The sequence below is a fragment of the Odocoileus virginianus genome, unplaced genomic scaffold, assembly GCF_023699985.2.
Source record: "Odocoileus virginianus isolate 20LAN1187 ecotype Illinois unplaced genomic scaffold, Ovbor_1.2 Unplaced_Contig_16, whole genome shotgun sequence".
In the NCBI taxonomy this organism is placed as follows: domain Eukaryota; kingdom Metazoa; phylum Chordata; class Mammalia; order Artiodactyla; family Cervidae; genus Odocoileus; species Odocoileus virginianus.
The window spans coordinates 40495-1193927 of record NW_027224333.1 but is presented as its reverse complement, the minus strand read 5'-3'; the positions used below and the strand labels follow the sequence as shown (position 1 = coordinate 1193927).

At 40.4% G+C, this 1153433-nt stretch overlaps 4 protein-coding genes, 4 non-coding genes and 1 pseudogene across 15 annotated transcripts in view; 4 read left to right on the top strand and 5 right to left on the bottom strand.

Annotated features, from left to right (window-relative positions):
• Positions 1-330037, bottom strand: part of MID1 (midline 1) — a 395950-nt gene extending 65913 nt beyond the window's left edge. The window contains exons 1-3 of one of the 4 annotated variants that reach the window (XM_020911572.2): positions 329897-330037; positions 64297-65012; positions 14230-14325 (exon numbers count right to left, since the gene is read on the bottom strand). In XM_020911572.2, the coding sequence (XP_020767231.1) occupies positions 14230-14325; positions 64297-64956 (756 nt within the window). In that variant the 5' untranslated portion in view covers positions 64957-65012; positions 329897-330037. Of the gene's footprint in view, positions 1-14229; positions 14326-64296; positions 65013-75596; positions 75768-116862; positions 117197-329896 lie in introns of those variants that run through there. The other 3 variants (XM_070464124.1, XM_020911570.2, XM_020911571.2) reach the window with 3 other exon arrangements.
• Positions 170313-170384, bottom strand: TRNAG-CCC (transfer RNA glycine (anticodon CCC)). The gene has a single exon. It is a non-coding gene; the product is annotated as a tRNA-Gly (tRNA).
• Positions 264851-264922, bottom strand: TRNAC-ACA (transfer RNA cysteine (anticodon ACA)). The gene has a single exon. It is a non-coding gene; the product is annotated as a tRNA-Cys (tRNA).
• Positions 330038-399112: 69075 nt separating the features above from the next.
• On the top strand, positions 399113-399185 carry TRNAG-CCC (transfer RNA glycine (anticodon CCC)). Its single transcript has one exon. It is a non-coding gene; the product is annotated as a tRNA-Gly (tRNA).
• A 208062-nt stretch (positions 399186-607247) lies between these two features.
• Positions 607248-616512, top strand: HCCS (holocytochrome c synthase). Its single transcript, XM_020911574.2, has 7 exons — positions 607248-607402; positions 607976-608125; positions 610466-610617; positions 611394-611542; positions 612310-612429; positions 614171-614257; positions 615048-616512. Exons 2-7 carry the CDS (start codon positions 608008-608010, stop codon positions 615244-615246), a joined length of 825 nt encoding a protein of 274 aa, XP_020767233.1. The 5' UTR covers positions 607248-607402; positions 607976-608007; the 3' UTR covers positions 615247-616512.
• A 10312-nt stretch (positions 616513-626824) lies between these two features.
• Positions 626825-1138701, bottom strand: ARHGAP6 (Rho GTPase activating protein 6). Of its 5 annotated transcripts, none has more exons than XM_070464131.1 (13): positions 1137058-1138701; positions 713433-713592; positions 686672-686743; positions 678821-679077; positions 676153-676348; positions 669584-669639; positions 666565-666715; positions 665472-665620; positions 658734-658913; positions 644558-644655; positions 634234-634502; positions 632108-632188; positions 626825-628829 (listed from the first exon to the last, which is right to left on the bottom strand). In XM_070464131.1, exons 1-13 carry the CDS (start codon positions 1137634-1137636, stop codon positions 628129-628131), a joined length of 2949 nt encoding a protein of 982 aa, XP_070320232.1. In that variant the 5' UTR covers positions 1137637-1138701; the 3' UTR covers positions 626825-628128. The 5 variants fall into 5 exon arrangements, with proteins under 5 accessions (XP_070320232.1, XP_070320231.1, XP_020767235.2 ...); XM_070464130.1 differs by having other exon boundaries at positions 634234-634505; positions 1137058-1138700; XM_020911576.2 differs by lacking the exon at positions 1137058-1138701 and adding an exon at positions 902812-903172 and having other exon boundaries at positions 634234-634505.
• Positions 762207-767094, top strand: AMELX (amelogenin X-linked). The gene is given in 5 exon segments (XM_070464126.1): positions 762207-762260; positions 764727-764774; positions 766034-766075; positions 766139-766183; positions 766459-767094. Coding segments are annotated over 5 exon segments (825 nt in total).
• On the top strand, positions 1098748-1098819 carry TRNAC-GCA (transfer RNA cysteine (anticodon GCA)). Its single transcript has one exon. It is a non-coding gene; the product is annotated as a tRNA-Cys (tRNA).
• Positions 1116072-1136923, bottom strand: LOC110149192 (glycogen synthase kinase-3 alpha-like; annotated as a pseudogene).
• Positions 1138702-1153433: the final 14732 nt, after the last annotated feature.

Here is a 1153433-nt window from a genome sequence, read left to right as displayed (position 1 = left end):
TGCAATTATCCTTCAATTAAAACTAAAAAAAATAGCATTCAGATGTCTGTCAGTTGCTGACTTTGAGGTTGCAGAGTATGTGTGTGTGTTTGGGAATCAACAGAATCTGATATCAAAAATGTCACCCTATAAGCCATCTTCAGAACTAGGTTGATCAGCTATCTTACATCAAAAAGTGTTTAAAACTAACCAGCCCAGGTTGGGTACATGAGACAAGTGCTCGGGCCTGGTGCACTGGGAAGACCCAGAGGGATCGGGTGGAGAGGGAGGTGGGAGGGGGGACTGGGATGGGGAATACATGTAAACCCATGGCTAATTCATTTCAATGTATAACAAAAACTACTGTAATGATGTAAGGTAATTAGCCTCCAACTAATAAAAAAATAAAAATAAAAAAAAAAGAACTTCCCTCCACTGAATTCCAAGTGGCTATCTGGTCATTTTCTAAAGAAAAGAAAGACACCCTTCTGCTTCCTAAGGAGTCCAAGCAAGAGGGAATAGACAGGCACTTAAAGACCTTGAGGATTTTTGCCCAAGGACTGTATCTATAACAAATCACTATGCAGTTTTCTTTAAGCTTTCAAGTTGAAATTATGGATCTCATTATTCTATTCATAAATTTGAAAAATTTATAAAAACAAGAATAATCACTCTCAGGGCTCCCTGAATCAATGTTTGATTAACTCAAGTTGAACAAACTCAACTCCATTAATCAGTCAATTCCATCTATAAATTAGTTGATTAAGTTCCTATACACATTTTAAGAACTGAGGCAAAACTTACATATACAGGGGCTTCCCTTGTGGCTCAGCTGATAAAGAATCCGCCTGCAATGTGGGAGACCTGGGTTCAATCCCTGGGTTGGGAAGATTCCCTGGAGAAGGGAAAGGCTACCCACTCCAGTATTCTGGCCTGGAGAATAGTCCATAGGATCGCAAAGAGTCAGCACGACTGAGCGACTTTCACTTTCCATATAGGAAAATGCATAAAACTAAAGAACCTCTTGATGAAAGTGAAAGAGGAGAGTGAAAAAATTGGCTTAAAGCTCAACTTTCAGAAAACTAAGATCATGCCATCTGGTCCCATCACTTCATGGCAAATAGATGGGGAAATAATGGCTGACTTTAATTTTTGGGCTCCAAAATCACCACAGATAGTGATTGCAGCCATGAAATTAAAAGACACTTACTCCTTAGAAGGAAAGTTATGACCAACCTAGACAGCATATTAAAAAGCAGAGACATTACTTTGTCAACAAAGGTCCATCTAGTCAAGGCTATGGTTTTTCCAGTAGTCATGTATGGATGTGAGAGTTAGACTATAAAGAAAGCTGAGCACAAAAGAATTGATGCTTTTGAACTGTGGTGTTGGAGAAGACTCTTGAGAGTCCTGTGGACTGCAAGGAGATCCAACCAGTCCATCCTAAAGGAGATCAGTCCTGGGTGTTCATTGGAAGGACTGATGTTGAAGCTGAAACTCCAATACTTTGGCCACCTGATGCAAAGAGCTGACTCATTTGAAAAGACCCTGATGCTGGGAAAGATTGAGGGCAGGAGGAGAAGGGGACGACAGAGGATGAGATGGTTGGATGGCATCACCGACTCAGTGGACATGAGTTTGGGTAGACTCTGGGAGTTGGTGATGGACAGGGAGGCCTGGTGTGCTGCGGTTCATGGGGTCGCAAAGAGTCGGACACAACTGAGCGACTGAACTGAACTGAACTAAGGGACAATTCAATAGATTTTGATAACCAACCTGACCAATAGCTTAATCAAGATATAAAATATTCTCATCACCCCAGAAAGTATCTTCAAGACCCTCTTCTAGTCAATTTTCACCCCCATGATTAATCATTGTTCAGATTTTTATCACCGAATTCCTGTATCATTTTAAATTTTGTTTATAAATGTAACATATGCAATTTACTTTATAACCACTTTAAATGCCTAATGGGACAAAAATAAAACCCTAAGTAGGTAAATCTTCCCAAGTCTTTTCGTAGCTCTTAGAAATCTAATAAACTTACAAATGTGGAACTCAAGTTCGAGTGAACATTCTAACATTGGTTTGAAACAAAAGATTTTATGCTTTCAATTTAAAATCAGATGTCTAAAATAAATTATATTTCAGATTAGAATCTCAAAGTTAACCTGTCAAATTTCTGTAGTATGTCACTCTCTTAAATGCTACAAACCCTTAAAATACAAACATATATTTTAGTCCTACACTGTAACACAAAATGTTGACTCTGGCTGTTATTTAGGTTTTCATTTTTTTACATCATTCACAAACTTCTAGGGGAGGAGGGAAAAAGAACTTTATTTACTTAAGGAAGTAAACTAGTCATCTCAAAGAAGTTGAAGTTACCAGGTCAAGGATTTCTGATCAAATATTTGAGAATTCACAAAACCCAAAGGCCTACTGGTTCTACTGATATCACTGATTAATACCCATTGTGTCCTCATTATCCTGCATTGGACAGGGTTTCCAATTCCCCTGCAGATGGGAATATTTCTGGTTCATGAAAATTCCCCCTTGGAATTAAAAAAAATATATTGATTTATTTGGTTGTATGGGGTCTTAGTTGCAGCACGCAGGATCTTTGTTGGATCATGTGGGAATCTTGTTGTGGTGCACAGGGTCCAGTTGTGGCGCGTGGGCTTGGTTGCTCCCTGGCATGTGGGATCTTTGTTCCCTGACCAGGGCTCAAACCCGAGTCTGCTAAATTGCACGGTAGATTCTTAACCACTGATTTGCCTGGGAAATCCCCCCGCCCCCTCAACACACTAGAAATTTTTAATCATGTCTTTCAATTCTGTCATCTGGATTGGGTAGCTGAGATTGAATAACCACTCCAGTTGCCTTACTACTCAATTGGATTTAATCCATTTCTTTGCTGGCTGGTTCTTGTTCTGTCTGGCTTCAAGTCACATTTCTGTGGTCATCTGACATTTACCTCAAAGGATCATAAGGGATAATTAAGTCAGGAATTGATAGTAGGAGTTTGTCAAGTGGCCATACTATTTTTCATATATATTTGCATAGTTAGTGAAGTTGCTCAGTCGTGTCCAACTCTTTGCGACCCCCATGGACTATAGCCCACCAGGCTCCTCTGTCCATGGGATTCTCCAGGCAAGAATACTGGAGTGGGTTGCCATTTCCTTCTCTAGGGAATCTTCCCAACTCAGGGATTGAACCCAGGTCTCCCGCATTGCAGGCAGGCGCTTTAACCTCTGAGTCACCAGGGAAGCCTATATTTGCATAAGTACACCCTAAACAACAGGCTATTTCTTGCTGTGGCATTGCACCCATTTGATACAGTAATCATCTCTTTCTAATACCTGCAAGAATGGACAAGGCATCATCTTCCCAACCTGTGTAAAATAGATGGAAAGTGTCCTTGAACTCATCATAGCCTAATGTGAACTCAGAGAATTAGGCTATGATGATAATTTTCATCACTTCATATATATATATAAGTCTGATGTTATATATAGTGAAAATGCTTTTAAAAGCATAGTAAAAGCTCTATCATAAATTCCTAGGGTGGGAAGTTACCTCACTTGATTGCTAAAATCTCTATTTGTGCTGCTTTTCACTGAAAGCCCTTGTATATTCAGGGGTAGCCTCCAGCTTTTTAAATAGCTGAATTTAAAATTTCATATTTCTGTTTGAAACAAAAATAACCAGCACTACAATCGTACCCTTGTTAACAAACATTTGATATGCATGACTCAATGATTTTGCTAGGGAATTTCAAAATTAGAACAAAGCTCTTCAGTTTTCCCTATAACATTTAGCAATTAAAAATAGAAGTCAATTGAATGAAGGTAAAAGATGATGTGTCCTGTTTTTTCTCATCATCTTATATTCAGAGATAATTGCAGCTTGATTATCACAAATAGCAATTTTATATTGAGAAAAATAATTTAAACTAGATAGTTAAAATTTTTGAAGTATAGTTGATTTATAATGTTGTGTTAGTTTTTGGTATATAGCAAAGTAATTCAGTTATCTATATACACATATATTCTTTTTCATTATGGTTTATTACAAGATATTAAATATAGTTCCCTGTGCTACACCATAGGACCTTGTTGTGTAGGACCTTGTTGTGTTTTTTCTTCTCTTTTAAAAAATTTTCTTGGAACTAATTTATAAACTAGATATGAAGACCAAGAAACAAAAGGGGTTGGTTCAGTAACAAAATGATGGCTTGATGGGTCAGGTCATATATCTCTGAATGGTAGGCACAGAAGCAATAGTGGGACCCAAACTTCTACCTGACAGTCATCTCATCTAGGATCATTTGTCTCAGCTCTGACTCTCTCACCTGAATCTATTCAACTACCACCATCTTAAGTGAAAACTGAGTTAGAACTATGATGACTATTTAAAAAATCTGTCACAACCTGTTCTTACTATTCTTTATATTATGCCAGAAACATCCCTGCTGCTCTAATAAAGCATCTAAATATTTCAAGACAAGAAGGTTATGTGTGGGATAGAGTAGGGGAGATGTGATAAAGAATTCCTGTATTATGGGGAGAAACTATGTTAAGATACATTAGTAAAACTATTGTCTTCACTCCTCATTCCTACTGCTCATCCATTCAGCCTTCCCAATTAAGGCTGATTATCTCATATTTAAGTATTAGCCTTGGAAATCTGCATGACTAAATTCAAACATGTAAGAAGGACTGTCTTCAGAGGCATGTATGTGAGCATGTGCCAATCCAAGCCACCTGGTAGGGTTCTTAATCTGACACAATAGTTCATTCTATCCAAACTGGAAAGATTATAGATGATAAAAGGTTTTGATCATGTTTTTTAAAAAGTTTCAAAGCTGAAATTCGGGAATGTTATTCTGAAAGTAATACCAAATTAACTCTAATATTCATTCATTCATTAGTAAGATTCATCTCTTATTTCTAAATACTGGAAACCATTCTACTGATGTCTTCTCATTATTCCTCATGAATGTACCTAAGAAGGAAACAGGATCCAATGCCCTTTATGAATCAGTTTTTTAAAGACAAGAGCACTGAATCTAAGAGGAGACGTTCAAGTATGTGTTGTACACCACCTTAATAAACAGTTAAATTTAATCTCCACCAAGAAAAGCTAAATTTGCTTCATGAGTTGTCAATTTTAGCAAATTTGGTGGAGTAAACTGGATACACAGCCATTAAACACATACAGTAGTCAAAAAATGAATCTTCTCATGATGAAAAGATAGTCCATGTTCTTGGATTTGAAGAATAAATATTATTAAAATGGCCATACAACCTAAAACAATCTATAGATGTAATGTGATCCCTATCAAATTAGCTATGACATTTTTCACAGGCCTGGAAAAAATAATCCTAAAATTCATATGGAACCATAAAAGACCCAGAATTGCCAAAGCAATCCTGAAGAAAAAGAACAAAGCAGGAGGCATAACTCTCCCAGACTTCAGACAATACTACAAAGCTACAGTAATCAAAACAGCATGGTACTGGCACAAAAACAGACATATGGATCAATGGAACAGAATAGAGAGCCCAGAAATAAACCCACATACTTACAGTCAATCTTCTGCAAAGGAGGCAAGAATATACAATGGAAAAAGACAGTCTCTTTAGCAAGTGGTGTTGGGAAAGTTGGACAGCCACATGTAAATCAATGAAGTTAGAACACATCCCTCACACCATACACAAAAATAAACTCAAAATGGCTTAAAGACTTAAATATAAGACATGACACCATAAAACTCTTAGAAGAGAACATAGGCAAAACATTCTCTGACATAAATTGTACCAATGTTTCCTTAGGTCAGTTTCCTAAGGCATTATAAATTTAAAAAAATATAATCAAACTGACAAGCTTTTGCACAGCAAAGGAAACTATTAAAAAAAAAAAAGATATCCAACAGAATGAAGGAAAAAATTTGCAAATGATATAACTGTTAATGGCTTACTTTCCAAAATATACAAACTGTTTGTATAACTCTGCAACAAAAAACAAACAACCCAATCTAAAAATGGGCAGAAGACCTAAATAGACATTTTTCCAAAGAAGACATACAGATGGCCAATAGGCACATGAAAAGATGCTCAACACTGCTAATTATTAGAGAAATGCAAATCAAAACAACAACAAAGAACCACCTCACAGGTCAGAATCAGTCAGTTCAGTTCAGTTCAGTTGCTCAGTCGTGTCCGACTCTTTGCAACCCCATGAATCGCAGCACGCCAGGCCTCCCTGTCCATCACCAACTCCCAGAGTTTACTCAAACTCATGTCCATTGAGTCGGTGATGCCATCCAGCCACAGGTCAGAACAGTCATCATTAAAAAGTCTTCAATAGCCAATTATGGAGAGGATGTGGAGAAAAGGGAACCCTCCTGTGCTATTGGTAGGAATATAAATTGGTGTAAGTATGGAGGTTCCTCAGAAACCTAAAAGTAGAATTACCATATGATCCAGAAATCCAACTCCTTGGCATATACTTGGACAAAACTGTAATTCAAAAAGATACATGCACCCCTATGTTCATAGCAGCACTATTCACAATAGCCAAGACACGGAAACAACCTAAATGTCCTTCGACAGATGAGTGAATAAACAAGCTGTGATCCATAGATACAATGGAATACCTCTCAGCCATAAAAAGAATGAAATGCCATTTGAAGCAGCATAAATGCAACTAGAGCTATTGTACTAAGGGAAGTAAGCCAGACAGAGAATGACAAATACCCTATGATGTCACTTATCTAAAATATGACACAAATGAACCTACCTATGAAACAGAAACAGAATCAGGACACAGAGAACAGACTGGTGGTTGCCAAGGGGGAGGGGGTTGGGGGGAAGGGTGGAGTGGGAGGTTGGGGTTAGCAGATGTGAGCTTTTATATATAGGATGAATAAACAAGGTCCTACTATATAGCACAGAGAACTATATTCAATATCCTATGATAAACCATAATGGAAAAGAATGTGTGTGTGTGTGTGTGTGTGTGTGTGTGTGTGTGTGTGTAACTGAATCACTTTGCTGTACAGCCGTGATTAACACAATATTGTAAATCAACAATACTTTAAAAAACAAAAGAATCTTCTCCAGAGAAGATGAAGTTCTGTGCAGTCCAAGAGTTCCTTTTCTCCTTTGTTCTGAGAATACTAAGACTTGAACTTAAGAGATTAATCTTTAGCTTAGTTGGAGAAGGAAATGGCAACCCACTCCAGTACTCTTGCCTGGAAAATGCCATGGACGGAGGAGCCTGGTAGGCTGCAGTCCACGGGGTCGTGAAGAGTCGGACACAACTGAGCGACTTCACTTTCACTTTTCACTTTCATGCATTGGAGAAGGAAATGGCAACCCACACCAGTGCTCTTGCCTGGAGAATCCCAGGGACGGGGGAGCCTGGTGGGCTGCCGTCTTCAGGGTCGCATAGAGTTGGACACGACTGAAGTGACTTAGCAGCAGCAGCAGCTTTAGCTTAGTGGCTTGTCACAATCCAGTTTCTAAATGCCACCATAGCTGCTGTGGACTGCCTGATGTGGTTCCAGAGTCTGATTCTAAATATATCTTGAGAACATTCTCACAAGGGCTCATGTGAGTGGGAATCAAACCCTTATCTGCAAGTGACAATGGATTACAACTTTGGACATTTAAGTTGGCCCCTCGCAGGACACAAGTCATCCAAAATCAGACACCTGTCCACAAGATACAAACACCATGTTTGGTGTCCAGATGCTGGTCTTCATTCAGGGACTCCAGGCGAAGAAACCACCAAGGCTTCCATAGAGAGCTAATGCTTTGACATAAAACTACACAGTAAAATTAATTTAAACATAAAGGTTCATCTTTCTTTTTAACCTAGCTATTTTTTCCTTTTTGCCAGTGTAACATTTAAATGCTTTTAGGGCTTGGTGACTAGCTGGAAAGTTCTTTTACAGAACCCCATCTGTTTTCCCAAATCATTTTATTACCATTCCTTAAGCTATCCTCTTCCCTTTCAATTTCCAGAGCTCAACATCTAAGCAAAAGTCACATAATACATGGCACTTAACTTATGCACAAGAAATCTGTCACTCCACATGTCACCTAGCATTGGAAAAATCTTTACTCAAAAGCCAGTAAGACAGCAAACTTTCCATTGAGAGCAAAGAAAAAAAAATAGTTTAAAGACTTAGGGTGAAAATCAATGGCAAAAGGACACAAAAAGTGATTATAAACAAGGCAACATAAGCCAAAGGAGCTAAAGCTAGGCCTTTGATGTGATGCTGGCTTAGAGAATGGCCTGCTAGGATGAACTTGGGCAAGGACGGTGGAGTCAGCTGAACCTGTATCTTCTCCAAACTACTATGGCAACTAGTCAACATTTTGTAGCTTTTCTCTACCACCTTATTGTGGATTTAGTCATTGGTTACCTAGAATTCCCCAAAGTACATATGCACTGCATGTCCAGGTATTATATTTCCTGTGAAAGAACTTGATTCTCAGAATGTGTGGATAATATGATATCCATCAGTGATTCTAAGTATTTGCCTAGCTAATAAACTATGCCCTCTGATTTTTAAAAGAAAATGGGGAAGCAGATGAGTTGATGAAGAACAAAAGTCCCTGTTTGACCTAGAACTATGAATTTCTGTAGCTGACCCAAATTTTGACCACTTTTCATGAACTTATTCTACATCCCATAACTAATTCCAAACTCATCCCAAGGCAATTTTTGACTGCATTCTTCTCCTGCAGAAAACAAAACTGAGTAGATAAAACCCACTAATTTTTGGAATTTGACCCAATTACACAAACATTTCTTGGGAGTCTACCTGATGTTGCCTTTTAAATGCCTCCTTCTCTTGAGTCCTAAGCTGCCTTGGCCTCATATCTCTAGTTTTCAAAAGATTTGGTGTTTACTGTCAAAAAGCCATTTCATTTGCTTGCCCTCATTAAAAAAAAAAGTTGTGAAAACAATGAGGATGGGGGTGGGAGACCTTCAAACTCTTTTCATGCTAAAGAACAGCAGAAGTGAATCCCAGGAAGGAGGTGTGGACTTATAAGGATGTGGCATTTCCTCAGGATTTGGTGTGAATTCATTGATTTAATTTACAACAATTGGGATTTGCCTTTGTGCTTTTGAGTGTTTTTAGCTCCAGCTGGTAGGGGGATTATTTTCCCGTGGAATGCTCAGACCCAAACACAAGGATACCTTCAGAAAGAGGAAAAGGAAGAAATACAGTCTAGGAACCTAGGTTGTGAACTAGGAAATTCTTTTCCACTAAACTGATTTAAAAAAGACTGTCATGCTGGCTGGCGCCTAACCAATCCCACCACCTTTTTTGGAGTTTACTAGTACTGGGACATTTCCCCTTGGATGTGTGGTCATTTTGCATCAAGATATCCATCGTAGTTCCCCAATAACCCAAAAACATCATTTCCTGAAAAGAGCTAGGGATGCTGATGTTAACTGTGGAATTGACACAGTGTTCCTCGAGCCCTCACTAAACCTTCAAAACCAGATCAAGTTCAAACTCAGATGCAATATTAAAGCTCACTGACCCCTCATCTCTCCAAAATCAGTTCCTGCTTATCCAGCCTCACACACTTGCATTCCTATAGAATGAACTACTGACTGTGTGTACATACACTCTTCATTTTTCCAACCCCATGCCTTAGTTTGCCCTGAAAGTAGAGCCTCTTCCATCTCTCCATATGTCTGAATGTTACATACCCTTGAAAGCAGGCTAAGAAACTGTACTAACTGATCCAGTTCCCAGATAGAAGAAATTTCTTCTCTGCAATTCCAAAGTATATCATATAACTCTCTTATGGGCTTTCCTCATGGCTCAGGCAGTAAAGAATCTGCCTGCAATGCAGGAGACCCTGGTTCCATTCCTGGGTCGGGAAGATCCCCTGGAGAAGGGAATGAAAACCCACTCCAGTATTCTTGCCTGGAAATCCATGGACAGAGGAGCCTAATGGGCTACAGTCCATGGGGTCGCAAACAGTCAGACACAGCTGAGCGACTAAGCACACACACACATAATCCTCTTACGGGAACTCATTTTCCCATTGTGTATTATTGCTCTTTCATCTTAGTTGAGATAGTGAGCTCTGTGTAGGCAGGGTCGTTCCCACCCAGCACAGGGAAACACACACACAGAGGAGGATCCACAAGCACTCATGGAATGAAGCAGTGTGACCATTTAACAAGCCTAAGTAACTGAGGACAGGCAAAACTCGACAGACACACTTACCCAGAAATACATGTTTAGCGAATACCACCAACAGATCAACAGAGTCCAGAACCCAAAGAGCAGAAAGTCAGGTTAAGCTGAATTATCTACATCTTAGAAATAAGGCAAAAAGAAGACTGATTCCTTTGGATGACATACTAGATTTCACTCCATTGAGCCAGCTGAAGGAAGAGTTATCTGACTTTCTTGGTTGGGATGTAAAAGAGCTTGATTTTCTATTGACTATTGAGGAGGGCTTCGTCTCTGCTAAGTTTAATGTTAACTTAGAGGAAACTGATGGGATGCAAGGTATTTAGCTCAAATATAATGATTTTATTGCCCCTTAGGTCACAAGAAGATCCCCTGGAGGAGGAAATGACAACCCACTCCAGTATTCTTGTCTGGAGAATCCCATGGACAAAGGAGCCTGGTGGGCTACAGTCCACGGGGTTGCAAAGAGTCAGGACATGACTGAGCAACTTCACTTTCACTTTCAGTCACTAACCAGTTCTGCATTGAATTTAGCTGTCTTATTCTAGCACTCTTTTCCCCAACTACCCCCAACCTCCAAATTTGTATGAGTTTCTGATAAAGCCAGCTTTATCATTTCTCTTGTTCCTTTATCAAAGATTAAATAAATTTCAAGGCAGATTCATTTGATTAAAGAATGCTCAAACTACTGCACAATTGCACTCATCTCACATGCTAGTAAAGTAACACTCAAAATTCTCCAAGCCAGGCTTCAGCAATATGTGAACCATGAACTTCCAGATGTTCAAGCTGGTTTTAGAAAAGGCAGAGGAACCAGAGATCAAATTGCCAACATCTGCTGGATCATCGAAAAAGCAAGAGAGTTCCAGAAAAACATCTATTTCTGCTTTATTGACTATGCCAAAGCCTTTGACTGTGTGGATCACAATAAACTATGGAAAATTCTGAAAGAGATGGAAATACCAGGACCACCTGACCTGCCTCTTGAGAAACCTGTATGCAGGTCAGGAAGCAACAGTCAGAACTGGACATGGAACAACAGACTGGTTCCAAATAGGAAAAGGAGTACGTCAAGGCTGTATATTGTCACCCTGCTTATTTAACTTATATGCAGAGTACATCATGAGAAACTCTGGGCTGGAGGAAGCACAAGCTGGAATCAAGATTGCCGGGAGAAATATCAATAACCTCAGATATGCAGATGACACCACCCTTATGGCAGAAAGTGAAGAAGAACTAAAGAGCCTCTTGATGAAAGTGAAAGAGGGGAGTGAAAAAGTTGGCTTAAAGCTCAACATTCAGAAAGCTAAGATCATGGCATCCGGTCCCATCACTTCATGGCAAATAGATGGGGAAACAGTGGAAACAGTGGCTGACTTTGTTTGTTTGGGCCAAAATCACTGCAGATGGTGATTTGCAGCCATGAAATTAAAAGACGCTTACTCCTTGGAAGGAAAGTTATGACCCAACCTAGATAGCATATTAAAAAGCAGAGACATTACTTTGTCAACAAAGGTCCATCTAGTCAAAGCTATGGTTTTTCCAGTAGTCATGTATGGATGTGAGAGTTGGACTATAAAGAAAGCTGAGTGCCGAAGAACTGATGCTTTTGAACTGTGGTGTTGGAGAAGACTCTTGAGAGTCCCTTGGACTGCAAGGAGATCCAACCAGTCCATCCTAAAGGAAATCAGTCCTGGGTGTTCATTGGAAGGACTGATGTTGAAGCTGAAACTCCAATACTTTGGCCACCTGATGCAAAGAGCTGACTCATTTGAAAAGACCCTGATGCTGGGAAAGACTGAGGGCAGGAGGAGAGGGGATGACAGAGGATGAGATGGTTGGATGGCATCACCGACTCAATGGACATGGGTTTGGGTAGACTCTGGGAGTTGGTGATGGACAGGGAGGCCTGGTGTGCTGCGGTTCATGGGGTTGCAAAGAGTTGGACACGACTGAGCGACTGAACTGAACTGATGTGAGACTTTGATGCTCCATTTTTAAAACATTTGCCTTGAAAATGTGAATAACTGAATAAAGAAACACATAAAAATAGGTACTGTTGGCATTATTATTTATCTATTTATAATTAATTTCCCCTGATTTTTATCTAGAAATTTCCTAAATACCAAATTTATTCACCCACACACATTTCATTCCATTCCACATGGTTGATAAAGAAATAACAACAGCAAATGGAATATATTCTTTACTCTTTGTCTAGAATAATTTCTCATGGCATCTATCTGTCTATTTGAAAGTCTGCTACAAGCAATTCAGTAATAGTTTCATTTTAAAAGCCTGTATGTCAACTAAATACCTAATCTTTTGAATTAAAAATAGACTTTGCTTGTAAATTTCTTGAATGACACATCTATCTATCGGTTGAAATTACCGAACATTACAGAATATAATTTTTCATGTTAGGACAAACAGTGTTTTGTTAAGTTCAAGCCACACTAATGTTGCATTAGGAGCAACAGTTCTTCTGAAATTGCTAAAGGCCATAATAGAAACCAGACACTAATGCTTTAAGAAGTATCTAGCTGAAATGGAATGAAATAATCACTCAATCCATAAAGCATTTGTAAGATTTCACCATAAAAGACAGGTAATTTTTTTCCATTTTTTTTTTCTTAAACTGACAAGAAATAATTCCTTCTTCTGGTCCTTCCTAAACATCAAATGCTGTCACATCATAAAAAGAAAATACAGCACACGGATCATTTTTTGTTCATCCATCTAATTCTATAATACATATTCACTTCACCCTATAATAATGAGAACATCATGCTTGTTCATCATTATTTACAGTGCTATTTAATCAACAAGGCTCCGCATGCTCCCTGGAATGATTCCTGCCAGAAGCAGTCAAAGACCTGTGTTCTGCAACTTGCCCTTGCTTTTAGTGCTGCCTGCATGCTCTTGACTAAATTCCAACATGCTGCAGTTATGGTGAACTTCATGGAAACATATTTGTCAACTAAGATGTATTTATTATACCTGTAGTGAGTTGAACTGTATTGTATCCCACCCCACCCCCCAAAAAAAGAGTGTGTCCAAGACCTAATCCCTGGTACCTGTAAATATGACCTTATTTGGAAATGGGGTCTTTGCAGATGGAATCAAGTTACAGTGAGTTCATACCGAAGTGGGCTTCCCAGTTGGTGCAGTGGCAAAGAATCTACCTGCCAGTGCAGGAGACTTAAGAGACACTGGTTCGATCCCTGGATAGGGAAGATCCCCTGGAGGAGGAAATGGCAACCCACTCCAGTATTCTTGCCTGGGAAATCCTATGGACAGAGGAGCCTGGTGGGCTACAGTCCATGGGGTTGCAAAGAATCTGATGTGACTGAGCACACACACATATTCGAGTAGGGTGGAGCCTAATCCAATGACAGGCATCCTTTTAAGAAGGAGAATTGGATACAGACACAGAGACACACAGGAACAAGGCCATGTGATGACAGAGGCCAAGATTAGAGTGATGGATCTAGCAGCCAATGGACACCAAGGACTGGGCTGCAAACACTAGGAGGTGGGAAGAGGCATAAAAGAGGCTCCCCAAGAGCCTTCAGAATGAGCAAGGGCTTGCCAACAGCTTGATGTTGGACTTCTGACCTCTAGGAATAGCAAGAAAATCAGTGTCTGTTTTATGCCACCCAAGTGTGCAGTAATTTGTTACAGCTGACATCAGAAACTAATACAACACCTTTTCAATAGTGCTTTTGGCGGGGTGGGGGTGTTGTTTGGAGGGGTGATTCAAATTTACAAGTTTAGGAATGCTAAAGTAAGCTGGATTAGGGAGAGCTGTGATAGGAGTGGGGGCAGAGCAAAGCAGTGGATGGGGAGATTCTCAAGGGTTCTAGTTCCTTCTTATTTTATCCATCTTAGACATCTGGCTTCTGCAAAAACTAATCTTAAGAAGATTCCCATCAGAAAAATATAAAGGGTGAGGGTATAAAAACCATGATCAAGCAGTTTTCATATGAAAAATAGCACATAGAGAAACTCACCTCAACATGTTGACATGTTTGGATGAGTTTAGCCAAAAGCGTCTCCAGTTCCGTGTTCCTCTTAATAAGGTTGGTGAGGTTACTCTCCAAGTTTTGCTGTTCAGAAAAAAGAGAGAGAGGAAAATATTATTCTGCATACTTTTAATACTTTAGTATACATAAAATTACTTATACTCAGGAAAATGGATGTATTTTAAAAGAAATCTCAATGAAATCTTTACAGTTTCAAGTTCTTGTAGATTTATACTAGATTTTGAAAAATCACATGTAAAAGATTGTTTTAAAAATGTTCACTTCTTACTCTCTTTGTGCCTGCTTTGTGCACGAACTCTGGCATATTTCACTGACTAATTAGTCACAGGTTATATCCTGGTTGTGCACCAGGGAGAGAAGAGGTAATTGGATTTCTAATTCCTTATCTGAATCAGAAATGGCAGTAACAGAAGGAATACACTCCCATATCAAATCAACCACTGTTGGATTTTTAGAATTTACCATCTTATGGGCAGGCTGATGTCAATCCCCTGAAGAAAGGTCTGAGCAGTCCAGCTATTGCTGACATTATGGTCATTTATAGGCATTTAGAAGAAGTGCTCATGATACATGTTTATTCACTCACAGTACGTTTCACTGTACATGCTTCTATTCTATGCCTATCAGCCTATCAATGCCAAATCAAATTTCCTTGAATGTTACATTTTTCATATCACTATCCTCCTTATGGACTTCCCAGGTGGCACTAGTGGTAAACAACCTGCCTGACAATGCAGGAGACTTAAGAGATGTGGGTTCGATCTCTGGGTCGGGAAGATCCCCTGGAGGAGGGCATGGCAACCTACTCCAGTATTCTTGCCTGGAGAATTCCATGGACAGAGGAGTCTGGAGGGCTACAGTCCATAGGGTTGCAAAGAGTCAGACACAACTGAAGTGACCTAGCACATATCCTCCTTAAGAATCTAGAATTATGCCCTATTCCTTTAGAATATCCATATTTTTTACAATTTATTTTATTGAAGTATAATTGATTTAGAATGTTGTGTTAATTTCTACTGTATAGGAGGTTCAGTTATATATATATATACACACACATTCTTTTTCATATTCTTTTCCATTATGGTTTATCACAGGATATTGAATATAGTTCCCTGTGCTATACAGTAGGACCTTGTTGTTTATTCATCCTATATATAATAGTTTGCATCTGCTAATCCCAAACTTCATGGCAAATAGATGGGGAAACAATGGAAACAGTGACAGACTTTATTTTCTTGGGCTCCAAACTCACTGCAGATGGTGACTGCAGTCATGAAATTAAAAGACACTTGCTCCTTGGAAGAAAAGCTATGATAAACCTAGACAGCATGTTAAAAAGCAGAGACATTACTTTGCCAACAAAGGTCCATCTAGTCAAAGCTATGGTTTTCCAGTAGTCATGTATGGATGTGAGAGTTGGACCTATAAAGAAAACTGAGTGCCAAAGAATTGATGCTTTTGAACTGTGGTGTTGGAGAAGACTCTTGAGAGTCCCTTGGACTGCAAGGAGATCAAACCAGTCAGTCTTAAAGGAAATCAGCCCTGAATATTCATTGGAAGGACTGATGCTGAAGCTCCAATACTTTGGCCACCTGATGGGAAGAACTGATTCATTGGAAAAGACCCTGATGCTGGGAAAGATTGAAGGCAGGAGGAGAAGGGGATGACAGAGGATGAGATGGTTGGATGGCATCACCAACTTGATGGACATGAGTTTGAGCAAGCTCTGGGAGTTGGTGATGGACAGGGAAGCCTGGCATGCTGCAGTCCATGGGGTCACAAAGAGTTGGACATGACTGAGTGACTGAACTGAAACCACAGTAACACTCTGTTCTGGGTAAGATTCCTTAAGAGTTCTCCATGGCTTCTGATTCTTTATACTCTTTATTTGTACCATTTTGCCCATCGACATGCATATTAATGAAGCTTCTACCACATGCCAGATCATGAGAGGGAAAACTTAAAAGATCTACTCCCTATGTGCAAAGAAACGAGCAGAGCACTGGGACAGAGATGCTGTAAACAAGAGAAGGGGAAGAGTTGGGCTGCCTCAGAAGGTTTCCAAGACGACACCTTTTTCTCGGAGGCTGGGAGGATGGTGAACATGAGTGGGAGTTTCTTGGGAAGAGAGAATGCAGGTGGAGGTGAGCACACAGAAGTTCCCATTGGTGGGGAACAGCATAGTCTCATACAACAAGCTCAGGGAGGCATGAGAGGGCAAAGGATTAGGGAAAGTGTGTTTTTAACATATAACCAATTCCATAGACATGGTGAAGGTACAGAAAGGCAATCTGATGGTAGATCTAAGTTTTGTAATGCCGTTTGAGTAAAAGGATCTGGAAAGAGTATGAGGGAGATTTTGAAAATCAACAGTTTCATAAAGGTGATAACAGTTCATTATACTGGGAAATTTATTTCTGAGGATGTTTACTCTTTTTATTTTCCTACATTTGAGATTTAGAAAGGTATAGTCAGGAAAAGAATCACTTTTATTGAATGCTCAAAATGGATAATCTCAAAGCAGAAATCTCTCTGGTCATTCTTAAACAAGTTATGCCTATTCATCAGTGTTTATCCTATTGTCTAACTTTTTTTCAATTTCACTGGCCACATTTTTCATTTCCAGTATGTTCTTTATAACATCTCCCTTTTCTTGTTGTATTACTTTCTGTTCCTGTTCCTGGATGCAACCGTCTCCTCTACAACTTCCAGAGAACTGAATATACTTATACTTAAGCTCTTCTGAGAAAAGGCAATTTCACATTTTCCTGTATTTGCATAACATTTCAAGAGAAATGGGTTTCATCTTAGGTCTTGTAATTTTTGCCTGACAGCTCATCTGACGTGAACTTCGTCCCCTGTGCTGTGATCTGAGGATTGGCACCACACAGGCAGCTGAGGTGCCTACTCAGTCATTAGGGCTTGAGGCTGCTTTCCCAGAGAAGGCGTTCCCACAAGACACCCATGTGCCACAGAGGCATAAGTCCTGGTTTGACACAGTGCCTCTGCTTCCTTCCATGAGAATCCTGCCTGGCTCCAATCCCAGAGAAGGTGCGAGGTACCATTTGAGCCTGGTGTGTACATGGGGAGTCCTGCCCTCCAGGTGCATGGGGCATCTAAGCCTTCTGCCACGTGTGGGACACACCCCACCAGGTTTACCCTCAGGTCCCCACTGGCCCCTCACCACCCACCTCTCATTTCTGCATGTCCTTTCATTTCTGGTCCTTGGAGACTTCCCACTTATGTTTAAGCTTGGTTATTATTCTTTAAAATGCATTAAAAATATTTTGTCTGTAATTCTCACGTGTTCAGAGTTCAGGGGGAGGTTTTGGGAATTATTTCATCTGGACGGGAAGACCAACAGGAAATCTTCCATGTCGGCTTCGAGACACTCAAAGTGCCTCAAGTATACATATTTTAAGGGAGAAGAAGAACTGTTTCTCCCCTGAAGGGTGGGATACCACAAGAAGTCAGAGAATGCACCAGACAGAGTGATTTATGTGCAACTTAATGATCTCATGTTTGTATAAAAAAAAAAAAACAACTTGCTTTCAAAGCTCTTTACCACCAGCACCACAAAAGCCAACTGTTTTTCTACTGTTTGAATTAAAACAAACTGCAACTACTTTATGGTCTGAGACTAGAGAATCATTTCGAGGCCTTCCATTATTCAGTGTCTTTCACGTGGACATGATGACTTTATGGTACATCTGTCCATTTATTTTTGTACGTTCATCTTAGGGAATCCTTTTGCTTTTCTTTTTGGCTGACCCTTCAGAGCAGGAAATTTCTCAGGAAATGCATCATGAAACTTTTTAAAGTTCAATTGTCATAGGTAAGACTTTGAAAGCTAGTCAGCAAGAGCTCCAAATAAATGCAATCTAACACATTTAGACTTTACAAACATCTGCTTGCTTTCCCCTCCCTTTATTAAGGATCCATCATGTATAAAATCTGTTTTTAATCAACTAATACGCAGACTAAAGCCTGTGGTTTAAACCCATTGACCTAGCTAGATCCTTTGGGGTTATTCAAATTTAAATAGTACAAGTGTTATTGAAGCCCACAAAGAATTACCAAGTCACTTAGAAATATAATAAAGGGAAATGAAGCTGAGAGAGAGACTTGATTCCAACAGGTACCACAGGGACTGACAACACTTTTCAAGAGAGTTCGGGGAATGTGAAGGGAACCGAATCCAGTCCTCAGTGAACTATGTATCCATAACTTCCATTACAGGGACTGATATGGAGTTTACTCAAATTTAACTGTATCACTAACATCCTCACGGCAGTCAGCAGGGCCTATAACCTCTTGATTTTGACTGTGCTTTGTGCAAAAGAGAGATAATGCTTTTTGGCATCAGAGTCTTGCGTCTGAAGTGGATATAAGTATCTACTTCCCTATGGATATCTAAGGAATTCTACAGAATAACCCTCTCAAAAGTTTTAGTTTCCTGTTCTCACCTAAAAAACATCAATATGTTTCCATTTCCTTATGGAGCTGAACCATGTAGAAGTACAAGTCAGGCATGAGTGACCACATAGGTAGAGCAAAGAACCTGGGGCTACGACCCCAGCTCAATTCTCCTGGGCACATGATGCTCAGGCTGTTTTCTCATCCATAATGTGTAGAAACAACAAATAAACCCATTTGTTCTACTGGGGCTTCCCAGGTGGTTCAGAGGTAAGAACCCTCCTGCCAATGTAGGAGACACAGATTTGATCCTTGGGTCAGAAAGATCCCCTGGAGGAGGAAATGACAACCCACTCCAGTATTCTTGCCTGGGAAATCCCACAGACAGAGGAGCCTGGCTGGGCTGCAGTCCATGGGGTCACAAAGAGTCAGACATGACTTAGTGACTGAACAACAACAACATGCTATTGTTAAGTTCAGAGCAGACGTTGAGCACACACACCAGGAACCATAATAAAAAGGTTTGTTGAAATCATGACTTAGAGGATGAAACATTATTTGGGGTCAGCACCAGATACTACAGGAGCCCAACCTCATGTCTCAAGCACCCACCCTTCTCAAGCCTGCTGATGGCTTTTTGCTCAAAGTACCTGTTCCTTTTGGCTCCAGGGCTTTTTCTGGCTCCAGGCAGGCAGGGCAGGCTGGGGTGCTGGGGAGAAGGCAGGTTGATGCCCCAAGGAGCAGTCCTCAACCAGCAAGTACTGGTAGTTGGTAAACAGCCCAACTTCCTCACCTCCAGGTGGGACAACTCTGAGCTGGGTTTCAGAAAATCTCAGAGTGCCCCACTGGGAGGAGCCCAGTGTCCACAGCAACTGCCTGCTCGTGACCATGCCCTCTTTCTGTCCTGCCATCCTGCTCCCTTCCAGATGCTTCCTGGATCACCTCCCAATTTGAATTCTGCCTTGGGATCTTCTGGAAGAACTCAACTAAAACTTTTTTTTCCATAGACATCCTAATCTTTTAGTTTTCAGTATTTCTTCTTATGAGGAATAGCCAAATAAACAGAAGATTGGGGACCTCCCTGAAAGTCCAGTGGCTAAAACTCTGAGCTCCCAATGCAATGAGGTTTGATCCCTCATCAGGGAACTAGATCCCACATGCTACAGCTAAGACTTTGCATGCCACAACTAAAAGATGCCACACACATCAACTAAGACCCAGCATAACCAGAAAATAAACCAAACAAATAGAAGACTATTGTTTCAGAAAGATATTTACAACTACAAAAGTTTGTTTTCTGTCCCTTGCATCTTCCCTCTTTCCAACCTTTTCAAGAGACAATAGCCTCCAAATCCCAGGCTCCAAACCAGCACTGTCACTAGAAATATGATTTGAGCCACAAATGGGAGTCACATTGAAAATTTTCTAATAGTTGTTATTTTTTTTAAAAGTGTAAAATAAATAAGTAAAATTTATTTTAATATATCTGGCTGAACTCAATTTTCAAAATACTCTCATTTCAACACATAATTAATATTATAAAACTGATGAGATCTTTTATATTCTTTTTCTTTATTTTTACCAAGTCTTTGGTATGTTTTGCATGTATAACATATCTCAATTCACAAAGCCACACTGCAAACACTCAGCTGCTACATCAGTTTGTGGCTCCATTACTGGACAGCATAGCATCAGAGTCTAGAACAAGGGTCAGCCAAGTTTTCCTGCAAAGGGCCAGGGAGTAAATAGTTTAGGCTTTGTTGGCCATATGGTCTCTGTTGCAGATACTCAATTCTGCTGCTGTTTTAGTTAGAAAGTGGCCACATGTATACAGGTGGGACTGTGTGCCAATAAAATTTTAGAAGCATTCTGAAGGGATGCTCTACAACTCCATTAGATCACAAGATTTCTGGGAAAGCAAATACTACATTGTTGAATAAACACAGTTTTACCTGAGTCTAGGAATTATCACTGATACATCATTTCACATTTTGTCTAAAACCAAAGTCAGGTTGTGCCTAGCCTTAACTCATCACCTCTTTCCCAGGTGTTTTTTCATAGTCCTCCTCTTCCTCTATGAAGGGAAAGGAAGAGTCTTTGCTGAGAAAGATGAGGCTTTTGTAAGTGTGCGACTCTTTGTTATAACTCAACACGTACCCTCCCACCATGTCAACACCCCACCAAAGAGGAATATAAACCATTCAAGATGGTCCATCCAAAAGGAGACATGCAACAAGTCAGATTTCATTTTCTTCATATGGAGCAAAAGGCTGGGTACCAGTCAAATTTGTGAAAGACACCATGGTCAAACATGTGTTGCTTCAAGAAGGATGCTCCCCTGCATACTTTTTACGGAAAGGAGGACTAACTTTTCCAGCAATTTTTGTTTTAACGCATACATTTCTAATGCATTTGCATGGAGCCAGGCTCAACCTCCTTCAAGTTACATAGTTTTCAGTAAGGTTTATTTGAGTTGATCACTGAACAATTTGTGGCAGGATAGCTGATTTTACAACCCATCTCAATATGAGCCTTTAGGCATGGATATGGACACCGGCTGAGAATAGTAAATCCAATTCAACAGATGAGCTTTGTGCTTCTACATATACTGAGACCCAATCATATAGCAAGGTAAGCAGACAAAAAGACCCCTCATTTTAGCCTTTGGAGACCTGTACCTAAGAGTCAGATTGCAAGGAATGAGGCACTTGTCATTGAGCACTACTATGAAAATGTATGCCTGAAACAGGAGATTTCAGTAACTCCTTTAGGGTTTGTCCAGGCCTTAAAGAATGTTTGCTCTCATTCCGAAGTCAATGTTTCAGAATGTCTTTAAAGTAGTATTAAGTCTGGATACCTTTCAAGGCAAACACAGATCTGGCTTGTTCCATTCTATAATTTTCAGAGTGACAACTCAGGAACTCTGTTCATAGCCTTGACACCCAACACCAGCCCTCTAGCACCATCAGGATATGAACACGTCGAGTGCCACCATCTGTATATTTTCTTCTAACAAACTTTAATCACAACCCTTAATATAAAAACACACACGTATTAACACATGCCACCTGCACAAAAGCATAAATGCTTAACATGTCACTAAACTCTTAAGATGTTTTAATTATGTTGCAGGAATATGAGGCTATCTTCAGGTTGAGCTCATGACAGACCGCAAATCCGGGTGATTTATGCTGGTTTGAGTTTTCAATACCTTTTTTCATTGGTTATGATAGTTAACATTTCCAAATGCCCTGGCAAGACAGGTCGCCCAGGGAACTTCAAAAACATAATAAAACCCAATCTGCATACAAATTTAAGTCTAGTGTTCCATGGACAACAATTTAAGCCATTTTGATATGTGATACTGTATTTACCTTGTCAGGTTTTATTTGATATTTCTATATTAACACCACAGAATCTGTACCATATATATTTATAAATTCCACAGTCAGTTCAGTGTTTATTACTGTAATCTAGTAGTCAATAATATACAGAAAATAATTTTTAAATATCATTTACAGCCTAGAAGAGCCTTTCAAATGTTAATGGATATAAATAAATCTCAGTATAATTATATTCATTTAGCTGTAATGTTAGCAGATCCCATGGCAACTACTTATTTGCAGGTATTAGAGATGTGAGTGGCCTTTCCTGTTCATTCCTCATCCCTAGGCCCTATTTCTGCCTGTAGTAAGAAAGATGAGCAATGGACCAGTAACACATTTGTCAATTTTGAGAATCAATATTGAGTGAAGGAAGCTGAATGACTAGGAAAATTTAAAAGTCTCTAACTTAAAAATAATGATGTCCTACAAACTAGTGGTTACCAGAGGGGAGAAGGGAAAGGGGAGGGGCAATATAGGGGTGAGGGGTGAAAGGGTTACTAAGGGGCTCTATGAAATTGTGTGTGTGAAAGTTTTGAAAACTGTAAAACACTATAGAATCTCAAGAATCTTTCATTCAATAAGAAAGGAAAATCTCAATTATTAAAAGAAAAAGTGATTGCCTAAGAGAAATGTTTTAGAGAACAAAACTAGGACTTCTGTCAATGGAGAATACAGGAAGAATTTCATAAGATGACAGCGTAGGGGCCAGAGCCATGAAGGTCCAATATGGTGGTCATCCTGCTGCTTTCTCTGCTCATTGCTTCCAGTCAGGTTCTCAAATCCTCCTCAACTCAGCACTCTGGGCTACCATAGCAGATCCATGTGGTTAACTCCAGAGAGGTGACCAATTTGTTACTCAAGAATTAGATGGTGAAAAGATTATGGGAATACTCGAAAACAGACTAATTTTTCCTTGAGTGAAAGCTTTCAAGTTGGGGACACATTTAATCTCCTAAACCAGGGGTTGGGAAGCTACAGCCCAAGGGCAAATCCTGCCTGCTGTTTGTTTTTGTATGGCTTGCTAGGTAAGAATGGTTTTTACATAATTTTTTTTAACCAGAAGGATAAAATTTTGTGACACGTGAGAAATATATGACATTCAAATTTCTATATCCATGAAATTTTCTAGGAACACAGATAATCCCATTCATTGATGGTTTGTCTCTGCTTTTATGCTACAATGATAAAAGTTGAGTACTGGTCCTTTACAGAAAATTGCTGTCTCCTTGAAAAAAAAGTTAAAAAATTAATCCACAGCTTTTTTAAAAAAATTAATTAATACAGAGTATTTTCTCTATTGGCTCAAATCATTTAAAAATTTAAATGTAACTCAATCTGCTTAACAAGAGAGTGTAAGAGCATAGCTAAACCTTCAATCATTCAGGTACTCAAAATTCTAAATGAGATCTTTTTGTTGGCTACCAAAATAAATTTTAACTCACAGAAGAAAAAAAATAGCTTTAAATCACCAGTAAAATATATTGTCTGAATAAATTCCTCTGCAACTTTTGTTCAGATAAGTAGAAGATTCAGACCAGGAAAAAGTAAGAAAGGATCTTAAGGTCGATCAAGGCTGCCATAGGAAGAACATGGTAAAGAGTGAGTAAAGAAGGCACTGGCCATATATTGGGAGAAAACTCTAATTTGAAAAGATCCATGTACCTCAGTGTTCATTGCAAGACTATTTGCAAGAGTCAACACATGGAACCAACCTAAATGTCCATTCATAGAACCATGGGATAAAGATGTGGTGTCCACATGCGCGCACGTGCGCGCGCACACACACACACACACACACACACACACGGAATACTACTCAGCCACAAAAAAGAATGAAATGCCATTTGCAGTAACATGGATGGACCTAGAGATTATCATACTAAGTAAGTCAGACAGAGAAAGACAAATATTATATGATATCACTTATATGTGGAATCTAAAATATAATACAAATTAACTTATTACAAAACAGAAACAGGCTCACAGACATAGTAAACAAACTTATGGTTACCAAAGGGGAAAGGGGGGGGAGGGGAGGGATAAATTAGGAGTTTGGGATTGGCAGATGCAAACTACTGTCTATAAAACAGATAAACAATGAAGACCTACTGTATAACACGGGGAGCTATAATCAGTATCATGTAGTAACCCGTGAGTCTGATCAAGCTCTGGGAGTTGGTGATGGACAGGGAAGTCTGGCGTGCTGCAGTCCATGGGGTCTCAAAGAGTCGGACACAGCTGAGTGACTGAACTGAACTGAATAATCCATAATGGAAAAGAATATGAAAAAGAATATTCATATAGCAACAATGAAACTAACACAACATTATAAACTGACTATACTTCAATTTTTTAAAAAAAGGCACAGCACAAGAATTAGTCAGTTCTTTCCATTCTGCAGTTCTTTCCATTGGGCTTCCCTGATAGCTCAGCTAGTAAAGAATCCACCTGCAATGCAGGAGACCCCAGTTTGATTCCTGGGTCAGGAAGATCCACTGGAGAAGGGATAGGTTACCCACTCCAGTATTCTTGGGCTTCCCTTGTGGCACAGCTGGTAAAGAATCTGCCTGCAATGCGGGAGACCTGGGTTCAAACCCTGGGTTGGAAAGATTGCCTGGAGAATGGAATGGCTAACCACTCCAGTTTTCTGGCCTAGAGAATTTCATGGACTATACACTCCATGGGGATCACAAAGTGTTGGACAGGACTGAGTGACTTTCACTTTCCATTCTGCAAAGAAGTGTAAAGCATTGGGTTTTTGCAAACAAGAGTAAAGTACTGGGTTGTGAGTACACCTCCAATGTGGAAGTACTCGTTTCCATCAGTTTTCTTTTTCTCAGTATCTTTTCTCTTAATCATAAAATACACCTCAAAGGAGAGCTTAGAGCACTGGATAATTAATGTCTATAAAACTGATATTGATGGATGTCAAACATTGTTTGTATATGTCACTTCAAGCTTTACTTCCTTCATCACTCAGAGACTGAATAATTTTGATCTTATCCCCTCTCTTCCGTCTTAAGTAGATGATGACATTGCCAGATACTCATTAACAAACATGTTCTGGCCTTTCTACTTAAATAGGGTTTTAACTGATACCATCAAACATTTTTTACCAGACCTGAATGTCCCATGATGGATGCTTAGCCTTCGATGAACGGAAATACTTTTTTTTACATTTTTATTTTTAACATACTGTGGGAAGACCAAATCTTTTTCTAAGCCAGTGCCTTACACTCCAAAGATATTTCATGTTGCCTGAAGCAAATATAGCAAATGCATTTCAAGCTAAAAGAGTTGAGTCTTTGATCTAATAATTTCGCACAAGTAACTATGATTTGCATTGTTTCTATAGCATCTTCTATCTCCTCAAGTTTTTAGGTTTTAGAGGAATATGCCTTTTCTGGATCGCCTGCTAAAAACAAATTAACATTCAATACATGATTCAGGTTTGCTCTTGATTTTGTGGCATTCCCAGGAAGGGTTCATGTTGTTCACAAAATTCATATCCCCATCAAAATAGTACAAAAAATATTAAAAGTAAGGGAGGTTACACTCTTTGATTAAAAAAAAATAAGACTAAAATTCTATTCAACCCAAAGTGGGTCTTGTCTGTTAAGAATTTATAGAATCAATGTTATGTAAGAGAATTCCCCATTTGGGACAGCCTAGAGAAGGAAGAAAGACTATGAAAGCATGCAATCATTTCTTAGCCCCAATAGAACCTTCCTTGGGTTTCAGACCTAAAGACTCTCAAATTCCTTAAATTCATTGCATCATTCATCCCTGACTTCACCTTTTACTCAGCCAGCCATTTCCTCTGCTTTTAGTAGCATAAGGCTGTCTTTGTCCAATCAAAGTGATTTGATTGAAGCCAAATTAAAGCAACATGAAAGTTATGGAAGGAAGCAAGATGACAACAATCTACTGGGTGAGTGGTTCCCACCGTGGTCTGCACTCTGCAAATCAACTAGGGGGCTGTACAAACACCAGGTTTGGTCTCTACCCCCTTCCCAAACAAAAGAGTATGAATTACTTAGACTGGGGTGAGGTTCAGGGATTGCAATCTTTCAAAGTCCTCAGGAGATCCTAGCATGCAACCAAGTGTGAAAACTGTTGTTCAAAATCAGGTTGCCAAGTTGTTGGATTGACACAATGTACAAAAATTAATCATGTAGTCAGTTTACTAGTTTGACATTTCAAGATTTGTTCAGAATGAAAGGGATATTTTTGTAATGCAGCGTATGTATGTAAGTATGGGAATAAAACTAGATATAACTGTATGAAAACTGTAAATTTAGGTGAATGTATTGTAGGAAATCCCAGGAAGTTTACTGAAATAGTGCTCTGCAGGGGACACTGATTATCACTGGTCACAAAGTGAGAAGGCTGTTTTGACTTGAAAATACAGCAGAATACTTTGTTGAATCATTCGAGTATTCCCAATGTCAAAGAATAATCCCTGATGGTCATCTCAGTTTATCATCTGAAACAGTGTTAATATCATAAAAATTTGCTTTATTGATTTTAACAGTTGTTCTTTCCACAGAAATATAAGAAAAGCAGCTTATATGTTTATGATTCAACAAGATTTTTTATATGGTACATTAAAGATCTAGGGAAAAGATCAAAGGACTCTGATGACAAAAGAATAGATTCATTTGCCTACCCAGATTTTTTTTTTTTAAGATCAACTCATGTAACACAATTGTCTTGAAGACCAGGAATTCCACTGTGGTTTAAAAGGTAAAATGCAATATTTGCAATGATGGAAACCACAGTTGTTGTTGTTTAGTCGCTCAGTTGTGTCTGACTCTTTTGTGACCTATAGACTGTAGCCCACCAGGCTCCTCCATCCATGGGATTTCCTAGGCAAGAATACTGGAGTGGGTTGCCATTTCCTTCTTCAGGGGATCTTCCCAACCCAGGGATTGAACTCAAGTCTCCTGAATTAAAAGGTGGATTTTTACCACTGAGTCACCAGGGAATCCTGGAAACCACAATGATAACTTTTAATTCCTTCATCTTTGCTTTGCTTTAGTTGATGGCTTTTCTTTAATTGATGGCCACTGGTCTGCTAGTAAAAACAAAAATCTGGAGAGTGAATTATTTAATTTGCAGTGCTTTACAACAAATTATTATTTTCCCAGAGTTGGTTTATATATACATGACTAAAGACAATTCAAGAGTCACTGTATTTCGAAAATGAACTAACTTTCATTTCTTTGGCATATACTTTATTTTTTTTCCTTTTTTTTCTTTTTTTTTCTGTCTTTTTTTTTCATTTATTTTTATTAGTCAGAAGCTAATTACTTTACAATATTGTAGTGGTTTTTGTCATACATCGACATGAATCAGCCATGGATTTACATGTATTCCCCATCCCGATCCCCCCTCCCACCTCCCTCTCCACCCGATTCCTCTAGGTCTTCCCAGTGCACCCTGGCATATACTTTAACTTATGTATGTGCGTGTGTGTGTGTGTGTGTGTGTGTGTGTGTGTGTGTGTGTGTGCGCACATAGTGTTCTTGCTACAAGGGGGCTTCCCTGGTGGCTCTGATGGTAAAAAAAAAAAAATCTGCCTTTAATGCAGCAGACCTGGGTTTGATCCCTGGGTCAGGAAGTTCCCTGGAGAAGGAAATGGCAATCCACTCCAGTATCCTTGCCTGGAGAATCCCATGGACAGAAGAGCCTGGTGGGCTACAGTCCATGGGGTCACAGAGTCGGACATGACCGAGCACTTTCACTTTTTTCCTTGCTAAAAGAGAAGGCAAGTAATAAATGTCACATAAAAGTACTTCTGAAGTCAGTTGCTTTTAACCTAGGGAGAGAAACAGGTCCAATATTCAGAGAACTGGAGGAGACGTGCCAGTTATAACAATCATGGAATGACAAAGTCTCATCTTGTAGATGAGACTTCAAGATGACTCTAGTTTGTAGAGTCTAAAAAGGAGACCAGGAATTCATGGATCAACAGGCTCCCTAGGGAGCTGGCTGGAAAGACAAATTCTTGGACGAGCTGAATCAGAAACTCTAGAACTGGGGCCCAGTAACCTGTGGTTTAATAAACCCTTCAGGGGATTTGGTGAATGCTCAAATTTGAGAACCACTTATACAAATGTTGTAACATCCTTGCGGGGGGCAGGGGGTGTTGCTTAAAATTTTTAAAGCCAAGAAAAGCTAAGGGTAAGTTATCTGCATGCTGCACTTTCCATCTTCCCTTTCTCATGGATACCTCTGGATCCTGTTGCGCAGTCTCTGTCATCAGTCCCTATCCTTGGGCTTTCCCTGGCTCCTTCAGTCTCCACAGGGGAACAGGAAGCATAATGGAAGAGGGTGCTAGCCGAGGCAGAGGGACAAAGGAGGCTGGAGAATTTGGGAAGTAGGGGAAGAGGACCCAATGTCATGGAAGAAGAAAGGTTTGGGAATGGATGGGCATCTCACCCATCCATGCTTTTTACCCCTTCACCCTTGGCCATTCTAAATTGCTTTCTCTAATAAAAACATACCCAGAACTCACATGTTCAGAATATGCCAGAAAAAAAAGTCTTGGTGAAGTTGCCCTAGTGTATTCTCAATTATGTATAAATGCTGTTAAAAAAATTTTTTTAAAGTGGTGTTGAAAGGGGGAAGAGGGCAGTCGGCCAGCAGAGTACCCAAACTCATCTGTTTATGATGAAAATATTGAATAAAATTCCCCCCATCCCCACTGGCTGGAGTAAGCGTACCTCTTGAAGATGTGGCTTGACACGAAATGTATAAAGCTGAAAGCCAACATGTTAAACTTTGCTCTCAAGATTTTTTCTTTTATATTTTATTTCATGTTAATCTCGCTTACAGGATTTTTTACTGTGATTTTTGCATTTGATTTTCAAGTATCTGTGGCTTGGTCATAAGACATTAGGTTTTCTTTCTTCTCTTTTTTTTTCCATTTATTTTTATTTGTTGGAGGCTAATTACTTTACAATATTGTAGTGGTTTTTGCCATACACTGACATGAATCAGCCATGGATTTACATGTGCTCCCCATCCTGATCCCCCCTCCCGCCTCCCTCCCCATCCCATCCCTCTGGGTCTTCCCAGTGCACCAGCCCTGAGCACCCGTCTCATGCATCCAACCTGGGCTGGTGATCTGTTTCACCCTTGATAGTATACTTGTTTCAGTGCTGTTCTCTCTGAACATCCCACCCTCACCTTCTCCCATAGGGGACATTAGGTTTTCATTCTTCTAATTTTTGCCAGCCAGTCAGGTCCACACATGGCCACCAAAGTCATCATCCTAGTAAACCTGTATTACTAAACCATTACATTCTCAGAAGTCCAAAGAAAACTGTCCATTCTTAAAGGATTAAGCTCAAACTCCTGAGTTGGGATGCAAAGCCCTCAAAACTATAGTAGGTTTAATAAGTCTGAAAGATACATGTACCCCAATGTTCACTGCAGCACTATTTACAATAGCCAGGACATGGAAGCAGCCTAAATGTCCATCAACAGAGGAATGGATAAAGAAGATGTGGTGTATATATATATATACATATACATATACATACACACACACACACACACACACACACACATATATGGGGGTGAGGAATACTACTCAGCCATAAAAAAGACTGAAATAATGTTATTTGCAGCAACATGGATAGACCTTGAGATGATCCTACTAAGTAAAGTCAGTCAGACAAAGATAAATATCATATGATTATCACTTACATGTGGAATCTAAAAGAAAAACAAAGATACAAATGAATTTATATACAAAACAGAAACAGACCCACAGACTTCCAAAACTCACTTATGATTACTAAAGGGGAAATGTGGTAGGGAGGGATAAATTGGGAGCTTGCGGCGAACAGATACACACTATTGCATATAAAACAGATAACCAAATCGCGGTATACCAGAGGGAACCTTACTCAATATTCTGTAATAACCTATATGGGGAAAGAATCTGAAGAAGAATGAATATATTTACCTATATGACTGAGTCACTGTGCTGTACACCTGAAACCAGCACAACACTGCAAATCAACTATATGCTAACAAATTGCTTTAAAAAATAAAAAATTTTAAGTACATATATCGATAATATTTTAGTAGGTATTGCCAAATTATGCTATGAAGTTCGATACCAATTTATAGAGTGTTTATTTTTCTGCCAACTTGCTAACTTTGAGAACTGCTCATTTTTGTCTTAGCCACTTTTGTTGGTAAAAAAAAAAATATGAACCCATTAGATTGACATATACACACTACTATATAAAAAAAGATGACTATTCTATACATCTGAGTCTCTTTTTCTGTTTTGCATATAGGGTTATCGTTACCATCAGATAGAACAGACTTGTGGACTCTGGGAGAAGGCGAGGGTGGGATGTTTCAAGAGAACAGCATTGAAACATGTATATTATCTAGGGTGAAACAAATCACCAGCCCAGGTTGGGTGCATGAGACAAGTGCTCGGGCCTGGTGCACTGGGAAGACCCAGAGGGATCGGGTGGAGAGGGAGGTGGGAGGGGGGACCGGGATGGGGAATACATGTAAATCCATGGCTAATTCATTTCAATGTATGACAAAAACTACTGTAATGATGTAAAGTAATTAGCCTCCAACTAATAAAAATAAATGGAATAAAAAAAAAAAGAAAAAAAAAGATGACTAGTAAAAACCTACTATATAGCACAAGGAAATCTATTCAGTGCTCTGTCATGACCTATATGGGGAAAGAATCTATAAAAGAGTGGATATATACACATCTGTATAACTGAATCACTTTACTGCACACCTGAAACTAACTCAATGCTGTAAATAAACTAGACTCCAAAATAAAATACAAAATTAAATATATATATATGGTTTAGAATTTCCCCAATAGAAGCCAGCTATAACTATCACCACCCCACACAATGAACATTCAACTTCAGTTACAATGGATTCCTTACTCATCAAGAAATGCCATATCAGTTGATCCTTCTGAGCCCTTGTCTGCATCTTTGCACCAATCCAGAATTTTTTCATTCCCTCCATGGCATCTCAGAATCTAGCAGAGGGCTAGAGGCACTAATAAACACTCACTTGATAAAGGAGGATATGAATAATATTCATGCAACTAAAGATTTTCTATCTATAACAGAAATCACATCAAGCCAAATCTTAATTTTATTTCAAAATTGGATAGGATTAAATCATACCTTTCCAAAGACATCAATACATATTTGCAACATCAAGCCAGAGTTCACTAAATCATAAAAACACTTTGATTAAATTAGTTTCAGAAATTGCTCTCCAGCCAAGGAGCTATGTACTATGCAATGCATCGGGCAATAAATCTTAAAGTCTACATGCTGACAGGTATAGGATGATTTATTGAATTGTAAGACAAGGACTTGTGAAGCATTACTAAGAAAATACACACTCGTCCAATGCAACAGGATTTTATTTAACAAGAGCAATTTAGGAGGAAACTGTACTTTAAAATAATAGCAAACGGTTCCCATATACCTCTAATTCTATGTATTAAAAATAATCCAAGAATGAAATCATTAGATTGAGCTGCTGGCTGGAGATCAGACAGATGACTTAATAATGCTCCATCTCTGTCAGATAAAGCTCATCTCTATCTGGTAATAATCGGAGAATTTATACTACCTGTGACCGCCAAGATTTCTTCGACCACATGTTAGCACTGCGAATTTTCCTCTTTTAGTTAATTTTCCTTTGCAATATTATTCTACTTCACAAAATGATAACCAAAGAAACTTAGCCACATGGTTAACTTTCTCTTCCTGATTAAACCCAGATTACAGCAGCTTCCTGAACTTTAACATTTAATCAGTTTTCCTGAAAATTAACACTGTTTACAACTAAACTTTCCCCAACAACCAAATAATCAGACATTTTAAATGTTTAAAAAAATGAAGGGCGGGGGAGGGATAATTAGGAGTTTGGGGTGAATAGATATACACTATTATATGTAGAATGGACCGACAACAAGGTCCTACTGCACAGCACAGGGAACTATATACTCAATATTTTGTAATGATCTATAAGGGAACAGAATCTGAAATAACAAAAGATATATATGTTGGAGAACCCAATCACTTTGCTGTATACCTCAAACTGTGATCACACCTCTGTTCACCACCATTGTACAACATTGCAGATTAACTATACTTCAATAAAAATAATTTTCAAAAAATAAAAGTAAGCTGGTACACAGGGTCTTGGTAGCCCTGGACAGCCTGTTTCAAAAATCAGGCATTTTCTTACACTTTGTAACATTATTAGTACCCTAGAGCACCCGTGACCCCAAGGCCTCACCCCAGCCAATCCTAAGCCCAAGGAGTATGTTTAGTCTGTTTGACTGAAATTTAAATAAATAAATGTAAACTCTCCCTCTCAAAAAAGTAAGCTGGTACAAAACTTGAAAAAAAAATTTTTTTTAATTATCTAAGGAGAACTTAGATAAGAGTCCCTTATATAAGAACTTAAATGAGAATCCCTTGGGCTGCAAGGAGATCAAACCAGCCAATCCTAAAGGAAATCAGTCCTGAATATTCATTGGAAGGACTGATACTGAAGCTGAAGCTCCAGTACTTTGGCCACCTGATGTGAAGAGCTGACTCATTGGAAAAGACCCTGATGCTGGGAAAGATTGAAGGCAGGAGGAGAAGGGGACGACAGAGGATGAGATGGTTGGATGGCATCACTGACTCGATGGACATGAGTTTGAGCAAGCTCTGGGAGTTGGTGATGAACAGGGAAGCCTGGCGTGCTGCAGTCCATGGGGTCACAAAGAGTAGGACATGACTGAGTGACTGAACTGAACTGAAGGGGAACTTTATGTAGGTTTAATGAAACATTGCATCTTTGGGGCTCAGGATACAGAGGTAAAACAGAGTGTCATGGGAGGGATTGGAACAATTATGCCACAACATGTGCGTAGAACAGCTTGAAGGTAGACCAATGAGAAAGGCTCATTTTGTGTTGTCAGGATGGAAAGATACTGCTGGAGAATTTGATACTCTGCTACTGTTACTAGTATCTAGTCCCCAAGTGTATTCTAGAATCACACAAAAATCCTAGGTCTAGAAAAACAGGGCCCCTTAGGAGCCGACTCTAAGATGGTGTGCCAGAGAGACTGGATTCTGACTACAGCCAGCCCTTGGAGTCAGAGGGAGGCTGAAAGACAGCAGGTAGGTAGGCTGCTGGCTCCTAGTGGAATCACGGTTTGTTTGCATGACAAGAGTCCTTGTCCAGGATTGTCAGCAGTGTTCTGCTATTTGAAACCTGGGCTTGGCCTTTGTTTTTTGACTCAGTGGGTTCGATCCCTGGTTTGGGAAGATCCTCTGGAGAAGGGAATGGCAATCCACTCCAGTATTCTTGCCTGGAGAATCCCATGGACAGAGAAGCCTGGTGGGCTACAGTCCATGGGGTTGCAAAGAGTCAGACATGACTGAGCAACTAACACATAATGGCCATTTAGTTCCTGAGACTTTACAGAGGAAAACAGGGCCACTGGTTACTGGACACACAACACCAGAAGTGGGTATATTACACTTGTGATATACAGACAACAGAGTGATCACGCCTCTGTTCACCACCACTATACAAGTGGTTGATGAGATGGGAACAGAAGCTCAGCTAGAGGCAGACCCCACATGTTGCCTGCAGGACTTGAGGAAGTAGACCCCTTTAGAGGGCCTGTGTAAGCCTCCAAAATCTGGGAAATTCCTAGATCCCTCATAGCACCAAGTACTTCTGAAATCCATTGAGAGTTTTGCCTGTGACCTTGGTCTGTTTCTTGGGCTGTCAGTGTTCCACAATGATGGTTGTAACTGTGGTCTGTAGAAGACTCTGTGGTTTCACAGAAAGAGGCTCAGAATGAAATGAGTTCAGTTATACAGTCTGATGCATTGCTTCAAAGTGTGTACGTTTGTTCTTGATCACCTGAGACAGTCTGTCATCTTTGGAGTCACAGACCATGACATTGAATATATGGAGGGGGTCATGAGGATTCCACCCAAGAATCAATATGGTGACCATTAAGTCTACCAGTGCCAACGCCCTCTAGTAACACATACTGAGCTTCTCTCTGCCTCTTCTAGTGGGAGGACTTCCAATGGAAAAGACATACACTCTCTTGAAGGAAAGCACCATTAGGACAGGACTCCTTTCTTTTCCTCCCATTGGATTCAAAGCACCTAACGCCATGCTCACTGCATAGCAGATTCTCCACAGATATTTGCTTAAGAAATGGGCAGATGGGTGGGTGACTGGGCAGATGGATGGCAGGGTAGGTGGAGAAGGGTTCCTACAGAGTTGGGGAAAAGAATTCCTCACATTAGTCCCAAATCCTGAGAATGAATTCAGGGGGTTAGAAAGTTTTCCTTCTACAGAGCTAAGCTGGTGAGGCCTGGGAGTTGGAAACTTTCCCAATTCTCTCAAACGGGCACTTCTGATTCTATTGAAAGCTTTCTGGAAGGATCCACTCTGACATTCTATGGAAGATAGGAAAGGCCTTTGTCTCCTTCTCTGTCAAAAACCCTAATTAATTCTTTCCTGCACTTGTGCTGAAAAGAAAGGCCTCACTCCCAGGGCTCCATCTCCTCCTGTTTGCCTACAAAGTGACTGATGCAAGTGAGCAAATGAAAACCAGCAGACACTAGTTTTCAGATTGCAGACAAACAGAAAAATTTTTAGGTGCTAGTAACAGGTTTTTCCCACAAGTCATTTGGAGCTGGTTATTCCAACTTCTCAATATCTAAAATCACCAACTTTAAAACCTGAATCTGAAGAAAACAGTCTTCAACTCTTCAATGTACTCTAAAGCACGCTATGTGCTTGTCAACCCTTTTGATAACCAATGACATGCGTGAAATGGGAAAAACAGGAAGGAGTTGTCACAAAAGTCATTTTACATGATTTCCATTTTGTACTACAGCCAAGTGTCTCCTTAACACATAGGCTTGAAATGGTAGGTTGATGTCCCTTTCGAGAAGCATTCAAGAAACTTAAGAGGAAATGGCAGAAATGAGTTCAAATCACAATATAAAAACCACAAGAGTGAATTCAGAGTAAATGGAGGGATGGAGAGAGGAATTGGGGGGATCCTTTAAGGGGGAAAAATTTTACTTCAAAGACTTCTGGAAACTTCCAGAGCTAGGTATTTCCACTGGGTTTTCCAGGCCTAATCAGACTCCCTAGGACTCTGGTTCAATTATTTCTAGGAAGCCATTTTACCATCAAGAGTCAAATCTAACAGGGGAGTTTTTTCACCACTAATGAAACCTAGCATGGGTAATGGTCTTACAGCATATGATGGAATTTGGCAAAATCAATGGCCATTTGACATGGTTAACACACTTCTGGATCAAATCAATTAAATCCTTAATAGAATTTTCACCTAAATTAAACACTACAAATGTACAGCTGGAAGGCAGGTTCAAAAGAAAATCTCAGCTATATACATTACAACCATTAATGTGTTTTGCAGTTTTTTTTTTTTAAGTTGGGATGAATCCAAATTGACCATGTGTATGCTGTCTTTGGCAATCCTATGGTTTTTCAAAACAACTATAAAAATAAAAGAAACATTTGCTCCTTGCTACTAGTATATACAATGTCTCCATAGGGTACTTTGTGCTCTTAGAATAAATTCTCAAGACTTTACAAAATGTTGTAGCTCATTATTTACCAATGTCTGCCAGTTTTAAGAAATGAAAGGGTGCACTTGAGAAAAAGGTGAAGTTGATTGTTTTGGGGTGAAATGTCCTATAGATATCAATTAGGTCTAGCTGGTCCATTGTGTCATTTAAGGTTTGTGTTTCCTTGTTAATTTTCTGTTTAGTTGATCTATCCATAGTTGTGAGTGGGGTATTAAAGTCTCCCACTATTATTGTGTTACTATTAATTTCCTTTTTCATACTCGTTAGCGTTTGCCGTACATATTGCAGTGCTCCTATGTTGGGTGCATATATATTTATAATTGTTATATCTTCTTCTTGGATTGATCCTTTGATCATTATGTAGTGTCCTTCTTTGTCTCTTTTCACATCCTTTATTTGAAAGTCTATTTTATCTGATATGAGTATTGCGACTCCTGCTTTCTTTTGGTCTCCATTTGAATGAAACCCTCTTACACTGTTGGTGAGAATGCAAACTAGTACAGCCAGTATGGAGAACAGTGTGGAGATTTCTTAAAAAACTGGAAATAGAACTGCCATATGACCCAGCAATACCACTTCTGGGCATACACACCAAGGAAACCAGATCTGAAAGAGACACGTGTACCCCAATGTTCATCGCAGCACTGTTTATGATAGCCAGGACATGGAAGCAACCTAGATGCCCATCAGCAGACGAATGGATAAGGAAGCTGTGGTACATATACACCATGGAATATTACTCAGCCATTAAAAAGAATTCATTTGAATCAGTTCTAATAAGATGGATGAAACTGGAGCCCATTATACAGAGTGAAGTAAGCCAGAAAGATAAAGAACATTACAGCATACTAACACATATATATGGAATTTAGAAAGATGGTAATGATAACCCTATATGCAAAACAGAAAAAGAGACACAGATGTACAGAACAGACTTTTGGACTCTGTGGGAGAAGGCGAGGGTGGGATGTTTTGAGAGAACAGCATCGAAACATGTATATTATCTAGGGTGAAACAGATCACCAGCCCAGGCTGGATGCATGAGACAAGTGCTCAGGCCTGGTGCACTGGGAAGACCCAGAGGAATCGGGTGGAGAGGGAGGGGGGATCGGGATGGGGAATACATGTAACTCCATGGCTGATTCATGTCAATGTATGACAAAACCCACTGCAATGTTGTGAAGTAATTAGCCTCCAACTAGTAGAAATGAATGAAAAAAAAAAGAGAGAGAGAAATGAAAGGGCTATGATGAGGGCTTCTGGGGTGGGAACTTCAAGATTTAACATCATGATTAACATCAGAAAATAGTATCTAAACAAAATGCTGAAGAAAAAAGGGTTGAACTGGTGGCTCAGATGGTAAAGAATCCGCCTGCAATGCAGGAGACCTGGGTTTGATCCCTGGGTGGGAAGATCCTCTGGAGAAGGGAATGGCTACCCACTCCAGTATTCTTGCCTGGAGAATTCCATGGACAGAGGAGCCTGGCAGACTACAGTCCATGGGGTTGCAAAGAGTCGAATGACTGAGCAACTAACACTTTGACACTTAACATCAGAAATAGTATTTAGATAGAACACTGAAGAATAAAAGGGTTGAATTGAACCCTTGCTGCTTTAAATACATTCTTTCCTTCAACTATTATAAGTGTATAATGAAAAGAAAAAAGTTTAAATAATCAGAGATTAAACATAGCAGCCCGGTTTACTAGATAGCAACATCCTTAATGACAAAATCCCTTTGTGCCAATCTTACTGTCTTCCCATCTGAACACTGAGTAGGATCAGTAAATACCTGAATTGCAATGGAACATAAATGGACATTGGTGCTGGTAGTGACTGAAGTACTCTACTCCAAACTCAAAAGATTTCAAAGATTCTCTAATCATATCAAATTGAGAGGCATCATCATCATTAGATTTGACTTTACTTCTTTTTTTAAAAAAAGAGTTTTTAGGGCAACTCAGTTCTAGTTCATTAAGTCAAAGTCTTAGTTCAACTACCATGGACCAAATCTTCCCCATATGACCCACTTGGTCTATTAAGTGCTCATGAGAATATCCACACAACAATGGCTACAAACTCCCAACACAATCTGAAGTATGTTATGTATTGATGAGCTTTGAAAGATCACATAGGGACATGAGAAAAATCTCAACATCTCTGACAATTTCCTGACTTTTGTTAGCTTTACTATGTGTATGTAAGAGAAGGTCTTTATTCTTGGGAAATAAATACACAAGTAATTGAAAAAAAAGGAGAACAATTTCACAGAGTCCACAGAGAGAAAGAAAGAATGGTAAAGCAATTGGAGTAAAATATAAACCTTTGAGATTTATGGGTATAGGGCACACAAGAATTTCTGTCTCTTTTATTATCTTTTATGTTTGAAACTATGTGAAAGTTTAAATTTTACTTTAATACCCTAGAAAAGAATTTATTTGTAATGCATGTAATTATCAGAGTAGTATATATTATGTATAAAATTTCATGTAAAGTAGTAAGAAAAATATAACACAAAGGAACAAATGACAAAAATTAGGAATAAGCAAACTTAAAAGGGTTAAATGAAGAATTAAAATATTTTCAAATGCTTAATTACTACTAATCATGGAAATATACAAATGAAAACTACTTCATACCCATTAGACTGGCAGAAAGCAAGTGATAATACTAAGTATAGGGGAGAATATGGGACAACAAAAACCCTCTGGTACTGCTGGTGGAAATGAAGTTGAGTATGGTCAATGTAGAGAGCAATTTAAGAATATCTAGTCAAGCTCAAGAAACATCTGTGAACCAATGACATTAAGGTAGTTAATTTCTCTTTGTGGGAGGTAGTTGCGGTAGTGGGGAGGGGAATACAAACACGATGGGCCAATATCTTAATTTTTAAATTGGTCAGTAGATACATTGTTCGTCATGGTATTACCTCTATTTTTGTATTTCATGATAAAACCAATAAAATACAACTTAATGATCTCTTAAAAAATCTCAACACCTCTGACAATATTCAATTTCAGAAAAAAACAACTTTCACAGCCACACAAAGAGCCTTAAAAATGTATTCAAGTTTTCATAGCTTCTATTGTTCTATCATTCTGCAGAAGTTACTCTTGAGTTTTCATTCCAGAGCACTTGGTCATTCTCCTATCCTGGTAGAAAAATGGGCTAGGAAGAGGTAATGACTCATCTGTTTAGAACCAAAGGAGGTAATACCTCTTTCCACACAGCCCTCCTCATGCAACAGTAACAATAACAACGGTCGTAGATTAGTAGTAGTAGCAGCCATAACAGCAGCAATAAGAAAGTAGTAGTAACAGTAGTAGTCATGATAATAGCAGCTGCCATTTACTAAACATATACTATGTGCCAAGTATTTTGGATGTTTGATTTCTAGTCCCCTTAATAATACTGTAACTCTGATCGTTATTGATGGAGATATGCTTACTTTCCCAAATTCACACAGCTAGATCCATTTGATTCCAAAGCCTGTTCTCCTTCTCTACCATCCAACTTCTGAAGTAGGTTCATGTCTTGATTCTTAAGGCAACATTGTCTAAGAAGTCAATGTATTTCATTCTTTTTTTTTCTTCCTTGTAACATCTTGTAACATTTGTCTCCTGTAACAGCAAGGAGATCAAACTAGTCAGTCCTAAAAGAAATCATTCCTGAATATTCACTGGAAGGACTGATGCTGAAGCTGAAGCTCTAATACTTTGGCCACCTGATACAAAGAGCTGACTCATTGGAAAAGACCCTGATGCTGGGAAAGATTGAGGGCAGGAGGAGAAGAGGGCAACAGAGGATGAGCTGGTTGGATGGCATCACTGTCAAATCAATGGACACGAGTTTGAGCAAACTCCAAGAGGTAGGTGAGGGACAGGGAAGCCTGGCGTGCTGCAGTCCACGAGGTCACAAAGAGTTGGACACGACTGAGTAATTGAACAACAACAGGAAAATGCATGTCAAGACTACAACATGTTGCACTGGTTTTACCAATTGAGACACCAAAGGAACAGCCAGTGCCCCAAAGGGAAGGTAGGGGTTTCCAAGGCTACACTTAGTGGGGAAGAGCCAATAGCAAGATTCTTCATCTAAGTGACATGGTTTGAACCAAGAGGATTTGAAATCTCAGCAACATTGATTACACCATGTAGAAGGCCCCTCTTTTGGGAAAAGGCCTCTTTAGAATTGCTGACCAGGACTTCATGAAAAGACCTTAATTTGGGACATGTTTTTCTACCATCAACTGAAATCTTTCTCAGAAGACTTTTCAGAAGAAGGGAAATAGTTTCTTTTTCATATCCAATTCATTCTAAATAAAACCACCTCTGGGTCACTGACCCACTTTCAGCTCAGTTCAGTTCAGTCGCTCAGTTGTGTCCAACTCTTTGCAACTCCATGAATTGTAGCACTCCAGGCCTCCCTGTCCATCACCAACTCCTGGAGTTTACTCAAACTCATGTCCATAGAGTCGGTGATGCCATCCAGCCATCTCATCCTCTGTCGTCCCCTTCTCCTCCTGCCCCCAATCCCTCCCAGCATCAGAGTCTTTTCCAATGAGTCAACTCTTCGCATGAGGTGGCCAAAGTATTGGAGTTTCAGCTTCAGCATCAGTCCTTCCAATGAACACCCAGGACTGATCTCCTTTAGGATGGACTGGTTGCAGTCCAAGGGACTCTCGAGAGTCTTCTCCAACACCACAGTTCAGAAACATCAAATTTTCAGCACTCAGCTTTCTTTATAGTCCAACTCTCACATCCACACATGACCACTGGAAAAACCATAGCCTTGACTAGACGGACCTTTGTTGGCAAAGTAATGTCTCTGCTTTTTAATATGCCATCTAGGTTGGTCATAACTTTCCTTCCAAGGAGTAAGCATCTTTTAATTTCTTTAGAGTATCATAAACAATAACAGGACTGAGTCCAACTGAAGAGTAGAAATATATATAGGATTCCCTGCCATCATCCTTTTAACCTCATAGGTTTCTCCTAAACTTTTATTATGGGTTCATTCTTTTTTTTTTTATGGGTTCATTCTTATTTAGATCTCTATCAATTATAGGGAGCTCTATTTAACCTGATGAAAGTTTGGGTTCAATTTTGTAAGGAAAGCCTAATAGATGCATTCAGACAAGGTGGAAAATGGTGCTGTCAAATACAGTACAAATGCAACATAACTATAAACTCGAATTTGTGAAAATATAGACTATCTCCTTTCAAAGCTAAATTTTACATCATTGCATATGTACACCATGACTTACTTCAGGATTTTAACAAAAAATTATATATATATATATATATATATATCTGGGTATAAGTGTGTCTACATGACTTCTGGGTGAAAGTGTGAAATTCCCACTTTCCCTTTCAAGTGTGTTTGTGAAACCCAAGGGAGAGAACATTATGGAATGTTTCAGTTCTTCTTTCTTAAGAAATGTGGAATCTCGAGCCCAAGACACATAGTAGGCTATCATGATACCAGTTGACAAACTCTGAGGGTAATTTGGGGAGCTTCTATCTGTTGTCATATATGACTGAAATAAGGAAATATTCTTCTTCACCCTTTGCTCAATCTATAATCATAGGAAGGCTTTGTCTCCCTTCAGCACATCTAGTATTTGCTTTGCCTGCCAAAATGATGAAAGGAAAGTGTTAGTCACTCAGTCATGTCTAACTCTTTTGTGACCCCATAGACTGTAGTCAACCAGGCTTCCCTGTCCATGGAATTCTCCAAGCAAAAATACTGGAGTGGGTTGCCATTCTCTTCCCCAGGGGGTCTTCCCAACCCAGGGATTGGACCTGGGTCTCCTGCATTGCAGGCAGATTCTTTAAATCTGAGCCACCAGGGAAGCCCAAAGGATGAAAATCACACCAATATTCAGGCCACAATATTAAAGTGGAGGAAAAGACCCCATGTATACACTTTCAAAGTGGGATGTGTCCCTGCAGTGACAAGATGACTATTTCTGAATGACGGAGGAGGGGGGAGGGCTGGGAACTGGGAGAAAAGAAACCCATTCTAAATAATGCTACTTGAAAGCCCCTCAAACAAGGCTAGGCTCATTTTGTTCTGTTGCTCTTTAAAAACTTTTATCAGTTTAGAAGAGTCATGATTCTCATATTTCTGTTATCTTTCTTTTTTTCTTTTTTAGTTCTGCTTGCCAGCACTGGCTGTTGGAAGAAACAAATAATACATCTGAATAAACTTACAGTTCAGATTTCCAGAACTTTAAAAAAAATATTGAATATTGCCAATGCATTTTAAATGGGATGCCCAAACAACAGCATGTCCTAGAGGGACTTCTATGGTAGTTTGAGACTTTACAAGATAAATGGCCAGACGCCATGAGGCCACTTCCTGGATCCATCCTGCTGGGGAGTTTCGGGCATGCCTGAAATGTTCTGGCATGACACTCTCTGCTTATTGTCTTTTATTGTGTGGAATTTATGACTTAGGAAAAGTTTCTTAATACTTTAAGGTAATAATTATTCTTTAGGCAGTAACAGCAAAAAAAAAAAAAGGCGAAAGTCGCTCAGTCGTGTCCAACTCTTTTGCGACCCCATGGATTGTAGCCCACCAGGCTCCTCTGTCCATGGGATTTCCCAGACAAGAATACTGGAGTGGGTTGCCATTTCCTTCTCCAGGGGATCTTCCTGACCCAGGGATTGAACCTGGGTCTCCTGCACTGGCAGGTAGGTTCTTTTCCATTGAGACACCATGGTAACAGCAGAACGCCCAAACAAATGAATACTTAGAAAGAGTGAAAGGAAGAACAATTTTGTCTCAATTTGGGGGAAAAAATTCTGAAATGTTTTCATTTTGTTTCATGAAAATTATTTGAATTTCACAAATTTATAAATTATCAATTAAGGGTTTAGTAGCAATTGATGACTTTCTGCTATTTATTTATTTAATGACCTTCTGCTATTATTTATTTTTTTCATTTAATGACCTTCTGCTATTTATTTATTTAAAGACCTTCTAGTCTGCTTTATTGACTATGTCAAAGCCTTTGACTGTGTGGATCACAACAAACTGTGGAAAATTCTTAAACAGATGGGAATACCAGACCACCTGACCTGCCTCTTGAGAAATCTGTATGCAGGTCAAGAAGCAACAGTTAGAACCGGACATGGAACAACAGACTGGTTCCAAATCAGGAAAGGAGTACATCAAGGCTGTATATTGTCACCCTGCTTATTTAACTTATATGCAGAATACATCATGTGAAATGCCAGGCTGGATGAAGCACAAGCTGGAATCAAGATTGCTGAGAGAAATATCAATAACCTCAGATATGCAGATGACACCACCCTTATGGCAGAAAGCAAAGAACTAAAGAGCCTCTTGATGAAAGTGAAAGAGGAGAGTGAAAATGTTGGCTTAAAACTCAACATTCAGAAAACTAAGATCATGGCATCTGGTCCCATCACTTCATGGCAAATAGATGGGGAAACAGTGGAAACAGTGGCTGACTTTATTTTTCTGGGCTCCAAAATCACTGCAGATGGTGACTGCAGCCATGAAATTAAAAGATGCTTGCTCCTTGGAAGAAAAGCTATGACCAACCTAAACAGCATACTAAAAGCAGAGACATTACTTTGCCAACAAAGGTCCATATAGTCAAAGCTATGATTTTTTCCAGTAGTCATGTATGGATGTGAAAGTTGGACTATAAAGCAAACTTAGCACCAAAGAACTGATGCTTCTGAACTTTGGTGATGGAGAAGACTCTTGAGGGTCCCTTGGACTGCAAGGAGATCCAACCAGTCCATCCTAAAGGAAATCAGTCCTGAATATTCATTGGAAGGACTGATGCTGAAGCTGAAACTCCAATACTTTCGGCCACCTGATGCAAAGAACTGACTCACTGGAAAAGACCCTGATGCTGGGAAAGATTGAAGGCAGGAGGAGAAGGGGACAACAGAGGATGAGATGGTTGGATGGCATCACTGACTCGATGGACATGAGTTTGAGTAAGCTCCAGGAGTTGGTGATAGACAGGGAAGCCTGGCGTGCTGCAGTCCATGGGGTTGCAAAGAGTCGGACATGATGGAGTGACCAAACTGAACTGAATGACTGTCTTGAGAATTCTTTTCGCAATTACAGTGTAAACAAACACAACTTATTTTTTTGAAACAATTTCCATGCCTCTTGTCGATCCAACAAAGACAACCTTGAGTGCAAAGCTTATCTGGGTAAGGATTAGAGCAATCTTTGGCAACTGTCTTAGCACCTAACACTTCCTTGTCTGAAGACATGCTTTGTATTAACACCTACCACTCACCTTCTAGAACAGTCCTTTGGAACACTCTTTCATAAAAATCACACAGGGCTATATAACTAAACTGCAGGGGGAAAATGACTCTCCTTGAGCCCCCAGAATCAAAGATTTAGGCAGCAGTAAAGTTTCACTATGATGGAGTGAGCACAGTGAAGAAAGCAAACCTAGACAGAGCCAGCCTCACATGTGTGGAGGGTCAAAGGCTGGCATCAAAAAGAGGGGGACCATAGAGATGGATGAGGGATTCTTCCTGTGGAAGACCAATTTGATTTTATTTCACCATCTCTGGTGTTTATCCATTCAGAGAAATCATTGTCAGAAAGTCATTTTATCTTTGTAAGCATCATGGTGATATTTTTTCAGGACAGGAGCACTTTTACTGAATATATTGTTTAGACACAAAATGGAAGAGATTGAGTCACTTTCTCTGAAAAATATAGATATGGAGGTAACTATCAAATATAGCTAAATAAATTTCTAAGGAAAATGAGCAGATTCAATGGCTTTTGAACATTCCACGAAGCCTGTTTTATGACTGCATTTTGGATGAAGGGCTGCACAAACAGTGAAAAAGACCAAAATTGTCATTTAGAGCCAAACACATAACTCTACAGATTGTGATGGTTTCATCCCCATCCCCATGGTCACTCACAAGGATTCCTGGGAGGTGTCTCTAGCTCTCAGAGGAAATATTCAAATTTGCTCATATTTATTCAAAAGAAATCAGAATAAAATATCCCTTCACAGATCATCAGAATAATGATAAAGAATTAGAGATTTACAACTGATTTCTTTACTGGTTGAAATGAAAAATCACATCTCATTGTCAGCAATGTTTTTTTTCCTTCTTGCACTGATGATCATATTGCCCCTGATCATATTATCTTATTTTCTGACTTTCCGGTTGAAAAAAAAAATCCTCTGGACAGAAATATTATTGCCTGGCTATTAGGAGAACAGAGACACTGTGATTATTCTTATCTTAAATATGATAGGTATCTTCAAAATGAAGACCTCTCATAAGAACACAGCTATTCATTGAAACATGTATATTACCATGTGTAAAATAGATGACCAGTGCAAGTTCGATGCATGAAGCAGGGCACTCAAAGTTGGTGCTCTGGGACAACCCAGAGGGATGGGGTGGGGAGGTGGGAAGGGGGTTCAGGATGGAGGGGACACATGTGCACCCGTGGCTGATTCATGTTGATGTATGGCAAAACCCACCACAATATTGTAATTATCCTCCAATTTAAATATACAAAGTAATTTTTTAAAAAAGAACACAGCTACTGAAAATTTCTATGCTCTCAACTAAAAGCATCTACACTAAGATACTTGTTTCAACTTAAATAAAGGTATTTGGGCTTCCCAGGTGTCTCAGTGGTAGAGTCTGCCTGCCAATGCAGGAGACAAAGGACACGAGAATTTGAACCCTGGGTTGGGAAGATCCCCTGGAGTAGGAGAAGGTAATGTGATCCAGCATTTTTGTCTGGGAAATCCCATGGACAGAGGAACCTGGTGGGCTACAGTCCATGGGGTCGCAAAAGAGTTGGACACGACTGAGCATATTAAAAAGCAGGGACATTACTTAGCCAACAAAGGTCCATCTAGTCAAAGCTATGGTTTTTCCAGTGGTCATGTATAGATGTGAGAGTTGGACTATAAAGAAAGCTGAGCACCAAAGAATTGATGCTTTTGAACTGTGGTGTTGAAGAAGACTCTTGAGAGTCCCTTGGACTGCAAGGAGATCCAACCAGTCCATCCTAAAGGAGATCAGTCCTGGGTGTTCATTGGAAGGACTGATGCTGAAGCTGAAACTCCAATACTTTGGCCACCTCATGTGAAGAGTTGACTCATTGGAAAAGACCCTGATGCTGGGAAAGATGGAAGGCGGGAGGAGAAGGGGACGACAGAGGATGAGATGGTTGAATGGCATCACCAGCTTGATGGACATGAGTTTGAGTAAGCTCCAGGAGTTGGTGATGGACAGGAAAGCCTGGCATGCTGCAGTTCATGGGGCTGCAAAGAGTCAGACACGACTGAATGACTTTCACAAGCTACACCCCAGAGGATCTTGTTCCATCTGGCTGGGCCCCTGTTCAAGGCGACCTCTGTGCACCAGGGTGAGAACCACTGGACTAGACAATGACAAAGGCATTTCCAGCTCGGGGTTTTCATGATGTGCACCTCCTGTGAAACAAACAGTCTTTGCCTGCAGGAACAAACCAAACAATGCCTACATAACCTCTGCCTCGGCACTGAACACTCACATTTGATTCATGCCATTCCAAGTCTCAGCTTGAGGAGCTGAGAGTCTATAGTTTTGCACACATACACACACATGCAGAGGTATATACATATAAACAGCTTCTTTGGAAGACAGGTTTAAAATTGACTAACAGATTTAATGAGTCACTTTTGATCTCTGGAAATTATTCACTTTGACTATAATACAATGAAAACTATTATCCATCATATAAAAGCTATTTGGGTGAAACTCTCAGCTGCTGGCCTATTCTCTGCTGACTTCCTACTTGGTAGAAAGCCCCAGGCTGTGTCTGATACAGACAGCTACCCCAGGAAGGTAGTGTAGTCCTGAACATGAACCGCCACAACTAGTACATCTGGGGGATAGTAGATAATATCAGTTGCACCTAAATCATGTTTGGAGAAAGGATTAAAAAATATTCAATATGCTTCTGGAGGTTGAAACATTGCTGAAACAGCCCCAAGGGTGGCCTGGGCAGGCCCAGACATCTCAAGCCAGGCTGGGGGCCTGGGGTGGAGGGAGCCTGCCATGCACAGCCTCAGGGCGGTCGCCAGCCTGCCACTCAGGATGTCTACAGATGGAGGGAGGAGATTCTGCAAGGACTGGGCTTCCTAATCTCAAAATAGATTTGGTTTTGAAGGTCACGGCTTCCCTGCCGGCTCAGACGGCAAAGTATCTGTCTGCAATGTGGGAGACCTGGGTTCGATTCTTGGGTCAGGAAGATTCCCTGGAGAAGGGAATGGCAACCCACTCCAGTATTCTTGCCTGGAGAATCCCCATGGACCAGAAGAGCCTGGTGGGCTACAGTCCATGGGGTCACAAAGAGTCGGACACAACTGAGTGACTAACACTTGGAGATTACATAAAGAAGTCAATGCCTTGTGAAGAGTGAAGCTGAGCTTTCCTCTCTGCATGCTGGCAAAGATGCTTTGGTTATTTACAGATGTCCCAGCACAGACATTTACCACTTGATGATTCCCTGCCGTGGGCTGTCCTGTGTGTTTAAGATGCTGAGCAGCATCCCTGGCCTTGATCTGCTAGATGCCCCTAGCCCTTCAAGTTGTCATGATAAGGCAAATGTGTGCCACTAAGTTTACCCGCTAAGGTCTTCATGATTTCTTACCATCCTACCTCAAAGGGGAATTAAAGAGAACTCTGTTTTGCAGCAGTAGGAAAAAAAATACGTACATAAAAAGTATGCACACAAGAAAATACATATGTATATAGTATTATTTTATCCTTCCCTTGTGAATGACAAATATTTCATCACCTGTGTCTGAACTAAAGTCTTTAAAAATCAAACAGTCTCTTCTCATAAGAAAAGACTTTCTCATAAGACATCATTGGTGAGCAATTTGTTGATTCAGAAGTGAATGCAGAGGCCTACAAGGCAACATTTTGCTGGCTTATATATTAAAATTTCAAAAGAATGTCGGGTGGGCTATGATTTTTCTTGTTTACCTGATGGGTAAATTGCACCGTATCATCTCATTAAATTATTAACGGCTGTTCCATTTGTTTCAATAAGTATTTACTACTGATAAAATACCTTGTAGCTTATAAAAAAAAAAAAGCCACCTGACGCAAACAGCTGACTCACTGGAAGAGACCCTGATGCTGGGAAAGACTGAAGGCAGGAGAAGGGGATGACAGAGGATGAGATGGTCGGATGGCATCACCGACTCAATAGACATGAGTTTGTACAAATTCTGGGAGATAATGAAGGACAGGGAAGCCTGGCTTGCTTTAGTCCATGGGGTCACAGAGTCAGACACCACTTAGTGACTGAAAAACAGCTAGTCACTGGAAAAGGAATAAGGAGATAGAAAACAACTATGAGACACAGTGACTAAGCTTGAGAAATGGACAACCAGTTGAGGCAGGAAGGCTTTTAGCCCAAACAGAAAGTGAAAGTCACTCAGTCATGTCCAACTCTTTGTGACCCCATGGACTGTAGTCTGCCAGGCTCCTCTGTCCATGGGATTCTCCAGGTCAGAATACTGGAGTGGGTAGCTGTTCCCTTCTCCAGGGGATCTTCCCAACCCAGGGATCGAACCCAGGTCTCCTGCCTTGCAGGATTCTTTACTGTCTCTGCCACCGGGGAAGCCCTTTAGCCCAAAAGTGTTTATATAATAATATGGAAGGCAGTGTAATGATGAAGGGGTAGTAGAGACAACATGGAATGTCTGACAGCCCTCAGATTGGGAGAAAATAATAGCAAATGAAGCAACAGACAAAGGATTAATCTCGAAAATATACAAGCAACTCCTCCAGCTCAATTCCAGAAAAATAAATGACCCAATCAAAAAATGGGCCAAAGAACTAAACATACATTTCTCCAAGGAAGACATACGGATGGCAAAAAAACACATGAAAAGATGCTCAACATCACTCGCTATCAGAGAAATGCAAATCAAAACCACAATGAGGTACCATTATACGCCAGTCAGGATGGCTGCTATCCAAAAGTCTACAAGCAATAAATGCTGGAGAGGGTGTGGAGAAAAGGGAACCCTCTTACACTGTTGGTGGGAATGCAAATTAGTACAGCCACTATGGAAAACAGTGTGGCGATTCCTTAAAAAGCTGGAAATAGAACTGCCACATGACCCAGCAATCCCACTTCTGGGCATACACACTGAGGAAACCAGATCTGAAAGAGACACGTGTACCCCAATGTTCATCGCAGCACTGTTTATAATAGCCAGGACATGGAAGCAACCTAGATGCCCATCAGCAGACGAATGGATGAGGAAGCTGTGGTACATATACATCATGGAATATAATGGAATATTACTCAGCCATTAAAAAGAATTCATTTGAATCAGTTCTAATGAGATGGGTGAAACTGGAGCCCATTATACAGAGTGAAATAAGCTGGAAAGATAAAGACCATTATAGTATACTAACACATATATATGGAATTTAGAAAGATGGTAATGATAACCCTATATGCAAAACAGAAAAAGAGACTCAGATGTATAGAACAGACTTGTGGACTCTGTGGGAGAAGGCGAGGGTGGGATGTTTCAAGAGAACAGCATTGAAACATGTATATCTAGGGTGAAACAGATCACCAGCCCAGGTTGGGTGCATGAGACAAGTGCTCCGGCCTGGTGCACTGGGAAGACCCAGAGGGATCGGGTGGAGTGGGAGGTGGGAGGGGGGACCGGGATGGGGAATACATGTAAATCCATGGCTAATTCATTTCAATGTATGACAAAAACCACTGCAATGTTGTAAAGTAATTAGCCTCAACTAATAAAAATAAATGGAAAAAAAAAATAAAATCTACGAAAAAAAAAAAAAAACATGGAATGTCTGAGAGAATTTTATGAAAAGCTAACTTAAAGTAGTCCTTGGTGAGCCTACAATTAGTCCTTTAAGAATCAATCAGAGTTAGTAGAGGAAGAAATAGAAAGCTTGAAGAGGAAGACTATTCACTTTGATTTACATCAACTTTACATTAACTTCTTAAAAGAAACTATATTGTCTTTATAGCTACAGGGAAGGGTTAAAACTTGGAATAAGGGGAGAAAGATCAGCCTTCAGGGTATAACAGTAATGGAAAGAGGAACTTTGGGCTTCCCCAGGGCCAAGCATTACAGGGTTTAACCTTCAATTATACCTCTGTTGCACTGATGAACAAATAAGGCTTAGAGAACTTAGTTGTGGTTTGTTTTCCTTAACCTAAGTTCACACAAATTGAAAATGACAAGGCTAAGGCATAAGTTAAAATCAGACTTCAAACTCATTTCAAACCTGCTGAATGAGAACCTGCATTTTTGTTGTTGTTGTTTTACTTACTTATTTTAATTGGAAGATAATTTTAATAAGATCCCTGAGTATTTCCTGTGTACATTTATATTTGAGCCGTTCTGGTCTAGGAAACTAATGTAAACCTAAAATTCTGATAAGCAACCCTGGAAAAAGGAATGGATAATAGACCCCAAACCTTTGTTATTGACTAACATGTGGCGACCATTTTCACATGTATATAGGCTTTGCCAAAAATAACTAAATATGAGTAAGAACTCATTTAGGTCTCTTAAGAGATTTGAAATGTCAAACTCATAGACCAAGATGCTAAATTTACATTTTTAACCACAGCAAATGAATTATCACATTTCAAGTGATGGGATGAATTTAGAGACCACGAGAGACTCATTCATTCCTTCATTTAACACTAATGTATTGAGTAGCTGGTGAATACTGAATAATTCAACATGACTGTAATAAATAAAAATTATTCCATAAGGATTTCCATATTTCATTTTTGTATTTTTACTCCTTTATTTACATCAGAATGGAAAAATAGATCAACCTCAATTTAGTTACTACTTTAAAGGAAATTTCTTGTGTCCAGGCAACCCTTGTGTCAGAAGTTAAGGCAAAAGCACTTTGTCTCTCCATCACTTAAGCTCTTTTTCCTTCTCATTAATTTTCTGAAGTGGGGCATGTTTGGGCCATAGTTCTTTCTGCCTTAATCATAGGTGATGATTAGTTAAGGCCAAGATAGGGTCCCTGGGTCGGAACACCAAACTTCAATTTCTCTAACCACAGTTAATGCTATTTAATTTTCGTGTCCTCACATTCCAAGTGGTTAAGGAGGTTCCTATTTATGCAGCTTCTCCCACCCACTAGATGCTGAGCTAGATACCTGGACCTATATTATCTCATTTAATCCTGCCAAGATCCCTAATGAGCAGGTATTAACATTCTCATATTTTTGCAGGGGATACACGGTTGTTTCAAGAATCAAATAATACTTGAAAGTGCTTTGCAAACTGTCAATCTGGAGATTTGCAAATGCTCATTATTCCTCTTGGTAATAGCTGGTTCTCAGTGTTGAATAAACAAATATGCTTGAACCACACCGCAAAACAACTTTAAGCAGCATCTTGAAAGAGTTACCCTTACCTTACCACCCTCCCTTACCACTCCAAGCACTGACCTACAGGACTTTAGTCTAGAGGTACAAAGGCAGCATGGTGGCCTTGTCCAGTGTGTTTCCAGATGAGTTTCTAGAATAAAAGAGAAACTGGAACCACTTCATTTGATGAGCTGAACCATTATAATTGGGTAAGATCCTCATTGGCTGGGACCCTCCAGAGCCTTATTCAGCAGGCCAGGGGCAAGAAAATCACCTCCCTCCTGGGTGAAGCTTGTATGGGGACCATGGCATGGCATGCAGTGTCCAACTCTGCAACCCACGGACTGCAGCCCACCAGGCTCCTCTGTCCATGGGGATTCTCCAGGCAAGAATACTGGAGTGGGTTGCCATGCCCTCCTCCAGGCGGATCTTCCTGACCCAGGGATTGAACCCACGTCTCTTATGTCTCCTGCACTGGCAGGTGGGTTCTTTACCAGTGAGCCACCTGGGAAGCAGGGACCTTGGGTCTCCTTGATCTTCCAGAAGCAACAGGCCATACTGAGCATGAGTTGGAAAACCTGCCCATTTCACTCCTCTCAGCCTTAAATCTGATGCCACCAACCAAGAGCAGCTGAGCTCTGGACAGCTATGTGAAAGGGTCAAAGGATCGAGAAATAAATCTTTCTACCAAGCCAGGATATTCATCCTAACACCTAAGTTTGCAAAAACTCCCTCACAGATAAAGCTAGCCACGCCCCCAGCTGGCTGGGCCACACAATGGCATTTCCTCTGGTGACCTCTCACACCGTCTTCCTAGAGATGGGTCCTTTCACAGTGGAAATGACATAAATGGTTCCCGAGCCTGGATATGGACTCGACCTGTGAGCCCTGTTCAGGAAGGAAACAGAGACCTCTGAGGAAATGTGAGAAGAGCTACAACTCTACCCGTGATCAGCGGACCTTTCATAAGAAAGGGTCTGGCCCAGATTTTTTCATGGACTGGAGTCCTCCTATGTTTCCCTGACAGCCACTCCAAAGGGACACACAATGCAAATGTCCCTGCTGTCTTCTCTGAACACTGCTTCTCCTTGAAATGTATTTTCCCTCCAGCTTTTGGAACTAAGCAATTTCCAGAGTAGGCTTTCCTGGTGGCACAGTGGTAAAGAACCTGCCTGTCAATGCAGGAGACACAGGAGATGCAGGTTTGATCCTTGGGTTGGGAAGATCCCCTGGAGGAGGAAATGGCAACCCACTCCAGTATTCTTGCCTGGAAAATTCCATGGGCAGAGGAACCTGGCGGGCTATAGTCCATAGGGTCGCAAAAGAGTCATGCATGACTGAGCAACGGAGCACAAACACAGCACAATTTCCACAGAGCAACACCTAAGTCAGCAAGCTGGGACTATGAGTCATTTTAAAAACTATCTCATGGACTGAGTTTCATGGACTTCTTTTCCTAGCCCTTTTCTATGCTCTTATCTCATGTTATAATTATGTCTAGACCATGGAAGCAACGACGTGTCTCTGTGACTCATTTCTGCATTGCCAGAGTTTACCCAGGGCTTATCTCCTTAGCCAAACACAAATATCCCTTGGGTGAATAAATAAGGGTTCTTTCCTTTTTCTTTTTTTTTTAAAGGCAGAATTTGATAAAGCAGATGGGGGGAAAAGATCATCTATAAAGACATGAAAAAGGTAGAAGCTCTTCAGAATTTTCATATTGTTTCAGGAATAAGAACCCGGTCTATCTCCACGTGAATAAAACCCATTATTTTCCTGACTGTTTTCCCCAATAGGCAGCAAAGTAGATACAAGATGCTGACCTCGCTGCCCTATGCATTTTGTCCCAATGGCACAGAACGTCTGGGGCTACTACAGGAGAGGCTGGAGGCCCTCATGTCCTTATGCAAGCTCTTCCCTTCAGGGTTCTCCTCTGCGCCCAGCCCTAACCAAGACTGAAACCCCTCCTTCTTCCTATTCTAAGGGCAATGGCTGCTGACACGGAGCCCAGGGCTGCCCAGCTCCATCCTTCACTCACAAACCCAAGGCGATGTACAACAAAACAGAAAGCTGGCCAATGGAGCTTGTGATTGGCCCAGGCCGCCCTGAACTTCAAAATGGTGCTTGTTTTTAAAAGCCATTTCTTTGAGTCCACCGCTCACTACTTCTTAAGAGTCCATTTTACTACTCGGCTTGGTTTAAAAAGGACAAATCAAAGTTCCCACCCAATTATAATTCCCCTGAGGGTTGTTCAAAATTTCCCATGTCAGCCAGAAGCACAAATCGACCCTATAACCACTGAGTAATTTATGATACTGTCAGGAAACCCACGATTGGGTTACACCAATGAAGCCTTTATTGTAACAGTAAATGCCCAGATATAATAATACCTCATGTTCATGGAACGCTTACTATGTGCCAATCACTAGGCTAGGCACTTTACAAGCATTTTCCTTTTTGATGAGAAATGCAAAATGTATTCTCCTCTGTCAGCTTAAAAGCTATCCTCATGGGTAGGTGAAGTCCTTAAGTAGTGTGCCCCAAAATCTAAAACATAAAGTGAATTAAGTTTTAAGTGGACTTTGTAAATAGTTTTATCAGATTTTTCCAGAATGCCTATGTCACATACAGAGAATCTATCCAGTCTTTAGCTTCATCCACTTTCTCAGGCTACTCTGTGTCCTCTTTATTATTTACCTATTCATTGTCAAAAATTTACCAGTCTTTCTAAGAATAACCTAGTTTATGATTTGCCAGTGTCAGAGAATGAAAGAATTCTGAATATCACAGCCTTCAAAAAAATACTCAGTAAAAGTAATTTCAGAAAATCCTACTAGCTTTAACTTTGTACCTTATCAAGATGAGCTGTATTCTTTGAAAACTTTTCAACTTAAATTCAAATGCTATGCACAAACAGTTACTCCTCACTTATATGGACTCACTTTATATACTTAAATAAAATTGAGAAGGGACTTCCTTAGTGGTACAATGGATGAATATTCACTCGCCAATGCAGGGGACACAGGTTTGATCCCTAGTCTGGGAAGATTCCACATGTTGCAGAGCAACTAAGCCTGTGCCCCACAACTACTGAGCCTGCACTCTAGAGCCAAGCTCCACAAGAGAAGCCACTGCAATGAGAAGCCTGCACACTGCAACAAAGAGTAGCCCCTGCTCGCTGCAACTAGAGAAAGCCTGCGAGCAGCAGCAAAGACCCAGTGCACCAGTTTCATCCATCTCATTAGAACTGATTCAAATGAATTCTTTTTAATGGCAGAGCGAAGTAAGCCAGAAAGATAAAGACCATTACAGTACACTAACACATATATATGGAATTTAGAAAGATGGTAACGATAACCCTATATGCAAAACAGAAAAAGAGACTCAGATGTATAGAACAGACTTGTGGACTCTGGGAGAAGGCAAGGGTGGGATGTTTCAAGAGAACAGCATTGAAACATGTATATTATCTAGGGTGAAACAGATCACCAGCCCAGGCTGGATGCATGAGACGAGGGCTCAGGCCTGGTGCACTGGGAAGACCCAGAGGGATCGGGAGGAGAGGGAGGTGGGAGGGGGGACTGGGATGGGGAACACATGTAAATCCATGGCTGATTCATGTCAATCTATAACAAAAACTACTGTAATGATGTAAAGTAATTAGCCTTCAACTAATAAAAATAAATGGAAAAAAAAAAAAAGACCCAGTGCAACCAAAATCAATTAAAAATAAATTATTTTTTAAAATAAAATAAATGAGTTATCTATATATTAGGACATTCAGGAAAAAAAAATTACTCTAAGGGGTAAATCAGTGAGCCCATGGAAGCTGCCATGACAATCCACTAGTTTCCACATGAGCATATCTTTTCTTCTGAGGTTTCCCTGAGGTCATCTCAGATACATCTGTGTGAATTCACGTCTGGCCCTTCAAGGCAACCCAGTCTAAGTCTATACTGGCTCAGCTGGAGAAAATACTGGCATGGAGATATCTTAAGGCAGCTTTCTAGGTGGCCCTAGAGGCACCTGACTCATTGGAAAAGACCCCAATGCTGGGAAAGATTGAAGGCAAAAAGAGAAGAGGGCGGCAGAGGATGAGATGGTTGGATGGCATCACCGCCTTAAATGAACTTGAACAAACTCTGCGGGATAGTGGAGGACTGATGTGCTGCAATCCATGGGGTCACAGAGTTGGACACGACTTAGTGACTGAACAACGATGACATGAGGCATCAGCCACCGTCTATGATGGTGGCCTACAGCCTGGCCAGGTTTCTGTGTAAAACCACCACCTTGATTAGTCCTGAATATTAATACAGGACTGATGCTGAAGCTGAAGCTCCAATACTTTGGCCACCTGATGCAAAGAACTGATTCATTGAAAAAAAGACCCTGATGCTGGGAAGGATTGAAGGCAGGAGGAGAAGGGGATGACAGAGGATGAGATGGTTGGATGGCATCACTAATGTGATGGACATGAGTTTGAGCAAGCTCCTGGAGTTGGTGATGGACAGGAAGCCTGGTGTGCTGCAGTCCATGGGGTTTCAAACAGTCAGATATGACTGAGTGACTAATTGAACTGAGTCTCCAAAACCCAAAGGAAACCTCAGAAGTAATGGAATCACTCGAAAAGCTGGAGCCAAAGAGACCCAAAATAAGACTACAGCAGGGGGAACTGTGCTCTAGCCCTAGGTCCAAGCCCTCTGCCCAGGTGATGTGGAGCCACCCCTTTTACCACTTTCAGCCCCTATTTCCTCATCTGCAGAATGGGGGTGAAACAGCATAAACTTCAAGGTCATATCTGACCCTAAAATATTCCTGAGGTTTGAGGTCAGCATTTAGAGATATGTGTTTGTGTGCTTAGTCACTCAGTCGTGTCCGACTCTTTGCGACCCCATGGACTGTAGCCTGCCAGGCTCCTCTGTGCCATGGGGATTCTCCAGGCAAGAATACTGGAGTGGGTTGCCATGCCTTCTTCCAGGGGATCTTCCCAACCCAGGGATCAAACCCAGGTCTCCTGCATTGTAGGCAGATCCTTTACCATCTGAGCCACCAGGGAAGGAAAGGCAGAAAAGAGTTGCATTTATGTCTGGAGTCAAGAGCCTATCATCAATGATCACTCCTATTCTTGGTCTTCAAGGACAAGACATTGACTCTCACTGGTTTCCATGTTTCTGTTGAGTATATGTGTGTGTGTGTTGGGGGGGGCAGTTTGACCTATGATACTACTTCACTTTGCCTATTAAAAATGAGACCACAAAAATCTAAAGTCATGTGAACAACTTTTCCCCCTTCTATTTCTTCTGTGGGTACAATGACCCTAAATGTTTCTGATACCCTGACTGGACCTTGCCTTCAGAAAATATACATGACATCAGCCTCTCGCTCTCTCAAAAACAAAATTCCTTCAGTGTTATTCTGTAGAGAAGAAGAAAACTGCCCCAAACTTTAACCTGGCATTCAAAGACTCAAACTCTTCACCCTGCCCCCAGTAGGACTCTTCCGACAGACTCCCTCCTGGGCCCCTCCATTGGCACCCTGGGCTCTAGCCAGCATTGTCTAGAATCCCTAAGCTGTCTTGCCAATTCCTGCCAACAGGTTTCTGCTGGCCCCACTCCTGAGGAACGCCTCACTCTTCTTTGATGCATAATCCACTGATCTGTCAAGGCGGCTTAAAGCCCACCACCCTGAAGCAAGGTTTCTTGTCTACTCAAAAACCAGAGTCAGTTCTTCCTCCTTCACAAACCAAAGCACTTCTTTAACCCATCAATCACGCACCTGTCCATCAACAAGTGTTTATTCACTCTCATGCCTCTGCCCTTCGCCAGGAGCTTGAGACCCAAGAACTACAAAACCCATGAAAGCAATAATGTGGACCCTTATCTCACATGCAAATAAGACAAGCAGTGGTTAAAAAATAACTGTCAGGCAGTGTGCCCCAAAGGTCCACATTGTAACCATCATGCCATTCTAACCTCCTGGATTATTACACTGTTTTTATGTTCTAATACATTGCCAGACACAATGCTGATTGTTTGTGTGAAACATTTTATTTTGCTCCCCCATGTTTCTATGCAAGTAAGTACATTATTTCTAACTCATCGGGAAAGACCCTGATGCTGGGAAAGATTGAAGGCAGAAGGAGAAGAGAGTGGCAGAGGATGAGATGGTTGGATGGCATCACTGACTCAATGGACATGAGTTTGAGCAAACTCTGGGAGATGGTGAAGGACAGGGAAGCCTGGTGTGCTGTAGTCCATGGGGTCACAAAGAGTTGGACATGACTTAGTGACTGAACAACAACAAATACATCATTAGCCCTGTTTTACAACTGTGGTGTTGGAGAAGACTCCTGAGAGTCCCTTGGACTGCAAGGAGATCAAACCAGTCAATCCTAAAGGAAATCAATCCTGAATATTCATTGGATTCAGGACTGATGCTGAAGCTGAAGCTCCAATACTTTGGTCACCTGATGCAAAGAGCCAACTCATTGGAAAAGACCCTGATGCTGGGAAAGATTGAAGGCAAGAGGAGAAGGGGATGACAGAGGACGAGATGGTTGGATGGCATCACTGACTCAATGGACATGAATTTGAGACAAGTCTGGGAGATGGAAAAGGACAGGGAAGCCTGGTATACTGCAATCCATAGGGTTGCAAAGAGTTGAACACAACTGAACAAAGCAACAACAACAACAAATGAACTAAAGCTAAGAAACATGCTCAAGAATTACATTTCTTTATACAGTCAAATGACTAGAAGGTATCTTGTGTACCTGTTTATTTCCCAGAATTCTCTGAATTCCTCAGAAATGATCCCAATAATAAATCATCAGTCAGTAAGACAGTCCTCTCTGCAGGTAAGGGAGGGAGAGGGGATTCATCACGGGGAAGAGATGAAAAGGAGAGAGGAGAAAGATGGAGCCTTAAGTTTACTGTTAAGAACATATCCCTCAAAATGTCTTCTTTTACTCTATATATCATAAAAAGTTTTTGTACCCAACTAATAAAATTAAAATACAACTTTAACATTTCACAAGTATTTGGAAACTGTATTTTGTCACATGGGAAGTTTCTAAAAAAAAATTATATATATATATATATATATATACATACACACACATATATATATATATTCAGTTTTCTAATAAAAAGCTTGGCAATGGTAGATGTAATGGCCTTTATTTCAGGAAGCCTTTCTCTAGAGTCTCTCAGGTCTGGCATTGGTATCCCTCCTTTGGACACAGTGTACCCAGAGTTTCCTCCCACCAACAGAGGAAATATTTACTTACTGGAACTCTCTGCTAAACTATAAGCTCTACCTATTTACCTACTGGAACTCTCTGCTAAACTATAAGCTCCAGGGAGGAAGGGGACTGTTCCTGTTCATATTGCCTTTATGAGGCATACATTAACTTACTTATGCATGACTTCTCCAAAAAATCTACATATCAGATACGGGAGGATAAAGGAAACGGTAGGTATAATGGGTCTGTCAAGTGTACATCATATAGGAACATAAAACAAAGGTGAACAAGATCAAAATTCACACCATTAAATTTAAACCAATGAAAAGCAATACAGACCAGAATAATGAGTCATGTACAATTGGATAAAATATAATGTATATCTGGCTCTGCCCTTATTTATAAATTATCTTCAAGTCAAAAGCATTAGTTGTTCAGTCCTGTCCGACTGTTTGTGATCATGCACCGTAGCCTGCCATGCTCCTCTGTCCGTGGGATTCTCCAGGCAAGAATACTGGAGTGGGCTGCCATTCCCTTCTCCAGGGGATCTTCCTGACTCAGGGATTGAACTCAGGTCTCCTGCATTGCAGGCAGATTCTTTACCATCTGAGCCACCAAGGAAGCCCAGAAATTATCTTAAGAAATTGTCTTACAGAATTATTTATCATATATCAGAATGAGTATCTGTAATATTATTATGAATGTAATTTAAGTTTTCAAGCAGGGTTAACAGTTGATCATCAGTGAAACAGCTGACAAATATTTATTGGGAATTCATTATATTCAAGATCCTGTAGTCAGTCTTAGATGGGTGATGGAGCAGTGGGAGCCAAAGGTCTCTACCTAACTTAGGGTGATTAAATCATCGAGGGGGATATATTGTGTGCTCAACTGACTAGATAACCAGGTATACACTGGAGTAAGTGATTGCTATGAGTTGGACTGTGGCCCCTAAAATTTCGTATGTTGAAGTCTTAACCCAAAATATTTCAGAATGTGACCTTAAAGGTCACTGCAGCTATAATTGGCTATGATGAAGTCATACTGGAGCAGGGTGGGCCCTTAATCCAATATGACTGGTGTCCTTTTAAGAAGGGGCAATTTGGGACTTCCTGGGCCATCCAGTGGTTAAGACTCAGGGTTCCCAATGTCAGCGGCATGGGTTCAATCCCTAATGGGGGAACTAAGATCCTGCATGCCATGTGGGGCAGCCAAAAAAAAATTATGCCAAGAAGGGGAAATTTGAACATGAAGATAAACACACAGAAAAAATGCCATGTGAAGAGATATAGGGAGAAAACAGCCACCAACAACCCAAGGAGAAAGGCCTGGAACACATCCTTCCCTCACAGCCCTCAAAAGGAATCAACTCTGCTGACACCTTGATTGAGGACTTCCAGCCTCAGCAGTAATGAATTTGCCTGCCAATACAGGAGACACGGGTTCGATCCCTGGGTAGGGAAGGTCCCCTGGAGGAGGGCATGGCAACCCACTCCAGTATTCTTGCCTGGAGAATCCCACGGACAGAGGAGCCTGGCGGGCTGCAGTCCATGGGGTCGCAGAGTCAGACACAACTGAGCAACTAAACAACAACAGTCTCCAGCAATGTACAACAATACATTCCTTTCCTGTAGGTCACCTAGTTTGTGAGCCCTTGCTGCAGCAACCCTGGCAAATCAATGCAGTGATAAATGCTAAATTCTGCTCACAGATGAAGGTTTCTTAAGCTGGGCACTGCTGAGATTTGGGACCAGACAACTCTATGTGGTAGGAGCCCATCCTGCACCTTGTAGGATATAGCAGCATCCCCAGCCTCTATCAACATATGCATGTCTCACACACACACACACACACACACACACACTCTCCTCTTCCCCTGGAACCTGCACTCTACCAGCGACTATTTTCAAAGAAGAAACAAGTCACAAAAATTCTAAGGAAAAGGTAAAAAGTCTAGCTCAGAGTCCAGTCACAACTTCCCCAATGGCAAATAAAGTAGAAGACTTTCACAAATATAGACCTTCACGATCTGTAAATGAAGCCCCAAAGTGAAATCCCATCTTTCCACCTCCAGAAGAGAAGGGCTACATAGGAAGGCTGAGGATTTAACTGGAACCTTTATCAAACTATTATAAAACTACAATGAGATGACCCATTGAAAGGGATTATTTCGCAAAGTAACTCCCGCGGCCAAAAAAAGGCCAATTAGAGTCAGAAGAGCAAAATAGTGATTTGGAACTTCAGTTTCAGCTCACTTGAAGTCAGAGTATGCTGAAATTGAAGGGCAAGGAAAGGTCAATTTTTCTGGGTGTGTATATTTTTATGGGTGGAACCAGAGGAAAGAAACAAGAGCTCCAACATTATATGGTGGAAGAGAGGAGAAGAAATTACTGTATTGTAATTTCTTGAAAACTCTGGAATGCATTCTCTCATATGTTACTTGGTTCACTAATCAAACTTTTGAATCAAGTTTGGAGGACTGAGCGGCTTCTTAAAATTCAATTAAAATTATGTGAAAAGATCCACATCATGATAGGCTCCATTTAGAGATGCACTTGCCAGGAAGACTTTTTTCTCTTTTCATCTTAAAACAGAGTTCAGGAAATACTAGTTTAATTTTCTCTTTGTTTCAATATTTTATGATTATCTCCCAATGCATAGTCTCTGAAAGCATCATTAGATTCTTGACTTGATGCAATTTCAAATGATGTGAAAGATTTTATTTGCATGAACTCTACATGCTGAAAGTTTCCCTTTTTTTTCCTTTTGTGTCTAGAAAAATAGTTGTAAGGTACAAAAGTATATTCCAATCCTCTATATCAACACATGTATACTGAGAACTAATGAAAAAATGTCCCTCTAAGTTATTGAGTGTTATTGAAAGAATTATTCTTCATGATCACTGCAGAATTCCCTTTCTTCAAATAATGGAATTATACTAACAGAAGTAAAAAGAAAAATTCAAACAGCAGACACTTGAGTCCTTAAATATTCAAGTAAGTAAAGCAAATCTATCACATTATGAATGAAAGCATCCTCAAATTTCTCCATGCTTTTGTTTCCATATCATCAGAAATCCATTTTTGTAAGTGATGCTAAAGCCTCAGGAAAATATACTAACAGAACTCATTTACTTTCTCAGGTCAAAGTAATTAACAAAAATACAGTTTTTGTTTGTTCGTTTTGGTCCTTTCAGTATGCTATTCCTTTCTTCAAAAACCCGATGTTTATACTGTAGTTAGGTTTTGAAATACCATGGACACCCAAATGTCATCTATTCTATGATTTTTTTGTTCTAACATAAGTGGCATATTTTAGAACAAACAGGCTATGCTAGCATGCTATTTGTTTAAATGCTGATAAGCATATTTTGTGAAATGGCTGTAAATAAATACTTATAAGCATACTTTGTTGAGTAGCTATAAATGTGTTTCAGCCTACTGGGTGCTGTTTATATGATTATATTTCTGTAATTATAAGATAAAATCTACCAGGATCATTAGTTGTCAGGCCCTCCTGGTAACAGTATAAATGACCACTAGCCTACTGGCTTCATTAGACCAGTGTTCAAGGCTCATAATTGAAGAATTTCATTTTCATCACAAAATGGGCTAGAACACGTAAGTGCTTCCTCTTAAATTTGGAGATGTAAATAACTAAGGACTCCTCTTTGATGGGACAAAAGTAATGAGAAGAACTCAAATACCAGGTTTAAATATCAAGTCTTGGAGTTGCTGATATCAAACCTCAAGTGTGGTGTTTTCACACGTGGTCATTAAGCAGTATTAATCCAATTAAAGGAACAGTTTTTGATAAAGAAAAAAATCCAATCTGGCAGCTTCACATTTTGGAAAGCAAAAACACTTACCTTCTTGAAAACAAACTTCTGCTTACCAAAGGTGAAAGGTTGGGGGAGGAATAAATTAGGAATTTGGAAGTAACATATACACACTGCTGCTGCTGCTAAGTCGCTTCAGTCGTGTCTGACTCTGTGCAACCCCATAGACGGCAGCCCACCAGGCTCCCCTGTCCCTGGGATTCTCCAGGCAAGAACACTGGAGTGGGTTGCCATTTCCTTCTCCAATGCATGAAAGTGAAAAGTGAAAGTGAAGTCACTCAGTTGTGTCTGACTCTTAGCGACCCCATGGACTGCAGCCTACCAGGCTCCTCCATCCATGGGATTTTCCAGGCAAGAGTACTGGAGTGGGGTGCCATTGCCTTCTCCGAACATATACACACTACTATATATAAAATAGATAACCAACAAGGACCTACTATATAGCACAGGGAACTCTACTCAATATTTTGTAATAACCTATAAGGGAAAAGAATTTGAAAAAGAATATATATATATACACACACACACATATATATAAATATATAAAACTGAATCACTTAGCTGTACATCTGAAACTAAGACAACATTGTAAATAACTATACTTCAGTTTTTTAAAAAGGGAGGGGGAAAAAAAGCACCAATGTTCAATCATCCTACACATTCTGTCCCCCACCAAAAAAGGGCAAAAGGATCACCATAGTTTCTAAAATCTGATAGCCACAGCAATTTCTGAAGAATTTTAGCAGCACAATTCACACACACATTGCTTTGCTATTAAGAACTTGGGAGGTGTGCTTTTGGTCACCTTTGTGCATGATGCTAGAAATCTAGTCAGCATCTGTCTTCCCTTGTCTGCATTGCCCCCATCCATTGCTTAACTTCCTAGATTGATTTGTATCAGTCGTCAATGAATACTTTGAGTGAGGCATACTGCTCAGGTGATAGGTTTGTTCCCCAAATGACGTTTGAAAGCAAGGATTACGACTTGGTCCCCATAAACACAAGCCCACATCAGCGGCGAGAAGAAGTGACAGGAACTATTAGTGAGAGGTGACGATCTGCTCTGAGCGGTAATGCTTTCGATCATGTGATTCATTGTGTTTGCTCAACAACACGGTGTTGTGTGTCCTGAGAGGAAGGACTTCAATATATATTTACTCAAAGCTCTTAATTCATACTTCCTTTCCTTTTAATTGGCATCTTATGATCTAAAATTAGCTGGTGAACAGAATCGACAGAAGTGTCTCATGATCAGAGCAAACTCGCTCAGCTGAGTTTGCAATAATTAGACCCACCGCCGCCCGCAGATGAACAGACACCTGGAGACCCAGCTTATTTCTCCCCTGGAGCCTTCTCTCCGTGTTTAGAGAGTGATTTTTAAAATGTGATGGATAGTCATATTAATTATCATTCCCCGAGCCAGAGTTCGGTTCGGAGTTCCAGGTTAAAAATGAAGTTAAATATACTTGCCTCTACCCTTACTGCATTAAAAAGCTTCCACGAAAAGAAATTCTTTTGTAAATCCGAGACAATTGGAACACTCCAGTCCACCAGTAAGCTGGATATCATTTACGCCAGGAATAAAAGGTCACATGTCCTCTAAAATCCCACATTTGCTCTAGGCATTCCTCCTCCCTCTCTCCTTTGTTTGGGCAGTAACTAGATACTAGTACGATGCCAGTGAAATGAGTGAGGAAAATAAATGCCCCCACAAATGCCTAAACCCAGATTTTATCTGCTATTCCTTCTGACTCTCTCTCTCTCTCTTGCTCTCTCTCAACTACAAGGACTGAAAATAACCCAGATTTTTCCGAATTTGCTCTCGCCTTGACAACGCTAACATTACAAGCAGCAGTCAACTTTGACAAGATACTCTTATTGTGTAACATGGCCAGGCTGCCAAAAAAACATGCTACAACGAATCAGATAACAAAAGGCGAAGAGACAAGTTTCACCTGCCACGTAGCTAGCAGTGAATACACTTTTTCTTTCCATGACATTTGCTGGCACAAAGGGGTTTGGCTTAAGGCGGATCGGACTAACCTTCAATTTGTCATAGCGCTCACTCAAAGCTGCCACCTGATGATCTCGGTGCCGCCCGACCAGTTTACACAAGGCACAGATTAACTGGTCATCGGTCACGCAGTACATATTCACCTTCTCATCCTCGTGTTCCAGGCACATCAGCCCCCGGATGTGCGAGTCCGGGATGGGCTCAATGAGACGGTGGCCTGTGAAGGGCTTCTTGTTCGGGTGAGTGGCTTTTAGGCACTCGTCACAGTAGGACACTTCGCAAGTGACACAGGTCTTCACGGCGTCCTGGGCAGGATCCTGGTCACAGAACTGGCAGAGGACTTTCTCGGCAGAGGTCATGCTGTTGGCGTCGAATGCCCGCTCCCGGCGGGTCTCGCTGGGGGAATTGGGCCCGCTCACTGAGGCTTTCTGGAACCTGTCGATGATGTTCTGGAGGGTGACGTTGCGCTTGAGCCCGTCTAGACCTCGCTGGCTGAGCGTGATGACATGCCGGCAGGTGGGGCACTGGAAGGCGGTGATGGACTCCACGGACTCGTTGGTGGCGCAGTGTGACACCAGGATGCGGTGGGCGCAGTTGAAGCAGAGGCTGTGTGCACAGGGGAGCAGGAGAGGGTCCTCGAAGAGCTCCAGACAAATAGGGCAGGTCAGCTCCGACTCCAGTGTTTCCATCTTCAGGCAAAGCTCTCCTGGGTCATCAGCAAAATCCAAGGAAGCTGATCAGCTATCTGGAAACAGAACGTAAGATGTGATTAGGCGTGAGGGGGTCAGCCATGGGGGGCTGTCAGCTTTGAGTGCATCTCAGAATAATTCCACACACAGGTCACGGGAGGGTAAATGTGTGTACATTCCAAATAATTCTCTATTCACTGGGGAAATAAGGGGGGGCGGAGAGCACCCAAAGCCAGCATATCAGCTAACATCTCCTCAAGGTTCCTGTCGCCCAAAGCAGCATTTTTTTAAATTTAATGTATTTTTCTTTTTTTGCAGTTTTGTCCTTTAAAGGGTCTCCCTCCAAACCGGCAAGTTCTTGAAACTGTAATTTCCATATCTAATCACAATAATCTTATTGTGTTATGGCCAAGTTTTCCTTGTGTTTTAAAACAAAAAATGTAGAAACAGTAATTAATGAACTACAGAGTCTTTCACGACTTTGCATTTATGAGTTGACATGTTAAGTATATGTGCTTTAAGGGCTGCTACTCTGTGATACCGAACCAGGCTTCAGAGGAGAAAGGCAGTTATTGTAGAAGCGGGCATGAAATGTGTATGAAATCAATTGTGTGGTTTCAGTGGCAATCATAACGTTGCAACCGGGGATGTCAGTTTCCCAAATACACCCCCAAGAAAAAAAACAAGTGACTTTCACAAAGATGATTGTGATAGAGGCAACGTTTCTGGCATGTATTTGTTACTCTTCTGAATAATTCTATTGTTTAATCCAGCAGTGGGACGTGGGTGGGCAGAGAGAAGTGGAGAAAAATATCTGGGGGCCTTTTTAGCGGCTGCGGTGAGCTGAGGACCAGTGAGTGCTAACAATGTGGTTCATGAGAACAAGGATCATAGTGGCTACAACATTCATTTGCTAAGTTATAACAATGGTGACGATTACAGTTTAGAAAGCACTTGAAGGTAGTCGCGCTCCACCGAGGAAATTTAAAGGGCTGCCGACGGACCATAAGCAACCCTCCCAGCCTAAAATCTCCCATCAAGGGCTTGTCACTGTCACCAGCGACAGGCCGGGCTAGCAGGAGGTCCAGCCTCACACTCAGAGCCACGTTGGCCTGGGCGCGACCTCTGGCAGCTTTGTTGCTCCCCTCCAGGCTGTCTTCGGGTGGCCCAGCTGCAAGCTCCCCTTGACGGCAAGACTTGCTGCTTTTGTGAACTCTCGCCTGCCTTCCCTTCAAAAAGGGGAGGGCAAAGAATTCCACATAAACCCTGGCTCATTAAAAGGGAAGAGGCCTCATGCTCATTAGCAGGCCTGGGAACCAAGCCTCTTTGAACCTTCTCCCTTTCAAGGCCATTAGCAGAGGTCTGCGCAACAGTGACGGGCACATTAGATGCAGCCCGCTGCGGACTGTGGGAGAATCGTGCAGTTCACCCAGTAGTGCACTTCACCCAGTAGAGGCGATGTTCAAATCACCCTCCAGGGGGTTTTCTCAGCCAGATTCATGGGAAGGCTTCACATCTGAAGCTCTGTTTAGTGATTCTGACAATCAGCCTTTTTGTATTCACACCTCCATTTATTTACAAAATTCACCGTTTCTAAAATGCCCTCACCCTCTCTGAAATAGCATCCCTCAGAAATACCATGGTGTGCTTTGGTTAAACCAATGCTCACCTCGTTATCAACTGAATGGTAGCTGATCATTAAAAGCATAAAGGATGCGCCGGCCTCGTGAAAAATTAAAGAGCTGCCGGCTTCATAGAAGCCTGGCATCTTAAAGACCTCTCCAGCCATCTTCTGATATTAACTATATAAGAAAGGATAAACGGGCAGCTGAGATTTGAAATATTAAAGATTGCTTATCTTTCCACGACCTACAAATGGAAAGCCCAGGGCTGCTGTTTTGAGAAACTTATGATCCACACTCAGTCCTGGCCAACTCTTTCCTACAGATGGCTTACAATAAATTGAAAGGTTTTACCCATTAATCATCATTTTGGTTAATCATGGGAAAACAGAATAATCTCTCAATCAAATATCTTCTCACTTACCATCAGCAGAAGCATGTCAAGTAAAGGAAAAAGGTAGATCCTTTGGTCTACTATGTTGGCAGGTGAAACAAGAACACCTAATGATAGATCTCACTAGAGGATTGAGCTTGTCTGGAGAGTTTTCATGATTGCATTTTTAGGCAGGTGCCAGAATTTCATCCCAGAGTAGCACAGTCAGAATTTCTAGAGGGGATTCCACCGTGGACCCCCAGGGAAACACTGACATTTTATTCAAGAGACATTTACCGAATGCCAGGCAGTGAGCTGGCTCAAGAAATTGGAATCAGCCCTCCTCTTCATCCCCTTCCCTCTATGATCATGGGCCAAGCCAACATCCTCCCCTACCTGGATGATCACAGTATTTTTCTAAATGGTCTCCTGGCTTCTTCTCACTGTTGCCCCCCCAACCCCCCATAGTCTATCCTCCACTCAGAAGAGCCTGTTAACACATGACAGAGCCTGCCTCGCCTCTGCTCATGCCTCCAGGGGTTTCCCATCTCACTCCGGGAGAAGTTCACAGAATAAAACCAGCCCCAGAAAACACAGACTCAGATAGTGACCTCATTTCCTCCCACGCCAGCCCTTCTTTTGCTCTGGGCACATAGCCTCCTTGCAATCTCTCAAACACACCACGCACGTCCTGTCTCCCTTTGGCAAAGTCATTGGAATGACTCTCTGCTCGTCACCTTCTTTGTGAACCCACATGAAATGAATTCCCCTATTCCCACTGTGACCACCCATTTACCCATGCGGCAACCCGTCTTCCCCATCTCCATTTGTTTCCTTTCATAACATTCACTGACATAGTCTATTAGTTTGTTCACTGCTCCATCTCTCCCCATGGCCCCACCACTAGAGTATCAAGTTCTAGGAGGGCACAGACTTTGCTTTGCTCTTTGAGGGATGCACCACCAGCACCTAGAACAGTGCCTCACACACATTAAGACTCAAACATTCACTGATTGAGTTAATATAAGTACCAACATTGGGGCTGAACCCAGAACAATAAAACATAACCCTTGCTTTCAATAATCTCTCAATATGTCAGAATAGAGGTCAGCAAACTTTCCCTATCAAGGCCAAGGCAGTACACGTTTCTGGTACTGCAGGCCAGACAGTCTCTATTGCAATGACTCAATTTTGCCACTGTAGCAGGCAAAAGCAGTCATATGCAATACAGAGATGAATGATCATGGCTGTCCAATGGGATTATATTTACAAAAGCAGGTAGCAAGCTGGATTTGGCATACATATCTTATTCTGCTGACCCGTATTTTAGAAGACAGAGACATGTACAGTCAACAAAATAGAAATGAAGAGCACTTTCAGAGAGGTATGAATAAAATGCTGCACTGGCAACAATAGCCATGCCGGCAGGATAAGACCTCAACAAGCACATACAAGTTTCGAGTGCTAATGGGAAATGCTAGACGACAGGATTCCACCCTGCCATCCATGGACACAATGTGAGTCAAGTCCTCAGGGGCAATTCACCTAAGAATGATTTAATAGCAGCTGCTCAGAAATGGATCATTTTTCTTTTATTGCCCTGGTGCTTGGCGTGGCACTTTATACAAGTGTCTATGCTATAAATGCTGTTGGTTAATTGTATTAAGTGATGACAAAATATCGAGATGCAAAGTGAGATTTGGCCATTTTTCTGAACCTCTGGCCTGTAGGCTGCCAGAAAGGAAGGGATTTTGACTTGCTGTCTACAGCAGATCTCATTTTTATTGCTTTTATCCAGATTTTCCCATGGTAGCGATACTCTTATGAAACCATTCAACAATATATTACCACTAAGCACAGATGCCATTCCCTTCTCTTTAAAAAAAAAATGGCATGGCTTATTTTCTAGCTTTCTTTAAAATGATGGTGTTTTTGTTTTATTTTGTTTTGAGACATGAAAATGCCATTCATTCTTTCACCAAATAGTGAACTCCCTCTAGGTAAAGGGTCCTGGGACAACTAATGGTAACACCTGCCTGCCCCCCTCCACCTTCAGTGATCTTATGGTCTATTATGGGAGAGAGAAAACAAATTGTCATCCAACGTAACAAAAGACTGGGAGAGAAGAGGATGTAGAAGCTTCCTGAAGCAGGCAACATGCAATGTGGGTTTTAAAGACTAAGAGGGGTCACCAAGCACACAGAGATGTGGGAGTGGGAGTAGATTTTGTGCAAAATGTGATCTTTTTCTTTTTTGAACTCTTGCAATTTAATTTCCAGGCCTCCAATTAAGAGAGAGAGAGACATTGACTCTTAGCCTTCACTACAATGGAAGGAAATCAGACGTGCATATCACCGTCAGGAAATGCTATAGCTCAAGATTTTTCTGAATGGGCTGATTGGTTCTCATTCAGAGGAGGATGTCGGTCATCGTGGGAACCTTTGCAACAAACCAGGGATGAAAAACAATTCACAGTTCACATCTCTGCTCGTCCACCGTTTATGGTCCATAACAGGGCACAGAAGAGTGAGGGGAAAGAGTTGGGCGGGTGGCCAGACAATGGAGTCTGATCCACAGCTCTGCTCTTTCTTAGCTGTGTGTCCCTGGGGTAGCACCCACAGATGTTCTCTCCAATTCTCTCCAATCACAGCCCTCAGCGGTGGTCTTTGGTCACAGGATGCAGCTAAGCACTGATGCTGGGAAGCACTGGCCGCCAGACATCTTTTCAAAAAACTTTCTTACAGACTCAAGACTTCGGAGGAAAGCACTTCTTTAAAATGAAAAATGAATAAATGGATATTTATTTTCCACATCTCTCCCTGTCTCCTTTACCTCCCCTTCCCCATTTTGTGTAGCACTGAGATGGGGGCTTTTCTGGTTTTCTTCTCTAACCACATCTGACTTCTCCTCCAGCTAAGCAAAGACTGTATGTGTGTGCATGTACAGTCAGTCACCTCCAACTCTGCAACCCCATGGGCTGTAGCCCACCAGGCTCCTCTGTCCATGGAATTTTCCAGGCAAGAATACTGGAACAGGTTGCCATTTCCTACTCCAGGGGATCTTCCTGACCCAGGGATCAAACCAGCGTCTCTTGAGTCTTCTGCATTGGCAGGCAGATTCTTTACCAGCTGAGCCACAAAGCCTATGTTTTGAAAAGGGCCAGCCTACCTTCCATCAAAAAGCTGTCCAGGTTGTTTGTTCATCCATGTACTGCCTCTCTGACTCCTAGGCTTGCGAGACTCTCACAGCACCATCTCATAGCATGGACAATTTGCTTCATTTACTATAAGCGCCTCAACTCACAGTGTGCATCTCATGGGACTCAGTAGCTTCTGTCCCAAACCCATCTGCCCTCCAAGCCTCCTGGTATCTCCTCATGATGCTTCCATTCTCCTGATTAGCACAAGTCAGAGGCTTGCCTCATTTTCTACTCCTTCCTCTAGGGGGAGGCAGAATCATGCCCCCAGCCCACCAAAGCTATCTTACGAAGCAAACGGGAATTCAGGTTGCAGATGGAAGTTAAGGCTGCTAAGCAGCTGACCTTGAAACAAAGGGATGAGCCTACATCATCCAATGGGACTCAATATAATCATGAGAGTCCTTAAAAGTGGAAATGGGAAGTAAGAGAGAAGTGTCAGATGACACTACTTGAAAAAGACCTGATAAGACACTGCTTTGAAGATGGGAGGAGGCCATAAGCCAAAGAATATGGGCAGCCTCCAGAAGATACACAAAATAAAGAAACAGATTATCCTCTAGATCAGGGGTCCCCAACCTCTGGATCTAATGCTTGATGATCTGAGATGGAGCTGATGTCATACTAAGAGAAAGTGCACCATAAATGTAATGCACTTGAATCATCCTGAAAACATCCCCCAACCCTGGCCCACAGAAAAATTATCTTCCATAAAACTGGTTCCTGGTGCCAAAAAAGATGGGGACCACAGCTAGAACTTCCAGAAGGAATACAGCCTTGTAGATATACCTTAATTATAGCCAAGTGGGAACAGTGTCAGACTTAATGACTCCCAGTGTTTTTTAATGCCATGAAGCTTCTGGTACTTTGTCACAGAATCAATAGGAAACCATATACTCACCTTTCCCCAAATCCAAATCATTAGCCAAGACATGTAAATACCAAATCTTAGTAGTTCTTTGACTTCTCTGTTCTTACTGCCCCTGTGTTGATCCTGATCTATACTGAATTCCCACATTATTGCCCAAAACAAACGAACAAAAACAAACCCCACACAAGAACAAAAATATCTACTAATTTGACTTATTACCTCCCAATTTCTGTCTTTCAGTTTCATCTTTGCAACATGCTTTGGCATCATCATTTCTTCTGGTGAGTTCTCTTAAAGGCACAAAACATTGAGCAGCTCCCTGCTGCCCAAGTCTCAGTCCTGACATCTTATCTTTTAAAAAACCTCGCCCAATTTTCTCCCAAGCTGCTTCTTTAATCTTAGTCCCAATCACTAACCTCCTGTACCAGAGACCCAGGAAATGGGACCATTTTCTGCTCTTAGCAGTTGTCTTTGCTTTTCTTCCTAGCACAAATCATTTTTTTCTCTTGTCACTTTTTTTTGTTTCATGTTCCATTTTCTTTTGTTTTCTGCTTTTTTAAAAAAATAAGAGACAAATTTCCAAGAGGTCAGAAGAGCCCTGGCTACTATGGTACTGAGGGATTTCACATTCCACAAAGAAGAACATTTTAAAAGATGGCTTTAAATAGCATGATATGTCTTACATGTTTACCATTAGCCAAGTAAAGCTTTAGCTGAAAGACACAAAACAAAATAACTATCCTCTTCACAAAATAACTAAAATATTTATTTAAAAGGAGTATTTCCTAGTACCCAACAGGGTGATCAGTAATGAGTCGCAGATTTAAATGAGTCATCTTCTTTCATCATTCATTCAATAGAATCAGATTAGCCCTGGGACTGATATAGGCAGGCATGTGTGAGCACAAACATGAATCTCACATGGAGGTAACATTCATAGTCGAAATTTGAGGCCAATTGTGAATGGATAGCCTGAGCCAAAAGACTACCTCCCCCTTCAAAACTGCATGATACAAGTTGGATATAAGACACTCACACCTTTGGGAGTTAAGGAAAAATTATCTATAGATCAACAGAAAATTCATCACCAGTCAGCCTGGTGGCTCAACTGGTAAAGAATCTGCATACAATGCAGGAGACCTGGGTTTGATTCCTGGGTCAGGAAGATCATCTGGAGAAGGGAATGGCAATGTACCCCAGTATTCTTGCTTAGAGAATTCCATAGACCGAGGAGCCTGGTGGGCTACAGTCTATGGGGTCGCAGAGTCTGACACGATTAAGTGAGTTTCACTTTCACTTTCATCAATAGAAAGCCTGCAGGAGAGCTAGCAGTTGAGCACTGTAGAGAGACTGCACCTGGACACCCAGGTGATGGTTATGGTGAGCTGGCTGACCCAGGTGCCTTGGAAGAAGCCACCTTGCTCCCTCTGGGCTCCAGGTATCATCATCTTTAACCTGTGCTCATTCCAGGAGGATGACTTTCCCGGAGGGAGAAAGGCCTTCTTTTGTCCAAGGTACAGGATGCGGAAGCAAAGAGACGGGAGGAGAAAGTTCCCAGTAGAAGACAAGGTCATTGGGACTGAAAGAATTTAGATATGGTATTAGGCTCGAGACGGGAGATGGCTGGACTCAGCAGGAGTGCCCTTAGGGATCAACGTGCTAAAGCAGGGAGACAGAAGTTAAGAGCGTTCATATCTGTTGGTTTCATCTTTTTTGCCTTCTGCTTTGAAGTAAGAGCAAAACTATTCATCTGACAAGTCAATGCAGAGAAGACATTTCACTCCCTGCTGTCACAAGCCTTCCCACCGTCCTGCTCGGTAGCTCATTTTAGGGTTTCACAGCTTTAGTCCATTGTACTCTCTCCTGACTTCTGCTATGACAAAGATAACCTGCACCTTGAAGAAATACCTAGGACCCCTGTGAAGATGGCATGCATTGCAAAGTTTAATCCCTAGTCAAAGTCGATGAGCAGCCTTTCCAGTTCAAAATCCCATGGTAATGTCACACATCCACACACACACACACACACACACACATATAAATCAAGAAGTGACCAAGGAATCTCCAGACCAAGTGCATTCTATGAATTCAATCACCTGCTAGAATAAGGAGACATTACTGTGAGACAATACTGTGAACTTCTCAAGTGACTCCAGTGGTAAAGAACCTGCCTTTAAGAGACTCTATCCCTGGGTCAGGAAGATCCCCTGGAGAAGGATATGGCGACCCACTCCAACACTCTCTTGGAGAATCCCACGGACAGAGGATCCTGGTGGGCTACAGTCCATGGGGTTACAAAGAGTCAGACTTGACTGAGGTAACTTTGCATGCAGGCAATTGTCAGCACATCATCCCTGACTTCTTTATTCCCAATTTCTCTTAATAGAGACATCGGTGTCTTAATCATAAGGTAAATCCACTCTCAATGCTTCCCTACAGGTATTCTATGTCATGTCTGCATACTCCATCAAAAGTAATTACTTTTCTCATTTGGAGACTGTGAAAAAGAACATGCATTTTAGCCACCTATAATTTTACTTTTAGGGCCTCACTTTGTACAGTTCTGAAAGCCATCACCATGAGGGAAATTAATGAGTCACCAGACCAAGGAAGAAACTTGGATACCAACACTGGGTGACCTGTGGTCAGTTGTTAATATCAGGTCACTCTCAGCCACTGCCCAGATGATTCGCAAGGCACTTCCTCCATCTCTCCCCATAAATAGACTCTGGAAACCAAGGTTGGTGTTTTAACAAAATGCAACTGAGAGGACAAACACCATCAAAACTGCACAACATTACACCAAGTCACCTAAAACTGGTTTGGAAAAGGAAATTCCTAAAAGTATCAGAAAAAAGAGACAGCTTCGAAAATGCTATGCATACATTTATTTCTTCAAGAGTCATAAATTTCAGAAACAGGATCAAGTCAATTTCCTGTTCATTCTCTTCACATAAGTAATTAAGACTGAGCCGACTTACTGCCATCTGAATTTTTGCTACGGGATTCTCTCTTTTCCAGAGCCATAGGTGGAGTATTTTTTTAAGGACTGTGGAATAATGTTTTCATCTTGGATCAGCAGAAATACAGACTTTCAGAGGACTAAAAACTTGGGAATTGGAAAATACTGAAACTGAACCTCAGTTGGTGAGTCAGGGTTTGCAAAAGAGACTAAACTCAGAAAGGACTTGGCCTCACGTCAGATAAACTGCATCTCCAAACCCCAAACATGATCTAACAGAAACTCAGTAAAAACTGAGAGCTCCACCAAGATGAATTCACCACAAACTGAGTATTTTTAAAATATAATACAAGCACTCAATATCTGCATATTCAGTCCTGGTTTAGTTTTTCATTTTTGAGTTATAAATACCACACAGTAAAAACACTACCCAAATACTATTTTACTCATTAGAATCCTGTCTGATTTGAGAAGCAGGTGAGTCAGTAAATGCACAATAAAAGAGAACCATAGGATGGAAAGAGGGATTAAGGGAGCTCCAATTGAATGTAAAGGCAACCTGAATGCCTAGAAACTGATACCACAGTTTATCCCACCCCAAATTATGGCACAGAACAGTCAAAATGCAAAAGGGCTCTTAAAGCAACAGTAGAAATAATACATCGAGTAGGAACGGGTGAAAATAAGTGATCCCATAACCTTCTAAAGGTAATCCCTCTGAAGTATCACTGTGGTTAACTTCTGACCATCAGCACACTCAAATTCATTCACTTCATCACGGCAGACAAGTGAAAATTTCTGCCAACCAAATTGTAGGGGACCAGAGGAACTGATGGAAAAAAAAAAGTGACAAGCAGATAAGCACTGAGGCACTAGCCCCAAGTTTTAAAATAACTAATGAGGACAAGAGATATTTTTAATCAGTTGTCATTTCACCTGTATTCTAAGGAGTACTAGAGTTAAAAATGTTTTACCTGATATCTGAACTGAGAACCAGGAAAGATTTTTAATTTCAGTCAACACCCACCTGGTGGAATTTATGCAAATTGAATTAATCTGTTCACAAACCCTTTTCTGTCCATCCACGTCTGTCTAGAACTCACTCATTTTTTAGTAATTGGATCTCCAGGACATTCTTTAAAATAATCACATACTCTCTTGCCCACGCAACCTGATTAATAATGAATGAACATTCCTGAAAAGAATCACTTGGAAGCCTGGCAGATGTCTTTAGGGATATGCAGGCTTTAATGATAAAAATTAAGGAGAAATTGGAGCTAGGTCACACTGTCTGGTTATTTTAATTGAAACCCAGTCTTCCAAATTTACTTAACAGAATGCTTAAATACACCTTCTGGAGTTCATTTATACAAGCAGATAAGCAAAAAAGACACAAATGACAAGGCAAAAAAAAGCCATCCTGATTTCTCCAGGAACAACTGCTTGATTCTGCCCTGTCTTAAGAGTGAAGAAAACCCCTCGACAGTCTCAGAAATGCCATTCATCCTACTGAAAGACGGATAAACAGGTTAAAAACAGGAAACAGCACAGTTGTCCGAAAGAGTTCTTTTAGCATCTCCACAGATTCTTACGAAAAGATTGCCTTGAATACCCACCAACGGACTGCACCCTAGTTCTTTTTGAAGAAACATCGCTGTAGACAGAGGAGGGGGACTCACGAAATGACACACAGGCCACCGAGACCAGATGGTGGGTGGCAGGCGGTGCTGGAGCGGTCCTGTATGTCTGTGAGAGCGTCAACAGTGAAACACAACAGGAAAATCGACGCGACAATTCCAGGAAGGCCAGCTCCACCTCATCCACCCCGCCAGGCTCGCTGAGCTGAAGAATCAAAACTCTCTGGCTTTTCAAACTGCCCTTTCCTCGGACCCTTTCGTGGCTCCCCTGGGCCCTGGCCGACTCGGGGCTCATCTAAACCAAATGAAAAGGCAGCTCGGGTCGGGTCAATACCCGCTGCCTAGTCCCCTCACCCCCAAAGCATGATTTGCCACTAGGATCTGTACCCTCACTGCTCACAGGGATCAAGAGCGGGTCAGTGTCCGACGGCTGAGCGCCGGATGCCAGCTTTGTATGCTGCCAGTGGAAGTCGTGCCTGACCATTGCCTGGGGTTACCAACGGGCACAGGACTCCCTTGCATTTTGATCCTCTCGGCCTCCTTCTGAGTACGTGATCACATTATGCTCGGGACACTGCTTTGTTATTTTTTAAAATAATATATGTATTACCTTGCATCTATCTTCTGAATTAAAATACAATATCGAGAAGAAGGTTTTTTTTTTTAGATGCTATATCAGGAGTCATGATCTCTTGTATAGACGTAATAAAGCAGCCATTGTTTCTTTGAGAAAGAGAGATCTAAATCATAATCTGTCATCCTGAGAAACAACTGAAACTATACCTATAAAATATACACATATGTGCATTCACCCACAAGCAAGCTTTACATATATACATACATATGTATAGATATTATGTATACATATATTGTACATGCATATCATATAGGCGTATCATATGTGTATATGTACATACAAAAGTGAAAGCTGCTCAGTTGTGTCTGACTCTTTGTGACCCCATAGACTGTGGCCCGCCAGGCTCCTCTGTCCATGGGATTCTCCAAGCAGGAATACTGGAGTGGGTTGCCATTCCCTTTTCCAGGGGATCTTCCTGAGCCAGAGATTGAGCCTGGGTCTGCTGCATTGCAGGCATATGTACATATAATACAAACATAAACACACACACACACAGCAAATCTGCTATGAGTGTCCCAAATTTCACTCTCCAGAATGGCAAAAAAAGAGTGAATCAAGAATGGAGAGTAATCTTTTAAAAACTGATTGTCTGAAGGAAGAAAGGGAAGTCGTCTTCCCAAAAGCCAAAAAAGCAAAACTTGCCCTGCACTGCAGTTCTTTCAAGGATGTTGCTTATCACACTGCACAAGGCAAGAAATTGCAACGAAAGTAAATCATCAGGAAAGTGTAAAAAAAAAAAAAAAAAAGAAAACTAAAAACCTACATTGGTTGCAAACCTGCACAATTCAATTCATCACCCAGATATTTGGACTCAACCCAAGAAGGTTAAAGAACATTTTTTTAATGTCAAAGTCCATCAAACATTTTTTAAAATTATTTTTTGATGTCAACCATTTTTAAAACCTTAATGGAATTCATTACAATATTGCTTCTGTTTTATGTTTTCAGGGATTTTGGCCATGAGGCATGTGGGGTATTAGCTCCCTGACCAAGGATCAAACCCACAACCCCTGCATTGGAAGGTGAAGTCTTCACTATTAGACCACCAGGGAGGTCCCTGGAGAACAATCTTGATAAAGGGCAAGCAGCAGGCAAGAACGACTTCCCTGTGTCACCTGGGCTGCATATTGTGACACCTACTTTCATGCCACTGCACCCCTCATGGTAAACCAAAGCATGCCTCGCATGTTTGGACATAAAAACCAAACATACGTTCTCTAGACTTACATCTCTGCAAACCATAATTTTGTTTGTCTTTTAACAATAAACAAAAGGGTTACTCAATTTCACCTACAAATGACTTCCCAAAGGAGTCCTCACTGTCCATGGAAGGGGCACATGTACATCATCCAATAGATTTGGAAAGACCTGTTCATCAAGAGATTTGAAAGCACTGCTTTTGTTAAAACAACATTAAAATTGTCAAGATTTCTCTGAGACATTTTGGCGCTGTTGTGGAAAAATTAGCCTGAGACATCAGGAAACATTTACTCTGTCCCACAAAAGCCAAGGAAAATGATAAACAACAACAAATTCTATCATCTTCTAGAGTGCACAATCCGACCACCTTGACAGGAAATTTCCCAATGTCAGGGGGGACTCCGACATTTCAGAGTTTTTCCAGTTTATGTTAAGAAAGAAAGCATCCGGTTTTAAAGACAAATGGAACCTATTTTACACTAAATTGAAAATGACTGATGTTTTCCAGGTCTATGCTGTACTGGGTGTCAGGCAAGAATTTGGTTCTGAAGGCCGTGAGAGCAGACTTGAAAGAGAAAGAAGGGAGTGAGAATGTGTCACATTTAGTCTCTTGACAGAAATCTAAATCTAAATCGAACCTTCTGGAAGAGCAGGCCCATCAGTGTGGTTGTGGCAGAAATGGAGGCCACTGAGTCCTGTGAAATCAATCAGATAAAAGGGTCTCCAATACTGCCTTTCCTAAATGCTTTTCCAAGTGTATTCAGAATACAGTAGGCACTTCCACATACATTCAGAGAACTACTTCTATGTCTATATAAAATCCTATGTATACCTACAATGCAATTAGCTTTTGGAACCATATATACATATGCATGTGGATATATATGTACACACCCACACACATATGGGTATAAAAGCACCTTTGCAAAATTCCTTGGGACTTGCTAGTACTCTTCACATACCTCTTGGTCACAGCATCTGTCCTGCATGAGAAAAAACTTTCCTTCCTGCATGCAAAAACAGAAACCTGTCAATAATTTCTACATGAAAAATCAAAACACACCAACTTTTAAAAGTGACCCCCAAAATCTGTCACTCACATCTGAAAGAGGTGACCCAGAAATGAGCAAAACCATCTAAGAGGTCTAGTCTCTGAAGGACAAGACCATTGGAGGTGGATTTTTGCAAGAAAATTCTACCTAGAAAAACCCTTGCTCCATGTACACTCTCCCCTTCCTGCGTCTTATCACCAGGAGGAAAATGTATCAGTAGATAGGTGTGGATGATGGCCAGTATGACAGCGCCCAACTTTTCTCTTAGGTTCGAGGACATGACATGCACAACTGTGTCCTCAGGTAATGACAATGTTACACAGTAACTAATTCTTATTCTAAGAATAGAGAGGGGAATTATCTCCAATATCATAGCTTCTCTTTCTCAAAGGAAACTGCTTTTACTCTCCACTTCAAAGTCAGCCATACACAAAATCCTTGTGTTCACAAGACCCTGAAGCCACTTTGTGATCTTAAAAAATAAAGAAAAGTAACCCTCCTTTACAACTCCTGGTTAACTCTTATGAAGAACATGCTTTCAACACTTCCCGTGATCACTCAAGCCCTACAGTCAGGGAATGAAGTCTTTTTTTTTTTTTTAAAGGCAACAGAAAGAGGAGGGACTCTTTTGTTCTGAATTGTTATTGTAAAGCACCACACGAGAGACAGACAGGGAACATGGGAACAGGGCATTGAAAAGGACAAGAGTGCTGACAAAGGAAAACAGGATATTAAGAACAGTGGCGGAACTGGGTGTCCCTACAGAACAAAGGCGGGAGGCTTCTTGGGAGAAATTTGAGCACAAATACCTTGAATCAATTTCAGTACTAATGGATGAACTAGTTTTCCAGACAGCAAGAAATCTTTAAGTCTGGGGCAGTAAAATTAGGTTATCATTAATACACACACACACACACAGTCTTAAAGTATAAAATTAAAACTGCTTTTAAATCACACTAATCACTCCCCTTTCAAACCATGATCCACTTAAAATTTTTAGATCTATGTTTTGCCCAATCTGAAACAAAATACTCTTTTTTGTTGTTGTTGTTAGATATCTGAGCTAACAGCATGTATTCCTAAGAAAAACAATTTTTTCTTGCCAAAAAAGTAGAAAAAAGTCTCCATTCAGAGCATGCTTTCACATTTTAAAGATCACCTTTACATAGAGCTTTTCAGAACTCCCAGAGAAGCTAAGGTTCTACTTTGAGAAACAATCACTGCAGCTAACTCGCTAGCAATAACATAACAGCCAGGTTTTGTCAAGTCATGCTTTTATCATCTTGTACTTTTCTTCCAATGCAAGTTCTGCTAAAGATGCTAGTAGAATGATACACTTAATAAGATCATCGGTATTTAGTTTAATGGACTTACATAATAAGAATGATTATTGTTATTATTGCAGTTTCTAAGCTGAAGGGGTTCAGAAGAGTAAATAATATATCCTATCTGACATTGTAGCTAAAATTGCAGGCTTTTTTCCTCTTCTCTACATTTGCCTTGTATTCTTTTTCTCTTTCCCCATTTTTTCCTTCTATCGTGAGATGAGTTGTCGTTCAGTCGTGTTCACCTCCTTGCAAACCCATGAGAGAGGAACCTAATAGGCTTTCCTCATTTAGACCATGCATTTCATCCACCTTTCTCTTTGATGAGCTGTCAGCAAGCCCCAGTTTGGGATGAGGCCATTGGTGTGATGTTGTGCAGAGAAAGGGGTCCCTCCAAATCCGATAAACTTGAGTAAAACCCTGCATCCACCATTTCCTAGCAGAGGTGGACAGGAGCCAGCTACCCAATGGACCTTACATTCACAGAGCTGTTTCATATCTTTCTAGAGCTTCCTTATTGAAGGGTCCTTTGAGAATGAAGTGAAACAGTGCCTGGCAAAACTGTACCTTTCATACCCTCCTCCCCTTCTTGTCCTGAATCACCTATTCCCACTCTTCTTTCAATACACAGATAATCTGTTTTTTTTTTCCCCCACTGGAAATCTCTTCAAACCACCTTTGGAAGCAGGAAGGCTACTGATCCATTTATTCACTGAATAACGTTCACGGAGTATCTTACATGAAGGAAGAGTCTATGAGTAATAAATTAGCATTCCTATTGTTACAGTAACCACTCTGTAATCATCATCTTCATATAGACAATGTTGATTTCCTAGACTTGGACGTACCTCTATTCATAACCACTGGATTGGCTACCATGGTCTTGAGGCTGCAGTTCTCTGCTCCTCGGGGAAGAGCTGCCCCACATGGATCCTTTGCCAGAATTTTTGATTTTGCAGGAAATAAAGGACCTTGGCACAGGGTGAGGCATGGGAGACCATCAAGAACAGTGAAGGGTTTCAAGCTACCTGCAAGCTAATCAGTTAGCCTCCTGAAAAGTGCTGGCAAAAGACACGAGACTCCCGAATTAGAGACAAACAAGGGCCCAGGGAGCAGCGTGTATTTCCTGTTTACAAGTCCCCAAGTCCCATGGAACAGGCAGCCTAGGCACAAGTGACACACATAAGGGTTTACATTCCAGCTGAGCAACCCCAAGCTTTGGAAACCTGCATCTTTGATAACAGACTGCAAGCAAACAAGCCCAGCATATTCCCTGGAGAGCATCATGTTCTTTATTACAATGGACGACAATCTTGCTTTCTACCCTGGAGGGAGATGTTTTCTTTTGACCTTTGAAGGCTATTCACTGTACAAAAATCCTTAGAAAGATAGCCTGGAACAAAGGCAGTCGGCACCTCAGCTAATGAGGGGTACAGAACTGTAAGAAATCCATGAAGAATTATTCCCCAAGAAAAGCTTCCATCTCCTCCTGGAGATGTGGTCAGTAGTGGTCCCACGAATTGAGATCACCCCTGGGCCTTCTAGCAGTGATGACAGAGGCAGCGATTGCTGCTTTTCAGTTACCAAGTCGTGTCCGACTCTTTGCGACGCCATGGACTGCAGCACGCCAGGCTTCCCTGTTCCTCACCATATCCCAGAGTTTGCCCATGTTTAGGTCCATTGAATCAGAGATGTCATCCAACCATCTCATCCTCTCTAGCCAGCTAACTTGACACGAATGACTCCTGTACCATGGAAGACCAGAAGTAAGAGCAGTTCATAAGACAGTGTTCATGTCTCTTATCCCCACCATCCTCTAAGGTCAGCTGACACCAGGAAAACTGGCAGAGAGCAGGTAAGCCTCACCTATAGGTTTTGCCCAGTGCGTGTGAGCATGCTCAGTTGTGTCTGACTCTTTGCGACCCATGGACTGTAGCCTGCCAGGCTCCTCTGTCCATGGAGTTTTCCAGGCCAAGAATACTGGAGTGGGTTGCCATTTCCTCCTCCAAGGGATCTTCCCAACCCAAGGATTGAACCCACATCTCTTGTGTCTCCTGCATTGGCAGGTGGATTCTTTACCACTGCGGGACCTGGGCAACCCGAACAGACTTCTTCATTAATCCTTAATAACTTACCCATTCATCCCAAATCAGCCTTTATCTGGTCTAGAACTTTAACTCTTCACTACTCTAAACCTGAACTCATTTTAAGAGATTGGAAGAGTAAGCTAGTTTTGTACTTTTATGACATTAGGAATCCTTTGTATACATTCATTTGGCTTTCTTTAAGCATTAAAAAAAAATTCTTTTAGAATGATTTTGGAGCACACCCAGAGAGAAAGTCATTTCTCGGATTATTTTTTCTTCCAATGGGTATTTCTGAGGTTTTGCTGTGTGCTAGGCACTGATGGGGCCCTGGGAATGCACTAGTGAATGTGGCAGCAAAGGTATGCCCTGGGAGAAGCTGCATTTTAATGAGGTAGACATAAAATAAACTGGGAAACTGGTGAGAAAACCTGGTAATTTCAAGGAACCATACATAAAACGAAGGAAAAAGAAAGGATGACTTGCTAGAAGGCAGAGGGGTGAGTGCAGGTCAGCTTTAGCTAAGGAGTTATTTCTGCTCAGATCTGTGGAGGCTTTTGGCTGATATTTTGTCTTTCTCCTCTGCCAGTAAACAAGCAAAGAACATCTTGATTTAAGGATAAAACTTTCCAGCATTTGAGCAGAGACTTGTGATTCAATCTCTCAGGCTGTTAAGTATTTAGTTTCAGATTTCCTTAAGGAATGATCTCTTTCTCAAGGACATTAAAATTCAACTTTGACTATTTCTAACATAAAAAGACAAAATGATGAATTATGGGAATCAGTGACCTCTTTGTTTACTTGGGCAAGGCCATTTGAGAGAGGAAAGTCGCCATCACACAGTGGACCAAAAAAAAAAAACCAATAACAGGAACTACGGTACTTAGAATTCCCTGAATGTCTGAGTGTTTAGTGGCAGGATATTAACTCAAAGTTGAAAGGAACCATGGACACGCAGTTAGGGTTACACGGAAGAGTGTGAAGGAAATTGAGACATTTCAAGACTCATTGGTTTTCTCCGGTCTTACCTGTTTTTGGCTCTCTAGGAGAAGAAATTTCAGAAAGGAAAGGAAAGAAGTAGGCAAACAGCACAGGGGAAATGAACAGCCAGGGCTTCATGACTGAAGGATCAAAGATGAATTAATACTAAATGGTCCCAGTGCCTGAGAGCTCTGTTGGGGTCTTGCTGACAATAATGGCATTAACAAAAGGTATCTCAACAGAAAGAAATTCACTGGCTAGCGAGAACTGGAATGGCCGTCAGATCATGATCATCAGAGCTCATCTCTTCAAGAAGAGGCCAGAAGGGAGATGACCACAGAGGGAACTCTCCTGGGATAAAAAAAGAGCTGATGCTGTAGCTGCAGCAGAAACCAAGGCAAGGGCTTGGGGAGTCTGGGTGGTGGGTGCCAACCACTCTGCCCGGAAACACACAAGGTTTAGGAGAAGACAGAGTGGTGGGCAGAGAGGGGGTTATGTAGCCAGCAATTCTCAGACAGTGTGTTATCCCCACCCCAAAGACTTTTTGGCCTAAAAGCCAAGATTTAAACTCTCTGCAGCTTGATAGTTGTCTACAAAATTATGTAAGATATATACATATTTGTGATCCATATGAAAACAAATCCCATAAATGCTATCAGTCTTCTAACAACTCTTCCAAAATTCTCTCAAGGCAGGGGAAACTCTGAGATGTTTCTTGTATTAACAAAATAGGTTTCCTTGTCCTATTTCAGAGAGAGATGATAAATGTAATTTATAAAATGGGAAGTCACTATATTACCCTGGAAATAATGTCCAACACTGTGATCTTAGGGTCTTGTTTGTTTGTGTTTTAGGATTATGTGACTATTAAAGAAAAAAAAAGGTCCATTTTAAGTTAATAAGTGTGCATTTCATCTTGCACATTTTATCTTTTCATTGGATCAAATTTTCTAAGAAGCTGGCTTTTTGAATATAAGATAAGGTGATATTTAAAGGGCTCAGTACTTGAGGTGCAACCTAGGGCTTAAAAATTCACATATGAAAAAATGTCTAGTTTTGCTAACAGTGACCTTTCCAGGTGGCTAAGCTATCTTCAAGTGGTGATATATTTATTTTGAAAATAAATACAAAATAATTTTTGGTGTCTGATTTATCAGCTTTATGGTAAGGAGTACTGGCTTATCATCCCTTGTTACGTAGTTTCCTTATTTAAAGCAACAGACACCCGATTCAGGGCACAGCTCCAAACAGTTCTGCCTGTTGTCTACATCTATTCACTCCATTACAAATTCCACCAAGTGTCTCTCCCCTGTAAGTGGATGCAAGTATTCCATTTTGCGACTCTATTCATTTTCTTCCTTAGACTACAGATTGGGAAATCGCTCACTCCTGGGGTGCTGAGCAATAGGTGTAAGATGCGGGCGGGGTGACTTTCCAGAAGGGTGCTTTGTTGTGCCCGAGTCACTGCCAGGCAATCTCCCCTCAATATCAACGGCTAAAATATCACAGTCCAAAGCGAGGTGCCCTGCATCCCGTGCCCGCCCCAGCCTAGCAGCATCCAGAGGCAATTCTTTGCATGGGTGCTTCTTCATCATGATCCTGACTGGCAGCTCTGAGGATTAAACTCAGGTCCTTTATGCACATTAGCCCCCTGGAGTGTTGAACTCCAAAACCTCTATTTTCCTCCCCTGAGTCTACCCTGTATCTCACAAAACCCTACTTAGCCACTGTGGTATGCAGCTTTTCTCATTCTGGGTTATCAAAAGAAAACACAACAAAACACCAGACCCTACAACAATTTGCTGGAGATGGTAATGATGGCGTGTTTGGGGTAGAGTGGGTCAATCCCAAGTTCTTTCAGAGCTGAGACCTGGGAACCCATTTCCTTCTTTATCATTAAGACTTCGAATTCTCATCAGCAGAGTCCCGCTAACAATGACACCAACAATCAACTGGCTGAATAAAATCTGTGGGTTTTGTGTGTATACACATATACCCAATAAAAAAAAAGGGACCTCAAAATCAGTGAATGAAAATCAAGACCAGCGTCTTCTTAATCAAGCAGAATTTCCTGCTTAGTGACTGCATTAAAAAAAAAAAAAAAAAGACCATCTGGCCTCTCTGCTACTTGAGGGCTTTCACTCCTTACTTCCTGGTTATCTTTAGCAAAACATTCCAATTTCACTTATAAATTCTTTTTACCATGATGCCATTTCCTTCTTGTACTACTTCAAGAAACAGAGATGAAATCATTGTTCTGTCTCGAAGAAAATACTCCTTGGTGCTAAATGGCAGGTTTAAAAGGGGAAAAGTAGACTTGGGAGAGAAAGATGGAAGTCAAGTCATAGTGAAAGCATTATCTAGTGATATTTCTAAACATAAACAGTGCTGCCAGGGAACTCTGCTTCTATATCTCTATATACAGATTATAGACACATATCAATGTAGATGGATATATATTACTAGTAGTAATTAAAATCCCAAACCAAAAAGCCACCACTACCCTGCTCATTTGAGGTGTTCACTGTCCTTAAGCACTCTGCAAGAAATAAGTCAGGAAATGGAAGGTGCAAGCCATCATATATAGAACAGATAAACAACCAGGTCCTACTGTATAGCACAGGCAACTATATCCAGTATTCTGTGATAAATTATAATGAAAAAGGATATGAAAAAGAAAGTATAAATAAACATATAACAATCACTTTGTTTTACAGCAGAAATTAACACAACATTGGAAATCAACTATATTTCAATAAAATACATTTTTAAAAAAGAACATGGAATTCACATCTGCATGGGAAGGAAGGCTACAATAAAAGTACAGTCAAACTCCAAGTAATTGAAATTCTCTGGAAATAGAAGAGTTCTGGTTAATTTAATTTTCTGGTTAACTGAACTCCAAACAGAAACCTTTTTTAGAAAAAAATCCTTGTTGAAACATTCCTAAAATGCTTGAGTCCACTTTACTTGCATAACTTACAAACCGTATCCTGAATCTAATTGGAAGATTCTTAGGTAATCCCAAATTTCATTGTTCCTTATGATCATTATTATAAAGAGATCTTTTTTTCCCCTTTAATAGTAAATAGAGAAGATTTAAGAGATTGAAGTTGAATGTATATTTGCATCCAAGACAATCAATTTTCATATTAATCCAAAATGTTGCTTTTGTTTTCTTTGGATCGCTTGGAAAAGTATAATATAGAAAATTGTGGTTAATAGGTTGAATTCTTTTGACAAAATTAGGGTAAGTTGAGGTTTTTGCATGTTTTTGTGCCAAAGGAAACTGACAAAAATTCTTCCTTCTCTCCCTGATGTTCAATAAGCATAAAAAATAATTTTAATATAGTACTTTCTATTTTATTAACATATATTAAAAGACCACATAAATTGAGAAACTGAGAAAGCACTAGGATTTAGGTTCCACAATGGAACAAAATGGCAGCTCAAAACTGGTCCCAAACGGCCCTCCACAATGTGGTCACCACCAGTCCAGGCCTCACCCCAATTTCCCACACAACTCTACACCACACCACTGCAACCTACAAATAACACCACCATACTGAACCAAACAGAAAGAGACCTCTCGTCTTATATCAGGCTTCCTGCCCTTTGTTGAAACTATCTTAGCAGGAATTTTCCTGCATTGGGTGAGACTGGAAAATGTCAGCTAAGATCATTTCCAATTCCAGATGCTCTACACTGAGTGGGAAGATAAGTCTGGGCTCATGCTCCTCCCTCCCTCTCCCATTCCCTCTCCTCTCTCCCTGACCTCATACCTCTTTTTTGGGGAGAAGGAAGAGGCGTTACCATGCACTCACTGTCAAAGCAGCACTAGGCAAAACCTAAAGCATACTGACATCCTGTTATTTGTCAGAAACTCTGTTAATTACTGGGCTCATAGGGTGTGTTTTTTATTAATTTTTACTGGAGTAGAGTAGCTTTACAAAGTGTATCAGTTTTTGCTGTATACAGCAAAGTGAATCAGTTATACATACACATATATCCTCTCTTTTTTAGATTTCCTGCCCATTTACGTCACCAAGTAGCGTTCACAGGAGGCTATTATTATTTATCTATTTTATACATAGTACCATATACATGCCAATCACAGAGTGATTTTTGTAAAGATTTCCATAAAGGACTGAATGAAGCTGAAGAGATCAGCCACACCTCACTCATGGAGCTACAAAACATATCCTTATAGGTAGATCAATGATGCCAAAATTTAGTGGCAGTGTTTTGAAAATGGTATAGTCATCAAACCCTAAAAGAGTTTACTGTAAGGCATAAATATAGCCATTTACATGTTACTTTTACCAACTAATATGTCTTTGGCACAAATATATTGAGTATATACTGAGGACATGTACACCGAGTAAATGTATTTTAGATCCCAATCTGCAACTCAGTGGAGACTTTGCCCATGATCAGTGGGATTTTCTTCTTGCTCATTCTGCCTTTCTATCTATATTGTCTTCTCTCAGTATCTTTTTACCAAGGCTTGCATTGAAGAAGGCTAATAACATCCAAAACATAAGAACATTCCCCGCTCCCCCTCCAAGGGCACCTCAAGGAATACTACAGATCAAAAAACTTGGAGAGTTCTGCAGAAACTTTCTAAACTGGGATGTTTGTACAGCAATTATACTCCAAAAAGAAAAAGTAAACTGGGATACTCAAAAGCAGTGTTAAGGAACCCGAGGGCAAGTGGCTCATTGCATTTAAAACCGACACTCTTCCAGCTCATTTGTGGAAGCAGCATCAGGAAGTCCTGTAGATTGTTACCATGTATCTACAAGCGAAGTTATTCTTTTTTTTTTTCATTTATTTTTATTAGTTGGAGGCTAATTACTTTACAATATTGTAGTGGTTGCCATACATTGACACGAATCAGTTCTTTCATTAAATACTCAAATGGCTTCCTTAGAACAGGGCAGAAAGGTCTCATGATGCCTTACTTAGCTATTATACCCTGATACTTCCGGCACCTAATGAAGGAGTCGATCCACTGGAGAAGACCCTGATGCTAGGAAAGATTGAAGGCAGGAGGAGAAGGGGGGCAGCAGAGGATGAGATAGCGGGATGGCATCACCAACTCAATGGACATGAGTCTGAGCAAACTTGATAAAATGGACATGAGTTTGAGCAAACTCTGGGATGGTGAAGGACAGAGAAGCCTGGCATGCTGCAGTCCATGGGATTGTAAAGAGCAGGACATGACTGAGCAACTGAACAACAGCAAACCCTGATAGACAGGGTCCTTGTATTGATTCCTCACTGCACAAGGAATATCTGTAAAAGGGAATAACTTAATGAAATAATATTTATGTGGGGGGGGGGGCTGGAGACTTCCAGACAATAATAAAGAATGCATTAATACACCTAACACCCAAATGTCTGACAGGTAATGCAATTTACAGAGGGTTTCCTTTGAGCTTCCTTTTTTCACCCATTCCCTCACATACACATTGCTGGCATGTTTTATGGTTCAGACAGTAAAGAATCTGTCTGTAATGCAGGAGACTCAGGTTCAATCCCTGGGTTGGAAAGATCCCTTGGAGAAGGGAATGGCAACCCACTCCAGTATTCTTGCCTGGAGAATCCCATGGACAGAGGAGCCTGGCAGGCTACAGTTCATGGGGTCACAAAGAATTGGACATGACTGAATGACTAACACTTTATATAAATTGTCTCTAATCCCTAAATAGTCTGTATCATTTCCCCCACATTACAGATGGGGAAACTGAGGCTCGGAATTATGGCATCTTGCCCCAGGCCACCCCTGGAGGAGGACAACCCACTCCAGCATTCTTGCCTAGAGAATCTCCATGGACAGAGGTGCCTGGTGGGCTACAGACTACAGGGTCGCAAAGAGCCAGACATGCCTGAGTGACTAAGCACACAGCACACAGCCCTGGGCCACACAGCTGGCAGAGGGCAGAGTCCAGTTTAGAATCTGGATTTTTCTGACTCAAAAGACTTCTTTCCTCAGGAACATACTGCTGCTATATCCACCAGGAGTTGGAAGTTTCTGATGTATAAATGTAAAGAAAATTTGGATGCTGTAAATTCGGGTAGTGCTTCAACTACTTCTGAACTTAAATAAAAGATGACTAATACTTATGCCGTGGTCATGTGTCTTCACCAATCTCACAAGCTAAGCACTCCCTAGTCTCCCTGAGAAGGACTGACATCTGTATCACATTGGCAAGTGGATGCTTTAAACAGGAGAGAAAATTAGGACAAAAACCTAACACTGAATTACTTCCACCAGCTCGCTCACCAGTATCTCCCCAACTATTCTTTCCTAATGTATAACCAGCTTGTCATACATCCTTTCTAAGCAGTGAACAATGGCTTTGACCTCCCAGTTAGCAAGTTCACAGGAGAAATATATCAGTTATAATTAATGTTTACTAGAATAAATGTAAATATTTAAGAACACACAACTGTTCTAAGCACAGGTGATTTCCATTTTATTTTATGAAACACGAAAAATCCACTTGTCCATCCCATTAATTATAAGCTGCTCTCAGCCCTGACCTGTACATAATTCCCTCTGACGTAAATTGGAACAAGGTGCTCACAATGGAAGCGGCCTATAACTCCAAGTGGGCTACAAAATGTCAAGTGCCCAAACCTGTCAAAAGTTTAACCTGACGTTTTGCTAAGATTAGAGGCAGTTGATGAGTTTAAAAACAGGGCTTAGAAACTCACCACAGTTAAATCCTACAGTAAGTCCTGAAATATCCAAAATAAACAGGACTAAGGGGACTCTGGGGATACCAAAACCTGGTGAGAAGAGAAGAAATACTCTCTTGTAGGTGGCATTTCTCTGCAGAAAATAATGTACATGCCTTCAAGCAGAATTAGGAAGAATACAACAATCAACTTGGAGGCACAAGGTCCTCTTGAGAGCTAAATGAGTCATGAGTGGACCATGGAAAAAATTTCTCTTTCTGCTAACACGTGGATGATCCTGCCCACTCACTTTAAATGTTGAAGGCAAAAAAAAAGAAGAAGAAGAAGAAGGGTTAACCCTTCTCTAATAATACTTTTCTTGATGCAACTGTGAGATGAATTCATTTATAAAATTCCCCCAAAGCAAAACGCCTAGAGGAGAATGTAACCACTAAGAAATGGCATTTGGTAGACCAATCTCCCCAGCCAGTTTTCTATACATCTTATCCACAAAAATGGAATCATACTTCACATTTGATTTTGCAAGTTGTTACATTAAATATAAAATATTGGGTGACTTTTCATGTTTAGAGACTCTTCTGATTCCTTGGGATTAATCTTAAGTATGTTTTAGTACAACTGAAGTATTACTGCCAAATGCCAACTCAAATAGACCATGCATACTGAAGATTTAATAAATATTAAAATCTGAGCAATTTCCTTCTTCCCATTACAACACACACTGTCAGCGAGAGAGATACTGCCTCCAGGGAAAGAAAATTAGTTCTCAGCAGCAAAAAATCTTCTACTTTTTATGGACAAATCACAGATATGTAAATAGACACACAATATAGTTGTAGTGTTAAAATTTCACGGAGGGGGAAATTAAGAAAACATGCTTGAAAAGGCTCCATGGTGGATTAGTAAAGAAGAGGTTGTGAAACACTGTACCACACCATCAGGCTTGTAAACGGGGACCTTTACATAACTGGAATTCAAAAGATGAATTTTTCCATTTTAAAGGTCTCACCCTTGAATGAATTCTAGCCCATTTCTAAGTTGGAGAAAATGAGGTTCCAAGAAGCAGATCTTTCGAGAGCTGAGTTTTGGGGGTACACTTATGGTCCACTCATGTTATATGTGCCAGGTTGGGAAAGAAGATGCTTTGAAGACAGATGGACGTATCATATCTGAAAGGCCTAGGATCAGAGGAGTCTGCATTCCAACATTTATGAGTTCTTGCTCTGTGCTGCCCTCTTGTGCTGTCTAGGCCTCCAATATGTCTCTTCCCAACAACCCTGAGATACACCAAACTGATGGGCCCTCTGGGTGTTTCATGGCACCCACACCCAGGAGGCAGTCATACAGAGAATGCCCAAAGACACAGATTTCCATGCAGGAAGAAGCAAGTGTCGGGGCGGAAGGAAAAGTTACAATGCTTCTCACCTGCCCTTTAACCCTGGAGGAGAGTGGACTGACTTTTATCAGAGGCAACACAGCTTACAAAGGAGTAACGTAGGAGATGAAAACCTTAGTCATTTTCTGTGGGAGGCAGAGAGCTGGAAATGGTGGCCAAAGATGTCTGCCTTAATCCCCAGAACCTAGGGCCATGAGATATTGCTCCCCTGATTGTGTTGTGTTATAAGCACAGTTGACATCAGGGGAAGGAGATGATCCAGATGGGCTTGACCTGACCACATGGGCCCTTAAAAGCTGAGAGATTTTTCCACTCAAGAGTGGAAGAGGGATTTAGAGAGATCCTAAGTACGTGAAAGATTAACAGTGCCATTGCTGCTTTGAGAATGAATGGCCATGTGAGAAGGAACATAGGTGCCCCCTAGGAAGACAGAGTGGACCCCACCTGACAGCTGTCAAGGAAATGGAGAGTTCAGTTCTCCAGCTGCAAGAAAATGAATTCTACCAACAATTGGAGTGACCTTGGTAGGAGATTCTTCCCCAGGGCCTCCAGATGAGAGCCTACCATGGCCAACACCTTGATTTCAGCTTCATGAGACCCTGAGCAGAGAACACAGCAGGCCATCCAGACCTGTGACCTACAGAACCAACAGCTAACAAATAGGTGTGGTTTTAACCCTTAAATTTGTGGTAATTTGTTACACAGCCATAGTAAGCTAATACACTTTTTTCTACAATCATACCAACAAATGGCATCCTTGCAACATTTGTCTCCTAGGTCACAGACCCTGGTCAATAAAAGCCACTTCAAATACAGCTTCCAATCTTGGGTCTCATGCTGACCGTCCCAACTGTCTGAGAATCAATCCTGCATGCCAAGTCCTAGCTCTTGATCCCTGCTCTGATTAATTGTACTTTAGGAAGTTTTCATTACCTTCCACATAATGATCAAGTATCAAGTTCTCAATGCTTACCTGTCTTCCTACCTTTTACTACCTGGTTTACTGAATGCTCAGCATCTTCACCAGCTCATGCATCCATCTGAAGTATTGCACTCCAATTGTCTTTTAGTTGCTTAGAACTTTTTTCCTACATCTAGAATGTTTCATCTATCTCGCTAAGTCCCCAATGACTTCCTTCTACTACGTAAATGTTATGTAAACAGTTGCCTGCCTGGAAAATTCAAGTTTTGCTTTTTTGGAACTTTCTGGAATTTTCTTTTTCCAGCATATTTTCAATCTGCAATTGGCTGAACCCATGGAAGCCAGATAAGTGAATGCCGACAGTACTTTATCACCTTTGTACTTGTTGCATGTTTTAATCTCCTGAAGCTTCATTTTACCCATTTGTAAAAGTAATAGGTGGCGCTAGTGGTAAAGAACCCGTCTACCAATGCAGGAGACCTAAGAGACACGAGTTTGATCCCTAGGTCGGGAAGATACCCTGGAGAAGGGCATGGCAATCCACTCCAATATTCTTGCCTGGAGAATCTCATGGACAGAGGAGCCTGGCGGGCTACAGTCCATGGGGTCACAAAAAGTCAGACATGGCTGAGGTGACTTAGAACACAATAGTAAAATTTAATTCATGAAGCTGCAAGAAAGAAAAAAAATAAAAAACAATGACAGCTCAAATAACAGAAACTGGATTGTGCAAACAGCTAAAAATCACTGTGAGATGAACCCAGGCAATGGCTGGTATGAAATACTTTCAATTTTTCAGGAGGTAGCTTTGTAAACGATCTCTTTATCTCTTCTACTACCACAAGAACAAAGCCATAGTTAACCTTCTTTAAGACAGACTTTAGCCTTGACAATGGGCTTCCCTGGTGGCTCAGAATCTGCTTGCAATACGGGAAACTGTGGTTCAATCCCTGGGTTGGGAAGATCCCCTGGAGGAGGAAATGGCAACCCACTCCAGCATTCTTGCCTGGAGAATCCTATGGACAGAGGAGCCTGGTGGGCTACAGTCCATGGGGTCATAAAGAGTCAGACACGACTGAGTGACTAACACTTAGCCTTGACAACAGAGCATCCAACAGAGCATGGTAGGATGTGGCAATCATTACATTTGGCCTCAGGATGCCACATTCATTACTCCAATCAATAACAGCAAAAGAGTTTTAGGATTAGGAAGAAAGTTCTGCAGTAGGTATATCTGTTAGGATATTTCTGTTGGTTCAGTGAACCACAAGCCCTCTGAGGACAGAGCCCATGTCACTTTATCTTAGATATCTATAAGGTCTGCTTAGAACTCTGGCCTCAGTGGGGACTTATTTATGCACCAAAAAATTCAGTTAAAGAGTGAAATTTCTGCAGAAAACTGTGGTAAGCTCAAAAACTGATTATTTTTCTGAATTTTCTATTTGCAATCCTAGTGAATATGGGTTTCAAATTAATAGATCTAAAAACTTCTATGACAGAACTGAGGAGGGTTATATGGGGTTGCAGGAAATGGGCCAGACCTCCCCCAAATCTCCATGTTCTGCAACTTGTGACTTGTGCTCACATCAGAAAATAAACTCAAAAATTATGATATACAATGGCCAACATATTTCAAACTGTTTTCTTCTTTTTGCATTTCCGGTTCATTACTCAGGAAGTATTTCCAGTGGCCACATCCTGCAGGAGCTGTCTAACACCAACTGCTCCTTCATGGACTGGAAAACTGGGGACTTTTACTTCCAGATTTAAGGATACTTGCAGAAGAGCTATTTTTTCTGTAAATTACTTGTCATTAAAATAACAATGGATGCACTCATTAGTCAAATTAAAGATCATCTTTCTGGAAGTGTATCAAATGCAGATAAAGTATAAAGAAGCACTGTTGACTTTTTTTTTAATGTGAACTTAATGAATAACTTTGCTGTTACAATTCAGCAGCCAGGGGCAATGAAAAATTCCTAGGACTTTAAATTCATGGCCTTGGCAGACTTCTTAATGGCCTGCATTCAAGATATCCATACCTTCTCTGACTTTAAAATAAAAATCTGAAAACCACACAACATAGCATTAGTATAGTCTTAAAACACTTTAGTAAAGATCCTATTTGCTGATTTTTCTTCCTTTGTTAACAAGCCGACTGTGACAATTAAGTCTCTCAATAGTTCAACCTGCAATCACATGGCATTATTTGTTGCTCTAAGATGTACACTGGCTTAAGGAATTTAACACGCTTCACAACAAACTGCTTCCTAACCCATTAACCTAGAGTCTGCATACCATGACCAGAGGACCACCAGAGGCCAAGTCTAGCCCTCAGCTTGTTCTCTGTATCCTAGAAGCTACAGCTGGTCTTTACATTTTGAGGCATTAAAAAAAATTAAAAACACTAATATTTTGTGATCCAGGAAAATGATATGAAAGTCAAATGTCAGAGTCAACAACATTAAGCTTTTCTGGAGCACAATCACCTAAGATTGCTTACCGACTGTTTATGGGTGAGTTGAGTAGTTTTGACAGAGACTGCATGGCCTGCAAAGCCCAGAATATTTACTATCCAGCCTTTATGAACAAGTTTGCTGATCCCTGGCCTAGATTTAGGTGGTATGAAGATGGTGCAAACACTTCAAAACTGCTCCCCTAGGAATCCGGGGCTGTCCATAGATCTTGGAAGTCTCATGACTTGGCTCTGAGCACTGCTGCCCTTGTTAACTTTTACACACTCACACATTTCCTGATCTGGAGAGAATAAGGAAGGAAGAAAGTACCTAATAATAGAGTCCACCTCCGTTCTCTACAGTTGTGGGAATATTCTCTTTATACCCTTTAGATGCATCAATGGACATGAGTGTGAGCAAACTCCAGGGAGATAGTGAAGGACAGGGAAGCCTGGCGTGCTGCAGTCCATGGGTCGCAAAGAGTTGGACACGACTGAACAACAACAGCAATATATACATAGGGGCTTCCCAGGTGGCGCTAGTTGTAAAGAACCTGCCTGCCAATGCAGGAGACTTAGGAGACTCTGGTTCAATCCCTGGGTCAGGAAGACCCCCTGGAGGAGGCATGGCAACCCACTCCAGTATTCTTGCCTGGAGAAGCCCATGGACAGAGGAGTCTGGTGGGCTACAGTCCATAGGATTGCAGAGAGTCAGACCCGACTTAGTGACTGAACAACAACCCTCTAGAGAGACAGTATAAAAGGAATAGGAGTATTTTTAAAAATCTGGGAGAAATTCTACCAAACAATCAGCAAGTGGTTCCTGATCTTTTAACCACTACCCTCCCCTCCTCTTTTTTTTAATACTGAGTGCTGCGCTTATCAGTATTATATACTTATCAGTATTATACTGTTAAAAACAGCTTCGCTGAAATATAATTCACAGATCACAAACTCAACCATTTAACCTGTACAATTCAGGGGTTTTTGGTGTCTTCACAGAGATGTGCAGCCATCACCATTAATTCCAGAACACTGGCATCACCCCTAAAAGAAACACCCACCCAACGTCAGTCACACCATCCAATATCAGTCCCACTTCTCCCCTCCTCCCATCTCCTGACACAGGACTAATCTACCTTCTGTAAAAAAAAAAATGTTGGCCATGCCCCACAGTATGTGAGACCTTAGTTCAGTGGAAGCATGGAGTCTCAACCACTGGACCACAAGGGAAATCCTACCTAGTTTAAATTTCTATAAAATTTGCTTATTCTGAACATTTCATATAAACACATCAGTCAGTATGTGGCTCTTTATGACTGGCTTCTCCCACTTAGCAGAATATTTTTTAAAATCTCTTCACTTTTAACTTTGCAAATCCCCCTAGTCCAGAAGTATCTGATGAAAATAATCACTTCAAAGTAATAACTGTCCAATTGCTTTTTGAAATGCTGGAAATAGACCACAGACTTTTCTTACAGCCAAAGGGACACCCGAGGCTGAGCAATGCCATTCAAGGCATTAGCCAGCCTCCATGTGCTCACCCTATCATTTACCCAATAAATATCTGTAGAGCAGCTGGTGTATGCCAAACACTGTGCTAGATGAGGAAGAACACACTAGATTTTCAGATTCAGATCTTCACAACTCTACTTTTCATTAGATACTGGCTTGATCTGTCAAACCCCTACACATTGTATTGGCAACATACTGTATTTCTCAGATACTTTTATTTTTAAAAAGTATGTAATTTCTTAAGATGCTCAAAATAAAATTTGGCCTTCAACTTGCTAAATATCTGAAGAAAGCTGCTATTAGCTCACACTCTTCCTACATATCTGCCCCCTATTTTCTTCCCTTCCATCTTAGCACTCCTTTATTTGATTAACATATTTGAGTTCTGCAACACACATCCACATGATATTGTGAATATCCACGGAGTACCAGACAAGCTGAGGGAAAAATTCAAACCTTGCCCATTAATGATTTTTTCTTGTACCTAAATGTCTGCCATCATGTTATTGCTCGCTTACTAGTACAGACTCAGAATTCCCATTCCAGAAGTAAGCCAGGCAAAGTCCCGATAATCTGGACAGTGAGAATTTAAAATAGCAGCCTTCAGGTCATTGGATATTGGAGGCCAAATGCTACCTCTTTCCTCCAATCAGGTGAGTCTTTCCCATGGACAGTCTTTCCCTGTTGGACATGTGTACTTATGAACACTGCTTGATCCTGAAGGATACAGTCTAAATCAAACACGTATGGTCTTGTTAGCTTTATCGTTGAAGTGTTGTCAGAGAACAGAGTAACTGCAGGTGTTCCGTGCTGTGTAGAGGGACCAATTGTGGGTAAAAACCATCAGGAGACAGAAACAGGTTTCAGCTGAAGAGAAAAACTGTGTACCCACAAATGATGTCCCAAATTGGAAGGGGTCTCCTTGGCAGAACACCCCTGCCATGGAAGCATCCCTGGGGCCCTTAGGTGCTGGTGGCATTACAGGAATTCCAGTAGCATAAGGTTCGAAGAGATAGACCAGACCTTTAACTCTTAAGGATGTCGACTCTTTGGCAAGGATGGCGAATGGGAGCCCATTCGGACAGATACAGTTTAAAGCGGCTATGACGGCTCAACCCCAAGGAGCGGTATGGTTTTGAAAGTGATAACGAAGAGGTCTCAATGTCAATGGTAACATAATCTTCCCACGATTTATGTCACAAGTTAGCAAATGAAAAGGAAAGTGTTAGTCAACATTTAGGGGTAAGTGTCGGAGATTTTCACCAGCTAGTTAGTATTACACTCTTTTTTAAACAAATATCATATGATATCACTTACATGTGGAATCTAAAAAAAATGATACAAATGAACTTATTCACAAAACAGAAACAGACTCACAGACTTAGAAAACAAACTTATGGTTATCAGAGGGAAAAGGTGGGATGGTTGGATGGCATCACTGACTCGATGGACATGAGTTTGAGCAAGTCTGGGAGTTGGTGATGGACAGGGAAGCTTGGCAGGCTATAGTCCATGGGGTCGCAAAGAGTCAGACATGACTGAACGACTGAACTGAACTGAACTGAAGAGTATTTGAAAACTCCCACAACTTCAGTGATGATGTTCCATTACATGGAAGTGAGATTTCTATTCCAAATAACCGATTTGTTACATTTAAACAATTTACTTTCTGTTAATTAATTCAGTAACCCATCTATTCAACAGGTAGGTAAATAAGCTTCGGGCTAACATTGGGGAAAATTCCACTGTACAGATTTCAAGGACTCAATTCAAAGAGCTGTTTAAAAGAATTGCCAAAAATTGAAGGTTTCTTTTCTTTACTGACATTTTAAGGATCTGAGTGAATGTTCAGCTGCTGTGATTACCTCTGCAAATTAATCACAATCTGTAAGATCATGTAACCCTAAAAGGTCACCTTATACACTTCATGTATAAAAAAGAAGTGAAAGTAAAATCACTCAGTCATGTCCGACTCTCTGCGACCCTCCTCTGTCCATGGGATCTCCAGGCAAGAATACTGGAGTGGGTTGCCATTTCCTTCTCCAGGAGATCTTTCTGACCCAGGGATTGAACCCTGGTCTCCTGCATTGCAGGCAGACTCTTTACCATCTGAGCTACCAGGGAGTCATATAAAAGAAGGGAAGGCAAACATGAGAATGCTGGGGACCAAGGTCACATGATTAGGTTTATCCCATGGCATCATATGTTTAAAATAGAGCTTGCCAGAAAATATTAGAAATTAGAGGGATGTTATTTTGGATTCAGCAACTCTGTGCTATGTAACTCTCAAAATAAATGAATCTCTTGCTCTGTTCATAAAGACTGTATAGGAAATGGAAGTGTGCATGAAGTTATCATAATATAGATCTTAAATAAAGTTAAATGAAGGATGCCTGAAGTTATAATGTTGTAACTTTAAAGACACTCTCTGAAAGAATAACACATAAAGAACACAGGTATGACTTTCTACAAGGTGGGCGATTTTGGCCTATGTGGAATTTGTATTCTCGCTTTAGATGTAAAAATTCCTCTCTATAATCCTATAAACAAAGGAGGTTCACTTTCTTGGCTCATGCAGATATATTTCTTCTTTCAAAGCCTTTTCTCAGCATAATCTGCAAAGCCCTTTGAGCAGTTTTTAAATAGAGTAAAGCATCTTCAAGTATTTTTGCATATAATTTGTCATACTATGAAACAAATACATTTGCAAATGTATTCTATTATTTGGGGAGTCAATGGTCAATGTGCTTTTTACTTGTATATTTTCTTGGTAAATTTTCTTATTAAAACTCATATACCGAGGGAGGGGACATATGTATACCTATGGCTGATTCATGTTGATATATGGCAGAAACCAACACAATATTGTAAAGCAATTATCTTCCAATTAAAAATAAATAATTAAAAACTACTCATACACTCCCAAGAGCCTCTGCAGTATTTAAGTGTTACTTGAGTTTAGTCTGCGGGGAACACAAGAGCACAGAAAAGTACAAGAACACATCAGGCCATGCCTTCACTACAAATAGCAATATCCCCAGGCAGTTTATAATCTCTATTCCTGAGAAAGGAGGACTGCAGTATTTCTGAGGGATTTGTATTACCATACAGCTCAGTGGCATCATTTACAGGTACAGCCACAGTAGCTGTGAATTAATGGTAACTGTGGTCCAAATTCTTAAGCACACAAGTTATATGCTATTACTAATAAAATGAAAGTGAAAGTCACTCAGTCATGTCCGACTCTTTGTGACCCCATGGACTGCAGCCCACCAGGCTCCTCTGTCCATGGGATTTTCCAGGCAAGAGTACTGGAGTGGGGTGCCATTGCCTTCTCCGGTCTGAGCCACTAGAGAAGCCCAATAAAATGAAGGAAGGGTGAAGAATGAAGTTGAATTGAAATGGTATAACTGATAGAGGAACATTTAATTTTCACAGGCGGTTATAGTTTATCCTATTCTCAGTACCCTGTAATTTATGTATATATAAAATATGCATTTTAATTCTAACACTAAGAATCTACCACTAATAGTATTTCATACAATAATCATTTTTACTATCCTTTAATTCTAAAATTAAAATTCTAAAAAGGGCTTCCCTGGTAGCTCAGACAATAAAGTGTCTGCCTGCAATGCGGGAGACCTGGGTTCGATCCCTGGGTTGGGAAGATCCCCTGGAAAAGGAAATGGCAACCCACTCCAGTACTCTTGCCTGGAAAATCCCATGGACAGAGGAGCCTGGTAGGCTACAGTCCATGGGGTCGCAAAGAGTCGGACATGACTGAGCAACTTCACTTCAATTCTAAAATAGAAAAATATGTTTATGTAATATATTAAGATATAATAAGCATAAAGCATACTTGTACCTTATAAATATAACTTAAAGGGGAAAAAGTGGAGTATGGGCTTCCCTGGAGATTAACCTTGCAATGCAGGACACATGGGTTCAACCTCTGGTCTGGGAAGATTCCACATGATGCCAAGCAACTAAGCCCAGCGTGCCACAACTACTGGAGCCTGTGAGCCCTAGAGCCTGTGCTCCATAGAAAGAGAAGTCACCAGAATGAGAAGCCCGTGGACCGCAACTAGAGAGTACACCCAGTTCTCCACAACTAGGGAAAGCGACGCACAGCAGCAAAGACCCAGCACAGCCAAAAGTGAGTAAAATAAAAACGAGTAAATATTTTTAATGGAGTATGATAAATAATAAATTGTTTTTACCATATAAGTATGATTCAAATTTTAAAAACCAACTTCATTTTCTCTTGCCTGCTTTAAAGTTCTTTAAATGCCTTAAAACCTCTACTATTAGAGAATTAAGAGAAACAAGTCAGAACAGAAAGTCAATTTCTCAGTAAAATTTTCTATGCACGTACAGATGTAACTCATTTTATAAAGATATTTTAATATCTGTTCGATTGTATATCTGTTAAAATAATCATGATAATCAGCATAAGTGATAAAAAATCAATACAAAGTAAAACAAAAATCATGCAGATGAAGTCTGATCTCATTTTGTGTGTTCAATTCATATTTTAAAGCACTGAGTATAAGCTACTTAAGAAACAAGGGCTGTTATATTTCTCCATGAAGCACTAATCTTCTACCATAATGTGGAAAAAATACATTTGAAGAGATTAGTAGTTAGCAGCAGTGCCCAGATGGGCAGCCAAACCTGGGAAATAGGCCCATTTGGGTGTAAGAATTTTACGTGGGAGACATGAACACATCTACACTAGATTATGACATATTTCTTCACCTTTAAAAAAAAAATACAAATGAGATACTACTATACACCTACTAGAATGGCTAAAATAAAAATAAGGTCGGAACTTGGACCCAGTTTGATTCCTGGTCAGGGAACTAGATCCAGATCTTGCACCACAACTAAAACCTGGCACAGCAATATAAATAAGTAAGTAAATATGGCTTCTCTGGTGCCTCAAAGGGTAAAGAATCTGCCTGCAATGCAAGAGATGTCCCCTCTTAGTTACCTTTCCATCCACTGATCCCTCTGCTCTGTTCATTGGCTATGAATTCCCAGTTGTCTCTGCTGTATTCAGAGTTGAATTCCGATTTCCCTCCCCTACAGCTATTGCAATAGTCCTGAATAAAATCTTCCTTACTGTTTTACCAAATATCAGAGTAATTTTCTTTAATCTATGAAAACTAATGATGATTGATCACCTTCATCAATGCGATTTGGTATTATTTCAGCATATTAGGAGAGTTTGTCCTACAATGGAATATTTTTCAGCAATAAATGAGTTTTCTCACACTTAACAGGGATATTTTTATATATGTATGCACACACAGAGGTAGATACTTGCCTGAAGAGATGCCTTGAGAGCATTATTACATCCATATAACCCACTACCCTACTGCATGTACATGCATCTACATATGCATATCTCTGTGTGGCTAGGTATGTATTCATTCCATGGCTAAACCAGTGGAAATGTCCATAAAACTAATACTCCTCTGAAACCCTCAGTTTGTTTCCACCAAAAGAGAAAGTAACCAAATGTTTCTTAAATGCCCAATATACGACAAATAGAGACTGTAAGTGCTTTATACTTCATTTTTTATATATCATTTTTCATTTAGTTATTACATAAACCCCAGGAGATGGTAATAGCATCGCCATTTTATATGTAAGGAAACTTGGGAGGCTTAAGCCATCAGCCCAAGGTCACAGAGCTAGGAAGTGGCTCATCAGGGGCCTCCCCAAAGGATCTTCGATACTGTGCTTCCCAATCTGCTGCCTGGAGTGATTCTCTCAACGACTTTATCGCTGTCAAAATGTCAAACACCACTGTACTGGACCTGGCATTTTCTTTATCTTTTTTTCTCTGTAAAGAAAGATCCCTTTGTTCCAAGGAAGTCTTAACCAGAAGCCCAACATTCTGGGAGAGGAGAAAAGCAGAACACATCCAAGCTCTTCTTACTGGAAAAGCAGGGAACTAGAGGATGGTTCTTGCTCTTGTATCTCTTCCCTCTTCCAGCTCTGGATAGTTCTGCAGAACACTTAGGGCTCTGAGAAGCAAAGATCCAGATACTTCACTGGACCATCATTGGGAAAAAAATTTCCAGGCCTCCCTTGAGTTTTGCACATCTTAGGAGCAAAGGCGCTGCTGCTGGCTTTTGTTCCAGATGATCTTTTCAACATCTTTTATCTAATGATCCTGGGACATAGAGATCATGTCTGCTCCCAGAGCAATGGGCAGGCATGTGCTTCCTATCAATCACAAGAAATCCAGAGTTCCTCAGCTCATGAGCCCCATCTGGGAGGCAATTCTTCTGTGCACAGGACATCCCTCTGGGGTCCTCTGTCCTGTTCTGGGAAACTTGGGGGGCAAGGAGAAAGGATGAGAACATGATGCTCATGCCACTTGCTGTGCTGTGAGTAGTAAGTCCTCTGTCTCTGACCCAGGAGTCTCATGTTTTCTGCTAACAACCAAGAAACAGTGGCAGGCTAAGTTGCTGGTGGGCAAGTGTGATAAAATCTCAGACTCTTCACGATTCTTGACAACCAACATTCTTTAACTTTAGTTAACACACATTTGGGACTTTCCTGGTAGTCCAGTGACTAAGACACCACACTACCGATGCAGGGGGCCCAGGTTTGATCCCTGGTCATGGAACTAGATCCCACAAGCCACAACTAAGAGTCCGCACCTGCAACTAAAGATCCCACATGCCACAATGAAGACCCAGCATAGCCATATAAATAAATAATAAATATTTTTTTCAAAACTACACACACACATATAGTACTTACTGACTCTGTATCAGGTGCTATTCTAAGTGGTAAATGAATAGTAACTCAATCTTTACAACAAACTTATAGGTATTATGATTATTGCTTGTATTTTATTTCTATTTTACAGGGCAGTAACTACAATCACACATGATTGAATAGTAGGACCATTTCCATAAAGTGATAAAGACTTTTTCTCCATATTTCTAAGCACTAAATAATCTTCCGTACTAAATGAGAAAACATACACTGAAACCTCAGACCAGCACAAAAACTCTCTCATTGGTCTTCACCCAGTTTTCAAAACGGGTGATACAGAACAACACTGTGCAGAAATATTAAAATCATTCTTATCAGTGATGCATCTTGACATTTAGCAATCTGACAGGAAAAGTGGAGACTATTTCCTTAAAGACTTTCCAGGATCTTAAGTATTGCAAGTGGAAGCTCTCATTTCCTTGGAAAATGGTCACAATTCCAACAAACTGAGTACTAATGACAGACGCATCCTCCCCAAAGTAGACCCTCAGTAGCAAGCTTTCCACATGTTGGAGGTTATCTCTGCTTTACAAAGTTCAGCCTCTTGACAGTCACTGGCTAGAGTGGAAGAGGAAGTGACCAACTGGCCTAGAAATCCAGACTCTCGCATGAATGTTTGCTGTGAACCAGCCCCACTTCCATTCATAGAAAATCATTAGAATTAGCTACATGACTACAGGATCCCCTTTTGGTTTATTTCGAACATACTTGGGGAAAGTCAACAAGCTAGATCTCCTTGGTGAATGATGATAAAGGTACGTAGCCTGAAAAATGAACATCAGAAGCAATCTGAAGTGGAAGACGTGAACAGACATTGCACAAGAAATGCAAATAGTGCTGAAGTATATGCAAAGATGCTCAACATCACTCAGAAGAGAAATGTACACAGCATGACCTCTTTTCTGGTAGCAAATAGACAAAGATGCCCAAGGTGGACGATGCACTGTCCTGAGGAGGCCCTGAGGAAGCACTCGCATACCCCGAGTAGGCAACTTCACTGACTGATCAAAATTAGAAACTGCAATGTAGCCTTTGACCCAGAAATTCCATTTCTAGGGATTTACAATACACGTACATCTGTCCCACACGAACTGACCAATGCGTGAGCTTTTTCTGAATACACTGTTTTTATGGCAAAAGACCGGACATACAAAGACTGGCAAAAGGCTGGAATCTAGAAAAATGGTACTGATGAACCTATCTGCAGGGCAGGAATAGAGATGCAGATGTAGAGAACGGACTTGTGGACACAGCAGGGAAGGAGAAGGTGGGACCAACTGAGACAGTAGCACCGACACATATATACTACCATGTGTAAAATAGCTAGCTAGTGGGAAGTTGCTGTGTAACACAGGAAACTCAGTTTGCTGCTCTGCGACAACCTAGATGGGTAGGATGGCAGTGGGGGGGGGCGGGGTAGGAAGGAGGCTCAAGAGGGAGGGGTCATATACATTCTTATGGCTGATTCACACTGTTGTACAGTGGAAACCAACACAACACTGTAGAACAATTTTTGTGTGTGTGTGTGTGTGTGTGTGTGAGCTGATCGAACCCACGTCTCCTGCATCTCCTGCATTGGCAGACGGGATCTTTACCGCTAGTGCCACTTGGGAATTGTACTCCGATCAAAAATAAATTAAAAAAAAAAAGATTGGACACAACCAATGTGACCAGTAGGGAAGAATGAAATAAATTATGGTATGCTGTCACTGCAGAATGCTATGCGGTTGTTGAAGCTCTTTGTCCACTGTTATGAAAACATCTCCAGGATAAATTACAAAGCAGAAAAAAATAGGGTGCACATAGGCTATACAGAAGGCACTGTTTCTGTAAGATGAGGGTAATATTTGTATCTGCCTGTGATAATAACAAAAAAATTCTGGGAATGTGCCCTCCACACCTAGAAATGAGTATCACCATAGGAGCTGCAGAGTCTATTTCACATTTTAGGTAGCTTAGAAGAGACAGTGTTTGTATACCAATTAGGGGTTCCAGAAATCTTCTGAAGAAGTTTTTCTTCAAGATGCTTGTATTCAAATTAGCTTAAGGACCAGCTGAGGAAAAGAATCCTCTGCGTTGACTGTTTCAATCAACTTCTAAAGCGCCCTGGGATCACAGTTAGGGCTTGTGCCTGTCCCAATTACTTTCATACTGTTTCTTTAAATGATCCATAGCTAATCAGCAATTTACCTGGTTAAAATTCAGTGGGTTTGGGAATGCTTTGAAGGGGACGCTCCCTTCTTAGGTTTTCTGCTTTCAGACACCGGATTTGCAAAGGAGCTAACAACAAAGGGATTTCATTAGAAAACAAGAGCAAATGGTCGATTTTTCAAGAGGAACCACGAATACATACTCTTGCGGGCTTTTGCCTGATTACATTTGTTAATAAGGAATGCCAAAACGTGCGCACCAAAAACCGTTCAAGGTCTTTTGGTAGCAAATTATACTTGTAAATTCGACGTCAATGGATCAGTGGAAGAACTCACACTCTTTGAAGATTTGAATTCATAAATGTATGAAAGAATTAAACGGTTCTTTCCCCTCGTGATACAAAGTATTAAGTGGCAAGGGGGAAATGTGTTTGAAATCAACTGAGGAAATAATTCATTTCGAAAATTATTCAATAAAAATGTTAAATAGGAAAAATATGTCAGGCCAGTTTTGACTGGATGAAGAAAGCAGAAATATGCAATGGACAAACTTAAAGATGATGGGCTGAGAAGTACCCCATCAACCTCCCTGTCTTATTTAATTTTTTTGTTATTCAACTCTGGCACAGTAATCTGAACCATCCCCATAAGACAAAGAAAGGAACCCTACTTGGCCTCTTAGAGCCTTCAAGAGGGCAGTTGTGGCTCCGATCAAGGAGAAATTCATGTCTTTGAAGACTGCATCCTAGATTGTTTTGTTAATACATAAAATCCTCTCTCTTAAACGTGCAGGAGACTCATTTTCAAAAGGAAAAGGCAAGTCAATGAGGATTAGTTTGGCTTCTTGGAGGTCAGAACTAAATACACAAGCGAATAAAATGATGCTGAAATAAACAAGAACGTGCAATTGCTCATCCACAGGGATGATGTAACGAATTCTGACATAATTTCCAAGCAGAAAAGCAAAACTAGGTCAAAGCACGTTGGCCTAACATAATAAGCATTTTTGCTCCCAGAATCTTACCATGTAGGCTGTGTCTGCAGGCATTAATGTCTTCTGTTATCAATGTTCGGGCTGTCACAAACTATTCACGTCTTATCACTCTTTGTTAGTTAAACCAAAACAATGTAGTTTACATGTGAACTACTCAATTCTGACAGCTGAAATGTTAGAAAGGGGAACTGTTCAAAATATTCAGAAAGTGTCTCCTCCAGGCTAAGAAGCATTAAGCAATAAATATTCATTATTGAATAGTCTACTATCATGCTTTTCTCTACTCAGAAAGTCATACTCCTCTCCATCAATTATTATAAGTTGGTTTCCTTCTTTAGCTCACAGCCATACGCAAAGGGCTGCCTCATCACTATTTCTTTAGAAATCTGCTTGAAACACTGACCAATGAAAAAAACCGAGTCACTTACTGAATAGACAATTTTTCTATTCCACTTTCCCCATAGGTTGATTGAAACAACGCACACTTTCTTCTCCCTTCTAATTGTTCCCATTTCACTTTCCTAAACTATTTCCACAAAGCTCAGCTGACTCATTTGTTAAAAAAAAAAAAGAAGAAGAAAAAAAAAAAGAACAAGGACTCATCTCACTCCTTAAACTTTCTTCTTTGGAAACATAATCCACCCAGTTGATCCTCTCTGACATTTTCATACGTATCGAAAATCAGAGCCAAGATTATATAGACAAAATAGCACAAAACTAAATATAAGACTACTGGGGGACTCTGGTGGTCCAGTGGTTAAGACTCTGCACTTCCAGTGTAGGGGACACAGTTCTATCCCTGGTCTAGGAACAAAGACCCTGCATGCCCTGTAGCATGGTCAAAAAAAGAAAAACACAGAACAAGACTACTTGGATTTTTTGGATAGTATTTTCTCCTAAAAGTGATACAATCTTTGCTGATTCTTGACTCATTATAAACCATCAACCTATTAGCCAATTTGTTGGAACTTACTAGCACATTAAATTAGCACATGATCCCAAAACATCCAAATTAGAAGGCATGTGGTACAGTCAATAGAGAATAAGATGGGAAATCTAGGAGACATCCAATCTAAATGTAAACTTTGCTCCCTCATAGAACGTAATGCATTCCTCTGTGCTAACACTTTACCCCACAAATGTTAAACTTTTAATCAGCACTTTTTGTCTGAATTCCTAACACAGCTCCCATAGGAGACTTGATCCTGTGTAGACTTCTAATATTGGGTGATGTCTTTCATTTACATTTTGCCTTATCTGGCCATTCATCTAACTACTGGGAACTCAGCAGGGTACTCAACGAATTCCATTTGTCAAACAGCTCCTTTCCTCCTAATTGTTTAGGGAAGATCACTTCGAAATACATACAACTGAAGGCACACCTCAAAACTGGATAGATAACAGATAACACAGTCTACCATATGGACCCTTTGAAAATGTATTAGTCCTGTTGTCTCCATAAACCACTCAACCTCTCAGAAATTTCTATTTCATCATTTTAACCATAACTCTCATATAGTCTGTCACACCAGAAACAGTGAAAATGCTGTGTCCAGCATATGACTTGAGTTTCACTGCAGAAAATGTGGCCGCCATATGCATGGGATAAAGTGGAAGGCTTCAGAGTCCTTCCAGAAATAGGCTCTCAATTGCTGAGTGACCTTGGACATGCCACTCACCTAGAAAAATAAACCCACTGCACATGGACCAAACGCTAAAATTTCAGCAGGTTTGGCTCAATGAGAGCAAGCAGCAGATTCCATCTTTGTTTTTAGGCTTTGAGCTGTTGGAGGACATGTCCCCTTTCTTAATCACTTCTGTCCCCCCATCATGGAGTACATAAGACAAGCTACCTGCCACACTCTGAGGTGTGGCCTCACCCAGAACACAACTGAGAGGACTAGATGGTTAAGCAATGGCAAACTATTTTCATTTTTCTCTGACGGCAGTCTATTCAGTTCATGCTGTTCCCCCAACCTTTCTAATGCCCTTTCTTTCTCATACTCTGTTGATCTTAAAGAGCATTTTTCACTTTCTTTCCTGTCAAAATTCATCCAGGATGCACCTGAAAAATATTTATTGATTATTTTTAAAATTTTATTTTTTATTGAAGTATAGTTGATTTACAATGTTGTCTTAGTATCAGCTGTACAGCCAAATGAATCAGACACACACACACGTATCACTATTTTTTTTGAGGTAATGCTCAAAATCCTTCAAGCTAGGCTTCAGCAGTACATGAACCAAGAACTTCCAGATGTACAAGCTGGATTTAGAAAAGGCAGAGGAACCAGAAATCAAATTGCCAACATCCGTTGGATCATAGAAAAAGCAAGGGAATTCCAGAAAAACATCTACTTCTGCTTCACTGAATAAAGCCTTTGACTGTGTAGATCACAGCAAACTGTGGAAAATTCTTCAAGAGATGGGAATACCAGACCACCTTACTGGCCTCCTGAGAAATCTGTATGCAGGTCAAGAAGCAACAGTTAGAACAGGACATGGAACAACAGACTGGGACTGGAACAAAACTGGGAAAGGAGTATGTCAAGGCTGTATACTGTCACCCTGCTTATTTAACTTATATGCAGAGTATATCATGTGAAATGCCAGGCTGGATGAAGCACAAGCTGGAATCAAGATTGCTGGGAGAAATATCAATAACCTCAGATATGCAGATGACACCATTCTAATGGCAGAAAGCAAAGAGGAACTAAAAAGCTTCTTGATGCAAGTGAGAGAGGACAGTAAAAAAGCTGGCTTAACACTCAACATTTTTTTTTCCATTTATTTTTATTAGTTGGAGGCTAATTACTTTACATCATTACAGTAGTTTTTTGTCATACATTGAAATGAATTAGCCATGGATTTACATGTATTCCCCATCCCGGTCCCCCCTCCCACCTCCCTCTCCACCCGATCCCTCTGGGTCTTCCCAGTGCACCAGGCCCGAGCACTTGTCTCATGCACCCCAACCTGGGCTGGTGATCTGCTTCACCCTAGATAATATACATGTTTCAATGCTATTCTCTTGAAACATCCCACCCTCACCTTCTCCCAGAGTCCACAAGTCTGTTCTATACATCTGAGTCTCTTTTTCTGTTTTGCATATAGGATTATCGTTACCATCTTTCTAAATTCCATATATATAACACTCAACATTCAAAAAATTAAGATCATGGCATCTGGTCCCATCATTTCATGGCAAATAGAAGGGGAAAAGTGGAAGCAGTGACAGATTTTATTTTCTTGAGCTCCAAAATCACTGCAGATGGTGACTGCAGCTATGAAATTAAAAGACACTTGCTCCTTGGAAGAAAAGCTATAATAAACCTAGAAAGCGTATTAAAAAGCAGAGACATCACTTTGCCAACAAAGGTACATATAGTTCAAGCAATGGTTTTCCCAGTAGTCATGTATGGATGTAACAGTTGGCCCATAGAAGGTTGAGTTCCAGAAAATTGATACTTTCGAATTGTGGTGCTGGAGAAGATTCTTGAATATCCCTTGGACTTCAAGGAGATCAAACCAGTCAATCCTAAAGGAAACCAACCCTGAATGTTCATTGAAGGGACTCAGCTGAAACTGAAGCTCCAATACTTTGGCCACCTGATGCAAAGAGCTGACTCACTGGAAAAGATTCTGATGCTGGGAAAGATTGAAGGCAGGAGGAGAAGGGGACGACAGAGGATGAGATGGTTGGGTGGCATCACCGACTCAATGGACATGAGTTTGAGCAAGCTCCAGGAGATGGTGAAAGACAGGGAAGCCTGGTGTGCTGCAGTCTATGGGGTCGCAAAGAATCAGACATGCCTCAGTGACTAAACAACTATTTTTTTCAGATTCTTTTCCCTTATAGGTTATTACAAAATATTGAGTATAGTTCCCTGTGCTATACAGTAGGTCCTTGTTGATTATCTATTTTATATATAGTAGTGTGTATATGTTAATTCCAAACTCCTAATTCATCCCCTCCTTTTCTCTTTTGTAACTAACTGTAAGTTTGTCTTCTGTCTGTGGGCCTATTTTGGCTTTGTATATAATTTTAAGATTCCACAATATAAGCAATATCATGATGTTTCTTTCTCTATCTGGCTGACTTCACTTAATAGGACAATCCCTAGGTTCATCCGTGTTGCTGCAAATGGCAAAAAATATTTATGGATTCTTATTGTGTGTCAGGCACTGTGCTTGGATTTGAGCTTTCAAGGTAATGAACAACTTACTGACCAGAGATGTATGAATACATCTATTATTACCCAAACGTTATTGACTTGAGAGGTTTCAACATTCACTTACAAAACAAATCACTAGCCACAGGCATTAGCTTCTGCAAAAAATCTCCTGGTCAATAATGTGTTAAGAGGTATTTTAACTCATGCTCTTGACTAACTCAGTCCCAAGATAGGCAGACAAAGGAATAACTGGAAACAAATATACCGTTTCCAATACTTGTGTGGATAAGAGGAAGTTGCAGCTATATCCTTTCCATTTACTCTGATCCAAGTAGACAGTGCTCAGCGTACAAAGCTGTACTTACAAACGACAAACCCACAAATGACATCACTCCCCTCACTTGGCCCCCTAGGTGTTACTCACAAAGACCCCAGGGAGTCCAGAAACTCAGGCAGGATGCTGAGAAAAGACCTAGGCAAGAGGTCTGACCCCTGGGCACACACACCAGCAAGTCCTGTCTGCCCAAGGTATGACCCTGCCCACAAACATTGTCCCTGAAAGGGCATTTGTGATTTCTGCAGCTCCAGGCTTTAGTGCCTGCTATGTCCCCAATTAAAGATTCATCCAGAAAAAAAAAAAAAAAAAGATTCATCCTGGGGGTTAAAAGGCAAAGAGTCATGAGCTTTAGCACATTCACATCGCTTTTTTCCCAACATCTGGTCAAGACCATTGTTTACAGGAAATAAGAATGTGGTTTGGAGGTGGGGGAGGGGAGGAAGGGAAGATGAAGCAATGATGGAAGCTCGGTTGATTGGGTATTAGGATACGTCTGGGAGAGATATCCCAGTGCAACCCAGAGGATACCATAAACATGAAAAAAGGTGAAAACTAGTGCAAACTTTTCCTACCTCAGGTATTTTAAGATTGGCCTATTACTGAAAGTATACAACCCCTTCTCTATGTTCCATCCTATACAACGTGGAGTTGTGCCCTCAAAATGCAGAACTTCATCTGCCATTAATCAGACTGGTTATTTTTTAAAATAGTGTTTTAGTCCCAATTAGGCACTATTTCTCACTGGAAAGTGTTCTGGGTTTCAAACAACAAACTCTGAGAATATCACACATTCCTAGATTTGGAGGACCACCACCTATGAGTTATTTTTCCCTATTGAGAAAAATGAATTAAATGACTGTTTACTAATTAGCATACATTTACTTAAACTAGGAATTCATACATTCCCACAAATGAATACGTGGGTAAAAATTAAATCTCACAATTACAAATCCTTTCTCAAGCTTTCTCAGTTCAGTAAAGTTTTGGCTACCATCAATTTATTAAGTGGACTCTTAATCATATAAATATAGTTATTAATGAACAGGCATTTTACCCACGCATAACTTACACTGTGCTATCAGTATAATAAAGTAGACATAAAATTAAAAGTTCTTTGAGTGCAGGGCCTGTATCAAAATCATGTTTGCAACCCCAAAGTGGCCTGGCATATAATAATCATTTATTGTTGTTGTCATTGTTGTTAGTCACTAAGTTGTGTCTGACTGTTTCTTGACCCCATGGACTACAGCCCACTGGGCTCCTCTGTCCATGGATTTTCTGGGCAAGAATACTGGAGTGGTTTGCCATGCCCTCCTCCAGGGGATCTTTCCGACCCAGGGATGGAACCCAAGTCTCCTGCATTGGCAGGTGGATTCTTTACCGCTGAGTCACCAGGGAATTATTTAGGGTAGTTTTACTGAATGAACTAATGAATATACTAATTCTGTAAGTACTCAGTAAATGTCCTTGAATAATATAAGAAATGAAGGAGAATCTGTATATTATTTCTCCTTTTTGTACTATTTTGTCATAGATAGTGGAGAAGGAAATGGCAACCCACTCCAGTATTCTTGTCTGGGAAATCTCATGGACAGAGAAGCCTGGTGGGCTACAGTCCATGGGGTTGCAAAAGAGTCGGACACAACTTAGCGACTAAACAACAACATCATAAATATTTGACTATATATAAAAATCTACTGCTAATGACCAGCACCTCTTCCTTTTTGTTGTTTTTGTTGCTCTTTTTCCCGAGAACTTCTCTTTTACAGCACAAAGCACATAAGTTATTAAGGTTTTGTGGTTTTTCTTTGTTTTACAGCCAAGTCCTCCCTTAGCATTATTTTTTTCCAGTGCCTCAAATTTTCTGACCCCTTTAACATCACATGACCTTCTGTAGGCATTAACTTTCCTGCCCATGTCAATGAAATATCTTTCCCTGGAGGGAAAAAAAGTTCATGTGGATCTGGAAGAGTCCCTAATTCCATTTAAAGGAATTTCTATGCCACTTCATAAAACGAGGCAAACAATCTTCTACAACAAAACCTCGGAGATGGGTTTCACGTGAAATAAAAGGAGTTGATAATGAGCCAAAGAGCATCGTGTTGATAAACTGTCCCATATCTTAATGGAGATTAGCTTCCTATTTGACCTGGCTTTTGGAGCCCTTTCTTTAATCATGGTGTATTTGATATTCTCTTCCTTGAATGAACTCAGTTTCATCTATGGCTTTGGTCACAAGATTAAAGAATCACTAACTAACTGTTCCAAAAAAGCTGAGCAATTCTCTCTGACTGATCCCAGTTCCCAGCAGCGGCATCCAGCACTCGGCCTTCCACCATAGACACTTCAAGCCTGACATCTGCAGGTGGATAACTGAAATGCACACCGCCCAATCAGCTTTGGGTATTTCTTTTTAAAATTCCACCAAGCTCTGAAAATTCATACTATGTACAACAGGAAAACTGATATAATACTTTGGCCTTCCCTTTCATTTGATTAGTAGCTTTTTGAAAATAGAAACCACTTGATTAAAAAAGTATTTAAATTACATCGGCAACATACACTGGTTGCAGTTAGCCAGTCATTCTTTTTGCCTATTGAGAAAAATCTAAATGGTTTGGATGAACTGTGATCCCTAAATCACGAAGGTTTAAAAAAAATGCCCTGATCGGTCCCACCTTTTTCTAATCAAACAAATTACTCTTTGTCCAGTGACCAAATCCCCCTCTTTCACCAATGCATAGCCCATGTTGCCATGGCTACCTTGGATGTCTATTTACCACACAAGGGATCAAAGCCAGGAGACATCCACATACACACTTAGCCTTAAAACTTGCTGGAATGTCTGAGGATAACATGCAAGTACCAATTAAAGGATTTGCTCACAGCCTATGCAGTCCCTAGTCAAGCTAACTACAAGCACAGGTCCTAACGAATGGCAAGGAAAAGCCAACTCGAAAAAACTATTTCAACACGACCAATAAAGATCTTTAATCTGACAAAAAGCCACAATTATAAAGTTCCCTGCCAAGGAGAGATAGTAGGGAATAAATGAAGATTCTAAGGTGTGTTGAAGATACTGGACCTCCAAATCATGTGCAAAAACTTAAAAACACTACGGTATCTGGTGAAAGGACCATGTCTCAGATACAGACTTTAAATTCTGGTTAGTTTCAGTACCTGTCTAGGTGATGTCATAAAAACTGCCTGATCTCAATGTTGGGACAAATGAGAACAGAAATGCCTTTTACACTTTTGTTGACTTGACTTTCAAATGAAGGAAACCATGAAACACACTTGGGACAATATATGCTGGTTATAGAATAAGAAAAGGGAAGATGTAAGAGAGTTGCCTTTAATCCCTCCACTCACTGGCCATTCTGAGCTGAGCCTGTGCAAGCTGTCTGTCTTTCCAGCTGGGTAGCATTCATTTCAGGCTTGTACCTACTTTGCCCTGTATCTCTCTACTTCACCTTTCTCTGCCTTCACCTCACCATTTTTTTTCAATGAGGATCAAATTGCCATCTCATTCTCTCCTGGGGATATGGCAGAGAATAAATAGATCGTGTTTATAAAGGACTCTCTAATCCTCAAAGGAAGGACTAATACAAAGACATTCATTATTAAACCAGATGTCCTTGGGCATTTTAATTCGAATCTGAAGAATGCAAAACTGATCAAACTGAGTCACAACTTCCTTGTAATAGCACTATCCCAGCCATGCAAGAATTTAGCAGCTGCTTAAAGCACTGGTTAATACCTCATTCTTTCCCTTCATGCTACAGGCAACTGCAATGATTTCAGTCCATGAGAAATAGAGTGAGCACTCACTTTCCTTGGAGTGTTTCCTAAAATCATCACGTATTAAAAACCCAAAATACATCTGGTAGGCAATGTTGTCTGAAGAACCTGATTTCTTCCCCCTAGCTTGAGAGACAATTATTTGGTCTTCTCATCAGCAGGGACAATGGGTGGTGTGCCATTTGAGGAGGGCATCTGCAGTTGTGGGAATGCCACAGGCAAACCTGTTGTTTTTGGCTGGGCTGCTTGAACAGGTGGCCGTGCCTTTCTTTTTGCCTGGGAACACAGCAAATTCCTGCTCAAGGAAGTTTCAGAAGTTTCCCATTTATGATCAGTGGGCAGAGAAAGGTTGGCACACGCTTTAAAAATGACTTCCTGATAGAGGCAAATCAGGTTCACCCTTTTCTTTTGGCCCAACTCAGCGTGACCTTAGGAATCCTTAAAGAACACTATCCCTCTGCACCGGTTCTTTTTCCTCCCACCTGGCAGAAGGCAAAAGCCCTCTGAATCTCATGGCCAGTCAGGCAGCTTTCTAATTCTGCTGGCCATTTCTGGCTACCTGCTGTGGCTAGTCAGGGGCGGGGGTCCCTTGGCTGCCACGCCATTGTTCAGAGTCTGTGCAGCCCTGGGGATGGATCACTCCTTGGGGAAGAGATTGGATTTCATTGCTGAGCTGGTGACACATGGATCTCTTTGATAGTTAACCCTGCAAGCCCAACTGGAGCTGTTGGGCTGAGATGAAAAATTCACGGGTGGGTGCGAGTTACCCCACCTGGACAAAAGTTTCCCCTGAAGAGAAACTCAAATCAAGTTGGGCTTAATCCAAGCCAGTAACTCCACCATCTCACTCCCCTCCACATTCCTGTTGCAGAACAACGTGTCACATTTCCAAGTCGCTGGAACTGCCTAGATTCTTCCGAAGAGCCCTGACTCCATCCCCCACTTCTCTCCCTGTCTGTCATCCCACCCCTAGTCCACCCTCTTTTCAAGTACCAAACAGGCCAAAAAATTACTGAACATACAGTTATGGGATGAAAGGCTGCCCATTCATTAAATGACTGAGTTACTCCATGTGTACCCTTAAAACTTCACGACTGGGCTGAAGTCCAATTTATGCGAATGCCACAAGGAGCAAGGCATGGGAAATCCTGTGCCAAGCTTCGGACAGCATGCCTCTGGCATCCACAGGGAGTGCCTCCATTCCAGAGGAATTGTGTGGGAACAGGGATTCTGAAAAGTAAGCTCAGATACCAAGAGGACAGGTGGCTCTGCAACGGATCAAATGACTTCTTTGTTCCAGCCCAGGACCTTTGTCAAAAATGTTTTGCGTTCCTTTTTCCTTTGGTTAAATCCTTTCTATTTAGGCTTCTTGCTTCTTTCCCTCATCCCATTGGGACTGCTCAACAGAAAAAGAAGGGGGGTCAAGCCGTGAGTTTGCAGAACTTGAAACTGATCAACGGCCCCAGTCTCCAGCAAGAGGAAGAGCAATTCACTGGAAACACACAAGTGCTTGCTGGTGTAAGCCTGCTTTTCTGCACTCACTGCCACTTGCCAAGCAAGCACACTTGCTTAGTGAGCAGGCAAACAGGCAAGAAGGCTGAGGGTCTTTTCAAAACCTGACCCTCTGCTTCACTGTCCCAGACTACAGGAAATGGAAAATTCTAACCCCCTCGCTCCAGCCCCGAAACAGAAAGTTTGCTCCTTATGCAACTCAACTTACCCCAAAGCGTGCAGGGTGGTGCGTGCCCAACCCACTTAGAAGAAAAAAGTGCAGTTTTCCTGGTGGTAACATGGATGCTAACTTTTCCCACCCACATTTACTTAGAGCTGGCAAAGTCAATATCACCCCTCTTGGAGTTCTCTGCCCTTGCCAGCCTACTAGCATGTTTTTCCAGTTTCTCTGCCCCTTAAATGAGTACAGATCTTGATATTGAAATACTGACATAAGACTCTTCTATAACTTTGGTTGAGTTATAAATCACACCCTTTTCTTGGCTTTGTACACTCACTTTTTGCTTTTCTTACAAGCAGAGCTATAAACCTCGACTTAGGCTGATAAGAAATTTTATCATCATGCCCCGCAGCCACGGAAGAAGCTGCTGGTTTAGAATTCTTTTCAAATACTCATGGAAGTAATCTCCAAGCCCTTTCTCAGCTCACTACTCTCAGGGCTGTCCTCTCCTGTCCAGAAGCAATAATAGTTTCACAACTGCTAGAACAGAAAAACACAATTTTCCTGGAAGGACTGTCTGTGCTCATTTCGGGCTGGTGCCACCTTCTCAGCCATAAACACAGTAAGTGCTCAGGATGGGGAGACAAAACGAGATAAGAGGCCCCCTTCAATTCTTTTACAGGATATTCCGTTGTCTTTATTCTCACCCAAAGCACAGGAAAGAGGCTCAGAGCTTCAGATAGATCCCGAACAATACCTTCCAGCCACCGCAAACTGGAAGTGATCTACATGTTCTACGAACCGCGTTTAAGCCTTTTACAATGACTGCCTGACGTCGCCAATCCCCATTAGAGGCAGAAGTGGGGGGAACCTCAGGAGATCTGCTTCATGGGTTACTTTAGGAAAAGGCAGTCCCGTTCTTCCGCCAAATGGATCCATTCGGCCAGGCATCTGCTCATCCGGCCAGCCCTCCGGAGTCACATCCCAGGGGTCCCACGTTGCGCCCTCCCTCTCCACCCGCCCCTGCAGCCCCCGGAGCTCACCTGCCTCATGTTTAGAGTTCCATCACCCATCCAGCAGGGAGCGAGCCGCCTGGAAGCCCACGCCGCGGTCTTCCGAGGGGAAACACCAAAGCCAGCAGAAGCCCGCAAGACAAAAGCAACTCAGCGAGTTCCCCAGGCAGCTGAGAACACGTTTTCTTCCCCTTTTTTCTTTGATCTGTTGCTACACGCACTCTGCCCAAGACAACGTCAAGTTTCTCAAGCTTCGCTTCCCAGCCTATGAAAAGTCGGGCGCAGGGAAGCGGGGACCGCCTGGCTCTTATTTCAAATCGGGTCTCAGAGACGTAGTAGGTGGCTGGAGGGGGCCCCGGAGGAGCCTCGCCAATCAGGAGAAGGGGGTGGGCCCTGGGAGCCGGAGGGGCTGCCTCCGCGAGGATTAGAGAGCTTTCAGGATTTCAATGACTGGAAGCAGCTGGAAACAGCCTCCCCAGCTCCCGGAGTAAAAGATGCGTTCTATTCTTATCTCACAGCTCCGGCTCGCCTCAAAGCTTAACTAGCTTAAGGCCTGGCCTTTTAAGAGCTCCCTAAAAGCACGCTAGCATTTGAGAGGGACAAAACGACTGCAAGCAGAAAAGTGCCACACGCAGGACCCAGGCGGATTTCGAAAAGGGTATCTCGCACCGAACACTGGGGAGGGAACCTAATTGTTACTCACACACCTGAACCGAAACCAGCACTCGGGGTGGGGGGGAGGATGTCATCCGCCTCGCTTCCATATAGATGAACTGTGCATCTGTCTAAGAGACAGGTCTTAATGGGAAGGAGTACGCGAGTCTGCTGAAACATGGCAAATGAACGAGAATCTTTACCCAATAAGGGCCCAAGGCACAATTTTAAATAAAACTGTTATTAGAAAAATAGGCACTGAGGTTTGGTTAAGAAGAAAAAAAAAATTAAAGACGTGTGTCTACCTTTCCCTCAAGTTCACCTTCCCTACAAGGTTGATCTGGTGAACTTATTCGGAGACAAGCTGGACAGAATCTCAGTAAGAGAGCTGCCTTCTTACACACTTAAACCCTGAAGTTTTAAGTTTGTAATTTAAACTTAAATTCTTTGAAAAAGAATGTCCAAAGTTTGCTTTTCTGTATAAATAGGAACACATTTCAATTCTTAAGCAATATGGTCTCAAGGTCACTCTGTCTTTTGGATGGCCAAAAAAAAAAAAAAAAAAAAACAGCACAAGCTGAGCAAAGCTTTTTCCCAAAGAAGTGGCAAAAATTTTGTGAGAATGATTCAATAAAGAAAAAAACTGGTATCAGAGGGGAGAAAAAAAAAAAACGTAGCAAATCAATGAATGAGCAGCTTCCAGTGTATCATCTGTATGGATTCAGTAGTTGTCATCTCTGTCCAGTTCCAAGAAAACTTGGTGGCCCCATATCTGGACATGGAGGTCCATAACCCCATTCCAGCCCCCCCGCCTTAGCAAGGTAAGGAACCACCCAGTGATACAACTAGACTTCAGTCCTCTTCATGTATTTACTATAGAGCCCTTGATTATGACTTAGACCAGGGTTTCTGAGCCTCAACCCTATTGACATTTGGGGTCAGATCATTCTCCTTTGGGGGGCACTGTGCTGTGCCCTGGGGGATGTTGAGCAGTGTCTCCGGCCTCAGGCTACCAGATACAAGGAACCCTTCCACAGTCATGACAATCAGTAATGTCTCCAGGCAACACCAAGGGAGAAATCATGCCCAGTGGAGAATCACGGATGGACTGGCTTTGAAATACTCGTTTTCAAAAATAAAACAAAACAAAAATACTGGTTCTCCAACTTAACTGTCCAAGGAAACTTCTAGGGACATTGTGAAAAATGCCAGTCCCTGGGCCTGTGGCTCCAAGGGAATCTAATCAATAGGTTTGAGGAGGAGCCTGGGAATCTGCATTTTATCCCAGTGCAGAGGGCTCTGATTCACTTCAAAAAGCTACTGTACCTGTTCCTGCCCTAGGTGTACCCTGAGCCCCAGGACACAGGAAATTACCCAGGGCTGCTGCCGTTAAATATCACCAGAGTGAAGTCCCAAGGCGTATCTATTTATCACCTTCAACAGAAGCTTCTCATGACTGCATTTGCCTTCTGCTGTCATCACCTCTGAGGAAAATATGAGTTGGGATTTCCTCTCACAGGCTCTGTGCCCTGTCAGTTTCATCCATCTTTCCTCTCCTTTGGCCCATTCCTACTGCATCCTACAAGGTCAGAATGTCACCACTATTTTGTGGCTTCCCCAAATGTCCCAACACAAAGTAATCCCTTCTCTTTACTCTGTAGTTTATAGACACTCAGTGGTGTGCCGGTAAATGTTTAACACCCAGCTCTTTTAAAAAAAAAACAAAAAGCAGCCAAGATTTGTCGTCGTTGTTTACTCGCTGAGTTGTGTGCTCTTTGCGACACCATGGACTGTAGCCCACCAGGCTCCTCTGTCCATGGGATACTCCAGGCAAGAATATTGGAGTGGGTTGCCATTTCCTTCTCTAGGGATCTTCCCGACCCAGGGATCGAACCCACGTCTCCTGCCTCGTAGGCATATTCTTTACCATCTGAGCCACCAGGGAACAGGCTTACACCCAGATTTTTTTTTTCTTTAAAATCCTAAAGTAAGTCATGGTGCACATATGTCTGATCTAAAATTTAGCTTTGAAAGGAGATAGCCTATATGTTCACAAATTAGAGTTTATAATTATGTTGCATTTTTACTCTGTGGGACAGCACCATTTTTCACCTTGTCTGAATCCTTTGCCAATTTTCATAGTGTAAATGTTCCCTCCTTTTCCAAAGTAAGGACCCTAAACACAGAGGTTGGAGATGATACACTGAGCCAGGAGACGGTAAGCACCAGCTTGAGCAAACCATGCTACATCTCTGCTGTTTCACTTCCATGTGGCACTGTAATCATATCTTCGTCTGTCTGTCTCTTCTACCAAACTAGAAAACTCTCAAGAGCAAGAATGATGTCCTATTCATCTTTGTAACCCCAGAAACTTTCACTGTACCCACACACCAACAGCACAGGAGGAAGTCAACCAATGTGTGTGGAAAGGGAATGAAATGCTTTCCTGAGCTATGGACATCAACGGGACTGCAGCCCTGCCACTTTACTAAAGGGAAAAGAATCTCTTGGCAAATTAAACTATTACAGTTACTTTTTTTTTTTTACCGTAATTCAAAATCTGTCCTGCACTTATGAAAACAATAAGCATAATACCATCTTTTTTATTTATTTTTTGGTCATACCATGTGGCTTGCAGGACCTTGTTCCCTCTCCAGGGATTGCACTTGCAGCCATGACCATGAAAGCACTGAGTCCTAACCACTGGACCACGGGAAGTCCCCATAATGCCATCTTTATTCTAATACTCCCATGTCCAACCAAAGTCAGAGTGCAAGAGAAGAGATGAGCCTCCTAAAACAGAAGCTTAGCTTCATGGACATATTTGTGAGACAGCCTATTTTCTATATTGTTATATGAAGCCATCACACACTTCTGCATCTACATAAAAAACATCAGCTCTAGATGACAAGGTCTCTGGGAGAAATGTGTACAATAATCTCTGGGAGAGCTCTAGATGACAAGGTCTCTGGGAGAAATGTGTACAATAATCTCTGGGAGGTATATGAAAGGGCAGTTCCAACAGAGACTCAAACTCAGAGAACTGACTTAATGGACACTGCAGCGGGGGGTGAGGGGGGGAGGAATTGCAAGAATAGCACTGAAATATATACATGAACATATGTGAAACAGCTAGCTAGTGGGAAGTTGCTGTATAACACAGGAAGCTCAACCCAGTGCTCTGTGACAACCTAGAGGGGTGGGATGGGGTGGGAGGGGGAGGAGGTTCAAGAGGGAGGGGACATATGTATACCTATGGCTGATTCATGGTGATGTATGGCAGAAACCAACACCACACTGTAAAGCAATTAAAAACAAAAACCAAAAAAAGGGCACTTCCACCAGTAAGAGATACCATGATGGGTTGCTAGTTCTCTCTCCCATCTTCTCATTATGCAGAAGGACAGGAATGCCTACAGGGGAGTTATTAACAAACACTTCTTGTGAGTATCTACTATGAGCCAAGCATTTTGCCAGGCACTTTACAAATATGCACCATTTCGGTGAAAAATTGAAAGCATTTCCCCTAAAATCAGGAACAAGACAAGGGTGCCCACTCTCACCACTACTATTCAACATAGTTTTGGAAGTGCTGGCCACAGCAATCAGGGCAGAAAAAGAAGTAAAAGGAATCCAGATAGGAAAAGAAGAAGTGAAACTCTCTGTTTGCAGATGACATGATCCTCTACATAGAAAACCCTAAAGACTCTACCAGAAAATTACTAGAGCTAATCAACGAATATAGTAAAGTTGCAGGATATAAAATTAACACACAGAAATCTCTTGCATTCCTATATACTAACAATGAGAAAACAGAAAGAGAAATTAAGGAAACAATATCATTCACCATTGCAACAAAAAGAATAAAATACTTAGGAGTATATCTACCTAAAGAAACAAAAGACCTATACATAGAAAACTATAAATCACTGATGAAATCAAAGAGGACACAAACAGATGGAGAAATATACCGTGTTCATGGATTGGAAGAATCAATATTGTTAAAATGGCTATACTACCCAAAGCAATCTATAGATTCAATACAATCCCTATCAAGCTACCAACGGTATTTTTCACAGAACTAGAACAAATAATTTCACAATTTGTATGGAAATACAAAAAACCTCGAATAGCCAAAGTAATCTTGAGAAAGAAGAATGGAACTGGAGGAATCAACCTGCCTGACTTCAGACTATACTACAAAGCCACAGTCATCAAGACAGTATGGTACTGGCACAAAGACAGAAATATAGATCAATGGAACAGAATAGAAAGCCCAGAGATAAATCCACGAACCTATGGTCACCTTATCTTCAACTAAAGGAGGCAAGGATATACAATGGAAAAAAGACAACCTCTTTAACAAGTGGTGCTGGGAAAACTGGTCAACCACCTGTAAAAGAATGAAACTAGAACACTTTCTAACACCATACACAAAAATAAACTCAAAATGGATTAAAGATCGAAATGTAAGACCAGAAACTATAAAACTCCTAGAGGAGAACATAGGCAAAACACTCTCTGACATAAATCACAGCAGGATCCTCTATGACCCACATCCCAGAATATTAGAAACAAAAGCAAAAATAAACAAATGGGACCTAATGAAACTTAAAAGATTTTGCACAAGAAAGGAAACTATAAGCAAGGTGAAAAGACAGCCCTCAGATTGGGAGAAAATAATAGCAAATGAAGCAACAGACAAAGGATTAATCTCAAAAATATACAAGCAACTCCTCCAGCTCAATTCCAGAAAAATAAATGACCCAATCAAAAAATGGGCCAAAGAACTAAACAGACATTTCTCCAAGGAAGACATACAGATGGCTAAAAAACACATGAAAAGATGCTCAACATCACTCATTATCAGAGAAATGCAAATCAAAACCACAATGAGGTACCATTACATGCCAGTCAGGATGGCTGCTCTCCAAAAGTCTACAAGCAATAAATGCTGGAGAGGGTGTGGAGAAAAGGGAACCCTCTTACACTGTTGGTGGGAATGCAAACTAGTACAGCCACTATGGAAAACAGTGTGGAGATTTCTTAAAAAACTGGAAATAGAATTGCCATATGACCCAGCAATCCCACTTCTGGGCATACACACCGAGGAAACCAGATCTGAAAGAGACACGTGCACCCCAGTGTTCATCGCAGCACTGTTTATAATAGCCAGGACATGGAAGCAACCTAGATGCCCATCAGCAGACAAATGGATAAGGAAGCTGTGGTACATATACACCATGGAATATTACTCAGCCATTAAAAAGAATTCATTTGAATCAGTCCTAATGAGATGGATGAAACTGGAGCCCATTATACAGAGTGAAGTAAGCCAGAAAGATAAAGACCATTACAGTATACTAATGCATATATATGGAATTTAGAAAGATGGTAACGATAACCCTATATGCAAAACAGAAAAAGAGACACAGATGTATAGAACAGACTTTTGGACTCTGTGGGAGAAGGCGAGGGTGGGATGTTTCAATAGAACAGCATCGAAACATGTATATTATCTAGGGTGAAACAGATCACCAGCCCAGGTTGGATGCATGAGACAAGTGCTCGGACCTGGTGCACTGGGAAGACCCAGAGGGATCGGGTGGAGAGGGAGGTGGGAGGGGGGATCGGGATGGGGAATACATGTAAATCCATGGCTAATTCATGTCAATGTATGACAAAAACCACTACACTATTGTAAAGTAATTAGCCTCCAACTATTATAAATAAATAAAAACAAAACAAAACAAATATGCACCATTTCATTTGCACCAAAATATAAGAACAGACAGGATCGTTGAGGCAAAGTTTTTAACCAAAGTTTTTAACCAAAGATCTGATCATGACCAATTGCTACAGCAATTAAACTTAAGTGTTTGAAGGGAGAATTACTCTGCTTTTTAAAAAAAGATTTTATTTAAAAAAAATTTCTTTTTTATGTTTTGCCCACATGACACAGCATGAGAGATCTTAGTTCCCCAACCAGGGATCAAACCTGCACCCCCTGCATTGGAAGCGCAGAGTCTTAACCACTGGACCACCAGGGAAGTCCCTACTCCGCTTTGTGTTATAAAATATGCTATCTCCAGAAATCATCCCTAAAACTCTTAAGAAAAGGGAATCATGTAAATAAATGAAGTCTACTTTTTCATTTACTAATAAACAGACTTCTTCAACATTTCAAATCCAATAAACGGCACTTTAGGGGTTGTCCATTAAGTGAGCTTTAGATCCACTTATTGGAAACAGCATAAGCAAGTAAATTGAAGCAAAGAAAGAAACGTGCTTCACTAAAGGTTTGGATGTTCTGTTCTTGGTCTGTGATTAACAGCATTTGCAAACATCAGCTGAAGGGATGAGGTAGTCTTAGCAGATCTTTCTTAAGACAGCAGCCGAGGTGGTAATCCTGTGTAGTTTAGTGCAGGTTTGGTCATATAAACAGACCTCTACAGCAAAAGTAACATGGATTTCTGGGCCAGTGATCCTGGACAGGCCCTACTAGACATGGATCGACATTGGGGTGACACCCGAGAGGACAGTTAGCAGTAATGGTGCCGCCTCTTTCAGTGTTCTGTTAGGTCAAAGGATATGGGAATATGTGTATGTAAAAAATGATTGACTATTAGTAACTTCGTCTAGTTTATTGAAATATGTATCAGGACACATCAAAAGTGACTGAAAACCAAGCTGAAGTTGCCTAATTCAGCCACCTGGTGCAAGGGCACAGTCTTGAGGGCCTATGGAAAGACTTTATTCTCCCTCAGAAGTTCCAGAAATCCAGTTGTATACTTATGCGGCCATGGAAAAGTTGAGGTGATTAGTGAAGGTGATTTACATGGACAGTGACACAAGTCCCTACTTAGAAAAATAAATTTAAAAAAAAGAAAAGAAAACCCCACCTATAGTTCTTCTAGGATGTCATAAAAAAGAAACAAGTTGCTACTCACTGAGTACAAGTACTCACTAAGTTAGTTTCTGTCACTTGATTAACAAGAGCAACGTGACACACCACAAGCATGGGTTACAAATACAATTTGGAATCCATTCTTGGAGTTGACCTCCCTGGTGTCTCAGACGGTAAATACTCTGCTTGCAAAGCAGGAGACTTGGGTTCGATTCCTGGGTTGGGAAGATCCCCTGGAGAAGGAAATGGCAACCCACTCCAGTATTCTTGCCTGGAGAATCCCATGGGCAGAGGAGCCTGGTGGGGTACAGTCCATGGGGTTGCAAAGAGTTGGACACGACTGAACGACAAAGCATGTGGCCACAGAACTGGCTGATAGGTGTCAGGTAAACCAAATGACATCTTTGAGTCCAGGGTTTTTCAGGACAGTTGGGCAAATTATGGACTGAATATTCGTGTCCCTCTACAAATTCACACGTTGACATCCTAACCTTAGAGGAGTCCTCATGCATGGGATTTGTGCCCTTATTAAAAAGATCCCAGAGAGCTCTCTTGCCCCTTCCACTATGTGAGGACACAGAAGACGGCCATCTGGAGCAGGAAGTAGGCTTCTTTGACACCAGAATCTGTCAGAATGTTGAACTTGGAACCCGTCGCCTCTAGAACTGTGAGAAATATATTTCTTTTGTTTACAAACTACCAACTCTATGGTACTTTCTTACAGCAGTTCAAATGGACTAAGACAAATGAAAACATATATGGGAAAGTTTTTTGCAACTATTGCTTACAGCATGAATTTGGATGACAGGCTGAAAAGAACGGGAGAAATCTGTGGATGCTGAACAGAATAAGACACCACGAGGAAATTTTTAGGAGAATGTATCCTAAAGGGCAGACTTTCAGACAGGACAGGGGTGACTAGTCACCAGCCAAGGTTTTTAAATAAATTGAGCTTTTGATATTTCTTTTCTTTTTTTTCATTTATTTTTATTAGTTGGAGGCTAATTACTTTACAATATTGTAGTGGTTTTTTGCCATACACTGACATGAATCAGCCATGGATTTACATGTGTTCCCCATCCCGATCCCCCCTCCCACCTCCCTCCCCATCCCATCCCTTTGGGTCTTCCCAGTGCACCAGCCCTGAGCACTTGTCTCATGCATCCAACCTGGGCTGGCGATCTGTTTCACACTTGATAATATACATGTTTCAATGCTATTTTCTCAGATCATCCCACCCTCACCTTCTCCCACAGAGTCACAAAGTCTGTTCTATACATCTGTGTCTCTTTTTCTATCCTGCACATAGGGTTATTGTTACCATTTTTCTAAATTCCATATATATGCATTAGTATACTGTATTGGTCTTTATCTTTCTGGCTTACTTCACTCTGTATAATGGGCTCCAGTTTCATCCATCTCATTAGAACTGATTCAAATGAATTCTTTTTAATGGCTGAGTAATATTCCATGGTGTATATGTACCACAGCTTCCTTATCCATTTGTCTGCTGATGGGCATCTAGGTTGCTTCCATGTCCTGGCTATTATAAACAGTGCTGCGATGAACATTGGGGTGCACGTGTCTCTTTCAGATCTGGTTTCCTCAGTGTGTATGCCCAGAAGTGGTATTGCTGGGTCATATGGCATTTCTATTTCCAATTTTTTAAGGAATCTCCACACTGTTCTCCATAGTGGCTGTACTAGTTTGCATTCCCACCTGATATTTCATCACTTGAAAATTAATGAGTTAAAGCAATCCATGTTATCTTAAAATTTTAAGTATAACTTACTATTTAATAATTCTGTGCTTTTAGAGGTGAACTATTTTGACACTGTTTAGTTTTTGTTGATTAAATATGACTGATCCTTCATTATCTTCCTCTTAGTGATCTGATAAAGATTTATGTATGAATTTAGCAATGGTTTTTGTTTAATCCTCCCACTGTCAAAAATTCTCTACACTCCCAACTGAACTTTCTGCCTCATGTCAACATCATAATATCCTCTCAAGAGTAATTCTTCAATTTCTCAATCATTTACTTTTTTTTAAACTATAATCTTACATTTAAATTTGTAAGAGAAAAATGATTTGTAATAGCGTATTTTTGACTTGTCTTATTAAGCCCTTTTCTAGTTACTGAGGTCATTGAGGCCTTAATCAGTCTGAGTTCTCCAGCGAATCAGAACCAATGGGACATTTAACATATATATTAAAATGTATTACAAGGACTGGCCTTACATGATTGTGAGTACTGGTAAGTCTGACATTCATAGGGCATGTGGACAGGAGATCAATTTACAGTTTTCAGGCAAAATTTCTTCTTCCTCGGGGAAACCTCAGTTTTGCTCTTATGGCCTTCAACTGATTGGATGAAGGCCAGCAACACTATCAAAGATAATCTCCTTCACTTAAAGTCAACCAATTATACATGTTACCTAAGTCTACAAAATACCTTCATAGCAACACCTAGATCTGTTTCATTGAATAACTGTACTATAGCCTAGCCAAGGGACTGTTGTATATCCCTTCTAACAATTAGCACAGAGGATAGGATTAATTAGTCAATAAAAAATGTTCTCAGAATTGCTGCTAATAATAGTAATAATAATAATAATTTTAAAGTCCAGGTTTGATGCATGAGACAGGGTGCTCAGGGCTGGTGCACTGGGATGACCCTGAGGGATGGGATGGGGAGGGAGGTGGGAGGGGGTTTCAGGATGGGGAACACATGTACACCCATGGCTGATTCATGTCAATGTATGGCAAAAACCACTACAATATTGTAAAGTAATTAGCCTCCAACTAATAAAAATAAATGAAAAAAAATAAAGCTCTGATTATAAAAATGTCAAAAAAAACCCACTATAATATTGTAAAGTAATTAGCTTACAATTAAAATAAATAAATTAATTAAAAAATAAATAAAATAAAACCACTAATATAGAAGGCCCTCTTCTTTCTAAATAATTAAATTAAATTTTGCTAATACATTTATTATACATGTATCAACTGCAACACTAGAAAGTAGGAGATATAAAATTCTGCGATAAAATGATTTGCAACTGATGATTGTATACCAAGTTATACTATTCATCAAATGTCAGGATAGAATGAAATTATTTTCATACAAAGACTCAACATTTTTGCATCCCATGTATTCTTTCATTGGAATCTACTCAAAGATACGTTTTCGCAAGACAATGGGACTCAGAAGACAGAGAAACCAACACAAAGACAATGAGGTCTAGGAGGATAGATGCAGCAATTTTAGAAAAGCCCAACTCTAAACTGTACCAGGAGGGGACTTCCCTGGTGGTCGGTGGCCCCGTGGCTAAGACTCAGCACTCCCAATGCAGGGGGCCCAGGTTTGATTTCTAGTCAAGGAACTAGATCTTGCATGTTGCAACTAAGAGTTCACTTGCTACAAGTAAAGATCCTGCATGCCACAATGAAGATGAAGATCCTGAGTGCTGCAACTAAGACTGGAGTGTGTGTGTGTGTGGTTAGTTGCTAAGTTGTGTCCTACTCTTTATGACCCCATGGACTGTAGCTCACCAAGCTCCTCTGTTTATGGGATTCTCCAGGCAAGAATACTGGAGTGGGTAGCCATTTCTTCCTCCAGGGAATCTTCCCAACCCAGGGATCAAACCTGGAAGGCGGATTCTTTACCACTGAACCACCTGGGAAGACCTGGTGGAGCCAAAGAAAACATTTAAAAATAGATAAGTAAATAAACTGTACTAGGAGGATGGAGGATTATTGGAGGTAGGTTGCTGCTGCTGCTAAGTCATGTCAGTCGTGTCCGACTCTGTGCGACCCCATAGACAGTAGGTTACCAGGGAATAAAATGACACTGATAGATCACGTTGAAGATCAACAGGTATCTATAAATCTAAGCCAAAAGTGAAGTCATTATTAACTCTAAGATAAGCAAAAAAATGCACAAAAAACAAAGCACAGCATTACAGGTGGCAGGGACTACTGGTAATCCAATATTCATCTTCTCCTTGTTTCTTTCCAACAGAATTTCAATGTATTTGGGGCCAGAAATGTGTTCAGCTGAAGAACATTTCCCAGCCTTACTTGCAAGTATGAGTGGTCATGTGAAACTTTTAGGGCCTATAGAATTTTAATAGAAGTGGCTGTGTAAGACATCTGGGAAAATTCCTTAAAGGAAACATACACTGTATGCTCTTTGCCCTTCCAAGACTTCCTCACCAGGAATAGGACTGCAATGTTTGACATAGGGGGACCATTCTGTAAACATGAGGATGCAATAGATGGGAAACCTGGAAAACAGGAAAGATAGAAGGATCTTGGATTGCTGATTCCATCTTGGAGTCTCCTAATGAGCCCTGAACTTCATATTCTGTGAGAAAAATAAACTGTGAATTTGTTTGAGCCAATGTTTTGGAATTTGTGTTACTAAATGAATACAAATTCCTAACCGAAATGATTATATTAGGAGGTATTGGGGTGGGGATATATAAGAGAGGTAATTCATTTTTGATGTATGTAGGATGTTAATGTCTAAAATTCATAAACCAAGAAATAGTAAAAGCACACAATGGAAAATATGAAAGTACATACCGAGGAACTTTACAAATTGAAAGTGATTACTTCTAGAAAGGAGTGGGATGGGGTAGGAATTGCTGTTTTTCATTTAAAGTCTTTAATATATTTATACTTTGAACATGTCTTACTTTAATAAAAATTAAAACTATTTAAAAATAAACAAAAAGATACTCACTGGTTATTAACTCAATTTCTTGTCCTCAAATTCACTTCCTGTAAACTAGCAATATTTTATGATTATCTAGCCCATAGTTGACCAGAGGCAGAGTAAAGCTTTAGAGAAGTTATACACCCTCTGGCCAATTCTGAACCTCAAGTGCAATGTCATCATATAATGTGCATAAGATCTGATTGCCATTTCCTCTTTCTCCCACCACAGATTTAATGTGCTCAGAGTTTATGACTGATTTGCCATGTGTAGCAAGAATCATATATATTAGCCCTAATCCAAACTGTTTTCAACTAACATTCCTCTTGAGCTTCAGGAATGAAGATTCTACAACTCAGATGCCTAAATAATTCATTAGGCTAATTAAAACCCCCATTTTTTTCTAACTCCTAATTGGCATCACTCTTGATTTAAATCCTTTTTTTTTGTGGGCTTAAGTATGGCTAGGAATATCTGGTTACTGTTCTTCCTATTATTACCATTTTATTCCTTATTCTTTTATCTGCTACTTTTCTTATACATGAAAATGATTTCTTACTTGTCTCATATATGAAAAGGATTAGTCTCTCAAACCTTTAACATACTAATGCCAGAGGCTGATTTTTAAATTAACCTTAGAGATTTAAAAAAAATTAAGTTTGTGAATCACAGCTCAGTTTGCATATGTTAGAAGCAGACAAATAAGGCTGGTTCATCGATAATCACATGGGGAGAAGGCGAATAGAAATTTTAATCAAAAGAAGCTTTGAGTAGGATTTGCGCTCCTTGCTTGTACAAAGACAATGCATTATCCTTTAGATTGGCACTTCTCAGACGCACAGAATGATGGCTAAAATTGCTGTATTGTTTTCTGATTGATGAAAGTCCTCTCCCACTTCACATATAATATCAATACTGTCTTTAAGATGGCTTTAAGATGATGGTAAAGATGAAAACTACTTAAGAATCATGGTTTACATATCTCTTTCCTTTGCTAGACACAGATGGGGGTATCTTTTTACTCTATTTTAATAGCCAAGGAAATAATATTTGCCCTTATTTCTTTATAACTAGACAGCTTATCATGAGGTTTTCCTCTGCTGGAAACTATTTATGAAAAGTCACACATACTGAGATAGCCTTCCCTATACTCGTCTCCTGATGCAAGATAAACATTGAGTTGTAGCAAGAAAAAAAAATTGACTATCAGTGCCTTAGCTTTCTCCATATTTATTAAAGAGCTCTAAATGTTCAAGAAACTGCATTCAAATGGGGCTTCATTATATTTCTCCTTTATTGCCTATTTTGTAGTTATAGTGTTGTTATTTGAAATCATTTTAATGGGAGTGACTTAAATAATATCATACAATGAACAAGATAACTATACTCCTGTTTGTAGTATTATCTATGTTGTATCAAAAAGACTTACTGATGTTTCTACTAAACTGTCTCTATGAGGGGAAAAGATCATTTTGTTATGGGTGTCTTTTAGAAACCAACCAACTGGTGACACTTCTCTTCAACTTGGCAAATTAATCTAACCCGATTAAAGGAATTTAAAACCAGCTGATAGACCACACACTAAGAGGTCTTACAGCCTCCCCAGGTGGCACTAGTGGCCAATGCAGAAGACATAAGAGACACAGGTTCAATCCCTGGGTCAGGATGATCCCCTGGAGGAGGGCATGGCAACCCACTCCAGCATTCTTGCCTGGAGAATCCCATGGACAGAGGAGCCTGGTGGGCTATGGTCTATGGGGTCGCAAAGAGTTGGACATGACTGAAGTGACTTAGCACTCAAGAGGTCTTTAAATCTTAAATTAAAAAGTGGATACAAGCTATGTCGTGAGTATTTATGCTGAGGGAAAAGGGAGGAAATGAAAGTATCCCCCATCTGTCATGGACCAGTGATGCATCAGACCCTCTTGAAGATGAAGCCAGTTTGCGGTTTGTATATGGGAATTTGGAACACACCTCTCTGATGCCAAAACCTGTGCTCTTCCTGGCACAATGCTGCCACCCTGGTCCAGATCCACCTGTCATACTGCCTTCAAGATAAGCTAGGAGTTTACCATCACATTTGAAAACAAATGGAGGAAGTACTTCCCTGATTCGTATTTACCTTCAATAGTTCTCTAAATTTAGACAGTATTCATCTGAACATTTGAAGTTGGGGGAAAACCCACATATATGTCTACTGGTGGGAGATATCTCATGGAAAAAGATGTTGCTGTTGTGCTATGATGGGCAGGATGTAGATCGATTTTATGGCTATTTATTTAGAACTGTGAATGAGGTTTTCTTTCTCTATTCAGAATTCCCCAATGGCTTTCTCAATGGAATACATTCCTGTGATTCATTTCCATAGTTAGGCATGCAGTCCATGAAGCATTTTTTTTCTTATTCAAAGTTAATCTGTATGTTAATGCTATAACCTTTGATTTCATTAGCAACATACAGTATCTGTAGCACTCTATGAATTGATTTTTATTACTCTCAGGGCATCCAGAATTGTCAAGTATAAAGACAAGGACATCCCATAAGAAAAAGCTGAGGTTGGCACATGTCCTTATGGTAACAAACATGCACTGGTACACCTTTCTTATGCTCTAACGGCCAAACACCCACTCAAGTATTTATTGAGTGCCTACTGCGTGTCAGACATTGTTCCAGGTGGTGGACGGGCAGGCAGAAAGGTGCAGACAGGCTGAAGGCTGCCCTCATGAGCATACCTTCTAGTGGAGGGATACAGAGATCAATCAACAAATAAATGTAAAATGGCTCTGATGGTGATGGGGAAAGGCAGATAGGGAGTGCTGGTTGGGTGGTGTAGGAAAGTTGATATATTACAGGGTGATATTTGAGAAGTGTTCTAAGGAAGTAAGAGGAAGAAGTACTTTCAGCTATGACTGTGGATGGGGCAGAGTTATCCAGGCAGAGGGAACAGTAATTGCAGAAGCTCTGAGGCCAGGGCAAAGTGAAGCCAAGGAGCCTGTGGTGGCTGGAGTGAGTAAGGTTGACAGCAGTAGTGTCATGGAAAACATGGACTGAAACTGTCCACCCTGGCCAGGCACCATAGTAACCATTTGTGTGAGTTATTTTACAACAGGAGGTCCTGGTAAGGAACACAGAACTAATAAGCCACCACCAACTGAAGAGTTCAGGAAAGGTCAAAAGGAGACGCCATGTGTCCTACCACCTCCCAGAATCCTCTTTGCTGGCATCCATCTTGACTGAGCAATGTGCGCACCACCAGGAAGAAACCTGAGTCAGAATGATTGTCCAGAGACAGCCAGAAACTGACCCCATCACCATAAAATCTGAGACTTTGAGCCACGTGACAGAGCAGTCCTCCTGGTTTCCCTTATCCTGCTGCTCTCCACCTGGGCTCCCCTTCCCAGTAACGTCTCTTTCTTTGCCAGCACATGTGTCTCCTCAGACAATTCTTTTCTGAGTGTTAGACAAGAGCCCACTCTTGGGCCCTGGAAGGGGTCCCCCTTCCCACTACAGTAGGAAATAGGGCTTTAGGAATGTGTCTGAGTGAGTATGTGTATGTGTGTTGGGGGACAGTGTTTGTGGGTCATTTTTGGGTCTAGTAGATCATGGGAAGAGCTGTGGGTTTCTTTTGGAGAAAAAAATGGGGAGGCTTGGATGGTTTGGAGCCAAGAAGTGACAATACCCCACTGACTTTGTAGCATTCAGTGTGACTGATTGGTGGACAGTAGCCTGTCGGCAGAAGCAAAGTCCTTGAGCATGCTCTTGTGGTCAATCAGGTGAGCGATGGTGGTGAACTTGATAGGTGTGGCAGTGGAGGTGGGATCACCTGGCTAGATTCTTGATGGTGATTGTGAAGGTCGAGCCAATGTGATTTGCAGAGTGAATGTGTCAGATAAACAGAGGAGACTAGCATGACTTCCAACTTCTTTGCTGACACAACTAGAAAAATGAAGTCACCATTGACTGAGATGACAGAAGGCTGTCACGGGGAGCTGTGGGGAGAAGGGGCCACCCCACTGCCTCAGTTTCCTATGGGAAGGGGAAGTCTGGAGGCAGTGTAAGATTCATTGTCCAGAAACAAAGAAGGTCCAGGGGTATGTGAACGAAGCCAAAAAGCTTATGCTACACATGGAAAAAAAACCACTGCCCATAAATACTTGGCTTATTAATCCCATTCAACACAGTATAGCACACTGGCTAGGAGCACTGATGCTAGAAACAGCCTCAGTCCAAATATCAACTCTGACACTTAATAACTGTGAATATGGCCCATCTGCTTATTCTCCCTCAAAGTTGTTGCGTTTGAATGAAGTGATTTGTTTACGGTTAATGTTATTTAACTTTTACTAAATACTCACTAGATGCCAAGTACTTGTGAGCCTGCCGAATTCTCCTTTGCTCCTAGGAGAATAGGCACTCTGTTACTATCCCCACTTTCAGAGAGAGAACTGAGGCACAGAGAGGTGAAGTGTCTTGCCAAGGTCACAAAGCTAAGAAGGCACAGATCCTTGTTGATGCACTCAGGCTGACTAGCCCCTGAGAACATGCTCTTAATCATAGAACTATGAGATGCAGCACGTAACAAACACCAACAAATCATGTCTTGTATTATGATGACATGACTACTGAAACAATGAAAACACTGAATGGTCATTTGTGCAACTCCACTTGTAAACATCACATGACGGTTTCTACCATGCCTCACTTTCTCCATCCCTAATTTGGGTACACAGCTTGTGTTCTTCCTTCTGTGGAATGTGCAGGTATGCTGAAGCCTTTGCTGAGAAAATCAGAACAAAGGATGCATCAGTTGAAAATTCCCTTTAGAACACTCTGACACTGTTGGTGGGAATATAAATTAGTGTGGCCACTATGGAAAACAGAATAGAGGTTTCTTTAAAAAATAAATAAATAAAAATAGAGCTACAATATGATCCAGCAATCCCACCCCTGGGCATATATCCAGAAAAGATGAAAACTCTAATTGGAAAGATAACATGTACCCCAATGTTCATAGTGGCACTATTTACCATAGCTAAGACATGGAAGCAATATAATTCCCTCCAACATAGATAAAGAAGATGTGGTACCTGTATACAATGGAATGTTACTCAGCCATAAAAAATAATGAAATAATGCCATTTGCAGCAACATGGATAGACCAAGAAATTATTATTTTTTTTAGTAGATAAACTGGTGGTGGTTTAGTCGCTAAGTTGTGTCCAACTCTTGAGACCCCATGGACTGTAGCCTGCCAGGCTCCTCTATCCATGTGATTTCCCAGGCAAGAATACTGGAATGGGTTGTCATTTCCTTCTCCAGAGATTATTATATTAAGCCAGACAGAGACAAATACTATACCATCTGACTTATATGTGGAATCTAAAAAATGATACAGATGAGTTTACTACAAAACAGGAGACTCACAGACATAGAAAACAAACTTATGGTTACCAAAGGGGAAAGGGGGGAGGGATAAATTAGGAGTATGGGATTAACAGATACACACTACTACATATAAAATAGATAAGCAACAAGGATTTACTATATAATACAGGGAACTATATTCAGTATCTTGTAATGACCTACAATGGAAAATAATATGAAAAAAATAAATCTGAATTACTTTGCTGTATACCTAAACTTAACAGAGCATTGTAAATCAACCATACTTCAATTTAATAAAAAGTTGCCTTTCAGATCTGGTTTCCTTGGTGTGTATGCCCAGAAGTGGGATTGCTGGGTCATATGGCAGTTCTATTTCCAGCTTTTTAAGAAATCTCCACACTGTTTTCCATAGTGGCTGTACTAGTTTGCATTTCCACCAACAGTGTAAGAGGGTTCCCTTTTCTCCACACCCTCTTCAGCATTTATTGCTTGTAGACTTTTGGATAGCAGCCATCCTGACTGGCGTATAATGGTACCTCATTGTGGTTTTGATTTGCATTTCTCTGATAATGAGTGATGTTGAGCATCTTTTCATGTGTTTGTTAGCCATCTGTATGTCTTCCTTGGAGAAATGTCTGTTGAGTTCTTTGGCCCATTTTTTGATTGGGTCATTTATTTTTCTGGAGTTGAGCTGGAGGAGTTGCTTGTATATTTTTGAGATTAATCCTTTGTCTGTTGCTTCATTTGCTATTATAATGTTCATCGCAGCACTGTTTATAATAGCCAGGACATGGAAGCAACCCAGATGCCCATCAGCAGACGAATGGATGAGGAAGCTGTGGTACATATACACCATGGAATATTACTCAGCCATTAAAAAGAATTCATTTGAATCAGTTCTAATGAGATGGATGAAACTGGAGCCCATTATACAGAGTGAAGTAAGCCAGAAAGGTAAAGACCATTACAGTATACTAATACATATATATGGACTTTAGAAATATGGTAATGATAACCCTATATGCAAAACAGAAAAAGAGACTGACATGTATAGAACAGACTTGTGGACTCTGGGAGAAGGCGAGGGTGAGATGTTTCAAGAGAACAGCATTGAAACATGTATATTATCCAGGGTGAAACAGATAACCAGCCCAGGTTGGGTACATGAGACAAGTGCTAGGGCCTGGTGCACTGGGAAGACCCAGAGGGATCTGGTGGAGAGGGAGGTGGGAGGGGGGACTGGGATGGGGAATACATGTAAATCCATGGCTAATTCATTTCAATGTATAACAAAAACTACTGTAATGATGTAAAGTAATTAGCCTCCAACTAATAAAAATAAATGAAAAAAAATAAAAAAATAAAAAAAACATACTATTTTAATGCTCATGTATCTAAAAAAGTGTAAGTGGACTACACCATGCCTGTTTCTTGTGTATCTCGGGCAAGTCAAACTCTCTGAACTTCAGTGTCCTTAATTCAACAGTGAAAGCATGAATCACTTTGTCTGCCCATGGAAATCACACTGTGATTCTGTTTTGTGAATAAATTCATTTGTGCCTTATTTTAGATTTTGCATATAAGTGATATATGGTATTTGTCTTTCTCTTTCTGACTTACTTCACTTAGTATGATAATCTCTAGTTGCATCCATGTTGCTGCAAATGGCATTATTTCATTCCTTTTTATGGCTGAGTAATATTCCACTGTATATATGTACCACATCTTCTTTATCCATTCATCTGTTGATGGACATTTAGGTTGCTTCCATGTCTTGGCTATTGTGAATAGTGCTGCTATGAACATACAAATACCATATGATATCACTTATATGTGAATCTAAAATATGACACAAAAGAACTTATCTATGGAACAGAAACAGAATTATAGGCATAGAAAACAGACTGGTGTTTTGCCAAGTTGGAGGGGGTTGGGAGAGGGATGGGCTGGGAGGTTGGGGTTAGCAGATGTTTTATATATTGGATGGATAAACACCAAGGACCTACTCTACTCTATAGCACAAGGAACTATATTCAATATCCTATGATAAACCATAATGAAGGCTGAGTGCCAAAGAATTGATGCTTTCTAATTGTGGTGCTGAAGAAGACTCTCGAGAGTCCCTTGGACAGCAAGGAGATCAAACCAGTCAATCCTAAAGGAAATCAACCCTGAATATTTATTGGAAGGACTGATGCTGAAGCTGAAGCTCCAATACTTTGGCCACCTGATGCAAAGAGCCAACTCATTGGAAAAGACCCTGATGCTAGGAAAGACTGAGGGCAGGAGGAGAAGGGGACAGCAGAGGATGAGATGGTTGGATGGCATCACTGACTCAATGAACATGAGTTTGAGCAAACTCCAGGAGATGGTGAAGGAAGGAGACGCCTGGTATGGACCTATAGTCCATGGGGTCACAAAGAGTCAAACATGACTTAGTGACTGAACAACAGCAACAATGATAAACCATAATGGAAAATATAAACAAAGAATGCATATGGGTCTTCCCAGTGCACCAGGTCCGAGCACTTGTCTCATGCATCCAACCTGGGCTGGTGATCTGTTTCACCCTAGATAATATACATGTTTCGATGCTGTTCTCTTGAAACATCCCACCCTCGCCTTCTCCCACAGAGTCCAAAAGTCTGTTCTATACATCTGTGTCTCTTTTTCTGTTTTGCATATAGGGTCATCGTTACCATCTTTCGGGTGGAGAGGGAGGTGGGAGGGGGGATCGGGATGGGGAATACATGTATATCCATGGCTGATTCATGTCAATGTATGACAAAAACCACTACAATATTGTAAAGTAATTAGCCTTCAACTAATAAAAAAAAAAAGAATGCATATGTATATGCATACATACATATATATATATATATGTATATATATAATTGAATCACTTTGCCATACAGCAGTAATTAACACAAAATTGTAAATCAACTATACTTCACTAAAAAAATAAAAGATATTGGTGACTAGGTCTCACTTGCAGAGACTCTGATTTAATTGATCTGGGCTGGGCTTGGGCAGGGAGATGGTTCAAAAGCTCCCTGAGGGAATTAGACTGAGCAGTGGGGAACCAGAGGTCTAGATCAGAGGTTCTCAAATTCAAATAGGCATCAGAATCCCTTTGAGGGGTTGTTATTAATAAAGCACAATTACCCAGCCCCACCTCAGAGTTTCAGCAAGTCTGAGGTGGGGCCTGGAAATTTGCATTTCTGACTAGTTACCATGTGCTGCTGATGCTGCTGGTTTGGGAACCACTTTTCTAGGTCAAGGGCTTCCCTCATAGCTCAGTGGTAAAGAATCTGCCTGCAATGCAGGAGACCCCAGTTTGATTCCTGGGTTGGGAAGATCCACTGGAGAAGGGATAGGCTACCCACTCCAGTATTCTTGGACTTTCCTTGTGGCTCAGCTGGTAAAGAATCTACCTGCAATGCAGGAGACCTGGGTTTGATCCCTGAGTTGGGAAGATCCTCTGGAGAAGGGAAAGGCTACCCACTCCAGTATTCTGGCCTGGAGAATTCCATGGACTATATAGTCCATGGGGTCGCAGAGAGTCGGACACAACTGAGTGACTTTCACTTTCTCTAGGTCAGCATCCTCTCCAAACTCCTGCCCTCGGGCCATAGTCTACCTATTCTTGGATGGTCCAATGGTGGAGTATGGCTTTCTACATTTTCAAATGGTTGAAACGAAAATCAAAAGAATTCTATTTCCTGTCAGCTGAAAAGTATAGGAAACCCATATTCAGTGTCCATAAATAAAGTTTTCCTGGAAGGCAGCCACAGATCATTAAACCAAGCTTGGGCCTTTCATAATTGTCTTGCTGCTTATGAAGCCAGCCCTGAATGACACTGGCTATTGCAGGCTCCAAGCTTGATGTGTTCACCTCCTGAAGCAGATCAAAATAGGCCACCAGCAAATATACCACTTTACTATCAGAATTATTTTGAGCTAAAGGCAATTGAGAACCAACAGATGTAGGCAGAGTTCTCTGCCCTCCTCTTATCTGTCTAACATCAGGGCATAAAGTTCCCTTTGAGTAAGGTCTCTACCCACCCCCTCTCCAGTCCTGACTTGTACCATGGAAAACAGGGTGTAAACACCAAGATGAGTTTGCATAAAATAGACCTCACTAAAACAGCCCTTATCTTCTATGAGTTCCTCTATATATATCTCTCAGCCACTTCCTTATATTTTACTGTTCCTTGAAGTCCATATCCTCTTTTCCTTGTGATAAGAGTACATAAGCCCTCAAGTCTGCTCTGTCTTTGAGTTTCACTCCTTTGCGATGAACTCCAGTGCACATAAATACTGTTAACACTGGGTGTCATTTATCCTGTTAATCTGGCTTTCGTTAGTTTAATTCACAGGCCCCAATGAATTAACCTAAGAGAACACAGAAACTTTTTCCTTCCTGACCCTCTTTCCCCAAGGAGACAGGAGAAGGTGAAATTCTCAGGCTCTCTTTTCTACAGCACCCCTTTTCCTTATCTCACTTTGTCATCGGAGATGATTAAAAGGCCCATTGGCTTCTCCGTGCAACCAATGTCATACAACGTGACCCGATAAAAGGCTACTTCATGAGAGAAAGCCTTTTGGAAACAGGATGGCTTAAGTCAGGTCACCTCACAACAGAAAGATTGTGGACTTTTACATGATCTTGTGTCCTCTCCACAAATACCCGTGAAATGACCACCAAAGATCCAGATACAGCAGAAACTTCAGGCAAATATCCACTGTGAATGCTCAATGAAAGGTCTTTCTAAAAATGGTAGGCATGCTATGGCCAGGAAGAAGAGTAGCACTGCCATTTCTTCTTAAATATCTGAAACCTAAAGTTATTTCATGGCATTTTAATTAAATAATCCCATATGTAAGAATGCTTTGGTGATAAAGAAGGCATGAAAACACATTCTACTAGAAATAAGCACCTACTTTGTATAACTTTCTTAAAAGCCCCTTCTCCTGAATCATGCCCCTAATTAAATTTAGATCCATATAATATCATCCACAGTTAACGAATATGGTTTTATTTCTCCCTGTTTCTCTGAAAAGATGTGTATCCTTTCAGGTAACTATTCCCTTGACAAAGAGGTTGCTATGGATACATTTTTTTTTTTTTTTCTAATTGAGTGCTGGTATTTTAAAGCCTGTGCAATTTAGTGAAGTCTACCTGGCCTTAGGGTTATACTAATTTAAGTACCTGTCTTTAATGCTCACAATTTTATCTTAGTACAGCTAGCTGCTCTGTGCCTTTGACATGTGGTGTTCAAGAGGGATTGAAAGATGGCATGGGAGTTCATAAAGGAAAAGCCAAGAAGACAAATATCACACGACCCACCTAACTGCCGCTGAATCAGTGGATGTTTCACTTGCCTGGAATTTGTCTGTTCTCTGCATGTTTAGTAATGAGTCATGCAATACATTTGCAAGGCGCCCAAGGCCCAGGGCCACGTGATGGTTTTCTGTGGCTAAGTCCCTCGTCTTTGTTCAGACAGGCTGCTAATGCAACCCACAAAGCTGACCTAATGCTACTTCACTGGGTCTCTTTTTCTTCTGCGGCTCAGCCTGAATGTGACATTTAGGAAGTCGACTGTCAGGCACGCAAATTGAGAGTAAAACATGCCACATTAAATCATAATGGTTTAATAAGGCTCTACTCATGGGCAAAAGACTTTTGGTTCTCTCCAGAGTTGAGACAAGATGACAAATATTTAGTGAAATTGGCCCCAGTTTACATATGGTGGCTGTCATTATTCTACCTGAAAATATAAGTAACTATGTATCCTTTGTTAGTCATGAATTTACTAACTAAGGATCTCTACCATTATGATTACACTAGAAGGGAAATAGCAAACATTTCTATGAATATTCAATGGCACCAAACATTCAGGAATGTCACCTGGTACTGCAAAATTTCTTTTCAGAGCAAAAGAAATCTTGAAAATTTCATATGTTACTAAAAATAGAAATTGATAAAATATATATTCATTTTCCTTCAATGTAATAAGTTCTCTGTAATCTATAGAAAGTGAAGCACATACTTAAATGTGAGAAGACACATACTTAAATGACACCATTTTCAATCAGACATAGAATTTTGTGGCCACCCCCAAGAGAGTCTAGTATTAAAGAACTGTGGTGTTGAAATTGTCCAGATCATCTATGTACTGATGACTTTGCCTGCCACAGAACTATTAATTTGATATTTGTCATGGCTGTAAAACCTTACATCTTTAAGTAGTAACTTATTCTCATGGGAGTATACTAATTAGGGTGACAAGTAAAGATAACATAAAACCAGTTGCTTTCCATGGGCTGATGGTTGTCTACCACAATTGGGCCTTTCCTCAAGAAGACTTCTTTTTTTCTTTTTTTTTCATTCATTTTCATTAGTTGGAGGCTAATTACTTTACAATATTGTAGTGGTTTTTGTCAAACATTGACATGAATCAGCCATGGATCCACATGTGTTCCCCATCCCGATCCCCCCTCCCGCCTCCCTCCCCATCCCATCCCTCGGGGTCTTCCCAGTGCACCAGGCCCGAGCACCTGTCTCATGCATCCAACCTGGGCTGGTGATCTGTTTCACCCTTGATAGTATACTTGTTTCAGTGCTATTCTCTCAGAACATCCCACCCTCGCCTTCTCCCACAGAGTCCAAAAGTCTGTTCTGTACATGTGTGTCTCTTTTTCTGTTTTGCATATAGGGTTATCGTTACCATCTTTCTAAATTCCATATATATGCATTAGTATACTGTATTGGTCTTTATCTTTCTGGCTTACTTCACTCTGTATAATGGGCTCCAGTTTCATCCATCTCATTAGAACTGATTCAAATGAATTCTTTTTAATGGCTGAATAATATTATATTCCATGGTGTATATGTACCACAGCTTCCTTATCCATTCGTCTGCTGATGGGCATCTAGGTTGCTTCCATGTCCTGGCAATTATAAACAGTGCTGCGATGAACACTGGGGTGCACGTCTCTCTTTCAGATCTAGTTTCCTCAGTGTGTATGCCCAGCAGTGGGATTGCTGGGTCATATGGCAGTTCTATTTCCAGTTTTTTTTAAGGAATCTCCACACTGTTCTCCATAGTGGCTGTACTAGTTTGCATTCCCACCAACAGTGTAAGAGGGTTCCCTTTTCTCCACACCTCTCCAGCATTCATTGCTTGTAGACTTTTGGAGAGCAGCCATCCTGACTGGCGTGTAATGGTACCTCATTGTGGTTTTGATTTGCATTTCTCTGATAATGAGTGATGTTGAGCATATTTTCATGTGTTTGTTAGCCATCTGTATGTCTTCTTTGGAGAAATGTCTGTTTAGTTCTTTGGCTCATTTTTTGATTGGGTCATTTATTTTTCTGGGAATTGAGCTTCAGGAGTTGCTTGTATATTTTTGAGATTAATCCTTTGTTGCTTCATTTGCTATTATTTTCTCCCATTCTGAGGGCTGTCTTTTCACCTTGCTTATAGTTTCCTTTGTTGTGCAAAAGCTTTTAAATTTAATTAGGTCCCATTTGTTTATTTTTGCTTTTATTTCCAATATTCTGGGAGGTGGGTCATAGAGGATCCTGCTGTGATTTATGTCAGAGTGTTTTGCCTATGTTTCCTCTAGGAGTTTTATAGTTTCTGGTCTTACGTTTAGATCTTTAATCCATTTTGAGTTTATTTTTGTGTATGGTGTTAGAAAGTGTTCTAGTTTCATTCTTTTACAAGTGATTGACCAGTTTTCCCAGCATAACTTGTTAAAGAGGTTGTCTTTTTTCCATTGTATATTCTTGCCTCCTTTGTCGAAGATAAGGTGTCTGTAGGTACGTGGATTTATCTCTGGACTTCCTATTTTGTTCCATTGATCTATATTTCTGTCTTTGTGCCAGTACCATACTGTCTTGATGACTGTGGCTTTGTAGTAGGGCCTGAAGTCAGGCAGGTTGATTCCTCCAGTTCCATTCTTCTTTCTTAAGATTGCTTTGGCTATTCGAGGTTTTTTGTATTTCCATACAAACTGTGAAATTATTTGTTCTAGTTCTGTGAAAAATACCGTTGGTAGCTTGATAGGGATTGCATTGAATCTATAGATTGCTTTGGGTAGTATACTCATTTTCACAATATTGATTCTTCCAATCCATGAACACAGTATATTTCTCCATCTATTTGTGTCCTCTTTGATTTCTTTCATCAGTGTTTTATAGTTTTCTATGTATAGGTCTTTTGTTTCTTTAGGTAGATATACTCCTAAGTATTTTATTCTTTTTGTTGCAATGGTGAATGGAATTGTTTCCTTAATTTCTCTTTGTTTTCTCATTGTTAGCATATAGGAATGCAAGGGATTTCTGTGTGTTAATTTTATATCCTGCAACATTATTGTATTCATTGATTAGCTGTAGTAATTTTCTGGTAGAGTCTTTAGGGTTTTCTATGTAGAGGATCATGCCATCTGCAAACAGTGAGAGTTTTACTTCTTCTTTTCCTATCTGGATTCCTTTTATTTCTTTTTCTGCTCTGATTGCTGTGGCCAACACTTCCAAAGCTATGTTGAATAGTAGTGGTGAGAGTGGACACCCTTAAGAAGACCCAAAGCAATTTTACATGAAGAAACTAGTGTCATTCTTCAATTAACAGTTGAAATCAGTGTTCAGTTGTCTGAGATTACAGACAAAATGCATTACAGGCACCAAAACCATTTTTAATTGTCTTACTAAATGACAGATACACCTATGTTTAATTTTTGGTTTGTTCTGTTAAAGAAAATGACTTAAAGGAGAAAGACAAAGATTTAAAAAATAAAACAGATGGAACAGCATGAAAGCCACTATTAAATGCTGGTAAAATGTAGAAGAATTTAAAACACATGGAAGTAAGTATTGTGGAATAAAGTTTTTAAAAAAATCTTCAGAAACCTACTTTGAAAAGATGGTAACAGGGGAAAATGATGAAAAATTAGCAGAAGTCAGTAGGAAAGCCTTCTCCAGTTCTCTTTCACTTGAAAAAGAACAAGATTTTCTGAATATATAAAAAAGAGTTTAAAAATAGAAAGGTGAACAGTAATGCAAAGTTTTTGTCTTCCTTAGTGTCTCTTCTTTACTGTCAGTAATCACCTACACCAAGAGCTGACCACCAGGAAATTATGCTGAGTGAGGACAATTCAGAACAATGGAAGCCAAACCTGTATTTACAAGTCTCCCCATTGGGATTGGACCAAGAGAGCAAGGAGGATAATGATCTCAGAGCAGCCTCTGGTGGCTAAATGTCGAAAGCTCCAGAAGTTAGAGGCTACCTTACTGGTATTCTTAAGATATTGTGCAAACAGAAGCTACAATCTAAACAACTTCAAGGATGATGTTGACCAGTTGTGTGCAAGCTCAATCATGTCTGACTCTTTGTGACCCCATGGAATGTAGCCCACCAGGTTCCTCTATCCATGGAATTTTCCAGGCAAGAATACTGGAGTGGGTTGCCATGCCCTCTTCCACTGTATCTTCCCAACCTGAGGATGGAGCCCATGTCTTCTGCATGGGCAGGTGAATTCTTTACCATTGAGTCATCTGGCAAACCCACTGACTTGGTTGCAACTGAAATTAATTCGTTAGTCTCAAAGACTCTCACAGATGATGGGGGATTTGATGCTGACAAGAAGTAGAATTTTCCTTATGTCTGCTTATCAACTAAATTAGGAGCTTGGAATTAACATACATGCACACCCATATATAAAATACATAATCAACAAGGATCTATGGTAAGTATAGCACAGGGAACTCTATTCAGTATTCTGTAATAACCTATATGGGTAAAGAATCTGAAAAAGAATGAATATATATAACTGAATCACTCTGCTGTATACCTGAAACTAACAACATTGTAAAACAATTATACTCCAATAAAATTTTAAAAATAAATAAACAGCATTAAATACAAAATTATCTCCAACTTTCCTAGTATTTCAAATAAAAGATGAACCAGTGGTGACTGATGATGGAAATTTTAATTTTAAGCAATGGATGTTTTTAAGCAATCCAAATATTTTCAATTCTTCAAAAGCTCTGTGTCTGTAGGAGTGAGTAAGTGAGTGTGTGTGTGCAGATATCTGTCCATTAGGAGCATTTGGGTGCATTTCCTTGTCACAGCTTTTCCAGCTGGAAAACATCTGTGTAGGACAGAGGCTCATAAATTCCATATGGTAGGTTCCCAGTGAGCTATCTCATCTGGGAGATTTCCAAAGGCCCCCTTTCAAAATCTTGACTCTTACAATGTCACCTGTGTCAACCATCATGTTCCAAAGAGTGCTGCCATCTGGAGCATCCTATTTCTGAGCACATCACATTGACACAACAGATTAGAAGGTTTTCTTCAAAAAGAGATATTGTATGTTCTTAAAAAAGGTCTGAAAACACAGCTAAGGTGAATTTTCAAACACATATTTTAAGATTGGTTCCAATAGGGGTCAGCTGGGCTTTCCTGGTGGCTCAGATGGTAAAAGAAATCTGCCTGCAATGCAGGAGACGCAGGTTCAATCCCTGGGTTGGGAAGATCCCCTGGAGAAGGAAATAGCTACCCACTCCAGTATTCTTGCCTGGAGAATCCCACAGACAGTGGCGCCTGGCGGGATACAGTCCATGGGGTGGCAAAAGAGTCTGATGCAAGTGAACAACTTAGTGAGTTACTTACTTTTAGCAATAAACCAGCAGTTTCCCAGGTGCTGCAACAGTCTTCCCAGGTAGCACTAGTGGTAAATAATCCACCTGCCAATGCAGGAGACGCAAGAGACGCAGGTGCAGTTTCGATCACTGGGTTGGGAAGATCTCTAGAGAAGGAAAATGGCAAACCATTCCAATATCTTTGCCTGAAAAATTCCATGGGCAAGAGGAGCCTGGTAGGCTATAGTCCATGGACTGTCAAAGAGTTGGATGTGACTGAACACACACACACAACAGTTTCCCAGGGATGTTAGAAGCCATGGAATTCTCATATGACTACTGCAACACGATCAAAGGCTCGTGGTAATTTCTGCGCATACTAGGGTTGAAATTCTGAAGCCCACTCATTGCTCATTCCCAAAGAAATATCCTATTTCAATTAAAAATCACTAGTAGGATGATCTGGGCTTTCCAAAACCAGGTAAGATGGTTCTTTGGACACAAGTCCATGATCTTCTTTTTGTGCTGGCATTCCAAAGAAAGGCTCTATTCCCTGTCTCCCACCCCTTGAAAAGGAATGATCTGGGCTCCTAATTAGTGGCCCCAGATTGGAGAGCATCTGTTTAAAAGTACCACTGGAGAAGAGAATGGCAAACCACCTTCAGTATTCTTGCCTTGAGAACCCCATGAACAGTATGAAAAGGCAAAAAGATATGACACTGAAAGATGAACTCCCCAGGTTGGTAGGTGCCCAATATGCTACTGGAGAAGAGTGGAGAAATAACTCCAGAAAGAATGAAGAGATGGAGCCAAAGTGAAAACAATGCCCAGTTGTGGATGTGACTGGTGATGGAAGTAAAGTCTGATGCTGTAAAGAACAATATTGCATAGGAACCTGGAATGTTAGGTCCATGAATCAAGGTAAATTGGAAGTGGTCAAACAGGAGATGGCAAGAGTGAACATCGACATTTTAGGAATCAGTGAACTAAAATGGACTGGAATGGGTGAATTTAATTCAGATGACCATTATATCTACTACTGTGGGCAAGAATCCTTTAGAAGAAATGGAGTAGCCCTCATAGTCAACAAAAGAGTCTGAAATGCAGTACTTGGGTGCAATCTCAAAAATGACAGAATGATCTCTGTTCGTTTCCAAGGCAAATCACTCAATATCACAGTAATCCAAGTCTATGCCCCAAACACTAATGCTGAAGAAGCGGAAGTTCAACAGTTCTATGACAACCTACAAGAACTTCTAGAACTAACTCCAAAAAAGATGTCCTTTTTATCATAGGGGACTGGAATGCAAAAGTAGGAAGTCAAGAGATACCTGGAGTAACAGGCAAATTTGGCCTTGGAGTACAAAATGAAGCAGGGCAAAGGCTAACAGAGTTTTGCCAAGAGAATGCACTGGTCATAGCAAACACCCTCTTCCAACAACACAAGAGAAGACTCTACACATGGACATCACCAGATGGTCAATACTGAAAACCCTATGGACAGAGGTTCATGACATTGTACAGGAGGCAGTGATCAAGACCATCCCCAAGAAAAAGAAATGCAAAAAGGCAAATGGTTGTCTGAGGAGGCCTTACAAATAGCTGAGAAAAGAAGAGAAATGAAAGACAAAGGAGAAAAGGAAAGATATACCCATCTGAATGCAGAGTTCCAAAGAAGAGCAAGGAGAGATAAGAAAGCTTCCTAAGTGATCAATGCAAAGAAACAGAGGAAAACAATAGAATGGGAAAGACTAGAGGTCTCTTCAAGAAAATTAGAGATACCAAGGGAACATTTCATGCAAAGATGGGCACAATAAAGGACAGAAACTGTATGGATCTAATAGAAGCAGAAGATATTAAGAAGAGGTGGCAAGAATACACAGAAGAACTACACAAAAAGATTTTAATGACCCAGATAACCATGATGCTGTGATCACTCACCTAGAGCCAGACATCCTGGAATGTGAAGTCAAGTGGGCCTTAGGAAGCATCAACTATGAATAAAGCTAGTGGAGGTGATGGAATTCCAGTTGAGCTATTTCAAATCCTAAAAGATGATGCTGTGAAAGTGCTGCACTCAATATGCCAGCAAATCTGGAAAACTCAGCAGTGGCCACAGGACTGGAAAAGGTCAGTTTTCATTCCAATCCCAAAGAAAGGCAATGCCAAAGAATGTTCAAACTACCACACAATTGCACTCATCTCACACGCTAGCAAAGTAATGCTCAAAATTCTCCAAGCTAGGCTTCAACAGTATGTGAACTGAGAACTTCCAGATGTTCAAGCTGGATTTAGAAAAGGCAGAGGAACCAGAGATCAAATTGCCAACATCTGTTGGATCATAGAAAAAGCAAGAAAATTCCAGAAAAAATATCTACTTCTGCTTCATTGATTACACTAAAGCCTTTGACTGTGTGAATCACAACAAACTGTGGAAAATTCTTAAAGAGATGGGAATACCAGACCACCTTACCTGCCTCCTGAGAAATCTGTATGCAGGTCAAGAAGCAACAGTTAGAACCAGACATGGAACAATGGACTGGTTCCAAATTGGGAAAGGAGTACATCAAGGTTGTATATTGTCACCCTGCTTATTTAACTTATATGCAGAGTACATCATGTGAAATGCCAGGCTGGATGAAGCACAAGCTGGAATCAAGATTGCTAGGAGAAATATCAGTAACCTCAGATATGCAGATGACACCACCCTTATGGCAGAAAGCAAAGAGGAACTAAAGAGCCTCTTGATGAAAGTGAAAGAGGAGAGTGAAAAATCTGGCTTAAAACTCAACATTCAGAAAATTAAGATCATGGCATCTGGTCCCATCACTTCATGGCAAATAGATGGGAAAACAATGGAAACAGTGACAGACTTCATTTTCTTGGGCTCCAAAATCACCGCAGATGGTCACTGCAGCCATGAAATTAAAAGCTTTCTCCTTGGAAGAAAAGTTATGACCAACCTAGACAGCATATTAAAAAGCAGAGACATTACTTTGCTGGCAAAGAACTGTCTAGTCAAAGCTATGGTTTTTCCAGTAGTCATATATGGATGTGAGAGTTGGACCATGAAGAAGGCTGAGCACTGAAGAATTGATGCTTTTGAACTGTGGTGTTGGAGAAGACTCTTGAGAGTCTCTTGGACTGCAAGGAGATCCAACCAGTCAATCCTAAAGAAATCAGTCCTGAATATTCATTGGAAGGACTGATGCTGAAGCTCCAATACTTTGGCCATCTGATGTGAAGAACTGACTCACTGGAAAAGACCCTGATGATGGGAAACACTGAAGGCAAGAGGAAAAGGGGACGACAGAGAATGAGATGGTTGGATAGCATCATCCGCTTGATGGACATGAGTCTAAGCAAGCTCTGGGAGTTGGTGATGGACAGGGAAGCCTGGCGTGCTGCAGTCCATGAGGTCGCAAAGAGTCAGACATGACTTAGTGACTGAACTGAACTGTTTAAAAGTACAAGGAATTAATAGTAATATATCAGTGATAACTTCTCTTTTAAAAATATTTATTTTATTTTTTAATTTTAATTTAATTTATTTTATATTATTTTATTTTTGTCCTTCCTAGTTGTTGTTGCTTCACGGGCTTTTCTCTAGTTGTGGCAAGCGGGGGCTACTCTCTAGTTGCAGTGCATGGACTTCTCATTGCAGTGGCTTCTCTTGTTGTGGAGCACAGGCTCTAGGCAGACAGGCCTCAGTATTTGTGGCTTGTGGGCTTTAATTGCCCTGTTGCATGTGGAATCTTCCCAGACCAGGGATGAAACCCATGCCCCCTGCATTGGCAGGTGGGCTCTTAAGCTCTGGATCACCAGCAAAGCCCCAATGCTAAGTTCTTAGTCCTGATGAGTATATCATGGTAACGTAAGACATACCGTAAGGGGTAGCTGGGTGAAGGGTATGTGGAAACTCTCTTTGCTGTCTCTGCAGCTTTTCTGTAAACCTAAAAATGTTCTAAAATCAAAGCTTATTTTTTAGAAAGTACAAAAATTAATGTGGGTGAATACATTGAGGGGAAGTGGGAAAGGATGGATAAAATTATCATACAGAAAAAAGGATTACTAGTAGGTAATCATTTGTTCTTTGTTTTGTACCAAGCAGTAAACTATATACCTTATGTCTTTAAGATGGTGCCCTTTTAGTGCACTGATAAAGGAATACTGTTCCCTACTCTACTCTGATTAACAATAGAACCAATTCTTAAGGAAAAAAAATCCCAGACATGTGGTCCTTACATTTCAGATGGAGAACCTTCTTTTCCCCTTCCTCTCTGTTATCTCCCTATTTTCTCCTTCCCTGGAGTTTTAGACCCCCTCCAAACACTATCTTTATTCCTTCCCTTCATGACATTTCTTTGTTATGACTCATATGTTTCAGTATCAGAATAATCAAATGCACAATTATTTCGAGAGGCAAATATTTGAATTTAGAGATGATAAAAACCAACAATCATATTTCAACTTGGAGATCTCTAATACATGACATTATTTTCCATATGTTTTGCAAGGACATGGTCGATGTGTTAACCCTAGCTAGAGTCAAACTCAGTCTGGCCTTGAGGCCCCACTGTGAATTCTCTGGACTTGATGAGTTCCTCTTCAGCATTTGTCAAGTAACCTAATTATTATCTCAGCTATTCTTAGCTCCAGAACAGGGTCCAAATTTCCCCTGATAGTCACACAGCACAATTTCCAAGGCTGACACAAAAACGTTACTTCCTTCTACCCTCAAAAGCTTAAAGATGCACAGATTACAAGCGTCAAAGTAGGTCTCCAAAGGCCAGTTTCCTTCTAGACCTCTCCGCCCTCCTTAGAATTCTATTGAGACTCACTGTCTACATCATTCATTTAACTAGTGATCCTATTATAGCTTGCATTAGCTTCTCTAGTTATTAACGTTACTGAGAGTGGATATCTGTTTTGAACTTCCTCCCAGACTTTGTGGGTACGACTCTTTGCTCTCAGGCTTTTTAACCACAGCAAGTATGAAGGTGAAGCAGTGCCATGTGGCTGAAAGTCCCAGGGAACAGGCAGTCAGGAGCATGGTTTCCAATTCTTTCTGCCACCAACAAGCTTTGTGTGTCCCAGGGTAAGCAGGTTCACTTCTCAGGGTCTCACAGTCCTCAGAGGGGGCAGCGAGGGGTTGGACGTGACCCAGTGAAACCACTAGGGTTCACTGTGCACTGCCATATGGACGCCTCTTGGATTCCATGTCATTCCTTTCAATGCCACCTATTCCACCAGCCAATGTCATGGTGACCATTTCTGCATGGGCTTCAACCAGTTTGCCTTGGGTGTACCTAGGGGCCCTCGAGGCCAGGCTTAGGGCTTTCCTGACATCTCAGCTCTCCTGGATGTAAAACCACAAGTACAGAAAGCCATCTCTCACGGGGACACCCAAGATTGCTGGGGTATGTGAGCCTCTTGTCCCAAAGATGAATTCTAAGACCCACTTGATAAGCTCTTCCAAACACCCCTTGGGATAAACCTTCTCATTGCCCATGTAAGAAGGGAACTTGATGATACCCTTGGCCCAGCCTTCGCACTATCTCGGCGCTGCACCCTGAGACTCCTTCCCATAGAGACTTCCTACAAGGAGACTGTGATTCATGATCTGCCCAGGGTGGGATCCAGGCTAAGACAACAGTCTACTCTACATCAGACACTGTCATCCTTTTCTACTCTAAATTTGGATGGTTCTGCAATTATTTGCTGGAAGACTTCAGTTCTGTCCAGTGGTTCCTGTAATAACAGGCTGGTGAGGCTGAGTGGCCAGGGTAACTGCAAATTACTTCCAGTTTTTTGCCTGACTTTGACAGGCCACCGGGCATAAGTTTCTGGTATACTCCCCGGGTACATTTGGCTGTATCACATGGTGACCTTATATAAGTGGAAAGGAAATATAAGAGGGAGCAATTTAAACATAAATAGGCTAATGAGAAGACCCAGAAACGGCTCTTCTTTCTTTCCAGTCCTTGATGTTAAGCAAAATGTTAAAGGAAGGTCCTTTTCACCTGCATTTCTGCATAAAGTGGAAGTTTTAAAGTTCAGAAGATTTTTTGAAAAAGCACATTTTTGCAAGTTGCCAAAAATGAGGGAAGTGTGTCATCTCTCTCTTTAGAATAGAGCGAAAGGACATGAATCATTGTTGCAAGAGGAGGGAGAGTATTTTTGGTAAATCAAGTTTGGACAATAAATTAAGCACTCTCTCATTTATAAATGGCAAGTTCTCTTTGAACCTTGGAAATATTAATATGTATTGTGGTTCTTTGAGAGGGAGACTCAGAAAGCAGCATTTTCCTAATTTTCCCACAGATCATTTTCCTAAGCAAGAAGGTATGAAATAGACTTAAAGAAGTGAAAAGAAAGTTGTCTTCTTTTGCATGATTTGAATGTCTTAATTGAAGGATGTAACAGGTAAATATTTGAGGCTTCTCTTCCTATGATCTGGATATACTTATACTGGATGCGTGTGTGTGTTCAGTTGTGTCCGACTCTTTGTGACCTCATGGACTGTAGCCTGCCAGACTCCTCTGTCCATGAATTTCCCAGGCAAGAATATTGGAATGGGTTACCATTTCCTTCTCCAGGGGATCTTCCCAACCCAGGCATTGAACCCAGGTCTCCTGCCTTGCAGGTGGATCCTACACTGTCCAAGCCACCAGCGAAGCCCATATGAGGTTGGCAAGGGTTAAAAATCACCTCTAGAAAACTGTTAAGAGTATTGTGTGCCTCAATTCACTTCAAATGGAGAATTAGACTAAAGAAGTGTTGATGTAAAAAAGTGCTATTTTGGGGACTTCCCTGGTGCTCCAGTGGTTGGGAAACTAGCTTCCAGTGCATGGGACGTGGGTTTGATCGCTGGTCCAGGAACTAAGGTCCCACATGTTTCAAGGCTACTGATCCCAGGTTAAGACATGACATGGCAACATAAGTAAATATATGAATAAATATTTTTAAAGTAACATTTTTTTAAAAAGACAAAGCTGAAAGGTAAGATGATCAATTGGAAATGGAAGGATCAAAGGTATTTACTACCCATGTTACCAAAAAGAAACAGTTTCTAATTTGGAGGGTAGTTGGGGGCTTAAGGCTACATCTGATTCCACATGTCCAAAGCACATAGTGAGCCTCATCAGAGCAACCCTGTCCCTCTGTGTAGGTAACTATGGAAAATACAGTCTGTGCCATTCAAGTGTGGTCCTGTGTGAAACCACTGAGCATCGGGATGGTCTCATGTGCAGGTAAGAGAAGCAAAATGATCACAAATGACTCAGCTTCATTCCTCATTCCTTATTTTAGGGAGTCCCTTCAGTTGTCAAAATTTTACCTGTCTTCTCATCCTGCACACATCACTGTGTTTCTCTCATCTTTATGAAAAAGGATTGAACGAAATTCCCCAACAATCTCCAGCCACAGGTTCTAACTATTCTAGTTATGATTTTATTTTTACCTTGGACCTCTGGCAGAAAAATATGAGATTACACTGCCATGAGCATTTCAGATTTCATACATGTACTTGTGAGCAGCAGAAAAAAAGATTTCTCTGAGGTTTTCCCTCTATTGTATATTTGAGCATATGTTTTTGTAGCTATGCCTTACAATGCCTCAGTGACTTTGTAACTCCTGGTAAACCTCTGCTTCAGTTTCTTCTGCCTCTAAAGGTTAAGGAAAGAATTAAATATAACCAATCATTAAGTAGGGTACAAATATGAAGTATACTATTCTTTTTTAATTGAAGTATACTTGATTTACAATACTGTGTTAGTTTCACATGTATAGCAAAGTAATTCTGATCTATTTATCGATATAGATAGATATAGATAGCACTGAAGAACTGATGCTTTCGAATTGTGGTGCTGGAAAGACTCTTGAGAGTCCCTTGGACTGCAAGGAGATCAAACCAGTCAATTCTAAAGGAAATCAGCCCTGAATATTCATTGGAAGGACTGATGCTGAAGCTGAAGCTCCAACACTTTGGCCACCTGATGCGAAGAGCCAACTCATTGGAAAAGACCCTGATGCTGGGAAAGATTGAAGGCAAAAGGAGAAGAGGGGCAGAGGATGAGATGGTTAGATAGTATCACTGACTCAATGGACATGAGTTTGAGCAAACTCCGGGAGATAGTGAAGGACAGGGAAGCCTGGTGTGCTGCAGTCCATGGGGTCGCAGAGAATCAGACACAACTTAGCAACTGAACAACAGCAACAAATAGATGTCTATCTATACCTATATTCTTTTTCAGATTCTTTTCTTATATAGGTTATATAGGATATTTATTATAGTTCCCTGTGCTGTACAGTAGGTCTTTGTTGTTTATCTATTTTATATAGTGTATATATGTTACTCCCAAGCTATCCCTGCCCTCCTACTATTTTTGAATATAGGATGTTGTGTTACCCATTGCAGATTCAAAGCTCAGTAAGAGGCTCTTTTCCCTTGACAAGTTCATACCTCATTGGGTGAAAATCTAAAATCAAGTGAGCAAGTGCAATGTATCATAATATTGCGATCAATAGTCTATTTACTATTAAGCAATGATATTTACATACATATAGTAACCTGGCCATCCAAAAATTCCCTTTTAGTCCTACCTGTAGCATTATCTAGCTGTATAAGCTGGAAAAACAAATTAACCTGTTTGAGACTTAGGTTATCTATCCATACATAAAATGAGGGTTGAATTACATGATTTCCAAAGTCCTTTGATTCAAACCCATGCCCTAGCATTTCTCATTTTAGCTCTCATTTCTAGTACTTTTTAGAGATGAGATTATATCTGGAAGACACTGTTGGTTGACTACCCTGTAGCCACTGGCCCTTTATCTTTGCTAAAAGCAACCTCCCCGAAGTTTGGCCAGGTCTAGAGCAGCAATATATCCAGGGAGTTGTGCTCTCCTTAACTCCAAGGGATGAAAAGGGAATGTTGAAGCCACAAAAGGGGGAGATGTGTGAAGAATAACTCCATTTCCTGCCTTTGGATACAGGGACTGAGGAGGTGATGCCTGAGCTAGGGCAACCATCTTCCCACCGCTTGCTGATATAAACTCACTCACTGAGGATGGCAGAATGGAAAACTGGGACACATCAGTTTCCCTGAGTTTCCCTGGTGGTTCAGGGGGTAAAGAATCCACCTGCAATGCAGGAGACCTGGGTTTGATCCCTGTGTCAGGAAGATCCCCTGGAGAAGGGAATGGCAACCTACTCCAGTATTCTTGCCTGGAGAATCCCATGGACAGAGAGGAGCCTGGTGGGCTGCAGTCCAAAGGGTCACAAAGAGTCGGACATGACTGAGCGATCAACACTTACTTACACTTACATACATATGTGGGATCTTAGTTCCCCAACCAGGGATGGAACCTGTGTCCCCTGCAGTGAAAGTGGGGAGTCTTAACCATTAGACCGTCAGGGCCCCCACATGAGGATTCTTGATATCATCATGCCAAGAAATTAATCAGTCCTGGAACTGTGGTTGAATTTGCGTGTGTGAGATTAAAAGAAAAAAGAAAATCTGTGTTGTTCAAGCCATTGAAAGTGCCCAACTAAAAACATACAATCTGAAAAGCTGAATTATGGTACTTTGAAATGTTTACTAAACTCAAGCCAAATTTAATACTGTAAGAAAGAGAATTCATTTCAGACCAGTAAAGGGATAAGATGAGAGATTCAGAGAAAAAAAAGCCCCTTAACAAATCTGATCTTCAATTTCCTCATCTGTAAAATAGAATCCAAAGTATATCTACATCACTGAGATGGTAAAGGAATAGTAAGAATTCACTATTTATTGACTGTTGAATTCTACATGAGAAAGCTGGTATGGCAGAGATTGTTATACGACTACCAAATCCTGTAATACTTCTGAGTTTCTTCTTGGACACACGGGAAGACCATTTTCCCCCAGCTTCCCATGTGAATAGGTTTTGATCATGTGACTCAATTCTGGGTTGTGGGAAAAAGTGATGCAATCAGCTTGTAGTCTGGCTCTCATTAATATCTCACGTGATCCTCCTGGTCGCTCTCCTAGTGTCACATTACTGTCAAATTTCAAAGCATGAGACCAAGTTTTCATACTGGCCACTAGATGGACATTGAGTAGTTTTATTTTATTAAAATATCTACCAAGATTTACAATGATCTCCTTTCACTCATGTTTTTTCTTCTCATTTAAAAATGAAAGGTAATTTAATAATGAAGAAAGCTTGCTCAAAATCTATATCAAAATAAATATGGAAAAATATCAGATAAAGTTTGCAAAATCATGGATAAATTCTTCCCAGAGAAGCCAAGCAGCTACTCCTCTAAGTAGGTACATATAAGCAGGTATTATTTATACCTAAACATTGACTAGAAAGAATGTCTGTAAAGAAAATGAAGTCCTTAGGCACATACATTTTTTTTCCTTTTCTCAAACACAGCCTAGACATCTTATCTTCTCCTATAGCTTTTAACACACATTCTGCATTTCTACTCCATCTGGCAGGGCTGGTTTAAAGGAAGATGTGGTATTGTGGGAAAATGCTGAAGGAGAAATCCACCTCTCCTTGTAGTTGAATCACATTTACCACCAGACATGAGCAAGTAAATGTGTGTGCCTGCTAATGGCAGCATAGTTTCCCTTTTATGAGTTGTATCATGTTTACAGCAACTTCTTGTTGTAAGCAGGCACAATAAGAGTTATAATTTGCATCCATCTAATAAAGCTGAGCACTGAAAAATTGATGCTTTTGAACTGTGGTGTTGGAAAAGACTCTTGAGAGCCCCTTGGACTGCAAGGTGATCCAACCAGTCCATCCTGAAGGAGATAAGTCCTGGGTGTTCATTGGAAGGACTGATGTTGAAGCTGAAACTCCAATACTTTGGCCACCTCATGCGAAGAGTTGACTCATTGGAAAAGATCCTGATGCTGGGAGGGATTGGGGGCAGGAGGAGAAGGGGATGACAGAGGATGAGATGGCTGGATGGCATCACCGACTCGATGGGCATGAGTTTGAGTAAGCTCCGGGAGTTGGTGATGGACAGGGAGGCCTGGCGTGCTGCAATTCATGGGATCGCAAAGAGTCGGACACGACTGAGCGACTGAACTGAACTGACTGAAGTAAAAAAAGAAAAAGCCATGAAAATAATTTCTATATGTTACCTAGAAGATAAAGAAATCTCCAGCATTTTCAAAAGAACCCTAGTTGGCATTATAATTTTTTAATGTGAACCATGAGATGTGGAATACTATTAACATAGGAAATTAATTAAAATTTTTGACTTGATGAAAAGTAATGTACATTCTCATTCTAATCTGCTTATCTAGTTTTATATTTCACTTGAAACGACTTAAATATGAATTTACTTATTTCCATATAGCTTGATTTTGCATATAGTAATTTTTGAACATTTACTTCTAATGGGTCCACTTCACTGGAAGATTGAAAAGAAACAGTCCTCTTCAGTAATGACATGCGTCTCATAACTTTTAAAAATATAAAATAAACAGGTACATTAAAATAAGGATACAATAAAAGAAACTGAGAATACAGAAACTGCATTCATGTTTAAGATAAGATTATGGAAACAAAAGACATCGAAGAAAGGTCACTGGAAACTAACCCCCCAAACACTTGGGAGTAAAAGGTCATACTTTAACTATTGATAGGGCTACTTGAGTAGAAAATTTTCAAAAGCACTGTACTAGTTACTTAGTCAAGTCACTTATCTCCAGCTTGATATTTGCCTCAAAAGTTTCACATCTAAATGAGTATACCTGAACAAACCCAGGGACAGGAAAATCATCTCCTTCCTTGCAATTACTTCCACAGTTGGGAAGCTCTGTAAGTTAGAAGGCATATTGTCAGGGTAAGTAAATCCCCCTGTGACAACAAAAGATCCCTAACTCTTCATGGTTGGACACAATAAGAGTTAATTTCATATTCATACCACAGAGCAACATGGAGTTCCTGTCTCATTTCAGATTTATTTCATGTTCATATTACAGTCCAACATGGAGTTCCTGTCCTGTTTCAGGTTTATTTCATGTTCATATCACAGTCCAACATGTTCCTGTTCCGTTTCCTCTCATACACCCAGGCCCCTTCCACCCACCATCTTCCAGGGCCTCGGGGTTTTTCCCTGGGTCTCTTGCACCTGACAGGCAGGCCAGGGAACAGAGAGCATGTCAAAGATCTCAAAGGAGGCTTTAGAGGACAGGCCTAGAAGTAGTGTACATCAATCCCACCCCTTGGCCTGACATAGGCACATGGCCCCACATGACTAGCAAGGGGCACTAGGACAATAAATATTGTAAATTTACTACTGCAATTGACATTATATTAGGTGCTGTTAACGTGTTGAATTTACTCTCTAAACTGCTGTTACCCATGCTGCCAAACTACATCTCTTCCTTTTTGCACTTAGTTTACTGATGGAAGGATAGATATTCTATTCACTTCATGTTGTTGGATGTGAAACCCGTGACTACCTTAATCAGAAAGTTTTAGATCTTGTCTGTTCCATCTCTGGCCCTTTAAATATATGACCATCTCTAAAAGCAAGTGAGACTTTTAGAGCCAGCCATAAACACAACCAGATGCTCAGACCAAAATATTTGTAGTTATCCATGGTATGTTTCTTTCTCTCAAATCTGACATAAAATTCATTGGGAAATTCTGTCAGTCTCACCTTCAAAACTAACCCAAAATCTGATGATCTCTTACTACATCCCACTGCTCTGGTCCAAGCCACCACCATTTTTAGATTGCATTCCTGCTGTAGCCCCTAAAGTGTGCCTACTTCTACCCTGAGCTTGCCCTGCACCTCCCTGCCCCCCTGCCCCCAGCCTATTGAAAGCTGTCATTCTTTTTAACTCCTCTGCTTGGAACTCTTCTAGGGCTCCCATTCTCACACCAAGTAAAAGTCAAAGTTCACACAATGCCTACAATCCTCTGAAAGGCCATCACTACTGTGATCTCATCTTCCCTCAACTTAAGTAATGTACATTTGTGGGGTGACACCAGCATGTAGTGGAAAGTCTTGACTTTAGAGTCCAGTTGGCTTGGATCAAAATCTGTTCCATGTTACTTAACAATTTGGGCCTGAATTTCCTCCTCAACAAAATGGGAACAATAACACTTTCATCATAAATGTTTGGGAAGATTGAAACAATATTTGCCAAACCTCTTTTTAAAAATATACACCTGATATACAATAAGTACTCAATTACTTTATAACCTGGACTACCTTGCACTATTGGCCATGAGGCAGAAAGCTCTGTATGGCTTCCATCTGTGGAAAGAGCTACTCATATTCATCCGCCAACATTCAGGCCAGGACAATCATCTTTATTCTCAGAATTTTTTTAACTGGGCCTAAAAAAAAAAGAATACTTTTCTCTCAGGTTATGATGTAGTGAGGATGTGAGCCCAGGAGCTACAAGTGACCAGAGAACTCCTGTCATGTCAAGACAGCTGGCCCAAGAGACTGAAGTGGGTGGAGAATGAATAGAAAAAATAATTAGCAGATGCTGTTTTCTTTCATTGTTTTATTCATAATTCTGTGGGTCTCCAGCTACCCTTCTCTAGTATATTGCAAAATTTGGCTACTAATTCCATCCAAAAGTATTAGGTTGCCCAAAACGTTTATTTGGGGTTTTCCACAAGATAGTACAAAAAACCCAAATGAACTTTTATGCCAGCACAATAGAATCTAGGGATTCCCTGGTAGCTCAGTGGTAAAGAACCCTTCTGCCAATGCAGGAGACCTGGGTTTGATCCCTGGGTTGGGAAGATCCCCTGAAAAAGGAAATGGCAACCCACTTCAGTATTCTTGCCTGGGAAATCCCATGGACAGAGGACTCTGGTGGGCTATAGTTCATGGGGTCAGAAAGAGTCAGACATGACTTAGCAAATAGACAACAAGACACAACAACAATAGAACCTATCTACTCCTTGACTCTAGACGTGGTTATACACCTCTTGTAGGTCAACAGGACACTAGTGAACATGAAGCAAATAGAGGCTTATAAAGTGTTTGTGCTTTGGGAATTGCCCCCCTGTGCTGCTGGGAATTTTCCATTAATGTATGAAATGGTGCAGGCTAACCATCTGAAAGATGAGAGACATGGGCAGTATAGATCATATAGACCATGCAGAAACATTTTAGCTGATGCTTCCTAGACCAACCAGTTTCCAGATGACCTCCCAGCTGACTGCAGACACATAAGTGACCCCAGATGAGATCAGCAGAAGAATCACCCAGCTGGCCCACAGAATCATGAACTAATAATTGCTGTCATAAGTCAGTAAGTTTACAGTTAGCTTGTTACACAGCACTGGATAACTGATACACTCCTCACATACACACACATCCAACACAAACAAACTTTCCTTTTTTCCCCCTAAAATGAACTTTTTTTTTTTTTGCCATATACCATCAAAAGAAATCTTGCTAAAATGAAAGGGCTTCCGGTGCCCCTGTCAGTGAATTGGTGCTCTGTCCATTCATTTAACTTATTCTATAACTCAAACTCTGCCCTTAAATCCCAACTTCTCCTCCCAACCCCTATGTTGCTATTACCCACCTATGTTGTGTCCTCAAAAGCTGCCAAAAAAAACCATCTCTGCCCTCTGCAGGTTGGACCCCCTCCCATGGCCTTTGCCAAGGGTCTGTACCTGCCACTTCCTGTTGGCTCTTCTTTGTGCCAACTGCTTGATGATGTGACTCTCCATCTAATACTGACCACTGGACCTACTGCTGCCACTCTTCACTTGTCTGCACAGACTTCCTCCTGCAAAGAGGAGAGCTATCCACCTGCCAAAAACTGACAGTCAGCTTCCTCCCTGGATGTTCTGTTCCATTAGGCCCAGATTCCCATGCTCTTATTCTTCCGGTTTATCCTCTTTCTGAGACACAGCTGGGCCTGGGAAGTTAGGCAAATATCCATGAGCTTGAATATCCAGATGACAAATTGTAAACAGCAGAAGGAGATGGTGATTTTTAAAAATAAATTATAAGGAAATGACCTGTCTTCCTTGTGGAAGGATATTGGCCAGGCTGTTGCGGGGGCCTGTGGAGTGTGAATGCTGCCTTTGGGGTAGGGAGACAGTGAAGTTGGTTCCCAACAGTATGAACCAGATAGGTTAATGCTCAACTCATATTCCCCTATACCTTCCCATTTCCCATTCTGTGCCTGGTAGCCTGACAACTGCCAGCCCCTACATCTCCTTCCTACAGTTGTCTCTGGAGGTTTTGCTTGCTCTGGCAAGACCCAAGGAACTGGAGAATTAGAGTCTCCCAGGACCGACGCTGAAGCTCCAGTATTTTGGCCACCTGCTGCAAACAGTTGACAAATTAGAAAAGATTCTGATGCTGGGAAAGACCGAGGGCAGGAGGAGAAGAGGACAACAGAGGATGAGATGGTTGGATGGCATCACTGACTCAATGGGCATGAGTTTGAGCAAACTCCAGGATATGGTGAAGGACAGGGAAGCCTGGCAACTGCAGTTCATGGAGTCTTGGAGAGTTGGACATAACTGGGAAACTGAACAACCACCACCACCACCACCTCTGGCCCTGTGCAGTTCTTACTGAGTCAGTGACCAGAGTTGGTATATAAATAGCTCAACTCTCTCTTCACCTGGATGAGATACCTCTGAGGAGTGTGTTTGATACTATATTGTCACCCTGCTTATTTAACTTAAATGCAGAGTACATCATGCAAAATGCCGGGCTGGATGAAGCTCAAGCTGGAATCAAGATTGCTTGGAAAAAATATCAATAACTTCAGATATGCAGATGACACTACACTTATGGGGTCGCAAGAATCAGACATGACTTAGTGATTAAACCACCACCACCCTTATGGCAGAAAGCACAGAGGAACTAAAGAGACTCTTGATAACAGTGAGGAAGAGAATGCAAAAGCCGTATTAAAACTCAACATTCAAAAAACAAAGATCATGGCATCCAGTTCCATTACTTCATGGCAAATAGATGGGGTAAACAATGGAAACAGTGACAGACTTTATTTTCTTGGGCTTCAAAATCACCACAGATGGTGACTGCAACCATGAAGTTAAAAGATGCTTGCTCCTTGGAAGAAAAGCTATGACCAACCTAGATAGCATGTTAAAAGCAGAGACATTACTTTGCCAACAAAGGTCCGTCTAGTCAAAGCTATGGTTTTTCCAGTAGTCATGTATGGATGTGAGAGTTGGACCATAAAGAAGGCTGAGCACTGAAGAATTGATGCTTTTGAACTGTGGTGTTAGAGAAGACTCTTGAGAGTCCCTTGGACTGCAAGGAGATCCAACCAGTCCATCCTAAAGGAAATCAGTCCTGAATATTCATTGGAAGGACTGATGCTGAAACTGAAGCTCCAATATTTTGGCCACCTGATGCAAAGAGCTGACTCATTAGAAAAGACCCTGATGCTGGGAAAGATTGAAGGCAGGAGGAGAAGGGGATGACAGAGGATGAGATGGTTGGATGGCATCACTGACTCAATGGACATGAGTTTGAGTAAACTTGGGGAGATAGCAAAGGACAGGGAGGCCTGGTGTGCTGCAGTCCATGGGGTCACAAAGAGTCAGATAGGACTGAGACACTGAAAAACAACCTAGAGTTCCCCAGTATGATTAAGCTCTAGGTGTTCAGAGTGGTAACTGACTTGGTAACACATTATTGGTTTCCTTTCCTCCTCTGTCTCTCTCCTCCAAATAAATTACTTGCACTTGAAATTTTGTTTCAAGATCTACATCCAGGAGAACCCAAACAAAGACAGTAAACTACCTACTGGATGTCTTGAAGGACAGGAGTTGGATCTATGCAGATGATGGCAACGATTTAGGGGGAAAAGAAGCTAACAATGTGATGATGAACAGAATGAGCTACTTGGATGGTAAACAGGATAAAATCTTCCACAGGTCCCATCTACCCTATGTCCAAGAGTCTGGGAGATTTACCTGATAAGCAAGTAATTGAAACAAGACTGAATATAAGGGAAATGTTGGGTCATAACCCACTTCATCTATAACATGGGCATCAGTCACTCTGCCCAATATCCACAGGGCAATAAACTGGTGGAATTTAATTTCTTTTCATGTGGAGCTATTCAAGCATTACTTCGCAGATTTTTATGGGAGAATGATCCTCTAATATGTTTCTTTGTCTAAGAGCTAAGTACAACTTAAAACAGATAACCAGGAGTGTTCCAATAACTATGTTCAAATATTTATGCAACATTGACTTTCTGAGCATAGAGTTAAATTGGTTAGTTCTTTTGCCAAATGCCTTCAGACTTCATTGACTTTTTTTTTGGAATTAGTACAAAAGCAGAGATTATATCCAAAACTTGTTCAAGGATTCTGTGTGGTCCAGAAAATGATGAGTCTTTACTGGTACACAGGAATTAAATATTGAACATGTTAACTCTTCATCTTTTGGGACAGTGAGCAACCAAGGTGTCTGGACTGACTCAGGAAAGACCTATATATAAATCTCTGACCTATTCTTCTAAAAGAGCAGAAAAATTCTTGATAGTTCAGAATGATGCTAAGAAAAAGAGTAATTTCAGCCATTTAGGAGACAATGCTGAGCATCTGAACAGGTTCCCTTTGCCCACAGCCAGTATTATTGTCACTGCTTTGTCAAGAATTCTGAGATCCTTTGAGCATGAAAGGGAGGATAGGGAATCAAATCTCTCTACTTCATAGAGAACGTATTAGAACCGCTTCAAAATTAGCCTCGGCTCAGCTTAATGAAATTTCCCCATTGTTTAGCAGCAGCCCACCAAATTCATAGCATTCAAACTTTAGCCCTTTGACTGTAAAAAGACTGGGAAATCAGACAACCTACAAAATGAAGATGATTATTCCTCTTCCCCAGGTTCACAAAAGGACTCAAACCTGCTCAGCCTCCAGAGGAGGCTAAATATTAGAGGCATCCTGACTGAAGACATGCTTTATTCTCAAGTGCACAGTTAAACGCATAAAATGCCTATGTTATTGAGCTAGAAGTTTCTGCTATTAAAGTCGCCAGCCCTGCTGTGTTCGAGAAATCATTCTCAAGAATGGCAGAGTAACCAAGAGATGTGAACTGGGATCACTCCCCTCTGTGTCCCTGAAGGGTCTCCAGTGGGATTTTCCTTGGAAGGCCCTCTCCATGGAGACTTCTCCCCAACTCTGGTTAAATTAATTTGCCTTCACTGGCCTGAGATAAGAAAAGTATAATTGCTTTTCCACCCCTCATCCCTTCCACTCTGCACCCACACAAAATCTTTGCATTTCCAATACTCCTGAAAGTATCACTGCGATAGCCACATGACTCTGTTTGACATCAATACGTGCATAAAGTCTGACCCTCATAGCTCACTGTTATCACTTGCTGTTTGTGTATTCATCTCCCTTTGGCCTGAACAACAAGGCACCTAAACTTACAGTCTTCAGAGCACCAGTCAGTGATGCAATGTAGCAAACAAAGGATCTCTTGATTTAAATTATACCACTGTCAAATGCTGATGTGTGTAAATAATTAATTGTATTTTCACTGGTGAGTCCAGTTTGATCTTTCAATCTCTGGTGACCCCTGGGGTCTGCAGCTCCCCAAGAAGCAGAGACATTTAGGATTTTTTATTACCAGCTCATAACTAATTTATAGATCACTATGGAGTCAGGTGCACAGATTCAGGGCCTCATTTTTCATTCTAAGTAGCTCCAGTGTTAAGGGCTGGCTACTTCCCAGAAATCAATGAAAGGGAATAGAGATGTGGACAAGACCCCGATGCCATGGCACGGGTATCTTTCAGAAGAAGCATAAATATCTCCAGGTAAAGAATTTCCTATTTACAAACAACCAAGCTGTCTGTCGGCTAAAAACCCATGTATGTTGCATACTGAAAAAAAAAGATCATTAAAATTATGTTCTTCATCTCTGATTTGCCTTCTTTAGTGAAGTTTTTATAAAAACAATTCCATTAGACTCAAACTTGGAGGAAGTACTAAGGCTTTTTAAAAAAGAGAAGGGACATTCTTAACAGGAAAATTTTATCATGGCAGGAAATGAGCTTGAAAGAAAGGGAAAACACTTGAAGCCTAACTACAGCTTTGATATAGCACATGTGCTATGTGTTTTAGACAACAGCATTGAGTATGGAGTTTATTTCCCTATGATTTTTCAAAGTTTATTTTTAAATTAAAAAAAAAAATTTTTGGCTGTGCCACATGGTATGTGGGATCTTAGTTCCTCGACCAGGGATTGAACCCCCACCCCGTGGATTGGAAGTATGGACTCTTAACCACTGGACCCCCAGGGAAGTTCTCCCTTATGATTTTCTAAAGTGTATAGTATCATATGCACATGTTGATATGTGATAGAAAGAAGAGAAACGTGCAAAGGCTGAAAGGGCCATTTATTACAGACCTTCAAAGAAACCAACAATGACTTAGGGATGTGTATTACATTCCTGACTTTTCTGTGGTTTCTTCGATAGCATCAAGAGTTTTCTGCGAAGATACTCAAGAATTCCATCTCCATCATAGCAAAGTAAGTACTCCCGCCCTCTGACCCCTCAGTCGTGTCCACAACTTCGACACACAAAGCTCGTTCTCCCAGAGCTGAGGAAAGATGGGCGGCGTAAAGAAAACCTACACCCAGTGGCATCTGAAACAAGTACTGGTGGAATAAAGAAATCTCTGAACATATTCATAAGGAGTGTTTCTTTAGGGTACTTTTCTCTGTCTTGGGGACAGCACCGAAGCTGTGTCACATTCTGAAACTGTTGCTATGGCAAAGCGTCCTGTTTTATTGACTATGGAGCACATTGTTGTGTTTAAGTCATGTAAATGATCAGGATACAAAGGAAAGGGCCCCCTGGCAGCCCCAGTGCAGGGGTCTCTCCCCCTTGACACACACATTTTCACAGCCTGGGAAGGCATTTCTTTCAAAAAGCCCCACTCCCTGGGTGCTGCGAACTGGTCTTTGGAGACATTTATGAGATCTCCATATCTTTGAGAATTGATTCTGCAAGGGCAAAAGAATTCACAATCATGAAGCCCTTGCTTTTATTTTAAGGCCAGGATCTTTCTATAGAGATTTTGCATTCTCTACCTATTAACACATTTTACTTTCCAGGCTGCTGATCTTGTCTAATATTTCAACTTTCTATCAATTTCTGTCACTTGGAAGCAAAGTAGGAGAGTTTCTCTTTTGTTCCCCCTGTATCTCTCGAATATGTGTTTTTAATTAAGTATTTTACTACAGCATCAATTCACACTGATTAGACATAATTACAGAAACAAAATATGCAGAATACATTTTAATAATGCCTGCCACCTCTGAGGAAACAATGAAGATCTAATTTAATGATCTAAGTGTTTTTTGAAAGCAAGATGGAGTTTAAAAATAGTCATATGTTTTGAAAAGGAGCTTATTAGTATTTTTGATATAAATATAAGCTAAAATGCACCATTATCAGGGTTTCAAAACACGTAATTAAAAAAAACACTGAGGGCAACATTTTTTTACATGAAGAATCAAATCACACTCTAATAATAAAAGCTTGATCCAATGAAAACAGTTTCAACTGTGACACTTGAGACAAGCTGTGATAATTTGTAGTCCAATTTCTCAGGGAAATTTTACCACTATGAAAATTGATTTTTGATGGTATTCTGTCCAATGTCTATTTTCAGGGTTTAACGCTACTTATGCTTATGAAGAATGTTATCAGTGGGGGAAACTGCATGAAGGGTGCACATGAATTCGCTGTACTAGTTTTACAACCTCTTGTGTTTTAAACTATTTCAAAAAACAAAACAGAAAAAAAACTAGAGCAAAAAATCTATTTCTGATGCTGAATAAAAATATATTTTTCTGACTTGTAAAAAAACGTGCTGTCTCAGTAGACTTTAGATAATTACAGCTACAGAGCCATCTGACACATTATTTCCAGCACTTGTGTAGGTGTCTGGAGTCAAGGGGTTTTGGACAATAAGTTAACTTTCTCAAGAAAAATTCTATTTATTCCACATTTTCAATTCACTCAGAAAAGAATTCTGTAAACAATATAAATGAGAGATCTATTTACTTTTACTGCTTCAGATGCCCTTCCAATAGTTATTAAAATAGTATTTACAATTCCCATAAACCTAGTTGTGTCACTGAATCTCTCACTTTGTTTAGATTTTTTGTTCTCTTTTGAAAAACTTGGTAGTTAAAATCCTAGTTTTGCATTCCTCCACTTCATGAGGGAAGTTCAGAGATTAATAAAAGGAATAGGAAACAGCACACACCAAGATTATACATAACGTAAATATCTGTTCATATTTTGCTTGGGTGTAACTGGGTGTGTGTGTGTATGTGTAGGTTTGGGAAAGTGTGTAATCTTGCAATGTCAGGATCAAGAAGATCATAGGAATTGCCTAATTCAACCTAAATATTAATACGTTAAGTATAAATATATTTGATATGTACATAATGCATACTGCTGGTTATATAATAATTTTTTGCATTTCCATGGCATTCTTTAGGGCTTCCCTCATGGCTCAGTGGTAAAGACTCTACCTGCTAATGCAGGAGACACAGGTTCGATCCACAGTCAGGGAGATCCCCTAGAGAAGGAAATGGCAACCCACTTCAGTATTCTGGCCTGGAAAATTCCATGGACAGAGGAGTCTGGTGGGCTACAGCCATGGGGTCAGAAAGAGTCAGACACAACTGAACGACTAAGCACACATGCACGGCATTCTTTAAGGGACCATGGCGGCACCACACCTCATTTTATCCTAATATAATTCCGTGAAGTTACAAGAGGTTGTTACCATTATTCTTATGGAGAAAGTGGGCAGCTAACTTCAAAGGATATCCAGCCTCTGGCTTACTCTTACTAGGCATGCTAAAGTGAGATTAGAAATTAAAACCCAGATTCCATACTACTCAGCCATGAAGAAGAATGAAAGAATGCCAACATGGATGGACCTAGGGATTATCATACTAAGTGAAAGTAAGTCAGACAGAGAAAGACAAATATCATATGATGTCACTTTATATGTGGAATCTAAAATGACACAAATGAAACTATCTATGAAGCAGAAACAGACTCACAGACATAGAGAACAGACTTGTGGTTGCCAAGGGGAGAGAGGAGGGGAGGGATGGAGTGGGAGTTTGGGGTTAGCAGATGTAAGCTTTTATATATAGAATGATAAACAACAAGGTCCTACTGTATAGCACAGGGAACTATATTCAATATTCTATGACAAAACATAAAGGGAAAGAAAATGAAAAATGTGAAAGTGAAAGTTGCTCAGTCATGTCTGACTCTTTGCAACCCCATGGACTATACAGTCCATGGAATTCTCCAGGCCAGAATACTGGAGTGGGTAGCCTTTCCCTTCTCCAGGAGATCTTCCCAACCCAGGGATTGAATCCAGGCCTCCTGTATCACAGGCGGATTCTTTACCAGCTGAAACACCAAGGAAGCCCAATATGAAGAAGGACATATATATAAAACTGAATTACTTTGCTAAAATTGAACACCACATTGCAAATAAACTATACTTTAATAAAAATAAATTTAAAAAAACCCAGAATCCACATCCTTGCTCAAGGTACTTCACTCTGAGGCACAGTCTCTAAAGCTACAGCCATGGTTAGATTGTCTTGTTTGACATCTCCAATAGTGCCACTTGGAGAAAATATTTAATAGGCTGATTCATGTCAATGTATGGCAAAAACCACTACAATATTGTAAAGTAATTAGCCTCCAATTAAAATAAATTAATTAATTTAAAAAATAACAGGAGTTAGGTATCTCTTTTTATCAATAAATTATAACAAGTAAAAGCATTTTGTGCTTCACCTGGGAACACTGGATTCCTTTTCTTTTCCTAACAGCTTCACTGACATATAATTCAACTACCATATAGTTCATTTAATGTGCACCTGCCAAGGTTTTATTTTGAATATCCACAGAGATGTAGAACTATCAGAACAACTTAATTACAGAACAGACTCACTCCCCTTGAAAGAAACCTTGTAGCCATTAGCCATCACTCCCTACTCCTCCCACCCTCCACTCCCAGCCCCTGACAACCACTAGCCTACCTCTTGTTTACATGGAGATTTACCTAATCTTGACATTTCAAAAAAAGAAACATACAATATGTGATCCTGTGTAACTTAGCATAGGATAGCATGTATCAGTACTCCATTCCTTTTTATTGTTGAGTAATATTCCATTCCATGGATATGCTCAGTTCAGTTCAGTTCAGTTCAGTCGCTTAGTCATGTCCAACTCTTTGCGACCCCATGAACTGCAGCATGCCAGGCCTCCTTGTCCATCACCAACTCCTGGAGTTTACCCAAACTCATGTCCATTGAGTCGGTGATGCCATCCAACCATCTCATCCTCTGTCGTCCCCTTCTCCTCCTGCCCTCAATCTTTCCCAGCATCAGGGTCTTTTTGAATGAGTCAGCTCTTCGCATCAGGTGGCCAAAGTATTGGAGTTTCAACTTCAGCATCAGTCCTTCCAGTGAACACCCAGGACTGATCTCCTTTAGGATGGACTGGTTGGATCTCCTTGCAGTCCAAGGGACTCTCAAGAGTCTTTTCCAACACCACAGTTCAAAAGCATCAATTCTTCAGCACTCAGCTTTCTTTATAGTCCAACTCTCACATCCATACATGACCACTGGAAAAACCATAGACTTGACTAGACAGACCTTTGTTGGCAAAGTAATGTCTCTGCTTTTTAATATGCTGTCTAGGTTGGTCATAACTTTCCTTCCAAGGAGTAAGTGTCTTTTAATTTCATTGCTGCAATCACCATCTGTGGTGATTTTGGAGCCCAGAAAAGTATGGATATGCTACATAAAGTATTTATACCTTCATTGGTTGATGGACATTTGGTTCTTTCCATCCTTTGCCTATTGTGAATGATGCTGTTATAAGCATTTATGTACAAGGTTTTTTTTTTTAATTGAAGGAAAATTCTTTTATAACGTTATGTTGGTTTCTGCCATACAACAATGCAAATCAGCCATAATTATACATTTATCACCTCCCTCCTGAGTCTCCCTCCCTTCATGTTCAAGTTTTTGTGTGGACATATGTTTTCATTCCTATTGGGTCTATATCTTGAAGTGAAATGTTGTGTCATATGTTAACTTTATGTTTAACTTTTTGAGGAACTGCCAGAATATTTCCAAAATGGCTGCGTCATTTTGCACACCGCCAATAATTCCTTTCTTTAACGTGAGCTGATCCAACCACTCTGAGGGCTCCTGTCTTTACTACAATTAGTAAACTCCAGTGTTTCTTGTTTCACACACTACTGAGTCTGGACCGGTGAAAGGTGCCAGAGTGTCTTTGCCTCACTGTGATTTCAGCAAAGTGATTAGGTATTAGAATGGGAAGCAAGGAAATGAAGGATGTGTTTATCAATTCTACCTCTAGAGTGTGAATTACATTTTGGCAGGGACAATTAAAATTTGAGACTACAACACACACACACACACACACACACACACAATTCAATCAGCTCTATAAAAATAAAAACAAACTAGATCAACCAACCAGTCAAATAGAAACTCCCCATGTGGAGGCATGTGCTCCTTCACATCCTGAAGGATTAGGAGATATCTGAATGGTTTTTATGGTTTTGTAGTTTTCAGTAGCAAGAGATATTTTTGGCTATAAAGACATCCATGCAAAAGCCCTCACACCTGCTTCCTGCACAGAGACACACAACGATGAAAAAAGTCTCCAAAGATTCATGAATAAACCTTTTATAATCTCAAGGATTCTTAAGTTTCTAGACAGGGATCAATACAGACCTTGGTTTTTAAGGCAAGCTGGGACACCTTCTGGAATTTAAAACACATGCTTGGCCCCTGACAAATCAAGTAAGAGTCTGGAGGTGAAGGAGACTGTTTCTTTTGTGCACAAACCTGGCAATGCTCTGACTGGCTCTTTCTGTGTGGCCACAAAGGTGTGTGCCCCAGAAGATGCAGATGTCCCCTGGCTGGCACTGCTGGGCAGATGGGTCTGAAGTGGGCCATTTTTTTCTCCTTTAGATTCATTCTCTTTTTTTAAAAAAAAAAAAAACATTTATTTATTATTTTTATTTGGCTTCACCAGGTCTTAGTCGGAGCATGTGGGATCTAGTTCCCTGACCAGGGATCGAACCCGGGCCCCTGCACTGGGAGTACAGAGTCTTAGCCACTGGACCACCAGGGAAGTCCCTAGCTTGATTCTTATAAGATCCATCAGTTGATGCTTTTGACTTGTTTCTATCTGTGAGCCTTGTGGCTCGATTTCAGCAAAGCCAGTACAAAGCTGGAAGAGAAACTTGTGTGGGATGTTTCTCTCATTCCATTGCTGTTCCCCACCTCCCACGTGACACTCACAACATGATAGGCAATTAAACCAACATTCTGGCTGGGGAATCATCTCCAGCAGGGAGAACTGGAAAGTTCTGAGTGAAAATGGAAGAGAAGAGGAAGAAGGGATGACTAAAAAGAAAGAGCAAGAAAAGGGAGTGTGAAATAGGGAAAGAGTACATCCTGGGACAAAGGTCAGAAAGGAGGGACAGAGAGCAGAGAGCAAAAAATCAAGGAGGCATCCTTGGGCCGAAGGTATTAGCAAGCACTCTTCTCCTGGGACTATCCTGGTTCCCGCTGAGGTCTTCATTGCCCTTGGGTGGTACAATTATTCATTGGTAATGCCCAACTTGGCTTCCCCCATAGCTCAGTCATAAAGAATCTACCTGCCAACAGATTTTGATCCCTGGGTTGAGAAGATTCCCCTGGAGGAGAAAATGGCAACCCACTCCAATATTCTTGCCTGGAGAATCCCATGGACAAAGGAGCCTGGCGGGCTATAGTCCATGGGATTGCAAAGAGTTGGACATGGCTAAGCATGCATGCACAATGCCCAACTTGAGTTTGCCAATGAGTTCAAACCACCACAGGAGTTACCAGTGATTTATAGCTTTGCAAACTGAAATTCAAACTCAAAGTGCTTTTGATAAACTGCAATAAAATATTACAAAGCACAGAGAAGAAATCCCCTCTAGGTTATAGATAACACACAAAGAAGGAAAACAAAACAAAAAAAATGTTTAACAAGAGAGGAATCAACAAAGCTAGACAGCTAACTAATGGCAAGCACTGATTATCAAAGTAAGGCGAATATGGAGATACACTGAAGTATTAGTTACTCATCCTGAGAAAATGCAGCCATTCAAACTATTTCAAAGGTACTCTGTCTAGTTCTGAGTGCCACCGTTAAAGAGGGGTGTGGTGAACTTGGCAAGAGTTCAGAGGAAAGCCACAAAGAAGATCAAAGAGGTGAAGAAAAGGGACCTGAGAGCAAAGAGTCAGGGAGCTGAAAAAATTCATCCTGGAGAAGAGAAGGTTAAGGAGATAACTGACTTCTGGTCCTCAGCTACAGGAGGAACTTTACACAGGCGGTGGCCACCTGCCCTCCATCTCCACTATGGATGGACGGACAGAGGCAAGAGGCTTAAACAGGCAGCATGGGAGAATCTCAGTTAAGTATAAGGAATTCCACGACATGAGAAATGGCAAATAATGAAATGGGCTCCTGATTATGGATGGGAATAATGAATATCCTCGGGTGTCTTAGAAAAGAGGTAAGACCCTCCTGTGTGTGGGATGCCTTGCTACCTGGAGTTGGGGGTGGGATGATGAAGGGTTGCTATTCTCACATTCTAGAATACAATTGTGTATTCATCGCTTGTCTGACCAAATTTCTCACATTTCTCAGCCTTGAAGCAAAATCCTTTGCCCTTCATACCAGTTTGAGATACAACCATTTCATCTGTGAAAAAGAGGACTGGAAAAAAAAATCTTTGAAGGGTGGGAATTTGTTGAAGGAAACAAGTGAGCCAAACAAGACTCACAAGGGTGGGGGTGGGGTAAGGCACCTCGGAGTGCATGCTGGGATTAGGGCTAATTAAGATGTTGACTGAATCTATGCTAGTCATGTCCCACCAGACTCTGCTGGATTAGTATGTAAATTGGCAAACTCTGTTCTGAAATTGCCCTACCAGCTGAGGTCTAATTACTGACTAGACATAACAAATAATAATGGGATTTGTATTTTAGGATGTTTAATTATGGAAATACATGTCTGGAAAAAAATACCAGTTGTATTACACAGACAGAGAACTCATAATGTTTTCCCCAAAGTTTATGAAATTTTACACCTTTAATAAGAACACCACGAATGAGGATGGGTGGGGAACTCCTTACAGAGATCTAGCATTTGTGAAGGGAAACCAGAATCACAATGATTAATTCGCCGCTTGAGTCATTTCCCCAAAGCTTCTCAAAGACTAATTGTTTCATTGCTGATACACAGCATCTTGTGAGCTTTTAGTTCTATCACCAAAAGAACTGGAACTCATCCATGAAGAATAACCAAGATGCTATGGATTTCACTCAGCTACTCCGCAGCATGCATTCAGATGGAATTAAAAGCAACAGGCCAACAATGAAACAAAATGAAACCCCTAACATCGTTTTTCTTCCCAGGAATTATTCTACGATATTGAAATCATTAAATTTATAAATCAGAAAATGGTGAGTCCAATTCTGAGGCAAAAGAGTGTATTTCATGGCTTTACAGAAAAACAGCTTAGGTCTAGAATTCACTGGATGGGTATCTGGGGATAGAAACTTCTTTGCAACTATTTATTACATCAGTCTGTGGCCCATCCTTTCCAAAAAGTAACTCACAGAGGAACGGTTATAAACTGAATTTTACACAGAGTTGGAAGAGTTCTGTGTGCCCACTGTATCGCTCTTTCTCCCATAATTTTAAAGGCATATGGGTGATCATTAAATCTTTATTAGGCTTTACATCATAAAATAAATTATTCATGTTCTTCTAATACATTCTGATATCTTTACAGCCCTTCTGCCCACACTTAGCTAAACAAACCTCATTTGCATAACATTTTGATTTTAATTTAGGACAGTTTTGTTATGAAAATATAAGGCTTAAATGCCCATTATGTCCCAATTATGTGTCTATTTCCCACACTTTTCTTGGGTCCATACAGTGCAAGACTAATGAGGAAAAGTTCACATAATTAACAAAGACGATGATTTTCTTTCACTTATAAGAAGTTTTCGAATGTTCGCTCTTGCTGTTCCGTGGAAAGAAGATGGGTATTATCAAATAAAATTCAATAAAGAACCTCATGTTTACAGTAGCTTCAAGTATATGTATATATACATTTAAATTTTTATTGGAATATAGTTGCTTTAAAATGTTGTATTAGTTTCTACTGTACAGCCAAGTAAATCAGCTATATGTACACATGTATTCCCTCTTTTTTTGGTTATTTCGTTCCCATTCAGGTCCCCAAAGATCATCGAGTAGTGTTCCCTGTGCTATATAGTAGGTTCTCTTTAGTTATCTATTTTATATTGAATACATGTATATATATATCAATCCCAATCTCCCTTCTCTCTTGGTGTCCATATGTTTGTTCTCTACATCTGTCTCTATTTCTGCTTTGCAAATAGGTTCATCTGTACCATTTTTCTAGATTCCACAAATAAACAACATTATATGATATTTGTTTTTCTCTTACTTCACTCCGTATGACAGTCTCTAGGTCCATCTATGTCTCTGCAAATGGCACAATTTTGTTCCTTTTTTAAGCCTCTATATACTTGAAGTTACATGAATATATGGAAATTACATTTGTGGATCACCTTGAATTAGTGAAAATAAAGTGTTAACTTATCTTTGAGGTGCAGAACGACAGGGAAGAAGTCGCCCAGTCGTGTCTGACTCTTTGCAACCCCGTGGACTGTAGCCTTCCAGGCTCCTCCATCCATGGGATTTTCTAGGCAAGAATACTGGAGTGGGTTGCCACTTCCTTCTCCAGGGAATCTTCCTGAGCCAAGGATCGAACCCAGGTCTCCCACATTGCAGGTTACCACCTGAGCCTCTAGGGAATCCCTCTGACCTGAGGATCTCTGAATTAGTGTAACCTGAGGATCTCTGAACTCTAAATGGAAATTCATCAAACACAATAATTTTTCAATGAGAATTCAGGCTTTGCAGATCTTATTGGCATACTGATAACTGTATTTATTTAGGTTGCAACTGTGGATTTTTAGCTTCTTTTTTCATTAGTCTCAAAAATATAAGACACACCAGGAGATGTTTGATTCCCTAAAGGTGGATGAAAAAAATCTGAACAAAATTTCCCTTTCGATATGATACTGAGTTCTCACCGTTAAGCAGTGCTATTAACTTTGCATGATGACATCTTCCTGTAGGCAATATATCACTGAAACATTATTTTCAGTGCTATATCCCAAAGCCCAAAGGCACCTGTCAGCAATTATGTATTATTTACTATTAAAACTAATCGTGACCTACTCTAAGCATTGAACGCAGGGTCAGGTACTCTGGGATGATCATTCTAACTCGGTCCCCTTCTTGTCAGGAGTGCTGGGAGAAGTCAACGTGGGGTTAGAGCATTTGGAAGGTTCACAGAGAGTGTTTTGCCAACACGTATGTAAGCAGAGTATAAGCCTGAACAGATGTCACATTGAATGTAAATCTCTCAGTGACTGGCTAGCAAACTATTGGGTAAATCTCCTATTCTTTAGAATTCTCACTTTGAAGCCAATTATACAATTGCAGTGCATTACCCTTTCAACAAATGGGCTTCAAAATCCTCTTTCATTAAAGCAAGCTACAGATTATTTTGAAAAATAGGAATATTGATCCCAAAATGTGCCTAATATTCATTGGAAAGACTGATGCTGAGGCTGAAGCTCCAGTACTTCGGCCACTTGATGCAAAGAACTGACTCATTGGAAAAGACCCTGATGCTGGGAAAGATCGAGGGCAAGAGGAGAAGGGGGCGACAAAGGATGAGATGGTTGGATAGCATCACCAACTCAATGGACATGAATTTGAGCAAACTCCGGGAAATAGTGAAAGACAGGGAGAAGCCTGGCATGCTGCAGTTCATGGGGTTGCAAAGAGTCAGACATGACTTAGTAACTAGCAGCATCGAAACATGTATATTATCTAGGGTGAAACAGATCACCAGCCCAGGTTGGGTGCATGAGACAAGTGCTCGGGCCTGGTGCACTGGGAAGACCCAGAGGGATCAGGTGGAGAGGGGGGTGGGAGGGGGGACCGGGATGGGGAATACCTGTAAATCCATGGCTAATTCATTTCAATGTATGACAAAAACCACTGCAATGTTGTAAAGTAATTAGCCTCCAACTAATAAAAATAAATGTGAAAAAAAAAAGAATACTGAACCCATAGGCTTTAAATACACACTAGCAGAGAGAGAAATGAGACTGTGTAGTTCAAATGTTACTCCACTGATCATCACTTTGTGACCTCAAGGAAGATCCTTAATTTAACTGCTCTCTGCCTCAATTTCCCCATCCATAAGACAGATGATTTTATAACACTGTGCATGTGTGCTAAGTTGCTTCAGTTGTGTCTGACTCTGTGTGACCCCATGGACTGTAGCCCGACAGGCTCCTCTGTCCATAGGATTTCCCAGGCAAGAATACTGGAGTGGGTTGCCATTCTTTCCTCCAGGGGACCTTCCAGACCCAGGGATTGAACCCATGTATCTTAGGTCCCTGCACTGGCAGGCAGACTGTAGTAAGAATTAAATGGAAGAATGGACAGAAAGTGCACAGTACATGGAGTCATCAACTCACCTCTGCTTAGAACACCCCTACATTGGACCATATTGACCTTCTCATCACCTTGTTCTTTCCCATTTCCTTTTAGAAAAAGATTATATCCTCATGTCAGATTTATCTAGAGGGCTTTGGAAACACTTTGTCTGTGATATGTATTTTTTTTTATGATTGCAATATGGTTTTCTCCACATGGATGTCAATTCATAGAGAGCAAGGAAACAAGATTTTTCTCTAATTTTGCCCTTATGCCCAGTTTAGTGCTCCAGACCAACATTTTATTGTATCACATATCACATCCTCCTGATGGCCAGGCATCTACAGGAAATTGCCTCAAAAAATTCAGAGTTCTCCTCCATAGCAGTCACTGCTATTCCTATGGCCCTGCCATGGAAATCTGCAGAGACTCCTCATACTAAATAGCCTAGAAAATCATCATTAGTTGTTAAGTGAGGCCATGGAGTGTTCTAATTAAAGCCATGGGCCCTGAAGCCAGACTACTTGGCTTCAAGTCCCTTCTTTCCTCTTACGAATTGCTCACACTTGGGCAGATCATATAATCTCTCTAGGAGTCAGTTTCTTCATATGAAAAATGGGATGATAATGATATCAATATCTACCAAAGACAGTTGGTATGAAGAGTAAATGTAAGATGCTTGGGATGAGATAAAGCATTCAGGAAACATGAGTTCTTGTTATGACTACCACTGCTATCTTCCTAATGGGGCTTTGAGCTACATGAGCAAAGAGGTGTTTCTAGCCATCATTGTACTCCCAGCGCCCAGCCCAGTGTACACACATCTGCTCAGCAACACCCATCCTCTGGGGCTTCCCATCACCCACCCAAGTCATCCAAGTCACAGACTCTTTCCTCTCAGATGTCCCGCCAACGCTCTTTTTCTCTCTCAAACTCTTCCCCCTCCCCTCTGCTACAGACTCTACCACAATTCATGTTCTCAACTCCTCTGTTCCTGCATTCTAGGTGGCATCTTAGTTGTGCCTCCATTTCCATAGGACTCTCTCCGTAAGCTTCCTAACAGGGACACCTGATTATCTCACCTCTCCTCAAGAAAGTCTTCCATGGCTCCCCCTGACCTACAAGATCACAAAATAGGGACTTCCCTGGTGGTCCAGTGGCTAAGACTCCATGCTCCCAATGCAGGGGGCCTGGGTTTGATCCTTGGTCAGGGAACTAGATCCCACATGCTGCAACTAAGAGTTCACATGCCACAACTAAAGATCCCACATGCTGCAACTAAGACTCAGCACAGCCAAATAAATAAATAAAATAAATATTAAAGAAAGAACACAAGTAAATGTCATGTAGCTATAAAGAAATATTCAAAAGGGTAGGGAAATCAGAAGAGTGACTCCCCAGTGCTGTCTATGTTCTGATTCCCCAAACCCGGGACTATATTATGTTACATGGTCAAGGAAGCTCTGCAGATGTGATTGAAGCTGTTGGGATGGGAAATATCCTTGGATGAGCCAGGTGGGTCCAAGTAATCACAAAGGTCTTTTTAAAGGGAAACCAGGAGGCAAGAGAATCGAAGTCAGAGAAGGAGATGTGATGATAAACATACAGGTCAGAGGGGTGTGAGGCCACAAGCCAAGGACTGCCGGTGACCTCAAGAAGTGAGGAAAAGCAAGACTCAGATTCTCCCTTAGAAGAATCATTTAAGAAGGAATGAAGCCCCGTTGGAGCCTTGGCTTTAGATCACGGCAGGCTTCAGATCTCCAGGACTGTAAGAATATTAATTTGTGTTGTTTTAAGACACTAGATTTATGGTCATTTGTTACAGCAGTGATAGGAAACCAATACACAAAGCAGTGGGACAGATAGTGCTGACTAAATAAATGTACTGAGGTGAACGAATGACTATACTATGAATGCACCAGACTAATGCACCATTATATCTAGAAGTTTCATTTTTTCATAACACGCCACTATTTCCTGCCTCTCATCTTATTGCTTCCAAAGGGAGCAGGGAATGCATTTCCTAGGTTTCTATAACTCTGTCCTTTCCTTGGCTTCTCTTCAGGAGGCTGAAAGTGAGGCCCAGTGGGGATGGAAACCTATGTGCTCATACAAACAGAGAAGACACACTTACCAGCTTGCTTGCAAACTGGGGCCCTACTAGATAGATGGTGAAAACCAAGGTAGGCATGGCCAAAACCCAAACCAAATTGACTTCTCATTTCTCCTATCCAAGCAAATCTAATATGCTGCCTTCTACAGTTTCATATGTTGTTTCTACTTTGACGTTTCAAAAGCAGTTTTTACAGATAAGTACATATAGCATGTGTTGAATCTGTACTTACATAGGTTGGTTGTCAGCTCATAAAGGAAGTCAGGAAACAGAGTGTAACTGTCAAGGGAGATTCTCTGGAAGTATTAAGTTAAGCTATAGGGAATGATCAGTTGATCCAGGATTCGGGGAGAAAAGGCTTCCCTGGTGGCTCAGATGGTAAAGAGTCTGCCTGCAGTGTGGGAGACCCGGGTTCAATCCCTGGGTCGGGAAGATCCCCTGGAGAAGGAAATGGCAACCCACTCCAGTATTCTTGCCTGGAGAATCCCATGGATGGAGGAGCCTGGAAGGCTACAGTTCATGGGGTCGCAAAGAGTTGGACATGACTGAGTGACTTCACTCACTCACTTTGGGAGAAAGACATGGGTGTTAACAAAGCAACATGAGGACTTTCCTGGTAGTGGCTACGACTCCTTGCTCCCAATGCTGGGGGCCCGAGTTTGATCCCTGGTCAAGAAATTAGATTTTGTATGCCACAACTAAGAGTTCACATGCCACAACTAAAGATCCTGCATGCTTCAACTAAGACCTGGCACAGCCAAATAAATAAATATATTTTTACAACACAGAAAAAGAAAACGACGTAGATGTGGCTAAAATGTGCCTTGTGAACCAGGAAACAGATCTGGGTTTGCTATGTTAGTAGTCACACAAGATGATTTCATTCTTAAATTCTTGGACCTCAGCATTTTCATATTTAAAATGGGCATACTAACACCTATTTTGCAGCACTGTTGAGAAGACTAAATGATACTATGCTTGTGAAGTTGCAAGGGCAGTGTCTGCTACAGGATAGATTCAAGAAAGGTTCCTTTCTTTCCCATGGTGCCCTTTTCCTATTGATATTATTGTAAACTATGTACATTATTTTGAGGCATCATTGAACAAAAACATTTAACAAAAGCCATGTAAAACGGAAAAAAGCGAGTAAGTCAAGATGAAAAATGAGAACAGTCATTTATAAACTGCAAAGAGTAAGCTGGCAAAAATATTCTGGTCCATATTTTCCCAACCTGCACCATGCCAGATTAATTCATGAGAAATTTGACTTCTGAATTCTTCAAATACCCAGCGATGAGAAGGACACACAGTGGATCTTGCGCAATGTGAAAGAACTATTGGTTAATTCAACTCCCAGATTCTAAGTAGCCAGTCATATATTTTAAGGTATCAATAATTCAGAAGAAGGAGCATTTTCTATGGTTGCTGAAACCACATTTGCAACTGAACCATGTGAACAAGCAAACAATTGTTAGAGTGGTGAAAGTTGGTCTCTTCCTCTGTTAGCCGTGGTCACCTCTGCAGGGAGCCCCAGCAAAACACAGTTTTTATCTCTCACAGCAAATGTGGGTCACACTAGTGACACCCAGACACTCAATAAATATAGGCCAGATGAATGAAAAATGCATAAGGTGGTAGTGAAAAATGACCAGCAAAAGTATTTTAAAAGATCAACCTGGAAAGAAAATCAATTCTAATATACTTGATGCTCTTGGGCTCAAATATCATGAAGCTAAATAGTCTTTGAAACTGCAATGAACATGCAGCAGAGAATAGTAAATAACATTGATCAAACCTAAAACCCTCCCAGGCATCCTCACAGCTCACAGATAAATTGATTAACTGTTATCTCACACCCAGGACCCCCAAATTAACTGCCTTCATTCCGTAAATAATTCCTAGGCAAAGACAAAACTGTTTGGTTGAATTAGCATTTTCAGTTGAAAAGGAATGAAAACTGAAATGGAAAGGGAATTGACTTTCATGTTTTTGGTTTGTTTGGTTTTATTTTTTTGCAAAGTATATTTCAATCACATAATTAGCTCCTTTTAAAGAAAGAGCCTATATTTTTTCAGGCACTCATATTAATATGCATGTGAAGAAACTTTATTTAAATAGTTACAGACTTTAAAAAACTGATTGCTGTTAATGAAATAAATGTCACACATTTTCAATTTTGGAATATTCTGATAACCAGGTCATCTTAAGACTGCAGAATTAAGGGGAAAAAACTCCAGGGGCCCAATCTCAATTGAGGTTAAAGTTGCAGGACTGGGTAGTTAGCTGCTGTTGAATCATTTTACTTGAGTATCATTTTCATGATGTACAGATTCAACTGGAAGGATACTAGATTTGGTATATGTGAAGTTTAGAAACCAAACATCTATTTTGCAGAATTTTGCCTAGTTTGCACATTTTTAGTTTTATTTTAATGAGAAGGGGAAAAACTGCCGTGAGGCAGCACCCAAACTTTCTCAGGCAAAAAAACCACAACAAAGATGACTGTCCCCTCCTGAATGGTGGGGGAAGGGCAGCAGGGTTTGGAGGAATTTGGTTCTCAGCTATGGGGGGTGGGGAACAGGTTTCTGGACTTGTCTGTCACAGAAACCTGTCTGTCACTTATATCTTCTTCAAGCTTATACCAACTTGAAGGACTGTAGTAGTTTGCTTGAGGGAAAAATTGCCTCCAGTTGAAGTAATCTACTTCTAAACTACTCAGGCTTAAGTTTACCAAGATATACTAAAAGGCTATAAAAATATATTTATCAATTCTAAAAATAACAGAATGGAATGAGGGAGTAAGAAATAATGTTTGCCAAATAAGGCTGCATAAGCCAGCTGATCCCTTGAAAATGCTGACGAAGCCTTGGTACCTATTCTTTCTGATTCTGAGGCAGTTTCCTCACTGTCTGATTAGAACACTGGCCGAAGAACAATTGGAAATGGAAATTCTTCACAACGGACTCAAAATTCCCTTCTCATTTTAGTGGGACCACTGTCCCTTTATCTCACACTGCCTAGAACTGACTGTGTCAGTGATCAGCATTGCTGTAGGTCTGCCCGGTCCTCGTTACAGAAAAACAGGTGAAAGAGGCATCCTCATAGGAAACCGACAATTTCGGAATTTTCCAAGGCCTAGTTTTCTCCCACCGCCATGCAGTTGTATCCTCAAACGAATCAAATTTTGAAATCAATGCTTTAAAATATGATTACCCTACAAATAGGTACATTCAGATACGGAGTCCAGGGTCTGTGTGTGTTTTGTTTAAATCAGTTGCTCAAAACTGATGCTAATCAAATTTGGGAAAACTGGCATTATGCTCTGGCTACCAGCCCTTTGTGCAGGAAACAGCGTCTTTCTCACACACTAGCCATACACAATGCAGCGAGATATCCCCCAGCATCGCTAACCAATTTCCCTTTCTTCCAACACAGCGACTTTAATAAAGCAGTTAGACTAGCATCCTAGGAGCAGTAGGAGAGAAAAAAAAAAAAAGAGAGAGAGAGAGCGCCTTACCAGTTTCTCCTGCGGTAGATGGTAGACGAAAGAAAACCATCCCCAGCTTCTTTAGGCCAGGCAACTGGGTTTCTCAGAGTCACTTTACTGAGGGGACCAAGACGGCTGAAGTCTTTCTTGCTTCTGTTTGGTTTCTCCCCAGCCCTCCCAGGATCTTTCTCACAAAGCACTCTGCTAGTTTCTAATCCCCTCACAAGGAAAACCGGCACACACACCAAATGACTTCTGCAGAAGCGCCTCTCCTGGGGAGTTGGAGGGGAGGGGGTGAAAGAGGGTGTTTGCTGCCGGGATTCCTGCAAGGCGGATCCTCAGAGAGGCCAGGGACCTGGACATCAAGTACTGACTGAACCCTGACCAGGTTGGAGATGTGCGTTTGCACTTTTGGTACCCTCCCCAGGCTCAGGGATGGGCGAAGCAGCTCAGTGCCAAACTTTTCATCTGACTTCTCAACTCCCTCCCAGATCAGAAGAATTTCAGGCAAGGTGTGTAACAATCAGCTAGAAGCCATCCAAATCTAGCTAGCACTTTCAAGTGCAAATGTCAGTCGCTCAGTCGCCTCCGACTCTTTTCAACCCTGTGGCTCCTCTGTCGATGGGATTTCCCAGGCAAGAATACAGGAGTGGGCAGCCATTCCCTTCTCCAGGGGATCTTCCCTGGGGATCGAACCTGCATGTCCAGCATTGCAGGCTGATTCTTCACTGTCTGAGCCACCAGGGAAGCCCCGAGCACTTTCAAAGCCCTGGACGATGTTCAGCAGCTGTTTGCTTTTTGTGTACCCCCAAACTGAAAATCAACTGAACACATTGAGAAAAGGCAGAATAGCAAATAGGAAAACATGGATTGCCATGTGCCAGCCAAAATCCAAAAAATAACTGTGTTGACCCAAAGTCATGTTTCAAAAATATTAATGAAAAGCCAGGTGCTAAGTAGTAAGGCATGATCTTTTGTAAGCTCTTAAGTTTGCCTCGTCTTCCCAAGGACTGGGTTCACCCTTGTACTTCACAACAATATTTACACTTTACAAACACAAATCTCCTTCCAAACGACGAATATCTTACAGACATTTCAGAGATGCTATAATCAAACTGGAATTCCTCCCTTTCCCCTCGAGTTTTGAGAAAGACGACTTACCTTTCGACTGTATCATTTAAAAGCCCGAAACGAATAAATCAAAGACGAGACAAGCAGATGGCACAGTTCTACATTTCGCAATGAGGGCTGTTTGCCTAGGAGTCATTATTTCTAAGGAGACGCTGTGCGGGTGCCTCTGCTCGGCAGCATGCCATTTGGGCCTTTGAAACAAAATGAATCAGCTTCACACTACCAGCTTTACTACAGACTAACACTCCAGAATGCCCCAACTGGGGCAAGCCGCCTCTTTCCGTAGTGACCCTGCACAGAATCAGAGGTGACGGTTTGATGGATGAGTTTCCCAGGAGACAATGCAATCTGTGACATCACGGGTCTGTCTGCAACCCCTGCCCCAGGCCCCCGTCCAGCTTCTCCTCTCCCCTCTCCTTTCTTGATAGAAAACTGCCTCTGCTTGGTGACAATGCCATCTCAATAGCAAAAATGAACCCGGGTTCCAAAGCAATGCTGTAACTTTCTCTGTCCTTCACTTCAATTTTCTGATTCCCCTTTGTTGGGGTAATGAAACGAGGACTGAGAGCTGAAGGGACTTGGGAGAGAATTCAGACAAAACCAAACAGAAGTGCAGAATTCAATATTCTAAAAGTTTATCACCTGACAGTAAAATAGTAACCCTTCACAAGTAACGCCTTATGTTTCCTATCAGTATTAAACACTTCCACAATGACACTGATATCTTTCTGTTACATGTGCTTTAAGAGATTTACAATGAAATTATATGTAAACAACTGCGAAGATATTTAAAGTGTCTATATGAAGACTCAACTGCATTATACTTAATATCACATTTTTCTTGATTGTAAAAGATTTTCCTGACTATCACATGATATATATGCTCTTGAATTAACCTTGGCCATTCACTCTATTCTATGTTTCAGTTGCTCCCTGAACCAGTACACATCCCTAGTTTTAACATTTAAAGTAATATTCAGTAAATTCATTTGACCTAATACAAACTTACTTGTGAAGAAAAGTTCTAATATCTTTGCAACTCTCATTACCTCCATCCTTTTCACCCAATTAAGTTTCAGATGTATGACTCAAGGACAATAAAAAAAACCCAGAAGATGTCTATATTATATCTTTATCTATTCATTTATATCTTTATCTGTATCATCTTTACATATACTCACTTTCTAGCTTATCTCTCTATCTATGAACAATCAGTAGATCATTCTGTGTAAAGATAAAAAACTTGGGCTTCTCTGATAGCTCAGTGGTAAAGAGAATCCACCCTGCCAGTGCAGGAGACACAGGTTTGATCCCTGATCCAGGAAGATCCCACAAGCCACACAGCAACTAAGCCCCTGCGCCACACCTACTGAGCCTGTGACCTTGAGCTGGGAGCCTCAACCACTGAGCCTGTGGGGTGCAGATACTGAAGCATGCGCTCCCAGAGCCCATGCTCTGCAGTAAGAGATGCCAGTGCAATGAGAAACCTGCACACCGCACTAGAGGGTAGCCCTCACTCACCACAACTAGGGAAAAAGCCCACACAAAGTGATGAAGACCCAGCACTGCCAAAGATACATGAATAAAATCATTTTTAAAAAATTAAAAACTTCTGCATGACAAAATAAAGCATAAGACAAGTCAAAAGACAGGAAGAACTGGGACAGAGGGCCTCTGTCCTTTATGCTGAACAAATGTCTAAACTTTGAAAAGAGAAAAACTTGCCTCCCAAAAGGTTATGAGACAGAGGTGACATATAATTGGATTTAACATGTAATGGAGAGATGTTCTTTCTCACTTGCAGTAAAAGAAATGCAAATTAAAACTACATCAAGATCATCACTTCTTGCCTACAGACTGGACTAAATCCAAATGTTTGACCTCATGTATACCACTGGGGTGGGGAGCACTTTCCAGGCGGCACTACTGGTAAAGAAACCGCCTGCCAACTCAGGAGATGTAAGAGAGGCAGGTTCGATCCCCAGGTCAGGAAGATCCCCTGGAGGAGGGCATGGTAACCCACTCCAGTATTCTTGCCTGGAGAATCCCATGAGCAGAGGAGCCTGGCAGGCTACAGTCCATGGGTTCACAAAGAGCTGGACACAACTGAAGCGACTTAACACGCACACATGCATCCCACTGGGGAGGCCGGGGGGAAACGGGTAATCTCCTAGGTTGCTGGTAGGAGTACAAAATACTACCACAAACATGGAGGGGATTGGGCAATAAGTAATAAGTTTATGGACACATGAACCCTTCCATCTGGCCATACCACTTCCAGGCATCTATTCCACAGAATCACCAGTACAACGTTCAGGCAAAATAATGGAAAGCACACAGATGTCCAGCAATAGATTGATTATCCCAGAGCACATACATAGCAAAGCTCTGAACAACTGCCAAAAGGAAGTCAGATCTCTAAGTACTACTGCAACGAATGCCCAGATCATGAAAACAAAGTGTTAGAGAGGTCTGAGTCTGCAAGAAGTAAGGAAGGGGCAGTGGGAGGACTAAAAGTCTACAACTGTGCCTGTATTTGCCAAAAAAGGAACTCTGGAAGGATAAGTCAGAATCCAATTAAAATAGATTTTCATAGGGAAAGGAACTGAGTGGGGTGGAAAGGGCAGAAATGGACATGAGATTCCTGTGTGTTTATGTGTTTACTTATCCTTTTCATTTTTTAAAAAAATAATTTATTTATTTTACTTTACAACATTGTATTGGTTTTGCCATACATTGACTTGAATCTGCCATGGGTGTACATGTGTTCCCCATCCTGAACCCCCCCTCCCTACTTATCCTATTCTGTCTGGGGTTGGCAAACTACAGATTCTCCTCGGCTTGTGATGGGCTCAGGTCAGTTCAGTTCAGTTCAGTCACTCAGTCATGTCCGACTCTTTGTGACCCCATGAACTGCAGCACGCCAGGCCTCCCTGTCCATCACCAACTCCTGGAGTCCACCCAAACCCATGTCCATTGAGTTGGTGATGCCATCCAACCATCTCATCCTCTGTCGTCCCCTTCTCCTCCTGCCCTCAATCTTCCCCAGCATCAGGGTCTTTTCAAATGAGTCAGATCTACATCCTGATAAATCCAATACAAGTTGAAAATATCACTAGTAGAAAATGCATTTAATATACCTAACCTACAAAACATCACAGCTTAGCCTAGGCTCCATTAAATGTGCTCAGGACTCTTATTAAGCCTACAGTTGGGCAAAATCATCTAATACCAAGTCTGAACATGAAAGTGAAATGAAAGTTGCTCAGTTGTGTCTGACTATTTGTGACCCCATGGACTATACAGTCCATGGAATTCTCCAAGCCAGAATACTGGAGTGGGTAGCCTTTCCCTTCCTAGGGATCAAACCCAGGTCTCTGGCATTACAGGTGGATTCTTTACCAGCTGAGCCACTAAGGAAGACCAAGAATACTGAGTGGGTAGCCTATCCCTTCTCCAGCGGATCTTCCTGACCCAGGAATTGAACCAGGGTCTCCTGCATTGCAGGCAGATTCTTTGCCAACTGAGCTATGAGGGAAGCCCAACCCTATATTTGTAATATAGTATCAAATATCTCATGTAATTTATTGAATAATGTCCTGAAAGTGGGGCTTCCCAGGTGGCTCAGCAGTAAAGAATCCACCTGCCAATGGAGGAGATGTCGGAAACCCAGGATCGATCCCTTGTTTGGGAAGATCCCCTGGAGAAGGAAATGGCAACCCACTCCAGTATTCTTGCCTGGAGAATCCCATGGACAGAAGAGCCTGGCAGGCCACAGTCCATGGGGTCACAAAGAGTTGGACATGACTGAGCAACTGAGCATGCACGCATGTCCTGAAAGTGAAAAGCAGGATGGTTGTCTGGGTCCAGAATGGTTGTAAGGTAAGAGTCATTCCCCCTTGTGATCATGGGGCTGACTGGGTGCTGTCCCACCCAGCATTACTATAGGGTATCAGACTGCATGTTGCTTGCTGGGGAAAAGATCAAAGTTCAAAATTCAAAGTACGGTTTTTACTGAATCTGTATCACTTCTGCACTATCATAAAGTCGAAAAATTGTTAAGTTGGGGACCGTCTGTATGGCCTACGGACTCCAAAGGCCCTCTTCCTCTTTTTGTAAATAAAGAATGCAGCCATGTCCATTCATTGCACATTGTCCCTAGCTGCTTTCCTACATCGCTATGTCGGCAGACCTGAGTGTTTGCAGTAGTGGACAGAATTGCTCACAAAACCAAAAATGTTTACTATGTGGTCCTTTACAGAAAAAAAAATTGCTGACCCCCCACTCTGTGTGATGAAATGACTTTTAGAATAATGCAAGTGACAGTCATAGGAAGATGGAGTTGATGTCCTGGGTTTCTACTTTAAAAGATGTTGAACTGAGATCAGAATACTTGGGTTCAAGTCCTAGATGTCTCTGGTTACTTAACTTCCTTGGAGTTATTTTCATCATCTACAAAGTGATGACCCCTGACTTTGTTGTGAAGATTAAATAAAACAATGAAACAAATATGGAAACACCTTGTAAACTCTAAACTGCTATATTGACATAAGATTTATTTTTAATGTAAATTGTAATAGAAAGTGATAGGTAATACACAGATACATACACAGATAATCAGTAAAGACAAGTGATATCAGAATAGCCAGGACATTTAAAAATTTTCAGCACTCAACAAGACAACACTGCCTTTAAACTTTTCTCTGGTTAATACTTCTATCAGCCACGGCCACAGGGTAACTCTTAAGCTCCTGTATATTCTCTACAACCAGTCAAATCATTGCATCTGATCATCTGACAATACTGACTCAGAGGTAAAATCCTACTCAGGACAAGGTTTTCAGGCTAGAATTAGTTGGTCTTCAGAGAGCTCTAGAAACTTCTAAACTTTGAGATATCTTTAAGTTCTAGTAGTTAAAATTCATCTAACATAGTTTATCTTACTATGAAGTATGGCATACTACGTCTATTTGGGGTCCATCTGAGGATAGTACATGACAAATACTTAGATTGAGGAAGAGACTCTCACCCTCAAATTCATGTTTGCAAAGTCACTTTTCTTCTTATTTTAAATATTTGAATGTATTATTTTAATATAAAAGCCAGAACTTCTTTCTGTTAGAACTATCAGGGGCTTTTCTATACTCAATGATCTTTCCTTTTCAGTTATCAAATTTCTAGTAACTGATTTTGTCAAATTATTTTAACTGTTTCTAAACCATACATATCTGTGAGCCTGTAAAAAGTGAACTTCCCCAAAATTATATCAAAAGCCCTTAAAATATGCACATCATTTGACCTGCACCTCTGCTTTTGGGAAATAATATTGAGCAAATAATGCTATACATACCATTATGTTCAGAGATATACAGACAAGCGATACTTATATTAAGCTCTTTGTGGTGGCACAGTGGTAAGGAATACACCTGCCAATGCAGGAGATAAAAGAGATGTGGGTTTGATCCCTGGGTCAGGAAGACCCCCTGGAAAAGGAAATGGCAACCCATTCCATATTCTTGGCTGGGAAATCCCATGGACAGAGGAGCCTGGTGGGCTGAATTCCAAGGGTGAGTTTCCCAATGGAGAGCTTGGCAGAAATCATACCTCCTCTTATGATCTCTCTTGGAAATCATATGGTGTCACATCTGGTGGATTGAGGCAGTTATAGAACCTCACCCAAGTTCAGAATAGAGGATGGTGATTCTACCTCTTGGTGGGGCATGACAAGGTTCAGAAAGTGAAGGGAGTGATGGAAAGGTTGCTGTCATCATTTTGGAAAGTATAATCTGTCATAATTATGCAGCGATTAAGATGATACAGCAGATCCAACTTTATTGACATGGAAACATATTCAAATGAGAGTGACTGTTGAGTTGCTAGGATAGCCAATATGGTGCTATCCTGTAGAGGTAACAGTGGCACATAACTGAAACTCAATAAACATAGGTTGAATAAATTGTTGTATAGAAATGAATTATGTTTTATGTTTGTATCTATATTAAAACATTCTAAGATAAGCTACATCAAAATGTGAACACTGGTTATATTTCTGTGATGGGATTAACAACTTCACTTTTTTAAGACAGTGAGTTTATAATATTCTTTGAATGAATGTTCATAAAAAATTAAAAGGTATTTCAAAATGAACCTCAGAGGACAATAACTTGAGTTGATTGTCAGAAAGGTTGACCTATTTTTTTTTCAAGATAATTGAAAGCTAATTAGAAATGTTCCCTGCCAAGCACATTTTCCTTTTTCTGCTTGTTGAAAGAACTGATTGTTTGGGTATCTGTAAGCATTTAATTGATGTAATGTATTTAAGGGACATAAAAATAGTAACTTTCTTTTGTGATAAGAAAAAAGCAAAAGGAACATAAAATACAATTATTTTTAAAAAATAAGATATCTAATTACAGTAATTTGTCTCCAAGTTAGTTATTGGTGAGAATAGCAATAGGCTTCCCTGGTGGCTCAGATGGTAAAGCATCTGCCTGCAATGTGGGAGACCTGGGTTCAATCCCTGGGTTGGGAAGATCCCCTGGAAGGAAATGGCAACCCACTCCAGTACTTCTTGCCTGGAAAATTCCATGGATGGAGGAGCCTGGTAGGCTACAGTCCATGGGATCACAAAGAGTCGGACATGACTGAGCAACTTCACTGGAGAATAGTAATAATAAATTCACACTTTAAACACTGAAATAGTAGGCTACTGTTCAATGGGGACCAGGATATCAAAAAGAAAACCTGTGGTGTGCATGAAAGGCACCATGATAATCAGGACCTTTTTTGTGAACACTAATGTTTTTAAAATATATGAAAAGAGAACTTAGTTTTAGAATCAAAATTGCTAACTTTCCATATAACAAATAGCTTGAAAGCTCTGTTTAACTAAAATGTTACACACAACACAAGAACAAATGTAAAAGCAATGAGTGCATGTGTGCTAAGTCACTTTGATCATGTCCCTGCCTCTTTGCAACGCTATGGACTGTAGCCCACCAGGCTCCTCTGCCCATGATCAGCTCAGTTCAGTTCAGTCACTCAGTCGTGTGTGACCCTTTATGACTTCATAGACTGTAGCACGCCAGGCTTCTCTGTCCATCACCATCTCCCAGAGCTTGCTCAAACTCATGTCCATTGAGTTGGTGATGCCATCCAACCATCTCATCCTCTATCACCCCCTTCTCCTCCCTGCCTTCAATCTTTCCCAGCATCAGGGTCTTTTCCAATGAGTCAGTTCTTCGCATCAGATGGCCAAAATACTGGAGTTTCCACTTCAGTCCTTTCAATGAATATTCAGGACTGATTTCCTTTAGAATGGACTGGTTGGATCTCCTTGCAGTCCAAGGGACTCTCAAGAGTCTTCTCCAACACCACAGTTCAAAAGCATCAATTCTTCAGCGCTCAGCTTTCCTTATAGTCCAACTCTCACATCCATACATGACTACTGGAAAAACCATAACTTTGACTAGATGGACTTTTGTTGGCAAAGTAATGTCTCTGCTTTTTAATATGCTTTCTAGGTTGGTCATAACTTTTCTTCCATGATAGTCAGTGTCAAATTTGGGGCGTTGGATAAAGCTGGATTACCAACAGTCCTGATAGAATGGAGAGTCATTTGTGTGACACTAGAAGGAGAATATAGTTTGAATTGAACACATGAACTGGTTTAACAATCATTAGCTTTTAGTAAGACTTGTCATATTTGCATTCAGTTGTGGTCATTTCCCTTTACTTGACTCCAACTGCAATCTCAAATACTTCCAAGCTGCAGCTCTTACTTCATCCCTTGATAGGTCACTCCTCTAAAAGAATGCATTGATGAACTCATCCCTAGTTCTCTAGAAGCTAAAAGAGTTCGACTGTCAACACTTAATGACAAAATCATTAACATCCTGAATAAACACAGTTCATCTTGTCTCTGGAAGCTAGAGTCTCTGATCCTCCTTTTTGGAAGTAGATCATTAATCACTTGAATTGCAGGCATGCACATACCACACTCACATCTACCCCCTCCCACTCTTATCCCCATTTGCAAGACGTTATTCATTCAAAGAGTCAATCATTCACTATCTAAAGAGTTTCTGGTTTTCAATTTGTAAGTGAATTGCTTCAAGAGGTAAATGCTCAAATGTGGAATTTTGGATATTTAAAAAAAAGTCTAATAAAAATCACCTATAATTTAAAAGATGAAGTGATAACCACCATTAATAATTTGCCACACATATTTATAGCTGAATGATAGATAGCAAGAGATAACATTCAACAAATTGAGTTCATACTAGATATATATACACTTATACATTGTGTCTTTCAAAAAATGTTATTATTTTTACATCTTTAACAGCTTTACTAAAGCATAGTTTAAGCACAGCACAGTTTAATAAAATTCATCCATTTTAAATGGTCTAAAGTAAATTTATCAAGTTCTGTAGCTATCACCAAAAGTCAGTTTTAGAATATTTCCATCACCCTAGTTCTTATTTATAGTTTATCCCCATAGCCCCTGGCAACTCCTTCCTGTTACTAGGGATTTGTCTTTTCTGGATACTTCCTATAAGTCAAGTCATACAATATGTGGTCGTCTGTGTGTGGCTTATTTTACTACAACAATTGTTTTTGAGCATCAACTATGTGGTAACATATACCGTTACTCCAATGATTTTCATCACAAAATAGCATTTGCAGCTCTTCATTAAACCTAGCATAAAAATACTCAGGTTTAACTACTCTTTGGGTCTTAATTTCTTTATGAAGCCTTGTCATGTCAAACTTTTATTAAATAAATATGTATGCTTTTCACTTGTCAATAAGTCTTCTGTTTCAGAGGCCCCAGTGGAAAACTTAGAAGCATAGAAGAAAATGATATTTTCCTTTCCTCCAAGAATATTTATACTTGGTTGATTTATTCAACAAATATTGATTGTGTCTACTATATGCCAGTCCACTGTCCTAGATGATGAGTCAGTTCACATGAATATATAGGAAATGCAGAGTTGATTCTGCTTTTTTGGAGATTAGGGTTTATTTGGGAAGAAAAACACTCAACTTGAGGACATAATACAGTGAATGAGAACTATGGAATGAGAGGTACAGGTATCATTAGAGCATGGAGTAACAAAACCCAACTTCTTCTATGGTTCTGTGAGCACCCACTTGGAACTCCAAAGTTGGTCTAAAGATTATTTTAAAATGATGACATTTGAGATTCAACAGATACAGAAAGAAGTCTTCTTGGAGCTTCCCTTATTTGACTAAAAGCAGAAACTTAGCAGAATTGAAGACTTCCATAAATTCTTTCTTCAGGGTGGCTTCTACTCCCAGGAGACAGACCAAGAGTAAACCTACCATAAATCGCCTCTCTGGGGGAGTTTCCCAACCTTGCAGAAGCAAACATTATCATAAACCTTGAAAATCTCCCATTTGTTTCCCTAAAAACCCATTTGACTTTCGAAAAGAGACCTATTTGTTCTTGCCACAGATGTCTTTACTCCCTACTCCATTTCCCCTACTAAGTTAGGTCTATAACGCCAAGTTTAAGCACTCCTCTGAATGACTCATCACCAAGATCTCCCGTGTCTGTGCCCTACACATGTACATACACTCCATTTGTTCTCCTTTTAACCTGTCTTTGGTTGGTTTAAATTTTCAGTCCTCCCAATCACAAACCTAAGAGGGTAGGGCTCAGTTGTGTCTGACTGTTTTGCAATCTCATGGACTGTAGCCCACCAGGCTCCTCATCCATGGAATTTTCCAGGCAAGAATACTGGAGTGAGTTGCCATTTCCTACTCCAGGAGATCTTCCTGACCCAGGGATCGAATCTGCATCTCTTGCATCTCCTGCTTTGGCAGGTGGGTTCTTTACCACTAGAGCCACCTGGGAAGCCCGTAGGAGTAGAAGAAGAGTTTTTCCTCCCCAATAGTTTTTTTCCCCCAGAAGAATCAACTTTGGTGAAAAATAAGTAGGAATTTGCAGGTAGGAATTTACAGGTAGTGTAGGAGGGATGATGAAGAGTGTTTCAGGGAGAGACTTGCTACTAAAACCAAGAAATAAGAGAGAACAACCCTTGGACTACCAAGGCTGGAATGTGGGAAAGTGGGAAAAATAGATGGAGTCTGAGAGGTAGGCAGGGGCTAGACTATGCTGTCCAATATGATAGTCATCAGCTCTATGTGGCTAACTGGACAGTTGAAATGTACTGAGTCTGACTAAGATGTGCTGAGGATGTAAAAATACACACCAGCATTCAAAAACTTAGCATGAAAAAGAATACAAAACATCTCATTAATAACTTTAAAAACACTGATCACATGTTGAAATGATAATAACTTGGCTTTATTGTATTCAATAAAATATAGTTCTATATTGAATTTCAACTGTTTTTTCTTTTATTTTTAACTTTGCTTTAGGAAACGTAATTACACAGGCAACTTGCATGTTATTTCTACAGGACAGTGTTGTTCTAGACCAGGGAGGGCCTAGAAAGCCAGATTAGGATTTGTTAGTAGAACAATTCAATTGATGTACTAAAAAATAACATCAGCTCTAAAAGGTCTCCAGCAATTATCTTACCCAACTACACCCTGGCTGGGCTACAATCCATGGGGTCACAAAGAGTCAGATATGACTTAGTTACTAAACCACCACCATCCATAGCTTGGCTAATAATTGCATGGCCTGGAATAAACAGGAGACTGACCTTTGCCCATAATGGATTCAAGTGTTTTTTTTTTTTAAAGACCTTTTTTTGGGGGCGGGAAGTCATTACTAGAACAATTCTCATTGACCTTTACATTTGTTACTAACTCCTTCTGTTTCAAGAAGCATAGGGCTGGGGACACCCCCCACGCCCCTTTCCCCAATACCATTTATCCCATTTTCAAAAGAATTGGGATATTGGAGGCTCCATTCACTTCAGAAATCTACCAGGTGGTTTTGCTTTTCAGTTACAAAAATCTGCTACTTCCTCCAAGAAATAGAAACAATGGATTAACGGGCTACTCTCAGCGGGTGAAATGCTGACTTTATTCTACAAAGGGACACCTCAGCCAGCTTTTAATGGCTCTTTAATGATCCAACCGAGGATCAACAGTCAAAGGACTGGATCCCAGAATGCCTCAGGGGACGTTCCCTAAACCCAAATTACAAGTCCAAACAAAACCCACAGAAACACTGAAAGAAACCTACAGAAGCATGGAGCTGGGGAATTGGGGGATGACGGCCGTCTCACAGTTGACAGGAGCTTTCAAAATAAGGTGAGAGAGATGACTTATATAGGACTGCCCCAGATCACCCATCACTGATGAGATTTTTTTTTCCCCATGAAAAATTCCCTTTGAAATTTGAGTCTAGTAAAAAAGAAAAAGTGCAAATATCTTTACTGATGATTCAGTGTGTTTGTTTAAAATCATATAAGACTCTTATGAATTGATTGAAGGCTTTGGTCTCTTTCTAAATATCTGATGTGGTGTCCCCGGGGGTCCTGTGGTGGTGGTTTGTTTTTGGAACCGTGGCTGGGAGGTGGGGGTGGGGTTGACTGTGTTCTGACCTGTGCTGTAGGGTGATGGAAAGCAGTTTTACTCCATCATGGCATTACCGACATTTGGAACTGGATTATTCTCTGTTGTGGGGTGTCCTGTGCATTATAGGCTATTGAGTGGCATCCTTCGCCTCTGCTTACCAGATGCCAGTAGAATCCCCCACATTCCAGTTGTAAAAACCAAAAATGTCTCCAAACTTTGCCAGATGTCCCCTGGAGGTCAGAACCACCTTCCTCCTCCTACTCCTTTTGAGAAGCACTGCTGTAATCCCTTAAAATGCAGTGTTTATAGGGAAACAGACTTCAAAGTATTAATGTGCATTTTCCCTGTTGTTTTTTTACCCCTAAGTGCTGTGATGCAGACCTAGATGTGTGGGTTTCTAAAATCTTTCTAACAAGTTGGACGGTGTTGGAGAGAACATGTTTTCCACTGAATCCTGACCCTGTGGGGCAAATTGAAATTCTAGTCTCAGTCTGGAGGGATCATTTACTGGGAAGACGCTGGTCACATCCTGCCTCCATCCCAAGGAAACAGACACACAAGGTAGTCTCATAACACTGATCTATGTTCACTCTTGAATGAAATAAAATGGTTCATCATAATTTCTCAAAAATGGATCTCAATTAATTGCACAACCTACATGTTGACAAGTGCACAATTCTGGCAGAGAGTATGCACACGTTTAATAGTGAGGTACAAAAAGTGACTTAGAAAGGGTAAGGGGTACCATTTATAGTGAGGGTATTAACATCCACAATGTTCCTGCTATTCACCTGTACAATCATATAACCATTGAAGAGGATCTGAATATGTTATCCCCAAATATACCACTTTGGCATAATGATTATTTTCAGTCAATGGTAATTGAGAAATAGCAGATAGAGGAAAAGCTCTCTAACCTTCCCTATTTGCCTAAAAGGCAGGGCTTACATTTCCCTCTGGGAAGATGTACCCCTTCCACTTTCTGGTAGCAAGAAAAGGAGATAACATATCACAGGTGATCATCATGAAATCTGCATAAACAAATCTTACTGAAATAATCCTCATCTCCTTTAGTTTCCTCCATGTGTTCCTCACAATTGTTAGGGGAAGCACTGGTAAGGAACAGGGAACTAATAAGCCTCCACCAACCAGAAGAGTTCGGGAAAGGTCAAAAGGAGACACCACATGTCCGACCACCTCCCAGAATCCTTCTCTCTGGCATCCATCTTGGCTGAACAAGGCGTGCACCACCAGGAAGGACTCTGAGTCAGAATGATTGGCTAAAGACAACCCGGAAACTAATCCCATCACCATAAAACCCGAGACTGCAAGCCATGTGACAGAGCAGTTCTCCTGGGTTCCCTTACCCTCCTGCTCTCCACCCGGGTGCCCTTTCCCAATAAAATCTCTTGCTTTGTCAGCACATGTGTCTCCTCAGACAATTCATTTCCGAGTGTTAGACAAGAGCCCAGTTTCGGGCCCTGGAAGGGGTCCCCCTTCCTGCAACACAATGACTGTCCATAGAATCCTGAAATCCTTTTCCATTGTCTTGGCACATCTCCACCAAATTATAGCACTTTGTTAAAGTAGCATACAAGTCCTCTAGGTCTGATAGACTCTTTGGGGTTTTCACCTTGCTTCTGTGAGCCCCTTATATGCATATTTAATAAACTTTTTTTTCCTCCTGTTAATCTGTTCATTGTTAGTTTATTTTGCAGGGTGCCAGTCAATGGACCTAAGAGGGTTGAAGAATAAGTTTTTTCCCTCCCTGACTCCATGTTGGCACTTAGAAGAGGCCTTCTGCATGGATGTAGAGCAGATTAAAATGACAGGTCATACTGCGATTGCGCAAATATGGGGGACTGATACTCCTATCTAGAACACGTTTTACTAACACCTTTATTCTACCATCTGGGCTTGCCAATTTTAATTGTCACTAAATAACTAAATCCTTAGACAATCCACAAAGAGTTGCCCTTTTAAAAAGGAATGAAACAGAGCCATTTGCAGAGATGTGGATGGACCTAGAGTCTGTTATACAGAGTGAAGTAAGTCAGAAAGAGAAAAACAAATATTGTATATTAACACATATATATGGAATCTAGAAAAATGGTACTGATGAACCTATTTGCAGGGCAGGAATAGAGATGCAGACGTAGAGAATAGATTTGTGGACACAGTGGGGGAAGGAGAGGGTGGAACAAATTGAGAGCGTAGCACTGACATATATACACTACCCTGTGTAGAATAGATAGCTAGTGGGAAGCTGCTGGGTAACACAGGGAACTCAGCTCATTGCTCTGTCATAACCTAGAGGGGCAAGATGGGAGTGGGGTGGGAAGGAGGCTTAAGAGGGAGGGGACAATGCATACATAGAGCTTATTCACATTGTTGTACAGCAGAAAACACAATGTTATAAAGCAATTATATGCTAAAAAAATTTAAAAAAATGTTGTCCTTTTGAGAAGCAGCTGCATTGCAAACTGGAGTCTGTAGCATGGAGCTCTACCCCTACGACTCAGCCACAGAGGCTCCCATTTGACCCATCAATTGTCTGTAGTCCTGCTTTGATAGGTGTGGCTGGTCTTTGCCCAGAGCTGTATCTTGCATCTGTCTGTACACTCTGAGGAACTGTACTTTCTAGTGCTGCCACACCCTGCTTCTGTGAGGCAAAATAAATTTCTGGACATCACAGAATCTCTAATTGAAGTCAGATTACTTAGGTGGCGCAGAGGTAAAGAATCTGCCTGAAAATGCAGGAGATGCGGGCAGGAGACGTAGGTTCAATCCCTGAGTTGGGAAGATCCCCTGGAGAAGGAAATGGCAACCCACTCCAGTATTCTTGCCTGGGAAATCCCATGGACAGAGGAGCCTGGCGGGCTACAGTCCATGGGGTCACAAAAAGAGTCAGACACAACTTAGCAACTAAACAACAACAATGACAATGACAAATCTACTCTTTTGAGTATGTTAAAGGACTGCCTAGATCTTTTCACTTAACAGCATGCAGTTTTTAGATAGACTCTTGGATGCAGGTTAGGTAAAGTGACCAGCTTGATATTTCAATCAAGTTGTATTGTAAAGTAGTTGAAAGGTGAATTTATCCTATGATGTATTGAAACACCACATGTTATAATTTTCTTCCTTTTAAATATATTTTATATCTCATGGACTGTGGGAAATATAAGTATAGAAATTGGAATCAAAAGAAAATTTTTTAAAAGTTCTTTACCTTAAAAAAAAAAGTTCTTTAACTTTAGGAAAGTGGGATTTCAAATAATGGATTAAGGGGAAAAATCTTACATAATAGAGCAAAGAATGAAGGAGGCAGCTTTGAGATATCTTAGGAAAAGTGCTTCTCAGGTGGCACTAATGGTGAAGAACTCCCCTGCCAACATAGGAGATGTGAAGAGATGCAGGTTTGATCCCTGGGTCAGGAAGATTCACTGGAAAGAAGTAGATCTGCCTTGGATAGACAGAACTGAAGGAGAATCAATATTTTTCACTAAATAATTAAAAAAAAAACCCAGGTCACTGTTGTTCTATGAAGATGTGAAGTCTATATATGAATTGGAAATGTTCTTTTCCACATCAGTGGGGAAGCTAAATTTGTAGACTTTAGCAGTTTTTAAATTCTGTCTACAAAAAACTTTTTTGAAACTATGAAGACAAAGAAAAACCATCATTCTTTAGACAACTAAAGAGTGGCTTGCAAGCCTGAACACAAACCATTAAGAATGCAGTGCTGGAAACTGTTTTTTTTTTTTTCTTTTAAATGTAAAACCCAGAACAGGCAGACCATCAAGCTGGAAAAAGAAATTAATATAACCTCACAGGCAAGAAGAAAAGCAAATACTCACTCTAAAGCAGCTGCTGTTGATGCAAGCAAAGGTTAGAGCAACAGGGCTATTTTCTAACAAAGTGTGAATCCCATTAGTGCCGAAGTGTGATCCCCATCTTAGTCCTTACATCTTAGCCAGAAAAGATTTCAGATTTTACTTCCATCTGCATCTGAAGACTGGTAAATAGGACCCACAGAGACGTGCAAAAATGGTGAGACCATTCAAAAGGCATCTTAGTCTTAGTGTAAGACTTTGACATATACACAAAGGCAGTGGCCAAAGTCTGCCCAAATACCCCTTTTGCATGCATAGGTGGACAGAATAGGGAGCTGGCCTCCCCCAGTTTCCCAGCTTCCCTTGTGGCCCCCATTGTCTCTTCCCAAATACACAATGATGCCATCTCATGATTGGTACATTGGACGTGGGGGCATTTGGAAAAGTTTCTCTGGGGAGCTCAGAATTTAAACTTGTTTCATTTAAAGACGAAGAACCAGGGGAAAGTAGAGGAGATATGGCAGCAGCTTAAAAAAGTAAAACATCTGGAAATTATCAATGACTTACTTTTTTGTGTGTCCAATACCAAGGTGATACACTAACTTTAATATTGTACTCCAATGGATATTGATTGTTTATTGCAAGGATCTGTATCAAAATCCTTGTATATGTGTTTTTTTTCCCATATCAAGATCTGTCAAGTATGTCTCTGAAGCCAGATTGTGTCACTGAGCATAACCAAATAAAATCACAAAATGAAGCTACCTATTCTCCTAAAGAAAAATCCAATGTAAGAAAAGCTTGTACCTTGGCAAAGATTTTCAACATGGTTGCAATCAAGTCATTTTCCAATTGTATAAATAAATAACACTGCCTACATGAAATATTCTGCCAGAAGTATATACAGTTGCTATGACTTTTCTTTATTAAAAGTGTAAAGCTAAGTGCTCAAATTTAAAATTATTGGACTTGGGTTTCAGCAGTTGAAGGTATGTGGTGAATGTGTGGGATAATTATACCACGATGTGTTTAACACAAAGAACATTTCTATCTTGAGGAAAAACTTTCTGATTCCTAACTGCATAAAGCTGTATCAACTTGCCAAGAATGAAGAAATTAAAAAAAAAACTACTGGAAATAACATTTGGTTGTTCATATTAGCACTGAAGACAACTGTGGTTTAGAAATTTCCCCTTTTTAATTATAACAAGTAAACTATTTTGCCAACTCTCTTTGGGCAGCTCAGTTTTCATCCTAGCTGACTAGCCTGAAAATGAAGCTGTCAAGAATCCTAGGTTGAAATTGTTTTTCTGAAAAGAATGTTTATTATAGCTTGTCTCTCAAAATTGTGGAAGATTTGTTCAGAAAGACACGTCTTCTTCAAACTGAGTTTGATGCATAGTTTTATTACTTAAAATCCAGATGAAAAGTTTTTTTAAACAATTTAACTCACATGTACAGCAGGACTTATTTTAGGTATCTTACTTATTTGCCTTTAAGTACACATCATGTTCAGAATCCATGACTAAGCTGAATAAACACCACTGTGTTTTTTGAAAGCAAACTCAGGTTTGCACCAATACAAATTCTTTCCTGACATTCACTTAATCACCAGGAATGTTCTTTGATAGTTATCAAAAATTCTATTGGACACTTTACTCTTTTCTACAATTAGTGAATGTTATGAACTGAATGTCTGTGCTCTCCTAATTCATATATTTGAGCCTTAATGCTTACCATGACTATTTGGAGATAGGCTCTTTATGGAAGTTGTTAAGGTTTAATGAGCTCATAAGGATGGGGCCCTGATCCAACAGGATTAGTGTCCTTATAAGAAGAGACACTAGAAACCCTGCTCTGTTTCCATGTGCATGCACTGAGGACACAATAAATAGGTGGCAGTTTGAAAGCCAGGAAGACAGCCTTTATCAGAAACCTCATCATCTAGCACCATTATCTTGGACCTCTCAACTTCCAGAACTGTGAGAAATAAATTTCTGCCATTTCTGTCTTCCAGTCGGTAGTATTCTGTTATGGCAGTCTGAACTGACTAATACAATGGGCAGCATAATTTAATAGAATAAATACATTTTAGTTAGAATGTCATCACTATAGTAGGATTCCTGGAGCACAAAGTATGCTGGGATTTAAGAAGGAAAATTAACCCAAAATCATACCATAAGTATTTTTAACCCTTTAGTATTTCTACTATTTCACACTAAAATGGTTCAGTTCGCAAAATCCACCAATTAAAAGTGATATTTAGCTATCAGCATATATGATCTCACTAAGTAACAGAAAAACATAAGGAGATAGTCATAAGTTCACTATATAGAGAGTCAAGACTTATAGCCACTCAAGGCAATGTTTAACACCTTCTTTCAACACAAAATAAAGGTGATGGATAATTCACAAAATAAAATAAGACATGGCCTAAGAATTTTAGAGGTGCTTTGAATCCTCTCTTCCAATACAATTTTCTCATTTAAAAAAATGAGAAAGACTGAAAAGTAGACACAACCTACTAACCTGTGAATGGATAAATAAAATGTGGTCTATCTATGCAATGGAATATAATTCAGTAATAACAAGGAATAAACTATGAGATATATAAAACAATATGGATGAACACTGAAACACTATGGTAAGTGAAAGAAGTCAGAAACAAAGAAATACACTGCATGATTCCACTGACTGTAAATGCCCACACAAGGCAAATCTATATAAACAGAAAGTAGGTTATTGGTTGCCAGGGGCTGGAAACAAGGAGTCACTGGCAGTGGGCAAACAGAATCTACATGAGTGATGAAATGTTCTAAAAGCTGGATTGTGATGAAGGTTGCACAACTTTGTCAATTTCCTAAACTTATTGAAATGTACACCTAAAATAAGCCAATTTTATGGTATTGGCTTTTATGGTATATGCAAATGATATTTCAATAAGCTATTTTATAAAAAATGAAGAGAGAGGGGCTATGAAATGTTGAGAAACATACCCTTGGTCCCTCATCGAAATGAAAACCCAGGCCAAAACCTCAGAAGACTCAGAACTTCATTCAGATCCATCAAAACTTCAGATACATTTGGACCCAGTCTATTAACCTACATACTTTTTCTTTACAGTATTTAATTGCTTTACAGTATTGTGTTGGTTTCTGCCAAACATCAACATGAATCAGCCATAGGTATACATATGTCCCCTCCCTCTTGAACCTCCTCTCCCACCTCCCTCCCCATCCCACCCCTCTAGGTTGTTACAGAGCCCTGGTTTGAGTTCCCTGAGTCACACAGCAAATTCCCACTGGCTATCTATTAACCTACATTCTTGATCTAGCCACTCTTCAACCCAAAACTGAGTGAAGGGAAAACTGAGACAGTGGGTGGTTTTTCTGACTTTGAGTTTTCATTCAGTAACTAGCATATATAACATCTTTTCTGAATTAGAGTAAATATTATTTTACATGGCAAAATCTTGATCAGAGTGTTCTATTAAGAGATTACTAATATAGGTATGTTACCAATTTTTGAACAAATAACAAAGCATATATTCTTTTAAGATTCCAAGACTGAATAATTTGCAGAGACTTTTCAAATATCCATTAGTAATAGCATGAAAACACATGCTATGTCTCTTTCTTTGTATTGAGATAACACCAAGTTGCTTATACAGAACTCTTACCCACTTTCAGTGCATACACACCTAGACACCTACACAGACACACACACACACAGACACACACATACCAGGCTGTGTTTTACCTTTGAACCTTGGCTGGCCCTTCTTCCTTGAAAGCTATAATCATCCCCTCCCAACCTCATTTTGCTCCTCATTTCTAGGGAAACCTGCTTTTCAGACTCAGGTTTGATACAGCCCTCTCTGGAACTTCGGCTCCTCTTTCCCACCCATGACCTCATTTTCCTTCCTTGGGACAATTGAAACATTTCTCCTCTGGGTACCACTCACATTTGACTGTGCTTACATATGGGGTTGTGGAAAGTGCTGGGATAATATGGTCTTATTCATCTATGCATGCTTAGAGTTGAGGATAGAGCTTAACACACCATGGGTAGTCAATAAATGTCACAAAAGGGTGGGAAGGGGAAGGAAGGGAAGGAGGGGAGGAAGGAAGGAAAGGACTGTGAGGGAATAAATCGTGAATGGCAATCACTGCCTCCAGTATTCTCTCCATCCAAGTATTTATTTGTCTGGCAAGCTATACCTCAAGCCTTTCTCCTACCCCAGTTGTGATGAGCAAATCACTCTCCATCCTGCACCTCAGGACCACTACTCATGCCACTGAAGGGGAGACACTGATGACCCTGAGGGAGAGAGGGCCGTCTTGGGGATTCCCACCAAATCAGTGGGGATCTAGGATACCGAGGACTTGGAAAAATACTCTAGAAGCTTCTCAACTTAGGCAGGTGGCAGTTTGTAACTGGGAGACAGAGGTCTGGATATGTGAGAGTATGCGGGCAGCAGGGAAAGTGAACTTTGGACGCTATAGGCATATCCTGAGTTTGGCCCAATTTTCCTAGATCCTAGGGCCGTGGAACTCCAGTACTTTGGCCACCTCATTCGAAGAACTGACTCATTGGAAAAGATCCTGATGCTGGGAAGGATTGAGGGCGGGAGGAGAAGGGGACGACAGAGGATGAGATGGCTGGATGGCATCACTGACTTGATGGGCATGGGTTTGGGTAGACTCCGGGAGTTGGTGATGGACAGGGAGGCCTGGCATGCTACGATTCATGGGGTTGCAAAGAGTTGGACACAACTGAGCGACTGAACTGAACTGAAGGCCGTGGACTCCAACTTTTTTGGCACCTGGGACCGGTTTTGTGGAAGACAATTTTTCCACTAATGCGAGGACCAGGGGATGGTTTCGGGATAACTCCCTGATAGCTCAGTTGATAAAGAATCTGCTTGCAATGCAGGAGACCCCAGTTTGATTCCTGGGTCCAGAAGATTCCTGGAGAAGGGATAGGCTACCCACTCCAGTATTCTTGGGCTTCCCTTGTGGTTCAGCTGGTAAAGAATCCACCTGCAATGTGGGAGACCTGGATTTGATCCCTGGGTTGGGAAGATCCCCTGGAGAAGGGAAAGGCTACCCACTCCAGTATTCTGGCCTGGAGAATTCCATGGACTATCCATGGGGTCGCAAAGAGTTGGACACAACTGAGCGACTTTCACTTTCAAGCACATTACATTTATTGTATACTTTATTTCTATTATTATTACATCAGCTCCACCTCAGATCGTCAGGCATTAGATCCCAGGGGTTGGGGACCCCTGTCCTAAGGAACAACCTCAGTAGAGTGGGGGTCCTGATAACTATCATAATGATGACAGTGACAGGAATGTATAGTATGGGCTATAGGTTATGTAAAGGTTTTACATTGCTTATTTCATCAGACCACTCAGTTCAGTTCAGTTCAGCTGCTCAGTTGTGTCTGACTCCTGTGACCCCATGGACTGCAGCATACCAGGCTTCCCTGTTCATCACCAACTCCCAGAGCTTGCTCAAACTCATGTCCATTGAGTCGGTAATGCCATCCAACCATCTCATCCTCTGTCGCCCCCTTTCCTCTCCCCTTCAATCTTTCCCAGCATCAGGGTCTTCCCCAGTGAGTCAGTTCTTTGCATCAGGTGGCCAAAGTACTGGAGGTTCGGCTTCGTCATCAATCCTTCCAATGAATATTCAGGACTGATTTCCTGATTAGGATTGACTGCTTTGATCTCCTTGCAGTCCAAGGGACTCTCAAGAGTCTTCTCCAACATCACAGTTCAAAAGCATCAATTCTTCAGTGTTCAACTTTCTTTATGGTCCAACTCTCACATGCATACATGACTACTGGAAAAACCATAGCTCTGATTAGAGGGACCTGTGTTGGCAAAGTAATGTCTATGCTGTCTAGGTTGGCCATAGCTTTTCTTCCAAGGAGCAAGCATCTTTTAATTTTATGGCTGCAGTCACCATCTGCAATGATTTTGGAGCCCAAGAAAATAAAGTCTGTCACTGTTTCCATTGTTTTCCCATCTATTTGCCATGAAGTGATGGGACCAGATGCCATGATCTTAGTTTTTTGAATGTTGAGTTTTAAGTCAGCTTTTTCATTCTTCTCTTTCACTTTCATCAAGAGGCTTTTCAGTTCCTCTTTGCTTTCTGTCGTAAGGGTGGTGTCATCTGCATATCTGAGGTTATTGATATTTCTCCTGGCAATCTTGATTCCAGCTTGTGTTTCATCCAGCCCGGCATTTCACATGATGTACTCTGCATGTAAGTTAAATAAGCAGGGTGACAATATACAGCCTTGACGTACTCCTTTCCCAATTTGGAACCAGTCCTTGTTTCATGTCTGGTTCTAATTGTTGCTTCTTGACCTGCATACAGGTTTCTGAGGAGGCAGGTCAGGTGGTCTGGTATTCCCATTTCTTGAAGAATTTTCCACATTTTAGACCACTCAAAATAAATACAATTTTGAGTACAATTTGTTCCCATTTTAAAAATGAAGACAGATTCAGGTAGGAGATATAACCTGCCTAAACTAATAAACTCAGCAAGCCACACTTGGAGTGCTCCGCCCCCATATGCCTACTCCCTCTCCCAGGTTTCTTTCCCTCTGCTCCACTGTCCCCTTTCTACAAGCACCCCCCACCCCCGCCATGATCTTCTTATTTAAAGCTGCAGCCTCCCCCACATCCCACCCTTGTGTCATTTTCTTCATTGCACTGACCATGTTCTAATCCTTAGGGGGCTTACATATATATTTTCATATTGTCTAGCCACCAGTGATACTGTTCCTCTCCTTGAGATACAAATTCTTCAAAGAAAGTCATCTTATTCTTTCTGTGTGTTGAGGACTCTACCCCTGGCATGTAGACTGGTGGCCAGCATACAGAACATTCTCATCAATATCTGCTGAGTAAACACATAGCATTTTGATTTTGACACCCGGTCCATACTCTCTCAATGATTTTTCCCAAAGATAATACACCATTTCACATTCAGCTTGTTAATTATATTCTGCTGGCTTTCACCAGTACCAACGGTTAAATTTATGGTAAAAGACAATATTGCTGCCTTCAGAAGAGGGAGAAGAAAAGAGGATAGCTTAAAGTTAAATATTTTGTTCACAATGATTTTTTTCTTTCCCTTGGGTGGGTCCAAAATCATTCATTTTTCTTTTAAGATCAATATATAAAGACTCAATGCCAGTTTTATTCCATCTCCAAGTTCTGTCAAATGGGAAATGAGATTGATTGTAATATAAATCACTAAAACAAATCTATTGCCAAAACATCTCTTAAATATATTTTGGAGAGCTTTTGTAATACAATTTGTGTTGTGAGACTAGTTATTGCCTGTTGTAGCAAAACCATATGGTATTAGTTTCACAGGAAAAGATGTAAATGAATGCTTTCAAATCAGTGCCTAGTCAAATACTCATTCCATTCCCTTTCTTCTCCAGGGCCTGTCCAACAGACATAGTAAGCTTTCTATCAGGCATCTTGCTTTTTAAAGCAGTTACAAAGTCTTCCCCGTTTACACTTAGTTCTTCTATGTAATTATGACATTTAAAAGGTGCATTTAGCTCTAAACTTCACTTATTATATTTGGAGAAGGAAATGGCAACCCATTCCAGTACTCTTGCCTGGGAAATCCCATGGACAGAGGAGCCTGGTGGGCTATAATCCATGGGGTTGCAAAGAGTTGGATATGACTTAGTGACTAAACAACAAACATTATATCTTTAACAGGTCAAAGCTTTTCTAGGAATTTTTTTCTAAAGAAAAACAGTTCAATGAGAGCCCAGGGATGACTGCAGTGCTGTAGAGTTTGGTGGCTGTTGATGAGGCATCCAAGGGAACGGCCATATTCAAAATGGCCTCCTACCCATCCCATTACCAGTAGCTTTGCCTCCCTGATCTTTATGAGCCTCCAGACATTTCTACAGGTTGCTGTGATTCACTTCTGTGAGGGCAGCAAAGCTCCATCAAGCTGATATGGCATGTGAATATAAGTAAAAGTAAGAAGAGAATCCAAATGTTATTGTACTGACACACGTTACTGAATAAGAAGATGAGTTGATAAATAAACTCAAAGAATGAGAGAAAGAAAGAAAGCTAAAAAATAAAGATTATAATCACTTAGTCTCCTTTCCTTTATGATTTAATTTTGCTTCTCAAAACATTGTTAAAGTTAATTTGCTAAATCTTGTTAAGTATTAGATGAATACTAGATAAGCCTTAATAAGAAATTTAAGGCATTATTAAATCCCTTTGTTAGCATGAAACCATTGTAAGTTTTATAGCACTCTGGGGTGACTTTTTTGCATCTTAAAAATTGAGACAACTATGAAAACTGTATCTAGGTGAGTAAATGTTATTCCTCCATGGAAGCATGGCAGTAGGTTTGTTCTGAGAAATCTGTAGTCAGTCCATGCTAGGAGCACTGGATGACGTATTACCACAGAAGATGTAGAATTCAGTGCATGATTTTAAGAAGCTTAGAACCCAGGAGATAAAACAGGAAAGGCACAAAGTTACAGTAAATCTAGTATATGCAACTTTGATTTTCAAGGAATGGTACAATATAGGATCAATGATTTTATAACGTGCTAAATGCATTGGCTAGAGTTCATTATATGTGAGATGAAAGCTCTAGAAGGTGGGATATTGTCAGTGAGCTCAATAAACATTGTCAATACCATATGAGAGGAACTTTGTAAAGCCAAAGTGGATCACTTTCACACCTTTCGATTTTACAGAAGTTAGTTAGAGTCAGGAGTTTCTCAAAGAGGCCAGTGTATTGTGACATAATGAACCTGGACTTTGGGGTCTTCTGATTCCTACATTCTTAATAGCTCTGTCATCTTGGGCAGGCTGCTTGATATCCCTAAAACCCAGTTTGCTCTTCAGTGAAATAGTGGAGTTACTACTCCATAGATACTGTTGACAAGATTAAATGGGGTGGTGCGTGCATGCTCAGTCACTTCAGTTGTGTCCAACTCTTTGAACCCTATGGACTGCAGCCCACCAGACTCTTCTGTCCATGGGATTCTCCAGGCAAGAATACTACAGTGGGTTGCCATGCCCTCCTCCAGGGGATCTTTCTGACCCAAGGATTGAACCTGCATCTCCTGCTTTGCAGGTGGGTTCTTTACTGCTTAGCCATTGAGGAAGTCCCTAAATGAGGTGGTGGACATCCTTAAGTCTGTATTAGGCACATGACAGAAACACAGAAAATACTGGTTTCTTTCTCTTAATAAAATTTAATATTTATCAATGGCATCTCAGCTGCTGTGCTGAGCATTGTACATGCCTCATTTCATTTAAACTTTACAACAGCTCCATGAGCTTGGTACTATTATGATCCTTAGCTTACAGATGAGGAAACTGAGACCTAAAAAGGTAGAAAAAGTTGCTCAAGAACACATACTTACTGAGCAGGAGGACTAAGTTTCCAACTCTACATTCTACTTTACCCACTACCACTTTGCTAATCAGGAGGGGCTCAGTCCATTAAGTCACTGAACAACTAATACTAAGTACTTTGTTTCAAGCACTTTATGAATGGCTGAAGATGAAGTGATGAATAAAATAGACATGGCCCTTGCCTTCATGAAGCTCACAACCTAGCCTAGGGTTTCTTTACTTCAGCACTGTTGACATTTTGGGCTGGACAATCCTTTGCTATGGAGACTGTCCTGTGCACTAACGGATGTTGAGCAGCATCCCTGGCCTCCGCCAATTAGACAGCAGGTTGTGACAGTCAAAAAAGTCTCCATACATTCCTATAGCTCTTTGGAGGGAGGAAATTGCCCTGAATAAGAACCACTGCTCCTGTGAAGTCAATATTAAGAGTCTTGTACTTAAGGAACTAGGAAACTCCTACTGAGCCAGAGGCTCTTCTAAGACACAATTTCTCTTTAAAAAACAAACAACTCTCCCCACCACCCCCCAGTCAGAGAGGAGGTGGAGAAAAGGGAATCCTCCTACACTGGTGTTTGGAATGTAAATGAGAGCAGCTACTATGGAGAACAGTATGGCGGTGCCTTAAAAAAAACCTAAGAATACAGCTAACATATGATCTAGTAATCCTAACTCCTGGGCATATACCTGGAGAAAACCATAATTTGAAAAGATACATGCATCCCAATGTTCACTGCAGCACTATTTACAATGGCCAAGACATGGAAGCAACCCAAGTGCCCACCAACAGATGAATCGGTAAAGAAGATGTGGTACAATTACACAATGGAATATTACTCAGCCATAAAAAAGAGTGAACTATTGACATTTGTAGCCATATGGATGGACCTGGAGATAATCAAATCAAGTGAAATAAGCCAGACAGAGAAAGACAACTGTCATAAGACACCACTTATATGCAGAATCTAAAAAAAAAAAAACTTATTTACAAAACAGAAATAGACCCACACATATAGAAAACAGATGGTGATCAAAGGAGAAAGGGAGGGAGTGATAAATTATGAGTTTGGGATTAACATATACACATTGCTAGATATAAAATAAACAAACAATTAGGACCTACTACATAAAACAGGGACGTATACTCAATATTTTGTAATGACCTATAAGGGAAAAGAACTGGAAAACAAATAGGTATGTAGGACTTCCCTGGTAAACTAGTGGTTAAGAATCCACCTGCCAATGCAGGGGATACAGGTTCAATCCCTGGTCTGGGAAGATTCCACATGCCACAGAGCAACTAAGCCTGGGTGCCATAACTACTGAGCCTGTGCTCCACAACAAGAGAAGCCACCACAATGAGAAACATGCACTGCAACCAGAAAGTAGACATCCCTCTCCAAAACTAGAGAAAAGCCTACATGCAACAATGAAGACCCAGTACAGTCAAAAATAAATAAATAGAAATTTAAAAACTAATAGTTATATATATATTTGAATCACTGTGCTGTATACCTGAAACTAACACAACAGTGTAAATCAACCCTACTTCAATAAAAAGAAAAAAGAAATAGCCATCTGCCATAATGTAGAGTCTGCCATGTAACCACCTCACAAAACAGTTTCACATTCCGTTATTGAAGGCTTTCTTGGTGGAACTAGTTCTAGCTGGGAAAAAGAAGTCGATATGATTTGCTCTATAAGGAGTTCCCTGGTGGTCCAACGGTCAGGACTCTGCACTTTCACTATTGGGGGCCTAGGTTCAATCCTTGTTTGGGGAACTAAAACCTACAAGCCACAAGGTGCAACCCAAAAATAAAAAAATATTTGCTCTATAGAATATGTTTCATAGAGAGCTTACCTGAAACAGAGTATACCATAAATAAATCATCACATTTCCCCACAAAAATGGGAAGGCATATGCAGACACATGACTCATACTAGAGTTGGAGCTAACTGTGGCTTTATAATTGGGCAGGTAAGGAAAGAATTGAACTGTGGGGGCAGCTAGAATCAAGGGTTGCCAGGTTTAACACTTTCAAGTTTATCACAGAATTTTCAGGTTACTGGTGGGATTAGCCCTGGTAGGTGAACTGCTGCAATTCAACAACAACACAGTGAAAACTTAGTTCTCTACACTGAGACACAGGGACCCATTCTTCCATTGTGTGTGGAGGGTGACAGAGGTTTTTATAGACTGTGACTAGAATATTCCATTCATAAGAACTCAAGTACATAACTACCGCAAGATACCAATACAAGAGAGGCTAGGATATGGAGTCCCACTATGTGTCCAGGACAGAAAGGAGAACTGTTTGGTGAACATCTACCCAGACTGTCAATATAGTCAAAATCATTTTCATGGTTCAAGAGTATATGTGGTCTCATTTTCAGATTTATAAAAATCAGAATGTTATATACTTTATAAAGATTCTGTGAGGACTAATAAAAGATGTGTAAGCTACATTCTTCCCAAAGATTTTGTGCTTTGTATGCATCTGATATCTGGAGAATAATACACTGTGCTAATTTATAGTTCCATTATGAATAGACACATTCTTAATCCCTGGCAGACATCCTGATGTGGTCAATCTGTTATCATTCATTAAAGAAAGGAGAATGTGCTATATAGTACAAGTTCAAGTCCCTGAGCGGTGCTGTAATATTTTCTTTTGCACTCAACGTGTGAATTATTTAAAAAAAAAGCTAGCTACAATGTCATCATTTTTGATTATATCAAAAATGAAGGCAGAGACAGGACTGCTTCCAATCTGTGAAGTTATTTAGCATTTAATATTCCCTTTGGGAAATCAATATGGTTTGGGGGAGATTATTTATATACCACTAGTCAAGTGTGGTTTAAATAAATGCAGTGTGTTGCTAGCGCTCTGTGAATGAATCTTTCAATGTCAAGAGCTTACTATTGCATAAAGAGATGTAATCATAAATAAGCTAATGGGAAAATGGTTAGTAGAAATTATCTGGTCATTTTACTGATACAGATGAATATCTTAGGTTCTCTTTTTCCTTGGATTTAGTCAAACCATAAAAACGAACATCTGGGCATTGTACACCAAGCTATTAACATTTATTCATTATTTAAAATGTTTATGGAACTAATCTTATTGTAGGGGAGTGAAATGTAGGCTGGTGGTTCACACATGAATAAATAATTCATGTCTTTTTTTTTAATCCCGCAAGGTAAAAAGAAGAATTAATCAAATGACAACAAAATAATTCCTACTTTTTAAGTAGTCAGGGTGCACTCTGAATGATTGAGGATACAAATCAGTTCCTTCCAGGCTTCATGGAAGTTTAGAGCAGAGGGGGATGGTTAGCAGGGCAGAGAGAAGAAGGGCAATGAAGAGAGAAGTCTCAGGTCTCTGAGCTAAAGCACACATTGGTCAATTTCTCCTCATGCGTGCTGTTGCTTCAGTAGTCACTTCAGTAGTGTCTGACTCTATGCAACCCTATGGACTGTAGCCGCCAGGCTCCTCTGTCCATGGTATTCTCCAGGCAAGAATACTGGAGTGGTTTGCCATTTCCTCCTCCAGGGGATCTTCCTGACCCAGGGAACGAACCCGAGTCTCTTACATCTTCTGCATTGGCAAACCAGTTATTTAGCACTAGTGGCATCTGGGAAGCCCTTAGGCTGCTTAATTCCTATCAGAAAACAGAAATTCCTGGCAGAAACAAGAAGAAAGGACAACTAAAGAGATCAACGTATCCTAAGCAATCCTGGTGGTATTTTGGAGTGAGAACCCACAAGTTTCACTGTGAACACAGAGCCAACACTGGCTTTTCCTTTCCTCATTTACCTGTCCACTAGATAACAGGTATGCCCTGCTTTAAGCAGGGAGAACGTGGAACCAGAGGGATAAATTCACTTGGCATCATTCAATTTACAAAGTAAAACTAAGATCATAGCATCAAGTCCCATCACTTCATGGCAAATATGGAAACAGTGACAGATTTTATTTTGTTGAGCTCCAAAATCACTGCAGACAGTGACAGCAGCCATGAAATTAAAAGATGCTTGCTCCTTGGAAGAAAAACTATGACAAACCTAGACAGCATATTAAAAAGCAGAGACATTACTTTGTTGACAAAGGTCTGCAGAGTCAAAGCTATTTTTTCCCATTAGTCATGTACAGATGTGAGAATTGGACTATAAAGAAAGCTGAGTGCCAGAGAATTGATACTTTTGAACTGTGGTGTTGGAGAAGACTCTTGAGAGTCCCTTGGACAGAAAGGAGATCAAACCAGTCCATCCTAAAGGAAATGAATCCATGATATTCATTGGAAGGACTGATGCTGAAGTTGAAGCTCCAATGCTTTGATTACTAGATTCGAAGAACCGACTCATTGGAAAAGACCCTGATGCTGGGAAAGATTGAGGGCAGGAGGAGAAGAGGGCAACAGAGGATGAGATGGTTGGATGGCATCATTGACTCAATGGACATGAGTTTGAGCAAACTCTGGAGATAGTGAAGGACAGGGAAGCCTGGCATGCTGCAGTCCATGGGGTCACAAAGAGTCAGACATGACTGAGTGACTGAACAACAGCAACACCCTTTACCCCAACAGTCACTGTAAAATCTATTTAACTAGTGACTTCCCCCTGGGGCCCCTGAAAAACATTTTGGTTAACAAAAATGATTTTCACATATTTACAGTGAGCAATATGACACGGTCACTATCTGACCATTCTGACTGGCAAAACGGCAGTTTCTTAAGGTCCAACAATGTTAAGATTTTGGTTTCTGGGAACAAATCTTTTATAAAAAGTAAGCTGTGTCCCACCAGGAAAAACTACAAACAAATTGGATGGGAAAAGATTTAATGGAATAAAATAATTCAGAGGGTATTACTTTGAGGTAACTAAAAATGTCCAGTATTCTGACCTCCAACACTCTTTAATGTGAGTGCTCAAAAAGTTTTTTACTTAAAAACTGACATTGTCAAAAAAATTGACCTTGTCTAACAACTGAGAGATTGCATCAAGTTGTGATAGCAATAACCAAAAAGACAGATCAGTCATTGGTGTCGTAGAAGACACCAAGAAGCTGTTGGCTGATGGTATCTTTCCTTTTCCACTGTTAGAAGTACTGTGTGTGCAATGCACTGCATGGCTGATGTCACAGATCTGAGTCTTTTAATATCTGGGAGAGATGGAACAGCAGGCTGCAGGCGGGTTAGGCGAGTTCTGCCCTTTCTGGCTCATTTGTCTAAGAAAGAATTTGGTGAGTTGACAAGTTTCTGAAAGTAGAGGAAAATGATTTGAGTAAAGGCGGCCAGAGGCAGTTAGCAAATTCTGACCACCATCATAGTTGTCACCCACCGAAATTTAAACTCGAGTCCAAATTTATACAAGTGGATTCACTTACATGGTACAGAATTCACGTGCTATTTATTAACTATCACTGGGGCCTTTCTTCTGAACTCTGTATATTTTTGGATGGCAGGCCATTTTTGGAAGCTGTAATCCTCTTGTGACAGGTTATAAGAGCCAGGTAAAACTTTCTGATTTTGTTCTGACTTAGGAGACTCATCTTTAACTGCAGTGATGATTGTGATTCCAAAGGCAAACCTCAGGAAAGGAAGTGAAAAAGTCAGCAAGTCTGGAGAAGGTTGGAGGAGCAAGTGTGTGTGGGTTGTGAGCAGAGAGGTAGAGGGCAGATTCTTCCCTTTTTCTTTTTTCTAAAGTGATTTTTCACTTCTAAATGAGACAGCTCAATTTAACTACCCCAAATTTATGGGTCTAACGATGGGGAAAGATTATGTGTCTGGAGTCCTCTGGGGAAAGAAGCTACCTGGCGGTCCAACATTCATGGTCAATTGTTATTACAGGTGTGGGGACGCATTGCTGGCAAAGGGAGAATTCCTAGGGCAGGAAATTTAGGTAGGATGCCTTAATGGGGTGGTCAAGAGACAGCCAAAGCTGTATGCCAATAAAAGGTAGAGGTTACTACTGCAGCTAGTATTTTCTGCTCTGCACTTTAGAATTTGGGGGCAAGCCATAATTTCTCTATAGAAATGCACAACCAGGGACCTCCCAACTAAGAGCCCGCCTGCTGAAAGCAAAAGATCCTACTTGCCACAACTAAGACCTGGCACAGCCAAATAAATTTTTAAAAAATGCACAACTAATTTTTTGTGCTTACTGTCTTAATTTTGCCCAGAAGTTACACTAAAATAAGAAACAACCAAGTTCTTCTCTTTTTAGAGTGACAAGATTATCTTTTATAGTTTTAACTAATAAGTGACATAAATTATTAAGCACACTATTGGGCAACAATCAACACCTGTGTATAATGAAATGACCTGACAAATGCATGAGTCCCTTAGAACAACTCTTGAGAAAATGCTGTCAGTATATTAACCAGTCAACCACTGAATGATCAGTATAAACGGATGAGGTGGACACATGCTGAATTATCTTTAGAATCCTTTTTTTTCTTTTAAAATTTAAAAATATAATATAAATACTTTTAGGTGGGATTATTCTATATATGGGTGTGTGGATCTGTGCATGTTCAGTTGTGTCTGACTCTTTGCAACCCCATGGACTGTAGCCCACCAGGCTCTTCTGTCCATGGGATTTTCCAGGCAAGAATACTGGAGTGGGTTGCCATTTCCTTCTCCATATTCTATATATACTGCTCTGTAATCTGCCCTTTAAATACTATGTTATCATTTATAACTGCTATGTAATATTCCACAAATGGATATGTATATACCATATATTATTTCAACCAATTCACCAAGTATTGGTCCTTTAGACTGTATAATCTTTCAAGTCTAATATGGATTATTGTTATCAACATCAAATTTTATATTCATGTTAGCAACTTATCTTTCCTTAGGATAAATTCCTACAATTAGGATTGACTGGTAATAAGATATTTTTTGGTGGACATTTTAATACAGATGATGAAGCACTTTCCTTAAAACTTGTATTTATCTGCAATCTCACCAACCATATGAGAGTTATTAGTCTGTTTTAAGAGTTTTCAGCCAGGTCATTCCCTCCTTTGGAGGAGAACAGGGCCTGTTTCCTAATTGCCTTCTCTCTTTCCTTCTGTTCCTCCCTCTGACAAACACTGATCCATCATCTATCACTTTCAGGCACTGGACATCAAACCTCTGATCACATTAGATAACATGTGTGGACAGGTGATGGTTTCCTAGGATCTCTCCTTTTGGAGCCCTCTTATGGAATCTACATAAATATCATGGTGATTCCACCATGTCGACTTCCAATCTCCCTTTCTCGGATACTTTTCATATCTGGAAGTAGTGCAAATTCTTGTGTCAAACCACGTGCCTTGATTTTACTCTGGAAATACTGTCACTGTAACTGTGGCAGACAGAAACCAGTCATGTCCCATCTCTGGGCTCACTGTGCCACACTTCAAGTAGCTCCTCCTCTTCTCCTGCTCAGGGATAGTTCTGTGGTGTCTCTTTCCCACATCCCCACTCCCCATGCCTGGTCCCAGGCAGTAGAGAGACAAGAGTGCGTGGGTTATGCTTTGACATCTCTCAGGGCCCTTCCTCCCTTATGCCAGACTCTCTGTTATATTAAGGAGTTATTTTCCATGATGCTCCAAGAAGCCAGGATGAACAGCAGTCTTTTCGTCAAGGAAAGTGACAGTCAATTAATGAGAGTTTTCTATATCACTGTAACTAAAAAGTCCCTCTTTGCGGCCCCACAGACTGCAGTTCACCAGGCTCCTCTGTCCATGGGATTCTCCAGGCAAGAATACTGGAGTGGGTTGTCATTTCCTACTCCAGGGGATCTTCCTGACCCAGGGATTGAACCCACATCTCTTGTGTCTCCTGCACTGCAGGCGGATTCTTTAGCACTGAGCCACTGGGGAAGCTCCAAAAAGCCCCTAATTCACTTTTAAATTAGTGAGAGGGCCTTCAGAGCTACCTCTATGCCCAGAATGGTCTGACAAGTTTCCCGTATTCATGGACCTCTTTCAACCCCCTGTGATGTTTGGGCTTTTACAGTGATTTCTAAAGGTCAAGAAACCACTCCAATAATCATAAATGAATAAAACACATCGAGCTGTACATGATGTGAGATGTGGTTAAAACACTCCCACCCATACTGAGCCCATATACAATATTAGGAGTTTAGGAATCCTGACCATGCCTCATTCAAGTGGTCTAAGGTAAAATTACACTGTTTTTTAAACTATGGTTTTCTTGTCTTTTCATCTATTTCCCTTCTTAGAGAGACAAAGAAAGAACAAATGTTAGGATCATTGAACTGATGAGGCAAACAGTCCAGATGCAAAAGGCAGTGTACAAAGGTTTGCACTGGCCAAATGTTGAAAGGGAAGTTCAAGCGAGTTATGGTAGCATGCTCTTAGAAGGGAGCTTCCCAGACAGAGCTAGTGGTAAAGAAACCCTCTGCCAATGCAGGAGAACTAAGAGACGCCAGTTCAGTCCCTGGGTTGGGAAGATCCCCTAAAGGAGAAAACGGCAACGCACTCCAGTATTCTTGTCTGGAAAATCCCATGGACAGAGGAGCCTGGCAGGCTACAGTCCATGGGGTCACAAAGAGTCAGGCACAACTAAAGTGACTTAGCACAAGTTCTTAGAAGAGTACCTTCTAATTTTTTGTTCTACACTTCAGTGACTTTGTTAATGATTTAATTTAGTGGTTCTCCACAAGGGGTGATTTTACTGTGAAGGGGACAGTTGCAAATGTTTGGAACATTTTGGGGAGTCACAGCTGGAATGGAGGTCTATTGGCATGTAAAGGGTAGACAACAGGGATGTCGCTAAACAATCCTGCAAAGTTGAGGGAAACCTCTCACACCAGAGAATTATCAGCCCTAAATGTTAATAGTGTGAAGGTTGAGAAATTCTGATTTAATGGACTTCACATTCAGTTTGTTTGACTCAAGGATCTGAATAATTATTTCAAGCATCGTCAGCTGTCACAACATGCAATTTTAACAAAATTCAAGTCTAGCCAAGATTATAGGTAGAAACCTGCATTTTCCTATCAGGAAAGTTCTACAAAGGGGTAGTTAGTGCCTCAGTAATGTTTGAGTTCTTCTGAAAGACTGCTTATGAAACAAAACTATGAAGGGGAACAATGAGGAATGTGTCTTTTCTCTTTAAGAAGTGAATGAACACATTTTTAGTTTCTAGAAAAAATCATGTAAGATTTGGCTGCTCTCCTTTGTAAACTCATTCTAATTGTAAGGTGAAGGTTAAGGAGGATTCCTATGGAACGCAATTCCTTCAGATCACCTGAAATTTTCTGTAAGGCCTGAAAGAACAAGAGACTAGGCTGAGACTATAGCTCGGTGGTTCTTAAAGTGTGTTCCCTGGAACAGCAACAACACCTGGGAACTTGTTACAGATGCAAAATTCTGAGGCCCTAGCCAGACTTACAGAATCTGAAACTGATGGTGTCTCCCTGTGACTAACCACATCTTCCAAGAGATGCTGATAACATGACCAAGTTCAAAACAACTTTAGTGAGGAAAAAATGGTAGCAAGACAGAGAAAACAAAGAGAAACAGAATTTTTAAGGACGATCTCAGTTTGTGCTACTCAAGAACAAATCAAGATATTCTCTTAACCTCAACAACGTAATTTAAAAATGCAAAATCTGAATTGGAATTTTCACTTAGAATCTCGTTTCCAAGGCAGCCTGTGATCTCATGGGTATGTAGACTTAAAGCTCACAAGCTGAGATAGGGCAAAGATCTTTAGAGGTAAAGTCATGCCATTTAGTAAGTTTCAGGCCAGAGGGCAATGGGGGACCAAACTCTTGGTGATGTTCCTGGACATATTCAGTCTTTTTATGATTAAAGAGGGGAAGAGCTAATACTTCCTATCACACCTGCACTCATCTCAATTTCAAGTTTTGAAAAAACTCATCATTCATTTTGGTATTTTTTTGTGCCCGGTGACAATGAGATTCAGAACACAAACAGGGGGAAATGTCCAGTTTCCAGTTACTATTCTAGCACTGCCCTGGTTTAATCCTTCTTTCTTCCCAGGTGCACCACTGTACTTAGAACACCTGGAACTTTATGCTCTGACAAAAGTTCCTTCTTACAGACTCCATATCAAGATGCTTTCAGCTCACATTTTTCAAAAGATTACCTTTAAAAGAAAACAAAAATACAATGAAAGGATGAATGGAAAGCCTTCTTTTGTGCCAGTCTTTGGGCACCCAAACAATCAGAAACACTCATTATCATGCCAGCAGCCCAGCCTAGTGAAGAATCATGCCTTTCTGGATACAGTTCAAAGTGGAGCCCAGGTAAAAATTGAGAAGGAGCAGGCATGGAAGACCCTCAATTTCAAGGGAGGTCTAAGTGAGCGGGATGCCTGTGAAACCTGAAATCTATACAGATCATGGGGCCTTCATGCCCAAACGAAGAATTCCTTTCTAAAAGAAGTAGCACCGATTCATCTTTGATAGTTGCTGATCTTGTGGAAAACTGGCACCAGTCTCTTTACAATTCACGAGCAACCTACCTTTGCTAATCAAATCAGGAACAGTCTAACATGGTCTGTGTTTCAATTGCCTTAGTGGCATCGCTGACTAAACTGTAGCTCATGCTTCTAGACAGTCATAGATAAAAGTCAGGCACAGGTTAACACACCCAACAGCCTCATTTATGATACTCCAAACATTATGAAAAGAGAATGAAAGTGAAGCGATGTCTGGTAGGGCTTGAAAAGATTTTACATCTAAGGAGCCAGCCAAGTTGTGAAAATAACAGAGCGACATCAGACCTAATGGGAAAAAAGCTACTAAACTGATCAGTGATAATATGTAAAATGCCAAGCTTTCATGAAATAAAATTCTATCATGAAAATATGACAATTTCCAACCATGTTTCTTGTTCTAATTTTACCTAATCAAGATATAATATTCTCTTTTGTATACTGTACATATTGGAATTTTTAAAGAAATAATTTAAATGGCATGCATTAGAAAGTCAGCTTTTTACTCAAAAATGAAGTTTGATGTTGAGATTTTCTTATGTTAAATAGGATTTTCCCTCCCTCCCTCTCTCTCTCTACATATATATCCCCCCATACATACACCCACATGTGAACAGACTTCTCTATAATCAGAACTAAAGGACAGTTTTCTACAGTGTGAATTAAAGAGTAATTAATCCAATGCCATATGCACAGACCTGAGTAATAACAGATATAAAAGGTCTGTATGTTTCAAACTCGGAGACGAATTCATATAAACTATAGTTTTTGAGTTTCTGGCTTATCAGATCTAAATATACAGCCCTCTTTGCTAATGTTTCAGTGACATCAATCAATCAACAAATATTTTCCATGGTCATTCTGTGCCCAAAACACAGGATCAAATTTTCCATCATCCAAAGTTCAACTTAGAATATAACGATTGTGGGGGCAAAATCTTCTTTAGCAAATGATGCTAGCAAAAATCAAGAATCGCTTTCTTGGACAGATGAGATTAAATCTAAACACATATCTTTCTGAAAATTAAGGTGAAATCAATAGATCAGCATTCAAACTGGAATACTTCCTTTCATAAGATACAGACTTGCTATTTTGGGGATTATGCATAGAAATATTTCCAAATTGCCATGCACACAGTTCTTTGGCCATATATTTACACCTCTGAGTAAATGTACAGTTAGGAAAAACATTTTATCATATGCCAGGTACAATTTTAAAACTAAGCATGTATGTGCTAATTTGCCCAACTCTTTGCGACCCTATGGACTGTAGCCCGCCAGGCTCCTCTATCCATGGGATTCTCCAGGCAAGAAACAGTGGAGTGGGTTGCTATGCCCTCCTCCAGGGGATCTTCCCCACCCAGGGATCGAACCCGTGTCTCTTATGTCTCCCTGCATTGGCAGGAGGTTGCTTTACCACTAGCACCACCTGGCTGCATAAAAATCACATCATAGATGATGATTGTTGTCCAGAGTTGGGAGCAAAGGGATGCAAATTTCTCAAAAGCCCTTTGTAGTTCTTGTATTTTCTTTTGTCATGTAAAAGGATACACTCCACTGGCTTATCCCATGAAGGATAGACTGCTATTATAAATAGATAGCAAATTATAAAAGCAAATGTGAATTTGGAGTCTCAAAATTTCCTTTAGGAATATATGATATGATCTAGATATTTGGTAATGCTGGTCACCGATTTATTATTAATCAACTGGAGATGATAAATCTTTGAACAGTTCCTGAGGACATAAACGAGCATTCCAACAGGGGGAAAAAATCTGAGACAAACAGAATCAGCCAACTGTTCTCTCCCACCGAAGCAACCACAAAAGCAGCAAAAACACCTTCCCTGGTTGAGAAACATCCTGTAATTTAAGTTACAGGGTTAATGAATATCAGCCCTCCAGGGGAAAACGGAAATTTATCTTATCATACTAGTTTTTATTACTTATTTACTTAGGTTGGGAAGATCCCCTGGGGGAGGGCACAGCAGCCCACTCCAGTATCCTTGCCTGGAGAATCCCATGGACAGAGGAGCCTGGCGGGCTACAGTCCATGGGGTTGCAAAGAGTGGGACAAGACTGAAGCGACTGAGCGTGCATGCACTAGTTTTTATTACTTATTTACTTATTTAAGCAAAAAAAGAACACCTTAGATGACTGGAGATCCAACTCAGAAAATGCAGAGGAACAAAGGGAGGCTAGGCAGTCAGAAACAGCCTAAATCACGTCCTAAAATTGAGTTTTTTTTCTGAGGAGAAATCCCTGCAGCAATCTCTGACACTGAGGGCCTCCATTAGAAATGCAGAAACTGCTGTTTCTGGAGAATATAACTGTCCTTTTCTTGTTGGCCACCCCTTCCCCCAACCTTATCAGAAAGGCTGTGTGTCCAAATTGAGGATCTAAAGAACCTCTGTTTGGGGGTTGCTGAAGTTGAGGACATCAAGAATGGATGGAGGTGTAATGGTGCCCTCTGCTGGAGAAACTCAGTAATGCCGCCCAGTAAGTTTCCTACGGAGCTCAAGTGATTTGGGGGGGTTAGGGGGTGGGGGAGGGCTCAGGGTGTTTCTGGAACAAAAAGTCCTGAGAAGTACTCTGCAGAAAAGTAGTTGCAAAACCCCAAACCACATGAAATTAGCTTGATTCTGAGTTGACAGTGGAATTTGAAACCAGCTGTATTTCATCCTAAAATGTTAGCGCTATAAACCCTTCATCAAACCTGGAGACAATTATTTTCTCACTATCTGGACAAGACCACATTTCTAGCGGCTGAATTTTTCCAGGGCAGACTTTGCTTTCCCATTTTCCTTTTGTAGAGCTCCCCTCTTGCAGACTTGCATAAACAAGCCCACTAGAGAAGGAAGGGATGGTCTGAGGCTCAGCCTTATTCGACCGTCTATGATTCGCCTACTAAAAACCATCAGAAGAACTTGTTACATAAAGCACACATCACAATGGCATTCCCAGGCTTCTGAGAAATACAGAGGAAGGCCAAAAAACTGATTTTAAAAAGCCATTTGAGAAAGTTAAGGAAAATAGTGTTATTTCATTCAAAGAGTAGATTCTTTACCTCATTTATCAGTTATGGATACACAGTTAAAATACTGAAACTACCCATACCCCAAAATAGCCAAAAGTAAATACGGGACAGTAAAAGGAGACTGTTGAAACGAACCTCATGCCTATTGAACTTTTGGTAAAGAGAATACTGCTGCTTGGTGATCTTTAATAATGTCTGCTAACCTCTGAGATATTACAGAAACATTGGCTTAAATGAGTTTCCCAGGTGGTGCAGTGGTAAGAGAATCTGCCTGCCAATGCAGGAGACACAAGAGACATGGGTTCGATCCCTGGGTCGGGAAGATCCCCTGGAGTAGGAAATGGCAACCCACTCCAGTATTCTTGCCTGGAAAATTCCATGGACAGAGGAGCCTGGTGGGCTACAGTCCATGGGGTTGCAAAGAGTTGGACACGACTGAGAGACTGAGTGTGCAGCATGCACAAGCACACACATACACGGGCTTAAACAGAAGTAAGGAGTAACAGAGACAAGACATACTTGCGTCCAGGAATCAAAACACGTGATCTCCTGGTTAGTCTGGCTGTTTTCTTCTTCTTGTTGCTGTTTGCTTTAAAACTTAAGCCACGACTAGACAACTGAAAACCATGGCCTTGGTTGAGTGAGACGGATGGATTCACTCATTGAGTTACACACCTGTGAGGCTGGCCTCATGAGTGTGCAACCTGGGCAGTTGCATAGGGCTCCATGCTATGAAGGCTCCCCAGTTTGGATGAATGCCTTACTGTCACCACCTTGAAATTCTTAATACTTTTTAAACAAAGGGCTCCATGTCCTCACTTTGCACTGGGCTTTGTAAGTTGGGTAGTGTGTCCCATACATAAGCTTATTTGGCGTGTAGTTTTGAGCACTGTCAGAGTAAGATGCTGGCCTTCCTGGGGAACACAGTGATGTCCAAAGTATGATGTGTTTGTTGAATGAGCTTACCATCTAAGAAAGGAGATGAGACATGTCCAAGGACCATGAGAAAATGCAGCCGAATATAATAATTCAATAAAAGAGGCCTGTAGTTCAGAGGATGATGGCAAGATCATTTCCAGCTGGGAAAACCTGAAATGTCTCATGAATGGGGTGTCATTTGAGTTGGGCTTTTCAAACAGATTCTTTAGTGCTTATTTCTCTGAAGGAAAATAGGAAAACAAAGAAAATAAATAGAGGCGCCTTTCCTTTTTTACCATCTGGGCCACTTTGTGGTTTTATTGGTTCCGTTTTCTCAGTCACCTTAGTTGACTTTGGAGTTTTAAGCATAGGATTTCGGTGTTTTTGTACTCATAAAGTGTGGCCTTCAGTAGAGAAAAAGAGTTTGAATTTTTAAATATTGGAGGATGGGGTCAATGTGTGTGCCTCTTGCAAACCTCATTGGAGATGGCAGATGAATTCAAAATCTGTAGTATCATGTAAGCGATTCAGATATCCACAAGGTGGGTAAGTCTTATCATCTCACTACTATCTAGAAAGCCAACTGTATTCACGTCAGGGCACCAAAGAAGCTCAACAAAAAAAAAAGAGGCACCAAAGCTAGAATGTGTTATACCCAGAGGTCCAGATCGTATCTCTCTCAACTGCCACAAGAGCATTCCCAGCAAACCCTCTGCTTAAAAGATATTTGGTTATCAGGAAAGCCAAGGGCTTCTCTGGTGGCTCAGCAGTAAAGAATCTGCCTGTCAATGCAGGAGATGTGGGTTCGATCCCTGAGTTGGGAAGGCCTCAATTGGAGGAGGAGGGCATGACAACCCACTCCAGTATTCTTCCCTGGAGAATCCCATGGACAGAGGTGTCTGGCAGGGGCTACAGTCCATGGGGTCACAAAAAGTTGGACATGACTAAAGCAACTCAGCACAAGAGAATACATGAGTATTCTCTAAGATCGGAGATAAAAATTATACATGATGGGATAAAGCTGCTTGTAACCAATTAAAAAAAAATTTTTAGGATATCTTGGCCATCAGTTTAATTCAGTTCAGTTGCTCAGTCGTGTCTGACTCTTTGTGACCCCATGGACCACAGCATGCCAGGCCTCCCTGTCCATCACCAACTCCTGGAGTTTACTCAAACTCATGTCCATTGAGTCAGTGATGCCATCCAACCATCTCATCCTCTGTTGTCCCCTTCTCCTCCTGCCCTCAATCTTTCCCAGCATCAGGGTCTTTTCAAATGAGTTAGCTCTTCACATCAGGTGGCCAAAGTATTAGAGTTTCAGCTTCAACATCAGTCCTTCCAATGGAACACTCAGGACTGATCTCCTTTAGGATGGACTGGTTGGATCTCCTTGCAGTCCAAGGGACTCTCAAGAGTCTTCTCCAACACCACAGTTCAAAAGCATCAATTCTTCAGCACTCAGCTTTCTTTATAGTCCAACTCTCACATCCATACATGACCACTGGAAAAACCATAGCCTTGACTAGACGGAACTTTGTTGGCAAAGTAATGTCTCTGCTTTTTAATATGCTATCTAGGTTGGTCATAACTTTCCTTCCAAGGAGCAAGCGTCTTTTAATTTCATGGCTGCAATCACCATCTGCAGTGATTTTGGAGCCCCCCCCCCAAAAATAAAGTCTGACACTGTTTCCACTGTCTCCCCATCTATTTCCCATGAAGTGATGGGACCAGATGCCATGATCTTAGTTTTCTGAATGTTGAGCTTTAAACCAACTTTTTCACTCTCCTCTTTCACTTTCATCAAGAGGTTTTTTAGTTCATCTTCACTTTCTGCCATAAGGGTCGGTGTCATCTGCATATCTGAGGTTATTGATATTTCTCCCAGCAATCTTGATTCCAGCTTGTGTTTCCTCCAGCCCAGCATTTCTCATGATGTACTCTGCATATAAGTTAAATAAGCAGGGTGACAATATACAGCCTTGACGTACTCCTTTTCCTATTTGGAACCAGTCTGTTGTTCCATGTCCAGTTCTAACTGTTGCTTCTTGACCTGCATACAGATTTCTCAGGAGGCAGGTCAGGTGGTCTGGTATTCCCATCTCTTTCAGAATTTTACTGTGCGGATCACAATAAACTGTGGAAAATTCTGAAAGAGATGGGAATACCAGACCACCTGACCTGCCTCTGGAGAAATCTTGGCCACATTCAATATTAAAAGTGAATTTTAAAAATCTTCATACATTAATGGATATAACCACATACCATGTTTTGGGTCAATGTCCTTAGAAAAAGAAGGTACTACACAAAAGAAATAATATAGTCAGTGAACTTCACAAAGCCTGCAAACATTTTTTTCTTTCCTGCTGTTTCATAGTTACCCTTAATATGTTCTATATATCTAGAATTTAGTCTCTTTAATTCCTAGTGGGACAAAGTAGAAGTTTTAAAAATCCCACTATGTCTTTTTAAGCCTCTGATCGTGGATAAAGCGATGCAAACAAGGGTACAATACAATACATTATATGTTCTGAGATTTTTTTCCAGTCTTGCCTTATCTAAGCTTGATTTCTCACTAGATATTTAAACCAGAACCAGAAACAGAGATTCTCTGGCTATCAACAAAACAGCATTTGTCATTTCTTACAAAATTGATCATTTTGGCTTGCCCCATAGAATACAATTAAGAGAGAGCTCCTATTATTTTAAGAAGCTAACAATCTAATTCCCCAGGAGGGAGGATCAATAAACATTGAAATCAAATTATTTACCTGTCCTTTGTGAGAAAATTGAGACGGAAAAGTAGGCATTTTTAACATGGTAGGTTTTATGACTCAGGTTAAGATGGAATGTCAGGGATATCAAGTATTCAATTTACAACATCAAATTTAGTTGAGTGTTTCTTTGAGAAAAGAGAGGAATACTAAAGCTACATTTGACTCCAATTCAACAGTCAAGCCTGCTTGAATGAAACCACCGTCTGGCGGAATTTATGAGAGAAAAAGAAAACCATGTAAGCAGCAGTTAGCTTTTAGCAATGGGTGGCAGAAGAAATGCATATCCAAGAATATCAAGGTTTACCTTTGCCCTCGTTCCCCATTTTTAAGAACTGTGTCACATGTTTCCAACTGGAGCATTCTGGTCCTCATAACAACCATGCTTTGGCATTCTGGCAACTCCTGACCCACATTTTTGGTGGCCAAACTGTGGTTAGCGTGGGCCAGGGAGCCAGGAACTGCTGACTCAACTCTTTCTGCAGCTTGTGGCTATGTGGGAACAGTGGGCAATGCTTGGATTCCTCTCCTGTTCTCAGAGCACATGCCATGGTGGGACTGGGAAGGGGTACAATCAGCCCATGTCACAGAACTGCTTTCTGGATTCCCGTGGAGTGCTCAGAAGAGCTGAAGCAAAGAACTAGGCCGGCAATCAAACCTCCATGCGTGTAACATCTCTGTTAACGTGGCACAATGAAGATTCACTGGGTGTATTTCAGGGCTAGTCTTCTTCAACACTGTCTTTTGAATTACGAAGAGTGAGCTCATCAGAGCCACAGATTCACCCAAATGAAATGAAAATCGGTCTTCATTCTATTTGAGGAGAGGGGGATTTTGCAACTTTGTTAAAAAAGGACTGAAGAACATCATCGCTCTGACTGAAGCAGGGGTTCTCAAAGCGTGGTCCCTGCAGTGGCTGCAGCCTGGGGAGGGGTTAGATGCGGAGAAATGCAGACTTCCTGGCCCCATCTCAGTTCTATGCACGCACAGCTTGAGAACCACTGAGCTAAGGAATCAGTGCAGAGGTGACTTCTGTGACAGTAAACAGTGTCACCTGCCCTGAGAAATGGGCTGCCTGTGAATGTGTTACCAGGGGCACTTCCACTCTGTACTGTGGCCACGGCAGCAGACCATTCTACTTTAGCTGAAGAAAAGAAGCTGTCTGCTCCCTCAGCTTGTATCATTTGACTTGTTCAAATTCAAATTGCCCAAGATTTTCCTAAAAGCCCCAAAGCACAAAATAGAATTTGTATGAAAGTGAAAGTGTTAGTTGTTCAGTCGTGTCTGACTCTTCACGACCCCGTGGACTGTAGCCCACCAGGCTCCTCTGTCCATGGGATTCTCCAGGCAAGAATACTGGAGTGGGCTGCCATTCCCTTTGTCCCATCATTTGTATGATTGAATAGTAATTTTTGGAACCATACTTCATATACTGTTGTTGGTTTCTGTGCAATTAAAATACTTATTTTGTCTCCAAAATAAATTTTCACAATTCATAGGCTCAAAGAATTTTAGAGTTGGATCTTTACAATTAGTCACCATTTTCTTTTGTTTAAACCCAGGGAGGGAGCAACTCAGGGCACAAGATGCAGACAGTGAGAGGTGACACAGAGAAATCTTCCTGGGGGTAATGAGAGAAGGTGACCAGTGGTAAAGATAGAAGTTCCTCGACTGGGATCAGAAATCAAGGACCACATGGTATTCATCTCTTATCTCCCTTTCACATCACAGTTCTGGGAACAGTGTTGGCACAGTTCAAGTGACGCTTTTTTTTTTTTTTGAAAAAGGATATGAAATAAAAGATGTGTTCCTTTTTTCCCTGCTCCTACAGGAGGGAAAAAGGCATTTTCTCACAGTCTGCCAAAAGGGACGAGAGAAGATGAAAAATTACTTCGGTTTCTATTAAATAATAGGTTACTTCTTTGAAGTTGCCAACCCGGTAGCCTGTGATTGTATAAAAATGGATTCTATTAACAAGAGACCTAGGACAACGAGCCACAAAGATCCGGACTGAGATGTGTCAGAAAGACTATTTGGAGATGTTTGTGCTGGGCTGGCTTGTTCCTATGTCTGGCTCAAGTCCATTTTATTTAGCACCATAAAAACAGACTTAGCTTATGATATTTTAAGCCTCTTAAACAAAGCGCGATTTATGCCATGGGCTGCAACTTTGGATCTTCCACTGTCCCAGGTTTTCCCCAGGTCAGGAAAGGTGAGAAACTGTTTCTACATCGAGAAGCGCCAAGTGGAAAGCCCCCTCCCTCTCCCTTCTAATATCACCAGGAATGAATAGGCAGCGTGTTTCCCATAATTCAGCAATAACTGGGCTATTATTCTTTAATGCTTCAGTTTATTAATGTAGCCACTGTGTCATTCCGACCATGCCCATGTAATTAAATTACCCGACAGACATTTGATATGAAGCTCTCAATCCCCACAAAAGCCCAGAATTTCTATGCCCCTTTGTGAGTCCCTAATGAATGAGTGGCACACACACTTCTGTCATCCACGTTCACTCACTGTCCTCTCTGACTGCTCTCCTGTGTCGCAGGGGCTGGCTCCTGCAGACATACTGGGAACCGTTCAAAGGCAGCGGGGTCACGTTTCCTCTGACAACAACAAGCACCAGGCAGGCTATCACCTTTCTTTCTGTTTGTCCGGCTAGACTAGAGGCTGACCAAATTAAATTCCAAACCCACTGCCTGGGTGGATCAGTGGTACACTCTTCAACCTTGGCTTCCCAATGTTTGTTCTTCTTTGGGTCGTAAGTATGAAGGGAAAATAAACTGAAAAAAATTAATTAAAGCCATTGCTATGTACATCCAAAGATGTCACTGCGTGACTTTGTGAAAAGGAAAACAGATGATTTTACTTAATCATTAAGTGTTTGACTTTAAAATGTTGCAAAGGGAGCTATAATAATGAAGTCCCCTCCAGATGCCATCGTAATCCAGCTTGTGAAAAGTTATCTGGGATTATTGATAAAATAGTGGATTTTTTTCCTATATCAACAGTTCAAGATATCAATTACAAAACACAAAGCATGCTAAATGTTGTAGAACTTGGACATGAATTCTTTAAAATAATCACAATAGATTGTACAGTGGGAATTCCTTTATTTCTAGAAATGGCACTTAGAGGCTCTGTCTGTGTACGTGCTATGTTGCTCCAGTCCTGTCCGACTCTGCGATCCCATGGACTGTAGCCCACCCCCCCAGGCTCCTCTGTCCGTGGGATTCTCCAGGCAAGAATACTGGAGTGGGTTGCCATTCCCTTCTCCAGGGGATCTTCCCGACCCAGGGATCAAACCTGCATCTCTTATGTCTCCTGCATTGGCAGGTGGATTCTTTACTATTAGTGCCACCTGGGAAGCCCAGAGGATCTACGTTTCTAAAGATTTTTTTTTTAAACTTGCATTTTGCATTTAACAAAATGCAACATGAAGGTGAAACAGGAGAGTGAAAAAGTTGGCTTAAAGCTCAACATTCAGAAAACTAAGATCATGGCATCAGTCCCATCACTTTATGGCAAATAGATGGGGAAACAGTGGACAGTGGCTGACTTTATTTTTTTGGGCTCCAAAATCACTGCAGATGGTGATTGCAGCCATGAAATTAAAAGACGCTTACTCCTTGGAAGGAAAGTTATGACCAACCTAGACAGCATATTAAAAAGCAGAGACATTACTTTGTCAACAAAGGTCCATCTAGTCAAGGCTATGGTTTTTCCAGTAGTCGTGTATGGATGTGAGAGTTGGACTATAAAGAAAGCTGAGTGCAAAGAATTGATGCTTTTGAACTATGGTGTTGGAGAAGACTTTTGAGAGTTCCTTGAACTGCAAAGAGATCAAACCAGTCCATCCTAAAGGAAATCAGTCCTGGGTGTTCATTGGAAGGACTGATGTTGAAGCTGAAACTCCAATACTTTGGCCACCTGATGAGAAGAACTGACTCATTTGAAAAGACCCTGATGCTGGGAAAGATTGAGGGCAAGAGGAGAAGGGGATGACAGAGGATGAGATGGTTGGATGGCATCACTGACTCAATGGACATGAGTTTGGGTGAACTCTCCCGGGAGTTGGTGATGGACAGGGAGGCCTGGTGTGCTGCGGTTCATGGGGTCGCAAAGAGTCAGACACGACTGAGTGACTGAACTGAACTGAACATGATTACCTTAGTATATATTTGTTAGGATAGAGTCAGATTTGACTGCAAACCATGACATGTGATTTTTTAATATTTAATTACATGCTTTATGTATGGCAGGAAGAATATAAGCAAACGTAAGTGCATAGAAATATAAATTGAGATCTAATCTGAAAAAAAATTACATTGCTTTTGAAACATGAAAGAAGCATGAAATCAAAGTATATGATGCCCATATAAGTAGATTAGAAATGTTTCCAAACAACCAAACTTTGAGATTGGATATTTGAGAGAAAAAAATCATATCTTATGGGAATCTTGAAAATTTAAATGTGGCTAAAATCTGAGTAACAATTCCCTTATTACTTTCACTGCCCTTTAATGTTAAAATTTGTTTATATATGATTAACATAATCTTAATTTATGTGATGTCTCAGCTGCACAGATACACAGAAAAAATATTAAATTTAAATTCTAAAATATTTGAGATGAAAAGAATACTTAAAGTTATTAGTAACTATTCTATTAGTCCCACACTCATGATTTAAAGCAAAATATTACTTCTGGTTAAAATATTTTGAGGGAGATGATCTGAACCAACAATATATGCTAAGAATTGTTCATTTGTGCATGCATGCTTAGTCATGTCTGACTCTTTTGTGACCCATGAACTGTAGCCTACCAGGTTCCTCTGTCCATGGAATTTTCTAGGCAAGAATACTGAGTGGGTTGCCATTTCCTCCTCCAGGGGATCTCCCTGACCCAGGGATAGAATTCACAACCCCTGCATTTCCTGTATTGTAGGTGGATTCCTTACTGCTGAACCAACAGGGATGCCCTGATAGGATAGTCAATGGATATTTGTGAGAGACAAATAGGAACATTTCATAATGACAGAAGGACAAATCATCAGGATGACATAACAATAATAAATGTGTATGTATATATTGAATTCAAAATAAAAACTGCCAGAACTAGAGAAGAGAAAGATAAATTCATGTTACTGGTTGGCGATTTTATACCTCTATTTATTTTAAAAATTTTAACCATTTTTTTTTCCATTTATTTTTATTAGTTGGAGGCTAATTACTTTACATCATTACAGTAGTTTTTGTCATACATTGAAATGAATTAGCCATGGATTTACATGTATTCCCCATCCCAGTCCCCCCTCCCACCTCCCTCTCCACCCAATCCCTCTGGGTCTTCCCAGTGCACCAGGCCCGAGCACTTGTCTCATGTATCCAACCTGGGCTGGTGATCTGTTTCACCCTAGATAATATACATGTTTCAATGCTGAATTTTAACCATTTTTAATTGAAGCATAGTTAAACACAACATTGTGTTAGTTTTAGGTATATAGCAAAGTGATTCAGTTACACATCTATCTACCTATCTATTTATCTGAGGGCTTCCAGGTGGCTCAGTGGTAAAGAATCTGCCTGACAATGCAGGAGGCATGGGTTTGATCCTTGGGTCAAGAAGATCCCCTGGAGAAGGGAATGACAACCCACTCTAGTATTCTTGCTTGGAGAATCCCATGGACAGAGGAGTCTGGCAGGCTACTTTCCATACCAAAGAGTAGGACACAACTGAACAACTCAATATGCATGCATCTATTTATCTAAGTACCATCTATCTAAATACCTATTTATCAATTTATATATCTATATCTTTATATATCTATTTTTATATCTTTATCCATTCATCTGTCAATAGATATTTAGGTTGCTTCTATGTCTTGGCTATTGTAAATAGTGTTACATTGAATATTGGGGTGCATGTGCCTTTTGGAGACAAATTTTTCTCCAGATAATATGCCCACGAGTGGGACTGCAGGATCCTATGTAACTCTATTTTTAGCTTTTTAAGGAATCTCCATAGTATTCTCTTTAGTGGCTGCTCCAATTTACTCTCCCACTAACAGTGTAGAAGGGCGCCTTTCTCTCTACACCCTCTCCAGCATTTACTATTTCTACAGTTTTTTTTTAATTGGAATATAGTTGTATTTTTAGAGTTTTTAATGATGGCCATTCTGACCAGTGTGAGGAAATTCTAGTTTTGATTTGTATTTCTCTAATAATTAGCAACACTGAGTAACTTGTCATATGTCTGTTGGTCATCTGTATATCTTCTTTGGAGTAATGTCTATATAGGTCTCCTACCCATTTTTTGACTGGGCTGCTTCTTTGATATTAAGCTGTATGACTGTTTGTATATTTTGGAAATTAATCCCTTGTTGGTAGCATTGTTTGCAAATATTTTCTCCCAGTCCATAGGTTGTCTTTTCATTTTGTTTATGGTTTTCTTTGCTGTGCAAAAGCTTTTAAGTTTAATTAGGTCCCATTTGTTTATTTTTGTTTTATTTCCATTACTCTAGGAGACAGATCCAAAAAAATATTGCTGCAACTTATGGCAAAGAATGTTCTGCTTATGTTTTCTTCTAGGAGTTTTATAGTTCTACAGTATATATACTTCTATTTAAGTAATGGATAAAACAACTAAGACAAAAAAGGCCAGATCTTAAAAAAAAAAAGCCCCAAATATTTAAAAAGTAAATATCACACTGCTAAATAATCTATGAAAGTAAAAGAAAAAAACTCACAGGGAAAATTTGGAAGTAATGTGAACTGAATGAAAAAGAAATATCAATATATCAAAATTTGTGAGATGAAGCTAAAACATGGCTTAGAGGGCAATTTGTACAGTTAAATGTCTATAAAAGAAGAAACATTTAAAATCAGTGATGGGGGTGGAAAGGAGGCTCAAGAGGGATGGATATGTGTATGCTTATGGCTGATTCACATTGTTGCTTGGCAGAAACCAACACAACGTTGCAAAGCAATTATCCTCCAATTGAAAATAAACTTAAAAGAATAAATCTGAATTGAAACCCTAAAAAATAAAGTCAGTGATCTAAGTTTACACCTTAGGTAGTTAACAAAAGAGCAACAACTTAAATACAAAGTAACAGAAGGAAGGAAAAGTAAACATAAAAAAAATAAATGATAAAATAGCTAATAAATAATAGTTATTTAACAAAGCCAAACTTTGTTGTTGTTGTTGTTTTTTACCTTAGTAATAAAATTCACAAACTCTTGGCAATACTGATCAAGGAAAAAGAGAGAAAATAGGAATCATCTGTATCATTCTGCAGGCATCAAAGAAATAAGGTAATGTTATAAACAATTTTGTCTTCCCTGGTGGCTCAGCTGGTAAAGAATCTGCCTGCAATGTGGGAGACCTGGGTTTGATCCCTGGGTTGGGAAGATGCCCTGGAGAAAGGAAAGGCTACCCACTCCAGTGTTCTGGCCTGGAGAATTCCATGGACCATACAGTCTATGGGGTGGCAAAGAGTTGGACATGCCTGAGTGACTTTCACTTTCATCCTTCCTCAAGAGATACATGACTGTCTTTAACTGAATGTTAGGAATTCAGGCCCAGCAACATGTAAAAAGCATAACACATGACAAGCAGGAACATAAGGTTAATTTAACATTTGAAATCAATCAACCAGTATAATTCACCACATTAAGAGGAGAAAGGAGAAAAAACATGATCATTTCAATAATGGCAGACAAGGAGCTTTATAAAATTCAACATCCACTCAATGATAGAAAACTCTGTAAACTAGGAACTAAAGTCAATTTTGTCAACCTGATGAAGAGCATCTATGGAAAAACCTATGGTTCACATAATACTTTGTTGTAAAAGATTGAACACTTTCTCTCAAGATCTGGAAAAAGGTAAAAATGTCTACTTTAAGCACTCATATTCAACAGTGTACTGGATCCTATGGTAGTGCTTTAGTCTCTAAGTCATGTATGACTCTTGTGACCCCACCAGGCTCCTCTCTCCATGGAATTTCCTAGGCAAGAATACTGGAGTTGCCATTTCCTTCTCCAGGAGATCTTCCTGACCTAGGGATTGAACCCGCATCTTCTGCTTAGTAGGCAGATTCTTTACCATTAAGTCACTTGGGAAGCCACTGGCTTACTATAGCCAGGGAAATAAAATGAGAATAGTAAATAAAAGACATAAAGCTTTAAAAGGAAGTAAATCTGTCATTTTTCAAAACTTGCATGATTGCTTACATAATAAAATTGAGGCACCAACAAAAAATTGTTCAAGCTAATAAGTAGATTGAACAATGTCATAAAAAGTAAAATTAATATAGAATCAATCATATTTTGTATAATTGTAGCAGGATAAAATGGAGGGGGTTGAAAACTATACATTATAGCTGAGATAAAGTTTAAAAGATAGAAACAAATGAAGATATATATCATGATTATTGCTTGGAAGATTCAATATTGCTAAGATGTCAGTTTTCCTCTAATTGACCTATAGATTCAATATAATTCCTATTAAAAGCCTCAAGCCTGTTTTGTAGAAACAGACAAAACTGATTCCAACATTTATATGAAAATGCAAAGGAACAAGAATGGCCAATCTTTTTGTTTGTTTGATTTTAAGGATGGCCAATCTTTAAAAAAAGTACCAAAGTTGGAAAACTCACCCTACTTTATTTAAAAACTATCTATAGAGCTACAGTGATCAACAGTTTGTTTCTGCCTTAAGGACAGTCTGAGATCAATGAAACAAAACAAAATCCAGAAATATGTCCACATGTATATGGTCAGTAGATTTTCAACAAAGGGTCCAACATAATCAAATAATGGAAAAGACCAGTTTTTTCATCAAACAGTGATGGAATAACTGGAAAAAGCACATGATAAAAAAATGAACTTTGACCTCTACCTCATATTACACACTGTCAGTAAATCAAGATGTATCATAAACCTAAACCTGAAAGTTAAAATTAAAGGTTCTAGGGAAAAAAATCATAAGCAAATATCTCACAACTATAAAGTAGGAAAATGTTTTTTATAGAGGAAACAAAAATAATGAATAGAAAAAAAGGAAACTGTGTTTCATCTAAATTTAAAAGCTCTGCTCATCAAAGACACTGTTAAGAAAATAAAAAGCCAAGATACTGACCAAGAAAAATATTTTATCTATCTATCTACCTACCTACATCTGACACAGTAATTGTATCCAGAATATATATAATAACTCTACAACTCAAAAATAAAAAGATAACCCAATAAAAATGCATCAAAAGTATAAAGAGAAATTTTATAGTGGAAAGTACATGAGCCACCAATAAGTACAGAAAATAAGTTTTTCCACATCACTGTTTGTCATCAGGGAAATTTAAAATAAAAACTCAACAAGATGTCATTTCATACTCCACGGAATGGTAAAGATGAAAAAAATAAAACACCAAATGTTGGTGAGGACATGAAGCAATCCAAAGAGACTTCATACATTACTGGTGAGAGTGCAAAAGGTTACAAGCACTTTGGAAAACTGGTTTGCGGTTTCTAGTACATCTAAACATACATTTATGCTGTTCCTAGTAATTCTGCTCTCAGGTACTTACCTAAGGGAAATGAAAACACATGTCCTCACAAAGAATTATATGCAAATATTTGTAGTTGGTAAGTCGCTTCAGTTGTGCCTGGCTCTGTGCAACTCCATGAACTGTAGCCCGCCAAGCTCCTCTGTCCATGGGATTCTCCAGGCAAGAATACGGAGTGGATTGCCATGCTCTCCTCCAGGGGAATCTTCCCAATCAGTGGCCAGCCATTATATCCTACTTTACCTCTGTCCTTAATGCTCTTGTTATTTATACCGTATGCCCTTTTTTTTTTGTCTACACTAAAAGCTAATCTATGATTTGTTCTCTCACAGGTTAGGGAATTTTGTAAAATTTTATGTATAGGTGAGTCTCAGGCTGAAGTTTTGTTTAAATTTCTTATTCTTCATACTTCAAAGTATTCTGCATTTAAAGGCAAGGAATTCCTGCAGATAATTTTATACACTTAGTTGTGATTCTTGAGGTACATTGTCAGGGTGTTATCTTGTAATATTTTTCTAACCTCTACCATGGAATACATATTAATACCATAAATTAATTAAAATCAGTTCTCAAGAGTTAGTTATGATATCCTTCATCTAAAACTGTTGATTTTACCTTAGATATGATGCTCACATGCATGCAAGCTCAGTTGCTGTTGTATCTGACTCTTTCATGACCCCATGGACTGTAGCCCACCAGGCTCCTCTGTCCATGGGATTCTCCAGGCAAGCATACTGGAGTGGGTTGCCATTTCCTCTTCTAGGGGATCTTCCTGACCCAGGGATGGAATCCATGTCTCCTGTGTCTCCTGCATGGTAGGCAGATTCCTTACTACTGAGCCACCTGGGAAGCCCAGTGATGCATGCTCACACTGAGTCTGAATTCAGAGGGTTTTTCTGAGGTGGGCGGGAGTGGTTGTTTCTTAAAGTAACACTTCCCAATGGCTCTACTGTTGAGTTTTTCATTGAAAAGAGGCGAGAAACATTTTGTCTATGATATTCATAAGCCACATTTGCTGTTGTTGCTGTTATTTAAGACTCCAACTCCCCACCCCTCCTTCCCCAAAGAGAGCCCAAGATCGGGCCATTCACAAGCATCAGGGTTTGATGGTAGAGGTGGAGTGTTGTTGTCAACGTCACCAGGCTCCTCTGAACATGTGGCAGAAAGCAGAATATATGTCGACATGTAAACTTCACCCATTCATGACCAGGACATCAGACTTCTAAAACCTGAGGTGTCCAGGCTTTGCCCAGGGCTGTCTCTTTCAGGTCAGTCAGTTCAGTTCAGTTCAATCCTTTAGTCATGTCCGACTCTTTGCAACCCCATGGACTGCAGCACACTAGGCCTGCAGTCACCAAGAGTTTACTCAAACTCACGTCCATTGAATCAGTGATGCCATCCAACCACCTCATCCTCTGTCGTCCCCTTCTCCTCCTGCCCTCACTCTTTCCCAGCATCAGGGTCTTTTCAAATGAGTCAGTTCTTCTCATCAGGTGGCCAAAGTATTGGAGTTTCAGCTTCAGCATCAGTCCTTCCAATGAATATTCAGAACTGATCTCCTTTAGGATGGACTGGTTGGATCTCCTTGCAGTCCAAGGGACTCTCAAAAGTCTTCTCCAACACCACAGTTCAAAAGCATCAATTCTTCAGTGCTCAGCTTTCTTTATAGTCCAACTCTCACATTCATACATGACTACTGGAAAAACCATAGCCTTGACTAGACGGACCTTTGTTGGCAATGTAATGTCTCTGCTTTTTAATATGCTGTCTAGGTTGGTCATAACTTTCCTTCCAAGGAGTAAGCATCTTTTAATTTCATGGCTGCAGTCATCATCTGCAGTGATTTTGGAGCCCCCCCCCCCCCAAAATAAAGTCTGTCACTGTTTCCATTGTTTCCCCATCTATTTGCCATGAAGTGATGGGACCAGATGCCATGATCTTAGTTTTCTGAATGTTGAGTTTTAAGCCAACTTTTCACTCTCCTCTTTCACTTTCATCAAGAGGCTCTTTAGTTCTTCTTTGCTTTCTTCCATAAGGGTGGTGTCATCTGCATATCTGAGGTTATTGATATTTCTTCTGGCAATCTTGATTCCAGCTTGTGCTTCCTCCAGCCCAATATTTCTCATGATGTACTCTGCATGTAAGTTAAATGAGCAGGGTGACAATATACAGCCTTGACGTACTCCTTGTGCTATTTGGAACCAGTCTGTTGTTCCATGCCCAGTTCTAACTGTTGCTTCCTTACCTTCAGGAGGCAGGTAAGGTGGTCTGGTATTCCCGTCTCTTGAAGAACTTTCCACAGTTTGCTGTGATCCACACAGTCAAAGGCTTTGGCATAGTCAATAAAGCAGAAATAGATGTTTTTCTGGAACTCTCTTGCTTTTATGATGATCCAGGGGATGTTGACAATTTGATCTCTGGTTCCTCTGCCTTTTATAAATCCAGTTTGAACATCTGGAAGTTCACAGTTCACGTATTGCTGAAGCCTGGCTTGGAGAACTTTTGAGCATTACTTTACCAGCGTGTGAGATGAGTGCAATTGTGAGGTAGTTTGAGCATTCTTTGGCATTGCCTTTCTTTGTGTCTCTCTTCCCCTGCTACCAAAGAATTCTTTAAGCTAAGGCTCAGTCAGTTCCTCTTTCACTTATTTGTGAGACCTACTTAAGATACCTTTTTTTTTTAACAAAAGTACTTAAACCTAATTTAAACCTAAACCAAGAAGTGGCATAATATCTTTAAATAAAATCAGAAGCCCCCCAAATTCCTCATTTTTCATTCCTAACCATGCTTCCTGATAACAACCTAAACAGTCTTTTTGTATAATCAGGCATTTATATATAACCACAGGCTTTAAAGAAGGCTGAGCACCAAAGAATTGATGCTTTCAAATTGTGGTGTTGGAGAAGACTCTTGAGAGTCCCTTGGACAGCAAGGAGATCAAACCAGTCAATCCTAAAGGAAACCAACCCTGAATATTCACTGGAAGGACTGATGCTGAAGCCTGAAGCTCCAATACTTTGGCCACCTGATGCAGAGTCAACTCATTGAAAAGACCCTGATGCTGGGAAAGATTGAAGGCAGGAGGAGAAGGGGATGACAGAGGATGAGATGGTTGGATGGCATCACTGACTCAATGGACATGAATTTGAGCAAACTCTGGGAGATAGTGAAGGACTGGGAAGCCTGGAGTGCTGCAGTCCATGGGGTCGCAAAGAGTTGACATGACTTAGCAACTGAATAACAACAATGTATATGTGTACAGTACAGATTTTTGTTCAGATATAGCTTATACATGTAAAATATGTTTTGAAGAAGTACATGTATAGTTATTATATTTACATGGGATATATATGTATGTATATATAGCCTCTTACACACATATGCAAGCACATTCTTATTTCAAAATAGTCTCTGGATTTCCCTTCCAGATTTGGGGCATAAAGAGCCTAAGAATATTGATTTTCCTTCTCAACAAAGAAGTGGGAGACAGCTTACAAAAACCTGATTCTCATCCCATCAAAAATATGCTTAGGAACAAACATTAGCCCCAAGGATAAGAGCAACTTGACAGATTTTCTCAGAATTCTCAAAAAACTGGTTTCTCCCAAACCAAGCAAACCCATCAAATGCACACCCTGGGCCAGGGTACATGAGGCCCTTGCTAGAGATGTTCAGTGGATGCTAGAAACTGCCCTGTCCCTAGGTTCCGTACACATGCTCTCTGCATGGACCGTGCAGCCAGCCCCAAATGAAGTCAGTTTGGTGTGTACATTGGGCCAGCCCCTCATAGAAGATGTTGCTGTTCCCAACAGCAACAGCACAGAAGGTCCCAGCCCACAGTCTTAGGAATGACCCCTCTGTAGCGTGACCCTGATGGTGATGCAGTGCGTGAGCCAGACAGTGGGAAAGAAACAGAGACAGGAAGAAAGGGGGAAGAGATGGGAGAGAGGGACAAAGGCAGTAAAAGGGCAGGATGGGCAAGAAAAGAGGAAGAGCCAGGAATGATGGAATGCGGGGGAGGGCGGAGGAGAGGGAGGCCAGAGAGTGCTTGAGGAGACAACGGAGGGGAGGGATGTAGGAGAGGCAGGGTGGAAAGCGGGCCAAGGGAGACTACAGAGAGACTAAACTAGAACAAAGAGAGGGACGGACAGATAAAGACACTCTTAAAGGAGAAGGAGATAGAAAGATAGAAGGGAGAAGACGTGCAGGTTTACAGAGACACAAGGAGGGAGAGAAAAGGGTCAGAGAGAGGCTGTGCAAGTGGGGATGCTGGTCCGCACCCACACCCCGAGGGTCTGCAAGCCCTGTACCCGCCCAGCTTCGAGACCAAAGAAAGAGCCTAGAATCAGCAACAGAGGCGTCGATGGTCTACTGGACAGGGACCTTCAATAGGTGAAGCAGGATCCTGGAGTCTGTGTGTAGCAGACAGGCAGGACACGGCAGCAGTCTTCACTACTGAGGGGGCAGGGGGGAGAAGGAGGCTGCCATTTGTAGGGGAACTGACGTCAGGGTGGCTCATCGGTTACAAAGGAAACCACTGGCTGGGGTAGGGGGCAAGCACATGAGCACTTACTAATTAGGCGCCAGTGGTAAAGAACCTGCTTGCTAAGGCAGAAGACATGGGTTCAATCCCTGAGTTGGGAAGATTCCCCTGGAGGAGGAAATGGCAACCCACTCTGGTGTTCTTGCCTGGAGAATCCCATGGACAGAGGAGCCTGATGGGATACAGTCTATGGGGTCGCAGAGTCTGACATAATGGAAGTGATTTAGCACACATAATTAAGAAGACTGGATAGTGATATGAGTGAATCAGGGACTGGTGGAGCAGGGGATGTACAGAGAGCAAGACAACAGCCATGTGGAATGACCTCACCATGCAGGGGAACCATGCAGGGGAACCATGCAGGCAGCTGAGCCACCAAACAAGGCTGCGGCTGGGAGCAGTATGGGGTGGCCCAGCTGCATGGTTGGACAACCCTGTGATCCACCCCTTGGGCTGGTTCTCTTGTGAAATGCAAAATCTCAGCGGGCTGAGTCCAGGGAACTTGCGATCAGGTCTCCCCTGTCATCAGTAGGCGGTCCTAATCTCAGTGCAAATGTAGAGAGAGCACTGCTCAGCTTTCTCATTGTCCTGATGAGTTACACAAGCAGTATCTTTTCCCTCCCTGGTTACAGCTCAGAAGAGCTCACACAGGACAGAAAATGACAGAGTAAAGGCAGGAGAGCTGCGGGGGGAAGCAGAACCTGTCTTCGTAAGTAGAATCACCCAGAGCAGTCCTTACTGCCTTTCACAAGGTCATGGGCAGATTGTACGAGTCACACCATCTCCAGCTGGTAAACAGAAGGAAGCCCAGCCCAGGAAGACCCAGATCTGAAAAGCAAACAACAAAGGCGCTGGTGTCAGGACACTCTTTCTGAAATCTTCTTCCTCTGGAAAGTCAGTGGGCATTTAGCTGGAATTACCATGTTTAGCAGAGACACAGACAGATGCCCAGTTCAACCTGAATGCATAAATAACACTTTGAAAGTGAAGGTGGCTCAGATGGTAAAGAATCTGAGAGAGACCAGGGTCTGAGCCCTTGGTCAGGAAGGTCTCCTGGAGAAGGAAATGGCATCCCACTCCAGTATTCTTGCCTGGAAAATCCCGTGGACAGAGGAGCCTGGAGGGCTACAGTCCATGGGGTAGCAAAGAGTCGGACACAACTGAGCAACTGAGCACGAATGCATGCATTAGGATTCACTCTCACAGTATAGAAGTTTTCTGCTAAATGCAAAAAAGTTTCCTAAATGTTTGTCCCGTGTGTCAGGGTTTTATTGTGTTTTGTCCTGCTTTTAATTCTAGTATCTCTTTTGGTTCAAGCAATATTTTGTCAGGAGGAAAGGCACTATGTTAGCTTTTTCCAATATCTGAACACCTGGTCTGTGACGGGAAGGGATACATTGTCGAGTGAAGATCAAGTGAATAGAAATACGATTGAGGAGGGGCCACTGAGCAGATGGAATTGCACAAGCAGACATCCTGTTCCTGTGTGTGGGTAGCATGGATTCCCTGTCCAGGAGCTGTATTACTGCCTTCCTGGAGGAGTGGTGGGTGGAAAGTGAGAATAAATGACCTCTAAGATTCCATCTAACTAGCACTTTTCTGGCATTGATTAGAAAAATGGGCCCCTGTGTACTCTTAAGGTCTTCTCTTCAATCCAATGAAAAACTCTACCATCGAGGCTTGTGGAACCGTGAAACACCTCCTATTTGACTTTAGATGAAATGAACATAGCTAATTTGGGAAGCAAAAAAAAAAAAAAATGACAGAGCTACAATTTTAGACTCCCCATCACACATTTGCAGAGAATATCAGGGTACGTTATGGACTCTGGAATGGTGCCAGCGTGCCTTGGTGAAGTGCCAGTGGGTGCAGTGGAATGTTGAGGTTGTAAGCAGAAGGATAAGCATATGACAGTGTAGCAGCTGAAGAGTGAGAATGGAGAATGAAGATGAGAAAGAATAGCTGGGGCAAAGAGGACTCTGACCATGGGGAAAGAGAAGCCTGATTCAACTTATCTCAACGTGGAGTTCAGTATATACTGCAGCAATATTCGCCCTGCCCCAGTTCAGTTCAGTTCAGTTCAGTCGCTCAGTTGTGTCTGACTCTTTGCGACCCCATGAATCGCAGCACGCCAGGCCTCCCTGTCCATCACCAACTCCTGGAGTTTACTCAAACCCATGTCCATCAAGTTGGTGATGCCATCCAGCCATCTCATCCTCTGTCATCCCCTTCTCCTCCTGCCCCCAATCCCTCCCAGCATCAGGGTCTTTTCCAATGAGTCAACTCTTCGCATGAGGTGGCCAAAGTATTGGAGTTTCAGCTTCAGCATCAATCCTTCAAATGAACACCCAGGACTGATTTCCTTTAGGGTTGATTGGTTGGATCTCCTTGCAGTCCAAGGGACTCTCAAGAGTCTTCTCCAGCACCACAGTTCTAAAGCATCAATTCTTTGGTGTTCAGCTTTCTTCACAGTCCAACTCTCACATCCATACATGACCACTGGAAAAACCATAGCTTTGACTAGACGGACCTTTGTTGGCAATGTAATGTCTCTGCTTTTTAATATGCTATCTAGGTTGGTCATAACTTTCCTTCCAAGGAGTAAGCGTCTTTTAATTTCATGGCTGCAATCACCATCTGCAGTGATTTTGGAGCCCCCCCCCCCAAAAAAAGTCTGACACTGTTTCCACTGTCTCCCCATCTATTTGCCATGAAGTGATGGGACCGGATGCCATGATCTTAGTTTTCTGAATGTTGAGCTCTAAGCCAACTTTTTCACTCTGCTCTTTCACTTTCATCAAGAGGCTTTTTACTTCCTCTTCACTTTCTGCCATAAGGGTGGTGTCATCTGCATATCTGAAGTTATTGATATTTCTCCCAGCAATCTTGATTCCAGCTTGTGCTTCATCCAGCCCAGCATTTTTCATGATGTACTCTGCATATAAGTTAAATAAGCAGGGTGACAATATACAGCCTTGACGTACTCCTTTTCCTATTTGGAACCAGTCTGTTGTTCCATGTCCAGTTCTAACTGTTGCTTCCTGACCTGCATATAGATTTCTCAAGAGGCAGGTCAGGTGGTCTGGTATTCCCATCTCTTTAAGAATTTTCCACAGTTTATTGTGATCCACACAGTCAAAGGCTTTGGCATAGTCAATAAAGCAGAAATAGATGTTTTCTGGAACTCTCTTGCTTTTTCAATGATCCAGTGGATGTTGGCAATTTGATCTCTGGTTCCTCTGTCTTTTCTAAAACCAGCTTGAACATCTGGAAGTTCATGGTTCACGTATTGCTGAAGCCTGGCTTGGAGAATTTTGAGCATTACTTTACTAGCGTGTGAGATGAGTGCAATTGTGCAGTAGTTTGAGCATTTTTTGGCATTGCCTTTCTTTGGGATTGGAATGAAAACTGACCTTTTCCAGTCCTGTGGCCACTGCTGAGTTTTCCAAATTTGCTGGCATATTGAGTGCAGCACTTTCATAGCATCATCTTTCAGGATTTGAAATAGCTCAACTGGAATTCCATCACCTCCACTAGCTTTGTTCATAGTGATGCTTCCTAAGACCCACTTGACTTCACATTCCAGGATGTCTGGCTCTAGGTGAGTGATCACACCATTGTGATTATCTGGGTTGTGAAGATCTTTTTTGTACAGTTCTTCTGTGTATTCTTGCCACCTCTTCTTAATATCTTCTGCTTCTGTTAGGTCCATACCATTTCTGTCCTTTATTGAGCCCATCTTTGCATGAAATGTTCCCTTGGTAGCTCTAATTTTCTTGAAGAGATCTCTAGTCTTTCCCATTCTGTTGTTTTCCTCTATTTCTTTGCATTGATTGCTGAGGAAGGCTTTCTTATTTCTCCTTGCTATTCTTTGGAACTCTGCATTCAAATGGGAATATCTTTCCTTTTCTCCTTTGCTTTTTGCTTCTCTTCTTTTCACAGCTATTTGTAAGGCCTCCTCAGACAGCCATTTTGCTTTTTTGCATTTCTTTTCCATGGGGATGGTCTTGATCCCTGTCTCCTGTACAATGTCACAAACCTCCGTCCATAGTTCATCAGGCACTCTGTCTATCAGATCTAGTCTCCTTAAATCTATTTCTCACTTCTACTGTATAATCATAAGGGATTTGATTTAGGTCATACCTGAATGGTCTAGTGGTTTTCCCTACTTTCTTCAATTTAAGTCTGAATTTGGCAATAAGGAGTTCATGATCTGAGCCACAGTCAGCTCTTGGTCTTGTTTTTGCTGACTGTATAGAGCTTCTCCATCTTTGGCTGCAAAGAATATAATCAATCTGATTTCAGTGTTGACCATCTGGTGATGTCCATGTGTAGAGTCTTCTCTTGTGTTGTTGAAAGAGGGTGTTTGCTATGACCAGTGTGTTCTCTTGGCAAAACTCTATTAGCCTTTGTCCTGCTTCATTCCATACTCCAAGGCCAAATTTGCCTGTTACTCCAGGTGTTTCTTGACTTCCTACTTTTGCATCCCAGTCCCCCATAATGAAAAGGACGTCTTTTTTGGATGTTAGTTCTAAAATGTCTTATAGGTCTGCATAGAACCTTTCAACTTCAGCTTCTTCAGCGTTACTGGTTGGGGTATAGGCTTGGATTACTGTGATATTGAATGGTTTGCCTTGGAAACGAACAGAGATCATTCTGTTGTTTTTGAGATTGCATCCAAGTACTGCATTTCAGACTCTTTTGTTGACTATGATGGCTACTCCATTTCTTCTAAGGGATTCTTGCCCACAGTAGTAGATATAATGGTCATCTGAGTTAAATTCACCCATTCCAGTCCATTTTAGTTTGCTGATTCCTAAAATGTCGATGTTCACTCTTGCCATCTCCTGTTGACCACTTCCAATTTGCCTTGATTCATGGACCTAACATTCCAGGTTCCTATGCAATATTGCTCTTTACAGCATTGGACCTTGCTTCTATCACCAGTCATATCCACAACTGGGTATTGTTTTTGCTTTGGCTCTATCCCATGGACTGTAGCCCACCTGGCTCTCTGTTCCTGGGATTTTCCAGGCAAGAATACTGGAGTGGGTTGCCTTTCCTCTTCTCCAGGGGATCTTCCCGACCCAGAGATTGAACCCAGGTCTCCTGCATTGCAGGCGGATTCTTTACCAACTGAGCTATGAGGGAAGCCCTGCCCTGCCCTACCCCATCCTAAATGTAGATTCTCTTTTCTGAGCATATACAGCCACAGCACTAGAGAAGTCAGGAAAGAATTAGCCAGAGGCTAGGCCTTGAAGAATAGGTTGCATCTGTTTTGAATATGTTCATGGCCCACACGTGGCACTGACCTCCTGTCAGAGAGGCCTCTGAACTGCAACACAAGAAGATGTGTTGATGTAGAAAATGCTTACACAAGCACTTATACACTTGAAAAGAAACCTTCTGTGTCTTTGGCATACCAGTTAAAGACATTCTAGAACTGCACCACCCATCACCTTTTTTTTTTTTCTTTCTTATTTTTAGAACTGGGATGCCATAAGGCATGAGGGGTCAAGATAAATGAGGACAGGTGAGCCGCAAAGAAGGAATGCTGTTAGCTCTTCCTTAGGTGAGCTTGTGCCTGCATATGGTCCATGCTCTTACGGCCCACAGTAGCATAGAGCAGAGGATTCAGTTATTATCATTGCATTCTGCCCTTTTTAAAAATATAGAATCTAAACATTAGTAGAACCATGATAGAGCAGTTGCTGTAATATCTTAGGATGTTGCTCTATTTGGAGCCTTTGAAAACAATCTAACTTACTTTTGAAAATTGTGATTGTCCTATGTATATTCTGGAAATTTTCTTATGAATGGGGAAAGCAGGGAAGCAACAATGTATATTACCCATGAAGAAGAAATTTCTAATAATGTATAGGCAGTAAAAGGCAAAGGTCTTCAGTGCACAGTTCAGGGAGTTTTTACAGAGGAATACATCCATGTATTCCTTCCCAGGTGGTGAAGTGGTAAAGAACCCGCCTGCCAATGCAGGAGATGCAAGAGACATGTGAATCAGACTTTACACAGGACATGGGGCCCTCCCTACTTTGTGATGAGGGAGAAATTATTCATGGAATTTTCAAGATAAGGGAAAGGTAATTCAGGAAGTAATGGCCCAGCCAGGGACCAATAGCAGGGCTTTTAATGTTCAAGTTCCATGCTCTTCTCACCAAACCAAAGGTGCCTTTCACAATGCCACATGGCTGATATGAAGCAAATTGACCTTTATGGTCTTTATTTATACTCAGGCAACTTACAGAGGTTAATGAAACGAGAAAGAAGGGTAGCACAGGGACTTCCCTGGTGGCCCGGTGGCTAAGACTCTGTGCTCCCAATGCAGGGGGCCTGGGTTCGATCCCTGGATCGAAATTCAATCTCACATGCCGCAACTAAGAGTACACATGATGCAAGTAAAGATCTTGTATGCCACAACAAAGTCCCAGCACAGACAGATCAATAAGGTGAGTAAGTATGAGAAGAACTATAGTGCAGTGATTCATTCCCAAGTCCTGGCATCAAATCCCTGTTCCATCATTACTGGCTGTATGTCCAAGACCAAGTTTCTTTCCTCTCCCAGCCTTAGTTTCTCTAATGGCAGAATAGGTTTAAAAATAATCTTTTCACTGAGCTGTTGTGAGGATTAAATAAATTCATGTATGTAAAGCCTTAGTGTAGAAAACTTCTCCACCTGTACTTATGATTTTTAGTATTATTATTATCTCAAGAAGTGGATTACACTCTTTCCTTCAATGTGGACTTGCCCATCAATCTAGGATGCTGCTTGTGGGCTTGCCCTGAGAGCACTAGGCATTTTGAAAGAAGGGATTAAAAGCTTCGCCAAGAAGTAACTCATCTTAAAGTTCAGTCAAAGCAATCCATAGAGATGCTTTCTAATCATTGGTGAGAAATGTGCACAATGATCAGAAATCAAATGCGAGATGTGGAACAAACCAAGCCTATTAGCAACTGAAGCTTGACTTAGAGGAAATGTGCAAAAAAAAAAAAAAGCAGAAAACAGTTCATTGTGTTCCTGCCAAGGGTATCTATGTCTTGTCAACATCATTTTTGCTTAAATGCCTCCAAATTTCTGAAGCCCGGAAGATAACCTTGGACTTTTACAGCTAGGAGTTTGCTGATAGGGTATTAGAAGATGAAGAATTGCATGACACTGCAATTTAATTTGGAGAGAAAAGATAAACTTAGGAAATAAATGAAGACTACCGATTTCAACACTAAGAGGCTTAAAATATGGAGTTATTCTGGAAATGTTTTGAGATGGCCAGAGACCTACAGTCTAGGAATCTGTGTGCAGACAGAATATGCAGATCAAGACAGTAGCTTTGGGCTCTCAGCTGCGCCCTGAATCAATGTAAGTGATTAACAAGGTAGGAAAGACAAAGACAGGCTTTGTTTTCTCTTCTTACTTCTTTCCAATACTCTGTTTTCATCTACTTGTTGCTTAGTCTCTCAGTCATGTCCAACTCTTTGCAACCCTGAGGACTACAGCCCACCAGGCTCCTCTGTCCATGGGATTTTCCAGGCAAGAATACTAGAGTGAGTTGACATTTCCTTCTCCAGGGGATCTTCCCTCCTCAGGGGTTGAACTCAGGTCTCCTGCATTGCAGGCAGATTACCACTGAGCCACCAGGGAAGACTTTTTGTCTTAGTTTATTAAAAAAAAAGATTTCAGTCTTTGAAAATAATTTTTGTTCTTTTTACAGCTGTTAAAAATCTAGAGAAAGGTAGTCCCAAGCCTGTCCATGGGGGAAGGAGACAATTGTTAATCTGCTGAGCTTGCAGTAGGAACACCACAGAATAAAGCCAAATGGAAGATTGATTCCTCTGTTGGGGGCAGGGAGACATTCTACTAAATGAGCAACTTGTGAAATGAATTTTGTAAAATGAAGTTTCAAGAAGAAAGTGGATTTAAAAAGAAAAATAGTGACTAACATTTAATTTAGATGCTTTGTCTTTCTAGGGAAATTAGTTTATGAATAAATGATACTCGAGGTTATAATTGAGTAGAATGTCTGAAGGAAGAAGTGGCTAAAACTAGCTATATTCAAGGTAAAGAAAGAAGTGTGTTACAAGTCTATAAAACTCTTGGTTAAAAAAAAAAAAAAACAGGAGGAATAAGCAAACCTAGGCAACATTTTAAAATAAGATGAATTTGATATTGACACCTCAGTCTTACAACTTAGTTCCCTTTTCCCCTTTCTGGTTCTTGTTGCTCCTAAGAGACCTCATCCCTACCTCTCTCTGTGGCCCAGTGCCTTTGTCTCTCCACACCTCCAGTATTTGTCACCAATTACTGATCTCAGATAAGAGTCTTAAACTCTGGCATTAAACGTTATAAAAACTGATATAAGCTGACCATATTTTACCTCCCCTTTTCCAGAAATGCATTTTAATAGGGATCAGAGATTAATGCCAAAGTAATGATTTTATGTATCACTCAAGGCTGCAGCCAGAAAGTGGGAAGAGGGAATAAGGAGGAAGGAAACAAAAGGACCAACAGAAAGGTCTTCGTGAAAGCACACTACGTTAAAAATAAGAACCCCTTCTACACATGTGGAGCACAGACCTGCCAAAGGCACTATGGGCTTACTGCGGAAGGGCAAATTTAGCCCTTCCACCAACCAACCAAACTAAATCTACTTTTCTCAAAAAGCAAAGAAAGGGAATGTTCTACAATACCTTATTATGACTTTTCTTTGGAAGTACCTTAAAAACACATTCAATGGTAAAGACAAATTGCTTGTGGTTTAAACATCCAGAGGGCAAGATACTTTATCCCTGACTTCTTGATTTCTTCAAATAATTACAAATTATTCTCAGTAGAAAAATTAGACTCATTTTCTTCACAAGTCTATGAGAGTTTCAAGTCCCCATCCTAACATAAGTGGCCCTGTGGCATTGCAAATCTCCAGTCAGTGGAACAATTGGTTGACTTTGGCAGTCTCTATGACTAATGCGCTAACTCCAGCCGATCGAATGAACCAAAACTGAGCCTGTTTGAATATTTGGTCTACAGATAAGCCTACTGGGGGCATTCAAACAAATGAGGTGAACTTGACTTTTCTGGTCCTTTCAAGATTATGTTCAGAGGAAAGGTTACCCAACAATTCAGCAGAGCCAAGCCAAAAACATCCACTCCCAAAGCCTTCCTTTCAACAACAAACTGTCTTTGCATTTTGCTAAAATTTTGTTACTTGGAATTAAAAGCTTATTAGGAGCAAGTCTCCCCTGCAAGCTGACATATTCAATTACAGTCATCTGTTCTAGAGAACAGACTGTGTCTAGACAAAAGAATACCACTGTGGCTTAGAAGGAACACGATGCATTTCAGAGGCTGATTTGAGGGCTGGGTGACCGTTTTTACGATCTGTGCTGGGAACACCGTCTGATAAACTGTTTTGCAGTTTCCCAAATGCACGTAGGGACAAAATGACCTGAATGACTATAGCTGAGAACAAAAAAACGAGAGTAAAGAATGGAAGAAGAAGGCATAAGCCAAAGAGAAATAGGAACCAGAGCATTAAAAGTGCAAAATAAAGGCAAGCAAACAAAACCAGATTAATAGAAATTAAAGCCAAGATTCAAGCTTTGTGAGAGAAAAAATTCTAGTCTTTGTTGCATGTTCCAGGATCTTTGCAACAGTATTTAGGGCCAGGGTGGTGGTGGTGGTGGGGGCAGGGGTAAGTTATTTATTCCCACGATTGTGGAATAAGAACAAGCAGTTGGCTGGCTATAAGAAATTAAGGATCTGTCCTGGGAACTTCCTCCCCAAACAGAACCATATTGAGAGCACACCACAGGAAAGGGAATAGGCTAGGCGAACTGGCTGGTCCTGATAGAAACTTGTAAGAAAGCAGTCTTCACGGTTTGAAACATTTAGGCTTAAATGCATGTCTAGCACTTTAGCGACTAACAACGCAGTAGACGTGTTCGATCTTGGGAAGAATCTCAGTTTAAATCAATTTTCCTAAGACGAGTTTACATGTGCTATAAATCACGTGGGATCTGCGAGGCCATTGCCAATATGGAAGAATAGGACTCTGCTCCCCCATGTATCCCCACCTCCCTCACATCCCCATGTCCCCCGCCCGGCCCAGGAAATTGGTCATCATTCTGAGAGACTGAAAATGCAATCATTGTCAATTTTCTGGTTTCCATGGCTTAGAAATCTGAGAAGGCAGGGGTTCATTTCTTACTACATTTGCCCCCTAGGTTGGAGAAGGAAGACGCAAATAAAAGGAAGGACATGATGTTGGGCGGTTGCTAAGAAACATGCAACTGAACACAGATGGCCACTTAATAATGGCCAGAGGGGGTATGCGCTGTGATAACATCAGCCATGATAGCGCTGCTTGTCAGCCCAGCAGGGGCCAGTGCGGTGGGGAAAATGAAAAGGAAGGCAGTCTTGTTAGGGAAAATGTAAGAAGATCTGGAAAGGGAAATGAAAGCCTGAGGCTACTCTCCTACTGAGATGGTGCCTTGTGGGAAAAGGTAAGCTTTGTGCTATTTTCTACTAGTAATGCGGGTGGGTGAGACTGCTTTCCACTCTGCCACTTGCTCACCTGGTAGCCCAGAGGTCTTTGAAAGAACTAGGCCCCCTGAGTTCATTGCTCAGGACTCCAGGAGCCAACCCATGTGCCTGACTTGACCAGCCTCATCAAGAGGAAAAAGGAGGCTTCCCTGATGGCTCAGTGGTAAAGAATCCACCTGCCAATGCAGGAGACACGGGTTCGATCCCTGGTCCGGGAAGATCCCACATGCCACAGAGCAACTAAGCCCATGCGCCACAACTACTAAGCCCACAGGCCGCAATGACTGAAGCCCGCATGCCCCAGAGCCTGTTCTCTGCAGCAAGAGAAGCCACCACAATAAGAAGCCCACACACTGCAACTAGAGAGTAGCCCTTGCTTGCTGCAGCAAACACTCAGCACAGCCAAATATAAATGATAAAATAAACACATTTTAAAAAATTGAAAAAGGAAAAAGGGACTTTAGCCCTGAGCTAACTAGTCAACTAGCTCCAAAGAGTCTTAAAATGGATATTCTGTATCATGCAACTGCTGTGATCAGCCCAGCCCAGTGGTCCAGAGTATAGCCTCTGGGGTCTGGCTAACCTGGGTTCAGATTCTGATCCTTCTACCCAACGACCTGGGGCAAGTAACACAAACTTGTCAAGTCTCTGAGTCCTCACTGTGTTTGTGGTGGTGGTATTTTAGTTGCTAAGTTGTGTTCGACTCTTTCGACCCCATGGACTGTAGCCCACCAGGCTCCTCTGTCCATGGGGATTCACCAGGCAAGAATGCTGGAGTGGGTTGCCATTTCCTTCCCCAGCACTGTGTTTAAAGGGGCATAACAATATACCCTCTGTACAAGCCCTTTTTCAGTCTAGCACCATGTGCCCCTTTTCTTCCAGTAACAGTCCTCCCTGCTCTTATTTCAGAGAAATCCCCAGCCAGTGTAGGCTCTAGTGGGGGGTTACAAGTAGAATACCAACACCTCTCGAACTCACCTCTACCTCAGTGGCAGTCACTGGTCCAAGGATTTGGGCAATGACTCAACCCGGTTGACCAGAATCCTGCCATTGGGATTGGAACTAGATTGGGGGACAGGGTCCACATATGTCCAGGGGAAGACCCTTTCTTACCAGTGGTGAAGCTGGCAGGGCTACTGGCAACCACTATTCCCATCACATGGATAAAGTTGGTCTATGGAGGAAGAACATGACACTAACAAGCAAAGACACAGATGGGAGAAAGAAGTTCCTCAGATCATGCAAATACCTGGCTCTAGTTCCTGAGTTCCCTGAGACCACCTTGGTTCTCACCTTTCATGAGCTACGTGACAGTTAGATGAGAAAATGCCTGTCAAACCTTCAGCACAGTGCCTGACATGGAGTATTTCATAAATGTTTAGATCAATACTCTCTCCCACTCCAGTGAAGAAATCCATTGGAGTGGTTGCTTCTCACCCCATTTATTAACTGAGTCCTATGGAAAGTGGCCAGTCCAGGATGGAGGAAAGAGGACATGGTGGGGTGACAGAGATCACCCCAACTGTACCACCTGACTCACTGTGACTGCCCAGATGTCCCAGCCTCCAGATGGACTTAATCCTAGTGGCCAAGAGTTCCTGGTTTTCACTAAGTTAAATCCAAACAGCTCAATGAAAAGGGCTGGACAAAACCATGACAGAGACTAGATCGTGGCCCTGATTCTACCACAGGTAAGGTTAAGACTAAGTATTGCTTTGGCAAGTGGTAGAAACTGAGTTTGCCCTTTGTGTTTACAGCACTATCAAGAAGTTTCCATTCTTGCCAAGTACAGACTCTAGAGAGTTTGAGAATGTGTGGAAGAGTTATTAATATTCTCCTAGAGGTGAAAGGAGGGCTTCCCTGGTGGCTCAGTGGTAAAGAATCCACCTGCCATGCAGGAGATGCAGGAGATGTGGGTTCAATCCCTGGGTTGGGAAGATCCCCTGGAGAAAGAAATGGCAACTCACTCCAGTATTCTTGCCTGGAGAATTCCATGGACAGAGGAGCCTGGTGAGCTACAGCCTGGGGCTGCAAAGAGTCTAAATAACAAAAGGGCAAGAGAACTGGTATTGTGACCAAGCCATTTCTACACAGGCAGAAAAGAGAGAGAAGCAGCAGAGATTCAGATCGTCAGTTAATGTACAGAGCGTCTTCTACATGTCTGCATTGAGCTTAGGGAAGGGAAGTGAAGTGAAGTCGTTCAGTCATGTTTGACTCTTTGCGACCCTGTGGACTGTAGCCTACCAGGCTCCTCTGTCCATGGGATTCTCCAGACAAGAATAAGAATACTGGAGTGGGTTGCCATTTCCTTCTCCAGGGGATCTTCCCAACCCAGGGATCGAACCCGGGTCTCCTGCATTGCAGGCAGACGCTTTACCCTCTGAACTACCAGGGAAATTAACCACAATTGCTACTCTTACGGTGTTTGCAGTCCATCCACTGAAACAGACCCAGAGACAACGACTAAGAGAGCAGTCAATTCCCAGAGGAAGACATGATGATTTACATCTGGGAGGAGGCCAGGGAAGGAGACACAACGAGATAATGTTTGATCTGAGCTTTGACTTTCAGCAGGCAGAGAAGAGCTGGGAGGGCTTCCTGAGCAACATACTCATGGAGTCAGGTGGCTCGACAGTGCACAAAGCATGTTTGGGAAGAGCCAGAGAGGCAACAAGGACTGTAGCTAGAACATGAGATACACTGGGCTCGACATCCAGCTATGCAGACAAGGGAGCCGTTGAAGATGTTGGGGCTTGGTGGTGAGGGGCTTAATCTGTTAGTGGGCACAGCAAGGAATGGAGAAGGCTGGAAGGGAGAGGGGAGACCAGAGGAAACAAGAACCATCATTATCTTTGAGGACAGAGCTGACGAGGACTACCATGATCATGAGAGTTAATGCAGTGGCAGCTGGGAGATGATGGTTTGTTTTTCTGTTTTGATTTTAGCAATCTGAGTCAGAGGATTCCAAAACATTCACAGTCCATTTTAAAACCCAAATATTTGTGAATTTCAAGTGAAAGCAGCTTTTCAAAAATTGCTACTTCAGGACTTCATAGACCTGCTATATGTTCATGTTCTTAGACGAGTCCGACTCTTTGTGACCCCCTGGACTGTAACCTGCCAGGTTTCTCTGTCCACCAGGTTTTCCAGGCAAGAATACTGGAGTGGGTTGCCATTCCCTTCTCCAGAGGATCTTCCCAAACCCAGGGATCGAACCCACATCTCTTGTGTCTCCTGCATTGGCAGGCAGATTCTTTACCACTACTGCCACCTGGGGAAGCCTGACCTGTTATACAAATTTTCCTAATAAGGCAAGGGCTATGCATGATAAGACAATAAAGAGATCATTTGTGTGTGTGTGTATTAAAAAATTTCTCTAGGCTTTCAACTCATTTCTTCATGGAAGACTTCCTCATATTCCCTTCCTTCTTGTTTGCACTTCAAAGCAATCCATTATGTAGTCTCTCTTTTGAGCCCCAAATTTGTGAGACTTCTTTTATGAGGAGACATGTTTATGCATGTAAGATCTGCACACATCTTTGGAAAAAAATCCGCCCATCATACCTTTGAAAACCCAAAGCTTCAGACATTAGGCCTGAATTTTCAGGAAAAAAAGAGGAAATATATTTTTTTTAGGTATATCAGTTCTTCAAGCTTTTGGGATCCATTTAATGAGCTGGAGACGACAGTGTTCATGAGATGTTAGTGGCCCAAATCATGAGGAACTTCCAGTCTTGCTGCCCCCAGGAATCATATATTTCTGTTGACAAATGGCTCCAGCTTTTCCCACTGGGCAGGCCTCTCCCCTACATGCTGTCCACAAGGCCCTCCTTCAAGCAGTCACATTGTTCTTCAGCCCCCACCCATCGAGTCAGCTGTCATGATGCTAAGACACAGAGCCAGCAAAGGCAGAGCTGCATGGTCCCAGGCCCAGGTTCAATTTATAGCCCTCTCTCATGGGACAGAAAACAACTAAATGTGAAAACACACCTTTGATTTATGCAGTGCACTCTGTGAAGTCTAAAATTAAACAACAAGCAAGTTGAGATCATGCTGGTCGATGTGGCTAGTCTCAAAGATTTATACACTAGCCTGAACAACTCAGAAGGAGAGCTGAGTTATAGACGAGTGCAAATTTATAGGTTATTGATGCCTTTACAGTAAGACAACTCTTTATTTATATGAAGTGACTCTAATGGTGGTTTGTTCTCACTTGAGTCATTTATTGTTATGAATTAATCCATCCTCCAAAGCTAGTGAAAACTTATCATCACTATAATGAAATCAATGAACGGAAAACAAAGCCGGGTTTAGGGAGATGCAAAGCCAATTTCAAGGTTATCAATACACACCATGGTGGTCGCGTTGCACATATGCGATGTTGCTTTATCCACAGTGTGCAGTAGATGGTGGGTTATTGGACAAACAGGGGTATGACCACTGGTACATTCACCTTCATTAATTAAATGTGCCAGAGAAACCTGTGATAGGACATGTGGGTCCCATGGAGGGCGGGAGGAACACTCTGGTACTGTCATAAGGGCCGGAGGGTGTTTGCTGCCACGAATACAGGTGTCCCTTCTTTCTACTGCTCCTCTGCAGTCATCTCTGGGCTCATGTATATTTTTCATTTCTGCAGAGCAGACTACTTCTGGAAGGTTCTGACTCTATCCTCATGCACAATCACACTATGGGATGGGGAATGTTTCATATATCTTCACTGCCAGAAAGGCCTCTACTAAGAGTTCACTATTTCCCCATCCTCTTTTTCAACTTTGTCTGAAATTCCCATCAGAGGGGATCTTCCTCAATGTTTGATTAGACCTGGAAGAGCCCTGTCTCCACAGGACACTGGTAAATTGCAGACAGTCTGTGGAGAGGAAGGCCTAAAGCATCTGAGCAGATATCATCATTAGAAAAGGTTAAGTGTGGTCCCTGGACCCACAGCGCTAGCACCTCCTGGGAACTTGGTAGAAATAGGGAATCATGGGCCTCACCTCAGACCCACTGAGTCAGAGCCTACACTTGGACCAGAGGATCTGAGGGAACGTGGATCTGAAGTCACTTTACACTGACCTTGAAGAAAGAAGAGCAGTGCTGTTTGGAACAAGGATGCTCAAACCAAGATGACTGAAGAGATGGTTGGAAATAAACTGGCTATTGTGTCAAGGACTCTTCTAGAAAAATATTCTACCCCTTGGTTCCCAAAGCAGGTTGAGTATCTGACTATTCACAAGTACATATTTCCAGATCACATATCAGAGATTCAGGTTCTACTGATCTGAGGAGGTGCCTAGGAATTTCCATTTTTAGCAAGCATCTTTGTGATTCTCCTGGTTGTTGTTCTTTTTAGTCATTCAGTTGTGTCCAACTCTTTGTGACACCATGGACTGTAGCCCGCTGGGCTCCTCTGTCCATGGGATTTCCCAGGCAAGAATACTGGAGTGGGTTTCCAGGGGATCTTCCCCACCCAGGGATCAAATCTGCATCTCTTGCGTCTCCTGCACTGGCAGGCAGGTTCTTTACCACTGAGCCACCAGGGAAGCCCAGATACTACCAACCACTGCTTCTAAGCCACCATCCTAACTTCATGGCCATCAGCGTCAGATCTGGTTGCTGGGTAACCCAGGACCATTCTCAAATCCATGGCCATCTTCAGATTTACTGCCCATGAACACTTGAAATTACGGACCTGCATTTGCTGTTGGCTTGACTAGAGTTATGCAAGATAGCTGATGAAGTGGGAGTTTGTATTTAGAAGCCCACTTGTGAGTACACATGTGTTGAGGGGAAATGCCAGTGATTCCAAATGGGCAGTGGGCACAGGGTTATGTCACTAATGTAACAGTGACGTCTGCTGGTGATGCTGTTGCTTCAGCTGAAAGAGATCCAATGCAGGATCTCGCTCAGAAAACTTTCTCATTTCAAACAAGGGTCTTTACTGCCTGAAATAAGAGAATTTCAGGTCTGACGTTGACTGACAATTGGCCTTTGTCCTCTCTCTCCTGTCTCCAGGCTTTGGAAGAAACACCCAGCTTTCCACACGGGGGCTTCTCTCACAAAGGATTTTGCCTCATAGAGCAGTGGTTTGGAAAGAGTCTTCCCTAAAAATGCCAAAGTAAGGAGTACTTTCCTGGTAGCTTCCCTGGTGGCTCAGTGGTAAAGAATCCGTCTACCAATGCAGGAGACGTGGGTTTGATCCCTGGGTCAGGAAGATCCCCTGGGGAAGGAAATGGCAACCCACTCCAGTATTCTTGCCTGGAGAATCCTGATGGACAGAGAAGCCTGCTGAGCTATAGTTCATGGGGCTGGAAACAGTCAGACACAACTGAAGCGACTTAGCATGCATGCACGTGTCACAGAGCCACCGAGAGGATTAAATGGTAAAATACAAGGCGATGTATCTAGTAGAAAGCATTGTCAGTCTGCTCCCCAAACAGTCCCTCCACCCAGAAACTTGCAAGAGCAGATGGAGGCCAACTGCCTAGACCTCTTCTTCTACAGCCTCTTGCATATTCAGATTTCACTATCCCCTTCAGCAAAACTGGCATCCAAGTGGGGACACTGTTTTGTTGAGGACCTGTTTTTTTCTGCCTTTCTCTTGCTTGCCTCACCTCTCAGAGTCTAGAGTCTATTACCGAGTTCTTCATTTTGTTTTCTTCAAAAGGAAGTTCTGCAAGGACTTCACTATAACCTGCCCAATCAAAACTCATCTGAGGGCTTCCCTGGTGGCTCAGTGGCAAAGAATCTGCCTGCCAATGCAGGAGACACGGGTTCAATCCCTGGTCCAGGAAGATCCCACATGCCATGGAGTGACTAAGCCCGTGTGCCACAACTACTGAGCCTGTGCTCTAGAGCCTGGGAACCGCAACTACTGAAGCCCGTGGGCCCTAGAGCCTGTGCTCTGTAACAAGAGAAGCCACTGCAGCGAGAAGCCTGTGCACTACAATGAAGAGCAGTCGCTTGCCGCAACTAGAGAAAGCCCACGTGTAGCATCGAAGACCCACTACAACCAAAAATAAATAAAGAAATACATAAAAAAAATACATACTTTAAAAAATGCATGCATTTTAACTTCCAAAGGCCAGGCTCCTGTCTGCCCAGCAAGGGCCCTTTCATCTGGCAGTTTCTAATCTAGAAACAGTTAGAATGGCCCCTTTGCCTCTCTAAGTCCTGCCCTTTTTTGCAGATGCCTGTTGAATCTGGCCCATGTTGCCTCTGTTTGCTCCAACGGCTTTTGTGGTATGAACGGGAAATGGGAATAGGATCTGTGGTGGGAAGGGGCGGGTGGAAACAGAAATCTTAAAGACAGAACAAATGAGCGCTGAGCCCCCAGCTTCCTTGTGTAACATCAGTGGGAGTCACAAGGTTGCAGAACGGTGGCAGTCATCTGCTAACTAGGAGGGTGAACGGTATGCTCTGTGTTCACTTGGCTGAAAAGGCTCTCTTCCCTAGTAAGCAAATTATTGATTATAAACTGTTATGATTCAATCGGAGCCACTGTGGCCAACTGTATTATTCCATCTGCCTTAAATGTCTGCTGTGTTCCCATGCCAAAACCCTTATGAAATTTCCACTGGAAAAAAAATGAGTAGCAAATTTGGGTCTCAGTGCTCATATATAATTTCAGATTTCATTAATGGTTATTAAATATATGCCCTGAGGAAGGATAAAGTTCCTCATATGAATGGAAAGAGAATTGAATTTATAAATAAGGTGACTCTGTTTTCAAGGACTATTCATTAGACATATCCAGGACATACTTAAATAAAAAAAAAAACCTTCAAATGAAAGGCATTTAAAATCTCACAGGATAAAGTGTTGGGAAAATATAGTCTTGTTTGAAAAATTCCAAAAAAAATCCCATGTCTGAAACATATTTCTCTGCTTGGAATTTGGAAATGAATTTGGGGGAAATTTTTTTTAAAGTTGTAAAATATTTTTATATTGTAACCAAAAGATATGCATATTTAGGAAATATGGGTATATCTACTGGTAGGTAGAAACCTGGATGCTAAAAAGAATGTTGTAATTTTTAAGACATCTCCTTTTAAGAACCACAGTTTTAAGGAGATGAACAGAGGCTATTTATGTAATTTTGCCTAAGTGAAGCCCTTTGAAGCTTTAGGCTACTGAAGCCCCATAACCTGGACAATATATTCTTAGGAGCTGTCAAACATCCAAGTAAGAAATTCAAATCTTTTTCAGAACTGTTGCAAATCTCAAATCTGTGAAAAATCTTAGCTTACAGTGAGTAAGTAGATGGCGGATGTTTGAAAGAGACAGTGAAGCTGTCAAAAGTTTGGAAGAACGAAGCAGAGCAGTTTGGTATTTTTGTTTTATTATCTTAAGAGGGCAAGTGAAGTATTTGCCTGAGTGCTAAATTCCTAAGGGGAGATATTATTAAACTCAAGACGTTTTTTCTGGGTCACGTGACTTTTCTGACATCTATTTACACTGAATCGTCTGATTAGCACAGAAGAGACAAGATCATTTTGTTGTCGTTGCTAGCCTGAGGCTGCTACACAAGGTATCACGCGAGATATGATATACAGAAGGTCTTCCAGAGTAGTGAGTTCAAATTTCAGCTTTTCTCAGTGAGAAACAAAGGTGGGGATATTTTTTAGACACCCCCCCAAAAAATGACAGCTTTTGTAAATTACCTTAATGCAAATAAACTGTTGACGCAATGAGGACAATTTTTCTATTTGAATTTTATCTTATAAGATTCCCTGAAGTGGAATTTTATCTTTGAAAACAAATAACTTCAGAGAGCAGCTGAGAAGAATAAAACCTCCTTTCCTGTGCTATTTTGTACTGATTTCTCACGTGAGATGCACTCTGTGAAGGAGCAGATGAGATTAGCCTGACCTGTGGGACCAAAAGGCCATTTTTGGGTGACCCTGTAATCTCCACAGTGAGTCTCAGATCTAGGGAACATTTCCCTTGGAAAGTTCACATCATCGCAAATGAAAAGTCTCATTATTCAAAAACCGGAATTATTCAGTTGTAGAATACATCAAACATAATCCTTATTTTGACGGTATTCCATGTATCCAGATTCAACAAGTTAGCCCCAAACATATGAAAATGTTGAGCTTTACATTATCCTAATTTTTTTTCTTTTAAGTCTGAATCTAAGATGAATGATTTATTTTTAACCAGGCTGCTTCTCATACCCAAAATGCAATGCCAGAGAACTTGTAGGAAAAGTTTGAAAAAACCATACTAAAGTGACATTTACATAAGGGGATAAGCCTGAAAATGCTCGTGTAAATCCTATCCATCTGGTTAGAAGGTGGACTGTGGTTGACGTTTGTTTGTAGACTAAAGATTTACACAGAAATGCTTTGGAAAAATAAGCAAAAAGCAACATGAATCCAAATATGTCTGATATTAGGCTACAGAGACGTATAAGGGATTCCTAGAGAATATTGGACAGGGAGGCCTGGTGTGCTGCCGTTCATGGTGTCACAGAGTCAGACATGACTGAGCGACTGAACTGAACTGAGAGAATATTGCAGAAAACAAAAATCTCCTTCCTTCCCTGAAATAGTAACGGAAAGTAGAAAAAAATAAAGAATATGGAATCATTTCCATTGTCCAGTATACAGATTTCCCCCCCCCGGAGTTGCTGATAGGAGATAGTATCTAATCTGGCAACAAGCATGGAAAAAAAAAAAAAACTTTTAAAATCAACAAACTAAATGTCAAATGATGCTTTCATGGAGCAAGGGGAATTACTTGTCATTTCATAGGGAGCAGGAGAAAAAGAACAGATTTATCTGTTTCTTAGCAAAGACATTTGGTACAAGGCAGACTAGAGAGACCCTGGCTAAATCAGAATCTCACCAACCCCCAAGCCAGGGGTCCTTATTGCCTGTATAAAAGCTCAGGTGGCAGTTGTGGAATCTCAGATGAACTAATAAATATGGAGTGAGCAAGCGTTCAGCGAGAAAGAATGTCAGCAATTTACCAGTGGATGCCTCAGAGCATGTTTTGAGTACATCTCGTCACGGTTTTCAGAGAAACCAAGTTCCAGAAACTTCAGAATGGCAGAGATAACCCAGTGAAGTCGAGAAATTCAAGGACAAAAATCAGGCTGGGACAGATGGTGAAAAGGGGACATGGCTTATTTTTATTCTGTTGCTAAATTCTTTCCCATGCCAGCACACCCAAACTTACTATGAAGAAGCAGACAAAGAAGGTGTATTTTGTCCAAAGTTTGTAATAAGTCGAATTCCACTCTATGATGTGAATCTGTCACTAATTTTCTTGGTGACCTGACACCACCTTAAGAAATGAGTAAGATACCCAGGAGATAATCCTCTTTCGATATTTATGCACACATGGACACATACGGTCTCATATGGAGAAGCAAAATTAAAAACATACAGCAAATAGCCATTTACAACACAGAAGGTTTCTGTAGTCTGTATAAATTAATCTCCTTTGGAAGGAAAAAAATCCATGCTATTTATTTATGCAGGTGTTTTCAAACAAGTTTCTCAGATTATCTGATGATAAGTATAATGTTATCATCTACGGACGAGTAGTGAAATTTAAAATCAAGACGTGGCATGTGTGAAGCAAAGCGGAGAAATTTCATGAGGAGCTTTTAGTTTTGGGAGAAACACTGTGAACAGAGTATTAAGATTGACTGTCCCTAATTACAATGCTAAATCATATAGCGAACAAAGACAGACATAGGGAAATACCGGGGTCTGCGGCCTTGCAGTGAAGGCCTTTGGGAGCCCCCAACTCCCTCCCTTCACAGACGAGGAGCCTGAGATCCCGGACATTCCTACCATGTGAAATCACACACACAAGCTCAGGTCAAGGCTACGTGTCCAGTCGTTTACGCATGGATCAGAAGGGGGAGATGTACACACACTCAAATGCATAGAGCAAGAAAGGATGCAAACACAAGGCCACATGCAGGGGTGGGAATGGAGCATCCCCCAGGGAGAAAAGACAAGCACTACAGAGAAAAAGAAGTCGTCAAACCATTTTGAGCCTTCCTGTCATGCACTGAAAGGCTGGATGGCAGAGTGGGACTCTCAGATGAAGTGAAAATGACAAGAGTCCCAGTCACTTGTAAAGGATGCCTGCAACTTCCCAGGGGACCCCCATGGCATGGTCAGCCTACCTCTGTGTTGTCCTATGAAACCGGAAGCCTCTCACCTCATTAAAAAACCACTTCCTCTCTGAAGCTCTCTGGCTGAAAAATCTCCTCTTTGCCTGGAGTGCCTGGACTTTTCAGTCTCCTTTACAACATTTTGACTGCCTCTGGTGTGCACCCAGACACCTTGGCATGGTGGGCTTGTCAAAGCAGTTTCTGGGGTTCCACCTCCCGCATTTCTGACTCAGTTATTTGGGGCGGGGGTCCTGAGAACCTGTATGTCTAACAAGTGTCGCAGTGTGCTGAAACTGGTGATGCACAGGTCACAGTTGGATTCATGACCCTCACTACCGCAGTTGAGGTTGGTTGGAACTGGATTACTGACTTGATGGATGAAAATGATGTCCTTTTATGGGACCACATAAAATATGGTATGTGCCTCTGGCACTAGCAGTGCCATCAGGAAAATGTTGACAAGCAACCCTTAAAAAAATTTTCCAAAGATGGGTTTAAATGATCTCCATATGCAATATCGATGGGATGGAACTTAAAAAAAGTTGTCTCCATAATAAAAGTGAAATGAGTAATTACTATGATTGTTGAGGTGGATGCATGCAGTTCCAAGGAGTGTGGGAAATATTTATGTCATTTTGGGGGTAAATTAAGTATTTCTGAAACTATCTCACTAGAAAAGAACTTTTTAATTATTGAAACTTTACATCTGAACTCTTCCTTTTTAAAAATATATCAGAGTTTAAGCTGGACAGGCTTATTATTGGATTTTACTTTTCAGCAGAGAATGGAACTCTATCCAAATAAAGAAATGAATGTTCTGCTCAAGCCTGCTATTTAGAACCATGTAGTTATCTATAAATCAGGTTTTCCATTTTGACTAACTTATTATGTACAAGAAAGAAAAATAATAGTCATTCAAATATAGATTTGGGGACAACTCAAAAATTTATTAATCCTGGTAATGGTGTTAAGCCATATTAATATGCATCAACCGCTCTCACAAGTCACTTTATATTTTGCATTGAAGATCAGTTTATCTATCAAGACAAGATACAAGGCTTCTTTGTTCTAAACTGATTTATTTATTCTCTTGATTAACCCTCATCTGATTCTGCAGGCCACAGACAAGGAGCTTTGTTAGGTCTCCGAATGGCCATATGTCTTCTTGAAAACAATCTTTACTGGTACTTTTTACCATGCCAGACTCCTCCACATGTAATTAAAATAGAGTGAACGTTTTCTCAAGCTTTAAGAAAAGCTGCTAAAATTTAAAGAATGCAAATCACAAATTCTATCTGCATAACAAGCAGATGAAATGAACTATTGAAAATCTGTACACAGTTAATTGATTTTGCACTGGCCAGCAGATGGTTACAGATGTTCCCCACACGTAACCTTTCCAAGTTTGCATCTTTCATCCTGTAAAATGCTTGTTTTATTCGCAGAAGCTCCCAGACAGTAAATACTCTGTTTTCAAGGGATGTGGATAACATATGTGTACATCATTCTAGTTGAATACTGGAGGGAGAGTGAGGTGGTAGGTTCAACTTGCTTGTGCTGCCTTTAGGCTGTGAGGCAACTGGAATTGATGATTTTTTCAGAACTTTCCCCTGCAGTGTGAGGTGACTGGAAACACATCAATATGATTTCCAATGTGATGTGAGGTAAGGAAGGCTTGTGGTGAATGATGCCCATGGGCAAGGTCACCTTAGTCACTTTCTGCCCATCTGTGCAGCCGCCTTACTTTACCTACCACCCTGGGAGCGCACCTGTGTAGTCTCCCTGCTCCAGAGAGCACCTTCACTTCGCCTTCCACTCCCCTCTCCCGCTGCCATCCCCGGTTTCTCCTAGTCACTTCTGTCACTGACATCACTGTGCTGCCTGCTACATACATGATTCTCTGCCCCCATTTCATGTGCACAACTTTGAACTCCTCTCTTCCAGGTCACCTCTGCACTCGGTTCTCTAGCAAAAGAAGTGTCTCTGTGGCTGGTAAAAGTGAAAGTGTTAGCTGCTCAGTCATGTCTGACTCTTTGCAACCCCATGAACTATAGCCCACCAGGCTCCTCTGTCCATGGAATTCTCCACTGGAGTGGGTAAACCATTCCCTTTTCCAGGGTGGCTGGTAAAGCATGACTTAAAAATAGTCATACTAAGTATTCCAGGCAAGTGAATTCACCTGCTATATATATTAGGCAAGAGGCAGCCCAATGGCAATGCTGGTGGGAATGTAAGTTGGTGCAGCCACCATGGAGGAGAGTATAGAGGTTTCTCAAAAAACTAAACTTAGAACTACCATATGATCCAGGAATTCCACTCCTGGGCATACATCTGGAGAAGACAAGAAGTCTAATTTGAAAAGATACACACATCCCCATATTCGTAGCAGCACTATTCACAACAGCCAAGACACGGAAACAACATAAGTGTCCATCAACAGATGAATGGATAAAGAATATGTGGTATGTATATACAATGAAATATTACTCAGCCATTAAAAGGGATGAAACAATGCCATTTAGTAACATGGATGGACCCAGATATTATCGCAGTAAATGAAGTCAGACAAATATCATATGATATTGTTTATATGTGAATCTTAAAAAAATGATACAAATGAACTTATTTTTAAAAGAGACACAGACTCATAGACATAGAAAGCAAACTTATGGTTACTAAAGGGGAAAAGGGGTGGGAAGGAACAAATTAGGACTTTGGGATTAACATTTACATACTGTTATATCTTCAATATTAACAGATAACCAAAAAGGTCATACTTATAGCAAGGGGAACTACTCAATATTTTATAATAACCTATAATGAAAAAGAATATTAAAAAGAATATATGCTTATGTAGAAGTGAATCACTTTGCTGTATATCTGAAATACTGTAAATCAATTATATTTCCATTTGAAAAAAGAGGAGGATTAAGGGAACTCTTGGTTGGACCCTCAGCTGACCCCCGAGGACTCCTGTCCTCTTCAATGTAATCTCACAGCTTCACTGTGCCCACTTAGCACAGGTCTCCCCTTCCAGAATGCCCAGCCTCAAGGGCACAGTCTACATGCCATCCTGGGAAATGCTTTTACAAACCAATCCATTTTTGAGTTGAACACTTTGCATCAAGTCAACCACCAAGCACATTCCTGACAGATGAAGGCTCAGGCATGAATGTGATGTGAGCCCTGGATAGTCAAGGGTAGGTGAAGGGTTCCACTCAGGAGAAATAAAAGTACACATAGTTTCTTTCATTAATCTATGACTGCACCATCTTTATGTAGTCATGGTAAATACTGCCCTCTGCTCTTCTCCTACCTTTAGGGAGAGGAGGACTAGTTAGGTCTTTGTTACCTAGTTAAGATCTCCTCTCCCTAAAGATACAAGAAGAATGTAATATAACCTACATGCATGCTTATTCACTCAGTTGTGTCCAACTCTTAGCAACTCCCTGGACTTTAGCCCACCAGGATCCTCTGTACATGGGATTCTCCAGGCAAGAATACTGGAGCAGGTTGCCATGCCCTCCTCTAGGGGATCTTCCCAACCCAGGGATCAAACTTGAGTCTCCTGTGTCTCCTGCATTGCAGGTGGATTCTTTACCCTCTGAGCCATCAGAGAAGCCGACTATAAACTACATACTTCATTCCAAAACTGTGAAATGACATATTTTCCTGGACACTTATTTTCTTCAGAAAACAAAGAAAATGTTAAAATTTACATTTCCTTTTTATTCTGTACCCGTAAACATCTCATGTGCATTTTTTTTTCCACTAGATTATTTGGGTGTGTGTGTGTTGGGGGAAGAATGTTAATATGAAGTTGTCTTTGTCTTGTCAAAAAATAAAATGAAATAAAAAAGGGAAAGTGCATTCATCTTGAAAAAACCAGGTTGCTCTAAACTTTGGGTAATCATTGGGAAAAGTCCAGAATTGTCTGCTCTTCCGGCAGGAGAAGAATCTATAGAATATTCCCACCAATCAATACTTCCTGCCTGGAAAATTATTTTCTAAGCTTCATGATCAGTTTTATTTTCTATTAGTGACTGCGTAAGTACCTGAGAATGGCAGGAAGTTATCTTATCACAAGGCTGGCATCAAACCATTCTCTATTACTCAGAGCAACTAACAGTAAGGAAGTCATTCCTTTTACCAAAATGCAGCCTAGGACTTTCAAGCAAATTGTTACAACAGTCTAATTATGTGGAAGTTGCATTCCATTCTTTCACTCCCTGCTCCCTTTTTGCCCTCTCATGTGCACATGTACACATCCATAACATGCACACTGCACTTGTAAATCTTCTATAGGTGGAGAATTTGCTACTTTCCTTAACTGGTAAAAGTGAAGTCGTTCAGTCGTGTCTGACTCTTTGTGACCCCATGGACTGTAGCCTACCAGGCTCCTCTGTCCATGGGATTTTCCAGGCAAGAATACTGCAGTGGGTTGCCATTTCCTTCTCCAGGAGATCTTCCCAACCCAGGGATTGAACCTGGGTCTTCCACATTGTAGGCAGACGCTTTACCATCTGAGCCACCAGGGAAGTCCAATGTGCTCCAACAAGCACTGTTGTGTTCTCTGACCAAGTACAATGAAGAGCTGGCTACTCTCAGGGAAGAGTTTAGTATGAAATAGGACTCAGGTGTTTGAAAAGGGTCCAAGGAACTCTGTGAAGCTGTGTTTCCAGAATTCTCCATGTGCACCTCAGATGTTCCTGTCATGAGGTCTTGGTAGAGAACATTACCTCTTTGGTTACAGGGTAATTACAATGGAAAATAAGCATAATTCTGGACCTGGATTTCAGATAATTCAAATGTATAACATTTGGAATAGTCCTTTTAATTTTAATCAATATATGAGTGGAAGATTGGCCCTGATCCTTCATTTTTCCCGCATCCCAGCCCTCTGCCATGGTACACTGGTGGCAGGCTATACTTCTCTGTCTCTTGACCTAGCCATATGATTTGTTTCAGCCTATGGAAGGAGGCAGAAGTGATACAGTGTCAGTCCTAAGCCAAGGACTCAAGAGGCCTTGTGTGTTTCCATCCACTTTCTTGCAACTCTGCCTTTGCCAGGAAAATGAGATGCCTGGGCTTGCCTGCTGGTCCCAAGAGAAGAATGTAGCAGAGTCTTCCCCAAGCCAAGACCAGTAAGCCAAGACTGATCAGCAGACTTGCTGCTGCTGCTGCTGCTAAGTTGCTTCAGTCATGTCCGACTCTGTGCAACCCCATAGATGGCAGCCTACCAGGCTCCTCTGTCCCTGGGATTCTCCAGGCAAGAACACTGGAGTGGACTTGAGAAACATCATAAATCATACCTGTTCTAACGCACTACATGTGGGGATGGTCTGTAATGCGGTATTAACTGACTGATATATCATTAAATCACTATCAGATAGGTTTGGTTTACGGTATTAAGCAGGAGTGGTCTATTAGATTATTTTTAAATGTGATATAACAATACAATGTTACACAACATAATCTTAAGAGAATCCTAATAGAAACAGATTGACTTTTGAGTCAGATGGCTCAATATTTATTCAGGGGGAAAGTTCCCTTGTCTTTCAGAGCTTCACTATGTGCATCTGTAAAGCCAGAATTATCACACTTGGTAAAGAATCCTCCTGTCAATGCAGGAGATGCAAGAGATGCAGGTTCAATAGCTAGGTCAGGAATATTCCATGGAGTAGAGAAATGGCAACCCACTCCAGTATTCTTGCCTGAGAAATCCCATGGGCAGAGAAACCTGGTGGGCACGGAGTCCCATGGCAGTCCACGGGGTCACAAAAAGTTGGACATGACTGAGCAATTGAGCACAGCACACCTTGAAGAGTAGGAGTTAATGGGTAAAGTATGTAATTTACCTATCATATGGTAGAACAATAAATGTTAGCTGTTACTTTTATTCAGTACAATGTTCAAGAAAACATCTATTTATACTTGAGTCATTATTTGTATTCCACGATTTTTTTTCTTTTAATTTTTTGCTCATTTTCTTCTGGTTTCACTTACATAAACTCCTCTCTTTACCTTGCCTTAGGTTTTCTGAAAAATTCAAGTATAGAATCTAACATTCTTTTTGTTCAGAGCCCAAAAATGATGATTTATCAGAAGTTCTAAGTCCCACTGAGCTACTTATATGGCTCTGGACACAAGTTTCATGTTATAGACAAATTTTCAAACATTAAGTTCTTTTGAAAGAAAATCAAATATGGCAGATCATTAAATGTCCTCCTTAAAAAGTGAACATTTTTTCTTTCCCTTCTTTTCCATAAACTCCTTCAAGTAAGTATTGGATATAACTGATATGTTTTCTAACTAAACCCATGACCCACTCTGTGTAAAGCAATGACAACAAGAAAATGCTCTCCTTCCTTTCTGTCGTAGATACAGAAGTTATCTCAGTTTGCAATGGATCATCAAACGATTTGCTGAGGAGCAAGCAACCTTTTTTAGAAAGGGCCAAAGAGTACATATTTTCAGCTTTGTGAGCCATATGGTCTCTGTTGAAACTACTAAACTCTGCCCGTTGTAGCACAAAATCAACCACAGACAATATGTAAAAAAATATGTATGGATGTGTTCTAATAAAACCCTGTATTCAAAGGCACTTGGGCCATAGTTTGCAGACACTTACTATAAACAATAAATTATAAGACAAAAGTCATGCTGATATTAATGCAAAATAAGGCACAATAAAGTTCAAATATATTCTTTAATATAATATCCACACTATGTAAATATCACTTGGGCTTGCTTTTAAATATTAGAATTTTTTAAACTTTCTGTGTAGGACAATAATAAGATTGGGATTTATTTATTTTGGGCTTCCCTGATAGCTCAGTTGGTAAAGAATCTGCCTGCAATGCAGGAGACCCTGGTTCGATTCCTGGGTGGGGAAGATCCACTGGAGAAGGGATAGGCTACCCACTCCAGTATTCTTGGGCTTCCCTTGTGGCTCAGCTGGTAAAGAATCTGCCTGCAATGAGGGAGACCTGGGTTCAATCCCTGGGTTGGGAAGATCCCCTGGAGAAGGGAAAGGCTACCCACTCCAGTATTTTGGCCTGGAGAATTCCATGGACTATATAGTCCATGGGGTCATGAAAAGAGTCAGACACGACTGAGTGACTTTCAGTTTCACTTTATTTATTTTATGTATCTGCATGGTCCAAAGTTCCCTAGCATTTGCAGGACAGACATTTGAGTTTAAATTCTGCCAGAAATCTAATTCATTTTCATTCTAATTATTCTGCTTAGGACATTCATTCTGCTATTTTCATATATATTGACACTGGGTCTCTGTAGCACCAATATAACAGTATTTCCATCTATTTGCATGTCACTCACTCCTGTTTTAATGGTGACCATATTAGACAATACATTTTTTGTTTCCCAAATAAGAGCCAACAGGAACATACAAACATACAACAGGAACATTCAAAGGAAATACATATCCCCTGCCCAACTGCCCATTTCATGTGGAATCTCCCCCTGGCTTCTGAAAACTCATCATTAAGGTGTACTCCAACACCATGTTTATTTAGCTCCTCCTCATGTTAATAGCAACACACACCAATCCAATAATTGTTCTGGTTCACCCTTGCGAAAACCAACTAACATGCTCAGCCCATAAGAAACATGTTACAGAAAGGCATGCAAGTCCACAGAGTTCACACGAACACAGCTGTCCTGACATGCTAAGGAAGTATTCACGTGCAAGCTGAGTTTGGCATGCAGATGTTGGTGAATGGTTCATGAAGACCTCCATGAGAACATCAAGCTTGCCACCCAGCAAACTAGCTCAAGGTGAATTTCTTCCAGGTTTCCATCATTAAAAACATTTCATTTACTAAGATGGGTTTCAGCAATCTCCCAGTGTGACATTTATTCTATCGGGTAATTTAACCTGCCTTTAATTTCAAAGGGGGGGTATTCTGAGATAAAGCTAGACTCTGGTGTATCTCTTTTGTGAGGCAAGATGCAGGTTCCTCTGGTCTTGGAAAAGAAATGATTTATCATGTATCATGTGATAGATGAAGCCGAAAGATTCCCTTTCATCTCTGAGTCTGTGTGTATCCTCAGTTTTTAAGACTTTGGATTTTCTTTGACTGTCCTGATTTTGATTATTTTGAGTTTCAAACCATCCTAACCAAAAGTGTGGCCAAGGTGGGCTTTGGAAAAAAAAATCCAGTTCATCACTGTTAATGTGAAGAAAGACAGAGTCAAGAAATTCACATGAAACTGGAGTCCTGATTTGGACAATGAGTATGTGTAGAAACCTCAGCATTTCTAAAAGCTCACTTCCTGATACTACATGAAAATAAATGGATGTTTTCAACAGCAGATTTTGAGTAACAATTGTTAATACAAAGTTAAAAGCTGACACGGAACCCTTTCATCTAGGAAGCATGCTATCTACTGTCATGAAGGCTGAAAGACAAAGACACACACACACACACTCACACACACAATAAATGGTGCTCAATTCCCCAAAGCAGACCTTCCTACCTTAGAGTCTAAGCAGGGTGCAGATAGATACTCAGACACCCAAGGGGAGGCAGGCAGAGAGCCCATCTGAGGGCACTGATAGGTTATAAGAAAAGAACAGCAGAGTCATGGCATAAATGGTCCTATCTCTCTGCTACTGTGTTTGGTAGATAGTCCACCGCCCTGAGCTAGTGGTTCTCAATGTGTGTGTGTGTGTGTGTGTGTGTAGGAGAAGTGGTTTTGCTTACCAGAGGGCATCTTGTAATATCTAGAGACATTTTCGGTGGTCACAATGAGAAGGGGGATGGTACTGGCATTTAGTGGACAGAGGATATTTAGGAAGCTTCCTAGGTAGCACTACTTGGTAAAGAATCTGCCCGCCAATGCAAGAGATGCAAGAGATGCAGGTTCGATCTCTGGGTTGGGAAGATCCTCTGGAGGAGGAAATGGCAACCCACTTCAGTATTCTTGTTTGGAAAATCCCATGGGCATGAGAAGCCTTGGTGGGTGACAGTCCATGGGGTTGCAAAGAGTCAAACATGACTGAACACACACTATTGTATTGTATTGTACATACACTACAGGACACAGGGAAGTTCCCACAAGAAAGAATGATCTGGTGCTTAATGTCAGCAGTGCTGAGACTGAGAAATCCTATCTGGTCTTTGAAAGTGTTTTGGGGGCCTGTGGTCAACTGCAGATTCTCAGCTGTCTCTAGGGGCAGCAACTCGAAGGTTCCAGCTGATGTGGACATGTGGGAACCTTCCATACAGGAAAAGAACCAAAGAATTAAGACTAACTCAGATGAACATAGATGTAAAAATCCTTAACAAAATTCTAGCAAACAGAATCCAACAACATATTAAAAAGATCATACATCATGACTAAGTGGGCTTTATCCCAGGAATGCAAGGATTCTTTAATATCTGCAAATCAATCAATGTAATACACCACATTAACAAATTGAAAGATAAAAAACATATGATTATCTCAATAGATGCAGAAAAAGCCTTTGACAAAATTCAACATCCATTTATGATAAAAACTCTCCAGAAAGCAGGAATAGAAGGAACATACCTCAACATAATAAAAGCTATATATGACAAACCCACAGCAAACATTATCCTCAATGGTGAAAAACTGAAAGCATTTCCCCTAAAGTCAGGAACAAGACAAGGGTGCCCACTCTCACCACTACTATTCAACATAGTTTTGGAAGTCTTGGCTACAGCAATCAGAGCAGAAAAAGAAATAAAAGGAATCCAGATGGGAAAGAAGAATTAAAACTCTCACTGTTTGCAGATGACATGATCCTCTACATAGAAAACCCTAAAGACTCTACCAGAAAATTACTAGAGCTAATCAATGAATATAGTAAAGTTGCAGGATATAAAATTAACACACAGAAATCCCTTGCATTCTTATACACTAACAATGAGAAAACAGAAAGAGAAATTAAGGAAACAATTCCATTCACCATTGCAACAAAAAGAATAAAATACTTAGGAGCATATCTACCTAAAGAAACAAAAGACCTATACATAGAAAACTATAAAACACTGATGAAAGAAATCAAAGAGGACACAAATAGATGGAGAAATATACTGTGTTCATGGATTGGAAGAATCAATATTGTGAAAATGAGTATACTACCCAAAGCAATCTATAGATTCAATGCAATCCCTATCAAGCTACCAACGGTATTTTTCACAGAACTAGAACAAATAATTTCACAGTTTGTATGGAAATACAAAAAACCTCGAATAGCCAAAGCAATCTTGAGAAAGAAGAATGGAACTGGAGGAATCAACCTGCCTGACTTCAGGCTCTACTACAAAGCCACAGTCATCAAGATAGTATGGTACTGGCACAAAGACAGAAATATAGATCAATGGAACAAAATAGAAAGTCCAGAGATAAATCCACATACCTACGGACACCTTATCTTTGACAAAGGAGGCAAGACTATACAATGGAAAAAAGACAACCTCTTTAACAAGTGGTGCTGGGAAAACTGGTCAATCACTTGTAAAAGAATGAAATTAGAACACTTTCTAACACCATACACAAAAATAAACTCAAAATGGATTAAAGATATAAGCATCAGACCAGAAACTATAAAACTCCTAGAGGAGAACATAGGCAAAACAATCCGACATAAATCACAGCAGGATCCTCTATGACCCACCTCCCAGAATATTGGAAATAAAAGCAAAAATAAACAAATGGGACCTAATTAAACTTAAAAGCTTTTGCACAACAAAGGAAACTATAAGCAAGGTGAAAAGATAGCCTTCAGAATGGGAGAAAATAATAGCAAATGAAACAACAGACAAAGGATTAATATCAAAAATAAACAAGCAACTCCTGCAGCTCAATTCCAGAAAAATAAATGACCCAATCAAAAAATGGGCCAAAGAACTAAACAGACATTTCTCCAAAGAAGGCATACAGATGAAAAAAAAAAAAAGAAGAAGAACACATACAGATGGCTAACAAACACATGAAAAGATGCTCAACATCACTCATTATCAGAGAAATGCAAATCAAAACCACAATGAGGTACCATTACATGCCAGTCAGGATGGCTGCTATCAAAAAGTCTACAAGCAATAAATGCTGGAGAGGGTGTGGAGAAAAGGGAACCCTCTTACACTGTTGGTAGGAATGCAAACTAGTACAGCCACTATGAAGAACAGTGTAGAGATTCCTTAAAAACTGGAAATAGAACTGCCATATGACCCAGCAATCCCACTCCTGGGCATACACACCGAGGAAACCAGATCTGAAAGAGACACATGTACCCAATGTTCATCGCAGCACCATTTACAATAGCCATGACATGGAAGCAACCTAGATGCCCATAAGCAGATGAATGGATAAGAAAGCTATGGTACATATACACAGTGGAATATTACTCAGCCATTAAAAAGAATACATATGAATCAGTTCTAATAAGATGGGTGAAACTGGAACCCATTATACAGAGTGAAGTAAGCCAGAAAGATAAACACCAATACAGTATACTAATGCATATATATGGAATTTAGAAAGATGGTAACGATAACCCTATATGCAAGACAGAAAAAGAGACACAGATGTATAGAACAGACTTTTGGACTCTATGGGAGAAGGCGAGGGTGGGATGATCTGAGAGAATAGCATTGAAACATATATATTATCAAGTGTGAAACAGATCGCCAGTCCAGGTTGGATGCATGAGACAAGTGCTCAGGGCTGGTACACTGGGATGACCCAGAGGGATGGGATGGGGAGGGAGGTTTGGAGGGGCATTCAGGATGGGGAACACATGTAAATCCATGGCTGATTCATGTCAATGTATGGCAAAAACCACTACAATATTGTAAAGTAATTACCCTCCAACTAATATAAATAAATGAAAAAAAGGGAAAGAAATGTTAAAAAAAAAAGAGACTAACTCAGGATATGATGGAATAATAACTTCAAATTATCTTTAGAACCAGATCAGAAGAATTAAAATATCTTAAGACTTTTTGCCAGAAAGACAATACAAAGAAAGTCAATTTCTTTTAACCTAAATAAAATTAAAGAAATAGGTAATGAATGGAGAGGGGGTAGGGAGACAGTTGGACTGGGAGTTTGGAGTTAGCAGATGCAAACTATTACATTTAGAATGGTCCTACTATAGAGCACAGGGACCTATACTCAGTATCCTGTGATAAACTATGATGGACAAGAATATAAAAAAGAATGTCTTTATGTGTATAACTGAGTCACTTTGCTGTATAGCAGAGACTGGTACAACAGTCTAAATCATCTATACTCCAATTTAAAAAAGGAGTGATAAAAAAAGAAATGGGTAATGAAGTGGATTTAAGATCACAGGTTGACACAGTGATTCTAAAACAAGGATGTTGGTTGAGGCTTAGTGTGGTGTACACCCTGGATCACTGCAGCCTCCATGTCCTACATCCTGCATCAAATCTCTAACCCAGAAGCCACCAAGTTAACAACCTCAGTCAACCCATGATGGAAACTCAGTTGAGTTAATAGATGAATTTCATAGGTGTACTGCTGATCCTGTTCGTGACACCAACTGTCTTGCTGTTCACACTGTCCACACTGTTTGCTGAACCCAGGGTAGGCAAGGTGTGAGCTAAGAGGCTGGAAGAAGACTTGAGGAGCCGTAGGAACTCCTATGGCTGGCATGGCAGCCATAACATAGCCTCTCTCCCTGATGATGCAGCACCTGGAGCAGCAGTCATAACATAACCTCACATAACATAACCATGATGTTGCTCCAATGTAGCCCCAATGCAGCAGCAGCCAGGGCTTTCATGGTGAAGCTCATACAGGCATACTGCACAAAGTAGCCCATGACCAAGCAAGTACCTCGTGATGCACATGCACAGTGCTATAAGTGATCTCAGCTGTTACATAGTCATTATTTACAAAACGTGGGGCAAGAGCAAGAGGCCGTTGGGCAAGAGAGCCTGATCACACCATCTTGACTAATTTTCTTTCCCTACAATAGGGTTAATTCTTTTGTTTTAAATTTAGGAACACATTTAGCAATTGTAATGACAATCTGGGAATGTGATTGAAAGCATTTTTAATTTTTAAGAGCATTTTATAAAATGGACCTGTTTGCTTATTCAGTAAATATTTGTCAAGTGATTAAATGTATCAGCCTTTTGATTCAAATTTTCATTGTGAAATTGATTTCAGACTTGTGATTGTAAATTAAAAAGTACAATAGAATTTAACTGTTTGGTAAATAATATTGGACTCTCAAGGTGAACTTTCAGTTCTTTAAATAAGTACGGATACTGCAATTTAACAAACTCAACCACTGAAACATTTAAATCATAAAAGTATAAATAGTTTAATATTTTAAAGGTAATAAGTTGAAACATTTCAAGTTCAAGTGGTAATGAACTTAAATATATGTGCTTATTGAATAAATGAATGCATGTATTACATTTACAAAAATTGTTTGAGATTTTTAGAAAGATTTTGCCTATTAGGGTTGTAAGTTTGCCCAGTTAGATAGATACTTGAATGGTTAAACAGAAAACAGAATGTATTAACCTCATAAAAGTAGATTAAAATGTACAAAAAATTTTAGCTAATTAAGTTTAGAAATGAGAGCAATTGTTTGAGTTGAGGTTCAGTTAAGTCACCACTAATCAAAACCCTCCACAAAACTATTTATTCTTATTGTATACAAAAATGTTATTTGAATTATAGGCAGAAAAAGAATATCTGCAAGATGAACTTGGAGCTTGAGGGATATTTTTATTTTTGTCACTTTAATAAATTCATCAGTTTCTTTTTTAATTGGAGGATAACTGCATTACAATGTTGTGTTGGTTTCTGCCCTACAACAACATGAATCAGTCATAAGTATACATATGTCCCCTCTATCTTGAACTTCCCTCCAACCTAATTACCAGTTAAAAGCCTACAAAACTGAAAATAGCCCTTTCTGTAACAAAAGAAACAAAAAGAAAATGCCAGCCATAGACATTTCAAAAATCATTAATAACAACCCAACTTGTCTTTTAGCAATCAAGAAATAATGTCCCTTTTGAGCAAAGGGGATGTATCAGGAATGTTCGTGACTTTTCAGGTTCCAAAGGTACAGGATTTCCGGAGCCAACTGTATGTTTACCTTCAGGAAACTGGAAAGGATTTTTTTTTAGCCCCTGGACAGATAAGGCCATGGTGCTGACTTTAATCCTTTCTGGAAGCTCAATTACCATTAAATAGAATATAAAAATGGTGGTGGTGGTGGTTTAGTCACTAAGTCGTGTCTGACTCTTGCAACCCTGTGGACTGTAGCCTGCCAGGCTCCTCTGTCCATGGGATTTCCCAGGCAAGAATACTGGAGTGGGTTGCCATTTCCTTCTTCAGGGGATCTTCCCAACCCAGGAATCAAACTGGGTCTCCTGCATGGCAAGCAGTTCTTTACCAACTGAGCTATGAGGGAAGCCCTGTTATGCTTGGTCATTCAGTCATGTCAGATTCTTTGTGGCCCCACGGACTGTAGCCTGCTAGCCTCTTCTGTCCATGGGATTTCCCAGGCAAGAATACTGGAGTGGGTTGCCATTTCCTTCTCCAAGGGATCTTCCTAACCAGGGATTGAACATGTCTCTCCTGTGTCTCCTGCATTGCAGGTAGATTCCTTACCCGCTGAGCCATGGAGGAAGCCCGCAGCTCAAAAATGTTAGTTCTGGAATGATCCTTAGAGATCCAGAGCCTCATCCTCCTCCTCACTTCCCCCCAGGGGTGACATGGCAGGACTAGTCCCAGGCACCAACTGTAGAGGACCTTCCCAACAGGGTTACCCACACACCCTTCCCCTCTGTTAATTTGTGAGGGTTCATTTTACAATATTTGCCAATTTTTATATAATAGTTTCTATAAACCTCAATGAGTTCCTTTTCTCTGTGAGCAGATGAGCAATGAAGAGCCATGAAACAAACAATATGGCAACAACACACTTTGGAGAACTGACAGTGATGGGTGGGGGTGGGGGGCATCTGTTTGCGTGCAAGAAGGGAAAGTGAAGGCTGGCATCTACTTTTTCTTGGACTTGTTTTATCACTTGAAAATGATACTAAGGCTATAAAAGAGGCCTATGAATTTATTTTCTTTTTTTCTTGCTCTGAACTTAAAAAATGTATTGAGATGACCTGTGAGGACCCCCTCCTAACAGCAAGGAGTGGTATTTAGATAGACCTGATGACAGGATCAGGCTTTTGAAAATAAAAGGGAAACTCTCTTTATCTTAGTGCCTTAAGAAAAGAAAACAAAAACCAGGAAGCTCTCAATTTAGTGCTAAACCAAACAGCACCGTCTGCTGGCTGTTTGCTAATAAGCTTTATCTAATCAGGGCCACCAAGCAAAGGTAATTGATAGGAAAAAAGGGAGAAGCAGGCTCCCTCCCCACTGTTTCCTGGTATCCTGGGACTCCCTGTCACAGGTCTTCTAAAACCCAAAGATGACAAGGCTGGCTTCTATGAGATAGACTCCCATGCCCACTGGGACCCCTTTTCATCCCTTCTTTCAATGAAGCACGCAAGAACCTAGAATACCTTGGATTTGGCTTGGCCATCAATACATACATTTTTAAGCAAACAAAGACAACGTTTAACGCCCTCATTTTCTTTTTCCACTCCTTTTCTTTTCAATAGAGATTATCTAGGAGCTGGCCACCCAATCAACACAAATACACAGAGACTTTGACTCTTTTTCACTGAAGCTCCAGAAGGAAGACCTGGATAGGAGGTGGCAAAGGTCACTGAGGTCTAGCTACTCTAGCACCAAGCAGGCTGTTTGTTTCTACCCCCTGGCTTAACACTGCCATTCACCATGCCATCCGGGCAAAGTGATATATGATACAACTGGGCTGTGGATTGTTTTACCAATCCATAGATGAACTGGCGTGAAAAATATTTACACTTTAGTCAAATACAAATCCACATGCAACTGTCTTTTCCAGAGTTTCTTTCCCTGTGTAAGGAAGTGAAATGAGGGAAAACACTGACCTGACTAATCAGATTCACCACTCCAAAGAAGCTCAAATGTCATCACTATGGCAACAGAACAGTCAGGGTCCACCCTGTCTCTTCCCTCACCCTGCGCCCTGGCTAATGAATGAACGTGGCAAACACACTAAAAACAGCAAGTTTGGAGCTATGAGCAGGGTCTTAAGAGTGATCGCCTTCATGAAACATTCTATCCTATTTTTACTTTTCTTTCTCTGAATTTAATTCACCTCTGAGGACCTGCTTTGCACAAAGGAGGTGCTCATTTGCTGGCTTGCTCTATATTTTCAGAAGAATCCTATGTTATTGAGCCCTTTGTTCTGGCAAATGACAGGGATCATTTCTACTTTGGAATCTAAACTGCGCTAATCTCAGGGGAAGTAATGCAGAAGGTGAGTCTAGCTATATACCAGGGGGGTAAATTTAACATGGTAAGAAGGTATGCAAAAGATCCTCTTTTCATTCAAAGATCACTTACTGAAAAAACTGAATGAGTTTCTGATTAAACTTCTCCAAGGCTGGTGTTTATGCAGGCAACCAATTAGTTTTAGAACTCAGGAGAAATGTCCCTTTGATCAATTAGGTGCCTGATATTCATGTTCCTTATGAGAGAAAATGAACCTACACAGCTAGTCTAAAGCCTTCATTTTATCATAATTAATCATTTCTTTTTATCCACTCTGAAAATTGTAGAAAATAGCTCAAAACTATCTTCCTTAAGGTTCTTTTCATGTCTTATAAACTTAAGTTAGGATTTCTCTTAGCTTTCACACAAGGTCAATTTGCCAAAAGTTAATTTTCCAAGAAGCCAAAAACACCAAATCTAACCATTGTAGGTTTAATCACTTTAATGGTTTTAAGTGGAATGTTAGATTTTAGTGACTGATACATATTATCTGAAATTTAGGTTAAGTAAAGGTAGCATAAGAATTCTAAATATGCTAAAAGTCTGGCAAAAGAGAAATAAGGTAAACTTCCCATATGGAAAACTATTTTTAATTAAAAAATTGGCATTTTTAATATAAAAAGACTGTTTCAGCTACTTCTGATTTTAGTCTGGATGTTTTTAAAAGACACTCTCCAGTTTTTCTATTTTAAGCAATTTATCTAATTTTTAATGGACTATCAGTCTTTCTGTTACAACAAGCAATTCAAAAAACATTTAAATTGTAAATGAAAGAGAAATGAAACTTTAATAAGTATGAGTAAAATTTTCAATACAAATTAAAAAGCAGATCAGATAGATCAGTATTTAAAATTAAAAATGAAGTTGAAATTTAATTCATATTAAGTACTGATATTTAGACCAAAAGCAAACATTCATAAATTGCCAAAACAATTCTATTATATGATTTGATTTTATATATATATATACATATATATATATATACACACACATATATATATTTTTAAATAGTTTACATTTGATATGGGAGGCAAAATCAATTAAAGGAGTGGAAAGTGGTTATGGTAATCCAGGAGGGACATAGGAAGAGTTAAGTGAATGGCAGCTCAATTTCAAAATACATTAACTGTATCCAACATGAACGATTACAAAAATAAACTGGTTAAAACAATTGAACATGCTGAAAGATGACTGTAAAACCAAAGTACTTTAATTTAATTTAAACTGAAAAGCAACCAATTCCGATATTTTGATTATTGCTAATGAAATAATACATTTCTGGGCATATTTATTATGCTTTATTAATTACTGACTGTACAGAAAATGTATATGTAACCCATCATCAGATGCTATGGTTGAATAGCTATGTTAAACTTGTTTAGGGTTTCCCTGGTGGCTCAGTGGTAAAGAGTCTGCCTGCCAATGCAGAAGACATGGGTTCAATCCCTGGTCTGGGAGAATCCCACATGCCACAGAGCAGCTAAGCCCGTGTGCCACAACTACTGAGGCTGTGCTCTAGAGCCTGGGAACCACAACTATTGAGCCTATGTGCTACAACTACTGAAGCTTGTGAGCCCTAAAGCAGTGCTCCTCAACTAGAGAAGCCACCAAATGAGAAGCCTGTGCACCAGTGAAGACCTAACACAGCCAAACATAAATTAAAAATTAAAAAAAAAAAGCTGTTTAGGTACCCCTTGGAATGTTCTAATGCCACCTTTTACTAAATCAGGACATTTATATATAAGCTTTTCGGTGAATGGACTGAGAGTCACTGTGTGTGTGTGCATACACAAGTATGTGTGTGCATATGTGTGCATGTTTTAAATCTAGCTATTTCATACCTCTCCTTTATTGATTGTGTTCTGACCAGTGCAGAGAACAGCAATTCTAATGATTTTTCCATTGTAAATGCTATGATTCTATTAATGTAGCCTCAGAGTACACTGCTTAGTTCCCAAGTTATACTTGCCTCCTATTAGAGCTTTAAGTCAACTGATACTGTCAATTATTTTTTGCTAGAACTGATATAAATTTCAATCACCCTGATTCTACCATTGTAGAACTTTCTACTAGAACTTTCTTTAACTTAAGTACTAGATTTTTTCCCCTGGTTATATTTTAACTTGTTTTACATGCTGTGTTGCATTGCTTGCTGTGTATTAGTTGTCTGCTCGGTTTTATTGAAAGCCTCTTGTCATCTCAATCATATTGCTTCTTTCTCCCCATTTCTATGGCTCCCTTTTGGTCTAAGGTAGCCTATGTAACAAATCTGTCACTGTGGTAAAGAACCCGCCTGGCAATGCAGGAGACATAAGAGACATAGGTTTGATCCCTGGGTCAGGTGAAGATCCTCTGGAGGAGGGAATGGCAACCCACTCCAATATTCTTGCCTGGAGAATTCTATGGACAGAGAAGCCTGCTGGGCTACAGTCCATGGGGCTGCAAAGACTTGGACACGACTGAAGCAACTTAGTATGCACGAGGAGTGACACAGACTTGCTGAACATACTTGTCCTGTGCCCAGAGCAAATACCTCTAATACCTTTGAAGATTCCATTTATCCAACCTTTGAAATGAATATTTTCATCTCTCCTGCCCGCATTTATTTGAAGCTGAATTATTGAAACAGAAGAAAAATGCATTTACAGATGGCATTTTAGTAAAAATTAATGAACAAATCATGCCAAGTTAATTAAAAACTGAGATGAAAACAATCTGATAAAATCATTAATTTTCCTGAAAGTGCCTAATTAAAGCACAGAATATATCTTAATTAATATGAATGTCACAAATATATTAGTTACAGTGATATCTACATACTCAACTCTAAGTTTCAGGCAGCTATCTAAAATAACAAAAAGTTTACATTGCTTATATTTTACTGGGGATTGGGTGTATTGAAATACCTAGTGTGCTGCATGCAGTCCATGGGGTCACAGAGTTGGACATGACTGGGCTACTAAACAACAACAACAATGGTGCATATATCCAGCATTCTGAGAACTCACCCTCACTCTAAACAAGATAATACTAATCAAACAATAAAGAGAAGAAAACTTCAAAACCTCAACAATAAGGAAGAGACAACTTCTCTTAGCCAATTCTTTAAGAAGAGAAGAAATCTAGTGTTTTAAGTGACCTTCCCCATCACAAACTCAGAATTCTAAAGAATGCTAAGAAATTACAGACCTATTGAGGGAATTCTTCTGATGTCTCCTGAGGAGCAATTCCGCATTTTAGCAAATTCTTTCTTGGAGATAATTACGGCCTCAATTCTAAAACTTCATGGGCTTAATAAAAGTTTTAGAGTGTCACTCACGAACTTCAAAATAAAACATTAAAATAAAGCAATAAATAGAATCTTCTAATACTTTAGAATAAAAATAATCCCAAATCCAGGATGATTTGTTTCAGAAATATTAGGATAGCTCAGTAAATGGAAATCCACGGACACAGGATTCAATACTTTAATGAGAAAGAGATCATATGAACATTTCAAGAGGTAACAAAAGAGATAAAAATGAACGCATACTTCCTTAAAGAATTAAAGAATAGTAATAATGCCCATTAGGATGTCGCTGTTGACACCTCACACACTGAAAGCCAAGAGCCACACCCTAGCACATCATTGTCTAGAACTTCCTACGATGACAGAATTTTTTTCTTTTGCACTGTCCCATATGACAGCCACTAGCTACTTATGGCTACTGAGCACTTGACATGTGACCACTCTGACTACAGAACTGAATTTTTACCTTTATTTCATTTTTATCCATTTGAATTTAAAAAGCTACATGTGGCTAATAGCCATTATAAAGCACAGTACAGCCCTAGGGGATATTTCTTTATTCAAGGTGAGAGGGATGGCAATAATGTACAGTGTAACCATTATTTTTGATAGTTTAGCAGTTGCTGCTATCAATCACTAAGACTTTTTAAATAAAAATTATAAAATTTAATATTGTAATTTTCTATCTAGACAATTAAAGGGAGTTATCTTTAAAAATATAGCATTAATTAGCATGGTGTAAAAGAGAGAGAGAGGAAAAGTAAATTTACAAAAGTGAGTAGCCCTGATGCCCAAACAGCAGTACTGATACACTGACAGTGATGGAAAGGTAATGCCACTGTCAACAGCAACGAGAAAAAGAAAAACCATCTCCAGCTATTAGAGGAGGGCTTCCCAGGTGGCTCAGTGGGAAAGACTTCACCTGCAATGCAGGAGACACAGGTTCTATCCCTGGGTCAGGAAGATTCCCTGGAGGAGGAAATGGCTACCCACTCCAGTATTCTTGCCTGGGAAATCCCATGCCTGAAAAATCCCTGGTGGGTTACAGACCATGGGGTCACAAAGAGTTGAACATGACTGAGCACACACACAGCTCTAAGAGCACATGAAAAGACTAGAATATGGCTTATCCAAAAATGAGAGCATAAGTCTATCAAAGAATGTCCTACACATATCTTGGGGGACTTTTCCTCTAGATTTTCAGACTAACACTAACCTTTTCAGGCCACAGAAGAAGAAAGCTAACATTGAGTTATGGTAGATGATTTTTCTCTCTCTGCTCATTGTAGAAGAACAACTGGATTCATTGCTTATTAATATTTCCCAAGCTACTTTTATGGGTAAAGAAACTGAGGCACAAGACACAGAACAAATAAATGGCCACTCTGGGGCTTAACTCTTCCTCCAAAGTCAGTCTTCACAGCACGAAAACGTGTCTATTCTGTTTCTCACTTTTTTCCCTCCAACATTTGTCTGATTTATTTCAGATATCTGAGCATCTGATTTAAAATGACTCACTTGGGCCCACAGAGGGTGTGAAGGCATAAAAACCAAAAGAAACTCCTAGTAACGGTTATAGACATTAGTTGAAAAGAAGAGTTTAGTGTTAATGCAAGGTGTAAGGAGGCCTAGCTCACGTGCAGGCCAATAGCAGGTGTTGACAGTGGTTGTTGGGAGCAGGGAACCCATATTCCATGAAACCCCAATCTAATGAAGACATAGAACTCCAAGAGTGATTAATAATGCACGTACTGGAACCTATATGTCTAAGTAAGTACTGGTCCTTGGAAAGAGCTATCTTGGAAGCATAAATGTAAATTCTAATTTAACTAAAGTTGTTCAAGAATTTCTGACTTACTCTTATAAAAGTTCCTTTAGAGCTAGTATACAGGTAACAGCAAAAATAGCCTTATAGATTTTCTGTGAGAAAATAAACCAAACAACATTATGAAAGAACAGATAAAATACATGAGGAATACCTTTAAAAAGGACTTTAACTTGAATTCTGGCACTCCAGGAAAAGCAGCTTTGATCAGGAGAGAAAATGGAGGCAGTCAAAGGTTTTCAGCAAATTCTAAAGGGGGCATCCAAGCACTTTCATGGGCTTTAGAGATCAGTATCTGTGACACTTTATGACTTCTAAGTCCATTTCAAATCTCGATAGCTTTTACGTTCTTTGCTAAAGCAGCATAGTTCTAACTACTCCTCTGCTGTGATGGTCTTGAAACTGTCTTCCAGCTTTAGAATGCTCTGAATCTTAGCAAGCAGCAAACTGCAGTGGGATTGTTGTGGAGGTCTTGAATGACAGTGAACAGTGGGGCAGGAGAGGGGGATGGAGCGAGGAAAAAAATGACAGAGACAGGGAGGTGGGGAGGAAGAGAGAAAGAGAAGAAAAGATGACCAGGCAGGAGTTGGGAGTAAGGAAGGACAGCCAATGGGGATTGCAGAGCATGCGTATTAGAACAGATGATCTACAAGTAACTGAGCTGCAGGAAAGGCCAGTTGGGAAGGGGAGAGCAAGGCAGATTGGAAAGAAAGGAGGAAGAGGGAGAATTTGGGTCAAAAAAATCACACATTAGATAGTCCCCTACATTGGACACCAAAGAACACTCAACTCAGATGTGCTTGAGCCACTGTCTAGCATGGGAGAGGGAAGGGGAAGGGAGGCAAGGAGGCAGGGAGTCAGGTCTAGGACTCATAGAGTCATGCAGGAATGATTAGTTTTGAGATATCACATTGAAAGTCTCGTGATGGAAGCACGGCATTAAGCAGTATAAAACAGAATAACTCCAGCATTAAGGAGGGATTCCCTGGTGGCTCAGATAGTAAAGCATCTGCCTGTAATGCAGGAGACCCGGGTTTGATCCCTGGGTCGGGAAGATCCCCTGGAGAAGGAAATGGCAACCCACTCCAGTATTCTTGCCTGAAAAATCCCATAGACAGAGGAGCCTGGTGGGCTACAGTCCACGGGGTCACAAGAGTTGGACATGACTAAGCATGCACACTATAGCACTGTAGCGTTTAAGGAAGCCCCTGCATCAGACAGACACAGGATAAATGTCCTTCTACCAGTCAAGGGAGTGTATCATAGGGGACCCTGCAAGGTGGCCTTGGCCTTCCTGAAGATGGCAATCCTCTGGATTCCTGATAGTGGGGGATGGCAGCTAATCATGCCAACCTGTATATTCAGGTTGGCTCAAAAACAAGTGACCCCCAAGAAGACAGGTATTTCTTCTAATACAATCAGCAACAGCTTCAAGGGTTCTTAAACCTCCAGTTCTTATACAAACAACTCGTGACAGGCAGACAATGGAGGAAGCCTGCTGTCTTTGGAAGAGTTGTGAGTTCGAAGGGCCACATAGAAGGAAGATATTCAATTCCCACGGTAACTGCAGGTTATATAGAGGCATTAAGGCTTGTCCTCTATTCTTTTTCCATCAGCATGAAGATGGAAGATTTCCAAGAGCCTGAACTCTCAAGACAAAGCAAAATACCATTTTTTTCCCAAAGCAGAATCCCAACAATAAATTGCACTCAAACAGTAGTCTGTGCCATTTTTCAAGATGCCCTTCTACTATCCTGTTTGATCTTGGTAATACTGTGAGGAACAGGCAGCAAGTTTTCAACATGAGGACATAGATGTTTCAAAAGGCGAAGTGATGAACCTCAGGCCATGCCACGCAAGTTCATTATAGAATCCAGACAGAGCTCAGATGGCGTGATGTCTAGTACAATATTCATGACAGCCAGGGGTATTCAATTTCAGGTTTCTTGCCGGAATTAAACTCTGGTTTAATTTTATCTGAATTAAGTTCTTGCAAAAGGGATGAAAAAAGAGTATCCCATTCAAACCCACACAATTACTGAGCACCTAGGATGCTCTACATGGTTAAGTTAGGTTACAATAAACTAGATGTAGTCCGTATCTTTAAACATATTATTTAGCTTGGGAGACAATTAAACAGGGACATCAGCAGTTAAATGAGTTATATTTTTCCAGGTAGAGAAGATGGCAATGGGTATACCTGCCCATTCACTTAGTTTTAATTATGTACTCAATACATTTACATTAAGCAGTCACTACATCCATGTATTCAACCCTGAATACTCATTGGAAGGACTGATACTGAAGCTGAAGCTCCAATACTTTGGCCACCTGATGTGAAGAGTCAACTTATTGGAAAAGACCCTGATGCTGGGAAAGATTGAAGACAGAAGGAGAAGAGGGCGACAGAGGATGAGATACTTGAATGGCATCACCAATCCAATGGACACGAACTTGGGCAAACTCTGGGAGATGGTGAGGGACAGAGAGGCCTGGCATGTTGCAGTCCATGGGGTCACAAAGAGTTGGACACAACTTAGTGACTAAACAACAACAACATGCCATGTACTTTGTGGGCATGCACTGGGGTCACAGAGATGAAAGGTATGTGATTCCTTCTCCCCAGAATCTAGGAAGTAAATACACATGTAATGGCCAACTGTCATGCACATGACATGTGCAGCACATACATGACATGAGAGGCACATACAAGAAGCAATGGAATCACAGAGAAAGAAGCTGAAAATCTAACTGGGGGGTACAAGAAGCTTCCGCTGAGCATGCATATGAGAGGAGATTATCTAGACTTAACAGAGCTGCAAGGAAGGCAAGTGGTGGGGGGTGGGGAAAAACAAAGGAGATTGGAAAGGATGGGGAAAGAGGGAGAATTTGGAATCTCACCCTGAAAAGTAGAGTCATAACACCTTGTCTCACTCTTATGAAACATCACATAGCCAGAACAAGTCATATAAACAGAGAACTACCATAAACCATGGTAAGTGCTACTGTATTTACGAAGTGCTGAGCTAACACATCCTCTAGCAATTCCTGTTGAGTACATGAGCAAGCATCACAGTGCTGAAGACTGAGCAGGCCCTTGGAGCATGACCAAGTCTAGGAGGGGTAGAAAGGAGAAAGCCATCGCTGGCAGATAGGAACAGAGAAACAAAATCTCTGAAGCATGAAAGAGCATGGTACCAGGGATTGGGAAGACTGGAAACAGGAGCTGAGATTTGATTGAATACAGGAAGAGGACAGGAGGCAGGAAAGCAAATTTGGCTGGTGTTTTATGAGTCCCGGGTAAAAAAGTAGAGAGAGGACATGAAGAGAGGCAGTGATGATTAAGATGGAGGGATTGTATATTTCTGAGGAGGTTCAAGTGCAGAACATGTGGGACCTGGGAAACTTTGCATGTAAGGGATGCAAGACAGGAGTGGAAGATGGCTCGAAAGTTTCTAACATCACCAGCTGAGCAGCTGGAGAAGCAGTCACTGAGGTACAAGACCCAGTGAGGAATGGGGTGTGGGTGTGGCCAGCAGAATAATGGTCCCCAAAGGTGTCCATGTCCTCTTCCCTAGAAACCATGTTACTTTGTATGCAGTGAGGGTGGAGGAGGGGAGAAGGAGGAGAGGCAGAGAAAGAGATACAATGATAGAAGCAGAAGGGAGAGACATTGATCAAGTTGAAGATGCTTTGCTGCTGGCATTCAAGATGGAGGAAAGGATCTTGAGCTTCTAGAAGCTAGAAAAGGCAATGAAAGAAATTCTCCCCCAGCACCTTCAGGAGGAAGGCAGGAAAGCTGAACCATTTTGGACATTTTTCGTTGCTTTAAGCCACTAAGCTGTGGTAATTTGGTACAGCATCAATGGGAAACTAATGCAGGAAACAAACAGGAAAAGTGAAGAATTCAATTTTATTGAATTCTTAACTTGTGGTGTGACTTCTTGGAATTCATACCAAAGCTGGAGTGAAGGTCACGGTGATGTCAAGGGGGTGAAAGGGGTTACCCCTTGCAGCATGAACCAGAAAAAAATGTGGTTTTAAAAAATATCAAATCTCCTTTAGTTTGTAAACCTAAGAGTTTTCAGTGATGTAAAGTATAAACAATGCATTTTTCACTTTCTGACAAATGTAAGGAGTAAGAGTGATATTTAAATATGAAATATCCTGCCTGTCATCATGGAAATGTGCCCAAACACCTAGGACAGTGATATGCTAAGTGGATCCCTGTGATGTGCAAATCCATTGAAAATAATACTCTCAAGATGGCCATGCTGCTATTTGTAGGTCTAAATCTGATAGATTTGTTATGGATATTGAACAAGAAAGGAAACCATCAAATTCCTTTTAGTGACCTGAGGAGATTTCCCAGAGCCTTTCTAGTGTATTGTATGACATTCATTTGTTGTTGCTAAAATCCCCCAATATTCCATATCTCTTGTGAAATTCGAAGAGAATGTCACCATTTGCTTTTGTGGGTTTAAAATAGTTTCTATCTAGAACTCCATGTGTACATGGCATTGAGGATGAACTTTTGGATACTTAGTAACATTCCAGTAAGCTTGCTCAGTGTTATCCAGTGTTCCTGGAAATTTGATTTTTTATGTGTTAAACAATAATCCATTCTTCTGAATATCAAGACATGGAGTTGCTGTATAAAGCCCTCGAGGTGTTTCAGGAACTCTGGATCACTTTGAAATCTGTGAGTTGCACAGTACTTTTCTTAGGTGATTTGGATTACTTTATTGTTGTTTAGTCACTAAGTTGTTTCCAACTCTTTGTGACCCCATGGACTGTAGCTCACCAGGCTCCTCTGTCCATGGGTTTATCCAGGCAAGAATACTCTAGTGGGTTGCCATCTCCTTCTCCAGGGGATCTTCCTAACCTAGCACACTGATTATCTGTGCCATTTTAAATGTCCATCTCACACACAGGTAATCATCCTATGAGTCTCTCACCCAACAGGATGCATGTAATAATGACCTATAAAGTACATCTCTGAAACAAGATTCCACTAATATCCTAAAGAAAAACCACAGAAGTGAATAAAGCTTCAATTTGATCTGAAGGATAACAAAAAGGGTTTGTACAGGGCTTCTTAGTGGAAAGTGACGGTGGAGCCTTTTGTGTTTCCTGTTTTGGTGAGTGCCACTGTTGCCGGTCCAGTTGCTCAGGATCGAAACCACGAAGTCATCATTATATCTCTCCTCCTCCTCACACCCCACAGCCAATTAGCTGGCCAATCCTGTTGATTCTATGACCTCAACGTGTTAGGCATCTGACCCCTCCTGTCCACCGCCCATAGTTCCTTCTGCCCGAATCCTGTCATGGCCTTGGTATTGTCTGCATCCTTTCCCCACCACACCTCTCCACTGCTATTCCCTTTTCTCTGCCTGTGATTTGGATGATATAATTTCCTTGCTTACAAGTCAGGAGGAATCGCTATTACAAACAGCATGAAGGGTAGGATCCTCAAGCTGATATTCCAACTATAACCGTATGGTCTACAAGGACCAGCATGGTTCACCATGAGGAGACACAGACAAATACAGAGTAATCACTGAGAAATCTCTCTAGATGTTTTTTCCTTTTTTCCCTATATTTGTTTTGATTATATTCATGGAAATGTAATTATATATCTGTTGAATCTGCTAATTGAGTTCTCAAGTTTGTAAATTTAAGAAGTATTTTAATATTCTTTTTTGAATAACTCAGTTTTACTCTTGAAAATCATATGTATCAATAGACCAGACAGTGACAATTTAAAACTGATTGAGAAGCACTGTTTTACAGTGGTGTTACACCAAGTGAGGTCCCTGAACTGGCAGTGTCCCCATCACTTGGGAGCTGGTTAGAAAAGCAGAATTTTGGGTCCCACCCCAGACTTAGCAACTCAACACTCTCTGGTGGTGGATCCTGGAAGCCTGTGTTTTAACAAGCCCTCCAGGTGCTTACAAATGTCTGAGAAACACCGATTAACAATCTTTCCACTGTGCCTTCAACCCCCTGTAGCTCCTGGTGGCCACAAAGCACTTCAACTGTGGCTAGTACAATTTAGAAACTGAATCTTTATTTTGTTTCATTGAAACCTACACAGCCACTTGCAGCCAGTGGTTGTCATATTGGACTGCACTGGTCTATTCCCTATATTCTGTCCTTAAAAGGACAGCCGCCGTGCCACCTCTGTGCTATATTTTTAAGCTTTCCAGTCCACAAAGGAAGATTTGCTTTCCAAACCCAGTACTCTCATAGTAATCTATTACATTTCAGCTATCTCTCAATATTTTCAACTCTTCCAAGAAGACCTCCAGGATCTTCTGTATTTAAATTAGCTTCCATCCTTGTTTTCTTTCTACAGTGTTCTTTCTCTGACTCTCTTATAAAACTTATTACTCTCTTGCTTTGTGCCCAAGTTATTTAGGGATGGGTTTGTCCTTCCCCAGATGGAAGACTGTTGGTCTCATCATCTTTTATCCCACGGCGGCACCGACCAGATAGTTTGCAAATGGGAGACATTCATCAACCATGTAATCAAATTAAACCTCCATGAAACCAGACAGAAAAGTCTTCAACACCAAAAATGCATCCTAGTGGTCTTAGAAGTCAGGACAGATCAAAATGTTAACATATACAATTTAGATTAGAATAGGAAAAATGTTAAAGTCATGGTGAAACATTTGTCACAGGATCAAAATACATTGTTATAAAAATAAACACAGTGCCTGCTTCATCATTTCTTTAGCAGCAGGAAAGCATTTTCCCTTGGCAATCCTCTACCTCCATCAGAACTGTTCCTTAACTAAATTTGAGATTAAAAACAGACTTCTAGCTTTAAAAAAAAGCCACTCCTATTGGAGAAGCATATTCTTTATGATATAAATGCAGTTTTCGTATCAGTTTTCTGAAAGATATTAGACTTCTGAATGGATTGATATTTTGCTGATTAAAAAAAGTAATCTTTATTTTTATAGAAAAGGTGAGGAGAAAACACAATTCACTCTGCTTTATTTCAGAGTTCTATACTTGATCCTGTTTTTATAAAGCTATAAAATTAAAATACATGAAATTAACCACACCAAACCAAACAATAAGGTGGTTAATAATTAAATATATTCTGCCATCAATGTTATAAACCTCATTAGATTTTTATAGGGATTGCATACCCACACTGACTCACAAATACAGCACTGCAAAGAACTAATACTTCACAATGCCCTCACACAAAAGTGAATGGGAAACGTATGTTACTTTCCAACAATGGGCAATGGCAGCATTCATATTAAATTTGAAAACCTGAATGTCAAATACAATTGACAGTTTTCTGTGTGCCTTTAATTATGGAAACTCACCAACTAACATCAATGCCAACCCCCCTTACAAGTTGTATTTTCAAAATTTTTACATTGTCTGACTGTGCCATGGTGGAAAAGCGCACAATTCAACAAGCTCCAAGCATCCACACATGACACATTTGATGTTCTTAATCTTTTCTGAGAAGCTTGGAAGAATACAGGTTTCTAGGCAATACTTTCTATTTATTGTGGGTATGCATTTAGATGAAGAATAGGCTGGTAGTCCAAGATTACATATTTAATGTCAATAATCCACTATTTATTAGAACATAATGGCAAAAAAATTCAAGACATGTGCATAACTGGAAAAAGATACCACAGTACAAAAAATATATTTCTAGTTATACAAAAAATAAATAAAATATATGCAAAAATACAGAAGAAGAACTTTAACTCCAAACTGTTAAAACTGGATTCACTTGAGTGAGTAAGTAATGGTAGTGGGGCAATGAAGAATACATTTTCATCAATTTACTTTATATATTTTTGCTAGTTTGAATCTTTTATAACAAGAATGTTTCCACATACTACTCGTGTAGCTGAAAGTAAGACTTATTTTAAGAAAATAAGAAATTCTATTTATAGAAAAGTGAAAGAAATATTTTTTGCTCTGACAGAATATTTTTCCCCTAAAATGTAATACAACCCAAAGCCAAGTTTTAAATAAATGTTTTGTTAGGAAAACACAATAAAAAATTAAACAGGGCTCCCAATGAACTGCGATTAGCTCTCATTAATGATAATGAATGTTTATATAGTACTTTATAGTTTAGAAATTGCATTTTACATTCATTATCAGATTTATTAATTGAATGATGAGACCAATTTCACCATCATCGTTTTACAAACAAGGAACTGAACCTCAGGGGTGTTAAACTATTTGGCTGTTACCACCCAAGTCATAAGTGGCAGGGCCAGAATTTGACCCAAATTCTGACTCTAAAGCTCAGGTGTGACCCACTATACTCCCTCAACTCGAGGAGACGCAGCTCAGAGAAACTGACTAACTGAAACTGCCTAGAGAAGTTAAACAACCTAATCTAGACAATTAATGACTTAGTAAAGCTTAATGGATTCATTTGAAACAATTATGTATGAAATAGTAATATTTTATACAAGCTAAAAAGTCTTTAATAACTTCCCTCCATAATCTTTCTAGTGATCCTTTCTTTAATCAGAAGAACCAGTAGTGGGAGAAAATGACAAGTTTCACTGGATCCCAATCCCATGCTCATGGTTATATCACATGTTAGGGCCATTCATTGTTCATTCACATGTCCCATAGAGATGTATTGATCTCCCAATGTGTTGCTTATTGTGTGTGTAGGAAACAGGGTCAGGGAGAAGAATGAAGCATCATTCTTCATAGGGAACCCCATGTTCCTGGGAAATAGGTATAAAATAATGAACCCCACATGAGGTAAAGAAGGACAATACCAGAGTATGTGCTGTGCTGACTGAAGTAGTTCTCAAGATGGGTGACTGTGCCACCCTGGGGATGTTCAACAATATCTGGACACACGTTGGTGGTCATACTTGGGGAGTTGGCATGTATCAATAGTAGGCAGAATCCCAAGATGCTATTCAACATCCTATAATGAACAGAACAGCCTCCATGGCAAAGATTTTTCTGGTCCCAAATGCTAATAGTGCCAAGGCTTAGGAATATTTTGTTACATCATATTACTCATTTCAGATTTTAAGTGAAGAAATTTATACTGGCTAAACAAGAGGAATTTATAAGTCCACAATAATGAGTGGACTAAAAATGTAAGTCATCTCTTGATGAATAAATGCTCTAATCCTATTTTCATCTGTCTGTGAGATTAAGACAAAAGATAACTTTTCTAGAAGTGGGCTAATAATACATAAGAGGCTTTGCCACTTTTGGGGGAATGAATTCCTATTCTTCTGCCCCACACTTGGCCAAGCTCCCATCACCCCTCCCTTCCGAGATTAATGTGCACCAGGATCAGATTGCCTTATGTTCAGCACTCTTAACAAATCCCCCTGCACTGGGAATAGCACTCAACCAGCTTCAACATCTACAGGGTGCCTGTGACCTGGAACCTGACAACCTGGGACCCTCATCATGTTTACTCTGCTTAGACACAGTGATCTCAATTCAAAGGCTTCACATATTCTGTGTCCTCTAAGTCTCCTCCCCTACCATTAAATCCTTCTGTTTCACATCACAATCTAAATACAGAATAGAACAGAATAGACTATTACACTCTCACTTCATCACGTGTGTGTGTGCTCAGTCGCTCAGTTGGGTCTGACTCTTTGCGACCCCATGGACTGCAGCCTGCCAGGCTCCTCTGTCTATGGGATTCTTCAGGCAAGAATACTGGAGTGGGTTGCCATTTCCTCCTCCAGGGGATCTTCACAACCCAGGGATCAAATCCACATCTCTTGTGTCTCCTGAACTGGCAATTGGATTCTTTTACTACTGCACCAATACATGTCTTTAAAGTGAAAGTGTTAGTCACTCAGTCATGCCCAACTCTTTGTGATCCCATGGACTGTAGCCCACCAGGCTTCTCTGTCCATGGGGTTTCCCAGACAAAAATACTAGAGTGGGTTGCCATTTCATTCTCTAGCGGATCTTCCCACCCCAGGTATCAAACCCAGGTCTCCTGCATTGCAGGCAGATTCTTTACTGTCTTTGGGAAGGCCAAAGAGCATGCCCTCAAAAAGGCTTTCCCTAACTTCCCATTTCCTTTCATCATCCCTGTCCCTATGCATTCTCCCCACTTCTCTGCCCTACTCTGCACCCCTTGCCCCATTGGCTCTGTATGATGTAAGCACTGTTGCTAGCTGACTCAGGCTTAGATTCAGCCAATGGGAAGCAACGGTAAGAGATCGGAGGGCTGGAGGAGATGGACGTCCAAGTATTTCGACCTCCTTTCCTTCTTAGGTGCCTCCTAGGTGCCTCTAGGTGCTTCTTAGATGCCTCTAGGAGAGTATCGCCTGCTAGCACCCCGGCTCTCATTAAGCCTTGGTGCTACATTCTGTCCCTGTATCCCCGCCCTCCTTCCTTCTTTCCTTCATTCCAGAAAACCATCTTGTTTCTGGTAAAGGTGACATCTCTCCTCTGTCCCCTTCACTGCCCCCACCTCTGCAAATGGCCCCTTCATTAACAAAGTTTCATCTGAATCTTCTAAAGTAAATTTTGTTTCAGTGTAAATCAGTACAGATTCTTTGGATTATCTTTCATATAGATACTTGTACAGCCCCCAGGCATTTTCCCTCTGAGCTCATATCAGATTTTATTAACATGTGTATGGGTGGCTGTAACAATATTTTGATTCTTTGTGTACTGTCACCTGACCTTGCACAATTAGGTTTGTTCCACAGGGATTGTGGCTGTTTGGTTAAGGACAGTTGAATGGATGGATTAAAGGGCAGGGCTTGTCATCACTGAAGACAGATACCTGAAATGGTCAGGGAATAAATCTCTATTAAAAAACAGTGTTAATACAAGGAATTTATGGATGAACAAAACACATGTGAAGGAAAAAGTTTGGAGCTTTAAGTACATTCATGCATGCACTCCACTGACATTTGTCCAGCACCTTGCAGTACCACATTCTTCATTAGGCATGGGAAATAGAGGCATGAAAAGGAAACAGTCTCTTTTCTCAAAGGCTTATAGGTCGATGGGGAAGATAGAAATATAAAGATAATGGGGCACCTGAGACACCTGAGCTGGGGGTACAGTAAGGTCAAGAAAGAGACTGCTATCAAAGGCAGAAGATTTACAAGGAAAGCATCTGGAAATATATTAAAAAAATAAGAGCATGTTTCAGTTTTGTTCAGAAAATATGAAGGCTAATATGACCATAAATTCTTTGTTCCTCAAATTGAGGGAGGAAGGGGAAGAAGTTGCATCCAAGCCAAAAGGTCGCTCTGGGCTAATGTCTCAGCCCAGATAAAAGGGTCCAGTTGCATTGGCAGGCGAAGATGCAATGACATGAAAATTGCCTGTGTTTTACAACACTCCAAACATGTGGGTTCTGATCACAATGGGAGCCCAAATGGTGCAATCGTAGAAGCCTTCAGCTAGAGTTGCTGCATTTTCCGAGTTGAGGAAGGCTTAAGTAATTTACCCGCTGTCAAGTTTGATACACATATGTGTACCACTGGGTGGTATATATGGGTGTGCGTGATTACAGTATGACATTTATAATCCCCAAGGTAACAGTTACATTCACCAACATTCTTTCTGTCTTGAAATATTAAGAAATAGTCTAACATCTCTTTTCATTGAAGGAATAGGTTTTTACCCTCCTGTTGAGAGGAAAACAGTGACATTGACAAATGATTTTTTCATCTTCATGATTTTTGTCAATGAGTTGCCCTGTCTCAGCTTTCCTGGTGGCTCAGTGCTAAAGGATTCACCGGCCAATGCAATAGACCAGGGTTTGATCCCTGGGTCGGGAAGATCCCCTGGAGAAGGATATGGCAACCCACTCTAGTATTCTTGCCTGGAGAACTCCATGGACAGAGGAGCCTGGTGGGCTATAGTCCATGGGGTGGCAAAGAGTTGGACATGACTGAGCGAATAACACTTTGCCCCTGTCCAGAGAGGTCACCATGAGTCACAAATCATTCTGATTAGAACCAAATAAACACTTAGCTTCTGTCGTCCATCAGATGTTATAACTGGGGTTGGCAAACTTTTGTGATAAAGGTCAGTTAGTAAATATTTTAGGTTTTGTGAGCCATATGGTCCCTTTCAACAATTCAACATGGTCACTATAACAGGAAGACAGGCACTGACAAGGCGCACATGAATGGGCATGGTTCTGTTTCAATCAAATTCTGGTAGCAAAAAGAGATGGCAAGCTAAATTTGGCCTCTGGGGAATAGTTTGTCAGCCCTGCACTAGACTATAAGAAGGAAAGAAAAAAAAAGTGAGCTGGGAACAAAGGAGACAGCTCCAAAACAAGTGGGAAAAATGAAATCAATGATGGAAACACTGCAGGGGTACAAAGGAGATAATGTTCTAGTTGTAAGATACACTAAGAGAATGGTAATAAATCAATAAACTCTGGCTGGCTATGTGAGAAAATAAAATTGATGGTAGAATTTCTTACCAATTATAATCACTGTGCAAAAAGTTCTACTTTAAAAAATATAAATAAATATACAGCTCAGACATAGGAGCTAACTGCAACATGGATGAACCTTGAAAACATGATGCTCAGTGAAAGAAGCCAGACAAAAAAGGCCACATTGTATGATTCCATTTACATGAAATGTCTAGAATAGGCAAATCCACAGAGACAGAAAGCAAATTAGTGGTTGCCAGGGGCTGGGAAGGAGGAAATGGGGAGTGACTGCTAGTGGGCATATGGTTTCTTTTGGGGGTGATGGAAATGTTCTGAATTAGAGAGGTGAGGGTGGCACAACTTTGTAAATGTACCCCAAAACTCACTGAATTGAACACTTTAAAAGGGTGAATTGGGGCTTCCCTGGTGGCTCAATGGTAAGAATCTGCCTGCCAATGCAGGAGACACGGATTTGATCCCTGGTCCACTTGCTGTGAAGCCACTAAGCCTGTGAGCCACAGCTACTGAGACTGTGCTCTAGAACCCTGGGCGAGTTTTCCTGGTGGCTCAGATGGTAAAGAATCTGTCTGCAGTGCAGGAGACCTGGGTTCAATCCCTAGGTCGGGAAGATCCCCTGGAGAAGGGAATGGCTACCCACTCCAGTATTCTTGCCTGGAGAATCCCATGGACAGAGGAGTCTGGCAGGATACAGTCCATGGGGTCAAAGAGTTGGACCCGACTGAAGTGACTTAGCACACATGCATGCAAAAATATAAGAAGAGAAAGGGCAAGAGGAGTGAAGAGGATGTGGACATGGAAAAACAGCAAATAAATCAATTAATCATGTCAGTTACTGGGATGGTTCTCTGTACATCAGATCGAACACAAAAGGGCCTCTACCAGAACCTGGGAACAATTTAAAGGTAATACTTTACCCTCTCCCCTCCCTGGAAAGTGGTCATGGCTGTGTGATCTGTTTACATGAGTGAACAACAGATTTGCCAGGATAGAAGTTGATTACAGGCACTGGCTGTGAGCTTGTCAGACTTCGTTGATCCTTTCCACAGTTCTGCAGGATGTGCCTCCTAAGTCCCATTTCATAGATGAGCAAACCAATTGTCAAAGGCAGTGTCTTTTCCCCCATCCCTCCTGATCTCACAGATCTCAGGGGACGGTGCCCCTAGAGGAGGCAGGTGTCGGCCTGCACCTCACTTCCTGAATGTCCCTAAGCTGTGCTCTTTCCCTCAAGGGTGGTGCAGACAAGGCCCTGAAGACCAGTTCACAATCCTGCCATCTGGATTTCAGCAGTTGGCTCTCAAATGGTCATCCTGTTTCTTCTCCTGCCCATAATTGCCAGAGGGATCTATTTCAATCTGTAGTCATCTCATACCCACTTCTACCTCCCCTCATTCCAACTTTAGCTGAAGAAGTCAAGCTCTTCACCTGGACTTAGAAGCATCTAGATATAGCCTGGCTCCTTTGGCATCTGTGTGGCATCCCACTCTCGCCCTTCATGCATCAAACTATGGGCCCTCCACATCAAGCCAGAGGCTGGCCTTGGCTGGTCCCTCCACCAGGAATGCCCTTCCCACGGCAGACTCTTTATTCAGATCACCTCTCACAGACACTGTCCTCACCTACAGTTCCCAAGGAGAGACAGTCCTTCAATTCCTTCCTCCTTTCCTTCTTCCTTCCATAGAATGTAAGCTCCATGAGAACATGAACTCTGTGCTGCTCACTGAAAGATCATCTGCCCCTACCCGTTTGAGACACTCAACTATTTGTTGAAAGAATTAATGGATGCGGATGAAACCTGGCAAAGGTCCTATGTTTAGCTAAACGATTAAAGATTGAAATCTCACAGCACACAGTCTTGGCTCTGTGGAGCGCTAACCAATAAATGGGTGTTCTAATGACCACAGACTTCAGAAGGTCCTAATCAACACCGGCCGTTTACAACTGCTCCCACCCCCAAAGTTCCATGTCTGAGACAAGTTTCTGCCTGGACAGAGTTTTTATTACATACTCATAAAGCCCTGAATCATGTGGTTTACAGGGCAAGTGCTAATACAGTCATAATTATATTGGTGTGAACACATTGTCATAGAAATGTAGCAAACAGAGACACGGGCATTTAAGGGAAAGCAGCTGCTCCCAACGCAAGATCACCCGTTGCATAGGAACCAGTTAGCACGCACACAGTTAAGGAACTTGAACCGAATGACTGAAGGTGACACACCCTATAAATCATGGAGTAAAATGACAGTTTGCAGCAACACCTTGTAGTAACCAACTCACTACCCAGAGAGTTATGCATCTGGGGGAAAGCCTGTAAATCATGGATACCACCTTCCCCCACATGGGGACTGCCATTCATTCTTTTGTTTAATTAACTCAAACACAAAAGAAGAGTAAACTTCAGTCTGTGGGTGATTTCTTTCTTTTCTCTTGGGAAGCAGATCAAGAAACAAGAAGGGACATGACTTCATTATACATTCAGCACTTACTTATTTTTTTTCCCCTTTTTAATCTTTGAAATAACAGTTGATCCATTAAGAGACTTGAAGGTGAAAAATGTCAAGCCTTTGACCTTTTCTTAATTCAAACGTGTACTGAGCCAATGAAAACATAATCCCCCCCACCCCCCACCCCGCACTCCATCTGCCCGCAATTAGTACTTTCCATGGACTCAGTCATGATTCTAGAGTGAGGTTTGTCAGCCTAGGCACTATGGACGTTTTGGATCAGATAGTTTTCAGGGACAGAGGCCGGGGGAGAAAGAGCTGTTCTGTGCATTTGGCCTGCGCTCACTAAATGCCAGTGGTGCTCACCCTCAGCTGTGACAAACAGACGCCTCTGGACATTGCCCAGGCTTTCCTGGACAGCAGAACACTGTTCAAGAGGCAGTGCATAAGAAACTAGGACAAACAGAACAGCAAATGTTCTCTAATTATTTTCCCCTTTCAACATAGACTGACACATTTTCTATCTAGGATGGGCTAAAACTTATCAATCTGGAATGTCTACACACATGGTCCCTGTATCATTTGTTGCTGCATTTGAGTCATGGATGTTTCCTGGCATTTGCCAGAAGGCCATGACTGCTCTTGGAGGAAGACTCCCTGAAATTCAATGCACAATTTTCTGCCTTCATCAAGGATTGTAAGCCAAGATGACACTTTTTAAAAATAACCAGGGTCTGGAAAGGCCTCTAAGATTCGGCAATATTTGCAAGTGGTGGAAGGATCTTCAGACTAGCTTCAAATCAGACATTTAAAGATCATAATATTTGTACGAAGAGCTCTTTAAAGAGAAAAAAGAGAGCTGGCTTCAGTTTGAAACCAATGAAGAAACAAGTCGTTCGTCTCTGCCTTTCGCTAAAGTAACAAACCTCTCTTAATGACGATGTATTTAGATTAACAACAGAAAGAACAGAACTAGCACTGGTATCAGACTTACGAGATTTTACATTCTGAAAAGGCCATTAATCAGCAAACAATCTATAAAGACAACCTAAAGAAAATGTGTTCCAACTGCCTCATTCCCTTGTCTTGGTTATAATCCAGGAGTAAATCCTCCAAGTCTAAATCTTGCTACCCATAAAACTTCTTATCTGCCTTTACTCAGGAAAGGCCATCAACCAAACCTCTGCACACTGCTTTTCCCATGGAGGAAAGAGGCTGTTCCTAAAAGAGTTTGTTCACTAAAAGGCACTAGGTGGGAAGGAAGACTAAGCAAGGAATCTCCCATAAATCTTCCTGGGCCTTCTCGTGTAAAGCTGACATGGATTTAGACAAAGCTTTTCTTCGGGATTTTCATAAACTGTATTATTTGCCCAGGAATAATTTATCCTAATTGGAAAAGTGCATTTTAAAAGCTGTTGACAGTCATACGTGGCTTATTTCACATTACACAGGAAGCTGACCAGCATAACACTTCGATGGCATCGCCACACTCCCAAGGGATTTTTGTTTGCTTTCATGATTTTCCTCTATGACATTTTATGAGTTTTGATTTAGTACCAGATGCACATTTGGTATAAATGCTATAATTTCTTTAGGAGGGTGTTTACAGAGAGATGAAAAGTAGATTTGTATCATTTTTAAATCTTTTTCTTAGCTTTTCTATGGGTTAATGACTTTCATGGTGCAAGTCCTACATTTTTATTTGACCGAAGAGAAATATACTTGACATAGTCCATTTCAGTCTAACTGTGGTTTCGCTTTAAACCCTCTGTGAATAGCTTGCATCTTGTGATCTATTTAATACCTTGCCTTTCTTATTAACAAAACCAAAACTAGGCCATGTCCAGGGTGATCAGCTGGAAAGAATGTGGCTCATCAGAGAGGGTGGGTGTGTACCCAGCTTTCTTCTTGAGAACAGAGAACAGTGTGGCTCTCCACAAATATGGAGGGTGGAGAGTATGGAAGGTCTGGGCCTCAAATTAACTCCTGATTAGGGGCCTTTTGAGCTTTTATTAATTACAATTTAAACACCCTTCATTTCTTTGGATCTCCCATCAACTAATCCAACAGCTGCTTGGGGCTCATACTGGCATCATAGATTCAGCTTAAGAGGAGTCTAAATGCTTACAAGTCACCTTCATGTAATTTCTAAAATAAGTGATCATGCATAATGACCATCTTGTAGCTGTAAATCAAGGAAATTAATGATTTGAATACTACTTAAATAAAGTTGATCGTGTATATAGATCACAGTATGAAGGCAGTAGAGAAAATCTTATGACAGTTTAAGGTCACCATTAATTCCCTGGGGTTATTTTATAAAAATATCATGCTTGGAAACTATCATTACCAAAAAGCATTCATTTACTGAGTTAATCAGGTGAGATATAACAAAAATCATGACAATTCAATAAACTTCCAGGAAGTTTAGGGTGGGGTTGAGATACCAAACAGACTGATCAAAGTTTCATTTAGAGCCATGATGGGGGTGAAGAGATAGTAACATGCCATTTACACACCCAACACACGAGAGACCAGCAAGCACTCTTCCTACACCTTCACGGCAGTTAGGCAAAGCCTGTATCTTTATCTCTGTATCTCCCAAAGGAGAAATTGAGATCTAAAGAAGGTAAGAAACTCTATCCAAGTTTAGACTTGGTAGAAGTAGCTGAGCTGAAATCTATACTCTTCTCTGGACCTAGAGATCTTTTTGCTCAGACACAATAGACACCTACTTATACTGTCCTTCAAACCACCAAAATACTATGGTAGGCATGTCTGAAATGGTCTCCAATGGTCTGGACCTGCTGGTATTCATGACTTAGTATTTACCTTCCCTTATGTAATTCTTTGCTATCTAATAGTATAGGGCAACATTAAGGGACGCCACTTTCATGATTGGTCAGAAAAAGATTGTGATCTCCATCTTGTTGGCAGACTGCCCAGCTGACTTTGATGAAGCAAGCTGGCATGTTGGAGAGGCCCACATGACAAGGAATGGAGGTGGCCTCTGGGCAACAGCCAAAAATGAAATAAAGCCCTCAGTCTAATAGACCTCAAGGAGCTGAATCCTGCCAACTACCACATGAGTGAGCTTGGAAGCATATTCTTCCCCAGTTGAGCCTCCAGATGAGACTTCAGCTTCAGTGGAAACTTTGATCACATCCTTGTGAAATCCTGAGCAGAGGACTCAACTAAGGTATGCCTGGATTCGTGACTAGCAAAACCTGTGAGACAAAGAATGTGTATTATTTTAAACCTCTAAGTTCTGAGGTAATTGCTCTAGGAGCAATAGAGTCCTAATATAAGGGCCTCACAGAAAGGCTAAATAAAACCAAATGGCTTGGCACATGTAGCTACCAGTCTGAGACCCATGGAAGATAATGATACTACTTTTCAAAGTGACAGATAGAGGAACTCCTCCACTAGATCATACCCCTAAAATAGGCTTAAAAACAATACAGTGAACACATTGCCTCCTGGACCCAATACGTTTGCTTAACTCCTGTGTCAAAAGTCTAAAACAGAAAGGGTGCAACCATTAGGCAGAGAAAAAAATCAACAAACACATACACGTAACAAATTAATATAAATGAACAAAGAACAAGTACATACTGAAGGACGGGAATTTTGGAAATCACCAGAGAATTCCAATCTACACTGAGATTTAAACTAGTGGATGACTTGAATCATCACCTAAGAAATCATTTTGGTATCCTGGCTGATTGAGCTAGCTCTGCTTGGCTAAGCTTCATCAACAGGAAGCAGTCCTTTGGATTAGAAAGCTTTCATCTTTTTCGGAGCTTTTATCTTTTAACAAATGAATAGTTGAGACTCAAATTCAAAAAATTTGTGGAAATTTATAACTTTCCATTTTGAGGTCAACATGTACTCATCATATTAAGTTATGCTCCATCGGCATGATTTCTTAGTATTTAGAACACAGCCTGAGTTTGAATTCTTGTCAATTCACTTTCTAACCAAGTAGTCTTAACCTCCTAATTCTGTTTTATCATCTGTAAATGGGGATGAATATAAAGTCTTTGAGATGGAGATTTCCATGTAAATTAAATGACATAACATAAGTAAAATGTGTTTATTATGCTTGGCACATAAGCAGCTGTTCCTGTATTTTAAAGAGTTTCTCCTTGTCTTTGGTTTTCTGAGGTTTGAATACGATATGGCTAGGTATAAACTCTTTGGTATTTATCCTAGTTATGTTTCATGAACTGCTTGGATTTATGGTTTAGTTTCTGCCATTAATTGTGGAAAATTCTCAGTCATTGTTACTTCAATTATTTTTTTTTCTGCCCCTTTCTCGCTCTCTTTTTCTTCTGATATTCCCATCATGTGTATGTTATATCTTTTACAATTGTCTCACAGTCGTTGGATACTATGTTCCTTTTTCACTCTTTGCATTTCAGTTTTGGGAGGTTTCTATTGGCATATCTTTCCATTCACTGATTCCTTGCTTGTCCATGGACAGTTTACTTATGAGCTCATCAAAGACATTCTTCATTTCTGTTATAGTACTTTTGATTTCCATCATTTCCTTTTGATTCTTTCTTAGAGTCTCCATTTCTCTGCTTATGATACCTATATGATCTTGCACGTTGTCCATTTTATCCATTAGAGCCTTTAGCATGTCAATCACAGTTATTCTAAATTCCTGATCTGATCATTTTGAAGTCTCTACCATACTTGAGTTTGATTTTGATCCTTACTTTTGTCTCTTCAGATTGTGGTTTTTCTTGCTTTTTAGATTTTCTTGTAATGTTTGTTGAAAGTTGGACATGATGTGTTGAATAATAGGAACGGAGGTAGGCTTTACATTGACCTGCCTAGGAATTAGGCTCTATTTTTTTGTACTTGTAGGTGTCAGAGGTTTTAATTTCCTCAAGTATTCTGGTTTTGTTTCATGTTGTTTCCCTTCTTGTGGTCTTTGTGTTTCCCTAAAAACTCCTTTTTACAGTCTGAGCATCACAGTTACTTTGCTTGCAATCTACTGTCATTAGCCAGGAGCTTTATTAATACAGTGTGTGTGTGTGTGGGGGGGGGAACAGTCTTTAATCTTATGACCAGTTCTTAATTTTTCAGTGTGCCCGTATCCATGGGATATGACCCTAACAAGTGCTTCTTAGCTTTTGTTTTACCCTCAAGCAAGATACACAGGCTAAAGAGGGCTGAAATTGGGTAATTTCCCTTCTTTCAAATCAGTTAAAGCTCTGGTAAATTCTTTTCCCTTGCTGGTGAGGCTTTTGTTGTAAAGAATGTTCTGACTCTGTTCTAAAATACTTACCTTTCTCCTGGGTTCATTTCAAAATTGTTACTTTTGTATTTCAAAATGGTTTCTTTCCCCCTCTTCTGTCCAAGCACTATAGGATTTTTCTATGATTTTCACCATGAGATATAGTGGGAGTCCTAGAGGTGAAACATACAAAAGTGTGGGGCTCCCAATTACATTGAGTCTCCAGTATTTTTAACTCTCAAGATAGTCAATACTCTCAACTATTAGCAATTTACTGAAGTTATAGTTTATGTGTTACTACCAGCTACTGGGTCCAGTGGCTTACATTTTAGGTAAACTGATCTTTATTTCCTATATCTGTCTCTCTCTCCAGTTTTGAGGATGAGACTTTGTCCTATGATTTCATTTTCTGATGGAGCTAAGTCATTGATTTTTCAGTTTGTTCAGCCTTTTTCTTGTTAAGAGGGCAGAAGTGATGGCAGCTCTTTACATGCATGAGTGGAAACCAGATGTTTCTTCTGCCAAAATATTTTAAATTTATGAACAAGTTACACTCTTCTCAACTAGAGAGATCTATAAATCTAAAGATCTAGAAATCCAATTGTCCAAATGTGTCTCTATCACGGCACTCAAGTTTCTCACATTATCAACCATATCTTCTTATATGAAACAAATAAGAAATAGGCAAATGACTGCTCCTTTTTTGTAAGTACAAATGTTACTGCAGTTCATTCAGACAATATTCTTTTAAGCAATTTAACTGGCAATTAATGATCTGAAAAAGGAAAGAAAAAGTTCTGTCAACTCACAGGGGGAGGGATGGAGAGGGAATTCTTTTCATACTTAGAACTGAAGGAAAAATATTTAGTTAGAATACTCATTTAAAAAAAAATAAGAAAGAAAAAACACCAATACAGTATATTAATGCATATATATGGACTGTAGAAAGATGGTAACGATGACCCTATATGTGAGATAGCGAAAGAGACACAGATGTAAAGAACAGACTTTTGGACTCTGTGGGAGAAGGAGAGGGTGGGATGATTTGAGAGAACAGCATTGAAACATGTATATTATCATATGTGAAACAGATCACCAGTCCAATGGTTCGATGCATGAGACAGGATGCTCAGGGCTGGTGCACTGGGATGACCCTGAGGGATGGGATGGGGAGGGAGGTGGGAGGGGGGTTCAGGATGGGAACACATGTACACCCATGGCTGATTCATGTCAATGTATGGCAAAAACCACTACAATATTGTAAAGTAATTAGCCTCCAATTAAAATAAATAAACTTTAAAAAATAAAAAAAAATCAATTCTAGGAACTTTTAAGGAAAGACAGTGACAAATGACATATTAGTGTTCTACTGCTACATAACAAATTACAATTAATTTAGTGAATTAAAGCAACACTTTTTAATATCTCACAATTCTGGCGGCTTGAAATATGGACGGGTTCTATTGGGTTCCATGCTCAGGGTCTCACAAGGGTGAAATTAAAGTGTTGTATAGGTAGGACTCTTATCTGAAGGTTCTGGGAAAGAATTTACTTCCAAGATCATTCAGATTGTTGACCAAATTTAGTTCCTTGTGGTTGCAGGACTGAGGGACCATTTCCTTGTTGGCTGGCAGTGAAGGGTTGCTCAGCTCTTATTGGTTAGTCTTCCATCTTTACAAATGGCTCCTTCCACCTTCACACACAGAAATGGTGCATCAAACCTTTTTCATGCTTTGAATCTCTGTTTCCCTCTTTGCTCCCAGTCAGAAAATGTTCTCTGCTTTGAAGGGCTCATGGGACCAGATCATGCCCAACAGATAAGTTCCCTCTTTTAATAGAGAATAACAGTGTAGACATGGAAGTGTTATAACATCACAGATTCCAGGGACTAGGGCAGGACATCTTTGAGGGGGGGTATCCTAAAAATTATGCCTATCACAAATAGGTATACAGAAGGCTCTTAGAATGGGAAAAGTCAGAAATATCCAGTACATTGGAAATTTTTCTAAGAACTAGGCCAATTCAGTCTGCAGAAGAAATGGGGAACAGGTTCTACATTTTTCAAAGGCTATGTGTGGAAGAGATGGTATACATATATGCACCCCACAAACAAGATTAGGTACCTATTATAAGCCAAAGTATGTGTCAGATGTTAAAAAAAAGTAAAAATGAATAATATCATCTCTGGTCTCATGTCCAGAGAAGAGAAGCTGATATGAAAGCTTCTAAGGTATTCCTGTCTGATAGACTTCTCTAGGATGATCCTATGTTGTCCCTCTCTGTGATGAAATTATATATGATAACCATCAAAACTCCCTCCTATGAGGTCCATCTTTGTAATGACCTTCCATGATGTCCCTTTTTATGATACCCTTATCTGTGATGGACCTCTCTATGATGCGGCCAGTCGACAATGCCCTTGTCTACAGTGCCCCTCCTGTGGTATGCCTCTTCATTATGTCTATCTATATGAAGCCAGCATATAAGTTGCCTATTTTAAAGAAACCCCTCTTTGAGAAGCCATGTTTTTAAAAAAAGTTATTGTGGGAGAATATTTGTAACATAAAATTTACCATTTAAACCATTTTAAGTGTAAAAATGGCATTAAGTATGTTCACAACATTGTATTACCATCACTACTATTGATTTCCCTAAGTTTTTCCTCCTCCCAGACCAAAACATCTGTATGCATTAAGTAACTACTCCTCATTAAGTACTCTCCACTCCTCCAGCCCCTAGTCTCCTTTTTATTTTCATTTTATTTTAAAAAATTTATTATGCTTCTCTTTGATTTTCCTCCCCCAGCTTTACTGAGGTACACTAGACAAATAAAATTGTATATATTTAAAGTGAACAATGTGATTTGACATATGTATACATTGTGAAATGATTACTGCCATTAATGAACACATCCATCACCTTACATGACCTTCTTTGTAGGCCTATGTGTGCATGGTGATAATTCTTAAGATCTACTCACTCTCTTAGGAAATTTCAAGTATACCATATTGTACATTAGATCCTCAGAACTTAATCATCTTAAAACTGAAAGTTTGTACCCTTGACCAACATCTCCCCACTCCCCAACCTACCCCCTCTGTTAATATTTTAACAATATTAATTCTTCCAGGCCAAGACATGGGAGATATCTTTCCATGTGTATTCTTCAATTCCTTTAATCCATGTCTAACAGTTTTTAGCACACAGGTCTTTTATTGACTTGGTTAAATTTACTCCTAAGTATTCTATTGTTTTTGATGCTATTGTAAATGGGATTTCCTTAATTTCTCTTTCAGATAGTGTACTGTTAGTGTATAGAATCACAACTTAATTTTGTGTGTGAATTTGATATTCTGCAACTTTAGTGAACTAGTTCAAACAGTTTTTTGATGGAATCTTTAGGATTTTCTGTGTTTACTTTTCCTCTCTCTCTAGCATCCTTCTCTATGGCACCTTATCAGTGCAATAAACTGTCCTATAGGGGATGATATCCTTTTCCTAAAGGCAGCTAAGTGGAGGCAAGATGGCCAGCAGTCATGGTTACCATAAAGGAGAATTCTGAGGTCATTTTTTACTAGATTGTTTGACTAACAAAAGAAGTCCATTGTGACAGTGTGGCTTCAAGTTGTTATTTTAGCATCGGAGATACATTTTCACTGATTCTTCCAGACACCCTCCATATTGGTCCTTTTCTAGGGCCAGTGACATAGTCCATCAAAAAACAACAGGGCCCAGTTTGGTGTGCTATCTTTGATGAGGTAAAGAAAAAATTTTAACCTATTTTTGCTCTTATTTAACCATCATTTTTATAGTGGTTACTCTGAGCCAAGGATTGTTGTAAGCACTTTATAAATATGAACACATTAAATCCACTTAATTCTAATTTTACAGATGAGGAATTGAGGACAGAGAAGTTGAGAAACATGTCCAAGTTAATATAGCTGGTAAGTGGAGATGCTGGGATTCAAACCGAGGCTGTCTGGCTAAGAATCTACATTCTCCAGCATTGAGCTGAAATGTTAATCATTTTTTTTTGAAGACTGACAAGGTACAAAACAAAGGTACAATTCTTGCGCTAATTAAGGAGTCAAATCAAGTCCAAAAAGGGAGAGAGGCTTTCATTAACAGTGATTTTGACACACAGAGCACATGAATGTGAGTGGGGAGAATTATGGGTGGGAGGGTAGGCAAAGCTAGACTGTAAAGAAGACACTTGTCAGGGCTATTAACATTTGAAACCATGAAGGATCAGACTAGGACATGATGATCCTGATGAAGTTTCATATGAAGAGTAGTGAAATGAAGAAAATGTAGATAATTTAATAATTTGTTCATAAAGCTAAATTTAACAGAAATAACTGCTGTTTAAAATTACAGCCTGCTTATATTTTTCAATAGTAAAATGTCTATTTTTTTACTATTTTGTGTGTAAGAAGGTTTTTTTGATATTGTAATGTAGCAAAACTTAAAGTCAAAAACTCATATTAGTCTCCTGCCATTCAGAAAAAAAACACAAATAAGATACTCAGGAATAAACCTATTTAAGTATGCAAAAGACCTATTTAGAAAACTATAAGATACTGATGAAAGATACCAAAGATGACACAAACAGTTGGAAAGATATACCATGTTCTCAGATTAGAATAATCAATATTGTTAAAATGACTATGCCATTCAAGGCAATCTACACATTCAATGCAATCTGTATCAAATTACCAATGGCATTTTTTTCCACAGAATTAGAACAAAAAGTTTTTAAATTTGTATGGAGACACAAGAGACTCCAAATAGCCAAAGCAATCTCAAGAAAGAAAAACGGAGCTACAGGGATCATGCTCCCTGACTTCAAACTATATTACAAGTTTACAGTAATCAAAACAGTATGTTACTGGCACAAAAACAGAAATACAGATCAATGGAACAGGATAGAAAGCCCAGAAATAAACCCACACACCTATGGTCAATTAATCTATGACAAAGGAGGCAAAAATATACAATGGAGAAAAGACAGTCTCTTCAATAAGTGGTGCTGGAAAAACTGGACAGCTACATGTAAAAGAATGAAATTAGGAAATTCCATGTTGGTCCAGTGGTTAAGACTCCATGTTCCCAATGCAAGGGGCCCAGGTTCAATCCCTAGTTAGGGAATGCATCCCACATGCTGCAACTAAGAGTTCACATACTGCAATAAAATGTCCACATGTTGCAACTAATAATTGGCATAGTCAAATTAAAAAAAAAAACTAAACAAATGGAATTAGAACATTCTCTAACACCACACACAAAAATAAACTCAAAATGGATTAAAGATCTAAATGTAAGATCAGATACTATAAAACTCTTAGAGGAAAACATAGGCAGAACACTGACATAAATCACAGCAATATCTTTTTGGATCCATCTCCTAGAGTAATGAAAATAAAAACAAAAATAAACAAATGGGACCTAATTAAACTTAAAAGCTTTTGCACAGCAAAGGAAACCATAAACAAAACAAAAAGACAACCTACAGAATGGGAGAAAATATTTGCAAATGATGTGACCAACAAGGGATTAATCTCTAAAATATACAAACAGCTCATACAGCTTAATAAAAACAAACAAACAAACAAACAACTCAATCAAAACAGGGTAGATAAACTAAATAGACGTTTCTCCAAAGAAGACATAAAGGTGGCCGAAGGCACAAGAAAAGATCCTCAACATCACTAATTATGAAAGCAAAAGTGTTAGTCGCTCAGTCATGTCCAACTCTTTGCAATTCCAAGGACTGTGGCCTAGCAGGCTCCTCTGTCCATGGGATTCTCCAGGAAGGGATAATGGAGTGGGCTGCCATTTCCTTCTCCAGGAGATCTTCCCGATACAGGGATCAGTTCTGGGTCTCCTGCATTGTGGGCGGATTCTTTACCAACTGAGCCACCGGGGAATGAGAGAAATGCAAATTAAAACTACAATGAGGTATCACCTCACACTGATCAGAATGGCCATCATTCAAAAGTTGACAAATAATAAATGCTAGAGAGGGTGTGGAGAAAAGGAATCCTCCTATACTATTGCTGAGATTGTAAATTGGTGTAGCTACTTTAGAGAACAGTATGGAAATGTCCTCAAAAAACTAAAAATAGAGCTATCATTTGATCCTGCAATTCCACTCCTGGGAACATATACAGAGAGAATCATAATTTGAAAACATACATGCACAGCAGCATTATTTACAATAGCCAAGGCACCTAAATGTCCATCAGTGGAGGAATGGATAAAGAAGACATGGTACATATACACAATGGAATATTACTCAGCCATTAAAAGAATGAAATAATGCCATTTGCAGCAACATGGATAGACCTAGAGATTGTCATACTAAGTGAAGTAAGTCAGACAAAGACAGAGACAGTTTTAACAGAGAAAAAGGGGGTGAGAGGCAGGTTACAGTGGGGATAGATAATTCTCATTTATCATTAGGAAACTAAACTTGAGTGACCACAGGGAAAACATGTATTTTGGCTCATTACATGCATGTAGTTGCATTTTGCTTGTGGTTAGGTTGCCATACTTTTAAGACACATGGGGAAGAGGAATGACATAAAGAAATTAATTTCAACTATAGCTCAGAGGCAAGAATACTGGCAACTCCAAAATTACTTGTCTCAAAAAAAAAAAAAAATCAATCATTCCTCAGCTTTTTTATCACCTCTTTTCCAGTCATGGCAATCTCCCCCTAAATTGGAAACTAGATAAACATCAGCACCCTAAAAATCCCCCTGGGCTTCCCTGGTGACTCAGTGGTGAAGAATCCACCTGCCAGTGCAGGAGGACACGAGTTCCTCCCTGGTCCGGGAGGATCTCACATGCTGCGGAGCAGCTCAGCCCACAAGCTGCAACTCCTGAGCCCAGGTGCTGCAACCACTGAGGTCTTCAGTAGTCGACTATGCTCTGCAACAGGAGAAGCCACCGCAATGAGAAGCCCATGCACCGCAACTAGACAGTGGCCCCCACTCAGCGCTACTGACAAAAGCCTGTGCAGCAGTGAAAACCCAGCACAGCCAAAAAAAATTAAAAATAAATAAATAAATAAATAAATCTCCTCCCTGAGTGTCTCTATGAGAGGTCAAAGTAATGATCAGGGATTCATGTCTCCATTAGCAAGTCAAGCCATTACAGTCCCCCTCTGACTGGACCGGACCAGAGTTTGGAGGACATCTGAGACTGGATTTTATGTCCTTTCCAGTATGTGTGGCAAAAAAATACCGGCCTCTCAGTCACCAGCCTAATTTTCCCTTGGAGAGGTGGTGTGGGAAGTATGCCTGAGTCCCCTTGAACCAACGCAGTTAATCACAAGCAAGGGCACTGTAAATTGAATGCTCACCTGTGATCAACTGGAGATGCCAGTCTCCCTGCATGCTTCCCTTCAGACTGTACGATTGCAGTGAGAAGGTTGTCTCAATAACCTGAAGGCCTGAAAACATTAAAAAAAGCCTGAATTGGCCTATTCCTGGAGACTAGTGCTGAGCCTACTGGGATATCATCAATCTGCAGGTTTCCCCTAGCACTGAAGACATATTCCATCCTATAATTGAAAAATAGATTTGATTGAGATTCCATTGTGTTAGAGCTTACACTTGGGTCTCTTTGTGGAGGGGTCTGGGCAATAGGGAGACGGTCTAGTTCTGAAAAAAGACACTCCATAGACACTTGTGGAGAATGCTGCAAAAATGGGCCAGAGTGATGTTTGAATAAGGATTCTGAGACCTCTTTGGAGACTGTTGGGTTAGACCGAAGGAAGTGATGCATGGAGAACCCAGGCAGGAAACAGAGCAAGTGGTGGCCTCCCATCCTGGAAGTAGCATTTGTGGAGTCCTACTGTAGACTGGGGGCTTCCTGGTGGCTCTGTGGTAAAGAATCTGCCTGCCAATGCAAGAGGTGCAGGTTTGATCCCTGGGTCAGGAAGAAGGAAATGGCAAACCATTTCAGTATTCTTGCCTGGAAAATCCCATGGGCAGAGGAACCCAGTGGTTCCTCTGTGGGCTACAGTCCACAGGGTTGCAAAGAGTTGGACAGGCACACACGCCTGCAAAGAGCAGGCACACATGCCAAAACCATTCTTAGCTTGTGGGCCATACAGAAACAAGTGGAGACCTGGATTTAGCCTGCAGACCACAATTTACCAATATCTGCGAGAGGACCATACTTTATTTTTTCACATACTTTCCATAGTTGACAAAAGTATTGGGTTGGCCAAAAAGTTCATGTGAGTTTTTCCATTGTATCTTAATGGAAAACCTGAATGACTTTTTGACCAACCCAATAGAACGGATCTGTTGACAACCAGATAGTGAAAACTACTAAGTGTAACTAGGCATTTTACATCATAATAACGCCAATTTTGGGTTTCTAGAGTGGCTCACAAAAAAATGTCATTATGTATGGCTTTTTAATAAGTTATTTATTTAGGCTTTTTTAAAATCCAAAGTTGGGATTTATAATTTTATTTATTTATTTTATTGGAGTATAGTTGATTTACAATGTGTGTTAGTTTCAGGTATGTAGCAAAGTGAATCAGTTATACATATACATATATTCACTTTTTTTAATATTCTTTTTTTTACATTTATTTTTATTAGTTAGAGGCTAATTACTTTACAATATTGTAGTGGTTTTTGCCATACAACATCACTCATTATCAGAGAAATGCAAATCAAAACCACAATGAGGTACCATTACACGCCAGTCAGGATGGCTGCTATCTACTTTCTTCCAGATTCTTTCCGCTTATAGGTTATTACAGAATACTGAGTACACTGTATTTTTTTTTTTAAAAAAACCTTTTTTTACTTGAAATTTTCACTAATGCAAATATAAATTCACATGCAATTGTAAGAAATAACACAAAGAAACTCCATGTACTATTTGCCTTATGGTAATAGTTTGTAAAATGATACTATAATATTACAAAGAGGATATTGACATTGATATAATCTACTGATCTTAGTCAGATTTCTCCCGTTTTACTTGTATTAATATATATGTGTGTGTGTGTGTATGTGTGTGTGTGTGTGTTTAGTTCTATACAATTTTATCATATGTGCAGATATGTATATTTGCTGCCAGGATCAAGATACAGAATAGTACCATTGCCACAGGGATTACCTGTGCTACCCTTTTGTAACTACATCTGCCTCCCTCCCTTCCTTCCACCCCTAACCGCTGGGCAACCACTAATCTGCTCTTCATTTCTAAAATTTTGTCCTTTAAAGAGCATATATAAATAGAATCATGCAGCATATAACCTTTAGGGATTGGCTTTTCTTTGACTCGTAATAATTCCCTGGAGATTCATCCAGTTTGTTGAAGACATCAGTAATTCATTCCTTTTTATGGCTCTGTAGTGTTCCTTGATATAGAAGTACCATAGCTTCTTTAATTCTCTTCCTGTTGAAGGACACTTGGGTTCTCTCCAGGTTTAGGCTAACATGAATAAAGTTTCTACGAATGCTTTGTATATAGGTTTTTATGTGAACATTCCATTTCTCTGGGATAAAAGTCCAAGAGTGTGATTTATGGGCCAATTCATGCTATTACTTATTTAAAATTCTCTTTAAGTATGTTTAAGAAACAGCTGGTGGCTTAAATGGTGAAGAATCTGTCTGTAATACAGGAAATCTGGGTTTGATCCCTGGGTCGGGAAGATCCCCTGGAGGCTCCCGGAGGTTATGAGCTTCCATAATGGCTCAGCAGGTAAAGAATCTTCCTGCAATGCAGGAGACACAGGAGATGCAGGTTCGATCCCTGGGTCAGGAAGATTCCTTGGAGAAGGAAATGGCAACTCACTCCAGTATTCTTGCCTGGAGAATTCCATGGACAGAGGAGCCTGGCATGCTGCAATCCATAGGGTCACAAAGAGTAGGACACAACTGAGAGACTAACCCTTGAGCATATTTCAAATAAGCTTTTCAACATTATTTCAAAAATACTCAGTAACAAGTGACATGGTAAAAGTCCTTTAAAAATTCCCTGCCATCTTGCATTTTCATTTTATAGACCTAGGAACTCAAGACTAGAGAACTGAACTGGCCCCATAAGGTCACAAGTTATAGAAGGTCAGGGCAGGCTAAGCCAGGACAAGACATCACTTCCATCTTACCATTTAATGCTCTCTTCCTATCACACTGCACCAGTACGATCACAAATGGAAATGGCCAAAGATGGGTATCTCTCACTACAAAAGAAAAGACGTGATTTTCTTGCAGATGTTGTGAGCTCCCATTCAACCATCCATCCTTGCCAGAGCCTCACTCAATGGGGTCTTGTATGGCCTCTCCACTCAAAATGTGACACTGACTCAAAGTACTGGGGAAGTAATCAGGGACAGCAAAGGGCCAACATGCTAAGAAAGGTTAATAATTCTCCTGGGTGTGTGTGTGTGTGAAAACCAGAAATTCGAATGCTCAGTGGCCACGGCAAACAAACCCTTTTCATCAGGCTCCCGGAGGTTATGGGCTTCCCTGATGGCTTAGCAGGTAAAGAATCCTCCTGCAATGCAGGAGACACAGGAGATGCAGGTTTGATCCCTGGGTCGGGAAGATTCCCCTAGAAAAGGAAATGGCAACCCATTCCAGTATCCTTGCCTGAAGAATCTCATGGACATAGGAGCCTGGTGGGCTACAGTTCAAAGGGTCACAAAGAGTCAGACACAACTGAGTGGCTCACATTTTCAAAGTCTTACCAGACAGGTTCTGAGGTCCTGAACGGTGCAGAGAAGGATTCATTTCACTTCTACATAAGTTGGGACAATTTTCATTGCACTGGCCAAGACCAGAAGTGCAGGCTCCTTACATTTTTCACTCTCTCCTCAGGATCTAGGAGGCATTGCAAGTGTGTGTCCATATCTTAAACTGGTTCTATTCAAAATAGGGTCTTTGGACCAGCAGCAGCAGCATCACCTGTACACTTGTTAGGAATGCAGACCCCCAGGTCCCACCCAAGACCAGTAGAACCAAAACTGCTGCAGCAAGAGCCCAACCATCTGCTTCTTCATCAGTTCTAGCCTGGAGATGTTGAAGCTCACTAAAGCTTGAGCTCAGGTACAACTACTTCCAAACTACATTTCAAGGAGACAGTGGAAACGGAATCCATAGCTTGCAAATAGGTTAAAAAAAAAACCAGCTAACACAACAGTTTCAGTGCTTTTCTGTCAATTACACAGGCTTTATGAGGTCAACATTGACATCAGCATAAGCCTGAGTTGTTATTTCTGACATTCAACAGATCATAGCTTTCTTCACACATGCTATATGTATGTTATGTTTCTAATGAAAATGTTCTGTTTGTGCTTCTACTTAGCACTTATTTAAAATTCTTTATCAAACTGTAATTTCCTTGAGGGCAGGAAACGTGTGTCTCCATAGCCTAATAAATATGTGCTTAGTAAGTGGTTGTTGGACAAATGACTGGTTTGTATTTTATATTATAGTGGCTTCATCCTCCACAAAAGGGTGCACTTTAAGGCTGTAGAAGATGATGGATTCTCGAAAACATTCTGACTATCCTTAAGCATCCAGCACATTTTCCTGAACATGAAGGATTAGAAGAAATTGTAGAATAAACATAAACAACCAATGAAATCACCTCTTTGGTGTTACTCCATTGACTCCAGATATTTTACAATGGACATTATTTCCACATGCATGTGGGAAAAATGAATTTCATAGGTGCCATCTTGAAAATTGTTTTTTAAAAAAATCATTACCTACAAAATGGAGCTTGAAAGCGTGTCTGGGATGACTTGTATTTAAACAAAGTTGCCCTGTGATAAAAGTACCTTTTTTCAGAAAGGTCACTCATGGAACAATAAAGCAGGCAGGCCCCAGCTTCTGCTTTTCCAATTTTTCTCGTTAAGAAGTCAAACAATGCAGTCTTACCAGGCGATCCAAATTCCGGCATTAAGGTAGGGATGTCTTAAGCTCTTTGAAGTGGAGCTTTCAGGTTGTTCTGTTTTGTTGGTTATTCTGTAAGATTGAGAGCAACTGACATGTCCACAGAAAGGTATTATGAGACATAAGCACTCTTGAAAGATCAGATATGTGTAAAGGAGAATACAATATCTATACTTGAGGATCTAAGATCACTTAGCAAGGAAGATTTGAGCTCTTTAGTTTTCATACAGATCATTTGAAGGACAAGAAATTCTACGTGTTTTCCTCAGTGTTCTTTGTTATAAAACACTAGAGAGGGATATAAGTTTTGTAATCTACCTTTCAGTAAAACAAGCAAATAAATCATTCATCTATACCTTGGCATTAAGAGGAGGAAAAACTGAAATTAAGTGTTTATGATACGTAGACTTCAGCAGTGAAGTGCTTTGGAAATATACAATTATAAAAAATCTTAGGAACACTTCAAAATAGTTTTCTTTCCCATCAAAAGAACATTTCCTTGAGGGTGAAAGGAAAAGGAAATGGCTACACATATTCATTTCTTTTATTCAATATTGCTGCCATCTTTGCATATTTATAGGAACAGGATTTTGTTGTTGGGTAGGGTTTTTGCCCTCTTGAAGTATGTCTTCAGGACACATATTAGCAGATTTCTAAAGGACTAATCTGTTTCTGATCCAGGAGGGAATACAAAACTAGGTTGGGTAAAATGCACCTTTCGAACAAATTTTAATTTTGATTTTAATATGTTCAAGTATTTCACAGAAAAATTGGTCACCAGGCAAAACTCTTAAAGACTTGTTTTGAGTCAACTTATGTTACAACAGTTGTTGGCAATAACTGAATATATTAGTAGCATTAACTCAAATTTATTGAGTAATGTTTTGCATGCAAAGCTTAAGGCTGATCTAGTCTCAGAAAGCTTCTTTAAAGGAATACAGTTGTTCATTGTGAACTGAATATACAGGGTGATAGAAAACGAACGTTCACCTTCAACTCTGACAGGTTACTGTCTCAACATGCTATCAATCCTTTTCGTTAGTTATATTAACTGAGAGATTCTAGGTCCTGCCTAAGTCCATGAACCTCTGCGTTGTTGTTGTTCATTCACTAAGTTCTGTCTGACTCTCTGCGACCCCATGGACCTCTGAAGGAAGTCTAAACAATTCTGAGTGCTTTGAAGTAAAAGCAGTACTAACCAACGAAGTCAAAAGCTTGTTAGTGGGCATCCTCTTCCCTAGAGGCAGTGTGTTTTGCCAGATCGGTCTTTCAGAGTGACAGTTCCATAGTTCACATGTTTATCAAATATCAGGCCATCACTTTCAAGGAATATAGTGGGTATGATACTAGCCAGTACTGATTGAACACTTACTCTGTGAAGAACACTGCACATACATCTGATTTACTCTTAGCAAATGACCGTGGCAAAGAGGTGGTAAAAGAAACCAAGGTCAAGGAATCAAGAGTTAAGAGTAGGCAGTTCAGCTAGGAAGTGGCATGACAGAGACTCTACTGCCTATCTGCATGGCTCATAGGCTTATTTTCCCAACCTCAGTGCCCTAGTGCACTTCCTAACAGGGCATCAACAGCTAGTGATGTTCTTCAAAGCAGGTTCTTCCTTTCTGTATCTTTCCTTAGCTGGGATGGGAAATAACATATATGTATTAGCTTCATTTTGGTTTATTTATAGTGAATAATTTGCATCATGTGCACATCTGTGTGTGTGGGGGTGTGAAAGAGAGGGAGAGAGGAAAGGAATACTCAGAAATATTGAAAAGGTTTGAAGACCACTCATCTAGTCTTTTCAACTAATTAAATGAAATTAATTTGAACTGTAACTAATCCTCCTTCTCACGTCCTTCCTTTGTGACTTATAGAACACTATATTCTTTTTCTTCAACACTACATTGTAGTTATTCCATTTACTCCATGCAATGGCCTCAAATTTCTTCATTCTTCCTATCCCCCCAGTTATGAGGTGGGGGATGTTTTTCCCCACCCCTAGTTGCTTCCCTTTAGTACACACTCATTTCTTCCCTTCCACTTTCATAAATTCAATATTTGGAACCCAGAGAGAATAAGAAACAAGTAGATGTGAAATGGAAAGAAATCATTACAACCTAATATTTCCACATTTGTTCTGTCTGGTCCCTGGGAGTTCCCAATTAGGCCTGCCTTAATTCTTTTGGCAAATTTCAGGAACTTTCATAATCCTTAAATTATCACCTTCCAATATTCTCTCTTGGGAATTCCATGGAAGGTTCCTGTCTCCATGCAATCCTAGGATATGATTAAGGACCATATTTTATTTAATGCTTTGACAGTTCTCATCTAGCTGGCCTAGTCTGTAACATTCTACAAGTTATAGGATCCAGTATGTTCAGACATGTCCTCCCAAGCCTTTCCAATCAGTGGGTTAAAGAGAGCCATTTTACTATTTGTTGTACTGTTTACCAATCTTTTTTCAAATCTGAAATCATAAGTGATGGATTCTACTTATCCCATTGGTTGTTGTTTCGTGAGTCTCATTTTCTTGAGCAGTCCCATTGGCTTCAAACCTTCACTTGCCATTAACAGTAGAGATAAAATTTTTCCTCTCCCAAAAGGCCCTGCATACAGCAGTTCGTTGGAATTTAAGTGACGGTCCTTGTCAGCCTGAAGCTTATCTGTGCTGGATACAAGCACAGTATGGAGGGCAAGTAGATTGCCTGGCACACGGCCAGGTAAAATACGTATGCAGGAGAGGAAACAGCAAACACTCGCAGAACAAACTTAACTAGGCAAATCCACAAAGCCGTGGTCGGTGAACACAAACCAGCAGCTTAGCTGCCCCATACTCAGTAAATAGAAACATGAGGTTCCTTTTGACATGACATGCTAATGAAAACCTTCGGTGCACACAACCCCAGAAGACAACACATCCCACAGCACCCCAGGGTCCTTGAGTCACAATGTCACCCTTGAAAACAGTCAAGAGAGTAGAAGATGTGATCTCTACAATTTTTGTGTACCTGAAGGGCTCATGATCTATTAAACAAATGTAAGGAGTGATCGTTTCAGAGAAACACTGAGTCTTATTCCAATGACTGACATCATCAAGAAATAGACCATCTTAAGGAACACATGGGCCATAAAAAGCAACCAGATGTTTGCATTTTAACCAGGGCACTAATGGAGGTGCTGTGGCATTGTATCAAAGTAAGGTTTGCCATCTTCACAGCTGCCCACTGGAGTTTGTACTACGGCTACATAACTTTGACTCGACAACTGGGAAGCCTTCCCGGACCGCTCTGAACGCTGCAGGTAAGAATGAATAATTCACTGTTAACATGCTGTGTCAAACTCATTTCCTGCAATGGACCTTGAAACGTGTGAGTGACTGCAAGATCCGAACGTGCCATAAAAACAATTCCTCAGGTTGCTGAATTACAAACATAAGTTATTATGAGCGAAGCACAGTAAAAATAAACGAGCAAGTCCAAACCCACAAGAGACTGGATTTGGAATTTCATGGGTAGGCTCTAAGCCTGGCAATTAGAGAGTCAAGCATCGGGTACTTGGGTAAACCTTGATGGTGGAAATAGATTCGAATATGACACTCTTCTCCCTCCCACTCCCCTTCAGAAACAAAGTGTTCAATAAATATTAAGCCAGGTACTTCTGGCTCAATTAATGACTCCTGGGAGTGTGAAAAATAGTTGGAGGATTAACTCTTTAGGCCACCATCGTCCACTGCCCTAGAATAATCACTTCCTAAATCAGAAATAGCCAGCCTCCTCTGAAGCACCTCACAGCTAAGCAGCCAGAATTCCTGCTGAAAGTGAAACGGTTAGTCACTCAGTTGTATCTGACACCCCATGGACTATAACCCATCATGCTCAGTCCATCAGGAGATGTGGGTTCGATCCCTGGGTCGGGAAGATCCTCTGGAGGAGGGTATGGCAACCCACTCCAGTATTCTTGCCTGGAAAATCCCATGGACAGAGGAGCCTGGCAGGCCACAGTCCATGGGGTTGCAAAGAGTCAGACACAATTGAGTGACTAAACAACAACAGGCAGGTCCTGCTATCTCCAGGGCTCAGTTGCAGTGGAGATGAACCTCTCCAGGACATTATTCTGCAGCCAGTGTCTGGGACGTACCCCTTGGCTGACTGTCTTGTCATGTGGCCCTTTCACCTGATGCTTGCTGTCTTCCACTCCTGCCCACTTTTGTTTCTGGTCCATCTTATCTTCTTTCCCAGTAAGACACCTAGAGAACAATGTCTTCTCAGCCCCACCAGCTCAAGTGCCATGACCATTTTGGTCTCGTTCCATATTTCTTGATTTTTAATGTTACCTCCCTGTTTCTTACTTTCTTTAGTTGACTTTTTCTGCCCATTTGCTTTAGTTTTACAATCATTCACCCTGAAGTTTCATTCTCACCCTTTCTTGTGTTCTCTCTCTCTCTCTTTGGACCCCAGTATTTTCTAGCAATTTTTAGCTTGCCTCTTTTCTTTAACCAGATTAAAAAAAAAAAAAAAAACCTTTCTCCTCTGTGCTGCATGGCATGTGGGATCTTATTTCCCTGACCAGGGATCAAACCCATGCCCCTGCATTGGAAGCACAGAGTCTTAATCACTGGACCACCAGGGAAGTCCTTTTTCTCCTGATCCCTTTGTCCTTCACCTGCTTGTTTGCTAGGCTTTTGTTTACAGATGGAGGGCAGGCTTGACTGGCGAGGGGAGAGTAGATTTTTGCTGCTTTGAGACTTCCCTTCCTCTCTCATTTCCTGCTTTTCTTTTCTTTCTTTACTCTTTTTTTGTTTTCTTTTTACCCCTGACCTCTTTGGTAACTTCTAAATCATTATATGTGGTCTTAAAAAATGTGACATTTTCTGTTCTTATATATTTCATCAGACTTAAAAAAAATCAGTCAACAATGCCTACTTATTGTTCTCAATAGGGAGAAACTTTCAAAGGGACACATACATTTGGATATATGTACCTTGTATATATGTAATAAACATACAGGGCTTCCCTGGTACATAGATACATACATAGATATCTATAGTGTTGCTTTATTACCCATAGTGACTATAATACATAAAACAAGAGCTGGCTGTACTAATGGTAATATGTGGAAATATTCTACAGGAACTATATAAGGACTGAATAGGTCTGGAAAGCAGCAATAAAAATTAATTTTATGATAAAATAAATATACATTGGCATATAACAATATTCACATTTCACTGGAATAACTAGTGTTACATATTGTGAAACTGTGTTATATATGTGAAATATATATATTTCACACACACATATATATATGTATATACATATAAAATCTAAAGTTAACTGTGAAACTCCCAATCAATAGCAATAAATTATACACACACACACACACACACACACACACATTACTGTTATTTTCTCCACAGAAGGCAGGTCATTTAAAAATAAACTTTTGGATAATCTAAAACTCACATATTGACTTATGCTACCAAAATACAGCCTGGAGTAAGCAGGGAAACAACTAAATCAAATGGACAAGTATATATAAAATAGACTGTTTCAGAGATAACATAGGACAGGTTTTATTAACTAATTTATGACCTACAATCTGTTGGCGGAGACCTTCCTCCTCCCCAATTTCAGCCTTTCTCAGCAGGATAAACAGACCAGAAGGCCTGATGGTGTGCATAGCTCACATCTTTATCTTTGCAGGAATTTTATTTAGGGGCCTGGAAACAGAAGTTCTCACCATTTTTCATTCACTGTAATGTTTGATGTGCTTTCTCTATACTGCGACCTTTTCTTTGGATCATTCTGTCAGGTTCCATCTTAATCTTTGAACTATTGGCAAATGATTTACTGGCAGGTAACTACATTCACAGGCAAAGTGAACTCTCTCTTGGTTGACGCTGCCTAGCTCTGGCTTCCTGTTACTGCACTGTGACTCCTCAAACATCCAGACTACAGCACCTGCTAATTAGAAGTTGCTATGGAACACCCCTGCTTTGAACCCAGCAAAACTAAAGCCAACTGGGTCTTTATGAAGTGAAATGGCAGCCCCTCTGGGAGACACAATTTGGATTTAGAAGTGCCTTTTTACATTGCTCTTATAACTTAAAGTGCATTTGCATCCAAATGGACGACATAGAGAAAAAATTATAAAGGCAGGGAAGGTAGTGGAAAGAGGAAGCTCTTAAAAGCCTGCCTAAGACTTCTAATTCAGATAAGAGCTTCCACTCCATTTCCTTTTCCACTCCTCCCACACATCACAATCCCTGCCTGGGTGTATGCAGTCAACTCTCAAATATCCAGATGGAGAATCAAGAACAACTTAGTTATCTATGCAAAGACTTTGCATGCTCAGTCCTGTCCAACTCTTTGCCACCTCGTGGACTGTAGCCCATCAGGTGCCTCTGTCCACGGGATTTCCCAGGCAAGAATGCTGGGGTGGGTTGCCATTTTCTTCTCCAGGGTATTTACCTGACCCAGGGATCGAATCTGTGTTTCTTGTGTCTCCTACATTGTCAGGTGAATTCTTTACCACTACTGCCACCTGGGAAGCTATGTGTAAATTAATTTAGTTATCCAGAAATTCATACAAATGTGTCACCTTCTTCCACCCCAAACAAGTGAAACAATGAAATAAAATGCCTCCCACTCTCTCCCATCCATTTTTCTATATGGAAGTAAGTGTTTCCTGCAAGGAAAAATAACAGAATGAGGTCTGGATGGGAAGTAATCTCTCTGATAATTCAGTGAGAGATAAATATGGTTATAAAAAAGACAACAGTGTGGCAAGAACAGAGGGAAAGAAGTGGAGCTAGGCAACAGGGGGAGATGTTTGGTAGTAGTTAGGATCCTGCAAGGTCAAAACACCTGCAGAGAGGGAAGTTAATACCTGGATTCCAGAGGGCTTAACCCCCTCTGCCCCTTCACCTGCCCACTCCAGTGTGTTCCTCAACCACTGGCTGCAGCTTTCACCGCCTAATGGTTCCCTTTAATGAGGGACTATTTGGAAGCCAGAAAGGAATGTGCTGAGGTCACTCAAGGGCATAGGAATTACATATGTTGTATAAAATGCCCTCGCTAAATTGACGCTAGAAAAACAGAATGGGAAAATCTTCACCCGAAGCCTACAGGGAGTGTGAAGCTAATCAACTGTGCTCATCTGTTAGTGCAAACTCTCGGGTTACATTTTCCTAAATCCTCTAGTCCTCTTACAAGCGATAAGGGATCTCAGCTGAGAAAAGCAATGTACCTTCTTCTTCTATGGGTTCCCTTGACCCAGGCTGAGAGAGAGGAGGAGGCGGGGGTGGGAACGAAATAGAAGGAATTCACCAGACAAATGAAGCTAATAGCTGCCCTGTACATTATCAACAAGGAGAAACTCCACTAAGGTAAACTTACAGAGTGTTGAGATCTCAGCTGTCAAAACTCCTACACACCACTCCACCTCCTAGAAAGTTCTTGAAAATAGCCACTCTGCCTCTAGGCTTCACTGCTGCTCAGTTTTGGAGAGATCATAGTAACTCATGTAGGAAGGAACTTCAACCACGTATGAAGTTATGTTGATTGTCCCAGCAACCCTGTGAGGTGAATGTTATGGCTTCATTTTTAAAGATGGAAGAACTGAGGTTCAGAGAAACTTAGCATCACAATGCTAGTAAATGGATGAGCTAGATTTATTTTCCACTTCATGAGACTACAAATGATTTCTCTCTTTACCCTCAAATCAGGTCAACTTTCACTGCTCTCTACATCATTAATGACACCATGTATTCCTCTAGCTTTGTGGACCAAATTCCTGAGAGTTTGTCATGACACTTCCTGGTCCCTCATCATTACTCATGTCCCGTTCATTGCCAATACCTATCTATTTCACCTCTGAAATACAACTAAAAGCCATCCACCTTGCTTTCTCTCCACCTCCATGATACTAGTACAATGAGACATCATCTTCCCCTGGACCCCTTTCTTAGGCTCACTCACATTCACTCTGAAGCTCCCCAGTTGAGTCTCCAGGATACTGTCAATGTAGTCTTCCTGACTGCTGAAAACTCTCAGATACAGTCTGGCCATTTCCTACCCCTCCCAACAGTGACTCACATCCTTTCCTACTCTCAGTTTAAGCATCCCTTTCTTGGGGAAGCTTTCTCTGACTTCCCTTGATTACCTGAATCCTTCCAGTACAATCTCATGGCAACATATACTATATAGACATACTTTATAGCTTTTATTCTAGGAAGACTTTTACACTTGTTGGCCTGATACGTCGCCGATGCCTGTCTCCTGCACTAGAAGGGTAGGTAGGTCCTTAAATGCAGGCACTTTAGTGTCAGCATGTAGGGTGATGCCTGGTTCAGACCAGGGACTTGATAAATTTCATTGAATGAAAGTTAAGCTTCTTCTTTTTCTCTGCCCTTTTCCTGCTCTCTTTCCATTCCTGTATCCTCATCCCCATTCCTTGTCCCATCTTCACAGGCTCTTGCTCTTACTTCATCTTAATGGGAATGAAATGCATGCCAAAGCAGTAAATACAGCAACCACACATTGCTCTCTCTAGAGTCATTAATTTCTACTAAAACACTCTTGATGCCTTAAAAGACAATTAAATCATTCTCTAATGCTGAGATTTTAGGCATCCCTGTGGGGTGGGAGAGATGCACTCCATTTCCTGAGTTCTCAGGGTAAGTGCTTTCCAGTTTAACCAGGCTGACATTGGGAGGTATCTTACTCTTGCTGCCTTGGAGGCGGTCCTGATAAAACTGTCATTGCCCACCCATGAACCTTCACAGAAGTTTGTATTTTTCTCACTTCTTTTGAGTTCTGGGCATTATGTGAAATCAGCTCCCCACATCTGGAGAAGAGAAGTCACATGCCTCTCAAAGGAATGAAAAGGAGGAAGGGTTTCCCACAGGCCAGGGGGAGATCCTCTTTGGGTTCAGGTGGGACTAGAGGAAAGTTGTCTGGGCAGATTATCTAGATTAGTGGAAGCCACCAAGAGCTTCTGAACACATTCATGGATGTGTGTCAGAAGGGCTACAGAATTAGCTCGCTCACAACTGTAGTCACTTGGTGGGTATACCTGCATTCCCAGGTAGGATCATTAGAGGAAGAAATATAGTTCTGGTTGTTATCTTTTGGTAGAGACTCAGAGACAGTAGAGATGCCCCCTAAAAAGAAATGCGGTTTCCTGACACAGAGCATGATAGCATGGTGTGGAAAAGAATACACATGACAATTCCGATTGAAACGTGATTTAGGAAAGCTGGAATATTAAAGTTTTTCTTGCCACATTTTTCATTTTATGTACGCACAGGAGGAAGACATGATTTTCTTTTAAAAAATTGGTCGAAATAAGCCAGTTTTGTTGTTGTTCAGTCCCTAAGTCATGTCTGACTCTTTGTGACCCATGGACTGCAGCACACCAGGCTCCCCTGTCCTTCACTATCTCCTGGAGTTTGCTCAGATTCATGTCCATTGAGTCAGTGATGCTATCTAACCATCTCATCCTCTGCTACCCCTTCTCCTTTTGCCTTCACTCTTTCCCAGCATCAGAGTCTAAAAGAATTCTTTTCATAAATGTAGTATAAAATGTTTCAATGCTAAGAAAACAGTTATGATCTAAAAAGATTTTTTTCTTAATGATGTATCTTACAATAGATGATATCTCAAGATCAATGAAAATAAGTCAGAAATACAGTCACTTGATCTACGTCTTGATAAAGCCACTTCTGTGGAATGAATTGCACCTCCACCACCAAGTTCATATGTTGAAACCCTAACCCTCAATGTGATGATATTAGAGATGGGGCCTTGGGGAGGTAACTAGGGTAAGATGAGGTCATGAGGGTGGGGCTGCCATGATGAGATTAGTGCCTTTATAAAAAAAGGGGGAGATTGCTGTCTCTCTGTCAAGTGAGGACGCAGTGAGAATGTGTGTCCTATCTACAAGCTGGATAAAGAGCTCTCACCAGATACTGAATTTGCCGACACTTTGATCTTAGACTCCCCAACTTCCAGAATTCTGAGAAATAAACACCTGATATTTAACCACCTGTGTGCATACTAAGTCACTTCAGTTGTGTCCAACTCTTTGCGACCCCATGGACTATAGTCCACCAGGCTCCTCTGTCCATGGGATTCTCCAGGCAAGAATACTGGAGTGGGTTGCCATGCCCTCCTCCAGGAGATCTTCCTGACCCAGGGATCGAACCTGTGTCTCTTATGTCTCTTGCATTGGCAGGCAGGTTCTTTACCACTAGCACCACCTGGGAAGCCCATTCAACCACCCAGTCTGTGCTATTTTGTTATAGCAGCCTGAGCTGACTAATACAGCTGCTCTGCTTCCTCATCAGACCAGCACCACTTGGTCCCCACTAACCTTAGCCAGGAGCAAACTCTTGTCAGGGCACATTAGTCCACAGGACACATCCTGTCCACATCACAGGAGCAATATAAGATTAAATGTTATATTCCACTGGAGCAGGATGTAATGAGTGAGAGTGGGACAAAGAAGGTGGGATCTGAGGATAACCTTGGGGTCATAATACCTTAGAGACCCTAACACATCAAGACACCTGGAAAACCACTGTTATGAACTAAAGCCAGGGAGATGTTCTACTTACTGTCCACAAAATGAGTGAATTTTATCCATGAATTTACTACTCCAGTCCCTCCCACCAGCACTGTTGGAAAGCTTGCAAGTTGTCAACTTACTGACTGCAAAATGAGTATTTTTTTGTTTTGCTTCTAAAATGTGTTACTTTGGGGAAAACACCTTAAAGGGGGGGGACTTAACATTTGAGATAACATAGATTGCTATAGAAGAAGCCTTTATAACAAGAGTCTCAAATGTAAAACTTATAAGGGACAAACAAGTAACACTAAGAAAAGGGGACCTGGTATAAGACATTAGAAAGTATACCATGCTTCACTGGAAAGCATGTTTTAAATCACCGAGTGGGCAAAAATACATAGGGGACACCAGTGGTTGCTTTCTACTTCTTCAACCTCTTAATTGTTTACTTGAGAATGCCTCATCCACTCCCATGCATTTCACATCCAACAAATACTTATTGACTGGCCTCCTGCCCAGCACTGTGCTAGGTGCTGTCAATACTCATAACTGTCTAGTGAACTGTGTATTTATGTCTCCAGTGATGGATGAGGAAATTGAATCCCAGAGAAGTTTAAGATGACTTGGCCAAACCCACCATCCACCACCTTGGAATAAACCTGGGAAACACTGCTATTCTTTTGTTTCTTAGCTTTAAGCCAAGTATATCAGTTTGAGTAAACTCGTTATCCGTACTCTAGTAGTTTATTATATACAGTTTCAGTCCCCAAGGCAATACATGATGAGTGTGTCAGTACAGATCTAAATAACTGCACAATTAGATACTCAGGGTTGGGGGTGGATAAATTGGGTTTAAATAACCGAGGCCTCTGCTGCAGAACAATACCTATAAATAATGCAGTTATTTCCTGGCTCCGGCCCTTTGACCAAAATTCCTATTCTGTCACGTGTTAAAACTCAAACTGTCAAATTGAGGAGGTTCTGCTTAATTTCATCTCCGTCTCAAGTTTAGACAAGTGAAGAGCAACTTGCAAGAGAGTGGGAGCAGTTAGAGCCAATTCTTACGCTCCTTTCCATGAAGGGCTGCATCCATTGTTATTTTCTTTTTAAATAAAAAATAAAATTAACTGAACCCTTAGCATTAATATATAAACCAATTCAATTTCTCTGAAAATTCACTCATAGAAGATTTCCTTATATGTGACTGCAAGCAATTAATTAAAAAATGGAAATGTATTTTTACATTTAACTAGACGTCCTAGTCTAGTCATGTGTCTATCACCTCACCAGCCAAGCTTTGTTCAAATGTAAATATATTTTAAATTGGTTTTGCTAATGCCTGAGATACTTGCAAAATCCTACTCGTGCAAAAAGTGTGGGTTAGTTGCTCAGTCGTGTCCAACTCTTTGTGACACCATGAACTGTAGCCCACCAGGCTCCTCTGTCCATGGGATTTTCCAGGCAAGAATACTGGAGTGGGTAGCCATTTCCTTCTCCAGGGGATCTTCCCAACTGAAGGACTGAACCTATGTCTCCTGCATTGCAGATGGATTCCTTACCGTCTGAGCCACCAAAGAAACCCCCTACTGGTGCAAACCAGTTATTAATTCATGATCCCGGATTCTAAGCCTTCCATCTACAACTTAGCACTAACAGCAGATGTTCTTGCCTGCTTCTTAAGAATCATCACTGGTCAATTAGTAATTGCCAGTGGGTAAAAGCCAGTATAAAACTCTGAAGTTACCTAGTACTCTGAAAATCGCTCTTCATAACATGGTGCCCTAGGAACCCCTCACAATCCAAGAAAATGTGGTCTTGAAAAATACATTAGCAAAACAGAAAAAGGTATCACCCACCTCCCTGTTATCTAGAGATGCTCTGTGGGGAGCAAGGGGGCATATTTCGTCTGTAAGTAATCAGGTTTGTTGGCATCTACTGGACATGTTCTGATGTGGAAATTATCTGGTGAACACCTTGACAGCATGAACATCTTGACCTGTGTGTTAACCTGTTTTCTGCTCACCAGTTGGAAAGCTTTGACTACAAGAATGTCCCTCAGGATGATCAGCCAAAAAGTGAGTGGTCGAGTAAGTTTGTAGCAAATTGTACTTCACATGCTGCACACCATTCAGGCAATGAGATTACTCTTTGCAGAAATGCTACCAATTGCATGAAGACTGGGTTTAAATTCATCTGTGTCCTATATACCCGCTTTTCCTTTTGAGTACTTAGCAAAGGACTTCAAAAGGCACTCAATAAATATTTGCTGAATGAATGTAACAGGAATTAATAATGTAAAATGTTTTTGAAAAGGTAATTGATGACAAATGGTAGGCAGAGAAAGCCAGAGAAAGTTTACCAGGGATAGGAATGCTGTGTACAAATTTGGTACAGTATCTAAGGAAAGAATTTACATTTAATAAATAACTTTGGAAACCAGGTTCTTTTGTGTCATTGCCTCTGGACCAGGCCACACTGGTGGCAGGAGAATCTTAGCCAAGCAAACTGTGATAGCAGTTTGAGAAAAAGAATAAATGATGACTAAACATTAGAAAGGATCCCGAGAGAAAATCATTTGCCATCAGCTTTCTAGGAGATCTTTAAGAATAGAAAAACAATGACAATGACAACAACACACACCCTAGTACTTCTTTAACTTTGTTATAGAACAAAGGGGGCAAACTGGGTGACATGCAGAGGACCTTGGCTTCCCCGCAATAACATGAAAGATGATAAAAAAGAATAAGGTTATGTTTCATCAATGTTGAGCCTCAAGGCTCAGGTTTTAACACAGTAGTTGAATTTTCTGTGGCTGTCTCTGTATTCTGGGCCTGGATTGTCAAAGACCATTTCCTAATTTTTACACAGAAACTGATCCTATCTGTACAATGCATTGGGGCAAGCTGAGGAAACTAAATGGTCCATAGATAATCCTCAGGGGGATATGCCCATCCCAGGCACAGCTTGATGACCCAGATGCCAAGAGGGATCAACTTCTGGGCATGTCTGCAACTTGCTCATCATCTACCAGTACTCCATGGCCCATCTTTCAGAAAGCTTTGCCTTAGAGAATGTTCCTCAGGATGATCAGGCCAAAAAGGATCCATCAGGTACATTTATGCTGCACTTTTTTAGGGTGCTGCAACATATATGAGCAAAGGACAATATTAAGGTTCCATTACTTGCTTTTTCCCTCCCATGATTTTTCAGTCTCCTTAACCAGGACACTTACTAACACCTCACAGACCTAAACACACAGCACCAGTGACTGGAAAACAACTAATGCGGCACTGCTGCACCTTACCTGCCTTTCACTGGTGAATTAGTTCAGACCCTGAAATAACTTTAATCTTCAAGAAGAAATCCTGTTGGGACTCTATGAATACCAAAGTGTTAAATACAATAATCACTCTTATTACCCCCAAATGAGCTGCCCAGGAACCAGAGGTAAGTAAATTCAGGAGTCAGGGATCCCAGTCACTGACAGTAATTCATCAGCCACTGGCAAGGAGAACTCTAAACATGAGATTCCCCAAACCCAAGCTTACCCCCAGCCCTCCCCACCCCAGGAGACGATTTATCTTTCTAGTTATATATTCCCTTGGCCGTTGATGTAATTAGTGTATAATAACTGTGTACATATCAACTCACAGAAAAAACAGCGGACGTGCTAGTCAACTTGGCTGGGGGCCATCTCTTCAGCAGGGTGAGAGAACCAGGTATAAACATCTGTTATTAACCATATATTTTAAGAGTGTTTTGTGTCTCCTGGGTTACTGATTCCCATCGAAAGCAGTATAATATCAAGACTCCTATTTTTCTGAGCAGCAGTGAGGAGATAACAAGCTTTAAAACATTTGCATTAGGCTCCTCAGTTCTGCTGCTTGTCTTATGAAATTTATTTACTAAGACATCTACTGTCTTACACACACACTGCTTTTCTTGGTTTCATTCTCATTGAGATGAGCAGGTTTAATTTAAACTGTGTTACTGCAAATAGTAAGGCTTTTGCAAGTTGAGAGTTCTAAATAAAACTGGCCATAGCTTTTGTTTTTATGAATAAGCAGTTGCCAATCCCTGTATTAAGTCCATAGCCTCACTATTAAATGGACTATGACTTGCAATTTTTAAAAAAGTGGCCATTCACTCAAACCTGCTTGTTTGTGCTGGTTACTTTTCTTGAAATTAATTTAAGAAACTAATTTCTTAATATGACAAATTGGAAATTGGGTCTGTGTGCCACTTGCCTGCTCCCCAAACCCTTAGGATTAAGTCACTGTGCATGACAGAAAATGACAATATTTCTCTGCGAGATGAAAAGTCAAATCATTCAAAACAATTATCCAAGATCACTGAATTAAGAAAATCACCTTGCCAGAAAACAAAATTGTACTCCATTCCAAAATCATTTTGGATGGCTATACTAGATTTTTTAAAAATAAACTTTCTTTTCAAAAGTTTTACCTAAGCCCCAGAACTCAGCTGGAACGGCTTTTTCTTCTTTCTCACTCAGTTGCCTCTTATAATTGAGCATTCCGCAGTATTACTAAAATTCCCCTGCAAGTCTGTTAAACACTTTCACATTTCCCTGTTTAATTACATTCAGACTTCAATTTTTGTCCACATATAGAATAGAGCCAAAGTTTAACTCAATCGACCACAATGCCTTTGACATAAAGCCTTTCTACATCGTTCCCGCCTTATATATAAATAGACATATGCTAACTTGTCAAAATGCAAGAGTGGGCTTCTTTACATTGTCTAGAACAAAGAGCTCAGCTCAGCTTCTTTTCTCAGTGTCTCAGAAGGTGTCCTTTATTACATGTGCAGGATGGAAGGATTTTTGCTGCCACATGAATGAAAAATGATACCTTCAGACAGCCTTTTTTTTTGTGACAAATTGCACTTCTACAGACTATCACCCCGCCTGTGGTTTTTGGAACCCCACTTAAAGTTACTATTGACATCCTTGGGGGCTCGGAGTTCTCGCGAAGCACCCCAGGGCTCCTTTCCACCCTGCGGAGTGCAACAAAGATGAGAAAGTTTGCTCATCGCGGTAGGAGAGAAACTCCTGAGTAGTAAAATGAAAAAAAAAGCCTACGCCCCCCCACCCCCGCCCAAACCACCAAAGCACTCTGCCTAAGGTGCGAAAATCACTGCCTCTGTGGATTCTCGGGGTACAAAACAGGCAGGAAAAGTTGTCTGGAGGCATTCGCGAAGCCTGGTGTTTGTTCGGGAAGGAGCTGTGGGGTGAGAGGCTGAGCGACGCCTCTGCCTCCACTTCCTGGGTGAGACCAGCGAGGCGTGCCCCTGAGCAGCAGCGTTCAGAGAGAGATCGGTAAGACTCACCGGCTTCCCCATTTTTCCCAGGACGGGGTTTTTGTTCCTCAACTGTGATCTGGAAGAGGCAAACCTGTAGGTCCTCCAGGCAGACTGCCTCGGATCAGCTGAATGGCTGGGGCGATCAGGAAGCTTGCTCTGTCCAGCTCGGAATCACTCCCCGTCTCTGGGCTGTGTGCTCACACGCCTCCCAGTCAGCGCAAAAATCCGCCAAACTCAGGTCAGCCTAACAGGTTTCCTTATATAGGTAAACACGAATTGCATTCCTGGTGAAAGAAGTTAACTAGGAAGCCCGGTAACCTGGTTAACTCTACACACGCCAGAGTGGCTCAGCGTCAGCCAGCCTGAGGAGGCTTTGGTTGTAGTACAAAGGGATTTGTGCAATTTAATTAAAATCATCTTTATTCCAGCAGTCTGTAAAATTGGCCCTTCTAGTGTAACTGTGAGTCAACAGCTAGTATTTTATATCATGAGCTATGACCGACCTTCTATTACATAAAGGCACTGTAGGGAGAAAAACCAAAGCATAGGATATTATCGGTTGTCTTTCATGTTTTTAAAACCAGGGTAACTTTTCTTGAAATTATTTTCAAAGAAGTGAATAGAACATATGATGGGACAAGAATATGAATAAACCTCTATCAAGTAAGACCCCAATGCCTTATAGGAACATAGTAACTGATAGTTATTCAACTTTTCCAGGCCTTTAGTAGATAAAAAATAAGATCATTTAGAGTTTACTCCTTTTACAATGCAGTAATTGCCACTTTTTGTGGGCAAAATGACACATAATGATATCTATTTATTCCTTGAAATAACCCTCCTGAGCCCATACATTGAAGTGTTATTTGATGATTTCAGGAAAGAAATCTAAGACTTGTGAATTTGCATAATTACATGGAAAAAAATTTAAACAACCTCTTAGCCTTAAGAGGATAAGAAAATGTATCTTTAAAAGTACTCTGTGGAAGGTTTAACTCTAGGCTCAAAACAGTTTTTAAATGTAAGTATGTAACACATCCATTGTCTAATAATTGGCTCTTCTCCTCTACATTTATCTACCTTTGAGAAAAGTAATAATTCTTTTTAAGTCTAACCAATTCCACTGAAGTCTCACTATGAAGAACAGACTCAAGACTTAGTACCTGAGTGCTGGAGGTGAAGACTGCCTGCTAAATAAAGCTTATCTTAAAATAAGATAATCATTTGTTCCTATTTCATCCGCTGGTTGACTGCTCCTTGAGTAGTGTGGATCTTAGCAAAAATAGCTCAGTGCTGTGTCTTAGGTCTCTGCTCAGGGAAGGGGAGAGAATGAATGTTTACAGGCTATGGAAACCTGCACCGACACAAACCAATCATGAAGGGTTTCTGCTAAGAGCAGGAGACTGCAAAAAACAAACAAACAAAAAAACAAACCACAGGGGCATTTTCCACTGGCCAAAGACTTTTCCATACAACTTCTCTTTATATCTCTACAGGAAGCATGTGTTATTATTTCCTTTTCAAGATAACAAAATTTAATTGCACTGATAAAGTGACTGGTCTAAAATCTCATGATCCGTTTTGTGGCAGATCCAAAATCTCAGATCTTCTAGAGTTTACCTCCAATAGAATTTTCAAAAATAAAATCCACGTGAAGAGACAGAAAAACATTCAAATGGCAGATTTCCATGTTCAAATATCATTTTTAAGAATCATATGTCCAGAGAGTTTAAAGGTAACATACCAACTGATTAAAATACTCTTTTATGAAGTCATAACTTACTGCTAAAATGACTGCCTTTACCTGACTCCAGAATGATCCTAAAATGAGATATTAGGTGCATTTTTATTGAATACAAATTTGGGTTATAAAATATTATGAAAATATAACTTTGCAAATATTGCACACGTTTTTCTGTTCACAGTACACACATTTCTGTGATATCAAGTTAAGACTCATCTTGACTGCCTCACTGGAAGGAATATTAGTGTTTTCTATTTATTGGGTTTTCATTAATCTTAAATAAAACTCTGTGTGCCATGCTAGGTAAATGGCTTTCACTAATATAGTCCATTTATGATCCTGCACCCTTTATGTTCTCATAATTCCCGCTGAAGCAAGTTCTGTTTGTGCAGGAACTTTAGACTTTATTAACATGTTGATGCAAGACAAAGAATGCATTTTTTTTTTCCAGGGCAGGCTAAACCTTTAAGTGCCTTAAGCTGGCCTCCAAATTTGTTCTTACAATTCTAAGCAAACAATCATTTGGGCTTTAAACATAAAATATCTTAGGCTGTAATTATTGAATTGAAAGGTCAAAATGAAATTTGGATCTGAAAGTAGCCTATTTCAAAGCGGGAATATAACCCTCTGCTAAATCCATCTTGGATGCCTCAAGAAATGGTATGGGAAAGACAGGGTCAGGGAAGCAACATGAATTCAACCTAACCATAGAGGACCCCAATGAGAGAGTACATACAGCTGAATCATTATACCATGCCCCCAAAATAGCATTTATGGGGAATGAAATAAAATATAAGACCTACTTGAAGGGGAGAAAATATCATTGTGGTTTAAAGAAAACATCAGGGGATAGATTTGAGAAATTCCCAATGACATATAACTAATGAGTAGCTGAGCTGTAATTCAAATCTCAGTCCATCAGGCTCCAGAACATTTGCTCTTTCTACTGAAGCCTGGGTGCACCATGCTACCCAAGAAAGAGCAAATGCCTGAGAAGCAGAATGCTCCCTTTCTGCTTCCATCTCTTGATAGTGTGACCTTGGGTAAATTACTTGTAATGTTTCTAAGCCTCACATCCAAAACAGAAATAAAAAGGGCTGCCTATCTCAAAGATGATGGAAAGTATCAAATGCAAATCATTCCATGTATTTTTTGATGCTTCTACGGTCCAGGCATTCTGCTAGGTCCCAGGAACACAACCATGAGCAAGTGAGGCATGTCCCAACTACATCTTAAAGAAAGCCTGTGCACATCAATATTATGGAATGTGAAGCTCTAATGTTTCCCTAAATTTCTCCTAACAGAAGGATGTTTCATTGAAGCTCCACATCAATACAGAAATGAAAGAAGGAAAGTGTTAGTCACTCAGTCGTGTCTGACTGTGACCCCATGGACTGTAGCCTGCCAGACTCCTCTGTCCAAGGGATTCTCCAGGCAAGAATACTGGTGTAGGTAGGTAGCCCTTCCCTCCTCCAGGGGATCTTCCAACCCAGGAATCGAACCCATGTCTCCTGCATCTCCTGCACTGCAGGTGGATTCTTTACCATCTGAGCCTCCAGGGAAGCCCCAATATAGAAGCATTAATAGGCAAATGCCCAAGCTCATTCTCTCACTATAGTGAGTGCAGGTTACTCTCAGTGGCCAGAGACCAGTCTTACCATGATTAGAAGTGGTGAATCTGGGCTGAGTTAACCAAAGTAAATATTAGGGAAGGTAAAACCTCCATCATAATGACTCTATCCTTATATCAAACAATAGAGGAGAAGTAGGGCATTCAATTGAAAAATACCTTGAAGGTGCTTAGGAAGCTGGATGTACATGGAGTTGTTTTTATCATTAATTCATATGTAATACAGCTTCCCAGGTGGCACTAGTGGTAAAGAATCCACCTGCTAATGCAGGAGATGCAAGAGATGTGGGTTCAATCCCTGGGCCAGGAAGATCCCCTGGAGAAAGGAATGGCAACCTACTCCAGTATTCTTGCCTGGGAAATCCCATGGACAGAAGAGCCTGGTGGGCTACAGTTCATGGGGTTGTAAAGAGTTGGACACAACTGAGCACACGCACATATATAAAAACAGGACACAAAAGCATAGAAAAGATTCCCTAAATATGTTAGCCAGTTATCTATCGATCTATTATTAAGTAACTTCTATGCAATAAACATTTAAGTGTTATGCACAGTGGATAAGGTTCTGTGAGGGATATACACAGAAAAGGATCCATAGGAAAAGAATGGTCCCGAGCTTTCATGGAGCTTTCTAGATAAATGTTATGGTGCTCAAGAGCTGTTATCAGGCAAGATGGGTGAGGTTATGCTGTGGTAACACGCCACCCCCAGGTCTCAGTGGCTTATAACAACGGTGTGTTTCTCACTCGTGCTGCACATCTATGCAGATCTCCAGGGAGGGGTCTCTATTCACGGTCACTCCGGAGCCCAACCTGATGAAGGTTCCTTTCAACACGTACTTCCACGGTTGCCAAGACAGGAAACGCGGGCCTGGTGAATCACGAACTGCCTTTCAAAACTTCACTCCCTAAAGGATGCAAACTTCCGCTCACCTTTCACTGGCCAAAGCTTGTCTTCCGGCCCTCCTTAATTTCAGAGCAAGACAGGAGAACCAGAATACATGATGAGCAGACACAACAGGTATGGCAAACCCATCCGCTTAGAGGAATGGGTTCATTAACGAGGCATGCTCATGACCACTATGGTATCATGACTGGCATCTGAGGTTTGGCCATCACTGACTAGATCCAATTTCCAGAGGAGTGGGAGCTTAAAAGTGGACTCAGATTATCGATAGTTCTGGCAGAACCTTGAGGGAAACAGTGACATTTTAAAAGGATGTCCTGAGGCAGGCTCTTCTTAATATTTGCATCAGTTACTTGAGTGATGAAATAAAAGACAAGTTGATTTAATTTGCAGATGGTGCCAAATTGGATAGCTAACACCTCAGAGGATTGTGTTATAATTCAAAATGACCTTGAAGAGATGGGGGAAAATAATGTTAAGAAAGAAGCTTGGGTTCGATAGTGATAAATAGAGGATGGGAATGAAAGATCTACAAAACGGATGGGAGAAAAACTATATTGGGCCATTATTAGCCTATAAGTTGAATATATACTGGTAGCTTAGTACTTTTACTTGTAAAGCCTGTGGTGTGGTGATGTAAGCCATGTAAACATAGGGAAATAGGCATTCTTAAAATATTTCTTCATTGGAGAGCCACATTTTTAGAAATAAGAAATCAGAGCAAATTCAGAATCAAAAGCTGAAATTTCCAAAAGACTTAAGTACCCTAGGTCAGGAGTGGGCAAATTTTTTTCTGTGAGGGGCAAGATAGTAAATATGTTCGACTTTGCAGCTACTCTATTCATCTACTGTGGTCCAAACCAGCCAGCCACAGATAATATGGAAATGAACGTGTGTGGCTGTGTTCCAATAAAACTTTATTCACACAACTGGGCGGCCAACCTTGGGCTACACTTTGCAGACCCCTAGTCTCCATGTTATGAGAATTGTCTCAGAATGGCGAGGTACACAGATTTATTGCACGTGCCTAGAGGCAAGAGGAACCCTATTTTGGCCTAGTTCATTTAATAGTCCTTTACACACAGGTGCTAGTGAATAAATTGGTGAAATAAATTAAATTAAATTAAATTAGCCAATAATGTTACTCCACTGGTTTCCTTATAAAATATTCAGAAAGAACTGGACTGTGTGATCCTTGAAAATGTCATGGAAATAAAATCTAAAATATAATTAGCCTTTTTAATGTGTTAAATATTTATCAGTTACATTGTTTTTCAGGTATAAAAATATTAATGGTGAAAAACATAATGAAACCTAGAAAAGAAGGATTATAATGAAATTACAGGGAACAAAAATTTGCAAAGCAGAATATATACATATCTTGCTTTAATTTTTCTTCCCAAGTTCTTTGTAACAAGATGAGGTTGATAAAGCAGATGTTGTTTCAGTTGTTATTTAGTAGCTAAATCATGCCTGCCAGTTTCCTCTGTTCATGGGATTTTCCAGGCAAGAATACTGGAGCAGGTTGCCATTTCCTTCTCCAGGAGATCTTCCCGACCCAGGGATAGAACCTGAGTCTCCTGCATTTGCAGGCAGATTCTTTACCACTGAGCCACCCGGGAAGCCCAGTGGTGAAAATGGAGAGAAGGAGAGGTTAAGTCAGTTGTCTGATGTCACCAAGCTAGTGATGATGGAGAATAAAATAGGACCTGGGTTCCCTGGGTCTATAAATCTAGACCATGATAAACATCAAATACATAATAGGAACTAGGACAAGATAGCTGATACAAGATGCAATGGAAGTGCTACAGTGTGTCCTTTTGGCTGCCTGAGGGAAACCCATCACTGTGAAAATCACCTCTCCTTCCTACCCCCCCCCCTCCCGCCCATGTGCCCCACACAGCCCCTCCCTCTCCAATCTAATCTGCTTTGAAGTCAACCCCACAGCCTCTTCCTTCTTTGATAAAGCCCTGAAAGCTAAAGCCTAGTTATGGGTGAGTGTGTGTCCAAACCCTGGAGAAGGAAATGGCAACCCACTCCAGTATACTTGCCAGGAAAATCCATGCACAGAGGAGCCTGGCAGGCTACAGTCCACAGGGTTGCTAAGAGTTGGACATGACTGAGCTACTGAGCACACATGCTCTGACCACGTCTTTCCTGAAGCTTCCAGCCCTTCCAGTTTCTCAGCCTCCACACCACAGGGCAGGATCATTCATTGTGCTGGGGGCTGCCCTAGGCACTGTAGGATGCTCAGCAGCATCGCTGGCATCTTCCCACTGGATTCCAGTGGTACTCTCTCTCCCCTTAACCACAAGTCACAACCAAAAAGTCTCTTCAGACACTGCCAAATGTACCCTAGGGGCTGGCGGCACAAAACTGCCTCCTGTTGAGAACCTCTGAACTAGATCACTGTAATTGTCTTTTTTTTTTAATTGGTGAGACCTTGAATTCCTCGACTGGGGATTGAAACCGGGCCCACAACAGTCAAAGTGCCCGGTTTTAAACACGGGACCACCAGGGAATCCCCTGTACTTGCTTCTCAATTGTTCTCCCTACATCTGCCCTTGCCTCTCCACGGTTTATTTTCACAGAGCAGCCCAAACCATCTTTTAAAAATATATATCAGATCATGCCATTCCCTGCTCAAAACCTCTAGCCGTCTCCTCCTATGACCAGACCACAATTTAGTTTTCATCCCATGGCCCACTGAGTTCTCCATAATCTGACCTCTGCCAGCCTTCCCCAGACTAACCTCAGAGCATTATGTCCACCCACATTGGTCTTCCTTCTCTTCCCCCATCATACCCATCTTGTTCAGACCTTAGGGCCTTTACATGTTCTTCCACTGCCTGAAATGCTCTGCTTTGTGTGGTAGGCAGAATAGTGACCTCCCAAAGATGTCCACATCCAAGTCTCTGGAATCTGCACATATATTAAGTTAAATGAGGAGGAGGAGTTAAGGTTGCAGATGGAATGTTCCTAAATCACTGACCTTAAGATGATCAGCCTGGATTATCCATGTGGGTCCAAAGAAATCACAAGGTCTTTAAAATGTGGAAGGGGGAGGCAGAAGAATCCGTGTAAGCATAATGTGATATAAGAGACTTGACTAACTACTGGTGGCTTGGAAAATGGAGGAAGGAGACCATGATCCAGGGAATGGGGTCAGACTTTAGAGGCTGGGAACAGACTCTCCTCTAAAGTTTCCAGAAAGAATATAGTCCTGGAGACACCTTGATTTTAGTCCACTGAGACCTGTGTTGGACTTCTGACCTGAAGAACTGTATGAAAATAATTTGAGTTGTTTTAATCCACCGAAGTGTGTTAGTAGCTCAGCTGTGCGACCCCATGGACTGTAGCCCACCAGGCTCCTCTGTCCATGAATTCTCCAGGCAAGAATACTGGAGTGGGTAGCCATTCTCTTCTCCAGGAGATCTTCCCAACCCAGGGATCGAACCCGGGTCTCCTGCATTGCAGGCAGATTCTTTCCTGTCTGAGCCACCAGGAAAGCCCCAAGCTAGTGATAATTTGTTACTGCAGCAATAGGAAACGGATACCCTTGGCGTCTTCACTGCTATCCCCTAAACCCTCAGAATGTATGCAGAGGTTTCCTCCGGGAAGAGGCCATCCATGACCAGTGACAACCAGGGAGGACACCACCACCTGTCCCACCTCCAGTGGTTCCATCTCAATTGTCCTATGTTATCACCTTCACAGTTTGGATCACTTTCTAAGATGTTACCAAAAGGAGAAAATGATAATAAACTGAAAAAAAAAATTAAATGGGGTGGTCCATTTATATGCCTCGGAACAAGAATGTTGGAGAAAGAACCAGGTTTGGATTAAGGAAAGAACGTTTATGTTGGATGAAAAGACATTCTTGACGGTAGTTGGAATAATTGCACAATGAAACTGGCTGCCAAGAAGGGCCACGGAGGACGAGATTGTGGCAACACTCACAAAAGAGATTAGATAACTCAAGTCAGGAGAGTGAGTGGAGCTCAGCCGAGAGCATTTACTTGATGACCTGCTTGTTCTTCCTCCAGCTTGAAAATGTGTGGAGCACAAAGCAATGAATCACAGGACAACATCTGCATGTAATTGCATTTCTGTTCCAATAATAAATGTTTCAACTGCTATACTATTTATGAAAGCTGTTATCATAAAGAGCCAAGTGGGGGAAATTTGAAACACAAATGCTTATCTTAAGAAACCTTTCCTGTGCAATTCAGTGTCCAAGTACCCAAACACCCAATTTGCTGGAGTGTATGAATTGTCCTGGGGAGTTTATTTTTTGAAATTCAATTTGAAAGTGATTTTTAGGTATCTGGGTCCCTATAAAAGCCCTCTGTGTCACCCATGGTTTTCTTAATATATTTTGAAACCAAGGAGGAACAAAGGCTAGAAAATTGTTCACTATTTCCCCCACAGACCTATTGTCTGAATTTGGGGCCCATGGTCAATGAAGGAGAGAGGGTGTTTTGCACCTTATATTTAGTCAAGAATGTTTACTCTCAAAACAGAAGACTAGGATGACAGAGTTCCCCACCCACGTCACTCCCACAAAACACCCCACACTTCAGGATTCGCAGCCTTTAAATTGCTTGCAAAATGCCAGGACAGTTTAAAATTATTAACCGCCGATTCAGAAAAGACTAGGAAATAAGAGAACCTCGTGTTTCCTCGGATCAGCCTGCCCCTCACCTCCCCACGGTTGGCAGATCATTTTTCTGGAGGCACAGGTCTTGGCACGAGAGAACCCAGCTTCTCTGTTCAACATTCTCTGTGCCCGCAGGGCCACCAGTGAAGGTGCGCGATCATTCTGGCCTTTACCACTTAGCTTGGAGGGAATGAGTGGTCTGAAAACTTCAGCAAGTTGAATTTTTAAACAGTTCACTTTACTCGGCAACCTACAACTGCATCTGTCAGCAGCGAGAAATCCACTGCTTTGGATAAAGCATCAAAACTTGGTGAAACCACAGAGAAAAGAAAGCTAGTGCTCATAAAAGGCTGCCTCTTTCCATGTGGTGAGGCAGGTGTTTCCAGACGATGTTGTTGAGAGTTTTCCTTTTAATGAGATGGCAACTTACCACAAAGGAGGGAACATCCTCAAATGCAATGAAAACAAGCAATTTGACAATACTAATTCTAAAGTGTCTCCCCATTTTCCAAGGTCTGTATCGCTGAACTCCTACATGCTTACCTCTCACTTCATTAGCACTGTTTACAACACTGCAGTCAAATATATAAATCATAAGAAAACTTCCAACATCCTTTTAGGAGGATGAAAACGTATCCCAGTTTTCTGAAGTTATTTTTAATTCATTGTTTAAAACCCAATCAATACAAGTGGTTGGACTGTGGACTGGTTAGTATCTAGGTTGCCTAAGATGTCTCTTTTTCCCACCCAGGGACCCTGACCTATATAGATGAGGGTGGAGACAGAGAGATTCATTCAGTCACCAAGTAATACTGATTACATACTATGTGTCACATACACATTCCTATTCTGGGGTAGAGAACAGCAACCTAATTAAGGGTTGGAAGAGTTGCAAAAGTTAGGCTATAGTGCAAATATAAAATATTGCATTTTCTTGTTTTTACATTAAGCACAATGGGCATTCTGTGGCATTAGAAATCAACTAGACTGCATTAGCAGTGATAAGTGACGCTGATAGCATGTTACAATGTGATGAAAAGGGCACTTCACCTCCTTGGTATCTTTCCCCAAACCTATCACCCCAATCTAATCATGAAAAAACAAGAGATAAACCTAATGTCTTAGTCCATTTGGGCGGCTCTAACAAGATACCACAGACTGGGTGGCTTATAAACAACAGACATTTATTCTTCACAGGTCTGTGGGCTAGAAGTCCCAGATCAGGCTCCCACCATGGTCGGGTGTGATCACCCTCTTCTGAGCTGGAGACTTCGTGTATCCTTACCTGGTGGAAGGGGCTAGGGAACTCTATGGAGGCCTCTTCTATAAGGGCACTAATTCCAATCATGAGGATTATACCATCACATTGGAGATTAGGATATGCATGTTGAGAAGACAAAAACATTCAGACTGTGGCAGCTCAAGTGACTGACATTCTGTAAAACACTTGATCAGTACTCCTCAAAACAGGGAACATTTTGGAGAGGAAAGCAAAGACAAAGAAACTCACCACCCAGGGGGGTCTAAAGAGACCTGATGACTAAATACAATGTAGTACTTTGGATGGGATCCTGGAACAGAAAGAAGGCATTTGTGGAAAAAACTGGAATAACCCAAATAAAGCCTGTAGTTTAGTTAATAGTAAAGTACTGATGCTGCTTTCTTACTTTGACAGAAGTGCCATGGTAATGTAAGATATTGACATTAGAGGAAACCAGGTAAAGGGTATAGAGGATCACTTTGTACTTATTTCAAAACTTCTTTTTGTTAATCTAAAATTATTTCCCTCAGTTATTAAAAAAATACCCAAAACATGGACTTCCCTGGTGGTCCAGTGGTTTGAGAATCTGCCTGCCAATGCAAGGGACATAGGTTCGATCCCTGGTCCAGAAAGATTCCATATGCTGAGGGGCAAGTAAGCCTGTGTGCCACAATTACTGAGTCCTTGAGAAGAAACAAGAGAAGCCACCGAAAATGAAGAGTCCCCACTCCAAAATTAGATAGTAGCCCTTACTTGCTGAAACTAGAGAAAGCCTGCCACAGCAATGAAGACCCAGCACAGTCAAAAATACAATAAATAAATTAAAAAACAAACAAAAAAGACCCAAACGAGAACAATAAAACATAGCACATTCATTTTACACTGTGACCAGAGAAGGAAAAATAAGATGGAGAAAATACCCATCCAAGAAGGACAGAAACCAGGGGCGGGGACATGTGAAGAGCAACAGACAAAGAAATAGACAGGTGGGCTCCAGGAGTGTGTTAAGAGCTCCATTTTCTTGTTATGCGGCTCCCTGCTATTCTCTTAAGCTATAGAGAACAGAGAAAAGGATAATTCTTTAAAAGAACTGAGAGATTTGACACAGTTTTGAAACATGTTAGCATATGCAGAAACTTCTCTGCCTTTATTTTCAAATATTAGGTCTTTTTTCCTATGTGATTCTCAAGATTCTGTAGGTGTGTCAAGATAACTTTGGTTTACCAAGTTTTTCAGGAACATTGAAGAGTGGTGATGGACAGGGAAGTCTGGCGTGCTACAGTCTAAACTACAACTAAACTACAGTGGTTTGAGGGAAGACCCCTGGGCTTCCCTCATAGCTCAGTCGGTAAAGAATCTGTCTGCAATGCAGGAGACCCAGGTTTGATCCCTGGGTTGGGAAGATCCCCTGGAGAAGGGAAAGGCTACCCACTCCAGTATTCTGGCCTGGAGAATTTCATGGACTGTATAGTCCATGGGGTTGCAAAGAGTCAGACACAACTGAGCAACTTTCACTCACTCACTCACCTTGGAGACACTGATCACCAAATTTCTGACACTGAAAGCTGTCATTTGCCAAAGAGTTGCTGTTTGAGAATGTTACTCTCTCTAGTGTCCCAATGCCAGCAAAGAGACATTTAGAATTGACCTTTGATTTAGTCCTAATAAGCACTTCTATTTAGAAATCAATCTAGTTCTTGGTCTATTTGAGAATATATATTCAGTTCAGTTACTCAGTCATGTCTGATTCTTTGTGATCCCATGGACTATAGCATGCCAGGCTTCCCTGTCCATCACCAACTCCCGGAGCTTACTCAAACTCATGTCTATCGATCAGTGATGCCATCCAACCATCTCATCCTCTGTCATCCCCTTCTCCTTCCTGCCTTCAATCTTTCCCAGCATCAGGGTCTTTTCCAATGAGTCAGTTCTTTGCACCAGGTGGCCAAAGTATTGGAGTTTCAGCTTTAGCGTCAGTCCTCCCAATGAACACCCAGGACTGATCTCCTTTAGGATGGACTGGTTGGATCTCCTTGCAGTCCAAGGGACTCTCAAGAGTCTTCTCCAACCACCACAGTTCAAAGGCATCAGTTCTTCAGCACTCAGCTTTCTTTATAGTTCAACTCTCACATCCATACATGACTACTGGAAAAACTACAGCTTTGACTAGATGGACCTGGGGGAAGCAAAAAAGAAGAAAAATAGAGAGTAAAAAAAAAGACCCTAAAGTTAGATTATGTTTTCAAGTTGCACACATGAACTCTTTGGGATTCTCTTAGAAGAGTTGCCCCAGTGTTTCACAGTGGTTCCCCTGACCATCTAACCCCACGGTTCATCTGAATTAATGCACAATAAGAATTTCTGCAGACCAGTGTGCACTTACTTACACTTTGCATGGTATTTTCTAAAAATGACGTGAAACAGCAGCAATATAAATGAGGATAGTCTTGACTAGGTTAAAATGTGAGCTATTAACAGCCAATCAAAAGCATTTGATTTGTGTGTGCTCTGTGTGTGTGTGTGCTCAGTCATGTCCAACTCTTTGCGACCCCATGGACTGTAGCCTGCCAGGCTCCTCTGTCCATGGAATTTTCCAGGCAAGAATACAAAAGCACGTGGTCATTTCCTACTCCAGGGAATTTTCCCAACCCAGGGATGAACTCACATCTCTTGTGATTCCTGCATTGGCAAGCAGATTCATTACCACTGCACCACCTGGAAACCAGGTCCAAATATGTATTTCTTGGGTGGGATACTCACATCTAGCTCTCCAGATCTTTTACTGAGACTGACTGAAGAATCCACATACATACTACATGAAGGAAATCTCTATCTCAAAACTGATTGAGATTTTGGTAATGGGAGCCATGCTGAAAGTGGGAGAAGAGGGAGATAGAGCTGGGAAGACATCTCAGGGGACTGCATATTTCATCTTGAATTAATTTTATATCATAAATGTGAAGTTTTTGTAAGCTTGGATTTAAAATTTAATTCGGCAAATTACATAAACTCTTTAGCAAGAGCCAAAGCTCTAAAGTACCCACTTATATTTGTTTTCCTTTTCCCCTGAAACAGCATACCAAATCTGAATCTGATTAAGTCTGCTGAATTTGTTATCAGTGCTAGGAACTATGTATTCTGTACAGAAAATTAACTTCACTTAGAAATGCATGTTTTGGTAGTTTTACTCCTAAAAAATGCTGATTAGAAAGGCAATAAATCCTGGGAGAGGCCAAACTTCATTTTTCCCAATAATGAAAACAGGGCTGGATTTTGAGGGATGAAGACACATGATGGCTGCACATTAAATTTGCTGTCAATAAGGGATGCTCTGGTTTTTCTCTGCTGAGCCCAGCATGTGGTGCTTAGTATATATCTAGCTTTCTTCTTATGTACCCACCTATCTAGGTAGCTATCTTTGTATGTATCTATCTCAAAGTTTCTCAGCACTGTGTGTGTGTGTGTGTGTCTATGCGCTTAGTTGCTCAGTTGTGTCTGACTCTTTGTGACCCCATGGACTATAATCCATTAGGCTTTTCAGCACTACTGACATTTTAATCAGACAATTCTGTGTGCGTGTATATGTAGGGGGCTGTCCTATGCATCGTGACAGCCAAGTATGTGTTCGGATATTGCCAAATATTCTCAGATAGTCTGGACAGAATCTCTCTAACTAAGTATCCCTATCTCTTTGTATCTACATGCCTATAAAAGAAATGAATGAACAAATTTTATAGTAAAACATACAGGCTTCAACCTGGCATGATCAACAGAGAAGGTGAGAAAGATGAGTAGGATTTATCTCATATCATACATAGTATATACCTATTATGGTGCGTGTGTGCTCAGTTGTGTCCAACTCTGCAACCCCGTGGACTGTAGCCTGCCAGGCTCCTCTGTCCATGGGATTCTCCAGGCAAGAATACTGGAGTGGGTTGCCACTTCCTTCTCCAGGAGATCTTCCTATTCCAGGGATCAAATCTGGGTCTCATGCATTGCAGGTTCTTTACCACTGCGCCACCTGGGAAATCCTATTATAATAAACTAGAAGACTATGTAACAAATGCAAGATAATATTTTGGGATTCCCCAATAATTCCATCCCCTATGCCTTCCGCCTACTACTCTTCTGCATACCAGATGGCAGCACACTTTTTCTGTGCCCACAATATTCAGATATAGCTTAGGACACAAGTCAATTGTTTTGCTGAATCAAGTTAGTAAATTAACAGCAGATCATAATAATCTGAAGAACAAAGCTCATTTGACATATAAAAGTAGGCTTTTGAGGGGAAAAATAGGACTTTTTATTTTTAAAGTTTTTCTTCAAATATCAAGAGCCAGAGCTCCAGGTGATTCAGAGGAAAGAAATTTTACAAAAAGAAAGATTTGGTTTCTGAAGGCAAAGAGAGTAATATCCTATTTCCCATGCAAAAGGTGAGGAACAAACAGGTTTATGGGTTACCGTGTACCACTAACCCAGTGGCCTGCACACAGTAGGTACTCAATCATTATCATCTAAAATAAATTGCAGCACATTTTTAAAGAATACACAACTGGTATATCACCACTTCGTTCTAAATTTTAATCATAAACAAGACCATAATTAGAATAACCTGGATTACTTTCTTTGACTCAAAAGCCCACATTCTGAATTTCCATTATGTGCCAGACTCCTTTACACCACAGCTGAGTAGAACACAGACACTCAACTAGGAAGTAGACGGATGACCTTAGCTATGGCATTAAAACTCTTTGAGGTTCTTTATTCCCATCATCTGTAAAAAGGGAGAGGGAACAATTTCCACCTTTTAGGGTTTCTCTGAGGATGAAATGAGATCAGTAAGAGCAAGTGCCTTATTATCAACATCTAATCATTTGCTTAATGTTTCCATGGTCAACAGCTTTGAAGGCAGTATCCAGATTAACATTTCTCCTGTGCTTGAATCAAGAATGTATATGTGAAGGCTCATGAGAAGAGTAAAATGTATTTATACACAATATAAATGTAAGTAAAGTGGCAGCAGTGTATGCCTTACTCTTCAAGGTAATTCTTCCATCCTATCCCTCTTTAAAAAGAAATAAGATGTTGAAATATATGACTCCCTTTTAATCCTGAGCATTGTTTAAGGGACCCCAGGCCATATAATCCCAGGAGGTGGACAGAGTGGAGACCAGTTTCAGCCTAAAGTTAAGACTGAACTGTTTGTCTTGGGCTGCCCTGGTTGACCCAGCTTTCTGACCCTTGTCTACATTCCAAAACATGGGGAATTTGACTATTCCATTCTGGGATAGGTGACCACCATTAACTCGACCCCTGAGGTAATGACCTCCATGGTCTCATTCACTCACTCCCTCATTCATTCACTTGCTCCTTCTCTGATGAACTCTATTCAAGTGACAGTTAAACAGTGACACTCAGTGCTGCAGAAAATCAAAGGATGGTTCAGGAATTCACCGTGTGAATAATATGAATTCACACATACATACACACATAATACACAAGTGTGTGAGATAGTCTGACTATTAATAATGTTTCTAAAATTCAATGAGAAAAAGATTACAAATAGAGGCATATGTAAGTCTTTGTTGAAGGGTGTCTAATCTGATCTTTGAGGCATGGACAGATTTGGGGCTTAAGGAGAGAATGGCTATATAGGTGTTCATTTTATAGAAATTTGTTAGGCTGAACATATACGCTTAACTTTAAAACATTTCAGCAGACTTTTTAATCATCATGTTTCTAAAATGTGCACTATATTCTCTGCTCTTCTAACCATTCCACACTATGGTATCTGAAATCTATATTTTAATTAGGCTAACAAAATTATTTTGTCAAACTACTTCTAACAATAATTGGGGTGTACTGATTAAATGGAAAACCAGGAATGGGATTCATCCATCTAAGTCACCTAAAACCCTCAAACCAAGATAATTTTCCTGAAGAAATAGAATCTATAGATTGCTTCACCTTCCTTGACTCAATATTTCCTCTCATAACATGTGGATAAGGTTATTGGTCCCCCTGAGGTGTGTGGCTATTATGGGAGTTACTAGGGCAATTTGTTCAAGTACTTTAATGAGCCCAGTGTATTTGAGATCAGTTCAGGATATCTTTCTTCCACGGGCAGACTGACCAAAGGTTCAGAAACTAGTTCACTCATCAGGAACTAGTTCACTCATCACAGCATAACAGGCCTTAGCAGAATCCACCTAATGGGTAGAAGGTGAACTACTTATCCACAGTCCCTTGGGGGAAATTGATAATTAGATTGGTAAGTGGTTTCATGAGCCAGAGGTGGCTGTAGGAAGGACACAGAAGAAGAGGTGGAGTAAAATATAAAAGAAAGTCCAGCTACCAAGTGAGAAAATGTTTCAGTGGCTGATGGCCTTAGAGGGTAAGAGATTAACAATCAGGAGATCCAGGGGTTAAGCCTAAATATGGGGATTTGTATATTCAAGTAATGTTCCAAAATCAACTTATAATGAATGACAAAGACAGAACTGTTAAAATAAGGGTAAAATAGTCAGAAGAAAATAATGAACAAAAGGAAGCAGCTGGATTAGAAAGCAAGTCAGCAGAGTTATTACAACTGAACACAATTACTAGCTCTAAGACCCTGGGAGCCAAGGAATAAGGGGGACCGAGACAAATTACATAGTTCATGTGATAGAAAGAGACAACCATTTCACCAGCATCAAGACATAGATATTTTATTCAATGGATCTTATGGTAGACAAAATAACACCCCCCCCAAAGATGTTCATAATTTAATGCCTAGACTTGTGAAAGTTACCTTACATGCCAAAAGGGACTTTGTAGACATTATCAAGTTGCGGGTCTTGCAATGGAGAAATTCTCTCAAATTACTGTGGTGGAGCCAGTGTAATCCAAGGGTCCTTATATGGGAAAGAAAGAAGTAGAAGGGGCATAGTCAGAGAAGGAGATGTGGCGATGGCAGCAGAAGTCTCAGTGGCAACATTGCTGGAAAGAAACCAGGACCCGAAGAATGCAGGCAGCCTCTAAAAGCTGGAAAAGCATAGGAAAAAGATTCTCCTCAGAAGATTCCAGAAAGAATTAGCCCTGCTGAAGCCTTGATTTGAGGCTTGTGAGATCCATTTTCAGACTTCTAACCACAAAACTATAAGATAACAAATTTATGGTTTCTTTCAAACCACTAAACTTATGATAATTTGTTAGAGCAGGAATAGAAAATGAATATAGGTAGTTTTTATAATGGACTAAGAGAAAAATCATTAGAATATAACCTTTTGCTCACTTCTGTTGGAATTAAAAATAATGAGGCTGAGATATATAACTTTCTGGTAAGGCTGACTAGGTATAAGAATCAAGACTAGAGAATTTGGAGTGGTTTTTAAACCAGGTACATCACAATCTGAGATGATGATGAAAAATTCAGATTTCCAAGTTCTTCTCCAGTCCTGCTAAATGGACTTTGTGGCTAGGCCTTGGGACTCTGTATTTTTTTTTAACAAGTATCTATATTAGTTGTCATCTTTGCAAACAAATTACTATGCATTTAGCAGCTCAAAACAACACAAGTTAATTAATTCCCAGTTTTGGTGGCTTAGAAATCTTGTCATGCCTGAGCTGATTCCACTACTTTAGGGTCTCCTAAGGCTGTAATGGATTCACCAGCTGGGGATAGAGCCTCATCTGAAAGTTAGACTGTGGAAGGATCTGCTGCCAAACTCACCCAGATTGTTGGTCAAATGCAGTTATTTAAGAGCTGTTTGACTAAGGGTCTGGATTCCTTGCTGGCTACTGGTTGGAGGCTACCCTCAGTTCCTTTTTGGATAGACCTCTCCAAGACAGTTTGCCTTCTCAAAGCCAGTCAAAGAGAGAACCTGCTAGCAAGACAGGGGTTACAATCTTAGTAATGTTATTGTGGAAGTGAAAGCCCATCACCTTGCCCGTATTCTATTGGTTAGAATCATGTCACAGGTCTTGCATCCATTCAAGGGAGGGGATCACACAATGGTGAGAAAACCAGAAGGGGATCAGTGGATGGGTGGTGGTGGGGGCCTCTCCTTAGAGTCTTTCCACCATAGCATTCCAATGATTCATGTGTACAACCAAGAGAGGAATAACACTAGCCAAGGAGAATAAAAGATAAGAAGGGAACAATGATTTCATTTGGGCCTTTGACAGGAAGTGGACATGAAACAATTCAAGACTGTGATCTCAGTAGTGTCCTTTCCATAACCAATGATATGGGTCAGCACAGTGTTTGAACACTGGAGACAATCATTATCATTACTCCCAGGCCTCTCTCTGCTGCCAGCTCAGTTATTTGCTGTCCCTGAGCTGACCTCAACATCTCAGGGTAGCCACCTAAGTGGGAGGCAGAGAGATGAAGGAACAAAGGGGGATAAACTGACATGGTGGGGGGGGGGTCACTGAAATTCATGAGTTTTGATTATTTTCACTTTCTTGTCAAAAACATGTAAAATCTTCCCTGTTACAATATAAGAGAAACCTTTTCACAATGTATGTGATTGATTTTAAGTACTAATCCTATTTCAAGCTCCATCACATTTCCTCAAATATGGAAATAAGAGCCTGGCAGAAACACTGGCATGTGCTTGCCAAGCCCTCCTGGGCACAAAACTAAACATTTCCCAGCCTCTTGCAGTGAAGTGAGGCAAGGGAATGGGGCTGGCCTGTGCCAAGCGGCCTGTTTCCTCAGGCCTCTTGACTGGTCTTGAACCTCTCTCTGCACTCACCTCTTGGCCAGATGCTGAGAACACAGCAAAGGCCCCTGAGACTCTAGTAGTGATGGAGCCACTAGAATGAAGCCATGTGGATCCTCAGACAACTACTTCCTTTCTACTGTCATTGGCCACCTGTGCTGGAGTCAAATGCGAGTGAGTAATCAACAGTTGTGGGAAGTCCTTGGTTCATTTCATCAGCTGAATTACTTACCTGACTGAAACAGCTGTAGTATTTTCTTTGGGACAAATGTGCTATGCTGGGTATAGAGGGACATGTGTAACAGAATATGTCACAAGGGTGGTGATGGGGGCATACACCCTCTGTGTTCTTCCCTGCTAAACTACAGGTTAGCCTGGATCATGCTACATACTGGTTCTCTATCTGTGGAACTTGAAGTCCTTTCTCAAGGAGTCTGTATGACAACAGTGGGGCCTCCAATTATGACTCAGACACTGATTCTAAGGGGGCTGACTGCCTGGAACTGATACTTCACCCATTCGACTTGAAATGACATGGCTAGAAGCTCCTGCCATCAACCTGGATTCCCAGATGAAGTTCTTCTGTCTCTCCCCAAAGAGAGTTTATTTATTTATTTTTCAGTCATTTATTTATTTATTTTTTCCCATTTATTTTTATTAGTTGGAGGCTAATTACTTTACAGTATTATAGTGGTTTTTGCCATATATTGACATGAATCAGCCATAGATTTACATGTATTCCCCATCCCCATCCCCCCCCCCACCTCCCTCTCCACCCGATCCCTCTGGGTCTTCCCAGTGCACCAGCCCCAAGCACTTGTCTCATGCATCCAACTTGGGCTGGTGATCTGTTTCATCTGTTTCACCCTTGATAATATACATGTTTCGATGCTGTTCTGAGAGATTTTTTTTCCCACTTATTTTTATTAGTTGGAGGCTAATTACTTTACAATATTGTAGTGGTTTTTGCCATACATTGACATGAATCAGCCATGGATTTACATGTGTTCCCCATCCCCATCCCCCCTCCCACCTCCCTCTCCACCCAGTCCCTCTGGGTCTTCCCAGTGCACCAGCCCCAAGCACTTGTCTCATGCATCCAACCTGGGCTGGTGATCTGTTTCACCCTTGATAATATACATGTTTCGATGCTGTTCTGAGAGTTTATTTTTTAAATATAAAGAACTGTTCTTTATTCTGAGGCCATTTCTTCTCAACCTTCCTTTATTAATTTTTAAATTTAATTTATTTATTTTTAATTGGAGGATAATTGCTTTACAATATTGTGTTGGTTTCTGCCATATATCAACATGAATCAGCCATAGGTATACATATGTCCCCTCTGTAATGAACCTCCCTCCTATTTCCCAACCCCGCCTCTGGTTGTCACAGAGTACTGAGTTGTATGAGCTCCATGCATCATACAGCAAATTCCCACTAGCTATCTATTTTACATATGGTAATGTATATGTTTCCGTACTACTCTCTCAATTTGTCCCACTCCCTCCACCCCCCACTGTGTCCACAAGTCTGTTCTCTGTCTGTGTCTCCACTGCTGCTTTGCAAATAGGTTCATCAGTACCATCTTTCTAGATTCCATATATATGTGTTAATACATGATATTTGTTATTCTCTTTCTGACTTACTTCACTCTGTACAATAGGCTCTAGGCTTATCCACCTCATTAGAACTAACTAAAATGCATTCCTTTTTATAGCTGAGTAATATTTCATAGTATATATGTACCACAACTTTCTTATTCATTTGCTGATGGGCTTCTTGGTTGCTTCCATGTCCTAGCTATTGTAAATAGTGCTGCAATGAACACTGGGGTACATGTGTCTTTTTCAATTACGTTTCCTCAGGGTATATGCCCAGTAGTGGGATTGTTGGGTCATGTGGTAGTTTTATTCCTAGTTTTTAAAGGAATCTCCATACTGTTCTCCGTGGTGGCTATATCAATTTACATTCCCACCAACAATGCAAATAATGCCACTCTGGTCCAAGCAGAGGTTGGCTACACCCTTTGCACACCATGAAGTGGAAAGCTCGCTTTCACCTGAAGGTTCAGTGATGGCTCGGGCCCACTATCATCTCTACATTAACACACTAACTTGTGCCACTAAGGTACTAGCCTGTCTTGTGTCAAGATCTACGACTTGCATTCTTTTAAAAAAGAAAAAGAATGCTGAAGTCATTAAGTTGCAAAGATCTTGATTTGCAATCATGCAGTACTTGGAAGAAGCAACTATTGGAAAATATGTTACTTCCCACTGAGGTTTTTAGACAGTGATAATCACGATCATGATCATAGCAACTCCTATGATAATGTCATTTGTGTGAGGCCTTTGTGCTCAGCACATCATGTTTTGTACACTTTATTTAAACTTCTGAAATAAAGTATTGGTATTATATTGCCATGTGCTGATAAGAAAAGTGACTTTCAGAGAAGTTGCCACACAGCTAATATGTAGGAGGAGGCAAATCTAATTTCAAAGGTGACATTATTAACTCCGTGTGTGTGCATGTATAATGAATAGATTTTACAATGAATAGACTATGTACATACACACATACATATATGTACTTAATATTTAAATCATATATGTATTTATGTGTATATGTGTAATGAATAGACTTTAAACCATATTTATATGTATGTGTGTATACATATATGTATTTAATAGAATTTAAACCATATGTGTATGAATATCTGTACATTGAATAGAATTTAAACTATGTATTTATATGTATGTGAGTGCATGTGTGTCTGTGTATAATCAAACAGAGTGCCCAAGGAGGGGATGCTTACTTGGCCAATGAAGTGACAGAGGTGGAAGTCTATCCTGAGTTTCCTCTATTTATAAAAGGTGACTTCCTTAAAGTCCAGGTGTTAATCTTGGGGTAACGTCTAATTATTTCAGCATTTGAAGTGTTTTGCAAAGGGCCAGAAATAGGCATCTCCCACCTCATGCCAATAGAAAAGGCCATGAGATCATCTAAAACTGGAGTGTCCTATGGATTATAAAACATATTAAATATATTTTACATATATATTTAATATGTAATATTAAAAATAATTTCTAAAATTTATTAGAATGCTGTAGTTGAAACACCTATATTGAAAACTGAACACAGGTATCTCATAAACTAATTCAGAACTTGTGGAATTTGTGAATTAGTGTGTATGATAATTTTTAAAAGTACAATTCTCAAGTTTTTTTTTTTTTAAGATATAGAGGGTTTAAAAATACACAACATCTTTAATGTTAGCCTGCACATACACAGAGCTTTGGAATTTGTTGTTTGGTTGCTAAGTCCCGACCTGGGAAGCCTGAGCTTTGGAATATCACCTCCTATATCAGTTACAATTATTTGGTAAAGATAGTCACAGCTTAGGTGGAAAATGCTCTTAGTTGATATTCAACACATGCTTGCTTACTATTTACTGAATGAATAAACAAATAAATGACTGATACGAGAATCACACTAAACATGAATGATAATTAAAGGTTATAAAGTATATGCCATAGATTTTTTCTGCATAAAACAAAGCAGACAACACTATTTGTCACACATACAAGACAAATGTCAAGTTACTAAAGGTAACCCTCCTACACTGTTGGTGGGAATACAAATTGGTACAACCATTTTGGAGAACAGTATGGAGATTCTTAAAGATCTAAAAGTAGAACTATCATATGAACCAGTAATCCCACTCCTGGGATTGTGTGTCTGGAGAAAACTATACATTGGAAAGATAAATGCAACCCAATGTTCATAGCAGCACTATTTTCAACGGCTAGAACATGGAAGAAACCTAAATATCCATTGGCAGAAGAGTAGACAAAGAAGATGTGGTACATATACAACAGAATATTACTGAAACATAAACAAGAACAAAGCACCATTTGCAGCAACATGGATGGACCTAGAGACTGTCATACTGAGTGAAGTAAGTCAGACAGAGAAAGACAAATATCATATGATATCACTTATATGTGGAATCTAAAAACCAGTATAAATGAACTTATTTGCAAAGCTGAAATAGAGTCATAGATGTAGAAAAGAAGCTTATAGTTACCAGGGGGAAGGATAAATTGGGAGACTGGGACTGACATATACATACTACTATGTATAAAATAGATAACTAATAAGGACCTACTATACAGCACAGGCATGCAGGCTTGGCTCAGATGGTAAAGCATCTGTCTACAATGCAGGAGACCTGGGTTCGATCCCTGGGTCAGGAAGATGTGCTGGAGAAGGAAATGGCAACTCAGTCCAGTATTCTTGCCTAGAAAATCCCATGGACAGAGGAGCTTGGTGCAGGCTACTGTCCATGGGGTCTCAAAGAGTCAGGCACGACTGAGCGATTTCACTTTCTTTCTTTCATACAGCACAGGGAACTCTACTCAATGCTCTGTAATGACGTATATGGGAAGAGAATTCAAAAAAGAGTGGATATACACATATGTATAACTAAATCACTTTGCTGTACACCTGAAACTAATACAACATTACAATATTGTAAATCGACTGTATTCCAATAAAAAAATTTTAAATAGTGTTAACTGATGATAAATGTGGCTGTTTGGCTGAAAGTATGAATTCAATTCTATTATGGGTTGGGTCCCTGTTGCATATTTTTCAATTTGAGGAGTGTCTTATGCCAACACAAGATGCCATAGAAAAGTACCATAGACTGAGTGACTTAACAAAAATTTATTTCCTCACAGTTCTAGAGGCTGGAAGTCTAAGATCAAACATATCAGCATGGTTGGGTTTGGGTGAGGGCTCTCTTCCTGGTTTTCAGGTGACTGCCTTCTCAGTGTGTGCTCACATGGTGGAGAGAGACCAAGTTCTCTGATTTTTCTTATTAGGGCACTAACCCAATCAAGTGAGCCCCACCCTCATGACCTCACCTAAATCTAATTACCCCCTAAAGGCCTCACCTTCAAATATCATCGCATTAGTGGTTAGGGTTTCAACATATGAATTTTGAGGGGACACAGTTCAGTCCATGGGGCTTCCCTGGTGGCTCAGATGGTAAAGAATCCACCTGCAATGCAGGAGACAGGGGTTTGATCCCTGGGTTGGGAAGATCCCCTGGAGAAGGGAATGGCAATCCACTCCAGTATTCTTGCCTGGGAAATCCCATGGACAGAGGAGCCTGGTGTGCTACAAAAAGTCAAACACAACTGAGCAACTAAGGACACAAGCATTAATTCATTCCATAGCATGGAGTAATGAAGTCTTGATATAATTTTTAATTTTCTAACCAACATTTGGTTACATTTCTAAAATTCTAAATTCTAAAATTTCTAAAATACTGACCTCATGTCACAAGCCTCTCACAATCATGGTTGTATAATGAGGTTTTCAACTTCACCACTAGTAACTTTTGGGGCTGGACTGTTTATGGGTAGGGGGAGGCTGTCCTAGGCTTTGGAGGATATTTGACAACATGCCTGGTCTCTACCCACTGGATGTCAGTAGCCTTTCCTCTAGTTGTGAGAACGAAGATTGTCTCCATTCATTATCACATGTCACCTGGGGGGACTCAACTATTCTTTCTCTGTCTGGCTTATCCCACGAAGCATAATGCCTTCGAAGTCCATCTATTTTGCTGAAATTGCCATAATTTCCTTCTTTCTCATGGCTGAGTAGTATTCCATTTTGTTTGTGTGTGTGTGTGTGTGTGTGTGTGTATTAAAAACACCTTCTTTATCCATTTATCTGTTGTCAGACACTTGGGTTATTTTTGTATCTTGGTTATTGTGAATAATATTGCAATAAACATGGGAGTAGAGATATCTTTTCAATATCCTGTTTTCATTTCCTTTCGATATATACCCAGAAGTGGGTTGCTGGATCATATAGTAGTTCTATTTTTAATTTTTTGAGGAATCTCCATACTGTTTTCCATAGTGACTGTACCAATTTACATTCCAATCCATCCAGTTTAAATTCTGGCCATATGGATGGAACTTTCTTTTTCCTCATCAGGATACCTAAAGTTTAAACTTTAATTCTCACCTAACTCTCCTGGGACCTGGTAAAGTTACTTAAAAAAAAAAAAAAGTACAATTATACCAGCTCTTTTTAAATTACTTAGAACAGATACGAAACATGATGATTCATTTCACTGTCTTGACATTGACAGCTATTAAGAAAATGTGATGAACATAAGTGTTTACATGTATTTTCTTTTTAAAACAGAATCTCCAAAGCAAACAATCTCCTTCACTGATACTTAGATGAGATTTTACTAATGTTTCATTAAGATCTCCATCAGACTTGTAGCAACATTTACATTTTAGTTTCAGTGTTAGAGGAATGAACTGTTTTTCCTCAGGGGAACTCGGGCTTCCAAAAAATACCTCATTGCTTAAGGGAAACAGATACAAATGCTAACATTTCCTATTTCAGACCAGAGATAAACTGAAGAACCTCTCTCATCCAGAGAAGCAAATAGAGTTAACTCCTGAATTTGCTACCAAAAATATATTTTCAAGGACATTCCCTGTGAGCTAAGTCAATCTCAAGTTTCCCAAAACAAAAGCATTATGAAGTAAGTGGGCAGGTGTAGTTTAAACAAAGAAATATAAACAATTATGCCTCTACATTAAAAGTTCTCCACATCATTCTTAAGTGTTTCTTTTCTGTGACTCGAATTTCTTTCAAGTTTGTGTGTCCAGATTTGCCTGTGCTATTGCTGACAAGAGTCCTCTCGAAACCAGAATATAGCATTCTATGCTTATTCTCTCTTGGTCATTCTCTAATAAATTTATTTAGAACCAAGACATGTTATTCCAAGTTGAAAGGTCCTCAACACAGCAAGAGAAATCTAGCTTTTCTTCCATCTGCCCCTTCAATCTTTTCTCTTAATAATAGTCCAGTAACCCAATTTGAGCTTTTGCATTTTACTCGGGACTCCATTGGGCAGCAGAGAATTCAGTTTGCTCAGTAACTTCCCAAGAACCCAGGCTAAAAGAAGTCTTGTTATTCTCAAAGCAAACAACATAACTGGAAGACTAATCAGGCATTAAAAGGATAAGAAAGAAAACAAGGCCCTAGTTCTTCAATATGTGATCTTTCAGTTTTCATTATTCAAAGGGAAGCAAGATTTGACTCTTTGTTTTCAATACAAAGGAAACCTTAAAAAGAAAAACTTTTGTAAATAAGGGATTTTCTTGGTTACCCCATGGATGATTCTCAAGGGTACAGGAAGAGCATGTGTTAATATGAAAAGGATATATTACTGATCAATAGTTGATGCAAAGGCATCTTTCTCATCACCCCAACTTGCCCATGTTAAGCCTCACAACTAAGACTACATGAATATGCCAGGATATATTTATCTCCCTCTGTGAATAATTCTTGAGGCTTCCCAGGTGGCTCAGTGGTAAAGAATCTGCCTGCCAATGCAGGAGACCCAGGTTTGATCCCTGGGTTGGGAAGATCCCCTGGAGAAGGGAATGGCTACCCACTCCAGTATTCTTGCCTGGGAAATCCCATGGACAGAGGGGCCTGGCAGGCTACAGTCCATGGAGTCTCAAAAGAATCAGATACAACTGAGCATGCAGACATGCACACACAATTCTCAGCTTATATTGTTGGTTCAGATCATCTCCCTCAAGATATTTTAACCAGAAGAAATATTTTGCTTTAAATCAAGAGCCCCAGGTCTCGGCTTAAAATCAGTGCTGCTCTGAGAGCATTCTGTGGGGTAGGACTTGGCTACATCTGCCCACCAGCTGCCAGAAATGTACATACATTGAGCAAATTTTCTCTCAGAGATGCAGGTAATTTCGATCTCTTGGAAGAGAAACGGCAACACAGAGAAAAGTTGCCAAAAAATAACAGCAAATTCCTCTTACCCTACCGAGACATCCCTCACCCCCATCCCAAGTTTGTAAAAGTCATCCCACAATTCAGAACGTGAAGCTTAGACTTCTCATGTTCTTGTCGTGGCTTCTGACCTTTCAGCCGACCCACTGATAACCCAGCCTAAGAGAGATTAACTAACCATATGCTGAAAGGTTCAACCATCCCTCAGGGGGTATCGAACTACACGGAGAACTCTATGTCCTGGCAGGGGAAACACAGTCTAACCCAATTTTTTTTTTCACCACTACATGCATTTCATGGGCCTGGGAAAAATGGATCTTCTTACTTGTTTAACCAAACTCCATCAAAACAAGACTAGGTGTCGCCCAAACAACTAATCAGAGCCTGGATTTTATTGTGGCTCAAGGGGAAAGCAGAAGGATCACTGACATTTTCTTGGCTCTTGAGCTACATGAGGGGACTTCACAACCCAAACATTCCTCAAGGGATACCAAATGTCACTATAATTGATGTGGAAAGGGGTATTACCTCAAGAACCCAGATATCCTCCTCCTTGTTTTGGCAAGTTGATTGACATAGATGAGGGCGGTCATCTAAAAGGACCTTCTGGTACACTTGTTCTCAGCGCCTCCTTAGAGTTCAGTCCAAAATATGGAGCTCATTCTTAAAGCCTCACCTCTGATGTCAGAAAACTTGCAAGAATTCTATGCATTATTATCAGCAGAGAGCTACTGCTCAATCTAAAGGCAAGGCCTGCTAGGTAACCTTCCTTCCAAAGCTGAAGATCACTCTCTTCCAATAGAGTTAACAGCCAACACCAGGAAGGCAAAGAACCACAGTTCCTTTCTGAAAACCTCTAGGTCAAGTTGCCAAATGTGCCAGTCACAAGTGGCTATTCCCAGTTGCAATCACTTGTCTACTTTTTATCCCCACTACCTTTACTCCGGTTCAAGCCATCCTGTCTTGCTTGCATAATCACACCAGCCTGTTTTGGTTTGGTTTGGTTTTTGTAAAAGTTGCTGAAGTAGAATTTCCATATTATGAAACTCACTCCCATTCTGGTGTACATTTCAGTGACTTTTAGTAAGTTCACCAAGTGGTACAACTATCCCTGTCATCCAGTTTTAGAACATTTCCATCACCCCAAAGAGATCCCTCTTTACTATTGATGGTTAATCCCTGTTCCCACTCAAAGAGTCCTTGGAAGGATTGTGTATTATAATGAGTGAAGCCCTTAGGACAGTCCTCACTGAAAGTTAGTGATGAACAATGAATTCTTCATGTTTTGGCTTAGATTTGACTTCCTTTTAGAAGCTGTCTCTGATCCCATATGTACGAGCTTGCTCCTTTAAATAAATGTGTCCATAATACTCTGTTTCTGTTGTATCGTATTATCATTGCCATCATATTGCCATTTACTGGCTTGTCCCCTGGCACTCTGAGTTTTTACGGCAAATTAAACTACTTTGATCACTTCTACCACATGTATCTCCTAGAGAAGAACTCACAGTAAGTGCTCATTAAAATATTTGCTGAACTGAAAAACTGTGCTAGACATTCTCTCGCCTCCATCCATTCTCACACCTTTCTTTGTCCAGTTCTCTCTGCCAGAGAGAGCTCCACGAACTGCAGCATCTGGACTGCTAACCAGCTGCAGTTTGCTTGACTTTGGCCAAAAGGAGGCTCTGGCAAGACTGAGTGTGTCATCTGAATCCTATTGGGACCATAACTGGTACAATGATGGAGCACAGCCATTACTGTCCAATTCACATTCCTGCTGGGGGTTTGGGTGGCAGAGGGGTAGGGGGGGGGGGGGCTCTTGGCTGTATTTTGTTGGAGAAGTGATGGTGGGAAGAATATGATTTCATTATTAAAATAGCCTGCAATGTTTATAGTTTTTATTTTTACATGTATACATGTCATTTGCCATATGCCAGCATGTGTTATTGCCAATGGTTTCCATATGGAATGTTCTTAAAGCATTTGACCTGTGGATCTTGCTTTAGTGTACTTTCCTCATGAAGACTGGGTAGTAGCACTTGCTTAATGGAAAATCATAGTCCATCCCGAGTGCTAAAACTCTTTAAGTATCATGATTTTTTTTTCAGTTCCAGCTAATGGTACATTTCCCAGGCAGTTATTTCTAGTTCCACTTGAAAAACAAAGCTGATACGTGATACCATAAGTTCCATTATAAGAACAGGATCTAGACACACATGTATCAGACTCTGAAACCAGGGGGGATCTGTAGGTCCAAAGACCACCACCCAGACACCTGTGTGTCTTGTGTTGATCCATTAGTGTCTGTTGAGCACACACTCCTTACAGAGCATGGTCTTGCTTGCTCAGTTCCATAGAAATAGGAGGCTTGGACTGAATATTCAAATAGTTTATGATATAACCATTGCTTTGTGTCAAGTCAGTGTCTTTTTGCATATGAACTTCAAGTTATAAATAATCACCCACAAGGACTTGGCATTATTACCCCATTTTCACCACTTACAGTGTTTCTCTAATATGATCAAAGCTCAGATTTCAAAAGCTCTAACTGAACTATTTTGTTGAAGCCATCAAAATGTGTCACGTACTAAATGTGAGAGGCTACATGAGGAATTGGTGAATTTATAAAATTATGTCTTCTAAACACATTGCTGTGCTACTTTCCTATGGCTGCTGTAACAAATTTTCACAAATTTAGTGACCTAAAACAAAGCCAACTTATTGTTTTACAGTTCTGGACGTCAGAAGTCCAAAATGGGTCTCACTGGATGAAATTCTAGGTGTCAGTGGGGCTGTGTTCTTTCTTCAGGCTCTGGGGGGAATCCGTTTCCTTGTCTCTTCCAGCTTTGAGAGGCTGCCTGCATTCCTTGGCTCGTGGCCCCCTTTTCCATCTTCAAAGCCAGCAATGGCTGGCCAAGCCTTTCTCACATCATATCACTGTGATACTGCCTCATTTTCTCATCTCCTTCTCTGCTTCTCCTGTCTCCCTCTTTCACTTGTAGGATCCTTCTAATTACACTGAATTCACCTGGATAATCCAGGATAACCTTCCCATCTCAAGATCATAACTAAATGACACCCGGTAAGTCCCTTTTGTCACATAATGTAACATAGCTAAAGGTTCCAGAAGTTAGGATGGGGACATCCTTGGGGGCCTTTATTCTGTCTACTATAGCTCCTATTAAATAATTATTTAAAAATTTTGAAACCTTTCCTTTTGCAGTTATAAATAATGAAAAGTGGTGGAAATTAAAACTATTTTATGAGTGTTTTTAGATTTTCTCTATAGCCACAAAAATTCCCTAGACACATTCTGTTGCCTGATGTCTTTATATCTTAAAAGAGTATAAAAATAACCACTTCAAAAGGTTTTAATTTTTGAATTTGAAATTAATAATGTAGGTAAAATTACTGTTATAGAGAAAGTGCTGGAAATCGTTCCCTAGTCATCACAAACCATTTTCCCTGAGTTAGGAAACATGAAGATTTCAGTAGTGATAATGAAAACTATTTAGGTTTCAGATGTTATTTTGTGATTTGGAAAGCTCCATGAAACAATTTCCTACTTGCTATCCTCTCATCTTCAAAATTAACACAGGAGAAACACAATTTTTGAGTCTACATGTAATTTTTACTTATATGTAGTTTGGGGTTTGGCTTTCTACAAGATAGGAACTAGAAACATTTTTAGGTTTCTGTGGCAGCAGCTTGGAATTCTCTCCCGAAAGAAGAAGTCAACCATCATATGTGATTATCCATTTGAGCAACTGAGAAGGTGATTGCCAGATGTGAAGAAGGCCAGGTTGTACTTAGCACTGAGGAGGTATCATAGCTGCATACTATGGGGAAAACAGTGCAGTAAATGACTACCTGACAAAATTTGTATTGATCCAAAGGTTAACTGATTGCCAGGTTAAGGGACAAGGGTGGTGTAAACAGAAAGGGCACCTTCTTTTGTGGTGCCTACATTTGAGTGGAGGATGACAGGGAAGTAATATACAAACAGAGAAGTGAGCCAATACAGGAACAATGTAATTCTAAGAAGGGTAAATACTATGGTGACAGTGATGGGCTGGGCTGTGTTTGTGGCAGAGGGAAGAGAACTCTAAGGGAAGATATCTCTGGAGATGGGACATTTGAGCTGTCATTTGATGAGAAGCAATTCACACTGTAAGTTCTCAAGAGTCCAGATCCCTAGTGCCCCTCTCTTCATCTCCAAAGTGAGGTATGTATACTATTGAGAGTGAGCAAGTTAACCAACTGGAGCACAGGGTGGAAAGATTAAAACATCTACTCATATTTATTTTAAACCAGAAAATAAGAAAGACATTAAAATTTGAAAATATTTAAATTTTTACTATGGTACCCTACACTTGGTCCCTAAGACATATAGTCACTCTCACTCTGGAGTAGTTCAAAGTATTGCATTTTGGAAGAACCAATTAAGTGAATTTGGAAATGCTATTGTCTAATTTTAACTAGAATAAATCATTTCCAGTAGTCACATACAGATGTGAGAGTTGGACCATAAAGAAGGTCGAGCACTGAAGAATTGATGCTTTTGAAATGTGGTGCTGGAGAAGACTCTTGAGAGTCCCTTGGACAGCAAGGAGATCAAACCAGTCAATCCTAAAGGAAACCAACCCTGAATATTCATTGGAAGGACTGATGCTGAAGCTGAAGCTCCAATACTCTGGCCACCTGATGCAAAGAGCAACTCATTGGAAAAGACTCTGATGCTGGGAAAGATTGAGGGCAGGAGGAGAAGGGGTGACAGAGGATAAGATATTTGAATGACATCACTATCTCAGTGGACATGAGTTTGTAAACTCTGGGAGATAGTGACAGACAGGGAAGCTTGGCATGCTGTAGTTCACAGGGTCGCAGAGTTGGACACAACTGAGTGACTGAACACCACCACCTAAAATAAACCTCATATGATGGATCAATGGTTTTCAAAGTTTTCTCTAAGGAAACCATGGAGAGAGGTAATACTATGAGTGCAATTTCAAGTTAATAATAAGAAAATGTCAGAGACAACTCTTTTTCTCCTCCAAGTAGGCCATCGCCAGCCACATTATGACTCTTTATTCAGAGCCAAAAAGAACTCAGCCAAAAATATTTTACATTGTCAAGAAATTAACATAAAACATATACTGACAACCACTTCCATTGGAGACAACTCTTACCCACACTCTTCATAGGATGGAACCATCACAGTGGTTCCTCAAAATATTCCTAATTCATGTATACAACATGAATTAATATACATATATTTCAGTTTTGTGTGCATTTCTTTTTACTTCTAGACTTGCACAGTCAAATGTGCTTTCTGATCACTGTTCTAAACTATTTGATAGTTTATGGCCCTTGTCAGCGACTGTCAGCAACCATATATGGGACAACCCAGCTCTGAACTCTGAAACGAATTTTCAAGATGGTGTGAAGTTTTGAGTGTAATCAAAGTGCCAAGAATCACATAATCCAGCAGAATCAGGGTGGAGCAGCAATTCCCGAGTGCTTTGGAAGGAACATTCCAGTTCCAGCTAGAAGCTGCAGGGAATCTGAGCTGATCCCTGAGGCCCTGCTCTAATTCCTATGCCTTTGGTTCATAAAGGAAGTTGGCCAAGATTCGTCTGCAATTCTCTTCCTCGAAAATAGAGTTTCATGAGTCTACACAGGGTCTGATCAGTGACAAGATTTATGTGAGTGTGTGACTGCGCACACACATGGACCAAAGTGACACCAACCAGGGTTTCCTTCTACTCTCTGTGATTTTGTTAAACACCTTTGACCCATTTTGATGCTTGCTTTATTTTAACGTTGGATAAAGTATTTCATAAAAGAGGTTGTTACTTTCTTTGGTCAGAAGCCAATAAAATCCAAAATATAGCTAAAGTCATGGTGACCTAAACCAAATAGAGTGCCAGATATTTCTCTAGCAAAGATGGGTTTATTTGGAATCAGCAGAGAATTGTGGTTTTGGGACTGCAACCATGGTGAGCCACCTGCATGTTCCCACATGGCGAAGGAAGGAGAATGCTTTTATAGAGCAGAAAAGGAAGTTGGGATGGACAGAGTAAACAAAGAGTCCATGCTTCTCATCAGCTCATCCCTTGCCAGGAAAGAAGAGGAGTCTTTCTTCTTGTTGTTGGGCTCTGCTATAGTGACAGGGCATGAGAGCGCTCCCTTCTGGCCTCCCAGCTCTATTTAACTGAGATTTCTGTTCATTAATTTTACAGACACCAGAGAAAACCATACTTTGAAAAGATAAATGCACCCCCAACATTAATTGAAGCACTATTTACAATAGCCAAGACATGGATGCAACCTAAATGTCCATCAACAGAGGAATGGATAAAGAAGATGTGGTATATATATACAATGGAATATTACTCAGCCATAAGAAGAATGAAATAATGCCATTGGCTTACCATACTAAGTGAAATAAGTCAGACAGAGAAAGACAAATATCACACTATACTTCTTATATGTGGAATCTGCAAACAACTGATACAAATGAACTTATTTACAAAGCAGAAACAGACTCACAGGCTTAAAAAATAAACTTATGGTTACCAAAGGGGAAAGGTGGAGGAGGGATAAATTAGGAGCTTGGGATTAACATATATACACTACTATATATAAAATAGATAATCAACAAGGACCTACTGTATAGCACAGGGAACTCTACTCAATACTCTAATAACCTACATGGGAAAAGAATCTGAAGAAGAATAGATATATGTATACATGAATCACTTTGCCATACACCTGAAACTAACACATTATAAATCACCTGTATTCCAATATAAAATAAAAACTGTAATTAAAGGATGTATGAACAATGACTAAAAGAATTAAATGTATTTTTAAGTTATGTGTGCATTTTTCTCTAATGGCATTGGTGAAATAATTTGAAGTTTTGTTTTCCCTTAAGTATAGGCACCAAATACCTCATGTAACTGAGCTCTCTTTGGCCATGAATAAAGAATCGTAATGTGCTAATGGTGACCTGTGATAAAAAGCGAGTGTTAATCTTTAAGGATTTCTTCATGATTAGACTGCAGGGACTTCAACATGTACAACAGAATGCATTCCCAGGAGAAAAAGGACAGCAGAAATTCAAAGGTCTGCCAGGCCTACCATGTCCTACAGTTCACGTGTATCAAACTACCAAGTATCTTATCAGAGGAATTTTCTCTCATTCCCTTTTCCTATCCCCTTTGACCCTTCTGCAGTAATGCACGTGCACCCACTTCCGGAACATAGACGAACTCCTCCCAGAAATGTGAGCAGGGTAGAGTTGCCTAAGACTGAGCCAGTGATGGTGTATTTCATTCTCGCTTTTCATCTATTTCTCTACCATCCTGTGCTCTGAAGGGTAAGACTACAGAAAGACCGTTCATAAAAGCTTCTTGTGCACATAACAGTGTGTGTGAGTGTGTATGCTCTGGACACAGCGTCCAATGTCTCTGAGGAGATAGATAACTTCAAGGAAGGATTCCTAGGAGGTCAATGCTCAAGGCATTTGAGCTTTGATGGTGCTGGTGGTGGTGGGTATATATGCATGCACACATGCTGGCAGAGGGTGAGGGAACAGACTTGCATAGAAGACCCTCACCCATACTGTGGGAAAGAAGATAGAGCCAAAGCCTCTTGAATTACTAAACAAACACCACTTGAGAGCTCATCCCAGGCACTGGAAACTTATGAAAGTGGCTGGCATGATCCATGAAAACTCTACATTTGGACCTGATTATTTGTTCCTTGGAAAATCTCTTCTATCCCTTTCTTACCACATCTACCCTGAAGGTAGATCCTGGATTTCAGGTTCAGGGAATCTATGAGTTCCAGATCAATTTTAAGAAAAATATTTCTAGTTCTAAGCAATGTGGGGGTCAATGACAAACTAGCCCTTATCTGGGTCAAGTGGCCACTTCAGAGGGAGACCTCCTAGATATGATCAGCTCTGAGAAGGAAAGGAGTGGGCCCAGGACCTCTCAGTCACTTTGACCTTGACTGTCTGCTCCATAGAGACCCACTCAGCCTCTTCCACCTTTGAATACTGAGGTCCTAATGGATTTCCTCTAGAGACAACAGCCTCCCAGGGGCCTTCAAAAGCCTGATGTCCTAAGCCAAAAATACAGAAAACCAAACACCCCCCTCTCTTGTCATCACAAAAAACATGTGCCACAATAGGATGGTTTAATTTACTTTCCATGTGGAAGATTTTATTAAGTTTCGAGTAGACTGGGTACGCAGTTCTTTCCTGCGGCTTCAGTTTATGACGAGGGTAACCCAAAACACATGACCACATGATAAAACAATGTAAGGCAGTGCTTCAAGAATTCTAAGTGAACAGAAGGTTGGAAAGTGATCCTTTGTATAAATAAGAGCTGGTCTCACATAATGGTAGACGCTTGCGGATTTAAAAATCCAAAGAAACATGCACTTTCCCTATAATCCACTGCCTCTTCTGGCCAGTCCAGATACATGTCTTCAGACCCTCAAGGAGGGACAACTTGAGCATTGCCTCCTGCATTGCCACCAGTAACCTGCTCTGGCACTTAAGCAACTTTTGCAGAATGTTCTTTCTTGCTCACAAGTATATATGCTTAGTTGCTTCAATTATGTCTAACTCTTTGCAACCCCATAGACTGTAGCCTGCTAGACTCCTCTGTCCATGTGATTTTTCAGGCGAGAATACTGGAATAGACTGCCTTGCTCTCCTCCAAGGGATCTTCCTGACCCAGGGATTGAACCTGTGCCTTACATCTCCTGCATTGGCAGGCCGGTTCTTTACCACTAGTGCCACCTGGGAAGCCTCAAGTATAATCCTCTCAAAATACATGAGATATTAATAGATAAACATAGCATTTTTGAAGACACTGTGGTTGACATACGCAGGAACTGGACTAAGCATGAAATGGTGTGAATTACCAGAGAGAAGATATACTCTTCAGACAGTAGCCTGGATTCACAGTACTCACTCTGCCATTCACCAGCTGGGGGAATTCGAGCAAGTCACTAGGCCTCTTGAAGCCTCATGATCCTCCTCATCTTAAGAGACCAAGAATCTCTATCTTATCAACTTATAGTGTGTTTCTTTGAATTGGATTATTTGTAAAGTACCACATGTGGGTTATTTATTGGTATCCAATGATTGGTTTCTGTGCTAAAGAAAATGAGAGCAAAGAGGGACCTCTTAAGAGATTATTTGGTAAAACCAGTTCACTTTCTAGGTAAGTGATCTGAGGCACAGAGAAGAGAAGAAACTCAAAGTTTGTCATGGTTACACAGTGGATGTTTTCAAGATCCAAAAGAATAACACCAATTGTGTTGGCTTGTATATCCACTTCCTGTAAAAATTTCCATGATACCTTCATGGAACCAGTTTAGAGAACATGAGAAGAACATTTCTGTTCCAACCATTCCTTTCAAACATTCTCTGTTCCAGTTCCCTTTTCCTTCCTCAAAGATATCCCCAGCAGGCACTTCAGTTGTCTGTCTATTCTGATATTTGAAAATGTACAGGCCAGTCCAGTTTAAACTTCAGTCTCAAATTCAATTTATCATGCTGGGGATCCAGAGAAAGGGCTTGGCCTGAAGTGTATTGAATACAAGAGGGAGATTTTGTCACTTCTTTCATCCTGTGCTCTTCTGTGTTCTTTCTTCCTGTTCTGTGTCAGAGACGAGGGAGAAGGTACAGGGGTGGTGGTACCTGGGGCAGACGTCCTCGCCAGAAGAGGTGCCTCCGCAGTCTTCTCTGTTGACTCTTCCTGCTTCTTCCCAGAAGCCTCTGTATGCATGAAAACAAATGCTCCCTCTGACGTGAGGTTCATGGATATATTTTTCCAGAAGCCTCTTGAGATGGATCTTCCCACCACACAGTTCTCATGTATGAAACGTGTACTTCAGTTTGAACTCACTATGAACACTGTGTTTGGTGTTGTGCCATGCAGTCTCTTGCTGCCAGGGGCTTCTGGCCAAATAGGCAACCATCATGGATGAGATGATGGCTCAAGCCCAGGTACTTCTCTCTTTGTCTGTTGACTCATGAGAAACCCAAATATCTTGGCTTCACCCAGAGAAAGCGTTGCTTCGTCTCTATCATGCTCTCTCTCTCCATTGATTGCTCTGCTCCTAAGTCCCAGAGAAGGAATTGGCCAGTTTGTTACACAGGGAAACAGCCAACTCTGGAATTAAATGACATCCCTTCATCACTAATAATGATTCTTTAGAACCTTCTCCATCGCCTTATTTAAAACTTAGAGCTGTCTTCTGATAATTCTCCAATGTATTCCCAGCCTTCTACTTATATAGCTTGAGGGAAGTGGTGAGGAGACTGCAGTTATTGGGATCTCTCAAGTCTCATTAATTTGCAGGGAATTTGTGAATTGAATATGGGAACATTTGGTGCCTATTATTTTCATCCTAGTGTCTTTTATCTGTTCAGATTTGCTTTTAAGCCTCTCTAGTGATGCTGGGAGGGATTGGGGGCAGGAGGAGAAGGGGACAACAGAGGATGAGATGGCTGGATGGCATCACCAACTCGATGGGCATGAGTTTGAGTAAACTCCGGGAGTTGGTGATGGACAGGGAGGCCTGGCATGCTGTGATTCATGGGGTCGCAAAGAGTCGGACACGACTGAGCGACTGAACTGAACTGAATTCTTCATTCAGTTATTATACTTTTCAAATCCAGATTTTCCACATGGCTCCAAAAAACTAATTTCCAGCTCTTCATTAATACTATTTGGTGAGATATTCTCATACTCTTCTTTAGCTCTTTAGATATGGTTTCCTTCACTTCTTTGAGCATGTTTAAAATTCCTGATTTAAAGTCATCGTCTAGTAATGCCAAAATCTGGCTTTCACAGGGACAGCTCCTGTTGTCTATTTTTTCTCCCTAGTGGATGGTCTGTATTTTGTTATTTATTTCCATGTCTCATAATTTTTGGTTGAAAATGAGACATTTAAAGTATTATAAGGTAGCCACCTTGGAAATTAGATTCTCCCCTTTTCCTACAATATGTTGTTACTGTTATTTTTTTGTTGCTATATTTGGGTTTTGGTTTTTGTGCCTTTTTTTTTAAGTGACTTTCCTGAACTAACTGTGTTGTCTATATTCTTTGTCATTCATGACCACTAAACTCTCTACTTGATTAGCCAAATAGAATTCTATTCACTTTTCTCATACTCTGTCAAGCCACAAGAGAGATGAAGTCATCCAGGCAAAGAAATATTAGTAAGAGAACTACACCCAGTGATATATCTATGTATGCCTATATATCTATAGCTATAGCCTTTAGGCTGAAAGATGAGGATGTTCAAGAAGGAGTGTGTGACAACAATAATTTTAGAAATGCCATACCAGGACCATGACCTCATCAATGATCATTAGGAGCCAGGGACTTCTTTGGGCAGATAGAGAAGAAAATTTTGACAAAGTCCAGACTTGTACTGGGAATGCAGGGTGATGCCATTTCCAAGAGTGACAAGTTTAATATAGTGGGGAAAACAAAAACATTTCAAAACTATTACAGCAGTTGGATGAAGTATAAATGCAACACAAATGAACTTATTTGCCTACTATGTCAACCTGTGGGTCTGGTATGAATGCTCTAGGAATCTCAAAGTTCACCAATAAGGATTGTTCTGTTAATCAAAAACTTAGTCCAAGACCCACTTTTTTTCTTAAGTTCTAGAGGATGAAGGTGGAGTGATCACAAGGGCTGTCAATTCATCAGATCCAAGCTCACTATTCTTGCCTGACTTTGCTTTCATTCTGGTGGTAGAGATTCCTTCTGTTCACATATATCTGCACCCCCTCTCCCCTGGAGTTATATCCAGTTGTTCAAAGTCAAGTGACTAGTAATAGCCAATATGCTGTGGGAAGAAGTGATCTGTGTCATTTCCCAGCTGCGGAATTTTATTGCCATTGAGAGACCTTGCAACACTCTCCTCCCAGTGCTGTCATTACTGGTGATGTTCCACATGTTGGCAAGTCTGGTTTCCAGAGGTTGGATGACATATAGAAGCACCCTTCAAAGACAGCTGCTATTTATCATATGTGATTAAAAATTAAACCTCAGACCAATCACAAGTACTGAAATTTGAAACTGGGATTAAAAAGCTCCCAAAGAACAAAAGTCCAGGACCAGATGACTTCACAGGTGAATTCTATCAAACATTTAGAGAAGAGTTAATACCTATCCTTCTGAAACTATTCCAAAAAAACTGCAGAGGAACGAACACTCCCAAACTCATTCTATGAGGCCACCATTGCCCTGAAGCCAAAACCAGAACAAGATACCACACAAAAAAAGGAAAATTAAAGTCCATTATCATTGATGAACATAGATGCAAAGATCTTCAACAAAATATTAGCAATCTGAATCCAACAATACATTAAGAGGATCACACATCACCATGGTCACATGGGATTTATCTCAGGGATGAAAGGATTTTTCAATATCTGAAAAGCAGTGTGATATGCCACATCAAACAAAAAAACAAAGAATAAAAACCATACGATCATCACAATAGATGCAGAAAAAGCTTTTGACAAAATTCAAAATTCACTCATGATTTAAAAAAAAACTCTCCATTACAGTCCTCCATTCTGTGTATACTATGGCTGATTCATGTTGAGGTTTGACAGAAAACAACAAAATTCTATAAAGCAATTATCCTTCAATTAAAAAATAAATTAAAAAAAATTCTCCAGAAAGCGGGCATAGAGAGAAACCTACCTCAACCTAATAAAGGCCATATATGACAAACCTATAGCTAACATCATACTCAGTAGTGAAAAGCTGAAAGCATTTCCCCTAAGATCAGGAACAAGACAAGGATGTCCACTCTTCACAGTTTTATTCAAGATAGTTTTGGAACTCCTAGCCATGGAAATCAGAAAAGAAAACAAAAGAAAGGAAATCCAAACTGTAAAAGAAGAAGTAAAACTGACACTGAAGATGATATGATACTATACATTGTTGTTGATGTTTGTTGTTTAGTCACTAAGTTGTGTCAGCTTCTTTGTGATCCAAAGGACCACAGCATGCCAGGCCTCCCTGTCCTTCACTATTTTCCAGAGTTTGCTCAAACTATCCTATGCAAAGATACTATACATAGACAATCTTAAAGATTCTGCTGGAAACTACTAGAGCTCAACAAATGAACTTGATAAAGTTGCAGGACACAAAATTAATAGACAAAAATCTGTTGTATTTCTATACACTGACAATGAAAGGCCAGAAAGAGAAGTTAAAGAAACAACTCTATTTACCATCACATCAAAAAGAATAAAATACCTAGGAATAAACCCACCTAAGGAGGCAAAAGACCTATACTCTGAAAACTATAAGATGCTGATGAAAGAAATCAAAGATGACACAAACAGATGGAAAGATATACCATGTTCTTGGATTGGAAGGATCAATATTGTCAAAATGACTATACTACCCAAGGCAATCTACAGATTCAATATATTCCCTATCAAATTACCAAGGGCATTTGTTTCACAGAACTAGAACAAAAAAAATTTTTTATAATTTGTATAGAGACACAAAGGACTCTAAGTAGTCAAAGCAAACTTGAGAAAGAAAAATGGAGCTGGAGTAATCAGGTTTCTGGACTTCAGACTATACTACCAAGCTACAGTCATCAAATGACCATAGTTTTGGAACAAAACTGAAACACAGATCAGTGGAACAGGATAGAAGGCCCAACAATAAATCCATGCACCTATGGTCATTTAATCTACAACAAAGGGGCCAAGACTATACAATGGAGAAAAGACAGTCTCTGCAGTACATGGTGCTTGGGAAACTGGACATCTACATATGAAAAAAAATGAAATTAGAACATTAACATCATACACAAAAACGAACTGAGAATGGATTAAAGATATAAATATAAGACTGGATACTATAAAACTCTTAGAGGAAAACATAGGCAGAACACTCTTTGACATAAATCAAAATAATATCCTTTTCAATCCAACTCCTGGAGTAATGGAAATAAAAACAAATATTAAGAAATCAGTTCAGTTCAGTCACTCAGTCATCTCTGACTCTCTGCGACCCCATGGACCACAGCACGCCAGGCTTCCCTGTCCATCACCAACTCCTGGAGCTTGCTCAAACTCATGTCCATTGAGTCGGTGATGCCATCCAACCATCTCATCCTCTGTTGTCCCCTTCTCCTCCCGCCTTCAATCTTTCCCAGCATCAGGTCTTTTCCAAGGAGTCAATTCTTCACATCAAGTGGCCAAAGTATTGGAATTTCAGCATCAGTCCTTCCAATGAATATTCAGGACTGATTTACTTTAGGACTGACTGGTTGGGTCTCCTTGCAGTCCAAAGAACTCTCAAGAGTCTTCTCCAACACCATAGTTCAAAAGCATCAATTCTTCAGCACTCAGCTTTCTTTATAGTCCAGCTCTCACATCCATACATGACTACTGTAAAAACCATAGCTTTGACTAGATGGACTTTTGTTGGCAAAGTAATGTTTCTGCTTTTTAATGTGTTGTCTAGGTTGATCATAGCTTTTCTTCCAAGGAGTAAGCATCTTTTAATTTCATGGCTGCAGTTACCATCTGCAGTGATTTTGGAGCCCCAAAATAAAGTCTCTCACTGTTTCCCCATCTATTTGCCATGAAGTGATGGGACCAGATGTCATGATCTTAGTTTTCTGAATGTTGAGTTTTAAGCCAACTGTTTTTTTTTTCATTTATTTTTATTAGTTGGAGGCTAATTACTTTACAATATTGTAGTGGTTTTTGCCATACATTGACATGAATCAGCCATGGATTTACATGTGTTCCCCATCCCGATTCCCCCTCCCACCTCCCTCCCCATCCCATCCCTCTGGGTCTTCCCAGTGCACCAGCCCTGAGCACAGAGTGAAGTAAGCCAGAAAGATAAAGACCAATACAGTATACTAACACATATATATGGAATTTAAAAAGATGGTAACAATAACCCTATATGCAAAACAGAAAAAGAGACACAGATGTACAGAACAGACTTTTGGACTCTGTGGGAGAAGGCGAGGGTGGGATGTTCTGAGAGAATAGCATTGAAACAAGTATACTATCAAGGGTGAAACAGATCACCAGCCCAGGTTGGATGCATAAGCCAACGTTTTCACTCTCCTCCTTCACTTTCATCAAGAGGCTCTTTAGTTCTTCTTCGCTTTCTGCCATAAGGGTGGTGTCATCTGCATATCTGAGGTTATTGATATTTCTCCCAGCAATCTTGATTCCAGCTTGTGCTTCATCCAGCCTGACATTTTGCATGATGTACTCTGCATATAAGTTAAATAAGCAGGGTGACAATATACAGCCTTGATGTACTCCTTTCCCGATTTGGAACCAGTCTGTTGTTCCATGTCCAGTTCTAACTGTTGCTTCCTGACCTGCATACAGATTTCTCAGGAGGCAGGTAAGGTGGTCTGGTATTCCCATCTCTTTCAGAATTTTCCACAGTTTGTTTGAATGATCCACACAGTCAAAGGCTTTGGCATAGTCAATAAAGCAGAAGTAGATGTTTTTCTGGAACTTTCTTGCTTTTTTGATGATCCAACGGATGTTGGCAATTTGATCTCTGGTTCCTCTGCCTTTTCTAAATCCAGCTTGAACATCTGGAAGTTCACAGTTCATGTACTGTTGAAGCCTGGCTTGGAGAATTTTGAGCATTATTTTGCTAGTGTGTGAGATGAGTGCAATTGTGCAGTAGTTTGAACATTCTTTGGCATTGCCTTTCTTTGGGATTGGAATGAAAACTGACCTTTTCCAGTCCTGTGGCTACTGCTGAGTTTTCCAAATTTGCTGGCATATTGAGTGTAACACTTTAACAGCATCATTTTTTAGGATTTGAAATAGCTCAACTGGAATTCCATCACCTCCACTAGCTTTGTTCATAGTGATGCTTCCTAAGACCCACTTGACTTCACATTCCAGGATGTCTGGCTCTAGGTGAGTGATCACACCATCCTGATTATCTGGGTCGTGAAGATCTTTTTTGTACAGTTCTTCTGTGTATTCTTGCCACCTCTTCTTAATATCTTCTTCTGTTAGGTCCATACCATTTCTGTCCTTTACTGTGCTCATCTTTGCATGAAATTCCCCTTGGTATCTCTAATTTTCTTGACGAGATCTCTAGTCTTTCTCATTCTATTGTTTTCCTCTATTTCTTTGCATTGATCACTGAGGAAGGCTTTCTTATCTCTCCTTGTTATTCTTTGGAACTCTGCATTCAAATGGGTATATCTTTCCTTTTCTTCTTTGCCTTTTTTTTTCCTCTTCTTTTCTCAGCTATTTGTAAGGCATCCTCAGACAACCATTTTAGTTTTTCATGGGGACGGTCTTGATCACTGCCTCCTTCAATGTCACGAACCTCCGTCCATAGTTCATCAGGCTCTCTGTCTATCAGATCTAGTCCCTTAAATCTATTTCTCACTTCCACTGTATAGTGACAAGGGATTTGATTTAGGTCATACCTGCATGGTCTAGTGGTTTTCCCTACTTCATTCAAGTTCAGTCTGAATTTGGCAATAAAGAGTTCATGATCTGAGCCACAGTCAGCTTCTGGTCATGTTTTTGTTGATTGTACTTTGGCTACAAAGAATATAATCAATCTGATTTCGGTATTGACCATCTGGTGATGTCCATGTGTAGAGTCATCTCTTGTGTTGTTGGAAGAGGGTGTTTGCTATGACCAGTGTGTTCTCTTGGCAAAACTCTGTTAGCCTTTGCCCTGCTTCATTTTGTACTCCAAGGCCAAATTTGCCTGTTATTCCAGGTATCTCTTGACTTCCTACTTTTGCATTCCAGTCCCCTATAATGAAAAGGACATTTTTGGGGGTATTAGTTCTAGAAGGTCTTGTAGGTCTTCATAGAACTGTTCAACTTCAGCTTCTTCAGCATTACTGGTTGGGGCATAGACTTGGATTACTGTGATATTGAATGGTTTGCCTTGGAAACAAACAGAGATCATTCTGTTGTTTTTGAGATTGCATCCAAGTACTGCATTTTGGACTCTTTTGTTGACTATGAGGGCTACTCCACTTCTTCTAAGGGATTCTTGCCCACAGTAGTAGATATAATGGTCATCTGAGTTAAATTCACCCATTCCAGTCCATTTTAGTTCACTGATTCCTAAAATGTCGATGTTCACTCTTGCCATCTCCTGTTTGACCACTTCCAATTTACCTTGATTCATGGACCTAACATTCCAGGTTCCTGGGTGTTGTTTTTGCTTTGGCTCTGTCTTCTTCATTCTTTCTGGAGTTATTTCTCCACTGATCTCCAGTAGCATATTGGGCACCTACCCACCTGGGGAGTTCATCTTTCAGTGTCCTATCTTTTTGCCTTTTCATACTGTTCATGGGGTTCTCAAGGCAAGAATACTGAAGTGGTTTGCCATTTCTTTCTCCAGTGGACCACATTTTGTCAGAACTTTCCACCATCACCCACCTGTCTTGGGTGGTCCCATATTAAGAAATGGGACCTAATTAAACTCAAAAGCTTTTACACAGCAAAGGAAACCATAAACAAAATGAAAAGACAACCACAGAATGAGAGAAAATATTTGCAAATGATGTGACTGACAAGGGATTAATCTCCAAAGTTTACAAACAGCTCATGCAGCTCAACACAAAAAAAGCAGCTCAAACAAAAGATGGGTAGAAGACCTACACAGACATTTCTCCAAAGAAGACCTACAGATGGCTAAGAGTCACTTAAAAAGATGCTCAACATCACAGATCAAAGACAAATGAAGATCAAAATTAAGTGGGATGTTGCCTCACACAAACAGAATGGCCATCATCAAAAAGTCTACAAACAATAAATGCTGGAGAGGGTGTGGAGAAAAGGGAACCCTCTTACACTGTTGGTGGGAATGTAAATTGGTACAGCCACTATGGAGAACAGTATGGAGGTTCCTTAAGAAACTAAAAATAGAGCTATCCATATGATCCAGCAACCCCACTACTGAGCATATATATGGAGAAAACTGTAATTCAAAAGGGTACATGCACCCCAAAGTTCATTGTAGCACTGTTTACAATAGCCAGGACATGGAAGCAACCTAAATGTCCATTGACAGAGGAATGGATAAAGAAGATGTGGTACATATATACAATGGAATATTACTCAGCCACGAAAAGAATGAAAATAATGCCATTTACAGCAACATGGATGGTCTTAGAGATGATCAAACTCAATGAAGTGAGTCAGAGAAAGACAAATACTGTGTTATTGCTTATATGTAGAATCTAAAAAATAAAACAAAATTAATATAACAAAACATAGACTCACATATACAGAGACCAAACTGGAGTCATCAGTGAGGAGAGAGAAGGGGAAGGGGGAATGATAGGGGTAGGGGACTAAGAAGTACAAACTACTATGTATAAAATAAGTAAGCTACAAGGATATATTGTGCAGTACAGGGAAATAAGGTCAATGTTTTAAAATAACTAAATGGAATATAATTTACAAAATTTTAAATCAATATATTATATACCTGAAACTAATACTATAATGAAAATATGTCAATGAAAAAAGATAAATAAGCAATAGGGATGTAATGTACAACATAATAAATATAATTAACACTGCTATACATTATGTATGTAAGTTATTTAGAGAGCAAATCTGAAGAGTTCTCATAAGAAAATTTTTTTTTTCTATTTCTTTAATTTTGTATCCGTAGTGAGAAGATGGATGTTCACTAAACTTATCATGGTCATCATTTTATCATGTATGCAGGTCAGATCATGAGGCTGTATACCTTCAAACTTATACAGTGCTGTATGGCAATTATGTGTTAATAACACTGGAAGAAAAAAAATTTATTTCTGTAAAAACAAAATAAACCTCATTAAATTTCATAAGATTTTGGAGGGTTTTGTTGTTGTTGTTAATGTAGCATAATCTGTGCTATCCTAACTGGTATGTTACTTCATTTCAGGATTTTAAGCTTGACCCACCTATAGTCCTTTGGTTTGGCCGTTGGCACCATTTTCACCACATATGCCATATTCATCAGTTTCCTCATGCTTATTTGAGACAACGAAGGGAGGAATTGGACTTACATTTTTTTTATTTTCCTCTGAGCCTCCCACTAACATGTAAAGTTATGACACAAACCATAACAAACCAGTCTGTTCTATATTTAACATTCTATCTCTCTCTCTCTTCCACTCTTTCTCTGAAAGATAGACTTGACATGGAAGTCAACTACGTAAAATGAACTGATGAGACTACACACATACTCAGAGTTCCAATGCCTCATTATGACTTCAGCAAACCACTATCGTCTTGGGTTTCCTCTTGCTGCTCTCTAAAGCAAGGACAAGAATGATATTTCCCAAGGTGGTTATGAGAATGAGTGTGTGTGGGTGTGTGGGGTGGGAGTGTTAGGGGAAATGTGGTGTATTTTGCATAAAGTGAGCTATAATTGAAATAGGCACTCTATTCTAAGGGATCAGTCAAGAGAACTATGGACCTCCAGAGCATGTTGGAATCTGGTTTCTATTTTCCCACATTTGTTTCATGCTAAATTGTTTGGGTCCCCATTCCCCACTGAAATATTTGGCCCCAGTGAAACATGGTATTGCTACACTCTTTACTGAGTTAAGAATAGTAGCCAATCCAATAAGAAGAAGAATCATTCTTGTATCAGCCTCTGGGAGAAGTAAAAAAAAAAAATGTGCTTCTTAAATTCTAAATGCTTTCATTTTTAACTTTTTCTTATTTTGATTATAAAAGAACAAGCCACTTTTCATTGAAAGATTAATATGCTTACATAATGTTGAAATATTAAGCCTTATAAAAGGATTTGCAAGGTCAACTGTATTTCATTTTCATACCAGGTTCCCAGGTTCCAGTCCTCTTTAGAAAGTGAAAGTGAAAGTCACTCAGTCGTGTCCAACTCTTTGCAACCCCATGGACTGTATAGTCCATGGAATTCTCCAGGCCAGAATACTACTAGGAGTGGGCAGCCTTTCCCTTCTCTAGGGGATCTTCCCAACCCAGGAATAGAACCCAGGTCTCTTGCATTGCAGGTGGATTCTTTATCAGCTGAGACACAAGGGAAGCCCATCCTCTCTAAAAGCAATTCTTGCTACTACTACACATTCTATGCATTATAAACATAATATATGATACATACAATGTACAACCAGTCCATCCTAAAGGAGATCAGTGTTCATTGGAAGGACTGATGCTGAAGCTGAAACTCCAATACTTTGGCCACCTGATGCGAAGAACTGACTCATTGGAAAAGACCCTGATGCTGGGAAAGATTGAAGATGGGAGGAGAAGGGGACGACAGAGGATGAGATGGTTGGATGGCATCACCGACTCAATGGACATGAGTTTGAGTAAATTCCGGGAGTTGGTGATGGACAGGGAGGCCTGGCGTGCTGCAATCCATGAGGTCACAAAGAGTCAGACACGACTGAGAGACTGAACTGAACTGAACTATATAGAAAACCTAGCCTTCCTCATATTTATCAACAAAAAATGGGAGCAGAGTGTGTACACTGTTCTTGGCTTGGCTTTTTTTTTTTTTTTATCAATTGTATCTTGGTCACTGTTTCTCTTCCATCCACATAGACTGACCCATTTTTTTCCTAATGGATAAATCTTTCATTGCACATTTAGGACTTGACTTGGTGCAGTTGGCCAAGCAGGAGGTCTGTTCAGTTCAGTTCAGTTCAGTCGCTCAGTCATGTCCGACTCTTTACGACCCCATGAATCGCAGCACGCCAGGCCTCCCTGTCCATCACCAACTCCTGGAGTTTACTCAAACTCATGTCCATCGAGTCGGTGATGCCATCCAGCCATCTCATCCTCTGTCGTCCCCTTCTCCTCCTGCCCCCAATCCCTCCCAGCATCAGGGTCTTTTCCAATGAGTCAACTCTTCACATGAGGTGGCCAAAGTATTGGAGTTTCAGCTTCAGCATCAGTCCTTCCAGTGAGCACCCAGGACTGATCTCCTTTAGGATGGACTGGTTGGATCTCCTTGCAGTCCAAGGGACTCTCAAGAGTCTTCTCCAACACCACAGTTCAAAAGCATCAATTCTTCGGCACTCAGCCTTCTTCACAGTCCAACACTCGCAACCATACAGAGCCACTGGAAAAACCATAGCCTGGACTAGACGGACTGTCTGTAGTTAGGCCTAATTTAAAATTCCTGAGATGCAGTAGAGTATAAGCTCTGGTAGCACAGGTTATGCTGTGTGGACAATTCCCAGATGATGGGACATTTATGTCAGACGAAGGCTATTGAAGACAATGCCATGAAGGTCTTGTTTGACCTTTGCCCACATGTGCAGGTAGATACAAAGGATACACTCCTAGAAGCAGAGTCACTGACATAAAGGGTATGTACATTTTCTTTTGTTTTAAACAAACTTTACATACAATCAAATGCATCCTTTTAAAATGTTACACCAACATAATTAAGATATAAAACATTTCTGTTTCAGTAAGCTTTTCCATTATTGAGGAATGATAAGGCCAACAGATCAAGAGATGACTGCCATTAGAAGACTAGTGTATGACACTCACAATTCCTGAGAGTGATAGTACACACTGTGTCCTGGGTGAGCTACCTGGGGAATCAGCAAGGGTGACGTAGCTAAGTCAGTGGGCAAGAGACAGAGATGCTGTGGACCCAAGCTTCCATTGTGGTTTCCTCAGGAAGTAAGTGGGAGGAGCAATGACTTTCATCCGTTATTAGAGAGGGGACTGGAATTGGTTGGTTTGGACTTGAGATGACTCAAATTGGGCTTTCAGAACAAGGTGTGTCTGGCATCTCCATACAAGGCAGATGTTAAAACATCAAGTTTACAGAGTCTAAAAATGTGGCTAACACAACTTCCATTACTGCCAAAGCTCCCTTACAACCCTTTGCAGAAAATCCTTCCTTACCTCTGCTTCCGGACATGCACTTACCTGCTTTCTAGTCCCATAGTTTTGCCAGTTCTAGAACTTCATATAAATGGGATCAAACAATATGCAACCTTTTGTGTCTGCCTTCTGTTGCTCAGGATACTGTTTTTAAAATTTACTAATGTTGTTTTGTGTATTAATAGCTCTTAATTTCTTTGCTGAGCAGCATTCCATTGCATGGATATATTATAATTTGTTCGTTCATTCATCTCTGATAGACATTTGCATTGTTTCCAGTTTGGAGTTATTATGAATACTGCTGCTTCGAATACTCTTTCAAGTGTCTTTTGTGGGCACAAGTACACACTTCTGTTGGAAAAACACCCAGAGGTAGAATGGGTCAAGGTGTACGTTTACCTTTATTAGAAAGTGCCAAATGGTTTTGCAAACTGATCCTGCCGTTTTATACTCATAGAGGTGTATGAGAGTTCCAGTTGCTTTAGATCCTCACCAATACTTGATATGGTTAGTTGACATGTGTATTTTGATGAATACTGTTCTCCAAATGTGTAGCGGACACTGCTAGTTGTCCAAACCAACAACTGCTGCCTCCCATCTTCTTCCTACTATCATTAAGACTTTCCCAACTTTCCTTCTTCTTCAATGTATCAGAGTCCTAGCCAGGAGGGTATAAATCAAAGTCTGCCGGGACCTACCTGGGCACAATCTTATTTACCTAATAAAGGGACAGATGTGCCGGCACCCCTCCTTTCCTCCCTCCTCTTCATCTTTACTGGCCTGATTGCAGACATGGTTCCAATGCTTGCCACCATGAGGGGAAGGGCAAGAGAATTCCAGCAGACAGTGGCAACCCAGAGCCCTCTAAACCAGCAGTCACCTACCTCCAAACTTCAAATTATGAGCGAAAAGTGAACCTAGACTTACTTAAGCCATGGTGCCCCACATATTTTCTTATTTCCAGGATATCAGACCAACATTCCTCACGTTCTTTATTTTTCATTTATGCAGTAAAAAAGGGGATTGCCAGCTGACATACCTAGGGAATACGAGTGTCTGTTTCTCCACATTTCTCCTAATACATGGCATGGCTTTAATATTTACTCTTTTGAGGTTTTAAAAGACATTCATTTAATTGTGGCTGAAGTTGAAAACAATCTCTGTTGTTTAAAAGCTTTTTTTTTTTTCTGTGACTAACCTGTATATGTCTTTTGGGTATTGATTTGTAAAAGCTCTGTATCTTAATTAAATCAACTCTTCATCTGTCATATTTCCCTTTTTTCTTTCAATTTTATGAATAGGAAATTTTTTTCACGGGTCAGACATTTTTAGTTTTAATATAATGCTTTTCTGAAGTGAGATGTCCTGCATTCAAATTTTATTAGGCCATCATTCTAAGGGAAATCACGCCTGAAGTTGCAGGGGAGACTGGCTTTCTTGAGTGTGCGTACTTCCAATCTTTGTGAACATGAGGCTACCTTCTGCCTTCATCTGAAGGTTATAAACAGATAAGTGGGTCCTCTAAGAGAAATCCTACTTAAAGCACTGAAAAAATTTTACTTTCTCTGGCTTATAGGAAGGTTGTCCTCATACTTCCAATCTTTTTTAAAACATGTGGGTTCTCTGTGACTTCATCTGTATGATACACATAGATACGTGGTAGATCCAAGTTGGTCTCCCAAGATCAAACTGTATCTCCCTTTTGATCATCTCTACTAAAATTATTTGTTGTAGTTCATGAAATCTCCCAATGCCATTATCAGTCAAGTGTCAAAATATTATCAACAATTTAAATTATTATTAACATAAAAAATTTAAGAGCCATGAACAATCAGCTTAGTGTGGGTTTTTCTTTCCCTCTATGGCTATATAAGGGTGTTTTGTTTTCTTTAACCTACATGAAATTAGAATTTTACAGTACATGCCAAACAAAATCAGCCTTTTCCTCAATCCCGTTTCAATTTTAAACTGTGATTTTGCTTTGGCTTACATTTTAATAAAGTTGGCATTTTTACCTCTTCTGCATCTGGAAATTCCCAGTTGACTTTGTCATGATGTGAACTGAAATAGTAATTCAGTTGGACTGAATTTGCTTTGAGGAATAAACCACTTTTTATATTTTTCTCCCCTATGATTTATTGATTTGCAAGATGTGCTATGAAATATACATACTTGTATATATGTGTGTGTGTGTGTGTTCACACAGAGGAACTGAAGTTTAAAAAGAGAAGCGTTGCATGCATGGTTCAGCTTACTACTAACTTGATTTCTTCATTTAAGGCAGCTCCAAGGAGTTAGAAATTGAAAAAAAAAGTGGACTCAAGAGAGAGGACAAACAAAAAATATATATGCAGACTGCTAAAATACAATTACTTCCATCACTTCACTGCTTTTGGAAAATAAGCAGTATTTTTTATGTGTTCAGTATTTAAGAAGAATACATTATGATAAATCAGTAACTATAAGTAAATCCATTAGATACTCTAAACCAGTGTAACTCTAAAATGTTTGAAATAATATGACAACAATCAAAGATGTCAGTAGTTCAGTTCAGTCACTCAGTCGTGTCCAATTCTTTGTGACCCCATGGACTGCAGCATGCCAGGCTTCCCTGTCCATCACCAACTTGTCCTGCTTTTTCCCCATTTTTGAAAGTAAACAGGCATGTCATTTGCCAGCCAAAAACAGCTGCTCTGCTAATGGCACTTTCTTTTTTGTTTGTTTCAGGTTAAGAGCAGGTGACCAATTGTATTAAAATCATTTACCAAGAATAGGGGAGATTCCTGAAATACAGAACTTTCAGTGTCTGGGAAAGTCCTGGGAAACTGTGATGTTGGTCAGCCTAGAGCAGGTTGGTCAACCTGTCTTGAGTGGTAAAACTGTACCCTTCTGGGTTTGATCTTGGAATATATACCTCTCCTTCATGTGTCCAGACACCATGCCTGGACATGCTCATAGTGTCTAAATTGAAGAAAAAATTCTGAAGTCACAATATTAAAGGTTTTATAAGATTAAAAGGAGTATGTTTTGAAGTTTAATGTCTCCAGTCATCAGGATATTGTTATAAACACATTATATTCTGAAGCAAATTGAATTAGAGAAAAACTACCTTCCCTAAGATAAATGTCCAGTCTAAGATGTATATCAACTTGGTGTTTTGCTATGAGGGGAAGAGGGATATATATTTACAGTATGGGTGGAAAGGCAATATTATGCTCAGAAAGCCACTGTGAAAGCAGCTTCTTTTTATTGTTATTAGCACTGGACTCTCTCTCATTGGAAGGAATGATGATGAAGCTGAAACTCCAATAGTTTGGCCACCTGATGTGAAGAGCCAACTCATTGGAAAAGACTCGACTCATTGGAAAAATACCCTGATGCTGGGAAAGATTGAGGGCAGGAGGAGAAGGGGGCGACAGAGGATGAGATGGTTGGATGGCATCATCGACTCAATGGACATGAGTTTGAGCAAACTCTGGGAGATAGTGAGGGACAGGGAAGCCTGGTGTGCTGCAGTCCATGGGGTCACAAAGAGTCGGACATGACTGAGCAACTGAACACCACCATCAGCAAGATAATGGAATGCCCATTTGCTGCGAAAAAGCCACCAGTGGCTGACATTTGGGTGGCAACACTTAAAAAGCAATATGTGAGTCTGCCACTGACATCCACATTCAACTAGGCACAGGATTGAGGACCAGATCTAAATGCCTCTGGTGTGAAGCACAGACCTCTGAAAGGGAGGTATTTACAGTCACTGCTATATGTTGAGTACTTTACAAACAACTAGACACCCCTCTTTATCCGTCCTTCTCAATCAGCCATTTTGTAGGAAAGATTTGGGTTCAAAACTTTTCCATCTGCTTTGGAGTTGAGAGCTAGACAAAATGCACAGACAAGGGAAGAGACCTAGATGGATTTTTTTATTCTCTAAGAAGAGCTGGGGTGTAACGTCAGCCCAGCCAGGCTTTCCCTTCTGATTCTCACTAAATCTGTTGCTACACCCAACCCAACTGTAGTAGAGATCCTCCAGGGATTCACAGGGACAGGTGGAGCTTGGAGCTCTCCTGCTTGTTCTTTATGCTAATTCCTTCTTCTGATGAATTAGTTGTGTTTGAGCCACCTCACTGACCCTTCTGAGGCTATGGGGTTGCACCAGTCAGATCTCCCTTCAGGACAATTTGTGTCCAAGAGTATGGTGAGCAGATAGCCGACAGTGGCTGTACCTACACATCTGTGATGATGTTTCTGCCAAGACTACACTGCCTCGGGACCACTCCTGGCCAAAGACTTGGCAGGAAATGGGGCTAGATTCAAGCCCCTGTCTGATGTAGATTCTCTAATGGGAAAGCTTTGCTCAAGGACTGCCCAGCATCTAGGCCATGACGGTCTCAGAGCTGTGCTACAGACCACAGGGTTCCTGCCCCAGTGTTCCTTCCTTCCTTCTCCTCACAGGTATTAGACATGCATCATGGGTCAAATGGAGAAGGAAATGGCAACCCACTCCAGTATTCTTGCCTAGAGAATCCTGTGGACAGAGGAGCCTGGTGGGCTGCTGTCCATGGGGTCGCACAGAGTCGGACACGACTGAAGCGACTTAGCATGCATGCATGCATTGGAGAAGGAAATGGCAACCCACTCCAGTATTCTTGCCTGGAGAATCCCAGGGATGGAGGAGCCTGGTGGGCTGCTGTCTATGGGGTCACACAGAGTCGGACATGACTGAAGCGACTTAGCAGCAGCAGCGGCGGCATGGATCAAAGGCTCTCCCTGCCTATTCCTGCTCTGCTGCTGCTGTTTCATCGCTCAGTCATGTCCGACTCCTTGCGACCCCATGGATGGTAGTCCTCAGGCTCCTCTGGGATTCTCCCATGCAAGAGTACTGAAGGGGTTGCCATTTCCTTCTCCAGGGGATCTTCCTGACCCAGGGATCGAACCCCCGTCTCCTGCTTGGCAGGCAGATTCTTTACCACTGAGGCACCTGGGAAGCCATCCCTGCTTTCTCTCTCCCATATCTTTCATTGGTATTTTCTCCATCTGTTCTAGCACCTTCTCAGATGACATGAACTGATACACAGTTTTTCTTATTGCCTGATGCTAGAGGCCACTCAAAGTAGCAGCGACATAAGGCTCTGTGTTTAGCAGGTTTTTTTTTTTTTTTTCCTGAAGGTTGGAGGCCAAGGACAGCATATACCCTGTAATACATCAAATGATGTATAAGTGCATCTTTACACTCTTGTCCTCAAGATCTTTTCTTTACACCCCATCTAAGATTTCCCATCAATTCTTCCATAGGCTTCAATCTGTTGCCACATCTTTCACATTCCTAGTCTTGCCTTGTTTCTTTGATCACCATGTGGCAGTCAGTATTTGCTATGCCCCCTAAATGCTTGTTAACTTCCCCCTTTACAAACTATGTTATTGGGATATCACCTGCCACAGTTCAATCAGTTTGTTACCTCTCTTCCTAAAAGTGACTGTCAGGCCAGGGCAAAAAAATGACCCTTTTTCCCAAACCCTACTATGCCTATAATGCATGATGCTTCCCAGGTAGTGCCAGTGTTATAGAATCCATGTGCCAATGCAGGAGACACAAGAGATGTGGGTGGGGAAGATCCCCTGGAGTAGGAAATGGCAACCCACTCCAGTATTCTTGCCTGGGAAATTCCATGGACAGAGGAGCCTGGTAGGCTACAGTCCATTGGGTCACAAAGAGTTGGACAAGGCTGAGTGCTCTCTCTCTCTCACACACACACTTTCTTTATTGGATTGTTTTTGCACTTGTTAGAATTCAGCTGTGCATATATATGTGCATCTATTAATAGTTTCTCCAATCTATTTCAATGCTATACTTATCTATATTTATATCAATACCACACTGTCTTGATTACAGGAGCTTAATAATAATTCTTGAAACTGGGTAGTGTTATCCCTTTTTTCTACTTTTTAAAGCTAGTTGTATCCTAGCTTCTTTGCATTTCCATATGAATTTTAGAATCAGTTTGTCAATATCTGCTAAAAAAAAAACACCCTACTTGGATTTTGACTAGGATTGCATTAAATCTATTGATTAATTTTGGGAGATGTGAAATTTTAACAATATTGAGTCTTTTGGCCTTTGAACAAACCATATCTGACTATTTATGTAGGTAATCATTTATTTTCTCTCAAAAAAGTTTTATAGCTTTACCTTACATGTATTTTATATATTTTGTCCAATTTATCCCTAAAGCATTTTGCTATTATGCTACCGTAAATGATAGTTTTACTTTAATTTCCTACCGTTCCATGCCAGTATAGAGGAGTACAATTATTTTTGTATATTGATCTTATATCTTGCAACTTTTCCCAACTCACTAGCTCCAGCAGCTTTTTTATAGATCTATTATATTTTCTATATAAACTATAATCTGTAAATAAGACAGTTTTACTTTTTCCTGTCTACTCTTTAGTTCTTTTCCTTAACTAATTTCTCTGGCTAGACTTTCCAGTACAATGTTAAATGGAGGTGATGAAAATGAGCATCCTGATCTTATTTTTTATTTTAGAGAGGTGGCTTTCAGTCTTTCACCATAAGAATGACATTAGCTATGGGTTTCTCATAGATGTCCTTTATCAGATTGTGGAAGTTCCCTTCTGTTCCTATTTGCTGAGAGGTTTTGTCAGGAATGGATGTTGGATTTTGACAAATGTTTTTTCTATGTATATTATCACATAGGTTTTTTTTTTCTTTATTTTTAGTTTATAAATATAGTGAATTATATCGGATTATTTTCACATTTTATGCCAATCTACATTCCTGGGATTAACATCACAGGGTCATGATGTATTGATTTTTGTATATATTGTTGGATTTGACTTGTTAAAATTTTATCTAGAATTTTTTTGAGAAACACTGGTCTAGCACATACTAAGTATTCAAAAAAAATGTTAATTACCCATCAGCCCAAATGCACATACCCCTTCTAGTGTTGCTGTTTTTCTGGAGTGTGATAAACAAAACTACAAAAAAATATACCTACATGGAAGCACCTGGGCAAATTTAATTAACTTGTTCGGAGTTGTCATAGGAATTTAGGTTAAAGTACACGTAAACCTAAGTTGAACTTCTATTTCTTAGCTACATGAAAATAATGAGCACATGTCCCTTCCTGTCTATAACAAAGGGCTTCTCAAGTTGAGGGTTTACTTGCAATCTCAAATTTCTTCCTGGCTTTCTGTGTTCAGTTTCAGACTTATCCAAGCAGCAGAAAAGCCTACCTTTTGAAACCATGGCTAATGGGGTATCTTTACACCCACACAGGACAGCAGGGTCAGGCTTCCAGCAGAGAGAACTGGGGAAGCCATCCAAATACATTACATTCTGTTAAATCTCACACTTGAAATCCACTCACCCTGGCTCACACATTATGTACAATTCACATTCTATATACACAAGGCTATTAGGCAAACTGCCTGAATTCCAATGCTTGTCATCTTCTACCCCATTCTTACACATCAAGGATAAACAAGGACAACTTTGTGCAAGAGCAGAACCACTGTCTTCAGAATGAGTCTTCTGTGTCATCATCTTCCAACATTTCTTGAGTTAGTGTCATGGGCTATGTAACTCGGCCATTCAACATGCCCAGTCAAAGAAAAAGTTGTTGTTTTTCTTACTACCCATGGACTGTTTATACAACAGCTAGATGGAAACAGACCTCCAACTCTGGGTACACAGCTGAGTTTTAGGAGGCCTGGGAGAAGGAACATAGCAGAAGAATCAGCAAATGTAGGTGGGTGTAGATGGGGCTGTCCCTTGGGCTATAACATACAATTAATACAATCTAAAAGCAATGTATAGGAAACAATGTTTAAGCTTAGCACATTTGTGCCTAAGAAACTTGATCGTTTACAGTTACATTCCATACTAGGAAGAAGCCTTCAGAGTGTGGGAGCAATTTAATTCCGTGGTCTCAAATACCTGTAAGGCAGGCTGGGTGGGGCTTCCAGTTTATATTCTGACCATTTTCTGAATGATCCCTTTTGGGGTTCAAGAGTGGCTACTATAACTTAATCTCATATTTTGTAATCAGCTTCAGGCACGGTTGAATGGAAGTATATTTCTAAAATGAATCATAGCCCTACTGTTTACCTAATCTTTTCCCCTTCTCTTGCTCTCTATTTGCCATTATTATATTCTAGGCAAAGATAGGATGATAAATTAGTAGAAATCTTGCTTACAGGGAAATATTGCTAAGAAAGCTCTGAGCAATTTCTCATGAACACTATTTCTAAATTTAAGCATTCAGTAGAAAATGAAGCTTTTTTTAAAACTCTATTTCTTATAACCAACTTAGTTGGCATGGATATGCTTTCATTCAACTTTTTTGGGAATGCTATGTGGGTGTCCAATGCAAAGTTTCAGATTTTGAAATAGTAAAGCTTTGGTGAGCAAAGATAATCTCTTGTATTTATTTCTTAGATACCAAAATATCCAAGACAATGCATGTCACATTATAAAACTTCTGTAAATACTTACAAAGAATTTGAAAAATCGTGTATTTAGGGTAATGCTTATTGTTGTTTAGACATTTACTCCAACGGTTTCCTTAACTCTTTGTTTTCCATGATTTTTATCACAGACAAATTCTTCTTTCACTCTAATGGGACGTGGGTGTTCTTTTTAAAAAACACATAAAAATTTATAAATTTAAGTATTATATGTTTTATATCTTCATATTTATGTATCAGTGTATTTATTTTCTTCTGGAAACACAATTGGGAAAAATTATGAAAACAGGATATTGCCAGAGACCACATTCTGTGTGCTGAACAGCATTTTGGCAGGACATTCTGAGCTCTGACCCCCCTGGAAGGAGAAAGCACAGAGTGGCAGGTATGCTAAGCTGACACTTCTAATGATAATCTCTCCTGAATTGGGAAGGCAAGTTGAACTGTGAAAACACGTATCTTCAACTGTAACAGTTTGGGCTACAAGAAGCTACAGAGAATGCAAAGCAGCTCATCTTCAGAAAATTAGGTTTGGGGGAAGATTTCAGGAGACATAACCTGGACCAAGTGCCCAATTCCTCGGTTCAGTGATTAAATACGCTGGTGTGTAAAGTTTGCATGTTTGGAAGGTCCAAAAGCTCACATTCAAGTTTCATTGCAAAAGGAGTGCTATGAAGTCACATGCAATATCATGTTTAGGTATCTGGATTATCTGTGTCTCTGTTCCTTTCCATTCCAGAGTTAATAAAGAGCCAACAAAAATAATAGACAATAGGAGCAACGTCAAACTCAAAGAGGTGGAAAGGAAAGAAGAGCAGCATCTGCTGGAACTGTTGGAGGGAAAGCACCAAATACAAAAGAATGATGCAAACCAGGTAGAACAATTCAAGTTGAAAAGGAAGACACATGTATATCTGTGGCTGATTCATGTTGACACATGGCAAAAACCATCACAATATTGTAAAGTAATTATCCTCTAATTAAAATGCATATATAAAAGGAAGATGAATGTCAGACATTTCCAGAAGGAGCAGAACATCAGTCAGGAGGAAAAAGAAGAGAATGCTTCAAGGAAATCTTGAGAGAAAACATGACTCAATGAGTATCTTGGACTCAAGTCCGTTAGCCTCTCCGCGTCTCAACATCCTCCTTTACACTGTCTTCCAGGGAGTCACACTGGCATACTCTGATAACTGAAAGTCTGGGAACAGAAATATACTCGCATATATTTTTAATGATATCAAAATCTTATCCAAATTTGAAATGTAACATGGCATCCTTTAAATGTACCCCTTGTGCTTTATTTCAGTAGTTTCTTCAGAATGAAAAGTTTCACTTGGAAACCAACCAGTAAGCACAAAAGAAAATGAATGTGGTGAAAGTTGTCAGTAGACTTTCATGTATGTGTCAATAAATAGTGAAACACATTGTTTCATTTTTTTAATATGTCATTTTTAGGTCAGCCCCTCCATAAATACACTTTTCACTCCTCACAAAGACCAAGAAAGGAATATTTTTAAACTGGGGCTTACTGGATGTGCCCAAAGCCTTGTCAGAAGCTCTGAACCCTTGAAAGCCTTGGTTCTCAATGTATGAGTCAAAAGACACAAATTTACTCCAACGCTGCAGTCTCTTATTTAAAGAAACATGTTCTTATCTCTTCTTGGTTTTTCTTTTTTTTTTTACTTCAATGTAAGGAAATTTCTTCATATCTAGCAAATGTGTCTGTGTGGTAGAGGAGAGACGGAAAGAGGTGTAATGGGAAGAAAGAAATACTCTTGTGATGGGTAAGGGGGAGTTCCAGAAATATTTTCCATGCAAGTTTCCACACCAAGCCAATGGTAATGAGGACTCGTTACATGCCAGGCACTGGGTGAGGCATACAAGGCACCATGCTAGATAGACATCAAAGAGACAGCAAAGAAACACAACAGCTTGGCAGCCACTCCGACTTAAAAACCCATTTGCACAGGCTTCAGAGAGCTGGTCATCTCCTGGGGAGGCTTTGGCATGGACAGAAGAAAACATCAAAGACACTCCAGACTTCAAATCCCTTCAAAGGGTGCGATCAGCAGGACAGGAAATGGGAAAGTCATCCTAGAAGGGATTTGGAAGGGAAGATGCTCATCCAAGGACACCTCTAGCCCTGTGCATGAGCTGTTGCCATGTGCACATTCAACAGACGTGATGCAGTGAACAGCTTGACACCTAGTCAGTAGCAAGCCTTGCCCTAGGCCCCCACCAAGAAACTGCAGGGAATAAGGCGACACGAGAGAAGAGAATTCACTGAGAGTGTTTTGTCATCGACATGGTCAACTTAATATTTTTAAAGGGTCCCATGAACAAGAAAGCCAAGTTCTAAAACAACAGAAGCATAAATAAATATCCAAAGATAGAAGCCCAAAGGGATGGGAGAAAACCAAATTCAACCATGAGAAAATGAACAGATAGGGTTTACCTGAAATAATATCTGGCAGGCTAGACTAAATACTCCTGGTAACCCAGCAGGGTTATTCATGCTTACGGTACCTCATTACGACCAGGGAACCAAAAGCTGCCAACACACACAAGGGAAGGCCTTTAATTCCATGTCACTGGGAAATAATGACAGGCTATGAAATCTGCCTGTGCACAGAGCCCAAACAAGGCTGAAATTTCACGTGTGGCCTGTCACTGAAAGAGGATGGCAAAAATGAACTTGGTCATGCTTTTTCTCAAAACACTAGTTTCTACAAAAAGCGAGGGATAGGAGCTTTCTTGAAGAGATAGGAATATTAAGGCAAATATTATGGGACACATGGGATGTATATTGATTGTACATACTATAAGTTGATTCACTCAAATCATACACACTGTCTACATACATATGTATCATATGTGTCTTAAAATAAATTAAAATATAAATGTAAATTTTAAAACATATATTTTAAATCAAGCAAAGCTACAGTTTTAAAGTAAGGCCACAACAAGTGGGAAATTTTAAGATGAGCCTCCAAGCTCAAGTAATCCTTTCTTGCGCATACCTAGCTAGCAAGGACGCACACGTGCTCATGTGGTTTGGAGGCCATGCATTGGTCAAGCTTGGAGTTTCCCAAGTGAAACCTTCAAGCATTAGACACCAGCCTTGTTACTAAGTATCAGTATGACTGAGAAAAGATCCAGACCTCAAGAAACATGAGCATAATATCAGTACTTACCTTATATGGTGACTGTGGAGATTGAGATAATATATGTAAATCACTAAACTGAACCCCAGCACATATTAGAGACTCAATAAACATTCACTATTAATATGATAAATCTATTATAAATCTATAAACAGAGATAATCTGTGCCACATATCACTTTATCACGTCCATGGCAACTAACAAACAGCAATCAGTAGTATTTAGTACATGTCTGTTATTTGATTTAGAACTTAGATGATCCACAGCTTATTTGATTCCTTAAATCCTACAATATAAACAGACATATAAAACAGAACATTTCATTTTTTCTATGTGGTCATTTCCATCAGTTATTAAACAAATGCATTTTCACTGTACCTATTTTTTAATTTCATCTTCTTACAACAGAGAAAATGTCTGTTCCTTGTCATCAGTATTAAATCCCATAAACAAATCTCTAGATGTCAACACAATATTAGTACCTTAGAATAATGTTCCTCAAGATTTCAAGGAGCAGATTCTCCAGATGTAAATAGGTATCTCTATTTAAAAAAAAAAAAGGACTCTATTAAAGTTAACTTAAGATGTTGGATTAAATAATGTTAATCAGATAATGTAGGATTTAACAGAGCCTTAAATATGCTAATGTGTGCTATGGATCTCCAAGAGATGAATATAAAATTGCACATTTCCTCAAATTACTTGTCCACACAACTCCTTTTTTATGGCATTACCTCTTGCATAGAACTATGATCCCTAGACAGAACTAATGCTCTGTGATAGGTACTTCGGGACATGCTGTCTTAGAGAGAATCCCTTAACTGCAGATTTTACCCTGAAAAGTGGGGTCAAAATTTCCTGAGAACACAGTTACTTTTCTCCTCAGATTGTCTGCATAGAAAGCAGTTGTAGTTATAAAATGTCAGTGATCTAAGCCCAGGGTTGATGGTGATGTTTAATCATTGTTTTCTGGGTTTAATTGTTTATTAAATACATTGTTACATCTCATTCAACCCATTTTTGCTCCAAGATGAGCAGAGGTTTTCATCTCTCTTCTGAACTAAGGGAAATAATCCTCTGGATGAAAATTTATTTTTTGGCAGACTGGCCATTTCTTTTCCTTTTGTTAAATTCAAGTAAGTGATTGTAATAAAATCTGCTGATTGGGAAGGCTCCTTCTGCCTATATAAGCTCAGAAAATCCAAGTGAATATTAGTACCGTTTTCAGTCAAGATCATCACTGATTCTGGAATTGTATCATGCTAACCATGTCAATTGGAAAAGACCCTGATGCTGGAGGGATTGGGGGCAGGAGGAGAAGGGGACGACAGAGGATGAGATGGCTGGATGGCATCACCGACTCAATGGGCATGAGTTTGAGTAAACTCCGGGAGTTGGTGATGGACAGGGAAGGCCTGGCATGCTGCGATTCATGGGGTCGCAAAGAGTCGGACACGACTGAATGACTGAACTGAACTGAACCATGTCATCAGATAATGCAATGAAAGATAGCAAAAGTCTACGTGTGTATCATACTTTTCACAGTTATTTAAGCCTACATTCCAATTCTCTCTCTTGATCAGTATTTCCTGAGCTTTAGGATAATGATCACCCATGGAACTTGGGATAGTGATTCTTGGGTTCTATCAGCTCATGTGTTTTTGAAATATTTCCCTGGTAAGGTGTAAGATCAAGCACCTGTGGGAAACTCAACCTTGACTGCACATTACAAACCTCCTTTATTTTTTCGAAAACACCAGAATCCTAACAGAAACCCTACTGAATCAGAATTTGCAAAGGTAGGCTGGGTATCTGTATTTTTAAATGTCTAAGAAATAGAACCAGCCCTCTAAGGGGAACTGTGGCTCTACACTTCCGGTTCATCCATCAACAAAGCCAGAGATAGAATTGCAAGGCAGCTCCACCAACATAAAGTTCCAGGCTTCTTCAATGGGATCTATTACTATTGGCCACAAGGTTCTGACCAGCAAGGCATGCTATACACAAGGAAGGCTTGAATATCCACTGAATGAGGAAGGAAGGAATGTCAAGAGTAATATCTAAAACTAAACAAACAGTATCTTTGGAAAATAGTGAGAGGTGGGAGCAGGGAAATTTGTCCAAAGAGTCCCAACAGGGTTTAATGAAGAGGCTCTTGTGCTAATTTTCATGTGCTCATTCTACTTTACCTTCCAGTATTTTCTGTCATGTAAAATATCTCCTTAGATTTTTAGTTTGTGACATGAAATACCTTCTCAAACTTCACCGTGCAGTTTTCTGACTGGTGATGTCGTTGCCCAATAGAGTTCCATTTGTTTGGTCCCCTGCCCTCTGGGCCTCCCTGGTGGCTCAGCGGTAACAAATGAGCCTGCAAATGCAGGAGATGCTGGTTCAATTCCTGGGTCAGGAAGAACTCCCTTGGAGAAGGAAATGGCAACCCACTCCAGTATTCTTGCCTGGAGAATCCCATAGGCAGCCTACAGTCCAGGGGATTGCAAAGAGTGGAACATGACTGAAGTGACTTAGCACTCACACACTAGTAAAAGTATAGAACTTATTCAGATTTCACCAGTTTTCCCACTAATGTCCTTTTTTTTTTGTTCAAGGATCTCACCCAAGATTCCACATTGCATTCAATTGTCACTTGTCCTTAGTCTCTTCTGATCTGTGAAAGTTTCTTTCCAGATCTTGACACTTTTGAAGAACAGTGGTTGCTTATTTTGTTAGAATGCCCCTCAGTATGGGTCTGGGTGATGCTTCCTATGAGGTTATGCATTTGGGACAAGAATACTATTGAAGTAATGGGCACTTCTCAGGGTATCATATATGGGGGGGTGCCTGATGTTCACAGGTATTACTAGGGATGTTAACTTTGATCACCTGGCTAAGGTGGTGTCTGCCAGAATTCTCCACTGTAACAATTCTTTCCTTTGTGGTTACTAAATATCTTAGGAGAGATACTGTTAAGTTGTGTGTCCGACTCTTTGTAACCCCATGGACTGTAGCCCACCAGGCTCCTCTGTCCATGGAATCCTCCAGGCAAGAATACTGGAGTGGGTTGCCATTCCTTCTCCAGGGGATCTTCCCAACCCAGGGATCGAACCTGGGTCTCCTGCTTTGCAGGCAGATTCTTTACCATCTGAGCCAGAATTCTTCCCTAAGGAAGAGTATAGCTTCCTTCCTCTCCACAACCATTTAAGACAAGAGACTAAAAGGGCAAACACAGGCTACACAATTTTAGTTAGACCAGTAGGACAGCATGCATAGCAGATTGGGTCTTCAGAACATGATGCTATACCTGCCTTCCCTGGGGACCATTCCCTAGGGAGATTCTACCCTGCTGCTGCTGCTAAGTCGCTTCAGTCGTGTCTGACTCTGTGCAACCCCATAGACAGCAGCCCACCAGGCTCCCGCCATCCCTGGGATTCTCCAGGCAAGAACACTGGAGTGGGGTGCCATTGCCTTCTCCAAGATTCTACCCTAAAGACTAGCAAAATACATACTAGACATGGAACATCCTAGAGTTTAACCCTAAATGCAGAGCTAGGGTAGAGATGGCAGCATGGTGGTGATGACGCAAGGAGGAGTGTTTCTGGAGGTATCCTGAAAAAAAGTGTTAATGCTTGATGGTTTTTAGTCACTAAGTCATGTCTGACTTTTTGTAATGCCATGGATAGTAGCCTGCCAGGCTCCTCTGTCCATGGGATTTTCCAGGCAAGAATACTGGAGTGGGTTGCCATTTCCTTCTCCAGGGGAATCTTCCCAACCCAGGGATCAAACCTGCGTCTCCTGCATTGGCAGGTAGATTCTTTACCACTGAACCACCTGGGAAACCTGTGTTAATGCTAGTCAGGAATAAGAGAATTTCTGGGGTTCAGAGAATATATGCAGAAAAGGTTAAATAGGCTGATGGCAATTGGATGCTTGGTAAAAAAACCAAGCTGTTACCAAGAGAGTCCAGAGAAAAGGTGGCAGGGCCAGTGAAGAAATTCTAGAAATAACAGAGGCTAAGATCTCATGAGGCTTAGAACTGGGAACTGAGGAATCTGGGTGAAAGCAAGGACGCCAGGCAAGTGTGACGGAATGGGAAAATAGAAAAACAGAACTGTTCTCTGTGAAGGGCAGGAGAATAAATATTTTGGGTTTGTAGGCTGTAAAAGGCTCTGTCCCACAACTCAGTTTTTCAGCTGCAGTGTGAATGCAGCTATGAACAGTATGGGAAGGAATGGGCACAGTAGGCTTGGTCCTGCAGTGGGTCAATTTGGCCTGTGGATCTTAGTTTGCCAATTATAGAGCAAATAAAGCCAATAGCATATCTGGAGCCAAAATGTCCTTTAGGCTGTATACAAAGTACCTCTTAGTTGGTCTTGTCTTCACTTAAAAACCTCCTCAAGTGGCAGAGAACTAACAAAATGACTGTAGTCACTTCAAACAAGGCAAAGCAATTTGGGGGATTCTAGATAATAAGGGGCTTTGGGGTTACTCTAGTTATTGCTCTGTTTCTAGATAAAGGGGTGAGCATTACCTTGAAATGTAACCAAATTACTTATGTTTATAATACATTCCCACCCAAATTAGATACATCATATACTTTTATTTGGAAGTCAAATTTTAGAAGTGTTTTATGTTGAGGTGTCTTAAGATATCTTGAACCAAAATTGAATATAAGCCACTATTATTATTAAACGTCCTCTTAACTTGAAATTTTATGATATGAGTAATTTGAACCAAGGTCTTGCCTTAAATTATTTCAGTAAGTTGAAATAAAGGAAACACTAACATTCTCTCCATCCTTTGATTCATCTCTGGCCTGGTGTTTTGTTTAACGTTCTCCTTAAACATTATACCTTTGAAATACAAGCTTTTAGAACATATTGGTGGCTAAATAGAGGAGGATGAACCCGAGAACTTCAAATCATTTTGCTCTAGGAGAGTTAGAATATAGAGAAAACATTAAACTAACCCTTTTAGGAGTGAGATATCATTCTATTTTCCTTGTACCCTCTGGGCTTTTCTTGAATCTTTGAAATCCCTTCCCTATAACTGGAATTCCTGTGAAGATATTTCTGTGTATTTATTCTCAAGTAGCATCAAAAACATTTTAGAATTCTTTGCTAACTTAATTTTATATTACTTTATCATTTTAGCAGCTTTGAAAGCTATTTGGATGCAAACCTAAGGCAAGACAGGAAAAATGCAAAGCTGCTCATCTGCGGGATGAATAGAGAAGAATACCTTTTAATATTTTCAGTTTCCATAATGTCTTAGTAGTTCTCTGGAAATTTAAGTTCTAGCCTGTATCATACTTTGCACTTCCCTGATGACTCAGTGGTAAAGAATCTGCCTGCAATGCAGGAGATATGCAGTTTGATCCCTGGGTCAGGAAGATCCTTTGGAGAAGGAAATGGCAACCCACTCCAGTATTCTTGCCTGAAAAATCCCACAGACAGAGGAGCCTGGAGGGCTACAGTCCATGGGGTTGCAGAAATCTTGGACACAACTTAGCGACTAAACAAACAAAAACAATTATATTTTGCAGATTTGATTTGAAGTAAAAGAGCCAATTTTAGCAAAATATCAAGATGATTGCCTGTTTTACATTTTATTATACTGAATATTGGTGTAAAATATACTTGGATCCATGTCTTCAGCTACTTTGTTGTAACAAAGAAGTTGAAATATTAAGCAAATTGTTTCTCATGTAGGAACTGAAGTGAAGTGAAGTGAAAGTTGCTCAGTCATGTCTGACTCTGTGCAGCCCTATGGACTATACAGTTCATGGAGTTCTCCAGGCCACAATACTGGAGTGGGTAGCCTTTTCCTTCTCCAGGGGATCTTCCCAAACCAGGGATCAAACCCAGGTCTCCTGCATTGAGGGCGGATTCTTTACCAACTGAGCTATCAGGGAAGACTGTAGGAAACTTGTCAGCAATTAGCTATTACTTTGTGAAAAAAAAAAGTTTCACATCCAAAAACAGTAAACAGATTATAGAGTCATCTTAGTCTTAGGGCTGTGAATATTCTGATCATTAAATCCATGCATTCCTTTGGGCATAAATTAGCTTAGGCCACAGGGCAGTTGGAGGGTGACCACAGCTTGACAAACCTTATGGTTCAGCAGTTGTGGTTGTAAGATATGGCTTCACTGAGAAATATTCACCACTAAACAATTTTAGGACTACACTCTGAGGTTCTGATTTAAAAACTTGGAATTTCCAATAGAAAAGGAGTGGGTTTATATCATGTTGGTCTTGGGATACAGAAATATTTAGTTGCCTCAAGTAAGCAATAATGTGAACCAATAGAGCATTTCAAATTGCAATATTTCTACAAATCTGTAAGTCATGAGATGAGAAAGGTTTCCAGCACAAGTAATGACCCTTTTGCAGTTTCTTTCTGTTGACTTCCAGATACCCAGGGGCTTTTCATGGTATATATATCAGAAGTCTTCATGTGAATCATTTGCTTTAAAAGGTCAGCTCAATATTTGAGTAGATTATTTGAACAGTATATTCTTTGATTTGGAAAATAACATGTATATTCTCAAGTAGGTATAGAATTATTGAAATGTTTCAAGATTTTAGAGGAAATATCACAGCCACAATCATTTCCTTGGCTTTAGAGCTGAACACTATCATTTATAATACGCATTGAGAAATTCCATAAAATCATGAAATTCACAGGAATCGAGTAGGTTACCTAGACATGCAGGAGAATCAGGATGAAGGAACTTCAGAAACAACCTAATGTCAACCTCAAGCTTCCAAGGTTTGGGTTAATAAAAATTGAGTCAGACCAGTAATATACTTTGATCTAGATCAAAATTTCTACTCTAATTCCATGGCTATGAGAGGAAAGTAAATTTCCAGATTTCTCTTGGCAAAGGAAAAAAAAATGAAAGATGCTGACAGACTTCTTCAATGGTTTCAGAACTTGTGGTTGTTTACGAAACTCAGTAAGTTACAATCCAACATTTGTATAAAGCAGGAGGGGGCTGATGAAATTAACATGTCCAAAAGTTACAAAGGAAACCTCTAAGATAAGGCAGGACTGCAGTATATTTTCCTAAAGAGGGGTTGGTTCCCAATCTGGGGCATAATTCCTACTAGGTGAAATACTCAGTGCGCAGAATCTCTGTGATTTTTTCCAGTTCCTTGCTTACCTTTCCATGGAATATTCAGAGTAGCACTTATTGGTTTTGTTAGTCAGGACTCTTTGCTTTCCCAATCCCAACAATATTTATTTTAAAACATTCCTGTTTACTTATAGTGTCCTTGAAAATGAGCATATAAAACTTCATCGCACATTCATACAAATGAGTGAAGAGCAAGAAAAAGAAAAGTCATGTTTCCATTGCCTAAGAAGTTGGCAGTGTTTTCTCATTAGACTGGAAGCTCTGTGAGGGTAGGGATATTAAGCATTTGTCTTTCAGGCACTACTACGTGGTTTGTGCGTAATAGAGCATTTCAATAAATAGTTCAGTTTAATTGATTACATCTCAGGTTATCAGACCCTGTGCAGTGTATTTATTGCCAATTACACTTCACAGTGACTTTTCTAGTTAGGCAACATTATCCTCATTTTATAGAGTCCCAAGATCACATAGCAGGAAAGCAAAAATATTTAGGATCAGATCCTAAATTTCTTATTCCAAGTTTAATACTTCCACAACAGCTGCCTAAAATGGTATTCAGTGGACAAAAGCAGTTGCAAAATCTTTCCTCATCCCAGCAAATAAAGGATAATGTTGGATTCTTCTCATTTTTATTTGAATATCTAATATAGGAATCCCTCCTTAACCACAGAAAAGGAAGTGTTTTGAATTGTTAAGGAACCAAAAAGTCACCAGTTATTATTTAGAGAAAACCCTTCCCAATCCCCACTCCAATATTTCCCTAATCACGTTCCTGGTTGGAACATAGGCACTGAATTTAGAACCTGAAGCCCATTTCCTGTCTAAAATGGTTTTCATTCATTGAATGTGAACACTTGTTTTATTTTTTTACTGCAAAGTTGTTTACAAAGCTGAGTTGCTGGAATTCATTTCTTTTAATGAACAAAAGAGTGACAGAATATGTAGCTGGAAGGAATTCTCAGAGAGCTGCATGCAACTGGCAGAGTTTTCAGAAAAAGTTTTCAGTTCTAATGGAGGCTCCTCAGTCCAAATTGGAGCAACATTCAGGTAATATTCTTTTAATGAAAGAATTGAGTAACTGAGAAAAGGAAGTTGGTAACCTCTTCAAACTAAACAGAGCTTGTTCTCATCCAACAGAATCATTCATTCAGGAGTCCGTGGAATTCTCCAGGCCCGAATACTGGAGTGGGTAGCCTTTCCCTTCTCCAGGGGATCTTCCCAAACTGGGGATCAAGCCCAGGTCTCCCGCATTGCAGGCAGATTCTTTACCAGCTGAGCCACAAGGGAAGCCCTCAGGAAATACTAATGAACATAAAATCCTTGCTACATGCTATCCATCAGGATACTAAGTTCGTTAAGACTGATTTGTATTAATAAAAGATAACCAACGATTTTATGTTTTATGAAAAGTGGTATGTGACTGCTATTCTTAAAGGCAGTACATTGAAGTGAGAGCAAATTATGCTCAGAACTCTAACAGGTAGAACAATAAAATCAACACATAAGGCTGAGATCAGCTGCAAATACAAGTCACCTTTAAGACCAAAACTCGATTGGTAGTTGATCTATAGACTATATGCATCAAAAGAAAGTGTTTCTTTTTTTTACATTGGTGAAGCTCTAGTCTTTTCATTTAAATTGAGATATAAATCACATACCATAAAATTCATCATTTCAATGTGAACAATTCAGTAGTTTTAGTATATTCAGAGTTGTGCAATCATCACCACTATTGAGGAACCTCCCTGGTGGTCCAGTGGCTAAGACTCTGTGCTCCCAATGCAGGGGGCTCAGGTTCAATCCCTGGTCAGGGAACTAGATCCCAACATGTCACAACTAAGAGTTTGCATTATGTAACTAAAAGTTCTGCATGTAGCAATTAAAAATAAAAATCCTGCATGCTGCAACTAAGACCCGGTGCAGCCAAATAAATAATAAATATTAAAAAAAAAAAAAAAAAAACGCATCACCACTATCTAATTGTGGAGAATTTTCATCACTGCAGTTAGAAACTCTATACTCTTTAAGCAGTCATTCACTCTTCCTTCCTTATCCCAGCACTGACAATCACTCATTTACTTTCTGTATCTATGGGTTTGCAAGTTCTGGAGATTTCAAGTAAATGGGATCATATAACATGTGGTCTTTTGTGATTAACTCCTTTCACTTAGCATTATGTTTTTGAGCTTCATCCACATTGCAGAATGAATCACTTCATTTCTCTTTAAGGATGAATAATACCCCATGGTGAGTGCCAAAGAATTGATGCTTTTGAACTGTGGTGTTGGAGAACACTCTTGAAAGAATCCCTTGAACTGCAAAGAGATCCAACCAGTCCATCCTAAAGGAAATCAGTCCTGACTATTCTTTGGAAGGACTGATGTTGAAGCTAAAACTCTAATACTTTGGCCACCTGATGTGAAGAACTGACTCATTTGAAAAGACCCTGATGCTAGGAAAGATTGAAGGCAGGAGGGGAAGGGGATGGCAGAGGATGAGATGGTTGGATGGCATCACTGACTCAATGGACATGAGTTTGAGTAAACTCTGGGAGTTGGTGATGGACAGGGAGGCCTGGCATGCTGCAGTCCACAGGGTTGCAAAGAGTCAGACACGACTGAGAGACTGAACTGAACTGAATATCCCATGGTGTGGCAAGACCACATTTTGTCCGTCTATTCATCAGTTTATGGGATGGGCATTTGGGTTGTTCTCATGTTCAGGCAATTATGAGTAATTCTGTCGTGAACATTCATGCACTGATACAAGTTTTTGTGTGACCATATTCCTTTCATACGGTCAGCTTAGAAACAAAGAAAAGCAAGAGTCAGAAAGGTACCCAGGAGTGTGCCAATGACAGCAAATTTACCAGTAGTCTGTTCCTTTTGTTGCTGAATAGTATTTCATTGTATGAAGATACCACTATTTACTTATTTATCAGGTGCAAGATGTTTGGATTGTTTCTACTTTGGGGTAATTATGAATAAAACCACAATAACATAGGTTTTTGTGTGAATATAAATCTTAATTTCTCTTGGGTTAAGAATCTAGGAGTGGATTACTGCATCAAGTAATTCTACATTTAACTTTAAAAGGAATGGCTAAAATCTTTTCAAGGAAACCCAACCATTTTGCATTTCTACCAGCAAAGTATGAATTCTAGTTGCTCCATATCCTTGACAACATTTGATATTGTCAGATTTTTTGTTTGTTTTTAACCATTCTAATAAGTGTTTAGTAGTGTCTATTGATAGTTGTGATGCTCTAAATCATCCTAGTGGGTTTTTTATTTGGCAAGTAACTTGTTTTCTTGTTACTGTTTTTTTCCCCTAGCATTAAAAAAAAAACTTGTACAGATATAAAGAGAATAGTATAATAAATCTGCATAAACTGATTACCCAAGTGTCAATGATTATCAACATTTTGCCAATTTGTTTCATTAACCACTACAACCAATTATTTTTCTTTTTCCTGTGGTTCTTTAAAAAATTGCATACTTTATTTCATGTAACTATTAAACATTTCAGTATGAATCCCTTGAAAGCCTTTACAAATAAAACAAAGTGTAATCAAAACAAAATTTAACAATTCCTTAACATTCTTTAATACTTAGTCTATGTTCAAATATTCCCAATGCGTCAGAATTCTTCTTAAAGATTATTTTGTTTAAATTTAATTTCCTTAAAACATTCAGAGGAAGCTAAAAAAATCTGAGGTCCTATTTCTCCAAATGATTGAGGTTCCCCTCAATTTTCAGAAATAGTTTGAAGTTAGTTCAGATTTTACCCAAGTTATAGTTTGGTATTCCAAATTATATTTTTATTACACAGCAGGAATTTGGGGTTATGAGACAGATATAAGAAAACAGAATTGGTGGATCATTTATCTCACAGATTAAAATACTTAAAAGATGACTGTTACTATTAAACAGTGCAGCCAGTTGATTCTGTTGGCAGTGAATACACGGGTTGGCATTACCAGTCCAGAGTAGGGTACAAATGACAAATACAGTGATGGGGACACAGGAAAGGGTTCTTTATTTGGCCACCAGATAGGAAGACTTGCTTCTCTCACCTGGCATTGTTCCATACAAGCTTAGTCATAGTAGGTCCCCAAAATAACTGGAAAATTAGTTAAAAATCCTACCAAGAGATGTGTATATTTTGCATCAGGGGCTTCAGTCAAATGAAATTTTGGTTTTGTTTTGGAATAAAACCCAAATAAGAACATTTTAAGTCATGTCAGTTTCAACTTTCACTTCAGTTAGTAAACAGACAAGACTTCATTTTGAATTAGTTCCACTTTAGTTCAGAGTCGAGTCATAAAAAAATCCAGATATTAATATGGAGATTTGAGGATAAGCAACTTGATGTGTTCTGTTCTGATTTTTAAATTAATATCTCAGTTTAAATTCCTGGTGGGAATAAGACTTTTCTTCACTGCAAACTGTCATGCTGTGTTATATGGCTCCCTACATGTCCTGAGCTCTTTTCACAAATGTATTTTGTTTGCACAAATGTATTTGCTAGCTCTATTACCATTTGGTTCAGATAACAAGGCTCAAGTAAATGTAGCCTGCACAATAAGAATATAATCGCTGCTTAAAATCAAACTTCAGAGCGGGTCAACATGGCATAATCTCCTGTCTAAGTGATCTGTAATTCACCTCTGTAGATAGTCATCTCGGCCCTGGAGGAGTTTAAAAGGTAGTAGCTGCCAAAAATTGTTAACCATTAAACAAAGGTTTGCTTTTCTTTTATGTGGCAGGAACAAAGGTAGACTTCTAAATCTGTGTCTGAAAAATGTGTAGGTTTTGAAGACTCCTATCCACTCTGTAACTCTTGATTTTGGTATCCAAAACAAACCTTTTAAAGTGTTCTGAGGGTTTGGGTTTGTTTCTTATTTTTTTGTTTGGCCTTGGTTGGGTGACCTGAGCCAAGGTATGAGGGTTTCTTTTCTGGGGGCAAAGTTGACATAAAGAAAACTTGGAAAAAACAAAAGAGTCCTGAAAAGAGGTGTATTACACGGAAATGTATTCCATCAATTGCCAGAATATTTAAGAACACTGTCATCATCATGGGGAATGTCCCCTTCATGAGGACAAAGGTAAGTTTTCCTCATGGAGAATATACCTTTTTATTGAAACATGGTGCAGTTAACAGTCCATACATTGCCTTTCATGGTAGCTTAAAAGTATACATTAGCAATTTTATTCACTTTTTAATTTCATAAAGTTAGCCCATTGCATTACTTCCAGCTTCAAAAAAGTCTAGTTTCATTTTCAAGGCAACTCTAGAAGATACAGCATTTTAAGCACTAGGGGACTCAAGACTCATACACACACAGCCTCTCATGGATTCAATTAGTCACCATTAGAACCTGAAGATCTAAGTTTCTGCTCAGGGCAGGTTCCCCCCAGGGCATTGTGCTTTGTCATGATTACACTTGGTTTCTTCCAAGTTCTCTTTTTGGAACTTAGAATCTCGTTTTAGACCTTCACCAGTGGAAGGACAACACCAGGTTTTTCATTAGTGTAATATACCCATTTGCCAAAGCCAGTGGAATATGATGTTACTGATCAAATTCCTTAGAGCAAACATGTTGGCAAAGTCATTGCTTGACTCTACCTATTAGAATTGTGGTCCCCCTCCTCCCCAATTTTTTTTTTTTTTTACTGCTAGATGAAAGAGACAAAGGTAGTAATGCTTTATAACCAGAGTTTTTCAATCTCCTCGGCACTATGAACATTTGGGGCCATTCTTTGTGGTGGGGGCTATCCTGTGCATCATAGGATGTTGGCAGCAGCCCCAGCCTCTACTCATAGATTGCAGTATCACCCCCCCACTCCAGAGTCATGACAGCCACAGATAACTCCAGAAACTGCAAAATGTCCCTTGGGAGACAAAACCATCCCCTGTTGAGAATCACCATTTTATAAGCAGCAAGACAAGTATCTATCTTCTGTCTTTTGAGTTCTTCACCCATGGACACATTCCACAGTTAACTACTATATAAAGAGTGGTGCCAGACACAGGGTGGTACTCGACATGATCTTTGCATGATGCTTAGCTTCACAGAGTTTTGGGATTAGCTAAGGAAGCTCACAGGGTAACCTTGTTCCTAATATCTGCCTAGCAAAAGCCCTGAACCACAGTCAATATAGGTGAGGACCCATTCTGTGAACTCACATCTAGTCCTGGCTCATGACCTTCCTATTTGCCTCCAAATCCCCAAACCACAGCACCTGTATAGTCTCAGTGGCCACTCCAAAGGGTGGTTCTACTCTCTTTTGAGCTATTTCATGATATTCAGTTTGTATCATTCATTTTCTACTGCTCAGTTTACAGATACTATACCAAATTTATCACTTTATTCTTTTTATTTTTTAAAAATTAATTTATTTGTTTTAATTGGAGGCTAATTACTTTACAATATTATAGTGGTTTTTGCCATACATTCACATGAATCAACCATATAGCACCTTCCTTAGATGCCTGGTAGGTTGCCTGGATGGATGGTCGGGTCAATTATTGTGGAGCACCTTGGTAGTCAAATGAAAGAGTTTGGAGACCATCTTTTTTTGAGTATGAGAATGATATGACGAACACATTTACTTAGAAATACCATCATGTGATACTGAGTTGGAAAGACTGGAGAAGGAAAACCCTGAAGCCACGGAGACAGTAATAAAATTATTTTATATTCTTTCTATGGATCAATAAAGTACATTAGCAGAATAATGGCAATGTAAAAAGGGGAACAAAGGAACAAAAGAACCATTTTAAATGAAAAATAAGTAAAGTTTTGAAAGATGAAGTGATCATTACAAAATAAATGGAAACCAAAGGTCCCTGAAGTTCAGAGTGTAGGGGTCTAAAAATATGATTTCTCCATTAAATACAGATGGTATTCAGATGATTCAGGGATGTTCTGATATACTAAGGTCATCATTCTTCATGTAGTTTTCCTCCTTTGAAAGTAATGTTCTTATGAATATCCTATTCTTAAATTCAGCAGTAATCTAAGAGCAACTGGATTAGGGAGTCAGACAATTCACTATGTGGATATCACATGGAATACAACGATGAGTATAGCAATACAATATGGATAAAAGAGGACTTACAGGATCCCTCTACTGCTGTGAAGGGAACAGACTATGATGGATCTAGGGAATAAGGAAGAAAATAATTTAGGAATTCATTACATTAGATCCTGGTGTTAGGGATGGCAACCATGATAAGTGGTAAGATTAGAGATATATTGTGAAAATTGAGCCAACGGGACTGTAGATGAATTCAGTGTAAGAAGTAACTTTAAAACAAAAACAGGTTTCATGGAGCAAAATAATGAGTTGAGGAATTTAGGGAAGTAGCCAGTTTGGGGAGATATCAAAAATTCAGTTGTTGACATGGTAACATTAAGGAACTTGTTAGATATCCAAGCATTGATTTCAAATGGCCATTTGGAGTCATGAATCTAAAGTTAGGTGCTTGGCTAGAAATAAAAACATGGGTACTGTACAGAGTTCTTAATTGCAGACAACAGAATTCACACTTGCCAGTTTAAACAGAAAAGGGATATTACATAGCTCCAGGAATTTGGGGGTGAGATAGAACAACACTTGGATGTTTGCCCTAGTGCAGCTTGAACAAATGGCTAACCAAATCAGGGGAAAGTTCTAGTGGAAACATCACTGTTGCTACTACTCACTGTGATGTTAGGAACTGGACACTGGAAGTCTGTCTGACTTGTTTCAGATGAAACAGACACCCTAGCCATTAGGAAAGGTGATCCTGTCTCTCCTAGGCATGACTACACCCCAATCTTGCACCTCTGTGCATTTGAGTCGCAGACATTCAGTCACATGTTTCCTCTCTAGCTACAAGAAAAACATACAATTTTAGCTTTACAAGCTCTCTAGTATTGGAAGGCAAGCTAGGGGAGTTTTCAATGTGTGTTGAATATGTCAATTTGCTATATCTGCTTCAGAAAATCATTGGTGTATACGTGGTATTTATAGTTTTGGTATTGGGGAAGGCCACCAGGGGACAGAAGAGGGACAATGCCTGAGACCTTACACACCCCAATACTTAGAGTACCTTGGTAGTCAACTAAAGAATTTGGAGACAATCTTTTCTGCGTATTAAAACGATGTGACCATAACAATTACTTAGAAATATCATGTGACATTGAATGAGGACTTTTTTTCCATGATGAAGAGATGCTGAATTTTGTTGAATTATTTTTCTGCATCTATTGAGATGATCGTGATGAATTTCATTGATGTTTGAATGCTGAATTGATCTTGCATCCCTAAGAGAAGTCTTACTTGGTCATAACCTATTTTTTTTATTTATGCACTTTATTTGCTAACATTTTGTTAGGGATTTCTATGTTTATGCTCATGAGAGAAATTGGTCTGTTATTTGCTCTCCTTTAAATGTTTTGGTCTGGTCTTGGTTTCAGGGTAATGCTAAACTCATTATTTGCATAGGAATGTGTTTCATCTTCCTCTATTTTTAGGATGAGTTTATATAAAATTGTGTTATTTCTTCCTTCATTGTTTCTAAAATTTGCCAGTGAAGTCATCAGAACCTAGAGTTTCCTTTGTTGGAAGGTGTTTCACTATAAATTTAATTTCATTATTTAGTACAGGGTTATTCACATTACCCATGTCTTCATGGTTGAGTTTGAGTTCTTGGTTTATGACTTTTGAACAGTCCTTTTCATAGCATTCAAGTTATCAAATATATTATTAAATAGTATCAAGTTGCTCCTAATGATGCCTTTATTTTCCTTTGGATATCCTGAGGATCTTTAGGGATGTCTTCTCTTTTAACCAGATACTGTTAATTTGCATCTCTCTTTTCTTCAACAGCTTGGCCAAAAGCTTATCCATTTGATTGATTTTTTCAAAGAAACATTCTGGAACAAAATGGAGGTTTGGTTAAGTCCAAGGAAGGAATGCATAAAGTGCTTTGAAGAGAGACAAAGGCCAAGCCACTGTGGCAGGGTGTCATGCCTGGTGTGAATTCAAGCTGTGCATTCTTCTGTTCTAGCACTGGCTTTCCTTGGTTGCCTTAAGTGCCCACTTCTAGTGAAAGCAAAGTTCAGCTCCCCATGCTGAGCTGCGCACCTGAATGCTCTGGAAGCTTGTCCTTTTATTCTTCTTCAAAACCCTCCAGGCTGCTGACCAGGTAAAAGAATAAAACATATGGTCTCTATTTAATTCCTTCGTGCTCAGCGCCAAGACAAGAGGAGGTTGAAGAGTGAAGATCTCTTGGCTGTCTCCAATGCTTTCCTTTAATCTTGCTTTATTTACTAAGAGCTAATAAAAAATCTGAAGTGCTTAACTCTCGAGTGTTGTTTTTCTTCTGGGCACTAGTATTTGATTTGTTCCTTGGCCTAAACCCCCCACTCCTTTTACTGCTGAATGTGCCATTGTGAACCTCCTTTTTAAGGGTCTTTCCATTCTCCTTTCTTTGATATATCTTTCAGCTTCTCAAAGTTTGTCTTTCCCACTTTCATTCAAAGTATTCTAAGTAATTTTAAAATATAATAATATTGGGCTTATAAAAGTAACAATTTCATTATATTGGGCTTATAAAAAGTAACATACTTTAATTATAAAAGTAATAGTTATATGAACAATTTTGGAAGAGAGGAGAAAATCATTTATAATCTTACTGCCCAAGTGCAGTAGCTCTTTATTCTCTTTTAATATAAGCAGTGCATTTTGCATACTGACAGTCAGAGAGTATAGAGAATTCTGTCCCAAATGTCTTTCACTCCATATTATTCTGTCAACATGGTTCTCTATTTGCTAACTCTGTCTTATAAGTATTAGGTTGGATATTCAATCGACATTGCCTCAATTTACCCAGCCATCTTGCTATTTATGGGACATTTAGATTAATAAAATCTGTTTTTAATGCGCTGTTAGGGACAAGAGCTTTGGAAAGCAATCATTTGTGCACAAAATGTAAGGGCTAATAATATGCAAGATGTGTGAGGTTTAGATATGAAAATGACCAGTTATAAAAACTTTGTGACAAATAATTCAACAAGAACAACTCCGTCTAGTTATTTTCAAGACAAAGAGCTATAGACTGGGGATGTGAGCATAAACATGACTGGATATCAGCATCCATTTTAGAAAAGGGGAGGAGGGTTATTAGTGTAATCACCCATACCCACAGAGTCAATTTCCTGCCATATCCATATCATATCTAAAATTTATCCTTGATGAGAGGGGAGTTTGGGGGAGAATAGACACATGTATATGTATGGCTGAGTCCCTTTGCTGTTCAACTGAAACTATCACAACATTGTAAATCGATCAATTAACAATACTATAATCCAATATAAAACTTTCAAAAAATAAAATTAAAAAATAAAATAAAATTTATCCTTGAAAATGTGATCCTTGATACTATATTCAACTCCCAGGCCAAACTAATTTTTACCTTTAACATTTATATAAGATAAATATTTATTTCCTTATTAATTATATAGTAAGCAATCTTTTAATTATCTTTCCAGTTTCTAATATTCACATCTTCTAATATTTTTTTTGGAGCTTTTAAAAAAACTGAATAGTTCTCAGAAGTTCATATTTCTCTATACACAATAAAAACGGAGAATAAGAGCTTAAGACACCTGAATGCATCCTTACTGTTAAGCCTGATCATTGTGTCTTTTGAAAACCAGGAAATTGTAAAATAGACAAAAACATGCTCTTACTCTTTGTAAATTACTCATTTTACTACCTCTTTTAAAATATTGTGTTTCTTAGTCTGTATATTTGTTTCTTTGCTTTTTAAAATTATTTTAACTTGTTAATAAAATACTTAGGATAGGCAATTAAGAGGTACAAACTATTATGTATAAAATATGCCACAAGGATATATCATACAACCATATAGCCAATATGTTCTAAAAACTGTAACTGGAGTATAACCTTTAAAAACTGGGAATTGTTATGCTGTACACTTGTAAAAAATTAAAAAATAAAGTAGTTATATTGTACAGAAATCCTTGAGATTCTTGATTTGATCAACTCCATTTTACCAAAAGCAAAACCCTTTAATACCCTTACCAGATTAATTACTTCGTCCTTACTCATTCCATTTTTAATATCTTTTCTCCTTTTATACATTTTTCTTAAATTCTATTTTACTTTGTAAATGCATTAGTTATCTCTGTTTTTTTGTTGGTGTGCACACGTGTGTATGAGAGAGAGCTGATATTTCCCTGAATATCTTTTTGCTAAATCCCTTTATATTAAAATGCTTTGTATCACTTTATGTTTCTCTTGTGAGCAGCATACATTTTATTATTTATCCAAACTGATTATCATGTTTAATATATTAATCTTTTTGTATCTATTCTTACTGACAAGTTAAAATGTATGTTATCTTTTACTTGTTCTTTATTCTCTGCTACTATATTTGTTTCCCTTTTTTGACTTCTGTCAGATTAATAACTTTTTCTGTTCTTTTAAAAAGATACCATTTGCATTTATATTACTTCAGTGGCTCCTCATGTTAGCATACATAGCAATTCTACATTTTTCTAACAACTTTATTATTTGGTAGCCCCACCCTTTTTTTCAGAACAAAAAAAGGTCCTTTTTACTGCCTTAAGCTCCATAGTAACTTCCACCCTCTCTCTTATTATTGTTCACAATTTTTTTCTCTTTCAAAAAATAAAGTTATTTCCTGTCAGAGTTATGTCCATTTACATATTTTATTGATTTTTATGCCCCCAGTTTTTCTTGTATCCCATATTTTCTCCTGGGTTTGACATTTCTTTATGCAGAAGCCCCTCACTCCTAGGTACTTTAGTGAGGGTCTCTGGCGGGGGTAAATTCACTTAGTCTTTGTGAAATTGAAAACGTCTTTATTTTGCTTTTGTTCTTGAATGACAGTTAACTGAGTATAAAACCCTAGGTTGACATTTACCATCAGCACTTGGAGGCTATTAATCTTCCATTATCTTCTGGCATCTACTTAACAATTATGAAGAAATGTCCTGGGAGTCTACCTGACAACAGTCCATTCTCTGTCTTCTGTCTCTGGCAGCTCTTTAGGCCTTTTGTATATTACCCTCCATGTTCTGGAGTTTCATTACTATGTGTCTAGGTGTGGATTTATTTTCCTTTAACCTGCTTAGTACTGGGGGCATTCTTTCAAATTGAGGACTCTTGTCTTTCTCCAGTTCAGATATAGTTATGCTATTGTACCAGTCATTTCCTCTAATCTTTGTTCCCCACTCTCCTGACATCACTTCGATCAGTTAGGGAGGGTTGAGGTACCCTGTTATAGTCTGGAGAGGATGGACTTCTAAGGTCTGCATCTGGCCTTTGCTGGTGAGGGTGGTCTTTTCTTTCCAGTCTTTTCTGTGATGTTTGGCTAGAGTAGTTAGTATCTAAAAGTTTTTATATTGTCAGTCTCTCCTTTTCCTGGTCCTTTAGCTAGAGAGAGATGGCTTTTCTCAGTTTTTATTTTGTCTGTCTTTTAGCATTTCCAGGTATCTAGTCTGGAGTCCATACTCCATACTTCTCAGGTGGCGCTAGTGGTAAAGAACCTGCCTGCCAATGCAGGAGACATAGAGACATGGGTTCAATCCCTGGGTCAGGAAGATCCCCTGGAGAAGGGCATGGCAACCTACTCCAGTATTCTTGCCTGGAGAATCCCACGGACAGAGGAGCCTGGTGGGCTACAGTCCATGGGGTCTCAAAGAGTTGGACACAACTGAAGTGACAGCATGCACGCAAGCAGTCTGGAGTATATAATATAAAAAGGAAACCTTAGGTTCCAAGATCCCGAGTGGGTCTGCCTTCTTTTCTCCAACTTTCTAAGTGTTGTTATGTTTATTTTATGTGTTTTGTTCAGAGTTTTTAGTTCTACCTGTGTGGAGAAATAGGGAACATCTACTGCATCTTCTTGGAAACAAACCTATGTATTTTAAAGTCTTTGTAAGACTCTTTTGGAAATTAATTTTAAGTGGGAAGAACATAAATAATGATAATTATCAATATTTTTGGCTATGCTCCTTGCATTAGATTTCTTCACTTGCTTTTGCATGTTGGTTTTTAAGCTCATTGGAAAAGGAAAGATTTACTTTATTTCTCTTTCTCTCTCTCTTTCAATTATCATCCATCTCTTTCTAGTAATATTGTTGTTTCTTTCTCCAGACCCTAGACACCAATTCCAGTGCTCAGTTGCATCCGACTTTTTGTGACCCCACAGACTGTCGCCCACCAGGCTCCTCTCTCCATGGGATTTTACAGGCAAGAATACTGAAGTGGATTGCCATTTTCTTCTCCAGGGTATCTTCCCGACCCAGGGAACGAACCTGCCTCTCCTCATCTCCTGCATTGGCAGGCAGATTGTTTACCACTGAGTCACCTGGGAAGCCCATATTCTAGAACAGGGTTTAAAATGCAATTTACGGCCCCTGCTCCTTGCACTGTGGGATAAAGTTATCACAGACCTGGATTCCAAGCCATTTGATGAGTTGGTCAAACTCCTAGTTGACCAGTTACACCTGAGCTTTCCCACAGGCTTGGCCCACAGGTAACAAACTGTGAGCATTAAATCCTGGGCATTGAGTGGCAATAGGTTTTTCAACCTCCTTTCTTTCATGAGGGAAAAGGAATTCTCATCTCAGCCCCAACTTTTAGTAACAAGCCTACCCTGGTGTATCTCAAGTGGAGATGGAGAATCCAAGAGTACTTTAGTTGTTCTTACTTTGTAGAAGTCCAACAACCTGCTATCAGACTCAGATTCCAAATGGCCTCTTGCTTCACCTCTCCCTATAATTTTGCTTTTCTGTTATATTTCTGGACCACAGAACTGTTTAATTATGTGCTCTTTAAAAAATCTCTTTGGGATCTCGATGTCATGTCCTAGGAGCAGAAACTGTACACCAAAGCAGGAATGTACTGGGTCATCTAAATGGAAAAATCTACACTTCTATTAAACATGTTTTGGAAATACCTGGATGAACCAGTTTATATAAGATAATGAGCTCTGAAATCTAAAATTATCTTTAAGTTAATTTAATAACTGAACCAGTCATTTAAAGTGACATCATTTATTAGCCATTTTGATATATAATTATGCAGTTCTCTCTTACATCCTCTTCACCTCAAATTACCATCCAAATAAGGATAGATGATAAGTTTCTGCTACATTTGCTATTCAATATTATTGGGTAAATATAAGCCAATTGTTTACCATGATGAAACTAACTTTCTTGGAAACTTTTATTTTCTGATGCTAATAACTGTCTCATTTTTCTTTGCTTCATTGTCTTTTTAACCCGTGGTTAATTCAACCAGTCAATCCTAAAGGAAATCAACCCTGAATATACACTGGAAGGACTGATGCTGAAGCTGAGGCTCCAATACTTTGGCCACCTGATGTGAAGAGCCAACTCATTAGAAAAGGCCCTGAAGCTGGGAAGATAAAGGGCAGGAGGAGAAGGGGACAGCAGAGGATGAGATGGTTGGATGGCATCACCGACTCAATGGACATGAGTCTGAGCAAACTGGGAGATAGTGAAGGACAGGGAAACCTGGGGTGCTGTAGTCCTGGGGGTCATCATCACCAAGAGTCAGACACGATTTAGTGACTGAAGAATGACAATTCTCCCAATACTGTAAAATAATATAGCAATACAGATTTCTGTGCAATCAAATCTCTCAGTCCCTATACTGTGTTCTCCTTTCTCACTTCTTTTCTTAGTACTCTTCATCTTCACGATCCATTAGGACCAGTTACTTTCTTGGACTTAGTAAAGGGGTATGGTTTGTGGTCCTATGTGACTGGTCTTCCTCCAGAAGGATCCCAGCGATGATAACCTGGATTATCAGGCTATCTCACTTTGGGGTTTCCCTAAAAACAGAGCCTGAGATGATGACTTGAGTGGAATTAATTTGGAAGGTGATATTTGCAATAGAAGTGGGGGAACAAGGAGGGTATGATAGGAAAAAAGAAAAAGCCACAAAAGACTGAGTTACTGATTTAATAAAGAGTGTGGAAAACTGGGACCCAAGCCCAATCAAACCATCTGAAGAACCAGTAGAAGAGATCTCAGAAATGTCACATCACATGAAATGGAAATAAAGTTAGTTGTCTACTGACTTTCACTGCCCCTCTTATCAGGATCACTCCTGGGGACATTAACATCTCCCTCACATTTCAGAACAGTGGCTGTTACAGATCTAACAGGTCTTCCCCTGCTTTGCAGAGAGATCCTAGCAGCCAAAAAAGAGATGCTGAATGGTGATGCTGTAAGCTGGCATAATGCACAGAATGTTCATTTCAGGTACATGGAGATCAGTTAGACTAAGAGCGCGTAGTGAGACACCATGAGGATCTGCCATGCATGGGTGGTGGAAGATGATGCAAGTAGCCAAACAAAAGAGAGAAGCACCTGCCTAGCTCACGGGAGTCAAGGTCAGAGGGTTCAAGCAGAGATCCTCCCAGGAGCCCTCGAAAAGGCCCTCATGGGACTTCCCTGGTGGTCCATAGATAAGACTCTACGCTCCCAGTGCAGGGGGCATGAGTTTGATCCCTCATCAGGGAACTAGATTTCCCATGCCACAACTATAGAGTCTGCATGACAAAACTAAGACCTTGGGCAACCAAATAAATAAATACAAATATTTTTTAAAAAAGAAAAGGCCCACATGACAAAAAACCTGCTTGAAACAACCCTCAATCATGGGAAAGACAAAGCCAGCTCAGAAGGGACCAACTCTATTCATTTCCTCTTCCCTTTCCCACTCCTCCCTATGGCCAGACCCTTGAGCCATCCTGGTCAATAGGTTGGAGGTTTGCAGATGAGGAAAAAGAAATCCAGTGCCTTCTTTCTCCACTGGAGGCTTCAAGCCTGGGGAAGTGATGAAATGCTGCCTTGAAATCAAGTTCAAGGGGTTCGCTACCATCCTGGGTTGGACACTGACTTGTGAAACAAGACTGTTTGCAACTCTACAATCAGAAGAGTTGGGTGTTACCTGAGGAAGATGAGAAAAGTTTTCATTCTGGAACAGGGACACTCACACCTTTCCAAACCAAGTTCTATTGCGAATGTGGGAGATCAATAAAATTGCATTTTGATTGCAGCATCAGTTGTCCTTATTGGATCAAAATGTATCAGGCAATTTTCAAAAACTAAAATTCATTTTTGCTTTTCTTTCTTTTCTGGGTGACTGTATTTCCCCAAATGTAAAAGGTGATGAAGGATCTGATAGACAAAGTTTGGCTTAAGACTATATGAACCCAAATTCCTTACCATTGTTGATAAGGCTTGTGTGACCCTGAGTCTGATTATTCCTCCTACTCATGTAATACACTCTTTCTCAAGTTCTGTGCTCCAGCCACACTGCCATTCTTTCCCTTCCTACAGAGCACCAAGATGTGGTTCCTCTCCATATTGTCCTTCTCTTTCCCCTCCTCCCGCTTCATCTTTTATACACACTTAATAACTTATCATTCACTAGATCTCAACTTACATCTTGCCTCCTCCAGGAACACGCCCACCACCCCACCAACCAAGCACCCAAGTTTATATCAGCACCCTCAGGTGCTGAACGAACTTGTTTGTGGTGCCCCATCCCTCCCAGCATCTTATCACTATTCTATCTACCTGTTTACTTTACAGGGAACTTAATCCTCACCCACGGCCACAATCTCTGTAAGAGATGATCTGTCTGGTTCATATCGGCAGCCTGCAAAGCTAGGATACTGTCTGGAATATAGTGTAAATGCTTGTCAAATGAATTAATTTATATGTGCATGTTCATAAAACATCTGACAAATGTCCATGTATTAAGCCACAGGGTTTAAAAAAATCAGCTTAGCAGGAAAGAGGAAAAGTGACAATATATTGGAATCACCCTGGAAAATTCAGGATTTATGGTGGCTATCTATTATATATTCCTTAAGAGGGAGTTTCTCAAAGTGTGGTCCCTGGACCAGCAGCGTCCCTGGGGAACTTGTTAGAGATGCAAATGCTCGGCACCTCCCCTTCATCAGAAACTCTGGGGGAAGGGTCCAACATGTGTGTTTAACAAGCCCTCCAGGGTCCACTCAAGTTTGAGAACCACTGCCCTAAATGCCCCTCCCCTGCAAAGCGCTTAAGTCATATTTGGAAGGAGGAGATGGTGTCTATTAAACATCCCTGCAAATTGAGATCCATATGATCTCCTTCTTCTTGATGCCATTCAAGTGAACCATCTAAACTAAAGACCGCCCCACACAGTCCATTACCAGAGGACTCAGCTGGAAAGGATTACAAGTGAGCAGCACTGTCAACATCTACAAACGGGGTCCAGGTGCATGCATCTGGCACTCTTGGCTAGGAAATCACTGGATTACTTGCTTCATTTAGTTCTACATTTTAACAGTCTGACATTTTAAACTGCCTGGCTGGCTTTTTAATCAGATGGGCCTGTATCTGTACCTACCTTAGCGCGACCACTCACTTTGTGGGAGAGTTGAATTAGCAAGGGTGTTAAGTCTCAGGTTTGGCCAAGGGGAGAGGAAGTGACACTTGAAATGTTTGGCTGATCCATACGTGACCTCAAGATGTGAGATCAAAGCTTCCAGGTGGAGGAGAAGAGTGAAGAGCCACAGAGAAATCATCCAGACCCTGCAGTGAGTATGTGCTGACTCCTTTACCCAAGGAGGTCATATATTCTTAAAACTCTATCAAGTTCAGGGAGGGGGAAATTCTTGTACCTTGGATTAGATTCTATTTTATCCATGATGGCCACCAACAAGAGCAACTGGACAGACCTTAGACACAGGAAGGAAAATAAGTCTTTAAATTAGATAAAAATAAAAATTAAAAAGCCAAAACAAACAAACAAGGAGAGTAAAAGAAAGGAAAGAAAAAGAGTGAAAATTCTTTACTTCATGTTAACAGAAAGAATGACGAAAACAATGTGCCAGACACTATGTAGAGGAAGAAAATAGAGAAAAGAATAAAACTTTTTATCACCTTAGTGCCAAAGGTTATCTACTTATCTCCAGAGTGTCTTTGCCCAGTAAGGAAGCCAGTAGCTATGTGAAGCTATTTAAATTCAAATCAATTGAAATCAAATACAATTTAACATTCAGTACCTTAGGTGCACAAGCCACATTTCCACTGTGAGGTAGCCACATGTGGCTAGCATAATGAACAGCACAGACTAGAACACTCCTATCACCCTAGACAGTTCTATTGAACAATGCTGCTCTAGAACTTGCTCTAAGATTAAACTTCTAGGGATACCTAAATTCAGAAAACATGTAAAATCAAAGGTAAATGGCCAAGGATGCAAGTAATTTTGTTTTGTTGATAAGCTAGAATTCTCCTGAAATTCAGGGCAAACATAGCCTGATTTGTTTGTCTACACACCCCTCAAACATATACACAATGCAATTTAGCACAACAAATGTGAACTTGAAGGCCTGCTCTGGGCGAGGTACTGCCTTGGGTACACTTGAAGAGTCAAGATGCACAGAATGTTGTTCTTATTCTCCAGGGTCATATTTGATGGGAAATGTAAGACCAGGACACAACTAGTCAGACTTTATTTTGTAAATAAAGTCAGACTTTATTTTTCTGGGCTCCAAAATCACTGCAGATGGTGACTGCAGCCATGAAATTAAAAGACGCTTACTCCTTGGAAGGAAAGTTATGACCAACCTGGATAGCATATTAAAAAGCAGAGATATTACTTTGCCAACAAAGGTCCGTCTGGTCAAGGCTATGGTTTCTTCCAGTGGTCATGTATGGATGTGAGAGTTGGACTGTGAAGAAAGCTGAGCGCCGAAAAATTGATGCTTTTGAACTGTGGTGTTGGAGAAGACTCTTGAGAGTCCCTTGGACTGCAAGGAGATCCAACCAGTCCATCCTAAAGGAGATCAGTCCTGGGTGTTCATTGGAAGGACTGATGCTGAAGCTGAAACTCCAATACTTTGGCCACCTCATGCGAAGAGTTGACTCATTGGAAAAGACCCTGATGCTGGGAGGGATTGGGGGCAGGAGGAGAAGGGGACGACAGAGGATGAGATGGCTGGATGGCATCACCAACTCGGGCATGAGTTTGAGTAAACTCCAGGAGTTGGTGATGGACAGGGAGGGAGGCCTGGCATGCTGTGATTCATGGGGTTGCAAAGAGTTGGACATGACTGAGCAACTGAACTGAACTGAACTGAACTGACTGCTAAACTTATAATAGCCTTGCTAAACAAAATAAATGGATGCTCCAATCCCATCTGAAGAGAGGAATATTAACTTGGCTGTTGAAGGTGTCAGGAACGTACCTTCTTCAGGGAAGCAGACATATGCAAGATGGCTTTTGGGTATCAAGACAGAACACAGTATAGGAGAACAAGCATTCTATAGGCCAAGAGATGGAGGGTTTATAAACTTGCTTTGGCATGAAGGTCTGTGTTTTTGATCAAACCACTTCAGCATCTTAACAAGAAACTATTGTCAAAAAATCCCATCATGATTTGCTTTTGAATCTTCCAAAGCAAAAAATAACAATTTGAATCCTTGAGGAGGAAAATGACCTCAGGAGTTGGTGAGATCTGAATAAAATTAACAGGGAAACAAAGTTCTGATGTCACCACAAGTATTCAGAGATCTTAAGCCAACCAAGACCTATCCTTTGGGGACAGATGAGTCAGGTATTATACTTAAAGAAAGAAAGAAAGAAAGAAAGGAAGGAAGAAAGAAAGTGAAGACAGTCGTGTCTGACTCTTTGTGACCCTATGGACTGTAGCCTACCAGGATCCTCTGTCCATGGGATTTTCCAGGCAAGAGTACTGGAGTGGGTTGCCATTTCCTTCTCCAGGGGATCTTCCAGACCCAGGGATCGAACCCAGGTCTCCTGCATTGTAGGCAGATGCTTTACCATCTGAGCCACCAGGGAAGTCCCATTATACTTAAGTGAAGTCGCTCAGTCCTGTCCGACTCGTAGTGACCCCATGGACTGCATCCTACCAGGCTCCTCCATCCATGGGATTTTCCAGGCAAGAGTACTGGAGTGGGGTGCCATTTCCTTCTCCAAACAAGCTATTAATTAATCTAGGGGGATCAGCAATCCTTAGGGGGAAGTGCACACTTTTTTTTACATAGGGAGTAACTTTGGATTATAGGAAAGCATTCCTGGGGACTGCAATATGTAAAGCTGAGAGCAGCTAACAAATATTATGCCCCAAGATGCTGTGCTGATCAGATGACAAAAACTCTTGCGACTCAGTTGGGGAGTAACTTTGTAACCCTACATTATCAATAGCTATCTCCTGACTCATCCTGTGGCAATAATGGCTTTAACATCAATGGCTAATTGACTTGGGCCAGTGAGATATACACTTGCCCTGTGTTTGAGCAAAACTAGAGAAATCAACATTAAGATTGTAGTTGACTTTGATAGCATCATAGCCTAAAATCAGATAAGTATTAAAATTTTAACTTTTCCATCTCATCCTGGGTTCTGTTTCTCTTCTATTCCAGATTATTGCAAATGCATTCATTTTTCCCTCTTTCTTTTCCTTCCTTTCTTCCTTCTTACTCCTTCCCATCTTTCTTCCTTCCCTTTTTATTTTTTAAACCTTGGAGATGATGCAGATTGCTCTTTCTTAACAGGATAAAGCAGGTAAAAAGCAAGAATGTCGATTCACTCAAGGCTGTCTTAACTTTCTTTGTCTGAACATAACCTGTCATCACCACCAGAATGCCTTTTTTAATGACAATTTCCTGTTGTACCAGATTCCAAGACTTTAATCCCTGTGAAGGGCCATGCAAATGTTAGATTTGTAAGTCATGTGCAGTTGTTCCAAGAAATTTTTATGGAGTTTCATTGGACACGCAGGTTAAAAATGCAATTTCTGGCTTTTATTAGACACTAAAAGTCTATGTTTCAACTAACTCAACAAAGAAAAAATTGGGGTGCAGTACATAGCAGATGGAAAGACCATCACCTAAGACTGTACTGGTTGTACACTGCTCAGCTCCAGGGAGAGTCATTCATGGTCTTTGCAATGAATAGCATCCCTGGGAGTTGTACAGTGTACAACCTGCTCAACTGTTCATAAAAACCTTGACAGGAAGCTTTCTAAAGGATTCATAAGTTATTTGTTCACTCAATTAAGTACTTACTGGGTTTTTGTCATATGTAGGTTCTGTACTAGATCCTGGTAAGCAGAACAGATTAAATCTGTCTCCTCAGACAGATGTCATTTTATTAATATTATGCTTTGCTTTATTACACTTCACAAATAGTGATTGCTTTTTTTTTTATAAATAAACCAAAGGTTTGTGACAACCCTGCATCAAGCAAGTCTATCTGCACCATTTTTCCAACAGCATTTGCTCACTTCATGTCTCTGTGTCACATTTTGGTAATTCACACAATATTTCAAGTATTTTTTATTATTATTTTATTTGTTTTGGTGATCTCTGAGTAGCAATGGTCTTTGATGTTATTATTGTGAAAAGATTACCACTTACTAAAGGCTCAGAAGATGGTTAGAATTTTTCATCAATAAAACATTTTTTGAAGGTATGTGCATTGTTTTTTTTTAGACATAATGCTATTGCACACTTAATAGACTATGGTATAATGTAGACCATATATGCACCATGAAAACAAAAAATTCATGATTTGTTTTATTTCAATATGTGCTTTACTGCAGTGGTCTAGAACCAAACCTGCAATATCTCTGAGGTATACCTGTATCAGGAGAGTCAAATAATTAAGCAAGCACTCATGATTAAAGCTTAAGTACTGAGACTCAAGTAATAATACATGGTGCTATGTAGCACAGAAGATGGAGTCCCTTCGGGAAGGGGCCAAGAGAGATTCCTAAAGGAACTGATGGTCAGTTCAAAATATTAGGAATGAAGCAGAATTAGACAGGTCAAGTGAGTGGACCAGTCAATCCTATAGAAAATCAACCCTGAATATTCATTGGAAGGACTGATGCTGAAGCTGAAGCTCCAATCCTTTGGCCACCTGATGTGAAGAGTCAACTCATTGGAAAAGACCCTGATGCTGGGAAAGATTGAGAGCAGGAGAAGGGGATGACAGAGGATGAGATGGTTGGATGGCATCACTGACTCAATGGACATGAGTTTGAGCAAACTCCAGGAGATAGTGAAGGACAGGGAAGCCTAGCATGCTGCAGTCCATGGGGTCACAAAGAGTTGGACGTGAACAACAACAAAGTGAGTAGATATGGTTGGCTTGGGAAAGAAGCAGAAGATGCTGAGGAGAGAATGATCCAGGAAGAACATTATGCATGAAAAGCACAGAATGATGTGTGAGACACTGAGTCATCAGCTACTTTCTGCTGCTCCTCTTGTTGGAGCTGAATGTACATAGCTCTCAGCTGAGCCATGGGACCTGCTTGGGGAAGATGTCATCTCTATGCAATCACCCGGACAGCTGTGCTATCCCCTGCTTAGTGACACTTGTCTCTCATCTTATGCTTTGTTTCAAAGTAATTGGAGTATTTTATTCCCCAGTTGACTGTGGGAGCCCACTGAGACCAGAATATCTTAGCTCGCAATGTCCTGTAACTCTATCTGTGCATGTGGTAAGTGTCCAATAAATAATGACAGAAGAAAACTGAACCATCATCTAATTTATGGTAAATCAATGTGAGATAAGGACTGGGGGACTTTATTTTTCCTTCCCCCAAACTTTCGATTAAGTTAAACCAACACAGACATCTACCCCAGGCAGTCTTTGAGCCTGGTTTTCCTGATTTCAGCTGTGCCATTAGTCAACACACAAAGAGCAGTTTCCTGATATTGTAATATGACAGAAAAGGACATTTAAACAAATAATGATATTTGCAGCAAAAGACTCATGATCTCATGTTTTGATTCCAATTTTATAAACACTTGAAAGTAGCTTTATAGGTGTCCTGGGCTAATTCTAAGGGAGCGTATAGTTCTTGTGCAGTCATTGGAAAGAAAACACAGTATCCTGTTCCAATAAAAGTTTCAGACACGGCAGTAAATCAGGCTCGCCTTTCAGAATACAACATTGGGCCATTGGTTTGGGCATAACATTTGGTAATATCATTGAGACACTGAAGGCAATCGTCATAACCCACATATATCCCCAGTTCCAAGGGTAGCTTTATACTGAAGCCAGAACATGACGTTGGCATGTGGTTTTTACTTGGTATGGAGAAGACCATAGAGACAGCCTGAAATCCATTAACAAGATTAGTTTTTGCTTTGACACTAGGGGAGTAGCTTTTCTGAAAGCTTATAAAATATTTTCAGATCTTCACTAATAAGGGTGCAATAACAGTGAGAGAAAGTTCTAATTCATTTCATGCAGCTTAGCACTTTTTTAAACACGTTAGACTGCAAATATGTGCACTGACTGAACTCAATTGCATCGTTCCTTTCTCTTGCCAGTGACAACGTTCAATCACAGTGAAGGTAAGTGATCTAAAAAGTGAGTTCTCACAACGTGGCTTGTATTTTCAGCTTGCATTTCAATTAGATTTTACTTCTAATTTTCTCCCGGTTTTTGGACTACTTTGATTTCTCACAAGATCTGATTCCAAAATAGCTATGTCAAATTTGATCATCCATGACAGTGGTAAAAGTTAGAGAAATATTGACTTCCAGATTTCTTTGGAGAACAAATTCAGATTTAATGCTGCCAATAGCCCATATTTCTTGGGAGAAATATGCTAAAATCTTTGATTTCATCTGTAGGGATACTCAATAAAAATGAATAAAGTTATTCATTTAAAAGCCTCTCATTTACTGTATATGCTCATTACATTCTAATGATCTCGGATTACACTGGGCTCTTTCAACACTTAATTTTTCATGGTTTCTTGGGACTTTTGAACTAAGCAAATACACTCTTTAGGTGCAAATAACTGATATGTTACAGCATACATATAAATAGCTTTACAACTAGCATCTTCCCACATTTGCTTGCACATAGCTGCCCAGTGAAATTTTTTTGAAAGAATGAGTAATTCTATAAATATTTCTCCGTATCAATCAGCCAAAATATGTGAATTGGATAATGTTCAAACAACATACTTCCAATTGCAAAATGCATTGATTCTTTGGTCTATGTTCTCTCACAGGCCAGCTCCCAAAAATAGCCAGTAAAGTGACTATGCCAGCATCAACTCCATGGGTGGCCCCATTCTTCACGCCACATGAATGTTTACCTTGCTCTGTGGTACCCTGAGTATCTCTATCCTTCCCTAGGGCTTATCTCTCAGGATTCCTACAGAAATCTTTCTCCAGAGACTTCCCTGGTGGTCCAGTGGCTAAGACTCCATGCTCCCAAAGCAGGGGGCCCAGGTTTGATCCCTGGTCAGGGAACTAGATCCCACATGCCACAACCAAGAGTTCACATGCTGCAAATAAAGATCTCACAGGCCACAACTAAAAGATCCCACATGATGCAACTAAGACCTGGCTCAGCCAAATAAATATTAAAAGAAATCCTCCTCCATAACTGAACATTCAGTCCTGTGCTAGTTTCTAGAGCCAAGCTTTCTTTTCGCTGGAAGGATTTAAGGAACTCTTTTTAATATCCAGAACATCCCTTCATACTCTCTTGGAGTTCATATAACTGAATGTCTGTTTTGTCCCCAGGATGGTTGGCTCACTTGTGGCCTCCCACTCACCTCCTGGGAACAGTCTGTATCTTAGTAATTAATTGCAACTTGGACAGAGAAGCCTGTTGGGCTACAGTCCATGGGTCATGAAGAGTCGGACATGACTGAGTGACTAACACTTTGACTTCACTTTCAGCATCCGTAGGAATGTACTGTCTTCATTGCTTCTAGGAACTTTACAGCAGTGGAAGACTGTATTCTCTTGCTCACCATCAGCTCAGGGAGGAACCCTCCTGCAATCTCCTGCCTGCTTGCTGCTGAGATTGCTGAATATCCCCTCTGGCTCCTGAAATGCCTGCCAATGTGCCCCTTCTACTTGTCAGACACCCCACTTGGTCTCTTAACCCGTTTCCTGTAGGGTTGATGGCTGGGTAGTGTGATCTACTTGTGTGTTAGCCCACATCCTCTGAGAAGCGAGTGCTGATACAGGATGAAGTGCCCAAGGATTTCATTAGGGGGCAAGCCTCCTAGAGTTGGTGATGGACAGGGAGGCCTGGCGTGCTGCAGTCCATGGGGTCACAAAGAGTCAGACATGACTGAGTGACTGAACTGAACTGAACTGCATGAGAGGAAGTGGAGGAGGACAGGAGAGCATGCAGACTGTGATGCACAGGTACTTCCAGTGAAGGAGAGGAGAAGGCACAAGCCCCTAGTCTGCCCTTCAACCTGAGGAAGAGCTGTCAGGGCACCTCAACTAAAGTCACCCATCAAAGGGGTACCGTGTCTTTGGGGTAGGGGCTTCAGTGCACATCCCACGATGGACAGAAGGTGGCAGCACCTAGGGCCCTCGGTCAGTTATCTACCCCACAGTCACAGGCCAGCCAGGTGCATGCTCAGAGCCTTCACCACCTACCAGACTGGACTTTGTTCAAACACTTGAAGCCAGGTCTGTACCCTAGGAGCTGACCTCACTTTGGCCAGCACTCTGTTTAATGTCCAGGACTCAGCCTCTACCAGCCTGCTCACAGCTTATCACGTGTTAATTCCCTCCTGGCATTTCTCAGGGAATTAATGTGTGTTTCTCAAATCCAAATTTAAAAATAATAGAGTTGAGACATTGAGAAAATAAGAAAAGGTGTTATAACTCTCCTCCAAGAATTAAGACAGAACAAAGATGCTGGTTTGATGATTCCTGGGCCACAAAGGTCCCCGGGAGAAGGGAATGGCAAACCAATCCAGTATTCTTGCCTGGAGAATCCCATGGACAGAGGAGCCTGGCGGGCTACAGTCCATAGGGCTGCAAAGAGTCAGACATGACTGAAGCGACTTAGCATAGCCAACATAGAGACATAACTGGTTTGACGGAAGTCATTGACACCAAGTCAAAAGAGCAGGAAACTCTGATGCATGGAGTCAGAGAACAAGGTCAGTGTTTCTGGAACTGTGACAGGAGCCCAGAAGAGAGGTCACCAGCTAGTCAGTCAGCTTTGCTTGCCCCTGTTGCCATGATATACATGTGTGTTCTTTGCAGATAAATGTCAATAACTTTCTATGCATAGTGTACTTTATACAAATCCTATCATTAGTGTTCAAATAAATAAGTTTTTGAAGCAAAAGTAAGTTCTTCAATTGTCAATTTCCATGTGTAACTCTGGATAGCACTGTTAATCATATAAGCACATCTGAACATAAGTTTATTCAGATACTACCCAAAAATACTTGCAAGCATTTCCCAGTGTTTAAATCTTTCTTATATACCACAGTTCTTCACAGATAATGCTAAAGCAAAAATTCCTTATTAAACAATTTTTGACTGCCATAATAATTACTAAAGAGCATAAAGGATGTTGAAAGTTCCATTTTAGCAACAAAGCATAATAGACAATGACTTATCAAAGTCCTCAGAATTCTCATTTCTCATTCTGAGTCCTAAAGAATGGAAACACCAAGAGAGCAAACTTGGGAATCCTCCAGGAATGAGGAGAGAAACAATGATGACTAAAATGAGCCTTCACCAGTCAGAATTCAACCCTCTTGGCCAAGCAGAACTTTAATCTCACTGCTCTGTGAACCTAATTTAATGGCTCCTTCACAATAAGGAAAATTATTGTATCATACAGACTTCAATGGGGCTTCCCAGGTGGCACTAGAGGTGAAGAATTTGCCTGCCAGTGCAGGAGACATAAGAGATGTGGGTTCAATTCCTGGATCAGAAAGATCCCCTGGAGAAGGAAATGGCAACCCACTCCAGTATTCTTGCCTGGAGAATCTCATGGACAGAGGAGCCTGGCAGGCTACAGTCCATGGAGTCACAGAGTCGGATTATGATAAAGTGTGCACACATACACACAGGTTTCAATTGTGAATCTTTCCATTTTAGAAAAATATGATACAGTTTCCTTGTAAATTATTCACCCTCTAGAGAGCTTGGCAACCACATAACTACAATGGAAAGAGAAATGACAACTTAAGAAAAGCACACCCTTTTATCTGTGATATTGCTGCAGATGGGTTCATGTGCTTGATCTTCAGTGAGTGTATCATATCCCTAAAGAGCTATTCCTGATTCTATTTCAGCATCTTGGTTTTCTTGGAATGCCATGACAAAATATCATAAACTTTGGGTGGTGGGGTTTCAGCAACTATGAGATCTGCTTCACATAGTTTCAGAGGCTGGCAATTGCAACATCAAGGTGTTGGTGAATTCCATTCCTGAGGAAGCCTCTCTTCCTGGCTTTCATCTGCTGGGTCCCCACATGGCAGACAGCAAGCTCTCTGGTTTCTCTCGTTTCAAGAGCACTTTTCTCATCATGAAGACCCACCCCCATGACCTCATCTAATGCTCATTTCCCATCCTAAATACAATCACACTGGGGTTGAGGGTTTGACATATTAATTTGTGGGGCTTGGGGAGGCATTCAGTCCATAACATCCAACATGGCTGACCAAGATCACTACCAGATCATTAAAAAAATAGAGCCCAGTCCTGGAAGGGTGACTGGGAAGTTGTCACGCAGTCCTTTTCATTGGTGTTCCTTACTCCCCTGTGGACACTGGCTCCTTAGTGTCCTCCTCTCTGGGATCTGGGCAAGGAGTGAAGAGGGCACTGCCCTCCCATGTACTGAGGGCAGCCCATAAGCAAGTGTTCACAAATATCATCAACTTCCATCCTCCCAACATCCCTAGTGGGAGCCCTCCTCCATTTGAAGACAAGCAACATCTGAGGTTCAAACAGTTTCAGTAATTCACAGGTCCATGTCACAAAAATGGTAAGGATTGGACCTAGCTTTTTAAAGATACACCACACACTACAAAATTCACCCCTTTAAACCGTACATTTCAGTGTTTTTTAGTATATTAATAAGGTTGTACAACCATGACTACTATCAAATTCCAAAACATTCCCTCAACCCCTCAAAAAATTCCATACACAGTAGCAGTCATTCCTCATTCCTCCCTTCCCTCAGCCCCTGTAAACTGCTAATCTGCTTCGTGTCTCTATGGGAATGCCTACTTTGAACATTTTACAGAAATGGAGTCATACATTATATGGTCTTTTGTGCCTGGAAATCAACCCTGAATACTCACTGAAAGGACTGATGACTGAAGCTGAAGCTCCAATACTTTAGCCACCTGATATGAAGAGCCGACTCATTGGAAAAGACCCTGATGCTGGGAAAGATTGAAGGCAGGAGGAGAAGAGGGTGACAGGATGAAATGGTTGGATGGCATCACTGATTCAATGGATATGAGTTTGAGCAAACTCCAGGAGATGGTGAAGGACAGGGAATCCTGGCGTGCTGCAGTCCATGGGGGTCACAAAGAGTCAGACACGACATAGCAACTAAACAACAATGAATGATGGACATATTTCATGTTTCTTTTCTGCTCTGAGGATGCTCTCATAATGAACTGTCCATGATAACATCACCCTGAACCTGGGAGGAGGTTTGAAAGGTTGAAAAGTTTGCTACATGTTTACCAGCACAGTGCAGCCTGGGTTGCTGCCTCTTCCCACCCACTATACCAGATCAGTTTCAAAACTGTCTCTTTCTCAGTAGCCTCTGGTTTGATTTAATTTACTGCACTTGGAATTTGATAAGCTCCTGGCCAGCTTTCACATTCTTTCACATCCTTGTAATTCACATATTATCTTTCAGCTTTCAGTTCTTCGAATCTTCAAGTTACTCCTGGAGAAAAGCTGCTTTACCATTTTATCTGGTTAATGCCTAAAAAACGAAGTTAAACACAGGGATGTATCATTACCCAGAAATGCCACTGTGGTCTGGATGCTCTTCAGAGTCTGACGTTTGGGGAGGTCTGTCCACAGGCCCCATTAGGGATCCACTGATGGAAAAGAATGCCCCCACCCCTCAGGAGCTCATGTTTTTGTGGCAAGGACAGATAACAGCCAGTCACAAAACAATACAAGCATTCTGGCAGGTAGGTATGTGCCCAAGCCCATGGTTGCAGCAGCCTGCACAGACTGGGGATGCCACAAAAGTTTTAAAACTGGAGATTGTACAGACTTCCATGGTGGTCCAATGGCTAAGACTCCATGCTCCCAAATGCAGGGGGCCCAGGTTTGATTCCTGGTCAGGGAACTAGATCCCACATACAGCAACTAAGAGTTCACATGCTGCAACTGAAGATCCCACATGCCACAAGTAAAAAAGACCCCACATGCTGCAACTAAAGACCTGGTGCAGCCAAACAAACAAATATGTTGAAAAAACCTGGAGGTTGTAGAACATGGTAAATAAAGAAGTGGGACAACCATGTTCCAGGAGGCAGGCGGGCATCCCTGAAGCATCTGCCATGAGAGTGGATTGATTCAAGCATAGATTTGGGGCCAGGGGGCAAAGAGACATAAAAATGGTGAATCCTTATATAGTCTTAATGCACACCAGGCAGAGTTCTTTCTGCTTACTAACTCCGAGTAATCCTCATAGCAGTTGGAGAAGGAAAAGGCTACCCACTCCAGTATTCTGGCCTGGAGAATTCCATGGACTGTATAGTCCATGGGGTCACAAAGAGTCAGACACGACTGAGCGAGAGTGGTCACAGTGTCCAATAAGGGATGTAACCATGATTTAAACCCAGGTGGGCTGGGTCAGATTCCACAGTCTAAAGGCTGCCAACAAAGGTCTGTCTAGTCAAAGCTATGGTTTTTCCAGTAGTCATGTATGGATGTGAGAGTTGGACTATAAAGAAAGCTGAGTGCTGAAGAATTGATGCTTTTGAACTGTGGTGTTGGAAAAGACTCTTGAGAGTCCCTTGGACTGCAAGGAGATCCAACCAGTCCATCCTAAAGGAAATCAGTCCTGAATATTCATTGGAAGGACTGATGCTGAAGCTGAAACTCCAATACTTTGGCCACCTGATGTGAAGAACTGACTCATTTGAAAAGACCCTGATGCTGGGAAAGATTGGGGGCAGGAGGAGAAGGGGACGACAGAGGATGAGATGGTTGGATGGCATCACTGATTCAATGGACATGAGTTTGAGTAAACTCTGGGAGTTGGTGACGGGCAGGGAGGGCTGGTGTTGAAAGGTTGTTGCTGAACCACGAAAAGACACCGGGATTCTTGGCCTCCGGAGGAAGAAGAATTCAATCTGGGGCCAGAGATGAGGCTTGATCGCTCAGAGCTTTTGTGTAATAAAGTTTTATTAAAGTATAAAGGAGATAGAGAAAGCTTCTGACATAGGCATCAGAAGGGGGCAGAAAGAGTACCCCCTTGCTAGTGTTAGCAATGGAGTTATATACTTTCTAATTAGTTATTACAGTGAATCAAAAGAATGTCTGTTTAGTGTTGTCTGTTGTGATCTCTCCATTTTCATTTCTAATTTCAACCTAGATGCCCATCAGCAGGTGAATGGATAAGGAAGCTGTGGTACATATACACCATGGAATATTACTCAGCCATTAAAAAGAATTCATTTGAATCAGTTCTAATGAGATGGATGAAACTGGAGCCCATTATACAGAGTGAAGTAAGCCAGAAAGATAAAGAACATTACAGCATACTAACACATATATATGGAATTTAGAAAGATGGTAATGATAACCCTATATGCAAAACAGAAAAAGAGACACAGATGTACAGAACAGACTTTTGGACTCTGTGGGAGAAGGCGAGGGTGGGATGTTTCAAAGAACAGCATCGAAACATGTATATTATCTATAGTGAAACAGATCACCAGCCCAGGTTGGATGCATGAGACAAGTGCTCGGGCCTGGTGCACTGGGAAGACCCAGAGGAATTGGGTGGAGAGGGAGGTGGGAGGGGGGATCAGGATGGGGAATACATGTAACTCCATGGCTGATTCATGTCAATGTATGACAAAACCCACTTCAATATTGTAAAGTAATTAGCCTCCAACTAATAAAAACAAATGAAAAAAAAAAAATGTCTGGAGGTTGTAAAGACCTCACTAGACCTACTCCCATAATATACACCTTAAGATAACAGGATTAGCCCAGAAGGTTTTTTCCAGAGACTGTCCTCAAGCAGGATACATTATTGCTATATAATCCTAAGGAATGTAGAGGGACAAAAAAAGTTTGTCCTTTCTTCCTCCTTGAGAATTCCAGACCCCTCTCTCCTTGGGGACCCCTGGACTTCTTATCAATCTGCCGAGGAATTGACTCAGCGTGCTGCAGTTCATGGGGTCGCAAAGAGTCGGACACGACTGAGCGACTGAACTGAACTGATGACCGTGTGGCAAATTTTAAATGACTTGACCAGTTCATCCCATTCATTTGTACATTCATTCATTCAACACATACTCCCAGAATGCTGTCAGTATATGCCAGGCATGATAGGCTTGAGGACAAAGGGGCCAAGGCCCTTGAATTCTACCCTTAAAGCAACAGTGAAGGCAGAGCAATGGGCAGGCTGCCATTTCGTTAAGATGGAAATAGAGTAAGAATAAGGCATTGTCTTCTGGGTGCTGGAGTCTAACAGGAGGAAATGCTATGAAACAGGACATACTCCAGCAAATAACTTCAGTCAAAATCATGTACAGAAATTCAGGCTCAGCATCAGATATAATAACCATGGAGTAGGAAACAGCTACCCACTCCAGTACTCTTGCTTAGAAAATTCCATGAACAGAGGGGCCTAGCAGGCTACAGTCCACGGGGTTGAAAAGAGTTGGACATGACTGAGCATGTACATGTTGTTAGCCCTAATAAAGGTACATCTCATCATGTATAAGTGGGTAAAGACTAGTGAAGAACATACTGTCACACACGAAACAGAAGGAATACTGTCCACAGACCGTGGTGCCAATGGAAAGGGGAGACAATTTGGTATAAAGGTGACATGGAGCACAGGGCAGGCTTGTTGGGCTAGTGAGTGGCACCTTAGGTACCATGAACATGGCTTGGGTCTCAACCCCAATCCATCATGGCTTCTCTTGTAACATTTAAGGATGTGGCTGGCGCATATTAGCATCTGCAGGCAAGTCTCTGGCTGACCGAGAGGAACGTTGACCTAAAGGACAGAGTTCTGCATTCTTCTGGAAACACACCCAAATTAGAATACTCTGGTCTCAAGCAATAATGACTTCTGCAGACTGGGCACGAAACATAGCATCTTGCCAGGACTGACCTATTCCGTTGTGAACCCCCGTCTCATAGCCCCTGCCTCCTCCAGAACTTCAAAGTGACAGGAGAGGGCAAACTACTGGGCTCAGAAAGTCTCCCTCTAAAACTACTTCTTGAACCGAAGCGGGGACAACGCTTTGGGAAAGCTCTTTCCCAAACAGATTTTTCTGCTTGACCAAAGGTATAATTTTTCCTCCAGGAAGTTAAGGCACCTCATGCTGGTGTAATTGAGTTTCCCTGGGAAGAAGCTGCTGCCCCCTGGGTGGTCACTGCTGCTGAAAAATTAAACACAGATGTTTGGCGGGTCGCCTCCCCATGCATCCTGCTCTTTGTGTTTTTCCTCTTAAAGAGATGGGAGTGGGTTGAGGATGTCCCTAATGCTGGCGCTCTGCACTCAAAAACAATATGTCCATGCAGTTGGCTGCAATACAAACCTCTGAAATGAATCAATCATCCAATGACTCCAGTCACCTCCCATATTGTTGAGCCCTCTTCCCAGCCACTGTCCTAGAAATGGACACAGCAGTTGTATCCCTTCTTATTTGAGTAATGAGCATGGGAAAATTCACATTTGTGAAATGTGGATTTTTTTTTAAAACCTGTGTTCTTATTTTAGAAACAACTGTCAATGATTTTAACCTTTCAAATGAAGGTAAAAAGGGCCATGGTTTTCCTAGGGGGCTCAGTGGTAAGGAACCTGCCTGCCAATGCCAAAGATGCAGGTTCAATCCCTGAATGTGGAACATCCCCTGGAGGAGGAACTGGCAGCCCACTCCCACATTCTTGCCTGGGAAATCCCAGGGACAGAGGAGCCTGGCAGGCCACAGTCCATGGAGTGGCAAAGAGTTGGACACAACTTAGGGACTCAATAACAACAAGAATGCAATGGTTGCCTTCCTAATATAGTGCTATTGGGTGAGGGTGATGGATATTGTTTTGTTACTTCATTCACCTAATAGTAGTTTCTGAGAAATTATAAGTGGGGAAGGGAATAGCTTACACTTTTAAAACTCATCTTTACAAAATCACTGCAGATGGTGATTGCAGCCATGAAATTAAAAGACGCTTACTCCTTGGAAGGAAAGTTATGACCAACCTAGATAGCATACTGAAAAGCAAAGACATTACTTTGTCAACAAAGGTCCATCTAGTCAAGGCTATGGTTTTTCCAGTGGTCATATATGGATGTGAGAGTTGGACTATAAAGAAAGCTGAGTGCCGAAGAATTGATGCTTTTGAACTATGGTGTTGGAGAAGACTCTTGAGAGTCCCTTGGATTGCAAGGAAATCCAACCAGTCCATCCTAAAGGAATCAGTCCTGAGTATTCATTGGGAGGACTGATGCTGAAGCTGAAACTCCAATACTTTGGCCACCTGATGCGAAGAAAAGACCCTGATGCTGAGAAAGGGCAGGAGGAGAAGGGGACGACAGAGGATGAGATGGTTGGATGGTGTCACCAACTCAATAGACATGGGTTTGGGTGGACTCCGAGGAATTGGTGATGGACAGGGAGGCCTGGCATGCTGCGGTTCATGGGGTTGCAAAGAGTTGGACACGACGGAGTGACTGAACTTACAAATATCCTACCATCTCTTCTATTTAAAAACATGCACTCCAATCCCCCTCCAGCTACTCTGCTCTTTATTTCCTATCATTGATAACACAACTCCTTTAAAGAACTGTCTGAACATTGAGCCTGATTTCTCTTTTCCTACACATTCTATGTGACTTCAATTTCTTTATCTCACAACAAAAGCTATCCACTTGAAAACCTTCCAGACACACAACAAGTAGGCTCTGCTTCGAGGCTGAATCTCATGTTCTTTCCAATCCTTTACTCTCTAATTTGAGGACCATGTTCTAATTAGGCTTATGCATCAGTTCAAGGAGAACTTCTTTTTCATTCACAGCTTCACTCTCCTATGGTGGGTCCTTCAACCAGCCAATAAAACCACAGTGAAAACACTGTCTACCACTTCATTCTGCAGTGCAAATACTAATCTATTGTCAGCTCTATTCACAGTCAGCAGTATTTTCTAGTACCGACAAGCCTGTCCAAACCTGATACAATGCCCCGGAAAGCAACATGATATACAATTAAAATACTGTGTTTCCACTCTTCTTAGTCAGGGCCAGTAAACAGAGTGTGTGTCCATGTGTGTGCTATGTACCCTTGAAGTATACAAATGCCACTCAGTCATCTTGCATTTCTACAACTGTGCTCACTGAACGTGTTTCTTCCCTTAGTGATAATAGGAGACAAGGGTGATGGATTGGTTTGCAAGTGTATTCACCCTCCAATGGTAAACCCTGCCAGCAACTTTTGAGTACTTACGGGGAGTAAGTCAAAGTTTTAAAATCACCTTCAAAACATGCAGTTATTTCTCCCATCACTCAATCCTTCTCCAGATACTGCCCATTTCCTGATTTCCTTTTATAAGGAGTCTTTCCAAGTGTTGTGACTATTTCTGGTTTCCAATTTCCTGCTCGCATGAATTCCCATTTTGTGAATTTCTTCTGATTAAGCTTTGCAGCCACCACTCACCATGTTGTTCTACTGAAAGGTCACTAGTTACTTCCACATTAGTAAGCCCAATCCCAATTCTCAGTCCTCCTCATTTGGGGCTCATTAGTAGCATTTTCCAAGCTCGTTGTGTTTGGACAGGTAATATATCCAGATTGGAACTCTGAATACTCTCCCTGACCTGCCATTTGCTGCCATTCCTGCTCCTAGTCTTTCAATCTCAGTTAATGACAACTCCATCCATCTTTATGGTTTGGCCAAAGAGCTTAGAGATACCTTTGATTCTTCCATACTCACATTTGATTCTTCAGCAAATTGTATCACCTGTTCTCATCACCTCTACTCTGACCACCTAGGTCCAAATTACCCGTCCAATCTCTTCTAGATTATTACAATGGTCCCCTGGCTGGTCTCTCAGCTTCTGGAAAAACTGGATTTTATATATATATTCTTTAAATATATATATATTTGTGCTGTGCTGTTCTTAGTCACTCAGTCATGTTCAACTCTTTGGACCCCATGGACTGTAGCCCACCAGACTCTTCTGTCCATGGGGATTCTCCAGGCAAGAATACTGGAGTGGGTTGCCATGCCCTCCTCCAGGGATCTTCCCAACCCAGAGACTGAACCCAGGTTTCCCACATTGCAGGTGGATTCTTTACCATCTGAGCCACCAGGGAAGCCCAAATATATATACATATACATATATATATATATGTATGTATATGTATATATATACACATACACACATAATACATAATATATGAAATATTCTATATTATATACAGTATATATTATATAAATATATATTTATATGTGTATATGTGCTTTTTATATATTTTATGTGTATTATACATAAACATCTTCTTGGGATTCTCCCTTTGTTGATATTTGCACAAACTGTTCATCTGAATCTAATTATAAAAAATTGGTGGGGGGAAGAAAGAATGAAAGCAACACTGTATGTACAATAGTCACTCAAAAAAAAAAAAAAAACGTTTTGTGTGGGCAAAAGCATTATGACCTTCCAGGGGAAGTATAAGTCTATCCATTATCATCTGGTGAGAACATTCTCCACTGAAATAAGAGTAGAAGAAATGCCTTGATTTATTCATTTTTAAATGTTCTTGTATTCTGGTTTTATTTTCCTTGCTTCCAACTCTTTGGGAAAAAAAAACATCAACATAAATTAAGTTCTTCAGTCTACTCCCAGGGAAAGGAACAAGTTCTTCTTTGTGCAATTTTGAGAGTCATCTCCCTCCATCCATTTTAATATATGAACTAACTCCTGGTTCCCCGGCCAGCTTCTATTCCATGTGTATGAATTAGCTCCATGTTGCCTAAGAGTTTAAAAGGACAGTAAAGTAATTCCACTGAATCCTATTCACAAATAGAGGAATTTAGGAAAGTACTGAGAGCATCAAAAATTTCAAGCAGGGTTCAAGTAGCGTCAAACTATTCTACTTGTCCAATGTATAATTGTGCCACTATTTTCAAGAAAACAAATTTGTGATATAAAACCATTGTCAACTTATCTTGCTCTAAAGCTGTGGTTTTCAATTGGGGGCAATTCTTGCCCCCTCCCTAGAACATTTGGCAACCCATGGAAAACATCTTTTGTTGTCTCAAAGAGGAAAGGGGGGATGCTCCTGGCATCTAATGTATAGAGCTCAAGGATGCTTCTAAACATCCTGTAATGCACAAGACAACCCTCACAACAAAGAATAACCTTGCCTCAAATTCCGAGAGTGTCAAGTTTGAAACACTCTCATTTCCATTTAAAACATTTATAATCTTATGGGACTATGGAGTAAATATCCAATTAAAATAGATTCAAATTTTATGAGCAGAATTCTGGTTTTCAGACTTCTGGTGCTTTGACAATTATTTCATGCCTATGTAAGTCACCCATGTAGCACTAAACCAGATTCTGGAAATTTTCAGAGCAAAGGTCAGTAGCAACTAATTTCCTGAAACACAGATCTGGCACCAAACTGATACTCCAGAGATGAATACCAAAGAATGAAGCAAAGTGCAGTGCACACAGTAGGTGCTGACAATAAATATCCAGTGATTTCTTGACTCATTTAGAATGTGTTCACAGTTCAAGTTTCCGGATGGTTTGTTGATACCTACAGTATTCAAACCCACAGATTTCTATAAATGAAGGTCGTGTATGATGATTTAGGAACATTTTAATCCAAAATGTTCAAATCAATGTTTATTTCAAGCATAAGCATATGTGTAGGTTTTGGTATAACTGTGTAACCACTGGGGACATCTTAAATTGGAAACCCCCCATGTATTGTATTCTCTACTTTTAGGGGCTAACTACAACATTGTTAGTTACCAGAATGTGGATAATTGAAGGACTAATGATCTAGTGCAACCACACCTCTCTTACTACAAATGAAGAAAGAGAAGCTCCCAGAGGTTAGAAGACTTTTTCAAAGCCTTCTTTCAAAGACTAATTTTTCTTTGCTTGTTTAGACTCAAACTTTCTGGAACAACTGTATAAATTTGTGTTTTCTAATTCACCGTGAGTCTATAAACTTGATATAAGTCCCTGAATAAGTTATTTCTTATTGCTTAATCTAAAATTAAGAGAGAGAGAGATGAACAAGTTGATGGCTGTGGGCTACATGTACCATTTTTTATATTTTTAAGTACAATCATACTTAACTTAATGTTTCTCTAAAAGTACCTTTCTGTGTTCCAACTTTTTGTTGTTGTTGTTGTTCTATAAAGCTGGTTATTTCTTTTTTTTTTTCATTTATTTTTATTAGTTGGAGGCAAAAACCACTATAATATTGTAATGGAATGTGCTCCAACTTAATTTGTAAGTTGCTTATAATGCAACTATAAGCCTTAAAGATTGCAAACCTGATAAGAAAAATGGGTCCAAGAAAATGACAACAAACCTTCAAAATATTGTATTTTATGTATGAAATCTTGTACTTACCTATTCCATTTATGTAGCATCTATTTAATCTAATCTATTAAAGCTTTTTTCCCCCCATTGAATGGCTTTCAGGAATAAAGTTAAGCAAAGAGAGAGTTGAAAATGATTTGGGATTTTTATCATAAATCCGAGTAGTCAAGCACCATCCACACTTAAAATACTACAGGTCACTTTTCCTTGTTCCCCAGTAGAACTAATTATTAGAATATTTTATTCCAGATCTTCTCTTTGCCTATCTTCCCTTTATATCTCTTCCTGTCAGCTAAATACTGAAGCATGGTAACAGACACTTCAAAAATGCCTGGAGTCAGGCATGTGACTTTAATAGGAGGCTCTGGCTAGAGCTTTTTTGCAATGAAAACCAAATAATTCTGCGTTCAAATGGAAATGGAAATATTTCATCCTGAATTATCTTTACAAGATGATTCCAGCTTTTACATATGAAAATAACAGGAGATTTTTATCTGTGAATTTCTCAGGAGCTCCATTTTCAAACTATGTGGTCTATTTTAAACACACCATATGGATTATGTACTCTACAAACTACTCTGGGCTAAAAAAACTGTGCAAACACAAACCACCCAGTTCTCAAGTCCCAGCTGGCACTTCTGTTACCCATAAGTGCTCTTTTCTGTTTATGTTTCTTACACCCACATGTATATATGTTTGCAGTTGGAATCCTTCACCCTTGTCTCTTAAAAATTCCTTGAGCAAAAATGCAGCTCTGAATGGGACTTTGCTCCATTTCTGCAGGTCAGTGTTCTTCCCAGCACTGTGGACAAGGCCCAGGCTGCAGGAGGAAGGCTACCAGGAGAGTGCATGGCCCAGAATCTTCTCCTCCCCTTCTTCCATTGTAACTGGCTTATCTGATGTTCCATTTATTTGAGGCTCGGATATCTACTTTTGAAGATGCCACCAATTAGAGGAACCAGCATTTCCCAAAGTGTGAGCCTTATGGCTGCTGACAAGAGTCTGATGAAAAGAAGTGTCCTGTGGCAAAAGCGTGGGGAGTCAAAACTTACGAAAAGCTTTTATGCCTAGAGCTTTCCATGTTAATGTTCTTTGTGAATGTTCACGGTGATGGGTCTGTGGAGTACAGGTTGTTTTGTAGTATATTTAAATGTGGAACTCTTCCTTTTCTACTGAGTGTCCTCCAAGAAGAATGTTCCACAGAGCTCATTTTGAGAACTACTACCAATGTTACTGGGCTTCCCTGATGGCTCATTGGTAAAGAATCCACCTGTCAGGAGACTTGGGTTCAATCCCTGGGTCAGGAAGAGCCCCTGGAGAAGGAAATGGCAACCCACTCCAGTACTCTTGCCTGGGAAATTCCATGGACAGAGGAGCCTGGTGGCTACAGTCCATGGGGTCACAAAGAGTTGGACAAGACCTAACGACTAAACAACAACAACAACCCATGTCACCAGCTAAAAGGAACTTCTCAAGGTCTAATACTATATCCCAGGGCAGGAGTCTTAAGTAGGACAGGCAGGCCTCCTAGATAGCTGCTGGGAAGCTATTTTTAAGTAAGTGGCTCTATTGGCACATGTCAGGACCCACCACACAAGTGCTTGACTATTTCAGCCCTGATAATGTACTCCTTTGTGACAGTCACGCTGTCACCCAGGGGTGACAGCAAAGGTTCCAGGGATGCTGAGACATGAGGAGCAATGCAGAAAGTAGAGAGAAATTCAACTGTGTAATTTAGGGTTTGTGAATTACAAGTAGCAGCAATCCCTTTTGTCCTTTGGGTTGAGTACCTTGAGAGTGGGGCCAGGTTGTCCTGGCATATGTGTGCACTCAGTGAATATCTGCAGAGTGACTCAGTGATTTGGCGATCACCAAATTCAGGCAATCTCCTTGGTTTTCATGTTACTTACCTCCTCTCTGCAGTGCCAATCCCCACTTTCACAGATGACCATGGGAATCAGTAGATAGAGCCATCAGAAACAACCTCTAGGCAACTGTTTGTCCCCAGTCCAAAAGTGACCTACATAAGGTGAAAGATCAGCTCTCTATTTAAAAACTCCAGTAAAACAGGCTTCAAGGCACGCTTAGTACTCTGCTTCAGAGTTGCAGGACACTCACAGCTAAGGAAATCATCCTCAGTCACACCTTCTATCTCATGCAACTGTCTAAAAGGCACTTGAGGGAGGGTGGCCATTTCCCATGAGGTGTCAAGTTCAACCGCAGTGTTTCCCTAAACACTTCAGCAAAACTGCCAGAGAACAAGATTTTTCCTGCTGCATGATTAGATGGACATTCTCTGGAATCCATTCTCACCTTAAAATATATGTGTGTGTATACTCATAAATATATCTGTATGCATGTGTGTGCATTTACACATGTGTGTTTGCATGTACTATCACCATCTGCCTAATCACATATGTTCAAGACTTTAGCCATTTTCATGTCCTCCTTCTGTGAACTTTGTTCATTTAAATAGCCATTGAATTGGATCCATGCTGTTCCTGAAATGATACTCACATTCACTGGATCCTCTCCAGATTTCTACCCTTAGTTCTGGACTTCTTTCTCTTTCGCTGACACTGTGCAGTAGCCTCCCAACTCGTAGAGAGATATTTCCAAACTCCCCACCCAGCACTGCATGTGTATGGCCTTGTGTAACTGCTAAACTGTCTTCCAATATGTTATTTAATGCTTGTGACAGCCTATGTGTGTTGATGAGGTCACTGTGGATGGTAAACCACTAGCTCAGCATCCCACAGTCAATAATTTATTTGTCAACAAATCACTCTTCCCCTGACCTTGTTTTTCCCCCATGGACCTTAGATAGTTATACAAACACAATTTTTAAAAAAATCTTAAAGACTGCTACATAGGACCTTATTCAGTGGAAAAAGAAAGTTTGTCTTGACAGATCATTAATAAAGTTACTAGCCCTTAAAATCATAAAATAAGCAACTATGGATGAAAATTAAATATATTCTACTTAAAACTATTTACTTTATACTACAAAAAAAACAGTGAGATACTTTTTTTGTTAATACCTAAGGGCAGGTGGTTCTTCTCACGTGGCTCAGTGGTAAAGAATCTACTTGCCAATGCAGGAGACTCAGGAGACGTGGGTTTGATCCTTGGGTCAGGAAAATCCCCTAGAGGAGGAAATGGCAACCCACTCCAGTATTCTTGCCTGGCAAATCCCATGGACAGAGGAGCTCGGCTGGCTACAATCCAGGAGGTGGCAAAGAGTTGGACACAACTGAGTACGTGCACACACATGAACAGTGGGTGAAAAGTGGTATGTTACCAGGAAAGGGATGCTCCCTAATTGTTGGGATTTGTGGGTCTTGCCAAGTAGAATGTACAGCGCATGGTGGGTGCATACACTAGGTTTGTCTATGCTTTTTGCCCAGCACAGGCTGCCTCTTTCCAGGATTTCCAACCTGCCAAACCCCCCCTCCAAGCCCCAGTTCACATGTACCCCTCCCTCCACTCTGCAAGCCTGCTCTGCAACCTTAGGTTGATGCTTTCAACTCCTGTAAGGTAGTCATCAGATTCTAGCCTGTACCCTGGTTATCTTGGTACATGCCCTCCAACCTTAGAAAATAACTCACTCACTGATTCAACAAATACCCCTTCAGTGATGCTACCATGCCAAGTGCTACTGTGAGCTCTGAAAACAGAGAATCTTAAGGAATAAATTCTGCCTTGAGAGTGCAGTCTTGTGCAAGCACCTGCCATCTTTGTTACGTCACATACATTGATGAATAGTGTTGCTGTGGCCAGTCTAGCATGTCTGATGGCAGACTCCAGTTTATAGAGCGCTGTTTACTCTTCCCCTCTCTGGTGTAGCCTGTGACTGTAAATCCAACACAAAGACATCTTGCACTTCAGCCTTGCATTTAGCATCTAATAGCTGACTGCACTTCAAACAGAATGGTGCTTCTATTGAGAAAGAAGTATCCCTTACATGAGGCCAGCATTCCATTAACCAATCAAAGAAAGTGTTGTTTCAACATGCCATTTCCCCCTGAACTCTTCTCTTACTTCATTGTGTAGCTCAGAGCATTAACGGTCATGAAGAAATCTGTCACAGTCAAACTTCTTTTCCACTAAGGAACTAATTAGAACTTCTTTTTTATATTGAGAGTTATATACAAGAGAGTTAATTTTGCCAAGTGTACTGAGTTCAAAAGTGAAGAGATGGTTCCATGGCCTCCTTGAACAATTAGCAACAACTGTTTGAGTGCTTTGGTGTTAATTACAATTGTCAGTCCATCACTTAAATAATAAACTCTTCAAAGGGCCTCTTTCCACAAGGAAAACAAAGAGAAACTAAGAGAACAAAGGGAAAACAGCTTTTAGAAGTTCCAGTAGAGCTGAGAAATTAGAGACTCCATCATTAGTTTAGATCTTGGTGAATTCTTTCAAAGCAGGATTTGAGACAGTTCTTACCTAAGTACATAAATTCCAAGTAAAAACAGGAAACTGAGGTCATGAAAGGATGTAGACAGAAGATGTACACTCATATGTTTGAGGAAGGTAAATAACAGGTGTAACTCTGAGCTTCCTGTTGACCAGGGCAAAAAATGAGTAACAAGCAGTAACTAGGTTCTTTTTAGCAGAATGGACCATGTATGTGTGTTTTCTCTTTGGCTGAACTCCTCAATTGAGATTGGGTGGTAGTTTATTCATCTCTGCCTTCCAGTTTGTTAAACTGGATCTCCCATCCCAAGTAGAGGTTTGGGCTGCATTAAATTTGACTAAATTTCCTGATGCTGAAGCTAAAGCTCCAATACTTTGGCCACCTGATGCAAAGGGTTGACTCATTGGAAAAGACTGATGCTGGGAAAGATTGAGGGCAGAAGGAGAAGGGGATGATAGAGGATGAGATGGTTGGATGGTATCACTGACTTGATGGACATGAGTTTGAGCAAACTCTGGGAAAGAGTGAAGGACAGAGAAGTCTGGCATGTTGCAGTCCATGGGGTCACAAACCGTTGGATGCAACTGAGCAACAACAACAACAAACTGTATTAGTAGCTTGTAACTGGAGTGCCTGCCTTCCCTCATGATTCCCTATAATCCATTCTTCAGAGGAAAGTTAGGGTGATCCCTCAGGATTGTAAATCAAAGCATGTCTCTCACATGCTGGCCATCCTCTGAAGGGTTTCCGTTGCATTGAGTATAAAATCTAGACTCCTGTATTCTGACACCTCTGGCTCTATATGACCTCAGCTCGCACCTCCCTTCCTTTCCCTCAACTCTGCTTAAAGCACTCTTGGGGTCTAAGATTCTGCTATTCCCTCTGTCTGCAAAGCTCTTTCCCCTGATTTTCATATAGAGGCTTCTTCATTTATTCAGCTTTCAGGTTCAATTCTCAAGGAAGCATTTTCCTGACCACTACAGAATCAGTCTGTGCATCACTTTTGAACCAATTATGAGGTCTTACTTCCTTCCCTACACTCACCATCTGCAGGGACCTTAGTGCTTGTCTTGGTTGGCTTGTTTGTTGGGGTCCTCACACTAGCACATGAACCCCTAAGAGAAGAGGATCTTGCTTCCCTCTCCTTCCCTGGAGCAAGGAGCCCTGCATGACACGTGCCGGTGATAAACCAATCAACCCATAAAAGACAATATACTCTAAGCTGACTTGATTATAAAAATGAACAAAATGAACAGATACATAAATATATCATGGTTAACTTCTTTCCCTTTGTGATTAATTTTTACCTCCTTTGGGGTAAAAGTCCAAGTCGTTCATCTAAAGCAGGGGTTCAGCCAACTGTTCTATAAAGAGCCAGAGTGTAAATATTTTAGGCTTTGCATGACATGGTCTTTCCCTCAACTACTCTGCAGTACGGAAGCCACCATACACAGTATGTGAACAAACGGGTATGGCTGTGTTTTGATAAAACTTTATATGCAAAAATAGACATCTGTTGGATTTGGCCTGTAATTTCCTAACTGTAAATCACAACTGGGGCTTCCCAGGTGGCCCTAGTGGTAAAGAACCCACCTGCCAATGCAGGAAACATTAAGAGACACAGGTTTGATCCCTGGGTTGGGAAGATCCACTGGAGAAGGAAATGGCAAACCACTCCAGTATTCTTGCCTGGGAATCCCATGGACAGAGGAACCTGGCAGGCTACAGTCCATAGGGTCACAAAGAGTCAGACATGACTGAAGTGACTTAGCATGCACACACAGATCACAATTAGTAACAGGAAAATACTAGATAAAAGTAAAAAACCAAATAAACAGACTTGTGGACACAGTGGGGGAAGGAGAGGGTGAGATGAATTGAGAGAGTAGCATTGAAACATATACATCACCATATGTAAAACAGACAGCCAGCGGGAAGTTTGCTGTATGATGCAGGGAACTCAAACCTGGTGTGTGGTGACAACCTAGAGGGGTGGGAGGGGTGGAAGGTGGGAGGGAGGTTCAAGAGGGAGGGGACATGTGTATACCTATGACTGATTCATGTTGATGTATGGCAGAAACCAACACAATATTATAAAGCAATTATCCTCCAATTAAAAATAAATAAACTGTTTTTATTTTTTATTTTTTTCCCATTTATTATTATTCGTAAAAAAATCTTCCTCCCACCATCCGACTCAAACAAGAATAAAATGGATGAGATAGATTTTAAATAAATAAATAAATAAACTAAAAAACAGACAAACAGAAAAATTCAATGGCAAAAAACTTCCAGAAACACTAGAGTGAAAATTTGTATGTCTAGAAAAATACTGAAACCAAGTAATAAGTGGATCCAAGGTAAGAATAGTAAAAGAAAGACTGAGTAGCAGCAATGCCAATGGCCACATCATGGTTGAGGCTACACTCAAAGGCGTCACTCTGTGATTGTGAAGTGATAACCCTCCCCTTCAAGAAGATGCTGTTGAGATCACACTTGGAAAAATAGAGACAGGTCCAGGCATTTTATTAAAGGGAAAATGGGGGGAAAATGGCCAAAAAATTGGAAAGCTTTAAACAGTTTTAAGCATGCATTCAGAGGCACACAGCCAGAAAGAAGGCTCAGGAAGCTAATAGATGGAGAGGGATTAAAAAGACCCCAAGATCTGTAACAAGGGGGGATAAATGAAGACTACAGAGGACACACGGAAGTGTTTGTGTAAGAACACTGCAAATACTGTAGACAGAAGAGGTCTATGCCGTTTATCTATCTGGAGACTTGAAAACATGAAATATTGTAGAATGAAAGTCAGAAAATACATATTTAGGTCAAATTTCCCTACCAGAGTTCAGAATAAAAAATCTCAATATCCAGATTTTTAAAGTATATTCCAGTGATCCCAGAAAACATTTCTAAGAATATGAGTATTTACATTTATTTAACACTTCACAGTTGTCCGGATACATACAGACACTCCAGTCCAATTGGATCACTGAGGCAGGTGGGAAAAAATTGATTATCCACTTTTTGTAGATGAAGAAACAGAGGCTCAGAAAAGTTACTCGTTAGCTAGGAAGTGGTGGTAGAAAGCCCCAGCTTTGAAGATCTCAATTCAAAGTGTTCCAATTGTGACTTGGTCATTTAATAGTTTAACAAAGAACTTACTCTAAACATACGTATACATCTTCATGGACTCAAAGAATGTTACACTTGGAGAACTTCTGGCTATACATTAGATTGAATGGAATGATTATTTTTCAATGGAGCAATGTCTGGGCCCCACCCTAGAGCAATTGAATAAAAAATTTCTTGGAGTGGGATTCACACATAAGTAATTTTTAAATGTTCTAAGTCATCACCAAAGTTGAGGATCACTGATTAAGTACCAAGGTCAGCAAATATTTTGTGTAAAGGGCCAGACAGGAAATATTTGAGGCTCTGCTGGCCATGTGGTCTCTGTCACAACTTCCCTGCTGTTGCATGGTGAAAGCAGCCATAGATGATATGTAAGCAAATGGGCGTGGCTGTGTTCCAATAAAACTTTCTTTATAAAAACAAGTGATTGGCCAGATTTGGACCAGGGGCCATGGTGTACCAATCCCTGATATAGTAGAACCTTTCTATGGAAGAGAGGCCTGGAGATGTGAACTATCTTACCCAACGTCTAACCATGCATCAGTAACAAACCCAAGGCTGGGCTCTGCTCCTCATTCACTGGCTGCTATGGTTCCTCTACCAGTTTTCTGGGACTCTCAGCCTACAACTTTGGACCTGCTATGCTTCATTTTGCTTCTCTTGTGGCTCATGCCAATGCAGGAGACACAGGAGACCCAGGTTCAATCCCTGGGTTGGGAAGATCCCCTGGAGAAGGAAACGGCAATCCACTCCAGTATTCTTGCCTGGGAAATCCCATGGACAGAGGAGCCCAGTGGGCTACAGACCGTAGGGTCGCAAAAGAGTTGGACATGTTTAGTTGTTTAACATGTTTAGTTGGCAACTAAACAACAACAATATGCTTCATCTTTCACAAGCTTAAACATCCCTCTTGGAATAACTTATTTATTGGGAAGAAGGCTGCGTTTGGGCAAAAAGCTGTGATTTTGAGTCCCAGTTCTTCTACTTTACTAGCAGGAGAACTTCTGGCAGTTCCCTCAAACCATCTGAGGCTACAGTGTCTGCATTGTAAGGCAGGGATGAGATTTTCAAAGGAAAATGTCTGTATGGATTAAATGAGTACTGCATGACCCGGTGCCAAGTGTTAAACATAGTATGTGCTCAGTAAATACTTATTTCACAACCTGAGAACTTTGACTGCTATCAAATTCAGGTTTGTTTTTTTTTTTTGGTAATTTGTGTGGACAAAAATTTGAGAAACCTAGAATATTAGGAAAAGAGAAACATTTCATCAAAATTTATTCTGTCAGAGGCAAGGACATATGAAAAAGGAATGGGTAGAAGGATAAAAGGGATATACAAAGAAGCTCCCCCAAGATGTTGTGATGGCCATGGTCCTGGCCCATCTCATCACCAACTGAGAATCACTAGGATAAATTTTGATAAATTTCCCATCATCCCAGAAGATGAGAGGAGATGAAGAGAGTGTAACGATTCCTTGTTTTCATTCAGAGGTAGAAGATTCGGGTTGGGGGTTTGTTCACTCCATTCTCCTAAACTTGGCAACTTGAATATGAACCTAAATCTCCACAACCCATTATTCTCCACTGAACATGAGACACTATTAGCTAAATTATGAAATCGGGATTTAGCTGACATAAGATTGATTTGTACTCGGTATCATCAGTGAGTTTACGTTTCAAAATATCCTGGGGGTGACCATCAAACTACTACTTGTATACTGAGGGTTAGAAGATTTCTCTGACATATATTGTAAAATATTGGGATGGTCTAGAAGCAGAAATTGTTGGTTGACTTCTGTGCTAAGGGATACAACAGGCATTTCCTTCCTTGCTTGCTAAGGGATTCCTATTTCATTCAAACATACCTCACTCAAGTGCCATGGTATGTTTCATGCTAGGAAGTTTGAACCTATTTTCAGCTCCAGCCAAGGACTTGATTCACCTAGGAGTTATATATTAGTCTTCTCACCAATGAGTGGATAGAGAACGGGTATGTGCCTTTATTCTGGCCAATGAGAGCTAAGAAGTCAGGTAGGGGCTTCTGAGAAAGTTTTCTGATTCTCCTGAGAGGGCAATAGGACAGATTGTCTCTCCTCTTTCTCTAGAAACTATTGTGTCTGTAGACAATGCCTGACACCTGAGCTGTCATCTTGCATGCGTGTTAAGTCACTTTAGTCATGTTCAACTCTTTGTAACCCTATGGACTGTAGCCCGCCAGGCTCCTCTGTCCATGGGATTCTCTAGGCAAGAATATTGGAGTGGGTTGCCATTTCCTTCTCCAGGGAATCTTCCTGACTCAGGGATCAAACCCGAGTCTCTTATGTCTCCTGCATTGGCAAGCGGGTTCTTTACCACTAGCACCACCTGGAAAGCTGTCATCTTACGTGTAGTTAAACCAATCATAAAGATTCCTCTGGCAAACAGATACAGAACCTGGATCCCTGTGGACATCATTAAGTCACAGAATCAACCACTCTGAACCTGCTCTGTTTATGGACATTTCTTTCTGTCACCTCGTACTTCTCCTTATGGTTTAAGTCAACTTGATCAAGAGTACCTTGGTTCTGAATCCAAGCTGCTGAAACTGTTAATCTGATGCTATTTCCTGGTTGTGTTTCTCCCTCGTCTCTTCTAAAATCAGTTTTCAACTCATTTTTTTCCCCCAAATACAAAAAAGCACAAAGTAGCTGTCTGGCTACATTTGGTAATCTGATGCTTCAAAAGCATAGTCTGGCATTCCAAAGAGTTTAGAAGAGAAATGTGCTTTATTAACAAATTTCTGCAAGTGAACTTCACAGTTGGATGGTAATATACCCAGAGATGACAGTCATTCATACTTGAGGAAAGCAATGTTTTTGAAGCTCAGGATACCTGAATGCACACAATTGAGGTAATGTTGTCTTTAATCCATCATTTCTAATTTACAATCAAATGTTCACCAGAGCAATCAAACAAGAGAAACTTTAATACATGTCTTCAAAATAACATAAGTTATTAATTCTCTCAGCTCAGTGTTTCAACTTTCTGTACTTACTCATTCCACAAATGCATGTTGAGTTTCTACTGTGTGCTAGGTTTAGGGAATACAGAAATAAAAAGGGCAATATCAATCCCTTAAGAGGATCAGAGGCTATCAGCACTGTCCATTAGAACCTTCTACAATAATGAAAATGTTCTCTATCTGCATGGTCCAATACAGTAGCCATTAGCCACTCTGGCCAATGAGTACTTGAAATGTGGTTCTTGCAACTTAGGGACAGAATTTTAAACTTACTTTAATTAATTTTGATTTAAATAGCCATGTGTACCTAGTGACCACCATATTGTACAGCACAAGTTGAGATGGTAAAGACGACAAGAAAACCAAAGGTATTATGATCAGTACCACCACATCATCCTACAAAACAGGACTTCAGGGGACAAGCACTCAAGTAATTCAGCTTTGGGCTAGAAGGCAAGATAACAAAATTCATTCAAGGAAAGCTGACTCTTGAATCCAGCTCTAAAGACAAAGAGCAGTGAATCACCAATTTCACTTTCTGCTTCTCTACTGTTGTTTTTTTTTTAAATTGTACTGGGTTGGCCAAAATGTTCGTTCATCTATGAGAGCTCATGGGAAAACACGAATGAACTTTTTGACCAATCCATTATTATAATAGTCTACCTTGTCATAAAATTAGCATTTTCCATTATATTAGCATCTCCCATTTACCAGTTCACTTCATACTTATTTCTTTGTATGAAGCAGCTTCATTGTGCATATGTATTAGAGCTTTCCTAAATCAGTCACTCTGCATTTGACCCAGAGAGATACATAATCAACATTTTTGTGTTAAATACATAATACAAGGACATCCACATGCCACTTTGAAATGGTTATCCGCTGACTTGCTGCTGAGTGAAAACTACCAAAATAATTTTCTCTGACCCCACTGTATGTGTGTTTTCCTCTTTCATCTATTTTAAAGATCAGTTTTCAAATTACTATTCAAAATACGTATTTACCAAAATTATGTCTCCAGTTACATAAACACTAAGTATGTGGAGACTCATTTTTCTTTCTGTCCCTTATTCACTGAGATAGTCCCTTCTGACTTCTGAGCTCTTTCTGAAGCCACAAGGGCCACCTGCCCCCTAGATCAACACTGAGTACCAACCTCTGTGAACTGATTGTAGGTCCTGTTACATCTTCCATGTTCCCTAAACACAACATTCCATCTCTTTCCAAGATAGGAAGCTGGGAATATCTGACTTTCTAAGTACAGTGGACTTTATAAGACTAATAGGTGCAGAATAAAGATGACAGATAAGGGTAGGGACACTGCTCCCTGTTGAGTAGAATCAACAGGGAGGCCCTGACAAGGAGGAAATGGAGAGTTTATTACTGTAAGAACTCAGGCCAAAGCAGCAGGGATGGAAAAAGCTGAGGGGAGAGACAATGACAAATAGAACTATCTGTTTGGAAACCCACTGAATGCCGGAGGGCAGAGAGAGCCAAGACTCTAAAGTGGGTGATTGAACAAATGGTATAGTCATTGTATAAGCAATGCTGAGGAAAGAGATGGCTTCTCTTGGGCTGTGGTGGGTTTCAGTTGGATTTTAGGAGTAGTGGCTTGTGAGAAATGCAAATTTGGAGGCCAGTGATACAGAATTCAGAGATATCACTGAGGCAGGTAAGAGAGATGGGAAGGAGAGGAAAATAAGGCAAAAGAGACTAGACAGGGAGCAACCACCTGGATGAACTGATACTCTTGGAGGTTTTCAAGTCTTTGAAGAGGATCATGAGACCCTGATAAAGATTATTACATGAGCAGACTGGAGCAAGGGGAAACCCAGGATGGAGTTGGATAAGGAACCCTGGGTCTCAGATTACAAATGAACAGTGGAGAATATGTTCCAGAGGAGGGAGTATGATGCAATGGTGAAGACCACAGCATCTGCCAACACTTGAACCTGTTTTGGAATCCTGATTCCACTGCTTCCTGGCCGTGAGACCTTGGACACATCAAATTGTCTTCCTGTGCCACAGCTTCCTTCTCTAGAAAATACCAATGGAAACAATGTTGTGATGTGCCATGGTGAGACTTGAGTTTACACTAGTGGCATATGCAACACAGGGAAGAGGGAGAAGAAGGCAAGTGGTCATTCAGAGTTGAAGATCTTGAGGATGGGACAGCTTTGAGTGACGGAGGTGGCCGAGTTGGGTAGCAGAAGTGAGGTGGAGACGAAGGTCCATGAAGGGCTGGAGGGTGAAGAACAGACAGACAAGTAGGTTGGGAATGTCTTCAACATGAATGTAGAGATAAATTGGAGTGAAAAAAGAGTGGAAGGATGATGCTAAGTCTTCCTGGTAGAAGACCAATGGAATTCAAAATTTTAACAGATTATTAATCAAACATGCCAGCCTCGATCAGCAGTTTACGTATCTCTACCTCATCTTCTCCTCACAAAAGTCCTCTAAGGCCAATGTTTTCCTCCTCTTCGGAAAAGAAACTGGCACTCGAGGGTTTTATATATTTACAATGCCAAAGCTGCTACACATAAGATGTAAAAAGGGGGCCCTGAGAAGCTGGGCTTGTCTAACCATAACTATGCTGTGGGGAAGTGGAAGTGGAGGTCAATGGGTTGGACCTCCAAGGCGGAGTAACTGTGGAGCTCAGATGGTGATGATGAGGGGAAGGCAGACTTAATAAAGAGGAAAAGGCAATGCTACAAGACTGAAGGATGGCAGACATTGGCTTGGGTATTCACAAAATTAAGAGAGCCAATTGGTTTCCATCAGTCCTTTCTGTTATTGCAGTTACTGAACTAAGAAAGCCTTTTGCTCTGCTTTTTCTGGGGAATAACATAATCATTCAGGTTGGGTTGAGTGTCTGACAGTGTTTTATGTAGTCCTCTTATTTCTGAGCCTGAAAACTTATTCCCCATGTGATAGTTCCATATTCCTTTTGGAATGTGTAGCCTGATATCCGTCTCTGCCTCCTAGCAACCTGTCTGCTATGATATATACCATTTCATCCCTCTAGCAATTGGGAAATGCATTTCTGGAAGCCAGTCTCTTGGTAATTGATGCATCATTTTTCCATTAAAGAGAGTACTCATGCATTCACGAAGAATTGCAGGTTTAAAGTGTTTGGTAATGATCTCTGGTTGCTTGTCAAGCAGAATTTCGATCGGAACATGAAAATACAACATTAGTATGATTTGCAACCCTTCCACTGGGTTCCTAATTTCCTTCAACAACACAGAGTGATATTTCTCCATGCTTAAAATCCATTACAGGTGCTTACTACATTTGGTCTCCTTTGGAGGTACATCTTCTAAGTCTGACACAGGAAAAAAGTTAAAAATGTTCTAAATGAATAATCCCCCTACCCCACAATCTTTTAACTCTGATTTATTCCTCAGCTGAAAGTATTCATCACTAGTTGAGCTAAAATAAACTAACTCTTATGACATATAATTAAATTACTGGCAGAAATAAAATCTAAAATTCCTCCAGAGTACTTCACATAAACATCAGCAGAATAATTGAGTTGAGGTAAAATATTATGTTGAAAGGCCCCCAAAAAAGTCACCTGAAGGAATTTGTTTCCTTAATCTGTGACAATGTTTAATTTTCTTTCACGATAATTATGGAAAAAAATTTTGCTTGCATGTAAAATCCCCTCTTCTTTCAACTCTTCTTTGCCTGCTTTCCTTTTTTCATATCTTTACCAGAAACTGGAAATAAAAACACTAGGAAAATGTTTCAACTCTTAGCTAAATGATAGTCTCTCAAGATCTGGCTAAAAGAAATCATGCATTTACTCAGTATTCACAGCTTCTAGGTTAAAATTCTAGAAAGGAAGAGTGTTATATTTCCATTCTATCCGTGTGATTTTTCTTTTAGTTGGCCCAAGAACAGGCTCAATTATCTCAAAGACTTCATAACCAGGGCACATGGGGGAGAATAGTGATTTCTCAGTCCCCAATTAAATCCTTCAGATGAAACACACACACACACACACACACACACACACACACACACACCTCAATCACTCTGCACTTTTGCCCATTCAAGAACTTGTGAGTCCGAGTCCTCAGCTCCATTTTGCTTAGGAGTTCATCCTGCCTTTCTGTTGCTTGAAATTCCAAAATGATACAGTCATTGTGGAAGCCAGAACTACAATGTCCACACCGCATGGAAAATTTTTAAGCCAACTTTTCCCAAGTTCACCACAAAATGAACAACAAGTCAATGCAACAGTAGGTGGTTTGTGAGGCAATAAATTTTTCCTCTAAGATTCTGCAGTATCATTTTCATATTTACTTCTAAATTTAAAACAATTCTCTTAATCCACTCTTTCTTTTGGTGAGAAGCCATTGTGAAATTATCTGGTGGTTTGATAAATTTACCTTATTTTTCTCACCCTCCCTTCAACTGAACCAGAATTTGTCAGGCCATTATCCTTTCCAGATGAAGAAGGAAAAGAGATAGTGGACTTGGATTAGGAAAACTGAGATCCACCCCAACTCTGCCATTAATTAGCCACGTGGACTGTGGCTGATCCTTGAGTCCCTCTGAGCCCTTAGGTTTATCTGTAAAAGAACAACATAAATAACTACAGCATGAGTAAAGGATTCAAAGAAATGGGAATTCATGAAGAAGTTTTCTAAGTGCCCAGATGCCGCACACAAGTATTTTTTATTCAGACACATCTGTGTGATGAGGAATACTGGGCAAAAGAATGCTTCAGTGTCTTCCTCTTGGAAGAAAGGGTTGTTGTTCAGTCACTCAGTCATGTCCGACTCTTTGTGACCCCATGGACTGCAGCACACCAGGCTTCCCTGTCCTTCACCATCTCCTGGAGTTTGCTCAAACTCATGTCCATTGAGTTGGTGATGCCATCCAACCATCTCATCCTCTGTCACCCTCTTCTCCTTTTGCCTTCAATCTTTCCCAGCATCAGGGTCTTTTCCAATGAGTCAGCTCTTCGCAATCAGGTGGCCAAAGTATTGGAGCTTCAGCATCAGTCTTCCCAGTGAATATTCAGGGTTGATTTCCTTTAGGATTGACTGGTTTCATCTTCTTGCTGTCCAAGGGACTCTCGAGAGCCTTCTCTAAAACCACAGCTCGACAGTTGTCTCATGTATCAGCACTCAGTTCCCTAAGGACAAATGTCTTCCCACTCAGATCTCCAGAAAACTCCTTCTCAACATTCAGGACCCTCCTAGTCCCAGTCCCCAGAAGATAACACCACTCTATCATCCGAGGAGCTCTGCCTACTGGTAACATCTTCCTACAACTTCATTTCCTTTCATCTCTCTGCCCCTTCCCTTGTCCTCTTATGTCTCTTAACCTTAAAGCTCCACCTCCCCTCCAGCCCAAAGGAAGATGGGCTGCCCCTTGTCACACCTCCCAGGATTTGGGGGTCGGGGTAGAATGTCTAGGAGGTGATGAAACACTCTCTGCTCTCCTCTGAAGCTTCTTGATTCCTGCTCCAACGTGCAACTGTATTTCTAGTTTTTAAGTTTTTTGCTATATGCTTACACATCTCCCGTTTGCCATTCATTTTTTTTTACATCCTAGGACATTTTCCTAGGTCCTTTAAGACATTGAGCATCCACCCCAATTTTCCCTTTTATCATCCTTTAAGGCTTTAACAACCCTATTCACCCTTTCAGACACCACACCTCAGAGATCCTTGTCCTTTAGGGCACTAAGAACTTATTTCTTTGGCACCTCCCCTCTAAGGAAGCATCAAAATACACTTCACAATTTATTGCTACCAAAATCTCAAACTGTGAGAGTCCTCTAACAGGCCACAAGTACCCAACCTTTCAACTCTAGTAAATCCTTACTGCTTCTACAGCTCCTTTCTCGTCAGGACATCAACTTCTGGACCCTCTCTGCTTTCCCAGTGGATCAGCAACTGTGGTCAAATAACAGGCCCTGGGAGGTGTCCATGACCTAATATCCAGAATCTGTCAATATGCTACATTATATGGCAAAAGAAACTTGCAGATGCAATTAAATTCAGGATCTTGAGATAGAGAACCCTGGATAACCCCAGAGGGCCCAATGTAACCATGAAGGTCCATATAAGATGATGGGAGAAACAAAGCCAGACAAGGTGACGTGAGGATAGAATCAGAGACTGGAGTGATGTGGCTACAAGTGAAGCCATATCAATGCCCTCTAGAAGCTGCAAAGGGCAAGAAACAGACTCTCCTGTGGAGCTTCCAAAGGAACCAGCCCTACACCAAAGTTTTAGCCCAGTGAAACTCAGTTTGGACTTCTAACCTCCAGAACTCTATGAGAGTACATTTTTAATTTAATTCCCTCAATTTATGGTAATTTGCTACAACAGTGACTGGAAACTAATACACCAATCACACAGTTGAATGCCCTCTTAACTCAGTTGGGAGAGTGCCAATAATCAATAATTTCACTTTTGCCCTTATATTTACCCTATAATTCCTCATTTGGGGCCTTCCTGCATGTGTGCCTTACAAACACGACCTTGATTGACTTCTATCCTAACAATAGACTTTTCATTTTGGCTAATCAGCTTCTAAATGATGCTGGAATAGATCTCAAACTAGTTATTAATAACTGGGTCCATTTATAAATCACTAGATTTTAGAATTTTTTCCTTTGAGATATATTATTAGTGGTTTAGTAGCAGTTGGTACAACTATTTCTACTCCGCCTGGGATCTGAAACCCATCTCCTCCCATTTCACTGTTAGATGAACCCATCATTTCTCAGGTTAAGATCATCTACAACCTTTCAACTTTGCTTCTATCTCTAACTACTCCTTTTTCTTCCCCACTGCCTCAAAATCAGTACCCTTTCTCCTTCTCCAATCCACATCCTCTCCAGGCCATCTTGATCTGATGTCATCCTATATATTCCTCAACTTTACTCTACTTTCTAGCTTATGTCCTTGGAACACATACAGAGGGGTCATTAGCTCCACTCCTGTGTGCAGGGAAGCAGCATCTAAGCCATCAGGGATAAATTACTCCCTAGCTTTTTCCTAAAGATTTCCAGAGCCAGAAATCCATAGCTTATTTTACTTCCCCTTATATTATTTGCTTGGGCTTCCCTAGTAGCTCAGCAGTTAAAAAAAAAAAAAAAATCCACCTGCCAATGCAGGAGACTCAGGTTTGATCCCTGGGTCGGGAAGATCCCCTAGAGGAGGAAATGGCAACTGTATTCTTGCCTGAAGAATCCCATGGACAGAGGAGCCTGGCGGGCTATAGTCTGTGGGGTTGCAAAGAGTTGAACATGACTTAGCAATTAAACAACAGATACTGCTTGTTAGCCCTAAAAATCAAGGAGTTCTCAGACTCCCTTGGTTTCCCAGCAGTTAAGAATCCGCCTGCCAATGAAGGGGACATGAGTTCAATCCCTGGTCAAGGAAGATCCTACATGCTGCAGGGCAACTAAGACCATGAGCCTCAACTACTGAACCAACATGTGCTAGAGCCCATGCTCTGCAACAAGAGAAGTCACCAAAATGAGAAATCCAAGCACCATAACTAGAGAGTAGCCCTTGCTCACCACAACTAGAGAAAACCCTCATATAGCAACAAAGACCCAACACAGCCAAAAATTTTAAAAAAGAAGAAAGAAAAGAAGCTCTCAAGTGGGCAGTAATATTCAGTTGTTCAGCCTTTCAGAGACACACAGGAAAAATGGTAAACATAATGACATTAATAGGAATTCTCTGAGATCATGCAGATTAAAAAATTCTAGACTAATATCTTCATAAATATAAAATAGTGCTTCATTTTGTTTTGAAAAACAGAGCCACTCTGCCCATGAGTCCTAAAGAACTTTGTGTTTTATGTAATAAGCACTAACTGTTTATTGAATTAAATGGTCAAAGCAGTTCATTGAAATGGAAATATTCCATGTGCTGATAATCACAGGCATAGAACTCTTAGCCCAAATAGCTGGATCTGCCTTCAGGTAAGAATCTCTCCATCTCTGTTTCCGTAAGTTGGTTACAAAATATTATTTTCAATGTATAACCTTTATCATATGGCTGCCCATTGTTAAAAATAAAATTATGTGCCTTCTACTGCTGACACTAATATATTCTTGTTATAAGTTTCAAAAACCTCACATAATAGTTCAAACAATTTTTGCTGCCAATTGAAGCCCAAGGATGAAGAGAAAGAAGCATAAAAGGAGAAAGCTATTTTAGAAAAACAACTGACTTCATGTAGATGTTAAAGATGTCAACATTTGTGGGGGGAAATCTTGCTTATTTTAAAATGTCTAACATTATTCTAGCCAAATAAATACAGCACTAAGCTTTTGCAGAAATATAATCCTTGTGGAAAAGATATAGATTTTTTCATACAGCTATTTACTTTTGCCTTAAATTAATTGCATGTGTATGTAAAATCCACAGACTTACATTTTTAAAACATCAAATATATTAACATTCTCAAAAATTACATTTTAAATCAATGAATTTTACATACATATGAAATATGCAAGCCATTTCAATGACAGTGTAAAAATAGATTAAAAACTCAATTTATGGAAACTAGTGGGAGCCCTCCTCCATTTTACAGATGAGAGGCATTTGGGGTTCAAATAGATTCAGTAATTCATATGCCCATGTCACACAAACAGTAAGGACCAGAATTATCTTTCTTTCAAAAAATCTAGTTTATATGCCATCAAATTTAACTTTTTAAAGTACAGATCAGGGGTGTGCAGTATGTTTGCAAAGATGTGCAACCATCACCACTATCTAATTTGAAAACATTTTCAACCCTTTAAAATGAAACCCCAAACCCAATAGTAGTCACTTCTCTCCTCCCCACTCCAGTTCTACGCAACCACTATGATACTTTTTCTTTTTATCTTTTCTGTACCTTTCTTATAAATGGAAACATACAAGATATGGTCTTTTGTGATTGGCTTCCTTCATTTAGGATAATGTTTTCAAGGTTCATTCATGTGGTAGCATGTATCCAAACTTTGTTCCCAGGTAAATAATATTCCATGACAGAAAAATATATACTTTTAAGCATTACACTGTGAAACAAAAGTGTTTGTGGTCATAAAGTTCAAATACCTTGTTGCAGAAGATATAAAAAGGAAACACCATTTTTCAACTATTGGATCGGGCAACATCTAAAAATCTTATAATACTCTGAGCTGCTGAGGCTGTAGGAAAGCAGCATTCAAGTATTGCTAGGGCAATGATGATGAGCTGACCGATTCATTATAGAGGGAAATTGGGTAATATCTATTAAAATTACAGATTCCCTTTCTGGAAATTCATTCTATAGATACATCAGCACATATGTGGAATATATGTTTCAACACCATCTGTTGCAGCAAAAGAAGGGAAGCCACTTTAAAGTACAGTACTACTGAACTGGTTAAATAAATGTGGTATGTCCATACAGTCCAACAGTCTAAAGAATGATAAAGTTCCTTATGTACCAATATGGAAAGTTCTCTGTGATACTGTCATACCTGAAAGAACAAGCAGAAGAACACTAAATAAAGAAGGATAATTTTTATAATAAAGAAAGGGAGTATAGTAGAGTGCATATACTTATATCTTATATGCATAAAGAAACTCTGAAAGGATAACAAGAAGCTAGTAATTGTGCTTACCTGTTTGGGGGAAGAGGTTAAAACATTATGACTGGGGAATAAGTTGAGAAAGACTTTTGGCTGCACACATGCATGCTGTGGTAGGCAAAATTCTATTAACAAAAATGTCCAAGCTGCCTAACTGCTGACTACTTCCTCAAACATTCATCTAGGTACGGCTGTGAAAGGGCCTTTCAGATGGAATTAAGGTTGTGAGTCAGCTGATCTTAAAGTAGGGAGATTTTCCTAGAATATCTGAGTGGGCACAAAGGGATAATATAAGCCCTTAAAAGCAAGAGAGGAAGGCAGAGGAGGCAGACAGAGAGATGATGAAGGAGGTGAGACTTGACTCACTGTTTCTGGAGGGGACCACAGAGAAAGCAAAAGCAAACAACTGCTAGGAGCAGAGAGTACTCTAATAGACAGCGAAGAAACAGGGACCTCAGTCCTACAACCACAAGGAATCAACTGGCCAACAAGTTAAATGAGCTTGGAAGCAGATCTTTCCCAAAGCCTCTTTAGGACAGCACAGGCAGCTGACACCTTGCTTTCCATCTTGTGAGCCCCTGAGCAAAGAAAGCAGCCAAGCCAACTTTGACTTCTGACTCACAGAGCTGTGAAGTTTTGTGGTGTTTTAGGCTGCCATATTTGTTGTAATACGTTCCAGAAGCAACAGAAAACTAATGCATATATATGCTATACTGCTAATCTTTTTATAATAAAGATTTAAATTTAAAGAAAATCCAAATAGACTTCATAAAATAGCTGAAAATAAGGTTAACTTTCCAGGGGCATAACTATCAAGTCAAAAGTTCATGGTACTCTTATTTGTTTTATGTGACCACACTTATATAATTTCAGTCTAAAAATCACAATTTTGATAAAAATCCCCTGGGAAGCAAGTCTTATAAAACCTGAATGGTAGGCCTGTTCTCCCAAGGCCCTCTGTCTCCTAAATTTAATGTCTTCTCTAAAAACTAAAATACCAGGATATAAACACAGTTTATTTAATTCCTAGTTAGAACCGATAACATTAAATTGATAGACACTGAAGAGACAGACACTTGGCTTAAAGGAGAATGTTTGCCTTCTCTAATTGAAATGTCTAAAGGTTAAGCCTGCACTTTGTCTAACCTTTAACTACACATTTCTTCCCTTTGGTATTGGGTATGTTCCAGAGTTTTGTTAAAGGAGTTTATTGTTCTTACATGGGGGAAAAATGGTCAAATAAGTGATCTTTGATACAGAATCAAGAAGAAAGTTCCAAGGACACCAGTTTTCTTTATTATCATTTAGTTCTTGATACCTAAAAACTTTGTATGAAAACAAAAACCTTCCAAAATTAACTACTTTATGTGAGGAAAAGCAAAAATCAATTTCCTTTCTAATTTGTTAGAAAAGTTAAATTAACCTCACTGTTGAGAAAATCTCACTAATTAATGTCATTGCTAAGGAAAACCTACTTATTTTCAAAACTATTTCTCCTCTTCTAAGGCCTGTGTCTATTTCTTGCTATCCACTGCTGGTTAATATCTATCCCAATGATTCTCAATGAGTGGCAATTCTGCTCCATGGGGCACATTTGGAGATATTTTTGGTTGGCACAACTGTGTGTGGGGGGTGCTACTGGAATATAGCAGGTAGAGGTCAGAGGTACTCTTCAACATCCTATAGGGCACAGGACACCCCACAACAGAGAACTATCTGGCTTCCAAATATCAATAGTGCTGATGTTGAGAAATCCTGGTCTAGATGAATCTCAAAGGATGGGTCAGTAATGAATAAAGATGTGAGGTTCTTCATTGAGGAAAAACAAGGAAAGCCATGTTGGTACAGGCAGATCAAAAAAGGGAGAGAAAGAAAGAAGGGAAGGAAGTTCCTTTCTTCAAAGTTTCCCAATAACTGAATTGAGCTTCATTATTAAATTTAAATTCATTAAAAGAAAGTAAAATTTAAAGTTCAGTTCCTCAATCACATGCACTCCATCGCAAGCCATGTATGACAAGTGACTAGAAGATTGGGGGCATGAATTCAGACAGTAGCCTTGGGACGTGCGTGTGTACATGCATGCTTGGTATCTTCAGTCATGACCAACTCTTTGCAACCCCATGGACTGTAGCTGCCAGGCTCCTCTGTCCATGGGATTCTCCAGGCAAGAATACTGGAGAAGATTGCCACACCTTCCTTCAGGAGATCTTCCCGGCCCAAGGATTGAACCCATGTCTCCGGCATTGCAAGTGGATTCTTTACCCATTGAACCACGTGAGAAGCTCCATTCCTGGGACATAGATAACATTTAATATATAGGAAGAAAGGAGGGAGGGCAGAGAGGAGGGGAACAGAGGGAGGAAGGTAGGAGGGAAGAGAGAGATGTGGGAAAGGATCACATTAAGGAAAGGGAAAGATGGGCAAAAACCTAGTGATGAGAGCAATGAGAAGACCAGGAGGACAGAGGGTCACAAAGACAAGGAGACAGTTCTAAGGAAGCAAGGCAGACTGCTATGAAACAAGAGCACCAAGAGATCACTAAGGAAAGCCCGTGACTTTCTTACTAGTGTAGCATGAGGTACAAGCACTCAGGGAACAGATGAACTTTATGGAAGATGTCAAGGAAGATTTTTTTGAAGGAGTAGGAACAGATGTTCCTTTTAATTTATGTTTATTTCATGTGTTTGTTTTCTTGCCTTTTTAGGACAAGGAAAAATGGAGAATGTGGTTATACTGATAAAATGACCACCAAGCTGTCTCAAAAGTATTACTGTGCCAAAAATTCTCCTCTGAAATAATTAGAACTGCAAATCCTTTCACAAAATTTTCACAACTGAAGCAATCATGTGTGAAGACGCATTCATCATGGATGACCTTTAAAGTGAGGTATAAACTGTTTCTTGAGAAAAGAGGAATACTCTAGCACAAAAAGATATTCTTCTATCCTTGTTCCTTTTGTGAAAAAGTGAAAGTTTTAGTCACTCAGTCATGTCCAACTCTCTGCAACCCCCTGGGATTGTAGCCTGCCAGGCTCTTCTGTCCATGAAATTCTCCAGGCAAGAATACTGGAGTGGGTTGCTATTCCCTTCTCCAGGGGATCTTCCTGACCTGGGGATTGAACCCAGGTCTCCTGCACTGTAGGCAGATTCTTTACCATCTGAGCTAACAGGGAAGCCCATCTATACCCAGTTGTAAAGCCCAGTTAATGAATATCTTTTAAAAAATGGTGATTAAGTGTAAACCATCATTCAACTGGGGTGAGGGAAATGCAGAAAGGAGAAGGTTTTGGTTACACTGGTATCTGGCGTAAGATAATCAATCAGTAAACTGATTTGCTTTTGTTTGTTTTTTCACTTTTCAGCTGCTTTTTCTGAATGGTATAGAGAGCTTATAGAGAAGGAAATGGCAGCCCATTCCAGTATTCTTGCCTGGAAAATCCCATGGACAGAGGAGCCTGGCAGCTACAGTCCATGGGGTCCCAGAATCAGACACAACTTAGTGGCTTAACAACAGCAGCAACAGTAAGCTTAAGTCTGACTTCCCCATTTGAATTCAAAGTAGATTGACATCATAACTCTTTCTTTGAATAAAGCATAAGAAAATATTCAACTTCTATTCATCCTGGACAGTTGGTTATCCTTCTGGACCTCAGAAGCCGTTCCTTTATGGAGAAACTGCTCCTGTGATCCCACATAGCCCTTGAGGGGCGTCTCTGTGGCTCCTTGGAAGGGAGCTGAGAGCTGGAAGTTCACTACTGAGTAGCAGACATGAATCACTCTCTTTTGGAAAGTACAACAACTGGGAACATCTATGGATTTTAGATTTTTGGGAGGAAGCCTGCTCATCCAGTCTCTAAAAGGGGAACACTTTCATTGTAGCACTGTTTACAATAGCCAAGACATGGAAGCAACCTAAATGTCCATTGACAGAGGAATGGATAAAGAAGATGTGGTACATATATAATGGAATATTACTCAGCCATTAAAAAGAATGAAATAATGCCATTTGCAGCAACATGGATGGACCTAGAGAGTGTCATACTGAGTGAAGTAAGTCAGACAGAGAAGGAGAAATATCATATGACACCCCTTATATGTGGAATTCAAAAGGAAATGATGCAAATGGACCTTACTTACAAATCAAAAACAGACTCACAGACTTAGAAAACAAACTTATGGTTGCTGGGGGAAGGGACAGTTAGGGACTTTGGGAAGGTCATGTACACACTGCTATATTTAAAATGGATAACCAACAAAGACCTATTGTATAGCACAGGGAACTCTGCTCAATGTTATGTGGCAGCCTGGATGGGAGGGGGTTTGGGGGGAGAATGCATGCATGCTAAGTCACTTCAGTCTTGTCTGACTCTTTGTGACCCCATGGACTGTAGCCCACCAGGCTCCTCTGTCCATGGGATTCCCCAGGCAAGAATACTGGAGTGGGTTGCCATTCCCTTCTCCAGGCGGCTTTTGCTGTTGTTTAGTTGCTAAGTCATGTTTGACTCTTTGCGACCTCATGGATGGTAGCCCACCAGGCTCCTCTGTTCATGGAATTTCCTAGGCAAGAATACTGGAGTGGGTTGCAGTTTCCTTCTCCAGGGGATCTTCCCAACCCAGGGATCGAACCTGTGTCTCCTATATTAGCAGGTGGATTCTTTACCACTGAGCCACCAATAAAACACCATCCTTCTGATGTAAAACCTGTAGCATCTTCCGTGTAAAGGGAGAACATTCTATTATCCCTGGTGATAAAAGTAGATGCTCCATAGAAGATATTCACATAAACAAGTATACTTCCAATTCATAAGCAGCTGAGTTCTCCCGCCATGCTATGCTCTCCTGCTGAGTTTACAAGTCAAGAGCCCTCAGTCTGTCTCTCCAATCCCTGCCTGCTCCCCTTGAAGACTTTTGACTTGACACACACTTCTGTCTCTCTAATCCCTGCCCATCTACCACTTTGTCCAACATTTCAGAAGGACACCACAGGATCTTGGCATTGAGCTTGTGAGAAGTTGCCAGGCCTAACTGTATCAATGCCCCTACTGAATGCTCATACAATGAAATTATAGTTTAGTATGAAAAACCCCATTGCTTTTATAAATGTGGTGATAACACTCTTTACACTAGTATAGAGCAAGAGAAAGGAGCTCAGACTTAATCCATTTTAATCATAGTTATTTCCTAATATAAAAGACTGTGGGACTTTTCACATTTTTTGGAAGGATTAGTGAAGGCAAACATGAATAACAAATTGACATTTCTGAGTTCTGGAAGAGCCAAAAGCAATACAAAAGGAAGGCAGACAGATCAAATTTCTGAGCAGAATTATTTTTCTAAGCAGAGTTTAACAGTTAACATTAGGAACAAATGTTAAACAGCTCAGCACAGTTATTTTTCTATACCTGGAACACATTTTGCCAAACAGTTAAAATGACAAGTTTGAAAGACACATCTTGATGTTATAGAGACAAAGGAATTTTGTCTATGTGACAAGCCTGAGAGAATTCTTTTTTAAGAAGTGTTTCTTGAATAACAATTTGTATATTCCTTTAGTCATTTTGTTGTCTGAGGTATTCCAAAACTAATGGTATCAATTTTTTTTTTAGTGAAGAATATGTTGATTTCTTTTAAATCATTGAGTACCGGTGTTAAGAGAGATTTTGAAATCATCTACTTTGGCCTCTTCCTTTTGTCAATGAGGAAAGCAAGATCTACAAAGAGTTTCCAAGCCATCCAACAGTAAAAACTCAGAGATCCGTAACAGTTCAGGACTAGTACCCTGTTTCTGTGGATGATGTACTCAGTGATCTTTTCATTTATTATTGTACTTTCCATGATAACTTTATATTTTATTGCTGTGTAGTTAACATTAACTTGCTCCTCCACTATAACCCCATTTCAACTTGCTGCAATGTATCTTGAATAAAAATAACATGAACAAATTGGTTCTTGAGGTTTTACTTGTCTTAATGCTCCCACAAAGTCACTGAACAATACTGTGAGAATGGGATTCACACAAGCCCTTTGAAAGCAATTCACATCTAACTCATAGAAATCATTAAAGGAAAAGATCCGTCAGGAACTAGTTCCTTAATGGGATTCTAGATCTTAACACACTCCACATTCACCCTTCACCCTAGATGTAGGGTTTAGTCTAAACCCGGGGCTCTCAACTCCAGCACTGTGAACTCTGAATCAGTCACTGATGCTGAGTGCCATCCTGTGCATTACAGGAGGCTTACCAGCAGCCCTAGCTTCTACCCATTGGATGCCAGTAGCACCCTATCCATGAGGTGGGATAACCAAAAATGTCTTCAAACGTCCCAGATGTCCCTTGATGGGGGGTGGAGGTGTAAAATCACCCCAGATTGGGAACCACTGGTCTAAATCCCTCAGCACCTATATAAACCTTGACACACAAGAGGCACAAAACCCGAGATGAAATGTGAGATAAAAAGGAACTCACTGTGAACCTTCTTTAGCTCCATAGCCTTTTAAAATGTTTTGGTGGGGGAAAAAAAGGAAACTTGTTTTAATAAACTCTAGGCCTTTCCTCACTCCCACCACACTTCTGCCTTCAAGTGTATTTTTGTTGCCATGAAAACAGAGCTTGCCTGTTTGTAATTATAATATTATTCTGTAGCAAATTTCAGTAAGAGTCAATTGGTGCACTTCCAACCTCCAAGTCGCTCTCTCCTCTCTTCCTTAGCCAGTAGTTCGGACCTACTCACCACACTTCAAGCATCACCTTGCCTCTACCCCAACTTTGTGCCACAACAAGGTTCTCATTTGCTCAGTATGTTCACCCAAGGTCACAGAATGCTGGTGAGATGGTCAGGACTCAACCATAGTGGTGTGATGAAGGAGGGGATGGAAGAGCCAAATCACCCATGCTTAATCACAAAGAGATAGGAGATTTTATTCATAGCTTAGATTACTTCTTTGAATATACCAATGATAGCAATGCTGCAGGAATTTGATAGAAATGTTTGATAGATATGATTCTTACCTAATTTATTCTCTACCTTTCTTCTGGCTTTACCTAGATTGTGATATAATAAAATGCTCAAATCTGAAGTATAAAGCTCTGTGAATGCTTACATAGGTATGTGCTGTGCTGTGCTTAGTCACTCAGTCCTGTCTGACTCTTTGTGACCCCATGGACTGTAACCCACCAGGCTCCTCTGTTCACGGGAACTCTCCAGGCAAGAATACTGGAGTGTGTTGCCATGCCAAGAGGATCTTCCCAATCCAGGGATCGAACCCAGGTCTCCTGCATTGCAGGCAGATTCTTTACCATCTGAGCCACCAGGGAAGCCCATGAGAATACTGGAGTGGGTAGCCTATCCCTTCTCCAGGGGAACTTCCCAACCCAGGAATTGAACCAGGGTCTCCTGCATTGCAGGAGGATTCTTAACCAGCTGAGCTACCAAGGAAGCCCTTACATATGTATACATTCATGTATTAAGAAGCAAAGACACCCCTGTGCCAACAAAGGTCTGTATAGTCAAGTCTAAGGTCTTTCCAGGAGTCACATATGGATGTGAGAGTTGGACCATAAAGAAGGCTGAGTGCTGAAGAACTGATGCTTTTAACTGTGGTGCTGGAGAAGACTCCTGAGAGTCCCTTGGACAGTAAGGAGATCAAACTAGTCAATCCTAAAGGAAATCAACCCTGAATATTCATTGGAAGGACTGATGCTGAAGCTCCAAATCTTTGGCCACCTGATGCAAAGAGTCGATTCATTGGAAAAGACCTTAATGCTGGCAAATGCTGAAGGAAGGAGAAGGGGGTACCAGAGGATGAGATGGTTGGATGGCATCACTGATTCAAAGGACATGAACTTGGGCAAACTCTGGGAGGTGGTGACGGACAGGGAGGCCTGGCATGCTGCAGTCTATGCTGTCGCATAGAGGAGGGCAAGACTTGGCAACTAAACAACAATATTCATGCGACTGCCTCCCAGATCAAGATATAAAACATTTCCATTACCCTAGCAGGTTTCTTTACCTTCACACAGTTAAAACCCACCTGCCACCTCCCAAGGCAAGCAATATTCTGATTTCTGTTAATGCGAATTAGCTGTTTCTTTTAGAATTAAGTTGTACAATATGTACTCTTTGTAGCTTTTTCCCCACATATTTCTTAAGTTCATGCATATAGTTTTACGTGTCAGTTTTTGTTGTTGTTGTTGTTGTTGTTGCTATGTAGTATTCCATCATGGAAATAAACCGCAGACCTTGTTAATGGATATTTGTGGAGTTTAAAAATATTTGGGGACCCTTACAATAATGCTGCAAAGAAAATGCATAAAAGCCTTGTCTGGATGTATACATGTGGTTCCTTTGGGTATAAAACTAGAAGTCAAATTCTAATATTAACAAAAAGAAAATGCCAGTCATTAAACTGAAGTTTTTATATCAGGGTAAAGACTTAAAGGACACAATGCTCATTACTCATTTATTTTGCATAAAGGAAAAATAGATGAACTTTTAAATTAATGTATCAAGAAAATATATACTTAACATACCTAACAGTAGGGTGGACATAGAATGTGTCTTGAAATTGGGAAATTTTTCAGAGTACAAAGGGTACTGTTAATACTGGAATTTTTGTTTAGTCGCTGAGTTGTGTCCATTCTTTGCAACCCCATGGACTATAGCCCACCAAGATCTTCTGTCCATGGGATTTTCCAGGCAAGGATACTGGAGTGGGTTGTCATTTCCTTCTCTAGGGGATCTTCCCTACCTGCATTTCCTGCTTGGCAGGGAGATTCTTTACCACTGAGCCACTTGAAGCTCTAATATTTGCATTGGGGCCATGTAACCTGGACTTCCCTGAGAAAACTAAGTCTCATGATCACTCAAGCTAATTGTGACTGAGAAGATGAAACCTAGGGCCATATAGCTAATGCCAACTTCAGAATCAAGTTCCTTTTTGATCTTGGCCGACTTCTTTAAACCCTTGTCCTTTAATCATGACACTGTTCAGAATCTTCTCCATTGAAATTTTATAAATACTTCATAAGAGGTAAGTCATAAATTATACATCTCAAAGCCAGTAGAGCTGTCTAGGAAGGACTGAACTCTAGAATGCAGACATCCAGGAGTGAGACACATGCTTTCAGGAGCCTGAATACACCTGCATCTAAAGTGCCACTCAACTAATTTATGAGGTTCTCTCTTCTATTTCATTTTCTCTTTCGGTTCTCAACACATTCTGACTTCCAAATGAACTTAGGCTGGCCACATATGCTCTATGATATTTCGCTGAAAAGAAGTGAACTGCAAATTACATCAGCGGTTGCTACACATTTGGCAATATCTTTTTTCTTCATGCTTCAGTCACGGAACTTCCACTGTGATGAGAATCCCAGAAGCCCAATGGACAGTGCCTGAAATCTTTACTAAATCAAATACCATGAAATTGTTTCATCAAGCTGATTCTCAACATTGGATGGGAGGGGGTGAGGGCTGCCCCACTGAAGCTGATACTCTTAGGCTTATGTGACAGAAGGTTTTCTTTCCATAGTATTTAAAAGTGTGAAAGCTATACAAGACAATAGCCATAACTTAGCAATGCCTTTTGAATATGAAAGGCTACCAGTTGTTACAAGCATCGAAAATTATGTTTGTCAAAAAACAGAGAGAAACAGAGAAAATTGAAAACTAGAATAGGACCCCTTGAAAGGAAAATAATATATACTGGCTACACTTAGCATGTTCCCAGATTTGCTATACTGAAAGGATCAGTTGCACAGAGAGAGTAAATTTTAGTGGAATATGATGATCTGATATTAAGGACACTGTGCTTCCCACTGCAGAAAAGTAGCCACTCTGGGTAAATTTACTGGGAGTCAGAGCCTGTTATAAAATTATACATTAGAACAAGGACTAGAAATACAATACAAGATTAGAAAACTGAAACAAAGCTTAGGACATGAATTCCTGTGGGGGAAGAAACCTTCTTTGATAAAAATCATCATTATCTTAATATTACGTTCATCCTCTCTAAAATTTTTGGCTGAGTCCATACCTTTTCAAGGGGCTTCCCTGGTGGCTCAGTGGTGAAGAATCTCCCTGGAATACAATAGATGTGGGTTTGATCCCTGGGTCAGGAAGACCTCCTGGAGAAGGGAATGGCACCCCACTCCAGTATTCTTGCCTGGCAAATCCCATGGACAAAGGAGCCTGGCAGGATACAGTCCATGGAGTCACAAAGAGTTAGACACAACATCTCAACAAAACATATCTTCTAAAAATTAACCAATGTGCTCACATTTTGGCTTTAAAACATCCTTATCTACACTAATGCACAACCCAGAAATCACACTCCTGGGCATCTCTTCCAGAGAAATGAAGATTCATGTCCACATGGAAAATGAAATGTGTGTGCACACATGGGAAGCACATGTGTGCTCAGTCATATCTGACTCTTTGTGACCCCATGGACTGTAGCCCACCAGGGCTCCTCTGTCCATGGATTCTCCAGGCAAGAATACTGGAGTGGGTTGCCATGTCCTCCTCCAGAGATCTTCCTGACCCAGGGATTGAACTCATGTCTCCTGCATTGCAGGCAGATGCTTTACCACTGAGCCACCAGGGAATCCATCTACATAGAAACCTATACACAAATATTCATGGCAGCTTTATTGGTAATAGTCAAAAAGGGGAAACAGCCCAAACATTCATCAACTGATGAACAGACAAATTAACTGGTATGCCAACACCATGGAATACCACTTAGCAACAAAAAGGAACAAAATCTTAATACATGTAACAATTTGGCACACTCCAGACAATTAAAAGTGAGGAAAAAGCTAATCTCAAAAAGCCACATAATCTATAATTCTATTTATAAAAAGGTATAAAAATAGAAAAGTTATAGAGGTGGAGAAGAATTTAGTGGTTGCCAAAGGTTAGAGAGGGCTTCCCTGGTGGCTCAGACAGTAAAGCGTCTGTCTGCAAATGCTGGAGACCTGGGTTCGATCCCTGGGTCGGGAAGATCCCCTGGAGAAGGAAATGGCAACCCACTCCAGTACTCTTGCCTGGAAAATCCTATGGATGGAGGAGCCTGGTAGGCTACAGTCCATGGGGTCGCAAAGAGTCGGACACGACTGAGCGACTTTAGTAAAGGTTAGACATGGTAAGGAGGAGTGGGCGTGACTCTAAGGGGCAGTGCATTAACGAGTCTTGTGGTCATGGAACATTTGTGTATCTGCATTGTGGTGATAATTACACAAATTTACATATGTGATAGAGTTGTACTATACCCACAGATTATACCAATGTCAATTTCATGACTATGACATTGTAGTATATTTGCATAAGATATAACCGCTGGAAGAAACAGGGTATATGGCACATGCAATCTCTGTTGTATTATTTTTGCTGCTGCCTGTAAATCTAGTTATCTCAAAGTAAAAACTGTTTTTAAAAAGGTAGAGCCACATTTATATCTGAACACACACACACACGCAGGTCTTGCTCCCCACTTTTTGAGAGTCATTACCTCTAGAAATACTAGAAATCCAATCCTTTGGCCACCTGATGCAAACAGCTGACTCACTGGAAAAGACCCTGATGCTGGGAAAGACTGGGGGCAGGAGGAGAAGGGGGTGACAGAGGATGAGATGGTTGGATGGCATCACCAACTCAATGGATATGAGTTTGAACAAACTCCAGGAGATGATGAAGGACAGGGAAGTCTGGTGTGCTGCAGTCCATGGGGTCGTAAAGAGCTGGACACGACTGAGTGACTGAACAACAACAACCACCTCTAAGAAAAAAATACCTCCTAAAGCTAATTTTATTAAGTAAGAAATAAATTCACTATTAATAGCAAAGGGAAAAGTTTTCATGCATTGCCAACACCTCAGATCAACTTATTTATGCTAAGGAAACACCAAGTCACATTAAAATGAACCCAGTCATGTTAGTATTGTAGACAAGTTGTGATAACACAACAAGGAAATGGTCTTTTAATTCCTTACCAAAGGACATGTCTACCTGGACATGTTTCACTCTTTCCTAGCAGTCATGTACCATGCATGGAAGTCTGTGATCATAATACCTGCACTATCAATGATAACAGTATAGATGGTGCCTGAGGTCATGATTTCCTGAAACATGAAAACCAGGCAATTTCTTGGAGGAAGAGGTAGTAGATACCATGTGACTGTTCCCTTTCTATGGTACACAGCTGCCCAGAAGGTGGTGGTGGGGGGGTGAATAGAGTCCATAAATACAAGTAGTGATACTAGAAATGCCCATAAATATAAGTAAGAATATTAGGCCAAACTCCACTGAAAAGTACAATTCTTATAACTTGAATGGCACAAATTGAAAAGAAGAAAGGCTGAAGTGGTATATAACTAAATCTTCAAGGCAACTTGCAAGTGGATGTTAAATGTATAAGGAAGTTGTTTCTTAAATTATCTTACATTTTCAACATTCACATTTAACTTATAAAATCAATTTAAAAATATACATATCTACTGTACAGCACAAGGAACTCTACTCAATATATTGTAATAACCAATAATTAAAAAATCTGAAAAAGAATATATATATATATATATATATGTTTTTTTTTCTTTTGCTCAGTCACTCAGTCATGTCTAACTCTTTGCAACCCCATGGACTATAGCCCTACAGGCTCCTCTGTCCATGGGATTTTCCAGGCAAGAATACTGGAGTGGGTTGCCATTTCCTCCTCCACAGGATCTTCCTGACCCAGGAATTGAACCCATGTCTCCTGAGTCTCCTGCAGTGGCAGGCGGGTTCTGGGCATTGCCTACAAATGGTCGTGCTCACCATGGGTCCTTGATCTGAAAGGAAATCTTGGTAGACAGTTGCTCCCTCCAGATCCCCTGAGGTCCTTTCCACTCCTTTTGGGCCACGTCTCCTGCTATGGGTACAATTTGGTCTCCAGGGACTGCCCATGGCATGGCCCTTGGCCTAGAGGAGCAGCTTTAGCTGCATCCTGACACACCTGGTAGTTGACCCTTAGCTCATGACCAATAAGAGAGGAGCATGTAAACCAGCTCAGTTCCTGGCACCAGAGGAGGTGGCAACCTCTGAGATAGTAGCTGCTCTTAGAGGTACCCTGTGGCATATCAGGAGGATGAGACTTTGCTCAACATCATATCCCTGCTTGCCTTCTACCCTGGCTGCCTGTTCACCCAGCCCCTGAAGCTCATTACCTGCAAGCATTTTCTTCATCACTTACATGTAGACCCTCATTTCAGAGTTTCTGGAGACCAAACTGAATATAAACCTATTTTTCACATAAAAATGCTTCTAAAGTCAAACAGTATCTTACAACCTCAATGAACATTTAACACAGATTTTGCTACTGAAAACTTTATTATTAAATTGATGTTGCATCTTATCACTGATGACATCTGAGATTATAAGCTGTGTGAAGGCAAGGTGGGTCTATTTTATTCTCCACTGTGCATCCAATGCCCCCAATATCATCTCAAACATATTTAACTCATTAAATTTTTGTGGAATTAATGGATTAAAAATATAGTTTTATAATTTGTCTTGTATTATAATTCAAGCTACGAATTTTCTCAATGGTAGGGTAAGAATCGTGTCTGTATTTATGCTTTTCATAATACTTAATGTGACATCCTGTCCAAATTCACTGGTAACAAATGTTAACTATCACTGGAACATAGACACAAAACATTTTTACAGAGCAAAAACTATTAACTAGGAGAAGCTGACCAGAGAGGACAAAAAGTAAGGAGAAAGAAGAGTTGAGGACAATAGGAAAAAGGGAAGACAAGACAGGGGTGAGGTCAAAAGAAATGACAAGTCGTGGATGTTAGGTCAACTTTCAAGTGCCAACAAAGAAGAGACTACAAAATCCATAATGGCTGGGAAGAAGAAGTGAGCAAGAGGCATTTTTTTCAAGAACAGAAAATTAAGATCTGGACTAGATCTCCCAGAGTGTGCAAAATTCTCCATCCAGTAATTATGGACCAGAAGTATGAAGATGCCCTAACAAAGCGCCATAACACAATGGCTTGTAGAGCTTACCATGATGCCAGGGACTTCTAGACACAATTACAACACGAAAAGATACCAAAAGCCAAGGTGGAAACACTGGGCATCCGTATTCTTTGGACCAGTCAATGCAAGAGACACAGGTTTGATCCCTGATCTGGGAAGATCCCCTGGAGAAGGAAATGGCAACCCACTCCAGTATTCTTGTCTGGGAAATCCCATGAACAGAGGAGCCTGGTGGGCTATAGTCCATGGGGTCACAAAGGGTTGGACATGACTGAGTGACTAAACACACGAGTACCCAAATGCCCTTCCATCTGTCCTTCACCAAAGCCAATCATCAGGACTGAGTCATCCTCCTTGAGTGTTCTTTAAAGACAGCCACACAGACAGAGGGGTGCTATTTGTAGTTTGGTGCAGACATGATCAAAGGTAAGGTGACTTTTGAAGCTGTCCTGCATGAAGAGGTGTCTAGATAAGACAACAGAGTAGAGGAACAAAAATACACTATTTCAGTGGGAGCAAAAGCACCGTTATCTGTGTTTGCGTTAAAGCACACATGTATCCATGTGTGCGGTGATGTGTCTAATCACAGTTGGCAAGTACGGCTGTGGAATTTGCTGAGTGAAGAGAGTTGGTGTCATTGGGAGGGAATGAAGTCAACATGAAGGATGTGGTGCTTCCTTTGAGACACAAAACTCAGCTCATTCCAATGCATCTCCCTGCCTTTTACCTGGGATGCCCCAACTCTCCAGGAAGGGGCAGAGGGCAGTAAAAAAGGTGAAGGGGATAGGAAACACAGGGTGGGAGAGACCCAGGCAATTGGAGGCCTAAATTCAAAATCTATTAAGGATGGGAATGGGAGAGGTATAGGCAAGGCCATGGCCTCAGCTGCACTCCACCCACTTTCTTGCCCACTCAAGGAGGGAGGAAGTAAGAAGAGCAGTAGAGCAGCCTGTCCTACCCAGAGCCCCCCCAACTGCCCCCCTCTCCATCACCACCTGGCTCATCCCTCAGGGCCGCCGCTTTTCCCCAGGCTCTGTCTACAGCCTGGGTGCTTGGCTCAGCCTAATTTCCTTTGCACACAGGGCTCTATCCCCTCGTCTGAAATGAGCCATCCATTAGCATGGCAAATGTGACTAGAGCAAGTGATGAGGAAGTGTTAAAAGACATGAGCAGCAAAGAGGAGTCACTTAAGAAGAAACATATTACAACTGGAACCCTGTAACAATGAGTGGTTCTCGACCCGGGGCAGTGCACCCACCACGACAGAGCTGGCCAACATCTAGAGGTACTTTTGGTTGGCATAACTTGGTGGAGGGGGCACGGATGCTGTTTGTTTCTGGTGGGTAGTAGCCAGGGGTGCTGCTAAACATTTTGTCATGCACAGGAGACCTTCCAACAGCCGAGAATTATGGGACCTCAAATGTCACTCATGCTGAGGCTGAGAAAGCCTGGCCTAAAAAGAGCCCATCCCAAAGGTCAGCTTGGTGGTGGAGAAGCAGCCAGAATACACGGCCAAGGACAGAGGTGGAGAGAGCCAGGTGGGTGCTTCACGGTCACAATTCAGAGCCTGCCTCTGCAGAGCTGTGTGTTACTCCACATTTCTCAGTCTCCATGTGTGTAGTGGCTGCCCTGTCAGTGTGGCTATCAGGATAAAGTAGCCTCTGCCATCTATGCCTCCTCCAGTGCCAGCTCCTGGGTCCTAACATCTGCCCAGGAATCTGCAAGGGTTAAAGCACAGGACAGCCATGAAGCATTTCTCAGGCCTTCCAGAGGCCTTCAACCAAGAGCACTTCCCTCCCCTTTTCTGGCTCTGGATCATTTCTGGAATGAAAATCACAGAGGCAGAGGGAGGAGGGAGACGGTCTGATTCTCTTTCCACAACCCGACATTTCCAGGGTCCGTTGGTCCTGTTTCCCTTCTCCTCTGTTTTCTTTCTCCTCTACCTCCTTTTGAGGGTAGAGGTCTCCCTCCATCAGCAATCAAAAGCCTGGGCAGTAGCTGGAACGATCTCTTTTTGCACCTTGTGACTCAAGAAGATCCAGCAGTGTGAACTTACCAGGGCTTCTAGGCACAAAAGAGCCCAAGAAGCCTCTTGGAAGATTCCTCACCCTAAGAGAGCCAAGGGTCCACCACAGAAATGTGCTTCAAAGACAATGGGTGTGCTGTCATTCTGAGCACACCAGAGGTCCTAGAATAGAATGGCTCTCTTGTTCACTCAATGTGGAGCCACCCTGAGTCTCTGGCCAATGAAACTCTAATAAATATCCACTAGAATCCAAAATTGTTTCTACAAGATTTATGAGAGGGCAAAGGATCTCGGAATCTGTGATGGTGGAGGAGGAGCTGGCGTTGGAGGAGGTATTGATGGCAGCGGCTCCTTTATTCTGATAATCATACTGATGACATGGTGGCCAGTATGCACACTCTTGACAGAGGCCATTGGTGGCAACTGCAGCAGCCATGCCCTCGAGAGATAGCAGCAGTGGAAGTAGTTCCTCTGGGGTCATTAAAAGCAAGAAAATTCCTCCCCACTGAGACCAGAGGAGGGGAGGGGAGAGATGGCAGGCACTCCCACACCATCAGGAAGTCACCTTGTGAACACGGGAGGCCATCCTTGGGAAACCCAAGCACTCTGAAGGGACCACACAAGCAGTGGAGGCAGAACGGTCAGATAAACACTGGTGGTGGCCACTGGCACCTTCTTCCCTTATTTTCAGAGAAATAAATGTACTTTAACAACTTTCTGATCACAAAAGCAATACGCCTTTTAGCAAGGCTGGAAACTTTAACAACAACAACAAAGAAACAGGGTGACTGTCAATCACGCCACTGCTCAGAGAGGACCACCTGCCTGGGGGTTGCAATGCCATAGCTCTGGTCTTGTTTTTTCCTGTGGGTATTTTTTTACATTGTTGGGAACATGTTGGACATCCATGTCCACACTCATCCATTTTTCCAGCTCACATGGGGATGGTCTAAGAAGTCAAAGCTGTAGGAAGACTTCCCGTGACCCCCACCCACCCAACTCCATGAGACGTGAGGAAAGTGGAGTAACTCTTCTTATAACTTATCAGTTCTCTCACCAATGCTTATAGATCACAGCACCCTCACTTCCCCATTTCAGAAAATATGTTTTCTTAAGTTCAAGGCTTTCCCCTTTACGAGGAGGGAAAGTGAAGTCAAGGTGGTTTGACTTGCCTGGCACCACATTAGGAGACAAAGGCAGCCCCAGGAGCCTTCCCTTGCCCAGACAATCATGGTACAGTCTCCTCTGGAATCAGACTGCCTGGAACACATACAGTGTAAATACAGAGCTAAGGAGGAAATAAAAGCCTAGCTCTCTATGATATATTAGAGGAATGCAAAATATTAGACCTAAGGCCTTCGCATTCAATTTCCTACATTCCACTATTTCTATCTGAAGCTTCTTTCCTTGTTCTTTATGTCTTTATTTTTTGACAGGATGTTAATCCTAAATCAAGATTGTAAAACTACTCCATTTAAAATACATGCCTGGTTAGCAAAAAGGATCCCAGGTTTTAAGAATCATTTTTAAAATTAGATTTTTCAATTTCATTCAATAAACATGTATTGAATGTCAGCCCCAGAGTCTCCAACTCCATTCATTTGTAGGCACTAAAAGCCCCCAGAGGCGAGCCCATGCTAGCCCAATCCCAATTAATCTCTCCTCCAACCAGTAATAGACCTCCTTCCATCAAGGACTTCCTATATACTGGGGCACTGGGCAAAGAGCTGTTGGAGTTCTCTATCTAATACATCTATAGTTGACACCTATTTCCGTCCTTACTGTAGACAAGAAATATTTCACTTTCCTCTTAACTCTCTTATATATATTTATGTATAAATGCATAACTCTTCTATATACACATTTTACATATACAGGATGATAAATGGCACCAAAGTATGGCTTCCATGTTAGGTGTGTGTGCATGCTCAGTTGTGTCTGACTCTTTGCGACCCCATGGACTGTAGCACACCAGGCTTCCCTGTCCTTCACCAACTCCCAGAGCTTGCTCAAACTCATGTCATCAGTCGGTGACACCATCCAACCATCTCATCCTCTGTCGTCCCCTTCTCCTCCTGCCTTCAGTCTTTCCCAGCATCAGGGTCTTTTCCAGTGAGTCAGTTCTTCGCATCAGGTGGCCAAAGTATTGGAGCTTTGGCTTTAGCATCAGTCCTTCCAATGAATATTCAGGACTGATTTCCTTTAGGATGGACTGGTTGGATTTCCTTGCAGTCCAAGGGACTCTCAAGAGTCTTCTCCAACACCACAGTTCAAAAGCATCAATTCTTCAGCACTCAGCTTTCTTTATAGTCCAACTCTCACATCCATACATGACTACTGGAAAAACCATAGCTGCAGTCCATGGGGTTGCAAAGAGTCGGAGACAACTGGGAGACTGAACAACAACTATGGAAGGCAGTTTGGAAATACCTGTCAGAATTAAAGTGTACATTCTTTCTCCATCAGCTATACCAGTCCTAAGTGTTTATCCTGCACAGAGACTCTCACACATGTGAAATTATGTATGTTCAATATTTGCTGTGGCATTGCAAATGACATACATGCCCATCAATGTAAGACTAAGTAAATACAGTACACCCATACAATAGAATTCTGTGTTGCTATTTAAAACCTGAAGCAGCTTTATATAGGATGCCTTCACAGATGGAATGCCAAGTTTAAAAACAAAATTCAACAATACAAGTTGCAGAACACTGTGTGCTCAGTCACTAAGTCCTGTCTGACTCTTTTGTGACCCCATGGACTGTAGCCCACCAGGCTCCTCTGCCCATGGGATTTCCAGGCAAGAATATTGGAGTGGGTTGCCATTTCCTTCTCCAGTAGAACACTATATACATATGCTAACATTTCTGTGTTTTTTTAAAAGATGTATATAATTGTCTATGCTTCAAGATGGCCATGGGGCCACTGAATCTCAGTGTTTCCATGAGAGAAAAAAAAAAAAAAAAACCTCTGTGTGACTCTTGATTTAGGGCTTTTAGCCATTCTGCCAAGGCCTTCAGGTAGCTATTAGGAGCACCACAGTTATCCCCATCCATAATCCCCAGTCCCTGCTTCCAGCCGGGCACTCCAGTTTGTTGGTGCAGCTGGAACCCTGCTCTGAATAGCTAAGAGAAGCTGTGATCATCAGACTTGACCATCTCTGTTTCCTTGGGTGGCACACTGCCTCTAGCCTTCCCTGGCCACTCTGTCTCTTGCCAGTAAATACTGCCTGGGATCATGCAGCCTGCCCAGAATGAGCCCTGACTTTGCCGTGCCTCTATGAAAATCAAGGAACAGACTACTGTCTCCTTCTTCTGAATCATGTCCTTCTACGGCCTGGTTAGAACTCCAAGCTCTATTCCATGGAACACAAGAATCTTATTACTTATACAGATAAATAAACCTTACAAATTTTGCATACTCTTGCATATGCATAAGCACACTGGCATAATAATAACTCTGAAGATTGCAGTATAGAAAGAAAAACAGTTGCCTGTTTCCACCCAGCAGCTACCCAAGATTATCTGAATAATGACTCTTCCCTCTGTTTGTTGAACACCTGTGAACATGATGCAAGGTTAGTATTTCCCAAGAATGAGCGACAAAGGATGAGATGATTGGATGGCATCTCAACGGACATGAGTTTGAGTAAACTCCGGGAGATAGTGAAGGACAGGGAAGCCTGGCGTGCTGTAGTCCACGGGGTCGCCAAGAGCAGACACAACTGACTGACTGAACAACAAAGCATACCACAATTAGGAAAATCTATTCTAACCCAAGTACAGCTTCTCTTCTTTTCTCCAGCTTGTCCTTTATAAAAGATATTCCAGTGAACTTCCCTAACAAAGCCACAAGTCTCCTATTTAGAGACTAAATAGGAGAGGGAGAGAAACCAAATAAGGAGGAAATTTTCAAAATTAAATATCTGATTCTGTGATTTGATGGTTATGTTCATTTCAGGCAGAAAATGAACCAGATCATGAAAAGTAATAAATCAGAAAATCAGAAGGCAAGCAGGAGGGAGAACAGATAGGAATGTGGAAGGTCACAGCAGGCAATGGGTCATAAATCAGGAGCTAAGAGAACACAAATGCCTAAAAGGAGGTCAAGGTCAGTGGTTCCACTCTGGGCAGCCCATCAAAAACCATTAAAAAGCCACTGGAGTGAGATAGTTATGAACTCTTCCCTCACAGAATGTTCAAAGACGACTACCTTTTAAGTTGGATTGATCTGACTCCCGAGAGGCCAACGTGATAATGCACCTTGTACATCTAGAGGGAACCATTAAGATGGCAAACACTGTAGATACAAATATTTACTGCCATTTTATAGAGGACTTTTTCTAGCAAACGTTTTAAATTATGGTAGTCTAGAAAGAGATTCTATTTCTCCTTCATACAAAGTTGTCATACAAGTTGCAGCAGCCCTTCCCCAAAGGTCTAGTCAGTCTACAGAAGGCCATGGGGTATTGGATAAGATGCTAGCTCTTCAAGTCGTGACCTGCATCGCACACCTGGCTCCACTGGACACTTTTCTTCACCCTTCTAGGTGAGAATATTCCTCAGTGGCTCAGTGGGTAAAGAATCTGCTTGCAGTGCAGGAGACACAGGAGACATGGGTTCAATCCCTAGGTCAAGAAGATCCCTTGGAGAAGGAAATGGTAACCCACTCCAGTATTCTTGCTTGAAAAATCCCATGGTGAGCCACAGTCCAAAGGGTTGCAAAGACTTGGAAACAACTGAGCATTTAAGCACAGGTTGGAATGTCCTCATCATCTAAATGAAATTGAGTACTAGACAATCTTTCAGTTATTTGATTACACTATGTACTTTCCCACCTCCAATTTTTCAAACATCCTGTTGCTTCTACTTGAAATGCTTGTCCTTAAGGCTGAGGCTGAGCTCCAAATTGTTCAGATCTCAGTATGATGCCAAATATTCTAGAAGACCTTTACTTCTACCATGTTTAGCTCCCCTAATGAAAACTTCTTCCATCTTCCACCAACATAAATCACATCAGATTTTACCTTAATTTTGGTTCTTGTCTTTCCCACTAGACTTTAAACACCACCAGGAAGATAAATAATCTCTTTTGTTCAGGGCTATTTCTTCACCACCAAGCATACAGTAGCTCAATAAATATTTGCTAGATGATCTCAAAATGGAACCCACCAAGTCTCATTTTTAAAATTTTTTTCTAGATCTAGTATACTTTTTCATTTAAGTTTAGCAAAAAAAGCCAAATTAAATTTAGCCAAAATAAGCAGTAGTCTCCTGCTTAAGAAAGTCATCTTGAGACCTGATTTCTTGTTTTGACCTTTTCTTTCTAAAAACAAAGTGTTATACAGGACTGATGTTGAAGCTGAAACTCCAATACTTTGGCCACCTGATGCAAAGAGCTGACTCATTGGAGAAAGACCCTGATGCTGGGAAAGATTGAGGGCAGGAGGAGAAGGGGACAACAGAGGATGAGATGGTTGGATGGCATCATTGACTCAATGGACATGGGTTTGGGTGGACTCTGGGAGTTGGTGATGGACAGGGAGGCCTGGCATGCTGCGGTTCATGGGGTCACAAAGAGTTGGACACGACTGAGTGACTGAACTAACTGTACAGGTCCAAATACACTCCTATAAAGTTGTATGTTTTGAGTATGTGAAAATTGGTTTCTATTTTAATTGTACTCTGCCACTTAGAAAAGGCTTAGAAAAATGCCTAAGTGAGTGATACATGTTGGATATAATTTTTATTATCTTTAGCTCTCTATTTGTGGGTGGGGCCTTGGAGGAAGTTGTGCTTGTAAGTTACAGAATGCATCCAGGATCTCCAGCCTAGTCTGAGCAATTAACAAAAACTGAAATGGCAGAATTTCTTTGGGTCTGGGAACCCAAAAAGCTGAAGTCATTTAGAGGTCACACTAGAATCACTTGGGATCTTCCAAATTCTCTGATTTTGGTGTGGGCCATGACAGCACGGGAACAGATAGAAAGCAGGGTGGAGACGCCAGTTAACAAGGGGAGGGTGACAGAATGAGAAAACACCAGCCCTGGAGAAACAGAGGTTGGAAGTGCCAGGAGACAAAGATTATTCATGTCCCTGGTCAAATGTTGGCCAGGCTTTCCTTTTTAAGTGTCTTCTAAAGAAGAGGATAGCAAGTGCCTCCTGGTAGGAGGCATCCAGAGCCTAGAAGCTTTATGATCATCCTCCAGTGCTTTAACTCAACATGGAGAATCTCAGTGGACAACACAGAGCGCTGAGCTGGAAGATGAAAAAAAAATTAAGTTTCACCATCAATAATTTGTTAGCCTATTGTTCTCAGGTTATAACTTTGTACCATTTCCTGCCAGGAAATACCACAAAAGATTTTTTACCTAAAGCTGTATAACACTTGATGTTTGTGCATTTGGAGACTACTGATTCATCACTAAGTTGTCAGTGTGATGTATATGTATTAGCCTCTCTCAAGAGGCCATCTGAAAGAGGAAGACACTATCATTAACTTCACTTCCAACAGCTGGCCTATTATCATCGGTTGTTCCTTTCACAGAGCATCTGTAACATTGCTGGAAATTGTCATTATGACCCTTGGCAGCACGCTCAACCTCTCATACTTGCCTGGCACTGGCTTCTTACTGCACCGTTTTCTCCCCCAATGCAGCATGCTGTGCCTGAGGCCTGTGGCTGGGGTTGCAAATGTAATTAGACTTGGGCCTCTTGGCCAGGTGCTTTGTCCCACCTCTACTAATTAGCCCAGGTTTCCCTTTAAGGCATGTAGGAACTCTCAGTTAAGTCAAATGAAAACAATAGGCGGGGTGATGTCAGTTTTTAAAACTGTTGATTATTTTCCATATTATATCATATAGCCATGAGGATTATTCTGCACTTACGGGTAAACTATTCAGCTACTCGTGAGCTCAGTCTAGACACATTGAGGCTTGTCCTGGTTAACTAAACTTTTAAGCCATGTGACACAGGAAAAAAGAAAGTCCTTCTCCAAGAAGTCTTAGACTGAATATGGTACTAAGACCTCCTTTCCTGGTGGGTTTTCTAGTAATTTTTCTCACCACACAACAATTCTAGAGACAGGATTTGGAACAAAAAGTAACAAAATGATGATATCTTCAGCAAGGACCTACTGTACAGCACAGGGAACTCTGCTCAATGTTACATGGCAGCCTGGATGGGAGGGGAGTTTGGGGGAGAATGGATACATGTGTATGTATGGCTGAGTCCCTTTGCTGTCCACCTGAAACTATCACAACATTGTTTGTTAATCAGCTATACCCCAATACAAAATAAAAGTTAAAAAAATAATAACAGTATCTTGAATCTCTCTTCAGAAGCTAGAGGCACATTTTATGAATATATCATTGGCCGATTTTTCAAACAGGGTGACAACAGAATTAAGCACTTCCTGGTAGTAGCATAGGTTGTCCTGACACTTCCAACATACCAAGTCCATAGGTTACCCTAGCACAAGAAAAGAAGCTTTCAGATATGAGCTATGTGGCATGTGTTATATACTCTTACTTCCTTCTCCAGGAATTCTCAAAAACTGGTCCAGGGACCAGCAACATCAGCATCACCTTGGCAACTTGTTAGATGGGCACATCCTTGGGACTCACCCAAGACACAGTGAATCTGAAGCTCTGGGGGTAGAAGACAGCTATCTAAGTCTTAAGGAACTCTCTGGATGATTATTGTACCTCTCCCTCAGATGAAGTTCCACTGCCAATCACCTAGCCAAGCAGATAAGGGCAAAGCCAATCTGTACAGATGTCGGTGGAATCCTGGAAGCTCATTCTGTTACTGTGAATCTTAGATCACAGAAAACAGTGTTAGGATCATTGTTAGTCCTATGAAAAAAGGAAGAAGGAAAAAAAATTCACCAATTTCCTGGTAAATTTCCCCAATGGTTTTCGCAATCTTTACCATATGCAAAGCATAATGTTCTCAAAGATTAAATACCACTCTTGAGACTTAAAGAAAAGAGGAATTGAAGACCATACTTGGGAAAAGAAATTTCTCTTTCCTGCTATGGAAGAAATATAACACTTATTAGGTCATTCCACAAACTACTGCCTTGGTTTCTAAGACAAAGAAAACTTTTAAGACAGAATGGCCAAGACGAATCAGAATACCTGTCTGTAGTGACTTTTCCAGTGTTGCTGACACACAACCTCTCCAAAGAAATTTTTCCTAAAGAGATTAGCCTAATTACTCAAGTTCTCTTTACTGCAGTCACAAAGGAAGGTGGTGGGTGGGTGGGTGGGTGGGGTGGTCAGGTGAAATTGCCTTGAAATCAGAGCCCCAGACTTCGGCACATTCTTCACATTTGTGGCATTCTTGAGGTCATCAGACCACCCCTAATGACAGAGAAAAGACGACTGACTAGAGGCAGCACAAACACCAATTATTAAAGCCATTTTTAAGTGGGTATCTCACAAAAACACATTTCTTTATAGCTATTAAGTGGCGGTAAGGATAAGGGAGGGCATGCCTGGTAATGGGAGAGTGTGACTGAGCAAGAGTCTTCCTGAACTTATCAGCAGGAGAAGGCTTTGAGGAGATAGAGATGCCTGGGCACTGAGCTCATCTCAGCTCCAGCAACTATCCTACCACTTTCCACTGCCGTCCAAATCCGATTGTTTATTTGGATTAGCTTTACCAATTTATAAGAGATCCTTCAAGGAAATCCAAATAATTTATTGCACTCAGTTAAATTATAGGACCAGCACTGGCCAGGTAATTTAATCTGGAGGCATGGCCACTTCGTTCATCACCATTGACCTTGGTCAACTGATTAAATCTCTCATTGCTCCAGTGACCCCATAAGTCCAGAGGGAATATTATCATCAGCTCATTACAGGATGACTCCTGAGAGAAATGGATGAAAGGAGCTGGGCATTCTACAATTTTCAAGGTATTTTTACTTTTTCAATGTATTTGTTTACTTTAATTGGAGAATAATTACTTTACAATATTGGGATGGTTTTTGCCATACATGCAGAGCCCCATAGGTATTTTTAGCTTGAAGAACCAATTAAAAGTAGCCCATATTCCAAGTCTCTTTCAATGAAGTTGAATGGGAAATGGCTGAGCCAGGGGGCAAGCATCCTATTGTGCATTACATTGACCATTAGAAGGAAATCAATCAACTGTTTCTTTTAACAGCAGAGCTTTTCTTCAGAGAGAGAGAGAAAGAGAGAAAATAACGTGTGTGCACGCATGCGCACATGCACACGTAAGAAAGCGTAATTTAAGCCAACTAAAAGGTGGGATTTGCAACAGTTCCTAGGAGTCTGAGAAGTTTGAGATAAGTGAATGACATAAACGGCACTAAGCACTGATACTTGCATACTAAATATTCTATAGCTATCTGGCAATCCAAGCCTTCAACTGAGGAAGTAGCTACGCCAGTAGGGGTGATGCCATAGTTTTGGTCATCAAGGTGGCCCTACATTCACTATCTGCCTACTAATGGCATTTCTTGGAGCTACCTCCGAACCCTCCCTAAGTAGCACCAGTTCTTCAGGCTCAGCCAGCTGTGGTTGCCATGGCCCAAGGGCAGGACAATTAACATTCACTAGCCAGATCAAGGGAAAATTCCAAACAATGGGCCCTCCACCAAGAATGCAGCATCCTGACCCTCCTACTTCAAGACCTGAGAAGTTTTCAGTAAAAATAACCCTCACTAACCATAACTCCTGTGGAAGACAAAGATAATTTCGGCAAAGTCACAAGGAGCTAAAAAGAAGTCTTTAAAGATCGAAGAGTTATACTCAGAAGGTGTCAGAAAATTCAGGATATAATGATTCATCTTACATCCGCCTGCTCTTTCCGAGCCTCAGAAGGGGCTGGGAGGAGGCTATCTGTCCCACAGGTAAAACCTAATGTTGAACTAATTCCTAGTTCCATGATGAAAAGAAACCTCATTTCACCATCTCAAATAAATTAGTATGCAGCTAAGGAATGTTCAAAACAGAGAGAGTCATCATGGTGACAGACTTGTAAAAGGCAGTTGCAGGAAATTGCACAAAATAAGCAGAATAAATATTAGTGGAGTGAACTGAATGCTTTATGAAACCACCACCTGAAACTCCAACTTTCTTTCAGATTTCACTTTTCCTCCCTTCTCTTTTTTTGCCAGATGAATGTACTTCCAGCTGGACCAAGGAGAAGCAATGGTGTCAAACAACGACTTGTTAAGAAATACACACCTGTCATAAATGCAAGATTCTCTCAGGGGATATATTGAATTGCGTTCCCTGCTTCCTATGAAAAGGTGCAATGAAAAAATGAATTAACTATCAACTACCAGATGTTTCTAGCATCTCTATTAGTCTGAGAAAGATGAAACAATCGCTGCATTGTACAGATGTACAACTCACATAAACATAAGTATTTAGTATGTGGGAAGAAGGCTCTACTAAATGCGTCTTGAGAATAATTGATCTTTTCTTTTTGGCAATGCTTCATCATAACAGGAAGACATCTCTTCTCCTTGAATTGACATATCTTATACCAACACAAAGAATAAGTGGGCATTTTTCTAAGGGTACAATCATAAAGATAAGCATTTTTAGTTTAACTTTGCTTCACTGTGTCAGTTATAACTAACTTGAACTTCCTGGTGATTCTCATACATGTATATTTCATGATTTCAAAGTGTTCTGATTACAGAAAGCTTGAAGTACTGCAAATTCCATTCTCTAAATAACGAGAATGGGTTCCAGTGAGGAGAGGTGGTGTGATCAATGGTGTGGGAAGCACAGCACTGCCTGTCCTGTAAAAATATTAAAGGAGAATATAATAAAAAAAGAGAATAAAATGTTTTATTTTATTATACAATGAATAAAAATACATTGTTCAAGTATGCGGAACAGTCATCAATACGTGTCATTCAAGGGGAGGGACACGAGTACATCATGACAAGAGCTTCAGTGTTTGCTGCTGGCTCTACATCATTGTGTCTTCAAAGTTATTGGGCTTTGTTTTCAGTTCCCTGTCATCTCAGTTCTAAAGAAGAACCATGAAATGGAAAGCAGAGGAGGAGGGGACACCATTTTGTGTTATGTAGTACACGGTTCACAAACAGGATTTGTTCAGATTTGGCTCACATGCCAAAGCTGATGGATTTTCACTACTGGCTGCATAGGCCCTTTCTGAAGGATTCTGAGATCGTATCTGGGCAGAAAAATGGTTGGAGTTTCTTAGCAACATCTATGTCATGAATACAGTCTTGTGATGTCATAAAGAGTCGGTGTGATGTCACATAGAATTCATATGATGTCATACATATAGTGGGTTTGATGTCACACATATAGTAGGTGTGGTATAATGAATACAATGTAAGAAAAGACGTAGCTACAGTGGATGCGATGTCAGGTATACTGGGTGTGATGACATGAATATGGTGGGTGTGATGTCATAGAGTGTTGTGATATCATAAAGAGTGGATGTGATGTCATATGTAGTTCATATGATGTCATACATATTGTGGCTGTGATATCATACATGCAATGGGGGTTATATGATCGATAATCTGTGTGTGATGACACAGATACAGTGGATGTGCTGTCAGATATAATGGGTGTGATGTGAGATATAGTAGCTTTGATGTCATGAGTAGAGTGTTGTGATGTCAAAGAGCATGGGTGTGATGTCGTATATAGTGCATATTGTGCCATACATATAGTATGTGTGATGTCATAAGTTCACTGTGTGTTATATCATCAATAGAGTGGTTGTGATCACACAGATACAAATATGGAGGGTGTGATGTCATATATAGTGGTTGTGCTGTCTTAACACATTGTGTTTGATGTCAAATATAGTTGATATGTATTCGCAAACATTGTGGGGGTGGTGTTACAGATATAGTGTCTGTGATGTCACAGGTATAGGGGATGAGATGTCATAAACCGTGGATGTGATGTCATATAGAGGGGATCTGATGTCATGAATGCAGTGTTTGTGATGTCATAAATACTGATCATTGATGTCATAAAGTGTGAATGTGATGTCATGTAGAATGTGTATGATGTCATAGGTGTGCCAAGAGTGATGACTTCCATACTTGTGATGGCATCGATACAGCGGGTGTGACAACACAGATACCGTGGCTGTGATGTCAATATAGTGAGTGAGATGTCATGTATAGTCATTGTGTTTTCATGAAAGCAGCAGGGTGATATCATATATATTGGATATGATGTCATAAATATACTGGGTGTGATGTCATACCTGTATGGGTTTGATGTCATAAAGTGTTCATGTGATGTCATGCATACTGAATGTGATGTCATACATATAGTGTGTGTAATGTCATACAGAGAGTGGATGTGATATAATTGATACATTGGGTGTGATGACACAGACACAGTGGATGAAGTGTCAGATATAGTGGGAGTGATGTCATGCATACAGTTCATGTGATGTCATACATAATGTGGTGTGATGTCATAAAATGTGGATTGGATGCCTTATATAGTGTATATGATTTATGCATATATTGGGTGTGATGTCATACATACAAAGTGTGTGGTATCATCGAACGAGTGGGTGTGAAGACACAGATACTGTGGATGTCATGTTGTATACAATGGATATGATGTCGTCATATATAGCGGATGAGATCTCATAAATACAGATGGTGTGATATCATCAATACAGTGGATGTGATGACACAGATACCGTGGATATGATGTCAAATATACTGTGTGTGATGTCTTAAAAATGGTGGTTTGATGTCATAATGTGAGGATGTGATGTCTTCTATAGTGCAAACGATGCCACACATATGGCGAGTGTGATGTCATACAATGAGTGGGTGTGATGTTGTCAATACAGTCGGTGTGATGACACAGATTAGTGGTTGTGATGTCACATGTGTAGTGTATATGTTGCCCTATATATCTGGATGTAGTTTCATATATAGAGGTTGTGATGTCATAAGTACAGTAGTGTGAAGACAAAAGGAGTGGATGTGATGTTATATATAGTGCATATGATGTCACACATATAGTGGGTGTGATGTCATACAAAAGTGGGTGTGATATCAGTGGAGAGGTTGTGATGACAAAGATACAGTGGGTGCGATGTCTGATACAGTGGGTGTGATGTCATGCCTGAAGTGGATGTGACATCATAAATACTGTGGTTTGGTGTGATAGAGTGGATATGATGTCATCTGAAGTGCAAATGATGTCATATATGCCGAGTGTGGTGTCATCAACACACAGTGTTGTGATGTCATACATAGTGGATATGATGTCATAAATATAGTGGATAAGATGTCACAAGTATACTGGATGTGATATTTTAAATAGAGTGGCTGAGATATCATCTATAGAGTGTGTGTAATGACTCAGAAACAGTGGACGTGAGGTTAGATATAGTGGACGTGATGTCATAAATAAAGTGGTGTGGTGTCATAAAGAGTGGATGTGATGTCATATGTAGTGCATATGATGTCATACATATAGTGGAGGTGATGTCATACATACACTGGGTTTGATAAAATTGATACATTGGGTGTGATGACACAGATACAGTGGGTGTGATATCAGACACAGTGGCTGTGAAGTTACACAATGGTTGTGTTGTCATAACACTCTGTGTGATGCCATATAAAGTGGATATGTCATAAACATAGAGTGTGTGATGTCATAGATACAGTCATTGTGCATGTCACACATATAGTGAATGTGATATCACACACAGTAGATGACATGTCATATGTAGTGCGTGTGATGTCATGAGTAGAGTGCATGTGATGTCATAAATACTAAGGATTGTTGTCATAAAGTGTGGATATGATGTCATGTATAGTGCATAGGATGGCATACATATGCCACCTGTGATGTCTTACATAGTTGGTGTGATGTCTTCGACAGAGTGGGTGTGATGACATATACAGTGGGTGTGATGGCAGAGAGAATGGGTTTCAAGTCAGATATAGAACTTGTGTTGTCATCTACACAGTGTGTGTGACAAGAGACAATAATGAAAATTACCCAAAGGGGCCATTGTAAAGATTAAATGAGATGATGTTTGTAAAGGTTTCATCCATTTCATGGCACAGAGTAAGAGCGACAAGAATGACAGCTGTAGTGATGACAGGAATGGTCACCCTAACAGTAGTGATAGCAGTGAAAAGTGAAAAGTGAAAGTCGCTCAGCTGTGTTCGACTCTCTTGAGACCCCATGGACTGTAGCCCGCCAGGCTCCTCCCTCCATGGGATTCCCCAGGCAAGAATACTGGAGTGGGTTGCTATTTCCTTCTCTGGGGGATCTTCCTGACCCAAGGGATTGAACCTATGGATCATGGGTCTCCTGCAATGGCAGGTGGATTCTTTACTATCTGAGCTACCGGGGAAGCCCAGTAATAGCAGTGCTAACAGTCTAATAGTAATGGTAGCAGTAGTAGCAGGAGGAATATTAGTTAGTAGCTTAAAAAACGTGGATGTGAAGCTTCCAGTATAGATTAGAGACAAAAACTATTGTCTAAGGGGAGAGAAGGGAAGGGAGGCAAGGAGGAAAGGAGGTGCTGGAGAGAGAGAGATTGACAGAGATTGAAAAAGCAGTGTTCTCACTAGACAAGTCCACTGGAACCAGAAATCATCTCTGGAGATCATGGCCCAATGGTCATCACCCTTGCACTGAAGCGACCCTCTCAGCCCTAGGGGTTTAGCCTTCTCTCTTGGGTGATCTCCGTACGGTGACATGTGCTGTCCCTACTGGACTAAAACTGTGCCAGTTCTTCTGAGGTGAGAGGTATGGTTTGAACTCTGACTACAGTGAGTATCAACCAAGAAAGAAGTGAGGCAGTGATTGGTGGTCAGGTTCTCCTGAAAATCTTGAAAAGGCAGAGAAAACAGAAATGGAGGGAAAGCCACCAAGCCTTGAGCTGATCCTTCATCCCACTGGTGTCAGGTCTTACGATTCTGCTTATTGAGTGGCACCCAAAGGTGAGTTATCGGGTGCTTGGAGAACTGAGAACCTGTGTGGATAAGTAAGAAAGATGAAAATTGGTGAGAAGTTGAATGCTGAGAACATGACTGTGAGTTATGTTCCATCTGGATCCTGGAGCTACTAATTGTAATAGGGTGGGTTTGAGAGAATCAAAGACTCTCAGTGTTTCACAAAAGCGACATGCTCCAGTAAATTTGTTAGAGAAATAATGCCCGCCTTCCAGACCAATATTGAAAAAAAGAACAAATTCAGATGGAGGAGATTAAAAGAATGTTAAAGAGCACTGTGGGTAGAATAATAAAAGAAGGGCAGCTACAGATCATAGACTTTTATTCCTGGAATAAGCCTCTGAGAACATTTAATCTAATCCCATTATTTATAGGCAAAGAAATACACATCTTCTGGATAAGAGCCCTTGGAAATAACCTATTAAAACTGGGCATTACTGTATTAGAAAGAGAAAGAGAATACAGAAATGGACATGCAGACTTAGAAGTTACCTAGGTACATGTAGTAACTGAAATCATATACGATGATCCAGTTCACCCTAGCAGAGAGAAGAGATGTATTTCAGCTTCCAAGCAAAGCATGTACAGAGTAACACACCCATATTGAAACAGCCAAGTGGGAAACACCCAAACATACATAACTCTATGATCCAAGCCATGTGATCAACAGAGGAGGCTGGACAGTTATATTTCATATTTTTTTTTTGTCTATCATTTGAACTTTATTTTTTACTCTTGGGATGATTCTGCTTCTTAAAGACTGTTAAGGAAATAAAGGCAGATTCAAAATTTATACAATGTTGATACTGTGTGGCCAACAACTGTAAATATGTAAAGGAAAAAGAATTTAAGAAAGACCTTTTGTCTGTTGGTAAGCAGTGAAAATATTTAGATCCAAGGTGAGTCACATGCATTTGTTTATATTAGAGAATCCAAAATAATTCATCATTCTCGAAAGCAGAGGTATGCGTTAAAATAGTTTCAGTATTAAATAATAGGGCTCTACAATCTCAGATAACTCCCAACAAAAATCATGGACTGCATATACACAGGGAAGGAAAAATAAAAGCAAGTTAATGACCTCATCTTACATGGGATTCAAATAATTGTATTTCCTTTGTGAGACTGACAATTAGAGATATACAAGCTGAATTTTTTAATTTAATGGTAACTATTATAATTAAAATACATTCAGTGTTTCCAGAGGAAAACAGGCCAGGAATTAACTAAACATTGTTAAGATTATTTATGATATACCAGGCACTTTCAAGGTATTTATTTATAGGGTCCCCCAAATGGGTAAATATAGTACCTATGAAATGGGTATTATTTTTATCTCCACTTTACAAATTGTACAAGTGAAGACATTGAGGTACAAAGAATTTAAGAGCTACTGATTCTTGAAATGTTGAAATGAGATCCATGAGCTGATGGCCTTAACATGCTACAAATGCATCAAAAAATGGAAACTGGTAAGGACAACAGAAAAAATATTTTTAATGTAAATTGATGTTAGAAGCTCAAATACATTAACATAAACATAAATTTAAACTTGTTTTAAAAATATTTAAGCAATAGAATTATCTATTATTTACAAGACACTTGATACACAGAACAAAATGATGTAGAAACTTTACAAATAAAAAGGATGTGCTAATATGTATCAAGCTATTAAAAGCAAAACTAGAAAGCACTACTCAGAGTGTAATAAATAATAAATCCAGCAATGCTGCACTGATGAAAAGTATAATTCACAATAAAATATAACAGTCTGGATCAATGCTGTGTAATAGAACTTTCTGTGACAATGGAAATATTCTACACTTGTGCTGTCCAGTATGGTACCTACTAGTCATATGTGGCTACTGAGTATGGAAAATACAGCTAGAGTGGCATATTAACTGAAATTAAAATTAAAAATTTAAGAAGCCACATGTGATGAGTGACTACAATATTGAACAGCGCAAGTCTAGTTCTTAGTATATATGTAGTAAATGTTGCTGTAATTAAAAGGAGAGTTTAAAAAAGAATGAAATAATGCCATTTGTAGCAACATGGATGGACCTAGAGATTATCACACTAAGTGAAGTAAGTCAGAGAAAGACAACACATCATGATACTGTGTATATGTGGAATCTAAAATATAATACAAATGAACTTATTTACAAAACAGAAGTAAGACTCACAGATGTAGACAAGAAACTTATGGTAATCAGAGGGGAAAGAGGGAGAGGGATACATTGGGAGATTGGGATTGATGTATACACACTACTATATATAGAAAAGGTTAACCTATTAAGTAGGTCCTACTACTGTATAGCACAGGGAACTCTACTTAATACTCTGTAATGACCTATATGGGAGAAGAATCTAAAAAAGAGTGGGTATGTGCATAATCAACTCACTTTGCTGTAAGCAGAAATACAACACTGTAAACCAACAATACTCCAATAAATTTTTTAAAGTGAAGGAGCATGTCTTAGTATTAGATTATAAAACAATATTGAAGCATTAAATAGACCCAAAGCAGATAAGAATAAAATCAGAATAATGTAAGTACTAAAATACTTAATGTTTACATACAGAACCATGCCCTCTACAAAGAATATGTATTCACATTCATGAGTGTTTACAAATGGTCACACACACACACCCCTACTTTTAGATTTCCCTGAAGTAGAAATTTTACAATGCAACAAACTAGAAATTTGTAACATAAAAATCAACAAGTTGGAAATTTTAAAGGATTATTCTAGATTTGTATCAGTTTACAATGGAAATAAGTTCTACAAATAAAGATAATTATAACATATCAAGATATAGGCTGGGTCAAAAATATACTCACAGGTATCTTCAGCAGCTTAAAGTTTATTAATGTTGATAAAAGAAGAAACAGAAATAAATGACTCAATGCAATCAAGAACAGAACAAGGTAAACCTCAGAGAAAGGAAATTATAAAGATAAAAGGCAAAATTAATGAATTAGAAAACAGAAGTAGTAATTATGAAACTAAGTGTCTGAGAAATTGAAAAATAAAGAAATTAATAAAGGGAAAGCTCTCAATTAAGTTTTAGTGAAAAATATTGAAAAGTATCAAACACAAAAATGTGAAAAGGAGAAAAATATTGTTAAAATATAATATGCTAACAGTTTAAAATCTTAATAAAGGGTTATTTGCTAGTAAAGTATAATCACCAAGCTGACAGGAGAATAGAAAACTTCTGGTTGTAACACTAATTTTTAAAATGTCTTCTATGGCTATCAAAAATTATCTCCCCCAAAATCCACCATGTCTAAAGTGTCCTACAAATGAGGTCTATCAAATCTTCAAGAGACAGAATACTGTTGCCTCAGAAAAATTTCAGGCCATAATATGTAAATGAAAGGCTGATTAAAAGCCTAACAAAAAAATATTACAGAGAAAATTAGAGTCTAAATCATTCTTAAATTCATAAGCCAAAATCAACCTTAAACAGAAGCAAATCAAGACAATGTATTAAAACAGCTGTTGTGTATTATTAGAATGACACACCTAAAACATGGGATTTATTTAAGATTTACTATTAGGAAATTTATTATTTTGATTGATCACTTAAATATGTCAGGATAAAAATGTTATTTCAAATACATCTCAGAGGGATATTTTGTTAAATTCAATACTTAGTTGCCAATTCTTAAAAACTGTAGAATCCATACATTGACATGAATCAGCCATGGATTTACATGTATTCTGTAATTAATTAGCCTCCAACTAATAAAAATAAATGAAAAAAAAAAACTGTAGAATCCAGAATTATGAGTACTTCCATAAGATAATAATTAACATCTCCATTAGGAAAACAGTCTGTCTCACAATTGAATGTCAGCACAAATGAATTCTCATGAAAATCAAGAGCAATTCAGGATGCCCAATATTGCCACATTTCCTGAAATTGTCCTAGAAGTTGTAGCCAGTGTACTAACACATGAAAGAAAAGAACATTCATAGCTATTCCCATAGAAAGGAAAAACTCTTACTTTGTGACTGACTTTACCTATGCAGAAAATGAACAAAACAAAGCTAGTATTGGTACAAAAATCAGAGTATAATAAAGTACCTCAAAATAAAAAATAGAAATATAAAATATTTTTCTATATACCTCCAGCAATAATATAATGACATAAAGATTATAGTCATGAGTAAAAAATCTAGATTTAATCTAGGATTAAAAGGAAATGCAAAGAAATTGTTAAATCTATTATAAGATGTAAGATTCAAAAGCATGAAAAGGCATTCCATTTTCCTGGATGGAAAGACTAATGAGTAGGATGTCAGTTCTTCCCCAACAGTAATATTAATCTAATTTCAATTACGGTTTCATCAGTCCATTTGAAGAGTCTTGTAAAAGTGATTCAAAATGATATCAAGAAGATTAAATGGATAGTACATAAAATAAAATTTTGAAAGAGAAAAAGATTGAAGTGTGAGAAAGTGTGATCTATCAAATACGAAATTACATACATGCACGCAAATTTGATCACAACAAACTGTGGAAAATTCTTAAAGAGATGGGAATACCAGACCACCTGACCTGCCTCCTGAGAAATCTGTATGCAGGTCAGGAAGCAACAGTTAGAACTGGACATGGAACAACAGACTGGTTCCAAATAGGGAAAGGAGTACGTCAAGGCTGTATATTGTCACCCTGCTTATTTAACTTATATGCAGAGTACATCATGAGAAACGCTGGGCTGGATGAAGCACAAGCTGGAATCAAGATTGCTGGGAAAAATATCAATAACCTCAGATATGCAGATGACACCACCCTTATGGCAGAAAGTGAAGAAGAACTAAAGAGCCTCTTGATGAAAGTGAAAGAGGAGAGTGAAAATGTTGGCTTAAAACTCAACATTCAGAAAACTAAGATCATGGCATCTGGTCCATCACTTCATGGCAAATAGATGGGGAAACAGTGGAAATAGTGGCTGACTTTATTTTTGGGGGCTCCAAAATCACTGCAGATGGTGACTGCAGCCATGGAATTAAAAGACACTTACTCCTTGGAAGAAAAGTTATGGCCAACCTAGACAGCATATTAAAAAGCAGAGACATTACTTTGCTGACAAAGGTCCATATAGTCAAAGCTATGGTTTTTCCAGTAGTCATGTATGGATGTGAGAGTTGGACTATAAAGAAAGCTGAGCACTGAAGAATTGATGCTTTTGAACTGTGGTGTTGGAGAAGACTCTTGAGAGTCCCTTGGACTGCAAGGAGATCCAACCAGTCCATCCTAAAAGAAATCAGTCCTGAATGTTCATTGGAAGGACTGATGCTGAAGCTGAAACTCCAATACTTTGGCCACCTGATGCGAAGAACTGACTCATTTGAAAAGACCCTGATGTTGGGAAAGACTGAGGGCAGGAGGAGAAGGGGATGACAGAGGATGAGATGATTTAGATGGCATCACTGACTCAATGGATATGAGTCTGAGTAAACTCTGGGAGTTGATGATGGACAGGGAGGCCTGGTGTGCTGCAGTCCATGGAGTTGCAGAGTTGCACATGGCTAAGCGACTGAACTGAACTGAAATTTTATACATAAGAATTCATTAGATATTTATTATATAGTATAGATTAGTGGTAAAAGGAAGGCAAATTCATTAAACAGTACTGTGACAAAAGCATAGAGTTTATCCTCATGAAAAATCCTAAATATATTCCAAATAAATTTCAGAAGAATTAAAAATTTAAATATAGGAAACTTCCAGCTACAGTAGCACTGAGGTGATGCTGCTATCAATTCAGTTCAGTTGCTCAGTCATGTCCAACTCTTTGGACCCCATGGACTGCAGCACACCAGGCTTCTCTGTCCATCACCAACTCCCAGAGCTTGCTCAAACTCATGTCCATTGAGTCAGTGATGCCATCCAACCATCTCATCCTCTGTTGTCCCCTTCTCTTGCCTTCAGTCTTTCCCAGCATCAGGGTCTTTTCCAATGAATCAGTTCTTCTCATCAGGTGGCCAAAGTATTGGAGCTTCAACTTCAGCATCAGTCCTTCCAATAAATATTCAGGGTGGATTTCCTTTAGGATGGACTGGATTGATCTCCTTGCTGTCCAAGGAACCCTCAAGAGTCTTCTCCAACACCACAGTTCAAAAGCATCAATTATTCAGTTCTCAGCTTTCTTTATAGTCCAATTCTCACATCCATACATGACTACTAGAAAAACCATAGCCTTGACTAGATGGACCTTTGTTGGCAAAGTAATGTCTCTGCTTTTAATATGCTGTCTAGGTTGGTCATAGCTTTTCTTCCAAGGAGCAAGTGTCTTTTAATTTCATGGCTGCAGTCACCATCTGCAGTGATTTTGGAGCCCAAGAAAATAAAGTCTGTCACTGTTTCCATTGTTTCCCCATCTATTTGCCATGAAGTGATGGGACTGGATATAAATGCTAGATAAAATTTTTAAAAGTTTAGTATGCAGCCAATTTTAAAGGAAAAAAAAAAGGAAGGAAGGAAGGAAGAGAGGGAGGGGACGAATATGTAAGGGAAGAAGAGAGGGAAATCCTCTCCAAAAAAAGTTTGGGGAGGGGGTAGAAGGACTCTCAAGCCAGAGAAGTAAATGAGTAAAGTGATACTCAAGTGTCACAAGAGGGCATGTGCCTTATTAAGAGTGGGGTCTGTTCTGCTTTGGTGTGTGGGTGGTCTGGTAATAAATTTATAGGAGCCATGTGTTATGTGAATATGAGTCCAAGAAATTATATGATCTATTCAAAGTCACACACTAAGTCCTAAGGAGGAGAACAATAAATTCATAGAAATATCATTAGGAAACCACACAACACCAAAGACTACTAGAAAATTTTAGAAGCAGCTAGGGAGAAAAGATAGATTCTATATAAAAACCAAACAAACACAATTAGACTTCAAGCAGACTTCTCAACAGAAGTTAAAGATAATGGTAAAACATCATCAATGTGCTGAGGACAACTGTTAACCTATAATTTTTTTTTTATCTTTTGCCACACTGCATGGCATATATGATCTTAGTTCCCCAAACGGGGATTGAAGCCGTGTCCCTTGTTTTGGAAGAATGAAGTCTTAACCTCTGGACTGCCACAGAAGCCCCCAACCTAAAATTCTATACACAGAGAAAGTATCATTTGAAGTGGTGGGAAAATAAAGGTATTTTTCAAACAAGATTGAGAGAATTTCCAATTCTCAGACCTTTAATGGAAGAACTGCCAAAGTTCAGATGTTACTCAGGAAAGAAAGTTGACATGTGAGAGGCAAGAAGGAACAAATGGGAAAATGTGATAATAAATGTAAACAATCGCTTCTTGTAAGGGATAATTCTGAACATTACGATGACTCTGACTAACTGGTATAGTAACAATAAGTTGGAACTAAAAATCCAGACCACAGTAACATGAATATGGTAAACAGAATAATTAGAGTTCTAAGGTCTTGTATTGCTTGGAAAGAGGGTGACTATAGAAAGTGACTAACACCTTTTGTAGACTCACCAGGCACAGTGGTGAGCAACAGTGAATGAGAACACAGAAACCCATCTGGGCTGCAGACAGGCTGCAGGCTGGGGCTGGGCTCCACATGAAGTAATGGGAGCCTGGCGGGCTACAGTCCATGGGGTCACAAAGAGTTGGTTAGACACGACTGAAGCGACTTAGCATGCATGCACACACCCCAAATCTAGATAGAAAATTGAAAGTAGCCTGTGTGTTTACCCTGATTGTTGAGGATGGCTTCCATGTTGCCCTGTAGGAAGAGGCACATTCCTACTACCAAACACAGGCACATACTACAGGCTTAGCAGCACCATAAGCCCAGGGCAGCTCTCTGTAAGATGGTGGATCAAAGGGAGAACTGCATCTTTCAGTCCCTTGCTTCAGTTTTCCCTATAAAAGCCCCCTTTAAAAGAGTTCCATATTTAAAAAAAAAAAAAAAAAAAAAAAAAGCTTCTCATATGCTGGAGTGGACTTTGCTCCAAATCCAGAGGCATAACATGTGGTGACCAGAAGAAATCCACCTGGCATAGAAGTCATATATGTTTTTTTTCATTTTAAGGCTAACAAAAAGTTAACAGAATGCAATAATTCCAACGAGCAGAGAAATATACAGAGATTGAAAACAACTCAAACAAAAAAGTGAGAAAAAATTGGAAAAAAATGAAAAAATAATAGAAATAAACTTATATATGACAATATTCAAAAAATATAAACAAGTCAAATCCACTCTAAAAGGATATTCCCCAACTGAGTAATACAACACAACTAGTTCTGTGCTTATTTTTAGGAGACATAACTCAAAGACAATCCACAGACTTAGAGAAAATCATCACACGTCATCTATCTGATAAAAGGCTTGTACACAGAATACACCAAGAACTTTCAAAGCTCAATAATAAGGAAACAAACAGCCCAACAAGATGAAAATATGCAGATTTGAAGACACTTCAAAAGTAAGATACACATATAGGAAAAAAAACCCACACACACACTTGAAAAGATACTCAATATCATGAGTCATTAAGGAAATACAAATTCAAATCACAAGATACAATTACACACCTACTAAAATGATTAAAACTTTCAAAATTAACCACACCAGGTGTGGGAAAGAATGCAATCAAGATACAGCTATAAGTATTTAAATGACAGAAAAAAATACAGTATGAATTAAAAAAATCACACATCTAATTTCCAGTATCACACATCAGCCTGGATATACATATTTACTTCTACACCCTCCCCAAACTCCACTAAGATTACAGAGCTATAAAATGGCCCAAACTCATAAGAATAAAGAAATGGGAGGAAAGGCTATCCCCACAACATTTTGGAGTATGGACTACAGGGCCTAACAGAAAAGTGTGTAGAAGTAAGAAGTGATGACTGTTTTCTAGAAATGAAGGAATGTCTCTCTTACCCTAATGAATATCAAATGATTAAAGATTAAAAAAAAAAAAAAAAGAATTGACAATGGCAATGAGAAATCCCCAAAGCAAGCTAATTTATACCACAGGATGGCAGAATCATTCAGGAACTGGAGCCACTAGTTATCTTTAACATTGGGTTATGGAGAAGGCAGAAAATAGTACAATTAGTTGCATTTTTAAAAGTGGTTTAAGACATGTACCCTTTCCCTAATCCAGGTGATCTTGAAACTACTCATTTTGGTAGAGATTATAGATATATTTTTGGGAGGGGATGGGTTGCAGGTGATCTGGACTTCAGGATGGTCAGGGAAAGGATGCTGTAGGGCCATTACTTAGAATTCTATTGAATGATGAGTGAGAAATTTCCAACCAGCATTAAATCTCGCAAGAAGGAGATGGAGAACATCCCCCTGGGAAAACTCATCTCAGAGAAAAAACTCACTGATCCTGAGATGTGGGGGCCCCTCACAAAATAACTCCTCCCAATGATCGACATTGAAGCCCATTCCTCTAAAAGGCCCTCCTTCCCCAAAAGGCACACAGGAATCCAGAGCAACCAATTAGCTCCTTTTTACAAGCTGGACACCAACTATCCATAGACCTTCCAGAAAGCCTTTGGCATAAACAACAGAGATCAATACCAAAGAGGAACTGAAGAAAAGATAGGGAGGCAGGGAGGACACTTTAAGAAATTAAAATATCAACCAAGAGGTAAGAAAAGGTATGGTATTCAGGAAGGAAAGCCTGGGTGGCATTATTAGAAAGAAATAGACTTTAGAAAGTAAAATCTTGATAATAGGCATTAAATATATGAGAAGGATTAAAAGCTGAAGTTGATAATATTGCCCAAGAAGTAAAACAAAAAATTGGGGAAACTAGAGAGAAAGGTAAAAATACTAGAAGCTAAGTTTAAGTCCAAACTTCAAATTATTAGAAATTTCAGAAAGAGAGAACAGAGACTATTGTAGGTAGAAAAGTATGCAAGAAATAATACAGAAATTTCCCAGAAATTAAGAACTTTCCAGATTGAAAATTCCTGTCAAATGTGTAACACAATAGAGTCTTTAAGTCAAGTTGAGCATCGCTCTGCTTTATTACGAAAGAAAGTTAAACTGTTAGTCGCTCAGTCAGTCTGACTCTTTGAGACCCTATGGACTGTATGTAGTCTGCCAGGCTCCTCTGTCCATGGATTTCTGCAGACAAGAATACTGGAGTGGGTTGCCATTCCCTTCTCCATGGGATCTTCCCAACCCAGAGATCGAACCCAGGTCTCTTACATTGCAGGTAGATTCTTTACCATCTGAGCCACCAGGGAAGTCCTCACTTTATTATTACATATGACTATAAAGTAGCATACCATGAACGAATGAGATTCCCAGATGCAGTACTATTGTCACAAAATAACTAACAATGTAGCATCATGATACATAGAAAGAGAAGTCCTGGGCATCTTTGTATTATTTAGAGGATCAGCTTCCCTGTATAGCCATGAAACATACTACTAGAAATGTTCTATTATTAAGAAACATATTCACAAGAGTTCAAAGGTGGAAGCAATCAAGTGACTATCAACAGATAAACGGATACACAAAACACAGTCTAATCATACAATGGAACTCAGGCTTAAAAAAGAAGGAAATCCTGACATATGCTCGAACATGGATGAATTGTGAAGACTTTAAACTAGTTAAATAAGCCACACACAAAAGGACAAATGTGGTGTGCTATCACTCATAAGAGGTACTTAAGAGTTGTCAGAGTCATAGAAAGTGGTTGCCAGAGCCTGGAGGAAAAGGGGAAAACAGAGTTATTGGGTAATGGATTTCAGTTTTACACAAAGAAAAATTTCTGGTGATGGTTGCACAACAGTATGAATGTACTTAATGCTACTAACTGTATTTCACTTCAGTTCAGTCACTCAGTCATGTCCAACTCTTTGTGACCCATGGACTGCAGCACGCCAGGCCTCCCTATCCATCACCAGCTTCCCGGAGCTTGCTCAAACTCATGTCCATTGAGTTGGTGATGCCATCCAACCATCTCATCCTCTGTCTTCCCCTTCTCCTCCTGTTTTCAATCTTTCCCAGCATCAGGGTCTTTTCCAATGAGTCAGTTCTTCACATCAGGTGGCCAAAGTACTGGAGTTATAGTGTGTATTAAAAACTGTGTATTTAAGATGATTTAAATGGTATATTTTGTTATGCATATTTTACTGCAATTGAAACAGTTTTAAATGAAGTTATTAAAGAGTGAACAACAAGAACAAAACATCTAAAATTTTATCTTTTCTTTAAAAAGTAAAAAATCTTTAACATTTCTCGCCACAAATATATGGATGTACACATACATATAAACATATATGTGTATATAGCATTTTTCTTTAATTTTTACTGGAGTATAACTGATTTACAATGTTGTGTTAGTTTCTGCTGTACAACAAAGTGATTCAGTTATACATATACATATATACACTCTGGAGAAGGGAATGTCCAAATCCACTCCAATATTTTCACCTGGAGAATCTCACGGACAGAGGAGCCTGGGCAGCTACAGTCCATGGGGTCGCAAAGAGTCAGACACATTGAATGACTAACACACACACACAGTCTCTCTCTCTCTCTCTTTTTAAGATATTATTCCCATATAGGTCACTACAAAATACTGAAGAGAGTTCCTTGTGCTATTAATAGGTTCTTACTAGTTGTGCTATTAGTAGGTTCCTATTAGTTATCTCTTCTATATATATCAGTGTGTATATGTCAATTCCAATTTCCCAATTTATCCTCCCTCCTCTTCCCCTCCCACTCCATAACCAAAAGTTTGTTTTCTATATCTGTGATGCAACTTCTGTTTTGTAACTAGGTTCATTTATACCATTTCTTTAGGTTCCACAAACCAACAATCTCATATGTATTGGTCTTTCTCTGTCTGACTTACTTCACTCAGTATGAAAATCTCTAGTCCATTCATGTTGCTGTAAATGGCATTATTTTGGGGGTATTTTTAATGGCTGAGTAATATTCTATTGTGTGTGTGTGTGTGTGTGTGTATACACACACCACATCTTTATCCATTCCTCTGTTGGTGGACATTTAGAATATTTATGTCTATACTTCATACTGATCTAAAGTGCACAGATCCTCATGTAGATAATCACAGGATGACAGTTAATCAAACTGCAATTTTACTAAAAAGGACTTTTGAGTTCATGGTGGTCATAATGATACTCAACTTGGCATCACTTACCTTACAGCAATACAGCCTAATATGAAGAACCGCTGTGCAGAAATATTTTCTAAAAGGAAAGAAACATAGCAGGTGATCACAGAAACTTTGCATTCTTTAAATGTTCCAGAATGTTCAATTTATAATAGTGTATATTGAAAATACAGAGGAATGAAAAAGTATGCCTCCTTTAGTTTTCTGCTGAGAGATGTCTCTTCTTTCTCTTGTCCTCCCATTATCCTCTTATCAGGTTAGAAATAAAGGGTAAAATGTTATCTTCTGTATATTACTTTTGTATTCAGCAGCTTTGCTGAATTCATTGATGAACCATCTGTTGCATTTCTATATATTAACAATGCAATATTAGAAATAGAAACTAATCATTTACCAAGTAATTATTACCAAAAAGAATAAAATACCTAGAAACAAATCTACCTACAGAGGCAAAAGACCTTCAAAAACTGTAAGATGCTGATGAACGCAATTGAAGATGATACAAACAGATGGAAAGATATACCATATTCTTGGATTGGAAGAATCGACATTGTTAAAATATTCAAGGCAATCTACAGATTCAATGCAATCCCTGTCAAATTAGCAATGGCACTTTAAAAAAAAAACTGAAAGAGAAAATTAAGATTTGTATGGAAATACAAAAGACCCAAATAGCCAAAACAATCTTGAGAAAGAAGAATGGAGCTGGAGGAATCATGCTCCCTGACTTCAGACTATATTACAAAGCTACAGTCATCAAAATAGTATACTGGCACAAAAACAGACACATAGATCAATGGAACAGGATAGAAAGCCCAGAAATAAACCCATGCACCTATGGTCAATTAATCTATGACAAAGGAGGCAAGAATATACAATGGAGAAAAGACAGTCTCTTCAATAAGTGGTGCTGGAAAACTGGACAGCTACATGTAAAAGAACGAAATTAGAACATTCTCTAACACCACACAAAAATAAACTCTAAGTGGATTAAAGACTTAAATGCAAGATCAGATAATGTAAAACTCCCAGGGGAAAACATAAGCAGAACACTCTTTGACATAAATCACAGCAATATTTTTTTGGATCTGTCTCCTAGAGTAATGGAAATAAAAACAAAAATAAACAAATGGGACCTAATTAAACTCAGAAGCATTTTCACAGTGAAGGAAACCATGAACAAAAGACAACCTACAGACTGGGAGGAAATATTTGCAGATGATGCTACTGACAAAGGAGTAACTTCCAAAATATACAAACAGCTACAAAATATACAGGCAACATACAAGCAAAGAAATAACACCATCAAAAACTGGGCAGAAGACCTAAACAGGCATTTCTCCAAGGAAGACATACAGATGGTTAACAGACATATGAAAAGATACTTGACACTGCTAATTATTACAGAAATGCAAATTAAAGCTACAATGAGGCATCACCTCTCACACCAGTCAAAATGACCATCATTAAAAACTGTAAATACTAAATGTTAGAGAGGGTGTGGAGAAAAAGGAACTCTCTTTCCACTGCTGGTGGAAATGTAAAATGATACAGCCACTTTGGACATTCTTCAAAAAACTAAAAAGAGAGTTACCATATGATCCAGCAATCCCACTCTGGGCATATATCCAGAGAAAACTACAATTCAAAAAGATACATGCTCCCCTATGTTCACAGCAGCACTATTTACAATAGTAAAGACATGGAAGCAATCTAAATAACTTTGCTACACAACATTATGTTAACTATACTTCAATTTAATTGAAGAAAGATGTGGTATATACACACAATGGAATATTATTCAGCTATAAAAAAGAATGAAATAATGCCATTTGCAGCAACACAGATGGACCTAGAGATTATCATATTAAGTGAAGTAAGTCAGAGAAAGAAAGACAAACATCATACATATCAGCTTATATGTAGAATCTAAAAAAAAAAAGATACAAATGAACTTCTTTACAAAGCAGAAATAAACTCACATAGAAAACAAACTTATAGTTACCAAAGTGGAAAGCAGGGTGTGTGGGAAAGAGATAAATTAGGAGTTTGAAATAAAGATATACAGGTTTGATCCCTGGGTTGGGAAGATCCCCTGGAGGAGAAAATGGCAACCCATTCCAGTATTCTTGCCTGGAGAATTCCATGGACAGAGGAGCCTGGTGGGTACAGTCCATGGGGTCACAAAGAGTTGGATACCACTGAGCTCACACATCATCATATATAAAATAAATGACAAGGACTGTGTAACGCAGGGAACTTTAATCAATATATTTTAATAACCTATAATGGAAAATAATCTGAAAAGGAAAGTTTTGGGGTGAATCACTTTGGTGTACACCCAAAGCTAACAGTCTTGAAAATTAACTAACCTCAATTAAAAAGAATGGTTTAAAAAAGTTATCTTCTACTCCATCTCAGTCAGCCTTGAAGGAAGGTCAGTTTTCCATCAGCACTTGGTGAGTATGAATCTATTAAGTCAGTCTCTTAAGTCAGAGATTTCACAAGCTCCCTGATAATGCAGGTCTGTTTTAACTGTCTCTTAAGTAATCAAGTGAAAGTTGCTCAGTCGTGTCCAACTCTTTGTAATCAAAGTTCTTCATTTCTCTCCTGCTTTGCCATTAGTAGAAAAAGTTGAAATCGGTATATTTTAGATTCTGATTTCTAAATCATTTTTTCATGATTAAAAAATTATGTTTTTTAAAAAAAATATGTTTTAATGTGGTCATTGAAGAAACATTCTAATAGTAGATTAAAACTTTAAAACTATGACATGACCCAGCAACCCCACCACTGGGCATACACATATACCTTGAGAAAACCATAATTGAAAGAGACACATGTACCTCAACATTCAGCACTTTTTACAATAGCCAGGACATGGAAGCAATCTAGATGTCCACTGACAGATGAATGGATAAGAAGCTGTGGTACATATATACAGTGGAATATTACTCAGCTATAAAAAGAATGCATTTGAGTCCTAATGAGGTGGATGAACCTAGAGCCTATTATATAGAGTGAAGTAAGTCAGAAAGAGAAAGACAAATATTGTATATTAATGCATGTGTATAGAATCTAGAAAAATGGTACTGATGAACCTATTTGCAGGGCAGCAATGGAGACGCAGACATAGAGAACAGACTTGTGGACACAGTGGGGGAAGGAGAGGGTGGGATGAACTGAGAGAGTAGCATGGAAACATATACACTACCATATGTAAAACAGACAGCCAGTGGGAATTTGCTGTGTGACACAGGCGAGCTCAATCCAGTGCTCTGTGACAACCTAGAGGGGTGGGATGGGGTGGAGATGGGAGGGGGTTCAGAAGGGAGGGGACATATGTATACCTGTGGCTGATTCATGCTGATGTATGGCAGAAGCCAACACAATACTGTAAAGCAATTATCCTCCAATAAAAAAAAGAAAAATTGTAGTCTTATATACTATATGATCCCATTTAAATGAAATACAAGAAAGTGCAAAATTTTAGTGACAGAAAGATCAGTTGTCTGGGGCTAGGGGTGGGTAGAGGGAATTCACCATAAAAGGGCACTGAGAACTTCTTGACTAGGATGGTGATAATAGACTGAATATCACAGTTTTTATTATACTGTATACCAAAAATGGGTGAATTTTATCATGTATAAATAATACCTTAATTTTTAATTTTTTTATTTTTTATTTTTTTAGTATGTAGTAATAAAAATATTTTATTAGTTATTATTATCTCTTAGCAACATGTTTGTTTTTTTTTCCATTTATTTTTATTAGTTGGAGGCTAATTACTTTACATCATTGCAGTGGTTTAATTTTTTAAAAGTGCTTTGTTAAAAAGGAAAAACAAACCCAGCCTGCAATCTCACTACTCAAACACAACCACTATTAATATATCAATGTGTTCTGAATGTTTATCATACTTTTTTCTTCATTTATAAACATAATGGAATCATACAGCCTTTGGCAGCTTGCTATTATAACAGTTTGATGTAAGTATTTTCTATGTGACATGGTCTTTGAAATCACCATTTTCATTAGCTACCTAAAATTCAATCAAGTGACAAGAATTACTTCATTGTGAAAACTAATTATGTGTCTACTGTTAGTCATACTGATTCTTGATTATTACTCACGCATGCAAACACTACTTAGAAAAAATTTTGGACATAAATATTTGTACATTTTCTTTCAAAATTTAGAAATATTTTTAGATGACATTCACAGAGGTATAATATTGAGCCAAACAATATTAACATGTTTAAGGCTCTTGCCAAAGTCTAGATTCTTGCCAAAAGAGCCATACACATTTTTACTGCCTTCAGCAATGCACAGTACCCTTTTCAACCTTCCAGAATTGGATATTATCATTTTTTAAATCTTAAAGACTTCCTAAGGCCCTCTCCCCACAGCTTTCAGCCATAATGAACTTCTCTAACTTTTATTGTATCAAGCTTCTCAAAACTTCTTTTTGTTCCTATTTCCATTCCCCATTTTCTCTTCCTTCTTTCCTTCTCTCATCCACCCCATTCTCTCCCCTTCCCGAACCAACCTTAATTGATGTTTTTCTTCTTTATCAAACAGAACACTTGTATAATATAAATCTGAGAAGAAATGTTTCGCCTAGGCCAAGACCAAATCTAAGGTATGGGAACAGCAGCAGCTCTTTGTGTAACAAAGGACAGAAAAATACTCAGGAAAATCAAATGCACTTCAGAGATTGGACTATCAGAGATCAGAGACTGCAGACCTTTTTAGTGATAGAAAGTGAAAGTGTAGTCACTCAGTCATGTCCAACTTTTTGTGACTCCATGGACTGTAGCCTGCCAGGCTCCTCTGTCCATGGAATTCTCTAAGCAAGAATACTGGAGTGGTTAAAAAAAAAAAAAAAAAAGAATACTGGAGTGGATTGCCATTTCCTTCTCCAGGGGATCTTCCTGACCCAGGGATCAAACCTGGTCTCCTGCATTGCAGGCAGATTCTTCACTGTCTGAGCCACAGGGAAGCCTTTTAGTGACAGGGAGTCTAGGAAAGCAGAGAGTCAAGGAGTCAGGCTTGAAGGCTGTCACTTCCTTTCTTAAGTCCTTCCTTAATGAAGCAGAAATCTGGGGATAGAAGAGTCACTGGACCTGGTGAGAATCAGGCACATAGTAATCAGGTAATGGAATAAACACTCATAAAGTGCCCTTCCCAATTTGGATTCCAGGGTCGGTCATTTTTCTGGATCTCCTGGGAACCCTCAGTTTGTCCACTACGCCCACTTCTGTCTCTCTCTTCCTCTATGTCTGTCTTTCTCACACACAGACATACCCACGTGGTCCTTTTCTTGTCAAGTCTCACTCTGTATTTCTATTTCCTTCTCTTGCCACCCACTGACCAATGGTGTACCAAAATGGCAGGGAGGGGAGTCAGTGGTATTTTATCACTGACATTTATAATCACAGGTACATGGTAATAATGAAAAAAAGACCAACTTTTAGCCAGTTTTGTTAGTCTCCTATAGAGAGGGAAATGGCAACCCACTCCAGTATTCTTGTCTGGGGAATCCCAAGGACAGAGAAGCCTGGTGGGCTACAGTCCACGGGGTCACAAAGAGTCAAACACAGCTGAGTGAGTGAACACACACACATGTATTAGTCTCCTAAAATTATCTGTATACGATATACCTTCTCCTATCTGAACCCAGGGTGGATGACCTCCCTGCAGCCGCTGTGGATATTAGTTCATTCTTTTCCTCTACTTCATTTATCTTTTTACTTCATAGCTTCAGCTAGCTCATGACTTGTGAATCTTCACAACCACAGCCTCTCTGTTTCATTGCCAAGGTTCTGCACTGCACCACTGTGGGAGTCCTGCTCATGGCCCTCCTTGTACCTCACTACTTTTTACCTTAGGCTGTTGATCATTCCTATAGAACAGCTGGAAGGAAAAATCCAACCTTTCATTTTGCAATTCCTAATTTAAATTTCCAAGGGAAAATTTCCAGGAATCTGACTGGCTTGACTCTCCTTTTCATGCGAGGCCACAGGGGAGGATCAACTCCACTGAGTTGTGGGCCCATCTTGGATCCAATAGATGATCACCCTGCTGCATCCTAGATCAATTCCCATGATAAGCAAAGCTGCACTTGGGAAAGAAAGATATGCAGGTACCTGATAGACATATTTCATAGGGAAAAAAACTGTCTTGCTTATGGGATATTAGTAGCTCACACAACATATTAAATGATATGAGGAAATGTATAGAATCTCTAGGAAGAACAAGGACCAGTTTGTTTACGTGGAAGCCAAGAACAATACCCAACCACTCTAGTCTCTTCCAAATGAGTCCAACATCATAGCTTTCCCACCCTTGCATAGCTCACATCAAAATTCTCCTTTTCTCTTCAGAAGGCAAATCCCACACATTTAGATTTCTCACTTCTATGTCAACATCTCCAATGGGCATCTTTGACTGCAGAAACCTAGGTCATGGGCAAGTGTCTGGCTCCAAATGATGCTGGAGGAGAGTTTTTTGCCTTCCATTTTGGGAGGCAAGAAGTTTCTCAATTATTACAAGAGTGTTCTTAAGATTCTAGGCAACAATCATCCACTATATCCTTCCTTCTTGATGACTGAATTCATATCCTCCTTCCAAGACACAGCAGATTCCCTCAGGCACTGGGCTCTCAATCTCGTGGAGCATACCTATACTGTGACACTCTGTCTTGGAACTGTGCATTTATGTTTCCTTAACTCATATATTCCATAAAACCCATCATTGTCATGGGTGTGCTTGATCTTTCTTTGCATTATTATTCTCCTTATTTAACACGCAACCAATATCTGGCAAATGGTAAGCACTTAATGTTCTTCTTGATAGAAGGAGTAAAAATGGAAGAAATCTTAATTCAAATACTCTTTATCTACAAATAGTTCAGTGATATACCATTGGTTGAATTCTCTTTGGCTCAACACCTCCAATTCAAGGGAAGATTTTAAATTCTGACTCAATAATATAGCACTATAATTCACCAAGTTGTCTAACCAACACTAAAAACCATTTAAATAGTTTATGGTTTTCTACTCTGCCTAAGGGAAATTAGAACACTAGCCTGAGTATTCCCCAAATTAGCAATACACAAGCAATTCGAATTCAGGATCCTGTGATGTTATAAACAACGATGTGACTTTCAAATGGAGACATGGTCATGAGGAAGAGGCCAATGAGGGGATCTCAACTGTAAAAGTCATTTAAAATGAGATCTTTTTGTTTTGTTAATAGCCATGGGATTTGCATCAGTGTTACTCTGCCTCTACTTTGACATCATCAAATGGTCTCCACGGGCCTGCTGACAGCTTCATGAGCTGACTGTGACAACAATCTATGTCCATGAAAGGAATAGGCAAGTAGGGAGTACATATTTTTATAAGTGGACATAAAGAGAACAATGAGCAAGCAAGTCCCCTTTCTATGTTTGAAATGTATATGAAATCGGTCATTTGGAGCCAATTCAAGGGATTTAACATCAATCTTTGATAGCCATTTAATTGAAATTGTTATGAACCAATAAGTTCCGTAAATGGGATGATTGACAGAGTACCTGAGTGGCAGATCCCCACCCCACTTCCTCGAATTGTACAATACCATGGCCCTGTAATCTTGTAGACAATCTAAGCAGGTGATAAGAGTAAGGGAGGGGAAACTTAATTCAATGAATAGCAAATATTCTAGAAAATACTCAAAAAAGACATCCAAGGGCTACCCAAATCACTGAGAATAAAAGGTAGGACAACAAATTCTATTTTAATACTCAACTCCACTCTTCCCTGCACATTTTTAAAGATGAACTAATAAAATGAAAAATGTGACACTGAGCCTAAGTCATCTACTCCCTTTTTCATAGTGAACTTTCTTTGATAGGAAAATCATGTGAACTTCCCTGCACTAAATGCATTCACTCTTTTCTCCAATTTTTTGTTAAAGAGGAGAAAGAATCCAGTTTAAATTTCTACAGTAGTATGTTTATTATCACAGGTAGTATACAGGGCTACTTTAAACCTATTGAGAGCATTTTAGTACAATAGAGATAATTTACTTTCCAATGATGACAGGTCAGGTTCAATTTCATGGTAGACTTGGCTAACAAGGAAGAATGGACTAACATTCATCTGGGGTCTCTATATAGCTCTTGGCTTAATTTCAGCAATATACAGGATGAACTATGAGGGTCCATTAATTAAAATCCAAAAGACCAAATGGAAGATGGATGTTTATTCGACAAAACTACTATTTTCTCCGTCTGTTTCAACACTGTGTGAATAAGGATTTTCTCCATCAAATGAAGAAAAGTGAACATTTCAGAAATGTCTGTTTTTCTAAATATTAGGCTGAAATTCAAACACTTCTAATAAATCTTGACAGTGTTTATACATGTTTTTAATCTAATCATTTATATATTCTTTTTTCTTCTAAAATGATTAATCTGTTAATGTGTGTGACTTTGGCAAATACCAGAATTGTGTTTTTCACTATGGTCTTAGCAGTTATGACTCTTGTTTTTCCTACAATACTTCACTACTAGATTCCTATTCCTCACCTTTTCACCCACCATTCCTTCTTTGCTCTATTTTTCCTTCTATTTCTCTTTCCCTTCCCCTCTTTTTCTCCATTATGTATCATAGGAATATAGAATTATGATATACTTTTATTTATAGAATGTCCTCACTTTAAATGGAAATGATGATAACACTAACTTCATTTGCGTTCCTGTGACAATTAAATAAGTTAATATACGATTGGGATTGACATATACACACTTCTATCTGTTGTGTGTATATGTATGTGTGTGTGTGTGTGTATCACTTCAGTTGCAGTCATGTCCGACTCTTTGCGACCCCATGGACTGCAGCATGCCAGGCTTCCCTGTCCATCACCAACTCCTGGAGCTTACTCAAACTCATGTCCATCAAGTCAGTGATGCCATCCAACCATCTCATCCTCTGTCGTTCCCTTCTCCTCCCACCTTCAATCTTTCCCAGCATCAGGGTCTTTTCCAATGAGTCAGTTCTTCGCATCAGGTGGCCAAAGTATTGGAGTTTCAGCTTCAGCATCAGTCCTTCCAATGAATATTCAGGACTAATTTCCTTTAGGATGGACTGGTTGGATCTCCTTGCAGTCCAAGGGACTGTCAAGAGTCTTCTCCAACACCACAGTTCAAAAGCATCAATTCTTCAGTGTTCAGCTTTCTTTATAGTCCAACTCTCACATCCATACATGACTTACTGGAAAAACCATAGCTTTGACTAGACAGACCTTTGTCAGCAAAGTAATGTCTCTGCTTTTTAACATGCTGTCTAGGTTAGGGTATAAGTTTTCTTCCAAGGAGCAAGCGTCTTCTAATTTCATGGCTATAATCACCATCTGCAGTGATTGTGGAGCCCCCAAAAATAAAGTCTCCCGCTGTTTCCACTGTTCTGCATCTATTTGCCATGAAGTAATGGGATCAGATTCCATGATCTGAATGTTTTCTGAATGTTGAGTTTTAAGCCAACTTTTTCACTCTCCTCTTTCACTTTCATCAAGAGGCTCTTTAGTTCTTCTTCACTTTCTGCCATAAGGGTGGTGTCATCTACATATCTGAGGTTATTGATATTTCTCCCAGCAATCTTGATTCCAGTTTGTGCTTCATCCAGCCCAGTGTTTCTCATGATGTACTCTGCATATAAGTTAAATAATCAGGGTGACAATATACAGCCTTGACGTACTCCTTTCCCTATTTGGAACCAGTCTGTTGTTCCATGTCCAATTCTAACTGTTGCTTCTTGACCTGCATACAGATTTCTCAGGAGGCAGGTCAGGTGGTCTGGTATTCCCATCTCTTTAAGAATTTTCCACAGTTTTTTGTGATCCACACAATCAAAGGCTTTGGCATAGTCAATAAAGCAGAAGTAGATATGCAGAGTACATCATGTGAAATATCAGGCTGGATGAATCACAAGCTGGAATCAAGATTGCCGGGAGAAATATCAGTAACCTCAGATATGCAGATGACACCACCCTAATGGCAGAAAGCGAAGAGAAACTAAAGAGCCTCTTGATGAAAGTGAAAGAGGAGAGTGAAAAAGCTGGCTTAAAACTCAACATTCAAAAAACTAAGATCATGGCATCTGGTCCCATCACTTTATGGCAAATAGATGGGGAAAAATGGAAACAGTGACAGATTTTATTTTCTTGGGCTCCAAAATCACTGCAGGACAATGACTGCAGCCATGAAATTAAAAGACACTTGCTCCTTGAAGAAAAGCTATGACAAACCAAGATAGCATATTAAAAAGCAGAGACATCACTGCCAACAAAGGTCTGTATAGTCAAAGCTATGGTTTTTCCAGTAGTCATGTATGGATGTGAGAGTTGGACCATAAAGAAGGCTGAGTGCTGAAGAACTGATGCTTTTGAACTGTGGTGCTGGAGAAGACTCTTGAGAGTCTCTTGGACTGCAAGGAGATCAAACCAGTCCATCCTGAAGGAAATCAACCCTGAATATTCACTGGAAGGACTGATGCTGAAGCTGAAGCTCCAATACTTTGGCCACCTGATGCAAAGAGCCAACTCATTGGAAAAGACCCTGATGCTGGGAAAGACTGAAGGCAGGAGAAGGGGATGACAGAGGATGAGATGGTTGGATGGCATCACTGACTCAATGGACATGAGTTTGAGCAAACTCCAGGAGATAGTGAAGGACAGGGAAGCCTGGTGTGCTGCAGTTCATGGGGTTGCAAAGAGTTGGACGATGACTTAGCAACTGAACAATAACAACAACTATATAGCACAGGAAACTCTACTCAATACTCTGTAATGACCTATATGGGAAAAGAATCTGAAAAAGAATGGATATGTGTGTGTATAACTGAATCACTTTGCTGTATACCTGGAACTAACACAACATTGTAAATCACCTATATTATGACAAAAATTAAATAAAAATATAAAATTTAAAAAACACCTGGTGAGAAGTAGGTGAAAGTATGTAATATGCTTAGAACATTGCTGGGTATATAAGTTAGCAAACATCATCTTTATTTTTGGTAGCTAGTGAATTTTATAATCCTTGTTTTTAATTTCCAAGCAGACAAGTGAAATGTTTCTCTTTAAAAAGCAATCTTTTTATTTGTTCTTCAGTGTCCTCTCCTGCTTTGAGGAATTCCCAGCATCTCCAACTTTTTAGAGCAGTGGCTCTTTATCTTTTGGGGATAACAAGAGATGCTCTAGCCTTCACCCAAGAAAATTGCCCATATACACAATGTTCTGCACACTATTAGGGGTCTCACTGATATGTTAATTCATCTATTGGCCGCTTGTTGGTCCATTAACCTTATTTGAGAACCTCTGCTCCACAGAGAAGTTTAGTACTACGTTACACAAATGAAAAATAAAGCATGTGCTTATGGGTAATGCTACCCACTCCAGTATTCTGGCCTGGTGAATTCCATGGACTGTATGGTCCATGGGGTTGCAAAAAGTAGGTCACAAGTGAGCGACTTTCACTTTCACTTCACTTTATGACAATACCGAAGGAGGGTGGTGGGGAGAAAGAGAGGTGGGGAGGTGCTCTTTGAAAATATTTGATTGCTGCTATTTCCATACTAACTAAACACAATATTGAAAATGTCGCTCAGGTTTGTCTTTAAGATGGTACGGGAGAATCCGAACGAACTTTTTGGCAGATCCAATATTAGCCTTTGGGAAAATGAAAAACCTCATGGGAAGTTTCTGTGCTTATTTGAGCATTTGGCATTATTTTATTTTGTATCACATTGGAGGGATTCATCTTTCTAGATGTCAGGACCATGACCCACCCATGACTTGCCTCAGGACTAAAAACAGTGTTGTCAAGCGGAGAGAGCAGAGATTTTGGAAGTCTACGTCCTGGAGTTTGTGTTCTGGTTCTCCTCTCTCATTTCCTTGCCTTGGATGTGACATTACATTTCTCGGAAGCCTTGTCTCTCAAAGTTTTAAGAAGGTGATATCACCTACTACACAGGCTATTGGAGAGAATATGAGATTGGTGTGTTTAATGCTTGTAGGTTACCTTTCCTTGGATTTTTAATAAAGTTTGCTGAATGAACAAGTGACAGTGAAGCCTGTTGGCCCTGTCGTTTTAAGAGCAATTTTAGGGCTGTCACACCATGATTTCCATGCCTTATTGATCCTGTCTAAGTGGTAGATTTTGCTTCTGTTGCTTTTACTGTAAAATTTGAATTTAGAAACATCACTGTGGTGTAGTGTTCTTGTTCTGAGAACGGGACATTGTTAAACCACATAGAGAAACTGTTCATATGTCTATTTTCTTTGAATTTATGAGGGAAGGTATAGAGAAAAAAATGAGGACACAAAAAGGAAATGGTAAAAATGAGTATAAAGTATCTGTCTTCTTTTATATACTTTATAATAGAGAACAGTACAATTGGTATTAATCCTCCAAAGCTTTAAAATTCTCATTTTAAAGACAAATTCTCATTCTTTTACCCTTATTCATGTTTTTCCACTTGATTTCATAGTCTAATAGGTGAAAAAAGAAAATATCACATCTGGCAATGGTTTTTCATGGCAACATTCTGTTTGTGGTATAAACTTCTTCACACCGTTTGATAAATCAAGAATTCCACACAAATTCCATCTGCTTATGCCATGTGTAGTAATTAATCTATTGTAAGCAAGGCAATTTTTCTTAACTTACCAAAGAATGTCCACTGAGAGGAAAAATTGGTATTTCCTTAATTCATTCCCATCTACATTTTATGCCAAAAAGGGCACTTTTTCCCCTGTACTCTCATGAATTTCTACAAAATTCAGTGATCAAATATCCTGTTTAAAACCTAAACATTAAGATGGATACCTCCAAGGACAATTGTCCAAATAGCTTTTTAACTTCCATTCTACCAGGCACTGGGTAAATGTAAACTGCTGGAGGCAGTTATTTGGGTAGCTTATGATTTTCTTCCAGGGGACAGAAGCATACATGCAGAGGGTGAATGACACCAACAGGCTAGCATTTGGAACATCAGCCCTCAAATCTGTGGATCGGGACTTCTTTCTGCCTTTTTCTCTTAACCTCGATGGTTACTGTACTTCTCTTCCTATTTTGCCATCCTTCCTTTGATAAAATCAAAGACTACCCTTGCTTTTAAAAATGTCCATATCAGCACCCATCATTTAAAAAGTGGACACTGAATTTCCAAATACATGGGGTTTTTAAGGTATCTTTGATATTAATTTCTTATTTAAATGCTTTCTTCTCTGCAATCACCCTCTGTGTTTTTCAGTCTTTTAACTTTACTGAGGCTTTCAATGGCTAAGTCAAAGATCTCTCTTGGTAAATGTCACATTACACTTGAAAATATGTGGGTTATTTTCAAATATCTTTTGATATTGATTTCTAACATAATTCCACAGTGATAAGAGAACAGACTCTGTATGATTTCAATACCTTTAGACCATGAAATTTTTGCACCTTGTTTTATGTCCCTGGATATGTTCCAGTGTCTCCTGGTTTATAGTCTATGGGAACTTGAATAGAATTTGTATCCTGCTGTTGTGTGAAAATTGTATAAATCTTAATTATGTTGAATTGGTTCATAGTGCTTTTCAGGTCTACTATATCCTTCTACTTTTCTATTCATTCTATTAATTTTTGAGAGTTTGATATTGAAACTCCAACTAAAAATCTTTTTATCTACTTAAAAAATAATTGTAATATATAGTGGAACTATATGTAACTTTGTTCTGTATTTTCCAAGTCTCCTGTAAATGTGTTATCATAATTTCATGAAGCAAAAAGAGAAAAATTTTTTCCATATCAGAATCATTCTAAAAGAGACAAATAAGTTCTGCTCTTTCTTCTATTGTCCTTTATTTTATTTTCCTGTGGTGGAAGGATAGCTATTAGATGATTTTTGAGATGAATTTACATAGACATGAAATTCAGATGAAATACCATTTCCACCAATAAACACTTATTATGCACCTACTATATACATCAAATTAGGCACTGAGAACATAAACATGGGTTGGGTATAATTGGTGCCATTTACCCAGGCATAGTTTATTAGGACAAAAAGATTCTTAAATAAGTAATTATATGGGTAGACAAGTATATGCCCAGGAGTTTGCTGGCACAGGGGATGACACGATGAATTGTGCCTAGAAGGTAGGGGTGTCAGAGATATTTTATAACATCACAAAGGAATGATGTACAAATAAATCTAGGTGAAGGATTCCAATAATAGCAGATTAGATTACTGGAACCACCCCTCCACCAAAGGAAAACTGGACAAGGTATTTTTATTTATTTATTTTAATTGGAGGCTAATTACAATATTGTAGTGGTTTTTGCCATACATTGACATGAATCAGCCATGGGTGTACATGTGTCCCCCATCCTGAACCCCCCTCCCACCTCCCTCCCCATCCCATCCCTCAGGGTCATCCCAGTGCACCAGCCCTGAGCACCCTGTCTCATGCATCAAACCTGGACTGGTGATCTGTTTCACATATGGTAATATACATGTTTCAATGCTATTCTCTCAAATCATCCCACCCTCGCCTTCTCCCACAGAGTCCAAAAGTCTGTTCTTTACATCTGTGTCTCTTTTGCTGTCTTGCATATAGGGTCATCATTACCATCTTTCTAAATTCCATATATATGTATTAATATACTGTATTGGTGTTTTTCTTTCTGGATTGCTTCACTCTGTATAATAGGCTCCAGTTTCATCCACCTCATTAGAACTGATTCAAATGTGTTCTTTTTAATAGCTGAGTAATATTTCACTGTGTATATGTACCACAACTTTCTTATCCATTCATTTGCCAATAGACATCTAGGTTGCTTCCATGTCCAAACAGTTTATCCAGTAAACAGTGCTGTGATGAACATTGGGGTACATGTGTCTCTTTCAGATCTGGTTTCCTCGGTGTGTATGCCCAGCAGTGGGATTGCTGGGTCATATGGCAGTTCTATTTCCAGTTTTTTAAGGAATCTCCACACTGTTCTCCATAGTGGCTGTACTAGTTTGCATTCCCACCAACAGTGTAAGAGGGTTCCCTTTTCTCTGCACCCTCTCCAGCATTTATTGTTTGTAGACTTTTTGATAGCAGCCATTCTGACCAGCGTGAGATGGTACCTCATTGTGGTTTTGATTTGCATTTCTCTGATAATGAGTGATGTTGAGCATCTTTTCATGTGTTTGTTAGCCATCTGTATGTCTTCTTTGGAGAAATGTCTGTTTTTCAGTTCTTTGGCCCATTTTTTGATTGGGTCGTTTATTTTTCTGGTATTGAGCTGCATGAGCTGCTTGTATATTTTTGCCTCCTTTGTCAAAGATAAGGTGTCCATAGGTGCATGGATTTATCTCTGGGCTTTCTATTTTGTTCCATTGATCTATATTTCTGTCTTTGTGCCAGTACCATACTGTCTTGATGACTGTAGCTTTGTAGTATAGTCTGAAGTCAGGCAGGTTGATTCCTCCAGTTCCATTCTTCTTTTTCAAGATTGTTTTGGTTATTCGAGGTTTTTTGTATTTCCATACACACTGTGAAATTATTTGTTTTAGTTTTCTGAAAAATACCGTTGGTAGCTTGTTAGGGATTGCAATGAATCTATAGATTGCTTTAGGTAGTATAGTCATTTTCACTACATTGATTCTTCTAATCCATGAACATGGTATATTTCTCCATCTATTTGTGTCATCTTTGATTTCTTTCATCAGTGTTTTATAGTTTTCTATATGTAGGTCTTTTGTTTCTTTAGGTAGACTTATTCCTAAGTATTTATTCTTTTTGTTGCAATGGTGAATCAAATTGTTTCCTTAATTTCTCTTTTTTCTCATTGTTAGTGTATAGGAATGCAAGGGATTTCTGTGTGTTAATTTTATGTCCTGCAATTACTATATTCATTGATTAGCTCTAGTAATTTTCTGGTGGTGTCTTTAGGGTTTTCTATGTAGAGGATCATGTCATCTGCAAGCAGTGAGAGTTTTACTTCTTCTTTTCCAATCTGGATTCCTTTTATTTCTTTTTCTTCTCTGATTGCTGTGGCTAAAACTTCCAAAATTATGTTGAATAGTAGTGGTGAGTATTTAAAACAGCTGACTTATGGCATTAGCAACTAACAAGGGAGAAAACCATTTTAAAATCAAGGAACCAGAGAGAGAGTTGCAAAGAGGTAATCCTGCCTTTTGGGTGCTCTCTCTCCCTTTGGAACATTTGTCAAGTCCATAAGAAGGGAGTGAAGAGCTGAGAAATTGAGCAGAACTTCTGACAGTATCCTAAGTCCAGGGAACAAAATTGGGAGTCCAGGATCACTCAAGTAAGTGGAAATCTGCTAACCATGCCAGGCTCGGGAACAGGCTTCCCTGTCCTTCACTATCTGCTGGAGTCTGCTCAAACTCATGTTTGATACTAACTAATTTTGGTAACATCAGTTTATCTTTGCATCACATCAGAACTACTTTATTTGAACTGTGGTTTGTGGACAGCTCTGATCTCTCTTCATTGCCCATCCCCTTAAAGATCCCCATTATTTAATGGTTTGAATCTCCAACTAAAACTCTTATCTTGTTGAAAGTTTTTTCTATTTTTTTCTAAGTTCTAAAAACTTTGGGTTTCACATTGACCACTCAGAAGAAGTGGGAGTCATTCAAATCTCTGCACCATTTTCTTGAAAAATTAGAGTTGTGAGTGAACACAGGCAAAGTTTCCGTTTTGTAGCTCAATGATAAATGAGGCTAGTGTAGTCTAGTTTTTGCACAAAAGACAAAATAATGATGTCTTTCTCTTCCTCTCAGGACCAGGTGACTGCCCCCCAAAGTGTATTTATTCCAACAGCAAACATGGTCTTACTGAACTGTTTTTTGTGGATGCCATGCATTTATAAATCTACTTATCCTCCCACCTCCTATTCTCTCAAGCTGATATTCTGTATGGAATACATTAATGCAAAAGTGTTTAATGGGTGAAGAATCAAAAGTCAGGAAATGCCTAGTTAAGGATCTTAAGAGCAATGAGAACTTGGACATATTATATAGTCTGGGTAAATTATGACACAGTTTTTACCACATGAACAGAAGTGCACTGAAAGTATAAGCTTACAAGGGAGAGAGGAGTAGAAAAATTACATTCAGGCCACAACACCCACGTAATTGGGCTGGAGAACTTTTGGAATTTCCTGGCAACTGTTCTCAAAACTGAACTGTGCACATAGATATTGTGGCAGCAATATTTGCATTTAGGCTCCATGGGCTTATTAAGGGAAGAAAGTATTTGAGAGACATCTTCAATTTAGCAGTCCCTAACTCAAAAGTTCTTAATTCATGTGTCTTTATGGTATTGCAATGGAACAACAGTAATAAATCAGAACAAAAATTAATATGTCTTTGTAGGTTCTTACTCTTTACATTCATATTAGGAATCTTTCCTGAGAAATGACCATTCTGCTGAAGTGAATTTTTAAAAATTTTTCATTCAGAAATATGAAACCCCTTGTATCTGTGCTTTAAATTTTGTTTTTGAGCAAGAAATAAATGGGTAAAATTGATGGGAAAAGCTGAACTTGGAACCTGTCATTCATATCCATTTTTGCTCTCTCTTTTCCTGAACAAAGCCTTAATTAATAACTAAAGAGTTAAATTTTTCATAAAGATAAATCTTTAACACTTTCTTCTTGCTTTCCATATGCAAATAGTGGTCTCAGTGAGTGCTGTGGTTTTCTAGATGAGATCAAATAATTATATCAGCTAAGAATTAGAAATCAATAGATATCTAAACATAATTTCCTTATCAGCTTCCTGAAGAGCTTGAGGATTTTAAACAAAACTTGTTACTAAATTCTAAGTATGCAAAGTTACATCTTTCATGAATGTATTGTGTTGGCCAAAAAGTTCCCTCAAGTTTTCCCATAACATGTGAATTACCATGCTTTGTAGGTTTAATTTAGTTTCAAAAAGAGGGTAGAAATGGATCTATTCACTATTTATCTCCTGGAGTGGGTGAGAAAACTTCATCTACAGAACTGAAAAGCCTCTATTGGATTAGAGTTAGAATTTCATTCTTAAACTTATTTAACACAAATATAAATGCTTATTACTAACTATTTTGTTCCCCTGAAAGACAATGATAACAACAGCTAACACTTGTTGATTTCTTACCTCACTTTATGTGAAAAGTGAAAGTGTTAGTCACTCAGTTATGTCTGACTCTTTGCAACCCCATGGACTGTAGCCTGCCAAGTTCCTCTGTCCATGGAATTCTCCAGGCAAGAATACTGGAGTGGGTTGCCATTCCCTTCTCCAGGGGATCTTCCCGACCCAGGGACTGAACCCGGGTCTCCCACATTGCAAGGCAGATCCTTTACTGTCTGAGCCACCAGGGGAGCTTACTTTGTGTGAGTCACTGTGCTAACAAGCCCTTCACATCCTTACCTCATTTAAGCCAGTCAAAAACCCTACATGCTATCACTATATCCTTCAGATGAAAACAGCAATAGCTGTGTAACAGAGTTTAGGAATTTGCACAGAAATTGTGTATAATAGTAAAAGGTACACACTGCTGATGCACAGCTAGTCAGTACTATTCACTAGAAAACACAGGAACAACCACAACACATGGCCTTCCTGATCTAGCTGAATCACAGCTCCTGGATAGTTACTGTTGTTCAGTTGCTAAGTTGTGTCTGACTCTTTGTGACCCCATGGACTGCAGCACACCAGGCTTCCCTGTCCTTCCACTATCTCCCTGAGTTTGCTCAAATTCATGTCCATTGGAGAGTACAAAGTGAAAAGAAATGAATTTAGAGTTCCCGCTATTTCAAACAAGAAGCTGATTGTTGAAAAGGCAGACATTGAAGAAGTGTTCTATCTTTCACCAGAACGTGTTAATATATCACAAGTATTTTAACTACTCCCAGGAACAAATGGGTAAACAGATACAATCCCCTTCACTCTATGATGGGCTAAAAATTGAGAAGTGGCAGCTCTTGCTTATTTGTCAGGTTAGCTTCCTGAAGGTCATTTTTCAAGGGCACTGCATGTAATCAGGAGAAAAAGAAATTCTTTTATTTTGTGGTATCTGTTTACACATCGAAGAGGCTAATTGAATTTCACTGCTTATAATCTTGTTCATTTATCAACAACCCATAAGGGAGAGGAATTTGAAAATGCAATTATATGAAAATGTCATCTCAAGAACCAATCTTGGGTACCTTAAAATTCATCTACTGAACTTTCAATTCTTTCAGATTCACTTTCATTTTTGTCCCATCTGTACAATCACATAGTTTAAAAAGTCAGGTACCTCCACAAGTTTTTAATAAGGTCTCCAATTCACTGAAAAGTCTCTCAACTCCAATTTTCTCCTTCCCATAGACACATGTGTTGCTACTTCTGAATATTTTCACTCTAGTCATTATCTATTATGGAAGACGAAGGTTTTGGTTCCTGCCTCTCCTCCCCCCACCTCTATCCACCCCCAGACAGCTCCCATCTCCAACCCTTCAAAGTACTGACAGGGCTCAGGACATGCTACCCCCAAACATGGCACCTTATCACATTGCATTTTCCAGCTGAAGGGATTTGAGAAAAGGCATGTGTGCAAAGGATTTTCTGACCTTGCCCTGGAGCAGGTCAGAAAACTCTCCTGTGAGAGGTAACCTCCCTTCACATGCGTGCATGTGTGCTTAGTCGCTCAGTTGTATCTGACTCTTTGTGACCCCATGGACTGTATCCTGCCAGGCTCCTCTTGTCCATGGGATTCTCCAGGCAAGAATCCCAGAGTGGGTTGCCATTTCCTTCTCCAGGGGATCTTCCCGACCCAGGGATTGATCCAGGTCTCCTGTATTTCCTGCATTGGCAGGTGGGTTCTTGACCCCTAGTGCCACTGAAAAGAGCATCCCATCTCCAAAGTCGAAGGGACCAAGAGAGGAATCTGAATGAACGTTTTGCTCAGTTTCCCTCACTTCACTACACCAACTTCATACCCTTTGTCCTCTCGTATCTTTCCACAACTCTCTACTCTTCAGCAAACCTGGCACAAAAACACTCACCATTCAACCATTTCTTCGGGTCATTTCCTTATGAAGCCTCCTGTGTCATATAAAACTCATGCTAAATAAATTGTATGTTCTCCTCCTGTCAACCTGTTTTTGTCCAATTTTCAGACCCAGACAGGGACCCAAAGAGGATGGAGGAAAACTTTTTCCTCCTCAACAGTATTCATCCTGTGATTTTTGCTTAGACTGTCATGTGCTTTTTACATTATTATGTCTCTGTAAATCCTATTTATAACTGAGTCGTGTTATATACTATGACTGCTTTCCCAAGCATCATTTTGTTTTTCTTAAAGTTATTAATGGTCTTGTGGTTGACTGCTTAGTTTTGTATGTACTTAATATCAGCACATCTAATTATCCTCAAGTTGCATACAACTTTCCAGACATTAGGACATACTGATGCCTATGGATAAATCCCTCCAGAATGTTCTGAGCTGCTCCAATCTGGATCCACTTCCAACTCTACCCTCATTAGTTATCTACTGACATAAGTTTACTAGCTTAAAACAATACTCATTCATTACCACAACGTTTTTCTGGGTCAGGGGTCCAGGTGTGGCATAACTGATTCTCTAGTCAGAGTCTTAGGGGGCTGAAATCAAGATGGTGGTCAGGGATGCATTCTCATCTGAGGCACAGAGTTCTCGTCCAAGCTCATGTGGCTTTTGGCAGAATTCATTTCCTTAAGGTTATAAAACAGACCCTCAGTCTCTACAGACCACCCACCAATCCCTAACATGTGCTCCTCTCCATAAAATGGCTGTCTGCTTCTCTAAAACCAACAGCAGAGTCAATCTGTCACTTCAAATCTGACTTCTTCACTCTATGATCTCTGTACCCTATAAACGGGCTCACCTGATCAAGTCAATCTCACCAAAAATAACCGCCATTTTGAGGAGCTTAAAATCAACTGATTAGGAGCTTTAATTACATCTGCGAAATTTCTTCACCTTCACCATAAAACTTAATCATGAAAGTGACATTAGGGTCACAAGTCATACCTAGATACAAGCAAGGGGACTATTCAGAGCATGTCTATCAGGGATTGGAAATCCTGGACAGGTGTCTTAGAATTCTGTCTACTAGTACACCTAATAATTGGAAGCCATCCAAGAACCTGTTTCATTACTATCATGGGAATTTGCTTAGCCTTTCTCTTGTGTTGGAGTCCCTGTTTCCTGGGCCCTTTGACTTCTTTCTTGATTAACTCCCTAATTTTGCAGAAGCATGTCTCAAATAGCTTCCTGAAAAGGACTGCTTGGGAAGCTAAGTTCTGTTTTGTAGACACTGATGATGGAATTTTCAGTTTGAAGTCGCTTTTCCTCAGAATTTTCACTGTGTGTTACTACACTGTTTTTTTGCTTCTACTGTTGTTAGTAGTAACTCTAATGTCTTCAAATATTTAATACTTAGTATAAAATTGTTTTTCCTTCCTGAGAATTTGTAGAATCTATTTTCTGTCCCTGGGTTTCTGAAACTTGTTGATAATGTGCTTTGGAGTTGGTCTGCTTCATCCTTTGTTCTGTACATTTAGTCATCCCTTTCAACTGGAACATTCAAGTTCTCTAATTCTGGGAAATTTTTTGAATTATCTTATTGATTATTTCCTTTTTTCTGATATCTGTCCTCAAGTCATAGAACAGCAATTATTCTAGAACACCCTATACGGATCTCTATCTTTAAAAAATTTTTGTCTTATTTTCTTCTGTATTTTCTATTCTACTTTCTGGACAGTTCCCTTGATTTTGTCTTCTAAGAGTGTGTGCTACCATATTTTTAATGCCAAAGATTTTCTGTTCACTAAATTTTTATTATAGTATCCACTTCTTGCTTCATAAATTTATATCTTCTCTGAAGATATTAATAAAAGTTATTATGCATCTTTTCTTTCCATTGTTATTGGTATTTCAAGTTAGTTTTTTAAAAGTAACTAAAGTAACTGGCATTCCTTGACTATCTGGTCATATTTAAGGATGAGGCACTAAAAAGATAACTGAGAGTTCTTGGGGATGATGGTTGTCAATGGTGCTTTTGTCTCTATGGTGATATTTGGAAGATCTCTGATTCGAGTATCTTCTGTTCACTTCTTTTGCAACTTAGATTTCCAGAGAAGAAACTTCTGACCTCCTTGAAAGTACATGTCTGGCTGCCAAAACTCTTGAGCCATCGGAGGGGAGAAGGCTGAAGATCTCAAATCTCATATATAAGGTTTATCTTAATCCCCATGCTTTCTACTTGGTCTGTTTTAGCGTGTGTCTCATATTGTCTCATTCAAAGATCATCTGTTTATCTCCTTTACAGAATAAACCTCAAGTCTCTGGCCAGAACAGGACAGGGATGTTTGCTCAGCTGCTGAAATTTGGAATGGAGATATGAGGGGCTAAATTTTTAAACAGTCTTTCAACCAGTTCTTCCACCTGCCAAATAATCCTCCTTTGGAGGATTCTGCAATGGACATTAGGTCATTTCTCTCCTTTCCCAACTTCCAGCTTAGGATTCAGCTTTCTCATGTCTGGGAAGTCATTTAACTCCCATCTACCTCCTACTGGCCTCTAAGATTTTGTCGCTCGTCTCCTCCTCATTCTTTCTCCTTGTCTATTCGTATCTTCTTTTTAACATTCTTTTCCTCTCATTTAGTGGGATTCTGGGAAGAAGAGCCGTGAAAGTACTTAGGTGTTCAATCTGCCATTCTTAACTATTTGCATAGAAGACCATCACAATCAGAGTGTACAAGGATAATCTCTCCAAATGATTTGAGAGCCTGTCTGGAGGAATATATTCATGAGAGAGTCAGGAGACTTTCAGGTAAAAATATAAGTACGTAATTACTAAAATGAGTCATTTTAGTGGTTATAGATAAATTAATGGAGTGAAAATAGCAAAATCAAATACATAAAAATATTTGGTATATGATAATCCATTCTTTCAAATTGTAAGAAGAGGATTAACCTGCAAATTTGCCAGTTGACAAATGATGTTATAACAAATAACTAATAATTTTTACATACATACATATAAAGCCTTTATCAGAATAAATTCTGACGGACTTCCCTGATGGTCCAGTGGCTAAGACTCCACGCTCCCAATGCAGGGGGTCCAGGTTTGATCCCTGGTCAGGGAACTAGATCCCACATGCTGGAACTAAATGTTCTGCATGCCTCAACTAAGACCTGGTGCAGCCAAATAAACAAATATTGAAAAAGAAATTCTGAGAGTCCCTACCACTTCTCAGGATCAGAAAAGAATTCCAAGGACATCTTTCAGTATTTGGTTGTATCTCTGCCATTTCTCTTTGCTCTGGCTCTCACATCTGAAGGCATCTGGCTTTTCTGACACCCTCTGCCCACTACACATACACACATACCTAAGAGATCATGACAGCCTTTACCACCACTTCCATGATCACTGAGCTCGGTCTTTGGTTCACAGGCTCCCACATTGCCAGCTCTGTCAGAGGTTCTGCCACTCCCTTAAGGCCCAGTTGGAAGTGGGACACCTCATCTACTGCTCTCAGAATTCCCAGCTATTATCCTTGCTCATTCATGTCTGACTCATTTGCAACCCCATGGACTGTAGCCCACCAGGCTTCTCTGTTCATGGGATTTCCCAGGCAAGAATACTGGAGTGGGTTGCCATTTCTTCCTCCAAGGGATCTTCCTGACCCAGGGATCGAAGCTGAGATAACTGCATTGGCAGGTGGATTCTTTACCACTTAACCACCTGGGAAGCCCACAGGGCTTGGGAACTTTACTCCTTCAGGGCTGGACTGCTGCCTCACTTCTTCAACTCTTTGAGCCCTGATCTTGTCCCCCCTGACTTCTCAAAACAAGGGCCTCTTCTCTGACCCCTGAAGCAAAAACCTACACACCTCCAGAGAGGAAGCCCTGAGGTTCCAGAATGCTGTCATCCTGATTAACAAATTATCCCCAAGCTTTGCATCTTAAGCAATAACAACTCTTATTTTGCCTGAAACCCCTTGACTTGGGACTGCTCAAAGGCTGAGGATTGGGATATGGAATTATCTGGAGGGTAGGACACTAACGTTTCTGGTGGCTGCTGGGGCAGAGTGGGGGGCGGAGGTCCCTGCTGGTGCTGCCAAGTCAGGAATGAGTACATGGTGTCCTCGTGTGGCTGACACATCCTCACACCATGGTGGCTGGGTTGCAAGGAGCAGTGTCCTGAAGAGAGAGAGCCAGGTATAGTCATAATACTACTTATGACCTAGCCTCAGAACTCATACGGTGTCACTTCCACTACATTCTATCTGTCAACCCATCCAAAATTCTACTCAGGGTCAGAGGAGGAGAAATTGATTACACCTCTTGATAGGATTATGGCATGGTCCTAGAGGACCATGTGTGGGACTATATTTTGAGAAAACAGAATTTGCCATACCTGCCTTCCCACATTAAAAAGAAGAGGAAGAAAAAAAATGCTTCCTTTATCTGTGTGTGAAAAGTTCACAGGCAAGAAAAGATACAGTTAATTTCTCAGTTAGGTTACCCTGCCCATCTGGTTTCATGGTTGAGCTACAAGTGCTAACAAATCCTTCGCTACATCAATTAACTCTGCTTTGCTTCAAGGTCATGGAATAGGCCCTTAACCAGAGCCAGTCACCTTGAAAATATATGATACTGCTAACAAAGGCAACCAGAAAATAAAAAGAATAGCTCAGTGTAATTCCATTTCCACTAGCACATGATCTATTAAAGATACATCAGGAAAAAATAGATACATCAGGACTTTTTCTTTGCCCAAATAAGGGCGGCCTACAAATACTTATAGTGACAGGAGAAGGAAATTATTTTCTGTTTTCCTTCCAAGTAAATTACTTATACATTACTGCTCTACTGAACTCATTTATAGAACAGATCAGGTTTTTGTTTTTCTTTTAACTAAGACCATGACATGTTATTGCTAAAAATTCAATGTTACTCTCTTGCAGGTACATTTAGCCAAGTCTTTGTAGAGGCTCTATCATTTGATTTTCTATCATGACTACACTTTTTACAAATGTACCCATGAAAAATTAGCAATTGCCTAATTCCTAAAAGAAAACACAACACCGCAAAAAGCAATCTGCTTAGAGATTTCTAACATACAAAATAACTACATTTCCTTTATTATTATATTATCTTTGGCTACCTGATGCAAAGAAGTGACTCACTGGAAAAGACCCTGATGCTAGGAAAGGATTGAAGGCAGGAGGAGAAGGGGAACAGAGGATGAGATGGTTGAATGGCATCACTGACTCAGTGGACATGAGTTTAAGCAAGCTCCAGGAGTTGGTGATGGACAGGGAAGCCTGGTGTCATGGGGTGCAAAGAGTCAGACATGTCTGAGTGACTGAACTGAACTGAACTGATAAACACTTATAATCCAAATCAAATTCCAGGTTACTTTCAGTAATTGACATGCCAAAATGTTGCTTGAGACTAGATTCTAAAATTCATAAGTGATATATTTGTACCTGGAGTAGGATGAGGGAGAAAGTTTAGTTTGCTTATTTTCTTTCTTATACCAAAGAAATAAGATTTGGACTAAGTAAGCAAGCTTTGGTCCCATGTACTGAGGGTCTTTCTTAAGAAGTGAATCAAAAAATAACTTGCTAATGACCTTAAACATAAAGTGAACCAGAGACATGGCCTATTTAACTCCCAAATCTGACTTTGATCAATAGAATTTCCTGGCAGATTTGTTAGAAATATATTGAAATAGAAATAGACTCCTAGAATCACCTTTAAGAATTTGACTAAGTCTGGTATAACATCCCAGAACCTGCATTTTAAACAATGCCCTTATTTAAATTTTTAAAGTTTTTAAAGTCTCATTTTTGGACTGTCCTCATTTTCAGAGAAGGAATGAGTTGGGAGAGCGAGAGGCTGATACAAATGGACCAACTAACCCAGATGAAGTTTTATTTTTAGTTCTGACAACACAGTAATGACAGAATTCACTCTAGGCCAGCCATGGTTACAAATACTTTACAAGTATTAATACATTTAGTCCTCACAACTAATGATGTAGGTGCTATCATCCTCAACTTACAGATGAGGAAACTGAAGAACAAAGAGGTCAAATAACTTGTCTAAGGGCCCACAACTGAACCCAGGCAGTCTATGCTCATGTTAATGCCTTGCTGACTTCTGAGAGACCTAAGCACAAACACATACAAATAAAGTATTTGTGGCCATGGAACTACAGGATCAAAGACCAACAGACTCAAAGTTGTCAGCTTCTCTTTTTCTCAGCCCTTTGTAGCTGGGGTTAACACTGTAGGCTCAATGCTGTGGGGTTTCTGTGACAATGTAGTTGTAGAGTACCAAATCCTACCACCAGGAGAAGACAGTGTAACCCAATTGTTGGCCATCCTAATTCCCATTACAACCAGCATCTTTATCCTCTGGTTTCTCCACTGGGATGGCCTGGAACTATACTGCCATCCCTACCCGTTCCCAACTCTCACCAGCTCTGTCCCTTGAGTGATTGATGGGTGCCATTTCCCATAAACCAAGAGCTACCGCTTAAGGTCCTTCTCTGGGGGACTCATTTACAACCAGAACGTTTGTCCTCTCAGTGACTACCACTCTGACCCAGCAGCCAGATCACATTACCTGGACACATCCATACCTTACCCAAACTCTCATTTTTCCCTAGACTTGGTGTCTTCAACCTGACCCTAGCCCATGCCTTACAACCTCCCAATCCAGAAAGAATACACAGCTCCCCAGCAAGCTTTATGGGTATTCCACATATCTAGAAATAAGTTGATAGCTCATAAAACTATACTTACACTTTGCTCTCCAAACTCATTCCTTCTCTGAAAATTAGGACAATCCAAAAATGAGATTTTAAAAACTTTAACTTATGTATAAGTAATTTATGATGCTTCTGAATTAGACATTTTCAACTTTCGCCTTACAAAGAGGGACCTGTCAGATCCCATAATCTGGCTGTAGAAGTTTAATGCCACAAATTGACTTTATATAAAATATTTAAAACATAAGAGATGTGTTATAGAAGATAAGTTCATTATGGTCCTTTTTTAGCTTATCAAGAAGTACATTAAGAAACTAGGACTTGTTCTTAACTACATATGCTGTATGAATGGGCATATGGCTAAATTTTTCATTCCTAAGCATTTGGGTCATACATAATCAATTAGCTAATATGTGTTTTCTTGGCTTTATTTCTTAACTGTACTTATGTACCATAGGAGGCAGCAGGAAGAAAATGTTAACTATCCATTCTTAAAGCAAAACTTGAAAGATTATCTGTCAAGGTAGCACGGTACGGTGGAAATATTATTTTCAATGGAGTCAGGGCTCAAATTCAACTTGCAACTTCCCAATGACTTAGCTTTTCAAATCTAAGTAAAGGTTCATGGCCTTATGCCATGCTATGAAGCCATGCCAGTAGAAGTAGACAATGCAACAGGATTCACTGAAAGGAAAGGAAGCAGGTACACATCAACCCCATCATGTGCTTTTTCCAAATATCTGAATTATATCATTTTATATTATATCATTTTGTTCAGCTGTTTCAAACCAGTTAATCCTAAAGGAAATCAATCCTGAATATTCATTGGAAAAGTGAGGAAGTGAAGTCACTCAGTCATGTCCGATTCTTTGAGACCCCATGGACTGTACCCTGCCAGGCTCCTCTGTCCATGGGATTTCCCAGGCAAGAATACTGAAGTGGGTTACCATTTCCTTCTCCAAGGGATCTTCCCGACCCAGGGACCAAACCTGGGTCTCCCACACTGCAGAAAGACTCTTTACTGTCTGAGCCACCAGGGAATCCCACGGAATTCATTGGAAGGACTGATGCTAAAGCTGAAACTCTAATACTTTGGCCACCTGATGTGAAGAGCCAACTCATTGGAGAAGACCCTGATGTTGGGAAAGAGAAGGGAATGACAGAGAACAAGATGGTTGGATGGCATCATCTACTCAATGGACATGAGTTTGAGCAAACTCTGGGAGATGGTGAAGGACAGGGAAGCCTGTAGTCCATGGGGTCACAAAGAGTCAGGCACAACTGAGCGACTGAACAACAACAAAGCTGTTTCAGGGATCCGGTAGGTTGAACTGGGTGGTTTTGATATTTGAGGTAGTGTTAGGTGAGCAAAAGGGAGGGGGATTACACCATGGACATTAGATAAAAGGGTTATAGATGATTAGTTCAACTCCCCTCTCATTTTCTCATTTCCTGGCATATCAAGAGGTCACTCAGCAAAAACACCCCGACATTCGGACAGCTTTGGAAGTTCCAAGCAGTCCACCTCCCATCGACTGCCTTAGCGTCCCGGGCAGCCAGCCCTGAGGGCAGAGCTGAGATGGTGTGCGTTTACTCATCCGTCCCAGAGCCCCCTGCTGCCCCTGCCCCAAGTCAGGGAGATTTTGAGCAGAGCCCCTTGTCTGAAGGACATTCACAGTGGCCTCGATGTTGCCTTAGACACAGCGTGTTAGCCTCTTGCATATTGGCTTTTTCAGAATCATTTATGAGCAAACATAACATTGAAGTAAAACTTTGCTAGTTTGAACCCTTAAAAAAAAAAAAAGAGGTCACTGGGGAGAAGATAAACTGCCTTGGGTGTGAATTGCCAATTGAGCCTATTAACTTCACCGAAGCATCCCACCTAATTCACAGAGCTTCACATAAGGGTCACAGAAGAGCATCAGAATACTAAACTGGTCACACTGAAGGGGTTACCAAGGGAAGACTGCAGGTGAATATGTACCCTGCAGGCAGAAGTCAACAACAAACACAAGGAAGCTAATGGTGAAGAATTTTAAATTGCCTTAAGTTCCTGACTTCATTTAAATCTACTTAAGGAACTGACCTTTCATCAAAGGTCACCAAAGAAATTCTGGGCACCAGGCTCAACAGGTTTGTTTCAACCTTTTCCTTCTTTTGATTCTTCTGGCTTTGGACATATCTTCTTCCCAAAGAGTTTATTCTAGAACAGGTTGATTTTTTTTTTTCTGGTGTTCCTATTTCTTCTCTGTCCATTTCTTAGCTGTCTTTATTCCTTTTTTTCCTCCTCAGGTATCTAAATAAAGACACACCACATAGTTTAGTTTTTGGCCCTCTTTTAATATTTACTCTTTTGGTTAGCCTACTCAGTTCTTTGGTTCCTGTTTTTCTCTTCCAGACTGATCAACTTCTTAAGCATGATTCAACATTTATAAGTTACTTATACACATCACTAAACATGTACACATTGCTAACATGTACACATTGCTAACAGATGACTCTGATCCCAGCAACTTTGCATCATATTTCTCTTCTTACATTCCCTGCCCCCAAACCCCCAAATTCCCCAACATAGCTCCTCTTTGTTGCTTTCCTCAAGTTTCCCAGGCTCATGAACTTGAGGTCACCCAGAACATCCCTTTCTCATTCACCCTTGAAGCTTAACGGATGTTAACTACTACAAATTGTGCCTCCCAAATTCATCCAGGTCTATGTCACTCCTCCCCTTCCTCACTGACACTGTGTTTCACATCCCCATTACCTCCTGCGTAGAATTAACATCAAGAGAAATACAAGTCTTCAAGTTATTCAAAGATTATTCTTTTCTTTTGGTAATAGGTGCTATATTTTCATTGGTGAATAAATGTTAACAGCCAAAGGGAAGACAAACACATGCCACAAAGGAAGAAGATGGATACTCCTTCTGAAAGAGAACTTCTAGTAAGCTTTTCTTTTTTTTTAATTTATTTTTTATTTTAATTGGAGGCTAATTACTTTACAATATTGTAGTGGTTTTTGCCATACATTCACATGAATCAGCCACGGGTGTACATGTGTTCCCCATCCTGACCCTCCCTCCCTATATCTGGGACAATGATGATGATGGAGGGCTAGGTACTTTTCAAAGCGCTTAACTCAAATAATTTCTTTTTTAAGATTCTTTATCTATTTTTAATTGGTGGGTAATTGTTTTATAAGGTTATGCTGGTTTCTGCCATACATCAACATGAATCAGCCATAGGTATACACGTGTCCCCTCCCTCTGAACCTCCCTCCCGCTTCCCACCCCATCCCACCTCTCTAGGTTGTCACAGAGCACTGGGTTGAGCTCCCTGTGTCACACAGCAAATTCCCACTGGCTATCTATTTTACACATGGTAATGTATATGTTTCCATGCTACTCTCCACATTTGTCCCACTCTCTGCTTCACCCGCTACCCTGTGTCCACAAGTCTGTTCTGAGCCTCCATTGCTGCCCTGCAAATAGGTTCATCAGTACCATCTTTCTAGATTCCATATATATGTGTTAATATATGATATTTGTCTTTCTCTTTCTGACTTACTTCACTCTGTATAATAGGCTCTAGGTTCATCCACCTCATTAGGACTGACTCAAATGTGTTCTTTTTTATAGCTGAGTAATATTCCATTGTATATATGTACCACAATTTCTGTATCCATTCATCTGTCGATGGACATCTAGGTTGCTTCCATGTCCTAGCTATTGTAAAAAGTGCTGCAATGAACATTGGGGTACATGTGTCTCTTTCAATTATGGTTTCCTCAGGGTATATGCCCAGTAGTGGGATTGTTGGGTCATATGGTAGTTTTATTTCTAGTTTTTTAAGGAATCTCCATACTGTTCTCCACAGTGGCTATATCAATTTATATTCCCACCCAAAGATTATTAATCCTTAAATGCATTTGCCATGTACCTGTTATAAATAACAAAGGCAAAACCACTTTCAACAATTACCAATCCAGGGAAAATAACCCAAAAGGCTGCAGCAACACTAAAATGAATGTTGTGTCTTTAAATAGATGCTTACTGTTTCAGAAAGAATTAATGTTTACAAGGGCCAGGATTCCTTTAGACAAAACAAGTGCAAAAATCCATAATTTCTTCTCTCCTCTAACTAGTCAATGTATAATACAGATATGATTGCAACATAAGAATGCCATATCAGTTTTTCCAAATGCTTTAATAGATCATCTGAATCAGGATCAACTGGGGTACCTGGTAAAATGCTGTTTCCCAGGTGTAATATAATTCCCACACTTTACCCTTCTTTTGTAGTGTGTGTAGAATATGCTTTTAAAACAAGTTCTCTCTATGATTTCTATGCACTTTAGAGTTAAAGAACCTCTAAAATATAACAAGAAAAGGGCTACAAAAATTAAATAAGAATATTATAAATTATATTTGTTTTCTTTTTCATACTTGCCTCTTTTTGAAAATTTTATATTTATATAAGAAAATGAATGTGTGACTTTAAAAGTGAATTTGTAGACTGTTCCTGAATTTTGCCTAAATATATATCAGGCAGTAATTCATCGATAAATTCTTTCAAAATACTAGGAGGATTCTGTAAAAGGAGAAGAGATTGGAGGCAGAACTTTTCCATATACTCTCAAAAGTACAATTAAACTCAAGAGTGACTTAAATAATCTAATGGGTTTTTTTAATTCAAAAAGTTTTTTTCCAAAATTCCAGATGTGTAGGAAAAAGATAATAAAATTATAATACCATTGTTCTTTTTAAAAACTCAAGTTCTCTTGCTAATAGTTAAGAATACTGATTTATTTAAAACATAACATGTTTCTGCTTCATAACAACATCTGTATTATTTTACATTTTTATTGGCAACTTTCACTGTACCCTGGTGATTTCTAAAAATCCTCATACTTCCCTGCTGGTCAAAGTTTCCAAAAAATAATAAACAAATGATTATTAACTCTGATCTTTTTATTCCATGACCATGTATTCCATAAAAAACACTTGAGAAAGCCGAGCTATTAACTTTGGGGAAAATAAGGTCCATATACCAGATTTAAACTTTAGAGATATTTTGTGAGGTGGAAAGATCATCAAGAGTACATAGTACAACACCCACCACAAGTGCATTATTCCCAAGGGAAAGTGTTAGCATCTGGACTTCCATTAGCATTAAACACAGACTCCTAACTTCTCTACCTCACAACAGCAATGTCCACTGCTCGCGGAGAAGCTGCTATCATGGCAAGTGTTGCCTACTGCTAAAGTTTCTAGCCAAGTTGTTCAGCTAGGAATCAGCTAGGAATGATTTGGACTTCTAGTGGAGACAATTTGGCAGTATCTGGAGAATTTTTTGACTGTCAGATCTGAGGAGAACTATGGGTATCTGGTGGGTAGAAGCCAGGGATACTGTTAAAAACTTATCAAGCACGGGATAGCCCCTACAACAAAGAATAGTGAAGCCCCAAATATCAATAGCACCACAGTTGAGAAACCCTGGGCTAAACCCATGGTTCTACAAATTAATGCCCACTACCATAAAGTCTTAGGATCTGTCTGTTCCTGCTTCCCAAACTTCTACCATAATAATCATCATTTGAATCAAGCACCTTGGCTTCAGAGTTCTTTATACCCTCACATTAATTGTTACTAATCACTTTGAAGCCTTCCTTGATTCATGCCCTCAACCCTAGCCCTTGTTGAGAACCAACTCTTCCCATCAGACAGTTTAGATCCCACCATTTACCTTAAACTTTTATCAGTACAACTTGTATTGGAACTGAAGGTCTGTCTCTCTTGCTAGCAAGAATCATCTTGAGTGTCAATTCTTACCTAAGTCCCCCTAGCTGTCAAAATAGTGCCTTAAACATAGTAAGTACATAATAAATATTTGCCAAGCTAATGAAATAACTTGAGATTTGCACACTACTAAACATGGATAATGATTCACGGAATACAAAACATAACCTTTGCCCTCAACTACTTCCTTTTTGGGGTGAAGATACACACAGGAAAGGATAGCAAGCAATGTAAAACAGTACCTAATGAATAGCAGATGTCTAAGTCAGATAACAATTACTAGAAAAGATTTCTGATGGGTGCAAATTCCCTTAGAATGCTGGTAAGCAGAGAGTGCCTCACAAAACTGAGATATACCTGAAAGGATGAGGATATCTTTTGTAAGCTAGTTAAAATGAGGAGGCCGTTCCATGCTGGTATGAGGTGGATGTGAAAGGCAGCTTGAGCAAAGCAAAAGCACTTTGCCAATCAGAACCATGGCCATTGCAAGCACATTCTTGGGCTCTTCTTTCATACTCCTTCTCAAACAATATTCTGAGTTGGCGGTGGTTGGGCTTGGTTTACAGAAAAGCAGTGGTAGAGGCCTAGGCATTATCATCTCTGAAGTAGAATTTTGGGTCTAAATCTATTTCTTAGAGATAGATTTCACTAGTATAGTAGATGCTGTAGTGTGCTACACAGACTCACAACTGCCAGCATATGGGATACTGGTGCCTCACAGCTGAGTTCCTCTCTAGGAACCAAAGAGATTCACCTCACCCTAGCTAACACTCCCTGTCTGAGTGCAGCTTGCATTCAATGACTGTCAAATGGAGAGGGATATATTATAAAATCCTGGTTCCCTTGTCTCAAGTCATTGAGACAATTTTGAAGACCTGTCAAACTTCTAAGGGCTTCCCTGGTGGCTCAGATGGTAAAGAATCTGCCTTCAATGCAGGAGACCTGGGTTCAATCCCTGAGTCGGGAAGATCCCCTGGAAAAGAGAATGGCAACCACTCCAGTATTCTTGCCTGGAGAATTCCATGGACAGAGGAGCCTGGTGGGCTATGGTCCATGGGGTTGCAAAGAGTCGGACACGACTGGGTGATGAACACTTTCACACACTTTCAAAGCTCTAAAGCTTCCTAACCCGTGACCATTTCAACTCTTCCCTCTCTCTATTCTACTTCTAACCTTGACAGCACTCCCCAATAAATTATTTGCAGGAAAATCGCCACCTCAGACTTTATTTCCTGGAAAGCCCAACTAAGACTACAGGAGAGGAAATGAACCAACAACAGTGGTGGCAATGAGAAAGGACGGAGTCCAGCAGATTTTAACACTGTCCTTCTTGGGCAGTCAGCAGTTAGACCACTGTAAGTAGGAAAAGAATCTATCATCTCACACACCCTGCAGTATTTCATTCCGACTATCGAACTGGTACCCCATATCCCTGGGAATTTTTCCTACCTACCCTCAAATGATCTGCTTTCAAAGCCTCCTCTGCATGGGAGCTTCAATGACTGATAATATTTTCAAGTCTCACCTAACAGAAATCTATTTTTTCCATTCAGCCTCGATGCAAGCTAAATCAAGGAATCAGTGTGCCACAGGAGAATAGTTGGGGAACCTTGCTGGTACCTGGCACCTTTGAAATCAGAGCAGGTCACCTTGTACGGTGGCAGAGACAATGCCATGAACTCATCAGACTCCATTTTCTTATCCACCTAGGCTCCATGTTATTGATTTCCCAGCCTCCTCTGTTATGCCCCCAGGCCATATGAATGAATCCTGGCCCACACACAGTGGGTGGAAGTGATGACCATCAGTTATGAGGTCAGGTCCTTAACCTACCCACACCCCAAAATAGTTCTTTAGGCAACCTCTCTTTGTTCTACCATTTGGGTGAAAACAATCCTGTAAAATTCTGAGGCCTCAGAGGAGAGGAGAGCCATAAAATGTATGGAACCTAGGCCCCTGAATGGGTGAATGAAATACAGCCTTCCACAGCACCAGATCAACTGTGCTTGGATTATGCCACAGAAATTTATGGCTTACTTGTCACTACAGAGAGTGTTGATTACCTTACCACATTCAGTTCAGTTCAGTCACTCAGTCGTGTCTGACTCTTTGCAACCCCATGAACTGCAGCACGTGTCCAGGCCTCCCTGTCCATCACCAACTCCTGGAGTTTACCCAAACTCATGTCCATTGAGTCAGTGATGCCATCCAACCATCTCATCCTCTGTCATCCCCTTCTCCTCCTGCCCTCAATCTTTCCCAGCATCAGAGTCTTTTCCAATGAGTCAGCTCTTCGTATCAGGTGGCCAAAGTACTGGAGTTTCAGCTTCAACATCAGTCCTTCCAGTGAACACCCAGGACTGATCTCCTTTAGGATGGACTGGTTGGATCTCCTTGCAGTCCAAGGGACTCTCAAGAGTCTTCTCCAACACCACAGTTCAAAAGCATCAATTCTTCGGCGCTCAGCTTTCTTTATGGTCCAACTCTCACATCCATACATGACTACTGGAAAAACCATAGCTTTGACTAGACAAAGTAATGTCTCCGCTTTTTAATATGCTGTCTAGGTTGGTCATAACTTTCCTTCCAAGGACTATGTGTCTTTTAATTTCATGGCTGTAATCACCATATGCAGTGATTTTGGAGCCCCCAAAAATAAAGTCTGCCACTGTTTCCACTGTCTCCCCATCTATTTCCCATGAAGTGATGGGACCGGATGCCATGATCTTAGTTTTCTGAATGTTGAGCTTTAAGCCAACTTTTTCACTCTCTTTCACTTTCATCAAGAGGCTCTTTAGTTCTTCTTCACTTTCTGCCATAAGGGTGGTGTCGTCTGCATATCTGAGGTTACTGATATTTCTCCCAGCAGTCTTGATTCCCCCTTGTGTGCTTCCTCCAGCCCAGCGTTTCTTGTGATGTACTCTGCATATAAGTTAAATAAGCAGGGTGACTATATACAACCTTGACGTACTCCTTTTCCTATTTGGAACCAGTCTGTTGTTCCATGTCCAGTTTTAACTGTTGCTTCCTGACCTGCATACAGGTTTCTCAAGAGGTAGGTCAGGTGGTCTGGTATTCCCATCTCTTTCAAAATTTTCCAGTTTATTGTGATCCACACAGTCAAAGGTTTTGGCATATAGTCAATAAAGCAGAAATAGATGTTTTTCTGGAACTCTCTTGCTTTTTCAGTGATTCAGTGGATGTTGGCAATTTGATCTCTGGTTCCTCTGCCTTTTCTAAAACCAGCTTGAACATCTAGTAGTTCACGATTCACGTAATGCTGAAGCCTGGCTTGGGGAATTTTGACCACATTAATTCCAGCTTTATTTGAATGCAGTCATAAGAGGTTGGTTTGTTGAGGAAACTTGTCTCAGAGAAGCCCCACACATAAAAATATCCTAGAAAATTCAGGAAAAAGCAAAGACTTCTATGCCATTATTAGCATAGCTAGTGGAGGTAATTTAATCAAAAGCATGACCATTTACACACCAACAAACAACTGGCATCCTGTATTTAGCTATGGAAGATATAAATGGATCATGTAATTGCATTCACCCATACGTAGTATACACATCATTGATTGTGTGTTAATGTGTTTAAATTTTGTTTCAAAAACAAACTACCCTGCCGGCATGCTCTGGGTAAACAAACTCTTAAAAAAGAATGATGAACAATGTTTGGGAAAAGAGAAGGAAAACTGGAGAAAAATGGACTAAGATTTTCACTTTTAAGTGAAAACTTGGATAAGCTATAAGGCTGCTTGGGCATATTTAGAAATTATACAAACCAGAAATATAAGAAACGTGTATTTTAAAAGCCAAGATAAACAAAACATGATGAATATTAACTCACTGTTACCCTGCTTTCTAGATTCCTATATTCCATATTTGGAAGGTAAAATAACCAAGTGAAACAGGATGACTTGCTTTTCTCTTTTAAGTGAATTTTCTATGTTGAGGGATTTGGCTATGCTTCAGTTCTCTGGAGGGACTATTTTAAAAAAAAACCACTTAGATTGTTATCTTTGAAACCATCTTCACAAAGGGCTCGAATTTGAAGTCATAAGAAACTTTGGTTTCAAACCTAGAAACGCATCTGATTTCATTTTATTTTAAATTTTATCCTCAAGGAGTGCATTACGTATTTTAAGTCACTCTGGAAGGGGGCTTCCAAAAATCTTTCAGTTCACAAGAGTACTCACTATACTGCAACATTTTCGTCCACTTACTAATGTCTGAATACCTCTAATACTCATTGCTGGTTCAGTCCACTGTGTGTGGATGCGTGCATGCATGCAAGTCATTTTGTTGCATCAGAGGCAGTTTTCTGTTTCTTTAAATTTAGGATCCCACACTTCTTCAGGGAAAAATGCTTTAGATAAGATCCAGTGACTGAATATTCAAGCAGCTACACACAGTCAACTTGAACAAACTTCAGGAAACTCAAATTTATGCTTCTGGTAGTAGAGGTCTGTACACTATCGACACAACATTTTGATAAATTATATTTCTCTTGACTTCAACCAAAATGCAAAAATAGGATGCATTTATAATTATGTTTGTAGCATTGAGTGTATTTCTGACTGGAGAGGATTTCCAGTTTAACTAAGTATCAATGAGAACCAAAACCAATGCATGTAATTTTACACATCTGTTGATTAGCAAAAATATCCACAGGATGATTTCTGGCTTCTTCATACATTTCAAACTATTTCTTTCCCCACTATCTACACACTTTTCTGCCACATTCCACGGAGCACACTCATACCCCAATACAATCTGTGGTCCTATGCTTCAAGTCATAACACAGAGTGAGTTGTCAGAGGGATAGAGACTGGAGTCTTCCTGGAAGCCATTCCTACGCTAGCACAACTAGTGGTTATATACACAGAAGAGACTGAAAATAAATATATTCCAATAATCATGGGGGTGTCAAAGTCACAGCTTGGAATTTTATATCTGTATTTTTCATCCACAAGTAAACACACCAAAAGTTTTGTATTTGTATCCCCAACTCAACTTTCCCTTAGCAGGTTCCCCCAAAGCCCATGACCTCTTGAACACCATGAAGAGACATATAACAGAGGGGGTTCTGAAATAGGAAGAGACAGCAGTTTTAGCCCACTTTAGTTAAATTATATTACATTCACAAATTTTACACAAATATATGACCATTTGAAGACAGAGGCTCCTTCCAGCATTCTAGAAGGGACCCATCCAGTGGTGGTCCTCAGGCTTAAGCTTTATCAGCTTCAGGATGTTTTTACTTCTACATAATTCTTTCCTCTGTAAAAACTTTGTATATGGAAACTTTCAAACATATACAGAAGTCAGAAGAATATATAATAACTCACCATATACTCATCACTCAGTTTCAAGAACTATCAACTCCGGACCTTTCTTATTTTCTTCCATACCCTTACCTACTTTTCCCTCTCCTCCTCACCCTGGGTTATTACCATGCCACCTACAATTATCTCTGTATATACAAATATGCTTAAGTTTATATTTCTTGTGGGATTTTAGGACAGTTTTATCAATGGCTATAGTGGAGGACAGTGGAGCCTGGTGTGCTGCAGTCCAAGGGGTTGCAAAAAGTCAGACATGACTTAGCGACTGAACAACAACAATAATTAAATAAATATTTGTTTTGACTTCTGCCAGGAGAATTGCTTTTACTTCCTACTATTTTTGTAAAATGGACTGAGTCTGTTCAATAGTACTCATTTTTAACATTTGCAATAAAGACAAGATTTCATTTGACCTTAAACTCATACAATGTTACGTGTCAATTATATCTCAATAAAGCTAGGGGAAAAAAGAATGCACTTGAACTGACAATGACCTTTCCTTAACAATAGAGCTGTGAATGAACTTCTCCAAGAACTCCCACATGTTCCATTTTTCTTATGGCTAATAATAGTCATTAATCAATCATCATATATGCATACATACAAACACACATACAGAAAGACACATGTAATTTTTCTTCTTGCATCACATTCTTCTAAGCCTAAACCAAACCAGATTTTTCTGGTCACAGGGAAAAAAATATCTATAAATAAGGTGTTAAAGGAAGAAATAAGAAAAACACATGAAAGGTCATCTAACACATTAACAGGGTTAAGGAAATCAATGCCACACCCCATTCCACACATTCCACGGGCAGATTTCCCTATCACATTTTATACCATAGTTCTAGATAACTTCACAGTAAGATATCATAAAGCATACCTAAAATAAAAATGCTTTAAAATCTCATGATTAGCACTTCACTCAAAGTCAAAAGAAGGAATTTAAGTTGGTAACTTTAGTGCAAGAAAAAATTTATGAAATTTTACTATTCTCATTAAAATAAGGGCTGTTAGGATACACCACACCTTGGGGAACTTTCCTTTAGAGCCATAAATGTTCTAGCATGAGAAAAATAGGATATTAGAAGTATATTAGTACATTAAGAAGTGTTGGTACTTGTTGTGGTTCTAAACTGGCCTAATATTAAAGAGTTATGATAAATTCCTTTATAATTTGAGAGTTCACCCCAGGCTGCAAGCCAGGAGTTCTGGGATTAACAAGATGAGCAGAGTCCCTACCCTCACAGAGCTTACTATATACTGAAAAAGAAAACTACCCGGGAAGTTACAATCCTATGTGACACTTGTTATGACAGAGGGATTACAAGGGGCTTCAGGAGGGTGGTGCAAGGGAGTTGAACCCAGGAAAAGGCCTGGAGAAGTGACATGTAGACTGAGACTTGCAGCAGCCTTCCATGTGTGATCTTATTTCATTAAAATTTTGGGTCCATGCAAAGTGGAATGGAGACTGGAGAAGACATTAATGGGGGAGAGAACAGGCAGAAGACCACTGATGTGGATGTAGACGAGAGAAGATGGCATCCTGGACCAGTACAATGGCAAGGAAGATGGGCAGAAGTAGGCAGATTCATGAGCAATTTCAGAGCTATCATCCACAGAGTTTAGTGATGAGTTAGTATGAATGGTAAGGAAACCGGGAGAATCTGGAATGTGTCTGAGACTGGAAGGTGATGGGTTTTGTTTTGTGAAGCTGGACATGGAGTTGAGCTCTTTGGCTTCAAGATTTCTATTTCAGTTGATTCTCCAGAGACAGACACAAACATCTCAAATCAGAGCTCAGCCTTGTGATTCATGAAATTTTAAAGAATGTGCATGTGTGGTGTAATTACTGCTATAATTTAACGGGGCTGTTTTGTGCCCTAAAGCTGAGAAGCGAGCATACCTTTGTGCGTTCAGAATGTTAATTGAATTACCTCTGACTTTAGTTTATGTTCTTTAAGTTCAAACTCTTAAGTCAGGCAAAAGGGCTCACAGTTATGTAGTACCATACTTAACTACCCTTTTTATAAGCAAGGATTTTTATACCGAAAATAAACAGAGGCATACAGACATAAACCCATAAATTATGTGGGCAAGTACTTTAAAGGAACATGTATTTGCACAAGGACCAGGAGAGCTTCCCTAAAAGGGACCAGGTCCTGGGAATTCTCTCTAAAAGTGATTTATTTCTGTCAACATTCTTCTTCAATTTAAACATACGCTTTCACATATATTTAAATTTCTCCAGACATTTGACTTTAAAGCTTTACTTCTGATGTTCTGAATAAATACCTTTAGCAAAGAAGCAATAAAGTAAATTAAGGCAGCTTTTCTTTTTGAATCTACCTTTCTTGCACAAATCTTCCTCTAAACACCTAAAAGTTATTGATAATATTTCTTTAGAAATGTTTCCTATAAAGTATGTGTGCCTATATATGTATGAATAACATATACATAACACATATCATACACACATATATTACAAACTACTGAAATGTTTCTTATTGCTCTGAAATTTTTTTCTTACAGAAGAGTTCTCAGCTTTCTGGCAAAGGAGATTTCTGACTTTATAAATGTATTTCTATAATGACTTTCAACAAGAATTTATTAAACATCCACTCTGTATAGATGGATGTGCTGGTGTGTCAATGCATGTTATTATCATAATAAGTTAATTGTCAAAATAAAAACAATAATAAGCAATAATATTTAAAAAAAAACACATTTCATAGCCACAGATAAAAACAGACTTTTGAGACCATTTTCTACCTTTCTAGCTGATCAAGAGTGAAAACGAAACAAGCTTTTAAAAAGCTTGGTCCCTGGTGTGTCATAACAGGAATTGTCCATTCTCCAGCCCTGGTAACCCATTTGCCATACAATCTTGACAATCATCTTCTACCAAAGGATATTATACACGGCCATTGGCACATGTCAAGTTATTTCACATCCTAGGTTATTACTCAGTGCCCAGAAAGTCTTCCTATTATTTCTATTTCCTGTAAAATAATCCTCAGTTCCCAGGAGGAGGTCATTTTGCCTTAAATGATGAAACTTCACTTTGGGTTATGTATCCTCTTAGTGTGTATCATATTAGTATATTATCCCTAATACAAAAATCTCATCTGTTAGTTTAATGCAAAGCTTTACTTTCCCCTAACTTATAACTTACAGAAAGACATGTTGAACAAGTTAGTTATGTCAATACATGTCTGTTAAGCCCATGAGCTGAATTCCAAAAGGACTGAAGGAATTTTTTTTTAAATGCTCTGCTTACACTGCTGCAACGTTAACATCGCTGACCCAATTAGAAACATGCATGGATAGCTCTGTAACATTCTGTATGATTTAAATGACAAGGTGCCCTAAAAGGGAGCCAAGATATGTGTTTTGATGTTCCAGAAGTGGTTCTCTCTGGCAAAGGGAGTGTGATTCTTCAGCTAATCAGAGAGATCTCTCTTTAAATCTGGAGCACCTCAGCATAAGAAAAAGAATGAGCACAAAATGTGCCCAGAACAGGACTTTCTCTGCTGTTCTTCAGATCTTGGGGTACCCAGGAATCCTGCTGGTGTGAAGATGGGTACATCCAAAGAGAAAGCACCCTGAGGAGTTGCTGGACATGAGCCGGTGACCTTCAGCCAGGTAACCCACCACGCACCCAACAGCTGTTCCCAAGGAGACTATGCCTCGGCTCTCCCTTTGCTGGTAATAAGACTCCATGAATAAACCCTCTTACCTGGTTCTAGGATTTCTTTCTCAGTTCCTGCTCCATCACTGTCTCTCCTCAGCTCCAAACCTTCTGGCTCTATTTCCTGCCTCTCCCCCACCAGTCCCACACCTGATCTGTGGACAGACTTTGACACCCTGATGTTTGGCACCTTGTCTTAATATGGTTTAAACTCACTCTCTGGCACCCGTGCCTCTGGCTCCCCCTCCACCCAAACTTTGGTATCCAGGAGTTCTCTGGTTAGCCAGTGCTTCCACCAGATGCAATCCTACATAATAAGAGCAAAGTAGACAGTCTGAACCATATCCTAAAAGTACCCTAGTCAGTCAATATAGGCTTAGTGATGTGCATGTAACAAATAGCTCCAAACTCTCCATCATCTAAAGTTGAGGTTTGTTCAGCTTATCCTACATGTTCATCATGGCCCAGCTGTGACTCTACTCCAAAACACCTTTGCTCAGAGGCTCCACCACTTGAAACATCCCTGGTCCCCACAGATAGAGGAAGAAAGCATGAGGCGTTACAAATGAGCTCTTAAAGACTCATTCAGAAGCAATGTATTTGCAGCCATATTTCTCTGGTCCATGCAAGTCATGCAGCCCTGCCTGCCTCATGTCAAGGGGACACGAAGGTACAATCGCACCCAACGGCAGGAGAACCAGAGATATTGCTGAATAATATTAACTGTTACCACAGGCACAAAGTTTTAAGTCACAATTTTCTGATCTCATTGTTTATGGAACTAGCATATTGACTATAGCATTGGTTAGCTCTGTTAACTCTTAGTAACCCCTAGAGAAAGCTTGAAGGTTTAATTAGTGCTTCCAAGGTGGCTCAGTGGTAAAGACCTGCAATGCAGGAGACACAGGTTTGATCCCTGGGTCAGGAAGATCCCCTGGAGGAGGGCATGGCAACCCACTCCAGTATTCTTGCCTGGGAAATCCCATGGACAGAGGAGCCTGGAGGGCTACAGTCCATGGGGTCGCAAAGAGTTGGACACGACTTAGCAACTGAGCACAGCACACATGCATGCATGTAATACAAAAGGGCGAGAATAAGTAAGTCCTTGGTTAAAAAAAAAACTTCCAATGCTATAACTGCTGTCATTAGTCCTAATATATTAATATCAATAACAGCTAAGGTTTCATTTCTCAGGCATTTGCAGTACACCTCTAAGCTCTTTACATATATAATTTCTATAAGCCTACAGCAAGACCATAGTACAAGTACTCTTTTTATTCCCATTTTACAGACAAGGTAACTTGACCCACTGATGTTTAGTAATGTGCTTGGGGGTGACAGCTATCATGGTTTAATGGGTGCTATTTTAATCTTTAAAATATTAACGTGAAAGTGTTACATAGTTTGGCTCTTCTATTAGCTCCAGGGTTTCCACACTGGGTTACTGTGAGCCTCCTGGCTCATGATTTCTAAAGCAATGTCGGTCTTTAGGCTTTAATCCAGAGAATATTTTTGGCACATCACAGAGAAGAATGGAGTTGGGGGGGGGGGGGGGCTGGGGAGTACAGGACTTTGATTCTGGCTAAAATGTACAGAGTCCTAACAGCATCCTTCTTACTCTAACCACCAAAATAAGCCTGATGAGCTACAAAAATCAAACTTTTATAAACTCCTTTCAAGAATAGAGGATGCAAAGAACCCTAAAGGAACAAATTTCTAGAAAACAATGAGCTAGTCCCAAGTGAGAGGAGAGCCGTAAGTGTTCTCACTCACAGCTGAATGACAAGTGGAGATGAAATTCAGATGGAAAGCATAAGGAGAAAGTAGCCAAGTTGCAGTGAAAGTTCAGTGGTCATGTGTGGCGGACATGTGGACAATATCAAGAGTTCGGCCACAGAGCAAGTCTATGCTGAGCCATCAAATCATTCCCATGGTGTGTCACCAAGTTCTCACAAGTATTGTGCCAAAGGTTGGAGCAGGACAGAAAATGGATTTCCCCATTGGAGGAATAGGGCCTTTCCCAAGGAAATGGCAACCCACTCCAGTATTCTTGCCTGAGAAATCCTATGGACAGAGGAGCCTGGCAGACTACAGTTCAATGGGGTCACAAAGAGTCAGACACCACTGAGTGACTGAACAACAAGTGCAAGGCAGCCATCTCCCATCTCCAAAAGCAGACCTGATTAAAGTATATCTGTGGCCCTCTGGTCTCTGAGGTCCCAAAGGACTGGGGCTTGTCAGCTGAGAGAAATTCACTTATGACATTCCTGTTAAGTCAGCAATAGAAGAACAATAAGAATCTACAAATTACCAAGGAAATGTGACCTTAAACCCAAGCTGAAAAGACTGACATCAAATACTGGTGAGGCTAGGGAGCAACTAGAATTCTTGTACATTTCTCATCAGAGTTTAAAACAGTACAACCACTGTGGAGAAATATTTGGCCATTTCTTTTAATTACGTACTTTATTTTAATTGGAGAATAATTACAATATTGCGATGGTTTTTGCCATACATCAGGGTGAGTCAGCCACAGGTATACATGTGTCCCCCTCTCATCTCAAACCCCCTTACTTCTCTCCTCACCCTATCCTTCTAGGTTGTCTCCATTTCTAACAGTCAAACACACATCAGTCCTAAGAACCAACACTCTGCTCCTGGGTCACAATCTGAGATGAATAAAAATGTATGTCCAAAAAAGATTTATTTACAAATGACCAAAGCAGTATAACTGATGAGCTCAAAATTGGAGACTACTTATGGGTTCATCAACATGTAGGTAAAGTTTTGTGTGTTCACACAATACAATACTAGTAAGCAACCTGACTTACCCATACAATCAAAAACATAGATTATTCTCAGAAACATGCTGAGTGATAGAAGCAAAACATAAGAGTACACATGTATCTATCCATTTACATGAAATTCTAAAACAGGAAAAATAATGCATGGCAATAAAATCCAAGTTGAATTAGCCAGTGAGGGGCACAAGAGAGCTTTCTGGGATAATGGAAATATTCTATTTTTTTTCAGCTTTGGATGGTTAATACATGTTGTTGTCAAAACTTAGTTGAAATAAAGATTTGTGCAATTTACTAGAGCTTAATTATAACTCACTTTTAAAAGGTATAAGGTTAAATATTGTTCTTTCAGAGTACGTGAATGGGTCCGCTCCAAACTGAGTCCATGATTTCAGAGTTAAACACCAGGTCCTGTAGGCCACCCAAGGTCAATATAAAACAATCACAGCACTTCTCTTATTCAGAGCTTTTGACAGTCAGGTGCAGACACGACGGGACATGCTAGAAAAAAGGCACAATCCCACACCTCATGAGTGATTCTCTCCTTTCATCTGTTTCTACCCAGTGTTATCTCATGCTGAGTTATCCAAAACCTGCTGATGTGTCACTGCTATAACCTCTCAGTGTCAGCCTTTAATTGCTCAGGGTCAGTCCTTAAAACACTGGGGATTCCCACTCTAACTGCACAGAGCTTATCAATGTATGGCTTGTTAGAGCTCTACTGCTTGCTTATTTTGTTATTGCCATTTCTGATCTTAACTTCCCCACACAGGCAAACACTTTTCCATAAGGTTCCTCTGACATGCTCCAAAATGACTCCTCCTAGAGATAGAAAGTGGTATAACACAATAGGGTGACAGGAGGTGAGAAAACAAGTATCTTGTCTTAATACTGCCTAAAATGGCACTTCTCACACTTGTTTGTGCATAGGAAACATCAAGGAATATTGTTAAAATTATGACTCTGATTGAGCAGGCCTGGAGTGGAGTCCAGGTTCTAAATGTCTAGCAAGTTCCCAGGTTCTGGGGTTTTGCTGGTCCACAGTCCACACTTTGAGTTTAAGGCGAAAGTTTTCCTTTCTCTTCAGTTTCTGGAAGGTGCCTCTCTCCATGTGTGAATTCTCAGTCCAGGCTTTAATTTTTGACTGCTTCAGGTTCAAACGTGCAAAGTAGGGTTCCAGCAGTGGACCAAGGTTAGCTTTTGGAATTCAAAATAAACAACCTGGAAAGGCATTTTAGTTTTCATAGATTAACTCAAAATTATTCCATCTCTTCTCATGTCCTCCCATCATCCATCTGTAGGACTCCCATTGATCAGCAGCTTCCACAGAGTAGGCAGACCTTCTAGAAGTATCTAGGATCAGACAACAGGTCATAGGCAGGAGCTTCACCAAGACTTCAGCTCACATCAGGTAGGAGGTACATTCTGATTGGCAGAGAAATAGGGATGCAGGTCAGTAAGTTTCTCTCTGGATTGGGTCAGAGCCTGCTTCCATAACCAAGTGGGGAAAACAGCTTCCTTCCCCACTGAATCTGCTGGGTACAATGATGTTTCTCATATGGACACAAAGGAAAAGAGACTTTGCCCCAGAGTGACCTTTTGGCAACAGCATTCTAAGAGATGGTAAGATTATAATGACAGCATGGTATTTGGCATCCAAGTTCTTGAATCATTCAAAAAATATTTAAGATGTGATCTTTACTCAAGAATTCCAGAAACTTTTTTAAAGAAAAATACACTTGAGACATTGAATCTAAATAATTCAGAATATTCATAAATTCCCCAACCATTTAAGCACTTGATTCATTATTTAGGAAAAATTTTATATGCAAAACAAGAAATAACCAGTGCTTAATGTAATGACATAGAAGACTTATTGCAACTGATCAGGTTTAATTGGATAAGTGGCATTAGTCCTTGACCACATGAATATTTTGCGAAAAAGTAAATCACAAACAAAGCATACAAGGGGGCCACAGAGGATGAGATGGTTGGATGGCATCACTGACTCAATGGACATGAGCAAACTCCAGGAGATAGTGAAGGAAAGGGAAGCCTGGCATGCTACAGTCCATGGGGTTGCAAAGAGTCGGACACAACTTAGTGGCTGAACAATAACACAAAGCTTTTGCACAATGAAGGAAACTATAAGCAAGGTGAAAAGACAGCCTTCAGAATGGGAGAAAATAATAGCAAATGAAACAACTGACAAAGAATTAATCTCCAAAATATACAAGCAGCTCATGCAGCTCAATACCAGAAAAATGAACAACCCAATCAAAAAGTGGGCAAAAGACCTAAACAGACATTTCTCCAAAGAAGACATACAGATGGCTAATAAATACATGAAAAGATGCTCAACATCACTCATTATTAGAAAAATGAAAATCAAAACCACAATGAGGTATCATCTCACATCAGTCAGAATGACCATCAGCAAAATGTCTACAAACAGTAAATGCTGGAAAGGGCATGGAGAAAAGGGAACACTTTTACACTGTTGGTGGGATGCAAACTGGTACAGCCACTATGGAGAACAGTGTGGAGATTCCTTAAAAAACTGGGAAGAGAACTGCCATACAACCCAGCAATCCCATTGGTGGGCACACATCCTGAGGGAAACAGAAGTGAAAGAGACACATGTACCCCCGTGTTCATTGCAGCCCTGTTTATAATAGCCAGGACATGGAAGCAACCTAATGTCCATCGGCAGGCAAGTGGATAAGGAAGTTGTGGTACATATACAATGGTGCATTACTCAGCTATAAAAAGGAACTCCCCTGAGTCAGTTGTAATGAGGTGGATGAAACTGGAGCCTATTATACAGAGTGAAGTCAGAAAGAGAAACACAAATACAGTATATTAACGCATATACATGGAATTTAGAAAGACAGTAATGATGACCCTATATGCAAGACAGCAAAAGAGACACAGATGTAAAGAACAGACTTTTGGACTCAGTGGGAGAAGGTGAGGGTGGGATGATTTGAGAGAATAACACTGAAACATGTACATTACCATATGTAAACTAGATGACCAAGTGCAAGTCCGAAGGATGAAGCAGGGCACCCACAGCTGGTGCTCTGGGACAACCCAGGGGCTGGGGTGAGGAGGGAGGTGGGAGAGGGGGTCAGGATGGGGGGCACATGTGTACCATGGCTGATTCATGTCGACATACGGCAACAACTATCGCAAAATTGTAAAGTAGTTATCTTCCAATTAAAATTAATTAATTAATTTTTAAAATAGGCTTTAGTTTCCAAGCTCTTCCAAGTCTCCAAGCTCTCAGCATTTCTCCTTACCTTCTAAGGGCTTGTGGCTCAGGCTGGGGGCAGGGTGGCGGTTTCTGCTGAGTCAGAGATCTCCCTTGTACTGCCTTTTGGAACTGAAGTAAAAGCCCTTTCATTTCAGGTGAAATTTCTCTTGGTAGACTGGATCTAGGCTGGCCTTTGGAGAGAGATCAAGCTATGAGCCTTTGGAGTGGGAGCACTGACTCCAAGACCCTAGACTACCGGAGAACTAACCCTAGGGAGGATCAAATAGCGAGAACTCACACAAAGGAGACCACTTGAATACAAGTGGTAATCCAAGTCTATGCCCCAACCAGTAATACTGAAGAAGTCAAAGTCGAACGAATCTATGAAGACCTACAAGACCTTCTAGAACTAACACCCAAAAAGATGTCCTTTTCATTATAGGGGACTGGAATGCAAAAGTAGGAAGTCAAGAAACACCTGGAGTAACAGGCAAATTTGGCCTTGGAGTACAGAATGAAGCAGGGCAAAGGCTAATAGAGTTTTGCCAAGAGAACACACCGGTCATAGCAAACACCCTCTTCCAACAACACAAGAGAAGACTCTACACATGGACATCACCACATGGTCAACACCAAAATCAGATTGATTATATTCTTTGTACCCAAAGATGGAGAAGCTCTATACAGTCAGCAAAAACAAGACCAGGATCTCACTGTGGCTCAGATCATGAACTCGTTATTGCCAAATTCAGACTTAAATTGAAGAAAGTAGGGAAAGCAACTAGAACATTCAGGTATGGCCTTAACGAAATCCTTTACGATTATACAGTGCAAGTGATAAATAGATTCAAGGGACTAGATATGATAGACAGAGTGCCTGATGAACTATGGACAGAGGTTCATGACATTGTACAGGAGACAGGGATCAAGACCATCCCCAAGAAAAAGAAATGCAAAAAAGCAAAATGGCTGTCTGAGGAGGCCTTACAAATAGCTGAGAAAAGAAGAGAAGTGAAAAGCAAAGGAGAAAAGGAAAGATATTCCCATTTGAATGCAGAGTTCCAAAGAATAGCAAGGAGAGATAAGAAAGCCTTCCTCAGTGACCAATGCAAAGAAATAGAGGAAAACAACAGAATGGGAAAGACTGGAGATCTCTTCAAGAAAATTAGAGCTACCAAGGGAACATTTCATGCAAAGATGGGCTCAATAAAGGACAGAAATGGTATGGACCTAACAGACCAGAAGCTATTAAGATATTAAGAAGAGGTGGCAAGAATACACAGAACTGTACAAAAAAGATCTTCATGACCCAGATAATCACGATAGTGTGATCACTCACCTAGAGCCAGACATCCTGGAATGTGAAGTCAAGTGGGTCTTAGGAAGCATCACTACAAACAAAGCTAGTGGAGGTGATGGAATTCCAGTTGAGCTATTTCAGATCCTGAAAGATGATGCTCTGAAAGTGCTGCACTCAATATGCCAGCAAATCTGGAAAACTCAGCAGTGGCCACAGGACTGGAAAAGGTCAGTTTTCATTCCAATCCCAAAGAAAGGCAATGCCAAAGAATGTTCAAACTACTGCACAATTGCACTCATCTCACACGCTAGCAAAATAATGCTCAAAATTCTCCAAGCCAGGCTTCAACAGTATGTGAACCGTGAACTTCCAGATATTCAAGCTGGATTTAGAAAAGGTAGAGGAACCAGAGATCAAATTGCCAACATCCACTGAATCATTGAAAAAGCAAGAGAGTTCCAGAAAAATATCTATTTCTGCTTTATTGACTACACCAAAGCCTTTGACTGTGTGGCTCACAATAAACTGTGGAAAATTCTGAAAGAGATGGGAATACCAGACCACCTGACCTGCCTCTTGAGAAACCTGTATGCAGGTCAGGAAGCAACAGTTAAAACTGGATATGGAACAACAGACTGGTTCCACATAGGAAAAGGAGTACGTCAAGGGTGTATATTGTCACTCTGCTTATTTAACTTACATGCAGTACATCATGAGAAACACTGGGCTGGAGGAAGCACAAGCTGGAATCAAGATTGCTGGGAGAAATGTCAATAACCTCAGATATGCAGATGACACCACCCTTATGGCAGAAAGTGAAGAAGAACTAAAGAGCCTCTTGATGAAAGTGAAAGAGGAGAGTGAAAAAGTTGGCTTAAAGCTCAACATTCAGAAAACTAAGATCATGGCATCCGGTCCCATCACTTCATGGCAAATATATGGGGAAACAGTGTCAGACTTTATTTTTTGGGCTCCAAAATCACTGCAGCTGGTGACTGCAGCCATGAAATTAAAAGACGCTTACTCCTTGGAAGGAAAGTTATGACCAAGATGGATAGCATATTTAAAAGCACAGACATTACTTGCCAACAAAGGTCCGTCTAGTCAAAGCTATGGTTTTTCCAGTGGTCATGTATGGATGTGAGAGTTGGACTATAAAGAAAGCTGAGCACTGAAAAATTGATGCTTTTGAACTGTGGTGTTGGAGAAGACTCTTGAGAGTCCCTTGGACTGCAAGGAGATCAGTCCTGAGTGTTCACTGGAAGGACTGATGTTGAAGCTGAAACTCCAATACTTTGGCCACCTGATGCGAAGAGCTGACTCATTGGAAAAGACCCTGATGCTGGGAAAGATTGAGGGCAGGAGGAGAAGGGGATGACAGAGGATGAGATGGTTGGATGGCATCACCGACTCAATGGACATGAGTTTGGGTAAACTCTGGGAGTTGGTGATGGACAGGGAGGCCTGGCATGCTGCAGTCCATGGGGTTGCAAAGAGTTGGACATGACTGAGTGACTGAACTGAACTGAACTGAACCCTGTGCAGGACGCCTCATCTGAACAACAAACAAAAAAAATACAAACCAAATCATCAGCAGACAGGATTACCACCTCACTCAGCCTTGCCATCAGAGGAAAAACAAACAAACAAACAAAAACTCAGCACAAATCTCACCCTATACAAAGCTTACACAAACCACTGGACCAACCTTAGGAGGGCAGAAACCAAAAGGAAGAAAGAATTCAACCTTGAAGCCTGGGAAAAGGAGACCTCAAACACAATAAGTTAAAAAAAAAATAAAGAAGATAAGCCCCTCATAGTGTGAAGAAATTTTAGGAGTTCTAATTTTCTTAACCAGCTTAAAAATGTATAAATAACTTGTAAATGGAGGCATCCAGTTAAGTGCTGCCTCTAAGGTTCAGAATCTACCTAAATACAGAAATCTGGGGGTTTATTAAGAAACAGATCAGAGGAGTTGAGCTGGGATTTCTGGTACTCAACAACACAACTATATAAGCACTTACATAAGCAGTCAATTATTTTACTTTCATTGCTTTCCTTCCCTTCTAAAAGTCTAAAACTCTGCCATCCTAGGACATTATAATACTTGCTCAAGGCCGTGGGAGTCTTTACTCCTAAAAAGCAATTCTGTATAACTTAACATTGCAATACTCAAGCATTCACTGAGCATTGGCCCAATATTTTGTTAGCAATTATAAAATGTATATTATCAATCAAGCCTAGTTTTCCTAACATCACTTTAGCTGAAGCATCAGGATTTCTCTCCAGACTCAAAATGAGTGATAAAATCTTCAGGTGATAGGATATCTGAGGATAATCAGAGTGAAACTGAATTATTACAGAAAAGCCCTGTAAAAGACAGACATTGTCACCCTCACTACAATCACCACTGTCACCCTTATACTACATCATTATAATCATCACCATTACTGTCACCATCATAAACTAGTGATAGCACAGAAAATATAGAAGTTCCATTGAAAATAATTTTGGCAGTAACTATTAAATCTTACAAATTTATATCCCATTTGAATCATCAATTCCTCTCCAAGGTATCTGTATGACGGAAATACATAAGTACCAAAGAAAAGCATGGAAAAAATTATAAAAATGTCAATTCCCACCAATAAAATTACATACTCCTAACAGGAATATTTCTAGGCAAATTGACTCTAAAATTTACATATCAATGGAAAATTGTTTGAAACAAGGAAAAATTACAAAACATCCTAAATAATTTCAAAGACAATTTACTTAACAAATGTTTATCAAGTAGCTATTGTGTCAGGTACCATTTTTAGACAAAGGGATGACTAAATAAAATCTTGGTATGTTACTACTGCAGAACACTGGGCTGCATGCAATAAGAATAAAAAAACACCTAATCAACTAATGTGGGAAAAAAACCTCTAAGATATGTGTTGTGAAGTTAAAACAAATCATGGTACAATATATGCAGTACAGTGCAATTTGACTCTCATAATAAAAATCATCTCAATCTGAGCCTGTAAAAATCCAACTAAATAGAAAGTAATCCAGGACGATACCTTATGAACAGGGGATGATTACTTCTGGAGAGAAAGTGGAATTGAATAAGCCATGGACAATTTTGGCTTTGTGTAATATTTGAATTTTTACCAGAAGAATGTGTTTATTACATGCATACCTAAAAGTTACCAGGCTACCTGAAAAAATACTGATAAAGTATTACTTGCTAAAATCTAGTCTAGAACAAACTTAATAGGATGTTTTCAAATACCCTCATTGTTGGTCATTTTCCTAGGAATTCAAATTTTGTAGGCTAATGTCAGACCAAGTTTATTTTTGTTAAAAGACAGGAAGGCAAGTGGTAAGAGAAAGAACACACCAGAATGGTGTTTGCCATCTGTTAAATGTGGGTCTTAATCCCTATTCTGGTACCTGATAAACACATATGTTCTTAGAATGTATACTTTAAGTAGCAAGCAACATGATGCCTAACAAAAAGTGACTTAAACAACAGGGGTTTGTTCACTTACACAACTAGAAATCCAGAAACAGAACACTTACAAAAAAGAAATCTTTAACAGTTCTCACTTGGCTTTTACCTCATAGTTGCAATATGGCTGCTGCAGCTCCAACAAAACACCACATCCTTGTAAGACAGCAATCCAGTGTAAGAAGGAACAAGGTCTTTTATATATGCAGGTCTCTACCTTATTAGGGAGGATAGGTTTTCACAGCAGTTCCCACATTTCCCCCTTAGATTTAATTGACCAGAACCAAGTCACATAGCTACCTTCAAGTGAATCACTGGGAAAGAGAGAATAATGTTTGACTTAAGCTCAAACACAGTTCATATCCTGAGACTGAGCCCTCTGTCCCTGAGCACATAACTACCTGCTGCCCACAGTAATACTGGATTCCTCTGTTAACAAAAGAATAATGAAGAAACCACCACTGAACAGCCAGACTTCTCAGGTGGCTCAGTGGTAAAGAATCCACCTTCCAATGCAGGAGATGCAGGAGACACAGGGTTCAATCCCTGGGTCAGGAAGATCCCCTGGAGGAGGAATGGCAACACACTCCAGTGTTCTTGCCTGGATAGCCCCATGGACAGAGGGATCTGGTGGACTACAGTCCAGGGGATTGCAGACACCTGGACAGACTGAGCACACATGCACACACACTGAACAGCCAATGAACTGCTACAATAAGTAATTAAAGATTCAGTTTGTTCATCTGTAAATTGGGGCAAATGACTTATTCTCAGAATTGCTTGGTACACTAAATGAGATAGTATATGGTAAGCACTTTGCTTATGCTAAGTTCTTGATCAATGTCAGTTTTTGTCCTCAATCACTTCCATCACTAGTTATGGCATTATTTCTATATTGAGCCTTTTAAAAGATAAACACCAGGAAAAGTAGGAGCTGAAATACATAGATAGAGTTCTCCATTCCTTGCATTCAAATATTCCTATGTACATAATATATGTATATTCTGCAACCAGAAATGTCATTATCTGTCTGAAATGCCAAATTGGTTTCTGCAAAGAGTTCTGTTTCTGTCCACCTGCAATGCAGGAGACCCTGGTTTGATTCCTGGGTTGGGAAGATCCCCTGGAGAAGGGATAGGCTACCCACTCCAGTATTCTTGGGCTTCCCTGGTGGCTCAGCTGGTAAAGAATCCACCTGCAATGCGGGAGACCTGGGTTCAATCCCTGGGTTGGGAAGATCCCCTGGAGAAGGGAAAGGCTACCCACTCCAGTATTCTGGCCTGGAGAATTCCATGGACTATATAGTCCATGGGGTCACAAAGAGTCAGACACGACTGAGTGACTTTCACTTCAAAGAGTCCTGTACAAAGCAACACAATTAAGTAATAGAAGTCATTAGAGGAGATACACCATCAAGGAAAGACTTTCTCAGTATTAATTTCAAGTTTATCTCTTGATGAACAAAGGGATCACCACATGGGTGCTAACTGGACACTATTACCTTATGTGGCAGAAAGGAAGAGTGAGCCAGGGCTCCCCAGCCCCTTTTGTAAGGGCACTAACCCCAGACTCCCATTTCCCTCTCACAGCTAAGGAGGAGACATTTACTTTCTCAGGAAAGACATCTTCTTGCCAATTTCAAAGCAGTAATGCCCCAAGTCCTTTGCACATGATGGCAACTTAAAATTACTCCACCATAAATAATCTGATGGCAAATTTAGCAGTTTGATTTTAGCCACAGTGGGAAGGGGAAGAGGAAAAGGGCCCAGAGTTGGGCTTCTTTCCATCCAAGTAGACAGATTTACCTCGAACAGCGGTTCTCACCCTTGAGTGTGTATCTGAGTCACCTGGCCGCTGCTGCTGCTAAGTCGCTTCAGTCAGGTCCAACTCTTTATGACCCCATGGACTGTAGCCTGCCAGGCTCCTCTGTTCCATGGGATTCTCCAGGCAAGAGTACTGGAGTAAGTTGCCATGCCCTGAGTGTGTTACATCACAGATCTCTGGGGTCTCGCTCCCAGTAGGTCTAAGGTGGACTCTATAGTTCTAATAAGCTCCCAAGTGATGCTCAGGATGCTCTCCTCTCAGAGAACCACTGCCTGAGGGAATGCAGGAGTCATGCCTGTAAATGACAGCATTGGCCTCTCCATGAATCCCCACCTGTGAACTCAGGCTCAACCCCAGTCAAACAAGGGAGAGCAGAGCATGCAAAATGTATGACATTTCTGAATAACTTCAAATTATTTCCAGCCTGCAGAACTTGAGACTAGACGACTTCATTTGGGGGTAGACCCCCTTCAAGGAAACTTGAAGGGAAAGGCCACCTATCCAAATAAGCCGGCTTCTCACTACCTCACGTGCTGACTTGCCAACAAAGAGAGAACAAAATCACACTCAAATTCTAAATGCTTTTAAGGGTGTACAGGTATTTCAAGTCCATGATCCTTTCCTTTCTTTTAGGTCTCAAGAATGTAGGGCTTTTTGCCTCTTTGCCATCACAAAAAGCCAGGACTGCCTTGTGCTCTATCACAAAATGCAAGAGCGCGGCCCAGACGAACTGCCAGGCTGAGCCTGCTGTCAACTGCGTGGCCAACGAAGGACCAAAGAGCTGGATTAGACAAAAAATTTCTCCTGTCGTTTGAGGCAACAGATTTTTCCAAACAATATTTTAATTTGCATACCAAGCCAGATTCCCTCTTGGAGGACGGATAGAGAACATTCCATCGTGTAAGACAATACTCATTCCCATAGAGTGATGTCAGGGCCCAGCGAGCAACGCTCTTTCTGAGATTCCTTTCCTGGCTGTAAAGGTTCCTGTTATAAAATTTTAACCACTTCAGAATCGGGCAAGAGGTTGCAAATCTCTGTTAGTGTTTTTACAAAAGCAAAAGAGACAAGGCTGTCATCAACTGCCTCATGCACAATTATTTAATGACTTTTCCCTCCTGGTATGAATAGGATTTCTGCAATCTATCTTCACCTCCCAGGACTTTCTTCTCTCAGGAATACCAATTTGGGTAGTTTATTTCTGCCAGCTTTTGACGTGCAGGGAGCAGTCTGATTGTTTGCTAAAATGATAGGAGGCATTTCAGGGCTCTAGGACTAAATCCTGGTAGGAATTTTGAGGTTAATAGGAAACACACTGGGCATTTTGCTAGTTAGGGGAATACCACGGCACAGGGAAGATTAAGGACAAAATGCTCTCTAACGCATAAATGATAGAAAATGGTGTGAAGAGGTACAGCACAGCAGGGAGATTCTGCCAAGAGCCTCTTCTTAGGGTTACTTGAAAAAACACCACGTTAAAAAAAATACACTATTTCATCTACTAACTAATCAGGTATCCTTTTCTCTCTCTGCATATGTATCCCATAATTTTAAGATTAAAGAAAAAACTTGCATTCCATTTGAATTCTAACCATGTGCTACTTTTTCATTGTGAAAAGCCTGAAAAAATAGATATAGGACACTGAGGGAAAAATCCACTATCAACCAGCCTGAAATAACTGACTTTTAGTCAATTTAACAGTGCTAAGTTTTTTAAATCAGGAGTATAGTTGGTTTACAATGTTGTGTTACTTTCTGCTGTCAGCAAAGTGAATCAGTTATGCATATACACGCATCCACTCTTTTTTAGATTCTTTTCTCATATAGGTCATTCCAGAGTACTGAGTAGAGTTCCCCATGCTATACAGTAGTTCTTATTAGTTATCTATTTTATATATAGCAGTGTGTGTCAATCCCAATCTAACAGAGCTAATTTAGGATGAAAAAAAGGAATACAGAAAAACTTGAAATCCCTTTGATTTTTCCCCATGTCCTATTCACCTCTCACTATTGAATTTGTTGGGAGTCTTCCCTATACAGGGTTTTGTCCTTTTATTTTATATACATATATTCCAGAACAATGCTGAATATAGTGTTATATGTTTTCTAATATCTATAGGAAACTGTTACTCGTGAACCCATGGACTATCGCCTGCCAGGCTCCTCCGTCCATGGGATTCTCCAGGCAAGAATACTGGAGTAGGTAGCCATTCTCTTCTCCAGGGGATCTTCCCGATCCAGGGATCAAACCCAGGTCTCCTGCATTGCAGGCAGATTCTTCACCGTCTGAGCCACCAGGTAATCCCAATATCTATATAGCTGCTATCAATACAGCACATATGATACTGAAACTTGATTTTTTTTCATTCAGTGTTATATTTTTGGGCCTGTCTATACATAGAGACTGAGGTCATTTTTAAAAGCAGCATCACCTTCCCCTTCTATAAACACACTACAATTTGTATTTAGCCAGCTGATAAAAGTTTTGAGTGTTGTCCATTTTAGACAATTACAAACAATGCTGCAAAGATGCATCTCCTTCATTTTCTAGAGGCTATATTGGACTTCATCAAGGACAGAATGTTGGAGTTTCTGCACACTTCCAGCCTTGCTCGATAACATCAAAACACTCTCCCAAGAGGGGATCACAATTAGTATTCTGATCAGAAGCACTGACAGTTTCTGTTTTTCCTCATTTTGGCAAAACTCCAACTATGTCATTCTTAAGTTATTCCACTCATCCAAGGATCCCTGATCAACAGCCAAGATGAGTTTCCTGCTCACAGCTAGAATGAGATGACAGTGGACAGATCTTACCTCTACCTCTGCCCACTAGCATCTCCTATTTCTACAAACAGAGCCTCTCTTTTCTACAGAGAACTGCCCTCCCACATTGAGTTGTTAGTCACAGTCACAAAGGAGCTTCTCTCTAGGTAGAATGACCCATCACAGATAGAGACCAGAAGAGAAACAACCAGAATTTCTCACGGGCAATGAGAGAAAATCTCAAGCTTACTTGAGATTTTAAGTAACTTGAGAAGGAATAAGCTGTCTTTGTCTGCCTGTGGATAAATGAACAAAGAAGAAAGAGGAATCAAGGTTAGACAGAAATTCCTCTCCTAGGTATAGATCCACAAGAACTGAAGACAGGGGCTGGAACAGATATTTACACACCAATCTTGGTTTAGCATTATTCAAAATAGCCAAAGGATGGAAATGCTGATCCATGAATAGATGAGTAGATAAACAAACTGTGGTACATCATGCAATGGAATATTATTCAGCAATAAAAAGAAATAAGGTACTGATACTCGCAATAAAATGGATGAACCTGGAAAGCATTACATTATGTAAAATAAGCCTGATACAAAGAGATAAATATTGTATAATTTCACTTATATAAAATATCTACAATAGGTAATTTTATGAAGACAGAAAGTATATTAGAGGTTACCACCGGTGAGGGGGAAGGGGAAAGAGGAGTTACTGCTTCATGATAACAGAGCTTGTTTAAGGTGATGGAGAAGCTTTTGAAGCAAATAGTGATGATGTTTGTACACATTGTTAAGGTATGTAATACCACTGAATCACACACTTTAAAATGGTGAAGATGGTATATTATGTATGTATTTTATCACAAAACATTTTAAAAACCAGAAAACCATTGAGATGAAAAAAAAAAAAAAGATTAGATATACACACAGAAAGGCAAACACATATATCTCCCAATGACATTGTTTGGCTTCCTGGATCCCACCATGCCTGATGTCAGACCTAATTATTTTATTCCTTAGTTATATAAATCAGTGTATTCTATTTTTTTATTTGTCTTGTTTGAATTGGTTTTCTGTCACTGGGAATTGAAATAATTCTAGATCAAGCATAACAGTGTATGGTCAGAAAGGGAAAATGTTTGATCTCCAAATCCACTTGGGTTCTAAACCTTTCTTTAAAAAAACAACTCTGCTGTTTACAGGCAATCATTCCAATCTTATCCTAATTGAGCTTGTGTGCAGGCTATTGAGGAGCTGGCAATAGCTTGAATAAATATGACAATCCTTTAATTTCCCTTCACTGCTTGATACAAGGTCTATCCTAATCCAATTTTTTCAAGATACATCTCTCCTCTGGTTAATGGGCTAAGGAGAACTGGGTGACATGCTGAAGCGGATATAAAGGAAAAAAAGAGTCCACAACAATGAGAAGGTGGACATTCAAAAATGATTCTTTACTACCAAGCAGAAGAGAAATGATCCAAGATCCAAAAGCAAAATAATTCTCCCATTTTAAGCGATCATTCTGACCTGGAGAATGAGTGATTCCATTCAGAGTCACCATCCATTCCTGGAGGAAACAGGAGACCCCTCCTTTTTTGTAAAGACAAGTAATGATTCTGCCTTGATATCACAGTTCGCTCTTCAGTAAGGAAACTGACAAATCCTCAGTGGCAAGAAGAAGGGGAGGAGGAGAAAGAGAACCGCTTTCCTTGTGTTTATCTCTTCATGTAATTTGGTATTTCTGTCTTCACATAAGTTTACCAACAGACAACATAAATATAGCAAGAGAAAAATAATGGAATATGTGCAAAACGAGATGAGTAATTTTAGACCTTAAATTCATGGGAACAATTATACTTTGAATCGAACAGTTCCTCCTTTCTCACATATGGCAAACCTGACTAACTTGCCTGTAATCCTGCTCTTAATATGACTTTAAACGAAGCAAAAAAGAAAATAAAACTGTTTGCAAAGAGACAAGCTACAAGATTAAAGGTATTATTTATTGTAGAATTTCTTAAAGACGTCAATAGGAGAGGGGAACAACAAAACTGTGCAGGATTCCAAAACCAGTAATAAATGTGATGTAAATCCTAGAAATGCAATGGTCTTCGGGACAGGCAAGAAAGGAAGAAGTTTCCCTGTGTGGAGTAAGGAAAGGGAAAGCACATTGAGCGTAAACTGGAAGACCCTAGAGACTGCAATAGGCAAAATCCAAGTATCAGTAAGAGATTACATTGCTTTAGAAGTCTTTTCTTGTGTTTACTAGCCATCTGTATGTCTTCTTTGGAGAAATGTCTGTTTAGGTCTTTTGCCCACTTTTTGATTGGGTCATGAGTTTTTTTGCAATTGAGCTTCATGAGCTGCTTGCATATTTTGGAGATTAATTCTTTGTCAGTTGTTTCACTTGCTATTATCTCCCATTATGAGGGCTCTCTTTTCACCTCGCTTATAGTTTCCTTCATTGCGCAAAAGCTCTTAAGCTTAATTAGGTCCCATTTGTTTATTTTTGTTTTTATTTCCATTACTCTGGGAGTGGGTCATAGAGGATCTTGCTGTGATTTATGTCAGAGAATGTTCTGCCTATGTTTTCTTCTAGAAGTTTTATAGTTTCTGGTCTTACATTTAGGTCTTTAATCCATTTTCAGAAGACATACAGATGGCTAATAAACATATGAAAAGATGCTCAACATCACTCATTATTTGTTCAGTCACTCAGTCATGTCCAACTCTTTGTGACCCCATGGACTGCAGCACACCAGGCCTCCCTGTCCTTCACCATCTCCCGGAGCTTGCTCAAACTCATGTCCATTGAGTCGGTGATGCCATCCAACCATCTCATCCTCTGTTGTCCCCTTCTCCTCCTGCCTTCAGTCTTTCCCAGCATCGAGGTCTTTTCCTATGGCTCTTTGCATCTGGTGGTCAAAGCATTGGAGCTTGCATTTCTTCACTCATTATTAGAGAAATGCAAATCAAAACCACAATGAGGTATCATATCACACCAGTCAGAATGGCCATCACCAAGAAGTCTACAAACAATAAATGATGGAGAGGGCATGGAGAAAAGGGAACCCTCTTACACTGCTGATGGGAATGCAAACTGGTATAGCCACTATGGGGAACAGTGTGGAGATTCCTTAAAAAACTGGGAAGAGAACTGCCATACAACCCAGCAATCCCACTGCTGGATGTACATCCTGAGGAAACCAGAATTGAAAGAGACACATGTACCCCAATGTTCACTGCAGCACTGTTTACAATAGCTAGGACATGGAAGCAACCTAGATGTCCACTGGCAGATGAATGGATAAGGAAGTTGTGGTACATATACACAATGGAATATTACTCAGCTATAAAAAGGAACACATTTGAGTCAGTTCTAATGAGGTAGATGAACCTGGAGCCTATTATACAGAGTGAAGTAAGTCAGAAAGAGAAAGACAAATACTGTATATTAATGCATATATATGGAATTTAGAAAGATGGTACTGACAATCCTACATGCAGGGCAGCAAAGGAGACACAGATGTAAAGAACAGACTTTTGGACTCAGTGGGAGAAGGCGAGGGTAGGAATGATTTGAGAGAACAGCATTGAAACATGTACATTACCATGTGTAAAATAGATGACCAGTGCAAGTTCAATGCATGAAGCAGGGCATCCAAAGCTGGTGCTCTGGGACAACCCAGAGGGATAGGGTGGGGAGGGAGGTGGGAGGGGGTTCAGGATGGGGGGGACACATGTATACCTGTGGCTGATTCATGTTGATGTATGGCAAAAACCATCACAATATTGTAAAGTAATTATCCTCCAATTAAAATAAATTAACTAATTTTAAATAAAGAAGTCTTCACAGTGGCCAAGCACTACAAATGCAAATTCAAAAGGAAATTAGGCAAGATATAACAAACTAGTCTCTGTTCCACATGAAAAGAAAAACACAAAGATAGAAAAAAAATACTGTGACATTATGGAATTTTTTTTGTCCAACGTTTCTCTTCTTTCCTTTTTCTCCCCGCAGCTCTGGAACAGCTCCATAAGGACTGGAAGGAAAAGAGAGCAAAGGAACAAAGGAAACTCCTTTCGAAAAACAAATGGGGTTTCCAAACTTCATTTATGCTGCTCTTCATCCAGTTTAGTCTGTTTCTTTCTTCTCTAAATGCTGACATGGTTGCTTTTTCTGCCTGGTATTCATAAGCAAGACATTTTTGAAATATGTAGCTTCATACCAGTAATGGGGTGGGGTGGGACACCACACAAAGGAGCTTGCCTTCCAAATATTAGCACAAAGAACTGCTTCTTGATATATGTCACATTTCCAACTCTGGGAAGGCACTGCTGGCCGAGGAAGCAACAGGAATGGACGACAATGTATAGTCCATATCTCATTATAACACAATCAAAAATATGAGCTGCTATTTCCACTTCTGATACCATGTGAGTTTTCAGTTCGTTTCACATTCATGGAGGTTTAGTTGAATGAATAATGCCATAGAGGGAAAAAGCTATTTGGCAGAAAAGAGGTACAAGGAGGGGATAGGAGGAATAAGTGACATGGCAAGTCATTTGATACTACCAGCTAAGCTCCAGAATTGGGGTTTTGAGGATAATTCCAAACAAAATCCCAGACGTTGGTTTGGAAACTGTTTCTCTAATCTGTGCTCTACTTTTGTGACATTCCAATGAATGATATCCTCAAATTTTAAGTGTTTTCTTCAAACAGAATTTCCTGTGAATTGGTAACAAATAATTTAATTGAACTGAAGAAAATACAATTAATGTTGAGAAGGACAAGTTGTCTCTGAATCTGTTAGAGGAATATCTATTCTGTTTTGGTCAAAGTATAAACGAGTTGTAAAGAATTCTTTATACAGTTCTATGATGAATTTGAGGGCTTACTTAAAATACTGAATAATTAAATGTATTACAAAGAGTTGGATTCTTTATTAAAAATTCATATCACTAGTGGTTACCAGTGGGAAAGGGGAGGGGCAACAGAGAGGTGGGGAAGTAGGAGGCAAAAACTATTGAGTGAAAGATACACTACAAAGATGTATTATACAACACAGGGAATATAGTCAATATTTTATAATGACTGTAAACGGGCTGCAACTTTGGAAACTTGTATAAACATTAAAAATAAATTTAAAATTCATTTTAATTCAAGGCCAGAGTCTGAATTTCCTTTCTGCAGTTTTTTAATCTCATTTACACAACTACTTCCTTGTATCCCTTCATTGGCTCACTCTTTTAAATGCTGAGATCTGTAAAACTGCTGATTCATATGTTAATAACTATCATTTATTAAACAGCTAACTAGTCACTTCACACAATATTTAATTTTATCCTTGACACAATGTTTTCATCTGCATTTAATAGATGAGAAAGCAAGTCCCTGAGGTGTTGCTAACTTGACTAAGGCTGCATTTAAATGCAGATCTAACACCAAAGCCTGTGCAGTTTTCACTCTGCCATGCTATCTCCAACTGAAAGAAGATGGCCATACCACCATAAAGGGGATAATGCTAACATAGCAATGAAATGTTTATAGAGAATAAATAGAACAAACTGTATCAGAGAAAAGACCTTTTCCAAAATATTAGTCACAAGAGGTTTCAAAAAAGTTCTAGAACCACATCTCTTTATTCCTAAATCATTAGTATTACTCCATTATTTACATTTATACAAAATTATATTAAAATTATTAAAATAAGATCTTCTAAAAGGTAGGGAAATACCAGGGCCCTTTTCTGGAAGACTGAATAAAAAAGGTCAATCTATTGGTTTAATGCTATTTCCCCAAGAATCCAAGTGAACTTCATTTGGACTGTGGGACTATTTTCTTTGGCAGGGAGGTGAACAATCAGGTGAAAATGGTTATAAAGTTTTATGAAAATTACAAGAAATTTTTGAAATGTAATAATGAAGATAAATTTGCTCAACATCACAGCACTGTTTACAATAGCTAGGACATGGAAGCAACCTAGATATCCATCAGCAGACGAATGGATAAGAAAGCTGTGGTACATATACACAATGGAATATTACTCAGCTATTAAAAAGAACACATTTGAATCAGTTCTAATGAGGTAGATGAAACTGGAACCTATTATACAGAGTGAAGTAAGTCAGAAAGAAAAACACCAATACAGTATATTAACACATATATATATATGGAATTTAGAAAGATGGTAACAATGACCCTATATGTGAGACAGCAAAAGAGACACAGATATAAAGAACAGACTTTTGGACTCTGTGGGAGAAGGTGAGGGTGGGATGATTTGAGAGAATAGCATTGAAACATGTATATTACCATATGTGAAATAGATCACCAGTCCAGGTTTGATGCATGAGACAGGGTGCTCAGGGCTGGTGCACTGGGATGACCCTGAGGGATGGGATGGGGAGGGAGGCAGGAAGGGGGTTCAGGATGGGGGACATGTGTACACCCATGGCTGATTTGTGTCAATGTATGGTGAAAGCCACTATAATATTGTAAAGTAATTAGCCTCCAATTAAAAGAAGTTAATTTAAAAACATTGTTTTAAAACATGGAATAAAGTTACAATCATAAAAGGGTATGGCATTAACATGAGAAAAGACAAAGAGGTTCAAATAAACATGTAAGAATGTAATGTCTGTTCAAGTGATTGTTTCAATTACAAAGGGCAATGCATTTGAAAGGAAGAGAAGGAAGGAGGGGAATGGAACACTGAAAGGAAACTGAAATGCAGATGTACATATGTCATGTTAAGGATTCAATGAGCTCCAGCAGGAATACAAGAGAGTAGCTGGGGATTAGGGAAAGCACATAGGAGGTTTGCAGGCCAAAATGCCAGGCTATATTTAGGCTTTATCCAACAGTTATGTGACCCAGGGAACTCAACCCCCGGCTCTGTAACAAGCTAGAGGAGTGGGAGGTGGGAGGGAGCTTAAAGAGGGAGGGGACACATGTATCTATGGCTGACTCATGTTGATGTATGACACAGGGCAACACAATATTATAAAGAAATTTTCCTTCAATTAAAAATAGATAAGTTTGGGGGGAAAAAAAGATTCCTAAGAAAAAGTTTGAAGGAGATAGGGAATTAGCAGAGCAAGGGTAGAAGACTAATATTTATTGGGTACTAACTGTTGTCCGAAGTGTTATTCTCAGAAACTGACATAGATCATTAAATCCTCGTCACCACCCTGTGATTTTGGTATTTTTCAATTAGTAGCTTGCTGTGCTGGGTACCATCCATTCTGTTTTTATTTTTTGTAGCAATACTTGTACTTTTCTGTATTGTTTATTTTTTTTTTGGTAATATTTGTCTTGTTATTTTGAATTTTTCTTGTAGTGTGCTATTAGTAAAACAAAAAGATTTTCCATTTAAGAGAATACAGTTATGATTATAAAATTAAAGTAGAAAACTAGTATTGTTAATTTGAGTTGGAAATATGTATTATTAATATGAAGTCATACATTTTAAAAATATGTACTGTCTGGTTCTGATGAGTAAAATGACCAGGAGAAATAAATGTCCAAACCTTTAGGTTCTGCCTCTAATTTTATCCCCTCTTCTGACATGGATCAGAGTTTCTTGAAGGAATGGCCAATTCAAGATCTGGTTCAGTGGGAGGGAAGATACAAGATGAACTCAGGATATTTTGTAGTGCCAGAAATCAAGGAAGATTTCAAAGACAAATAGAATCATTTCAAAAGGACAGTGGAACCACTTTAAAGAGGCTCCTACTAGTCAAATCTATGAAAATCTGAGCAAACAGTGACTACAGTTCAGTATCCACACTCTCTAAGTATTAACTGTAGAAACAAAGGCTGGGGGAAGTGAGATACTTTGTCCAAGAACATTCAGCCAGTAAGAAGTGAAGTTGATGCTGACAGTTTTCATCACTTCAAAGTGGTGCTCCCACCATTTAACATGCTCCTCGACCAAAGAATGCTTAACTGAAAAGACAAGTGCAGAAGTGAGGAGCATAAGAGACAGCTAGAAAGAGGCAAGTAAGGAAGCCTGAATGCACTCTTCATTGGGAAAGGATTTTCTACTAAGTAGCTCCATGCAAAGCTACCAAAAAATGACTACAGACACCCAAGCAGTGGCTGGGTAAGATGGAGTATTAGAGAAACCACTCAAGTCCTTCCAATACTGACGTCCAGATATACCTCATGGTGACATTTCCCTTTAATGTCCCTGTGTATGCTTGTGCTTGGACATGAGTTTGGGTAGGCTCTGGGAGTTGGTGATGGACTGGGAGGCCTGGTGTGCTGCAGCTCATGGGGTTGCAAAGAGTCGGACATGACTGAGCGACTGAACTGAACTGAACTGATGGTTGTGCTAAGTCGCTCAGTCATGTCTGACTCCTGCGACCCCATGGACTGTAGCCCACCAGGCTCCTCTATCCATGGGATTCTCCAGGCAAGAATACTGGAGTGGGTTGCCATGCCTTCTTCCAGGGGATCTTCCTGACCCAGGGATCGAACCTGCATCTCTTATGTCTCCTGCATTGGCAGGCAGGTTCTTTACCTGCGCCACCTTCCTGTAATCGTGGTCAAATGCCTGCTCATGACAGAATGTTCTTGAGCTCAGGTATCTCTGGAGAAGGGAATGGCAAACCACTTCAGCATTCTTGCCTTGAGAACCCCATGAACAGTAGGAAAAGACAAAAAGATGGAAAAAAATAGGAAAAGACAGTGAAAGATGAGCCCCCCCCCCCAGGTCAGTAGGTGTCCAATATGCTACTGGAGAAGAGTGGAGAAATAGCTCCAGAAGGAATGAAGAGGCTGAGCCAAAGCAGAAACAATGCCCAGTTGTGGATGTGTCTGGTGGTGAAAGTAAAGTCTGATACTGTAAAGAACAATATTGCATAGGAACCTCAAATGTTAGGTCCATGAATCAAGATGCCTAATGGTGTGTTACCTATCCCTCAATTCACCCTGGTACCCTTGGGGGCCTACAGCCAGTCCTGGAATTCAGTGCCCCATGACCTCCTAGTCTTTCCCAGAAGGTTACAGTAACTCTTCTCACAGTTTTGCCCCCAACTTTCACTTTAACGAAGTGAAAGTCGCTCAGTCATGTCCAGTTCTTTGCGACCAGGCCTGGAATTCTCCAGGCCAGAATACTGGAGTGGGCAGCCTTTCCCTTCTCCAGGGGATCTCCCCAACTCAGGGATTGAGCCCAGGTCTCCCGCATGCAGGTGGATTCTTGACCAGCTGAGCCACCAAGGAAGCCCAACAGGGACGCTATCTCTCCTTTAATTTCACAAAGCACGGCTAAGACCAGGTTCTAGAAGTTAATCAAATTTTACTGACTACATGAGGCTAATAGGAAGTTAGATGGGAACTAGTGCAGCTCCTGGTATCCACCATGTTATAGAGTAGAGCCCACCTTCCATTACCCACTCATCCTGGGAGGGGTATTGACTGTTGTCTCCCCCATACTCCAACTCTCCTGGGACTTAGAGAGAGGAAACGCTGGTTTATCCTTGATTACTAGCCTCAGGTTCCCTTCCTGTGAGGGTTCAACTCCAGCCTGCTATGAAGAATTATTATGCACATGGCTCACAGTTACAGCTTCCCTTTGGCATAACCAAAAAGTTTACTGTGGGCATTTTTCTTGCCACAACTGAAGAGCAATCATCCTCAAAGTGGAATCAACCATCCATCTCCAGCAACAAAATAAACCACAGAAACTTCAACACTAGCATGTCTTTTTCTCCCAAGGCTCAAATATCCCAGGACTAATTTCTTCAATTAAGGCTCAGGGTTAAAATTCTGGGACTGTCTTTTATCTAGATTCAGAAGTCTCAGAGAAAGAGAAGCTATCCCCAAACTCATGACCTAGCAGGCAAAAAGCAACCTTGACGTGAGGGAGGGAAGGATCCAGACAGGGGACCCATGTCCTCTCCAGAGCAAATGCCAAGGAACTGATGACTCTCACCTCCTCCCATCTATTTTGTGATTCAGCCAGATCCGAGAATTTCACTCCATTCTGTGTCTCAACTAAGAAGTTGTACTTATGTACTATGACCTCCAGCGGGCATGTTTTAGAGACATGCAAGGTGATCGAAAGGCAGGCCATGTTCCTCCTTCCCTTCCTCCCTCCCTTCCCCTCTCCCTCCCTTTTTCTAATCTCATCTGCCTACTGCCAGTTTTGGACCCCATCCAGGAGCCAATTGGACGAGAGAAGATGCACACGCTCCACTGTTGGAGCCTGGCTCTGTATCCCTGGGGGCTGAGCTCTATGGACTACATGAATCAACAATTGCTCCAGATGGAGCCCCCTTCCTCCGCCATAAGCCATGTGGGCTTCTGCAGTTGAGTCAGGCACCAGCTCCAGCTCTGTGGGGTCCTAGGATGCAAGGAACAGACTTCACGGGTCTCAGCACGAGGCCCACACGTGTGCTCCTCGCTGTGACAAGGTTTAGGGGGAGAAGTCCCCTGCCTTCATTCTTGGGGTTAGGAATGGTAGGACTCTCAGTGCTACTTCCTCCAAAAAAAAAAAAAAACTCCCTCACAAATGTATCTTTCTCCTCTATCCTCCTGACTATCATCTTCCACGCCAGTGACTACTCTGTTCCGGGTTTCTTTGACTTATTCAGAATGATGGGCCTGGTGGGCTCTTGGAACATGGTGTCCCTCGTCTTTGTTCCCCTGGAAGAGCCCCATTTTAACAACATGGGATGTTACAGAAATGCTTGAATATGTAAGATTACCTTTTCAAAGAATTCCAGTGGTGGTGTTCCCTGAGGGAAATGGATGGGCAAAGAAGGCTAGAACTGACAGGCATTTTTCATTCTCTTGTTTTGGGGGATTTTTGTATCATGTACATGAATGTTAGAGCTAATAGACTGAACCTAAGGAAACTGCCAACATTTGACAACTTTCAATCTACCATTTTCAGATGATCTTGTTTGTCCTCAACACAGTCAACTGCAGGAAATCAGAGGTGAATTATTTGATATTTCTCCCACCATCCAGTCATGACAACTGTTAAGTGGCCTAAGCTGTCCTTCATCTCTTGCTCTCAAACCTTGACCCTGCTGTATAATTTTCCAGCTTCCATCTTCTACTCACCAAGTTTGCTTCTGGAAGCAGAAAAGAAGCAGAATGGAACCTATGGAAGACAGGAACATTCCCACTCTGTCCCTACGCTATGTCCAATACTCTCACCAAGAACCCAGACAAACAACCCTCTGGTTTTCTGCTGAATTTATTCTCACTGCCTACAGGCCAATGAAGAGAGAGTGTCATTCCGTGGCACAGATGCCCATTCAAGGATCTGCCACAGATTCAGCCTCATGTGGAGACATATCTGTCTCCTGCATTACATGATTCTTTTTTTAAGGAAAAAGGTTATGTCTTTATCCCCCAAATGAGAACAGTGCGAAGATCAGGACAGTAGGTTCTCAACAAATGATTACTGAATGAACAAATGACCTTGTTATGAACGCTGGCATGATTTCACAGCATAAATGAACTCAGCAAATACTTGACACCGTCAACTCCTTATTCTGGTTACAGGGCAAGAGTCTGTCTCAATGTGCAGGGGGATACAACTGTGAATCATTAGTGTATGCAGACTCAATTACTCAATGGGCCGTGTATGATAGATGTCTTGGATACACAGTCCTAGCACACAGAAACGCACTCTTTCTGAAAACATCTCTTGACAAAGGGTAGCCAGTAAGACCCTGGCTCCTACAGACGATAATTCCGTTATGCCTCAGAGCCTCCAAATTTCTATCTTGCTTCTAAGTGATGAGGAATTTCAAGTCTCCAAGGAGGACAAATAACAGGAGAAAACTTGGTCAGGAAACTCCAGGCCCCCAGGGCTAGAGTTTAGAAAACACTTATGCAGGTGAGGCCGCTTTCAAAAAGTTTCGACCATATAAATTCCTCTTTGTCAGACTTACCCTGTATTAGTCTAAGACAGTTATTATATTTTCTTATTATAAGCATGCACTGTGTCCTGCACCTGGAGCACTTGCCAAATTGCAGATTTATTCCTCTTTCTATACATCTGTGAAAAGAATGTGTGTTCTGTTTCATCAGGGAGTTACTTGAAGTCACAGATTGCTAACTCCAAATGAATAGAAACAGTGATTAATCTTGGAGATACGAGCTCGCCACTATTCATGTAACAGATGTCCGTTATGATGAGTTACACATTTGTTCCATGTTTACAGTAAAATACAAAAAGAAGATTCAACTATTTTGTTAAAAAAAAAAAAAAAACAAAAGAAAGAAGGAAAAGAATGAATGGGGGAGGGGGTAGGGAATTAGAACATACTGGAAAGTGTTTATTCAGGTGCCAGGTTAGGTGCAATCTCAACATTCAGTACGTCCACAGGGTGGCAGGTAAGGAGGCAGGGAGCAAGGGATAAGCTGGGGTAAACGTTCCTGGCTTCATGTCAGGGTGTGGATATTAACTCAGTTCATCTCCCTTGGCTGACAGAAGCACTAATGCCAAAACCGGCAATTTCATCAGCATCAGCTACACAGAAGATGGGATTTCAGAGGAAGGCATGAGAAAAGGGAGACTGATGTATGTAATTTTATTCAAATAATTAAAAACAAAGTTGGCAGTCTATCTTCCTGTCAAGAAGAATAAATATCAGACTATGGAGTTGGAAGGCCAAGTGCAAGAGGCTTCCTGCTGCTCCATCTTAACTTGGGTCCAATACAAACTTTAGAGTTGACTCTTCACAAAAACATTCATTCAAAGTGATCTTCCTCTGTGCTTTTGCAGTTACCCTGAGCAGAGCTGAGGCAGAGAAGAGGGCACATGCCAGGGCTAAGTGTGGAGGGGGCTGCCCGCCTGAGCCTAGTGAGAGCTGATGGTTCCATAGCCACAAACACAGGGTTTGTATAACCCTGAGCTATTTCTCTAAAATCTAAAAGGATGAGTGCAAGAGAAGTTTCCAGAGCTTTCCTTTCTCTCATTATTTGATTCCTGTCCTCACAAATCCAGAACTAAAGCCAAGCCTGCAATATAATAGGAACTAAGTACATGTGTATACACACACACACACACACACACACTTAAATGAGGTAAATGAGCATGGGCTGGACTGCACAAAAGACATGTGCACATGGATTATATTTATCAATAGATTAATTATCTTACATATTTACAGGCTCAATGGATTATAGCAGAGGCAGTATCACAAGAAGAATCTTTTCTGAATGTTAAAACATGGCTGTAACATGTACTGAACTATACCTCTCCAGAGTTTCTTTTTGAAAAATATATTGATTTATTTACTTTTGGCTGTGCTGGGTCTTTCATGTGGCACATAGGCTTTTTGCTGCTGTGTGCACTCCTCATTGAGGTGGCCTCTCTTGTTGCAGAGTACAGGCTCTAGGAGCTCAGGCTCAGTAGCTGTGGTGCACAGGCTTAGTTGCCCAGCAGCATGTGGAATCTTCCCAGGACCAGGGATCGAACCTATGTCCCCTGCATTGGCAGGTGGATTCTTAACCACTGGACCACCAGGGAAGCCCCCAGAAGTTTCTTTTTAATAGCAATACTTTTAATAAGAGAAAAGAAACTCCATTTTGTTATTTAATAAAGAGATGGGATCAGCAAGACCAGTCAGTAAAAAAATGAATAATTTCAACAGACTCACTGAGGGTTTTGCTTTTAAAGCATTTTGATCACTATTACTCTCTATTTCCAAGAATGTATCATGTGCATGCTTAGTCATTTCGGTCGTGTCTGACTCCTTGTGACCCCATGTACTATAGCCTGCCAGGCTCCTCTGTCCATGGGATTCTCCAGGCAAGAATACTGGAGTGGGTTGCCATTTCCTTCTGTATCAAACCTCTTCAATTGCTCCTAACATGCTGAATTTTAAGATGTAAAATACTCCAATTCTACATCTCAACCTTTCTTGTTATTATTTGAACATTATGAGAGAAGGGAGCAATCCTCCTTGCATTTGTGACAGTCACAGTTCCAATTAGAGACCGGAAGTATCCTTCAAAAAAGTCCTCATGCTGATGACATTTCTGGGAGCCAGTAAGGCAGCAAGAGCCTATCTGTCTACCTTAAGCAATGCAGAGAGGGACACACTGCAAAGGGAGCCAAAATAATTAAGGAATTCAGCTTACTAAAAATGACACATTGCTGGTTCAAAAGGACACATGAACCTCAATGTTCATTGCAGCACTGTTTACAGTAACCAAGACATTGAAGCAGTCCATCAACAAAGGAATGGATAAAGAAATGAAAGTGAAAGTCACTCAGTCGTGTCTGACTCTTTGCGACCCGATGGACTATACAGTCCATGGAATTCTCCAGGCCAGAATACTGGAAAGTCAGTAGCCATTCCTTTCTCCTAGGGATCTTCCCAACTCAGGGATCAAACCCAGGTCTCCCACATTGCAGGAGGATTCTTTACCAGCTGAGCCACAAGGGAAGCCCAAGAATACTGGAGTGGGTAGCTTATCCCTTCTCCAGCAGATCTTCCCGACCCAGGAATTGAACTGGGGTCTCCTGCATTGCAGGCAGATTCTTTACCAACTGATCTATCAGGGAAACCATAGGAGATGAGGTATATATATACAATGGAGTATTACTCAGCCATAAAAAAAAAAGAATGAAATAATGCCATTTGCAGCAACATGGATGGACCTAGAGATTATCATACTAAGTGAAGTCAGACAGAGAAAATATATGACCATATCCCTTATATGTGAATCTAAAAAGAAATTATACAAATGAACTTACTTACAAAATAGAATGGGGGGGAAGTGAGGAGGGATACTTGTGGGGGGAAGAGGGATGAGTTTGGGATGGACATGTACACACTGCTATATTTAAAATGGATAATCAACAAGGACCTACTGTATAGCACAGGGAAATCTACTGTGTTATATAGCAATCTAAATGAAAAAAAGAACTTGAAAAAGAATAGATACATGTATATGCATAACTGAGTCACTTTGCTGGTCACCTGAAACTATCACGACATTATTCATCAACTATATGCCAATATTTTTAAAAAGTTTAAAATCAAAATCAATAAAAAAAAAAGAACTGTTGCAATGCCATGTTCAAAGTGTTAGTAAGTGGGTACTTGGAGCCAGATGAAAGAGTCTTGTGGGCGTTCTCCATTTCTCTGTCAAATAAAATTGAATATTTTTATTTAGTCTAATCCCAGCAAGTGAACTAAGTTGATGACAGAGAAAGGAAGCTTCCATTTTGAAGGCAGTAGGAATTACAATAATATAGGGGTCAGCAAACTGTCTGTAAAGGGCCAAAGAGCAAATGTTGTTGGCTCTGTGTGCCAGAGGACCTTTGCTGCAGATAACTATCATGATGGGGAAAGCAGTCATGGTCAAAAAAAAAAAAAGGCAGAGCTGTGTTTCAATAAAACTTTATAAATGTAGGTGACATGACAGGATGGATTTAGCTCCCAAGCCAGAGTTTGCTGACCCCTGGGATAAAACATGGGTGTCTCTCCAAAACAGACTGCAGATGCCAAACTTAAGGTCCCATTGAAAATTACAGTGCTTTTCATGCCCTGTACTTTTAAACCATGCTTAGCACGACCTACGTTTCTTGAGTGCATCTTCACAATCTTCCAATAGCATGTTTCTTAAATAAATCAGAGATGCACTTCTCAAACTATCTGCATAATCTTAGATTTGACCAAGAAAATAAAGTCATTCTAAACATCCCAGCAATAAAGAAGTATTAGGGTTTGTATCAGGTTTGGAATATCTAGAGGTCAAGCAGGCTGATACCAAAATGGGGAAAAAAAAAAAAAAGAAAGTCACTACCAAAATGCAGGAAAGTAGACACTTGAATCCACCAGCCCACCCCAGTAATATGGGTGGTTACCAAAAGCTCTATGGAAATCTGTTCCAATATCCAAGAATTTATGAACATCTCCTACCCCCACCCCCAGCAACTATCTCTGTCCACACCAGCAAAGCATCTTGGTCTCCAACACTCCCTAAAAAGCCACCATGAGTCTTCTTCCTGCCTGGCAGGAGGACATGCAGCTGCAATCACCCCTGAACATAATAACTTCTATTCCTTTCATCTGAACGAAGCTCACATTACTCTCTTTGGCAGACTCTAACTCCAGACCATAGAGGGAAGGGAATTGGAAGGGATGCTGTGCCCACCTGCTCTTCAGCGATGTAGAAGCGATCTTCAGAGGGGAAGTCATCATACCTACTTGACAATGGCTAGGCCACCGCATTCCTCTCCTTGGTCACGGCAGCATCCATCCATCTCCCATTACCCCTTTTTAACTTACAAACAAAATAAACAACACGGTGCTTCTGTCTTACTTGTTGCAGGATTCCCTATCCACCCCAAACTCACCCAAGCTTCCCCCACAAGTGGAGCCACCAAGTCCTGTTTGGTATTTTATCCACAAACAGTTGATGACTGTCCTTTAGTTCAATCACAATAGCTCTTTCCCTGGTGGCTCAGATGGTCAAGAATCGGCCTGCAATGTGGGAGACCCTGGGTGCAATCTCTGGGTCGGGCGGATCCCTTGAAGGAGGCAATAGCAACCCACTTCAATATTCTTGCCTGGGGAGTCCCATGGACAGAGGAGCCTGATGGGCTGCAGTCCATGGGGTCTCAATGAGTCAGACATGACAGAGCGACTAACACCTTCACTGGGCAATGTAAAAACTGAAATACGGGTTTCACTCACTCCTATTCCATACCAGTGGGAAGGAGGATGGATTTCATTGATATATACAGATATACCCCTATCAAAACAGGAAGAAAAATGCCTTAATACAACCCTCATTTCTACAAGTGGTCACATGACCACTGTTAGTTCTTACACCTGTCTCTTTTATTACTCACAGGGAGTGGCATACACCCAGAACACTCAAGTAGCATCACCATGGATTAAGAACACCCAGCTGGGATCTGCCACCCGCCTGCCATCATCAGGTGCCTGCCTCGCCTTGTGCATGAGTCCAGCCTCGGTTTCTCCAGCTCCTGGCCTCACCCCCTAAGAGAGCCCACAGTCTCACCCCCCTTAATGACCCACTTCTTGGCAACTCCCTGGCTCAAGGGAAGCAAAGAAATTAGAGCTGGGTGAGCCAATGAAAGGAGCAAAACCCATCCAGGCTGCCATGTTTCTAAATCCACATGCTCCTCCTACCCCCGTGTTTTAACCTTTAAATCTGGTCTCTGGTCTTCTAGATGGGTACAGAATTCAACTTCACCTTCAGTTACTATCATCTCTTTCTCTTTTCCTCTCTCCCCTTCTCCCCCTCCCTCCCCTCTTTTTCTCTGAAATCTACTAGATTTTAGAGAGAGTATCCTCATTCAAATTACACCTAAAAGGCATGGATTAACTCTCTTTGATCTAAGCTGGGTAGCTGAGTTGATTACAGACTGGGGTTCGTGGATTTAGATTCGGCATGAACACATTTTGCTTTGTGCTAAGGAAAAGCCTATTTCAGAACTTCAAAGTCTAACTCCCCCAGCCAGCCAGCTCTCAAATGTGTGCTGGTGGTCAAGGGCAAGGATAATATGTGTGATGGTTCAGTGCAAGCACTACCCCCAGCCCTAAGAAACTGATAGAGGCGTCTTCTCCTTAATGACAGGTGTTTTAATGGGCAAGGGATAATGAGGTTTATCTTCAAAAAAAAAAAAAAGGAAATAAAGGTCAAAATGTTAATATCATCTGAATAAGCTTTGCCAATAAAAGCCCCCACAATATCCAGTTAAGAATACCAGTTTCCAAATCCTCTCTCATTCTTTCCACCCTCCCTTCCCATGTGTGTGTACCCCCACATACACACCCACACGTGGGTACACACACAATAATCAAAGAATTATATAAGACAGGTCAAAATGGATTTCAACTAGTATAAGGGTTGCTTAAAGGATCAGAAGGACCCGAGTTCCAGTCTTGCTCTGCCCTTACTATGATTCCCTTATCATGTTATTTAACATCTGTAAGCATCAATTTTCTCCATTAGTAAAGTGTGGATAATTTTAATTTTCTGAAGAAAATTATCACCAACTTTAAGTGAGGTGAAAGAGGCTGTGGCATGACCTTTTAAAATCTTACTGGAGCACTAACCTGCCTACTGAAGAGTTAATTATCTAGGGAACACATGTCTGTCTGATTTTCTTTTATTTGATTAGAATTCACATGCTCTGAAGTCATATATTAATACATCGATTTTTATCCAGTGGTAAAGATAACCTCAAAGGTTATGGTTTTATTGCCCTGTAGGATTTCAACCAGTTTTGAATCTACCCTAGCAATATTATTTTAACACACTATTTTCCCCTCAAAATGTCTATAAATATCAAATTCTTCAAAATGCCCGTGGCGTCATCTTAACCCTCTTAGGGTTTCCATCATTAATGAGTCAAATAAATTCTTCACAGGCGTTCATTCTCTATTTGTGTGAGACTCCTGTTTTTAGCTCTTTAAAAATTACATGCCGATAGTACCTATATCATGAAGTTGTTATGAGAATTAAATAAAATAATGCAAAAAAACAATAAGGTCCTGCTATTTTAAGCAGTTAATGAATATTAACTATTATTATTAGCTGTAATTAAATGCAGTATGATGCACAGGAAATAAAAAATGTAGCATACTCCTAACTTCTGCCAGAGATACCCATGCAGTTAAAATAAAAATAAAGAGAATATTCATTTAATATTCAGCCCCACCTTGATCTCCCTTGGGACTTTTGAATCCTCTAGAATCTAGCCCAGTGAATTAAGCTTTTGAACTAATAGCTATTTTCATGGATGATGCCAGCCCTTATAATTGGGTAGATCTACAACTGTGTACAGAATAAAGAATCTGTTCCACAAAGAAAAAGAATTTCCCCACTTCACCTGGCCAATAGTAGATAATAAAATTAAAGTTGGGATTAAAGTAAAAATAATTTTTCTTCTCCATCCTCCTTTAATATACCCAATTATTATTCCTCATTTTATTTCCTTCAATTTTAGCAGGTTGTTTTCTCTGGCTTTTACATCCCTCCTATCTTCCTTTGTCTGATTTCATTCAGTAACTGCTGAAAATAATGGTGTTTGCTCACACAAAAAAACCTGGTTCCTCTAATTTCGCTATGATTTTGGTTGCCATTCATACACAGACGGCTTTTTCAAATTATAAATCCTCAAAAAGCAAACTCAGATCATTTTTAGTTTTTGAATTTTTTTTTGTTTATCCATTTTTTAGAACTTGGCATAGGAGTTAAATCAGCTTTGGCTCAGAGGAACCAACTGAATTGAGTAATTCTATAAGTGTTGAAACAACACTTCAGAAGCAACACATAACCTTTCCATACTGATGTTGAGAGAAGAATAAAAAAGCATCTATAAAAATAAACACAAGTACTGGGGCACACAATTTACACAGAGAAGTACAAGGGCAACAAATGGAACTGGGATTTACTCTGAACTGTACACAAACCACAGAGAGCCTGGGTCATCAAATACTTTTTAAATACCTTCAAACACTGAAACACAATGCAGAAACCTACTGCACTCATTTTAAAAAGCAAACAGGGGAACACAGGGACTTAAATCAAGATTAAACATTCAGCTGTTGTTCCCTTCCAGTGAACCAAAGAGCAGCCAGTTGAATTTGAAAGAAAGTGAAGAAGATAAATAACACATGTAGTACTCAACAGTTCTATTTGCAGAGCTTACTCATGTGTCTAGACATAATCAGACATTTTATACACACACACACATACTTCAGATACGTACTCATGTGTGTTATGTTGTGTTGTCTACCTGTCTGTTTCATATACTGATTTATTCATACCAACACACATTTCCTAGCCTTTGAAATGGGCGAACACCACCACTAAGCAAGTGAAGAAATCAGTTGAGGCAGCCCTCCTGCATGACTGCCGCTGCTGCTGCTGCTAAGTCGCTTCAGTCGTGTCTGACTCTGTGCGACCCCATAGACGGCAGCCCACCAGGCTCCCCTGTCCCTGGGATTCTCCAGGCAAGAACACTGGAGTGGGTTGCCATTTCCTTCTCCAATGCATGAAAGTGAAAAATGAAAGTGAAGTTGCTCAGTCATGTCTGACTCTTAGTGACCCCATGGACTGCAGCCTACCAGGCTCCTCCGTCCATGGGATTTCCAGGCAAGAGCACTGGAGTGGGGTGCCATTGCCTTCTCCCATGATGACTCTAGCCCCTGCCTACTCCAAGTGTGGTCCCTACATCAGTAGCACCAGCACCACCTGGGAGCTTGTTAGAAATGCAGAGTCTCAGACTCCACCTCAGATCTCGTGAATCAATACCAAGATTTTAACCAGATTCTCTGGTGGTCTGTATGTACAAATTCAAGTCTGAGAAGGACTGCCCTAGATCAATGCTACCCAGTGCAAGTGGCGATGAGCAGCTTGTCTATTCAACTGACATGTGATTAATGAGACTGAGAAACTGCCTTATTATAATTATTAAAATGTAAATCTAAAATATAATACTTTATTCCATTACTGGAATACTTTTAAATATGTTGGGAACAACTCTGATATATGAATCTAAATACAGGTCAAGTATTTCTGGAAGAAGCACAAGCTGGAATCAAGATTGCTGGGAGAAATATCAATAACCTCAGAAATGCAGACAACACCACCCTTATGGTAGAAAGTGAAGAGAAACTAAAAAGTGTCTTGATGAAAGTGAAGGAGGAGACTGAAAAAGTTGGCTTAAAGCTCAACATTCAGAAAACTAAGATCATGGCATCCGGTTCCATCACTTCATGGCAAATAGATGGGGAAACAGTGGAAACAGTAGCTGACTTTATTTTTTTTTTGGCTCCAAAATCACTGCAGATGGTGATTGCAGCCATGAAATTAAAAGATGCTTACTCCTTGGAAGGAAAGTTATGACCAACCTGGATAGCATATTAAAAAGCAGAGACATTACTTTGCCAACAAAGGTCCATCTGGTCAAGGCTATGGTTTTTCCAGTGGTCATGTATGGATGTGAGAGTTGGACTGTGAAGAAAGCTGAGTGCCAAAAAATTGATGCTTTTGAACTGTGGTGTTGGAGAAGACTCTTGAGAGTCCCTTGGACTGCAAGGAGATCCAACCAGTCCATCCTAAAGGAGATCAGTCCTGGGTGTTCATTGGAAGGACTGATGTTGAAGCTGAAACTCCAATACTTTGGCCACCTCATGCGAAGAGTTGACTCATTTGAAAAGACCCTAATGCTGGGAAGGATTGGGGGCAGGAGGAGAAGGGGATGACAGAGGATGAGATGGCTGGATGGCATCACCGACTCGATGGACATGAGTTTGGGTAGACTCCGGGAGTTGGTGACGGACAGGGAGACCTGGTGTGCTGCGATTCATGGGATCGCAAAGAGTCGGACATGACTGAGCGATTGAACTGAACTGATTTCCGATGATAACTTAGTATCTGAATTGAGAAAGTGCTCTAAATGTAAAATCCATACCAGATTTCAAAGATCTAGCATGAAAAAAATGTATGCAACATGAGTCACTGATCATTTTCTAGAATGATTCGAGGTTAAAATACAATTTCAGATATGTTGAATTAAAAAGTTCACATGCTTCTCTTTTACTTTTAAAAATATGACTACTAGAAAATAATGCCTCAGGTATTATTTCTACTGGACAGTACTGTTTTAGATCCATGGGTCTCAAACTCTAAAATTACTGGTGCCTGGGTTTCAATCCCAGGGATTCTGGTGAAATTGGTTTGGGGTGAACCTGGGCATTAGATTTTTAAATGCTCCCCAGTGATTCTATTGAGCTGCCAAGATTGAGAGCCACCACCCCAAGTTAATATAGATTCATTAATCCTAACTGACAAATAATGACCTCCTAAGGACCTTATGTCTTTTAAGAGCTTCCATCATTCTTCAACTCAAAGGTGGAACTGGAGAAGTACTGTACTGCCTATTTCTTACCTGGAGGGCAAAAGCGTCCCCATGGGTGTTATCAGGGCCAGTGGCTAGATGAGATTATTCTACCTCAACTCCAAGCAGAATCAGACAGACCAAAAGATACGAAAATCAAGGTCCTCTCAGTTATCTCCAGAAATCTGTCCCCAGCAATTTCAGCAATTCATTTCCACATCCAATGCACTGGGTCTCCAACTTCTCTGTACTTAGAATAATTCCTTGCATAGTTTGTTTAAAAGCAGAATTGCTGGGCCTGAGTGAGTCCCAGAACTCTGTGGTAGGGTGACAAACCACCCAGGATTGCCCAGACTGTCCCATTTGGGTTTCTAGCACCACATCCTGGGAGCAGCTCAGCTCTGGGCCAACCAGCCCAAGAGGACATCCTACCCCGATGTAGTGTGTGTGTAACAAGTGGTCCAGGTGACCACTGTAGACACCAAGTGTGCAGTTTGAGAACTATGCTGAGAAACACGGGTTGTTGAATATTTTTTAGTGACATCCTTTCTGGATTAACCAACTGCACTAAAAAGCAGCCATTGAAGTGACACAAATAGTTCAGCAAATAACTACTGGAGAAAAACTCTCACCTAATTAAATTTATCAGTAAGTTATGTAAAACTGTATGCAAGAGCAGCTACCAAAGAGGTCACCCTGGGTAGCTTTAAAGGGAATGATTTCAATTTCAAGAATTCAGCAGCTAGGAGCTGGGGAGGCCAAGTCAGTGTATGGCATGAAGGCATGTCAACCTGAAGTTTGATCACTGCTTCTGTCATTTGCTAGCTGTGTGACTTTGGTGAAGTTCCTTGATGTCTCTGTGCCTGACTGTTTTCTTCTGGGATGATGAAATGAGTCATTCATACCAACACTGAAACTTAGACATGAGAGTAAAAAACAATGCATGTGGCAGACATATTCTAGTCGAGGGACGTCCTACAACATACCTGACCAGTCCTCCAAGGTCTTGATAAGCAAGGACAGCACAACCAACTGTCACAGCCCAGGGAAGCTCCAGGGGATAGGATGATCTACTGTCATGTGGCATCCTGGATGGCACTCTGGAACAGAAAAAGGACATGAGACAAAAACTAACAAACTTCCAGGATGTCCCTGGAGTTTCAGTGGTTAAGACTTTGCCTTCCAACGCAGGAGGGTGGGTTCAATCCCTGGTTGGGGAACTAAGATCCCACATGCCTCGCTGTGCAGCCAAAAGATGTGAATAAATAAACAAAAGGAATATGAAGAGAAAAGCTTTATTTAAAAACAAAAAAAATTCAAATCAAGAATGAACGTTAATATTAATGTATCAAAATTGGTTTACTTCTTGTGACAAATGCACTATACTCATGGGAGACAAGAATAGGACAAACTGAGTGTGGCCTTAAGGGAAATCTGTATGTCTTTACAACTTTTCAGTAGATCTAAAACAACCCTAATTTTAAAGGTTTATTATCAAAAAAAGGCCTAGCATGGTAGCGCACAGGTCAGAATTACAGTTAAAACCATAGTCACTATTATTGTGGATGATGTGTGTGTGTGCGTGCACACGTGGGCACTTAGTTGCTCAGCAGTGTCTGACTTGTTTGTGACCCCATGGACTATAGTCTGCCAGACTCCTCTGTTCATGAGATTCTCCAGGCAAGAATACTGGAGTGGGTTGCATTTCCTCCTCCAGGGGATCTTCCCCACCCAGGGATCGAACCCACATCTCCTGCATTGGCAGGCAGGTTCTTTACCACTGAGCCACCTGGGAAGCCCTATTATGGATGATACCAAAGAAAAAACCAGCATCTTGATTCAACATTTTCAAGAGAAACTAGGAGCTTGAAACCTCGGAGATGGGTTGAGAGAAGATGAGAGTGAATATGCAGAAGCCATAAAGATGGTTTCTGTCGTCTACAGCCAGTCCCAGGCCTGTAGCTCCTTTCACATGACCCTGCTTCTTTACTCCCTGATATTGCTCAGAGGCTATAATTACTTTCTTCACTCAAATGTTCCCAGTTCTGAGCCCAAACTCCTGTACCCCTCTGCCTGTGCACACACATGCCAGCTAGTGGGTCAGCATCAAATAGTGGAGGAAAACCACTATGGACTAGCCAGAGGTGCCTCAGATGGTAAAGAATCTGTCTGTAGTGCAGGAGAGCCAGGTTCGACCCCTGGGAAAAGCAGATCCCCTGGAGAAGGAAAAGGCAACCCATTCCAGTATTCTTGCCTAAGAAATCCCATGGACAGAGGAGCCTGGCAGGCTACAGTCCATGGGGTTGGACATGGCTAAGCAACTGATACTTTTACTTAACAGAACCGGAACCCTTTTCAGCCATGTTATCTCCTCCAAACCTCCTTGCAGCTCCTCTACCTCTCAAAAAATAAAAGCACACAAGCCAATAAATGCAAACACCACCACTCCACTGACCAAGTAACCTCGCTTGGTGGGGGCGGGGAAGGCCTCATCCTCGGGGTCCGGTTATATTTGCAAATACAGGTGATAGAGCTTAAACGAATACTTTAATATTCACCTGGACTATACCTTGTATTTCCGATTTCATTTAAGCTTCAGGAAAAAAAAAAAAAAAGCTGTCAGATAAGCAGGGCAGATGTTTTTACCTCTATTTGAGTGATGTAAAAATTTTTCCAGAGAAAGGCAGGAAGGAAGGGAGGGAGGGAAGAAAGAAATTTCAGGAGACAAGCGGATTCATACAGTTAATTTGTGGGTCCCTGTATTAAGCTACTGAGGCTGCCCTTATATCATGGGCTAGGGGGCTTAAACAAGAGAAATTGGTTTCCTCACAGTTCTGGAGTCTGCAAGTCCCAAAGCAAGGGTCCGTTGGGGTGGGTTTCTGGTACAAGCTCTCTTCTTGGCGGCAGATGGCCGCTTTTGCTGCATCCTCTCTGGTGGAGAAGGAAGGAGCTGGGTTTCTTCGTCCTCTTCTTCCAAGAACAGCAGGGCTAGTGAATTAACACCTCTCTCAGCTGGCCTCACTTAACTTTAATTACCTTCTCAAAAAAAAAAAAGAAAAAAACCCTTCTCCAAAGGCAGTCACAGCTGAGGATAGGACATCACCATTGAATTCGGCCAGGGTAGGAGAGGTAGGGGGCAGGTGTGTAAGTGTGTTAGCTGCTCAGTCATGTCTGACTCTTTGCGACCCCATGGACTGTAGCTCGCCAGACTCCTCTGTCCATAGGATTCTCTGGCAAGAATATTGGAGTGGGTTGCCACGCCCTCCTCCAGGGCATCGTCCTTACCCAGGGATCAAACCCAGGTCTCCTGCACTGCAGGCAGATTTTTTACCATCTGAGCCACCAGGGAAGCCTGGAGGGTAGGGAATGGCACCCCCCCAAACCCAATTCCATCCATAAAAGTGTGCTATATGACCAGGGGCAGAAGAGTTCATTGGATGACAGGGATGAGCTAACTCTTAGAGGATGGGAAGAACAACCAATTGGACTAGAGGTCAGCTCACTCTGGCGATCGGGTCAAATTCAAAGGTCATCTTTGTTAAGTCAAGAAGCTTTTATTGGAGCTCCATCATGCCCATTCATCTGCATTTTGCCCAGGGCTGCTTTCCCGCTAGGCTGGCTGAGTAGACTTGGGGCTCCTGAAGCCCCGGGTATGAACTTTCCTGTCCTTTAAAGAAAAAGTGCACCAACTCCTGGGTTGGACCAATCTGTGATAATTGGTGCTATCTGCAAGATGCCTCCTTAGATTAGTAATCCTGCCACTTCACTGGGAGCAGAAGTGACTTCCAGAGTCACAGTCCGCAGGCACAGAGCTCAAGAGAAGAACTCGATCGAGGGAACAGAAGGTTCACAAGACTGTCTTTTCCAGGCCACCGCACCGCAGGGCCTAGGGCTTTTCTTAGACCTTGGAACTGTGTGTTGGTATCAGCCCTCAGCACTGTGGCTTCCGACAACCCTCATCCTTGCAGACTCTTGTCACTCAGGCCCAAAAATGCCATGGCTGTTTCCAGTCACACCCTATCAGTGTTGGCTGTGAGTTATTGTAGGCGCTCAGTTCCTTGAAATTTTATTTTGTTTCAGTTTTGCATGTGTTTTGTATGATTAAGATTTCCATAGAAAGCAGATCACTTGAATTAAGGGAGCCTTGCAAATAATTATGGAGACCTTAAGGGGTTTCCAGGGAAAATTTCAGGACCGTTAGTCCCAGATGCAATTGTGGGTCCTTTTCATTATTAGACAGTATGCTCCCTTTTCTTTTCAACATCCGATATTGAAGTCATGGTGTTTTCCTTACTGTATTGATTATAACCCAGGTTCCTTTTTATAGAGACATTTGTCAATAGAAAACAGTTCTTAGATCCTCTTTGAATTAATAGAGACATTCCCCAAATTATTTACTCAAGAATCCAGAGCCTTCTCATTAGGCCTATGGTAGGATTTAAGGAGGCAAAACTACAATTGGGATAAATTTTACTGTTGGCAAATGGATCTTGTTATTATTTGACTTACTGATCTTCCTGTCCATACAGACAGATCATTTGCATGTAGATTCCTGCTTCTTTAGTCTGTCCACTATCACTTGCTCTGAGGGATATCCTGTCTCCCATTGCATGTAGTCTTGTGTGGGCTATCAATTGCAACACTCCAGGCTGCCCGCAAATTGTATTACCCTGTTCTACCCCTTGACATAGTCATCAATTCAAAAGAAAGTATGTGACCTGATAGGAGCTGATTAACCAGGATGTTAAAGAAGCTCTGAGAGAGGCTGTCACACAGAAGGACACCAGGCTGAGAGAGGGAGGCAGAGTCCCCAGATCCAGCCCTTCCTGAAGCCTTACTGAGCCCTGGACTTCCTAGGGATGTGGATCAGTAAATTCTTTTTTCTGTTTGACTAATTCCAGTTGGGCTTCTCACTCAAAGCCCCAAATGTCCTCACTGATATAACACACTTCCTGATAGATTTCTAAGTATTCTCAGGAATATGCATCAGCAACTTTCAGAGGTTGCAGGGCACTGAGCACTGGGATCCATGAGTCCTAATCCCAGCTGCAACCTTAGAACTCCCAGGCAATCCCTCTGCCAGCTTCAGGGGCTTTAGAAATGGAGAACCTATGGGACATGGGATGCAATCCAGTTTCTTGGATATATTGGGATGGCCAAAAGTTTGTTTGGGTTTTTGTAACAAGGAGATCAAATCAGTCAATCCCAAAGGAAACTAACCCTGAATATTCATTGGAAGGACTGATGCTGAAGCTGAAGCTCCAATACTTTGGCCACCTGATGCAAAGAGCCAACTCATTAGAAAAGACCCCGATGCTGGGAAAGATTGAGAGCAGGAGGAGAAGGGGACAACAGAGGATGAGATGGTTGGATGGCATCACTGACTTGATGGACATGAGTTTGAGCAAGCTCCAGGAGATGGTGAAGGACAGGGAAGCCTGGCGTGCTGCAGTCCATGGGGTTGCAAAGAGTCGGACACGACTTAGCAACTGAACAACAACAATAACACCTGAATGAACTTTTTTAGCCAACCCAGTATTTATGCCTTCTCTTATGCACAAAAGTGCATTCTAGACTTGCTTTCTTAAATTCCATTTCTCCCTGACCTTTGACCCTTCTTGGCGTGGAAGGCAGACAAAATCCATGAGCATGTAACACTAATGGTATCAATATTGGGAAAGAAGAGAAGACCAAGTAGGTTGAGTGGCTGGACCCCCACCATTGCTAATGCTTGACAGAGTGGTCAGGCTAAAGTCTGGGGCCAGGGTTGGACGCCAGTCCTACCAGTGGTCCCAAGCACCACAAAGGTAACCAGGAAGGAGAAATAAAACCCACACTCCACCACCAAATGGCTGCAAAATTACCCCTTCAGTGACGACCCATGTTTTTCTCCTTTGTTTTCCAGAAGATACATTTCTAAACCCATCCAAAGTCTGCCTCACTAGATTCTTTAACTGTCACCTGAAGTGTTAGCATTGACCCAGTTTCTGGAGATAAACTCTACAATCTCCCTCCTCCCCCAGGAAAGTTCCTGACCAAGGCCCATCCACACCGGCCAAAATTCTGATCCAAGTGGCTGGCAGTTACCTTAATGCCAGTGATACTGGGCACTTACATGTGTTTGCAGGTCATGATAAATAAGTACCCTTCTTTGTTGTCTTGTTTCTTTGCCGTTTACCTTGGCTTCCTCTGCTTCAAACTGATAGGAACTAAAGTCAGTTTTTAAAATGCACAAGGAAGGGAAAACTCTTTAGGTTAAAGGCGGTCCGCCAAGGTGCTAATTCCATCTTTGGTAGGTTTTTCCCAGGACTGTGTTCCTCATCCAGGAATTTCCCTGAGCTTGGTGGTTTGCTGGTCCAAATTCCAGCTTTGAATAAATAAACCAGCTGAAGTGCTGGGTTGCCCCAGGGACTAGCAGGCAGTTTCTGAACTTCCATCGCCCCCCAGTGGCAATTTCTTAAATTTTTGTGTTAGTTACTCAAAAGAATTTAGGTAATGCCTTTTCCCTCCAAAGTCATCTTAAAAAAAATGTTTTTTTTAATCTCACACTGCAGATTATCAAATGTCTGTGTGGAGATGTGTTAGTAATGTCGAGTTCACAGGGTCATCGGTTCAGTTCAGTTCAGTCGCTCAGTCGTGTCTGACTCTTTGCGACCCCATGAATCGCAGCATGCCAGGCCTCCCTGTCCATCACCAGCTCCCGGAGTTTACTCAAACTCATGTCCATCGAGTTGGTGATGCCATCCAGCCATCTCATCCTCTGTCATCCCCTTCTCCCACAGGGTCAAAGATTCATGCAATTGACAAGAATCATGCAATTGACAGATCTCACCAATCAGGATGCCCTTTGGAAAAAGTTCTTACCTATCACAGCTGTAGAGTCCAATATTAAAGTGATAACCCAAACGAGTTTTTTTTTTTTTTAATTTAGAGGATCCAGATTTGGGTTTCCACTTTTCTGAGTCAATTAAATCAGTGTCATTATGATTTCTAAACTCATCTATCCCTTTGTAAATTTTTCCACCATAAAATGTTTTGTAACGTTGTCTGAGAAGGCGAGAAAACATTTAAAGCCAAAAACTATGAAGATTTTTGAACTATATATATATATATATATATATATATATATATATATATATATATAAACTTTTTAAAAACCAACCTCAAACCCATACAAATAACTAGAAATTATCACTGTGAGGTTGTCAAAACTTGTTGTAGATGAATTAAGACACAAAGTCTCAGAATCAAAGGAATAAAAAGGTTTTAGTGATTTCAAACCTCAACCAGATTAAACTCAGAACTAGGTGAGAGAGTTGCCCTGAGTCATCGCATAGAGATGTTTAATGATCCTGAAGAGTCTCCATGGTCAGTAGGAACTGATGAACCACATTTAATCCATCTCCGCCCCATCCACCCACCCATCACCCCATCCCCTTATCCTTTCACCCACCCACCCATCCGTCCATCCTCCCACTCATCCGTTTAAACAGGTTTAGAAAGATACTTGTGGAAAACAAAAGAGAAAAAAGTGTTTCTTCACTGCAAGAATAACTTTGCATCCACTTGGCCATGTGCTATGGGCTTTGTTTCTCTGTCCTGATTACCTTCATCCAACCATCTAAACATTAGGTATGTGCCAGATGTTCTGTGACTACCAAGGCGAGAAGATGGATAAGATGTACTACCTGCTGTCATGGTTTTCAAGGCAAATGAGACTTTTAAGATTTTTTTTCAATATGGTCTCTATTCTAAGGCTTCATTCTCAGAGAAGCTGGGAATAACCAGCACCAAATCAATACATTTTGAAAAGACCTTGAGCAGGTAGCATCAAGAAGCCTAGAGACCTAGTCAGCCTTGACTGCATGGGTTAGAGATGAGAACTCTGCCCTCCATAGCCACTGAATGTTTTCTCTGAAGAACAAAATGTAGGCTCTGTGGGATTCTAAAAACACAAACTATTATGAGATAGAGAGTGAGTATATGTACGGAACAGCTGAAGAATATTTTTATGGCATCATAAGCTCAGAGCCTCCTGTCAAATACAGTCAATGCTTTTTGGTGGCTGGTATAAAGTGTTTTACCTCATGTTTGAGCAAAGGAGGAAGTAGAATTTCAGAAAGCAAGTCCAGGCTGAAGAGGTTTATTTTCAACTCATAAAAGGGAAGGTTCTTGCCTCCCTACCCTAGCAGTGGAGTTATTACTTCTGCTTATTTTTTCCGATCACAGTAAATTCTTTGGGTTCACCACCTGCTAGACCCCACCCCCACTCTGCTTTTAAATTAGAAGCTGGGTTTATAGTCCTTTAAATAATACTGACCTCCTGCTGACCCCCTACACATCAGGCATTCCTGCCACTCCTAAATCCGGAGTGGAAGTGTGTGCCCTTCAGCTTCCTTTACTCAGATCCTGACTTCTTTCCGGCCAGAACATTCCCCTCCTCTGGCCACCTGTTCCCCTCACCTTTGCTGGATAATTTTCATCAAATGTCTTTTGCTCAAGTATCCTGAATCCTAGTGGTCTTAGGGCCTCATTGTTAGTGCCAGAGCCTATCATTTCTTCCTTTTTCATGTCTAGCATAATATCTTGCACGTGTGTGTGTGTTCCGCTCAGCCGTGTCCAACTCTTTGCAACCCCATGGACTATAGCCCACCAGGCTCCTCTGTCCATGAAATTCTCCAGGCAAGAATACTGGAGTGGGTTGCCATTCCCTTTTCCAAGGGATCTTCCCAACCCAGGGACTGAACCCAGGTCTGCTGGGCCTCCCTGATAGCTCGGTTTGTAAAGAATTCGCCTGCAATGCAGAAGACCCTGGTTTGATTCCTGGGTCAGGAAGATCCGCTGGTGAAGGGATCAGCTATCCACTCCGTTATTCTTGGGCTTCCCTTGTGGCTCAGCTGGTGAAGAATCCACCTGCAATGCGGAATACCTGGGTTTGATCCCTGGGTTGGGAAGATCCCCTGAAGAAGGGAAAGGCTACCCACTCCAGTATTCTGGCCTGGAGGATTCCATGGACTATACAGTCCATGGGGTCGCAAAGAGTTGGACACGCCTGAGTGACTTTCACTTTCACCCCTGCACAACAGATTCTTTACCATCTGAGCCATCACGGAAGTCCCCTTGCACATAGTAGATGCTTAATAATTTGTTAAAAGCAAGGGAAGGGGGAGTAGCAGGGGGAGAAAGACAGAAGGAAGGAGGAAGGACAGAAGGGAGAGAGAGAGTGAGGGAGAAGAGAAAATAATAAAGAAAGAAAGGAAAGGCAGAGTAAAGAATTCTTTTACAGGGACCTACTATCTCTCTGGGCTTCCCTGGTGGCTCAGTGGTAAAGAATTCACCTGCCAATGCAGGAGACGCGGGTTCGATCCCTGGTTCAGGAAGATCCCCTGGAGAAGGGAATGGCAACCCACTCCAATATTCTTGCCTGGAGAATCCCGTGGACAAAGGAGCCTGGTGGGCTACAGTCCACAGGGTCGCAAAAGAGTTGGATATGACTTAGCAACTAAACAATAACAGTTCTCTCTCTAATAAACACCACCCACCAATTAAATACCCACTTTTTCTTAATGTATGTCCTAAGCAAACTTTTGCGGAGAAGGCAATGGCACCCTACTCCAGTGCTCTTGCCTGGAAAATCCCATGGATGGAGGAGCCCGGTAGGCTGCAGTCCATGAGGTCACAAAGAGTCGGACACGACTGAGCGACTTCACTTTCCCTTTTCACTTTCATGCACTGGAGAAGGAAATGGCAACCCACTCCAGTGTTCTTGCCTGGAGAATCCCAGGGACGGGGGAGCCTGGTGGGCTGCCGTCTATGGGGTTGCACAGAGTCGGACACAACTGAAGTGACTTAGCAGCAGCAGCAAGCAAACTTTTGAAGTTTGTTTTCAGTGATGTGACTTTACACAACTGTAACCTCTTAGAGTTAATACTTTAAAGTGATGCTTTTCAGTGTTTTCTCGTGGTCCTTTGGAATAAAGACTGACCTGTTCTCTGTTAAAATAATACAACCCTGCGCACACACACACAAAAAAATTTTTCAGGAAATCTTTAAAGTAACAGATAGAACAGACTCACCTGAGGAGCCCTTGGAGGTGATCCTCAAGCTACATGAGTGCAGCCCGATCCTTTCTCAACCCAGAGGGCCCAGTGCTCAGTGCTGCTGCTGCTGCTAAGTCACTTCAGTCGTGTCCGACTCTGTGTGACCCCATAGACGGCAGCCCACCAGGCTCCCCCGTCCCTGGGATTCTCCAGGCAAGAACACTGGAGTGGGTGCTCAGTGCTACTACCCTGCAAAAAGCAATGGAATTGAGTATGAGGCCAGTATGAGAAATTATAAAGGAATTTTTAAAAATATATCAACTACATTATTTTATTGATAATTACTTTTGAACTTATTTTGATAAAGCTAGGGGCTAATTATATAATGATTATATCAATAAATGGTAGAATAGTCATATTCATCTCATCTACTCACTAGATATATTATAAAGCTGAATTAATTGGGGGTAACTCAAAACTTTAGACAAACGTCCTGCTTCCACATCAGATGAGACCTAAGCAATTTTCCCTCACCAGGAGGTACTTTAAAATAATGCTTCTTGAAATATCTGCAGTGAAGGACTAGTTTTTTTTTTTAATTTGTAATCAATTGCCAACCAATATTTTGGTTAAAAACAAAAACCAAAACAGTACTAATGGGATGAAATAAAATGGAAACATACAAAATGTACCCCAAAGTTCTTTATTATCAGATTCATGAGATGTAAAATTATTCTCTTAAATGGCTATCCAAGTTTTTCTAAATGCTGGCTCTCAATTTCTGTACTTCTTTCCAAAGATAACACATAGGGGAATTGAAAGTCTTACTGTCAAAGTGTGCTCCTTGGACCAGGAGCACTGACATCACTTGGGTGTTTGTGAGAAATACAAATGCAGACTCTCACACCCCATGCAGGCTAATGGAATCAGCATCTGCATTTGAACAGCCTCTCTGAAGGATATGTACACCCAGTAAAGTGTGAGACACACTGGTCTAAACTAGAAAATCCAAGGCAATTGTACACGACTCAGGGAATTCAAACCGGTGCTCTGTGACAACCTAGAGGGGTGGGATGGGGGGAGGTGGGAGGGAGGTCAAGAGGGAGGGGACATATGTATACCTATGGCTGATTCATGTTGATGTATGGCAGAAACCAACACAACATTGTATTGTAAAGCAATTATCCTCCAATTAAAAATAAATAAATTTAAAAAAATAATCAACCCTTCTATCATCTTGTATGGAAATCCATTTGCCAAAGCTTTTGTTGATTTTGTTAAAACTCAGAATAAAACACAGCTACATGGATATTTCATGAACATTATTTAAAAAAAACTATATGCCAATCTAAAAAGTTAACCCAATACTTAATGGATAAATAACACTAGACACACTACTCCCTCCTCCCCTCCCCAAATTAGGAATATCCATAGCAACTTCCCTGAGTTAATATTTTTATTTTGCTGGAAAGTCCTAACCCACATAATCAGAAGAAAATTACAGGCATTAGAAATAAGGAGGTAAAATTATTATAAGTTGAAATTATATGACAGAATCCCTAGAAAATCTGGAAAATCAAAGATAATAAACAAAAAGTAAGACTAACAACAACCTGTGAATTCAAAACATAAGGCAAATGTAGTCAAAAGCTTTCATATGGCTGATTCATGTCAATGTATGGCAAAAACCACTACAATATTGTAAAGTAATTAGACTCCAACTAATAAAAATAATTGGGAAAAGAATAAATTTGAAGATATAAAAAAGGAAAAGATCTCCCTGACATTACAAAAACAAAGTTTAAATGACAAGTAATAAACTCAACATTTTTAAATGATTTTAAGAAACACTTTAAAATCATAGTGAGGGACACAAAAGAAGACTTGAACATTTGGGAAGGTACTGCATGTTCATGTATAGGATGACACATTTTTCTAAAGAGTTCTAGTTTTCCTAAATATATAAATTTAACATAATCCCAGTAAAATTACCATCCAGATTTTCAACAGCAACAAACAACCTTGACCAGTCAACTTCAAATTTCATTCAGAAATATAAGCAAGCAAAAGTATCAAGAAAAATTCTGAAAAAGAATAATGAGAGGAGAATTATGCCAGATGGTCCCAATACTTAAACTAACATGGTATTGGTGTGTTTGTGGACATAATGGCTCAGAGTACAAAGTCCAAAAATAGATCCACATACATGTGGGAATTTAGTGTCTTAATAATGAACATGCATGCATGTTCTGTTGCTCAGTCATGTCCAACTCTTTGCAACCCTATGGACTATAGCTGGCCAAATTCCTCTGTCCATGGGCTATTCCCAGGCAAGAATACTGGAGCCGGTTGCCATTTTCTCCTCCTGCAGTTCTTCCCGACCCAGGGATCGATGATGTCTCAAATCTATGTGTGTAGGGGGATATGGGGGAATGATTTATTGAAAAACTAGCCCTGAGACAATTGAGTAAATGAAAAAGATAGAGGGGAGATTAGAGCTGTACTTCATTCCTTACACCAGAATAAATTTCAAACATATTAAGGGTTTAAAATAAACAGGTGAAATTTTTTTAACTTGAAAAAACAGAAGAATTCATTTAGGACTTAAATAAAAGTACTAACCATGCCCCAACACCTAGAAACCATAAAAGAAAAGGCTGTGAAATTAAGGTACATAAAAATTACTCAAAGCAAAACTCACCACAAACAGAAACAAAAGAAAAATGACCAACTGAGAAAATATCTCTAGCTCATCATTATGAACTGAATTGTGCGTTTCCCCTCCAAATTCACGTGTCAAAGGTCTAACCCAAGTATGACTATATTTGGTGTTCAGGTCTTCCAGGAGGTAATCAAAGGCAATTAGGTCATTTGGGCACGGCCCTCATCTGAAAGGACTGGGGTCCTCACAGGAAGAGACACCAGAGAGCTCCCTCTCTGCACATGCATGGAGAAGAGACCAAGAAGGCAGCTGTCTCCAAGCCAGGAAACAAGAAACCAACCCCGATAGCACCTTGATCTAAAGCTCTAACCTCCAGAACAAAACAAATTTCTGTTGTCTAAGCCCTTCAGTCTGTATTATTCTGTTATGGCAACTCAAGCAGACTAATACACATACTTTAGAAAAAGAACTAATTTCTTTACTATGTGAATAGTTTCTACAAAATCAGTAGCAAAAAGAGCAATACATTGTATTGATGAAGGTGTGGGGAAACACATGCATTCCAAGAGGGATGGGTCAACTGGTATAACCCCCTATTGATGGTAATTTGGAAATACCTATCAAAGATAAAAGCAACTTCCTCTTGACCCAGTCATTTTGATTCCAGGTGTTTATTCCACAGATGTGCTCACATGTGAGAAACAATGTGTAAGTACAATATTACTCAATGCAGCATTGTTAGTAATGGGAAAGTATTAGAAACAATCTAATTTGTTGTTCACTAATAAGAGGCTGGTTATGTAAAGTATATCAATCTATACAATGGAGGAGTGTACAACTGTTAAATAAAAACAAAAGGGAACACTTTACACATCAATATGGAAAACCTCCAAGATATCTTAACTAAAGGAAAAAGAGAATAGGTGTAATATTGCATCTAACAGGTCTGATACACTGCAATTCATGGTGATGTTTGTATGTTATAAATGTACTTAATGCCACTAAATGGCACCCCACTCCAGTACTCTTGCCTGGAAAATCCCATGGACGGAGGAGCCTGGTAGGCTGCGGTTCATGGGGTTGCGAAGAGTCAGACACGACTGAGCGACTTCACTTTCACTTTTCACTTTCACACATTGGAGAAGGAAATGGCAACCCACTCCAGTGTTCTTGCCTGGAGAATCCCAGGGACGGGGGAGCCTGGTGGGCTGCCGTCTATGGGGTCACACAGAGTCGGACACGACTGAAGTGACTTAGCAGCAGCAGCAGTACTCCCACAGTAAGTTTATAAAGTAACCACAACGAATAGAATTACCTGAGGATGTGTCTGTCTCAGCACCTAGAGTACTGGTGAGGTGGCAGGGAATGTGTCCCACCCATCCCATAGCCTCCAAGACTGGCCCCATATCCAGCATGTGGTAGCAGTTCAGGAAATATTTCCTTTGCTGGTTTCAGACTCAAGCCTGCAACAAGTTGCAGAAGTCAACTTCTGCTGAGTGTCCAGCCTGCTGACCTGCCCAGCAAATTTAAGATTTGGCAGTCCTCACATTTCTAAGGATGTAGCTAGTTATATCTCTTATTGGTTCTGTTTCTTTGGAGAACCCTGTTTTGGCGCAAAAGAGAACTCTTCAGATAACCTCACACGTTAGGCTTCCTACTAACATGGCTGCCTCTGCTTCTGATGTAACATCAAGGAAAGTGCAGCTGAAGAGGAACCTTGAGCAAATTAGTAGAGAGGCCCCAGAGAAGAGGAGCAAGAGTAATATATTTTAGCATTTATGTTGACAATTTATTGCCTAACAGGCTCCTTTGTCCATTGGATTTCCCAGGCAAGAATACTAGAGTGGATTGCCATTTCCTACTCCAGGGGATCTTTCCGACTCAGGGATTCAAATCTGTCTCTTGCAGTCTCCTGCTTTGGCAGGTGGATTCTTTACCACTAATGCCACCTGGGAAGCCCCTTATAATTCATAGTATATTTCTTTAGCTATAAAGCCTTATATAGCCATCGCTGGAGAGAAAAGACAGAGAGACAGACAGACAGAGAGAAAGTGAGTGAGAGGAGAAAAATCCAAATCTTTGCTATATTCTGATTATATCTTTCAAATATGTGTACCAATAACTCTGCACTTAGACCCTACATATCTTTGGTTTTTATTGTATAAGGAGACCATGCAATAAAAAAAAAACACAAACATTTGTATCTAGGATTCAATAGATAAAACATGAATTTTAATATCCCCTGAAGCATATTTCTTGGAAAACTGTGTCTGATGTGGTGGTGGTAGAAAAATGGTTTGTCAACTTGTCTTCTCTGGCTTTAATTCTTTATCCCCACTTTCCAGTGAATCCAAACCACTTGAGAGAGCCTTCCCCTCCTTCTCTTATAGCCACTTATAACTTACCTTCTTGACTTTCCTTCCATTTTTACTTTTCTTCTCTCCAATTTATTAATTCATAATGCTTACAACAAACAAAACTGATGAAGAGGCAGGAATATGTCTAGGCAGTTGAGCCAAGCATGCCCTTCTCAGTAGGGAAGCTCAGCTAGTCTGAAGGCTCTTTAGTAAATACGGAATGATAGCAAAGAAAAAAGCCTTGGAGACGACCACCATTCACATTTGTGGTTTTACCAGCCAACCACACCAGATGACTTACAGTTTTTTATTTGCAACCAGCACTTACTTTCCTGAGTTTCAGTTCTATGCTCTGAATTGCTTCTTGGATTTCACTGCTCATAACCATTGTCATCACAACGGCAGTGTGTCCAACATTGAACTCATCTTGCCCTGAAACCTACATATTTCTAAAATAAGCAGCCATTTCTGATACTCCCTCTCATCTTACCTTCTTACCCTTAGCTTTCTCTTTACACAGTAAATTGGTAATTTCAGACATAGTCTACCATATTGTTGTTCCCCTTCTAAAGAAAAATTATGTTACATCGTCCTTGGCTGTAGTTTATACTTTAGAAGTGAACGGCAAATCTAACACCTGCAGGAAACTTCATTAGCATAACCCTATTATTGCTCCTGGAATGTGAAGTCAAGTGGGCCTTAGGAAGCATCACTACAACAAAGCTAGTGGAGGTGATGGAATTCCAGTTGAGCTATTTCAAATTCTAAAAGATGATGTTGTGAAAGTGCTGCACTCAATATGCCAGCAAATTTGGAAAACTCAGCAGTGGTCACAGGACTGGAAAAGGTCAGTTTTCATTCCAATCCCAAAGAAAGGCAATGCCACAGAATGCTCAAACTACTACACAATTGCACTCATCTTACACGCTAGTAAAGTAATGCTCAAAATTCTCCAAGCCAGTTTCAACAGTACATGAACCATGAACTTACAGATGTTCAAGTTGGATTTAGAAAAGGCAGAGGAACCAGAGATCAAATTGCCAACATCCACTGAATCATTGAAAAAGCAAGAGAGCTCCAGAAAAACATCTATTTCTGCTTTATTGACTATGCCAAAGCCTTTGACTGTGTGGATCACAACAAACTGTGGAAAATTCTTAAAGAGATGGGAATACCAGACCACCTGACCTGCCTCCTAAGAAATCTGTATGCAGGTCAGGAAGCAACAGTTAGAACTGGACATGGAACAACAGACTGGTTCCACATAGGAAAAGGAGTATGTCAAGGCTGTATATTGTCACCCTGCTTATTTAACTTATATGCAGAGTACATCATGAGAAACGCTGGGCTGGAGGAAGCACAAGCTGGAATCAAGATTGCTGGGAGAAATATTAATAACCTCAGATATGCAGATGGTACCACCCTTATGGCAGAAAGTGAAGAAGAACTAAAGAGCCTCTTGATGAAAGTGAAAGAGGAGAGTGAAAAAGTTGGCTTAAAGCTCAACATTCAGAAAACTAAGATCTGGTCCCATCACTTCATGGCAAATAGATGAGGAAACAATGAAAACAGTGAGAGACTTTTTATTTTTGGGGTCTTCAAAATCACTGTAGATGGTGATTGCAGCCATGAAATTAAAAGACGCTTGCTCCTTGGAAGAAAGTTATGACCAACCTAGACAGCATATTAAAAAGCAGAGACATTACTTTGCCAACAAAGGCCTGTCTAGTCAAAGCTATGGTTTTTCCAGTAGTCATGTATGGATATGAGAGTTGGACTATAAAGAAAGCTGAGTGCTGAAGAATTGATGCTTTTGAACTGTGGTGTTGGAGAAGACTCTTGAGAGTCTCTTGGACAGCAAGGAGATCCAACCAGTCCATCCTAAAGGAAATCAGTCCTGAATATTCATTGGTAAGGACTGATGCTGAAGATGAAGCTCCAATACTTTGGCCACCTGATACAAAGGACTGATTGGAAAAGACCCTGATGCTGGGAAAGATTGAAGGCAGGAGGAGAAGGGGATGACAGAGGATGAGATGGTTGAATGGCATCACTGACTCAATGGACACAAGTTTGACTCCAGGAGTTGGTGATGGACAGGGAAGCCTGGTGTGCTGCAGTCCATGGGGTCACAAAGAGTTGGACACGACTGAGCAACTGAACTGAACTGAACTGAACTGAACTGAACACATACATGCAATTATTAGTACACTAGATCCATTACCAATTATTTCCATAGGGAAGAAAGGATGAAATCTCCTACTCATCAAAGCAAGACTATCCTGAGGTTTCCTGCCTAGGCAGGTGGTAACTCACATAAGCTCCTCTCCAGAGCAATGTGCATGTCACCCGTCATGACCAGTGTTACTCGCATCACTTCCAGTCCACCATGTTAAATCTGCTCACCAGTAATGGCACACTTGTGATATGACAACAACTGGCCTAATAATTTAATCATAATAACATAATAATAATAAGTTTGCCACTAAACACTAGCTTTTCCCACCATTTTAGCTTAAGAATAATTGGAGTGAAAATAGATAACCAACAAGGATATTCTGTATAGCACTGGGAACTATATTGAATACCTTATAATAACCTATAATGGAAAAGATTCTGGGAAACTATATATAAGTGTATATATATATCTGAATCACTTTACTATACACCTGAAACTAACACAACATTGTAAATCTACTGTACGTAATTTTTAATTAAAAAGTTAAATTTAAAACATTTTTAATTAAAAAAATGACTGGGGTAGAAAGAAGAGGAATTAAGTTAAATTGTCCCAATGCAGTTACAGTACTGAGTGTACACACACACACACATACATGCACAAGTATATCTATATTGTATACTGCCCAAGTTGAGGAGATAGGAACCCCTGCTCTAGTTGCCAGGTATCAGGGCCAGCAAGTTTCTGGCCTTTGGTTTGCCAAGAACAAAGTTTCTTAACCTTGGCATTATTGCCACGGGGCTGGATAATTCCTTGCTGTGAGAGCTGTCCTGGACATTTTAGGATATTTAGCAGCATCCCTGGCCTTGCTCCACTAGATGCCAACAGCCTACAGTGAACGGTGTTGGATTCATGATCTCCCAAGAAGAAGATTTAACTTTGGGACCAGGGACCAGGCTTGATCACTCAAGAGCTTTTGTGTAGCAGAGTTTCATTAAAGTAAGAAAAGGGACAGAGAACACTTCTGACATAGACATCAGAAGGGGGACGGAGAGTGTCCCCCTTGCTGGTGTTAGCAAGGGAGTTATATACTTTTTTAATTGGTTATTACAATAAATCAAAAGAATGTCTCAAGGTTGTAAAAATTTTACCAGACCCACTCCCACAATTTACATTTTAGGATAACAGGATTAGAATTTAACAATAGAAAGATCCTACCAGACCCACTCCCATAATATACATTCTAAAATATCAGGATTAGTCAGAAGGTTTTCAGGAAGGAGAAACTGTCCTCAAGCAGGATACATTGTTGTTATATAATCCCTAGTACAGAGTTTAAACTGAGTTGTTTGTTGTGTAATCATCAGTTCCAGGCTTAAAGAAAAAAACGTTTTATGTGACTAAGACTAAGGAATGTAGGGGGGGTGGAACATTTGTCCTTTTCTCCTCCTTGAGAATTCCAGACCCCTATCTCCTCCTCAAGAACCCCAGACCCCTCTCCTTGGGGACCCCCAGACTTCTTATCAATCTGCCTAGGAATTGACTCTCTCAAATCGCTACCTCTAGTGTGACAACCAAAAACGGCTCCAGACATCACCAACTGGATAGGATGAGGGCACCAGAACTCCATCTCCGCTGGAGAAGCACTGCTGTAGATGGAAGCAAGGGCCTGCCTCCTATCAAACCTCATACATGATGGAGTCCCGAGCACAGTCAAAGGCTGGGCATCCCCCCGTCAGCACTCATCAGAGGACAACCTGCAGTTTTTTTAACTGGTCCCATGGCTGGCCTGTCAATGCCCTCCCAGGCAGGTATCAAGGAGAGCTCAGCTATAAATGACAGAAACTTTTTCAAACAGTGACGCCCTGTGTACATCTGGACACATGGAAGTAGAGTTCAGATAAGTTGGGAGTGACCCACAATACAAGGTGGTTATCTATAATCAGGGAATTAATTCAGTTTTTAGAGGCTTATGTTAAGAGACCCTGGTCTCATAAAAACTAAATAAAACACACACACACACACACACACACACACACACACACACACATGAGGCCTGGAACTTATTAGCGATAATGTAGTCTCTGAAGTTATTACAATAGTATTAAAAATATTAAGCAGGATCATAACCTCCAGTAATTGAATTTTACTGGCAACAAATTCCTTTGATGAAAACGGGCATTGATCTCAGAGAGTGCGAGGCAGCCCTGGCCCCTGAGGCAGACATGACGTGGACATGGGCCCACTGAGCACAGATGTGGCGAGACCCGGTGAATCCGGGCAGATCTGTCCAGCCCTGAGCTACAAGGATGCTCACCAGCTCTGTCTTAGCAACTTGCTCTCGTGTATTCAGGCCTCAGCAAAGACCACGAAGGTCATGGGCAGGCTGCCAAGGGACGGTCCCTGACCTTACTGCAGAGCGGTGAAGAGTGAAGTTGAGAAAAGCAAACTTCTCCCTGTTGTCAGGTGAGTAATTCTTCGTAAAACCCTCCTCTGGCTCCACATCTCACTTAGAAGAAAATACACCACCCCCCACCCCCTGCTGCTGTGTCCTGTGAAATCCAGCCCCCATATCCTCTCCTACCTTCTGCCCTCACTCACCCCATGCAGGCCCCACTGGCCTTTCCTGGGTCATTCCAATCACAGGACCTCTCCTGTGCCATCACCACCGTCTGGACCACTCTTTGTCCTCAATACACAGCTAGGTCCTTCTCATCATTCAGGTCGCAACTAAAATGCCCCTCCCTGCCCCAACCACTTAGAAAGAGGTCTTCCTGACGCCCATAGCTGAAGCTGTATTCAGGATCTCCATCTGTCCTGTGCACGCCGATCTCCTGGGGAGCCTGCTACAATGCAGACTTGGACTTAGCGGTGGGGGGATGCTATTGAAGCTGTGATTCTACATTTCTAACGAGCTCCCAGGAGATGCAAATCTGCTGCTTCATGGACCACAACACTTTGAGTAGCAGTGTCACCCTTCAATTCCCGTCATACTGTGTGCTGTGCTAAGTCACTTTGGTCATGTCTGACTCTTTGGGACCCCATGGACTGTAGCCTGCCAGGCTCCTCTGTCCATGGGATTCTCCAGGCAAGAATACTGGAGTGGGTTGCCATGCCTCCTCCAGGGGATCTTTCTGACCCAGGGATCAAACCTGCATCTCTTATGTCTCCTGCATTGGCAAGCAGATTCTTTACCACTAGCACCACCTGTTTCATTTTCTTCATGGTACCTCTTACACTTTGAAATCATCTGTTCATGTACTGGATCGTTCATTGGCTGGTTGATCGATTTGTTTACTTAGAAGGTAAATTCTGTGAGTCAGGACTTTGTCCACTGTGTTCACCTTTGTATTCTCAGCACTTAACATAAGACCTGGCATATCACAGATGTGCATACATCACAAAGCATCACAGATGCTCTATACATACTGTTGAATAAATGATGTTGTTCAAGATTCATTGACTCTTTCACCCTTTCAGTGCCTGCTTACTGGCTGCTTCAGTGAGTGCTCATTTATAAACAAGGATCTAGGCTGCAAGTAATAGGACAGTGCTAGCCATTCAAATGCCAGGCAGGAATTGCTAGTTCCAGGTCCAAGCTGAGATATGAAGTTTGTACTAGAATTTAAATCTGCTGTCACTAAGCACAATTTTAGTGGATATGATGTAAGAGGTTCCTGATGAAGGAAGCAATGCCTTACTTTTCCTCCAGTCCAAGCTCCTCATCTCATGGCAGACTGGTAACAGTGTGTGAACCAGACCCATTGGGGTGACACATTTTGAGCAGCACCAATATAAGGGATAGAAACCTTAAAATATATTTTCTAATTCCTTTCTAAAAAATTAATTTGTTTATTTTAATTGGAAGCTAATTACAACATTGTGGTGGTTTTTGCCATACATTGACATGAATCAGCCACAGATGCACATAACCATAGGTAGGTAAAATAAATATACTTTAAAATACATAATTACAAAATATTTTTGTCACGTTCTGCAATAAAGTATTGTATGAGAGACAAGAAATTGACCCTGTCCTTCCCTCCTAGCTATGCCCTCCCAGGTCACCTGCATTCCATCATAACCATGAATTTTCCCACTTTTTCCCTGATGGAGTCTTCCCGCCACTTCCACCACACCCTTGCATGTTTCCATGCCCATTCCCCACCCCCACATGACCGTGACCCTCCTTGCTGCGTGGCCTTACATGCCTCATCTGGGTCACAGTCCTCCTGCCACACCCCTGTTTTCTCCTCGGCCACATGGAATTTTTTACACACATGGATATGGGGAAAGAACAGAATTCTGGGAGTTAAGCAGATCTATGGGAACGAATATCAGATTTTGAGAGACATGAAACAATGAGAAAGAACAGAGAATGGTGGGAGATACATGGAAGTATGGAAAGGAACACAGAATTTTGAGAGATACATAGAATTATGGGAAAGAAAAGAGAATTCTGGGAGCTAAGTGGAAGAACACAGAATTTTGAGAGACACAGGGAACTACAGGAAAAAACAGACAATTCTGGGAGTCAAGCAGAACTATAGGAAAGACTACCAAATTTTGAAAAACACATGGAATTTGGGAAAGAACATGGAATTGTGGGAGTCCAGCTGAACTATGGGAAAGAAAATAGGATTGTAGGCATCAAGAAGAACTTTGGGTAGAACATAGAATTATGCATCACACATGGAACTGTGGGAAAGAACAGAATTGTGGGAGTCAAGTGAAACTATGGGAAAGAACATCGAATTTTGAGAAACACTTGGAAATATGGAAAGAACAGAATTCTTAGAGTCACATGAAACTTTGGGGAAGAACATAGAATTGTGTGAAAGAATAGAGTATTGCAGTAGACATCTTGAACTGTGGGAAAGAACAGAATTTTGTGAGTTAAGTGGAACTATGAGAAAGAATACAGAAATCTGTGAGTCAAGCAGAACTTTGGGGAAGAACAGAATTGTGGGAGTGAATAGAGAATTGTGGGATACACATAGAACTGTGGGAAAAACACAGAATTTTGAGAGTAAGCAGAACTATGGGAAAGAACATAGAATTTGAGGAGACACTTGGAAGTATGGGAAAGAACAGAATTTTGGGAGTCAAGTGAACTATGACTTGTCAAGTGACTATGGGATCGTGTAGAGAGGGAGGTGGGAGGGGGGACCGGGATGGGGAATACATGCAAATCCATGGCTAATTCATTTCAATGTATGACAAAAACTACTGTAATGATGTAAAGTAATTAGCCTCCAACTAATATAAATAAATGGAAAAAATAAATAAATAAAAAAAAATAAAATATCTAAAAAAAAAAAAAAAAAAGAAAAAAATACCTAGGAATGAATTCACCAGGAATTGAAAGATCTGAACACTGAAAAGTATAAGATATTTATCAAAGAAATCAAAGAAAACACAAGTAAATGGAAGAATATTCTGTGTTCATTGATTGGAATGATTAACATTGTTAAAATGATCATAGAAACGCGAAACAATCTACACATTCAATGCAATCCTATTCAAATTCCAATGCATTTTTTTTCACAGAACCAGAACAAAGAATCATAAAATTTGTATGGAATCACAAGACTCCCAAACAGCCAAAGTAGTCTTGAAAAACAAGAACAAAGCTGGAGGCACTTACAAAGGCTGATTTGAAAGCTACAGTAATCAAAATATGGTACGGTACTGGCATAAAAAGAGACACATAGATCAATGGAACAGAATAGAGTCCAGAAATAAATCCATGAATATATGGACAAATAATTTACAGCAGGAACCAGGAATATACAATGGGGAAAGAACAGTCTCTTCAATAAATGGTGTTGGACAAGTGCACAGCCACATGCAAAAAGAATGAAACTGGACTGCTATCATACACTACATACAAATATTAACTCAAAATAGATTAACAACTTGAATATAAGGCCTGAAACCAGAAAACTCCTACTAGAAAACTCCCACAAGTTTACAAAGCAGTAAACTCCTTGACATCGGTCTTGGAGGTGATTTGGCAACAAAAGTAAAAATAAACAAGTGGGACTCTATCAAACTAAAAAGCTTTTGCAGAGCAAAGAAAATCATCAACAAAATAAAAAGGAAACATACCAAATGGGAGAAAAAATTATAAATCATAGATCTGATAAGGTATCAATGCCATATACACACACACACACATATATATATATAAACTCATACAATTCAATGGCAAAAAAGACAACCCAACTAAAAAATGGAAAGAAAAACTGAATAGATATTTTCCCAAAGAAGATACATAGATAGCCAACAGGTATATAAAATGCACTCAAAATCACTAATCCTCAGGTAAAGGCAAATAAATCCAGATGAGATATCCCATCACACCTGTCAGAATGACTACTATCAAAAAGATAAGAAAAAAGAATGAGGATGTGGAGAAAAGGAAACTCTTGTGCATTGCTGGTGGAAATGTAAATTGATGCAGTCACTACAGAATAAAGCATGAAGGTTATTCAAAAATAAAAAAAAAATAGAACTACCATATGATCCAGCAATTCCATTTCTGGGTATTTAGCCAAAGGAAATGAAAACACTAACTTGAAAAGATATATACACCCACATGTCCATTAAAACATCATTTACAATAGCCAAGACATGGAAGCAACCTAAGTGCCCATCAATGGATGAATGGATAAAGAAGATGTGGTATTTGTATACAATGATTATTATTCCGCCAGAAAAAGAATGAAATCCTGCCATTTGAGACAACATGGAAAGACTTTGAGAGCATTATTGTAAGTGAAATAAGACAGAAAGAGAAAGCTAAATACCATGTAGAATCTTTAAAAAAGGACTCATAGATACAGAGAAGAAATAGGTGGTGCCAGAGGCTAGAGGTTGGGGGCAGGGTAAAATAGGTGAAATGGTGAAATGATACAAACTTCCAGTTATAAAAAAGTTCTCAGGATATAATATACAGCATGACAATTACTGTTAATAGTACTGTATTATATATTTGAAAATTGCTAATTGAGTAGATCTTAAAAGTTTTCATCACAAGAAAACATTTTGTATCTAAGTGTGTGATGGATGTTGACTGGACTTATTGTGGTGATCATTTCACTATATACACATATCAAATCATTATGTTGTACACCTGAAACTAGCACAACATACACCAACTTTATCTCAATTAAAAAAAGAATCCCTCCATCACAAAAGTAATGGGAAAGATGGAATTATGGGAGAAGCAGAGAATTGTGGGGGAAAAAGAAAATTGTGAGAGAGGGTAATTCAGGAAAGAACAAAGAATTGTGGAAAGCATAGGGAATTCTGGGAAAGAACACAGAGGTGGGAGACACAGGGACTTGTGGGATAAACAAAACTGTCGGGGGAGGGAAAGTGGGTATGGGGAAATTGTGAAAGAGATCAGAATATTATGAGAGAAAAGAATTGTGAGAGAGAATGAATAATTGTGGAAGAGATGGGGAATTATAGGAGAAATGGAAGTATGGGAAAGAAAGAAGAATTGTGCAAGAGATGAGGAACTGTGAGAGCTCTGAGAACAAAGTAACACTTTGTAAACAGAAGTAATTGCAGGTCTGGAAAGGAGACTCATTTTACCAGGACCAGTCATAAATTTTGTTTGTAACTCTAAAAGAGATTCAGCTTTTCCTGTTCGCTAAACCCTGGGTCTGACAGTAGAAGTTCATTTCACATTACCATGGATTGGCAAACCTGTTTACCCTGCCTGAGTATGTGCATGCACACACACACACACACACATACACTCACACACAAAAGCACACAAATGCACACATGCATATACACACATACACACAAATAAATACATGCCTTGGAAATTTCATACATGAGCAGAAATAAACCTAATAAAATGGCTGGGAATTTTTTTTTAAAACCTCCTAAAAATAAAGCAAAATGGAAAAGTGATAGAAAATGAGAGAAAATATAAGAAAATTATACTGCCAGTCTAGGAATCTAACATATGAGTAATAGAAGTACCTTAAAAGAGAGAATGAAGAAAGATGAGGGGAGCAAATTACTAAGAAAATTAATAACATAAGAAAATACTGAAACAGAACAGGACCCTGTGGTCCTTGCTCCCTACCATGTCCTCTGCCTGCCTTTTGCCTGTGGAAAACTTTAGTCAAAGAATAAGTTTAATCAGAGAAGTGAGAAATGCTGAAACAAAGGAAAACAGTCAAAGGAGACTAAATAATAATAATGTAGTCATTAAGCATAGTCAAGGACCTTTAGTTCTTTCTCAAGGGCTATAGATAATATTCTGAGCCATATTCTGTGAGCTGTCTTATAGATACCAAAACAATTCTGAGAACTGACCACAAAGAAATGGGAACAAATGGACCCTGGAACTGAAGATTAACTGTACCTAAAACAATCAAGATGATGCTGGTCAGACCACTGATGACCAATTTGAAGATGACTGTTAGAGATGACTATGCTGTTTCTGCATGTAACCCCCCCCACCCCAACTCTGTCTATAAAAGCTCTCAACTTTTATAGACAGAGGGAATCAACCTTTGGATAGATGTCCCCCACCCTCCCCCTCAGTTGCCCGTATCTAAAATAAAGCAAACTTTCCTTTCCACCAATCTGGCCTGTTTATTGGCTTTTGAGCAGCATGCAGCCAGAGCCACCATAAACTCCTCTCGGTAACAAGATCTCTAACGTGAAAGATATGAGTATTCAGAATGAATGGGCCCATCAAGTGCAAAGCTAGTGAAAGCAAAGAGCACATCTTTTCAGACCACTATAAAGAAGAGAAGATCCTAAAAATATCGAGGAAGAAAACAACAACAAAAAAAGAAATGACATCTGATTTCTCAATATCAGCAATGGAAACTAGAAGATAATGACGCAATTACTTAACAATTTGGAATGAAATGTTTCTAAACCTAGAATTATATATCCAAGCTACCAGTCAAGTGGGAGGGTAAAACACAGACATTTTGGATTTCCAAGACCTTAAAAACTGATGTGCTCCCAAAACAATGCAAAGAAAAATACACAGCATCCAAGAACCAGAGATCCAAATCAAGACAGGAAAAGGCTGACAGCAAGGTCCAGGAAGACAACAGGCAGAAGTCATTTCAAACAGTCTAGAACTGGGCAGTGGCAGAGGTGAGGTGTTTATCCAAGAGGGAAGACTCAAGGGAATGGGGGAAAGAAAACATATACAGTAGTTACTTGGAGAAATAAATGGCAATCCACTTCAGTATTTTTGCCTGGAAAATTCCATGGACAGAGAAGCCTGGCAGGCTACAGTCCACGGAGTCGCAAAGAGTCAGACATGACTGAGCGACTGAGCGTACATATAGAGTGAAAGCGAAGTCGCTCAGTCATGTCCGACTCTTTGCGACCCCATGGACTATAGCCTACCAGGATCCTCCATCCATAGGATTTTCCAGGCAAGAGTACTGGAGTAGGTTGCCATTTCCTTTCTCCAGGGATCGAACCCCGGTCTCCCGCATTGTAGGCAGAGGTCTTACTGTCTGAGCCACATATAGAGTAGTTGATATATTTCAATGCTGACAGGTAATCATTTAAAACTAGACAAAGGGGAAAAAGGAAAAACAAGGATTAAATTCTAATGGAAATTTTGTACAAGAAAAACTGTCACCAGCAGTCATTACAAATATTTTTATAGTCATAATAATGTAGATACTAAAGTCCTAAAGGAAATCAGTCCTGAATATTCATTGGAAGGACTGATGCTGAAGCTGAAGCTCCAATATTTTGGTCACCTGATGCAAAGAGCCAACTCATTGGAAAAGACCCTGATGCTGGGAAAGATTGAAGGCAGGAGGAGAAGGGGACAACAGAGGATGAGATGGTTGGATGGCATCACTGACTTGATGGACATGAGTTTGAGCAAGCTCTGGGAGTTAGTGATGGACAGGGAAGCCTGGTGTGCTGCAGTCCATGGGGTCGCAAAGTCAGACATGACTGAGCGACTGAACTGAACTGCATGTAAATACTAAACATGATTTATCCAAAATGGTTTATGACTATTGGTAGAGGGGAGGGATGCACGTGTATGTGTGTGCACGTTTGTGTTAGCATGTTACTTAGAATGTGGAGGGAGTTTGTTTAATAAGAAACAATTCAGAAAGTGGAAACTGAGGCTGAAGGTGGCCTGCCACAGTCTTCTCACCCACCTACTGCTTTCACTGTAACTCCCAGCATTAGTATTAGTAGCTCCTTCTCTATAATGCATTCTTCTACTTACTCCTTCCTTTCTATCCACTTGCTGCACATCAACCTCACAGTAGTCACTTCTTCCAAAAGGCCAGGAATAATCTGCACATCCATATACTGAGATGCAAATATGGTTATTTGTCTGCATGCCCGTCTCTTCAATTACCAAAGGTTCTTGCTCTCTTTGTGAAACATGCCCCTTTGGAATCTGGTAAAGTGTGTTATCTTCTCAAAACAGTATTTTTACGTGTATAAAACAAATTACAAAAGAAGCCAATTACAGTCACTCCTCAGTATCCATGGGGGTGTGGTTCCAGAACCCACCACAGATCCCCAAACCCAAAGAAGCTTAAGTCCCACAGTCAGCCTTCCATATCCATGATTCAACCACTCCCAGATTCTAGTATTTATTGGAAAGAAAAAACCCGTATGTAAATGGACATGTGCAGTTCAAGCCCATGTTATTCAAAGGTCGACTGTATATTGAAATATAGTTATTAGTTATCAACATATTAAAAAAAATAGATTGTGTAGGTTAAAGGCTAGGTTGCCCGGGAAATACACACCAAAGTAATATAGCTTTTTAAGATGATGTCTTGATCCAGTTTTGAGGCTCTGGCTAGAGGCTGGTCAGTTCCCTGACTTGAGCATCTAAGCCCACAGCCCCCAGTCACCTCCCTTACTGGGATCTCATATTCTGGGCCACTACCTACCTGCCCTCATCACCCCTGAGCCAGGTACCAAACAACTGGGGATAGCTCCTATGCTCCAAAGCCTGCTGAAATTATTCAAATCAGCCAATCCTCAACCTGCTTGCCCTGCTTGCTGGCTACTCTGTCCATGTGATTTTCCAGGCAAGAATACTGGAGCTGATTGCTGTTTCCTCCTCCAGGGGATCTTCCCCACCCAGGGATTGAAACTGTATCTCTTGCATTTCCTGCACTAGCAGGTGGATTCTTTACAACTGTGCCACCCTGGAAGCCCTCTTTCCTATGGAAACCATAATAAAGGCTCATGCCCACAGTTCCCTTCTCCATCCCTGCCTAGTGGTCAACCCCAGTGCCCCCATGTGTGGCACCTCATGGTGTGATATGTACTCTGACTCTTGGGATCTGCGAGTATAATAAACTATCTTTTTAATAGTAGTCATTTTCTGTCATCAAATCTAAGTAAAATTACACTTATTAAAAAGGCTGAGATTCCACAAGATTTGTGCATACAAACGTCCTCATGAACAACTTTGAGAGTGATGGAAAGACAAGGCAAAGGGAAAAATCGAACTGTGATGCAGTCAGAGTGGGAGCCTCAGCTCATCCTAAGAGCAGCTCTGAAGCTGCGATAGCCCTTCCGAGTTGTCCCCCTTGAGGCTAGGGGCCTGGGCTTAGGTGCGCTGCAGCCTATCTCCAGAGAGGGAATATGATTTTGCCTGAAGCAGTTCTCTTAGGCACGGGGCAATTTCTGGAAAGAGACTTCAGAGATGCACTAAGGGGATACAGAAAGACATATGCTTTTTATTTACATTTTAAATAACAAGATAAACTTACTTTAATTTCAAAGTAGTAATGAATAGTTGTATTTTGAGACAGAAATAACAATCATATGTAACATAATTTCTCTGTAATTGCTATCAGTGCCACATATAGCTAACACTACCAGGATTTGTCGCCTGCCTTCCTGATGGAAAAAAATACTTTCTGTTAGAGGCAAGCGAAAATACAGACCTTCAAATCCACACAGATGGTTGGATGGCATCACCGACTCAATGGATATGAGTTTGGGTAAACTCTGGGAGTTGGTGATGGACAGGGAGGCCTGGTGTGCTGCAGTCCATGGGGTCGCAAAGAGTCGGACACGACTGAGCGACTGAATTGAACTGAACTGAACTGAAATCCACACACCCTGTTAAGAAGACCTGTGGAGCCGAGAACTTTTATTCATTTCTGGATCTCCAGATTCGGCCACAGCTCTGCATACCTACTGATGTTTCTTGAGTCATTACTATAATTAAAACTGACGGGATAGAACTTAAAAGGTAGAAATTTTAAAACTCTTCCATGGCTGATTCATGTCAATGTATGACAAAACCCACTGAAATGTTGTGAAGTAATCAGCCTCCAACTAATAAAAATAAATGAAAAGAAAAAAAATAAAACTCTTCCAATGCAACGCCTCCGCAGCTTAAAGCGCCTGGCCCTACGGAAAGTCTCTGTTCAAGCCGAGAGGGCTCTGTCGGCTCCGCCAGGAGGGGCGGGGCCAGAGAGGGGCTTTACCTTTATAGGCCGAGGAGGACAGGAGGGGCGGGGCCTACCCCACTGTGACGGACAGAAACCCTCCCCCTTCTGCCGTGCGCCCGCCTCCCACGCGCCCGGAAGTCCTGCCTTCGGAAGAGGAAGTAGCGGCGTGAGCGAGAGCCGGCGGTGACCCGGGCAACAGCGGTGACCGAACGAGGGGAGGGGAAGGTGGTGGCGGCGGATTGCTGCCACTCCGCGCCGGAGTTGGCGGTTAGAGGCGGGACCGGCAGCCGGGTACAGGAGTCAGGTGCGGAGGGGCAGGCTGGCTGAAGCAGAGGCCGGGGGCGGTGTCTGGGATCCCGGGACTCAACGGTGCCACGCGCGGGGACCGTGAGAGGAAGACTGCGGCCGCGCTGTGCCCTCCGCTGACCTTTCCTTCCTTCCTCGCGTCTCTTTTCTGCGCCATACTCTTCCCAGCCCCTTGCCTACCCCTAGTGCCGCGGGTCTAGTCTGGACTCGGTGGGCTTCCTCTCTCATCGGATCACCACCTCGAGACCCTCTTTCCTCCAACCCCGGGCCTACAGCCCCCTGGCTATGACATGGTTTCTCAGGGACCGCCTCACTTCACCCGCCAAGTCCGCACACCCTTAGAAACGTCCCCCCAAAGGTGTAGATTTCACACTAGTATGTCCCAAAGGGGGTGATCTCTTAAAGCTGTCCCTCATCAAAGTGGAGGGCGAAGTGGAGCCCCTGCCCAGTACATTTCTATAAAGGTGACAAGAAGGAAAAACAAGGGTTGGCCAGATTAAGAATACTAAGGGAGTAGGGGGAACCCAGGCATCAAGCACTCATCTCTCTGGTTTGGCCCGTGTGAATTTAGAATCGCTTGGATTCAACACTGCGAGTCCCACCATGGGCTTGTCTGCATCCACCCCTGCTGCTTCGGTTCAGACCTCTACCCCTGCTGCTTCAGATCATCAGACAGCAGCCCCAACGTCTGGATGCCCAATGCATGAAGGGAAAGTGAAAGGTAATGGACCATTTATCTAGAAGATAAAGAGAGAATTCTCAAAAAGAACTCTGAGGAGGCAGTACAGCATGCTGGTGAGGCTCCTAAGGCCTGGGAGTGGGGTGACCTGGGTTTGGTCCTTCTGTTGTTACTTACAGGGTATGTGACTGTAGACAAATTACTTCTCTTAAGTCTCAACCCATCATCACCTGTAAGCTGAGGATATAGTATTGCCCAGGGTTGTGGTCATGACTGAGATCGTGCATAAGCGAGGAGGGATTGCTCCATACATCAGCCCCCACTCCAACAAATTGCTGTTGTCTACTTTAGTGGATTTTTAAGCTGGGGAGGCAAGCCCCCCTCAGCCCAGAGGACACTTGGCAATGCCTGGAGGCCTTTCTGCACATTGTAACTTAGAGGGGAGGATGCATCTAATGAGAAGACAGGAGTGCTGCTAAATATCTTACAATATACAGTGCAGAACCTGCAACAGACAGTCACCTGGCCCCGGATGTCGAGAGTGCCCAGGCCAAGAAGCTTTGGTCTAGATCACGTTGTCTTTCTTTATCCAGACAGCTTTACTCCTCCCTCTGTTGGATTACTCTCTGTATAAAAAATAAGTCATTGCCTGATGGACTTGCTGTTCATTTTTTTAGTGCAAAAGTGAGACTTGAAATGCTTTCCTTTTTCATTGGTCCACCTGCCGCTTTAGATTGTTTTTGTAAAAGTATGGCCTGAATCCACCAGATGTGTGACTTCTTGTTTCCAGACATGAGGGCAGGAAGCAGTTAGCATGCTTACCTAGTGCTGACGCTTCCTGTGTTATAGCTGTTCTTTCCTTCGATCGGCCCACAAGAATTTGCTCCCTGCCCACCCTGTGCCAAGCACTGAGTGGTTTTGTGTTTTTTTCCACTGAGAGAACAGCAGTGTCTAAAACAGACAAAAATCCTTTGCCTGGTGGAGTTTACATTCTCATCCTCAAAATCCTGCATGGTACGTCTCCCCCCACTCCGACCCCTTGTTTCGTAGTTAAGAAAACTTACAAGTCACACAGCTAGTAAGTGGCAAAGCCAGCAAAAGTTCTGGGGCCTTGAATAAGGACCAGTCCAGTGCTCTAGGGTTTCTCCTTACAGGCAGAATGGAGGCAGACTTGGAAGAAGCAGGTGTGTGTCTGTTCTGAGCATCCCCAGAAAGTCACACAGCCCTCTCTAGGGTCTGATTTCATTTGCTGTGTTCCTAGGAGAGCTGTCAGATGAATTTGCATTAGGAAAGAAGATGGGTATCTGTAGGAGACTGAAGGGGCTACTGGCTCTCTGATATGAAAAACATAAACAGGATTTTCTTTCCAACACCAGTTGGGACCAGTGTTCCAGAAGAGATTGGCGAGGAGAGGGGTGGAACAAGTCTCCCTCCACCCCTGAGTAGATAGCTCTGCAGGGTCCTCGTAGAGGACCTTTTGCGTGTAGGGCGCCCAGAGTTCAGTGTCTCCTTGGTGTTCACTGCTGCTGCCTAAGATAAGGGTTCCTTTACACCAGCTGTGTCTTCCTGGGCCATAGCTCTCCCCTTGCCTGCCCGCCTCCTGTGTCTATACCGCCTTCCCGGCCTGCACACTTGTTTCCAACAGCACCCAGGATCCTTGGGCATTGACTCCCCCACCTGCTGCTGTTCTCGAAGTGGCATCTGGATCCCACGTGGACTGGGGGACTTTTTCTTTAGTGGGTGCCTTTGCTTAATGAACTTGCTATCTCCTGACAGCAAATCGAGCCTTGGCCAAGTGGTCTAGTTTTAGTCCTAGAGCAGGACAAAGCATAGCAGCATCCTTAATCTTCTCCACGACCCTTTTGGACAGCTCCTCTGCTCATTTTTATCTCCTGTCCCCAGTCCCTGAGAGAGGACGTCCATAATGAAAGCCTGGCCTCCTGTGCCCTGGTGGGAGTTGGGTCTTGTCTGGAACTGGGGAATAGAAAAGTCAGGGAGACCCATTCACGGGGGGCCCTGCCCCCAGAGGTACTTCTGTAACAGCTCATAGCAATTCCCTGCTCTGTTTCCTAACACTCTGCTGTGGGCAGTACCTACTCTTGCCAATGCTGAGACTCTGGGGCTTTATTTTTCTTGGGCGAGTAACACAATAGGAGAATGGGTACCCATTTCTCTTTCGAGGGGAAGGTTAATTTATGGAGCCTCTTCCTGGTCTGTAGGATGTTAGATTGTCGGCCGGCTTAGCTCTTGGTAGCTGTGACCAGTAGAATCCTGACTTTGGCTGTGCCGGTGATCCCTGACTTTTGACTTTTCGGGGCCCAGATTGAGAGCCAGATGTCTTGCCTTTGTGGTGACGGTGTTTTCACCCTTCGTCTCTTTCAGGCTGTCCAGTGAATGCCGAGCCATCAGACTCAACCTGTGGGAGCAAAACAAGCTCTGTGCCTGCACACCAGGAGCGCGCCTATGAGTACGTGCAGTGTCCCATCACCGGCGCCAAGGCTGGGAACAAGGAGAACCTGGATCCTTCGAACCTGGTAATCCTCGACCAGCCCCTCTGCCCGGAAGTTTTTAATGTAGGGATGCTCTTACAGGCTCCCTAACTACAGGCTGCTAGGATTGATCCTTCTGTCCTTTTAAAACGGAGAAGTCTGATTTTCCATCCATAGTGAAAAATCTAGACTCTGTCACTAAGTGTAGTTTCAGAGAGCGCCTGGGAAAGTGATGGGCTGTCCCCAAGCGCCAGAGCAGGCTTACCTGGAATCAGCCACACCAGAGGATGTTGCTTTGGAGGTAGAGTATTTGGTGGGCGGGAGGTCTATTAGGAGCATGGCTAGAATTCAGAAAGATGTTGCTGGTTTGGGGAAACACCATAGGCACACTGGAAGATTGGGGTGCCTCTTAAGGCACAGCTGGGTACCAGCCGTGTGTGACTGCCAGTGACAGAATGCCATCGAGAAAGTGGTGGTATTGTGTTTTGTATACATATCAATACACATACACATCTATCGCTCCATCTTTTCCAGAAATTTGTAGCAGTGCCTGCCCATCATGGTATTAGTTTTTCCTTTCTAATCCTTGAGAAAGAGACCAAATGTTTGACTGTAGCATGTATTTACCATTTATGAAGTCAACAAGGAAAAGATTTTCTGCGCTCTGACTCTTCACAACTGAGAGGCCTGAAACTGATGTCGCTGGTTTAATAAGGAAACTGGGCTGTGTATGTGATGCCTTGCTTGCCAGGAAGTAATTATGTTGCTTGTTTCTACTTTGTATTTCCAACCTTTTTTTTTAACCCACTTATTTTACATAGATGCCACCTCCTAATCAAACACCAGCCCCTGACCAGCCGTTTCCACTATCTACTGTGAGAGAGGAATCGTCTATTCCGAGGGCAGGTTCAGATAAAAAGTGGGTTTATCCTTCTGAACAGATGTTCTGGAATGCGATGTTAAGGAAAGGGTGAGTGAGTGAGCATATTCCTGGGGCTATAAATTTGCTTGTGAATCTAACCTTTTTAACATTTAATTTTTAGATGAATCTAATCTAAGAATTCAATGTTAGAGGTTTTATCCCTCAGGTGTACAGTAAATTTTTATACTAACCAACTGATTTTTCAGACTTAACCAGAATGTAAGTGCAATGTATTAGGATTCTCCAGAGAAACAGAACTAATAAGATATATATATCTTACTATATGTATAGAGAGATTTATGGTAAGGAACTGACTCATAGTTATGAAGGTGGAGAAGTTCCACAATCAACTTGGCAGGTTGGAGACCCAGGAGAGTCTATATTTCAGTTCAGGTCCAAAGGCAAGAAGAGAAACCAATGTCCCTGTTGGAAGGCAGGCAGGCAGAAGGAGTTGCCTCTTGCAGAAGCTCCGCCTTTTTGCTCTTTTTGTTTTGTTTCAGCTTTTAGAGCTGGGCCCTCTCTGCCCATTTAAATGTTACTCTCATCTAGAATAATGTTTGACCAACTATCTGGGTACCCCATGGCCCAATCAAGCTGACACATAAAACTAACCCATCACAGCCAGTTTTTTTAAGCACCACTGCTACATAAAATACTTAGAAAAGGGGAATTTGTGATACTAATTGAAAAAGTGTCACTTGAAAAATCAAGGGATCCTTGATATTTGGATAAACCGGATTTTTGGTGACACAGTGAAATGAATACATGGCATTCGCAGTAATCTTTGTCAAGTTTTACCAAATGTTCTTTCCTAGGTGGAAATGGAAGGATGAGGATATTAGTCAGAAAGACATGTATAACATCATTAGGATTCACAACCAGAATAATGAGCAAGCTTGGAAGGAGATTTTGAAATGGGAAGCCCTTCACGCTGCGTAAGTATGTTCGAGAGCTTAAAAAACCATTCTTCCAGCATCGTCCTGATTTCATAGCTGCTTTCTATGAAAGAAATATAGAAGAGCTTTAGTCCAACACTGTGCTATTCTATTAAAACATTTTAGGTAGCAGGCCTGTCTCAGTGACTTGGTGACAGACTGCCCCACTCAGCCATGTAAAATGCCAGCTATTTAATTATGCTCGTGGGTTCAGTGAGTCCCAAGTGCAGAAAGGACAGAGCAGGGATGGCTGGTCTCTGCTCCCTGATGCATGGGGTCGCAGCCACCAAGACTTAGTGGTCAGGCATGGCTGGACAGCTGTGGGCTGGAAGCCTTCGAAGGCCCCATTTACTCCCCTGGTAAGTGATACCATGCCAGCTCTCAGCTAGGATGCCTGCCCATGGCCTCTAAATGTGGCTGCTTTGGCTTCTTCACACCATGGTGACTGGGTTCCCAGAGCTAGAGTTACAGAAAGCTCCAGGGACACTGCATCTCTGTGATGACCGAGTCTGGGAAGTCCCATGGTGTCACAAGCCTGCCCAGATGCAAGGGGAGGGGCTTAGACCCCAGTTCTCAACAGGACGAGCATCACAGTCCATTCCAGGCAGAGCACAGGGGCTAGAAACTCTAAAATGCTCTCTGCCCCAAGGGAGCTGGGAAAGATTTTGTTCACACAGCAGCATGTATTGAATCCCCATCAGGAGTAAACATCAAGAGGCATCTTTGCACATGATCATTTTTCTTGGGGAGATGAGGCTTCCCTGGTGGCTCAAATGGTAAAAAATCTGCCTGCAATGCAGGAGACCCAGGTTTGATCCCTGTGTCAGGAAGATCCCCTGGAGAAGGGAAATGGCAGCCCACTCCAGTATTCTTGCCTGGAGAATCCCATAGACAGAGGAGCCTGGTAGGTTGCAGTCCACAGGGTTGCAAAGTTTGACACGACTAAGAAACTACACACTTTTTCTCTGGGAGACTAGCTAAATGCAGTTGTGAGTTAGTGGCGATGGGCCATCAGTCTGTTCAGAGCCATGGTCCTCACGCCTGAGCTGCCTCAGCATCACCTAGGGGTTTGTTGCAATACTGAGCGCTGGGCCCCGCCCCCAGGATTTCTGATTCAGTCGATCTGGGGTGAGCATTTCCAGAATGGTGCCTGTTTGAGGGCTCCACGTGGAGAAGGGTAGGGGATGGGGCGTGTCTCCACGAAGCCAGATGTCATCATGGTTGGTGGCTCATGTTTTTAATTCATGGCAAAATGTGATTAACTTCTTGGACAAAATCCACTTAATGTGGAGACCTATGCTGCAGGTGTGCTGTTGTTAAAGCTGAGAATGAAAGGAGCTTGGCTAGTCCTCAGCTGGGGACCCATCACACGTGGGATGCTTTGCTCCATCCCAGTTCATTAAAGAGAGACCTGTCTAGGCCAAAGCCTGTCTTTACAATGACAGCAGCTGCCAAGACAAGTGGCCTCTTGTATTTTCCACTCCCCCTGCAGGGGACAGTCCTGTGTGCCTTATGCCAGATGACCAGGAGACTCACCCTGGGCCCCCGTGAGTTTGGGGGTGGGGGCTGGCAGGGCACCTAGAAAGTTCAAGCCCAGGGTCTGCCCAGAGAGTGAGTAGATTGTCTCAGCAGGACCTTGTCCCCCCACCCATGTGTGTCATGGAGAAACTGCAACATTGGTTCTGTTTTTCAAGGGAAAGAGAGTTATCTTAATAGATATTTCTTCTTTGGGGATTTCTAGTGAGTGTCCTTGTGGTCCATCCCTGATCCGGTTTGGAGGCAAAGCGAAAGAGTATTCACCACGGGCAAGAATTCGCTCCTGGATGGGGTGAGTGTCTGCAGAAATGTCCTGTTCCTGAGGTCACGGTCTGCTTGCTCTTGGCATTAAAACCAGGCAGTCGAAGAACTGCGGTGCCGTCTTGTGAACCATGCTTCACTTTGAGCTGCAGACCTCTGGTGCTCCCTCCAGGTGGCGCTGGCAGGCAGCTCGGGCTTCCTTCCCGTCGACTTCTCAGGGGCTTGACGGGAGTCACCTTCTCTGTGTTCTCGCGCCGTCCCCTCGCTCCTCCCACACTCTCGCTCTGCCCGCCTATGCACGCCACGCTCCCTGTTGTGGGGTTCACAGCTCCCACCTGCTTCCCTGTGGCTCAGCTGGTAAAGAATCCGCCTGCCATGCGGGAGACCTGGGTTCGATCCCTGGGTTGGGAAGATCCCCTGGAGGAAGGGAGAGGCTACCCATTCCAGTATTCTGGCCTGGAGAGCTCCATGGACTGTATAGTCCATGGGGTCGCAAAGAATCAGACACGACTGAGCGACTTTCACTTTCCCCTGCATTTCTGCAGGTGCCGAGCTGACCTCCCCAGCCTGGCTGTGCTTCCTGCCATTGACCTTCTTCTCTTGTAGCAGATGAGCTGTCTGCTGATGGGGGCGCCTCCCGCTTTCCAGCCCTGCCTTCCCGCAGCACTGTGGACCGTGCTTATCGGAGTCTCACCTTTCATCCAAGGTGGACTCCGAGAGCCGGCCTCCCTACACACTGCCCTGCTGGCTTTCTTGCCACCCAAACCCCAGCTCAGCATCGCACAGGCGTGGTAACCTCCGCCAGCATGTCTTCATTTCAGGTACGAGCTGCCTTTCGACAGGCATGACTGGATCATCAACCGTTGCGGGACAGAAGTAAGATATGTCATTGACTACTACGATGGTGGTGAGGTCAACCAAGACTACCAGTTCACCATTCTGGACGTGCGGCCTGCTTTGGATTCGCTCTCGGCCGTATGGGACCGGATGAAGGTGGCCTGGTGGCGCTGGACTTCCTAAGCACTGCTTTGTCAGAGATGAGAAAATAGAAACAAATTTTTTTTCTGAAAAGTACATTAAACTATTTTCCCCAAACTGAATTGCACTCCTGATGTAACAGGGATGTCCAGGGGGTCACCCTACCTTCTATGCCACTTAGCAAAGGGTACTCAGCATGTGCTCTTCTGAGTTCCGTTTGTACCTTACAGTTGACGGCACATCATTTTAAGTTTTCTTCCCATGTAGAGAAGTGGTAGGCCCTCTGAGTTTTTCCTTTAACTGCAGTATTGTCTGTGTATTTGATCTAAAAAGTCTAACCTTCTGCAAAGACCTCTGCTGAAAATATGAAGAGAGCTGCTCTTTTCCCTCCCTGTTTTAAATACTGATGCATAGACCTGAAAGCCCACGGGATGCTCAGCTTTGACCTGGTCCAGTATTTTATTTAAAAGTGTTCTGTTAGGCTTTTTTATACGAGTTACCAGCATTTCTCAAGTCCATCAAATATAGTGGTGACCCCTGAAGAAAATACAGCCACACACTGGCAATGTACTCAGCCAAGCTGAGGTGTGTGTGTCTTGCCCTCCAAATTCTTGCTGTTGTGATTTCTTTTTTCAGACTGGACCTTGATCCAGAATAATTTCAACTCCCCTACAACTTAATGGCACACATGTGTTGGGAGTATGTGTCTTAACTTTTTAAGTATTTTCCTTTTAATTGCCATTGTTCTGACATGTAATTGTGTTCCATGTAAGCAGGCTTCACTGTTCTGGCATTTGACAACTTACTCCCATTCTGGAGTTCATCCCTTCCCTTGCCTAAAGCCTTCCTCTTGTCCGCCTCACCTGAACCTTGAAGATCTGGCTGAAATCACAACGCTAGGGATGGTCCTGCTCTAAAACATGGTATTTTATCCATTGCTAGAATTCACAAGGAGAATATTTTTCCCAAATGTAGAATGGTTACATCAGCTCACTCTCCGTTCACATCTGTTTTTTAAGGGATTTCTAAGTTTGCCACTGAAATTCTTTGTATCAGTCACCCATACACTGGTTGTTCAGTTTACAGCAGCATGATACGACTGTTGGTTTTTGTTTTAAGTGTTTATAGTATTAACTCATTTATCCTGAATATCGTGGAGTTAAGTTGGTACATGAACTTAGCAGTCTGGAGTGATTCATTTGGTATGAATGGTGTGTCTGTGTGGAGTTTCAAAAATCCAACAACCTTAAACTACGTTTCAAAATATTTGTGTATTTTCAAAGAAAATAAAACTGAAACTTAACAGGTTTTGAAAATCTATTAAGAGTAATTTTATACTTCATCAGACAGAAATAATCTTTACAGAAATGACGGCTATAGTCTTTCTGCTGGAGGTAGCCATTTTCGTCATTGAGCACATACTTTTCATCCGCTGAGGAAAGGAGTTACTTTTGGCATGTTTTTTGGTCCTAAATGCCATTGAGTAAGTACAGGTTAAGGCATTATTATGAGAAACCAAGTGTTGTATCTGGAAACTGAAAATTGAGCCACAGGCGGGGAAGCACCCCCTTTTAAAGGATTCTAATATTCTTGAGAAAAACCACCTCTAAAATAAACTGTCTTGTGAACCTGATGACAAGATACACCGTCCACCTGGGGAGAAAAGACTACAGCCTATTGGATGTTAGAGCTGCTTGGTGTCTAAATTATACTTGATCAGGTCCAGGAATCAATACTCTGTTCTGATAGGAGATTCCATTTATAACTTGAAATCATTTTGGATATTCTCCAGGCGTTTAAGGTACATCTTTCGTCATAGGCTATTCAGGATTAGAACAAAGTACTGCACTCGAGGCTAAGGATTAGCAAACAAGGTGGGGGTGCCAACTGGGACTGCAGATGAAAATTTAGTAAGTATTCCTAGTAGTGCCCTGACCCCCATCCACTCATGAAATGTTTATGACACTCTACATCCTATCGGGAACACAAAAATGCGAAAGGTCCAGCCCCCACCTGCAGGGGACTCATAACTTTAGGGAGGACGGTCTATAAATGCAATGCTGATTTAAAAAGAGTTGTGTTAATCCATCGGTTAAATGCAAATTCACTTAAGTATTTTTTAATATATATTGAATATACAGTTACCAATTTTTTAATGAGACACAAGTACAGTTTATCCCCCATCAGCTACTCCTCCCTAACTGAAGAGTTGCACATTTCACACCTCACCGCTGCAACAACATGGGAGTTATACCATGAATCATTTTTGTCACCATAGGCTTGAGGCTGTGTGTGGTGATCAAGAATACTTTTTCTTGAAAAGATACCTCCACCCCACCCCACCATGTTCACTGCAGCATTATATACAACAGCCCAGAACCACCTGTGCCTGCTCATGAATGAGTGGATAAAGAAAACGTCATATCGTGTGTGTTTGTACATACATGCTAAGTCACTTCAGTTGTGTCCGACTCTTTGCGACCCTATGGACTATAGCCTGCCAGGCTCCTCTGTCCATGGCATTTCCCAGGCAAGAATACTGGAGTGGGTTGCCATGCCCTTCTTCAGGGGATCTTCCTGACTCAGGGATCAAACCTGGGTCTCCTGCATTGTAAGCAGATTCTTTACTATCTTAGCCAGTAGGGAAGCCCAATTAAAGCTTAATTTTTTAAAAAAAGGAAAAACAAACCCGTGTCCTGGGGGCAGACGGCTGGTTTAGAGCCACTTCTCAGCCTTTCACTTGCTATGTAATCTTAATGTCTCTGGGCCTCAGCTTTCTTGGCCATAAAGAAAAAAAAAAACAAAAGAACTGAGTGGTTTTGTTTGTTTGTTTGGGATGCTGTTACAAATACCATCGATTGGGTAGCTTATAAACAACAGAAATTCATCACTCACCGTTTCCAAGGCCAGAAAGTGTCAGACTAAGGCGCTGGAAGATTCTGTGTCTGTAAGGAGGACCCGCTCCCTGGTTCAGAGATGGCGTCTTTGGGCTTGTTCTTGTGAACGGGTAGAGCGTGGGGGTCTCTTACAGACCGACAGTCCCATTCCCGAGGCTCCACCCTCTTGACCTAATCACCTCCCAAATCACCTGAACCCACTGGGAGCCCACAGCCTGGAAAGGCTTAATGAACATCAGCTGTGCCTAGTCATTCACGAGGAAAAGGTGCAGCTAGGAATCAAAGAAGAACTGAGAAACAGTACCCACCTCTTGCCTTGCTTCTCCCAGATGAGTCTGTCTAAAGAGGGAGCAGAAGGTCTCCTTTTGATTTTGGTTACTCCTAAGAATTAGCTTTCTCTAAAGGAGCCCATGTTCTTTAAAACTGCTAAAGGGAAAAAGATGGGTAGCAGTCTTTGACCTTTTAAAAAAACCATAAACATGACAGGGTGACATTTGGTTTTGTACTATGCCAGATCTGCTTGACAAAACTAAAGATTATAATTAGGCTGTTGTGCTTCCTAACCTGAGATGTAGGCCATGGTGTCCTCAGGATGACAAAAGTGTCCCTTCCATGGAAACTTCAAAGGTGCATGCTTGCTCAGTCCTGTCTGATTTGATTCTTTGCGACCTCATGGACTGTAGCCCACTAGGCTCCTCTGTTTATGAATTTTTTTCCAGGCAGGAATACGGACCTGGATTGCCATTTCCTCTTCCAGGGGATCTTCCCGATCCAGGGATCAAACCCACATCTCCTGTGTCTCCTGCATTGGCAGGCAGATTCTTTACCACAGAGTCACCTGGGAAACCCAACTTAATATGTCTTCAGATTAAAAACATTACAAGGTTATGTTTACTGCAAGTAAAAGGTATGCAAAATCAATTCAAAAGCAATGCATCACGTAGAAAGTATTCTAATTTTTTTTTTTCTGAAATCATAGCAGGTATTGAAAAGTAAAGTTTCTAAGAAAAGTTTATTTGTAGGGAGCCTACATCTATTTGGGCAATGAGGCTTATGTTTATAATTAGCTTTTACTTCGTGCTTTAAAATATACGTTGTCACATGTGACAAGGGCTGCAGAAACTTCATATGGAATGGTATAACACAGGAATTGTGAGAAACGATTTCACCCATAACAGTTGAGTGGAGTCCTGATGGATGATTAAAGGATATTATCTTGGAGCTCTGTGCAGAATCACCCTTTTTTTAAAAGAAGATTATTTATGGCTGCACTGGGCCTTGGTTGCTGTGCACCAGCTTTCTCTAGTTGCAACGAGTGGGGGCTACTCTCTAGTTGCAGGCTTCTCGTTGCAGAGCATGGGTTCTAGAGCATGGACTAAGGAGTTGCAACACTCAGGCTCAGGACTGGTGGCACACGGGCTTAGCTGCTCCCTCAGCATGTGGGATCTTCCCAGACCAGGGATTGAACCCGTGTTCCCTGCATTGGAAGGCAAACTCTTAACCATTGGACCACCAGGGAAACCCCAGAATCATCCTTTAAACACGTTGCTATTCTTTTTACATTTAGGATGAGTTACTGTGACGAGTTCCTGTGGCCCTTCAATGGCTGGGTGCAGAATATTATCAGGATGTTTTTGGCTGCAGTTAACAGACCCTGCTGGCACTTGCAACATTGGGTGTGTGCCTGGTCAGCTGAACCTCTCCAGATGACTCTGCCTTCCATGCACAATTTCAACTTCATCTTCATAGGTTTCCCTGGTGGTTCAGATGGTAAAGAATCTGCCTGCAATGTGGGAGACTCGGGTTCGATCCCTGGGTCGGGAAGATCCCCTGGAGGAGGGCATGGCAACTCACTCCAGTATTCTTGCCTGGAGAATCCATGGACAGAGGAGCCTGGCGGGCCACAGACCACAGGGTCGCACTGAGTAGGACATGACTGAGTGACTAACATTTAATGGGCTAACTCGTTTCATCACCATCAGATGGCTTCTACTAACAGATGCTGTCTGAGCTTTAGATCCTTGCTTATGGCTAGTAGATAAGAGGTGGAGTGGGAGGGGGAAGTCTCCCACAACACATGGAAAATAAGGTTTCTCTTTAATCAATTTGGGTCAATTTGGTACTAGGCCTGTGTCCTCATACCCCTCCCATTTTACATTCCCAGGAGAGTGCCTGGTGCTTAGATTAACCAGAGGAATCATCTGCAGAACACTGCAGTGCCCACTAGAGAATTATATCACCAAACAGTGATAAAATCCCAATGATAAAATGAAAAATAATTTCATTATTTTTCCTTCACTCTCGTAGATAGGCGTTTCAAATGTGGAGGTGGTGGCTAGTGTAACAGAAGAAGACAAGCTTGGGGATCTTCATTTCTGTGTTGACTCTCTGCATTGGCTAGGGGGTTTGAACAATGACTTTAGGTCTATAAGGCTAACTCACTTCATTCTTTTTATGGCTCAATAAGATTCCATTGTATGGATGGAGCACATTTTTTTTTAAAATCCAGTCCTTAGTTGATGGACTTTTGGGTCTTTCCATAGATCCTCCTAAAGGTTCCTTTATGACCATAATTCTAGGTTTTATGTGGCCTCTTTCTCTCACATTTGATGGACTGGGTAATGCCATGTTTTAAGCTAAGGAAAAATAATGTGCTTTGAAAACCTACTTCAGACTAGTTTTTACATAAAGTACATCAGTGGATGCACTCTTAAAATTTCACACCATTCCTGGTTAACCAGTGCTTTCTTTTTCCTCTATAAAATGGGCTTAGAAACAAACCAAAAGTCCATCAACTAATGACTGGATAAAAAAAAATGTCGTCCATCCATATAATGGAATCTATTCAGCCATAAAAAGAATGAAGTACTGATTCCTGCTACAAGATGGATGAATCTTGAAAAGAATGTGCTAAGTGATACAAAGGGCTGGAGACTGTTTGATTCTATTTATAGAAATGTCCAGCATAGGTAAATGTATAGAGGCAGAAAGTAGATTAGTGGTTGCCATAGTTGGGGTGAGGGAGGAATTGGGAATGAGTGCTAATGGGTGTAGGGTTTTCTTTCAGGGGTGATGAAAATGTTATAAAACTGATGCTTGTGCAACTCTGTTACTCTACTGGAAACCACTGAAGTGCACACTTCAGTGTGCAAGTCTCTGGTTTCTAATTATAGTTTAATAAATCTACTTGAAAAACAGGGGGAAAATGTGCTAGCTGATCCCTCTATTAGCTGCATAGTCAGTCTACCAAGAGTCAGTAGCTCAATTAAGTCAAACAAAAGAAGATGTGATATAAATGCATAAACCAAATCCATACCTACAAAAGAATGGTTGAGAAGAGTTGAAAGCAGAATCAGTATAAACATGGCCATGAAATCGGAAAGGGTTTGGGAAATACTGTAAAAATCCAGGAGAACTCTTGGTTCATTGTTTCACGGTGGTTTCTTCGATTTGCTGCAAAGAAACTGGAAGTGGGATGTTAGACAGTGGCTCTGGATGGACTAAGAATGCAAAACTGGGCCCTTCCACACCCAGAGAAAGAAATGGCTTTGGCTCCACAGTGCAAACTTAGTAAATGGTGTCTGTTTATGTGCTGTTAAAACATAAGACAAAAATCATTTTATGATCTTCTGTTTCACCTGACTTAAAAAAAATATGATTCCATGCTGTTCAGGCAAAGTATTGCATTAGAGCAACATTTTGGATCTTGCTGCCTTTCCCCCTCTCCACCTCTCCCCCATCTGTGGTCTCCCCAGCTAGATGCTCCTCAAAATTTTGTGGAGATCAAACCCCTGGAGGGCTTGTTAAAATGCAGATTGCTGGGCCCTATCTCCAGGGGCCTGATTCAGTCAGTCTCGTGAGAATTGGCATTCCTAAGAGGAGAGTGTGCCCAAGAGATGCTAATGTTGCTGACTGGGGTCTGAGCTTCACTGGACTCTGCATCCTTCAAATCCTCTGCACTTCCACGCACCCCATCTTTGCGATGTATTTACAGTTGCCACGTATTTAAACAGCCATTGGTCAAAGTCCCAGGTAGGAAATGGGAAAGTGAAGGTTACATGTAAATGCCACTTGTCCTTTGTGGCTTATTCCCAAGAGTTCCTTGACCTCCTCCTGCTCTCCTCGGTTCTGAATGTTGCACAATCCCACCTTTGTCTTGTTTTCATAATGAAAACCTTTCCTTGGAAAGTTCATCCTCTCACATCACTTCAGTAAGCGATGCTGGGGCAGGTGGTGGGGGGCAGGCAGAGGACGATGACAATGGGGTGAAGGCAATGACCTCTCAGCTGGGACAGAAAACCCCTCTGTTAGTGGGTGCTCTTTCTTTGTGAATCGTGGTCTTAAAAGGCAAATCCTCTCCTGGTGGCCGCTCCCTTGAGCTGCAGAGGTGTTCTGGGTGGTCTCTGCTCCTTGAGCTCTGTTCATCATATTCAATTGCAAGGGCATAATGAACTGCCACAATCAAAGTGGTTTTAACAATAGAAATGGATTCTCTCACAGTTCTGGAAGCAACAAGTAAGATCAAACTGTTGACAGAGCTGTGCCAGAAGCTGCTAGAAGGTCTATTTCAGGCCTCTCCCCCAAAGTTCTGTCAGTTCTTGGCTGGTGCTAGAACTTCAGTCTTCACAAGGTGTTCTTTCTGGGTACGTGTCTGTGTCTCTGTCCAAATTCCCCCTTTTTATTAGAACAACAGTCATACAAGATTAGGGCCCACCCTAATGACCTCATCTTAACTTGATCATCTGCAGAGACCCTGTTACCAAATAAGGCCATGCTGGCAGGTACTGAGGGCTAGGACTTCAACATCTTTTCCATAGTGGACACAACTCAACCCATAACATGCTTGTTTGCAGAATGGCTGACATTTCTCATGGGGGCCAGGCAGCCTGTCCCCCTGGCGTCTGAGAGCTGTCACTGGTGAACGGCTTCTTTGTGTGCACACTTCGCTCAGCGGCGACTCGGCGAAGCAGCACCACCCTGGTCCCCAGCAGGTCTCCGCCCTTCGGCCAAGCTTGGCTGTGCTCAGGGCCGCAGTGACATCTGCCCCTCCAGATGGGCTCAGCGGCTGATGGAAGTCTCCTGGTGGGAGGCCAGGGAAAGGGCAAGGCAACCGGCTCACCTCCTGCAAAGTGCCAGGAAGGAAAATGAAGCAGGCGACCCACCTGCCCACAGCCTCCCCTCAGGGCAGACTTTCCCAAGCAGGTTCCCGACCCAGATTCTGAGTCTTTGACCAAGTAAAGTGATTTGAATTGAGGAGGACTCTGAACACTGATTTGCCAGGATCCTTTCCTGCGTGATTAAACATGTTTCTGATTCATTCTCTAAGTCATTTCCCCTGCTGGAGAAGACCCACTCAGAACCCCAGACATGGCATCAAGACGGCTTTAAGCTGAAGGCATTTGAAATTCAACAGATGCAGAAAAAAGCCTTTTAGAGCTTCCCTTATCTGACTAAAAGCAACTTGTGGGAAATGAAGTTACTATAAATCCCCTCTCTGGGGGAGTTTTATGGTTCCGAGGGAGACAGAAAGACTGCTCATACCTGTATAGACCATCCTTATCACAAACTTTCTTATCTCCTGTCTGGTTTCCTGAAAACTCGTTTGTTTTTTCAAATAAACCTGTTTGCTTTGCCCTTAGAAATTGTTTCTCCCCACTGCCTTTTCCCTGCTAGGTTAGGTCTGTAAACCTTTAACCATTTAAGGAGCCAGATACTTCCTTTGTTGGTTTCTGTATGCATGTGAAATAAATCCTTTTTGCCAGGCGATTAAGAGGGTATGGGAAAGTTTTTTCCCTTCAAACCCACTCCAGTATTCTTGCCTGGAGAACCCCATGGACAGAGGAGCCTGGTAGGCTACAGTCCATAGGGTCGCACAGAGTCAGACACGACTGAAGTGACTTAACAAGCTCACACACACACACACACACACACACACACACCCTCTAAGCAAATGTGGGCATCTTATTTGTAGAGAAACAAGAAACAGCTTTGCTCCCAAAGTTTCCGTTCAAACAGCAGGTCTGCACACTTGGATGCGTGCATGCTCAGCTGCTTCAGTCATGTTCAAATCTTTGTGACCCCATGGACCACAGCCCGCCAGGCTCCTCTGTCCATGGGATTCTCTAGGCAAGAATACTGGAATGGGTTGCTATGCCCTCCTCCAGGTGATCTTCCCGACCTAGGAATTGAACCTGCATCTCCTGCGTCTCCTGCATTGCAAGTGGATTCTTTATCCACTAGCACCACCTGGGAAGCCCCACACGTGGATGGCCCACCACCAAATCCTGGTTCTGTCACCTTCCAGCTATGCAACCTTGGGCAACTCATTTGATGTCACTCTGGGTCTTTCGTGCTCCCTGGAACATGAGGATAGTCATGATTCCTGTCTACTGCTTATGAGGGGTGAAAGAGTTAATGTGAGTGAAACACTTAGACCAGAGCAGGTGTCGTTAATAAATGTTAGCTCATCCTGCTGCATAAAAAACACTGGTGAACAGATGTTGGTCAAATTGAATTGAGAGAATCTTCTGACCTTTCTGTGACATCGGGGGGCCTGCAGTTGGGGCTGCTGCTGTGTGCACCATGGGGGACCGCAGGCCACACCAGGCCAGGGGTCCGAACTTCCAGAGACCGGTGTCTGGACCTCTACACCTTCACGAAGTCATCCTGTGCCGAAGAATTCCAAGCTTTATCAGAATTTTCCTTTGTTTTTGATTTCTTTTTTTTCTCAAGAACATTTGCTGCTGATTTAGTCTTGTTTTAAAATTCTGTCCGGTTGAGATGTTGACTTGTTTTCATCTCAGTGTGACTCTTAGTCATTTCTTTTCTTCTCAGTTCTGGTGCCTCCTGCAGTTTGCTTATCAGAGCGATGTACACATAGGCCTTAACGGGGACCTGGTATCTCCTTCGATTTGATCCCAATTCTGTTTGTCTGCCGAGCAGATGTGTATTAAAATGTGCATAAGAAAAAGAAGCAAGCTGGGCTTATTTAGAAATTTCTTCAATTTGCACAAACTCCATTGGTAGAAGAGATTTTTTTTTCTATGAAAACCCACAACACACGTATGTTAATAGCCACTTAGATCAAGACAAATTCCTGTTTGGCCATTTGGGTCCTATCATCGTGCCTCATTGCCAGACACATAAAAATGGTGATTCAGTATTCAGAGATGCAAGACATTTGTGTCACCAGGTAGCCTTCTTCTTGACTGTAGGATCTCTTTGCTCCTAGGAATGAGTGACCTCTATAGCCTTTTAAATAGTTTTGTCCAACTTGAAAGAGTTTATTATTTTTTTTCTTGTCAGGTATTCTATCACTTACAAGGTGTTAGAAGTGACTCCAACTTTGACTCGGGTCTTTGTGCCTTGTGTGTGTGTGTTTTAGAACAGCTTATTTTCAATGTGATAAAGGCATCTGATAAACAAGCTTTCACTCACTGAGTTAACAATATGGCCACCAGCCTAAACCATCTAAAGAGAGAGGGAGAGTGAATATTGTTCATTACATGGACATACATGGGCATATACAGGCACAGCACACACACATACACACACACATACACACACAATTGCATTACATAAAAATATTCTGAGCCATGTTTTCTGGACTATTCTAGATTTGACCATTAATAGATAAACATACTTTACCTTTTAAGACACAGACATCTACCTCCGGGCCATCTGATCTGGCAGTTTAAAAAAAATAGGACTGTTAGGGCAAAAATTTGGCGGTGGGGGGCGGGGCAGTCCCATATATCAGGTAGTTGAGTCCAAAAAGGAGAAAAAGAACTAGCCAGACAGGGGTTAAATTCAAAGCCAAGAAAATACAGAGTCAACAGGAGGAGGACGAGGGGAGGTGGCATGGGTAAGCAACCTGTGATCTACAATCAGGCAGCATTTGCTCTGGGTCTTGTTTGCAACTCTGGGCTGTGTGGGGGCAGCCAGAAAGAGCCAGAGGCCAGCAGGCAAATCCTTCCCACATTCCCACCAGTGGTAGAAGTGCTGGACCCAAGGGCAGAGCCCAAAGACACCTATCACTGCCCGCCCCCCAGGCCCCGGTTAAGAAATGTCAGGCAGCATTTCTAGACTTCATCATTCCAACCCTGAAACAGAAGGAGCATCCAAGGCCTGTAGTGTAGATATAACATACAAGGATTGTGTTGGGAAACACTTGTCCACCACGTGGGAAACCACCCGAGTTCCCATCTACTTCCTCATCAACAACTGAGTTTCAAATGAATGACAATCAACCTTCACTTGCAACAAATATCAATTTCACTGGGTTATGTCTCCAAGCCACCTACGACTTTTTATTAGCTCTTTAGCTGTATGTGGATCGGAGAAGGCAATGGCACCCCACTCCAGTACTCTTGCCTGGAAAATCCCATGGACAGAGGAGCCTGGTAGGCTGCGGTCCATGGGGTCACTAAGAGTCGGACACGACTGAGCGACTTCACTTTCACTTTTCACTTTCATGCATTGGAGAAGGAAGTGGCAACCCACTCCAGTACTCTTGCCTGGAGAATCCCAGGGACAGGGGAGCCTGGTGGGCTGTCCGTCTATGGGGTCACACAGAGTCGGATATGACTGAAGTGACTTAGCAGCAGCAGCTGTATGTGGATAGTACTGCCACTATTCATTACATTTGGACTTGTAGACAGGGAAGTGTGTATGTGGAATGGTGTGTGGGTTCATTCATGAGATTTAATGCCATTGAACAAAGCCTTTGCTTTAACTTTTTATTCATTATGGCACAAGTAAGAACTTGAAGAAACACCACTGAAAATGTCATCGCCAATATGAAAATTAAGAGTAGCATGTTTTATAAAAAAAAAATCTTTTCCTATGATACACATTCCCTTATGAAGTGAAAAAAAAAATCTCATAAAATACAGAAGCAAATTGCCACCTGCTGGTCAAAAATTGCTTTGCATTGAAAAACTTCAAATTTACTGCTGAAGTATGGTAGGAACATTTTACATTACACAGAAAATTACCAAAGAAAACATTTCCTCAGCCTTTGGCACAGTGTGAATACAGAGCTCCGTTTTTTTCCAAATATGATTTACTTCACAAAGCACTGCATATAATTTGGTTAATACTGATGATGGGGCAAAAGGAAAAACCATGTTCTGTAATTTGAATACTCTCTTTTCACTCAAACACTTTATAGTTGGATTCCAGTTTATAGTTTTGAAAAATACATAGAAATCGTACATTATAAATATATATTATATATGGTCTATATAAAGTTGAATTTGACCTAAAATGGGAAGGACAAGTTCTTAATTATTCTTTCTTTGTCAGGCACGGCCTTTCTCTTGTTTCATTAACTGAATCCTTTCTAAACAGATTCTAAAAATATATTCCATAATGTATCAAATTTAATATTTTCCTTAAAACATATTCAATATGAAAAAGCATTCAGTGACTATATTCTTTTTGTATCTCACTAGTATATAAAAATATGGCTTCTCATATTCTGTTCTATTTTGCTTTGTTAGTGTTATTCTTAGGCATTGAAAGAAGGGCTGTCCCCAGTTAAAAGCTATGGCAAAAGCACAGAAACCCGCTTGTGCATATTCTAGAACATTCTATAGAATCTCATTACTTAGAATAAGTGACTAAAAAAGTGTTCCTTCTGTCTTCTGTGAATATAACATATAGGATTATCATACATAATCTGTTACAGAATATACAGGAGTCAAAACTGAAGACACATAAATACAATTAAGCTATACCAAAGCGAGAATTTTATCTTATACAGAGCCAATGTGAATAGCTTTTAGATCGGACGTTAGCATACATTTTTGTTTTATTCTGAAGGCTGGCTATGCAATAGAATCTTATTATAAAGGGTCAGGGTCCTAGGGTGCACTATCTTTAAGTGAACTGACTTTTCTCGTGTTTATTTTTTTTTAAGTGTAAAAGAAGAAAAACAAGTAAGTGCCCAATTGTCCAACACCCACTTTTTCCCCTACTGAGTGGAAGAAGGCTGTTTGGGAGGTGAGGGGTGAGCGTGGGGGGCTCAGACCAGCGTTTCCGGGAGGGCATCGGGGTTGTCGGTGGACAGGAGCTCCCAGATCTGCCATCGCTCCCTCTGCCAGTCGAGCCAGTTGGGTTCCCCCAAGGTCTTACTGTTCTGATCACCAGCGGGACTGGGATAGGCGCTGCTCGCTTTCTGCTGGGCGGCCTGGTGCCCTCGCTGCGGCTCGACTGTTTGACTTCCCTCCTGCGAAGCTGTTCCGGAGCCTTCTTCCGGCCTCCGCGGCCTCCACAGCGGTGGCTCGGTGGCTTGGTGGGCCGGGGATGCTACGGTTGACTTTCCTGGACCAGGATAAGGAGGAGGAGGCCGCTTGTCGTGCCTGGTACCCTCTGCAGGTCTCTGGGGCAGAGGCTTGGCTCTCCTCTGCAGCCAGGCCCCCTCCGGCTCGCTCTCGGCAAGGTCCTCGGCGCTGCTCAGAGTCCAGCTCGGCTCCGGCCTCGGCCTCGGGGTAGGCTGCCCGCCGCCCTGGATGTGGGGCGTGCTGCAGACGCGGGCCACTGGGGCGTGCGCCCTCGCCTCGGCCGCCGGGCTCGTGGTCTGAGTCCTCCGAATAGCCTGCGCACTGCTGTCCAGTTCTGTGGGGCTCCCCTGCCACCGGGGCCAATTGGGGGACAGGTTCCCTTGAGACAGGGAGCAGGGCCCCGGGCGGAGGGAGCTGCTTTCAAAAATGTCGCCGTAGGAACCTGGGAGCCAGAGAGAAGGACGAGAAATGCAATTGGTTTGTAGCTCCCTCTTGGGGTGCCTTGCCAGTTGCAAAAAATTTTTTAAAGCACAGGACATGCTTAGCTGTGGCTGACTACGGTAGAAAACTTCCTTGTAAGAGACCTGACCAAGAGACCTTGATTATCGGCACGATTCATGTAACAGCTCCAAAGACAGATGCCTGGACTCGGGCAGCTTCACTGTCAAATGAGACTAAAGAGTCCTGTGCCTTAATTTCTGCCTTTGGAAAGCCCCTCTCTGACGTGCTTATGGAAACTTTTCTGAACCTAGAAGGTAAAAGGAACATTCTCTTCCTGTTCAGTGCAACTTGCAATCCGGAGGAGACATACATTATAGTGTTTCCATGTTTCTCTTGTGTCAATCAAAGCCGTAGGAATAAATGAATTGAATCGAAAATGCCCCATTTAGTGCCAGAAGCTGAAGGCAGCAGCCCCTGTGTATATTCTACCCCTGCCACTTTGGGGGAGACTGGCTCCTTATTCACCCATCATCCCCTTTCTTTCCTGGATGCTATTTCCCAGCCTCCCTTGCAGTTAGGACGGCCACATAGATAAGGTCTGGCTAACAAATGTGGAAAGGTGAGATGGAAGCCATTTCTAGGCCTGGTCTAGTAGGAAAAACACCAAATGCACTTCTAGCTGTCTGGACTTGTTCTCTTCCCTCCACTTCTAGCCCACGATGGAGCAACCATGGAAGACTCTGAGGCCTCTGAGGATGGGGGAGCCACTGGCTAGATGGAACTTGACCTGAGCCCCTACATGACTGCAGCACAGTATTCCCACCCCTCAGTGCCCTGCACAATCCACATTGGACTGGGTAGTGAGGATAAATCAACCTGTGAAAGGTTAAGCCACTGACATTTAGGAGATGTTTGTAACCTTCCCTAACTGATACAACTTTCTTCAGGAAATTGAAAGGCGAGCAAAACAGTGTGTTTCACAAGCAAATGAGGAGTTCCTGGGGTTTATGTCCCTAGGCTGCCTGTCTCCTGTTGATTTGCCCCATCCTCTCATTTCTTAAAAAGTAAGCAGGGAGATCATTTTGAGGGGAGAGGGGCATATAAGCATTTACACAGGGACAGATCAGACTTGAACCAGCAGAAGGAAAACAGAGCAGGATATTTTGGAATAATTTATCCTTGGGGAAAAAGACAGTAAAGCAGTTCATGGGATAAGGTGAGATGTACTTAGATAATGGATCAATACTCAAATACTCAAACTGGAGTAGAGGCCATTAAAATAAAAATGCACCATGCTTTAAAAATGTAATATGGGAAGTATTACAAAACAATGAAAAAGGGAATACACACACACACACACACACACACACACACAGGGAAACAAAACAATTCACACACTTCATATTATATGCCCTCCTCCAGGAGCTCTTTCTAACCCAGGGATCGAACCCAGGTCTCCCACATTGCAGGAGGATTCTTTGCCATCTGAGCCACCAGGGAAGCCCTCATATTGTATATTAACATATATTCCAGATGGATTAAAGAATTAACAGTTAAAATAATGAAATATTGTGACAGAGAAAAGTGTATAGATGACTAATTTGCCAATGCTTAAGTAAAAGTTAAGATAAATTTTGTGAAAGAATTCACACACAAGAGATAGAATTACTCATGTAAAACATTAAAAAATGTCCAGATATGCAAAAAGGGAGAAAATGCAAGGAATATCAGTGGCAAACAATGTGGTCAAAGGGTTAATGCCTTTATTATAAGAAGAGTTTGTAAGAATCAATTTTAAAAACACTAGCATACATAAATAGCCAATGACATAAGGATAATCTGTGGGTGAAATTCAGCTGATTAATAGAAAAATTGAAAAATACTGGTGAGAAATACAGGCAAATGATAATAAGAAATATAATTTTGTTTTTTAAAGAAACCCAAATGCAAAGCCAGTGATTTGCAATACCAATGAGATTAAAGTGACATGGACAATACCGTGAAATGGCGCTGCCACTATGGTTATGCAACACAAGCCACTGTATCCTCTATGGAATGTGAAGTGACTATACCTCTGAATTCTTGGATAGGTTCATTATATTTTGACCCACTTTCTTATTCTGTTTTTTTTTTTTTTTTTTTGGCTGCATCACACAGCTTGCAGGATCTTATATCCCCAACTAGAGATGGAACCTAGGTCCCCAGAAGTAGAAGCATGGAGCCCTAACTACTGGACCACCAAGGAATTTCCCTATTTTCTGACCTTTCTATTTCAGATTTATAACTGGCTTTCTAAAATTTTGTGAACTTTTTTTACAATTTAAAATACAAAATCCAAAAAGTATACAAAAGAGATCCCTGACATTAACTTATTGCAACATCACTAAAAAAATGGAAACAACTCAGTGGTCCCAACACTGGGCTATAAACTATGAATATGCATCCAAAATACTACACAGCCCTTAACAACAATAATGGAAAATAACTGGAGAATGAAAGGTAGACAAATCATATAAAGGTACACAGTCAGAATGATTATAACTATCTTTAAAAACTCTTGCAAATGAAATGAAATAAAGTCAAAGATTGATGTACTTTGGTGGAAAGGTACAGCTTTATCTCCTTTCCCCCTATTTCCAGCTGGGAAATGGGATATTTCCTGTTATATCAGTAAACAAGGATGTCACAGCCCTCAGTGATTGCAGCCCTACAATGTGAGCCACCCTGAAGAAACTCAGGAAAAAAAAGAATACCTGTCACCTAGAAGTCATCAGATGGTGGCCACTTCCTGCAGCCACTCCCTGTGGTGAGTCCTGAGGAAGCTCAGGACATGAAAATACAGGATACTGGCCCCAGGTAGCTGAGGTGCAGATCAAAGGAATGATTTCAGTGAGCCCAGACTCTTGCATCTTCCCATACATAGAAAAGTGCTAAATTCCTTAACTTGAGATATCTGGTTTCCTTTAATTAACAATAATCTTTTGACACTCAGACTACCTACCCTTTGTTACAAACGTCTATATAACCTGGCTCCTTCCCTTGCCTCCTCAAAGCAGTTCTCTCACACTACTCCAAGTCTCCCCAGCTTGGAGTCCTAAAAATTCCCCCCAAATAAAATATAACACTCAACTTTTAGGTTGTGAATATTCCCCCTAAGTTGACACAGCATTTTTCAAATAATATCTGAGAAGCGTGTAATATGATGATAGTAAGGTGAAAAGCAAAGAAAATTAACTTTAAAAGTAAGTGCAATATTAGTTTTAAAATATAATCCTTCACCTGTCATTCCTGGGTCTTTGGATCCACTTTTTAATGTTGAATGCCAAGTTCCCCAGATATTGAAAGCCTCCTCTGCCATATCTAGGAAGAAGTGTAAAAAAAAAAAAAAAAGTATGTAACTCAAAATGAAAACTGAAGATTAAAAACAAATCAATAAATATTTTTATGACATCTCTTCTACTCAAAGTACTATATTCGAGATTGTGATGAATACAAGACAGAATATGATGCAGACCTGCCTTTTAAGAGGCCTATTCCATTTGGGATTCACGAAAATGCTCTTTCTCTCTGATGGCTGTGGTAGACAGAGTAAGTCATGATCCCCAGAATCTGTGAAGATGTTACAGTGAAAAGAGTCTGGCAGGTGTGCCTAAATTCTGGATTTTGGAATGAGGAGATGATCCTGGATTATCTGTGTGAGCTGAGTGTAATCACAAAGGTCTTTATAAAAGGGAAGCAAGATAGAAGATGCTGTTTCTGGCTTTAAAGATGGAGGAAAGGGCCATAAACCAGGGAATGCAAGCAGCCTCAGAAGCTGGAAAAGGCAAGGAAACAGATTGTTCCCTAAAGTCTCCAGAAGGAACACAGCCCTGTGGACCCATTTTAGATTTCTGACGTCCAGAACTGTATGATAATAAATTTTTGTGTTGTTTTAAATCACTAAGTTTGTTTTCACTTGTTATGGCAGCCCTAGGTAATTGTCATGGGTGACAACAGTTCCAACCGCATCAACATAGAGACAGAGGAACAATGGTTATAGTTCGTTTATCTCAGTATGCCTAGGGAATACTCCTCTGCGGCATCACCAGACTCACAGTCCTGCATGTGTTTATTCATACACTCCCCCAATCTGTCTGTAAATATTTACAGACTAAGGCTCTATCTTAGGTGTTCCCACCATCTCATTTAACTCTTACTACAATCCTGAAACCTAAGAGCTTCCCAGGTGGCTCAGTGGTAAGGAGCCCACCTGCCAATGCAGGAGACATGGGTTCGATCCCTGGGTCAGGAAGATTCCCTGGAGAAGGAAATGGCAACCCACTCCAGTATTCTTGCCTGGAAAATTCCACAGACAGAGGAGCCTGGTGGGCTACAGTCTGTGAGGTCACAAAGAGTCAGACATGACTTAGCATCTAAACAAACTAATTCGGCAATGTGATGATAATGACTATTTCTAGAAGCAAATGTCTACCGGTGCTTCCCCGTGTTCACATGCATTCATTCTCTCATTTAACCCTGAAGAGATGTCCCTGAGTCCATTTCACGGATGAGGCAAGTACTTTCACATTTTAAAAAGAAATTTTATGCCTGATAGAAACACCAGCTACTCTGTTCACTGTAAATTAAAAGAATTTTTTGAAACAAATACTTGTGAAATAAAAGTAAAGCTGCTATGATTAAACACACCAAAAAAAGGAGCTCTTTCAGAGTGACTCTTCAGATAAAACTATATATTTGTGATACAGCAGCAAGAATTTGTACTGTGTCTTCCAATGATCAGTTAAAAAGTATCCTGTGAGTCCTGACCCTGAGGAATTGTTCTGTGGAGGGGGAGTACAAATTGAACATTCAGTGGTCAAATCCATTTGAGAAAACCATCCCCTCCCTCCCATTGTGGAAATTCATGGTGCCTGCTAGCAGTGTAAAGGTTTTTGAGAACTTGTACAGCAGAAACACTGTTAGCTTGGTTAACTCAGCCTTTCCCAAATGTATTTGACCATGGAAATCTTCTTTTGCCTAAAAGTCTTCATTGGCATGGAGACTTATTTGGAACATGCCTGCTCATTATATAGTGAGTTCAGCTTGTTCTCTGTATAAAAGTAACAGCAATGGTGGGGTGCCATCTTAGACTGAAAGATATGTACCCAAGCCCACAGGCCAGGAGCCAGCAGGTTCCTCGGATGCTGGAGGGGAGAGTCAGCTGGGACTGTCTGGGGCTCACCCAGCTGGAGACTGCTTCCCACCTAGCTGGGTGTGCAGGGACTCGGACCCAGGATCAGTGTTCGGCAGGTCCTCCTCAGTAAATGCTCGTTGAATTAGGGAAACATGAAACAAGGAAGGGTTGGAGACCAGGTCCAAAGCACCCACACCAGGCCACATGCAATCAGAGGGACTGGATGAATTACCTTTGCCAAGCTTTGGTCCAGGAGAACTCTCCCTCGACTTCGAGGAGGGCAAGAGGCCCACCCGGCGCACACACGGCTCCGGCCCTTTGTAAAGCTTCTCTGAGCCCCCCGGCACCACGTCCTCTTGCATAGCCAGCAGGGAGCGCTCAGACAGCACAGGGGAGTTGTTGTCATAAGGGGAGAGGTCTCCGCTGGAGGCCTTGTTGGAGTCTGTGGACGAGTGCCTTCCTCCCATGGAAAAGGAGACTTCCGACCTCAGCATGTCAGGGCTTCTGTCACAAGGAGACAATTACAGGCGCGTGAGTGTATTAGCAATGGGAGACCAGATTCAAACCAGCGGACAGGCTTACAAATGACGGCAGGAGAATGTGTGGACACGGGCTGAAACAAAAAAGAGTTTCTGAGCAAGGTTCCAAGACTCCTATGTCAATCAGGTGAAAGCGTTTCTATGAAATGGCCAGCAGATGGCAGCAAAACCCAACAGATGTCACAGGAAATGGCAGGGCGAAGCGATGAAACTCTCTCTTCAAGGTGCATCGCTGAAATGCCTGTTGGATCAATCCCTGTTTCCATTTAAAAATTAAAATTTGATGCTCACTATCTGTTAAATAGGGAAAACTGTAGATAACTCTTTAGCTTTCCTCAATATCTTGAATTAAAAGTAATTCAGACAAAACTATGATTGAAACGTTACATGCAGTTTATGGACACCTTTTCTCCTTTCATCCAAATACTAATGTAAATCAATCCATCCTTCCTGACAATGATGATGATGGTGGTGGTGGTGGGAATAACTGTTTTATGGATAAAATGGTGGCTAAAAAGATAAACATATGACCGTCACTGGAATCCATAGTATTTAAATACACCTGAAAGGATTCTACAAGGCACCAGTGCTTTTACAAATTGATGTAAAGCGTACTTATGAGCACATCCATTAAGTTTTATATGAGCATGAGTTGTCACAGCAACAGAAATAATGGTGAAAATGTGAGCTGAACAGGAAAACAAGAACATCAGGAATATGACAAGAGTGTTTGAAGTCTTACCTGGGAACATCTGTATTTTCTACTTTCCTCAAAACAGTGGCCCTGACAACATCTTAAAGGGAAATGATCACAATTGATTAAAAGTTCCCAAACCTGCTTCTGCCGCCCCCCACCCCTCGCCCCACTTCACTTCTCTTGCCTTTACTTTTCTTTAGATTCATTTTTCAAGACAAATCCTTGGTGATCTTATAGAAGGTAACCCCGTGCCTGAGCAAGCCCTTCCTAATCTAAGGGTTCTGTGTATGCAGGAGGAGAAAGGATGCTGTCAGGGGGTCCGACTTCACTGGGCTAGGGCAGGGCTTACTGCCAGGGGAAGGCAACTCAGCTGTGACATGCTTTCCCTGTCACCGAGGCAGTTAGGGCCCCAAGCACTTTCTGCTGAGGGAATTTCTTATCCACATGAAATAAACAGTCCTTTCCTTGCCCCCTCTTTAAACCAATGACTGATGACCTTATGGGAAAGAGCCAGAGGACAACCACGAGGATGGTTTTCCAGAAACTTTAGGCTTCCAATGAATGAAGGAAAAATAAAAGGAACTTACTACTTCCGCTGGAAAAGTTGAGGAAAAAAAACGATTTAACTGCCATCATTTAATTAAAGGGTAAACTTTCCCTGATTCTATGGAGGGAACATAGGACAAAACAAACGGACCCTTGTCTGTCATCATGGGGTTTGACTCTCATTGAGGACACTCCACTGTGAGAATGAGCAAATACAAATGTGTTGAACTGGTAGCCACACAGAGCTTAGCTCAGAATCTGGGTTCTACCAGGGCTAGACATCAAATTGCTGGGCTAATTTCAGTTGTTTTCCCCTGTTTAGTTGACATTTTTCCATTCATTAATGAAAGTATTTTATGTCTACTCGGCAAGAATAAGTCACAGTGTTATTTCGATAAGAGTGGGCACATAAAACCTGCTTTTATGAGCTGTTTTAAAGAAAGTCTAGTCAATTCCTTTGCCAAATTAAAATAACTATCAGGGCCACAGATGCTTTTGGGCTCCCTTACAATAGGAAGAGAGTTTTGGAAAGGCCATTTTGTAGCTCATGGAGACCACAATGGTTTGGTCTCATATCTTGCTCATCTGTCTTACAAAACATACAGAAGAGAATATATAGTGCAAATCATTATAAGTTGCAGATTCAGTCAACAGTTATGTGCATCAGGAAAAACCCCCATGAAAGAAATTTCCTGAACATCTCAACTACTAGGGACAGTACTTCTGACATGGCAGCGTCCCCATCATCTGGGAAATGCATCACTGGTTGGAAATGCGAATTCGCAGGCTGCCCTTTGGATCTCCTGATGGGACTGGCGATCACAAGCAGGGCCCAGGGCCAAATGAACCCGCGGGGCCCCACAGTGAGAATAATGACTAGAATTTCAAGATGGTGACAGCAGATCATTAAGCCAAATGGGTGCTGCTTCTGAGGACTGAAAGGGAACCTCTGGGGGCAGGGCTTTAAAAGCCCTCCAGGTAATTTTGATACTTGGGGTAAGTCAGATACCAAACCTGAGATACCAAGCCTATCTGCCCTCCCTCACCCCATAGATGTGCCTGTGGGCTATGGATCTCCTCGGAGGCAAGTCAGCAGAGAGATCACAGATAATGGTTACAGCCTCAGCCCCGGCTGGCAGTGGGGGCAATGGGGTGGTTCTGACCTCAAGCTGGCAGGGCTACAGTGGATTAGAGGAGAGAGCACACCCATCGCAGCCAGCTCCGGCCTGCAGGAGCCAGATCGCTGAATGCCATCTGGTTATGGATCAGAACATGATAAGGGGAGGGGGGTGGGCAGGAGGGGCCAAGCTGCCTTTCTCTGCTTTTCAGTGTCATTCTCCAAGTCAAGCCACCGAGGTCATCACAGCTGCAGCCCCCATCAGGGAGAAACTGGAGAAGTAGGCCAGAGCTAATCCCTGGGGGTGGAGGCGAAAGCGGCAGACACAGCCCGTGAGCCTCCTCAGCGGGGCTGGGTCAACCCCAGGAACAGGGGCAGGTGGGGGATCCCTCTTTCCCCAGCCAGTGTACTTAGCCATGGAAGCTGATGCAGCTTGAGTGCACATGGCAAACAGCTTGGGGTAGACTCTTGTGTGAAGCAACCCCTTGGCCTGGCAGAAGCATATAAGTTGATGTTCATATAGAATTCATTGTGTGGCAGCAACTGGATGAAGTTACTGTTAACAACTCTGATCACATGTCGAGAAAGGACCGAAAAAAATGAGGGGATGGTGACGTTACCTGGGGTCAAGACTCTGAAAATGTATTTGATAAATACTGTTTAAAATCATGGGCTTCCCTGATAGCTTAGCTGGTAAAGAATCCGCCTGCAATGCAGGAGACCCCGGTTTGATTCCTGGGTCGGGAAGATCCCCTGCTGGAGAAGGGATAGGCTACCCACTCCAGTATTCTTGGGCTTCCCTTGTGGCTCAGCTGGTAAAGAATCTGCCTGCAATGCAGCAGACCTGGGTTTGATCCCTGGGATGGAAAGATCCCTGGAGAAGGGAAAGGCTACCCCCTCCAGTACTCTGGCCTGGAGAATTCCCTGGACTGTATAGTTTAAAATTATTCAAAATCAATAGTAAAATGCCTTGTTTTATGCTTACAGTTGGTGGCTCTTTTATATGTTTAAAGTATTTCCTATTTATAATTTTAATTTCTCAGCAGAGGTCAGTAAGGTGGTGGCCAAATTTGCCTAAGAACCCACGCCCAAGAGTTGTCTTTCCATATGTGTGCGTGTGTGCTCAGTCATATCTGACTCTCTGAGACCCCATGGACTATAGCCCACCAGGCTCCTTTGTCCATGGAATTTTCCAGGCAAGAATACTGGAGTGGGTTGCCATTTCCTCTTCCAGGGGATCTTCCCAATCCAGGGATCAAACCTGTGTCTCCTGCACTGGCCGGCAGATTCTTTACCACTGAGCCACCTGGGAAGCCTTGTCTTTCCACATAAGAGCCCATCAATTATTGAAATAAAACGATGACATTTACTCCTCAGAAGTCTCACTATAATATTGGCAGTTCAGAGTTTTCAAAAATTGTAGTGTCACTCCATTGCTTTATCATTAAATCAACTGGAAACAAATCGAGGACCTTCCCTGTGAGTATCTTTGAACAAAATGAGACAAGCTGTCACTGATGTCATCTCTAAGATTTGCCTCTAAGATGATTCACCTCTCGGAAGACAGTTCAGCGCTCCAAGTAACGGGCTAAAATATTCAAGTGTTTATTTATATAAAATATTTACTCTAAGCAGTGAGAAATCATTGAGAGGCACATGGTGTTCTGTCTCTCTAGGTGTCGGAATTTCATGGACTGAGGTGGGGAATGCTAAGCGGATATACTGCCAGTTGACATGGGTTTGCCTCCATGACTGGAGAGCTTTCCCATGAGCCCTGAAAGCCTCGGGACCATCCACAGCATGCATGGCCAGTCTTGGCCAACCAAACAAGCATGAGATGGACACGGAGAGCAAATTGCTTTCTCACCCTTAGCTGGTCCTTCCAGGTCAGGGTGTAAACACGCTGGCAGGGTACTGTGGGCAGGCCTGCACTGCAGCCGGAGGCACAGAACTCGTTCTGTAGATAGACGGAAAACTCCGGTTCAATCACCGGAAAGTGGCCGACCCGGCCCCTGGCTGAGCGACCCCAGTGAGAAACATCCTTGGGGATTTCAAACTTGCTTTGGTTTCATGCTTGGCTCAGCCGTGAACTGATAAACCTCCGTCTGTTGGAACTCAAAGCACATAACCATCGTTGACACTGTTAATTGTAATGGGAAAGGAATCCACTGCCACAGTCACTCTGGATTTATGGAAGATTTTCACATTCATCATGTTCACTTCGGCAAAACATCCCTTATGCAGAATCCTAGGGACAAAGGCAGCCCGCTCCAAAGAGAAGCTGACATGGATCCACACTCCCACCAGGAGATAAACCTGGTCATTAGAACTTGCCCAGGTCTTCTAAAATTTTTGTTGCTATTTTGTCCATTGTAGATCTTTGGTGATAACATTGGTTTTTAAAAATTGCTACATTTAATTGTTCATTCTGATGACTGTTTTAGCACACCCTTAAAACTTGCACCTCACTTTCCTCACCCTAGTCCCAGCCCTGCTCTGTTCTGTTGCAAATGCCTGTGTTTATCACACCTTGTCTTCTTTGATTCTGTTCTCATCCCCTATTTCCTTACATCCCTAAATCAAGGAGGGAGGGGGGGAATCTATTCTAAGTATCTTTGAAGAAAAAAAGAGCATATAATTTCAATAAATATACCAGACAAGCAATTAAAAAACTAGAAGTCTTGCCTTTTTAGTAATATAAATCTCTTCTAATCTCCTCTTGGCATTCCATTTTGGTTGAAGCCAAAAATGTAAGTAGACAAGCACGAGGAGAAGTAATGAATCCTCCTTTCACTCCCCTAGTTCTGTTGTCACATACAGAAGAGGAAACAACTCAAATGGAAACATGAAATTCCCAAATATTACTAAATGTTTCATCTTTCAAAACAGAAATTATGATGAGTATGTTCTTGTTCTTGGTTTGACACTCTTTTGAAAACTTACTTGTCCACTCCAAATAAAATCTTATGCAGTTTCCACGTGGGGCACGGGAACCTAAAACCTTATTTAGGTATGTGAATTGATGGCACAGAACAGAAGCTTCAGGAAATAAATCAAAGAGTCGGAAGAGAATAATGAGGGAGCTCGTACATATCACTGCACTTACGGAGTTCATTTTAGAAGCTACTGTTGCTTTCCACTCTGTGGTCTTCCTGAAAATCCTTTCCATTCTTACCTTTTATAGCCCTTGTAGCTGAGTTTTCACTAAATAAAATCTTCAGAATAAGAATTCTGTCCATTTCCATTGTGCCACAGCTTATCCAGGTTCTCCACCTCATGACCTGCAGACGGAACCGCTTCCTGTCCCTTTCAAATTCTACCTGGCCTGGTGCGATCAGGTCATCTTCCCAACTCTGGTGCCTTTCATCCTCACCCCTCTGTCTATTCCAGAACCATGCCATCCATCAGCCCAATGCCAGTTAGATCAGGTGGGCTTTGCCTTTTCATATAGTGCCACAACTTGACATGGATGGGTTCTCTTGTGCCATAATGCCTTCATAAGTTGCTGTCTCAGGGACAGCGAGGCAGAATCTAGTAACATCCCACTTAAAACTACTTACAACTACTTACCAACTCCTACTTTGGTAAGTAGTTATAAATGAACAGAATGATGAAATGCCAAGCAATGTGATAATGATCATTAACAAATACTAAGCATTTATTTAAAGCCAAATACTGTTCTAATACAGCCAAATAGCTATAAAGTTAGTACGACTTTTTCCTCTTTTTTTTGGCTGCATGGCATATGAGATCTTAGTTCCCTGACCAGGGATCGAACCTGCACCCCCCTGTATTGGAAGTGCGGAGTCTTAACCACTGGACTGCCAGGGAAGTCCTCATCCCAGTATGACTTTTTATCTCTAGTTTACAGATGAGGAAACTGAGACAGAGAGAGAAATTGATTTACCCAAGACAGCACAGCTAACTAGCAGTGGAAATGGGATCTGACTCAGGCAATCTGGCTCTGAATTCAAACCTCATGACCAGTGTGTTGTATCATACAAGTGTGTGCTATTGATGGGTAATTGGCATGCCAGTGTTGCCAGCACTGGGGTACTGCAATTTGTCACCACTGTAATCTATCATGACCACGATCTCTCATCACTCTAATTCTTCACCACTGCTTCTTGGTTTAGGCACCACCGCTAAGCCTGCCATTTAAGGGCTTCTGCCCTCTGTGCTGGCCAGCTTTTTTTACCACGTCCCCAGCCAGCTGACATATTTACTTTTATGACCAGGCCCTGGTTCAAGCTCCCCAAACATCCAGGCCTATTGACAACCTCTCCAGCCCTACAAAGTTCCCTTCAAATCCTTGCTCTTCTCAGAAGCTATCCATGAGACAGCAGGAAACATTTCTTTCTCTCCTCCAAAGTTCATGTGGATTTATGGTCTGGAGCACTGGTCGCCTTCTCTGTCAACACAGAGCCCCCTTTGGAATGTAACAAATCACCTAACCTCAACTCTCTGGATGACAGGAAATATGTAGTATCTACAGGGGCAGCTCTCAGCTGGCAGTTCTTAGCCCGGCCACTTGGGAGAGAATCACATGGGAGCTTTGAAAATCCCGGTGTCCAGACTACACCCCAGAATAAATGAATCCAAATCTCTAGGGGGGGCACCCGGATGGAGTTCAGGTTCAAGCACTTCAGGTTCCCTGGGTGATCTGAATGGGGAGACAAGGCTAAGAACCAGGGGCCCAGCACATACCATTTGTCCCTTGGAGGCCTACTTCAACAAACCTGCAAGCTCTTAAAGATGTGAGCTTTTATAAATAGGATGGATAAACAAGGTCCTACTGTAGAGCACAGGGAACTATACTCAGTATCTTGTGATAAACCATGTTGGAAAAGAATCTAAAAAATGAATGTATATATATGTATATACATATACATGTACATATGTGTGTGTGTACAACAGAATCACTTTGTTGTATGGCAGAAATTAACACAATGTTGTAAATCAACTATACTTCAATTAAAAGAAATGAAAAAAAAATTGCCTTGAGATTTTAAGCTTTTGCTCCTCAAAGTGTGGACCATGGCCCAGTCACATCACAGTACCATCTGAGGGTCTGTTACAAATGCAGTTTCTCAGGCTCCCTCCCCAGACATACTGATTCAGAGAGTCTTTTAACGAACTCCTGGTGATCCGATGCACAGTGAAGTGGAGAAGCGTGCTTTAAAGCCTGCAGAGACTATCTACAGCTCGAGGGTTAGGACTATCAAGCCTCAAACGACCATTAAAAATCCATATTTCTTTGTTAACGTATGTGTTTTCATTTCCTGGCAGCATTACCATCCTTCTGAGCTGCTGTTTGACCTGTATCCAGAGAGAGAAACCACTCACTTCTCCTCCTTACTTAGCCAGTCTTCTCCCAAAGATTTCTGTTCCATGGCGCTCGTCTCTGATATCTTCAATGCTCCTGTGAGCTCACCTCCCTTTCCTTGAAGCCCTGTCACTCACCTAACATCTTGGAATGGGGTCAGCTTGCAATTCTTGTTCCTATGGGGACAGGCAAGAGAAGAAGCTAAACCACTCTACAGCTTGGGATGGGCTTAATATGATTCCTCCTTTTCCTAAGAGTAGAGAAAGAAAGGCCCATTTATTGGCATTTATATGCAAAGAGTGTACTTGAAAACCACACAGAAATAACTTCTGTCACCTATTCTTCAACGTATAATATTCATGTAGTTTTAAATGCCATGTAAAAGCAAGTCAAAAATCAGTGTTTTTTTTTAGGTATGTGTTTTCTAGCTTTCCCACAGAGAAGTGGTTTAAAGGCAACTTGACGGGATTCACTGAGAGAAGGCCACAATGTCTGTTCTCTTGCACAGGGGAAGGAAATAAGTAAGTTCCTTTAAATTCTGGTAGCACAAGATCTACTGTGAAGAAAAGCCCTGTGTTAGTTTAAATTGGAGTCTACACCTTGATGATAGCTAGGTATCTCGGGAAATTTTAAGAAAGCCTAAATATGATATGAAAAGCAAGATCATGAAATGCTAGCCCATGTATATCATTTGAATTAATTTTTATTCTCTCCTGGCTCTTAGGGCTTGAATTTAGGCAGAATGTCTTACTTGAAGCAGAAATTATCTTGATAATGATTGGCACAGAAATGGATTTTAAAAAGTGCTCTTGAAAGGATGATCCACTTAAAAATTCTTCCCTGCTCTACAAGACATAGAGTGAAACTGAACTGAGCAGGGTAATTAACGTTAATGACCCAGGAAAGAAGGAGGCCTGAACAATGTGCAATTTCTTTCCACCAAGTTTCTGTAAAGAACATAATTTTTAAATATTTGAAATAGTTTTAAATGAAAATTAGTACATCAAATCTAACATCAGTATAAAAGAACAACTTAATGCATGTCCATTTTTCCAAGATACCACTGAATAAGACAGACCATTACAGTATTTATGTATGATTAAGAGAGAAAATGCTATGACTTAACTGAAGACATGTCAGTGATTGTAAGATTAATCTCAAACTTATGGATACCAAGGAGGGGAAAGGGTGGGATGGATTGGGAGATTGGAACTAACATATATACACACTACTATGTCTAAAATAGATAACAAATGAGAACCTCCTATATAGCACAGGGGACGCTACTCAATATTCTATAATGACCTACACGGGAAAAGAGTCTGAAAAAGAGGGGATCTGTGTATACGTATAACTGATTCACTGTGCAGTACACCTGAAACTAACACAACATTGTAAAGCAACTATACTCCAATAAAAAATTAAGATTAATCTTAATTTCAGAGATCATAAAACCTGGGGGAAAATGTGTCTTAGAAGGGTTGAAATTCGGTAGATTAAAAAGCACAGAATAAATGATACTTTCACGAAGGATCACAACTTTCCCTGTCACAAATTTAGGGTTTGGTGCCTTGATGGCAACATCACTCCTGGTTCATGATGCAATTTTGTCCCCTTAACTGGCTTTGTTAAATGTTCGGCACCCTCCATACACTCTGCCTCTATAGCAAATGGTGAAGAGCAATCATAAAATCTAACCAGCAGGAATATTTCAGCGCTTCTCCTCTGGGGGAAAAAATGGTGGCAAACCATAGCCTACAGCAAGGCTTGTTTTTTCCTCATTGCAAACATGGGGGCCTGTGGAGATCAGTGTGTGTTTCTATCAAAACGATGCTAGCTGTAAAGAGTGGGCAAGTCGAGAAGGTGAGCATATCTCATTTCAAATGGCCACCTAGGCCTTGGCTGAGGCCCGTCCTGTGGTTTGGTGATGCACCTGTCCCTCTGGTAAGTTACACAGGTAAGATGCATCCAGGCGCATCATTGGGGGCTGCTAAGCACAGTTTTAAGGATTGTATAAGTGGAATCACTGATGCATATCACTGTCAGTTCCTGCGCTTCCTGCCAGTGTGATTTAGTGGCCTTTTTTTTCTGGTAAACACAGTCTCAAGGGGCTGGAAAAAGACAAAAAATGAAACAGAAAATCCCCAAAGGCAGTTTCTAATTTGACAAGTGAGTTTTCTTTTTAGGGGGACAGATCAGATTTGCTGGGAAGTCACCAAAATTCCACTCAAGTCACCCTGCGTGGAGTTATGTAAACTTTTCTAATTCTTTGGAAATGGAAACAGACATCCCCGAGATGATTTAAGAAGATGGAAAAACGAGCATACTCACGAAGACTGGGAGGCCTTCCTTCTGAGTAGATAGTCCACCACATCCGGATCGGTCTCTAACAGGCTGATCAGCACTTCATTCTGCAGATCCGGGGGAACCTGCATGGACCAAGTGTGGAGGCATAAATAAAACCGCTCCAGCAAGAGGCAAACTGTGGTCACTGGCAGTCTGAAAATAGTGTCTAAAAGGATGCCTCAGAAGTTATCTACAGTCCATGGGGTCATACAGACAACAAAAGTTATAAGAGAACAGAGGGATTTGTTGGTTAAGACCAAATCTACACCAACCCATGCAGCCAGTTTCATTCTTAGAACAAATTGGATGATTACCAAAGAGTCATACTCACTGGGCTTCCCTGGTGCCTCAGACAGTAAAGAATTTGCCTGCAATGCAGGAGACTCAGGTTCAATCCCTGGTTGGGAAGATCCCTTGGAGAAGGGAATGGCAGCCCACTCCAATATTCTCACCTGGAGAATTCCATGGAGAGAGGTACAGTCCAGGGGGTCAGAAACAGTTGGACATGACTGAGTAAATAACACTTTCACTTCACTTTCATATTCACTACTCAATTCAATTCAAGTAGGGTGAACTGTCACTCCACTCATGACTGGAGATAGAGCCTAAAACCACTTGGAAACCTCTGTTGCTTGGATTCGATTTTCTTGACTTTGAATGAGCAAAATACCGTGGTTAAGAGTAATGGTGTTCATAACTTCTTGTCCAAATGGGGACACTTTCTAGAGTTCATATTTATAACTAAGCCCAGGTAACAGGCAGAAATGAGGACTGTCTTGGGCGGTTCTGGAACATATGATTAGTTTACTGCTAAAGGCTGTTTGTGTTTGAGTTCCAGTATATGGCTGTGGGGCTTTGGGCAATGGGTCTAACCTTTCCAGGTCTCAGGCTCTCATCTGGAAACAGTAAGAGGACTCACCACAAAGGGCTGATTGATGTGGTGATGCAAAGGACTTATTACATGTTGAGAACTTAGAACAGCACCTGGCAGATAGCAGACACTCCAAAAATGCTGCTACTACATTTGCAGATGTCAGCTTGTCATTCAATGCCTGCCTTCACTTGTTTCTTGCATCCTGGTCTATCAACAATTAAGAGTTTTTTGCTTCACAATGGGATGAGGCATGCTCTAGAATTTTATAGATGAGCATCATGTGTCTCCCTAAGCTTAACCCTCAGGGCATGAGAGGATAGCCTTCCAATCCTAAATCACTCGTGTAGGACTTTTCTAGAAAAAAGGATTGAACTCAGCTCCAGTGGTTTTCTACTCTGTAGATGCTCAACCAAAGGAAATTTCAACTATTGAGGGAAAATACATTTTCATTCTGATTCTCTCTCATGTGGGCTCGGAGACAAGACTCTGAAAAATTGTGGGGACAAGTCTTCTGAGAGTAAGTGGTTGGTGGAAGAATTTGCCTCCTGCCTCTTGCAGAACTCAATTCATCTTGAGCTCTAAGAAGCTGGAAACAATATTATTAAGAAGAACAGGGATGAGAAAGCAACAAAATGCTTTCCTCTTCTCATAAATCTGTTCTTCCTACTTCATTCTGAATCTTCATTAATGACATTGCCAAACCCTAGTCACACAGGCTAAAAAGCTGGGTTGTATTCAAGCTTCTCTGTGTCCTTTCCCCTCTACATTCAGAGCCAGGAAACCCACTTGATTTCATCTCCAAGATGCCTGTTACTTCTTCCCTCTGTTTTCCATTCCAGCTGCAATGATCCAAGTTTGAGCCCTCATTATCCCTTTGGAGTGCTCATCTGTTGCCCATTACCAGCTTTCATTTCCCTAACAGACATACTGCAAGTTCCCTCTGGAAAACTAACTGCTCCCCAACCTTCAGCTTGAGGGTGAGGTGTACCCTCGACTAAATCAATGATTCTTTCATTCCCAGATTGAAGCATGGGTGCTTGAGTGATGAGCATGCTATTTCATTAGAAGTAATGAAAAGCTGTGAGAACTTCCCAGGGACTTTGGAGAGACAGGATACAGTGCAGACAACTGAAGAAACAATTCCAAGAAGTGGAGAGAAAGAAAAGGGGTCTTGACATCATTTAGAGTCCCAGGTAAAGCCATGCCTGAAGCCACATTTGCTCTTGGATTGTTCAGCTGTGTGAGCCCCAAATTCCTTAAGCTGGTCTGAGCTTTTAATTGAAAACAAAGATCCATCCTTGATGGGCCTTTGATACAACAGCTTGCTAACCTGTTGTTGTTCAGTCGCTCAGTCACGTCTGACTCTGACCCCATGGGCTGCAGCACATCAGGCTTCCCTGTCCTTCACTGTCTCCCGGAGCTTGCTCAAACTCATGTCCATCGAGTCAGTGATGCCATCCAACCATCTCATCCTCAGTTGCTCCCTTCTCCTCCTGCCTTCAATCTTGCCCAGTATGAGTCTTTTCCAATGAGTCGGCTCTTCGCATCAAGTGGCCAGAATACTGGAGCTTCAGTTTCTAACTTGTGTGCTCTCTATCTCCCTTAATACGTACATCAAATTTCTTCTCTGCCTGGTTGTCACAATGCTCTGATCAAGACACTTGACCAAAACCCTTTTTAATCAAAGCCATCCCCTCACTTGTTTGCCTCAATTTGTTTCCCATCTTTGCCCTTAGCAGTCATACCCACACATTCTATTTCAGTACCATTGTGCTTCTCATTCTGACCTTTTCCCACCTCATCCCTTTAATTTATTACATAAATATTTGGTGAATGCTTCCCAAGTGCCAGGCACTGGATTCTGGGATTCAGTAACAAACCAAACAGACAAGAATTCATGTCTCCTTGAAGCTGACAGTAAATATGGGAAGACTGGCACTAAAGAAATAAGCAGAAACATAGCAAGAATCACTTGGACAAAGATAAAGCCAAGACAGGGAACAAAGAATCCTGGGTGGGAGCATGCCATTTAAATGGAATTGTCAGAGAAACTGACATTTTAGCAGAGAACGGAAAGGAGGAAGGAATTGGAGAAAATCGTTCCAAGGAGAAGGGAGAAAGAAATAGCAAGATGTTGAGTCAGGAGCAGTGAGGAGGCCAGGGAAGTTGGAACAGAGTGAGAGGAAGAAGGCGAGTGGTAGGAAGTAGGTCAGGTAACCAAGGCCAGATGTTGCAGAGTCTTATAATTTCTGTTCTCAATCTAAGTAGGCAGGGAGCCTCTGGAAGTTCTGAGCAGAAGATGAACACAACTTGTCATCACTCTGGCTACCGAGTTGCTAGGAGATTGCAAAGAAGCAAGGGGTGAAGCTGGGAGCGCAGATGGGGGATTGTGGATACATCCAGAAGAGAGATAAGGGAGGGTCGAGCCAGCATGGTGAGTGGATGAGAAATACTTGGATCCTGGAGACAGTGAAAGTAGAAACCACAGCAGCAGCTAATCGACTGGGTGGAGAGAGAGAAGGAAGAGGAGAGGGAGCAGGGGATGAAGGAGAAGAGAGGCTGACGTCAATGTCCCCAGGAAGAACGGGCTTGCTGTTAACTGATACAGAGAAGCTGCAGGACCAGGAGGAGGCTGGGGGTAGAGCCTAGGGCTGTGGCTTCCCTAGAGGCTCAGACAGCAAAGAATCTGCCTGCAATGTAGGAGACCCAGGTTGGATCTTATCCCTGGAGAAGGGAATGGCAACCCACTCCAGTATTCTTGCCTGGAAAATCCCATGGACAGAGGAGCCTGGTGGGCTACAGTCCATGGGGTCGCAAAGAGTCGGACACGACTGAGTGACTAGCACTTTCACTTCACTTTGGTGTAAGAGTGAGAGGCCTGTGAGACATCCAAATGAAGGAAAGCTCTAGTAAGTGATCAGGAATAAGGATCTGGGGTTCAGGAAGAGTCCTGGGTTGAACATAGAAATTTGGGGGACACACATATAGATAGTACTTAAAGCTCGATGATCAAGTGCAATGGCCTAGGCATGAGAATGGAAGGAGAGGAGAGGAGCAGGACTTTTAGGGCCAGAATGGGAGTATCTGTTCTCTTACTTTATTGAATACATTAAATCAATTAAAAGACTGACAATGTTTACAAACAACATGACCCAACAGATATACATGATTCCATCAGTTTTTCCAGAAGTAAAATTCAAAGGGTGAAAATGAGAAGAGAGAGAACTCATTTAAAAAAAAATGAACTGCGAAGCAAAAAATAGTATAGGCCAACAATATATACAATATATTTTTTTTAAAAAAAGAAACTTTCATGAGCAAATTAGGAAAACTATCTGTATTTTTGTCCAGTTAGTTTAATTTAAAATTTCCTATGCTTAGACATGTAATGAAAAATTTTGCTCCAAGCGCCAAATCCATTCCCACTAAGAATAAACAACTGGAGTGGATGGCCTCCGGAGTGGTGCAAACATCACAATATCAGTTCTCTGATCAACTCAGATTCATCATTAGAATAGCTTACAGGAAGGATCATTATTTGAAAATAACTTTGCATAAATTTTCAAAAACCATTCTGCAATTCAGAGTTTTACTCATTCAACTAGGCTTAATTCCTAACAAATTACAATTATTGACATTTATTTTCTGTAGCATATGTGACCTTTACTTACTAGCCAATGCAAATAGAAAGGGTTGGTGCTATAACCCTGTCTACAGTTCCTTTCTAAAAGACTCTTGGTACTATTTTGCGTTGGAGACACTATTTACAAATGACTGGGTAAATAGCTTAAATATGTATGGATCTGTGTATTGTAGGAAGGGTAGGTACTATTTTCCTATGTATTACACAAGACTGACTACAGTGTATAATACATAATCCATTATTTTAATTAATTTATTCATAGCCCAGCTTGTTACAAAATGATTTAAAGCAGCTTTCAAAATTCACATGATAAAACCACGTTTGTTTAAAAAATAAAGGAATAGTTCAGAAAATTGGAGCCAGTGGGAAAATGAAAGTAGAGAATTTGAAATGATGCCTGGAACTGACTTTTAATATTCATACAACAGCATCCAGTGCTGTTTTCCCAATAATTCCTCTTATCTGTGTCCACATTTGCACATTTCATTTCCTACTATTTAATAAAAATTTTGAATTACTGGCTCAGTTCAATAGGATGAGTATTCATTTTCTATTAATTTAGATACTTAATAGAGAAACCAAAGTGAAGAGAATGAACTGACAGGAAATAGCAGCTCACAGCGAGGAAGAAGAAATACCCAGGCAGACCATCCACACACACATTCCTTTTCAGTAATTAGGATGCTGTTGAAAGAATATCTGACCAAGAATCGATAGCTCCTGAGCTCATTTTGGCTCTGCTGCTTATAATTAACATAAACTTAGGAAACATCAACCATCTTCTTTAGGATTCTCTTTCTGCATTTGGAAATCTGAACATAACCTATCTGTCCCCTTCTCCTTTATGGGGATGTTATGTGGATCAAAGGGCTAACAAATTTGAAAGTATCTGAAGAGTTGCAAAGAACTTTAGAATAAAAACTGTATTGGAAATAGACAAAATAAGTCAAACACTTAAAAGAAAAAACTAAAAGCAGATCACTTGGAGATGTGAATATTTGTTCTGAGATTTTTTTTTTTCTTGCCTAACAGCCATCAATTTCCACCTCTTATCCTGGGTGCTTGCAAAGAAACATTCCTCTCTCTTCTGCCTAACACTTCTGGTGGGTAACGAAGTTCTGGGATTTCCTCTAAACATGTGTCCATTCTTGACTTCCCCTTGAATTTCTAGAGCTACACTGTATGACCTCTTGAAGCTAGACTCTGTGTAGCTTCTACCTTTTGGCTTTTTCTCTTCTGTCAGACCTCAGGTCTTCGGGCTGGTCATATTGTCAGAAAGCAGGGATTATCTGACTTGACTGCCTGGATCTTCGAGAGGATGCGGTTCTCTGTCAACTGGCCTCCTTCACAGCTACGTCAAGATCATATGGGCCAATCCTGGCCAAGGGACCCCAAGGGGGGGTCTTGTAGAAGCTTCTAGAAAAGGCTCTCCTTCATATTGACAAGAGATGCAGGAGAGAAAACATCTCTCTTTGTGACTGGATGTGATTATGGCTGCAAGAGCTGCTGAAAGTGATTGTGGTCTCTTTAGCTAAAGATGGCGGACCAGAGAGGATAAGTGCAACTGAGCTGCCAAAATTGTGCCCCCAGGCTTGTTATTATGTGAGATAATATTGAATTGGCCAAAAAGTTCATTTGGGTTTTTCCATAACATCTTTGAACAAATTTTCTGGTCAGCCCAATAAATCCTGATGTTTGCCACCACCTATAGTTGATTGCTCTCCACCTTGCTGTTGGAACTCCTACCAGCATATCCAGGACTGTTCACCCACTCATTCATTCGCTCACACACTCAATTTTATGCTCTTTCAGAACACAAGCTAGGCTGGTGCTTCCTCTGCAATGGATACTGATGAATGTTGTTGGAATGGGTACTACTACTAATAAAAAATAACCCAGGATTATTGGTCTTCATGGTGTACACTGGTCTAGTTGTTTCTCTCTTCTTGGAAGTGGTACCAATCTCAGGTTATAGGAAAATTTCCTTGTTACTTATTTTTAGAGTTGGAAAATAAATATCCTTTCCCAACTGAGGATCACTAGAATTTTTCTAAGTTCTTAAACTACTGTTGCCATCAATACAAAAACTCTAAAAATGAAATGTATAACTCAATAATCAAATTTTTTTTCTTCTGGGACTTTGTATATAGTGAAACGGAAACTAAGGAGTAGGATCGTGAAAAGCATATTACTTTTTTTAAATCAATCAATTCTGAACGTTTAAGTGAAGGAACCAAACCCATCCCAAAGGGCTTCTTCCTTTACAATTTATTGTTTCAAAGCAAAATCTCCATTGGGTTTTACTCGAGTATTTAGCAACTTTAGATATTTTCTAAGGGTACCATATATGGTTGGGTTTATTTGGAGACTCAACTCCTTAGATTTTCATATGTTCCTTCAAAGGATAATGCTATTTCAAAAATCAAAAGAACTTTGGACTCTCCTGCTTGAAAGAAAAAATGTAAACACTGCACATATGAAAGAATAAAACTGTCACAATTAAAATCCACCCTATCAAATTAAAAATGAAACCTTGAATGATTGCCTCGGGTATAACTGCTATGATGTATTTTATTCCATAAACCACAGAGAGGGAAAGATGGTTTGAGTTTTCTCCATTTACTAAGTCACCATAACAAACCATTAAGGGCATCTGAAAGAGCAGGTCCCAGGACCCAGTCCTACTCTTCTGACTTGCCACTAGGTGTTCCACACCAATTCACCACTTGGCACTGAACCAAAAAGGATGCTTTGCATTGAAAACTCTTTAACACTCCCCAGCAAAAGTAGGTGTCACTGCAAGTCATGATGACATTTCTTTTCAGCTAACAAACACACTCAAAGAAATCACTTTGGCTATCTATGGGAGCAAAAGCTCAAACATGGGCAGGCCCAGCCTTGGACCTTTGTGCAGCTCTGGTTTGGAGGATGGTTAATATTATGTAAAGAGGTCTCGGTGCATTTGAAGGGTCAGAATGCATTAAGAAATTCAGAAAATTTTTCTCACATGCCAACCCATGCCAGGCAGAGTTTTTGGCAATTAGGAAGCATTCATGAACATATATAGTCTAAGAGCCCAGGATTCATGGAGCTGTGATGGGGGATGACTTGTGGAAGATGAAGAGCACAGAGCAATCTTTGCTCCATGGCAACAGGTTACAGGAAGTAGAAACGGATCAGGTGTAATACACTTCGCCTCCTCTCCCCCTGCGTGTGTACCAACAGTGTATGCATTCTGTCATTGCAGACAGGGACAAAGTGAGCTGTCTCCAGCACGAACACACACTGGCTCTTGTAGCCATCTGCTGGCCTGGACATTGAGTGGGCCAGTGTCATGATCAGTTCAGAAGGACCGATGCTGTTGAAGGTCCCCTTTACTCCCCATTTTCAAATTGGCTAAAATATTCTCCCCCCCCCCACCCCTGGCCAAATGGACTCCATATATGAGACATCATATTAAAGTACCTCATCTTTTGTGTAGGGGAGAGTATCACACTGTAATAATAGTTCACTTATAGTTGTTGCATCACTGGGGCAAACACTCTTGGCTTACTTCTCATGAAATCATGGTGAAATTTAGAATAAATTATTATGATGTACATAATAACTAGCCCAACTCCTGGCACACGAACAGTGGTTATTTAAAAAAGAAAAACAGTGGTTATATAAAAAGGGAAATGGAAATCACATATAATTATCTAGCTATGTCGATAGGGGGTGGTCTCTAGTTTGATGATCTGGGTTGCTGCTTGACTCCTTTTGACTTGGCATGCAAAAGAAATTTTAAGAAAATGTAATTTGTGCCGGGAAAGAAGAGAGCACAGAGCAAAGCTTGGCTTCTCAGCTTGGAATCCTCATCACAGCCTCTGACCCTTGCTCCCAGTAGTTCTCATTCGAAATTTCCCACGTGTGCTGTGCTGAGTCCCAGCTAAGGCTGACCAATCAGCAGGGTGGGAACGCTCTGGCGTTCCCACGTCTCCACTGTGCTCGGCACTTTCCATCAGCCCATAAGGGCGGTGCCTTTGCCTCTTTCCCTCTCTCCAAAAAAGAAGCCCTAGTAGTATCAGCCCTGAGAGGGAGCGGACTCCACTCTGCTCTGAAGCTCTTATTAATTCCAAGCACCACGATGAATTTTCCCTGGCAGTCCCAACATCAGTTACAGAAGCCACAACTTTCAGAACAATTAATGGGTCCCTGATGGAGTCGGTGAATGCTTTCTGCCTCACAGTGATACTACCGGTCATTTCTAGATATGCATGATTCTTCGCTTTGATTTTCAGTGTTCCCAGAGAGAGTGTGATTTTGTGTTTTCAATTTTTAGATAGTTACTGATATCAGATATAGAGGGTTATTATTTAAAGGTTGGGGAATCTAAGGTGTATGAGTACTGAATAAAAAACAAACAACAAAACACATTTTTTCTTAGCAATACAGTATTACAGTAAGTATTTTTTTAAACAAATAATTACTGAGCTCCCATTTTCTGCCAAGTACTTTCTAGGTGCTGTGGATATCAGTGAATAAAACAAGCAAAAATCCCTGCTTTCATAAACTTTGCATTCTATTAGGTTTCAACAAGCATAATAAATAAATACACAGTGAGTTGAAGGTGCTAAGTGCTATAGCTGAAAGGAAGAGAAGAATAAAGGGCTTGGAGTATATATATGTGCGAGCAGGTCACAGTGTCACACAGCATGGTGCAGATGGGCATCACTGCCAAGGCAACACCTGGAGGTACTTTGATAGGGCAGGCACCTGATCAATCTCATGTAATAATAGCAGTGATTTCTCTCTGTTTCTGAAGTGCCTGTGTGTGTGTGTGTGTGTGTGTGTGTGTTAGTTGCTCAGTCATGTCTAACTCTTTGCCACCCCATGGACTATAGCCTGACAGGCTGCTCTGTTCATGGGATTTCTCAGGCAAGAATACCGGAGCGGGTAAGATACCTTCTCCAGGGGATCTTCCTGACCCAGGGATTGAACCTGGGTCTCCTGCATTGCAGGCAGATTCTTTACTGTCTGAGCCCCCAGGGAAGCCCTTTGATGTACCTAGTACATGTCGTTAAGTGCTTTAAGATATCATTTCTAATTCTCAAAATAATCCTGTAAAGCTTCATCTTTTATTTATTTATTTTTTGTTTGTTTCCAACAGAAAAATGAAGACTTAGCATAGGGCCAAGATCACATAGCAAATACCTGGCTCAGCAGAGATTTGAATTCTGGGAGCTGTTTGTAAAGCTCAGGGTCCTCCCACCATTTGGGGAGTTTCCCAAAATGTGGTTTTCCCAAGGTGTGATTAGGAAACTAGCAGAAAGCCCTGGAGGCGTTCATTAGGGCACAATTCTGGGCTCCATCTCATTGCTACTCAGTTTGATTCTCTGGAGTGCAGCCCAGGAATCTGAATGTCTGACATTTTTCTTACGACTCTGCTGCATGTTCAAGTTTGAGAACTGTGATTTTAATCTGCTGCTTTGGTCTTTTCATAGAGTGATCATGGTGGTGGGTGTTATCATGACCTCTTTCCAGCTGGATGATTTCTAACCCAGTGTCTGAAAAGCAAACATCCAGTAAAAAAAAAAAAAAAGACTGTCCTAGCCACACTCTCGAACTGCAGGTTAGCTTCTAAAGCTGGGTATTACTTCTGTGTTCTGGGACAAAGTCACGTTCTTTTTGGCACTTTCCCACTAAGTCAGATACTGGCCACTTGGGAAAGGCAGTGTCAACATGTGGAAATGAAGGACATTAAAACACTCAGAATAAGTTTTGGGTCCCTGCCAGGCCTTTGTGGGTTTTTATATCCCTTTCATCAGTTCTATGGAACCACTGCCTCCAGAATGCATTTTGCCTTGAAGGACGAACTCACAGCCACCTTTTCTAAGAAGTCTTCCTTTCTGATGCCAATGGGAAGTGATGCCTCCCACTCTGACCTCGTAAATACTTCCAAGAACTGTGAAAGAGTACAAACTGCTAACCACCTTTAACCATTAGGTTCTGTCTAGCTTCATCCTTTCTTGTTTGGAATTACTGTGCTACGTCTTAAAGCTTCTTAAAACAAAACAAAATGAAACAGCTATATACAGGAATGAATTTTTGCCCATTCACACAGACCAGCTTTGCCAACCAGTCACCAGCTTCAGTATAACAAATTAGATTCTGAAATGCCAAATATTCTAAAAAGCATCTACAAGTGAGGAGATTAATTAATAAAAAGAGGTGAAGCTAGAGCATAGAACTGTGCAGATTTTAGAACTAGAAGGGATCTTGGTTATTATTCATTCTAACCTAGTCCTTTGATAATTAAAGAAGTGGAAATCAAAGAAGATGAGGTCTCAGAGCTAATGTATAATAAATGTTAGTTGCTCAGTCATGTCCAACTCTTTCTGACCCCATGGACTGTAGCCCACCAGGTTCCTCTGTCCATGGGATTCTCCAAGCAAGAATACTGGAGTGAGTTGCCATTTCCTCCTCCAGGAGATCTTCCTGACTCAGGGATTGAACCTGGGTCTCCTGCATTGCAGGCAGATCCTTTACCATCTGAGCCACCAGGGAATCCATGTATAGTAAAGAGAGGACTATAGCAAAGTCAGTTTTCTTTTTACCGACCTACGCTAGAGATCTTTGTCCTGTCCTCCTACTTCACTGTCCCTTTTCTCAATATATAAATCTCATAGACTGTCTAAGGAGATCAACAGTGCTTACATGAATGGTTAACTTACTCTGAGAAAGGTATCCTTAATTCCTCCATGCCCATACCTTTTCATAAGGAGTAAGGATCAGTAATACGGAAATCATACGCCACAGAGATACCATTGAGTCATTCATTAATCCAACCAGTATTTCTTGTGTTTCCACCATGTACCAGGTGTAGGAGTAATGAAGTAAAGAAAGTAGATAGAAATGAACAAAAATTCACTCCGACAGGAAGCTTATATTCTAGTGGGGAAACACAAGGGAAATGAATAAAGTCCTTAAGAGTAATGATGAGTGCTAAGAGGAAAAGGCAGGGAGTGGGAATAGGAAGTGAGGATATGCGTGCATGGTGGTGGGCTGTATTTTAGACAAGGTGGCCACAGAAGGCCTTGTTGAGAAGTACAGATCACAACTGGGGAACGTAAATATGAGCTACTACCCAAGAGAATTCTGACATCAGTCTCTACAGGGAATGGCAGACAGAGATGAGATCTGGAAAATGCTGGGAAAGATTTGAGTATTGACATTCTTTTGGTGCTGTTAATAATCTAGGCAGTGGGAAATGGAAATAGAGGAATGGAACAATTAAAATGGCGGCAACTAGACTTTGAAGGAGGACATGAAGCAATTTGCTAGTATCTGAGTTGAAAAGAAATGTCTGATGGTTTGTGGTTTCACATAAAGAACTTTGCTTAGAATACAGAATTTAGAGAATGGAATTCAGATTGACAAGAGGTATTATTATAATTTTTCTAAATCTACAGAGCATGAAGCAATGCCAAGACTACTTGGCAAGATGATATGTGACTTTAAATTTGATGAAAATGTTGAAAAATTCAAACATCTGATTCACCCAAAGTGAAAGAAAAAGTGAAGTCACTCAGTTGTGTCCGACTCTTTGCGACCCCATGGACTGTAGCCTACCAGGCTCCTCCATCCATGGAATTTTCCAGGCAAGAGTACTGGAGTGAGTTGCCATTTCCTTCTCCAAAATATGTAATTAATTATGAGGATTTTGGCTAAAGGGTGAAATTTATATTGTTGTTGCTGTTTAGTTGTTAAGTTGTATTAAGTCTTTTGTGACCCTATGGACTGTAGCCTGCCAGGCTCCTCTGTCCATGAGATTTCTCAGGCAAGAATACTGGAGTTGGTTGTCATTTCCTCCTCTAGGGGATCTTCCCAACCCAGGGATCGAACCTGCATCTCCTGCATTGGCAAGTGGATTCTTTGCCACTGAGCTACCAAGGAAGCCCTGAAATTTATATAGAGTTCATGAAAATTTCCATTTTTTTTGGAGAGTCTACTGCATGCCACACATAGGCAGTGCCTTCGAGACTCAAAGAGGAGCAAGATACATTTCTACCTCAGTGAACTTTTCACTGCAGTAGATCCATTTTCACTTCCTCCTGGGCATCCAGAAGGAATTCATTTCTCCACTTCCCTTGCAGTGAAGTACAGTTTGTGGCTTCCATTTCCCTTGCAGTGAAGTACAGTTTGTGGCTGAGTTCTGGCCAATGGGATTGGAGTAGGCAGGATGGATATCCCTTCTAGGTTTGGCCCATGAAATCCTAGGGGATTGAAGAGTCTCAAAATGCAAGGAACTGGGGTCCCTATGTCACCAGCAGGAGGCCTGTCCACTAAACATCTGATTAAAATTTATGTGATATTTCTGTCTGTTGTGCTGAAGTGCTAAGATTTGAGCCAATTTGTGTTGCCCAAGTCATACAATTATTGATGAACATTTGCATAGAATTTTACAGTTTGCAGAATGCTTTCACATATCAAAGGATTCTGGGAACTGCCCTGGGAAACAGGTCATATTTTAATTTTTTCCCCATTTCCCAAAAACTGAAATTGATGCTTATTGAATACTGAATTACTTGGTCATGATCGCAAAGGTGCAACAGAGAGAGCAAATATTCTAAACCACTGGCTCTCAAATTTACAAAAATAACTGATATAAGACAAGGATGGAAATAAATCTAATGCAAGGCCTTTGATAAACATAGACAAAATATTAGGGAAATTCAAAAGAGGGAACTAGCACACTCAGCTGAAGAAGCCATTAAAGGCTCTAGTGGAATAGGTAGGATGTATAGTGAGCATTTGCAAATTCAAAAAAAAAATGTATGAAGAACCATCAAGAAGATTCCTGCAAATTTTGACATGTGCTACAAGTGGTGAATAGACACAGAAGAGAGTTGGCATTTGTTCGAATGATCCAAGGGAAGTGGGAGCTAGCAATGCAGTTTTTCTGAAGGAAAACAGGAACCAGTAATTCAATACAAATCAAAAAAATATTTACTGAGTGCCTGCCAGATGGAGAGCCTTCCAGAATTGTACAGAGGATACAGAGAGGAGATAACAAGGGCACAGCCTGTGTTTTAAATGCATTTATAATCTACTGGGGGAAATAGCCATACATGACTTCAACACAATGTTAAGATAAACAGCAATAGGAACAGTAATAGGTTCAAGGGACAGAGAAGTGACTTGGCACAGTGATGTGAGAAGGACACAGGGAAGAAAGGTCGAGCTTCATGCAGGAAGCAGAAGCTCCAGATTGACCTTGGAGGAGGGGCCACTGCTGAGGATGGTTATAAATACATGAATTCATGGGGGCCACATATAATTCCAAAAAGAAGTCTTTTTATCAATTTTGGGGGCAAGGACACTGCTATACAATTAATCAAATGACTCCAAAACATGACTATTGTTTAGGAGACAATGAAGTGAAATTTTAATTTGGATATGTTTGTTTAAACCTGGAATCATAAACTTACAGTGATGTCATAGGTATGTACATATCTATTCCTATTGAAATTGCCTGGCTTCCAGTGAATTCAGTCAATGACCAGTACTATGAGCCAAAAGGTGGTGTGCCTGTTTCATTATGCCACCAAAAGGCAATCAAAAGGCAGCTTACTGAGATGTCCTGCCAAACACGGGACACTCACCATGAACAGGGCTTCATAATTTTCAATCATTTTCTGCACCACAGCAATGATGGCTGTGCTCTCTTCAGCGCGGGCCGAACTCTGGACTGAGAACTCTTTGTCTGATGACTTCTGCTTGTGCAGCAGGTTGGGTCCAAATATGGTGGCCAAGTTTAGAGATGTCATTTTGTTCCCAGTGACCTACAGAAGCAGAGGATACAAGGATGGTTGTGATTTTTGTGTTTCAAAACACTGAGTGGTTAAATAATCAATAGAATCCTTTTACTTTCTCATTTTTTTTTTCCTGCAAGGACCACGTCATCTCTGTCAGAATCCATGAAGGGCATCATATTTTCCTTTTGCTTCATATCTTGAAGCATAGCTCAGTGGTCATCTTAATAGCATACTGAGTAAAATTTTAGAATGCTGTTTTTGTGAAACTGGTACTGTATAAAATTTCTATCCTGTCTGCTCTAAAAAAATATTGATGTTCATCCATTCAACTGACCATCTATCCATCCCTCTATCCCTTCATCCATGAACCCATCATCTCTTTATTACTCCATCGACTCAGTACCCACCATAGATAGGCATTTTTCATGGATTCTAATTACTCAAAAGTTTTTTTCAACAAAGATCACAAACCACTCCTTATTTTAAAGGGTTCACATTCTAGAGGAGAAAAGCAATTGATCAGTTACAAGTAGTCAAGAAGATCCCCTGGAGGAGGGGATGGCAACCCACTCCAGTATTCTTGCCTAAGAAATCCCATGGACAGAGGAGCCTGGCGGGCTACAGTCCATCCATGGGGTCAGAAAGAGTCAGACACAACTGAACTGACTGAGCACACACACACGAGGATAAAGTATGAAACTATCAACTCTGGAGGCCCCAGGGAAGACACTCCAAAGAGAAGGCAACATTTGCCCAAAACCTTGAAGGAGAATAGAGTTTGCCAGGCTGCAAAACAGAGGAGCTGGTGCAGGGGGCACCTTCACAGTGGTGAGAACACTGTGTGCAAAGACAGAAATAGATAAAATATGCCAAGGCACCCCAGGAAGCTCAGCGAGGCAGAGGGTGCTACAGGAAGGCCTGGTGAGGGCCAGGTGAAAGTCATTGTACGTGTCCCCTGGGGGGCAAACCTGCTCCTGGTTAAGTACCACTGATCTAGGCCAGTTATTTCTCCTGTTGAAATCAGCTGAAAACCTATAAATGCCCAGGTGAGGGTGGGAACTGCGGCTGCTTGGGGATGTTCCTTTGCCTGGGAAGGTCTGCACGGCCTTCGAGAAGCAGTTGGATGCAGAGCATAAAATTCAAACACAGAATCAGTTCCTGACTCACAGCTGAGATTCAGCCTCTGGAGTCCCCACCTTGTCCCATGGAGCCCTGACTAAGCGGATGGCTACCCGGCCCTGCAAGCCCAGCGTGGCACTTGCCTGTGTGGGTGCTCAGTAGCTCAGTCATGTCCGACTCTTTGCGACCCCATGGACTGTAGCCCACCAGGCTCCTCTGTCCATGGGATTCTCCAGGCAAGAATACTGGAGTGGGTTGCCATTCCCTTCTCCAGGGGATCTTCCCAATCCAGGGATCGAACCTGCGTCTCCTGCATTGGCAAGGTGGATTCTTTATCATTACCACTAAAGTAAAGATAAAGGGGTGCGTTATTTTTAGAAGGCGAGGCCGTTTTCAGGTTTGCCGCCAAGTGTAATGATTTCATGTGGTAAACACTGGGAACTTTTAAGAAATTGCCCTTTATGTACAACAGTTCAATTCCGTTTTTCCTTTGTTTCTTTTCATTGATATAAAACTTGACAAGTTTTCATGTTATTTTTCACTTCTCTTCCTGGAAACTCATGGCTGAGGATAAAACCAAATGTGCTCTATTTTCAAATTCATCCCTTTAGAACTCAGAGGCATTTGGAATGCTTCCCTTTTCCCTCTTAAAGTAATATCGGGGTTTTCTAATTAAAACAACAACAACAACAACACAGTCAAATAGAAGATTTTGTTTTCTTTGAAAAGAATGTTTAGTACAAGGACAATCCAGAACCCTGCTTCCACTTGCTCGCCTTCTCCTGGTGCTATTTTGGGAATACAACACAAACCCGCTGTTAAAATGCACCAAGATTCCAGCTGCAGACCACGCTGCTGTGGTTTGTTAACGCTTTTTTTTTTTTTTTGTTTTGGTTTTGTTTTACTTAATTGTCTTTTATTTTTTTTTCCACTTATTTTTATTAGTTGGAGGCTAATTACTTTACAACTTTGCAGTGGTTTTTGTCATACATTGAAATGAATTAGCCATGGATTTACATGTATTCCCCATCCCGGTCCCCCCTCCCACCTCCCTCTCCGCCCTATCCCTCTGGGTCTTCCCTGTTTATAATAGCTTAATTGTCTTTTAAACTGGAAAGGAGATTTGCTCACAGACGGCATCCACCTTTGTCCCGCGTGTTACAGCATCTCTCGTGCACACGCGCGCACGCTTGCCCCCATCACTTTTCTCTATGACTGGCTAATATAATGTGCACTTGGGCTTGCTCCGTTATTTATCAGAGAATTCAAGGAAAACATTTATCTCTAAATAAGCATCCTAGATCATTTCTGAGCCGTATATGAATAGCTCACATTTATTAAAAGTTCAGCATGTCAGTGAGGGAGAGAAGGATTGGGAGTTTGGGATTAGCAGAAGCAAACTTATAAATAGAATGGATAAACAACAGGTCCTACTGTAGAGCACAGGGAGATATATACAGTGAGTGCTCCTGTGTGCTCTGTCACTAACTTGTGTCCGACTCTTTTGTAACCTCATGGACTGTAGCCCGCCAGGCTCCTCTGTCCATGGGATTTTCCAGGCAAGAATACTGGAGTGGGTTGCCACTTCCTTCTCCAGGGAATCTTCCTGACTCAGGGATCGAATCCAGGTCTCCTGCACTGTAGGCAGATTCTTCACCATTTGAGCCACTGGGCAAGCCCTACTTGAGCCACTACCCTGTAATAAACCATCCTGGAAAAGAATATGAAAGAGAATGTACTTATATGACCAAATTACTTTGCTGCACAGCAGAAATAAACACAACACTATAAATCAGCTATACGTCAGTAAAATAGAAAACTTTTTCAAGTTTAGCACGTAGAGTCACTGGGCTAGGGGCTTTCCACAGACTGTTGTGATTCCTTCTCACTACTCACAAGACAAAGCCACTGCTGCCGTCATCCTTATTTTACAGACAAGGGAAGTGATGCACAGAGCCTGGTTCCAGGCAGTCTCTGCCCCTCACTCTTGCTGGCAAAGCCAGCATAGCGGGCACTTGGGAAAACTGGCTCCAAAACCCGGCCAGGGTGAGGATAGTTAGGTACTGACCCTGCTACAGATCCAAAGCCAAGCTTCCACTTCCTTGAGGCCTGTATCTCATGAAAGGCCCGTAATCCTGGCCTGTGTTAGTGGTCTGTAACTTCTTTTTGCCTCATAAGATTCTCTGAAGGACTGGCCACCAGCTATGAATCTTCTCACAAACACACAGTATACACTCACACCACATATTCCATGCCATGCCGGGGAGTTCTTAGAAACCTGAAAACCACTGCTCTAGACGTTTCCATGATGTTCCTGCAATATTCTCTCTAGAGGAAATGAAATCTTTCTTACATTTGGGAATTTCTCTTTTCCCCTAAGGAGCAAAGCAAATAGCAAACTGAACAAAATGGAATAAAGCAAAACAAACCCAAGATAGCAAAACATTTGATAAAATACCACTATTTTTGCCCCTAAAGCACTCATTTACTGGTCAATAATTTTTCTCGTGCCCTTCTTTTAGACATCTTTAAGATCCCATCAGTGATGCATGGGAATTTAAGCACCTATTAGAAAAGATATATTACATTCATCTTATAAAAGAGGAAGTTCAGGTCTCCCCCTACCCCGACTTTATTTTCCCTCCTCTTCCTCTGTTTTATAAAAACAATTTCATGTAGTAAGGTGCTAGCAGAGCCTGTGTGGGCCTCCAAGCTCCTTGACACTCTGCATCATTTTTCTTCCTTTTGCAATGCGTAATAACTGCCCCCACAGACAGGTAACACACCTAGCACAAACTAACAAACAGGTAAGAGCAAAAGTTGAAAACTGCTTTGTTTCTTGACTGTATTTTACAGTTGAATTTTTCTCTCACTCCAGTGTGCTCATTCTGAGTTCTCTACCTGCTCATACCAAACCAACTTACATCGTGAATTAAGAATCTCTCTCTCATTCCTCCTCCCTTGCCCTTCTTTTCTACCAGGAGGGGTTTCCAGCTAACTCCCATTCCTAGGCCATACTTCTGTGGCCTGCTTACTTAAGCCCTGCACACCCTTTGATATGGAGTTTCAATTCAATCTCCTCTGCAAAGCCATTCCTAACTTTTCTGGTCCATGTTCATCACTTCATCTCTGGAGTTCTGCAGTGACTCTGTGTTGAGATTTCTAATTCTATATTTGCCTTGTGTTTTTACCCCCTCCACCTTCTAGGATGCCATGGCATTCTGGGAATATGAATTAGGAAATTCCTGAACGATGCTCACTGGTTTAGAGGAACACAGAGTAAGTACTCAGAACATACATGATTCAGATACCAAGGCCACTCTCATATGGAAGCATTTATAATGTGAAGTGCTATTTTCCACATCGTTATTCCTATGAAACCTTCCTGACTCACTTTCTTCCTGTCTCAAACCAATCTACAACATAGATTATATCACCTTAGTCAAATCCTTCCAAAGATTCATGGCTTAAAAGAATCAACCACCTACCGCTGACAAAAGCATTCAGGACTCTGGGAACTTAGCCCAATTTCCTCTCAGACCTCATCAGTACTTTCCCATGATGCAGCCTCTAGTCCAAGATGGCTGTGTGGGCTACATCTTCCTGTAACTTCTGAACATTTCATGGAAGCAATGCTCTCCTCATATTTCCTCTGTCTCTCTAATTTTTGGTTACTGGTCCTTCATTTTGACTCAAGGTTTAGGTTAAGTGTGTCTAGAAAGCCTTGTCATCGCTTGCGTCCCGTACAACTTTGCTGTTACCAGCATATTTTTCTATGCCTTGTAATAAACTAGTTTTCTCAATGACTGTGCAGTACCAGTTGAAGAAGTTTTGTTTCCAAAGTTTAGGTAAGGAAATCCAGGTTTAGGAGGTTAACAGATTTGTCCAAGAACACAGAATCAGTGAGTTATAAAGCTACCAAGTGTTCACAGCCAGGGTGGGCTCCCCATGATTCCCGGGGAAGGGGGGACTTCCCAGGCGGCACTAGTGGTAAAGAACCTGCCTGCCAATGAAGGAGATGTAAGAGATGTGGGTTCAATCCCTGATCGGGAAGATCCCCTGGAGAAGGGCACGGCAATCCACTCCAGTATTCTTGCCTAGAGAATCCCATGGACAGAGGAGCCTGGTGGGGGCTACAGTCCATGGGGTCACAGAGAGTCGGACATGACTGAAGCGACTTAGCATGCACACATGCAAGGATGTTTTCTTTTCTTTGCCATAGGCAATGCAATCTTGTTCAGCATTTGGACTGAAAGAAAGTCTGAAAATGATTCTAAAAAGGCACAAGTGAGTTCCACTGGACATTTTGCTTTCCTCAATGCCTTCTCAATCACCTAAAACCTGACTTTCTTTGCACATAGTACTTAAGAAATGTCAGAGAGGCGTTTCATGTACCTAGGAACCCAGACAGGGCTCTGCCTTAACCCAATGATTAGGCAGATGATTCTATAGCTTATAGTCAATAAAGGCTGACACCCAGTCGGGTAATATAACTACTTAACAATTATGCGAATTACAGTATATCCAATGAAGAGCAGTGTCTGCTGAAGGAAGGTGTCAGTGTCATATTATGAAACCTGAAGCCAGCAGAGTTTCACTAATAACTGCTATGAAGATAAACAGCTAACTCAGGGAAGTTCCATTCTCACACTGATAGGGATGACGAGGATAAGAAAGGTAGAATTGCCTTTCTAGATTAAAGCGAAAAAAATTACATATGAGCATGGCCTTAGGGAAAGGAACCTGACAATTACAGAAATGAATCCATGACACAGCTGAGTTCTGCTTAATAGGATTTAAAATAGAAAGCTCCTGAGGTAAGTAAGCTTGGAATGTCTTTGGCCCCTTCTTATTGATTTACAATGCATGTTAGCATAGTGAACGGTCTGAGATCTCCTGGGGAATAAAAGGTCAGGGAGAAGTATGACTGCATGGTTTCAAAAAAGGGAAGCAGGTCTCTTGTTAAGGTTAAGATTAAATAAGTTGCTTGCTTAAAATTGAGGCCAGCATCTCTCCTTTGTTTAAGGGAGAAAGTGGAAAATACCTTGAAGCACCAAAGAACACCAGAGCCTAAGACCTCAGATTGGGGGCCAAGTCCAACAAGAACATTCCAGAGGCGTCCAGAGGACTGTGGAGAACCTGTCTTTAGCAGCTGATACCAGGTGGCACTGAGATGCATTGTTGTTTAGTCACTCGGTCGTGTCCAACTCTTTGTGACTGCATGGACTGTAGCCTGCCAGGCCCCTCTGTCCATGGGATTCTCCAGGCAAGAATATTGGAGTGGGTTGCCACACCCTCCTCCAGGAGATCTCCCTGACCCAGGGATTGAACCCACGTTTCCTGCATTGGCGGGTGGATTCTTTACTGCTGAGCCACCAGGGAAGCCGCCTTATTCTTTTTTAGCTCTCCCTTTCCAAACAGGAAAAAGGAAGAGGTGAGCATGCGTGGCAGCGGCGGGGTGCGCACCTCTTGGCCGTCCTTGCTGACGTTGTCCTCAGCGTGCCTGGCCACGATGGACAGGAACTGCAGCAGGCGGTGGAGCGTGTCGCAGTTGCAGGGAGGTAGCAGGTAGATGAGGAGTTGCAAGGTGCCCAGCTGTTCCTCTGGCTCCAGCACTGAGCAAGGCAAGAAAAGGGGCTCTGAGTAAGTCAAGGCGGAGGTCACACCCTTCCGGCTTAACTGTCTTCAGAAAGGGATTAACAAGGCAAGTCACCTTTCATTCCTGCTCCCCACCGTTGGGTTAGCAATTCTACAGTAAGGTTCTATGAGGGATAGAAAGATAAATGCGACCTGGGGAAATGTGACACCCACAGAAATCATTCTAATCCAGGGTAGAAAGGTAATGTCATTTCCCTTACTTTCTTCTTTTTCCTTCCCTTGGTGGAAATCCTCACATACTTTAGGGATCACAGCCCATTTACAAACCATGTGGGAATGTTCTAAAATCTGAGTTTCTAACAGATTGGAGGCCCTGGTCGGTTGAGCAGGACACAAGAGGTAGACTTTTTGTTGGCAATAAGCGAGACCCGGTGCAAAGTTGGGATCTTCTCTGTTGTGAGCCTGTCACCTGCAGCAGGAAGGAACGCATGGAGCCTCACAGAGTTCTGGCCACTTCCTCCTCCCGGTTGCCCTCCTGTTCTCCTTTGGGGATCTGTGCCTCTAGTCCTGAACCAGCCACATTGCAAGTCCTGGTCCTGGGCTCTACCTGGAATATTTCCCATCTCCCTTTCTCACTCTGGGTTCCAGAAATGCAAACTCATTTTTAGGCATGGACTCAATCCTCTCTGTTACTCCAAAGCATCAATTTGTAGCACTTTCTACTATCCTAGAGTCATTTGAAGGCATCCCCAATTTTTCTTGGCTACTTCCATTTGTTTCATGGCAACTTTCTTCCTGCCAATTCTCCCCAGGGTAAGTCTCACAAAATTCCCCCAATAGCCCGATCATTAGAGACAGATAAATCAGGTCAAAATAGCTATTAGGAAACATATGCACAAGGTTTTGATGAGTGAGTGGGGCATCCCAGTAAGACGTTCCTGCAGATGGCTGGATTACATACAGAGGGTGTTGATGAAAGCTGTGTACAGCTCCCTGGTGAGCAGGGGGTCTGGCATGTCCCTCAGGAACTCCTTCAACAAGGCAGCCACATCATGGACGCTGTGTTCCTCCTCCAGGGAGACATCAACCCCACGGTCAAACTCCTCACGTAGCTGGAAAGACAAGAGTCCAGTGGCAGTCTCGGAACAGCACACCTCAACATTCAGCACCCAGCGAAAGAAGTGCTGTGACATGCAGCCTCAAGGAGTGGGTTTACCCAGACCCCGGGAAGGAGAAGCAAACAACATGCGACCTTGATCTATAGCGTCTGTGCAAACCCAGTCCTGAATATATGAAGTGAAAGTGTTAGTTTCACAATATATATGTGTGTGTGTGTGTGTGTGTGTGTGTGTATGTACACACACATATATCATATATATATATATATATATATATATATATATAAATATATAGCCACCAGGGAAGCCCATATAAGCCCATATATATGTGTATATCTATAGCCACCTGGTGGCTCAGACTGTAAAGAATCTGCCTGCAATGCAGGAGACCCGGGTTCGATTCCTGGGTCAGGAAGACTCCCCTGGAGAAGGGAATGGCAACCCACTCCAGTATTTTTGCCTGGAGAATCCCATGGACAGAGGAGCCTGACAGGCTACAGTCCATGGGGTCACAAAGAGTCAGACACAACTGAGTGACTAACACTTTCACTTTCATATATATATACACATAGGAAATGAATTATTAAATACAAGTATCAGTGGGTTTACTGTTAATGACACAAGCAGCAGGGCTTGATAATGACACCCAGGAGGTGGGGAGGAAGAGCTAAGGGCTTAGGTCAACTCTAATTGTGGGAGGGAGGAATTAATCCATTGTATAGCAGTTTTGCATGTCAGCAATTTTACCACGTTGGAATTCTGACATTTTCCACAAATACTAGACAAGGAAGCAAAGAGATTTTTCTGCAAACAATGAAATTAAACACCCTGAGAAACCATTTGTTTCTCTGAGGCTTGAAGGGTGACAATAACTAAATAAAATCTGCCTTAGATTTGTCAAAGTAGCTTTATTAACATTTTCCAGGAAGATTGCCTGCCTTCATCATTATCGTCACTCCTTTAGCATTTATCACAGTAGGAAAACACAATAGCCAGAAGGAAGTCATAACTCTACACCCTACTTTCATCTCTGGCAGCTCAACTTCTCTTAGGTATTGTTCTCTGCTGTTAAAATAAGTTAGTGAGTTTATGAATCTGCTCTAGGCAGTAAACTTCTGTAAATGTTTATGTGCTTTGTCATTCATTCAAGAAGGATGTACTGCCCACCTGCTGTGTACCGGGGCCTTCTTAAAGGTCCTCAAAATATGGTGATGAGTCAAGAGGCAAAGCCCTTCCCCTCTTCCAGCTCTCAGACAGGTGATAAACTGGTAATCCCATCAATCACTAATTAGCTCTTAATACTATGACAATTGTTCTGAAGAAAAAGTGTAGGGGGTTATGAAGTGATATAGCAAGATCAAATGGTGAGGTGGAGCATACTTCATGCTTGAAATCTGACTACTTATTTTATATATATATATATATATATATATATATATATATATGTTTTTTTGGAGAGTCCGTAAGTAAATCTCCATGCAAAAGTTTTCCTTTGGGTGAATAAAGATATAACTGAGGAATAATGTCTGTCACTAGCCACCTCGCCACCTGATAAGAATACTGTCCTGAATGGCTCATCAATTCCAGACTACTCATCCTTAGCGTGCACCAGGCAGCCAGAACGAAGAAGGCTTCCACTGGCACCACTCCTATTCATGACCATTCAAACATACCATGTTTCTTTTCTGAGCGAGAACACACACACACATGCATGCGCACGCTGAAAGAAAGGATTGTAGAAAGAGCCTGATCTAAACTGTGTGCCTTGAATTAAATGTCTTTATCTCTCTAAGCCTCAGAAGTGGGTGAAAAGGGCTTGTCTCTCAGCTGGTGGGCGAATTCAGTGAGGTAACATTTTTAAAAATATTCTGCAGCTCTGCACAGGAGGCCTAAGAAATGTTACTATGCTATCTTCTTCCTGCTAGTCCTATTGTGAAATGTGAAATGTTGTTTAATAGTCTCTAAAGTGACTATTATAAATAAAACCAACCAACCAACCAAACAGAAAACATACTTCTTTTGAAAACCCCCTTTTGTCTGGACAAAAAAAAGACACAAGAAGGCATTCATTTCACTTAGTTTCAATAATATGAACAAATATCGTTTCTTCAGATTCATCCAACTAAAAATTATTTTCATTTGGCTTCATTTTTGAAGTGCTGGGTTCCTTACTTCTTTCTGTTGGAACCAACAGAGGGAAAATAATATTTTAATTTTCTTTTAGCCAACATATGAATTCTTTTCTCAAAGGAAGGTTTGTCTTTTATGAAGCTGTCATGAACACAGATATCTGCCTAATCATAGGAACCTGCTTCTGAAGCTCTAATTCCAAACTTCTTTTGCAAGAAATCTGGAAGTGCTGAAGGAAACTGAACGGTACGATCCCCACATGGAAGATGAACTGGGGAATCAATGGTTCCATGGAAAATTAATACAATTATTTTTGAGAAGTTAAAGCTATAAAAAGCTGCAGCATTTTCACAGAAGAGATATTAACAGGATTACTTATATTGCATTTTGGTAGAAATGAGTACTATATAATTGTTTTCTATTTATTTTCACTTACTGATCAGATACTCTCTGAATCTCCTGCATTTACAGTGTCAATAAAATGTTTATAAATTAGTTTTGTTTTGTTGTACATGCCATGGGCACGTCTAGACATTGTGCTTTCAATTGTATGATCCTAAATCTTTCTGAGCTTCTGAGTTCGCCTTTTACTTCTTGGGACTCAGTTATACCATAATCAGTAAATGCAGAAAAGATATTCAGAAATGAACTTGCATAAGCTCGAACTTTGCACAAGGTAATTCACCTAGAAGTCAAGTGAAATGTACAATATCATCTCCACTTTTCACTTACTTGTCTCACTCTCTTTTTTGAGCTTCCAACTCGGAATATCCCCACTGTCTGGAGGCCTGCAAATGAGGAAACAAAATCTTCAGTCCTGTTTTATGGTTTCAAACTGGAGCAAATCAAAATAGATATAAAACAAAATGCCAATACCACACTGCAACATGCAGTGTAATGGTGACTTGACAGCATGCATTAATGCTTATTTATGCCATGCTAGATTCACCAGGTAGGTACCTAGAAGTTAGCCCTGCTAGCACCAGGATCATTTTACATTAAACGCTTCTGATTAAATATTGTTCTTGTGATATTATTTATCTCCACACTTCCTCCATATGAAAAAAATAATGTAACATTTTCTTCATTATTCAGAAGAATTAAACATGAGTTTTCTATGAATTTCCAGCCCTTTATCAATTTGAAGATAGATATTTCTTGTCTCACTGATCATAATTAAAGTATGTACTTATGAAAGAAAATCTATAATGTGCAGAAAAATGTAAACAATAATATACCTTAAAAATACCTGGTGCAGAACTAATGATTTAATATTTTGATTTATTTCTGTCCAGTCTTTTCTCCATGAAAAAATTATATATATAGAGAGGAAATGCTGCTGCATTTACTTAATATTATGTCACAGGAATTTTTTTAAGCCAATAAAAATTCTGTGTAAATGTTACTTAAAATGGATGCAAAATACTCTATTGCATTAATGTGCCAAAATTCACTTCATATTCTCCTCTGAATGACAATATAAGTTCCACCAACACATATACACTTGTTCTGATACCATAACTTGCCTATTAGGAACAACTCTGCACATTCGTCTCAATTTACATTTCTGATTCTCTTGAGAGCATGTCTTAGAAGTGGGATTATGGGGCCAATGCATCAAGAAGATTTATCTAGTCCTAAATGTCAGTAGTGCCAAGGTTGAGAAGCCTTGCTCCAAAAAATTAGGTCTCTTAAACAATCGATCACAAATTAGAAAGGTCAACAATAGTTCCTCAGTATCATTAAATATCCAGTCAACATTCAGATAAGGTTCACAAACTGTGAACCGATCACAAACTGTGATCAGTTGGTGCACCTTGCAGTCTCTTAATGTGTATGTTTCTCCCCTCACTGTTTATACATTTTCCTTGTCATAATTGGTTTGATGAAGATATAGCGCTGATTTCCCACTGTAGATTCCCTCACTGTTTGGATGAAGACATTCTGCAGTGCCATTTATATGTTCCTTTCTCCCCTTTATTTCCTCTAAAGAGATAGTGTCAGTTTTCTCTTATTCCGCTTAGAATTTGGGGGCAAGAATACTTCACAAGAGCTATTGCGCACTTCTTTTAAGGGGGCAGAGAATGTCTGAAGGACTCATTTTCCTATGCAAGCCATCAATCACCACCACTGCTGATCATCACCTACATTTACTGTTTCATTGCTGGCTCACTTTCTCTTCATTTGAGATACTCGTTGTAAGGGCAATGCCAGATTGTAGCTGCCCATGGCTGTTTTGCTGGACATGAAGAGGGCTGGGTGTGAGAGTCAACAGACCGTGAAAACATAGTAAATGCGCCAGCAAACAGACCCATGCTCTCATGGCATCATTTGCATCCTGAATCTGCCTGATCCTGAATCTAGATAAAATTTTCAGACTCCCAGTACGTAAATGGGATTGGGGGGGGGTGTATGCTTTGCTTAATCTACTTTTATCTGGGTTCTTCTCTTGCCACTGAAAGAGTTCTGACTAGTCCAGTATATAATTAAATTGGAAAGAGTTTAAAATCTTTATAACATTATTTCTTTCCATCATGAAACAAAGTAGACATCTTACTTTGTTTCTTAATTCCTTAATGTCTCTTGGTAAAGCTTCGCGGTTTTTTTCACAGAAATTTCTTACTTCTTATTTCAGGTATTCTAGCTATACTGCACATTTGATATTAATATAAATGAATTATTTTATTGGTATAGTACATAATACTATTGCTCTTATATAAGATATGGATATCTTTTTGTATATTTATTTTATGGTCTTGCCACATTGTGTATTAGGTATAAGACTTTTAAAATTGGTTTTCTAGAGCTTCTCAGTTAGAAAATATAATATCCAAAAAATATCTAAAAGTATAATATCCAAAAAATGGACTATTTTTTATCACTTTTATATCTTATATTTGTTACCCTGAATTTCCAGAATAATTTGAGAGAATCATGCTGAGAGGCTAGTCATTGCTGATTTGCTCTTGGGTAGAGTTTCTGCTCTGCATCAATTCTCAAAAAACTTCTGTTCCTTCCTTGTTGTTGCCATCAATTTGTCTGTCATATAATTGAGTCCAGACAACCCCCAGCCTAATTTATTGCTTCTACCTCTGTGGGGACTTGAAAACAACAGAATAAAGATATTAGAATCAAACACAGAATTATATTTCTTCATCTACAAGCTGAGCATAATAAGTATCCACCTCAAAAGTTGTTCAATAATTCAATTAATCAATGCACATAAAATATATAGACTTGTATATGGCACCTACAGAGAGCTATAGGCCCTGACTGGTCTAAATGAGAATTTCCAGGCAAACAGAAAACTTGACTATAACAGTGCTGTGCTGTGGTCAGTTGCTCAGTCGTGTCCGACTCTTTGTGACCCCATGGACTGCAGTCCACCATGGGGTGGACTCCACCCATCCATGGATCCACAGCTCCTCCATCCAGGGGATTCTCCAGGCAAGAATACTGGAGTGGGTTGTCATTTCCTTCTCCAGGGCATCTTCCTGACCCAAGGATCGAACCCATGTCTCCTGCATTGGCAGGCAGATTCTTTACCATGGAGACACCTGGTAAGCCCTTATTATAATAGTATGATTTCACAATTTTAATTTTGGCTGCATTATTTTCTTGTTGCTTCAATGGTTTCCAAATAGCTGAAATTTCTACATTAGTGAGATATCACATAAGGGCACTTTCTTCCCACATGAGACTATTCCTTTGCTTGAATTCCTCCAGTCTGGGCAGAAATGTCTATTTCTATGTCATTATTTCCTTAATTATAGTACTTTTCCACTCAGTAAAGGTGACTGTGATTTTGAAAATAACTATTAATAGCTAGTGATTGATTTCTGTAATTTCTATGTATCGATTGATTATAATCTAAGTTTTTAATTAATTAATTTTTAGGCAGAGCAGATGACAGCCTTCAGATAGCCAATGCCATTCTCTGACATAAACTTTAGAGTCCTTTTCCTCAAGAAGATGCAGTCCAGGCATTCAGTAACCTTGACTTGAGACAGTCACTGAGAAAAAACAGGTGTCCATCAAAAAAGTCATAGATCTGGCAAAGAAATGGGATGTTGCTGTACCCTGTCCCAGAGACTGATGCTATCACTTTTCTCTCTTTTTCATCAGAAGCTGGAATGGAAACTAGACCCCAGGCACCTGAATCTCAGACAGGGAATTCAAGTAACGAGGGCAGGCATAATAAATCGGGGGCTCCACTCTCAACTCAGCCTAAATCTGAGAGACAGAAGAGAGTCTGACTCTTTGTTATATTGTCTGGTTTCTTTGTTTGTTTGTTTTTGTTTGAAATGTGTGGTTCAGAGAAAGCAAGGATGGTTAAGGGATTTTGGCCTAATAGTAAAGAAAGCATTTGATGAAGTAAAAGTGGGAAAGGGTAGTGTACACGAATATGGACGGAGTCAAGACTACTGTCCAAGACTGTTCGTTTTTTTCCCCTCTCTCTCCCTTTTTTTTTTGTTTTGTTTTATTATTGTGTGTGTAAGTCCAAGACTGATTTGAGAGAGAATGAAAAGATCTTTGACAAATATCTATAAGGCCAAAGTGACTCAAACTCTCTGCCATCCATTTCAAAAACTGGCAAATAAAGTCTTACAAAAATTGCTTTTGAAGTTTGCTCTCTTTTGTGATTAAGATTAATATCTGTTTGAATTTGAGCCTGTCTCTTATTTTTTCCAGAGCCATGTGGTCTAAGCATCATGGAAACTCAGAACAGAATCAGGGCCTTGAAAGATCACGCAGGTTATCCTCTTTCCTTTAGGCCCTAAAGTGCACTGTAACTACTTCGCACACCACCTCTGCCCCAAGAAAACATGAACTGCCCTGTTTTTCAGTAATCTTAAAGGAAATGCTATTTCACAAATTAAAATTCATGAAAATTTATTTTCCAACAGAAAATATAAAGACATGCCAAGTTTTCTTTCACAAAAGCAGTTACTCAACCTGTCACTGCATTTTTGCATGATTGGAGTAGAATTTTATCATTTAGAATTCTTTAAGTGCCTACAGTTCACTCTCTACATTCTTTACAAGGAAAAATTATAATTATAAAAGTATTAGTCATTTTTTCTACCTCGTAGTAAAGAATAGGCTGAATTTATATATTCATGGTACTATACTCTTTACTTGCTAAGCTATTTTGAAAAATAATTTTATTCAAGTAATACTGATTGAACATTTACATTGTTATCATGATACTAAGTTTTGGGAATTCCAAATGTCTAAGATATTTTTCTTGATGTTCAGTTTATCTTCTAAGGAGAAGAGGCAGATAAACAAACACATGAACATACACACATACATCTACATATTAAAATTTTGTATAAGCAAAGTTTCAATACATATTAATTATATTAAGTCACTCATATGTTATCTAGTGATTTCCATATATAACGAGTTGATTAATTTTTGTAAAGTCCCTCTTTTATTAGAAAGAAATAGATGAGAATGTTAATGTAGTTATTGTGTATATCTTCAGGATTTGTTTTTCTGTTTCTGTTTTCTTTATTATGATGAGTACATCATTTTTATAGTATAAAGGTAATTACAGTGACGTACGTGAATTATTTCTCAATAAAACTGGAAAAAAAGAAGCAATTAATAAACTCCTCTCATTCCATAAAATGCATGCTAACATTACAGCAAACAAATTCAGGTTGTAGACATGGCAGCTTGATGAACCAAAACTCTAAAGTTCAACAAAGATTCTAAAGAATTGTACATAGCTTTAAAGTCAGCATATTAAGTGGAACTGAGTTGCCAAGACCACCTGACCTGCCTCTTGAGAAACCTGTATGCAGGTCAAGAAGCAACAGTTAGAAGTGGACATGGAACCACAGACTGGTTCCAAATAGGAAAAGGAGTACGTCAAGGCTGTATATTGTCACCCTGCTTATTTAATTTATATGCAGAGTACATCATGAGAAATGCTGGGCTGGAGGAAGCACAAGCTGGAATCAAGATTGCCAGGAGAAATATCAATAACCTCAGATACGCAGATGACACCACCCTTATGGCAGAAAGTGAAGAAGAACTAAAGAGCCTCTTGATGAAAGTGAAAGAGAAGAGTGAAAAAGTTGGTTTAAAGCTCAACGTGAAAACTAAGATCATGGCATCAGTCCCATCACTTCATGGCAAATAGATGGGGAAACAATGGAAACAGTGAGAGATTTTATTTATTTATTTATTTTTTTGTGCTCCAAAATCACTGCAGATGGTGATTGCAGCCATGAAATTAAAAGACACTTACTCCTTGGAAGGAAAGTTATGACCAAACTAGACAGCATATTAAAAAGCAGAGACATTACTTTGCCAACAAAGATCTGTCTAGTCAAGGCTATGGTTTTTCCAGTAGTCATGTATGGATGTGAGAGTTGGACTACAAAGAAAGCTGAGTGCCGAAGAATTGATGCTTTTGAACTGTGGTGTTGGAGAAGACTCTTGAGAGTCCCTTGGACTGCAAGGAGATCCAACCAGTCCATCCTAAAGATCAGTCCTGGGTGTTCATTGGAAGGACTAATGTTGAAGCTGAAACTCCAATACTTTGGCCACCTGATGTGAAGAGCTGACTCATTTGAAAAGACCCTGATGCTGGGAAAGATGAAGGGCAGGAGGAGAAGGGGACGACAGAGGATGAGATGGTTGGATGGCATCACAGATTCAATGGACATGAGTTTGGGTAAACTCCGGGAGTTGGTGATGGACAGGGAGGCCTGGTGTGCTGTGGTTCATGGGATCACAAAGAGTTGGACACGACTGAGTGACTGAACTGAACTGAGTTGCCAAAAGGGGCACTATGAAGAAATTTTAAGTGGACATCTTTCCCCCAAATTGCAAATAACAATACAGAAAACTATTGTCCAAAAGTACATATTTTCTATTCACTTAAGGAATGGTTTTCTGATCTATTTTTTTAAGAAGTTGATTCTTTCTTTTAAAGGAAGCCTTGAGTAACCTCAACATATAAAGAACATAGAAGTGGCTCTGCTTTGTTTAAAGGAGGTCCTGAGGATAACCCAGCCCAACATACCTTATCCTCCCTTCAATTTCCTGTCTCCAGTGTCACTTCTGAGGACTCTCTGGCTCTAGGGAGTTTGAATATCATCAAGTTTATCCCCACCTCATATCTTGTTTATCCCTACTGGGGTTATGCCAACACTGTGTAAACTTTCTTCACAAAGGAAGTTTTGACCTAGAGCCTGATCAAATGAATATAGAATTTGGGTGTTTAAATGAATAATGCTTGAATACATGCAAGTACTTGATTGCTGACACACAAGTCGGCTTACCATGTTTTTCAAGATGTTGACAGCAGCTGTCCACCAGCCTGGGGACCTGCCTGTAAATAGGATTCAGGCTGAGTTTCTTATCTCTGGCTTTTTCTTTTTTATTTTGAGCCTCAGCAGGCAAGGAGAGCTGTAATGCTTCCAGCAGTCGAGACTGATTGTCATCAAGATCGGTGATAGAATCCACTGACATTGCACCCTGCAAATTATACACAGACATGAACAAAGAGGACAGATGGAGAAAATAAAAACTGCTTCCCCCAATGCTGTCCAATAAATACTTTTGCCCACTTGAAATTATACTGTTTAATTGTGCTGTTTCTATTTTAAAAGGAAAAAACCAAACACCTTTTGAAAAAGGAAACCTTCACGACATAGGGTAAGGTACTGACAGTTACAATTTCAACAATAGACAACTTTTTCCAAATGGAAGACAAGAGATGGCAAACATACAATTAAAATAGTTTGACCCAACCACTTCATTCCTTGAAACAAGAAAAAAAATCACATACTTGATGAATGAGGTAAAGTCAGAGAATGCTTGTGAATTAAAAAAAAAAAAAACAATTCAACTATGGCTCTAGAAAGTAGATTAAAATAGGATTCCACAAACAGTCTTAGTTTGGTTTTCCCCAGAAGCGGCACAATGTGCTTTATTAGGGGAACAGTCCCAGGAGACAGCTGTAGGGGAGTGGGGAAATGAGAAAGGGAAGTGAAGGCAGCCAGCGAAGGGAGCCTCGCCAAGCCCGTGACAAGCCTGTGGGCAGCTGGAGCCCAACTTCCCTGGGAACCTGGATGATCATGTAGGTCATGTACCTCAGAGCTATTCCTGCTAAGGAGTGAGGGAGCTGAAGTATTTACCACGCGTCTCCAGAGTCATTGATTAAGGACAACTTCTGGTAGGGGTAGGGAGGTGACATTAATGCCTTGCTACTTGCAGGCTGTCACCTGCATGGGTGGGTGTCTCTGGCCATCAGAGAGAGCCTCCAGCCAAGAGATGAGGTTAATGACAGGTGGAAAGAGGGCTGGCACGCTAGGAATGGTAAGAGCTAAGGGTAAGGGCACAGGGCACCAATGATGTCTGTATGGCCACCCACTCTTTGATGAAACCTAGAGGAAGAAGTTGGCAGCTGGTGTCCTAGCAAGGCCTGGACAGAGGGGAGAGCATTGGGGAGGCTCATTGCCTGGGTTCTAGAGTCTCAGAAAGCTCATACATGGCATTTTGGTGTCATTGCCTTGTAGACTTACACACACAGTCTGAGAGATTATGATGGGACTGGAAGAACACTTCCATCATGCAAATTCAAATATTCTTGGATGCTGTCATTTCTTCAGTTTTAAACATAGGGAAACCCTGGAAACAGCAATGGGTAGCTCAGGTACCCCTGAATCTTGGAGAGGTTCTAAATGTTGGAGGCTGACTGAGCAATTGTGGATTTTAACTGGGAAGTGTCTGGGGTTTTAACTAGGGTAGGAGTTGATGGCTGGAGATGGCAAAGATTTGGGCTTTCAGGCAAGAGGAAAAGGAGAGACCTCTCAATGACCCAGGAAGTTTCAGAGATATTTATCTCCTGATTCAGCTAATCATCAACCAGTTTGCTTGGAAACTCAGCTTTCCTGGATTGAAATGTGAAATCTGAAGTGCTAAATAATAGCACAGTGCCTGGAACATGGTACTCACTTAATAAATGGAGCCATATTATTGTGTGCTGCATGCTAAGTTGCTTCAATTGTGTCTGACTCTTCGTGACCCCATGGACTGCAGCCCGTCAAGTTCCTCTGTCCATGGGATTCTCCAGGCAAGAATACTGGAATGGGTTGTCATGCCCTCCTCCAGGGGAATCTTCCTGACCCAGGGATCGAACCCATGTCTCTTATGTCTCCTGCATTGGCAGGCGAGTTCTTTACCACTAGCACCACCTACCATGTTATTACAGTATTGATTTGAAAGAGGATGTGTGTGTGTGTGTGTGTTTCTACAGTTATGTTGGGGGAAAAAAACCATGCCCTATTGATAAGAAAAAATCTCATTGTTTATGAAATAAGTGTAAGTAAGTGTTAGTCGCTCAGTCCTGTCCGATCTTTGGCGACCCCATGGACTGCAGCCTGCCAGGCTTCTCCGTCCATGGGATTCTCCAGGCAAGAGTACTGGAATGGATAGCCATTCCCTTCTCCAGAGGATCTTCCCAACCCAGGGCTCAAACCTGAGTCTCCTGCATTGCAGGCAGCTTCTTTATTGTCTGAGCCACCAGGGAAGCCCTGTTTATGAAGACCAGTAGCAAATTTTCGTAGCCAGGCATAGTTCTTAGATGAGATGAAGAGATTAACAAAAACACTTGGCCCTGCCCTCAAGCCTCACAGTTTCACAGGAAATTCTGGTAACAACAGAAGATCACACTAGAGCAGGATCAGTGGTGACGTTGTAGAATGTTCTGAATACCATGGGTAACCAAGGAGAGGCACCCAATACCTTTGAAAGGGGCGGGGAAAGGCTGTGAGGGTGTGTCATGTGTCTCGGGGCCAGTGCAAATTCTCCCTGAATGGGGTTGTTGACAGATACTTGGACACAAACTATATTTCCAGTTTTCACATAAGCCAAGACTCAGAGAACAACCTTAGAACTCTTCCGTTGTCCTAACTTCAGTGTCAGAGAAAACACTGGCCAACTCACCCTCCTCCTGGCCCGAGGAGCCGGCTCCGGGGTATTGGGAGACGTTGACTCATTTGGTGTTTCCGAGGTGGAGCTGAGAGATGAGTTACTGCTTGAGAGTTCTTTGTTTTGTCTTTTATTTCCAAATGGGAGGAGGGAAGCCACAAAATCGGAGGCATCCTTGTGCTCGTCCCTCTGCGAGTCCTGCTTGAGTTTATAGGCCCGGTCATTTGCAATAACTTGGGATAAGGGCATTCCAAACGCCTGCGGGATGAACTCTGGAATCAAAAGAACAAACATTCACTTTCAGAGGAAGAGCAGACCAGGGAAGACTCTCAGTCATGTTGCAGATCGAAGGGCAGACATATTCAAATGACTGTTTTCTGAAGAACTGATTCATCCATCAAAATATGGAGATGACTTTTGAGTTTGTCAGAGAGGCCAAAGTTTCTATCTCAGTAAAGAAAGTCAGTTTGTTTAAAGAACAAGGGTTTTAGAAATCTAGGCTACCAGTTTTTCTCCATGTATCTCAAGAATGTTTAAAGGAAATAACTTTACAGAGAAAGGAGACATTTCTGATAGGATGAACATGGTCTATACAGTCCATGGAATTCTCCAGGCCAGAATACTGGAGTGGGTAGTCTTTCCCTTCTCCAGGGGATCTTTCCAACCTAAGAATTGAACCTAGGTCTCCAGCATCAGGCAGATTCTTTACCAGCTGAGCCACAAGGGAAGCCCAAGAATACTGGAGTGGGTAGCCTATCCCTTCTCCAGTGGATCTTCCTGACCCAGGAATCAAACTGGGGTCTCCTGCATTGCAGGCAGATTCTTTACCACCACCACTGAGCTATCAGGGAAGCCCCCTCATAGGTACACCATTTTACAAACTTAAGTCTTTGATTGATGTCTCAAGAACCCCCAAAGCTGACAAGGCCTGAGAAGACTGTGCGTATACATTCATTCAACAGGCACTTACTGAATACCTATATGTACTGTGTCAAGCTATGCAGTGGGGATTATGCTCTTGCAGGCTTCAGAATGTGGGGTGGGGTGAGGGAGTAGAGAAACAGATACATAAATAATTATAATTGAGTCTATCATTTGCTATAGTGGCTTCCTTGGTGACTCAGTGATAAAGAATCCGCCTGTCAATGAAGGACACCCGAGTTCTATCCCCCCTGCATCGGGAAGATCCCCTGGAGGAGGGCATCATAACTCACTCCAGTATTCTTGCCTGGAGAATCCCATGGACAGCGGAGCCTGGTGGGCTATAGTTTATGAGGTCTCAAAAGAGTCCAACACAACTGATTGACTTAACCACCACCACACGGGCTGTTAGGAGAGAGATGCAGAAAGCCTGAAATTCAAGTAAGTGGTTACACTTTGAGGTTCCAAGTCAAAGATCAGCGCCTGAGATGACAACCCAAGAGGCAGAGGAGCAGCTGGGGAAGGAGTTTGTTCAGTTCTTGCTTTGTGTTTTTTGTCCCCACATGCTGCCTCCAATTGCTGGGTTTGTGCTGTCACTCTCATGATCTACATTCAAGCCATTCTCCTGGCCACACGCAGAAGTGGATTCTCACCACCAACTATCTGGTGAAGGGCTCGGGATATAATTTGTTACATCTTCCAGGAAGGACAATTTTGGGGAAGGAGCATCATGGAGATGCAGACAGTTGCATTCTGGATCTCTAGAGTAAATCCATTTGTATACACATACATTGTAAGCACACCAGTCCTTAAGGCCAGGCATTTTATTGGCAATATTTTAAATTCATGCTGAAAAGCATTAATAATTAAATTAAATGGATTATTCCTTTGAGGCTCAAAATTACACCCCCTAGCAGCAGAAATTGGAGTCTAGCCTCACCCTTGTTTTTATAACCCTTGTGAATAAAACCAGAATGATCAAGGGAAAACAATTCAAAGGTTGAAAAGGCGAACATTAAATCAGGTGGAAAGAGGCTCTAAAAGGTTTTCCTCTTTGATCCATAGCAACAGCTTGAACATCACCGGGCTAGTACTCAAATCTGCAGTAAAAGCAGAAATGGCACTTGAGAAGTCTGCACCTCTTGTTCTGTCAAAACATGCAATTTATTTTGAAGTGAAAAATCAAAACTTCCACATTCTGGATTTTCAGAGGATGCTTCTAACCCTCTATCACCAAACTAGTCAGCACATGATGGTACAAAAAATAATTTAGGCATTAGTTTTGAGGATCAATGTGGACAGGATAGTAAGATCCAATAGTCACTACTGGTAAAAGGTCATTTTCACTACTAGCAAAATTAGAAACCAAAAGACGCAGCTCAGGATTTATTGTGTCTATCAGTGCTATCTTGTCTATGGGAATAATCAGTTTTCCTTCAAAAAGGTTGGGGCAAGTCTAGGAACATGTGTATGGCAAGGCTGATAGATATTTGGAATACATAAAAACTTTTGGAGAGTAATAACAGCAGAAAGGTCATTGATAAATGTATCAAGTGACCTGTGTCTGCTCAAGTAGGCATATTCATAGCAGGGATTTAATATGACATGAGGAGTATTGATTTCTTTTCGAGACATTTTATCCATATAAAGGGAACCAACCAGCTTCGGCTAGAGATTTCTAATCTCCTTGGCAAAAAAGAAGAATTATGGTTTCCTTTGGTATCTCATTTCTCATATCTAAAAGTTTGCTGCTCTACTTGTAAATTGGAATAATGGAATACATGTAAATCCATGGCTGATTCATGTCAATGTATGACAAAACCCACTACAATATTGTAAAGTAATTAGCCTCCAACTAATAAAAAAATAAAATAAAAAAAAATAAAAAATAAAAATAATAAAATAAAATACTTGTAAATTGGAATAATGGAATACAAATGAAGCAGATGGAATACATAAAGTCATTCTCCCCAAATGACTCTCTCTCTTTTCTTTCCATTCAAGAGATGCAGCACCTGTAACAGATTTTTATTTCTCTCTAATAGGCTTTCTTCCCTGGCTGAGTTTATTTATTCTTTCAGTGGTAGTGTTTTGATCTAATCTCTTTAATTTCTCATTGCTTTCTCCAGAGAACTCTCACAAGCTTGAGAGAAGAGACAGATATCTCTATGCCCTGAGCTTTTGTCTCAGTGTCTAGATGCTGGAAAGTTCTCGGCAGGATTCCTTGAATATGATTGCTTCTCGAAATGTGATTATTATAAAATTGAGGATTCAGCCCAACTGGGTTGAGCAAAACCTTCCTTTTTGTGTAAATAAAGTGCTGGGCACAGGCTTATCTGTGGACTCAAACATCTTCTGTTGGGGGGAAAAGGGAACCTACGGACTCTGTGCTGATAGCTGTTAATAAAATTGATAATGGGTTTTGCAAACCATAAAGACATTAACCAGGAGTCAGTGTTCTGGGCCCAGGGACAGTGTGTATCATGTTCTGATCTATTGTCTGCGCTTCCTGAGGAGACGGCATCTGCTGCCGTCCTCACTGCAGAGGCTGTCTCCCTTCCCTCCCCGTGGTCCTGGGCCCCTGGAGGTGGTGTGCTGGTCTCTCAGCTCCCTGCAGCAACTTCCAGATCCTTCCCTCCCACTGCATGGCTGAAAGCTGAGGCTGCAAGCTTCCTTGGCACCCCTGCTCATCACTCTCTTCTACCCTGGCAGTCAGAACCCTAGGCCACCATCATCCCAGGTGGCGTGGATGTCTACCTAAATGACCCACCTGATTCTCTGTTCTCACATCTCCTCGACTTCCTCCTCCCCTTCTGTTTTCCTGCATGCCACCTTTTTTCACCAGCTCCCTCGGTCCCATCCTGGACCTTACCTTCACCAGAACTAAGTGCAGGGCAGCAAAGGAGACACAGATGTAAAGAAGAGACTTTTGGACTCAGTGGAGAAGGAGAGAGCAGGATGATTTGAGAGAATAGCACTGAAACATACATATTACCATATGTAAAATAGACAGCCAGTGGGAGTTTGATGTATGATGCAGGGGACCCGAAGCAGGCTCTGGGACAATCTGGAGGGATGGGTAGGGAGGCGGGTGGGCGCTGAGGCTCAGGATGGAGGGGACACATGTATGCCAATGGTCGATTCATGTTGATGAATGGCGAAAACCATCACAATACTGTACAGTAATTATCCTCCAATTAAAACTAATTTAAAAGTTAAAAAAAAATAGGCGCACAAAAAAGTGATCTGGCATCTGGATTCAGGCTTCCTCCCTCCACTGTTGTCTCACAGCCCCAACCCAAGATCATGTTTTACACTGCGGTGTGACAGTCCTTTCAAAGATACCATTAAGCCATCCCTCCTTAATTTAAAGAGTAGTAAGAAATACTTGATGTTTCAACTGTTATTTAATATGACACAGAATGAAGTTGTATCAACTATTCTTCTATAGGGCTACTTCACAGCTCACATGTAGTAACACATATAGACAGGGAGGGACAATAAAACATGGCATGATATCATTTCAGCATAAAGAAAGGTGCCAGACCTGAACTATCACCAGAGTTTATGTCGATAAACATATGGCATCATCCGAAAATATCCTATAGAGTGGGGACCTAGCTCCCAGACTTAGGCTAAGGTAAAACCTATTCCCCTTGTGCTCTGATTAGGAACAATATTAACTGGAACAAAGCAGCTATTTTTAAACCTTTTTTTCCCAAAGTGATTCTTTTTGGCAGAAGAAAAATTTTCTGAAGTTCTGAAAGTTGAAAATACTTTTTGGATGCCAGGTAATTTAACCAAGAGAAATGAAGGACTCGAAAGTATTCTGTATGAAAATATATGTTTTCTGAACCAGCATCAATCCTGAATTGGTTTCCATATGGAAATCAAGTCATATGGGCACTGCTTAAAGTGGCAGGAGGGACACAAAAGTGTCACAGGATCTGCTGTATATTATGTTAAGGCAATTCAACAAAACACAGGACATGAATCATTCTGATTGAATCAATTAATATAGCAGCAAATGAAACATTTAATGAGTCACTCTATTGGGAGAGCAATTTGATTCTAAAAAGCTTCTCCTCTCTATTTTTAGATGACCTAACCCAAAAGGTCATTTAGAGTTTCCTGTTTTCCTTCTTTTACTCTTGAATTCAAATGATTGTCATTTTTCACATGTGCAGCTGTTATGAACCCAAATGGTAATATTCAAATGGAAGAAAACAATGTGAACTGACCACAACTGTGGGAGCCCTGCACGCTGCTCGATCATACCCTGGTTCCCAGGACATCCATGTGATGGATGTGTGGACATACACAGGACTTTCTAGTCAGAAAAAAATGCCATGTCATTAAGCTTCACTTAAGCCTAGGATATCACCTTTTCAACTATCAAAGCTACCAAACAAACAAACAAACAAACACAACCACCTCTTATGCCATATATCTTGATATTTCTTTTCTTAGTTGGATGCGTATCTTTTCCTTGGAATCACCAGAATGTGCCTTCCTTTTCCCAGCCGGCACCCTGTGCAACCTCATACAACACTGCCAAATTTTCAGTGAGCCTATATAATATCTAAATATGATTTGGTCTGAAAAATGTAAACTAGCCCAGTGCATACTGGTTGATTACTTCCCCTGGCCCTTCCTGCCCAACCCTTACTTACTGCTTTTTTTTTTTATATAGAGAGGCACACATACATCTCCCTCTGATGAGGGAATTAAAACATCTGCAAAAAAAAGAAATGCTCATTCTGTTTCACTTCACACGAATGGGCACTTCTGAAGAATCACCTCAAGTCTACATTATGTGTGTTCACATCCCAGTACCAATATCATCATCCTAGAATAAACAACTTTAAAGATAACACATTACTAATATCAGTCTGGATGATCCCTTCAACAACTCTATAACACCGAGGATTACTCTAACTTAATGAGATAAAGATGGCCAATGGCAGGAGTAGGATGAGTAAAAACTCTAGTTTAAAAAAGCTACCCTGGCTACTAATATTCATTTAAAATATAAGGGCATGAATTTATGAATTAATTGAACAGAATACAATTTTTCAGACAATGATGCGTAGCTGAAGAAGAGTAAATATCCTTTGCATTCATTATGCTAGCATTAGATTCTGCTATGGTAGACTGTGCCCTGATGAGTAGTATGGACCAGAGTTCTCCCCTTAGAAAGTGCACGTTGGTAGTTATAAAACGACTCATGCCCAGTAGCTCTAGAGACCAATGGGGTCAGATTTTCTGAGGTGGGGACATTGGAATGTTTAAAGGTTTCACAAATTATTCTATCAATACAATGCAGTCAGGGGCAGGGATCCTTGATATTTTCATGTCCTTTCCTCCAGCTGGAGGTAAACATTTGAAATGTCTGGAGATATTCTGGTTGGGTGTGGTGGTACCGGCATCGAGTGGTAGAGACCAGGGACCCTTATATTAAACATCTCAGACAATGTACAGGACAGGCCCCACAGCAAAGAACTGTTCCGTCGAAAATGTCAATAGTCCCAAGATAGAGATATCCTGCTCTAAGGGAAGTAAAACACTAGTTTTCTATTCTCTAGAATTCTGTTTTAAATTTTATTTTTAAAATTTATCTTTTAATTGGAGGAAAGTTGCTTTACAATATTGTGATGGGTTCTGCCATATGACAATGCAAATCAACCATAATCATACATATATCATACATATATATCATATATATCACCTCCCACTTGAGTCTCCCTCCCCTCCCACCACCCCACCTCTCTAGACCATCACAGAGTGCCTGCAACTTCTTACCAGCTATCTATTTTACACATGGTAGTGTATATATGTCTATGCTACTTTCTCCATTTGTCCACTCTCTCCTTCCCTCACTGTGTCCATAAATCTGTTCTCTATATTTGCATTTCCATTCCTTCCCTGCAAATAGGTTCATCATTACCATTTTTGTTCTTTTAGGATTCTTTATCTCTTTTTAGTCCAAGAACCAGATGTCATGACCCTTTAGGCACAATTCAAGATATGGGTGTAGAGTCTGGGATGAGTGGTGTATCTAGGTCTTGTCTAATACTTATCACAATGCATTTATTTTTATACCTTTGATTTCATTGCCTTTCATTGCCTTTTCAAGCAGAAATTTGATCATTATATAAAAGAACTCCAAGGCAAGACATAAGGCCTCCCTTACTCAACACTCATTCACTATGACACATAAAATGGAAATACACTCATATGACCACACCACTCAGCAGTCATTTCATATGAAGACGTAGAATCAAGCCACAAAAAGATGTACTGGGCTAATGGGGCCCAGGTGCCCATTATGCAGGCTCAATGAATATTAGTTTAAAAGGAACACAAATACCTCTGAGAGAGTGGCTAAACTATTGGTTTCCTAAATATCCACGGAAGGGGACAGTCTGAAGAGAGTCAACCATTCCCAAAACACACAGGGCAAAAAAAAATGAGCATGCTGGGATCTAACATTACAATACTGACAACAGCCCATCGTCACTAACCATGAGGATGAGACTATTTCTTTCCAGTAGAAATGGTAGGCGAATCCAAACTCTTTCTCATTCAACTAGCCCTGCCTAACTATCTAGATTTGCCAGACAGCTGGTTAGCGTTAGAGATGCTATCCATGGCTACTCAACCCAGGTTTTCTTATACATTGCTAATTGGCCAGCTTCATAATTGGAACCATGAACTTGGCATGAATCATACTTTGCTCTAACCAACTGAACTCATCAATTCAGTACAGGGCCACTTGAACACAAAAGAGTAGACCCAAACAGCCTTTAATGGCATTCCACTGTAGAAATCCAGTTTACATAATAGAGTTGAACCACGTAAATCAATGTAATTCAAAAACCCCAGCAAATTCAACCAGTATGCTCTATGGAAGACACATTTGCTTTAGTTCATTCTGTCTTTTACCTCTGTCTTTGTTTTTCTCCTTCCCGAGTGAGTCCAGTTTCTTTCTCAAAGATTTCTTTCTCTTTTGTCCATCTGTAAATATTAAAAAAATGAAAAGTTGTAAAAACAAGCAGATAAATGACAGTTTACATTTTCAATAAATACATTTGAGCAGAAGTGTGACCTCTCACTTTACTCATAATTTGGCATTTTAAACAGAGTAATGGCCTTGAAAATACGTGAAAATTCTTAACTTGGATTGAACATATAGCCAGAATCTTGGTGTATGCTCTTTAATTCTATTTCAACCATGAAAAGTACAGGAAACTTATCTCCTTCAGAAGCCATTTAGCTTTGACACTTAGATATGTTTACTTTTACTATTACATGAGTCTCTTCATATGTATGCAAACTAATGTCATCTCAAATTAAATCTCCATGAGAGGGGAGTCAACAGTACACACAGCTTTGACATCCATGAGCTAATAGAGTGTAACTGAATAAGGAAGTGAATTTGGGGTCCATAGAACTCAAATTTAATCACTGTTACACCATTTACTAATCCTGTGACTTTGGATAAGTCTCAGGGTCCTCATCTATACAATGGGAATTTCATGGGAGTTCTTGTGAAGGCTAAATAAAATGTTGCACATAAAGTGCTTAATGGGGAGCCTGACACATTCCATAAATTCAGATCTACTCTCTTTGGTGGGGGCAGGTTTCATAGTATTCCATAGCATGGCTATACCATAACTTAATTAACCATCCCCCATCACCCCCACTGATGACCATTTGGGTTGTTTCTAATTTTTACTAGAATAAATAAGGCATTTATCCTTTCAGCATCTTATATGCACTTGCAACAAATGTACTTCACTGATTAACTCACTAAAGAATATAGATACCTCCCATATCAGTAGGCAGCTGCAAATGAATTCCTAGTATGTCATCATAAAATATTGGCAGTCATCATAGTGAGAATGTGTTTTGGAATAATGCAGCTGTCAACTTCATGTGTAAGAAGTGCAAGTCAGGACTCTGCACTGCTACCCATCAGTAGAAATGTAGCCCATGCTGCAAGGAAACTTGGGTTTAAAAGGGGATTAAGAATTGTTATTTTTCACAAGATATCCTTAATAGTGTAGTAAAGCAAGAGATTGAGTCCAATACAACTTAAAGGCAAGACTGATATCAGGACAAGACAGACTAGGCATTCGTCAACAGAAATGAGCATTCCTGGGATCCTCACGGGGCTGCAGATGTTCCCCACGCCTCCTCTCTGAATTTTTGGAGTCAGAAGACATCACGATAAAATCAACAGGCACACGCAAGCCCTCTTTCCCTTCAAAATGCAAAGGAATATGCCCATAAAATGGACATAGTTCATGAGAGTCTTCACTTTTGCAGTTATGAAATATATAGGTGAAAATGATGTAAATCAGTTGTGATGTGGCAAAGAGCCATCAATCTCTTTCATCATGTGTATGTTCTTATCTTCAGTGTCTAAAAGATGATCTCACCACAGGGCCTACCATGATCTGTTACATCATATAAACATTAATCTCTATATGTTACATCATAAAGACATCATAGACATTATCATATAGACATATTATACCATATAGACATTAAACATACTAACTGCACAAGATTCTAATCTGTTCTTCAAATAGAACTGACACATCTTTTACTTTGTAATGCTGTGGCCACCTGATGCAAAGAGCCAACTCATTGGAAAAGATCCTGATGCTTGGAAAGATTGAAGGCAAAAGGAGAAGGGGGCAGCAGAGGATGAGATGGTTGGATGGCATCACCGACTCAATGGACATGAATTTGAGCAAACTCTGGGAGATAGTGAAGGACAGAGGAGCCTGGTGTGCTGCAGTCCATGGGGTCACAAAGAGTCAGACATGACTTAGTGACTGAACAACAACAACAATTTGCTCATCACTAGTTCATATCATCAAATATATTTGACTATATTAAGAGCATATTCCTTTAAAAATTCTAGCATCTCTTCATTTTAATAGTTGAGCCAGAAGAATAACTAAACCATATATTAAATCCTAAGGGTTTTTTTTTTTTCATAACCAGTGGACATATCCTAAATTTCAAACAAGTTGTCAAAGAACCAGAATACATATAAGATAGGAGACATTTTCTTTTAAGATAGAGCAATTTTTAAAACTTTTTTAAAATTAGAGGATGTAGGATATGTGTAGATGTATATAAATATAAATATACAGTGTAAGTAATAATGAAGAAGTCAACTCTCACATAACCAGCAGCCAAGTTCAGATGTAGACTATTGCTAGTACCCAAGAAGCCTCCAGAGAGGGAATCATACTGAAGGTACTCTTTCATGCCTCAGTTACATATTTCATTCATTAATACTTGCTAAAATTCACCCTGTTGAGGCAGGTAGTGAAAGTGTTAGTCGCTCAGTTGTGTTCAAGTCTTGGTGAACCCCACCAGGCTCCTCTGTTCATGGAATTCTTCAAGCAAGAATACTTGAGTGGGTAGCCATTCTCTTCTCCAGGGGATCTTCCCAACCCAGGAATTGAACCCAGGTCTCCTGCACTGCAGGCACATTCTTTAAAATGCCCCTAATTAGACAGAGGTGAACGTTATTAATTAGCAACTAGACAAAATGATGGATGATGTGCAATAACATGTAAGGAAAATGGCTTTAGCCATTTTCTCATTTAAAATCCTCAGGAAAAACAAACAGAGCTGCGCAATAAAACTGCTCACTCCTTCCTTGCAATCCATCAGTAGTTTGCTGATTGATTCTTCAGTTTTTGAAGAACATCTTTTGTTCCCATAAAGCATAGACAATCTGCTCAAGAGACTGCCGTACCATGTGCTTACAATCATACAGAACAGTTTATGTTCAACCCATCATTCCTCAGATGCCAGAAAGTGTGATAAGGGCCATTCTATCTTTTAAAGTAATTTAAGCTTCCTGACTATCCATACTGCACAGCAATGTTTTTACAATGCAAATAGTGATGAGCATATGCTTAGAACCAGACATGGAAAAACTGACTGGTTCCAAATAGGGAAAGGAGTATGTCAAGGCTGTATATTGTCACCCTGCTTATTTAACTTATACACAGAGTACATCATGTGAAATGCCAGGCTGGATGAATCACAAGCTGGAATCAAGATTGCTGGGAGAAATATCAACAACCTCAGATATGCAGATGATACCACTCTAATGGCAGAAAGTGAAGAGGAACTAAAGAGCCTCTTGATGAGGGTGAAAGAGGAGAGTGAAAAAGCTGGCTTGAAACTCAGCATTAAAAAAGAAAGGAAAAAAAACTAAGATCATGACATCTAGTCCCATTGCTTTATGTCAAATAGAAGCAGTGACAGATTTTATTTTCTTGGGTTCCAAAATCACTGAGGATGGTGACTGCAGCCATGAAATTAAAAGAAGCTGTGACAAACCTAGACAGTGCATTAAGAAGCAAAGGACCTTGCCAACGAAGGTCCATATAGTCAAAGCTATGGTTTTTCCAGTAGTCATGTACAGATGTGAGAGCTGGATCATAAAGAAGGCTGAGTGCCAAAGAATTGATGCTTTTGAATTGTGGTGCTGGAGAAGACTCTTGAGAGTCCCTTGGACAGCAAGGAGATCAAACCAGTCAATCCTAAAGAAAATCAACTCTGAATATTCACTGGAAGGATTGTTGCTAAAGCTGAAGCTTCAATACTTTGATCACCTGATGTGAAGAGCTGACTCATTGGAAAAGACCCTGATGCTGGGAAAGACTGAAGACAAAAGGAGAAGGGGGTGGCAGAGGATGAGATGGTTAGATAGCATCACTGACTCAATGGACATGAATTTGAGCAAACTCTGGGAGATAGTGGAGGACAGAGGAGCCTGGTATGCTGCAGTCCATGGAGTCACAAAGAGTCGGACATGACTTAGCAACTGAACAACAACAATATGCTTACTAATTGGCCTCAGAGTGGGCACCATCTTATGGGCTACAGTGACCTGGAGAGAAAATTGGGGTCGCACATCCTGATCAAAGGCATCTTGGAACAAGCACTAGAGGATTGCCCTCCATGTGCCTGCAGGAGACCACATCCTAGATGGGAGAGCCCACAGACATACATGACACAATAGCAGGTGGCAAGACAGCAAGGCTTCCACATCCAAGTGACCACAGAGCAAAGGAATCATTGGTATGGAGTGTGGTTAATCTAGCCATCTTGGGAGAGGCCAGTACCAAACAGGGTCTCTGGAGAGCTGAGAAATACAAAACATGAGCTTGTCCCTTAGGAGAGGCTTTTCATGGTCTCACTTGCTTTCAGGTAGTGGTGGTTTCTCTAGCTAGATGAGAAGTTCTCTGAGGGTAGAACCATATCTTCTAGGCTTTTGTCTCCCTCCAGGTAAAGAGCACAGAGTAGGGCACGCCATGAGGACTTGTCAGCACTGTCTATGACCAGAAGTCAGACGGAGGTTTTGGGTTGGTTCCAGGGAGATCCCAGGACCACTGAAGTATACAATTCCTAATTTTAATCAGATAAGATCAGATTCAGAGAATAGAGGTTATTAAAGAGTATTTTCCATATTAAGTTGATTCTAGAGAGAGTAAGGGTAAAAAATATTGTCCAAGGAAAGACTCATTTTTGGTGACTGAAGGGTTAAGGGTTGCTTTTGAGGGATGGTGACTGACTGCAAAGGGGCACGAAGGAGCCTCCCGGTGTGCTTGGATTGTTCCTTATCTTGATCTGGTTGTTGGTTGCATGATCCATGAGCTATACATATTAAAAACCCATTGAGTTGTACATGTGGACTTTCATATTTATTTACATTACTACATATATGTTATTCCTCAATAAAAATAAAAAAAATAATAAAATAAATAATAAAAAAACAAAAAAAGACTTTGTCATGTTTATGGAATGGCACCAATGTAAAAATTACACTAACTGAACGGGGCTGCAAACTCAGCAAGAAAGTCCTGAACCACCAGAAAGTTCTCACACCTCTAACTTTTCTAAGTATCTGAATGCCCATGATCTCATCCAGCAACCATGACTTCCTTGTGACACAGGCATACAGGGACAATGAAGAGCTAGTGATTTTGGAGTATGTACTAGAAGCTGAGCATCCATGGTCTCATTACATTCTCATAGCAGCTCTACAAAGCTCACACTATTATATTTTGGGATTTTATAGATGATGTTAGGAGAGGTTAAGTAACTTGTCCAGGGCAGAAACTGGTAAGGGATAAATTTAAACTTGCACCCAGTACTAGCCCACACCAAACTGGTGCTCTTGATTTCTCACTGTAGTGAGGAAAATATGGTGTCTATTTGAGGGAGGTGACATTAAAGACCAGATACAGGGAGCAACATGTCCAAAGTAATACAGAGTTACAGAGGAAAGAGAAACTAACAATGTTTGAGTTCTAAATGTTCACCAGGATGGGCATCAATTATTTTTGCATGTATGATATCATCTAATATATTTCAGCATACAATCTACTCATGTAGCCTTTTGATCTATCCATCTTGCAGTTGAGAAAATTAACATCAGAGAACTAAAGGAAACTGTCCCCAAATCGCAGGACTGGTAGGTAGTAGAACTGAAATCCAAACTGCTAATACAGCTCTTTCTAAAAAACCTGACTCTGTCTTGAGAGGGGTGGCTAGGGGAACTCAGATACTTGTGATGAGAAGCTGAAAATCCTCTGTTTAAGGTCCCTAGGCCTCTGCATCATGGGAGATGGTTCTGGAGGTATTTGTAAAACAGTGGCGGTTCATCTGTGAGGGTCATTTAGACTCTTCCCTACAAGAAGTTTGCGTGATGGGCAAGAACATGCTAAGGCCCATTCCTTAGTGAAGCAATAGCAGAGAATGGATGTAGACAGCCAAACTCAGAGGTGCACCTGGATATGGGACTGGGCATCAACATTTAAGTCCCTTTAAATTCCTTCACTTGCAGAGCTCCATAAAGATCACATTACTGGAAAGGAGAAGAAACTGCCTGTGCAAATTGCCTGAGACATGAAATGAAGTCAAACAGAACTAAGTGCAACTGTGGGACAAAACCCTCTTCTAAAACCCACAGAACTAGTCCAGTGGGTTTGACATGACCATACCTAGATCTCCGCCCCACTACTCGGGTTGTTTAGCCTGCACAGTGATTGATTGATTGATTTAATTGAAGTATAATTGATTTACAATGTTGTGTTAGTTTCAAGGGTACAGCAAAGTGATTCATTTATACATATATATGTATATATATATGCGTGTGTGTGTGTATTCTTTTTTAGATTCTTTTCCCTTATAGGTTATTACAAAATATTGAGTATAGCTCCCTGTGCTATACAGTAGGATCTTGTTCATAATTTATTGTATATATTAGTAGTGTGTATATGTTAATCCAAAACTCCTAATTTCCTCTCCCCCTTTCCCCTTTGGTAATCATAAGTTTGTTTTCTATGTCTGTAATCTATTTCTGTTTTGTAAATAAGTTTATTTGTACCATTTTTTTTTTTAAGATTCCACACATAAGTGATATCATATGTCTTTCTCTGCCTGGCTTACTTACTCAGTACGATCCATCTCTAAGCCACATGGAGATTTGCAAAAACTTAAGCTCTAAGGTGAAATCTTGGCAAGTTCACACATGTGTCTGGATTCCCGACCTCTTAAGGAAGGTGTGAGAACTGGAAGCAGCAGTGCCACAGTGCTCACACTCCCCGCAGGCCAGCAGAGACACCCATGCCCCTGAGCCATGGCACACCTGGCAAGCCTTGGAGATTGCAACTTCATCCTAGCCTAAAAGGGAGGTTCTAGCTTGCTTCAAATCTTCAAAAAAATTCCTGCGGAGAAAAGTTGAAGGAATGCTTTTTGGCAGCACCTCTCCCACTTTCCCCAACCACAGCTGCCACGCTATTTACTTGCACCAGAAAAACAGTCTCTTAGAGAACGCAAACCAAAGGAATTCATAGGCAGTGAGGGGAGCTCAGTTACAGAGTGAGGAAAAAATGACATAAAAAAGACACACTTGGGTGGCAGAATGGGAAGTGGCCCTTTAAAAACTGCAAATAATTTATGCCACACTTTTTCAGCCTTGGCATGAGTGACATGTGGGGCTGGATAACTCTGTCCTGAGGGGCTGTCCTCTCTACAGGGGAGTATTTAGTAGCATCTCTGACTTTAGTTTATCAGATGCCAGAACACCCACCCATTCTCTGTTGTGACAAATGATAAGGCCTCTGGACATGGCCAAGTGCCCCTCAGGGACAAAACCACTCTGGTTGACCACCACTGGTCTGTGGATAACTCTATCTAGAGAACAGCTATGGGTCAAACCATGTGACATCTGAACTAGAAAACATTGTCATTTTCCGACTGGTCACAATACTCAACTTGAATCTCAGTATCTGTTTTTAAAAGAACAATATAAAAATGTTTACAAATCAATGAGCCTTTGAATTTTGGACACAGTAACAAGTTCCATTAATTTATAAAGAAACGTGAGTCTGCCTATAGCTATCTTTATACCAAAGTCCTAATTACAGGTAGGGGGATATAGCAAACTCCGTGACTCAACAACTTTTTATTTCTTTCCATGAAGTTTTTTTTTTTCCTTCTCTGATGGGGTTGGGGGCAGGGAGGGGGACACCAGATCATATCATCTGGTGGGGAACAGTTGTGTGAATGGAGCATCTTTAGCATTCAGGGAAGACTCGGGGAGACAATTTCTTCTTCTTCTTCTTCTTTTTTTAAGAGGGCTAAACATGGTGGGGGTGAAGAGACCTACTGGCCAGCCATTCATTGGCCAGAACTAGGATTCAGGAGGAAATTGTAGGAAGCCACTTTTGGGGGTAAATGGAACTGCTCAGCAGTGGGAAGTTTAGCTTCACAAAAAAGCACTGCTCCCTGTGGTTTCACTCTGGGACGATCTCTCTCTTGGGGCCCTCACTCTGAGCCAGGGGGGAACCATGGCATGAGGAGCCCTTTGCAAAGGGCTCTGTGGTGAGGAAGAGGAGTCTCCAGCCATCAGCGGGTGAGCGAGCCTGAACCCCGATCCTCCAGGCCAGTCACAGAGGATGAGTGCACTCAGATGCCTGCAGCCCCGGGTCAGCTGGATGGAAACATAAACCAGAACCTGAACTGGAACAACCAGGGTAAGGTATTCCCAGAAACTGTATAACATAAGAAACGTTTGTTATTTAAAAAAAGAAAGAAAGAAAAAATAATGCTCAGCTAAATGCATGCAGTATCCTGAATGGGATCCTGGAACAAAAAAAGGATATTATTAGTGGGGAAACTGTTGAAATCTAGTGTGGCTTCCCTGGAGGCTCAGACAATAAAGCATCTGCCTGCAACGCGGGAGACCCAAGTTCGATCCCTGGGTCAGGAAGGTTCCCTAGAGAAGGGAATGACAACCCAGTCCAGTATTCTCTGCTGGAGAATTTCATGGGGTCGTAAAGAGTCTGACATGACTGAGCATCTAACACTTTCACTGGTGAAACCCAAACAAAGTCTGTAGTTCAGTTGAGAATAACATACCGATGTTGGTTTCTTGGTTGTGATAAGGGTACCAAGGTTATAAAAGATGCTATCATTAGGGGGAATTGGGGGAAGGGCATAGGGGGACTCTATTATTTTGGTAACTTTTCTGCCAATCTAAAATGACTCCCAAATTAAGCGTTTTTTTTAATGCCCTTTCCCCCAGGCACTAGATGAATGCAAGCAAAGGCCGAAGACTCATTTGTCAAGCATGTGAGAAAGTGGAGGCTGGTAGTGCTCACTTAAGTACTTCTGAAACACACACATTAAGCTGAACTTTATGGCAAGAAGGTGACTCACAAGCCAGTTTCTGACCTAGCTGAAACTATTGAAATAATCTTCCTAATCACATCCCTCTGATCTGAAAGAAAACATGTGTCTAGGCCAATATAAAGAATCCATTTATCTGCCATTCTGTGTAGCATGTTTTCTGGAAAGGGAGTGGACAGTTGAGAGGCTTGACCAGATCTGTTTTTATGGCACTGGTGATGTTTTCATACGTGGCTACTTAGATGATCTTTAGATACTTCCTATTTCTTAGGTTCTCTAAATTGTTTTTCTTTTTAGGTTTATCTAGACTTGGTACCTGTCATGTGCATCCAAGAACACTGATTAGTACAGAATCTGTTTACTTTTCATGTTCTGATGCCTATTCTGATAAACCAAAATGTAGTTTTAAATTGGATGTGTGAAAGTACATTAGGTGAGTTACAATCCACAGATACAATCTGTGGATGTTTTATAAAAGCAGTTACTAAAACTATGTTTAATCCTTCACTAAAACTAAAATTCATCCTTTATTCTCATCTGCATCCCCTTTCGGTGGCTCTCAAGCCACAGATCTCCCCAAAATAAGGCAAGTGAAAGACTATACAAGATAGTTTATTTCCAGTTTGGAGCTCTGTCAAAGAAGTAATAATATTATTTATGGTCCCTGGCACCTGAAGGCCATTCGTTGGGCCCACACTCCAAGTCTAGTGTTTTTGGATAATTAATCTCATCGATGTAAGTTAATTTGGCTAAATAAATCAGCACTGGAAAATGATATAGGGACTGATGAGAGCTGGGCAACCAAAACGCCAGTCAAGATCATATTCCAGGAAAATTCAAGCTGGACAATGGAACCAGTTACTGCCACACGCATGTGCAGCGGAATGAGTTCAAAAGAGCCCCTGCCACTTCGAGTTGCCTGCTTCATATTCAAAGTACATCAAAAGAAAAGGAAAGGAGAGAAGCCTGGACAGGAAAGAGTAGTAGTTACCAGGAAAGTGGCCACCTCTGCTTCCTGGCCGGAAATGTGGCAACAATCCTAGGATAGGGGAACCATTGGAGCCAGTGAGATACTCTGGCCTAAGAGTTAAATTGGGATTAACCCCAGATATTTAGGACAGGAGCCAGAGGAGGGCTCTGTCCTCTATTCCGAAACAAGTAACCTCTGTAAGGGATGATGTAGGGTGCACTGTCCTCAGCAGTTGCAATTGCCAGGCTCCAGAGCACAGGCCCAGTAGTTGTGGCGCATGGGCTTAGTTGCTCTGTGGCATGTGGGATCTTCCCGGATCAGGGATTGAACCTGTGTCTCCTGCATTGGCAGGTGGATTCTTTACTACTGAGCCACCAGGGAAGCTCCTCAAATTCAGTCTTAAAAGATGAAGTTACCCTTCTCAGGAGCCTTTGAATTTTGGTGGAGATTTCTCCCAATATATCACATGGTGCCTGCTGAGTCTAGGAAATCCGTTCTTGTCTTAAGCCTCTTAGTGTTTTATTCCTAGTAATCCAAACTTTTATCAAGCAAGTGTTCTACTGGTGAAAAAAGATGAGGAAATCTCTAATTCAGGGGGGGACACTGATAGTTTCTTTAGTGGGAACTAGGGCTCTAGAGAGTGAAAAACAAGAAATCTGGAAGAAAACAATCTATGTGGAAAAAGTGGGAAACAATGTGTTGGAGCCCAAACTGGCTCTGCCTTTCAGTCAACTTTGAATCTCACTGTATATAGAGATATTCATGCTATTTTCAAGAAATATTTCATGCAATGGACTCTTGGTTATTTAATCAAATCTATATAGGTTAAAGTTTCCACTTATGTATCACCTTATCCTTGGCAGTTTTTCCATTAACCTTGATTGAAATAGAAAGCAGGTAGAAACCGGGTCACTGAGTCATTCTTCTTGGTTTAAATTCCAATCTATCCAACACTATTTCTTCATCCTGCTATCACCTTGTGGATTAGAGTTTTCAAAATCTAATTTCCAAAGTGTCTGTGTTTCTTGGGGAAGGAAATATTTATGGTATTCTTAAGCAATGCTGATGTCTCTCCTTAGGGCCAAGGCTCCCCAAAGTACTTGAGAAATGTAGTAATCCCCACAGTTTACATGTTGAAGTGGCGGTGAAATTATCAAAGCTGTGGTCAGAAACTAAGAACATTCTGTGAGTCTCACTGTTGTAAAGAAAGACAGTTCTTGGAGGTCACCATGCTTCCAGCTAAACTAAACACTAAGAAACCTTTCTCCTTTCATGTAAATTATTTGGCAAGGTAATTAGTTCTGAAATTTTTTCTCAAGAGGAAAAAAAAAAGACCTTGTAGATTCTTGAACCTCAAAACAAGTAAGGTTCTAGGACAGAAAACATTGAGCTATTTGATTTGTCCAGCATGTCTCATTATTCTACCAAAATGTGAGGTAGAAAAGCTGTCTGCATGGCTTAGATGCCATGGGTTTAAAAGCTCAACTATGGTTTTTTCCTTAACCAGGCATTCTGTGTAATCACTGCTTACTGTAATAACTGGTCGTGAACAAATTATACCCTACAAGGACCTTTTCCTTGCTGTCATTTTTTCCACTTTCAAGTACTATGAGTTAAGAAAAAAAAAATAAAGGTATAAGCTCGTGATCCAAAAGAACAGCTCTGCTCTTACCTTCTCTCAAACTAGGAGCTAGTCTGCCCTTCCATGCTCTTGAATGTGCAGCTATTATTATGCATACACTGAGTTGAAAACAGTATTTTTAACTTAGTCTATGGAGGTATTGTATTTGGAGAAACAAAAGTGTCCAAATATCAGGACAAGAAAAATGACTTTTGGCAAGTCATTTCCTTAAGTTATATTTCTTTCCTGGAGCATAAAGGAAAGCAAGGAGGTAGGAGAACAAAAAGACAGAAAGCATTCATCCCAAAGAAATACCCTAGATTGGTAACTCAAGGATATAAAATTGCAAATTAGAGGTGTTTCAGCATTACTTGTTTTAAAGCCAAAGCTTGCAGGTCAAGTTGAAAAGACTCAGACAAGGGCATTGACACATGGTGTGATTTTTGACCTCTCTAAGGAGCTAATGCTACCTACCTTCTCTGGATAGATATCATTTTATAATGAATAAGCAAGAAAGGAATCAATTATCTTTAAGTCATAGACGTTAATCCTTGGAAACGCCTCCAAATTTCTGCCAGTTGCTGTCATGAAAACAGCTCTCATAGATTCAGTCACTGGCTCAATGGTACAATTGGATGAAGACTATTAAGCTCCTCATCCTTTCCTTTCCCATTCCTATTTTTGATTATTCTTTGAACCATTTGAGTGGTTCTTTATGATATGTATGTGTGCTAAGTCACTTCAGTCGTGTCCAACTCTTTGTGACCCCAAGGACTGTAGCCCACCAGGCTCCTCTGTCCATGGGATTCTCCAGGCAAGAATACTGGAGTGGGTTGCCATTTCCTTCTCCAGGGGATCTTCCCAACCCAGGGATTGAACCTGGGTCTCCTGTATTGCAGGCAGATTCTTTACTGCTGAGCCACCAGGGAAGCCCTTTATGCTATAGAAATACCATACAAGTAACTGTGCTATGATTAAATCTTTAATCCTTTCCATTCAGTTTCTTAATTATTTCCTGAGCAGCAAAAGCAAAGCACTGTTAGACATGAATGCAAATCAATCTAAGAATGGTTTCCTCCCTACTGCTTGTTTGCAATGGCAGATGACATTGCTGTTATGGACAAAAATAGTTTCTAATCTAAACCCATCTTTATCCTACTCCACCCCCCATCCAATTTTTCCTTTCCCTGTTTTGTTAGGTGCTCACCCTCTGTGTGGTCATGCATCTCGAGATGAGTTCTCACCCCAGGCTCAGGAAAGGAATCTTAAGTCTAGCTCTTTCTGCCATACTGATTTGGGCACTGGCAGGTGTTGCAATTCTAGGGATTGAGAAGGGAGGGGAGCCTGCTAGGAGACAGCAGTGAAAATCCTTTTTCGCTAATAAAAAATACTTGCTGAAGAGTCACTGCTCTTCTCTGCCTCTTCATGCCGCCACCGAAGCAGTGATGCCGATGCTACCACGGTCATTTTGTGACGAGGGAAGCCAGACAAAGAAGGAAGTGATCCATGACTGGGGCAGAGAAAAAAAGTGGAAGGCCACTGAATTAATAAGTCCTGGAATCAGCCTATCTGTGGGCTCCTAGTAAAGAAATATAACCAATTGCTTTGCTATATGTTCACATTTTTTCGGTTTCTGTCACTTGCAGCCAAAGCATCTTTAATGGTGGATAATTCAAAACTGTTGCAAGATGTGTTTTGCTACTTATATTTGCACTAGCCTTGTCAGATAATGCAGGCAGCCCTAGAAGATTTGGATTTGAGTGGCATCTGAGATAAGGAAGGAGGGTAGGAACAGGAAGATCAGATTACAAAGAACTGCAAATCTGTAAATAAGTGAAGTCCTTAAAAACAAAGATAGCTAAATGCTCAGTTATCAAACCAGATAGTAATAATAAAGCTAAAAATCAACCCATGCTGGAGATTAACATTATTAAAGTCACCCATCTGATGCATAACTTACATTCCTATAACCTGCATGGTGGCTTCAGTTGTGTAAGCAACTCATTAAAATATTGACATTTCTTTCTTGTTTAGTTTCACCAAAGGAATTTATTACTCACTTTGAAGAAAAAATATTTGATCACATATAATATAAACACTAAAACATCTGAGAGTTATGAAGGTCTGATAACTAAAAAAAACACTCAATTATTGAAAAATAAAACTAAGATAGTGAAGAAAATGAAATGAATGGAATGGTATAGTTGACCAATCACATGGATAATAACTGTGAATTACAATATCAAATTAATTAATGTTAATCTCTTAACTCAGAGGTCAGCAAGTTTTTTCTGTAAAGGTCTAGCCTGCAAATATTTTTGGCTTTGTGGGCCACATGGTCTCTGCCAAAACTATTCCACCCTGCTGTTGAAGCACTAAAGTAGCCTTAGACAATACAGAGACAAATGAGTATGCTGCATTTTAATAAATCTTTATTTACAAAAACAGGCAGTGGGCTGAAATTGGCCTGTGGGCTGTAATTTGCCCTCTCCAATCTTGAATGAAGACCTCCTTAAACTACTTTCCCACAGCTTTCCACTTATAAAAATATTAGAAACACCCACTGATTGAATTTTTAAATCATCTTGAGGGCTCAATTTCAAATTATCTAGAAAGCTTGATGGATTTTAAAAAAACACTCAGTGTTTAATTTCAATTAATACTTATTTGCCTTTGTTTTGCCCAAAGGGAAACAAAGAAAAAAGCAAAAATGGAAGCTTCTATTCATATTTCAAGGATGGGACATTCTGGGTAATTATCAAGTTTACTTTTGGGCCATGATCCCAAAAGAGAAAACAGTGTAGTCTTGAAATGTTTGAAAGGTGCCAGAATATTTCAGAAAATGCAGTGACAAAAGTTTTGTTCAAGATGCCAAAGCCTTGTGCAGTAATAGCTGCTATTCCAACAAAGATATATCCATACATGTAAATGTAATCAGTAGGGACAAGAACTCAGATAGAAACCTATATTGATTGTCTGAGAACATGAAGGAAGCCATTTGTGAATATGAAGGCACAAAACATATGGCTTAAATAACCACTGGCTATTGTACTGACTTGCCTGCTTGGCACCAGAACAGAATCATACAGCAGCACACACTCGAGAATTTGACGTGGTAAAAGCCCTGGGGTATAGAGGAGAGCATCCAAGAAGAAAATTTCAAAACAAAACAAACCTGCAGCGAAACCTGGCTGTCATTTCTGGGTTTTCCTGGAATAGGTAGATAAGGCAACTCCTATCTGTCAGGGCCACCACAGGTCACTTGGATAGGATGCTATCCCCTGCTCTGGGTTTTAACACAGTTGATGTATCTGTGCTTTCTCTATCAACAGACTAAGAACTCCTTGAGGATATGGACGACTTTTTTGTTGTAACTTTTGGCTGTGCTGGGTCTTTGTTGTTGCACACAGGCTTTCTCTAGTTACAGTGCTCGGGACCTACTCTCTAGTTCTAGCAGCGGGCTTCTCATTACAGTGGCTTATCTTGTTGTGGAGCTCAGGCTCTAGGGTGCTTGGGCTTCATTAGTTGTGGTGTGCAGGTTTAGCTGTCCTGCAGCATGTGGCATCTTCCCACACCAGGGATTGAACTCATGTCCCCTGCATTGGGAGGTGGATTCTTAACCATTGGACCACCAGGGAAGTCCCTGTGGATTATTTTTGACATGACATTATAGCTTCCGCCAGAGGTTTCTACCTCTTCAAAACCTAATACTCCACATAGCCCCCTCCTTCAGGCTGTACGCCCAGCTTGGTACAGGAGAGGGAGCAGTGAAGTGGCATGGGAAGCCCCTGGGGGACACTCCACTGTTGGGCTCCAGGTAGAGAAGGCACTAGATGCATAGGCCGAGGATCTAGCCTCTTTCTGTGGCCCTAGGGAAACTGCCCCATCCATCTTACCAAGGCCCTAAGGGCCACAGTAACAAACAAGTCAGAGTTTTCTATGCTGACATTTTTTTGTTCTTTGTGATCATCTCTTCTCCATTCTATCTGCTTTCCAAGATTGCATTATTCAAACTGTGGGTCATAACTTATTAATGAATCATGAAAATTTAGTAGCTCGTAGAAGGCAATAGAAGAGAACATTGTAGAGGTGTATCTCAGATAACGATAAGCATCATTTATTTGGCTTGTGTGTTTGATGGGCTGAGATGTAAAACGTATTTCTCACTATAGATTTTGGACAAAAAGTTTGAAACCTTCTCCTCTAAGACAAACTTAAATCTGTGGGGCATGCTCAGCACAGGCTACAAACAGAATGGATTCCTTCTTTTAAGTGAAAGAGTATTGCAAATAGCTTTGATAGTAACCTCAGTAGGCAAGGGGGGCCTTGGGAGCTGGTTTTTCAACAAAGGAATAGATTCTGTGGTTGAAGATTACTCTGCTGCTTTTTAGGTGTAGTGGGCAGAATCGGAGAGGAGTCCTGAATTGAGGAAAGCAGAGTCTATGGTTATAGTTAAAGTGAGACATAATGACAGGGTGACCTAGGATTGAGGGTAGATACAAGACAAAGTGATATGGTGATTATATGATAATGATGATGATGACGAATGACTTTTCTTGAGAGTATAAAATGTTGGGCAATGTTTTCAGCTCAACATGGTTATTACTTTGCTCAAATATCCTGTCAACCCTGTGGGACCATCAATCAAAGTCGGAAACTGGGCATAGGGTGAAGCAATAGGGAAGCACTGCCATTTCAAAATCATTACTGAGGATCCTGTAGAACACAAGAGAAAGATGGTTGGTGGTCTTCAGAGAGGTGGGGAAGAGAGAAGTCAGGAGGTTACTTTTAAAGGTAAATATGCAGGTATGCATACATGTTTTCATGCATTCCTCAAAGATTTTGCTGAGAGTCACTGGAGCATTCGGCAGTATAACCAGTGTTCCAGATTCAGAAACAAATAAGAAATAGCCTCATCGCATGGGAAATCACAACTCTCTGGGGAGATCACAGCATTGGTGACTGTGAACACATAAAAGATGCAACTACCTCTATAGCTCATACACTAGAGACATTTGCTGAGCCCAGTGGCCTAACATTATTTTTTGGTCACCCTATTTGGTGATTGTTTCCTATCAGCATTTACACTGGAGTTTGGGGATCTGAAAGTAGATTTCAACTTCATTTTTATTGGGTTGGCCAAAAATCGCAAATGAAATTTTCAAGCAACCCATAGTTACACAGAAAGCTTTGATAAACAGTTCTAGTATTTCACCTCTTCAAGTGGACAACAGCAGCAGGGATAATGCAGAAATTGGAAAGTTATAGTTTCTGTCTAGTGTTGTTACACAAACACCCAAGATCAATTACCTTGTCCACCAGGTTGCCTTTATTTTTTAAAATCAACATTCAAATCACAAACCAAAGACAGCTGCAGTGTTAACCAACCAAGAATGTCATTCTCTTGATTTCACTGAGTTGTTTATTTGGGTTTTACACAGCCTGAGGGACAATGGTGAGGGACCACTTCATAAGGAAGCCATATAACTGAGCAATTTTGAGGCATCAGGGTACTCTTTTATTAGACTATTGTCCACATTTTCTTAAACCCTCAGCTATTCCTCATTCCATGATACTGTTTTCAAAATATGTAAAAAAAGCCTTTCTCAATGGTGATACCAGAAATTAAGTGAAGAAAAAAACAGCACTGAAGAAAACTTGAATATGTATTTCTCTCTTGTGAAACTATTCAGCTTTAAATATTTAGTCCATTATAATGAGGTTAAGCCATATCACCTACACTAACCTGCTTTACATACTGGGCATCAACCAGTCACTTCCTTTCATTTTACCTTAGACCAAAGGTCAGCAATTTTTCTTTCCTGTAAAAGGCCAGATAGTAAATGTTTGAGACTCTGTGAGGCATAAGGACTCACAGCTATTTAACTCTGCCACTGATGCTCAAAAGCAGCCATAAGCAATATGTAAATGAATAAGCATAGCTGTGTGCCAATAAGATTGTATTTACAAAAACAGATGGTGAGCTGAGTTTGGCCAGTGGGTGCCAGTTCACTAACCCTTGTCTTAGACCATTTGCATTAAAATGCTATCTAAATTGAATATCCATATTAATTGAACCTAATACATAAACACAACTCAGTTGATGTGACAAGTTCGTGAAAAGCATTGTTGCTATTGTTTTTTAGTTGTTCAGTCATGTCCAACTCTTTTGCGACCCCATGGACTGTAGCCTGCCAGGCTCCTCTGTCCATGGGAGTTCCCAGGCAAGAATACTGGAGTGGGTTGCCATTTCCTCCTCCAGGGGATCTTCCTGACCCAGGGACTGAACCCACATCTCCTGAGTCTCCTGCATTGGCAGGCAGAGTCTTTGGTACTGAGCCATCAGGGAAGCCCGTGAAGGCCATTAGGTGTTTAATTTCTTGATCATGATCTCTGCATTTGTTTCCTGGGTCTGCTGTTAAGGATTAAGCCATTTATAGACTAGACAGTCTGATTCAAGAGCCTATGCCAAGAGCAGCCTTTGACCAGGTAGAAACATTCCATGGTTGCCTCCATGGGAAAATCTCAAGCTCACAGGAAAACTCTATTGATAGATACGATCCCTCCCACTGAAAGACACCCTTATTTCTACACTAGGTTCTCTATAGCATCTTCAAAATTTCCTCATTGAAATGGCTTAAGTCTAGATGGGGGTAACAAATTAAACTCATCAGTCATCTTACGAGGTTTATGTAAATCTTACTCATTTTTATTGTGTGTGTCTTCTGGCTGAATAGATACAGAGAAGGGAGGAGTCACAAGATTGGAGAATCCTAGGTTCCTGCATGACTGTGTGGCGAACAGTCCACTCTCCTGATTGTTATGGCCAACCTGCATTAGATGGTGCCTGAAAGACACTTTTATACTATTAAGGTACTAAGTGGTTAGCCTGTCTTGACCAATATATATATATATAGCCTATCTCTACAAGTATATATCTGTGAGATACATTTGTGGAAGTAGCTTTATTGGGTCATTTCAAAGTTGCATGCATGCTAGCTAAGTCCCTTCAGTCGTATCTGATTCTGTGCAATCTATGGACTGTAGCCCGCCAGGCTCCTCTGTCCATAGGATTCTCCAGGCAAGAATACTGGAGTGGGTTGCCATGCCCTTCTCCAGGGGATCTTCCTGACACAGGGATCGAACCTGTGTCTCTTATGTCTCCTGCATTGGCAGGCAGGTTCTTTACCATTAGCACCACCTGGGAAGCCCAGTGTTGTCAAACTGCCTTGAAAGCTGCTGCAACAATTAGATTACTATCAACAGTATATGAGAGTCTGTTTTCTGAGAAAATATACTATCCAACTTTTGAAGTCATTCCAATCTAAGAGGAAAAAATAATCTCCTTGTTGTTGAGCTTGCATTTCCTAAATGAATATGAGGGTGAGAGCACCTTTACAGATATTTATAAATCATTTGAATTTCTTTTCCTGTGAGATGCATATAATTTGTTCACATTTTAATTATTTTCTTTCTCATATTAATTTGTAATAAAGCTTTTTATCTTAGAGAAGTTAGCCTTTAGTTTGTCAAATGTGTTATACATTTCTATTTATTTGTTTATTTACTTTTTTGCCACACAGATGATTCTATTCTTTTTTAAATGTCGTGAAACAGGTCACTCTATGTTTTCCATGTAGTGACTTCCTCCACGTAAAAATATATTAATATCTAGCTATGTTTTGTTTTAGTGCATTCATAGTTTCATTTTTTAAATCTTCAAATCTTTCTTCCACATCAATTTATTTTTATATAAGGAGCAAGGTCAGAATCTCAATTTTCCTCTCAATGGTAGTCTCATTGTCACAAATACAATAATAATCCACCATTTCCCCCTGATAAGAAATGCAATGTTTATGTCTAAGTTCTCATATTTATTTTAACTCAATTCTGAACTCTATTATCTTCCATTGATCTGCCTGTTGTGAAGCAGTACAATATTCTTTTAATTGGTTTAGTTTTATAACATTTAATAAATGGCCAGGGATAATTTCTGCTTGACCTCTTTTTCAGAGTTTCCCCCGTCTACTTACTTTCATATAATTATTTGCCAAGATGATGTGTAGATCAATTTAGTGATATTGCAAGAATTAATTCTTTAAGTATGTTTTCCGGAACCATGTCCAGTTTATAGATAATTTAGGGCATAATTGATACCTTTATATAATTGATTCCTCTTACTCAAGAAAAACATGTCTTTTATATTTATTTCTAACTTCTCTTCTTATTCAGCTTAGATCCCATGGTCTGAGACTATAATCACTGTCTTGTATACTGTATAAGTTTCTTACAGGTGCTGTAACACATGACCACAAACTTAGTGGCTAAAATGACTTAAATTTATCACTGACATTTCTGGAGACCAGAAGTCTGAAATGAGTCTCACTTGCTAAAAGCAAGGTGTCAGCAGGGTTGCATTCTGTCCTAGAGGCTCTAGTGAGAATCTGTTTCCTTGCCTTTCTTTAGTTTCTAGAGGCTGCCTGCATTCTTCGACTTGTGGCCCTTTCCTCTATCATCAAAGCCAGCAGCAATGCATCTCTCTGACTATTCCTCCAAAGTCATATCTCTCTTTGACTACAGCTAGGAAAGTTTCTTTGATTTTTAGTACTCATGTGATTAGTTTTGATCCTCCCAGATAATCCAGAATAATCTTGCTGTCTCAAAGACCCAAGTTGATCACATTTGCAAAGTTGATTTAGATATGTGAAGGAAATAGTCAAAGATTCCAGGCCATCTTTGAGGGGTCTAGGATTCTTCTTACCACAGATTTCTCAACTGCCATGTCCCTCCCTACCATGACTGAACTCAACCAGAAAATCCTAACTCCACTGAGAGGAGATTTGGATTAACTAAGGCTGGGGAACTCAAAGTTCAAAATGGTGTGCTTGTGTTCAGATGGTGTGGGTCCTGGAAAAGATTGAGGGCAGGAGGAGAAAGGGGCAACAGAGGATGAGATGGTTAGATGGCATCACTGACTCAATGGACATGAATTTGAGCAAACTCTGGGAGATAATGAAGGACAGGGAAGCCTGGCATGCTACAGTCCATGGGGTCACAAAGAGTCAGACATCACTGAGCAACTGAACAACAAAAACAACAACAAAGCTGCCCAGATGTTTATTTTGCAATTTAAATTCCCAGCATCTAACCTCGAATAGACCTTTTGGGCTGCCCCACAATCCTGCAACATTGCCGGGCCATTCACTTCCCGCTTTTCCATTCTTTCCCTCTTTCCTCAAACCTCCAGGACCTCCTTCTTATCCCCACTCCTAACAGATGAAATCGTTTCTTATTTTGCTGAGAGAGGAGAGGCAATCTGGAGTGAAATTCCACACGCTTTCCCATCATCTAATCTGCCTGCATCTGTATCCACATAACCCATGTCCACCTTCTACTAAACCTCAGGAGGAGCTCAAACTCTCTACGTGTGGCTTTGGATCCCACCACTGCAGTCCACTCTAGGAAATAACTCCAGTAATTTCCTAACCCTCAATCTTCAGTACTTCCCTCTCTGTGGTGAATCCCAGCAGCTGATGAATACATTATTTTATCATTCATCCGAGCCATGGAAGCTCCAGTCTCATAGAGGAAGACAGTCCTCCAAACATATCCATAAATAAATTCCTATAGTCATTCCAGGGGCTTCCCAGGTGGCACAGTGGTAAAGAATCTGCCTGCCAATGTAGGAGATGCAAGAGATGTGGGTTTGATCCCTGGGTCAGGAAGATCCCCTGGAGAAGGAAATGGCAACCCACTCCAGTATTCTTGCCTGGAAAATCCCATGGACAGAGGAGCCTGGCGGGCTACAGTCCATGGGGTCGCAAAGAGTTGGATGTGACTGAGTGATTGAGCACGCACACACAGTCATTCTAAGGTAACAAAGAGCAAAACTGTGAGCTTGAATATGTTTCCATTTTCATTATACCCACTATCTCAGTAGGCTTTATATCATTAGTTTAGGTTCTAGACTGTGGCGTTTGTATTTATTTTCCTAAGTAAATTCATACAGTGACTAACTCTGTTTAGAACCTCCACTTAGGTTTCTGCATGGAACAAAAGCGGCCATCCTCAGACCAAAGCTGCCATCACAGCACTCAGCACCGGCCATGCATTTGATCTTTGTAAATGTTCAATGTCTATAATCATCTCACCCAAACAGTAGTTTTAGAACTCTTGGGTGATGTCTGTTTTTTCCCACCCAGCCACACACTTCCTTCTCTCTTTCATAAGTAAGAGATGATTTGCAAATCATTAGCTCCCATTTTGATAGAAACTGTCAAAGTAACTCCTGTAGCCCAAACATCTTTGGACATCTTGATAGAACAAATCTTTCCCTGAATGTACTAGGACCCACATAGTCGCAGAAATAAGCAATGGAGACGGAGCTTGTAGCAGATAAGTTCTATAAAATTCTGTTTGTTAAAGGTTATTTATTTAATGGACTCTTTAAAGAGCAAGAACAAAGAGAAACATCAAATTAACTGATTTGAAAACAAAATTACAAAGAATATTTATTTCTTGTTATCTCATCTGATATGTCTCAAATCTGGGTTTCACATAACTTTTTAGAGTCATCATTTCCTTTACTATAAATTGTGCTTGCCAACATTTCTATTAAAATTTTTTCTTAGGAACTGAAAGATCATCTGTTCTTGTAAAACAGAGACAGGGCTCTTGGACCCCACCTGGGCCATCTTGTTAATTAATAGGGAAGTAAGGGCAGGCTTCGTCTCCACCTTAAAATCAAACAAAGACAAGACGAGGCAGAATGAGATTGTCCTAGGAAGCAGCAGCAACCTGGCCTGATGGCAATCAGTACTCATTTTTCACCAACTGCCAAAGGGATTTTCTTCTTACTTGAGGTGAGGATCTCTGTGTCACATTAGCATGAAAAGATATAACAAGGCTAGGAATTTCCTCCTGGGAGGAACTGGCTATGGTTGTGGTGTCAAGTAGTGAAGTAAAGTCACTCAGTCGTGTCCGACTCTTTGCGACCCCATGGACTGTAGCCCACCAGGCTCCTCCATCCATGGAATTTTCTAGGCAAGAGTACTGAAGTGGGTTGCCATTTCCTTCTCCAGGTGGGATCTTCCCAACCCAGGGATCGAACCCGGGTCTCCCGCATTGTGGGCAGATGCTTTACCGTCTGAGCCACCAGGGAATCAGAGTATGATGCAAAAGCCACAGGAGCCACGCATCGGTCAGTGAAATGTGCCTGTCCCACCAGCCACTCGGCCTAACCTACATCTGTCTTCTCCTGAACTCTTCTATGGCCTTCAACAGAGTCCAAGATACCAGTTTAAAGAATAAAAGTGGCCCCTCTTGCCACTTCTGTTTAACATAGTATTGGAAGTCCAAGCCACAGCCATCAGACAAGGAAAAGAAATAAAAGGCGTCCAAATTAGACAGGAATAAGTAAAACCACCACTATTTGCAGAGGACATGATATTTTCTATAGAAGACCCTAAAGTCTCCACCAAAATAGTATTAGAACTAATCAATGAATTCAGTCAAGTAGCAGGATACAAGAATAATATACAGAAATCAGTTGCTTTTCTATATAATAATAATGAACTATCAGAAAAAAGTAAAAAAAAATCCATTTAAAATCACATCAAAAAGAATAAAATACTTAGGAATAAACTTAACCAAGGAGGTGAAAGACCTATACTCTGAAAACTATAAAACACTGATGAAGGAAACTGAAGATGATACAAAGAAATGGAAAGATATCCCATGCTCTTGGATTGGAAGAATTAATATTGTTAAAATGGCCATACTACCCAAAGCAATCTACAGATTTAATGCAATCCCTATCAAAATACCCATGACATTTTTCACAGAACTAGAACAAATAATCCTAAAATTTATATGGAACCACAAAAGACCTAGAATTGCTAAAGCAATCTTGAGAATAAAGAACAAAGTTGGAGATATCACCTTCCCAGTCCTTAGACTACAGTAATCCAAGCAGTGTGGTACTGATACAGAATTAGGCACATAGAGCCCAGAAATAAACTGACACACCTCTGGTCAATTAGTCTATGACAAAAGAGACAAGAATATCCAATGGAGAAAAGACAGTCTCTTGGATAAGTGGTGCTGGGAAAACTCAACAGCTACATGTAAAAAAATGAGATTAAGACTTCCCTGGAGGTTCACTGGTAGAGAAACTGCCTGCCAATGCAGGGGACACGGGTTCAATCCCTAGTCTGGGAAGATTCCACACGCTGCAGAGCAACTAAGCCCATGCACCACAACTATGGAGTCCGAGTTCTAGAGCCCGCAAACTGCAACTACAGAAGCCCACGTGCTCTAGAGCCCATGCTCTGCGACAAGAGAAGCCACTGCAAATGAGAAGCCTGTGTGCCACAACTAGAGAGTAGCCCCCAGTCACCACAACTAGAGAAAGCCCACACGCAGCAACAAAGACCCAGTGCAAGCAAAAATAAATAAAACATTTTCTTTTAAAAGAGCCAATGCAAAAAAATGAAATTAGAACATTTTCTCATGCCATATACAAAAATAAACTCAAAATGGATTAAAGACCTAAATATAAGACCTGAAACCATAAGGCTCATAGGCAAAACACTCTTTGACATGTTGGAGCAATATTTTCTTGGATCTATCTGCTAAGGCAGAAGAAATAAAAGCAAAAATAAACAAACAGGGTGTAATTAAACTTAAAATTTTGCCCTTGAAAAAACAAAAAGATAACCTATGAGGACTCTCAGTGGTTAGGAATCCATGCTTCCAATGCAGGGGCCACAAGTTAGATCCCTGGTCAGGGAACTAAGATCCCACATGCCATGCAGTAGAGAAGAAGGGGGAAAAAAAGACAACTTACGGAATGGGAGAAAATTTTTGCAATGTGACCAATAAGGGGGTGTATGTATCCAACATACAAAAACAGCTCATACAACTCAGCATTAAATAAAACAAATAACCCAACTAAAAAACAGGCAGATGACCTGAATAGACATTTTTCCAAAAAGGGAAATGCAGATGGCCAAGAGGCACATAAAAAGCTGCTCAGCATCACTATCAGAGAAATGCAAATCAAAATCACAATGAGATATCACCTCACATCTGCCAAATGGATATCATCACAAAGTCTACAAATAACAAATGTTGGCGAGGATGTGGAGAAAAGGGAATCCTTGAACACTGTTGGTGGGAATGTAAACTGATGCAGCCACTGTGGAAAATAGTATGGAGGGTCCTCAGAAAACTAAAAATAGAACTACCATATTATCCAGCAATTCCACTTCTGAGTATATATCTAGAAAAAAACACACATTCAAATTGTTTCGTTGCTAAGTCATGTCCGACTCTTTGTGACCCCATGGACTGTAGCCCACAAGCTCCTCAGTCCATGGGATTTCCCAGGCAAGAATACTGGAGTGGGTTGCCATTTCCTCCTCCAAGGGATCTTCCTGACCCAGGAATTGAACACTCCTGTGTCTCCTGCATTGGCAGGCAGATATGTATACACACACAATAGAATATTACTCAGGCATAAAAAGAAAGAAATTCTGCCATTTGAAGCAATGTGGATGGACTTGGAGAATATTATGCTTAGTGAAATCAGTCAGACAGAGAAAGACAAATACTGAATGATACCACTCATATGTGGAATGCAAAAAATAAACGAATGTATATAGCACAACAGAAATAGACTCATGGATATAGAAAACAAACTAGTGATTACAAGTTTGGAATGGGAAGAGATGGGCAAAACTGGGATATGGGACTAAAAGGTATGAAGCGCGATGTATAAAATAGATAAGCATCTAGGATATATTGTACAGCACAAGGAACCATAACCATTATCTTATACTAACTTTGGAGTATAATCTGTAAAAATACTGAATCACTATGCTGTATACCTGAAACTAATATAACACTGTAGACCAACTATATTAAGGAAAAGAATAAAAGCGGCCCTGAGAGTCATCATCCAGTGAAAAATTCTGGGGGGTCAGTGTTTTTGTCCTGTTCTCTCTAGTCAACGAAACTGAACCTCCTACTAGAGAGGTGAATTACACAAGCTCACCTGTGGAGGGGAAATGACCGGACAAGTCCTCATATTCTAGTCTTCAGACTCCCACGCTAGTACTGTTTCCATTAGCCACAAATAAGCCCAGAAAATAGCCCCATCGGCACTGTTGTTGACGAAATGTAAGCACATGTGTTCACGTGTATATTCAGGTTGCTCAGTCTCTACATTTGGGCCCTTGGCATGTGTTCACGTGTATATTCAGGTTGCTCAATCTCTACATTTGGGCCCTTGGGACCTGACGATGCTGCTGTGAGGGACTGTCCAGTGTATTATAGGATGTTTAACAGCATCCCTGGCTTCTAACCCCTAGATGTCAGCTGCATCCTTCCTCTAAGCTGTGAAAACTGAAAGTGGAGCCAGGCATTGCTAAATTCTGGAGATTTAAACCTGAAGCTGCGGGAACCATCCTTGGTTGAGAACTACGTATCTATGTGTACGTGCATATGCATGATATGAATTATTTTATAAATAACTATTCATGAAGCATTCCCTCAATCCATCAATAAAAGAAAACAAAGGAGGAGTTCTGCAGATACTGAAATCTGTCAAGGCAATCTAGCTTTTATATGTAAGTTTTAGGCACAGCAGCCAACGCTCTTTTTATGTCAGGTTTACTCTATTTGTGTAGAATCACAGCTTTTCACTTCACCTCAAATTACCTTTCTGTATATGCTAACGCACATTAAAAAGTGCCTTTATAGAAAATAGAAAACATTCAGAAATAGGCTTTACAGATCAAAGGCTTTCAAATATATGTTTCCCATTTTTACCAGAATCAGGATCTGTGTTTGTAAAAACATCAGACAACTAGGCCTGCACTGGCTTCAGCATTATAGTGGTGAACCTTAATAGAGAATGCCAGGTGGATAAAAATGAGTTAACATTGGTATAATAACTGATTCTGGGTTTGCATAAGGTCAAAGGATGTGTTTAACAGATTGCTAAACCATTTAACTGGTTATTTTGAAATCATATTGAGATAGACATGGTTTTTCTTCTAATTTTTTAAGTTGACTTTTTTGAAACTTCTTTTTAACTGGTTGTGCTGAAGCCACGTAGACTGTTGAGATGCATGTGGCTTTCCCCTTTAATGCTCCAAGTCAATCTTCTTTTTAATAAACATATTAGTTGACATGTAAACTGTCCTATTGAACACATCTTTCAAACCGGACCCCAATGCCAGCCAATGACCCAGAAGCTGTAGCTTCCTTCCTGGGTCTGTGGTGGGGCTGAGATGAATCTGCAGCTTGTAACTCTGGCAGAGCTTTTGTTTGACTGGCAACATCCCCCACGGAATGGCAAAATGGGGCCTTACCTTTGGGAATGGTGATCTGACAACTCAGGTCACAGTCCTGCTGCAGCTGATAAAAAGCCACTTCCTGTAGGCGGGCTCGCTCCAACTCTGAGAGGCTCTGGATGGGCACTGACCTCAACCGCACGCTGCGGCCCGACATACTGTTCCAGGTGAAATCACCCTGCAGACCAAAGGGGAAAACATCAACGGTCATACAGTGATCTGCAACTCACAAACCTCAGCCTCTTCCTCAATTGGTCATAATGTCAAGCAAACTTCATTTTTGTGTTTAAAAATCAGTTCTCAGTCCCTAAAATCCAAGCCACTCTTGGTTAACTGTGGATTTTCTCAGCCAATTGCAAACATCCCAGTCTGGAGAATCTTCTAGGTCACCCGATCTCATAAAATGACACAAAGAAAACCATGTGGAAAGATACTTCAAGATACTGCTTCCTCTCTTTTATGGAAACACATGCAAACTTTTTCATTTTTATTTCTCAGTAACAGAAAACACTACTGCTAATTGCCATCATGCAAAGGCTAACAGAGTTTTGCCAAGAGAATGCACTGGTAATATCAAACAGCCTCGTACAACAACACAAGAGACAACTCTACCCATGGACATCACCAGATGGTCAATACCGAAATCAGATGGATTATATTATTTGCAGTCAAAAGATGGGAAAGCTCTATACAGTCAGCAAAAATAAGACCAGGAGCTGACTGTGGCTCAGATCATGAACTCCTTATTGCAAAATTCAGACTTAAATTGAAGAAAGTAGGGAAAACCACTAGACCATTCAGGTATGACCTAAATCAAATCCCTTATGATTATATAGTAGAAGTGACAAATAGATTCAAGGGATTAGATCTGATAGACAGAGTGCCTGAAGAACTATGGATGGAGGTTCATGACATTGTACAGGAGACAGGGATCAAGACCATCCCCAAGAAAAAGAAATGCAAAATGGTTGTCTGAGGAGGACTTACATATAGCTGAGAAAAGAAGAGAAGCGAAGGCAAAGGAGAAAAGGAAAGATATACCCATTTGAATGCAGAGTTCCAAAAAATAGCAAGGAGAGATAAGAAAGCCTTCCTCATAGAGGAAAACAACAGAATGGGAAAGACTAGAGATCTCTTCAAGAAAATTAGAGATACCAAGGGAACATTTCATGCAAAGATGGACACAATAAAGGACAGAAAAGATATGGACCTAAACAAAGGAGAAGATATTAAGAAGAGGTGGCAAGAATGCACAGAAGAACTATACAAAAAAGATCTTCATGACCTAGATAACCACGATGGTGTGATCACTCACCTAGAGCCAGACATCCTGGAATGCAAAGTCAAGAGATGGAAATACCAGACCACCTGACCTGCCTCCTGAGAAATCTGTACACAGGTCAAGAAGCAACAGTTAGAACTGGACATGGAACAACAGACTGGTTCCAAATCAGGAAAGGAGTACATCAAGGCTGTATATTGTCACCTTGCTTATTTAACTTATATGCAGAGTACATCATGTGAAATGCTGGGCTGGATGAAGCACAAGCTGGAATCAAGATTGCTGGGAGAAATATCAATAACCTCAGATATGCAGATGACACCACCCTTATGGAAGAAAGTGAAGAACTAAAGAGCCTCTTGATGAAAGTGAAAGAGGAGAGTGAAAAAGTTGACTTAAAACTCAACATTCAAAAAACTAAGATCATGGCATCTGGTCCCATCATTTCATGGCAAATAGATGGAGAAACAATGGAAACAGTGACAGACTTTATTTTGGGGGGCTCCAAAATCACTGCAGATGGTGACTGCAGCCATGAAATTAAAAGATGCTTACTCCTTGGAAGAAAAGCTATGACCAACCTAGATAGCATATTAAAAGCAGAGACATCACTTTGCCAACAAAGGTCTGTCTAGTCAAAGCTATGGTTTTTCCAGTAGTCATGTATGGATGTGAGAGTTGGACTGTAAAGAAAGCTGAGCACCAAAGAATTGATGCTTTTGAACTGTGGTGTTGGAGAAGACTCTTGAGAGTCCCTTGGACAGCAAGGAGATCCAACCAGTCCATCCTAAAGGAGATCAGTCCTGGGTATTCATTGGAAGGACTGATGCTGAAGCTGAAACTCCAATACTTTGGCCACCTGATGTGAAGAACTGACTCATTGGAAAAGACCCTGGTGCTGGGAAAGATTGAAGGCAGGAGGAGAAAGGGATGACAGAGGATGAGATGGTTGGATGGCATCACTGACACAATGGACATGAGTTTGAGCAAGCTCCAGTTGGTGATGAACAGGGAAGTCTGGTGTGCATGGGGTCACAAAGAGTCAGACACAACTGAGTGACTGAACTGAATTGCCATGATGCACACTAGACATGGGAATAGAAACATATGTTGATAGCCTCCTGTGTACCAGTGATGGAGTCAAGGGATTTTTAGTCACTCTTTCAAACAACCTTAAGAGGCAGTTAGCATTTCTGACCTTATCTTATATAATATTTAATAACAACTATATAATAATACAATCTAGTATATTTATAATATATGACACAATGTATTATTATTATATATAATATTTACTTATGATACATTATCACAATGTTTACTTAGGATACATTATGTTGATATTACAGTAATATATAGTATGTATAAATATAATATGGCTTCCCAGGTGGCTCAGTGGGTAAACAATCCACCTGCAATGCAGGAGATGTGGGTTAGATCCCTGGGTCGGGAAGATCTCCTGGAAAAGGGCATGGCAACCCACTCCAGTATTCTTGCCTGGAGAATCCCATGGACAGAGGAGCCTGGCGGGCTATAGTCCATGGGATCACAAAGAGTCGGACATGACTGAAGTGACTGAGCAAATGCAGCACACAAATATAATATAGATTAATTGAGGCTTAAGAAGGTTAAGTAATTTCCCCCAAATTGTAAAACTTACAAGACTTGAAATCAACCAAGACTTAAGCTAAAAAGGCTTAGGCTTTTAAATTCTATGCTAAATTGTAACCACTGAGTTTCTATTTTATAGCAGTCTAATGAGTTATTTTCATCATTGAAAGTATACAGATATGATCGATAAAAAGTACATATACATATAGACATGTGATGTGAAAATACTCCACATCAAAGACTCAAAGCAGAGATTCCCACAATCCTGGGTTTGTTTGTGTGCACACATACACATCGCTGATTCCACTGAGAGTGAATATCTCTACCCTTGACACAGACAGTGAGAAAGTGATGACATAAGAAACAACACCTTGCAGTCCTCTGAAACCTAGTGTCCCCTCACAGAGAAGGAATTCCTAGGAATCACAGATATCAGCCAGGGTACAACAGCTTTGATGAGGTAGCTATTGTTTCCTCAACAATCAAGAAAAGTTCTGCGAGGAGGAACAGTGTTGGGCCCCACAGACACGGCCAGGGATTTGCTGTGTATGCGGGAAACATTAAGGAATCCCCAAAGAGTTCATCACCGTCATCAATTATTCACCTGAAAGAAGAGAGACAGAAAGACTGGCCCCAGAGACTATTAAGACACCTTTCTTCCGTACTGGTAGCAAATTCCTGCCTAAATGGTTTGTTCCAAAGAGTAAATGGAAGTATGTTAATGCTTGGATTTTTTTCCCCCTCTTTATCTGGGATTTCACTGATTTATTTATTCATTGTTTTAGCAAATGGAGATATCATACTCTGGTGTGCATGCTCAGTTGCTCAGTCATGTCTGACTCTTTGTGACCCCATGGACTGTAGCCCGCCAGGCTTCTCTGTCCATGGATTTTCCAGACAAGAATACTGGAGTGGGTTGTCATTTCCTTCTCCAGGAGATCTTCTCCAACCCAGGGATCAAACCCGTGTCTCTTCCTTGGCTAGTGGATTCTTTACCACCGCACCACTTTGGCAGGAGTAGAAAATAAACCAGGGTAAGCAAAGGATATAGTATGTTGAATAACAACAGCTAAGGATGGGGGAAGAAAGCAGGGAAGGGGTCAGCAGTGTTAGCAGAGGACAAAGATTTACAGTGTTAGATTGGCGGGGGGGAGCCACTGGGAAAGACCTCACAGGGAAGGCTATGTTTCATTAAACATGCACACACCAGTGCATCCCAGATGGGAAGTTCCAGATGAGTTGGTGATTTCTTTCTTTCTTTTTTTTTTTTTTGCTTTACCACAAAGCATGTGGGATCTTAGTTCCCCGACCAGGGATTGAACTCATGTCCCCTGCATTGGAACCATGGAGTCTTAACCACTGGACTGCCAGGGAACTCACCGGTGATTTTTAAATATGAAGTTTAGGTATCAAATGGAGCTCACTGCTACCTGAAGTGTCAAAATGGAATTACATACCTATTCTTTAAAAGCATTTAAAATATATGCCCTCCAATGGCTGGGTTATCTGTAGCAGGGGTTGGCTATCTTTTTCTGTAAAAGGCCAGAAAGTAAATATTTCAGGCTTTGTGGGCCACGTGGTCTCTGTCAAAACTACTCAGATCTGCCTTTGTGGCATGAAAGCAACCATAGTTTATAAGTGAATGGGTATGGCTGTGTGCCAATCAAACTTCATTTACAAGAGAAGGTGGAAGGCTGGATTTGGACAGTGGGCCACAATTTGCCAACCTATGTATAATAGCTTATGACTCAAGTAAAATAAACCAATCCCTACAAGATACATTTTATTTTTTTATTTACTATGTCCTCCAGGGCTTCCCTGGTGGCTCAGTGGTAAAGAATCTGCATATAAAGCAGGAAACATAGGTCCGATCCCTGGGTTGCGAGGATCTCCTGAAGAAGGAACTGGCAACCCACTCTAGGATTCTTGACTGGAAAATTTCATGGACAGAGGAACCTAGTAGGCTATAGTTTATGGGGTTCATGGGGGTTGCAAAGGGTCGGACATGACTGAATGAGTAAACAACAACAAATGTCCTGCTGCATAATTAATTTGAACAAAATGTAATGAACACCTATTACATGCCAAAAACAGTACTAGGCTTGAGATTATCAAAATGACAACAGTCCTTGTCCTTAAGGAGTTGAATTTTCGTACGAAGAACACACTCAATCCATGAAATCCAGAGACTGTGATATAAGAAGTAAGAGCCAAATGCAATGGGATGCCTAGAATAAAAGCCTTTGAAATCAATCTGGGGATGAAGGCAGGCTTTATAAGAAGGCAGTGTTTCACTGGAGGCTTGAAGTTGAATAAGAGGAGTAAGGGTTTGCTTAGTAGAAATGCAACATTGAAAAAAAAATCAGTGGGTGCCAAGGCAAATGAATTTGAGAGAACAGGCTTGTTTGGGGGAAATTACAAGGCTAGAAGAAAGGAAACAGCAGGAGGTAAAGAAATCAGGGCCAGATCCTGGAGAGCTATCTCTGTAGGGTTTTACTCAGCCAGTGATGGCTAGTCATTAAGGAACCTTGGTTAAGAGAGGAACATGATCAGATTTGCATAAGGGAAAGATGACTGGAAACACAGTTCTAAAGGAATTGAGGGAGAAAGCAAGCCGAAGATGCAGAGATCAGAAGAGACAGCGGACTAGGTAGGATGCTGGTTGAAATTGGAATAGATGGAGAGATACTTAGAACCACAAAGATGCTTGGGGACAAACTGTATCTAGTGGGGGGTTGAGAAGGGGCAATCTAGGATGACTTAAACATTTCTGGCTTGAGCAACTGGGAGGATGATACACTAAATCACCAATATGAGAATGAGCAGAAGGGACTTAGGTCTGGTGTGTGTGTGTGTGTGGGGGGGGCATGTGGAGAAGAAAGATGTTCAAATTTTGAAACTGATATTTTATCTCTAAATATAAATAAATAAAACACATTCCCAAATCTGGCAAAATAGAAGCCAGCCAGTTTACATCTTTCTTGAGTCTTCGTCTTCTTCTCTCAACTACAATAGTTCCTTTGCAATCAAGTAATACATAGTTTTGGAAACTGTTCACAAATGACTACACTTAGCATAATAAAAAATGAAGTGTGGTGTTTTAAATTCTTCTGAGTCCATTATACATCATAGCCCATGACTCTTAACTTTGTAGAATTTAACTTCTTTGGAAAATTTGGAATTACTAGCCAAAAGGGAGAAAAGGCTTGGTCTATTTGTAAAGACTTGAATGTATGGAGTTGCTGTCTCCTGCAACTTTAGTTCTTGCAGCAGCTGATGGTTCCAGAGAAGGCTACAGACAAACCCAGAAAGAGAAAAGAATGGGCACTTTCTTGAAAGCACAGCAACTGCATTGATCAGGCTTTGGAAACATCATTTCTCAAAGGAGACAAAACTGTCCCCAGAATCAATTGGTTCTTAACCCCATCCTTAGGACATGGCTGAAAAAACAATGTTCCTAGGAGAGAAAGTTATCAAATAATAAATGAAGAGGGACTTTGAAGACATCTCAAAAGCAGTATATTATCAAATGTGCGGCATATTAAAAATATCATTCAGTTACATTTTTGATTATGGGTAATGGACCAAGTTGTTTCATAATCACAAACATAATGTACCAGAAACTTGAATAATTGAAGCCAAAAGAGTTCATTCAGACTTGGAAAAGTCTGTATGGGCTACTTCAGTTCATCACCCTTCATCCTCTCCACCATCTCATTGTCTTTGCTACTACCTGCCAATCAGCAGTCATAATACATCAAATAATCTCCATCTTCCCCTAGGTCCCAATTTTCTCAGTGTTCCCAGTTTATATTTCCACTGTTGTGAATTTTTCATGACTTTGTTTCAAATTAAGTACATGCAATTTCAACATTTTTTTTTTAAGTTGGAAACACGAGGTTCATTTTGGGAAAATTATAAAATGAACACAACTCACAGGCTAAACCTATATTCTTTCACAGTATCTTGGGATAAAGTCAGGAGGTATGTGACTGGTCTAAATGATCTAGAACAGTGTTCTTTATTTTAATTTTTATCCCTAAAGCAGTAGAGACATTTTGAGAATAAAATGTCTAACTTCAGAGCCAAGCACACATAGAGTCAAGGAAATGTCACAACACAATGGCTGGGAAAGCTGCAAACATGTCTTAGAATTACAGTTGGATTGCTTTTTAAGGTATGATAATTTAGTGATCCCTGGGTCAGGAAGATCCCCTGGGGAAGGAAATGGCAACCCACTTCAATATTCTTGCCTGGAGAATCCCATGGACAGAGGAGCCTGGTGGGATATGGTCCATGGCATCGCAGAATCAAACTCAACTGAGCGACTAAATAACAACAACTGTATAGAGTACAGTAGTACAGTATCTTTATTTCAAGTCCAGGATGTCCAGAAGCAAGCATAAAGGCTTGTTATTTTTTGTGTTTGTTTGTTTTTTATGTATTATTTGTGTGAAAAGTATTATAAACTTATTACAGTACAGTACTATATAGCCAACTGTGTTAGTTGGGTACCTAGGCTAACTTTGTTGGACTTAACGAATAAATTTGGACTTATGATCTCAATCTTGGAACAGAGCTCTTTCATATGTAGGGGATTTAGGAGACTTAGTCGAATGCATCCACCTTGTCTCAATTCACATCATCTTTTAAAATTAAAGAACTTTTTCTCAAAACATTCATCCAAGGTTTATGCAAGTTCTCCTAAAGATCAAATCAGAGTATTCTCAATGAAGTCTAAAATCAGCTTTTTTTTTTCCTGCCTCCTCACTTCATTCAGGTTGCTACAGCTTAGGACAGAGTCCCCAGATGCGGCGCCCATGGGAACCATACAGACTAGTGTGGGGGGGAGGCAGTCTATGAGCTTTCCACATCTCCTGGTTGCCTCTTCCTAGAATCCCCAGAATCACAGTGTTTATGTGTGTAAAATATATTTGCCTTTATATTATGAAAACTGTCAAATATGAGCAAAGACAGAGACTAATGACCTCACAGAAGTTTTGGTGAGGTATCTGCTCTGCAGTTGAGCACATATATTGAGCATATATATGGTTTTCTGATTGGCCCACGCAATCAGGATTGTGAACCACTGTGGTCAAATGTTGACCAGATTCGGGTTGGGTTCTAGTAAGTCTGCTTTCCCTAGAAAATTCAAGACATTCACTACCACCAAAGAAAGATGCAACTTTACCAGAAGGTGCGATTTTCTGAAACAAAATGTGAGCTTTAAGGCACCCAGCAGTAAGCATGTTCTGCTTTCTTTTATTGAACAAATGCAGTGATGCCATAACCTCATTCATTCCTCATTTATTCAACAACCACAACAACAAATGACTTGAACCTGACACTCAGAGATGAAAGCCTATACTCTTAGCCACTACAATATCCTGGCTGGTGGATACAAAGCTTGAGAGATGCTCTTCAGCCTGCAGTCCGTTCTGTGGAGGCAGAGAGAAGTATAGTGCGGAGTTACTAGACAGAAGGTGTGGCAGCCAGAATAATAGCCCCTGCCCCCAAAGATGGCCACCTCTTAATTCCTGTGACTGTGTTACCTTACCTGGCAAAAGGGGCTGTGTAGATGTGATTAAGTTAAGGGATCCTGAGACAGTGAGGTTATTATGGATTATCCAGACGAATGCAATGTCATCAAAGAGTCCGGAGGAAGAGGTGGCTGTGTGTGTGTGTGTGTGTGTGAGAGAGAGAGAGAGAGAGAGAGAGAGAGATTGATTTGAAGATACTAGGCTGACACTTTTAAAGATGGAGGAAAGAGCCATAAGCCAAGAAATGTAGGCAGCTACTAAAAGCTGGAAAAGGCAAGGCACAGATTCTCCCCCAGAGCCCCCAAAAGGAATGCAGCCTTTGATCTCAGTAGAGTGAGACTGACATCCAAAACTGTATGACATTAAATTTCTGATGCTTTCAATTTATGATAATTTGTCACATCTGCAATAAATAGGAAACTAACAGAGGAGGAATAGGAGGGAGCATTAGAAGAGAATGTTGGTGAGGTCAAGGGGACTGAGTTCAGATGACAATAAGCTCCCAAACACTGTAGAAGGTAGATCAAGACCTGTCAGATTTTTATCTACTGGTGCTAAAGTGCTGCTTCACACTATAGGTATCCCACCAATGATTTAAGCTGTAAAGTTTCCAAGACTGGAATCCTGAAAGCCCTTTCCCCACTAACTAGAATTTTAGAAAGTTACACATTGTAAATATTTCAGGCTTGTGGTTCATATAGTCTTTGTCACAACTACTCAGATCTGCCAATGCAGCACAAAGGCAGCCATAAACCACGTAAACAAAAGTTCCAATAAAATTTTAGTCATCAGTTCAGTTCAGTCGCTCAGTTGTGTCCGACTCTTTGAGACCCCATGGACTGCAGCATGCCAGGCCTCCCTGTCCATCACCAACTCCTGGAGTTTACCCAAACTCATGTCCATTGAGTCGGTGATGCCATCCAACCATCTCATCCTCTGTTGTCCCCTTCTCCTCCTGCCTTCAATCTTTCCCAGCATCAGGGTCTTTTCCAATGAGTCAGCTCTTCACAACAGGTGGCCAAAGTTGAGCCACTAAATATCAGGTGGCTGAGTTTCAGCTTCAGCATCAGTCCTTCCAATGAACACCCAGGACTGATCTCCTTTAGGATGGACTGGTTGGATCTCCTTGCAGTCCAAGGGACTCTCAAGAGTCTTCTACAATGCCACAGTTCAAAAGCATCAATTCTTTGGCGCTCAGCTTTCTTTACAGTCCAACTCTCACATCCATACGTGACTACTGGAAAAATCATAGCCTTGACTAGACGGACCTTTGTTGGCAAAGTAATGTCTCTCTGCTTTGTTTAATATGCTGTCTAGGTTGGTCATAACTTTCCTTCCAAGGAGTAAGTGTCTTTTAGTCATAGACACTAAAATTCTAATATCATATAATTTTCAAGTCACAAAATAATATTCTTCTGACTTTTTTCAATCATTTAAAAATGCAAAAACCATTCTAGGCATGGCGGTCATACAAAAAAAATTTGGCCCACTGACTGTAGTTTGTCAACCCTTGGTATAAAGAGATTGGATCCTATGCATATTTATTTGGCATCTACTCTCACGTGGCCAAGACCCAGTCCCTAGCACGCTGCATCATGAGCTATATATATCAGCTAGATTCATGAGAGCAAGAGCCTTGTCTGGTTTACTGACCTTGGTGTTCCCAGTACCCAAGCTAGTACCTGGCAAAAAATTATCACTGAAGATGAAATAATTCACAAATAATAAATATCCGTCAGTCTAAGGACTACAAGAATAAGGTACATCATGAGTCCAATAGGAAATTGGAACCTCACCAACTCATGTAATGCTGTGTCTATGAGGGAGAATATCTTCTGGATTTGAATAAATTGCTAAGAAACAGTCTTTTGAAACAAAACCTGCAGATGAGCCCCCAAATGCCAATATATGAGGGCAGAAAATAAGTGTAAGAATATCAGACCTGTGGAATAATGAAACTATGACACTCACACTCACACATCAGATCTCTTATGAGCAGGAAGACACAAACACAAAGGTCAAATGTTGCCTGTGACACTCACTACACGGGCCACAAAGCAATAAACAAGCACCCAGAAGCATGCCAAAGCCCACCAGCACAGCCTAGAATGTTTCTGGCTGTTCCTCAATTCAGAAATACACACTCCAGGCCAGCATTTTTCTTTGATGACTGTTTATCTCCTAAGTGGATGACTCATTTTAAGGCTCTCCAGATCCAGTTTTTGAGAGGTTGTCACAGGATTTTCTTCTTTTAGATTGAAAGTGGAAGATTTCTAATTTGCTTTCATTTCATAAATGTGAGGTTGAAAGTGACCCAATGTTTCTGGATAGACAAAAGACCTTGATATTATAAAAACATCCTTTCATTCTGGGATACCATGGGACAGCATTAATAAAGGGTAATAAAAGGATATAGCAGAGTGATTCTTGGGGGTGATTTTGCCCCCTCAGGGGACATTTGGCAATTTCTGGAAACATTTTTGGCTATCAGGACTCTTGGGTGGGGTTTCCTACTGGCAACTAGTGAGTAGACATCAGGGATTGGCTCAACATCCTACCATACAGAGGACAGCTCCCTGTGCCCACAATGAAGAACTACTACCTGGCTCCAAATGTTCATGACACAGAGATGGAGAGAACCTGGCCTAGCATAAGTTAGGTCTGCTCTTAGGTCCAAATCACACACAATCTCCTTAAAATGATGGTGTCAGAAGATATTAACACTCATGTATCAGTTTTGTTTATCATCAAAGGTATGCACCCTTATATATACTCTTATGCCTGCTATCCATGATTATGTATATTATACATGTATTATTCTGTATATCATATAAATAAATAAGCAGAATCCTAGAAGTTATTTAGAATTAGCATTAAGTAGCACAAACACCACAAGCCAATTTAAAAGAGACAAACAAAAAAGCCTCAAATCTTCATTAACTGGGAACAAATCACCGAAAGCATTAACTAAAGAGATTTCCTTCCCACCAGAAGTATATATCTCCACATCGAGAAAAAAGAAGCAAAAGGCAAACTGAAAAACCAACCATCTAATATCTGTGATTTATTCAGAAAAGTCATTCTTTTGAGCTAAATCGCATCTTTACAAACAGACTTGATTTTCCCATGAAATAAAATTGATTGAAATAATTTTGGTTTTGGTCTATACCACATTGTTTTCTTATGCCCTGGAGACTAGTCTCTAATTGCAGCATCTCTTTAACCTCATCCAACTGTAAACTTCCCAAAGCCCAGTGAGCCAACAAGAAGGGATGCAAGGCTGCTCAAAATATGGTCTGTAGACCTGGGGCAATGGAATTACCTGGGCAGATGATTCTTGTCAACATGTAGGTTTTGGGGCTCTAAGGCAGATTCAGGGAATTATGGTCACAAGGAACAGGACCCAAGTACCTTCGCCATAAACCAGAATCCTCAGGAGATTCGCATCTTTGCACAATAAAGATTGAGACCCATTGGGATGGCAGTAAAGACTTGGATTCATATGGTTATGAGCTCTTTGGCTTGATTCAGAACATCTCTAAGCCTCAGTTTTCTCATAAATAAGATGGAGCAAAGAATAAGACTTACTCCCAGGTTTGTAGTGATGGTATGAGACAATGCAAGTGAATTGCTTGCTGAGTATGTATGAGTTCCCAGCAAGCCCTGAATACATGGTAATTAAAGTTATAATTGGACTTCACTGGTGGCTCAGATGATAAAGAATCTGCCTGGCAATGCAGGAGACTGGGTTTGATCCCTGGGTTAGGAAGATCCCCTGGAGAAGGGAATGGCAACCCACTATGAGTATTCTTGCCTGGAGAATTCCATGAACAGAGGAGCCTGAAGGGTCGCAAAGAGTCAGACTGGACCGAGTGACTAAGCATGTTTACACACACACAAAGCTATAATTAATTTGAACCATCATTCTTCTAAATTGGCCTCCCTTTCAAAAACTTAGCAGTTTTAGTGATACCAAAAACTCTTGAGAAATGTATGTTGAATTCATGAATAAATGATTCCACTATGAGTAAGATGGAGGAGGGCATGGCAACCCACTCCAGTATTCTTGCCTGGAGAATCCCATGGACAGAGGAGCCTGGTGGGCTACAGGCCATAGGGTTGCAAAGAGTCAGACACGACTGAAGCGACTTAGCATGCACGCATGCACAGCTGAACTGTGATTCCACATAGGTGAGAAGCAGAAGACCAGATCAGTAAGTTAAGGGTGGGAAAACTGGCATGCCACTTAGATAAATCATGCCTGGGGCTGAATTTCTTTTGTTTCCTACTGTGGCCACCTGTCATTTACTAATAATTAATACTTGCTGAAGTATGGTGTAAGTTTAAATACCAGGCTCACAACCAACATTTCTGAAAAGGGCTGCCTAGTTCTTTATAACTCCAAAATAAACATATCTCCAACGACAAGGAAATCCCTTCCTCATGAGTTTCCGGGCAAAGTTGAGGGTATTTGCATAGTTGCCACACTCCTGTTTGGACTCTTCAAAGAGGTTATTCCTTTATGAACTCAACAAAATAACTTTTGCTAATTTTTCTTTTCTTGATTCTTCAAGCTCTCCTTCTCAACAGATCTTTAGGAATATTTAATACTTGTAAATGGTAACCCACTCCAGTACTCTTGCGTGGAAAATCCCAGGAATGGAGGAGCCTGGTAGGCTGCAGTCCATGGAGACGCAAAGAGTCGGACACGACTGAGCGACTTCACTTTCACTTTTCAGTTTCATGCGTTGGAGAAGGAAATGGCAACCACTCCAGTGTTCTTGCTGGGAGAATCCTAGGCACGGGGGAGCCTGGTGGGCTGACGTCTATGGGGTCGCACAGAGTCGGTCACGGCTGAAGTGACATAGCAGCATATCTCGCTTAATTTTTTGTATTATTTATCTATTCTGCATTTTTTTCAAAGGCGGAAACTTTAGAAAATTCTGAACATTTGGTTGGTATAACAGTGCATTTTTACTTTTTGCTTTAGTCTATTAGCTATTGATTGCTAGTACAAAAGGTGCCAAAATATGTTAGAGTAACATGATGGAAAAATGGACTTCACTCATTCAGCAAATATTAACGAGCACCTTTGATAAGCCAGGCACCATTCTAGATACTGTGGATTCACTGGGGAACAAAACAAAGAGCTCTCCTGTCATGGAGTGTCCAGGCCAGTGGAGGAAACTGATAAGAAATAAACATAATCAATGAGTCTATTACATAGCAAGTTATAAGGTGATAAGCCCCAAAGAGATAGAGAAGGTAGAGGAAAGTGAGGGGCATCAGGAATGTTGAGAAGGGTTCCAGGGCAACCTTACAGAGAAGGTGATATTTGAACTAACTCTTATGGAGGTGAAGTAATGAGTCAGGCAGATTTCAGGAGATGAGCATCCCAGACAAGGATGAGTTGACGCAGGGGCAGCTTGGGGCAGTGGCTAAAAGCAAAGGTTGGCAAGCTTGGCTGCCTGGGCTTGAGTCCCAGTTCTGTCATTTTCCAGCCATGTGGCTTTTCACAAGCTTATTTTCTCTCTCCATGCTTTGTTTTCCTAATCTATGAAATGGGGATGATGATAAGCCAGGGCCTGGCAAATTACTGCCTGTGAACCAAACCCCATCTATTGATTGTTTTTGCAAATAAAGTTTTATTGGCACATAGCCACAGTCATTCCTTTCAGAACTGTCTACAACTGCTTTCACACTACAATGGCGGAGTTGAGTGGTTCTAACAGAGACTGTCTGGCCTGTCAAGGTGGAAATATTTACTATATGACTCTTTACAGAGAAAGTTTGCTGGCCCCTGGACTAGACTAAAAGTAAAGGCACGCCTATGATTAGGGTTTCTCTTTGGGATCATCATTCTCCTCTCCTAAGATTTTGTTTCTCTGGGCAACATCCTAAAGAACCTATAAAGAGATTATATGACACAGTAAGACTTGGGGATATTGTAAAGTATGTAAAAGCTAAAGTGAAATAAAAGTGGTTCTCTGCAAATGGCCTATTTGTCTGGATTACTGATAAACCAAAACTGAAATGAACATTGTGAAAGCCAGTGCTGTGCTACCACTACTCAAAAAACAATAAACAAACAAACAAATAAACAACTCTCAAATGTCACTCATCACATACATCTTGTTTCCAGTGGAAAAAACCTTTGGCAAGGAAGAGACACAACCACATAGTTGAAGTTCCCAAAGGCAAAAACGTCAGAACAAAACGCCAGTTTCATCTCTGTGTATCCTGAGTTGAATTGTGGACTTGTCTACCAGCCACCAATTTAATTCTGAGTTTTAAGCTTCACTTGAATCTTGGATGGGGAAGAGATAAAAGAGCCCGCACAGATCCCAAGAGTGTGGAAAAATGGAAACCCTTGCAGGAATTAGAAACTTCTCGATGACAGCTCCAGCAGCTGATGGTTTTGCTTGTCTTTCTATAATTAAATTTAGTTCACTGAAATTAGAATGACAGACCTCCAGAGATGGATTGGACCTTGGAGATATGGCTAACACTGTCCACTCTCTGCTAGCTACTGTTCTAAGTCCTTTATTTATATTAACTCATGTAATTCTTACAACAACTCTAAGAACTTTGTTACCATTATTATCCCCATATTTCAGATGAGTCAAGATCACGCACCTAGTAAATGGGAGAATTGGAATTTGAAGCCGGGATGTAGATTCCAGAATCTAGACACTCACAACCATATGTATTTCACCACTTCTCCTGATGAATCAATCTCATCCCTACCTTTACAAAGGAGCAAAGAAAAATCCAAAAAAGTTAGGTGACCCCTGCAGTAGCAGTGGGATCTGCATTGTAAGAGTCACATTCTACCTTTTCCACCACCGAATCTTTTCATTCTGAGACATACTCTTGTAATAGTATAAACCAGAGATTACGTAAAAATCCTAAAGCTTAAGGTTTTACTCTTTTATAAAGCAGAGCACATTTGATTTATGATTAGGCTTATCTAATGTCTGAGCTGTTCTGCAAAGCCCACATTTATCATAGCCACGGCAACTAAAATATTGCCCTGAGTTCAAGAAGTCTAGAGGGGGAAATAAGCTACTTTACCCTTTCAGACCTGAAAACAGCCTGTGGTGAATCTTTGTAGAAATCAGCCCAGATTCACTTCATCATGGCATGCTCCTTTCTGGTCCGATTTGCTCATTTCAAGCTGCTCCAATATCATCAATCAATCTAAAAATAATGTTCCCATAAATCTCCATTGGCACAGGCAGACTTAGCTGTCACACATCTCAGACACTGATCAATCCACTTTTCTTCCCAAATCACAAGACAAATGTGGAAGAATCACAACATTATATCACAATAATCTGGAAAAGAGGAAGTATAGATATTTATATTGCTTACCCATGAATTACATTCAGCTGTGTCTTTGCTGTCCTCTCTAATTTCACTGAGCTAAGCCTGGAGTAGGAACTTGAGTCTGTTTAAAAAAAATTATTTTTTTGATGAAAAATACATCCTGAAATGGCAGATTGCAGCGAGTGTCTGAGAAATGGCCCAGCTGGCATATAGCTGACTCCCACGATACCTTTTGTTGCCAGAGACCTCCGCTACCATACGTCTCGGGACCAAAAAAAAAAATGCTATCTTTTCATCGGACCATTGAGAAGTTCCTGTCCCTTCAGAATGGAGGCAGGCTGTGTCGCTGAGTGAGTGAGTGAGTGTGCGAGTGACTGAGTGTGTGTGTGTGTGTGTGTGTGTGTGAAAGCAGTGCTAAGAGGGAGGAACAAAAAGAACGCAGAGAAATTGAAACTGGATTTCCTGATTTTTATTTTAATAAGACTATTTTGAAGAGATATTCTGGAGTTAGAAAAGGATTCCTCTAAAAAAATCCCCTTTTCCACAGGGATCTACAAATGGTAATTGGACTGTAACTGTGCAAACTGTCCTTATTAGGAATCAACCAAAGAATGACAGAAGCCTCGGGTAAAACCTCTGAGAGCGTGATAAACCACATAGGGTGTTTTCTTTGTTTAGGATAAAGTCTCAATTCTTACATTCCATTTTAAAAACACTGACTTCTTCATTTTTCTAACACTAGTAAAAAAAAAAATTAAAAAAACAAAAAGGTTTCATTCTCCCTTATACTGAAGCACAACACATGCTCTGAATTTTACGCTCTTTGTAAAACAATAGTCCTTGAGAAGTTGTTCATTTCCTGCACGGGGGTGTGGAGGTCAGAGTGGGTGTAACCACTGTGGCCCTGTTTAAGAGGGTGCAGGTTGGGGGTGGGGGCAGTGGGGAGACGGCCTTGAAGAGCAGAGAGAAAAGGAAAGATTAAAAACATATCCTGATCACTTATTACCTTGATCTCCATGTATTCCACATGGCACTGAACCAAAAATAACTCAAAAAGACATCTTTGTTTTCCAGTCAATATGAAGTTATAGTTCTCCTGTGGTCGCAAGTGAGTTCCAACAAAAGAATCACTGTGATTATAACTGACAAACTGAGAAATGATTTCATGGAAGAGCTTACTGACTCAAAATTTAGGGACTCAGTACATTTTTTACTAGGATTCTGTGAGGTTAATCATCACTTGATATAAGCCACACACAGCTTCTGTTGCTCCTGATATTTATTTAGTGAGAGGAAAGAATTTAAAAACAATAAAATACATCAGATGTTTCTCTTTACTAGAACAATTACACTTACAGAGAAATGCAGAGTGAAAATTTACCTGTTGTAGCATATACCCTCACCCCCACTACTCTCAAAACTCAGATATTGAAAAGTCATCATTTCAGCGGATAGTGAATAAGGTTCACGTAATCTGAATACTCATTTATGGAATTCAGACTCACCAATCAAGTTATTTAATATAATACTTTGCATGGAAATGATAAGTATGAGATTCATTTGTCATTGTTGGGCAAGTGGTCTTTCAGTTTATGAATAGATGGAAGCAGTCTGTAATCCTCAGTGAGTCCTTATTAAGTGTCAGATATTGTTCTAAACATTTTATGGGCATTGACTCATTTAACCGATGAAAGGATTTTAAAAAGTAGTTTATATTTTTATCCCCATATAATAGATGAAAAACAGAAGCTCAAGAGGTTAAGTAACTTACTCCCAAATTCACAGCTCATAAGTAATGCAGCTGTGATCCCAATTATATTACGGTTTTTCTATGAAATTGGCTGGAAGACAAAGCCAAGGTTAACAAGCAGCCGTAGTCGGAGCCATGTCATGGTGTTCAGTAAGAAATAGACACAGGGATTTAATGAGTACAGTTACCTAAGCCTGGAGTGGCCTGTTCATTTGATGGAGACATACACTGTCAGGCCCATAAATGTTTCATGAGAAAGTGAGCATTTCTTCAAGTGGCTAATCTCAAATAATCTCAAGAGACAATGTCTTGTGAAATTCCTAGTTTTGCACTTTCAGGGCAAAAATATTATAGAACCACTCTCAAACTTTTGGAGTGAACACATTTCTGATGATACCACCGTTTTGCTTAAAACCCTTTGATGTCTTCCCTTTAGCTCATGGATAAAGTTTTAAGAGTGGAACCAAGTCAAGCTTTGAGAGGATATGCAGAAATAATGGAGAAGTTGTGTATCTCTGGCATTCTTTGGAAAAATGCATTCAAGCCAGAAAAACAAAGGAATCTTTTTTAAGATTCAAATATTCTTTAAGTAGAACCAAGAAGAGGCCAAAAAGTCACCCAAACAGCCTTTGAAATAAGTATCAGGAAGCAATCATAAGGTCCAATCTGTGGAAGAGTTTTGCCACCCAGAAAAAAATGCCAGGAACATGGTGATCTTTTACCCACTTAACTCTTGATTAGCCAAGGATACCAAGCAACAATTTACAGCCTCAAAATCTAAGCCATTAAGCATTTACTCCTGACTCTTACTCTGGATTATTATTGTTTATATCACTGGGGACATTTTGCACTTTCAGGGCAAAAATATTATAGAACCACTCTCAAACTTTTGGAGTGAACACACTTCTGATGATACCACCGTTTTGCTTAAAACCCTTTGAGGTCTCCCCTTTAGCTCATGGATAAAGTTCAGATTCCTCAGCATGGCATCCATTGCCATGTGTGCTGATTTAAACAGAATAAAATCAAATATTCATTGCAAAACAGAAAATAATAACAATAATTGAAAATACTGAGCATATATTAGGTGATATGCAATACACATGTGGTATGTATTCACTCCCACAATTGCATTTTACAGATGTGGTCATGGAGCAATATAAATAGAGGAAAAGACTCACAGGCTGCACAAAGACTTCTTCATGGGCTCTCAGCTAAATGGCCCATCCCAGTCTCCTTTGCACAGGGTAGAGGTCATATGACTAAACTCTAAGCAATGGACTGCTGGAGGAAGTGATAGGCTTCATTTCTAGCCTTGGCCCATAAAAACCTGGAGACAACATCTCTCAAAGCTACATGAGGTCATCCCAGGCATGGGCCACACTTCTCAATATTCATGCCCGAGTGTCCCCTGCTCTTCAGTTCTGACCACCTCTGTGATCTGCCTTAACCAATCAAACATGGCGGAAATGACAGTGAGATAATTTTGGACCTAAGACCTAAGAAGTTCTGGAGATTTCCACTTTTGCATTCTTGGGACCCTGGAACCACCATGTCATAACTGTGGCTACTCTACTGGAAAGACCACCTGGAGAGGCCACATGGAGTGTGAGAAGAGCTTAGCTGTCCCAATGTCTCAGCTCAATCCAGCCTCCAGACAACTTCCCAGTTGAGTGAAGTCTTATGAGTGACCTCTGTCAAGGCCAGCAGAAGTGTTCAGCTGAGCCCAGATCAGATTGCAGGACCATCAGCAAATAAAGCAGTGGTTGTTCTAGGCCATTGAAGCTGGGGGGGGGGGGAAGGTGGGGGTTGTTTTGATACAGTGAATAGCCAAATCAATATCTTCTTGTGTTGAAGATAGTGGAGCAACAGGAAAAAAACAGCTTGGGTCCTTGAAACCTTTAAACCTTGTTTGGAACATAGCCATCCTATCAATCATAGAGAATATGATTGATACTATACAAAAGTGAAAGTGAAAGAGAAAGGCGCTCAGTTGTGTCCGACTCGTTGTGACCCCATGGACTGTTCTCCAGGTAAGAATACTGGAGTGGGTAGCCTTTTCCTTTTCCAGGGGATCTTCCCAACCTAGGGATCAAACCCAGGTCTCCTGAATTGCAGGCAGATTCTTTACCAGCTGAGCCACCAGGAAAGCCCAACAATATGAGTGAGTAACAAACTTTATGGTGAGATTTGGGAACATTTGTGGTATAGCAATCAACCTCACCTTTTTAAACTTCTTTTGTACACACGGATCACAATTCTAAACAGTTTGAATCTGGAGTGTTACCCCTGGAACTTCTCCTGTACTTCTCCCCACTGATCCACGTGGCAGGTCATTCCTTCAGTTTCTACATTTTTCACATGGAAAGGGAGTAGCTGATCAACCAGATGATAAAGTAAAAACTATTCTTTATAAGTCATTTTGCAGAACATGTAGAAAGTCTTTTATGAACAAGAGGATAAATATATGTTTAATGACATCCTCCAGGTTTTAAATAACAGCAAATATTTAGAAATAGGTGATGCTTCTATCTTTTAGAATTATGACTTGATATGATGAAATGGCATAGTGAAATTTCATCTAGATCATATTTATTACTGATAAAACTTTTGCTGGTCCAATTACCTTCTTTTGACCAGTAACAGAGAACTGGCCCTTGAGGTGTTAATATTTTTTGTGATGGTACAAAACAATGTGAAAACTTGTTAAGGACATTCCAATCCTTCTGATACTGTACAGAGTACAGTGAAGATGTGATATCTTTTAGTTGCATTATCAGACTCTACCTTTATACTGGGCTTCCCTGGTGGTTCAGCGGTAAAGAATCCGCCTGCAATGCAAGGGTTTTATCCCGGGGTCAGGAAGGTCCCCTGGAGGAGGAAATGGCAACCTACTCCAATATTCTTGCCTGGAAAATCCCATGGACAGAGGAGCCTGGTGGGCTACAGTCCATGGGGTAGCAAACGAGTTGGACATGACTTAGCGACTAAACAACAACAACAATTAAAAACACAGAAGGACGATTCTGCATTCTCTCACGGCTATCATTCATTTGCTTCCCTAACAATACATATCTGTCCTCTTCACTCCCAGCACTTGACCTTTGTCTAATTTCGAGTATCCGCTTGCTCCTACTGTCACCCACTTGCAGACAGACTAACTTTCAGATCCTTCAGATCTAAATATCTACCATCAAGGCCAAGTATTATATATCTGGAAAGTTACTAAAGGCCACAAATCTGAAACAATCAAACCACAACAAAGAATCTCTAACACCTGGTGGTGGTGGTTTAGTCACTAAGTCATGTTCAACTCTTGCAACCCCATGGACTGTAGCTTATCAGGCTCCTCTGTCCATGGGATTCTCCAGGCAAGAATACTGGAGTGGGTTGCCATTTCCTTCTCCAGGGGATCTTCCCAACCCAGGAATCGAACCCAGGTCTCCTGCATTGCAGGCAGATTCTTTACCGACTGAGCTATGAGGGAAGCCCAACACTTAGTTAGGGCTTACTGAATATTTGCTATATTCTAGGAGGCAGGTACTAGGATTGTTCTCCTTTTGAAGACAAGAAAGTAACTTGCTTGAATTCACACCCAGGCAGCCTGTTTCCAAGTGCAATGGGTTTAACCCTTAGGCTATATCACAGCATGCCTGGGACATTTTCTTCATGAGTCTCTTGGAAGACACGTGCGTGAAGTGAGTACGGCACAAAGCCCCCGACAAGGACTGGATGGCCCCTCCGTAACTGGGAGAAATCTGGTAAATGCATGGAGGGCAGCCGAGTTCCCAAAGCCTTTATGAAACAGAGGGACAGAAATGTGCACACACAGAGGCAGGGCAGCTGGAGGAAACAAACAGAAAGCTGAGGTGGAGATTACCTCTGGGAGCAAGAGCTGGGGACTGGAGTCTGAAGGAAGGACAAACAGGCATTTTAGAAAACCTTCCGGGTCATATCCTTTACAGGTCAGAACACACATGCCAAGTTTTGGGGTAGAGGTGTGACACAGTGAAAGGGGTGCTTGAGGAAAGATGAATAACGCAACCTGGTGCACAACAGACAGGAAGGGAGAGCAAGAGGAAGTAAACATTGAGGTCTAGAGTGTGAGTGGTAAAGGGAGGCTCTGCGCATGGCACCAACTGACAGAAAGGGCCTTTAGGCAGTGTAAGAAATCAGAACCTAAAGTGGTCCATTTTCAAGGACAACTAGCCTAGAGTGACAGCCTGCTGATGTAATAGCCATTAGGATACTTGCACAGGAAAATCCAGACGAAGGGAGAGTGGAATGCCTAGGATTTTCACTCGGGCTCATTCTATTGGTGAATTCAAAACATACGAATGGGAAGAAGAGTGCAAGGAGAATAATAAATCCAGGTGCCGTTGGGGAAGATTGTTAAGCCCACAGTACTCAGCCAGTGAGGAACTGGGGGAGGGGCTAGGGCGCCTGATGAAAAACCCATTGTAACCACTCTGGGTGCGCCTGCCCGCGGGCCACTCGATCTTGCAAGACCATCATTAAAGCCTTGCTTCCCGCTGCACCTCGTGTCTCCAAGTCCATTCTTTGGGTTTGGGCCTGTGGGTTTTATTTCCCACAGGAGCAATAAAGCAAGCAGTGCTTAGAGATGTTTTCTTTATGACAGTCCCTCAGTTTGTCCAATAAATGTGGATTCCCCAGAGAGTCAGATCCAATATTATACTGGGAGAAACACTTTCAGGGGCACAGTGAGATGTTCGCATCTCATTTTCAAGTATATGCCTCTGTTACTAGACTACAGAAAAAAAAAAGCCTAGTTTTAATAATATTCTTGGAATATTTGCTACAAAAGCAAAATCAGTTCAGATGCAGGTGGTGACAAATTTTAGAACAAACTCTACAAGGACCGCCTGTAATGCGGGAGACCTGGGTTCTATCCCTGGGTTGGGAAGATCCCTGGAGAAGGGAAAGGCTACCCACTCCAGTATTCTGGCGTGGAGAATTCCATGAACTGTATAGTCCATGGGGTCGCAAAGAGTTGGACACAACTGAGTAACTTTCACTACAAGGACCAGCCTTTCTCTGACCTGGCTGCACATTAGAATTACTTGGTGTATACATCAATTAAAAATAGAAAAGAATTACTTGGTGTAGTTTTCAAAAATACTCATGCCCTCGACCCCCTCCAGACCAGAGAGGTCCATTAGACTTTTCTGTGATTATGGAAATTTTTCTACTGTCTGATATGCTAGCCAGTAGCCACCCATACTAATGAGCTCTTGAGATGTGACTAAGCAGTCACTGAACTTTTAATTTTCTTTCATCTTCATTGATACAAATGTAAGTAGCCACTGTGGCGAGTGGCTATCATATTGGACAGTGAAGAAGAGGTCAAATCAGTGAGACTCTTTAGGGTTGGATTGTAGGTACTGGCAGGTTTACAAAACTCTCAAGCAGATTCCAATATGTGGTCCAGGATGAGAATCATTGCAAAGATCTGCGATTAAGGAAATCATCAGTGGTGGCAAATTCCTTGCACTTTTTCTATAAGGCATTACTTTTCTCCAAATTCCACTTAGTGTGTGCCATGCACCGTCGCCTCTCTTCCTGCGGCCCCCACTTCTCCCTTCTCACATCCTGCCACACTGCCATGTGAAAGGTACGCTGTCTAGTCCTTTATTTACTGACCCTGCCAGATTTCCCTGATACCAAGGGTAGATTCTGATCCTTTTCCCTTCTCTCTCAGGGGCGGCAGAAATAAAACCTAATAGCTACCAAGTAAGAATTCAGTCCCCACATTTGTACACCCATAATTTAAAAATTTTTTTCCCTTGCACAGGCTTGATCCAGATGCCACTTTCTATGATTACTGCCATGGACATGATGAGAAATATTTTTAACGGTAGCACAGTAAAGCAGTCACAGTCTTTGAGGTGTGATAAACAGGTCTCATCTGCTCATTTGCCACTGTTTCCTTCAAATGGGATGTGGATGACAGCACAGTGGTTGCAGGGCAGGCTCTGTGGTCCCTTTGAATCCCAGCTCAGCCCACATGTCTGTATCTAACCACTCTAAGCCTCAGTTACAGGGTCCTGTGGGAGACCTAGAGAACAAACTAGTGGTTACCAGTGGGGAGAGGGGAGGGAGGAGCCAGACAGGGTAGGGGAGTAAGAGGTACAAACTATTAGGTATAAAATAAGCTACAAGGATACTTTATACAACATGAGGAATATAGCCAATTTTTGGGTAACAACTATAAATGGAGTATAACCTTTAAAATTGTGAATCACTATATTGTACACCTGTAACTTATATAATATTGTACAGCAACTATGTGAAAGTGAAAGCATTAGTTGCTCAGTTGTGTCTGACTCTGCAACCTAAGAGTAGCCCACCAGGCTTCTCTGTCCATGGGATTCTCTAGGCAAGAATACTGGAGTGGGTTGCCATGTTCTCCTCCAGGGGATCTTCCCAACCCAGGGATCAAACCTGGGTCTCCCGCATTGCAGGCAGATTCTTTACCATCTGAACCACCAGGGAAGCCCACTATACTTTAATTAAAAAAAATAGTCCTGTGGGGAGGATTGAGCAATGTGTGTAATATGCAGGATGAATGAGACATGTGCTACACACACACTCTCCTACCCCCAGATTTTGGCACCATACCCTGCCATTTTGTGGTGAGTAAAGCAAATAGCAGGACAAACTTTTGGGAGGAAGTCATGGAATTCATAAAAGCATGTTCCAAGCAGTGATTAATTAATGTGGCAGTATGACGACAATTTGGAAAATGGTTACAAGGAAAAATAACATGATTCTGTGATTTTCAAAAAATATTGAACTTATTTATTCTAATGAGTCTTCACTTTGATTGATTTCCATACCACCAGTTAATATTAATGGGACAAGGAAGTATGTGCTAATAAACATAGATAAATAATTTATTCATAAAAATTGTAAGACTCGGAATTCTAGGGTTCAGTGATATCAACATCAGAAGCATACTGTACAATCTCCAGGCACATTATCCCTTTGTCGAGCTTTCTCAATGTAGTCTAACAACATGTTCCAATGTTATTTTCAATTAAAAACACTATTGATTGATTTTCTACCCTGAGTTTTCCTGCCTTCTTCCTTGTTAAATATCTATGGGTAGAAAAAGAATTTAATGTAAGAAAACCTAAAATTACAATCCGTTAGCATCATCAGAATTTGTAGTCAACACAACTACCAATGGTAAAGATTGCTTGTCAGTGACTCACAGCACAGATAAGATAAGCAGGGAGCTATGCGCCATCCCCAGGGAATTTAGATAGGTGAGGAATAACTAACATTTCTTGTGGACGTAAATATGTGTGTGTGTGCTAAGTTGCTTCAGTTGTGTCCGATTCTTTGCAATCCTGTGGACTGTAGCCCACCAGGCTCCTCTGCCCATGGGATTCTCTAGGCAAGAATACTGGAGTGGGCTGCCATTTCCTCCTCCAGGGGATCTTCCTGACCCAGGGATCAAACCCACATCTCTTATGTCTCCTGAATTGGCAGGTGGGTTCTTTACCACTAATGCCACCTATAGCCATCATTATTCCTAGCCCCAATTATGTATTCCTTGTTTTAATCATTAAATAATTTTATGAGGTAAGATATATTAATATGTATTCATTTCACAGATAAGTAAATCAAGCACTAGGCGATTAACTTGTCCCAGGAAATAGATTGTAAGTGACTGAGCTGGGATTCAAATTCATGAGCCTTAACCCCAGAGTTTGGGGTCTTAACCACCCCACTATGCTACCTCCCTGTGAGTACCAAACTTTTTTCTCAAAGTATGGGCGGTATGACTCAAAAAGTACATCAGAATGACTGTGTGAGGGCACTCTAGGCCGATCTCAAATCCTCTCTCATTTAGTTTTCTTACAAAATAAAATTCTGAAGTTTCTAAATTATCTGATATCAAAAATAAATTACTTCTAGCATTGATTCAGGCATAACTTGAACTTGAGGTGGCAACTGTCGATTTAGAGGACAGGTGGACGGACTACAGCCCTGGCTACATCCAGCCCCTGCTTGCTTTTGTAAACTAGAGCCCAGTCAAGGTCCATTCATTTCCACCTTGTCTAGGGCCATGACTGATAGAATGGCAGAGTTGAGTGGTTGCACTAGAGATGTATGACTTCCAATGACTAATATTTACAACTTCACAGAAAAAGTTCGTTGATCCTGTTCTGGACTCATTGAAAAGAAATCACCAGACCTGCAGCACAGGAAATGAGAGTTGCAAAGGAATCACATCTTTTTACAACTCCCATTGCAACATGTATGTATGTATGAGCAGATGAATCTATAGATTGCTCAATAGTGTAGTTTTCCTTTATGTCTCTTTTGAGGCCCCAAACGACCTAAACCCTGGAGCTACGTAGGGAATAACTTGTGATGTCTCACTGTGGAGGGAGGGAAGAGAGGATGGGGAATGTCTAAATGTCAGATATTTTCCCAGAAAACTCTAACTTCATAGGCTCCCTCCTCTGCAACTATCACACTCACCACCACGCCCATCACATTTTAGCTAATTTCTTGACATTTAAACAGCAGAAATCTATTTGACTCTTTATATTTGGGCCTTTTCACTCTGCCTAGATTGCACATAGACATGGCATTTCGAAGAAATAGCACTTACATTTTGTGCTTTTGCACATTTGTTGATTGAAAGAAAGCTTTCGGGAAAGTACACTTCTGAGTCTAAACTGAAAACAATTTTGTGTCCATTAGCAAGGAAACAACAAGGCTGGCATGCAATACTTATATTTAGGACACTTGTTCTAAAGTAGCTAAAATCACTTCCAATAAAAATGAAAAAATCTTACTTTCTGGCTTTTACTATTAAGTGTCAGAACATGTAAAAGGGGCAACTTAATTTGCAGAACAACACAAAATGCCAGGTATTACATAAAAACAAGCCATCTGCACTTACTGGCACAGAGCTGACTTTAGTTGCCATGTTTCAGACTTTTTTCTTCCAGAAATGTTTTCTCTTCAATATACTATGTTTAAAATGATAAAAAGTGTTTCACAGACCTGTCTAAATACTTCTGCTTTGACATAAGGAACAAATGCTTCCTTTGAGCAATGAAATGTACAGAAACTGAAGTCTAAAAAGTAAATTATAGTAAAATATTACTGGGGCTTGGAGAGGTAAAACAAATGGATGCATTTTTAGTAGACTTTATTTCTTAGAGCAGTTTCAGTTTCCTAGCAAATCGGAGTAGAAGGTTCAGAGACTCCCATACAACTCCTGCCCCTACTCAAGCACAGCCTTCCCCATTCCCAACATCCCCATCAGAGGGGCACATTTGTTAGAACTGACAAACCTACACTGACATGTCACCATCAGGCTAAGTCCATAGTTTACATTAGGGTTCATGTGTGATGCTGTATGTTCTGCTGGTCTGGACAAGTATGTGATGACATGTATTCACAATTTTAGTATCATCTACAGTCGTTTCATTGCCCTAAAAATCCTCTGTGCTCTACCTATCCATCTCTCTCTTCCCCTACCTCTGGCAATCACCGATTTTCTCATTGTTTCCATGGTGTTTGCCTTTTCCAGAATATCATCTAGTTGGAATCATGCAGTACATAGACATTTCCGATTGGCTTTTTCTACTATGCATTTAAGTTTCTTCACGTCTTTTCACAGCTTGATAGATCATTTCTTTTCCTTTTTTTGATAGATCATTTCTTTTTAGCTCTAATAGTCTATTGTCTGGATGTCCCAGAGTTTATTTATCCATTCACCGTCAGAAGGACACTTTGATTGCTTCCAAGGTTTGGTGATTATGAATAAACATCCATGTGCAGATTTTCATGGGGCTATAAGTTTCAGCACCTTTAAAAGGGTAACTGAATCATATGGTAAGAGCATATATAGCTTGGTAGAAACTGTCAAACTACCTTTCAAAGTTGCTGTACTGTTTTATATTCTCACCAGCAATGTATGAGAGTTCTTGTCGCTCACCAGCACCTGGTGATGTTACTGTTGTGGATTGGGACCATTATAGTAAGTGTATAGTAGTATCTCATTGCTGTTTTAATTTCCATTTCCCTGATGACATATTACATGGAGCATCTTTTCATGTGCTTATTAGCCATCTGTAGATCAGCTTTGGTGGAGTGTCTGTTACGGTCTTCGGCTGCTTTTTAACAAGGTTGTTTGTTTTCTTATTGCTGAGTCTTAAGAGATCTCTGTATATTTTAGACACCAACCTTTTATCAGATGTGTTTTTTGCAAATATTTTCTCCCAGTCTGTGACTTATTTTCTCATTCTCTTGACATTGTCTTTCACTGAGCAGAGATGTTTTCATTTTAATGAAGTCAGGCCTCTGTTGTTACATCACCATACCCAAGGTCATGTGGGTTTTCTCCTGTGTCACCTGCTAAGGGTTTTATAGTTTGGCACTTTACATTGAGTTCTGTGATCTTGAGCTAATTTTGTGAACAGTGTAAGGTCTGTGTCTAGGGTTGTTGTTTTGCTTGTGGATGACCAATTGTTCCAGCACCATTTGTTGAAGAGACTAACTTTTCTCCATTGTCTGGCCATTGCGCTTGTGGGAGAGATCAATTGACTGTATTTATGTGGGTCTCCTTCTGGGCTTTTAATTCTGTTCCATTGATCTGTTTGTCTATTCTTGTGCCAATACCACCCTGTCCTGAGGACTGTCATTTTATACTAAGTCTTGAAGTCAGATAGTGTCACTCCTCCAAGTTTGTTCTCCTTCAATTGTGTTGGCTGTTCTGGGTCTCTTGTCTCCACATATAAATGTTAGAATCAGTTTGCCAGTATCCACCAAAATGACTTGCTGGGATTTTGACTGGAATTGCCTTGAATGTGTAGATCAAGTTGAGAAGAACTGACATCTTGACATCATCAAGTCTTCTTATCCATAAACATGCAGAATCTCTCCATTTATTTAATTCTTCCTTGTTTTTATTCATTGAAGTTGTGTAGTTTTCCTCATATAGATGGTGTACAAATTTGGTTACATTTATACCTAAGTACTTCATTTTGGGGGGTGCTAATATAAATGGTATTATGGTATAAGTTTAAACTCTACTTGTTGAATGCTGGTATATAGGAAAGTGACTTTGTATATTAACCTTGTGTCCTACAACCTTGCTATAATTTCCTATTAGTTTCAGGAGTTTTGTTGATCATTTTAGATTTTCCATGTAGATGATCACATCATCTGTGTACCTGGTAGAGATCCAGGAGGTAAAAACTTACAAAAGTGTGGGGGCCTCACAATGATTGGGTCTCCCGGAGGTTTTTAACTCTCAGAGTTATTCACACTGAGTCTCCAGCAATTCATCAATGCATTCAGGTTTCTCCACTCCAGCACTGGTTCCCTTAGAGATTGCTGCTTCAATAAGTTGTGATTCTTGGTATTCACCTGTTGATCTCTCCAATTTTTAGAGGCATCAGTGTGTCCTCTGACTTTTCTTCTCTAATGGATCTAAGCAGAGTTGTTGACTTTTCAGTTTGTTCAGACTTGTACTTGTTAGGTGGAGGGGTGTCTTCCAAGGTTTTTTACATGTCAGACCAGATACCCAAAGTTTTGAAACAATTTTTTAAAGATAAAATTTACATACCATAGAAATCATCATTTTACAGTCTATGAGTCAGTGGTTTTTTTTTAGTATATTCACAAATATATGCAACCGCTACCATTATCTAATTCTGTAATATTTTAATCACCCCCAGAAAAAACTCTATACCCATTAGCAGTCACTCTCCATTCCCCCTTCATCTCTGGTCCTGACCACCACTAATCTACTCTATGTCTCCATATATTTGCCAATCTTTGACTTTTAACTTAAATGGAATTATACAAAACGTGACTTGTTTCTGGTTTCTTTCTCTTAGCATGTTTCCAGGGTTCATCCATACTGTAACACACATTAGTACTTCATTCCTTCTTATGGCTGAATAACACTGTATAAATATACCAAATATTGTTTAACCATTCATCAATTGATAGATATTTGTGTTGCTTTCACTTTTTGGCCATTTTGAGTAAAGCTGTACATGTATTCATTTTAACATGTTTTCAATTCTCTTGAGTTACATGCCTAGGAGTGGAATTGCTGGATCATATGATAGTACTATAAATACCCAAACAAAAGCAACAACAAACACTTAAACAACATGAGTTCAAACACCAACACTTTAAAATATTTTTAGTGCAAAACTCATTTTTCAGTTCATTCTTTTCATGTGAAATAAAATATCAAGTACAAGCAAACCTATACAGTACTTCCACTTCATATAGATTAGCTTTGGAGCTTTTACTAAGCAGTGAGAAGGAATACAATTCTTCAATTTATTTTATTTCCACAGGCTGATGATCATGAGTGGCTTGAAAAATTTAAACATTTAGAGTGTTCATTTTTTTTAGAAACTGAGCCAGGTAATGGCTATATCAAAAAGAGCAAGTAAAGTCTTAATCCCTTTATGCTCACATTTTAATTCCAATGACTAAGTGTTGATATCTAGCCTGGCAATTTTACGTGTTTAAAAAAATAAAGTACAGTTCAGAGTCTAGTTCCTTTCAAGGAGATATTCTTGTCTATATAAGGAGAGAAGCTAAAAACAAAATAACTGCACTGCACAGAATAGTTCATTAGCCTTGTTTTAATTACCCTTGTGTTCTTTGATTTTATTGTTCTTTGGGTGAGAGAAAGCCAGAAGAGCTTAGTACCTCTTGTAAGGTAGTCATTCCATCCTGCAACATTTAATAGGGCCAGAAGCAAATAAATAAGAAAGATAATCAAGCTTTCTTTCTGACTCTCTGAGCTTCTTTTTGGCTCTACAGAACAGTCCCTCACAGCCTCCATTGTTGAGAAATGGAGAAGCCACTAGACAGATAATGTGGCTGGCAGAAAAATAGCCTCCCCAAAGATGTTCACACCCTAATCCCTGAAACCTGAAAATACAGTTGATCCTTGAACAACACGGGCTTGAATTGCGCAGATTCACTAACATGCAGATTTTTTTCCCCAAAAGTAAATACTACAGTACTACATGATCTGCAGTTGGTTGATCTGGAAGCATAGATGCAGAGGAATTGCATTTATGGAGGGCCACTGTAAGCTAGATGTGTATGTTCAACCGCACAGGGGGTCACTGCCCCTGACGCCCACCCTTGCACTGTTCAAGGTTCAACTTATGTTGCCATGGCAAAAGGGACTTTGCTGATGTAATTAAAGTAATGACTTTGAGATGTAGCGAGGCCCTGGATTACCCAAATGGGCCCAATATAAATACCTGGGCCTTTGAAATAGAAGCACATTTTCCAGCAAATTTCACAGTGATAGGGAGATATGACTATGGAAAATTGGTCAGAAAGATGCAATCTTGTTGGCTGTGAAGTTGGAGATAGGGTTCCATGAGCCTAGGAATGTGGGTGGCTCCTAAAAGCTAGAAAAGGCAAAAAAAAAAAAAAAGAAAAAAAACAACAACAAAGGATTCTCCTCTAGAGCTTCCTGAAGCAATGCAGCCCTGTGGATATTTTGATTTTAGTCCATAGTGACCTGTGTCAGGTTCTAACCTACAGAGCTGTAAGATAATATGTGTTTCATTGTAAGCCATTGATTTTGTGGTAATTAGTTACAGCAGCAATAGAAAAGGAATCCAGGGGGAGTCAGAAAATGTCTATGCCTTACAAGGGACACATAAACTATTTAATGCAGGATTTCCCAAACTGTTCCATGATCAAGTAACTTTGAGAAAGTTGTTCATGTGAGCCTCATCTTAAAGAGTCACAATTACTATAACTAAGGAAAACTTGAGAAGTCCCGAAGAGGGAGCATGGTAACTCAGAGTATCTTCTAAATGTACTTGCTATAATCTCATCTCTTTTTCTTTTTTTCTTTTCAGAACATGTCTTCACACCCCTCAGATTCCTTTGAACAGAGCTGGGGAATGCTGAGCCAATCCTACCTGCTCAGCTGAGAACCTGAGACGGAAAAGAAACCTGCTCACCATGATGGCACTTTGGCAACACAAAGACTCAGCCCAGGCATCACAGTCCTCATCTAGAACCCTGTTCAGAAAACCACTCTGTCCCACTGACAAGAAGACAACATTTCCTGGAATCCAGACTATGAGGCGAGACTCATCCCAACAAAGCTCATAACATAAAATTCTCTCCTCAATAATAGCAAAAACAACATGGCTGCTTTAACACTGAACTTAATTTTATTATTTAAAATAAAAGGGTTTAACAAACTATTGAAAATTTATCAATTTCATATTAACAAGAGGAATACAGTAAAATACTTCCCCCACGGTGACTCTGTTCCTCAAAATGCCTAACTCTGCTGCCGGAGTCCATTTTCCACAAACTCTGGTTCCCATAAAGGCTAATTTGAGAAGGAACAGAGGTACAACCAAATGCTGCTGTTTTCCTCCCTAGCACTTAAATAATGCTTTCTCCACATTTCCCACTGCTTGTTCCAAGAGCACTGTCCTTTGATGTTTTTCAGATACACATTATCCACATCCTTTTCCAGAAAGTGAATACTTTTTTCCACCACCTAGGTTTTTAAATAATAATAATAATAAAGATTACAACTGATAAAGCTAACAACTCAGAATGCTTATTTTGTTTCAAAGTCTGTGCTACAAGCTTCATGTGAGGAATCTCGTTTAATCTTTACAACACCCGATTAAGTTAAGTATTACTATTAATATCTCTGTTTTTACAGATGAGCCAACTGTGGCACAGAGAATTTGAGTACTCTGCCCAAGGTCAAGTGACAGGAAGTGGTGGAATCAGTCTCCATGTAATCTGACTTAGAGCCAGGGGCCTTGTAAGCAGTAGCCCAATGGTTCTCCATTGGGGGTGGTTCTACCCCCTCAGACCTTTGGCAGAGGCACTGTTGGTTGTCACAACTGAGGGGTGGAGTGCTACTGGCATCTAATGGGCAGAGGCCAGGGATGCTGCTAGACATCCTAGAGGACCCAGGACAGCCCCCAAAACAAAGGAAGATTCCGCTCTAAGTGTCAAAAGCTCCAAGATTAGGAAACACTGCCCAAACCAAATGCCTCCTCAGGACAGGGTATTTTGAGTGTGCTAATTGTTGGTAGGACGTGTGCCTTCTCATTTCTAGGTTAGAACCTCTATCTGGGAAATGAGGTTATCTCAACCAGGGATGGGGCCACTTAGAATCACAGGGTCCACTTGGTGCATCTTCTCATAGCATCAATTTACTCAATAGTTTCAGCTGGTACTTTCACACTCTGCCCTGCCATCCTGGAATACTACATTATTTTAATTTTGTCCTTCAACGGCCTTGTGGGAAAAGCAGTAGCCCACCAGGGCATGAAGATTTGGCTTTTCATTAGCCTTGTCCTTATAGTCCAAAAGCTGCAACAGCAGTGTCTGTGTCACAGGCAATGCAGATAGCAAAGGGATGCAGCCACAACTGGATTGCTTGGGATGTAGTTAAAATATTTTTGGAGAGCAGTTTCTGTATATCTACTCAGAATATAATTGTGCATACCATTTGACCCTGCAATTCTATTTCTAAAAATGTATTTTGTAGAAATACGGAATGTGCAAGATACATTTACAAAGATGTTCACCTCAGCATCAACTCTGATAGCAAAACACAAACTCCATAGCAGTAAAAATGCTTGCCTATGTTCACCAAAACATGCGTTCAAGACTGTTCATAGCAGCGTTATTTGCAACAATCAAAGTCTGTAAAGTACACAAATACTCATCAAAGTAGAATGGATAAATTGTGGTAAATATATCCACACAATGGAATGCTGTGTAGCAGTGAGAATGAATAAACAAACTTCTACCACCTACAACAATATGGATGAATTCCACATTCAGAGCAAAAGAAGTCTGACACAGAAGAGAACATACTGTATAAAACCCTAAATGCAAACATAATAGGCAAATCTGTGCTGTAAAAAGACAAATCAGGAGTTACTGTAGGGGAAAAGTGACTGGAAGGGAGTTCAAGGGGAGCCCAGGGTGCTGGTCATGTTGTTTCCCCATATGGTTATAGGTGTGTTCACTTCGGGGAAACAAGAAGTTGTAAGCTTATGTATGATAGGTGCCCTTTTCTACATGTGCGTTTTATTTTATAGGGGCTTCCCCAGTGACTCAGCGATAAAGAAAATGCCTGCAATGCAGGAACCGCAGCAGATGCAGGTTCGATCCCTGGGTTGGGAAGATCCCCTGGAGGAGGCATGGCAATCTACTCCAGTATTCTTGCCTGGAGAATCCCATGGACAGAGGAGCTTGGCAGGCTAGAGTCCATGGGGTCGCAAAGAGTCGGACACGACTGAAGCAACTTAGCACTCACACACACGCATCTATTCTCTCTCTCTCTCTCTCTACATATATATATATATATACACACACACATACATACATATATAAATATCAGCAACCTAAATATCCATTGGTGGGTAACTAGCTACATAAACTACGAAATGGGATATCTAATCAATGGAATTCTATGCAGCCATTAAGAAAAGGGAAGTAGCACTCTCTATAAAAACTTGGGAAAATGTCCCCGCTATATAAAGGCAAACACGAAAGTTGTAGAACAGCATGACGTCTATCATAAATTTTATAGGAAACACATGAGAGTGTAAGCACAGAAAAAGCAGAAAGAATATTCTCAAATGGTTAATAGTAACTTTTGCTTGAAGAGGGGCTTCTTAGGGATTTTAACATTCTGCCTAATGTATTTCAATATTGTTTGAGTTTATTTACTAAGATGTATTATGTTTGTACTCAGAGAAGAAGGGCATAGAGAAAATTAAGATGAACAAGATACGCCTTACATTTGAGACAGTTATTATGTCATCACATGGGCAGGGGTTTTGCTGGATGAAGGCAACGCTAATGAGATAAACCTAGTGCCTTGCCTGCAGGGTTCCTAATTGAATCCAGTGAGGGTGGTCACTGTTGGTTTGTTGCTGGCAATCTTAACAATTGATTCAAATTAACACTTGTTTGCTGGGCTGCTCCGCATCCAAATCTAGTTGTGGTGTGGCCACCGCAAACGGGATTCTTGCCCACACAAAGAATATGTCTACAAAGAGACAAAACAATTGGATTTGTTTGATTACATGAATAAAACTGTATATTCAGAGGAAGGAAAAATCAAAACAGCTACACCCAAAGTAACCTACCCAGATGGGTGGTTCATGAAATTCACTCACTCATTGAATCAACATTTTAGCAGCCTCATGCGGACTCTGAGAGAATCTGTTTGAAATGAAATACTCGTAGATAAACCAACAGACCATGGAAAACACTTTTTTCTCGAACCATCATCAACAAATGTTTTCTGAGTGCTCACCGTGGGTTTGCTGTCATGCTAAAACTCAGTGGGTCCAATACCCCTATTGATTTTTAAACTTTTTATTTTGTGTTGGAGTATAGCTGATTAACAATGTTGTGATAGTTTCAGGTGGACAGCAGAGGGACTCAGCCATACATACACATGTACCCATTCTCCCCCAAACTCCCCTCCCATCCAGGCTGCCACATAACACTGAGGCAGAGTTCCCTGTGCTGTACAGTTGGTCCTTGTTGGTTATGCATTTTAAATATAGCAGTGTGTACTGACACTATTATTTTATAACCAACCGCAAGTGCCACTGTGCTGAGTGTACTTAATTCCACTCATGGCACTGAAAGGAACTTCACTTAAAAGAAAGAACCATTGATTTGGGTAAAGTTGATAGAACTACAGCTTTTCATACACAGTAAATGTCTAGGAGACATATATTAACAATTCATAAGCTAGACTAGATTGTGTCCCATGGAGTTCAACCCTGGCTGCACATTATATTCAACTGAAACAGAATTTCTAGAGGTGGCACCTGGCCACCTATAGTTGTAAAAGCTCCCCAGGTCATTCAAAACCACGATGAATTGGAGCCATTTCTCAGACCAATTAAATCAGAAGCTAGGTGGAACGGGACACAGAGTGTTATTTAAAAGTTACCCAAGTGGCTCTAAACTATAGTCTGCACTGAAACAAATTTCTTCTAAATTTATATTGTAAAAGAATCAGAGGTGGCCCTTCAAGAAACATTTTATAAAGGGACCCAATATGACTCATGTGAAATGGAGCATTTCCTGCCATATCAATAAATAAGGATGTCACAGCCATTGGTGATTCTAGCCTTCCAAATGTGAATTTTTGAGTCCGGAAAGTGCTGAGGAGTGGGGTCGGGGTAGGGGTGGGGGTAGGATGGGTGAAAAAGCGCCAGCGGCAGCCATCAGCCCCAGGCTGAGATGCACAGGAAAGGAACGATTTCAGAGAAACCAGACTCTTGCATCTTCCCATACATAGAAAAGCACTAAATTCCTTAACTTGAGATATCTGGTTTTCCTTAATTAACAATAATCTTTTGATGTTCCAACTATCTGGCCCTATTGCAAACTTCTATATAACCTGACTCTCCTTTCCCCACCTCCTTGGAGCAGTTCTCTCAGGATTACTTGAGATGCTGTCTCCCAGGCTTGAAGTCCTAAAAATTCCCATCTAATAGAACATAGCTCCCAAGTCCTAGGCTGTGACTACATTTTTTGTTGACACTTAGTTTCAGTGCATGTAGTTTTACTAGAAAGTTGATCACAAAGTGGTATTCTACCATGTTATGGTTTCAGATGTTTCAGCTAATGTGTATATATGAGCTAGCAGTTTGTTAAGTGCTTAACAGGCTTAAACACTAGTCCACGTGCTTGATTGACATTATTTCATTTAATCCTCATAATAGTTCTATAAAGAACTGAGTGGGAAGAGTCTGATAGCACTCCCATACACAGGGCATCAAATCCTAGACAGTCAAGGTTACACAGACTCTGGCAGTTTGAGAAAACACTTCCTTAAAATTGAGAGCAGGAAATGGGCCAATTATTATCTCCATAACTTTAAGATTCCCACTCTGACCAGGGCAGATCTTGAGAACTAGCTAGCATTCATTTGTAAATGGGTTACAGGGAGGAGGAAGGCCTCGTCCACTCACCGAAAAAAAGGTCACGCTTATAAACTGACTTTCTGAAGTGTACACATTTCTGAAGCCTTCGTGTTTCCTCTTTCTTCATTCCTTAGACTAAGTTAGATTAGTAGGATATGATTTAAACTGCGATTGCCTGCTTGTTTTCATTATCCACACTTTAAATCAAATCTCATGCTTCTTTTTACTGTTCAAGGGATACTTAGAATCTGCAGTAGAATTTTAAAGCTGAGTTAAGCATAACTCTCTGAGAACGATTAATACAGTGTTACAATTGTAGCATAGAACATGACAAATCCAAACTGATATACATTTTAAATTATTGTCACCATGATTCCAAATATGCATATTGAAAGTGAAGATCACTGGGACATACCATTTTCTTTTTTAAATAACAATTTTAATCTTTTTTAATACTCTGAAAAGTGGGTGGTTTTTCCCATCAGATATTTTTTTCAACAGAAATTTTTATCTAAATAACTCATTTCCCCTATTTATCTCTTCACTTTTCTAAAAGAAATCATAGAATTTTAAAGCTCGGGGTTCATCATTCAGATTGTCAAGGACCCTGAAACTGGTTTTTCCACCACAGAGGCTGGGTGCAGGTATCCACCCCACTTCCTACACCTCTACACTCAGCTCAATTCTTAGGTAAGTATAGATTTGTGGTTCTTAACTGGGAGCACTTTTGTTCCCCTTCCTCCCCTGGGAACATAGGGCCATGTCCGGAGACATTTTTGTCTATCACTGGGAGAGGAGGTGGTTCTGGCATCTGGAGGATAGAGGCCCGGGATCCTGCTAACATGTTACAGTGCACAGGACGGCCCCCACAGCAAAGAATGATCTAGTCCAAATGCCAAGGATGCTGACCCTGAGAAACCCTGCTAGAGAGGTTCTTCAAGATCCATTTTCCAACCACATATTGTATGATACCAGCTATATGAAATGTCCAGGATAGACAAACCCATCAAGACAGAAAGCAGATTGGTAGGTGTTTAGGGCTTGGGCAAATGGAAATAGGGAGCAATTGCTAATGAGTATGGGATTTCTTTTCAGGTGATGAAAATGTTTTGAAACTAGATTGTGGGGATGGTTACAAACTTTGTAAAGATACAAAAATATACTAAAGCCCACTCAGCTCTACACTCTAAACAGGTAAACTTTATGATATGTAAATGCTAGGACAATAACGTTATTAAAATTCTTTTTATAGACCTTTCATTAAGTAGCTTTTATTTCTGACTAAGCAAGGGCATTTTTGAATAGCTCTAGGTTTGGCTGGAGAATATTCTGTGGCAGCCCTTATTAAATGAAATTCTGTATTTTATAGGAAAGATTACAGACTTTCATTTTCTAAATTAAGATGTTCCCAGAATGTTATTGTTTTTTTCCATAATATTATTTGGCCTGGGGCCCTTGCAGATATTGCATTTATCTGTGGGCTAATAGGTCAGGAGTGCCTGGGACAGGGCGGGTACCCAGGGGTCTGGTCTACTCTAGCTCTCATTGTGATGTAAAGATGGCCAAGCCAGCCAACCACTTCCCACTTCAACTTCCTCATTCCTGACAAACTTTCTTGTTAGAAACCCAAGAAAGAAAGCGTGGTGAGAGAAAATGCGTAATGCTTCGCTGCAGCCAATTGTACACAACTCACATTCCTTGCCCTGGCATCCAGGTCTCTCTTCCCACCAGCCACTTGCATCGCTATTTTTCAATCTAAAACCCCTGCTCCTGCCCAGGTGGTCTTCTTCTGCATACCCAAGTGCCCTCTGCATTTTTCCATTTCTGCTGTTTCCAATGGCAAAGCGCTGTGATGGAATAGCCTTTACATCTATCCAAATCCTCTGCATTCCCAAAGTCCAGACACCCTTCTACATTTTTCCAAGGCCTCTGATTCATGGTAAATGACAGCAGTTATTTCAGGTAAGAATTGTACATTTAATTGCTAAGAGCATGGAAGCACAACGAGATGTCACCTCTGGACCTTGTCTTATACTCCAACCTTGACCTACACTGTGCAACAGCGCTGGCTTCCTGCCAGTTCTCCAACATGCTGAGCCTGCCTCGACGTTGATGCCTTTGCGTTGGCTCTCCCCCTAGAGATGCTCAGGTGTTGTTTAAAACTGACCACCCTACTGTAACTTGCAACTCAGTATTTTAATGCTCCTTAGCCAGTTCTGTATTTCTTTAGCCCTTCTCATCTTTTAACATATCTTTTATTTATCATATCTATTGTTCATATTGCTCTCTGCGAGATTGTGAGCAAGGATCTGTCTTTGGTTCACTGATACACTCCATAAATATAGAACATGCCTGGCATGTGGAAGGTAATCAACTATTATTTAAACATGTTAAATGCTAGAACATCGGATGACAATAAACTTTAGTTTCATCATCATTGCTGTCAGCACCATCAACTGTATCATCATGGGGCAACTCTTATACTTTTATTCCATACCACTGCAGTGTGTTTAACCTTTCCTGGTTCTGTATTTTATATACTGTATAAAGATGGGGTAAGCTTCTTAAGGGAGAGACCAATGGCATGTATATATTTTTGATACGTCCTCTTTTCCGATTGAGATATAATTCACTTGCCATGAAATTCACCACTTGAAAGTTTACAATTGAGTGACTTTCAATATAGTCAAACGGTTGTACAACTGTCACCACTACTCTAATTCCAGAACATTTCCATCACCCTCTTCATAAAAACCCCAAACCTGTTAGCAGTCCCTCCCCATGCTTCTCTCCCCCACATCCTGGCAACCAGGAATTTAATTTCTGTCCCTATGGATTTGGTTATTCTGGGCATTTCGAAAAGGGAATCATACAACATATGGTCTTTTGTGTCTGGCTTCTTTCAGTTAGCATCATGTGTTCAAGGTTCAGCCATGTTGCAGCACTTGCCAGTACTTCATTCTTTTTTATGGCTGAATAATATTGTGTTGTATGGATATCATGCCACATGTGTGCTAGGCTTTGAATATTACAGATACTCAATAAACATTTTATCCCAATGATTTAAAAATTCTGGAAGCATATGGAATGCTACTGAGAAGAAACTTAGCACAGGACTATGATTCTCCTAAGAGCACATGATAAGATGATGCATGAGGTAACATAAAAAAATAGAGATTTTATGATTTTTCAAGCTGTGTTAGCATTATACTGGGGCAAATGTCATCTACAATTAGAACAAACTTGTACTCACTCCATTGAATTCTGTAATAGGTGACTGTATCTCTTTAATTTCAAGTAAAAATTCCTATGATAAAATGGATGTGAGTAGAATTATTGGCTTCCTGGTGGTGCTAGTGGTAAAGAATCTGCCTGCCAATACAGGAGACACAAGAGACTCAGGTTCAATCCCTGGCTCAGGAAGAACTTCTGGTATTCCTGCTAATTTATTTCCTCAGAGTTATAGCAACTTCAAATGTAGTTAATATTCCAGACATACCATTCATGATGAGTCCTTTTAAACAGAAGTTTGGAAATAACTCTCAACTACTATCACTGAATTTTATATAATTGAGGGATGTGATAAAGAAAACACTAGCTGAAAAGCTGCTCACAGTGCTGTCCATGTTCAAAGGACCATGAGCTAAAACAATAACCAGAATGGATACCAGAAATGACAACACAACCAGAACTGTGGACATTACCTCCACTTAGGTTTTACCATCTATTTCTTGTTTCCTGTAGAATTAGTTGATCATAGGAAAATAGTATTTTAACATTTTACACTTATGTCCTTGTGGTTAATTCCTTAAGAAATGAACATGAAAGATATCCTACTGAATTGTAACAAAGTAAGAATTTTCTGTCCAAGAACAATAGAAGAAATTCTGCATATCAAATATGTGAGAATGATCATCTCCAACCTTTTGGGTGGTGAACTGTTTCCTTTGCTGTGCCTCCTTGAGCAAGTAGTGACATAGTCTTAATATTGGAAATCACGTTTAGGAAGAGTCAATTGTATGCTCAAGACATTACCAGCTTCCTGTTACTGATGTTTCCCCATTTTCCAGGTAGTGAGGTAAGTATACAAGAGTCAAGAACACTGGTTCAAGTCAAGCATCATGGCTCAATGGCCCAACCATAACTCTAACCTATGCTGTCCTTTGCCAAAGGCGCATTCTCTCCACCATAGCATATTGCTTTTGTTTGGAGACTACCAATCTGTGTATGTGTACATTGAATTCCCTTAGGAAAGTGCAACTTACTTTGGTGTATTTTGCTCAATAAGCAGAAATAAAAATGCTTGTTCTTATGTTACTGTGTTACCTCTGTTAACACAGACATAACATTTTCACTCCCAACAATTACCAGTTAATTATAACCCAAACAACATACTATCCATCTGCATATAATTTCCCTTACTGAAAACTGCCCCACCAGATACTTAGGAAATGCTTACAGACCTGACAAATTACAAGCTGTTCTGTGTGTGCTTGTATTATTCAGATAGCTTTCACTAGTGATCTAAAAGGGACCCTATAGCTTTTTAAAAATCATTTCTTTTGTGTTTGATTTGTACGTTCAGCTTTTATTCCCCCTGAGAATGAATATTAAATAAACCTAGGGCTTGTGAAAGATCCAGGCCTATCACTCAGCACTCTCTCTGAACATGGATAAGCAATATATACCCTAAACTTCTTGTATCTCTCCTGCATTTGTTCTGTTCACCAATTATTTAAAAGAAATAAAATCTTGGTTTCCCAAAAGCTTTCAGGAATAAGTCTCTTAGATAACTACTGTTAATATTTTCGTGACCATCTCCCCAACTGGAGAAAGGGAGAGAGGGGGAAGGAGGGGAAGAAGAAAGAGGAGGAGAAAGAGAATCATTTCAGAGCCAAAGGACTTTTTTTCCCACTTAACTATGTCGTGAAGAGTTTGACACAACTGAACAACTGAACTAATGTATCACAAGCATCTTTCTATGTCACCAAATACAGATGGATACCCTTTATATGTGCCACAGTGGATTTGAACCAGTCCCCCATTGGGAGGCATTTTGTTCTAGATGTTGGTTCATAAACACTTCCATCTACTTTATATTGTCCTTGGAAACAGCAGGCACTGCCTATAACTGAATCTTTCCCTGGTGATTCAGCACATGGGTATCTGCTCATGTCCAATCACTGCAGGACCTCAGGCTGAAAGACTGAAGCGATCCCATGGAAAATTAATATGCCACCCACCCCCCAGTCCAGCCAGAGGACTCCTGGAAGACTCTAGGGGGGCTGCCTTTCCCACAGCCCCCGCGCCTTTTGGGGTCACTGTGCTCCTTCTCCTCTCTCCTCATCCCTTTCTCCTCCACAAACGCAGACAGAGGCCGAGAGCGTGCTCACTTCCTGAAGGTGAGAAGGACCATCTGTTCCAACACCTCTCCTAGCATTCTCCACCCCAATGCAGAGTGAAGAATACTTCTAGAAACTGTGAGCAGTTTGAGAATTGGGCCACTGACCTATTCATCTTTGTACTCCAGCGCCAATGACCGTGCGAGGCACACAGGAAGTGCTCAGCAACGGCTACTGAGGTTAGCCCACAGCTTTGGCCTTTGAGGGATAAGTTAAGAGTTTAGGGTCCTAGGGCCATCTCCCTTTACTGCAGCACTATCGTGTTTCCTGCTGCTTCAGTAAAGTCTCCTTTTTTCATTTCAGGACTCTTGGGGCTTGCTAATAAGCCAGTCACCACCTTTGATCACCACCTTGAATACCATCACCATGCACTTCTGTTTTCTTATATATGCCATTCTTCTTTCTAATTCTTTACCCTTGTTACTGCTTTTCTGATGCTTTTTTTTATCCCAAGTCTACTCACTTATTAAATGTTGTTAGCCAGTAAGAAGATTCCTGTTTTTCCCCATAGCTTCAAAGGACCAGCCATTAAACATAGTTGAGTTCAGGATATTCTGGAATATGTACTGATGGCTTGCAGTCAATAAAATATATGAATATGGGTGAGAGAGGTTAGGTTTTTTTGCTGTTATTCTTTTAAAATTACACCTTGTGCTGAAGTCTAAAAAGCTAATAATAATAATAATAATAATAATAATAAAACTTTATTATATCAAACAAATTAACTCAGTTTCAAATAAGGAAAAAAATCAATTTTATCTATCATAGTATATTTGCCTGTAATATATTACAATTTAAACTAACAGGTCAGAGCCAAATATAATGAGGATGTTGTGATAACTGATTCTAAATCCTTTACAGCATGTCCCTTTTTAGGTCCTTATCAGAGGCTGTTTGCATGAAAGACCATAGGAGCACTGACAGCAATACCGAGTTATCCATCTTAGTTGTTTAAAAGCTCATCTAAATTACTGCAAGATTTCTTTGTTTAGGAGACTCCACATAGATTAAGGACATTTGAAATATTTTCATTATACCATGGATAACTTCTCTACATTTTCATCAATTAATTGACATATTTATCCAGCACCTACTTTGTAAAAGAGATTCTTCCAGTTACCAAAGAGCTTCCAAGGAAGTATGACACAATACCTGACTTTTAAAGGTTGCAAAGGGAAGTCAGTGTGTTTATTGGAATCAATGAGTGATGGTGTCCCTGGGTTCTGAAGAGGGTACAATTCCACTCCAGCAAGGCACCCAAACAAAACAACCAGCCTGGAGAATATTTTCTTTTAAGTAAATGTCTACAGAAGAAACACTTAAAATCTGACTTTAGTTCCAGCCACATAAGAAAACCCACTCCTGAAATTATTCTAGAATACTAGAGAGTTGTAGATCTGCTTTAAAAGAAGATTCAAGAAATGGGCTCCTATAGATGATAAGAAAGTCTTCTGGAACTCATAGCACCTCACTTATCCCAATGTCACTTGCATACCTCAACCACTGCTGAAAACCAGGAAGTTGAACAAAGGGGTGAAATGCAAAAACAAAACAAAATATCCTCCCAGCATTCAAACACCAAGGCCACAATACTGAAAGTCCTGAGTTTTCTCATAATTGAGCCTCCCAGGCCACCTCAGCTTAGAGCATCTCTTTACTTACGGTTCACACATATTCCTAACACGCTTGGCCATGTGATTTTCCAGCATACTGTAAATCAGAAGATTACAAGGGGAGAGTTGCAAGGATAAGGAACGTGAGAACAGCAAAATGTGATGGGTTGTAAGTCAAGAAAAAGAATAACTACGAAAAAATGGGCAAAAGAACTTATTAAAAAACTATAAAGCACCACGTGAAAATTTTCTGTATGTATGAAATTTGTTGTTGTTGAGCATCTAACTTTTTGTCTGAGGCCAGGCATTGCAGGAAGTGAAGACATTTAAGATATGCTTCTGCTCAGAGCTCAAGTGTGCTTTGGCTCTTGACTTCCACGGCTTCTCTTTACTAAAAGTAGTTGATTGGGACAAAGTAAGGAGTGTGACGACAGTGGGTTAGATTCTAGTTGCCTGGGATTAACCCATGCTTGACTCATCTCTTTTCATACTCCTGGAGTTGGTGATGGACAGGGAAGCCTGGCGTGCTGCAGTCCATGGGGTCGCAGAGTCAGACATGACTGAGCGACTGAACTGAACTGAACTGAACTGCCTCATCTCTGACCACTGGCAGGCAGGGACCATTTGGTTCTTGATTTGTGCCAAAATTCCAGCCTGAGGTCCTTCCACATGAATTGCATGTCCTGCAGCCCCTGCGTGATTCCACAAAAATCAGGAGGGAGTTAGAGTAGCTGTTTCTGGGCCAGAAGGTGTCTGAATGTAATGTTTTTATAACCCTTTCTTGGACCTTCCTTGTTCCCATTAAGCAAGAATGGGAACCTATACGGGCATTTATTCACTAGTCATTTTGGAGAAAAGCTTTTGGAAGCAAGAATAAAATCATTCATGTATCAATATTTGTCCCCTAAGTATTACAAATGGTCCTAGGTTCATAAGTATTCAACATATATATTTGAAATGAATGCAAAAGGGGATAAAGACACATCCTGGGGTCATTCTATCACAGATATTCCATGGATATTTCCATAGAGGAAAATATTTTATTTTTGTGATGCATTTTTGAAATAGTGATTTTTTTTTAAAAGAAAATACTTGATGTCAGAGAATAAGAAAAACAATAACACAAATACTTTGGAAGTGTTATAGCCTCTACCTAACAAAATAAGCCTAATAAGTTCAGTCTAGTAAGTTCTGTTTTATAAAGTTAACTTATTCATAAATGAAACAACTGCTTATATGAAAATTTTTTCAATTGAAAAACATTGAGTAACTGTAAAATTGCCTGTGGGACCTAAATTAGTGGAAGAGATTTTAAGCATAGGGATCCATATTTTAATACCTTGTGACTTGGGATATTCAGTGGGGGGAAATAAATAGAAAGAACCACATCGTTTCTATTGTATTTGCCATTACACTGAACAAGTGCCCATGGTGGACTGGCAATGACTCACTATCTGATGGACCAGAGAAATTAATGCCATAATAAAGAATCATTTTGCTGATCCTTGTGGCCAAATGTATGACTCTTTCTCATTGTTGAAAGGCGAGGCAAAATAATGAGACATATTTTGTAAACCTACAAAACCGCTATTAGTTCACAAATGCCTTATCCTTACTCTTTTCAGGCACTTCAATATATGAGTTAAATAAAATGAGGAGAAAGATTGCAAAAGCATATAATATGATCTACATTTTCCTTCCTCTCCCTCGTACTGTCCCTCCTACTCTGCCTTATCTCCTTGTCACACACCTCCCACCTCCTCTCCCTCCAAGTAAGCTGACATCACTTCTCCATCCATTTTGCAACTTCCTTCAAAAGGAATCCTTCTTACCTTTGACATATAATAAATACACTGATGAATAAATGCAAACTATGGACACAATTGACTTTTAGAAGCATATTCTATGTTCCCTTTCAATCACATACTTGCCTCTTTTAACTCTCCACTTTCTCTTTTGTAATTTCTGTCTCTCTGGTTGAAGGGTCTACCTTACCTTTCTTCACAATGGTTGTTCATTTTCTACTAATTCATCCCCAAGGATTATCTTAGAATCTTATCTGTTAGCATTTTTAAACATTAACTGTGTGCCAAGTGCTGGGGCTAAGGAAGGTGATAACTTTCCATTCCCCCCAGAGATGTCTCTCATTTAGTTTTTACACGAATCCTCTTGGTAGGCTCTAGAGTTGTCTTAATTTTACTGATGAGAAAACTGAGGCTCAGATAGGCTACATATCTTCTCAAGTCAATCAACCCTTGGTGAAGCTAGGTTCAGGACCCACAGGTAAATCTAACCTCCAGTTCTTAATACTATATTGCCTTTCATGGATATTATCTCCTTGAATTTAATTCAGCCAATGTGGAGTAGCAATATAAAGATATATGTACATGAACAAACTTTAGAAATATTACTTAAGTAGTCAAAAAGATCCAGCTATACCGCTAGCAGTATCTGGGCATATAATGAGAATTTCCTTTATTGATCAATAATGATAGTCTCCTCATCAGCTACCTCTTATCATAGTCACAAATTTTGTTTTTTAAATATATTCTTCTTTTTAAATATTCTTTTCCATTATGGTTTATCACAGAATATTGAATATAGTTCCATGTGTTATACAGCTGTTGCTGTTTAGTTGCTAAGCCATGTCCGACTCTTTGCAACACCTCGCTCAGCTCCTCTATCCATGGGGTTCTCCAGGCAAGAATACTAGAGTCGGTTGCCATTTCCTTCTCTGACAAATTTTGCTTTTTTACTGATCATATTTTAGAACAAAATAAAAATCCATATGCTTTACTAAGGTAGAAGAATAAAAAAATTTAATAGCTAGATTGGAGGTCCTCTTAGAACAGGGCTTTTGTTGTTGTTCAGGCAAAGGAAAGGCTGCTGTGAACACGGGGATAAGACAACTAAAAGGACAGTTAGGAGTCTCTGAAAGAAAAAAAAAAGAGTAGAATTCAGATTTGCTTATGAGAGAATGTGGGATTGGGCCAGAAGGATGTAGGTTAAGAAGGGCCATCATACTAAGAGAGGCTGAGCTGCTGTGTGGGGTGGGGGAGCCAGGGCAATGTTTCCTGTGATATACATTTGTTTGCAGGAATCAAAATGTGTTTTTAAGTGTGTGGTGTGGTTTGTGGTATGTCCCTGGCCTTGTCCTTCAAATCATGAGTAAAAGTTTAGTTACTGGGAGAACCTTGAGTTCATGGTGGCTTGGATGGCAGATGGGTTACAGAATGAGGCCAAGGAGAAGGGCCTTTATCCTCTCTTTTGGTGGACACCAGAATGGTGATAAAGGTGATTCCTTTGTCACCTTTATCACCATAAAGGTTGATAAAGGTTGGAGAAGGTGATAAAGGAATTTTCACAGGGAACAGAGAAAATACCTTCAATGGAAGTAGCAAAAAGACCAGTGGTGATCCTGAAATTATAATTCCTCAGAGAATTATTGGCAAGAGCTTAGGGATTTTACCAGAATGGAGATTTCAATCAATTTATCCTGATCTGAGGGCTGGGGAACCCTAGAGGACACATCGATTAGACTTATAGAAACTCAACCATCTAACATTTTTTGGTAAAGAACAATGTTATGTTTGTTAGAACCAGGGAACCATGACATGGCTGTTTCTTAATAGTAAATATGAAATATCAGCATGTGCAGTCAACTCATTTGCTGACCTAAAAACAGACTGATGAATTTTTTTGCCTGTTAAACCTATTATTGCCTATAATGAAAGACTATATGCACTAATCACAACATACAGTCTTATATTTGATCACAGCTTCTAAAAGTCATGATGCAGGGATTTTTAGTTACACTCAACACATTTTTCCTTCAGAAACCTGATTGGTTGCTCTAGATGCTGTGAATGGTATAAAATGAGCTCCTAGTTGGAAGAAATCTAAAGAATCAAGCATCCCTGAGTTTCAGACAGAAACTTACTGAGTACGTGTGTTCAAAGGTATGTGGATTTTATTCATAATTTGGTATCCTTTCTATTGTACTTACTTCTTTTTCTGCATTTCATGTTCAAAAGATGAAATGTGTTCTGCATTTCTCATAAATTATGTTGTCAATATTCAGTCACTTCTTCAGCTGGACCATGATTAAATTAAACTGATTACTTAAATGAATTGTTACTTTCTCATGCAGCAAAATGTTTGTCTATATTTCTTTAAATTTTAGGTCCAGAATCCCAAAGCATTTTTCAGGGCAAAATTTCACAGCAAAATATTTAATTACTTATCAATTAAGGCAAAAGTAATTTTTCACAGGCTGTGATACATTACTTAGAAAAACATTTCATTTAATTCCATCAAACAGAACCATCAATAAAATGGTTTTCCTCATTAATGCAAACTTGAAAAAAAAAGATTTAGGGGGTAAAAATGTCAGTGTACTTCTCATAGCTTGCATTATTACACCTGATACTCATTTCCGATGCAAATTTAAGGCTTTCCTTCTGACAGTTCTCAAAGTTAGCCAGTAATTTGCACCACAAGGCAATGTATTTTAGGATGCCTTGTTTTGCTTCATGTTCCAAAGGTCTTATTTGTAGAATAATTACAGTGCAGTGTCAAACAAAAGGAAAATGTCATCATCTAAATATGGAATCTTTTCAATAAAAGTCATTCAACATTCAGAGAATAATCACAGAATATCAGCACTGTCCTCTCCCCTCTCTTCAACGACATCTTTTGCTCCACATCTGGAGCTCAAGGATGTTATCTGAGGGTCTTGAGTTCTGTCAGTCAGAACACCTAAAATTAAATTCCACTCCTTCCTTATTCTATTTTCTCAGATGACTGATCTTTAACAGTATCACTGCTCAGCTGGACAGTACCAAAACCAACCTTTCTGTGCCTCCTGGTTCTAAAAGTATCAAATAGTATGCACCTTGATGATCTCAATTTTTAGAGTTAATTCTATTTTTAATCATTTTAATTATAATCTACATTTAGCTTCTATGACTCTACAGGCTATATAGGTATAGGAAAATGGCCTGCAAATTCATGTCATTTATGTCCCTAAAGCTTGTTCAGCTCTCAACCTAAATGAAAAACATCTTTATTACCACTGTAGTTCCAGAAACAATAAAATGGGTTGAGAACTGGAATCATATAGGAATGAAGTAATCTCACAAGAAATGGTCCATCCTTTTTACTAGCAACAGACTAATATAGATTTTTATGTGGGTTTTATGAAGCATTAATTATGTCCTTCTTTGAGAAGAGATAAGAAAAGTGGGTGTTGACTTGTATTTCAGGGCTATCAAGAAATGGGGACCTGGATTTTGTTTGCCTGCCTCCTGGGAGCAGCCTTCTCTATGCCTGTGAGTAAAACCCCTCCTTCAAAAGTAAATGTCCAGTTTCACAAGCTTGGAAACAAAAGTCTGCCCCACAGTGGGTAAACGTTAGGGTTTAAAACAGTACATGATCAGATTTCCTCAAATGTCTTTAAGAAACTCTTTGAAGAGCTTGTTATTTAAAAAAATGGATTCCCAGATGCTTCTGTCAAAGATTCTGATTCAGTATAGTTGGGGTGGGGCCCAGGACTCTGTATTTTAACAAGCACCCCAGGAGATTCTATTGGAACAGTTAGCCTGTAAATATCATCACCCATCTCTAGATGGAGGAAACGTTTGGAAGGGACCCTTGAAAGGCCTCCAGAGAAAGTATTCAACCAGCCTTAGGCAAATATTACAAAAATGTCAGTTTTCTCTAAAATTCAAGTTTTCACAAGTATCCAAATATTTTCCTGCTCCCCCATGTCCACTGCTATTGACCTTCAGAGGGTAGGATTTTGTGTTAGGAATTCCTTTTTTGAAACATCTCCCTGTTCTAAAAGACCTCATCCTTTTGGGTGTACCTGTTAAGCGAAGGACGTCCGTGTGGTTGTCTGGAATCCAATCTATGCTCAATACATATGGATACATGCTATATTCAGATGTACCAAGGGCTGGGAGGTCTGACCAATTCTCTCTAAATACAGGTACACAAGAGATTAGATCACATGCAGGCAAAGCAGGATCCATCTGTTTTTCAGTGGCCTAAAGAGCAGTTGATACAACCAGAAGCCAGCAAACTTGAATATCTGCCTCCTGTCTTCCTCTCTCACCCATAAGACCAAGATTCTGTGCTCTGCCTTCCTGAAATCCTGCATTGTGGCAATTCCTAGGTCCCTGAGGGCCCTAGCATTACAAATTCAGTCCCTTTTCCCCTCTTCAATTTACCACCCCTATTCTCTGAGGGCTTCTATCAAGAATATAGAGGAAAGGCAGTTAACTAAAAAGAAAACAATTCACGCTCAGATGAGAGGAATAAACCCTCTTATTAAATTTGAGCATTTTACGAGAACAGAGCCTTAATCAGCTCACAGCCTGAGGGGGATGCTCTGAATGGTCCTCCTCTCCCTCTTCCCCCGACCCCCCAGGGCCAATCAGAATTCCACAATGCAGGCATCAATCACTTGGCCTCCACTTTTAACAAGACAGATAGTCCTGGTTTCGATAATTATTCAGGTTGTTTTTTATTTTGAGCTTCAAAATGTTTCTACCATAGAAACATTGACAGACTCATAAAAAGATGACAGAATAATAAAAAGAATCAGCCAAAACTTCATAAATCAACTCTTTCATTTCCCATGGGATTTATACTGTTTCCACTGTACCACACCCATCTTGTTTTCACATTCATCGATTCACACATAGTTGTTTCTTTTGTTGCTGCTCATGTGTTATTTACTTAGCATACCAATTATGAGTAATATCTTTTACTTAACCACATATCCACCTCCTGATTTATAAGGGAATGTTCGTGAGACAATTCTCTTCTTGCTGGCATTTTGTAATTGTGTAAGAAAAACATATCCTTCATCCCAACTGGGAGACTTGGAATATTGCCTGCCATATCAGTAAACAAAGGATGTCACAGTCATCAGTGATTGCAGCCCCCTCAGTGGTGAGCTGGTGAGCCCTAGGGGACCTCAGGGAGGAAGGAATACCTGCCATCTAGAAGCAATCAGATTGCAGTCACTCCCAAAGGTGAGCCCTGAGGAAACTTTCAGGAAAGGAGAACACAGGATACTGGCCCCAGATAGCTGAGGTGCATATCAAAGGAATGATTTCAGTGAGCCCAGACTCCTGCATCTTCCCATATACAGAAAAGCACTAAATTCCTTGAGAGATCTGGTTTTCTTTCATTAACAATAATCTTTTGACATTCAGTCTACCTGCCCTTTGTTACAAAATTCTTATATATCCTGGCTCCCCACCATCGCCTCCTCAGAGCAGTTCTCTCAGGGTAACTTGAGATGCTGCCTCCTGGGCTTGAAGTCCTAAAAATTCCCACTGAATAAAACATAACTCTCAACTTTTAGGTTGTGAATATTTTTTCAGTAGACAGCTTCATCAAGAAATAAAATGATGGGTGGGCTAGAGTAAGACTGATTGACAACATGGACGGAGAGGTGTCTGAAGATCAGGGGAGGATAAATGTGTGCTGGTTTCTGTTCCTAGGACATCTAGCTGTTCTGGACCTCTTTAAAATAAGAGGGCTCCTCTTCCACACAGGGTACATGTTCAAACTAAAAGTAGACCTCAAATATATTCTGCGCTATATAGATTTTTTAAAAGTAGCTGCAGTCTCTCTTAATGTGAAAATTGCATATTGACTTAATCTCTTTCCCTCTCTCTCTCTCTCTCTCTCTCTCTCTCTCTCTCCCCCTTCTTTCTCTCCCCCTCCCTCTTTTCTTCCTCTTTCTCATTCTTTTTCTTCTCATTTCCCCCTTCCTATAAAAGCTACCACCTCATCCTGGGCACCCTGGTTATATCAACTTCAGCTATGAGGTAATTTTTCTCTTTACTAATTTTGACCATTGTTTGAGTTAACAATGCCCTGGGCTCTGTAAAGAATAGTGTGTTGATTCTTCATTCAAGATGTTTGTCAGTCCCACTTTTTCAGTTCTCACTACCAGCTTCCTGGTTTAAGCCCTGGTGGGTCATCCCAACCCTTCATTGCCCCATAACCCTCCTACCCGGCCGCTCTGACTTAGTTTCTCCTCCTTATATGGCTATAAAATTTATCTCCCATGAACTACTACTCAGGGGGACTGCACGGTAGGGCAGAAATGAACTCTGGCTGAACAGCTTTGTTCTATCCCAGCCCGTAAAACATGGGGAATCAGGTAAGATGTTATTTAAGATCCTTTCCAGCTGGAAAACTCCCGATTCTAAGATGTTCACACTCTGTGTATCTCCCTCACTTGTCCTTACTGAAATATTAGTGACCAAGTGGTATGTGAGAGCAATGGAAAGCATGAGATTTCTGGAAAGTGGGTTTGAGGCTCTCCTCACCCCCATACTTACCATGAGACATGAGGTCAATCGTTCTCTCTCTCTAGAACTTTGGTTTCCTCATCTGGAGAAGGGAAATAATGATAATATCCTGACTTCAAAATATTGTTTGGGGAGCAAAATAGTTAAGCAATATCAAAGGTGCTTTGTTAAGTATGACATGAGCAAAGTTAATAATTGTTTACTGTATTGATATCAAATACCATACTACTATCTGAAGGAGTCGTTGGACCTGAGGTGAACCAAATAAATACTGCTTAGAAAGAAGGAAAAGTCTTACTTTTTTCATAGGTTCAAATGACAATCCATGAGTTTGTTTATTCATATAAACTGAGGGAAAGCGTTAATAAAAATTTGAGGCAAGATTTTCTATTATATCTTAAAAGGATGACATATGTGACCTGAAAACCTGTGTTTCTAGTATAAGGGACAGTGTTTCTGCCTCCTTTATTTTTTTCATTGTTACATCACATCAAAAAAGGATATAATTAAAATTATATCACATTAATTTTCTGTTTTTTCTCTTGTAAAGAAGAGCAGGAGCTGAGGAATTAAATAGACTTCCAACTTTTATCATCTCAGTCAAGCTCATGAGCCTCTTAACTCTCCATGACCTTGTCTGTAAAAGTGAAAGTGATGATACTTGCCTCAGAATATGTAAGAAAACATGAAAAATGTGTATGATGGCTGTAAGGTGGAACCTCACACATAGGAGGCACCTAACAAATGTTGACCTATTCTTTCTTCCTTAGAACTCCTATTTTCAGGGTATCAGTATTGACAAGACTGCATGAGTGAGTCTATATTTCATGCAACTAAATTAAAACAAATGTATTCTAATCTCTCTTTCTCTTAAGGTGCTCACCCCTCTGAAGTGGTACCAGAGCATGATAAGACACCCGGTATGTAGATTTTTTGGTTCTTTATTCCCTTAAAATATTAAGCATGCATTTCAATTCCCTTTTTAAGTGAGGCAACATATCTATGCCACATGTAGACACTAATGGGAAATCTAGTTGGTAAGCGGTCAAATCTGTATACACAGTTAGAAATTCTTGCACAGGGAAGAAAACTGAGTAAATATTAATATTGCCATAATGACAAAGAAAACATTGCTGCTTCTCCAGTTGGAAGTCAATGGAGCGGATGGTAAACCTGACTCTTTGTTTCTCACCAGTACACTTCCTATGGTTACGAACCCATGGGTGGATGGCTGCACCACCAAATCATTCCCGTGGTGTCCCAGCAGACTCCCCAGAATCACGCCCTGCAGCCTCATCACCACATCCCCATGGTGCCAGCTCAGCAGCCCGTGGTCCCCCAGCAGCCAATGATGCCAGTTCCTGGCCAACACTCCATGACTCCAACCCAACACCACCAGCCCAACCTCCCTCTGCCCGCCCAGCAGCCCTTCCAGCCCCAGTCCATCCAGCCGCAGCCTCACCAGCCCCTGCAGCCCCTGCAGCCCCTGCAGCCCTTGCAGCCCCTGCAGCCCCTGCAGCCCCAGCCGCCCGTGCACCCCATCCAGCCCTTGCCGCCGCAGCCACCTCTGCCTCCGATATTCCCCATGCAGCCTTTGCCCCCCATGCTTCCTGACCTGCCTCTGGAAGCTTGGCCAGCAACGGACAAGACCAAGCGCGAGGAAGTGGTGAGTACATTGAAGGCACTGCAACACTTCCGAAAACGCGCGCGCGAGAATGGCCCCCGGAGAGTGGAAATCTCTCTCAGTCCAGGGCCTAGAGTTTCAGCTCAGCTCCAGCTCCAGCTCAGTGATCCTCTGAGTCCAAGGCTGTGTTGTGAGTTTATACTATAAACGAGCCCATCTATATGGCTTAGTAATGAACACAATAGCGTTCATGGTGGGTTTCAACTCTATAATTACTTTGAATTCCCACCAGAAGATCTATTATTGAAAGCTGTTAATTTGACAGACAGTACTATAAGGGAACATTAGTTCTCTTTATCTTTCAAAGGTTTGACCAGCAAGAATAGGCTAGAATTGAACTGGAGATTTCTTTTTAGAGGGTAATTGTTGCCAATGAGGGGATGCAGATATTTGAACAGGTAGGTGGGAGATCTCTTTGAAAACCTAAAGGAAGATTACTTGTTTAAAGTGGTTTTGAATCTAACTTGGAGAAAGCTAAACTAGACGGATTGCTAGATTCCTTTTCAGTGCTGGGATTCTGTAGATTTTTTTTAAGCAGTGAGTCTTCACAGTAAAGGACGAAACAGAAAGCTCTTTCCCACTCTTCCAAATGAGTGGGAAATCGTCATTAAGTGACCCTTATCCATATATATAAACCCTCACTTTTGTGTGTAAGAGATTATGTAATTCTACTGCATGTATGTCTTCAAATGTAATTCCAAGGTATACATGCTACTAATGATTTTCTACTGAGAAAGTGAGGGCTGGGGTAGAAATGACCTGGATAGGGAGCCGGGTTACCTGGGTTCCAATTATAACTCTGCACCTAAAAAGGAGATGCTATTTAACAAGTCACTTCAACTATATGGGTGTTTTCTCTTTAAAATGAGAGAAAGTAACTAAATCCGATAACTTTCAAGCCTTTGTCTAAGAACAAATGCCATAGTTTTCCAAGAAAAATTATATGTTATATAAGGCTTCAAAACTATGGGCATATTTGTGGAGAACACAGGCATATTTGTGGAAAATATGGAGCACATTTGAAAAATGATTGTATCCCAGATAATCTGGTGCCTACAGTTGATTATTCTAGTCTAAGGTACAGGTTACCTCTTTGTATAGAAAATGTGTTTATCTCCAAAAAATGCATTTATCTCTTTATTAATAATTAATGTCATGAGCTTTATAAACCTTGCCAGAGCTATTCATGGAAATGTGATTTTGCATAGTTAGTTTGAACTCTTTAAAACTCCCATCTAAAATTAGAGTTAAATAGTGACAGCATCTTAGAGTTGTCTTAAGAAAATAAAGTGACGAGTTCAGAAATGACCGTGCAGAAAGGACTCAACAAAAGGCAGCAATTGTTATTTCATTATTCAATAATTGTTTTAAGTATTCTGAAGGCAGGAGCCTCCATCCTGGACACCTCTTATCTAATGACTATGAGACAACAAAGAAAGTTTGAAAATTATAGAGTTCAACTTCAACGGCTAGAATATTGTTTTGGCAAAATTGAAGCCATATTTGTTACTATAAATGGTATTCACTAAGAATATTTGTAAATTGTTTTACTTGCTTGTTTTGCAATTTTTTTCCAGGATTAAAAGATCAGAAAATGAGAAGAGACCTGAAGTAAATACTTCAGTTGCTTTCAGAAAGACACAAGAACACAAAGATTTTTTCCTACCACCACCTTACTTAGTAAATTCTGTAACTAAAAATAAGCAAACAATAAAAAGTTTTAAAAATCATTCCTGACTTTGTGCTGAATTAAACTTAAAATTTCATGTAACTGGAAAGAAGATACTATAAATGGATCTTCTTGAATAAGATAGGAACTGCTCATTTACACCTACAAATTGACCATTCTGCAGGCAATTGAGGACTATATTTCTTTTTAGAGACAATTTGAATTACACCATCTCAAAACTTTTAAAAAATAGGAATTTACATAGTAGTTGTAATAGTTGGTAGTGTAAAAAATTATAAACAAGTATATAGTCACCGAGCCAGAACAAAACGTTGTTGTTCAGTTGCTCAGTGATGTCCGACTCTTTGTGACCCCATGGATGGTAGCCCACCAGGCTCCTCTGTTCATGAGATTTCCCAGGCAAGAATACTAGAGTGGGTTGCCATTTCCTCCTCCAGGGAATCTTCCCCACCCAGGGATCGAACCTGCATCTCCTGCATTGGCAAGAGAATTCTTTACCACTGAAACACCTGGGAAGCCAGAACCAAATGAAGGGAAGTTTATATGAAGAATTCTTTACATTAAAAAGATAAGCTTTTCTGAAATGTTTATATTACAAAACAACTGAAAACTTGGAGCAGTGGTTTTATACCTCACACCACATTAGTAACCAAAATCTGGTCTTTTGATCTCATTCTACTGAAAGCAATTTTTTAATGAAATTATGTGATACATAAAATAATGTACTGAATTTTAAATCTTTGAGGTATTTTCCTAAGAAAACTTTTATTAAACAGAGCTTCAAATAGGGAATCACAGCAGTTTTATATACAAGTCATTTCTTTCACACTTTATAATCTTTAAGATGATAAATTCTACTGTATAGTCTTCAAAATGTTAACAGATGCATAAAATGGACTCAGTACAGCTTTACTTTCCCACTTATATTTATATTTGAATTCTTTTTTCCTCCTACACCCAAACAGAATTGTAAACAGTTTTTTTAGGGTTTATATTACACAGTACCCACAGTAACTTTATTCCAATACCTTTATGATTAAGGCCCCTTAATCATTTTCTGAAATGAATAAACATCACTGGGAGGGTGTCAATATTCAAGCAGATAACCTGATTTTAAAGAATTTAGAATAAATAAAAAAGTCAGAAAGAAAGCTTTTAATCAACTGACATAGGCCAATTCTAATCAATTTAGTATATATTTATTAATCGCCCTCTAGGGTAAGGCATTATTCCATGTCCTGATAAAAATGGTAAGTCCCCATCCTTAAGGAATCTAGAATCTACCGAAGGGCTAAAATAAGCTCACAAATAATGATAAGAGAAAGCCTAATAGTGTTAAAACCATGACAGAAGTATTGTCAAAATGCCTTGGCAAATATGAAAGAAAGTGCTAGTCGCTCAGTCATGTCCAACTCTTGGCGACCCCATGGACTGCCAGACTCCCCTGTCCATGGGATTATCTTGGCAAGAACACTGGAGTGTGTTGCCATTTCTTTCTACAGGGGATCTTTCTGACCCAGGCAGACATCATTAGCCATGTGTCCAACAGTTTTCCTCACCACTCGGTCCTTGTTGGCAGTGCTGGAATTAATCCCAGCATCAGACTTTCCACAAATTCAGGAGGGAGGAGTCCCCTCTCCTGTCCCACAGAACAAATGCTCACTCCTCCAATTACAGCATCAATTACTACAAAATACCATATATCCACACCAAATGTGGCATGTGTTTCCTTTGTTAGTGATTGGTTTAGGGATTGGTTGTGTTGGAACCTGAACAATGAATGAGGCCAAAAGGGAAATCTAATAGGAGAGGCGGAGCTTCTGGGGAAAAGAATTACCCCCTAGTTAAAACTGTGTACCTAAGTTGTTACCGAGCATATAAAGCAATTATCCTTCAATTAAAAAATAAATACATTAAAAAACCCCAAAAAACTGTGTATACACATGCTAGGGCAAAGTGCTGTTCTGTCTTTGGATCTATTTGTTTGAGGATGTGATAGTTGGAGTTGTGTCTGCCGTCTTGTAACCAGGAGGGACAAGTAGAAAGGCAGAAAGTCTCTAGGTCTTCGGTGCCCCTGAAATAACCAACCTTGGAACCATCTATCTCTAGATGAATGATGCACTCTATTTCCATGCTAGTGTCTTTCAATTGTGGGTAATAATTGATTAGTGGGTCATGACATCGACATCAAGAGCCTTGTCATTTTTGTCATGCCAGCAAACTTTCTCTTCCAACAATGTAACGCTTATATGGTCAGGACTAAGGAGAATTGTTTTGTCTATGACTTTCCTGAAAAAAAAAATTCTAGTACAAAGATAGAAATATATATCCTGGTATAGTCTCCAAAATATATGCCCCCACCACACTTTGTCTTCCACGGCTCATGAAAATATTGCCATTATGTTTATTCGTACTGAGAAACATTTTAAGGATGTAAGGAATGATGTCACTTGAAAACTATGTGTGATATTGAAAAGAACACAAAATTTCAAATCAGACTGGAGTTGCTTTCAAGTTTTCTGATATAAGAGGATTCTCTATTTGGGAAGGTCACTGACAAAAGTATTCTAGTTTTAAAATAATTCAAATTATATACATATATTCAAACCACATATTTGAATTACAGGGAAAAGTTCAGGCTCTGGACTGAGGACTGCTCACTATGGAATGAGGTGTCCTGCGTAAGTGACAAGAAACTGAAATTTCTGTATTAAATGCCCAAACATATGTTTTAACAAACCATTTTTCATCGTAGTCTTCTATAATGGACATGCATGTTAACCACAACATAGGATCTATTTGATGGTCCAGAATGAGACATATGAACATCCATCACTGAAGCGAGTTGTCTTGGAAATTTAGAAGCAATAAAGCTCTGATGCCTGTTTTAAATTACCTGATATTACGTTGTCAGTCTAACCATTCCTTTCTGCTCCAGGCAATTCTTTCTTTTTGTTAGTGTATATTTAAATCTTCTAATATGTAGGTTACTTTGTATACATTTTCTTCCTAACAAAATAAAGTACATTGACCTTTGGATTGTTATTCTGGAAGTTCTAGTCACTTTGAGGTTATTTTATTTCCTGATTGCCTATATGTAGCAGATGACTGCAGTCGACAAACTACATGTAGATGTGTGTGGCTACCTAGTGTAACACAAAGTATCACCAGGTAATGTAACAAAGCTGATGTAAATTAAATAAAAAATAGCATTTCTAATTCATTCAAACTCAAGCTTAGTTGCCCAATGTTTTATGTTTTTGAATAAAATATGGAAGAAAAATCACTAGATACTAATGACCAAGACTCAAAGTATAGGCTGAAATAAATAGCAACACTGATCATAAATATACTAATAAACACAAACATATATAAAAACTTCTTAAATCAGCAAAAAAAGAAACACAAGAGTATATTATTGACAAAGGTGTGCTATGTCTTTGGAATTAAGCTAAAAATACAGATGAAGTTGAGGAGATAACCTCAAGGAAATTCTCATCTCACCACAACCACTCCCATGTCACTAATACCTTTAAAATCTGTTCTGCTCTCATTCACTCCTTGTTGGTGAGGGCTTCAATATGCAACTTTTCCAGGGTGCAAATATATGTCTAGGAATTACCCAAAGAGAGTCATCAAAATGTATGGTAAGACATGTTCAAAGATGATGATTATGTATTCTACTGAGAACCTGCATCTCTGAAATTTGTCTATATGTATCTGAAGGAATTATGTGGTAAAAAGTATCTCTAGAAGAAAATTTATTAGTGGAAAAAAATGTGATAAAGTAAAATTTAAGACCAAGACTGCATATCAAATGTGAATATTATGTGTAGCCATAACATGTAAACAGGGCTTCCCTGGTGGCTCAGACCATAAAGAATCTGCCTGCAATGTAGGAGACTCAGGTTTGATCCCTGGGTGGGGAAGATCCCCTGGAGAAGAGAATGGTAACCCACTCCAGTATTCATGCCTGGAGAATCCCATGGACTGTAGCCTCAGACCTTGGGGTCACAGAGTCGGACACGACTGAGTGACTAACACTTCACTTTTCATAATGTGTAGATAATCTGAACACACATATATAAATGTGTGTAGAAAAAAAACTAGAAGGAAGATACATCTGTTTGTATGAAGATCCAATTTTTCTACAAAAAAACATAATAAATTACTTCTGTAATCAAGAACAAATTTAATTTTTAAAGTTTGTTTTCCCTTTTTTCTGCTTCAATTCAGACACATCTCCTTCCTTCAGTTCCCTTTGATGTGAGTTTTGGATCTTGGTGAGTCCCCTTCAGGTAAATTCCCAGCAGAAATCAGTCCATATGTACTTGATTTTTCAGAGAAATATTCGGACCAAAGAAGGGTGAAAGGAAAGGCGCAACTGGCTTTAGCAGGAACAAAAACGAATAATACAGTCAAACAACAAAGAAGATATGAGCATTGTAAAGTTAAGGAAAAAGAATTTAGAAACAACAAAAATAAAGTAAAATAGAAATGATCACCAAAGCAGCTCCTACTGAAATTCTATCAAAGATTAGCTGGATTCAAAGAGCAGGCAGGTCAAAGAGAAAACTCAGTGTCTAAGTCCTAAACCCTTAAAGAGAGGAGGCTTGTGATGACTTCAAATTAAATGGGTTGGTTCTCTTTTGATTCAAATAATACCTAAACTACTTGCCCACTTAAAATTAGTCAATTATCTAATTTTACTTTTGGGCTTCAACTGGCTATAATGTATATTTTTCTCTTCTATGCTTAATTACTTCAGGTCTGAATCATCTGAAGAGTTCAACTTCAGTCAATACCCATTCCAATTAACCAGAAAATGCTCACAGTTCCCTTATTAGAAAGGGCAAAGGAAAATGCAATTTAACATGCTAATTTCTAGGCTCTATTTTCATAACCCCCTATTTTTTTTATGGAAGTTTGGTTTTATTAAATTGAAAACAATTTAAAAGAAAACTCAAGATTGGCATCTTAAATTCATGAGTAATTCTTATTACTCTTTGCCAGATATATGGCTCTTGGATAATGAGCTATTTGGAAGGCAAGAGTCCTTTAACAATACTGTGCAGCAGCAAAATTAGAATAAAAGTGTAAGACATGTTATTATAATATATGCATTGTGAGCATGCAAAGAGGATGGGAAATGAAGGATTACCTGGAAGTAATCGTCATTTAGTTAGAAAGAGTAATAGTTGTCACATTTTACAAATCAAAATTTAGGGTGATAATATAATGGAATATTTAAAATCAAAGACATATGCTGACTGGTAATTATGCTCTACACTTGGCACTGTTCAGTAAAGATCCTCAAGTGGATATTCAAATTTTTTTAAACGAAAATGAAATTAATTTTCAAATTCAGTTCCTCAGTCACACAAGACACATGTGGCTAGTGGCTACCATATTGCACTGCAAAGATGCAGAAGATTTCTTTTACCTCCCAGAGTTTTACTAGACAGTGCTGCTCTATATACTGCCTCCTGAGGTAGAAAAGCAACTCCTAGGAATTCAAAGATTTTAAACAAAAGATGAAACAAACAGACTTGCTGGTTAAAACTGAATATCTCAACTATCCATTACAAGTTATTTTCCAAGCACTCCAGGAAGTACGATCCTGTATGGGAATTTTCTAAGAACCCTAGAAACACCCTTCTCTTCCTCAGGCTGAATCACACACTCCAAAATGGTTTCCCTTCTAGTGTTCTTTTAAAATAGACAAATCCAGAGTTCTGCTAAATTGATTTTTCTGCTTATAAGAGACACTTTTAGCTCCAAAAAAAAAAGGTCATTTATTTTCAGTCCTCTACCAGCCACATCCACACTGGAGGTAGAAGGCGGGGGCGGCCCTTGACCTAGGGTTTCACTGGAATTAGGCCAAAGTGTAAGCTGATGGAAAGATAAAGAAAAAAATAACAAACTTTCGTCCATCTCTGAGAGTGGCTGACTGCCTGTAAGCGTTGGGAAATATTTACATTCTTTTCTATTTTGTGGTTCAAACCAACAGCACAACATAGGATAAATGGCTACCTGCGTGCTTGAAAGTACACACACTGACAGACACACTTGCATATCCACGAAGTTTACCTCCAGTAAAAGGACATATGCTATTTGAACAATTTGAAATGAAATAAAACGTTTCTCCATTCCAGTCATTTAGAAACTATATGGCCATTGTACTAATCATCATTATCAAGGCATATTATACTTCTTTCAATACAAAAATACAAGGGGAAAAGGTCAAGTTGTTCATTTTATTTACAAACACAGTCAAATTGACCACTTCCTCTCACAACTCAACACAAAAACACTGAATTTTCTCCCATCTCTGAAGTTTGCCCCTTAGCAATAAACACTTGCTAAAAAGACTGAGTTTAAGGTCAAGGCTTTAAAAAGAATACAAAATAGCAAAGAACTGTATTGATTTTTCTTAAAAGGGATTCGATTGTGGCTCAACATGGGGACCACAAGAGAAAAATGATTTCAACCAATTTCCCACATTTCCAGAACATAGTGGCCTCTAGCTGTGTTCCACATTGCTTAAATAAAACAGCCATCAGCCTGTGTTTGTTGTGAAATTCTCGTTAATTGGAATTTTTAGTTGTTGTTTTGTGATTTGCCTTATAATTTCCTTTGCTCCCATTTGGTCTAGAGCCTTATCAGTAGGGAGTCACTAGCTGAAATTTACTTATTCCAAAACACTTCCCTGCTGGGAAGAATTCATCCTGCCTTCATCTGAAACACCTGATTCTTCTAGAAATAAATAATACTTGAGAGAGAAGATGGGCTTCCCTGGTAGGTCGGACAGTAAAAACTCTGCCTATAATGCAGGAGATGCGAGTTCAATCCTTGGGTCAGGAATATCCCCTGGAGAAGGGAATGGCTATCCATCCAGTCTTCATCTGAAACACCTGACTCTTCTAGAAATAGATAATGCTTGAGGAATAAGATAGGGCTGGGAATGGTGAGGACAGGACAGGTTGGGGTGACGGAAAAGAAATGGTCATTTAGGTCCCAAAATACCTCCCTCAATAAATCATGCCTGAATCACCCATCAAAAAAATCAAGATCAGTGAAGGCCCCTTACAAATAACAGGCCCTAGGGTCAACAAAAAATAGCCCAAGGTGCAGCATTTATTTTCTTTTTCTTAATCAAAAAAATTTTACAACAATGTTAAATATCTCCCTCAGAACAGCCAGATCTTGTTTTCCTCTTCAAAGAATTTTCCATGCTTCGAATTTGTCTGTGGAATGTGGGGGTTCTGGGGTCACAATCGTGACCTTGGCCTATCTGCTGTGGAAACTTGGATGAGTTTCTTGCCTCTCTATGCCTCAATTTCTTCATCTATAAGTAGTACTAATGTCCATCTCTGAGTCCTTTTATGTCAACACGTTCTACCACTCATATTCAGAAAGGGGGAGCCTTCTCCTGGCTCTAAAGACCCACAAAGGGAACACTACACAGGTGGAAGCAGGGACTGATACAGAATTTGAAAATATGAAAGCTTTCCCTGCCAAAGGCTCCAAAGTCGAACACAACTGCCTTGCGTCAACGTGCCATCGCCGACACAGAGCCAGCTGAACACCTTTCTCACTATGGCTATGCTCCATGGCCCCTGCCTTCTATCTGACACCCCCCCAGAGGCTGTTCTTTGCCACCTCTGAGATCACTCTAAGGGCAGAAGGAGAGTAAAGCCACCAGAAAGAAGGGCAGCATGGGCTCACTGGCAGCCAGAGCATCGGAAAACCTCCCTCGGAATGTCTCCCTTCTACCTTCTTTGTAAGGCCGGGCCACCCGTATATAGCAACTTCCAACTCTGAACCTCTCCTTGCTAATTCCACTCTAGGCATTTCTTTACCGAATTGTGTTTCTTTAGAGCAGGGGGTACTCAACCAGGCAGCAGTGCTTTCTAGGGCACATATGGCAACGTCTGGAGTCACCATGCGGGGATGCAGATAGACCTGAAGTGGTACTATCAGCATCTAGTAGGGAGGAGAGACCAGGGATGCTGCTGACCATCCTCAATGCACAAGACAGACCCCCACAACAAAGAATGACCCAGCCTTGAATGTCAGCACTGGTCATGTTGAGAAACCCTACTCTGGAAAACACCACCAACACTGAGTCATGCTGTGTGTTCAAAACCTAACATACAGAAAGAATGAGACTCTGGACAAATGTCTGAGTCTGTATGCATTTTAAAAACATCACTGAGAAAGAAAACCCAAAAGCTCACATCTCAAAGTTAGCAAACTTGCTATAGGACCTCATACAAAAGGCTTTTCACTTCCTGTATCAACTGCATCAGAAAACTCTAAACAGCTTGGGGAGTGACCAGGCTGTTAAAAAAAACATGCAAGATGAAGAGATGGTGACTCTAGGATTAAATCAGCTGAGTTGTCTAAATCAAGGCAATTCTGCAGAAATTAGAATAGTTATTTGCTGCTTCTGAAGTTACATAAAAGTGGTTGTGTTAGCCAAGTGAGAAAGGAGGAGAAAAATAATCAGATCTTTAGCCATTAGAATAAGCACTGAATTAGAGCTCATTTAGTTTGTTTGGGAAACATCTGGTTTTTAAATTTGCTTGAATTTGGCAGAATAATGAGATAAGTAGTTGTGTGCAAAGAGTGGACAGGAATTTAAGATGGCTTAATTCTCATGATTTTCAGAACCATCACTCTCCCAATATCTGATGAGTAAAGTTTTGGTCACAAAATTATTACCAAAAGCCTCTGACAATCATGGGAATATAAAGCAGTGTGATGTAAGTAAAGGAGACCTACTTTGATTGAGTGCAGACTTTGGGAAACCTACAATATTTAGGGAATCAAGACACGGAACATCTTATCTGTGCAAATATCAAACTCAAGACACTCTTCCAAGTGTGATTAAGGCCCTCCCTCCTGGCCTCCATACACCACAGATCAGGAGAATGGCCATACACAAGCTTCAGTTCAATGCCTCCTCATCTGGAGACCTTTTCTTGTTGGTCCACACAGGCTGGAGTGCTCAGACCTCAAGGTTTCCCAGGATATGTTGGGTGTGCCTCTATTTCAAGAAACTACTTGTTTCTACTTTGGTCTCTCTACTAACTGGTAAACTCCTTGAGGGAGATTCAGAAAAATATCTGGAGGCTGGTCAGTATGCTTAATATCTACTCAAGGGACTGTCATTTGCATTAAAAAGTTACCACACAGTCCTATAAAAGTAAAGATAATAATAATAACACCAAACATTTACTGGGCTCTTGTTATAGTCTAGGCACTGTTCTAAGCACATGACATGTATTGGCTCCTTCAATTTTCACAACCTTATAGAGGAAAACTTGTCTCTGTACTCAGTTTATAGATGAGGAGGTGTTCAAACATTCAACCTGAAAAATAAATTAGGTATTTCTTAAAACACAAACCCTGTCCCGTGTTTCATGAGTATCATTTAAAAGGTTAACTAATTTGTCATCTGCCCCCAGGATCCTAACTAAACCAATTTATATTGCTAAGAGCAAATATAAATTCAACTGATCAGAGTCATAAAGCTTGTCTCCTCTTGCCACTTAATTTTTCCTGTCCATTTGACCTCCCAAGGATGTGATAAGGAGCTCATTGTAAAGACAGCTACAGAACTCTCAATCCAATAACTCCTCTCCATGTGTAGTACCACACATGGAGAGGAAAGCTCTGCAAATATGGGCAAGTATCCCCACTCCAGGGCAGCTTTGCCATGGCAACCAGGAGAGACTCATCCATCCCACCTGTGAGGGTGAACCTGAGCATGAATGGCCCTCACCCTTTCCTTGGCTCCAAAAGGTGGATTGAAAACAAACAAACACAAGTCCAGACCTCATGGGAACAGCTAGGTGCTGTCTTTCATTGATTCATTCAGAGAAAGCTACAGTGGGAACTAAGGACATCTAGGAAATTCAGGCCTTGGCCCTACATTATCTTGCTTCACAGGAGGCGCACTGAACTCATACCCAACATGTATGGAGAGGCCATTTCAAGTGGCATTCTAAAGAATGGTCAGAATAGGAAGGTTGCTGACATATTCTTCTCAGGACATTAACTCAGAACTAATTGCCTGGCATACTTTCTCTACCCGGCACTTGACGTCCAGATTAAAATACATGAAAAGGTTCAGTATCTCAACAGCCTCCTGCATTGAAGCCTCCACAAATCCTAGCTATCGAGGTGGCACTCCCAACTGGCTCCCCCCACAGGGTGCTGACTAGAGAAGGAAACGTTTGTGAATTTGCACAGTGACATGCAGGAACAAACTCAGGCTCAGAAGGAAGATTCACAAAATCCAATGTTCGCCCTGTTGTAAGGAACTTGGGCTCAACCTGGTTTCCACAAATACTTTGTTCTTAATCTGGAAATATCCACAAATGAGCAACTGCAAAAAAAATTTTTTAATAGAAAATAACAGTGATGGATTTTTAAACGTATTTACTGAACACTGCTTAAATGCACAATTCCAATCAGTAGGATTTCCGAAGAGAGTTGGAAAACAAAAGGGGATTTACTGCCTGTGTGGCTCATTTTCCCACAGGTAGAAAAAAAACTGTGTCAGATGAACGGTGTTAGGTAGCTTGGAACCTGTAGTCACTGCAGCCTGAGTTGATTTCTGTTATTGCTGCTAATACTGTAAATAACCAGAATTGCAGTATTTAAGTCTTTGCCCTCTTTCAAAATGGATCATTCAACAGATTATAAATGACGGTGACTTAAGACAAATAAATTTTCTCAAAAAGTAATTTGGTTTTTAACAAATTAAATAATTTTCATGTATTTACAATACTTTTAACAATATATAGATAGTAGCAATGTGCACACGATAGAGAGAGGAAGAACTCCATATATGAATTGAAGTTGATGGTCATGTAGCTTAAGGTAAGAGACTGCTGATCTGTAAGAAGGTCTGTGGCTTCACCTTCTTGGTGTTAAAAACATTCATCAAATAAGCTAATGTTTAATATGATAGCTTCTGTTCCTTTAGGAAGGATTCAAAGAAACCTTTACTTGTAGCTATATAAAACCAGCAAGTATCTAAGCTCTGTGAACACCTTTGGAATATTCTAAATTTTTAGGTCCTTCTTTGAAATCATAAAAAGCTGGAACGACAAAAAAAAAAAAAGGTTTGTACCAGAGGTTGCAAGCAGCAAAACCAAGGCTTTCTGCTTTTCTCCACCAGTCATCTGTCTTTGCCGCATGCAAGAGTCAGACCACATTTTGTGGTTTCACATCAGTACCCATTCTGCCTGTAAATGTCATAGAATCTTCATCCTCCATTGCACTGAAGGGAAGGGCAAGATTTGCCCTTTTCCTGAATTTTCATCATTATATGGCATCCAAAGATCCAGACCCAAAGAGAAGCTCAAAAGCAAAGGTACTTAATCTCAGTTCTACCACAGACTAGCCAGGTGACCCTGCCATCTTCAAATCCGTCCCTACATTCAGTTTCTCTGTTTCAGAAAAATATTGCAATCAAAGGCCACTAAGATGCATGCAACACTAACAATATAAGCCAATGTGCATTGCTAAAGTCAAATTGTATCCATTTTTAAATACTGAGAAAACAGCCAAAAGGAAAGGTGCGGAAGAAATGGCAGGTCCTTACTGAGATTTGCTTTAAGTGTTCAATAAAAATGAGTGTCTTGGCAATGATATGTAGTGTTCCAGTCAGCCTGGTTTGAAGGCTCTGAACCTTCTCCTAAAGCAACAGGCAGAGACATCTGAAGTGTCATTTGAACCATCTGAACTTTGAAGCTGAAAGAGACTCAGGTGCTGGCACCAGCTGAGTCAATCCCTCCAAAGTGACTGCTTCTCTCACCCTTTCCTGCATGTGTCTACCTTCCCCCATTGCAGCTCCAGGGCTATTACCCCATGAAGCTATCCACAATCTTATTGGCTTGGGTCCTGCTGCGCTTCAGGCAGGAGGCACAAACACAGACAGCCTGAAATGTACACACCATATCTTCTTACCTCTGCAGGGTCCTTACACCTCAGTAGCAGCAGCAGCTCCAGGCAGAACTGACCTCCCATCCTCCCCACGCAGAGCCCCTGGCCAGTGTGGGAACAGAGAAGAAGGCTGGAGACGGGGATACTGCTTGGGGAGCTGGAGGAGCCGGGCAGGCAGGCTCCCCGGCTGGAATGCGTAGCTAGAGGCCCTGGGAGGGAGAAGGCCTGGGGTCACTGTGATCCTCTGAGTCAGACACCCTGGGGAACTCTCAGCTCTGAAAGGCCTCCTTTGGCACACGAGGCAGAAAGGCACCGAGAGCTTACTAGGGGGAAAGTTCTGAAAGTCATAAATCCGAGGTAAATGGTTACATGGGCGTATACCAGTTTAAGGTAAATGGTAGAGGTGCAATATGAATGCTGGAGGGGGCACATCATTTACATGATATGCTAATTCATATATCTGATAAGGGACTTGGACCCAGAATATATAAAGAAATCTTACAGCCCAATCATAAAAAAACAAATAACCCAACTTTTAAATGGGCAAAGACTCTTAATAGACATTTCTCTGAAGGAAATATACAAATGGCCAACAAGGATATGAAAAGAAAGATACTTGACAGCATTAGCCATCAGGGCAATACAAATCAAAATCATGATGAGACACTCCATTACACCCACTCAGATGGATACAAAGAACTGTTGGCAAGGATGTGGAGAAATTGGAGCTCTCACACAATGCTGGTCTGAATGTAAATGCTTTGGAAAACAGTTTTCAGTTTCTCAAAATGTTAAATGTGAAGTTATCAAATGACCCAACAATTCCACTCCTAACTATATGACCAAGAGAAATGAAAGTATTTATCCACACAAAAACTTGTACACAAAATGATTCACAGCAGCATTACTGATAATAGCCAAAACATTGAAACAACCCAAATGTCCATCAACCAATGAATAAGCAAACAAACTGACATACCTATAGAATGGAATTACTCAGCCATAAGAAGGAAAGAACTGATACATGCTAGTGTGGATGAACCTTGAAAACATTACACTGAATGAAAGAAGCTAACCATAACAGATGACATATTGTGTGATTCCAGTTCTATGACGCGCCCAGAAGAGGCAAATCTATAGCGTGGCAAAAGATTAGTGGTTGCCAGGGGCTGAGGCAGACGGGAGGACTGGGCGCAGCAATGACTAAGAGGCACAGGGTTTCTTTTGGGGCTGATGAAACTTTTAAAATTGATGGCGGTAGTCATTGCAAAACTCTGACTATACTGTTAAAGTATACCCGTTAAATGAGTGAATTGTAAGGTATGTGAATTATATCTCAATAAAACTGCTTCATTAAAAAATGAAGTGTTAAAAAAAAATGAAGTGTTACCTCTTGCTTATTCCCATGCCACAACCCTTTCCCAATTACCCTGGGCTCCTCTGAGATCACCATGACCCTGGCAGGTTCACCTACGTGACTTGCCAGGGGCCATGGTGAGACAGGGCTTCTGTCAAGCATGAGCTGTGACTCCTGGCCCCTGGCAAAGCGGGACCCTTCTCCTCAGCTTCCTTTCTAGGACACTTCTGATAAGATTTCTGCTCCAGTTTCGTGGTTTGGGCCCTCTCCGCCCTGACTCCTTCATTCCCTGGTGGTGACTCCCTTCCTAGCACACCCACGGTTCCCATTGGTGAGAGTCCTTCTGAACTTACACCTGCTCCAGTATCGCATGGAGCAACCCACCCTCTCCAAATACATGAGGCGTAACTTAAGCACAGTGGCCCCTGACAGCACAGTCACTTTTTCATAGCTGAAATTCAGTAGTTAACTGTTGCTCTTCACCTTGCTATTTTTCTTGAAGAAAAAGGAGCTATTTTTTTTCAGCATTTTAAAAAATAGTAAGAGTATTGCCTCTACATGCTCTTGTGCATTTTTACAGTTATAAGTAAAAATGAAATTATCAGGTGATGCCAATGAAGCAAGCAATTCAATGAAGAGAAAATCACAGTGCTCACTGGGTTAAAGAGATTCAACATTCTTATATAATTTTATCATTCACAAAGAGAACTACATTAGAGTTACTGACATTTTAATTAATGATACTCATTATTATTGTTATTATTTGTTTATTTCTATAGCCTTTATTTTTCCAAACTATTCTTGGGCACAATATGCCAGTGCCCAAGAACATTATTTTCTTCATGATAACTAGATACACCCTGTCACCTGCTCAAGATTTTGTTTGAATCAGAGCATTCTGATATTAGGACAAAAGTCTTAAGGGAAAGGTTCACGAGAGGCTCCAATTAACAATCATGTATAGTGTTTGGAATTTATCACATTTTGGACCAACATGTGATTTTTGCCTATTTGGATTTGTTGGAAATTTTTCAACCTTTAAACGTCCTTAAAACTATTCATTTTTATGTAAATCAAAACTGCCATGAAGTCCCACCTCACATGGGTCAGAACGTCCATCATCAAAAAATGTACAAATGCTAAATGCTGGAGAGGGTGTGGAGAAAAGAGAACCTTCCTACACTGCTGGTGGGAATGTAAATTGGTGCAGCCACTATGGAGAACAGTATGGAGGTTCCTCAAAAAACTAAAAATAGAGTTGCCATATGATCCAGCAATCCCACTCCTGGGCATATATCCAGAGAAAACCATAATTTGAAAAGATACATGCACCCCAATGTTCACTGCAGCACTGTTTACAATAGCCAAGACATGGAAACAACCTAAATGTCCTTCGACAGATGAATGGGTAAATAAGATGTGGTGTACATATATAATGGAATACCATCAGACATAAAAAAATAATGAAGTAATGTCATCTGCAGCAACATGAGTGGACCTAGAGATTGTCATACTAAGTGAAGTAAGTCAAACAGAGAAAGATAAATAACATACATTATCAGTTACAGGTGGAATCTAAAATATGACACAAACGAAGTTATCTTTGAAATGGACTCACAGATATAGAGAACAGACCTGTGGTTGCCAACGAAGAGGGATGGATTGGGAGTTTGGGATTAGTGAATGCAAGATAACAACAAGGTCCTACTGTATAGCACAGGGAACTATATTCAATATCCTGTGATAAACCATAATGGAAAAGAATATGAAAAAGAATATATATATATGTATAACTGAGTCACTTTGCTGTACAGCAGAAATTAAACACATTGTAAATCAACTCTACTTCAGCAAAATAAATGTTTTAAAAAATTATTCATTTTTACAAGTTGGTACCACTGCCCTCTGAAGAACATCGGTGGAGGAGAAGGCTTTTCCACCTGAGGATAAGCAAGGTTGCAAATGAATGCTCACAATAGACCCCTTCTGTGTTCATTCTCGTCCAAAATGTTCATACAGGCTTTTTCTCAAACACATTTGAGTGCTGTAGGTAATAGATGTCATATAATAAAACTCAGAGGCACACACTTATGTTACTTTTTAAGGAAAAAAAAGTGGGGGGGGATCAAAGGGTTTAACAATTTTATTCACTGGCTGATATTCAGCGACTCTGAAAATTTGGCCACTGCTCAGGTTTGTGAATTTCTATGGAAAACGAACTGTGTTTGGCAAGCTTGATGAAATATGAAGCTGATAAAAAAATGTTTCATGCTTTCTCAAGACCTTATGCCACTAACTGTGTGGGATTGGAAAAACTGTTCAAATGTCAATTTAAATGTCACTTTAAACACTGTAAATAAATGACTTTCTATACCCATATGAATTAATATAATTCTGTTGATTTCAGATCATAACTTGAACTGAAGTTTCTTTGAGTTTTAACTAGGAAATGTTTCATGGAGAACATGAACTTCAGAGTAGACAAGTTGAGCTCAGTTGAGTTCTATTCAGAATCCGAAATGTTCATGCAATGCATTATTTTACACTGTGGAGAATTGACTGAAAACCCAATTGACACAAAGGTTGTTAGGAAGCAGGTCCTGAACTCAAAAAGAAAGGAGAAGGCCAAAAGAAATAAAACATTATTGGAACAGTCCAAATCATTATGTAAAAGAACACTGTGGTGAATTCCGTTGCAGAGTTCATGACTCGTGAACATTATCTCCAAACCAGTCATCTGTTGAGTTTTATAGAGTTGACTATCCAACTGCCTTCTTGACCTTCCATCTGGTATCTCAGGGTCATCTCAAACTTCACTTATCCAATGCTGAACTCTTGACTTTCCTTTCTGGCAAATGTCTTTGTACCTAAGCCTCCCACATCTTAAGAGGTGTTTGTAAAGCATTTATCCCAGTGCCTGGCGTGCAGATCTGCACAATAAAGGTTGATGACGATGATATTGATGATGATTGATAGTGATGAAGATGATTTTTATGCACCCAATTAGTTGAGCCAGGAACCAAATGGCTTTTCTTAATTCTTTTCTTCACGTCATGCCCCACATTTAATCTATTCCCAGTTTCTGTCAACTCTGCCTTCAAAAAAAAAAAAAAAACAATCAGGAAACCAACCCCTCTCTCCAACTCTGCTGTCATCATCCTACCTCCAGCCTCCATCATATTTCTCTTGAACAGGCTTCTAGCTAACCTAACCATGTCCACTCTTGCCCTTGCCCTTGTTCTTTCTTCCCAGAGGGGAAACCAGAATGATTTTCTTAAACACAAACCTTCATTACCAAAACATACATGGTGCTTGGGTCTGGAAGATTCCTTGGATGAGGGCATGGCAACCCACTCCAGTATTCTTGCCTGGAGAATCCCATGGACAGGAGAGCCTGGCAGGCTACAGTCCATGGGGCCACAAAGAACTGGACATGACTGAAGTGACTTAGCATGCACCATATGGTGCTTATCATGTATTTATTAAATATGTTAAACATCCTTATGAAGTAGGTACTATTATTACTTCCATTTTACAGGTAAGGGATTGAGTAAGGAGGGCAAAGCCACAATTCACACTCAATCAGTCCGAGTCCAGAGCTGGGCTTTCAACTGCTACACAAAATACCATTCCATACCCAATCAACTTCACCTTTTTCTCAAGTGCACACGGAACCTTCTCCAGAATAGATCACATCCTGGGCCATAAATCTGGTCTTGGAAAATTCAAAAAAATTGAAATCATTCCAGTCATCTTTTCTGACCACAGTGCAGTAAGATTAGATCTCAATTATGGGGAAAAAATTATTAAAAATTCAAATATATGGAGGCTAAATAACACGCTTCTGAATAACCAACAAATCATGGAAGAAATCAAAAAAGAAATCAAAGTATGCATAGAAATGAATGAAAATGAAAACACAACAACCCAAAACCTATGGGACACTGTAAAAGCAGTGCTAACGGGAAGGTTCATAGCATTACAGGCTTACATCAAGAAACAAGAAAAAAGCCAAATAAATAACCTAACTCTACACCTAAAGCAATTAGAGAAGGAAGAAATGAAGAACCCCAGGGTTAGTAAAAGGAAAGAAATCTTAAAAATTAGGGCAGAAATAAATGCAAAAGAAACTAAAGAGACCATAGCAAAAATCAACAAAGCTAAAAGCTGGTTTTTTGAAAAAATAAACAAAATTGACAAACCATTAGCAAGACTCATTAAGAAACAAAGAGAGAAGAACCAAATTAACAAAATTAGAAATGAAAATGGAGAGATCACAACAGACAACACTGAAATACAAAGGATCATAAGAGACTACTACCAGCAGCTCTATGCCAATAAAATGGACAACTTGGATGAAATGGACAAATTCTTAGAGAAGTATAACTTCCCAAAACTGAACCAGGAAGAAATAGAAGATCTTAACAGAGCCATCACAAGCAAGGAAATCAAAACTGTAATCAGAAATCTTCCAGCAAACAAAAGCCCAGGACCAGATGGCTTCACAGCTGAATTCTACCAAAAATTTAGAGAAGAGCTAACACCTATCTTACTCAAACTCTTCCAGAAAATTGCAGAAGAAGGTAAACTTCCAAACTCATTCTATGAGGCCACCATCACCCTAATTCCAAAACCAGACAAAGATGCCACAAAAAAAGAAAACTACAGGCCAATATCACTGATGAACATATAGATGCAAAAATCCTTAACAAAATTCTAGCAAACAGAATCCAACAACATATTAAAAAAATCATACACCATGACCAAGTGGGCTTTATCCCAGGAATGCAAGGATTCTTTAATATCTGCAAATCAATCAATGTGATACACCACATTAACAAATTGAAAGATAAAAACCATATGATTATCTCAGTAGATGCAGAAAAAGCCTTTGACAAAATTCAACACTCATTTATGATTAAAATTCTCCAGAAAGCAGGAATAGAAGGAACTACCTCAACATAATAAAAGCTATATATGACAAACCCACAGCAAGCATCACCCTCAATGGTGAAAAATTGAAAGCATTTCCCCTGAAATCAGGAACAAGACAAGGGTGCCCACTCTCACCACTACTATTCAACATAGTTTTGGAAGTTTTGGCCACAGAAATCAGAGCAGAAAAAGAAGTAAAAGGAATCCAGATAGGAAAAGAAGAAGTGAAACTCTCGCTGTTTGCAGATGACATGATCCTCTACATAGAAAACCCTAAAGACTCTACCAGAAAATTACTAGAGCTAATCAATGAATATAGTAAAGTTGCAGGATATAAAATTAACACACAGAAATCCCTTGCATTCCTATACACTAACAATGAAAAAACAGAAAGAGAAATTAAGGAAACAATACCATTCACCATTGCAACAAAAACAATAAAATACCTAGGAGTACATCTACCTAAAGAAACAAAAGACCTATACATAGAAAACTATAAAACACTGATGAAAGAAATCAAAGAGGACATAAACAGATGGATAAACATATCGTGTTCATGGATTGGAAGAATCAATATTGTCAAAATGGCTATTCTACCCAAAGCAATCTATAGATTCAATGCAATCCCTATCAAGCTACCAACGGTATTTTTCACAGAACTAGAACAAATAATTTCACAATTTGTATGGAAATACAAAAAACCTCGAATAGCCAAAGTAATCTTGAGAAAGAAGAATGGAACTGGAGGAATCAACATGCCTGACTTCAGACTCTACCAGAAAGCCACAGTCATCAAGACAGTATGGTACTGGCACAAAGACAGAAATATAGATCAATGGAACAGAATAGAAAGCCCAGAGATAAGTCCACGAACCTATGGTCACCTTATCTTCGACAAAGGAGGCAAGGATATACAATGGAAAAAAGATAACCTCTTTAACAAGTGGTGCTGGGAAAACTGGTCAACCACCTGTAAAAGAATGAAACTAGAACACTTTCTAACACCATACACAAAAATAAACTCAAAATGGATTAAAGATCTAAATGTAAGACCAGAAACTATAAGACTCCTAGAGGAGAACATAGGCAAAACACTCTCCGACATAAATCACAGCAGGATCCTCTATGACCCACATCCCAGAATTTCAGAAATAAAAGCAAAAATAAACAAATGGGACCTAATGAAACTTAAAAGCTTTTGCACAACAAAGGAAACTATAAGCAAGGTGAAAAGACAGCCCTCAGATTGGGAGAAAATAATAGCAAACAAAGCAACTGACAAAGGATTAATCTCAAAAATATACAAGCAACTCCTACAGCTCAATTCCAGAAAAATAAATGACCCAATCAAAAAATGGGCCAAAGAACTAAACAGACATTTCTCCAAAGAAGACATACAGATGGCTAACAAACACATGAAAAGATGCTCAACATCACTCATTATCAGAGAAATGCAAATCAAATCCACAATGAGGTACCATTACACACCAGTCAGGATGGCTGCTCTCCAAAAGTCTACAAGCAATAAATGCTGGAGAGGGTGTGGAGAAAAGGGAACCCTCTTACACTGTTGGTGGGAATGCAAACTAGTACAGCCGCTATGGAAAACAGTGTGGAGATTTCTTTAAAAACTGGAAATAGAACTGCCATATGACCCAGCAATACCACTTCTGGGCATACACACTGAGGAAACCAGATCTGAAAGAGACACGTGCACCCCAATGTTCATCGCAGCACTGTTTATAATTGCCAGGACATGGAAGCAACCTAGATGCCCATCAGCAGACAAGTGGATAAGGAAGCTGTGGTACATATACACCATGGAATATTACTCAGCCGTTAAAAAGAATTCATTTGAATCAGTTCTAATGAGATGGATGAAACTGGAGCCCATTATACAGAGTGAAATAAGCCAGAAAGATAAAGAACATTGCAGCATACTAACACATATATATGGAATTTAGAAAGATGGTAATGATAACCCTATACATAAAACAGAAAAAGAGACACAGATGTACAGAACAGACTTTTGGACTCTCTGCGAAAAGGCGAGGGTGGGATGTTTCGAGAGAACAGCATTGAAACATGTATATTATCTATAGTGAAACAGATCACCAGCCCAGGTGGGATGCATGAGACAAGTGCTCGGGCCTGGTGCACTGGGAAGACCCAGAGGAATCGGGTGGAGAGGGAGGTGGGAGGGGGGATCGGGATGGGGAATACATGTAACTCCATGGCTGATTCATGTCAATGTATGACAAAACCCACTGCAATGTTGTGAAGTAATTAACCTTCAACTAATAAAAATAAATGAAAAAAAAATACCATTCCATACCCAAGCTTTTAAAAAATAACAAACAAGCAAAGCCTATCAATTTACTTCACTTAGAATACAGTCCATCTGCACAGGACTGCCCTGAGCAAAATGGCCTGGGCTGACTTCCTCAGCCAGCCCATCATTCCTCTCTCTTTCCTCCTGTTGTCCTGACCCTCATAAACAAGATGAGTGGGTACTGCGCAGGGCTTTCTATCCATGCTGTTCCCTGCGCCTGAACTGTTCTTCCCAGGAATTTTCATAGGCTTGCCTCCTCCTTCTTTATTCTTTAATCCCACTCCCTTGCTAAAGGCTTCAATGACCTTCTCAGTCTGAAATCAATGTTCTCTGGTTTCTTGATCTCAACATTCCATTGATTTTCTTCTCAGCACTTATCTCAGCTTGTAATTGCTTTCATATGCTTGTCCATTTGTCTATTAGACTGTCTCTCCCATTGGTCTGGAGGCTTCACAAGGATAATATTGTTCATGACTGTATTTCCACCACTGAGCATATTGCCCTGCACATAGTGGGTGCTGAGAAATTTGATAGAAGATTGGATGAAGACAAGAAGGCTTTGGTAATATGAAATATCCACTTAGACCACTGGTTCTCCAAGTGTGACTGGAATCACCTACGAATTTTTTTTTTAAATCAAAGTAGAGCCCCAGGACTATTATTTTAAGCACTTACTTTTAAGGCCTATCACAGTCTTGTAAAGAATTTTTATAATTTTGATTTTGACATGATTTGGCAGTGAATAACTCATAGAATTCTTGTTTGGCTGTTATTTTTAAGTGATCATTGTATGTTTTCAAGAATACTTGCTAGGAGAGAAAAATGTACATTATAAATCACTTTTACATGTGATAAGATTGTTAAAAATACTGAGAGTGAAATTCACATACTACATTTTTAGGTAAGAAATTACATTATTACCTTGGGAGCCAATAATTTCCTTTTCAGCTTGTAGACATTTGTGGGGGTTCCTGGAGAGCTTGTGGTTCCCAGGCCCCATAATCAGATAATGGTGTGTAATGGACAAAATGGACCTGCTGGAGTCAGCTCTGAATCAACCAAAACAGGATTACTCCCCAGGAATCTGCATTTTAAGAAATTTTTCAGGAAATTCCTACGCAAATAAAATTTGAAAGCTATTTTTTTCTCTTTGTCTAGACTTACGTGTATTGTTTTAGAAAAATATACAACAGAAAGCAGTGCCCACTCTTTAAATCTGTGGTTTAATTATGAGAAATCCAAGATAATATTTCACATAAAGGAAAAACATACACTACTAACTGATGTTAAGCTCATTACGTGTTGGGAAATGCAGATTATCAATAATTTTTTCAGGAAAATGAATCATCTTTGTTAAATATCTTTTGTGAGCCTACAGGTCCACAGGGGATGAAAGGGACTGGCATTTCTCACCTGGAGGGGAAGGATGAATCATTTGGCCAGATGGAAAGAATAGGAAGATAAGTGTCTCAGACCATAACTTGACTATGTTTTAGGCTATAAGTGGATAGTGTTAAGAACATTAAAATTGTAAGCAGGAGGACTTCCCTGGTGGTCCAGCAGTTAAGAGTCTGCCTGCCAATGCAGGGGACATGGGTTCAGTCCCTGGTCTGGGAAGATTCCACATGCTGCAGGGCAACTAAGCCCAGTGCGCCACAGCTACTAAGCCCCCGCACCTAGACCCGATGCTGGAGATGCTGGAGATGAGTTCCTGCCTGGTCCACCATGACCTTCCTCTCTTCACATGGCCCTGCCCTGCTCAAAATCCTTCCACTGTTCTTCAGTCAACTGAGATCTTTCGGCACAAGACCCTAGGCTTTCCATGAAAGTGAAGTGAAGTCGCTCAGTCATGTCCGACTCTTTGCGACCCCATGGACTATAGCCTACCAGGCTCCTCTGTCCATGGGATTCTCCAGGCAAGGATACTGGAGTGGGTTGCCATTTCCTTCTTCATGACCTGACCCTAGTTCAGGCTTCCGAATCCTCTTGCCCTTCTTCCCAGCAAAGCCTGCGCTCTGGCTCAACAGAACTGCTCACTCTCCTGCTTTGCAGATTCTCTCTTTGCTTTTCTCATTTGCCTTCTCCAGGGTTCCCTTGACCCTCATATTTCCCATTAAATATCCCATCTGTTATTACTCCCTAGTTTATGTAGCCAAGCAGGACCTTTCTTTCTGAATTCCCTGACTGCTTCAACTGCTTCCCAACCTCCTTCTCTATGGTTTTCCCCAGCTAAGTCGATCTAGGTTCATCCCTCCAGTGACTCAGGCGAAAAACCTTGTCTTCCTATCACCTCTGACTTTGTAACGTACCCCACAGCCAATCTGTTAGTGAATCTCACTGTCACTATGTTCAAAACATGGTAGAATCTGACCTTTTCTCATTGTTTCCACTGTTCCACTCTGGTCCAAGCTAAAATCATCTCTCACCTCGATTAATAATACAAATTTCTAAATGACTCAGCATAGAAAGTGGTTCTGCAAACCCTCCCTAAAATACTCATTTCTCATTCCTCCTCACTGAAGATAATTTTCCCTGAGAAAGTCTTCAGATTGTTAGTGAGTCACTTCCAGTCTTATTTTTTTCTAGAAAGGTATTGATGCAGATGACCCAGAAAAAAAAAATAGGGGTGCAGAAGAGCTCTCCCAAATCCCACAGTGGGGACTTGGATTGCTACAGAGAGTGGTTATTTTTGGCAGTTCACAGGATTCTTAACGAGACCTGAATTACCCTTTTTTGCTCAGAACAAAATAGTACTGTTCCACGAAGTATGTTTATTCTTCATGAGGACACAGTGTGTAGAGTGGGCATTCGCATATATGTAAGGGCCAGATGAGCTGATCTTGGTAATATCACCCTTCCGGCCCATAACTGATCCTGGAACCCAGAGGAAACCATGTGAAGGAAAGGTGTCTGGAGGCTTCTGCAAAATCTTGCTTTGACTGTTAGCGAGAGACACAGGAAGACGGAAAGCTTTTCTTCCTCTCTGTCAGGGTTTCTCAACCTTAGCACTGTTGACAGTTGCGGTCATCTGTCATGGGGACTGCCCTGTGTGTGAACGATGCTTAGCAGCAACACTAGCCTCCACCCACTGGATGCCAGTAGCATCTCTTCAGTTGTTAGAATCAACAATGTCTCCAGACATTGTCTCCTGGGGATGGATTACCCCAAGTTGGGAACCACTGCCCTAAACATTGTCAGATCTATCTCCAGACTTCCACAGGTTCTCTCAATAAGAGCTTAGAGATATTTAGTCAATCAGTCAGTGGCTCAGTCGTGTCTGACTCTTTGCGACCCCATGACTATAGACTGCCAGGCTCCTCTGTCCATGGGATTCTCCAGGCAAGAATACTGGAGTGGGTAGCCATTCCCTTCTCCAAGGGACCTTCTCAACCCAGGGATCAAACCCAGGTCTTCTGTATTGCAGGCAGATTCTTTACAGTCTGGGCCACCAGGGAAGCTATAGAGATGCTTAGAGAAACATAAAGTCAAGAGAATTGCAGGAAAAAGACCAGAGTCACGGAATGAAACCCATCATACTTGAGAAATTTTGGGTGACACAAGCCTCTACAATTCCTAATTATTTAAGCTGGTTTAAGTGGGTTTTCCTATTATTATCAGCGAGGAGCATCAAACTGATCCAAGGTCCACCATCACAGTTCACAGCACATTGCTTTATTCCAGGGCATCTTACAGCTTGGAAAAATGAGCCAAGTCCCAGCTTGGGGCACAATTCCATGGGTTCAGCTTTATGTTTAGGACAGAAATAAAATGGCTCATTTTCCCATTTGTTAATTACTGCTTATCCACATTTGTTATGGAATTGTATAATTTCAAAGCAGGAAGTGATTTTAGGGAAGGAGAATTAAGCTAAAACCAACGTCTATGTTTATCTTCAAAGGAAGGCTTTCCAAAGAGGATTAAGCCATGTGCTTGCAAATATCAGGAAAAGAGCCATTATCCACTTCAGAACACTTCCTGAGCATGACGAGTCACCATACATCTTGCGTAAAAAACAAACGGAGACATTTTCTTATAGTCACATACACTTAACTATTCCTTCTCCTTAAACAGGAATTCTGCATGGTTTCAATGACTAAATCAATTATCTATTTACAGCGAACTTCCTGTCATTTCTGTGCGTAGATCTGTCATTTAATTTTACCATCTATTTTTTAAAATCTGAAAACTGATGCACAAACTAGAGCTGGCACAAATAACAGACTATTCCATTTGGGGTATAGTGAGGAGGAGGAGGAGAAGATAAAAAATTGTAATCCATTTCTTATGCCTTTTATTTTTATGTACTGTTAGTTTGCATTATTGTTGCTTATTATAAAAGCAATGCAAGCTTACAATTATAAAATCAGAAATATAAAAAATAAACAAAAGGAATACTATTTAATAATCCATAATCCAAGAATCAGTCACTGATCATATTTTAGTGAATATTCTCCCAAATATTTTTCTTGCATATTGAGATATTTCTTCCCAAATAGTATCATATTATTTTGAAATCTACTTTAAGGTATTTTAAAACTTTCTTTTTATTAGATATTTAAGTTGTCCTTAACATGTCCCCATTGTAAACAGTGCTTCATATGAATGGCTGGTTGAAAATGAGTTATACATGCTCAAAAATAAAAATGCAAGAGTTAAAACACAAAACTAAAAAAATTCTATAAAATGGACCAAATATCACTGGCATCAGAGTTCCACTACCATTCACTTGTACATCCAATCACAGAAAGCAGCCTCAAAGAGGACAAACGAGAAAGAAGAGAAAACCAACTTTGCAGCAAAGGAAACTACCCCTGCAACAGATGTGGTAGGACAAACACTAAATGAACCTAATGGAGAAACATGTCATAAATGAGTCCCAAGCAGAGTTTCTCAGTTTGTAAGTCATAAAGTCATTACCTAGGGAAAAAAAAAAAAAGGCTGTCTTCAATCATATAATTGTGAAAAATAAATAGCTTGCTCCTTAAAATCCTGTGACGGCAATTCCAAATATCTAGATTTGCATATGTATCCACATGTCTATGTTTATTTATATTTGTATGCATTTATATGTATATTTGTATTAATATCTGTATTGATGCCTATTACCTACGTCTATATCTGTAAACATACCTGTAACTGTACCTGTATATCCATCCACCCATCCATCCGCTGCCCATCTACATACCAGTGGTTCTCAGATTTGAATGTGCGTCAGAATCCCCTGGAGGGCTTCTTGTTAAAACCAAGGTTCCTATATCCTGTCCCCAGCTTCTGATTCAGCACGTCTTTGACACAATCTAAGAATCTGCATTTCTAGTAAGTTCCCAGGTGATGCAATGCTCCTGGTGTGAAGCCTACACTTTGAGAAGCCCTGCCTATACTTTATCTCTCACTACCAATCTATATTTTAGTGAACATATGGTTATCCCCACATGCTTGAATTTCATTATCATAAATTGTTAATAAAAACCCTAGTGTTACATACTGTACAAAACAGATATTATGGTGCTTTCAAATTCTTTCCACTTAATTCAATAAAAAATTATAATATATAAAAATTATCACCATGTACCTTCTTCCTCCCAGGAGAAAAGTTAAATTGTGGTACATTTCTTGCTTTTACTTGGTTTTCACTGCCTTTGGCTTTTAACTTGATGTATTTACATCTTAACGATTCAGATTTATTTTCCAAACAGTGAGATGAAACAGGGACGATGCAAAGGCAGCTTCATTTTGAAACTGGCCAAGCTCTTGTAAACAACCTCTTGACAGAGCAATTTATAATTCTCTAAACAGTTGGGGAAAATATCACACAGAAAAGCAGATGTTATTCTCCTAACTTCTCTCTCTCTCTCTCTTTTTAGGTCTACAGTACCGAACCAACCATATTACCCTGAGTAAATTTTGGCTTTGCTGGATGTCAACCATGTTAGCCATACTCAAGATGTGGTTCAAAGAGCAAAGCTTCTCAGACAGTTCTGTGGCCTGCTTCCTCATGTTCATTTGACAGCGCTTGATTTAGGGGTTGTGTTGGCTCATGTTTGCAGCATGCAATGGGAACAAGTTGCCCAGATGCCAACTTTAACCTAAATAAAAGCTAGGCCTGCATTTCTTCAGGGTTAAGTTAAAGAATATGGGCTGTGCTGTCTCAGACCCCAGTGGGTACCAATTAGTGGGAGGCAAGATGTATACACAAGGAAATGTAATTGGTGACTTTAACAGGTAAACAATTGCAGGATTGAGAAAAAGAAAGTCACTTTGCTCTGGTGCAGTTGAGAAAAGCCTCATATTCCATTTGTTCAAATCCTTGAGAAACAAACATTATTTCTCCAGAAAGTGAAATGCAGATATTTAAAAAGGAGGCAAATTTTTACAGAAGAGGTCAAAGCAAAGACTGTCTGAAGGAGGAGTTAATGTGTGACAAGAGAGGAAATAATCCCAAGAATGATGAATGCCACTACAGAAATGATTATAAATTACAGGCCACCTACAACCTATCCTGAATGTCTTTCATGGTGGGAGAACAGGATAGATGGAAGAATGGGGGGAAAAAAAAACTTGTGCCCTAATGGAGAAAAAGGAAGATGTGTGCTTTGACCAGTTCAGAGAAAGTCTCTCTTTCTGCCTCAATATATCTGTAGATCGACAGATGTGTGTGCATGTACACACTCGCATCAAACTTTATGAAATAATTCCAATTTATCTGTAAGATCCTCTCATTCCCGTTAAGCATTCAAAATACCCCTAATTGCAAATGTTTCAGCAAATAGCCGCTGAAACAATGATACAGTCAGCAATCATTGTTAAAACTCAACATTCAAAAAACTAAGATCATGGCATCTGGTCCCATTGCTTCATGGCAAATAGATGGGGAAACAATGGAAACAGTGAGAGACTTTATTTTCTTGGGCTCCAAAATCACTGCAGATGGTGACTGCAGCCATGAAATTAAAAGACGCTTGCTCCTTGGAAGAAAAGCTATGACAAACCTAGACAGCATACTAAAAAGCAGAGACATTACTTTGCCGACAAAGGTCCATCTAGTCAAAGCTATGGTTTTTCCAGTAGTCATGTATGGATGTGAGAGTTGGACCATAAAGAAAGCTGAGTGCCGAAGAATTGATGCTTTTGAACTGTGGTGTTGGAAAAGATGCCTAAGAGTCCCTTGGACTGCAAGGAGATCAATCCTAAAGGAAATCAGTCCTGATTATTCATTGGAGGACTGATGCTGAAGATGAAGCTATAATACTTAGGCTACCTGATGCGAAGAACTGGACTTATTGGAAAAGACCCTGATGCTGGGCAAGATTGAAGGCAGAAGAAGGGGACGACAGAGGATGAGATGGTTGGATGGCATCACCGACTCGATGGACATGAGTTTGAGCAAGTTCTGGGAGTTGGTGATAGATAGGGAAGCCTGGCATGCTGCAGTCCATGGGGTCACAAAGAGTCAGACACGACTGAGTAACTGAACTGAGTCAACAATACTGAAGTAAAATTGCCACTTAAAAAATGTCAAAAAGAAAGCACTCATAGGCTGTAATAATACAAATATCTGCATTTTAACATTTACAGCTGTATATGTGTTAGGTTGTGATTTTTGTGTTAAAGACATGCCCAATATAAAAGGATAATTTATTGCAAATTGTGAAGATAATTTACTGGAAGCATTACAATAGTAGAAATGGCAACTGTAAGAGTTTTCATATGCAACAGTTGGCCTATAGTTTTAATTTGTTTGATTAGGCACAAATTGAGTTGCAAAATGCTATTTTGAAGTAAAAATTAGTACAAAAGATGCAGTAAGTAAACATTTTCCAAAGTGAGTATCTTTTCTAAAGATGTGTAATCTTTAAAGAATAGTATCTATGCTACTCACAAGGAACTTCTTAATACAGTGAATGCATGCATGAATAGAAGAATACATTTTAAAAATCTGTTGGGTTCTCAGATCTTAGCTCCCAGAACTTCAACAGATATCACACACACACACACACACACACACATACACACACACACTCATTTTCAAATTGAATGCAATCCTATTTTTTAAAAAATTGTGCCAAAAGAACTTGTAACTACCCATCACACCAAAAGATGCACAGTTTGGCTATAGCCATTATAGCAGCTTCCACATTGTTCAAATTAAGATTCTTAAAGCACAATAACACACAAAGCAGTTATCAAAACAAGTTTGCTTCAGAAATTCAAAAACACTTGTCACAGGAATAGAGTGAAACTTTTTATTCCCATCGTTAATATAAACTGACCATAAATATCAAAGCTGCTGGTATCTTAGCGAGAAATCTTTATGAAGGAATTGCAGTTAAAATGATAGCTCTAGAAAATGAGATAAGTGACCAACTAAGGAATTATCTTTTCTTTGTACTGTGATGAGACATACATGAGTAAAACAGCTGGCATCCTCAGTGAAACACTAATGTCAACTTTAGAGATGCAAAATGTCCCAGGTCTGAGGAGCATCTCAAAAAACTGTTGGAGAAAAAGGAAAATATTTCAGTGAATCATCTCCTGTACAGAGTTTCTCAACCTTGGTATTCCTGACATTTGAGGCCAGGTCATTCTTTGTCATGGGAGGCTGTCCTGGACATTGAAGGATGTTGAACAGCACCCCTGGTCTCCACTCCCTAGATGCCAGAAGCCAACCACCACCTCCCAATTCTGACAACAAAAATGTCCCCAGACACTGCAAAAGTGTCTTGGGGTGGGAGTGAGGGAATTCTTCCAGTTAAAAGCATTGACAGCACACATTTATATAAACTTGCTTGATCAATTGTAGTAAATATTATAAAACTGTTCAAAAGTTTATATTCATACAGAACTCATTTTGTTAATTTTGCCAAAGTGTTGTATATAAATTTTTGTATTTTATCACAACAGATTGACAAATCTGGAGTGACTGCTTTTTAGACATAGACATTATTAAAATCCACTAAAATACTTCTGATTATCTTAAGAAAATTCTAAAGATTCTCACCCAGAATTTGTAATTTGAGGCTTAAACCGAAACATTATCAATGTTTCCCATAATGCTCTCTCCAGAATGGAAGCACAGATTGTGTTATCATTGGAAACTACATGGGAATGATGTTGCTTATGTTATACTTTAAATGAAGGAAAACAATCTGTTTCTCCTATTTGGACAGAGTCTCAGAGTAATATTACTGAGGATGGTATACCTTGAAATTCTAAAATTTTTACATTAGTTATCACATATAGATAAATATTGATAATTTGTATTAATTACTCAGGAATCAGCTGGCAAAAACCCTCCGTAGGGAGATTATTTCAGAAATAGTCAATTGCAATAACCATTTAAGTGAGATTTTACCCTTAAAATTTGTCTTAGTAGCACTTGCTAGTAAAATGAACAAAGAAAAAGTATGCAGGTCAAACGTGGTTGACTCTACTTAGTTTTTTAATCTGAGGAATTAATTTTCCAAATAAGGAAAATGGCAAATTTTCTTAGCCAAATTTATTTAAAAATATGTGACTATATTACTTAATGATAATAGATCCAGAGATTAAAATACTTATCAACAACTATGAAAATTATGATTTATTCACTGACATTGCAGACGAATTATTCAAATTTGACAAGAAATGTCAGGAAATTTTAAGAATAATTATTGAGCAAGTCAAGTGAGGACAAACTGCCCACTTCAATAATAAGACAAAATATGAACGGTCTTATTATTTTCTAAATTGTTTATTTCTTTCTCATTTCTTTTTATAATTTTCTGAGAAAGATGATTCATTTATCACTAAGTGTAATCATATTATCATATCACCAAAAGAAATTTCATATAATTAAATGCATATCAGAATAAAATCTTTGTTAGTCTGTACAATAAATTATTGGTTCAGAAAATACTGTCACTCTGTTATTCACATTCCCACACAAATAAACATCTCAGACCTAAATTTTCATTTTGCAATTATTTGACATTTATTATTGAAATTATAAAAACTGAAGTTATAAGAGTCTAAAATAGATTTCATTTGAAAAAGGAAAACATCCCAGATCAAACTTCTTTTAAAAAAATACAGTTCTATTTTTCTTGCTAGATTAGTAGTTTTCAACTAGAGTGACTTTCCACCTTAGAGGACATTTGGGGATATAAGGAGGCATTTCTGGGTATTACAACAAGGGGAGGTACAGTACCACTGGCATTTAGAGGGTAGAGATCAGAGATGCTGCTAACATCCCACAATGTATAGGACAGCCCTTCATCAAAAAAAAAAAATCTGGTCCCAAAGATAATAGTGCTGAGGCTGAGAAACCTTGCTTTAGATGAAAGTATTTCTTGGTTTAATTTGTATAACAAAGCAAGAATCACCCAATTCAAATATGATGAGAATCCCTTATTGGAGAGTATGTTATTACCAAAGACAGTTTTCTTCCTCCATGGAAGGCAGAAATTTAACTACCCTTCTTGCTATTGTTGGCATCTTTGGGAACAGGAAACAAAATGGATGATTGAAGGGACAGTAGAAACAGTCTGAAATGAGTAATCCTTACACTGCTATTCTCTAATTGAATGTATCTTATTTGAGCAGAAAGTACGTATTAATACTTTGATACTGAGTGAGAAGCAATGCCTTGACTGCAAAACAGGAATCGCTTGACATGATAAGAAAAATGCATCATAAAAACTAAAACAGCTAAAGCTTAAGCAATGAGTTTGAATAACTGTCTTTTTCCCCACCCTGATGTCAGCCATAGTGATATTCTGTACTGCTTAGGATTCACTATAAAAATCGAACTTTTAACAGCCCTAAGTAAACATCTTCATTTTCCACAGACCTAAGTGATGGCAGAGTAATATGATTGCTTACAGCTGCAAATGCCTCATCATGAACTAAACACTTGTTAAACTCTGGCTAAAATTTCTCTTCAGTGTCTTATTAGTGTCTTTTCCAAATAAAATCATTTTCTAAACTGATTCACTCAATAATGCCATGGTAGAAACCTTTAATTAAGTCATGAATAGACAATGCAAATAATCCACAGATTACACAATAAATGCACATTAAATTAAAACTAAACAACCTATGTTTCTAAATATAAATTACTTTATCATTTTATACTAGGGACTAGCAGTTTGCAAATTTCTCATGTTTTACTCCACCCAAAGGAAAGAAAAATAGAAAACATCATACTATGAAGGGAAAAAGAAATTTCCTGTGTGTTTACTTTTCCTGGGTGTCTATGAGTTTTTAGGTTATGGGTCACCACCATTTCAGGAAACTGGTGTCAAGTTTCAGAATGGGTTAGGAGTGAGAAGGGGAGGTAAGCAAAGGGCATCTGGCATTCATTCCTACTAAGAAAGAAACAAAGTCTTGCTCACACAATCTATTGCAAAGACTTGAAAAAAAAATTCCTCGTGAATTGCAAATAGTTCAGAACAAAATATATCAGTCATTTACCCTTCAGTATGAATTACTTTAATCATATTCTTCTGTTCTAAAGCCAACTGAGTTCAGCCGTTTTAAGATTGGGAGAGACTTGATGTTGCTGGATGTTTTGCAAAGTACCAAATAATTTTGGAAAGGTAAACACCTCTGGGAAGGGCACACAAAGTAAGCACCATAATCCAAAAGTATTATCACTATTGGTGAGTATAGAGGCATTTGGATACCCAAAGAAAAGCAAGAAACATCACTTCACCTAAACACAGATATTGTGGATTCATTTAGTGACTACTTACCAAGTCCTCTACTAGGTGCCAGGAATGCAGGTGCTGGGGTAAAAACAAAGGATAAACAACAAATCCTGCTGTATAGTTCAGGGAACTATATTCAATATCCCAGGATAAAGTGTAAAGGAAAAGAATATAAAAAAGAATGTGTATATATAACTGAATCACTTTGTTGTACAGCAGAAATTAACACAACACTGTAAATCAATTATACTTTAAAAAAAAAAAGAATAGTTGAGACTGAGCTTAACTTTACATTGCTTCCTGGGAATTTTGAGTCAAATATAACCTGCTTCTGAGTACTACCTTATGCTAAAGAGGAAAACAGACTGTTTATCAAAACAAGAGGACTTCATCTACAACCAGCTTAGAGACCAAGAAGTTACCCCAGACCTTTGGTTAATTTACTCCCTTACAAGGCAATTTACAAGAATGTCCTAAAGCATGAATATAGGCATTGCTGATTTAGTCAGAGCCTGGGGGCATGCATTAACTTGGCACCCATTCAAATATTCACTGATAGTTTACATTGAATCCCTGACACTAGAAGAAAATCACTCTTGTGTTGTGAATGCTGTTGTTTTGGTATTAAATTGGTGATAATGTCCTCATTTTACTGAAGGGAGAATAATTAGGTATCGAAAGTCATTTCCAGACTTTGTACTGTTCATCCCCAAACATCTGAGTAGTATTACTTTGTGGCAGTGTAGCTATGGTACAGGAATGCTCAGTTCAGTTCAGTCGCTCAGTCGTGTCCGACTCTTTGCGACCCCATGAACTGCAGCACTCCAGGCCTCCCTGTCCATCACCAACTCCCGGAGTCCACCCAAACTCATGTCCATTGAGTCAATGATGCCATCCAACCATCTCATCCTCTGTCATCCCCTTCTCCTCCTGCCCTCAGTCTTTCCCAGCATCAGGATCTTTTCCAATGAGTCAGCTCTTGGCATCAGGTGGCCAAAGTATTGGAGTTTCAGCTTCAACATCAGTCCTTCCAATGAATATTCAGGACTGATTTCCTTTAGGATGGACTGGTTGGATCTCCTTGCAGTCCAAGGGACTCTCAACAGTCTTCTCCAACACCACAGTTCAAAAGCATCAATTCTTTGGTGCTCAGCTTTCTTTATAGTCCAAATCTCACATCCATACATGACCACTGGAAAAACCATAGCCTTGACTAGATGGACCTTTGCTGACACAGGAATGTACCCAGTGGTTTAGAGGACCAGCATTTAGTAGACCAGATTGGGTGGAAAGCAGTACAAAATCTTTTTAGTACAATTTATCTCCCAAGTCAAAAGTTAGTTTGGTGTCCTGGAGTTGCCAAAAGTCATCTAAAGGTTCTTGTGTACAAAAATTCTACTGTCATTTAATTTTCAACCCATTCAATCCAAAGAATATTAACCCACAGCTAGATTGTTCTTCAGACTAAATAACTGAATGTTCTCTACAAATTCTCCCAGGACTATAAAATAGCTAATCTGCCAAAGGAAATTGATTTGATGATCATAGAGGGATGATGGGGACTCATTAAAACAGGCAAGTGGTAGAAAGGTGCTTTTCCTCTAAATGGCAGCTCTAGCATCTTTGTAATTCAACTAATCCCATTAAACCTACACAAGAGCAGGTTCCTCACTTTAACAATAAATTTCAGGAAGGCTGACAGAGCTGAGCACTGTTGACACCAGGATTATGCAATCATTTTGGGAAGTTCCTGGAGCTGCTGGTAGGAGACTGATTTATTCATTCTGTCTCTATTGGTAAAGATTTTATGGATCAACATTGGAGTAGTCTTTTTTTTCAACATTGCAATTTAGTGATTAAATAGTCCTAATTAACCTTTTGCTCTCTATCTCATCTCTTTACAAGTTGTTCAAGAACTGCATCCGTGTCAAAAAAATGTTGGGCTGGCCAAAAAGTTCGTTTGGTTTTAAGTTCAAAAAGATTTTTCACTTTCACGAAGAACCTTATTGAACAACATATTCATGAACCAAATGAATTTTTTGGGCCAACCCAATATATTCTCAGGTAGGTTCTGGCCATCGTTTTATAACCATCACCACCACCACCACTACAGTAACAACAGCAACAACTAAAGCTAACAATTGTTTAACACTTACTGCTGATGGGCTACAGTCGGGAGGCTGCAAAGAGTCAGAAATAACCGAGCGACTGAGCACATACACAGAGGCCAGCTACTCTTCTAAGCATAGTTCTAAGCCCAAGGTGCACCACCATGCTGGTTAAAAGTCCTAAGGAAATTTCTCAAGGAGAAATTTCTCAAGGAGGTGTGGGTTCGATCCCTGGGTCAGGAAGATCCCTTGGAAAAGGAAATGGCAATCCACGCCAGTGTTCTTGCCTATAAAATTCCATGGACATAGGATCCTGGTGGGCAACAGTCACAAAGAGTTGGACACAATTAGGAATGCATGCTCAAGATACACATGTGTCTTAGAATTCCAGAAAGTATAGTAACTACCATTTTGGCATCTCTGAATAGGATAGCCTAATGTTGAAAAAAACAAGTGTCATACTTCGTGCAATCCACAAACAGTCACTGAGGGCCTCCTATGTGTCAGGCTCCAGATACACTCACTCATTCAGTCATCATGACAATACCAGTGTCCCCACTCACTGTCCAGGCAGAAAGGTATACAAACTTGCCCACAGACCCACAGCTAGCAAGTGGAAGCATCAAAATGAAGACAATGGATCTGGTTAATCACTCAAGTCACTTGGTGAATGTGGTCACTATTCATCTTGGCACTCTAGCTGGAATCTTCAGGACTCCCCCTTCCTGCTCTCCCTTGTTACCACCACTAAACTGGCCAGTTCTCCCCAGTGACTTCACTTCCCTATTCCTCTCCATTCTCACATTCTCGCCTTGGCCCAAGTCCAAATAGGCTTTCTTTTTTCCTTTTGGTTTTATATTGAGGTGAAGTTCACACAAAATCCAATTAGCCATTTTTAAAGTGCACTCTTCAGTGGCATTTAGTACATTCACAGTGTTGTGCAACCATTACTTTGATCTAGTTCTCAAACAGTTTTACCATCCTAAGAGGAAAGTCAGTAGTATGACTAAGTAATCTCTCCTCATTCTCCTTCTCTCCCTCCAACCCCTGGAAACCACTCAAGCATTTTCTGTCTCTATGGATTTGCCTATTCCGGATGTTTCCTATAAATGAAACTGTATAACATGCCACCCAATGTTTCCAGGGTTCACCCATGCTGCAGCATGAATCAGTGCTTCATTCCCTTCAATGGCCAGACAATGTTCCATTGTATAGCTAGACCACATTTTGTTTATTCATTCCCCTGTTGATGGACATCCAGCTTGCTTTCCCTGTCTGGTTATTGTAAACAGAGCGGCAATGAACATTCACGTACAAGAATTTTTTTGAATATCTGCTTTCAATTCTCTTGAAACATACCTCAGAGTAGAATTGCATCTTTTAAGCATCTACCTAGGGGTGGGATTGCTGAGTCATGTGGTAATTCTAAGGTTTACCTCCTTGATGAGCCCCTCATAGGCTTTTGAATGGACTCATGTGTTAGGATAGTCTCCCTACCTGCAGCCTCCTGTTCTCTAATCCCTTCTGCTCATTGCCAGCAGAAGTTTATTGATGCCATTCCATAGCTTACAAACTTTCAAGAGTTACCCAGCATGTGAAAGGACAACTGACAATCCTTCAGGGCTTTGGGCAACCTCCTGGCCTGAAACATGCTGGTTTCATCCTACCTCTCAGTCTATGCCCCATTTTCATTAGACTGTCTGTTCCTTCCCCCTTCCTCTCCCCTCCATACCATTACCCTAGTCTCCAATCATAGCACATACACTTCTTCAGGAATATGGCTCAAATAGACTAGCAAGATGAAATTTCTTTCCAAGTATGAACACTGCCTATCCTGGAGACTCACTCAAATGACATCTCTTTCAAACTGATTTCAATAATCCTCCCTTCCTTTCCCCAACTGGAAACCATCACTGCTTTATCTGCTCTCCCCTAGACATTTTATCTGGACCACTGTCAGGACATTTGCCCCAAAGACTTTTCTTCCTAAAGACTTATGTGTAAGTCTTATCTCTTGTATAACATGTAAATTCCATGAGAGCCAAAATCATATTGTGTTTACATTGCCGATCATAATGCTTTGAACACAGTGAACATTTAAAGGATGCTTGATGAAGGACTGGATGAGGGAATAAAGCCAGAGGGAATGAATACAGTCACATCTGAGATGTGAGCATCTCTTTTGCCTGACTTAGGACTCCAGCTGAACATGAATTAATGGCTTGATCATAGAGACTGGTATCTGGAGGCAAATCCCAAAAGCAAAGCCTACTTGACTAGCTGTGTGACTTCGGGCAAGTGAATTAAACTTGCTGTGCCTCAGCTGCCTCATCTGCAAAATGCAAATAATCTAGGTTTGCTTTGAGTATTAAAATGAACTAATATTTATGATGCTGTTATAGTGCCTGGCATATGGTCAGTAGTTTAGAGAGCTTGTTAAATAAAATAAGTAAAATAAATGAGCTAACACTAAGCAAGTAAAACTGCTTAAGACAGGTAGGATGAACACAGGGTTCTGTGAGCTGCAAAGTAAAGGCAGTTAGGCCCACAAACCAAACTATCTATCTGAATTCAAATGCAATATAGTTGGTGTTGATTTATTATGTGTTATTCTTTCACTTGATTAGATTTGGAGGTCTGCAGCCATCATGGGGAAGCACTTTTGGTCTCATCCTGGTATTCCGCCTCACCCAGTGTTGTCTTGGGGAAGATAACTGATAACTATTGGTTGATTGGACTTCCCTGGGCAAATAAAGGGATTAGCCATAACCGAGGATGGCTGACTTTAAAATCAACTGTGAAGCTATGTATAAACAGTTAACAAAATTCACCGTATTGCTAAGTCAATGAGAGTAAAGTACCTAAGGACAAGAACATTTCCAAACTGTTTACTTCTGATTGTAATCTATTCACTTCAGTTTCTTTAATAGACTTTAAAGGGTTAGCTAAGTGGGTTCTCACAAGTACTAGAGGCATCACTCACACTCAGCGACTGTCTTTCTGCTACCCTTATTTTCAAAAGGCTTCTTTTAGATATATCCCCTAGAAATAGGCCTTCTCAATTTGAATAAACTCAATTATCTAGGGTTTTTTTTTCGCACTTGCCATCACAGAACCTCCCAACGACACCTGGTTTACTCTTGTATTTAGAGTGCTAATGAATCTTAGAGGTGTATGTATTCATGTATTCACCTTCATTTGCAAATTTTTAGGGTGCAAACCACACAAAACAAACTAAAATGTTCTAAAAAGCACACGCATTCCCTTGTGCACAGTGCAGAAACTTTACCTACTGATACACATGAGGTGTATGTGTATCACTAGTGATTTCAGAAGGCTCCTCCATCCCCAAATCGGGTGAAGCCTTTCTTCCCACGTTAATAAACAAGGTTTGAATCAATGCCAATGGTTTTGAGAAAGTTTATTCTTTAATTAAACGGTTTATTTTGAGACAATTGTAGATTCATGTTCAGATGGAAGAAATAATACATAGAGCCGTTTTGTACCCTTTACCTAGCCTCCTCCAGTGGTAATATCTTGCATACAACATCACAACCAGGAAACTGACACTGATAGCATACAATGACTTTATTCAGATTTAACCAGTTTTACCTGCACTCATTTGTGGGTGTAAAGGTGTATGTGTATTTCATTCTATGCGATTTTATCACATGTGTAGATTTATGTGACTACCACAACAGTCGAGACACAGAAAATTCCATAGTCACGAGGATCCCTCCTGCTACCCTCTTTATGTTACTCTCACTTCCCTCTCAATCCACCACCTTCTTAAATTTGGCAACCACTAATCTGTTTTCCTTTTCAATAATTTTGTCATTTCAAGTATGTTACATAAACGAGATCATATAGCATGTAGCTTGTTGGGAGGACAGGCTTTATTCACTCAGTATACGTTCCCTGAGATCCACCCAAGTTGTTGAATGTATCAATAGCTCATTTTTTTATTGTCAAATTATATTCTAGGGTATGACCCACTACCACAGTTTATTTAACAAATATGCATTTTGGATTCAATGCAATCGTATTAACTGCACCAATGCTACAGAATAGGACTTGACAGGGGACTTACATAAACTATCTTGTTTTTATTACAAGACCTCTACTGTGAAGTGAAAAATAAAACCAATTCTTTGTATATTTTAAATGAAAGCTTGCACAGGTGTTTCAGTCAGCTAAATATTTTAGCTTGGACTATTTTAACTCTAAATTATTCAAATAATTATCTCAAAAATTTCTATGTAATTTAGCATGCAAAGAATGCCTCTGTTTGAGGGGGTGGTATATTCCTCAATCAGATGTTATTTTTTCTGCTAACACTATACCATTTTTACTAGTGATCATAATTATCAAGATTTAGTCTTCTGGCGATTTTCTCCTTTAGAATTTACAAGGAGCTTACGAAAGTTCAAATGCACTGTATTTTTGGCAAAGGACCCTCATGCTTTGTCTGCATTTTACTGCTTCCTTTGCACCTGGGAAGAGCTATTTTAGGACTGTCTAGACAATCACCCCAGCTTTAAAGGTCTTTTCCTTTCTTGTCACATAATCGCTGAGTATGGAGGGTAATAAATAGATGATGCTGGCACTCTCTCATGAAATATACTGTTCAAATAGGGTCAGGAACAAGAATGCCTTTGGTCTGGCTCACAAAACTGAGAGGCTTTAATATATGGTCCCATACTTGCACCAACAGATCCATCTTTAAACCTACAAGAAGGTCTCCTGCCATCCACACTTTTGCACTGTAGAATCAGAATTACACTTTTTGGTTGAACTGTATGAAATGGTTAATTTTTTTGGTACCATTTTGGATCTATAAAAATGGCAATTTCAAATGATTCAACTCAAGAGATCTGGGAAGGAATCTAGACATGGTCTGGTTTCATTTCCCTTCTCCAGTTCCCAGGAAACACTAACGCTGACTCTAGTGGTGACCCAGAATGCACAGCTTCTGCAGGCCACTCTTGCCGTTACAGGAAACAAGTATGATCCCTGGACATTCTCCACATGCTTGTTCAATCTAATTCCTCTGGGTCAGTTAGTAAGATCCCAGGGGGACATGCACAGATTAAGTCTACTTCACCTCTTACAGTCCTTTCTTTCAAGACAGACAGCTTTCAAGCTCTCCACACGAGTCCTAGAGCCCACTATCTCCAGGCCATTTAATGGGTCCTGAGAATGCTTCCTCTTGTCTGATCCTCCAGAGAATCTTTCTACTGACAATCTCTGATGATAATAGTATCTCTTTTTAGAGGAAAAAAATGCACCAGGATGGAGATAAATAGATGAAAAGGCAAATATAGATATAGATATGAAACAATAATCAACCAGTTTAATTTACTTCCTTATGTTTTGTTATTAGTGTATTTATTTTTCTATAAGATACCAACACACGTTATTTTACTACAAACACTATACCGTTTCTAATGTCACTTTCAAATGCTTTCTCTACCCTTACCTCTCTGTTTTTCCCATTTTCTCCGCTGCTGTTAGTGAAAGCCGCTCAGTCGTGTCTGAGTCTCTGTGGCTCCATGGACCCCACTTCTGCCTATGTGCGCCATTTTCCTCACTTCTCCCTTCATCAGCCACTTGACCACGAGCTTCTTTGCTGCTGCTCTTCCTCCTTTCAGGCTCTAAACGGTGGCACTCCTCATGGCCCTGTTCTAGGCTAACATCACTTACATCAAATCTTCTCAAGACATGCCCAGGGTTTGTGAATCTCTGGAATCAGATTCGTCAGAAACAAGCTCCATGAAAGAAGCAAACTTTTAACATGAATTACTGAATTCTCAGCACCTGGAAAAGTCTCAGGCCTACTTCCGTGCTTAACAAATATTTGTGGAGGAAATGGATTGCCTGAAGTGCTTGTGGAAATCATGTTCCTGGTATGTACTCTTGGGCTCCTAAACTGGAATCACAGTGTATCTGGCATTTGAGAATCCAAATTTCTGCTCTTCGATTACATGACCTTTCATCCAATACCCTCTCCCCACTCCTCATTCTTCAGTGCTCTGAGAAGCCTTTCTGGAACCCAATCTCTGCTCAGACTAAGTCAGATCTCTTTATTATGCTCTCTCATAGAATCCTTTTCTCTGTGAAACTTACTGTCACTCTAATTTTACACATATGTGTGAGACTGTTCAATGAAGTCCTATATCTCCTGCCAGTTTGCCTCCAATCTTGTAGGTTCCTCTTTAACATTATATCCCTACTTCCTCATCTGAGCCGCACTCATTGTGGGCCCTCAATAAATAGAAGTGAATGAATTCATACTTGTAATATGGATTGAAAGTGAAAAGTGTAAGTTGCTCAGTTGTGTCCAACTCTTTGAGACCCCACAGACTTATACAGTCCATGGAATTCTCCAGGCCAGAATACTGGAGTAGGTAGCCTTTCCCTTCTCCAGGGGATCTTCCCAAGCCAGGGGTCAAACCCAGGTCTCCCACGTTGCAGGTGGATTCTTTACCAGCTGAGCCACCAGGGAAGCCCTCTACCTCTAAAATGTATTTCAAATCCATCCCTTCTACATCTCCACAGTTGCTGCCTATCAGCAGTCAACTGGATGGTTGCTATGCCCAGTAACTTCCCTGTGTCCATTCTCACTCTATAACAAACAACTTTCTACACAGAACTCAAAACATCAATCAAATCATCTCCAGGTACAGACTTACCTGATGGTGTCCTGCTGCAAGGGAATAAAGTTGATACACCATAGCTAGACCCTGCCTATCTGTCCGCAGCACCTCATGTCATTGCTTTCTTCTCTCACTCTTGGGACTGCTGACCCCCGTTTTTCATATAATGTCCCTTCCGCATGGAAATGATTGCCCATGTGTCCCCACCCCTTGCTTATTTCACATAGCTGGCTCCTTCTTCTACTTCGGTCCTCAGATATACTGCCAACTTCTCAGAGCCATCTTTTCTAACATTCTGTCTAAAATGAGGTTCCATCTTCTGATACTTGTTATCATAGGGATCTGCTTATTGTTGTTGTTCAGTCACTAAGTCATGTCCGACTCTTTGTGACCCCATGAACTGCAGCATGCCAGGCTTCCCTGTCCTTCACTATCTCCTGGAGTTTGCTCAAATTCATGTCCATTGAGTCGATGATGGTGCCATCCAACCATCTCATCCTCTGCTGCCCCCTTCTCTTCCTGCCCTCAATCTTTCCCAGCATCAGGGTCTTTTCCAATGAGTCAGCTCTTCGCATCAGGTAGCCAAAGTACTGGAGCTTCAGCTTCAGCATCAGTCCTTCCAATGAATATTCAGGGTTGATTTCCTTTAGGATTGACTGGTTTGATCTCTTTGCTGTCCAAGGAATTCTCAAGAGTCTTCCCCAGCACATTTCAAAAGCACCAATTCTTCATTGCTCAGTCTTCTTTATGGTCCAGCTCTCACATCTGTACATGACTACTGGAAAACCATAGCTTTGACTATACAGACCTTTGTTGGCAAAGTGATGTCTCTGTTTTTTAATATGCTGTCTAGGTTTGTCATAGCTTTTCATAAGTATGTCATAGGAGCAAGCAGGATCTGTTTACTACACAGCACTTACTACACATTGGAATTACAGATTTACTTTTGTTCATTATCTTGTTTGTGCATGGAAATCTCCATGTAAATCTTATTCACTATTTCATCCCCAGAACCTCAAACAGAACCTAGCACATGACAGACTGTACTGTGAATGAATGGAGAAGGAAAAAATAGCTAAAATAGAAGAGCACCAACAGATTTTTGATGACAGGTCCTGGGGCGGTTCAGGGAGGGGTTGACTATGAAGGGGCAGCAGAGGGAATCTGTGGGGTGGGGGGAATGACAGAACTCTTCTGGGTCCCGATTATAGTGGTGGTTAAACAATTTTATGTATTTGTCAAAACTCAGAATTGCACCCCTCCAAAAGATGAATTTTATAATATGTAAATTAAAAATAAATTAATCATATTATATGTTTCTGAAACCCATCATTCCAGAATAAATAAAAAATGGGCCAAAGAACTAAACAGACATTTCTACAAAGAAGACATACAGATGGCTAACAAACACATGAAAAGATGCTCAACATCACTCATTGTCAGAGAAATGTAAATCAAAACCACAATGAGGTACCATCTCACACCAGTCAGAATGGCTGCTATCAAAAAGCCTACAAACAATAAATGCTGGAGAGAGTGTGGAGAAAAGGGAACCCTCTTACACTGTTGGTGGGAATGCAAACTAGTACAGCCACTATGGAGAACAGTGTGGAGATTCCTTAAAAAACTGGAAATAGAACTGCCATATGACCCAGCAATCCCACTCCTGGGCATACACACCAAGGAAACCAGATCTGAAAGAGACACGTGTGCCCCAGTGTTCATCACAGCACTGTTTACAATAGCCAGGACATGGAAGCAACCTAGATGTCCATCAGCAGACGAATGGGTAAGAAAGCTGTGGTACATATACACAATGGAATATTACTCAGCCATTAAAAAGAATTCATTTGAATCAGTTCTAATGAGGTGGATGAAACTGGAGCCTATTATACAGAGTGAAGTAAGCCAGAAAGAAAGTAACGCATATATATGGAATTTAGAAAGATGGTAATGATAACCCTATATGCGAGACAGCAAAAGAGACACAGATGTATAGAACAGTCTTTTGGACTCTGTGGGAGAAGGCGAGGGTGGGATGATTTGAGAGAATAGCATTGAAACATGTATATTATCATATGTGAAACAGATTGCCAGTCCAGGTTCGATGCATGAGGCAGGGTGCTCAGGGCTGGTGCACTGGGATGACCCAGAGGGATGGGATGGGGAGGGAGGTGGAGGGGGTTCAGGATGGGAACACATGTACACCCATGGCTGATTCATGTCAGTGTATGGCAAAAACCACTACAATATTGTAAAGTAATTAGCCTCCAATTAAAATAAATAATTTTTTTAAAAAAGTAAAATAAATAAATAAATAAATAAATAAATAAATAAATAAATAAATGTTGTATTTTCAAAAAAACAAAACAAAACAGAATAAACCTAAGAATCCAAGTTTCCTAGGTTTGGGGCTCTTTTGTGGGGTCAGTTAACTTCCTGGTTTCGCGGTCAAGTAGTGACTCAAACCATACTTGCCCTATTCTCATTTATCAGTTTAAAGAAAGGAAATGGGAAATAAAGATGTGGAGGTTAAACAATACAAGAAAAAAACACAGTGGTAAAATAATATTTAAAATAATAATGTGATAAAATGTCAGCATTTATTTGTGACATCTGGCTCTGTTTGTATTGGCTCACCACAGTGGTGCCTCCCACACATACACCCATGGCTGACCTCTGCTTGGTACAAGTGATAATGACTAAACTTCACATATTATGCTGGCATAATCTATCCCTTCCCTGGAGGGCTGTCGCAGACAGGGAACTACAGTTTCACGGCCGAACAATGTTTCTTTCTCAAAATATACCAGTGAACTTTCATTAGAACGAAGTTATACAGGCTGATAAATTGTTGTTTTTTGCCAAATTATTACTCATATTCACCCAATATTTACCCAATATAAGCCACTAACAAACCCCATTCAACTGGGGGAAAGCAGGATGCAGAGATATTAATAGATTCTTTAGATGTGAGTTGCATTCTCTAAAATAATCATATGACATACAAATTTCGTCTTATGACCTTCCTCCCCACCCCCACTATTGACTTTTATCCATTAGAACATGTTGATGGATATACCATTTCAACATGAAATATTTGGATATCTGACTGATTTAGGGAAAGGGAAATGGTGAGATAATTTCCTCTTTTATCAAGCTGAATCACTGAGTTCGCTCTGTTGCTATGCTCACATAAGTCAATGCCATAGCAACTTCTCGGTTTGCTCTTAAACACTGGAGCAGAACGATGCTATTAGGTATATTTTTTTCAATTCTTAGGTTTTATTTGTTCCCTTAGAAGTGTAAATTTTATCTTTTACAGTACAGGGCTATTTAGTTATCCTTTGGAAGTCTTATCATTGTTGACTGCCATATATATCATTAATGTCAGTACAACAGAAGTGCTTACTTGTTGGAAAATTCTCCCATAGTTTCCCTTTATTTTCCTCAATTCCTAGCTCATAATTAAAGTTTGTGCTTTGAACAGTATAGACTGGATCTTATTGGGGACTTTTTGGGTGAGGATCCTGAATTTAAATGGGACTGAAATATGCAATATAAAATTCATGAAATACAGAAATGCATGAACTTCTCACAAACCCACTTGAGTAAATTCAGTAAAAGCCTAATTATCCCTTGGTATGTACTAGGAAGTGTGCCAGGTTCTAGAAAGAGATCAAATCTTCACTATCAAGGGATTCAGAAAATATCTAAGAGGCAGAGATAAGAGCATATTCTAGTTTCTACGAGCTTTTGCTGTGGAAAATAAGGGACATGTACTTTGCTTCTTCAGGGTTTAGGTTTTTCACCTACAAAATATGCTGTAACATCTAACTTAAGGCTAGTTTATGAAAATCACAAACCACACCACCTTTATCGCTGCTATCTTTAGAGTGTCATGGGCTGATGAACTGGAAAAATAATTGACTTGTTTCTGAAATAGGTTTCAGATTCCATGTTTAATTCTATGATTATTTAGCCACCTATGTCAATATTCTAATTCATTAAGGAATTAGGATTTGTTATTTGATATAGGCAATAAATTTCACTGAAATTTTAGATATCTGTCCACCATCCTACAATCATGTGTTAATGTATCCAAAACTAGGAAAATTCTGTTCAAGTCATTTTTGATTTAGGCATCTCCTTATAATTTGAAGAATGTGCATCATGTACCTTAGATGCATTTTAAAATGTCTCAGGGTATTGTCACCTTTTTATTTCTGATAAGGGGGACAGCTGAATGTTCTTAACACTGGACTTGTTCTGGACAGGAAGTGGGCGCAAAAGGTTTAATTCCATACGTCTGTCCTGATTGTAATCATGGAACTGGAAGGTTCTTGTACTTATTGATGGATTATATTCTAAAATTATGTGTACACTATGATGAAATAGTGCTTGCATTTTTAGGAATATTAACTTGTTGCTTTAATAGATAGTCCTGAGGTTACGCATTTGAGAAGCTATTACACATTTTACATCTGTAATTCTCAGTGTGTTCTCAGGTCCAGAAGAGTCTGTCTCAGCTGAAAGCTCTTGTTAGAAATTTAGAAATTCAAGTGCGTGAACACCACACCAGACCTAGGGAATCAGACACTCAGGGTGGGGCCCAGCAGTCTGTCTTTTAACAAGCCTTCCAGGGGATTTCAATGCATGCTCAATTTTGAGAGCCACTGCTTTACATAATTCACATTTTTTATTTGGGATCATACATATACTTAGGTTGAGAAATAGTTCTTTTCTTTTTTTGATGTATACTTTGTGGCTATTTGGTTGTTTTTGTGTTACTTTTGGTATTCTGAGAAAAGTAGGATTTCTGCCTATTCTAGTGAGGTTAAGACACGAGACCACCTAGTTCCTAAAAAAGCTCAAAGTCACTTTAAAAATGCATTATTAGAGAAATAATAAGAGGATGACTAATTTGAATAATTTAGCAATTTGGGACTGAAGAAATAACAATGGCTTAGAGTCAGAGGGACTTCAGTCAAACACTTAGAGGTTAAGTAGGAGTTTCTGAACCTCAGCACAACTGCAATAGTGGCATTTGGGGCTGGATAGGGATTTTTTGTTTGTTTTTTTCTTTTTTTCTCATTCTTTTATTTTTGACAACACTGCACAGCATGCGGGATCTCAGTTCTCCCACCAGGGATCAAACTCATGTCCCCTTCAGTGGAAGTGCAGAGTCCTAACCGCTGGACCTCCAGGGAAGTCCTGGGGCTGGAGAGTTTTATGTTGAGAGGTGAGGCTGTAGGATGTTCTGGCAGCATCCCTGCTTTCTCTACTCGCTAGAAGCCAGTAGCATCCTCAACCAACATGTGTCAATCAAGTGTCTTATTGTCAAATGTTCCCCTGGTCAGGTGGAGGGTGGACAAATAGCCCCCATTGGAGAACCACAGGGTTAAAAAACTTTGATCAGTTCCACTAGTCCAGCAGAAATTCTCAACCTTGGCTGCACAGAAGAATCAATTAAAAATACTAACACTTTCGGTCCGTTCCAGCCTGGTTGTATCAAATCTCTGTGGGTAGGCTCAGGGATCCACAGGTCCTTTATCAAAGCTCACCCAGTGGTACTAAGGTTCAGCCAAGATTTTATAAGCACTGCACTGACATCACTGTGCCTCAATTTCCTCACCCAGGAGACGACTGCAATACTATCTGTTCCAACTACCACACGGGACATTTCAAAGATTGAATGACAGAATGCGAGAGCGTTTGTTCCACAAAGCATTAACTGTGTCAAGGGCAGCAGAGAAAAATAATGCATTTGAATAAGTCACTATAGAAATGAAAAGCTGTCTTCAGTCCTTGATTATGAATTAGGATGATTTATACTCACTGTCTCTTAATCACACATCTCATTTACCACATGGAAGAGATATAGGGAATTTGCAAAGTCTCTCTTGGAAGTAAACTCATAGCATTAATTTAGTCCTGGATGGACAGAAAAATGTATCAAATCAGGTCAAATTCGTCTACTGTGTACTAATGATAATTTGCACATCTAAAATCAGTTTGCTAATCTTTCCATCCTTTAGGCTCTCAAGAAAATCACTTTAATAAGTAGGAAAAATGCAGATCCATCTAAAAATAAACCGCCTCTTTAAAAATTGTTAGAATGTGGAAAAATCATACACATAAAAAGTCTGGTATAGACCGGCTGTGTTCATATGTATTATTTCTTTTTAAAAAAGATTAAAATATCTGAATCAAACAATATTAAATATTAAAATTTATTAAAACTGAGGGACAAATATTTGTGTTTTTTTCCTGTACTTTTATGTTTGAAATATTTGACTAAACCTAAAGTGAAAGTCGCTCAGTCCTGTCTGACTCTTTGTGACCCCATGGACTATACAATCCATGGAATTCTCCAGGCCAGAATACTGGAGTGGGTAGCCTTTCCCTTGCCCAAGGGAATCTTCCCAACCCAGGGATCGAACCCAGGTCTCCTGCATTTCAGGCGGATTTTTACCAGCTGAGCCACCACGGAAGCCCTAAACCTAAAAGAGGATGATAAAATTAGTTTGAACAAAGCACCAGAGAATACTCCAAAGGAAAATAAAGTTGAAAATGTATGTTTCACTAGGTGTCAGGTGACCAAGGACACTCCATAAGGATGGAGAAACCAGCTATAGGCAAAGGGGCTTCATCTCACTGACTCAGATTACATTGCTGGCATATTCGGGTAGGGGATAGCAGGTCTTTGACACTGAAGTTCAGTTTTGAACTTGCCCAACATGTAAGGAAATGTTATTAGCTTATTTCTTTCAAATGTTCCACTAGCTTTTAAACTAAGCAATCTATCATGAAATGTCTGCTTCTACCCTCCTGTGCATGCATGCTCAGTCACTTCAGTCATGTCCGACTCTTTGCGACCCCATGGACTGTAGCCCGCCAGGCTCCTCTGTCCATGAGATTCTCCAGGCAAGAATACTGGAGTGGATAGCCATTCCCCTCTCCAGGGGATCTTCCCAACCCAGGGATTCAACTCGGGTCTCCAACATTGAAGGCGGGTTCTTTACCATTGATCCACTAGGGAAGCCCTGTTACAATTTCAGAGTTGAGTAGTTGCAATAAAAATCTGTGTGGCCCCAAAACCTAAAATATTTACCATCTGACCCTTTACAAAAAACTTTCCTAATTCCTGTCCTAGAATGTTAACATATAGAATTTTCCTTTAGATTCAAATAATTGGACAAAATAAAATGTTTTACAATGATTTTTATATTGTAGTCATGTGGTAATATACAATTTATACTATATTTTCCTTTTAATACCAATAAACCAATTATAAAGATTACATTGTTAATTACCACATTTTCTCTTTAAAAAAACTAATGTGGTCTACCAAAAAACTTAACAGAGGATGTGTTGATGATTAATGATTTAATATGTTGTTAAAATATCACTGTTTGACTGTCTCTCAAACTGGCCCTTTCCTAAAGTAAAACTATTTTTCTGGTATAGCTATTTTCAGTTTAATAATTGCATTATAGGTAAAAAACATTTATGGAAATTTATTGACAAAGAATTCTTCACTTTTGAAAGAAATGAAAAGTCATATTTGCATGCTAAGGAGAAATATAAAGTAACAATGTCTTTCAATCATTATAAATAATTACCTTAATAGAGAGTAAAGATGACATGTATGTGTCAACATAAGTAATAGCTTATTTTTAGTTCATTTCACATGCCTAGACTTTCCAGTGTTTGGGGGAATTTTAAGAAAAGGAGATACGTTTGTAGCTACATAAAATTGTATCATTCCCAGAAGCCTCATAAACTGAAAATGAGACCTTAATGATCTCCTCAAAATGACCTCAATATAGGAAAATGATAAGTAATAAAACAAAGAGAATACAGAACTATGGTTGCCAAGACAACCATAATCATAATTCCTTTGAATTTTAGTGAAGCATTCACTGCAGTTCAATCTAAGTTCATCATTCCTTAAGAAGCTTATATAAATTCAAAGTATTTATTATCTACAGCAGTATCATTCTAATAAAGCAGATGATGACAGGCATGTAGAACAGGAACTGGAATGCCCATGGCATTCATGTTATGGAAGAAAGATGGGCAACCGACACTTGCTAGCATATGCAATGGCCAAGAAAACATTTCTTTCCATTCTGTTCCATTCAAGACACACTTGTGGTACTAGGCTGGCTGCTGCCATGTATGGAAATGTGAGTCTCATATATAGGTAATGGAATAAACACAGATTAAATGAGCTACAATCTCCTTGTAGATTCCCATAGCCCTAGAGAACTATGACAAACTATAGAATGGCTGGTAGGCACAATCCACAGATTACCATTTGAAGACCTTTTCCCTAAAGGTAAATATGTGTGACCATCAGTTTGCCTTCAGAGTGAAGAAAATAAAATCTTTTCCATAAAATTTTGAGGAAGCTATTATTGCTCATTTGTATCTCATTTGATGCTATCTTTACTCCAGGCAACTGTCAATATCTGGGAGGTTGAGCAGCCAGAGGTTGCCTTGATGGACGCTAAACAATCTCTGCTTATATTCTCCTACTCAGACACTCCCCAGTCTGAAAGTTTGTAAAGACGGCTGGATGTTTGAAAGTCTAAATGCATTTGCCCATGGAAACAATGGTATACATAGCTGTTTTGGTCCCCAGGCCAGCTGATATAGTCTCATTTAATCCATAACACACTAGATGCGCAGAGTGGGAAATATAAGTGGGAACACCCTTCTCAGATTCTGGAAAACAGAGAAGACTGTCCATCACGGTATGCATAAATCAGCACTGGGTAGGGTACAGAGTTCCCTGTATGTGCCCCTAGGTCAGAGAACATCTCCTGTGAGTACTGCTTCCTGGATCCATCTCAGTAGCCTGGCCCACTGTAGAGACTCCATCCATATCTTGCTGGATAAATAAAATAATGAGCACTTTGCCATGTAATTCTAGGCTAGTCATTTTAGCATTTCTGATATTCTCCTTCCCTGTAAATTAGATATTTGGAAAGAGTAGCCTAGGCACTATGCTTGCCTTGTTCTCCATTTATGGGTAACTCATTTGACTCCTGTTTTCTTTTTTTGATACTATGGGGATAACAATGGTTCCCACAAAGGGCAGATGAGAAGATGTATCAGGAAGATCTATCATGAAAATGGAGATGGAGTTAGAATAAGCCTTTTACCACTGGTAGAGAATGGAATATTATCATTTTGGAAAGGAAACTGCTGAAAAAATAGACACCTTCCAGCTTCTTTCACTGGACCAATAATGCAATAACACTCCCCAAATGCATACAGCAAAGCCCTTTTTTAATAACTCCCATCCCATCTTTCTAGTGTCTCCTTTCCTTGATTTTTTTCCTTTATGTCTTTTTTTTCTTCGACGCTTAACCACCATCTCACTTACTTTATTTTCTGCTGTCTATTTATTGGCTATCCCCTGGCAAATAGATGGGGGAAAAGATGGAAACAGTGACAGACTTTATTTTCTTGGGCTCCAAAATCACTGCGGAGAGTGACTGCAATCATGAAATTTAAAGATGCTTGCTCATTGGAAGCAAAGGTATGGCAAACCTAAACAGTGTATTAAAAAGCAGAGACATCACTTGGCCGAATAGTCAAAGCTATGATTTTTTCATTAGTCATATACGGATGTAAAAGTTGGACCATAAAGAAGCTGAGTGCCAAAGAATTGATACTTTTGAACTGTGGTGCTGGAGAAGACTCTTGAGAGTCCCTTGGACAGCAAGATCAAACCAGTCAATCCTAAAGGAAATCAACCCTGAATATTCATTGGAAGGACTGATGCTGAAGCTAAAGCTCCAATACTTTGGCCACCTGATACGAAGAACTGACTCATTGGAAAAGACCCTGATAATGGGGAAAAATGAGGGCAGGAAGAGAAGGGGGCAACAGAGGATGAGATGGTTGGATGGCATCATCAACTCAATGGACATGAGTTTGAGCAAACTCCAGGAGATGGTGAAGGATACATGGGAAGCCTGGCGTGCTGCAGTCCATGGGGTCACAAAGAGTTGGACACAACTGAGCAACTGAACAACAACATTAAGTATGCAATAACATTATGTCTAAAAATGTACGTATCTTTATTTTAAAATATTGCTAAAAAATGCTAACCATCACCTGAGCCTTCAGCAAGTAGCAGTAATAGTAACATCAAAGGTCACTGATCACAGATCACCATAACAAATATAAAAATAATGAAAACGTTGGAATTATTGTGAGAATTACCTAACTGTGACACAGGGACGCAAAGTAAGCAAATGACATTGAAAAAAAAAATGGTGTAGATAGACCTGCCTGTCACAGGGTTGCCACAACCTTCAATTTGTGAAAAAAAGCATTATCTATGAAGCATGATAAAGTGAAGCTCAAAAAAATGAGTGATGCCTATAAACATGTAGAAAAACGGAATGCTGCTTGGATTTTAGGCTATATACTAAAGCCAGGGAGCCACCCTGGTACAGTGGAAAACAGCTCAAGGCAGGAGATACCAGACCCTCAGAATCAGGGGGTGTGCATTTGAATTTTTGCTCTGCCTCCTAATGCCTATTGACTTTGAGCAGTTAGAGAACCTCCCATGTTTCAGTTTTATCATTTTAAAAACTGGAATATGATCCATGCCTTGCAAAACTGTTGTGAGAGTTAAATGAAAAGATGGAAGTAAACCCAGGAAATTGAAGGCCTTTAACAGGTGACAGACATTCTCACTGTTTCTCATCGCACTTCTAGCTCTGCCCTCACTATAGCAGCCTTACTCAAGTCCCTTAATTCCTCTGGTCTCCAGTTCCCTTTCCTACACAATAAACAACTGGGTTAGAATGATTCCAGATAGATCTGCCACTCTGAAAACCCTATACACTTCATTTTACTTTCCAAAGTATGTAATTATTGGACTGGGTGAAATAGACCTTTTAGAGATAATCTAGATTGATCTAGAGAGGCTTATTAAGTATGATGAATTGTCTGTGTTATAATTCTATACTCATAATCTTAAAAGTATAATTTTTGCTTAAAAAAAAACCCTTCTGGAAGAAAAGTTTTCCATGGCTCAGCAATTCCAACTCCAGATAGTTTTTCAATGCTTGGGAGGGGCTGAAGGGGCCCAATATTGTAAGGATAAATGTCATTAGGTGCTGAAATCTTCCTTTTGCATTTATGACTGTGTCCCAAAACAGAATCCTAGAAAAGAGAAGTGTGGTTCATAAATACCGAGAGACCTCCTAGGAATCCAGTAGGATTTCATATACATTTCAGTTGATTTATATTTAAAGTTGTTATTCATTTACAAGTTCCCACAGGCTACAGTCCATGGGGTCTCAAGGCGTCAGACACGACTGAGCGACTACCACTACTACTACTACTACATTTATAATGCCCCAAACAGGATGAGCTTAACAACTTGTGAATCACAAAAAAGGAAGAAAATCAAGTTACTAAACAAATTAGTTTCCCTTTGAGTCATGTGCACCCCATAAGATAGCTCTGACGTAGCACTTATATCACAGAGATATTTACTTATGATGAATAGAAAACAATTTCTTTGCTGCCATCTAGCCTTTAAAAATCCTTTTTAAAAATTTATATATTCAAAGAGCTTCCAGGGGAAAAAATCTTTTAGGTCTGTAACTTCTGCAGGAAAAAAATGGCCTGAAATATTTCCAAATACACTACTGAGAAAGAGCTCTCTTGAGTACAAACACAATTTTTGATATCTTAAAGCATATCTTGGTTTGAACAACACACCTTTGGGTCATATTCAAAGTACACAACTTTGGGTCAGATTCAAATTATGCACGCGCACACACACACACACACACACACCACGGTACCACCCACTTCTCTTATTTCCTCTTACAACCAGAAAACGGAATGTTTTACTGCAACAGCACACACCCTTTCAATTTGCATAAATAAAATGCCTTTAACCCATTAAAGAAGCACAAAAACATCATCAGGGCTGAAATCAGTCAAAATGAATAATATATGCTAAAAATAAACCTGCAATTTTAATGTAAATTTTACATGGATAAATAACTACTATGTTAAAATAAACATCTGCATCACACAATTAAATATAAGTGACCTAGGAACGCCCAACTTACAAATATCCCGTACATGGGAATAGTCAACCCAAGCGAGCAGACCAGGACCAGGGCAGGCTCTCCCCAGACTTGAAGTTGGGAGAAGAATTCCCCTAGGATTCACCTTAGTCTCTTCCTGCTGGATACCGACGATGGCAGTGATCAGAGAAGGGGGAAATGGGTAGCCATGATTCTCAAGCCACCACAGTACTCCCTTCCCACTATGCTCACCAAGGAATCCATTTCCTATAAATGTTACAAAGAGTGCCTGGGTTCCCAGGCCAGTCCATCAGAAGTCCACTGGACCCAAAGTGCAGCTGGAACTGTGCTATTAATACCAGGCTGACTTCCCATCTGGAAGCCAACTCCAGTCCTGACAGTGCTCGTCAGCTCTGTTATGGTTAAATGGATTTGTAGGCGGTCCTGGGAGCCTGCCAGTTAGAACATCCTTTCTGTGGGAAAATTCCTGTGAGGCCCAAACAACTCACTGACAAACACAGTTGTAGTAGACCACATGTTGGGAGACCCTTAGGCATTGACAAATCAATCCTCACCCTTTCCTTCTGGAAATGCCTGGGTGAGTATTGTAACAAACCCTTGCACAAATAAACATATGGCAAGACCAACAGTTGGCACATGACCTGCTCCATGGTAAGCAGTGGGTATTTTTGCTGCCATCATTAATGTGACAACAGATCTACTCCTCCCCTTATGCACACATGTACATGCATATAGACACCTTACACATATGCACACATACACACACTCCACTAGACAATGCTCCATGCAAATATGTTTCCATCTATACAGAAATGTCTTTGTCTTCTCCTGAGGAAAAGATGAACCATAATCCAGGCCTGAGCTCTGTACTCTAAATGTTGTTCTCTTGCCTGCACTTGATTGTGGGGCTTGATTTGCTCTTGTTAATCCTCATTCTCAACTGACTCTCCCAAGTTCAAAAGACAACTGTGGGACAACCAGGCAAAGTATGGGACAGGAAGTGAAAGAATCATAATCAAGATTAGTGCGTGCATGCATGTGCTCTCAGGCGTGTCTGACTCTTTGCAACCCCATGGACTGTAGCCCACCAGACTCTCTGTCCATGGAATTTTCCAGACAAGAATACTGGAGTGGGTTGCCATTTCCTCCTCCAGAATCAAGTTTAGACTTGGGACCTAAATAACATCATGTTCAAATCAACTGAGAAACTCACTATTACATAATAGTCCTCTTAAATTAGTGAAACATGTGCAAAAGATACTGCTCTCATCAATGGCAAGAAGAATTTGGTACAAACTGATAAATTACAATTTCAAATAGTCCCTCCCTCACACACACAGCTAATAAGGCAAAAGAGGAGATGTCGGATAATTACACTAGGAGATGAAGGATATTCCCAGCCTAGGCACCTTAAAAACACACACTGTTAACCAGTCCAAATGAAGCAATGGACCTACTGAAGCAGGCACATCTGGTATATCCTCAGTTGATCCAGCAAAAGAAGCCAAGGGCCTTTATTAGTTACTTAAAGACAGCATAGGAATCACTGAAGGTCAGGGTAGTGTATGAAAGAGCAGAGGGTCTTCCAAATGCTCAGAGTCATTAACCAAAGGGCAAGGACAAAGATAGGGATCAAGCTCACTATGGTGACTTGTCTTCCAGGGAGAGGGCCAGAAGAGAGATTTCAGCAACCTGAATCAGCTCCCTTAATTCTCCAATACAGAGCCATAAATGACACTTCAGCTTTGTTGTTATATCTTTCTTACTTAACCATCCAACGGATTAAATATTCTAGCACCATGGAGAATCTAAAGTGAAGTAAGAGCAGGCTTGGGTTTATTTCTTAAAATAAGTGCCTGAGAATGATCTTTCAATTTGGCATATCAAATATCAATATATGTATACTTTGTACTAAGTATACATACTATGTTTACTCAGGTGGATATATATATACTGTGTATATGTGTATGAATACATACTATTTTTTCCATATGATGTATATATTAACCCACTTGAAAAATGTCTTCAAAGTATATTAATGAGTACAACCATACTCAGTTCTACAGCCATCCATGGGTAGCTAATTAGAAATTAGTGCCTTACTAATTAACATGTTTCCAAACTTAAGGTAAGTTATAAGTATGCACATCTGCTTCAGTTGTGAAATGCACTATCCTTTGCACCATTGTACACCTTTCAACAAAAATCTGCCCTCCAGGGTAGACAGAGCTCCTTGAAATATTCAGTCTGATCAATACACAAAGGTAAGCCCCACCCCTCCAAAGGGGTTCTCTTAAGACATTTGGAAAGACAGCAAGAAAGAATTTCCCCATCCAAGTTAGGTTAACTTGCATGGTGGTGTGGAGTTGGAGAAGGTATTAATTTCACACAGTGCTTTCTCCCAGGCAAAAGTATTTTAAAATAAAAACTGGGGAACAAAGTTCTAATTTCAAGTTACCCTGAGAACTAAGCTCCTTCTTTTCAGGGAATTTACCCAGCATGATCAGTGCTTAGAAGTCTTCAGTGTTGATGTATTTGCTGGAGTGTCCTCATTTGACCAGAAGCAATCTGTCTCAGGCAACAGTAAAACCCACACTATACTGAAAAAAAAAACAAATTATGGGTGGCATGTATGTTAACCTGGGATCAGGTATCCCAAGGGCTACATTTATTTCTCGACAGTTGATCACATCAAGTTTAGGATGAGTTTGAATATCTGGCACATGGCCCAAATGAATTTTACCCTGACTCCCTCACTCCTTGTTTCAATTCCATCTTCTCTAATTGTTCCACTTCCTTTTTGGTAGGTCTCCTTGACCTCATCATTGGGGAAGGTATGCCCATACAGTGGTGCACCTTCGCCAATAAAGGGTCTAGGATTTCTAATGAGATAATCATCTTTTGTGACAGCATCAGGTATAATTTTCATGCAAAGAGATGCTCAGAATACCTGAAAGGACAGGGCATCTAACATTTTTATTGTTGTTGTCAAGCTAACAAAACAGGTTCAATATGTGATGCCAACTGGCTAATAAATGGTTACACACACACACACACATACACACACACACATACATACACATACAAGATGGCAAGAGTGAATGTCAACATTTTAGGAATCAGTGAACTAAAATGGACTGGAATGGGTGAATTTAATTCAGATGACCATTATATCTACCACTGTGGGCAAGAATCCCTTAGAAGAAATGGAGTAGCCATCATAGTCAACAAAAGAATCTGAAATGCAGTACTTGGATGCAATCTCAAAAACAACAGAATGATCTCTGTTTGTTTCCAAGGCAAACATTCAATATCACAGTAATCCAAGTCTATGCCCCAACCAGTAATGCTGAAGAAGCTGAATTTGAATGGTTCTATGAAGACCTAAAAGACCTTCTAAAACTAACACCCAAAAAAGACGTCCTTTTCATTATAGGGGACTGGAATGCAGAAGTAGGAAGTCAAGAAACACCTGGAGTAACAGGCAAATTTGGCCTTGGAGTACAGAATGAAGCAGGGCAAAGGCTAATAGAGTTTTGCCAAGAGAACGCACTGGTCATAGAAAACACCCTCTTCCCAGAGGGACAGGGTAGAGAGGTAGGTGGGAGAGGGGATCGGGATGGGGAATACATGTAAATCCATGGCTAATTCATGTCAATATATGACAAAAACCACTACAATATTGTAAAGTAATTAGCCTCCAACTAATAAAAATAAATGAAAAATAAAGAAAACACCCTCTTCCAACAATACAAGAAAAGATTCTACACATGGACATCACCAGATGGTCAATACCAAAATCAGATTGATTGTTATTTACAGCCAAAGATGGAGAAGTTCTATACAGTCAGCAAAAATAGGACCAGGAGCTGACCGTGGCTCAGATCATGAACTCATTGCCAAATTCATACTTAAATTGAAGAAAGTAGGAAAAATCACTAGACCATTCAGGTACGACCTAAATCAAATCCCTTACGATTATACAGTGGAAGTGACAAATAGATTCAAGGGATTAGATCTGACAGAGTGTCTGAAGAACTATGGACAGAAGTTCATGACACTGTACAGGAGACAGGGATCAAAACCATCCCCAAGAAAGAGAAATGCAAAAAAGCAAAATGGCTGTCTGAGGAGGCCTTACAAATAGCTGTGAAAAGAAGAGAAGTGAAAAGCAAAGGAGAAAAGGAAAGCTACTCCCATTTGAATGCAGTTTCACAGACTAGCAAGGAGAGATAAGAAAGCCTTCCTCAGTGATCAGTGCAAAGAAATAGAGGAAAATAATAAAATGGGAAAGACTAGAGATCTCTTCAAGAAAATGAGAGATACCAAGGGAACATTTCATGCAAAGATGGGCACAATAAAGGACAGAAATGGTATGGACCTAACAGAAGAAGATATTAAGAAGAGGTGGCAAGAATACACAGAAGAACTATACAAAAAAGATCTTCATGACCCAGATAATCACAATGGTGTGATCACTCACCTAGAGCCAGACATTCTGGAATGTGAAGTCAAGTGGGTCTTAGGAAGCATCACTATGAACAAAGCTAGTAGAGGTGATGGAATTCCAGTTGAGCTATTTCAAATCCTGAAAGATGACGCTGTGAAAGTGCTGCACTCAATATGCCAGCAGATTTGGAAAACTCAGCAGTGGCCACAGGACTGGAAAAGGTCCATTTTCATTCCAGTCCCAAAGAAAGGCAATGCAAAAGAATGCTTGAACTACTGCGCAATTGCACTCATCTCACACGCTAGTAAAGTAATGCTCAAAACTCTCCAAGCCAGGCTTCAACAGTACATGAACCGTGAACTTCCAGATGTTCAAGCTGGATTTAGAAAAGGCAGAGGAACCAGAGATCAAATTGCCAACATCCATTGGATCACTGAAAAAGCAAGAGAGTTCCAGAAAAACATCTACTTCTGCTTTACTGACTATGCCAAAGCCTTTGACTGTGTGGATCACAACAAACTGTGGAAAATTCTGAAAGAGATGGGAATACCAGACCACCTTACCTGCCTCCTGAGAAATCTGTATGCAGGTCAAGAAGCAATAGTTAGAACTGGACATGGAACAACAGACTGGTTCCAAATTGGGAAAGGAGTACGTCAAGGCTATATATTGTCACCCTGTTTATTTAACTTACATGCAGAGTACATAATGAGAAACAACTGGGTTGGTTGAAGCACAAGCTGGAATCAAGATTGCCGGGAGAAATATCAATAACCTCAGTTATGCAGAAGACACCACCCTTATGGCAGAAAGTGAAGAAGAACTAAAGAGCCTCTTGATGAAAGTGAAAGAGGAGAGTGAAAAAGTTGGCTTAAAACATTCAGAAAACTAAGATCATGGCATCCAGTCCCATCACTTCATGGCAAATAGATGGGGAAAAGTCAATGGAAACAGTGACAGACTTTATTTTTTGGGCTCCAAAATCACTGTAGATGGTGACTGCAGCCATGAAATTAAAAGATGCTTACTCCTTGGAAGAAAAGTTATGACCAACCTAGACAGCATATTAAAAAACAGAGACATCACTTTGCCAACAAAGGTCCGTCTAGTCAAAGCTATGGTTTTTCCAGTAGTCATGTATGGATGTGAGAGTTGAACCATAAAGAAAGCTGAGCACCAAAGAATTGATGCTTTTGAACTGTGGTGTTGGAGAAGACTCTTGAGAGTCCCTTGGACTGCAAGGAGATCCAACCAGTCCATCCTAAAGGAAATCAGTCCTGAATATTCATTGGAAGGACTGATGCTGAAGCTGAAACTCCAATACTTTGGCCACCTGATGTGAAAAGACCCTGATGCTGGGAAAGATTGAAGGCGGGAGGAGAAGGGGATGACAGAGGATGAGATGGCTGGATGGCATCACCGACTCGATGGACGTGAGTTTTGAGTAAACTCTGGGAGTTGGTGATGGACAGGGAGGCCTGGAGTGCTGCAGTCCATGGGTTGCAAAGAGTCGGACATGACTGAGTGACTGAACTGAAGTGAACATGTACTTATACACCTGGAGGAGGGCATGACAACTCACTCCAGTATTCTTGCCTGGAGAATCCCATAGACAGAGGAGCCTGGCGGGCTACAGTCCATGGGGTTGCAAAGAGTCAGACATGACTGAAGCAACTTAGCACATACATACACACACACACACACACACACACACACACACACACACACACAGAGTGATAATGGTGGAGTGGTAGATAGCCTTTACCATCTCACACTTCTTTAGTGGTTTCCATTACCTACCAAAGAGAATCTAATAGTTGTGAATGCCCAAACTGGTGAGGGTCAGTGTATAACACCTAAGCCTACAAGACTGGTGTGATGATTAAATGAGATAATAATTGCCAAGCATTTAAGACAGAACCTGGCATCTATAAAGAGACATAACCACCATCACCACAATCACCATCATCATCATTACTATCATTATAATCATCATTATTACCACCACTATTATCACCATAATCATCATTTTGACTATTAATTATAGGATTTTAGTTAAGAAAGGAATGTGCTCTATGATAGAGTAAACTCAAAGGTAAATACAGTAACATATAGTTCTTGTATTAACAGGGGTGCCCCAGTAGGGTATCAGCCTCGATATATTTTCCCCACGGATGACTCCAAAAGGTTTAGGTAAATGACCAATTTCAGTGAAGTATTGGACAAATTTTTTTCTGGAAATTTACCAGATATAACATGTAGCAGAAATGGTTACACATTCAAATGGACATGAAAACTATGAGTATCATGTACTAACTACTAGGAAGAATAGATAATAGGAAAGAGAATTAGAGTTTTAAACTATAGTTTAAACTTATAATAATTTAATTAGATCAAAAGTTAAGAATGAGACTAAAAGAGATTCAAAAAATTAGAGAGAGTCTGCATTTAAATTGTAGCAAAATTAATCTGGGATAGAGAAGCAGTTTGAGAAGGAGGCAGAGCTCTTAGATTGTCCACGAAGCTCAAATGAAGTCTGACAAAACTGCTCAACCAGGTAATGGAAACTTGGGCAGCATGGAAAGAACTTTAGAATCCAAGCTGATAAAAATTGTAATGCAATGTACCCCATTCAGGTCAGGGCGCTCCTGGAGCATCAAACTCTGTTCTGGAGGCCACACCTTTGGAAGACACTGACCCATCCAGCAAGCCCTGAAGGGAGCAGTGTGGATGGGGGAGGGAAAGTTCTAGATATATCATCACTTAATAAATCTATTAATTTCACAAATGTATTTGTCTGTTTAGTCTGGAGTGGTGGGACTTCCCTGGTGGCTCAGAAGGTAAACAATCTGCCTGCAATGCAGGAGACCCGGGTTCAATCCCTGGGTTGGGAAGATCCCCTGGAGAAGGGAAGGGCTACCCACTCCAGTATTCTTGCCTGGAGAATTCCATGGACAGAGGAGCCTGGTGGGCTACAGTCCCTGGGGTCGCAAAGAGTCAGACACAACTGAGAGACTTTCACACATTACAGTCTGGAGTGGCAGAGACTGTGGGGTATGAGAAATGTTGGCTTAAAATATTTGAGTGGCCATCAAGGGAATTCAGTAGTACCTCTGGCCTATCTTTCAAGAGAGCAGATTTCAAATGACTGAATGGGAATTTCTGGGAGTAGGCCTGGACCTTTCCCCAGGAGATTCCTTCTAAAGAAAACATTTACCCAAGGATAAGTGGCTTTGGGGGAAGAGAACTCTTTAAATTCAGAGGTTCATGTAGCTAACCATTTGATTATCTATTACCAGTGTGGAGAAAAAGGATTCCTACTTTGGGTGAGGGGTCAAGTACATGATCTCTGAGGTCACACCACCAAGATTCAATTCTCCTACACTGTTTTGATGAAATATTAGAAGAAGAGGTATAAAAAACCCCAGGGCTTCCCTTGTGTGGCTCTCAGCTGGTAAAGAATCTGCCTGCAATGTGGGAGACCTGGGTTCGATCCCTGGGTTGGGAAGATCCCCTGGAGAAGGAAAAGGCTACCCACTCCAGTATTCTGGCCTGGAGAATTCCATGGACTATACAGTCCATGGGGTCACAAAGAGTTGGACACGACTGAGCGACTTTCACTTTCCTTCATGAAGAAGAGGGAAGGGTTCCTTAAGGAAGAAGAGGATGCTTAGAAATGAGAGAGAAGAAATGTATTGATGGCTTTGTGTGGCTGAGGTGTGTAGCAAGTGGTGTCGTCTCCATGATAAGTGGATTCATGCTAATTAATTAATAAAGGCCTGAACCAAACTTTAAAATTTTAAGATTGGTCCTAGGAATGATGCCTTATGTTTTTTCATGTTCCCTACAATATCTGAGGCAGTAGGCATGCGGCAGGTGTTCACCAACCACTTGCTGCTTGGTTAACTTTCCATTTTTTCTTCAGGGGATTCAGGTTAAAGAATGAGGAATAATTAGCCAACAGTGGAAACTCCGGTTTGGTGAAGTGGCTATTTGCTTGACTCCTTTCACTAGGGTGTATGATTCTAACCTGACTGGAAGTATTTTGATGTCAGAATGATAAAAATTGCTTTGGTTATTTTGTGGCAAAATATCATAGTATCAATATGTTTGTTTGTTTGTTTTGGCCATGCCATGCATTCAGCATGTGGGATCTTAGTTCCCCAACAATTTCCCCTTCAGTGGAAGCATGGAATTCTATCCACTGGACTGCCAGGGAATTCCCTGGGGTTTTTTCCTTAAATACTTTCATCACTGCTAAATTTTTTGCCTTTTGAAAAACACTGTTATACTTTTTTATATCTGGTGGGACATTAATGAACTTTGCTAGACTGTGATTCAATATTGTAGTGATTTAATATAATTACTTGATATAACATTCTAAGATATGTGGCATATATTTTATTATGTGCATATTTTAAGATCTAATAAAACTTTCTAGAAGATTTACATCCATCTATTCACTATATAGTTAAATTACACCAAAAGAAATTGAGAATTTATCACATAATTAAATAACATAAAATATCTACCTTGCCTTGACCCAGAAATGAGGGAAATGATGTTACAGTGTTAAACAAGTTTAGAACATTATAGCAGGGCATATTTGCTAGAAGGCATAATATCTTCAAATATTCCCTTTTCCTCTTTATTCCTATGTTGGTAATACACTTAGTACTAACTGAGACTGTGCCTCTAATTAATTTGTTTTCACCTTTTGTTCCTGGGGAATTTCATCATAGCTATATTACCTGCCAGTAGATGATAGTTCAGGTCAACTGAGAATGCTACCACGTTCTTTCCTGCAGTCTCTGAGTATTTCATTGTGGATTTTAATTGCAGTAGCGTGCTTATAACCCAACCCCAAATTGCACTGAATTGGGAAGTCATTTTTTAGTCACCTTTTATAATTAATATCAAAATAACAGATACATACACAGTGCATCATTCTTCACACTTCATCATTGGACTTAATCACTGCCAGAGCATTGAGGCTGGATAAAATCCAAGGGGCTCTGATTCACAGGATTCTTGACTTTTCTCTCATTCAGTTGGTGGGAAATTCTCTTCAAGTTAGATAAGGGATACAGTTAGAGAAATCTGCACCCTACACTCTCAAGATTTAACTCCTTTCTTTATTGGTCTTCAAATCTGATATGTATTTTGGTCAGTTGATCAGACTTCTATTTCTATCCATTGCATTCAAATAGCTATAGTACTTTTTCTCCTTTCTTCTCCCAAGTTGGCAGTATTCTCATGTATGGAGTCCTTCTGGCTAGTGGCACAGGACTATCTGAACACCACAAAGCATCTCTCCTCTGTGCTAATAAGTCACTTAAAGCCCAAGTAGTACCTTGGATATCTATAAGTCATGACCAGTAGTGTCCTAGGGACACAGTGATTTTCCTAATAAATATCTGCTATATGAACAGAGGAACTAGAAGTACCAACCAGATATGCTTCTTCTCAAACTTGGCTCTTCACTATGATTTTTTTAAAAATTGAGATATAATTCACATACCATAATATTAACCAATTTGAAGTGTGCAACACTTCATGGCAAATAGATGGGGAAACAATGGAAACAGTGACAGACTATTTTTTGGGGCTCCAAAATCACTGCAGATGGTGACTGCAGCCATGAAATTAAAAGACACTTGCTCCTTGGAAGAAAAGTTATGACAAACCTAGACAGCATATTAAAAAACAGAGACATTACTTTGCCAACAAAGGTCCGTCTAGTCAAAGCTATGGTTTTTCCAGTAGTCATGTATGGATGTGAGAGTTGGACCATAAAGAAGGCTGAGCACTGAAGAATTGATGCTTTTGAACTGTGGTGTTGGAGAAGATGCTTGAGAGTCCCTTGGACTGCAAGGAGATCCAACCAGTCCATCCTAAAGGAAATCAGTCCTGAATATTCACTGGAAGGACTGATGCTGAAGCTGAAACTCCAATACTTTGGCCACCTGATGTGAAGAACTGACTCATTGGAAAAGACCCTGATGCTGGGAAAGATTGAAGGCGGGAGAAGGGGACAACAGAGGATGAGATGGTTGGATGGCATCACTGACTCGATGGACATGAGTTTGAGCAAGCTCCAGAGTTGGTGATGGACAGGGAAGCCTGGTGTGCTGCAGTCCATGGGGTCGCAAACAGTCGGACATGACTGAGAGACTGAACTGAACTGAAAGTGTGCAACTCAATGGGTTTTAGGATATTCATAGACTTGTGCAACCATCACCACAATCAATTTCAGAACATTTTCATCACCCCTAAAAGAAACCCATGTTCAATAACACTTACTCCCCATTCCAATCTCCCCCAGTCCCTGGCAACCATGAATTTCCTTTCTTTGTCTGTGGATTTGCCTGTTCTGGGTATTGCATAAAAATGCAGTCAAACAGTATGGGCCTTTTGTGTTTAGATTCTTAGTGTAATGTTTTCAAGTCTCATCAATGTTGTAACATATATCATTCCTTTTTGGGACTGAATAGAATTCTATTATATGCATATATCACATTTGCTTATCCATTTATTGATGGATATTTAGATTCTTTCAATTTTGTGGCTATTATAAATAATGCTGCCATGAACATTCATATACATGTTTCTGTATGGACATAGGTTTTCATTTCTCTTAGGAATACATTCAGGAGTGGAATTTCTAGGTCATATGATAGTTCTTTTCTTAATTATATCTTGTTTTCCTCAGAGAGCCATAAATGATCTCAGTCCTTCTGTAAACTCTCCCATAATTTAGTAATTCTATTGCTTTTTTATAAGAGAAAAATCAGTTCCAGTTATTTTATTCTGTTTTATCATCATAAAGGTCATCCATTCATGTCTAGTAATGGTTTAATGGAAAGTCCTGCAGAAACTCCAAATTAAATCCTATGTATTTATCTTCCTAAAAATAAATCCACCTTAGTTTAGAAAAAATCTGTATGTAACAGAATGGGTAAATTCTCCATTGATTAACAATACAAATGGACCAACCTGAATTAGTGATGTCATAAAAACTTTTTTTTAAACTTATTTATTATTTTACTTTACAACATTGTATTGGTTTTGCCATACATTGACTTGAATCCGCCATGGGTGTACATGTGTTCCCCATCCTGAACCCCCCTCCCACCTCCCTCCCCATCCCATCCCTCTGGGTCATCCCAGTGCACCAGCCCTGAGCACCCTGTCTCATGCATCAAACCTGGACTGGCGATCTGTTTCACATATGATAATATACATGTTTCAATGCCATTCTCCCATATCATCCCACCCTCGCCCTCTCCCACAGAGTCCAAAAGACTGTTCAATACATCTGTGTCTCTTTTGCTGTCTCGCATACAGGGTTATCATTACCATCTTTCTAAATTCCATATATATGCGTTAGTATACTGTATTGGTGTTTTTCTTTCTGGCTTACTTCACTCTGTATAATAGGCTCCAGTTTCATCCACCTCACTAGAACTGATACAAATGTATTCTTTTAAAAACTTTTTATGTGCAACTTTTTTAGAAAATATTCAGGAATAAATATAATCACTCAGAATAAAAGAAGAAACTTAATTAGAAAATAAGAGGAACATTTATAATTAACAAATTCATTAATTCCGTAAATATCTCTTAAAGGAAAGTTAAAGGTAACCAAACAGTCTTGCTCATAAATATTAAAATTATAACCTCCAAATCTCATTTAACATATACTAAAAGGTTTGCTCAAAACATATATCAGTAGCAAACTTCTGAACACCATATTTCAATACATTCACTACTCCAAGCCACCTTAGTATAAGCATTATTAAACATTAATTGTGCACTGCATTGCTTCACACTTTAAAACAATTTTCCTTCCCTTGTCTTCTAAGAAGATGCTTCAGTGAAATCATTTTGTAAAAATCCACTAGGATTGAAGACCATTAGCAATTTATCAATCAGTCACACAGATAAAATGTGACTCTGAATCTTATACAAATACCATTCACAAACGCAAACTGTTTTTCTACATCTTTAGTTGATGAAGAGACTATACAAACACATTCCCTCTGATGCTTCACTTTGAAGGTCCTCTTAAAATAAAAAGAAAAAAATCATAGAAAATTACGTTGAGGTACAAGATCTTTGAGCAGTGTCATCCCTACTGATTCTGCTTTTTGAGATGGCTACTGAGCTCCACAAATCACTAACAAGTCCACTACCCTTAAAATCCAAGCGTTATGCCTTATCCCGAATGGATGTTAAGCATGTTAAGGGAAATGAAATCTCTAGGGTCAGCATCAGAAGTATTGACAAGGAAATCCACAAGCATGGTGCAATGTGGGTTGTTTTTCAAACTGGTTCCAAACTGTAAAAAGCCCACAAACACACATTAGGGCTGCCTTCCTTTCACAACTCAAACAATCCCAGTTCACATCAATCCTCACTCTGCCCAGTTTCCGTGCTAGGAACACAGGCTATTTTAGCATTTACCTCAGGCAAACAACATTAGCAAGGCAAATTACTACTTGGCCGAGTACACAACTCTGAGGTGGTCTGCTCTGCCTGCTATTTTTCTGTGTGCAGGTAACAATTACATGGTGGTGGTTTGGCTGCTAAGTTGTGTCCGACTCTTGCAACCCCATGGACTGTAGCCTGACAGGCTCCTGTGTCCATGGGATTCTCCAGGCAAGGACACTGGAGTGGGTTGCCAATTCTCACCAATGCAGAGGTAACTGCAAACCATTTCTATCTTAGTAAGAAGGAAGAAAGTAATAGATGTTGGGGTTCATTTCCCAGATATGTATGAAGTTTCTCTTTAGTATCAATGACAAATTGTCAACTAACCTCAGCTGGTAAAGTCCACTGAACTTGCTTCTAGACAACCTGAATTGGAAGTTCTCTTCTACCAATATTTATCCATGACCTTGGGAAAGTTACTTAACTTGGTTAGCAGCCTCTATTGCTGATCCAACAGTCACTTCCCCTTCCCCACTCCTTCCAAATAGAGGCCTGACACTGTTTGGCTATTTAATCTTCTCTCAAGTGACAAAGGGGAGATGACCCATCTCATTGTCAGAGGGGTCCATCTGACAGATCCTCACTGTTTTTAGTAAGTTGCAATTATACCACTGCATTTGCCAGGATTGTTTTAAGAAGGGAAATGGATGGCAGATTAAGTTAAATTGTATGACAATTAGAAAAAGAGCAAGACACAGAAAGAACTATGGCTCTCAATAAGATGCAAGTATAATTCCCTCTAGGGGGAAAGAAGTAGCTGTTAGGCAACCTGGGACACTGCCATGGCACAGGGGTGAAGTTTACATGAGCTTACTTGACTACCAGGTCCAACATGGCTGCTGGAGCTCTGGACAGTATATTTGTACTTTAGCCAACAGAAAGCCCTCATTAGTGGGGGCTTAGTTACACGACCACAATTAGCTGTATGGGAGGCAGTGAAAGGTGGGCGGGGAGAAGGGGCAGCAACTGGCAGTCATTGCCACAGCATGTGACCAAATTTCAGCCAATGAGATATGAAGAAGCTTCTAGGAAAGTCTCTAGCTAAGAAGGAGAAAGGAAGAGATGGCCTGTACTTCTTCTTCCAGTCACTGTTACTGTCAATGTGATGTCTGGGACTGAGGCAGCCATCTTGCTGCAAGCTCAAGAGTAAAGCCAACACATGGAGCAGGCCAGAGCCTGCAGGAGGAAAGATCGGCCACTCTAATATTCTGTTCAAGGATCCCATGCCACTCTGAAATTCTTATTATGTTAGACTGCAATCTCATTGCTATTCCATTATGTTGGAGAGACAGTATTCTGGTACTTGGAGCTGAATCCCTTCTAATTCATTCAACCTAGCCCATAGGCCTTCCTAATTTGAAGACAGTTATTTCTTCCTCTTGGTCTGTATCTTCACAAGCTAAAAATTCTAGTGATATAAATAACCAACCAATTGTTGTTTAATCACTATTATCAAAATATACTTTGGTTACTCCTTGTTTTAATTTAAAAATGAATACAGGAAACCATACTGCATTCATTTACTCAGGTACTCAAATTTATACTAGAAAACATAACAGTTTTGAAATCTTGGCTTCACCATTTCTGGCACAATGATCTGGAGCAAGTAATTTGGTCTCTGAGAGCCACAGTTTCCTTATATGTTTAAAAAGAAAAGAAAATACCATCTTTTTTTAGGAGTGTGTGAATGTCAGAAATACACATAAATGACATAATGTCAGATATACAGTAGGTGCTCAATAACTGGCAACTGTTATATTGAGAGTGTTAACAGCCTCGGTCAGGAAGCTGGGGGTCCCCAAGCGGCAGGAGGAAATAAAACTGCAAGTGGCAGACATTTTTTTTTTTTTTCTCCTCTAATCCTGTGTTGTCATGGTGACACGTATTTCCACCTGAACTTGCTTTATTTCAAACCTTGAGCTAACCAGTGCGTTTTCCTCATGGAAATGTCTTTCTTAAGCTATGTTAATGAACTATGTATTTGCTTGGAAATCTGCCTTTTTTCAAGATTCATGTCAATTGTTTTATGGCCCAGGATGACTCACCTTGTGCCAATGCTATCTCAAAATGCATGTTGTGGGTGAGGGGCCTGGTGCAACTCTCTCAGTTTTGAGGCATTTCCTTTCTCTAATTAGCAGCTTGCTAATAGGTATATAACTCCTTGCTAAAAACTAGCAAGGGAGCAGTCTTCCAGTCCCCTTCTGATGTATATGTCAGAAGCTTTCACTATCTCTTTTATATTTTGAAAGTGAAAGTCACTCAGCCATATCTGACTCTTCGCGACCCCACAGATATACAGTCCATGGAATTCTCCAGGCCAGAGTACAGGAGTGGGTAGCCATTCCCTTCCCCAAGGGATCTTCTCAACCCGAGGACTGAACCCCGATCTCCCACATTGCAGGTGGATTCTTTACCAGCTGAGCCACCAGGGAAGCCCCTTTTATACTTTAATAAGACTTTAGTACCCAGAAAATTCTGAGAGATCAAGCCTCATCACTGGCCCTGGGTTGAATTCCTCTCCTCCGGAGGCCATGAATCCCGGTGTCATTCATGGCTCCTAACAACAACCTTTCCATACCATGGGCAGCCACTGAGGACACAAAGATGAAATGGGTCGATCTCATTCAGAGTTGCATTCCTTCCTTCTTTCCCTCCTTCTTTCATGTCTTTATATACATGTACATATATATATATATTCCACCAAGTTTCAGAAGGCACTGAAAGCAGTTAGAAGGCAAATATAAAAATGACAGTAATGTTTTACCTTAGAGAATAAAGAACTCAGAGAACTATGAGTTGTCAAAGACAGTAGAAAGAAGGAAACAGCAGATGACACAAATGAAGAGAAACCTTGAGGGAAAGAGGAGAGTCAAGCTATTAGAGACTAGAGAGAAGAAACGGTTAAAGAAGAGAGAGGGGGGTTGAGGGGGGTTGAGGGGGGTTGATGGGAGAGAGGCAAAGGGAGGGAGACAAAGCGAGAGACTGAAATAGTGAGTGGGTAGGTGAAGTTGAGTCTACAGCCTGGTAAATGTCCACCATCATTAAAGACTCGAGTTTTGCACAGTGATGAGTTCCTTCTGGGTCCTCCCTGGAGTGGTGTTCCAGTGCTCCCAAGTACTAAGAGGTTTTTCTCCTCTTCCATTCCTTCTCTTGTAACTTTATGATGGATTTTTACTATCTGAAATAATGAAGCATGTCTCTATCCTCTGAAACACAAGTGATCCTGAAACAAAGTAAATGGTAGCAGAGCCATGGAATTAACACGGTGAAGGGAATGTGAGTACAGTGTTCAGTGAAGAGGGCTGAAATGGAAACGTGTTTAAGAGCAACTGAAGGAAAAGATGCCTGCAAAGGAGATTAAGATGTATTGCTTTGGAATGTAGGGAGAGAAATAAAGGAGCTATGGAAAAAAGGAGGAAAAGAGGTTGCCAGGGAGAAACAGAGCTGAATTCAAAGGCCACTGGGCTTAAATGCAATAAGGACTCATCTTTCTGAACTGGCAATGAGGTTGTCCATAACCTTGGAAAAAGTAGAATCAAGAGAGTGATAGGGTTAAAGTCAGCTGGCAGAGGATTGAGAAGTGAATAGAGATGAGTATGTGAAGTAGTTTTGAGTATAGACTACCTACATGCAAGGTGTAGCTATTTAAAAAAACAGATAAGATGGCTTTCAGGAGAGGTTTGCTCAAGGAAAGGTTTTGATATGAGGAGATAATTAAGTGTGTAGAAGAGAAGCTGAACTAGAGGAACGTGAGATGATACTATTTGGAGCTGACCCTGAGGAAGCATGACTGCATGGAATTTGGGCAGGAAGACAAATTCTTTACCTCTGAGATTGAAAGAAATAGGTCCTGGCAGCTTATTTGAATTTCATTTGTGATCAGTCTTTTGCCACAAGACAAATAGACACAGTGCTTTCAAATGGAACTATCTAACAAAGGAATAGTTCAAGCTTTAAATTAGCTTGGTTTAAGTTCATGAAGTATCATGCATAGACAATATGACTGTCCATAATTTGCCAATTATTGTCTTTTGCTCTGGATCATAAGCCCATTTCATAAGAGCACTGCTGGGGCTGGGTTTCTGGAAGTGATGAATCTCACAGTTGTGGCTGGCCAATGAATCACCCAGGAAGTTTGAGAGACCAGGATGTTGTTACCTCCAGATCTTGAAGCTTCCAGGCTTCAACCCTATCAGGCAGGCACATCTGCTTCTCCAAATGAAGGAAACAGACAAGAATAGAAGAGGCAGTTGGCAAAGCCCCCAGGTCAGCCTCTGCCCTCTCCTTTCTTATTTCCTGTGCTGACCCGGAACTATCTATGTGAGCGCTCTTGCAGCAATTCTGCACTCTGAGAGGAGAACTAAAACAGGAATGATGGCTAGTGCTTTTTTTTTTCTTCAGCATCTCTGAAAAGCCAACTGATTCATTTACTCACCCCACAAATTTTAATTGATTCCCTACTATGTACTAGAGTTATTCCAGGTGCTGGAAAGGAGTGCTGGTAATAAAATGAATTTCTTATGTACTATACAAGGCCATGGGTCTCACATATGGACCAATTATTAATAAAGATGCTTGTATAGCACAGGGAACTGTACTCAATATCTTGTGATAATCTATCATATAATGGAACAGAATCTGAAAAAGGATATATATATATATATGTATATATGAATCACTTTGCTGTACACTTGAAACTAACATGACACTGTAAAATAGCAATACTTCAACTAAAAAAATAAGTTTAAAAAATATGGTGCTTCTAGAGGAGAAAAAAAAGGATTCTTATGCTTTATCTAAACAGATACATCTGTAAATCTCACTAAGCATATTGCATTACTGTTTACAAAAAAATGAGGTTGTTGTTTATATTTCAGCATGGAAGATGCACACGTTGTGCTTTTCATTTATGAGGTACAGAGCAGGGTGGACAAACCCTTAAGATAAATACTCCATTCTGAAACCCACAAAAAATAATGAACTTTCAAAAGCTTACATGTATTCAAAGTTTCATCATGGCCCATTTGGCTAATGGTTCCATATCTGTCAGAAGATCCAGGTGACACATTAGAGAGGGCAAGTTTATTTTCTTATCATCTAAAACAGCATTCTTATCCCTCCTCCAATACTAACTTCTAACTTGCCTTAATTATCACATTTGGATTCACTTCCAGTAATCTGTTTGAAATTGTTTTAAGATTTTTAAATTAAAAAAAGTTAGACTATATCACTTCTTTAAGATATAGGACTGAAAAAAGAACAAAGATGCTTTCAATTTATGACTCCCATAAGGTTAACTCTTATTCTAAAATCATGCTTCTTAATATTGCTGTTGTCAAAGTTAAAGGGTATTATCTATTCTGTAATGTTTTTTTTCCAATTTTTAGCATTGCTTAGATAATGTTTTTTTTTCATTTATTTTTATTAGTTGGAGTCTAATTACTTTACAATATTGCAGTGGGTTTTGTCATACATTGACATGAATCAGCCATGGAGTTACATGTATTCCCCATCCGGATCCCCCCTCCCACCTCCCTCTCTACCCGATCCCTCTGGGTCTTCCCAGTGCACCAGGCCGAGCACTTGTCTCATGCATCCAACCTGGGCTGGTGATCTGTTTCACCATAGATAATATACATGTTTCGATGCTGTTCTCTCGAAACATCCCACCCTCGCCTTCTAGTATTATGTCTACCTCTCTATCTCTGTAGCCTACAAAAATACCTGTCAAAGGATGAAAAGGTTTAATAAAATAATTTAATAAACAAGTATTTGTCACCCTTTTAAAATTTGTAGCCTTGAAGCTTCCCATCTCTTTGCTTCCGCTTTTTACAGACTAGAGAAACCTAATATTTCCATGGATTCTCAACATACAAGACTTAGGTGCTATAACTGAGGTGCCCATATGCCCCAGTTAGCTTAGGGTCATTCCAGTTTATGCCTAATGTGCCAGTGTCTTTACTGCTAGTGGTGTTTCCAAAGCGTCCTGGTTTAAATGAAACTGTATCCACTATTCCCCTGGGTTCTCTTGAGGCCCTCTATAATGGTCTACATGTGAATTTCAGGAACATGTGAACCCTTTCTTGTCCATTGCAGTAATTTGTGTTTGTTTTGTTTCTCAGTCCTCTTTCTGATGTTTCTATGGATCTTCAGACTATTCAGTAGGGATTGTCTATGAAAAGTCTAAGCCAGACTTTTTCAAATTTTGAAGTGTAATGTATCACCTGGAGCTGTTGTGAAAATTTGGATTCTATTCAGCAAGTCTGGGATGGGGACAGAAATTCTGCATTTTCAACATGCTCCCAGGTGATACTGATGCTGCTGGCCTGATGGTCACACTTTGAGTGGTGAGGGTCTGCAAGTATTCCTAATTAGCCACAATGTAGAGACCAGCCACTATGATATAGTATCACTTAGAGCTTATGAGCTTGTGCCGTGGATGTCACAGCATTGAAGACAAATCCTGACTCTATCGCTTATTACCTATGTGATCTTGATCTCTCTAAGTAAGCCTCAGTTTTCTTACAGGTAAGATAGAAAGAATAACGTCTATCTTAGGGGAATGGTGTGAGGATGATATGAGATAATATATGTTAAACAATCCTGTTCTCATCCCTTGAAAATGTTAAAAAATGGTGGCAGTTGAAACTGTTGTCATCATAATAATTAAAATGCAGTTTGCCTTCTTCCCCATTCCACTCTACCCAGTACTTCCCTGCCATTTCTTCCATTTTACTCAAAGCTTAACATTAGAAGGTACTCAAGATAAACATCAGAAAGTAATGAAGACTATGAATCGTTCCTTAAAGATGGACGTTTGGGTATACTAAATTATCAAGTTGCCAGTACAGGCAGGAGTTACAATCAGAGTTTGGACAGATTCACAGGAAAGCAGGAACAAACATTTAGCTGAAAGTTGGTGATAAACTCCAGTTCATGGATGTTCAATCGGCACTGGGCAGATTCAATTCTCCACACCATGGCTGCCTCCCTGGGTTGTCAAGTGTCAGCAGTGGCAGCCATGAGCAATCTGACTGTAATACTCTTCTAAAACCCAATATTACCAGCAGAAGAAACCCTGAATATCAGAAGAATAGGGGGGTTGAACAAACAGACTCTTCAAACAAGATCTTGGTTTAAACTTTGTCCCCCCTTTTTTCCTAACTGTGTATCAGGAGGCAAAATTCCAAATATTTCAGTTTCACTTTCTTTCCTTTAGTCTTTGGAAAGTCACATAACCGGAATCTTTGTTTTAACTATCATAAAGTGATAGGATTGAAATAGAATTTTATAAACAATAACTTGCTATTTAAATCAATGCAGTCACAATCATTCTTATAGCCATCAAAATTATTATCCTCTTCCTCATCTTTAAGGTCATCTCCAGCTATAAACATTTCTCTTTCCTCTGATGTCAGTCCTAATGTAGGACTAATGTTCTTTCTCTGGGTAGAGTCAACAATGGAAGGGAAAAAGCAAGATCAGAAACTCGGATAATTCTCTCACTGGAAAAGTTACCTCTGACTATTTGGTCATTGTAAAACTGGATGATGAATTCAAAGTCACAATGTGCTGTGCTTTTACCTCCTACAATCCAAAGCTCACTGTAGACTATACTTTTCTATTGATTCATCCATTGACTGATTCATTTCACACCAGACTTTACCACAGTAACTATGGCTTGAAGAACATAGGAAAATGGCTCTCTCACTGAGAGTTCAAAGAGCTACGTGGGAATGTTTCCTGAAGTCTATCACTATCTACAGGCTAATCATGCTCCATCCTGAGATAACTATCTTGGCACCTGGATGCCAGGTCATTTTCAAAGGACATCTACAATAGAAAATATGCTCATAATAAAGACTAACCCAACTATCAGGAAGACTGAAATAGGAAATATATTTATTAAGATGATCAAAATTAACATATTTTTTCCACCATGGTTGCACTTGGCACTGACATCTCATTTGGTGCATAAATCTCAAAAATTTATTAAGGTCTCTGTGTAGACAGGGAGAAAAATCTCTAGCACATTTCTATTATCTTATTGGAGGGATGGCTGTTTCCTAAAGAATGGACAGCAAGGACATGGGCAGCATCAAAATAAAGATGTTTACTCAAGTGTTTCTCTCACCAAATTGGTTCAACAGGCATACAGCTGTCTATCCTCTAAGCTAGCAGCTGACAAACTATGACCCATCAACCAAACTCAGTCCCTCTTGTTATTGTAAAGTTTAATTGGAACCCACCATGCACACTCATTTATGTATTTTTTAGGGCTGTTTTTTATGCTAAAATGGTAGAGTTATAACAGAGGCCATAAGGCCAAAAAAACCTAAAATATTTACTATCTGGCCCTAACTAACTAAAATGTTGTTGTTGTTGTTCAGTTGCTAAGTCATATCCAGCTCTTTGCAATCCCATGCATGCCAGGTTCCTCTGTCCTCCACTAAAAGAATTCAACTTGCCCTGGCAAATAATTGACTTAAATTGAAGCATTCATAAACATCTTCAATAATTTAAAATAATTATAATCCTTAACAGAGACATTAAAGGCTATTACAAAGAAGTTTTTATTAAAAATTTTGCTATCAATATCCTTTTGGTATATAGTTAATCACTGACAAATGAATCAAATATTACTTGTGAGAAAGATAATGCCTAGTTTTACATACTGAGTGGGAAAAGACAGGTAGTAACATAGATATTCAGTATCTTTGATTTCTGCAAGTATATCATAAATACTAGTACTTGAGTTTATGCTCACATCCTAAGTATCAACATAATAATTTGGAATAGACAAATACATCCAAAAGACTTCTCTGTAACATAAGAAATGTCCCTGTATCTACTCAATTTAGATGTAATGTATCTCGTTATATATTTTAAAAAATGCAAATGTATAATTATTTGAGGACCAAGAGTCAATATGGAAAAACTAAATTTAAATGAAAAAAAAAACTTGGTGCATTGCTTTTAATTTTAAGACATGAATACTCACATTTGATAAAACAAAAAGGGAAACAAGACCATCTGCCATAAATAATTTGCAACTTAACGTCCAAACTGCTTTTGAAATGTTCCTTCTCTCTCCTTCCAACAGCCTTCAAGTATCTGCTACAGCTTTATTTTCATGATGTCTAGATGTGTCATTAAAATCAAATGGGAAATTCAACTAAAGTGTATTTTTCTAGGTAAATGAAGTACATAATTAACATCTATACTTATTTATTACCACTTTTACTATCTCTTGCCAATATGTACAACTAGATATTATTTTTCTTACTACAAATACTTTCCAATTAATGAATCAGTGATTAACTATACACTATCTATAACTATATAAGTGGTTAGTGATAAAAAGTGATTTTATTTTTTAAAATCTCCATGTTTAGAGTATTAACCTCATATTCCTCATTTCGTGTGCATCTTAAGAGTTAAGAAATTGTTAATAACTTAATTAGAGCAATGATTTACAATTCTAATTGTACTGAAAAGCTAAGGAATGACTTTGGAAATACAAAAGCCAGGACAACTATTGTTGCTTTATTCCTTTCTCTTTTATCAGGTGCAAAAAATGACTCAAGAAATGCTTACCATATGGAGATATTGAAATAAAAATTATTCATAAAAATTCCTAAACATGAAACTAAAGGTTCTAATATTCTGAATTTTTATATGAATGAGTTCTAGTTTCTTTTTTTACTTCTATATATATATATATTTTTTAGTTAGAATGCTAAATCTCTGCCTGTCAGTATTGACCCTGTAAAGAGCTTGTGGTAGCCAATCCTCAATCCCAGAATATGTGAATGTTAGTAGGAGAGAAATCAGCCCAACAAATTCATGTAAAACAAGAGATCATGTTTTTTCCACTTTTGCGGAAAAAATGCCACATCACTAGCCTTCTCAAATTCATAATAATGACACCAAAAAGAAAAAAAAGAAGAAAAGAAGAAAGCAAGAAAGAAAATGGTAGCAACGTTTGCCCAGATTTCTAAAGCACAAGGTTTAAACATTTGACCAGAGAACTTTCTAACTTTTGAAAATTAAATCCTTCTCTCTGGATTTAGATAATAGGAAGTTTGCATTTCAAGCACATAAATAACATAAAGGAATTCTGCCTTTACTATGAAAAGCAATTTGCCACCACTCCCCAAGATGTGACATTCTGAAGGTCATACTTTGAGGATGAAATTTAAATGAAAGGTATAGATACAGCTTAACCAGTTTTTCCCAATTGAGCTTCACTGGAATGGGATGACTGAACATCTGCGAACACCATAGTAACAGGGGCACAGGTAGTGTTGGTGAGGTAAGTTTGATTTGTGATTTATTTCCTTTGCGGTGGGACTGTGAATGATGAAATATAAGACACCAAACTTCTCTTTCCTCTAGGAAATACAACTGGGATTAAGTTAATCAGCATTTGACTAAAAAAGCAGCACCCACCCTTCTGATTACTATTCCAATGTCCAAGCAATTTCTTGTTATTAATTGAGACCAAGCAATTATCTGCCTTTCAGCTGTGTAACATAAAATACCAGAGTCAAGGCCAATGACCCATGGAAATTATCCAAAGATACAACCAGAGGGCCCAAAAGATATCTCTACAGCTTGGCCTGCTGAGGCAAAGGGCTGGGGTTTCAAGAGGAGCCCTCTTCTCGGAGTCACCACAGTCCAGACATGCTCTCCGTGGTACTAGACACAGAGTGAGTCAACCCAGGGCAGCTTTAAAATCCAAAACTGGACTCAAGAGGACTGCAGCTTACTTGGCAAGGAACTTGGGAGCCACCACTGAGATATTAAGAAAGTCTGTCTCTAGGTTAGAGATTCGGTCTTTCCAGCCCTTGGGGTGTTTCAAACAACAGGAGCTTGGAAAACCTCTAAGGAAGATTATTCACTAGGACAGAGCAAATATAAAACACCTCCAGCATCACAAACAATGCTGTAAAAATTTAAAGTGTCAGCTTTTAAAAATTTCCTTTGCAAAACTGATCTGCAATGATTTCTTCTGTCAATTCCTCAGAAGTGGGCAATCTAATACCATCTCTGGAGCTATGGTTTTAATGGCTAATCACATGTTTGTTTAGTCAAATTGGAAAACCAAATAACTTTGAAAGAGTATGTCTTCCCTGGAATGTGCTAATTTCTAGTTACTCATGGCTATGTGTAAGAATTTAAACTAAAACCTGCTCGTCACATTAACAGACAAAAAGGGCTTTGTCTGTCTATCTAAAATGACTTCCTACGCAGGAACCTAAGTGATAGCAAGATGTTACAACAGTTGACTCATTCTTTAAGAATCAGCTCTTCCACTATGTCACATCTCTGATGAAATGTCACCTTCTGAGAAAGCTTTCCTTAGCATCCTACCAATTCTGGCCCATCATTCTGTCTGCTTATTTATTACCATCTGGCACATTATGCATTTATTGATTTGTTGATTTGTTGTCAATCTCCCTATTCTGTGTAATCTCTAAAAAGGATGTAACCTTTTTATTCACTGACATAGCTATCATGTCTAGAACAGTAATTCTGTTTTTTTTATATGCTCAGTAAATAATCATAGAATGAGTTTATGAATGGAATCTCCTGAAAATGAATATAGAATTTTGTGCATGAGCATTTTTATGGAGAGAAAAATGTACAACTTAGATCTTATTCTGTACGGATTAGGTCTGTGGTCTAAAAAGACTAAAAACCTCAGTTGCACATGTGTAATTCCAATTCCATTATCAGTATCATTATTATCAGCAATATCCATAAATAAAAAAATTCTGCAGCTGACCAAATGCTCACTTTATTAGAATTCTACAACATAAACAAAGATAAATTGAGGAAGCAATGATATAGAATGTTTATATTTTAAAAGCTTGTCATTGTTGTTTTAAAAGTAGTAAAATTTACACTGAAAAGAATTTAATCCATACTAAATATTTTAGGTCACTCCAAATTCTATTCTGACCCTTCCTGCTGAACACATAGATATATTTACATATATGTAATCAATAACTATGTACTTTTTGTCTGTCAAGGTCTCCCTAAGAAATTTTAGCAGGGGCTCCAGAAGGTCGAGGTTGGGTGTAGAACTTGGGGCCTTCTAAGGCAAACTGATACAAGCCTAGGTTGTGAGTCTCAGCACCAGTGACTTCTCCCTGATATGTCTCCTTCTTCACCTATCTTGTCTGCTCAAATTTAAACTGCATGGTCAGAGCTGAAGGAGCCACCAAAGTGAAACAATGTGTGTGCATGGAGATAAGAATTGTGGATTCGAGTGAGGGTTAGGAGGGGAAGTTGAAGAAAGACAGAAAAAGACTGGGTCAAGCATGTACAAAAATAGAGACCAAAGGGACTTGAAGAAAAGTGATAAGAAAATTAAATTAGAAAGAGAAGAATAGGAAGATAAAACAAGTTCAAAACAGCCATAAATAGCCAAATATATAAGAAATGCAAACAAAATGGTAAAGAAAAGGAAAGAATTATAATAATAAAGAAAAAAAGAAATATATGGCAAAGGAAAAATAAAATGCAAAAGGGGAGCTAAATAGAGATACACCATGAAAAGAGAAAATAAAACATATATGTATGTATGTATACACACACACACATACATATATAAAATCAAACTGATCACATGAACCACAGCCTTGTCTAACTCAATGAAACTATGAGCCATGCCGTGTAGGGCCACCCAAGATGGATGGGTCATGGTGGAGAGTTCTGACAAAACGTGGTCCACTGGAGAAGGGAATGGCAAACCACTTCAGTATTTTTGCCTTGAGAACCCCATGAACAGTATGAAAAGGCAAAAAGATATGACACTGAAAGATGAACTCCCCAGGTCAGTAGGTGCCCAATATGCTACTGGAAAGAGTGGAGAAATAACTCCAGAAAGAATGAAGAGACGGAGCCAAAGTGAAAACAATGCCCAGTTGTGGATGTGACTGGTGATGGGAAGTAAAGTCCAATGCTGTAAAGAGCAATATTGCATAGGAACCTGGAATGTTAGGTCCATGAATCAAGGTAAATTAGAAGTGGTCAAACAGGAGATGGCAAGAGTGAACATCGACATTTTAGGAATCAGTGAACTAAAATGGACTGGAATGGGCGAATTTAACTCAGATGACTGTTATATCTACTACTGTGGGCAAGAATCCCTTAGAAGAAATGGAGTAGCCCTCATAGTCAACAAAAGAGTCCGAAATGCAGTACTTGGATACAATCTCAAAAATGACAGAATGATCTCTGTTTGTTTCCAAGGCAAACCATACACAGAGGAGGGAGGAAAAAGAGATGGTCATGTGCACGCACTCCCAAACCTGGAGGAGGGTGATGGGGAACACAGTACCAGAAACACATCCACTGAATAAGATGGTGTGGTGGGCACAATAACAGCCCCCTAAAGAGGCCCAGACACTAACCCCTGAAGCCTTGTAAAGGGGACTTCACAGCTGTGATTAAGTGTACGGGCCCTGAGACAGTGATATTACCCTGGATTATCCAGCTGGACCTAATCTCATCCCATGGGTCTTGAAAAGCCAGAGCCTTTCCCAGCCTGGTTCTGTGATGTGATGGTGGAAGAAAGGCACAAAGGCACAAAGAGATGCCACACTGCTACTTTGCTAACTGTAAACCCCCAATTCACAGCACATTCTTCCACTCCCTGCCTGGCCTTCAACCTTGATCCTTGCCTCAGATGAAGCTCCAACTCTCAGCAATAAAATCATGTGAAGACTATCTTAATTCAAGAGTGAAATGAAGGAAATAAGTATTATGAGCACCAGAAATCTTAAAACACACACACACACACCAAGAGGTGATCAGAAAATTAAAGTATGTGGAAGCATGTCTTTTTGTTCTTAAGATTCCTAAAAACATGCATAAAAGGAATCAAAGGCCTCCCTTCTTATCTAGGCTCTGTCATTTATTAGATGGTATGATCTTGGTTAAATCTTTGACTCTCTTCTATAAACCAGTACTAATAATGCTTGCTTGTTTTCCCCACCCCACAAAGCAGAAATAGTTAATATGACTATTACATAATAGAGTCTATATACTCTACACCCCTGTACAAAAGTAAAATCTTGCTACTAATCATTGATTCTAGATCATTCACTGTCCTTTGGCCTTAAATTATAATATTCTGAGACACTGTACCTTTCCTAGAGATCAATAAACATTGATAACATTTTAGCATTCCTTTTTCCTGCCTACCAAACTACACAAATGAGCTGCTGATCTCTAGTGACTTACTTGAGAATTGAGGGGAAAATGTGTCCTTGAAAAAAAGTGAGTGATTCCTGTTAGTGAAACAATAAAACATCCATCGATTTTTCTCATAAATTTCCTACAGATTCTCTCTCTTAAAATATGTCCCACCTGAGTACAAGTGACCTCTGACCCAGTGTTTACGATAAGTTCCATGCTATGTGTTGGAGAGCCTTTGAATGTATGACACAGGAAAGCTTGTGGGGAAGTCCTGTTTTGTTGCCATGATAGCCCCAACTCAATGTGTTGTCTTCACACTGGAAGGATCTAAACAGACAGGCGGTCTTAGGAATGCTCCCTGTTTTTCTCATGCTGTCATTCAGGTTCCCCTGCATTATCTCTTGGTCACTGCTCACTTTGGCATTGTTGTTTTAGTCGCTCAGTCGTGTCCGACTCTTTGCGACCCCATGGACTGTAGCCCACCAGGCTCCTCTGTCCATGGGATTTCCCAGGCAGGAATACTGGAGTGGGTTGCTATTTCCTTCTCCAGGGAATCTTCCCGACCCAGGGATCAAACCTGCATCTCCTGCATTGCAGGCAGATTCTTTACCACTGAGCCACGGTGGAAGCCCCAGTTTGGCACAGGAAAAGATAAAGTAACCCAAACTCTGGAGTCTACAAGAATTCTTCAGAAATGACAAGGAGGAATCAGCAAACAAGTTAGGTTCCTGCAGAGCATACAATTCTATGAATTCTCACCAGAAATAAAAATGTGTGCCATGAGGTTTAACAAAAAAAATCCTTTAACAACAAATAGCAATATTTATTCCTTTGGGCCCTTAAAAAATTATGACTGACATGCCTCCACTTATTTGCTTGTCTGTCATACAGGGGATTGAACTATTCAGACAATCTTAAACGTGGAAGGAAACCCAAAGCTTTCCAGTGAACTTTCCTCTCAAGATGGGGAAGCTCTGAGACTCCCTCTGGCCAGAGTTGATGCGCTTCATATCGTGTTTCTAACTAAGGTAATTGAATGAGCACGGTTCTCTGGTTTCCTGCGGCAGCCTTAAACTCTGCCCTCAGAGCCTGTGAGAGGAGGCCGTGAAGACAGTGATGGATGAGGGGAGAGACGAAAACCAGGGAGAGGAGCCCTACCGCCCCGAGACCTCTGGGACTCTGCAGACATTCCTGCACACCTCGGGGCTCTCTGAAGACCTCCCGATTACAGCAAGAGTTCGCTCCGTCACAGCCACAGTGGAGAAGCAGATGCACCTCTTCAGAGGCCCCTGTGTTCAGAAGCAGCCTGTTGCAGTTCCCTGTTTCCTGTGCTCACGCAGAGCAAACTACCCCTCATTCTGCAGCTCGGTGGAGCAGTTCATGCCCCAGCCTCATGCTCTGAACACCAGCCCCTCAAAGGCCGGAAGTGAGTGGCTTAGTCACATCTTTGCCTAGCTCTGGCGGTGGGGCAGATGTGCAATGCTACTTCTCAAAATGACATTTTGTCCACTTTTCGGTTGTTACGTGAATAACATTGAGGAAAATGGAAGTCAATACATACACGGTAAAACTTCACTTCTTTGGAAAACTCCCACTTCTATTTCCCAACCTCCCTTAGCAGTGTCTGATCAACGAGCATTCTAGAGTGCGTTCATCAGTGATGCTGCTGTCCCCAAATCCTCAGGTTGCCACGTGGTTTGGCCTTTCTTTTTCTACTTAGCAAAGTCACAGCAACTTTGTACGGAGATCATATAAATGCCTTAGTGAATTGTTTTATCCTTTATTCACTTGCCAAATCCTCTACTCAATAAGCATTTATCCTTATTGAACTTTTTGAACTTCTGGGCTCCCTGGTGGCTCAGACAGTAAAGAGCCCACCTGCAACGCAGGAGACCATGGTTCGATCCCTGGGTGGGGAAGATCCCCTGGAGAAGGAAATGGCAACCCACTCCAGTATTCTTGCCTGGAGAATCCCATGGACAGAGGAGCCTGGCGGGCTACAGTCCATGGGGTTGCAAAGAGTCAGACATGACTGAGTGACTAACACACACCTTGGCTGTTTTAAAAAATATACTTTCACTCAATACTCTGTAATGACCTATATGGGAAAAGAATCTAAAAAAGAGTGGATATATGTATATGTATAACTGATTCACTTTGCTGTACACTTGAAACTAACACAACATTGTAAATCAACTATACTTCAAAAACATTTTTTAAAATATATGGTTTCTGAGCATCCCAGCTACTCAATCCTGGACCCAGGAGAAGCAGATCAGGGAATCTGTCTACCACCCTGAGTGATCTGAATGCAGCCAACCTTTACAGACTACTTTAGGAGAATACTCATTTCTTCTAACTTTAATATAAATGGTGAAGGAAAAAAATAGATGAGTTAGAAAACCTTCTCTAGGTTTTACAAAAATTTTAACCTTCTGAAATCAAAGGAGTCCATCAATAAAATGACTAAATTAGAGGACACTGTGCTTTTTTCAAATTTTAAATAAATGCTATTTTTTAAGTTCCAGCAGTGTTGTTTAAGGAATGAGGCAGAGAATGGTGTGGCACGGCAGCACAAACTTCCTGAACATGTATGTATGTCTTGTCTGAAATTTTTATTCTTTACAATGTATTCTTGTCTGTAATGTATTCCCCACACAAATCACATAAAATACCAAGTAATGAGTAACTTTACTGAAGAGAGACCCAGATCAAAATACTTATTCCTCTGGCTCTCCAAAAAAACAACTTATGGTCCAAAAAAATGCACATACAGAGTTGAAGACCTGTTTGGTAACTGTCAGTAAATCAGAAACTCATGCAATTTTCAATTTAACACTTTGTGGCTTTTATCCTCTTCAACAGGTCATTACTAAGTTCAATTGCAAGCCTAATTTTAGATAATCAAACCCAAAACCAAACCAGTGCTTAGGCTCACATTTTTTTAACTTGGACTGAGTCTCCAAGACTTCCCTCCTTAGGCTGAGAAAACAGGAAAAAAAGAGACCCCTAGACTTTCAGCTGGGCATGGTTCCTGGGTTTGTAACTCTGCTGATTTCCCCATGAGTCACACTTGTTCCTAGTAAATGCCAGACTTTCCCCTTTTGGATGCCTGCAGAGAAACTTCTATTCAACAATGGAACACTGAAAGTGATGAGGAAACCATACAATTGTGTCCAGCTCAATATAACACACAATGGCCTGGGGTTTCACAGCAGAGCTTGTCCCACTTGAGTGTGCAAGAATGATGGAGAAGGCGTGTTGAAACACATATTTCTGGACCCCAGTTCCAGAGTTTTCTGTTCACTAGTTCTAGTATGGGGCCTGTGATTCTGCATTTCTAACAAGCTTCTAAGTGATTCAGAAGGTGTTGGTCCAAGAACCACATTTTGTATAGCATTAGTTTAAGGCACGTTTCCTCTGCCTCAATACTATCTACCTTTGGAGCCAGATAATTCTATGTTGTGAGGGCCATTGTGTGCATTGTACGATGCTTTGCAACATCCCTGGTCTCTATCCACTAGATGCCAGTACCTCCTCCACAGGTGTGACAACCAAAATTGCCTCCAGACACTGCCAAATGTCCTTAGGGGTCAAATTGCCCCCACTGAGAACCACTGGCTTAGAGAATGAGTTCTGAATTAAAAAAGATCTGAGTTGGGGGTGGAGGAGGGATAGAGTCGAGTCTGGGGCTAGGAGATACAAAGTACTATATATAGGATGGATAAACAAGGTCCTACTATAGAGCACAGGGAACTACATTCAATATCCTGTGATAAACCATAGTGGAAAAGAATATATATATATACACACACATGTATAGGGCTTCCCAGGTGGCACAAGTGGTAAAGAATCTGCCTACCAGTGCAAGAGACATAAGAGATACAGGTTTGATCCCTGGGTCAGGAAGATCCCCCAGAGAAGGAAATGGCAATCCACTCCAGTATCCTTGCCTGGAGAACCCCACAGACAGAGGAGCCTGGAGGGCTACAGTCCGTGGAGTTGAAAGAGCCAGACACAACTGAGCACGCACACGCCACATCACATATGTATAACTGAATCACTGCGCTGTGCAGCAGAAGTTAACACAAAATTGTAAATCTACTATATATTTCAATTTAAAAAAAAGATCTGAGTTGAAGTCTGGCTGAACCATTTTCCTATTCACATGACTCAGTGTAGCAGTGTCCAGATTGTTAAATCAAGAGTGGGATTGTCCAACCCCACAGAGTTGTTGCAAGGACGGATTGACCCAGGATGTCTGTGATCATGAAGCATGCAGCCTGGCCCCCAAGCAGGGCTCAATAAGGGGTGATGGGAGTGCTTTTTTTAAAAAAAGACAGTGTTTGTGTGAGCTGACACTCTCCAAACTCTGTTTATCACAGAAGGGTAAATTTCTGTCTACTGAGTTAGAGAAATTAGAGTTCAGAGGCAAAAACAATAAAATAAGCCCAACATCTATTCCTATAGTCACGAGGCCTAGAAGCTAGCACTGTGACTAATATGCCGAACACAGTGTTGTGATCCTGAAATTATCCTGATTTAAGACATAGTTGGGTTTCTCAAGTTCTCTCTAAAGCAAAATGGTATGCCCGTTTGTCAAACCTCTTTCATCCCAACGACCTTAGAAGATAAAGAAGGTTGTTGTCCAAAAAGTAAAAACAACCAAAGGTGTTGAGACAAGAATTTCACAAGAAACTGGCTAAAAGATGTGCAACATTTACACATCTCATAAGCTATCAACACTCTCCGATGAGGAACTCGATTGTTAGTTTTTCTCTTTCGCCACCAGGAGGAGTACATAACTTTCTCACAGGGTCACAAGCATGTGTCAGATATGCATTACAGAGGCTGGCGGAGTTGAGTAAAGCTTTTAGTTACTTCCTAACAGGATAAAAATATCTCCTGGCGTGAAATCAGCAGAGAAGTCTGTACAAACCAGTTCTGGATATAAGGTTCTTTAAAGTTTTTCTATTCCAAACACTGCAGCAACAGCTATTTTTGATCCTGGGAGGCAAGAAATGACAAAGTTAACCATCTCCTGGTACTCTTTCTTTCTTTATATTTAAGATGAAGAATAGGAATAAGACAAATAAAATATAATGCTACGTAAAAGAAAGTTCTGCAATTTAGAGATAAGAAAAGTGTATGGCCAGTGGCCAACAATTTATTATGAAGAAGAGTATAGAAAGAGGTGCACTTAAAGAATGTAGGTGGAAACGGCCACTTGGCTCCCTTTAGCATCTCTGAACCAAGTATTAAGATGATGCTATTCACATCCCTACCCAGTTCTTTCCATTTTTATCTATTCCATCAGCCAGTAGCAGACATGTTATCAATATCTTGGTAATTCTGTGAGCAAAATTTCTTAAGGCTTTTATTTTCACAGTGTATTTTAATATCCCAGTACAGTAATTTTTATGGCTTTTCAATGAATAATGAAATCCTCCAAGATAGAACAGCAAGCATTTAGGCAAAGGAACCACAATGGTTTTCAGATAATCTCTATGTTCATGGAATAATTTGAAGTTGCTTTGAATGTCTCTATCTATACAAGGTCAAATAGTAAGATTGATGATAGTGAAGATGATGGTGTGATCATGTTGGTTGTTGTAGTGACGGTGGTAATGATAAATAAGATGATATTGGTGATGAAGATGCTAATGACTTTAGCTCCATTTCCTGAAAGCCTACCACCATAGGACAGGTACTGGGCTAAGCAATTAATATCAAGAGCTAATTAAAACTTCTCCCAACCTAGGGTTTCCCTGATGGTCCAGTGGTGAGACTCTGCACTCCCAATGCAGGGGATCTGGGTTCAATCCCTGGTCGGGGAACTAGATCCCACATGCAAAACAACTAATAGTTTGCATGCTGAGAACCCACAGGCCAAAACTAAGAGCTGATGCAGCCGGATAAATAAACAAATATTTATAAAACTTCTCCCAACCTTTAGAGGAAAGTATGGAGCTGTCTTCATTTACTTGTTTTAAAGCTAGGGTATCCAGATCATTCTCAAAAACCTTTCAGTGCCCTCAAACACAAGTAAATAAGTGAACAGATAGATATAAAGATTTTTGTTAACTAAATACTAAATTGGGCTTCCCAGGTAGTGCTAGTGGTAAAGAATCCACCTGCAATGCAGGAGACACAGGTTTGATCCCTGGGTGGGAAAGACCCCCTGGAGAAGGAAATGGCAACCCACTCTAGTATTCTTGCCTGGAGAATCCCATGGACAGAGAAACCTGGCGAGGCTACAGTCCATGGGGTCACAAAGAGTCAGACACAACTAAATCGACTTAGCACACACACACACACACACACAAATTCTAAATTAATGATTATTATGTAGAAAATGCTTTTATGTTCAAACAAAATTCCATAAAGCTGTGTTTGTGAAGGCTGGCTCTGCTCTGGTGAATTACTGGCCCATTTTCATTGATGTCCATGTAAAATGAGGCAGGAATATGCATATCATATGGATTCTGCACAGAAGTTTTTCTTACTATGATACAGTCTTTATAATTTTCTCTATAGTTGTAACATTTTTACAATGAGCATGTGTTGTATGTTCAACCAAAATGAATACAGCTTTGTCATCTTAGAACAAATAAAAGATGTAGCTTCCAAGGATATTCTCAGAAATAATCACTTGTAGTTAAGAGTCTGAAACATGGATGTACATATTTATTAAACTGTTTCCTAAGTCATTAGAGAGTCACCAAGTTTTTACCAAAACAAGTAAAAGTACAAGTGAAACTAACAAAAATACTAATGAAAATGCACCTGTAACAAAAGTCAAATATAGTAAGTCCAAAGAAGCCTACACTTATATCAAATTTCACTTCAATTTATCTATTAGGAATTTACCTAAATGGAGATGTGGGTGTGGCATCTATAGCTATATTATTAGCAACAATAATTATTATTTTATATCTTGATATGTAAACTCTGTATTATTTATTAGATTCTCTATTTCCTCTTGTCTAAAATGACTTTAGGGCTTGAGCCAAAGCCACCCCTAAGTAAAAGACATGAGTCAGATTAGCATTTACCAGAACATTCCAAAATCAATAAAGCATGTATTTTTAAGAGCCTTTTTTTGCTGGCTATCTTTAGGTCAGAGAAGGAAAGAGTTTAAAGAACTAGAACTAGGAGTTCCACAAATAAACAGTCTACTTCATGGTTCCTTGTGGAGAAAAATCTGGAAACTCTCAAGGGGATTTTATCGCTGATCTTAAGTGACTTGACAAAACTCAAGATCTCAAATGAGGGAAATCCTTTGGATGGTGAGGGTTTGCCTACTGTCTTCTCAGAGTGAATTCTAAAACTAAGATTTATTCTAGATTTACTGTATAGCATAGTGAATTATGCTCAATATCTTATAATAAACTATAATGGAAAAGAACTGAAAAAATAATATATGTGTATGTGTGTGTATAACTGAATCACTTTGCTGTATACCTGAAACTAACACAATATTGTAAATCAACTATACTCCAATTTAAAAAAAGACTTATTTTAACAACAAGTCAAGAAGATTACAAAAGGACTTTGCTGGATATTACCTCTTTCTTCTCTACAAAACAATACAAGGTGAGCATGAAGCTCATGAAAAATAACATTTATGTGGTTTTATTACTGATTTTTGTTTGTGGTCCCTGCCATTAGTGGCTGTGCTGTTCTCATCCCAAATTTCTGACCCATATCCTGAAACTGTAATTTCAGGCACAAATGATCAGCCTGAGATATGACTGAGAGGATAAATCTGCTCATTCATCTCCACCTCTCTTAAAACAGTAACAAAGTAGTTATTTCCTATCATTTCAGAGGAAGGTCCACTCTCCACTTTGTGTATAAAATTCAGTTGGCTATGGCTTATGAAGAAATAGGCTGAGGAGTGATGAAACTTGAGAAAATATGAGGACTGGAGAAGGGAGAAATTATCAAAACTATAAAAGGAAATAGAGTTTGGGCCTGAAAGAGAGAAGGGTGTTTCCCCCTGTCTCTGAGCATAAATTAGAAAATACCTGAAGTCTATTCACATATTCCTCTGATTCATAGTTGAAACTTGAAAAGATAGTAAAATAAAGGAGTGAAAGAGATTTAATGCTTGACAAAAAGGGCAAAGAACATTGTAATATCAGTTTGATGGGAAAAAATATACAATAATGGAAAAAACTCATAGGATAGCCAATGAGATAGACAAAAAACGTATGAAAGAATTATGGATTTCTTCTTTTTAATCAGTTTTTATTGGGGTGTAGTTGCTTTACAATGTTGTGTGGGTTTCTGCTGTGCAGCAAAGTGAATCAGTTATACGTATACATATATTCCCTCTTTTTAAGATTTCCTTCTCATTTATGTCATCACAGAAAACTGAGTAGAATGGATTTTAGTTGCAGAGATGGTCATGGATCCAAGATCTAGCTGCTATTTGTACTCTGGTAAAACAACCTGATGTGCACCCCTATAGCCAAGATTTTATCTTGAAAACTTTCCCCACTCGAAAGAACCAGGGGTCCTTGGAGAGTAGTTGAATCCACGACGTGAAGCAAGAAAAATCAGGATGGATCTGTTATACTCTGTTGTCACCAGGAAACATGAATGCTTTCAAGGATGGTGCTACTGTTTACAATAGCTAGGACATGGAAGCAACCTAGATGTCCATCGGCAGATGAATGGATAAGAAAGTTGTGGTACATATACACAATGGAATATTACTCAGCTATTAAAAAGAATGCATTTGAGTCAGTTCTAATGAGGTGGATGAAACTGGAGCCTATTATACAGAGTGAAGTAAGTCAGAAAGAAAAACACCAATACAGTATATTAACACATATATATGGAATTTAGAAAGATGGTAACAATGACCCTATATGCGAGACAGCAAAAGAGACACAGATATAAAGAACAGACTTTTGGACTCTGTGGGAGAAGGTGAGGGTGGGATGATTTGAGAGAATAGCATTGAAACATGTATATTACCATATGTGAAATAGATGACCAGTCCAAGTTCAATGCATGAAACAGGGCACTCAAAGCCAGTGCACACTGGGACAACCCAGAGGGATGGGATGGGGAGGGAAGTGGGAGGGCGTTTCGGGATGCGAGGAAACATGTGCACCCGTGGCTGCTTCATGTCAATGTAGTGCAAAAACCACCTCAATATTGTAATTAGCCTCCAAATATAATAAATAAAATGACTTAAAAATAAATAAATTTAAATAAAAGGATAGTGCTAAATGGACAAATGCGGCAGCTGTGAGGAGTTTCACTGATGAAGGTATGACAATTTAAGCAACAAAACATAATTTTATGAAAAGCCATGAGAACACATTCTCATGAGAACACATAAGGAAGCAGCTGCGGAGGAGGAAGAAGAGCTGGAGAAGGCGGGAGCTATAGGCAGGATCCTTGCCATGGGTCCATGGACCTAAAACAGTGGAAGGTACTGGCCGGAACCTGCTTCTTCTTGTGGTCCCCGTGGCTGAGGACTGGCTGGACTGCCAGGCCCTGTGACCCAGCTGGAAGCACCATGAGGTTTTTCACAAGTCAAGTGCAACCTGTGGATGCTCAGACACCTACTACCAGAGTCCTTACACTGGATGGCTTCCTTGGTGACTCAGACGGTAAAGAATCTGCCTGCAATTCAGGAGACCCAGGTTCGATCCCTGGGTCAGGAAGATCCCCTGGAGAAGGAAATGGCAACCCACTCCAGTATTCTTGCTTGGAGAACCCCATGGACAGAGGAGCCTGGTGGGCTATAGTCCATGGGGTCGCAAAGATTCGGACATGACTGAGCAACTAACACTTACACTTTCATGAGAACACATTAATACTCAAAAACAAGTGACACGATATGCAAGAAAGGTGTACATTACTGGTGGTTTGATCACTAAGTCATGTCCAACTCTTGTGATCCCATGGACTTGTAGCCCGCCAGGCTCCTCTGTCCATGGGATTTTCCAGGCAAGAATACTGGAGTGGGTTACCATTTCCTTCTCCAGGGGATCTTCCCGACCCAGGGATTGAACCTGGGTCTCCTGCATTGCAGGTGGATTCTTTACCAGCTGAGCCACCAGGGAAGCCCTAATTGCCCCCAGGAATATTTACTGGAAATGCTGTACACTGATGAACCCACACACACGCTTACCCAGTTCAAGATTTGCTGAATCCCATTCAGTGAAGATGAGCAGTGAGATGTTGCACAAGGTGTTTCCAACTAGATAGGGAGTGCAGAACAGCGGTTCTCAACCCCGGCTACACATGAAAATCAATTGGGGAGATTTTTTAAAGTATCAGTGCTGGGGCACTACCTGCAGACCAATTCAATCAGAATCTCTGGAGGAGGGACTTGGGCTCTAATATGTTTGAAAGTTTCCCATCCCAGTCTAGAGAGGCCAGAGAACCACTGGTCTAGAATCTAGGATGACCAGCCAGCCTGGACTTGCCTAGTTTTAGCCCTGAATGTCCTATATCCCAGAAAACCCCTCAGTCCTGGGCAAACAAGGATGATAGATCATTTTCTCCAATCAGGCAATAAAAAATTGTTGCAGAAATTTTCAATGAAAATCAAATAAGAAAATACTGATCTGAAGTAAAATTCTTGGATATAAGTAACCAAAATTCACCAGATTGCAGGAGAAGGTTGAGGCTCAGAAAATACTACTGCTCTATGAATGACTGTAGCTCAATAAAGGCCACTGAGGTTGTAGCACCAGGTTGGCAAACTCCAGTTCTTGGTGTCTTGGTCCAGAAATTGCTGACTGAAACAGCTGAATTTTAACTTTGGAGCCACATTCTCAACCAATAACTCTGTATCCACAGTCTCTGTTTTCCTCATTTGGGTCAGTAAACCTTGGGTCAGAAACTCTGCAAAGTATTCAGTTCAGTTCAGTTCAGTTGCTCAGTCATGTCTGACTCTTTGCAACCCCATGAATTGCAGCACACCAGGCCTCCCTGTCCATCACCAACTCCCAGAGCAGTGATGCCATCCAGCTATCTCATCCTCTGTCGTCCCCTTCTCCTCCTGCCCCCAATCCCTCCCAGCAAGTCAGGGTCTTTTCCAGTGAGTCAACTCTTCACATGAGGTGGCCAAAGTATTGGAGTTTCAGCTTCAGCATCAGTCCTTCCAATGAACACCCAGGACTGATCTCCTTTAGGATGGACTGGTTGGATCTCCTTGCAGTCCAAGGGACTCTCAAGAGTCTTCTCCAACACCACAGTTCAAAAGCATCAATTCTTTGGCACTCAGCTTTCTTCACAGTCCAACTCTCACATCCATACGTGACCACTGGAAAAACCATAGCCTTGACTAGAGGGACCTTTGTTGTCAAGTAATGTCTCTGCTTTTTAATATGCTGTCTAGTTTGGTCATAACTTTCCTTCCAAGGAGTAAGTGTCTTTTAATTTCATGGCTGCAATCACCATCTGCAGTGATTTTGGAGCCCCCCAAAATAAAGTCTGACACTGTTTCCACTGTTTCCCCTGTTTCCCCATCTATTTTCCATGAAGTGATGGGACCAGATGCCATGATCTTAGTTTTCTGAATGTGTTGAGCTTTAAGCCAACTTTTTCACTCTCCTCTTTCACTTTCATCAAGAGGCTTTTTAGTGTACTAATCACTAATTCTAAGACTAAGGCTAATGTTAACAATAATGCGGGTGCTGGTACAACTAATAATGGTAATTTTATTAGTAGCAGTAACATGAATACTAACGCTGATGCTGGTACTAGAACAAACACGAACATAAGCACTAGTATTGCTGTTAACACTGATACTAATGTTAATATTAACGCTAAGTATTAACATCACTAGCAATGCTACTAATAGTAGTACTACTAATACTAACACTAGTGCTAAGCCTAGTACAATACAAAAACACTAATATTAGTCTGAATACTAGTATTAGTGCTAATAATAATGCAAATACTAATGTTAGTGCTGGTACTACTATAATGCTAATGCTAGTACCAATGCTAGCACTGATATTAGCATTAACAATAATAATTAGCAAAAATAATATTAATGCTGGTACTAGTACTTATACTAGCACTGCTACCAGTACTACTTACACTAGTACTAATACCAGTACTTCTGTTAGCACTAATACTTGTGCTAGTATTGATTTAACTTAAATATTATTGCTATTGCTAGTGTTAGTATTGATAGTAGTGCCAGTACCAATATAGGCCCTAGTCCTAATACTAATAAAATACATGGGGCTAATAAATAGATTAATACAACTTTCATTTAAATACTATTGAGTTGAGTATGATAACTTCTGGAGCCAATACATTAGGATATGCACATTTCATTTGTGCTTTGCAGTCTTTGAAATGTTTGAGAGAATCTGACATATTAAACTTATGATTTTAATTAAAATACTTAGGGTTTAATGACTTAAGTTTGTAATCACTGGTCAAATATTTGAGAAAAATCTAATGTATTAAATCTGGAAATTTAGACTTTGTAAGGATTATTTAGTTGCTCAGTGAAATTTTAAGGGTTAAATTCGGAAATCTCATTGGCTGGTATTTAAAGGATCAACAGAAAAGCAGTATTTCTTTTTACATTGATGCAAACCTGTTAAGATTTACAAGTGAAATGAGATTTGTAAATTAAATTTAGAGGCTTTAAAATGGTGTTTGGAAAAGTACAACTGGGTACGGATATACTGGGTCTCGTGTGAAGCTGGAGTCAATGTTAATATTCTTGTACCTGGGCACACACAAACAAAAGCTCAGGCTTTGAAAATCACAAGTCAGGTGATATTTCTGGAACAGGTGTGGTGTTGTGGTCTCAGAGGGGACAAGAAAGCAAGACTATTTGTGTAAAACTAGAAGAGGGAAAGGGACACAGCAGACACAATGAATCCATCCTTAAGTTTGAATGAAAAGGCCGAACGGAGCCCACACATATACTGTGTTGTGGGAGCCTCCACTGCACCATCACTGGGATGAATCCAAGGGGCCTTTTTCTGCCATGATTCAGATACTAGAACTGAGAGCATGTGGCATACATTTTAGCAGCAAGGCAGTTATGAATTATTTTGGAAGAACTACCTGAAGGAACAAAATGACAGCCACTGGTGGGGCTTAGTAGAAATACCCTCAAGCAAGCCAAGGAGAAAGACTCTTTAGATATTATTTAGAAGTGCAATAGCGACAACAGGGTTTAAGGAGAGGCTGGCTCCTGGGTTACAAGGCAGGTGAGCTTGTCTTGCGGGAAGGGGAGAGGTGAATCCAGACGTGACGAGATGCCTGAGGCCTGGGTTGGTCTCCCTGGCCCAGAGCCACCAGCCATAATAGGAACCTGTGAGCCCTGCAGACATGAGGTGTCACTCTGAAATGCTCAGCTGGGGCCAACAGGGACATAAGAGCATCGTTCTGAACTAACCAACGCACAAACAAAACACAGGAGCCTCAAGTTAAAAATAACCGGCGGGAGGATCAAAAAGGCAAAGGGAGCAGCGTCAAGTGAAACACACTCTCCCAGCATTTTAAAACACACTTAAGAATCCACAAAATGAGAGCATGTCACTTAAGGATGGAAAAATGAGTAAGACGGGGCACAAAGGAAAGAAAGAAAATTAAGCTGTAAGGAGGAAAAAGAGGCAAGTAATAATGGGAAACATAAATGGGGATTGGGGATAATGATCTGCTGGCAAAAGAAGAAATACCCGTTTTAAAACAATAAAGGTTTTTCAGGTGGAATGCGGTTAACAGTTGAAATGAAGGCAACAGTCAAAAGAAGGTCATGAATTAAGTGGACTAGACTGAGCCAGTTGTTTCCTTGCAAGTCCAGGTCTGAGCAAAGGAAAAACACTGGGGAAAAATCATTTGGTTAAAAAATAATAATCGAGGATAGGCAAAAGAGTTTGGTCAGCACTGTGTAGATAAGAAGAAAGCAGACCACAGGTAAATGTGGGGAAGTGATGGATGAAGGATAAAGGCAGTGGAGCTGGATCTCCTTACATCAGCAGATGTCAACCCTGGCTGCACTCTGGAATTACCTGGGCAGCCTGAAAACATACCTATGCCCCTCTTGAGACAAGTGAGCTGGCATGTCTGGGGGCTGGGGCCCAAGCACAACATTTCTTCTGCTCCAGTGAGCAGCCAGGGCGGAGACCCACTGCTTTGCACATCCAGAGTAAAAGTGTGAGGTCCCCTGTCTTGAGATTAGCAGGCCAAAACAGGCACTTGCACCTGCAGCACTCCAATAACTGTGGTCAAAGTCATTTTCTTAATTTAACTTGGCAGATAAATGACTTGATTTTCCACTTGACTTAAAGAGCTTTAAAATTCAGAAAGGAGAAAGTTTTCTCAACAAATTACTGTAAATATTTGTAACCATCTCTAAATAGAAATCCAATGTAGTAGTGCTCTTCACACTGTTATCAATTCACCCAGCCACAAAATAAAAACTAGCAACACTGAGAAATGAAGTGTCTTATTTAGATCATAAAATATCTGTAGAATCTTTTTTTAAAGTGAAGCATAGTTGATTTACAATGTTGTTTTAGTTTCTGGTGTACAGCAAAGTGATTTCGATTTATATACATATATATATAATTACATACATATGTATTATATATATTTTACATAGATTTTATATATATACATATTTTTCCATTATGGTTTATTACATGAAATTGAATAGTTCCCTGTGCTATACGGTAGGACTTTGCTGTGTTATCTATTTTGTATACAGCAGTGTGCATCTGCTAATCTCAAACTCCTAATTTAGCCCTCCCCCACCCCCTTTGCCCTTTGGTAACCATCAGTTTGTTTTCTATGTCTATGAGTCTGTCTCTGTTTTGTAAATAAGTTCATTTGTGTCACATTTCCCATACCACACATAAGTGATATCATATGGCATTTGTCTTTTGCTCTCTGACTTACTTCACTTAGTGACGCAAACGGCATTATTTCATTCTTTTTATGGCTGAGTAATACTCCATTGCATATATGTACCACATCTTTATCCACTCACCTGTCAATGGACACTTAGGTTGCTTCCTTGTTGTGGCTATTGTCAATAGTGCTGCAGCAAACGTTGGGGTTGTAGATGAATGAATGAGGATTTTCTCCAGATATATGCCCCGGAGAGGGATTGCTGGATCATACAGCAACTCTATTTTTAGGTTTTTAAGATACCTAGATTACTTTTCCTTCATTTATACCTTACATCAGTGGTTCTCAATAGGGGCAGTTTTGCCCCCTCAGAGGACACTGGGCAATGTTGCAGGCATTTTTTGACTGTCACAACTGGGGACATGCTACTGGCAGCTAGTGAGTAGAGTCCAGGGATGCTGCTAACAGCTTAATATGCACAGGACAGCTCTGGAAGCAGCAAAGAACAATTCAGCTCAAAATATCAATGGTGCCAAGGCTGAGAAACCCTGCTCCAAACAATAAAGTTAATGTTTCCACAAATAATAACTAATATACACTGCCTTCCAATTTCAGCACAAATGAAACAATTTTCAACATGCACAAATTATATGCCAAAATAAAGAAAAACAAAAATGCCTGCCACAGAACATTAAACCACTAATAAAATCATTTTGTGGGTTTACCACAGTTAAAGATGAAGGACTAGAGAATCAGTATGCTGAAATGAAAACTGGGTTTCCAATTGAATTTGATTTTGGAGTTTACATTCAAACTAGCTGAAAGTCCTTTAAATAAAGACTTCTAAAGAGCACACTTTATTATCAATATTTAACAAATGGTGCCTGAAATAATATACCCACATTGAACATTACATTTTAAACTCCTCATATCATATATTTGTAGAAAAAAATGAAGTTTTTTAAAGCCATACACTTATATTTATTTCTACCAAAGCACTTAGTAAATGTACTCATTTTATAGAAATCAAAATGAATCTGAGATAATAAGATGATTTTCAGGACAGCAAAGCAAGTATATATTGAGAAGTAATACTACTCCAAACAAGGAAATTGGGTGTGGCTAGAGATGAAGAAAAAGTCTTACCTGGCTTAAAGACAACAGAAACTAAACAGTTATCTCCAGTCCCTGATCTGTGGTAACAACAATTCTAAAATGTGAACTGAAGACTATTTTAGACGACGATTTACAAATTATTAAGACTATTTGTAGTATGTCAGAAAACACTGAAACATGACTGGGTGTTCTAAAACAGGCGATTTAAATAATTGATGAAATCAAGTGCTTGGTACATGCATTCATGCTCAGTCGAGTCCAACTCTCTGTGACCCCATGGACTGTAGCTCGCCAGGCTCCTCTGTCCACGGGATTTTCCAGGCAAGAATACTGGAGTGAGTTGCCATTTCCTCCTCCAGGGGATCTTCCCAACTCAGGGATCAAACCCAAGTCTCCTGCAGCTCCTGCATTGGCAGGTGGACTCTATTACTGTGCTACCTGGGAAGCCCCGAGTACCTGATAGTTATCCATTATTGAGGGCCTATGAATGGGAAATACCAAGCCACTGGTTGTCAAACTTGGCCCCACAGTCTACTCTGATCAACTGAAGATTGGAGGTGCTTTTTTTAAAATGATGCCTGGGCTCTTCCCAAGAACAAATGAATCAGAGTCTCCAGAAGTGATGATTCTCCTGGCCTTTGGCATGATATTGTATAGCACATCTCAAACTTCAGTGTGTATGTAGATTATCTAAGGATCTTACTACAATGTCAATTCTGATTAAGTGAGTCTGGATGTGCCTGAAGTTTTGCATTTCTTGATACCAATAGTCCTGGTCTAAGGGCCACACATTGGATATAGAAGTGCTGAAAGTTTCCTGGATTCTAATTTGCAGCCAGCATTGAGAACCATCAATAATAGTTGAGCCCCTAGCTTTGGGCTGGGCGCTATGTGGGCATAGAGATGAAGCAGAAAATTTTTTAAAAAGCATTCCTCAAGTAAGGAATTATTCCATCCTAAATCAGAGCTTTCACTGTTATGCAATCCACATATCTTTATCTTAGCTTCCAGTGTGGGCTAAAACAACCCAGTTACTCCTTTGGAAGGGCAGCCATTCCATGTTGATTTTATATCAACACAGGCAACAGTCATCAGACTTAGCATTCGCTGTTCTCTCTTCTGGAATGTTCTGATTTCAGCAGAGTTCTACATGGTAGGCTCCTTCTTCTCTCAAGGTACTATTGTCAACCCTACACCATCACTCTCATTTCCTTATCCTGTTTTTCTTCTTCAGGTATTGACTATTGATTAACTAGTCAATAATAATAACTGATTAGTGAGCTCAAAGAAACCCACAGCCATTCAAAGCCCTGCTGAAACATGAAGGTATCCTGATTCTTCATCAGTAGAGGAGTGTTGGGGGAGAGAAATATTAAAGGGATGGCAAGTAATAAACAATCTTAGAAAACATACTGGCTCATACTTGGGGGGGAGTCTTTACATTTATACAATAACCTCTCATCAATTATCTCATTCAATGCTCAGGAAAAACTTATGAAGTAGAGTAGGGATTATCCCCATTCTCAAGATGGGAAAACTGAGCTTTTGAGATGCCACGGAGCATCTCAAAAATAACAGAAATAGAAACAAAGACCTCTGGATTCCAGGGTCCCTTAGCTTCACCTAGATGCCTTCTTTATTTGTTCAACATGCTCTGAAGAACCAAGGATACAATCCTAAGAATACACGCACATTTGAAATGAATACTCAGAAACTAAAATTTACCCCATTACCATCTAGAATGAGAAAGTAAGGGCCATGAGCCCCATCCAACAAATGTGTTCATCACACTTCTTACTTTCTCCTGTGATTCCTGATGGGGCCATTTCCATTGCCTAAGTGTAAAGTACTAGGAATTTTCTGATAAAGACACTGCCAAATTCATGAAATAGTCAGTCCCCTTGGGTTACTCATGATTTTAAAGCAATCACTGCATTTTTTATTTAAAGGAAATAGAATTTCAAATTGTTATGGATTCTGCTGCTGCTGCTAAGTCGCTTCAGTCATGTCCGACTCTGTGCGACCCCATAGATGGAAGCCCACCAGGCTCCCCCGTCCCTGGGATTCTCCAGGCAAGAACACTGGAGTGGGTTGCCATTTCCTTCTCCAATGCATGAAAGTGAAAAGTGAAAATGAAGTCACTCAGTCGTGTCCGACTCTTAGTGACCCCATGGACTGCAGCCTACCAGACTCCTCCGTCCATGGAATTTTCCAGGCAAGAGTACTGGAGTGGGGTGCCATTGCCTTCTCCGGATTCCAATCTCTGGATATGGGGAATACATGTAAATCCATGGCTAATTCATTTCAATGTATGACAAAAACTACTGTAATGATGTAAAGTAATTAGCCTCCAACTAATAAAAATAAATGGAGAGAAAAAAAATAAATAAAATTTATAAAAGCTGAGTAATAGCACTATAAGAGATCATATAATGATTACGAATCTGTCAGAGAACAACTTAAGCTTTTGAAATGGTGACTTTTTCCTACTTAAAAAATAATAATGTTTGTCTTAAAAAATAAAGAAGTAAAGAAAAGCAAAAACCAAAACACCAGAAATTGACTGTGAAAAGAGGAAATCCTCTATAGTTCCACTCCCTAAAGAAAGTCAGTGTAGGAGAAGGAAATGGCTACCCACTCCAGTATTCTTGCCTGGGAAATCCCTTGGAGACGGGAAGGAGCCTGGTGGGCTACAGTTCAAGGGGTTGCTGGAGTCTGGGCTGCACTAAACCATCATCATCAACCTGCATTTAAAAATCTTTAGAAAGCCAAACAAGGTGTTTTTGAAAAAACATTGATGAGTTATCTCTATACTCTTTGTTGTTTTGACCAAAATACAAAATGCTAAAATGGTTTGTTTCAAATGTTAAAGCTTATAAAGAGACTCATTTCCATTTTAGTGCAACAATAAAGAGAAAGACACTGAGAGGAAAAAAAGAGAATGTAGAAACTGTTTATGATTGTCCTCTTAGGTCATCTTTTTAAATAAACTCATGATTTCACTGAAAAAAAAAAAGCCAAACAAGGACAATTTGAAATATTGGTCAACAAAGCTTTCTTTAATGGAAACCATGCACTCCCCAACCCCCATTAAGAGGACATTTCCAATAAAAAATTTCCCTTAAGAAAAAAAAAGAACGCCAGTGTAAATGATAATGATAGAAATAATGATAAAGCTTTACAGAAAATTGAATCTTGGAGAGATTAAGTAACTTATTTAAGGTCACAACTTTGAGTAGTAAACTTAGGATTTCAGCTGAGAGTTGTTTGAGTCCAGAGCCTGAATTCTAATTCATGGTATTTTTACTTTGTTTTTAAGCTAAGAAAACTGTATTTTTAATAGTGATGAACATTAACTCAAAAAAGCTTCTTTATAACTGCCAGAATATCTTTGCAATTGAGTGATAATTCCAGAAAGTGTACTTAGTAATAATTGATATCAAATATCAAGCTCATGTAGACTTTTAGAAATAGAGTATAAACTTTCTTAGGAGGTGGAGTAAATGGTTGATCTGGAAGTGCCAAATGGTATGTGGGTAGATGTTGAAAAATGGGGATCCTTTGCAATTCACTTGGGTTATCTTTCCTTTCTAAATGGAAATTTGGGGTAAAATGATTGTGTACTCACAGATAAGAACAGTAGAGATTATTTCCCCTGCACAAACCTCACACATCATATGAATCTTTGCCTGAAAGTGTACGTTTATGTGCGATATCATGGATGAACCTCAAAAACATGAAACTGTGTGAATGAAATGAGTCACAAAAAGGTCATATACTGTATTAGTCCACTTATTTGAAATGTCCACAAAAGGCAAATCTATTGAGATAGAAAGTAGGTTAGCAGTTGCCAGGGGCTGGGGGTGGGAAGAGGGTGTGAATGCAAACGGGCAGGAGCAATCACATTGGGGTGATGGAAATGTTTTAAAGAAGATTGCAGGGCTGTCTGCACAGCCGTGTATATTTGTTAAAAGTCATTGAATCATACACTTAAACTGGGTGAATTTTGTGATATGCACCTAATATGTTAATAAAATTGTTTTAAAAGTATGCATTAATAAGAGAATCAAAAAGTACTTAGTTGCAAGGGAGGAAAATACACTCAAACTTAAGATAAATTATTTATTATTATATTTTTCCTTTCTAGGGCATTCTCTTAGAAAAATCAAAATACAATAAATGAGAACACCACCAATTTTTTTTTTTTTTTTTTTTTGGCTACTTACTCAGGATTTACAGTGATCTGACCAAGCATTCGTCTGTGGTTGATATAGAAATATCCCATTGATCTAGACACCAGACTTCTAAGAAATTAAACTTTCTAAAATCAGAAGTAAAACAGACATCTGAACAGCTATCAGGATTGCCTACATAATTTATGGGGCCCTGAGCAAAATGAAAATGCAGGACCTCGTGCTCAAAAAGGATTCAGAATTTCAAGATGGTGACTGCAGAGCATTTCGCCATGCCTGAAGCCCTTCTGGGCACTGGGCCCTGAGCGACTGCTCAGATCTCATGCCCATGAAGCCAGTCCCAGCAATCGAACTAGTTGTCATAAAAGATCTGGGCCAAGACTTTACTCACAAGCTTTATTCTATTAATATTACAGAACTCCACAAACTCTCATTTGTTCTTCTTCAATATGCATACCTAGTGACCTTGTTTCTCTAAGTCACAGGCTGTAATCAGAGTCAACAAATGAGAAGTGAGTGAATGCTTTCAAAAGGAAGAAGCCTCCTGATGGGAAACATGAAGAAAGAGACACTAAAATCAAACACAGATATTTGAATCATTAAAATGAGGCCAAGGAACAGTGACTTTTTCCATAACATCTTCTGTTTGTAAAAAGGCTGACATATAATACATTTTAGAGAATATTTATCCAAAACAAAAGTGAGGACTGAGTGGGGCAGTAGTGTGCTGGCAAAATGCTTAATAATTAACTCTGGGAGAAAGTCCTGATTTGCAGCCTTTGTCAATTTCCATGGTGTAAATACTCCCACCGGGGCAGACTTCAGGGTACCAAGGTGGGGAAACAGAACATGGAGCTGGAAAAAGATACACACAATTGGTTTTCCATCCAGTACAAGCCAGCTCCAGCACACTGCTGAAATGGGGGAAACATCAGGTGCTACAGAAAGTGAAAATACAAGACAGACCCAAGGCTCAGGAGGAGAAATAAAATTCAGTTCTGTTTCCTAATAAAACATTTTGTTCCAAGAGTTAGCAAAGAAAGAGATGGTAACTGTTGCTATTTGTTAAAATGGGATTTTAATTCCAGTGGCAAAATCATCATGGATAATCAAAAACTGACTACATAACTATTTCCCTTGTCATTTTCCTCCCCAAAATAATTATCTCTGAATGATTTCACAGTTAAAGATTGTATGCTTAAAGACAATCAATTGTGAAAAGAGCTGAATGCTATGCCAGTGATATGGTTTTTTAAAAAATAGTATTTGTTTTTAAAAAGAAGAGCATAGCCCAGTAAAAATACTTCCTCTTTTCTGTTCTAATGGTTTAAGCTATGAATCACCCTGTAGGAGTATTATCATATCAGAAACATGGAACACATATTCTTTATAGCAAAAGCATAAGACTTCACTACCAGTTTTAGTGTTAGTCTAGTTTTAGCTTCCAATAGAATAGAGGGTAGTCTTCCTTACTGACTCAGACAGTAAAGAATCTGCCTGCAGTGAGGGAGATCCAGGTTCGATCCCTGGGTCAGGAAGATCCTCTGGAGAAGGGAATAGCAACCCACTCCAGTATTCTTGCCTAGAAAATCCCATGGACAGAGGAGCCTGGTGGGCCCCAATCCATGGGATTGCAAAGAGTCGAACATGACTGAGAGACTAACACACACACAGAAAAGAGGGTAAATGGGATATTGAAAATAAACACTTCAAATCACAATAGGTTATGTTGAGAATCACTAACCCACACTACAGCTCCCATCTCAGGAGAACTCTAGAACCTCTTAAAAGTCAAGAGAACTCAAACTGGGTCTCTGTAACAACCTAGAGGGGTAGGATGGGGTGGGAGGTGGGAGGGAGGCTCAAGAGAGAGGGGATATATGTACACCTATGGCTCATCCATGTTGATGCATGGCAGAAACCAACACAACATTGGAATTATCCTTCAATTTAAAAAAACATAAATTAAGAAAAAAAAAGGACAAGAAGTCAACCAAATTCTGGCTCTGGTGATGACGCCACACAAGACACTTCCTTGATGACGCCCAAGATGGGAGCCATCTTGCTCACCCAATGCCACACATTTCTCCAACCCCTTCTCAGTTGTCCTTCTTTTACTTAGAGGTGACAAAAGACAATCCTGAGTGATTGCCCCTCTTATAGTAACTGCTCGCTCCTTCAAAGTGAACAGAGGTTAAAGTGATCTCATTCTGTGTGCATGTTAAGTCACTTCAGTCATGTCTGACTCTTTGTGACCCTATGGACTGTAGCCCGCCAGGCTCTTCTGTCCATGGGATTCTCCAAGCAGGAATATTGGAGTGGGTTGCCATTTCTTTTTCCAGGGGATATTCCCAACCCAAGGATCAAACTTGCATCTCTTATGTCTATTGTATTGGTAGGCGGGTTCTTTACCACTGCTGCTACTACTGCTAAGTCGCTTCAGTCGTGTCCGACTCTGTGCGACCCCATAGACGGCAGCCCACCAGGCTCCCCCGTCCCTGGGATTCTCCAGGCAAGAACACTGGAGTGGGTTGCCATTTCCTTCTCCAAAGCATGAAAGTGAAAAGTGAAAGTGAAGTCGCTCAGTCGTGTCCAACTCTTCGCAACCCCATGGACTGCAGCCTACCAGGCTCCTCTGCCCATGGGATTTTCCAAGCAAGTGTACTGGAGTGGGGTGCCATTGCCTTCTCCACCAGCGCCACCTAAATCTTGTGATAAAACTGTAGTCAGTCCACTTATTCTTTCAAAAGTATATATTGAGTGCTTATTATAACCAGGCCTGTTCTGGGACTCATAATTTTGTCATTCTTGGTAGATACTGATTCAGTACCTAAATTCAGAGAGAGCACTTGAAAGGCAAGGTAATATACTATGCACCTAGCAGCCCATTTAAAAATAAGTTCTGGGATGAATCCCAAAATGAGAAACATTGACATATTAAAGAAGCCTATACAGCTGCGGTTATACTCATTACATCTGTTTAACATAAGCTCTATTTTTTAAAAAAAATATATTAGAGACTGTCTGGAAATTTTAGTTTCAATCCAGTGTCTTCTCTGCCTTTATAACTTACTGTCATGAGTACATGTGACGTCCCACTTAATTTTACATCCTTTAAGCATAGAAGATTTGATAACACTCATCATTTTGGCCCACTAAAATACACACACACACACACCACCACCACCACCACCACCACACCACACACCCTAAATGATTAGTTGAGGGGAAACTACTGCCAGTAGAAACTGCTCATAAATGGCACCCATCTTTGGGAAGCCACTGCCCAATAGATAAATACAGGTTTGCCATTCTTGGGAGAAGTTGGTAACACAAACCACTGCCATGAGATATCCCCTGCATGTCAGAACCATGACAAGAAGAGCTGCCTCCAGAGCAGAAATGTTACTGTCAGGTTGCCCAGCTGTAGACAGGCTCAAGGTCTTTGAACCTCTCTTCCATGATCCATGCTTGGCCTCTAGAGAAAGATCGACATTGTTGATCTTTCAATATACCAAGAAAAAACAATAACTCCCAAGAATACTAGTAGCATAGAAGTTCCCGAAAGTTTGAGAAGGGAGGATTGGGGATGTAGAGCTCACATCATTATCAAGGCCATAGAGGCACACAGGAAAGGGTAGCCTGCAAGGGGCTAAGTATGTATGTATGTGTAGAATATAAACATATACATGCATATGTGCATAACATACAATATGAAAAGATGTAATATGAAAATTGTAATACATATGTTCTATAATGTAAAATGTTACAGTGTATATATTTTATCTCACATACTTAATTTCATTGCTATCCTAGACTGTATGAAAATTCCTGCAGCCAGCTGCCCTCTGAAACCTGGAATAATGTCAGGCCCAACAGAATCCTCATCTTTATTCAACTCAATGAGTGTGTTCTTTGAGAGACAGACTAGAGTAAGCACTCTAGTGACAAATTGCATGGGACTACACTAATTACTTGGCTGACCTCAAGCAAGTTACTGAAACTCTCCGTTTCCTCATCTATAAAATGGGGACAATAACTATATGTGTTCTCTAGGGTTTTTATCAAGATTAAAGAGGTTAGTAGTTGTAAAAACCCTAAATCAGTGCTTGGTAAATAGTTAGTGTTTTGTAAGTGCTAATAAAACCTTGAACCCATGGGAGAATCTCATTGTTCTTATATGTTCACAGAGTCAATATGAATTTCACTCATCTATATTTAATATGAACACACAACTCACTCTTAGCTTCTTAGTTTTCCTTTGGAATAAACAAGCCTCATTTCGGAGTCCAAACAAATCACAGAATTTTTAAGTCAGTTTTAAAATTGATATGATTTACAAACTGGAATAGAAGTGCCAATCTCTCTCCTTGAACTCATCAAGTGATCTTCTTCCTAAATGCAAGCCAGTTCCATCCACACATGATCTGGCATTGCTGATCTTACATTTTTATATTAGGTAATTAAGAAATCAAATGAAAACAATTTGATACTATTGTTAAATCACTAAAAGGCACACTATAAGATGTGTTTTAATGATCATATTCTTATATTTGGATAATTATACTTTCATATGGCATAAGAAGTCTTTTATTTCAACAGTCTGTAGTTTGATTCTTTTCATTCTTAACATGGTTTAGGGATTCCAAATATCTTAACTTCTCTTGACTGGTAGTTGAAGAAAGAAAAACATGAAACCAAACAGACTGCAGGTGAAAGCAACTTATGGACAATTTATTTTTGAGTCCAGAGGACTCAAACTTTTAGAAGGTTCCTTGTCTCTCTTTAGCCTAGAGTCTCAAGCAGCTTTTATACTGACAAGTCAACAGATTAACATTCTTGATGATTCACTGTTTCAAAATAACTCACATTGTACTTCCAAAGTTACTGCTAGAAATATTGCTGGCATTTATTTTCTTAAGCATATTTGCTAAGTGGTACTGAAACACAAAAGCCCAAGAGAAAAATCAGACCTTCTACATTTGGACAAAAGGAGGACACACACAGAGTTCTGTTCTTTCTCTAAAATAGGATGGATTAAATAATAGGCTTGAGTGGTGTTTTTAAGCATGACATTGTGGGAGGGAGACAATCAATATGAATTCTGAGAAGCAAAGGCTGTTCCTTGAATAGGCGGTCATTACCACACCTGTCGCTCAGAAATGGGCTATTGTGATTGTATGCGCCACCTCCGCAAAACAGAGCTTTTTCATATTCGTAGCCTTAGGACTTAGTAGTTTTTGGCACCCAGTAGGAAATTAAGAAACATTTCCTAAGATGATGACTGAACAAATGGATCGCTGTCTTAAGACACTTGTAGTCGAATTTGGGAAGTGAGACTAACATGTGTGAGGGAGTTCATCCTGAAGACAAAACGTGACATCAACAGGCTTGTGCAGCTCAAAATGTCTAAGAGGACGTGGACAAATCAGAACCTTTATATGCCACTGGTGGGAATGTAAAATGGTGCAGCCACTTTGAAAACAATCTGGCAGTTTCTTAAATGGATAAACACAGAGTATGACCCAGCAATTCCACTCCTAGGTATATTTCATTTCAAGAGAAAAGAAAACATATGTCTACACAAAATTTCTAATGTGAATCCTCTTAGCAGTATTATACATAACAGTCAAAGAGTGGAAAAACCCAAATGTCCATCAACTGATGAATAGATAAACAAATGTGGTATATCCATATGACGAAAGATAATTCAGCCATAAAAAGAAATGAAGTTTTGATACATGTTACAGCATGGATCAACCTTGGATCAACCTTACATTAAGTGAAAAAAGCAAACACATATTGCATATTTCCACTTATATGAAGTATCTAGAGGCAGAAAGTAGGTTAGTGGTTCTCAGGGGTGGGAGTGGGTGTGTTGAAGGGAAATGGCAGGGAGCTGACTGCAAATGGAAGCCACATTGCTTTTTTAGGTGATGAGAAAATGTTCTCAAATATGTGGTTATGGATGCACAGCTCTGTGAATGTACTAAAACCCACTGTATTGCTCACTTTAAAATTGTGTATGTAATGGTATGTGAATTCCATTTTTTTTAAGATGCCAAAGAGACATGGGTACAGGAATTCAGTAGAGAGAGAAATCAAGCTTAGAACACCCGCAGAGACTTCCAGGAGAATTAGAAAGCTGAACTAGGTCTCAGGAATGCATTGGATTTAGGTGGGAGGTGGGAGGGCATTTTGGATGAAAGGAAAAGATGGCAAAGTGAGGCTAGTCATTGTTCCAATCATGAAAAGAACGGCCAACACATGTTGTAACATGATTGTCAGTGAACTTGTGCTTTCCCTCACTAAAAAGTACATCTGCCTCTACTTCAGGTGGAATTCATAGCTGAAGAACAGGCAGCCAAAATGCAAACCATGGAAGCCTCTTTTTCACTCCTGTGGCTTAGTATTTTAAGACACTAACTTTTAGATTTCTACATTAGACTCAATGTTTAACACTAACCTAGCTTGACCTTTCACTGTATAATGATACTTGTCTTATGACTGTGCAGTATTCTATTTCTTTCCCAATATGTGAGGGTCTGAATTTCAAGAAGGGGGATGTCTATGTATATGCGGGGACAGCAATTGCAGTTCCTAGTCATGTTAGGAGATTTGGAAATCCCTTGTGCTGTTTGTTTTGATAAGTTTTCAATAGTTTACTATTCGACATTAGAGGTCATGCCTCCATTTGGAATCAGCTCCACTCAGGAGACTGTATCATGGTGTTGCATAGCAGAATGCTATTTAAAAATAACAATCTCAGCACATTCATCAACATTCCAAAAATACTCTGCTTGGTTCTAATGGCAGGATCTGAGAACACGCTGGTCATGATGACCACAAACTTTGGGAGGGATTCTTCCTGAAACACAGCTCGGTGGGGCAAAAGAGAAAAAGTATGGTATTTCTGGGATCAGAAGGACATCTACGGGAAGCTAAGCCAGCCTCGCACCCTCATTCTGATAATCGTTATAGGTAGGCATCACCTTGACTTTAACACTCACAGTTTTATGTCCAGCCAGCACAAAACTGAACAGTTTTTACCTAGACAATCCTAATAGCCTAGGCAAAATCTTGAATGAAAAGAGACTATAAAAACTCTAGAAAAATACATGTCTAGAGTAGGCTTCTCAATCTCATACCCTTGTCATTTAGGGCTGGATAATTCTTTGTGGTGGAAGCTGTCCTGCACATTGTAGATATTTAGCCAGCATCACTGATCTTGAACCAATATGCTCCAGTAACACACCACCCCTACCCCACTAGTGAAAAGCAAAAATGTCTCCAGACATTTCCAAATGTCCCCTGGGGGTGGGGGGCAAATTCGATTGAGTGAGAACCAACTGTCTAGTATGTAAATGACACTGGGTGAGCAGATTTACCAGGGTACATCTATTAGGCATGTATTATTAAAATTCAATGAATTCTTTTGATACTTTACATGTTTAAGTGATTTTTAAGGGTATTTCTCTATAAGCTGGCATACTCTGGAATGCTGATACCCTCTCAGACCACAGCCAGCAACTGTTTCTAAAAAACAAAAACTGCCCTGGCTGCAAAAAGGCAAAGTAATCAACATTTCCACCTGCATGCGGTGGAAGTATCATCACGGGTGTTGTTTCATCTGTACACATGAACATTGACACTGGGGGTAGTCATTACGAGTAGGATGACAATAAACAGGCAACCCTGTCTATTTCAAAATTTTAAAAAAATTTCAGTCAGTTCTTAAGAAACTCAATCAACCGTTTATCTTAAAACTATATGATAAAAGATTACCATCCACTTTGATTTCAACGTCTCTGAATGTTTCCCAAACACTAAAGACTGTGAGTCATGCTTCAAGCCCATGTCTAATTTAAGCAAAACTTTATATAGCAAATGAATTAACAAAATAGATGAGCTCTCTCTCCATTTTACAGGAGGAAACGCATCATACAACTTGGGCTTTATGACATAGGAGTCGCCTCTCCCTTAGGATGACTTTGTCTGAAATTGTGTTTGTATCAAGAGGTCTAGCAACCTCTGGCTCACTCTGTGAGTATCAGCTCCAAGATGCTGCCCTGGCAACCGAGCCACACTTGCAATGTAACAAACCCTGAAACTGGAAGCAAAAAGAGTCTTGCATCTAAGCACTGGATCTAAATGTTTCACACATGAGCACTGTTTGAACTATCTATTCCTCTTTCGCCTGCCACTTCCCTTCTACCCAGGGCCCTATTACATAAAGGCTTAGGTGTTCTGGGGAATAAGTGGGCGTCAATTGTGGCAGGGTGTGGGAGGATGCCTAGGTTACCTCCTGTATTACACACTCTATTTAGGAGGTGGGCAATTCCTATTTATATAACCCCTGATGAAGATACACCCCAGCAATTTGGGGGGGGGGGGAATGGCCAAAACAAGTACGTAATGTCACTTGAACACCCTGTGATAAGTGCGAATCTGATTACTGCCTTCATCTTCTTAGAGAGGAACAGGTATCACGCAAACAATAGTTTGCTGTGGCTGCCCAGTGTAGGAAAGCCAGGGGGCTGAAATTCAAAGCCAAGTGGGACACCAGCAGAGAAAAGTAGCTAGGCTTTACCATGCAACATGAAAACATGACTCCACCCACACTGTACCTATCGAGACTCTAGATCCTGAGTGCTTCAGTGGGAGAACAGAAACACAGTCCTGGGGTGCCAAGAGCTGGTCTGTAGGATGGGAGAGAGTGGAGAGGCCCACTGATTGATATGAAAACTTCCACAGCAGAGAACTGAGTCAAATCTGTTGCCTTTTGGGTTCTAATTCAGTCCTCTAAAGCCTTAATGTCAAATACAGTAGCCACTGGCCTTCGTGGCTATTCTACAGTAGCCACTGGCCTTCGTGGCTATTCAGTGTTTGAAATGTGGCTAGTCGCAATTAAAACGTGCTAGGAGTGCAAAATACATGCCATATTTCAAAGACTGAAATGAAATATACATACATATATATATACATGCGTCCTTACTAATTTTACTACTGACTGCATATCAAAATGGTAACAGTTCAGATGTCTTAAGTGAAACAAAATATATTACTGTTTCTTTTTACCTTTTTTAAGAAAACTTATCTAATTTTTGTGAAAAATTTAAATTACCTATGTGGTTTGAATTAAATTTCTACTGGATAGTGCTGGTCTGAAAGCTGAATGTTACTTTAAGGCATGATTTATGTTGAGCTTGGAGATGCTTTCATAAGAAAGTGTTGCTTGACTGAGCTTGGCTATCTACTGCAAAATGTTAACTTCAAACATCCTTGAAAACTAAAATTTCATTCACTGCCTCTTTGGCAAAATCTGTCGGATAAACAAATCTGATGTTTTGAGACATGAAAGCGATGGTTAACAATGTAAGTAAATTTTCTTCCTTTGCAGACATACTTAAACCATGTTAAAGTAGAGATGAAACAGGTTCTAACATTGAAACGGACCTATAATTAGGTGCTAATGTTAAATATCCTGCAATGTTTCAAAAAGACACATAGATGGAGAAAGGCCAGGCCTATACAAGGCAGGAGAGGAGAAAATGTTGAGGTGCTAATGATAAATATCCTGCAATGTTTCAAAAAGACACATAGATGGAGAAAGGCCAGGCCTATACAAGGCAGGAGAGGAGAAAATGTTGAATATATGAATGCTAATATGTTACAGATATGTGAGTTCAAATACTCTATGTTTTCCAGGTACTACTTGCTTTTTGGCCTCTCCTCTCCATCTTCACCACCACCTGGCCAATTCACGGGGTCAGAGGCAAAGCCATTCTCTTCATCTCTCAGATGAGCCTCTCCACCCATGGCATCTCCCATTGCTCAGCTGTATTGTACCCCACCAATGGAAACCACCCTAACTTTTGGCTCCAGAACCTGCCATAGTCACAAGAAGTCTTCAGGTTGGCAACAAGGTCACCCTTGCATCAAAGCCTTAAATTTTAACTCCACATATCCCACCTGAGCAAGAGTCTAAAGATGAACATGAGGCTCGTTAAGCGTCAAGACTCTCAATCTAGTCAAGTCAATCTTCAGTCCTTTTAATGGAATGTATAGATTAAAATATAAAATAATCCTTTTAATTTGCATTTGTTCAATTTATCTAGAAACCATTCCATGTAGTTAAAACTCAATGAAAGTAACAGCGCCTGCCAACAGGAACCAGATTTTCTTTTCAGTTTGTAAGTTTTATGCCCCTGAAAGCCTCTCCTTAAGAAATTTTGTATTTGCGGGTGGTTATAGATATTTTTTTTCCTAATCTAGACCTCAAAGAAAATGTGGTCAAAGGATACCGCTATGGGTAACCTCAGGAAGGAAAAATGTCTCCAAAAATATTTTTTAAAAAGAGTAGGTTACAGCTCTTAAGGCCCAGTACAGCAAATCCTCAGCGACCCTGGATCATCTGGGAATGAGTCATTCCAGATAAGCACACATCCTGGATAGCCCCAAGTTTATGCTCTAACCATCTTCTTGGAAGAGCTTTCATTTTTCTGCTGGAGACATTTTCTTGTTTTTTAGGCCACTGAACCAGTTAGTCTTACAGGCATAATTAGAGGTGAAAATGCAGATCCAATACAGAGCTGAGTGAGTGTGTCACGGTATAACCACATGAAGTGAGGGTGTCTCCAGCCATCCACAGTGACAATTATTGTGACTGATGTCCTTTCAGTGTGGTGATCAGTGGCCTTAGGCCACATGGGGCTGCTGGCTGCCTCTCCTGCGAATGCTAGAGCAGTTCTTGGTTCTATCTCCTTACTGACTTTTCTCTTTTCCCCTGTTAACAGTACGGGCAAACTGCTATCCCACTGTTGAAAGTCACCTCCACCACTTAAGGGGCCGTGATGCCCACTCTGAAGTCCTAGGTGACCAGAATGTTGCCAGCACATAATCTCTACCATCCTTCTCCTCTTCACTGCCCCTTCTTTGCCTAAAATTGCTTTTTCACACTTACTATTTCTCAAGATGAGTTTCTCGTGCATCTATTACCAATTGGGTAACATGTCCTTTCCTTCTGTAAGACAAAATTCATGAGGATGACACCACCGGGTAAAAGCACATGCTCTCCAGATCCCAGCTCAACTTCTCAGAAGAATTTCTTTTCCCTTTTCTTCCTCCTTTCCTCCCTTCCCTCCTTCCTTTCCTTTCTTTCTTTATCATTAGTCATTTCTGCAGGCTTGTATCCTAAAAACTAAGGGCTTACTATATGATTTTATATAATCACAGGGAAAAACCCAACTAACTTTAGAATTTGAATGGATATGGTCTGGCAAGGATACTGGAAATTCTTGGTTCCTATACGAAATACTGAATTGCTGTACAATTAATTTCTAGTCAAATAATCAATTTCTGCTCCAGTTTTATTAATGATTATAATTAAGTCAATAGCAAAAGACTAAAGGGTATCATTTCCCCTTGGGAAGATGAAAAACAGTTTAACATGAAGGAGTCTGAATCTGGTCTTTGGAGTCGGCTAATAGAAATTCAAAATCTAGTGCCACCATTTAATACCCTGTGACTCTGGGAAACTTACTTGCCTCTGCAAACCTCAGTTTCCTCATCTATAGAATAGGATAAAGAACCCCCACTAGAAAGTTGTTCTTATGATTAGAAAGTACACATAAAGGCACAGAGTAAAATGTTCGATACAGAGGAGGTATATGGAGAAACATCTTCTCCTCACTTCGATCCCCTGGCAATAGAAGACTAAACTGGACCTCAGCAGAGGAGGGTAATCCTTGAACAATTGAGAGCAAGCAAGAATGCATTTTCCAAGATATTAGTCTTTCTTCCTTTAGAGGTTCGTGGTACGTGGCCTAGGGCATTCTGACTGAGCTTGCTATAAACACGCACACACACACACAAAGTAAACACATACAAACACACCCCCCCCACACACACACCATCACCACAACTACCACACCAGTTAAACAGATTGTGCTACATTTGCCTACAAATGTCCACATAAAATGCATCCTAGTTTCCTGTGGTTGGCAGTTATGGTTGCTCCCAGCATGTTGGCCCTAATTAATGTGTGGGATATGTGGGTTTGGGGCCCTAAAATATTCCCAAGTTTTCAGTGAGAGGCCACACTATGCTCTCGTCAACAGCCCTTGCTCATTCTGTTTCTCACAACATAAAATAAACTGCCTGTCATATATATTTTGAGTAAACTGAGAAGTTTCTTAAGTACATGTATGGCAAACCAACTCATAAATATTGGGCTAGCAAAAAATTCATTCGAGTTTTTCCATAATGCAAATGAAATTTTTGGTCAATCCAATAGATAACCAAGGAGCTTTTGTTCCATAGGTAAATGTCCTTAGACAATGACCTTACCGTGGAATACATCATTCAAGTCTGGCATTGGTTGGCTTTATTAATTTTATAACTACTTTATAAAGATAAAATTCACATACTATATAATTCATGCATTTAAAATGTCCAATTCAATAGTTTTTAGTATGTTCATGGAGTTTTGTAACCATCACTACAACCATTTTAGAGCGTTGTTGTCACCTCCAAAAGAAACCTCATAAATATTAGTAGTCACTCCCCATTGTCTCCCACACAGTCCTAGGGAAGCATCAATCTACTTTCTGGCTCTGTGGATTTGCCTATTCTGAACCTTTCAAAATAAATGAAATCATATGACGTGACTTTTTGTGTCTGGATTCTCTCACTTAGCATATGTTTTCAAGGTTCATCCATGCCATAGCATGCAACAGTACTTCATTCTTTTTATTGCAGACTAATATTCCACTTTGTGGGTATACCAACTTTTATTTACTCATTCATTACTTAATGGACATGTGAATTGTTTCTACTTTTTGACCACTATGCATAATGTTGCTATGAACATTCATATACAAGTTTGTATGTGGATACAGATTTCACTGCTCTTGGGTAGATATCTAGATGTGGAATTGATGAGTCATATGGTAATTCTATATTTAACTTTTTGAGGAACTGCCAGACTGTTTTCCAAAGTGGCAGCTGTACCATTTTACATTCCCACCAGCAGGGTACAAAGGTTCCAATTTCTCCATCTTCTTACCAACACTTGTTATTATCTGTCATTTTGACTATTATCCTAGAAGTTATAAGATGGTTCATCCCTGTGGTTTTGATTTGCATTTCTCTGATGGCTAATGATGTTGAGCATGTCTTCATGTCCTTATTGGCCAACTGTATGCATGTTACATATGATTACTGGCCATTTGGAAGTAAATGGGGTGGGGGCATATGATGAAATTCAACAGAATTGAATATAGGAATCAGATATAGGAATGTATCCTAAAGTTCTTTTCTTTTTTTTTTTTTTAATTTCTGCTAACACAGTGAATGTCCTAAGGAATTTGTGAGTAACTGTACTCCTGAGACTGGAATTTGTGAGCTGTATGCATGTTACATATGCTTACTGGCCATTTGGAAGTAAATGGGGTGGGGGTATATGATGAAATTCAACAGAATTGAATATAGAATCAGATATAGGAATGTATCCTATAGTTCTTTTCTTTTTTTTTTTAATTTCTGCTAACACAGTGAATGTCCTAAGGAATTTGTGAGTAACTGTACTCCTGAGACTGGAATTTGTGAGCTAACCATAAATGACTTAACCAAAACATGATGAAATGCTTTTCAACAAAATCCTGGAGGAAGCAGTGAGATTAATAACTAAAGAAAACAAATGACTTCAACAACATAACTTTAAAAAAAAAAACTATGAAAATAAAGCTATACATCATCCATCCATTGGGTGAAGGTATTATCACTGGTCCTTGCGTCAAAGATGAAGACCCCAACCTGGTAACCCGTCAAGCAGAATCTACTGAAGTGACATAGTGTGTGGGGGTGGGAAGAATGGGATGATTAATAGCAAAAATAACAACCAACTTCTCAGTGCACACTAACTGAGAAGCGTTGTTGCAAACAGTGAGGCAAGCACTGTATAAGTTTCACCTACAATATCTGTTGTCCTTGCCATAACTCTGTAAGATTTTTTAATTGCTGCTCTTTGCAGTGGTTTGCTGGACTGTTACTAAGAAGGGCAACACAATTCTCTCCATGCCCACATTCATCTCTGCTGAGGTTGGCAGTCGCTGGAGGCTCCGAGAGCACAAACTTCCCTCCAGGTAACAAAAACCCACCCTTACCCATATCTGATTGGTCCAGGGGTGTTGACTGACCAACAGTCACTGAATAGTAGGGGCCCATGAAGAGACATGCTGACATCATTCTCCTCGCACAGATGCCACTGCTCAAACTGAACTGACTAATGGGATTCTCTCTGTTCCTAGTTACCTGAGAGATGTAGTCATTGCTGCTCAGTGGGTGACAGAGCAGGAGGATCCAGGAACAGTCAGAAGTAGACATTAAAGTAGTAGAATCCCAAAGTGAGTGAATGAGTGAAAGTTGCTCAGTCGTGTCCAACTCTTTGTGACCACATGGACTATATGTAGCCTGCTGGGCTCCTCTGTCCATGGAATTTTCCAGGTCAGAATACTGGAGTGAGTAGCTGTTCCCTTCTCCAGAGGATCTTCCCAACCCAGGGATCGAACCTAGGTCTCCTGCATTGCAGGTGGATTTTTTACCATCTGAGCCACCAGGGAAGCCCAGAATCCCACAGCAGTCATCCATGAATTCTTCCTATTGGGGCTGACAAGATATCCTGGGCTGGAGATCCTGTGGATATCCTGGCAATAAAGAACCTCCTATCTTGAGTATCCAAAGGTTCTAACACAACTTCATCATGTCTTTTTTTATGTATGAGGAAATTGATCACAACACACACACACATACACACACACACATCACACCATTTAAAAATTTTCAATAGCTTCTTCTTGGTCCTAGGCTATAATCCAATATTATTCTGTGGCCTACAAGACCCTGTCATTCTTTTTGCCCACGCCCATCCACTTCTCCAAATGTTTCTTATGTTCTCTCCCCCTTACTCACTCTGAACTTCCTTCATTCAGCTATTTGAACCTGTTATCCCTCTTTGTTCAGGGTCTTTGCACAAACCACTCCTTCTTTCTGGAGGACTTTCTCCCTCTCCTGGCCAACCTAATATCTCTTCAGCCTGGATATCTTGCCATAAACATCACTTCTCCAGGCATAAAAGATACATGTGCCACAGCCAGCTTGATCTGGTTCCACAGCCCTCAGAAAAGAGTAAGGGTGGGCATCTCTGAATTGCACCCCATGATTCACTAGAAGGGCTTCCCTGGTGGCTCAGATGGTAAAGAATCCGCCTGCAATGCAGGAGACCCAGGTTTGATCCCTGGGTTGGGAAGATCCCCTGGAGGAGGAAATGGCAACCCACTCCAGTATTCTTGCCTGGAGAATTCCATGGACAGAGGAGCCTGGCAGGCTACCTAGTCCATGGGGTCAAGAAAGAGTCAGGCATGATTGAGTGACTAAAACTTACACTTTCACATTCACTGGAAACCTGAGTCAAGTGTGTTTGCTCAGGAGCATGAGCAGGGACCTATGGCCACATATCCTCTGGCCTTCTCAGAGTCTTGCAGCCAAGAGCTAGGGCTAGAGAGCTGTTGAACTTGGGGGCCCCTGTCACATCCTCCCATGAAGCTGCAAACATAGTGCCAGGCCTTCATACTCACAGAGACACACAGGCCTAGGCAAGGAGAGGAGGAGGGACCCTTGGGCATGCACTTTGCTTTCTGTAATGGATGCTGCTGGGATGCAGTGGAATTTTATTTTTTTAAGGATACTGCTTTAAATACATAATGATTTTGTGATTGCTAAAAGAGCACTACAGAAAATAGTGTTGTAAAGCAAATAATCACCTTCTAATGTGCCTTTGTTTAAAACGGAAATTGTAACAAAACTAAGATAGCACTTTGCTTAGAAAGTTGAATTTCTTAGAAGTCTAGAGTGTCTAGTTCAGTAGGATGTCTCTGTGTTAACCACAAATGTATGCTTGGTCAGATGTGTGTGAACCCCAAATAAAGAATAAAAAATGGGGCTTTGTCTCATTTCTTACATTTTTATTTTCTAAGTGGGTGGTCTAGAAGGGAAAAATATATACTATAATTTTACTAATGTATTTCAAGTTTGGCTGTGTAAGGTTGATTTCAGTCCTTCATTTGCAAGTATATACTTTCTTATTCTCTTATTCAGGCCTACTCTTTACAAACAACTCTATTGAGATGTACTTTGCCTATCATAAAATTCACTTATAAATTTACCAAAATCTGCAACCATCACCACAGTCGAGATGGAGCACATCTCAGTCATTCTAATAACATTCCTGGTGACCATGAGGAGTCATTCCACTTTTCCATTCCTAGCCTCAGACAACCACTAATCTCCTTTCTATCTCTATAGATTTGTGGAAAGTATTATATCTTCACACACACATATGGAATATAAATCAAAAATACACCTCTTCTTTAACAAAATCCTACTTATACACCAAGATTTTGCTGTTTGCAATGTTTAAAGTATTTTTAGTAACAAATAAATGAAAGGTTGCAAAGAAACCTCTGAAAAACAGTCTTACAAACAACATGTTTTTCCACTGTAAAATACTACTTTAAAGCTTATGACAACCAACCAACAGACAGCATTTTTCCATCATGCAAGGTTTTCCTCATTAAAGTCAAAAGTGTCCATTTTACTCTCTTTCAATATTCCTATCCCCTCAACCCCAATCAAACTCTTCACAGGTTTAGAGCACATATTCTTAACTTAATGTGCAGACAAAACCCTGGAGAAGTTTAGTCTCCTCCAAATTTGGATCACAAGCTGAAGCAAGCAAATGAAACTTCCCCAAATGACATCCTGTTCCATAGCTTTTAAGAGCTATGATAAAGTTTCTAGACTCTCTTTAAAGATATTCTGGAAATTCATCAGACTAGTCATAAAGCCACTAACTTCCTTAGCAACCCAGTAATATTGTGAGCTTTCCAAGTTAATTATAGATCTTGTTATTTTAAGAAACAATCATTAATTGAGATCTTTTAATTAAATTAACAAGAGGTTTTTAAATAGGTTCTACAAAATAACCCTTTGCCCCTTAACAACCAACGAAAAAAATTCTTATCATGGTAAGTTAAAGAACTGACCATTGGTCAACATGACAAATGTATGAAATTAAGTCATTTCCCCATAACTCTCCAGCCAGGCACAACTGTGAAAGTAGATAAATCACGTTTCATTTGAGTTTGTACCACCCAATTCACTGCCCTAAAACACAACAGCCTTGTTCGGGCCAATTCACAGACTTCTGACAGCAGCCTTCACAGGCCCCAAGTCGCCGGTTTCTGAGTCTAGTACACTGGTTCTCACAAGGGTGCTGACCTGGTTTCTATTTTCAACTGGAATTTCCTGTTGTGGGGTGAGAGGATCCCCACCCTCAGGGGCATTCACCCGGTTTTCTGCTCAGTGCCCCTGTTCCATAGCTTGCCCCTCACTCTGGAACTGAAGGGAACTCCAGGCTCGCCTCCTGCAGAGTCCAATGACAAGAACACGCTCGGACATTATGCTTCACATATGGTGAGAATCGGGTTTTGTGAGCATCCCAAGTTCCTCTTAGGAGACACCAAGGTGATATTTACTCAGGAAGTTGCTGAGATCTAAGACAAGACCTGCAGGAAATGATAGCGGGGAGGTCAGGTTGTAGGGCTAAAGCTGTAAAGACATCTCCATTCAAAGGGTCACAAGAATGTGGAAGAGTCAGCCAAAAGAAACATCACAAAGCATAAGATGGGGCCACATCCCTTGGCAAAACACAGGCTGCCCTGGAGGACCAACAGCTCTCTCACCACCCAGCTCTTGTGGCTGCACTCAGCAATCTATATAGAGTTTAAAGAGTTTAAAGAAAACGGCATTGGTGTTTTTAGGGTCAGCCCTTGGAGGCCCTTTACATTCTTTGCTCTGAGGGAGTTCTGGACAAACTAATGTAAAAATCGCAAATGCAAAACAAGAGCCAGCACTTTAAACCAAGGAGTAAATGACATTTTTCCGAGTTCAACTCTCCATTTTGAAGGGGTAAGAATAGCAAAGTTTGCGAAAATTTTTCTGCCTAGAATGTTTACAAAATAAGCTATGTGCTTAGTCTCTTGGTCGTGTCCAACTCTTTGCAATCCTATGGACTGTAGCCCGCCAGGCTCCTCTGTTCATGGGACTCTCCAGGCAAGAATACTGGAGTGGGTTGCCATGTCCTCCTCCAGGGGATCTTCCCAACCCAGGAATTGAACCGGGGTCTCCTGCATTACAGGCAGATTCTTTACCAGCTGACCTATGAGGGAAGATATGAGAAAACACAACTTTTAACTTAAAACTTGCAGAGGGTTTTCTGGTGACTTAGAGAAGGAGACAAAGAGGATAGGTTTTAGACACTACAAGCTATATGTGAATGCATCTTACTTTTTAATTAAGAGGAAGTCTGAGAGTAGAAACTAGATATTATCCTTTTTTGAAATTTTCCTTTAGCACTGGACTCACATCTGGTTCTCCACACATTGTAGTGAATAAATGAATGTTCAGTGTTATTTTGCCCTTGTCTGAACATACTCAACTTTCTTCTCTACACGGACCATATGTGCTCCCTTTCTTTTGCCCTCGCTCTTATATAACAGTGGGCTTCCCTGGTGGCTCAGACGGTAAAGAATCTGCCTGCAATGCAGGAGACTGGGGTTCAATCCCTGGTCAGGAAGATCCCCTGGAGAAGGGAAGGGCTACCCACTCCAGTATTCTTGCCTGGAAAATCCATGGACAGAGGAACCTGGCAGGCTATAGTCCATGGGGTCACAAAGAGTTGGACATGACTGAGTCACTAACACTAACACACTTATATAACAGTAGATCTATCTACAGCATCTGTGGTCATTTGAGACACAGCTTCAGACCAGAAATCCACAAACTTTTTGGGTAAAGAACCAGATAAAAAATATTTTAGAGTTTGCATGCCATAGAGTCTGTCGCAACTACTCAACTCTGCTGGTATAACCTGAAAGCAGTCATAGTTGATATGTGAATGAAAGGGCATGGCTATTTTCATGGACACTAAAAGGTTTATTGCACATAATGTTCACATGTGATGAACTAGTTTTCTTTGGAATTTTTCCCATTATTTCAAAATGCAATACTTATCTATTCTTACCTTGCAGGCTGTTAAAAAAAGGCAGGCAGCGGCCCAGATTTGGCCCGTGGGCCATAGTTTGCTGGCCTCCGAGTTAGACAACTGGGTGACTGTGACATGCTAGGCGCTCTACTAGGTGTGACCACCTACAGAGCAAACTGAAAAACAAAATGGGATTTGGCAACTGTTCAGTCAGTTGATTTGCTAGAGGAAGACAGGGCAAAGGTTTTAAACTTCAGAGAGGAAATTCTGTGTGTGTGCATGATTTTTAATTTCGTTTATCCATGTACATGGCAAAGTTGATCAAACTCATCAGCTAATTTCCAAATGTTAGCTCTGATTTGTTTGAACTACGGTATTAATATTTGTTTCTTCTGATTGTAAATGACCTCATCCACAACCTCAGAAGACAGTTTTAAAAACGGGAGCCAAAATTATAAATCTTTGTAAAGTGATACTAGTAAATTAAAAAGAATTAAAAAATCTCCTGGGAGGTGAATGTTTTCCTTTTAATATCTTGAGAAACCAGTGTTGCTAAGCCCAAGGAAACAGGGGAAGACTGTGATGATTCTGTCTAAATGTTAATAGATTCAGTCTATTTCTAAAATATTCCCTCAACATCTATTCAGTACATATCCAATCAATGTGGATTTGTGGAGACTGGTATCAGAAGGATTGTCCCATTATCCTGCCTCTCTTGCTTAATTAGGTCATAAGGAAATACATATTGATATACGTAACAGAAAGGAATCATTGAGCAAATAGGAAAAAATTGAGATAGATTTGCATCTTCTTAAAAATGTCAGTATTTTCAAAATTTGATTACATACTGTGGGAAAGTGAATGATTTGCCCTATTTCTTCACCCCTTACTGTGCTCACACCCCTGCCATGGCCCCATCATGGAGGAAGTATATTTCCTTACTCAGTGACATCAGGCTTGGTCATGACTTGCCTTGGTCAATGGTAGATGGGTAGAGATGAGAGTGTGCCTGAGCTCAGCCTGTGCATTAAGAATCCTTAGTCAATTCCACTTGTCATATTGTGCATCTGCACTTCTCCAAATAAGTGCTGCCCCACCAACCTAGGTCCTAGAATAAACACATGTAGAATGGAATTGTTAAGAAGTCAAGCCCTGTAGGGCTGGCAGCTTGACCTCGGCTCCGTCAGTTGAGTTCTGCCCAAATAAAGCCACACGTCTGTGAAAATAAGTGATGGTTGTTTTAAGCCACTGATTTTCAAAGTAGGTTTTCTATGCAGCAATTTAGTGTATCAGTAGCTAACTGAAAGAAAGACAATTCTACGTTTTCGATAACACAGCATAAAGCAACATTTTGTGTGTCTGTGTGCACATGTGTATGCATGGCTGGAGTTCTCTATTTCATTCCTTTCTAATGATATCCAAAATAAAATAGTGTCCCCCAGTGCTGAAATCCCCTGGAAGGCCCCGTAGCTCTTCACACCCAGGTTCTTCCTACAGTTCCTACAAGGGGATATGAAGGACCCACAGGGTAATGAGGGCCTTCCCTGCCTACTGAATTGAAAGCAATAGGTTGGTCTAAGAGGTTTTAAAAAATATGTTCTGTTTCTAATAAAGATCAAGGGAAATCACATAGTAAAACTGATAATTAGTAAAAACCAATAATTCAAGTATCCAATAAGAGTGGGCCTATGTTAGAAGAATCAGGCAGCATCAGCTCTTTTTACAACTTTTTTTCAATAGTGGGAACCAAAGAAATGCAGGAAGTCTTTAGAACTGTGTCCCGAATGATAAGGTTTCACTCTGCAGCCATCCTGAATAAAAACAGCTATTAAGGTTTTTTTTGAACCAGCTAATCTTGATAAGGTTCAAACGTTTCCCCAAGAGAGGTCTATGAACTGCCACTCCCTTCAAACTGAATGAATAAAAATTCATGTGTACCATTAACATCAGGGTTTATATAACGCTTGTGCTGCCCAGCTGGGTCATGGCTACTGCAAATGCATGTGGGACTTGTGTTTATCCTTGTTCGTAAATACCTTTGTACGGTACAGTGCCTGCTCTCCTGTACCTTTTCCAGGCGGCTGCAAGTTCAACCACGCAGTTGTCATTCCTGAAATGGATGTTCCACTAGAACAGCCATGCAGAGAAGGAGCATGGGGCATTCATGCAGGAGCTAAATTCTGTGCTGTTTCAAGTAAAAGCACTTTGCTAAAGAAAACACAACAGTTGGAATTACAAAATAACCACAATGCTCAGCTAAAAATACCAAACAGGATGTTCTTTATTTGTGGTTGTATATGTCACTAACAACAAGTACATCAAAATCCTCTCGGATCTCATTGTCAATTCACCTTAAGTTTATTCTGTTAGGTCTCTGGACCTTTCTGACATAAATGATCAATGGAGACAGGAATGTTCCTGCTGTGCCAGAAGGACAGAGGAAGTAATTTAAAAGGTGGCATTTTATGAAGAACGGGTCAGTGGTTGCCCGGATTAGAGAAGGAGGTAGGAGGTAGTGTGGGTGTGACTACAAAGGGGTAGCATGAGAGAGCTCTTCTGTAGTGATGGAACAGTCTCATATCTTCAATGTGGTGGCAGATGCGCCAATCTAGACACATGATAAAATTGCCCAGACATCTCTCTGTCTCGCTCTCCCTCCCTCTGACTGTCCCTCCCTCCCTCACAAAATATGAAGGAATGCATGTAAAAAACTGGTGAGTCAGGAACAACGTCTATAGTCAAGTTGACAGCATTATACCAATGTGAATTTCCTGATTTTGAAATTGTTCTGTAATTATGGAAGATGCTGTCATTGAGGGAAGCTGGATAAAGGGTACATGGACTCTCTTGGTTTTACTGTACTTTTGCAACTTCCTATGAGTCTAGAATATTTACGATTTATGTAAAGCTTTTAAAACTGTCATTTCAAAGGTAACATCTCAACCCAGTGCCATTTTGCAGTCAGCCACCATGCAGTGGTTCAAGCGCTGAGACTCGGCAGTCAAACTGATGAGGACTTGAGTCCCAGTTCCACTGCTTACTAGCTGTTGTGACCTTGAAAGAGACCTAAACTCAGTGCCTTGGTTTCCTCATCCTATAAGTGGGAGTGATAATAGGACCTACCTCACAGGGGTCTTTAAAGGATTAAATGAGATACTACAGGTAATATGTCCAGAGTTCATGGAAAGCATTCAGTAAATATTGGCTGTTATTAAGGTGGTAAATCAGTCTAAGTACTTCTAAGAGCACTGAGTTCTTGAGTAACTTGGCTGACATTCAAGCACACACTAAGTGCTAGGCACATGCTTCATGTGACCAGGAGATGGAGTCTAGACATGGGCCCTGGTTTTGGTCTCTGTCCCTTTGGATTTTTCAGTTCTATAATGAATATGATCTTTAAAGATGTAATTTACATGCAAGATGGATGTTATGAAGGTGGAAACACAGGGGCCTTGAGGAGGAACTAACTTAAGAACGAGAGACCCTTTCTGCAGTCAAGATTGAAATGGGAGCTTTCTCTCTGCTAAGTTACTGGAGTACACGATGGTTCAACTGCAGTCTTCAGCTGCTAGCACTCCTTTACCAACAGACAGAAATGAGAATAAAGCACAGGTTAACCCATTGGTGTTGATGTATAACTTTAATGGTTAGAACTCTTCACCCATCAGCCAGAAAAAGACTAAATCCATTCTTCCTTTATCATTCTTTAGAAAAGTCATTAAACTATCCCCAGGGGTATAGAGGAAAAGGAATTTATTATAGTTTAAGTTTGTATTGATAAATTTAGATCAAAGCATTTCTGAATTAAGTATGGAGTTTCTTGATTTTAAATTAATTACAATACCTATGTAAATACATCACTGTATAATACGTGATAAGTAAGGGCTTTAACAAGCTTTGAATATTAAAGGCATGCACATCATATACAGATGGAGTTGGCATGACACATTACTAGCTTAAATATGGTAATATAGATAACCCATGGGGAGAGGAAAGAGCCATTGTAAGCAGTTTGGGAGTCCTCTATATACTCAGGAATTTAGGGTCTTTCTTAACGCAATTAAACTTCAAACAAGACTGACAAGCATATGATGAATTTTCTATTTGCCAATTCTCCCCCATGTCTGCCAAAACAAAGCAAAAAATGTCCTCCCTTCTCTGTGTTGGCCTTTGCCCTCTGAAACTGATCTCAGTGGATTTTGTTGGGTTTAGTACTAGAAGGAGATGAGTGAGCAGAAGACCAAGAGGTCAGAGTATTCATCTCTCATCCCACTCCACCCCTGCTTCTCTATATTTTGCCCTTGCTGCCATCCTCACTGGGTACCTTTCCAGGGTCCCTTCCTGCGAGGTGGGCCATCAATGGGTTTTGGTAATGGTGGACCCTCTCTGTCTCCCTGTGGTCACGGCTTCCCCACTGCTAATTTCTCTGTACCTTACCACCCCTTGTTGATTCTGGTTAATAGTCCTTTCCTTAGGCATTTTTGAGTGTCCCATCTGTTTCCTGTCACATTCTTATGGATACAATGCCCTTCTCTGTGAGTCAGTAGCTAAGGTGGGAGAACACCTTATCTTTTGAGATCGAAGTTAAGACTGTGGTTTACATTTTGCTCAGACCATCAAACTGACATCATAATGGAACTGTTACAGGTCATGTGCATAAATACTCACATAAATAATACTACATGTGACCATTTTCAAATTCCCTCAGCAAACTTGACATCCCATTTTCTTGCTAAACAATTATTACTCTGTGGATTGAATTAAAACGGCACTGCTAAGTAAGGACTTCAGAGTGATGTCCAAGGGTCCTGTTCACAATGGGCAGAGCTCATGCCCTGTGTTCCCTGGCACAGGGGAGCTCAGCAAATACACAACCGAAGTGCTCCGCACACTGGTGACATACTTTTAGACTCTTTATTTCACTTGGATGGACACCTTTCTTTACCAAGATCTCAATCAGCTATATAAAGGGGTCATTCAAAAAATATTTTTAAAATTGATTCATCTGAACATCTTTTGCTGTTTCCATGGCAACTTTCCCCCAAAGCCATAACTCTAAATTCCTCTGAAAACTTCATCTCAGAAATCTAATGTATTTGGCACTCCAAACACTCAAATTTTACTATACAAATTTAACTTGGAAGAATTCTAAGACTGTGTCAAACAACCAAAAAAACGGAGAGAAAATCCTGACCAGTTTTTATTTTCATTTCAAAGGATCATGACATTTTTCAAAGAAAGAGCCCTCATCAACACTGCTCATATCTGAGTAAAGTAGTCTCGTACTTTGTGTATAATTTACCCAAACTGAGATGTATCCCACAGCCACATCCAAGCAGTCACCATAAAGACAGAGAAAGCAGTACCATATAAGGATGGGTGGTAGTCCTTATTGTTTCATTTGATCTATCTTTAAGTTTTTAAGTATTCAGAAAGTACTTAAGAACAAAACAAATCAGAATAGTTGGTCTTCTGAAAATAAGATTAGAACCAGAAAATCTGAGAAGGTACATTAAAAGATATTAAATTAACTGTATTCATTTGTAAACCTTGGCATTCTTAGTCCAAAATTTTGTAAATTCCTAAGACTTTTAAAACTATTTACTCCCCCATTACTTCAGAACTTACAATCTAAGACAGGCCATGCTAATTAACATTCACTGATGTGGCCAGGACTTGAGAAGGGGCCCCACAATCCTTGTCAGCGGCAGACAGAATGCCAACACACCTGGCACCCTGGGCTGATTGGGAGTTCTGTGGGTTTTTTTTTTTTTTTGCAGTTGACATTTGTTCATGTATTAACCCTTCATCATGCAAACTGCTATTTCAAGGCAATATATCATTATATAGAATTATTGGCCAATAGTCCACATCTCTGACTAATGGGAGACCTTCCCTCTCCCCTTTAAAATTAATATGAAATCAAATAACCTGTTCCAGCCAATCAAATACTCCCATGTAAGACTTTGCCACTCCAAGAAGTAATATAGAGAAACAAGGATAGTTAGAAACCATTTAAGTCTGAGTACAAATCATAGGATGATGAAGATCAAAGCAAATTATATAATTTTTAAAATTCTAAAGGATTAAGCACTTATTATGTTAAATCCAATGCCTTTGAATCAGTTTGCCTCCTTAGCAATAGAAATGGACAATGACTCAAATCTGACTGATCTTGTCACTCTGTCCTCCTGGGTTGTTGAGGGGCCCACATTGGACCAAGGAGGTGTGTCTTGACTGGGAGATTTTTAACCAGGATGGAGTTGAGAGAGAAGAGCTGAGAGAAGCTAACTTTCTCCTTCTCACTTTTGTTTTTCTTTCAGTGCCTTTGCATTTCCCCCAGAGCAGGCCAGTCTGCATCACACCCTCAACAAGTGACTGCTGGAGAGTGATGGACTCTAGCTCCCCACTCACCTACAGTCATGGACTCCACATCCAAGCATGCAGGCTTTGGAAGAATCCCTCACATCCTAGTTGGGAGATGATGATCACTAATTCTAGAGCATCACCGACTTGATGGACATGAGTTTGAGTAGGCTCCGGGAGTTGGTGATGGACAGGGAAGCCTGGCGTGCTGCAGTCCATGGAGTCACAAAGAGTTGGACATGACTGAGAGACTGAACTGAACTGAACTGAATTCTAGAGCCATGACTACCATGTTTAATAAACTGCTATTCCAGCTATCTCAGAATAGAGGTAGTGAACTGAGACAAGATCGTTAGACACTGATGCATCAAGAAGTCAGCTGAAGTCTGACACAAGAGAGAAGACAGGAAATGTTTAAAAACAAGATCCAAGATGACAAAGGGCATCAGGAGTTGAGGAGTGAAGAAGCAAAAAGCCCAAGGCAGTGAGGCTTCTAGAAGGTCCACCATCACCCTTCCCCCACGGTGTGAAACATGATGCTCATAGCCATGACTCACTCACATCTGGAAGAGGCAACTCACATTTTTTCTCACTCTTAAACAGTAGGGAAAGACATACAATTCACTTGAGAGAGCACAATACAAAACGAACCTCTCAAACAGCAAAGATGTTGATGTCTACAGAGATAAATCTAAGGCAAAGTTTCTTAATTTCAGCACTACTGACTGAAATGGACAAAGCAAACTCAGGTCTCTACCTACTAAATGTCAGTAGCATGCCTTGCCAGTTGTGACAACAACAATGCCTCCAGACATTTCTCAGTGTCCCCTGGTTGAGAGCCACTGGCTTAGACTGCCTAGAAAACAGATGCTGAGGGACATTTTTGCCCTCACACTATGGGAGAGGAAGCATTCCTACACCTCTTGTACTCTTAGTGCATTCAGCTGAAATGAAAATGTCAGGTTACAAAACAAAAGACCTCTCTGAAAACTGGTACTCCATTAGCTCAGAGTCACCTCAGGAGAAGCCCTACGTTGAACTCTCTGGATGCCCTTTACCACTGAATCTAGACTTTGTAAAGGCTTCTTGAACAATATCTGGTCCGCCATGTATTTCAATCGTTTGGTGGTTTCCAAACATGGCTGTTGTCAGAATCACTGATGCCAAGCCTTAGGCTTGAAGAGTCTCATTTAGTGGAAATTGGGTGAAGCCCTCGAGCCAGTGTGTTCTGCAATCATCAGCTGATGATGAGCAAAGTTTTGAATCCACTGTGGATTGTGGTGTGTATAGGTGAAATCACTCAAGTAGCCAGATTCATTTCCTCATGGATGTTTATTGTGTGCCCATACTGTACCAGGAGCCATTCTAGGCAGTGGGAATATCATGGGAAAAGAATGATGAGGTCCTTGCCCTGAATGTAGGGAGTCCAACACATCTAATATAATACTAAGTAGTGGAGCAGAAAACGAATGCAGCATCTAGTGTGCTATGATCAGTGGATTGATGGAATCAGAAGCACTTTGGAGTGAGCAGTTGAGGAAGTGAGTTTTTTCCCCCGCAGCTTACAGGATACACACACACACACACACACACACACAACATCCAAGACAGAAGAGACAGCAGGAACAAAGATCCAGGGCAGGAAAGAGCTGGTCACATTTGAGGAACAGAAAGTACACTGATGTGGCTGAGCAGTGTTAAGCTGAGGGAGGGTGTCAGGAAGCAGGGAGATTTATGTAGGAGGACTTGGAAGGCCAAGGTCATAGATGAAGGTATTGGTCTAAGTGTAATGGAAATCAATCAGAGAGCTTTAAGCTCTGAAATGTCACAACCTCATTTTTTAAAAAGATCTCAACTGGTCCCACGACTGGACTATAGGGTTATCATGTTGTCTTAGTGAGGATGACGGATGCTGTGTGTTCGGGTTTAGATGACAGCAGTGCAGGTGGAAAGAAGTGGATGAATTTGGAGAGTGCTGTGAAAACAGACCTGGCAGGGCCAGGTTCAAGGTGGGGGATGCAGGAAAGGGAGGGCTTCAGGATGACCCCTAGGTGTCTGGCTTGGGCAGCTCACCAAGTCACTGACCATATACTGAGGCAGAAAAGGCCAAGAGTGATACAGGTGAGGGACAGGTGAGAAACCAAAAACCCAGTGAAGAGTACATACAACTGGACAATAATATCACGACCAAGATGAGACTAAAGTGAATTTGGTTCAGAGTTATCACCAGATGGGGAACAGAAAAAGTAAATAATACAAGTTTATGATCAGAAAGGACTGAGGCCAAGGGTAGTATCTGTTTTCTTATGATTAACAGATATCTCTGCTACACAACATGCAACAGGAATACGGCTGTTTATCAACTAGTAGTGGTGCTTAACAAGGGTTTTGAGGGACTTTACTGGTGGTCCAATGGTTAAGAGTCTATCTGTCAATGAGGGGAACATGGGTTTGATCCTTGGTCAGGGAACTAGGATCCCACATGCCACGGGGCAACTGAGACCCCGCACGACAATAATTGAGCCCGCATGCCCTAGAGCCTGTGCTCCACAACAAGAGAAGCCACCGCAATGAGAAGACCACACACAGCAACTAGGGAGTAGCCCCTGCTCGCCACAACTAGAGAAATCCCAACAGGCAGCAACAAAGAGTCTGTACACTGCAACGAAGACCCAGCGCAGCCATAATCATTAAATAAATAACATTTAAAAAAAGGTGTTTCGAAGGATGGGAGATGTGGCTTCCTAAGATGATGAGAGTTCCAGACCAAAGAGGTTATATTCAGGAGAAACTCAGGGCAGCAGAAAAGAAAGTGTGTCGGGAGGTGGGGATGGGGAATGGAAAAGGTATCCACCATTAGTAGAGGTGTTAAGGTGATTCAGTAATCTCCCACTGATTTGTAACTTGCAAAATCTGGGCTTTCGTGAGGAGACAAATGAGTAGCAAGCAGAGTATTATAAAAGTGAATTCTGAGCCATGCAGCAGGCCAGTACAAATTCCGCTGAATTTCCTAACTTGTCTACACTGGCAGAACTGATGGATGATGACTTATCCATATCAGATCAGTGCTGCAAAGCTGCCTAGTTCTGGGTGTCTTTGGAATACCAAAGAATAGCCTGTAATCAGGGGCTTCCCGGCAGCTCAGCAGTAAAAAATCCTCCAGGAATGCAGAGAGACGGGTTCAATCCCTGGGTCTGGAAGATCCCCTGGAGGAAGACATAGCAACCCACTCCAGTATTCTTGCCTGGAGAATCCCATGGACAGAGGAGCCTGGTGGGCTGCAGTTCACAGGGTCACAAAGAGTCAGACATGACTGAAGCGACTGAGCACGCACACACCCATCCTGTAACCAACACCACTGAATTATTAAGTAGACTTAATGGCTTTAAAGTCTTTCAAAATCAAATGTTCATAGAAAGCAAACTTGGAAACTTTCATAATAAGACCTCAACAGATTTGGGTGAGGAAAAGCTCCCTGCCAGGGTAAGCAGCTTAGCCCTTCCAGTGGGTTCCTTAGGGAGGAGGAACCATAAGTAGAGAAAGAGTCAGCGTTTAGTAACGAGGCCATGGTCAAGAGCATGGAGGATGGGGGTCTGCACCAAACAGGAAGTGATGTCAGCAGCAGAGAAGCTCAGAAGTGGACCAGTCCAAGGGACGAAAATGGCTGCATCTTGACAGCTAGACTCCATGGGGGGATATCCCAAATCAGAGCCTAAGTCCCTTGCTTTTTGCCACACCTCAGTGAACAGAACACACGTAACCCATCCATAGACTTATCTTTACAGGCAGCAACATGAAACCTTATTGTTTCTCTTTCACAAAAAGAGGGTGAAAATAAGTGAGTGCCTCCAGGGAGATGCTGGGGATAATAGTATTCCGTAAGTTGTTCCAAAATGCCTCCGATAAGTTGTTCTAAAACTAATACTCAGTGTAGTGATTCTACTGAAGTCACAATACTTAATTGCACAGGTTGCCATGAAATTAGGCATATGTCACAAGATCTTGGTGGATGATCAAGGTTTGCAATATTCTCTTTGGAGTTAATGGAAGAAAGCATATGAGGACTGTTGGGAAAGGCAGATTAAGGTAATCTTTAACTCAGGCCAAGCGACCTGACTTTTGGGGGCTCAACAAAAGGGGGAGAACATTGCTAAGGCCGCGATCAGTGAAACTAGGCTGACTCATTCTTATACCCCCAGCACTCGGGCTGCATTTGAGGCTCTCTCTGAACCTCTGTGTTGGTCTTTCTTTGAAGTTCTGCATGTTCTTTGAATAGAATATATATAATATTCAGAACATTTACTCCGTCTTCTCTTTCTCAGTCTCACTACACAGTGAATGTTACATCTTCTTAAAAATATACCTGAAAATTAGTGATATTTATTTTTATTTATTTTTTTTTAAATTTTAATTTATTTATTTTTTTTAAATTTTTATTAGTTAGAGGCTAATTACATCATTACAGTAGTTTATCACTAAGGATTAAAAAAAAAAATATATACCTGAAAATTAGATAGACCAGGGGGTCTCCAGTGGGAGCAATCTTGCCCTCTACGGGACATTTGGCCCTGTCTGGAGAAACATTTGCTTATCACAACTGGGGGTGGGTGAGGCTATGGTACTGGTATCTAGTAGGTAGATATCAAGGATGCTGCTAAACATTGTTCGGAGTACAGGACGGCCCCACAACAAAGAACAATCCTACTCAAAACATTCATTTTGCCGAGGCTGAGAAACACATGATGAAATGGCATTCAACTTAATGGATGTGCAAATTTGGGGTCTTGTCTATAGCAGTCCAGTTAAAGAGCTATCTGGCTGTGTAATTCAACCATATGAAGGGTAACATTAAGTCACTGAAAGTAGGATATTTGATTGTTGGTTTATTATGGTGACAAAAGAGGAAAAAGGGAGGAAAATTTGGCTCTTTTAACTCAGTTTTCTGAATCAAATGAGCTCTGTGGGATCAGGGCACGTACATAAAACTCTATGTTCTGTCACCAACTCCACCTGTGCCACCTTGAACTCCATCACTCTAAACTTGGATTTCTTCAACCACAAAATAGAAAACCTAACCCACCAGCTGGATTTGAGGCTGAAATTGACACAGACAGCATCCAAACACTTTGCAACGTGTATAAGACAATAACAGTGAGAAGCTGCAGTTTCTCTAGGAGTGCTGCCAGGCAAGCACTGATTTGTGCATGTCATCCTTGACCTTCTATAGCCCCTCCAAATGCAGTCTGGCTGGTTCAGTATCCTAAGCATCTCTAAAATATGCTGACTGCACTCAACCTCCAGCTCAGTTCAGGTAGACAGCATCTCCTCTCATGTCTCCCTGCTCCAAATGCCAGGAAGCACGCACTTTGACGCCTCCTCACCCTCTACCCCATCCTGGGACCAAAGGAGGATTTTCAAAATGCAAAGCTGACCAAGTCACCAAAAGGCATCAAAGGATGACACCCAGCTGGGAGGATGGAGTCACCATAAACTCCATGTGGGAAAACCGTGGGAGGAAAGGTTGAGAGGAAAATGTTGGCTGCATTTTTGTTTTGATGATAAAACAAGACGGTTGTGCTATACTTCAGGAAAGTGCTAACTGACTTTATAAATGCAGGATGCTCTTCTCTGCTTAAGTGTTTTGTATTTCTCTCTTTGTCACTATTAGGACCATTTGAAAAGATGAGTGAAGAACTCATAGCAATTCTTAAGATTTTCACTATTTAATCATCTTTGGAAAAATGGCTGAATACCTGGCCCACAAAAATATTTGATGAACATTTAAGTAAAATGTGAGCCACTGATTTCTTAAATGCAGTCTCCCCTTGGCCAAATGAAAAAAAAAGCACTGAAGAAAGTATTACTTGCCCCTGGATTAGATTTCAGAGGCAGCAAGAGGTACTGAGGACACCTGAGGATAATTCTTTTCTAGAAGATACAGACAAAAAAAAAACAGCCCCCAGGACTCCAGGATAATACACAATGGGGCAAAACCAAGTTGGGCAAAACGAGAGGAATGTTTATGCAAAAAGGCAAAAGAAGCTCTTGGAATTATCTCAATCACTGTGGGGGAAGCAGACAAAGAGAGAATCGTTAGAATAGATCTTAAGCCATAGAGGGTTATGTTAATATGAAAAACAATGGGTCACACTTAATAAAGAACATTCTTTTGACTTGTGACTGATACAGTGCTGCTGAGCGCTGCTGCTTTGTCATTCTAAAGTATGCTTCAGAGGACCGGGGTGACTTCTTCCGACCTGAGAGCCAACATATTCTCTCTGGAATCTTCCTGCTGAGTCTTGAATCAGAAAATACGTATGTAGTGATCTGTGCTAGAATACAGGGTGATATCATCAGCATATCTTCAGAGAACAAGAGGAGGCTTTAACATCTGCTTGACTCTTAAGCTTTTGCTTTTAGGAAAATGAGACATCTGATTGAAAATAATTTTTAATTTGTTTCATGATGCATTGGGTGTATTTGCGTAAAGGCAATAATCATTCATACAATGAATATATTTTTTTTAAGGAGTCAGTTCTCACATTTCCTCCCTCACCTTGTAAATGATATTGACACCTCAGATTACAATTCAAAGGGCACCAGCACACAGTTCAAAATCAGAAGAAGGTAGTGGGATGAGATGCTGATTAGACATAATGAGCACAGACCCTAGATATTTCTGTGCAAAGAAACCTCTGCTGAAAACGGGTTGCCCTTAATACCGCTTTAAAAGGCAAATCGCTGAGCGCTAGTGTCTCAAAAAAAAAAAAAAAAAAAAAAGAACAGGCATTAGTAACTTACTAGTGTCTCCCCGGGCATTTCAAGGCAAGTAACGCTGGCAAAACTAGAGAAAGAGCCGTCATAGGTTCCTAGAACGGGTGCCTGAGAAGGAACCTTAACGATTTCCTAATTCAGGCCCTCATTTTTTTTTTCCAGCACAGCAAAGTGAAACCACAGAAGGTCGCGGTGAGCCCAACCTGTCGTGTCCCCCCACCCCGCCCCGCCCGCAACCAGACACTCTACTACGGCCTCGGGAACCAGTTGGAGCAGCTCCCCGGGACCTCTGCACCTACCACCCCTGTTCACCTCGACTCCTTCCTTGAAAGCTTACCCTTTTTTAAATGTGGAGAGTGCATTGTGGAGGACACAAATTCCCAGCAGATAACTGCCTCTGCCTTATTATAAATATTGATGATTCCCAACTTTCCGTGTTAATTCTCCCCAGTTTTGAAAGTTGGCCCCCAGAATGTCCCATCCCAATAGTGAAAATCATGTCAGGGAGAACTCAGTAAAGCAGCAGATGCCAGAACAACTGCAGTGCCCCACGTCAAAGCCACACATCTACTACAGAGACATGTCCAAAGACTGGGGTAAATTAACACAGATGCCTGTTGGCTTCCTGGAGGCGGCGCTCAGAATCTTCACAAGTAGTACCCATTCCTCAGAAACATCTCTAGGTTCAACGGGCTTTTCTTTCTTAAGTCTTCTCTCTTTCTCAAAAAGAAACTCAGTCTCAGTCTGGATCTGGTCGGTCCCATCACTCTCCTAGAAATCTGGACTCCTTCTTTAAAGGAGGCAAACTCCACGAGTTTTATGTCTGGTGTGTCCCGCTGTCCCCCGCTCCGCGCAGTGTCTGGCATACAGTAGAACCCCGAGAAATGTGGAATATTTGAGTCAACAGGGAGGCCGCCGACACACGACACCCTACCACCCTCTTATATTAAATCAGAAAACGTGCAATCTTGTGCCCCGCTACAAACTCCTAGGGAGATGCACGCCCCCTTTCCAAGGAGCAAACCGGCGCACCCCAAGGCGCCGTGCAGGGCTTCTCCAGAGGGTCCACTGGTCACACGCTGGGATCGCTAAGTCGCCCTGCCTCCCGTCCTCTGTGGGTTCTTGCGGTGTATATCACCAAAGGTTGGGTAGGCGAACCTGAGCCCAGCCCCGGGAGTCCCATTTCTCAGCCTTGGCCAGAGAGGCGGCGGCAGGGTCCAGCCCCCGGCCCCAAACGCAGTGACCACTGCGCGGGGCAGAGGACCACGGGCTCTGGGAGTGGGGGATCCCTTTCTAAGGGGCACTCGAGTTTCTGAACAGGTGACACTCGGGGTGATGCACGCGGCACTTTCCAACCCCCTCCCCCGAATCACACACCGAGGACCTCTGCGGAGCCCCGGATCCTTTTAACTCCGCGCTGTCCCCCCAGGTCGGCCGTGTGGCGCCCCCTGTCGCCTCTGCGCGCGCCGGGACACTCACCGCATAGTGCAGCTGCGGTTTCTCGCGGTTCACCGGGTCCCCCATGTCGCCACCGGGGGAGGAGTGGCGGGCTCTGGGGCTCAGGCTGGGGTCGTGGAGCCTCTCTGGGGTCCCCCTATTTTACCGCCATCGTCGGGGAGCCCCTGGACTCGAGCCCTGCTCCCTGCGCCCAGAGCGCGGTGCAAAGCGTCCGGGGCACCAGCGTCCCGCCGCGGAGCCGGTGGGGACAGGGAGGAGGCGACGGCGAAGGGGAAGGAGGAGGAGGAGGAGGAGGAGGAGGGAGAGGCCGAGTCAGATTCGATGGGCGGGCGTTTAATTCCTTCCGCTCCAGCCGGGCCCCAGTCTCGACCGCCGCCGCCAGCTGTTTGGGGGCTACAGCGACCGAGCGCGCCCACGACAGGTGTCAGGGCGGCCGGCGCTCCGAACGCCTGCCACCCCGCCCCTCCCCGAGCCCACGGGCCCCGGGATGCCAGGGCCGGGGCTGCTAACGCCTTCACCACCAGCGAGAGGGAGAGAGCTTCGGTTTCCAAGAAAGAGACTTTGACTAACTTTGAAGGAGGTGTGGGCCTGACGCCGAAAGCCGATTCGGAACCGGCCCCCGGCGAGGGTGGAGTTTCGGTCTTTGGAAAGCCTTCCTCTGAGAGAATCTCAGTGGCGGGAACCTCAGGAGCGGGCAGGCCCGAGAGGGGCCAAGTCAGCTGCCTCAGGGAGCTGTTGAGGAGAGGGAGGCCGGTCTGGAGGCTTGCTGGGCCACGCCACTTCGGGTCAACTGAGTCCCAGAGGGCGTCCAGGACCTGGGCATGTCTAGGGAATCCGGCGGCACGGGGGAGTCCTGGAAAATCAGCAGGAACTCAGCTGGCACTGAGGACTAGCGTGGGTGCAAGGATGAAGCTGAGTTGGGGGTGGGGGGAGTGCTCGGAACCCTCCTTTCTTTGTCTTAGCAAATCAGAAAACAACACAGCGAGGATTTGGAAAGAGAAGAAATGCACACTATTTGCAAATGCTGCCAGATTAACCGAATGATTTTAGCACACACTGCAGATTCACAACGCCACCTAAAACTGACTTCTACTTCGTAATCCCCTGGTGGAAGCCTGCACTGTGAGCGCCAAGGTCCCTCCCCAAGCCTGATATTCTGTGATTTGCCAGCAGCCTCTCACAAGCTACATCCAGATAAAGGTAGGGATTGGGACCAGAGTAGAGAAACTCCAGACTCTGTGAAATCATTCATTCCAAGCCCAAGACGGGTGGCTATCAAGTAGAGGATGGATTTGTGGGTGGCTTGTGTCAATTCCGGGCTTCCCAGGTGACTCAGTGGTAAAGAATCCGCCTGCCAATGCAGGGGACACAGGTTTGATCCCTGGGTCGGAAAGATCCTCTGGAGAAGGAAATGGCAACCCACTCCAATATTCTTGCCTGGAGAGTCCCATGGACAGAGGAGCCTGGTGGGCTACAGTCCTTGGGGTCGCAAAGAGTCAGACACAACTGAGCATGCATGCACATGTGTCAATTCTTCACAGCTGTGAGAATGTGAAGCCAGGGGTGCAGGTATCCTAAAGAATCTACTACTAGATACCATGACAGTTCATCTGCCTGGAAAACTATAAGATTACATCTTCTAGAGCTGACCATATGCCTACCCTCTGACCCCACTTGTAAATATATAGAGAAATGGGGGCCAGTGTCCTTCTCATGTACAAGAATGTTCATAATATCTTTAAACAGAATCACCAACATGGAAACCATCCAAATGTCCATCAACTGGTCTGTGATGAACCAACCTTGGTGCCTCCATACAAGAGAATACATACTGCTCAGCAATGACAGGAAAATGCTACTGTTGGACACGGCAACATGGATTATTCTCACAAACGCTGTGTCCAGAGAGAGAAATCAGACTGAAAAAGAGAATGTACTGTAAGATTCCATTTATTTATTCAGAAGTTGAAATTCACACGTTGAACTTAAATAGGGAAATGTGATCTCTGGCGATAGCAGCCAGAATCATGATTTTCAAGATGTGGAGGTGGTACTCACTGGGAAGGGGATGCAAGGGAACCTTTTAGGGTTCTGAAAATGTTCTGTATCCTATTCTGTATGACAGCTACCCAAGGACACTCATGTGTAAAAATTCACTGAGTGGTACAGTTCAGATTTGGGCAATTTACACCCTTCACCATGTGTATTTTATACTGTGATAGCAAAGAAACAAAAATAAATCTAAACTCAGCCCCCTACCCAAACCAGGAACTTCCAGCCAGAGTACTACCAGTCTTAAGAGAAAGTCAGTTTCACCATTTGCCCAGGTCTCCTCCCTGCAGTCTGCCTTGCTCAGATCACCTTTGCCTCTGCAAAGTGGGTGAAGAGAGTGAACCCAGTCACCTGGGAGGCCCTCCCTACTCTCAGACACGTCCAGGCAGAGCTGGAAAAACAACACATTAAAGTCCCCTCTTCACTTTCACTCTGCTCTGCTGCTGAAAGCAACCCTGAGAGCTATGTCATCAAAGACCCTCAGAACAAGGAGAAGCAGTACAAGCTTCGCTCCTCGGCACCCTTAAGAGAATGCTGCTGGAGCAGCCAAAGGAGGGCATGCATATGCAAATGCCCCATGTGGACCTCTGCTTCCTGGTGCTCTATTTAGAAAGAGGAACTCTCTAGCCTAACGACTTCTTCCTCTATTACACCTGTCTTTAAGCCCTCAAAGCTAAAAATCCCTTTCTCTAAAAGAAAAAACAAAAAACTGTTTCATGATCTATCTATCTATCTACATACACACAGTAATATTCGGGCCCCTGGATTAAAAAAAAAACTTAAACATAGTGCTTTGATCATTACCCTTGAATACGTCACCTCCAGGTCAAAATTGGGTTATCTTAGATCTTGGTTTGTTTGTACTCTGTCTTTGAAAAATTTATTAAGTCACTAAACAGCATTGCTGTAAGCCAAAAATAATTCATCACTCCCCAAACTGTGTACTTACACTTTTGGAATGACTTCTGTCTGCTAGCAGATTTCTTGCTAAATTGTCATTGCTAAGTTGGACTTAAATTTTCAAGGGCAACAGGGTTGTTTTTTTCTGTGTTTAAAAGGTTTGAGGAGATAGGACAAAGCATCTAAGAAAAGAAATCATCAGTCCATGCTGCAAGACTCTTCAATTCATCTCTGAGTGAGTTATGCACCTCTTCAGTTCTCAATCCATTTCTTCAAGACTTGACAAGGGATCTAGAAGATTGTGCAGAACTCTAAGAGGTTTGCTAAATCTTGAACAGTTTAATCATATGATATCCCTCATATTCAGTTCAGTTCAGTTCAGTTCAGTGGCTCAGTCGTGTCCGACTCTTTGCGACCCCATGAACCGCAGCACGCCAGGCCTCCCTGTCCATCACCAACTCCCGGATATATGGAGTCTTAAAAAATGATAAAAAGGAACTTATTTACAAAACAGAAAGAGTAGAAAACAAACATGGTTACCAAAGGGGAAGGGGGAGGGATAAATTAGGAATTGGGGGTTAACAGATGTACACTACTATATTCAATACCTTGTAATAACCTATAATATAAAAGATTCTGAAAAAGAATATATGTGTATGCATATATATGTATAACTGAATCACTTTGCTGTAACATTGTAAATTAATGTTACACCTGAAACATTGTAAATCAACTATAATTCAATAAAAATCTTAAACAATTTGAATTCCACACATTATTTTTATTTGAACCTATTTCAAGGTATATTTTAAACACCACTCTAAGAAAAAATTCTTTTTTGCACATCTCTACTTCCAAGTATCCTTCCCATGTCACTAGGTTACTTATTCAACAAATATTCTAAGTGCATATAATTTGCAGTTATTGTTCTAGGTCATTTAACCTATTCACTAAATGGCAGGTGGTTTCAAAATTCAGGTTTGATCTTTTGGGGTGATGGAGGGTGATGAAAAGAACATACAAAAACCCCACTTCAGAAAAGCCTGAAGTTCATGTCACTCACTGGTTAGGTTAAGAGCCTGCTGAGTTAATGCTCTCTTTTGGTTAGTCATCTTTTTTTAAAATAAATTTCTCTGATGTTTACAATTTTCCCCAGAGAGGACTCAAAAATAATCTCTAGGAGTTCCTCTATTAGCATCACTTTTAAGAGAAAATATGTCACGCTATCAGTGGCATTTTCATGACTTCCTATCCCCAAATATTACAGCATTTCCAGTACTGACAGCTGCCCTCTCGGCCAGGACATTTGAATTAAAATCCCTGTTTGCATTTACTCTGCCTGCCTATAAACTGAGTTAATATTTTCCACATTTCATGCCAACCCAAGGGTGATTACATTTTTTAAAGGAAAACTTTTTCTAAATCCATGAAAGCAAATTCAGCTTAAGGGTGTAGGAGGAGCTGAAGGCCCACATGAGAACTAAAATGCACTTAGATCAGAGGATGAGGCCCTTCTTGCATACCCAGCCCTGTCGTTGACAGAGCAGGTATGGGACCCTCTTAGATGGGGAACCTCTTCCTCCAAACCCACTTCCTATACTCTTCCATCCTACTTACCCTGTCAACCCACCTCCAAGAGTATTTTTAAATTTTTGAAACAGAAAAATTGATAACATACAATGTGTAGCTAAATGAATTATTGCAAAACACACACCCATCTAACCATCACTGAGATCAAGGAATAGAATATTGCTCGTGTTCTTCAGCTGCCTTATAACACCCTCCCTTCAACCCCAAACCAGGGCAGACACTGTCTTGTCTTTTACAGAGTTATTTGCTTCCCTTTTATAGCAGGGTTTCTCAGTCTCAGCACTACTGACACATGGGCTTTACTGAGCTATACCTGACATGGTGCAAACTTAAGGCATACAATGTGGTAACTTGATACACACACACATTGTGAAATGATCATAAGATTACTTAACACCTCCATCATTTCACACAGTGAACAGTTTTTTTGTGTGTGATGAGAACATTTAAGATCTACCCTCTTAGCAGCTTTCAAGTGTACAATACGGTCCTGTTACCTAAAGTCACCATGCTGCACATTAGATCTCTCAAAATTTATTTCATAATGGCAAGTTTTTAATCCTTTGACCAACATCTCCTCATCCCCCCATTGCCAGTCCCTGATAACTAGCCATCTATTCTCTATTTCTGAATTCAGTTTTTTTTTAGATTCCACAAGTAAGTGAGATCGTACAGTATTTGTGTTTCTCTGCTTTATTTCACTTAACAGAATTCCTTCAAGGTCTATTAATGTTGTCTCAAGTGGTAGGAATTTTTGTGGCTGAATAACATTCCATTGTACATATATGCACCATATTTTCTTTATCCATTCATCCATGTAGATGGACACTAATGTTGTTTTCATACCTTGGCTATTGTGAATAATGCTACAGTGACCATGGGAATGCAGATGTCTCTTAGAGACCTTGATTTTAATTCTTCTGGATATATACCCAGAAGTGGGATTGCTGGATCATATGGTAGTTCTATTTTTAATTCTAAATTTTTGAGGAACCTTCATACTGTTTTTGATAATGGCTGTGCCAATTTCCATTCTCACTAACAGTGTACTAGTGCTCCTTTTCTCTACATTCTTGCCAATCCTTTTAATCTCTTGTCTTTTTGATAACAGCTATCCTAACAGGTGTAAGGTGATACCTCATTATGGTTTTGATTTGCATTTCCCTGATGATTAGTGATATTGAGCATCTTTTCATGTGCCTGTTGGCCATCTGTATCTTCTTTGGAAAAACATCTGTTTGGGTCCTTTGCACATTTTTTTAATCAGATAAATTTTTGTTTTGCTACTGAGTTCTTAGAATTCTTTATATATTTTGGATATTAACCCCTTATCAGATATGTGGTTTGCAAATATTTTCTCCTGTCCCTTAGATTTCCTCTTTGTTTTGTTGATTATTTCTTTCGCTGTTCAGGAGTTTTTAGCTTCATGCAGTCTCAATAGTTTATTTTTGCTTTGATTTTGCTTGTGATTTTTGTGTCACACCATTAATTCTGTATTGTGGAGGCCATTCTGTGCATCACAGGATGTTTAGCAGCATCCCAGACATCTACCCACCTGATGAAAGTATTATCTCCTTCCCGCAGTTGTGACAAGCCAAAGTATCTCTAGACACTGAAAATGTCCCCTGCACGAAGGGAGGCATGATCACCCCTATTCGAGGACTACTACTTTTTAGGAAGTTATGTGTTCACAAATTTTAGAGCTTAGGGTTGCCTTCTTTCTAATTTTATATAAATGGATTCATAATTATATTTTTATTGCATCTGGTTTCTTTTACTCAACATCATGTTTCTAACGTTCTTCCATGTTGTCATATGTAGCTATGGTTTGTTCATTCCCACTGCTGTCTAGTAGTTCACTGTCTATGTTTACTGCTGGCGGACATTAGTGTCCTTTTCAGTTTTGGACTACTGAAAACACACAGCTTGAACATCAGTATACCTATCTCCTTGTGCACATGTGCCTGCCCTTGAATAGGGTGCAAACCTGGAAACAGAACTGCTGGCTCATAGGCATGCATACCTTCAACTTTACTGGACAATGCCCAAGAGTTTTCCAAACTGATTGTACCAGTTAGAATCTTTATTTACACTACAGTATAAATAGACTGAACATAGTTTATATAAAGGCTGAATACAGTTTAAAATTGTCTCTTTTCTAGGTTTTCTCATGGGGCTATGAAGATAAAATTCAGGAAATCAAACTCCAGGATCAGGAAGGAGAAATGGGGAAGCAGGCTTAAGGTCCTTCTTGTCCAAAATCATATGTCTCTTGCAAATGAAGAAAGACCTACAGCTGTGCTAGGGTCTTGGAGTTGGAAACACTATTGCTGAGTCCATCCACATGTATGGGTAACAGTAATGGATACACCAGTTAATCTTCTGAGTGAAGGAGGTTATATTTTTAGGCAGAAGTTCAGCGTGCATTATGGTGGGGGCAAACCTCAGCAACCAAACTGTAAATAAAAGTGCCACTTAAGGAATTACCATTTTGCTCCACAGCCATAATCTCCCCCCACCCTTACTTTTAACCTTAACAGGGATATGGGGATGGGACAGATCCAAGGAAGAATGAAGTACCCCATTCCTTTCTCCAGGTACACTAGAGAGAGAGAATGCCAGCCAAAAACAGACCTGGTCCAATGATCAATGACTGAGCAATTCCTGGAGGTCCCAAGAATGATGCCTAGGGCTGTGGTGATATAGGACAGAGGAGACAGTATCACTCTTGCCCTCAACCTCAACCCCTACTACAGAGAATATCAAGAAGTTATGTATCAACAACTGGAACTGCGAATCTGATGATCTGTGGATGCAGGGGAAGAAGGTGCGGGTGAAAACAAAAGTGACAATTACTTTTGTTCACTGGTTGAGTTTAGTACCACTGGTTTGCCCTTTTCTTGCCATTTTGATATTTTCACTGAAGAATTGCTACTCGGTGACTTGGAGCCAAGGAGAGTGCCCTTAAAAAGTATCCACAGAGAGATGTTTCTAAAATAAATTTTCCATTTCTGGCTTGTTAGGCAAAAAGCAACAAACAAACAAACAAACAAACAAAAACAGAGACTGTGTTCCCTCTAGTTATGATTTCCCAAGAAACAGTTGGAGAATCAAGAAACTACTTTTCACCATATCCATAATTTAATGTTATTCTATTATCTCCACCCAGACAATTACAACCTCCTTTCCTCTGCACGGTGTTACAAGCATGTAAAGCCTATAGAACACTCATGACAATACCAATGCTACAGGTGCTAATTTGGGATGATATCAGTTCCACTAATTAGTGAGCAGCAACATCGCTGGCCCTTTGTTCAACCAGAGGCTTTACAAATAGCAAATCTAGATCCTCAGAATAATTGTGTGAGGAGAGTACGATTATCTCCATTTTATTCATGAGAGTACTTCACTTGTTTCACACATCTGGTAAATGGGGCTGAGATGTAAATGAAGTTGGGTCCAAATCTCTTCACAGGCCATTCCAGTGTGTTTCGAAGTAGAGACTCTTTGATAAATCAGATTCATTCATTAGATCGCTGTGGTGTCTTCTTATGAAGAGGGGAGACAGAGCTGCCAGTGCCCCATCCATGCCTCCTAGGCCAGTGGTTCTCAGCAGGGACAATTTTCCCCCAAGAGGACACAGGTAACATCTGGAGATACTTTTTATTGACCCAACTGTGTGGGGGTGCCACTTATATCTAGCGGGTAGAAGCAAGGGATGTTGCTAAACATCCTACAATGCCCAAAATCCCCACCACAGAGAACTAGCCTGCCCAAAACATCAAGGGTACAGAGGTTGAGAAACACATATTTCATAGACATAAGAAATTCACTCTTTAATAATTTCCACTTAGCAGTACACCTCACACCAACAACACATTTTCTCTTAGTGGAGTGGGTCTTGTGCCAACAAAGAAAACAAGGAGACATTTTCCTAGAGTGAGTTTCCTAGGACTGAGTTTTGGAACTTACATGCAAGTGGGTTTCCACTCAGCATGGCTTGTCAAAAGGCTAACAGATGGTGCAAAAAACTGACCATTTGCGTGATCAAAACTGGCAGCTATTATTAGAGTCATTTAGAGCACTTGACTAGTCACCCAAGGAAACCACTGTTACATCCTCAAAAATCCCCGGTTTTGGAGTTTCAGCAGTATTATGAGTGATGATGCCCATTTCAAGCAATTCCACATGTATCAGTCCCCCTTCCCTAATTAATCTATTTTGTGATTATGATTTCCATTTTTTATAGGGAGCAGAACATATAAGGCAAACGTTAAGAGTCCGCTGTTAGGAGTGTAATAAAATGAGGAGAATGAAACAGAGTGTCCTTTGCTTGCCAAGTCACCTAACCTATCTGTACCCCATTAATCCACCAAATAGAGAGCATGGGCCAGAGTTCCAGATCTCCAGGGAATGCTTGGCACATAATGGTTGAATATCAACAGTTTAGCATTGCCTTTTCTTTGCCTTGCTGTGCAATGGAGCTAAGTCTAATTTCTTGATTCTTTTTCTTTGGGACCATGCTCTGAAAAAGTGGTTCTCAACCAGGGGCAACACTGTCTGCCAAAGGACATCTGGCAGGGTCTGGAGACACACTAGGGGATGTCCTGTTGGTAATCAGTAGGTAGTGGCTAGTGATATTTAATTCCACAGTGAACAAGACAATCCCTACCCCCCCCCCAACACACACATATACAAAACAAAGAATGATCTGATCCCAAATGCTTATACTGCCAAGGTTGACAAACCCTACTTTATGGATACAGTTGTCCTTCTGGTCACAATAATCCTAATATATCAGAATTCTATGTGTTAAACTAGGACACTTGCTTATTTCAAGCTTGGTTGCCATCTTTCTTCATGTTCATAGACACAACATACATGGAAAGATATTACCTGGAGAGACAATAAGACTTCCTCTCCCTTTCAGCAGAAGACGGGACAAAAGGAAAGGAGGTCAGGAAGAAATATCTAATCAGTGTTTCTGAAAATATGGTCTTTAGGAACACATGCATCAGAATCACTTGGGGTGGGATTTTAAAAAATAGATTGTGTAGACCGCCCCAAAACATGTTGAATCAGAATTTCTTAAAGCACCACCTCAGGAATAATATTTTGGCAAGATCCCTTGATTGTTGTCATGTACAACATAGTTTGAGAACCAATGCCATCATAGGAGTAAGATGCAGAAAGTAATGCTTAGAAAGGCTGAGTGACTTGTTCAAGGTCAAGCGGCGGGCATACGACAATGTCAGAACCCACCCAGAGCTCTGGATTTAATGTTGAAAAAAGGTGGAAAATATCTCTAAATGTTTGAAAAAACAAGCAAGAATCAGATTCGTAATTACTGAAGAAGAAATGAACATAATATTTGACCTCACTGATCATAACCCAGAGCCTACTGAGTGACTTGTTACATTTTCCTGTGGTTTTGTCAAGTTTTCTCTTCAGTGTCTTTATGACTAAGAGTAAAAAGAATGCTACACATTATTGGTTTCAAAGCTCTTAGGGATAACTGATCTCTGTTAAATTTTATTTTTCAAGACCATGGACCTCTCTTTCTCACATTAACATGTCCAGAAATGACAAATGTGTATAAAGTACATAAATTGTTAGTCTTTTTAGATATTCCAAAGGGAAAAATTCCTTCACATACTATTTAAAAAAAAAAAAAAAAAAACCTTCCTACCTAGAAATAATTCTTTGTCTCCCGTCTTGGCAAAGCGAAGTTGTCGGCCACTAGTTCCTTATGGGACAGTCTGAGATTTGGAACAAAAGAGAGCTGTTTTGTACATCATAACAGACAATATGACAGCTTCAAGGCTATCATTTTGCATTTATGTGAAGTCACATTTTTACAGAGGTCTGATCAAAAGAACAAAGAAAATTCAGTCTGGGAAAGTTGAAGATGCACATGAGGACAATGATGAACGATTTGAGGAGAGGTCATGTGTAAGAAAGGAAAGCTTGGTCAGCTTTCTCCAGAAGGCTGGACCAGGATCAAGAGTGGAAATTATGAAGAAACAGATTTTGGCTCAGCATAAGAAACAACTTTCTATATTTGACCTGGCAATTCCACTCCTAGGTATACAATGAAGAGAAATGAAAATGTATGTCCACACAAAAACTTGTACACTTATGTTCATAGCAGTATTATTTATAACAGCCAAAGGTAGAAACAATTCAAATGTTAATCAACTGATGAGTGGATAAATCAAATGTGGTCTATCCATACACTGGAACACTATTTGGTCATAAAAAGGAATGAAATGCTGTCATATGCAAAAACATGGATGAATCTTGAAAACATTATGCTAAATGAAGGCATCCAGTCACAAAAGACCACATATTACATGATTCCATGTATACAAAATGTTCATAACAGGAAAAGCTACAGAGACCAAAAGTAGATCCATGGCTATGTAGGGCTGGGGACAGAGGGGTTGAAGAGCTGAGAGGGTTGATAGCTAGAGGGCCCACAGTTTCTTTTTGGGGTGATGACAATGTTCTAAAATTAATTATGGGGATGGTTTCACAGCTCTGAATGTATGAAAAACCACTGAATTATTCACTTTAAATGGGTGAATGTATGAAATGTGAATTCTGTGCTGTGCGCTGTGCTTAGTCACTCAATCATGTCCGACTCTTTGCGACCCCATGGACTGTAGCCCGCCAGGCTCCTCTGTCCATGGAGATTCTCCAGGCAAGAATACTGGAGTGGGTTGCCATGCCCTCCTCCAGGGGATCTTCCCAACCCAGGGATTGAACCCAGGTCTCTGCATTGCAGGTAGGTTCTTTTCTATCTCCATAAAACTATGAAAGACAGAGATAGACACAGAGAGAAGGGAGGGAGGGAAGAAAGGAAAGGAGAGGAAAGAAAGAAGGAAGATCTCCATAATAAACTGGCTAATGCAAGAGAAGGAGGCAGCTATCCTGGGAGGTATGTGCTCTTCCTAGTAATATTTAGAATGAGCCTGTATGACCATCAGCTTAAGGGGCTGTACCATGTAAGCAGTTTCACTATAGGATCTGCAACTCTAAAATGTCAGTTAGTGTTTTATCCCTTTCCTGTTTCCCTGACGATAACATGTGTGGTTCAAGGTTAAAGACTGGCTTCTATTAATTCATTCAGTTCATCCTTTCATTAATTCTTTCAATGCCAAATGAAGGCCCTATGCTGTCTCTCTCTTAATAACGCAGTTGCTTCTTGCCTTAGGTAGAGTTCCTCAGAAACAGTCACTAAGATAAGTATTCATGGGTAAGTGATTTATTAAGGACATGTTCCCAGGAGTAACTGGTAAAGGGTGAGAATGACAGGGTATGAAAGCGGAGGGAGTCAGGTAATGGTGTGATTTCTGGCAGAGTCTCAGTCTCAGTCTGATCCTGAGGGGAGCTTTGGAGTTGTCCCACCTCAAGCCAAAGGAGCTGAGCTTAAATATTCTCACAGCCACCAATCATGGGCTATGGGATGCCCCAGGGTGATGTAAACTCCCAAGCACTTCCTGTTCTTTGTGGGTACAGGGAAACTGCTCAAGAACCCCAAGGGAAATCCTCGGAAGAAGTTCACAGATGTTGGTCATTAGAAGCAAACCACACAGAAACAGGGGGATGGAACAGACACACAGAATGGTAAAAGATCTGAGATATTCTGGGCAGAGTACCAACAGCAAGCATCCACTATACTTTTTGGTTGAAAACTTGTTAAGCTCTAAACGCTGTTTATGACTGTTCCTATGTCCAGATATCCTGAGCAGAGTAGAAGCTGGCAGCCCCCAGATGTATTTCCAGTGAAGTATGAATTGATCTTCCAAGACTTCATATTCCAGCTTACCCCCTTCCTTGCTGATAAATACTTTATCTGGCATCTTTGCCCACAGTAGACTTACTTCATTTCATATGCTGAAAATCTTCTGAAGTGGTTAATCTGCTCATACAGGGAATTTCTGCACTACGGGGAATTTCTCAGCAGCTTTAGCATCTCCAGTTGTCATTTAGTGATGGACTTTAAGTTTGGATAAATTTCAAAAACTGCAAACCCATGGAACTATTCACAACTAGTTTATTTTACTTATTGGATTTATTTCTTTCCCTTGGATTATCATAAATATAGGTCTAAGATGGAAACAACCTAAATACCCGTCAACAGATAAATGAATAAAGAAGATGTGGTGCATATATATAGTGGAATACTACTCAGCCATAAAAAGGACAAAATAATGCCATTTGCAGTAACATGGATGTACCTAGAGATTATCATACTAAATGAAGTAAGCCAGGCAGAGAACAAAAAAATACCACATGATATCACTTTCATGTGGACTTTAAAATATGACACAAATGAAGCTATCTACAAGAAAGAAACAGACTCACAGACATAGAGAACAGACCAGACTTGTGGTTACCAAGGTGGGGGGCGAGGGATGGAGTGGGAGGTTTGGGGGTTAGCCGATGTAAGCTATTATATAGTGAACAGATAAGCAAGGTCCTACTGCAGAGCACAGGGAACTATATTCAATATCCTATGGTAAACCATAATGGAAAAGAATATAAAAAAGAATGTATATATAACTGAATCACTTTGCTGCACAGCAGTAATTAACACAACACTGTAAATCAACTATATTTCAACTCAAAAAAATAGGTCTAAAATGTGGATTCCCCAGACATACAGTTAAATTTTTCTTTGCTTCATCAATCATTTTATGACATCATTTGTTGATTACCATCTTTTTCTGGGGACTAAATTAGTATACATGTGTGTATTTATTTAGCAGTTAGAAATGTGCTGGGCATATATAAACTCTATATCAATGTTTGTTATTATCACATAGGGATAGAACTCTCAGGTTGCATGATGAGGTTTTTGTCCTCAAAGCTATTCTTCCTGCCAAGGGACTTGCAACAATTTTTCTGACCTATTTGGATTTTGAAAAATTGTTTCTATCTTGTATTTCTTTCTGCTACTTCTTACTAGCATTTTCTTCTCTCATTTCCTCTGAGGTTATCATACAAGATGGGGTTAATGGCAAAACTCAGCACCAAACAGAAGTACTGTAAATATTAGGTAAATTGAAAAACAAGGTTGGGGGGGAAGCAGAAACAAAGAGAGCTCCCAGAACCTCTTAGTGCATATTTTGATGATGAGGAGAGAGCCAGAGGGCTTTATTCCAGAGTATGGTTTTGTTTGTATCTATGAACGTGCACAAGCTGAAATTCCATAAATAGAGGAGCTTCTGTACCACTTTCTATTGCTAGTGTCTATTTTCCTCTGAAGTCTGTCCCCAGGATTTCAGTTCATGATGAGCATTTAATAGATGCATGACAGCTGATGTTAAAATGTGTTACAGGGCACAAAGCATTCTAGCAGGGGCATAAAGCATCAGAGAAAAATCCAGGAAAACACCAAAGGTAGAAAACCATCACTCAAATAATTTACAAAAACACCTGAAAAGGAAGGCATGTTGTACTTCAACATTTTTTTGTTTTGCTTGCTCTAAAAGAACAAGCAAGGGGAGATGTTTGTCTCAGATCTGGCATAGGAGTAAGAATGGTTTTTACATTTCTAAGTGGTTGAAAGAAAAATCAAAAGAATAGTATTTGATGGCTTTCAAATTATGCGAAATTCACACTTCAGCATCCACAAATAAAGTCTTTCTGGAGCACAGTCATATCCATTCATATATGTATTTATCTATGGCTGCTTTCAACAGCCTAACACATTTGCTCTCTTACAGAAATTTTTTGCTGACCCCTGACTTAGAAAACTAAAATAGCACTTTATTTCGTTTGATCTTTTTTCTCCTTTTAGTATTCATCTTCTCCCTCCTGGAGTTTTATAAGTCTTTCCTTTGGACTTAAAAAATGTATCTTTCATATATTTGTTTCTATTAACATCTCAATTATTTTATTTCATTTGTAGCCCTCAAGCAGACAGACAACTTGCCTAAGATAAACCAGTCTGTTTAGAGCAGGCAGACTTCCAAACTAGATTCTCTTTTTCCGCATATCTAAGCTTTCAGAGACACACCTTTGTTATTTCTAGAAGTCTCAGGTAAATGTATGTGGGATTCATTTGGTGTGCAGAAGGCAGCCCCCACTCCCATTTTTTTCTAGAGCAATATAAATCATAACCAAAAGCAAACAATCCTTTGTTGTGTTTGTATTCACTAGTCTCAAATCATTTGTCGAAGTATTTCCCTATCATTGATTGGGGTTTTCAGCTGCTGCTGCTGCTGCTAAGTCGCTTCAGTCGTGTCCGACTCTGTGCGACCCCATAGACGGCAGCCCACCAGGCTCCCCTGTCCCTGGGATTCTCCAGGCAAGAACACTGGAGTGGGTTGCCATTTCCTTCTCCAGTGCATGAAAGTGAAAAGTGAAAGTGAAGTCGCTCAGTCGTGTCCGACTCTTAGCGACCCCATGGACTGCAGCCTACCAGGCTCCTCCGTCCATGGGATTTTCCAGGCAAGAGCACTGGAACGGGGTGCCAGTACCTTCTCCGTGGGGTTTTCTAATTCTCATTAAAAAAAAAAAAAAAGCTTTTCCTGTGCCCTCGCCTTGAAAGTATAAACCTGCTTTTGGACACATGCTGTTTCTCCAAAATCACCCCAAATTTGAATAGACTTTGCACATGTCTACACTGGGTTCAATTATACACCACATCATGTGTTCTGAGATGAGAAAAGCAGAAGATTCTAGAACACTCATGTCTACATTTGGCCCGTAGAATCTGACGATTTTGTCATGTCTTAAAAGCCTTATGACATTTCAAGGAAGCAAACTTGAATTGTTATTTATTTTTATGGCATCAATTTTTTAACAGCCTGTGACTTCTAAGTCTTCTGAGTACCTCACATATTAGCTCATTTAGTCTGTATGACTTCCCTGGTGGTTCAGTTGGTAAAGAATCTGCTTGCAATGTAGGAGACACAGGTTCGATCCCTGGGTCGGGAAGATCCCTGGAGGAGGGCATGGCAACCCACTCCAGTATTCTTGCCTGGAGAAGCCCATGGACAGAGGAGCCTGGCGGGCTGCCGTCCATGGGGTCACAAAGGGCGACTGAACTGAACTGAACTAATCAGCCAAAAATTTGGGTAATTCTTTAAAAGACCTGGCTATTTCTTCTGAACTTCTCCTTTAAAAGCTGCCCGGGTTTCTGGCTTTGGAATAATACTTTAATCCTTTTTAAAATCTAAAACTGATGTTTTGGAGAAGTGCACACATCTTAAGCAGCTTCCCACACAAGACTGGGCAGCCAGCCAGAATTCAAGAGTGCAGTTGAGGCAGACAACACAGCATACAAACAGCTCCCTCAGTCTCCAGCGCCTCTTTACAACCTCACAATGTTAAGACTAAACAGAAATGGGGGAAAACCCTCTTTCCAAAAGGCCTTCTTAGGATCTATGAAATATATATTCAGCTGACCTTGCAGCCTTCACTTTCTCCTTTGGCCAGAAAGCCCAGGGGCACAGGGTCTGCTCAGGGGGTTAATCCAGTGCAGCTTAGATACAACCTTCTTATCCTGGGCAGGGGCTGCTTGGAGCTGAAACCACCTAGGCGGTCACACTGTCAGGGGGGATGTAGTCTAATGCGGAAAGTCAGAAACAGAATACATGTCCCATTTGTTACTGAGACTAGAATGCAAGCATAGTCTCAAACAAAGGGCTGGATCTGTTGTGGAGACTCCCAAGATTGTACGAGGAAGAATACATCATCTAGGCAAAATTTTTAATAGAAAACTGACTACTCACTGCAAGGTTTCCATCATTTAAAGGATATGGATTCCAGTTTCATCCATCTCATTAGAACTGATTCAAATGAATTCTTTTTAATGGCTGAGTAATATTCCATGGTGTATATGTACCACAGCTTCCTCATCCATTCGTCTGCTGATGGGCATCTAGGTTGCTTCCATGTCCTGGCTATTATAAACAGTGCTGCGATGAACATTGGGGTGCACGTGTCTCTTTCAGATCTGGTTTCCTTGGTGTGTATGCCCAGAAGTGGGATTGCTGGGTCATATGGCAGTTCTATTTCCAGCTTTTTAAGGAATCTCCACACTGTTTTCCATAGTGGCTGTACTAATTTGCATTCCCACCAACAGTGTAAGAGAGCCCATTATACAGAGTGAAGTAAGCCAGAAAGATAAAGACCATTACAGTATACTAACACATATATATGGAATATAGAAAGATGGTAACGATAACCCTATATGCAAGACAGAAAAAGAGACTCAGATGTATAGAACAGACTTGTGGACTCTGGGAGAAGGCGAGGGTGGGATGTTTCAAGAGAACAGCATCGAAACATGTATATTATCTAGGGTGAAACAGATCACCAGCCCAGATTGGGTGCATGAGACAAGTGCTCGGGCCTGGTGCACTGGGAAGACCCAGAGGGATTGGGTGGAGAGGGAGGTGGGAGGGGGGACCGGGATGGGGAATACATGTAAATCCATGGCTAATTCATTTCAATGTATGACAAAAACCACTGCAATGATGTAAAGTAATTAGCCTCCAACTAATAAAAATAAATGGGAAAAAAAATAAAGGATATGGATTTTTTTATGTGGGGGTGGGTAGTGCTCCTTATTGAGGTATAATACATATATAAACTGAATGGTACTGAATTCATAAGTGCATAACAGTGCATTTTGCAAAGTGAACATCCCTGTTTAATGACTACTTAGAACAAGAAAAACCCGCTCCCAACCTTTACCCCATAAAAGGAACCACTCTCCTGACCAACACCATCATAGATTTTATTTGCCTTTTTTCTGAACTTTGGATGAATAGAATCCTTCAGTAGACAGTCTTCTTTTTTTTTTTTCATCTGGTGTCTTTCATCACTATTGCATGTTACCAGTCTAGGGTTATTAATGAATAGTGCTAATAAGAACATTCTAGAACATGGTTTTTGGTGAACATAGGTAGGCATTTCTGTTGGATATATACCTGAGAATAGAATAGCTCCATTATAGGGAGTACATATATTCTGCTTTACCAGTACTGCCCAGTAGTTGCCCAAAGTATTGGTACCAACTTATAATGCTACCAGAAATGTATGAGAATTCCAGTTGTCCCATATTAATGCAAAACTTGATATTATCAGTTCTCACTCTTCCTTAATTAGAGCCATTCTGATGGGCACTCAGTGGTACTGTACTGTGGTTTTAATTAACATCTCCCTGATGACTAATGAGTTAGAGCACTTTTCATATGTGTATTGGTCTTCAGAGATCCCTTTTGCAGAGTCCGTTCCATTCTTTTGCCCATTTTTCCATCCGGTTATCTGTCTAGAAGAGGGGTTGGCAATGTTTTCACATAAAGGGACAGATGGAAAATATTTTTGGTCTTGCAGGCCAGACAGTCTCTGTCACAACTCAACTTGGCTGTGACAATGCAAAAGCATTCATATACTATACATAAATTAATGGGTGTGGCTGAGTCCCAGTGAAACCTTTTTTACCAAAATAGTCAGTGGGTTGAATTTAGCTCACAGGCATTTGTCCACCTCTGGCTTAGAAGATCTACATGGTTTTGATTTTTCAATATCAGCAAAAGTGGAATTGTATACCAAAACTTACTATCTATCCAGTATCCATTCTTCTATTATTTATTGGTACCATGACAATGAAGAGGTGCCAATTATGGCAGGTATTAACCTGGCTGAAAAAATTAAAGATATCAGAGACCAAGCATTGGGTGGAAGGCTTCTAAGAAATTATTAAAAGGAAGCTCTCTCAGCAAGGATGACCCTCTGAGCTCCACTTTTCCTTATTCTTTCTGTCCAAAACATGGACGTGATGGCTGGATATATAAGAGACATTTTGTGATCACGAGACAATCTTGAATAGGAAATCTGGCACTAGGAATGACAAAACAGAAAGAACTCGAGACACTAATGACATTATAGAACTGCTATACTAGCCCAATCCTTTCATTTGTTTTATGTGTAAGAAAACTTACTACCTACCTTGTCTAAGACATTCTTCTTTCAGTTCTGTTTCTGACAGCCTGTTTCTAACAATGTAATTCTTAGTGGATAAAAGAAAACTCCCATTTTTGATTGTATTTTTTTTCTACTAACTCCTGACTGAAATTTTTTTTTTCCATTTATTTTTATTAGTTGGAGGCTAATTACTTTACATCATTACAGTAGTTTTTGTCATACATTGACATGAATCAGCCATGGATTTACATGTGTTCCCCATCCCAGTCCCCCCTCCCACCTCCCTCTCCACCCGATCCCTCTGGGTCTTCCCAGTGCACCAGGCCCGAGCTCTTGTCTCATGCACCCAACCTGGGCTGGTGATCTGTTTCACCCTAGATAATATACATGTTTCGATGCTGTTCTCTTGAAACATCCCACCCTCGCCTTCTCCCAGAGTCCACAAGTCTGTTCTATACATCTGAGTCTCTTTTTCTGTTTTGCATATAGGGTTCTCGTTACCATCTTTCTAAATTCCATATATATGTGTTAGATGGATGAAACTGGAGCCCATTATACAGAGCGAAGTAAGCCAGAAAGATAAAGACCATTACAGTATACTGACTGAAATTTTAACCTTCAGTTTTATTGTTTACTATTTCATCCATTGTCATTGAAGGCTTAGTACATGCTCTTTTATCTTTTTGTACTTTCTCACTGCTTCTGTCCTGTTTCCTCCCCTTGATCATGTCTTGTTCACGGAGAAGAAATATTCCATAATCCTCTGTGCCCACAGGACTTATGTGCATCATATAGTTAATGCTCCAAAAAATAGTTCTTTGTGATGAGAATGGTTATGCTAAAGATGGCAAAGAACATTCTTCATTCAGCAAAATGATAGCATATTTTTGGTGAGAAAGACAGTCAAAGAAAGGAGACTTCGGGGTCTGAAGGCAAAGGGCAGGGCTCCATAGCCGTTTAATAGGCACTGAGGCCTATAATACTAATATTCTAAACTTATGCAACTCAAAGTTACACTATTTGGGGCATTGTTTACTCTCTGGTACACTACTGTCTAACTGACTTCTTATATTCTGAGTGCATTTAAGCTGAGGTCCAGGTGAATCTCATCTCATATAGGATGCTCCCTTATAAGACAGCCTGGCTGCTGTCGCTTGCAGCTGTGTAGAGCCAGGTTCACGCTCTCCTTAAACACGATATCCTAAGACAGTTTTCTATTACTATATAACTTGAAAGTATGAGTATGAAATATACTTTTCAAAGCATAATCTAACTCAATGATTTTATAAACAATCACTTCTACCATGTTCTCTATAGTAAGTTTCCCTTAGTTGATAAGGGGTAATTATTCTGAGCTAAAGACCAGTTTTGGAGATAATCGTTTCAACGGAAGGCTACTGACTGACAACCACAGGCAAATACAGCGCAGTTGCCAACTTGTATTTCACAGTCAAGACGGAAAAGCAACAAGACTCAGGAAATACCTGAAAAATCTACTGAAATCCAATTGAAGAGAAAAACACAACCTTCATTAAAGTGTTAGAGACAACACCCACTACAATGTTGATGCCAGGTGTACCCGGGGAGAAAAATCATCCCAGTGTGAAGTCCAGGAGATGGGGACAAGGACTTGTTAGTAGGTGAAGCCACCTGGCCTTATTTTGTTTCCAGCCAGGGAACTATAACTTTGGCCCTCCAGACCCAGAGGATTTGGTCTGGGTTAAAGGGAAGATAAAGGTTCTAGGAGGCTGAAAAGAGAAGAAAAGTATGGGGAGGAAGGGAGATTGTACATCCAATATCTCACATAGATTCCATGAATTTGTGTTACTTTAAAAATCAAATCTCAGCTGACATTGAGTTACAGATAACCAAATTAATGCTGACCTTTGAAATGGAGTGTTCTCACATAATTATCTTGCCTTCACTATGGACTGAAAATCTTGTCTTCATATTTTCAGGTAGGAGGCCGATTCTGATTACAGGTTAGAGTGCATATAACTACCTGGAGATTTTCTGTGTGCTTTTTTAAGCAAAGGTACATGCCAGGAACCACACAATCCAAACGTCCACTCAAGGCTTTAACAAGCAGTTTGTCCTATGTTTGACAGGATTTATTGAGGAATAAAAAAATGTTTTTCCTTATTCTTAAGACCAAAGGAATGATTGCTTTTCAAACCACCTCTGATTTCTTCACCTCCCTTCTATTGTAGCCCAGTCTGTTCTAAACTCACTCTCTTCTGTCTGAAGTATTGCAAAGCACTTTTCCAAGCAGGAAGCCTGATCCCAGTAATAGTGTGATTGTAAAAGCCAGTATAAAAGCCATTATAAAATCAGTCTCAGCTCTTTCTTTACTTAGAACTTCAAACTGTCTCTATTGAGAGAAGAAAATTCTTTTAAAAGCGTCATTCTTTCCCCTATTGTCTGAGCTCACATTGCCTAGCTGGTTGAAACCTGAAGTCGTCAGGAGTTAAGACTTGAGTGTGCAGTCCATGTAGGCATGAAATGGGTGAATTTCCAGACTCCAAAACAGGACAGGAAGGAGTCAAAGACTTCTGCAGAGGAAAAGAGCCTCTTGAGATTGTAGGAGTCTTTAAAACTTATCCCTACTCTCCAAAGTCAAAGTGCCCCAGAGGGCAAGCGGGCTGGATACTTTTTACCCCTATTTGGACATTCTTTCGGGTGATGCTACTTAATAATTACATCCAGGCAAGAGGCAGAAACTCAGCTATTCCAGACAAATCTAGATGTGTGCACACCCTACACGTGGACCCTCTTCCTTATACCACTCATTGCAAACCAGAGATCAAACTTGCACAAAGAAGCCCAAGGTGGCACTGGCATGTAGCCAGTGCTTTTTAGAATATCAGTTAAATGATACCAAACCAAGGCTGTGCTATATCAAATTAAAGCAGCATTATTCAATCAGGATCATTCTGCCTCCCCAGGGATGTTGGGTAATTGAGACATTTCAGTTGTGATAATGGGGAAGGGGTGGAGTGGGACAGGTGGAAGGGTGCCCCTGGCATCTAATAGGTAGAAGCCAGGGCTGCTGCTTAACATCCTACATTGCCTAGAACAGCACCCACTACAAAGAATCACCTGACCCCAAATATCAATGGTTGTTGAGGTTAAGAAACCCTGACTTATAGAAAGAGAAAAACAAATATCGTATATTAACACATACATATGGAATCTAGAAAATGATACTGATGGATCTATTTGCAGGGATGGAATGGAGATGCAGACGCAGAGAATGGACTGTGGATACAGCGGGGGAAGGAAAGGATGGGATGAATTGAGTGCGTAGCATTGACATAAATACACTGCCGTGTGTAAAATACATAGCTAGTGGGAAGCTGCTATGTAATACAGGGAGTTCAGCCTGGTGCGCCGTGATGACCTAGAGGGGTAGGATGAGGGAGGGGAGGGAGGCTTAAGAGGGAGGGGAGATATACATATACATCGAAGGCAGGAGAAGAAGGGGACAACAGAGGATGAGATGGTTGGATGGCATCACTGATTTGATGGACGTGAGTTTGAGCAAGCTCTGGGAGTTGGTGATGGACAGGGAAGCCTTGTGTGCTGCAGTCCATGGAGTCACAAAGAGTTGGACACAACTGAGTGACTGAACTGATATATTATGTATGTATATATACAAATACACACACACACACACACACACACACACACACATACACATATACATACAATGATGATTGATTCACCTTATTGTATGGCAGAAATCAACACAACATCGTAGAGCAATTTCCCTTCAACTGAAAAATGAATAGCAAAAAAGGAAAAAGAAACCCTGACTTAGAATGAGAAGAAGCTAGAGCAATACCTAAGATGGGTCACACCCATTTCAAAGCACACTGGCATGAGATTTAAAACACATACACTACCTGCTATGCCCAATGAATGCACAGAAGGGAGATCCTGTGGCAAATTGGCATGGTTAACTTTTCATCACAGCACGTTAAGAGTTTACCAGTTGCTTCATGCAGAAGGATTAATAAATTGAGTGTCAGACTCCTGTTACTGTATATGTTCAAGTAACATTTTGAAATCAACTCTAAATCTAATTTATTGCATCCAGAAGCTAATCATTCTTAATGAATTCTTTTGGTTTTTACTCTACAATCTGGGATAAAAGGATCCCTTCAGATATTGTTCCCTGCAGTTGTCCCAACTGATCACTCTGATGAGAATTTCCATGTTCAGAGTGAGAAAAGCAGATCATGCTTTCTGTTATCTTCTTTCACAGTGAGTCCCGAATAAGGCCCATTTCATCTGGGCATGTACCAAATAAACAATTCATTAAGTTCAGTTTTGCTTTAAAAAGAAAAAGCTGTAACCAAAAAGTGCTATTTGGTACCCATTTTCCAATGGGAATAGGACCAACATGGATATAAGCGTTTTTTTTTTTTTTTTCCTTCTTAATTGCTTTTCACTTCTTTTTTTTGATCCTTTCCTAAGATAGATTCTCCATGTGACTCACACTGAAAAGAAAAAATTTCTTTGAGCCAGAAGAGTCATTGGCAGAAAGTTGACATTCCATTCCTTCCCTGTCCTACCAACGTACACACATTTAACTCCAAAGAATGACTGATGAGAAACAGCCCTTCAGGATCCTAAGTGAAACATCAAACCACCTCAGAGAGTGGCAACCTCAGTAGTGAATATTTAATAAGCCTTAATACTAAATACTTAAACATATTCAGGGGACAAGGAAACCACAAAACTCTGACATTCTAAGGAATAGTTATTTGTGAGAAGTGTCCTTCTACTTCATTATGTCTGTTAAATCACAAGAGGAACATTGAGTCTTGACATCTTGTCAGAGATATTTTTGGTCAAGCTATAGTTTACTAGGGGTTCCCTGGTGGATCAGATGGTAAATAGTCTGCCTGAAATACAGGAAACCTGAGTTCAATCCCCGGGTCTGGAAGATCCCTTGGAGAAGTCAATGGCAACCCACTCCAGAATTCTTGCCTGGAAAATCCCATGGACGGAGGAGCCTGGCGGGCTACAGCCCATAGGGGCACAAAGAGTCAGACATGCCTGAGCGACTTCACTCACTCACTCATAGTTTACTATCAAGAAAAGGTGCTTATTGATGAAAAGTCTCTAAAAGCTGGGAACAGATTTTTAGTCCAAAATACTGAATTTCCATGAGGATATATTTTAGAATACAGGCATCAGTACAGCATAAATTACACTGTTTGCCTGTGTCTATAGATTACATCATTGAAGGAAATGGCACTGCAGTGTCAGATACCCACATTTCTTTAAGACCAAGGGAGGACATGCTTGAGTGTTCAAGGAAGCAAGTTAAGATGACAAACCTGACCACTGTCTACAATAGACTATCATGATCTACTTGTTGTTATTTAGTCACTAAGTCATGTCCGACTCTTTGAGACCCCATGGACTGTAACCTGCCAGCCTCCTCTGTCCATGGGATTTTCCAGGCAAGAATACTGGAGTGGGTTGTCTTGTCCTCCTCCAGGGGATCTAATCGACCCAGAGATGGAATCCACGTCTCTTGCATTGGCATGCAAATTCTTTACCACTGAGCCATCGGGGAAGCCCATCATCATATATTAGGTTTCCATAAACGATCCATCCCTGGAGAAGGACAAGACAACCCACTCCAGTATTCTTGCCTGGAGAGTCCCCATGGACAGAGGAGCCTGGCAGGCTATCTACAGTCCATAGGGTCACAAAGAGTCAGACATGACTGAGCACAGCAAATGATCCATAGTTTAAACTTTCCACATGTCATCTTCGTTTACAAGTTATTTCCCTTCTATAGAGTCAAAGCAAGCTATAGTATACCTGTAAAGAAAAAGGAAAAATTGAAAAGTCAAGCCAATTAAAATCTGAACTTCAGACTTTCTCACAAAATTCTACAATATACAGGAGTCTTTTTACTAACTCAGATTAAGTCAACAAACTACAGCCTGTGGGCCAAATTTAGTTCATAGCCTGTTTCTGTAAATAAAGTTTTACTGCAACACAGCCACGATTCATTCTTGTATTGTCTATATCTGCTTTTGGCCTAAAAAGGCAAGGTCAAGTTTTTGTGACAGAGACCTTCTGGCCTGGAAAGCCAGTAATAGTTATTTTCTGGCCCCTTACAGAAACAGTTTGCTTACTTCTGCCTTAGATCTCTGGCTTCTTTGAAGTGGATGCTTTCACAGAGGGTATTTGTATATATAATTAATAATCTTCAAGAAAGGATGTTATCTACAGACTTAACCAAAAAAAAAAAAAAAACAACCATGCAAACAATCACAAGTCAAAAACACATGGTTCTAGCAAGAAAGATGTTTCTAAAGGATGCTGACTCTGCAAAGCATTCACTTGAAACCATGCAATTTGCATAAATGATTTGTGATTGACAAAAAAAGAGCTGGACTGATATATGCATTTCCCAATACAGGAGTGAGAGGTTTTAATTTGTTGTGGTGAGTGTTTTTAAATAATGGAGACCTATCTACTTTATAGAATGTAACTGTCCTAAAATTCTCCAAGGTCACTGTGAGATAGCTCTTATGTTAATGAAACTAGCAATAACCAAGACAGATTTCTAGAAGAAAGGAGTACAGAGGAGTGAACACATATTTCTCCATACATATGCCTTCTTAATAGCAAGGCTTTCACTTCCAAGCAAATCCAGTCACCCTCTCTCCTGCCTCCACCCTAACTGTACTACTTTGGAATCCTAAACTCAAATATTCCAGTCTTTAAGCACCACCTCCAATCCTTCCTCTTGTCTTGATTTTCTTCCAGATAATCAGCCCCCTGTCAACTTCAGATAAGGACTCTCCTTCCTTATCTAACCCGGATACCTAGGTCAGCTGCAGAAATTCTTCTTGCCCTTCCTTTGTCTTCTTGCTGTGATTCAGCTAACTCCACTCCTGATCAAATGGACCACACCCCCTCCTTCCTGGAGAATACTAAGTACCTTGGGAAAAAATTGCACTAATGTGTAAACTGCATTATGCTAAGTAAGATAAGTCAGACAAATATTGTCAGATCTCATTTATACGTGGAATCTGAAAAAGAAAAACCAAGCTGATACAGAGAACAGATTGGTGATTGCCAAAGGCAGGCGGTAAAGGTGGGAGTAGGGGGAATGGGTGATGGTGGTGGTTTTAGTTGCTAAGGTGTGTCCAACTCTTGAGACCTCATGGACTGTAACCCGCCAGGCTCCTCTGTTCATGGGATTCTGCAGGCAATAAAAATTGCAGTGGATTGCCATTTCCTTCTCCAGGGGATCTTTCAGACCCAGGAATCGAACCTGGGTCTCCTGCATTGCAAGCAGATGATTTATCAACTGAGCTATGAGGGAAGCCCAGGGGCCAGTGATGCCTCCAGAATTATATACACAGAACTGCGGTTTGGGGTGGGAGACTGGGTGGGAGACTGGGAGCAAGCACCACCAATGAAGGGTCTCTTCACTGGTCTCCCTGGCTTCGGCCTCCTTCCGCCACCTTCCCAAGTCCCAATCCACACATGCCCTTCTCTGCCTCCAGAATAGTCTTTCTAAAATGCTGGATAGACCCGTCACATCTCATAAGCAATGGGATCCAAACATCTGGGCAGCCACTGTACATTGCATGTGAGCCCTTGGAAGAGACCTGGCTGTTCTCTTTCCACATCTGCATCTCGTTCTTCTCTCCACCGAGGTACATTCTCACCGGGCCCTTCTGGCCGAGCTCCCAGGTCAGCCCTCCTCTGACATGCACACGCCGCATACCCATCCCTCCTTGGACTACTCCTGGCCCTGTGCTCCTACGCTTTCTCTGGGATGAAAATCCACTGGATGGTCTCCATTTGCGCTTTCCTCCCCTGACCGAGTTCTCTGGAAAGCAGGGACCGACCACACCTTCTGGATTCCCAGATCTGCATCCTGGGGCCCATGGTCTGGCACGTCGCAGGAGGTGTGGTCATAAAGGCTTAGTGAATTGACAGGAGAAAGTCCGAGGATTCAGAAGGATTCCAGGGCGATTTGTATCTGACTGACATCAGTGACCGCAAATGCTTTGGGCAGATATGCTAGTAGACGCTGGTGGATGGACATGTCTGGAAAGCCTTGGCTCAGAAAAAAACTGACAGGCCACGAACCCCCAGAGTGCCGCTGGGAAACACTTAGAGATGCTTACACAGGGGTGTATTATTTCCCTGTGACAGGTGAGGTATTCACCCTGACAGCCATGGCGGATGAGTAAGCACATTCCAGAGCTGTGTACACACACACGTGTCATCAGAATGGCCCCCAGATACCAATAACAAGGCAGTGTGCTCTTGCCCCTTTAAGGGAGGTTTTCCAGAATATTAAGAATTAGGCTGACATCTAGTTGACACTCACACAGAACCTGATAAGTGATTTATGTTCAAAATCTCCAAGATTTTGCACGTGGACATGTTTTTATGCGCATGTGTATTCATGTTTGTGTGTGAGTGTGGTTTTTTTAATTGACATATAGTTGCTGTACAATATTATATGTTTCAGGTATACAACATAGTGATCACAATTTTTAAAGGTTGTACTCCGTTTCTAGTTATTATAAAACATTGGCTATACTCCCTGTGCTGTACAGTGTATCCTTGCAGCTTATTTTATACCAAAGAGTTTGTATCTCTTAATCCCCGACGCCCTCCCCTCACCCCACTGAGAACCACTGGCTTGTTCTCTGTCTGTGAGTTGTCATCACTAGCTGTGGTTTTCTTTTGCTATCTCCTATGTGTTTAACCCCAGGTTGATGAGAAGGGTGATTAATGAAATTCTCTGGAAAACAGCTTGCTGCTCTTGCAGCCATTTCAACACATGATGCTCAAACAAAGTACAACCAACGTGTCATTTCCATGTGCTCTGCTACCTACGTGAAATTCTAAACAAGGCATACAGTGAGAAGCGAAAGGAATTTGTTTCTGAAATTGAGCACCTGAGCCTCTCAGGCTTCTGAGTCACGAAAGCTTCCAGCTGAATGAGGCTCTCAAGAGGCTGCAGTTAGTAATGCACCCGGTTAGTAATGCGCCTTCTTCCACGGTGGACCATCTCTGACAATCCCATGAGGAGTCCAGAAACTTCACCCTGAAGATTCAAATCCATTTCATGGCCTCTTATTCATACTGACTATTCTTGCATTGTGAAAGCTAGCTGTTCCAAAACCATGTACTTTATGGTCTAAAGTACGATTTCCCAGCCTCGGCACTATGAACACTTGTGGTTGGACAAGTCTATGTGGTGGGAGCCTGTCCCATGCACTGGAGGATGTTTCACAGCGTCTCTGGCTTCTACCTACTAAATGCTATTAGTATAATACCTTTCCCAGTGTGTGTGTGTGCTCAGTGGCACAGTCGTGTCTGACTCTCTGAAACCCCATGGACTGTAGCCTTCCAGGCTCCTCTGCCCATGGGGATTTTCCAGGCAAGAATACTGGAGTGGGCTGTCATGCCCTCTTCCAGGGGACCTTCCTGACCCAGGGATCAAACTCTCCTCTCTAGTGTCTCCTGAATTTGCAGGCAGGCTCTTTACCACTATCACCACCTGGGAAGCCCTAGACTTTGCCAAATATGTGGGCAAAATCACCTGCCCACCCCACTCCCACACTGAGAACCACCAAAGGATGGTGTCTGGCTGGGGAATCATCAAGGAGGCCGTTAGTAGAGAGCCCAGGTGAGAGACTCGAACATCCTTACTCACGGATCCAGCTATGCAGCACAGCTCAGATCAGCCCTCCTGCACCTTACATTCAAAGGCCTTTTCCTCAGGCCAGTGTCACACAGAGGCCCAGGGAAGAGCTGCCAACAACACTTTGCACCTTCCAAAAGCCCGTTCTGATCCCTTTAGTAGATGCGGGGATGTAACTCAGCTCTTAAATGCAGAGACAAACACCAAGTCATTGCCTTTATTGCTTTCTCAAGTTTTTTTCTTGATCACTCCAAGAGAAAATGTTATCAGTGTGGCCTGTGCTGGAATCAGAAAGCAGGAGAACCACTTGTTGCCGTAGTAGCAGAGCCAAGGCACATTTCCTGTAACCCTCCGAGGTCACAGTGCAGTTTCCCAGTGCTATCTGACTTGATTGCTTTAATAGAGGGATCAGTGTATGCAGGCATTACAACTAAAGAAATAAAACTTCAGTTAAATACACTTCAGTTAGAAGTGATGTGAATATTCACATATGTGGTCCCTAACACTTGTACTTTGTTGGTGGGAATGTAAATTAGTGGAGCCACTATGGAAAACAGTATGAGGTTCCCTAAAAAAACTAAAAATAGAGCTACCGTATGATCCAGCAATCCCACTCTTGGGCATAGAGCCAAAAAAAAACCAAAATGCTAATTCAAAAAGATACACACACCCTTATGTTCATAGTATTATTTACAATAGCCAAGATATGGAAGCAGCTCAAGTGCCCATCAACAGGTATCTGAATTAAGATGTGAGATACACACACATATATATTTATGAATGAATGTTATACAGCCATATAAAAGAATGAAATAATGCCATTTGTACCAACATGGACAGACCTAGAGAATATTATACTTGGCGAAACAAGTCAGACAGGTTCCACGCTTCAGCTGTGTCTGACTCTTTGCGACCCCGTGGGCTGTAGCCCACCAGGCTCCTCTGTCCATAGGATTTTCCAAGCAAGAATACTGGAGTGGGTTGCCATTCCCTTCTCCAGAGGATCTTCCTGACCCAGGGATTGAACCTGTGTCTCTTAAGTCTCCTGCATTGGCAGGGTTCTTTACCACTAGCACCACCTGGGAAGCCTACAAGTTAGACGAATGTTCTATGTTCTCACTTACCTGTGAAGTCTGAAACATAATATGAATGAGTGTGTGTGCAAAACAGAAGCTGACTCATAGACAGAAAATAAACTTATGGTTACCAAAGCAGGGGGTCAATGAGGAGCTTGGGGTTAACAGATACCAACCACTGTGTGTAAAACAGATAAGGATATACCATATAGCACAAGGAATTATACCTATTATCTTGTAATAACCTATAATGAAATATGGGGCTTCCCAGGTGGCACTAGTGGTAAAGAACCTACCTGCCAATGCAGAAGACATAAGAGACATAAGTTTGATCCCTGGGTCAGGAGGATCCCCTGGAGAAGGAAATGGAAACCCACTCCAGTATTCTTGCCTGGAGAATCCCACGGACAGAGGAGTTTGGCAGGCTACAGAATACAGGGTTACAAAAGAGTTGCACACAACTTAGTGACTAAACAACAAAATACTATACATCTAAAACTAAAACAATATTGTAAAGTGACTACACTTCAACTAAAAAAATATGTGGTTCCTCTAGTGAAAGTGAAAGTGAAGTCGCTCTTTGCGACCCCGTGGACAATAGCCCACCAGGCTCCTCTGTCCATGGGATTCTCCAGGCAAGAATACTGGAGTGGGTTGCCATTTCCTTCTCCAGGGGACCTTCCCAACCCAGGGATCGAACCCGGGTCTCCCGCATTGCAGGCAGACGCTTTACCCTCTGAACCACCAACACTCCCTCTAATGAAAGGGGGCTCTGTATATGGAGATCAGCTCAAAGGAAGCACCAAGGCTCTTTGTAGATGGACTTAAATTCTGAGTGAAGGCAGAATCTAGGAACCCAAGTGAATGTTCTGAAGAGCAAAATTCCAGCAACTAACAATTCCAATAGTTTGTCCTCTCAGCTCAACTCTCCTTTGGTACCTCTGTCTACAGTGCCTCCTTCATCCTGCACAGGGGTCACCTCCTTGAGTCCCCAGGTGAAGATGATGCCTCTTCTCCATGACCAAATAGCATCTGTTCATAAACTGCCCCATTGTAGGGACATTCTTTTATATGTCTGAATTCACCACTAGACTGGCAACTCCTCGAAGGCAGAGATGATATCTTCCCTGATATTTAATAAAGGTTTAGTAAGTGTCTGCTGAAGTGAAGGGACTGCTTTGATTCACATTTAAGAAAAGATGAAAACCAAAGGATAAGAAAAGAAACCCACACAAGAATTTAGAAAAGCATGAAAAAGAACAATTATGAATCACACCTCCACTTCCCACCTCAGACTTCTGGCAGGAGATTTTGGTTAGTTGAGATGTAATCTGAAATTCTAAATTTTCCATTGACTGATTTGGAGTACCTATTATTCATTCATCTATCCATTCATTTGAAGGATATCTGCTTGCATGTCTATGATGTCCTGAGCACCCAGCAGGTGAGAATAATAATGTTTTATACTTACATAAGGTTTTATAGTGTATGCAATAATTTCATCCACATAATCTAATCAAAGGCATATCCAGAAACTCCTTGAATGATTTTCTTTCCTAAGATCATACAAAGTGAGAGATCCACTTCTCCTGACTAAGGCTATGCTTAGTGTCCTTTTTATAGCTGTTTACATTCAGAATAATACCTCTGAAGAATTGTATGCTTCTCAGTAAGCAAATGGGCTTCCCTGAGAGCTCAGTTGGTAAAGAATCTGCCTGCAATGCAGGAGACCCCAGTTCGATTCCTGGATTGGGAAGATCTGCTGGAGAAGGGATTCACTCCAGTTTCCTTGGACTTCCCTTGTGGCTCCGCTGGTAAAGAATCTGCCTGCAATGCGGGAGACCTGGGTTTGATCCCTAGGTTGGGAAGATCCCCTGGAGAAGGGAAAGGCTACCCACTCTAGTATTCTGGCCTGGAGAATTCCATGGATTGTATAGTCCATGGAGTGGCAAAGAGTCAGACATCACCGAGCGACTTAAATTCAGTAAGCAAATAATTAAAATTCCAAATCTTCAAAATTTCAACATTCAGTTCACACAAGAATCATGCTAGTTAATCAGAATTTTACTCTAAGGAGACTTGTCACAGAAGCAGCAATTTGAACACAAGAATCTCTCTCTGTGGCAAAGTCCCCTGAGCTTTGTCCAAAGGCGGGAAGCTCACTGAGTTTTTAAGACAAATAGCAAAGGAAGCTATGCAGAAGCTAAACGGATTCTACATTTTTTCTTAGCCTTGCAAAGTTGTCAAAGCCAAGTTTTCCAAAACTACTCCTCACCACTATACTCTGAAAGGTTGACTTACAAGCATCTTTATATGGGCATTTATAAAAGCCCCTATTCAAAGTAAGGTGATGCTACCGCGGGTTTGAAAAACCCAGAAATAATTAGATACCCTTGGGTCACTCAGAACATAGAAACAGACAAGCTACAATTTCATTTGGGATGTATTAAACTTATTTGCTGAAATACTATGTGAGGGCCAAGTATATTTTTACAAGGTTTTAAGAGTGTTCTTAGATATTCCTTTCCCCAGCATGCTAAAGATCTTTTGACTTGTTCAGCTTCAGGATGTGCCTGCCCTGGCTTCCAAGGGGAACTGAGCCTCACAAAAGTGGTTATTGAGGATCTGAGCACTTGAAAAGTGGCATGGATCTGGTTATAGTGCTTGAGGATGGTGGATGGAAAAGGAGAAAGACAATAAGTAGTATTTCTGGTTGAATGTTTGTTTATTTCCAAGAAGTTTAAGTAAATTACTTGAGTTATTTCAAAATTACTTCTGGTTGTATCAACAGTATTCTTTTCACTCTTCCAAAACTGAGCCATATATGAGTTACGTGACATATCCCCAGCCCTCTGAAGGTATGCTGTTGCTTAGCAAGGCTCATAAAAGCCTGTCAATCCACATTTTTATTTTGTGATAGTGTTTGCAAAAGAAGAGTAAGCACAGCAGCATGTAGAGCATATGTGTCAGCTCTCATTTTTAATAACTGCTCCATTTTCATGTACTTTAATTATACATCTTCTGGAGCCATCCCCTGTGATTTTGCACTTCACATGGGGATCACTGTCACCACTTAGTTTTGTCTCATGCTGTCTCTGTCACGCCAGAGTCTAGAAAAAGGGTCAGTCTCAGAGGCAAACTGTTTACTGAAGGTTCATGAAATGAGTGGGCTCTCATGGAACCTTCCATGATGGACTTCCTCTGTTATAAAATCACACTTTTGAAATACAATCTCTAAAATACTTTCCCTGAAGCATTCAGAGTACTGACAAAGAGAAAGGAGGCCTAATTAGCCGCCCCTGAATTAAAACTAAGGGGATCTTTTTTCAAAAGGAAGTAACTGCCTGAATAAGAGGGATTTATTTTTCTGGAGAAGGCTTTCCAACAATCTGGCATTTGAATTCACTGGAGTATTTCCTATAGTAAGTTTCCATATGGGACTGCATTGGCAAGAATCAGGGAGTGTGGTTTTCAGGTCTTGGAGTTGATTAGGCTTATGCTGTGTTCTGTTTACTGATTGTACTGCTGATCCAGTCCCACCTTATTGTGAGTCACAGCTGCAAGTCCTGCTTACAAATTCTCAATTTCTACTTCCATGTGAAACAGATGGTTCAACTGGGGAACTTAAGTCTTTGGTCCACACTGGGCACTTTAGATAGCATTTGGGATGGGAGGGACTTTATGATGCAGGCCACATATTATGCAAAATACTTTGTATTTAGTACACACACCTCAGTCCAGTTTGGCCTCATGACTGGAATTACTGCAGACTATGGACCAATACTGTACTACCTTGGAATAGGAGCTATTTGGCTTTATAACAAATAACATTTTTTTTTCAAGCACAACTTGGGGAGATGCCAGATCTTTATTGTAAACATGGAAACCAATACTTAATCTTTCATGAGTTTTCCTGGATTCAATTTCCTCATAATTCAATGGGCAGATTCTAATATATCTTCTTGACATTGGAGAGGAAACATATTCTCCAAGGTAGTGGAAGAAATTCCTATATTTACCAAATGGAAATTCCTCCATTTGCTTTCCAGGCCTCTTTTGAAAATAACCACAGGAAGAAATGGGATATACTCTTTCAGAACCCAAACTCGAAAGTACTTTTGCAGATTCTGCAGCGTGAAGACAAAACAAGAAACTGTGACCTTCCACCTGGAATAATGGTTAGGATGACATAAACATGGCTAGACTCGCTGGTGACATCTTTGTCATTCTCCAAAGCGTTATGACAGGGAGAACAGTTAATGATACCCATCCCGAACACTTAGGAAGTGACCATCTGAAACTGGAGCAGCCCGATCCTGCCATGGTTGTATAAGTGCAGCCAAGGACTTCATTAGCCCAGAGCACTGGGGCAAAAGCAAAATGTTGAAGTTTTAAAGTAAACATAGCAATAATATTAAACCTTGCAAACTGGGCAGGGAGGGGGAGAAAAACGTTTTTAAGTCTCTATGCTCAATAAATCAAAACCTGGCCAATTCATTATATTTTGACGTTCACATGGTAACTGAATTTATTTTCCTCTTTTTCATCTACCTTCACTATCTGTGACTTCTCTCTGATTGTAATTTTCATCATCTTTTCATGCTGAGTGATTTCAGGAGGCATCATATGATATGAAAAAAGAGGTCAGGAGACTTGATTATTCCACTTCAGTTACTTGATTTCTATGGCAGAGCACTTAAAATCTTTGGATACATTTTCTCATTTCTAGGATGGGATAAATATTTGCTCTGGGAGAATCAGATGGCATAATATATATGAAAATGTTTAAAAATTCTAGCTTATTGCATAATCTGCAGATGATATAACTGCCTAGATAGGTAACTCAAGAGATTCCATAGATAAATTATTAAAATTAACAGGTGGCTGCAATAATTTCAATATGTAAAAACAAATCACATTTTGATACACAAAGTTAGCAGTTATAAACTGCAATATTAAAAACTGTGCCATTTATAATTGCAAAATAATATATAATGTACTCAAGAAAAAAGCTATCAGATTATACAAGAGCTTTAAGAAAATTATACATTTTAATTATTGAAAGCCACTAAAGAAGTCCAAGTAAATGGAGAGAAATACCATATAAAGACAAAATGAGTAAATGTTTCAATATCCCCCAAATTTTAAAATAGAGTTCATAAAACTCCAAGCAGAATCTCAACTAATTTTTTTAATGAAACTTGATAAGAAAAGGCTCAAGAATGGCTGAGATTTTCTTTAAGAAAAAAAAAAATCCATGTAGAGTGACCTGCCCTATCAAATGTCAGTAAGAGACTGTGGCAAGGGTGACAGAACAGACAAAGAAAACTGAAATAGAACAGAACTTACCTACAGACTCACATATTTATGGAATTTTGATGTATGGCAGACCTAGTGTCTAGGAATAAAGAATTTCAGTTTCCTTGTCAATATGACTAGAGGCAGGGGGTGGCAATGGGTTAAGCCCATTAATATCCCCTAGGACCCAGGTGAAAATGAACCTCTTTTGCATATAACAGAACATGAAAGTACTCCTTGAAAAGCGGAACAACATAAAACCTTGGTTACAAAAGACAATCAGGGTAATTATCCAACATGTTCGACATAATTCAGAAATAAAGGAATTACGACATTCACTAACTAGTGAATCTATTCTGTACGAAACTAGAAGGAGTGCCTGGCCTTGAAGAAATGAATATGTGATGAGTATTCAATAGGCAGTACGTTTTTACATATTCAGAGATTTTCCCCAATGTTATTTTTGTTGCTGTTGTTATCCTTAAAAGGGGACTAGTACTATACATCACTTCATGGGAAATAGAGGGGGAAACAGTGGAAACAGTGACAGACTTTATTTTTGGGGGCTCCAAAATCACTGCAGATGGTGATTGCAGCCATGAAATTAAAAGACACTTATTCCTTGGAAGGAAAGTTAAGATAGCATATTAAAAAGCAGAGACATTACTTTGCCAACAAAGGTTCATCTAGTCAAGGCTATGGTTTTTCCAGTGGTCATGTATGGATGTGAGAGCTGGACTGTGAAGAAAGCTGAGTGCCGAAAAATTGATGCTTTTGAACTGTGGTGTTGGAGAAGACTCTTGAGAGTCCCTTGGACTGCAAGGAGATCCAACCAGTCCATCCTAAAGGAGATCAGTCCTGGGTGTTCATTGGAAGGACTGATGTTGAAGCTGAAACTCCAATACTTTGGCCACCTCATGTGAAGAGTTGACTCATTGGAAAAGACCCTGATGCTGGGAGGGATTGGGGGCAGGAGGAGAAGGGGACGACAGAGGATGAGATGGCTGGATGGCATCACTGACTCGATGGACATGAATTTGAGTAAACTCCGGGAGTTTGTGATGGACAGGGAGGCCTGGCGTGCTGCGATTCATGGGGTCGCAAAGAGTTGGACACGACTGAGCAACTGAACTGAACTGAACTGAACTACTTAGAGGAACACAGTGCTTAGCTCTGAGGCTCAGTCAAACATAGAGAATAAAATAGAGACTTAGTATTAATACTATCAAGGCTAATACCACTATCAAGAGAGAGAAACACTGCATGTACTAGTCACAGTTTGAATACTGTCCATATCCCCTATCTCCACCTTGGAGATCCTCCAGAACTGTGAAAGGTCTGAGATTCAACCCTACTAGCAAGCGAACAAGTCTTCCTGCCACAGTTTCATGGGTGCTGGCAGAAGACATGAGACATGGAAGTCAGAGACTCACAGTGTGGAGATGTCATGGGTAGTTTACTCCTCACAGCAGTAGTAGCAGCCAGAGTATCGGCTCTGGCCCCGGTTCCTCTTCCCACTGAGTCCCACAAGGCAACCTGAAGAGATTCAGTTGACACCTGTGCACATAACGGATTGCACTGCAGGAGAGGAACCCTGAGCTTTAGGGACATAAATTTTTATAATGGGCAGTGAGCCTGTCTGAACTTTGTCCCAGAGGGAGACACTATCTTTATTATGCTGGACCACAAACAGACCTGCCCTTCCCTCTAGGGGGAGACATGAATTTCACCTCTCAAGGATGTTCGCTATACAAATTAAAAAAAAAAAAAAATTCCAAAACACAGGTGTTTTGCCCCTATTCATAATATGTATGAAATATGAGAGACACAGCGTGATTCGTCTTTCAACAGTGGTCACTTGCAGACAGTTTCCTACATTCAGACAGCTGCCTGTGTCTGCCTCGGGAGAGACTCTTGGCCATGGGAGTGCTGGATCACTTGCACAGGCAGACTGGAAATGCAGAGAGGCCGAGGGCCCAGAAAAGATTCCCAATGCTGGCATGTATACCCCCGCTTCATCACGCCCCAGTGGGACATTTCTGAGGTGTGTTCTATACAGTTTCTCAGCAGAACAGAGCTCCAAGTTCCCACAATAGTTATCAGCTCATTAACATATTATTTATTGGCTTCCCACTTTTCTATGTATCATGTTCCTACTCCCTCACTGTGCTCCTGGCATCACATCCCAAATAAACCGCCTGCACTCAATTTCTAGTCTCAACGTCTGGTTTGGGAAAACTCATACCAAGGCAGATAAAGCAAAGAAACTAAATGTATGCTGAATTTTCAGGTTCATAACTGACATCTTTACTTTGTGATGTCTAGACTTTACATATCTCAGTATGAAAATAAATTCTTTACTCTAATAGGATGGTCCTTGATTCACAGAGTTATTAAGTAGTAAGTTAGGTCGCTCAGTCGTGTCCAACTCTTTGCGACCCCATGGACTGTAGCCCACCAGGCTCCTCCGTCCATGGGATTCTCCAGGCAAGAATACTGGAGTGGGCTGCCATTTCCTTCTCCAGGGGATCTTCCCGACCCAGGGATCGAACCCAGGTCTCCCGCATTGCAGGCAGATGCTTTAACCTCTGAGCCACCAAGAAACCCACAGAGTTATTATGATGACTTAAGTCTTGATTCTTCTGAGGTCTCACTTGTAGTAAAGCAAGATAATCCTAAACTTGATGGAGTCCAACCTTCTGCAATACATTTACTGAAGACTTTGGCAAGGCTGTAGGCCAGGGAATGAGCTCATTCTTCAGAAATATGCCTCTGCCTTTCACCATTCCAGTATTTTGAAATGTGGCAAAGCAGGAATAAGGAATTAGCTTGGCATAAGCAAGTGTGTAAAACCCCATGTGTGTAAACATACAAATTGCTTGTGAGTTCCTAAAGCTGGACAATAATTCCTGACTCATCACCTCTGCCCTCAGGCTCCTCCATATGGCACACCACGGCTAAAAGAGTATGTTTTGGAGCTGTACCAACTAATTGTATGTCTTTTGACAAGCTACTACATCTCTCTAGTATTTACTTTCTTAATTTATTAAATGGTGGTGACAACATCTACATCTCATGATTTTGTTGTGAGAATTACATGTGATAATATATATAAAGCTCATACTACAGGTGTCCATTTCATTCAGCAAGTATTTACTGAGTGTTGTTTATGTGCTAAACATTATCTAAGAGGGTGGGATAAATCAGCAAGCAAAGTAGACAAACATTCCTGTCCTGGTGGAGCTTATATTCTAGCAAGGAGAGATAGACAATAAACAGGAAATAGAATATACAATTATTTAGAATACTAGATGCTGATAAATGGTAGGGATAAATTAAAAGCACAGCAGGCCAAGGTGGGAGGAGAAAAGGGAACCCTTCTCCACTGTTGGTGGGAATGTAAATTAGCGAGGCCACTATGGAGAACAGTATGGACATTCCACCAAAAACTAGGAATAGAGTTAGCATATGATCCAGAAATCCCACTCCTGGGCATATATCCAGAGAAAACTCTAATCCAGAAAGATATATGTTACAATAGCCAAGATACGGAAGCAACCTAGATGTCCATCAACAGAAGAATGGATTAAAAAAAAAGTGGTGTGTATATATATCTTGTATATATATATATGTGTGTGTGTGTGTGTGTATTTATTTAGACAGATATATGTATACATACACATACAATGGAATATTACTCAGCCATAAAAAGAATGAAATATTGTCATCTGTAGAAACATGAATGGACCTAGAGATTATTACACTGAGTGAAGTAAGTCAGATAAATATTATATGATATCACTTACATGTGGAATCTAAAAAGTAATACAAATGAACTTATTTACCAAACAGAAACAGACTCACAGACATAGAAAACAAACGTAGGTTATCAAAGGGGAAAGATGGGGAGGAATGAATTAGGAGTTACTATAAATTGCTATGTATAAAATACAAACAACTATATGTAAAATAAATAAACAAGGTCCTACTGTACAGTACAGGGAGCTATCTTCAATATCTTATAAGAACCTATAATGAAAATATGAAGAATACATGTATATATATGTATATGTATAATTGAATCACTTTGCCATACACCTGAAACTAATGCAACATTATAAATCAACTATACTTCAATTTTTAAAAAGTACAGCAGGATAGGGAAGCATCAAGAGGGAGGGAGTAGGATGGGGCAATTTGTAATATCAGATAAGGTGTTTAGAATTCTCAATGAGAGATTGAGATTAGAGAAAATGGTAGAAGAAAGTTAGAGAATTGATGTTTGGGGAAAGAGTGCTCTAGGCAGAGGCATAAATAGACTTTAATGTACATTAAATATCTTCCATAAGTCATCTTTATAAACAGCTCTTTAATTGAAGCAAGCAATGCTGACAATAACAATAAAAGAAACACAACAAACATTTATTTAGTACTCATTATATGCTAAACGCTATTTATGCTTCTCATATATTAACTAAATTGGTTCTCACAGCAGCTCTTTGATATAGCAACTATCTTTGAGAGAGATACTGTCCTATTTCAAAATGATAAAACTAAAGCAGAGAGAAATTAGTAAATTGTTCAAGGTAACACAGCAAGTATGTGGTCAAGGGAGGAACCAAAGTGAGCGAGGAATCAACTAGTAAGTGCTCAACTGCTACATCATAGTGCCTTTCCTTAATTAATAGCTAAAAGGATACTGGGGCTTCCCTGGTGGCTCAGCAGTAGAGAAACTACCTACAAGGAGATGTGGGTTCTACCCCTGGGTCAGAAAGATCCCCTGGAGAAGGAAATGACAACCCACTCCAGAATTTTGCCTAGAAAATCCCATGAACAGAGGAACCTCATGGGCTACAGTCCCTGGGGTCGCAAAGAGTCGGACACGATTTAGCGACTAAACCATAATATAGGGGTACTAGACAGGATTCCTGGGATAGGAATTGGGGGTGTGGATAGGAGTCTAGATGGCAAAGGGATATGAGTGGCCTTTTGGGAGTAATGGAAACGTTTTCCTATTTTTCAGTGGTGATTGTTTCACAACAATTATCAAAAGTTATCAAAATGTACACCTGAAACAGATATAGTTTATTATATATAAAATTATTCTGCAATGAAATTGATTAAAAATTAGTTTCACTTATCTTGAAATCACCATTCACCCCAGTCATCGTACAGAACATCTCTCTTTATTTAACCATGTTTGGTAGTCTAAAAGTGATTTGTGTGTTTTCTCTTAACTCTCTTATTTTTCCTTGAGATAAAACTTGTATGGGCTTCTCTGGTGGCTCAGTGGTAAGGAATCCGCCTGCCAATGCAGGAGACATAAGAGATGTGGGTTTGATCCTTGGGTCAGGAAGATCCCCTGGAGAAGGAAATGGCAACCCACTCCAGTATTCTTGCCTGGAAAACCCCATGGACAGAGGAGCCTGGTGGGCTACAGTCCACAGGGTCGCAAAAGAGTTGGACAGGACTTAGCGACTAAACAACAACAAAAATTTGTATAGACTATGAAATTTGAGTTTCTCCACAGTAGCCAATGAATCTGACTAACCAAAAAAAAGTATAACAGTTTTTGTTTGTTTACTGCTTGTGGTAGGCAGAACTTTAAAATGGCCTGCAACATTCCCTGCAATATACCCTGTATACCTCACTCCCACTGAGTGTGGGCAGGACCTGGGAATGGGATGGGAACTATAAGGTAAGGTTATAGATTATGTTACCTTATTAGGTTACCTTATACAGCAAAGGAGATGTTACTCCCATGATGACATGATGTTATATAAGACCCTATAGTAGTTGAGTGGAGAAATTCTCTACCATGCTGGCCTTGAAGCAGTCAGCTGCCCTGTTAGGAAAAGGTCTATGAGAGGGTCATGTGGCAAGGGACTTCTGGGGGCATCTAGGAGCTGAGAGCAATTCCTGGCAGTTTATGGGACCAGCAAGAGGGACCTCAGTTCTGCAATGATGAGGAACTAGATTCTTCCAACATGAGTGTGGAAGAGGACTCTGAGCTCAAGATGACAGCCTCTTTGCAGTTTTATCTTATCCTAAGTAGAGGATCCAGTTAGGTATCTAAACTGCTGACAGAAACTGTGAGATAATCAATGGGTGATATTTTAAGCCACTACATTTGTGGTATTTTGTTACCCAGCCACAGAAACAGAACACACTGCTCCTTAAAAAGATGTACTCATTCACTTAACATTTATTGATCCCCTGCTGTGTGTACTGCCCCAGAACAGCTCCCTCAGCCTGGAAATTTCCACTACTCTTTTCTTGGTTTAACCTACTAGTTAGATTTAAGTGCATCTGTCTGTGTTCCTTGTGCAGCTTATGATGGGGCTTAGAGCACAGTTCTAGGAGCCAAACTACCTAGGTTTAAATCTCAGTTGTGCTTACCAGCTGTGTGACTTCAGGTAAATTATTTTCTGGTACCTCAGTTTCCTTGTTTGTAATGGGGGATAATAGTTTCTGTTGCATTTAAATGGGCCGTATGAGTCAGAGTGGGCTAGGTTCTTCCAGGGCAACAAATTAACCATGGAACCTCAGTGTTTTATTAAATGAAAACATTTTTTACCCATGATAGGTGTTCAATTTGGGTTTTCAGGGGCCTCTGCTTCTCCTAGTTACTCACGGGACTCCAGCTGATGGCAGGCCCTCCAAATTGTGATGTGACCATCTTAACGTATGGCTGAGAGAGAGCTGGAGGGACATTTACCACCTTGGGTGTTAAGTAACAACATTAGTTTCGCTCACAGCCCATGCTTTCAAACAAATCGTTTAGCCTCACCAAACTCGTTAGTCAGGAAGAAACTTGGACACAGGAGAAGCCCACCATGTGGAAATCGTCCCAGGTAGAGAGAAGGGGCAATAGAGAGCTCTGAGGAAGGAAGGAATGATCTGCTCAAGGAGGATTAACAAGCCTCTGTGACAGCTGTGTGGTGATTAAAGATGAGAAACCACTGAAGAGGCAGGGGGCAGGGAGGAGATCATACAGGATCTTATCCTGACTCAAAGTGTGTATTAGTCGTCCAGTCACGGCCAACTCTTTGCAACCCCATGGACTGTAGCCCCAGGCTCCTCTGTCCATGGGACTTTCCAGGCAAGAATACTGGAGTGGGTTGCCATTTCCTACTCTCGGGACCTTCCCGACCCAGGGATTGAACCTGCACCTCCAGTGCCTCCTGCATGGCTGGTGGATTCTTGACCACTGAGCCACCTGGGAAGCCCTTTTCAAAGGGAAGCAGCTCATTCTTCAGAAACAGATTTCCATCTCTGAGAGTTTTTGTTGGTTTTCTCTAAAATAGCATCCCCATTTCTCTGATGGCCCCCATTCCTTAGCCTGCTTTAATTGCCTTCACTGTAGGTACCTGTAATTCTATCATGTATTTCTTACTGCTTCCCTACAGACTCCCCTTACTAGAGAGCAAAGTGAGGGTAGAGATTCCTGTCTTGTTCTTTCTCTCCTCAACATTTAGTACAGTACCTGAAACACAAGACTTAATAAATGCTCATTGAATGACTAAATGGAGGAATTAAGTTTAATTTCACTTTGCTTCTACACACCAAAGTTGATGAGTTCAGTGAAGGAACACACTGTCTGCCTCAAAGGCCTTTCCAAGATAAAATTTCCATTTAGATCCTATAAGGGTCAATCCTATAGGAGAATGTTAGTCCCTCCTAGGAGCTGATGGCAGGAAACACATCTGCAGCCTACTTCTGAGAACCACAGTGCTTCAGCCCAGTTAAAGGAGCAGGCCTGCACAGGAGTGAGTATCACTTGGCTCTTTCAGTGGGAACTAGTCATACCTAGTACAGAGGGGCTGAGGACATGAGTAGTGCTGGAAGCCACACCCATTCTCAGGCAGGCCTTCCCTCAACAAAAAGTAGATGCAACATCCTTGAGTATTTGGAAATCCAAACTTTCTTCCTTTAGAGTCTTTCAAACAGAGTTACCCAAATAAAGCCAGACTGCCTAAGATCAGCTTAGTTTAAACTAACTTTCCTGAGTAACATGTATGTATTTTTCATTATTAAATATCTTTTAGAATAATTTCTGAAAGCTTTATGTACTTCTATTTATTTTTTCAAGTAAGTTTTATTTTCATCCTTTGAACTGAGATATAATTGACATATGTCAATTGTAACACAATACTAACATGTAACACTACACATTAGTTTCAAGTACACATCATCACCTTTCAATACTTGTATATGTTGCCAAATAATCACCATGATAAGTCTAGTTAATGTACATTACCACATAGAGTTACACATTTTCTTTCTTGCGATGAGAACTTCTAAACTCTACTGTCTTGACAACTTTTAAATATGTTATACAGTATTATTGACTATAATCACCAAGCTGTACATGACATCCTCAAATATCATATATCAGCCAGGCAATCAACAAATTATTTAAATTTTCCCTCATGAAAATATCCACTCTAGGTATTAACATCACCATATATAGATAAGGCAACAGATCTAGAGAGGTGAAGCCATTTTCCCCAAGATTACCCAGTCAGTAAGGTGAGAAGAGTTTCAACGTGTATGTTCAGATTAGTGCTCATCCTATATTCTATGACTAGAGGTAATAAACTGTGCTATGGCTTCCAGACTGAATCTTCCTGCCCTTAAATCACTCACTTTGTTATAAATACTTATTTAAACATCTGTATTTCACCAAGAAATTCCATCTCTAGGTATCTCTAGGATAAATGAAGACATACGTCCTTCCAAATATTGGTACACAAATGTTCACAGCAGAATTATTCACTACAGTCAAAAAACCCAGAAACAAGCCAAACATCCATCAACTAGGTACTGGATAAACCAAACATGGCATATTCATAAAAGAGAATTCTACTCAGCAATAAAAGGGAATGAAGTACTAAATCATGCTACAACATAATAAACCTCAAAACGTATAGGAAGTGAGAGAAGCCAGACAAAAAATATCATGTGTTGTATGATTTCATTTATACAGAATGTCCAGAATAGACAAATTTTTTAGAGACAAAGTAGATTAGTGACTGCCAGAGACTGGAATGAGCAATGGAGAGTGACTGCTAATGATGAGGGATGTTATGGGTGTGATGGAAATGTTCCACAATTTAATTATAGTGATAGCTGCACAGTTCTGTACATTTACTCAAAATAACTGAATTGTAAACTTACAGTGAGTGAATTTTACAGTATATATGTTATACTCTAATAAAGCTGTTTTTAAAAAGTGAGAGAAAGAGAAAATTCCTGTGTCTGTGTTGCCTCTAGAGTATTAGCTATGAAGGTAGTGGGTATCTGTATTTTTCACTTCGACACCTCAAGTGCCTAGCATGTTTGCTGGACACAGAGAAGAAACTCAAAGAAGCTTCACTTAGTGAATGAATAAACGAATGAGGTGTCAGTGTTGACAGATGTGCCCCACTGAATTTTCTTCCCCAGATCTTGCCAAGGTACAGTTTTCTTTGTAACCATCACAATCAGGCTCTGGAAGCATATCTCAGGGATGATGAAACAAAGTTTCTTGCATGCAGGACAGCTCAACAGAATGTTATCAAGGAAGCCTCACTCCTATCTTGGAGGCTAACGATGGAGTTGAAAGATGTGACTGGAGTTTAGACTTCCTGCAGGCAGAAAATCTTCCCTGCCACAGGCTCTAGTGGCTGAAAACCAGGAGCCAATGTCAAGGAAAAAAAGATCAGACTTGACCAGAAACCGATCAGAGAGGATGCCCCTCAGACTGCTCATACCCTGGGTCTTTAGGAGGAAGCCTGGAGGGGGGACAATAGCATTTCTGGAAGTCAAAATATTTTCTTTTACCCAGTTGCCAACTTGCAGGGAAGGAAATTAAAGCAAAGCTGTTTTCCCAATTTAGGGCAAGGATATTTTCCATATTTTTGCAGAAATATTTTATTTATGAGACACAAAATGAACCAGGGGCAATCAGAAAGCAACAGTGTCTGCTGGCCTTTTAGCACAAGATAGGCTGCACGTTTCCTTCTAGTGCTTTTTAAAATGTTTTAAAAAAGAAAGTCAACTTGTAAAATCACACACATCTAATTCTCTCTGAGAATTAAGGCCAAGAGATGTGACCTGAGCTGAGTCACAGCTGAGTCAAAGGGAACTGCCTCATCTCTGCTCCACCCACAGCAGTGTCCTCTCCATAAAAAAAAAATATTAAACTGTGTTTGTCCCAGATTAAGATTAAACCTTGAGAAGATGTGGGAAAATGACCTTTTACTTTATTTGTATGGTGTATAATGGTGTCCTTGTGTTTCCTCCTTCCCAACTCTCTGAAAACAAGTTCCAACTTTACTGTAGTCCTGGTCAAGGAAGAACACAATAGGAATCTAGCAATTTTGTCATTTTAATGACTCAATCAAGAAAGAAAACATCACCACCATGCCGTGTTTGAAAATTTACTCCAAACTGATTCACTGAATTTTTATGAGATTTAGAATGACATTCTGATCCCCCCAAATCTTAGGAAGCAGCCATTTCTTTCCCTAAATCAACCACAACAGCTGTGCCAGAGTAAGATTGGAATTCACAGTTTTCTGTGGCAAAGACTCTATGATATATTTTCTCCCAACTTTCTAACCTAAATCCTATGGTGACACAACAGGAGATCAAACAAACAGCAGCAGCAAGTGTTGGACCCATGCTGGCACCTTGCTGAACTCGTGTAGGTGTTTCTACTAATTGCGTGGTTGATTGAAATGTTTTGTCTTTTTTTTTAATGGAGTGGTAAGACCCTTGGAAGGATGTGAGAAAATGGTCCCATCTCTCCCCTGCTGTCTGCTCAGTGGTTGGGAAATTCACCATGGTCTGTCCCAGGCTGAAATCTGGGCAGCCAGCTCACTACCACATGATGGCAGGAATTTACATGTCTCTTGTCAGTGGCATGGGTAGATTTCTCTCTTCCTGCCCAGTTCAGGATGGCAGTGCCCACAAGAACCTGAGCAGAGTGGCAGGTGGTGTTGGGTGAGTGGAGAGACAGGTACAAGTCACACAGTATGCAGAAGAATTTGCCTTGCATTCAACCATGGGTACTCCAGAGAAGACAGGGAAAGGGCATACGGAGAAGGATGAGGGAGAGAAAGAGGTGACAGAGGCCATGAACAATCATACTCTTCATTTAAATATTGAGTCCAGACTACTTTTCATTCAATGAGCGTGTCCCCCCAGGATGGACATAACTTAGAACAAAGTCAGAATGGCTAACTCTGCTCTATGTCTGTCTTCGCCTGGCTCCCAAGGAGGCATTAGCTTGCCGAGCTGAGCTGGACTTAATGTTCAAAGTCACTCACTTTAATATATAACATAGCCCTCAATTGGAAGCCAGCTAATTCAGGCAGTGCTCACCCAGAGAACCAGAGATGAGCTCTACCGGCAGAAAATAAACAGCAGAGGAGACAGAAACAGAAGAGACAGAAAATTCCATGTAAGTCAGGAAGAACAGGACTGATTGTAAATAGATCAGACTTTGGGCATCAAACTGCTGACCAGTCATTGATCAGAGAAAGGACATGACCCACGGGGTAGATTGTGCTCTCAGGGGGTTCAGTTGTAAGAGGCCATTATTAGTTTATAGGGAAGGGACTGTTGGTTGTTCACTTTTGCCTGCTTCCTTGGTTAGAGAGCCCCTCTGTCCTTTGGGGAGGACAGTGTGTTCAGCCAAAATATTTTTATTTTCCAGCTTCTCTCAACCTTGAGCATTGCAAAGTCAATAGGTGCAGGCCAGTGAAACACAAGCAACAGTATGAGATGATTCATGGGAAGGCTCCTGACTAGGCCATTCATTCATTCATCCTTGATTCATTTACTCATTTATTAATTTCTCATTCAGAAAACATCTATTGATCACTTACTGTGATCCAGTCATTGAGCAAGGGGCTGGGAAAGAACTCTGAGACACAGCCCTTACCCCACAGTCTAGTGGGAAAGGTAAACAAAGCAAACAGGCAATCAGGGTACAATATGATGGGGGTTACCCACCACGGGGGTAAGTACTTGGTGCTGTGCAGACAAAGAAGAAGAAGAACATGGACCCAGCCAGGAGTCAGAGAAGGTTCACTTGAGTTGGTGACAGAAGGTGAAGTAGCACTAACCAGTTGAAGGAGAAGGACACTTCGGGCAGGAGGAGTGGCATATCTAATAGCCTTTGGTGTACGCCAGGGAGCTCAATGTTTCAGTGGGTCCTTAATTCTTCAGTCCCCAAGATCAGCTTAGGAGTTAAAAGTTTTACAACTGAGAGACTCTCTGAAGGAATAAACTTTTGGAACAAACGGTCAACTTCAATTAATGACTAGTAGAAGAGGACAGAGATTCAACCCTTTTAAAAAATCATCTACACATGTTGCTACACATATATTCAACCTGGCACTTTGAACTGCTGTGTCACATTTCCGAGTGTGTGTCTAACCTATCCGTTCCCCCAGGGATGAACAACTGGTTGCCTGCAACTCCCCACTGTCAAAAAATGCTCTGATGAACATATCTGTGTTGTCGCTGATGGACCTGTTTAAGAATTTCTCCGGGATATATATACTCAGGAGCAGAAGTGCTGGGTCATGGGGTAAGGTACTTGAATTTGACAAAGTATAAAAAGATTCCCTCCCTGAATGGCTGTACCAGTCTATACCCTGACAGAGCATGAAGAGTCCCAGATCCCCAGGTCCTCACCAACACCTGGCATTTCCAGCTTTCTCATTTTTGCCAATATGTTGAATTTAAAGTGATGTCTCATTATTGTGTTCATTTGCATTTCTCTAACAACAAAGGAGCTTGAGGATGTCTTCATTTATTTAACAATAATAATCTCCCTTCCCTTCCCCTTTCTCCCCATTCTTACCTCCTCTCTTCTCCATGTCTCTTCTTGTTTGTTTTTTCACTCCTCTGGGAACTGACAATTCATATCCTTGCCTGGTTATTCTGATTTTTCTGTTGGTCTTCTCTGATCCTAGCATCGCTGCTAAAGCCTGAGTTGAAGTAAAGCACTCATAGTGACTGTTAGCCACCCGGGAGTCAGCATAGGGAAGTGCAGGGCACTTCAGCAGGATGATAAGGACATGGACTTGTGGCCAGACTGCCCTGACTCGCTTCCTATTTCTTCTTATAAATGGGTGACCCTGGACAAGTTACTTAACTCCTCAGTACCCCAATTTTCTTATGTGTAACCCACCTTATCAGGTTCTTGAAAAGGTCAAATCTATGTGTATATATAAGAGGGTTAAAACAGAACCTGACATGTAGAAACTATATACAGACAGTAGCTATTATTATCAACAGACAAGATGGCGGAGTAGAAGGACATGTGCACTCATCTTCTCCTGTGAGAACTCCAAAATTGCAACTAACTGCTGAACAACCATTGACAGGAGAATGTTGGATCCCACCAAAAAAAGATACCCACGTCCAAGGGCAAAGGAGAAGCCCCAACAAGACAGTAGGAGGAGCTGAATCGCTTTTAGAATCAAACCCTATACCCATCAGAGATGCTCAGAGGGCTCAGGGACCCAGGGACCCCACAAGAGACTGAGCCAGACCTGTCTTTGAGTGTTTGAGTGTCTCCTGAATAGGCACAGGTCAGCAGTGGCCTGGGGACAGGGGCTCTGGCTGCAGTAGACCTGGGAGGCATGGCATGTGAACCCTACCATAGAGTCACTGAGCAGACAACCCACAAACTGGAGAACAATTATACCAAAGAAGTTCTTACACTACTGTGAAAGTTCTAGGGTCCACGACAGATTTCCCAACCTGGGGATCCGGAAAAGGGACTGAGGACCCCCAGGGAGTTTGAAGGCCAATGGGATTTGATTATAGAACTTCCACAGGACTGGGTAAACAGACTCTTGGAGGGCACAAGCAAAACCTTTTGTGCACCCTGGTGCACCCTCCTGCACCCAGGAGAAAGGAGCAGTGACCCCACAAGAGTCTCAGTCAGACTTGCCTGTGAGTGCCCAGGGGTCTCTGGTGGAGGCGTGGATCAACAGTGGCTGCTATGGGGCCACGGGCACTGAATACAACAGTCCTGGCATAAGCCCTTTTGACGGAGGTCACCATTACCTCCATTACCCCTACCACAGTTTGGCCTCAGGCCAAACTACAGGGAGGGAACACAGCCCCACCTATCATCAGAAAATTAGATTACAGATTTACTGAGCTTGGCCCTGCCCATCAGAGTAAGACTAAGATTCCCCCACAAGTCCCACCTATCAGGAAGCTTCCACAAGCCTCTTATCCTTATCCATCAGAGGGCAGACAGAATGGAAACCACAATCACAGAAAACTAACCAAACTGATCACATGGATCACAGCCTTGTCTAACTCAATGAAACTATGAGCCATGCCGTGTAGGGCCACCCAAGATGGATGGGTCATGGTGGAGAGTTCTGACAAAACATGGTCCACTGGAGAAGGGAATGGCAAACCACTTCAGTATTCTTGCCTTGAGAACCCCATGAACAGTATGAAAAGGCAAAAAGATAGGACACTGAAAGATGAACTCCCCAGGTCAGTAGGTGCCCAATATGCTACTGGAGAAGAGTGGAGAAATAGCTCCAGAAAGAATGAAGAGGCTGAGCCAAAGCAAAAACAGCGCTCAGCTGTGGATGTGACTGGTGAGTGGAAGTAAAGTCCAATGCTGTAAAATATTTCATAGGAACTTGGAATGTTAGGTCCATGAATCAAGGTAAATTGGAAGTGGTCAAACAGAAGATGGCAAGAGTGAACACTGACATTTTAGGAATCAGTGAACTAAAATGGACTGGAATAGGTGAATTTAATTCAGATGACCATTATATCTACTACTGTGGGCAAGAATCCCTTAGAAGAAATGGAGTAGCCCTCATAGTCAACAAGAGTCCGAAATGCAGTACTTGGGTGCAATCTCAAAAATGACAGAATGATCTCTGTTTGTTTCCAAGGCAAACCATTCAATATCACAGTAATCCAAGTCTATGCCCAACCACTAATGCTGAAGAAGCTGAAGTTGAACGGTTCTATGAAGACCTATAAGACCTTCTAGAACTAACACCAAAAAAGATGTCCTTTTCATCATAGGGGATTGGAATGCAAAAGTAGGAAGTCAAGAGATACCTGGAGTAACAGACAAGTTTGGCCTTTTGGAGTACAAAATGAAGCAGGGCAAAGGCTAACAGAGTTTTGCCAAGAGAATGCACTGGTCATAGCAAACACCCTCTTCCAACAACACAAGAGAAGACTCTACACATGGACATCACCAGATGGTCAATACCAAAATCAGACTGATTATATTCTTTGCAGCTGAAGATGGAGAAGCTCTATACAGTCAGAAAAAACAAGACTAGGAGCTGACTGTGGCTCAGATCATGAACTCCTTATTGCAAAAATCAGACTTAAATTGAATAAAGTAGGGAAAACCACTAGACCATTCAGGTATGACCTAAATCAAATCCCTTACGATTATACAGTGGAAGTGAAAAATAGATTCAAGGGATTATATCTGATAGATAGAGTGCCTGAAGAACTATGAACAGAGGTTTGTGACACTGTACTGTACAGGAGGCGATGATCAAAACCATCCCCAAGAAGAAGAAATGCAAAAAGGCAAAATGGTTGCCTGAGGAGGCCTTAAAAATAGCTGAGTAAAAGAAGAGAAGTGAAAGGCAAAGGAGAAAAGGAAAGATACAAGCATCTGAATGCAGAGTTTCAAAGAATAGCAAGGAGAGATAAGAAAGCCTTCTTCATTGATCAATGGAAAGAAATAGAGGAAAACAATAGAGTGTGAAAGACTAAGATCTCTTCAAGAAAATTAGAGATACCATGGGAACATTTCATGCAAAGATGGGCACAATAAAGGACAGAAATGGTATGGACCTAACAAAAGCAGAAGATATTAAGAAGAGGTGGCAAGAATACACAGAAGAACTATACAAAAAAGATCTTCATGACCAAGATAACCACAATGGTGTGATCACTCACCTAGAATCAGACATCCTGGAATGTGAAGTCAAGTGGGCCTTAGGAAGCATCACTATGAACAATGATAGTGGAGATGATGGAATTCCAGTTGAACTATTTCAAATCCTAAAAGATGATGCTGTGAAGGTGCTGCACTCAATATGCCAGCAAATTCGGAAAACTAAACAGCGCCACAGGACTGGAAAAGGTCCGCTTTTCATCCCAATTCCAAAGAAATGCAATGCCAAAGAATGTTCAAATTACCTCACAATTGTACTCATCTTACACACTAGCAAAGTAATGCTCAAAATTCTCCAAGCCAGGCTTCAAGAGTATGTGAACCATGAACTTCCAGATGTTCAACTTGGATTTAGAAAAGGCAAAGGAACCAGAGATCAACATCCGTTGAATCATTGAAAAGGGAGAGAGTTCCAGAAAAACATCTACTTCTGCCTTATTGACTATGCCAAAGTCTTTGACTGTGTGGATCACAACAAACTGTGGAAAGATGGGAATACCAGACCAACTGACCTGCCTCTTGAGAAACCTGTATGCAGGTCAGGAAGCAACAGTTAGAACTGGACATGGACCAACAGACTGGCTCCAAATAGGAAAAGGAGTACGTCAAGGCTGTATATTGTCACCCTGCTTATTTAACTTATATGCAGAGTACATCATGAGAAACGCTGGGCTGGAAGAAGCACAAGCTGGAATCAAGACTGCCAGGAGAAATATCAATAACCTCAGATATGCAGATGACACCACCCTTATGGCAGAAAGTGAAGAGGAACTAAAAAGCTGCTTGATGAAAGTGAAAGTGGAGAGTGAAAAAGTTGGCTTAAAGTTTAACATTCAGAAAACTAAGATCATGGCATCTGGTCCCATCACCTCATGGGAAATAGATGAGGAGACAGTGGAAACAGTGTCAGACTTTATTTTCTTGGGCTCCAAAATCACTGCAGATGGTGACTGCAGCCATGAAATTAAAAGACGCTTACTCCTTGGAAGGAAAGTTATGACCAACCTAGATAGCATATTAAAAAGCAGAGACATTATTTTGCCAACAAAGGTCCGTCTGGTCAAGGCTATGGTTTTTCCAGTGGTCATATATGGATGTGAGAGTTGGACTGTGAAGAAAGCTGAGTGCCGAAGAATTGATGCTTTTGAACTGTGGTGTTGGAGAAGACTCTTGAGAGTCCCTTGGACTGCAAGGAGATCCAACCAGTCCATCCTGAAGGAGATAAGTCCTGGGTGTTCATTGGAAGGACTGATGCTGAAGCTGAAACTCCAATACTTTGGCCACCTCATGCGAAGAGTTGACTCATTGGAAAAGACCCTGATGCTGGGAGGGATTGGGGGCAGGAGGAGAAGGGGACGACAGAGGATGAGATGGCTAGATGGCATCACCGACTCGATGGACATGAGTTTGAGTAAACTCCGGGAGTTTGTGATGGACAGGGAGGCCTGGCGTGCTGCAATTCATGGGGTCACAAAGAGTCGGACACGACTGAGTGAACTGAACTGAAACACATATAAGTTTGTAATAACTAAATGTATATAAATATTAACACATAATTATGTAAATATATAAATAACTTTAAAACATAAATGATATATGTGTTGTGCTATGCTTAGTCGCTCAGTTGTGTCCGACTCTTTGCGACCCCATGGACTGTAGCCCACCAGGGCTCCTCTGTCCATGGGGATTCTCCAGGCAAGAATACTGCAGTGGGTTGCCATGCCTCCTCCAGGGGATCTTCCCAACCCAGGGATCAAACCCAGGTCTCCTGCATTGCAGGCGGATTCTTTACTGGCTGAGCTTCCAGAGAAGCCCAAATGTTATATACTTAAAATTAATATATATTATATACATAAATGAAAGTATTAGTTGCTCAGTTGTGTCTGACTCTTTGCAACCCTATGGACTATAGCCTGCCAGGCTCTTCTGTCCATGGAATTCTCCAGGCAAGAATACTGGAGTGGGTAGCCATTCCCTTCTCCAGGGGATCTTCCTGACCCAGGGATCAAACCCTAGTCTCCTGCTTTGCAGGCAGATTCTTTACCAGCTGACCCACCAGTGCTGCTTAAGGTTGATGACTAATCATTCTCTAAACCACCTTCTCCAAGGTAACTCATATTCTGATCTCTGTCACCATAGAATAGCTTTCTCCATTTTTCTGCTTTATGTAAGTGGAATCATACTTTTTGTATTCTTTTGTGTCTGGTTCTCTTGCATATCGTTGTATCTGTGAGTTCACTCACAGTGTTGCATTCATCTGTCATACTTCCTCCTACGTGTATACCACAATGTACCCATTCTCTTGATGATGTACTCTGGAACTGTTTCCACTGGCCAGGTTTAAGGTAGGAAATTTTCCTGTTTTATGATTGGAGAGAGGGGTGTTTCCCTTTGCCACAAGGGTATATACTGTTGGAGTTCCAGCTTTAAGGGAAGGAATGTCCTATTCAAATTGCCACCTTGGGCAGACTCTGGAATTTGCATTTCATCTCCTGAATCCATGAGGCCGTAAAACTAGAATTTAGATTCACCAGGTTCAACAAATTGCTTCTAGGCAAACAGTGGCTATAGAGCTACAATGTCCTGTCTAGTTATTTTGAGACCTAGGTGTTTCTTATTTTCTTGTCTACTCATGCATGCAATTTAATGGATTTTAAATATGTTATCCAGCAATTTATAGATATTTTCTGTGGAAGGTCAGCTTGATATTTATTCTGCCTAACTGTAAGAAACATAAATAAATAAATATGTATGTCTAAAATGCCCCTTGGTTTTTGAGACCAAACATAAAAAATGAGGTACACTGATATTCCTTTTATCCATATTCTTTCTGAACTCATATAAGGACACCAAAGAGATTATAATTTTTTCTAAAATAATTTTCTTCTTCTGGTTTTGTTTGTGAGGACAACTATAAATATGTCCATTTCAAAAGTTTAGGCTTGTTTCTTTTTAATATTCCTCCACAAATCACTTTGGGTGATTTAGGCAGAAAATATTTTTAAGGAACTGTTTTTTACACAGTTTTGAGTTAGACCAAAGATGGGAGTACGGAGACAGGAATAAAAGGAAACATCTATTATGCAAAGAGAAGAATGGTGGTTGCGATTGAGGAGGTCTAGAGAAAGTGCTCTGCAAGTTCAGAGGAGAGGTGAATTTTTGGATTCCTTTTGAGTGGATCAGGAAAGGCTCGGTGTAGGAGGACAGTCTGAGCTGAGCTCTGGAGGGTAGGCAATGATGAGCTTTTCTTTTGGAGGAAGAGGAGACATGCTCACTGCATGAGCTCACATGGGAGCATATAGTTGAGCTGTCTGTAGGACACATTGCTAGATGAGAACTGTGCTGTCCAATATGGCAGCCACTGACCCCACATGGCTGCTGAGAAATTGACATGTGTGTGGTAGGACTGACAAACTGACTGTGAAAGTTAAAAGTGAAAGTGTTAGTTACTCAGTCATGTCTGACTCTTTGTGACCCCATGGACTGTAGCCCACCAGGCTCCTCTGTCCATGGAATTCTCCAGGCAAGAATACTGGAGTGGGTTGCCATGCCCTCCTCCAGGGGATCTTCCTGACCCAGGGATCGAACCCAGGTCTCCTGCATTGCAGGCAGATTCTTTACCATCTGAGCCACCGGGGATGTTGATTGTAATTTTATGCAATTATAATGAAGTTAAATTTAAACTTTACTTAAAAAAAATCATGCTATATTCAGTGTTTGGAAAACGTTTAAATGTGTTTGGTACAACTTGGGTATGTGAGTTGACTTTTTCAATTGTTCATTTTATGAAATCTAAATCCAAATCAAATATTTGTAATGAAAATTTATTGTCCAAATTGAGATATGCTCTAACAATGCAAAATATTTTATTAATCATTATTTTTATATTAATTGCACATTGAAATGATACTCTTTGGGATATTCAGGTTAGAGAAAATGTATCATTATGATCAATTTCACCTGTCTAGTTATACTTTTTAAATCTAGCTTCTGAAACATTTAAAATTACCTGTCTCTCTTGCACCATATTTCTGTTGAACAGTGCTGAAAACAGAGGAAGGTTGGAGCATAAAGTGGGAATGTCCTAGGAACTTTAGCAAGTTAACTTCTCTGGGCTTAAGTTTCCTTATCTCCTATGGTTCTTACCTCATACAAGTATTGAGAGGGAAAAATTAATTTTCATGCAAAGCCCATGTAAACACAGTAACAACTAGCTCAACAACTGGGTGTCATTGTTCTTCTTTAATGAGATAAAGAGGAAGAGAGTCAAGTTCTGCAGAAAATGGGAAACAATAAGATTGCCTGATTTTATAAAATATGTGATGGCTTGGGTGGTAAGAAGGATCAATGCGTAATAAAGAGTGATGGGGTGGTGAATCAGCAAATGCAACTAAGGAAGCTGAAAGAAGATGGCAGGTGATGGATGAAAGGTGAAATTGGAGGATTGTTCTAGGCTTGGAAGGCAGTTTTAACTTTACCATGAATAGACAGGGTGTAGGTGGGAAAGCCAGGTCACCTGCCATGCCTCTTTTTAGCATCTAAACAATGACACACTGCTTTGAGGCCAGTTGCTTAATTTGGTGGGAAAGAAGTGGAAGGAAAATTGTTCATAAATGTTGGTTTTGCTTTGTGTGTGAGGCCTGCTTCAGTTAAATAAAAAGGGGCAATTTATCTAAAGGTAGGTCTCAGGAACTTCTGATGAAATATTGAAGAAAACAACAGTGTATCAGAGAGAAGTAAACTCATGAAAGAAAGAATTGGTGAATTTTTTAGCTTTGCTTGACAATTACTGAAGATAAGGAAAAGAAGGAGGGTTTGACTGACATTTGTTAATTTTTGTAAACAGGTAGGAACATCCTGTGCCTTTCCCCTCTAATTATAGTTTATGAATAATTGTTTGAGTATTAGGACAGCTGTCTCCATGCCTTTTAATATATTGTCATGTGTACTACTTGTTTATCTGTGATTTAGTTTCAGTTTTCATGTCTATGTGAGGTAGACATCAGTAAAATTAATCACAGCATCTTTAAAATGCTAAACAAAAAAGCTCAGCAAGAAATATTTGAAGTGAATGCACAGTGATTTCTTTCAAAATAAAGAAAAGTGAATAATAACTTGGTAAATATTCCTCTTTAGGGGAAAGCTCCACTGTCTTCGGCCACAAAGAGGTCATGCTTTTGATATTCTCAAGGTGGAATTAATTTTACATTTTAAACAGTGCATAAATGAATATGAGATTTAGGTGAATATATCAGAAAACTCAAATAACAGTAGCTCATAAAGATAGAAGTTTTTTATTATTTAAAGGAGGCTGGATCTGCATTTACCTGGGGCCAGTGTTCCTTCAGTCTCCCTCCTCCATCTTTCCAGCGCCTGTCTTTCTCCTTAAAGGGATTTGTGGTCTAAGATAACTGCTACAGCTACTGTAGTAGCATTATAAGGACACATCACAGGCTGGGCGAAAGTGGCAGTATTGGTAGATTTCTGGGAAGGTTCTTTAAAGAGCCTGCCAGGCAGGAAAAGCCAAGCTGAGATCCCAAGACCATGGTAGCACTTACACATATGAGTACAAATGGAGAACTCTGATCCTAGGCTAAGAGCTGCTTTCTCTCTGCTTTGTTCATACTGCCTACTGGTACAAGTATGTATTTGTGAGGGGTACAGAGCATGGCTAGGAGATAGACAGTAGTTTGATAAACAGTTCAGTTCAGTCACTCAGCCGTGTCCAACTCTTTGCAACCCCATGGACTGCAGCACGCCAGGCTTCTCTGTCCATCACCATCTCCCGGAGCTTGCTCAAATTCATGTCCATTGAGTCGGTGATGCCATCCAACCATCTCATCCTCTGTCGTTCCCTTCTGTCTTGCCTTCAAATTTCCCAGCATCAGGGTCTTTTCCAATGAGTCAGTGCTTCACATCAGGTGGCCAAAGTATTGGAGCTTCATCTTCAGCATCAGTCCTTCCAATGAATATTCAGGACTGATTTCCTTTAGGATGGACTGGTTGGATCTCCTCGCTGTCCAAGGGACTCTCAAGAGTCTTCTCCAACACCTCACTACAAAAACATCAATTCTTCAGTGCTCAGCTTTATTTATGGTCCAATTCTCACATCCACACATAGCTACTAGAAAAACCATAGCTTTGACTAATGGACCTTTGTCGGCAAAGTAATATCTGCTTTTTAATATGCTGTCTAGGTTGGTCATAGCTTTCCTTCCAAGGAGTAAGCGTCTTTTAATTTCATGGCTGCAGTCACCATCTGCAGTGATTTTGGAGCCCAAGAAAATAAAGTCTGACACTGTTTCCACTGTCTCCTCATCTATTTCCCATGAGGTGATGGGACCAGATGCCATGATCTTAGTTTTCTGAATGTTAAACTTTAAGCCAACTTTTTCACTCTCCTCTTTCACTTTCATCAAGAGGCTTTTTAGTTCCTCTTCACTTTCTGCCATAAGGGTGGTGTCATCTGCATATCTGAGGTTATTGATATTTCTCCTGGCAGTCTTGATTCCAGCTTGTGCTTCTTCCAGCCCAGCGTTTCTCATGATGTACTCTGCATATAAGTTAAATAAGCAGGGTGACAATATACAGCCTTGATGTACTCCTTTTCCTATTTGGAACCAGTCTGTTGGTCCATGTCCAGTTCTAACTGTCATTTCCTGACCTGCATACAGGTTTCTCAAGAGGCAGGTCAGGTGGTCTGGTATTCCCATCTCGTTCAGAATTTTCCACAGTTTATTGTGATTCACACAGTCCAAGGCTTTGGCATAGTCAATAAAGCAGAAATAGATGTTTTTCTGGAACTCTCTTGCTTTTTCGATGATCCAGCGGATATTGGCAATTTGATCTCTGGTTCCTCTGCCTTTTCTAAAACCAGCTTGAACATCTGGAAGTTCTCGGTTCACGTATTGCTGAAGCCTGGCTTGGAGAATTTTGAGCATTACTTTACTAGCGTGTGAGATGAGTGCAATTGTGTGGTAGTTTGAGCATTCTTTGGGATTGCCTTTCTTAGGGATTGGAATGAAAACGGACCTATATGTGTTTAGTTATATAATAATTATATATATTTGATTTATGCTTATATTGTCTCCATAGAATGCTGACACAGCCTCCTATAACAGTCTCTTGGAGACTTTTAGAAATTCCAAGCCACTAAAACACAGCCAGAAATTCTGAGTGAGTGACCTCTTTACACTCCAGGAACTAGGGTCCCAGCATGGCAGGATGTAAAGTACTAGGTCTGCACACCAGCTGCACACAGAGCACATACACAGGCAAGAGAAAGACAGCAGAACAAAAGGCTTTCCAGTGTCATTCTCAGCGGTCATCTGCCCATTTACTTTCAGTGGGAATCAGTTCTCAGAAGCCAGTGGAACAACTCCTGTGCATCAAAAGAGAGAGGAGAGACAGATGGGTGCATCTCTCCTAATGAGTGGGATGCTACTTCATAGAGGAGCCAGTCCCTGTGCTGTAGAAATAGGAGAAAGCTGCCACAGATCCAGGATGCCTTCTTTGACATGGTAGCAAGGGTAAAGAACCCACCTGCCAATGCAGGAGACATAAGAGATGCAGGTTTGATCCCTGGGTTGGAAAGATCCCCTGGAGGAGGGCATGGCAACCCACTCCAGTATTCCTGCCTGGAGAATCCCATGGACAGAGGAAGCTTGGGTCAGGCTACAGTCCGTAGGGTCGCACAGAGTCGGACATGACTAAAGCGACTCAGCACAGCATAGCACTAGGACACTAGTGCAGAAAGAAGGGTGTGTGTGCATGACCAGAGGTGTATAGTCGCACTGAAGATCGATCTGGGTGTGCAGCTACCTGGCTAGGTCAGCTAAGAAAATACAGTAAGTTCCTTACATACAAATGAATTCTGTTCTGAGACTGTGTTTGTAAGTCCAATTTGTTCGTAAGTCCAACAAAGTTAGCCTAGGTACCCAACTAACACAATTGGCTATATAGTACTGTACTGTAATAGGTTTATAATACTTTTCACACAAATGATACATAAAAACAAACACAAAAAATAAAGGAAACATTTTTAATCTTACAATACCTTAAAAAGCACAGTATGACAGCTGGCATATCGGAACACATTCACATCTTTGAAAGTTTGCAAATTGAAGGTTCACGTGTAGGGGACTTATTATACTAAAAGTAGACAGCATGCCCTCAAATTTCAAAATACAATGCTGCTGAAGGTTGATAAATAAAAGATGGAGCTAAATCAATTTCTAGTTGTGTATTTCCCAGTTACTTTCAAAATCCCAGCTTCCCAAGAACTTTTATACTTCATTTCCTCATAGGTATTTTTGTGATTTCATCAGAAAAGACTGGCTGATAGGTTCCCTTGTGAAAGTGTCCCATTTGGACAAGTTAAATGAGTAAACCTGGTTAAAAAAATATATATTCACCAAAAGCCTCTCAGCATAAGGTACAATTTCCAAGCAATCTTGGCTACTTGTAAGTATTATTGGAAGGCACTCAAAACAAACACTCCATTTGCCTGATCTTCAGCAAAGAAAATATCAGCCTGTGTGAGCTAATGTGGATGTTATTTTATAATTAGCTTCGCTGCCATTTCAGGGTACCTAATACCATTGTCCTCAACTCAAAGTCTTCTGAACTGAAATTTAGAAGGTGGGCAAGCTGCAAGGCTTGTGACCTGGAGTATGGTTCTAGAAAAATTCAGATATGAGTAGATCTGGCCTGGTTATGCAAAAGACTTTCCCTTGACCTGCTAGGTATTGAGACCATAGAGGAAGTTGAAATATTGATTGGGACAGTCAGGGTTGGCTTCATGGGTGTGCAACCCAGGCAGTTACCAGGGCTTGGCACTGCAAAGGGCCCCACAATTTGTTTAATACTCTGCTGTCGCCATCTTGAAATTCCTAATAAGTCTTGAGCAAGGAGCTCAGCACTTTTATTTTGCATTGAGCCTCCCAAATTATGTAACAATCCTGGGAAGAGTAGTGCAGCCTTACCTCCACTCCCTTTCTAGACATTTTTCTTTCTTGTCATTTGCATATACAATATTTTCTGCTCACACTAAATTAAAAATTTACATTTCAGCAATTGGGTCTCTTTGAATAGTATGTCTCACCACAAGGATGAAAAAGAGGATCAAAGAACAGTAATGTGGAAAGACAACATCAGAGAGAATGCAAATTGGTTCAGGGCACAAGGGAATTCTCTGCACAATTTTTGGAACTTTTCTGTAAGTTTTATCCCAAAATAAAAAGGCCAGCTCGTCAGAAATTTACAAAATAAAATAAATAGCTTTAAAAAGACAGTTGTAAAATCATAAAAAAACAAAACCCTTTCACAACTGAAAATTAAAATTAAAAAAGAACAATATTCTTCTAAAAAATTACTGTATCAAAGAAAAATCTCAATTGAAATTATAAACTTGACAATATAATGCTAATGTCATTTTAGAACAATTAAAAGATTTACTTTAAATGTTTTGATATAGCAAAAGTGAAAGTGTTAGTCGCTCAGTTGTGTTTGACTCTTTGAGACCCCATGGACTGTAGCCCGCCAGACTCCTCTGTCCATGGGATTCTCCAGGCAAGAATACTGGAGTGAGTTGCCATTCCCTTCTCCAGAGGATCTTCCTGACCCAGGGATTGAACCCAGGTCTCCTGCACTGCAGGCAGATTCTTTACCGATCTGAGCCACCAGGGTTGTTTAAATATCAATAGTTTATTAAACTAGCAACAACAGCAAAACTGAAAATCCCTTTTATAATTGTCACAAAAACTATAAAAGAGCTATGATTCAATTTTGTAAGAAATTTGCATTAATGATATACATGTGTGTGAATGGACAATAAAATTTCATGAAAAGATACTAAAGAAGACTTGAATATATGAAGAACCATTTCTGGATGGGAAGATGTAATTTTGTAAAAATATCAGTCTTCCCCAAATTAATATAAAAACATTAATTCTCTTAGTAACTGGCAAAAAAGAACATAAAGAAAACTCTCTCTAGCCCCTTAAGTGGTGAGAGTGAAGGATCCTGGGGGGGAAGGGCAAGTTCGTAGTCTAACCCCTGAGCCCAGGGATCCAGAGCCTGCCTAAGACTGGAGCTGAACTAGGTCAACAGCAGTTTAATACACTTAGGAACACATTTAGTTGAGTATCTCTTGTGTGAGCATGCTCTAAGAGGTCTTACGGTCTACAGTAAGAAGAATATTCCCTGTCCTCATCTCCAAGAAGTGTGTACTTGAGCAGGAGAGAGAATTTGAGCATGGCTACAGAGGCAAAGTGAAGGAAGAGTGCAGAGCTAAGACAGCAAACTCAGGCCAAAGTGAGGGGGAGAAGAACTCTTTCTTTTCTAAACATGGGAAAGGGAAAAGGACATGGAAGCAAAAGCTTAGGGCAAAGGGCACATGTCAACAGCAAGAGCTCCTGTGAATTGTGGGTTGCTGCTTACCACGGATGCTGTTCAGTGTCTTAGAAGCAATTTTCTCATTTATTCAGTCAATACCTAATAAATTAGGCACCTTTATGATTCTTATTTTACAGATGAAGCAACTGAAGCTCGGAGAAGGGAGGCAAGGTTCCCAGGCTCAAAAAGTCAGATGCACAGCTTGAAGCTATTCATTTTTTTATCAATCAATGATTTCTTGAGCACCAATCATGACCTGGGCATTGTTCTGGAGACCAGAGACAGAGGAGTGAATAAAACTCAAGCCAGAACAGGGTTTTGCCGTCTTGGGATGTATGTTGAGAAAGGGGGTCAAACATAGGTAGAGAATAGAAAAGCAGCAAATATATCAAAGTTTCTCAACATTGGAGTGACCTTGGCATTACTGACACCTGGGGCCAGATAAATCTTGGGGCTCAGATAAATTTTGGGGCTCTTATAGGCATTGTAGGGTGTTAAATGGCATCCTTGGCCTCTAGTCACCAGATGTGGTAGCACCCTACCTTCACTCCCAAGGGATGACAACCCAAAACATCTTCAGACATTGTCCAATGTACCTGGGGGCAAAATTGGTCCCGGTTGAGGACCACTGAAATAAACGAACTTGATAATTTCAGGTGGTGATAAGAGACAAATAAAATTGGATTTTGGATGGAGAGTGATGGGGAAGCATGGCTTTAGACAGAAGGATTACAGAAGGTAACTTCAAGAGAGGCCAAGAAGCAGACATCAACAACTTGGGGGAACAGTTCCAGGTGGTGTAGAGCCCCAGAGAACCAGAGAGTTCCAGGTGCAAAGTTGTGAGGGGGTCAGGAGCTTGGTATGCTAAAGCAATGTAAACAAAGCAGAGTGGCTAAAGTATAATGACATGGGGTGGATGGGCAGGGACAATATCATACATCGACTTGTGACTTACATTGTAAAAAGAGAACTTAGTGGCCCTCTGGAGAGCAGTTTGGATGGCAGGAGAAGAAGAGGGAGTTGGCTATCTAGGAGAGTGTTGATGGAGGCTGGGATAGGGTTTCCGTGGAGGAAATGGGAAGATACTGAACAGCTGTACAGGGAGCTGTAGAGCTGAGAGGCCCAGCTGAGAGGCTGGATGTGAACAACAAATTCCCCTTCCTTTTGCCTGTCTGCCAAGGTGGGCCCCAGCTTCCATATTCCTGCATATCTACCCCATGCTTCCCACTGCACCAGACTTGCGCATTTGTCTGCTTGGACTCAATCTCTGGTTCTTCGTCCCTCTCTGGATCGTCATCTTCTAGGATGTCACCCCTCGGACCTCTGTCTAGATCAACTCCACGTTCAGGGGCCTCATCTTCCCTTAGCATCCCTGCCTTTCCCTCACATCCACTTTCCCGCCAAACGCTGCCAAAATTCTAACTCTCTTGGGAGCTAAAGCTGAACATTCTGTTTCTATGAATACAGAAATGCACGAACTATCTCCATTACAAATTCCAGAGAAGGACCTAGGGGTTTTCCCAGAGTCATCCTATGAACCAAGGGCAAGGGAGGTAGAAATGTAGGGGGTCAGAAATGCAATAAAGAGGAATGAATTTCAGCTTAATGGTACAACATAGCAGCCAAGGAGCGATATTTGAAGTGATGTTTCTATTGTATATGCTTGTAGTGGGCTGAACTGTACTCCCCCAGAAGAAATGTCTAAGTCCTACCCCCAGTGCCTGTGAATGTGACTTATTTGTAAATAGGGTCTTTGTCGATGTGATTAGTTAAGTTAATCACAGTGGATGAGAGTGAGCCCTAAATCCAGTGACTAAATCCTTAAAAAAAGAGGAGAGGACACATCCTGATGCAGACACACACAGGGAAGAAGGCCACATGACAACAAAGGCAGAGATTGGAGTGATGCAGTTATTAATACAAGACAAGGAACAGCAAGGAAGCTGGGAGCCACCAGAAGCTAGGAAGAGGCCAAGAAGGATTCTCCCCTAGAGCCTGCAGCGGGAATGTGGCTCTGCTGACACCTTGATTTTGCTCTTCTGACCTCCCAAGCTGAGAAGAATGAATTTCTGTTGTTTTAAACCACCCTGGTTGTGGTCATTTGTTTGGCAGCCCTAGGAAACGAATATAATACTCCAAATGCTCATTTAGACAATTTGGGCTAAAAGGTACCTTTTATCTACATGTGAATCTTCTGCTGAAAAACGGTAACACAGAGTGTTTGAAAGATGAAGATGAATAAGAGAATTCCCGCATCAGACCTGAGTTCAGTTGGCATGTCACACATGTGCCTTGATTAAACTGCCTTTCTGATAACTCCCTTTAGCTGCACAAAGTCCAGTGCACACCCTCAGGACGCGGAAGCTGGTATAACATGGATGGAGGTGCCTCAAACAAGGTTGACCAAGATTTTGTACATTTTGATTATTCCTTCCCACAGGCCAGAAGCTTGACATAGGCCCACATGACTCCAAAAAGACCTGGGCACAGGCTTCTGGAAGTGCTGCCCTCACACCAAACCTGAGTCAGCCTTGGCAAAATGCCAGGGAGTCCAGCAGTTTCATCCCCAAGTCCATCTACAGCTTCACCTGTGGGTGCTCCTTCAGACCCACATCCCCCTTCCCTAGATCAGGTAAGTGTTTCTTGTTGACATCTACTTCTGTTTCCATTCAAAGGGAATTTAAATGGAGACATGAATCTCCCCAAATTATAAATCACCCAAGGCACTGTAGCCCTAATGATAGAATACTAGGCAGTAAGAGAAATGGTTTGGATAGGAGCACTTCTCTGTCACACTTTCAATTCATAGGCAGGGACTAGCTACCCCTTTTCTTAGACATACAGAAGAATAAAGACATGAAATCAGAGCAACACATTAAAAGTATAAAAGCAGCAACAGATGGTAACTTAAAAACATTTTCTAGCATGAAACAGATGTTCTTATTGTAACACACTGATCCCGGCTATCACTTACTTCAATGCTTCCCCTTCCCTCACACTCTATTCTTCTAGAGACAAAATTTTAAATATATACAATTTTTCCTGGAATACATGTGCTTTAGAAACAAGAATAAGCACAAATTTCTGGGGTAAGAATGTAGGTATCTGTGTGTGTGTGCACACAGATCAAAAGACTAATAACCTACAAGCTCAATTTTCTAATTCATCTTTCACTTAAAATGTATATGAACATCATCTGTGGCACTGAATATTTTACAACATCATCTTCAATGGTTAGACAGTTTTCCATAATAGTGGTATATGATAATCTAAACAATCCACTATTAGAGACTGTTTCCATTCTTCCTTGGAAAGGTTGTGATAACACATGCTTGAAGCTACTTCTGCTTTATCGACTATGACAAAGCTTCTGACTGTGTGGATCACAATAAACTGTGGAAAATTCTTAAAGAGATGGGAATACCAGACCACCTGACCTGCCTCCTGAGAAATCTGTATGTAGGTCAAGAGGCAACAGTTAGAACCGGACATGGAACAACAGACTGGTTCCAAATTGGGAAAAGGAGTATGTCAAGGCTATATATTGTCACCCTGCTTATTTAACTTATATGCAGAGTATATCATGGGAAATGCTGGACTGGATGAAGCACAAGCTGGAATCAAGATTGCCGGGAGAAATATCAATAACCTCAGATATGCAGATAACACCATCCTTATGGCAGAAAGTGAAGAAGAACTAAAGAGCCTCTTGATGAAAGTAAAAGAGGAGAGTGAAAAAATTGGCTTAAAACTCAACATTCAGAAAACTAAGATCATGGCATGCTGGTCCCATCACTTCATGGCAAATAGATGGGGAAACAATGGAAACAGTGACAGACTTTATTTTTTTGGGCTCCAAAATCACTGCAGATGGTGACTGCAGCCATGAAATTAAAAGACGCTTGCTCCTTGGAAGAAAAGTTATGACCAACCTAGACAGCATATTAAAAAGCAGAGACATTACTTTGCCAACAAAGGTCCATCTAGTCAAAGCTATGGTTTTTCCAGTAGTCATGTATGGCTGTGAGAGTTGGACTATAAAGAAAGCTGAGCACTGAAGAATTGAAGCTTTTGAGCTGTGGTGTTGGAGAAGACTCTCAAGACGCCCCTGGACTGCAAGGAGATCCAACCAGTCCATCCTAAAGGAAATCAGTCCTGAATATTCATTAGAAGGACTGATGCTGAAGCTGAAACTCCAGTACTTTGGCCACCTGATGAGAAGAACTGACTCATTTGAAAAGACCCTGATGCTGGGAAAGATTGAAGGCAGGAGGAGAAGGGAACCAGACAGAGGATGAGATGGTTGGATGGCATCACCGACTTGGGGGACATGAGTTTGAGTAAGCTCTGGGAGTTGGTGATGAACAGGGAAACCTGGAGTGCTGCAGTCCATGGGGTGGCAAAGAGTCGGACATGACTGAGCGACTGAACTGAACTGAAGCTAAATTTGGGCACACATCTAGGATTATTTTCACAGAACAAATTTCTGAATGTGAGGTTTCTGGAATTAACACTTTTCATTTTAATGCTTTTGATTCTTACTGCAGAATTAGCTCTTTTGTATACTAAAAGACTGCATGCATTTGTATCACCAGCAGCATAACGATTTGTTTCCCTACCTAATTGCCAACATTATGTATTATACATTTTTTATATTGTTCAAATTTACATTTGAAAAATGGTGAAAAGTCTTTTGAATGTTATGTAAATTAAAGAAAAAATACACACATAGCTTTTTCAAAATAATCATAGAGCTAATTGTAAAAGCCAAAATTTAAAAGCGTCTAGAAGAATAGAAGCTTCTATAATATTTTTATGAATTTGGAATAGGCAAACAATTCCTAGGACAGAAAATCTGATAAATTTGACTTCACCTCATTAAAACAAAATTTGCTCATAAATAGACACCACTGCTGAAGTGAAAAAGACATGTCACAGACTAGGAAAAATGTTAACAAAACATATATCTAACAAAAGACTTGTATTCAGATATATTTTCAAAAGGTTCTACAGATAAATAATGTAAACAAACAATTCAATAATGAGTAGAAAATATATAAACAGGAAATTCTCAAAATAAAATACTCAGATGGTCAATAAACATATGAAAAGGCATTAAACAAGGAAATTCTTTGCAAAACCATAATGAAATTCATTAAGAGGTCATATATAGTACAACAAGACAAGCAAAAGAAACACATTGGAAACAAAATAGGCTAAATTCATTTCCAGAAAGCATAATCATGTATTAATTATGTGGGAAGAAAAACCAGAAATCTACGCCAAAAAGTCACTGATTTATAAGTAGATTTAGCAAAATCTCAGGATGCAAGGTCAATGTACAAAGACAGTTATATTTCTGCTTGCTAAACCAAGAACTGGAAAGTGAAATTAGGAAAACAGTATAGTTTATGAATATAATTAATTAAAATTTTATCCAAAATGCATAAAGCACTCAGGGATAAATGTACCAAAATGTATGCATAATCAAAAAACTCAAAATTTAAGCATATTACTGAGAAAATAAATTAGGCATAAATAAATTGATTAGTTCAATGCAATCCCAATTAAAATTCTAGCATCAGTTCTTGCAGAAATTAACAAACTTATTATAAAATGTTATAGAAATGCAAAGAGCCAAGATTAGCTAGCACAGTTAAACAAAACAGAGTTAGAGGACTTATATTACCTGATTTAAAGATTTACTCTAAAGCTACAATAATCAAGACAGGGTGATACTGCATAAAGAAAGACATACACAACAAAATATCAGAATAGAGAATCCTCAAACACAAACACACATAATGCAATCAATTGATTTTCAACAAAAATGTCAAAAAGTAATTCAATGGTCAAGAACAGAATTTCAATAGACTGTACCGGAAAAAGGTTTTTTTAAAGAAACACTTCATGCTATATAACTATCTATTTATATAGATAGAAAGGTAGAACATATACATAAATGTAAATGTTAAAACTATAAAAACATTTTAAAGAAAATACTGAAGAAAATCTGCACTCTTGTAGTAGGCAGATTTCTTAGCATACAAAAAGCAATAAACCCAGATGAAAATATTAACAACTGAACTCTATAAAAGTTAAATACTCCTCCTCTTTGAAAAAAGTTATTAAGAAATGAAAAGGCAGAGAAATGCAAATCAAAACCACAATGAGGTACCATTACTCACCAGTCAGAATGGCAGCTATCCAAAAGTGTACAAGCAATAAATGCTGGAGAGGGTGTGGAGAAAAGGGAACCCTCTTACACTGTTGGTGGGAATGCAAACTAGTGCAGCCACTATGGAGAACAGTGTGGAGATTCCTTAAAAAACTGGAAATAGAACTGCCATATGACCCAGCAATCCCACTGCTGGGCATACACACTGAGGAAACCAGAATTGAAAGAGACAATATTCATCACAGCACTGTTTATAATAGCCAGGACATGGAAGCAACCTAGATGCCCATCAGCAGACGAATGGATAAGAAAGCTGTGGTACATATACACAATGGAATATTACTCAGCCATTAAAAAGAATACATTTGAATCAGTTCTAATGAGGTGGATGAAACTGGAGCCTATTATACAGAGTGAAGTAAGCCAGAAAGAAAAACACCAATACAGTATACTAATGCATATATATGGAATTTAGAAAGATGGTAACGATAACCCTGTATGCGAGACAGCAAGAGAGACACAGATGTATTGAACAGTCTTTTGGACTCTGTGGGAGAGGGCAAGGGTGGGATGATATGGGAGAATGGCATTGAAACATGTAAATTATCATATGTGAAACAAATCGCCAGTCCAGGTTCGATGCATGATACAGGATGCTTGGGGCTGGTGCACTGGGATGACCCAGAGGGATGGGATGGGGAGGGAGGTGGGAGGGGGGTTCAGGATGGGGACACATGTACACCCATGGCGGATTCAAGTCAATGTATGGCAAAACCAATACAATGTTGTAAAGTAAAATAAATAAATAATTTAAATAATAAAAAAAACAAAAAAAAGATCAATGAAGAAAAAAAAAGAAATGAAAAGGCAAGACACACATTAGGATAAAATATCCACAATACTTGTATCTTACAAGCAACTTGTTCCCAAAATACACAAAACGTTCTTACAATTTAGAAATAAATTTTTAAAAACTTAGGCAAGTTTTTAAAACTTGGAAAAGCATTTGGAAACTTTACAAAAGAAGATATATGAATGACTGATAAGCACATGATATTTATCTTCAATAGTCATCAGGAAATGCAAATTAAACCACAATGAGGGTATCACTATAAACCTACTGGAACTGAAACATATTGTATGATTACAGTACTGAACAGCAAATGTTGGCAAGAATGTAATACAGCTGGAACTCTCATACATTGCTGATAGGAGTGTAAAACATGAAAGTTCTTTAGAGAACTGTATGATAGCTTTTTACAAATTAAACATAGACTCACCATATGACATGGCCGTTTTACTTCTTGATATTTACTCAAGAGAAATGAAAACATGTGTCCCTTGTGAAAACTGTACGCAATGTTTAAAGTAGCTATATTCATAGTTGCCAAACACTGGGAAAACTCAAATGCTCCTCAACAGATGAATAGGTATAACATATTATGATATGTTCATACAATGGAATATAATTCAACAATAAAAAATTACCAAAATACACAAGAATATGCATGAATCTCAAAAACATGCTGAGCAAAAGAAAAAAATAAAAGATTGCATATGGGGGAGAAAGGCGTGATGGGGGGACCCTAAAGGGAGCTGGTGTTAAAAAATTTTTTGAAATATTGAACAATCAATACTTGATTGTTGCGGTGGTTATGTGAAGATATATATATATATATCCATCTAAAGATAGATAGATCCATGCTCAGTCCCTAAGTCATGTGATTGCCTCTGGGAAGGGGAACTAATTGGAAGAGAACATAAGGAAACTTTCTGGGGTGATGGAGATGTTTTCTATTTCAATCTGCACAATGAGTGTGCACGCTTCTCAAAATTCATCAAGCTTCCCTGGTGGCTCAGAGGTTAAAGCGTCTGCCTGCAATGCGGGAGACCTGGGTTTGATCCCTGGGTCAGGAAGATCCCCTGGAGAAGAAAATGGCAACCCACTCCAGTATTCTTGCCTGGAGAACCCCATGGACAGAGGAGCCTGGTAGGCTACAGTCCACAGGGTCACAAAGAGTCGGACACGACTGAGCGACTTCACTTTCACTTTCATATTGAACATTGGTGTATTTTATGGCTATAAATCATACCTTGACAAGGTATAAAAAAAACAAAAATAAAATCTAAAGCCAGGAAGATTGGGGGCTGGGGAGTTCTTCAGAACTTGTGTTCACTTGTACTTATTTTCTCATTTTCCTGGAGATTCCAAATATGCCACTTATAAAAAATTACCCTTGAAAAAACAAAAAATTCCCCTTGGGGAAAAGTGAACAGGCTCTGTTCTCTGAGTTTCCCAAAAGAAAAAAAAACAGGAGACGCTGGATGGGAAGCCCCAAATCTTTGAATCAAAGGGGACGATTTTAAAATTTGGGAATTTCAAACTTTTTCTTTTTCCCTAGCAAAAAATATCATCGCTAAAGCTTCAGGCAGGCAACGAGGCTATTGAAACAATGATCTGGTCATCACAGATATCTTAAAATGCGTTTAGAATCAACTTCAGTGCCCACTTTAAACAAAAGCAGCTTTCTCCCCAAGTTACTCATAACAACCCATGCACTCTGCAGTCACAGTTAATCTGACTTGCAGGGTCCTGAGCTTGAGGGCCATGTGTGTCAGAAGATTGCTCATATGCCTTTGGACAAGTGGAGCTCATGCGTGACTGTACAATCAGCAAAGACCTTCCCAAACAAGGGCAACATCACAGTCCAGCTCCTTGCACCACATCTCCAAAGATTCAGCCAAAAAGATTTAATACTGGAGACATCTAGTTGCATACACATTTCAGACAAAGTAGCAACTTTCAGATCAACAGGTCATGGTGGGTGTTCAGTTGCTCAGGAAGAATCTGCAGATGTGTGATTCTGATTATGCTGTGGTACCGCATGGCAGATGTAATCTACAAATTCTCAAACTTAGAAGAACTCTATTCAGGGCCAGCCTCATGGTGGGGGGGGGGGGGGCGGTGGTGGTGAAACCTGTGCACAGGGCTCCATCCTCAGAAAGGCTCTGAACATGGGTGAATGCTCAGCTGTTTCCATCTTGAGATTCTAATAACTTTTTCAAAAGTAGCCTCACATTTTTTATTTTGTACTTGGCCCACTGCAATATAGCTCCAAAATGGATCACAGACCTAAATGTAAAAGCTAAAACCAGAGTTCTTAGAAGAAAACATGGAAGTAAATATTCATGACCTTGGGTTAGGCAAAGCCTTCTTAGATACAACACCAAAAGCACAAACAACCAAAGAAAAAATAGATAAAATGAACTTCAGCAAATTGAAAACTCTTGTTCTCAAAAGACATAAAGAAAATTAAAAGATAACCCAAAGAATGGGATAAAAACATTTGTACATCATATATCTGATAAAGAATTTGTGTCCAAAATGTAAAGAATTCTTGCAACGCTATGATAAAGAGAAACACAATTTCAAAAAGTGGAAAGGATATAATAGACATTAATTTAAAGAAGATATTCCAATCATCACTCAGCATGTGAAAAAATTCTGAATATCATTAGCCATCAGATAAACACAAATCAAAACCACAGTGAGATACCATATCACCCCACTAGGAGAACTAGAATCAAAAGACATGTCATACCAAGTGTTGGCAAGAAGGTAGGCAAGTTGAAATCCTCACACACTGCTAGTGGGAATTAAAATGATGCAGTCATTTTGGAAAATAGTTTGGTAGTTCCTCAAAATGTCATATATAGAGTTATCATAGGATTCAGCAATACCACTCCTAGGTATCTATCCAAGAGAAGTGAAACATATATTCACACAAAAACTTGTATAATATATGAATATTCATGGAAGCAATATTCATAATAGCTAAAAAGTGAAAACAACACAAATGTCCATCAATCGATACGTGGATAAGTAAATTCTGGTATATATAACAGAATATTATTTGGCAATAAAAAGAATAAAGTTACTGATGCATGATACTACATGGATGAACTTTGAAAACATTATGATAAATAAAAGAAACCAAAAACAAAAGACCACACTTTGCATGATTCCATTGATACAAAATGTCCAGAATAAACAAGTCCATAGAGACAGAAAGTAGATTAGTGGTTACCCATGACTAGAGGTAGGGGTGGGGGAAATGAGGAGTAACAGCCAACGGGTATGGGGTTTCTTTTTGGTGTGATAAAAATCAAATTGATTGTGGTAAAAGTTGCATGATTCTGTGAATATACTGAAAGCCATATAATTGTACACTTTAAATGGGTGGATTTTATGGTGTGTGAATTATGTCTCAATAAAGTTGCTTTATTTTTAAGTAATGTTTAAGTAGTTGTTAAAATGTTAGCACATTAGCTGCTTTTTTTCTTCTGGTCTTTTTAGTTGAATGAACCAAAATAACTCAGAAAGAATACAGAAATACATATACTATAACCCAAGCCCGAATTCCCCTGGGCTACTAAAGGAACAGACATGAGTTATATGAGTCACTTGGATGTGGGATTCGCATGAGGTTGCCTCCTGCATCTTTGCACTCAGCTGTAGTTCTCTAAGCCACCAAAAGTTTACCACTGGCCTTTCTAACACAGAACAGAGTCAGCAAGTCTAAGGGAGATGACAAGCAAACACTTTTTCTTATTTTTTGACTTGCTTTGTTCAAACAACACAAAATTTAGCTGCTTTATTAGGCCATGATAATATTAACAACCAAAATCTTTTAGAAAAATCATCCAAAGCATGTGCAAGATATCAAATGTTAATTGTATCTGATCTTTAAAAATACAAACTATGAGGATGTGCTCTGGAGTGTTATTATTTACAGAGGATTTTTTCCTCTGACTCTATTATTTTCATGGGTATACTAGCTTTCTGAATAAGGGCTAGTGTGGAATGCTGAGAATTCTTTCCCCAGGATCCTCCTGACTGTGTGTGAATGCTTAGTCACCTCAGTCATGTCTGACTCTTTGCAAACCCATGGACTGTAGCCTGTCAGGCTCCTCTGTCCATGGAATTCTCCAGGCAAGAATACTGGAGTGGGTTGCCATGTCCTCCTCCAGGGGATCTTCCTGACCCAGGGATCAAACCCAGGTCTCTTATGTCTCCTGCATTGGCAGGCAGATTCTTTACCACTAGCACCACCTGGGAAGCCCTTATGTTGTTTTCTGAAAATCAAATTTATTTGCTAAATCTGGCAACTCGAATTCTAAGGGAAGAAAGCCTCAGCTCAGGCCATGCTGGGTGAGTGTGAGCAGGGAAAGGAGACTGAATCCAGACACAGTTCTCCTCCCTTAGAACAGGAGAGATGAGATTCAAGTACCACATCAACTCATTAAATAACACAAAATTAAAGAGTTGTGGCACTAAATCTGACAAATTCACATGACGTCTATAGAGTTCCACCAGTGGAGGACATTTTTTCCAGGATAGCAGGTGAAGTCCTGCAAGCCAGAGTTCCAGGATCCAGTGTTTGAAGCCAGTGGTCCTCAACCGAGGGCAATTTTGCAAGGTCTGGGGGCCATCTGTCATGAGGAGGGGGAATGATGGTAGAGGCCAGCAATGCTGCTAAAAAGTCGACAGTTCACAGGACAGACCGTCACAGTGAAGTATGATCCAGCCTCAAATATCAATAGTTCTTAGGGTTGAGAAACCCTACGCTTAACTAAAGAGAGTCAGAGGAACCTACAGCAGGAAGAGAGGAGCCGCGGTAGAAGTCATCCCTGACAGTTGGGGTCCCTGCAGCAGCTAGCTTGAAGATAAGACCCAGGCTGACTCCACTGTACCTGTAGAGCCAACATTTCTGTGCATGTGCAAGACCCCTGCATTGCCCTCCTGAATCAGGGAAATGTGCAAAGGGCTTACAAAGGGGTGTACTGAGATGCTGACCTCTCAGCACTCACCTTTCCATTGGAGCCATCCTCTCATGCCCTGAGTGCTCCAGTTCATTTGGCAACCACCGAGTAATGCCCACCCACCATCTGGCCCTGGGTGCATACAATGCAGGTCTGGACTCTCATGGAGGCTGTGGCAGATGCCCTCAGGGCTCTGCTCAGCCTCTCCAATCCCTTCCCTGGTGTTGTGCCGAGTAGCTCTGGACTCTTGTAGCTCTTATTCCCAACAGTCAGTCTTGTGTCTCCTAATTGGAGGCCCACACTCGAGTTTCCACAACCACATTCGCCTGCACACGTGGAGAGCACAAAGTGCCCCCCAGGGTTGGGGGCACAAACCTGATGGGGACAGCAGCGCTGAGTGGGATCTGCACTGTTCCCAGTGCTCCTCCATGGGGATGAGCTAAAGTTACTCTCTGGAGGGGACTTTATGGACCTCGAACCCTTGTGGAACCTCCTTCCATTCTCTATCCCACTTCCCTTACTGTTTTGTCCTAATCAATCCCTTTCACATTAATCCCAGTTTCAGAGTCCATATGTGGGGAACACCATCAGAGGCAGAACTTATCCATGATCCTCAATAGATCTGAGGGATGGATATGAGACCAAAACGGGCTATGGCTGACACTGGCCATCACCTTGCATGCACGTGTGCATGTGACTGAAATTGCTTCAGTCATGTCCAACTCTTTGTGACCCCACAGACTGTAGCCTGCCAGGCTCCTCTGCCCATGGAATTCTCCAGGCAAGAATACTGGAGTGGGTTGCTCATTTCTTTCTCCAGGGGATCTTCCTGACCCAGGGATTGAACCCACGTCTCCTGCAGCTCCTGCATTGCAGGCGGATTCTTTACCACTGAGCCACTGGGGAAGTCCCAGCCATCACCTTACCAATGACCATCTGCAGACACTCCCTCCTGCTCAGGGAACCTGTGGTGTGTTCAGGTTGAAGGTCAAAAACCATTGCTATCAGGGGAGCTGTCCCTTCCCTTAGCCTTAGAGGCTGAGTCATGACTCTTCCAAGCCATTCATGGTAACTCCATCATCCCAAGCCGCTGACTGGTCTCAGATGCAGATATGACCCACTTGGCCAATGGGATATAAAAAGAAATCTCCAGACAGTTTAGAGAGTAGAGATCGACTCCCCAAAATAAGACTGTTGTGGACAGAAGGACCTCTTTACTAAACTTCCTTCCTACTATGACTGACATGAAGATGTGATATTTGGAGCAGCAACAGTCACCTTCAACTCTGAGTATAAACTCAAAAGATTCACAACACACTGCCCAGCTCCTGATTATAGCAAGTCACTGAATCAACCCAAGAGTACCCTACCTTCAGACTTCTAGATCTGTGAGATCAGCAAATAGTTTTTTTTTTCTTAAACCACTGCCGATTGCTTGTTTGCCTGCCAATGAAAATACCCCAAGACAAAGCCCAATTATAGTCCTCCTGTGAAACTGGTCAAGAAATTGGATGCCACAATAGTGTTTCACTTCCTCTGGGGCCATGAGCTATAAGGATGGATGTTTCTGTTGGCCGTTGATCATCTTCCGTGACTATCGGGAGAAAGAGTAGAAATCGACTACATCTGTAGAATGAGAAAACAAACCCTCAGGGAAGCAAAAAGAACTGAGAGACTGCACCTACAATAAAGCTAATTCTTATAGTGACACTGGCTCCAACTCCCTTATCTGTAAACTGGGAATAATAATTCCAACAATGCAGAACTGCTATGAGAATAATTTGAACTAATATTTATAAAATGCCTGGTTTCACTTCCCTTAAATTTAAAAACCTTGGAGAATGAGGTATTCCAGCCTTATCTGCAAAGAAGCTTAATGTTGCTATTTGATGGTGTTTGGGTTGCATCCTAGAAGTCGGGTGTGCCTGATCTTGAAAACTGGCTTCCCTTGAAAAAGACCTTGGCACCCGATTCAACTTTGGCTTGGTCTGTGCCGCAGCTATGCTCAGAGATGGCAAAAGTGGGGGTGGGGTAAGGAGAGAGGGAAAGAGAGATGATGTGGGCAGGGAAAAGGAAGAAGAGGGAGGGAGAGGAGCAGGAAGAAGAGGAAAGAAAGGAAGAGGGGGAAGAGGGAGGGAGGAGAAAGAAAAAAGGAAAATAGTTTTATAACAGATTGGAATTCCAAAAAGCTTCATGGAAGTTTCATTTATCAAGTATCTGTTCAGCTCCATTCCATTAAAAAAAAAAAGCTAAAATTTTACCTACTGTTTATCATCAAGAAACCCTCTTTAGCATTTGATTTTCAGTATTAACACTCAAAAAGAAAAAAAGAAAAACTATTAAATAGGGCCTTTTTATTATTCCTATTTTACATTTGAGAAAACAGAAGCTCAGGGAGGTTTTATAAATTGCCCAAAATCACACAGCTAAGTGGCTCAGGAATTCAGCCCAGGTGTGCCTAAGTTCATTGTTTCGCTGTTAGCCATTCTTTTATTAAAGGCTAGTTACTAAAAATGAAAAGACACATAACACATCACTCAAGACTGTCATGAGCTAGCCAGTGTAATTACTTCAATTCTGTACACTTGAGACCCTTAACATAAAGAAAATAAAACAAAATGAAATGCAACATCTCCCCATCTGGAAATTCACAGCCCATGGTAGATACAGAATGTAAATACATAATTTCATTGAATGATAATTGTTCTAAACTCGCTGGAGAGCTGTTGGAAATTTCATAGAGAAAATGTTCTTCATTACAGGATGAATGAGGATTTATCAGGGAAATGTTTTAGAAGAAAAGAGGGAGGAAAGAAAGAAATCTTTCAAAGGGCATGCAAGGCACAAGGTGTTTTGAGAGCAGCTGAATGCATTAGAAGTAAAATTGTAGGAAATGCCATTTAACTTCCAAAAATATTCTGAGTCTACATAATGTAGTCTGCCTTCTCAGCCCCTGAAGCATTTCTTAGTTAAGAAATAAACATTCTTTTTAAAGGCCCATCTACCTTTTCTCTCTTCCACACACATAAGTATAAAAAACTCAGAAATTACACAGCATTTTGTAATATGTGATTTTTTTTAAGGAAATTAGTTATAATAAATGCTGTGCTAAGCCACTTTAGTTGTATCTGACTCCTGGTGAATCCACTGACTGGGGCCCACCAGGCTCCTCTGTCCATGGGATTTTTCCAGGCAAGAATACTGGAGTGGGTTGCCATGCCCTCCTCCAGGGAATCTTCCCAACCAGGGATCGAACCTGCATCTCTTATATCTCCTGCATTGGCAGGCAGGTTCTTTACCACTAGCACCACCTGAGAAGCCCCCTACTGTGAAAGCGAGTGAAGTGAAAGTCACTCAGTCGTGTCCTACTCTTTGTGACCCCATGGATTCTCCTACTCTTTGTGACCTCATGGGATTCTCCAGGCCAGAATACTGGAGTGGGTAGCCTTTCCCTTCTCCAGGGGATCTTCCCAACCCAGGGATCGAACCCAGGTCTCCTGTATTGCAGGCAGATTCTTTACCAGCTGAGCCACAATGAAAATGTGATGAAATTAAATGAAAATATAATTTTAAATTACAATGCTCATTCATATACATTGCTTGTTTTCCTTGTGACGACTTGGGATAGGGGAAGTGAGCATAGTAGCTGTTACGTTTCCCAAGCTGGCAGGTTCAAGAGAAAGGTTTTCCCACAGAAATTTACCAAGCTGGTGAAAGGATGAGGCTGTGCCTCCTGATTCTGGGAGCATCTGGATATCTTACTGCCTTCTCTCTCCAACTCATTACTCATATCATTTGCAGAAGTGGTCCTCAATTCTTTCTTTCTGTGTGTAGAAGGAGCTTTCCTGAGCACATGTCTTCTTGAATAACACTTTAATTCTGAGACAGAAGCAGCAATTGATTGTGATTGATTTTGCTCTCTGTGTATCGAAATGTCCATTAGGCCTACTATTAAGCCTGCACACAGGATGGAAGAAGGAGAAGCCTGGGAGGCATGAAATGTGAGCCCAGCACAAACACAGGAGCTGCCTCCTAATAAGGAAAAATGATGTTTTAGCCATTCTCTTGCAAGGAAATAAAAGGCTGAGTTGTGGTGACCTGAAAATAAACTTACACCAACATCAGGCTAGGTCAAGTAGGAAACCCAAAACAACCACTGGGTTACCATGGGTGAATTCTACATCAAAATTAAAATGAGCTCAAGGGATAACAGGAAAGAAAATGTTAAGCTTGTTAGGATTTATTTTCAGGGGGTGAACCAGCTTAAGTTTCCATGTATTCATTGCTCATTCATTCACTCATTTATTCATTCAATGTATGCTTGAATGCCTATTTCAGGGCAAGTGTGTTCTAGGTCTTGGTAACTTACCAGTGAATGGAGCAAATGAAGAGGGGAAAACAGACAATGAGAAAGTAAATCAATTATAATATCATGTTATGAGAAGAATGTGACAGCTTCCTTTCCTCTTTCCCTTCCTTTCTTTCTAAATATTCCAATCTAAGAGCTATGAGGTGGGCCATGCAGGGTACGTATCTGCACAGGGTAAGGTAGAGGTGGCGACTCAGCAAAGCAAATCAGAGCTCAAGTAAGTTGAGTAGGGCATTTGCTCCAGGCTGCCTGATGCTGGCAATTAGAGCTCAAATGCCATGAGGAAGGCCCACACAGGGAAACAACATACTGGCCCGGTATGGGTTTCTGGAGTCACAAAAGGGGCGAATAGGGTGTTCACGTGATATAAATAAGCAAATAGGGAGAGTAGAAAGTTTGTCCATATGGTGGAATGCCAAATAATATTTGTAGAAGGACTGACGGAAACAGAAAGTTATCATGTGGCAACTATCACAGTAATAATTTAGTCAAGAAACATCAATGGATGCTGAAATTAGTGGGAAAAAGTTTGATGAAGAGTGAGATATTTATACCTTTAGTGCGGTATTTCTGACAAAAACAAAAAACCTAAACCTAATCATGAGGAGGGCTTCCCAGGTGGCTCAGTGGTAAAGAACCTGCCTGCCAATGCAGGAGACATGGGTTCAATCCCTAGGTCAGGAAGATCCCCTGGAGAAGGAAATGGCAACCCACTCCAGTATTCTTGCCTGGAAAATCCCATGGACAGAGGAGACTGGCGGGCTATAGTCCATGGGGTTGCAAGAGTTGGACATGACTGAGCAACTAAACAACAATAACAACAACCATGAGGAACTATCAGACATACAAAAATTTAGGGATATTCTACAAAGCAATTGGCCTGTACTCTTCAAAAGTATCAAGGTCCTGCAAGTCAAAAAAGAATGAAGAACTGTTTCAGATTGAAAGAGACTAAAACAACATAACAACTAAATCCAACTCATGATCTTGGACAGGATCTTTTTGATACAAAGGAGAGGATTGGGACAGTTGATAAAATTTACATAGGACCCCAGGAGTAAATGGAAGTAACATATCAATGTTAATTTCCTGAGTTTGCTGATTATATTGTGGCCATTTCTTAGACGAATTACACACTAAAGTACTAGCAGTGAAAGGGCATCACATTGCAACTTACTCTCAAATGGGTTAAGGAAAAAGTTCAACCTTTTTGTAAGCTTTTATTTATTTAAAGAAAATTTTAAAATATAGCAAGCTCTGGGAGTTGGTGATGGGCAGGGAAGCCTGGCATGCTGCAGTCCATGGGGTCAGAAAGAGTTGGACATGACTGAACGACTGAACTGAACTGAAAAAAAAATATCACCACAATTAAAAATAACATAAAATAGAGCAAAACTTTACTTTTTTAAATAGTAAGGCAGTTTGTCATACAGACCTATCAATGGTGTGTGTTTCCTATACCTCCTTTCCAGCTCAGTCTAATGCTAAACATTTTATCAGATGCAAGGTATATGACACACTTCTTGGGTGCAATGATTTTATGATCTACAGAGGCTCCAAGGCTTACATAGGGTAAGAGAAAATTATTAAATCTGTACAATTTATGAGAAGTGCTAAATGAATTACACAACAGAGGTCAAACTGAGTAAAGTCTTTGAGCTGGTGTTTGCTGTCAGCCTGCCTGGGGAAGATGGGTTTCCATTAAAGAGCACAAGTAAAGAGAGAGAAAAAAGAATTTGGAACCAAACAAGGAAGAGCCTTTGATGCTCAATCAATAGCAATCCAACAAAGGCTCCAAAGGGGAGAAGATCTAATTAGCTTCTGGGTCCCAATTAGGAGATGACTGTGTCAATGAAGGTATATGGTAACAACAGAGTCAACTAGGGTGAATATTGGCAGAAGGAACAGGTTGGAAAAAATAGGGGCTACTGAAATTTCAAATGAGAAAGAAACAAACTTGGTCTTCTTTATTGTACAGCACAAGTGGGTAAATGTTTTCTATAAAGAGTCAGATAGCAAATATTATCAGCTAGACTTAGCACATAGCACAAGTCAGTCTCTGTAGCAACTACCCAACTCTGCTACTGAAGTGCAAAAGCAACCAGAGACCATACTTAAACAGGCATGACTGTGCCCCAGCAAATCTTCATGTACAATAACAGACATGTTAATCAAATGTGTCCCACAGGTCATAGTTTGCGAACCCCTGGTTGAGAGAAGTCCAAGATGACTCTCTGGTTTTGACTTCAGATGACTTGAAGAATGATCACACCACTAAGATGAGTAGAAAAGTTAGAAGGAGGAGATACTAAACAGAAGAGCTTCATTTTACCCATGTTGTGTTTGAACACTAAAAGGAGGACTAAAGGGAACACTAAACGGGGCCAAGGGATCACTGACTTGACCATAGAGAAGAGAAGATCATGGAGACAGGCAGAGGGATCCATTTTGTGAAGGTGTTGGAAATGCAGGGTAAAAGGTATTCAGGAAGCAGTTGAGAACTCGGATAATGTGCAGACCAAACAGGTGGAGGTTTGAAACCAGGCACCAAACAGGCATCAGAGGAGCACTGGAGATTAAATGGAAAGAAGGCAGAGAGTTAAATCATAAAAGCAATGTGGCATACACACCTTCAGATGACCCCTAATGAGTCACATCCTTGTGTAGTCCAGTCCCTTTGTGTGTGGGCAGAGCCTAGAACTTAACTTTGAACCACCTGAATATGACAAAGGTGACGGGATGCTACTCCCATGATTATGTTCCACTATATATATAGTGCTAGTGGTAAAGAACCTGCCTGCCAATGCAGGAGACATAAGAGACACGGGTTCAATCCTTGGAACAATAAGATTCCTCTGGAGGAAGGAATTCCTCCAGTATTCCTGCCTGGAGAATCCCATGGACAGAGGAACCTGGCGGGCTACAGTCCATAGGATCACAAAGAGTCAGACACAACTGAATTGACTTAGCACACACACACACATATAGCTCTATCTTAGCAGACTAGAGCAACACACTCTTCCTTGCCGACTCTGAAGTAAGTTGCCATGTTAGGAGGTCTGTGAGAGACTTTGTTAAAGAACCATGTGGCAAGGAATGTGACTAGACTCTAGGATTTGAGTTGAGTTCCTTGCCAACCACCAGCAAGAAAACCAGAAACTTGATCCTATGATCACAAGGAACTAAATTCTGCCATGTGAGTTGGGAGAGGTCTCTGAGCCCCAGAAAGAAATGCAGCTGGGCCAACACCTTGACTGCAGCCTTGTGAGACACTGAGCAGAGGACCAAGTTAAGCCATGCCTGGACTTCTGACCCAGGGAGACTGAACTAGTTAATCAATGTGTGCTGTTTTAAGCCTCTGAATCTGTGGTAAAGAATTAGGCAGCAATAGGAAACTAATACAGATGATTTGCAATGAGTTGTCTCAGATGGTGGCAGTGTTTCAGATGGCAATTGATGCTCAGGTCTGCTTCTGTTTGACAGTTTATGACTAATCATAGTCTTGGGAAAACCCAAACCTAGAGGTGCCTCATGTATTACAAGCTTTCCACTTTTTCTTCTTTCTTTTTCAAGTGATTGATAGAGGTGGAAGGAAACTATACTGAAACTGTTGTGCTTAAGCACAGATTCGATTTTATGGTAAAAACTCATTTATAGAATGTCAACATTGAGATTATCAGACAAAAGCCCTGTCAGTTTTTCAGAAAGAAGACTTAATGTTAACACTGTAATGCCAAAGAACAGTGAAGGGGAGCTGAAGCAGTGAAGGTCAGAACTGAAATGGGCATCATGTTATTCTTCAGCCATCCTTGCCTCTTCTGAGGTATGTCAACAGTGTAAAAGCAAACCAGCAACAGACATCACAGGAATTCAGACTTGTCTCCAGTTCTTGGAAAACAGAATACAATGTGTTGTGTATCATCTTAATTATCCTTGTTACTTAACAGTGCAATAATAACAGAAATCAAAACTGTAATCAGAAATCTCTTCCAACAAACAAAAGCCCAGGACCAGACAGCTTCACAGCTGAATTCTACCAAAAATTTAGAGAAGAGCTAACACCTATCCTACTCAAACTCTTCCAGAAAATTGCAGAGGAAGGTAAACTTCCAAACTCATTCTATGAGGCCACCATCACCCTAATACCAAAACCAGACAAAGATGCCACAAAAAAAGAAAACTACAGGCCAATATCACTGATGAACATAGATGCAAAAACCCTTAACAAAATTCTAGCAAACAGAATCCAACAACATGTTAAAAAGATCATACATCATGACCAAGTGGGGTTTATCCCAGGGATGCAAGGATTCTTCAATATTCACAAATCAATCAATGTGATACACCACATTAACAAATTAAAGATAAAAACCATATGATTATCTCAATAGATGCAGAGAAAGCCTTTGACAAAATTCAACACCCATTTATGATAAAAAAAAAAAAACCCTCCAGAAAGCAGGCATAGAAGGAACATACCTCAACATAATAAAGGCCATATATGATAAACCCACAGCAAACATTATTCTCAATGGTGAAAAATTGAAAGCATTTCCCCTAAAGTCAGGAACAAGACAAGGATGCTCACTTTCACCACTACTATTCAACATAGTTTTGGAAGTTTTAGCCACAGCAATCAGAAAAGAGAAAGAAATAAAAGGAATCCAGATTGGAAAAGCAGAAGTAAAACGCACACTGTTTGCAAATGACATGATCCTCTACATAGAAAACCCTAAAGACTCTACCAGAAAATTACTAGAGCTAATCAACGAATACAGTAAAGTTGCAGGATATAAAATTAACACACAGAAATCCCTTGCATTCCTATACACCAACAATGAGAAAACAAAAAGAGATTTAAGGAAACAATTCCATTCACCATTGCAATGAAAAGAATAAAATACTTAGGAATAAATCTACCAAAAGGAACAAAAGACCTATATATAGAAAACCATAAAACACTGATGAAAGAAATCAAAGAAGACACAAATAGATGGAGAAATATACCATGTTCATGGATCAGAAGAATCAATATAGTGAAAATGAGTATACTACCCAAAGCAATCTATAGATTAAATGCAATCCCTATCAAGCTACCAATGGTATTTTTCAGAGAACTAGAACAAATAATTTCACAATTTGCTCAGTTCAGTTCAGTCGCTCAGTCGTGTCTGACTCTTTGCGACCCCATGAACCGCAGTACGCCAGGCCTCCCTGTCCATCACCAACTCCCGGAGTTCACCCAAACCCATGTCCATCGAGTCGGTGATGCCATCCAACCATCTCATCCTCTGTCGTCCCCTTCTCCTCCTGCCCTCAATCTTTCCCAGCATCAGGGTCTTTTCCAATGAGTCAGTTCTTCTCATCAGGTGGCCAAAGTATTGGAGTTTCAGCTTCAACATCAGTCCTTCCAATGAACACCCAGGACTGATCTCCTTTAGGATTGACTGGTTGGATCTCCTTGCTGTCCAAGGGACTCTCAAGAGTCTTCTCCAACACCACAGTTCAAAAGCATCAATTCTTCTGCACTCAGCTTTCTTTATAGTCCAACTCTCACATCCATACATGACTACTGGAAAAACCATAGCCTTGACTAGACGGACCTTTGTTGGCAAAGTAATGTCTCTGCTTTTTAATATGCTATCTAGGTTTGTCATAGTTTTTCTATAAACATTCTATATCAGAATGCAAAATTCTATACTAAAAGAGAATGACTGAAGAAAAGAAAATCTAACTGGTCATTCAAAAAGCACTACTGTATATTGGCCAAGTCCTATTTGTGCTGAGCTTTCGATCACAGTTTAAACAGACTGAAGTGCTCAAACAAGCCCCTTCATGGGGAAAAATTACATATGTACATTTTGAGAATCAAAAATACACAATCCATGCATTCAAGTTAACAGTTCTTTTAAAAGGATACATCTTTATATGGACAATATTCAAGTTAGAGTTTTTACATGATGTGGTCCTATTTATGTTGAGAGAGAGAGAAACAAAGTGCCCAGCTACACTTCAATCCTGGCCCCCTTTGCAGTTAGGCATGGCCATGCAACTAGGTTCTTGCCCAAGCCTGTCCTTTAAGTTAGGTCATGTGCCTTCTTCAGGTTGCATTGCACTTTTTGTCAGTAGGTAGAATGGTGACTCCCAGAGGGACCTGCAGGATCACATGCTGAAGGTGGCAAAGACACAGTCATCCTACATCCCCAAATGACTAGAGTAGCTCTGCCCACCAATTTGGACTACACACATCAGGCCTTGACGTGAAAGAAAAATAAATCTCATTATTCATGAAACCACTGAATTATGGGAATCTGATTACAGCATAGCCAACTCAAACTTGCATGTGCATTATAATATAAAAAGTATATCATACACTATATGTCTGTATATGCATTGAAAATGCTTGCAAAAATAATCAACAAATTGTTAACAGTAGTTATTTCTGGGGAAGTGACATGTTGATGGGGGATAGGAATTACCAGGTGGATCAAACATGTGAACCTCCTGATTTTCAGCCCATCCCTAAAGCTCAGACTCAATCATATGCTCTTGATCAGCACTTTGGATCTGTAGAGAGTGACAGAGGATCACAGGGCAATGAGAGATTATTCATGGGGACAAAAGCACTGAGTCCAGCGGGAGTGGTGGCAAGTGCCCACAGATGCGCCTTTCTTACCTGACTATTCCTTGGTGCGACCCTGTTTGTGCTCTCAACTATCAATGGTTTGGGATATGGAGAAAAGATTAAGAATCGTAAGGGTGTTGGCAGGGAGTTCAGCTGTGTGGGTCCAGATGTAATAGCAAGAATTGCTCCAGAGAGAAATGAGACAAAGATGTGGAGAAATACATTAAGACTTGGGCTCCACATTTGCACATAAAAATATTTAATAGAAATTCATATAAAATTGCCCAAATAAGGCTATATAAAATTTCCCATACAAAGGCAGAGGCCATTTCTTAAATCAAGATTTCTCAACCTCGGAAGCATGGACCTTTCTGGTCAGGTTATCTTTTGTTGGAGAGATGCTGATGTTCTATGTGCTGTATTTATCAGCAGCCTGGGATCTATCCACTAGATAATAGCAGTACACCCTCCCTCCCTATTGTAACAACCAAAAATGTCTCCTGACATTGCCAAATGTCCTCTGGGGGCCGAATCTTCCACTCCCACCCAGGCTGAGAGGAGAACCACTGCATTAAGGGAACTAATAAAAATCTCTGCTTTCCCTCTAGCATGTTTTCTTTTAAAATCCCACAAAATGGTCAGACCATTTGGGATATAACTGAGCACTGGATCAGTCAATTAATATGCCTGGACATGCTTTAAAAACCTGTGGCTGACACAACACTGAGCATTACAGTAATTGAGGGAGATTATAAAAGCGGGCTTCAGAAGGTCATCGCAAATGGGCCTAATAAATATGACTCAATTCGAAAGGAATAAAGAGAGCTTAGTCACTTGAGTCCAGACCACCAACAGCAAATTATAGGATGGAAAGAGACATGATTTAGCTTCTTTAAGTATGAAAAGAAGTTCTGCAAGAGCAAACTGCAATGTGACTACCAAAAGGAGTGGTACGACAGGAGTAGAGTCATTTTAGGCAAACTGGTCAAGTTGACTGTTGTTAGGTTCACCCATGGGAAGTGGTCACCAGGCTTTGAGGGACTTGAAAGGAGGTCTGGAAGGTGTCGATGGTCACAGGCTCCAGCTCTGATCACAGAGGATATTTTTGCAACGAATCCACCTTTTGTGTATTTATCTGGGACCTTTTGCTGAAGAGGTAGGGGTGGAGGGTAGATCAAATGCTCGTACTACCACCTGCTATTCTTTTAATGATTATCTTTGCATGTCTAAACCAATGACTTAGATGAGTTGAAGTTAAATTTAAAAACTAGTCATTTGGGTTTGAAACAAAAAAGAAACATAAACATCACAAATATTTTTCAAATAAGAAATCTGAGAATAAGAATTTTATTCTTATTCTTACTAATTTATTCAGGAAATACTGGGATAAAAACAATCATGATAGAGAACTCTGAGCAGCTTCAGAACCTATGTTTGCATTTGTTTTCCAAAAATATTACAGCCAAGTAAAACTTCAATGACATCACAGCACACTATATGAATAAACGTCTGAAACAAGGAGATCAGAGAAAAGAGACAGAGAATTCAGTCATTATGTGAAACAGGTCTACTGACACATGTCCCTGAAAAAGCCTGTCCCTTAGTAACTGTTGCTGGTTGAAGATATTTATTGCCTCCTCAACAGCAAGTCTCCAGCTCCTGCCCTCCACATACCTTTCCTTGTTGGCAGAGACTTGTCTCTTATTAAGGGTAAAAATGTCACATGCTTACACTTAACTTTCCCAGACTCCTTTACAATATCAATATGGGCACATGACTCAATACTGACAAATGAGACCTCAGGGGAAGTCTGCCAGGGAAGTCTGACTTTCTAGAAAAGCCTTTCTTTCACAATAATAAAGGTACAAATGTCCTCTTTCACTCACTGAGTGACCTGAGGTGCCCATGTGGCAAAGAACTGAGGATGGCCTCTGGTCAGCTGCCACTGAGAAACTGAAGCCCTCAGTCAAACTAGCCCTTGAGGAACTGAATTCTGCCAACAACCAGAATGAGCTTAAAAAGCGATCCTTCTCTGGTTGAGCCTTTGGATAACACTCCAGCTCAGGCTGCCACCTTGATTGCAGCCTTGTAAAAAACCCTGAAGTAGAGGATTCAGCTAAGCTGTGTCTGCATTCTTGACCCATAGAAACTGTGAGATAATAAATACGTATTGTTTCAGGCCACAAAGTTAGTGGTAATTTGCTATATAGTAATAGATAACTAATACAACGCCTAGGTGAAATTCAAATCTTCCTTACTGTTTAAGCAGCTTTCAGTCATATATTCTGAAATATGCAGCCAAAAGCAGTCTGGTTGATATACATGGAGATTTCTCATGTGGATCCTGTCCTTCTGTACTTATAATATGTCATTATCATAGTAACAAGCTCTGCCTATTATAAGATTTATTATGCTATATCTGCTATTATAAGAGTCACAAGAAAGCTACTGTGCTAACTTTATATTCAGACCAATGAGTGAGATTCACAGAATCACCATGTGTTCTTCATTAGCACTGACATTTGAGGATGATTCACTTTGGTTAAGTGCATTCTGATTATTTTAAACTAGCAAAAAATATTATACATATTAATACCATTTTTACAACATTCATACATAAACAGACATCTATACTTGTGTTATTGAAACCAAAGCACATAATTGGGACCAGGTCCAGTGGAGGCATCAAGGTAAAAAAACCATTAGACCCTCTTTAAGACCTGTCTGTGCTCTCCCTGCCTAGACATCTTTAGGCTACTCATTTCACTTCTTGGAATTTTATTTCATCATAATGATAGTGTGGTAACACTCATCCCATACACTAAACGATAAGAAGTAAACAGAAGTTTGATTATATCAAAGCATTTTTGGGGGGAGGAAAATTTTTTAAAGGTAATATATTGTCCAACTTCTCAAAGAATTTTTTGTTTTGTTGAAATAAAAGTTGACACACATAGAAAAAGTGACCTAGTTATTCCTGGCCATGTTGTGTAGCCACTTGGTAAAACAACATTTTCTGGAAGCTTTTTTTTTTTTTTTTTTGGAAGCTTTTTAAAATGAATATACTTAACTGTATTTGGTCAGGGTCTCTAGCAATTTCTGAAAAAGATTTTAAGAACCAGCGGTACCCATTGGCTGAGTTATATCTAGGAATGCACTTGTCCCTTTCCCTGTAACTAAAATAACATCTCAGAACGGGATACTTCTGTTGTCGTAATATATTCTGGCTGTGTCTACAGGATGCCAAAACAAGTGAAAACTAAAACGTTCAGGCAAAGCAGGTACTTGGCACTTTAAGATTTGGTGTTGTTTTATTAACTTAATCTTTTCTCCCCCTATTGCACTGAGTCAAGCCGACTTTTGTGTGTAGACATAACCTTGGTGTTTTTAGTTAAATTTGAGGTCATTCATCTTTAGTCAGTTATGCATTTGATCTGAAGATATTTGTGAAGTTTACATTTATGAAAGTGTTTTCTTAAGTTCATCAAGCAAAGTTTTTCTTCCTTCTAAACATATCATATGATTCTTTTCCTATTAATTCATTTATCTTCACAATAGTAATCCTGTGCTTCTCCACTACTTTCCTTTCTTAATCAAAATGGCATGTCCTTATTTTCCTTCTCAATGTCCCTCCAGGGCCCTCCAAGATTCAGAGATTCTCTAATTCTTTTTTTTTTTTATCAATAATTCTTCTCTTGAGAGCAAAGGTTCCCCTTTTGGGTGTTTATGAAATGACCTGTTTCCTCACATCTCCTTGCTACCCTTGGCTTCAGGTTCTCTGACCTCTGGTTCCCAGCATTAATGTCCTTGTTTTGCCTCCATCTCACTCTTACTGCCTGAAGTGACTCTGATCCCAGCCTCTCCCAGGCACTGCTGGATGCAAACGGGAAGAGGAAGGAGCCACATGGAGGTCTGCTCCTGGACAAAGGCCATCTTTACATTCGGAGGCATCTGGTTTTGCCAAGCATGACTTCAGCTGGAAACAATCTGGAAGCAGGAAGATTTACTGAGCTATATTCTGCAGTTCATGTGGGTGTGCATCGGCTTTCTCCTCAAAGACTGATTCAGATCTAGGTTGTTGTGGGTTGTTTTATTTACTTACAATTTTCTTATTAGAAGAGGAACAGTACTTCCCAACAAAGTCTTTGGCATAGGAGGATATCTGAAGAAGGAAGAAAATTGCCTTATCAAATGTAAAAACTTCCCTGTAGGTGATTTTACAAAATGAGAGAATTTGAAAGAACATTAAGAGTCACCTGGTCCACAATTTTTTCTTTTTATTCATATAATAAATACTCATGGGGCCCTTTCTTTCCTTCAAAGGTCCTTCCCCAGACTCTCCATTATCACTGCTTTGGTCTACCTGCCTCATCTGTGGGGGCTCCCTCTCTGTTTCTGTGCCTTCCATCGCCACATAGCTTACTAGCCTACTATGCTGTAACCTGCTGAGAGTAAAATATCTTTTTCCTAAGAATGTTTTGAAAACATTTTATTAAGCCCCACAACTTAAGAGTTGGAAGCAAAAATAAACATTTTTTTCCCAAAATAAATGTGTATACTGTGTTCATGCTAAGTTGCTTCAGTCGTGTCTGACTCTTTGTGACCCTATGGACTGTAGCCTGCCAGGCTCCTCTGTCCATGGGATTCTCCAGGCAAGAATACTGGAGTGGGTTGCCATTTACCAAGCCTCAGTATTTCCATTTCTATGTATATACACATAGCAGCATATAAACGTGGTCACTAAAAAACATGTACAAGAATATACAAAGAAGTACAACTTATAATAGTCAAAAACTAGAAATAAGTCAAATGTTCATCCATAGTAGAATAGATAAATAAATTATGGTATATTCATACAATGGAATATCACACAGTAATGAAAATGAATGATTTATAGTGACAGATGAAAACCTGGATGAATCTCACAAAAAATGCTAAAGTCAGACACAAAATAAAATGTAACATGTGACTACACTTATACAAAGTGCAAAACAAAACTATATGGTTATAAGTTAGGACCATAGTTGCTTTGGGGGGAAGATAATTACTTGAACATGGGGTGTGAGGGGTTTTGGGGATTCTGTTTCTGGTGATGCTCCATTTCTTGCTTAAGCACTGGTTACATGCATGGGTCCACTTTGTGAAAATAGAGCCGGGGATGTATTATGATTTATATACTTTTCTGCATGCATTTTATAAATCAAATGTTTGCAGATAAACTCTTTAAAGAGTTCTTCAATAACCCACACAATTCAAACCTCACTTCCTCACTGAACCTTCTGCTATACCCCAGGCAGAACTCATCACTTGCTCATGTGAGTTCTTATGGCACATTGCACATTCCCCTACTATGTGTACTAATTCATGATTATTTACAGATCTTCATGCCAGGGAAGCACACACAAGACTTTGCTACTTGAGGACAGACAGCACATTTTAATCACCTTTGTGTGCCTGAACACTAACACATTGGATGATAGAAAGTAGACCAGAAATAAATACCACTGAATGAGCTCAAGTCAGCCCTTCAGGTGCTCATCAGACAATTCCACCATGAACTGATTACTCTTTAGCCCTTGCCAAAAACTCACTGAAGTACTGAAGTCACTTGACAACGCAGAGAGAATCCCACAGTCTGATGGAAATGTCAGCCATCTCTCTCAGATCTTCAGAAACTGAAGATTTGACTGATTTGTTAGATCAGAAACAAAGACAATACCCAGATCATACTTGCTCAGTTCTTCAAAGAAATGCCTTTAATTTCACAAGATCTAATGTCATACCCTCTGTTATTTTCTGGTAAAGAGCTGAGATCAGAAATATCCATTTGTGTGTACACACATAAGCACACACACAAACACACACATACACACAGACACACACAATCCATGTCTGGTAAAACCACAGTTGAAAATGTCTATTTTATTACACAATGTCCCATACATAAAACCCTACGGGATATATTTCTCTTTGAATTCAGTGAGAGGGTGGGGAAGTGGTCTTTGTTTATTAACCTTTTTATTAAAGATTGTTTTGGAAGCCCACGAACTGTCTCTTCCCCTTCTCCACCTTTTTTTCATTTGTCAGGAAATTCCAAACTTAATCAAATATTTAGCCCAAATGACGAAGTCACTTCAGGACCATGGTGACATCTATGCTTCTGCTTCTTTTCTTTCAGTTATACTTTTATTGGTAATTGCTCTTCATTTATTATGTTTAATTTTTATGGAAATCATGTATCTATTTTAAATCAGCATTTCTCAATTTCAGTCCTATTTACATTTGGGGACAGATAATTTATTGTTGTAAGTTTGTCCTGTGCATTGTAATACGTTAAGCAGAATTCCTGACCTCTACCAACCAGATGACAATAGCACTCCTACCCCAGTTGAGACAACCAAAAATGTCTCCCCCAGTTAAGAACCAGTGTCTTAAATTTATAATTAAATATTCTAGAACTCTGCTGGTTGTTGCTTAGTTGCTAAGTTGTGTCCAACTCTTGCGACCCCATGGACTATAGACTGCCAGGCTCCTCTGTCCATGGGATTCTCCAGGCAAGAATACTGGAGTGGGTTGCCATTTCTTTCTCCAGGGGATCTTCCTGACTCAGGAATCAAACCCTGGGTCTCCTACATTGCAGGCAGATTCTTTACTGACTGAGCTATGAGGGAAGCCTAGAACTCTGTTAAGTCCTTTTGTCTAAACTTGCTTGTCCATTGAACAAGATGCACTCCAAAGCATTGGTTAAAACCCAACTATATCTTTCACCCCCATTAAGTGCTAAACTAGTAGGTCTTTAGGCAAATGAGGAAAACACATACACATTGCTTACTTAGCCAGGAGACATAAGGTTGAAAAGAGATTCAGGAAAAGACAGTGAGTGGGGGATGGTGGTTTCATGCTTTCCTGGAGGTAAACATATAGTGAAAAACATGAGTGGAACTAGTTAACAGCCACAGACAAAGTTATAGAGATATTTCAGATGCCACAATGGGAAAGTCCTAATGGGGAGAGCAAACCCAAAAGTTAGTGGGTGCTCCTTTTTATACTTCTCCCTAGTCCTGGTAAATTAAGACATCCGGAAGAAAGGTGGATTTTTTTTTTTTCAAAGTAGAAAATGACTGATAGGTCTGTCTGGATGGCTCTCATTCAACCAACATGGAAGCTTCCCTGAAATCCCCTCCTCCCCAAAGAGCAACATATGAGAGAAGGACTAATGGAGGTGACAAGCCACTCAATAAGACCAGTGTAGTGCATCCCACCTACAAGCTCTCATTTACTCTCTGAGGTAGCCTAGACTAGTTAGGTTGCATTACCTTCATTTTATACTGTGATAAATCAATCATATAAAAGGCACAGAGTCATGAACTTGAGAATAAGGAAGAACTTGACTGGGGATTACCTTAATTCTATACAACATACAAACCCCCAATGCATGTCTCATCCTCCTACAATTCTTCCCTGATTATCTCCAGCCCTCAGTCAGAAGTTTCTAGTTCCTCTCTTTAGCCTGTGTCTTTCGGTCTTTTATTAGTGTTGTTTATGTGCAAGCTTTTTCTCCCTACTCTATGATGATGTGTGGTAATCATCTTTGTTTTCACCACTGTTTACCAAGCACAGAGCCTTGTAGGACTCTAAATGCTTGTTTAATTGAGCCTCATCTATTAATACACTCCTGAATCCCTATGGGTTACTTAGTGGTGAAAGTTGAGTATAAATATAAAAAACCTCATTCTAAAGGGGAGAGGAGTTCCTGAGAACTATCTGGCGGTCTGTGACTCAGTCATCTGCTACAAAGGAACACGAATGTTTATGATCAGGGAGGGGGAGCTGACAACTGCTCTTTACAGGGTGAATTCCTCGCCTACACTCTCCACGAAGTGACCTTAGGTGGCACATGGGATGGTGAAGGCAGCACAGCTTTTAAGCAGTTTCTAGAGGGTACACTCGAGCATGAAAGATTCTACATCTCACTGTACACATCTTCCAAACCAGAGCTATCTGTTCAGTTGACAGGAATATTTATCTGTGAGGTTTCTACCATTTCTGTGGTATGGAAATTTGCTTTTGTGTCTTCAAAAAGCACGGCATAATTATTTCTAATATGAGTTTTCACTTACATGAATTTTCAATCCTTTAGCATGCCCATGAGTTACTGATTTTAACCCCCATTTTTGTAGGGGAGAAACTGAGGTTCACAAAGATTGAGCACCTTCCTAAAGCCACTCAGACAATGGCAGAGCAGGCCATCTGATTGTCAGTATAGGGCAATGGGTCTTAACCAGGAGTGACCGTCTCCTTCAGGGGATATGTGACAATATCTGGAGACAGTTGTGATTGCCACAACTGACGTGTGTGTGCGGGGAGTGGGGGAGGGTGCTTCTGCCATCCAGCTGGTAGAGGACAGGGATGCTGTGAAAGAGCACAGTGCACAAGGCCTTATCTGCCTCTGAGTGTCAATAGCGTTGATGTTGAGCAACCTTGGTGTACACTGACTGACTTCTCTCTCTCTCTCTCTCTCTCTCTCTCTCTCACACACACACACACACACACACACACACGCACATAATCTGGGTGCAACATTGACATCTAAACCATTTAAGCCACCTGACACACAACACACTCTACCACTGCAACTACAGTCTGTAGAATCACCTGGAAGATCCATAACTCTAGAGGCTGCATGCTCCCCCAGCCAACACTGGCCACCAAATGAAGCAGGGAGTATAGAATAAACAGGGATGCTAATCAGTAATTCTCGTAAAGGTTTTCAGGTTAAAATCTTTCACCCTATGATAGTGACCACCATTTTCCCAATCTTCAAATCTTTGAATATGTAGAGTCAGGTTAGGAATATTTTTCTACCAAGAGCAGCTATAAAGGTGTCATTAGACAAATTTCATTGACTCACAAATTATTTTCCCACCCCTGTGCCGAATGCTCAGAACTGAAACAATCTTGGTATAATACTTCAAGCTTCTAGGTACCAATATCTTTTAATATTTTCTCTCACTTTTTAATTTTCTTACCTCTTAAAATGTTTAGGATCATTTATTCTTTGCCTCTCACTTAAGTAAAACCTTTTATTTTAAACCATAACCAATGTTACCTAACAGCATTGTACAATGTACTTTTAGGATCACAAAAGATCTTTTTTTTTCCTAGTCTTCGAATAAGCAAGCCACTATATAGATCTAATCAAACTATTTTGAGACAAAGGAAGAAGCAAGCTCCAGGCAGGGAAGGTGACATGCTAGCTCAAGGTCATCCAGTGGCAAAGTCACAGCTGAGGTCCAGGCATCTATACTATCCACTCCCTACCCCTCCTCTGCCTGTCACAGTCTCAACATTCCTGCCTTTGTGGAAGAGATAGCAAGGTTTTCACAGAATCCCCCAATCACATACATGAGCTATCACATAAACTCCAAATGTTTCCCCCTTTTTTCTAATTTTGTTTGTATGGATGAATACGTTTCATGATTTTCTATGCTTACTTTTATTCTATTTATCAAACAGTGAGATCATGTGCATTGTGTGTTATATGTTGTTCTAGACATTTTACAAATGTTAATTCATTTAATATGCATAGCAACCTTATGAAGTAGATGTAATTATTTCCCCTTTTTTACAGACCAAGCGTAGAGAGTTCAGGCAACTTGCCAACTCACACAGCCAGTGGGAAGGAGAGCGAGGATCTAACTATTTCACGTTTTGGCCCCAGGGTTTCCCCTCTCAACCACCACGCTGCTTTCTTGAAGGTTTTACCACTAAACATATCACAAGAAGTCTTACCATAGTTGTAGCTATGGTACACAACATATATATATCATTATAGATCAAAAGGGAAAGTATATTTTCTTTTGGATCTGTTCTGTGTGATATATCCAATACTATTTCATGAAGGTGTTTATAAATACCTTCATGTAATTAATTATGAAAATATAAAGTTAGGGGAATCTCCCCTGTCCTCTGTGTGTGCACACAGAGAGAACGAGAAAGAACAAGCTCTCTGATATTTCTTTTTATGAGGACACTGATACTATTGGATCAGGCCCCACTTTTATGATCTCATTTAACCTTAATTACTCCTTACTCCAGAGTCAGAGCTTCAACATACGAATTTGGGGGAGACATACATTTGTCCATAAGAAGTTTCTCAAAGACTCATGTCATCTTACCAGGTAAAGGAAATAAAATTGGAGATTATGGTACCTACGATCAGGAAAGGGCTTCCCTCATAGCTCAGTTGGTAAAGAATTTGCCTGCAATGCAGGAGACCCCAGTTCGATTCCTGGGTCAGGAAGATCCCCTTGGAGAAGGGATAGGCTACCCACTCCAGTATTCTTGGGCTTCCCTTGTAGCTCAGCTGGTGAAGAATCCGCCTGCAGTGCAGGAGACCTGGATTCAATCCCTGGGTTGGGAAGATCCCCTGGAGAAGGGAAAGGCTACCCACTCCAGTATTCTGGTCTGGAGAATTCCATGGACTATATAGTCCATGGGGTCACAAAGAGTCAGACATGACTGAGCGACTTTCACTTTCAGGATCAGCAAGAGGTGGGGGTAGAAAAGAAGGGAAGAAGCTGAGAGATGAAGAATAATGTTCTCTGGTCCAATATGTGGTCTCTTTCCAGATGATAAAAATAACTTTTTGGAATTTTTATCTCAATACTATACAGAATTCTAGCTTTGTGCTTTTTGTGATACCTCAGAATCACATAATTTCCAAGTTGGGATTGACTTTTATGTTCAGATGCAAACACTGAGGTCTTGAAAAGCTAAGTGACCCTCCTAGCCTGGCCAGGTGGACTGTGTGCATTCTTGGTCTTCTTGATGTTTTGCCGCAGAAAGATGATTGTTCACTGATTTATTATTTTTAAAATCTAGGATACATGCTTAAAAAAAGAGGTGTTGTTTTGAGAAATGTTCTAGTCAGGAATTTAAATTCACAATTCTAAAATGCAGAAGGTTATCAGAAAAAAAAATCCAGAAAATAAGAAAGGTTAGAAAAACATAAGACACTTTGTCCTGTGTTAATAAGTTGCATCAACAAATGGTGAAGTGGAAGGAATGTGGCTAAAGGCGAGAGAAAAAAAAAAAAAGCTATGTGAAACAGCCCTCAATCAATGCTGTGGGTACAACCACTGCAGGAAAAGGTCCAGTGGTTTCATAGATCCCACTTCCAGGAATAAACTCTCACCTCCTGGTGTGCAGAATAAGAGGAACTCCTGGGTAACAGGGACCCTTCAGATGCTGAACAAAGGCTAGTCACAGACAGCAGCTGGCAGTTTGAAATTCTCTCACAAAAACATTTGGTTGACCTTTAGTATATCAGATTAGGTCGTGGAATGGCCAAAAATGTGTAATGTGCATTTTCCAGTAAAAGAGATATCAAATGAGGGCAAAATCATAAATGACATTTTCCTGAAAATGATTAAGAGTAATAGTCACAGGAAGCTATTCTCTCCGGAAAGAATCCAAGATGGGTTGTTGATTCCTTTCTTTTCCACCTTGAATAAAGTTGGAGGAAAAATAAATGGAGACCATTACATTACAGCTTTCAATAAAGGAAAAGAAATGTGACTGGTTGATGACATTAATAGCCCCATTTCCTGAAATCACACTGTATGGAGTTGCTCTCACTAAAGAGTATATTTTCCTGCCTGTTGATTTCAAATTCCACCAAGTGGCATGTTCTGAGCAATGGAATGTTGGCCTGCATGAGGCAACCAAAGTGCCTGGATGACTAGGCTTGCTCTCTTGTGCCATGACCATGAACAGAGCCTCACTCAGAAGCTGCTGCCACTAAGCCTGAGCCCCAGAATGAAGACACAAATGAGAACGTGAGCCTTCACTTGGTGAGAAGCCAAGACTAACTGGATCCAGACCCTGAAACAAAGCCACTGGACCCGAGTTTACATCGATCCACCACACCCTCACCCACCCTGAAGACTAACGAGTAGTAATGATCGTCCTTTTAGGCCAGGAGACCATGAACTCTGGCCAGTTGCCAACTAACTCATCCACCAGCCAGCTATTTATGGATTTTAGATTTTTAAAGGGTAGGAGGAAACAGCATAGGAAGATTTTGTGACACTTATAAATTATATGACATTCAAATCACTGTGTTCATAAATAAAGTTGGATTGAAACACAGCCACTGCCATTCATTTATGTATTGCTGAGGGCCGCTGCAGCACTAGAGTGGCAGACATGGATATTAGTGATACAGACCACATGGCCCGCAAAGCTGAAAAGACTCAATCTGGCTCTCTCCAGAAAAAGTTTTCCACCTCTCTTGGAGGCAGTGAGTTTTCAAGTGGCTTACTATGTAGCAAAATGTAAGTGATTACCCTTCCCAAACAATAAACTAGTAAATAATAAGTAGTGATTTCATCACAGGAAATGAATATATTTAAAATAGCACAAAACTAGCAGAACCAGAGGATCTCCTGCATTGAGCTATACAAGCCTCATCAGTTCAGTTCAGTTTTGTAGCTTGGTCATGTCCAATTCTTTGCGACCCCATGAACCGCAGTACACCAGGCTTCCCTGTCCATCACCAACTCCCAGAGCTTACTCAAACTCATGTCCATCGAGTCGGTGATGCCATCCAACCATCTCATTCTCTGTCATCCCCTTTTCCTCCCACCTTCAATCTTTCCCAGCATCAGGGTCTTTTCCAATGAGTCAGCTCTTTGCATCAGGTGGCCAAAGTATTGGAGTTTCAGCTTCAGCATCAGTCCTTCCAATGAACACCCAGGACTGATCTCCTTTAGGATGGACTGGTTGGATCTCCTTGCAGTCCAAGGGACTAGCCCAAGAGTCTTCTCCAACACCACAGTTCAAAAGCATCAATTCTTCAGCGCTCAGCTTTCTTTATAGTCCAACTCTCACATCCATACATGCTTCATACCACCTCGTATTGTCAAGGATTCTTAAGTAAACTGGTGATTTTTCCTGTGCTTCTGTGGATAACCTTATGTTGAAATGCGGTTACTAAAACAGAGGAGGAAGACCATGCCAAGCTTGCAACTCCAAAAGAAACAGGCACTAACCTCCTTACCTGCATTAGACTAGACACTGGGCCAGAAAAGAGACCAGAATAGGTGGATGAGAATTCCTTCCCTAACCCCAGGAAGGATAGGGACCAGGCCATATATGATCTCTATATCACCCTCAGCACCTTGCACATTTCAAGACAAACAGTGGGCACTTGATAAACATATGTTGATTGGAGACATAACTTTGAAGACAACATGGTTTTATGGAAAGTGCATGACATTGAGAGTCAATAGGTTTGTTTTCTATGCTTGATCTTGCAAATAAGTGGTGAGAGTCACTGGACTCATTACTATTTTGGTTTACCACAGAAGATCCTAGTCAGCCCACCCGCTGCTGGGTTACAGATTGTAGAGGTGGGAAGCCTTCAGTCCAGCCAGGTGGGGCCTGGGGTAGCCAGAACCTCCAAGGCTAGTCCTCCCAGCCATAAGTATCGTTGTCCTTTTACTCTAATGTGCCACAAAATTATTTTTTTCTATGTACTATGACATGAAAATGGTTAGAATAACCCAGGGCAAGCTGAGCCAGGATTTAACATATAAAGCCATTAGCTTTAGTCTGAAAGACACTTATTTTTAAAGGGCGGGGAATACACTAGAATTTTAATTAGTTCTTCACAAATCAAGTAATAAATCTGCCCTTGAAATTATTCTAAGAATGTCATTCACTATCCTGGAAGTCAGGATACTCAAAAGTGAACAAATCAAGGATAGTGCTTGGTCTTTCCTTGCTGTATAGTAACCTCCTCCCACACTGTGATGAACTGATTTTATTTGATGGTGCTAATAGCCTCTCCATATCCACATGCTTTGAAATGTGACTTTGCAATGACTACTATTAAGAGTTGGGTCTATTTCCCCACTTTTAACTACGAGCTGGTCCTGTCCATTGTTTTGGCTAATAGGCTTTGGCAGAAGTGATGAGACCAGTTTTCAGCCTAAACTTTAAGAAGTCTTGAGTACATCTACTCTCTCATGGATCCTTACCCACACCATAAGAAAAGCTCAGGACAGTCTGATGGAAACCATACATAAATGAGCCCAGTTTTCTCACCATGACTACCCTAAACCAGCCAACTTCTAAATATATGAGAGAGGTAGCCAAGACCATCAGAGCCACCTCCGGGACCTACAGCTGAGCACATCTGCACAAGGCAGCCCAGACAAGACCAGAAGGATCGTTCATCTGTGCATAGGTATGTGACCAATGGGAGATGTTTACTTTTTGGAACCACTGAGGTTTAGGGTGGTTTATTATGTGTCAATAGCTAACTGATATGCAGATATGTTAGCATCAGGTTGCTTTCTATTGTAACAAAAAGAAAAATTATTCTTTTCATCATTTCTCTTATTGAAACATACATTGATGATCTATTTTATTCAACTAAATATATTAATCATCTGTTCTTTGCCAGGCTGTGAACTGGGCCCCAAGGATATAGCAATGAAATCCACTCAACTGATGGGAAGATCTCACATGCTGCAGAACAACTAAGCCCATCCTGCTCATGCTCAGTAGTGTCCAACTCTTTGCAACTCCATGGACTATAGCTCACCAGGCTGCTCTGTCCATGGGATTCTCCAGGCAAGAATACTGGAGTGGGCTGCCATTTCCTACTCCACAGGATCTTCCCACCCCAGGGATCCTGATCTTTGCCAGGTTCTGAACTGAGCTCCAAAGATATAGCAGTGAAATACACTGAACTGATAATTACTGCCAAAACCACATCTCCAATGCTGCACTCTTATCTAATATTTTAGGGTCTGGTTCTATTAGAACATTTAACCATTACTGAAAACTCATCATGTTCTACATCTTAAATCGTCATTCTCTCCTCCAGGAGACTCCAGTAAAAAACAAAGCACCACCACCACCACCAACAACAAAGCCTTTATTCCCACCTTCTTTATTTCTACACATCTGTTCAATCATGCATGAAACCTGGACAGTGAACTATGTCCAAGTGAGTTGAGATTTCAAAGAGGAGTAAGACTCGTGACCACCTTCAAAGAGACATAGTTCTTCTTGGGCACAGAACTAAAGCACATTTCTCAGCCATCTTGCATCCAGGTGGGGCCATGACTAGCTCTTACCAAAGGGATGTGAGTGGAAATGATGGGTCACTTCTGGTCCTATGTACATAAGAGCAAGTGTAACTTCTCTACAGACACACTCTCCTACTCCTCCCATGACCACCTTCGTGCCTACATGTAAAAGACAATGGCCTTACACAGTGGAAGGTGCCTGAGTCCCCGAGTGGTTACTTGAACTCCCAGGACTGCCACTGACCTAAACCACTTGTTTTGGTCTTTTCATGAGCATGATAGATATCTAAGTTGTTGAGATATGGGGTTATTTCTTGCATCAACTAGCCTGTATCAGGGTCACCAACCTCAGCCCTAGTGACATTTTGGGCTGGAAGGCTCATTGTTGTGGAGAACTGTTTACAACATCATAGGAAGTTTAGCAGCATCCCTGACCTCTACCACTAGAAACGAGTAGAACGACCCTTTCATCAGCTGTGACAACCAACAGTGTCTCCAGACATTACTAATGTCCCCTGTGAGGACCAAATTGCCTCCACATGACAACCACTGTTTTATACTGCCTAAAACATAATACACCCCATTTCTGATCTCTTTGGTATGTACAGTTTTCTCTCTTCTAGCATATCAGTTCTCCATTCTTATCAGCAGAAAACTAAACTCCTCTGTGTCATTTTTAATATATTCATAATTTGACCTATACTTATTGTCCAAAGTTCTTTTTTGTTCTAGATTCCATTCATCCATGATGGACACTTAGGGTGTTTCCATATTTTGGCTATTGTGAATAATGTTGCAATCAACACTGGAGTATCTATTATCATTTCCTAAAAAACAGGACCAATGTTTCACATAGGAGGAAAAATTGTCTCAGGTTCTCAGATAACAAAATATTAATTCATAGGTCAGTAAGGGCACAGAGAATTTTTTTATAATCATTCCTAAGCCTTTTACTAATGCATTGATCAAGAAAGAAAAGCTGCATTCTAATGCAGTGATTACCCTAGGCTCTGTGTTAATCACACTGTCACGTTAGGGAGTTGTATTTTTTATTTCTTCAAATTATGAATTTAAGTAGCAGCTATATATCTATTAGGGCATAAAAATATACCTCTCCTTTTTTGATTACCAAAGCTCTCTCTCAATAATTTTGGCCAAATTTATGAAATAAGGTAAAAAAAGAACTTTTGGCCATGGAAATTTACACCTCTTAAAATATTTTTTGGACATCTGCCTGCTAAATGTTTCACTTTTATTTTTCTTTTAAAACATATTTTGTATTAAAAGAACAAAATGTGCCATTGTCGTGGGCACAAAATCATCTTGTTTATTAAAAAGTGATTCATACAAATTAGTAATGGAAGAAATCTGTCCCCTTCCAGGAGCAGTAAACAATTTATTTGCTCAAAACATTCTTTAAAATTTATTCGAGCTTTATCTCAAAACTTTACGTGATTCTTGAAATTTTACTGGCATTTCAAAAACAACAAATGAAAACTAAATTATTGAGATGGAGTCAAAAGTCCCCATGAGCCTCTGCATTGCCAGACCACCCTCAAATACAAAATCCCCAATGGAATGTACTAATTTTCCTGTTAAATTTTACTTTCTATGAAGACACGGACCATCCAGGTTACCTGTAAATCTTATGTGGCTATTTCTAACCCTATTTTTGGGGAACTCTGAACTCTCTCTGCACTCATATTTTCACTTACAAAAACAGCTACTGAGTACTTACTATGTCTCAGATCTAATACTCACTGGTCAAGAGGCTACCCTGTGGATGCTATATCTCTTATATCTGCCATCATCCTGACCAAGCATCTCTTGACTTCTACCCATGCTTCTACTCCCCTGTGTTAGAAAGTCTAAAGAAGATTTGCCTATTTCTCCCCAATGACAAAAGTGTAACCAGCGACTTGTGGGGGTGGGGATTAGAGAAAGGCAGGTTCTGGTTCAACAGAAGAAATAGTAACTAGGATACTCAAGGAGAAAATGAGAATGGGAGTATAATGAGTAGGGTTCAGATTTTAGCATCAGCCTGAGTTTATAACTGGGCTCTGACACTTACTAGTTGAATACTTTGGAGAAATTATTTAACCTCTCATGCCTCAAGTTTCCTGAAATGTAAAACGGAGATAATAAGATGTACCCCATTAGGCAACTGGGAGAACTAAATAAGTAAACACACAAAATGCACACAAATTCAACAACTAAGTATTCAACAACTAAGACTATTATTCTCACTCTCAATTTTATGATAAAGGAAGTAGTACAATTGCTTATTAGAGCAGAGAATACTAACTAATCAGCAGTACTCTTTCCTCTTCTTTCTAGGTAAATAATTAGTCCATATTTCTCAACTTGTCCTGCAGTTAGGAGTATCCACTGACTGATTTCCAGCCAATGGAACATGAGAGGAAGAGCTGTGTTATTATTCAATTCGACCCACATAAACTTCTCACATGCTCCTCCATACCATTCCCCTGTTCTAGCCAGCTGGAATGGAGGGACCCTAAGTGTAGTCTTGAGAACAAAATGTTGAAAAAGAGAGAGAGCATCATCATAAGATGGCATCCTTACATGGAGAAGAACTGGGTCTATCCCTTTTGACTTCTTCAACTCCATCCTAGTCTAGCTTGAAGCACCCTAAACTGCTATGGAAGCAAAAATAAGTAAATCTCTATTGTTTTGAGCCATAAGATGCTTTGTTCTGTTTGTTAGCTTATTCTGGCCCAGAATTTGTCAACCTTGGCACCAATGACATTTGGCACTGGGTAACTCTTTGCTAAGACTTCCCTGATAGCTCAGATGGTAAAGAATCTGCCTGCAATGCAGGAGACCCAGGTTCCATCCCTGGGTTGGGAAGATCCCCTGGAGAAGGAATGGCAACCCACTCCAGTATTCTTGCCTGGAGAATCCCATGGACAGAGGAGCCTGGCGGGCTATAGTCCATGGGGTCACAAAAAGTCAGACACAACTGAGTGACTAACACACACATACACACACACACACACACACACACACACACACACCTCTTTGTTATGGGGGTTGTCCCGTGCACTGCAGAATGTTTAGAAGCATCACTATGAAGTGTCCCTCGTACTCCTCTTCCCCAGTTGTGGCAACCAAAAATGTTTCCAAATATTGCAAAATATCCCCTAGGAAGCAAAAAATCACCCTCAGAACCACTATTCTAGCCTATCCTAATAATATACTTATCATCAGAGGTATTCAAGGTACTGCAAGCACGCCCTCTTTCCAGGGTGGCTGAGCAGGAAGGCTTGAGATGTTGAAGTCTGTCCACGATTGCATCCCTTTCAAGTCTGCAATTTACACTAGAATTTGGAGTGGTGAAAGAGATCATACACATTTATTGATGTGTGGATTCTTAGAGATAATTCAGTCTCTAAGGAAATTGGACCTGGAGATGTTTTAGGACTTCCCAAGGTCATGCAGAAATCAGGGCTCCCAACTCCCAGTTTAATTTTGCTTTTCTACCCCACACTGCTTGGCATGAGACTGAGTGGATACATTGTTATATTACTACACAATGTTTTCACCAAACAAAAGCATTTAATTTATCTTCTATGGTTTAGTTCAAGGAAAATGCCCCGCAAAAAATGCTAGGAGGGAGGCACTGAAGGACACCAGTTATTTGCTCTGTATTGTACTTTTAAAATCTGTCAATTATTTATTTACAATGACCAAAATTTACAGAGGAAAAAAAATCTACACAAGAATAATGGCGTCAGGCTCTATTTACACATGTTGTTAGTAACTACACATCCCCTCTGCCGAGAATTGATATTAACCAGGCTCTCCAACCTACTAGCTCTCAAAATGCTAGACTCATTCTCAAGCCACTGAATATCAGAAAAAGAACTGAATCTAATCTTGAAACTATAGGTACCTACAGCAGAGTTTGAAAATATAAAAAATAATTTCTTAATTCATACCTTAACCTTGGGTTCTCCCAGCAGCAGATAGTGAGATCAGAAAGTACGCAAGTAGTTTAATTGAGAGGTGGTCCCAAATAGCATTTGGACAGGAGGGGAGAAGTGAGACAAGGAAGGAAAGGTGGCTAATTCAGAGCACATTAATGAGCAGGTGATTACTGTGGGCAACCGGGGCTCAACCCTGCTGGGCCCTGTGGAGGACTGCAGAAGGCTTGACTTAGAATCTGCCCACCCAAGAGGCAAGGAAGGTCATGTTAAGGGTTTTTTCCTGGGTGGAACTCCCTGCCATTTCCAGATTCCCCTGCTATTGGCTGAACACACGAAGTAGGGAGGGGCAGCAGAGAAAGGCTTCTAGCAAAGAGTTTCATGTGATTTCAGTCTAATGCCTCCTGGTGGATGTGGGTAGGGCACCAGAAGTATCTTCTATGGTCCAGAATCAAATCATGGACCCTCCACTTTCCTGCCCTTTGCATTTATCCCCATCTTCAGTAGTTACCTTTGAGCTCATTTCTGTATTCAGGAAAGGGAGCTCATTCATTCTGGGTCTAAGTTTAATTGCTCTAGTTTACAGATTCCCAACAAGTGGTACATAGACACTTGGAGGCAGGGGTGAGGAGAGTCTCAAATCATACAAAGAAATCCTCAAAACTTTATTCTCACCAAACATCCTTTGTAGAATAAATAAGTGATCTCAAGAAATATAAATTTAACATTTTTCATATGCTGTTTGCTGCTACTGTGAAAGCGTATATGAGTTCACTTTAAAGCACAAAAATCATTATGTCATTATGTGGGAGTTTTTTAGACAGCAAAAACTAAAACTTACACAGTTAGTAATCTGAACCATGAGAGATTAAAATGAATCATCCACAACTGAAAAGTTTGGAAACCGTCGATCTGTTTCACCCTAGATAATATACATGTCTCAATGCTGATTTAATGATTGGAGAATACTAAAGGAGAAATACTCCAGATGAAACTTTACTGATATGAAAGATGCCCATGCAAGCATGTGTGTGTGTATGTTTCTTTTAGTCCATCTGCTTCCTAAGTAGTATTATTACTTGACACTTGGACTGCAATGAAGTATTTAAAAGTCCAGGCCAAAGTTAAATGTGAGCTTGAATGTCAGCTCTACAACTCAGTAGATGTTTGATCTTAGACAAGTGACAACTTCTCTAAGCCTACGTTTCCACATTTGTAAAATAAGTTTTTAAATGATATGTCTTTCTTCTATGAGTATTGTGAAAGTTAAATGAGATATATGTATAAAACTCTCAATTCAGGACATGGTAGATAGTTAGTACTCAATGCATGATAGTTATCTTAGCTTAACCACTCTTTTCTGGTGCATCTTTTTATCTGTCCCCACAATTTTTATCGATAACACAGGTAAACTTGAATTTTAGAAAACTATGTATGGATGTGAGAGTTGGACTGTGAAGAAAGCTGAGAGCTGAAAAATTGATGCTTTTGAACTGTGGTGTTGGAGAAGACTCTTGAGAGTCCCTTGGACTGCAAGGAGATCCAACCAGTCCATCCTAAAGGAGATCAGTCCTGGGTGTTCACTGGAAAGACTGATGCTGAAGCTGAAACTCCAATATTTTGGCCACCTCATGCGAAGAGTTGACTCATTGGAAAAGACCCTGATGCTGGGAGGGGTTGGGGGCAGGAGGAGAAGGGGACGACAGAGGACGAGATGGCTGGATGGCATCACTGCTCCGGGAGTTGGTGATGGACAGGGAGGCCTAGCGTGCTGCGATTCATGGGGTCGCGAGGAGTCGGACACAACTGAGTGACTGAGCTGAACTGAACTGAACTGAAGGAATATTTTTCAGTATAAGTATGTCCAAAATATTGCATGGTTCTAGATGGGCTGGGGACAGTATTCTTTTTAGAAGCCCTGGAATTCACAACCTTATTGCCCATTGTAGTCTTTTCAAAGCATTGCATGAGGCATACTTACACTAACTACCAAATATTGCAAGAGATATAGTTCTACTAAGAAGTACATTCTCTGTTTTACTGAAACTCAAGCTGAACTGGGTTTCCTCGATTTTTATTAGCTGCATTACATGAATATGCTTGATCACAGAAGCATAAAAGCCTTAAGGATCTGTGGATATGAGTTTCAGATCAGTTTTACAGCTTCTATTAAAAATTTTAAGAAGCATGCCTGGATTTCTTCCGGGAGCCTTAGTCTAAAGGTTCATATTCTTTTATGAGTAATCACTACAGAACCAGGCCCCTGAATTCTGAATCCCTGTTTGAGAAGAAATGGTCAATTGCACTATTTACTCTAGTAGGACAGTGTTTATGGTGCCTTTCTATGACACATTTGCATGAAATATTTGCTAACCTTTCAGCACACTGCCAGTGAATTGACCCTATCTAGGGCACATCTTCCCATTCCATTCAAGCACACATCTGAGTTAGTCCAGACATGACGTTGGCTCCACTGCTCATCACATTTCAGTGTCTGCATTTTACTAGCAGGACTGCCCACGAGGATCAACAGAGTTTCCAAATACAGGAAACTACATAAGAGGTTGTGTGTCCTTTTAATCTATAGAATGTTATCATTGTACATTCTTTGAATGCTTTGAAAAGACCACAATGGGCAATAAGGTTGAGAATTCTAGGGCTTCTAAACAACATACTGGCCCAGCATACCTAGAATGGAACCGGCTACAGCAAGATTTTCATGCAACAAGACCCAGATCCTGGTCACTAATGGCTTTGTCCTGGGGTCAAGTACACCAGGTTTCCTGAAGCAAGAGCCTCTATTAATCTTTTGAGTTCTCCATCAGGTCTCCAAGGCATATATAAAGAAACAAACAAAATAATCTGAAACACTTAGCCTTTCCTGTACCCATGTATGAGTTTAATGGTTTAAATTCTCAAAACATTACTAAAACCAAGACAGTATTGAGAGAGATATAATGTTCAAATCAGCACAACTGTCATTGGTGTGGTTGGCATTCTAGACTTTCTATCGTTGTGCTCTGCTTAGTCGCTCAGTCATGTCCAACTCTGTGATCCCATAGACTGTAGCCCACCAGGCTCCTCTGTCCATGGGATTCTCCAGGCAAGAATACTGGAGTGGGTTGCCATGCCCTCATCCAGGGGATCTTCCCAACCCAGGGACAGAACCCAGGTCTCCCACATTGCAGGCGGATTCTTTATCAGCTGAGCTATAATTCCTAAAAGAAGCCTGGCTGGCACAGACCAAGAACACCTGTAATTTTCATGGTACCTCCTCTCCCCACCACAGTTACTACTACTATTATTTTTCTCCATCCCTTACTCTAAAGAATAGCTCTCAAGTTTTTAGCATTATCTCTGGAACACAGTGGGCTTCCCTGGTGGCTCAGACAGTAAAGAATCCACCTGCAGTGCAGGAGACCTGGGTTCGATCCCTGAGTCAGGAAGATCCCCTGGAGGAGGGCATGGCAACCCACTCCAATATTCTTGCCTGGAGAATTCCATGGACAGAGAAGCCTGGCAGGCTACAGTCCATGGGGTTGCAAAGAGTCAGACACAACTGAGTGACTAAGCACAGCTAGAACATAGTAAGTGCCTCATAAAAATCAGCTCTCAGAACTATTAGGAGGTACTGCCACCTGCCTGAAGTTTGAGGCTTATGAACTCCAAGCTAAATATTCCATGTGTCTGACAGTTCAGACTTTGTGGGACTAAAAGCAGTCCACAGATCACACACTCTATAGCAATGTTCCTCAAACGACCTGTACTCAAAGATCAGGGTTTGATTATATTTTTTTTCATTTGAATTCACTGCAGACTGATGTTTTTGGAAAATGCAATAAAAATAAAATAAATTACATATAAAATTATGCTGTCAAATTTCCATTAAAGTTTTTCAATGTGTATCCTCTCACTTGGTTTGCTTATCTCATAGACCTTCAAGGATTACACAAGGACCAGCACTGGTCCAGGGAACACACTTTAAGTAGCAGAGATCTAATAGTCACTGCACATACACTTCACTGCTAAAAGAGAGAGAGAGAGAGAGAGATTTTTGCACTGGGAGAATATTATTGCTTTAACCAACGAGTTGACATGTGGTTTTTTTATTAACAAGAGAAGAAGAATTCTGAGAAGCCAAAGTAATGTGCTAGGTTTGAAATTTTATCTAGTAATAGTTTCCCTGGTATAATTAAATTTCAATTATATATAGCTTTAGGCTAATGTTAAAATTTGTATTTTCCTAAATACACAGACTGTCAACAGGTGGAAGTCTGTTCATGGAATATGACTTATTTTTGTTAAAAATATATTGTGAATACTACAATATACATATAGTATATAATATTCCTCAAAGAAGCAGAAAAACCCCAGAAGAGCTAAAGAGTATGGATTTATTACTTCAGAAAGCTACTACTTTATCTGCATATGGCACTCTTAGGTTTACAAGCCCATTTCATCATGCCATGTTGTGTTACTGTTTGGAATACTTTTCCCACTCTCAAGTAAAACTCTGCTTACCTTGTGTGTGTGTGTGTGTGTGTGTGTGTGTGTTAGTCACTCAGTCATGTCCAACTCTTTGTGACCCCATGGACTGTAGCCCACCAGGCTCCTCTGTCCATGGGATTCTCCAGGCAAGAATACTGGAGTGGGTAGCCATTCCCTTCTCCAGGAGGATCTTCCCAACCCAGAGATTGAACCCGGGTCTCCTGCATTGCAGGAGGATTCTTTACCATCTGAGCCACCAGGGAAGTCCCTGCTTATCTTAGTCAATTCAGATCAAGAGTTACCTTGCCAGTGCTTTCTCAACGTCCATTCATTCATTTGTTATCCATTCATTCATTGGTCCAGCAAAGACATATTGCTAGGCATGGTTCTAGGTGCTGGAGGTATCACAGTGAACATGCCATCATTCCTATCTTTCTGGAGCTTGTGTTTCAGTGAAGACAAAGGAGAGAAAAACAAATAAACAAATATATTCATAATACAGTATCATAAGTTAAGAAACTAAACCACAGATTCAACTTGCTTCCCTCATCAGAGCACAGAAAGTGATAACTATTTCTCAAGTTTTCTAAATAGGATGCATAGCTATTATCATTCTAGACCCATAGGAGAGAAGTTAATTCATTACACACAAAAGGATGCTTTAGGGACTGGGGTCTTAATTCTCAGACTGAAAGAAAGTGCAATAGAGAGGGAGATGCTATTTTGGATAGTGTGCACAGAGGGGCCTCTCTAAGGACTGTACAGGTGAGGCAAGACCCAAAAACCAACTCCTAAGAGTGAGTCCTGTAGATAACTAAGGGAAGGGCACTCAGGCAAGGAACTGAAAACACAAATCCTTAAAGAAGCCAGGAATTCATTGAGTCTAAATAGCTGGGAGGTCTGAATGATCAGAATGGAGTGAGTGAAGGGCAGAGTAGTGGGAGATGAGGACAACAGGGCAGGGCTATAGAGTAGACAGGTGCCTGGACCAAGCCTCACCAGTCTATCCCTTTATTTGCAGCCCAGTTATAGCACCACCATCCTGTTTCTATTCAGTTAGCAAAGGATCGTTCGGAAGCAAAGTCTGTGTAATCCTCATCTTTGGATTTTGGCATCCAGAACTGTGACTATTAAGGCTTAAATGCATTGACGATGTGAAGAGATGAATGAATAAATGGACACAGATTATTTGCCACACTTTGAGGAGGCAGCTGGTATTATTACATCTATTTTACAGACAAAGAAATCTAGGTTGTTCATAAACTTGCTTGCAGAAACAGAGTTGCTGAGATCTAGGGCAGACATTCCAAATTCAGATCTGTTTGTTTAATACTCTTTGAATGCATCAAGCTTCCAATTATGGTCAGTAGAATGGACAGTTGATGTAAGCTTAAAAGAAAAATCTCTGAAAATGGTAGGTGCAAATTTGAAATTTAATTTTGCTAGTTGATTTTCAGTGTGGGGACTGGCTGCCCTCTCCTGGCAAGATGAAAAATAACATGAACTAAAAATTTTAGGTCAGGACATCCCATCCTACCCAGGACCACTCCCCTATCACTCAATTTCCTTTCTTTTCTGGATATACTGTTGATTCATATTTGTCAAGTTCATTTAACGACAGGGGCTACTTTTTTGTGCTCTGAGATTTATTTTAAAACCTGAACTGCATCAGATATTTACTTTCCATTTGTCATTCTTGCTTTAAAATTTGTTCAAATTGGTGGCACTAGTGGTAAAGAATCCTCTTGTCAATGCAGGAGACGCAAGAGATGCAAGTTTGATCCCTGGGTGGAGAAGATCTCCTGGAGGAGGAAATGGCAATCCCTCCAGTATTCTTGCCTGGGAAATCCCATGGACAGAGGAGCCTGGCGGACTACAGTCCATGGGGTCGCAAAGAGTCAGACAAGACTGAGTGACTGAGCACAGACATGGGCAGATGATTTCATTTCACTCTATATTTAGATGGAGCACATCTTATACTAATATTTCCTTTCAGTTTTAAGTCTACAATGTACAAAGACCTCATATGTTGTTCTTCCCTCATATGTTGTTGTTGATAATGTTTCTTCATTAATTTCAGGTGTTCAGAGTATATCTGCTTTGATATGTATTACTTTTGGTTAGAAATTATTTTTACTTTCTAGGAACATTATTAGGCATTGGTAAATAAACTTAGATTCTCCATAAATAAATGACAAACTCTGAATATTGTTAGGATTTTAACAATAAGTTAGGTTTTCTAGCACTTCTGAAGATGACTATATTTCAGTGAAAAACATCCCAAATATTTTCCCACATACTGAGTTAATTATTATAGAAACAAGAAAGTGTCAATGATATAGTAAAATTCATTCTCAAAAAAGATCTAACCAATAGAGGTTAGAATGAAACCAATGAAAATGTGCAAATATGAGAAGTATTTAATATGATCATCCTGTGGGATAATAATGCTACAATACTCAATACTTCTTGCTTTTCAAATGTCCCAAAGTAGACATAGGGAAAAGCAGAGTATTTCATTAATTCTGCCTGATCCTTTCAGTGGTATAAAGTTGGGCTGGGCTTTTAAAATTCTGTAAGGCAGCATGAAAAATGCTAAAGAAAAGACTGGTTTTTTGTTTGTTTGTTTGTTTTTTGCAAAAAACACAATGTGAGCTAGCCCAAGCTTTGGGCTTCAGTTCACTGTCTCTTTTTACCCCCATCTTGTCCAAAATGCAGACAGCTGCATAGGGTCCCAGCCATTAAAGCCAAATGTATATAAGATTACTGAGATGAAAAAACCGAGTCTTATGAGCACAGCGCTCTAACTCTTACTACTCAAAGTGTGGTCCCCAGACAGCAACACCAACATGACTGATACCAAAGATGTGGAAGTGCAGGCCCCCTGCAGTGCTGGTACGATACCCTAGGTGATCACATGCACATTCATGTCTGAGAAACACTGCTGCTACCAGATACTGTGAGAACACTGACCTGCCTCGAACTGACATGCAGAAGTGAATAGGCATTAGAAAAGGATCTGGTGAATACCTAGCAGTGTAGCCGCAATCTCTATTAGAGTTCATGCTGTTTCTTAAGAATACAATTTCATTCATTCTTTATTCTTTGATGCCATTTCTTAGCCATTATAAATATTTGGTATTTATAATATCACAAATGTGTTCTTGAACTTACTCGCTTTAAGACCTTTAGGCCTTAAACCCAATACATATAAAGGGATTATGAAGAATATGGCTAAGGAATGGCGTCAACTAGTAAAGAATGAATGAATGAATGAAACTGCATTTTTAAACTAACGGGGTGAACTGTTTTAGAAATTGTGGCTACACTGTTACGTGTTCACCAAAACCTACTCCCTCTCCTCTCTGGCTGTGGTTCTATGACTGAGCTCTGGCCAATGATGGAAGCAGAAGGGGTGGTGCACTACTTCCAGGCTGGTCCAGAAAAATCTCCCATTTAAGACCCTTCTCTGATCTCTGATCGGAAGTAAGATTCCTTACCCCTATGCAAGGGTCAACAAACTACAACTGCCCTCTGGTTCTGTACTGCTTAAGAGCTAAGAATGATTTTTACATTTTTCTGGTTGAAAAATATTACAATGGAAGAATATCTCATAGAAATTATATGAAATTCAAATCTCAGTGTTGATAAGCAAAGTTTTATTGGCACACAGCCATACTCACTCATTTACATATTGTCTGCTGCTGCTTTCACACGCCAAAACAATGGAGCTGACGGCAATTTCGACAGAGAGCCTGTAGTCCACACAGCCTAAAATACCTTCACAGGAAAAGTGTTCTGATTGCTTCCTTTAGGGCTGAGCTACAAGATGTGAGGAGCTCTGAGTCACCACAACGAAGGCTGCTTACCAAATATCTTCACTGGATGGTGACATAAGAGGGAAAGAAACTTGCATATTATTAATTCAGTCAGATTTCAGAGTTAATTCTTTTCAGGACATAGGCTTACTGCAACTAATACAAAAGGTTTCTCTTGTAATGCCTAGGGCAGAGGTGGGTGGGCTTCCCAGGTGGCTCAACGGTAAAGAATCCACCTGCCAAGCAGGAGACCTGGGTTCAGTCCCTGGGTTGGGAAGACCCCCTGGAGGAGGAAATGGCAACCCACTCCAGTATTCTTGCCTGGGAAACCCCATGGACAGAGGAGCCTGGCGGGCTACAGTCCATGGGGTCGCAAAAGAGTTGACATGACTGAGTGACTAAACAACAAGGGCACAGGCGGGGGCAGACAGACGAGTAAGACTACATCAGTTAACTAAGTAAAAAAGGTACAAGAATGCATATTTTTAAGAAGATACCGCTTTCTGCTTTATATTCACAGGCCTTAACCTTGGGGCTACCAAGGTGAAGAGAAATTTTCAGTAACGTATTTCAAAATATATAGTAGAATATATCACCTTATCCCCACCAGGGGGCGCATAAGAGCTTTTAAACGTTCAGGATCATTACAAGGTTACTTAATTGATAGCTGGCATCTAGCAAAGTGCACTGTGTATTCAGTTATTGCTGGAAATACAGAAAAAGATAGAAATCAGAGCTCTTTCCTCCAAGTATTGATCGTTTGTAGAACAAACCTGTAGATTTAAAGTTAAAAATGTTTAAAGTAAAACATAAGTTGCCCTAACCCCCAAATGAAAGTGTTCTCATTTCAACACACTTGTTGCTGGTTTGATAACTATTTAAATCTTCTAAATGTGTTTTTACCCACATGGTCACGGTCCCACTCTACATGAGCAAAATACTGCCCCTCAAATATTTGTTTACAGGGAAGAGTGCCACCATTAAGCCTGTCCATGAGATACATTTCTATTAATGACAGTCACTAACGTAATGCTGTGAAGCTATTTTTAGTTCTTAGTACAGACCCAAATACATTGTGCAGACTTAAGAAAAATTCCTTGAATCCAATTCATAGTTTCTAACCCACGACATAGAATGTATCTGAAGGGTAATTAAAGAAATATTGAAAGGTTTAGGGTTTGGGGAAAGATCACTGTGGCAAGAAAAGAACTGGAAGATGGAAGTGGTCAATAGGAAACCAGTGAGGTGACTCGACTAGGGGGGTGGGCTTCCTGATGGACAGAAAGAGATGGTGTCTGGAGACTTGAACTTTTATCTAAGCGGTTACAATCCTCGTCCCTGTGGTGGATAAGGCTCGTGCAATGGAGTTAGATGGTTGCGATTCCAACCTGCCTCCCCCTCCCTAAGTGCAATTGGTCAGTCAAGTTCCTTGAGTTCCTTGAGCAATGTGATCAGTAAAATGGAGATATTCCCGACCTCACCAGTGCTCTCCTGGGGATTAAATAACACCAATAGAATCTATTTAATGTACCGCCTGTTGATTCACAGATGTACGGCAGAGGATGTTATTATGGGTCTCGCTGTCTCCACTCCAGAGAAAACCCTTACACCCTCACACTTATGTTGAAACTATAGCCCCTTGTTGGGTCTCCCAGCACCCTATAGTGATGGCAAGGGCAGAGTTTCTTAGCCTTGACACTAATGACATTTGATGTTGGACCATTTTTGTTGTACAGGGTGTCCAGGGCATCTTGGAGTTCATAGGATTTAGTGTGATAATTTAAGCAAAATATCCTTGTATCACCTGAAGTAAGGTATCTCAAATTCAGCACTATTGACATTCAGAACTGGATAATTCTCTGTTGCGGGACTGCCTCTGATTGTAGGAAGTTTAGCAGATCTCTGGCTTCTATCCACTAGATACCAGCAATATTCCTTCCCCTCCAATTGTGATGATCAAGTATGTCTCCAGAGATTGCCAGATGTCCTGTGGAGGGCAAGAATCACCCCTGGTTGAGAATCACTGGTGCAGAACACAGAACATGTATTGGACTGGTGTGGAAAAGTCCTGTCCAATACAAATATAATGCGACCCACAGTTGAGAGCCACTATGCAACTTAAAATTTTCTACTAGCCATATTAAAATGTAAAAACCAACAGATGAAATTGATTTTAAATTATATTCTACTTAACCCAATATAGCCAAGATATTACCATTTCAACACACAATCCACATAGAAATTATCAATGATATACTTTATGCATTTTTCACATTAGTCTTTGAAATCCAATGCGCCTACTTAACTCTTACAGCACATCTCCATCTGAATTCACCACTTTTAAAAATCATTTTTATTTTTGGCTGTGCTGGGTGTTCCTTGCTGTGGGTGGGCTTTCTCTAGTTGCAGCCAGAAGGGACTGCCTTCTAATCGCAGTGCACAGGGCTTCTTACTGCAGTGGCTTCTCTTGTTGCGGAGCATGGCCTCTAGGGCACGTGGGCTTGTGTAGCTGCAGCTTGGGGCTCAGTAGTTGTGGCTCCCAGGCTTCAAAGCACAGGCTCAGTGGTTGAGGCGCATGGGCTTAGTTGCCCTGAGGCATTTGGGATCCGCCCAGATCAGGGACCAAACCAGTATCCCCTGCATTGCAATGCGCATTCTTAACCACTGCACCACCAGGGAAGCCCCGAACTCAGCATTTTTTAAGTGCTCAATAGTTATGTGTGGTTTGGAGCTACTGTATTGGACCGTGCAGGTACAGGATCTTTTAGTGTATACTTCTGAATATTGATATCATGTTATTTTCCCCCACCCGCACCATTTCCCCTTCATATCCCTCAATCTTATTAGTTTTATATTTTTAACCACATACTGTGCCACTGATGTGCGGTCCCCTGCCCCCACTCTCTACTGCCCACAGAAGTCTTTCTCTCTTCCTCATGTCCTTCGGCTCACTGACCAACACTTGCTTTCTAGAATCAGTCCCACTTACATGAGGCTCAAGGTAGCCATACTGTCTTCTTCAGTAGATTGCTTCAATTGATGTTCTGCAAATAGTGTGGTCTCAAGCAATATCTGCCAATGAACACTGGGCCCTTACATGAGGCTATTTGGTTTACTTAGGCTCAAAAGCAGGGCTTCCTGGTAACTCAGAAGGTAAAGAGTCTGCCTGCAGTGCAACAAGAGACCTAGGTTCGATCCCTGGGTTGGGAAGATCCCCTGGAGAAGGGAATGGTAATCCACTCCAGTATTCATGCCTGGAGAAATTCAAGGACAGAAGAACCTGGTGGGTTATAATCCATAGGGTCGCAAAGAGTCGGACATGACAGAAGCGACTTAGCACAGCACATGCTCAAAATAATAAGCATTCTTGCTGAAATTAGCAGGCCACAGTGGTACAACAGCTTTGCTATGCTGTAAACGAAGCTTTCAGGGCATGTGCGCTTCTTCAGGTCACCATGCTGTTTCCCCACATTCCAAAAACACCCACCTTCTCTCATCTCCATGTCCATCTGTGTTGAAGCAGACACTGACTCTGGGACTGCATTCCAGACGCTCATTAGCAGAGGTCTGGCTAACATCTGACAGTAAGTATGGTGCAAAGATGTCCCTGATTAATGTCCTAGAGGGGATGGATCTGTGATATGTTCAAGTTAAACGACAGCAAAAACATTCAACTTCCCATTGCTGTTCTGCAGATCTCCTTTGAGGTGGAACGTTTAGCTGTATTGCTATGGCTCTTGCAAACTAGCTTCATGTTTTTGTTAACTTATGTGTCTTCATGATCATCAAGTTGATGAAATTTGTGCATTTATTCATCCAAGTATTCTGTTAGCATCCTTTTGAGGTCCTGTTTCAGCTGGTTTTCCTTTGCTTAGCCAACCTCAATAATCCCACAGCATAACACAAAAAGGCTGGTGGGCCAGAGCCTGGTGAGTGAGCCGAGCCAGCTGACCAGCTTATAGGGCGGAGCAGACACAGTCAGTGCTCGCCCTACTGCACACGTCTGCAACACCTGCCTAAGGGCTTTCTCTTAGTTAGAGACATAGCACAGGCCACAAGTGCTGGGGAGTTCGTGTCTCTGGATGTAGCCCAGAGCCAATGGCATGTGAGAGTTGGAGGATAAACAGCCAGCTTCCTTGCCCTTGGGTGGGATAACTCTGACACATGTTCTATACTGACTCTCAGGTTCCTTAAAGGGACTGTAGTCCATTGGCTAAAGTGGAAATTTGTTTTATAATACACTCTTTATTGGATTTCTTCCTTCTCTGTCTCATGTTTCTTCTCTACTCCTCCCATCATATTCCCCAAATAACCTCCTAGAACTTGAATCCTAGACTCAGATCCAGCTTCTTGGAGAACCTCATGCAAATCATGCTAACTTTCATTAAGAGATAGATTTTTTTTGTTTGTTTCTTGTGGACAATGACCATTAAGAGAGAGGATAAAATCTTAATGAAAAATGAAAACTAATTTAGCTATTGGTGTGCAAAGAAACACAAGAAAACATATTTCTGGACCAAAATATGACTAGGAGAAAGTAGAGAGTCTGTACAATTATGTTCATATTTGTTTCTGATATTTGAATCTTATCCACCAAGGATAAATGCTGTATTTTAATTCTCCCAAGTAACAGCATAATAGGAGCTTTGCTTAAAAGAAAATTATGAGTTAGAATTTGTTTCTCTGAAAGAACCTTCAAATTTCTAGACCCAATACTTTAGCAAAATCCAGCGACTTGTTTTTGTCTTAAGGTGATAGAATGCACCATCATAATCACAAATATTTCACACATGAATTCTCTCTTCATGAATGATGGAGGCTTGGAGTTGCCTCTTGATACTTGTTCTCTTCTGAGGATTCAATTTAAGCTGGCATATATCCAGCTAGACTAAAATGTCATGTTACCCAGCCTCCTTTACAGTTAGGAATGGCCATGTAACTAAATTCTGGAAAATGGGATGTAAGCAGAAATGTCCTATTGCAACAACAGAGCCTTTAGAGATAATCCTCAACTGTGGTAATTAGCTATTCAGGGGATATTCACAAATGTCTTGAGACATCTTTTATTGTCACAACTGGAGGTTGCTACTGGCATCAAATGGGCAGTGACCAGGGCAGCTGCTAAACACCCTATAATGCACAGGACAACCTCCACCACAGAGAATGATCCTACCCAAAATGTCAATACTGCCAAGATATCAAAACTCTGAATTAGACACTGCATTTGAAACAATAACTCAGAAACAACTGCTTCTGGTTTTCTCAAGCCCCTCACAGAATCCAAGCGCCTCTTGCTACCCTGATATCTACAAAGTAATAAGAGATGATGCTGGCTCATGCCATTAGCTATGGTATTTGAAGTATTCTGAGCCCTGATTTTTTGTTTAACCTGATTCATGTTCTCTGTCATTCACTAAAGCAGTGGTTCTCATAACTTTCTGGCCTCAGGACCCCTTTAAGCTCCTACAAAGTAGTTAGGGCTCTAAATGCATGCATTTATGTGGCTTTTATGTATACTATTTATTGATTTAGTAATTAAAACTGAAAAAGTTTTAGAACATAAGAACACACTCCATTAGCTGACAGTGTAATGACACGATCAATCATCACACACCATGTAATCTTGTGAAAATTTTACTGTAGACTCCTAAAAGAACGAGAGTTAAATACACAAGTAATGTTTTCATATTATAATGAAAATAATTTTGACCTCAAGGAACTCCTGAGACTCAGAAACCCTAAAAAGTTCCTCAGACCATACTTTGAGAATCATAGGACTCACGAACCCACTTTAAAGACATAGATATAAATAAAAATTCTAGTATCCTTTGTGACAGAAAGGGGACTTTCTCCTTGTAAATATATGCTCATCATTTCTATAAGGTACAGAGAGTTCTTTCTCATAGCTCTCTAAAGCCCAAGGTATATACAAATAAAAGAGACAAAAATTAATTATGGTATGATTAACAGTGACTTTTGATTTTTTTTCCATTTATTTTTATTAGTTGGAGGCTAATTACTTTACAATATTGTAGTGGTTTTTGTCATACATTGACATGAATCAGCCATGGATTTACTTTTGATATTTTAAATACTGAATATGTACACTGAACTGGCTCACTGGTCTTGCAGATCACTTGAGAAAAAGAATCAGTCATACTAAATTTCTTCTAATCTGAGACATCAGGAACTATCAGAATATCATGCTTTCATGTTTAAAGAGTCCAAACCCAATTAAATCTGGTAATGAAAAGGGACTCTGAGATCTTGAACTATATTTCTCTTTGCTTTCCTTAGCCCTTTGTGGTTGAGCACCTCCCAATAAAATTTATCTCTAGGAGAAGAGCAACAAATCTGTTCTCAAAAAGTCAACTGCCCAGAGAGGAGACCCAGAGGCTTTTTAACTGAAGACTGTGGGAGAACTCAATATTTTTGTAACTTTTTTCTCTACTTGATAAAGAATTAATGTCTCAAACATGTACAATAGTAACCAATGACTGAATTTCTTAAAGGCAGAAAGAAAGAAAAGAAAGTGAAGTCACTCTGACTCTTTGTGACACCATGGACTGTAGCCCACCAGGTTCCTCCATCCATGGGATTCTCCAGGCAAGAGTACTGGAGTGGGTTGCCATTTCCTTCTCCAGGGGATCTTCCCAACCCAGGGATCGAAGCTGTGTATATAATCTCAGTGGTAAGACATCAATAATGAAAATCATTTGGCTTTTCAAAAAATGTTTATAATTTTTTAAATATTAATTTTAAACAATCATTTTCTCCATTTCTTAATATTCTGGACACTCAATTTTCAGCATAGATTCCTGGAAACTAATCCAGTTGTTCTGTGTAAATAAAGATCATCATTTCTCAAACTCGGCACTATTGATATTTGAAGCCAGATAATTCTTTGCTGTGGGGGCTATCTTATACATTGTGGCATATTTAGTAAGATCTCTGGCCTCCACCCACCAGATGCCAACAGCACTCTCTGAGTAAGAAATGAAACATTGAGATAATTAACTTACTCATAACAAGCAAGTGTAGAGAGCTTGAGAATATTACTCTACTTTCTTGGCAAGATCCATGTAAGGGCTTTGTTTCATTTCTATGAATTAAACTTAAAACTATTCCATTGATTCCAAGAAAGTTAATTTATCTGTAATTTTGCCTAGCTGGTACCCTATTGAACAGATGACCCTTTAGCCACCCACATGGACATAAACTTAGACACTTGGGGGTAAACATTTTCTTCCCATTCTTTCAGGAAATGTTTCCCAGAGATCCAGACCACAACTCCCACTTCTTAACTAGCCTAAGCATGTAACATTGGAAAACACCCTCCTTCAATTAATGTTAGCAGAGTACCTAATCACTGACTGTTTAGGTGCTGAGGCTACAGAAAGGAATGTGACTTAAGGCCTACACTGACCTGTAATCGCAGTGTACACATATTCATGCTTTCCCTACACTCTGTTTCCAGCCACTGTCCCTTAATTTAGTCTCTAAGATCTTTTAAATTCATGTAGGATGAAAATCAATAAGTGTTAGGGAGATAACTAGCCAGGGTAGACCAGTTAGCTCTAAGCCTATTGGGTATCTAGGGACCAAAACAATCAGCAGTTGCAATATTTAAAATAATTAATTTAGTAAAAGCACCATGAGAATCAATACTATAGCCTTAGGAAAAAAAGCTGGTAGGAAAAGGAAGGGGCTCTCTGCTACAAGAAACCTTACATTTCCTTCTACTCTTTCACCCAGTTCTAGAATCTTCTTTTCAATAATCAAGGTAAATGTTCACCTTTTGGAAGTTGGGAAGAGTTCCACAAGCTAAATTATCCATTTGACAGATAACTGTCTTTCCTCGACCAAATGAAGTCTAGTTCAAGAGAGTCTTAGATCCCACGCAGAGGCCTCTAAACGTGATCAGTTCCCAACCAGTAGCTAACAGTGGCTTTCATCATTCGAAATGGCTAATTGCCACCAACATGGCCCCAAGAGAATAAGCAGAAAATTCAATAAAGACTGTTTCTTTAAGCAAGGCACAGTGATCCTTCAGATAAGGAAGGGACAAAGCAATCACTCGGTGTTGGAAACAGTTTGTAAGCGACACTGTGTGAGCAAAGGGATGGTTCTATGAACTGCAGCTTAGGAACAGTCATCTGTTACACAAACCAGGGCAGTGGGGAGCCAAACTGCGGTTATGGATGAACAATGGCATAAGAATGGCATTTTGTGGCACACGGTGGTACATCTGAGTGGCCTGAAAGCAATGTCCAGCAGTGCTCCTCTCCCGTGTGCCTGTATGGAGCTTCATGGGCACACGACTGATTTTAAAAGGAGATTTTATTATTATTCAAGTATGCTGCTGCTGCTGCTAAGTCGCTTCAGTTGTGTCCAACTCTGTGCGACCCTATAGACGGCAGCCCACCAGGCTCCTCTGTCCTGGGATTCTCCAGGCAAGAACACTGGAGTGGGTTGCCATTTCCTTCTCCAATGCATGAAAGTGAAAAGTGAAAGTGAAGTCGCTCAGTCATGTCCAACTCTTAGCGACCCCGTGGACTGCAGCCTACCAGGCTCCTCCGTCCATGGGATTTTCCAGGCAAGAGTATTGGAGTGGGGTGCCATTGCCTTCTCCATTCAAGTATGGTGAAGCCAGTAGATCAGGAGAGAATTGCCATTGAAAAGATAGTTTGTGACTCACAGGTTCCCAAGAGTTAGGTGCACACCATACTACACAAGGCCACACAGGGAAATACTAGGGTCAGTCAGGAGGCTGAGAGAGCAAAGGGAAAACGTGGGCAAGAGCCTTTATTGTGGTTTTCAAGGAAAGGAATGGGCTAGGCATTGTAAGCAGCCTTAGAATTGGCTAGTATAAATAATTTAAATAGGTTCAGAGGATGCAAGACTGTCTAGTGTTTGGTGTCTGCCCTGGGGTGATTAGGGCTGGGAAGTAGGGACCTGGAGCATGACAGCCCTATAAAAGAAATGGTTGGGGTCCAAGCTCTGCACTGGCTAGTTTGCATATGAAAGGCATCCTTGCAGGTGAGTTATTTACTGTAATTAGGAATTGACTAGGCCTGAGAGAGGCATTTCCCTCCAGAGACAGCAAGGTTCCAGAGGTCAAACCATCAGAAATACAGAAAATAAAAACGCAAGACTAATAGCACTGCACCACTCTATCACAGCGACTGGGGGGTGGGAGTGAGGGAGGGGGAGGGGCACTTCCCTGATGGCTCAGCAGTAAAGAATCCGCCTGCCAATACCAGAGACGCAGGATTGATCTCTGGGTTGGGAAGATCCCCCGGAGAAGGGAATGGCAATCCACTCCAGTATTCTTGTCTGGAAAATCCCATGGACAGAGGAGCCTGGCAGGCTACAGTCCATGGGGTCGCAAAGAGTCAGGCATGATTGAGCATACTTACACACATACACATACATTCCATCACGGTATTACCAATTTAGAGGTCTCCCATGAAACTAAAGTCTTCCTACTTATCTCTGTTATACAAGGCTTATCACATCTGGTAGCTGCTCAATAAATAAGACTCCTGGTGCCACCACTTACTAGCTTTATGACGTTTGGCACAATCCCTATGAAATTACCAAAGGCATTTTCCACAAAACTCGAACAAAAAATTTTCCACAATTTGTATATAAACACAAAAGACCCTGAATATGGAGCTGGAGAAATCAACTTACCTGACTTCAGACTATACTACAAAGCTATAGTCATCAAGACAGTATGGTACTGGCACAAAAACAGAAATATAGACCAATGGAACAAGATAGAAAGCCCAGAGATAAACCCACACACCTATGGGCATCTTATCTTTTACAAAGAAGTTAAGAATATACAATAGAGAAAAGATAGCCATTGTGATGCTGGGAAAACTGGACAGCTATGTGTAAAAGGAAAAATGAAATTAGAATACTTCCTAACACCATACACAAAAATAAACTCAAAATAGATTAAAGACCTAAATATAAGGCCAGAAACTATAAAACTCTTAGAGGAAAACATAGGCAAAATACCTTTGACATAAATCACAGCAATATCCTTTGACCCACCACTTAGAGTACTGGAAATTAAAAACAAAAATAAACAAGTGCCACCTAATTAAACTTAAAAGCTCTTCCACAGCAAAGGAAACTGTAAGCAAGATTAAAAGAACACTCAGAATGGGAGACAATAGTTGCAAATGAAAAAACTGACAAGGATTAATCTCCAAAATATAAAAGGAGCTCATGCAGTGCAATACCTGAAAAACAAACCACCCAATCAAAAAGTGGGTGAAAGACTTAGACATTTCTCCAAAGAAGACATACAGATGGTCAAAAAATACATGAAAAGATGCTCAACATCACTCATTATTAGAAAAATGCAAACCAAAACCAAAATGAGGTATCACCTCACACCAGTCAGAATGGCCATCATCAAAAAATCTACAAACAATAAATGCTGGAGAGGGTGTGAAGAAAAGGGAACTTTCTTGCACTGTTGGTGGAAATGTAAATTGATGTAGCCACTATGGAGAACATTTTGGGGAGTCCTTTAAAAACTAGGAATAAAACTATTATATGACCCAGAAATCCCACTACTGGGCATATACCCTGAGAAAACCATAATTCAAAAAGACATATGTACTCCAATGTTCATAGTAGCACTATTTAGAATGGAAGCAACCTGGGTTTCCCTGGTGGCTCAGCAGTAAAGAATCCACCTGCAATGCAGGAGCTGCAGGAGACACAGTTCAATCCCTGGGTCAGGAAGATCCCCTGGAGGAGGGCATGGCAACCTACTCCAGTATTCTTGCCTGGAGAATCCCATGGACAGAGGAGCCTGGCAGGCTACAGTCCATGGGGTCACAAAGAGCTGGACAGGACTGAACTGACTTAGCACACATGCACGGAAGCAACCTAGATGTCCATCGACAGATGAATGGATAAAGAAGTTGTGGTACATATATACAATGAAATATTACTCAGCTATAAAAAGGAATACATTTGAGTCAGTTCTAGTGAAGTGGATGAACCCAGAGCCTGTTATATGGAGTAAAGTAAGTCAGAAAGAGAAAAACAAATATCATATATTAATGCATATATATGGAATCTAGAAAAATGGTACTGATGAACCTATTTGCAGGGCAGGAATAGAGATGCAGACATAGAGAACAGACTTGTGGACACAGTGGGGAAGGAGAGGGTAGACAAATTGAAAGAGTAGCATTGAAACATATATATTACCATATGTAAAATAGATAGCTCATGGTGGCTCAGATGGTAAAGAATCTGCCTGCAATGCAGGAGACCTGGGTTTGATCCCTGGGTTGGGGAAGATCCCCTGGAGGAGGGCATGGCAACCCACTCCAGTATTCTTGCCTGGAGAATCCCCACGGACAGAGGAGCCTGGCAGGCTACAGTTCATGGGGTCGCAGAGTCGGACACAACTAAGCGACTAAGCACACACAATGGGAAGTTGCTGTATAACACAGGGAACTCAACGCTGTACCCTGTGACAGCCTAGAGGGGTGAGGGTGGGAAGGAGGTTCAAAATGGAGCAGACATATGTACACTTATGGCTGATTCATGTTCTTGTATGAAAGAACCCAACACAATTATCTTCCAATTAAAAGAAATTAAACAGTTATCTGCTAATTAAAATAAATTTTATAAAAAGATATGGGGTAGAAAGCATCTCTTTCAAGTAGGAAAGGAAATATGTATGGGGGATGTAATAAAAAAGAATAGCTTTTATTACCCAGGGTTTCAAATGGGAGATGAAGTAATGATTTGAAAAATGGAGCTAGTAGAATTTACACAGTGGTGATTCATTTTCGATACTAACAGAATTTCAGGAGGGAAGGAAATGTAGACAGAGGACCCTCAGGGCTCTTAAAGGGGCTTGGGAGTGCTTCTGCCTGGTGCAGCTTCTCAGTTCAAACGTCCTTAGTGGCTTGATTCATTCCAAGGTTCCTTCTCTTCAAAGACTTTGAATGGCTAACAGTTACTTTGCTTTATCAAAAATGAGAGTATTTTATTTTTAGAGCAACAGCTCCCAACCTGTGCAAGTTTTGCTCCACAGAGGACATCTGAGTGTTTTGAGACATTTTCAGTTGTCACAACTAGAAGTAAAGGGGGGAGTGGATGGCTTCTAATGGGTGGAGGCCAGGGATGCTATTCAACATCCTCTAGTAAGTGCCCAGGATGGTCTCACAACAGGGAATGATCCAGCTCCAAATGTCAGTAGAGCCAAATTTAAGAGACCCTTGTTTAGATGATGCAAAAGTATTTTGGTCAAATTATTTAATTAAATCCTAATGCTCAAAGGTAAGTGTTATCCTCCCCCACTTGATGCTCACATGAGGATGGGAGCCTGCCAATGTCAAAAGTGGGTGACAAAGCTGAGTCTAACTCAAGATTGCCTAACTCCAAAGACAGTACCCCTCAACAGTGTGCTATATGTGCGGTCCTTAAACCCTACAAATAATTGTGTGTGTGTGTGTGTGTGTGTGTGTGTGTGCGCGTGTGTGTGTATGTAGGAAAGGGAAGGGGAAATTTCAAATTCTAGTGCTAACTTTTAAATTTGCTTAATTTTAAAAATCTTTGTTGTGAGGGTGGGATGATCTGAGAGAATAGCATTGAAACATGTATATTATCAAGTGTGAAACAGATCACCAGCCTAGGTTGGATGCATGAGACAAGTGCTCAGGGCTGGTGCACTGGGAAGACCCAGAGGGATGGGATGGGGAGGGAGGTGGGAGGGGGGATCAGGATGGGGAACACATGTAAATCCATGGGTGATTCATGTCAATGTATGGCAAAAACCACTATAATACTGTAAAGTAATTAGCCTCCAACTAATAAAAATAAATGAAAAAAAAATCTTTGTTGAAATCAAGATTCCCTAAGGAATTGAGCAATGCAGTCAAGTCCATATACTCATAGATAGAGTACCAATTTTCAAAGAATAAGAATACAGGAAAATTGCTTTAATGATGAGACTATATTCAGTTTAACTCAATCTTTGATGACTTAGAAGGTTCCTTCAGCCTTGGGGCTTCCCTGGTGGCTCAGATGGTAAACAGTCTGCCCGCAGTGCGGGGGACCGGGATTCAATCCCTGGCTCGGGAAGATCCCCAGGGAAATGGCAACCCACTCCAGTATTCTTGCCTGGGAAATCCCATGGATGGAGGAGCCAGGCAGACTACAGTCCATAGGGTCGCAAAGAGTTAGAAGCAACTAAGTGACTTCACTTTCTTTCTTTTTTCAGTCTTACGGCTGCCAACAACCCTTGTATCTAGGCTAGTTTAAATACTTTTAGACATTTGGCATTATGAAGCATTCAAAGTGATACATAAAACTTCTGAAATGTGCACTGTCCATGTGATGGATAATGCTCAGTAAGGGGGAAGATAAAGAACAAATTAAAAGATAAAAAAGTTAATATATGACTATAAGATATACATCAACAGCAGGGGTCTATAAGTCAAATTAATGTTTATTAAAGAGAACATAAAATGTTTGAATGCTTAAAATCCATGTACAGGGAAAATTTCACAGGCCAAACTTTAGTCAGAAGTCAGGGATTTACTATATGCGGAACAGAGTGGAAAATGTTTAAAGCATGCCAAAAACCTGAGTGGCCTTAAGAATATGACCAAAGTTCTAACCAGCCCTAGAGGCTGGGTTATCCCTATCATTTAGAAATTGACTTCATAATCACTTTATATTGAGGTTGAAAAATCTGGCACCCAAAACAAGAGTCTTTTTAAGTTTTCATTATACTTGTTGGTATTCTGTTTGGAATGGAGTTCACTCCATCATTCATCTTGTTTATTTGTTTCAAGCAAGGGTCAATATCATATTGTCAGTTCTCTGGTGGAACTTAATTTCACACTGACATGTTGGTCATTTGCATAGTGTGATTTCTATCTTGTGAATAAATGATCAGCCTTTCTGAATCCAGCCTGTTCCTATACAGTGGTAAGAACATCAAACATTTCAGCAAATAGAAGAAATGATAAATATTTCATGCTAGATTTACATAATCCAAGTTTTCCAATAGGGCTGAAGCTATTTGGCAGAAATTAAAACATTACCTTAAACAAATAAACAAGAAAAATCTTTGAAGAAATGATCTCATCACCCTGAAACTTCCTACCAAAAATATGTAAATAGCTCATGATTACATTTAATGTTCAGCTGGAGATCGATCTATCACAGTGTTGAATAGACAACCTCTCGGGTTTAACTCATCTCAGATGGTGGCAAGCTGTGTAGCTTGGAGCAAATGCTTTTCCTTCTCTGACTTTCTCATCTATAAAATAAAGGAGGAGGGGAGTGCTCTACATAATATAGGAAGTTATTTTTGGCAACTACAAATGTTCCATGATTCTATTACATATATTGTCAGGAATAAGAAACACCCTATTTGGCAAATCAATATTTCATTCTCCAAACTATGACACCTTTCAACAAGCATTGACTTCAAGTAGATATTGTGCTTATTTGTAAATATCAGATTGAATAATAGCCCTATTAATTTCAACAAAGCTTAAACTTAAAATACAAAAATTCGGGGAGCTATATAGCTTCCTTCCTTCAGACTTTTTTCATATAGGAGCTAATTCTCTCAGATAAAACTAACACTTTTTTATAAAACAGATTTGGGTTTCAAGATGGCTCATCACCTATGAGTTCCAGATTACAAAACAGACAGTGTACAAGCCAACATTTAGAAACTTAAGCCCGGGGGTCAAATGGACACCCTGACTGGATCCCTTCATTTCTAGCTGAGATTTGTTGAAAATTATACATTAAATCCAGTCTCAACATCTCTCAAATAGGAATAAAAGTTGCTCTGAACACTGCATGAGCTGATGTTGGCTCAATGTAACACCTCAAATTGCAGTCAGGAAATTTTAATAAGTTTATTATTCAAAGAGTATCTTACCATCAATTGCATATTTCCTTCCAGTTTAAAAAAGTGAAGTAGAACAATGTAATAATGGATTACGTTTTTCTGAAAAGAGGTAAGAATTCTCAATTTAAGAAGGTAAACTTGGGTGACACCCATCTGGATATGCAGGAATGGAGACTGTGATTTGCCTGCTGCCAACCTTCTGTTTTTATTTCTTTTGAAGTCCTGCCTTCAAAATAATAAAGAAAAATATGAAACAAGAGCCTTCTCCTCCTGGAAGAATTAAGAAATGAACTATGATTTAAGGATTATTTTATTGTCTTCTGTGGGACTCCTGATTTATATATTGTTTTTGCCTTTTATGCTGGAACATTATCTTATTTATATTTATATCCCTAATGCCCAGCATTTATTGGGTTTACAATAAAAGATTACTCCCTGTATGTAAATGTCTTTCTCCATCCATTAAGCCCTTTAAAATGATCATGGTGGGAAGAATTTAATTATGGTAGCAAGACTTCTTCAAATATGTATCTATAAAATGCTATAAGCTATAATAGCCCAAGGATTAAGAAAATATTAAGCCTAAACTCACATCTGTTTTTTTCCCAGATTCCATGAGAGTGTTGCTTAGTGTTCAGAGGGTTACAAAGCAAGGGATAATGAAGCACATTTGGAAACCACTTTCGACTAATTCTATTAGACTTAAGTAATTTCCTTCTCCCATGGCCTTTTTCTTTTCTTTGAAGGAGCATGTGTTGCTGGGGGTTTTGGGGGGGTTTTTTTGTTTGTTTTTCACACTTGCTCTTCCAGGCTTCATGAACTGTCTCAGGTGGCTGCCTGCTTATTTGTTAATCACTTCCTGGCAGCTTCCACACTCCTCTAGCAGAAACTGAGGAAACTTGAACCTCCACCACCCCTTCTTTTTTCCAGGTCTACATTCAATGTTCTTTCCCATCTCAGACCCCAAGAAACATCTGAACTGGAGATGATGACCATCTATAAAATGTTATGCATATAAAATCCATTTCTAGTTCTTTTTCTCAGATAAAACAGTGCCAGGAAACATGACACATCTTGGTAAATGAAGATAAGGGGCAGGGCAAGGAGCACAGCATATTAAGTGGGACATAGTAATGCATGGGTTTCTTTAGTTAGTACAACGGGGCTGAACTCAAGAGTAAACACCCAAGACATTATTTCAAAAGCAAGGGTTACAGGAAAATCTGAAATGTTTCAGCCTCACATTTTTTGAAGTCATTTGGGCAGCAGAATCTTTGGCCTGTCCAGAAAGCCTAAAAATAGCTTGTGGCTCGACATGATGGCATCTAGGTAGTGACTTTCCAATGGAACATGTCACAACAGTTACACTGCAGTGTGAAAATGGATGTTTGAATTCCCAAGTGAAGAATGTGCCTAGACTCTTGGTGGTCTTCCCTCTGTGGCAAGCCTACCTAACATGGCATCAGAAGCATCAGGGGTGTTACAAAGCTGTTCCAGAAAGAAAACTCTATCTCTTACAGACCACCACTTCTCAAAATTTAGTGTGCATAGGAATCACCTGGGAATCTTGCTGATTCTGCAGGTCCAGGTAGGGGTCTGAGATGCTGCTTTCTGATGATTGCTTAGGTGTAGCGAATGCAGCTGGTCCATGACCCACGTTTGGAGGAAGATACTGGAATATTTCTAAACAGGATTTATTTTCCAGTCCCTTCTCTTTCTTTAACCAATTGGCCCACTGAGCAATCTGAGCTGCCAGGGGTAGAAATTGAAACACTAAAATGTTGAGGTGAGTGGGCATCAGTGTGGACCTCTAATAGACTTTCTCCTTGTGCTTCTCCTTTTATCAGGGAGAGAGCTCCTCAGCAACATGCCCTTACATCTTACTGGCCAAAACTGGGTCACAGGGCCATTTTTAAGGCACAAGGGAGGCTGGAAAAGACAGTATCTGGTGTTTCCAGACACTTTCCTGGGAGCAAACTCTGCCCTTAAAAAGAAGAAGGAAAAGGATAGCTGCTGGTCTTCACCCCAATGAAGTATGTGCAGTGTGCTCCAATGCACACTCCGGGATCCAGCCCAGTTTAAAAGACAGCCCTTGAAACCACATTTTAAAAATGAACCTGTTCAAGACTTTTGGACTCTGTGGGAGAAGGCGAGGGTGGGATGATCTGAGAGAATAGCATTGAAACACGTATATTATCAAGTGTGAAACAGATCGCCAATCCAGGTTGGATGCATGAGACAAGTGCTCAGGGCTGGTGCACTGGGATGACCCAGAGGGATGGGATGGGGAGGGAGGTGGGAGGGGGGATCGGGATGGGGAACACATGTACACCCATGGCGGATTCATGCCAATGTATGGCAAAAACCACTACAATATTGTGAAGTAATTAGCCTCCAACTAATAAAAATAAATAATAAAGATGAACCTGTTCAATTTCACAAACTGTTACGCAAAGAAGGGTGAAGGACTACTGACCCAAGCAGTCCTCCTAAAACACAATACTCTGTATTTGGTCCTGACTTTCCTAAGAGAAGGGAAGGGAGTGACAAATGGGTCTCTGGAAACCTAAGCTGATTTGAGGGTTAAAGCAATGGGTTAACCACTTTTCTGGGCTTCCCTGGTGGCTCATGGTAAAGAATCCGCCTGCCAATGCAGGAGATGCAGGTTTGATCCCTGGGTCAGGAAGATCCCCTGGAGAAGGAAATGCAACCCACTCCAGTATTCTTGCCTGGGAAATGGACAGAGGAGCCTGGCGGGCTACAGTCCATGGGGTCACTAAGAAGTCAGACACGAATGAGCAACAGCAGCCACTTTCCAGGACCTCCTAGATTCTGAATCACTCAGCACTGGTTCTCACGGCTGTTTCTCACAGTCACCTGGGGAGTTACAAAAAATACTGATGCTTGGATACCAACCCCAGAGATTTTAACCTAATTTGTCTGGGATACAGCTTGGTCAGTGAAATTTTTTAAAGCTCCCAGAGAAATCTAATATGCAGCCAAAGTTGAGAGCCACTGCACTGGATCTGTCCTTCTCGATCTGTATGTGCATCCAAGTCCACTAGGGATCGAGTTAACATGCAGATTCTGACTCAGCAGGCCTGGGCTGGGACCCGCGTTTCTGCATTTCTCAGAAGCTGCTGGAAATGCTGGTGCAGCCAGTCCACAGACTCCACTTTGTCTGGCAAGGTGCTAGAGCAGAGGTACTCAGAGTGGGATCCATGGACTACTGTATCCTGATAAAACTAGTTTCTGCCATTCCCATAACAAGTGAAGAACCTGAGAACACTCACTTAGAAATTTTATTCAACATTGCAGAGACACCAAAGAGCCGAATTTTGTATTTTACCAAAGTAAAACAGATTGGAACAAAACACCTGGTCCTTGCCCAGAAAATCTATATAATACCAGCCTACAGCATAATCCCTCCACCAACATGTAAACTTGAGGGCAGGAATGTCATCTTAGTCCAATGCCCAGTACTTGGCCATAAAGGGTACTTGGTAAATGTTGGTTGCACAGATGAACGAATGAATGAAGAAAATGCTGGCCTTCTGGTTGTGGTTGTGGATATTTTTCCAAGAGGAGGTAGGCCTAAGTTTTCGTGGACTTCACTGTGCAAAGGAAAACGTGGGAAAGGTGTGGGTGGGTAAAAAGTTAGTTGTTAAATATTCACTGAGAATCTTTACAGTACACTTTGGAGACACAATGATGGGCAAAATGTGGTCCTGTATCTCAGAAAGCTCACTCTATCACCCTCAGACCTGCTGAATTTCAGAGTCTGCATTTGAACCAAGCAATTGCTGTATACATTAACACTGGAGACCTGTTGCTCTAAATAGGTGGTTCTCAACCTTGGCTGAACGCTAGAATCACTTAGGGAGATTTTCAAATTTTTGATGCACCCCAGACTTATTACATCAGAACTTCTGGGAGTGAGATCCAGGCATCAATTAATTATAAATTTCCCCAAGTGGTTTCAATGCACAGCCAGGACTGAGAGCCATTGGTTTGGAGCTCTAGCAGGTATATGAAGATGAAACGTCAGGCTGAGAAATTTGCACTCATTGAATAGGCAACTGGGGAGGGGAAGACCTTGAAAAATTTTGAGCAGCAAATTGAATTTTGAGAATCATGCATTATAAAGATTATTCAAATAATTGCACCTTAATCAAATCAGACAAGGTAGAGACACGGAAAAACTCCAGGAGGCTATCACAGTACTTATCTCGAGATGACAATATATTCTGTCAAATTCCCCACTTTGTGGAGAAACTAAGGGGGTCTGTTCTGTGTGATGGTGGGTAGACTTGTTGGCAGTGGTGACCTAGCAAAGGGCTGCCCAGGGTGGCCCAACTAACTACTTGATTTGAGACAGTGAGAGCCAGTAGATTATATCTAAGACAAATTCCTTAGGGGAGGGTGAGGGAAGAAATTCAGAGAAGGGACACAAATGCAAGAGAGAGATGCAAGATTCAGGAGCTGGAAGAGTGATTAGAATAGGGGAAAAGGGACCTATACAAAAGTCACAGATAATACTAGGGTATCTTGATTGTGCATTATGGGCAGGTGAGTTTGTGAAATGGAATGTGGGCCTGGATGAAGAGTGCAAGGTCAGGATGGAAATTATAAACTGAACGGAAAGTCTGTTAGTCATCAAAGTTTCAGTAATGTATATTCTAATGGAGGAATCTGAGCTGGTAACTCACAGTGTCATTTACAGGCTAATTCTCAGTAAATTAGGAAATTCCATCTGTTACAGCCTTTCAGCCTATTCAGATGAAGTTTTACTGTATCTAAAGAGTCAAAATTAAAGATTTGATAAAGAAGAAAATGGGTTCCATTTACTAAACCCAGAGTTTCCATTTTCAGAAGACGAGTGTTAAAGGGTTGTTCTAAGATATGCTGGAGTTCTTACCCCCAGGATCTCAGAATGTGACCTTAAGAAATAGGGTGTTTACAGAGATAATCCAGTTAAAATGAGGTAATTAGAGTGAGTCCTAATCCAATATAACTGGTGTCCTTGTAAAATGGGGAGATTTAGACACAGAGACAAATGTGTGTAGGGAGAACACCATGTGAAGATGGAAGACAGAGATACGGCTGATGCACATACATGCCAAGAAATATCAAAGATGGCCCAGCAAACCACCAGGAAATAGGAGAGACACATGGAACAGATTTTCTCTCACAGCCCTTGAAAAGAACCAACCCTCTTAACACCTTGCTCTCAGACTTCTAGCCTCCAGAACTGTGAGAGAAAAAACTGCTGCTATTTTAGCCAGCCAGTTTGTCCTGCTTTGTTACAGCGAGGTAATCCAACGATCTGTAAGAGAAGATAATACAAATAGAAGCAAAACCTGGAGGAGTTTATTTGATGTAATATTAAGACAATGCTACTAACAAAAATGACAGCTATTCATTGAGGATATGTTTTGTGAGGAAGGATGTGAGAAAGTATGTTTTCAAAGTTTTATTTGTGATAAATCAGGCTTGGGAGTAGAAAAATCAAATCTCAAGCAAACAAAAAAGAACTTGCTTAAAACTTTTTAAAATAAGACTTATGACAGAACAAGATTCTCAAAAAATATGAAAAACAGTCCTTTCTGATTTGAAATGCAGAGTATTTTTATCCTTGAGGCAATTTACCACTAGGTTTACTAAAGCAGATAATAGATTCCAAAAAGCCAACAGGGGAGGGAATAGAGGGAGTTGGGAAAGGAGGAAGGAGCCAAATGGATGAATAAGGGAAGGAAGAAGAACAGAGAATATCAACATGTATTGCACAATCAGTTCTTGAAAAATGTGTCAGCAAATACCAGGCCAGCTTCAGCTGGCAAGTGACTGGCCAAGCTCCTTTGGGTAAGGGAGGCAGTGATACTGAGTTCAGCATGAATATCAATATGGGTTTAACTATTTCAGAAAGACATTTCTAGGGCATTGAGTTTGTGGAAATGTACTATATTCAAAAGCTGCCAAAAATGCTAAAAAAAAAAAAAAAAAAAAAAACCCCAGAAATTCCTTTGAAGAATCATCTTACTCAGTTTTTTTTTAAAGTTAGAGATTAGGATTTTTAAAAAGAGGACCTGCATTTCATCAAAAATAGAAAAAAAATACTCTCTTGACTTTTATAACCTTCTTGGTAGTTGGTCTTTGGTGGTATGGATAATACAAAATGAACCTGAGCCCACCTCATTTATTTGAGAGTAGGGGTACAAATGCTTCTGTGCAATCTCCCTCTCCCATAGATACCTACAAGGGAAAAGACGTATGAGGACCTGGCAAAAACACAAGAAGGAAAACACGGAGGTTGGAAAATGTGGTGAAGCAGGGCAAGAAGCAAGGGCAATCCTGGCAGGAAGGTGTTTTAGGCAAACTTTCAATGAATAAGAATTTACTAAATAAAAAAAAAAAAAAGAATTTACTGAGCAACTACTCTGCAGATGAGGCTGCCCTGGGCTCCACTGGGGACAACAAAAGTTTCTGATGGAATCTTTGTCCTGAAAAGGCTCATACAACCAAAAGGGTGATGAGAAGGACAAACCTAGAAAGGTGTCTCAGAATACAAGCCTGTTTCTAAAACATGTTTTCTGATGGTATAAACAGCTCATGAATTCATTTCAAATTCATCTACCAACATTTACAGACGCATGCCCATGTACCACGCACTGTTTTAGGTTCTGGGGAAATAACTCTAAAGAAATGAAGCAGGCGCCCTCATGTAGTTTATGGTCAGTGGAGACACAGTGGGAGAGAAAAGGAAGGCAACAAATAAATACCCAAACAATGCATGCTATGTCAATGTTACAAAGAAAAATAGAGCCAGGTATCTTAGTTTGGGCTGCTATAACAAATACCATAGACTGGGTGGCTTAAACAATAAACATTCAATTCTAACAGTTCTGGACGTAAAAAATCAAGATCAAGATGTCACCAGATTATGTCTGGTGAGAGCCCTCTTTCTGATTTATGAAGAACTGTCTTCTTGCTATATCCCTACATGTTGGAAAGGGAGATCATTTTTCTCACGTCTCTTCTTATGAAAACCCTATCTCACTCATGAGGGTGAAATCCTCATGATCTGATCACCCCCAAAGGCCTCACCTTCAAATATCATCATAGTGGGAATGAATTGGGGCTTCAACATATGAACTTGAGAGGGACATATTCAGCTCATAGCTCCAGACAAAGGGACATGGGAAGGAAGCAGGGGTGATGCCTTTTTATACATAGTGGTAAGGAGAAACCTCTTTGAGAAGGGGACATTTGAGCAGAAATTTGAGAAAGTAAAGGAGTGAGCCACAAGGCTAGTTGGTGAAAAAACATTCCAGCAGATGGGAGAGTATGTGCAGAGAACCTAAGATGGGAACATATATGACTATTTGAAGAAAAGCAAAGAAGCCAGTGTGTCTAGGGAGCAGTAACAATACAATTCAGGGTGATACCAGAGGAGCAACAGAATGCATAGACCAAGGCAATAAAGATGGGTGTTAATGCTGATGAAATGGAAGTCCACTGGAGGGTGTTGAACATGAAGGATAGCAAGCTCTGTGTTACCTTTTAAGAGAGAGACTGACTGTTTGTTCCATCCTTCAACAAACATTTTGAAATCCCTACTCTGTGTCAAATACTAGAAATGCAAGAATAAGTAAGGACCAGAGCCTGCTCCATTATTATTGTCATATATCCTTACAATCAAGAGCACCAGCAGCAGCACTATCGACACTGTTAGCATTACCATCTCCATTATCACTATCATCACCATCCTCCCACTCCTCTTCTTTCCTCCTCCCCCAAATGCTATTATTTATTACATGATGAATGCTCAGTACACTTTCCTGAGTAATGGGTTAAGATCCAACACCTTTCTTTCCAGGGGAGTGAGGTGCATGGAGTCAAGAGTTAGTGGTACCTCTGACCTTCAGGTGGCTCCCAGGGCTCAGGAGGTGATTTGAGTTGCAAGGAAGAGCCAAGAGGCTGGGCCACATTGCCAGTGCAAATTGGCCCACCTGAGCCATACCATGGCAAGGCTGCTATTTAACTGGCCAACACTCCACTGGGCAACTTCCAGCAACAGACCCATTCTTTGTAAATAACAGAATTTCTCAAAAAGTCTCACACCCCCACATCCCCCAGCCCCCCAAAAGCAAAATGTTTCTAATTTTGGGTTTCCCACAAAAGTAGGTTTTTTCGAGGACTAAAACAAAGGAGTTCCTCCAGAATAGGACACCAGTTATTATTAGGATAACAAACTGTAGCTAATTGTGCTATGGTGTAATTCCAAGGTTGCCCTTGTTTTCATGAATTTAATATTAGAACCTGAATTTCTTCTCCAAGAAATGGCTCTGCTTTCAGAGTCTTTAGTGCTTCTAGAATGTCCTGCTTATTGCTTCCTATATTATACTATATTTATATGACTATCACACTACTAGGTCCACACATTCCCAAAGACAGAGACCATGTCTTATCCACGTTTGTGTCCCACTAACTTGTTCAGAGTCTGACACATAGTAAGTGCTCATCAAATCTTCACCAAAATAAGTTCTTTTTCTTGCTTCTCCCCTACAACAACAATCACGTTTTCTACCCCAGGGCATTGTTACTGAAAAGAACAAAGACACTGTGATTAAAAGGAAACATAAAGTTATTGCAGATCAAGATTTACTAATAGGAAAGGAGGAGAAAAGGGAGGAGGAGAAGATGGTGCTAGATGTTTTGTTCCTTCCAAGAAGTTAATACCTGTTATTGAGTTGACAGTTTCCTCTATAAATCCTATCACTCATGTAAAAGTCTTTTCTGGAAGCAGATCAGAAGCTTTGAAATTATGCTGTCAGAGATAGCACGACAGCTATGAATAGAATGCAGCACGAATGCTAGATTACTTATGATGCGAAAGATAGCAGCCCCAATTCTGAAACAGAAATAAAATGCTAAGAGCCTGCTGGGATCACAAATGGTACCAATAGACTTCAAGTTTTACCCCCAGAGCCACAACAATCTCCTGAATTTCAGCAATTTTTTCTTTATTTCTACTGAAATGCAAAAAGTATACAGAAAAAAAGACACAAACCATAATCTCATGGAAAAAAATGAATAGAGATATGACAGAAGCCAAAGCATGAACAATATCCTTTCAGGAATAATCCTTTCAAAATGGGAAGAAGACTGACTTTTTCCAAAGATGAGAGTTTTGATTCAATCCAGTGTTAATTATCATGGAAAAACCTGTATGCATGAGAAACTTCACCCAAAATCCATCCCCATGGTAGGTAACATCAAGTCATCCTCAGTTAGAAAAATGTCATGAGTACCACAATATAAAATGAGAATTTGGGATCAAATCATAAGAAAGGCGGTATCTAACCTCTTACCTGTTAATCAAACCCAGGCTTTCTTTTGAGCATATCTTAACTCCCAAATTATACCCAAGGCTAACATGGTCTCCAATATTTTGTATGGATGAGAAAGGACCCAGACTGGGAGCAGACTTGCTACATCACTCTCAACAGAAATGGCTTGTTGACACACCACGGTGCACACTCAAGTCACCACGTTAAAGAAAGCTGGAATGGGACCATCACCAGGAATCACTGGGATGGAGTTACCATTCCCAAGCCTGTAGGTTCCATGTCATTTTCTGTCAAAATTAAAATCCAAACAATGTGCTGGGAACAATGAGGCCTGCCCATCAGGACACTTTAGAGGGGGCCACAGCATGACCTTGAGGCATTATTTATTATTGGTGTTTGCTTATTTTCCCCCCCAAAGGCTGTGGTTTATCCACAACATCTGGGCTTCATCGTTGACTGGAAAGCTCATGAGGGCCCTCGTGCCGAGTGAGGCAATGGAAACGGAAAATGATGTCGGAGGATTGTCAACAGGCCTTTGGACATTGCCAAATGGCATGTTCTTTTCCAAGGAACATTCAGGATGCAAATAAAAATCAAATAACACTTCTTCTTGGCAAAAGAATACGCTTAATTTGCTTTTGTTTTCTTCTCTCTTGCTTTTAACTTGAACTGGGCTGCAGAGGGTTATGAAGACTTTATCAATCCTACTTGCTCTCCTAAGATAAAGAGCTTTAGCTAGACTTTGAAAAGGAGAACAGTACTTCCAAGAAGATGTCCCCCTCAACCATGGAGAATTCTAGAGTAAAATCATGTAAACTCCCTCTACCTCCAGGTTAACTACTTTGGGGATTTACTGGAACCTGTCATTTTGCCTTTGGCAACTTGTCTGCTCTGGCTATACCTGCTTTTCAGCTGAAGAAACAAACCTTATCTTACTTCTCTTTGAAGAGTTCAGAGATGGCAACAGCTCCAGAACATTAGAGTCCTTCATGTTCCAGCAATTTCAAGGTCATGATCCCTTGACAGCTAGTGGCAGTACGGAAGAGGAGGCATTACTTTCACTCACTCTAGCACCACCCATGCTTTTGATCCTTTTCTTTGTCTCTGTCAGCCCTTCTTTCCTTATTTTAGAGTGGTTAAGACCTGAGCACTTTTGTGCATGCTAAGTGTACACTCCACCTGGCCTGAATGCCTTCCTCTTCCTTCCTTGACCTACTCCTACACATCCAGCAAAACTTAGCTCAAGCTTCATCTTCCTGCATTGGGAAGACTTTATGGTCTTCCAGGATAATATGATGGCTCCTCCCATAGCAGTCCCTTCAACTTCTGTCACTTAATATAACCACTGAGTCATTTATCTGTGTCAACCATCAGATTCCAAGTTTTTTAGAACAAGAAATCAATCTTATTTGCCTTTGTATTTCGAGGCTTGAACATAGTAGGTGTTCAATAATTGTCTGCTCAATAACAGAGGAGTTCACTGTATGAAAAGACAAATCAATGATGCCTGTTCTATAAAAACTAAGAAACAAGCCTATTTCAAGGTCTCAGTCCAAAAAAAATAGAAGTAATCCCCTGTAGCTTTAGAGCAGAGAGTGCCAGATTCTCAGGTGAGAAAAGAATCATACAATCTCCAAGAGGATTTGGCAAACCTTTTCCATAAAGAGCCAGATAAGGAATAGTTTTGGCTGTGTGAGTTCTACAGTCTCTGTTTCAACTACTCAGGTTATAATGTGAAGGAAGACACAGTCAACACATAAATAAGTAGGTATGGCTGTGTTCCAATAAAACTTTATATTTCCAAAAACAAGCAGTAGTTTGGATTTGGCCTGCAAGACTTAGCCTACTGATTCCTGATCCACAACTTCAAATGAGTCCAAGGTATCAAATTTAGTGTCTAATGAAAAGGGAAGCTAGCACATGATATCTAGGATCTCTCACAAGAGAATGAGGGGAAAGTCATGAAGGATATGAAGATGAAGACATTATGGGGATGATAGTCATTTTCAAGAAGATACACTTACTCTTTGAAATCAAATGACTTTAAGGACCACGAGTCACGTCATTGGACCCGGTTCTGCAGGTGATTCTGAGTTTTCTGGTGAGACTGAGGGCCCATAGGGCAGGAAGACAGAGTAGCAGTGCTTGGAGGAGTCAGATAAGTCCTTCCTCCATTATATAATTTTCTCATTACTGTTTATTGCACTGAAAAAGAAGTCAAAGTACCACCTTAAATTTTTTTTAAACACCAAATGTAGAATGTTGTTCGTCATGCATTTTCCTTTTAACATTTTTTGACACCAAGATGTCCTGTTCAAGTCTTTCATTGTTTAGCATTCTCCTTATTGCTAATAAAAAATTTCCAGACAACCTATCAATTAATAAACAAATATCTATTAAACACTTGCTGAAGGCCAGTCACAGTACTTGGTGCTATAACCGTGCTTGTTAAAATAGTCTGATCATCCAGAGCAGGAGCCAAGTCTGGCCTGCTGCCTGTTTTTGTAAATAAATTTTACTGAAACCCAGCCACATCCATTCATTTACATATAGTCTAAGGCTACTCTCACGATATAAGGATATGGTTGAGTAGTTGTGACGTAGACTGCATGGCCTGCAAAGCCTAAAATGTTTACTACTTGTCCCTTAGAGAAAATGTCAGCCCTTGATCCAAAGCAAAGGACCCCAAACAACATCAGTAGGAAACAGGTTAAATACAATAAAGGACCTGAAGAGATATGAAACTATATCTATCTCCAAGGAATGTCAAGTGTAAGAAATTGTGTACAAATAGTGTACTAAAATTTGTGTGTGCTTATATATGTGTGTGTGTGAGAGAGAGAGAGAAAGAAAGAGAGAGAGACATGTATGCTTATAAATGTATATACCACCACAGGAGGAATGTAAATATTTGCAAGAAACTAGAAGGTGATGGACGTTAAACAGATTTATCATGATCATTTCACAGTGTATACAAATATTAAATCATCATGCTCTATGCCTGAAACTAACATAATGTTATATGTCAATCATACCTCAATTTAATTTTAATTAAAAGAAACTGGTATCAGTTGTCATCTCTGGATAAGTAAAATGTTAGACTCAGGATTGAGATGGGAGGGAGACCTTTAAAAGGCACATACTGTTTTGGACCATCTCAGTTATTTAAACCATAAATATATATGATCTGTTCAACATTGATAAGTATACAACAAGGAAATAATATATTTTAAAAATGATACATTAAATAAAATCAAGGCTGGCTACTACTCCAAAGGAAATAGTTATATTTGGTGAAGCCAAATTTCCTATAAGCTCCCAACAAAAACAAAGTGAAATCGATTATTTTTTTGCCACTCTAATACCAACAGTGACCTTCCCTCTGGCTCCCACCTTTGAAATGCAATGTCACTCAAGGTTCACTGGCTATTTTGAGTATAAGCAAATCTAATTACTGAAGAGGTTTGCAAACTCACGACACTGAGAAAAAGTTAATGCCTTTATGTTAATTTGATTCACTTTCTATTTTTGGAATTTTATTACTTTGAACACATGCCAACTGTCATATTTCCAATTTAATTGCTGTTGTGAAATTTCTATGCCATCTGTTTGTACTGACTAATTTCTGCTTTGGGGAGAAACCCCACAACAAGTAAAAGTTATTTTAAAAAATGTAATGACCATTAAGCACCTGGGATAAATGCATCATTATGGCCACATATTAATATCATTTTTAAGGGACTAAGCTGAAAAGAGAAAAGGAAATGTTCTTTTATTAGAAAACTCAAAAGATATGAAATGAAAGCAAAAAAGATATGAAATGAATCTATTATTTGAAATAAGAAATTTCAATATTAAAATTCCTGAAAAATTAATTACCAACTGTACTTAAATGAGCCAAGAGTTGGAATATCATCTTATTTTAAAAAACCAGAAGAGAACCAATTTAAAAATAATAAAGATGTTCAGGCATATAAATAACATGGGTCACAGAGCAGGCATATGGAAAGGTGTCTTAAAGAAAATTGAGTGTTATTGTTCTTCCTAGCTAATTTTCAGTTTTATGAAATCCCACAAGATATATATAATAAGAAGCCAAAAGTAAGTATTCCTCTCTTTCTTACATGCATGCATGCACAAATAAGTACACACCCTTTGATTAATCAGAAAGATACTCCCACAAGCCAGAACAATAATGCATTTATACAAAGATTGGAAACATACTTTGCACATATTTCTCATTTATAATAATTAAACACTTGATTACAGTTAACAGGTCCTAATTTCATGACACAACTTAAGTCTAAAAGGAATTTCCATAAATTCACATTTATGTTTACACAGTAAATCAAAGTAAAGTTAAATTCTGGAATAAATATTGGTATTCTTGGCTTCTTGTACAACTGAAAAATAATGCTGTTTGATAAGTCATTGTTTATCAGCTTAGAATGATTTCCAGCAGGCCTTATTTTCTGTACTATGTCTCTTAGCATTTTTAGTTTTAACTTGTCAAACTTTACACTAGTTTCAAGGTCTAAAACATCACGCTTTAAATGTCATAAAGAGTCAGATGCAGCCCCTAAACCTACTCTCTTATAAAAAGTTTTGTTTACATATTACCTTATCACTGTCAACAGAAAAATCAAATTAAGTCTAAAAGGTGATTTTACTCCAAGGAAAAAAAAAATAAAATGATAAATAGCAAGAAGAGACAATAAACCAGGGTTCAGTGCAACTACGGGACATCTCCAAAATATATAGAAAGGGAAAAAGTACAGCTTCCAATTAATTGTCTACTTTGGAAAATAGTTTTAAATTTTAATACTTTCACTATTAAGTTATTATGCCTTTCTGTTTGCCTGCTAATCATTATCAAAGAAACAAAATTTCAATGTTATATATACATATATATCTGTAAAGTACTTTGCAATCAGAATTTTTAAAATTTTCAGAAAAATATTCATTATAATACAAATTTTCTATAAGAAATGGAATAGAAGCATTAGATATCAAGGTATTAAGAATATTTAAAGCTAATGTTCAGTTGGATTAAATCAGGAGTTCCTAGATGCTTAGGTAGAGTACCTTTTATTTGGCTGATACATAAAAAACAATTTATTTTTACAGAGGCCTGGTTTTTTAAGGTGTTCTCAAGGAAAAAAAAACACATCATAGCTTGATGTTTATTATTAATTAATCTAAGTAGAGTAAAATTGCCTAACAAAACCTAATCATAAATGTACAAAGACTATTTTACATTACAGAAAACCAATAGCTAGCATTCTATGAGGAATAAATCATATATGAGGAATAAATCAGATTCCATCACTTGTAACAGGCAGTAACATTTTTAAACAGCATTATGTCAATTTCATGGATGCTTCTGCCTGCCAGTCTTGTATCCAGGCCAAAAGCACAGCTTCCGGAAGCAAATGTTGTGAATCAGATGACAAGTAGAATATACCACAGTGGTTCTAGCACTCCTGGCCAGGTCCCATGACCTGTAGGACTGGTTTGATAGAGCAGGTATATAAGGATGATCTTCTGCCCAATTCCCATTGCCTTCTGGAGACTTTTTCCAAGGCCTGTCTCTGGCTGAACAGATTTATTCAAGACTCTGACCTTGGCATACAGGAGTAGAATAGACACCCAGCCAGTCGATTAAAGTGCACAACATATTTACCAGAAAGCAGGAAATCTCAGAGTCCAACTATGCAAAGTATAGTAGCATATGGGTACAACATTGCCCAACTTGCCTGGTAGCTCTGCCTCAAGCCTAAGTCCCATTATCTTCCTATTTCACATCAACAACTATCACAACTATTACAGAATCTTAATTTTAAGGGCCACTATTTCTCCAGTTGATTTCTCCCTTTTTTTTCTATTGACCTGCCCCAGATCATAAAGATTTTTCTTAGCACTTTCAATTTTGGAGAAATAACATCCTCTTTTTGAATGCACCAGTCTCACAGAGCAGCTTCAGAAAATTTCTAGAGACAGGATATGGTCTGAACAGTAAGTTATTACTCAATATCATATTCTATCTTTTATGCTGTTTCTTATATCCCAGGGGCAAGAAGTCTGGGAGCTACATTTTCTAGACTCTCTGCCATCATAGTTCACAGTGAGGTCACACAAACAAGACACACTTATAAGGCAGAAGAGCAAGCCCAGTACCTCCATGAGCATTATACAAAGCCCTGCACTAAACAAAGGAAGTGGAAAGTAAGTGGGTAGGCTTTGGAGGATGCCAGATGCAGGTATTGCTAGGTGCTTCCAGGTTTAGCAGGTTTCCCTGGTGGCTCAGAGGTTAAAGCGTCTGCCCGCAGTGCGGGAGACCTGGGTTCGATCCCTGGGTCGGGAAGATCCCCTGGAGAAGGAAATGGCAACCCACTCCAGTATTCTTGCCTGGAGAATCCCATGGACAGAGGAGCCTGGTGGGCTATAGTCCACAGGGTTGCAAAGAGTCGGACACGACTAAGAGACTTCACTTCCAGGTTTAGCAGGTAACTGAGATCATCAGTGGTGCTTTCTTAAAGGTACCATCTTCCTACAGCATCCTAGCTGTAGTCCTCAGTTCTTTAGTAAGCCTCTAACTCTTGTATTAAATCACTTTCTTTTTGAAACATCTAAGAGTTTTCTGTTTTCCCACCTGATTCCTGGTTAGTGCAGAATGGCTTAATCATAACTCGGGCTCATTGTTGGGGGAAGGGCAAGTCGAGTTAACTGGGTACCATAAGAGTGAGCAACAGGCAAAGGTTTGAAAAATCTAATTGAGCTCAACATCAGTGGCCCCTGTCTGTGGGGACTCTGACTCAGAGCTGGATATCAGCAGCAAGAGTCAAGTGACTGGAAGGAACAGAGTCTACTAGCTTTGGACTTGACCTCAAGATCTGTTGATATTTTAAATAGTGATGCATTTCCTCTTCACTCCAGGTACAAATTTAGTGCAAGCAAGACAGTGTATGAACCAACACAGTGGTGCCTCTGGGCTCCTGCCTGATAATGTACAAAAGATGGACTGTAACTTTAATTATGCCAAGAAACCACTGTGGACTGAAGGCAACAGTGGAGATTTCCAGGAGGTGAGAAAAGCACCTGGGAAAAGGCTGCTTTTTAATCTCTGACTCACTAGCATTAATTTTATCAAAGCATGCTAGCAGAGAGTGCTTGCTTCCCTCCCGGCCAGGAGAACACGGCCAATTAAAAACCTAAAAGAAGACAAGATCTACGACCAATGCTGAGGTCTATATCCTTTCACCCTCAAGCTCGCCACATCCTACAGCTTGCTAATATATGTCATGTTTCTCTTGGAGATTACATTCTCCTCCTTTGTGTCTTTGCAGAATGCTGAATACACTAAGTAAAGTTTTTTGTTAATTCAGGAATAGTTGAAGTGCTAAACAGAAACTTGCTTAAACTCTCTGTAACTTGGTTTCCTCTTTCATTAAACCGTGATGATAATCCTATTATTCAGGGTATGTGTGAGGATCAAATGAAACACTATATGTATAAGAACTTTAGAATGCATATTTTATCGGAAAAATTCATTGCCATCACATCCATATAAAAAATGTCTATGAAATACCTCCATGAATATCATGCAAAGCCCTGCATTAAACAAAGGAAGTTAAGGCCTTTAGAGCAGAAAAAGATTGCAAAGCATAACAAAAGCCAAAATTAAAAACAAAACTGTTTTTGTTTCTTTAAAAATAATATCACCAGCCAAACTGTTTGACTTTCAAAGTCATGGCTTAGAGCATGCTCAAACAATTTCTAAAATGTGGAAACATTTGTGGAACTTGTGGGAAAACACAATTCCCAAAAGCTCTACTCAGAACAAACCCACGAGAAATAACAACGTCCACATCATCAGAGACATACACATTGGTGCACACCCTGGCCCACCCAGGATGGAGGCCTTAGAGCACTTGGTGACAACACCAATCAACAGCATTTCACAGGCAAATCTCTGCAAATTAGCTCATGATTTCTCTAAACATATTGAACTGCCATGCTTGGAACACAGAATCTCAGTTTAGGTTCCCGGGCAAGTAGACCCAGAGACAAGGATTTGAGTGTAAATAGTTTATTTGGGAGGTGAGTCAGAGAAAAGAAAGAAATCAATAGAGGTGCGTTATCAAACCAGTTACTCCTGTGGGAACCGGTGCTTAATCCCCCCCGGGGAATGCTGGGAGACAGTGGAGAACACTCCTCAGAATTGTTCCGGTTGAGGGACTACAATGCTGGAGCAACTAACTACCAACTTCCCATTCATCACTGGTTGAGGGGTGCTTTCATAGCCATTAACTCCCCAGAACTTCCTATCATGAGAAAAAAAGCTTGCACATGCAAAGGTTCAAGTATTTCCAATAAGCAGCCTTCTGATGAAGAGTGAATGCTGAAAGGGCAACAAAGAATTATCTGGTCCCAAATATGGTAAAGAATCTGCCTGCAATGCAAGAGACCTGGGTTTGATCCCTGGGTCAGGAAGATCCCCTAGAGAAGGAAATGGCAACCCACTCCAGTATTCTTGCCTGGAGAATTCCATGGACAGAGGAGCCTGGTGGGCTACAGTCCATGGGGTCACAAAGAGTCAGACACAACTGAGCAACTAACACTTTCACTTTGAAATATCAACAGTGTCACTGAGAAATCCTGTTTTGCACAATAAGAATACTAAAAGGTTAACTTGTAAAGCAAAAGAGGCCTGTCACTTTGTAAAGGATGTCCAAGGTGGCTAGTTTAGGTATTGAAAGAAGGTAGGAAGGCTAGAAGGATTTCAAAGTTTTATTAATTCGAAATTCATCTCCTCTTACATTTTAATAACACATGGACTCCTTGTAAGGTGATCCAAATCTGAGTTCTGACTCTGGCACCAATTGTAACACTATTGTACCAATGAGCATTTCTATTACTGACTTCAGATGGACGTCTGCACTGTGGCAGCCTCTCCCAATCACATCCTCCATCCTAATTGAGCCCCACATTTTCTTTAGTATATGCGCTTAGAAATAGCCTTGGGGCTTCCTCCTGAGACTTCTGTCCTTTGTACTACTTCATGCAAATGTCTGCCTAAACCATCCAGGGGTCTCAAGCTCCCTCCCACAGAGGACTCAACAGGCAGTTCTGTTGGCTGCCACAAAGTCTTCATTCCATGACATTTATTTCTCTCACATTTAAAAAGCTGGCTTAACAGAAGCTTAGGAATGTGGCGAAAATGCAGAAAAGAAAAGCTCAGAATAAAATGCAGAGCAAAAAACCAAAAATAAATTTCTTGTTTACAGCAAGCTTGAGTCTGGAGTAAAAGTAAAATGAAACATATGTGAGAGACCTTCCAATAATGGGTCTTGGAGCAAGAGGGAACAGGAGAAGGGCAAGGTAAAAGAAGCACTCTGAAAGTGACACTAAGTCAAGTCTCATGAGTTTTGACATGAAATATATCCATTTAAGCTACTGGCAGAATCAATACTGAGCAGACAAACTCTAAATTACCGGAATAGCAGAGAAAATATGTCCTCCTCTTTTCTGAGTCTCCAAGAGACCAAAAAATTACTGTCTTACATTTATTAATCTGCAGTTGAGATTTCAGAAGAAAATGCAAGCTAAAAGTGAGATCATAGGCATAATAACTTTTTCTGCTCATATAATAAATGAGCATGGTATATTTTATATGTTACTGATATGAAACTATAAATATTTGATACTATGTTTACTACATAGTTACCATCTGGGCTGAAGGTAGGCTATAGCAACATGAGGATGATAATGATAGTCATAGTTAGCAACTGAATGCTTACATCGTCTCAGGAACTATGATAAACATCATGTAAGTGTCATTGTTTCAGTCTCTCAATGCAACTCTAAGATACTATTTAGTTCAGTTCAGTTCAGTTCAGTCGCTCAGTCGTGTCCGACTCTTTGAGACCCCATGAACTGCAGCACGCCAGGCCTCCCTGTCCATCACCAACTCCTGGAGTCCACCCAAACCCATGTCCATTGAGTCGGTGATGCCATCAACCATCTCATCCTCTGTCATCCCCTTCTCCTCCTGCCCTCAATCTTTCCCAGCATCAGGGTCTTTTCCAATGAGTCAGCTCTTCACATCAGGTGGCCAAAGTATTATTATTCCCATTTTACTGTGCAGAAACCAAGGCTTAAGGTTTCTGAGTAAGTGGCAGCTCTTGGAATTTATCCAGATCTGTCTGTGTAGCCCACATTTGCATCAGCTCTGTGGTGGTGCCATTTTGGAAAGAGCCAGTATTACTTTGATGCACAGCTTTAAAACATTGAATCTACAATTTTAAATGTAAGAATTATTTAAATTACATGCTTCTAGGTTAGGAATTAGGCTTGGGCTTTCCTTCTAGGAATTCTCTTTGGTTATTTCCCACCACTCATTTCTGTAGAGGGGCAGCCTGGTAGATGGAAAAGGCATAGACTTTCATGCTGCATAGACTGAGTTCCAAGTCTGTGCCTCACAACTCTCTTGCTGGGTGAATTCAGGCAACTTAGTTACTGTGGCAGGCAGAATTCTGAAGATGGCCCCTCAAAATTCCCATTCCTTGGTTAAACAATCAAACACTAATCTAGATACTAATTAAGAAGGGATTTTGTAGATATAAAGTCCCAAGTTGACCTCAAGATATGGAGATTATCTGGACGGACCTATTCTAATCATATGACTCCTTTAAAAGGCAGAAGAAGACAGAGAAACTGAAAACCTGAGAAAGATTTGGCATGCAATTTCTGGCTGTGAAGATGGAAGGACCACATGCCAGGAAATGCGGATGGCCTCTGAAAACTGAGAAAGATGCTCAGACAACAATGAGCAAGGTAACAGAGACCTCAGTCCTACAAGCATGAGAAACAGAGTTCTGCCAACAACCTGAATGGGCTCAGAAGTGATTCTCCCCCAAGAGCCTCCGGTACAGAACACAACCACAAGTTTGCAGTAATCTGTCACAGAGCAATATAAAACCAATATAGTTACCTCTGAGTTTGTTTTCTCAATAATCAAATAGAGGTAACTGTGCATGCCTTGCAGGGTCACCAGGAGGATTAAAACGAGAATGTACTTAATATACCTAGAGTGTACCTGACATAGAATAGGCAATCAGTAACTGTTACTAATGATTCCGTAAGTCAAGGTCAAGGGACAATCATACTTAACATAGACAAAACATGAAATCACATAAAACCACAAGTATAAATTTGAACTAAACTATGATAAGGCAGAAATTAAATAAAAATGAACTCAATAAAGCTTATAGAGAAAGCTACTAACTTAGTAGCTGACTTTAGGCCAGTGGTTTGGAAGTGGATAGGCATTTTCCCATAAGAAACAGTGTTAACACCTGGTGACCAGGGGTTAGGTCCTTTAAACCCCACTAACTTACTGGGTACCTAACTGTGTTCAAGAGAACCAAATCCTAATAGGCAACAAGGTTTCTTTGAGGAAAACAATCCTGATTTATGCCACACTTCTTCCTCTAAAAGGAATTTCCATCTATTATGCATTTTAACCCACATAGCAACATGTTGAGGAAAGCATAGAGAGGCAGAAATGGCAAGCTGATGACTAAGACCCTGTGCTAAACCATGGGTGCACATCTGTCCAACCCACCCCCACTGTGCAGCTAAGATGGGGCCATATGACCAAGTTCTGGTCGACGGAATGGAGACAGAGCTCCAGGTCATGCCATTCCATGGAGCACACAGACTGAAGACGGAGGTACGACAAGGTGGAAGAAGACTGAGTCCTTGAATGCCCGTATGGAAGTCTGCCCTTCAAATGCCTAATTCAACTCCAATGTCAGCACAAAAAAAAAAAATCAACTTTTGTTGTGTGAAGCCACAGAGATGTTCAGATTAGCTTTTTGTTACAACAGTTAGCCCGCCTAGAAGAGATAAATGAATTTTACCATGAGGTGCTGCTGTAACCAAGACCTGATACTATAGTAAGTAGAATTGGCTTAGCCAGCAGGTAACAGGCGGAGAGGTAATAAATATCAGTGGTTGAAAAAACAAGTGACATGTTATGGCACAGTGAAACATTTACTAAAACTTTCACCTGTGACGACCTGGAAGGCTGACCACTCACCTTTAGAATTAAAGTGGTAACACACATTGCCTGCATTTAGGACAAAGTGTTGAAAGAAAGGGGAGGAGATCTGAGAGAGAATGTCAACTGTGTTCACAGAAATGAAAGGAACTGGATTCCAAAATATGAGCCTAAAAGGTTGGAGTTTACTCTCCTAGATACCCAACTATATGAAGCAGAGAAGTGCTGTGAACATTAGTGTTTGCCAGCCTCCATAAGCCAATTAGCTGTGGAACTACCCTCATTTACCACATGCAGTTCAGAGCAGTTACACTTTTGCCTGAGATCACATGACTTTATGAACTGACAGATCCAGAATTTGAACTCATATCTTGTGCATCTGACTTCAACTTTCAATACATTTCACAGCCAAAATGCTGCAGCAGGTTATAATTTCTTAAATGTGTTGATGGTTCAGGAGTTAAACAACAGTGAATTTCCTTGGGAACAAAATAAACTTTCCATGCTTCTTACGGGAACTAGAAGGTGAAATCAGTGCTTCAGTTTCCCTAAAATGGGATCCTACATTGTTTTCACTTAGAACTCCTTGTTCTCCTTTCTTTTCTCACCAACAAAATGAGATTGGCCTCTTTTAGGAGGGTACTGCCATTTTATTGAAAATTAGATCTGAGAATTTGCATTTTTGTTGGCAGTGACTATAGCATATATGTATATATGCTATTGCTCTGATCAATATTCACAGTGAATGCTTATTAAATACTTATGGTTATGTGACTACTGAGAGAAAAAGCATTAAATAGGCACAGGGGCTTATTTCCACCATTACACTGTAAGCTCCTTGCAGGTAAGAGCTGAGTTCATTTCATCTTTATGACTAATCTTAGAGCAACATCAAACAGAATTACACAATAACTTAATGCCTACTGAATAATTAAAAAGCATTGATATTTTAAATTAAATAGAAATAAGTATACAATGTGAGATTGGGAAGTGTCTTAATTGGGGTTATCCCAGAAGTAGAGGTCAAAGCAAAGATTCATCCTGGGCAGATAGTTTACTTAGGAGGGTTATTAGTTTCCTATTACTACAAATTTAGTGGTTTGAAACATGACAAATTTAATATCTTAAATCCTGGAGGTCAAAGTACAAAATGGATCTCACTGGGCTAAAACCAGGGTGTTGGCACGGCTGTATTCCTTCTGGAGGCTCCAACAGAAAATACATTTCCTTGCCTATTCCAGCTTCTAGAAGTCACCTGCATTTCTCAGTTTGTGGCTCTTTTCTGCATCTTCAAAGCCAGCAGCATAGCATCTTCCAAACTCTATTTCTGTCATCATCTTCCCTTTCCTGAATCTGAGTGCTCTGCCTCCCCTTTTCACCGATAAAGACCCTAGTTAATCATACTGGGCCCACCAGGATAATTCAGGCTAATCTCTCAGCTCAAAGTCCTTAATTTAATCCACGGGTGCAAAGTCCCTTTGCCAGGCAAGGTAGCATATTCGCAGGTTTCAGGATTAGATGCAGGCATCTCTTAGGGGCCGTCCCCTGTGACTCAGCTGGTAAAAAATCTGTCTGCAATGTGGGAAACCTGGGCTTGATCCCTGGGTTGGGAAGATCCCCTGGAGAAGGGAAAGGCTACCCACTCCAGTATTCTGGCCTGGAGAATTCTATACAGTCCATGGGGTCACAAAGAGTCAGACATGACTGAGCGACTTTCACTCACTCACTTGGGCTTCCCTTGTGGCTCAGCTGGTAAAGAATCCACCTGCAATGCGGGAGACCTGGGTTCGATCCCTGGGTTGGGAAGATCCCCTGGAGAAGGGAAAGGCTACCCACTCCAGTATTCTGGCCTGGAGAATTCCATGGACTGTATAGTCCATGGGGTAGCAAAGAGTCGGACACAGATGAGCAACTTTCACTTCATAGGATGTGACACCAGAAAACAATGGTAGGGGAGTGAAGAAGTAAGGCAGGGAAAAGAAAGAAGCCAACAAAAAGTGAGTTCACCAGACAGATGTCACCAAGGACAGGCAATGGTCAGTCCTGCAGGGAGACTCTATGATACAGGGCAGAAATGCTTCAGATTTATCTCAGAAGACAGGTGACTGCCTCCCAACTGGTCATCCATCACCATCTGAGGACTGCTCCCATAGTCACTGACACTTCTGGCTTGCCCTTTGATGGCAGTGTGATCCCATGACCAGAAAGAAAGCACTAGGAAGAGAACTGCAGGTGTTTTCCCCATGCGCGTGCCATCAGGAGGAAGTAACTCTGGAATCATCTAATTCGATCATATTCCTTTTCAGAAAACAGAGGCCCAGAATAGCAGAGAGATTACCCAGGGTCACATGACCAGAGAAGAGCACTGATGGTGGGTTCCATTTAGTTAGCACCTCAGGCTGCTATGTATCAAGGGCTATATCCAGGGCTTGACATGTGCTTCCACATTTATTCTTCATAGTAACTCTCTGACAAGAGTATCAGTATTGTCCTAACATCCTTGGCCAAGATCACACACCTAGATGTAGACTTAGATGTAATGAGTGGCTGTTACATGTAACAGAAATCTCTGGAGCATGAGTTGGCACACTACAGGACACAGACAAAATCTAGGCTTCCCCCATTTTTGTATAGCTCATGAGCTAAGAACTAAATGCATTATTCTAATTATAGTCTCAACCAGCCTAAAATACAGCAGGACTACCACTTCCTTAATTCTAGATGCTATACTTCTGTTAATGTAAGCCAAGAAAAATTTTATTCTTTGGAAATTGCCTCAGCAAGTTAGCTTCTACTACCAGCTTATTCTCAGCTGAAACACATAAACATTCTTTTAAGTTGTATTCCCTCTATCCTGGTGGTTTTTCTGCATTTACCCTTTTTTAAAGAATTTTTATTTATCTTTGTTATAATTTATTTTGTTAGATTCGACCCATTGACCAAGGCAACCTAAATCTTTCTCTCAACCTCTCTTCTCATCTTTACAGAGACCTACGAGGCACTTTTTTTTTTCATTTATTTTTATTAGTTGGAGGCTAATTACTTTACAACATTGCAGTGGTTTTTGTCATACATTGAAATGAATTAGCCATATGGATTTACATGTATTCCCCATCCCGGTCCCCCCTCCCACCTCCCTCTCCACCCCATCCCTCTGGGTCTTCCCAGTGCACCAGGCCTGAGCACTTGTCTCATGCATCCAACCTGGGCTGGTGATCTGTTTCACCCTAGATATACATGTTTCGATGCTGTTCTCTTGAAACATCCTACCCTCGCCTTCTCCCACAGAGTCCACAAGGCACTTTGTTTTAAATGGCTTCCTAGCTCTTCAAAATCAACACAGCCAAAATGGAACTCATCATCTTTCTGCCCACACTTGCACTTCCTCCTTTTCAGTCTACAGCTTATGACTGTCTGAAGGACCACATCAAGATCATTATCTCAAGGGAGTACTATGTCCTAATGTCTGGCACACTCTCTAGAATGTATGAGTGTTCTCGCTAAATTTTGAAGGAAAAAAAAAGAAAGAAAGGGAGGGAGGGGGAGGAAGGAAGGAGAAAGGGGCATTTTTACACTTTTTAAAGGAAGAGTTAAAGGAGTGGAGGCTCAGTATGAAAAAGATGTAAAGGCAACACTGCTGTGCTTAGGACAGAAGAGGCCCTAGGGTCTCAGCAGTCAGGCAAGGACATTGCCCTCAACTCCAATCTCCTAAGACCAGCTGGCAAATAGCATGGTGGAGATTCCACCATCTAAATAATGTGACTGTACTTCACAAATAGAGGGTTATCAACTCAATCCTGATGGTGCATGTGCGGGATCTCTTTTTGCTTTCATGACTGAGGATGACTCCTCTATTCACGGGGACTTTTCTTAGAGAAACATTTGAACAATTATGGGCCCACTTGGAAAAAGTAAACACTTGCAAGGACTGATTACGGAGCATCTCTACTTGCCTTCTAAACTAAGAAATAAAGAGAAGGTTACAAACCCTTGGCCTCACCGTATTATCTGTATAGTAATACTATAGTGTTACTATAGCATACCACTATAAATTAAAACCATATTATTGAAGCTAAATTTAAAAATTATAGTCACATTACTTCAGAGTAGATATTTTCCAATTTCATCAATGTGTGTATACTAAATGTTAATTATTAAAGGAACAAGATCTTGATTAAGTGACTGTATAAATGAACCCACCATCCATCACTCCTCTCACCTAAGGCTATGGCAAATTCCCTAAGGCCTACTTATCTGGGGGCAGAGATTCTTCAGCCTAAGTTCCCTAAATTTACATCCAGAAAATTTCCAGTGCTTCTATCTGCTTAAAAGATATCTCTAGATAAATTATTATAATTCTTTACAGCTTATGGGTTTAGCTATATTTTCAGAGAGAAATCTCAAATTCCAAAGAAGATTACTTCATCTGGGCAAATATTTTACTGTAAAAGGTACGAGACTCAGCACTTGTGAAAGTCTCATTGAAAACTGTGTCAGGAGACAAAATCTCCCATGAGGAGGGGCAGAGAAGAAGATGTTTACAGGTTCATTATGAGCTCTAACAATGTATGTGCATTCCCAGAGAAACCATTTCTGGCCTCATATTTTCTATTTTAATGTCTCAACAGCAGAACAGAAAGCACCTCAAAATTATACCACCAGACACTGCAACTAGCCTTAACTACTGTGATGACTCATTAAATGCCAGAGACATCCCCTCGGAAGTGAAATAATATGTTCAATAGGGTAGGTGAGGAAACTATGAGGATGATGACTACCAAAAAAAAAAGCAACTCATTTGAACAAACCCATAGTGTTCACAATTAACTTCATTAAATTACATTTTTCATTTCCAGTTTCTTTTCTGAACTCATGTTTCCTACAGTTCTTTCACACTGTGGAGGAAATTAAGCCCCTGGAAATAACATCCTTCTTTTATACTCAAGTGGGCTCTATGGGCTGCAAAACTACCTGGGAGCTAATGGGAAATGTAGACGCTCAGGTTCCCCACAGAACCTAGTGAAGCAGAATCTGCATTTTAACTGGGGCCCCAGGAGACCTATGTATACAGAGATGTGAGAGCAGCAGTGATCTATCAGAGAGTAAGAGCTCAATAAAATCAATCAGTTGTTACAACTCAATAATTGAAAACAACTCAGTTTTTAAAAATGGAATCCAAATGGACATTTCCCCAAGGAAAATATACAAATCGCCAAAAAGCATATGAAAAGATGTTTGACATCATTCATCATTAAGGAAGTACAAGTCAAAGCCACAATGAGATACTACTTCACACCCACTAGAGTGGCTCCAAGATGATAATAAGTGTTGGTGAGGATATGGAAAAATTGGAAACTTCATACACTGCTAGGGAGAATGTATAATGGCACAGTCACTGTGGAAAATAGTCTGACAGTTCCTGATATTGAATATGAACCAACAACTTCACTCTTAGGTACGTGTGTGTGTGTGTGTGTGTGTACATGTCTGTGTACATGTCACTCAGTTGTGTCTGGCTCTTTGCAACCCCACAGACTGTAGCCCACCAGGCTTCTCTGTTCATGAAATTCTCCAGGCAAGAACACTGGAGGGGGGTTGCCATTTCCTTCTCCAGAGGATCTTCCTGACCCAGGGATTGAATCCAAGTCTCTTGCATCACAGGCAGACGCTTTACCATCTGAGCTACTAGGGAAGCTTAGGTACATACCCAAGAGAATTGAAAACACATAATCACACAAAAAGTTGTATGCAAATATTCACTGCAGCATTATTTCTAATAGCCAAAATGTAGAAATAACTCAAATGTCCATTAACGGGTGAAATGATAAAATATGTTACACCCGCACAGTGGAATATTATCCAGCCATAAAAAAGAATGAAGTACTGATACTTGCTACAACATGGATGAATCATGAAAATATTAAAGTACATGAAAGCAGCCAGTCATGCAACTCCAAATATTCTATGATTCAATTTATATGAAATGTCCAGAATAAACTATAGCAATTTAGGGTTACCTAGTAGATAGTGGTTACCTAGGACTAGTTAAGTGGATACAGTGTGTGCAGAGAAAGGTTGAGAGCTAAAAGGTATGAGGTTTGTTTTGGAAGTGATAAAAATGTTCTAAAATTCATTGTGGTGATGGTTGCATATATCTGTGAATACTCTGAATATACTAAAAAACCAATGAATTGTCTTAAAACAAAGAGTTAATTCCCCTGCTGCCAATCTTCCATATACAACATGCTGTCTAACTGGAGATATGATGACCTGCTGAGTAGAACAAAAAGAACTGATAACAAATGCTTTTGTGTTAAGTAATTGACTTCATTGTGTTAATGATTGACACCATGGATGGAGCACTTCCTGTGTGCAGGGTTCTATGTTGTTCCTGCACAAGGATTTTCCCTTGAAATTCTCCCCACAGCCCGGGGAATTAACTACTATTATCATCACCATTTTATAGAAAAGAGAACTGAGGCGTTGGAAACGTACCCAAGGTCAACTGGCTGGTGAGCAGTGGTGAAGCTCAGATCTGAATCCAGGAAGTCAGTCTGGGAACAGTCTGCATACAATCTCAATCTCTTCATCAATCAATCTCTCTCTCATTCCCCAAAAGATACTTTGGCTAAGTCTTAACTGTCCTAGTGCACACACAGGTGGTAGAAGAGCCTTGTTGAGAACAATGAGAGGTTAGAGTTATCCCTTGCCACTCAGAACTCATCTTCCCCAAATCCCTTTTCTTGTTGATTACAGGTTGCCAATGTTTGATGATTTTTCTCTTTGTATCAGTAAACAGATTGTCTTATTCTGATAATCAGCCTCAACCTCATCTTTCTGAATTTTCCAAAATGTAAAATATTTTGGAAAAATCATCCAGCCCTTTTTTATTGGAAAAACAGTCAAACAAAACTGCCTATTTTCAGAAATGCCTTGAATGAGTAAAAGACTAATCAAATTCCACATGGGATGCTTACATGAGTCATATATAAGAAAAAAATTTCTCATGTGTGATCATAAGATACCGACATCGATAACTAAATTAACAGCTCTGATTTGATTATTTAAAATCACAGCTAAAACATGAGTCACCATGCTCTGAGTACTATTTTAAGTGTTTTATATTTACTCATTTAATATTCACAATACCCATAAGGTACTTTAAATAGTCCCATTTTTTAAATGATGAAATTGAAGAATTAAGGTTTTCACAGCCAGTTAATGGCAGAGGTTGGGTGTGAAACCAGAAGTTAATATTCTGAACAGCTATACCTTCCTAACTGCTCTTGGCAAATAATAAAAGAAAAAGCTATAGTCTCTGCAACCAGAGATTGCTGGGCAAAGAGTAATGCAACACATTTAAATCAAGTAAATGTCAGGAGTTTTGTCAGTAAGTGATGCTTGATGCAACTTTGCTGAACTTGAACAGGTTGTTTAAACATACAAAATAAACCACATAGGCTACTCAGTATTAAGACATCCACTGAATTGCCAGGGAAAATATGGTCTACACTGCCAAGAAGTCATTTCTCTTTTACGATCAAATTCTACTGCTCATGTCTGCATGGAATGGAATTATTCAGAAAAAAGTGATTATTATAGCCAACTAGTTTACTTGTATTTCCTGCTAATAATTTAAAACAACTTCATGGTTCATTAGATATTTTTATATACTCAGCCAATAAGTATGTTTTTATGGAGAATGATTAGAAAGCTAAGTAAATAAAAAAGTCCATAATAATAAATCATGATCAAGTTGGCTTTATCCTAGGAATTCAAAGAGGTTCAAAATTAGGATAGCTATTAATTGAATTCTCTACATTTTTATATTAAAGATCAAAGAAAATAACATTTTCATCTCAATAGATGCTAAAATATATTTTACAAAATTTCAAAGACTTCTCATATTAAAAGAAAAATATAACTACTGATACTAATAAATCGATAGAAACTGCTTTATATTAGTCAAGGATATCTACCAAAACTTGTTAGAAATCATCCTAAGTTAACAGTACAAAGTTACAAGTGATCCCATTATTCCTAGGAGCAGGCAAAGATGCCCATATTCAACACTGTACCAGAAGTCTTCATCAATACATAAGATGAGAAGACAAAAAGGAGCTTAAATATGGAAAAAGACTGTGTCAAACTGCTATTATTGGCAAGAAATAATTTCTTATCTTCAAATACAATCCTGTGAATTTCCAATTTATTAGAATTAGTACAAAAAGCAATAAGTTAACTGGCCAGAAGAACAACATACAGATTAATAGATTTCCTGTATGCCATCAATAACCAAATTGAAAACATAATGGAAAAATAGATTTCATCTAGATAAGGAAAACAACCAAGAAACAAACAAAACTAAATCTATAAAGTATTGAGGAATAAAATTAATGAGAAATGTGCTATTAAATCTGTATAAGAGTTTTGCAAAAATGAAAATCTGCTAATTGTGTTTATTACTTTGATGGATAATTATCATTGAATGGGAACATGTCAGCCACCAAAACCTCATAAGAGAGAGACGGTGAATTACTCACTTTGGCTAATCAGGTCTAATTTACCAAGTAATTGATATTTTGCCAGTCTGACTAGCTTCAGAGCCAAAAGCAGACTCCATTTCTTGGGCATTTATCCTCATTCTCTTGAGTGTTTATCAGCCCCTTAGAGAGTGGCAGGTCCCAGTGATGCCTTCCTAGCCAGTATTCTATTATACACCATGCATGCCAAGTTGCTTCAGTCGTGTCTGACTCTTTGTGACCCTATGGACTGTAGCCTGCCAGACTCCTCTGTCCATGGGATTCTCAAGGTAAGAATACTGGAGTGGATTGCCTTGCCCTCCTCCAGGATCATACCCCATACAGTACCCCAAAGAGGAGGGTATGTTCACAGGTTGCTGTGTGAGGGAGTGTTGTGAATTACCTTACTGTTTCAAGGACTATAAGCAACTTCATTTATCAAGCAAGTCTACCTGGATTTCTTATACATTCAGACCATTCTGCTGTCAAAACTGCTTTGCAGTACTGAACCTTCATGTGCACAGCCCCAAAATGTTACAATAATAATGACTGCAGATGGAAAGACATGAAATTTCATAAATTTTAAGGCAATGTGTTTGGTAATCCACATGAAGAATACATGCCTGTCAAAGAAAAAGGGATTCTAGATAAGAATTTGTGCTGGAAATGGTATGGAGGGAAAAAAGAAAAACCTCCTACAATGTTGGTAGGAATGTCAACTGGTAGAGCCACTATGGAGAAAAGTATGGAGTTTCCTCACAAAACTAAAAATAGAACTACCATATGATTCAGCAATCCCACTACTGGGTATATATCCAGACAAAACTATAACCCAAAAAGATACATGTACCCCAATGTTCATAGCAGCACTATTCACAATAGCCAAGACATGGAAACAATCTAAGCATCTATCAACAGAGGAATGGATAAAGAAGATGCAGTACATATATATAATGGAATATTACTCAGCCATAAAAAAGAATGAAATAATGCCATCTGCAGCAACATGGATGGACCTAGAGATTATTATACTAAGTGAAGTAAGCCAGAAAAAGAAAGACAAATATCATATGATATCACTTACATGTGGAATCTAAAAAAATATATACAAATGAACTTATTTACAAAACAGAAATAGACTCACAGACATAGAAAACAAACTTATGGTTACCAAAAGGGATCAGGGGGAAGGGGCAGATAAATTAGGAGATTGGGGTTAACATATACAAGCTACTGTATATAAAATAATACTATATATAAAATGGGCTTCCCAGGTGGCCCTAGTCATAAAGAACCTGCCTGCCAATCCAGGAGACATAAGAGACACACGTTCCACCCCTGGGTCAGGGAGATCACCTGAAGAAGAAAATGGCAACCCACTGCAGTATTCTTGCCTGTAGAATCCCAAGGACAGAGGGGCCTGGCGAACTATAGTCCATAGCATCGCAGAGAGTCACACACAACTGAAGCAACTTAACATATATATGAAATAGGTAAACAGCAACGACCTACTATAGATCACAGAGAACCATACTCAAAATCCAGTAATAACCTATTGTGGAAAAGAATCTGAAAAAGAATGAATATATATATACATAAGCATGCATGCTCAGTTGCTCAGTCATGTCCCACTCTTTGTGACCCCATGGACTATATAGCCCACCAGGCTCCTCTGTCCATGGAATTTTTCAGGCAAGAATACTGGAGTGGGTAGGCACGCCCTCCTCCAGGGGAGCTTCCCGATAGAACCACCATTTCCTGTGTCTCCTGCATTGCAGACAGATTCTTTACCACGGAGCCACCGGGGAAGCTCATATCTGAATCAGTTTGCTGTACACTTGAAACTAACAGAAAACTATAAATTAACTATGCTTCTTTTTTTTAATACAGGGAAAAAAGAATTTGGAAGATAATTATAGGCCTAGAGGGTAACCTGAAAGAAGACCCTGCATCAAGAATGGTTAAAGGGTTCCAAAAACTACAGTCAGTAATAAAGAATACTGTGATTGGAGATAGGAATGCAGCTATAAGCATAATAATTGCATGGTTCTCAGACATCGGTTCCCAATAATTTAAAACAGGAAACAAATCTGGGATTTGCTCTCTTCAAGAAAAGATTTCATAGGGTCAGTCCTGAGGAGAGATCTGCTGGGAATAACTAGAGTAGAAAACATATACTGGTGTGTGTACGTGTGTGCGTGAGCGTGTGCGTGTGTTGTGCGTATGTGTGTGTGTGTGTTCAGTCATGTCTGACTCTTTGTGACCCATGGACTATAGCCCGCCAGGCTCTTCTGTCCATGGAATTTCCCAGGCAAGAATACTGGAGTGAGTTGCTATTTCCTTCTCCAGGGATCTTCCCGACCCAGGGATCGAACCCACATCTCTTGCATCTCTTGCATTGCAGATGAACTCTTCACCAGTGAGCCACCTGGGAAGCCCTACGGCATTGTTGAGGGGCTAGAAAAGTCAGTCTTTCAGCAGAAATGAATTTCCTGAAAACACTAACCCCTTAATATACTGCAAGATGGAAAACACTGTAAAAATCTCTGGGCCACAGGATTCTTCATCCCCATTGAAAGAACAAATGAAGAAGAGTTAATTTCATTTAATAGAATAAATCTTTATAGTAACAATTTTAGTGGCATGATGTTTTCTATATATTTAGCCCATCTCCTTGATTTTCAAAATGATGTGTGTTCACTGTAGAAAGAATTAACATTTTTTGCTGTTAAAAACAGAAGTATGATTTTTACAGATGTTTTTCCATTTACAGAATTGCATCTTGAGATGTTCATAATTTGAGGTAGACACACCCATTACCCCAGGTAATGGACATTCTTAAGGAATGCTAGACATTCTTAGAGGAATCTGAGAGGGCCTCATATCTGGAACAAGCCAACATTTTGAAGATTATGGGCTTGACTTATTAGCTTACACAAAAAATGTTAAGCTCTCTGGGTCACCATTTCCTGATCTACAAATGTAGATAATCATCACTATTCATGATTACTGTGAGTTTAAGAGAATACAGCTGCTTTGCAAAAAATGGTTTGTCAGTTCCTCAAAAACGTGAACAAAGAGTTACCATATGACCCAAAAATTCCACTCCTAGACGTACACTGACGAGTGGTGGTGGTGGTTGTTGAGTCGCTAAGTTGTGTTCAACTCTTGCGACCCCATGGACTGTAGTCCGCCAGGCTCTTCTGTCCATGGGATTCTCCAGGCAAGAATACTGGAGTGGGTTGCCATTTCCTTCTCCAGGGGATCTTTCTCACCCAGGAATTGAACCCAGGTCTCCTGCACTGAGGCAGATTCTTTACTGACTGAGCTACGAGGGAATCCAATATACCCAAGAGAAGTGAAAGCAAATGTCTACACAAAAACTTATACACTAATGTTCATAGAAGCATTGTTCTTAACAGCCAAAAAAAGTGGAAACAACCCAATTGTCTGTCAGATGATGAATCAATCAACAAAATATGGTATATCCAGACAATAGAAGACTATTCAACATGGAAAGGAAATGAAGTACTGGCATGTGCTACAACACAGATGAATCTTGAAAACATTAGGCTGAATGAAAGAAGTCAATTTCAAAACACCACGTATTGCATGATTCCATGTATATGCAATGTCCAGAAAAGGCAAATCCATATAGACAGAAAGTAGGTTAGTGGTTTCCTAGGACTGGGGAGGACAAGGAAGAATGAGGAGTGACTGCCAAAAGACACAGTGGTTGTTTTTGGGGCAGTGCAAATGTTTCAAAATTAGATAGTTATGACAGTTCACACAACTCCAGGAATATACTAAAAATCCCTGATTTGTGTACTTTAAAAATGTGAATTTTTGGTATGTTAATTTCTCAACAAAGCTGTAATTAAAAATAAATCTGTAATCTGTTGTTTATCTGTAGTCCTATTTTCAATAGCTGTATGTAGGATAATAAGATATATTCATCTGCTGCACTGAAATTTGTGTTGGTTTGTTTCACCACAGTTTTAAATAATTAAGAACTTTTATAACTGTTTTTGGAACTTCTCATGCAAGGATATCAGGCAAAAGATTGCATGGAAACGGGCATACTATGCTTCTAGGAGTTCGTGAATAGATTTAAATATCAAAAGCCTGGGAAAATACACTCACTTGGAAAGCCTGCCTCTGAGAAGTATTTCAGCAAGCTCTTCTTGTTTTCTATAAAAACAGGGAGCTTTTCTGGGTGAAGGAAAGAAGGTATTTAGTTACTATCTGCTGAAATGCTGAGTCTGAACAAAATTATCTAATGAGGAACCTGATAGGCTGGTTTGGAGGGGAAAGGTTGATACATGAGAGTGACAAAATCCAGACCAGCCCAGTCATGTGGTGATGTCTCATTAAGAGACTTACAGGAAAAAAAGAGAGAGAGAGAGAGACATGCAGAAGAAAATTTACCTCATTGCAAAAACTTTTGCCCTCACTTCCCAAGTCCCCCTTGATCTGTGTGAATTGTTAACTTATCTCTAGCTTATGAGAACCGAGTACCTCAGCGTGAAACTCAGTGATGAGACACTCAAAACGCTCCCATGAAAATCTTTTTAAAAAAATTATCAGCTAATGATAACCCTATATGCAAAACAGAAAAAGAGACACAGATGTACAGAACAGAATTTTGGACTCTGTGGGAGAAGGCGAGGGTGGGATGTTTCAAGAGAACAGCATCGAAACATGTATATTATCTAGGGTGAAACAGATCACCAGCCCAGGTTGGATGCATGAGACAAGTGCTCGGACCTGGTGCACTGGGAAGACCCAGAGGGATCGGGTGGAGAGGGAGGTGGGAGGGGGGATCGGGATGGGGAATACATGTAAATCCATGGCTGATTCATGTCAATGTATGACAAAAACCACTGCAATGATGTAAAGTAATTAGCCTCCAACTAATAAAAATAAATGAAAAAAAAAGTAATCAGCTGCTGTTGAGAAGAAAAAATAATTATAAGACTAATTGGGCATGCTTTTAGTTATCAGCCTTATTTTGGAGAAGTAGAGGGGTTGATAAAGAGAATCACAAGGAGGCTGAAGACAAATAGAATAAGAGAAAACACAAGTTATACTGACTTTCTGTGTTCTGAGGGCTCTATGGCCCTGGATGGGGACCTGATACTTTAAAAATACACTACAGTGAAAATAAGGATGTTTAAAAATCCATTCATGCTTGAGAAAAATCTAGATCACACCTCTACAAAGACAGAGTCTCTTAGCAGTCAATTACTATATTATAAGTCTTTACAAGAATGTGGAGAAACTAGAATCCCCATACACTGAAGCATTGTAAAATAGTTCAGTTGCTTTATAAAACATCTGGACAGTTCCTCAAAAACTTAAAGAATTACCCTGTGACCCAACACTCCTAGGTATATACCCCAAAGAACTGATAACATATGGCCAAAGACTCACAGATAAATATTCATAACAGTCTTATTTAAAACAGTCCAAAAAGTGGAAACAACTGGAATGTCCACCAACTGACGAATGGATAAACAAAAGGAGGTATATCCAAACAATGAAATATCATCTGGTAATAAAGAGGAATGAAGAACTGATACATGCTATAACATGACTGAATCTCAACAACATTATCCTAAATTAAGGCAGACACAAGAGATCACATATTTCATGATACCATTTATATGAAATACCCATAATGGGCAAACTCATAGACTGAAAGTAGAATGGTGGTTGCCAGGGGCTGGGATGGATGAAAATGAGGATTAATGTCATTTAAATGTGTATGACATGTCTTCTTGGGGTAATGAAAATGTTCTAATACTAATTTGTAGTGATGGATAGACTACTTAGCAATTTACTAAAAGCTCATTGAAATATATATTTGAAAGGGTGAACTATATGAGATGCAAAATATACCTCAATAAAATTTTTTTATTCATTGAAAAAAGGCTGACAGTGAGTGTCTTGGGATAGGAGAATGGTGTGTGATTTCTTTCTTGTTCTCTTTTTTTACACCTTCAATTATCTGCAAATTTTCTGCATGAGCAAATTCCTAGAGTAGGTTCCTCAAAGTAGACCTGAGGGGAAGAATAGTGTGAAAGTGATTCATAAGAAGTATTCCCAGGATGAACAATAAGCAAAGTGGGAAAGTGAGACCACGAAAATAAAGATGCCAAGGAAAGATGTGTTATCAGGCAAAGATTCTGGGAAAGTTAACTATGAATCAATCCAAAGGACTGGGGGAAGTTGGGGAGACGGTGTGGGCTCCTTATTACTCATCTCATCAGGGAGCTGGGATATTTAAACACCACACACACGCACATGTGTATAGCACCACAACACCAATCAGTTACTGGCTGCCCCAACATGCCCCACTCACCTGCTAGAAGGAGTAAATTCCCAGGAATTTGTGTGTCTGCTAAGTAGTGGGACCCACAGCCTAAGGGTTGGTCCTCCCAAAAAGAGACACATGTACTGGCTGTTGGGTGTGAAAGCCCCCAGGAGCCAGTGTGCATCATGATTGATTGGAACAAGAAAGCAAAAAAATATGGATGAAGATCTGGCAAAATGCAACAAGCATGTTTTAATTGTACAAGGAGAAAAACCCCTCAAAACTATTCACAGTATATAATATACACAGAAATATAGTATATGAATGATACAATCCACACACACATAATAAGAAAAGCTGACACATTCTAATATCAAATTTATAGAAAAGCCAAAAAAGATGCAGTTTTTGGTTTATTTGAAGAAGAGAGAATTAAAGTCCAAAATGGCACAGAAAGCAAGGAGTCATTAGCTTAATGGAAACTGTCAGTGGAGAGGGCTGCACTTTGGGAAAAGCGTGGCTTGTAGAGTCTCTGGTAAATTTGTGGTTAGATGGAAGATGATCCTCAAAGGCAACAAGCATCCTGTTAGAACATATTTGCACCTTTAATCCTGGTCAGTCCCCAGAAGTGATGTCACTAACTATAAACGTTTGGCATGCACAATAGTTTTACTCTCTGGGGTCTAAGGAGTTATACTTAACAGGTATCTTTGGCTAATAGTTTTCTAGAAGTTAATTTCCTTAGGATCTGCAATGAATGACTAGTTGCTTGATAAGATTTGGCAACTCTCTGAATACCCTGCACTAATCTGGAAACATAAAACTGCCTGAAGAAAACATCAGAATAAAAATTGCCACATCCATCCATGCTTTCTTCACATTATCACCCAGGAATATCATGCCACTGGAATGTTTATTTGTCCTTTAACCCTCTAAAGTTGATTACCCCTGAAAAACCTCCTGTTCTCATTATTCCAGGAGTAGAAACATGACTTTTGGCTATTATAGAGTGGCCTGTAGAATTATCCAAAGTTGAACAGGGGGAAAAAAAAATACTGAGAAGAAGCCACATATGAAAAGTGGCTATATACTATAGGGTTCCAACTATAGGACATTCTGGAAGAGGCAGAACTATGGAGACAGTAAAATGATCAGCTGTTGCTAGGGTTTAAGAAGGGTGGGGAGGGAGGGATGAACAAAAAGAGCACAGAGGATTTTTACAGCAGTGAAACTATTCTGTATATGACTATCATGGTGGATACATGTCACTATACATTTGTCAAAACCTATAGAATATACAACACAAAGAGTGAACTATAATGGAAACTACACACTTTGGGTGATGATGATGTATCAATATAATTGTAACTAATGTACCACTTTGGTACAGGATTTTGATAGTGGGGTAGACTGTAGGTGGGGGCAGAGGGTATATGGGAAATCTCTGTACCTCCTCCTCAATTCTGTTGTGAACCTAAAACTGCCCTTATAGTCTGTTTTTGTTGTTGTTGTTGTTGTTGTTTAAGCAGCAAACAGGAAAAAAAATGGTCCTTTTAGCATTCAGTAGCCATGAATTTACCATGCTCCATTTACCTGGAGCCTTGGCCAGAGCCAGGTACATAATTGGCAGGGCCCAGAAATGAAAATACAGGACGCCTCATTCAAAACTTGTTAAGAATTCCAAGATGATGACAACAGAGCCTTAAACCAAGTGTGTACCGCTCTGAACACTGGATTCTATGTTACTGCACAGGTTACATGCCAATAAATTGGCTCCGGCTTTAGCATATGGTTGCCATCTCCTGCTTAAAACACTTAAGGGCCCCCTATAAACAATGAGGAAGATGTCCAAAGTCCTTAACCAGTTCTACATGTCCTTCAGGACTGTACTACCCCTCTTAAGCTTCATTTCTCTCAGCTCCATCTTACTTTCTATGTTCTAGTCATCGAGAGCTTCCTTTAATTTCTTGAATTTTTCACACTCTCTTAGCCTCAAGGTCTTTGCATGTATTTCCCTTGCCTGGACTTTAACTCCCTGTTTTTTCATCACAGTAACTGCTATTGATCCTGCAGGTCCCAGTTAAGCAGAGAAGTGATAGTAAGTAAATCAATGTTCATAATATATAACAAATAATGTTTCCCAAATTTAAAACTATTTTAAAATACTGTTTTAAACACTAATTTAGGAAAGAAATATATCTTTTAATACAAGAATAACCTTTCAATTTTTTGTATATGTAAATCTATATTTTCACAAAGCAGTTTTACATAAAATAAGGCAACTTGGTAGTTTTCAATACACTTTGTAATATTGTGAATTGTTGAAGAAGCACAAGTTTCTGAACACTTCCTTTTGCTTGCAAAGTAGAAAACAAAACCTGCAATGATGTCTTCTGGATGAATACAATTTCCTGCCAATTTCTCCATCCTCTTAGAAATGAAAGATCAAAACAAAGCTTAGACTACTCCTCCAAAAACATCACTTTTATTATATGGTCGTTTTGGTTAAACTTGTCCCAGATTATCTAAATTAGCCAAAATTAGCACCCAAACACTTGACAAATAAGGTCTGGCCCCTCCAGGCTTGGAATATGGAGGTTGTTCAAATTTGGCCTATTATCCTGGTCTCCCAACCTACATCTATTTTCAAGCCCAGGTAATCTAGTTCTTGAGACACTCTTTAAGATTTCATATCATGTTGTCTTTGATCGGGTTATTTTCATGGCTTATGAATGTCTTAATATTTCTTTGCCCACATGATCCAAGCATTTAATAAATCATTTTTTTCCCTCAAAACTAACTGTGAGGTGCTTTCTATAAAACGGAGTTGCTATGAACCCATATTCTGATATGTAGCTAGGATGATCAGCCCATCCTGGTTTACATGGGACTTTCTGAATTTACCACTGAAAAATTACATCTCACAGTCCTCCCTTCTCCTCCCACAAGACTGAGCAAACAGGGATGGCTGGTCATCCTATAAACTTTGATGTAAATTACGAGCTTATCTTGCTTTACATAGACTTAACATGGGGCCTCAAAGGTAATGTTTACTCAGAAATACTTTTGATTAATTTCAATTGCATGCATTTGTATCACTGTTTTTTAAGCAGCCATTTTCAGAAGTGATTTTCTGCAAATTCATCATAAGGTCCAAGTACTGTTATAATTAGACAAAATGGTCTGTCATTTCCTGGCAACCTAGACATGAAGAGAAAAAGAAGTTTGGAGCCAAAATGTTAATAGCTTTTAAAAATATGGTAGAGCTAGGAAAATCCATGTTAACTTAGTCTATAGCTTGTCTATGACCACCAAGAGACACTCAGTAGGATTGAAGTTTGAAGCCAATTAATAGAGCTGATTAACATCTGTTCTACCACCATTATTCTTGATGATAGTGGCAGGGTATTGACTCTTGCTTTTTTTTGTTTTCAAATATATTACATTAAACATTACTTTGAATCCCTGGGGGGAGGCAAGTATCATTCTGTAAGCTGTAAGGAATTATGGAGTTTATCACTGTTAATATAAAAAACAAAGCCAAAGTCAACATTTTTAATCAAAAACTGACATCAGGTCAGGGCTTGAACTTGTCTCTTGAGAAAAGCAAGCAATCAAGGCTAAGCGATAATGTTCCAGGCAGAGGGGAAAATGTGTGTAAAGACTTAAAAGTAAGAGACCATAAAGTGTATTTAAGGAGCTGAAGAGTTTATTTTGTTTGAGACAGAATTCAAGAAGAGGGTAGATAGTGATAGACTAGTGATGAAGAAGTAAAGAGGTGGATTCAGATCCCCAAGGGTCTTACAAAAAAGGTCATGGAGTTTGCACTTGATTTGAAGAGCAATAGAGAAATATCAAAGCATTTCAATAGGGAAGTGGATGTCAGATTTTCAAATTTCTGACAAACCACTTGAAAAACAAAAGGAGACAGTGCTCTGTTGATGGGTCAAGTTGAAGGCAAAGAGTCCAGTCCTGAGGTTGTCACAAGCCATGGTGTGACTGAACATAGGGCAGTGAGGGTGTAGAGAGGGAGAATGAAGAGAGACTTAAGAAATAGAAGACATGGCACTTGGCAACTGATTGGATGTGGGACGGGCACAAGGCAGAGAAAAATGGCTGAAATTGACATTCAGGAGTCTGGCTTCAGCAATCAGTGTACCTGGTGCTCTTCACAGGTATGGGAACTCTGAAAGAGAGTTGGGTTGAAGGAGTGCAGAGATGATAAATTCAGCTGCTTTATACACGAAACTGACAAACACTTAAAGGAAGACCAATTTATAGTGCCATGTTTATAATCCAAATAGATATTTTCATTTAAGAAACACAGCCCCACACAAAAGTTTCCATTTGTGAAAAATAAAGACTGCGGAAAGCAAATGGAATAGAGGTGTCAATTTGTAATAAGTCTAGGCTTTCAGTGATCAAATGTCTTGAGGCCTAGGGCAGCTTTTTTTTTTCTATAAACTTTCTTGTAGGTAGATAATCAAGATATGACACACTCTCAGAAACCATTTAATGAACCCAGGCCAGGGTGCTGCTCATGCATGAATTCGTGAAAATCTAGGGAAAGTCAAAGGAAAATAGGGTGCAGAAGGACAGTTGTAATGTTGGCTACATAATCCCAGAGCCTATCTGGATGCTAACACACCAGCTCAATGAGGTTGTCAAGCAACTAGATGTCCTCAGTGTTTAATATAAGGGCAAAATAGTCTTCATTCTATTTCAAGACTCTAGACATAGAAACAAACAGTAAAACCTCTGTGCTGTGGCAATATAACAAAATCTTGTACAAAAACTAAACCCATAGAGCAGATACTGCTGACACTTCACCCTTGACCTTGACCTTCAACTCTGCCCATTGAAGGCTACCTACCAGGAATACCTGTAAATCTCTGCCTCAGGGCTTCTTTCTGGCCGAAGGAGCAAGACTTCCTCGAGGAAGGCAAGCTGGAAAATACCAGAAAGTTAATGCCCCTAGAAGCAGGCCTTGCTGATGACAAATGAAGTGTTGGGGAGCAAATACTAATACAGTGATCTCCCGGGCCCCCAGTTGGGATGATTCTGAGGGATGTTTTACAGTCTCCCAAAGGCTTCTGTCAGGATTGACCTGAGTTATAGGTAGTGAGCAAGCATTTGAATGCATATAATTTATTTTGGAGGTGTTCCCAGGAAACTAGTAGTGTATGAAGTGAGACAGCAAAGGGAAGGTGTTCAGTAGTGCAAATTATCAATGTGGGCAACTTGGGTTTGACCCCACTGGGACTTCTGGGAGACAGTGTAGAATATGCCTCAGAGTTATTCCAACAAAGCTAAGGAAGCTGGTGTGTGTATGTGCTAATATCCATTCGTCATTAGACTAAGGGTTGATCCTGGCAGATAGGAACTGCTTGGCACTTCCAGTTGGCACTATCATGAGGCCAGGCAGACTGCAGAGTCCAAAGAGGCAGAGAGCACGTGGTAGATGGAAGGCAACAGGTCACAGTGAGGAGGGGTGGCAAATGCTCAGGGGCACTCCGAGCATCTGCTGCAGAGAGGCACAAACGCCACAGACTGTGCAGGACTGCTGAGGTTAGGATCTGAAGGACAAGTAGGAGCTAGTAGGGTCTGCGGGGAGCTGTGGGAGTGTCAAAGCACCGGGTGGGAGGAGGGCCCATCTGGAGGAGTCCCATCATGTGGGAGGTTTTCGGGCCTACCCAGAAGAGAGCTGGTACAGGCTTGAGGCAGGAAGAGGAAGGAGAGATGGAGAGAGATGGAATCAAGAGGACGTGATGAGTAATGTGAGGGTAAAGAATCCTGAAAAGAAGGTCACTCTTAGATGTCTGCCTCAAGAGACCAGATGCCAGGGACACAGAGGGACAGATCACTTATGGTCCAGAGTAAGCACCGTAATTAAATTTTTAAAAACATATTGAGTTTGAGACCTCTGGAGAGTCCAAGTAGAGATATGCTGTGAATGTTACTGGTCAGGAACTCAGAAGCCATCTTTGCTGAAGGTAGAGACTTGATACCATCAGAATATAAGAAACAAAGTTAACTCCAGAAAGATTTTTTAAGATCTCTACTATGTATGTGTCAGGTACTCTATTAGTATCTACAGATATTTAGAGGTGAATATGAAGGAAGGAATCCTTTCCCTTTTGGAGTTTTCGGTACAATACAGTTCTTACCAACCATAAATGTTGACAGAAACCACAGTCAACCATGGTGGCTGATAAAGAGGTCCAGGGAGACTGTCAACATTGAGAACAGAACAACTCTGAGCAATATCTGAGGAACCATCACAGAATGAAAGCATTTGAAAGAAAGCAAGATCATATGTCCGTCTAGTCAAGGCTATGGTTTTTCCAGTGGTCATGTATGGATGTGAGAGTTGGACTATAAAGAAGGCTGAGCACCAAAAAATTGATGCTTTTGAACTGTGGTGTTGGAGAAGACTCTTGAGAGTCCCTTGGACTGCAAGGAGATCCAACCAGTCCATCCTAAAGGAGATCAGTCCTGGGTGTTCATTGGAAGGACTGATGCTGAAGCTGAAACTCCAATACTTTGGCCACCTCATGCGAAGAGTTGACTCACTGGAAAAGACCCTGATGCTGGGAGGGATTGGGGGCAGGAGGAGAAGGGGACGACAGAGGATGAGATGGCTGGATGGCATCACCGACTCGATGGACATGAGTTTGAGTAAACTCCGGGAGTTGGTGATGGACAGGGAGGCCTGGCGTGCTGCAATTCATGGGGTCGCAAAGAGTCGGACACGACTGAGCGACTGAACTGAACTGAAGACACTGTTTTCAAGTCAGGCTTGAAAATGCACAAGAATGAAAGGAAGCTACGTAACAAAACTATCCTAGATATCTGACACTGCCACAATGCCTGTGCAATGTCACTGCCATGGGACCCAGCGCCCCCTCAGCCTGCTAGTCATCTCCAGGTCTTTGTCTCTCCATCACTCACTCACTCCTGCTCAGGCAGAAGAATCTGACTAGTTGAGTCTAGGTTACGTGGCCTTGCTATGCCCATGATGAGGCGGGAGAAAAAAGATCTGTGCCTTTAGCCTCCACAGGGAAGGTGTGAATTTGCTTTACATCACAACTCACCTAATGGGTATCACCCAAGTCTAGGAAAGGGATGCTGATGTGGCAAAGCCCACTGTCTATAATCTCCAGGTATGCTTATATGTCAGCTCCAAGCTCAGTTCCTACATTCAACATCTTTCAGCTTTACTAAACTTCTATGTGGTGAATTATCATTGTCCCCATTTAACATTGGAGGAGACTGAGAATCAGAGCAGTGATGTGCAAGCATAAGCACCAGAACTCAAATCCGAGTCTTCTAGATCTAAATAGACATTTCTCCAAAGATGACATACAGATGGCCAAAAAGCACATGAAAAGATGCTCAGTATTGCTAATTATTAAGAAGATGCAAATACAAACTACAGTGAGGTATCACCTCACACTAGTCAGCATGGCCATCATCAAAAAGTCTACAAAAAAAAAAAAAAGTGCTAAGGAGGATGTGGAGAAAAGGGAAGAGGGAACTCTCTTATACTATTGATGGGAATGTACATTGGTTACAGTCACTATGGAAAACAGTATGGAAGTTCCTTTAAAAATTAAAAACAGAACTACCATATTATCCAGCAATCTCACTCTTTCCTTTGTAATATTTTTTTTCATTTATTTTTATTAGTTGGAGGCTAATTACTTTACAATATTGTAGTGGTTTTTGCCATACATTGACATGAATCAGTCATGGATTTACATGTGTTCCCCATCCTGATATCCCCCTCCCACCTCCCTCCCCATCCCATCCCTCTGGGTCATCCCAGTGCACCAGCCCCGAGCACTTGTCTCATGCATCCAACCTGGACTGGTGATCTGTTTCATAGTTGATAATATACATGTTTCGATGCTGTTCTCTCAGATCATCCCACCCTCGCCATCTCCAACAGAGTCCAAAAGTCTGTTCTATACATCTATGTCTCTTTCTCTGTCTTGCATCAGCAATCCCACTCTTGAGTATATATCTAGAGAAATAACTGATTCAAAAAGATAAATGCATCCCAATGTTCACTGCAGCACTATTTACAATAGCCAAGACATGGAAACAACTTAAATGTCCATCAACAGATGAATGGATAAAGAAGAATGTGGTATATATACAATGGAATACTACTCAGCCATAAAAAAGAATGAAATAATGCCATTTGCAGCAACATGGATGGACCTAGAGATTATCATACTAAGTGAAGTAAGTCAGAGAAAGACAAATATCATGATGATATCAGTTATATGTGGAATCTTAAAAAAAAAGATGCAAACAAACTTATTTACAAAAGAGAAGTAGATTCAAAGACTTTGAGAACAAATGCATGATTACTAAAGGGGAAAAGTAGGGGAAAGGGATAAATTAGGAGTTTGGGATTAACATATACACACTACTATATATAAAATAGATAACCAACAAGGACCTACTGTATAGCACAGGGAACTCTACTCAATATTCTGTAATAACCTATATGGGAAAAGAATCTGAAAAAGAATGGATATATGTATAACTGAATCACTCTGCTGTACACCTGAAACTAACACAACATTATAAATCAACTATACTCCATATAAAATAAAAATTAAATTGAAATTAAAAATCTGAGTCATCTAACATCAAGCTGCAAAAATTCCCACTGGGTAGGGTTAACTCAATTCACCTGAGTATTTATGGACTTATGCTTTGCCCAGAAAACCAAGATGTATATAAGAACAAACAGTAATGTGTATTAAAAATTCCCAATGACTGAGAGACAGTGAACTGGCCCACGTGACTTTATGACCAAGTCAAAGAGATTGTCATTATGCACATTCATTGTAGACTTGATTTGGGCTGTGTGCTCAAGAAATCACCAAGAATATGATCTTGGGTCTAAAATATGGAGTGGAGTTCCTGTCCCAGAATTAACACCAAAGTTCTCCAGTCCATGCCATTGGTAGTGGCTCTCAAGCAGCATTTAGGCCCTAAGCAGAAATTGTGAAATTCCTAAATCAGTTCTCAGGTAACTCAGTCCCCTATAATTTTTTTATACTGGGAAATAGTGAATGCTATTCAAATGAAGAGGACCTTAGATGTGAAAATTCTGATCCTGTTTTTAATTGACCAAACTTCAATATGAAAGCCTTTTTGTTTCTCACAAAACAAAGTTACCAAAGAATGCTTGAGTGTGTGTGTCTTACTCTCAATCAATTGCTGCTTTGGCTTACAAACACAAGGTGTGTGTGTGTGTGTGTGTGTTTGTGTGTGTTTGATATGTTTATACACCTTGTTTGGGTATATGTGTGTGTGTTGAGGGATACTTCAAATACCTCAGACTTGAAACATCAAACGGCCAGTGGTTCCTGCAACTCTAATACAAGATGTTGTTTGCTTTATTAACAGGACATTTTTTTATTCATTCATGTTGTGGGGAAAGAGGGATTATACATCTGAATATAATTTACCAAGAAAAATACTGTAATTTATACTTAAAGAAGAAAAGAGAACTGTGGATAGAGGACTTAGGTTTATGCATAAAGAACAAAATCTTCTTAAAGGTATATTTTTTAGTCATACTCTTTTAGTCCACTCAGGTTGCTATAATAGCATGAATTGAGTGCCTTATAAATAACAAATGCATTTCTCACAGTTCTGGAGACTAAGAAGCTCAAGGTCAAAGCACCAGCAGATTTGGTGTCTTGTGAACGTTTGCTTCCTGATGACTGCCTTTTTGTTATAACCATGGATCTTTCTGGGGTCTCTTTTATAAGGGTCCTAATCCTATTCATCTGCTCTCATGACCTAATGACCCCCCTAAGGCTACACCCACCAATACAACCGCCTTGGGGGTTAGAATTTCAATATATGAATTTGTAGGGGGAACATAAACATTTAGTCCATTGTAAATATGCCTTATCATATTCCTTTGATTTAACAAGATGAAAGAATATGATAAGTCAAAATGGAAATGAAAAATATTCATAATTTTTTAATGGATGAAGCCACTAAAAATACTAAGCTAACTTACTGAGTTGCAGGTACATATTCAGCATTGACCAACTCATCCAATCTTGATCAACTCATCCAATCTTCATAAGGATGTCAATGAGATGGGCTCCTATCCTGGAAATGAGCACTGAGGTTGCCCAGTATATCCCATTGGTAGTGACTGTCAAGTGTCCTTTAAACCCTGAGCAGAAGTTGTGAAATTCCACAATCAGTTCTCAAGCAATTTCAGCCATTGATAAAAAAATTTTTTATCCTGGGAAACAGCAAATGCAATTCAGATTAAGAGGATCTGTGCCAAGGAACATTTGATGGGAATATTGTTCTCTTTTGACTCAGACTCATAGGTTGAGGAGACTTGTTAAAAGAGTACAATGTTCATTTCCTTTGTTGTGTAATATCTCCCTACTCCCCAATATGAGATTAAAATCAAGGAAAAAAAATATTTTCCTTGAATGCTTTTTCAACTTCTTCCTTTGGATCAACTACTCTGGCTGTAAACCAAAATTCTTTTATGTTAAAAGAATTCTAACCAAGTGGGATTAGGGTGATCATTTCCCAAACTTCAGAGAGTGACAGCAGGAATGAGAGATCCAGGGATTTTCAGCTACTACTCTTGATACCTGAGACTCCCAACCTGGCACTCCCTGCACACAAAGGGACAGTGGATGACTGGTATCAAGGACCCTTAAATCCAGGGATGAGGTTCAGGGGTGCCTATGTGGGCTTGATAGGCCTACAGAGTTCTAGTGGTGAGCAAGGACCCTGAAGTGCTCATACCAACAGCTGCCACGGACATGAAGTTCAAGCCCCAGAAACCTCTGCATTGTCAGTCCTTTGAGACTAGCCCTACCATTTTAATCCAAAGTCTTAGAAAGGATCTTGGCCCTTCAAGTGAACGATGCCTTTCTACAACCCCTGCCCAGGCACACAGATTAACCAGGTTATTTCCTCACCAGTAACACTGAGTTACTGGCGACCATGCTGGTCAGGCTTCCAATTGTGAATCCCCAAACATTTACCACTAACGTCTCCACCTTTCATTCATGCTAGTATCTTTCTGTGTCACTGGTGACTAGTGGCTGCCTCCAAGACTAAGCTATAAACTCCATGACAACACGGATCCTGGCTGCTTTGCTTATCACTGTATTCTTCAGTGCCCAGCACATAGCAGGGGCTAATCCAATGTTTCTTAAAGAATCACAGAACCTGAAATATGCCTTGTCTTCCCTGACTTGCTCATGTAGCACTTCATGCATAAAGCTTTCTCAGTCTATGCCAACCCAAATGACTTTGTCCTTTATCCCTTTTATGCCACATATAACACCACTGAAATACATGAAAGTACAACAGGGAAAAACAGGACTTTGGGGCTCAGACACTCAGAGGATGAACCAAGGAAAACCATAAAGTTCAGAAGAGGAAAAGGAAGAGAGGTTAAGATGAATTAAGCAGAAGAATGCTAAACCACGAGTAGAAAAATATGGTATGTATTAGTCAGCTGTAGCTGAAATATTACCTAACAAACCCAAAACTCTGGAGCTCACAAAAATAAGCATTTTCTTGCTCACTTGACAACTCTGTTGCAGGCTAGAGTCAGCTGGGTTTGGCTCTGGACTTCAGGTTGGATCTAGATCTGTTCTATGAAGCCCAGGCTAAAAGGGGAATGGCTACCCAGGGCATATTCTAATCAGTGCAATATTAGGAGACCAAAGGACAAACTTAACCATGTAATCATGTGTAAGACCTGTACTTGCATCACATCTGCTAATCTTCCATGGCTAAAGCAAGTCATATGGCTGAGCTCAACAACAATGGAGTGTGAAAATATACTTTACCCACTCTGCTGCTGCTGCTAAGTCGCTTCAGTCATGTTCGACTCTGTGCGATCCCATAGATGGCAGCCCACCAGGCTCCCCTGTCCCTGGGATTCTCCAGGCAAGAACACTGGAGTGGGTTGCCATTTCCTTCTCCAATGCATGAAAGTGAAAAGTGAAAGTGAAGTCGCTCAGTCGTGTCTGACTCTTTGCAACCCCATGGACTGCAGCCTACCAGGCTCCTCCGTCCATGGGATTTTCCAGGCAAGAGTACTGGAGTGGGGTGCCATTTGGGGATAGGCTTCCCTAATAGCTCAGTTGATAAAGAATCCGCCTGAAATGCAGGAGACCCCAGTTCGATTCCTGGGTCAGGAAGATCCACTGGAGAAGGGATAGGCTACCAATCCAGTATTCTTGGGCTTCCCTTGTGGCTCAGCTGGTGAAGAATCTGCCTGCAATGCGAGAGACCTGGGTTTGATCCCTGGGTTGGGAAGATCCCTGGAGAAGGGAAAGGCTACCCACTCCAGTATTCTGGCCTGAAGAATTTCACTTTCACTTTCTTTCACTTTCCTATTTGGTTGGGGGGCGGGGTTTCGCATTTGTGTTTATTTGAATGTGACACCCAGTTGGACAGGACAGGAAGTGGTTTAGATTTTCTAAGTTATATAAATGAAGTGAGAGAACTAATAAAACTGTGCAAGAATGGAGGTACAATACTTAGTGGGTGTCCCTGTGATGACTTTCAAAGAGTTGTCTTACATTTCATGAAGCTTCCTTGCTGTGTTATTGACTTTTGACAGCCCCAAGAAGGGGCTACAGCTTCCACTTATTCATAATTATGTGTATGCTTTATAATCTCTTTGAGGGCAAGGGTTGTCCATGGAGATCCAAGGTGACTGGAAGATTTTGGAGAGCAGAGGATTAATGATTGAAACCAGAGAAAATGAATAGATGAATCCTGATGGGGTCACACCATCAGCTAAAGTGAAAATGAAATCAATAACCAGGATCTCCCTTAGGTAGTCCAAGAACATTACGGGAAAGTGCAGTGGGAGCATCTTTTCAGTGTGAAAGATACCACGAATTTCTTGAATTGCTTTTAGACCTCTTGAGGCTTGGTTTTACTTTTTAAAATCTTACAATCTCCATCTGAGCCTGAGTCAGTTTAGTCATTTTTTAATTTAGGTGCCACTTTCAATTTTTCACCTTCGAATGAAACCTCTCTTATCAATGATAATTTAATAAGATAAATATGTTAGCAAGACACTCAGCAAAAAACAAATGTTGCTCAAAATATAGTGATTAAAAATGCCATAATGAAAAATCACCTCATTCAATGCTTAATTCTCTTCTGATTCTTATTTCAGGTGCTCAAATACTTCTCCCTCAGTAAGTATTAATTCAATTAAGTGCTTACAGTTGCTAATTCATGAGCTATACACATAATTCCTATAATTTTTATGTATTACATTTAGAACAATATTGGAAGAGTCCTCATTATGATTTTTAAATACTTACCTGTCACTTACAGACAGGCAGAATTATAATCTGTATAAATGTGTTCCTCAGCAGACCATGGAGTTTTGTTTTTGTTTTGCCTCTTTGCATTTTGACAACATATAATTCTCACTTTTTCCTACATTCAGTGCTGCTTTATATATTAAAAAAACCCTTATTTCTACTTATTTCTATTATCATAGTTTCCACCATCTCAAGGGATAATATCAACAGAAGTCTAAAAAGATGGCTGCTACTACTGCTAAGTCACTTCAGTCGTGCCCAACTCTGTGCGACCCCATAGACGGCAGCCACCAGGCTCCCCCGTCCCTGGGATTTTCCAGGCAAGAACACTGGAGTGGGTTGCCATTTCCTTCTCCAATGCATGAAGGTGAAAAGTGAAAGTGAAGTCGCTCAGTCATGTCCGACTCTTCGCAGACCCCATGGACCACAGTCTACCAGGCTCCTCCGTCCATGGGATTTGCCAGGCAAGAGTACTGGAGTGGGGTGTCATTGTGACTATGCACAATTTACAGAGCTTATTGATAGGCAGCATTTTCTGACCAGAGTTCCCTGAAAAAGTCAGTTCTAACAATGAGTGGATATAAAAGGAGGATCATTGCTGGTTATTACAGCACAATAGTTGGTTCCAGGCTGTTTAAATAAAAGCAAGCTAAGGAAGATATTCCCACCGTTATTTAGTGTTCAGAGACAGGTCAGGTGATGCTTGAGTTGCCCAGAGGAAAAATTCAGGAAGCTAACAAATTAGAATTAAAGGCAAAGTAACTGACAATTTGAGGTTATGTTCAGGGTTTTAAAAATCTCCATCCTCCTTTATAAATACATAATTTAAAAATAGCAATGAAGGAATGTAATCTAGTTCTTATTGCTGGCTGTTTGGTTACTGTTAAGTTAGGTATGAAAATATACTTGTCACAATGACCTTATATTGTAGTTTAAATTTATGTTTAATAGTAGTCCCAAAGCCGGGCTAATAAATAACTTGTAATCTTCTGGCTTCTCTCAACGAAGTTTTAAGTGAACCAGTACAAGAGCTTAAGAGCACACCCGACGCTACAGGCTACAATTAAAAAATCAGGGAAAATAATCACATTTTGGTTCTTTTTAGGATATTTACTTCAGAAACACTAATTCAATAATTAAATGTGCAATCTGTATGAAATTATACTTTGTGCATAAAACAGACTATTAGTTAAAGATGCTTGGTCCTCCTCACTGGAAAAAATAGATAAGCCTGATTTTCATTAATCCCCCATTCACTACCATTTCATAAATAAATTTCAGTTTTATGAAGTGATATTTCACAACTACAACTCTAGAGAAAGTAATGGATTATCATGCAAAAGTGGCAGGACTGTGTGAGCAGAATGACTGAAATGACACTCTTCTTACAAATATAAATTAAGTAACAAAACAATAATATAAAGGAGAAAGTTATGATTCTGATATATTTTAGTATTCAAAATATAAAGAGATGCTATTTTCTTTCCTACAAAATTGTGAGATGTATTAAATATGACATGACTGTGCTACACAGGACCCTGATGAGTTAGTAAACCATGGCCACCAAAGCTGCTGCCACCATCATTGACATCGTCGTCATCACCATCATAAATACCCAGGAGAGCATGGGGTCCTAGGAGAAGGGACCTAATCTGCAGAGCTAGACAAGGCTGGCTGTGATGATTTCCTGTGCTTTCAGCTATGTGGTTTTTGCCCACCTAGGTCTCAGCTGGATATCTCTGTGGCATCATGAATGGCAGACTTCATCACAAGTAAGAAACTCCTGGCCTCTAACAGCAGTCATGGTGATGGCTGGGAGACAGAATGCCCTGTGATCAGACAGAGCTGGGTTGCAAACCTGGCTCCCCTGTTTACAGCCAGTGAACCTAGGGCAAGTTCCCTAATTTCTCTCAAACTTGTGTTTTTGCATTTACAAATTTGTTATCTTAATTTGAGCTCCACCAAAAGAAGACTCTGGAGAAAAATGGATATGCAGGTAGTTTATGTGGGAGGTGATCTCAAGAAGCCCAAGAGAGAGAGAGTGGGGAAAGTAAGGTAGAAATGGCAGAAAAGCCAATGAGAGGTACGTCAATGAGCAGGTTCCTGCTATAGACAGGAGGGGCTCAGTCTTCTCAGAGACACTCTGAGAAACCACAAAGAACACATCTGAGAATCACCCACTACAAAAGAGAAGACGGTAGCATTTTTTTACTTACTTCTTTCCACCACTGATTGAGGGATCGCCTGTGGAGTGTCTGTTCCCCTCAGCATGTCCAGGTTCCCTCCACATACAACAAAACAAGCTTGTGGGATGCTAAAGGAAGCTCCCTCCCCCAGCAGATGTCAAGAAGGAGGAGGAAAAAGAGAAGAAGAGATGACAAAGATGACAGTGGCAGACTTCTTGCAGTGAGAAGCTATCGGCATGCCCAAAACTGCAGCTGTGGGTAACATTAGAAGGTTACAGAGGACATGGGGAAGGGCATGACTGCACCTGTTATTCTCAGGACAACACAAGTTATTTTTCCAGGACATCATGAGGATCAGCCACAGGAACATAAAGTGCTTATTTCATAACAGGGACTCAGGAAATGGGAGCAACAGTGGCAAAGATGGCCTACAAGAGGAGGACAGGCACTAACAAACTGAGAAACCAACCAGTAACCTCGTCTGGCCAATCCAGAGCTCCTCCTCACCTCTAGGTGGATGCCTCCAGGTGTGTGCAGGTGAGCTGCGCTGCACAGGCTGCCTGCCCTGTTGATAAATTGCTGGTGTGATTTTACAGGAAGGTTTCCTTGAGTTTGTTTCCCTGGTGGCTCAGACAGTAAAGAATCCACCTGCAAAGCAGGAGACCTGGGTTTGATCCCTGGGTTGGAAAGATTCCCTGGAGAAGGGAATGGCAATCCACTCCATTATATCTTGCCTGGAGAATCCCATGGACAGAGGAGCCTGGTGGGCTTTAGTCCATGGGGTCACAAAGAGTCAGATACGACTGAGCGACTAATGCTTCACTTTCCTTGAGTTTGCAAAGCAATAAGATAGACTCAGCCCATGTCACTGAGTTGCCACATTCAATTGCACATGATGCCTTCCCCAGGCCTGAAGCAAACCTTCATGGGCCCCCTCCTTCACAAAAAAGTATATAGTACATATTTTATGCCATTGGTATAAAATGAATACATTAATATTATACATTATTAAGACATTTTCCTGGACCTAAAAGTATATATTTTTTTATTTTGAGTAAAAGAATTGAAACCATTCTGTGGGTCCCTGAAGTACTATGGGCCCCAGGTGCTGTGCCTGCTCTGCCTAATGGATCATTGACTTACATATATTATTTCATTTCATTCTTTACAAAGTGCCAAGAGGATTTCTTATCCCCATTTTTCAGATGAGGAACTGAGGCTGAGAGAGGTGAAATGACCCATTCAGTTTCACACAACCAATGGCAGAGCTCAGGATTCTTACACACATTCCTCCAGCAGTCGTATGGAATAAAGGCCCGCTATAAAGATTCTTGCTGCATTGGCCAAAACCAGAAAGGTCAAAAATAAGTGTTAAGTATACATACACAGAAACATGCATAGATACACACACACAAATATGCCTTTAATTTTTTAGCAGCTTTATTGAGGTATAATTCACATGTGATATAATTCAACATTTAAAGTATACAATTCAGTGGGCTTTAGTATACTCACAGAGTCATGCCACATTCACCACACTCAATTTAAGAATATTTCATCAACCCAGAAAGAAACTCCATTCCCATTAGCAATTACACACATTCTCCCATGCACCTCTCCCCAGCCCCTGGCAATCACTAATCTACTTTACTATCTCTATGGATTTGCCTATTCTGGACATGTCATACGAATGGAATCACACAATATGTAATCTTTTATGTCTGGCTTCTTTCACTTCAGCATCATGTTTTCAAGGTTCATCCATGTCATATCATCTATCAGTACTTCATTTGTTTTTATTTCATTTCACGGAAGTACCACATTTTATTTATCCATTTAGCAGTCAATGGATATTTGATTCCCAGAATTTATTAATCTTATAACTGGAAATTTGTGCCCTGTGACCAACATCTCCCCGTTTCCCTCACCCCAGACCCTGGTAACCACCACTCAACTTTGCTTCTAATCCTTCTGCATTCTCACTCATTACCCTTTAGATTCACAGTAGGTATTTATAAGAATTCTGATTTAAAAATTAAGAATGAAGCCTGTAACTAAAACTTAAATCAAGTTATTATTCCTTGCTTATGTACCAACCAAGCCTACCAGCTGTAGGCTTAAAACAAGGAAAGAATATTGTTTAAACACTCAAGTTTCCATTATTCAAAATGCCCATAATTTCCTGAAACTGAATGGTTTACCCCAGTTGGGAAAATTAGTGATCACTGCCTATAAACAGACACTTTTACAAGCCAACAATTCGTTACTCTTTTCTCTGGGACCTACCATCTACTTGCTTAGGCAAACCACTCCCACTTCAGGAATTAGCCTCCAGAAGCCATTATTTGTTTGGTTAAACTGACAAAACTGGAGCATTCACTCCACCTAAGCAAGCCCAATCATATTTTTGCCTCTGGGAACAGGAACTGCAAGGCTAAAGGGTTGTTGTCAGGTTGTGGATGGGGAGTAGGGCCCATTTGATATAACCTCCAACAGCAGGCTACCTTTTGGTCACCATGGGCACCAAGAAGCTGAGAAGGATGGTGAGCAGAGAAAGATGAATAAAGCAGATGTTAGCAGTGAGAGTATACAGAATACTACATGTATAATTCTAATTTTAGGTTCCAAACTTTTCCTGCGATCTGGCTATATCCCTGCTCTTAGAATCCATGGGTAGTCCTATAATACTTTTATGAAATGTCCTTAAGCTAGTTCAGTCAGCTTAGATTAAGAGCAACCAAAACCCTAACACACAAAGTTATTAGAAGCCCTGACAGAGCTTCTTATACTATAAAATAGAGGACAAATTTGAGGGTTCCCTATACTTCTTAACTGTCATTTTACTATCTATAATTAAGCCAGAAAACTTTTGAGCATCAGTCCCATCATACTTCTGGCTCTATAGTTTGTGGCCAGACTGCCATTCTTTGGAAAAGAGGAAATACAATGACACTTTTAGGAAAAGTCTGGGTTGGTGGTGTATGATACCTCTGGATTAAATCCCGCCTGCCATCTACCTGTAATCCCTCACTCCCAGGTTTCTGAGAGAGCTCTATGCATGAAGAAAAATACCAAAAGAGAATATAGGAATGTACTTTATTTTTAGTTTGACCTGTTTCTAATAACCCCAGATGAAGCCAGAAGTGCTTGGCAAGACTAGAGGGTTTTGGTCTCAAGGCCATCATGGTCCCTCACCCACGGTTCATGTACCACACGGTCCATTGGAGGGCAGGAAACTTTGCTGGCAGCACCCACTTCCCTATATGTCAAGTTTGGCAAACAGAAACTTCTCCACGGCCCACACAGTCAGCTCCACCTCAAGCCCTGCCAGGCAGACACAGGCACACAAGCAGGATCACTGTGTCTGCGCTCCTCACACTCTCCGCTTCTAGTCTCTTCCCTCAAAAGCTGATAAGGGAGTTGTTTTCAGGGCAGCCCCCGAAACACACAATTATTGGTAAGGCCTTTATGAATTAGGGGAACCAAGAACAAGAACACAATTCATCAGTGATGGGTTTAGTGCATGCATTCTCAGCAGGGTGACATCATCACCAAGAGGGTAAAAATTGAGTTTGGAGGGAAAAGATTTACTCTTTGTTATGTATAAAGTACAGATATACATGCACTACATAAACAAATAAACAGCATATCTATACTATTGAAATTTCATGTGGGAAGGTCAATTAGGGAAAAAAGTCTAAAAATGGCTCCTACTAAATCACTAAGATGTACACCTGAAGTTAATATGATATTGCAAATCAATGATATTTCAATTAAAAAATATTTTTAAATGTTAAAGCCTCCTTAGGAAAAAAAAGGTTGAGGGACATCAGAGCCTATAGTGGATGCTGTGGTACCATCTCCAAGCTCCCTCACCCTGGGTGACCCATTCTCAGCACTGCGTGCATTAGCTCCAGTTGTCTCTTCCTGAGAACTGCCCCTTCCAGAAGGGGACCCTCTTTTCTCAGGGAGACTGTGCTCCCACCTTCTCCTTTTCTACTTCATTCCTCCACTCTGTGCTCCTATTTCTGTGAATGTTGATCCATTCCATGGATCCATGCGCTTTTTCATTTTGCACCTTTGTCATCCCTCCCCCCAATTCACTGCTTGTTTTGCAAACTGAATCTTCTCTTTATATTGCCCTCTTTTCAAAGCACTTCAGTAGTGTTGATGCCTTTTCTCCTACTACTCCTGTAAGTAATCTGAGGGACAGAACCTTGACTCATTTTCCTTTCTATTCCCAGGACCTAGCGCTGTTCCTAGAAGGAGCAGATGTTCATTAACTGCTAGATGGATCAAAGTAATTTACAGAACATCTGTGCAAGTTCTATAGGCAGGCCACACCCTGTGAGTATTGAGAAGGCCACAAAGCAACTCCTAGTTATTTCAAAGATGGTCCTCCACTAAAAAGACCCAGTCCTACTTATTTTTGCCCTCTCACAAGCACCAACAGCCAAGAAAAAAAATGCCTAAAACATCTCTTTCAAGCTATAATCTAATTGTCATAAATAGAAACATTTTTAAAAGTCAAATATGAGACAGTGTATCAGTACTGAACTGTTAATAGCTATACTTAAATTCAAGTGCTAAACATAAATAAATATAAACAATGCTGACTTCTTGCAGAACAACTACAGTTTATAGACTTGTTTTATCTATACTGTCCTTTCTGAGGCTCATACAGCCTAAAAAACATTTTACTCATTTAAAAAAGGTTGAAATATTTTAACAGGTTCAAGTGACACCGTCAAGATTGCAAAGTAATGCATGGAGGACAGAATTCAAACCCAAGCTTTCTATGCCTATCTAGTCCAGCGGTTCTTAAGGAGGAGCAGGGAAGTTTTGCCCCAGAGGGGACTTTTGGCAATATCTGGAGACATTTTCTGGTTGTCAGGACTGGAGAAGAGGTGCTATTGGCATCTAGTGGGAGAGAGCAGGAAAGTTGCTAAACATCCTACTATTTAGAGGACAGCCCTCCATAACCAAGAATTAATTACCTGGCCCAAAATGTCAGTAGGGCTGAGGTTGAGAAACTGGTCTGGTCTAATGTGTTAGCCATCATACTACATTCCTTTGAGTGGACAACCTGGCTCTTAAATGGGTAGGGAACTACAAAAGCTTTGGCCACAGAGTTGCTGACACAGTTTTAGCCTATTGATACCCATTTCAGATATCTGACCTCTAGAACTGTAAGTTAATAATCGTGTGCTGTCTTAAGCCACTAAAAGTGAAAGTGAGTAGATAAGGCATGTCCAACTCTTTGCAGTCCCATGGACTGCAGCCCACCAGGCTCCTCTGTCCATGGGATTCTCCAGGCAAGAGTACTAGAGTAGATTGCCATTCCCTTCTCCAGGGAATCTTTCTAACCCAGGGATCGAACCCACGTTTCCTTTATTGCAAGCAGATTCTTTACCATTTGAACTATCAGGGAAGCCCCTTAAGCCACTAAGTCTGTGGTAATTTGTTATAGCACCACAGGAAAACAATATAGCATTACATATACACATAAATGGGGCTTCCCAGGTGGCACTAGTAGTAAAAAATCCACCTGCCAAAGGAAGAGACATAAGAGACTGAGTTTGATCCCAGGGTCGGGAAGATCCCCTGGAGGAGAACATGGCAACCCACTCCAGTATTCTTGCCTGGAGAATCCCATGGACAGAGAAGCCTGGCAGGTTATAGTCCATAGGGTCGCAAAGAGTCAGACACGACTGAAGTGACTTAGCACACACATAAATGGATTATGTTGCACATCAGCTTTCCTTCAAAATGGAAGATTGTACCAAAGCATATGACTCCATTTTAATAAGTAGAAATCTCAGCATATTAAAAAGCAGAGGCAGCATATTAAAAAGCAGAGACATTACTTTGCCAACAAAGGTCTGTTTAGTCAAAGCTATGGTTTTTCCAATAGTCATGTATGGATGTGAGAGTTGGACTATAAAGAAAGCTGAGCACCAAAGAATTGATACTTTTGAACTGTGGTGTTGGAGAAGACTCTTGAGAGTCCCTTGGACTGCAAGGAGATCAAACCAGTCAATCCTAAAGGAAATCAGTCCTGAATATTCATTGGAAGGACTGATGCTAGAAGCTGAAACTCCAATACTTTGGCTATCTGATGCAAAGAACTGAGTCATTGGAAAAGACCCTGATGCTGGGAAAGACTGAAGGTGGGAGGAGAAGGGGATGACAGAGGATGAGATGGTTGGATGGCATCACCAACTCAATGGACATGAGTTTGAGCAAGCTCTGGGAGTTGGTGATGGACAGGGAAGCCTGGTGTGCTGCAGTCCATGGGGTCACAAAGAGTTGGACACGACTGAGTGACTGAACTGAACTGAAAGACTAAGCACATTCATTGATAGCTGATACATTCTAGGGGTTATATCACTTCCACATTTATAATATCATGTATTCTATATAACACTTTACCCAATGATTCATTGTAAATTGTAGTGGGCCTATACATGGCTAATTGACATGGACAACATACACGTGCCACGAGTAGAAATCACCAAAAAGAAGAGGAAGTGAAGAAATAAAAAGTGATTGCTCTATATAACATAGTTCTTCATATACAATATTATGTCCTGTGGATAAATAGATGGCCATTACCCAATCCATGCTATTGAAATTCCAACATAAAATCAAATTGCTATGAGTGAACAACAGTTACATATACAAAGAAGACATTTCATCTACACCTCTAAGTACAAGCATTGTCATTATAAGCCCCTCTCCTTTTCTACAACATTTAAACCCAGACAATTACCAGGCAAACAAAGATTTTCAAAATGCAGACCATCCTTATTCACAATCCTCTCTGTTTGAGGGCATGGCTGGAGAGTTAATCCTTTGGATAATATCACTTTTCAAGGAAGGTGGGCTTTAGTAAAGAATTTTTTTCAAATAGGAGGGATTAATAATACACTAATCTCCTTAGTAACTGAAGCTAATTTATGAGAACTATAAACTTTAATCTATTTCCAACTTTAAAAGCAGAGAACATAAGTCAACCAGAAAAGTATTTATGGCTAACGACCAAAATTAAAATTGATTCTCTTTGGGGCAGAAGTAGCAAGAGCTCTGGATTAGGAGGAATACATGGGATCTAGTCCCTGTTCTGGAACCAAGATACTTTGCAGCTTTAAACAAGTTCCTTGAACTCTCAAATCTTGGTTTTCTCCTCTACAGCATTGAAACGTTGGATCAGTTGTCTGTCTCTGAGGCTCTTTACAGCTCGAAAACAATCTATGTTTAAACATTAATGCAGGATTGTCTCATTAACTTCATTTTGTTAACATATAAAAGCATAATTTATAAAGGCATTTAAACCTTAGGTGGTATCCATGACAATGCACATCTGGTGACTCAATGAAAAAGAGCAGCATGATTTGTTCTACAGTTTATTCAGTCTTTAGGGACTTGATGTCTTTACTCGGCTTGTAGTGAAAATGTTGACATGGATTACTGCCGTCTAATAAAACTAATTTTCATTATGTTTGGCTAGAAATCTGTGTGTGATGAAGGGCTGGATCCAAACAACAGATCAGCATATCAGTTTCGGCAGCTTTGCCTCCTCCCTTCCTCCTAGCAGTCCCCTCCCCCACTCTCCTATCTTTGTCCAACATCATTAAATAAAAACCAAGGCTTAACTATAAATAGGTACTGGACTTGACTTAACTAACTTTAACATGGAGGGACAGGGCCTGAGTAGGTTCCAACTTGGCTACATTTTGCTTCATTCCTGAAGATTTTCCAGCAAGGTCTAAATCTCCTGCTGCCCTCTTCTCCCTCACAGACTTCAATGTCCTTCTGCATTATAACTACAGGCAGCACTTTCCTTTACTCTACTTCTTACTTTGTAGGATAATCTTATTTTCTTGATTTGCAACATGCAATGCCTATTCTCAGTCCCAAAGAGATAATATATAAAGCCATAGAGAGATGTCTGCACAAGTCATTAAAAAATATCTAGAGGTTTTATTTAGTCTGATCAATACTCTAAATACAGGATTTGACTACAAACAAAACAGGTTTATAGTGGCTTTTGATATAAATTTTTAAAAAGATGAAAAAAATCATAATCACTGGGGCAGGGAGGTAACAAAAAAGCATCTAAAGGAATTGAACAAACAGGAAAAAAACCTCAAATTCAAAGAAAAAACGTCAAACTCGTTTTGTAAAACTTTCTTCTATGACTTTCTTTCTGACTGTTGGGCTTCGCTGTGGTTCAGAGGTAAAGAATCCGCCTGCAATGCAGAAGCTGCAGGAGACTCAGATTCAAACCCTGAGTGGAGAAAATCCCCTGCAGGAGGGCATGGCACCCCGCTCCAGTATCTTTGCCTGAAGAATCCCATGGACACAGGAGCCTGGCAGCCTATGGTCCATGGGGTCTCAAACAGTTGCACACAACTGAAGCGACTGACCATGCGTGCATGACTTGTGGGTAAGAAAGAATTTTAAATTTAGGTTGTAATGTGTCCCCTCTGTTTCATATAGATAATTGTGAGAGTAAAATATAAAAGGAAAATACCAAAAGACAACAGAAAAATACAAACTATGATATACATCCTCAGGAACTAGTAGCAGTGAGCATGAAGTCACAGTCTGCTGGATGCTGGGCCCTGAAAGGGGCAGGGGAAGAAATTTCTTTTAGAGTGGGGGATTTAAAGTCCTCTATTTAATATGAAGCACTAAACATGGGTCATGTTCTAGGTGTAAAGCTAGAACACTGCTTGTTAAAAGAAGTTAAGTCAATTATTGCCAATTGATCCCAGGACTTATAGGTTATACCACTGGTTATCAAGGAGGAAGATATTACTTTGTTTCCCAAAGAACTTTTGTCAATGTATGGAGACATTTTTGTTGTTGTAACTAGAGAGAAAGAAGTGCTTCTAATGAGAATTTAGTGAGCATAGGCTAAGGATGCTGGTGAATATCCTATAATGCACAAGACGGTCCCTCACAACAAAGAACCATCTGGACCAAAACGTCAACAGTTTTCTTATTGAGAAATCCTGGATTATAAATAGCTGAAGACCTATGGAAGCAAGAGGCATCAACACAGTCTGCCTGGACCAAGATCTGAACCAAGCTGCTACTGGCTGGAGACTGGCTCCATATTATTTCAAATCTCACTATGGAACAGGAGCTCCAAATCAGCATATTAATGTGGTTGTGTTCTGGGGACCCAGGTAGAAGTCAACTGAAAGATGCCAGACACAATGACATCCCATTAAAAAGAGAGAGAGAGAGAGGAAAGAGAATGAAAAAGAACAAATGAGTAAGAGAGAGTCAGAAAAATATAAACAAAACATCCCACTCAAAATTAGCCTATGAACCAAAATTATAAAACATGTGAAGAAATATAGCACTGAAAAAGACAGCCAATAGTATAAATATTCAGAATGTTAGTTCACTCTGATGAAATTAATTATATAAAATAGCTTGAAAATATTTTTCTTTTTTTTAAAAAAATTTATTTATTTATTTTAATTGGAGGCTAATTACTTTACAATATTGTAGTGATTTTTGCCATATATTGACATGAATCAGCCATGGGTGTACATGTGTCCCCCATCCTGAACCCCCCCTCCCACCTCCCTCCCCATCCCATCCCTCAGGGTTGTCCCAGTGCACCAGCCCTGAGTGCCCTGTCTCATGCATTGAACCTGGACTGGCGATCTATTTCACATATGGTAATATACATGTTTCAATGCTATTCTCTCAAATCATCTCATCCTCTTTAAAAGAAGCATGTTTAAAATGTTCAGGAAAATAACAGATGAAATCACATGTGCAAAAATAGAAGAAATTATGACACAAAATAAAGCAGAAGGGAAGAAGAAAAGGTAACTGTAAAAAGAAATCAGTTGAAAATTGGAAAAATATATAGTTTTTAAAATTAAAAACTCAAAAGATGGGATAATCTTTAGACCTGAAATAGCTGAAAAGTAAATTAGTAAATTATATTTTAGTAGCAAGTAATTTGCCCAGAAACCAGAGGAAAGAGAAAAAAATTAAGATTTGTGAAAGACCATTTAAGGAAAGAGTAACATGGAAACTTACATTACCATATGTAAAATAGATAGCCAATGGGAATTTGCTGTATGGCTCAGGAAACTCAAACAGGGGCTCTGTGACAACCTAGAGGGGTGGGGTGGGGAGGGAGATGGGAGGGAGGTTCAAAAGGGAGGGGATATATGTACCTATGGCTGATTCATGTTGAAGGTTTGACAGAAAACAGCAAAATTCTGTAAAGCAATTATCCTTCAATAAAAAATAAATTAATTTAAAAAAAAGAATCAGAGTGAGTGGTTTGAGAGTCTCCTCCTTTAGACATTTATTAGAGATCTGCTGCTGCTGCTAAGTCACTTCAGTCGTGTCCCACTCTGTGCGACCCCATAGACGGCAGCCCACCAGGCTCCGCCGTCCCTGGGGTTCTCCAGGCAAGAACACTGGAGTGGGTTGCCATTGCCTTCTCCATATTAGAGATCTAGAACCTCTTATTAGAGATTCTAAAAAGAAGGCTGGATCAGCTAAATCAGGAACAGTTATTTCTAATAACTCCTAAAGTTTTGTACTAATTGTATGTCAAATATATCAGTGGTGCCTGACCTATGATATATTCTCAATGCATCTCAAGAAGAAATAAAACACATGAAAAACAGACTATAAGAGAAAAGTAGATACTGATAAAATAGAAAATAAGATATAATAAAGCTAGTTTTCTACTAAAAAAACTAATAAAATTGAAAATCTTAAGATATACTAAGAGAAAATACACATATACACAATATTAATAATACAAATATTTATAATTAACAATATAAATATTAATAATTGATCATACAGAACTTAACTAATAATACAAGTACAGTAAAGTTTCTAAATCATGAAAGAATAATATGAACACCATGAAATGAATTTTTAAATTTCGATAAAGTGGATAATTTAAAAGAAATTTAAAAATTGTGAAAATTGTTCAAGAAGACACTGGGAAGACCCAGAGGGATTGGGTGGAGAGGGAGGTGGGAGAGGGGATCGGGATGGGGAATAATGTAAATCCATGGCTGATTCATGTCAATGTATGACAAAAACTACTACAATATTGTAAAGTAATTAGCCTCCAACTAATAAAAATAAATGGAAAAAAAAAGAAGACACAAAGCAGAATAGATAACCATTAAAGAAATTTAATTGACAATTAGAAGTGTGCCCCTGAAAATGTCAATCAGGCCCAGATGGTTTTGTAGTTTGTTCAAACAACTTCAGAAAATGGGGAAAATTAACCAATTCTCTGAATGAAGCCAGAATGTTTTTTATACCAGTTTGATAGGGGTGAATAATTTTGTATGAATAATTAAAATTGCAGAACTACCTGACAATAAAAATAGATGTCAAAGTGTGAAAGAATTTTTAAAATCTAGCATGTATATCAATAATGCAAGGATGGTTCAAAGTAAAATAAAGCTAAAAATATAATATACCACATTATAGTAAAGGAAAAAAATCCATAAAAATCATCACTCATACATTATTTTAAAAGCTCTTAGCAAATAAAAATTAAAAGAGACTTTCTTAAACTGATAAGCATTAAAAAAAACCCTCAGACAAAATGTTAGATCACCACCATCACTCCAGCCTTTTCTGAATGCCATAATCAATATAAACAAAAACAAACAAAAGTTAAGAGATATAAGAATTAGAAAGAAATTAATAATAATAAAAGAAATTAATAATAATAAAAGAAATTAATAATAAATTAATATATAAATTCCAAACAAAATTTCAACATGATTGTTTAGAACTTAAAAATTTATCATAAAATTTATATAAAAGAAGAAGGGTCTAAGAACACCCAAGAAAATTTTGAAGAAAATGCTGTTCATCAATAGAAAAAGATAAAGGAATTGATATTATACTCATGAAGTATTTAGTAGAATACTATATAAAAGTTAACAAGAATAATTAAAATTATGATGTGCTAAGAAAACATGTTGCAGAATGATACCTAAAAATCATACCACTTATAGAGTTTTTTAGAACATATAAAAATGTTGAGGTTAGTCATAAATACATAAACATACAGGTTACAAATAAATTGTCTTTATTATCATGTTTCCCTCAGTAGTAACAAATGTCACAGTGGCAGCTACAGCATAATTAGGTCAAAGTGATTGGGAACACAAACCTAGCTGCAAACATTGGTTCTGCCCTTACTGATTTCATGACATTGAGTATATTATCTAATCTCTGGGCCTCAGTTTTCTCATGTGTAAAGGGAGGTTTAACAGAATTTACACAAGATTAATGGGAGGACAAAATGTAATTATTGATCGAACTCACCCAGTACATAGTCTGATAAGTAATAATCCCTCATTAAATGATGATTGTTATTATAGAAATCATTTTCCCTGTGGAGTGCAGAGACTGGCATTTGCAACCTCCAAGCTTTTGGGGAGCATGCCCCATTTAGAACAAAGCTACTATTTCCACAAAATTCAAATTCTAAAGATTATTTTTTCCAGTCAACTCACTTTCTCTTTTTCCTATTTTTAAAGTGATAGGTAAACTTGCATTAAAGTGAAGTGAAAGTCGCTCAGTTGTGTCCGACTCTGCTATACAGTCCATGGAATTCTCCAGGCCAGAATACTGGAGTGGGTAGCCTTTCCCTTCTCCAGGGGATCTTCCCAACCCAGGGACTGAACCCAGGTCTCCCACATTGCAAGCTAGGTGGATTCTTTACCAGCTGAGTCACAAGGGAAGCCCAAGAATACTGGAGTGGGTAGCCTATCCCTTCTCCAGCAGATCTTCCCAACCCAGGAATTGAACCAGGGTCTCCTGCATTGCAGGCAGATTCTTTACCAACTGAGCTATCAAACTTTCATTAACAATGTGATATAAAAATGTACTGAATGTCACTGTAAATTTGAGAAACAATGAGACAAAGATGAGCCATTTTCTTTGCAATAAATCACTTTGTTATCCAATTGTTTATTAAGCCACAACTTTTGAAAAGAACTGGCTTGTGTAATATTTGAGATTTTAGAGGAAAACAAAATGTACGAGGTGGATCCAGCTGCCACCTAAAATGTTTGACATAGGGGGAAATATTTATGATTTTGCTGTCATGGCTAAACTTCTGAAAGAGAAATCACAAAATTATTTCACAGACAATTATTTGAAAGCTACAGTGAAATTATACTACTGTTACAATGGAAGAGCAACTGTCCTCTAACATCATCTTCTGATTTAGTAAATATATAAATAAATCTGTAGAAAAGAAAGTACTGCATTATTGTCTACAATTGAGGATTTGAAGGATTCCTTATTGAAAGCCTTACGAGTTTATTTTTACAAAAGCTTCCTTTTAGAATAGCTATATTTGTATATTTTGCATCTATGCAAACAGCAGCATGGCTTCCCTGGTGCCTCAGATGGGAAAGAAACTGCCTGCAATGTGGGAGACCTGTGTTCAATCCCTGGGTTGGGAAGATTCCCTGGAGGAGGGCATGGCAACCCACTCCAGTATTCTTGCCTGAAGAATTCCCATGGACAGAGGAGCCTGGCAGGCTACAGTCCATGGGGTCGCAGAGTCGGACTCGACCGAGCAACTTTCACTTTCAAACAGCAGCAAGACTGTTTCCTTCTGTGGTACTCTACAGCAAGCTGATTATCAGAGCATAAAGAAATTCTAGTCATATGCAATTTTAGGTACGACTGTGAACTGGAATAATGATAACCACTTCCTCCAAAGCTCCCCCGAAAATGCCAACAAAAATCAAAGCAAGCAGGCAGTGAACAGATGAACTCTTCTTCCCTAATACGGAGCATCTTCAACAAAATGAATATAAAGACAGTTTGGCAAACTAGAATTGTTTTCTCCCTATTTAAATATTTCAGATGTGTATAAATATTTTCTGTTTTGTTATCAGTGGAAAATAATTATGTGTACTAGTCATTCCATAGCTCCCAACCATAGCTCATTTTGGTCATTTGCTTACAATGACCGTTTAACTATTATTATTGTCATGTGATCATCTCAGATGCTTCAGACACTAGTGTGTGTGTGTGCATGTGTGTGGGTTTGCATGTATGCACACACATGAATGCATACAAGTTGGAGAGTGGGTTTGTAGGTCTTACATATATTTCTACATCTATACAAAATGAGTCAGTTCATCCCAAGAGAACTACAAAAGGAGGGAACTTGCCTACTTTCCTCTATCTTCACCTTCTTCTGATCTGCCATTACCTTTAATGATTTCAGCATCTGTGCAACCCATAATTTCTCAATTTCCTCTGGTCCAGAAAACTCCGTATTTATTCCAAGGTCACCTCACCTTGGCGTATCTGCCATCTTCTGGAAATTCTTAACCCACAAATGTGCTCTGACTACAAACATCTACTCTTCCTTTTAACCTATGTCTTTAATCTTTCTAAACCTTCTCTTTATCATCATTTTTAATTCATTAATTCACTTAACAAATATTTCTTATTTATGCCAAGCACTGAACTTGGAGCTGGGGGGACAATAGTGAATAAGACCAACATGGTCACTGAACTAATAAGACATTCTCCTCTGTAGAACATTGAATTCTGGGGGGAAAATGCTACAAGTCACTCCTCAACTCCCAAAGGCAGCATTTCATTATTAAAGCACACAATCCCACAAATTGGAAGGCAAAGTCATTCTTTCTGGGCCCAAGAATAAGCTACTCCCCAAGGCACCAAGTGGCAGCAAGATGCTGGGTTGAGGTTCCTCTTCACACACCCTGAAGAGTTCTCTGCCAAATCTGACCTCATGTTTCAACCACAAACACACAGCTAATAATAGCTTCTGCTCTTAACTTACAAAATACAATTCTTAAAGGCAGTGTTTGAGAACCAGCCAAACGTCTGAAAGGAAAATTTACAGAGCCTAACCAGTAACTACTACCAAAACAAAACTTCTCCCAGGAGCCATACGGCACTTCCAATTTCACCAGAAAACTTCTTTGAAGAGAATCTGAGGCTTCCCCAACCAGTACCTAATGTCTGTTTAGCCTAGAGGTCAAGTCTTTTAATTACCCCTTGCTGGCTTCTGTTCTCTCAAAACAAGTAATAGGTGAATATCTTTTGGAACAGGATCAAGAAAAATGTAAAACCAAAGATATATGTGGTAGTTAGTAGAATTCGGCAGCTCTGAGGCAAATACTTATGTAAAGTGTTACACTTTTTTTAAAAAAAGCTAATGTCTGACATATTTTTCATCATCCAATTTAAAATTAAATTATAACATCTTCATTCCCCTCTTTAGACTATTCATAAAAGCAAGATATTCAAGAAGTCCAACCAACTGACATCTGAAAGGGCAGGTGGTAGACTATGTGCACATCCAACTCCACATGTGATGGGGTGCCTGGGCCCTAGAGATCTGTAGGCAAATAAAACTCATCTTCCACATGGTTCCGGTAGGTGAAAAAGGACTGCAGCCTCTATGAGGACAGGGACCACATCTCTTGTGCTCACAACTGTATGCTTAATGCCTAGCGTGGTTAGTATGATGATTGGCATGGACTAGGTACTCAATAAACGTTTGATCTTTGATGGATAGATGGGTGGAAAGATGGATGAATGCATAGATACTGTTTTCTATTTGGATGAGTGGAAGAAGAGTATGGGGTAGAAAAAAATGAGTTGGGGAAAGATTTTTGACCCATGTTAATCATATTCTTCCTTTAGCAATAAGACAAAATACTTTGGCTGAAGCTTTGCTTTTAGGTGAATTAAGGTATAGATTCTGGAGCGATCTTTGATTAGCTATGCAACATTAAACAAAAAACATCATCTTTGGGGGCCCATTTCCTCATCACTAAAATTGATACACAAAATTTATTTGGGCTCTTGAGAGGATTAAATGTAATAACAATGAAAGAGTCCATTGAACTACCTGGTACTGTGTTTTTAAAATGCTGAAAACAAAAAATAAAATGCTGAAAACAGATAAATTGAAGAGAGTTATTGACCTTTGTGCTAAAGGACATGTCACTCACATAGAGGGAACCGAAATAACACCTCAGATAATTCTGGCCCCTGGAAATCTATTATCACTTTAAATATGCATAGATAAAAGATCTTATGCTGTGTTGCAGTATTATATCATTAAATAAAAAATTCATCAAGATAAACTAATCATCTCTTCCTTGAAAAGGTAAAATGAAGTTCTTTTCACATTGCATGATTCCCCATGTTGTGTGTGTTCTAGTGTTGTTTTAGAAGATCACAAAGTATGGGCAAAGAGATGCATGGAAGTCTAGAGCAGGAGTCAGCAAACATTTTCTATAAAGGATCAAATAGTAACTATTTTAGGCTTTCGGGGGGTAGAGTCTCTGCCATAACTACTTGATTCTGGTGTGATAGCACAACAGCACCCAGAGACAATACAAAAATAAATGAGTATGCCTGTTTCAATAAAACTTTATTTATGGACACTGACATTTGAATTTCATGCAATTTTCATGTGTCACAGAATAATTCTTCTGGGTTGTAAGAAAAAAATTGCATGCAAGGCTGAATCTGGCCCATGAACTGTAGTTGACTGATTACTGGTCTAGAGAAAACAGTTTTACTTTCTAATACCTGACTGGAGTCCTTTAATGAATTAAGAGTATTTACTTTAAATATGACATTGATATTCTCCTGATGATCCAATGCTAAAGGTTAAATTATTAATATTTAACTAGAAGTGAAGCACTATTTTCAAGCTACTCAATTAATGAAATCTGGGAATAGTTAAAACATGCAGACACTTGCTGCTGGCCACAGATTAGCTAACATATATGTTTTTCAAGCAAAGACATCAAGTTAAGAAAATAAAAATAAGAGAAAACAACTTTTGTCAGGTTTTGCTTAATCAATTTTTAAAGTGTGTTTTAGGGTGATAATCACTGAAAAGGCATATTTCATTTCCTAATATAATACATAGCAATTTCCTATCCTGCTGGTATAAAACCTGTGGGATTATTATTTCCATGTCTTATTAAAACCTGCCTTTGAGGCAGAGAATTGAAATGCCCAATCACAGGTTAACTATTATCACTTGCAAAGCTCCAATTTGGTTTGAACAATAACTCTCTAAGTTAGAGACTTGAAATTATTTATCTTCTTCTTTATTTTCCCTTAGAACATTGTGTTTTTAATTGACCTAAATCTAACTCCCACAGATTCTGCATAAATGATCACAGTGTTAAGAACTAAATACAATTTCTCTAATTCTGTTTGATACAGTAAGACTTAGCTGGAACTGCAGCTCAACTGTCAAATTAAAAACTCTTCCAGTTTTCACAAATACATGGAAGCACTATTGACATGGATTCAATTCATCCTTTTGATATATTGTTGCTATGGACTGAATGTTTGTGTCTCACCCAAATTCATATTGTGAAACCATAACCCCCAGTGTGATGGTATTTGTAAGTGAGGCCTTAGGGAAGTAATCAGGTTTAGGTGAGGTGATGAGGATGGGGACCCGCATAGGAAAAGACCAAAGTTTTCTTTCTCCACCACGTGAAGACAAAGGGAAAGGTAGCTATCTGCAAGCCAAGGAGAGAGTTCTCACCAGGAGCCAAATCTGCCTGCACCTTAATCTTGGATTTCCCAACCTCCAGAACTGAGAGAATTAAATGTCTGTTGTTCTGCTATCAGTTCTCTTGCCTGGAAAATTCCATAGACAGAGGAACCTGGCGGGCTACAACCCACAAGGTTGCAAGAGTCGGCTATGACTGAACACAAACCCACAAACACGCGTCCAGCTACTTAGTCTATGGTATTTTGTTGTAGTAGCCTGAGCTAAGACAACAGAATCGCCAGGCATAGAAACTAACATGCTTTCTTTAGCTGTGCTGCCCTCAGCACGTTGCTCATTGCCTATTTTCAATAAAACGAGGATTATAGTGGTGCCTATCCCTGATGGCTCAGGTGGTAAAGCGTTTGCCTGCAGTGCAGGAGACCCAGGTTCGATCCCTGGGTTGGGAAGATTCCCTGAAGAAGGGCATGGCAACCCACTCCAGTATTCTTGCCTGGAGAATCCCATGGACAGAGGAGCCTGGCAGGCTATAGTCCATGGGGTCGCAAAGAGTCAGACACGACTGAGGGACTAACACTCACTTTCATACTTAGAGTTGCCAGGAGGATGAAATAATATTCATAAAGCACATAAGGAACACTTTATAGATGTTCACTTACAAACTTCCTCATATTTATATATTTATTTTTACATTTGGTGGTTTAAGCTATATACACAGCAAATTATTTTCATTTAAATGTTGAGTAAGCTTTAACTAACTAATAGTCATGTGAAAATAAATGAGATAAATAGAAATTAAAATAACAAAATGATACTATTTCTCAGGTTGGCTAATTTTTTTTAACTATTCAATGTTGTACATGAAATACACAGAGGCATGTTTAATGGCCTAACCTTTCCAGAAAGTAACTCTGCAATATTCCTAAATCCTTAACATTATTCATAACCTTTGAATCACTGATTCCTCTTTTGGCAATGCTTCTTACTGGAATAATAAGATGTGGAGTTAAATGTATATTATCTAGGGTGAAACAGATCACCAGCCCAGGTTGGGTGCATGAGACAAGTGCTCGGGCCTGGTGCACTGGGAAGACCCAGAGGGATCCGGTGGAGAGGGAGGTGGGAGGGGGGACCGGGATGGGGAATACATGTAAATCCATGGCTAATTCATTTCAATGTATGACAAAAACTACTGCAATGATGTAATTAGCCTCCAACTAATAAAAATAAATGGAAAAAAAAATACAGGGCTTCAAGTGGAAAAAAAAAAAAGATGTGGAGTTAAAGATGGATATGTGAAGATATTTACCATAGCATTATTTATAGTCAACTTCTCAAACAAGAATTTCTTCTCTCCTGACTTTGGGCACTGCAGTGTTTATCAGTGCTTCGAGACAGTCTTTGCACTCAGGAAGGTTACATTCTAAATGGTAAGAGAGAGCAAATACACATCAAATAACAGCACATAATTCTTTCCTAGGTATGTAAAACATTCTAATTTCTGACATGCTTGGACCACTGATGCCTCAATAATTCAGATAAAGGAAGGCCAAAGTACTCCAAAGATCCTTCTTGGAAGAGAGTTGATCTGGCCCTTCTAAAGTGGGTACCACTTGAATGCAGGTGGAAGGGAGAAGAACAAGACATTTCAGGTGAGGTTTGATCAGTAGTTTTACATTATGCTTATTACTCTGGTGTAATTATTGATAGTGCACCTTTTCACACTCCAAAGTGTCCTAATTTTTTTTTATTTGTACACCAGTGTTTATTGCAGCACCATTCACAGTAGCCAAAAGGTAAAAAGCAACACAAGTGTCCATCAACAGATGAATGGATAAACAATATATATATATATATAAAAAATGGAATATTACCACATATATTAATATTATTCTACTCCATTACATATATAAAATAATATATTATTATATATAATAAAATAATATATAAATATATAAGTAATATTATTAAGCCATAAAAAAGAAATTCTGATACCTGCTAAAACATGTACAATCTTGAAACAACACAGACATAAATAATAATACAGACACAAAAGGACAAATATCACAAGATTCCATTTATATGAATATAGAATAGACAAATTCATATAGACAGGAAAAATACCTCTATTTTTACCAAGGACTGGTGGGGGAGGGGAAATGAGTGTTATTATTTAATGGGTTCAGAGTTTCCATTGGGGATGATGAAGAGTTTTAAAAATAGCAATGATAGTTGTACAACATTGCACATCAAAGTGTCCTAATTTTTACAATAAATTATATGAACACCCTAAGCAAAAATACTCTAAGTAGTGGGCATTCATGTTCACTAAATTGGTCAATCAGCTCAACAGATAGTAATTTTTACTAGCATCAGCAAGAGATCATTTGTTCATTCAGATTATTTGTTCATTTATTATTCAACGTGAATTCAACATAAAATGGCAATTTGTTTTAACTTTTTACTGTTAATGCAGAAAGAGAGCCAACTAAAGAAATGGACTGTAAATGAGAGTCTTCTTTTTTGCATAGTTTTTTTCCCCTTTTTTCCCCTTCTTTACAGTTATCAGGATACTAGAAGAGATATCAGAAAAATTCCTAAAGCTTCATGGTAACAGGCACATCTAGAGTTTGTAGAGTGAACAAAGATCCCCAATGGCTTAAGGAAGAAGATTATGGAAATTTTCCAGGATTTTGCAGGACAGGGATTGGGATAAGGTTTTTTTCCCCCAGGTTTATCCTTAGAATTAAGTCTAAGGCTCACAGAATTAAAAGACTTGCTTGGTCTGAAATCAACTGAGATTTGGGAAAGGGGCTACTATCTCCATGCTCAGCAAATCAAACCCCAGTTGAGCATCATCATTTCTGTACACAATGTGAAACTGGAAGCCCTAAATCATGTGAATGGCTGACACCAGAAAAAAAACACAATCACTCAGCATTCTTGCCATCACAAGAAAATCACAGCTTGTTACAGAGTGTTCACTGGTAACCATGGAATATGAAATACAAATTTTGGTCAGACCAAATTTAACAATAACTTCAGTCAGTTATAAACTGGAATTTTCCAGTTTCTATGTTATAGAAAATTTTATGCTATGATCAATTTGATAAAAATATCTGCATGAAAGGCTCTATAATACCAAAACTGAACTACTTTCTAAGTAAATATTGCTTCAAGGTAGTGCCTGATTAACATACTTATAAGCTGTAAATTTAAGCAGAAAAATTTGATGCAAGAGGGAAAAATAATTGATTAATCAATATGCAATCAACAGCTAGCAAGATAGAGATTTGTCAGAAGAAGAAAAGTCACTTTTAAAAAGTCCTTATTACATAGCATTCATTACTCAGTACATCATAGGTTTTATCGTGGTCTGATTATGCCAGCAGCACACCTCAAACTTAAGAGTTGAAACGGTCAAGTTGATGTTTAGGGCAGGCAGTTTCATTAAAATATAACAAAAGGGAACAATGGTAATATTTATACAAAATACTGCCACCATCCAAGACTCTTCTGGGACCACAAAATAAAATCCTAACAATTCCAACCTTAAAAAAAATTATTCTAAATTTTGCTTTCACTTTCACACCATCAGGATTATTCCCCTAATAATGTGTGGAAGCAAAAATCACTAGGCTAATTATTTCAGCTCCTATTTGAGAGAAAACCCTGTTACACCAATAGAGAAAAAAGAAAACCTAACTTTTGATAATTAGCAGAGTTTTCATTCAAATGTCTCTCCGTGAAAGACTCAAAAAGTCACTTCACTAAATTTAAATATGTTTCTGTCCCCCAACTTCTTCTCAAACCTAATTAAACTTTTCTGTAATTGTTTTTACCCCTTCCTCTGAAGTATTAGCTATAGTAAATGAAAATTTTGATAATGTTTTTATTAGCATTTTTAATCCTCCTAATTATTAATCAGTGGTTGGGTGGCTTAAGTCAAAATGATTCTTTTGAGGCTCTCTGAAGTTAATTTTTGAGTAGTTCCATCAACATTCAGATAATAAATAGTGATTAATTTCTCCTTACAGAGAAAGAAAAATGAGAAATAATTGTTCATAAAACAAAGAAGGTTGCCATTCCTGACAAAACAATATGGCCAGAGCTACAAGAATGACAGTTTTCAACGAAGTCAGGAAAGAACTTACTCTGAATTCCCATAAGGAAGCAAATCAGAGGATTGGGCAGATAGAGACAACAATTAGTGCAAGTTTTTCTTACAGTGGTGGGACAGCTATTGAAGGCAAAATATAAACAATACCATGAGAAGAAACAAAAAGTGGGAAAGAGAGCCTTTATTAGGCAATTGGTATCTAAGACTATCTACTTCAACATAAAATAAATTCTGAATAATGTTCACAGTTGGACTGAAGAAAATGATAAAGTCAAAAAAGAGCAAGCGTAACACTGAAAAATACTGACAGAAGCAGTGCAAAATCAGTGGTCTGAGGTAAATCTGCCAGAACTAAATCTTCAAAAGTTGCTGGCAAGTTGGCATACATTCAAAACTGAAGACTGAAATAATGTTCGGGTTCTGTGTGCAAATAACCAAATTTCAGACATTTAAATGAATTGTCTGCACAACCACACAACTAATTTGACTGCACTGTTTAGATATTTTTAGTGAAAATTGCCATCTAAAAATCACTCTATACACTTCATTAAAATCTCCACTTGTTTTCAGTTGTAACAATAACTCTTCCTGGTATCTGTCCACTGAACAAGGAGTCAGTTGGCAGACAGAGAAAATAGGGCCAAATTACTACTCTCCTAATATTAAACTCAAGTTTTTATTTCCAGCCCAAAGGAAGAAAATAATCATTTTCAACAGATGAAAGAAAAATCATATGCAGCCCCAGACTAAAAGATTTACATTTTTAAATTGAAAATGTTATTAGCTAGTAAGAACAAAAGGTTAAAGCACAATTTGGTATACTAAAATGAATACGATCTAATGGATAATGAATTCTATTTTTAGACAAATGTTAGGCTGTAGAGGAATGCCACACTTGTAAATGGGAAAGTTATAATTTAGCTAACCTGAAAATTAGAGGTTTTAGGAAGCATGAATTGAAAGTCTCATCTGAAGGGATTTCTGAATGCCAAAAATCAGGAATGAAAACCCAGAATCTAAGAAATGTGAAAGGGGAAAAGATTGCCAAGGCAGCAGGAGTGGAAGGGGGCAGAAACATAGACTGAAATAAAAAAGGGACATTGGTACAGATTACAAAAATAATGTAAATTATTTCAAAGATATTCCCTCTGAATTAGACGCCTGTATGACGCTGTGGATTCAAAATAAATTTTCACAGGGTTTTACTTTTGTCATATATTTTAGAGAGTGTGTGTAGTAAGAGTAAGAACAAGAGAGAAAAGGGAGGAGGGAAATACTGACAGATCATCACCAACCTGCTACAGCACCAACTCCCAAATCCCATTGAGTTTTAAAAGTAAATGTGAAATTTAATTATTATTGTTTAAGCTTCCTTTTAGATTTAAGCCAATTTACATTAAGATTTTAAGTGATTTTTAATAAGCAAAAGGTCAGCACTACAGCTATGATTCTATGCTAGAAAAAAATACACATGTGGATGACTGCTGATGTTAACAGAGGACTGGATCCTGTTGTTAATCGTATTCAATGTGTTGAACACTTACAGCAGTGTTTTTGATAAGCTTCTGATCCCATAATTTTAAAATCCAATAAAATGTAAAGAAGACAAAAGCAATGCCCTAGAAAACCGAGCCTGCATTCTAATTCATCCTCACTGCTCTCTCATCAGGTGAGCTGCTGATTCCACATCCATCACTCAAGAAAGCAAACCTGTCACCTGCATTATCTTCTAGGTCCATGTCTACATTTTACTTCCCATCTGAACAAACAAAAACCTAAAAGGACTAATCTTTTCATTGAAATGAAGACAGAAGCTTGTACATGGAATTGGGTGTTCATCCTAACTCTGCTTTTGTTTGCTTCATGGCATTTTTCAAATTGAATATATACATGCAAACAGTGAAAAACAGTTTTTCAGCTGTCCCTGAAAAAGTAGCTTTTCAGTTTTTCAAAGGACCACAACTGTCCTTGTCCTTTGAAGAATCTTCAATTGAAAACATGTGATGAGACCAACAAGGAAACATCAAGAAAGTAAAAGGTTTGCTCAGGTGCTTACAAACCAGCTTTCTTTGCTGCTTTATCCTATAACTGAAACTCCAGTTATAATCTCATGCATGCAGGGACTGCTTCTTCCTTGGAGCTGTTGTTCAGACTGCTTCTCTCTCTGAGCCATTGTTCTTATTTCTTCCCCAACCTCCGAAGCCTGGAAGAGTCTCCACTTCACATATTGACAGTCTATCTTCTTCCAGAGCCAGTTCAAGGTCCCCTGCCTTCTATGAGGTCTTTGTTAATCACTTCTAATCATTCCAAATTCTCCATCCTCTCAACGTAGATGGAATTATCAGGTATTCTCTAACTTTTCCTGTGTCCTATCCAATCAGAGTGGTAATCTGTATGAAAGCTGAAGCAGTTTTTTTTTTTTATTATTACAAGACTTTGAACAGTGACAGAGGCATGGGCATTTGACAAATACTTGCTGGTGGATGGACTGAGGGATCAATTCTTTTCTTGGCTGGTAAACGGAAGAGAGTATAGGGAAAAGACTTGTCCCTGAGATAAACAGTCACCTAACTACCTGGTTTCATAAAGGATCAAGGCATAGCAATCATATTATGCCTAAAGAAGAATTGGGGGGGGAGCCCCCTTGTTTCACATTCACCATATCCTTCAAGTTGGCAGCACCCCTGAATTAACAGCGATGACAAGGACTTGCTTAAACTATAATCACAGAGAGAGGGGAGAGTAAAATCTATTCCCTTGCATGGAAGAAGGGGACATTTGTGGTTCCGAGAAGATTGCCCAGTTGGGAGAAAACTTCTTCCAAAGTCATTTATCTTATTCTTCAGCAACAGTGGCGTGAAGCCTGGGATTTGGCACACCGACAATTATGGTAAGTAGCTCAAAACGTCGGCATTTAAGGAGGAGAACCTTTCAGTTGTGATATGCTGAATGGGCGCTTTCAGCCTGAAGAAGGTCACACCACATGTGATGGATGATGCAATAAATTTGGTCTTATAGACACTGAAAAACTTTAGAGAAAAATTAAAATTAAAAAAGCATGCATTTAAAGTATATGAATAAACTGATGTGTACATTATAAATATTTCCACAACCTGTCTTTGGAGCATTTCAGCAAAACATGCATTCCGCATGCTTGAAGAGACTCCATAGTCAGAACAAGGCAATATTCTCCTTGTTCAAATAAATGCTCTTAGGCTGAAGAATTTTAACAGCCCACAGGGAGAAAGCCTAGAAACTGCTTAAGCAAATTCTAAGCATGCCCACGTGGTTTCTGCTCAGCTGCAGGTAATTATCAATCATATTCTGGCAAAAGCTTGACAACATCACTTGCTTTCTCATCTTTTTTTCTCATTATGCTTTTCTCCCAATAGAAAAATACCATTTTAAAAATAACAAACATCCATATATTTCCTATAGTTCTTGACAGAATGGATAGTTTATAACTTTACCTTTTCTTTTACTCATTTTCAGTCCATGGGCATAGAGCCATTTCATCTTTTCCAATTCATCATGTATGTATGGTAATAACAACTATGTGCAATATATCTTACATTCAATATTAAATATAAGATTTAATTTCTTATATATGTGGTATATCTTGGAAACAAGCAGCAGAATCTGCACATTTGCTTCAAATACTCACCTAAAGATGCCGAGCACTTATTCCAACTTTGATCTTGTTGCTCAGAAGCGTCTGTAGAGCTGCTTTTTGAAAACTATCCTCAGATATTTACATGTAACATGCCTTAGAATCACACCTTGGTTAGGCAAAAAAAAAAAAAACTACCTTTCCAGCACTATCCATTGTCATATTTTCCAAATGAGCCTAAGCAGTGAATTTCTTTAAACCTTAGTGTACACCAAAAGGCCACTCCTAGGTATATACCCAAAAGAATTGATAATATATGTCCAAACACAAAGACTTGTAAAAGAGAATCCATCACAGCATTATTCAAAGAGCCAAAAAGCAGAAACAACCCAAATGTCCATCAACTGATGAACAGATAAACCAGATGTGCTCTCACATTGGAATATTCACACGTTGGAATATTATTCAGTAACAAAATGAAATGAAGTCCTGATACATGAACCTTGAAAAAATTATGCTAAGTAAAAGAAGCCAGAGATGAAATGCTACATATTGTATGATTGTATTTACATGAGATGCCCAGAATAGGCAAATCCAAAGAGACAGAAAGAGAAAGCAGATTAGTGGTTTCCAGGGGCTGGGGACAGGGAGGAATGGGGAGTGATTGCTTAATGAATACAGAATTTCTTGGGGTGATGAAATGTTCTAAAATTGATGTTTTCACAATTCTGGGCCTATATTAGAAACAAATGGATTCTACATTTTAAATCAGTGAGTTGTGTCATATATGAATTAAATCTCAATAAAGCTTCTCAAAAAAACCCTAAAGGCTATAACTGAAATCTCCTTAATAAAGGGGTTCTCCTGTAGAACTTCCCTACATTTTTTGTGAAGAACAATTTGAGACTTTCCAGAAAGCACTGAGAAAAAAGATTAGTTTTCTTGCCCATTACCTCAATCACAGATCCATCATCCGGCCATTCATCCAACAACAGTCAAACAGAACAGTCCACAGCACAGAGTTCCTTCTCACATGACTCCATTCTCCCAAGCTTAAGAGCTAAGAGGAGAATGTCTCTCCTACATTCTTACTCTTGACAGCTCTTGTGAAAAATAAGTACAAAAACATGTAAGGTTTGGTTTAAAAGCAGAGGTTCCCATGCAAAAACAGTGCATTTAAAATTTTATACCCCCAAAAAAATCTAAACAAGTTTACCCCACAGTTCAGTTCAGTTGCTCAGTCATGTCCGACTCTTTGTGACCCCATGAATTGCAGCACGCCAGGCCTCCCTGTCCATCACAAACTCCCAGAGTTTACTCAAACTCATGTCCATCAAGTCAGTGATGCCATCCAGCCATCTCATCCTCTGTCGTCCCCTTCTCCTCCTGCCCCCAATCCCTCCCAGCATCAGGTCTTTTCCAATGAGTCAACTCTTTGCATGAGGTGGCCAAAGTATTGGAGTTTCAGCTTCAGCATCAGTCCTTCCAATGAACACCCAGGACTTATCTCCTTTAGGATGGACTGGTTGGATCTCCTTGCAGTCCAAGGGACTCTCAAGAGTCTTCTCCAACACCACAGTTCAAAAGCATCAATTCTTTGGCGCTCAGCTTTCTTCACAGTCCAACTCTCACATCCATACATGACCACTGGAAAAACCATAGCCTTGACCAGACCACACTTTTTTGGCAAAGTAACGTCTCTGCTTTTCAACATGCTGTCTAGGTTGGTCATAACCTTCCTTCCAAGGAGTAAGCGTCTCAATTTCATGGCTGCAGTCACCATCTGCAGTGATTTTGGAGCCCAAAAAAATAAAGTCTGACACTGTTTCCACTGTCTCCCCATCTATTTCCCATGAGGTGATGGAACCAGATGCCATAATCTTAGTTTTCTGAATGTTAAAACTTTTTCACTCTCCTCTTTCACTTTCATCAAAGAATGCTCAAACTACCGCACAATTGCACTCATCTCACACGCTAGTAAAGTAATGCTCAAAATCCTCCAAGCCAGGCTTCAGCAATACGTGAACCGAGAACTTCCAGATGTTCAAGCTGGTTTTAGAAAAGGCAGAGGAACCAGAGATCAAATTGCCAATATCCGCTGGATCATTGAAAAAGCAAGAGAGTTCCAGAAAAACATCTATTTCTGCTTTATTGACTACGCCAAAGCCTTCGACTGTGTGGATCACAATAAACTGTGGAAAATTCTGAAAGAGATGGGAATACCAGACCACCTGACCTGCCTCTTGAGAAACCTGTATGCAGGTCAGGAAGCAACAGTTAGAACTGGACATGGAACAACAGACTGGTTCCAAATAGGAAAAGGAGTACGTCAAGGCTGTGTATTGTCACCCTGCTTATTTAACTTATATGCAGAGTACATCATGAGAAACGCTGGGCTGGAAGAAGCACAAGCTGGAATCAAGATTGCCAGGAGATAATATCAATAATCTCAGATATGCAGATGACACCACCCTTATGGCAGAAAGTGAAGAGGAACTAAAAAGCCTCTTGATGAAAGTTTATCCCCCAGAGGACTAGAATTTACAGTTCTTGCTATCTGGGAAGAAATGGCACCTTCATCAGAGAGAGAAGTAACCACCCCGTCTTTTATGCTCCTGTGCATGCTAAGTTGCTTCAGTCATGTCTGACTCTTTGCAACCCTATGAACTGTAGCCTGCCAGGCTCTTCTGTCCATGGGGATTCTCCAGGCAAGAATACTGGAGTGGGTTGCCACACCCTCCTCCAGGGGATCTTTCTGACCCAGGAACTTATCTCTTATTTCTCCCACATTGCCAGGTGGGTTCTTTACCACTAGGGCCATCTGGGAAGCCCAACACACTTTTACAACAAGTTGCTGTTGCTGTTCAGTCACTAAGTCATGTCTGACTCTTTGCAACCCCATGGACTGCAGCACACCAGGCTTCCCTGTCCTTCACTCATCTCCCGGAGTTTGCTCAAACTCATGTCCATTGAGTCGGTGATGCCATCCAACCATCTCATCCTCTGTCACCCCTTCTCCTCCTGCCCTCAATCTTTCCCAGCATCAGGGTCTTTTCCAATGAGTCAGCTCTTCACATCAGGTGGCCAAAGTACTGGCTTCAGCTTCAGCATCAGTCCTTTTAATGAATATTCAGGGTTGATTTCCTTTAGGATGGACTGGTTTGATCTCCTTGCAGTCCAAGGGACTCCAAGAGTCTTCTCCAGCACCACATTCTGGAAGGCAGCTATGCTAACCACTATACCACCAATGCCAGCACCACAATTTGAAAGCATCAATTCTTCAGCACTCAGCCTTCTTTATGGTCCAACTCTCACATCCATACATAACTACTGGAAAAACCATAGCTTTGACTATATGGACCTTTACTACTATAGTATTCTGGCCTGGAGAATTCAATGCACTGTATAGTCCATGGGATCGCAAAGAGTCGGACATGACTGAGTGACTTTCACTTTCACTTCACTTTAAATAGATTTTAAAAAACAAGAACATACTGTATAACACAGGGAACTATATTCAATATCTTATAATAACCTATAATAGGAAAAGAATCTGAAAAAGAAGATATATATATATATACACACACGTATAATTGAATCACTTTGCTGTATACCTGAAACTAACACATTATAAATCAACTATACTTCTATAAAAAAATTTTTATAATTATTGCTTAACTTATACAAGTAATACATGCTTGAGATGAGTGAAAATACAAAAATTCAAAAAGGAGATTTCAATCCATCTGGAGAGATATTTAATATTTTGATGTATTTCCTTCTGAATTATCTTTTTATACACACTCGCTTCAAAATTCCAAGTCACTTAATATATAGAGTGCATTGATTACTGGATTGGGCCTTGCAATGTGGCAGAATTTTCCATTAATAGGCAGAGTCTATGCCCCTATTCTTTGAATTTGGGTTGGCCTTGTGGCTCGAACAATAGTAGACAAGTGATGGTACACAGTTTGCAGGCTATGCCTCAAGAGACTTTGGAGCATCTTCTCCCTGTCTTACAACCCTGTCTCTGCCGTGAGAGTCTGCTGAAGAATGAGAGACAATGTGGACCTGAGATGAAGTCTACTTTGCCAATATGCTACATAACCACATATGCATAAGCAGCGCAGCAGAGATCAACCAAATTCTGCCCACATTAACAGAACTACTCCATCAACCTACAAAAGAAGGGACAAAAATAAATGTTCCATGGTACACAAAGCCAAGTTTTGTGGTTGTTTGTTAAAGAGTTTATTCTAACCATAGATAACTGGTGCAGTATATAATTCTTGTCTAAGTTCTGAGAAGCTGACTCCTGCTCATCAGAAATGGAGTTGAAAAGATATTGGGCACCTGAGGATCATGGAGAGGCTGAGAACCAAGTTTTCCAAAACAATTTCCAAAAGGTTTTCAGAACAGCATAGAGCTGACCTAATAATTAAACTGCATTTGATCCTCCTCCAACTCCAGATGCTATAGTTTATGTTCCCTCCAAAATCTCAACCTTGCAGCAGCCACACTATCACCAGACAGATGCCACTCTCACCAGAAACTCAACCTTTCTGACACTGCTGCCCCACAAAGCTACAAGTTCTGCTTCCACTGGTGCAAGAAAATGGATGCTTTCATTATGCTCTTACCTAGAGAAACCTAGGGAGCATTTTACCTTATAAAAATATTAAAAATAGGCAAAGGACTTGAGCAGATACTTCACTGAAGTGGATATAAGAAGGGCCAATATGCACATGAAAAGATGTTAAACATTGTTCATTTTTAGAGAAATGCAAATCAAAACCATGGTGAGATACCACATGTACCCATATTAGAATGGATAAAAGTGGAATCCACCAACACCACCAAATGCTGAGAAGGATGCAGAAAATCTAGGACTCTCACACACCGCTATAGGAATACAAAACGGCACAACCATCCTGGGAGATAGTTTAACAGTTTCTCAGAAAGTTAAACACATATTCACCATATGATTCAGCAGTCCCCATCGTGGAATTTATCCTGGAGAAATGAAAACTCGTGTTCCCACAGAAATCTTTACACAGATGTTTACAGTAGTTCTAGTCATAATCACCCCAAACTGGAAGCCAGCCAAATACTATTTCCCAGGTTAATAGATAAACTATGGTATATCTATACCATGAAATTTACTCCTCAGCAACCAAAAGGTACAAACAATTGATAATGGGTGACAACTATAGGAAGAGTCTATATGACATGATATTTTATCTTTAAAAAATTTTTTTTTAATTTTGTCTTACTTGTAACAGGGACTACATAACAGGGAATCAAATGATGATATTAGTGCTTAAAGAAGAAGAAAATAGGAATTGAAATGAGAAAAATTTCATTCAGGAAGCTAGTTAGAAGGACTAGCATGAGAGATGAGGGTCAGTGCCAGGATGGACAGAGAGAAAAAGATAAATATGACCACTGTGTAGAAAGAAGGATAAGTCTTCCCTTATATGGGGACATATGAATACAGAATATAAAAGAGAAGGAACAGTCAAAAATATTTTCAAGGTTCTAAGCCTACAAAAATGGTTATCATGGAATAAAATAGGAAAGTTTAGAGAAAACGCCGGTTGTGATATGTTTATTCATTTAGTTACTATTCCTTTTCAGGGAGAAAAGATCACTAATTATTTGAACATTTAGAGTTTGAAGTGAGATGGAACCTATAAGGAGAACTATCCTATAGGCAAAAGGAAATATGGGACTAGGATTCAACTAAGTAAGGAAATAATAATTTGCATCTCTAAAGGACAGAAGTGAGAGCTGAAACTAAGACACAATATTAACAAGTGAACAAAATCATGAGAAAACCCATTTCTTCCATTTGAGTGAAATTTTATTTGACAAACATGAATATCCAATTTAATCTACAAATTTCTACCAGGAAAGCACATTACAAACATCTGTTTTAGTATCACTCAGTTTTAAAGAAACCTTATGTTAGATTTACCTTGTAAAAGATACTTAATTAGTCAGTATCATAGAAAATAATGGCGTCAATTTTTGTTAACCAAGAGAAATATTTTAAGTTAAAATCAAGCTGAAGGGTAACAAGATCAGTATATTCAAGTAATGCAGTATAAACCAGGTGTATTCCATTTTTCTCTGCAAAGCACCTCGCAAATTCATACTTTGCTCTTTGGAGATATTAATGTAATTGCTGAGGACGTTGGCCAATGGTATTTTTTTCTAATGGTATTTATTATAAAACAATCTTGGCAAGTGAAAGAAAACAGCACACACTGCTAATATCTTAGTAGAATTATGTGTTTATTCTAGCACTGTTAACAAGAGAGAAGTAAGCACTAGACGAGTACAGAGGAATGCTGCTGATGTAAATGAATATTTATTCAAAGTTCAGCTCTTCCAACCCCCTCTGATAGGGGAATGACAAAGAGCATTTTGATCTTGGATTTCTCCCAGTCTCACACGCCAACAAATACCACACCCAAAGAAATGCTTGTTGATGGCCCAGGGAGGCAGTAAAGGCAGACAAAGCAGTACCCTATGAGAGAGTCTCTGATGTGATGGAGAAGGGTGGGAAAATCCAGATTAGAGAGAAAGCATATGGCTGAAGGGCCAATCATGTACGTTGGTTGCTAGTGCTGTCACTGTTAGGATGTGGTTTTCTTTAGCCACTTAGCCACAGTCTATACCCTCAGTATTTCATCTGCTCAACAGCCATATGACCATGCTACCATACAGGCAGGACGGGAGGATGTGGCTGATCAGTTCAAAAGTATCACTCTTAACAGACATATTATATTTTACTAATGTAGATGAACAGTGACCCTTGGTGTTCAAATGATGTTGCATGTATTCTTCCCATCACCCCACTTGAATCATCAGAAAACATCAGACAAACCAAAACTGAGGAACATTCTACAAAATACCTGGGTGGCACTTTTTTAATGTGGAAAGATCATGAAAGACTGCTTGGAAGAAACTAAGTCATGCTAACTTAATGCAATCTTGGAACTGGAACTGAAAAAGAACATTAACGTGAAAAACAGTGAAATCCACACTACTACTAATATATATAAAAGAGATAACCAACAAGGGCCTGCTGTATATCACAAGGAACTCTACTCAATATTCTGTATTAACCTACTGCAGAATCTGAAAGAATGAATCTGAAAAGAAAGTATATATACATATATATGTATAACGGAATCACTATGCTGTATACCTGAAACCAACACAACGTTGTAAATTAACTATACTCTAATGGTGGCTCAGATAGTAAAGAATCTGCCTACAATGCAGGAGACCCAGGTTCAATCCCTGGGTTGGAAAGATCCCCTGCAGAAGGGAATGACTACCCACTCCAGTATTCTTGCCTGTAGAATTTCACACACAGAGAAGCCTGGCAGGTTATAGTCCATGGAGTTGAAAAGAGTCGGACACAACTCAGCGACTAACACACTAATAAGTAAAAAAAATTTAAGCAAAAAAAAAAATTTTGTAATAAGTACACACACTGATAATATTTTAGCAGGTATTGCCAAATTACTCTATGAAATTTGATACCTATTTATAAGTTGTTTTTTCTTTGCCAACTTGCTAACTTTGAGAACTGATCATTTTTACCTCTGCCACTTTTACTGGTGAAAAATATGAACCCATTAGATTGACAGGTACATACTACTACATATGAGTATAAAAGATGACCAGTAAGAATGTAGTGTATAGCACAGGGAACTCTATTCAGTGCTCTGTAATGATCTATATGGGAAAAGAATCTAAAAATGAGTGGATATATATGTATAACTGATTCACTTTGCTGTATAGCAGAAACTAACACAACATTGTAAATAAACTATATTCCAATTAAAAATTAATTAAAATAAAAATGACCTCATTAATATTTTAACTGCATTTATTTAACCAAACAAATGTAAAATAATTTTAGTTAACAAAAGAAAATGGTGAAATCCAAGTAAGTTCTGTATTTCTTTTTTTTTCCATTTATGTTTATTAGTTGGAGGCTAATTACTTTCCAATATTGTAGTGGTTTTTGCCATACACTGACATGAATCAGCCATGGATTTACATATATTCCCCATCCTGATCCCCCCTCCCGCCTCCCTCTCCACCCGATCCCTCTGGGTCTTCCCAGTGCACCAGCCCCGAGCACTTGTCTTATGCATCCAGCCTGGGCTGGTGATCTGTTTCACCCTTGCTAATATACATGTTTTGATGCTGTTCTCTCCAAACATCCCACCCTCACCTTCTCCCACAGAGTCCAAAAGTCTGTTCTATATTTCTCTTAAAAGTACCTCAGTTAGCATTTCCAAGATTACTTTAGTAACAAGCCTGTCACCAAGGTGTATTTCTTAGTTTTCATAAATGCACCATGGTTATATAAGAAATTAACGTTAGGGGAAGCTGGGTAAAGGTGTATGGGAGCCCTCTGAGCTATCTGTGCTGCTGCTGCTGCTGCTAAGTCACTTCAGTCGTGTCTGACTCTGTGCAACCCCATAGACGGCAGCCCACCAGGCTCCCCCGTCCCTGGGACTCTCCAGGCAAGAACACTGGAGTGGGTTGCCATTTCCTTCTCCAATGCATGAAAGTGAAAAGTGAAAGTGAAGTCGCTCAGTCGTGTCCGACTCTTAGCGACCCCATGGACTGCAGCCTACCAGGCTCCTCCGTCCATGGGATTTTCCAGGCAAGAGTACTGGAGTGGGGTGCCACTGCCTTCTCCAATATTATTATTTGTCCTGTTTTTTTTTTTTTTTCAATCTTCAAGGATGCCTGGGTAAGAAATTAACTCATATGCAAAACAATTTAAGAATTCATGACCTACCTTCCAACCATATCACACAATTTTTAGTTTCTGGACGCTGCCCTGCTTACTAATTCTTTCATACCTCTGCTCATTCTGTTTCTTCTACTTGCCTTCCTCCCCATCCCTGTCGCCAGACACATTCCTTATTTGAAGACTGACCTCAAATATCATCTCCTTATTCCTTATTTGAAGAATGACCTCAAATATCTCCTTTGGCTTCCTCAGGCAGAGTTTGACTTTCCCTCCTATCCATTCTTAGAGCATCATCTAGAAACCTCTGTTTTATCTCATGTGATAAAGTTCTGAATATAGCCTATATGAAGTGCCAGTTATAAGTCAGAGACCTAAAAACAGGCTATCTGGATTCAAATCCTGACCCGATCTCCTACCAACTGTGTAACTTAGAGAAAATTACTTAATTCTGTGTCTAAACTTCCTTGTCTAGATAATTGGGTTAATAAAAACATCTCATGCAGTTGATATGAGAACTCAATGAAGTCATGCAAATAAAGTAATTCAGAGTTTGACTCAAGTAAGCACTCAATAATTGTTAGCCATTATTATTGTTATTACATGTGCCTCTAGATTGAGAACATTGGGAACAAAGACCACATGTTATTTTCGTTTCCGGGTGGAATTCTCAGAGCCGGATTTAAATCCTCCCTTTGCCATTTTTTGGCTTCAAACTTCCTAGGATTACTTTGAGGATTTAGTGATCCATTGCTTTTTTTTTAATGCCAAAATTTCTCAAATGGAGGTCTGTACACAGGCAAACCTTACTGTGAAAACTAAGACATCAGGAGCTCCCCCACTGCCCCTGCCCTCCAGGGTGGGGAGAGGAGGGAGGAGGCCTTAGGGGCAGAGGACAAGAGGAGGAATCCAGCCGTAGGAAGGGGAGGGTCCAGGTTGGATGGTATGAATCGACGTTTTAAGAAAAAAAATAACAATCTATTCTCACCCAGGGGCCAAGGAAGGGAAGAGGAGAGGGACTGCTCTGGTTCTATTCACAAGGGACACAGGAGGGGAGGGAGGTTGAAGGAGGTGGAGACCTGGGGGAAGGGAGCGGGCTGAGGGGTAGAAAGTCCTCATGCCCATCCCCCATCCTCTGTCCTTCCTTCTATTCCCTCCCGGCAGTGGGGAGAGGGACTCATTACCTCTGCCCTCTAGTCTAGGGGCCCAGTCAGGGCAGGAGCTTGGTGGGCTATGCCCCCCCCCTTCCCAGCCCCACAAAGGGCTCCCAGATGGAAGGGTAGTTGGTGGCGCCCTCAGGAAGAGTTAGTGAGAAGAGCTGTGGCATCAGTCAACTGCCAAGTCCAGGCCGGTCTGAGGTTCACTTCAAGTTTGTGAGGATGGGGTGAGGAAGGAAGTGCCTGCTGGGGTCCTCAAGTGAGAAGAGATGAGAACAGTGTTGAGAGATGGTTGGACAGTGAGTTGGACAGGACTGAAATTGAAGAAAGGAGAAGTGGGCAGTTGCTGGGGAACTGGGTTCTAGGACCTCACAGATCATCAAAGAAGCTTTGGGCACAGGCTTCCAGTGTGAGCAGGCTAGAGTTGGGTGCAATGGCCCCAGGGGCCATTCTATTTGAATATCTTTGTCCAGGGGTGAGCTTTAATCTGGGGAAACTGGAACTCTGTGCAGCTGGGATTCATCTCTCAAATCGTTCCCCAGTTGGTGTTCCCAGCACCTTGATGATCTCCACCAGCTGGTCCACCCCACTGTCCCCAGGGAAGATGGGCTGGCCCAGGAGGAGCTCAGGCAGTACACAGCCAGCTGACCACACACACAGCAATGAATGAGCTTCCCTGTGGCTCAGCTGGTAAAGAATCTGCCTGCAATGCAGGAGACCTGGGTTCTATCCCTGGGTTGGGAAGATCCCCTGGAGAAGGGAAAGGCTATCCACTCCAGTATTCTGACCTGGAGAGAATTCCATGGACTGTATAGTCCATGGGGTTGCAAAGAGTTGGACACAATTGAGCGACTTTCACTTTCAGTGGTTCTGAAGATCAGCTCTGGGGCCCGGTAGTATTGACAACAGATGTATGAGACACTGGGCTCCCCTCAGACAAACTGCTTTGCAGTGCCAAAATCGCAGAGCTGGAGGTCAGGGGTGACAGGATCCACCAGCATGTTCTGGGGCTTGATGTATGGGTGGCATACACCCTGAGCGTGGATGTAGGCCAAGCTCTGAAAGAGCTGGTACATGTATACCTTGACATTAAGAGAGAGAGAAGTTGCTCAGTCCTGTCCAACTCTTTGTGACCCCATGAACTGTAGCCCACCAGGCTCCTCCATCCATGGGATTTTCCAGGCAAGAATACTGGAGTGGGTTGCCATTTCCTTCTCCAGGGGATCTTCCCAACCCAGGGATTGAACCCAGGTCTCCCACATTGTAGGCAGACACTTTATCATCTGAGCCACCAGGGAAGTTCATACCTTGACATAGATGATAGCAATGGTCAACTTGGCCTTGGTAAAATGGCAGACCACCTGGTACACTGTCTCAGACACATATTCCAGCACCAGATTTAGGTAAAGCTCATCTTTCTTCATGGAAAACATGGGAAACAGTGACAGACTTAATTTTCTTGGGCTCCAAAACACTGTGTACGGTGACTGTAACCATGAAATTAAAGATGCTTGTTCCTTGGAAGAAAAGCTATGACAAAGCTAGATACCATATTAAAAAGCAGAGATTACTTTGCCGACAAAGGTCTGTACAGTCAAAGCTATGGATGGCATCACCGATTCAATGGACATGAGTTTGAACAAACTCCGAGAGATGGTGAAGGACAGGGAAGCCTGGTGTGCTGTAGTCCATGAGGTCACAAAGAGTCGGACATGACTGAGCGACTGAACAACAATGGTTTTCCCAGTAGTCATGTACAGATGTGAGAGTTGGACCATAAAGAAGGCTGAGTGCCCAAGAACTGATGCTTTCAAACTGTGGTGCTGGAGAAGACTCTTGAGAGTCCCTTGAACAGTAAGGAGGTCAAACTAGTCAATCCTAAAGGAAATCAATTCTGAATATTCATTGGAAGGACTGATGCTGAAGCTCCAATACTTTAGTCACCTGTGGTGGAGAACCAACTCACTGGAAAAGATCTTGAAGCTGGGAAAGACTGAGGGCAGGAGAAGAGGGTGACAGAGGATGAGATCATTGGATGGCATCACTGACTCAATGGACATGAGTTTGAGCAAACTCCAGGAGACAGTGAAGGACAGGGAAGCCTGGCATGCTGCAGTCCATGGGTCGCAAAGAGTCAGACATGACTTAACAACTGAACAACATCTTTCTTCTCCCTTTTGAAATAGAAAAAGCATCTCAGCCTTGCAATATTGCAGTGATCTAGCTTATACATAATCTGCAGCTCTCAGTTCTTGAACCTCTTGTCCTGGAGAAACTTCTTGATGGCCACCAGTTCCCTGGTGTCTGCCAGCCGTGCCTGGTACACAACCCCAAACGAGCCACTGCCAATCACTTTGATGTCTGTGTAAGCCACCTCCTGGGAGCGCTCCGGGCCTTGGCCTAGAGTGGCTACCACTGTGGTCACCTTCCCACTGCCACTGCACTGTGGCAGCCATGTGTCCCTAGGTGTGCCTCAGAAATGTAGTCACAGCCACTCCATCAGTGAGTTGTGTAGGCCTGATGCACTCTGGGAAACGGAGTCAAGTCACTCACTTAGTTTATTGGATGGATGCCCGATCCATTCCTTTTTAAAGCATGTAGTAGAATAATGAGCTCAAGGCAAGCATTCAAAAATATTAGTTGTAACAATTATCATTTTGTTTTTTTCCATTTATTTAACAATTATCATTTTCATAAAGCCAGAGTTCAACACTTAAGATATGCTGAATTGTTTGATGAATGAGTTAATTGGTAAGAATGATTAATAACACTCCAGTAGCTGATATTGATTATCAACTAATGATAACAAAAATTAAATTTCTTCATTTGCCACCTCATGCCTCTAAGCTTTAGAAAGCCTGTTCTAACCCAAGATACTTGTTTGTGTTTCTCTGTGTTTTATTAACATCCAGTCATTTGGAAGGATCTCAATGGAGTATACTGAAAAGTTCTAAGAAAAAGTAGCTTTGCACAATGATACTTTAATAGCCAGTTGGGGGTAAGGGGTATCACAGCTGAAGTTACTGCCAACTAAAGAATATGTGGAAATTCCCTAAGGGCAGCAGATAAATCAATATAATAACTCTTACCTAAAGAACAACTATATCTCCTGCGATTAGCAGGCGGCTTCTTTACCACTAGCATGACCTGGGAAATTCATTTGTGTCATATTTTAGATTCCACATATGATATCACACAGTATTTGTCTTTCTCCTTCTGGCTTGCTTAGTATGGTAATCTCTAGTTGCACCCATGTTGCTGCAAATGGCATTATTTTGTTCTTTTTGTGGCTGAGAATTTTCCATTATATATTATGTACCATGTCTTCTTTATCCATTCATCCATTAATGGACATTTAGGTTGTTTCTATGTCTTGGCTATTGTGAATACTTGCCTGGGAAATGCTAGGGGCAGGGGAGCCTGGCAGACTATAGTCCGTAGGGTCCCACAGAGTCACTCACGACTGAAGCACCTTGGCACATGAAACAGACTCACAGACACAGAGGACAGACTGGTGGTTGCCAATTAGGGGGAGGGAGGTGGGGAGGGAATGGAGTGGGAGGCTGGGGTTAGCAGATGTAAGCTTTTATACACAGACCAGATAAACAACAAGGTCCTACCGTACAGCATGGAGAACAATATGCAATACCCTGTGATAAACCACCATGAAAAGAGTATGAAAAAGAATATATATCTTATGTACATAATTATATATATAACTGAATCACTTTGCTATACAGCAGAAATTAACACATTGTAAATCAACTGTACTTCAATAAAAATATATTGATTGAAAGAAGAAATAAAAATAAAATCATTAATACAAAATGAAGAAAGAAAGAACAACTACTACAGGGTTGGATGTATAGTCTTAACTTCTTTGCCCCAACTCTGCATAAGAAAGGGCGTATTTTGCCATTTACTCATGGGTGTATGTATATGAAAGTTGACAGGAAATAAATAGCACTCTTTTTGATACAATTTTAATTACTGTACACAAATCTTAAAACCTAATATGTAGAGGAAAAACTTCACTGTAACATAGTTGCCTCGGGTACTGCATATTTTCTTAAGACTTTAAAAAGCCAAAAATAGCATTGTTGCCTCTTTTCCTCTGAAAGCATTATAAAATCCATGTTCACTGCCTATAACAGCATTTAGGAATGAAGCAGATGGAGTAATAAACAATAGACATAGCTGTATGACACCTCATGGCCCATGGGGCCTAAGTGCACTCACCAATTGATTTCACAACCTCCTGCAAAGAGAATACAGCTGTATTCCCTTTAAAGGTGAAGAAACTGAAATTTGTACCTTGTAAGTAGTGGCTCTGGGATTTGACCCCAGGTTTACACACCTCCAAAGTCTGTGATTATACTGTCCTTCAGTTAAATAAGATTGTGGTTGACATTCTACTTGCTGCTCCCCATGAGCCTGTGCTAAAATTTTTTAATTTGCCTAGGACTGTGCTGGGAAGTTAGTTCCGTTCAAGCTCACACTGAAGTTCGTGCTCCTAGTGATTCATCTCTAGTGAACACTCGGTCGTGTGCAGAGGTTACAAGGTTCAACCAATTCAGGATAGAAGCCAATGGCATGACTTCCCTTGCTGTCGAGTGGTTAAGACTTTGCATTGCAGTGCAGAGGGATGTGAGTTTGATCCCTGGTCAGGGAGCTAAGTCCCCTCCTACCTTGCAGCCAAAATATCAAAACATAAAACAGAAGCAATATTGTAACAAATTCAGCTATATATGCTGTCTACAAGAGACCCATCTCAAAACAAGGGACACATACAGACTAAAAGTGAAGGGCTGGAAAAAAATATTTCACGCAAACGGAGACCAAAAGACTTTTTAAAGAAAGAAAAGAAACCAATGGAGACATTCTCCATCTCCCCATATTTTAGCTTGAAACAAATTCAAGGCCACAAGTGATTTTTGCTTCTCCCATCAACAGGTGGAATCTATTTCCCTTGCCCTTGAATCTGGGCGGGCCCTGTGACTCATGCTGACCAAATACCATGAGATTACCATGCAGTGAGGAAGCCCTAGCTGTCCTCTCGGGGAGAGGGGCCACATGGAGGATCACCAATGCACCAGACATATAAGTGTAGACATCCTGAACTTTCCAGGCATCCCAGACACCAGCTAAAAGCAGCCAAATGAGTGAGTTCAGCTGATGCCATGTAGAGCAGAACTGCCCAGCTGAGCTGTGATCATTTAATTCCTGACCCACAGAGTCATGCCACTAAGTTGGGGGATTGTTTGTTATACTGAAATAGATAACAGAAACACAGGTAGATGATTCTGAGAGGCATGGTCCTGCTGGAATCGTGGTCATTCTTTGTCCACAGATGTGAATTTTATGACACAAATTTATAATGGCATTTCATTTTTTCTTCGTCATTCCTGCTTCCCGGGAGCACCTCCCAAAGAAACTGCATTCACTCAGGTCCTTTCTTTGGTGGAACTCAAACTAAGACACAAAACTTGTGCCCTTCCCACAATTTTTTTCATGAAGTTTTAAAAGTTTTAATTTTTATGAAAACAGCTTATCCATGTTCCAATTATATATGGCAATATCTAACCAATCATTTTTATTTCTAAAGCAAGGTGTTTCATGAACTTAAAGCTGTATGAATAGACAGTCAGAAAAATTACACTAAAACTGTAAAACTCTGCAGAAGTCATTCCAAATAAAAGAAAAAAATTAATTTTTCTGCCTGGTAAAAAGTTTGCATGTGCTGTGCTGTGCTGTGCTTAGTCGCTCAGTCGTGTCCGACTCTTTGCGACCCCATGGACTGTAGCCCGCCAGGCTCCTCTGTCCATGAGGATTCTCCAGGCAAGAATACTGGAGTGGGTTTCCATGCCCTCCTCCAGGGGATCTTCCCAACCCAGGGATCAAACTGGGGTCTCCTGCATTGCAAGCAGATTTTTACTAGCTGAGTTACCAGGGAAGCCTAAAAATATTGCATGGTGGTGGTGGTTTAGTTGCTCAGTTGTGTCTGACTCTTTGCGACCCCATGGACTGTAGCCCACCAGGCTCCTCTGTCCAGGGGATTCTCCAGGCAAGAATACTGGAGTGGGTTGCCATTTCCTTCTCCAGGGGATCTTCCCCACCCAGGAACTGAACCTGAGTCTCCTGCATTGCAGGCAGATTCTTTATTGACTGAGCTATGAGGGAAGCCCAAAATATTGCATAGAAACATTTAATTAATAACTCAAAAGGAATCTTTGTAAGTATGCTAAGTTAATTTTCTTCTTGACCATTCAACTTTCTTACTCTGAACTCTGAAAGTAAAAGTTCTTACTTTGAACTTTTAAAAAATAACTTTACTTTTTAAAATAATTTTAGATTTCAGTGAACATTTACATAAGTTATATCTTCCATACCTTTATATAAACTAGAAATGATACCTTATGGAATCAGTAAAATACATTATTTAAACATTTCCTACAAAAGGGATATTTCTAGATGAGGAAAGACAAACTAGACAATGGTGACATATTGACTCTTCTGCATCTAGCTTCCATCCCTCTCCCTTGGGGAAAAATGAAACTGAATAATATTGCAAAGAGAAATAAACTATTTCACTTTCTAAAAAAAAATTCTTGTCACTCTGAATAACCTTTTTCAGTTAAAAGAACCCTGAACAAGAACCTAAATATCTGATCATTTGCATAGCACTTTTTACTGATCTTCAAAAGGGTACCTCAGTGAAAAAGTTATTTCCAATTTAATCATAAATTATCAGATTAAAATGTTGTCATTGCAGCAGAGCGACAATATATCTGCTGAGTTCATGACTCTGAGCTTCTGAAGTTAGCCTGGGACTCATATCACACTCCATGACATTCAAGGCTGCTTACTATTTCCATATCACCTTTCACGTTTATTTTATTGGTGTTTTGACAAACACGTTCTGACCACACCATTTTTTGACAATATATTTCCATTAGAAGCCAGATTCAACATGCCTCTTTGGGGGCTTGCTGAAAGACCCAAAGCCACCCTCCGTGATACAATATGAAAATTGCACCTGTCTTTGAGTTGTCTTATAAATCATCAAAGGAAGAAATCTGACTCACTGGGTTAGCAACAAGAACCTAGAGACAGAAAGTTCTAATCCTGGATTTCTCTAAGTAGTTTGCCAGATACCTTCGGGTCAATAGTTTAATTTTCATGTAAACAATTCTTCAATTCTGGTTTGATATATCCACGATTTTTCTCTGTCAAAGAGAAAATATGAGCAAACTTTGTGCTGATGCTCAAAATGAAAGCTAACCTATACTTCCTTACTGACAATAATAATACAATATTTGTGATAATCTGTATGAGAGGAGAGGCAGAATTCATTTGTAGCATGATAAAAGTCCTAGGGAGGCTTGTTTTGAACACAATTCCAGGAAGAATTAACCATGTCTATGATAATCTAAAGGCAGAACTCTGAAGGTCTCCGTTGGGGCAGGGCCAGTGCTGGGCATAAACTGGAGATGTCACAGATAGGATTTAAGCATCACAGGGATGTCTCAACTGGATAGAAAACCTTTAAGGACTCTTCCATCCCAACATTCTGTTTTGTTCATAGAATGCCAAAGTCAGTCTAGAAATGTTAATGGGAGTTATGGTTAGATTTTGAGCAAAAAAAGCATGTGAGTGTAGATGGTATTGTTTCAACTTAGTGATGCTGCCTTGTTACCCTTGGGAAGATGTTGATGAGATTAGCCATGAACAATAGTCAGCTTGAGCTCACATGATAGTGGTAGCATGAGGAAGTGAGAACATCATGCTTCAAATGAGAAAGCACACGGCACTTGCCAGCTAGAGAACCAGGACTGAATAGGGAACTACCCAGTTTCCAACATGCTAAGTATTCTCCAAACAAAAAGTGTCTGATGCAATGAAGTTACTGGGACTAGTGTGTGGGAATGAAGATTACCCCCTGGCTTGTTGGCATATCTTGTGTTACACCAAATCCACAATGCAAGTCCGGCAAATTCCTGTGTTCCAAGTCACTAGTCCAAATCCCTGGGGTGACAGCCTCCAATGCCTATCATGAAAAGTATACCTTACTTAACAACTTCAAGATAAATTTTCAATTACCTTCTGCTGTTGTCCAACTCAGTCAGGTCTATTCATTCATTTGATCACCTAAGCCCTGTTTGAGTGCCTTGGTGGAAAAGGTTCCTAGAACACACTGTAGGTGCAGAATAAATATTTTCAACTAATACTCTAATTCAAGTCCTACTTTTGTTGCTTCCTAACTGTGTGACCTGGACACATCTTCCATTTTATGTAACCTTGCTCTACTAACCATCTTTTATTACTTCCTATGTGCTGGGCACTTTCCAAGTAATCAGATCATGAGGTCCTCACAAAAACTCTTTGAGGTAGGCACTTTAATTAACCCCATTTGACAGATGATGAAACTGAAGCAGAAAGATGCTTTGTAATTTGTTCAAGGTCACAGAGCACAGCTGAGATTTGAATCCAGGTGGTGTGGATCAGAGTCCAGCTCTAACCCATTCACTTCATTTCTTCTCCAACTAAGTCTGGCTGCCTCTTAATTGGAGCCTCAGTGTCCTTATCTGCAAAACCAAGGTTGACTCTATCACCCCACAGAGTTGTTGTAATAATAATAATAATAATAAGCTGCTGAGCCTTCTATAAACACTATTAATAATTGTTATTTCACTTATTATTATCATCACCTATGCTGGTGGCTCAGTGATAAAGAATCTGCCTGCCAATGCAGGAGATGCGGGTTTAATCCCTGGGTTGGAAAGATCCCCTGGAGAAGGAAATGGCAACCCGCCCCAGTATTCTTACCCAGGAAATCCCATGGACGGAGAAGCCTGGAGGGCTACAATCCACGGGCTCACAAAAAGAGTAGGACATGACTCAGCAACTAAACAACACCAACAATCTGAAGCAAACAACTGAAATAAGTGGGCAAGGAATCAATAGGAAGTTCCATTATGAGCACAACGCTACTTTGCTCAAAAGCCAGAAAACCTGGTGGTCTGGTTCAGGATTTCCATAAACCAAATTATTAACTATAGCAGAAGCCTTGTTAGAATAAACCCAGAGGCAATGTGGCTACTGTCACCTAAGGTTTATCTTTCCCATTCCCCATCCACCTTTGGGTCTCAGCTTGCCTAAGTGTTGCTCAACCCCCAAGAGACGAAATTATTGGCAATGCAAGCTGAGAACTGATCTGATGCTTATTCACACTTCAGCTTCTGTGCATGCGTGCTCAGTTGCTCAGTCGTGTCCGACTCTTTGCGACCCCACGGACTGTAGCCCACCAGGCTCTTCTGTCCATGGGATTCTCCAGGCAAGAATACTGGAGTGGGTTGCCATTTCCTCTTCTAGAGGCTTTTCCTGACCTAGCGATCAAACTGGCGTCTCCTGAATCTTCTGCATTGGCAGGTATACTCTGCTACCACTGAGCCACCTGGGAAGCCCTCCAGCTCCTATGGGTAGTAATAATTCACCCGTTTCCACAAGTGTCCAGGTATACCAAAGGAAAACCATGTTATTTATCTTGATCCATGGGGTCGCTCAACTCAATTCATTTCCAGTTCAGCCTTCTCCCCTTGGGTCCATCGGCACAAGACTTGTTGGGTAGTTTGTCAATTTGCTTTTAGCTCTCATGACTCCTACAAATCCGTGGCTATTCAATAGCTCTGGTGTGATATGGCCAGGCAATTTTTCAAGATTGTAAGTACATTTTAAAGTCTCTGCCTATTCTGAAAAACAATCTTTTTAATAGCTTCTCTGCACTTGCTTCCAAAGCATACTAATCAGGACACAGAATTTCCACAGTAACCAGTCTCAGAAAATTCCAGGTTGGCTGTTGACTCCTCCATTGAATCTGTTAAGAGCTGTTACTACCTCCTTGTTGCATCCTCAAGGACAGCATTTAATACACCTTATGCTTGGGCCTGCTACATAACTCTCTTCACTCACATTTATGTTTTACTGAAAAGATGATGTAGCAACAATATTGATATATTTTCTCTAAAAGTCTTCAACAGTGTTCTTTTTTTAATTGATATTGAAGTTTGCATACCATAAAATTTACCCTTTTAAAGTGTACAGTTCAGAAGTTTGTAGTATATTCCCTAGGCTGTGCAAACATCACCTCTATCAAGGTCCAGAATGTTTTCATCCCTCCAAAAAGGAACCAGGTATCCATTAGCAGTCACTTCTCATCATTCCCTACTGCCAGCTTCTGGCAACCATTAACCTATTCTCTATCTCTAGAGATTTACCTAGTCTAGACATTTCATATAAATAGAATCACACAATATATGGTCCTTTAACTAGCTTTTTTCACTTAGAGTAGTGTTTTCAAGGTTTGTCCATGTTGTAGCAAGTATTAGTACTCCAGGCCTTCTTATTGCTGAATAATCTTGCATTGCATAAATATACCATGTTTTGTTTGCCCATTCATCTGTTGATAGATATTTGATTGTTTCTACCATTTTGGTCATGATGAGTAATGCTGCTATGAATATTCATTCACTTACAATCTCTGTGTACACATGTATTTTCAGTTCTCTTGAGTAGATACCTAAAGGTAGAATTTCTGGGTAATACGGTCAATGTTTAACTTTTTGAGAAACTGCCAAAGTATTTTCAAAGCTGCTGCACCATTTTACATTCTCACCAGCAGTGTATGAGAGTTTCAACTTCTCCACATCCATGTCAACACCTGATATTATCTTTTTTATTATAGCCATATATATGACTATATTGCCATATGAATTAGTATATCATTGTGGTTCTGATGTGTATTTCCCTAATAGCCAATGAAAACATCATTCTTTACTAGCTAACACAGTACCTAATTCCATTTCCACATATTCCTTTCCATTTTTGCCACATTGGAACATAGTTGCAGTTAAAATCTCAGTCTCTTTATCATAAGCAATGGCCCAAAGCGGATGAAGTAAAATTTAGACTAATACATCAAGCCTCAAAGGTGTGTCTCAGGATTTGAAGAATCACTGTCAGAACACAGATTCCATCAGTCATTGAATAGATTCTGATATGAAACACTGTCCCCTATGCAGCCTTAAAAAAATTACAATCTAGCTATGGAAAGCTGAGCTCACATTTGTGTAAATCATGAATTTATATTTCTTTGGAGGTGACATCTGGTTAAGTCATAAAGTATGATGGAGTTTTCTCAGATATGGGACCAGGCAATCAAAAGCAGAATGAGGAGAAAAAAAAAAATCCCTGCAGAGACCTTTACATTAAATCATAAAATCCTGAGCTGTATCATGAAGCTCAAGGCCCAGCCAGACTCATGCTTCTCCATCTTCCTACTCCTCTAGGTGCTTCCAGTTGGATTTCTCTAAGTTCTTGAAGCATACTATGACCTTCTTAATTACATACTTTTCTATCTTTTCCCTTCTTTTTTGTTTGGCAAAAGCCTCCTTATCTACTGGTTTCAGGTGAGACATCCCAGACCTCCCTAGTACTTGTATCAGCTTCCTATGGCTGCTGTAAGAAATTATCACAAATGCCACAGCTTAAAACAACACTTATTTATTCTCTTACAGTTCTGGAGATCAGAAGTCTCACCAGGCTCGGAGAAGGATGTTGGCAGCCCCTGTCATTGTGTGGACTCTAGGGACAATCTGTTCCCTTGCCTTTCCCAGCTTCTAGAGGCTGCCGCATTCTTTGGGTCATGGCTTCCCTCTCCATTTTCAAAGCCAGCAGTGTAGCATCTTTGAAATCAACCTGTGTATGTGTCTGTCTGTCTGTCTCTGTCCCTTTCTACATCTGTCTGTCTGTCTCTCTCTGGCTGATTCTGTCCTCATATCTTCTTCTGTAACTCTGACTTTCCTGTCTCCTTCTTATAAGGATCCTTGTGATTACATTAGACTCACCCAGATAATCCAGTATCATCTCCCCATCTCCAGATCCTTAATTTAATCACATCTGCAAAGTCTCTTTTGCCATATAAGGTAACGTATCCATGGGTTCTAGGAATTAGGACATCCTAGGGGCAGGCATTATTGTGTCCACCACAGTCCTCCTGTCATAATGCCATTGCATTCTGAGGAAGTGCAGCAATTAATTTATTGGAAATGATTGCTCTCACAAAGGTGTAAGCACCTTGCAGGGCCATGCCTGTTTACTCCACAAACTTCCAATGTTTAGGGCCCAGCTGGCACTTGACAAACAATGTAATGACGACCTGGCTAAGTGGCTAGTTTGCTTTTGTTGGATGAAAATTCCTAGGGAAAGGGGAGGAGGTCAGCTAAGATTATAGTGTAAAAGGCTTTGAAATGACTGGCTAAGCAGTTTGGATTTCATTCTGTACACACTAAGTCCCAGCAAAGGTTTTTATTCAGGCAGTTAATGTGATTACAATCATTTCTTTGGAATAGAAGGCCCATAAGCCAGATGGGAAGAGGGGAAAACTGAAGGCAGGGTGACCAAGCAGGAGGCCACAGAAAATGAGGACCCAAACTAGGCAGCAGCAATGAGAAGGAACAGCTGGGGAGAGATGTAAGAACTTGGATACATTCCTCTTCAAATCCTTTCAAGCATGGAGCAAATGAGAAATAAACACAACAGGATTTGATAACTTATTGGAGACGACAGGAGGGGAAAAAAAGAAGGGGAAAACTGAAGACATTTCTGGCCTGGTAAAACTAAACTGGCCTAAGAATGGTGACACCAACCAAGAATAAGGAATACAGAAAATGAAGTGTGCTCAGAGAAAAGGGGATTGATTTGTTCCACTTCAGACATGTAGACCAGGAGTCCAGTGGGCATCATGAACAGATGTCTTGCAAGAAATTGGAATAGATGTTAGATGCTCAAGCACACAAAATTATGAGTGTCCCCGAGAGGGATAATGGCTGAAGTCACAAAAGTGAATGAGATCATCAAGGCAGAATGATCTGAAGGAAAAACACAGAACTGTGGGGATGTGTGGATGACAAGCGCAGAAACAGAAGAGCAGGAAGAGACATTACCGACTGAGAAGCAGGCAGTGGGGAGGGGCGTGGGACTCTGCTGTGCATAGTGGGGAGGGGAGGAGGAGGCAGCAGTGGAATAGAGGAGTGGTGGGGGTGGGCAGAACAGTGCTGGCACTTCTGCCCAGAAGTTCAGCCAAATGAGGTCTAAGAAAGTCATGGGATTGGGGCAACTTTGAGGAAATTGTTTCCTTAAGTAATGGGGCTAGAAAAAAAGGATTGCCAGAGTTGTAGATTTTCATGGTTGCTTACTTTTTCCAGAAGTTTTGCAGTTCGTATTGACAGTCAAGGAGGATTTCAGGGTGGCTCTGCCCTCAACTTGTCTGAGTTTGAACTTAACTCTTTCAATCCCTGTCTTTAACTGGAAAGTAAGGAGGCTGCAACTAGATGCTACCTAAGATCCTTTCAGAGTCTAAAACATGCTCGTGCCAATTGTCAAATTCCAAAATCCCGGTGAAAGTTCAGTTCAATCTCAGAAGAACTTGTCTTAATATTATCCTCTATTCAAGTTAAAAATTACCTTAGAAATGAAATGAGTTCTAGCAGAGAAATAATCCAAGAGAAGGCACATGAAAATTGAATATTTTCCCAAGTTATAAATTCTTAGGGCATTATGCTGATTTCAGACATCAGTTCAGTTCAATTCAGTCTCTCAGTCAGGTCTGACTCTTTGCGACCCCGTGGATTGCAGCACTCCAGGCTTCTTTGTCCATCTCAAACTCCCAGAGCTTCCCAGACATCACAAACTCATGTCCATTGAGTCGGTGATGCCATCCAACCATCTCATCCCTCTGCCGTCCCCTTCTCCTCCTGCCTTCAATCTTTCCCAGCATCAGGGTCTTTTCCAATGAGTCAGTTCTTCCCATCAGGTGGCCAAAGTATTGGAACTTCAGCTTCAGCATCAGTCCTTCCAATGAATATTCAGGACTGATTTCCTTTAGGATTGACTGGTTGGATCTCCTTGCAGTCCAAGGGATGTGTGTCCCGTGAGTGGTTCTCTTGGAAGGGGCTGGGAGTGGTCCAGACGGTAAGACAGGCGTGCCTGTTCCCCACCTCTCGATGGGGGCCAGGTGCTGCCTAGTCCGTGGTTGTCCTCACCACCTGCCATGGGGAACTAACTTTTTGGCGGGGCGCATGCCCCATGTCCCCTCCCCATTTGTGGGGGTTGCACATGGGCGTGGGAGCAATTGTGGTGAGCTGGGGCGTGTGAAGGGGGGCCGTCGGGCTTCTCACGCACACACCCCCATCCACAGACCAACAGATTTCAGACATAATTCCTTGTAAAATGCCCTTTGTCAATTTTTTTGTCTGAAGCTGCCTTACTCTAATTACTTCCTCTTTCGACATGGGTGAGCCTCTATTTTTAATCACAATATTCCTCTCTGCCCATGCTTTAACTTTTAATACCAGTTTTCATCATTACATATTTACAATTCAATTCTTTCTTACACATATGTTTAGATACCCCATATTTTTTCCCTATCTTCATTACCTTTTAAAATGGCATTTTTCCCAATTCAAAGCCTTGGTTGACATATAGCAGGAAAGAAGAAGAAATGGCAGAGTAAAGCCAGAAACATGAAAGAAAATGGTACCAGAAAGCAAAATTGAGAATTCAGTTTCTTGCATAAAGTAGTACATTATACAGGGTTTCTCAAACTCGGGGCTATGGAAAACTGGAGCAGGAGAATGACTTGTTGTGGCAGTCTGTTTTGTGTACTCTAGAATGATTAGAAGCATCCCAGGTCTCTACCCATCATGCTGTTAACACACGTTCCCAGCCTCAGCACTGGCAATCAAAAATGACAATAGGCATTGCCATATAGTCATATATCATAAAGAAGGCTGAGTGCCAAAGAATTGATGCTTTTGAACTGTGGTGCTGGAGAAGACTCTTGAGAGTCCCTTGGACAGCAAGGAGATCAAATCAGTCAATCCTAAAGGAAATCAGTCCTGAATATTCATTAGAAGGACTGATGCTGAAGCTGAAACTCCAATACTTTGGCCACCTGACGTGAAGAGCCAACTCACTGGAAAAGACTTCGATGCTGGGAAAGATTAAGGGCAAGAGAAGAAGGGGACAACAAAGGATTAGATGGTTGGATGGTCTCATCGACTCAATGGACATGAGTTTGAGCAAACTCTGAGAGATAGTGAAGGACAGGGAAGCCTAGTGTGCTGCAGTCCATGGGGTCGCAAAGAGTCAGATATGACTGAACAACTGCCAAATACGTCCAAGCTGCAAACCTACCCTCTGGTTGAAAACCACTGGTTTATTGAGACCAAACTATTCAATGTAGCTCAATAGTGCAAGAAAACAATTTGGTAAAGTGGAAAAGTAAGAAATACAGAAGTGTTATGTTTCTATGCCAACTCCCATTTATTTGCAGGATGCTTGGCATGCTTGGCCAATGTTCATCGCAGCACTGTTTATAATAGCCAGGACATGGAAGCAACCTAGATGCCCATCAGCAGACGAATGGATAAGGAAGCTGTGGTACATATACACCATGGAATATTACTCAGCCATTAAAAAGAATTCATTTGAATCAGTTCTAATGAGATGGATGAAACTGGAGCCCATTATACAGAGTGAAGTAAGCCAGAAAGATAAACACCAATACAGTATACTAACGCATATATATGGAATTTAAAAAGATGGTAATGATAACCCAATATGCAAAACAGAAAAAGAGACACAAACATACAGAACAGACTTTTAGACTCTGTGGGAGAAGGCGAGGGTGGGATGTTCTGAGAGAACAGCATTGAAACAAGTATACTATCAAGGGTGAAACAGACCACCAGCCCAGGTTGGATGCATGAGACAAGTGCTCAGGGCTGGTGCACTGGGAAGACCCAGAGGGATGGGATGGGGAGGGAGGCGGGAGGGGGGATCGGGATGGGGAACATATGTAAATCCATGGCTGATTCATGTCAATGTATGGCAAAACCCACTACAATATTGTAAAGTAATTAGCCTCCAACTAATAAAAATAAATGAAAAAAAAAGAAAAGTAAGAAATACAGAAGTGTTATGTTTCTATGCCAACTCCCATTTATTTGCAGGATGCTTGGCATGGTTACTCCATGCCTATCTCCTTTGAGTATCTGTCCTTCTGCTTGTTTCATTCTATTGATGCATGCTCCCCACAAACACTAGAGTGATCTCTCTAAAACACATATTGAATCACCTTACACACCCAAGCTTAAAAATCACCAATTACCCCATTCCCCACCACAGGGTTTCTCAGCCTGGGCACTCCTGACATTGAGTTAACTGAGATCATTCTCTCTTGTGGGTGGTGTCCTGTGCGCTGTAGAGTGTTTAGCAGCAGCCCTGGATTCTTCCCAGCTAGATGCAACTAGCACTTCCCCTCCTAGTAGCAGAAGAGTGTCCCACCAAAGATATCTACGTCCTACTCTCTGGAACTGGTGAATATGTTAGTGTACATGGCAAGTGGGAATTAAGGTTGCAGATAGAATTAAAGGTTGCTAATCAACTGACCTTAAAGCAATGAGATTACCTTGGATTATTCAGGTGAGCCTTATGTAATCACAAGCATCCTTAAGAGTGTCAGAGGAAGAAATGACTAGAACATGGCTGGCATTAAAGATGGGGGATGGGGACACTGGAAAAGTAAAGGAAACAGACCCTAGAGCCTTCAGAAGGAACGTGGCCCTGCCAACACCTTGACTTTAGTCGAAGGGGACCTATTTCAGACTTCTGACCTCTACAAGTATAAGATAAGAGATTCGTACTGCTCTAACCCATACATTTGGGGTAATTTGCTATAGCCACAAAATGAAGCTCATACATCACCACCCCCAGTTATGACAACCAAAACTGTCTTCAGACATTGCTAAATCTCCCCTGGGAACAAAGTTGCCTCCAGGTTGATAACTACTGTTCTTTGAAACACAGAGTCCAAACTCCTACTCAACCTGTTGAATGCTAGTGTCCAACATACAGTGAGATACAGCCTGTGCTCCAGGCACACCAAACTTCTAACTTCAAAAACATCCTTTCACTTCCCTGCAGATTTGATGCCAAAGGGTGTCTTGGAGGATGGGCAATGCACTTTGGCCTTTCTGCCATTTTTATCCAAGCCCATAGATAGTTATTATGCCCTGGAGGAGGGTACGGCAACCCACTTCACTATTCTTATCTGAAGAATCTCCATGGACAGAGGGGCCTGGTGGGCTGCAGTCCACTGGATCGCAAAGAGTCAGACACAACTGAGTGACTAAGCACAGCATAGCATGCCTCCAAATATGTGTCCCATTTCTGGTTTCATTAGGCTGTTATACTAAAAACCATGTGGTTGCTACATATATTAAACTTCAGATATCTTAACCTCCTCCTCCAAACAAACAATTGCACTTAAGCTCTTCTAAGTCCTCTTTGTTGGAAACTCAGGCATCACCAACACCCCTGTGCCTTTGCAGGTCCATTCCTTTCTGTTTCATCAAGGAATCACTTCCCTTCTTCTTCTGATAAATGGCAATCACCCTTAAGAACAAGTTCAAGTGTTTTCTGCACAGTGAAGTTTTATAAGACTCCCCAAAGCACTGTGAATCACATTCCCCAGTCCCTCACTGTGCTGACCCTTCTGCACTGCAGCTATTGGTTGAGTCATCCATGCTCCTCCTTAGACTGTGAGCTCTGTAATGGGTGACGCCATAATTTAGCCTCTCTTCATTCCTGGTACATAGAGAAATGCTTGTGCTCAAGAAGTTCTTGTGGTGTGAATGAAGAAAAAAGAATTCATGGATAGAGGCTGGCAAACTCCATGTCAGCTCAGCTCTGATCCAAAATAATTAGAACCCCAGGGTTAGAATGAGACCTTACTCCCTTATTTATGATCAGAGTAAAGGACAGAACCTGGCTGCCAAGAACAAAGCTGAGAAGTGTGCACCAACTGTATCACCATGTACCATTTATCCCTTTGTCTTCTCCCTTTTTCTACTCAATAGATATTCTACCCAGCATGTCCATGATCCAGATTTTATTAGAGCAATCCTAAAACACATAGTAAGGAAATACTGAGTTGCAGCTGACTTTGTCTAACACTTCCTCATTTTAAGCCATAAAATTGCCATTTGTGAGCTCTGAATGAGCAGAAGGCACAGAGCTACAGGCATTTAAGACAGTCTGGGTGGGGAAGATCCCCTGGAGAAGGAAATGGCAACTCCAGTACTCTTGCCTGGAAAATCCCATGGACAGAGGAGCCTGGTAGGCTACAGTCCATGGGGTCGCAAAGAGTCAGACATGACTGAGCGACTTTACTTTACTTTACTTTGGGAGCAGGAGCCATTGTTTGAACAATTTAGTTTAAAACCAGAGAATCTGTTCAGAGAACTAAATAGAGATGGACGTGATCCATTACTGGCTACATCTGAATGAAGGTTAATTCTCATGTTTGCCCATGGATTCAATGGAAGAGAAACTGAAAGTTGAATAAACTATAAGAGATCCATGGAATCTGTAGGCAAGACTCAAGAGGGATCTACATGCTTTTGGAGTCAGAAGAAGGCCCCCAAAGGAAAGTTTCCGCCAGCTGAAAGCACTTCTGTGGACAGTCAAGATGGCCATCCTGTGGGGCTACATTCAACTCACTGGTGTTGGAGTTCTCAACTGGAGCAGTTTTGACCCCCAGAAGACATTCAGCAGTGTCTGCAGACATTTTTCACTGTCACACTGGTGGGAGGGGTGCTATTGGCATCTAGTGGGTAGAGGCCCAGGGTGCTGCTGAACATCCTACAATGCACAGGACAGTGTCCAGAGCAAAGAGTCACTCAGTCACAATTGTCAGTGGTGCAGACAGAGGCAGAGAAACCCCAAGCCAGAGCGACCAGGAGAAGCACAAGAACCAAGTCTGTGCAATCCAAATCTCCTTTCCAGGGCCTGTAAGTAACCTTGCAAGGTGCTCATATGCTGGACTTTTGACATCATTAGTAAAGATTCTCTTTTAGGACAAAGGACCCAGCTTGCTTACAAGTGAGAAGGACAAGCAGTGCTCAGTAGGATGAACTTCCTTGGTTTCTGAGAGGGTTCCAGGGCATTAAACCTTTGAAAGGTAATCCAGGCCATTAAGTTCCAGACCCTGGGGTTAAGTTAGGATATCTGGGACTCAAACAAAATCAGCCTGGGACTTTCATGCCAGGATTCTAACCAATCATTCCACGTTTGCCTCAAGAATAAAGGGATTACACACACACACATGAACATTTTATGAAAAAAATTTTGTTCTTTTGTTAGATGGCTATGTACTTAGTTCTAACCACTACAAAAGAGGTGAAAGTCATGGTAGGTGAGCCTGCAGACTGCCTGTACACTGCATAGAACAATTTCAAGCCACCCAGTATTGCTGAAGTTCAGATACTTGTCCATTGATGATGAGATTTTAATGGATAAGAAGATTTCTAACCAGTTGTGATCATCCACAGTAGATTGCCTTTTCATCATAATAGTGATAAACAGCATCTGCATACTATATTCCAAGTACATACAGTTGCAAAGAAAAGCAGAGACATTCTTAATGATACAATTGGTTTAAACGTGAATGTCAGTGATTATCCAATCCAAGAACTTGGCTTGCTTTTTGCATTTCTTTCTCTCTCAACTCCTACAGACTAATCTGCTAATGTGTGTTTCTGATACAGAGTAGGAATCCAGGCTCCTCTAAAGACCAACAGAAATTCAACATTTAGATTCTTGACCCTCTTTTTAATGCTGAGTTCTCTGGTTTGGAGAGAATCTCTCCCTCTCCTATTTGACTTTTCTCTCTACTGTCTACCTTCCTCAAGAAAATGGGCAGGACAGTCAATAATGTTTGTTAGTATCTGTAATCCATGCTCCTCACCCAACACCAGCAGTTATTTTTGACACAGTAGCTAATATTTTACTAACACGTGATGCAAATATTTCTGCTAAATATTGCTGATTTTTCCAAGGAGGTCTGATAAAATCCAAAATGTCATAATTAGTTGTCTCATGTTAAGAGAGCAAGGTATTCTGTTGGACACTACTTTCCAACTTTTTATTGGTTGTGTTTTCTTTCTTTAGTCTAAATCTCCAGAAATTACATGGTGTTGCACTCCATTTCTGTAATTCTAACTGTACTTTAAAATATTTAATTACAATGGATGGAATCTCCCCTTATGGAAACAGACCCAAGGCAAATCTATAGAGTTTGTGAGCTGAACAAAAGTTGTTCATTTTTAAAACAACTAGTATTTACTCTCTAAAAGCATGCAGCTTTCCAAGTATGCATCAACCACTGTTTCCTATTACTTCTGTTCTCCATTCTTTTTAACCAGCAAACATTTTTAAAGGTACCGGTAGCTCCCTCCTTATTTGCTAATGATTCTTGATTCATGTAGTTAGTGAAATAACTACTAGTTGCCCTTAGTGGAATTGGGGCATATTTCCATGATCTTTGATAGCCTTAAGCAGAGATTTTTTTTCTCCAGGATTAGACTAGTACTTAATACCATAGATCTCTGATATTAAACCTTTAGGGAGAGGAAAAGATCAAAACTAGAGAATTCTAGTAGCTACATCCCCAAACACACAGACTTACATACACATACCGATATCACCCTCAATAATGTTCCTGAATTCTCTGTAAAACAACCAAATGGCAGAAATATTTCAAAATATGATTTCCTCCAATCCTGACAAACAGCTTAGAACTAGACCATTTTGAGTTCCAAAAATATCAATACTGTGTGAAGGGATAAGTGACCCTTTGAAATCACCTGCCGCACAGAAAGCATCTCTTCCCCAGCTCCTACCACTGCTCCGAGTGGAGCCAAGGAGTCCTAACAAGACACACGCGGGTGGCCACTAGGGACGTCCCGTTTCCAGACACCATTTCACCAGCCCCAGAGGAGCAGCCACAGCAGGAAAACCCCTCAGTGGTGCTCTGGCTGTGTAAACGAGAAGTAATTAAAGAACTGCCCAGGTGGCCAGCCTTGGGCCATGAGGACACGCGGCACCGGACCCTACCTCGGACTTCCACACGACATAGGGTTGGCCGTGGCTGTCGGGTGGGGACTGGAGCTTTCTCTGCTGGAGCCACCTCCTGGGAGAAGCGAAGATGCCGTTGGGGCCTCCCCCGGAAGGGCAGAGGATGGCGCTGCGACCACTGCCCGGCCCCGCTAGGACCGAAGGCAGGTCCCACACCATGCTCTTCTTGAGTCCGCCGCGACCCAGGGGGACCTCATAGTCAAAGTGGAAGCTGCCAGACGGCGACTTCTCCTGCGGAGTGCTGGGTGTGGAGAAGGACGCGCAGAGGGGTCTGGGGGGCGGGAGGCGGTTGGCCCGAGGAGGTGGGCCCCGGGGAGAGAACGCCGAGCGAGGGCTCAGACCCTCGGCCAGGGACAGCGGGGAGCAGAGGCGGCCCCCGCTGGTCGCTCGTGAGCCGCCCTCTGCGCCCACCTCGCCCCCGTAGCCGCCGATCAGCGCCGGGTCCAGGCTGCGGGTCTGGCGCAGCTTCCTCTTGGAGAAGCCCTTGGCAGAAGCCGCGCTGCCCGAGGCCGGCGAGGAGCAGGAGAAGACACTGTGGAGTAGGCTCTGCGCGGACATCCCGGCGGGGCTGTGCCTGAGGGCCACCCTCTTCCAGCTCTCGGAACTGCTAGTGATTTGGGGCCCAGGAAGCAAGGGGGCTCGGGCGAGGCTGCCAGGCGGCGGCGGCCCGAGGCTCGCCGAGGGCGGTGGAGGGCAGTTCCCGGCTCACGCGCCACCAGCGCGCTCCAAGTGCCCCGGTGGGGGCAGAAGCAGGAGATCCATCACCAGCCTTCTAGGAAAAGGGGTGGGGAGGGAGGACTCCTTCGGTCGCGAGAACCTTCCCTCAGAGCCTAAGTCCTGAAGAGGGTAAGGAAGAAGAGGAGGAAGGTCAGGCGCTCGCTGGGTTCCCAGCTCCGGCGGCCAGCGCCACTCCCCCTTCCCAGCTGAGGCAGGAGACGCCGCGCTCCGGCTCTCTGGCTCCGGACAGCCTCGAAGTCTCCAGCAAGCTCCTCCTCGCGCCCTAAGGACGGTCCCGAGGGCTGAGGAGGAGGCCTCCTGGGCGTGCGCCCAGGGCGCGTCCCTCGCTCTCCGCTCACCGTGAGAGAGACTTCCTCCCGCGCTGGAGCTGGGCACCCGATCTGCGCCCCAGGGCACCGTCGCCGTATCCGGGCCCCTGAAGCTACGCGTCTCTCCACCACTTGGCTGCTGCGCCCACTCCTCTGACTGACTAGGCGCAAGAGTGTCTCCAAGCTCCAGGCTCCCCTGAGGTGCTAGTTTCTCGCTACAAAGTGGGGACACGAAACGCGCAGCGCCCAGGGCCTTCCAAGTGCTGAGCGGCTACGGTGGGAGAGAATTCCTGGCTGCGCTCAGGGAGCTAAGGGGAGAACCCCAGGGTCGGCTGTCCATGACCCGCCAGAGAGGGACTCATAATAGTCTCAACCCAGCCTTGGGCCCAGGGCTGGCGCGGGGATGTCCCCGCACGCTCGCGCTAGAGGCAGCGCGAAGGGGGCGGCCCGGACGGGTAGGGTGGGAGAGAAGCCAGGTCTGGAGCTGGGGCGGAGCCAGAAGCAGGAGAAAGCAGAACGTGGAGTTTTCCAGGCGCCAAACCTGGGAGCGGCGCAGAGCGAGCGCTGCTCACCACTGATACTAGGTCTCCTGGGGAGAAAGCCCCGAGGACGGAAGTGCGGACCTTCTCCCCGGTCTCCCCTCCCCCAGAGCGAAGGGAGCGCCAGCTCCACTCACGTTTCTGGAAAGGAAAGGAAGTGTCAGATTGCACCCCACCCACTGGTGTCAGATGGGCAGCCCAAGACGGTTGCTCTGAAGTTGGAGTTAAATCTCCTGCCTTCTCCCCCCCCCCACCCCCCCACCCCCGCCGCTGTTTTTGTTTTTAAAAAGGAAGGATAGAGATTCAGTCCAAATGCAGTGGCTGCGATGAATGAGCTGGAAATGGGACCTACTAAGAAAACTGGGGGGTGGGGAGGGGTCCTGGCCGTGTAAGGGTCGCTCAGTAACTGTACTCGAGGAGGAGGGGTTAGTGGGGCCGAGCAGGCGGCAGGCGCCCCGCGCAGCTTCAGCCCACAGGCTGCGGGGATTGGCGCTCACAAAGCGATCAGTCTCCGAGTTCGGTCGTGGGACGCCTCTGGGCGCAGAGCGCTGCGGCCACATTCCTGGGAAGCTGGAAAACGCTGGCGATGTCCATGTTCCCTGTTGAAAACAAGTCTGGGAGCACCTTAGAGTATAAAATCCAAAGCCACGCCTGCTTCTGCGAGGCTTCTATGTTTCTGACCTAACATTTATGTTTTGTAACGCATCTCACAATCATCTCAGCAGGGGTACAGAGAAGACGCTGGAAATGCCTGAGTACTTTAACTGTGTTCTTGTGCCCTCTTTTACCCCTTCTGGATGAAGAGGATTTTAGGCAAATAGGAAGGTGGCTTTCCTTTACCGTTACTGTTATTAAAGAAAAAAAGCTTACTGTGAACTTATAAATGCAGGTGTTTGACACAAACATTCGCCTTGTTGTGTATCATATCAGAATTGTCCAACACGGATTTTGGAAAGTTTGTTTTATTCCCAGTAAAATTTTCAGGGGAAAATTTAATGTCCTTCTCGTCTTAAAAAGTGTGTTAAACAGTCCTAGGTATTTGACCGTCTAGGAAGGGTCACGTCATGAAATCTAATTAACAGAAGAATTCAATGCTTCCACAAAGGGCTTCATTTGGACCCCAGGATCTCTGACGTACCCACTTTTGTAAATGCAGCGGGACCCACTATGCTCAGGGAGTTCCCTCCTGTAGCATTATGATCCATCTGGCACCACAAGACAAAATGAGAAATCAATTTCCTCTCACCCTCCCTGCCACCCAGCTCTTCTCACCCTGGAACATAAGCACACTCTCCGGTGGCTGTTGATTAGGTGTGCCGTGGAGAGCCACAGACTTTCAAACTGCTGCCTTTCCTGCCTGACTACACACACCAAATTACATGTGGGGGACTGCTGTCATTTGCTTTCTTCCCTCCTCAAACAAATTCCAGAAGAAGGAAAAGACAGAGGGTCTTGCCTGACCTTTCCTTAGTTCACAATGTCATATAACTTGTCACTAGCAAAGAAAACAATGTCTTTGCCATTTGGATACCCGTGCATGGAACTGGTTATGCTTTGTTGGATTTTGGCATTTGGAGTACATGGTTAGCAAAGTCACAGTTCACAGGATTACTTACAATTCCGGTGGTTGGGCAAATGTAATTTATAATTCATACATGTTAAGTATTTCTCTAACCGCAAAAGATGACCATGGGGTTGAAAATGCAACCCTGCCACAATGACGTAGGACTAATAAGAACAGTGGCCAGGCACAAGGTCATACGGACTTGGTCATGGATGCTGGGGAGCCAGTGAGCAAAGGGACTCTTCTGTTGCTACTTCAGGCTTAGGGCAGACACATCCAGTTCATTCATCATCTTGTTTTCAACAGGTCCTGACTCTCCATCAACCTAGAGCTTGCCTCAGCATACAGAACAATGAACAAATTGTTCCAAACATCCATAAAATTAAGCCCTGGCTCCCTTTTAAAAACCTGGTGTAAGTATATGTGCTTTTAAAACACATGGGGAAAATGTAATGGCACTTCTGAAAAGAAAGATTTTATAAGATTGTTCGGATTTTTTAAATGATTTTTTAAAAATATTATGATTTCCAATCTGACTGCTATTTGTCTTATTTTGCAGTCATTGTGGTGCATGGCATTTTCATTCATTCTCAGTTAAGGCATCCTATTTTACTGTTGTTTGTTATATAATCCCTTTGCTTATACAGACCCAATTCACATTGGCCTTATGCCAGGCTTGATTAAGGAAGATCTGGGTTTCATTTACCAATTTCAGAAATGACTGGTTTTGTTATGTTGATCCCCAGAATCTTTCTTACAATTCATTAGCTGCTTCAGAAGCAATATAACTGAAAGCCTAGAAAGAAATAGTTTTGAATACAAGGCTTACATGCTGCAGTCCATGGGGTCACAAAGAGTCAGACACAACTGAGCAACAGAATAACAACTTTAAAAATCAGGTCTCTGAAACTTGGCTCATTTATTAGGGCATTTGATGTTGAAAAGTAGTGTCTGTATTTGTTTTGGGTTTTGTTTTTTCCTCAGAGTTGAAGTTAATCAAGCCTTAGGATACCTTTTATTAAAGGGCAGAACAGTGTGTTCACTATCATGTTAAATTATCCTAGAAATTCATGATAAAAATATATCTATTCCATCTGGTCATGGCACAAGAATATTCTAATGAAAGTTCTAGAGACCTTGGTCTGACATCAAGCTATCCTCTTATCAAGGATCCTTGAAAATGCATCAGTGTTCTTTCTATTCCCTTGAGACACTGTTCTACAAACATACATCTTATTACCAAGGAATATATTCTGTTAAACCTAAATTTCCCTTTTCTTAACTTTATCCCTTGAAATTTTTCTTATCTCCAGCCAAGATTCCTCTTTCCCCTTGGTGTCTAGACCCTCAAGCTATCTGTAGATTTCTATCATGCCCCTTGGGTCTGACTTTGTGGTTTGGCTACGCTATAAAGTTCATATTTTGCTTTAAAACCATCATTGTAGATGATCTCCTCTGGACACCCTCCAGTTGCTTATTTCTTTTCCATCCTGAGATCCAATGTTCCAGGTTAGGGCATCCTATTTTAACCTTGTTTGTTATATAATCCCATTGCTTATATAGTCCCAAATCATATTGAACTTCCTGATTGACTGCCATATAATATTTCAGACTTCTATCTGATTGGCTTCCAATAAGTCTTAAGCAGCATCATGTGATTTTTTTTTCATCACTGATTTTTGTTTCATCCTGTCTGTGTCTCTCAAACTGACTGTGATTCCTCTGATATAATTTCTACATTCTTAGTGGTACCTAGGGTAAACAGTTCACAGTATCTGACTATCCCATAGAAATCAAAGGTTCTAACTCTAAGCTCCTGAAATATGAAAAGGAGGACATGATTTTAATCTGTATGACATGAAATATATGAGAAACAGGTAAAGAACTTTTACAGAACTTAAGAATTCTAATTATATTAAATAGTCATACTACCCCATGCCTAAAATTCTTCTTGACTTTAAGCTAGGATTTTTTTTCTTTTTTGCAGCTGAAGCAAGAGTGTTTTTTTTTAAACTCCTGTTCTAGGATCTCCCTGAATGAATGTAATATCCAAGAATTTAAACTACAAATGATGGATGTCAGTGGAAACAAATCTCGATTTGCAGGATAATCTTATATGGGTAATATCAGCAAAAACTCACTTTGTTAAACACCAACCCAGCACTGAGGAACAGTGATCATTTTCAAAAGATGGAAATGGTGTCATAGTTATTCTCTAGATAGGGAATATAATGATTTACAGGATAAAATGGTATTTGAGAGATTGAATCCTAACTGGTACTGTGAGGTGAAAAGACTAAGATATAAGTTTGACTCTCTACCTTAAAGGACAATTTAATATTATAATACCAAAAGAGATATCCAGAAAAAATATTCATGCCAACACTAAAGGGAAAAAGCACAAAGCACCAAACATGTCCATATTATCTGGTAACTTAAATTTAGTGTTATATTCAAGATTATCTACTCAGCTTGCTCCTAACCCTTTAATCAATTGTTATTATAACAATATAAGAACAAGTAATAGTTGTTGGAACTTCCTATGTGGCAGGCACTGGGGTGAAATTATGCATGCATTACCCAGATCAATAGATACACACACCCACAGCTGTAATAGTTAACCCCCAGTTCTACAGATGAAGGAAACAAAATCTAGAAGCATCTAACTCCCTAGTTAAGTGGCAGAGCTAGTACTCAGATCCATGTGATCTAACCTCAACTACTAACTCTTGGAGGACGAGAATTGCAGAAGGCGAGGGTGGGATGATCTGAGAGAACAGCATCTAAACATGTGTATTATCTAGGGTGAAACAGATCACCAGCCCAGATTGGATGCATGAGACAAGTGCTCGGACCTGGTGCACTGGGAAGACCCAGAGGGATCGGGTGGAGAGGGAGGTGGGAGGGGGGATCGGGATGGGGAATACATGTAAATCCATGGCTAATTCATGTCAATGTATGACAAAAACCACTACAATATTGTAAAGTAATTAGCCTTCAACTAATAAAAATAAATGAAAAAAAAAGAAGCTTTTCAATTTGGAAGTGCTTTGGGACCATTTCTGGATGCATCTCAATTTGGTGATTTGCTTTGCTGTCTAGCTATATGACCTTGAGCACCTCACTTTACAACTTTCATCCCCACTTAGCAGTCTACAAAATCGTGTTCACTTCAAAAGGCCTGCGAATGAGTAAAGGACCTAATGTATGCAGCATGCCTAGCATAGAGCATCCTGGAGAGAACAAGCAGAGTGATGGCAGTGTACTATCACCTACATAAAATCAATATTTTTGAATTACTTGATGAATCCAGCTATACTGAAGGACCATCCCTAATGTGAGTTCACCTGGTCTTACACTCAAAGGATCTACTCAAACCTTTCTAATTTGCTAATGAAAGCTTTGTTTAAAACTCTTAGAAAAAGACTCATAGTTAACCCAGTGAATAGTCTAGCTTCCTCTCCAAGTTTTAGAGGTGTTGTCAATATCAACTAAATAATACCAATATGGTCTTTCAAGGCAGGGCACTTTTTAAGTTAAGTGAAAGACAGTTTGGGTTTCTCTATATTCAGAGCAGAATGTAGAAAATTCTTTTCCCTCTATTACATTTATATACCAACAGGTCAGTTTTTTGACTCAGTGTTTTGGATCAGTTTCACATTGCCCAGAACTAGAACCATGAACTCTCTCTCTTTAAAACAGGCACACAGTTGCCTTTAAAACACCTTTAAAACTGTTTAAAGTTTTAAACTCTTTAAAATACCTTTAAAACTCTTTAAAAGGCACCCAGTTGCCTTTAAAACAGGCACCCAGTTTTCATACTCATCTAGTTAACATCAAGATCTATGACAATTTCTTCAGACAGTATATTTGGAAACCTAAATGACTATTCTTATTCATAATTCTCACTTTCCCCCAACTTTGTGTGTTTAATTCCACCATCTCTTATCAATTATGACCTTTAAAAAAAAAGCAAAATTAATGAAGAGAAAAAAATGCCTATTTCTGTGTTACCATCTATAATGAACACACAAAAAGCCACTTTTAACACCATTCATTCTGTCATTTTCTGTGCAGATATTAGCAACACGGTCTATGTTTTCTGGGGCTTCCTTGGTGGCTCAGATGGTAGAGAATCTGCCTGCAATGCAGGAGACCCAGGTTTGATCCCTGGGTGGGGAAGATCTCTTGGAGAAGGGAATGGCTACCCACTCCAGTATTCTTGCCGGGAAAATCCCATGAACAGAGGATCCTGGTGGGCTACAGTCCATGGGGTTGCAAAGAGTTGGACATGACTGAGCAACCAACACTTTTACTTCTATGTTTTCTAGTGTTTCATCTTTATCCTCTCAACTTTAAAAAGCAAGTTTGCATAAATAAATTGTTCTACCCTGTCACTTGTTTATTTTTCCAACTGGTGTGAATACAGCATTTCTAAATACCAACTCTTCTGTTTTCAGGATACCCCCTAGTGAGGCAAGTAAAAAGCAAGGTTATATAAAAATCTTAAGTCAAGTTGCAGTTTAGATGTGCTTAGCCGAGTTCTAGGGACCAAAGCATAAAACAAACAATTGTTGTTTACCTGCAACGAGTATTTGAAAGAATTTTCCAACACCAAATCTGAAATGGGTGACCATCATCACTTTTGTTTTTGGCTTTGAAATGATTCAAGACACTTTTAATAACAGCATAAATATAAAAGTTTACTGACAACTAAACTTAATTTGGGTTTATAAACATTTTTGAACATACGTTTTTGTGCCAATGGCATTCCTTCTTTGTTTTGCTTTCTTCTGTCTTTGTGGGTGAAGGTGCACTTGGAGTCTTAAGGTAAGTTAATTTTTTCTGAACATGGTACATGGTTCAGCTGTGGTTACTTAAAGTAGTTTTTAAAACCTTTCCATAGCATATGTTTTAGAACTACTTTTGAGGATGGAGAATTATATAATAATGTAAGTAATTTTTAATATTTTGTTAATTAGAACATTCACAGTCCAAACATTTGTCAGTATTTCTGACAAATGGAATGTTAATAATAATATAGATTATTAAATAATAAAACTAAATAATATGGACTTTTTCCTCTGAAAAATTTTTTTTTTCTCCAGGATTTTCACTTCTCTATATTGGATGGAAATGGGAGAACCTATTTTTACAATATGTTTTTCTGCTGACAAGATGGGATGGAGCATAGAAAAGAAAGGAGAAAAGAAAAACAATTGGTATTGTGCCTCAGGGATATATTTTTTCTTACCTACTTTATTGAGGAATAATCTACATACAATAAACTGTACCAATGAGCTTTGATAGCTATGTGTACCTATGAAACCACCACCATATTATTTTTCACAGAACTAGAACAAATAATTTCACAATTTGTATGGAAATACAAAAAACCTCAAATACCCAAAGTAACCTTGAGAAAGAAGAATGGAACTGGAGGAATCAACCTGCCTGACTTCAGACTATACTACAAAGCCACAGTCATCAAGACAGTATGGTACTGGCACAAAGACAGAAATATAGATCAATGGAACAGAATAGAAAGCCCAGAGATAAATCCACGAACCTATGGTCACCTTATCTTCGACAAAGGAGGCAAGGATATACAATGGAAAAAAAACAACCTCTTTAACAAGTGGTGCTGGGAAAACTGGTCAACCACCTGTAAAAGAATGAAACTAGAACACTTTCTAACACCATACACAAAAATAAACTCAAAATGGATTAAAGATCTAAATGTAAGACCAGAAGCTATAAAACTCCTAGAAGAGAACATAGGCAAAACACTCTCCGACATAAATCACAGCAGGATCCTCTATGACCCACATCCCAGAATTTTAGAAACAAAAGCAAAAATAAACAAATGGGACCTAATGAAACTTAAAAGCTTTTGCGCAACAAAGGAAACTATAAGCAAGGTGAAAAGACAGCCCTCAGATTGGGAGAAAATAATAGCAAACGAAGCAACAGACAAAGGATTAATCTCAAAAATATACAAGCAACTCCTCCAGCTCAACTCCAGAAAAATAAATGACCCAATCAAAAAATGGGCCAAAGAACTAAACAGACATTTCTCCAAGGAAGACATACAGATGGCAAAAAAACACACATGAAAAGATGCTCAACATCACTCATTATCAGAGAAATGCAAATCAAAACCACAATGAGGTACCATTATACGCCAGTCAGGATGGCTGCTATCCAAAATTCTACAAGCAATAAATGCTGGAGAGGGTGTGGAGAAAAGGGAACCCTCTTACACTGTTGGTGGGAATGCAAATTAGTACAGCCACTATGGAAAACAGTGTGGAGATTTCTTAAAAAGCTGGAAATAGAACTGCCATATGACCCAGCAATCCCACTTCTGGGCATACACACCGAGGAAACCAGGTCTGAAAGAGACACGTGCACCCCAATGTTCATTGCAGCACTGTTTATAATAGCCAGGATATGGAAGCAATCTAGATGCCCATCAGCAGACGAATGGATGAGGAAGCTGTGGTACATATACACCATGGAATATTACTCAGTCATTAAAAAGAATTTATTTGAATCAGTTCTAATGAGATGGATGAAACTGGAGCCCATTATACAGAGCGAAGTAAGCCAGAAAGATAAAGACCAATACAGTATACTAACACATATATATGGAATTTAGAAAGATGGTAACGATAACCCTATATACAAAACAGAAAAAGAGACTCAGATGTATAGAACAGACTTGTGGACTCTGGGAGAAGGCGAGGGTGGGATGTTTCAAGAGAACAGCATCGAAATATGTATATTATCTAGGGTGAAACAGATCACCAGCCCAGGTTGGGTGCATGAGACAAGTGCTCGGGCCTGGTGCACTGGGAAGACCCAGAGGGATCGGGTGGAGAGGGAGGTGAGAGGGGGGACCGGGATGGGGAACACATGTAAATCCATGGCTAATTCATTTCAATGTATGACAAAAACCACTGCAATGATGTAAAGTAATTAGCCTCCAACTAATAAAAATAAATGGAAAAAATAAATAAACCCTAAAAAAAAAAAAAAAAGAAACCACCACCATAATTAAAATACAGAAAATGCCCATCACCTCCTGGGTATGCTTTTATTAACATTCCATGAACACTAACCACTAGATTTTGCATTGTATAATGGTTCAATTGTGCCTTCAGTCAGTATAGAAAAGGAAGGAAAATTAAATAGAGAGCAGGGCTTTTTACCTCATGTACTGAGTTGAATTGTATCCTCCCCCAAAAGATATGTCGAAGTCCTAACTGCTGTAATCAGTGAATGTTACCTTATTTAGAAATAGGGTCCTCAAAGATGTAATTCGGTTAAGATGAGGTTAGACTAAATGAAGGTGAGTCCTAAATCCAATGGCTGCTATCTTTATAAGAGAAAGGAGAGGAAAATCTGGACACACATATACACACAGGGGAAAAGACCATGTGGAAATGGAGGCAGAGATTGGAATGGTGCGTCTACAAATCAGAGAACACCAAGGATTACCAGCAGTCACCAGAACTAGGAAAAAGGCATGAAATATATCCTCCCTTAGAGCCTCCAGAAGGAAGTCATCCTCTTGACACCTGGATTTCGGGCTTTTGGCCTCCTTAACCAAGAGAGAAGAAACTTCTGTTGTTTTAAACCACCCAGTTTGTAGAACTCTGTAACACTACTTAAGCATCAGTTCAGTTCAGTCACTCAGTTGTGTCCGACTCTTTGCAACCCCATGGACTGCAGCATGCCAGGCTTCTCTGTCCATCACCAACTCCTGGAGCTTGCTCAAACTCATGTCCATTGAGTCAGTGATGCCATCCAACCATCTCATCCTCTGTTGTCCCCTTCTCCTCCCACCTTCAATCTTTCCCAGCATCAGGGTCTTTTCAAATGAGTCAGCTCTTCACATCAGGTGGCCAAAGGATTGGAGTTTCAGCTTCAGCATCAGTCCTTCCAATGAATATTCAGGACTGATTTCCTTTAGGATGGACTGGTTGGATCTCCTTGCTGTCCAAGAGACTCTCAAGAGTCTTCTCCAACACCACAGTTCAAAAGCATCAATTCTTTGGTGCTCAGCTTTCTTTATAGTCCAACTCTCACATCCATACATGACTACTAGAAAAACCATAGCTTTGACTAGACAGACCTTTGTTGGCAAAGTAATATCTCTGCTTTTAATATACTGTCTACTTGGTCATAGCTTTCTTCCAAGGAGCAAGCATCTTTTAATTTCATGGCTGCACTCAACATCTGCAGTGATTTTGGAGCCCCCAGAAATAAAGTCTCTCACTATTTCCATTGGTTCTCATTCTTTCTAACAACTTGATAAAACCCAGAGCCAAGAATTCATTGAGCAAAAAACAATCTCAAAGATTTTAAAAACAGGGCAAGAGAATAGCTAAAGAATGCTTTTCAGGGTTTTATTTTAAAAGAAAGGGGAAGAAGGACCCATGGCACATCCTGCCTAGGTGCTAAGCATGGTGACATCATTGTCATAGCAGCAGCTGAGCTTCAGCTGGGTCCCCTACATGGGTCTCCTTCAGAATGGAGTCCACTCTGCCCCTCAGGAAACTTCTGCCTTTGGGACTTGGTTATGTAACTGATGAGCAAAACACAGAAGTGTATCACAGGCTCAAGCCAGAAAAAGACACTAAGGTCTGGAGGGCTCTGATGCTTTAGGGTACATTTTTTGGTGTTTAATTCACTCTGCATTAAAGTGGCTGAGCACACACCTGAGACAAAAATAGCTTCACAGAACAAACCCAAAAGAAATACCTTTGGTGGGAGCTGATCAAACTCCTCAAAAGTTATGTAGAACCAAATCCTGGTAAGGTTAGCTCTAGAAAGAATCTCCAGGGATCTAGTTGAAAAAAGAGAACTGCTCAGGTTCATAGCTGGATGCCCTTCATTTGCCTCCTGTATGATTTATTGGGAATTCCTAGGGTATTTTTCACAGTTCACAGTTTTGTGATGACACACATTAGAGACATACCAAAGAACTCCCACCCCGTCTTTAAAAATACAGGAATGGAAAGAAGACACTCAAAGATAATAAGTAGGTTGTGAATCAGGGAGCCAAATCTAAGGGGTTTCCTCCCTTTTTAAATAGAAATGGTTTTATAAAGCAGTGTCATGGAGTTGGCAAATGCAAACTGTCAGAACTTGTTGATTTATATAACTGAGAGAAACCCAGAAATGAGAATCATAGGTCTAATGTATAATTCAGGTTTGGCTACTAACTGGCCCAGTCAACTAAACTTGAGCAAAATAAATCCCTCTCACCTTCCAGGTCTCAGTTCAAATGGCACTCTTCTGAGAAGTTCTCCTTGACTTCTTCTCCTTTCGGGGCTAAATTAGGTAGATGTTATATGTGCTCTTACTCTCAGACCTCTCTTCATCATAGCACTTGTCTAAATGCTAGTTATATGGTATTTATTAATGCAGTTATGTATGTTCAAGCTCTGACATTGCCAAGATTAAGTTTCATGCAGCAAAAGCCATCACTTATTGGTTTCCCCTTATATTCCCAGTGCTGGAACATTTCATATCACATAAGACTAAGGGCTCAATCAATAATCATAAATCAACCTCCCATCCCCATTCTAATTATCTGTAATTTGGCTTTTCAGGTCCCTGCTGGATCTCACCCTGTGCATCTCAGAAAACTTGGAATTATCCTCAGGCACCAGAGGAAGGTATTTTTGTTGATTTAACTTGTTGTGGAAGAACTAAAAAAAAAAAGCAATTATGATATAGGCATCTGCTTATCAAAACTATTGCTGTTTCATTAAATGCATGGCCTTTGAGTTGGACATCGTCAAGTTTGAGTCCTAGGGGTGTGTGTGTGAGAAAGAGACAGACAGACAGACAGACGGAGGGAGGAGGGAGACCAACCAATCTTCGGTAAAATTATTTGTTCTTCAGAGACTCAGTACTTTCTCTGATACATGGACTTAATAACTATGAGATGTCTATGGGCTTCCCTGGTGGCTCAGAGGGTAAAGAATCTGCCTGCAATGCAGGAGACCCAGGTTTGATCCTTGGGTCAGGAAGATCCCCTGGAGAAGGGAATGGCAACCTACTCCAGTATTCTTGCCTGGGAAATCCCATGGATAGAAGAGCCTGGCAGGCTACAGTCCATGGGGTTGTAAAGAGTCAGACATGACTGAGTGAATAACACACTGATATATAACAAACACATAATTATTACCTATTAATAAAATTTATTAGCATGGATTACAAAATAAGGCACATAGTATGGCTTGTCTAAGCTTGTCTATGTACCATCAAAAATCAAATACCTAATAATGTAACAATGATATTAATAAAATCCAACCCTTAATATGCATTAAGTACTTTGTCAAGTGTATTACATGGGTTATCTTATTTAATCCTGGGTAGTTATTATCTCCATTGTCCAAATGAGGAAACCAAGTCACTAACAGGTTTAAAAACTTGCCTAAGTTGCCTAGTAAATGGCAGAGCCAGGATTTACACAAGCTAAGTGGTCAATGATGGAGCCAGTAAGCTAATCCCAACACACAATATGAACTGGATTTTTAAAATATATTTTCTGTGGAAGATGCTTGACAAATAATGTCACACTAACCTCCTGATTCACATAATCTAGACCAGCCATCCCCAACTTTTTTGGCACCAGGGACCAATTTTTCCATGGACTAGGGGACAGAGGGGTAGTTTGGGGATGATTCAAGTGCATTACATTTACTGTGCACTTTATTTCTATTATTATTATATCAGCTCCACCTCAGATCATCAGGCATTAGATCCCAGAGGTTGGGGACCCTGATCTAAACCATGTAGCCAAGACTGGGAGTATCTGGGTATGGGAGTGAGGTGTGGAAGAAAGGGGGAAAGGGGGCTTAATGTTTTAAAAGCACCTATTCCATGCCAAGAACTTTACACTGATAATTTTGACACAATATTACTGCGATGTGAATATGCTTATTACAATTTCATAAATTAGTGATTCACACCCATACCTGTCCAATGTCAAAACCCATCTACTTCCCACTTGCACTTCATGAATGTTGAATCTGGCTAGTGAAAGTCCCTCAGTCATGTCCAACTCTTTGCTATGTTATGGACTGTAGCCTGCCAGGCACCTCTGTCCATGGAATTCTCCAGGCCAAAATACTAGAGTGGGTAGCCTTTCCCTTCTCCAGGGGATCTTTCCAACCCAGGGGTCGAACCCAGGTCTCCTGCATTGCGGGCAGATTCTTTACCGTCTGAGCCACAAGGAAATCTGGCTAAGAAGACCAAAAGATCACAGTCACCCTAAAACATGAACGGGAATGTCATACATTTAATTTGAACTTGCCCTTCATATTTTCTGAATGCAGATGGGAATTAGGCAGCCAGAGCTGTGTTTCTTGTGCATATTTTCACTTATTGAAAGAGTTCTAGCTTTTTTTCCCTCCAGGATAAATCTTTAAATGTTTTTCCCAGTATCACCATCTAGTGCTTTAAACATGTTCTTTGGGGCACTTTTTACCTACTACATGTTCCTCTTAAGTTGTAAACCCCAAACTGGACACAATACTCTTATGAGAGACAAGCTGTGTTTAGTTTGATTCATGTGTACTGAATAAGAAATTCAGTTCAGTTCAGTTCAGTCACTCAGTCATGTCCGACTCTTTGCAACCCCATGGACTGCAGCACGCCAGGCTTCCCTGTCCATCACCAACTCCTGGAGCTTACTCAAACTCATGTCCATTGAGTCAGTGATGCCATCCAACCATCTCATCCTCTGTCATCCCCTTCTTCTCCCGCCTTCAATCTTTCCCAGCATCAGGGTCTTTTCAGATGAGTCAGTTCTTGCATCAGGTGGCCAAAGGATTGGCATTTCAGCTTCAGCATCAGTCCTTCCAATGAACACCCAGGACTGATCTCCTTTAGGATGGACTGGTTGGATCTCCTTGCAGTCCAAGGGACTCTCAAGAGTCTTCTCCAACACCACAGTTCAAAAGCATCAATTCTTTGGTGCTCAGCTTTCTTTATAGTCCAACTCTCACATCCATACCTGACTACTGGAAAAACCACAGCTTTGACTAGATGGACCTTTGTTGGCAAAGTAATGTCTCTGCTTTTTAATTATGCTGTCTAGGTTGGTCATAACTTCATAAGAAATTGAGTAGAAGCCCATTATTTGCCTTTTATGATTTGCTTGATGTCCTTAGAGTGGTGATAAGCTCATCAAATTCTTGTTATCTATAAAGTGAAAGGAGGCCAACCCTGACAAACTGGGTTTTAAGGTTATGAGAAGTTACTGTTACTAAATTCCCTTTTCTTACTCAGAAGGGCTCCTCTTGCCCAGATGAGTTCTTGTCAATGGAAAGTCAGTGAACTTGAGCCAGATGATCCCTGAGGCATTTCCAAGTAGATGTTGGAGCAAACGGTGTCTTTCTAGATGGAGACTGAGTTGATAAAGCAGAGAGGGCCAAGAAAGAATTTATTTGGCTCAGACAATGTGACAAAATGTGGATCATTAAGAAAATAGAAAAAAAATATGCTTAAACTACTCAAGAGCCTGATTTGAGGAAATAATCCACTTTGATTTGATTGCATAAACCTTTTAATCAAAAAGTCCTGAATTAAAAAATAATAATAAACTTTATTGACAGTAAGCACTTATAGTTCAGCAGTGCCAAGGCAATCTTTTATGCATTCAGTATGTCCTCAAATCTATGCCTCTTTCTTTGACCTAGTTGTTACTATCTCCACCAGCAATGAGACTCATACAAGGAGAAAAGCACAGTATCCAGTCCATTTACTGAAGAAATAGAGAAATCTGTGGCACAAAAATGACAAATGATATGCCTATGATTCTATTCATTGTGTATCCTCAGAATATTCTATAGTGCCTAATACAAGACAGGCACTAATTTAAATGAAAAAAAATGAGTAAGTCAGTGAATGAATGAGAGATTACTGGAGCTAGAATTCTTGCCACCTCATACACCAAAGTCATCCTCTGTAATGTTATTCTGAATTGCATCTGTGACATTAATTAGCTCAGTTCATCTTTTAAAACATTGTTACTGAAATATGAGTCACATACCATAAAATTCACCATTTCCAGCTCATTTCATTTTAACTCAACTGAGCCAAATAGTTCTGAGATATATATATGTGTGTGTGTGTGTGTGTGTGTGTGTGTGTATTTAAAGTCTGTTTCAAGATTTGTTGAGA

Bases quoted from the DNA above. Each gene is read 5' to 3' on its own strand.
- ARHGAP6 (XM_070464130.1), bottom strand. From the start codon at position 1,137,636: ATGTCCGCGCAGAGCCTACTCCACAGTGTCTTCTCCTGCTCCTCGCCG. The intron at 713,593-1,137,057 runs GTAGGGTCCGGT...TTTGGTCTGCAG, and splicing joins ATGTCGTGTGGAAGTCCGAG to GGTGATTTCACCTGGAACAG. The intron at 665,621-666,564 runs GTATGTAATCCA...TGCCTTGCTCAG, and splicing joins AGCTTTCATCAACACCCTCT to TGCTGGAGCCAGAGGAACAG.
- HCCS (XM_020911574.2), top strand. From the start codon at position 608,008: ATGGGCTTGTCTGCATCCACCCCTGCTGCTTCGGTTCAGACCTCTACC. The intron at 608,126-610,465 runs GTAATGGACCAT...CGTCTCTTTCAG, and splicing joins GCATGAAGGGAAAGTGAAAG to GCTGTCCAGTGAATGCCGAG. The intron at 610,618-611,393 runs GTAATCCTCGAC...TATTTTACATAG, and splicing joins ACCTGGATCCTTCGAACCTG to ATGCCACCTCCTAATCAAAC.